The sequence below is a fragment of the Cinclus cinclus genome, chromosome 3 (genome assembly GCF_963662255.1).
Source record: "Cinclus cinclus chromosome 3, bCinCin1.1, whole genome shotgun sequence".
Lineage (NCBI taxonomy): Eukaryota > Metazoa > Chordata > Aves > Passeriformes > Cinclidae > Cinclus > Cinclus cinclus.
In genome coordinates, this window is record NC_085048.1 from 50,442,902 (window position 1) to 51,596,334 (window position 1,153,433).

The following is a 1,153,433-nucleotide window of genomic DNA, read 5'->3' on the forward strand; positions in this document are numbered from 1 at the left end:
AGCAAGGCAAATGTGACAAGGCAAATCTTATTTCATTCACTGAAAGAACAGAGATGGACTTCATGCATAAAAGCCTTGAAACTAAAAGGTGCTGATGATCAAATCAGGAATGGCCAGCAGTGATACTGGCTCATGTAATTTGGGCTTCTTTTCTTCAGGAAGTGAATTGAGAAAGCAATTCCTTTCTCAGCTGGCTGCACTGTCATGTGGAAGTAAAGCTCAGTCTCACTTGAAATCAACTTTTAGTACTGAATTCTGCTGTCCCATTGCTATTCCCTTAACCTCTACAGCTGTTTTATTATAAAAGTTAGTCATGTGCCAATAACAAGTTCTCTAAACACCATGGTGTGGAAAACTAATAATTAAGTTTTCAGCAGAGGTTGGGTCTGGCGATGGATTGTTTTTATCAGGAGATGAATTGTTTTATTGGGTTCTGCTGTTCTACTAGGCTCTTAGGCCACATCTCATCACTTCATCCTATTCTATTTATTTTCACAGCCATAAATTTGGTAAATTGAAATACAAGGTATCAACTGCAGAATGTCATTTTACACACGAATTTTTGTGACTGATTTTACCTAATCTGCTACATAGGTACAACTATCTCTCTAGATCTCCTGTGGTTTTCCATTTTGGTAGAGGGTTGTACTTCTCCATTGCAGAGTAGTTGGATGTTGGCAATCTGTATGTTGGCAATCTGTGTGTTGAAAGTATTCAAGCATTTACTGAGGCTTCCAGGCTTGACAAAAGGCTGCTGTATTTCAGTTTAATGGCCATATTAAAATTAAGCCGCAACCAGATTTTTTGCAAGGAAGCTGTCTCTACAGAAAGAACTTCTAAAAGGGACCCAGATGTTTAATTCTGAATTATTTCAGTGCAGAGCTTATTCTTAGTGTTCATTAATAAACACTGGTAACAAAGTACATGCTTTTTAATAGCCAAGCAGCATTGCACATGTTCACTGCACTGGAGTCAACAGTCTGCAGCACATTAAGCTTTCATTCTAAACCCTTAATATAAAGTGCCCCAAAGATTTATTGAAAAGCCACTACAAAAGAGATTTTCCTATTTCTTCAGAACTGCAGACCTTTAGAGCTCAAAGACCTGTTCTCAAATAAACACCCAAGTAAGAGCATTCTCATGGGAAATAAGTGTTTTTATTAGTTTGAGCAAATAATATTGGAAATTAACACGTGTTTCTTGACAAATTTTGAAGATTAAAAAAAATACCAGCAAAAGATGAGAATGTTTAATGCACTTTTGCTTTATTTCATTCCTCTATAAAGCAGCACAAATAAAGACATCCCAGTTTAAATATTTCTTCTCTGATGAATGACAGTGTAGACTTGGGCTCTTCAGGTTGAAAAAGTGGGTATGATTTGTGATTCAAGAGAATACCATGAAATCAGGCATATCTTAAAGAATGAAAGTAGAAAATGACTGCACAGTCCCTTCTAGTACATAAATGGAGGTCAAGGAAATTAACCTAGCAAGTGGCAGGTGAAGATGAAATAAAGGCTATGTTTCCTCACACAGCATGCTACCAAACAGTGGAGCCCATTCCCTCCTAAATAATTTGGATGCTAGTATTTTACGGAGTTTAAAAACTGGTTAAACTTATGAAATAAGAATTTGTTAAAGATTACTAATTGGAAAGAGAGCTTCAGCTCAGGAAACTTATTTCTGATGTTTTTGATTTTCCAAGGAAAATACCATTATACATCTATTCTATTCTTACTATTTCCTAGGCATCTTCTCCCATTGGTCTAAGCAGAGCAAAAATATGTCTATTTTTCTGTTCTGGTGGAAAAATTTTCCAGTCTGGTAAAGCAGTGTGCTGTTCTATTGCCCTAGAAAAGACTGTGTTTACCCAATCTTTGGTGTGTACTGATTGATTTTTCATATAAGTCGTTAACTGTTCATGGAATAAACAGGAGAATTGAAATCCTACTGACTTCCCATTCCAGGTTGTATCTCTCAATCCAGTTGAGCAGGACCCTTCTGGTGTAGCTAATGCAATGAAATACACTGCAGACTTACCCAAGCTATTTCTAAATACACTTCCAGGATCCTAATCCACTCACCTAGCTTGCTCATGGACTCCAATACAGCTATAACCTAATGAGTGTGCAAAATGAACTCTTCCAGACACCTCTTTTGCTTTCAGTAGTTTCACGACATTAGGTGATGCTCTTTTCCCCTTTTTCATATTTTGTCTTTCATGTGGGATCATCCTAGCTTCATATCTGGAGAACAGTTGCAATTGACAGGGAAACTAATAGATTTCACCTCTTATCTCTCTTGACTGATTGGGCCACTCTTATAGCATTGCAATACTTGATTGTAATTGTATGCAAACATTGATAATTGTAATGGATAAGTGCTCTAATCTGAGAGTAATTTACTGTTTATACCATTTGCATGTTTGTGGCTTTCAGTACTATCGGAAGGCTGAAGAGAAATTGCACAAGAGATGTTAATTAACTCCTGAGAACAACTTTTGAAAACTAATACTATTCATTCATGTATTAGTATAAAAAGAAAAAGAGACATAAAAGGGTTATGTACAGGAAATAAATTATTCAGAAATTGAGAAAGGACATGGCATGAAATGTGGTGTATTTGGTGCAGAGAATTCACCAGAGACATCTGAAGAGGCATTCAATATGATTATGGTGACATGGAAAGTGAATGAAGTTTACCTCAATCTGTTGAATGGCTAAGAGGCTGAAGAAGAAGTTAGAATGTAAGAGTTAGTCCAGTTAGTGTGGGATGGAGAACCTACAATTTAAAATAACATAGAAATAAAGACACATCACATCATAGGTGTCATATTGGAAAGAGAATGTGTGGTGGTTAAAATGCTACTGTTGGGACTTTCATTTCCCCATCACAGATAAAGGGAAAAAGTACTTTCAATTTAATTGTTTAAATTGCCTCTTCTTTCTCTGTTGCACTTGGAGCAATTATGAATTTGGACATGTCCTTTGACTCACTGAGTAGCTCTTTCTTAAAACATACATAAGGAGAAGAAACAAGAGAAAGCCAAATTTTAAGGACAAGATGATGAGAAATTTAAAGCCCTGAACTTCACCCAATGAGAGAAGCACTTTTGTGTGATGTGGCCCCTTTCAGTGGCTCTGCAAGTCAGTAAAGTGCAACACAGTTCACTATTAACCCTTCACGTACATGGTCCTCTGGATGCACTCCATATGTGAAGTATTTATGTAGAACCTTAGCATGTCTATGTGTTATCACAAAAATGAATAAGCATATTGGTGTCTACACGTTAAAATTTTGCAGATTAAAGTCTTTTATCATATGCTAAATGAAGCACACAGAACATTCAGAAATTATATTGAAATATAATTTTCACAAATATATCACTTTCCTGCTTTTTATTAATAATCATTGTTTCATTGGAACAATTCCTTAACTAGAGCACAAAAATGCCAAATGAAGTTTATTTTTATTTATTAAATAAGTCTTGCTAATTTGACTTTAGTTATAATTTTTCATGTAAGTGAACTTTTCACTGCTTTTATTAACAAATTCAATCAGTAAAATTAGTAATAAAAATCCTTTAATCCTTTATAGTATGACATTATATCTTAATTATAACTTAATCACTCAAAAAAGGTACCTGCAAAAAAACATTAAAACTACAAATGCATTTACGATGTTAACAAAATCAATCACATTTTCACTATAATTTTTTTGTAAGACAAAAATTGCTATCACACAGGATCTTAGTACAAATCCAAGTTTATCTTCAAAGCATGAAAAACATTGAAAGGGAAAAATATTGAAAAATATTGAAAATATTGAAAAACCTGTAAATTAAGACAAAGATTAAACTTTTCAATTTCATTTTTCTATTTTCTGTTCATCAGTGGGTTTAAAACCCTTTTTAAACCCTCTTTCTTCTGAAATGCTTAGAAGACTGTTATTCATACGCCATATTTCTGATATCAAAATCTTTTATAGTGGAAAGGTCATTTTATCTGATAAAATAGCATATTTGAATAATTTGTTAAAAAGTAATTCAAGAGTATATTTAGTTACGGGCAAAACTGCATGGATATGGTGTCCATGAATTCAAGCTGTCACATTGCAATATCTTGGGTTGGGGTGGTTATTCAATTCCAGAGACCCATTTAGAGTTTGTGTGTAAATATTATGTGACCTGACATCTAAGTCTGTTTCTTTGAGGAAGTTGATTCCTTTAGATGTATTCCAGGCATGCTTAAGAAACATTGACAACAGTGTCAACAATATAGGGAAATTGAGAAGTATAATGGCTTATTCAGTACAATAGAAAATCCAGGGGGTATTTTTGAGTTCTTTATTACAAGTTAAGCATGCTGTGAGTATGTATACTGGTTTTGCCAAGGGTAGAATCAATTTTTTTCACAGTGGGACTGCGTTTTGGATTTATGCTGAACACAGGGCTGATAATGTAGAAATGTTTTTGGTTTTGCTGACCAGGGCTTACATAGGGCCAAGTCTTTTCATACTTTTCGAACTGACACACTGAAGAGGGAAGGCTGGGAGGAAACACAGCCAGGACAAATGACTCCAACTGATCAAAGGATATTTCAGACTATATGACATCAGGCTAACTCTGGTATTTGGGGATGTTCAAGAGACTGGAATGTTAATGTTTAATGACTCAAACTATTGGCCATTTGCAAAAGTAGCAGGGTGTGAAGGGTGCACAGATATCACCAGAGTGTACAAGCTATTGGACAAGATATTGGGTATTGGACAAGATAAAGGAAGAGGCTGAAAATCCTGTGAGGTGGGATAGTGCTTTTTACCGTGCCAAAGTCCTTACACAAGTGACTCAGCTCTGAAAACTCCCCTCCAGGGAAGTATCAAGACAGATTTAGATCTGGAGCAATTCTCCTTTCTGATGGGACATAACTGACCCAATCATACTGATGTAAGAGGCAGCTGTTATGTACTAGAAGGTGTTGTAAAACATCAAAGAGTCTTCACTTGGTGAGAAGAAAAATACCATTAGAAACTCTAGTGGAATCTCAGTTCACTAGGTGACATGGAATTAAAAGGGTAGAGGGAGTGAGAAGAGAAATTACACTAACGTACTGAATCTGATATTAATTATTTTGTTTTGGCATCTGAAACCTGCATACATAAATACACTGCATTGCACTTTTTTCATACATTAAGATTATTTCCCTATACTGAAACCAAGTTCATTTCTAACTTCAATTCTAGTCACCCAGCATCACAGAATCATAGGTGAGTCTCACATGGCTTTAGTTTTGTGTAAGCTACTGAGATATGCTCTGAACAGCAAGTGAACAAAGACTTGTTCCTCTCATGGGTAATTCATCCCAACCCTCAGATTTTTATTTTAGATTAGGTGAACTCATCAGCAGTTACCAGTCTCTTTCATTGACTACAGACTTATCATTAAATGCTTTAGACTGGACACCTGACAAAACAGAGATAAAGTGAGACAAATCACATTCAGTGCCTTTTGAGTGATACAGTTCCAGCTTTAGCTTTAGCTTTTCTTCTGTATAGTCACGTCTTCACTGTGACCCATTGGGAAATCAGAAATACAGCCTCAGAGCCTGCTCACAGTTTGTCTTATAGATTTATTCTCATGAAGACTAAAGTAACAGAAATATATAATACAGGTGGATTTTTTTTTTTTTTTCATTCCTCTACAAATTAAGGCAGCTCCAGATGCAGAGGTTAGTCCAGTTGCAGGAATCTTAAACAACAGGGTTTGATTTCTTTATGTTGGTGCTACTCAACATTTGTGAGAGAGCAATTGTGGGATTAACAAAACTTTTAATACTGAAGTGAGGTCTGACTTAGCAGAAGGAAGCTTAATAGAGCTCACTGTTTTCAAAAATATCTGAAAATATGCTATAGTGTTGACTGTCAGAATGCAATAATTTCAGTGAAACACCTCAAATACTCTTTTGGAAGCTGATTAAATTTAGAGGTGCATATAATCTCTTGTTACTTCAGAATTCCTTGCTACAGCAAGGAAAAGAATAAGCATATATACTAATTCATAGCACTTAGGGCTAGAATGGGGGCTGTGAGGTGATTATCCTTGCTCTGAAGTAGGGTCAGCTATTACAGTGTCTCTTTCTTGACACATTTATCAAACCTTTCCTTTAAAAGTTATGAAAATTCTGTAGGGTCTAAATATTTCCCATTTATTTAACTATTTTTACAACTAGACAGTGGTATGTAACTTTTAACCAAAACCCTGAAATATTTCTATTTTTTGCTTTGATAGTTGGAACTAGGCAGAGAATTTAATCCCATTTTTATTTCTCCAGTGAGAGGAGTGTATGCATGCTCTTCTTTTTGTCCTCACACATCAGAATTTTAGTCAGCAACCAGAATCACATTTCTGGAAGTAATGCACACCATGCAGATTAAAAGAATTTTCTGCAGGAAAAAAATATTTTTAGATATGAATATCAGTTCCATATAGAGAATTTCTAGTATTGTTGCATGAGGTTATACTTTTTTTGCAGCACAAAGATAGAATTATTAAACCCAGGGCTGCTGTTTGGAAAAACACATAGTAGTTAAAAAGACTGAATTGGTTTCTGTTCTGTCATGAGTGACTGGGAGATGCAGGCAATGGATCAAACATTTCATAGAATCCTGTGGAAGGCTGAGACAGGAGCCTTGGGAAGGGAAAAGGTTTTACTGGTGTAACATCGGGCTCTGCACTTCTCTTCCTGAGCTTACATAGAAGATAATCATCTCATGGGATAGTAGTGATTATTTTTGTCTTTGACAAAGAAAGAACAGTTTCATTATCTAGTATTTGTTCCAGTATAAAAGAAATAAAACATGTGAGGAAGCCTTTGGACACATTAAAAGCACAGAAAAGAGCAAAATTAATTTTGGTAAGGGTTGGTTTTCTGTCAGACACAATGACAAGTTCTGGGCCTTCTGCTTTCCTTTCTTGTACCAGTGAGAATATAACAGAAATTATTTCCCATTGAAATTGAGTTAGGGAATAGAATTCATTGCATTTTTTGTTTAATACCACATATTTCTAAGTATTTAAATTAGATTAGTTGATTAGATGAGTATTTAAATAAGATGAGAATTAGATGAGTTCAGGTGTTACTATTTTATTTCTGTCAGTTTTCAGATTAAGACAAGTATTAACACAATTATTATACATTTGACTCCTGATAGTTAAAGGTAAGATGATTTCTTAGCTAAACTATAATTATCATAGTATATAATTACTAATATATATTGTTATTTGTATTGTTATTATATATTACTGAGATGTGTGCCAAACCCCATGCAAATATGTTGCAAATGATGGTTACTGATAACAACAATTAACAGGAGCCAAACCAGAGGAGTTCAGGAGCGCCCTGCTTGCGTGCCTTGTTTGGCATGAGCTGGGCTCTGACAGATACATGAAGCAAATAATTCCCAATCCTCACACACATGATGAAGCTCATCTCCATAAATACTCTTGAGACCATGTCTGGTGGGTGAGCTAATTACTTGCCTGTGAGGTGACAGCACTTCAGTCCCCAGGAAGAGCCAAGCTTTCCAGCACATCACAGATGCAAGCCTCCATTGTCTAATATCCAGTGCATGATCATCAGTTTTCCAAAGACCACTGGAATCATGCTGCACAGGGGCATTTTTTTTTTTTCCAGAGGAGCTAGCAGTCAAAATTTAGGGTGATGTTTGTCCATCAATACAGTACGGTGCAGACATCTTGGTGTATTTGGGTGCTTGCCAGAAAACAGAGAAGGAAGGAAGAGAATGCCAGTTTTTTAGAGGGTCAGTAGATTCAGCTGCAGAGCTGGCAGATTTATGCTAGTTAGGCCAGTTGATTTGATCAGGGATTGATATCCATCAAAGCTATTACAAAAAAAAAACAAAAACAAAAAACAAAAAAAAAACCAACCAAAACCAGACAAATCCTGCTTGTGGTTTGCAGGGGAAATGGCTTGAATTCCTGTTTTGAACATTAGCATTGTACATCCAAAGATAGCCCCTCAGAAATACTAGCAAAATTGAATGCTTCTGCCCCAGAGAAGAATAAAAAATGCTTGAGAGTAGTAAAATCTAACTTTGTAGCAGTGACTTTATGATGTCTTGGTTTCCATTACCTCCAAATCACTCATAGCCTTGCGTCCCTTGTGCCTTGACTTTGCTCTTCTCTGCTTTTCTCCTGCTTCCCATTTCTTCCTGGGTAAACAGCTACTTGCAGATCTGATCTCTCCTCTCAGAGAGAGAGAGAGGGATGGAGTGGAAGAAGGTTTTTCTCAGGAAGGAGGGAGTCCACTAGCATGGTTGCACTAGTGTTTGTGCCCTTAATCTCTCACTATTATGTGTGTGATTTTCCACTCAATATTTTTCATCTGGGCATTTTTTTTAATAAGTTTGAAATTGGTTTTGTAAAGCAGTGACTAGTTTAGCTATTTTGGAAGGCTTTCTATTTAACCAAAGTCAGTTTTAAACTCTTAAATAATTTAATCTAGTTAATTTTAATATACAAACCTTAATTTTTAATGTACAAATATGTGCGTATTTAATATGAACTAAGATGCTGTCCTAGCTAAATATCTCAGTACTCCAAAATTAAAAATATTTACAGCTTCTCCACTTTTTCATCTCCTGGAGAATAACAGTGATGGAGTTTATTTGAATCTGTGTCTGTTGAAGGTTTTCACAGTAGGGAAAATCTGATTTTCAAAATCAAATGCAATAAAGATTAGCATAGATTCATCAATCCACTACATTGAAGTGATTTATTCAGATCTCTGCCTCATGTGAGCCTTCACAGCTGGCAAAATCAAATCTCAGGAGTCACATATAACAGTAAATTGACATAGATTCATCAATGTTGATGGGAAAACAGTAACAAACCATTACTGACGTGGCTGAAGTTGTGTTTGTGGAAAGAAGAGACAGGTCTCCATCTCTGGAGACTGAAACCTCTATTAATTACAGACAGCATGGGGAAAAGAGGGTGCTTAATCTACACACTTTTTTTTAGATTGGCTGAAAGATATTTTAAAGAATTGCGCTGTATTTCAGCTTGAGTTATTATACTCCATATAAAAGGCCACAGGTTAAAATATAAGGGTCTCTTTCAGCTTTAAATTCTAGGAATTTGTGCTTGTGTGCTGAGGGAGTGTGCTTAGGTCTCTGCAAGTGCATGTCCATAGGAGTCCAGGTGCCTTGCTGCATCCAGACACACAGACATTTCTCCTCACCAGTCTCTATGCTTTTTTTTTTTTTTTTTGCAATGACTGTCAAAAGAGCTGACAGCTAGCTAGGGTGTAGCTCCACTAAATGTATTTTTCAAGTGATACCTGTTTGAGCCATCAACAGGTAAAAATTCAGACACTGTGAAAAGCATTCATTTCTGTCACCTCAGAAGATAACACCTTTGTCATGTATTTTGGGATTTAATTATTGTTTGCTATTTTTTAAAAACTACCTTTAAAGTGTATGAAATTATTGGAAGAGGTTTTCCTTTGAGTTTATTAAAAGTATCAAACTACTTAATGTGAATAATTTTCTGTCACTTAAAAGTTTTGCTTAAGACATTTATATGACCAAAATAAAAGAAGGATCTGATCTAAAAATGGATACTGGAATTTTCTTATACTGATAGTTCCATTATAAGCCTAACATCCTCAGCTCCATCCTACAACTGAGTTATTTGCATATTAGCGGGTGATATTATTTTTACAGCATATCAGTATTAGAGAAAAAATGTGAAAGAATGATTTTAACACTCTAACATATGAATTTCTCTAAATAAAAGCAGATAATAATATATTTTTAGAAGAAAAAGAACGACAATGATTGCATGTGATAAAAGACCCCTTCATAGCAGAGTTCTCAATATGAAGGGTGATAGCTGTCGAATGGGATCATACCCAAACTTGTGAACTGCTCCATTTCTGTGATTTTTTGGGTTTTTTTTAAGGAATTTGTCAACTAAATTGCAGAAATTCTTTTCACTGTAATTTACCAAACGCTCCTGTCCATGACACAGCTGTCCACAAACAGATAAATCTGTAAAATAACCCCATGAATCTGTGAATTAGTCTCACATACCTGGATTAATTCTGAAGTATTCTTGCCCTTGATTACATTGACTTGTAATTTTCACTAATTGCAATGCGTTGAAACTGTACGACATCAACAACATTCTTATCAGCTGAAAATGCTAAATTATTTTTTCCTTTAAATAATTAACTTTTGGGCAAATTAGAATCATGCTGCTGGCTTTATTTTCTGGAAACTGAAGTGCCCAGATGTTTCATTTTCATGACATTTAGCATTTAATAACCTCAGTGTTCCTGGTATTAATTTTCTAAATGCCTTTTCTGCTTTTGTTTTGAAAATAAATACATGACAAAATGCTTTAGTACTTCAATTTTCTCTTCTAGTCTTTGGGGAAGATTCCAAAATAATTAGCTAAATGATCAATCAGTTTAAAAAAAAGTGAATTCGGAGCTGGTTCCAAATATCGCTATAATCTATAGGATTCCATTAACTTCTATTACATCTGCCCAGAGATGATAGATCAGTTGGAAAGGCATTAATAGGCAAAATCACTCCTGACAATAAACTAAAAAGGAGGATGATTTATATGATTTAAACAGTAAGGGTCTTAAAATCTTAGAAAAATGAGCGCTTTAGTTTTTATCTTTGACTTCTTTTTGTGAATTTAAAAGAACTCTTAATATTATTTGATCACTCCAGCTCTTTGTTCTAGTTTACTAATTTGATTTCTCAGAGAACATGTTGTCATTCCAGTTGAAACGTAGGTATGCTAGTATACCTATGTAAGACAGCAGAACACTATTGACTTTCACACTCAAAAAAGCCATCAAGCAGCAGTGATTTATTCAGATTTTCTCAAACAGACTTATACACACATCAAAGCAAAGGAGACTCAGCTGTTTTGGGAAAGGCTGGCTGTATGACTTTGGCAGGAAGATGAAGTTTGGAGGGGCACATGGAAGATTCTCATCAAGTTGTCTTCACGTTGCCTTTTCTTTGCTGAAAAGCTATTTCTAAGCCCTACTTTAACAACGTGTTACTCAAGAATTCTCCTTTGCATCTTTTCTGAAGGAAAAGAAACCCCACAGGATTTGGGTTGCATGATAAATGTGCATTTATATTTTTGTCATTCAGCTGGAAATTATGTGCAGAGTATTAATGTTAGCAGCTTTATTTTCCCATTTCTTTGACAGACTCAAAACCAAGAAGACCTCGATTTTGTAGTACCCCTCTTTAGAATTAAAAAAGCAGGTGAATTAAATGTTTCTGTTACTCTTTACCATAATTAAGATTTTTCAGTTTGGTGATTCAGTTTCAAAAAAAAGATTGTTTTTTCCTTCTAGCTGGAGCTTAACATGGGCCTAATGGGAGAATAAATTAATTGCTGAGAAAAATTTAGCACAAAAATTGAAAAGACTTTAGAATTATGAAAGCAAATAGCACACTTAATGGGAAGAAACTTCTTAGTAACCTCAGTTACTACCCAAATTCAGTGGTTTGCTCTTTCAGCCACCAGCCAGACTATCTAATAAATTGTGACTGAGACAAACCCCAAGGGCATGAGACATGAGCATGCTTATTACCATCAGGTATTCTGAAAGAAAGTTAATAGAACATTTCAGGTAAAATCAAATCTAGGAAGAAGTTTGCCTGTTCAGAGAGCATCCCTTAGAATTACCGAATGATAGAATGGTTAGGGTTGGAAGGGACCATAAAGATAATCTAGTTCCAATCCCCCTGCCATGGGCAGGGACACCTTCCACTAGAGCAGGTATCTCAAAACCCTGTCCAACCTGGCCTTGAACAGCTCCAGGGATGGAGATTCCACAACCTCTCTGGGCAACCTGTTCCAGAGCCTCACCACCCTCACAGTAAAAACTTTCTCTCTAATATCTAGACTAAACCCAACCGCCTTCAGCTTAAAGCCATTCTCTCTTGTCCCGTCACTACATGCTGTTGTGGCAAGTCCTTCTTTAGCTCTCTTGCAGGACCTCTTTAGGTACTGGAAGACTGTTATTAAGTATCCCCGAAGCTTTCTGCTCTCCAGGCTGAACTGCCCCATCTCTCTCAACCTATCTTCATAGGAGATGTGCTCCAGCCCTGTGGTCAACTTAATAACTCCCTTCTGGACTTCCTCCAACATATCAACATCGTTCTTGTGCTGGGGCTCCCAATCCTGAACACAGTACTCCAGGTGGGGTCTCACCAGAGCAGAGTAGAGGGAGAGAATCACCTCCTTTGATGTGCTGGCCATGCTGCTTTTGATGCAGCCCAGGATACAAATGGATTTCTTCACTGCCAACACACACTGCTGAGTCATGTCAAGTTTTTCATCTACCAGCAAACCTAAGTCCTTCTCCCCAGGGCTAGTCTCTTTCCATTCTCTGGCCAGCCTAAAATTGTTTTTGGGACTGCGCCAAACCAGGTGCAGAACCTCGCACTTGGCATTGTTGAACTTCATTAAGATGACCTGGGCCCACCTCTCAAGCCTGACAAGGTCTGTCTGGGTGTTATTCCTTCCCTCCAGCGTGTTGACTGCATCACACACCTGGTTGTCATCGGTGAACTCACTGAGGGTGCACTGAAACCCACTGTCCATGTCACCAGTAAAGATGTTTAAAAGCACCAGTCCCAATAGCGTTCCCTGGGGAGCACCACTTGGCACTACTTTCCATCTGGACATTGCACCACTGACTTCAACACTTTGAGCATGATCATCCAGCCAATTCTTTATCCACCCAGTGGCCCACCTGTCAGATCCATGTCTCTCCATTTTAGAGACATAGATGTCATGTGGGACAGTGTCTTTGTTCAAGTCCAGGGAGATTATGCCTGTTGCCCTTCCCTCATCCACCACTGCCGAAACCCTCTGGTAGAAAGCCAAGAAATTTGTCACGCATGATTTGACTTTAGTGGTGCCATGTTGGCTGCTACCAATCATGTCATTGTTTTCTGTGTGTCTTAGCAGGGTTTTCAGGATGAGCTCCTCCATGATCTTGCCAGACACTGAGGGGAGACTGTCTGGCCTGTCGTTCCCTGGTTTTTCTTTATCTGCTTTTTTAAAAATGGGTATTATATTTCCTTTTTTCCAGTCAATGGGAACTTGACCAGATTGCCATGACTTCTCAAATATATTGGATAGTGGCATAGCCACTTCCTCAGCAAGTTCTTTCAGTACCCATGGTTGTATCTTGTCAGGTCTCATGGACTTGTGCACCTTCAGGTTCCTTAAACGGTTTTGAACTCGATCTTTTCCTGCAATGGGTGGAGAAGAAAAATGGAACAACTTAGATTTTTCTTAATACAGAAGAAGAATCAAGCCAAAGGGAACACAGGGGTCACTGTTTGAGCAAGAACATATTTTTCCCTTTGAGAATAAGCAATTTATCCAAAGAAAAATGCTCCGAGTTGTAAACAAGTTTTATCTACTGAATATTGGTAAAAGAGCTATGTAACAAAAGTGGTATCTGCAAAAAGCAATTTTTATAATAGTTTCCCCAAAGGAAGCATTACTGAATGAATTGCTAGACTTTTGGACCAGGCAAAATAAAATATATTTGAAAAATTGTACTAATCTCTGTCATAACAAAAGACAAAACTGAAAACTGAAGAAAATTTTTCTTCAGTATGAGAAGTATTTACAACATAACTAAGCCAGTCCTTGAGATGTGAGGACTTTCAGAACAAATAGTTGTGTGGAGTATGTATTACAAACAACCAGCATGCACAAAAATCCATAAACCAAGAGAAAATCCAAAAATTGTTATGTTTTTTTCATTGTTTAATTAAATGACAAAGAATTCAGCATTGGGAGTTGTATTCTGTTTTGCCCACAGGTGAGCAATATGACTCCTGAAGTATTTGGCTAATTGGGAATTTCTGGAGAACTTCATTCAGGATAAATGAATGGCATGCAAGCTAGAGCTCTAGTGACCTTTTCAGGTGTATAAATAATACATATTTCATATTTTCAACTGCCTTTGTATTTCTTCCTTCTGAAGAACTAAAAGGTGGCAGAAATATCACCTCCTTTAAGATGAATTTTTAGCAAATGCTACCTTTATATATGGTTCCTGCCTAGGAGCCTTCATAAAGCGTTTTGCATTTCCTTTTATTTTGTTAATTACCAGCCCCTCACATCTTCACTTTCATTACTACTACTCATGTAATATTTTTAATTTTTTTTCTTGGCTTCCAAAATCTTCAATCCCTGGAAAGAAGTGCTGCCAATGGTACATAACTGAGGGCAGTCAGATGCTGACTGTCTTAAGTTCAAAGCAGCTTAAATGACCAGTGTTCTCCCAAAGGGGCTAAGTCTCTCATTTCTTACTATACTGCATGGTGAAGAAAAGTTTTAAGATGGGAAAGGGAAAACTATTTCATCTGGTCTCCTGAGTGCATGTGTCCCAGCAGATAAAGACATCTCTCTAGAACTGTGCTTACTGCACTTCTATTATGTTGTCTTAGAGTTTTTAACATGGAGAATTTGGCATCTAAACAAGAATACACAAAGTAGTTAATGGCTGTGTATGAAAAAAACTAGCTATGAAGTTCTAGAGTTGGGAATTTGTGTGATATATTTTTGTGGCAATGTATAATTTATATATGTTCTGTCTTGTGTTCTAAGTGGTGAACCCAAGTGTGGGACAAATGGCATTTTGTTGATTTTCAGTAAGACATAAAGGATCTGTGTAAAAACCAGCTGCGGTTGTGCTTGCTCCTGCCCTCAGGGAGACAAAATGGGAAGAACAAGAGTGACAAAGCTCATGGATCAAGCTAAAGACTGGCAGATTGATTGCTAATTTCTGTTGTGAGCAAAGAAGATTCGGAGAAAATAAGCGCACAAAAATGTATGATTTCATGATTTGCATAGTGGGAAACAGAAAGGCAAACATTAAATTAACCTTTCCTCCCCCTTTCTTGAGCTTATAGTCACTCCTTCACACCAGTTTCTGTCAATAATGGTTGGCCTATGGCTGTTCCTCTTCACTGCTTTGTCCTTTTCAGACTTTTAGCCTGCTCTGGCATGGGTGGTTCACAGCCTGTAGGGAATTCTCTGCCCTGGTGTGGAGCAGCTCCTCTTCCTCCTCATCTTCTAACCTTGGTGCTCCATCTTCTGCTTCTCACTCTTTTTCCTCCTCTCTCTCTCTCTCTAGCATTTTCAAACATTCCTTACATATGTTTTCCCAGGGACACCATGGCAGCAGGGCTCAGCTGTGCCCTGAGGTGGGAGCCTTGGAGCCACCTGGAACCCGCCGTGTCCAGCCCAGGGTTGCTCCTCACAGAGGTCACCCTGCAGCCCCCACCAGCACCTGGGCACCTGCAGTGCTGTGCACCAGCATAGTTAATCACTAAAGAAGACTAAATCTTCTTACCCAGACTTTCTTAGCACCCCCTCACTCACCGGTGCAATAGAAATGTGCCATTGAGAAAAGCTCCATTTTTCTGGAGGGTTTTTAAATGGATGAAACTGCACTCCAGTTGTGACACGGGTAGAAGTTTGAAACTGAACTGGGACTGAGGGCTGGGGATGGGGTCTAAGGACTTCACCAGCAAGAGTGAACAGCTCTGGGTCAGGCAGCAGTGTAAAACTTATCTCACTGCTCTTGCTGGAAATTGACTGCTCCTGTTGACTTCATCAGGATTTTGGCACCTCAGAGGAAATTGCTCAGGCAAACTGCTGAGTGACACACCTCACATGTGGGATGGTTCACCAAACTCTGCGGGGCAAAGGATTCTTGAACCCCAGTGCAAAGCTGAGCAACTGCAGTTGTAATCACTTCCAGACTGTAGCCGGTTTTCCAAACTAGCTCATCTTCCTTAACCATTGCTGATACAGGCAAGCCATAGTGCCTGTGGGATGTGGGAGTCGGGAATCTCATCATTTTTTACACTTTCAGTTTCTCGGTGGGCATTTTCCATATTGTCTGGACTACTTGTCATAGGAGATCACAGCTTTGTCTGTACTGGTTTTGCAGTTGTATTATAAATAAGCACTTTGATGAACACAAATAGTTTGGTGTAGATGAATTTGTACCTTGAATGACTGCAGCAACAATTTAGATTTCCATGTGTCAGAGTGTAATCAATAAAATGTGTAAAAAAGCTGGCTAAGTATTGCTAAAAGCCCATTAGGAGTAAATACAATGCTGGATGGGTAATTTTTCCAGCCTAATTGCATCTTTGTAATCAGAAGATTTCTAAAGCTTGCATACATAAACCCTTGTCCTGAATTTTTGAATTCACAGAACAGCATGTCACAGTCACTGAAACAGAGTTTATATATATATTTTTTTTATTTTCCAAAATGTATAACAATCAGCATATTTTTTTGCAATATTTCAGGCTAATTTGAGTAAAACCATGCAAACCAGGAAATTTTTAAAAGCTTCCAGGTGAATTTGAAGAGAAAAATGCTTGCCTCTCTGGGAGTGTACCTGTTTTTTTCTGTTTTTCCAGGCAGTGACTAAGATCAGGGACCAAAATTAAAAGATTGATTTTACATCACTTGTAAACAATACTAATTGTTTATATTTCCAAAGCTTTCAGATATCTAACATTGAAACATATCTAATTGAGACATTATGAAAATGAGATCCAGAAAAAAATCTTGTCATCTCCCATCTCAGACAGGAAGGAAGGATTAAGGGTAATTATAATGAAAAAAAATATTTTTCCAAAAGAAGATTAAAAAAAACCCCCGCATGTATTTTTTTGTCCTGATTATTTGCGTTAGATAAAATCTTGAATTAACTGATTTTGCAGAAAGTTACAATCTCATTTTAAAAACAGCTTTCACAGTAAAGACCTAGGGCAATAACATCCATTATAATGTATACAAAATCACAAACTGGGAAGGAAAAAATTGCTGGAAATATAAAAAGAAACTCCAAAAGGAAAATGAAAATCATAATTCTATCATTAAAAATTCTCTGTTAGCAGTGCTATCTCCAGAGCAGATTTCACAAGGGTCTGTGGGGACATTCATCATGAACATTCATATCTACAGTGTGATTCTACATGGGAATAGCTACTTCTAGAATAGGACCTATTCCTACCTCTTTCTGGTCACCACTGCCTGAACTGGTTGTTGCAATGACAGTTTTTGCAGCACATGACCTGTGCAATATCAGAGCACAGTAAGACCAAGGATCCAGTTCACATGAAGCCATGGCCCAGTAATCAAGGAATATCAACTGGACCCAGCAGTGTAACAGCAAAGCTTTCTGAATTGCACCAATCTGTCAAAGAATCAGTTGTCAAAAACTCACATGAGTCAATTATTTTATTAAAGTAAGATGGATGGGCAGCGAGAGTGTATGAGGGAGGAGGCCAATGTTATCTTGGTCTATACTAAAAAAAAAAAGTGATATATAGTTTTTGGCGTGTTCAGACTCTACAAGTAGTTGCTTTGCACAAAGAGGATCATGTTGCTTCAGCATGCAACTACATAACTAAAGTCACTGCTGTATATTTCCCAGATTAAATGCAAAAAAATAGTAAGGAAATGAAAACAAATAACAGCTTGCAAAAACGCGTTATTTACATTGCCAGACAAACTGGTGAGATGCCAATTTTCATTCATGTGCTTTTAAATGTACCAAATGCCATCTTGTCTCTTCTTTAGGGCAAGTCCTTTATTTCTACGTAAATGCACAAAAGAAGGTTGAGGACAAGCACATCTACTTTTGATTCTGCTGTAAGACATTTACAGTAGTGTGCTGTGAGGAAGTCCTTTAATTTTGTCTAGTTAAATGAGATACCTGGATTATTTAATGTGTTTATGTTTCAATTTTTTATGATTCTTTGGTATTTTTTTGGGTTTGGTTTAGGTTTTTGCTGCTGTTCACTGATCTGAGATAACATCAAATTCACATAATTACGGGAAATTTGGGTTGCTTTAGTTTTGTGAATGGCATCTCACATCCTAATTTTTTATCTGGCTTAAGCTAATACCAAATTTTTGTCTGGTGTATTGCCCATTTACATGGCTTTTGCTGCAAAACAATCTGATTTAGTCACAGAAGAAAAGTGGAAGCACTATAATTATTTAATTTGCTTCTTCAGTCCTTCATGTCAACAGTAGTTTTCCTAATCTTTGCCGTGTGGTTTCACTTTCCCTTCTCACTTTGACCCTGAGGAAGAGAAGAGCTTGTATTTTGTAACAGGCAAGGCAAACCATCCATGCTTTTACAGTTTCAGATTAAATAGAAATATTCATCATTAACATGACTTGTGGAGTCAACTTACTGATAGTATATTGAGCTGCTCTGAGTAAGTGTGAGCTTCAGGCTACACTGGTCAATGAGACATAAAAATAGCACCAGTCACAGAGCACATTTTCATGACTTAGTGAGGCATTTTCCTGTCAGCACTTTGATTGAATGTTAAGAAGAAATGGTTTAGGATTGCAGCTAAGTCTTGCAATCTTGCCAATATAAGAGCTACATTCAACCTCTCACTCCTTAGATAAGATTAAATGGAAAGCAGACTCACTTCAATGCTGAGCATGTAGGTAAAGAAAAACAAGAGCAAAAGAGGCATGAAAACACACGCACATGCTCGCACGCACAGTCATATCAATGCTTTGTTAACATTGCAGCCTTTCCATGAGAAACTGGGCACTTTTACATTTCTATCTTTGTTAAACACAGTTCATTGTTCTGCTTGTTCTGCCGCTGCCCCATGGAAACTTTTTCCAGGTACATGTGTGCAAGTGGATCACGTTCTTGCAATGACAAGTACCACTGTAGCTACTGTGGACCTCAGCAGAAAAGATAAAGTGCAAAATGTCAGTGATCACAGGACTCAGTCTCTCTACTGCCCCGGTTTCCTTGTCTTTCTCTTGGAAGTCTTTGAGTGAGTCTTTTCTTCCTTGTTTGAAGGGGGATTAATAGGAAATTGCAGCCCAAATCCATTAGGTCCATTTAGGAAGACACATTGAAAGTAGCGGACAGGAGCTAGGAAAACAAGGAAGAGATGATTAATGTTTATGGTTTCTAAATTGGGGCCATGAATCTATTCCATGTTCTTTCAGAAAGCATCTGCATGATTCCATTCCCATTAAGTCAGTTATAACATCACAAATTTCTAGTGTGATCACAAGCCAGGTTTCACATATGAACAAGATTTTAGCTAAAAAGCTCAATAAGAGATCTTGTGGGACAAGATGAGAAATTATTTACAACTTCACATTTAAATGCATAATATAATTTAATTTCTCAGTGTCATAGTCCTACTTTTCTCAGAATACTTGCATTTTGGGATAACTGAATGTAAGCCCCCAAAATTCACACATATATTTTGTGTTTTTTTTTATTTCACAGTGACTTTCAGATACATTGAAGAGTTCCAGAAAGACTCATATTTAATTAATATCTACATCATACCTATTTTATTAGACTTTAGGTGAATTATCTTTTATTGTGAATAAAGGGATTACAAATGACTGTATCTAATTTCTGTCCTTTCACAGTCATGGATGTTTTCTCCTTTTTAATTTTTGAGTACTATATATGTAGTCATACATTTCATCATGTTTTAAAAGCTTTCAAGAACACATGTTTCGGCACAGATGAAATTGATCCAATTGGTTTCAAAAGCTGAGTTTTGCACTGTGAGATTAACATTGACAAGATTTTAAAAGACAACTATTTATTATTATTGAACTTTTAAAAGAAACTCTTAATTTTTAAAAGATAACTATTTTAAAAGACAACTGTTTAAACACAAAACTAATTATTGTGTGTTTCCGAAAATGACTGGAGGAATGTTGGCATCTGATACAAGTTAGTTTTCATGCAATTGATTTTCTGATGACTTTTTTCTTTCCTCTGCTGTTCATACCATATGAAAAAAAGAAATTTTAAAAATAATTAGCTGTTTCCTGTGAAAATTCTAAACTGAAATGGTCTCCAGGACTCCCTGCATTAAAAACTGGGGTGCAGCATTTATTTATTGACTTCCAGGTCCCATTAAATGGTGGAAAACAGAGCAGTGTGTCAGAAGTGCTGGTATATTCAATCCAGTTGTATTATCCTTTGTGGTTTTCTTGCCTGACTCATGCAAATGTTATGCATTTTTCGTCTAAAAGCTCACTTTAAAATAAAATTGGAAATTAGGTCCTTCTGGATCAAATGACTTACTGCTTTTTCACTAAGTCTAAGAATGGAAATTATTTTTCCCCCCAAATTCTCAGTGTTTCTGTTTCTCTGTGAGATGAATGCCAGTTTCTTTTAGAAAACAGAGACAAAGCAACTCCCCTGATTAGAGTTTACATCCTATATGTGTCAGACCAAGGTTTTCCTGTGAGGCTTGACAGGCCATGGACTGTGTGAATGTGCTAAGTCCTCCACCACTGACCTTTCTATGTACACACATGGGCAGAACCAGAAAGTTTCTGAGATATAATTTCAACAAATAGACTTATTCCATTCTTGAACTAAGGCAACTTCTTTGAGTAAAATTTACTGAAAACAATATATTGCCACAAGATCCACTATGATTTAAACTGATATTGTCCTACTGAAATACTTGGAGATTTTTCAATCAGATCTTTTAAAATATCCCACAAACACAAAATCCCCTAAAATTTAATCACAGTGGATGCAAGATTGACAAAGAGAAATTCCTTAAAGGAAGAAAATTCCCAATTAGAAATTCACCTTTTACTATTGAAAGGAAATTATTTCAGTGTATTTCTTTCAAGTATGAAAAAATGAAAATAAAGTCAGTTACACTCTTCATGAAGAAGGCAAGTAGGGCACCACACCCTTTCTAGCCCCAATAAATACAAATCATTATTTTACTTTTGTTTAAAAATATATTACTGCCCTGTGTTTTACATGCTATCAAATACAAAAATATACCTCTTTTTTTTTCACATGCATTTGCAAAGTTCTGTTAAAGACTGACCTACACAGCTACATACTTGCAAGTATTTTAAACATTGTTATGTTATTTATGTACTACAATTATAGCATACATGCTGCCACAGTGTTTTCCAGAGGTGTTACCTGATCATTATTCTAAAATCATTAGTAAAACTAGGTGCTATAATAATTTCATTTGAAAATCTCATGTATAATCTACTGTTAAAAGCCACTAAATTAATGAAAGGGAACCTTTAAAATGTTTGCAACTCAGCCAGCAGCTACAAATTAATTATGTGTCCCATAGTTCTAAACTGGAAAAAAAAAAAGAGATAGAAATTAATTACTTTGAAAAAGAAATAATAGGAATCATGTTTACTTGACTCTGTAATGCTAAATATCACTTTATAATTGTTTATTTAGAATGTTAATGCTTTGTTGTATTATTTCTATCTGCAGTGTTTATGAAGTGAGCCCTGTTTTTTGGCTGGTATGTACTCATGTTGACTGCAATATGTTGAAGTGATATTCAAATGTTTATATAACCTATTACTTATCATCTATCTTTAGAAAACATCAGAAAAATGTTGCACAAAGAGGAACCTCAGGAGAAGCAGGGATGATTGTAATGACTTCCGTGAAATTTTCCTGCTAATTGTTTTCATAAGACTAATGTAACTTATTTCCAATTTGTGAAATTTTTCAGTGCTGAAATTAGCTGCAGGCTATATATATATATATATATATATATATATATATATATATATATATGTATTTTGGCATAAATCACCAAATACCCCTGAAAAGTATATTGAAAAACCACAAAAAAAACCCTCTCCAAGAACAGGGTGTTTTGTTTAAAGAATAGGGTGTTTTGTTTATTTCTCTGCCTGAAGAGTAGTAGAAAGACGGGATAAACATATGAGGAAATAGGACAGGAACAAGAATTAGGAACGACAAAAGGCAGGATATGTAAAACATGTGTTAAGGTAAGGAGGAAAAACCAATCATGCTTCTTCCAGGATGTGCTGGTTTTGCCTGGGGTAGGTTTTGTTTTCTCTATAGTGGGTAACGTAAGACATTGGTTTGGGTTTCTTCTGGAAGCAGTGTTGGTAATTCAGGAATAGTTTAGTTGCTGCTGAGCAGGACTAACACAATCAAGGCCTTTCTGCCTTTCATCCAACCCCACCAGTGAGGGGGTTGGTGTGCACAAGGAGTGGGGAGGGGACACAGCTGGGAGAGCTGACCCCCAACCAACCACAGGGATATTCCATATCATATGGCATCGTGCTCAGCAGATAAAGTCTGGGGAAGAAAGAAGGGGAGTACATTTAGAGTGATGGCATTTGTTTTCCCAAGCAATGGTTAAGTGTGATGGAGCCCTGTTTTCTTGCAGGTGGTTGAATGCCTCCTACCTGTCCAAGGAGTGAATGAATTCCTTGCTTTGCTTTGCTTGAGCATGTGAATTTTTGTTTTATCTATTAAACTATCTTTATTTCAACCCACAAGCTTTGAAAAAACTTTTGTGATTTTTTTCATCAATCTACAGATACGAAAAAATGCTTGTATTAATAATTTTAAACTGGATTTTCCTAGGAATGAATCTGAAATGTTTCATTTTGAAAAGTCCTCATTTTCTTCAAATCTTCTTTTGAGGGTTAGACAAACTAAAGCACAATGCTTAATGAATTTATCCTAATATCCCAAACTAGGGCTCTGTTTATACCTCATTTAAAACTTAAGCAGATTCACTTGGCAAAAATTGAACTATTTTAATATGTTGTAGAGTATGTGTGACCTAGTGGTTGCCATTATAAGAATACAAGATTTGATAAGCAAGGTGATATGAATCCAAATGTAGGTAGAGAAAGATGTAATTTTCAGGTTCTGGAAATATTCAAACTATTAAAAAAGTCTTTTTTTCCAATACTATCTTTGTAGATTCTGTTTTATTAATTCTCCCAGTGCAAAACTACTCACTTATAAAAACAAATTTCATCATCATTCCATGATGGAATGGATCTTTTATATTTTAGTTAATTAAACAATCAGAGCTTTGAAATAGACATACTGCAAGTTTCCATATTTTCTGGTAAGGATCTCATATATATTTTTTTTAAGGCAGATGAATTTAATACTTTTTCTAAACTGAATTGTCTGTCTCTACCATATTCTAACTTGTTAGGTAAAAGAAAGTCAGCTGCCCCTATAGTCTATGTAGGATGAAATTGTTTCAGTATTACACTTTTTATTACGGCTTCTTTACTCTTTCTGTTTCATGTTACCCTTCTTAGGCTGCTTTATCCAGGAAACCTCAGCTGCAAAACATGCAGATAAGAAATTCATTCAGAAAATACCGACATCTGTGGAACTGTGTCTGCAACAGTGTTATGATACAAACCATAGTCAAGAGAACAATTTGAATTTTGGCATGCAAATAAGAATACAAATACATCCCACACTGCCTTTTCAATTCTTACATTCAATATGAATGCAGAATGTGTCTTTTAAACTGAAGAGGGTTTTCACTTTGAGTGTATTGTCTCATATCTTCAGGGCAAATGTTACCAAAAAGAAAAAAAGGAGGAACAGTAGGAGAAAAATGTGGTTTTACAGTAGACTTATTAAATAAACATTGTTATCAGCTTAAGCAGGAGAAAACAAACAAACAAAACCATTATATCTGGTCTATACTTTTGTTTAGGATGTAGTTTATGAGAATTCATATAACTACTTAAATTCCCCTTATGATCCTGAGGAAACAAAAGCTCAGTGCTGGAAAAGTGTCATAATGCTTTTTTAGCATATTAAAACTGGCACTCTTATATGAGACCATATGGTACCTAAGATGAATAAATTTATAAAAGGCTGGAGGAAGGGGTATATGTTTCCTTCTTTTTCATTTTGGGAAAGCAACAGGAACTTCTTTAATTAATTTTTGCCAGGACGGAAATCAGTCAGAGAGGGAGCAGTCAAGATGGGTTCCAGAAAGAAAAACAAGCAAAATCCCCTGGATTTAAAGATTGTGTGAAGTTGTTTAGGGCTTATATAGTGGAAATGGTAAGTACATTCCACAGTTACTCAATAAAGCATACAAATATTCCATGGAGCTTATTTTTGCTCTTGATTTCTAAGTGATATGCATGTCACACAGAAGGCTGGTTTCAAGAAATTAGAGGAATATTGCAAGAGCACTGATGTTTTCAATTCTTTAGCAGAAAGGAGGAAAGCATCCTCTAATAAAATTTAATAATCCTAAAGAGCATAAAGTTGTTCCTGTTTATGTATTGCAATGATTAAAGTCTCCTATCTATAAGGTTCAGAAAGCTGTTTTTAATGCAATTCACTAAATTAAATATTCATTAAAAAGAAAACTTTTAGCAGTTCAGTTATTATAATAACAGTTCAGTTATTAAGGGAAAATTACAGAGAATGTGTGGCAATTATTTTCTAGTTTGAATCCAATTTCTTCACTTAAAGGCTGTCCTAATAGAAGTAAACAATTGAAAAACCACAAAAATTCAGACAATCATAGCACTAGAAATTACTATTTGGTTAGCAATTGCAAATAAAAGAAAAACTTTAACAACTACACTCATTTATTTGTGACTGCTTCTTAGGAATGCACATTAAGTGCAAACAAATTTCAACAATCAAAACTGAGCCACACAACAGCAAAAAAATTTGTTCCAACTACTTGGTAGCCAAAGATTTTTTCACTTACTAAAGAATCAGGAATGGAAACAAGTACTTCCTCAGTACATTTTCAGTATGAAAAAGTGACCAGACAAAGAACAGGCCAGATGGGGAAGTTAAATCATGTGGAATCTTCTATAAGTATCACAGCTTTTTGCCTTCACACTTGCTAAAAAGAAGAATGTGAGTCTTTGTGCTTAGTTGCTCTGTGCAACTGACATTTAATTACATCTTATTTCTTCAATAGAAAAATTGAATGCTGAGGGCCTCTGCAGGAGAAATACTGTTTTCTTAAGTCCAAAAATCCCCATACACACCTATGCTATTCAAAACAACATGTTTGGGTCAAAAATCAAATTATTTATTTTTCAATACATTCTTTTAAACTCCTTTCTTATTGTTCATGCTGTACAGTCATACTACTGTCATTCTCAGAAATTACAATGCTTAAGAAAGATGGGAAAAAGAAGAGCAGAAAACATTTCTATGTTCATTACAAATAAACAAGAAATACCACTACTGCTTTAAGTCAATTCTATATATCTAAAAACATCCTCTTCAAATGACTTTTGTCTAGCATTGTATAGACAATGCATAGACAGGGAAAATAAAGCAATTATGCCATGAGGACACTTCTTTTGCATCTTATTTTCTGATTTGAATAAAAAAAAAGAAAGTTTGGAAAGTAGCTCTCAAAGCTACTATCAAAGTGTCTGTGATGCAATGCAATTAATTGCATATCTTTGCAAAAGCCATCCAAGTTTTCATATCTGTTTTATCAAGGGGTCTGTCAAATGATAAGTTATTTAAGGAAAAAGGGTTAAAGATGTTTGAGGAACAGAATTAAATACTAGCAATAACATTGTTATTACAGCCATGAGAATTCAGATTCTCCTTAACAGCTCTTTTTCAGGCACTGTGGGATTTCTCCAGCAAGGTCTGGAGAAGGTAAAATTGATTTATTCTATAAGAGTTAATATGCCTTTTCTCACAAATAATGCTCAACAGTGCAAAAAAAATACCCAGAAGATTGCTCCATATGAATGTCTGTGGTCCCAGTCTGCCTCCAAATTTTGCTGAGTACACACAAAATAAATGAGCCTTTATCAGTGCTTTAATGTGGAAAAAAAAATAGTATCAGTACAAAGTCAGTAGTACATATCTCTAATAACACTTTCTTAGTGTAAAATATGATGAAAATGTACCAAATCAATAGCACTAGAAGGGCACTCTCATTATAGTTAATGTCATTAGAGGGGAAAATATCACCACAGTAAAAATATAGATAAGATTAAAGGAACAGAACTGGTTAAGAGCAGTTATGATCTGTCACTTGTCAAAGTCAGTGGTCTTTTTGAAACATAACAATAAAGCCCAATGAATGTGGTCTTTATTCTAAGAAAACCAACCCTGCAATAGAAAGTGAAATTTATTATTTCTTTCTTTTAGCTTAAGTGTGATATATTACATTTAACAACCATTTAAGGAAAAAATTCTGTATTTTGTTAACTGGCTCTTGCATATTCTAGTAAGTAGGCTAAATGGATAAATAGACTGTATATTTATGGAATATTGTTATGCTCCATGTTATGGTCACTGCACACAAACCACGTAATTCTCCCATGAATATGTGAATATCCCCAAGGTGACATCCCCCCAAAAGTCATTAAAAAAATTATTTTTGTTAGACAGTAAAATCATGCAAGATGTAACAGTGCAACATGTATGTAGTAATGCAGACACTTCCAACAAAGCATAGCAATAATCAGAGCACACAGGCTTTTACAATTTTGCTAGCATTGAGTTTTCAAAGGAGTCCAGTACTGGCATGATTTTATTACTGAAATGTAGGAGCAAATGGATGAATCATTAAAAAAATAAAAGTATATAAGAGGGATCAGAAGTAATTGATTATTTTTCACAGTGCAATAGTAATTATAGCAGGCTACATAGATTGATTTTGGTGGTCAGCAAAATCTAATTGGATTCTCTTGTTATTACTCTATAGGACACACCTTGTGCTGGTCAAGAAATTTAGGCACGTTGACATGAAATTGTATCAGTCAACTTATTCCTATGCACATTCAACTAATGTAATTTCAACGTATCACAAGAAAATAATTTTCTAAATAACTGTCATTCACTTAAAGATTGGTTTAAATTTTACATACAAGCACATTTATGTACACCAAAAAGGATAAAACCAAATAAGAAGGAATAAACAATCAAGGGTCTTTTTATGTTAATAAGAATGGATACCAAATAACTGGAAGTTAATACCATATATTTATTTCACTGTAAAGGCATGGGATAGAGAAAGGAGGAGAGGAGAGGAGAGGAGAGGAGAGGAGAGGAGAGGAGAGGAGAGGAGAGGAGAGGAGAGGAGAGGAGAGGAGAGGAGAGGAGAGGAGAGGAGAGGAGAGGAGAGGAGAGGAGAGGAGAGGAGAGGAGAGGAGAGGAGAGGAGAGGAGAGGAGAGGAGAGGAGAGGAGAGGAGAGGAGAGGAGAGGAGAGGAGAGGAGAGGAGAGGAGAGGAGAGGAGAGGAGAGGAGAGGAGAGGAGAGGAGAGGAGAGGAGAGGAGAGGAGAGGAGAGGAGAGGAGAGGAGAGAAGAGAAGAGGAGAGAAGAGAAGAGAAGAGAAGAGAAGAGAAGAGAAGAGAAGAGAAGAGAAGAGAAGAGAAGAGAAGAGAAGAGAAGAGAAGAGAAGAGAAGAGAAGAGAAGAGAAGAGAAGAGAAGAGAAGAGAAGAGAAGAGAAGAGAAGAGAAAGAGAAGAGAACAGTGTATGATAAGACAGTGAAGCAGCTGATGAAAGGGAAGCTGGTATTTGATGATGCAAGTGATTTCTTAATTTCAGTTATAATCCTAACTGAAATCTTTATTAAATAAAGGTTTAGAGGATTTTTGGATTTTGTGTAGCATTATGTTCACACACTTGTCTTCCTCAATGAGAACTCTTCTGGGAAGAAAAGGACTTTTATGACAATAAAAACTCAGTAAAGAGACAATGTTGAACAGTCTGGTGAACTGATGGCAAAGCCTGTTAGAACCAAATTCACCCTGTTTAACAACAGGCACTGGAGGCACTATCTTCTGGATTTAGCTCTAAATATAACAAAGCTGGGAGGCAATTCAGATTCTGGAGGGATGAGTAAGCCACTGGAGAAGTTCCTCTCCAATTTACCATGGAGCAAATATGCTCTTTTCTAAGTGCTTAAGATTAGAAAAGATCAGATCTGTGCCTGTGTGCTATTTACAATGACAAATGGAGCTAAATTAGAATGTGTTCTTCGCCCTGAATTTGCATGGTTCTGGGAATAAGGGAAGACAGGAAGAAACTGTAGGAACTGAATAGGCTGTCTTCTTAAAATACTTTACATCTGCTGCCACTGATTAAAAATTTGTATCACATAATTAGGATTTTTCCACTGGATTTCGCTATGCTGATGATAGTCTGGAAACATGAACTCATTCCAATATCAGGATATCTGCTTTTAGCTGATAATTTTTTTAAAAACAAAATCTATGCTGAGGAGAAAACATGACTGCAATTACTTTCCTAAAGCTGAAGAGGGATTTGAAGAAATGGTCATTTATCTGAAACAAAAATAAACGATCTCTGACTCAGACAACTGCTGGAGAATTATATTTTGTATGTAACTTTACATCCCCAAAGTATGTCATGGGAATACATAATATGTACTTTTTTTTCTCTTCGCTCGCAATGTGATTTGAGAAGATATGTCTGTCAAACTAAAGGGCAAAATTAACATAACAATGTTCACTAAGATACTAGACATCTTTATTTTGTTTGTGGCAAAATTGTTCAGAGACTTATATAGGTATATTTTTGCTTCATTTGTCTTGAAATAAATTTCATATATATTTACAAGTGTTTGGAGCTATTTAGTTTAGTTTTAGAAAAATGTTTTGACACAGTTAAGGGGAAAATAATGAACTAATTGTTCAACAACATAAATAACATTACTAACTGGGTTAATTTTGCAAATTTAGGCTAAACAGACTCTTTCTACCGGACCTAAACCAGTGTTCTAAATAATAAGTTTTTTCATAGTCTTTTTTCCTTTTCCCATAAGCTGTGACTCTTGTATGTTTAGTTACACCACTGTGTCCTGCATTTATAGAAAACATAGATGTTTCTTTAATAATTTGCTAAGCAAACAAACTTTGAGATTAACATAAGAAGGAATCAATTAATGAATTAACTTTAAAAAACCCAGATTTTATTACCTTGTGCATTTTAAATTTTTGCTTATCCTCCAATTATTTTTTCCCCCAAATATCCTTTATTTCCATGGTTGCTCTCTGTAAGTTTTCCCTTAGTGTATTCTCTGGTAGGACTATTTTCATCCTCTTTTGATACAGAAAATGACTGCAAGCTCATCTGGCACATTATCAAGTGCTATGGGAGAGGTGGACCAAGACTTATGGTGGACTTTAGACACTTTGAGCAAAATTTAGGTTGAGTACAATTTGAAGTCATGTTCACAAAGCAGATCTTCAATGACAATGGGAAATATCTCTCCACTGTAAACTGCAGAGCTCTCCAGATATTAAACTCAGTGCTGTGCATATGCATGAGCCACATGAGCTATCTCCATACATTACTAGGTGTGCCTAGAAGCATAAAAATTAGTCTGCAATAATTTTACCTGGTAACCATTTTGAAGTATTTTACATAAAGAGGTTTCTGAAACAGAAGCTGATCTATCAAATAGATGTCTTTTCTATTAACCTCTGGTATCAATGCCTCTTGTATTGATGGATCTGGAATTGTGCAGAGTGGAGAGGGACAAGCAGCTTGCCCTCTACCTACATTATTTTGTAACTCAGAAGCTCTAGTGCCCTCCTGGAAAATAGAGGCTGTAAAGCTCAGGCTTTCCAGTTGAAGAGAGCTTTGAAAGAGTACCAGTTTGACCCCTTAGAGACTACACAATGACTACAAAGGTAAAAGGGAATTATCATTGTCTCTATCCTTTTAAAAGCAAAGTACCTACAGCTGCATTTTGTCAAGGGCCTGATGAAGGTGCCTTGGTTGTACTGAAAACATGTCTGGCAGACAGGAATTTTTAATCATGTTTATGGATCCTAAAGAATGTTTTGTAGGAAAAGAACACTACTCCAGAAGTTTCCCCTGTTTTAAAAGTAGGGAGGTAGGATACAGAAAACTCTGTGCTTGCACAGTAATGTGCCTTATGGATGTATAAACCTTAGGCTTTATGGAACCTCTTTGACACACTCTTTTGGACATCAGAATCTTCTAAAACAATGTTTTGTCTCTGACCTTGTATTTTTGACAGGGATTTGATTGGCAATGACTCATTCTGCTTATTGATATTCAGGATTTATCTCTTAGATATTTTAAATAAGAGTGTATCAATGGAATCTGTACAGCATATTCATGGTTGTGGAACAGCTCAGGTTACCATAATAGTCAGACGTTATCAATAGCTAATAATGTTCAATGACATGTTATGTTATTAACATAGCTATTATTTAGTTTTATACTAAACGGAATTTAGTTGTTAAACTAAATGGAATCATCCCTTCTTTTTTCACTGTGTTGATAGCTCTGAAAACTTATAATTGCTTTCTGGCGAGGTTGCCTTTAAACTGATTCCATATAACTCTTTTCATAAAGCAAAGATGATTGAGATTCAATCTCAGTAATTTCCAATTGAAAACTAATCTAGACAATGAATAAACTCAAGATAAGGTAATTAAATTAACAAATACAGCCAAAAAATAAAAATGAAAAAGATTAATTTAGAGCTAGGGATAGATGTTAAGAATCTGTAGAAGAAAGGACATGAACCTAAGGTGCTTGTAGATTCTCACTGTGAAATTTTTTTGTCTTGAGAGGTAGAACTTAAACCTTTGGGCATTTACATAAAATCTCTGGAATTAACAATTTAAAGTATAATGCCACTATGATGAGAGGCTTTTTATAAACTCACCATTAACATAAAACCTGATATTTTGCTCTCTTTTTGGTGTGTCTTTGCAAGTTTTGAATTTCAAAACTTATTACAATCTATTAGAATTTTTCCAGTGACATTTAGTCAGTTTCAGGACAGAAAAGCATTTTCCTTAGTTACCAAAATATGGCTGAAAATTTCCCCTTGTATGTCTTTTCTACACAGAAATAATCAGCAAGATTAATTCAAGGTAAATTAAAAAGAGATTAATTAGTCCATATAAAATGCTGCGTAGATGCTAATTTGGAATTAAAGCAGCCTCAGAGAAAATTTCACAGTAGGTTAAACTAATTTAAATCAAGGTCACCTTAGTTCTTAATAAATGACCACTCCAGCATTTAGCATGGTTTAACTGTGCTCTTTTAAACATATGCATCTTCTAAAGGGGCAGTATTCCTCCATGTCTTCATTTAGACAAGCCTGATGAGATTTAGTCTCCAAGTATTCGCTTAAGAGTCAACTTCAGGATAATGGAATGACTAACAACAACTTGCAGGAAGGCCTACATATACAGGCTTGGTCCTCACAATTCTGACCAACATGAAATGTTGAGACTTTCCTGTATATCCACAGAATGGAGGATGTTCTACATGGACTCTCCTGCAAGTAGCCTTAATGCACAGTTCATCCTGCTCTAATGCTGAGTTCTTGTACTGGAGTGCAATGAACGCCCCAGAAAATCTTAATGAGTATAATCTAAAGAGACATAGGTCTTGAAAATAAATGAGAACGGATCTTTTTACTAGAAATTCTGAAACTTCTCAGTGCGTCAGTTCCTTCTAATGATATTCTAGCAAACAGCAGACTTTCTTATATCCAGAAAACAACATAAATATTGGTGATTTATTGCTGAATTATGGTGGGAAAATTCTAGTCAATGTAAGTTCATGCAGCTGAATTTCTGGAAGAAACTGCTGGGAATATATCAGAAACTATATATCTGAGACAGAGAGTGGGTGGCAAGGAGAGTAGAGAATACAGTATCTGCAGTCCATCACATGGCTATAGGTGAGAGCTACCTGCACTGCAGAGACAAAGTTCTTGCCTTCTCTTTTGTCTATTGCACAATATTTTTAAAAGTTGCTCAATGCATCTATATTATAGAATATTACCAATACTTGTGCTTAATGAAATTGACAAAACTTGCTACTTCAGAACAAAGGAAAAGATAATATTATACTCCAAAATTTTCAAATGCTCTAGAACCAAGTAAAAAATGAAGTGGTCTCCCTCTCTTTCAAAATAATTACACATGGGAAAAATCTCACACATTTCACTGCTGACAAGTTTGCATTCCTTTAGCACTGAAGAAATCTCCTTCATAGTCACCCAGATGGCTGTCATATCAAACTTTTTTTTAAATGGAAATCATCTTTTCTTTTGAAAATATATTACTAGATAGAAAGTGGAAAGCACAAAAACAATCTCAGTCATGAACCAATCCCCACACATTTACAAGACATACAATGAATTCAGCCCCTGCAGTTGTTGTGGCTTTCATGTGGTGATTAATGTGTGACATTGAATAAGCATTGATAGTATGATGAAATGATTGTTCTTTATGCTAGAAAATGTTTGAGAATTGGTATTGTATTTGAGAGTCTCTATCACTGCATAAGTAGATGAAAAATCTAGCTTTTCATTCCATAAAAGTTCTTGCAAAGTATGTTTGCATAAGCAGTGTTCCAACTCTGCTTGATATTACTTTCAATTTTCACAGAAGTACAAGTTCTTTAACTAAACATTGGGTATAACAGTTCCTACATCAAAGAAAGTTTCACTCATGTCAAAGAAAGTTTCAAATGTCTAATAATGTATGAGGGTAGATGAACAAATTATGTAAGTCTATTTATGACACATCTATTTACAAGGAAGCTATCATGAGTGGTTTGGTTCTACTTGACCTTGAGAATAATCCTCACTTTTCTCTGATTAAAAAAAACCCAAACATATAAGAATAGTATCAGTTTCACCAGTTCTCACTTTTCATGCTCTTTCAATGCAGCCTCTCTTTATTTCTGCCACATTTTCACATCTGTGAGTAGTAAAAAATGTCAACCCCTTCAACTAACTGTATTATAAATGCAATATACATTGGTTCCAGAGTTTTCATCCAAGAGGGCAGTTGGAAGGTAATTAGAATAAATATAATTAACTTTTGATCCATTTAGATTTTCTTACTCTGATATCAGCCTGAAACAAACTAGAATGTGTATAAGTGTACAGATGTTCATATAAAGAGTATGGTAGATAATCCTCACAAGGGAATTGAAAAATTGAACTTGTACTCTTTAAATTTCATTCCAACAGTCAAAAAATCTGCTTCTGTGTGCTTCCAAATGCATTTGTTATAAGGCAGAGACAAAAATGAAGTTCCCAGAATTCCTGATTTTTTTTTTTTTGTGCTGTTGGTAAATTTCAGTCTCAGTACAGGTGTCAACTTTGACATATAGGACAGGAAAAAGAAAAGGAAAACATTCTAATTAATTGCGTGCAGATCTACAGGAGAGTGAAATTTAGTGTCTACTGCACATAGTACCATTATTTATGAAATAAATGGTACTTTATTAAAGTAGTGCTTAAAATTATTCTCTTCAAATGTGGAACATTCTAAAATTGAAGCTATATACATCTTTAAAATTGCTTATTCTTTTCTATCTGTTTGCTTTTTAATATCAGGGAAATGTTGAAGGGTTCTGAGGAAAATCTAAGAGCATGGGAATCTACTTTATTCTGCTTTGGAAGGCTGAATGAAGATATATCATTTAAAGTTTTAGATTAGCTCAGAATGTGCAAATCCTCTTCTACTTCCATTTATCAGGAAAAAAAAAAACATTCAGTGCACTGGGAAAAAACCACTGACTTCATCTACATACAGAACAGGGAAAAGTTATCAAGTTGCAATTCCAGTACACATGGTCTAAACTTCTAAATTCTCAATTTGAGTAAATACCTAAAAGAAAACTCCAGGAAAGAATAACTTATACTCTAAAACAATGTCCATATTAAAGTTACTTTGATATTCTTCTGGAAACCTTTCATCCATTGTCTGAAAGCTAACTATTCTTTTCAGTGGACAAAGAATATTTTGAAAACACTTACTATTAAGTTCTGTTGGCAAAGCCTGTTATGAAGAACTGATTTTGCACAGAGCTGCTTGTGATCTGAGAAACATCCTGTCAAGAATAATTGCCCAGTGATAACATAAAACTAAATTAAACAATAATAATAATTAATGTAAATGAAAGCCACAGAAACATAGTTTTTGAATGATGTAAACTTTGTAGGAGGGATGTGGGCAGGAGAAAGTCCAGTGAAAGAAAATTTTTAGTACATTCTTGTTTTATACTAAATTTGGGATTTTGATGCATAGAATTCTTTTCTCTCATGGCAAAATCTTTGGTTTAATGTACTGGTTATATATTATTATTAACATTTCCTGATCTATAAATGTTCTGTGTTAATTAGACAGCATTAAATTTTTGATGGCATGGATTCTACCTTTTGTATCTGTCAGTGGATAACATAATAATCAAGAGGAATTAAAGCTGTTCTTTTATGTAAATGAAGTTGCCCTTGTAAAACAAAGTGAGCCATGTGTACAAATATTTTCATATAATACACATGGTAACAAATCCAAGTTTTATCTTAGCATCTCATTTATATTTTCTCTTCCTTGAAAACAGATTGTTCTGCACTTGTTTTATACTTACGTATGTTTATTATTCTATGGTTTAAAATTCCTACATATGGATAAATAGATATTTCTAAATAGATACATATAACTGCGCATATATTGCACATTTCATGTCATGGTTGTAGAACTCTAAATCGTTCTATCTACAGTAAAGAGATCAAAAAAGCACAAAAATAGTCTGGATGATTAGGAATGAAATATTTTCCTCGGTAGGTTAAGACTACAAAATTGCATTAGGAGGAACCATATTCACATGTAGCTGATATTTTCTGTGTAAACCAGTTAGACCTCAGGTGAGTCTAAACTTTGATCCTTATCTGTCATGAAATAATGCATTTCCCCTGAAGTCGTAGCTATTAATTTAATTTATGGCAGTCAAGAATCTGGAACATATATTTCCTTTTGCTGTAGACTAGTAAAGACATGATTATACAATAGAGGGAGATTTTCTTCTGAAATGCCCATCTTTATTCACCCTTTTTGCTGGAGTGGAATTGGGGCAGACTGTGATTGGAAATAATTAATGTGAGAGAAAATAAACTGAACGACTTTCTCCATGTGTGACTGTTACAGAAAAGATTTTCTATGAGGAGAATATATTTGTCTTAAATACTGCATTGCCAGATAAATTACTGATGTCTTGTTTTATAAGGTAATCAGATGAATATATGTTTAAAAATTTAGGAAGGTGGTAAAGCAATACCATTTCAGCAATTCATTCTTCACAGGAACAAGATTTATGGATTTGATTTGCCTGGCTTGTCTCACTTATCTTGTCCCATAGACTTGAATTACAAATGTGAAAATATTATAAGTGTGAGTGATCTCCCTTTAAAAAAAACCAAAACAACAACAACAAAAACCACCCAGACCAAACCAAACAAAACCAAACAACAGACCATAACTTTCCTGAATCCTTTACAATAAAGGAAAATCATGTACCTGATGTCACGTTTTGATGCCGTGGATCTTCTTTTACTGGTGGGACACACAAACCCCCCCCCCCCCCCCATAGTTAATAAATTAATCTACAATTTCAACTCAAAATACAGAAATAAATTTCAAAAAGAAACATGTTTGTTTCTTGGAATCATGTCCCAGATAGGATTTTATATAAACTAGATTTTTTAAAGCCTGACTCTCCTAGTGCATAATTTAAACAGATAAATTTTATGTCCAGTAAAAACATATAAGCAAACTGCTTCTAGACAGTAGTTTAGTGAACTTGCACCAGTGCCACTGCTATCCCTTGAGGTTCAAGATTTCAATATGTAAAGTCTATATGCAAGTCATTGCATTTAATCAGTGTAGAGGAGATATTTATGTCATCAATCACCCAATAAAATACTGTAATTTATTACTATTAATTTTCTTTAGAGTTATAACAACAAACATGTCTCCATTTGCATATTACTGTGAGGAAATAATCAAGGCAGTGTTGTGTCCAGGAAGTTAGCCAGAATATGGGTGATCATAAAATCTGTCTTGTGCGTAAAAAAGGGCTCCTTGTTATCAGTGCAGTTATTTTACAGCATGAAGCTGGTGACCAAAGCTGCCAGACAAGCTATGGAGATGAACTTTGCCCTACCTCAGTGGGGAGCACAGGAGCAGACCGAGTGGGGACTGCTAATCCTGCTGCGGGGCTGGACAGGTCACAGCTGTGCCAGCCAGGGACGGTCACAGGCAGGGCACTGCTGCAGCCAGATTGGATGCACTGATGTAATCCTCAATACTCATATGCAAAGCAGGCACCAGAAATTCAATTACTGGGGATTTATGTACAATTTCATCATTTTAGCTTACCCACATGTGTGTAGAAAGACTAAAAAAGCACCTCTTTCCAATCCCATAAAAGCCCCCAAAACTGAATATTTGCATTTTTATTGCTGTTTGCAGAGATTTTAATCCCTTTATTACCTTTAGTTTTTTCATCTTTCAGCTGTTTCTTCTCAGTTGTTTTTTCTACAAAGAAAAAGTAACACAGTTAAAGTTCGGTAAACTGACTTTTGAATAGACTTTATGTAGAGTTTTCAAATAAAATTCTTCGAGAATTAATGAAGATATTTTAGGGATTGCCTCAAACAACAATACATGCAAATTTGCAATCTCATACTATTTTTATTGTGATCTTCTACATAGATATAAACACATCGAGTAAATTCCTACCTTCTTTTTCCTTAGTTGTCTTTGGCTTTTTTGTGGCTAGAAAGATTTGGAAAGAAATAACATTTACTGGCAGGCTTCAGAAATGAAGGGCTTTTACAATAAGTGCATTGTGCAAAGATTCTCTCCCCAGTAATTTCCCTGGAAGAACTACTGTGGTAAATGTGTCTCATGGCACGTTTACAATGTCTGTAATATTGCAGCAGTGCCTGCTACACTCAGTGGCAGTAGCAGCTCTGGGCTTTGTGTAGAGTTGTTAGAAATTGTTTGAATATTGCTGGTTGCAGAGTAGTTTAGAAAATCCTGATAACGACTTTACCATTTGAATTCTGTAATTCTCTAACTGCTGCCAGATTTACCTATTTGTTTGAGGCCAAAATACACTAGGGAAAGCCTCTATCTATTGCTTGCTTCTTACTCTCTTTCCCAGAGTGATCTCAAACATCTGAAAGAAATAAACAAGCAAAAATTCCCAGGAAACGGAGATGGATGAAATGCCATATGTGACCATTCAGAAGTCCTGCAACAAAAGATTGAGATTTATTTTACTGAGGGATGTTTTTCCTAGTCTACATTCCCTTAGAGCATGTGCTGTTTCCTTTTCCGCATCCTTTTTCTCTAGCTGCAAATGCATTTGGTCTGTGACTCCATCCAACAAGGCAGATTGAAATTAAGAAATGTATATCACTTCAGGCACCTGAGCCCATTTCAGTATCCCTTGTTGACTACAGCAGATAAACAGCTGGCTGCCTTCAAGTGGTTTATTTGGACTTTGCATTGTCCAAACAGTCGTAGTAACATTTTCTTCAGTGTCCTCTGGTATGTGTGTCACCTGATGCACACCAGCTCTTTCATGAGGATCACCTGTGTCTAGCTCACCAAAATGGGCTGCAGAAGGTGAACAGTGAAAATCACATAATCAGATGAAAAGAAGAGCCTATGGCAGAGACCTGCATGGCTGCAATGCTGTCCCATGCTGCTTTACATTATCACCGTTCCTCGCTGATGAGCAACATGCATTCATCAACACTGGTATGGTCATTTGTTCTTTCTACGAGGCATACTAGAAAAATGTAATATTTACCTGATGTTGGGATTTCAGCTGTTGGCTCTCCAGGAAAATAACCAGTAATGAAGAGAAAGGGGGCGGGGAAGGGAAGGAAAAGAACAAGAATTTCAGTTCCATGATTTTTTCAGGGCGTTTAAATAGATCTCTTTCATCTGCAACTTTTCTGTAGGGTATTTATTTACAAACAAATGTGCCTTAACAATGGGCATGTATGTAGAATTCCACATTGAAAGCTAAGAGTCTCACTTTTTGAAGTACTATAATCCAGCATGCAATGATTCCTGCAAATGCAAACACTGTGCCAATCCAAGTTTTCCAGCAAGAAAATATTTAAACATACTTATTTTTAAGTGTGCCTTCAAGGTTTTAACTGACTATTCTATATTCCAAAAAATGTATTCAGTTTGTTACCTCTCTTTTCTTATTGTCCACACTTCCCAACCAAAGACTGACAATGACCTTGAATAGCTGACCCCTATCTAAATTTCTCCCATACTAGCAGTTTGCCTTGCCTTTTAAGAACAAAATTTCTTTTGAGATTTTCGACACCAACTAGCACAAGAGAAGCTTATATTCCTGTGCTATTATAATAACCTAAATAATTGATAAAAATTGGTCAATCCAAAGGATAGAAATTCTCTGGTATAAACCATCATCACTCTTTTTAAATCAAAGAAATTGACATTGTCATTTTGAATCCAATATTTTTTTTACCCATCTCTACTCCATTAGTTCCAGTTTTATGCAAGAACAAAATTTGAAAGAAAATGAATAACCTTGCAACCCAAGCCAAGCTTCTTTTCCTAGAACTTAGAGCAGGAGAAAAAAGGAATAAGATCACAAAACATTTCAGGGTATTCCTTTGATTGAGTTATCTCTGTACTTTCTTCCTGCTGAGTTTTGGCTTCAGATGAACATGAGCTCACACCAAGGTGAAAATGTTTCAGACAATGTTCAACAGGAAGACTAAGAAATTAAGCATCGTTTCCCCCAGCACACCCCAGGAAACTTTCACTGGAGTCTTGGCCCATAAGGAGACCTGTAAATGTCAGTGCTCAATGCTTAAGCACCGCAGGCATTCGGCAAAAGCCAGGTTTGCTGCTATTACATGCTAACATGCTAAAGTCCTTTAATATTTACCTCTTTGCTTATGATCTTGCTCACAGTTCTGGAAGCTGATACATTACTGTACTGTGACCCATTAACATGTTTTTCTCATTTTCAGGAGAAAGAACTAAGACTTTTTCTGAGGTACTAAATCTAGGAAAGGGGTCCATGCTCTCACTTCTTGAGTGTCTCTCTGAGGGATCCAGATGGACCCAGTAATGTGCATGTACCTTAATTTAGGATTAATTTATTTCCTTAGACAGGTATGGGGAAACTGTTAATTAGAAGGGCAATCAAAAGGTTTATCCTCTGCTGTTTGAAGTGTAAGGGCCATTCCCTCTTCTCAATACAGCAACTTCAACTTACTCTGAGAACAATGGGAAACATATTACCCCTATTATGGGGCTTTCATTATGAACCTAAGTGGGAATATTAATTTGTCAGTTCTTAGGGTCTTTTTAAAATATCAGCCTGCATGTTCTTCCTCTTGACTGCAAACTACAGTTTGGTGTTCATTCATGTGTACGATCTGCCACCAGCTTTGTTTTCTGTTCAAGGTAATGTCTCACAATTTGTGAGTCTTCAGTCAGTATGCAGGGAGTAAATTCTGTTTCATTATGCATTCAGTGGTCGCTGGCTGTCAAAGACCTTCCTGTGCACTAGAACAGAAATAGTGAAAATTAAGATGATTTGCTACTTGCTTTTAAAATTGAGTGAGTGGCTGTGTGGTGTATATCTGCCTTCCAGGTTAGATCATGGCAATAAGTTACTACTAGGAAATTGTATGTGTCATTATTTTGGGTCATTGTCAAAGTCAGCCTTGTCTTTCCGTTTGTATGTGCATGCCCTAGTGATCCAATTTCTTTACTAAAAACACATTTGCTTTTACAGTAAGACTGATCAAGATACAATGTGCGAATGAATTCAGCCCAGGATAAATATATTAATTTATTTTACATTCCTACTGGACCTGAACTCCAAAATCAGTGGGTATTTTGTGTCCATTACTACATCTCATACTGAATTATGATAGCTACGTTCATGTTATGGTAAGCGCACTGTAGACCTGGCTAAGAAATACATGAAGCAAAGCTATGTACAACTCTATAAATAAAGAAGGCAGCAATCCAAATAAGTGTTCTCCTTTAAGTGGAGAAAGTAAATTTAAAATGGATAGCTCTGGTGTTTAAAATCGTAAGCTAGATCTATTCAAGGATAATTTGCTCAAAAAAGGAACAGTGTATAGAGAATTACTTTTGTAAATAACCATAGGTCTGCTTGTTACTTTTTTGCCTTGTTGTTGTTTTTCTAAAGGCTTTCTTAACCTTTATAATCATTTCAAGCAGCAAAATATAAGCTCAAGAGTGTGGTACAAACATGCCTCTGCAAATGTTGAGGGAAAATATCCTGGCTATTCCTTATATTCACAATATACCAGGGCAATATAGTTCTTGGTAAAACAGCATTGTAGAGAGTGATTTTTGTGATGAAAGCATAAGGAATTAGTCACTTAAATCTGTGATGAGCCTCTAACAGTAGTTAGAGCCATCACTGGCTCTCTCAGATAAATCACTGCAGAAGACACTCCATGTCAGTATACAATGAAAACAAAACTGAACAAAAGCGAATAATAGAATTAAATAGAGTAAAACTTTCTTAAAATACTGGCAAAAATGGAAATAAGCCCATGGATAGCTTCACAGGAAGTAATAACTTTACAATAATAACTCACAATGGAACATTGCAGTTCATGTTTGAAGGAGACCCTTCAGTATAGGCACATTTCAGATGCCTTGTCCTCACACTTTCACTTTACATCTGAGGTTCAGAGTAACACTGTTTTTCTACAGGTGTTTAAGAGCAGGTATTCATCGTCTCTAGCTTTAAGCACCTAGCACAGGTGAGTGGTTTAGGAGGTTTAAGTAAATAATTTTGTTTTGCCTTGTCATCAGCTTACTTTCCATCAGAATAACACATGGTTTGGTCTTGATGTGCCAGACACAGCACCAAAAAGAAAACACAGATCCTTTGCTAAAGAGGCAACAACTAATTCATCTGTGAAAGTCCATACTTCAGCATTTTCACAATTCAAAGCACGCAGTACAAACATCGTCCTGATTCTTGTCTGAACGTGCTTTGCAGAATGTAATGTGTAATGGCTTGCCACAATAAGCATAGATCCCAGTCCTCATCTGTTCAGAAGCCCGCCTTAAAAATGAACTTAAAAAGGACATTATCCCATGACTTCAGTGAAAGTTTTTGCAATGTGACAAATTCTCCTTGTATCCTCCCTAAAACTAACCTAGATTGGAAATATTTCTTTCTCTTCTTTAATTTAATTTAGGCTTTTTTATTAAAAAAAGCTTTTATTGGAACAAGGCAAACAACATGCTTAGTGAATTAATGATGTAAGTAATTTCCAAACGGTAAAAGAAGTAAGGAACAGGTTGTCCAATTCAGGTATGCTACATGCTATTTTCTTATTTTCAATAAACAATATTTTTGCATAAATATAAATTAGACATCTACACTTATCTAAAACCACAAGGATATCAGTTTTGCTACTAGTGTAATTACATCATTTTCTCGGGAGTAAAGATTGGAAACAGTGTTTGAATCTTGCAGCTTCACAATACTGCATTAAAACTGTGCTTGATTATGTTGTGTTTGGCTGTTAGTGAGCAGACAGAATACAAGAGTATCTGTAGTATAAGCAAAAAAAATAGCATTATCTAACGTGACAAAATTGCAAAAATGCAAACTGAGAGAACATGTATCTGAAAAGAAGGTTTTTATGCCATAAGAAATAAGTCATTACACGTACTTGCAGTGTTTTTCTGAGAAGCATGAAGCGGTTTGACTGAGAAGCAAGAAGAGGAAAGAAAAATGGTTAGAACAGTCAGGTTCAGCCTAATATTGCTATGGCAGATAATGGCTGTATTTGTTCTACATGTTCCATGTATCAGAACATATTTTTACTAATCTCACAGTAATTAATAACAATATAAAAATGAATGATAGTAGTGTTGGTGTTCTGATTTACAGATGGCAATTGTTTTGCTAGAGTTAAGAATGACTAATATTAAGGATAACAATTTTAACTCTTCACTTATTTCCTTTCATGAAGAAGCATGGAGAAGACATTTTTTAAACCCGTGATGATAGTCCACAGTGAAACTGAACGATGCTCTTTCCTATACCAGCATCAATTTTGATCTGTCTTGTGCAAGTTAGACTGTGCATGAGTATGATGTCAGAGACATTGACCACAGATGATGGATAATGCCAGATCAGGATCTGAATAATATATCATATGATATCTGTGACGGATGAAAATTAAAGTATTGCTCATCCTGGGAGGCTAACTCTGTTGTGAAGTCCAAATAAAAGGCAGATCCCTACAAATAATTAGCAAAATGGAGCCGTTTAAAATAAGCAGTTTCAGAAAGCAGTTCAAATTCTTTGCTGGCATATGGTTTTGACATCAGTGGATTACAGAAGCAGAAATTTGACCTTTGATACATACGTATATCTATAGCTTAAAATGACAACCAGCATTACAAGTATGTACTGTGCTATTTAGTTTGTGGTACAGCATGTCAGGGCCATTCTATACATCAAAATAGATCACAGGGCCATGGTTTTTGACATTTGTCATATGCAATTGTATTTCACTATTTCCTTAAATAACATTTTCAAAATAAACATGCAAGATAAAATGCAGGCGTGCTTACCTGGTTTTGTAAGGGGAACATCTTTTTCATGTCTGACTGCTTCATGCTCTAGACAAAAGACAATAGCATAACAAAATTGTCATAATGTTTCTAAGTTACATTTTGCACTCCTGAGTTTTTGTTGTTGTTGTTGTTTCTTTTTTTAGTAAGAAGGATTGCATGCATGCATATCAGAATTAAACATTTCCTTTCTCTTGTTTCATGGTGTTATTTTGAAAAAGAAACCCACAAATGAATGGTTATTAAAGATTATCCACTGAGGGATCTGCCACAAAATAGCAAAGTTCATTAGTACTGCACATAGCTTCACTACTAATATGGCTACTATTAATGCTACTAAGAGTCATGCACGTGTCTTAAGAAAGAAGTAAGTTAGTGTGGCTCCTATAATTTCTTAAATGCAATTTTTATTTATTTTTAGTTTTTATTATTGGAAAGGAGAGGGCAGAGTAAAGTCAGCAACCATTCACTCATCCTTTGTCCTTGATTCAGATATACTTGATCTGAATTCCCAAAGTCTGGGACACATACTATTACATATTAATAAATTACATTTAGGTGTGGAAAATGCATTTCATCTCCACATGCCTGCTTCCCTACCCCTCCTCCCATTCTTCTACTTCATAATTATTACTGGAAAAAATATAATTTAGGTTATGTTGCTGGAAACAGAAAAGTTGAAGAAGCCTTTTTTTCAAATAGATCTAGCAAACAAAAGTCACACTTAGAAAAAATCCCACCCCACAGACCTCATAGCACATTAGCAGCTATGTAATGGAAACTGGGGCCAAAATACATTTTAAGGCTGTGGAATTAATGGACAGCTCTGTTGGTCTTGTTTCCAGGTGACATTTCCCACAGCTTAGGGACTGTGTGTCACTTTCCTTTTGAGAAATAAGGACCCAAAAGTATGCTGGAAAGTGGAAGGTGCTGAAAATGTGAATGGCATCTGAAAAAAGAACAGTATGCCTCAGCCTTTTTGTTACTCAGATATATAATTGAACTACTGGTAACTGTGATTTCAGGTGGAGAGACAAGTTAAGAAATGCTGAAATTAAGACATTATATGGAATTTCAAATGGGAAACATTTTTATGAAGCATGAATGAAAAATTGGTTCAGTGAAGAGTGATTCATTTCCCATATCTGGACTTTTTGTGATCATTAAATTATTTTGGGAATTAATTGACAGTTTTAATTATTATTATTATTATTGTAGTTTAATTTGCATCTGGAAGGTGTGAAAGGTATAGAAAATCAATAAGCAGGCTGTGTGGTAAGTGAAGGTATGGACTCTTCCTTGAGTTCTTTTTGACTGAGAAGAATTCAGGATGCAGTTACATTAAATTAATTTTTTTTTTTAACTTAGCAGAGCATTTATTCAACCCAGGTAATTTTTAATGATTTTTAAAAGATTTTTAACTCCTCTATGAATTTTCGTTGTTAGGACTTTTGATATGGGAAGCACAGAGTGAATTCAGTCCTCCACTGAAGAAATTAGTTATGCCAAATGGCTTTCTAAATAGCAATGACAAAACAGTATGCTAAATGAAAGGGATGGAAGACACGGTGATAAAGACATTATAAATTTAAGCAAAACTAGAAATCGCCTAGGGCATGTTTCCTTATGTAAAAGCAAAAAAATTACACGTATCCAAAAATTTTACAAGAATTTTTCTGATTAAGGTAAGAATCACATACTTGCTGGCTTTGCCTGGGCTACAAAAGACAAAAGAGGGTAAATTGTAACAGTTAGATACACAAAGAGGACAAAATATACTCTTTTTTTCCCTTTTTTTTTTTTACATTGAAGCATATTTTTCGAGTCAGTTCTCACTTGTTCTTGGCTTCCTTTACTTGTGCAAGGATGCACAGCATTCAAACCCCTAAAGTTTAGAAAGCTTTATGTTGACTGCCAGTGATGATGAGGATGTTCTAATTCCTTGGCTGACTCTTCACAGCTTCTAGAACACTCATTATTACTTGATTTTTTTTTTCCCTGTCAGTATTACATTAAAAAACTTACAAGGTCTTAATCACATATAAGACTCAAAGATTTATAGTTTAGTTCCAAAAAGTTTTCCACATAATACTGATTCAAAGTCCTAATCCATCTGGTAAATTATCCTCATATTTAGGATCTTTTCAGAGGTCTGATTTGCAGCTACACCTCATTCCATTAACCCATCTCTGGCTAATGAGAGGCTGGAACAAGCAGCTAAGGAGCTGAAAGGCCTTGACCTGTCTTCATCATTGGAAAGACAATTCTTAGTGGAACAGAAGCTGCAATTACCACTCCGCCGGTTTTGCTTTGTTATCAGTTACACATTTCGAAATACTGTAAAAAAATTTTGCAATGCAAATATACTGCACTAGATGAAGTCCTGAACAGTGTTTAATATCCCCCATCCCTCTCCATAAATCAGGAGAGAATAACTTAGTCTTACCTGACTTCTCAGTGGGAATTATCTTTTGTTGTTTCATTTTCTCCTCTGTATTGTGAAAGCAGCATTAAAATGACAATGTGTTAGCGTATAATTGGAAAAATATTTCTATAGGTGATATTATGCATATGGTTCACAATGACAAAATAAATGCATGTCTTCAGCATCACTATCCCATTATAGCACTGTAAAACAGCATGCAGGCATTATGAGTTCTGACTGCATGGTGAGATCATACTCATGGAAAAAGTAAATTACTGGGCCTAATGTCTCCGCTGCCAGAAAACAGCCGCATGCCCTTCAGCGTCTTTCAGGCAGGCACTCAGGTGGAAAACATCCTATTCCTTCATCCATTACACCTTTGCCAACTTCCTGGGTGTCTAAGTCCAGGTATTAAAGAATGGTTTGGTACTAAACAACACTAAGAACTTCTGTTTAGATACTGCCTAACCACAAACATGAGTGGAGTATCCACACACTCTGAAGATGAAGAAGATATGGAGACTCCCAAGCATGTAGTAGCTCACAGAGGGACACAAGGGACAGTCTGAATGCCAGTCCATACCACCTGCTACTGGACAAGCCTACCTAGACCTAGCTGGACATCTTTCACAAGACCTTGGAGCAGCCTTCAACTTCTGCTAATCTCATGGGAAAAGTTGCCCAAGCCCACATGCTCTTGAGCTGCCTGTGGATTTGTTCAGCACAATTCTCAGATGATGGGGACCCACGTCGACATGAGCCACCAGACCTGAACTTCGTCCTCTCCAAGTAAATTAGTGGGACTACACTTTCTAATCAAGTGGGGTTTGTTTGACCTTCCCAGTATCCCAGTCAGGCAGAAACTGGGATATTTATGTTCAGATTTCACAGAATCACTAGGTTGGAAAAGACCTTAATGATCATCAAGTCCAACCCATGCTCTAACACCTCAACTAAACCAAGGCACTGAGTGCCATAACCAGTCTTTTTTTAAACCAAATTTCTACTCTTCCCAATTTGGTTAATTTTAAATTCACCCTACCTCACCCGTTTATAGCTCTACTCCATTTTATGTCTTATTCCATAATCGAATTCAAGCCCCTCTCCTAACCTCTACCTTTCAATAATCACATACATTACAAAGTCCTTGAATATGCTTGAGATACATTCGGATGGTATTTGCCATTCCTCTGGCTGAAAGCAATTTGCAGCCACCTGCCTGTGGCCTCTTCCTTTCCACTAAAACCTCTAGAAGGCATCAGACTGAAGATTACAATGACTGGGTGGATACCAGGTTGGGCACATATCTCTTGGTCCCCTTCTCTTCCTTGTTTGGTCTATTTCTGGATGAAAATCACTACACCCTGATGCATTCCCTGGCAGAATTATAGGTGGTGGCTGCTTGGCTTTTTCTCTGAATTTCTAGCCACTAGTTGTAACCAGAAGAGAAACTGGAGGAGTAGAATATCCAGATTTAAGGAGAACAATCTCTGTAAGGGAATACACTTCAAGACATCAGGAAGCTTCATAAAATTGTTCTGTTTACCATATTCAGTATGAAGAAAAACAGAGAAAAATATATGATGAGGATAATACATATTATTTTGCCAAGAACAGAAGTCATAGTTCTAACTTTTCATGTATTCTTTTGTTTTTCGTATCATGAGGAGCCTTGCAAATTAAAAATAAACAATTTTGAGAACTTCATAAAGCTATAAAGAGTAAAAAATAAATTGTATGAATATTTAAAAGAAAATCCTGATTTTAAGTAAGCCCGAAGCTTAAAGTTCTGAAATCTTTCATTGGAGAGCTTTTATTTGCTCTGTAGGGCTCCAGTTTTGCAGCACTACAAGCATTAATATTATTTTTTTTTCCCCTGATGTACCTAATTTAAATGGAAAAAGTAAGGCTGTAAACATTTCTCTGTGTGTTGCAGGCAGTTTCAGCAGAATTACATCAGGAATTAATTCCCTTGCTTTACTTGCTTTCACTGACACACACAAAATGCTCTTTAAATTAAACTTTTCTCTACGGGATCAATATATTTTCTGAAATTCCGTAGTATTTCAGTCATGTGATAATTCTAAGTCTGATAACAGGAAGCATAGGAAAAATGGTTTGAAGCTGCACTGAATCAAGGTGAAAAAGCAGACCCCTGTTTTGTACAGGATGAAGCTTTTATAATTCAAGCTGCTAACTCAAGAGCACTCATTGGCACACAGCAGGCAGATGCACTATTACCACCAGTGCCTGCAGATTAATACTTCTGGTCATCAAGTGAAACTCAAAGCATCCACTGTTCTCCAACGCAAGCATTAATCACTTGAGAATTGAGATTTCATGCTAAAGAAAATTTAGCAAGCATTTTCCTATTTTATTTCCCCTTCAAGCATTTAAATTCCAAGGGCTTGTGGTCTGGAATGTACTGTATTATGCTAGAGTAAAATCCTAATCAGTTCAATATGCTGGTTTGTGCCACAGTGCTCTGATGTTTGAGAATGCCTTACCAAGGAAATTTATTTTCCTGCTGCTATGTGGATGAGATTGGGCTAATTGTGCAGCAGGACTGATTTCATTTAGCAGGAAAGGTGAGTGGTCATGCCATCCATCCAGGCAACCCACTTTCTGGCCACCACTGTGGCCACCAATCTTGGCTTCCTCACTAGGACATTGCTGCTTTGGCTGTACTCACCTAGTGCCTGAATCATTCTGCTAGCTGTTAATACAAAAAAAGTGATCAATGAGTTAAATAAAAAGCTTGGCCTATGTGTCTTAGAAAGAAGAAAGAAATATTTTTTCCCTGTTGACTCAAAACCAATACATCTTCACCAAATCAGATCTTCAAGTCTTCCAGGAAACCTCAAAATGAAAATGTCTGAAAAGTATGAAAATACTTAACTTATGAGGTAGAATATAGTACATAATAAAAATGAAAGAGAAAAACACTAAATACATAGGAGAAATTGATTTCTTTAAAAAATAGGGGGAAAAGTAATAAAATAAACCTGCTTGCTTATCACTGAACGCATAAAGCTTAAATGGTTTATTTAATTTCGTATTCATGAGCACTTAATTTCAGTGTGAAGTTCAAGCAGCAGTACTGCCAGCAAAGGTCAATGGATGTGGATACTTGCTTTCCAGTCCCCACTGCCTCTGGAGTGGAGACTGGAAAACCACTCAGGAGTGATGTAAGCTGAGCACAAATAACTGAGTTTTCTGTGAGGCTACCCTCTTAGTCTTGTTAATTCACACCAGACCCAACTGTGGATCCTTGAGTGCCTTCCTCCTCAAAAAACACGATTGGTTTGAAAGGGGGACCCTTCATCCTGCTCACTGCAGCCAGTTATTATTTACAGTTTACTCTAGTGCACAGTCAGTCCAGGAATAATATTTTTATTCTTAGTTCAGCTCCTTTTACTTTTGAGTTTCAGGAACTGGAGGCTGCCTCTACTGCTGAGTGTGTACTCAGTGAGATTGTAGCTGCTCCTTTTTGGGGGGACCACACTCACTGAAAAGGGTGAGAAAGGCTAATTACCAGTACATCTCTTGGATGTAGTGTAGGGCATTAAAGCACTCCTTCCTCACACTGTGGTTTTGCTAATGCTTTTTGCTACACCAGTGGGAAAGGTCCCAAGAACTGTCAAGAACTGTGACAGCCAAATACTTTTAGTTGAATTTCACTCTCATTTTTGCTCCTCTCCAAGACACTGAAAAAAACCAATGGCACAAAACAAAACACCTGTGTCTAGCTCGAGGGTCTCCAAGATTTGCAGACCACACATATCCCTATTAAGTGGAGCTGGTGTATGTGGAGGTTACTTTACCAAACCTACCTGGCTTAGTCTGAGAGACAGCTTTTTCACGTTTAACACGTTCATGCTCTGAAAATAAAAACACCTGCATTAGAAGGCTTTTTAATTTTTGGAAGATTTAAAAAATAAAAGATTCTTATTATATTTTAAAAAGATGACTCTACATTACATATTCCTACTAGACCAGATAAGAATTTCTCAGTTTCTCTATATTTCCCAAGGAACAATGTTTAACTTTTTTTCCCCTATAAAATTAAAATAATGAAAAGTCTTTTTTAAACTTTTTAATGTGGTTTAATTATTTTCTGTGTATTTCTATAAATATAATAGAATTTCTAAAATTGCTATTTGCTTCTAATATTAATTGTGATTGCTATCACTGACCTTCTGTATAGAAAATTTCTCCTTGATGTTTAATATAGAAAGTAAAGCTGTTTTTATTACAACAGAGGTGGGTTTTTCTCATACAGAATGACAAGTAAATCTTCAGTATCCTACATAAAGAAAATGAGAAAAAAAGCTCTCCATGTTTCTCTGTGCCCTGGATTTGGTTGTGCTAGGGCTAATTTTCTTCATGTTAGCTGGTATGGGGATCCCATACATATAATATGAAACACTAACAGTAATGGATATTAGTTTCTACTACAAAATGATGTGTATGCAATTTTGTTCTATTTAAAAACAGCCTGCTATTCAAACCCTAACATCACAGGACAGAAAATAATTCAGGGGAATTTTAGAAACGTTTAATTCGGACTTGACAGCTCTAATGTCTAAGCTGTGCAGCAAGTCAGAATTGCAGAATACCAAGAAATCCCTAGAATTTGAACCAGTGGCCTGGCCAAAGAATTGCACAGACTCTTCCCCATCTACGGCCCCCTTGATTTTTTCCCAGTGGAAAGCTGCTATGGAGACAAAAGACATAGGTGGGTCTAAGCTGAACTGGAAAATGGTTTCCATGCAAACTGGAACATGTGAAACACACCTGGTCCTGCATTACAGAACGAGTCATTGAAAAGCAGTTTCATAAGTCAAAGTGTAATGTGATTTGTGTTGATGAATTACACTTTAAGCTGCTAAAACTTTGTAAAAATAAGGAAATACCTTCCTTCTGACAGTTAAAATAACAATATTCTATATTGTCTTGGTACTTACTGTGTTCATGAGGGTTCTCTGAGGTAGCTAGAAGTAAAAAAAAAAGCATATTTTAATATTTTTGTAGCTGTGATGCAGAATTTAGTTAATTTCTTAATGACATTTTAGCTACATAAAATTTCAATGAAATCAGTATTGAAGTGTGCTACAATTACATTTTCTTACACTGTCTACCCCAGATGCATAAATGGGACACTTACCTATGGAACACAGGCACCCTGAATTCCTCATTTAGCCAAAATTTGGTACAAGCACCCCTGGAATGCTCTGGACCTCTTCCGGGGGCTGAGTCACCCTCACTAAATGCTGACCATGTACCAAACCTAGGGAAACCACCTGTCTAAGTAAGGTACTTGCCTTACTTAGTGCCCACTAAGAGACAGGGAAAATTTGGACCATAAAGACTCTACTACACAAAGACAGAAAACTAATTTTATCTTGAGTGAGGAAACAACACCTAGGGCAGATTAAAGATGAGAGTCCCTGAAAATTGCACCTGCTCTATGAGGCCAGTAAATTTCAGATGGATTCAGTGATGCCCTGAGAAATACAAAGACATTTGAAAACTTTCATTAACTTCATTAGGCCATTTCTTAACAAAAGGATTTCAGTGCTGCAACTTCTAAACTTTGTGCCATTTCATTTTCTGCATTTTTCCAGAAAAAAACTCCCAGATGAGATAAAACTGAAAACCAAGTGAATACTTCCCATGGATGTTAAGACAACATTCCTCAAGTAGAAAAAGCTTGGCAGCTGCACCCAGTATCATTATTGGTTCTACAGAAGGAAGTAAAATGTCAAGACTTAACCCTCCAGCTGGATTTTTCTTCTTGACTTTTGCTACACAGCTGTTGTTTTCAGGAGAAAAAAGGCTCTACCACCTGCATGTCTTCTGTGTGAGAGAGTAATCCCACAGAGAGATGCGGCAGGGCAGGGGATGAGCTGCCTTTGCAGCACCAGAAGCACAAGAAATAAAACTGCTACTGTGAGCTCCCAGGCTGTGACACACTGAGCTCCTGATCTCCCCAGCTCCCACTTGGGACAAAAACTCCTGTGCATCTGGGTTTCTGTTTCAGGTGTTTTCCCTGCAGTATAAAATCCCCTTCCATTTTGTATCCAGTCTCTAATCCAAGTTGTTGTTGTGCATTTAAGGACACAGAAATTGGATATGGTATGCAGAACAAAGTTAAAAAAAAAAAAGCAGAATGTTTTTTTGGGTAATAAAGAGTAAAGATACAAAGTAAGTGTATATGCTTGCTCCAAACTGAGGAATTAGAAATAAGAAATCACAGGGAAAAAAGGTCCTATGACAAAGCCACATTTGTTATTTTTATGTGTGTAAGTAAACATTTTTATAAATTTGGTCTCATTTAACACCCCAAAATCAACCAAAAAGTAGTTTCCTAACCATCATAAGCTGAAGCAAATTCTATTGCAATGGATTTTCTGTGAAATATGTCAGAAATTTTAGAGGAAATAGATTTTTAATTGTGAGATATGCTCAGTTAATATGAATTTTAATTTGCAAAAAGGAATTTCACAGCAAATATTAAATAAAATATGAACATTATACCAGGGGCTAGTATAATGACTTACATAACTAATACAGGATATTGTGTCATATAACTCTTTCAGTAGTCACCCAAAATAATCAGATCTAGGCTGCATATGAACATATGATTCTCTACTGACACTGCTTAACAAATATTACAAGCAAGTTTTTGTAATAACATCCTTATCTAAGATCTGCCTAAAATCAAAACAAAACCATTACTTCTTAACTTTCCAGCGAAGCCAGTACAGCTATTTCCCTTTTTATGCTGGTAAATATCAGTCACAGAGAACATTTAAAACAATAGGAACTCAGCTAAAGTCTGATCCCTAAAATTTGTGAAAGTGTCTCTGTTGTCCTTTTTCCATCTTTTCTGTGGAGGCATTAATTAGATAAAGCTGTATAATGTCAGCATCAAGACAGATTGAATGCTGAGATTACCACTATCTGTGCTTTGCCTAAAAGGCCAATTTTCTTATTTCTGGCACTACACTTAGAGATATTTTGATGAAATTATGAAGCTATTCTAAAATTAAAAGTCTCTAGAATGCTGGTTATTCTAAAACTTATCTGTATATTTTTAATTAAAAAAAGCCAAAATGAAACACCAAGGTGAAATTCTGAAATTATATTTGGGCCATAAAAATAAACCTTTATGTTTTGCTAACCGTGATTTCAGTCCATTCAATATTAATGTATCCTTCTTGTGTGTCATTATCTCATGACAAAAAGCTACTCAAATGACTTACAGACTAAGCAGAAAGGTAAAAAAAATGAAATCTCAAGACTGTTAAGATTCATTTTTCCAATATCACATTTATCTATGACATGGGTACCTTGATTTTTATTCTACTTAGTGAAAACAGCGAGACGATATTCCAGGTCAGACTTTGTAAAAAGTTTAATGACATATGTTATTTAGCCTAAAGGGTGAGAAATTAAAGGCTGTGTTCTGCAGCTCTGGGAATCTCACATAGTTCATGTGGTATCTTGCACTGAAAGTACAAACAAGCATTTTATGTTTTGGCCACTGATGGTGAGATGATGTTGGGCTAAATCAACTCTCAGTTTCATTTCAAATAGCTGTTCTGATATCATTAGCTAACAGGACTACCTACTGGGTAAAAAAGTACTTATTGGTCACAGTGTTATAAAATCCAGTCCTAAGTAAGATTTTTATCTTCATTTGTTTAACACTTAAACTGAACTAGAGAAGGAAAATGGTCTGATTTGAATCGAATGGAAAGAGTTGGATTTTTGATGAAGTATTTGAAGCTACACAGAAACTGTATCAATGAAATTATCTGGTTATACTCTCAGCAAAAATTTGAAATGTCTTTTCTGCCATTCTGAATTAAACTTGGAAAACAGGCTTTATAGATGTCTTGCTGGTTTTCACTTCAATTTTTTTTTTACTTGACTGCTATTCTGAAGGCTGCAAGGGTATTAATTATATATGGCATATTTTTGTAAATTAGATTCTGATACGGGTTCAGGAATTAAATGCTGCATTTTTTTGAACCATAAATTGGTAAGGCTAAAAGCAGAATGTGAGTTTTGATTATAACATGTCTATTTTCCATCTGGGTAACAGTTATTTGCTATTCAGATGGCAAATACATTTGTGAGTCTACACATTCTGTAAGAAAAGATTATGTTGTGCAGGAAATAAAAACAATGCCAGAAGTACTTGTTTTAGTTAAGAAAAACAGAATAATAACACATGCTGTAACTGGGAAAAATTATTTCTGATTAGATCGTTACAGGTGTATTATAAATAAGAAATCTACTTTCCATTAGACATAGTAAGAGCCTGGTTTATTTCCCATTAAAGAGAGCACAGAGATTCTTTACCATGTTTTGGAAATTGCATGAATACACAACACACACATAATGTTAATCTGTAACAACATTACAGGCCAAGGGATCAACGGGAATCTTCTAATGGATTACCAAATTTGAAATGTATACCTTCCAGTTTATGCATCATGACAAAGGTACAATTTGATTTCCCTACTTAATATGAGTTCATTCTCCCTGAACTACAGACAAACTAACTATTTGTCTGTTAGAAAAATTAGTGGGCATTACTCCTTCCATATTTAAGTTTCAAGAACGTAAGAGATCACATCATTTGCATAATTTAAATAAGACACTTTTTAGTCTAGTTAGGTCAAGGTTTTTCAAACTTTGAAGCAACTGTATTATAAAGAAGTCAAACAGAATGAAATATATTCCTTACATGTCTCAGATAATAAGTTCAGAAAAAAGGGGATTATTAGGATTTACCACTCTGTTAAGGAGCAGTTCCCTACATTTGTGAAGTTATTGTCTGTACTCTTTGTCATTCAAAAGAGTAGTCAGATGTACATATAAGTTTATTAGATCAGCAGACCTGTTCTGTCATATCTGCCAGTGTCTTACTCAAAATCTTCTGGATAGCTGAGCAGCTGGCAGACTGTGTTGCAAAGCCAGTCTACTGAGCATATGTCTAAAAAAGTGACTCAAAAACCAGATTAGCTGCAGCAGGATTCCTTAAAAGAGGATGGCTTGTGCTCGTCCTGACCTCTCTTTACCTTATAAAATTGCCTTGACAGAGTATGACCAAGAGTTACCCCATGGCTGAGTCAAAGTAAAGAAAGCAAGAAGTGTGTGGTGGTGGCATAAGTGGGAAAGTAGATATACAATTAAAATACAGTGCAGGCTGTACAAGCCTTGTCCTCACGGGATCTCTTAATTCCCTACAACATCAATTTTACATTTCTGGCTTGCTTTAAATCTAGTATTTTCCAGGATATTTGTCCAAGTTTCTAAACCTTAAGGAAGTATTATACCACATTAACATGATAAGTATGAAATGCTAAGTGATTAAGGCTGTCTGGAATATTTGTAGGGAAGTAGAGGGCTTGATCTTCTTTCTCCTACTCTTGGTCTAGGAATGCTCCTCTGAGTCTGTGCATCTCCACAGACTTCCTTGGATCACTCTGTCAGCAGTGGCTGAAGAATGATAATAGGATAAATGGTTAGAGAGAAGCCCCCTTAAAATGCCACGTTTTTCCATTGTCATTAATACTTAACCACTGATATTAGAGCCTGGAGGGTATTCACTAGCAACAGACTGATCTTCTTATGGTCACTTGCCACCCAAAAAAGCTGTCAGGTTGCTCTCACAGTTCTTTCTGCCTTATTTTTATCATCAGAGCAGCCTGGCCCAAGATAAATATCTGCTTTCCTAGAGTTTTTGTGTTTGTTCCCTTCCTGTTTGGTTTGTTTGATACCTCGGGGCTGCATATTGAAAAATGAGCTGACTCTTGGTTTTGGAGGACTTTGTTGATGTTGGAGGATTTTATTGATGTTGTCTAGAGCAACTTGTTTTTAAGACTTGTTTTTAGCTGTCAGTTCAAGAGTACTTTATACAACAGAGAAAAGCAAAAAGTAATAGAGAGAGAGAGGAGGTAAGGCAGAAACTTTATCATGGTGTAAATATAATAGAAACAGCAAAGAAGTACAGACATTTCCAATACTTTAAAATTACTTTTAATAAGAGGAATTGCTTCAACTTCAATCTGAGATGCATGCCTTTAGGAATCATCAGTAATGATCCCAATCTTTATCTATTTCCCAGTTTGTCACTTAAGCTCTGGGAATTTTAAGTTTTTGAAACAGTAATCTTGCATGATGGCACTGAAAACTAGTATCTTTAAAGTACTACAAGTCCTAAAATCTCGGGAGAACAAATCTTCCACTGACAGAGTTGGAAAGAATAAAATTTCAGTCAAATGTAGATGAGGTACATCTGCTGCATTAATGCATTTCATCTTTAGGCACGTGTAGTGAAAGACCTGAAGAGCTTCCTCTCAATATCATCCTCAGCTTCAGACGTTTTCATGTGCTGTTCCCTGAAATTGTGGGATGGGAGCATACAGATGAGGGAGAGTATGGTAACAAGATTTCACTTTCAGAAATATCAGTTTTACATTTGCACATAGCTAAGGCAAAACACAGTGGAGCTTGGGCTGTCTTTATTGCAACATGAATTATTGACTCAAAAAGGGCAATTGAGTGAAATCAGGCAGACTGAAGTTTACAGGATGTTAGAATGATTTTTCAGAATATAGATGTTAGCTTATGCAAAAAATATTCACCACTCCATATAAAAAATTGGAGCCAAAAAGGACCACCTCTTGCTGATGTTAGAATTTGTTATAATTGAATCTTCAGTCATAATGCCTGTTATTGGTGAAAGATGGCAAACTAACCCCTGGGGTCCAGATTCCACGCAAATACTTTGAAAAGAAACTTCTTAGTTGAGGTCCTTCTTATCTATGACTGGATCTGTAAAAGTATAATAATGGCTGAAAATATATTTACATATGTTATTAAATAAATGTGAAATAATAAATTAGAAAAGAATAAAATGCCTATGGAAATCTAAGAAAGAAGAATTTTGGAGGAGAGATTAGTCGATTTAAGGGGAGGAGAACAATAAAAATTAATTGGCTTTTGAAAAAATGGGCTTTTCCCAGTGTGCTACTCAACATGTTGATTAAAGCAAAGGGCTAATGACTAACTTCTAGAGGCATAACAATACTGAACCATCTTTGTTCCTTATGAAATGCTGCTGATCACTATTTTTGCTATAATTGCGGCTTGGTAAAAGCACATTTCTGCAAATGATGTCTGCATAGATAAGAAAAAGAAAGGTAGATTGACATTAGAAGAACTATTCATTCAGGAATTACATCTGAATAGAATACTTCTGAGCATTCATTTGCACAGATTTTTGTGCAGTGCGATAAAGTGATAGTTTATCCCATGGGGAAATTGTTAGCCAATTAAACACATGTTATGTGGATATGCAGGTGTTCAAGCATATTATGCTGATTGACAGGTGTGGGTGTTTCTGACATGACGCCACTATATATGCATTATACCTAACTTACAGTAACAACACAGGCCACCAATTACACAGAGCACTCTTTATTCAGAAATCACAGCTGTTTCATAATCATTAAAACAGTAGTTTGACTGACTCCCGTTTTTGGCAGCAGGGGCTGAATAAATTACTGTTGTACTTTAACACAAATAAGAATGATTAACACAAGTTGTAATCATAACTGCAATTAAAATGCTATGCCAGGTCTATCTATATGAATAATTTTGCAGGTTTGTTGTTATATAAGACTTAAGAGAGTGTAATCTCAATTTTACCTTTAATAGATTACAAAATTCTAACCAATGTCAAGATTTTGGCTAAATCCTATTAAGAATAAAAGCATCAGCATTTTTTGAAAAAATATGGATGCAAGGAAGCATCATTAGTTTTACCTGCTTTAACTATGAGTACACTGAGGTGTTGGGTAGATAAACATGGAGATTTCACCTTACTGTTAAAATGTCTAGATTAAATATTTGCATTAGATTCTCCACACAAGTACAGTGACAGTGGATATTCAATCAATTATAAAGTTCTACGAATTACTTGCTCCTTCTTCTCACCTCTCTTTCAATGTCAGATTCTTAAAAAAGAGGGAAAGTTGGCAATTAGCAACAAACAATCCCAACATTCACTGACGTTTGTTGTCTGTTCTTGTTACTAAACCTAAAATATGTTCTGTGTTATAATTAAGTGAGAAATACAGGTATCTCCAGAGGGGCAAGTAATTGTATTCTGACACAGATACAAGACAGATTAAACACTCCTTGCAGATCTCTCCATCAGCCCTAAACTGAGCCTGGGGTATACAGTTTCAGTGTAGATGCCCAAATTTAGACATGTAAATTTGCGTGGGGAAAAGTTTCTTAATGTTTATATCAATCTGAGTATCTAGAAAAAAATCTTAAAATTTGTGAATTCAGTGAAAAGTCATGAGCTTGAGACATTCATTCCTCTACCTTGCTTGTATTGAATGGGTCATGTCTTATCCCCCTGAAATATTTGCAAAATGGAAAGTTCTGTCCATCACTAAACAGAAGTTGTACAGATCATTAAGTCTCACATAACCCTGTAAAATGCATGTAAATTATTTATACTCTCCAGATAGTTGATACAAGGCAAACAGAAGTTAAGCAAACTTTGGTTAACTGATGTAGCCTTTTCAGATAATTTTCTTTATTTAATATAAATTATCTGTTCAATAATATTCCTTGAAAATGCTGGGGACTTGTTATTTTAGCATGGGAAATCAAAGCTCACCAGTGCATGGCTAGTCATATATTAAATTGAAAACATCTTTAGTCAGGAGTTGATTTACACTGAAAAAACATTTTGTTTGTAGTTCAAGACTCCTGTAAAGTGTTCTTCAGTAAAATTGCTTTATTTAACTCTTAATCTGATGCAGGATGACAATATTAACTACAGTTTGGAAGATCCTTTGGGCTCCATCTTGTGGCTATTTTAGTGATTGTTGCCTTTGAGAGAGCTGCCTGCCTTCAGGTGGTCAAAATAGCACTACTAATTTCAAGAGAATAATAGCATATGGCTGTATTTATTATTTTCTTGTATATAATACAGAATTTTGACCCTATTTTAAGAAAACGGTTTTAAAAGTATTTATAATTCTTTGGGGTTTCTTAATAGCTTCATTTAGGACTAAAAGTTCTATTAAGAGTCTGTGTACTACACTTTGCAGTTATGGAATCAGTTAATCTATTTTCTTATGCTTTGATGCCTGTTAGAAAATGGCATAATGAAGCTGTGGCTCATCTTAAACCAGTGGCATCTGCAGCTGAGCAGAAATCCAGTGCTACCATGACCATTTACTTTATGAATAACATGGCTTACTTCTAATTTTTCTGGTCAATTACAAAACTAAGCAGTTCTCAAATTCCCTTCCCCTCTTTTTTTTTTTTTTTTTTTTTTCCCCTGTTTGTTAACCATCTTTCTTTTTTTTTTTTTTTTTTTGGTATGTATTGGCTGCTGTGCCTTGGCCAGTTTATTCCACATTATGTAGGCAGAACAGCAGTTTCCAAGTCATACAGTACCATTACAAGGAGTACTAGAAGGAAATTAATCTTTACTGAATTGAGAAAAAAATGTAGTTTGGAGCGTTAATGTACATGTCTTGCCCATTTCCCCCTTTGGTTTGATTTTAACTGCACACAGAATATATACATTTTTTACACCACGATGCATTTATTGGGAAAAGGTCTAAATGTGATCCCACATACTCTCCTGTCTATTTTGATGAAACTTGTCACATGAATGTGATTTTCATTTTGCTTATTAAAAACTAGTAAATGAATTTAAGAGCAAGGTGTCAGAATGCTTCAAATCAGAATGGGAATTCTGCTGCTGATAAGCAACCAGCACCTGCATCCCACTAACTTACAAGTCCTCATAATATCTGACTGTAGGCAGTCTAGAGAACAGATGAGACTCACAGAGGTCTTGGATTAGATGTGCTCTCAGGAGCAAGGCAGAGTTTGTTCCTGTCTCTTGTTCATTAGCTCCAAGGAGCCTGGAGAAACCTATTCCCTGGCAGCTCAGGTTCACAATTGACTTTCAACAGTGAGAGTGTTCTTACACATACTCGTGAGAAGGAGCAACCACAGGGATCATGGCTGAATCCTGTTTGCTTCACTAGAAACACAGATGTAAAGAATCTTCACAAAACAAGACTTCCTGACACTGACTGGAGAGAGAACACACTAAGTTTACTTGCTTGACATCCCCAACTCAGTCCGTGTCCTCTATAGTCTAAAATAAATAGGTTACTGGAGATATCAATTGAAATAAGAAATTCCACTTTATGCAGAACTAGGAAAATGTGAAGTTTTCTTTGATCTGGCACTAGTCCAAACAAAAGATTTTTTTGTGACCTCTGTAGTTATAAAACATTTTTGAAATATGAAAATACTCTTATGGTTTGTAGAAACCAAAATAATTAATAATATTTATTTCATTTAAAAATGGCAATTAAATGTGAAAAAAAATGCTGAAATATTTCAACATGTTACATGTCTGTTTACTGATTTCTGGAAGTGCCCTGGAAATGATGGAATTTACATCACTTCACCAACACCCAGGCCTATCTTAATACATTTGATTCCTTGCTCACAGTATTTTGAATTATTAGCAAGAGTTAAAAATTCTTGTGTACTTGCAGCCAGATTTGCTCTTGGGAAGTTTAGGAAGAGCCTTCCTCATGAAAAGGTTTGCTGCCTCTTGCCCTTTTGGAATTGACAACATTTACACATTTCTGTGACAGCTTCTCTATCCCAGACATGTTGAAAGAAGGCATAACGTGATGCTGGAAGGTAAAGCTGACCATTTTCTAGGACTTTGCTCACAGAATCCTAGAGACCTAACCTTTGATAGAGAAATAGTGAATGCCTACATTTCATGCATTAATTGTGCCTCAAAGTTCCTGTTAGTATCACCCATATTTGGAGAAATCAGCAGAATATGTAACCTTTCTCCATTTTAATTTTGTTCTTTTCTGTCTCTTGCCAGCTCATTGAAGTCTGACGTACACTGTGCACAGGATGTACCATTGACTGAATGTATCATTCCATCTTCTTCTCTTTTATGATGGCTTGTCACTCTGTACAGCTCATTATTCTCGTTTTTCTAGATGAGGGATGTGTGTTTGAATAAGACAAAATAATTGGAGAAGGCTTCATGTAGAGTATAGTGTCTGTGTGCTGTATGATTCACATGAGAAATGGTAAAGTGCTGTTTGAACTGTGCGTGCTACTACCACAATATATTTTGGATAATGAGCCAGTCAATTTGGAGCGCTGCCTGGCTACTTCTATTATTTTTGCAGCTGTGCAAAAAATACTGTATCCTTAAGCAAAACCAGTGAACATTACCCTTTTTTATTGCCAGTCAAAGGAATACGCATGCACCCTAGAGCAATTTCTTGTGACAACAGAATAAGCAGAAATAAATAAAACCTTATCATATTAGGAGTTAGCTAGTAACATGCAATATTTTTAATGTGGGGCCTGCAGAGTGGGGGAACCTAGATGAGAAAGCATGGCAACTAAAGCATGGCGTGTTTATTTTTTGGAAGAGGCCTTGTTATTTCTTTTTCAGTTTTTCAGGTTAGTGCATCGCTACTAAAGGCAGGAACATCACTGAAGCAGTTTTCCTTAGTCACTGGAAGATTTCATTTTTCTCCTTTTTTTTTTTTGTTTGTTTGTTTCTTTTCACAAGAATCACTATCTTCCTTGCTGACAATGTTGGTTATGATGTCAGAAAACCAGAGGGAGGTTTAATCCGAAAAATAAACAAAGGGGTGATATCATAAGAATGGCTAAAGATGAATTTCAGTTCATACTTCCATGTTTCTGTGAAATAGGTTGGTGAAAACCAGCAGGATAAGATACAGCCTGAGCCAGGTGCTTGAAAGTAGCCTACATGTACTTGTTGCAAAATCCTTTCAACTAAAAATCAAAGGAAACTTTTTTAAGCAAAAGGAATATAGAAAAGAAACTCAAATGGAAAAATCTATCTAACTTCAAAGAATGTTCATGGAAAATGCATTTTTCAATCAGTTTTGTTGGGGAAGATTATGGTTAAGGGGGAAGAAAATCCTAACTGGTGAAAAATGAGCACTAGGTATTTAAAACAAATTCCTTTGGTGTCCTTCTGTAAATGCATGGGCCCATAATCTGTGAGAAGGCTGAAGGAAGTAGCACCCTTAACAATTACCTCATTCTTTTCCTTCCATTAAGAATGTAGCCGTTCATGTTTTCGAACACAGCAGACATTTTGATATCTGAAAACCAGTGTCTCTAATTGTAGCTGCCAGTTTTCTGATTCCCCCTGCTTCATGTTCTACCTTTCATGCCACAGCTGTTGCAAAATAACCTTTGGACAAAAAATCCTGCTTGATACCTATTAAGCATGGTTGTTTTTGATGATTGAAATGAATTTTATTGTTCTGTTAAAGACACGAAGTGAAATTTTGGCTTCAGTGGAGTGAGTAGGAATTTTGCCACTAACATCAACACAGCCAAGATTTCACTCATGAGCTGATAAAACAGTTGAGATTATAATTTTTTTTTCCAGTTCAGTTAACAGCTCTGAGCAGGGATAACAGAAAAAAAAAATAAATTAGTAGGATTGAAAATGTATTCATGTGTAGAGAGTAAAGGTTGGGTCCATTGTTCAATTATGTGAATCACAGAATTTCCAAATGGCAAAAGATTCACCCTAGCCCCCCCCCCCCGCCCCCAAATCTGCCATCAATAATAAAGAGGGTTTTTTCCTCATTGAATAAAAAACAAATCTCAGATAATCCTAAGCAGTATATGGATATGTTATGAAAATTTTCCCATTGCTCTGTTCAGTGACAAAGACATGTATACATGTATACCAGTATAAAATAAAGTTGAATAGGTTAAAAATACCACCTCAGTGAAAACATTTCATTATTTTTGCTGTTTGAATAAAATCAGAAAATTAAGAAAAAGGTTGTAACTCAGCAAATCTTATTCTGAAAGACAACACTATAAATAGATATTTAGGGTCTGATAAATGCACTATATTTATCTTTAAATAAAATTAATATTTTGGGTTGTGATTTAGGGCAAATTTTTCCACTAATCTGTTAAAATATCAGAGAATGAGTTCAGCAAAGGTTACATGCAAGCTCCATATATGTCTGCAAAGAGGAAATTAAATGTGCCTAGAAAAGCAGCTTCTGCAAAGAACAAGCACCCAGGTCAGCATGCATAGTGCACCGCAAGTTTTGTTCTCTTTGACAAATCCTAACGTGGTAACAAAGGCCCTTCATTTTCCTCCCAGCCAGAATGATGAAGTGGCTGATACTGGTCTGCATTGGCCTGTTTTAAAAAGGAGCTACCAAGAGTGGAAATGACAACAGTGTTATCACAGTAGGAGCAGATAAAGTTGGCTGATGGTAGCACACGAGGTGCTGTATGTCATCACAATGCTGTATATCATCCCAGTTGTATCACTGAATGAAAGGAACATTTCTCACAGCAGTCACAGCCTGAAAGACGTTTCAGTCAAGGGAAAAGATTTATTTACCTTTCTTCTCCCCCTCCTTTTTCACTGCAGCTGAAATAGAAACAAAAATACTGTGTTTTCCAAATTGAAATTAATAGCAGTATCAGTAAAAATGATTCAAAGACCTATGTGAGCCTTTTTGTACATATTTCTCACCACACATATATTATTCCATAAAGGAATAAATTTCTTTGCCAGATGAAGAAATGGAGGTGTTTCCTCACAGACACCCAGCTCTGCAAATTCCAGCTTTCTACATTCTCACATGTAACTTTAATCATGGTCATCCTTCCTCCCAGACACTGATAATGGGAGAGAGAATCATGGAGTGATTATTTCAAAATCAACAGTGAATGAGAAGGATATATTGTAATGGCAAGGCATAAAGGGGTAATAGGAGTATAGAAAAAGGTTATTAAACATCATCAGTTTAAGGGAAATATGTGTTTTTTTACTATTAGAAATAGCAGTATTAAAATATGCATAAAATAAGAAGTAAAAAATTGCCTGAAGTTATGTTTCTAAGCATCTGCTGAATATCAAGATTTTAAAGATCTGATTATCCACCGATGCCACCTCTAAATCTCATAACATGAGTTTTATGGGAAGGAAAATGGGAAAGAGACTGGAAGAAAGCTGATACTTTAAACCAAATATAAAATACCTGGAATTAGTTCCTCAATGTAAGCCGTGATGTGTGCCCAATAGTCAGACTCTGGAGATGGGATAGAAGTCCCCTAAAACTCAGTCCAGTATTCCAATAAAACCTTGCATACTCTACAATGAGTGTTGTGAAATCAACAAAATTTTACTAAGAGTTATGAGGTGGCTAAAATTAGTTGCCTGCATTTACAGATGCCTGCTGCAAATATGATGGAGGTAAGCCAAGCTTATTCTTAAATCTGTTCAAAATCCATGCACTACCCATTGCCCAGCCTACATTTATGGGAGTGAAACTTCTAAAAATGTAGTTACAGATGTCACTTTATTTTGAAATGTCTGTTAAAAGTGGTCTTAGTAAGTCTGTGCCTTAGGCTTGCATGTGCAGGCAAAAGAAGAGAGAGGAATTAAGACTCAGAGCCTGTACTTCCCAGAAAAGGATGATCAGCACCCAGCTGCCAGTATGAATGGATCTAATGTGGCACTGGAACTGGAAATGAAACGACCAGAATTATAACTCTGCCTTTCACTGGATAATGTGCCCTGGTACAGGACAGAAATCAAGGATCATGAGGTAAGAGGACAGACACTCCCTAGTAGTTTCAAATGCTTGCAATTTTGGGTGCTGATCTCTGTCTCTTCAGTGTTCTTAAAATGAAAAATCATTTGACTTCAAACTGTTTGTACATTTGAATAAAACAGATCAAGAAGGAACTGGTTAAACCTTGAATTACTAAAATGCTATGGCCTGTGGCAAATATATTCTGATTTCAAAGATTTTTCATGTTTTCTACCACTTAGTCCCCTTTGAGAATTAGATAATTTTTAAGCATCTCAAGAATGTGCTCAAAAACAATGGTTTCATGACTAGAGTCGGTGAAAAACTGGATCCAGGTTACCAAGATCCAGTCCTCTTTGCAAACACATCACGTTTTTTTTTAGGTAATGTGTGTATCAAAGCTGTGCCGTGCACCTTTCACAAACTACAGCAGATTGAGCAGTTTTTACCCCCAGAGACTGCTGTAGGAGCCTCAATGGCTTACACAACCACTTGTGGCGTGTTGAAGTGACTCTCAAATCAACAGAAACCTTAAATATCGAGACTCTGGGAAAGGCTTATAGGTGAATGTGCAGTGTACCTCTGGGCTCCTGACTTTTGGGCTGCCAGCTTGTGGGATGTGGCTCACTGTTCTTCTGCTCCTGAGGCAGAGCCGGGCCCATCCGTGCCTGATGCACTTACAGCTGGCTAGTTTCTGTTATTATGCTATTATATCCTGTTGAGACATCTGTTGGAATATTCACCTTGGCCACAGTATTTCTGATGGAACATACTGTAAATGCCCAGCAAATCTCCTGAGACAGAAGAGCCCTCATTCCAACCACTGTAGCCAGTAGCATCGCTCTGGTCAAATCCTGCTACTCGAATGTAAAATGACAAGGAATAAGTAAAAAAGAGCAGAATACTGTCCTTTACATTGCTCTTTCAGAAGCTGAGCAATGTGTCTGAATTTGAAAAGCAGCAAAAAGATGAATTGTTTACACAGGGAGCTTGGTTTGCTGATGATAAAAGGCCAAATCTATGTTAGGAGGGAAGGAGATGAAATAGAGTTATGGACTGGAAAATATGATGCTCCAATATAAGAGATGCTCTTGCCATGTGCTTTTTACACAGATTATTTGGAGAAAGAACAAATTTTCGAGTCAACTGTTTTGCTCTGCACTGGTGACACTTGTCTTGTAGTTCTTGAATTAGGAATTTGTACACACAAAGATATTTGAAGAGGAGACTACTAGCAGCTTTAAATTTCTAGGCCTATCTTAACCCAATCATATTTTTTAGTAAATATACATAGTATGCAAAGCAAAATGCATTTATCAGTAATACTCATACCATATTCTGGAATTATAAATCTAGATTGACAACTGTTCCAGAAACCAGAAATTAACATTGCCATATTTTAGGTTTTGCAAATAGGTTAAAAATATCATTACAAGCCATGAAGGACCTCATTCAATTTTTTTTTAATGTAAGGTGGGAAAATAAAGGTAAGTTCCAGTGGTGGAAAGGTCAGAAAACTGTGATAATGTAGTAAGTATTTTCAAGAAGGAAAAAAAAATAATCAAGTTTAAGATTGTTCTATTGTTTTGGACATTTATCAGAGACTTGTACTGTGATCACCAGCAGTCCTTCAATCTCATATATAGTGGTATTTTTAAAGGACTTTATTCTGAGCCGTTGAGCAAACACAAACCTTTCCAAAATCGTGAAGATGTCTTGAAAGCAGCAAAAACCTTGGAAACACTGGTTCCTACTCAAAAACAGTTCTTTCTATGTAGCTTTATGACCCAGCAACATCCAGAAACAGGTATTTAGTCTAAATACCGTCACAGAAATGACTTCTACAAATTCTCCCTCTATTTCCTTTGAAATAGGAAGCAATTGGTTTCCATCCTGAAACAGGAAGTTTAACTTCATTTCTAAATTTGCAAAAGTTAATTATGAAAACTACATTTCCATAAAGATTTCCAGTTCCTCTCTGTTGCTTCTAAAGAGCCCTTGACTTAGATTTGTGATTTTCAGTCTTATCATGATCATGCTAATTGATATCAAAGGGAATCTTGAATCGTTCTTATTTCACTTTGTATGAGACTTTTGTTGTTTTTCCTAGCCCACTCCAGTGCCACATTATCATGTAAGGGTTTTGTACACAATGTTCTAGACAAGATGCAACTTTGATTTATGCAATTTAGAACAGTATATGAATTTTTCCTAATGCATTCGCCTATGGAAGGAAATTTTTCACTGACTTGTCTGCAGCAATACTGAGGTACTTTCCTGAAAATACATAGTGAATTTAGAGAGAAACACTTCTTCAATATTCCCCCTCCACTACATATTTCATTTCATATTGAGACTAGATTTTCTTTGACATCATGCTGTCTGTTCACCTTGTAAATTCAATGTATCACAGCCCCTTCTGCTACTGAATTCTTTAACTTATTTTGTCATCTGAAAATTTCATTACATTGCTATTTCTATCTTATCCTGTTAATTAAGGAGTACAACATGAGCCCAGGCATGGAATAGTAAGCAATTATTCTGTAAACAAGCTGCAAGATGAAAATTAATCAATTGCTCACTGTTTCTTAACTAGATATTTATTTTCTTTAATACTGTAGGTCTTAGGTAGCAGCTCCTTGGCTTCTGCAGTAATTCTTATACTGAAACTTTATAAAGGCCTATTTAAAACATTAAACAAATGCTGTGTTTATTACTTTATTAATACATTGAAAAGAACTATTACTAGGACATAGTTTCCATTTCTAGATACAACGCAGGCTGGAACTCAGTGTTCTTCCAGATATTTGGTTTTGCTCTGAATTTAATTATGAATTAAGCAAATATATGACAGATTTTCAATTTCTGAATAACCCTGGAGTAATTTAAGAGTATTTGCACTGATGTGGTAACTGTTTTGTCTGAAAGTGATTGACATTTTGATTAAATTCTTATATTTATTTTGCTTATAAACATGTCAGCTGTGGTGAAACAAATCAAATGCAAACTCATCCCATGTGTCAGGTACTCTGTGATAACTGCTCACATGCATGGTGTTATGCTGAAGTGAAAACCACCTCATGTAGACAGCAAAGCATCTGGCATTCACTGAGTTGATACTTTCTCTGCCCATCTCACCATGAATTGTCCATCTGTTCATAGCTTGAGAAGAAGGTACTCTTTTAAAATATTTAAGAATGATATAAAGCAATATTTCTCTCTCAGACTTTCCTAGAAGTTATTTTTTCTCACTCTTTCAGTCTTTTTAAGTTCAGAATTCCTCTTATCCATGTCAAGTGAAATCTTACTCATGTTAAAAAAACGCAGTTAGAAGAACCAGTATAGTGAGCATCATAGATGAGAATTTAGCCTTTAAATTGGCTGGAGCATCTGTTATTTAGAATGATTCTCATTCAGTAGCAAGAAATTTGTGCCCTTTTCCTCCTCTGGTCCAGATTTTAATGAACAGATTTGGAGAAATAACCTCTTATTCAATTATATTCATGCATTTTATCACTAATGGGCAAGAATGATGTTACAGCTGAACTCCCTCATAACCTGCCTATCTCTTTTGCTTAATTTGTATGACATAGCTTCTGACCTACAAAGAAGAATGTCATTTGCTAGATAACCCCCAAAAAGTTTACAGTGTTTTTCTCTTTATTACCAGCAATGCCTCAATGAGAATACACAAGGATATTGTCTAGAAGGAAAGTGTGCAAACTCTGAGTTGAATTATCAGTATTCACACTGTATGGCTCTTTAACCCCATGTCATTTTCTGGGGATGGAGGCAGAGATAGACTCCAGGCTGCGTAGGTAGTGGACAGAGAGATCAGTTGTTGCTTGGGATTTCCGCGGGTAGCATTCAAATGTGAATCTCTTGCTTTTCTGCTTGTACACTCTGCCATTAATATCATTGCTGTTATTGTTCATTACCTTATTTCATTGCTGTTTCCAGCAAATTGTTCTTATTTCAACCCACAGGCTGTACTTTTTGAGCTTCAATTCTCCTCTCCAGCCTGCCACGATGGGGGAGTGAGGGGAAAGTGAATGAGCAGCGCATGGTTTGGAGTGCTCCAGTGGGAACACTAAATTGGGGAATACCATTCCTAAACCACAACAGTCCACTCTCTATAAAGTCACTTGCTAGAGGTGGCAAGAGTGTGGTAATGTTCCTGAGCAAATTTCCTTTGACTGTGTGTGCCTAGATCCTGGTCCAGTACAATCAGGGACATAAAGCCAGAGGGACTGTGATACACTTAAAAAATCAGCTTGTGTGAACCTCATGAAATTCAACAAAGCCAAGGGCAAGATCCTGCACATAGATTGGGGCAAACCCAAGCATAAATACAGACTGGGCAGATAATGGATCGAGAAAGCTCAAAGGAGAAATATCTTGCAATGTTGGAGGACAAGAAGTTCAACATAACCTAGCAATGTGCATTTACAGCCCAGAAAGCTAACCATGTTCTGGGCTGCATCAAAAGCAGCTGGGCCAGCAGGGCAAAGGATGAGATTCTGTCCTACTCTACTCTGGTGAGACCCCAGCTGGAGCGCTATGCTCAGTTCTGGGGCCCACAACTTGAGAAGGACATGAAGAGTTCTGGTGAATCTAAAGGAGGCCATGAATATGATCTGAAGGCTGGAGCACCTGTGTTACGTAGACTAGCTGAGAGAGTTGGGTATGTTCGGTTAGAGAAAGGAAGTTTTTGGGGACATCTTATAGCACCCTCCAGTAGCTGAAGGGAGCCTACAAGAAAGATGGAAAAACACTATTTACAGGAACATATAGTGATTGAACAAGGAAGAAGGGCTTCAAATTGAAAGGGAGTAGGTTTAGATTAGATATTAGGAAGATATTTTTACTGGGAGAATGATGTGGCTCTGGAATAAGTTTCCCAGAGAAATTGTGGATGACCCATCCCTGGAAGTGTTCAAGATCAGGTTGGATAGGGTTTTAAGAAACTTGGTCTTGTTTTATGTGTCCCTGTCCATGCCAGGGATGGGGTAAAACTAGATGATCCTTCCTAATTTAAACTATTGTATGCATTTATGAGAAAATGACAGTAAAACAGAATAAGCCTGATTCTGTCAGCTCTTGAGAAGCACATTGTCCCAGCCAGGAGTATCCTTGTTTCTGATCTAAAATAATATGTGAAACAATAATATTATGCATTGAGAATTTTGATTTATTGCATAAACATGCAGTTAGTAAATAGACTTATTTTTGGGCCCTTCACTTCAAGGAGGACACGGAAATGCTGGAGTGTGTCCAGAGTAGAGCAATGAAGCTGCTGAAGGGTCTCCAGTATAGGTCTTATGAGTAGCAGGTGATGGTGTTTAGCCTGGAGAAAAGAAGGCTCAAGAAGAGACCTCATTGCTCCCTACAACTGCCTGAAGGGAGGGTGTAGTCAGGTGAGGGTTGGCCTCTTCTCCCAGGCAAACAGTGACAGGACAAGAGGACAGCCTCAAACTGCACCAGGGGATGTTCAGGCTGGGGATCAGGAGGAATTCTTCACAGAAAGGGTTATTAAGCATTGGAATGGATTTCCTGGGTTGTTGGAGTCATCATTCCTGGAGGTGTTCAAAAAACAACTAGAAATGGCACACAGAACAATGAGGTGTTCTGTCTAAGGTTGGATTCAATAATATTGGACATCTTTTCTGGCATAAATGAGTCTGTGATTTCGTGATTCAGAGGACTTTTCAGGATGCTCTTATGGAGTTCTGGTTGTACCAGCAAGTAGCAGTCCCTAACTCCAGGAAATACCTGGAGTATCTGTAGACATGCTTTCATTTGCAAACCTGTTTTTACTACTGAGAGTATATTTCTACATAAATATGCAGGTGCTTATTCAGCTTGAATATTTTTCCTTAAGGAAAATAATTTAAAAAATCAAGTATCAAGCCATACCACATCTTTATATAACCTACTTTTTGGAATTAAAATTTTAACCCCTACCTTTTCTAAATTTGTCTTCATTTGCATTATGTATTTTACTTCTGTTCCATTTTTTTTTCTTATTTTCCAATGTCTATTGAAGAATATTTACAGAGAAGTGCTGACTCAAAATGGGAATTTTATACCTGCCATTATGACTCAGTCCTGCTTATATATGTGTCATTGTCTTAGTCTGACTTTTAAAGCTCTGGTATTTTTTTGAAGTATTTCTTACCAACAGTGTGAAGCAATGGTGTTCTGTAAAGGGTGGGTCATTTGAACAAGCTGATACTGGGACTTTTGTATACTAAATATATCTACCTTACATCTTGGTTCTGTATTAGTCATGATTTTATATTATAATTCTACACTCAATGTGTGTGAATTTGATTTTCACATTTCAGAAATGTATATGGCATAACAAAGGGCTTACACTAAGGCCATTTCTGTTACTGCAATTAACACTGGATTTGACAGATTTCTGTATAATAGCAAGCGCTAATCCAAACACTGCTATTTCTCAAGGCATTTTTGGTAGGCTAGCTTAACCTGAGATGTCCTCTGAGGAAACAGCCCATATACTCCCTGTTGGTTAAAAAGCAAAGTGCTCATAAAGGTGACCTCCTGCTCACACTGGGTTACAGGGCAATGGCCACAAAATTTCTGGAATACTGTTCCTCAGAGAAGCTTTTCTCAAACTGTCTGCCTGATCTATGTGACACGCCACTTATCATTGCTAAGAAAGAGAGGGTTAGTGATGCACAAATCCCACATGAATGCTTAGAGCCACTTTACACATTGGGGTTGCACTCTTCTGACAAAATGTCAGTGTCTTGTCATGCATATTCAGTGTCACTGAGTTAGTTTTATTTGCTTTTGGAAATGTTGTACTTGTTTGAATCCCAGAAGAATAGCATTATCTGTCACATGAAAAGACAGAAACAACCTTTAAAAACCTGTAGCCACTGAGCTGAGCTGCCTCCAAAGGAAGATTGTATAAGACTTGCTGTATCACGAACTTTGTTGACTAGCAAATTACTGAATCCTATTGTTGACACAAAAGTGGTGTCACTATGCATGAGTGTGCAACCTGAGATATTCCCACTGAAGCTCAGCTTTCCTACTCAACTTTTCTGTAGCAGTTCTTCTTCAGCAGCCTTGAAGGATCTGTAGTCCTGCTCACTGGGCAGACCTAAGATACACAAGACTTATGAGGCAGTTGGCATAATCATGTGTCTGACAGAATCTAATCCAAATATTTTAAGTTCTTTTATAGTCAGCTAGAGTCAAAGAGAAATGCTGTCTCAGGTGTGAAATATCATTTGTTCTCAGTGAGCTGAGCAAGGCACCGAGTACATCCACAGATCAAATACAAGGTTGTATGCAGTAACTGGAGTGGGTAGTGCTCATCTTGCTTGGGAAGCTGGTGAAGGCTGTGCAAACCCAGTGCTATCAACCTCTACTAGATTATGTCATTGCTCCACCAAGTATCCTGCTGTATATATGAAACAAATCAATTCTGCTTCAGACTTCACCCACGCTTCTTTAACAGAACAATCATAGGTGTCTCTAATGTGACCTCAAGCTGCAGGAGAGTTAAACTCGGCATACTTTGCATTAAACATTTAAATCTTCATTCTTGTGTTTTGACAAGCATGAAACTATAAGACTGTAAGACAACACAACAACATAGATTTTTATGTTCCTTAGAGTGTTTTAATCTGTAGGTAAAAAAATTAAGCCATATAGAAAAAAATCTGCATTAAATGAAATTTCACTTCTGAACTTTCTGAAATTTCTCCCCCTATCTAATCTAAACCTACTCTCTTTCAGTCTGAAGCCATCCCCTCTTGTCCTATTACTGCATGTTCCTGTAAACAGTTGCACTCCATCTTCCTTGAGGACTCCCTTCAGGTACTGGAAGGACACAGTTAGATCACACCAAAGCCTTCTCTTCTCGAGGCTGAACATTAGCCTTTCCTCACAGGAGAGGTGCTCCATCCCTCTTATTATCTTGGTGGTGTTCTCTGGCTTTGTCCCAACAGGTCCATGTCCTACTTGTGCTGGGGACCCCAGAGCTGGATGCAGCACTGCAGGTGGGATCTCACCAGAGCAGAGTAGAGGGAAAGAATTACCTCCTGTGACCTGCTGGCCACACTGCTTTGGATGCAGCCCAGAATACAATTGGCTCTCTTGTCCACAAGAGCATATTGGTGTCCAGCCTCTCATCCACCGACACCTCCAAGTCCTTCTTGACAGGGCTTCTCTCAATAGCATATTTTTCTGGTAGCACTTAAGCCTTTACTTTGATTCAGAATGATATGAAAATAATAGCGTATTTCTGCTATTGTGTTATACACGAGATGAAATAGCTGCACTTGAAAACTTGCAAATGTTGTCTTTCATAACTTTGTCAGAGAAAATATTGCTTCAATATTTCTAGTATTCCTTAGGGAAACTCTAAAGATAGGAAGCAGTATTATTCAGTTATCTGAGGCAGTTTTCAAATCCAACTGGAAGATTTTGACAACTACATTCCCATAATTGAAATAACTGCCATTAACTAACAAGTTATTACACATTTTTATCCATGTTAAATTATTTACAAATTCAGCCTGAGTTTTATAAAGAAAAACTGGCATTTAATCCATATGCAAATAGGATAAGAGTAAAACTAAGTTTTGTTTGAATTTATCGGATATAAATAGACAAACCTGAACACAGTTGGTTAATTATAATTACAGTGCCTAAAAATGGCTAGTATTTGAGATGCACTATAAATTTTAATTGATTTTTATTTGATGGCTAGTACTGATATTTCAATATGAGAAGACAGAGAAAAGTGCAATCAAATAATATGTAGAAATAAAATCTAATCTGAAATGAATAATTTAAATAGAAAGAATGAGACAAAATAAAGAAATAAGAAAATAAGCCATTTTGACTTTAGAGTCTGTAAAATAACACAGCTGTAACTTGCTTGTATAGCCTCATATGCACCTGTCACTTGTTTAGTTAGGTAAAAAGAATGTTCAGCAGCAAAAGATGCCATTCAAGGATATTTAGAAATAGCTAACCAAAGCAACTAGGATTTAATTTGCGACTCCTTGCACAACGGATTTATTTTCTCAACTGAAACTTATGTTAAGGCTCTGTTCAACTTGGGATTGTTACCTTTTTCTTTAGGATTAGTTGAAGCCTTAATTTCTTTTCGTTTTGAAGAGTCTGAAAAAGAAATCAAACACAAAAATGAAAGGAAACAATTAGCAAAGTAAACATGCACTGTGCTCATTGGTACTGTAACAAATGTGCATAACATCAGATCAACCAAATACATAAGAGTTACTATTTAATTCAATAAAAGGCACAAACTAAAGTTGAAAGCAAACCAAAAATAATTCCCACAAAATTTGCTGGTAGTTTCTGCAGGTCAAACCATGCACTCATTCCTGGGCAGCCTATTATTTCAGCCCGTCATGTGCATTCAGCAGCAGCTCTGTTACTGATTCATTCAGAACAGACTGTATCACTCCCTCTGCAATACTGGCTGTGCAGTCAGACAGCAGTTAAAGAACAGCACAATAAGAAGGGTTATGACTTTATTATTTCTGAATCATGTCAGACACTGGTCCTTTCAATATATCAGATCTATTAAATGAGAAGAATCCAGGTTTAGTCCCTTTTTGCCAACAGCCTGTAATTCAAAATATATCAAAACTGCACTGAGATACCAGCAGAAGACTTGTTATTTGCCAGACACATAATGATAAGACGTTACCTTTCTCCTTTAAGGCTGTTGGAGGCTTCACATCTTTTATTTTACCAGTCTCTAGAAAGAAACATTTAACATTTATCACAAGTCAGGTTAGGGAAATAAAATGACACTTGAATAGAGAGCAAGTCAAACAATTTGATATGTGGAAAGCAAAAGAGTTGTGATAATTAAATGGACTTAACAGCATGGAAATGAAGAACAGGACAAAAAAACCAACAAGGTCATCCCTTCATCTTTGTAGTCTTGGATATGCAAAATAATAAGCTTTCAGTATGTCATTAGTTTCTTTGCATTCTGAGGAAACTGTGGAGCCCTCTCTCAAGCAGACAATGAAGAATTACAAAGAAGAAAGAAATTCTACAGAGCATTTAGCATCAATGACTTTTTCTTTTGCTGAACCCAAATAAAAAATTAATCCACATTGATACAATGGAAATATTAGGAATACTGGTCTTGAAAGCCAGAGGCTGCTGATAAAGGAAAGTGGGAGGTTTTTTATTCAGGAGTGACAAAAGGACCAGCTACTCATTCAGGACTGCAATATTCTTTTAATATTGAAGAGGTCATATGGGTATTGCCTGTGGACAGAATTTCACTTCCTGCTTATATATAGCCTTTTAAAATGACAGGCACACTGGCTATAAAAGAAGAGCAGTGCTCATCCTTCAAATGTACATTCATATATTTTATGTCAAAATGAATACTCCAGAGACTTAATTGTATCTTTATTTCTTTCTAATTCAGTACATGACAAAGTATTAAAGGAGATGAGAAAAAAATCCCTGATTTTCTAGTAACTGACAAGGAAGAGCCCAAGGACAAAAAAACCAAACCAACCAACTAAACAAGTCTACCAAAAGCCCCCCAAAATTTCAGGAGTTAGCTAAGCACAAATAAAAGACAACTATGATCTTCTTTTGGTGCCCAGGTGAGACACAGGGACTGACAGCAGTGGCATAGAAGAGAATTCACAGCCACAAGGGATGCCCTGGCTTTATTTCCCACAGTTTTACAAGGAATAATACATTCCTTGCAAAAGTGTGCCATTTTGTTCTGTATCTATTCAGCAGCCATCAAAAAAAAAAAATGGGACTTTGTAAGAATTTGGACTTCAGGTGTGCTGTTCCAGCTCAGGAGCCAGGCACAGTTCTGATAGTCTTTGCTGTTTAATTTTATTTTTTTCAGCTGTTTCACTACTTTCCAGAAAGAGAGTATTTGATACACATTGCATTGCAACAAATAGGGTTTTCCCCAAATAGATGTTATCAAGCAACCCATGATCCCTGTGTGAACAGTTAGCAGTGGTCTTACAACTGAAAGGATTAGAGACAAAGACGTATGTGACCATGTTGCCAACAAATTCAAAAAAGATCTTGATATATCAATCACCCTCAAACACCTGGATCTGTCAGTAGCCTCAACCAGTTTCATTCTCAGACACTCAAATTCCTGAGCTGTAGCCACATGGACCAGATTTAGCCTAGTTCCCTTCAGTAATGTTCCCACTATAGGACTTAGACAACTCATTTTTGACAAAGTAACATCCAAAAGTAGTATAAAAATAAATTTCAGAATTTCCCCCAAGATAGAAATTCAAATAGCCACATTTAAAAGAACACCAGATGATTTCTAAGGATTCTGCTGGGATCTGTACAGCACAAATATTATTAAAAACAATATAATGTCTAAAATAAACAGGAACCAGGATGGTTTTGGTTTTCCACACTCCTATATTCCTACTTAAGAGCTCTTTCTAGACTGAATATTCTAGAATATTTATAGACTGAATGTTCTAAGATTCAGGTCTGGATTTCTTAAGTTCTTCACTTACCTTTTTCTCTTAAGATCTCTGGATTCTTGGGATTTTTTCCTTTCAGGGAATCTGTAAGGAGATAATTATGTTTCCAAGACTTAGAAGACAGGAGTACCCTTTTACATTTGAAAGAAAATGCAAGAAATATTTAAAAACCAAGACTAAAATTGTGAACATAAATAGATGCAAGCTTGACCTCTCTTTACATCCTCTCCAGAGACTGTCTCATATTTTTAAAGTCATAATGTTAATAGCAAAAGCAAGAATAGAAATTGATTTTGGTGACTGTCTGTAGAGACCATATAGAAGAGAGAAATTCCAAAGGAGAAAAGGAAAATGGAAGCAATGATACAGGATTAGGAATTCTTTGTGTCTTATCTAAAACTTCATGAAGACAGTTTCTGCTTTCTCTGTCTGAAGAATATATCTTTTGCCTCAGTCCTTCAGGGACTATGCCTTCAGGGTCTTCAAGCACAGGAAAAGCATACACTATGTTGTGTAAACAACTAATGTTTAAATATTTCTTTTTCAAGTAACAGCCTCTTGATATCTTAAGTATATTCATCAGGGAAATTAGAAGAAAATAGTTTTTTCCAAAGTGAAGAAATAATTTGATAGGCTTATGTGGTTTGAGTGAGAGTATATCACAGCCAGCTGAATGCTAAATAGACCCAGCTTCATTCCATCTGACAGGATATAGCACCTAAGCTTCTAGAAAAAAAAAAAAAAGCCATTTCTTCCAAATGAATGTAAACCAAATCTTCAGTAAAACAGAAAAAAAAAAAAAACCTAAAAGAGGATCCTTTACAAAATAATTTTAACTCTGAACATCCTCCTGGCTGCCATGGTACTAGGAAGCAATCCTACTTATCCATCTGGATTTAAGTGAGAGTTGTAACAGAAAAAATTCCCTTCTGGGGCTACTGAAGCTTTTAGAGAAACCGCACAGCACAGGAGTAGGTTATGAAATTAGGAGCCTGATCTTCACAGCAGCAGGTGGACTCTTCTTCAGGGGACTGACAGAAAACTTCCAGCGTGAAACCTGGAACCCTTTGAAGCAGCCTCTATGCTGACTATATTAAAAGACTTGAGGCAGCACCTGCCCCACTGGACCACTTCACTCTGGGCACACTGGTGATCTCAATGATCAGCAGCCATTCTTGCACCACAGGGACAAATCTTTTGCCTTGGTTTTGTGCTATATGCCCATGATGGTTTTTTGCCATCCATGTAGCAATCTCCCCCATATTTCCTGTAATACATCGCTCCTGAAGAAGGTTCAGCACTTTTGACTCTGACAACTTTTGGATGCAGCTCTCAGTGCAGCGCACTTTTCATGGTGCACCATGTTCCCCACCCTCTGAACCAAGGCTATGGAGATCACCAGTTCTGCTTTTCTTCCAGGGAGCAGGTTTTCATTTTCAGAAGTTTAAACAGGTACTCACTGAGGACTTTTCAACTTCTGCTCTCAACTGACCACTTCAGTGACGGGCCCAGAAGGGGAAAAACATAAAACTGGCTTAAAGCCAGCTTTCACCATAATGCTTTCTTCCCACATCCTACTCCAGGGGGAAGCTAGGTCAGGCTAGGAAGATGATAAAGAATGATGAAGCAGCAGCAGAGTGTGATATCCTCAGGATAAAGATATTGTTCTTGTGCAAATGCCAATGACAAATAAATAAATGGAAATAGACAGAAATGTGAACTGCTGCTGCTCACAGTACAACTCAGTTTTTAAGGGGAAAAAAGTATGTTAAAAGTTAAGATAAAAAATGCCACAGGCAAGATATTATTTCATGTTACTTTTGTTTTAAAGGAAACACAAATATTGCATAGCAAGTGCAAATCAGCTCATTTGTTTCTTTAATGCAGTATGCTATAATGTATATGACAAGAAAGAAATATTCACTACTGACTTATTTCCCCTATCAATCTGTGCACAAGGATAAATAGGCTTATTATCCACACATAGCTGACATAAGAAAATATTCAAAGACATCCCAAAACATGTCAAAAGCAAAGAAGAAGAAAAAAGAGCATTTATTTGGAAAATAAATCATGGAACACAGGGTGAGAATGAATTTATGTTATCTATACAGGAAAATTCTCTCAATAACTCAGCATAATGAAAATATCTTAGAAAAATATCTTAGGAAAAAATCAATGAGGAGGTATATATGAAATATTACAAACTTTTAGTGCCACTGTTACAGCCTCTGGATGGATGAATTTCTACTCTTGTCAGCTGAGTAAGATACCTAACCAAAAACCATGTGGCAAATTATGCCTTGGAGTTTCACTGGCCTCAAGTTATTTGAATATACTCATGTCAACAGCAAATCAGTTTTTATATTTGTGAGTACAAATGGCCTTCTTTACTCTTCTTTACTGCAGGGAAGAGCTGAAAAGCCAGTTATAAATTCAGACAGAGTCTTGAGATGTCATGTATCACTAAGAAGTGGAAAACTTATTATTCACGTGTTCTCTTTAACTGCTCTCAATAAAATTAGGCTCCAAGACTGAAGACATTTTATTCACCTCATAAAATAGATCAAGTAACTTTGTAGGGTTATGATCTATAGAGTATCCCAGCAACAACTCCAAATTCAGGGATTTATTTTTCCTCTTTCTGCTTTAGATAAAACCACCATGCTTCAGTTTATGCAAAATGGCCTGCTTTAGGATAACGTTTTTTTGGTCTGGACATCCATTCACTCAATCTTAGCCCATCCTTCAAAGGGAATGAGGTGTGATGATGCCTCTTTTATTGCATAAGGCACCAGACACACATTAATCACCACAAGTATTTAACACTTCACCCAGGAGTGTTCCTTTATTTAGTTTACATGAATAGTAGCAAACTCCCAAGATACATAATTAGGAAGTATACACAGTCTTAAAAAACCTTACTTTCCTGTGTTCCTTGATATATTTGTATTTTCCAGAAAGGTCCACTTTCAGAAAAAAATTGCAAAACACCAAGCTGCAAAGAGTAAAAAGAATTCCCCAGTGATCTGGTCAATAACCTTTACAGAGGCTTGAAGAGGCGATGGAGAGGGGAAGGAATGGCATGCAAATAGGTTTTGATTTAATTTATGAACTACAGTTTGGGCAGATATGATAACTGAAATGGGACAAATAATGCTAAATATATGTTTGTGCAGCAGAGTAATCCATAATGCAATAAGAAAATACACAGCTAAGAAAAGACACCAAGGTTTCTAGAAGTTTCTCCCCACAGTTTTATAAGTTGTCCCTAGCTATAAGTTGTCTTTGATGCTGATATATTTTCAACTGAGCTCACTAATCAGCACTGTCACTTTTAGGCACAGACACAAAGCTATGCCAGTTTGATGCCCATTATGGGAAACAGTGGTGGCCGCATCAGCAACAGCAAGAGCAGCAAGTGCTGCTGCAGGGGCTCGGGTGCCTGTGAGATCTTTACAGATATATTCAGCAGCAAGTTTTCAGCTATATTGATGCTTAAAAGAAATTCCTGCCTGCTCTTTTCTGAAGGTTGGGTGGAGAAAGTCTAACCTCCTTTGTCATGTTAGAAGGACCTGTAATTACTAATAATTTGGTAATTGAAGTTGTTGATATGTTAGACATGAACATAGGAGACAAAAAGAAACAGTACAGTGGCCACTCTCAACAAAGAACACACTATGGAAACTTTTTCAGGGCCAGTAAACCACTGTTCATTTGCTCAAAAGAAACTCTTATCAAAGAGAAAGATGTTTTGGGTCTCTCTTTTTTTTATTCTCCTCTCCCTGCCTCCCTGTAATCCTTTGAAAGGAGCAGCAGGCTGAATACACATGCTCCATGCAGGAAAGGAGGGGGCAGAATTGTCAGTCAAGTGCTTCTAATTTTCCAGCATAGCACCATCAGGCAAACACAGATTATAGGCAGTGTGTGGAGAGGGTCACAGGACTCCACAGAGCTTGGATATACAGTTCTGCTCCAGATAACCAAACTTGTGTAAATGGGACATGTGCAGTAGGAGTAGAACACACACAGAACAATACATACACCATAGAATTTGCAGATTGCCATAATGTAATTTAAATTTTTGAACAAAGAAGTGAGTGAATGAACATAGCTTCTAGGATTTTGAAATTTGTCTAGCAATAAATTATTCATCCTTTGCTTTATATGTTTTTGTCATCTTTCAAGATCATTCAGTTCTTTCTTTGAAATCACATAGAATGACTGAAACTTGAAATACTTATAAAGTCTACATATTGCAGACCATATCTATCTGTATATAGCTATAGATTTACAATAGTTATAGACTATAACATAGAATAAATAGTAATTTGACTATATATATATGATAGATATTTTTATTCTGAAGATATCAAATGAGACTTATCCATAAGTAACTTCTTCCAAATAAAATTATTTCTAGAAAAGAGGGAAGAAATAAGATATGTATAAAGCACCCAATAAAACCATTGATGAAAGGAAATTTGACTGGGTTAATCATCTACTCTGATCAAGCTGACAAAAGAAAAAAAAATACAAGAAAGATTCAGACCACTTCTCATGTTGCAGATGGTTGACTGGATGAAGTTCTGGGGTTTTAGCTATAACTTTTACAGAGTACAGATAACATTTTTCCTACTCGTGCTCATAAACCCTACTTTCTTCCTATTATGTTCATACATTTGTGAAATAATACAGTTCAGAATTTCTTAATTGGCCCCTATTAAAGACTTGGTACTGTTCAGACTTTCTTTGCAAGGTTCTTGACTATTACACAGAGTGGTTTACAATATTGATTTAATTAATTTTTGTGAACTCTGAAATTTAATTGTCTCAATGTATTCTATTTATATTCCCCACCCTCCACCTTTTTAAAGATATAGATCCTATAGAATATTTTAACTAATTAAATTTTGATTCATTAAAATTTATAATGGAAAGACTGATAATGATTGCTTAAAAATTTAACACATTCATTCTGCTTTGTGAGGTTTTAACAAGTCCTATATTTTGTTATGTATTCTTACCTTTTTCTTTTAAAGATGTAGGATTCTTTCCTTCCTTTTCTTTAGCATGTTCTGTAAAAAAAAAATTTAATCTTCAAGCTAGAGTATTAAATGGTTAACATCTAATGCCTCTAGGATAATCATTCATTGAATAATTGCTGGTTTATAACTGACACAATTAATACCAATTAAATATGTAGTAAAAATTATTTTTCATCGGTTTTACCATGCTCACAAAGTGAAATCACAAATTTTCTGGAATTTGATGAAAGAACAAAGATCACTCAAAACTTATTTCACTTTGAAGCTTATAAAAAATGTTAACAAGTGTTCCTAAATTCTGATTTTAGCCTTCTAAATTTTCATAACTAGTGTAACCAGTGCTCTCTTTGCACTTCCAATTCAGGTAATGCCAATTAAGTTTCATAGTAAATTTACTGAAATAGTATTATGGTTACAAATTCCTAAATAAATCATACTTTAAAAACTGAAAGGGCAATGAATTTCAAATTCATATTTCTATAATGCAAAGTTATATACATATTTTATATATATATATATATATATATATATATATACACACTTACATATGTATATAAGAGTTATATACAAATTCATCTTGCCATGTTACCTTTATCCTTTATGGCAGCTGGAGATTTAAATTCTTTTTCTTTTCCAGGATCTGTAAAAGAATTAGTCACACCCATAAACTGACAGTCAGAAACCACAAATGAGTGAAACAATGAGATTTAACCAGAGGAGAGAATGAAGCATATAGATTGTGCAAGAGACTAAAAATAAATATTGGAAGACACAGTTGAAAACTGAGTTACTGAAAGATTTGTACAAAATTCACTGGTATCATTCAGAAAGTTCGTTCCACAAAATGTGTTTTGTAGATTAAGTATTAACTATGTAGATTTAATTAAAAATCATACAAACTTCAACTTATGTATGAGACAAGGACAGTTTTTCAGTGTTCTTAACCAGAAAGGTCAAAGCTGATGCTTTGCCAAAGCAAAAGTGAGGTTTTGACTCACTGGAGCTAACTGTGGCCTATTTCCCTCATCTGGGATTGCTAATTCTTGCTAAGCAATGCCAAGTGTCTTCTTACTGGATCTATTATTTTCTAAAAGCCAAATGCTGACCAAAGTGAGTGAGAAACATAGCAGTGAGAAATAGGTGGGTGAAGAGTTGCTTTTCTTCTGCCTACAGGCAGGTAAAGTTGGCTGGGCCATACCAGCATTCCTCAAGTAAGGGCAGTCCCCTGGAAGAAGTACAAGAAATCTGCATCAGATGGAAAACAAGAATACGGTCTCAGACAAAAGGTGAGATCATTATTCTGGACTGATGAAAGGTCTCCAAAGCTTTCCACTGCAAAATTAAAAAGTCAGATAAGACTGTCTCAAAAATATATTCAAAAACACCAGAGACTTAGATTTTTATGTCCTGCATTTTAAGTAATTTAACCATCTGACTGCTGGTTAAACTGTTTTGTACATCTGAGAAAAGCTAACAAGTGTTTTCTGGAAAAAAAATTACTAGGTTCTCCATCACATATGAAGCAAAAAATCCAAAACAGCAGGAATTCAGTGCCAGAAGATATTAAACAGTCAGAAGACCCTCTTGGTTTCTACACATAGGATAAGAAGTCAAGAATACTGATGAAAATTTTGTCTTTAGGAGATGGATGCTGTGTTTAGTAGATAGATACGGAAATTGTATAAGCTACAAAAGGTATTTTAGTGGCAATTGTTTACTGCCTTAATGACACATAGTTCACAAATTGTCTCTTCTACAATATACACGTAGACTGTGTCCAATAGCAATTTATCATGATATCAATAAAGCTACTTGTTTGTGGTTTAGTATTTGTCTTTAAGACAAACTGAGGTCCAGGACAATATGAATTGAAGGAATACATAAATAATAACTTTTTATTTGTGGTAGAAGTAGCCATCAAGTGGAAAACATAATTTGTTGTTGACTTTGGAAGTCCTCTTCTGTTGGGACTGATGTCAAGGGATAAATTTTTCATTATTTTTCTCCTTCTATATTGCGTTTGAAAAAAGGCAATGTTTCCATACAATATAATTTTTAAAGGAGAAGACTTGGGAAAGAAATCTGTTGAGCAAGGTTGAAATTTAATCGAAATAAAGCTGTCGCTTCTATTCTGCACTACTCCTCAGACATCTGATTCAGAAACTACTCCTGCTATCTTGCTTTGACCTTCATGTTTTGTACTCACCAATTTATTATTCAGTCCCTTATTTTCAAAATGAGAAAATACAAAATTCACTGCATATATCTGTAGGCATGTTTGGTGGACATACCCAGACACACCCATAATCCTAATTTAAAAAAAAAAAAAATTCCAAATTTTAAATATTAAGTTAATCATAGAAGACTCTGTGAAGAGAAATAAAATTCAGTGGAAAGTCTGAAAAACTTCTTCTTCTGTGCTTGTGCATAATGACTATTTCCCCAGAGGTTTCATGTTCAGTGCAATAGTGTCTACAAAAAAAAAAGAAGAGAGCTGAAGACAGAGGTTCAGCCAAAATAAGTAATTCAAAGTATGACATAAAGCCTTTACTTTCAGAAGCCTGCCTGTAAGAAATTAAAGCTGTTGTAAACCTCCATTATTAAGAGTATAGTTACCCAAACTCTTGTGGAAGATGTTATTTTAATGAGTAAAACTATAACTTACTTCCTTGTTTTGTCTTTGGTTTATCTGGAGAAAGAAAAGGGAAGGGAAACAAAAGTGAAAGGAGAGAAAAAAATGGAAATGTTAGAATACGTGTTCACATGGGAAATTTTTAAAAATATAATCAACTAATGAAAATTTATTTAAATGCATGTTGACCTTAAGTGCCTAAATATATTTTGAACCTCCATTGTTTCTTGACAGAGTGTGTGCATAAAGTTCATGGTTCCTATCTCTTGCCTTTCATGCGCACACAAAGAAGATGAGACCCTCTAGCCTGATATGATCATCTTTAACTGATGGCAAGTCTCCTTTCTTAGTGCTATTGGATACCACCAGAGGAAAAAAAAGGCCTTTTTATCATCTCTTTTAAATATTAATTCTCAGTAACACACATTAACTTCTTGGAAACCATCTGATATTTGCTCATGACGTTTTTCAAACAAATAGGTCAAGCAGTTAAAGTTAAGTGCCTTCTTGCTCATCTTTTAGCTGTTAAAAATACTACCTGTATTTGGCTTCACAACTAATAAAAGACCATTGAACTGAGACATTGCTGCAGTCTTTCAGCCCATTTCCAGATGTGGTGATTTGAGGTCAAAGCTGCAACAATCACTAAAACCTCTGTTTGTAATAATGAAGTTATGTCCTGATTGCTAAGCAAATTCAGCCTCCAACATCCAGATTTTCCTGCAAGTCTCCTTATACTGTTTCTCTTAGATTGCAAGTCTCAATTTTGACTGAATCCCTTTACTTTTTGAAATGCATCCTGATCCGAAGTGCTCTTCTGTGAGTAATATAAGTTGATGGTAATATTAAAAAAGCATTCAGAAAGGGTTTTTTGGCTTGTTTGTCTTTGGGTGATCAATGTGTTGGCAGCAGCTGCATGCATGTGGGGTGCAGAAATGAGAAGCAGAGGGAATTGATGTGTGAAACTGTTTGTGCTCGCTCCTGTGCATCAGAGGAACTGAGCTGCTGCCAGCACTGGGAAGTAGCTGCAGAAATAGTTGTGACAGACATACATGTCACTCTTATTCCTTTGACTTGGAGAGGCTAGATAGTGCTGGTATTGGGAGACAGTGCTGCTGCTGCTGCTGCTGCTGCTGCTGACTGCTGTCATGGGAAATAATTTGTCCTCCTTTGGAGTTCTTTGGGTATCACAACCTGTGGTTTAGGAAGCACTGCTCCATGCCAACCATCTGAAACTATAGCTTGTACTGCTCAGTCTGTACTCTTAATGACACAGTTAAAATGTTTGCCAGAAAAAATCCCAACTAATGGTGTTACACTGTAGAAAGGATAAATCTTACAGCAACCACACACCTCATTGTTGCATGAGACAGGCAAAAAGGGGAAGCAGTGCAGATGTCTGGAGAAGCACTTGTGTAGCAATGGAAAATAATATGGAGATACCCAGCCTAACAATGACTGAAATCTAGGCCAAGGCCCACCTAATTATAACATTTTCCATGACAACTACCAAGCAGCTGAAAGCTGCTGCAGGGTGTCTGTGCTGGCTTGAGTAATTCTGAGTAAAGCTGAAGCTGAGAAACTGGAGAAAAGAAAGGGATAATAGCTTGACAGACCAAAGCTACACCAACAAACATGTCTTACACCTTACACTAAAGGTTACTGGCAAGTTCATCATCAGGGCTCTAGCTGCCAATTTGACCATGAGTAAATACAAAAATCATCTCAATAGGCAGATAGGAAGTGCATCACATAAAGGAAGCCTGAGCTAATAAGCTTTGGGGATTTAGACCCCATTTGTATTATTTTGCTTCTTACCACACTAACCTAAAAAAGATGTATTGCTTTTAAATGGTGTACAAGAAGCAAGTATGCAGTATATAATATTGAAGGTAATAATAATAAAAAAATTTTAAAAATAATAAATATATTGCACATAATAGGAAAAGACACATCTTTAGATGGTTTAAGGCATCAATCCTTCTCTTTTTGTGTTCACTCAGTGGCTTGAGTTTTGTTTTGGCTGTGGTGTAGACCATTCCTTGGTATTCCTGCTGTTGCTGGCTTGGGACACTGAATACAGACTTTGTATCCGTCTGAACTATGTGCCATCAATACGTGGTTTTTGCAGTCTTTCTTCTGGTGTTTCCACTCAGACAATCCCACTCATGCCTTATGCATACCAATCCTAAGATTTTTACCAAAAAATTTCTGCAAGGTCTGGTCTCAAAAGTTTTTGAGATTCTCTGCAGTGGATGATGAGTCCTCATGTGACTCTTCACGGGGCTGATGTTTCATCTGGGACAAGAAGAGCAGCTCAGATGACTTCAGAAGGAAGTTTAGCTTACTTCATTCGAAGTTATTCTCTCAGACTGAGTAGCAAAGGCTGATCCCTGTCCAGGCTACAAGGGCAGGAAGCCTCTTGCAAGATCAGTGGGACACTAAGTCCCAGCACAGAACCTTTCATCTAAAGTGGACAGCTGTCTATCTGAAGCTTTTTGTTGGGCTGGCAGTTTTGTGGAAGTGCGACAAAGCCATTTTTATGATGGAAATTGCCTGTTTCTCTGACAAACACAGCAGAACTCTGAATAAATACTGGTGAACCAATGGATTTAAAGGTTGCTGTTATCCAATTCTCTGAATCTGAAATTATTGTTTCTGTGCCATTGTGTTTTAAGAGAGATAACGCCAATGTGTTTTGTTTCCTTTTTACCTTGTACTGCTGCCTTTGTTGCTTTTCCTTCTTTTATTTCAAGTCCTGCTGCAAATAAAAGATACAGTTTAAGTAAGATTTATAGTCAGAGGTTTTGTTGCATCAAAGCTCTTAATGGTTTACATATTATTTTGAGTCAAAAGATTTCAAAGATTTGCAACCATGAGATTCCCCACCAATATATGAATACATAATAGATATGTTTTGCCTGTCTGAAAGAGAAGTGATTTCTTTTCTTATTTTCTTTCAGAAAAGAAACTGTAGGTATGATCAAGCAGAAGGTGGGGCTGCCCAGTGCAGGGGGCTTGGAACTAGATGATCTTTAAGGTCTTTTCTAGCCCAAACCATTCAATGATTCTGTGATGTCAGGTGAAAGAGGGGCTAAACTGCAGCACATATTTTGTAACTGAAAGAGAGCAAAGCAAACAGGTATTTACCTTGCCCAGCTTTTCCAATGTTCCCCAAGGAAGCATGGTTTTCTGTTTGCACCAGCAGAAACCTCCATTCTGCACCCCTGACACAGCAAAACAATGCCCCATATTCTCAGTTTTAAGCATGTGGCTAGTCTCAGTAAAGCCACAGATGGACTGAATGTTATGACATCTAACTTGATCCTTCTTAGTACTGAGATTTCTGTGGGCAAGCAAGAGGTGTGAACCAGACCACTTGTGCAGCAGGGCTGCTTAAACTTGACTGAAAGCAGGGAAAGCTGCTGTAAAAGCCCAGATAAGGATGCATGGACATATCCAATTACTGAGCCACAAGCTTCACAAGTGCAGTTCATATATTCATTTACACATCTTGGGAGGCAAGGGATATTAAGGATGAAAGTATCTAAGAAGAGGTGATGCTGGAAGGGGTGCCATTAGACTTTGTTCACATAAATATAGGTATCTTTTATAGTTTCTGACAATTAAAACTGCAGGTTTGGTTATGTACAAGATTATATCTTTAGGACAACCTATGTATTTCTTATTTCATTGAATTATTTGGGGTAATATATTGTAAATCTAAAAATATACATATTTAACTGTAAGTGGCACTTCCAACACTTCTCTTCTGTGAAACTAAACTTTTTAGCCATAATTTATAACTATTATGCTAAAAAAATCCATGCTTTAATTTCAAAGGCTATCTTCTTACAATGTTTGAGAAAAAAATATAGAATTAAGAAAATAAGTTTCACTGTCATTGTTTGAAAGTAGTGTAAAGAACAAACAATCAGCATAAGTAGCAGGATGTAAAGTGGACTGTGAAAATTAATTTACATCTGATGGGTATAGAAAATGTCTTTGCAGCTTTGGGGTCATTACCACATATAACAACCTCTCAGCTTGTTATTTCACCCTGTCATTTTATTAGAACAAATCACAGTTGAAAATCAAGAGTTTAGCTTTTAGAGACAAAGTAAATTCAGAGGGTCATGTTCTGCTATCATTATTTATTCAGAGAAAGTCAAGGAATTCAAAGGACCTTTGAAGAGCCTCCATGTGTGCTCACTGCTTCCCTGCTGCCTGGACTGCAAGTCTGGCCCCAGGGACACCACCAGGACATCCTTTCAAGAGCATTTTGAAACTGCTGGGCATGATGGCTTAAGCAGATCAGCTCAGCTCAGCTCAGCTATGGCCTGTCTGCAATGTCTGCTGGTGGGCTGGGGGCCAAAGGAATGATCTTCTGTTCCCAGATTCCCTGACTGTGAGATTCAGTGAGAAGTCAGGTATCAATAGATGAACTGCTTCATGCTGAGTGGGATGAACCCACTCAGGCATCAATTACTCCCCTGTGGTGTGAGCAGGTGTTTGTGAGCAAGCTCCATGTAAACAGTGAAATATTGCACTTCTGCACCTTGGTTACCACAGGCAACTTATTTTATTGAAGATAATCTTCAATTTTCCTGAAAATAAAGTCTAGGTTGAAAATATGTCTGACTCAATCCTCAAAGAAAAAAAAAAAAAAGGATTCCATTCCATTTCTGTCCAAGTAACTAATTTTTTATTGGTGTTCATGGACACAGAGAAAGATAAAGATAACCAAAGACCCTTAATATTTATTGTAGACCTCTGCTATTATCATCTGTGTTACATGGGCCCAGATCAGCAGTACTACTTATACTAACCCTGAACTAGACACTGACAAGCCAAGATGAATCTGAGCACTGAGCCCTGCCACCGAACAAATCAATATCACAGTGCTTCTAAAATGCTTACTGGAGTGGTCAATATATTGAAGAATAAGCCTATTTGAATATGGAAAGAAACACATGAAGAGGGACACCAGAAACCTCTCCCATATGCATTTCAAAATATATTTTTAGCATTAAAACTGAAAAAGCAGGTATGACAAGAATTGAATGAGTTATTGAGAACTACTCTTTTCTTCAAAGCATTTTAATCCTTTTTAGCTGAAATGAAAGCAGTTTGGGTTAATAAAATTTCTGAAAATCAGAATACTAATTGAATAAAATTATTTTTTTTCTGGATAGTGAACTGCAAACATGAAGAGCAATAGAGCTTTCTCAGAAAATCATGTGTTTAGTCATCAAATGAATGTGGTGGTGGTAGATTACGAGTGTGGTTATCATAAAGGAACCATCCATCCTAGAGAAGCATCCTTGAGGCTGCCATAACAAGCAGTGTTATTAACAATATTCTGGCTATCAGTGCATTCAGCAACACCACTTCCATGAGCGAATGGGTGCTTGTAAAGAAGAACTTGCTGAGACAGAACAGAGCTTTAGTAACTTTTGGGAACTGCCAAGTAACATCATCTAGACATGGCAGAGCAGTATCTGGAAGGACAAACAGCACATTCTGTTATTCCCGTTGCTTTTTCAGAAGAGAGGCATGAGCTACTTTGGTGATACTGAGAGGTCTTTTACCATCAAGGCAATAGTTGTCACTTTGAAAGTCTGTATAAATAGGAAGCCTGGCCGTGTAGAATCAGTGTTTGAAATAAGATTCAGGAGGCCTGGTTGTCTCTGTTTCTATCAGAACAGAGACAAGTTTTCTGAGTAGGTCAAGATGTCATCCCTTCCACTAGGCATTTTCAAAGTTCTTGCCACTTCTGAATGGCAGCCTGAAAGTTGATCTCTTTGTGAGAAATGATCCTGTTCCAGGTATGCCCTATTTGAAAAGCTGATCTTTTAGCCATATGACTTAAGTAACATGAATGTTGTAATGTATTATAATTTTCTCCTCTGCAGAATGTCAGCCATTAAAAAAATGAAGAAATACAGCCCTCCATCCTAAACCAAACACATGAAAACTCCTGCATGAAACAATGCACAATAAAATTAATGCACATGAAGGTAAAATCAAAAATTAGTCAGGGATACATATTTTCAGTAAAATATAGTTTAAAAAATAGATTAAATAAACAGAGCAATGCTCCCACTTATATTTTATAATTTCTCAGCAAAATTCTTGACAACTTGGCATAATATAGACCAAATGGGCAGTTTACTTTATAATTGTTTCTCTGATTCCATCATAAGCTCTTAGAAAAAAATGGGAAAAAATTTAGCCAATATTATTTTATGCTGAAAGTGGCCAGGAGAGCAACTCATCAGTCAAGTATTTCTGCAGTCTCAATAGTTGTAGGCTACAATCAAATGTGTCAGAATATTTTTATCTCAAAAGAGTCAGGTTGCATAACTAGCATCCACATCAAAAATATGCAATCTAAAATGTCACTGATTTTAAAGCTATTTTGAGATATTTGCTCAGTGGGATGGGAGACTGAAATAAATAATTCTCACTGGAAACAAAAAAACGTTTCACCCACTGAACCCTGAAGTCCGAGGTTCCTCCTTGTGGCATCACAAACATAAATAAATCATTAACCTAAGAAGTGTATGTTATGGTTTAGGAACTGTTTGGTTATATGAAGAAATGAAAAAAATGTCATGCTGTAATGGCTTGTGAGAAAATGCAGGAAAGCTTCATATGGGTTTTTTAGTTCATAAGTACAGGCCAGTGGGAATGGCCCAGGGCCTCCTTCTCTACCAGTTGATTATTTTTTTTTTTAATAACTAAAGAAGAAAATTTCATCAAAAGCCTTGCTTTTATTTTTTTTCAGAACAGAATTGTTTGCCTTCCATGAATATGCTTTAAAAATTTTACATTCTCCAACACCTACTGAATATTGAAAATCACATTGTGCCCAAAGAGCTGCTAAGCCTCTAGTGACTAACAGCAGCAAAATGAGAAAAAAACAAATAAATAGCAACAACGTAGAACAAAGAAATATGAATTGAAAAGCAATGATTTTCTTCAGACTTAGAGAAAGGTTAAACACTACTAAATGACTACTATTAAACACCACTAGAATTTGTCTGGATCCCAAACAATTATAGAACAAAATAACAACATTCCTTTGTGATTCTTACTAAAAGGCAAATGGAACAGCTGTAACATTTTAATATAAATATGATTTTCCCCCTGGAGTACAGGCTATGCTTGAGTTTCAAATTTAGCAAATGAAGTTAAATTTAGATGACTTGTAAACAAGAAATTTTAAAGAAATCAACAATTACCCCAGAGCTAAAATCAGCACATTTTTATTCAATGAAGAATAAAACAAAGTTGTCATTACTTAGACACTGGGGAACAATTTCAGGTTCAATATTAGATTGATCCTATGGTAAAACTAAGATGGCTGAGGCCAACACTTTCAGTTGTGAGACTGTTCTTTAGACAACAGAAATAACAGAATTAATTCCATATTATATAATGGAAATCCACTTTTTCTACTTACCCTTAATTAACAGAACTTCCTGAAACTTTTTCTCCCCATTTGTCTGAAAGGGAATGCTTATAAAAATATGGTGTTCATTGACATGAATAAACATGGACCAGGAGTGAAGGGTGGTTTCTAACCTGATATTCCATTTTCTGTTTTTGTTTAAGTTACAACTGAAATCTGTAATGGTCTTGAAGGCAATTTGGAGCTAGTTTACTTACACTGTATGTATGTAAAAACCAGACATTGATGTAGAACAAATAAATATTTGTTATATTTGCTCAGCTTGAATTTATGTCCTTGATGTTTCTCACCAGTCCCAGTTCCCTGTGCCTTGTGGAAAGGAGCAAACTTGGAGCAAGTGTTGATGCACTCACACCTCCTACCTTTTGTCTCAGACATTTCATGTATGAAAGGTGGGCAAAAACTGCTGCACAAAACCTCCCTGTAAGACTCCCTAGACTCCACAAAGAAAACAGCTGTTCAGTCACTGGGTTTGTCCTGTAGTTAGACTGGCAAAAAGAGAAATATTACTTTGTGTCATGTCTCTGTAGAAGATTGGTTACTTCTCCTTTCTTCCTGTCACAAAAAGCCTTATGGCTTGAATTAGAATTAGAAACTGAATTTCATATTATTGGAGAATTACAATTAGTCTATGAAAAATTTGCTGAAAAGATGCCTGCTTTGAGATGCTGCAAGCAATGCACCATTCTAATTTAAAAGGTTGTTAGTTTTAAATACGTCATACTGTTTTGGGTTTTTTTCACAAGAAGCTTTTTTTCATTACAGTAAATTTAACAGCAGCATTCTTCCATTTCAATTTTCAAAACAAATCATATTACTGACCTTTTGATTTTGGAGTTACCACAGATGCTGTAAAATAAGAGAAAACATTCACAGAAACAAATTGCATAAATGAATAAAGAAATTAAAATTGATCCTAAAACCTCTGCTCTTTGTCATTATGCTACCTATCTATGCAGAACAGGAATTCATTTTTTTTGTGTAGAGAAAAACTGACACACATATATATTGCTTGTTTAGATAGTCTCATGGCAGATGACCAAGTAACCTGCAGAATAAAAACAGTGAAAAACAAGGCAAATAGATAACTTATATACAGAACTTCAATAGCTCTACTATTTTCAAGTATGAGGATGAGACAAGGAGCAAAACAGGCTCCAGAATGGTCATATATTAAACACAGGTGGAATGTATGAAATAGAGATGCTCTTTTAAAAATTTCAGTGATTTGCAGAAGCTAGGAAAATTTTTTTTTGGAGTTTATTGAAACTTCTAGAATTGATGCAGAGGAGGATCCAATTTCAAAAGTTTATATAAGTTTTCTCAGTTTAATTTCTTTACTATTCTTCATAGTTGCATTAACTGAATGCAAATTAATTAAATTATCACATTTCTCTTTTTTTCATTATTCATTATTCACACCTTCCTTCTGAAGCACTGTGACAGGTTTTTATGTTATAGAAAAGGACAGATTCATTTTTTCTACAAATTGACTGTATACTATAGGTATTTCTTGCTCCAAATTTCTATCTGAGAAAATAGAGTCATCTGATGAATGAGTCATCAAGCTTGGCTGCAAAAAGAGAAAATCCTTCTGCTCTCACAAATTTGGATTAACTGGAGAAGTGGATTCCACTTGGGAATAAGAGCACCTTGCTGCAGCAATAAAATGCATGGGCACTTGGCATAAAACAAAATTAAACAACTTACTTTTTTTCCTACCCTCCACATTCTGAATTTTGTATTTTGTGTTTGTTGCTCCATCCATTTACTGTAACTTTCTTTGAAAAGACAAACCTTTTAAAAGCTGAAATAAGTCTCACCCTCTTGCTTCTCTCAACATCTAATTAAACTTCTGTTCCAGAAGACCGAATGGTTGCTCCACATCCATTCAATTGTTTAAATTAATTAACTTTAATTAAACCAGCAAAATTTTATTCATTACTTTATTATTTTTTTATCCCTCTACCGAACCCTGTCTCACCTGAAAATTAAAACAGATAAATGAGATTTTAAACTTAGTCTTTTACGAGACTTACCATGTACTTTTGCTTCTTTCTTTGTTGTTTTGCCTGTAAAAACAAATTTTAAAAAGTATCAAGTATTGACTTCTGACAAATTAATTTAAAATATTGGGATAGTTCAAAAGTAAAATAAAAAGGAGAAAATATTCACCAGATTCCATTACTTTTTCTTTTTTATGTGGCTCTGAAAAAGAAAAAGAAAAAGAAAAGTGTACATTTTTCTTCTTGTAATGTTTTGTTTGATGGCCTTGGACAATAATTTTTCATGTTACTATTGGCCATTGGATGTGACACATTCCCATGGACTTTCAGTTCAGTGAGTCCTTCCCTGCTTTCCAGTATGTCAAATAAAGCCTTTAGGTTTGTAATCATTTTCTTCAGTGGTTTTCACACTGGATCAACAGGGTCAGAGTAGCTGTTAATAAAGGAGAGCAAGGGATCCATCTTTTATAATAAGGTGCTAAAAGAAAACCATAGAAATGGGGTAGGTTAAAACATCTGCAGTTTTTCCTCAGGGTGGTTTAAATGGAGGTCTGCAACCCAACTATATGTGCTTCAGGACACCTGCTTTTTAATGGTAGTTTCTGTAATACCTCTTTCCATGCTGCAAGAATGTGCTTTAACATCCCCTCGCAGAAGGAGCAGGGAAGACTGCCACAGATAGAGACTGAACAACATCTACCAGCCAGTGCTGACATTCACAGTAGCCAAAAAAATAGTTAAGCTTCTTCTGTCTGCAGATGCTTTTAAACAGCATATGGAAAAGCTGTGCTATGCTGAGTTTGGGTCCACACAGGAACATTTCCTAAATTCAAGGGTATCTGAGCTGCCTGATCACAAGATACATCACAGAATCATCACATCATTGAATATACTGGGTTGGAAGGGATTTATTGAGTTCTAACTCAGGATATTCTGATTCTATGACTCACAAGGATCATTGGGTTCTGCTCCTGGCTCTCCACAGAACAACTGCAGGAGTCACCCCCTGTGCCTTGGAGCATTGTCCAAACACTTCTTGAGCTCTCTCAGGCTTCGTGCTGTGACCACTGCCCTGGGGAGCCTGTTCCAGTGCCCAACCACCCACTGGGTGAAGAAACTTTTCCTAATATCCAGCCTAATCCTCCCCTGACACAGCTTCAGGCCATTCCCTTGGTTCTGTCACTGGTCAGCACAGAGCAGAGATCTGTGCCTGCTACTCTGTTTCCCCTCACTAGGAAGTTGCAGACCACAATGGGGTCTACCCCCAGTCTCCTCTTTTCCAGGATGAACAAACCAAGTAATTTCATCCACTCCTCATATGACTTCTCCACTAGACACCTAAGTATCTTCACAGTCCTTCTCTGGATGCTCCCTAATAACTTTATATCCTTATATTCTGGTACTCAAAACTGCACACAAGACTCAAGGTGACCATTTTTAAATACAAGCTCATTGCTTACCAGTACCTGTATTTTCTCCAGGTTTATTATAGGCTATATTTGTATTAAAGCTGAGGTATAGAGTTGAGCAACATTAATGTTTAAATGGTTTGCACTCCAGAACCAAGATATAAGGTTCCATATTCAAAGTGATTCTTAATGCTGTACCCTCATTAAAAACAACCTTATTCATAGAGGTGACCTATCATCCAACTGAATAAGAAAAAAGGAAACAAGAACTGCCAACATAAAATTAAATATGTCTATCAACAATATTAATATGAATACTATTTCCATTAAATATTAATTTTTAATCAATGCTAATACTGAACTGCATAGTGGGTAAATAAAAGACATATAATTCATGCAGAACTATGAAAATAATTAATAATTGAAAGGACAGACTGATCTTATATATGAAGAACTCCACAATTGTTAAGTTTGAAACAAAATATCTCATTACTTAGTATTCCCACCCCAAAAAAGCTTATATCAAACAACACATTTTCATTTTATCTGAAATAACTCCTTTTTGTCTGAGTTTTAAAATCTCCCTGAAGATCCATCTTTGATATATATTTTAAAGAAAAATGTAGTTTCCAAAGTGAAGCTTTGAGCCAATTTCTTAAAAACAAAGTTATTTTTCTTTTTTACGCCCCAAACCATTTATGGAATTACATTACCACTTCAAAAACAGTATCTTTGAGCCAAAATGTCCATTTCAAAGCATCAAGATTAATTGACTGAAATTATGGATCTAGTCTTAATATAGTTATATAAAACACATTTTGGTATATTGCATAACAAATAATAAAAATATTGTAGGCTCTTTAAAGACACACTTTATATGAGAAATGAAATTTTAGTGGAAATTATCATGGAACAGGTTTGTGTCAACTTAAAAAAAAAAGAGTTGTGGTTGTGATTATCCCAGCAATATGAAAAAGTGATGGAAATAGAGAGCAAGTTGGCATTTATTGCCTGAATAAATGCACTTTCTTGATGCCATCCTATCCTGGGTTGCAATTCTAGCACAGGTCAAGGAGGAAAAATATGGCAAAATCTGAGAGGACAAAAGTTTGTGACTCAGTGGTTTGGCTGCCTCAATGCTCTTAATTGAAATAACATCTGCAGCTTTGATTTTGTGTAGCCTGGATGCTCTTCAGACTCTCCATTTTCATGCAGATATTTTAGGACTCATCCTGGAAATTATAATTTTCAATGGTATTGTGGGGGTTTCTGCTTTACTTCTTTTTTGCTCAGGACAGATTCCTGGAAATTAAAGGAAATGTAATTCTGTCTTCAGTGGTACTGAGGCAATTATTTTTCTCTCTCATTCTAAGGTCTCTCAGGACAGCAGGGAACAGAATGATCCTAGCAACACTCAGCAAGTGTTTTGGCAAAGTATAAAATAATCCATTTATTTAGCTTTATTTCACAATTTTTCCCCCTAAACTGCAAATATTAGGGAAGGTCTATAGAGCTTCTTTCATAATTGTATTTCCAGAAGCATATGAAATAAAATCCTTTTCCATGAGAAAATTTATAAAAATGAATAACAGAATTTGACATCAAATATTTCTGAGAAATCCGACATATGAGATTTCAGGTGATTCATGTCCTGATATTTGAATGGAATTAACTGAAAACTTCATTGCACGAGCCATAAACTGCAGGAAATTTCAGACCTAGCTCTTTCCTATTTGCCACAAGTTGCTTGATCTCAATGTCTTATTCTTTACTTTTTTTGTACTTTCAAGTAGTTAGCATAAGACATTAAATGATATTGCTGGCTTGTAACACGTTAGACATTTGCCATGGCATTTGTAATTTTTTTAATATTTAACAATTTTTGCATGTGTATGAGACTGTACAGCGTATTTTTATTCAGGGAAGTTTTTTCTGGTAATGTATTATTTTTCTACCATGCATAGAAATGAGATTTGATTTAGTTCGACATTTTACCATCTTTATTTGCTCTGATGCTTCAAACAACTGGCTTTTTTTTTTCCTTTTTATGAAAACTGGCAAAGTTATGCCTAACATGCCCATAAAACCATACAAATATGTTTTTTGCTTCATTACTAGTGACATACTCCCAGGCAATCCAGAGTAGGTGGGAGACAGAAGAGAACCTGAACCTGCCTCTGTAGCTCTTCCCTAAGCTACATTATTCCCTAAAGCAAAAACAGTGCTGAAAAGCATCTAGGCTGGCAAATTTTCTGAGGTGTATTTTAATCTTTAGTACCAGAACAGACAGTCACAAAGTGTCACCCTCTGCTACCTGACACAACTGATTTCCTGTCATAATTGATATAGGTATGTGCACACATGCATGAGTGTGTATGTGTTCATCTTTTATTTTTTAATTCAGATAAAACATTCATGTCCAAAAATGGTTCAGAAAAATAAAAATTTTATTGGAAATGATACAGATTGGAAAAGTTTAAATAAATGGCATTTCAAGTGGATGTGCTGTTGTGTGGGATGCACCACATGTTAATTAACTAACACCATTTTGTTTGCACTCAGTAGCTGCATAAAAATGGTGCTTTCTGTACTGTTGTTTTTTTTTTTTTTACCACAAATATTTCAGTGAAGCCTACTGTTGTCTTATTCTATGCAGTGTCTTATTTAAATCCTTAGCAGAAAGTTAGCTTGGTCGTATAGTTTTGTAATCTTGGTTTTATAAGCTATATACAAAACTTCTCAGACCTTCATATCATGTTGGTTAATTAAAACCAAATGAGACAGAATAGTAAAGCTCTCCAAGATATCCTGTCATTAAGAATATTGTGAACATAAGCATTTAGATAAAGAGGAGATCCCTTTAGTCCCCTCTACTGAAGGGAAATGTTGCAATATGTGGTCAGTCATGTTGTTAGACCTGAGATAATGCACATGAGAGTCTTGCATCAAACTAGGTATTTCCTGTTCTTCTTCTCCCAAGGAGTGTGTGTTCTGCTATATTTCATTGCTATTCTTACTTTCTTGATCATTGTAGAAAACTTCACTGTTGTTTTACACTTTGATTTATAAAGATCATGAACCGTACAAATACATTTCTTCCTGGAATAAGAACATGCCAAAGAAACCCCTTACATTGTGAAATCATGCCACACGTATACTCACTCCTCTATGTATTATCATCTTTTGAGGAGGGCAACAAATAGTTTCCCTGATGGGTTTTTCTGAAGAAAAAGAAAGCAGATGGCAGTTCTCTGTGTCAGCATCTTAGAAATCTGCTACCTTGTTGGGAAATATCTGAGAAAATTTTTGTGCAAATAAAAGAAAGAAAAGCCTTGGTGAAATGCAACCGCATTCAGTTCCATCTATTTGGTCTGAGGCTTTTCTTCACAGGCAGAAAGCAATGGCATCAAAACTGTCCATCATAAATTGTAGATGTAATATAAGCATATATGTTATGAAAAAATCTTATCCACACCACTGCTCCCCTGCAAATCAAGAGGCATTCTCATAATGATTGTAACAAACTGGTTGAGGCCCATTTATTTCCAGTCTTGCAAAGTGAAGTTGGTAGCACTTCCAAAATTTTAATTCTTGGAAATGTAATTATATCTGTAGTATATGTGGTAGTCTGGATTCAACAAAGCTTAAGCATGCCCTGAATGCTTTGCTAAGTGTCCCACCTGGTGGAGGAGGGAAAGGCTGTGGATGTTGTGTGCCTGGACTTCAGCAAGGCCTTTGACACTGTGTCCCACAGCACAGTCCTGGAAAAGCTGTCAGCCCGTGGCTTGGACAGGAGCACTCTTTGCTGGGTTAAGAACTGGCTGGATGGCCAGGAACAGAGAGTGGTGGTGAACAGTGCTGCATCCTCTGGGGATCAGTCACCAGTGCTGTCCCCCAGGGGTCTGTGCTGGGGCCAGTCCTGTTCAATATTTTCACTGATGACATGGATGAGGGTATTGAGTCTTTCATTAGTAAATTTGCAGATGACACTCAGCTGGGAGTGTGTGTTGACCTGTTAGAAGGTAGGAGGGCTCTGCAGAGACACCTGGAATGGTTGGATGGATGAGCGGAGTCCAATAAGATGAAGTTTAATAAATCCAAGTGCTGAGTCCTGCATTTTGGCCACAATAACCCCCTGCAGCGTTACAGGCTGGGGATGGTGTGGCTGGACAGTGCCCAGGCAGAAAGGGACCTGGGGGTGCTGGTCCACAGCTGGCTGAACATGAGCCAGCACTGTGCCCTGGTGGCCAAGGAGGCCAAGGGCATCCTGGGCTGTACCAGGAATGGTGTGGCCAGCAGGAGCAGGGAGGTCATTCTTCCCCTGTACTCGGCACTGGTGAGGTCACACCTTGAGTGCTGTGTCCAGTTCTGTCCCCTCAGTTTGGGAAGGACATTGAGACACTTGAGCACATCCAGAGGAGGCAACAAGGCTGGTGAGGGGCTTGGGACACAAACCCTGTGAGGAATGGCTGAGGGAGCTGGGGCTGTTCAGCCTGGAGAAAAGGAGACTCAGGGATGACCTTATCACTCTTTATAAGTTCCTGAAAAGTGTTTGTAGGCAGGTGGGGCTGTTCTCTTTCTGCAGTCTGCAACTGACAGATCCAGAGGACACAGTCTTAAGCTGCATCAAGGGAAATATCGGTTGGATATTAGGAAAATGTTTTTTTTATGGAAGAAGTGATCAAGTACTGGAATTGTCTGCTCAGGGGGGTGGTGGAGTCACCATCCCTGGATGTGTTTAAAAAAAGACTGGATGTGAAACTTGGTGCCATGGTCTGGTTGAGATGTTAGGGCTTGGGTTGGACTTGATGATCCAATCACCTAGTGATTCTGTGAACTCAAGATGGAGTTAAAGATGTTAAATTCTTGTCAAAATTTGGCCCACTTCTAGTCAAAAGTGCACTTAAATCGTTAAACAAGTACAGGGCTATGAAAGTTTCCCAGCCTCTGAACAAAGCACCTTAAAATGCGTTTTCTGTAAAGAATGGACATTTCTATAATATTTTAGCTCTGATTTTTTAATTGCACTTATTTTGACCCTCTTTTAGTGGCATTATTGTTACTTTCATGTATGAAAAAATCATTTTTGTAGTTAACTTGCTCCCCCTGCCTTGCTCTTAAAGTAGTGCTCTTTGTGCTAGCAATACAGAAGTACTTTGATGCACAGCAAATATCTGGTGTCAAAAAAAGAAATAAGGCTTCATTTACAGTACAAGTGTTTTCACACACATTGTGATCTGAAAGGAAGTATTGGAAATTATTTTAACTCCATATGATCCTGAAACAGATAATAATACTCTAAGGGAAGTATAAATACAAAATAATGTGCCAAGATATGGGGAAGGTAATTTCAGCATCCTAGCAAAAGTAATAAAATTATATTGGATTTTAGGCCATTTACTCAAAAACATTTAAAAAATAAATGGTGAATAAAATCTGGATTTCAGATTAGAAAGCTTAGTGTAAAATAAGCTATTTTGTGCTCTATTTCAATAAATCCTATATGTAAAGAATTCATGGTTGTGAAGTAAAATCTAACATCAGAAAATTCTTCCCTTTTCAAGGCATCATCTATTGTGACATAAGTAAAGATTTCATTTACGCTTTCCCATTCAGAGTCTGATAATGGCTCAGTTTACATAACCTTGTAGAAATTTAAGACATCATGTTCTGTAATATTTTCTCAGACTTCAACTGGGATGAAAATGTCAGTGGGTTGAAATGATTTGTGGAATACATCTCCATCCACATAACAGATTCCTGCAGATATTAAGTGGTTGAGTGATGGACTACTGCACCAGCACAAGGTTTTAGCTGCTGAGGGTACAGTGCATTCCTGGCAGACCAGGAGCAGAGTCAGCTCTGAGGCTTCAGTAAATCCTAGTGGAAGCACCCTAGGACGAACAGTTGAAGACCAAGACCCAGTTTCTCCTGTCCTTCAGCATATTGCTGGGGATTGAGATCAGAAAATTTCCAGCTACTGTGCAAAAACAGGCAAGCCTGGAACCATCCCACTGAGACCAGAAAGAAAATTACTAAGTCAGGAAAGATATGATGTTTATCTTCCCAAAGAACTAAGGTAGGACAGAGGAAAAATTATGCTAAAATGGCCTGAAAATAAAGTTTTGGTGAATCAGAAGGGCTACAGAATGATCCTGGATCTAAATCCAAAGACCCTGAGCAGCAGTATTAATACAGGTAGGGCTTCATTATTTTGTTTATTGCTGCACAAACACCTGCTATCTGAGTGAAGATTTATTTTGTACAGTAATAAACTGCAAAGCTTGTCCTTCTGCATTCAGTAAGTTTCCTCTAACATTTGTCCCCGAAGAGATGGACTGTAAAGCCAGAATATAAACCTTGAGAATGGCTGTGTTTATGTTCTGCAAAAATCTGAGAGGGTTAACTTCAGGGAACAGAAAATTCTACTCCAGCTACCAGAATAATTTTCTTGGTAACATCAGTACGACAGAAATACATGCAGAGATGCTTTCACCAGGTGCTTGTAAAGAGAAATTCCAGGGCATACAGCGGCACTCAGATATAAGACCCTGAGGAGAATGCAGGATAGAAAACTTTACTATATCAATATAGAGTGAGCGAGACAGGCACTTTTTCCTTTCTCTAAAGGTACTTACAGGGGGTGTGTAATATAAACTTGACCCTGATTTTTGAAGTGTCCCCTCTTGGACTGACTACACAGATCTACACAAGATGAGAATATGTAGTTTGGTACATAGATGGATGATACAGAGGGTGTGTTGCTGGGAGTAAAATACGTCCCTGGTGTGTGACTTGAGACCTGAATCAGAGAATCCTGACAAACAATCCATGATAAGTTTTCCTCTTCCATTGTGTTGCTAAATTATTCTATAGAAATGCTGAACTTTATTGATCTTCTGTAACATATGGTTTTAACTTTCGGTATACTTGTGTGCTACAGGTGATAATTAAAAGATAATCAATAATCCAGCTCCTTTATAAACATTTTCTACATTTCAAACATACCTACTGTGCCATAAACTTCTGGGTTTTTTTCCTTTTTATGTAGACTAAAACTGGTTATACCTTATGGCAAAAGTTTTCCTGTTGACATTTTAGTTTCAATCATTTATCTTAAACCAAGAATTAAAATCACTTCCCTACTAAGTAAATAGTGCCTGTTACCAATAAAACCAGTAGTTCTTCCTGTTGTAGGCAGAGTGATCTAAACCTACATAACCCATCCTCTAACCAAATTTTTCGGTATAACCTGCATATTAATATTCTGTACTTACCCCATGGGCCCATTTCCTATATAATTTCATACAAAATATCCTCTTTCTGCTTCTTATAAAAAGTGAAAAGATTGGTGGCATAATGAAGTGATTATAATTCTAGTATGACTGGCAGTCAGCTTGGGAGATTGGCTGCAACTGACATCTGAGCACTTAAAATTAACTATTGTCTGTCATAATTATTTTATTCTTTCTGGATCCAGACTAAATTTTATTGATTTTTAAGTGGGAAATTGTCCATAGAAAGTTTCTGTTATGAACCCAAAACAAGTGATGAATAATGTTTTTGTTTTTATTTTTTTTTTTTTTTTGCATACTTGTGGAGAGGAAGATGGGGAAAATTAAGCATTAAAACCCGGTAATTAAGTAGCTAAGTGACAGTACAGAATCTGTTAAACATAGCATAAAATTAAATTTAAAATTTCAAGACCATTCCAGGGAAATTCTAAGCAGCAATTAGGATTTAAATTTTTGCACCGTTGAAAAGAGTTAGAACTTGTTTTTAAATCAGGCAAATTTTCAGGGGAAAGGGCTGTCACTGGTGCTTGGAGAAGGTGCAGGACTCTTGCATATGAATTGAAGCCATCTCCTGAGAGGGACTCACAGGTGAGCTGTTCCCATCCCTCTCCCTAGGTGCAGGAGTGTATGAGGTTAGTGGCACTGAGGTTCTTGCTGTCTGTCAGGGAATACAATTTCCTGCTAATTTATCTAGAAATGCTATCTGCATGGTTTGAGCCTGTGCTCCCTCCCCTGTCCTGCACCTCCGTGCACTTGCTTTTCCCACAGTGACAAAACAGACCCAGCAAACTTACTAAACCAGGGTGTGATGACTCTGCCCCATTGGCAGCTGGAACATTCACCCAGCAGAATTAGCTGCAGGGCACAATAAGGATTGAGGTGTGCGGCTCCAGAGGGATGGGAATAAGAGGGAGATTTCCTTCATAGCCTTCTCTCCTGACAAAGGATGTTAGGCTAAGGCAGCTACTCACCACCTACACCCCTGGCTCTGAGAAGCCCTTCAGAGAGAGCCTGCTGGGCACAGCAAACAAGGGGTCCCTGAAGAAGTCCTGTGAAAGAAACCTGTGCTACTCCTCAGGGCAAAAGGACAGACTGATATTTTGTAGGAGTAGGTCACTCTCAGACCAGTTGTGCTGGTACAGCTAGGAAGACAATGCACCGTGCAGGGAAAAAAAAAAAAAAGTAGATAATTCCTGCAGGATTTAGAATGGGAATGACATAAAACAGTGTAACTGAGGAAGATGTGTAACAAAACATCTTTCAACTCTGATTTCTCCTTTTAAACAGCATCATTTGAATATATCAAAGAAACTATTTGGCTTTACAGCCAAATACTGGGATCTCAATCCCAGTTTTGAATGATTGTCAGAGAGGTGACTTTTTTCCAGTTAGAGAAATCTGGAAATATTTGAAAATATCCTTTCAGAATTAAGTGATTGAAATTTATTGAGGCTATTATTTTTAGAGCAGCTGTTAACTTGAAGATCCAGAAGTTGTCATAGTCATTCAAACTCCACATTCACTTTCTTTGCTTTCTCTGTATGCGTATACATATTGGGAGATAAAAATACTGCATGTTGAATTAGGCAGGGATTTCTCAACCAGTGACATTCAGATCAGGAGCATATGTGATATAGATGCACTGTGAGATGACCAGCTGTGCTCTCAGTCTGTTCAGTCTGTTAAGAGGAGTAAACCTTGAGCTTTAGGCATTCTTGGCTACAGGTTGTGATGTAATAAGATATGTGGAAGAAAATGAAATATGAAATTGGATATTGTATTTAATTTACTGTGCTAATAGGCAACAGTCTACTTACAATGTTGCCAAACAAGCATATTTAATATTTTGCTATGGTGAGTTATTCTGGTGGTAAATTAGTTTTCAGACAACTGAAGGGGAAGCTAAAATGTAGAACTCAAAGCCTACTGCTCTTTATAATTTTTAAGGCAAACAAGATATTTAGAAATGTGTGAGAACAGACAAACTTTTTCATTTTTCCATAAGGAGCCATGCCAGTTTCCCCTCTTTCTTTATCTTAAGCAGATTACAGTCATCGCCATTCTTGCCAACAAGCAGACTCATTGGAATATTTTTTAAACATGAACACAAATATTGGATGCAAACAGGTGGAGTGAATTAATTATAAGCATATGGTTCTAACGTAACGATTTCTACAGAGTACTGTTGAGACTTCTAAGGGTCTAGCTATACAACACACTTTGGCAACAAAGCTGCTCTAAGAAATTATCAGTGACATGAATATAAATGTTTGTGGAGCCAGACTTACTGAAATGATCCAAGCTGAACGCCCTGCCACACACATATTCCTAGGACAGCTTTCAGGTGTGAGCCATGGCAGTGGTGTGGTTTACACTGTTCCCCCTGTTGTGTTAGCAGAGGTGAACATGATGCCACACAAACACAGCAGGCAGGGACAGGGAGCACTGGTGGGGAAATGGTGGTTCCAAGGCCAGTTTCACACAGTGCATTGTACAGCCACACAACATGTACTGCAACAGCCCACATCCTCTGTGATACCAGGCTATGAGCCCTTCTGGGGTAGAGAACTGCAGGCGTTCCTGGCTTGCACTGATCCTTGACCAATTCCCAACCACCCCTACTGATGCAAGTTATTATTTGCTTTTTCAATGGAGGAGAGCTCTGAGCTAGACTACTGAAATGGTTTGAATTAGAGAAAGATAGCCAGAAAACAATCTTGAAGGAAAAAAAACAAAAAACAAACAACACAAACAAACAAACAAAAACCACAAAAACCCAAAAAAACAAAAAAACCCCAAAAAACCAACCAACCAGCCAAAAAGAAATAAAAGGATCTCTGATCGATACAGGGGGATCAGCTGGAGGCAAGAAGCAGCAGAGAAAGTGTGGGATTGACTGCTGCTGGGATGCCAGCACCTGGCACAGCTCAATAACACAGAGTCTGGTGCAGTACCAGTTATGCTGCTTGAGACTAGAATAATATTATGGTTTTATACCCTCCACATTTTCATATGGGAATTCCTGAGGGTTTTTTTCATAGTTAATATAAAATGTAGTCAAAATACAAATATAATTACTATTCAGGTTGTTATTTGTTATATTGGGTTTTATTTAATTAAGCAGAAATGAGATGTTGCATTTTTGAAGATGGCTGTGAAGCAGATGAGATCATAAATAAAAATTATTAGATTTTTACAATATAATCTAAATTCAGATAGGAATTTATGCCATTATTTGTTTCAAAAAAATTTGCTTGTCTTTTCAGTGCATATTTATGGTTATCTAAGAGTTCAATTTTGACAACCTCCTCTGAGATCAGCATTTTGAAATATCAGATCCCTTTCTCAAAGGGCTCGAATACAGCTTCACATGGAAACTAGTTTCTGTAAATATTGCTTTTAAAATACAACTTCACATTCAGATTATTTTTTTATCTCAAGCCCTGCAGAATGGCCCAATATGGCAACTTCATAGCTGCCAAGGGAGGACAAGAAGCAAACATAATGTTAGAAATCAGTGCTAAATACTTTTTTCTTAGCAAATATTTCATATATGAATCATCACAATGATTTAAAGCAAAACAGGCAAAAAAACCACCCCGAAACCTAACAAAAACCAGTGGCTTGTGTGCAGTCCAGCAGATGGTGCTATGATGCAATAAACTGGTTCAAGAGTACAAGAAATGGGCTGCATGCAATCATTTTTGTCCTTTACCTGGTGCTGCTGGTTTTTTGATGGCAGGGTTGGCTGCAGGAGCTTTTGCCGGCTCTTAAAAAAAAAAATAAAAAATTAAACCACTTATAACAAAGCATTATATTTTAAAAACCCCACGGAAATCTGAGGAAATCTTCCAGCTTGGAAGCTTGTACAATTTATTTTCAACAGAAGAGTTAAACAAAGAGATTACACAAAGGGAGAAGGTCTGAGTTGTCTTCAAAAAAACTCAAAGGCAACAACAGAATAACCAGCTGGAGGGCTAGTAAGTTCTGGATTTTAGGCAAAAAACTCAAAGGCAACAACAGAATAACCAGCTGAGGGGCTAGTAAGTTCTGGATTTTAGGCACTGAATCCCTTCTTTCAGCTTTTTCTGCTTACTAGTTCAGTATCTATTGGCAAAGCAGAGGAAAGGAGGCAGGTAGGGGTTTCAGCATGGCCTTGCCTCTCAGGCAGCAGCTGTGTGCTGGAATCCCCTGCACCTTGCAGCTATGAGAGCAGGAGGTCCTGAACCAGCCTCTGGCAGCTGTTGGGGATTCACTCTTGTGAATTCAGTAGTGGTACTTCAGGGGATCCCACAGCTCTTCACAGTGGCATCCTTTCCCCTAGTCTGAAGCTGGCCCTGGTTAGAAGAGGTGAAATTGGGCTTCATTTACAAAGTACATCCACAGACTTGGTTATACCAGGAGTCTCCCTCCATCCTGAAGAATGGAGGAGCATTAGGAGAATGTCTTCACATTTGATCCTGCTCTTGAAAGAGCAATTGCTGTGTTCTAGCAGGACCACGTGCCCTCTACAGCCATTTAACTTGGTCTTTTCATTAAGCATTTGAATTAAACTGTCTTTGTTTGTAGAGCGTGTCCTTGCAGAATCAAGGTCCTAGATATGAATGGAACGCGTATCCCCAAGTGGATTTGGGGAATCTCAGCCCTACACAGAAGAACCTAAGCAACCTACTAGATTTTATTCACTCTTTATTAGTATTTAGATAATTGCTCTTATCCCCAGAAACTATCAAAAAACACTGTACTTAAACGAAAATAGTTTAACAAGTGTCCATAAGCTAAACTCCACCAACGGTCATAAAGAATTTTTTGTACCAGCTAGAAGGTTCTTTGAAATAAAATTCACTATTTCATATCTTGAGAGGAAAAAACTAATTTTAATCACAAACTGAATTACAGAATGTCAAAAATTGTTAGTTAGCCCTTGACACCTGTCACTGTATCATTACAATGAAAAAGAATTTGGCTAAATCAGGAATGCAATTTTGAGTCCTGTCCCTCCACTCTTTTGAGAAGTTCATAAAGGTGCATCAGATTGTCTTGTGAAACAGAATGAAAACAAAATATAGTTTGCATGTGTAGGATTGCTTTATTTCCATCCATTTAAAAGCCCACAGCTGATAATTATATCCTGACTTAATTATTATCACAGCATTGTAATTATTTGGGGTGCTCACCCCTCCTTGAGGGAAATTTGTAGAAGACCTTGAAGGATAATTTACTTTTTAATCACTTTTCTGAGTGCCTGTTTTTGCAGAAGTAAGAGATCCAACACACCTCTTCTACAAGTGTCAAATGGACCTAATACAAAATAGCAGGACTCTTCCATTTATACCCTTCTGAGCTCTCAACTAGACTATACTTGACAGTGAATTTTTTTAAACTTTTTTTCATAACATCTGTGAAAACAAAATAAATTAGGAATGTTTTTTGTTGTACAAAGATTTTTATTTCTATTTTAAATAATTTTAATATTCGAGCAACTAAAATAATTTAGAGAAAAAATAAAGTTAAGCATATGTTTGACTAAAAATGTCTTAATTTATTTATTTTTTATGTAAATTTAGTGGCATTGAAACAAAAGCACCCAAAGTTTAAACTGGCTTTTGCAAGCATAGTATTTTCAGTTTATTATTCACAAATTATTTGAGTACTAACGATTCTGCATCTTTACACGAGCTACTTTCAGCTGCAAATTTCACTTTGCAAATTTCACTTGTGATGGAGATGGGAAGTTTTGCTGTGACAGCTGCTGTGGAATTCTCCCATTAAAGGAGTCACAGAATGGTTTGGGTGGGAAGGGACCTTAAAAATCATCTCATTCCAACAACCCCCCTGCCATGGGCAGGGACACCTTCCACTACACCAGGCTGCTTAAAGCTCCATCCAGTCTGGCCTTGAGAACTTCCAGGGAGCGGACATCCACAACTTCTCTGGGCAAGCTGCTCCAGCAACTCACCACTGTCACAGTGAAGAATTTCTTCCTACTATCCAATCTAAACCTACTCTCAGTTTAAAGCCATTGTCTCTAGTTCTGTTGTTGAATACCCTTGTGAGAAATCCCTCCCCAGCTCCCCTCTAGGCTCCTTTTAGGCACTCAAAGGCTGCTCTGAGGAATTATGTATCCAAATTAATAGGTCCTTTAAGACCTGCTTCAACACAGGTACTTATTTCACTTACAGGACATTATTTGTAGTGTAAATCTATGAAATGTTTTGTTAGATATTTCTGCAAAATTTGCATAAGAACCCAGTGTATAAGTGTTTTTTTTTTTTTTCTTTTTCATTGCCAAAAGAACTCTTCTGGTAAATTGCTGCAAAACTGAGAATGGCAAGAGATTGTTCTGCCATATAAGTCATGAAAGTTCATACGTGGAAGTGAGAGTCAGTGCTCTTTAATTGTGAATTTGAATCAGATTTTGAAGCCCAATATTTTTCCTAATTTTTCTTTTATACTGTACTTTCAGAACAGAATGCTAAGTAGATGAAGTCTTACCAAAGAGACTGTCTTACTGTCCCTACTGTGTTGAGGGATTGACGCTTGCAAATTTGCAGAAAAGGTAGACGTAGCTCTTCCCTTTTAAACAGTACTCTGTTCTCAGAGTATCTTTTGGCTATTTTTTCAGAAGAGCACAATTCCCATCTCTCTTCAGAATCAGAAGTTTCTCTGCTGGAACCAGAGCTACCTAGACAGGTAGAGCCCTTGTTTTGCATTTGTGAAGATAAATTTGGTGCTCCTCAGCATGTTGAACTCTGAGCCTTCCCAGCCTATTTATGAAAATTGCTGCCACTGAGATCACATTCATCTGAGACCACGATTTAACATTTCCTCCCCTATGAAACCTCGGTTTTGGAAGAAGTGATAGGAAAGAGGGGAAGACAAAACTGTCAGTCACAAAAAGGAGTGTGCAGTTAGAAGTAGGAAAAGAATGGATTAAGAAAGTAGGAGGCAGCTGAAGTCTAAACACAAATTTTTTCAATTATAAATGGTGTAGCTACTTTCTTGTTTGTATTTGCAACAACTCAATAACTATTACTTTTGGATTAATGAAATGCACTTTTTGAAACTGCATGGCATATAAAAGAGATAGTAATTTCTTACTTTTGTGTTCTTTGGATACAGCAGCTTCTTTTTTATCTGTAAGAGAAAAAAAAACCAAAATCAAACACATACACATAAAAACCTAGTAAGGATAAAGCAAGACAGAAAACTGCAGTGTGTGCTTTAGAGGTGAAACAGCTTATTTGATATAAAGTGCATCAGAATGATAGAGTGATTCATTCCACTTCTGATGGTTTCATGGTACATGAAACTAATTTAACTCAAAGTGTAAATATGGGAAAGCCTGTGTGAGCCCGAACACTCTTGTTTAATTTTGGTAGGGTAATATCTGAGGTTTGACAGGAGTGAGTTACCGTGACTCAGCTGCAGCGGCTGAGCTACGGCTGCTCACCATGTGCACATTGTCAGGCTGCAGAAACACAAGGGAGGATGTGCTAGCAGCCCAAGAACAGAGACAGAATGAAAGGCACTCTCTTCCTGCAGTTGTTGGCAATCACACATCTGAGGCCTAGTTTAGAAGATGTTCTGCTTAACACCTTTTGAACCTGGGGAAACTCAGTCCTACATATGCTCCGCGTAAGAGCAGGCAAAGTTCATCCCTGGTTGACTTGAATGAAATGAAAATTACTTGGCTGGATCAAAATACAGCATGGCCAGGCAATCTACCAGGAAGGCTTGAGTAGGCTGTTCAGTCTCACTTTCACTTCAGGTAGGATTTTTGTGCAACTTTTTTGCAAGACTTTTTTTTCTGATGGCTGAGAGGTTTGGAACCTTTACTGAGGTGATATAAGTGTGCAGAAATATGCAGAGATAGCTTCTATCTCCATCATGATTCTTGGTGCTATTCTACCTCAGGGCTTTTAACTGGGTACAAAATCACCCATTTCTGGAAACATCCTTGGTGCTTAACATATCTTTTTCACTAGTCTCACCTATACAACCAAGAAATTACTCTTGGGGATCCTGTGAGACAGGAACAAAGGCATGCATAAAGCAGTGGTATAAGGTACTCCCCTGGATGGTTACGAGGAAATTAATATCCTCTCTAATAAGCTACAGTGTGCCTGGAATACAGGCAGGATAATGCTTATGTCCACTACATATATGAATGATAAATTAATGGTACTCTAAGCACTAATGTAAGTACTTCAGAAATACTGTCAAATTAAATTGCTTGTGAGACTATCCCATTACTGCTAATAATACAAAGTTGCTTCTTTTCCTGTTGCTTTCTAAATTGCTGTGGAGAAGTTGATATGAGATAAGGTAATGCAAATGACTGCCAAGTAGTCTAATAACCTTGAAAAATTTGGAGGAAAAATATATTTCTACTTGGGTGATAGGCTGCTCGGAACTGAAATATTTCTGGGTTAATCCTCTGCTTCCACTAACTCTCTGTGAAAGAATGTTCTGCAGGCATTACTTCAAAGTATGATAATTACCACATTTAGATGCAATTAATCATGAAGCAGCTTCCAGCCATGTTATCTGGCTAAGGAGCCTATTGAACCCTTCAAGAAGTGCCTATTAGTTGCCAGATATGGAAATTTTGAAAGGTATATATTGCAATGATATGAATCATTTATCACAATAATCTTCCATTGCCGCAGGTTATAAAAAAATAAATACATTGACAGCATCATTTACAATAACAGAATGGATATAAATAAAGCCCTCTTTATTTCCTTTTTTCATATAAGTTGCTGCTTATTAGGGCAACATACTTTAATATATTTGAAACCCATAATTTAATTTGAAAGAATCATTGCATTTTCCCATCATCTGAAATATATAACATATAATAAATATAGTAAATAGATGGACAATTTTTCCAGTAAGAAATTATATAATAATTTGGGAGGGGTTGTGTTTATTTTTATTTGTTTTTAAGTGCAGAAAAAAATACCAATAATTGATTTCAATAATATATATTAATATCAAAATGTAAATAGTGTTAGGATATTGTTTTCAAGCCAAGGTATCTCACATTTGATTTCTAAAACTGTATTTACATAAATAGGCTGGAGTGATTTACAGGTAATTGTCCAGAGGACGTTGTGTAGGACCTTGAACGATGGAAGTACCTTTCAAAAGTTTATAGCATTCACATCTGCACACTTCAATTAAATTAATGACCTAGTTGCAAAGAAACAAAGAACTGGTAGATCTTATAGAAGGAGGGAAAACTGGTCAGGACTTCTGAAGTCCCTAAATATGGTTACCTGCTATAAGGCACAATTAACACAAAACTTATCAACTCAGTGGAAAACAATACCAAAAGTGAATTGACCAATGAGTTATACTGGTGCAATCTGAGACAATGAGAAATTTGCCTCATTCATTTTTACTTTGCACAGGTCTAGGGTTTAACTTTTAAACTATGGGAGTGTGGTTGGGAACATAGCTTATATTAAATCAGGTTTTAATATTCATTATGTCTTTTTCTTAAAAACAACAGCAATATGTTCTCTTGCTTCTTGGTGGGTATTCTTTTTCATGTTAGTTAAGAAGAGGAATTCCAAAAAAAACCCCACAATTTCCTCAGAAAATTTTGAAGGCACCTTTGATATTTAGATCTTCTTAAAAGGCTCCTGTAAACCACCCAAACACTGTGCAATTCAAAGATTTGGGTACCTCTGACAACCCTATCTATTTCTTTCTCTTGAAAAAGCCTGCAACAGACTTTAAAAGGCAAAGCTGATGAAATAATTAATCATCTGTGGAACACTGTGAAGCAGCCATTTTTTACAGCTATTCTCTGGAGGTATATGAAGGCAATTGTATTCTCGTGTATATTCTCAAAAAGTAAGCATGCTTGTACTAGCTCTCCTCAGGCGAATGAGTAGGTTTTTCTTTTATGGACTCTGGTGAAAGACTAAACTACAGTAATTCTTAAAAAAAATATTTTATTTTTAAAAATATTTAAACAAATATGACAATATGATCTGACTTTGTTCTTATCTCTAGAGGCTAAAACAATCAATTTTGAATTCAAACTAGGAATGAGCATTTGGCAGCCAGCACAGATGTATCTCAGTAGAAAAGCAAAGGAGCATCTTATTTTTTTGCCTTCTTTTTATCACATAGCTCGATCTTTTCCTCAGGCCTCGATCAGCATCCTTTTGAAGTAAACTACCAGTACACAGTAACTACAAATGACATCTAAACTACATATGGGGCAAGAAAAAAAAAAAATCCCTGTAGGCTTATATAGTGCCTTTCATGGCAGTGAGTCCCTAGGAGGTTGGTAATAAGCTATTAGACAAAGATGCCCCAGTGCTTTGGTACAGAGTTTGGTTGTTTGAGTTTAAACAAACTTCCAAAATGGAATAATTCAAACACTGCTCTGAAGTGAATTCCAGATCCGGGGTTCACAAAACCTTTACACTTTTTGACAATGGACTTTTAACACAGTGTACGTTGTACATTTCAGAACAGGAGACCTTCAGCAGCTCCATGCAACCTATAATTTTGATAACTAAAAGGAAGTTCTGGGACATAAATGGATCTCGAATTGTACTCTCTTGAAAGGCTTCTCTGTGCCTTTTTTCCTAGAAATCTTGCACTCAAACATACCTAAGGGTATGAAAAAAATCTTAGAGTTTTATTCAGATAAATGAGCATTTCAGAGACAGTACATTGATAGCTCAGATAACCATGCACCATGTTAAAATAGCATGTTAAAAGATGCACCATGTTAAAAGAAACCCTTCTTATTTTTAGAAACATTATTGTGTATGTTGTATATAAAACAATCTTTCTACTTGGAAGCATACAAAAGAACATGTTGGTAATATCAAATTTGCAAACAGAAATTAATTTCAATATCAGTGGGCAGCCACAGTGTCCAAGTTGAATGGTAGCTAAAATCCTAATCAAACATGGTGTAACCCAATAGATTTCTCTGCTTCTGATCTGGACTAAGTACCAAGACCCTGGGGAATTACTAGTTGCCTGTGGAAGATATGATCCACTGAATCAAAAAACTACAGAAAAACTAAAATGTTAAGCAGTTACTGAGGGAAGTATTCTCACCCAAAACCTCAGCTAACACTTTGAACAATTTCTGTTTTTTACCTGATAATCACATGCTAGAATGGACTTAATCAAACCTCACTGACTGGTCTACACATACCCACAGAAAATAGGTTCTGTGATGACAATGCCTCACACAATGTGACCATAGTTCTCCAAGCAGAATGTTCCTAATGAGAGTCACATAAATAGTCCCTAATTTCTTAGTTCTATTGTTTATTTTGACATAGATATTAAATTAATTTTGTGATTAAAAGTGGGAGAATAAAATGGCAGAAAAATAAAGTGGCAGAAAAATGAACAGAAACTTCAAGAATTAGAAAGAATTGTGTTGAAAGTAAAAATTATATTTTCCAGTATTTTGAAGTCAAAATCGTGTTGGTTTTTCAGAAATAAGAACAAAAACTCCTGGCTGTTATTACTGATTAAAGCACAGTCAATCTAGTGAATGCTTTGGGAACTTGGTTCTGGCTTTGCAAGTACAATGAAACAGCAGAATTTTCATGACACTGCACCTTACAAGTATGACAGCTAAGGTTCCCTTTGCTGCCCTGAGCAAGGGTTCACATGATTGGAAATAAAAATGATACCAGCTGGCATCTGATGGCTGGGAACTTCCATCATGTGAATGGAAAACATAATTAAAGTCACCTAGAGACCAGTCTCACTACTGTCTGCTCCCAAGCTAGCAGATGTACCAGAATTTAGAAACAATTTATTAAGTGGCACAATTTGCAGCTGCTAGTGTGATTTACAGTGGTAAAAGAGGAACACACCCCAGATAGCTGAGCATTTTTCAAAATGAACTGCTGTTGAGCTTATAGTAAATAAACAAGAACTTTCAAACCTTCTATTAAAATATACTGTTATTTAACATTTCTTCTTTTATTTTTTTTTTCTTTCTTTCCCATTTACTTGGAGTCTTAGAGTTCTTAAAACTATTTAAAAAAACATTTTCCAGAATGCAGTATTGATTTCAACTAACATTCCAACAACTCTGAGAAGTCTTAATTCCTGAAGTGTCTTTAAGAATTTCTTACTAAGTTGCTTTTTAATCTACATTATTTTTGATATTTTTTTTACTAATTACATGTCATCACTGTAGTAATCTTTACCTTATCGCATCTAAAAGCTTTTTGGAGTATTTTAAATTTTGATTACAGTCACTTTTGAAACACCAGATGTTCACACATTTAGGTGTTATATCAGAATATCTACCCTTTCTGGTGTAATGTCTCCATTTTACAATAAAGATTAAAAGATTCCGTACAACATAGAAATAAAGAAATAACATTTCTTCTTAGTAAATCTAAAATCTATGAAGGCTCTTTCAAAACTGCTCATTTTAATCTACAATTAAATTTTTAACATGCCCAAACCCCTAAAATTTGAGAGCATAAAAGAGCTATTCAGAAATATCCACATTTCTCCCACATTCAAAGTTCTGTGTTTGGATCAACATTTGATTTTGTTCCCTTTCTTAATCACTGAGCATGGTATTGCCATATGCTCTGTGATGACTTCTGGCAAAAACTCTTCTTGCCTTTCCAAAATAACATTTCTTGGTGGACATGAGAAAGGCATCTCATTTCACCAACAAGGCTGAAGTTTTGCACAAGGGAAAGGAAGGTACAGTGCCACTACTGCTTCAGAGCTGTTCCCGACCCATTACATGACAACAATGAACTCTCTGACCAGAGTTTAACTATCTTGCTTTGAGAATAACAGGGAAATTCATTGGCAGAGACCAGTTAGCCTTGAATCCCAGACTGCAGGTTTTGCATTTCCATCTTTTGCCTGCAGAGATTTCTCCATGCAAAAAAAAAAAATAAGGGAAACTGCAGATAATGTTATTATAGCTGGGTAAAATGGGCTGATGCAAAGCTTCTGGGTGTTAAAATCAAATTTCCTCAAGCAACACGAGACTGAACTATAAGATAGAAATTTTAAAATGAACTGATAAACTGATGTGGCATGTAAAGGTGCTTGAATATTGTAGGACAATGAAAAAGGAGTTTGCTAACTAAAATTCCTCTCTAGTTGATTACAATAGAATATTGGTGATAGCACACTTAAATGTAGACAGCTCATTTTCCACTGAAGCAAGAAAAATATACTTTCCATCCACTCTCTGAGAAGGGTACCTTCTCACTTCAGCATTGTCTCTATTTCCTCTCCACTCATTAGCAGTCTTTTTGATAGTTTCTAAATTTTTTTGATGTCTCCAAGTCCTTTTTGATCTCCAGCCCTTGGAGGTGTTGTTTCTTCTCTGCAGTGTCTCCTCACACCATCACATCTATCACCATTCACAGGACATCTATACATTCTCTGCAACCAATAACTGCAAACCCTGGGCACCAGAGCATCAGATGCAGATAGCAGCCTAAAGCCCCAGAGCTTTTCAGAAAATGTTTTGGCAATGCCCATGGATGAAATACTAAATGTTTTCTCAAACAGATTTCCCAAGATCATTAAAAGGGTTTGCTCAATAGAGCAAAAAATAAAACAAGTGCAGGAGGGATGTGAGCAGACAAGTAATTCAGTTACAGTAAGAAAAAGCTTGCACTTGGGGAATGGCCAATTGCAAATATAATAGGGGTTTGAGGTTCCACTAATTGGTGATTTCTCCTTTCTACCTTGTAATTGCTGGAATGGATTCACTCTCTCCTATTGCAGAGCAGGTAGAAACTTGTCCATGTTAAATACATGCTCATGCATGAGCACTATCCTGGTTTGTATCAGAAATCCTGTGGCTAGGCAGGTTAGGGCAGGGATCATCACCCTGTACTCGATACAGGTGTGACAGCCTCTTGAATTCTCTCTCTAGTTTTGGGCCCCTAAATCTCTTAAATTTCTTAAAAATCGCTGAGGGACTGGGATGAGTCCAAAGAAAGGCAGTGGAGCCGGTGAAGGGTCAGAACCACAAGCCCTGTGAGGACCAATTGAGGGAGTTGGGGCTGTTCAACCTTGAGAAAAGGAGGCTCTGGGGGGACCTTATCCCTCTCTCCACAACTGCCTGAAGGAGGCTGTAACAAGATGTGGATTGGCGTCTTCTTCCAGGTAACAAGCAGTAGAACAAAAGGAAATGGCTTCAAATTGTGCCAGAGGATACTTAAATTGGAGATTAGGGAAAAATTCTTTGCAAAAAGGGTGCTCAAGCATTGGAAGATGCTGCCCAGAGAAATGGTTGAGTCATTATCCCTGGGGGTATTTAAAGTGTATGTATATTCACTTGGAGAAACGGTTTAGTGGTGAACTTGGCAGTGATGGGTTAAAGATTGGTCTCAATAAGTTTAAAGGTCTTTTACAGCCTAAAAGGCTCTATGCTTCCATATTATCTTCTGTGTTCATCAGGCATGGTTTAAAAAAGCAAAACTCAGGAGCATGATATGGGATTGCAGTCATCCACACACAGGAAGCTGTAGGTGCAGCTAATTACAGAAACTGCAGTCCTTTCGAGAAAAGGTGATGGTAATTTTATGTAGCAAATATGAGTAATAACATTACTTCCTAAAACTTAGGAATCAGATATTCCCTGGAATAACCTGTCATTTGAACTAGTGTAAATGTTAAAAGAGATGAGAATTTTCTTCAGCATCTTTTTTATCTTTCCTTGAAACAGCTTGGGAATGCACTCTAAACGTTTCTTAATAAAGCTCAGCACTAATACTGTTTGAATGATTCAGAAGAGAATTTTGGGTTAGAATTGGCTTTGTTAAGTGCATGTATGTTATGCATCCTTGTGATTTTTCTTTCTGTACTTCTCAACACATTTGCATTTCTCTCTGTCTGTTGGATAGATGGAGATACAGATGGCATCTACAGGCATTATCACTAGGAAGAAGACATTTTCTTATCTCTGAGCACAGATGCTGTCAACATTCTCACTCTGTGAGAAGGGAAATCTTAAAGAAATGTCCATCCATTCATCTTTATAGGTGACACACTAATTACACTCTCTTAAGTGAGGCAACTTCATGAAGAACATACTGCAATCAAACTAAAAATCAATGTTTTTATAACCACAGTTATGTATGGCTCTTCTATTGAAAAACATTTTCCTATTATATTTTCTTAATCATTCAATAATACTTTTTCTGACTTAGTCTCTCAGAGTTACATATAGCAAGCCACAAAATTGGCTCTGCTTCTTGAAAAACAGATCAGGTGAACAAGCACAGCCATTGGGAACATTTACTGAAAGGTTAAACAATCATAACTGAAAGTGAAGTGTAAAGGCTTATATTTTAAGTCAGAAATACTTCTGATCTATGAACCTTTATAGGGGAAAGGCACACAAGAAACTGAAGTATACTTTCAATTCAGTGACATGAATGTCTTTATCTAATACGTACTCATCAAAACTTAGTAAAAGCTTTTAAAGCTTTATTTCAAGGTCGAGGGGAAAAAATTCTTTTCAAATGTAAAGGAAAAGAAAAGAAAGAAAATCCTCCTTATCTCAGACTCTGAAGATTCCTCCTGACTGACTTTAACTGTGTGTCAAGTCATGAACTTGTCTATTTAGCAGCAGCAGAAAATAATGCTGCACAGTTATGTCATTTCAACCTGATGGATGTATGTGTGCATGGATGCTTAACATAGAATAATTATCCCAAATATCAGGCCCGCTGACTCAGATTGCATCTTATTTTGAGGGCATAGAACAGTTTTCCTTCATTAAAGAGATTATCTTTTTATTGTTTGAGGCATAGTCATATTCTAATCCTGTTATTTCGGGATGTGACTGGAAAAATAAACATTACATTAATCCCCAGACCAGCATAAAGAGGGTTGAGGAAATAAATTAGATTCTTTAATTAAAGCTATGCCACCCAGCTGCTTGCAAAGCACAGGTAGTTCTTTTTACATATCTGAAAGTCCAAAGGCAAGCTGTTTATTAGGTTCCCTATGTGGACTTCAGATTTATCACCTTCAAGCCTGATCATTTCTAGTATCATATCTCCCCAAAAAGTTCTTTATGAGATTGACAATACAGTGTCAAAAGAGGTTGCCTGTCAGACACTAAATTACTCCTCTGCCTTGCTCAAGGAAGGTTCTCTTGACAGCTCTGCAAAAAGTGAGTGATAGTGCAAACCCAAGCCTCCTCCCTTTTATCTGCATTTATGCAGGGGCTGAAATTTCTAATTCTTTGTCGCCCAAATCTTACCAACATCATGCACCATTTGCCTCTCTCACATCTCTCCCTATTTTGTGTAGTCCAAGATGGAAAAGAGCAAACACAAAACATCAGATCTGGATGGAGCAATACTCAGCATTGACTTGAACTCATTCAACTCCTGATAACTGGCAAAAAGGGCTGCTGAAAAGTGAACCCACTTTAGACAAGTTCATGACTTGACACAAAGTTAAAGTCAGTCAGGAGGAATCTTCAGAGTCTGAGATAAGGATGATTTTCTTTCTTTTCTTTTCCTTTACATTTGAAAAGAATTTTTTCCCCTCGACCTTGAAATAAAGCTTTAAAAGCTTTTACTAAGTTTTGATGAGTACGTATTAGATAAAGACTTTCATGTCACTGAATTGAAAGTATACTTCAGTTTCTTGTGTGCCTTTCCCCTACAAAGGTTCATAGATCAGAGGTATTTCTGCATTTTATTTTTCTGCTACTGCCACCTCATGGACAAGGCACCTTCCACAGACAGTGAATACTCATCTTTTTCTGTGCTGGAGATTTCTTTGTAACACACGGGGGAGGGGGGGTGAGAGGAGGGCTGGGGGGAACTGCTGTTGCTACTCCCTGTATGGAAAGTGGTCAATACACCCAACCTCCCCCACACAATACAATCTGTGCGGGACTAAACAGAGGGTGGGGTGGGGTGGGGTGGGGTGGGGTGGGGTGGGGTGGGGTGGGGTGGGGTGGAGTGGAATGGAGACTGCAGCCAGATTCTATCAAAACCCTTGCACTGGAGGGAGCTCGGTAGTGTACTTTCTAGTACCACCTACCAAGCCACCTAAGAGCTGAAAACCAAGAGAGATAAAGGAAGAAGACCTGCTCTTGAGTCAGCATCTCTAGTAAAATAGCTTTCCTTGGACTGATGCATGTCCAAAGGCCATGATTATCTCAGATACTATACTTGAAATAAAATCATACCCACCACCGAGGTACCACCATCCCTTGTTGAGTAAAGGCATAGATGTATGACTAAACCCACTTGAGCTCCACCTGAATCTACATAAATAATACAAAAGTAAATTAAGAATCAGCAGAAATTAGGGAAGACGCCACCATAACTTCTGGGCTCAGTCAATGGCCTGAACCTCTCTTCTCCACAGGGATGCATATCAGGAAAGAGCTGTATTCAAAGCATGCTGAATGATCATCTCTTCAGGATATTGCTTTGAATACATTTTTTAAGTCAGTCATTATCACTGGCAATTCTTCCACCTAAACCTTTCACAATTTATTAATAGAGTGCTATTCCATGAACTGCTAATGTAAGTCCTTAATGGGTGGTAGCACTCACTGGCAGAAGCAACGATGTGGAGATCCAGAGGGGATCTCTCTGTGTGGCAGGTGACCTTGAACAAGTCAGTCCAAGCACCCTCTGATCTGGTGAAATGCTCAGTGAAGATTCCCCATAACGGGACGCTGGCTGATTAGGCACAAAGGAAACAGTTTTCCTGGGACATGGACAGACTAATCAAATGTTAAGGGTTTAAGAAAATCTTTTTCAAATGATGGTGGGCAAGGATGGTAAAGGATCAGTTTCCGCTAAAGCTGATTCCTAGTAAAGGAAAGAGGAGGTAAGTTTTCCATCTGAGAGTCTCCACATCAATTGCAATGGAGAGTCAGTCTTAGACTGAGTCAGTTCTTATTGTGAAGTGAAGGAGAGACAAGGGGAAGGCAGGAAAAACTTTTTTCCAGCTCTTTCTCTCTTTGCAATTCATCTAATTTCTATCTCTTGAACACTGAAAGCTAAACATGTCCTAGAATGGCACAAGTGTTTGGTTTTGTTCTGGTATAGATAATGTTACCATTCCCAATTGAAAAACTCTTTCAAGAGGTAATATGGACCAGAAGCACCATGGTGACTTTGCAGCCTCTGTACACTTCTACAAAAGCAGAGGAGGTGTTTAGGAGCTCAGTTCTCACAGAAAATCAATGGGAGTTATATGTTTGGCCTTCAGGTGACATGCTGCATCTTTAGGCATGCTTTGAAATCACGTTGTCAATCACTGATGGTGATGGACCACAGAACTCAAAGTCCACTGAATGCTTTGAAGTTGCTGTGTAGGACACGTTTGAACTGCCTTTTTTCTTCTTTCAGGAACAGACTCCGTTAACAACAAGTCACATGGAGACCATGGGAATTGCCTTTCTTCTGTGTTTGCATCTCTATTCTGCCAGATTTTTTTCCCTTTTCCCTCACTGTGAACTTTTTATCTGTTTGGGGAGATACAATCTGGTTTTTACTAAATAGCCATATCTGTCTTGAAGATTTCTAGAAATTTCAATTAAGAAAGCATGGTTTTCTATTTTCCATGGAAGACTAAATACTTACAGGATGACTACCAGTCATGTGTTCAACTTAAAAAGAATTATAAAAATAATGCAGAAAGGAATTTATATTTTTCCAATGAACCTGCAAGAGAGTTGTCTCCAGCTGCATTCCTGCATCACCTCTTCACTACAGCCTATTTTCTTTGATTATGTATATCTCTGAAGGTATACCTCTGCAATACTCAAGGCTAGAACACACCATCAGGCTATCTAGTCTGACATTTTGTTGTCAGACACTCCTATATTTCAGCTAGGTACTTTTTCAGCTGGTGTGTATTTTTCATTAGGTAAACAATCATCTTCTGCAGACACCAGGGAAAGCAATATCCACCCTGTGCTGTGGTAGTTTATCACTCTTAGTGTTAAGAACATGTGCCTCATTTTCAGTTTGGATTAAGTTAGCTTTGGATCCCAGTCATTCATTCTTGTTTAACTGTCCCTACTCTGTTAAAGGGAGCTATTGTAGCCAGAATTCATTTTTTTCCCCTTCTTTTTTCTGCAAAGGTACTTAGTATCCACTATAACCAAGTCACCTTTTTCTGAAGAGACGAATTGAATACTTTATTATTCTATGTGGGAAAAAAAAATAAAAAAAAATTCCTTACTTTGAAATAACTCAAGTTACTTTTTTTTTTTTAATTGTTCTTTCTCCAATTTAGACATGCAACTTCCATTCTCTTCAGTTCTTTATAGACAGGGGATGTGTGGCCACTGTCAGTGTCCCCTGTTACAAGGTTTGTGATTTCATGTCTCTATGAGAAAAGTATCAACCTCAATTTTCCATTCACCTTGTCACTTTTAAAGCTACCCTCCAGATGTAAATGTCAGTGCCAATATAATGTGAGACAGTAGGGAATTGGGCCCTGAGGTTAGAAAGACTATATTTGGGTGTCACAAAAGAACATAACTCTGAGTAATGGGATAAAATTAAGCAAGGGAAAATTTAGGCAGACTGGAATGAAATACTTCTTAACTGTGAGATCTATGAGGTTGTAGAATAATCTTCTGTGGGAATTGATAGAGGCCTAGTTACTTAAGACATTTAGAACTAAACTGGTTAAAGCACTTGAAGATATTCTGTAAGGAATTATCCTGCATTGCCAGAAGGGAGGATTAGATGACCTAGTAGGTCATTTTCATCTCCTCTTTCTGTGATTTTGTTGTACAAAGCTCCACAAACAGGAAATTGTTATCAAAGTCAAGAGATGCCCCTAAACCCTTCTTGTGTAAGAGAAAAAAGAGTAAATTACATCACTTGATGGTAATTGTGCAGGAATCTTAATCCTGTTTTTCTGTGATTTAGTAGATGCTAACAGTGCTGATGGCTGCATGCATAATTTGTAAAAGAAGAAGTATCTATTAATGAAAAAAATGTCAGGAAACTGCAAGTGAATAGGATACAGAAGAAGAGCAGTAGGAAAGAAAAAATCAGAGTGGGCCCAACATGCATAATAGGGTCATGAGCAAGTTATTAGTCAGGAATGGATTGACCTGCAGCAGAAGAGATGAAACCTGAAGCTGCAGTCATCCATCTGGGAAAACTAGGTGTTTTTTTTAGGCTTTGGTGTATGGACATTGATTCATATGATATTAACAACTGGAATAATAATTAAGATGAAATCTGAGCCAGAGGCTTTGCTAATGGTTGTATAAGGCCGCAACAAGCCAAACCTCTTCAGAAATGTAAAAGTGAATGAGCAGTCTAGCAGAGAAAACTGTTGAAAGAATATTGATAAGAAACACCCTAGAGAAGGATCACACAGTTCTAAGGTCCTTAAGTTCTTCTTTTGTTTTGTGTGTGTGCTTTAATGTGGTTTGTTCTTATAAGTAATTTGAACTTGTAACACTGTGTTTACCTTATTATTGCTCTTACACATTTGTCTTCATGAGGAATCACATAGCAACTCATTGCTTGTTATTTCTGTTGCTTAATTTTTGCATTTGTCTCTTGTCCTAATCTTCCTAAATCTAGATGCAAATAAATGCTTTGTTTTTCTCCTCTTTGTTTTACTTATTAATCTGTCTTTGTCTCAACCCATGAGTTTTCTCACTTTTGCTCTTCCTGTTCTCCTCCCTGTCATGTTGATAAGGGGGGAGCAAATGAGTGGCAGTGTGGGTGTTTAGCAGCTGACCAGGGTCAACTCAGTACAGCGACTCTCCGTCATGAAAAAAAAAAACATAAAAAACAAGTCAGACAGGGTTCTACCACTCAAAATTCCTCCTTCTTTCTTATTGTAGCAGCCATTCTGTAAACAGGTCTGGTCAAACCAAAATGCATCATAGAGCTTATATGTGCGCTTGAGCTGCTAAGTGACTCAGTTTTCACCTTTTTTCTCACACTTTGTTTAATAAGCCACTAGAAATTTTGTGAATAAACAAGTTTCATTTTCTGTGTGTGACCAGGAACTTTCAAAATACCTTAGGCTCTCTTCTTCTGATTTCACAATTCCATGTTTTCCTTGTAAGCAACCTAAATTGTGACAGCCTCTACATCTCACTGGCTGTTGCAGACCTTACATTGTGGCCTCCTCTGAAATCACACATCATCATCCCATCTGCTGACATCTGTTGTGTGACACCTCACACAAGGGAACATGAGACACATCCCAGTGTCCAAGCTGAGCTGCTTAAAGTTGTCAGACACTCATCTGGAAATACACTCCTGGCAGTGGGCAGGGTAGAGTGAGAAGTTTCAAACCCTGCTCTTGAGAGGCAGCAGAGGTGTTTTCTACAAATGTGTGCAAATACATACAGCCCATTTGCTCATAAGGAAAAACCTGGGATCAACATTTGTATCCCTGATAAGATATTCAATCTCTTGCAGTTATATCAGCCCAAAGCTTTTCAGGACGTGTGGTATGTATCTACTTTTCTAGATCAGTGGGTTAGCCAAGAACGTTCTTTTTTTACTAATTATAACTTTTGTCATAAGATTTATTTTAAGTAATTTTTACTTCACTGCCAGTACTGAAAGTATTTGCATTCCAAAATTATTCTTCTGAGAATAGTGTCACATTTAGATGACATTCTAAATATATAGTGACATATTTCTAGCCATGAGAACAGTACGATAAGTAGCATGGGGAGCTAAGTAGTAGGTTCATCATTACTTCAGCAAACTCTTTTTAATAGCCATATTTGAAAGCAAACAACAAAAACACCTCTCAGGCATATGAATTGAAAGAAAATGATAATTTGCCACCAGGTGTCAGTAGTGGTTCTTTTTATTGTCATGGAAGGCTTAATACCCGGACTGAAAAGGTAGAAGCTGAGCCAAGGTAGTCATAAAATTAAATGCATTTTGAAATTGTTGTTCACGTCAGGAATTTAAAAATGAACAGAGGAATTTCTCTTCCTACCTGTAAAGAGGACAATAACAAAGAAGATACTATTGGTGTATAAAATGGTCTTTTCCCTCCATTTCCTGCTAAGCCATTGTGGGTTTGTTTTCAAATTACAAGGACAGTCCTTTGAAGAAAATGCATCTGTGGTCTACCCATGCAAAAAGTTGCTGGGACCTGGTCAGTCATATTTGTTCTTGTCTGGCCACCTCCACTCTGCTCTACCTGCTACTAACATTCTACCTCCAAGAAGACAGACTTAAAGACAAACTTTCTTGCTATCTTGGTCTCACTGGGTAACAGAGTAGCAAGAATAACCTTATTATCCCTGTTTTGTGGCGGTCATAATGTACTGTTTTCAACTTTATTGTCCAAGTTTATCTTTTATTTTGCTTCTTTCATGGCTGCAGAGAGACTTTGTGTGGTTGTTATAGTGACATAATTAAAATGCACCTCCGTGTCTGCAACTTTAAGCCCCCAGAGACTTTTCTTATTCAGGAGGCAAAGATTTACTGTGGTATCTAAAGAGAGACATCACCACTCCCCTCCTCTGCTAACACTGCTTGGTGTGAAACATATGACACGGTATCATGTGTCATAGATATATCTTTACCACATTAATATCTTTACCATACTAATATCTTTATCAATAATCTGGATGAAAGGATTGAATACCCCTCAGTCAAGCAGAAAATAACAATTTGTGGGTAGTAGTGTTGATCTTCTGGAGGGTGGGAAAGATCTGCAGAGGGATTTGGGCAGGCTGAATTGATGGGCCAAGGCCAGTGGGATGAGATTCAACAAGGCCAAGTGACAGGTCCTGCACCTGGGTCACAACAACCCCATGCAGTGCTACAGGCTGTTGGAAGAGTGGCTGGAAAACTGAGTGGCAGTAAAGTCTGTGGGGATGTTGGTTGACAGCCAGCTGAACGTAAGCCAGCAGTGTGCCCAGCTTGTCAAGAAGGCATCCTGACCTGCATCAGCAATAGTGTGGCCAGCAAGACTAGGGAAGAGATTGTCCCTCTGTACTTGGCATTTCTGAGGCCAAATCTTGAAACCTCTGTTCACTTTTGGACTCCTCACTTCAAGAAAGCCATTGAGGTACTGGAGTGTGTCCAGAGCAGGGAGACAGAGCTGGTGAAGGGTCTGGAACACAGACCTTATGAGGAGTGGCTGAGGGAGCTGGGGTTGTTTAGCTTGGAGAAGAGGAGGCTCAAGGTAGGACCTTAGTACTCTCTACAGTGACCTGAAAGGAGGTTGCAGTGAGGCAGGTGTTGGTCTCTTCTCCAAGATATCAAGCAATAGAACAGGAGGGAATGGACTCAAACTGTTTAGAGGAGGTTTAGTTTGGATATTGTGAAAAATTTCTTCACTGAAAAGGTGGTCAAGCCCTGGAGCTGGTCACACAGGGAAGTGGTCGAGTCACCAGCTCTGAAGGTGTTTAAAAGATATTTAAATGTGTAAGGATACAGTTTAGTGCGACTTGCAGTGCTATATTAATAGTCAGACTCAATAATCTTAAAGGCCTTTCCCAACCTAAATGATGCTGTGATTGTGTGGTAGATGGGTGCTCAACTACTGCAAGCTACTTTATTTATGGAGCATCTCCAATACTCCTTTGTAGGCTCTGTTGGGAGCATGCATTTACCAACACAACAAAATGGAAGTCAGATCATGCTCCCTGCTCTGGGACACATAGATCTGGACACTGGAACTGCTCAGGGAGGTACTTAAGTGTGGTGGCCTTAAAACATTTGTCACCGAGGTCAGAATTAAGGGATTCTTGCACACTGGTCCTGCTAATAAGGCTTTATGGTTTTAGCAAAACCATTTTCTTCTGACACATCAGCTGAATTGTCTGATGTCTCTGGTTTATCATGAGGGAAATAGTGAAAGTGTACAAAACTTTTGGATCTTTGATCCAGCTAGCATTGGTTTAGCTTTCATAAGATATGAACAAAAGATAAATATGTGGACAACTGGCCTGGACTGCTTGTCTTTACCTGAATTTCCCTGTATGGAAAGTGGAGGAAAAGATACTGACTATCTTTCTAAAGAAGTTATCTAAGATTTGTTATAAAAATAATGCAAGGATAACAGGAAGATCATTAATGACAGTTGAAAGAGAATTTTAGGTAGGAAATTATGTGATGATCCAGGCTGACATTTTTATTGCTTTATAAACTCATTTTAACTATATGATTTGTTTTGAGAACCAAAACAAAGGGGGAACAGGGTTTGCAATAATCAAAGACAAAGGCTGGTGTGAAAGCCATTTCTAGGAAAGCTGATTCAAGAAGCAGCAGGGAAGCTCCAGATTCTGGGAAAGGGACAATCAAGAAAAAAAATCTACAAGAATACTATTAGTGCCTGCAAGCACCAGTCTCTGTATAATCATTTTCATGTAGGGTTGGCCACCAAAGCTTTAACACAGAGGGTCTTTTTTCTCGGTTTGCAGACTGGAGCCCCCTGGGCTGATGTGTCCCAGGCTCCAGGACAAACTTTTGGAGAGCCTGGCAAAGGCTTATACCTGCTGAAGCATAGCAAGCCCCTTAAAAGGGATTTGGAGATGCAGCTCCTTCTTTATCCAGAGTAGGACTAGATAGATTTCTCTAAAGGGTTTTGATGTCTGATGATTATGTTTGTTTAAGTTAGGCCTTTGAGTTTGTAACAATGGAATAATCTATTTTTTCAGGACAATTAACACAATGCTTTCGTATAAGCAGAAGGTCATAGGATTAATGTGGTTTTATCTACAATGCATGTTTAAAAGCTAATTAAGAATCATTCAATTTGCTCTGTACTAAAGACTGAGAACATTTCATATTGGATGACTCTTGATCCTCTGCAGCAGGTGGGGTGGCGGGGGGGAAAGAGAGAGATAGGCAGAGAAATGGGGAAGAGAGAATTGGAGAAAGAGTGAGCTGGCATGCAAATAAACAAATATATTACAGGGATACAGTTAATGAAGAACAATAAAAAACCTCCATTCTGGTAGCAGTAGAGATAAAATTGTCTCTTGGACCAAAGGACCAATCTAAAATATTAATCTGCAAATATATTCAGTATTCGCAATTACAAGCCATTGCTTGTATAGCAAGAGAGATGGAGAGGAATATAGAGAAGTACTTCTCTCAGAACATTATTTTAGAGATGTTTTTATTACTTAATGCTTTCAGAGCACCTCTTCCATTTTCTCTCAAGCCAGCCAGCCTGTGCATGCCACCATTCCTCTATGGGGAAGTCCTTGTTAATGGGTCTCCAGCCAGACATGAGAGTCTTCTGGGAGAGAGTACACAAGGGTGTGGAGCAGCAGCGGGACTCGGGTGCCAGGAGGACCTCGGAGCAGAATGAGCTGCCCACTGGCATGGGGATGAGTGTCACTGCAGTGACAAGGCAGCTTGCCCTGAAAACACCAACTTCATGGATTGTAGAGGTCAGGGGAAACAAAATGAGACACAAATCAGAGACACATTCAGAGGCAATGCAAGAGTTTGAAAACCAGGGTGAGGAGTCTATTCTCAATGCAATGACCTCTGCCTGGCCTGTTAAAGGGAAAAGGCAAGAAAACTGGAAGCTGTTCTTTGCTTTTGGATGCTTATCTATTCTGCTGATTCAAGTGCTCAGAGGTTGATTTTCTGTGTCCAAATTATGTAAAGACTATCAGATATTGAGGTGCCTCATTTCAAAACTGGGCTATACACTACCATTCAATTGATCAAATATAGCAATAATTTCAGGCTTAAATTATTTTAGGGATAAAAATGGGTGCTGCCAATGAAAAGGTAGAAAGTGCACATGCTTTCAAAGAATAAGCTGAAAGAGGAATAACAGCAACATGTGTAGCTAGAATACAGTATGGATTACCATCCTCTTGCACAAAGGCTAGTAAAACTCCAAAATGCAGCAACCTACAGAGCTAATAAAAGTCACAGAAATGTGCAGTTATCTTGGTTTGTCTAATTTGTGTCTTTCTAGCATTGGTAGGATGACTCACTGGATTTAGCAACTGCTTGTGAAGATGAACGTATTAATAACTTTATGCTGCAGCTCTGCCATAAAATGTAATCTTTTACAATTCTGTATTCTCAAGTGAAATACAAGCTTAGAACCAGAATAAAATTGCAAAAGATATTTGAATTGTTATCTTATGTTCTTTTAAAACCTGTGTTTATACATTAAAATATGTAATTTAACTAGGACAAGAATATTCTCTTTCATCCCTATCCCTTCCTCAGCATGTATAACTCCCTACTCTAAAAGACATATTTAAATATGTGGCTACCAGGATAGTTGTACCAGGTAATCCATGCATTTTTATATTTTCACAAACATAAATTACTATTTTGCTTCCCATCCATAAACACTTTAATAGGAAAACTTATGCAGACCACATATGATTCAGTGGCAAAGAAACCAGTTGCTTATTGAAATTTGCATATGTAGCCCACGATATTATTAACCAATGGGATGTAGGTCCTTTCAGCTTTTGATAACATTAAACAGATTTAAATAATTAGAAAACAGAGCACAAGGCTTGCCTTAAGGACATAGTAAATATAGCCCTGAATATTTACATCTTATTTTGAACCTTTCTCCGTGGCTTTAGGCGTTATGCTAGTCTACAGAAAGGTAAATCTGAATACTTTAAGGGCTTGTAGAATAATATATAGAAAGTGACAGATAAAGCATCAATTGGAATCAGTGTTCCTAGGCATTTAGATGGTGACAAACCACTTGACTGAACATTTTGTTTCTCCCTGATTTTAATGAGACAGTTTTGCAGGCTGTGTCACTTACTGGAGATACTTTTGCATTTCTGTATTAAATATACTTGCAGATTTACTGAAATAATGGGGGAGAAAAAGACAACATTTTTAGTGTAGACAAGATCCAAATGGCTAATTTATAAACTTATTGAAATATTTCTACTTTATGCATGGAGCAATCAATTACATTTAGTATATTCACTAGCTTTAATTTTTAAAAAATTATTTTCTGGGCATGAGAAAAAATCAGAAAATAACCATCCATTTTCTGCCACATTTGGTGGTTTGATATGGTAATATTTTCATTTATGACTTAAAATTATCTCTATTTCTAAAATAATTAATGGAAAAATATATGCTCTCTGTTCAGCCTTTGCTATGTAACCTTTGAAATTAGTTATGCTCTTGATAGATTTAATGTATGAGTGAAAGCAGTGCTTATAATTTATTTGTAAATATATTTATATTTATAAATTAATTATATTTGTAAAAGTCCCAAGATAATAGAACAGAAAATTACATGTATTACATATACAGATAGGAATATAATATATGATAATATAATATCATACCATACAATATGATATATACACAATGTAAACATAAACATAATATAAATATAAACATATATATATATATACACTGTGATACATCTCTATCTGTCTATCTAGCCTATCTATCTATCTATCTATCTATCTATCTAGCTATCATCTATCTATCTATCTATCTACCTATCTATCTATCTATCTATCTATCTATCTCTCCACTTGGGTTCTTGAATGATAAAGAACTACTTATACCCTTATCTCAAATGCTTAAAACTTGAACATGCTTACACTAAATAGATATCACTACAGAGAAAGTCAGAGTTCAATTTCTTACCTGCTTTTTTAATTTCAGAGACAGCTGTCTTCTCATGAGCTTTCTCCTTCTTTCCTGTTTTTTCTAAAATTTAATTAAAGAGGGTAATTTAATGTGCTGGAGCTCTGAATCATACACTCAAATATGCAGTCGACCAAGTCCTGGTGGGCACATACTTAAAAAAATATGAATTGTTTGGGAGTTCAGATTATTTTCTTATAACACTAGCACCCAGCTAGATACAGAGCAATCAGCTGAAAATGAAAATTAGTCAGTATGCATCAACTATGGATGATTTGGAACCTTAATATTTCATCAAAAGTTAGGCAAAATCATCAGTGCATGAATATGGTACCTTTCAGCTTAAGTTCCAGTAGCAATGAGATCATTAAAAAATAATGAATGTCTTAAGAATTTCGCACCAAGCACAACCTTAGTGAATTTTAGATGCTTTCTGAAAATGCATGATCAAAATATTATTTAGATAGATACCGTGACTTTGCAGCTTGGTCACTTTAAGATTCAAATGTGATTTGAAAAAATTATTAGATTTTACCCCACCTTCAGAAACTGATGTACCATAAATTGAGTGAAAACTTACATGAGTTTTGTGTATTGCAGTATAACTGCATGCTGTTATATATGGACTCCATTAAATTGTTTTAAAAGCTCATAGGTGGCCACCAAACAGGACATTTAATTTGACCGAAAATTACTTTAGGAAATATTAGATGCTGAACACATTAGACATTAGATACTGAAGAAGTGGAGACATGCAAATAGTGACTGAGCAACTAAGAGAAGAATACAGCCAGAAGTAAAGGATTAACCTAACAGAAAACCATGGGAAATGAGCCAGAATTGTGAATAAAGCTGAATGAGGCCAGTAAGAAACATTTCCAAACCATACCTTTCACCTTAGTTTCAGTCTTAATCTTCTTTTCATCACTCTTTTTCTTCTCATCTTTTCTCTCTAAAAATAGAAATTGAAGTTCAGCTGGCTACTTTTTCACAGACACACACAAACAAGCATCTATGTGTGCATGTATACATGTATATATGCACATGCATGTATATATGTATTTGGGGAATTCACCAACTGCAATATGTTCAAGATTTGATAAGCCGGTCACTTATTACCAGCAGTTCAGAAATACAGCTTAATACCCAAAGACTGAATGTGGTGCTAAGGATAAAACTGGAACAAACATGCCCACCAGATTATTAATTAAATGCTAATTCAAGAAATTATGCCCATTAACCTGGTGTAACTAAGAGTTTATTGTGGTGACTCAATAGGCATGCACCTGTTACATTTCTTTTGTAAGATCTGACTGAATGACAGCAAAACTTGCACGTGGTACTTGGGAACAAGTGTAGAATGCCACAAAAAGTCCGAATATAAAATATACTTTTGTAACACTTTTTATTAATTGAATCTTTGAAACTTTGACCTTACAGGACTTCTGTTATTCATGGAGAGTTTTTGTTAAAGCACTATCTACAAAACAACATGGCACTATTTCAAAAGTACCTGTCTCTATTTTGGCAGTTATTTGGGCAACAGTAGAAATAAGGAACATAATTTTTCCCTTTCTTAAAATAATCAACAACAATTTAATTATTTATTTCATGAATGTTTTAAATTAGAAAATTGAGAATTCAGTAAAGGATATGAGAAAGTTATAGTTCTTATTTTTTCTTTGGGAAAATGAATCCCTTTTATGATGGGAAATAATACAAGAGTAAAAGAACAGCTACTCTGTTTTTTTTTTTAATTGTTCATCCATGAATAGCCAAATTTTTAACCTTCAGTTTGTGCTGCATGGTTTTGGGTATTGGTATAGTTATTGAAACAATTGTTTTCTTTTTATGATCTTTTACCATTACAAATGTGAATGAGAAACCAAGATTTATTGTCTTACAAAAGAGAATAACGCTTTAAACAAGAGTCTTTAATTGAAAAATATTAAAGTTATAGGAATATTTTCAAACCTAAGAAACAAATATACCCCTGTTCCTTGCATAAAACTAACATGAAGATAAAGGAAAAAAAACAAAACCAAAACCCCCTTATTTTTCACTTCTCTAGGTACCAAAACAGACTTTTCTTCTGTATGGAAAAAAAAATAAATATGCAAACAGGGAAAAATAAAAATTAAAATTTGTACAATATTTTATCTAAACGAAAAGAAATACGTGTGTCTGGGTTTTGAAAAATTGAAAAATTTCTGAGTTTATAGTACCTGAATTCTAGTCTGACCATGCTGATTTCATGAATAAAATTATTTTGCCTATTGTGGAGGCAATATATTTATCAATATTCAGGGTCTTCTCAAATGATACTTCTGCTAATTTTCTGACAATGGCTCTAATATTAAGCATATAGATGTGTTCCACTTTGTTGTTTTAAACAGATTTGTTCAATGTGTTTCTCTTCTAATTGTCTTGAGAAAATTCTCATATGTTCTACAGAATGTTTCAGAATTTTATGTGCTTAATTCTTCCTGCTGATATTCTGAGCACATCACACTTCAAGCTACAAATTCCTCTGTGTTGTGAAGTTTCTTAAGTACGTGTAGAGCGTCAGAGGAGTGCTCATCCTGCACTAACTTGTTTGGAACTTCATATTTTTGTATACTTTAATATTCTTGTTATTGTCTCTCTCTCTCACTTTCTCTGAAACACTTCTCCAGAGACTTGTGCTAGGGACTGTGCCTGTCTGGTCAAAATGGAAGTCTCTACAGCTTCAGATTTCATGAAAGCTCTTCCACAGTTCCACTTTCCTGTGCCACCTACGACTCTTCAGTGGATTATTTCCATATGTAATATAGATACCTCCTCTAATTCCTAAATTGTGGTTTAATTATTTTTGCACTCTGTCTGAAGTAACCTAAACTGTTAAACATACTAAGTGTGTCCTTTACTGACAGAAAAGACCTTCCTTCTGTTTTCCTTCCATGAGACTTAGAGTAACTAGAGGCTGAAGTGCTGCTGGGACTTCCATACTATCCATTTTTTTCTAAGTACCTCGGTTCTGGTGAGTTAGATTGATTTTTTTGGTTTCTTAAATTTCTGGTGCTAGGTGATGCACAAGAATAATTTGTAAGCCCAAGGTCATTACAATAAGATTCTCTTTAATCCGAGACCATTTATGCCTTTGAACTCGTAGCATTTTGCATGCCTCTGGGGCCCAGAAAAACCAACATGAAATCTCCCTTAAGTTGCATAGCAAGGTTCAGAGCCATATGCATCTTGAGAAACACAAGCTGAGGTATGGATCTTTGAGAAGTGAAGATTTGCATGGAAGATGTACAGAAAGTGGCAGGAATTTTTGATGCAAATAACCCAAACAAAGCTGATGACACCCTTGGCTGCAGAATCTTAACTGCAAAGTCATTCCACCAATTAATCCCACTGACATAATTTTCTTCCATCAAGCTCTCAAGTTGCATCATTCAGAGTGTCCAGGCAGCTTTGAGATGTCTACATTTGCTATGAAATTTCTGGGGGATGATTGCATAAAAGTATTAAAGGACTGTGACCCCTATTTCCCAATTACACCGCCTAAATGCAAGATAAACACTATTGCTCAATTCTGAGAAGAACAGTCACTGAGCTTCCATTCACATCTCAGCTGCATCTAGCCCCACTGGTGCTCCTCACAGCTACCATTGAGAGAAATTTCTATAAACGAGAACGATGGACTTGGTAAACGGGTATTATGGAAAATGCTATTTCTGACTTAAAGAAGCAATCCCATTTCTTGAATAAATTTATTTCCTCTCAATTTGAGCAGTTCACATTTAGAATGTTGCATCTTAAGTGTGTATTTAACACCAGCTAGATTTGTAATTTTTGAAGCAGTAAATGTAGTGGGCTCTATGCAGATATGTACACAGATAAATTAAGAGGTAGAGCCAGTAATTAAATAGGGACTTAGGCAGGTCTTTTGCACTGTAAAATATGAACACCATCTGTTAATTGAAAGCACTTACTTTTTTAGCTAGGAACAGTTAGAGAACTGCAAAGGGCCAGCTGCATAAAGAGAGATCACAATACGCACAAATTGTGGGTTACACAAGCAAACACAAGGTGCTTTTGAGGATTTGTTGCAGACCACAAAATGAAATTCAACTGCAGTTAACTATTGAAAAAATCCATTGTTATTGCTACTGTTTCTTGATAATGTAATTAACAGGATTTTTTCACCAGTAGCATTAATACTGAGCCACATTTCATGGACAGCGTAAGACATAGGAGTACAAAAAGACCTTCAATACATTTATAAGAATGAAATAGGGATATATGCAGCTGGAAGAGGACATGACAGAATCAGTCAGCAAGGTCAGCAAAGGACTTTTCATTTAGTCAAGTTTTTTTCTGTAGTCTCTATGCAGAAGTGGAGCTTTATGTAGTATAAGAAGCAGTCCAGTGAACATGAGTATTGTGAATTAAAGAACTGATGTACTACTGAATGGGACATTCAGGTAAAAAAATTATTCCTGAGTGAAAAATAAAAAGAAGCAGCATAGAATAATTTTCTTGCAAAGTGACTGGATTGAACAGAACAACCCTTGAAGCAAAGCAACCTCTAAGATAGAATTATTTATTTTTTAATAAGAGATGAAGGACCGAAGCCAGTAGAAATACAAGTAAGATTCAATGAAGACCAAGAAGGGGGTGTTTCAATCTGAATTCCATCCACCCATCTTGACAAAGTCTTTGTGCTATTCTCATTGGAGATCAGCTAATTCTTGGACAATGGTGGGAGGGGAGATAACAGAAGCATGCTAATAATGTGGCACTTGAAATCAGGCCTGGTAAGACCAGTGTGCTACTCTGCCAGTGCTGAGTGGAATCTAAATTTAGGAATGAACATGAGTTACGGGGCAGAGTGTCATGGGAATGCTGCACAGGAACTGGAAGAAGAAGGTGCTCTTAGAGCTTTTTTACCGTATTGCTCCAGATGGTCCACGTTCTTATGGGAAGTCTGATTCTGGGAGGAATTGTCAGCTCATCCCATTCTGTCTGAGAAACTGAGGTAAGCAGGGAAGCAAAATATAGCCACAGATTCCTTCTGGTAGAGAGGCATGCATATAGCAAACACTAACTAGTGGGACTGAATGCCAAAAGTTTGGAGATGTTTTGGTTCACATTAGATTTCTAAAGTTCAGATCCTTATATGAGGCTTATCTGCATTTATCTAAAACCCTGTTGTCAGGAAATCTTAGGAGGAAAGCTCAGGTGAGAGACTTTGGATATTTATTGCCTGACTTTGTGAAACACTACAACAGCTTTTCTTGCTTACAGATTCTAGTCCTGGCAGAACTCAGGAGCAGAAGAGACACACACTCGCTGACATACAAAATAGAACAAAACAAACATTAATTCAGCTTTTCCTGAGAAACCATAATTCAGACTGAACACAGTGACTTCATTCTGGATAAGACTTCATTTCCTTTCTCTCCAAACATCTCTGTACATTTTAAGTTGTCATTGGCATAATTTTAAAAGATCATTCAAACAAAACACAAGCTGCATTTTTAATATTTTTTTTCCTTATTAATTTTGAAGGGATTACAGGTGCTTTTTGTTTTACTTGGTGACTGAAATCCTTTCTCTGTTGGACTCAATAAAAGTTTTGCTCTTGATTTTAGTGGGAGTTGGATATCCTTTTAAATATTAAAATATCTCATTGTATCTTAGTTTTTGATGATATTTCTTTTCTTTCCCCTTGGCCTGTTGCTTAGAGATTGACAATGACTGGTCAGTAGCTCTTTTGATTCTAAACCATTTAACACATTCACAAAATAGGATCCTCTAAAGGTTACAAAGCTTTTGGATAAATAAATAAATAATGCAAGGAGGTATTTCTGATTAGTTTAGGATGCCATGAAAACTCATACTTTTAGGATTAAATCTAAATTTCAAGTAAAAATTTGCCTTAGCTGTCTCTTTGGAAAAAAAAAAAAAAGAAAAAGAACTCTTTCTGGGGTAAATCCTTGTTGGTCTGGTTTACTTTCTCTATGAGGAATAGTCTTGATTCAGCCAAACTACTGAAAGGCCAAGAAAGATCAAAGAAACCTAAACAGAATTATCTAAAGTTCCTAAAGTTCTTAGAATTTCTTCTGTTCACACACAAACACAAAAACGTGCATGCATATGTGCACACATGTGCCTCTCTAGCTTACAGGTGATTGCTTAGGCCAAAACAAAGTGTATTTATCTGCAAAGCTCTGTTTAAATGACACCACCTTTTTGTTTTGCAGAGTAATGAAACATGATTTCTTTTCTTATTGGGCAAGCGAAAGACTCTTGGGGCACTGGATATATAGCACACTGGATATATAGCACACTGGATATATAGCACACTGGAGATATAGCACACTGGAGATATAGCACACCCTGAAGGCCTAGGCAATCTCTCCAGCTTGAGTTTGCTTTCTTGAAACTGCTTCACTGTTTTCAAGTCCCAGTCTGAAGCACTATTTGGCAGCTGTGAAGATTGCTTATGGAGATATTTTTGAGGTCTTCAGAATCTATGCAATAGAAATATCATGCTTGAAATTCCTAATGCTTTCATGTGACCTACATAAATGTTTCTTGTTTCTTCCTGTAGTGATTAGAGATTCCTTTTCATGGCTCTGTTGCATTAAGCACCAGATCTCTATTAATTGCATGGGCCATATGTTGACCTCTCTAAAGAGCACAGTGTGGAGCTAAGTAAAAAAAATACAAGTGAGATGAAGCCAGAGTATGCACGGTAAGTCGAAAAAGAGGACAAGACCAGCAACAGAAACTCCACTGGACAGTGCTCAATGGTAAATATGATGTAAATATGATTATGAGGAATACTTAAATTCCTCGGGGAGCATTAATTTTTTATGGTGTAACCTTTACTAGTGACAGCCAAACCAACACAGCCAAGGTAGCTGGGCTATCCTTCTCCCTCCTTGTGACTGATATTCCTACTGGACAACAGAAATCAGTGTCAAGACCAATTCTGTTACCAGTGCTGGGAAGGGTTTTTGCAGATACTTTTTATGCGGCATGCTTTTGAGCAAGAATGTCTGAGCTTTAATAACGGGATGAGGAGGTTATGCAGGACCTCTTTTGTAAGAGTTTCCCTTTATTTTCCAAAGCAATATGGAAGTTCTGCCTTTGAAAACCCAGATTAACTTAATCTCAGTAAGTACTTTCCATTTGCAAGTTCAACATATGCAAAAGATTATTGTTTTTCAATAACATTTAAAAAGCACTATGAAAACCTAAAATAATCTTCAGAGGTGTTTGTTTGCTATTGTGTAGATTTTGGTGAATATTTATTTTCAAAAGCATACTCTAACATATCAAATTGTCTTAAAAATGATGAGAAAATATAATAATGCACCTAATCAAAATATCCATATCTTCATAAATATTCTTTCTTACTCTAGTAAGCTTTTCTATCATGTCTGTTTCATTCTTTGTATTTTATGAAAAGTAGTACAGAAGAGCCTCATGTCATTAAGGAAAATGTCAAGGGCTTTCTGAAACAGTGAACACTTAGTTTTTTTATCATCATTGCTAAATCATTAGAATTTACTGCTTAAATGTCTAATTTAAATCATTAAATAGCTCACTTTGAAACCTTGTTCATATTATTTCAAAGGTTTTACTGTCTCCAGTATAGACCCATGGAGATATAAGGCCCATAAATCTCAAAAAACTTTCTATGTTGTATATACAGCAATGCATTAAAGCTAACTAAACTGTTCATCTGTAAACCTCGATTAAACCTAACCCATTGTATTATGATATTTCTAATAGGAATATTTTTCTTTTTTTTCTGTTTTTATTCTCCCTTAGATTAAAATTTGTCGGAAAATTGATTTTCATCCACAGCTCATGTCAGTGTTATTAAGAATAGTCTAAATGGGGAGAAAATTTTCAAAACGGCCTTTTATAAAGGGCTCTGTTGTGTCTTGAATCATGATCTCTCACTGAAAGGATTTTTTTAAGGGTAATTGACTCAACAGTATAGAAGAAAAACAGAGGTTTTTTTATAGATCAATCCATGTACAGAAGAGAAGGCAGACATTGACAGGCTGTATGGAAGCAGATTGATTTGTACAAGTTTTATACACTCCTGTACATCAAGGGAGCTTTGTCAAAATTGTATTGACTTTAGTAATTTAGACATTCTTGGTTATATCCCCTAATGTTATATTCATGAACAGAGACATAGACTAGAAATTCTTCTTAAGACAGTCAAATAGTGTACATTCTATATAACAACAATCTGCAGGAGTTTTGGGGGAAGTTAAACACATTTCACAACAACTTACATTATTTCATTCTGCAAAATTTGTAATTAGAGGATTCAATGACCTAGAGAAAATACTTTTTTTTTGTCATAGATCCTCTGAAGATGTTACAGAGTTTTTTTTTCCTCACAATATCACAGATACCATCAAAATGGCAAGGAATGACCAATATACTTCAGTCATGGAAGGGGAATATTTCAGAGCTTGTCATGGTTCATTAACAGATCAGAATGGTTATGTTGATGACTCTTCCATGGTAAATGCTCTCCCACTCAAAGATGCAGGAATATATTTTTAGGACAATATAACTTGGAAAATCATACTCAGATACAATGCTGTTCAAATGTTTTTTGTGATATAGTGTTCTTCAAAGTAGTACAAAGCATAGGTCTCCTTGAGATCATATACCCTGTGTATTAAGATTTTTTCCACCAGGAGACTGATCTTAGTTTTCACACTTGCCTAACTGCAGTGTCTTCCTGAGTGATTACCCTGCCCTGTCAGAGAGGGAAACATGGGAGGACTATCAGAAACAAAAGTCCTTTTCATGTGAATGTGGAAATGGAGGAAGGTAAAAGCTGCACAAGCTGAGCAAAAAATTCAAGACCTAAGAGAGAGAATCATGGAGAACCAGTATACACTGCAAAGAAGTTTTAAGATGTCAGTGAATAACAAAATAATAGAAATCTAGAGTTAAAAAAGGTGTAGAAGGCTACAGCCAAGGAATAAGCAGCATATTGAAGTCAAAGTTCAGATAGCCATGGAGAACAGATCTGCTCAAATTACTGGTGACACCAGTGTCCTGACATGGCAGCATCAGTGTCAGCCAAGCTGAGAGCACTGCTTCCAAATACTTGTCAAAGCTCCATAAAAAGATAAGATAAGATAAGTAATTTAAAATTAGTTCTTTACTTCCTAGTTTACCAACCAAGGTTCCCAAGTAGAAATACTACTTGATATTTCTACTTTAAATACAACCAGATGCTATATAACAATGCCTTTATCTTCACAAATTCCTTTACCTTCTTTCTCTTGTTCATCATTACAGGATCCTATATTTTGTTTTATTATTCTCTTCTGTTGGTGACCTGAAAATTCAAACTCTTCATCAAAGTTTTAAGGTAAGATCTTTGAAAAGGCCAAGCAACCATAAAATAGGAGAGCAACAATCTGTTCTTTTCTTTCCTACCAGATTAATACAAAGCATTTTGCTTTTTGACCAGGAGATATTTGAAAATTTAAACTCATACGCATACTTCAATACAATTTATTGCTTACTACTAGAACCTAGTGTATAAATTGAGATTGTCCTAAATAATTACCTCCTTTCCAAAAGATTTACTGTGGAGCTGAAGGAAAAGGCAATGACAACAAGAGAAAGTTTGAGATTGAATACATAATAACCATATGCCCTTTTTCTAAGGCCTCAAGAATTCAGTATAACATCATTTCTACAGGACATTGGATAGTATCCAGGAAAAGCATTCTATTTGAAGGTATCAAGTAATCTAAAAAAATTATATATATATATATACATATACACACACACACACATATATATATATATATGGCACATACACACAACTATTTCCACCTTATCAGAAACAAAGAATGGTCCAAGATTACGTAAATCAGCAATGGCAAAATAGAGAGATACTGAAAACATGTCAATCTAGAAAAAGAGTAAGATCCTTTCAGCCTTCACCAGCTGCATGATTACGTATATAATGTCTGAATATCACTGAGTTGGAAAGCCTAGGGCGTAAGTAGATTGGTTTCATAAATTTTCTGTGTGATAAGCATTCTGTTACTTCCTACAGTTTTACCTTTTCTTCAGAGCTGGTTTCTTCTGTCAAGGGCTAAGCCAGTCCTTGATGTTATATAAACAATATTTTTCAGTTAAAAAATGCTTCTATTTTTTCTCTATTCTGAAAAATTATGATACTATTTTCAACTGTATTTATAAGAAGAATCTTTTATTTCATTCTGTCCGTTCTCCTGATAAGTGATATTTAGTGATGTACCAGTCATAAAGGTATCTAAGCACTAAGAAGTCACATGCAGATGTCTCTTCAGCTATTTTAAAGATTTAAATTTGTCTGCCTACTCCTCTTTTCCCTTCTGACATTTTGCCAAATATACTCATAAATTACTTTTTTTTTTCCCTAGGGCTGAAATAAAGCTTCAGGGTCTAGGGTTCCTTAAGCCATTGTGGCATATTTTCTGATATATGGAAGACATAGAACAGCACAACATAACAGCTTTTCATGATAATATTTTAAAAGTAATTCTGCTTACTTCATTTCCTCCAAATCTATTGCATGAAAAGTATTGTATCCTGGGGACTGGCCTTGACCCTTAAAGGGAGTTTAGTTATATGGCTCTGAGCAGATAATCTCCCCCAAATTTGTTTGCCAAATGGGTGTCTAATTTACATTCCAAATTACCTGAATTACATGCATAGATGAGCTAATGAAACACACAAATGTGTAACTGGTCATAAATAGTCATTTCTATGTGCAATTGCAGTAATTGCATGCTCCTCATGATTTTGAAAATCAAGAATCTAATGTTAATTTGATGCTAGTGATCTTGTGTAACAGTTATATTTAAAGATTAGGTTTATCACTCAGCAAATGTGTCAGCCTTGTTTTATTATGTCTTTTTTCCATTATGGTTAATTGATGGATAACATAGTTTAACATTGCAAGGACTTCTTTCTGCTGATAAGCAGGGTTCAAATATTTTCCTGAAATAAGCAGGACTGCAAATCTATTTCTATACTGTCTCAAAATAACCACAATTTTATATTCCTTTAAACAGGATGTTAAAAAAAGAAATAATCATTTGAGGTAAAGAGATTTTTGGGGAAAGACATAATAAGTCACACAATTATTTTTATCCACATGTTCTGATTCACAATAATCACATTACAGAAATATCTAATTAATGTAACAATTTGTTTCAGTCATGGGTCCTGGCAAAACCTAAGTCTCATTTTCTGTTTTCAAATGCAGGATATCTTGTAGCTCTTGTCACTTATTCTGCTGATACTCCATCTGTTTTTCTCTTAGACTGCAATTGCTTTCTGCGTAATATAGAACTTAGATCTCTATAAGAGAAAAATTAACTAGTGCTGTGGTGTGACTGAAGGACTCAAGTATCATATGAAAACTGCTGCATAATTACACAAAAAGACACAGGTATTTTGTACTATGAAATTATATTGTGTAAAGACCAATAGCATATATTGCAGTTGTAGTTCTAAGTCATCAGACATGGCTAATTTTAAAATTTAGTATTTCAACCACTTTACAGTAATGATCAGACTATAAACAATATAATTCCATTTCAGGGATTACGTTTTAATCTTCTGAATGTAAGACCTGACTTTATATTTCTCTTTCAGTGGTTGCAACAATAGAAATACTGTTGATAAACACAGAGCCAAAAATATTCCATTCTTTATTACAAATAATGCACAGAAAAATTACTCAATAACAATAGCTGAAAGAACAATCCAAAGTATATTAAGACAATAATGTTGATTATGTTTATAGTTGGATAGCAAGTTATGGCTGAATGCCATCCCGAGCATTTTACAGATTAGGCCTCAGTCCTGTAATGTGTTTCACTCAGGAAATCCCCCAAGCCATCTGTGAGACTACTGTAAAGAACATTTACATCTTGTCATGCATATATCAGTGCATCATTCTTGTCCCAGGCCTAGTAATGTGATCTTTATTTAAAAAAAAAAAAATTAATAAAAACCCATCAGAACAAACAGTCAAGTTAATAAGCAGATGCCAATAAAGGTGGGAAAGCTCAAACTTGCCTTCAATAGCTGCTGGTTTCTTTCTTGGACTGTGTTCTAGAAGCAGACGAGGTGGTGCGAATTCCTTATGTCCTGCACCTGAGATTACAGGTTAAGAAGCATAGAAAATGTTTTCACCAACAGGCTGAGCTGGGAGGCTGAGCCTCCTGCAAAATGGCTCACATTAAAATATCACAGTGTGCATAAAAGCTAATATCTTTCAGACACTATAAGAAAGAAATGTATTTTTCAACAAATAGAGTAATTTATTTTTAAGAGTCACATTTGAAACCAATGAAGTCCAAGTGACTCAAACATATGCTGAAATGCTACAGTTCTGTTTTTCTTCCTTAGACTCAAAAGAGAATAATAATACTATGATAATAAGGTTACATATTCATGATACCTCTTCTACAACAAAGTCTTATTTTCATCTGTCAAACAAATGATCTTCAGTTGCTCCCTTAAGTCCACTTATTATGAGCTCCTGGAAACACCAGTAAAAATTATGATGTTTCTCATCCTTAAGGATTATTCTTAATTAGCCAATACCAACCAGGTCATGCATTGTGAACACTGATGAAGTTACACCTCTACTCTGTCTGAGTGTTCAGCTGGGACTTTCTGTACTATCTTAGCCTATGTGCAGATATAGTTTTGTACAAAACACTTTTCACTTCATTTCTCCACAGATTCACAAGCATATTTAATGTATTCTTATATTACATATGTTTATTTTCTAGTTTACGACATATTTGCAGTCTACTTATTTGTTTTTAAGTTATTTCCCTGGTATTTAGTCTCAGAAGCTATCCTGCCACCGTCATTTGGCAAGTACAATTTTTTGTGACCTGAGAAATAAAATTGAATAGTTAAATATAATATCATTTCAGTCATATGTGCCAGCATACATTCATTGCACCAGAGTCCACATGCAAACAGACTAAATCTGTTAAATCTCAGCTCCAGCTTCACATCAGAAACTCAAAGCCATGCCTCATGCTTGATGATAGATTCAGAAAATAAATTAAGGTTTTAATGGGCTTGGAAAAGGAAGCATCTTACTTCCCCCTCTCATTTTGCAAAGGTGTGTATGCTCATGGGGAATACATGAGAAAAACATCTTCTTAAAGATAGCAGTGGGATTTGAGCATCGTGGACTTAATGTTATTGTGTCTCATCAACATATGTACAATTTCAGACACAATTTGCAAACGTGTGGTTCAGTTAATCCAGCAACTGGTATTAATTATCAAACACAGAGCTGCTCAAACTTGACGTGTGCCTGAGCCACTGACAAATGTTACCACATTGATAAAACCAATTATTAAAAGTGCTTTGCAACAAATGGTAATAATCCTACTTTTTCCATGCATTTCCTGTCTTGGCAATAAACCCAAGAGGATATTTACCAATATCATTGCAGAAAAACTATAGCCTTAAAATGAATGTTAGGCAAACTTCAGGAATCCAGATGTTTAGCCATGATTTTCCAACTGCTTTATGTCCGAAAAAAAAATAATCTTGAAGTTGCAAACTGAACTAATAAGCCACTGATTGCCTTTGTTGCCAACCAGAATAGAAAAGTTAGATTGATAACCAGGTCAACACACAGAAACTAGAACAAGTGAATTTTCAGTTCAGAATGAAAACAAAAAACAACACAGCAATTAATGAAGAATCTTGTAATGGGTAATCTTATTTTTCCTTCTACATTTGATTAAAGTCTGAGAATAAACATTAGTTTTTTCTTTTTCTTTTTCTTTTTCTTTTTCTTTTTCTTTTTCTTTTTCTTTTTCTTTTTCTTTTTCTTTTTCTTTTTCTTTTTCTTTTTCTTTTTCTTTTTCTTTTTCTTTTTCTTTTTCTTTCTTTTTTTTTCTTTCCAAAACAAAACCATCTATTCTCCAGTTAGAAAAATTGATAATTTTTATAACTTAGATGAATATTTTTTGTGAAAAAGGATAAAGGGCAGTGGCTCAGAATGTTGAGTAGATGAGTAATGATGAAGGATAGTCAGTAATTTTGACTGCTGTGTGGTATCTACAGTGTGGGGAAATGATCTAACTCCTCTAGGTGAAATTGTAGGCTGGCCCCATTATCTTCCTGTGCTTTGTTGTGGCAGCAGTTTTCTAATGACTACATCAGTTTGTGCATAATGCCAGTATAATACCACTTATTGCTAATGACTTGTCAAGTTCTATTTTAGAGGTTTACAAGTTTTAAGCAAAAAATTTATTGCATGTAAATTGACCACACGATCCAATATGAGAATGTTTTAAGTTTAAGCCTCACAGATCAAAAACTTTCCCTTAGGCTAAAATGTTTGTTCTGAGCAGGTTTCCATCCACTCTTATAAAAGATTTCTTTAATGTTTCCCTGTCTTATTAAATGTCTCTCCATTCACTTTGATGGGAATGTAAAGGAGAGTAAATGAATAAATATTTTATCCATTCTTTTGATGAAATATATTAAAGGGGATAACCTCAGTTAAATTTCTTTTCCTTCTTCTCTCCTCTTCAACTTATAAAGCACAAGTGGCTTTCTGTAGTACAGACAACTGATAAATAGAAATTAGGAATTGGCTTCAATAGATCAGACCATTAGTATTACTGATGTCTACTATCTTGACTCTAGTAGTGGCCAGTTGGACACATATCCATGATGTAAATGAGACAAAGTCAGGATGTTTTTAAGGTTCTCAGTGGACAATCAGATTAGTCCATGAATTGCAAGAAGCTGTTATTCAGATTACCACTATTATTACTGGATGTATGCTTATCTCACAGCTTTACACATGCAGCCACAAAAAGCACTGCATAGTTATTTGCTTCTCCTTTCAAACGTAGCCTTCATTTTACTGCTACTAGATAAGCCACTAAGCATATCATTTAAGCCGCTTTTAAAAAAATAGTTTTTGATTTCTCCAAAAGACGTAATTGCAAGCACAAATATGTGCATGAATTTCTATGCCAATTTGTCCCTAGAGCTGATCCACATTTCCATGTGTCATCTGTCCATGCAGTTGTGCTACAGGTATCTCCTTCATATATGATATTGTAAACAGCTGACAACAAATCACATCTGATGAAAACTGAAAGAGGGAAATATTTTGGATTTAAGCACATGGGAATGATCTCACCAAGAAAAAAGTGTCACATTAAGACATGAGTACCTTTCTCCACAGCCTGAAAGGAAAGAAATAGGCTGCAAAGATGAGTAGAAGGTTTAAGACTCTAACTAGGTAACATGAATTATTAACTGAAAGTCAGCTGAAGTCCTCAAGCTCTGGGAAACTTTTGTCATCAGTGTTTATCAAATTGCTTGAGATATCTTGAAGAAATAAATCATGACTTGGATTATTAATAGTTTAGATTTTTTATTGCATGATAAGGAATACAAGACAAACTTTAATTACCTTACTTTTCTCAATCTAGGAAATGTCTTTCTGCGTACACCAAAAATGTCATGTTTGAATATTGTGTATAAATTGATTTCCTATGATAGTATCAAATTATGTGAGTTTTCTTTCTTTCCTGATCTTCTGAGCTCAATTTTTCTGCAGCGACCTTAATAAAGTGTCTAAATATATATTTCTAGATAAAAAGATAAAATGCTTGTAAAATGTATTGTTATTATTAGTAGCAGTAGTAGTATTAGTATTAGTACTGTCATTATACAGGGATTTCTGACAGGTGAGTATTCCAATTGGACATGGAGAGAAATAATGCCATCGCAGAGGGCAATATCTAGAAATACCATTCCTATGACTGTTCTTTTCCTCATATCCATATACCAGTTACTTAAACAGCAGGAATCCTATGGTTCATCAGCACCAACACTTTGTCACAGTTTCTCAGTGCAGCAAAATATCTTCAGATAAATCTCATTCTGCTCAGTTATGACACCACTCTAGTGATAGTAAAAATAAAGTAATTGTCTTTGCAGAGTCATTTGCTACAAAAAATTCCAAAGGTTAAATGAATGTTGGAACAAGGTGTGGATCGGCAGAATGAGGCAAGACTGCCAAATATGCTTTTAGAGGACTGAAAATGTAATGGAGGTCAACCATTTTGTGCAGGCTTCCAGTTTTGAGGTGTCAGTTGCTGCAAGTTAAAAGTGAGTCTCTTCCCAGCTTTCAGTCATTACTCTCCAGACATTAGGCTGTGACTGTTCCTTAGTGTGCATGTGTGCATGAAAAACCAGGAGCAAACTATTTTTCATTAAGAAAGAACAGCTGAGGATCAAGAGGTGAGATTGTATAACTGTACTGAACAATGTTAATGTTAATTTTCTGGAATGCATTACTTGAAATAAAAGACTGATGCCCCATATAAGCATTTTTTCCTAAGGAGCACACTGTGACACAAGGATTTCATGCACACTGGCAATTAAATGGTGCCTGGGAACATTACTGGGCTCTGGAATTCAGACACACATATCCTTCAACATGCTTTTTGGATAGCCTCTGACAACTTTGACTTGTGCCAAGCAGCAGTGTCTCAAAAAATTCATTGGCTCAGTTCAGGAATTGGCAGGGTCCAGGGACCACTCCCGATAGATAGCTGAGATACACCCAGCCCATTTTGACCTTGAGGGCACGCACTGGATGTGGATCTCTCTATGAGAGAAAAAAAATCACCTTCAGAGAGCAAACAGTTGAGTTGAGTTTGATTTAGTAATCTAGATGTGGCCACATAACAAATTTATATCAAATAGCAAAAAACACTTTCTAAATGTTCTAAACAGGATTTTAATTACCTATTTGGAACTTAATTTTTGACAGGGGAAGATGGAAATAATAGATAATAAAATTATACTTTTAATAAAGTATCTTTTAGTAGACAATATAAATTTCAGTTTTTTAATTGCACTCAGAACGTGGTTCTTTATTAAATGGTTAATTGACCAATGTAAAGCGAAACTCTGAATTTTGAATAAGGTTGATGATATTACTTAAGAAAAACCTATGCTACAGTGTCTGCAGTGATTACCAGCAGCAATGCAATCTTTTAAATTTTAGTGTTATGTCACACTCACCATCAGCCAGTTTCTTTTATGATGCATAAGAAAAGAAGAAAAGGAGTTTACACGGGTAATGACAAATATATTTATCTAGCTATGTTCCACTATATCTATGTATTTAAAATCCACTAACAAATAATTCTGGAACTCTACATGGAGTCCAACTTACTAGTAAAGCACATTATTGTGAGATACTCCCTCAACACAAGGACAATGAAACCATGCCTCTACAAATAACCTAACAGTCTTGGGAGTCCATCCATCTATTAAGCTGAAAGCAAGGGCCAGTAGGTTAAAACTGAGGGTGTAGGAAGGAAGGATGTAGACTGATATTCTAAATTCTCTTTTGAAAGGGAGTAAGGGGAAGGAATGAATTTCTCTTCTCAAGGCACCTAACAATAAGTAGCAGCAATGTGATAGCCTTCTGTTCTTAATACCTAAAAATTTGAGTTCATCCTTTTGTTGTTGATGATGAATTTCTATATATGTTTCTATGTAGTAAAAATATAAGTTATATGCATGTGCATGCATGAACATATAAATACATATCAATATTCATTTAGAATTAATCATAGAAAGGTTAGCATTGGAAGAGACTTTGAAGATCATCTATTTCTTAATTCCTACCATGGTTTAGTGAGATTTCTGAGCAGAAAATACTTGATTTGGTAATTAAACAGGTGTGAGAATCATTGTTGCAGACTCCTGGATGTTGTGTGAACATCAGTTACTGTGTTTTCATTCTGACACCAATGCCAATTAAAGTCACAGCTGGGAATTTGTTTGATATATTTTTTCTTTTCCAGTGCATTTGTATCTCACACAATGTAAGTGTGCATAGCAAGTGTACAAATGAGACAGGTGAGAGAGGTGTGGGTAGAGCTATTGGTGGTTTTTTTTTTTTTTCTGTTTTAATTTAAGCAGATAGTGTAGATCTAGAAATGCATGTAACATAATTTAGTTGCATGACATAGCTTGCAGTTTAATCTATTTACAAAACCATATCTGTTGACAACTCCCTTACATAGATTTTTACCACAAAATCCCTCTATAATTCAATCCATATTTATGAGAACGGTTTTAATGTTTTTGTTCAGAAGACTGTAGTCATTAAGGAGTTAAGAACTAAGCATTAACAGTTTTGTCATTATATGTTAAGTAAGGAATCACACAGCCTTTCCTGACATTAAAATAAAATTGAATTGAAAAAAATTGAAAATTGAATTTGCTGCTTCCACTTCCTCCCATCATTTATCATGGGCAGTTAGCAGGTAAAAATAAACCTACATATTATGTTTAGAAATATCGAAAGATGGATCTCAAAGAACTAAGTACCAGGACAGTGAAAATTATGGGCTATTGTGCGGTAATGATGGGTTATTATATGCATTGTGGTGTACAAAAGGATTGTAAAGGCAGATTATAAAACGAAAAGACATATTCAGCCTTTCTCTCTCTCCCCAAATAACCTTTAATAAAATGGTATATACAGTGACCCCAGCATAATTAACACGAATATCAGGAGTTGGCATAGAAGCCTTTTTTTCCACAATGTGAAGTATCCAATTAAAACAGAAAAGAAAAACACTGCAACCAAATACTTGCAGATAACAATTAAATGGAACAGAGAGTCCTTACAAGCTGTTATGATGAAAAGTAATAGACAATGACCATGCCATGTGAGTACTGCTTAGTAATTTATGTTCTTCGTGTTTGGTTTATCTGTACATATCATTGTTTCAACCATCGTTAGTCCAACTATATTAAAAGTATAAAAAATATTCAATGCTCAAGTCAGAAAAGCTAAAAGTGATTACAGCAAGAATGCTAATACTTTATGTCGTCTTCAATTAATGGTGCATATGCCAGTTGTTGCAAAACAAAAAAAGCCTGAGATGGATAAAATCAAATGGAATCAGATGAAATTAAAAATTGTGATAATCTCTCACAATTACAGATATTTGTGGATAATGAATATATTTAATATATAAATCACTGGAAGTCAAACTTAATCCCAGTATCTCTGTCCCCAAACCACAAAGTTTTTCATATCTTTGAGTCTTTTTGCTAGAATGAGACATACAAGAAGTTAATGATTATGTTACCTGTCTTGTCTATACTTGACAATCACCTAAGACAATGAATCCACAGCCATTTTTCAGAAGTTAGAATTTCAATAATTTAGTCTGAACCTAGAGGGAAAAGAGCTGAGAGGTTTTATTAGATCAAATATCAGAGAAGGGCCCAAAGGTGCAGAGGTGTTACCTTCTAACTCCTATTTATTCACTCCCACTGAAATCACTGGGAGACAAATGCCATGCCTGTAGTTATGGGAAATACTGGAAGAAAAACCTGCAATACTGGTGATAATCATTATTTTAAACCAGTAATGCTTTGGTAACTATTGATTCTTCTTTCCCTTTAGTTTTGCCAGGGTAGATGCTCTATCTTTTAAAGAGGTTATTTTTAGGACAAAGGATCCTGGGATTCACTGTCATGAGTTTTAATTCTTGCACTCAAGGCATCCTCTATGATTTTTGGGTGAGTGCCTTAACTTACCATGTCTTTCTATTGAATCTATAAATGGATCTAACATAAATTTAAAAAAAAATTTAAAAATGGACACTGTGAGCATGCAGCAACTAAAAATTCCAAATATTAAATTCTATTGAAGTGGAAGCTCTAAAGGCTGAACTTTTGCTCTGATGCAAAAATTGTTTAGTCTTCTTTTGTTTGAATCATTTGAATAAGGAATATCTTCCACATTTATTCAAGAAAATATTTCTCTGCATTCCTTCTTTTACCGTTTCACTCACTCCCAGATACTATAGTAACTGGAATGCATTTTTTTCACTGTTACCTTGATTGAGTCGACAGCTCCTGATAATATCACTTGAAATCTTATAGAAACTTTGTCATTTCAAGTCGTCATTTGAACAAAATTCTCGCTTGAACATTTGCAACGTATTTCTTGAATGCATGTAGGCTGTCTCACTACCAGACATGTAAAAGTTAACTTTCAGACAGTTATATCTAGATAGGTCACCCAAGGGATCCATTTATAGTCAATGGAGAGAAATTGGTACCTTCAAAGGGTGATTCATCTTTTCTATCTTAGGCATCTTTCTTAGGATGAAATTGTCCTCTGGAGACCTCCATTTCATACCACTGGTTATAAAGACAGCTAAAGGTTAAAGCTGGGCAATTAACTTTTGGGTATTTAAGTGAGGTGCAATGAATTGCAAGCATTTTATTTTGCAGTTGTCCATAAAGATAATGATAAATGCCACCAAAATATTCCAGGACTAAAACTGCCATGCATATTTTTTCACGCAGTAAATACTGTCTGGAAACGTGTTGCTCCCCAAACCACCAAGAATTAGATGAATGAATCTCACATATAGAAAAGATTTTGTTTTTAAACATGCCTAAAAAAAAAAAAGCCCAAAAATCAACAACAACAAAACCACAAAACAAAACAAAAAGTAAAACAAAACAAACAAACAAAAAAAAAAAACAAAACAAAAAAACCCAAAAAAAACCAAAAAAGAAAAAAGGCATTTCATTTTTTGGATATAATATGTGTGGGCATTGAATATCTTTTGAAATCTATCTTACTTTGTCAGATAATACTGACAGGTGTGTATTGAAGAACAAAGTGAAACAACAGAAAGGAAGAAGGAAGGTGAATTGTTAGAGGGGGCAATAGCGGTTCCTGCTGAAGGAAAAAAAAAGTAGTTTTGACTCATTATAGTTACATGTCATAAGTTACATGTCTTTTTGACAGGGCAGATACATGCAGGAAGAAAGCTGAGATCAAAAGAAAGATGAACCTGAAGAGAATGGTGAAAGGAACGGATCTGCCACAGCTTACAGTCGCAGTGGCTGCAGATGAGATGTATACGTAGGTGGGCATAAAACAAAGTAGGGAGAGCACGTGCTGCTTAGGCCAAAGCTGAACACTCTTGTCTACTGCATTTCATGTTCTCAGAGCAGAGGAGGTGAGGAATCCCTGCTGAGCTGAAATGCTTCATGGTGGAATGCATCTTGCCAAAGTACTTGTAGATCTTTTCTATGCTCTTTTTATCTATGTGATATGGTAAACTGGTACCATTACTGCTGATGAAAGTGAGCCTCCTCATTTTACAGCAAAGACAGCATAAAATTCTATACTGGGATGACAAGAGCAGCTTCTAGTTTCACAATAGATATATAGGTTTCTCCTTTTTAACAAAATGCAGGAGAAAACTGGAAACTCTTCTTGATGATTTTTCAGTGTATTCAGCATCAGGGGGTGTTTAAAGGCACATTGTATAAATGTCAGCTATTTTCCTTGTCATTAAAGCTGAGACACATTCAATGTACAGTGATAAACACCCCTAGGAATTTTCAGAATTATATTCTAATGGTAACAGTTTCATTAGCTCACTTATAATTTTGGAGTTATATAACCCAGGCTTGTAAAACTCACTGAAGGAGAAGATTGTGGGTTATCATGTCTAATTAGAGACAAAAGTTTGCTTGAAACCCATGTAGAATTGCAAGTATTAGCTTTAATGAAATGGTTGGCTTTTAAGATGCTGTTTAGTTTAAGCAACTCTGTGATGGAGCCTTGACTCCATCTTACTCTGACAACGTCCCTATATTCATTCCAAGTGATTCAACCAACTCCATCTCCTGTATATTTCCTGCTTACACTTGAGTACTGACAGGTGTTCCTTGTAGATCTGTGCAAGTGTCTTGCCCTCTTTTTTTTCTTGCTCATTGGGGTGCATCATTCTTGAACCTCGAGGAGGTGATCCTTGAATATCAATCAGGTCTCTTGGACCCCTCTTCCCAGAGGATCTGTTCCTGTGGGATTCTTCCAAGAAGATCCCTAAAGAGCCTAAAGTCAGCTGTCCTGAAATCCATGGTTGCAATCTTACTCGCTGCCCTGCTTCCTCCTGGCCCAATGCTGAACTCCACAATGTCATGGTCACTGCAGCCGAGGCAGCCTCCCAACCTTCACTTCTCTGACAAGGCCTTCCCTGTTTGTCACTATGAGCTAACCAGCACACCACTCCTTGTGGGATCCTCCACTACCTGTGGAGGTACTGAAGTTGTCATCAATTTACAGGAGCTTCCTGGACACTTTGTGCTGCGCTGTGTTACTTCTGCAGTAGATATCAGGGTAGTTACATTCCCTCAAAAGAACCTGTACCTATGACTTTGAGGATGCTTCAAGCCGCCTGTAGAATGCTTCCATTTTGTAATTTACTTGATGTAACATCAGTATCTGTTGTAATAATTTTAACTGGAAATCAATTATGACAATGAGTCATTAAATGCAATTACTATTTTACGAAGTCACTTGCTAAACTTATTTTTGTTTTTTAAATAGGAAATAATTTGTTTATTATTAGCTGTTTAGGAGAGGTGATTTTTTTGCATTTAACTTTTGCCTTTCTTTTCCAAATAGCTTACTTTTCAAAACTAAAGTAGTTTAGCCTTCTGATGATCCCCCATTGAAATCACCCTTCATTTTGAAACTTGTTTACTGAACTATGTAAAATGTTTATAATACTAAACTGTAGTAATATAACATAATGCAAGTGTGAGAATAATTTCTTTAATCTCTCTGCCTTCACAGCTTAAATGGGTTTGTTTCCATTAAAATCAATGATTTAGACTCACTTACACCAGCAAAGGTTTTTGGCTTTCTTTTGTATCACATAATTTTGACCCTCAGAATGCCTTGCAGTGAACTATCAGAGAAAGACATCCATTCCTTTCTGCAGAAGAAGAATATCACACATTCCCTTTGTAGATGCTTCCAAGAGAGGGAGTAGTTTGAAATTTCTTGGCCAAGTTACAATGAAGTGCCATAAGAGTGTTGACAGATGCAACTTCATGTGCCAGCATCTGGCTGTGATTCACAGGGGGATGATATAAACTGGGAATAATGGATAGTTGTTTTGTCTCTGTGGGATGGTGTCAGGATTGTATGCTGATAACTTTCCCTTTGAGAGATCAATGTCATTTCAGAGTTTGACAAAATAGGTTTTGTGATGGGGGGGGGGACAGTCATGGACAAGAATCTTGTTAAAATGAGATCAGTGGATATCCTCTCACACTTTCTCATAGATGAATATAACTTTAAAGAAGCAATATTTAACTCCAAATGACAGATAATGTTTATTGTAAGAATTGCACATTAATAAAATAGTTAGAATTTTTTTAATAACTCAAACTTAATTTTCAGTTTCTCATACATATATTTAAAATTGCTGGTTTTTCCTTTCAGACTCTTTGAAAAATATTCAAAACTCTCCCAAAATATTGATGGACAATTACCTGTCATCTCAGAAGAAGAATCCAGATGAGTCTTTTCAAATTTTGGAGCACAATATTTCCCTCAGCAGGCAGTAAAAAAGTCGAAAGTTTAAAAAAGAAGAACTGGAAAAGTCTCACTGCCTCCCATACTTTTCTTTAGTATTTCACTTAAGCAAATATCTGTCTTGCTTGTTTTCTACAACCGGGTAATTGTAGTAGGGCTGTTGAGTAGTTTGCACCAGAAAGCAACTCTCCATAGAAAAATAAATAATATTATTTAGCATTTACTCTCAAATTTGAAAGCCCATAACTCAGCTGAAAGTTTTTCATGCTGAATTTCTCCAAACAGCGAGATAAAAATATGCTACTTTCTTATTTATTATGACTGATTTTTATTTCTTTTTCTAATTGTACTTCATTAAATATATCCCCAGAGAAATGGTATCAAAGTTATATATGTAAATGTATATGTAACAAGTTGAAATGTTACTCCCTGTCATTGAGATATCCACAACACATCCTCGTCTAATCAAGTAGGAGTGACACTTAAAAATAGTTCAAGAGCCTAAAGCGTTTTGCTATCTGAACAGTGGAGGGCAAGTATTTAGTTCCAGTGCTACAGCCCACCCACGGCAAATACAGGCATTTTAAATTTCAAAATTAGTCTTTAATTTTCTATGGTTTTCTTTTGTTTTTTTGGCTGTGGTTGTTTATTTCTTTTTTTTGTTGTTTGTTTGTTTGTTTGTTTGTTTTTGTTTTTGTTGTTTTTTTCAGTAATATAGTCCACAATCTTTCAGTACTTATGTGCCTTTATATCAGTATCTCCGTTTTTATATTAAGTGGCATGTATCATACTGACCATCTTGAAATTCTCTTGCTGTATTGTGTAATAACAGTAGTCCCTTCTCTTTGACAGAATATTTCTTGACATTGGAGAAGAAAAGTGTAGACATGAAGGATTTTCAGTCTAAACTTTCCAGGACCAAGGAGTCTGTAAGATTCCCCATGGATACTCATCACAATTTGCCTTCATTTCTTGAGTTCATGTTTTTCAGGGGGTGTGTGGAGGGGTGTTTCATGAGCATATGTGCAAGAGGTGAGGCTTCAATACTTTTTTTAATGAGAAGGTGGGATGACTGTTTTACCCTATAGGATACTATCTTGCAATGTACATATTCCATAAAGCCTGGTGAATTTCTCCAAGTCATATATTTTTTCAATAGTATAAGTTTGGTAAAAATTGTCTACATCACTTTGGCTTTCATATTGGCTTTAGGATTGCCTTTGAGACCCTTGCATGGAAAAACATAATAAACATATAAGGGTACATTGATGAAAGGAAGTGATATGGCCACATTCCTTTGCAGTCTAGATGTTACTGGAAAGAGCTATGTAGTGGTACAAGCTCCATAGGGCAGTCGTGTGCTTCAGTGGTAAGGTTTTCGAAAGCGTAAATTGTGAATAATACTGTATCTGTGCTCCCACTGTCTTTGTTGCCATTTAGGCAACTGTAAAGATCATCCAGTAGTGAGTTAGGTGTACTGTGTAATGCAAGTGGTTTAACCAAAACCAGAACAGAGTAAAACTATGCATGCAAAATAAACTAAGTGATAAAATAATCTAAGTGATTACAAAGAAAACAAAATCACATCACGAGTAGACAACATGCCTGTGAGGAAAAAAAGTGCATTTTATGACTAAACACCCAAGACATGCTTATCACTCTTAATTCAGCACACATAACACCATGCTGAGATCCTATGCAGAAAGACAGACATGCAAGGATCCAATTTCACTAGTTGCAAAACAAGGCACTTCATCAGAACAGCTCCTTGATCTGCCTGAGAAGGGGCTGGCAAGCATTGCAGGGAAAGCAGAAGAAGAGTGGGAAAACAGGTATATGGCACAGGGGAAATAAAATAGAGTAGATGCAGTTGACTAGAGAATCACCGGCTCCATGCTGAAAGAGTGACCAATTAGTGCCCCTGAAATCCCTCCACATGGGTGAGGATTTCAAATTCTCTAATGTCAAAAAAAAACAGGTATGAAAACAAGTTTTAAAATTTCTACTAAATAGAACCCTTTGTCCTACCAATAAAAAATAAACTATGAATATGAACATTAAAAATACTACTGAGAACAAAATACAGGACTATCAAACAAATGGAATAGACTATATCCATGAAACTATACTAGTCAGTGACCTTCTGCATCAAAAATGCTCTCTTGGACTTAAAAAATGCCAGTAGAAAAATAAATGTACCAGTCAGAACTAACGTTCTTAATAAACAAGATTTACACCTAATGTTGTAATCTTTATAAGGAAAACTTGGAAAATTAATCCTAAAAGCAATGCATATAATTTCTTCCTTTGCAGACAGACAAAAGGAGTACAAAGTTTGAGCAGAGGAATTTGTTAATGCTGAGACAGTACTGCATCAGCCGAGCAACTGTAGTCCAGGGACAAATAAGACCGGAAAATCTATGAGAGGTGGTTCAGCAGTTCCTCTGAGAAACTGTCACTTATCAGAAGCATGTTAGATGGAGGGTAAAAAATATTTTTAAGGACCAGTTCTCAAGAGATAAAATCAGAAAGCAGTTTTTTATACTGTATGCAGTAGGTCTCAAGTGGTCTACCTATAAATGTGTCAGTAGAACTCCATTGGTCACTGTTGCAGTTGTGATATTTATGGGAAAGACTTCTGGATTAGAAAAAATGAGTTTATGGCTAAGACTCCACTATTATCTATTGTATAGGGCTGAGAACCTCAAATAACCCTCTTTCATAAAAATTAAAATATAAATCTTTGAAGTTATTTGATACTGATACAATTATTGTGGATTAAAGGAGGACATACATGAAATTTGTCAGTATCAAGGACAAATACTAACCAGCAAAACCAGAAAACCAGCTAATGCTGCATGAAGCAGCTAAGCAAAAATTCTTCCATGTATGGCTTCCTTGAATTCCTTGTGTACATTTCATTCATTTTTTATAGCTAAGACTGCAATGTCATGTTGAAACTTTGAGCAACTGAAGAATATTTCAGCTTCATTTGGTAAAATCAACACAAGAGCATTAACTGGCCTCCAATAGATTGATGTGACTGACAAAATGCATTAATTTATATATTTTTAAAAAATATATTTATTCATGAAACATAAGGAATTGAGCTTTACTTTTAATGTTATTTGAGCACTGTAAAATGCCTAATTTTCTATAAAACCTTGATTAAATTTTATAGAAAAATTAAAAAATCTAATCCTAGAAGTAATGTATATTATTTTTTTTGTAATAGAAACATTTCAAAAGTTTTTTACTTTGAAAGAAAAAATGCTGAATGATATTACTATTAATGACATTATAATGTAATTATATGTATTTTGCCTAAGGTATCAGAAATTCATGTTAGATGCAGTCAATCACAGAAAATCCCAATATGCCTATGCAAAGGAATTTTCTTCAACAATTGCTTTTTCTTTTCACAAATGGTAATATTGAGATTGGTAAAATTATTCTTTGCTTAAAAGAATTGCAGTGTCAAGGCCATTGTAATTTAATTCCTCCGCTGATTTCCACTCAGAACTCTTTGTTTGGACAAAGTTCTTTACCATAAAATATAGAGACACATAAAAGGACAAAATATACCAACATGTAAAGCTAATTGGATATTAGGGTTATTAAAGTGTGTTTTCCCCACATTTATCTATTCAGTAAAATTAATTACAGTAATAATTCTGTTTGCAAAAGTACAGTGTAAAATGAGTACTTTACCTGAGAAAGACAGTAACAATCTAACTGAGTACTGTTTGGTGACACTCTTCTCAATGATTTCCATAAATCAAGGCTGATCATACCTGACCTCTGCTTCTCAGAAAGACTGAGTAGTGTTTCTGGAGTCTAGTTGTTTCATCATTGCCTTTCACAGCTAGTGGGTTGACTAAAGCTTGTCGTGAAGGCAATGGTTGCTTTTTTTTCCCCTCTCACAAAAATGTATCTGGCTTTAGCACGACAACTCTCTGCGGCATTTAACTTCAGGGGTCAGCAAGTGACTTGAGAGGTCAAAAAGCAGCTGCTTTACAGGTGGAGCCCAAGGTGGACTTCAGGAGGTATTAAGGGGCAGTCTTTTTCCATTTCACCTAAAAATTAGATTATTAAAGATATTTTATGACTTTTTGGAGTCTAAACTTGTCACCCTAGTTTTTCATTCACCTGTAAGGCCATTTGATCACCTTATGTCCATTTAATGTCTTTCAGCTCTTTAGCCTGTGTTTTCTTACCTCAAATCTGTCATAGCACACAGGTATGGCAAAAGACAAACACTGGAAGGGAAGAGTTATGTCTCTTGTCTTCTTGAATTTAAGGCACTACAGTCTTCCTTCTCTATATCACTGCTCCCCTTCATGGTTTTCCCAGTTTCCTTGTAGCTGGAAAGGTCAAAGCCAAAAAAACCCAAACCCTCCCTTTCTACAGCATGTCTGCTCTGCCTCAGGACAGTGTCAAACAGGCCAGGGAGTCTTCTGGGGAAAAGGGGTGTTTTTGCTGCTGCTTGAAAATATCAGGAGAACTGAAAAAAAAAAAATCCTGAAGATCTCCATGAAAGTATTTTTCATGGGATTTGTTAATGGTACAGAAACTAGGTTATTCACATTGGTACAGGGTGTTATTTTTTAAATCAAATTATGACTGACGGTCTCTGGAAGGTTTGGCTAATTATTCTCTCCCTGTGAGCCTAGAAGCAGTCCCTCTGTTTATAGCTGACTGTCTTTAGAAATCCTAGAGGAGATGCAGTATTTTGTTCTCTTTTAATGGAACCTGCTACCTCTCCATGTCACTCTTTGAGAACAGCACACACAAACCCTTTCCTTGCTTAATCCCAAGTTGTTCATTTTCTCTATGCAAAAATCTGCATCCTCCCTCTCCCCTCGCTGAGTCTTTGTTTCTCAGCTACATCCTTAGGACTTCCCAGCTCTGTCTGAACCTGGGCATGTGAAGAGAGCATGTAAGCCACAAGGTAGAGATAAGACAAAAAGCAACCAATTCTGAGGTGTACCAGTGAAGAGCTTGTTGAGAAAATAACTGAATAAACAAAGCTGGTAAGGTTTAGTGTGTTCTTAAATATTCTCTCCTTAACTCTTTTCATTCCAAGGGTTATGTCTCTCTGCAGTATGTCTAGACTTCAGCAGGAAGAATATTTATTAAATAAGTTTAGGGTTAACTGACTTAATAGTATGAGATGATGCTCAGTCATCATCAGTAGCTCTATCTTCTTATTTTCAGTGAGGAATTAAATGTATATATTAGAACAGATTAGCATGGAGATGTGGGAAGAGAGAAGTACAGAAGTGGTAGATCAGCTAAGGTATTTTATATACTAACAACAATGGAAGTCCTATTTTTGAAGCATTTTGAAGTTAAGCCTTGCTATTTGAGAAGAAGAAAACCAATGAAACAAATCATAAGCTATTAATAAATAATAAGCTAACAAATAATAAGCTCCTTCCTCTTGCATCTCAGCCAAAAGAAGCATGGAAAATTTTAGCAATTTCTATAGCCTTCCATTCACTCTACTTTTAACATAACCTTGATTTTAATTCATGCATTGTAGGCAGAAAATTAGAAGCTTTAATAAAACAGCCATTAGCTCTTATGCTTTATTAAAACTATTTGCACACTCTTTGTTGCTCTTGTGAAACCTTTCAATAAAAAAAAAACAAAGAACAAAACACACTTTCAATACATAAAGGAGCAAAAACTCTCAAGGAAACAGAAAAATATTAGAACAGATTTCAATGATATAGGAAAGTACCTGGATAAAAATCCCCTTGCGCAAACATGTCAATCACATAGCGACAGAATGCATATTGATCTAACAGAGCAAAAGGAAAAGAAGAGTAATGAAGAAAGTAAATTTGTATTTAAGAATGAAAATAAAGTTTGGCAGCGCAAAGACATTTCAGTAGCCTTTTCATAGGTGGTTCTTGCTTACTACATATTTGTGATTTTTCCTGACCTTCAAGTGATTCATATGTTCAGAAAATGTCAATTTGTTGTCCAGATCTAATTCAAAACCTCTAGCCAAGAAATGCAGTGTCCCTGAGCTACCACTTCTTTTTCTGGGCTGGCTTAGCTTGGCAGATATATCCTAACCCAATGCACAAGTAGAGTGCAAACAGCTGAGACCTGCTGGCCACAGGTCTCACAGACTTTTCATCATCTCTGAAGATGAGTTTCACAGAGACCTGACAGAAAATTTAAAAAAAAGGTTTTGTATTGCAGTATTTTGTTAATATGTTTTTAACCTTATATTAAATATGTATATTTAGTAAATGGGAATATAAAGAGAACCCTGTGCACTTGTACTCTTATACCAACAAGATTTTCCACAGAATTCTGCTGTTTCACTACAGAATCATTTTTCAAACATTAATCTTTATAAATATATATGTATATATTAATTTTGTATATATATATATTAACTATACTATCCAGAAATTAAGGCTTCTGAATCTAAATAAAATGCTAATTCTGGAAGCGTTGACTGTCTATTGACTTCTCCTATACTGAAGAAGAGCTGGACAACTTAATAAAAATTTCTAACATTAAGAATGGTGAGGAAAAATTATCAGCTTTTACCAAGCACAAAGGAATTTCAATATTGCTGGATTCTTCAGCGAGTCAAAAAACCCAGCTTGCTGCCCCAGTGCCCACTCTAAGGGGTATTTGCTTTGAAAGCTAATGATGATGTCTAAATGACAGCTGTGGTTAGCTAAGCTAGTTCTTAGTTGTCCTTGAGTGAAGCATATTCATCCATCTGCCCAAAACTCTTCTAGCACCATTTCTACACTGTAGAAGTTGCATCTCTCCACCTCCTGTGGTATCTCTGTCTCACGCACTTACAAAGCCACTTACTTTCCCTGTTACCAACTCCAAAATAAAATTATGCTGTCTTTGGAATAATCAAAGTATTTAAAATGGCATTGCTTAAATATAAATGTAAAATGTTATTCCCAAGTATGGGACATGTTATATTGTTGGCTTTCATCCATAGGTCACTGCTACACCAGTATCACTTGATGCTGAGGCATTTATGTGTTGCCTGCTCTGTTATGTTGACTTGCAGCAATCTTTAGATGATGGGCTTCAGCTTTCAAGTCATTATTTCCTATGAAGATGTAGAAATTAGGAAAAGGTTTACCAATTCAACAAATATCCCAACGCCTTTTCTCATTGAGAGAAGCCTAGGCAGTTGTTTTTTGTTAGTGAGATGCCAAGGGTAATACTAGTCAGGATTGTAGATCCTGGGGCAAAATTTTCAGCATGTACACAGGGCTGTAGCTGTAAACATTGCCTTTAAAACCTCTAATGAATATTAATAATAATTTTCACTTTCATATTTGGGAATTCAAATTTATGATTCTGGCTGACTCTAACTTTGCATTCCATCCTTAAGGCTACAGTATCTGCCCTAAGTCTATATGATAATTCTAAAAAATAAAAAAATAAAACAGCGTGTGTGTGATAAAACACATACAGATCTGTTTTCTAAGCCCTCCTAAAGCTGCTGAGTGTTTGCACTGACTTTGACACAGTTGCAATAGGGCCTCAGTGAGTATTTGCAAATAAAATGGAGCAACGCCAACACTTTACCCAGAAAGCAAAGGGCAGGGCATAATTCTTGCACAAAAAAACGCTTTTCTTAGTTCTCCTTTGCCAAAACAAGCTGTCTCTATCCTTGTTGCCTGTTGGGAAGATTTCCTGGACCATTTGGGGCATTGTACAAAAGATTGCTAGAGGATACAGAACAAAACTGTGGCAGGTGGCAACACACTATATGGACAATCCCAGGGCAGAGCACAAGCCTGTGCTGGTTCTGTTTGAGATGTGATATAGACATAGCCTGAGGCCCTAGAATCACCCCATTTAATTGATATTAAAATAATCTATTATTTAAACATAATAGTGTAGACCAGAAATCAGACTGTGTTGATTTTATGGTATTTTTGTTGCTGTTGTGCTGTTTGTTTCTGTGGGTTTATTTTGTTTTGTGGAAATGTAATTTGAATAAACTTTTAAAAAAGCTTTAAACTTGATTGTACCTCAGAAATAAGATTTTTTAAATTTTCTCCTCATATTATTTAGCAACTCAACCTAAAATATGCGATTTATAAAATAAATTTAAGGCAAATGTGAAACTCTCAATAACAAAAATATAATTTCTATATGACATAGCAAAGTGCTCTGTAATATCCTATTTAAGTTCATAGGAATGCTATCAATCAGTAAAGATTGAAATCTAGGCAATTTTAAATGAATATGATTTTTCAAGTGCCTCTTCATGGCTAAAAGTCCATTTTAATCTAAACTCCTTATTAAAAGGAGAATTTCACACTTTAGTTTTCAGCTGTAAAACTGTAATGGTGGCACAGATATTCATATAAGTACTAAAAATTTTTGACTAGATTCTCAATGATAAAAATACACATAGATGTTTCTGTCATTAGACTTAATGTGATTTACCCAGGAAGATGACCTATCTTTTTAAATTTTAATTTCAGTACTGAATGAGGCAACAACTCTTTCATGATCACTTCTCTATTGTTTCAGATAAGCTGGTAAAGCTACTCCCTAGAGCAAGTAAAATTAAAAATTGCAGGATCAGGAAATCTCTGCAAAACCGCATTGACTTTAAAATTATGTTCACCTTGGGTCACAGTGGGAATGAAATATAAAAATGAGTATTTTTAGAGTGTCCAGCTGGACAGCACTGGCTTATGGTGGAAAAAGGAAGCATGACAGTAGGAAATGCAGCTTTCACTAGATGTTCACAGTCCTGTCTAGAGTGATAAAGGTAGCTGAAGAGGCTCCTTCCTTCTTCCAATCCAGCTGCTTATTCTCATTTTCACCTGCTGGGATTCCATGCACAGTCACCGGGGTCACACTCTAAAGCAGGCTTGCAAAGTGATCTGTTAATGTTTGATATCAAGATCATTTTGCTAATATTTATCAGCTAAAGTTGTTTGGAATCCCACAAAAAACAAACCAACAAACAAAAAAACAAACAACCACTATTCTGATGGTGTCTGTAACTTTCGATCCCTACTTAAAATATTTTGTTGTCATCTGCACAGCATTTCTTTTTGAGAACTTTATCCTGAACAGTATGGAGTGGATTCCACTGTGCACTGAAACTGCCAGAGCAAACAAAAAATTGGAAAAGATTTTCACCTCCCAAGTGAACTGAGCAATTTTCCGAACTTTGTCCTCGGTCACAGCAATCAGTGTGATAGATTCTGCTTTGATTCCATGCTTCAAAGGTCCCAATATTTCAAGGAAAAGACAAAATTAACTGGAATAAATATAAATGTTAAAAACTACTAGTTCAGAACACTGTGCATGTCAGAAAGTGGTCTATGTCTCAAACTCTCTAAGTTTTCTAGTAAAGTATAATTTAGGCAACTCCTAAGGGGTCCAGAGCAATGGTTATGAAAGTCTGAGAGAATCTGATCAGGCAGACCAGATATTCAGGCAGGGAGGGCTTCTTTGATGTTCAGGCACAACGATTTCTCTGTGGTTAGCAGCTGAAAGGATCAGATAGATGCACTATGCAACACTGAGCTGCCTCTTTCAATGTCAGAATACTCCCGCGGCTGCTGTGTGGCAGTTCATACAGAAAGCCTGCCTGCTGCCTTCATTCATACAGAATTGTACTTAGTGGCATGGAAATGCCACAGGGAAATCAGGGAACCTGATTGTGCAACCTGGGAGTAGGAGAAACCACACTTACTCTGACAAAGTGGAGCATAAAGTTATCACCTTGTTAACTATATGATGTCGATGCACATTGATTATTTGTTTTATCACTTAATTTCTTCTTTTCACCAGAGTAATAGCATTTCTTTCCTTTTTGGAGGAAATTCGGAAGCTGTTAACATTAAATTACATCAGGTAGGTGTGTCACTATGTTGTACAATACCTGACAACCTGACAGTGCCTCATACAATATGATGTTAGATAAATAATTACATTCCCTTTACACTGTCGCTATTTTCATTAAGGTTACAGAGGACATATACAGATGTAGAAACAAACCAAAATTCCCAATAGATTATTGGACAGTCTGAATTTTCAAAAATAGCTCTGCTTGCAATCTGCTACATTAGATGCTACTGAGTAAATCCATGAAATCTCAGACCTATCTGAAGAGAAATTGGTCCTTGGTAAAGAAGGATTTAAATTAAAATGAAACTTTAGCCATGACAAACTTTTAGAGCCTTCTGATTAAACTTATTTTATTTTCTGTAATCACATCCTAGCATTGTGAGGTTCATGTGGAATTTATTTGTACTGCACTTTTGTTTTTCATGGGTGCACTTTGGTCCTTGACAGATTTAACTCCATTCTCTCTCTTTCTTTCCTACTACCTTTTTAGGATCTTCATCTGTTTCCTCCTCATTTTGTTTACCTTTCTTGTCCGATTTAGTTACAGTCTGAAGAGCTTTCTCCTCCTTAACTTTCGTTTTGGCCTTTATTAGCCCAGTTTCTGTTGTTTTTGGCTCTGCCTGTTTGACCTTCTCTGCCGTCTTTGCTTCTCCTTTTCCATCCTTCACTTCCTTTTTAACTTTTGCTTCCACTTTAGTGCTCTTTACTTTCTTCTCCTCTGCAGGTAATAAAGAAAAAGCTTTCAGTGTCATTCTCTGCCCCCAACATAATACTCAGTCCCATTTATTTTATATTGTGCTATTAGTAAGGAACATTTCTTCATTATTAACAGCTTGGTTAGATCTGATGAAAACTGTAATCCCCTCAAATCAGGCAGAATAAAACAGAAATATGAGATCCAAACAGGTTTTATCTTCAGTGCTATACCACGTACTTGGCTGATTCTAAATATAATAGAATATGCCAAATGACATTAAGTTTTTCTAACATGCTGGTTTTTATGTTATAGAAGAGGGAGAAAGATGTTGGTCATTTAACAAACAAATATGGGAGGTACTATCTGAACAAGTGTACACTTCAGAGTTAAACTCTGCTGTAAGCTGAAAAAATAGTATGTGTTTATTTTGAAGGTTTGCTTTCATGCATCGATTCTAGGTCTCAGTCCAAGAAGTTTTGAGTTCTTGTGTCTGATCTACATGAGTTCTCAGGGCTAAAATTGTCCACGACCAATTCATAAGATGTCCTTCAGCAGAGTGAGGAGACTTCCAAGGAGAATTCCAAATTGTAAATATGAGTAGCAGAAGCTACACAGAGCTTGGTGCGACCCAAAGCAAGGTCTTTGTCTCACTTGAGCCATGCATGCTCCCAATATATGCGTTTCCACTTTACTCCAGTGGAAAAATAAACTACCACTGGATATGTTTCAAATTAATCTGTTTAGCACAAATTTCATACTCCTGTTTTCTTCATAGATCTTAATGTCTCCATCTTTGAGACAAAACTTGTATGCTACCAAATTTATGTTTGCTGAAAGGCTCTAGATTTCTATTTCTGTTAAATCACTGAGATGACTAAACTGATTTTATCAAGAAGTAAACTGGAATATATAACTACTGCAAACCAGAATCCCGATATTTATATAAGAGCATTGCTACTCCCAGACAAAGACAGGTATTGCCAGCTAGTGGAGAATTAATTTAATTAATTTCCTTTACTAGTTATAGTGAAAATGTATGTCAGATCCCTTGCAGGTAGGCTTACTTGTTTTTCAGTGAAATGGTGGTTCATACTTTTATTCTTAATTTGAAATTTCCATGGATTTTGAGAGGGATCAAGCACAGAATTAACTCCTGGATGTTCTACAGACATTTAATTCTGATTATATATTAATTCCATTTTAGTTTCATGTAGCTTATTTTTCATGCGCATTTACAACCTCTGCTTATATAAAATAAAGTTTATGCATTTCAATATCAATTCAGTTTAAAAAACTGTAGTACAGATAAATAAATACCTTTGGGAGGAGGTTTCTTTTCAGCTTTTTCATGTCTTTCAGGTGCATCTTTTTGACTTACTAGAAATGAAAACAACTGTATATTAGGGGGGAAAAAAACTCACAAAGAACAAGAAAATACTGACAAACACTATATTATCAATGGAAATTTCAGATTTCCATACAATTCCTCTTTTGCAGTTTTCAAAACTCTTGTTTTCAGATTCATATAGTAGGGTAAAAACCTTCAAAATATCTGTTGAGGCTCCCTTACCAGAAGACAAGTGAGTGACACAGATCTGAAGCTTCCTAGGGAGTGTTTTACTGCATATTCCAGATGAAACAAACTGGCTCATGTCAGGTCCTGAGCAGACAGGGACTTGGCCTTGTGCTCCAGCCTTCAGGAAGCCATGTGGCTGTATTTATCATACAGAAAGGTGTTTTTCTTAGCTTGGGCTCATTGTCTACAAACACAACCATAAGTCTGGTGCTCACTTCAGAGCCCAGATTGAGTGAATTCATGTCTGCATAAGATACACTACGTAAACACACACACGACTGTGTTCCAGAAAGGCTGTTAAAATTTTATGCAGTTCTCTATCTTTGCCCTCCTGGTCACCAACCAGACAGAATACCAGAACAAACCAGCCTTGAGAGCTAGTGACACTTCTTTCAACTGAGATGTATATAATAGCAACATCCTTTCTAACTGAATTCCATCCTGGAATTCCAGCCTGTACGAGACATGATTGATATTTAGACTAGTGTTTTTTTTTTATTTTTTAAAATATGTTTTTAGATGTCATATTTAAAAAGCTCTCATACCACTGAGTCTGAAGAATTACCTTGAGTCTTTGTAATGAGCATAAAGAAAACCTTCTGACTGTGTAGGAAGTAGCCACATGATTTTCAGTATGTCTATTCCCCAGAGCTGGCCAGGACCTGAACATTTTCATTTCCTAGGGACTGCAGGTGGCTGAAACATCCCCCCCAGTACTGCTGGTAGATAATCCAGTTTAGAGCAGATGCCTGAGAAAAGGGAAGTGGTCCTTGCAATGGAAAGCTCAGCAGCACGCTGCTGGCAGAAGTGCACCTTTGGACATGCTGAGGACAACTGTCCTGATGCCCTGATGCCACAGGTTCTCACGGCAGGGAAACTACCCAAGAGAGGGCAGCATGGCCATGTCACACTGCAGCCACCAATCTCTGCAGCTACAGTGTCCAAATTCTTCATAAATTTTTCCAGCCAGTGACTGGAGTCATGGCTGCTATTAAAACACATTAAGGCTCTAAGTGATTATTTGGTTAGCTAGCAGAAGATAAATGGGTAAAGAGGCTGGCTGCTTATTAGGACTATCTCAGTGATTCTTGGAAGATATTTGCTTTTCAAATCAACACAGACACTATGGGCATTTATTTTCTCTGGCTTACTTCAGCATGATTTCATTTTATGGAAAAAGTCCCACACTTTCAAGCTATATGCTGAAAATAGAAAAACAATGAACAATATCCCTGTAAAAGAGAGACTGGACAATGGCTACCCTTCAACATTTTTTAAGGCCTAAAATCTTCATACTCCCTTCCTTCCTTCCTTCCTTCCTTCCTTCCTTCCTTCCTTCCTTCCTTCCTTCCTTCCTTCCTTCCTTCCTTCCTTCCTTCCTTCCTTCCTTCCTTCCTTCCTTCCTTCCTTCCTTCCTTCCTTCCTTCCTTCCTTCCTTCCTTCCTGTCTTTCTTCAATTCTACTTTCTGTTTCACATTTCTCCTTAGACTACAGTCAAGTAAAAAAAAGGGTGATTTGTATATTTATATCTATATTGCCTGAAAATATTCAAATTGAACCCAGTTGATTCATGCATTTAAACATAATGGGATTAATATCAATGCCATAACAAACTGATACAAATATACATTGCATGCTATTTATTCAAGAGTTAACTGAGTAAAATAAAAAGAGACAAAGACTGAAAATGAACTTCATTACAGAAATACCTGCCACAGAGAAATATCTGACCTCAGACAAAAACATTCAAATGCCAGGCAATAATAGATGCTTTAAATACTTTTTAAAAAAGGCATAATAGGGCAAGGTGGTTGGATTTTTAAATTTCTCTGTCCAAACCATTGCCAAAGATGGAATTATCAGTCAAAAGAATAGTGAAAAATCACCCCTCACACATCAATGATATTGCTTCAGAATATATATGATAATTATTAGATATGTAAATATTAACCAAAACCACTGCTACCATAGAAGACAGTGAAAATCAGGTACTGAACTTAAAATGGTTATTGAAAAAAAAAATAAGGTGAGAAAAAAAAAATATTTTTGGATATGATGGAAGACCCAGACTGAGAGACAGTAAATACTCCTGCATTAGGTCCTCATCAGGTTAAAAGTTAATATACAAAAGAAAAACCTTTGCAGGCAAATTACTCAATTCCTTTGTGGTGAAAAAGGCATCAGGGAAGGCAAATAAAATAGTCATGAGTTTTGTCCTTTAGCTGCATAAGAAAGATTTGTAATAAACTCTGCATCAATACCAGAGAGCAAAGCAAAAAAAAAATATGCTGTGTAAGACTTCACTCAGGGGCTGATCAAGACCTGCTCAAGAAAAAGTGACAACACCCAAAAAATGTACATGAACTAGAAGAGCTTTATACTTTAAATACTTATCTCCACACTCTCCCAAGATTTCAAGCACTTAAACTGCACAATTTTTAATGACAATCCACAATACCTTTAGACGGAGCTTTCCTTTCTTGTTTTTCTAGCTTTTCAGGTTTCTCTTTGTGAACAGCTAGAAATAAAACCAATAATCTTAATGGTCATTAAAAAAAAAAAATTGCATTTAAATGAGAAAAAGGACCAAGAAACACAAGTAGGCACCATGGTTATGCATGCAAAGAATGAGAAAGATTGATTCAGCTGCTGATGTTTGTTGTTTATGCCTGGGATTGGGGGATTAAAACTTTCAAAAACTCATCTGCCATCACTGAGGTCTTTGCTGTTGGCTGGAGGAGCAGCAGCCTTTCCAGCTCCACTGTAATCCCAGGAAAGAAGATAATAAAGAAGAGTCATAATTATTTATGCTGTTGACTGTTTTTCTTTCTTTACTATATTTATATACTGTAATTTATTGGTTTATTTTGGTTTATTGTTATTTTTAAGCTTCTTGTTTATTACTTTGGCTAATTTCTGAAGGATTTTCTGAACTCCACAGAACAACTAACAGTTTGTCCAGCTATGAATGATTAAGCACTATAATTAATTACAAATCTAATTGCAGTGACATTATAACTAATGTTCTTTGGGGCTTTTTGTTTGCTTTTAATTTCCACCTTACAAATTGAAATTAACTGCTCTGTAGTTACTAGATTTCTGGCTCAGGTTTCAGAATACACCCGAGTCGTGCGGCAGTCACTGAGTGGTGGATAATCTGAAATGTTCTCCTGTGTGGACTCTGATTTGCTAATCTTTTGGGATTAATGTTTGCACAGTGACTTGTCCACAGACGTGCAGAGCTGATATTTGCATGGGCTGATGTGCCCTGAGGTGGCCTACAGGGATAATATGTGTGAAAATACACAGTTCCCTACTTGAGTGTGGCATATGAGTTTATCCTATGAACATAAAAATGCATATGTGAGCATTGAGCTGGTATTTAAAAAGTAAGTAAGAATTGGGGAAGATAAAACAGATAATAAAACACCTATTTATTATTGCAAGTAACTACTGAAAGAATGAATCCTGGCCTACTCAGTAGCTATACAATGGCCCTCTGCAGTATTCTATTGGAAATGCTTTTTTTTCCCACATGGCCTTACTGATTACCTCTGTGAATGGGCTACCTTTTTCTTGGATGACCAGAGTCTCTTAACAACCATTCTTATTGCAAGTGTTGGAAATACTCAGTGGTTATCATAAAATTACACTAATCCAGAGTACAAAATATATTATCTCCCTTCCTCAGGGAAAAAACACCAAAAAACATGCAGAAGAAATATTAAATGCTTCTTTGTGTAAAACTTCAAACTTTTTTATTATTTCATTAGTTTTATTCACAATATTTTATAACTCTTGTCTCCAGTCAAAGGGATACATAAATGGAAACTGAGTAGAGAATTAGCTTTGGGATGCCTCCCAATGTAAAATAAATTCTAGCATTAAATAATTACCTGCATGCCTCTCCTTTTTTTCAGGTTTTTCTTGTCTTTCCAGTTTGTCTGTACTTGTCACTAGAAAAGAAAGAAAGTGTTATATATATTTCCAAAAGAAGAAAAAGAAAAAAAAAGAAAAAAAATGAAAAAAAAAAAAAAAGAAAAGTGGAAAAATAAAGAATCCAAAACAATTTCACCAAGATAAGTCTTAGGGTACTAAGTGACAGAGCGTGTTACCGCTGAGGTGCCCTATGCATATTTTCACAGCATACATCATACTACAGGGCTGTGAGCAGCCAGCCCTGGCTAACAAGTTACTGCCATGGCAACATGCCTCAGCTGTTTGCTGCATAGCATCACCTCTTGCAACTGCGCCAATTCCAGGAGAATTTCAGAAAACTGTCGATTACTAAGGCACAGCTCACAGTAAATGCTGCTGCCTGTGATAGAAAGAGGGCTTCACCTTGGCCACCCCACACTCTGTCAGACACAGGTTGTAAAAACCCTGGAATCAATCTCTGAGCATAAGAGAATCACATGTGCAAATGATACATCTGTGACTTGCCAACTGGCTTGAAATGGATAACCAGTAATGGACACAGATAGCTGGTAATGGACACTAGCTGAGATCAGTCCCTGGCAATGGCGATCTCAGAACCATAATTAGATACCCAGTATGTGCAAAGCAAAACTAACATTATGACAGTGGAAACTGCATTATGCTATCCACTCGTTCGAAAAATATTTTCCACTTGCTTTTCTTAGGATTTTACACTATAATTTTCCAAAAAATGAAAAAAATAAGCATGTGGGTTTTAGAGCACTTCTGGAAGAACAACTGTGAAAACTCAAGCCTAGCTTAAGTCTAACTCCTGTGGAGATTTCATCCAAATTTAGTAAAACTCCTTTTGGGTAACATGAGGAGATATGAAACTACTTTAACAGTGCCATGAATTCCATATGTAATTGGGTGCAAAAGATGTGTGATAGGCAATATTCAGGCTTCCACATTTTTAGGCAGTATAGGGATGAAATTCCTGAGAATATGGCTGACATCTCTGACCAAGACACTGCTAAGTGACTGAGACACTTCTAATTACTCTCTATGTCATTAAATAACTTCCTTAAACTTCATCACAGAAGTTTATTATAGATTAGAATAGGATGATATTTATAATCTCCATTATCTTGATCTTGAAAAGGCAATGTATTTAATGTAGAAAATTAGCTGCAAAAATACAGGGATGCAATCTCTGGAGTCTCCAACTTACACTACAATGAAATGGACCTTAAAAGACACACATACATAGTCTTAGTTTTGAAATTTAACCAACAGTTTGAAAGTAATGCTTATTAGTACTGTGAATACAGAGAATCTCTATACACAGTAGTGTTTCCATAGCAGTTTTAGCAATAGTTTACTAAATAAAACAAATAGTTTACATCCATAAAAATTACAATTAGGTGGAGAGAATATTAATAGGAATTATTGCAAGGCAAGGCAGTATAACTGACTTTTATTTTTTCCCACTGGCTATCTGAGTTTGGCTGGGATAATTATTCTCCTTCTTCTGAGAAACTTAATAAAATGCTAAATATTGCTCTCCTGTGAACAAGTTGAAGAGTTCCACAAGTTTACCACATTGTAACAAAAGCCTTAAAGATAAATTCATGATTTAATATAGGACATTATTTATTGCCTTTGCTTTCTCATTTTTCCCAAATCACAGAAAAAAATTCCCGTATTAGCACCACTTTATTTTGTACTAATAAACATTCATGCTAACAGACACCTCAATTTATATGCCTGCCATTTACTTCTAAAATCAGTCTTATTAGCTCAAAGCACTTGGAATTACTTATATGAAATGGAAAAGCTCCAATCGGAGACCATTAGAAAGGCTTAGTCAAGGGCAGCTTTCAGGAGGTGCTCATTCACTTGTGTTCTTGGCCTGAATAACTGCTGTGGCTGGATATTCGGTCTTCCCTTTTGGTTTCTTTTTTGGTAATTTATTGTGATCATTGACCTGTTTGTTCTTCAATAATGTGTTTCTTCCTCCAGCCCAAGAATTCATTAGCCACAAGTTAGTGCAAAGAGCACATTCTCAGAAGAATTAAATGTGTTTTGACAAGTAGGTGCACTCCACCAAAATTCTATTTTGCTAAAATATCCTCACAAAAGGTAAACTAGATGGTGACTCTTGTAACCCAGAGCTAACTCATGAGCTGTGGGTGGAGAGCAAGCAGTATCCTGATTCTGACTCCTACAACAGATCTGTTATTTGTTGTTGCCATACACCACCAGAAATTATTAAGTTCTCTCTAAAACTTTATTTTTTTTTTTTTTTTTTGAAAGCAGATTTCCAAAGAAGAATGTCTACAGGGACCATTTCCACTATGTTATAATTTACTCATTACATTTTGGTGTGAAGTATTCTCAAGGACAAACAATATGCTTGGATTTATTCAAGAAGAACAAAAAGAGCACCTATTTGTGCTCCAGGCATACATAAGTTTTTTCCATAATTTACTAGTGTAGTAAAGACTTATTAATTTATATCTGAATATAATTTCAGCTTTTCTGTACAGTGATTAGTTCAAACTGTTCTTAAAAACCTCCTTCTACTTCCAGCTGGATTCCACACACCTCCTCCATCCTTAAATATTATTGAGATCTGCAAGAACAGTCGAAGAGTCAATAGATTAGACTATTTTGAGTCACTGATAAAAAGACAAAGAATTTCAAAAGCTGAATACATACCCTTTGGGGATTCCTTTCTCTCAATTTTTTCTTGTTTTTCAGGTTTGTCTCGGTGTGTTGCTGCAAATAATTAAAATAAATAAATAAATCCCAGCTCACAATAAATCTGTAGTCTAGATGCATTAAGCACACTTATGATCTCGTGAAAGTGATCAAGGAAAAGCATTTGTAAACCCAAATAATGGATATTAGGTCTGAGTGGCAGGTACTTGACCATATATAGACCTTCTTAATGTCAATATTTAATTCCAGGTCCAAGAAAAATATTTTCCTTGAATAAGTCTTCAGATATTAGACTATGTTTTTTTTTTTCCGAAAGAAGTGATTATTCAGCATCCTCAGTCTAATCTGTCCTTTCTCTTTTGGTCCCATTACACAACCATCCTGACTCTAAGATTTCTGACAGAGGAAATTATTTTCAGCCCTTGACAGCATTGCTTTCTATTCTTAACAAAAAACCGGCCAGCATATTGCTTTCTATGCTATTTTTTTCTTTATTTTTAGCTGTCACTTCCGTCACAGGATGGATTAACAAGAAAATATCTCTTTTAATCAGAGTGTAACCTCAGGAAGAGCAGCTGTTCAAAACACAACTGACTCCATGTCCTGTAAGAGGCAGACAAACATGAGTCCTTATGGACTCCACTGCCCACCCAGGTCTCAGACCATATTATGAAGTGGTTCAATCCCACGTACTAATGATTTTATTCTTAGTAAACCCATACTACTAAAAGAGAAGCATTTTGTAATTTCAGGGAAAAATTATTTTCTTTCCTATACCCAGGTTTGTGGGAACAAGTAAAACAAATTCTGGTTCGAGTATGGTGAACTTTACAAACAAGCACATTATGCTTTTGTATCCATTCATTTCATCAGCTTTGCAGTGAATGTCATTTCACAAAAGTGCAAGCACTTTTTTGTTGTCTGAGTGTTTCCAGATTAAAAAGCAGGTTGTACTCATCAAGAAAAAATCATTCAGAACACTCAGTAAATTCCTTATGTCTTCTATGTGTTTAGATTATTCAAAGTACATTTACAGTCATAACAAGTAAATTATTGCTGATAACAAACATCAGTACAGTTGAAATAGATTGAAGAGAGATATTTCAAAGCCTTTAAAGAATGTGGATAGCAAATTTTCACCAAAGAAAGCAGTCTGTGAAGAAAGCAGCAACACCAGCAATGTATTATTGAATGAATTACAGACTGCAACTAATTTAAAAGCTTTAGCAAACCTAGGAGCATACCAAGAAAAAAAAATTCTCCAAACTGAGTATTTTTTGCAGAAACTGTAGCATGATTTTACATCTTGCATTTGTATTAGCAGATGCTGGCTGTATCCAAACACTTTTGTCAGTTTTGGCTGGACCAACAGCACAGTTTTGCAAACAAGGGTTCTGTGATGGTCAGTGTGAGTGAAGCATGAGCTTCTGCACATTCAGACAAAAGCTCTTGTAGTCTCTGTGCCAAAAAATACAGCTGAACTATGCAGAACAGACTGATAATCAGAAAGCTTGTTTTTATCTACAGGACATCTTACTTGTGTAAGAGAGATCATTGTGGTTTTTTAAGAATTTATTGTAGTATTTCCAGAGCATTCCCTTATTTTATGGTTTGAGAAAAAAACACACATCAGGAAAACAAACAAACAAAAAACAAACCAAACCAAACCAAACCAAAACAAAACAAAAACAAAAACAAAACAAACAAAACCCACGCAAGAAACCCATAAAATGAGCCTTGAAAAACACTAATTGAATTGAATGTCAGTAGAACTGAAAGTGGACAAAAAAAGCTAATTGAAGTTTGTTTCACATCCTCAAAATGATGCAAACAGCAAAAATGCAAGGAAATAAAAATATTTGTGTGAACTGCATCTTAAAATATGAAGAAGGGATTGGTTGGCCCCTTCGTGAGAAAGAAAAGTAGCTTGATGTATCTGGGCAGGGAGCCTGGAATGTGGATAAGCAGAGACTAGGCTGGCATAAGCATAAGCTATTTTTCTCTTCCCAATTATAGGCTGAAGGTGATCTCTGGTTAGTTTGAGAGCCTTATCCTGTGTGTTGATATCTCCATAGCCTCAGAGGTTGCTAATCTCAGATTGTAATGTTTATCATTACCTCTTATGGGCACTGTCAGAGCTATGGCTTCCCTTATTTGGGAAGGGCAGGTGCTGCCAAAAATTAAAGTGTTCATGTTTCAGGGCTGTGATCACTGGCCATTTTTGACTCTTCAATCACAAGACCAACAAAATCCATGGGGCCTTTTGATCTGACAAATTTAAATCTGATATTTCTTAACATATTAACTCTCCCCTGAAATGTTTTCATGTTCCATTTCATATGTAGTCATAAAAGCTCTGTCATAGAAAATACATCCTGTCTACAGATCTTTTCCATATTTTGTCACTTGGATATTTTTTTCTTCATCAAGGGCTTAATACAATACCCTTTCACAGTTCTAGGTGTGAGTATTCAATTTTGGAATTAGCCAGGCTGGTCATACTGCCATGTTTCTGTGAAACTAATTAGAGCTGATTGGATATTCTTTTCTGTTTTAAAAACCAACACAAATTACAAAAAAAATAAAAAAGTGCACAAGCATATAAAAATGTTCTTAAGGCTACTTACACACTCTTCAGCTAAAAAATGCTGAAGTAAAACCTGTTCATTGAGTTTGAATTCAAACTGAATTTTTATTAGCTTTATGACATATTTTTTAATTAAAAGATCACCTCTTTTGCTACTCTTGCTACTAGAATGCTGGTGACATCCACAAGAAAAAAAAAACAAAAAACTAGACTTAAAAACCAAGTAGATTTATGGCAATTGTGGAAGCTAAAAATTTTCCACAAATTAAAAGAGATTTTCTTGGACTTCCTTGCAAATACCAAAAAGTCACAAGCTCAGAATGAAGTGTTATTAGCATTGGAAAAAAAATATAACACCCCAACCTAATTTTCACTAACCTAGATTTTGGAAATTGCTGAAACATTTTTGCATGTCTTTGAATGAAAATTCAGCCTGAGGCAAAAAGATGAACATGGGAAATCTCATCCTAAATGACTGGAGTGTGATAAATTTATAAATAATCTAAAATACAAGCTTATAATAGAAAATTTTTAGGTAATTTAACAATGTATTCCAAACCTAATATTGCTGTCTACTTCACAGAAAAATAAAAATAAGAAGCATCACATATATGTGAGAGGATTTTTCTAATTTCAGTAATTACCACAGATTTTATTTGAATCAAACTGAAGACATAGTGAAGGGGCATGTGATGTAGTTTTTTACAATAAAGTTCTCCAACGAAGACATTCCACACTCCAACACAGAAAGTGCAAAAAGAAGAGATGTAGTAAGACACTACTTCCATACCTAAGAGAAGCAAAAATAGTTTCCAGCAGAGTAAGTCTTAAGTCTGCTGCCTAGTTCAAAGCCAGGTGATGAGTGCAGTAAGCATGAAGCAGAGATTGCTCACCCCAGCTAACAGACTAAGTGCTTGTCTACTGAGCAGCACTCTCAGGAAAGTTAAGATAAATGAACTAATACAATGAAGTTAGAGTGCATTAGTCAGAGAGCATTAATCTCTGTGTAGATACTTTCATTCGGAAGTAAAGCAACTCTAGATGGCTACAACTGAATTCTTCTTGAAAGACCACTGCAAAAAAAAATTAAAAAGGGATTGGAGAGGGGCATAGATTCCCAGGCCCAAGTCCATAATTAAGGAATCTACGGCTGTGTTGCTATCTGTACCATGTTCTCCAGTTTAAAGTGAACACAGGCACAGTTGTAGCTGTACCTTGAGGAGTCAGGCTAGACAGCTTTGTCTGTGTATGAAATATGCCTTTTAATTTCTTAACTTGGTGAAATTATGTGGCTTTCTAGGATACTAGGATTTGTATGGTCTAGCTCTGTTTATCTGTTTAGCTTTCTCTTATACTTTGTCTTCCAGCTACAGCAAATGAACCATCATTATATCATTTTCTTCTACACCTCACTCCAACAGCAATGTATTAGTGAAGTGATTTTGTGAAAAGGCACTCAGTAAATCAACCTTTTCCCATTCTTTCTCAATGCCTGTTTTAATTAGAGCTATTTCCCAGAAACGCAGGACAATTCATTTCACTGGTAAGATCAGTTTTCCATAAAATCAGGAATTGTTATTGAACTTCCATTAGACAGAACTTCTGTACTTATGTTTACTTTGATCTCGCTATTTTTCATTATCATTCTTTTTGCCAAAACAATGTGTAATTAACTCTTATTGATTGCAATACTTATAACAATTATATCATCTATTTCTTAAACAGGCTCTAGCAGCAACTCAGTGTCCTGCAGAATCTATCTAGAGCACAATATCTAGATGTTCAGGAGAGTTGTGTACTCAAAGATAATCAATTCCTTGTGCCTCTGCTGGCTGATCAAGCTCCTGGTCGTGCAGTCCAGGTGCCACTGCATTTGTGAAATTACTAATACGTCAAATACCAAATTGGAAAGACCTTACTTTGTAGTGAATTTGTGCTTATGTGCACATGTTATCATGAAATAATTTGATTTAAGGGCTCTTAAGCATGACCAATGGCTTTCTGAAATGATTTCTCAGATTATTTCTTCTTTCAAGGTTTACATTTGCTACAATAATTGAAATAGACATTATTGCTTATAATAATACATAATAGTTTATCAAAATATTTAATTAAAAGCAAATTTTAGGGCACCAGTTTGCCTGGCTCTCAATACTGTTTGAATATTTTCATTTCAGTCACTTCCATCTGGGATTTTTATTCATTATAACTGTTCCTCATATTTCAGTTCAATCTTTCAAAAATGAGGCTTATAGATTGAACTCCCTTGTAAATAGTGGGACTTGTACTCAGAGGATTTGACTATTCAAAAAAATATCATTAAATTACTTTAAAAACCCCAGTGTTCCCACATGTTGGGCAGAAGACAGAAATATTTTCTCCATTTTCTGCTATTACAAATATTCATTTTACTTCTGGACTTTTGCTATTAAAAACAATAAAAGACTGTTTGCACATATTTCCTGAAGGTACTTTAGAATGTAACAGTAAAATTCCCAAAGGATTCATGCCTTTATCACACTGTAGACAGAGGCCAGACAGAATGTTTTCTTGTAATTGTTCCTCCTATGTACAAGTCACATTGTTGGGATTAAACATGAAAACAAAATATAGAAGAAAAAAATTGTTTTGTGCTTCAGCAACTGATTGTGTAACTAGAGACTGCATTATCAGGCACAAGAATAATGGGACTTAACTAATAACACCTGAACACTTTTTTTTTCCCTGGCATCTTATAATTTCTTTGTAATAATTTCTGCAGTGTTAATACTGTTCTGTGTAAAGAAATGCACTTTTATATAGATGAAATGGTACACAAGAGGCTGTTTTGGTCAAGACTGCAACATCAGTTGTGTTTTTAAATTACGTTGCTTGAAAAGACCTTAACTGGGATCCTTGCTAATAGATCTGAGTTCATTATTGCCTGGCTTGCTCACTGGTACCCTAAAAACTTTATTTTGATAAAACATGATTTATTAAATGGTTGGGAAATAGTTCTAGGCAGTCCAGATGACCCTGATTAGCATAGAACTGGAGGCGAAAAATATTATCAAAACATTTTACAGAGGTGTAAAGTACTGTTAAACCACACTAAGAATACATGTAGAAATGAACATAATTGCATGAGGGAGGGTGTACGTGTATACACAATATTTTTAATAAGCCTCCTTCTTGCTTTCTCCTGCCATGATCAAGCTGAGCACTGGTGTGCTAGAGAGATGCTCATCAAGTTTTATGTGGCCTAGCCTTTATGGAGGAGCTTTGCTAGGCAAAGAAACCGTCAGAGATCCCAGAAAACACCTCTGTTTATATGATCTCTGTTTATATGGCCTCTGGAAACCAGTCCAAACCAGTTCCTCTGTGGATTTTTGGAAAGTGCCAGTTATAGGCGATTAAACAGTTTGAAAAAGAGCAGGTTCTTAAAATGGAAGTTTTTCTTATCTCTAATGCACACCTGGCTCACTCTTAACTATGACTTCCTGACTTGGATGGCACCCACTGGCCTATAAATTTGCTTTTTCCTTGCCCAACACACTTCATGCCTTTTGCACCAGGGGAAGTTCATCAGCACTCAACTTTCTTGCACCTTTGCTAGAAAAAAATATTTCTGGAAAAGTTTGGGCAAGAGAATCTTATTATGAATGTGCATTTTCAATCTAGCTACACAAGCATAAAATAACAATTTTTTTGTTCATGCTAAGGTATACATGAATTTTTTATCATTTGCAGTCTGTGCCAACTGGTCTTTGAAAGCTTCTATGATACAACAGCAGTAGTTAACCAAGTTAACAAACAAAAATTATGTAGTTAACAAAGACACTGTGTGTTACATAAATATATTTGGGCAAACAGACAAAAAAACCCAGTTACCCTTTGCTGGTGTGCGTTTTTCAGGTCTCTCCGTTTTCTGTTTTTGAATTTCTGAAAATAAAAATGTAACACACATTTATCAATATTAAAATAATTTTCACACACAAAAATATCAGATGAATTCTCATGTTAAAAAAATTAAATTAAAAAGTGCTTAAAATATTATGGCTGCACCATGCTTTGTCACCTACATAGTCAGAGTTATACGCAATATAGTTCAATTTTATATATATACACAGACAATATATATAGATTAAAATCACAATATAAACTCTCTTTAGTAATTATTCTGGTTTTAATTGAGCCATACAGCTACCTTTAAAGGCAAGAATAAGTTTTGCTGATCTGTAATAGCTATACAGTAGCACGTTGGTCATAATTCAGAATAAAACATTATTTACTAAACATTTTTTGTATTTATCTTGAGTTGTTCACCAAGATTGGTATTTCATGTTTTCCAAATTACCTTTAGAAGGAAAAAATGTTGTTTTTACCATATTTTCTAAAATTTTTAAACTCATATACTGAATTGGTATCTCCAACTCACAATAAAAAGTAGACTCAATGCTCTATACAAACTACAGAGATAAAAAGTTCTCAGGTTAGGGATTGTTGTCTCCGAGAATTACTCTTTTTTGATCAAGCTGTACACCAAAAACTAAGAACTGGCTTCTTAGAGGAGGAAGGGTTACAGTATATTACCTGCCCTTGTTATGCCATTCCATTTGAACAAAATTTTTCAGCTGTAATATTGATATTAAATTACTTCCATATACCTTCAAATAAATCTTCTTTTCTACTGTCCTGTCTGTCTACTGGGTCAAAACCAGGATATTATAAAAAAAGGTCAAATGCTGAATTTTTAAAAAATGAAACCAGAATTAAAACAAATGTGCGTAACCCTCTTTGCACACAGCTGTAGAAATTTAAAGGGCATTTATTATACCTGTGAAATAAAGTCATTAAGGCTATACAGAGTGCCTGCTTTATCATATTGTGCACATATTTCCTGCCGTAGGAAACCGCTCTAAAATACTGTATGAAATTTGTTTTTGAGAAAAGCGAATGCAAATCTCACTGAGCTCTGTGGGAGATGCCTTCTTGTATTTCAGTGTTACCTGTGGTCTGCAGGGTCTGAATAACAAGAACACCGACCTCAAAATTAATCCAACAGAGAAAAAGTTATGCATTTTGCATGTCAAGTCTAAGAAACTACTCTAACGCCTATTGAAGACCGCTGAAATATTTCACTTACAACCTTAGTTATTTTCTCAGAATACACATTGCCAAAGAAATCCAGTAGGAAACGGAATTTTCCCAGCCCAGATATTTACATAAGTCCTTGAAAATAATGCAGAATGTTTTTATTGTATAGTATTTGGTACCTGAAATAATTATTGTGTGTGGTTTGCAAAAACATAACAACTCTATGGCATCAGGCTACGTTGTGTCCAGACAGAGAGAATAAAAGAACAAAAAATAATAGAGGGTAAAATACATCACTGTTAGACGCTAATGTATGGAAACATAACTAAGCTAATTATATTATGTCATTAGGCTAAAAGGAGTTTTTATTCAGTTTTCATCTTACTCTTTTCAGCCTGTGTGTGCAGTTTATTTATTGTTCTATAAATCTCAAAGGGTGAGAATAGGAAGGAATATACTTCACTGATTTATTGTATTTCAGCTGAGTCTGGATTTTTCTTTTGAACATGTAAGGATATTTTATTTCAATAGACTGAGAGAATTCTGTTGCTGGATTTTCAAACTTTTCCCACTTTTGTTTTGTTTAAATGGCTACATGGTCTAGTTTGGGTAGCAAAAGTGGAAGGAATGGTAACAGGCAGGAAGAGATGGAAGATTGCTCCCTAATTCTGGGCACATCTGAGCAGTTTTCCCTGCCACTGCTCCAGTCTGCCTCCAAACACTGACTCAGGGGACTTAAAGAAAGCTGAGTCACTTCCTCTGCATTGCAACATACAGTGGAGACATATCTCACCCAATTCAAGAGGTCACCCTACATACAGAGATGAATATGAATAAATCATATTCTTCAGGTAGAGTCACTTACACAGACACATATCCTTTGCTTGCTTTAAAATTCCTCAGCTCTGCTGCATTTCTACCATACATTAAGTGGCTCAGAAAACAGGCCTATTTGTCTTGAAAAAATAAGTATAAAATTAGAATAAACCTTTGTTATTTAAAAAAAAAAACAGATAAAAGATAAAGGGTTTAAAATTACTTTTGATTTGGGGAATTTACTGCTGGTTTTTCTGCAAAATATGTATGAAGCAATGACTCTAGAGCTGGTTATTTAAATCAGGCTCACACTGCATCAGCTGTGAAGCTTGCTTCAAACAAGTATTACAGCAAGGAGCACCAAAAGATACCATTTTAGACAGCCACACTGAGAAACTCATCTAATTTTCTGCTACAATTAGGATACCACACATCACAAAGGGACATACACAAATTCCTAGAAGTAAAGTACGTCTTCTTAATGCACAAGTGTGTGCATATATGCTTTTATATACTGTAAAGTGTCCCACCATTAAGGTCTCTTCACAAACTTCCCATTAAAGTCTGAACCATCATAAAAAAATGCAGACTGGATTGCATCAATTCTGATACATTACATCCCAAATTTTCCCAGTACAAATAAATATAGTCTTGATATAAGATAAACTGGATTAATTTACAAAACAGAAAATAGTAACTATTTGCTAACTTCAAAGCATAAAATCAAGAAGTACATTAGATTATTGGAGATTTCTTGTTGTTGTTTTATCAGAGTTCTGATACTCTGCTTCATCTTTTATGACAAATAGCTTTAATTTTCTAGTAATCACATCATATCTTATTGCTGAGTTGACAAAGTGGTTGTAATATCATAGAAGACTTACATGGCCAGTTTAGAGCATGTAATTTATCTCTATCAGTGTGACACATTGTTAATAAATCCTAAATATTACAGATGCATGTTTAGAAAAATGACAGAATCAAGCAGCAGCAAGGATAATCTTTGTCACCACAGCAACCATCCAAATTCTTTATGAGCGGGCAGCACAGTTTATTAAATTATTGTAAGGGAGTATGTATTTTAAAAGCTGTATTTCATTGTTTGTTGTCTTAAAATATTAGGCAGACATGAAAAATTATTGTTCCCCTTGTGTTGCTGGGTTTTGAATAGATAAGTATTTCCTTAAATATGGGTACTGCTTGATGCTAATTTCTCTAGACCTCAGGTCTTGTGCAAATATACAGAACATGCAGGGTGATTATTTTAAATAACTCCAAGAAGGAAAGCTAGGGATCTTCTCACTGACCATGTCGAGATGCTGAAAGGAGACAAGCTCAACTATATTGCTGTCAGGCTGATTTGTCTATGCCCTGTTGACCCAAAACAGACCTCAACAGTCAGCTGAGGATCAGTATTGCAGGCAGCTTTACTGGAAATCCCTGCTGAACAACAGAGTCTGGGCAGCAGCTTCCCCACCCCTCACCCAGCTAATTTTCATTAACAGCAGTTCATGGTGTCTAATGAGAGCACAGCACTCTGTGCACTGTGAGCTGCGCACTCCAGCTCCAGAAAGATCAGGATAGGAGAAAATAATCTCAGTTCTTCAAATCTGTGTGAACTAATGGGTCAGCACTGTGAAGGTTTACAATCAGTGTGATTGACGACCACAGCCCCTAAGGCATGAGGAGATTCTCCTGGCTCCTGATCCCCTTCTTTGTCTGCCTTTGTGTTTCTGATGTTGATTTTTTGTTTTGTCCTTTTATATAAGACAGTAAAATGGATAGCATTATTCACAGCTATTTTAATTTTACTGTGTTAGAATAGCATCTATGCACTTTAGCCTACATAAATTACTTTTGGTATTACATAGAGCTATAACACAATATAAATATCTAATATGTATAATGCAGGAATTCAAACTTTGAGGGATTAATTTATTTTCTTACTGGGAAAGCACAGCCTTGCATCTTGCTTCATTAGAAGATAAAATGGTGAGTAGCATTCTGGCATTGCTAAAACAGCACCTACACCTCACCCTCCACTGAGTTTCCATCTTAGAGAAATATACCTTTAAAAAGTCCCCAAAACCATATAAAAAATGTCAATGATACAAGAGATAAAGTGAGAAAAAAAAAAAAGAGTCTCCATTTGGAACACAAGAATGCTTTACCTAAGTTGACCCCAAAAGTCAGCAAAAGAACTGAAAATTTACCTCTGAATCTGACATTCAACATTACCCTCCATGGTTAAAACCATCCTGTTACCACCTAAATACTGCAGTGAAGAAAGTGTTTACTTTCAATATATCTAGTGTTTTAAAGATATAATTAAGCAGATGGAATTTTCTATGAAATGAGAATAGATGTTTTTCCTTACAAATTTTACCAGCTGGTCATCTTTTTCATAATCTGTTACAGGTAATAATACAGTGATATACACCTTCAGTGCTTTGACATTCTCTTACAAATATCTAAGTGTGAAAAGGAAAATTAGTCCAACTCAGAGTCTGGTGAGACAGAGGTTAATAATTTTCTTTTGAGCAGTTAAAATCCTTACAGCTATTACCAGCAATTTAGTGGGGCTATATCCTTGCTACTTTATTGAGACTAACTGGTAGTGGGCAGTTGATTATCTGGAAGAGTTGGTGGAAACAGATACTGAGGGCAAGGCCAAAATGAGGGTGTTAAGAGCTTTAGACATGAGAGAGATGTCATTTCTAATGTGTTTTTAGGTGGTGTCTGTGTGAAGAATTGCAGTCAACTCTCTTGCTGTTGGTGTATCCTCAGGAGAAATTTGCAATTGTGAAGCTGATGTCTATTTTTAATCCTGATAGTACCAGCTGGTGAGGGTGACAGTTATCCTTGCGGGGCTAGGAGGAGAAGAAAGGAAGCTGTGCATAAGAGCAACTTCTATCTAACTACTAATACACCAAGTCGTTGTACTCTACAGGCAAAAAAAAACCCAAAAAAACCCAAGAAAAACAAACAGAAAAACCCCAACAAAAAAACAAAAACATAACAAAAAAAAAAACAAACAAAAAACACACACAAAAACCCCCCACCTTGGAACAGGAAAAAAAGCTCAAGGACAAAAAAAAAAAAAGGCAGGCAATATTTAATTGGGGCATTAAATTGGTGTATTGTGCCCATATCCAGGAACCAAAGACAGTGCAGTAGAAGGCCTTAAATACCAGCATTTTGTGTTGGAAAGTCTCAGTGACATGTATGACTTGTTCAGGTGACTTCCCTATCAGCTTGCCAGTAGAACAGTCTTATCCCCAGTGTTTTCTTAGATCTCACCCTCTTCTGGGGATTCAGAGCAACTTCAGGCTCTGTATATAATAACTTTTCCTGAAGTCATGTGTCGTAAAAGCTTCCTTGAAAATGCAACAGGGGACACATTGCTCTTATCAATGAAAATGCTGAATAGTTTGTGTGCTCATCCACGACATGAGGAACCAGCCCACAATGCCTGTTAAATATGATTTCAGAAATTTTTATCCACCTCTTTGGAAATTACAGCTACAAGTCAGAGTGAGAATAAAGGTCTTTCAGGGAAGGGAAGGGAAGGGAAGGGGAAGGGGAAGGGGAAGGGGAAGGGGAAGGGGAAGGGGAAGGGGAAGGGGGAAGGGGAAGGGGAAGGGGAAGGGGAAGGGGAAGGGGAAGGGGAAGGGGAAGGGGAAAGGGAAGGGGAAGGGGAAGGAAAGGAAAGGAAAGGAAAGGAAAGGAAAGGAAAGGAAAGGAAAGGAAAGGAAAGGAAAGGAAAGGAAAGGAAAGGAAAGGAAAGGAAAGGAAAGGAAAGGAAAGGAAAGGAAAGGAAAGGAAAGGAAAGGAAAGGAAAGGAAAGGAAAGGAAAGGAAAGGAAAGGAAAGGAAAGGAAAGGAAAGGAAAGGAAAGGAAAGGAAAGGAAAGGAAAGGCTTGACATGCACCATGTCAAGTTCCATTTGTCTTGTTCTCTGAGGATTTCCTTTCCTTCTAAAGCCTGCTACTACTACTACTACTATTATTATTAGTTTTGTTTCTCCGCTGGTTAGGTTTCCATTTGAAATGGAAAAGTAATATCTTATCAGGAAGGTTTTTACAGGGAGGGAGGTACTTGCAATTATCTTTGACTAATTGTCTTGTAAGCAGCACTGGCATCCTTCAGGGAGACCACATGCAGAATTTTATGGTGGAATTTTACTGACTGGGCTTTTGAAAGAACTGAAAGTGAAAAATAATAAATTATTTTCAATCTTTAACATTCTACCATAAAGTTTTAATCTTAATATATATAAATATTGGGGTTTTTTTCATTCCCAGACAACAGTTCTGTCTCTTGGTTCTAAAATCTAAAATGAAAGCTACTTGCCCTTTGATTAAAATCAAAAACCAAAAGACAACCTGTTTACTCAAACAAAGCAGAGATAGAGCAACATGATCAAAACCAGATTTTATTTTCCTTAGCTGGAACACGAAATTGTCTTGACATGCTTCTCCATGTCAAGATGTCAATCCAAGATGCCAGTCTTCAAAGGTGTTACTGGCTCGGTGTTAAATATTTTTCATAGCCAATTTTATCAGCCTGCATTTAATTGAGTGGGTTTTATTCCTAAAGAAAAAAATTCAGGCAAGGCTTGTAGACCTCTTAGAGCAAAATTATATGTACAACTATACCTAAAATCTCTGATCTTGATTGGCATCAAATAATTTTTTTCTATATAAATCTATTTAATTGTTGGTTGGTTTTTTTTTCTGTTTGTTTGTTTGTTTGTTTGTTTGTTTGTTTGTTTGTGTTAGAGGTGTAAAAATACAATAAAAAAAAATCACAGACTCAGTTGCCTGACCAAGATTTCAAAAACATGAACTCTACAGATTCTACCATACCGTGTTAGTTTGTAAATAGTAATTCCTTCACATTTTCAATCATTTTTGCATCCAATAAATTTTATTTAGGGGGTTTGGCCTGCAAAAAAGAAAAGCTTCAGTGGGTCATGAGCATGGGCTCCATTTGCTACCTCCTCTGATAAGCACAGCAGTAGCTGTGAATGGATCTGGGTTCACTCAGAAATACGCAAGATCCCCAGTTTTGATGGTGTGGGTGTAACTGAGTTTTGGAAAAGTTGTTAATTTTCCAGATCAGGCACAGACTGACTCCAGCCAGTGGGGATCTGCTTAATGCCCTCTCCTCTGAGTGAGAACCTCCCCAGAGCTCCACTGCTGGGGCACAAATTAAGATTTCTACAAAGATTGTGTGGATATCTTCACTTAAGGTTTTCCCTGATTTAAGAGGATAACTTCAACTGCCACAAAACTCTCTTCTACACTTCTGTCCAGAGTCCCTGCTAGCCTTGTGGCCCAAAGTTCCCACTTTCTCTTTTAAAATATATTTGGTAAGTTTGAATTGAAAAGTTACAGCTCAAGTTGAAAACAAATCACTATTCTGCAAAAGGCAAAAGAACTATAATTGAACATCCCTGTACACTTGTGGTATATTACCTTTTTCATCTGTGTAATATGGAAAATATTTTCTTTCTTTTATAAAATCCTATTTTATAGTGGATATGCTATTGCTGTATTGATTGATGTAAGTAAAACCAGATGGCATTGTTAAAAGAACATTAATAACAGAAATGGATGCCACAAAAATGGAAAATGCAAAAAATATATATCTGGAAAAGTAGTTTAACATCAGAGAATTGAACCAGTCAATGATTTCCATCTTTTAACACAGGGAGTACTTTACACAAAGACATGCAAAATGCTTTATAGTAAAATGTAGCCTAGGGAGAAAGCAAAAGCCTTTTAGTGAGATCTTTAATAGCAACTTATATACCGAGAAGTGAACATTACCATACAGCAACATAAAAGAAACTGAATTCAGAAGGCATTATCTGTACAAATAGGTATATACTTTAGGGATGAATGAAACTGCGTAATTATTTTTTTAAGAAACATATATGCCAACTACACTGTAACAATTTTTTCAGGTTGCATTTATGGTATTCTGAATTTATTGTGTCTAGTTAATTTCCTGCCTGTAGCCTTAGGTTCACAAGTAGGTGTAGATGGATTAGCCATGCAAACACCATGTCCCTTCACTAGGGAAAATTCTTGGGTTATGGAGAGCTCCCTTGGGAAATTACAACTATATTTTTAACAGCTCTGATATATTTCCTGAGACATTTGCACTGGTCACTCTAGGGCAGCAACAACGACTTCTGTCCCATCCACTGTGCCAGCTGGACTTCTGCTGACATATCATACATTCTTAGGTACTTCAATAGTTAAAAACAGTCTGACACACATAATAAATTGTTGGACTAATAACTTAAATATTTGCCATTATGTTTACCTTACCCTGCCTGGATACTGAGAACAGTTCCTTTTAGACTTGTACAGGCTGTAATATCAAAACTACTTTCAAATCTAAATTAAAAAAACCCTGCCTTCTCTAAGCAGGTTGTTCCTTCCTCTCCCCTCTCGCAGGGAAAGTTGTTGTATAAATTTACTTGATCATTACACCAAAAGGTGATGCAGGAAATGGTCTGGTCTGAGAACCTTTCCTTTTGGGAGCATTTTGTTTATCAGCACAGACCAATACCCAGGTCTGTACAAGCCAATAAATTGTGCTGAATAAATTGTGACTGGCCTAACCTTGGGGTGGAGAAGGGGTTAATGGGAGTGGGTGTCTGGCATCAGGTCTGGGGGAACTGCACCTTGGCCAGAGCTGCCCAGGATGAGTCAGTGTAACTGACCATTCCCTTAGAAGCTGACACCTCTTTTAAGAGCATGGTGTGTCTTCAGCATATTAATAACCAGCCTAATACTCTGGCAACGATACTCTCATTTGAACTGAAGACAGATGGATAAGGTGCTTTGCCAAAAAGGTTATTTGTCTTTTACAAAATTTCTTGCAACCTGTAACAGAAATTTCTAATCTGTGTTGGATTTTTTGTTGTACTCTATGATTTTTTTATTATGTTTTCCTAAGAAAAGAAGTCAAAAACCCATTTTCTTGTCTACAAGAAAATCACAGAAAATTTGTCACACATAAAAGAAAATTTCCTGTCACACAGAAAATTAGAGATCTGCCTCTACCTGAAGGAAATGTTTCTTTTGATTGTTGGTAAGAAAAATCTTATGCCAATAATAAAACTTTTCAGTAACACAGAGATGGATTACTGTCGCGATGGTGCTTTATTTCCTTCTATGCTTTTTAATTGAATATTACTTTTTTAGGCATGGTTGTCAGTGTTGGAGTGTTTGCACTTCTTTACTGTTTACAGATCTTTATTTCCAATTTTGTGTTTTGTCAGCTCTTTTCCGAACTCACAACTGAGGCCACTAATGTCCACAAAAAATAAAACAAAAAATAAAAAAAAGCCCCACAACAAACAAACAAACAAGAAACCCCACACTTTCTGTTTTATAAGCAATACTTTCTAGTAAAAACATATAGGCATGCAGCTGTCAAATAATAGAATATGTCTCTAAAGGCGAAGCTAACCCTGAAAAAAGAACAAGATTATCAGTCATAACTATTATAGAAAAGAAAATGAAACTAAGGGGAAATTAAGCCTGAAAGAAACAATTAAAGTTCTCTGTCTTTTGTAAAAATGCCCTGTAGCTTTTTGTGTGTTGAGAATATGCATTGTTAAAGACTGTAAAGTCCCCTCCAGAATAATCTTTCACTACGTCCACTGAAGAACACTGCTTTGCCAGACAATATTAAATGTTCATTCTTTTCCAATTATTGAAGATAAATATTAGTGATAAGACATGGACTAGCAAAAATAATTGCAATTAAAAAAAGGTGCTTGAGAGATATTTTCATATATTCTAAAGGATTCTGAAAGTGATATTAATCCCATTGCCTGTGGAAACCCATTGTCATTACTTGTGCTTCTATTATCTTTGCTTTTAATTTACATCTCTAGCAAAGTGATCTTTGCTTTCTTTGGGATCATAATTATGATTAGACTTTTTTTCTTTCATGGCTAGACAATGTCCTTGCCACTCCCCTTGATTTTTTTTTTCCAGTATGCAATTGTATTGTGATACCAGCAATCTAATATTTTCAGTTACTATATTCCATTATTAAGTAAGTTTTGTGCAAAGTCAGCAAAGAAAAAGAGTGAAGTCTTGTCCACTCACTAAAAATAGACATGGAAATTTTTCAAAAATTATTCTATTCATGAATACCACAATAACTGTAAGCTAGATCCAATACAAATACTTAAATATCAGACACAGCAACCATAGTGCTCATTTCCAGACTGAAATTTGAGAGAGATTTTCTGTAAAAATATGAAAAATGTCAGTCTGTTCATATTCTGGAGACAGCAGTAGCATACTTCACAATCCCACTGTTTTTTCTTTTTTTTTTGTTTGAAAATGTTCAAATGCCAGTGTCACCTCAAGAAGGATCCTTCAAAAAATAGATAAAATTGCTGCTCAGAGTGAAAGAGATTTTGATGCAGAAATGGTCCTTTACATGTAGGCAGAGAAAACTCCATAACCAAAAGATTTGGTTCTAATTTCACGGATCAAACTAACATTTTGACAACCAAAAATCTCCAGACCTACTTTGTATAGATGGTCCTCTTTTGGGTCCAGCCCTAACAGCGGCAACATGGAAAATATCACCAATGCAGAATCTTGTCTTGTTTTGTTTTGTTTTGTTTTAGAAAGCTTTTCTTCTGGAAGTCTTACTTATGGACCATGTAAATGACAGCACAAATTAGTTAGTAAAAGCTACTTGGAGAGATCTGCACCTTGTGCTCAGGGGACCAGATTGTGATGTTTGTGATATGCTACCTGCAGGAGCTCACCTGAGCCCTCAGCTCACTTCCCAGGGCTTTGCCTTCTGCGCTCACGAGCTTTAGCGCTGGGAGAGAATTTTGCTGTGCCTAAGCACAAAAGCTGTTCGCTAGACCACACCTCAGAAAACTTCTGCTTAGCCAGTTTTTAACATCATGTTTATGATGTTTATACAGTTTTAAGGGAAGCCTGCAGAGAGACAGGAATAACCGTGAGGGGCTGAGAGGTGCCTGTCACTGAGGAGACACGGGCAGTGCTCTGCACTGGCGCTTCCAAGGGACCCGTGGCTTCAGGCCACATGTGTTGTATTTCTGTAGCCCTCTAAAAGAGGTGACAAAATCAAGTATAAACAAGGCCAGATCCTGCCTGCCAGGATGAAATGGAGACATCCAGTCACCTGGAGATGGTAAGTTACTTGAAGATGTTGCTATATGAAAGCTTCTGGCATTACTTATGACAGAAGGGGGTACTATCTGCAGCAGGCCCAGTCGAGAGAAAGCATTTTGCAGGGAAACAGGGATGAGAATGCTTATACCTTCAATGACAGAGGGACAATCTTGAGCATACATCCAGGAACTGGAAAAGCCCACTCAAAATTTGTTTTACCGTTCAGGCAGGTGAGGCATGTTTGAATTTGGGCCTTTTCGCATCTGTGTGGCTGCAGTTATCCTGTAAGATACCAGATCTGGACAAATGTCCGCTCCTCGTCCACTTTCTTTATACCAAAGATAGAAGACCCTCTCAGGATTCATGCCCAGAGCCAGGCTGTGAGCTTTGGATAGTGAGAAAAACATTCCCAGGCACCAGTTAGATACTCGGTTCCTTGGACAGAGGAATTTTAGGTCCAAACAACCAGATAATCACTTCCAACTGCTTACAATTTAAGCAACCTTCAGCTTGTTTAGATGAATTGTCCAAATTCTGTTCCTACAGCTTTGTGTCCCAATGCAGTGGGTAAGGCCATTTCCAGAGACGAAGGGATTGCAACGCCGAGTGTGGTGTTGTCCACAGTGTTTTTATGGATTATGCCTTCCTAGCCATGAAGTAGCAGCATTTTCAGCCTGGTCCCTACACTGGCCCATGGTTCCACCCATGTAGATCCTTGCCAACAATGTGCTACAGCTTCAGACTCTGCACCTTCTGTAAAATTAAAAACAAATGCAGCTGTCTCTGCGGGAAATAGACAGGGTGATGCTGTGGGTTTTACAGTTCTTACAGATGAAGTAAAGAGATGGAATCTTTTCCTACACTGTAAGTTTTCCTAATGTGAGGAGTCATCAATGGAAAGATGACTGGTTCTGCTCTTCAAGCCTATTAATTCCTTGGATTGCAGATTGAGACCAACAAAATGTTTCATTAAATAGAAGGCTGATCCAGTTCCAATTAACTTCAGAGAAAGCTGGATTGTAATCTTAGAAGCAACTGAGGTGATTGATGCTTCAATATGGACATTTACCTCTGGAGAATTTGATTGACACCAAATCAGATCACATAGGGCTGGTTACACATCCTACTGTTCCTGAGCTTTGCTCAATGTGGAGAAAAAACACACCCTAGTTGTGAAAAGCTTTACATTCTGTCATCAGTAATTCCAGACTTCTAATATACTTGCATTTTGATTTAATAGAAGTTGAATATAAGTTTTAAGTTTCAGCAAAACAATTTCAATATCCATGAAGATTATAATATAAATCCTATTTCCTTCACTTGTCTGCTTTAAAAAGTCAATGATAACTAAGTAATTTTTTCAGAAGATTAGGACACAGTCCTTCTTTTAGGGGCCTCTTTTGGCTTCAGGTAAAATGCTTGACAGTACCTCATCATTATTTCTCATTAAATATACTTTCCATATTATTACTCCTGAACTTTATTTCTATCCAGACAGACATATAAGTCCTTGGCATTAGCAGAAGTTCCACATGTGTGATAAGGATATAAATAATATTTCTTTAATTCTATTTTTAGATGAAAATTTTTCAGATTTTCGCAGTAACAATGAAATAGTAAAAAATTCTCACAGACCAGCAGAAAGCTCAGTAAATATTATTATTTGTGTTTTGCATTTAATAAGTTTGTTAGAGCACAACTGAAAAGGTTAGTAGACTGCCATGTAACTATTGACAGAATTTATATCCCAGATATGCAGTAATTCTTAAAATATTTTCCCTCTATTGTTAAGAAGCTCACCAACCTTTTTTCATGGAAGGTTCCATTTCACCTAAACCAAGAGAAAAAAACACATATCAGAGAATAGATTTTAAAAAACCCAACAAAAAATTAAAAACCTACAACAACAAAAAAAAACGCAAAAAAACCCTCCAAAAGCAAAATCAAAAAACACCCAAAAACCCTCACAAAACCCTCACAAAGCCCTCAAAAAGCCCTCAGAAAACAAAACAAAACAAAACAAAACCCCTACATTTTTTCATGTTGGCTCATTTCTTCTTTCAAAAACTAATTTTCTTCTTTGTACGCTAAATGACAAGCATCTATTCTGAGATTTTGGATTTTTCATTATAAAATCTATCTTGCCATAGAGTTTTGGGTCAATAAATTCAAGGTGCAGTAGTAACTAAGGAAATATCCAAATTGTGCCTCTGAATATAATCTTGTGAATACAATTAAAAATATGCTTTACTTTATGCATGTTTCCACGTTTTAAGGAAAGGCTCACTGATTCTTTTAAAATTCCAAATAAAGTGTATATGATGTTTAGCAAGACTGTAAATCTAGCAATGCTTCCAGTGAAACCCAAGGCAAAAAATAATCAATTTCAGTGTAACTATAAGCACTTGATTGCTGCAGTATGTTATTGCACCTCCATGTAAGATGTGGAATTTGAAGGAGTGATCCTGAATGACTGGCTAGGGTGCAGCTTCAGCTGCACTGACTACAGCACAGCATGGGCAGGGTGCACAAAGTACTTAATTTTTATCTTATAGTGCAGTAAGATGTCTTACTGCCTATTCACACTCTGGTTGATTATGAAATTCCACTTGGGCAAAACAGTGCCAGAGCTAAGGCTGCCAAACCTAGTGAACATCAGATCTCGAATTTTTGTCTGTCAGGTATTTTATGACTTTTCCTACTGCTATTAATAGTTAGACACTCAAGTGCTTGAAAGTTTGCACATGCTTTAGGAGCTATGAAATGACAAATATGCACACTGATCACATTTTACCAAGCTCTCTATTTTTCATCTTTTGTGTTTGTCAGCCTTAGGAGAGACTGGCTTTTTGCTAGTTATAAATCATATCTCAGAATAGGATGCCAAATTCATGGACTTGCATGTAGCAACCTGTCTATTAGCATTCATATACGGCGATGATATAAAAAGCACATGCACATATTTAAAAGGTAAATGCTTGGTAGTATCTCAGGTTTTTGAACAAACAGGTAGAAGTCAGTTTCAGTACATTTAGCTTTTTAATTATATTCTGGTGTAGCCAAATGGAATATAAAATAAACTATCGTGAAATGAAGATGTCACTCCTACACTTATCGCTTGTCAGAATGACCAATATGATGTGACACGATGATCCACTACTGACTGTGAGCAGTCTCTGCTCATACTGGGGAACTAGGTTTTATTTTATTTATTTATTTATTTAGTTATTTGTTTTGCTTTGGCTTTTTTTTTTCATTAAAAGAAGGAATGTTATTTCCAAAATCAAAATATTAGTGATTTACTTTCATTTATCCAATTACATCCGATGAAGAATGGTGTCATAATGGTAGAACTATAATTTCTAGCAAACTGAATTATTTGCAACATGCCACACAAAATCCCGTAAGTTCAGTTGAAATGTCATATGTTTTTTTTTTGTTTCAATATATTGTCCCATAATCAATATGTCAAATTTAAAAAAAGTTCTAAATTTATTGATGTATCTTGTATATTTTCCAGGGGTCTTTAGATTCTTGTTGATTAAAAGAAAATTGTTATTTTCATACTCTGAAGCCATATCCTGATGCATATTTTGATTGTGGCTTTGAAGTCGTATATAAATTAGTGCTCTTTTCTTCAAGATGTACTGATGGTAGTATTTAATTCTGGCAGCTTTTCTCTAATAGTACATTAAACATGAGATGAAAGCTAACAAAGAGACCAATTTACTGATTGGAATAGCCAGTGGGTGCTTTATTAGCAACAATGTTCATTTTTCCTTTTGTTTGACCTTCTTGTCTGTGATGTTAAAAGCTGAGTAAGCCATTTTAATGCGTGTAAAACAGCCGTTAGAGCAGTTACAGAAGCCTTTACATTACAAATACCTTCATCACTGTCATCATCATCACTCCATACGATGTCAGACAGTAAAGAAAAAAAGCCATAAATCCAATCAGAAGACTCTTCCAGTGTCTCATGAATGATTCTCAGTGGTTCTGTGCTGAGCTTGTGAACAGATCTTCCTGAGTGCAGAGTTTAAAACAAAAGCAATTTGAAAAAAAACGAACCCAAACCAGACAACTCCTTCAGTAATAAAAGTTAATCTTCATTTTATACAGGACTACCTCTTCTAGCAAAAACAAGGATTGTGAATGTTAATTTTTATTATTCAAGCATTTGAGGACAGCTCTCCTTCCTGTGGAAGACTGGTATAAACTGTATCTTACTGCACTTGCTGTTCACAAGGCGATTAAGGACCCAATGTATGATTTGGTCTGATGTTGTACTCCAAGATCTGGCTCTCGTTCTGCGGGTTGGTTGGAAAAATTTAAGTATAGATTTAATTCTAATATTCTTCATTTTAGATAATCTCTTCATTTCAGCCCAGTTTTTAATCTGACTCAGATCCCCTGCCTCTTGATGCCCATCTAGAATTCAGTCCCACTCATGTCATATCTTCCCACTGAGCTCCTTCCTTCACACAAGTCATGGCTGAAGAAGTTTCTGAGCCTTGGATAAACTACACACACAGGTCATGTTGTTGTCATGGACCACACATACAGGATGGGAAGAAGAAAGCTGTGCATACTCAAGCCAAAATTAACCTGAGTTCAGAATAAACAGGGATGCAAATCCAGACAGTGGCACAGAGACAGCTGCTTTCAAACACATACTCCTGCAATTCAGGTTTTTCTCACACAACTTTTCTAGAATTTCTTTCATGTATACTTGTGCACATGTGCATACTTAATTTGTTCTGGTCTTACTGCCCCTGTAGGCAAGCAAACTGCAAAATAAGGAAGCTGTGCAACTTCACATCCTTCACCTTCCTGGAACCTCTGATGGAAGTGAGACTTGTGCTCCCCAGTGTATCCACCACCAGGCAGTGCAGCTATCAGTGGGTAATACTGGTATTCCCTTAAAGGCTTTTCCAGTTGGGATTTCTCTGTACCTGCCTCACTATTTCAGAGGGACTTTCCAGCCTCTGACAGACTTTTTCTTCTGACCATTCTGTACAGCAATTTTCTATTTTCTTGAACTTTGTACCAAACATTTCTTAGGAAGAGGGACAACCTCAGTCTATGTTACTACCCACAGTACATGAAACCGCAGACTGAGTCCTTGCCTGGTCTGTACTAAGGTTTTTCACAAACATAAACAACTGAAGGTGGACTACAAATTTGATTTAAACTTTTGGCCTAGTCTTGCTCCTAGGAGTTTCAATAGAAATAAGTACGCTGAATTTAACAGTATCAAGGTGGGAACCATACCTCTGTTTCACATTGCCTTTTTGTAGGTAAATATTTTAGTAGGAAGCTAAAGACCAATCTCTTCAGAACTACTTCTGATTGCAGTGTTCTGACTCACAAGTCAAATCTTAGCATTAATCAGAAGCAGTCTCACATGGAATTGCAGGCTAAAAATCATGTATGGTGCAGGTTTAAAGAAACATTTTCAGTGACAACAACTGTGTGAACAGTTATTTTGTGTAAGTGCCGTAATGAAACATAGATGTAGCTTTATTTGACATATAAATGCATCACTAAATAGTTCATTTTATTTCTGATTAATTATTCAGAAACACAGGAGACCAGTCTGACTTACTGTTGGTTTTCACCTGCTTGTTGATAATGCAGACCAAAGAAATATTGTAGTTAGTATTTTGTGAATATTTTATTATATAGGTACATGCTGCTGAGCAATCAGACACATCAAATAAATTAAAGCTGTGACATAATTGCAAAAAAAAAATAGAGTACTACTGTGCATGTTATTTTATTCAGAAGATTGAGTAGTAAACCAGCAAATATTTACTTTGTTTAGCATGACAATTATTTGTTTGCATTGTCTACATGTATTGAGATATAGAGATTTAATTTTTTCAAGTGACTTGCCACAAATTTTCTTCTCAAGCATTAACCAGGAGAAGGTATACCTATAGTTGTGTTCTTCAATATTAAATCTGTGACCTGACCCCTGATGCCATTTGCACTTTATGCTAATCTAGAGGTGCTAAGGATACTGTCAAAGTGGACTAATAGATTGGACATGGCCAGAGGAGACTTAGCATAATCAAGATTTTGATTCACAAGCAGGGATGGTTTAACTTTGGACAGCTGCCTTGATTTTCAGTGTGGCTATCCACCCTCCTTTTACCCACTGGTTGCTTAAGGAGGGCTCAGTTGCTTTTACAGCCACAGGTTTTACAGCTGCAGGGACTATAGCTGTAAACTAAACAAGAACTGGTATCAATTTATTTTAATATACTGGTCTATCAACTAGCAGGTCAAGAACTGCTTCTGCTTCACAGGTAGCAGAGCTGTCCCCCCTGGGTAGGCAAGGGAAATGCTCAGAGAAGTGCAAGATCAAGAGCAGAGGAAATTATTCCAACCACCCCAAGGCAAGCCATCTTTGCTGATGAATCAGTCTTCAACATCATAGCCCGGTCATTAATTCATAACATCTTCATACTACGCTATGAAAAGGGATTAGAAATTTTAAGTGTCCAGAGGCAAAATTGTCCAGTCATGCCTATGATAACAGACCCAAGTTGTAAATCTTGTTTAACATAGAAAGTTTAGAAAAATTGTTTGGAGCTGTGTAGAGGACACTTTCAACATATTTGCAGAATGAAATTTTGTATTCAAACAGATACGGTGAGCTCACTTGAGATCTGATGCAAGTGGCACAGACCTGGAAAATAATGTCCTCATGCAGAGATCTTCTGTTTAACTTTTGTTGTGTTGCCACTGTTTTTTAACAGTAGTGCTAATAGTAATGATGTCTTCTAGAATTCTTAAGAACACCACACCAAGTAATGCTGAAGTGAAAATTACAACTGATTAAATCCATGCTTTTAGTTCTCCCAATGACTTTGACAATACCAGATCCTACGAGGTCCCTAGTAGAATGAAATACAATTTAAAAAAAAAGGAAATTAAACAATTCTGGTGTTAACAAGTACAGAGAATGATTCAATTTACCTCCCACACATGCAAAAAAAAAAAAAAAAAGAAAAAAAAAAGACAACCATTTCCAAAAGATCTGCATACTCTTGCTTAAACAGTAAAGCTGAAATAATGCCGATTTTCATAGCAAAGTTTTAGTTTGATTTTTTTCTAATTTAGAGATGTCCAGCAATTGAAAAGCATGATGAGATTTTTTAAAATCATCTTGTGGTCAAGATATTCAACTGGATTAGTATTCTTCTATCCAACTTCTCATTCCTTAGCAAATCTTAGAAGACTGATTATTTTAAATGTTAAGCTCATGATATATTTCTTTTACTAACGTATGGTGTGTAATATAGAATTTGTAACTAATCTGTAGCTGTAATTAGGTTTATTATAGATTAATGTAATTGATCTAAACTGAAATTAATACATCATATATCACATAAAATGCATTGCTCTGGAAGTAGAGGGGGCAGGGTTTTGAATCTAAACTGTAAAAAGCCTTTATCAATACAGAATATTTCTCAGATAGTTACAGACTTGTGAAAATTTACTTTTTATTTAACTTTTAAATGGGGATTGAGCCATTTTTTTAGTCTTAGATAAAATAGTAAACAATTAATAAATGCCTGTTGAAGGAGGTGAAAAGAAGTAAATGGTTACTCAGGAGGTTAAGTTCTGATATGAAACCTACAATTAATATTGAAGAATTTAGTGGACTCTATGCAATTTCTTTTAATTAACATTTAAGTTCAGATTATCCTATTGACTGAAATATACCTTCAGAAAGCAAGTTTCTTTCTTTCCTCTGTTTTAGGGTTACATGAATTAATTTCCAAAGATACCCACTCCTTTCCATTGACTAGAAAGGAAGTCTGAAAAATTAGCATGAACATGTCAGCTTATTTTCATATTACTGAGGTATGTGACATGGATACTGCTAGTAATGCTGTTTCAGATTTAAATCCTTCTTGTTATTGTACACTTTGGCTAAGCACTTAGATTTGTAATTTTACATTCATAATTAATTCCAGGTCTATACAACTATTTACCTTGATAAATTACTTACATTCCAGTTCAACACTGATTCCACAAAAATGCTTTGCTAGAACATTTTGTCAAAGTCTTTTATTACTTGGTACTGTATAAGAGATGATTTTCATATCAGTAAAAGTTCCTCTTTTCTTGTGCTGGCATGTTCACTGCTATGAGAACAGTTCTGTTTTCAGAGGAAACATCAAAATTCCAGAACCTTCTGGAAAATGCTGCAATTTGGAAGAATTAAAGATGACAGAGGAAGAATTCCATAAAATGGAAGGAATTTGTATACTATCTTTCAAATAAATCTTATTATAGGACAACTCAGTTGGATTTGATTGGAGAATGTTTGTTAGCTGTTGGAGATATCTGAAAGATTGTTGTGATTTTCTGTACTAAACACATGCAAATATCTTTAAAATAATTATTTAACAAATAGTTTCAGATGTGTTGCAGGTATTAAATATTTCCAAAAAATCCCTATGTAATTTGAAGCAGCACATCAAGTGCTAAGATTCTTTGTAGTTCTCTATCATTACTGGCACAGAAACAGTAATTTGTTCAAAAAATGTGAGAACAGCTGAAAATTGTGAGACCATACTGGTCGATTAATTTCTTCATTTCTGAAGTCTCTCTGGCTCACAATCTTAGTTCCAAATAATTTTAAAATCTAGATTTTAACCTTAATGGTATTTAGTATCGCACATTTCACACAGCTCCTTGAAATCAGCCAATGACAAAGTTTTCAAGTCCTGCAATTGGCATTAGGTATGATCTTGGTAACAAGATTATAGAAGGTAATTTTGACAAAGTGACAAAGCATTTTTGAATAGAAGACCTTTTTTTTTTTATCAGGACTGACAATGGGTACTTTATAAGTAAATTTTGGATACAAGAATTGAGTAATCACATGGTACGATTTGCTGTAGCCTCTCAAGCATACTTGGATAATAATCTGTGTCATTTATTCCTGTGAAGCACACAATAAAAAGTGATTAATTAATTATCTAAGCAAATCACTTCAGTCATTATCCGAGTCTTAGTAATTTTGTCAGAAATGTAGTTTCCCATCAATCTTTACTGCTTGTCAAATGCTTAAATGTATAGTCAGAGTTCAACCTATGTTAAGGTAGCTTTTTTTAATGAATCGCAGCAAATTAGGTAATAATTGTTGGATTTTCATCTATTACATATTTTGACTCCAGTGAATTGAATGCAATTAAGTTACAAATGATGGTAATTATCTGGTGCAAAGATTGATCTATAAGATATAAACTACTTCATTGACACTGACAAGGTACAGCTGATGAAGACAGAATTTCTATTGTGTTTGATATAATACAAAAGCATAACACTAGCTTGCGGTAATAAAACATATCCTATCTTTAGTAAGATATTCTATTATAAGTATAGAGGTCTATATTTTAATTTGAAAGTTTATATATTTGTAATTTTCTTTCTTTCTGCTTGGTGATCTTTTCAAAACTAGCATCTAAGATACTGAACTCAATATACACATAGTCTCCCATAATTAACATGCCAGTTTATCAATACTACTGTCCTTAGGTTTTACATTTCTGTTTCAGGGGCTAACAATTTTATCAAGTTTATAGCTCTAAACCATAAACAGGTAAAACTCTGGGTGATACCACCGAATTATTAGTATAAAAAACCCACTAATTTAATTTTTAATTATATTACATATAAAAACTGTCAAAGAAAGTGCAGTCAGCTTTCTCAGTAATTTCCATTTTATAATTATATATCTTGTAAATATTAAGACTACAGCCTGTAACTGTCTATTTCTAGTATGAACCATAGATAATTATATTGATATTAAGATCATAGAGGAAACCTCATCTGAAATTGAACAAAAAGTAATTATAACTAGAATTTACTTCCCAAAATTTAGAATGAATTTCACAAACTCTCACAAAGTAATTGAGTAATTTCAGGTCCATTTGATACAGCCCTAAATGTCAATAAGAATGTATGTTTAGGATGGGCTTTAAGTGTAGCTTATATGACTTGATATCAGCTGGAAGGTTTTGATTTGATAGCTCAGATCTTCATTAGGTGGTATTTTCTGAAACACAATTTATCTAAAATAATTTGAAACTTTATTTTTTCTCATTCTGATGGTTCAGTTCTCTGACTAAGAACACAGATCTTCAGATTAACAAGCTGCTAATATTTGCACAACAGCATTTTTAAAGGGCATTTAAAGTGTAAAATTAGTACCTCAGCTTTACACCATTTCCTGGGACTCTCCTGGCTGGGGGCATCTCTTAGCTGTCAGATCTATTTCAAGCATGATGTGAAAATGAGGAATAGGCTGTTGCAAGCCCCAGCCAGGCCGAGTTGGGGTTAGATGAGTAGCAGTGCTGCCGTGTCCTGGCCTCTGCCCATGCTTTGTTATCATCCACACACATATTCAGAATACTGCAGGCAGAAGGTCTTTACCAGGTGGGAAACAGGGATCATCGCAATGTTGTGAATAGGTGGCTATACCTGATGGCAGCAGGATGAACCCCAGAAAGGTCAATAAAAAAAAATGAAGAAACACCATTAGCAATCATGAATGTTCTCAGCTGTCTCTTGGCTAGAGGAAACATTTAAGAAGTGAAGTGAGGAGTTGTTTAATCTCTTTGGGGCTGCTGTTATGTGGCAGAAATTTGAGTTAATTTCAAAGAGTAACAATATGCTGCAGGTATGTGATTGTGCAGTGTGAATCACAGCAAGGCAAAAACGTGGTCAAACAAAGCACATTATTTTCACAAGTCACAATCAACTTCTATTGCTGAAAATAATATATTATATATACGTGATTCTAGTTTAATTACTTCAGTTTCTTCAACAGCAAATAACCAAAGAATTGCATCACTGCAATTGTTACTGAAATGAATTATTGGTTTGATTTTTTTGTTTAAAATTAGGAATTTCACAGGTACCATTATGTACTGGAAATTTGTTTTGTGTCTCATGAAGCATATTTAAGATTGAATTCTCCTCTTAGATCCTTCCCTGTACATTGAGATGGTTTCTGGAATTTCATATTTTCAACTACATAACCTTGCAAAGTTTGATCTATCAAAATTTATCATCTTTTGTACGCTGGACCTTTTGGGATGAAAGCAGCACTTGCAATACTGCAATAGTTCATAGACTGAAACATTCTTTTCAGTATAAACTCATTTGCTAGGGGTTTATAACTCAGCTATGAAATCTGCTGGAGACAGAAACATGAGAAACCAGATGTCATCTGAGCAGCCCTTCTTTAAACTGGAATTGGTCTTAAATCCCTTGAATGGATTTTATCATGGAAGAGAGAAAAATGTTTTGTAGGTTTTAAGTACATTAATTAAAGTATCATATAATTGAATTAAGAAATTCATCAAGAACTTTGAAATAGATAAGCTGTTCACTCATGCTTTGAATTGACATTTATAAATACAGTAAAAAATGCATTTCAGAATACTATACCACTGTTTTGATAAATTCCAAAGTAGGAGATTTGTCTAGGGCTTTGCATGTTTGAAAAAGAGAAAAAAATGATTTGTTCCATTAAGTTTTATGGTGGTTTAAACTAATCCAGAAGTTCATTCTTTTTACTGACTAAATGCAAAATTTTCAGTTTTAACACAGGTAGATATATAGTCATGAAACACAAGAGCAAAAATAAGTAAGTACTCTCTTCATTTTTGCAGTTCTTAATATTTTCCAGAGAACATTAGACCAACAGGGTGACTACAGTGAGATGATGTTGCAGGGTAAAAATGAATGTGTATATTCCTTATAATTATTATACACTCCCCAAGGCCAGGGGGACTGTGACTGCAAGATGACAATAAAAATGACCACAAGTTTAGGCAGGGAAATGGTGACTTCATACTCTGTTATTCAGAAGCTACTATGGGAAACCCCACAACATTTGGCCAGATGTTTTGCATTAACTTAAGAAAATATATCATTAAATAAAGCATCTAGCTGGAGGGGAGCTCCATGCGCTGTTAATTCCCCATTCCTAAAGGCATTACCTCCACAAAGATCTGTCTTTGGTACAGGTCTCTAAAAAGCCTACTTATGTGAGCAAAACAAATTAGCCCCAACAAAGAGCATACTCATGTTTGGGTTTTTTTTTTTCTCGCTTATGAAATCAGCATGGCAAGCTCATTCTGCTAAGTGTGTCTCTGTGTGTTTTCTATATTTTCACCTATATTATTTTGAAGGTAATTTTGGGTTTCATAGATTTGGTGAGGCTTCATTAGGTTTGATTTAGTCTGGCCTTTAGGTGACTGGCTAAATCACTGTCAATTTACTCTGAATATTGAACACTCTGGATCTGAAATTAGGGGGATGTTAATTAGCTGTAATTGGTCACAGAGATGGCAGGGAATTTTGAACGCTCTATTAGCCCATTAGCAAATATGGATTCCTGGGCCATCAATTTTAAGGACTAAAACAATCTTAAATTACTGAGTTGCATTTACCAATTAAAATGTATAATCCAGTTATGTGTACAAGAAATGCATGAAATACACTCATGAATTATGAAGCCAGTTAAAAAGGTGTGTTTTCTAACACAAAGTATGGAAGTAATTAACTGTTGCAAAGCATACAGACATAAAACCAAAATTATTTTTCTTCATTTCTGAAAATACTGAAAATATATGAGATCCTTCTATGTGATATACTACTTATTCCCTATTCATACACGCTGTGTACTGAATAACATTTTTAGTTTCTTCTCTCAAGCTTTTGTAATGCATGTCACCTTCATACCATGGTAGAAATATTTCAGTCATGTTCATAGTTGTACAATACAGTATGATAGGAATGCAAGCATTCATTTGATTCCTCAAAGGAATGAGCATAATGCACTAAAGCACAACACTGCAAAATTTAATTTCCTTCTTCTGGGTAGATAGAACAGGGGTGAAACTTTCAATACAGATCTAATTCTTGTCTCATACCTTCCTCCACATCCACCGCTAAAGGAAAGCTGATTTGCAGATTCTATCCCTGTCCTGAAAATATTGACACAACCACCCAGGAAGCAAAGCTTTACACATGCAACCCATGTGTAAAGGGTATAAAGGGTATAAAGGGTCCCCCTTTTATGATATATTTTCTATCATAACCAGAACCTCCTGAATAATACAGAGTGCTATAGTATTTACAGCCATCATGTTCTGGACATGTAAAATTATGCAAAACTGTATCTTAAGTCTTTCTGTGAGCATACCTTGAATTTATACAATCCAACTTCACTTACCTAAACCCTAAGGGTTAACCTCTCTCAGTCTCCTTCAGTTCTATAAGCTACTTCACAAATGCTGAATAAAGAGGACCAGAAAAAATGTAATTTAGCACATATACTTTAGGATGAAACTAAATATCTCTTTTTGATATCATTCCGGGACAAATTTAATCTTATATAAACTGTCAAAATTTCACAAACTTGATAGTTTACTTTTAAAAGAACGTGAAACCATAGAAATCAAGATGCAAAACCTAAGGGTTGTCACTCTAATCACAGAGGGTGGTGCGAAGTTCATATTGATAAATTAAAAGAAAGTGTAAGACCTAAATACATATACTGATAATTTATGTCTTTTGGAACTATTTGCCTTTCAGATAATGAGAGTAAAATTGTTAATCACTGAAGGAAAAGAACACTCAGGTTCAAGTTCAAAGTACTTCCTACTCAGCTCATGTGCAGTGTTTTTACTGAGCTCCATGAATCTCTGTGTATTCTAGGCAACTCATAATCCTGGGCATTGCACTTCCTATATTTTCCAGAGGTTAGCAGCTCTGTAGTGTAATCAGGGGGGAAAATTCCATGTCTATTCCTCAGCCACACAGTTCCCTGACTGGTTTACCAGGTCAGCCTGCTCCTGCTTTCTGCTGCTCTCACTCCTGTGCGCTGCAGTCACTGCTACAGATCTGCTGTGGAGATGGTCATTTCTGGCACAGACACGTAGTGCAAGTCCCTGTGGGAGCCCATAGGTCAGAATCCTTTTTCTCTACTTTGTAAATACCCTTCAAAAACCTGCAGGATGCTCCTCGGTCATCCTCTTGTCTCCTCTAGGCTGAGTTCAGCTCTCTCAGCCTGCCTCATTCATATGCTGTGCATACTTTCTGAACTTGAACTTCACGGAACTTCAGGTAGAAAAACGGGAAAGAAAATGAACTGGCTTATGAAAGGCAATTGTTCTTTGAGGAAAAATGCACTGAATTTTCTGTGGTTTATAGATTTAAAATGCATACAGGTGAATATAATTTCCTTGGCATTTTTCATTTGCATTTGAAAACTAGGAAATTCATATTAATCATGCTTGCAAAACTAAATTTACATTCCTGAATACAACTATTTGCTCTTTTTATTTAGATCTGTTTTTTCAAAGAACAATATGAAACTCAAGACAAGAAAATTAATGGGTTTTAGATTTAAGGAGCCATTTAGAAATATGCTCCAATTTCGACTTTCAGTATGAAAAGGCAGCCTTATTTCCACTGTAGCAAACTGTCCAAAAGTGAAAATCATTCTTGTATCAATAATGCCAGCTATGTGATTCTATGTAAAATCTTCAGCTATTTCTGGGTGTTTGGTGTCCAGACTAAAATCTGATGCTCATTTTGGAAAGATCTCTCAAAAATAACATTTTGCCTTCCTGGTACTCCAGAGGTGTCCTTCTGAAAGCAAAGACAGATGAGAAAAAAATCTAAGAAAGTTTTGTGGTACATTTTCTCCACATTTCAAGCTCTGTGACATCTATTGATCCAGGATTTGTTGGTTTCTTTCAAGATCTATATGTGTTTCAAAAGCTTTCTAAGTAAATCTTGAAGTCAATATTGATGGACAAAGAATAATCTATGAATTTATCAGCAAGCTAATAAGGTCCAGGAAATTTACTCAAAAACATCAACTCAATTTCTTTTGAATTAAAAGGCTGAAGTCCGAATTCCAATACCTAATTAATTATTGTGTCAGATGTGTTAACTTTACAGCTGGAGTTCTCATTTTAGGAAGACAAGGACCCAATTCATTTGTTTTGTGGTTCACATACATGGTTCCCTATGGTCAATGGCTGTTAGCCTCACAAAGGTTTTACTACTGAAGGCCTGCTGAATGCTACATACCCTTTACAAACATAGTTAGTTAATTTCTTTTTCATTATATATCATTGCCAGATAAAACACATAAATACCGTATTTCCTTCTATTTGCTATGTTTTTTTTTCTGTTCCTCAATCAGAATCAGAGTCTTTGTACCACCCACTTCATTTTCATCTTTGTCCACAGTAATCAATATGTATCCTAAAGCTTGATCTTGTTCATTTATCTAGCCAAATCTTAAAACTAGCTTAGATTTACTGCCTTATTGAAGACAAGGCTGTATATTAGCTAATATTGAGAATCTGGTCCTCTGTACTTACGGGTTTTGAAGATCAGTATTAGGGTTAGCATGTTCCTTCTACATTTTTCTGATCATTGAACTGTGCAAGCAGATATCAGAATACACAAGGCAACTATTAAAGAGTTTATGTTTCTGGAAATCTGAACTAATACTAATTTCCTTTTTCTAGAAAAAAAATTGTGTAGAAATTGGAAAACAGAAATCTGACAATACTTGCTCATTTACTTTTTATATTACAGTCAACATATTAATTTTCCAGGATAAGAATGGGCTACAAAATGGAGAGACTTAAACTGTAAAGGTGTATGAGGTGTAAACTAATGTGTTCTGACATTTCTCACAATATCTTCTCTTTTGTTAAACTCAGCAGAGACAGTGTGCTGTCCCCAAGGAGGTGAGACACAGGCATAGTTATGTAATAGACGCTGCTTAATAAATTTTTAAATTTGAATATACAAGATGTCAAACAGAATATGCTGTTTTACCTGCTAAGGTTTTGTAATCCACCAAGTCAAACATTACAATAGCTACTGCTGACCAGGTAACAATCAGAGCAACAACAAGAAGCCATGCTGCTGGTGAGCTGAACGTTGTCACTAGGTCTTCTGTCACTGATTTCTTGCCCACTTTCATGGATGATGAAGGAACGGATCCGTTCTTACCATCAATTATCGTCGTGGTTGTAGACATGTGTCCTATACAAGCAGACAATATAGAGGAAAACAATGTAACAACTTGGAGCCATAAAGCGAAGAATATGAATGCTGTTTTGAAATTGTTTTTTGTCAGAATGTTTGAAATAAATATAAATGTTGTATTACTAAAAAAAATGGTTCTTGCACTTTCTGGAAGAAATAGTCACAACCAGAATTTTTTTGTTATATTATGACATTTTTTTCATCTGCCACAAATAGCTACAGGCCTAGGAGAGTGATTGATGAAAGCATAAAATATTATTACCCTCCAAAGAATTGTCTTGTTACGGGCTGTAGGCCAGATTTCAGGTGATGTGATTAAGTGAACTTGCATTGACTTTAATGGAGCTAATGCATCTATGCCACGTGAGGTTTGGCTGGAATTCTGCTGTGAAGGACATGTATCAGTAGTAATAAAAATACATATACTTCATTTAATCTAACAAACACACTAATTATTTCCATGTCCAGGATCCATAAAAGTTGTGAATAAGACTGTAGGTGATTTTTAAATGCCTATGTTTGTGGATTTTTTCTTAATGAAATAACCTCCCCAGAAACAAGTTACAATGCCAAAGTAGACTTAATTCCAAAAAACATAGGTTTGGTAATAAAAAGCTGGTGGGAAGTTGAATGCTACTTAACTAAGTGACCAGCTGACACACATTAATTAATGGACAGTAATAGTAGTGAGTTAACCTACTTCTTCCTAAGGTATTAAAAATGCTAACTCTGGACACAAATGTTAATTCTAATACAAACCAAAATTATAGTAACAGCAACCCAACTGTATTTGCAAGTTCTCAGCTTAATCTGCTTCTTAAAATACATTTTGATAACCTAAACAGTCTAGGGAGGTATTTCTTTTTTTTCCCATTAGATACAATAACAATAGGAAAAGTATTCCGTTCACTACAGCTCAAACTAGTAGAAGACCACGATATCTCCATTTAGTTTGCATTATCTTCTTGTATGCTGATGTTAAAATCTTCAAAGATATGTTACATGTATTCTTGGTCTGTTTTTTGACACCAACTTTCATAAATTAATTTTGGTAATTTAAGGGACCCTTGACCACACAGACATCTAAAATTTCAAGGAATCAGGTGACAGCGGGTTTGTGCTTTATGTTTGTCTTCTGTCACATTTGATACAACCTATAAAATTGATATTTTCTGTGTGACAGGGTTGGTCTATATGAAAGTAAGCAGAATCAATTTCATTTTTGACATTGAAAATGAAAATAGGCACTGAGAAACTTTTGCTGGAGCTAAGGTACAGGCTGTTGAAGACTTTCCAACATTTACCATCACAACCTGTATTTAGACTGTCTTTGAGAATCACAACATTTATATTAAAGAAACATATGAAGAAAGGATAAAATCATTAATATTACTCACACACACATACATTTTTTCTTCCTATTTTACCCAAACAAATCTTCCAGTCCTTATGCTTATGAATACTGGCTTTGTTCCTTTCCTTTAGAACATTAAAGAAATATCCTAAAGTGATACTGAAATGCCCCTTTATGTATCTGACAAAGGCATAAAAAATTGAGAAGGACAATTTTGGTGGAAGAGGTTCCCTAATTCTTAATCTGTCATACCTGTTCAGTTTTCAAATTCATACCTTAATCTTTTATAGAATTATATTATTATATTATATTATATTATATTAATTTATTAATACATTGTATTAATAAGTAGTTATATTAGCTCTGCCTTTTAATTTTGCTTCTGCATAAGCATCTTGGTGCTGATCAGTTCCTTGCTTCAAGTCCTGAAAATCTGCTCTGCTACACAGCAGAGTTGTAAAAGTATAACAAGATTGGCATATTGCATGCTTTTTGTTAGTTATTTGAAATTTATTCTTACTTATAGAATATTTATTTTGCTTATAAATTATGTCTATATCCTAGGATAGAATGTATACAATTAAAAAAATATATAAAACCCTCACTGTTTCAATTTCTCCAAAGATTTTATATCAAACAAATCACAGGGGGAGGAAAAATCTGCCAAGTGACAACTAACAATAAAGATCAGCTTCCTAAGTCAAATTCAAAATCAATAGCATTTTGTTATCCTACTGCATACAAGATGCAAGTAATTTGTGTATGTAACAGGTCATAAATGACACATTATGCATTTTTTCCCCTTGGGGATATCAGTCAGAGTTTATGATGTGTAAGAGAGAATAGAAAGGTACTGTCTCATCTTGACAAATCTGATTAGTATCACAGCATGTTTTCAAGGACATCCTAGTGGCAGATATTTGCAGTTGTAATACAAACAATTAAAACTGTGTGTGTGTATAGAGATACAGACTTATAATTACCAGTCAAAGGATCATACCTCTAAGTCTGCTGCTATGTATAAATAGTTCCTTACTTATATTACTTCCTTGGTATACCTAACTTTTCAAACTCAAGACACTATGTGTCTTCTTTGGTGAAGAAAATAGTAACTGATGATTTATCAATCAGAGCAATGCTGCAAGAGACAGAGCTCAAGTATGCTAGAAGGTTTTCAGTGGCAAGCTTTTGGCTGTTGATGTAGTCAAGTCAGATTTCCCCTTAAAAATTCAGGATGTAATATAATAAAATCGCTTTCACTGCATTAATTAAAGTGCAGGTAAACAGCTATTGATTCAAATTTGACTGGAAGTCAAGCTAGGAAAATATTGTTACACTGCTGGAAGTTCCTGATACAGGCACTTGCAGTGTGGTTCAGGGGCCTAAGAAAGATCTCCAATGTTTTAAATGCTTTACATTATCAAAGACATCCTCACAGGACTGGCAAGCAAAATCTACAGGAAGTAACTTTGGGACTGCCTAAAAAAACCCAGACAGAAATTAGGTATTTATGTCCCTAGATACCTATATAAACAAAATTGGCTGGAGGATTTTATCTGATGTCTCCTGAGAAGGACAGTGTTTGCCACTGTGTAATCTCATGGGGTGGATTGTACATTAATACCATCATAATTTCATGACTCTGAAATAAAGAGGCAATAACACTGAGATGGTCTCTCTCTCTCCCAGCATTCTGTTATTGCAATACCCAAGGTGTTACCCTCATGCTTTTCTCCTCCTGTTTCTTGCTTTCGGGTGTCTAGCTGCTCTGTTCATTTTTGTCCACCTCCTACCAGTGCTAACTTTCTCTACAAATCTTAAGTGATGACCTTTACAGAGCTAGACAACAGAGAAAAAGGGTATGTATATACAGCGTTTCCATCAGTTCAGCCAGCAGTGATTCTCCTTTTTCTTAGACAAGTGCCAAAGTTAGGCAGAACTCATGACCAAGAGGTCAGTGGGGCTTCAGGTGCCCAGTGGGGGACTGAGAAAGGCATTTTTGTTGCTTTGAAATCACCTGATGGACCCTATTGAGTTCTACATTTACAATTAGCAGAGGTCATTCACCAACAGGTTAAAATCAGATTGCTGAACTTTTAATAGGTATCCTTGCCATCCATATAATAAACATTTTCTCTCTCAAGACAAATTTCTGTGTCCATCTTACAGCCAGACTGAATCCAGGTCAGTTTACTTTCAGCGAGCACTGCAGCGGATCTGGAGATTCATGGAGCAGATCAGTTGTCCCTGCTTTGGGAGAGGCAACATCCATCACTGGAGTGGAGGGTGCAGCTGAAGGCTGCTACAATTTCAGCCATCCAATTTTAATCCGCTGCCACATGTCTGCTAGAGCCTCTTGGCACTTTGGATTGTGATTGCTATTGATTTTCAATGAGGATGGGAACTTAAAAAAGTTATATATACATTTCTATAAAAAGATTACTCCGGGGATATATACCACTGGCTACACATCACAATTTCTCATGCACACAGGACTACCCCATCAGGTCACAAATGTCAGCTTTACGTCAACAGATTGATTTGCTAAATTCCAAACAGCTAAAACTCCAAGATTCTTATCATTCCCCTGGTTTCAGAGTTGTCACTTAGAATAAAATCTGAAAACATATAAGGTCTCGTAAGTATAAATAAACCTTGACAATTGGTGACAACTTTGAGGAGAACACTGTGTGACTTTCAGAGTCCAAAGTGAGCTTGTAGTCCTGGCATCTTAGGTAAAATGTCCTTTGTATTTGTGCACTGAGGCATTTTCTGCTTAAAACTTTACAAACATAGGAGTCCATGGTTAAGGATAGGTACTTGATTTTACAGTTCAGCTGCCACACCTTCTACTACTCTAGAAGAAAAATGAAACAAAACGAAACTGAGCCTCCAAAACTAATAAATAAACCTATTCCACTCAGACTCATTCAGGTGTAAGAGAGTAATTTTCTGGGTTTTTTTGTCACTTCATAACTATTTTATGTGTAACAATCTTATTCTGCCAGGACAGAATAATAAGACCAAAAAACCTAAGGAAAATATTTAATGTGCAATGCCTTTTTAAGGCCAGGCATATTAAAAGCAGAAGGTTAGTCACAATACTGAAAAAAGAGGTTGCTCACTTTTAAATAATAATATTGTTGCTAGGGCAATGCAGTTGGGATATGAGAAGCCTCAGTGCAGTCTGATCTAAATGAGAGAGCTGGTAGATTTTGACTTACCTGTTGTACTCCCCAGATGAACACTCCAGTAAATAGGCTATAGAGTATTCTGGATTCAGGTCATTAATGGCTCCTGTTTGACCTATTCCATTTCACTCAGAATATTTAAATACTAATTAAGGGAGAAGGAAAGAGCAAAAATGATTGTATAAATCGACACTGTATGTTAAGCACAAGCTCAAGCCTTGGGCTTTAACCTGTTGACCTTATCAATCCACCACTGCTGTGATCAGGCAGGCAGGAGTCTCAGCCTACAGTAAGTAGGGTACCGCAGGGAGAAGAGGACAAGGGATTAGAACCCTTCAGTGAAGAACTGGGCAATGGATATAAAATAATCTGCTGCATTTTTTTCCAGATCAGCACATCACCCTGAGTGAGTCCACAGACCTACAGGCATCACAATAATCACTCTTTCCCCATGCAGGGAAAATTATTTCTACCACAAGAAAGGATTACACCTACACCTGTTGTTGAAGTGATACTTATGCCTGACTGTGACATCCTCCTGTTTCAATGTCTCTGCTAGGGTTTCTTCTTCCTTGGCTTATATGAGCACGAAGGAAAAGACAGAATTAATTCCGTGGTCAATAACTAGTACCTTACAGTAAAATATTCGTAATGATATTTTTTCCTAAAGCAACAATGATTTTTTTCATTCTTTTTTGTCTTGTTTATATATTTATGTGAAAATAAAATGCTGAGCAAAGAGAGAAGAGACCCTTAGGACCCACTGTATGCTCTGAACAGAGAGCCTCTACCATCTAATCTGGCCAGTGCCAGAGACCAAAAATGCATATACTGGACCACAACCAACAAAGTGCAGAATATTTCAGAGGAGAAAGAGCAAGAGCACTGCAGCTGGTCAGAACTTTTGATGTCCTCTAAATAGTGCTAAAGAATGTAATGAAAGTGGATTTAAAACCACTTTCTGTGGAAGATCTGTAGCTCTGGCAAATTTCAGTACATTAGAAACTCATTATTTCTATTGGACATACAAGGAAATATACACACAAGAGCTTTTCTAATGCAGAGAAAGAGACGGAAACAGGAAAAGACAACTGAAATAGGCAAATTCAGCTTATCTTCGAATGCTCCCTCCTCTGACTGTTATCTGCAACGGATTGGGAGTAGAGCAAGGATTCGCAATGCAGCCCAAAAATGGGTGACGGGCAACTAGTGCAGGTCTTCTGAGTATGGACAAACTTCTACAAGCCTTTGAGCAGAAATGTGAAAAGTTTAAGAAAAGCTAGTTTATTTAGAGGTGCGGCAGAAATCGTCTCTTGACATGACTGACATTCAGCAATTTCTTCTCCTTTGTATTGAATTATATCCCCGTACAAATGAATTAATGAATGAATGCCACTGGAATACCTAAATGGAAAAATAAATAAATGGAGTTTCACAATGGATACCAGAATTTACACACTTTTAAATTCATCATACAATGTACTGAACTGTTGCTTTGCTGTTTATATAATTAAAGTGCAAAGAGGAAAACATCTTAACACATATCATGTGTATATTCACAACTTCTCAGACTTTTAGGTAGTCTTTCGGCAGACTAGAGGCTTAGAAAGCTGTGTCTGGGACTTTATATGAGAGAACATATGCAGATTTATTGGTGACTGATAGCTATAAAAATGTAATAATCTTTATGAAATGTGGAAAATAGGGCTGAAGATTATGCAGCAACCGATTCTACATGACAAAGGAAATAGAATAGAGATTATGGAATATGAAGAAGACAGTGTATGAAAATTAGCTGAATGATTGGATTCAGAAAAGGCACTTATAATTGTTATGGTGGTTGATGCTGTGTACGTTTTTAATTTCCTTTTCTGTTATTATATCTGTATTGGTTTTATTTTTGATCAATACAGAACATCTGATAATTTAAAGAAGGAGATAGTATTAATCTTTCTATTCATTGTCCAAGAAATTATGTACACCAATCTTTTCATTTCATTGATTTCAATAAGCAGCTTTTAGAAGAAAAGATATATTCTATCAAGCCATTTCATTATCAAGCCCAAAGAAACTGTGTGCTTCATGCAGTATCATTAAATAATACTAATAGCACTGCTATGTGGTGAAAACTAGAAACTATTAATGCTGTATACTAACACGTGACATATATTTTGGGATTGTAATAGTTGTGGTTTCTTAGGGTACTGCGGTGGGTTGACCCTAGCTGGATGCCAGGTGTTCACCAAAGCCATAATACTCCTCTCTTTCTCTGGACAAGGGACAGAAAATATAAGGAAAGGCTCATGGGTTGAGGCAGGAACAGGAAGAATTCAGGCTCCTTCTATCACCATGGGCAAAGACTGGACTTAGGGAAGTTAGTTGAATCAATTCTAACAGGTAATTAGAAATATAATATAATATAAATCTTTCAACCACTCTCTTAATTTCACTTCAAATTTTTCCTACCTCCTCCCTGAAGAAGTGCAGGGGGAAAGGGAATGGGGGTTGTGATCAGTCAGCTCATTACATGTTTTATCTGCTGCATTTTTTTCTTCAGTGGGAAGACTCACACTCTTCTCCAGCATGAAGTCTCACTCATAGGAGACAATCCTCCATGAATTTCTCCAACCTGAGGCCTTGGGCTATAGCCATGGGCTGTAGCTCTTCACAAACTGCTCCAGGGTGGGTCCCTTCTCTGGGGTGGAATCCTGCAGGAAAAGGCTGCTTCAACATTGACTCTCCAGAGGTTTGCATTTCTGCCAGGACCCTGTTCCAGCATGGGCTTCCCATGGTCTCACATCATCCTGTGGGCACACATCTGCTCTGGTGTGGTGTCCTCCAGGGGCTGCAGGTTACTATCTGCTCTCCTGTAGGACTGCAGGGAGCCAGCCTGCCTTACCATGGGCTGCACCTTAGTAGGTGCAGCAGGTGTCAGGGCCATCTTCTGCTTCATTGATCTTGGGATCTGCTGTTCCTCTCACTTATTGTCTCTCCTCTCTTTGGTTGAAGTTTTTTTTTTTTTTTTTTTTTTTTTTTTTTTTTTTTTTTTTTGTTTCTCCCCTTCCTAAGTCTTTTATCTCAGAGGTGCTACTCTCAGCATGATGTAGTCAGTCTTTGCCAGTGGTGGGTCCATACTGGGGCCATAAGATATTGGGTCTGTCAAACATGGGGAAAGCATCTGGCAACTCCATCCAGGAGCTACCTGTGTAACCTCCCCCACTACCAAAATCTTTCCATGAAAACCCAGTACAGATACACTACACTGCCATGGGCTCTGTGGAAAAAAAAGTAAAGGATATTAGAAGAAAATAACTAGTACTAATTAGAAAACCTCCATAGTCATATGATCAGAAAACTACTTTCCAGTGATGTAAAACCAGGTTGTAGTAGGGACTGGACAACTACCTGTAAGGACTTTTGAATATAAAGATATAATCTCTGACTCAGGAATTTTTGTTATTTCATATCTCTGAATGCTGAGCAAGTATATTGGCAGGGCAGAGTCTAAGCAATGAATGCCAGAACTTAAAACTTTTTCCTCAACCAGTGGCTGCTGAAAAAGACAAGATACTTCCAAACCTTCATTTTTAATCTGCTAATATTATTTCAACGCATGTATCTGATTTTTTTTCCCCCTGAGGACAGCTGCAAAGATTGTATAAAAATACTTTTGTGTATATAAAAGATTAGTTGTATCTCATGTAAGGTTAACTCCTTGCCATGCAGACTCAAATGATGGATTTGGATCTTTACTGTACAAAAGGAGCCGCAATTCCCTGAAGGCAATATGGATTTCACCTCCTTACTGATCAAAGAGACAAATTCAAACAGTAGCAATAGAGGATGGTTTGTCTAGAAAGTCCCAGAGAATGGAATGGGGTAGTAAGGAAGAAAGTCTTGGAAGCACAGCTGGGAAAATCAATTTTCTCCAGTAATCAGTGTAACTGATAAAAAAGATCATCAGAATACTTGGAAAGGAGCAAGTATACATAATTGCAAAAAGGTCTCTTTGCTCCAATCAGATTTTCCTTGCAGAAAAGAAAATTGTTTTTTTCTTAAATGCATCACTGGGTCCTGCTGAAGAAATATTAATATTAGCTGTTGCTTTTTCTGGAATAGGCCAAGGTATGAAATGTAGAATTAGATAAATTACATATGAAGAATCTACCTATTTGTACAGATGTCTTGAAGCAATCTGAGAATGTCAAGGAGGGGAAGTGAAAACCAGTTTCAGCCAGACCTAAATTACACTGTGCTTTAAAATACACTCAGCAGTAAAAGAAGTTAACTCCCTCTCAGCTGATATACTTCTAACCTTTGGCTTCAGAGGGCCTGGTTACGTCAGCACATATCAGAAGGATTTAGGTGCCCGCATCCCATTGAAGGTTTCTACAAGATGAATCCTAAATCACATTAAAAGTTGAATTTCAGAGATTTGGAGCTCAATTTTCATCTTTCCTTATATGTTTGAATTTCACAGTCTAGTAGAGCATTTGTTGACACTTCAAATTTAGCAGAAGAAATCTTGTCTCTCAACTTAGCAAGGAAGTATAAAAATGTCTTCACTCCAAACTTGCTTATAAAAAACATTAGGCTGACATGAAGTTTAACCTTCTGCTCTGTGGGATTGTTTCCTGTGTGCATATGCATTTCAGCAAGCTTTTAGATTATTCTAATTATTCAAGTATCTCAGACAAAGAAGGCATTACCAGTAGTTAAAATATCTTCTGTGCTCTTAGTCTTATATTACTGATTGTATTTTGAACCTAACTGCAATAATTCATTCCTGATGCTGCTTTAGAAATAATAGTAAGGGAAGACCTAAGGACCAAGTTTAAAAGATTGTTTTATTGGGAAATTTTACAGATTTTAATTACAACTATATCACTTTTCACAATAATTTGTTGAGAACTTAGCAGACCACAGGAGTGAAAAATAATAATAAAAATAGGATAAATTATTTTATAAAATCAAACCTGGAGGATGTGTTGTTGATAAGAACAAGAGAAATGTCATTTACTGCAGTTTAAACTAGATACTAAGATATAGAAAAGGGACACTGAGCTGCTTCTTTTCCAAAAGGCACCAGATTTCACCTTTTCAAGATCTAAAAGTTAGAAATTTAATTTTTTCTCTTTTAAGTATCTCTTCAGTTTGATATGTTTTTTTATATTATCTTAGAAATGTGGGGTTTTTTTAAAAAAAGGTTTCATTTCCAGCTTCTCAGTATACAGATAAGAATGCAACAGAATTCTGAACACTCAATCCTAAAGTAGCAGCAGCCTGAAAAATCCATTATTTGTTTGGTTCCACATCTGAATTTTTTATTGATCAGTAGTAATACCTTCCTTTCTTTGGAAATAAATTGGTGCTCTGAAACAGTAAAAAGTTTTACCTTCCTGTTCATCTTTGCAATCTGACATTTCAGAAAGAGATGCCAAAGGGATATTTAGACACACTTCTGAGTTGATATAAGCTGAGACGTACATCTTATCTTTTAAAATGTCAAAATGGAAGTTGGAGAAAAATGACTGCCATTTATCTCTAAAAAGCAGTAGGCCTTCTGAAGCAAGAGCACTGTGTGCAGCCCCCTTGTTATTAGATTTTTGAAACTCAACTCTACACATCCTTGAAATATTCAGAAAGGATTAGAAAAAAATCTCATTGACTTATTTTTTATTGTTGAAAAACAATCTGCTCTCATACGTAAAATGTTGATAGTCCTGATAAATAATGAAAGTTAGTAGAATAAATACCGGGTTCCACATGCCTGTCTTTAGTAGGTCCCACATGCCTGTCTTCACTCTGGCCAAGTCTACCAGTATAAAGTAACTCTCTAAAGACAATTCCAGATCTGTGCTTCCTCTGACAGAACTACTATTTTCTCTCAAATAAGTATATTGATGAATGGTTAATAAGATTATTTGCTTGATGTCCTTTATTCCAAGCTAACATGACCATGAAGGTCAGACCAATTTTATATGTCTTAATGGACTGGCATCTACAGACTCTGAAAACAAAAGTAATTCTAACAATAATTTACTATACTCTCTGCAAGTTATGGTGCAAGTCTGACAACTCTTCCATATGGAGCAACCCAATCACCACAGCACTCAAATAGGGAGTTCACCACATGCATAACTTGAATGCATATACTCATAAGTCATATTGAAGAAACTTGGTTGCAGGTCATTTACCAGAGACAGAAGATAAAGGTATTTATGGCAAACAACAGAAATTGCAATACTAAGTTATTCAGTACATATATATACATAGCGAGAGAGAGAGAGAGAGAGAGAGAGAGAGAGAACTTTGTTAAAAACTAGAGTAAAAAATTATCCTCTGACAGAAGGGGAAAACTAAAATAAGTGTTTGTAGTAAGTTAGCCATATTTGTCACTGTTAGATCTCACCTGTAAATGGCAATTTGCAACTACATTATAGGTCATCCTGTCTGCGAGAGAGAAAACTGAAAGCGAGCTGCTGAAGAAAACTTATGTGGCTTACAAAATAGTATAACCAATTTCCCAAGAGACAGTAGGTCGCTATAGGAAACCGATGAACCAAGATCTATCTTCTGTCAGGGAGTTATTTTCGAATAAACACGGGAGGACTCCATCTATATATTTACTGAATAGCTAAAGGCAAGCCCATTACACAGGCACCTAAAATACTGGGGAAATTAGGCTTTCTGAAACTTGCTTTTTAAGTGATTTTCTTATCAAAATATAAACCCAAAATTATTTCTGGTATACTCTTTGTATTAAGTGTGTTTCTATAAGAAAAGAATTCTAGGAAGCAGTGCAAGCATTATAGAAATGGTTCATCTGAAGGCTTTGGTTTGGGTTGTTCTCTTTTTTTTTTTCCTTTTTTTCTGTTTTTTTTTTTCTTTGTTTTCTTTTGTTTTGTTTTTGGTCTGAAAGAATCCTTTGGAAAATATCATTTTAATTTTAGGGCACAAAAGGGATCTTAAAATGACACAGATGAATAGAATACAGTATTTAGGTAAAAATCAATGGTATGTTTAATCATTTTCTTTTTGCAATAACAATTCCTAAAATTGTAATTTGAAGTGGAAGTTTAGCCTTGATAGACTAAATTAATAACATTGTTCATCTCTAATCTTTACTTGGAAAAAGGCATGATCTCTAAGAGCATCTGAGACATGTAGGATATGCTGTCACAGTGAGAACAGTTGATCTTTGTTAAGGGTTCATATTCACAGCACACCCATCATTTAACATATATTCTGAAATTCTCAAGAGCTGAGAAATCCTTACACTATTTTACAAAGATTTCTTTAATACAATCTTATCCAGATGATCACAATTTAGGAGAAAACTTTATTTCAAATCAGTATTAAGTAATCTGGAAAAATGGGATATTTTTGAAACTGTTGAGACCCATTTCTGAACCAGCAATAATTTAGCCATATTTTAATCAATTTTATTCAGGATTATACTCTGACCAAGTTTTGGAATGTGTGAAAAACTTTTCAATTTAATTTTGATGAGAAAAATCACTACATAATATACACTTACATGTACAGAGCCCTGGGTACCTTTACTTTTCTCTTTTTCTCCCTATGCAGATGTTTTTGTGGAAACTCATGTACACACTTGAAAAACCAAAAAGATTTAGGATTCTGTGAAGGCTACCTGAGGAAAAAACAAAATTCTTTCAGTAACTGTATCCATTCTCTGCATCCTTCCACCTGCCAGCCCAAATCAATCAACACCTGTCTACAGAACAAGGTCATGACTAGGTTTTAGAAATTGTTAGCCACACCCGAGTTTTAGCCACAAGTCAACAATGAGTCTATTAATGCATCTATCTGTCTTGTAGCCATTCCCAAGTCCAGAGAACATGTAATATTTCTAATTTTCACAGTTTTAAAATTATTTTAAAAATCCATCTATATAGAGTATATTTAAAATATTTCTTTACTCTACTTACATTAGGCTTCTTAACAGATAACCAAAACCAGGAAGGATACATTAATTATACACTTATGTGTTTGTTATAAATGTGAAGTAAAAATTATTGTCTACTGAGAGACATATTTGTAAAATTATCTTAGTGTAAGGATCCAGATTTTAGAAGAGAAATTCTAACTACACACTCTAGGGCAGAGCATAGAATCAGAAAATCCTTTAGGTTGGAAAAGACCTTTAAGATTATCCTAAGCCAAACTGTTAACTCCAAGCACTGCCAGGGCCATCACTAGACTATGATACCCATAGACTATCTTTTAAAGACCTCCACCATTCCTTTGGGCAGCCTGTTTCAGTACTTAAACCCTCTTTCCATGAAGAATTTTTTTCCTAATACCCAACCTAAAACTCATCTTGCAAAGCTTAAGGCCATTTCTTCTCATCCCATTGCTTGTTACTTGGGAAAAGAGACCAAAAGAAGAAACCAAACCCCACCTGGCTACAGCCTCCTTTCAGGTGGTTGTAGGGAGCAATAAGGTCTACCCTGAGCCTCCTTTTCTCCAGACTAAATAATCCCCAGTTCCCTCAGATGCTCCTCATAAGGCCTGTGCTCCAGACTCTTCAGCAGCATAGAATGTTGTAAATGTATCATTAATTTTAATTGACTCCCATTGTACTTTTCTAGTCCACATTGGCATAAAATGGAAACCAAAGTGTTGAAATGTCTGAGTTCCTCTTTCTGGGAGACTCTCTGCCCTATGTATGGATGGGCAATCAATTTCCTTGTATTTTTGGAATGTGAGTTTTTCTGAAGTTCATAGCCTCCATAGTTCATAGCAGTTCCTGTGTCTGCTTTACAATGTTAGACATAGGGTTCAGCCTAATTTGGCAGTGGAGGACTAATTAACATATAAGAAGGCTTCAGCACTCAAAACTCAGTGATACATCTTAGAAGAAAACCTTTCCACTTATTTTAATGACATGATCAGCCCCAAAAGCTTTCATAATACTAAAGCTTTGCCTCTGTACAGTCCAAAATATTTAATTTCAAGTTAAAAAGCAGCCACCATCTTGAGGTGGACCCTCGATGTTGTTATTGCTAACTGGAACTGAAAGTGAGCTACATCAAGGAAAATTTTGACCTGGGTGGAATGCTTGTTTCCTTATTACCTCCCATGGATTCTAAATCAACTAATCTTTAGCATCTGCTGTAAACACACACAAAGTCATCACAAAAACATTCAGCTATGCTTCATGAGCTGTAACACCTCCCCACATTCTCTGTAGAGCAGATCCACACAGCTCCAGTATTCCTAGCCCACAGTAACAGCAGGTGCTGCAAAGTTTCCACCCAGCCTGAGTGCCTTGTGAGAGCATCAGGCACTTGTAGGACCTCTGTAATGCTTCTGGCATCTTGCCTTGACCTTCGTTATTTTGTGCTTCGCTCTCTGACTGTTGGTGGAATAGGAGGAGACAAGAACAAAGTTGCATACCTATGCCTGAAGCTCAATCATGAAAAGGATATTTATGCATGTTTGTCCTAAATTTGTCCCAATGTTTTCCATCTGACAGAAAATCCCTTTTGTTTCATGTGGATGAAAGAGATGGGAGCTGGTATTGTTTCCCAAATAGCCTGTCTTGTATTCACAAGCTTTCTAATTATGCTCAAACATGTCCATATAAACACAGTGTTCTCTTATTTACAAATTCTTCACATAGTCTCAAGTTATATTCAAATTGTGGAATTGTATTTTGTGTATTTTTATAGATCTTCAAATCTGGATTTATTTGTCCTTACTCTTCTAATATTTATCTTCCCTCCAGTTCATACTCTGATGCAAGGACATATTATTTTCATTCTCAAGAAAAGAAGCAATGGGAATCTTCTAACTTCTGGCTTACTGCTCCTCTACACTAAACATAACACAGGCTTCCCATGAGTGTAGTTGTTTGTCTTCTTCAGCCATTTTTGTTAGTTTTTTATACACATTCAGCATATGTATAAAATTCCTCAAGTATTTCCTTGGATTTTAAGAATGCTTAAACTATTACCTTCTAATTTCAGGAAACTTTCAAGCAATTGTGTGATATTTCTTTAGTATTAATACAGCAGTTTCAACTCATAACTTTGCCAGTATAATGAAAAGGCATAGAGACATCCTTTGCAGTAGAAGTTGATGGTCCTTTCTAAATTTTTAATAAAGCTTTTGAGAGTTACTTAGTTATCCTGCCTACATGTTTGCAAGATTTTGCTCGCTGTTATATTCTAATCAAAGGCCTATTCATCATCTAACCTTTCTTTATTAATTTCCTTTTCTATTTTGCCAATAGAGTGCAGCTTCAGATGTAATTATGTAAGTGCTAATAAATAAAAAATGCATACTTTCACATCTCTTGAAAATGAAAACTTACTCTACAGTCAATATTTCAGCCTTACAGCTCACATTTACTATATTCTTGTGGTCATGTAAATGATAATCTTTCACTGACTAACACAATCCATGCTCCCAGAACTACAATACATTCACAATGCTATTAAACTCTTAAGGTGGAAGACAAGAATAGACACAAGATGCATCTAATAAAATTGAAAGAGTAATAATGAATAGCATTCAAAATATGAAATGAAGGCTTAAGACATGGTACTATACTTGGTATTATTCCTGATTTGGTTTGTGTTTTTTTTGGTTTGGTTTGTTTGCTTTCGCTTTGTTGGTTGATTTGTTTGTTTGTTTGTTTGCGGTTTTGTTTGTTTAAGATAGTGTTTTATTTAGACCTTAGGCCAAGTGTGACATAAGAAGTGTGAAATAAACTGTATAGGATGATCTTAAAGAACTTTACATACATGCTGCACAGCTTCCTGTGCACTCCTCAGGACTTGAACAGGCAGGGTACTTCTCACAGGTGAATGAAGAAAAGCTAAGGTGTCTTTAGGGTCCTTACATCACTGGAAACTGTGACAAAAGACATCAGTCAAACATACAGCTGAGCCTGACCAACAGTCCCGATCAACAGTTTGTTTTTATTCATCTCGCTGATCAGGGCAGGAGCAGTATTAGTTTTTAAGGAACATCTATGAGATATGTGTTATAGCTGAGAACTGTAAAATTTTCCTTGTCCCAAAAGAAGCAGACATAGTTAGATGGTCTTCACTCCATTTGCAAATATTCAGACCTTGAGCACTGCAACATGAGAGTCATTTTGGTATTTATTCTTCAGAGAGTGCTATTCCCTAGTAAACCACTGCACAAATGGACATAGAAGACCATTAGACATTAAGGGTTTGTTAAAATCACCATTCCCATGATCAAGTAATGAGAATGTTGATAACAAGTCTGCAGGTATGAAAAAGTGTAAGATCTATTCATGGAAAAAATATTGTCATAATTTGTATCATGTACAGGGCATTTCTGTCCAAACATTAATTCACATCACCTTCAGTCAGGATCCACTTTTCCCACAAAGAAGTATAGAGTGCTGAAACATTTACAGATTCATATAGTGGAAATTTTGGCAGGTAACTTTTATACACAATAAATTCTGATGATACCTTCAGAAGCATACGAGCCATGAAAATGCTATTTGTACAAGAGATTCACAGAAAATTAATAGTCTGTATGTTTGGAAGCTCCCATTATTAATATCTATATCCAAAAAAAGTGTTCATTAAATTCTGGTTTCAAAATCACTGAATAATAAAGTAATTTATTATTTCCTTACCTTCCCTCTTTGTTGCCCTGGATTTAAGCAAGTTGTAAAGCTAAAACAAAAGTTATGTTTCTTCAACCAAAAGTAAATCATAAAGGTCCTAAACGTTAATAAGTGACTCAATATATGTGCTTTTTCACATAGAATATGCACTCTTCTTTTTCAGCTGATGAGACACCACTACTACTTCTATTCAAAGTGATTGCAAATATGCTCTTCAATCACTGTGAGAATAAAAAGTAATATTTCTATATTTAATGTGGCAGGAAAACTTGATTCTTTCAATTAAAATAATGAAAGACATTAAAGAAGTGTAAAGATTGAAAGCCAGCATAGATAGTCCTGACTGTGGCTGAACACAGGTGCATAATTTCCAAAACCAAAATCAGAGTTTTAGCAAATTTCATGCAGACAACATTCATTAAAGGCCTAAGTAAGTGCATCTGTTTTTTGAGGACATATATCATTAGGTAAAGTGAACATTGGAGAAATTATTCTCTACAAAAACCTTAAAAACAACAAGGATTTTGTTATCAGTAATAGCAACAAAGTTGATTTCAAAGGCATTGACTAGAAATATTCAGTGAGTTGGCAAATGTGAAGGAGTTGACAGTAAACACCAAAAGTGGAATAAAAATAGGACTAAGGTAGGGAAAACTTTGAATGATATCTTCAAGAACTGGAGTGTAGAGAATGCATTCTGTGAAAGCTGAAAATATTAGCTGAGTTTTCATTCCCACTAACTTGAACCAGTTCAGTCTAGGTGAAGGTTGGTCTCACTTGTATATTCCTTAGAAAAAACTGAAATAAAAAAGTTGTTTTAGTGAGAAAACTACTGAGAGAACTATAATATTAAAATTTACTTTCAAAAATACGCTGACATTTCTGAAGTTTACAATGTGCTTCCGCAACCTAAACTATAAGACGAGGTGCAATTTTCAGTGAAGTGCATGAAGTGTGAGGATTTTAAAACCTTAATTTCTCTGTCTGCAAACTACACAGCATATTCTGATTTAAAGTGTGTTAATGTAGCTCATGCTTAATTTTTATTTACTTAAGGAAAGCATACCCTAAAAGAGAAGGGGCTTCGGTATTGCTTGCATTCAAAGATAAGAAGAAAAGAGAAAGAACACTGTGTACAACCAGGATTTCAGAGACTTTTGAAAACTCAATTTTTTCAGCATGTTTTATGTATTTTCTTTGTTTTGATATCTACTCTTGCGCAAACAAAGAAACCTATGGGTGTTTTTTGGGTTGGTTGGCTGGTTGCATTTTTTGGCAGATTGGAGATTGATTTCCATATTACGTAGAAAACTACAAGCTGTTCACCAGGTAACTAAGAAAATGAGTAGTCAGGGAGGGAAGAAAATCCAGAGAATTTTTTTAAGGACTTACAAGCTATTATTCCACCATTTTTTTCTAATCTTTAACACAAGGACCTAATATGAATCATAGCTATTTTTTATGTCCTCTGTGCCCTCAAGACCAGGAATTCAGGCTTCTGCAGAATATTTTGCTGACATCGTACAGGACAAGAGGAAAGCTCTCCCTTCCTGCTTATTTGCATAAACATAGGAAAACAGGGAGATGTGGAATTGGCTAAAAATTAGATTTCTGGGCTAGAAAATAGACACATATTATAAAGTGCTTTTTTGTTCTTAGTTAAATAGCTTCACCTGAAGAACAGCTGCTTCCTCCAGTGGGACAAGACTGACACTGGAATTACTCCAATGAAACCAATGTACATCTGTTTTCAAAAGAAGATGTAATTCTTAACTTCCTACCTGGGCATTTTCAGGGGAAGATGGAGCATCTGGAAGTTAAATTGTATTCACATTTGAGAAATGCCAAGAATATATAAACAGCTTGATGAAAGAACAGAGGGGAAAGCGGCAGTGTAGGTGGATACAAGGAATCAACTTCATGATATTTGCAAATAAATATTCTGCGTTCACAGCTCCGAGTGTCTCAGTACCATAGAAAGAACAATGGAGATATTTAGTTGAAATTTTATATCAAGTTTGCAGTATCTAAGACAAATTTCTGCTATGCTGAAGAACTATTTCAGAATATGAAGGTTTCTGATATTTGAGAATAAACTCAAAAGCACTTTAACTACAAGGACTAAGAAGTACTGTGCTTCTAGTTTTGCCTGAAGTAGCACCGATTTAATTGACAGGATGATTAATGGGAGTACAAAAGGGGGAAAGTGAGGCATGAAGGTGGGTTGGAGAGGTGTGTGTCTGTGGGGGGCTCCAGCTCAGCTGCCTGCTTCCTTGCACCTGAGGACATGGGACCACTGCAGCCATCCAGAGCTGGAAGGAGAGGCATCCCACTGCAAATGGCCCTGGCAGGGAGTAGTGAGGAATCTCAAAGGTCCTGAAGCCTACCAGATTTGGCAGGAGAATGAAGAGTACAGTAATAACTTTTCTTCTTTGTGTTTCTCATGTAATCCAGTCATCAGGCAGAAAATGTAAAGCATGATTTATATATCAGAACAGCACAAGGAAGCACTTAAAATATTCTCCAGAATTTAATCACAGAATCACAGGATCATTTAGGGTTAAGACCTCTGAGATCATCAAGTTCAAGCTTTGACTGTTCCCCACTTCACCAACTAGACCATGGCATTGGTTACTATGTCCAGTTACTTCTTGAACACCTCCAGAGATAGACTCTACCACCTCCCTGGGCAGTCCATTCCAATCCTTTACAGGATGAAATTCTCCTGAAGTTCAGCCTGAACCTCCCCTGGTGCAGCTAGAGGCTATGTCCTCTTGTCCTGTCACTGGCTGCCTGGGAGAAGAGGCTGAACCCCATCACCCTACAACCTCTTTTCAGGGAGAGAGACAGATAAGGTCTCCCCAGAGCTTCCTTTTCTGGAGGCAAGGGAAGGTGATTTTGGACAGTTGTATGGTTTAATATTCATTTTACTAGCACACTGAAGCTTAAAATTATTACCAAAAAGATTTTATTGTGCAAAATATTAAGGAAATCAAAGAATATTTAAATAATTTTAGGATTCTAGTGTTGAGGCTGTTTCCAGGTGCATGAAGTAAAGTCACTAGACCAATGTAGCCCTGACCTAAGCACTACCACAGGGAGAAAAATTTAGATCCCATGCCACTTTATAGTCCTGACAACCTCCACAGATGTGGCATTATTTCTGATCTATGCTTAGAATGACACACTGAAGAGTGGATAGCAACATTGTTTTAAAATTTTGTTTTACAACTGACTAACTTTCCCCTTTATGAAATTGCCCTTAGCATTCACAGTGTGGTATGCATTTGCTTATCCTCATTGATGACAAATACATGCTTAAAAGGAATTTTCTACTAATTAGTTTTTAAGATAAAATCCTAGCTCTCATCACTGTTTTCTCTGTATAATTAAAATTATCTTAATTCACTAACTCTAGCAAAATTCCTGATTCCCCTTCCAAATGCACTAATATCTGCATATGCACACTTTAATTCACATCTAATTTTAATTTTTGGTGTATGCTGAAACCTCATCAATATTTGTAGCCAAACTTGCCAAGATTTCACAAAACTGCATTCTCATTTATTTGTAGTTATTTTCCACATGATTTGCAAAAGTTCCTTTCTTTCCAGATTAACAGTGACCTAGCAAACTTTCCCTTGTGAATGTTTTTACATGAGCTCTGTATAAAGAAAACAACAAATCACTGGACACTTCTGGTTCAGTAGGAACTTGCAGGCAAAATACAATTAAGTTGTATTACAAAATCTATGGATATCTCCCTCATGATAAATGAAAGAAATAGGCATGGAGCTGTGTCTCTGAGCAGAGGGAAACACTGTGCTTATTTCTGGAAGGGCAAGAAAGAGAGTAAGCTGGGAGAGTTTTCACTTCTACTCGTCTGGAAATCCATCATTTCATCTGGTTTGTTAACAGCACAGTAAAGTGTTACATTCTCCAGAGCATTCCATGTGGCTTCTACGTAATAAATACAAAATCACAAGAGACGCATTTCAGGATAAATGTATCTCATATGGATTAATTCTGCTTGGCCATCAGATAATGGGGCATTTTCTTTTCTTGCTGGGAAAAAAATGCTTGTATTTAGTTCTAAGTTGATATGCCTCTTACTAAAGTAAAAACTTTATCAGACATATTTACAGATTGAAAAAAAAGAAAATGTTTTTGTGCCTTTCCATTTTTGAATCAGCAAAAACTTGCATTCTCAGAATTCACTTTCTATTGCAAAACAACATCTTCATCAACTTAATCTTAGAGTAAAGTAGTAGTAGTTCTGCTCCAACTCGTAGGATCCAGTCAGCCATCTAGCCATGTAGCTGTTCCAGACAGTCAGGGTTCATATTCAACCTCTACCACAGATTTTTTGCTATAATACTGTTCTACTAACATTCCTGGTTAAAAAACAAATAAACAAACAAGAAAAAAAACCAAAAAAAATCAAAACAAACAAGCAAAAAAAAAAAACAAATTTTTAAAAAAAAAACAAAACCAAAGAAACCCCAACAAGACAAATCAACAGTAGATGTATAAAAGGGTGAGTCTAACTTTGGATGCCTCCCTGTAAAACACTCACATTTTCTACTCCTATCCTGAATGGTCATGCAAAAAAACTTCTAGGAAAGAGAGAGTTTTAATGTTATCCTTAGAAAAAGCCATTGAAATGATACTAAATTTATGTTTCAGTTACAGTTTAAATATTGGGATTAGAAACTATTCCATGTATATAACCTGAATTGTTATACAAGGGTTATCACCTCTTTGAGGTGTTAAGGTATATCCGACACCAGATGTGTTCATGTACTAATGCAGCTGACTTCAGTAAGAGTTGCATGGATATACATGAAGTCAAAACTAAGATTCTACCTGCTACAGGATGAAAAGGTCAATGCAAAATAAGGGCTTTAACATTTGATTAGATGTATTAAATTATGCCTCTAAAAACAGTAAAATAGTTACCAGAAAACTATATTTATGGTAATTGTGTCAATTGTGAATAGCCTCTCAGCAAAGACTGAAACAAGATTTAGCCTTCCTGACATGCACAGAGAACCACAACTTAAATCTACATAATGGAATATAGGAAAAAATTGAGTTCATTTACATACCAAAGGAGGCTACAAAGGCTTAGATTCATTGTGCCTTTGACAATTTGACTCCAGGCAAAGGTGCAGAGATACTTTTGAAGTTGTGAGAACATAAGCACGTACAGGGAGTAGCAGGTCTTTACTCATTACATATTTTTAAAGGATTTTTTAAAAGTATCTTTGAAGATAGAAAGAGGAGACTTCTCCAGTGAGAGAGTTTTTCTGTGCCTGGCATTTAATATTTTCCTTTCTTATGGTAAGTGCCTTTTCATGGCACCAAGCAGAACTTCTAGACCAGATACAAGATCATACTGTGCTCTCAGACTTATTCTAAAAGAAGGTCAAATCTGCCCCTGGACAAAAATGAGGCTTATTCAAGACTTAAAACCACAGCTTTTTCATTCTGATTTGTAAGGAAAAAGCACCAGCTATGATTTTGAGCAACTGAATTGATTTGAGTGAAAGTATAACATATGTAAGTTTTAGCATATGGACCATTTGAGGTAAAAAAAACCAAACCAAACAGTTTCTACTATGGATTTTTTTTTCTATTTAGCCTCCTCTACATTGCATGACCTGTTTTGTTATCTCACCTGTTTTACTCAAAATACAATGAGTCTAAAGAATAATGTAGCTGCTTACAGTGTGCTTTATGATATTCTTCTTGTTATGTTTGGGATTTAGAGGAGGGGAACAAAAAAAGTATCAGAGGCTATGAAGAAAAGGACAGAACATAGGACAGAACAAGTTCTGTCAGCAGTGTTATCTGGTATTTCTGCTACCTGTCAGTGTCACTATCTGTTCCATTAGTCAAAGATTTCATAGCCGTGTACTTGCTTTGCAATTCCTGAAACAGACCTTCTCACATAAATCAACTGTGCTGTAGGCACATATTAGGAAAAAAAACAGAAGCTAAATCTTGCTGGTCCCTTTTGACCACATACAGCTTAAACGCACTCCCACTCAGGAATCTAAAGTCTGAATGGTCTGTTCCAATGCGGTAAAGGAAGAAATACTATCTAAAGGTACAAGGATATGACTAAAATATCAACTATTTAAAAAAATGTTTGAAGTTGACAAGAGAACATGACAGGGATCATATGGCTAATAAGCACAGTTGGTTGTTCATGGCCTTAAGTGTTTAGATGCAGTGACTTTATATCATACTTATCTTGCTTATCTACTTCATGTACTGTATGACCACTCTCTATGTAAATCAACAAGGATATGAAGCCTGCCTTTCTCTGCAAGTCCTCTTTGACCATACCTTTGATTTGGTTTTAAATCAGTAACAAACTGTGTTCCTCTTATAAACATCTCTGCAGATATTTCAATATTACTGCTCAACGATGCTCCTTTTTAAGACCCACTAAAATGAAGCTGCATGGGGGAAATATAGGCAGGGAATAAAATTATTGATGCTTTTTGAATCATAAGCTAAAGTTTTCTATAAATGTCATTTAGGAAAAAAAAGCCCTTTAAAATTAAAAATTACTTTAGGAAAACCCTGTGCTAAGGACCACAATACTACAATTTTACATTACTATTCATAGGAATCACGTTTATTTAAAAGAAACAAAAAGCTATGATAAAGCCATTACAGTTGTGAAGAAATCACTGAATTGTTGGAAAGCACTGGCTGAGCAGATGCAGCCAAATTAAGGCAGCCTTTTTCTGAGAGTGAACCAGTTTGCAAATGTAAACAATGTATTCCTAATTTCAATATATTTCACTATTTGAAATCAATTATTACCTTATTTCTATCAAGGACTAATAAAGATTTTTATATTTTTAAGTAGGAAATATTTTTTTTCTTTCCCTAATTCTTGAAATAACATTACATGAAAAGAAAATTAGCTCTATCAGATATATATTCTCATAGGATGCAGTGGCCAGGACCTAAATGAGAAATAGCACTATATTTGTTTAATAAATCATTTAACTTATCGAAACAACTTATATTTAAAATGGACTTATTCTATTTAACCAGTATGTAAATGTACACATATGAACAATTTTTATATCCTAGGTTTGTACCATTTTAATTGAATGACAATTCCCATCCTAATGAAGCTTGACAGAAACCACAAGTAAAAATGAAACCATTATCTAGCAAAAGAAAAATGTACCATTTACCATTCTTCAGCATAAAAAAAATCCTCAAAAAAGAAAAAAGAAAACATGAGAAAACTAAGACTCTGCATAAATGAAATCCAAAACATATATATTTTTTTTTTACTAGGCAGACATTTAGGTTATCTTTCTAAAAGGCACAAATTTCCTGAGAAGGGCTGTATTTAGTTGCCATATTAGTCACTTTTGGGAAAAAGAATGATAGATGACATATGTAAAAAACTAAAAAACTTGAAAGTTGCTATTTTGAAATCCAGGTTTCTTGTTTGTTGATTTAGATCAAGATTAAAATTGATGATCTAAAAGTCTTTTCAGTCATTTGGATTTAAAGCAATTCACCTTCTACTGCTGTAATATGGTTTAGCTGGTAAAATGAGTAGTTTACACTAGTTCAATCATTTTAAACAGAGAAGGAACCAGTGACAGCATCAGAAAGGAAAAGGTTTTTTCATTTCTTTAAATGGATGACCTGCTTCAAATAGGGTAACTCTGGTATGTTTTCCTTTTTTCAATACATCCTGAATTGAAGACAAACCTGTATTATGAAATGTTTTAAAGTAAAACAGTTTCTGCTTTCCAGAACTGAGCAGTAAGATCAGAGTGAATCTACACCTTACTCAGTATTTATATTGTAGCCAATGGGTAAAAGTACTCAAAATATCTCTGGACTAGATTGTTTTCAAGGTTTAAGTCTCTGAAACTGTAGATTGGGACTTCTGAGAATGCAAGTAGTTGCACAGATCTCAGTTTTAAGTCAGTGGTAACTATCTTCCCTATAACTTGAAAACACTAGTAGGATTTTAAAAGTATTTATCATCATGTAAGTAACATTAAAATATGCTCCAAATACTTAAGATCACAAGTTTCTTTGGAAAAAAAAAAAAATAAGTGAATAATTATCCAAACCTACAATCCAGCTGTTTGCCCACAAGTAAATGAGAGCTAAGTGTACACACACACACACACACACACACACTTTTAGCCTGACATGTATTAACACAGTGCATTAGCTTGGCCCTTTGGTTTATAGGTTTTCAGTCTTCCTGCTGTCCAGAGCTAAGTTCTTGACTCTCTAAGGGGCTACCTAAGGTAATGAATCATATGTAAGCGTTGCCTTGTACAAACTGAAGGCACGTAAATATGGTATCAGCTCTGAGTACTGTTGTCCAAATTCTTAAACCTAAAAGTCAAGCTAACCAATTTGTCCTCAACAGGCTATGAGAAGACACCAGAGCTGAAGTCAAACTAACCAGAACAGTTGTACAGGCCCACAGTCACGGGGGAGTATAATTTTTAAGGAATTTCAATAAGAATTCGGAGCTTCTGTTCCCCACTTTTTTATAGGCAGACCTGGGTTTTCTGAAATTTTTTCACTTTGTGTAATTAGGCTGTTGATTTTACCTGGTGGTTCCGAACAAAAACAGACAGATTTCTTCAAAAAATCACAGCTGAAATTGTATTTTCCTTACCCTGCTGTAATAGGTATATTATCTTCTTCCTCATCAATGTTGAAAGGCAGAAAAAGAAGATATATTTTCATTTTGAAAATTTGCTAGATGCAAAGAGATTCTGTAGAAACATCTTAGATCCGAGCATAAACAGCAGTCTAACTGAAGGGTAGGAAACACCTCTTATGCCTTTAGCCATCAAAATGAATCCTCTAATCCAATTTATTCATCTAGGCCCCTGTTTCAGTCAGCATAACTGGCTCCTCTAGCAGCAACTCATGAATTACGATGAGAAGTAGCTATCTGCATCTTGCCTCTGGTGTGCCTTCATTAAACATTTTGCCAGTTGAATACCTCTGTTAGTTTCTGACCATCACACTCATGAAATAATTGGGATTTTACTCTCTGGCTCTTGTGTATTATTTCTCATACATTAGTTATTTCATGTCTGTTAATCTTCAAGCATACACATCTTTTTTTGCCTTTTGAAATTATTTAAATCTTAAAACTTTTCATATTTATCCAATAGCCTGAGAAAAGGGCTGAAATGCAGAAGCTAATTTTGATTTTGTCACTGACAAGATGCATGTAGCCTTGGGGCTGGCCTGTCTCCTTGCAGCCTGCTCCCAGACAGGGGAAATATGTAGCTGCATCACTCTCAGCAGCAAAATAAGGACCAAACTGTGACTCATTGTCACATTTCTATTTGACTCCTGCTTCTCTCTTGCTCCACTGGGGAAATAAGTTGTGGCAGACAAACAGCTGGCACAGAAACCTTGCCTTTCTCCTCTCCTCACCTCCTTGGATTAGATCAGTGCACAGTCTCCAGAGCATTGCAGCAAGCACAGCTGAGTCTCTGTTCATTCTTCCCTGCGTGGGAGGATAAAGTGTCAGGAGATGGCCATCAACCTTGCACTGTGACCTGCAGGAGACTGGGCTAGAAAGGACCAGCTATAGGGATGGTGCTGGAGCTGCTGGGCACTTACAAATTAAGCTGTACATTGGCAGAAGCCATTTCTCAGAGGTGCCATCCTTTTTCTGTTCGTGATTCAGTGGTGACAGATCCAAGTAGATCTGCCACTGAGTCCAGTCCAATCCCTGTGTTCACAGAGACAGTGAAGTAGCGTATTCAGAGACCCATGGATTTTTGAAGTCTTAAGTGGACCACAGTGAAGATCCTGGCTGCTGCAAGAATACTCGGTAACTGCTTAAACGTAATAATAAGAGCAATAATTAGTATTTGTTGTAACAATATAACTAATGCTAATATTAATATTAGATCCTGAGACTATAGCAAAGACAGAGTATTTAGTCTCTGCACTGAGTCTGTAATTTTTTTTAATACAATTTTAAGGACTTCCACTTTTTAATAGTATATTTCTGTGATTGCAATGACATGTAATATGAGAATGCTGAGGATAATCCTTTGGAATCTTCTCCTAAATACTTGACAGCTAGAGACGTAGGTCCTGCCAACTTTCTAAGGACATTTGTGAATTGCTGAATTCAGGGATCACATTTTGTCTTTCACAGTGTACATTTCACCAGTATTTCCACAACTAACAATTTGTAGCTGTGTAAAAGAATAAGAAGCATATGTGGGTTTTGGTGCAAGTAGACGGTGCAGGGTAATTGCTTATTGGCTACATATTTAAGTAACATAATCTCATTGTCATTATCATGATGTTGACCTGAAAGTACTCCCCATTGCCCCTGTTCATCTCTGAACAGACAGTTGTCCTGACACAGACTGCCAGAAGGAGAACCCTGAGATGTTCACCAGCACACCCTGCCAGGCCAGGGCCGTGTCTCTGAACCAGCAGCCGCAGTGGCCGTGGCCGTGCCTGCACCGCTGCTGTGCCCTGCTCTCAGATGTGTCAGCCTGGAACCCCAAAAGGCAAGGAGCCCGAGAGTCTGGCTCTGTGACTGACAGTGGGGGGAAAAAAAAGAGTTATAAATGCCTGTTGCACGGAGCAAACTCTTTAGGCCTAGCAAAGTCATGAAGAACCCAGCAAATCATGGGCTGGGAGGCATTATGGAAAACGAAATAAATTGTGTGAAGTAGTTGAAGTTTTTTGTTTATCCAATCTATATGTTGCTGAAGTTTATATTTAAACTTTCAGACTGTGAGTGCCATACTAGCCCCAGAGGAAAATAAAGTGCAGTGAAACATTTGCTCCAGGCTGAATTCTTACTTGTTTGCCAAAAATAAAATTTCCGTCTTGTGGATACAGTGTTTAAAATCAGTCAGTCACTACAAGTGCATTCCAAGTACATAAAAACAAAATAAAACTAAGCCAAACATAACTAAACTAAACTAATTATATAGTTTACTTCCTTGTCATGTGGAAGGTCAGCTTACTGGGGAGCTGATGCCCCTTATCATCTAAGCCTATGCTTTCTACAAAAAGCCCCACAGAAGACACACACTGTTATAGCTGCAAAAACACTCCTGTGAAAAGACTATATATAAAAAAAAAAATCAGACTGTATTTTCTCTCATTCTATGGTCTTTTGTTTCATCCTAGAGTCTTTAATTTTCTTTCTTTAATAAGCTAAATGACTGAAAAGTCCAACTGGTTGGAAAGTCTTCTATTTTTTGCCATTAATTTTGGGCCAAAATTTTTGCTGGCTATTTCACAAATTTGCCTCATAATAGTAGAAAATAACCCGTGTTTCCAACAAACCTAGTTAAGAATATCTGAATAAACCAGTGTCAGTATTTGGGTTAGGGCTGTCAGGTTGAGCCACCTGTTTTGGCAGTATTTGCACACAGAAGTAAATTATAGATCAGTCCAACCGTTGAATAAAAAATCACATTGCCTCCCTGCTGTGGCTAACCAGACATCAAGCAAGGATCGTACTACTTGACACAGTCCTGACATCAGCCCTTAAGAAGGAAGGGGATCACATTCTAAGAGCACTTAATGCAGACCCTCCTACAAGTATGAACAATAAAAAATGGACTACATCTTTCAAGACTGAAGCACCACATAACCCTGAGAAAAAGAATACAGATAACTCTCAGAAGACTGTTAAAAAGGGTTTTTTTTTGTATTTTGTATTTTTGTCGTTATTAAATTTGGATAAACAGTGGGAAAAAGGTTGGAGTGAAATTCAACTAAAATATTCAGCATTAAATAGGGTTACATTTTAAATATATCCCCCTCTTACTTCAGCTGATAAAATATTGTTATGCATTTTAAATGTTATTTAAATATGAATGGTCAGGAAATATTAAAGTACATGAAACATTCACATTTTAGAATATGTATTTTTTGGTTGATACAATTGCCTTTCATTTTTGCAGGCTGTTATTTGGCATATTTATTTCAAAACAATTTTCACTGACTCCCTTAGAAGTCTACCTAAATAAGGATAGCAGAGGCATTTTAACCTCTTACCCTTCCGTAATTTCATGTACAGTTCAAAAATACTCTGTGCTCCCTATTGAAAAAACAGGGCCAAAAAAATAAGCTATTCTGACTCTGGTAAATCTCTAATTATAAGAGGCTACCAAAACTTTTTCTGAGCAAAGGCTTGAGAATAGAACACCTTGAACTTCAGACATTCCCTGTTTGTATCTCTCTAATGGAGCTGCCTAAATTATGGTGTTCTGCAAATGAAACTATTTTTAGAGGTGTTCAGAAAACTTGCTTCAGTAACTGGTAAAAATTCAGGCTAAAGAAGTGAAAAAGTAAAAATCAAACAAACAAACAAAAACAAAGACAAAAAGACAAAACCAAAAAAGTAAAAACAGGAAAGAAAAGTAACAAGGAATCCAGAAACAAAATTAAACAATCCTGGAGCAAATAAATTATTTGCTAAGAACAACAAATCATTTTGTCAAGCCAGTTCAAATATAGTATTAAACCACATATCAGTTTGGTTAATTATATTTGTAAAGAGTTACTGTACCTTCTGCTGTTATCTCAGCCATGATGATGGTAAGAGATACTCTGTTTAAAAGGTCAAGATTTACTGTGGCAGCTTAGATAATACTTCTGGGTTGCTGACTCTCACAGGAGCTGCAGAATGAGAAGGAGGGAGGTCCTCTGCTTTTTCTAATTGTGATCTTTCTTCTTTTATGTTCCCTGAAATGTCTGTTTCCTCTGCAGAATCCTGGCCTCCCAGAACAACCCAAGGCCTTCCAGAGGCAACACTTAAAGCTCAGTCTAAAGTATCAGCTTCTAACAAAAATAGCCATGCCTCAGAGTGAACCCTCAGCACGTTTTTCTAATATCCTCAGAACCATGCACACCACAAATAAAATGTAAAAAAACACAGCTCTGAACAGGACAGGAAAGCATGGAGAGGCAACGAAAATCAAAAGAACTGGGGAAGAACTGTTCAACGCTCCTACAGCCTTGCTAGCATAATTGCAGTTCTTTGGGGGGTATGTCAGGAAACATGAAATATAGAGTTCAAAGTAACCTTATCCATCCCAGTACAACTTTATTCTTAGCACACTCAGTGCTTAGCACATTCTTCCTGGCCTTATATGGCTTGGGGAGGGTCCTATGAAGCTCACTGCTGACTAAGGGGGAGGGTAAATTTAGGTGATTTTCTTCACTTTGACTTTTAGTTGCAGTTCAGAACCAATTAAGACACCAATTTTTGGTCCTTTTCTGATTTTCTGCAACTATCGCACATACCTGTGAAGTTCACTTAAGTATTACAGAACACTGTTAAAAATTTAAATAATGATTTTTTTATATAGTCTAGGTATATGAAAGTAATATGCAAGAATGTTAAGTAGATCAGATTTGTTTTTCTGGGTCTAATTCATGGAAATATTTTAGTAGCTCAAAAATTCTGTGATTTTTAAAATGATTTTATAAAATTGAAAACAAGTAGATTCTGAAAAACATTTAGAGAAAGCAAAATATTAACAGTTCAAATAAAAATAATTATTTTAAAACATGAGCAATCTTTTCCTTACACTGCTGGCAATTTCAGAGCTGTAGAATTATATATGTGGTCAATAGCTTGAAAATGAAATTAGCAAAAAAGTGCCCTCAAGCCAGCATACCTTTACATAAATGTCATCATCACATGAAACAAGAAACCATCTTAAACAGCTCTTGCTAGTGAACCTATAGTCACCTTGTCTCTGCTACATGAGCTGGCATTTACACTTCTCATCTTTCCCCCAGGAGACATAAGCACCTGGCTGTGTGGCAAAGTGTGGGGAAAAGAATCTACTTATCAAATGAACAAGATGCAGAAGCAAAGGTTCATTGAACAGAAAAATCACCACTGGTGATTTTCTCTTCCCTCTACTCTTAACACATTTCAAATGTTCCACATGCCTGAAAATGTTAGCTTTTTCTAGCCAAAGCTTGTAATCAGTGCTTGATCCCCATTCTTCTGTAGCTCTACTGATCAAAAGTTTTGTACTGACAAGTTTTGATTGCTTGGTGCTAATTACTCAGTGCTTTTCTGATCATCTCTCTGGCCTTCTGTTGGCTGCTTTAGCCTGTTCTTCAGTAGATCCTCCTCACTATAGGCTCATAAAGAGATTTTATGTAAAACCTTATTTATTCAAAGATACTCTTTCATGAGTACCAAAATGGTCCAAGGAGCCACATTCACATATAAACAAAACAGCTGCCCACAAAAGGTCAGTGGTTAGTAAAGGATGATAGAAGATGTGACACTAAGGCAAATCCCTTGCTCTTCTTAATTATTCCTCTTCTGCTGAAGCAGTTCCATTTTACATTAACAGTTAAATATTTGGGGTCACCTATGTTTTGAAAGCTTTAGTACTTTTTTGAGATGTGAGACAGTTCATCTGAATACCCAAAGTACAAATCTAATCAATCCTGAGAAGTCAGGATGGTTTTTTTCACTTTTATTCATATTCAAATTGAATAAAATAGTAAAGTCTTAGTTTGGGAATGGGCGGGAGAGAGATAAATGGGGAAAAATTCGTGTCTGAATCTTTTTTTTTTTTTTTATGTAGCAAAATCCTGGGATTGTGGACTATACCCAGACATATGTGTTTATATGGCTAACTGTGTGTTCATGACTGTCTGTCCCTCACCACTTTACATTTCAGCTCCTATTACCTGCCCTCCTTCCCCCGTGCCTAGCTCCCTTGCTACTATTTATGCTTACCCTCAAACATGGGCTGTTATTCTGAAACCAAAACATAAGAGCAGAAATGATGGAATTAAATTTGAAACAAATTTTCCACAACATCTTCCCAGTGGCCAGAAAGAGAAGCGGTTGGTACCCTCTGCATCCCTTGTATGTACAAAATATTCATTCTGGGAAGCAGACTAAAGATGCTATATCACCAATATCTTACAAAATTGTGCATACACAGGCAGCTGTATTGGAAGTTATAGAGTTGCTCCCTTTAAGGAGGAAAAAATCAAGGGATCTGGGTGTCATATTTACTAGAGATAATCACAGCCTTGGTGAAAATACACAGAACCAAAATAAAATAAGTTATGTATATGTGCATATATGTTCAATCTGCAAACCAAACATTGTCATCTGGAAACTATAAAGAATGTCATATTTATTCTTTAGAAGTTTGAACAAGAGAAAACCTAAATTTATTTATTTTTTTATGGCAAGTTAGAAGTTTTTTCAAAATCTGAAGTTTAGCTCCTGATTCAGTTCAGGATTTTCTGTGAACTGTAAATGAATCTGTGAAATTCACAGTATGCAGAAAGTGCAGAATTTATACAACTCTTCATGCAACAAAGTAAACATATTCTCCTGGCCTAGCTTATATGTTGAAAATTGGATTTTAGTGGAAACCTTTTCTGTCTAACCTGACCAGAAATACTTCTTTTGTAAGATGTCATTTCTCTCTCCTTGCTCCTCAAACTGAAAGGAAACTGAAAAATATAAAACTGCCTTGGTTCTTGCAAGTGATAACCTGGTCACACACAAGTTTTCCATGATTTTTTTTTTGATTATGCCTTGGTCACAGTGAGAAAATGCTCTTGCCTTAAGTTAGCAATAGATATTCCCCTCCTACTCACAGGGGTTACATGGTAAATGAACTGTCCTGGGATCAGTTCTCACATTCAGTGGTGGGAAGGGATGGAGGGAAGTGTAGATTCAGCTACACCCTCACAAAAGATTCCTCAGATACACAAGTCTGTGTTAGACAAAAGAAAATAACAGTTCTCTTTAGATAGGGAAAAAATTAACAATATTAGGAAGAAGGGAGAAGGACGTACTATATGCTGCTACTAATGTCTGCATGTAACCACATGCCTTGATCTCAGCTAATGCATATTTCACTTACAACCCTAACTGGTTGTAAGTACAAAGTATAGCAATTATTTGAGCAATTTTTTTTTAGGGAAATGTCAGAGGTTTATTAGTTGTCAGATTGTAAAGCCAACTCATGCTTATTGGTGAAAAGTTTGGTTGTTCATATAATAAAAGTAGGAATATACAAATACTTTATGAGCTCATTTCTGGGTTGTCTTAATGATATTATTAAAAAGGAAATTGAGATAGACAAGAGTTCACATGAAATTCTGAGGTAATGGGAGGAGACATTTTGATACTGATACGAGAACGTGTTGGAGGACTTAGGTATAACTGTCATTCAACAAGAAAATGCAGGACAATATTTGAGTTGTCTGCTAGCATGTTACTGATGAATTCCCATAGCTCAGTCCTACTGAGAATCAAACTATTAATAATAAAAGAGTTTTGTATCCCAGTGCATGCTCAGAAGCACAGCTGGGTCAAGGAAAGGAAACTTAACTTTAACTCTGATACACCCAATGCTGTCCCCAGATCAGATGGGAGTATACTGTTATCAGAAACACCGAGTAATCAACAGATAAGAACTAAATATAGGATGAAATTACATCACCAAGGACAGGATGAATGGTACTAAATCTAATGAGTAACAAGGACATATGCAGAAGCAGATATAGGATTAGAGTGATGTCTGCCCATTGAGCTTTGAGGTACATATGAAGCTGGTTTCCTCTGAATCAGATTTTTACTTTTAATGTTTCAGCTTTGTTTAGGAATACTGTTCCTTCTAGACGAGATTTTCATTCAGCCACAATGGTAACACCATGTTTTCCAGTATGGATAAGAACACTCATTATGGTGCCTTTGAAGTCCTTATCAGTCAAAGATGTAGCTGTGACTTTCTATGGACCATTAGAAAACTCTCAAGTAATTTTTTCCCATTTGTGATTGATATTTCATAATTAATGGTTGCAATCAACACAACCAAAATATAGACACATTTGGGATATACTGAAGCCAAAAAATACAAAACAAAGCAAGACCTTGACATCACATCTGATCTAGATTAAATCTTGGCATATATATGCTTGTCTTATAAATAAATTTGCACCATTTTTCAGAGAATTGCATACACAGCACCTTTAAACAAGTTTTTATTTAATGTGTAGGAGACAGTAGGTTGATCTCCATAGTAGATTTGTCCTACATTTAATGCGAACTACTGACAGACAGATAAGGAGCTCTCTCCCTGTAGGCTGACTGGTCTGAATGCAAATCAGACTCTGCCTGGGGACAGCTGACAAACACACTGGGGTGACATCACCTTGGCACTCTGAGCTCATTAGAAGACACTTCTAAAGCTATATGGTAGAAACACAGCAGGTACAAAAGAACATGTCTATGATACTGACTATTCTGCTTTACTATGGACAGTATCCTTATTAGTCATTGTACTGCAAAACTGCTGAAGTAGCCTCAGTCAAGGTGTGTGAATAAAGAACATTTTCTAACATCCAAGAACTATAACTGATTATAAATCTACTTCCAGGAAATAAGAACATCCTACTTAGTCGTCTTGCAAGCAGGCCAAATAGGGAGTCTGTGGCCAGAAATCAGATTAAAACATCCCCCTAGTTTGGGGGAGTTGGCTGTTTTCAATGCTTTAACTATAAAAATTACTACTATAAGTTATGTTCAGGGAGGGCATTTATTCCAGCATGTCAAGGGAGACTGCATTTGGGTGACCTTTAGCAGCTCCGTGTAACATGCTTTTCATTTTCCTTTGCTTACTCTATCCTTGCTATTCTTAATGAGTATTGTTTTATTAGCAGCTATGTGACTTTACTTTCACATCTAGTAAAATACTCAGAAGCCATTTCATAGACAAGTTCTATGACACTGAAAAAGGGATATCTGGAGCTGACCCTTAAAAAAAAAAATTACAAAAGTACACTATAACTGTGTTTTTCTTCAAGACAATCTCTATCCAAGCTTGACCATGGACAGAACACAGAAAGTTGCCAAACAATTATTAGAGATGGGGATTGGCTCTGACACAACATGAATTACCCCTGTCAAACACTGATTGAGAACTGTTCAAATAGACCAAAGTATTTGGTGTCGGGTCAAAAATGTCCTTGCAAAGCAAGGTGACTTCAGTTCCCATGACTTTCCTTGAGAACAAGAATTATCTGAAAATACTCACTGACCTTAAAACAGAAAAATAGAAACTGAGATTTTATGCTGAAAGAACAAGACTGAGAAATATATCACACAGAAATACCTAGAAAAAGAGCAAAATTGTTCCTGAGCTTCAGATTTCAAACCCAGCTCCAAATTTCCAATAATACCTTTTAAATTTATCTCCAAATCTTAGCCTTATGAAAAGTTTCAGTAGAAATCTGCATTTAGTGTTTTTTTTTCCCAGATATGACCGTGGTCAAGCATGTTGCCAAAAAAGATGGAGAGAAAGACAATTTTGAACCAAAGTCTGACGTCAGAAGACAAAGAAAAATAAACGCTTTCATGCCAAGTACTTGCGGAAAAAAATAAGGAGTAAAACTAACATCAAGTATCTTCAGTGACATGAACCCTTTCTGGGATGTTTTAAGCTATCTGCTCAGACTGACCTTCACAACCAAGGCAAAATCTCATCTTCCTTTCAATTTAATAGCTTATTCTCTGCTTGATATGGTACATTATGTACCACATGTTCTTAGATACATGCTAAATGTACCTAAGCTAAGCATCCCTAGTCACATTGCCAAAGTATTTGCCTTGCAAATAACCCCACTCAAAGTGTCAGGTTGTCCATCTGGATTTTGGCACTTTCATACTTTTCTGAGAGCAGACACTCAGTATGTGGGCACAGTGAATTAAAAGCCATTTTCAAGCACTTTTTGTCCTGGACATCTCTGCGTGTGATAGAGCTGCAGGTCTAAGAGTGGCTTTACTGAGGGTTTGTGTCTCCTGTGTTTTGTGTTTGGGTGTTTTTGAATGTCAGGTTTTTCTGCTGTTCCCAGATCCCTGTTCGGCCTGGGACATCAGGACCTTCTTGAGTTATGCATTTCCACAGATGCAATAGATATCAGGTCCTGACAGTGGATAAATAATTTTCTAATGAAATAAAAAATTCTGTAGATGAATTAACTCTCTATGTGCCACAGTCACTCATCCAGCAGTACGCAAATGTATGACTCAAAATGCTGAAGAAAAAACTGAATCTGTTATTTGTCACAAATATACAGAGAGACAGAGAATAAAGAGAAAAAGCAGACAAAGTATTTCAGCAATTATCATCGCTAAGAAAGAAATTACATTAAATAAACCAGATTTATAAAAAGTTTCTTTCTACAACATCAATTATTTTTCTATGTGTTTCTTCTTTCTTTCTACTGCATTCTAGTCACAGTCTTGGAGAGATCAAAGCTGGAATTGCAGATGAAGAACCTACATTACTATTATTATAATTATTTATTAGTAGTATTAGTATTATTAAATATTATTATCAATATTTAAAAAGAAAATCTAATCTGGGGGCTTTTTCATTAGGCAGTTTAGCTGCTTTACAGAGTAGAAGTGGAAGACAAGAATTAGTAAATTCAACCTTGTCAGTGCTGACAGCTGTCTAAAATTAAAGGATCTTTTAAAAGGAAAAATAATTGTGAGCAGTGATGTCTTTACAACTCATCATAGCACATATATATTAATTTTCATTCAATAGTACATCACCATTTGTCATAGTCAATCAGTTTATATTCCTGTCCAAGCTCCAACACATGTCCATAGTAAACTTCCTAATGCAAACCCATAAAGAATACTTGTCTGCAAAGCATTTACTGAAAACAATTGCTAGGTCTTTTTTTCTCCCCTCCAGTCACCCTGAAAGAGCAGAACACAAATAGACCAAATGTCGATGACTACAATGATCCTTAAGGGACAGTTATACCATTACTTTGTCCAAATACCCATTTTAAATTAAAATAAAATAATTACCCCAGAGGCACAAGGTAGAAGATCCTCAGCTGCGTCACCAGAGCTCAGAAGGCAAGGCAAGGGCATCGGGGACTTTTGGAAGCTCCTGGACGCATTCCCAGGGCCTGAGGAAAGCGTGCAGTGCTGGTACAGCCGGCACAAAGCGCAGCTGCCAAGGAGCTGCTGGCAGGTGTTCCCTGTGGGGCCAAGGGGCCGTGCAGCCAGAGCCGGCAGGGCAGCGCGTGGAGCTCGTGTGCGATTGTGCAGAACGATCCGGACCGGGACGCAAATACTTTCTGGAGGATCTGGTCTCCAGTATAAGGGTTTGTGCTTGAGATCGTTTTGTGGGTCTTGGAAGTAATGATAACTATATTTGTGGTTTTTAAATTCATAGGCAGTCTGTGAAATGGACGTTTGACTATAAAATCATATTTCTATATGCCTTGTATTTTAAAGATTTTTCTCTCTGGTCACTCACGCTTCTTCCGCTTTCCTCAGCTACCTGGAAAGTTGAGGGTTTTGTTCAAATTCATGTCAGGAGAAAGACTTTGTTAAGAAAATGTAGCCCGAATATTTGGATTCTGCTTCACCTAACAATGTTGCCATATGATGAACAAGGAAAAACCATGTTTCTTATTACAGAGGTACAGACAATTAAGAGAAGGGTTTTGGTTTTGTTGTATTGTGGTTTTGTGCATTCTTTTTCCTTAAGAGAGGGAAGGTTGCTAGGCTTATAGTCAATCTCTGAGGAAGGTAGATATAACAGTACTTCTATTTTCCATATTTTCAGAGTAACAACAGAAAAATTACTATCTGTTCTAGAAATAAGAACCAGAGCATAACAGCAGAGTGGAGAGAACCTTCGGTTCAACTGCAGAAATAACAAAGGCCACTCAACTTCAGATACACAAACACAGGAATGAAAGTATAATCCACCAGAACATGCATTTTTCACAATGAACCAGAGCATACACTTTTCACACATCACCAAACTTGAGCTAATGTTCAGAATCATGTTTGTGACCCATATACAGCAAAGAGGTGCCTGACAGAAATGTGGGAAGGTTATGCAGAGGCAGAAGACTGCAAGTAGTGGAGGGTTCATGCCACAAGCAGAGTTATGGACTCAGTTCCCCATGTTACCTGTATTGACAAACCTGCTCTGTAAATACACGATGCCATCCCGCTTCCTTTACAGCATTTGTCAAATGAGTCCTTCTTACCCCCATTCTCCCCACCAGTAAATTTTGGTTTTAGTTAAAAACTCCCCAGTTTTTCATATGTCACGGTAGTGCCCTGACAGCAACAGGCACTACACTTCTGGCAGGCTAAATCCTAATGGTCTTTCTAAACCACTCAGAGTGATGTTTCCAGTTTTCTACTCCATACTAGCACCAGTGGACTGGAACAGAAATTTACTCCTGATTTTTTCCTCCTAAAAGACTGACATCTGTGCATATCAGAAAGACCAAAAAACCTCTTTTACACTGTCTGAGTACACAATGTCTATCAACCCTTTTATTTGAGTCAAAATTGTGGAGAATCAGGCACTTAAATGTGGTGGTCCTGAAGTAAATTCATGTCTTGGACAGTCTGGGTGTTTTTGAAGGGTTAAACATACATGTCACTCTTAAGGCAGTTAAAGCATATATATCAATATTCTGCTGAATTATTTAAAATATATAACTAATGATTTGTGTACCATAAGACTGTTCTCTGTAAACATAGCATTTGTGTCAGTCATTGCTGAGTGGTTAGGATTTCATCACTAGCATTTATCAGTGTTTTTGAGTCCTTAGTGTGAAGGATTCTGCCAGGTTACCAGCTCTCCTGCACTTTCACTGCAGACTCTTTCATGATGTCTGTTTTAATCAGGGATGAATAAGAGCAAAATTTGGAGTCTCCTTCCTAAGCAAAATCTCATAAACTTACTGATAAACTAAAGACTTTGGAGTAGATATCTTAGACAGTCTGGTGTAATATAAACATTCTTTCAAGAAAGTAGAATTTGATCCCACACTTTTTTTTTTTTAACTGAGTCCTGAGAAAGAGCAATACTATCTAATGCAAAAGCTCAGGGACTGAACTGAATACAATCTACTTACTAAGAAAAGAGTTCTCGCAGGCCTGTGGCAGTGCTATTGTGTCCTCATATGTACAAAACATTCTTCATTTGCCCACCAGAAATCAACCATCACCAAGCAGAAAAAAAAAGCAAGCATTAAAAAGCATAGAAAGCAAATTTTCGTACTTTAATTTATGGCACAATACACCTTTCCCCCATGGTATGTGTCTGATGTCAGATTAAGAACCTTTGGCTATGCAAGTTATAGAGTTATTTATGATAATTATCTGGAAGAAGCTTTTTGTTAGTTGTTGATCATGCATTTCAGTAGAGGTTCTGGCACCAAAGAACCTCTTTCTCACTCAACTTGTACAATTAAAGACCAATTTTAAGAGTTTTCAAAATCCCAGCTAAATCAAGTGAGAACTGTGGGAAATTTCAAAACCAAAATGTTGATTACATACTTTATTTCTTGTATATTTACATTCAATGATTGTACATACACAATGTTGTATGCCTGTATATATGTAATCAATAATTGTAAACTTAAGTATTTAATTGAAAACGTGTATATGCCATGATTATACTGAAATACAATTTTACTGAATTATTGAAAGTTTTGCAGTCACTTGATCAGTTGTCTTTCATCAAATACACAATATAGTTGAAAATTTGAGTCAGGTTATGGAAAAAATGTATCAATGTGTGAATGAATGAATGAATGATAGCCACACATTTTAGGGTCTAGTCATTTATTATTTGCTATTCTCAATGTAAGAGGACATGTAATATCTCTTCCATTTCTTTACAGACTTTGTGATTGGCTTTTATTTATTTCTAAAATCATCTTGTCATACACTCCAAAGAAGTGAAACTTATTTCTATAACTGAGAGTATGAAGATACTGCCTATCAGATTTTAGTTTAATTTTGCAAACTTTTTTTGTTTTTTTCTTCTTTGGAAAACTACAGTTGCACTGTACAAAATCCAGTGGTTCATTATCTGAGTACCGTCTAGTAGTCTCACACAGTGGTAGCATCTTACCTCCTCATAGTCACAGGTTATGTAAATCCCAGAACAAAATACTTGAAAATTTTGGGACTCAAAGGGTTCCATCAGTGGTCCAGATGCTCTCTATAGCCCCATCTTGAACAGTAGCAGTGTTTTGCTACCTGTGTCTAAACATGCTTGAAAGCAAGGGTCTACTGCTACATCATGAGCTGCAGGAGGCACAGGGAAGAGGTTATCTTGCTTTTAAACTTGTGCTACCTTTCAGCAGAGGAGGTATTAGACAAAAGTATGCCTTTGGAACACTAAAAAAAATGTAGGTGTATCAAATAATTTATGAGACAAATATTCTCATCCAGGTGCATACCAATGCCCTTGTCATGAGAATTATTTTCTGCCAAATTTTCAGATTGGGCAGCAATTATGTCCTCAACTCTAAAGAAGAGTCAAGTGCTTCGCTTGAATGTGTCTCTCTTAGCTGCTACAATTTTTGGGTTTCCATTAACATTATTTCAGCTGTGCCACAGGCAAATAAATTGAAACATTATGATGTAAAATCTAAATTATTACTTAAGAAACTTGTGCAAGACTCTGGAACCTTGTATAACAAGCTTACAGCTGTGATTGCCTACTGTGTCTGTTGCTCAACATCAAAATAATACAGGGAGTATTCATCTGTCACTATTAAAAAAGAAATAGATCAGAACTATTAAAATGTACAATCAGCATGAGAATTTTAAATACTTTGACACATTTTTGAAAAAAACCCCCACACTTAAATGCTATTTTTTTATTAACTCACTGCTAAAAAGATTATTTGCATAATGTTTAGGATATATTAATTAATACAGTGATTTGTATGAACACTTTAGTCTTGAAAGAGTTTTAAAAGGCCCTTCTTTCAAATCAAGCTTCTATTTTTACAGTCAAAACCAATAGGGCAAATTAAATACATATAACTTGCTCTGTTCATACTTATGTTACACAGAGAATAAGATTGTGTTTTGAGGCTGTTTCAAAAGAACCACTGGCAAGAGAAATACTGTGCCTCAGCCTTCTGACAGCCACACAATGCAATGTCATTGAGGTGGAGGAATTCCAGGGGCAATTGAAATTTTATTCGTTGTTAGAGAAGATAATAGCTTCTCACACCTTAGGACTTCAGAGACAAGTCCCAGCATTTTGTACCTGCTAGATTCAGAAAAAAAGAATCAAACTTGGCTGCATGAAAAAGTATGTTTAGGTAGCATGAATGCCAAAATTCAATACAAAAGAATAGTATATACCAGCACATACAAGATTAGCGTGGAAAAAGTAATATTCTTTTGCTTCCTGACTTGAAAAGAGAAAAACTATCAGAATTTTATGTTTTCTATGTTATGCACAAATCCCCTTTAAGATAATATAGGGTTAGAGCCCTGGTGATCCCAATGAGCCAAAACAAGCTTGTAAAAAAAAAAAAAAAACACCTCACCTTCTTTGATTACTTTGATTTCTTTGTCTCTTTGGTTACTGTGCAATTAATACACTAATTTTGCAAAGAGAAAAAATTCTAAAGAATCTCCTAACAAAAAAGGGAGCAAATCTATCCCATGAATTCAGCACAGTATAAAAACATGCTGTCTGGCCATCTGTCAATGAAATACTAAAAAACCAATAATACTTGATACGAGCAGAATTCTGTTTTTCTTCGGATGTCAGAAAAAACATTCTTCAGCCAGAATGTCAGCTCATTGGTCAGATTGTATCAATATACTGCAGCTATTTTACAGATCATACAGATTATATCTACTTTATTCCTTTCTGGCAAAGCTGAAAACTGTCACCATGTTTTGGAGAGTCAGAAACTCTATTATCACTGCACTAGATGACTTGTCAGCTGAAGGCTTGGCTTTTTGTTGCAAAAACCAGGCACACCTACTTGATTGTAAAGAATTCCTTTAAAAGTTATTTATAAAATGACAGCCTCTTTTCTCTCTCATTTCCCTCTGGAAAACTTTGCATTCACAAATTTGATCTTTTGTCTTCCAAATTTTCAAACATCTCCTAAATCTTTGCAATGTCAGATTGATTCTGTTGCTGAGTTTGAGATGAAGTTAGGCGCTTCTTGGTAGCCTTGTTTCACTATTCTAGCTCGAAGTCCTCATTAAAAATACCTTAAAATTATCATTTGTTCCTTTAGCTTTAGAGATCTGCCACAAAAGAAGCACTGCAACAAGCTATTCCCCTGGTATTTCTCACACATCTACTGTCCTTTGACAGTTTGCATTCACTGCAAGGACGCACAGTCATTCTGCCCTGCAGACCTGCTCCGTCTGTTCCCATCACTTGCCCTTCCTCACCTCAGAGCACCAGTCCCACCCATGACAACCCACACCAGTGAATGCTATCAGACTGTTGTCATTTTGAGCCCCATTGCTCCAGCGAAAGCTCTCTAATAGAACCCCAAAAGTTCTATTCCTTAGCTCTATGGAACTGAGGTGGATAAATGGGCTGATGAATCGAAATGTATCAGTTTGTGTTGCAAGGATAATCAGAAATAAGCTGTACAGTTTCCATGTTGTGGTTGCTTAGACTGGAGATGATCAGCACAACACGAAATATCTCCAAGTCTATCAGTAGTTAGACTAAGCTAACGTTTTCTTGAAGCAGAAGAAATTAATTATCCTAATGTGGTTCATTCAGTCTCTATCACCAAAAGTCCTGCTACAGACATTGGTCCCACAAAGGCAGAACTAGCCACAGGATTTTTTTCCCCTTGTGAGTCTCCTGGTACTGTTTCTAACCACGTGGACTCTCCACCTGTCACTTGAGGCAGGGTTTTTTTGTTACTTTAACGCACCATATCAGGGAGCTTAGAAGCAACTACTGGCAAACAGCTTCCCTCTGGATGTGCCCAGCTCCAGGTAGGGAGCTGACAGCACGTCCCCCGTTCCCCCCCCCCCCTTTCTGTTTATAATGGTCTCACACAATAGCTTTTTTGGTGACTGAAAAGTCTCCAGTAACTGTTACAGATGTAAGGTTGAATATAAGCACCAGCCAAAATCAAAACCCACTAAGTACCTGTTGCCTTGATTTCAAGGTTTGTCACATTTTGCAAAACAAAATTATGGAGCTGATAATCACATCTGTCCTTTGAGACCTTCAGTGTCTTTGCACACCCACCTGCTTCCAGCTGACTTGACAGCTTGCCTAATTTATGAGACAGTTGCATCAGTGTTTCTACTCTTTCCATTTTAGGGATTCAGCTCACTCATCTCAGTTCTCCCTGCCAAATCTCCTTAAGGATCAGAATTCAGGGGCAAGATATGGACATCTCTGTATTTCAAATTTAAGCCTAAAGTGGAGACTAAAAACTAAATAAAGGACAAAGTCAACAGTTAAATCAAGATTTAATGAAGAAGGGAAGATTTATTATTATGAACAAAGTATTGGAGCACTGATAGTCAGTGGTGGGTAGTAGCGAAAAATTCCATGGAAAAACTTTATTATAGCACCTTTAATTGAATGTACAAAGCTCTCTTGGTTTTCCATTGCAAAGACTTAAATAGAGTCTAGTTACAAAAAAGTAAAACAGATCATATCTGGACCAAAGGGATCTATGAAACTACTTCTGCTCTTACTCCAAGGAGCTGAAATGTATCAAGTTTTAACTTCATTGTGGATGAGAAATGCTGTTATTTTACCCATATCACGCTCCATTGCAGTGTAAACACAGGGGTTAGGAAAGAGAGAAAAAAGTTTTCATGAGAATTGTGATAAACAGAAATATTCCCTTCAAAAATAATCCTGTGATTTTGTCCTTTCTTTAAGCCTTCTCACAGGATTCCAGATACTCATTTGTAATTTACAGTTTACCACTGACTCAAATTATCCTTGTGGCTCACAATCATATTGAAGGTGCCTAGAACATTGACAGGGTTCCTTTTTTAAGTTCATTAAATATTTTGGTAGTTTGCCTATTACTGAAACCGCTGAAGATTTCAACTTGACATGCATTTCTTCGCACCAAGATATAATGAGTTCATGAATCAATTTACTTCTACTGTATTTCTTCCTAAAATAAGAGTATGTAATCTCTCTCTCTCTTTCTCTCTCTCTTTGCTTTAAATATGGATGGGTTACTTGGCTGAAACCTGTCTTGGGGTATCTGAGAACCGAATAAAAGAAATTCTATTATTTTTCACTGACTGAAAACTAAATCATAAGATTCTCCTCCTACCTACTATACACATTTATATAACGTATATAATGATATATATTCTTTTTATTATAACTTTTACTGCAACTGAAACAGAATCTAAAAGTTACGTGGAATGAAAAGGAAAGTTTGAAAGTAGAGGATTATTTTTTAGCAGTTTCTTGTCAAGTCTCTGTTGAACAGCTCAGACCCAAACACCCTACAGGGATTTAGAGTTTAACAACATTTGTATTGCTCCTAACCCAAATTCAGAAATTTTAGAAATGTTTAGAAAATTTTTTCAGAAATGTTTTCAGTGTTTCAGTAAAAGAGCAGGTTTCATTACCTTGCAACTGAGCCCTTATTTCTATATCTGACTTCTCAGGAAATATGGGAGAAGTAGCAGTGGGAACAGACAGTAGAAGCGCCCAGAAAGAAGAAAATAAACACAATTTCTTCAAAAGTATTAAAGTCAGATTTTCATAAAATGCAGTTTTAGGACGCAGTGGGAGGTATCAGCAGGAAATTTAATAACAGGGAGCAAAGGGAATTAATTTTGGAGTTAACCTGCTATTTCCCCCATCTACATTGCCATTAGAGAAAACGATTTTGAAGGTTTTTTTCTACAGACACCTCATTCCCAGAGGTTCAGTGAACACTTTCTAGGAAAAAAAACTTGATAGGATCAGTAAAAGGTGAAGGGTTTACAGTGCCTGAAATACAGTAAGAGTGTCTGAATGTCACTTCTAAAGTCAACTCTTTTGCATCCTGAATTAGACTCTTAATTTTTATTCCATTGGTGATTTCTTATGATTTTTTTTTCCTAGTAGCATAACAGATTGAGCAATAAGAAATTAATTTCTTGTATGTTAGTGACAACCAGATGTTCAGTCCTAGACAAGTAGAAGAAAGAAAAACAATGGCAGATATGACAAAAAAATCTCCTTAGAACGTCAAGCACCCTGATCCTTTTTGTTCTGCATAGGGATACCTATTCAGTGTAGAGATTTTTATCATGTGTAAGGCAAAAAGAATAGGAAATACCTTATGTCACATTCACTAAAATATGTTAGAAATGTATTTGAGCCTGGAAACTTTGAAAGAGTGTTTGTTTTTTGAGTAGGCAAGCAGAAGAACTATAAAATACAGAATTCTTTCTTTCAATTTCCTATCAATATTATCAGAACTGCCTTTTTTGCACAGATAATGGTTGATCTGTAATTTTTGTTATACTATAGCTTCAAGCTGGTAAGAACTTTGACCTTATAACTGGAAGGAACAGTCTAAAGAAAAGATAAAACTTGAAAAACAAGAATGAATATTTTGCCATGAATATGCCAAACATCTCTACTAGGTCTTTTCAGTGCTCCAAACTGAGAATATTTCAGTACTGAACATGATCAAAGTTGTACACATTCTTCCTTGGCTGTTCAAGACTAGAATATTGTAGATATGTTGGTATCTTAAGTGCCTACATTCACTCACACTGGAAAAGGGATTGTATTGCTCACTATTTTTCTCCCTGCCAACTCATTCCACAGAACACTGGTACAAAGAGTTTGTTTGTGGAGATGGAGTTTTGCCAAAGGGGTCATTAGTGGCCATCACCACGTGCTCACTGTCCTATACACAGGCTAAAGAAAAAGAGGAAAGGATTTCCAACCCCCTCTCACAGATAGGCAGTACAGCCAGTGACCAAGCTCTTTAAAAAAAAATCAGCCTATACTAGACATGTTAAAGATCCTCAGTGAATTGGAATTCTGGGAAAAAACAAGCATTAGTCACTTTATTTCTCATTTTTGAGCCATAGTAGGACAAATTGTAACTTACAGCAGTAATTGCCAAGTAGGAATGTCAGTGCTATGGAACAGTGGGAGGTACCTTGACATTGAGGGGTCCTTGTAAACCCCATAACAGAAGGAAGAAAGCCAATTTTTAAAAGATTGATGCTTCCTGGCCTTCCATTTGGAATCAGGATCAGGATCCAGGGAGGGCTACAGGAGCCTCGGAAGGGAAGATTTCACTCTTCACCAATCTTACTACGCATTGTTAAAGAAGTAGTGTATATAAAGTCTTTCTAAGTATGGAATTCATGATTGAATGACCAGCTCTGAAGATGACTAAAAATCCTTATTGAGGTGCCCAGCACCTCTATTTCCAGTTGCATACTAATTTGGAGATTTGTAATAGCTAATAATACACCCTGAATACCTTTGACACTCTTATAAATTTTTACTCACTTCCAGTGGACCCCACCATGGGCACTGGGATAGCCAAGATCAATCACATGCCTGCCATTGTCCATCTGTCTCTATCCCCAAAATACCTCAGGACTGCTGCAAAGTTTCTAAAGAGCCTTTCTCTTTCTCTTTTCCTCAGTTTCAGAGTCCCAGGACCTGCAGTTTTCATAGCCCTTATACATCACTAACCTCAGTCTTTATCTCAAGACTGGGCAAAGGGGAAGTTAGCTCATGTCAAATAACCAAGATTTAATATTCTTCTCCTTAGTTTTTATTTGTTGTCTCCTTTTTTTCTTTTAATTGATAAATGAAACAATATTCACTGAGTGGAACATGCCATTTTTGTCAATATTTCTTATATTTGATTAGTACAGTGTTATTTTCTATATATTCAATGATCAATTAACATTATAGGAACCAAATAAAATACCAGATAAAATAGATATAAATCTTGAAAAAATACAAAAATGTCTAAACAATAATACATAAACGAAATTGAAAAATAACTTGTAGAGAACTTCCTTAAATTTTAAAATGGGGGGGAAAAAAGAGGAAAAATTATTAATCAGTGGCATAAACCAGGAGTTCAATTATCACACGATGATAATTCCCCCAGGCCTTCCCAGTAGTATTCAATCCAAGTTATAAATAACATCACAGCAAATGCTAATGGCTGAGTTAGACATTCACTTTCCATTTTCTCACTGCGAAGATCTTAAGGGATGCATTCTGGACAATGTCCATCCTCTCTGTCTTGCAAAATGAGCAGAATTCCAGATAGGAATCTAAACAATAGGTTTTAGAGAGGAAGGACATTCCTACTTTCTTTTAATAAATCGTTATATAGAAGGAATTATTATGGAAAATCTCACACCTTCTTTCCTCTTCAGAGTGTAAAAATGTATTTTCACTTCTGAATCATGTCTATGAGAATACCAGAACTCTAATAATAGTCATCATATTTCCATTAGTGTTTATATTTTGCACCTAAATTACAGAACATTGTGTGGCAGATGGTAAGAATACAGATTAAAAATATTTTAGCAGTAACCCACCACGGTGTCTATAAACTTTGGGATTTTTTGAATCAAGAAAAAATCACAAGCTTTTAATCAATTTATAAAAACTGATAGGAAGAGGTAAAGGTTATTAATAGCTGAAGTAAATAGGAAACATTTACTGTCAAGCAGATTTCAGAGAGGGTTTTGTATGAAAACTATATTTTAGTACTTTTCACCAGTGTAATTTTCACCCTCAAATTCAAATTAATTTAAATAACAAGGCAAGGCAGACATAAATACATTCTGGGAAGACATCATTACAAACTAAAATTCCTTAGAGGCCCAGCACACCATGTGTGATCAAACTTGATGTATTCTTATTAAGATACAGATCAGCAGATTTCAGAGGCAATGTTTGATAGGGTCCAGTGGTCCTGTTATAATCTTTCAACTGGTGCCTTAGGCAGGGAGAGGTGTAAGGTAGCCCCATTTACTTGCCTGATGTTTCTTTCAGCAAAGAGGCCAGAAGAGACCACTTCTTCCTGTTATAAAATTATAATTTCAGTCCAGAATAAAAGTCCATTCACAGCAAAAGTCCAGCCAGAAAATATGCTTCTACATAGCTGTATGTAACTGATGAAGACACTTCTCAGGAGCTGAGCTTGGACGATCCTTGTGGGTCACTTCCAACACAGGATATTCCATAATTTACAGTTTTCACATTCCCTGTCAATATATACCACTCAGTGTTCATGATTAACAAAAAAGAAAGTGTAGAAAGTAAGAAAACCTTGGCCATGATTTATATATGTTATAGTTTGCTCTGTGTTTGTGGTTCTGGGAGCTCTGTGTCATGAAATAACCTTATTGCTGCTATTTCCAGGCACAAGAAAAAAACCACAGAGAGAAAAATATATTTACCAATACCATCAATTACTCAACAACAAAATTGGGAATACAAACCAGGTTTCTTGGGTCTCAAGCCTCTACACGATTTGTAATTATTTCTTTGATCACCTCTATACTCTTCAAGAAATAGACGATAAAAATTGTCATCTATGGCTCAAATTATCCAATAAAAACTATGTACATTTGATATTTTGTTGCAGTGCAAAGCTTGTCATAGGAGCAAATCCACTTAAAAATAATTTCCATTTATGTTTTTTATCAAAATACATGGTTATTTTCTGTGGTAAGTTTTAATGAAAAGCAATTCAAAAATATTAATAAAATAAATTGAAATAATCACTGGGAAAACATAATTTCCTGTTGCAAAGACATCCACTTATCTTCAGATATTCTTTTTCTATTCTTATACAAGATGTGAATTTGGCTTGCATGCCCTTGCATACAAGCTTCTTGCAACTTTAATCAAGTGATTAAAAGAGCTGTTACTTCATTAGTACATCCTTTTACTGATCATTGTGACACATTAGTCATAGATAAAATGAGTGTCAGAGGCTTGCTTCAAAACCTGTGTATTGTCCTTTCCACTGCAATAACAGCTTTTGCCTTTCAGGCTGCAAGAATGTAATTGTACCAAATAATCTGGCCTAGATTCACTTCCATCTCTGGAAGTCTAAAGGGTGTTTTATTTCAGAGCAATAAAGTTTCTTTTTGGAAAGAGAAAGAGAGAAGGAAGGAAGGAAGGAAGGAAGGAAGGAAGGAAGGAAGGAAGGAAGGAAGGAAGGAAGGAAGGAAGGAAGGAAGGAAGGAGAGAGAGAGAAAGAAAGAAAGAAAGAAAGAAAAAGAAAGAAAGAAAGAAAGAAAGAAAGAAAGAAAGAAAGAAAGAAAGAAAGAAAGAAAGAAAGAAAGAAAGAAAGAAAGAAAGAAAGAAAGAAAGAAAGAAAGAAAGAGAAAAAAAAAGAAAAAGAGAAAGAAAGAAAGAAAGAGAAAGAGAAAGAGAAAGAGAAAGAGAAAGAGAAAGAGAAAGAGAAAGAGAAAGAGAAAGAGAAAGAGAAAGAGAAAGAGAAAGAGAAAGAGAAAGAGAAAGAGAAAGAGAAAGAGAAAGAAAAAAATGCAAATGGGTATTTTTATTATTATTATTTTTAAGGGCCTCTTGACATGAGGGAAAGATCTGTTATTAATAATCAGCCAGATACCTCCTCCACAACTTGTGGTAAAATTGATCTAACTACTTAAAAAGTCCTGTGAGTCCTGTGCTACAGTATTCATTTTCCTGCATTTGCTGACTCATTTATCAAATCACTGAGGACAAAGGATATGAGGAATTGAGTATTTATTTGTAGTGGATTCCAGTAAGAAATGGACTTCATAGTGTGATTGGTGCTATTAATAGTCAGAATTAAAGTATTTGTATTACCTAACACCCATTTTTGAGTTATAAGTGAAAAATATTAGCAGTTTCCAATAACACAAAGAAAAATTAGATGAAATCTAATCCTTTGGTGAATGACATATACCTCAGATTTTCAAAATTCAGAAGTCTGTAACATCCATCCCCTCTTCCCAAACCCCTTCAGCTTTATACTATGCCAACACAGCTCACCACATAATGACAGAAGCCATTTAGGTATTCACATACAGTCATGATTTTGCTATTTTGGAGCATATTGACCAAGAGTTTGGAGCTTAACAGCCCAACAGGAGATGTTTTTGTCCTTCTCAAGGGTCACCTCACAGCCAGTGACTCAGTTTCCTGGAGTGGATCTGTGGCTATTTTGCAACTGTCATCTACAGAAATCAGATTCATCATGACAATGAAAGGGTGCCCAATATTAATCATTAAAGGATGTGTTCAAGGAAGAAATTTTAGTAGCTGAAAGCAAAAGCTTTGCTTTCCCTCTTGTACAATCAACTACACAGCTCAGAGACCAGCAAAGAAAAGATTGAGTGTTTTTGACCAAAATTGGATGTGATCTAATCTAAGGAGTATGCCATCTTCCTTCAAGAGAGAAACAGACCTTTTAATTTTGAATCAGTGTGGCTACCTAATTGAACAGACCAGTCCTTCCCTGCCATCTTTCCCCATCTCAAATTTATAAGATAAATGGATTTGTAAATAGCTGTTCATTCTACCGAGAAAAAATAGCTTTCAGGATAGCTATTAAAGAAGTTTGACGTCTAGTTTAACTATAAAGTTTGATGTCTATTATTACAATCTAATGGATGGACATCCACATTGCCACAAAGGTGTGAAAGGGTGTGCTGTTACTTTTTACTGGCAAATGTGCTGCGATGTAAAATGTGTTGAAATATAGGGGATGAAGGAATTATAATGAAATTCAATAACTGTAGCATTACATGTAAGCTTTGAGTGAAACAGAAACATGCAATTCTGACAGGTAGTCAGAGTACTGGCAATTTTCACAATTGTTGTAAGAAGGGATTTTTTTATACAAGTTTGGGGTTTTTTTTAAAGTATAATTTGTACTGCTTCATTAAAAATTAAACAGTCCACTAAAGAGAAACAAGAAGAATGAAAAGCATTAACAAAAATCATATTTAGTCTTTTGCAAATCCTCCGGCCTCCCAAAAAACAGAGGATAGCCCTGCATTTTATTATAGGTTTCATCAGTAGATTCAGATCCAGAGCTGCAATTAAGACCTGAAAATCTTAGGCCAAAACTGAAAGATGCACTTCAGTAACAAATATGTAGCAATTATCATAAAATTAAGTTCATTCCACATTTTAGCTAATCACCATGGAAACCTATATTCATTGGCGCCTAATTGGAAATGTTCCCGACCTGGAAAACACTGTGGGTTTAAGACTGCATAATTTCTTATTTAAGCAATTGTACTATTCTCTGTTTTTGACAGTACACCCTGACAATTTTGGCAATAATCCCAGAGAAAAATATTTTTCTGAGAAGCCTCCTTCTTGCAAGTATTTTTCACAATCTAGTGGGACTTGTTCCCTAGAAGGTGGCTTCATCAAGCCGCTGCTACTGCTTGTGACATTAATACCCAAATACCCAATCACAGATGTTACAGAAGGCTTCTGCCCTTGTAACTCCAAACTGAAAAATAAACAAAAATAATAATGAATGTTATGTCTTTCTGTCTGAAAGAAAAGTGTGGTGCCATGAAAACATTACGAAAACTCCTACAGAAATGCTCTTCAGGGATTATTTAGCTTGCCGTAACACAGTAGAGAGGAAAGAGTAGTAACTCCAGACTGGAAAAAACACCCTATGCAAAGGAAATTTTAGCTAATAGTCGTGCCACTAGACTGCTACAGAGTACTGCTACATTACAGAGGTATTGGTGTCAGAAGTAGCTGTTTTTAAATCTGTTCCGGTTCATCTCAACCACACTGTTTGATTAACATGCAAATGCTTCCCAAACTGCTAATAAATGCATTTTTAAATGCATTTCTTTCAACCATTACTTTCTTCAAGAAGTAAAAATTAATCCTCATTAAACAGTTAAAAAAGGGCACAAAGTACTTCAAACTATTGGAAATAGTTCTGAGTTGTTTTTATTTTTCTTTCCATGAATAGGAAAATTTAGCAAACTGAAGTCTGATTTCTGCTAGAAAATTAATTAAATGATGAGTCAAAATAACATATTCCTCAAAACTACAAAACAAAATTACAATACTGAAAGGAAATGTGATTGTGATTGAAATGTGATTGATCTTCAGATGGAGCATAATATATTTATCTGTTTTTCAAGCATGTCTTCAAGTAAATAAACTAAGAAATACACAATTCTTTTCCATTTTCATAGGGCTAAGACTTGGTCTTGCATATTGGCAGGATACTGTGCGATGAAGATGTCGGTTCAGATTTTCTCTGTGTACAATCAACATTCTGGATTTAGTGAGGAGCATGGAGAAGTAATGCAACTGTTTTAGCATTTAGTGAAGGCTTTTTTGGATCAGCTACAACAAAGGTGTGGAAGCACAGAAAACACCTTTACTCTTTCTATTCTTGAGCTCCTGGTTTGGACTTTGCTTCTGGTTCTCATCACATACATCCTACTCGCTGCCTTCTGTATTTCATGCTCACGAGCTGCTGAGTATGTGCTCCTATTTTTGCTGTTCACAATGCTTGCCGCAGAGAGTCTCAGTATCATCAGGTTATTTGCAGTACCCATTTAATTCTCTTCTTCTGGTGAAAATTGCCTCAAGTTAATGTTCAGTCTTTGGTAGTTTTGCCTACTGGTGGTGCTGCTGTTTCAGGTTAGATATGGCCAAGTCCTGGGTACCCAAGCTCCTGAAATGCAGTGCAGCCCCTGCAGTGCTTAGTGCTGCTGCGAGAAGCTGCTCCCATCCCTTATCCCTTTCACTAATGACTGCAGGCTCCTGCTCCCACACTTGGCCTGTTTTTTCCCCTATCCCTTCTTCTTTCTCAGGGAATAACCAGTATATAATCCCATCTGAATTCTCTCCAGTGACTGTGAGCAAGAGATGACAAAATGGGGAACTCATTTTCCGGGTTTAGCACTGTCATATGAGAGGTTACTGCTCTTTTTCCAATAAGTGTTCATTGCAATAGCCACTGCACTACACTCTGTATCTTCTTTGCTAAATTTGAATTTTCATCAGGGTTTTGCTGCCTCAGTATTCGACCTAAAAGACTGAATATTTCTTAGTTGCTCTTTCAGGAAAACAGCTTCCTGTTGGCTGTTAAAATCCTACATTTGAGACATGGTTAATAGATTTAACTGCTTTATGCATCTCTTACAGTGACTTTAAAGCCTTCCAAGCCTTTGGAACCATTCCTATGAGACATCATGGCCTGGCACATTAATTTATCTGGCATATAAAAAACCTTTAAATTTTGTTTTAACAGTCTTTTAAGTTTTGATACACCTGATAGCTGAAGTTTGGGATAATAAGTCTTCTCTTGCTCTTCTCCTGAGAGCCTTATGAATAGCCAGTCTTCAGATAACTAAATGCCTAAATGTATTCATTCATTTTATTAATATTTTTCCCTCTGAATAGAGTTCCTTTTCTCCTGTAAATGTTTGGCAAGCTTTGAAGTTTCCTGTCATCCTAACATTTAAGAGCATTCAGTGTATTGTTAGCTTTTGCCAAAGTATTGTCCCCAAGTCTTCTTATTGCCTTCAAATCAAACACACATTTAAAACAAATCAAATACACTGTTGCATCACAAAATGAACATTTTTTGAGTTCATGGCTTTAATTCTTGTTCTATATAATTTATTGCCATAAATGGAACTCCAGAATGTAAATTAGAACACATATATTTTAATTCTGATTGCTCTCTTAATGTTTACATGACTCTCAGTATCTTCCTTTCTATATGCTTACCATGTTGCTCTGTTAGGATGGCAAAGGGATGGCAAAGTGGTAGCTGGGAAATGAGGGGTTTTTTACACTTCAGCTGTGCAGAAAATGAATGAAAGAATTAAAATTAGAATTCATCTATCAAAAAGCAAGAAAAAAAACCACTTAGTGTAAAAATAATAATGAATATATTTATTATCGATTATGTTCATTGTTAACAGCAGAGTAATAGACTTTGTTTTGTTAATTTATATAGAAGACAAGTAAATAAAGGGCTGGTTTGTAAAAAAGTATTTGTGGTTGTCAATTCTTTCCCAGAAAAGCGATGATTGGGAGACTTTCCCATAATGTATGAGATAAAGATTTTTAGTGATTTAAACAGTAAAGGCAGACTGGGATGACCAGGAATTATACAGGTAGTTTTCAGTTTTCATGTCCTATGTAATATGACCAAGTACTTTAATATTCATCTAAATGTGGACAAAATCACCAGGCCTTGCCTTTCTTATTTTAAAAGATATCAGAAATATTCGGGTTGCTTCATTCACCATCTTGGAATTTCCCTCCCCTTGGATTAAGCTGAGCAAGAACTTGTTTTGGAGACCCTGTTCTTCTGCTAAGAGCACTTCCTAGAGGTTATCTACAGGTGGGAATGCTTCCCATTGAAATAACTTTTGAGACTAAATACACCATTAAAAAAAAAAAAAAAAGAAAAGTGAATTGAATCAAAAATAATACTTATGAAAGGAAACAGCTCCATGTGCTCCAGAGTATATTCTTCTTTATACATTCTTCCGATGTTTAATCTTTCTGAGTGTTTCAGTTTAGGAATGGTGTTCCCAGTTTAGTATTCCCACTGAAACATTCCAAACCATGTGCCATTCACTCATTACTCCCTCACTCTCCCCCTGCAACTTCTGGAGAGAAGAACTGAAGACACAAAAGGTAGAGATTATGGGTTGCAATAAGAACAATTTACTGGAAACAGTAGTGAAACAAAAATCAAATTGCAACAGCAACAATATTAATAAAAGGGTATGGAAAAAAACTGCAGTATTCTCCTTGAAAATATTCTGTTATTTATTCAGAGTTCTGCAGTTGTTCATGGGTGTGCTTCCAAACCATTGGAGATAATAACCCTTCAAAAGATGGACTGTTTTTTCCCACCCTTCATGCCACTCGTGACTATCATACCCCAGGGTAGGATCAGTGCAGATCTCTGAATTACATTTCTGGAAGTCTCTATCCTGAATCTAAACATGAAGTTGACTGTACTGACTCTAAACCTGGTCCAGACCATATTGAATTTATGTAGCATGCACAGGATCAACAGCATATTTTCCTTAACATTCAAAGGAAATTCGGAATTCTCAAGCTGCTGTAAGAGGTCTGAAGGAGAAAAACAGTGGGAAAAGCTGGGGAAAATCATCCTCCCCTGTTCTCTCTGTAGACTGGGTATGCTTATTAAAAGATGTCAAAGTAAGTGTAGAAGAGCAACACTGAATACCTCACTGAATGACCCTCACTGGCCTTGATGTTCTCATATCATAAGCTGATATGACAGAGTACAGCAACAAAGCAATTCTGATCCCTCTCTTCTGAAAAAAGAGCACAGCTTTGGTCCTGTGCTGAATATGTGGAAACATATGCAGTATTAAGTACCACAACCATGTGAACAGTCCTAGCAACATTGCGACCAGTGTCACCGGTCATAACACAACAAATGCTTAGATCAAATATTTTCCAGCCCTCTCACTGGGCAAATCTGTTGCTATCTCAACACTACATGCCCCACATTGTGTGCCAAATAAGCCTGTCATGGATTAGGAATGGTATTCCCAACTGAGTGCTCTCCCTAAAACATTTCAAACCATGCACTGTCTGCTCACTCGCCCCTCTCCCTCCTTGTCCCCCTGTGGCGGGAGGGAGAGGACAGCTGAAGGCACAAAAAAAGGTAAACGTCATGGGTTGAGACAAGAACAATTTACTGAAAACAGCAATGAAATAAGAAACAAATGGCAACAGCAACAATATTAATGAAAGTGTGTACAAGAAAGGAGAACAATTTATCCATGAAAAAGACTCACTATGTGAGAACCTGCAATACCTGAACCGCTGCCACACTACCTCTGACGTGAAGAGAGCAATGACATGAGGTGACATAGAATAACTTCTGTGTCCTGGACATGCCCGCTCCTGGTTACTGGAAAAATTAACCCTGTCTTGTCTGGAACCAGGACACTGAGCATAACTGAGCTTGATTTATGTTAGAAATATGTCTACAAATAATGAAACTTTCCTAAAATCACAGTTTTAATTCCAGATATGGGTTCTGGGGAGAAAAAGTTGACATGTGAACAAAATGCATGTGCATCCAGCCAAGGTAAACCCAGCCTTCTATGGTGGACAAAGAAATGCAGAGGGATTGAAATCCCTGTATTTTTTTAAGAGAGGAATTAATTTTAAATCTTACACAGAAGAGACAAAAGAAGAGTCATATCAATAGGATTCTGAAAGCAGAGAGGAGATGGCAATTTGAAAATCTTAAAATACCCATTTTATAAGGTTAATTTATATCCATCCTGTTATTAATGTCATTTAATGGTTTATTTTTTTTCCCCTAAAAATGTGTTTTGGAACTTGGACAGTACAATGAAAGGTGTTTATAGAAAACCTAGAAAAAGATAGTGGTGCTGCATTAATTCAGATGGAATAGGTTGGCTGGACTTTACAAAGTTTTTCTCATAACTCTTGCTTTTTAATACTGTGAACAGGTAAGTAAAGTTCAAAATTTGAGTGTCATGATAATGAATATATCCAAAATCTTTTAAACTTTTATTAAGCATAGAGAAATAACCAGAGAAAATAGTTAAGCTTTATGACGTATAAGGAACTAAACAAGGCTCATTTTAAACAACATTCTTCCTATTACTTCTTTTGCTCTAAAGCTTTTAGAAGCAGATTATATCATAGCTTCTGGATGGTAATAGCTGTCAATTCAGGATAGAGAAAAAAAAAGGAAGAGCAGTTTAAAATGAGGTTGTTGTTGCAGTCTGTGTCCTTCAGAAGAGGATAAACAGAAGCAAAAGGAAGATAAAAAGAGCAGTTAAAAAGAAAAAGAAAATAAAAAAGAAGGGGAAAAAAGGAAAATTCAGATTCTCTTTCTGAGCTTCAATTTTAAACTATAGACTAGATTATAGACTAGAAGAGGACACATTCCTGCTTTGGACTTGCATAATCCAGGGCAAGACTCAAATCCTGCACTGGGGCTTCCTTTCCCTATTTGTTTTTGGCAAGGTATCTGAGGATCTTTATTTGCCCATAATGAGAAGAGGTCGTCCAGTGGCCTGGACAGAGGTCATGCACTTCTAATCCACTCTTCAGAAAGTTTGTGTGAACCTTCTGTAATCGGAAAGCTCCTCAAAATCATTAGCCCTCTTGGATAGAGAGAGAGCTGAGAGGTTGCCTTAGCTAATCCACAATGTTCATCCCCCCCCACCAGACAGATGTCCTTTTCTGTTCACAGCTGTGCTGCCTGAAGAAGTTCCTTTTGTCAGCCAGAAAAGGATGAGGTATTTGTTCACTAGATAGTCTCTGTGTGGGGTTAATAAAACCACCATCACCAGCAGGATATTTCTTAGCAACATCTATGAGATGAAGCTGTAGCTGGCAAAAACAGAATCTTTTAATACAGTAGACCAAGAGAAAGGAAGAAAATAAAAAAAAAATAGGCAGAAAAAGAAAATGGAGATAAACATGTGAGGGAAGAGGTGGTATTAACGCTTTACATCATACTGTGAAGATGGCATTATCACTTAGCTGTCTTCATTTGACATAGTATGTTCAGGGCATTTTTCACAACTCATTCTGAAAGTTTTGGGTGTTACAACGGGACCCCAAAGAACCTGGGTATGAGACCCTGGGGAGTGGATCTCACTTTTTTCAGTAAAGAAGCTTGATGTGTTGGTGGAATTATCCTGTCCACTTAAAATTTTTTATCCACCAAATGCAGTAATTTTTTGTCTCACGCTTGTCAGGCTCATGTGCGTCAGACATGAACTTAGCACAGTCATTTGCAGGTAGCTTTGTTCGTATTTTTGTTTATTTGTTTCTGGGCTTTGGTTGAATTTTGTTTATTTGTTTGTTTTGAGGAAAAGAACAGCTTGACACTGTCAGTATAATACTGTCTTAGCAATCTCTGTATGAGGTGAATTTAGAAAGCCATAGATTTTGCACAGTAAACCAATTGCAATAATTGCACTGACAAACCAAACCCATTAATTGAAGAACATGTGCCAGAAGATAATAGTAACAAGGTTAAATACTCCAGATAAAAGTGAATCCTTTTGTCATATGACATGACTTGGGAAGAAAATGTCAATCCACATTATGTTCTGTGGCTGTAACATTATTCTTCATAGACTCAAACATGTGCAAGTGAGCTACACCAGAAGTTGCATAATACTGATCTTTTTACCCCTGAGACTATTGCAAACGTCTATCATTAAGGCAGCTATAGCCAGCCAGTCAATGTCAATCAAAGCCTGTGAGGCATTTTACAAATTAGTCCCTACTGTTATATAATGATATATGAATTAAAAGCAGGAGATGGAGCCATTTTTCATTGTAACAGCTAAATTTCCAATTAGCCAATTTAGCTACTTTTATTGTATGTGCCATGTGTATGCCATGCAGATATTATTACTCAATGTATTATAGTTAAATAACACAAATGCTGGAAGGACCTAACATTAAATCAGAAGTTTTCCAGTTGTTTAAATCTGTTATATGTATGGAGGTAGGAGGAAAATAACATTTCTTACTTTAGTCTTAACTTTACCTTCATCACACACACACACACACACACACACACACACACACACACGTAAGTTATAACCAAAGCCTTTCTGACAACACTTTAAGGCTAAATTTGGTGATAAAAAAAAAGTATTAAGTAGGGAATATCCAGAACAGAAATACTTATCACACTCCTGTAGGTTATTTTAAATCTCATTATGATAATTGATTTGCTCCCACATTTTACCAGAGAAGTTGATATGAGAAGCTAATCCACATACTTCAAACAACACTTTGGGGTTACTGTTGCGCTCATCTTGTAAACCCAGCTGAAAGCATATTCCTTTCAGGTGTGTTTGTGTACCCCAAAACAAAAACACATGGTCAATTTCCTCTTCAGGATATTTGACAGGGGACAATGGAGCAGAAGAGAAGGTGGAATGACATTCTCACAGCTGTACTCCAGCTTCTCTATTCTCTGTCTAGTCATCTCCCAAAGCATAAAACATCAACTCAACAGCTGGCTGATAAGATGCAAGAAACAGAAAATTGATGCTGTGTCAGGAGCTGCTTTGCTCTAGTTAGATTAGAAAATTTTAATTATTTTCATTATTCTTTATTGCTGTAGATTTTAAGTGAGGAAGTATCTTAATTTATCTCAATTTCTAAAATGAACCTATTTCATGTAGAATATCCTCTATCAGTACAGTAATCCTACCAAGATTATTCTAGAGTTACTTTCATACTACATGCTGATTTTTGCATATCAGATCTTAAGTATGTTAGACATTGATTTGTCATTTGTTCAACCTCTGGTACTCAGAGAATATGTTAGTTCCATTAATTAACTCTTAGATGTTTATTTATTTTAAAAAATATATCATACTATGAAGAATAAGACTATTTTCAAGGAGCAAGAATTAACAAAACTTAAAAACAAATAGAAGGAAATTACACATTTCACATAACTATGTCAAGTAGTTATACAAATCTGCTAGAGTACAGAAGCATATTCACAAGTAAAAGAAGGAATTGTTAGAAATACTATTTTTTAAAAAAGACTTCAATTTCCAAAGCTTCTTGCTAAATATTGTGTTTTGAATCTTAAAAAACAGTCAAGGGATTTACTCAATAAAGTCCCTCTGGAAGTGTCTTTGAAAGTCCTCACTAGGAGAACAGCTTGGAAGGAATTTTGTGCAAGGATTAATTAGGAGCTAAGGTGTACAGGCAAGCTGAGCAAATGCAGAATAACACCATATGTGTAGCAACTCTCATTCTGCATAGGAGTTAGTCCCATAATGTCACCTTTCTTCACTTATTAATCTGATTTTCCTCATACCACACTTTGCCTACTGCTGTGTATTCTCCATCTACAGAGAGAAAACTTGGACTCAACTGACTGCATTTTTTAAAATTATTATTCTAAAAGAAACTCCATTTAATGAGAATTAAGCTATTTACTAACTCTTCATGAAGTGACATTACTTTTTGCATTGCAATATCCTGATCCCAGCTCTTCCCATAAAACTGAATGCTGTATGAGTGTCGTGGACCACAGGTGCCACAGCGTATGAACTGACCAGAAAAGGTAGAGATAAAGGCAAGTAAGAAAATTCACAGGAATTTCTAGAGCCATGGAGCACTAAAGAGTAATAAATAGAACAAAAGGAGACAAAAGAATCAATATGAGCCAAACTCTTTTGGGGAAGATGCTTTAAAATGTTTTACACCTGTGATCCACAAGAACTCTTGAGAGAATTCTGTACTGTTATTAAAATAAGGGCAAAATTCCTGAAAAACTTTACAGGGGATCTTTCTTTTCCAGATATAAATTAAGAATAAATGCCATTAAAATCAAGAGTCTGAGAAGAGAGTTAATTGTTCTCTCACACGGGAAATACAAAAAACAAGTAAAAATGATTTACAATACATACAAAACAAATTAGTGTACATTGGTGAAGAATTCATCCAGACTGGAAATTAGAAGCTATCTAACAATCCTGAGAGCTGGGTTCCAAAATGCTCTGTATGTAACCCAGAAAAATAATCCATTTTATGGTGGAATAAGAGAAATTTATGATGTCAGTGGCAGGATAGTTACATATCCCGGGCAGTGATTTGAAAGTAGAAAAAACAAACCAAGACCAAAAGCCTCCTGTCAACTGTTTCGTTGACCTGCTACTTATCATTGCATACTTAAACTGTAAGCATCAATTATCTTCTCACTATACATTTAGACACTGCAAAGGAGAATCTGAATCACATGCAGCTCACAAGATAGAAATAATAACAGAATAACACTGGGGTTTAAAGAGAGATATTTAGCAAAGAGATTAAATTATAATACTCTCTACCATGGAAAATTCCAGTAAATATATCATAGCCAGGTGAATTCAGAATCAGTGAGATGAGGCTCAGTGATGACCAACTTATTAGGTAGAAATTACCTAAGTATGTAATTTCTGAAACAGGGGAAATGGGGGAAAAATGGGAAATAACTTGTTGGAAAGCTATTTGGAAAATGAGAACTTAAGAGTTTACTCAAAACAAATATTTTCTCTCTCTCTATTTTTTTTTCCTAAGTAAAATAGTGCAGTTTAACTCCTTACTTTTCTAATATCAGATTATCCTAGATGTTGTTTAAGATCAGATTTATATAAAAACATTGGTGTAGTAGAATTTATTAGAGACAAATAACAAGAAACACATAACGAGAAATATCTCCTTAATATCTCCTTGAAAATTAATGTTTTAGTGTACCTTCGCTATTTATTTGCTGATTCATGTAGAAAGAAGAGATTTTTATTCTGTGATTATGTCCTGTTTGCTTCACATTATCTTTTAATTAGATTAATATATGCTGTAACACAGATACTTGTAAAAATAATTGATTGGTAAAACAGGGCTATCATGGATATAAACATTTCAATCATCTTGATGCAATTCAGAGATCTTTGCTAATGAATGACTTGAACAAAAGTCTAGATTTGGCTCACACTCTGTGATAATAACTTCTTAGAAATTAGGCCGTATTGTTATGCAACTTATTTAATAGGCTTACAAACCTAGCTAAAACTATAAAACAAAAATTAAAAGGAATACCTTGCAAGTGTAAGGCTTTTTGGTCTTGTTTCCAGACTCAAATAGCTAGGCAAAGTTTCCATTTATTCCATTCCATTCCACAAAACAAATATAAGTAAATTAATGAGAACTTCCTCAGAACAAGATCCCACAGATGGCTGAGGAGAGTTTCTTCTCTGGAGTCATGAACCTGAATCTTCATGACCTAAATTCATCAATACCTTTGAAATATTCAGCACCACTGTCTCTGAGACACATGTACTTGATTAATACTAACAATAATGTACATTAACAGGACATCTTCCAAAACAACGATATGGAAAGTCACTGCTTTGAAAATTTTGATTCCTCTCTTCCCAAGGCATGTTTGAACTGTCTGAAAATTAGTGAGAAAACTGTTCAATTACACCGAGAATCTGAGGGAAAATAAATGTTTTTCTCTGTATGTAGAGCATTCCTTCAACAACCGGTAATGTAAGATTAAATGAAAAATTGTCATTACACGTCCTTTGTCTGGTATTTAAAATTATACTACTGTCTTCAGCATCAACTCATACTTTTATTTATAAGCAGTGCTTAGGAATCAAAGTTAACATTTGTTTGAACACTTTGTTTGAACATTTTCACTGAAGTGGACATTAATCATATGGATTCCTGAGCATACTTGTCATTTATAGGCTTTTCTGATGTCTTCTATGCAGCCTTGATAATAATCTTAACCAGACCCCATCTTCAGACTCTCACAAGACTGGACCTAGAAACACATGAGAAGACTATTACTGCTAAATTATACTGTGAGGTGATAGCCTTGTAATGAGAATAAAACCCCAGTTTCTTCACAGAGAGGTATTGTGACTTCAGTCATGTTGAAGGCAGAGAATTTTCTATTCATATCAACTGTCTTAACACAGCCAAATGTACATTTCTGAAGTTTAAGATTTTACTGGATGGCTCATCTGGATTTATAATACAGGAAAAAAAAAATCCATGGAATTACTCATATATTGTGGAATTGGCTCCCAATTCAGTAAGAGATTGGTTGATATGGTTGCTGCCTGTGAAAGCAGCTGGCTTCTTCACCATCTGATTATTGTAGCACATTAAGTGGCAATACCCAATCATCAGAATGAAAAATTTAAAAAAAAAAGAAAAAGAAAAAAAGAAAATTAAAATTAAAAATACATGGGCAGCATTAAGGAAAGCATTATTTGTGTGCATATTCCCTGTCTCTATATTCTTCTTTTTGTAATGTATCAGCTACTGGGCTCAGTCAGACATACTTTATAGGTCTTGATTTATAGGACAAATTACCCCAGTATTTTAAATTCTATGCTCCTACTTCTGATAAGCTCAGGTTGATGCCATGACATTTACTTTCGCTTGTAAGCAGACACAACATTCATATCTATTCTTCTCTGCAGTCACTTGCTTTATTTTTAACCATGAAACTGGTAGGAAAAAAGGAGATTAGGGATTATCTAGATTCAGGGTTATTATATTCTTAATATTGAAACAAATTATTCACTGATAGCATCAACCCACCTCTTAATTAACTTTTGCATACTGCCCTAAAAGTATGGTCAATTTTTATTTAGATAATTTTATGTATCAAAGAAGCAAGTGAAAATGAAAAATGTAATATATGCATATAAAGAATATAAGCATATAAAAATTAAATTTAATTCATATTACACTTAGACAAAGATGATTGCCCCCTTTTTTCCCCTCTTCCAGAACTAAAACAAACAGCAGGTGCTTTGATTCTTTGGTGCACAAGTCATTATTCATGCTTGTGTGATGTCAACTTGCTCTACTGTTGAAAGAATTTTCATGTTCAGCTACAAAAACTTTCAGAAGGAAATGGTTGTTTTCAAGGCTAAAATTGCAGCTGAAGTTCCAACTTATTATCCATATTTACATTCTACTCTGTCTGGAAATGTATTTTTATAAATTTTTGGCTTTGCTGTGTTTCTTTTGAAGCCAAAAGGTTTTTGCAAGTGACTTAATTGTGAAAAAAAAGCATCCTTGTAGTTTTTAAGAAAAAACTCAAAGTCACAGGATCATAGAATCACAGAAGAGCCCAGTCTAGAAGGGACCTCAAAGACCATCAGGTCCAGCCTTCCACAGGAAAGGGAGAGCAAGTCTACATGAGAACAATTCCCTTCTCTTGTTAGCCTGCTTAGATATGACTCATTGCATATATTTTATGTTTTGTTTTATTTTTATTTTATTTTTATTTTATTTTATTTTATTTTATTTCTAAAAGTTTCACATCTAGAAAATGCTTGCAGTCTTGCAGTGGTTCTCTCAGAGAAATATCTTTTATGCATATGTTCTTCTGAGACTTACTTCTTATGTTTGAAAGGCAATCCAGCAGCCAGTAAATGTATGTAGGAGCTCTTTTGTAAGACACGGGGTGAAATCCTGCTTCTCTTACCCATCAGGTAGAGCCCTTCCAAACTGAAGGACCTCACTATTACCTCTGCTTTGAAATGGAAAACTTGGCGGGCAGAAGATTTCACCACTTAAAAGAACAAGGTACACTGATATCAGTTATCATGGAATTCAGATGGCTCTCTTGCTGCAAAGGTTGTACTAAATATAGAAACGGTTTTAAGCTGAGGACGAAAACCTAAAAAAAATCTGCAGAAAACTGTGGTCTAGAAAAGGCTTTTTGCTTGTGAAACTTCCCACGTATTAGAAATGAAACAGATGCTTAATTAAGGCTAAATTCCACTAATTCAAATGAATCCTTGTTAGACCAAAATCTCGTGATTTAGGAGAACAATGGTTGCCAGATTTGGCTGATTTCTACTGAGTCAGAAAGGACAAAAAAAGAAACATTATTCCTTTTCTTCTGCAGTCATTCTCACACAATCTTTCCCTCCCAGCTTAAGAGCATTAGCTCAAGAAGCAGAGAAAGAAAAGGAAAGCAAGCATTCATCTAAAACAAATTTCATTACGGTTTTTGGCCAAAAAGACAGGTTAATATTTTTGGCAACTTTCATTTCTGCCTCTGCAGCTGGAATTCAGCAGCTCGTAGCTGTCTGCCAAGGCAGATGCAAAATCTAGGCCACTGCCTCACAACAGCTTTTGTGAAGGTTGTTAAAAGAAGCACTTTCTAGATAAATACTGTGAGAATCTTAAAATTAGAGAGTTAGAATAAAAATGACAGAATTCACTTGTCTGAGTTTGAGCAGAGGAAACAGCTGGTTGCAGAATTTAGGTATGGAGATAGGTTTTTTTTTTTTCATTTCTAATAAATACACATTACTATTTCCTCCCTAACTACCCATAAAATAAAAACCACCCTGGCAGTTCTAATTCTGAGGATGATCTACTGATGAAATCAAGCAATTTTTACAATATTCTACTAATATAAATGTAATCATCATTTTATCTTGAATATGATAAAAATTACATCAGCATAAAGTTTTCTTGCTCACATTCCTAAGTATTTTCCAGTCAGAGCACTGATTTTATAACTTTCTTTTCAAATAGATTCACAGTGTAGACATTATACTTTCCACTCCCCTTTTTGATTTTCTATTTCCTTCCCTCTCTTTTTGTCTCTCTCTCCATACACACATATACATGCATATATCTACCTATTCAAGAAAATACTCAGAAATGTCCTAATTTTTAATGGGGGGAAATGAGTGCTTTATATTGAGGATTTGGGTTTGTTATTTACTCAGATGTCTCCTTTGAAAGCTGCTACACTATTTCTGGTAAACTGAAATCGTTAAACTCATCAGTTTCAGTAATGTTCTACCCAAATCCAGTAGTTTTATGGAGCTGATCAAGATCTCCTTCAAATCAGGAAAATGTTGTGAGCTTGTAATCTGTTACACACAACTAAAACAGTCCTGTATTTTGTTCTCCAGCTCTGGAGACCATCTTTTCTCAAAGTACGAGCAGCTTTAATGAAGGTGGTTCAGGACAAGATTTCATAGCCTCTCTGGGAAACCCATTCCACTGCTTGATTGCACTCACTCTGGTGTTCCTCTTTCTATTACCTGTTTAGAGTTTCCACTGTGGTAACTTGGGACTGTTGTCCTTTCACCACTGTCTTCCAAGAACAGTCTGGCTCCTTTGTTTTCTGCACACTCTCATTAGATGTGGAAAGAGAGCAGTAAGAAGCCTGTTCAGAATATAATTCACTTAACCTCATCTCATATGTCATGTGCTCCAGTCTTTAATCATCACAGTGATTCTCATCTGAATTTATTCCAATTAGTCAAGGTCTTTTGGAAAGCCCATCATGAAGAAAGCCCCTGAGGATGGATGTCACAAGTTTCTTGCTCTTCCACAAGCCAGCCATTCTTCTTGGTGTTCCAGCTTATGGGATGTATTTTTAAATAGAAATATTTCAGGTCCAGAAGTAGTCTACCCTCTGTGCAGTGCAGATCCCAAGCTGGTACTTCTTCCTGGCACCAAAACAGCTAAGGATATTGATACAGATAGGTCCAACTAGCACCTTATTTGTCTGAGTGTCTTCAAAGCAGTGAAGTTGGTTGAAGCTTCCTAGTTAGAGCTAGTTTCTTATGGAGCAGCTTTTTTATCTCTCTCTCTTTTTTTTTCTCCTCTATTAATTCCCTGGATTCTGAAGAAATGGTTACGAAAGTTGTATGAGGTGATCAGACATATCAAACTTCACTCATCTTCTATTAGGTCAGTTCAGGTGCTTTTATACCACAGATGGTGAATCTCTGATTTCTGCACTGTCCAACAGTCATTTTCTGTAGATACATGGATTCACATACTGCATATCCATCCATCCATCCATCCATCCATCCATCCATCCATCCATCCATCCATCCATCCCTCCATCCTATGGTCTATAGAATATAGTAAATCTAGATGTAAAAAATCACCAACACAAAAAAAATCCAAATATAAACCACAAAATTACTTTTTTGTGGCTGTTAATGGTGAAATAAACAGGACATTAGATGTGAATTAAACATGGCTTCCGTACCAGCTGATGCAAGGAAGACCTTGGCATCTACTTTGTTTTGCTTTTCATGCTAAAATATTAATTCTGTTCAGACTTGGTGTGTAGAATGACTCTGATATTTTATTCTAAAACAGGCAGTATTGTCTAAAAGCTTCCATAACTAATAACTGTTTTTGACATCAGTTGTGGAAAAGAATCAATATGCTTTAATGCAATACCTTCTCAGGAAAAAAAAAAAAATATAGTTAAACATACATACTCCTACATCATGAACAAAGGCAAGGGAGAGGAGAGGAGAGGAGAGGAGAGGAGAGGAGAGGAGAGGAGAGGAGAGGAGAGGAGAGGAGAGGAGAGGAGAGGAGAGGAGAGGAGAGGAGAGGAGAGGAGAGGAGAGGAGAGGAGAGGAGAGGAGAGGAGAGGAGAGGAGAGGAGAGGAGAGGAGAGGAGAGGAGAGGAGAGGAGAGGAGAGGAGAGGAGAGGAGAGGAGAGGAGAGGAGAGGAGAGGAGAGGAGAGGAGAGGAGAGGCTTTTTAGTCACTAACTAATAATCACCAAACTTATCAGGGAAGAAATCGAAACGTCTTGAGCATGTATTTGGTAAATCTCAACTATGTATAAGAGTTTGTTGGCCAAATTCATGGCTGCATTCATCAAGTTACTTTCTCGGGAAGTAATGAATATTTAATGAACACATTGTAGTTAACATTGTTTTAAGACAGAAAGAAAAATAACTATAATGAACCACACTGGGCATAATTTAATGGTTTTATATTCCTGCCATGAAAATATATGTTCCTTTTGTGCTGCTGGACACATGTATCCCTGAAGCAATTGCCACATGAGGTCACTGTTGTTCATACATGAGTCATAAGCTCGAATCACATTTTCAGTTGACTGAAACTAAAATGTGTGACTGAAAAATAAAGTTGGTTGTATTATACATTAACAAAAATCTGCGTTCCACAGTCTGCAAAGAGAATTTAATAACATGGGAAATACTAAATACAATCATTATATGCATAAAATACAAAATATATTTTAAAAGTTTCTTTGCATTTGAAAAAGAGCTAAAAATTACAATCACTGAAAAGACCATGGGCACTATCTACTATATTTTCTGGAACTTTCTCTGTAGTAGTTACACAGCTGTGTTGGCATAATAGCATTAAAAAAGTTTCAAGAGATTAGAACTTTACAATTATTTAATTGCTTATCTTTAATAGAATTTTTTTCTGCTTTTAAATGTAATGTTTATTGTCTTCCGAAGCATAAAAATGCAAAATGTTTAAATATTACAAACAATGTGAGATGCTGTGGCATTAGATAAGAAAGATATTAGACAAGCATTGTTATGGCAAACCTGTATACTGAACTGCATTGCAAAGCCATCCTAGCTGTGAATTTGCTTAGAAGCTTTTTGTCGGTTCTTAAAATATATTATTCCTATTATGCTGATAGACCTTCTCTGAATGATTCACCAATTCATATGATTATATCAGCATACATTATCATAACAACTTCTCTTAAAATATTACATAGCATAGACGATGAATTCAGTGTTATGAGATTTCAGAGAGAGTACATATCTTCTTTGTCTAAGTCTTCTCATAAAAGAATAAAGTGTCATATTCACCAGTGCTATATAATCATGAAATTAAAAACCTTATCATGATCAAAATCATCAAGAGAATAGAACAGAAATAGCAATCAAAAATGTCAGCTGAATTTGAAGAACTGTATAATTAAAATCTTACTCCCCAAACTGAATCAAAGTCACATTTGTATGCTGAGATTCTTTCAGGGTGGTGGATTTTTTTATGCTGGTGTATTTATCAGCATGCATTTGGATGCAAAAGCACGATTTCTTCTACTAATAAAATAAAAGATAACTTTAAAAGTTGATTAGTTTTTGCTACATCTCTTATCAAAACACCGTGCATATTAACTTCTACATCTGAGCATTAAAAACCCTCACTACATAATGTAATAAAAGACTACTTTAATAAAAAACATTAAAACAGTAAAAAAAAATGTGCTCAACAATTCTTGCAGTTATGTTTTCATCTGTAAGCATGTGAGTAAATAAAATTCCTCATATTATCCAATTATTTCATACCTTTGGGTTCCTATATGGGATTTTAGATATCATGGAGAAAACTTAAACACTAAATATATTCATCTTCAGCAAAAGAGCAACAAAATAATGAGTCTTAAAGGACAGAGCCTGTATAAAAATGGATGGAAAAATGGGTCAATACCGGACATTATCCCCAGTTTTTATTGTCTGTATGTAGCCTTAAAACTGAAAAAAAAAAGGTTCTCATAATTTAGTAATCATTAGCTAAAACTCTACAGCTGATCTGACTGCACATAATATGACCTCCCTGTTTATAGAAACAAAATATGGTATAATTTCAAAATATAATTAACTACACTAATTAAGCTATAAAATAACAATAACTCTGAGTAAGTATATGACTACAGTTTGCTGCTTAACTGAATTAATTCATGACTGTAAATGAAGGCTAAAAGAACTAGATGCAGAAGTGAAAGAGTTCTTCCAGCCTCAGAAATTGACTAAATTTTGAAAATCTGTCAGAATAATTGGTGACTAATCAACAGTGGGAATGGGTGTGAGCGTGCATGGCTGCAAACACCATTCCCATAGCTGGTGGCCCTTCTGTGATCTGAAAAGACAAGAAAAGTTTTATCTCAAGATCTGTCAGCAGGATCCACAGAACAGCAGTTCAGGCAGCTCTTAAAGAGTAGTCAGATAATTACCAACAGAAATGTCTGATTGATAGGGAAGCAACAAGTGGGTATTTTTACATGCAGAGCATAATATATAAAATTACTTAATCGCACTGTGGTAGTGCCAGGATGCAGGAAGAAAGGAATCTTTTTCACTTCCTAGACTCAGATCACTACCATGGAACAAATTAATACTTTTATTTTGGCTCTTATGACCAAATAGATCTTGATTCATTGTACTAAATATTGTCCCAACATATCTGATCTTTTGAACCACACCACCTGCCAATTGTTGTACAAGGTAAATAGATAAAGAGATAATAGTAAGAGATAATAGTAAAGAGATAATAGTAAAGAGATAATAGTAAAGAGATATTTTCAGGACCAATTCATATGACAAAAAATTCAACTTAATGTTTCTTAATTGCTTATTAACTAATGAATCCCTTCTTTCTTTTGATATTTTTTCTAATAAAGTATTTCTGGCTAAACAAGCAAATGAAAAGACCTCCTGCTACCTTGCCTTTACTCAGTAATCAAAATCCTTACTGAAATAATTTATCATAGTGTTAGGAGCATAATTTTTGAGTGGAATCCCTTAAAAATATTGGCAACACATCACTGGGTTCCCAGGAAGGAAAAAAATCTTTTTTACTAGAAATACATATTATTGCACCAACTACTATTCAACCTAAAACTCAGAAACCCAGGGGACTACTTTTCATCACTGAATGTAAGTGTTCATTGTGTCACTCCAGCAGATGATGATGGGGCAGGTGGAGGACTCTTATATTCATTTATTTCAAGAGAGATTTAATTTATTCTCCACCTATTCTTTCACTGAGAACTTCTCTCCCTTGCCTTTATAACCCACTCCAATAGGGTGTCTGACAAGTCAGTGAAGAGGAGAGAGGGTAAGATATTTTTGTGTGAGTCATATGCTGGTAATAGTCTAAGCTATTTTACTGTCTAAAGTAGCACAGCTCTTTCATCCCACAGGTAGTTTTACCACTGCTGTTTAAAGGTTTAAAGGAATGTATGGCCAGTCTATTTTAGGGGCAGCTGACACACAGTCAGAAAATACGTTGGGGAAATTTTTGTCCAGTGAGGTTCAAAGATTATTTAGAAGAAGCAAACAAAAAAAAAAAATCCTTTCACCACAACCCTGTGGTCTCAAATGTAGCCTTTTTAATGTATCTCTATAGCTTGTGACTTATAAGAGCAATTTGGTACCATTCTTTAGAAAAGCTTTTGAGATTTCATAATTTTCGTTGTTCAAGATTACATTTATAAGAGAAAAATTAGCACAGTTGGTGTCACCCATAACTCTTTTACACAAATCCATACGATTTAAACATATGTGTTATATATTTTGCCTTCCTTCCAAATTTGTCATCCATCCACCGAGATGTAAAGATCACTGCTGACATACACAAATCATGCAAAGTAATTCAGAAGGCAAATAAGGGATGTAAAAATAACAACAATTAACAATATTAATAGCATTATAATCATAATTAAGCTTGTGTATAATTTTAATATGAAGTAAAACAATTTGTTCCAATTGTTGTGTAGATTTTTGAAGAGCTTACTCTCTGTACAGAAATTTTTTCTTCCAAACTCTGGAATCCAAGGCTGACAACCAGAAAAGGCATCACCTGTCTGATCACCAATCACCACCACATCCACAAATTGTGTGTATCTTTTCTTTACTTGAGATTTTTGATCTCCATTTTACCAAGATCCCAAGATCCTGGAGACATGTAAATAAACAATTACTCATCATCAAGGCATTTTTGAAACCCATTTTTACCTGCGAAATATCTGTGTGCACACACTTTTCTTTTTTTTAATAGATAAAGTCACAGAATTTCTTAGAATGTGGGAGGTCAACTTGTCCAGCCCTCCTTGCTCAAGGCAGACATACATTCACTAATTAGGCTGGAAATAGCAAGTTATTTATATATATAACATGAGGACAGATATGGAAGAGGACAGCTATGGAAAAGAAGCACTTTCATGACAAAATCATCTAGTACCTTGCAATTTTATACATTAAAGAACACCATTTCTCAGTTACCTTTCTAATATATACACATTTCCCTTTACACAGATGTATATATATCCCCGCACACACACATATAAAGATAGAAAATAGAAGTTGTAAAGATAAAGAATGTACAAATATGCATATATGTATATATATGAAATTGAATTTGTAAAGAGAATATTCTTATATGAAATGTTCTAAAATAATATTCTTTTCCTCAAGAAATAAAGGCAAATCCACAGACCCTACTAAGAGATATAAAAGGGGTCAGAAAATCCCTTGTCTTTTATTTAGGCAAACCTTTTCAAAGAGAAGTATCATGAAGTGGAGCCTGGATACAAGATGTGACATTTTGAGAACACATCAGATGCCCCTCAGTGCATTCTGTATGAGTTTAACAAGTCAAGGCTAACTGGGTTGGCAACTAATTAAGACTCTTCTAATGAGGCCATAAAAATTGGTGTCCCTAGAGATTTCTGATTACTGACCTCTGTTGCTCTTTGGTCATTATAAGGGGAGAAAAGTCCCTGAGTCAAAGCTTGAATATTTCAAGTTATATTTTCCAGAGCACAGCTTACTGTGGTAAATAGAAAACAAATGTAGTTAATCATGCAGGTATCAGCAAAACATAGCACATTATGCCTTTGTGTTCATGCAGAAAGAAAATGTGTCTGATGCAGATATTTAGCTTTACAATAGTTTAATACAACCAATATTTGGCATATTCAAATACCAGACTACAAAACAAATGTGCTGTCACTCTGAAAGCTTTCATATGGTTGCAATTTTCAAATTAGCAAACTGAAAGTAATCTAAAAGCCAACATATTGTTATAATCTAACAGGCCATTATGGCATAACTTATTTAGTTATCTGTTCCAGCTTAAAATCAATTTCTGCATATTTTGGACCCAGAATCCCCATAGGTTTTTTTCTACAATTTGGCTACTCCCTTCTCAAAAAAATAGACATCTTCTGGGCTGTATTACGGGAGCATGTATACCACAGGACCTGGCAACACATCTGAGGAAATGTGACCTGTATAGGTGTTTTTCCTGTACTCATCACCCCTACAACAGTGTAATGCAAAGACTCCCTAGTATATCTTTGCATACAGGAAAGCAACAAGACTGATCTGAGGCTATTCACAGAGAAAATATCTGATCTCAGCACACAGGGAGAAGCTGAGTGAGGCCAGATTGCAGGCAATTGACCTGAAAGGAAAACATCCAAGCTCCCATATTAGTTCCATTGATGCTCTACAGACTGAAAGGCATTTATATTTGTGATAATTTCCCTGTGCTCTTTCCTCCAGACATTTTATTTTCCTGGTTTGAAGCAGAGAACATGAAAATCTTTATTCCACGTACATAACCCTAACTCAGAAATGTTGTTTTACTAGATTCAGGCATCTTTCCCTGACCCAAAATTAAATTGCCCACAACGTAAATGTCTATATATGAACCTGTTGTTTTAAAAAAACCTGTCTTTTTGTTAAATGAAACAAATCTGTGCAGTCAACAGAGTTTACTTGATAAGTAAATTCATCTATATCTTCTCTTCATTGTTATTGCCAGATCTCTGTTGACTACAGAGATACTGCATGACCATTTTTCAGATTATTTCTAGAATTACTTCAATTTTATTAATGACACCATTGCTCAGCCTAGTTATAATTAGAAAAAAAAATTGGAAAATGATCTTGTTCTTCTGACTTTTCTCTGAAGGGTTGTTTCTTTTAAGCATCAGACCTTATACTCTTATATATACGATTGACTCTCAGAATTCATTTTGATCCTCATTTACAAAATCAGAATATACAAAAGTGAGGAGGTAAAGATGTCAACCATGAAACTCAGCGATAACCACAGCTGGAATGACAGACTCAATTTCATCTTTGAGTTTTACACTGAGTCTACCACTATCTGTTGAAAGATTGGCATCTCTGGGCACACTCAACGGATTAGGTTCCAGATTTAGATTCTTTTAAAATTTTGGGGAGAAGAAAATGAATTCTGGATTAAATTGGGCATTTATATCAGCCAGATTTTTCAGTGCTGTTGAATGATCTGGGTGTCTGCACTTTCTACACGCATACTGTGTATGATCTGTCACTTTTCTTGGTGACTTTTTTTCAAAACTGCTAAAAAACTTCAAAAGATTTTTCTCAGACCTGCCTTAATTTTTTTTTTCAATATAGTCCTAGTATAAAAATGTGTGGAAATAGTAATTTGAAGTAATACCAGAAGAGGAGTAATTATGTCCCAAATTAATGCATGCTGTTATGTCAAGCAAATATTTGTTCCCCTTCAAAATGCAGTGTACTGTCTCCTAGATCACGAAGACACCATTTATTCTGCTTATTCTAAGATTTATTTTAGAAATAAAACCACAAGATTTATCACTGATACAGTAAGAGCCATCTCAGTTACCTTAGCTGTATATAGGTAACTTTTTCATTTCATGGTTATATGACTTTTCTCTTATAAAATCATAATATCATTTTATATCTCTTTCTTTGTTTTAAAAGTAATTATACCATAACAATTAAGAAAAAAATAAAACACAGCTGTGATTATATTCAAGTTATTTTCACATTATTTATGTAAGGTTTGTGGTCCCTAATGTAAAATTCTAGTTTAAATCCAGCACAGTTCTCAGGATAGAGTTTTAGACCTCTCTGTTTCCAAGACTGTATATTCATTAATACTCTGATAAAATACACCCAAATTATTTGGAGCAGGACCGAGAAGCTGGAAGTATCTTCTCTCCCAGGTAAAGACTCTTGTCAGTGGTTTGTTACAATTGATTTTCCCTTTCTCCTATATCTTTGCAGGATGTCCCATTTTTACCATGAACATGAGAAACATCTTACTACTATGTTTTAACTGGTGATTACAAGAGTTTCCTTGACAACAGAGCAGTGCATAGCTGCTTCTCCAGATTAGTCTCACAAGACCTAGTAGCTACAAGCAAAATATGAAATTATGTGATTAACAGAGGTGAAAAAGTTTATTTGGCCAGGCTGTATACAAGAGACATGCAATCATATTCTCTTCATTGGCACACACTTTATAAGGCAACGATGACCAATTACACCTTCCTAAATGAAATTCATGAAAGACTAATTGCAGAAGGACATTTTTTGATTGTTTGTTTCCATTTTCATATACAAACTGCAGACTGTGAGGAAATGGCTATTAGCAAGATTTTAGATAATCCACTCTTTGTAGTATTTCCTGTTGATTTTTTACTCATACGAAATATCAAAGAAACTGCTGCTTATAACTACATTTTGCAATCTGTACAGAAACTGCCTCTTTCAGACATTTTATTGAGGATCTTTCTGAGGTTATCAGTGCTCTACTCTGAAGGTAGGGCAGTGAAAAGGAAAAATCTTGATTAGCAACCTGGGTTGTTCCCTCTGGTTACCAACATTAACACAAAACAGATCTGTGAAATCTTCAGATAATAAGATTGAAGCAAGACTTTTCAGGGTGCTGTCTCACCTAAACTTGCAAATCCCTAAAGCACTCATATACGCAGGCATGACTTAATGACTTCTCTGGGGTGCTTCTCTCCTGTCTTCTGCACAGCATGTGGAGCCCTAAGGCCTGCAGCATGCTGCTTGGTATTGCTTGGAATACATCAGAGGTCCCATCTGGAAAGTGCACTCATTTCTTTTGCAGAGAAACTGGAGCGTGTGTGGAAGTGTGGGAAGAAGAAAAGTTTGGAGAAGAGGTGGTACATGGCCTTCTCTTGTCCCATGAGGATAACATGATGCATCTATACTTCGGCTTTTCTTTCTACAAATCAGGACTTCAAGCCTGAGTCATAATGCAGCATTCATGACTCATACCTCATCTTTCATTTCTTTCTGCAAATGGAAAGCTTTAAGCTTTTAAATATGTACTTCAAGATTGACCTGAGACTAAAAAACTCGGAAGCCCCAGATGCATCCTGTGTTACATTGGTGTTGTTTATTGCATCATGCTGTTTGCTACTGTTTTCCTTTCCTACATATCTAACTGTAAGCAATGTATATATATAAAAAAGCACCTTTATTCATTATGCCAACAAATAGAATAAAAATACTTCCCAGTTTGCCACACAGAGCATGTGTCACATCTTGTGACCATATAAGAGCAGCACACTACATATAAATTCCCTTGAGATAAAATAAAGATAAAATCCCTTGGCAATGTATCAGTCAACAAGTACCACCTCTCTCTCAAGACACTGTAACATAAAGTTGCTTAATAATCATGTGCTTTTTTTTCTTTTTTCTTCAAATTGATAAGCCATACTTAAAAGTTCTCTATTAAGATGTAATGTAACCCTCCAAAATTTTCTCATCGTGACTCAAGGAAAAATCTGACAACCTTGTGAAAAGAAGCTTTGGCCTATTCAAACAGGAGAATGTTTCACTAATATATCTCTTAGCAGCCACTGATGAAGGAAGTTTAGAAGCAATCAAAAGAAGAATCCAGTGCTTATTTGTTCTGACTTTGACCCAGTCTGTTGGAAGCATAAAAATCCCTGTTCAAGACTGCAGTTTTTGGAAAATACAAGCAACTGGGTGTACTATGGGGTAATTTTCTGAGATGTTAGAAATTTGCATATTGCTTGTATTACCATATGAATAGAAGGAACACTCTGAAAGATAAATATAATGTTTATAGACATTTATATGTCAGGTCAAATGGAAAAATTATTCTCTTTCATTGAAAGATAACGATTACTTTTTATGACTAAATTTTATAGTGCTGCATTATTTACAAAGCTTTGAGCAGACATTAAAATAGTCATTACCAAGGGGAGGATTCTCCTTTCATTCTGTCTCTGTTCTTTCACATAAAAGAACATATTGCAAATGTAAACACACTTTGAGATGAATATTTACAGTATTTTTAACACTCTTTTTGGCATCTTGCTGGCAGAAGACTAGCTGCGATATGAAAAAATGTTTTTGTGACAATTGTTTTATGTGCTTTTTCGCGAGAATTTCTTCTGATACATGTGCTGTCAGAATGTACATGCACAAGATATTTATGCCCTGTTGACCACCCAGGTTTAAGATAAACCAGCTGAATATAGGAAAATGGATCCAGTCAATCTCAAATTCCTATGCATCTCAGCTCTGCCAGCTGAAGAAATCCAGATAGCTTTCTAATACTTATACCTTGATTGTTGTGCGTTTCTGTTCTCTTGCCTGTATCTGTTTACTCCATTTGCATGAACAAGAAGGAAAAAAAAGAACCATACATAGGCTACTATTACAGGCAGGATTAGGATTTTCAATACAGGTGAGGTAAATCCTTTGAAGCCCAGACATCCCATGAATAGCTCCCAAAGACAGCACACTTCTCTGAGACACAGTTTTATACTCATTTCTCTCTGTAATCCTAGAATCCATACATGGAACAGGCAAATATCAAATGTTAGCCTATACAACCAAGAAGGCACTTTTCACCTCTGCTGGTTGCTCATCTGCTCTAGTAAAAAGGCCTGTGAACCAAGGAAAACCAGATGCCAGCTGCTCTCTCTGTGCAGCTGCCGATGGCTTAGCCCAGAAACTGAGCTCACCAGTGCTGAGTTACTTTCTGCACATGAAGGCAAAACTCTTAATCAGAAGTTTCAACTGGCTGCAATGTTGTTAGAAATCATGTGGTCCTGCATGAAAGGAATAATCAAGACCAAAAAGGTTTGTGAGGTTGAGCTCCACATATCTGAAAAATATTAAAAAAGCCTTACTCCTTTGCAAAAGCCACAGCCCACAGGGGAGCAGATTATTGCTGTGCAATTGATGTATCCATAAGCCGATTGCATGGTGTGTGGGGTGGATGTGCAGAGATATGAAGGAGGAAAGGAAAGCCTATGGTCTTACAGACTGTTCCTCTGGCAAGGAACAGTTCTTAAAACTGTCCCACTATGTTGACTGAGATGGTGACTGCCGTATGTGTGCTCTAAAAAGATCACCTTGAATGGATAAGTGTATCAAGGAGAGATAAAGCAGACAAATGTGGGGGAAAATAAATTCAACTCATACAGGCTGGTGTTAAAAAAAAAAAAAGACAACACTGATCATATTCCTTTATTTGTGATGATTTGCATTACACCAGTCAGCTCTATCCACTCCTAGAATCTTGTCTGATGAAATGAAAATCGCTTTAGTAATATAGTTTGCACAGGGCATGGAGAACAAGATTGTTTATTCCTATGTTATAACTTTATTACTCTGCATATTTACTGGGGAAGTTGCTTACTGTAAGAAGAAAAATGAAGGCTTATAGCTTTGGTATTCACTTCTGATATTTGGGTTCTTTTCACTTAGATTTCATTTGCAGTCTCATTCTTAGAGAATTAAAAAAGAAAGCTACAAATAGAATCAAGTTGAAGATTCCCTTGTAATAGGGAACCTTGGCAATGTCAAAACCTGCATGACTGAAGTATCTTCATTTCTCGATTGTTTTCAATATTTTTTGATCAAGTTGACATAATCAGCAAATAGCAGAAGTGGGAAGAATATCCAGAATCTCTGAGTCTTCCTCTCTTTTACCCTGTAGAGATGTTGAATGTACAGCTTATGTAATTTTTTCCCTCAGTGCTGTTCGAGCAATAATCAGACTACTCTGACTCATGTTTTGAGAGTCAAGAAAAATAAATAACTGGGAAAGAAAGACCCAGAACTACCAAAAAAAAAAAAAAAAAGATAAATTTGAGAGATTCTTGCTGAATTATCTGCAAATGAATCTCAGCACTCTTAAGAAACCTTGGGGTATGGAAGGGACTTTAGCAAGTGAAGAAAGAACTTCAGTGAAATGAAGAAAGCTTGGTGACAGAAGCAAGACCTAGAGGCAGTGAGACCAAAGAGACAGTGAGTCAATATGTGAGCACAGAACACATTCAAGAAGATCAGGAAGTAAAGCAACCAAGGAAAAAGTGATGAAGAAAGAAAAGAGGAACAGGAATATAATGTAATTGGAGACTACACTTTTACTCTGGATGATTTATTTATGTGAAATCTTCCTAACATACTGAAAGATTACTCCAGGCTGGTTAAACCTTCTTAGGCAAAATAATCCTGAGAAATAGACTGAAGGGGAGACTTATTTTGGCCTTTTACTGAATATAATGGTAGAAATGGTACTGAACTCTTACCCTCAGAAATAAAGTCTTTTACATTATTTATCATCTTATTCACTATCATCTACTGCTCTGTTTCTTGTGGGTCAATAAAAACGCAAAAGCTTTTGCGTTATTTTCACAGAACTGTAGAAAAAAATGCTAGCAAAATTAGCATTTTCTCAGATGACATCAAGTCAAATTTACCTTTGTGTGTTTCTAGAACAGGTGCATGGGATAGTAATATTCAGTAGCTGGCTAGAGGGATGGATGGGAAACACATGAGAGGCATATGTCTTGCTAGGTGAGAGCATAGACTGAAGTGTACCACATGAACTTCAATATCAGAGAAGAAACAATACATGTATTTTCCTCAATGCAAAAATAGAGATCAGTGTTTTTCATCCACAAAGCAAATAAAATAGGTCTCTCAAGCAGGAAGGCATTGCCCAGAGATAAAGAAAGACTCTCAACCATCAGTAAATGACACACGGAGAAGGGAGAAACAAGAAACCTTAAATAAAGAGATACAAAGCATAGGAAAAAGGATAGGAACAACAACAATAAAACCGTAGGTCTGGTGGCTGCAGGAATTGACAAACCCTTCTCGTTTAAATCTAAACTCAAGGCATAACATGAAAAATTGGTAAAAGCATTAATTGGAAGAAAATTGAGAGAGTTGACATGTGCCATGGCTAAAGAAAAAACATGAAATTAAATCCCTTTGAAATACTCAGTGAATTTAAGAGCAACTGAAAAATTCTGCAATAAATCTTAACAGGATACACAAAATAGGAGCTTAAAGAACACAGTTTTAATGGCTAGTCTATTTAATGTCATTTCTTAAATGCCCAAATGTATTAAACATTTTATGATACAGTTAAAGGCTCAATCTCTATCCTGAAGAATTCAATTTATATTTAAAGCACAGCTCAGGAAAAAAATGTATTCCATAAAAAGAATTGGAATCCATAGTTTAAGGCTACACTGTTCAGCTGGTTGCTTGTTAAGCTTACAGGCATCTCAGTAATGTGTGAAACCTACATTTCACGTTGGAAAAAACGTATCAGAGATTAATTTCAAATAAAGATTTTAAGAAGGAGAAGATAATGAAATGTGTGAGAAAGAACAAAATAAACCCTAAATTTCTAAAAAGAATCAGATAATATTGCTTCCAAATAATCAGATTGATGGACACTTCAGGAGCCTGTTACTAAAAAGAAAAAAAAACATAATTAAATCCAAGGCTTAAACTAGCTTCACAGGTCTCTGATAGTTGGGTGAGAGAAGAGAAGAAGCTTATTTCACAGTTTTTATGCTATGATGATAAGTTTGTTACAGCTTCTTCCACCAAAAGAACTAATTCTTGTCTCGAGGAGGTGTTTGACCTAAACTTCCTTTATTTCACTTTGGCAGAAAAAGAAAATAAATCCAAAGAAATCCCCCCAAAACACCCAACCCCATCAAAATAAAAACAAAAACAAAAGCAATCCAAATCAAGCCAAAACTGTTTGGGAGTTATTATTATAACTAAACTAATATACATTTAGTGATCTGAAAGGTTAATAATTTTCCAGCATGTATCTCCTTTTAGCACAATAACATCTTGCACTACATCTCCATATAGTAAACCTATCTCAAATCTCTGTATCAGATATATAGTAGATGAAAATCACCATTCATGAAAAATAAATATAAAGGATCACCTTCAAGTGAATATAAACAAATTTGCTGTTATCCAAATGCTGGGACAAAAATGTGACATTGCTATTTGATAAGTGTTTTAAGACAGTCAGCAAAACTTGATCCACTAAAGCCCCTTCCCAAGTCTTTGTGAATTGTTTTAACCACAGATCTGGAAGCTGTTCCTGTGCTTTTTGTACCAGATTTCCAGGCACAGGAGAGGAGCACCCTAAGAGAGACCTCCTTGCTTATGTCTTTGCTTATCCATCAACAGTGCTCAGGGTTTCTGCCTAAGAGCCAGAAGGACCTGAAAATTCAGACAGCCACCCCTACTTTCCCCCAGCACAGAAGGGAAGTGTGCAGAAGTAAAGGTATTTCTCCTGCCTCTGTGCCTCTGACCAGGGAACTTTCAGCAGGGGCCCACATTCCCACCTGCAAGCTTGCTGTCTGGCTCTCCAGCACACTTCTCCAACATTCCAGCCTGTACAGACGTGGGCTTTTGAATACCTGAGCTTCTTCTCAGCTCTGATTTACGGCCTGATTTCATGCAAAGTTGCACAGTGTCTCTGGAAAGGTGGTCCATCACGGGGGATGCCTTATTGAGAGGGAAAAACAGGAACTCCTGCCACTGATCATACTATGAACAGAAACATAATGGGAAATTATATCCTAAGAATTGTGAGCGATGTTACTCATGGCCAGAGAAGATGCCAGATTCTGGAAAAGATCATACTGCCTATCTTTGGCAGCATTCTTGCTCTTGTACTTGTAAATTCACTTTTTGCCTCTTGACATACATTGCATTGGGAACTTCCACTGCACATTTTACCAAGCAGCAAGGCATCAGAGTCCTTTTGCAAGTGTTGTCTGATGATGACAAGCTAATAACAAGAGGGAATGATGGAGGGATGAGGGGAAGAGAACCATCAAATTCAGCAAAAAATGAAGACACTTAGAACAAAATTAATCAAAAATCCAAAGAATATGAGGAAGAAAAAAACTTTAATTGCCTATATTGCAAGACTGGGAGCCTTTTTAGTAAACAAGAGCTGGAACAGCTCATTTACGAGCATGAATCTTTCCTCATTGGCATTACCGAGACTTGAATGGGTGATCTGCAAGACCGGAATACTGAAATCACTGCCCGTAATCTATTTAGGAAAGAAGAAGTCGGGAGAAAGAGTGCAAAAAGCCACTCCGTGTCAAAAATTGTTTTTTTTCTAAGCGCTGACAGTGTGGAATTGATGGATATTGGAAATTTGAGGGTGAATATTTAACTGGCAAAGTACAAAGTACCAGCTGGGATTGGCTGACAGTTACCATGTCACAGCAGGAAGCCCCGAGCTCAGGTGAGTACCTGTCTGTAGTGTAGGAGAACTAAATGGCTGTGTAATCACAGGAACCTCAGCCTGAGCAACATATGCTTAAGAAATTATGATGCCAATGTTAACATTCTTCAGGAATTCCAAAGTTGTAGGTAAAAATTTCTAACATATTACTAGGTAAAAATCATGGTTATATTAGTACCAGTTCTTAGATTTGCTGTTTGCACAGAAAACAAAGCCCAGTCAACAGCGATCCTGTATTGCTTTTAAAGGGTTGACTTCAATAAATTTATAGCAATTAAGAACCAAATTAAATGGAAGGGGGGGGTTGGAAATAGTGTCACAACATAATGAGCCTACATTGAAGTAGGAACCAGAGAAAATATATAAAGTAAACAAAAGTAGAAGAATACACAATCATTTAATAATGGACCTCACCAGATTCAAGTAAATCAAGATTAATCAATTGCAAAATTGAAAAGGCAGTAAGACCTGCCATGGCTGCTAAAGTCATTAAGAAGAGAGATTTTCTGGGTTTTTTAAAGAAGGGTATTAAAAGCAAATAAAAGAAAAGAACAATTTTGGTTTTGCAGTAGCAGACAGGAAATGCAGAATAAAGAATAATAATGCAGACAAACCATATGTGCTCAGTGCATAACCTCATTCTCTGTTTGGGAGGAGAGAAAGGAGAAATTTTATCATAAGGTAAGGCTGAAGTATTTTCCATTCTAGTGGTCACTCAAGAGAATTAAAAGGCAGTTTATAGCAGCACACATTTCCAAATAAAAAGATCCAGGGAATTTTCATTAAGAAAATTTCAGAAAAACCTGGTAAAGAAATTCTCTGAACCATTAATGTTGATTCTCAGTAAGAACTGGAGCACCAGAAAATCCCCAGTGAAAAGGAGGAAAGCTAATGTTGTGCCAAAATTTTAAAGGGGTAAATGACCTGTCAGTCTAACACTGATCTGAGGCAAACTGATGAAACAGCTGATATAAGACTCAATTAATAAAGAATTAAAGGTGGATAATTAATGCTGATCAACATGAGTTTCTGGAAAACAGATCTTATCAAGCTAACTTGATGGCTTTTCTTGATGAGATTACAGGTTTGGATGATGATGGTAACCATGTCGGTTTAAAAACTTGATTTTTTGAGCTCAATTTGATGACCATTTAATAAGGAAAACTACAAAGACAAAAATTCAACATACATATTCATTTAATAAAAAAGGTAGTGAATGATTAATCTCAAATTAGAACTTTAAATGGAAAACAACTTCTGAACAAGTCAGTATCACCTTGTACTATCTACCATTTTAAATATTTCTATATAAAAGGGAAAAAAACAAAGGAAACTGCTGTCAATATAGTATGAAGGAGAAAAAATAGCTTCAGTGGTATGGTTTGAAGAGGACAGGTTTTTTTTAATGTAACTTGGGTAACTTGGCAAGCTGAATGTAAAGAAACATTTATCAGAGTAGGGCAGAAAGCAAAGTCCTGTAGCTAGGAAAAGACAAGGCAATTCAGACGGAATCCATGGAGAAGCCTATCTCAGGAAACAGAGCCAGAGAAGGAGCTCCAGAGGTCATAAGAGATGAACAAGATGGACAGGACATTTCATGAGGATGATGAAATCAAATCTGATTTGAGGCTTTTGGATTTGAAAATGCCACATTCCTTAATAACACACTGTGTTCGCCTACACAGTTCAAATTTCTAGAAAATGTTGAACCACTAGGGAGGATTTAAAAAAAAATCCGTTAAAATGATTGAAAGACTAAAGGATCTACCTGGTAGTATAGTGCACAGGGAGACCAAGGTCTTTATCTTATCAAAAAGAAGATTATATATTAAAATGGCAACAGTCAAGACAAGATTATAGAGAAGAGGAAACAACCTTTTTGATTTCTAAAGGGAACTTTTCAGTGTTGCTGTCAATAGTTGTGCAAAAAGCAGTTCTTTAAACATAAGGAATAGACTAGAGATAAAATGTAATTTTTTATGTTATTTCTTCTACTGGATCTCCAGTATTTATTACAGAATGTTTTATGTATTCCTTGTTTTTTAGAAAATTTTAAATAATGCCTGGAACAGTATTTCCCAAATTTAGTTCAATCAAAAATCGGCCTAAGGAAGACCTCTCACCTATTGCAGAAGGCCAGTCTGGGTAAACAAAGGGATGCCATTTCCCCTAGAAAGCCATTAAAATATTGGGTTATTCCTCTCTCTGATCTGTTGTGTGTTACAAGGCCACACATGATCTGAGGAAAACAATAGGGTTTTCCAGCATCAGAGTCCAGAAGCGATCATTAGACCTGCTGCACACCTTTTAATTTTCCTTCTTAGAGTTCAGTCTTCATGAAGCCCATTGATTCCCTGGGTGGCCAAGAGACCACGTTAGGCACGGCTGCCGCCCGCAGCTTGGTACCCAAGCCAGCTTCCTCCATCCCTCGGCGGCTGGAGGGGGGTGGGCAGGATAGGCAGGATAGGCAGGGCAGGGCAGGACAGGACAGGGCAGGGCAGGACAGGACAGGACAGGGCAGGACAGGACAGGACAGGGCAGGACAGGGCAGGACAGAACAGGACAGGGCAGGACAGGGCAGGACAGAACAGGGCAGGACAGGGCAGGACAGAACAGGACAGGGCAGGACAGGGCAGGACAGAACAGGACAGGGCAGGACAGGGCAGGACAGAACAGGGCAGGACAGGGCAGGACAGAACAGGACAGGGCAGGACAGGGCAGGGCAGGGCAGGGCAGGGCAGGGCAGGGCAGGACAGGCAGGACAGACAGGGCAGGACAGGGCAGGGCAGGACAGGGCAGGGCAGGGCAGGACAGGGCAGGGCAGGGCAGGGCAGGCAGGACAGACAGGGCAGGACAGGGCAGGGCAGGACAGGGCAGGGCAGGGCAGGACAGGCAGGACAGACAGGGCAGGACAGGGCAGGGCAGGACAGGGCAGAGCGGGGCAGGGCAGAGCAGGGCAGGGCCGGACAGGACAGGACAGGACGGGGCAGGACAGGACGGGGCAGGACAGGACGGGGCAGGGCAGGGCAGGACAGGACAGGGCAGGGCAGGGCAGGACAGGGCAGGCGGGAGCACTGCGGACTGGGAATGTGTGCATCCACAGGGATCCGCAAGAGCGACCGGTGCCGTGTCTGTGCATGAACGCAGTGCCCTCTTTTGACGGGATGCAGTTTACAAAGAATATCAAGGTTCAGCTGCAGCTGAGCCCTCCCAGAGCTCTTCCAACTGCTCAGAGCTTTGGAGACTTCCAGTACGACGGTTCATTCTGCTCTTCTATTTGCCCGTCAAACCTCCTCCTTGAATCCAAGCCATATTTTACCCCCTCTCAATTTTTCTCCATTTCAAAGACCATAGTCACACTTCTGTCACAAAAGAAAGCATCCTTCTGTTTGTCAAAGGTCAGTATTTTAGTTTCACTGGCAATCAAAATATTTGCTGAAAACAGAGCCTGTTTATTTCAGAATTAAAATATGTTAAAATAATTTGTTAAATAGATTACATTAAATACAAAATTGATAAATGAATATTAGATTTGTCAGTGACTTAAGGAAAAAAGCAACTATCAATAATATTAATAGCAGAATGATTAAAAATAGAATATTAATGGTTATGAATCCATTATTTCATGACAAGGAAGTAAATAGAAAAAACAACGGTCACAAAAATAATCTGACTTCCTCATTGGCCAATTTTAAATGTGAGAAGAAATTCCAGTGCTCTGAAACTGATTTCTCCCTTGTGTTACCTTGCCCTAGGCCAAATGAGAACACATTTATTTTCCAGATGAGGTATATAAGAGGCAGAATGTTTAATCGACTTGCTAAAGGTTACACAAGTTTACAGGAGACAGATAAGAAAAATCTACTATGTGGATGTCCAAAGTACCTAGCATATGAAGTGTTTCAAACCTCTGTATGCAGATCTACTGAAATGTAGGATCAATAATATTAAATTTCCTATACAATACTTTAATGTCCACAAGTGAGAAAATATTGACTAAAAATAGTGATAGCATTACTAAACTTTTTTTTTCCCCCAGAAAGACAAATAAGTGCACAGAAAATTACAGTGTTAGTTAAGAAAAACATTGTACAAAGTGTGTCCACAGAGAGCAATGATAAGCCCTCAGATTTACAATTTTGTTAACCATGCGCCCTTGAGAAGCAAGACAACATGGCAAGGAATTCCTCCTTCCCTCCAATTCTTATTTTTCCCACTCTCCCACAGAAGGTGGAGCAGTCTGAAAAAAGCCAAAGCTATTGTATCCTTAATGCCTCTCCAGCCTACGTGGAAAACAAACTCAGCAGCAAGGATGCAGTGACACCACTTGGCTTCCATTGATCTGTGGCCCTAGAACAGGGCTTTTGCCACTTGTGGTGTGCTACAGTTGGTGTCCCAGTATGGTCAGACATGCTTGGACACTACTCTGCTGACCTCTGGTCATACCCTGTGCTGCAGCCCACTGCAGGAGGTCAGCTGAACACCTGGGTGCAGCACCCTCCAGACAGGTTCAGCATTCATCCTCATGTATATGATTTTCTACCAGTATCCATAATGGCAGGTATGTAATGGCTGCATTGTCTATGAAGTCAGTATATGACAGAGTTCCAGGGACACATCATTCTCTTCTTCAATCTAACACCTTGGTGAGCTTTCCCATCCTATTCCCTTCACATTTTCACAACTGGCTTCTCCATTGCCTGCACACAAGAAGTGCGATTACTTCTACCATTACTTCATCCACTCATTGCCAATAATAAAATGCCCAGGAAATTCCCTTAACGGTTAGTATTGCAAAGTAGAAATGATACATCACATTATTTCCAAAATCTAGTCACTTAGTCAAGAAACTTGAATAGATTAAATGAATGGATTATCCTTATTACTGTTATTACTTACATCTCATCTATGGTATGGATATGGTAGAATAATAAAGTAAAATCTTATTCCTTTCTTCACATCAGTTCAAATATTTCTCTCCAAAAGGGAAAGGGAGACTGTTTCTGTTTCTAGAAGCCAGACTGCATGAGATGGTTTCAGATCGCCAGCACAGGTTAGTAGGAATAACAGGTTTTGGAAATAGGAGCCAAGGACTTTTTCATCTTTGTAGAAGCTATGATGTATTAGTAGGCTTTCAATTTCTATTTTTCATTTCATTCATGTAATGATGCCCCTCCTAATTTACCTCACCCTCTGGCTAGTTGTTGTCTGCTTTTACAAGTCTTAAATTCATGCCTGAAAGGGATAACACTGCTCTTCTCATTCAGCTAAAACAAAGACTTACTTAGAAAATGTACACATTTAAACCCACTTAATGTTTCAAATATCATTATTTTCAGTAGCAACTGCTTCTTAGTTAAATGGTTTTTCAGGCTTCAGACGATTATATGACAGATGATTTTGTCACTATGCAAAACGTGAAACCTGTAATCAACTTGTTATGGCATTTCACAAAAGTATGTGACAGTAAAATAAGTAAACTGTCATTTGGGCAATCAAGTCTTGAAATCCTGCAGGAGGTAAAAAAAAGTACCTGACACTCAATCTTCATGGTAGAGATGATGTTCAAAAAAAACTGTTTAATACTGCTACAGTCTTAGAGGTTTGAATAGAATTTTTATTGCAGTGTTCTTAATCCTGCAATAATTTTGTATTATGTTTTAATAATTTATTTTTCCCCCTAATTGATTCTTTCCCCAGAAAATCAACATGAACATCACACAGCAAGGTCTGTTCTGTTAACAAGGTGTTGGTTAAATTGAAACAATATTTTGCCTTTACTATTGATGACAATGTTATCCAGTACAAAGCATTTTTGGACTGGTTTGGTACTAGAATGCATGCAGTAGATAGGAGCCCATGCTGATTTATTGGGACCTGGGACAGCCTGGGGAGCTGGTGCTAGCAGCAGGAACTTCCTACATGGATGAAATGCTTGGGATGACACGCCACTGAACCGACACTGTGCTGCCTGAACGGATTTCACATAGAAGTTTTATTAAAGGGATACAGAAGCTACGGTCCATGAGCCGCTAGTGGCCCTTTCCGCCAGTCTGTTTGGCCTACGGCTTTTTCTCCAAGTCCTTGTTCTCTCCTGTGGCTGCTGGTTTAATGCATCAGGCTGGCAGCTGCAGCCCTCCTTGGGCTTCCTTTTTCCCCAGGTGCTCCTCCAGGCTCAGGGAAGAAGCAGGCTAGGGTTAGGCTTAAAACCAGTTAGTAAGTCCTGTCAAATCACAGGGAAGGCTCTCTAGGGGACACAGGCTTTCATCATTATGCCACTGTTCCCCTTGTCATGCCATGTTATGGCATGTTCCCCTCTTGTCTCCAAAGAGCAGACATCCTAGGTGTACAGGCACTAGCAATGAGCTCCTATAACTGGAAATGCAAAACAAATCTGTAGCCTCCTGTTTCCAGTCATTAGTGATAGTCACAGATTTTGGAACTGATTTCCACCCAGAAATGAGTTTTAGAAATGGGAATAAAATTACACTTGATTGAGAAGATTGGAGGGAAACAAGGAAACCTATTTTTATCTGCTTGGGTGGGGTTTTTTGTTGTTTTTTTGTTGTTGTTGTTTTTCTTCTTTATGATTGAAAATCAACTGTTGAAACAACTGTAACCTACAAGTTAATGTTTTGCATGGAGTAACATTCAGGGAAGAGCACTGCACAGCCTGCCTTCAAAGAAAATTTGATTTGTTTTGAGAAAGTTATGAACATTCGGAAATTACTCAGTGAGCACACATAACAGGCCTTTTGTTAAGCCTAACTAGGAACCAAAAAAAACAGTATTGCTGTGTACACAGCTGATTTTGCTGAAACTGCAGGGCCCCAAGAACAGGCTTAGACTGGACTCAGAAAGGCCCTGACCTGAGCATTTCACCAATGAGAGCTCAGTCCAGTGGCTCACTTTGAGTCCTCTTGATAAAAGAGATTAAGCAGATAAAAGTAACTTGGAGAAAGGAAGTTTGTGTGGACAGATAAGCCATAGACCAGGGGGAAATGGATAACAGCAGAGAAAAAGACACATTTACTTTAAAGGTACTTAGGGGAAGGCAAACCAGTTGAGATTCTTACTACATTGCAAAGCTATAAGCTATAGGAGAAGGTGTTCAGAAGGAAAAGGATCAGGGAGCTTTGGGAAGCTGTTGGAGTCCATGGCGATTGTAATTTTGGACTCTTCTACTACTGCCCACATTTTCCTCAGGCACCTCCCACTGCAATGAACAACTAAATCAACAGGTTTAGAGAACCGTTTGTTTCCTCACAAGAGTCTAAACATGTACAAGCTGCCTTTTCTGTTAGCTTCCCAGCTCCCAGTCTCAGACAATGAGATACACTGTTCTTGCCACTGCAATGTGCTATAGGATGATCCTGCTGGAGCAGGGAGGTTGGACCAGATGACCCACTGTAGCCCCTTCAAACTCTACCCATTCTGTGATCCTGTAATGCTGAAGAAGTTAAAAAAGACTGTTCGAGTTGAGGTACCTGAACTATTCTCTGCCACTTGCTGGACATCTCTGCTTTCTGGCCCTCAGCTGCTCTACAGCTTTATTTGTTCTCAGCTATGGTTACCCCTAGCAGTTGCCTCCTTAGATCCTGAAGTGAATATGTTCACTGCATTTGGTATTCCTCGTGCCCAGCAATTTGACTGGTCCATTCCTTGTCTGACAGCACAGAGTCTGACAATCAGAAGAATGTACTTATGGAACAGAGGACAAACACTGTAACTTTTGAGATGTTTTGCTTCCCTGTGGAACACTCATTACATTTTAAGAATTTTAGTAGTCATAACTGATCATTTGACAATATGCAAACTATTTTGACAAACTTACTTATTAAGTGAGAGCAAACTATGTGGAGTTCTAAACTTCAAAAGAGCTTCCAGTTTTACAGGATATTTTGCTGCAAAAGAATATACACATGTCCTCAGGAAACCCAGTGACGTTCCTCCAGTTCATAATTGTTGACGCCACCAATAGAACTACTTCTGCTAATGGGCACCTCAGTAAGAGTGTCCCGGTCCAAATACAATGCCAAGCTCATTGCTGATGACACAGCAATTAACAGCCTCTGGTGGCTGATGGACACATCAGATCTTGACACATAATTTCCCACCAACTTGATATATTCTGAGTGCTTTTAACTGCAGAGGAAGGCCGGATCAGGTCACTGAGTGCAAATGTTCCTCATCATAATGGTCGGCAGAATCAGTTCCCTGACACCAATTAATATTTTTTTCTAAACTGCACCAGTCTTGTCCTTCTTTTCCTGCCCTCACCCTCCAGCTCCTAGCCTCTGCCTCGGATCTCTCCCAGTCTTCCAGGTCAAACTCTTCTGATCTGCCTACTCCCGTGACCTCTGGTCAGGGCGGGAGCGACACCGGTGCGGCGGGCAGCTGGGGGCCGGCGTGTGCCCGGCAGTACCGGGGAGCTCTCCCCGGTGCCGGCGGCAGCGGAGGGAGCGCGGCTGGGGCGGCTTCCCCTGCACCGCCGCCCGCGGCCCGCCAGGCGGCAGCAGCGCGCGCCACCGCGGGGCTGCGGGCGCGCCGGCTCCGCTCCGCTCCGCGCCCGCGGCCGGGCCCCGCTGCCCGGGCCTGCCCTGCCGTGACCGCGGGTCGCGTCGGGCCGTGCCCCGCCGCCGCACAGGCACGGCCCCCTCCGGCAGGGTGCGGCGGCGGGCGCCGTGCGGTGCGGCTGAGCCCCGGGCGGGGCGGGCGCGGAGAGGTGTCCCGCCGACACAAAGGCGCCCGGGAAGGTTCCAGCCGCGCTCGCCGCGCCCGCGCCGACACAGCGGAGGCGCCTCCGCCGCTGCGCCGCCTCTCCGCGCCCTCCCGCGGGGGAGACCCCGGGAGAGGGGTTCCCACAGCTGGGGCTGCCTGAGCCCTACCGGGAGAAGGAGGAGGAGGAGGAAGGCGGGCGGGGGAGCAGCTATGCCGTGGACTCGCTTCTGCGAGCGTGAACCGAGCTTAGCGCCGCCGCCTGCCTCGCCTCCCCGTCCGTCCGTCCGTCCCTCCCTTCTCCCTCCCTCCCTTCTCCCCTCCTCCCCCCGCCTCCCCCCGCCGCAGACGGCTGCGAGCCCGGATGGTTTGCGAGCGGAGTTGAGGGGGCAAACTTTGAAGCCCAGATGCCTGTGGGGCTGCGCGGCAGAGCGCGGCTGCTCCTGCAGGCACCTGCCGCCGCCGCCGCCCTCCCCCCGGCGCTGCCGCCCTCCGCGGGGGTGGCCGGCCCCGCTGCCCGCGACCGCCGAGGCGGCGGGCGCTGCGGCCGCGGCTGAGGGCGGGCGGGCGGGCGGCGGGCGCGCCCCCATGCGGGTCCCGGGCTGGGGAGCGCCGGCGGCAGGCGGGAGCCGGGCGGCGGCCGGGCGGTGCTCTCCCGCCGCCTGAGTGGGCGCGGCGCGGGACGGCGGCGCGGGGTGCCGGGAGCCATGGGCTATTGCAGCGGCCGGTGTACGCTGGTGGCCGTGTGCGGCGCGCAGCTGGTGAGTGGCGGCGGGGGCGGCCCGCGGAGGAGGGGGGGAAGGAAGGCGGGAGGGAGGGGAGGGAAGGAGGGGGCGGCGGGGCGGCTCCCCCGCTGCCCGGAGTGGGGGCCCGGGGAGGGTCGGGGTGGGAAGGCAGCGCCCGCGCTTTGGGCGAGGAGCGACCTGGGGTGGGGGGGGCCGGGATGGGGATCCGAGCGAAGCGGCATGGTGGGAGATAGGGGCTGTGTTTCAGGTAGTTTAGCGGGGGCTCTGCTGGGGAGGCTGCGGTGGGAGCACGGCGGAGTTAATAAACTCGGGCAGTTCTTCAAAGCGTTGAGTCAAGTTGGTACCTGGTTTCCTTTGACTGGCCCTGTGTAAGGCAGAGGCGCGTGTCAGGGGTGATGCGCGGCTTGCAGTTGCCATACAGGTGTGTGTCTGTGTGAAGTTGTCACGCCTGAGCTGTTCTGCAGATCCGTGGGTTTTTTTTTTTTTTCCCTTCTTTCAGACTTGTTGTCCGGTGTGTTTTAAAACTCTGTCATTATGTTGCTACAGAACTCAGCCATATATTTATATTTACCTTTGAAAGAGACTTGTGGCAGCACTTGTAAGCTCAGCTACCAGCGAAACTAGACTGAGTTTAAAAAGTAGGCACTGAGATACAATGACAAAGAAGCTGCCTAAAAATAGATCTGCTTAGCAAGATGGTTAGGCTGTGCAATTGTATTGTGGCACTTTGAAAGAAACTGGATTTAAAGTTAAGAAACTCATATCCCTTCCTGTCATGTATACATGGGTTGTTTCATTGTTGTGAAATCAGATACATGATGTAAGAATTCCTGTGGATTTGGATGCAATGGCTTACAGATAAAGACCTGTCAATGGAATATGCCCCATTTCTTATTCTCGTTATATTGAATGCTCATGTGCTGGCCGAACAGGTGCTGGAAGCACCTTTGTTAAGCAGTTAACCTTATGGCAGAAAAGAAATATTTCATGTTACTCCATCCCTCTACTTCTTACTGAATAGTTTTGCTGAGAAAGTGTAAGTCAGTGTCAATAGCAACCAGCATTGTTGCCAATTTCTTTCCTCCAGGCAGGTACTAAGAGAACTACAGAAGAAGAAAAGGAATAGATTTCAGGAAGCAAATCAGTAAAACAGTACAGATCTGTTAGCAGATCAGAAATTCTAAATGCCTATGATCTTTTTATCAGTTGTCATCAATCCTTAGTCCTTTTGTATTCTGGAAAACAGTGTGTTTTATTTGTATATGCTGTTCCCCACCTAAGTTACTTAATTCTTTGTAACTGGATGTATCCTGTCAGACATGATTCATTCATGTATATTGTCTAAAAAGAATCTTGAATTGTAGTAATAGAGTGAATTTTGAGTGGAATGGTAGGAATGTAGCCTTTTACAGCAATCTGGAAACATAAAATTAATGGCTGAAGTTCTTCAGACCCATTGAAGTTTCAAAAGTGTACTTTTTTTCTCTTTTTTTCCTCCAAAAGGGACAAAAATAGTTTAAATTGTGCCTCTTACAGAGTTTTTTTTTTTTAAATGCATTTAACAACCAGGAGGTCATGATGACTATAAAATGTGCTAAGATGTTAAATCGTTTTTTTTTTTTTTTGAAAGTTTGTGAAGGAAACCATATTTGCTAACTCATGGTGACAAAAAATACATGCAGAAAACATAAAAACATCAGCAGAAATTCCCTGTAGGAATGTATCAGCAGGTGGAAGAGCAGGTAAGCTAATCAAGAACTGTAGCATTACTTTGTACATGAAGCTTCTGACAAGTGATTGTAAACTAAAGGGTCAAATAAACATATATTTTAAAAATAAATACTGTTTTCTGGAGTTGCTTAAGGAAATTTTTAAGAGAATCATAAAATGAAAGCTAACTTGAAAATTTTTATTGAGCAAGAAATGGATGTGCTAACAGCAACGCAAACTTCTGACTCACTCTTGGCCTGTGTCATGACATTTAGATAGGTTAAAAGCAGGAGTAAACACTTAAATGAGAAAAAGGAGACAGAATGGGGGAAAAAAAAGTGCATTTTATTGAAATCACATGTCATATTCCTTCATGTGCCATATACCATCAGATGGGAATAGGTTATGAGTTTTAAGTCAAGGAGATTTAACTCTCCTCAGTAGGCCTGTGGGTGATTAATTGGTTGTCAGTACTTTTTTTAGGTAAAGTCTACTTAAAGGAGCAAATGCTGTCAAGTTTCATCCTGGAATTAACAGCCACGTTAATGCAGATGCAAATCAAAAAGCAAGGATCTAGTAGTTATCTGGTCTGAGGAGATGGGTGTAGGAAGCATTTTCACACTGATAAAAAAAAAAAGTATAAAACTTAAAGTATGAAGACTACATGTTACTCGTATCTGGGATTCAGATTTAATGATATTTGAGTAAAAAGTATACTTTTGTTTTGGGGAAAAAAGGTGGTAAAAAGAAAGGTTTCTTTCCTTTTTTTTAAAATGTAAGTATGTTCTTCCATCTCTACAAAGCTAGGGTGTGGTGATCTAATTGGTCTTTGTAGGCACTACACAGTAAGCAGTATTGTGGAATATTGCAGTTCATTAGAGAAGCTGTTGCATATTGTACGTATATAAATGATGTAGATGTCTCAAATGGGTAAAAAAGGGGGTTGTTTCAAATACTGGTGCAGGAGTAGAGCTGTATTAGATTGAGAGACCCTGCACAAGCAGAATTATTTTTATAAATGCATTTTAAGTGCTCATAGTTTAGACAACATCAGATTATCAGAAACCTCAAGGAATGCTTCTGTTCTCAAGGGCATACTGATCATTGCTCTCTGCTTATTAACATACATATACCTTGTTGTTTGTGCTCTCATTTGTACTATGGAAAACAACCTTTGACAGCTCATTTTCCTCTGCATTTGTAGCCAATGATAAAAATTAGCAGCAAGTAAAAGCTAATTTTGTTCATGTTAGGAGCAAGGCATTGCCTTCTGTATACAAAATTAAGTATCTCTCTCTCCCACTATATATATTTTTTTTTTTAAGATACTGCTTTTGGTCTCTCTTGCTCATTTCCGTTATGAAGAGAACCCTGAGCACAGGGGCTCTGGTGCTTTTTGTTGTATGATAACTATCCTGTACAATAGAAGACTTCTCTTCTATTTCATTTTGTCCTTTAAACCTTTTTTTTTTTTTTTTTGGGTGTTTCCTTTTCTATTAATAGCTTGCATCAGTAGCACTAATATCTTGTTGTCTAGTCTTATGGGAAAGCAGAAAAGGTGAAACTGATAAGATTATTTCGCATTCTGGAAGTCTTCAAGAACCCCACAGAAACCGGTTTGAAACTTTCTTCTTTCCCATTGTGAAAACTTGGAGCATGACAAAACAGTAAAAAGTACAGGATGTTTTCAACTTAGAAGGTCTCCCCGCCAAGTGCAGTGATGAGGAAGGACAGTATTTCATAAGGAAGCTTTAAGTCCCTAGTAATCATTGCCTTATCGTTTCTCATCATCAGACAAGGATTGCCATGCTCCCAAGGCTAATTAGATAACAGATAATTCAGCCTTTACACTCCCTTCTCTCAGTTTCCATCTGAATTTACTGAATTTGTTTCTGTAAATATTTCTTTAAAATTTGCCTGTGCTCCCTTTTTTCTTCTTTCTTTTTTTTTAAGTAAACTGTATTGCAGTTAGATATTCCAGCTAAGTATTAAAAAACATACAAAATTTGTAAACAAACCATATATATATGCAAAGGGTCAAATAGTGATTCTGAAGTGCTCAATGGTCTAAAGAAGTGTGTATTATAATGTACATATCCCTGAATCTCTGAAAACTGGTGTCTTTCACAAGCACTATGTATGATGCTTGTATTTTCTCCTTTCTGTTGCTGATACTTCATGGCTGGGGCTGTGAGCACACTGACACACAATCTTGTGGTGACTCTTCGTGAACTCATCCTGTTACAGCTTCTGGCTGAAGCCACTTTCCAAGTGCGTCATGCTGACCAAGTAGAACAAAAAAGACATACAGATTTGGTTGATTTGTTAAGAGGCCAAATATTTTGAGCTAATGAAAAGAATGATCAAAATGCAAATAGTTTGTATAGAATGTTCCCCCCTCCCCCCCCCCCCCGCCCCATTCTGTCTTTTCCACAAATGAATAAAGCTAATTAAGAGCAAATTAAAATGCTTTGTTTCAAAGACTGTTTCAGCTGAGGTAATTTCTATACTTAACCGTGATACTAGTGTCCATAAACATATATGTAATTGCCTGTTGGACATGGAGATACGTGTTTGAACTGCAGCAGGTAAAGTGGTAGAACCCAGGAAATGAATTGCATACAAACTAGTATGGAAAGAAGCATCTACTATATTTCTTCTATGACAAGAGATGTCATGAGAGATGTCCATAATCTATATTGCACGCTTGATATAAGACTACAGTTTCTTGTACTCTTCCAATTCTCCTTTGCAATATTAAAAATTGGCACATGTAATTGAAGAGAGCAGAGTGTGGTACTTGGGGGAAAAAGTCTGCCTTAGTGATCAGTCCTGTAAAGTTTAGATTTGCCTTTTTTAAATATGAATAACAAACATTCTTATGCTCATTCAAACACTTAAGGAATAGTGATCATGGCAGGTTCTAGTCTATATCACAAATCTAGCTACAAGGTTTTATAAAGTTTAATATTGTGAATATTCTTCCTTGAGAAAACCTCATGTTTTAACAGTTTGGAGGTTGAATTACTTCAGGACTTTCAGAGAGTGAAGTTTGCTGGATTAGAGCTCAGTTCCCACTGAGAGTAAAGCCAAGGCAATCACAGTGGATATTCTTTAGAATTAGCTATCCAGAAGTATTATGCAATAAAGAATATATATTTTTTTAATATAGAGTCTTACACCATGCATAGTGCCAGGGTGTACTTTGCCATAGCATACCAGACTGCATAGCTAGTGAACGTAGTTATGTTTTTTCTTCCTTTTGTTAAAGGGAAGAGGTAGTGAAATTTTGGGAATTTGCATTTAATTGCTGGGTTTGGGGGAGAGGTATTTCTTTTTTTTTTTTTTTTTTTTTTTTTTTTTTTGCATGTGTGTTTTGATTGTGTTTCATTGTCACTGCTGCCAGTGGTTTTCTGTAGCAGCTTTAGGAGAGGAGTGTCTGCAGTGGAAAATTCTGATGACATGTACATGTTCCTACATTTTCTGCTAGCAAAAGGGAAATGAAAAACGTGGGCTTTTCACGTGGAATGGAAAATGATGCTACTGCGCTTAGCTGTGGATGTGTAGTTTTATCAATCTGCAAAGGATAGAAAGAATTGGTTTCTGTGTTTTGTATAGTACTTAAACGTAAGTGCTGCCTTTGGAATTGTTGAATTGACTATGTCAACAACTTGTGTCTGTCCCTTCTCTGAAGTCCTGCTTCTTGCTTTGTTTCAAATTTGATAGGAAAGTGAAAGTTTCATTGTATCCAAAAATCATGTGAACCTACTAGCAGTGAAAAAGAAACAATCTGTGAATAGCAGACTTTCAGCAGATACCTGTTTGAGAGCTATTGTGTAACACTAAGGAGTAGATTTTGAGGTGTTGCTAGAAATAGATAAACCAGAAACTTGATTATGAATTTGGAGAGCTATCATCTCTTGTCATGAGAAAATATGTAGCAATGTTTTTAAGCTTGTGAGACCTTGATAGAAAAATGAGCACTTTGTTTTCTATTCTGTTTTTGAGTTTAAATACCGATGATTTATAACAAAACTTTTTTCCTTATAACTTGAGCTCAAAAGGGGTGATGAATGTAAAAAATGGATGTCTGAGGTCACAGTCCATTTTATAGTTTAATTTTAGTGTCTTGGCAATTGCTATCAATGAGACAGTGTTATTTTTTGGAGAAGTGTGAATGAATGAAAGTGGAGTGTGTTGTGTTAAGTTACAGGGGTAAAAGATTTAAGACCAGCTGAATAGCCATTTTAATTCACTGCATTTTGAAGCTCTTTTAGAGTTCAGATAGCAGACTCAACATTCCTGTACTGTGGTGCTTGGTAGGAAGGAAAGGTTTGAGAGAAGTTGAATGAACTACCTGCTTATAGGCACCTAGAATATCTAGCAAAGTTAGTCTGTTTGTATAACCATGGGGAAAATTTGTGACAGTAGGAATTAATTTCATATTGACAGAGACTTGACTAGCACCTTGAACAATGAGTAGTGCTCTGGTTTTATATTTGTTTTTTTTTTTTTTTTTTCTATTGCTTTACTAAAAGCACCAAGTAAGCATTTTAAAAATACACCAAAGGTTTTCTCTAGTCAGTCTGTAGTCAGTGAAGGGAAATACCTTATTTTGAACTTAACAGAAAGGAACAGGTTCTGTGGTTGAAAACAGAAACATAATATTTTAAGTTGGTAGCGACTACTGTCTCAGGCTGGGCTGTGAGAATGTACACAGTGCAAAGTGCAGCAGATAAGATGTGAAAACAAGTACTTGGTGAGTTTTTCCAGAAATTAATCTAAATCCATATGGGGTCTTCTCAATATTTCGGTGCAGTTGATGACACAGATGTCAACATCCAGTTTCATTTAGCATGACATTTTTAGAAACTCCCCTGAGCTTAGGGACTGGTGAGATCCAGACAGTGTTTGCTCTGGAGGCTGATGGCAGTGAAACACTCCAAACTTCAGTTTTGGTCCCATGGTCCCACTGAGCTCAAGAGATTATCCCAGGTGTAAAATGCCAGAAGACACAGCTGATTCCAGTGGTCTTTTATAAAAGGTATATCAGAAATTTTGAATTTTTACAGGATTTAATTTAAGGTTCGGAATTCAAATGACATTAGTGAGTATTTTCAGATTTGGATAAGGACAAGACTATTGGTGATCTGACTAAATCAGAATAATCTCTCTGGGCTTCCCTGCAATCAGAAGAGGGAGTCCATCAGGGGATAGGTCAGAGTGCCTAATGTTTCTTGGCTTAAACTGACCATTAGAGCTGTGCCTTAAGTAAAGTGGTCTTTCAACTAATGTAGGCTTTTTTGGGAGTGGGAGAGAGAAGAAAAATCACAGACCCATTTTATGATGTTAGTTATTCACAGTACTTATTATTTGTATTTTCCTTCCTCTTGCATTTTCACTTGTTATTTTAGTGAAGAATGCTTGATTTTAAGGACAACTGTAATCTACAGATTGAGAAATGCTGTTTTGGAAAGATATTTATGTCTTCATTCACTATTTACAGAAACTAAGGAGCCTGCTTTCAATAGAACAATGTCAGTCTTTGTGCACACTCCCTTATGATCCCCTAAAATATGATTCTAAAATCACACGGATAAACCAATTTATGCTCACTTTGGAGTTTGGATTATTTTTCTGTAGCTTCCAAAAGGAGTGAAAAAGACAGGGAGCATCGTAAATAATGTGCGATCAAAAATATGGTGCTGAAAATGTAATAACTTTAAAGAATTCGATAGTTTGTTATCATCCAGATTAGTCTTTATTTATTTGTTTTATCACGATGAGTGAAAGTGAGGGACTGTTCAGTGTTACGTGACTTGTAAAGTAGAATGGGTGCAATAGTTGAAATGAAATTTTCTTGCCCCTGTGGCAAATAAACATTTCACAGCTCATTATTTTATGTCCTCTCCCTAGTTGTACATGTACCAGCTGGATGGCATCTGAGAATTGTTTAAGCATTTTATCATTCTATAACCCTCTGATGGAAATGACATTTAGAAGAAAAATTACTGATTTCTGTGTTCACTAAAGAGTAAACATGCATAGCTAATGGCTCTATTCACCACAGATCATACTTACACATTTTTAATAAAAGCTTGATTTTAATTCATACATAACTTATGAGAAATGTTTATCAGTTTGGAGATGTGCTGATTCCCACTTAAATGTTTACATGTGTCTGGATACCTTGAAAGTATCTCTCACTTGATGCTCGGATTAAGGTGAATCTTTATAGACAACTTGCTTCTCTGCTGCCTACATAATGATGTAAAGTATATAGGAAATGCTGATTATTGTATTGATTGATGGAAACAGTAAAAAACTCCATTTATTTGACATAAATGAGTCTCGTATTTTCTTATGCTGTTTGAAGAAATAGGTTTCTAATATTAGAGTTTGGGGTGGCAGTGTGTGTGGGGGACGTTCTTTTTTTTTTTTATTTGGAATATTAGGAAGTATCTCTAGTGGCAAGTCAGCAGTTACATGTAACTGGCAAGTTACCAGTTGTGTGAACGGGAATGAGAAAAGTCTGTCATATTCTATATTCATACCATAACAGATTGAGTTCTAGTTTCCTCCTCACCCTTCCTTTCTTATGAAGGAATTCTCATTAGCGGGGTTTTGTACAGAAAGCAGCATGGGAGGTTAGTTCTATAATTTCTAAGAGGTATGTTGAAATTATGATGCCTGTCATGTTTACACATTACATCACCTTTCAGAAGGCAAAAAATGTGGGACCATTTGCAGATAGTGGGAGAGAGGCTCATGCTATCTCATTCAAGCATGTAATGAATAGGCTCTGAACCACCTTCTGGAAGTGGCTGCCTCTTCTCATCGACTGTATAGGCTTCTCTTCTGCATGCCCCTTTATTAACCTCATTATACAGTTAAGCCTGCTTATTTTTGATGATATCTTTGTACTAAAGAAGATTAGATAGACTGTCAAACTCTTTTCTTAGAATTCAAGCAGAACATAATTGAGTAATACGTTACATTTCTTCTGGGTGAATGGAAGTCATGCTAGAGGCCTAGAACAAGGGTCAGAGGGCTCCCCCTGTTCACCTTGAGTAGCATTTATGTCACTCTGTGTGATGCTGCAGTAGTGAATTAAATTGATGTACAAGGACAAGATAATATTAAGAGATAGAGGGTCTTGAATCTAAGGTACTGACTAATATTTGTGTAAGAAAGCATAACTGTCTTAGGAAATTATGTCATTCCTCTCCAGGTGACTCACAGTATGGGTCAATTTACTAATTAAAAATTCCTTTAAACTTCTTCATAGACAGACTAGTAATTGGCCCTCAACAAGTATATTCTTCTTCTTTGAAGAAAAAAAGCTTTTGTGAGGAGAGGAAGATAGATGCTGTTATGCCTCTTTAGAACAATGCATGTCTCTTTGAAAAGCCATTCTTCAATAATTAAACAAAATGTAAAGTTTGCAAATTTTTGCCATGACCGACAATGGCTTAGCATTTTTCATTAACTGGTCACAGTCTTTGTGGCGGGGTGTTCTATTACAGAGCGCAGAAACAAAAGGAGAATAAACTCCATTGTGTGTCATTGCTGCCTTCACAAAGCCACAAATACATTAAACTCAAGATACTGTTCATTGTGCTCTTGAGCCACCAGTGACAAAGGTGCTGTGAGTACTACTGAATATGAGGGAGTCATATGTCATTACATCATGTTCAAATTGGCAGAGCAAATAGCATTAAAAACAAATGAAAACATTAGCGGCTAAAGGAAAGCAAAACAGTAAGAGGCTTGACTGAAAAAAATATAATTTAGATTTTATTTTTGTCATAAGTTATAAAGTTCATTTTGCCTTCTCCATGTCTTTTCTTTTTAATTTGCTTTTAAGTTATTGTCCACGCCCATTTCATACCCTTGAGACCAGCTAGTTTTTATTTTCTCTGACACTTGCAGCAGTCACAGGCAGTGACAGCAGCTTGGTAACAAGCCAGATGATGGCACTGGTTGTGTTAACATAAGATATGGGCTTCAGTGTATCCCGAAAACAGAGTTCACTGTCTTGGATTTTTATCAGACGGGCTTTCCTGACTGTGGAGCTGGCAGTAAATTTGGTACTCTTAGAAGGAAACTCACAACAAACTGGAGTTGGATGCAGTATTCAGCAGTATTCCTAATAATTCCTATTTCTAGTCCTGGCAACCTCTCAGTCTATTTAGAGGGCCTACTGTCTGGTACAATATTTTTTTGTTTTTTCTTTATTTTCTGTAAATGAAAGCCATAAACCAGTCATGTGGTCATAGTGGCAGGTACAGAAGTAAAGTTATTGGCCTCAGCCACTGGAAGAAATGTCTGTTGTGCATCGTGCTAAACTGTGCTGTTTCAGATGCATAATAAAAGTTATTTATGGACACCGATAAAGTGGTATCTGTTGTATAATATCACAGATAGGTATAAGGATAATAACAAAAGGAAGCTGGTTTAGTAAGCTCTATTTGCTGCAGAAATGTACTGTTCTCTGCGAATTGAAACAAAAAAAGCATGGGAGAATGTGGGGTTTTTTTTCCTGCTTCCTGGCATTTGCAATCATTCTTGCTTTGCAGTGTGCTTATAAAGACAATTATGTGGGTCCCATGTCAGTATTACATTTGTCATGACTAGCATCTTATTAGAGGACAGCTGCTTTTCTCTGCCCAGCACATATATGTAAGTACCACTGATGATAATAGAAATTGTGAGTGTAACCCTCCTCTTCCATTCACCAACGCAGGATGCTGGAGCTCTCGTGGTTTCAGTTAAATAACTGAATAAGTATAAAGCCAGGAATGAAATAATGACAGATCTGCAAACATTCAGTTGCTTGTTCAGAGTTCAGTGTCTGTAAGGAGGTTTTGGACTTCCAGCAATTATTGTCTGGCCTTTTTAACAAGGTGTGTAAGAAAGGCACTGTCCAAATGCACAATATCTGAGTCTTCCAGTGCATGCTGAGTGTCTTCACTAGAAGGCCAGGTATTCAAGACCCCATCAGCCCGAGAGCAGTCCAAGGAAGCCCAAGAAATTTCCAACTTGTAGGGATTTTGTTGTATGTCCTTGGTCTTTCTTTAATCCTGTGAGGACTAAAAAAAAAAAAAAAAAAGGACCAGCAACCAGCAGATTTTTTCCAAACTTACTCAGATGCTGTTGTGATGCTTTGACTGCTGTCACTTCTGCTGAGAACTGGACTGAATTTGAACAATGGAGAACATAGAATTGGCACAGTGCCATTATAATGCTGTTAAGACCTAGTGTAAACTCAGCTGGAGAAAACCATTTGCAGTGAACAGCAAGGTTTATTGACCATGGCGAGCCCAAGAACATATTCTCAAGAACCACCTCTTGGCATTTTAGCTGTTTTAATGAGCTGCACATGTAAATCTGTAAGACCTTGCTTCTCTTGGCTGCCTGGTGGGCAACCCAGGCTGGCCTAGGGAGTGTAAACACATGCCTCTATGTTCATGTAAGTTTTTCTTTTGTTTTCTGTTTGCTTTTCCAAATTTGAGTAAATTGGAAATTCTGCACTGCTTGGGGTGACTAATTAGATTTCTTGGTAAGCACAAGTCCTTACTTTTTTGGGAGGTGAAAATTATTCATCTTGAAACTGCAGTATGTGTTTCAGACAATTTCCTTACTAATTTCAGACAAGATACAAAACTACGGTGATGAATGGATTGAACAGTTAATATTTGACATTTCCTTTTATGCTTATGCCATTTAAAAATAGCTGACTTTTGACAAACTGCTAGTACGTTTTTATATGAATTAGAAAACCTAGACTTGCAGTAAGTTCACTGCTACCTTTCATTTTGAGCTCTCTGGAAAATGGCTGTGCTAAAGGTTCCAGCTGCTTTGATGTTCAGCACGAACACAATGATACTAAATGGGGTGAAGCTGTTGACTCCCTTGAAAGCAGAGGCCCTGCAGAGAGACCTCGACAAATTACAGGGCTGGGCACTCTCCAACCATATGAAGTTTAACAAATGCAAGTGCCAGATTCTGAACCTGGGATGGGGCAACCCTGGTTATATGTGCAGGGTGGGGAATGAGACACTGAAAGAGCATGATGACATGAGACACTGAAGAGCAGCCCAACAGAAAGGGACCTGGAGTCCTGGTCAGTGGCAGGTTGAACATGAACCAGCAGTGCCCTGGCAGCCAGGAGGGACAACCCTGTCCTGGGGGGCATCAGGGACAGCATCACAGCTGGGCAAGGGAGGGGATTGTCTCGCTCTGCTCTGCACTGAGGTGACCTCACCTTGAATACTGTATTTATGGCACCATGGTGTAAGAAGGATATAAAGCAATTCGAGAGCATCCAAAGGAGGGCAGCAAAGATGGTGAAGAGTCTTGAGGTGAAGAGGAGTGGCTGGTGTCACTTGGTCTGTTCAGCCTGGAGGAGACTGAGGAGAGACCTCAGAGCAGTCTACAGCTTATTTGTGAGAGGAAGAGGAGGAACAGGCACTGATCTCTTCCTTGTGGGTACAGTGACAGGACCCAAGGGAACGGCATGAAGCTGTGTGTCAGTAGTAAACTTTCAAAACTTAGATTGAGTTTGTTTTTTTTTTTTTTTTTGGTTGTTGTTTTTTTTTTAATAGTACTATGAGATATATTAAAGACTTGAAGCTGGTGATACCAACAGGTGTCAGAGGAGTACAAAACAGCCCTCTCTGAGGCAGTTTGGAAATTGTGTCTCATAATAAGATGCCAACCTCATTTTTTTGCCTCTATGGATAATTTAATGAAAATATGATTCTAATGTCTGCCCCCGAGGCCCACCTGCACAATTTAGGACAAGATTTTTTCTATTCTCATAGATGTCTATCTGTGTTGGTAGTGTCCTGTGGTGAGTACATACTCAATACCCTCCATGTAAACTGTGAATGGTGCCTTCATACTTCAGTGCAATGATAGCCACTGAATTGCATTCTTACAGTGTAAAATTATTTCACAGTGAATTATGTCCATTACATAATCCAGCAGGATGGTGAAGGAGAAAGTTTGTGCACATGTAGAGACCTGGGACTCTTGTACTGGATTGTCTTTTGCCTTCTTTAGTAGAGTGTTGTAACTTAGAACTTTTATCCCATTTATCTTGAAGATGTGAAATTTGTTGAGGAGTGTGCGAAGACATGCTTGCTGAGTGAAGGAATGATTAATCTTCCAGGAGTGTTTCAATATAAAGCGTGAAATTACATTTATGAGGAACCTGTACATCATAGCCATCCTAGGACTTATATAAGGTTGCTATACAAACACAGCCACCAAAATCTCTTTAGAACATCAAATTTGATAGAGATAAAATGTGCTTAGTGAATGTTTTTCTAAAGGTCATAAAAGGTAAAGGTCATGTATTTGCTTCAATTGAAATTCAGGAGGTCTTAGGTTAAAGTGAGGGATAAAGAAAATAAATCTCCAGAATTTTGTTATACTTGACAGAATATTATCAGTAATTGTCTCAACAGGAGCTGATGGTGAGCTGAAAATTTGTTTAAAAATTTACATAAAAATTTCTGGTTGGCACGTCTTGTGCATAGCTGTAGATAGCTTTACCCTAGATTTTTGTTCCCCACTTTGTCTCCACATTAATGTTTTAGTAATGTTAGACCATCTTTATTTTTGATTAAAAGAATTTTAGAAAATTCTGTCTTTTGGTTAATGTTCCTGCAGTGTAAGAAAATAAATATTCGCATGGACATTATTCTTCTTCAAGAAGAATGTTTTAGTTTAAAATCACTGTAGTGGTTTTACTGGATACCCCACAGAGTAAGTGCAACTTTCTTACTGCAACTGTAAGGAAGTTTGCCTTAGAAAGGGAAGCATTTTCAAAATGATAGGTAGAAAGATGCACCTGCGGAGTCCTTCTGAGGAGAGTACTCGAAAAATGTCATACAGGTATTTTCTAAAACCTTTCTTCTTGTGTCTACATTGCAGTCTCCCTGTGCTTGGAGAAGTAATGCAAGGTGCTTCCTTCCTCTTAGGGGTGGGTCATCACAGTCTTGCACTAGTCAGCTATTACAATCTTAAAGTAAGTATTTCTAGTGCACCTTGTTGGAGATTATGTAATTTTCTGTACTGCTTGCTTTATTTGTTGCCATACTCTCCCGTGCATGCAAGCACCTGAGAGGAATTCCCTCCAGGTATCTGCCTCAGTGCCTAGGGATGATGGAGGTAGGCCTCCAGGGGGGTCTTTAAGGGGGGAATTTACTACTCTTTGATAGAATTTAGCAACTTAGGTGCTTTAAATCATGCTCTGAAAGAACAAGTATCTCCATGAACTTGGTATAGAATATTGTGTCATAAATCAAGTGTCTAGAATACACAGAATACTTGTGCTTTTTCTGCTCCCATGCACATCTGATGTATACTTGGTGCTGAATATAAATTAAGTTAAAATATGGATAATTTTTTTTCTTTTTTTTTCCCTTTCTCTTTACCCCCTTTTATATTTCACAGAATCACAGAATTGTTGGGGTTGAAGGGATCTCTGGAGATGATCTCTCCATCTGCATAGTCCAACCATCTTGCTAAAGCAGGTGAAGCTTCACCTAGAGCAGCTTGCACAGGATCATAATCAGGCGGGCTTTCATAACCTCTCTGGGCTGCCTGTTCCAGTGCTCTGACACCCTCAAAGTAAAGAAGTTTTTCTTCATGTTCAGGTGGAACTTTGTATATTTCAGTTTGTTTCTGTTGCCCCTTGTCCTGCCACTGGGCACCACTGAAAGGAGTCAGGCTCCATCTTCTTGACATGTACATGCTCTGCCATAATCAGATTTTTTAAAGTTATATCATCTCCTTATGGATCTGCAGAATACATCAAGGAAAAAAACAAGAAAGGCTATTTCACTATATTTTTGAGGTTTATTCATGCAATAAGATGGATGTAATTGTAAACAGGAAAGCTGTAAAATAGAGTTAATAAAGTTCATCCCCTCATAATGGTGTCTGAGTCTCTACTTTCCAAGAGCTAACATGCAGTAATGGAGTATGTGACTGTGGCACTTTGCATACCTTCTTTTTGTCATTGTTCATATCTTTTCACTACTCAAGTCCTACTTGTTTTACTTCCTTGAAATGTTTTGAAAGGAAGAAGAGTTACATGGAGTCACTTCTTAGTTGATATTTTTTATATTTGCTTGCCTTCTTCTGCTGCCACAAGCTATAAGCTAAGCTATATAAACAGCAAGGATTGCTTACTAGTAATAAACATGAAATATTTCTGTATGGAATCACTCTTTCTAGTTCTTTCATAGCTTACTGAGTCTGCATGAATTTTCTTGCTTGTAGTCAGTGATCTATTTGGTGACACGGCAGCGTGTAGCCAAATACACCTGCCTGTATTTCAGTGGGCTATCTTCTTTATTCCCATAGGTAATAGTGGTTAAAAATGTGAGGGCAGTATCAGTTCTGTTGCAGCATAGCAGGAGAAAAAGATGCAGAGCTGTTTCCTCCTAATACTGCACATCTTGAGGAAATGCATCTTTAGTGGAAGAAAATCCCTTGATAATAATTGAATGAAATCACAGTAAGGTTTATTGAGTTCAAGAAGTGCAGGTAGGAAAATAAGATCTGGTCTCTGCTTTAGTAACAGCTGCCGTGAGATGTAGGAGTGAAGGGATGGGGAGAAGAGACAGAGGGAAGAGAAAAGAAAAAAAACAAAACATAATCAGAGGAGCTAATTTTTAATTCGGGGAATTTGTTTGCAGAGGGGTTTCTTTCCCCTAGACCAACCTCTTTATTCTGGTCTGAAACTAAAAAGGGCAACAGCTTTTCAGGGATTCATGGTTCAGATGAGATAAAGAGATTGAAGGAAGCAAGTCAGTTTGAAACATTTATTCAGTGTATGTATACAGAAAATGTATGTTTATGTGTTTATCTAATAGGAAAAAATGTGTGTGTCTCAGTGATGTGTGACGATACCATACTTGGCATTGAATGAATGTTTTAAGCAGTGATGTGTCAGGTACTGCAGGTGTGCTGCAATGCATATGTGATGACACTGAATGTGTCATAAAATGGGTGACTTTGAAAGAAAAACTCACATAACTTTACCACTTGAGCTGGGAAATTTGGCTTCTGGGGAAAAGTAGATAAAGCTTAGGCAGAGGCAGAGTCTTAATATGTTGAATAGAAGATGCATATAAGCAGTGGATTACATATCCATTTTCGGCTCAGTGTTGCAACAAAGGAGACAGCAGCTTAAGAAAATATGCCTGAATGAAGTCACAGCTCTGAATATGTGTGCTGTGAGTTTTTAAAATAGAATCCTGTTGAATTGAATGGAATCACAATCTCCTACGCTGCATGGGTGGTACTCAAGACTTTAGGGGAATGGATGATAAGTCTGATACTAATGGAAATCTATTAGAAAGAGATATGAATTTATCTTGCATGTGTCACAGATGAATTTGTCTTTAGCAGACCTACAAGTTGAGTAAATGATAAATGTTCTGTATTTATGCCATTGAATTAAATGGGAAAGCTCCTTCATTCAGCCACTTCCTACTATTATCATCAGTGCTGGACTGCTAATTTGGTAGAAAAAGAAAGGAGAGCAGAAGAAAAAACCTTGGGTGATTGAGTGAAGATGTCAAGACTCAGGGCCATTCTGGGAACACAGAAATATGGAACTGCTCTTTGGAGGTGATATAATCTCCGGGAGCAAACACAGGTGGATGTGCTGGTGGATCTTGCTGGCCAGGGATCTCTGGACATTCCTTAGTGGCATTAGGACTGCAGTTCAGGGTAAGGAGAGGTTTGTTGGTAGAGGAGGGATGGACAGCTGTGGCATGCCCACAGAGTTGGCTTTGTTATGCCAGTAACCACTATTGCTGGCCATCAGAAATTATTTTCCTTTTGGTGGAGAAATACCCTGCATTTCTGTTCATTCCAATCCCTCATGGCTTATTCAACTAACAGAGAAATCAGTTCAGGCATTTGAGCAGTAGGGATAAAAAACCCTCGTACGTTTAGCTTATGTGCCCTATCAGCAAGCACACACATTTAAACTTAATTTTGTAAAAAAAAAAAATAAAAAATTAAAAGTACTTAGCCCAGTAGAATAAAAGTTGTGATAAAGTCTATGGGTTATATTGAATATATTTAGAAAGTCTACTAAAATTTAAGCTTCAGCTCAGATTTTACAATAAAGCAATCAACATAAATTAGGCACCCTGTATAAGGTCAATTAGACACTTTTATACAAAAATTGTATAAATTTTGATTTTTAAAGCCCACACTAACAAGACACATGATAGAGGAACAAATGCATGACAGTTGGACAACTGTAGTATTTTTAAGACTACCCACAGTGAGGGAGCATTTGCCTAAGACAAGGTAATAGTTTGCAGATTTCGTCTACTTATGAAACCTGCTCTTTTTTGCTTTTTCACTCAGTTTACAAAAAAAAAAAAAAAAAACCAAAAAACCCCCCACAAAATAAATGTCCTTTTCCATTTTTCCTTTCACTTTTTTTGTCAAGCAGTACATGCTTTCTAGTTGCTGAATGTATAGTAATTAATGTTATTTTGATTTTGTGGGGGGTTTATTCTGGCTGATAAGAGCTTTTAATGCTGCTTTTCCCCAAGCTGATTTCAATACTCCTTTAACTATATTAGTGTTTATTTCCTGGAGTTTATCAATCACCTCCAGAAAAAATTTATCAAAATTTAAGTATGTACTAAACTCCCTTGAAACTTTACTGGTATCATACTGATGCATCTAGGCTAGATCATTTCCCCCTAATTCTATTTCCCGCAGTTGTCCTTACTTATTTTAGCTGCTACTCAGACCTAAAGATTGGATACTTTCCTGCTTTAGCTACTTGGTAAGCTAAGAAATAGTATGGCAGAAGCTGTTTAGATCAGTTCCATGGATGTGCCTTAGGTCCTAACATGGGCTGCTTGCTTGGTTTATCTGCTGTGAACAGGGCATGCAGAGCAGGCAGAAGTACTCCTGGGCCATTTTGAGGGTGTGGAAGGCTTCTCATTGCCCTTCCTGGCTGGGTTTTAAGTCACCACCCTCTGCGCACATTAGATGCCTACATGGGGTTAAGATCCACATTTGAAACCTGAGCTTGAGGCAGGAACTGAGGTTGCTCTGTCACCCCCAAGATGAGGCCTGGTCCTTTCTGTTGGGGTGTGTCTGGAGAAGGAGTAGTGGTAGCTGTAGTGCTGCCTAGTTTTCACTTAGTGAGTGACTTGTTAGCTCGTGCACACAAGAAATAACCATCCATTTGTTTGCCCTCATGAGACGATGGGGGCTGAAGCCATCATTTCTTACCCCTTTTCAGAATGAGTACCCTTGCCAGCAGCCGGGACCAGTGGGAACTATCCAGCTCTTAGTCTAGACAAGAACAACACAGAGAAAGAAGATGCCTGAACACCTATGTAAAATAGAAGAGTTCCCTAAAGAAATGTACCTAGACTCATCTCTTTGGACTGTTTTCTCTACTCATTTTCTGTTACAGAGTTGTAAGATGCGTAAACATCTCTACTGGGAATTTGTTCACTGTGGTGTAGAGTCAGGTAGAAATCATCTTAGTCGTTCACCCAGAGTCATGACATCGAGGAGTGGGACTTGGATCTGAGTCCTTAACCCTTGATGCTTTCCCTTTCAGGACTGATCTTATTTAATATCCTTTTCACTGAAGTGGTTCAAAGATTAGCTACATTAATCATCTGTCTTACCGAAAAAGTAGATTCAGGCTCCAGGACAAAAGCCTCTTTATGAAGCAAAAGGTCTTATTAAAATATTAGCTAAAGTCTCTGGGAGACCCCTTATAAAGACTACTGTTGCTACAACACCAAGTTGCTTTGCTAAGGAAAGCAGGATTATGGTAAAAAGATCAAGCTTTACTTTTTTTTTTTTTCCTTACACTGTGAATTATGATTGTTTTGATTATCATCAACAGTTATCTAAAAAAAGCTTTACAGGGGGAAATATTTTAAGCTTGTTTTTTTTCTGCTCAGTTACTGCTCATGGTCAGATTTTATTCAGGGAGACATTGTTAGTTTCAACAATAGTAATAAATGAGTATACTTGGAGTTCTCTGTGCCTAGGAGAAATACAGAATAAGTTTGCATATGGACAGGGTGATAATTGTCATAACATCGTTCCTTTCTGTTCATGCTCTTAGCTTTGCACCCCCTGTGCAGGGCAGTGCTGTGAGTGTGATGCCTGCCACAGACTGCCTGAGAGTCCTTCAGATGTGGAGTGCCACACGGGAGGGGCTGGTGGCAGCACCCAGAGCACTGCCACTCCTTGCCGGACTCTGGCCTTTTGCCTTTGAGTATCCCTCTATGGCTGTTTTATTTCTCCTTACGACATCCAGACCTGATGAAAATACTCTGATGTTTGAATTAAGACTTTTTTTTTTAGAGTCATCTTTCCTAGGTGTTCTTTTAAATGTGACTTGACAGTGTTTTGCACAGAATGGTGTTTTTTATGACCACTGTCCTATGCTTTACATGATTCTTGTAGGTTCCTTCCAACTTGAGGTATTCTATGATTCTATCCCTGGTGTGTCACAGACAGAACTGAGCCGTTAATTTCCTAACGCATCCTTCTCTTTAGCTTCACTTTTCTTTGAGTTGGGGATGGAGAAAAAGAATGTGGTTTATTTCTTGCATGCCCATTTGATTACTTTGTTTTAAACTTACTGCTGTCTGCCAGATAGAAAAGGGAAAAGCCCAGAACACCACCAGCACCACAAGAAAAACCCTAAACCCTTACAGTTGAAATGTATCCCTTTATGACCGACAGCCTTCCTAAGTACAGTTGTGGTACTGTCAGATGGGTGTTGTGCTTTCTGGTCTTATCAATGGTCAGTGATCTTCAAGTTTCCTGTGTCTTAATCCAAGCAAGTGTGCTCTCAGCAGACCAGTTCCAAGTTTGTGAAAGCAAAACTCAAGTTCTTGAAAGCTGCCTCTGTTTTCAGTCACTCAAATCTGCTAAAATTTAAATATAAAATGGACACGCAAATGCCTTTCTGATAGCTTTGAAAGTCTTAGCTTATGGGGTCTCTATTGCAATTGCCAGAGTAACAGTCCCTGAAGCCTGACGAGTGATTAAGGGAAATTATTGGTAGCCACCATTATGGTTTTATTTTCATTGGCAAAAGCATTGGCATAGTAGCTTTGCTGTCTTGCCTCAGTTTTTCATCCAGACTACCAGTAATAAAAAGTATGATTACTTCATTGAAAATGTGCTGCTTGCTATAATTCCTGTAATCACATATGGTTTATTTTCATTTCCTTGTCTTAGTTTTATTTCTCTTATTAATAGAAATTAATCAGAAGATGATGTTTGGCTTTTGTAAAATTTAGATTGCACCTTATATTTGGCAAACACCTCAGTCAGGGATCTTTTCCAGTTTTGATTTTTTTTAAAATTTCCCATTGCTCACCTATATTAGTATTTATAAATGTTTTCATAAAAAGAAAAAAATGTGGTCGAAAACAGTTTCCTGCCTACTTTTTAATTCCTTCCTTTTTTCTTCCATGCCATCTCCCAATAAAATTTTGAAGCATACATGCCTGACTTTCTTTTTCTATATGAAGGGATTAAATATTATGTTAAATGTAATAACAGATGGGTAATTATATGCATGATAGATACTATCTCGTTATCTTTAATATATATCCTTTTAGGATTGTTTACTCATGTACAAGTTATTGTCCCTTTAAGGAATACTGATAAGTGATACTACGTGGATGTCAGTTGCCCACCAAAGTATCTCTATCACTATCCCTCCTTCCCTGGACAGGGGAGAGAAAATATAATAAAAGGCTTGTCAGTTGAGATCAGGACAGGACAAGATCATTCATCAGTTGCTGTCGCGAGCAAAACGGATTGAGGGAAATTTGTTCAATTTATTACCAATCAAATCAAAGTAGGATAATGAAAAATTAAAAGCAAATCATAAAAACACATTTCCCCCACCCCTTCCTTCCAAGACTCACAGATTCTCTACTTCCTCCCTCCCTGTTGTGGCACAGCAGGACAGTTCATCATACACGCAATCAGTTCATCACACGTTGTCTCTGCTCCTCCTTCCTCTCAGTGAGGACTCCTCACATTCTTTCCCTGCTCCAGCGTTCCGTCCCTCCCATGGGAGGCAGTCCTCCACCAGCTTCTCCAACGTGAGTCCTTTCCACAGGCTGCAGTTCTTCACAACCTGTGCCAGCAGTCCCTTCTGTAGGATGCAGTCCTTCAGAACCTCCGGCCCACCCTGCTCCAGTGGGGATGTCCTGTGGAGCCACCAGTCCTTCCAGCAATCCTGCTCTGTTGTGAGCTCCTCTCTCCATGGGTCCACAAGTCCTGCCAAGACCCTGTTCCAGTGAGGGTTTCCACAGAACCACAGTCTCCTTTGGGCACTTCTGGGGTCTTCCAGGGACTGCTCCACTCCAGGGACTGCACAGCTCTGCTGTCCCATGGATCTCCATGGGCTGCAGGGGCACAGCTGCTTCACCCTAGTTTGCACCATGGACTGCAGGGGAATCTCTGCTCTGGTGCTTGGCGCACCTCCTTCCTCTTTAATGGATCTTGGGTTCTGCAGAGTTGTTTGTTGGTCTCATATATTCTCTATCTAGTCAAAGTTGCTCATTTTGTTTTTCTTTTTTTTTTTTTGTTTGTTTTTTTTTAATTTATTTTTCCCCTTCTTAAGTACAATTAAAGTCTTAAGGACCTGCTTTTATAGATTTGAAAATTTTCTTAAGCACTTTAGTTTGCTGCCAGTGATGATGCCTGCTGAGATGGACATTCAGATGATAGCAGTCTTGAAAACAGAGTTGAGAAGGTGGCTTGGCTTTGTAGTGGTGATCCTTATAACTAAAGGTTGCAGGAACAAGTAACCATGCCTGTTCATTTTAGAAATCTGTTGACGAGGACCAACTTGTTATATAATAGTGTAAAATGGCTTTGTTTTACTACCATCTATGTGATGTTTTAACTGACTTGTAGAGTTTAACCTCTCAGGGCCAAACTAGGAAAGTATAAATTTCTGTTGCTCACACTCTCATTCTTGTTACATATGCATACTCTTGCAGTGCATTGCATCTTCAGACTCTTCTACAATGCTAATCTAACTCATTACAATATTTAAAGGACAGCCGTCTCTCTGCATTTCATATGAGCTGAGAATCTGAAGTTGCAACATTGTCATTGATTAAGCTGTAATAAATAATTGTACTGAAGTATGGTGTCATCTGATTTCTAAATGCAAAATATTTGTCTAAGAATTTTTTTCTTCAACATTATTTTCAAGGCAGGGAAATAAATGTTGTTGGAATGATCAAAGTGAGTCACACTTGTATTCCAATTCAAACAAATATTTGGAAATGCTCATTATTAAGCTATATGTGAATTTGGTCTGGTGTATCTATTTTCAAAAAATATACAGGCATCTAGAGCAACAGTGATCAAATCAGTATCTATTCTGGTAGTGAAACACAGTCTGGATTAACACCTTTATTTTGGGTTAATCAGTCTATCTATTTCAAGGAGCCTCTCAGAAGATAGTGCTCAGATTTTAATTAAAGATAAAAATTGCAATTGGTAGAGTGAATTTTAATATGTACTTTATTTTTCTTCACCTAATATGTGTGTTTGCTTCACCTAAATGTATGCTTAGCTTCAAATATTTTCAGTATTTCATTTATTCTTTGACGTTGACCTAGAAATTGTAGCACATATTATAAAAGTTATAATTGATTAATATCGTAATCTTTTCAATTACAACTCTTCTTTAAATACTACTTAGATATTCTTACCGTATTATTACATACTGTTCTTAAAATACTTACTTTTTCTCAATGGTTGAAGTGATATTCAGGAAAAAATTACTTATAAGTTACATCTCGAACTTAAAAAATGGCAGAACACACAGGACAAAAAGAAGAAAAAAGTGATTCCTCAAGGTTGCTCTTCAGTATAAGGTGACTTTCAATTTATTATTAACAAGTGCTCAACTGTGAAGAAAAATTTAGATTTTTAAAATCAGTTTTATTTTTCCCAACAAGATTCTGACTTGATTCAGAGCTTTTTATACACAAGGATACAAGAATAACTGACTTCTGAAGCAATAATCCAGAATTCTGTCTGATTATTTTGGCTTTTTTGGTTTTTTTTATGCAATTTTTTTCCACCTACTTTTAGTATGTTTTAAATATGTGTTGAGAACTATGTGATCATATGATTAAAGACAATGTCATAATGTATATCTTAATGGTGTATCATAATCTCAGAAAATCAAATCTGCAGATGCTGCCTCTTGACATTTTTCTAAAATTTGCCTGTGCATTTCCTTCAGACTTTCTTATCAAATTTTTAGCTTTCTTAAATTATTATTATTATTATTAATAATATTATTTGCACACTACATGTTATGCGCTGACCACTGACATGAAATTCCACCATTTCATCCCCTGTTAGCTGTTGGTGGGGTGTGCAGAGTCTGTGATAGCTGTTGTGTGCAGTTTGTCCTCCCTCATGTCAGTCATTAGTAGTGTCTGGTACCCACAGAGTGCTCTGTGGATATGTTTCACAGCTGTGTGCTGACAGCTGAGGAGCACTGAAACATTCAAGATGTACGGTTTCATTGACTCTGGGTCATGCAGAGATGTCCATCCCGAGCCAAAGGATGCTTCCTGTGAAGCATGGAACTTGTCTATGGAGCTGTAAGTCTTCAGCATTACCTGCTCTCAGCAGGCAGTTAAGAATTCTTTTGTCAAAATGTCCTGCCTCCAGAAATAGTTGTTCAAAATAGCAAGTTCTTGCCACTGATGACATGCGCTGTTCATTCTTCTGGCTGTCATATGATCTACAATTAGTAACCTTATAACCTCTTTTATGAACTGAAAGGTTGACTGGAAACTTAGGGTGAGAAAGAAAGCTACCATTTCCTGGATAGGAAATTATTTAATAATTTATTATTAGTTATGATTTCAACTTCCCGAGTCTTCAGCATCTTCAGGGTCTAGAACAGTGCTCAGTGTGTTGCAAACATGCTGGAGGACAGGAGGACTTCAACACCAGCGTCTTCTGTGACATGAGACCTACAGTATCTGAACCATGTATCCTGCCTCATTCTGCACCAAATGTCTCCCTCCTTCGTCTCTCTGTGCTGCACAGGGTGTCATTTTCCCCTTCCCACTTCTGTACTAGGTTTGTCCACGTCCCATCTGTTGTATCCTTGCAACCCACCTACTCTTAACTCTCTTGCTTTCCTAATTTGGCCCCCTTAAAATAAAAAGGCAAAGAGCTCTGCTCCAGTATATGGTTCAGTATTAGAAGTGATAAACTATGATGTCTCTCTCCCCTAGTATCAACTTAGTCTATCTGGACCACATAATTTGAGCCCTTTTCCATACCTTGCTGTATCTGTTTTTGTTTTTCTACTTTCCCCATTCCCACCCACCGTGATCCTTCTCATACTTCCAGGCCTTCTTAATTTCAATCCTGCCTCATTTTTCTTCTTACAGCCTTTTTTCTTCCCTGTTCCTTGTTCTGCTTTGTGGGTGTTAGGCTACCTCTTCCTTTATTTGGTATAATTTGGCATGACTGAAAGCAGGTTAAAACAACATTTTATTGCACTGACACAGAATAAAACCCAAGTGGATTGAATTCAGGTAGTGCTGTCATCTGTCAACATTTGAAGATGTTTCTGAACTTCATTGTATGTAAGCATCAGGTGGGATGTGTGTTGTAAAGAACCTAGTACTGTTTCAAGTGAGGTCTGACATCCTCCCTAGGTTACCAGCTCATGTATGGAAGAAAGTTGTGGCTAGTGGAGCAGAAACCATGTCAGGAGTCCAACTTTTCCTCATAAATCATCAGCCTTGGAGTGAAAAATGCCTGATGTCTAACCTGATAATGCTGTCGTAAATGAAGAAATTTTGACTGGTGAGAGCAATGGTGATTTGGAAGCAATAGTAATTGGTCATGTGTACTTGTAATCTCTGGCGTGTGATTTTGTTCAGTATATGAGATGTTCTTTAAAATACAAAAATGTAATTGTTGGAATGTATTTTCATCTGACTTGACAAACCTTCCAGTCCCTGATTTTGAAATTAAGATTACTTTGTCACTTTCTAACTAAGACAAATGTAAATTTTGAAGGAGTGTGTATTGAATTCTGGTATTCCTGTGTCAGTTATGTTGACAGAGTGGTTAGTAAAATCACTATGTGGTGTTAGAACATACAGTCTTGGATAACATCTTTTGAAAGAGTAGTTCATTCTTACTCAAATTGAAAATACCTCTGTGTGCCTTATTGTACACCTTATTCAGAGAACCTCATGCTGTGTATTCTGTTCATTCTTGACTTCAAAAACCTCTGGTTGCCCTAAAGAAATGGGAATAACACTGGATTATTTACAATACTGGCAGTCAGGCCAAAACAATCTCTTAATGGATGGGAGTGATAGACATAGCAAGAGTTTTCATGGTTCTTGGTGGTTTCCAGGTCAGAGGGGGGAAGTGCTTAAATGCTGCTCTGGCCAAAGAGAATCACAAGGGATACGTCCTTAGTGGAAGTGAGGCACATGCTATGGGGTCCACATCTGACTGGTGCTTCATTTGGTATTTATGGCGTTAAGGTCGATTCATGAAGCAATTACTGAGTTCCTGAGGGTGCTGTTGTTGAAACAGTCCTGACATTTTCTGGGGTACCCACCCAATAGCATAGCAGATACACAAAGGCAGTTCAGTCTCACTGTTGAAGTGATTGGTTTGAATTCTGGGTGAAGAAGATCCTGAGTCCAAAATTTCATCAACAGGCCCAAGGTCTGTAGTCACTGTCTCTTCCATGAGTCACTCAGGGGTTTAAGCAGCAATGGAATTAGAGAGCAGTGGCCACAGGCAATACCACAGCTGTCACACTATCTGAATATCATAAATTCATTAATCACTAAGTTTGTCGTAATGTTATTGTCCCTGATCTGGGGATGTGTTGTTGCCAGCAAGACTGTCAGGACTGCACTTTGACTCCCCATGGAAATAGTTTTTATTTACTGTATAATTAGTTGGTAAGTTAAACAGCTGAATAATACAAGGCCTGACATTAAGTTTGATGCTAGTTTTCTGGCAGCCCTTCAGGGCAATGCTCTTCCTCTCAGTGTTCATAGAATAATTAAATATCATTCATCCTTTGAAGGACTTCCCAGGTAGGAAGGAAAGAAGATAGCTGAGAGAGTAGGGAAGAGGCGGAAGAAACAGAGCAGAGTGAGAGTCCTTAGCATGAGGGAAAGTGGAACAGGATAGGGACAGTATTTGGGGTGGATGGAGGTGGTTAACACAGGTCTTTCACAAGTAGCTGAGAGCAGTTGAGGATTTCAAGTGATTCAAAAGCACAAGTTATGGTGTTAGCTGATGCATTATAGTATGCTCTGTATATTTTGAAACACATCCCTTTGTCTTTTTGGTACCCTTTTTTGGTAGATATACTTGTAAGCATTAGAAAAATGTTTTTGCAGGATGAATGACCATGTTTTCAGAAGTGGCCATTGCTTTCAGATAGCTCCGTTTTATATGTAAGACTTGAAAAACACCAGGATGTAATTTCACTGGGGTTTATAGCCACAGTTTTTGTTTACTGTACTCTGAATTTTGGATGCAACAGTGGATTTTAAACCACAGATTTACTTGGTGGGATCCATGAAGTTGTTATTCCCTTGCAAAAGTACTGGTCCAAAAAGGACTTCCAATCCCTGTATGACGGTGTTAGGAAAAAAAGCTAGTTTCTGAATGCAATATGTGCATTTTATTCAATTCTGAAAGAAAGTAAAAGAAATATACTGCAAGGAGAGGATATGATGCTACTTTGCATCACTGAAAGTTTGTCCTAGTGGAGTTTACAAGTACAAGTTGTGATTATGGGACTGCAGTTTATAGAAATTAAAAAGCATTTTGTAGCTTACTTATGAAGTAAGTTAAGAATTACAGCTGTACAGTTTTCATTGAGAGTCATTGATAATAACAAGAGTAGAAATTTATTCTTCACTGAATGTCTATGTGATTCAGACTTTTTTCCCTCTCAGCAGGGATAAAAGGAAGGCAATGGGTGGCACAGGATGTATTGAATTAAGAAGATAAAAATACAGAAGTGAGTGTAGAATGGACCTTAGAGTAACAATCAGAATGCATTCAAAGAACCAGTCTGTTGATGCATTTATATCTAAAAGGTAGGTAACTCTAGAGAGATAAATTAGATGAGGGATCAGATACTGGAGCTCATGGATTTACACTAGTTAATTTCTAGCACAGAGTGCTTGGTATTCCTTTGGGGGTCTGTTTTACTGCTATTCTGCAATGCTACCTCTGATCATTTGCAGTGGATATTATTGGCAACATGCAGCAATTCTGACAAGGATCTGGTGATAATTTTATAATGTGCATTTTCTGCAGCTTTGCTGTTGTCATCCTTCATATATCTGTTTAAAGTACTTGATTTTGGCTGCGAGTGTAAGTGCTCAGAGCTAAATTGGGGCTGACTGCTGCCACTGCTGAGGGTGGGAGGGCCACAGAGCAGAACATTGCTGCTTTTGACCTGAAAATTTGGAGCCACAGCTAAAGGTCTGTGATGCCCCAAGCCCAGAGTGCCACATCTCTGGCATATATGTCTTTGTGCCTTGCTGGGTGTGATCCAGAGTAGGGGGCGGAAGGACCTTTTACTACATCTTGCTTTTTTTCATTTTGTTACCTTCTTTTTTGCGGCTCTGATGGAACATCAGTGAAATGCTGTACCATTTATTTACAATGCTGTATGTATTCATTAAATGTGCAGAATAAAATAGATATACAGTGAGTCTGCAGGGAAAAAAAAGATAATCAGAGAATCAATAGCTGGAGAAGCACTGCTATTAGGCTGTCAGCTGTTCTCAGCAGAGTATGGCAAAGCAAACTTCAGCCAAGTGACCTAGAAAGATGGATGCTTTATCGAGGAGTCAGCCTGCTTCTCAGGCGATAAAGTATTGCAAGTGAATGGTTGGTGGCTGTCTTGCTGACCTGTGTCCTCTCCTGGCCTGTTGCAGATTCTGCTCTTGCTCTGCCTCTGCTAAAAAGCCACACAAGCTCTTACAGCTCACATACGCAGGAAAAACGTTATTTCACTGGAACTTTTTTTTTTTTTAAAGTTGGCCTTTTCCATATCTTTCCATAAAACTATCAAGGCTGTTGCTAGTGTGCCAGCAGGTAGGTTGAGGCTGCAGTCTGCTGTGGTGACCAGAGTTATTGCTGTCTGATTCACTGAGGTATCTTGACTGTCTGTACCCTTCTGCTACCTTCCTTACATGCCATATACTCTATGCTTCATTTACTATCATATATTGTGTTTTCATTATGCTGAGTCCTGAGATCTGACATGGATTTTACACACTACAAAAACACTGCTCTTATCATGCTCTTCCTTATACAGGAGTTGATGTAATCATCCCTCTGCTTAAAATGATTTTTTTCAAAACAACACTAGTATTTAATGCTTTGAAATTAGGCTGTTTTCAAAGCTTTTACATCATACAATCACTAATCCTGAAGCATTGCTAACACTAAAAAAATGGAAAGAAAAATATTTCAGGTATCTTTAGCAGGATATGGATTCTTCTAGCTCATCACTTCTGTTTTCAAGCACAATAGCAATTCTTGATCCTTCAGAGATTCAGACATGGGGCTGATTTCGGCAGGAGAACACCCTTTTTACAGAGTAAGACATTACCAGTCAAAATGCTTTGATGATGCAAGAATTGGGGCTTGCTTTATCCCCAGTGGCCGCTGCTCTCAGGATTTAGTGACACCTACAGTCTTCTGAACACATTCATTTTTTTTCCAAAATATATTATTGTGTTCAATAACAAAGGGGTGCTCTGCCATATTATTCTCTACTGGCCTGCTTTGAGTAGTAGGCATGGTTTATCTTCAACACTTCAGAGGCCTGCCAGAAGGACTATAATGCAATTAATTAACTAAAAGGAATATCATGATGAGTGAAGAATAAGATGTTGACTATTCTTTGCATGTGCATCTCCTAGTTTTATAATGTGGGTAATCTGAGTATTCATTTAATGTTTGTTTTTTTTTTTGTCTTCTGTTGGGGGTTGGTTCTCTCCCTTCTCCCTCTGTGGAATTTTCCCCATTGTCATGCTAAGATACCTGTTGACTGGGCCCTGGTGACAAGGGGGAGGGGAGGGAAGAGGGAAACCCCTCGAGATTGAAACAGCCAGAAGAGGAAGCGGAAGGCTCTGGCTCCTCCCATTTCCCCCGTGGAGTTGGGACGAGAAGGCCGCTTGTGTCCCATCCCTGCCATCCCAGCACTGGGATCCATCCTCACTGCTGTCAGACCCTGCCCTGCTCCCTTCTCGCTGTAACCTGCCACCATCCAGCACTCTGCTGAGCACCAGGACCCACACCGTGAGCAGAGGGCTCTCTCTCCATCTCTCTCTCCCCCTGGAACAGCTCTGCCATCACCCCCAGCCCTCCTGCGGCTCTGCGGGACCCGCCCGCCCCCAGCACCGGGAACTGCAGCTCAGGGAAAAGGTGCCTGCAGCCAAAAAACACTGGGACTGAGTTACTGTTCTGTTTGTGGGTAATTTCATAGCTGTTGTTGTTCTTGTTTGTCTTGTTAGATATACTAGTAAAGAACTGTTATTCCTACCCCATATCTTTGTCTGAGAGTTCCCTTAATTTCAAAATTATAATAATTTATAGGGAAGAGGGATCATATTTTTCAGTTCAAAGGGAGGCTTCTGTCTTTCTTAGCAAATACCTGTCTTTCAAACCAGTACATCTTGGTATTTCATTTTCCCTATTTCTGCACCTGCCTCCAGAAAGCTTATAATCGAGAAAAGTAATGAGGCCCATATGTTCATCAGTACTACTGAAAGTGCATGATTTATAGCAAGAGAATGGTGTTACTCCTAAGTGCAGATAACTGATACTGGTCTTTGGAGATTTTGCAGATTTTTTTGGATTTTGGATTTTGGAGATACAGCATCAATGTACAAAGGGATTCAATTCACTTCAATGTTTTTGAGGGGCATGCGTAGCCATACTTGAACTGTAAGAGACCTAATTGATGAAACATTCTTGCTCTATAAAGCAAGAGTGTAATCAATAGTATAATGCTCACATATAGATGTATAGGTGCATAGAAACACATATTTGTGGTCATGTGGATCTGGGAAGTTCCAATATCAAAGCAAACCAAACAGGACAGATGAATTTTGACATTAAACCATTGCACATTGCTTTCTTTGGCTTTGCAGAACCTGACTTATTATTTCTGCTCTCACTGGTTAGTGATAACTCCTGGACACTTTGCGTATGTCAGATCTTCAACCCAAACTCTTTGATCAGCTTATGATGATATTTTCCTCCTCCCCACCTAACCTTATGCTTCTGGATATCTTTGAGTCTGTAATATTTTTCTTTTAAATTTGACGTTTGAGCATTTTCACATTGACAGTTTGTTTTTATGTTGCAGAATGGATATTTTTGCCCCCTTTTTGTCTTTTTTTTTTTTTAATTACCACCCCTGACTAGCATAGCTAGCTTGTTTCTAAAAGATTAGTTCTTTATTTGCCAAGAAAGAGGCAATCAAAAGTATGCAGAACTTCTCTGTACAAACTGGATTATCATTACACCAAGCTCTAGTTTTCTGTTTTATAAAAGATCTCCTTCCATAGCTGATTTCCACAGCCTTTTGCTTCCTTCCCTCCCTCCCCCTGCCTTCCCAATCTTGTTTGTGGGACAGACAGGCTTACTGGGGAAAAAAAAATAATCCTGTCCTTCATTGCCCTTTTAAATTAATTCTCTGTTGTCTGCAAATGACTGAAGCAAATAGTACTTATATTAAAATCTGTAGCCCTGTGGATTCTGATGATTTTAGAAATCTGTTCAATGCACAATCCTGGGAAGCCATCATATCATCCTCCTGGGCATCAACCTTTTACTGATTTGTTTACTGTTTTTTAGAGTGGAAACTTAAACAATGATCAAGTGAAATCCTTAGAAAGTTGGCAAACTCTTCATTAATACACTTAAAACCTCTGGGCTGGCCTACAGTTATGTTCTACTCACGTGTTTGCAATTTCAACAACATTTTGTGAAGTTTCCAAACAAGGAAACTGATATTACTGATATGTTGGGGTTTTGTTCAATTTGGTTTGTTGTGTGTTTATTTGTTTTTCATTGAAGCTTTTAGCTCTGTAGAATGTCACCTGTTCTATTAGCTCCTGGTAAAATAACTGCAAATATGTCTTGATTTTCAGTCTCTCTTATTCTTTATATATTCTTGCTTTGGTTCCTGAATCCAATGTGCAAATGTTTGATTTTCATGTCTTTTTCAGGTTCTCATCCTTTTAAATTATTTTAAAACTGTACTTCCACACTGTCTTTTCCAGATACTTATTTAAACACTTATTCCTGTAGAATTTCACATTGTCTTACCTGAAGCCAGATAGCATGTTTTGGGGTTATTTGGGGGTTTTGCTGGTTTGTTTGGTTGGTTTTGGGGGCAGGTTGGATTGTTGGCTCTTGTGCTCTTACTACTGTTTGTGATGTTACTCATGTCACTGAACTAAAATAAAATCTTTAAGCAGGCTTATAGTGGAAGCATTTTTGTTGTTGTCTGTCCTCATGTACTACAGACAAGAAGCGATATTATGATTTGCTCTGTTTTCTCTTTGCAAAGAGACAATGGAATGAATGATTACATTCAAGGGTAATATCAGTTTCTTGGTTGTTTTGTAACAAGATCAAGGGAAGGGGCTGGGGGAGGCAAATCTACCTACTCCAACTAATGGCTATCTCATACCCACCATTAGTGGAAAAGAACATAACGTGGAGAGCAGAACAGCAAACTCGGGTGACCAGTATTGTTGGGAAGTTGTTCAATATTTGGAGAGCTCACCTGTGAAGAAGGCCAAAGACAAATTATTTTTCTCATAATATGAACCTTATGGTATAGGAGATTGTTCTGCCATGCAGTGTTTCTGTGATGGAGAAACACATTTCACTTTCGTCTTGGTTGTTTACCCCTTCAGTACTGTGGCAAAGGATCATATGCATGACACCCTTGAGTTGTGATTTGCAGGGGTTCAGAATTTGCTCCATGATGCTGTCACCTGGTCCAGGCCCTTATGTGTGACCTGGTCACCCCAAAGCAGAGCTGCACAAAGAAGCTGACTTACCTCAAGGTGCCACTTGTTCCTCACAGAGAAGCAGAGGTGTGGCAGCAGCAATAAGGGTTATCCACATCTTATAAACTATTTCCTTTGGCTCCCTGAGGTGTAAGGTCTGACTGTTATCTCCTGCCTGGATAACTATTTTGTTATGAGTCTTGAAGCCAGGGGGCTTTGGGCCCCTTCTTAAATGTATAATCATAGCTAGCACCATTTGATTCTCTCATTTTCCCTTAGCTTCAGCTTTTCAAAAGGCCTGATTCTTGATCAGACCAACCAATTGCCAGAAATAAAACAGATGAACACCTTAGTTATCTGTCCTTAATTAAAATAAAATCCTCAGACCTTGGGTGATTTGCAACATTAGGAACAAAGGAGTCAGAAAAGTTCATTACCAAGAAGGGCATGCATAGAGTAAGATAGAAGACAGATTGTGTGCATGTATATGTATTAGTTTTGGGTTTGTTGTTTTTTTTTTTCTCCCGAATGGAGGTACTAAAGAGGCTAAGATGAAGTTTAGTAGCAGGTAGGCTGAGCAAGGAAAAGGAAAGTGTGGAATTTGTCTCTGACATTTTAGATTGAGGTCTAGGAAAAAAGAAACTGGCATGTTACAAAGTGGTAGCATCTCAGCGTAGTGTGGTTGATAATTTAAGTACATACATTTATAAGTTCTGATCAATATTAAACTTGAAATATAAAAATGTGATGTTTGGCACTTTCTCCCTGGTTCCTCTAGAGGGATTGTGTTTTAGAAAGCAACTATAAGGTGTAATTATAACATCAAATTTATTATGCGAGTTTCCATATTTAAATTATTGCCAAGTAAATGGCTATCATGGAGAATTCTGTATTGAACTCATGTGTTTTAGGTTTAATGAAACTTCTGTTATATTTTACTTTCAACTTTTGATTGTGGCCATTTATAATTGATCTGCTCTAAGATAATGAATGAAGATAATCCACTAAGAATAATATTCTTTTTAATTAAACGTGGATGGATGGATGGATGGATGGATGGATGGATGGATGGATGGATGGATGGATGGATGGTGCTTTCTTGCTTCTCAGTGAGATCACCTATAGTATATGTCTGAAATGCAGATGACTTTATCTAACATGCAGCTAAACATAATTTAACTGATGGAGTTACTAGCTACTTCTAACATCTGTGAAAATAATTTCCCTCCAGGCTGTTTTAATGTCAGCTTGCTATTTGGGACTAATTGTGAAAATGTGATTATCATCACATATTATGTAATATAAGAAAGCAAGGACAAGGTATACAAGGTAGATTGAGTTGATAGCCTGAAATTACTTACTCTTCAATTTTGCTTTGTCACTTTCTTTATTCATATATTTACAGCTTATAGAAATAACCTGTGTGTCCTTTGACTTGGTGTTCCAGAGAGAAAAAGAAATGTAAAATCTTTGTATGAGAGGAATAATTTTCATTTCCAGAGGAAAATAACTTGGTTAAAGTGGATAACATAGAAAAGCCAATTTTCTGAAAAGACCACGGTCTCTTGCAAACACTCCACAGGTATTCTGCTTCCATTTAGTATGAAGAGTATAAATGCTTGGTCTGGTTTTGGGTGTGTGCACATTTGTCAAACACTGTGTTCAAGTCTTCACTGAACTTTGGATCCAGCACAAAGTGGTGGAAATAGGCTGTGTTTGCCATCTAAAAGTGTGACTGTTCTTCTAATATGTGTGCAAATCTAGATATTTGGTGTTACTGATAGTGGGAGAGTGTACATAGAACTCATTGTTTAATAGCATGAATTGCACCTGGGATGGGGCAACCCTGGTTGTGTGTACAGACTGGGGAATGAGATGCTGGAAAGGGACCTGGGGGTCCTGGTCAGTGGCAAGTTGAACATGAGTCAAGCAGTGCTGTGGCAGCCAGGAGGGTCAAGCGTGTCATCAGGAGCAGCATGGACAGTCAGGCAAGGGAGAGGATTGTCCCACTCTGCACTGGTGTGTCCTCACCTTGAATTTTGTATTTTTGGCACCACAGTATAAGAAGCATATAAACCTATTTGAGAGTATCCAAAGGGGGGCAACAAAGGGGAAGCTGTATGAAGACTGTCAGAGGTCACTTGGTGTGTTTGGCCTGGAGGATGCTGGGGGGGGATCTCATTGCAGTTACAACTTCCTTGTGAGGGGAAAAGGAGGGGCAGACACTGATTTCTCCTCTGTGGTGACCAGTGACAGGACCCGAGGAAATGGCTTGAAGTTTTGTCAGGGAAGATTTAGATTGGACATTAGAAAAATGTTTTTCACCCAGAAGGTGGCTGGGCACTGAAACAGGTTCTCCACAGAAGTGGTCACAGTGCCAAGCCCGAGAGAGTTCAAGAGTTTGGACAGTCACATGGTGTGATTATTGGGGATGGTCCTGCAGAGGGCTAAGAGTTGGACTTGATGATCCTTGTGGGTCCCTTCAACTCAAAATATTCTATGATTCTGTGATTCTATGACTATGATCGAGAGCACTGCCTTATTGACAGTCAAGCCACTTTCTGAAATAACTGTAATAAATCAAAGTATAAAACCTCTTCTGTGTGTTACTTCCAGCCTTCCTGTGCTATGAGTTTTGAATTTTATGTGGTTCTGACGTGAAAAGCAATTCTCTGAAAATTACATAACAAGGTTCCATTTTGTATCATCTTTTTGCCTCTCATAAGTGCACACTTTACAAGCAGTATTTTTTTAATGCATCTTTAACTATCTACCAGCATATCTGGGACTGAGGACTGAAATTGTGACCACTAGCTTATATTACTAGAAGGTTTTTCAGCTGAATCATGTGTTCAGGGCCTTTATATTTGCATCAGATCAAAGTTAGCAAGATGTCCTGTTGACTCAGGAATGAAAAGCTCCAGTTTGTGCTGTCTGTGTTAGCTTGGGAGGTTTCATAGGACTAAAGTGCAGTTTACATTTTCATATTGGTTGACTACATACTGCACTAGTGCATGTGATATGTAATACTACGCTTCACCTTGGTTATACAGTGGTATTTCTTTAAAAATTCCCAATGGAAAGATGTGGTCTGCCTTATGGCCAGTTTGCTGCCGAAAACTGGGCTGCGATCATTGTAACTGATTCCTACCTGAAAAAGGCATCAAGAAGCAGGAAGCTATTGGTAGAGTGATTGTGCTGGAGGAGTTTAGCAAAGAGACTGAAGAAAATGGTAGGATGATGAGAAAGACAGAGTAAAGACAGATGCCTTTCCAGAATTCATGGGGCTGAACTGTGGTGCAGACTGCAGTTTATTGCTAGAGAGATCAGTCACGATGCTGAATACTTAAGCAGAATGGACCTGTTGAATAAGGACAACTTTCTCACAATCAGTTTTTAAAGGTATTTAAATGCTCACCTACTACTGATTTCACTGAGTTAAATGCTTAAATAACACATCTCTATTATTTAACACACATTAATATCTTTGCTGTCTTGTGTGCTATTGTTATCTGCATAGACATCTAAATGGTAGGAAGAGCTGTGCAAATAATGATACACTGAAAGAGAATATCCTCATTCATTATAAAAACGACCTTTGGAAAACACATGATGTATTAAAAAAATTGCTGTCAAGGTAATATGACCTACTACACCCATGCTAGACACCAATTTAAACATAAATTCTGGTTAAATTGCATTTTAATACTAACCTGAATTTTATTCCCACTTTTATGTATTTGTCAAGCAGGGATGTACAACTGACAGTACTACTCAATGGCGGAGAATTTTATTGTTAAGCATCACTGTCCTGGCTAGAATTCTATGTTTTCCATCAATCTGTGTTTTCAGGATATTATATATTATCCATGGTTGTTACAGGGTTCTGTTATTTAATGGTGTGTGGCAATTATGACACAATATCTGATGTGACAGTAGGCACATGCATTTGTGTTGTGCATTAAACATCAGTGCTGCCTGACATTTTAGGTCTCTCAGCATCTGGAATGCAAATGTTGCTATTCAATGTCTTAAATTAATGTGAAGCTATCCTAAGTAGGTCTTCATTTGAATGTCATTACATTAATTGGTCTACATAGACTTCTGTCAAAATTATTGAGGCTATTGTATGTTGCAGAGGAGCAGTAGGTTGAATGCAATGCTTGTAACCTGTGACTGTAAATGTGTTCCTAAGCAATTTCCAAAGATGTATTGTGTTGGAAGTTTAGGTAGAAGTATACTATGGTCACCAAAGTACCTAAGTAATTGTAATGCCAAGTGACCCATAATTTAGCCATTAAATTTAATGGTTAAATTAAATTGTTGGGAAGAAAAAAGTAGGTAATTTTTTTTTCACTCATAAGAAGTCTAAACTGAATTCTCCCCTGTCTGTGTGGTAGTATCTGCAAGTTTAAATTCTTTGATCCCAAACCATAACTGTTCTAGGAGCATTTCACTCATTTCAGGATTTTTTTGTGTTCCTACAAAACATGAAATGATCTCTTCAGATGATAAACAGGCTTTTGTTGTTGTTTTATGAATATGAAAAATGATAATTTAATTAGAATACAAAATATGAAGAAAGGAAAATAAATGCTACTTTAAAATATTCTTAACAGAATAGTCTTGCTTTTACAGCATGAAGCGTACAAGCATGTATAGGAAGCATTTTATCTGATGCAAATTGTTTGCAAATGGTTCTTTGAAGGCACGTAACTGATGTATATCAACTCTAAATTGCCTATCTGCCCTATATGCCTTCAACATATGAAAAATACATGGTTGGTCCTATTCATAATGTGTACTGTTCTTTTACTCTGTGTTTTACCCATGGACCACTGTGTCAAGCTAATACAAATTCAGTTTCAGGGCATATTCCATCTATATGATACAGTTTCCTAAATCCTCAAATTTAAATTTCTTCATAAGACAGGGATTAAGCAAGCTGGTTTTGCAGCCAAAGTTTCTGTTTGACCAAAGTAAAGCAGCTGTAGCTCTGGAGATGGAAATGTGCTCACAGACAGGGAAATGAATCCAAGACACAGGTCTCCAAGAATAAAACCATTGGGGTTCCTTGTTGACTTAGCTAAAAGCATCAAGCTATTTAATTCTTTACCAATTCTTTACCATTTGGCACATCTGAAATACAGACTGTACTTAATTTAAAATATTAGACTTTAATATAAAAAATATTCAGCTGACATCACTATGTCATCATTGACATCATATAAACACAGACTATAACTGTGTTTTTTTCAGTCTGTCCATTCTGTAGCTGGTAGCCCTCAGTGTCTGTAAAGGAGTTATAACCATGTTTAAAAAAATTATTAAGGTTTTCTTTGAAAACTACATGTACTTTTTTTTAGATTGCCCATAATGGCTCCAGTGTGTAAACATGTAATTATAGAGTTTTCTTAAGTGCTTACTATTTACTCAATAGGCCGTGAGGGCTGCAGAAGAAGCTCTTTATTGCTTTGCAGATCATTGAACTTATAGACTGCATAATAGCTCCTTTGAAGCCAACATGTGCTGTTTTAATGTGGGTACTGTGTGGAGTCCACATGCCCATATCCCATTTTAAAGAAAGAAGAGTGAAATGATCTTCTCTTAATAGAAAAAGCAGTTGCTTCACACTATGGGAGACCTCAAATGTTGTTTTGGAGTACATAAACCCTTACTGATTTAGGCAGATAGTGTTTAGGTTTTTGTTAGGTATTTTGTGATTATCTTTTTTTAAGGCTGTATGACCCAGTTTGACATTTTTGCGGCTAAATATGACTAACTGAATATAGAGCTTCATGAAAGAAAATATTTACACAATTTTGCATTGGGAACATGAATAAAGCCCTACAGAGAGACCTTGACAAAGCAGAGGGCTGGACAATCACCAGCCATATAAAGTTTAACAAGGGCCATTGCTGGATTTGGCACTTGGGATGGGGCAGCCCTGGCTGTGTGTATAGACTGGGGAATGAGAGGCTGGAGAGCAGCCCCGTGGAAAGGGAGCTGGGGGTCCTGGTCCATGGCAAGTTGAACATGGGTCAGCAGTGCCCTGGCAGCCAGGAGGGACAACCCTGACCTGGGGGGCATCAGGGACAGCATCACAGCTGGGCAAGGGAGGGGATTGTCCTGCTCTGCTCTGAGATGGGGTGGCTTCACCTCGTGTGCAGGGGGCTGGTTTGGATGCCACAATTTGAAAAAAAGACATTATGGTATTGGAGAGTGTCCAGAGGAGAGTCATGAAGCTGGTGAAGGGTCTGGAGGACAAGCCTTATGAGGCTTGGCTGAAGACACTTTTCAGCTTGGAGAAGAGGAGGCTGAGGGGAGAATTCATTGTGGACTTCAACATTCTCATGAGGGGAAGCAGAGCAGCCGGTGCCAATTTCTTCAGTCCAGTGACCAGTGACAGAACTTGAGGAAATGGCATGAAGCTGAGGTGAAGGAGGTTTAGGTTGGATGTCAGGGAAAGGTTTTTCATTCAGAGGGTGGTTGGGCACTTGAACAGACTCCCTAGGGAAGTGATCACAGCACCAAGCCTGACAGAGTTCAACAAATGTTTGCACAATACTCTCAGGCACTCTTGGTGGGTCCTGTGAAGAGCCAGAAGTTGGACTATGATAATCCTTGTGGGTCCCTTCAAACTTAACATATTGTATGATTTCGTTATAAACTTTAGGAATCTGATGCTATTAGGCTTTCAAATGCTGGTAGGGAAATGTTGCCAAACTGGATCAGAAAGGGCAGGAATGGTATTGGGAAGGAGTCTGTTTTTTGCCTGCAGTTACTGCTAATAGTCAACACTGTTCTTCTGTTTAATTTCCCAGTTTCAGTCCTGGACTGATCACTGAGGTGCCTGACATGGAAACTACTAGGGCCATGTTCTTAATAAGCCTTGTTCACCTCTTTCCAGGCCAGAGGTGAACAGGGAGGGGGTAGGACAAATTTTCTGTATTAATGTGTGAGAGAAATGCTGTGCAGATATGCAGAAAAAAGCAGGGCATCAAGAAGGACCATGTTTGAAGCGCTTGCCAAAGGGGAGGGTGATTCTAGCTGTCAGTCCATGCTGGGTTGGAGGCAAGAATGGCAGACAGTAAATGTTTTTTTAGTTCTTCAGAAGTCACAGTACAGTTGTTTCTGTATTCTAAAAGCTGGCAGCAAATATAATTTAGTTTAAATAAGTTATTTCTCCAGTAAAAAAAAGGGAGAAAATGCACAATATTGTGAAGACCTCAGTAGTGGTCCTAAGCAGTGTGGGAGCAGAAGATCAAAGCTTACATTTTCATAGTTTCATTTAACTTCTATTTAATTAGCTATATCTAGATGTACAAGAAATTATGTCTGAAGAGTAAAAGTGATAAAAATTCTGAGTCTGGCTAGACTAATGAGCTAAAAGCTATGATATATTCTGGTGACTGAGAATAGGGTATTGTTCTGTTCTTTAATAAGAACTTATGTCTACCTAGTGCCAGAAAGCAGAATCAAACTCCATCACAAACCACATCTTTTTGCAAGGGAAAAGAGATGGGTCATTTCAATGAGTGCATCGTAACTACCTGAATTTCATGTGCAAGTTCAAAGAAAAATGTTTCTCACAAATGAAGAACAGATGAATTTGGAGAGAACTGTGGCTAAATAAGAAAGCTAGTATTCAAGCTGGAGAATTTAATTAAGAGTTCTTAAACTTCAACAATCTGTTAAGATGTTGGAGATGAATGTGTTGCAAATGAAGAGTTTGCTGTAATTTCAGCATAGATGTCAAAGTTAGATACAGCAGCATCAATTGGGAATAACAACCCTGTCAGACTTTATGTATGCCTTTCATTTTGTTTTTACGATGTAGTGTAATGATGTTTTGTTATCTGACTAATTTGTTGATGTTCCACTGTATACAAAAGGGCCATTAGATGCACCAACATGAAAAGCTTTTCTATCAGTCATTTAGAAGAGTTTATTAAAAGGCAAATGGTAAATATCTGATGGGTTCCTAATCCAGTTTTTAGTTTGTTACTAGTGGCACTATTGGGCATTGACTTGGTAGAGATGAATATTGTTCTGTCTCTTCTCAGCCCTCAAACAGGCTTCTCCAGAACCATCAAATCAGCCACAGGCTGCACTGATTTTACCTTTATTGAAACTGTTGCACTACATCAGGCCCTTACAGTCTAGAGCTTTACAGAAATACCCTCTGTAAAAATACACAACATAATCATCTATGCAAAAAATAAACATAAAATAAATAAAAGAAGACAGTCCCTTCTATATTCAGCTTGGAAGTTTTCCCTCCTAAAATGAACTGAAAGTCACTGAAAGCGAAAGAGGTAAAAATAATGACATTTTAGTTATCAGAATTCTAACTCTGTTTCTCATAGGAGTTCGTGGGTAGACACATTCATATCTTTCAAGATAATACTCACATTCATATCTTTCAAGATAATACCTTCATTCTGAAGATCATTGTACAAAAATTTTGAGAAGAGAGGATGGAGAAAAAACAAAATATCTCTTTCCCTAGGAAGTGGCATGTGAAATAGGGCTGCATATAAAAAGATGACCCGTCAAAATAAAATTACTTACAGGTGCAATGGAGTTTGAAAAAGGAAATTGTTCTTTGGAAGTGTCTGTCCAGTTCAGACTTCTATCTTACATTGAAATGAATTGTCCACAGGATAAACTTATTTGTTTCCACTCACCAGAGGCGGTATGGAATTTCTAGTTCAGATGTAACCAAATTATTTATAGTTTCAAAATCAGATGACACAGTTTTCACCATGACTTTGTTAACCATGAAAGCCCTTGTGCGTCACTTTCATTCATTGTACATTAAATGTATTGCTCAGAAATCTCAGTAATCTTGTGCACAGCAACTTTTAGAAGTTAATTCTATTGCTGTTTGTAAGGCAAACAAAGAAAGTCATTGTGTGTCAGTATGAAGCCTACTGTGTAAAAGTAAGCAACATTTCAAAATGCCTCTCAATAGAACACACATCAGTAGAAAGTGCATGGAAAACCTTTCATCCGAACAATGTACATTTTGCTAATCTGTTGTTTATTCCAATACTGACTCTTCCTTCAGCTGCATGGATAAAATCATACTGTGTACCCCATCTCCCAACTCTGTTAATCCCCTATTGTTTTGTAAACACCTCCAATAAAAGAGATGGAGTATTTCCAGTATCACTTAAATCAACTCCTCTTTAGAATGGCTGTTGGAGGATTCTCTATTAAAAAATACAACCAAAGAATAACATGCAGGAAGGTCACATTCAAGGTCTCAGGCTGCACCTAGTTTCAAAATACTTTTGTTTATGTACTCCTGTAGCATATGAAAACACCAAAACTACCTCTAAATTCTCCAAATATAAAGTTTTGTGTAATTTTACTAAAAAAATATATTTTTTTTGCAGAGGGATAAAACTTCTCTTAGCCATAATCTTTGCTATCTACAGCTTTAGAAGCAGACAGGTGAAACACCCTTTGCAGTGCACTTCTTAAAATAATGTCATGGGGAAGGTTCATCAATGAGGGAACACAGGTGGCCTTGAAAGTTCCAGGTCTTTGGACAGCACCTGAAGGAAAGCTGGGGCTGGAGATCTGCTTGGAGCAGGTGGTCATCCTAGGCCACAGGGGACCACAGGAAAATGCTGGAGTTGTGTAGGTAGAGCTGGACATGTTGAGAGTGTGATTCAGACAGACTGACCTGGTGGGGAGAGGGACTGTCGTTAAGCATGCCAAATTATCAAAGCTGTGTAAGCTGGAAACATTACTGACATTCCTGCTTCCTGTTCATACTTTCCCCTGCCTCCACTCTGTTTCTCTTCATCCATTCCTCTCCTACTATAGTGGAGTGGAGAATGGGTTGGAAGAAGCAGTTGAGGAGGGTCAGTCAGTTCACAGTGAGTTGAGATTCAGCCTCACAATGAGTCACTACATTTTATACAAGTGAAGTTTGAAGAACTTTTCTTCTTAGGGCTGCAAACTAAGATTCACTGAGGTGATTTTATTTCCATTCTGCAACAAGCCCAAACTTGTGGGCTTATACAAAGTAGTTTGTGTTTATTCTTATTTTGCTTTAAGTTTATACTTATTTTACTTCTTCTTTTACTTTACTTTGCTTTTACTTTAAGAATTACTGATTATTACTTCTTTCTCTGATTCATCCTTGCCTTTCCAGACCTATTGATTTTGAAAATGGCAGCACGCTACTGAGCTCCAGCCATACATCAGATTTGTTTCTCCCTTTTCATGAATTACAATCGTATGACTCACCCAGAGCTGCCAAGAAGATAATTGAATCAAGTCACCATTAGCTTCTGGAGTATAATTCTCATCAGCACGTATTGGCATTTTTATGAACTTATTTAAAATGCAAGACAAAGAAATCTGAACCTGTTCACAAAATACCGAGATTAAACCCAGTTCCCAGTAAATAAATACATTAAAAAAAAAATCAGCATCTTCATGTACTTTGAGAGTTTTGAGGGAAAAGATATAAAGTATGGATTGGTTGAAAAGGAGGAATAACTGGCTTCCAGTCATGTTTGGAAGGCATTTTGGAATTGCTATTAATGGTATCGGTGTGCCTCAGGATCACCTGCAAAACCAACAATGCAATTATCTTAATTGGAGAAAAAATAGTAATGAAGACATTGTAGAAATACTTTGAATACTTCTTCTCTAAATATTTTGCTAGGAATGAAAAAGGGAGAGATTTGCAAAATGTTACTTTTTAACCCAGACTACATGAGTGAATGGTTGTGAATTCCTGCAACTGGATGTGTCCAGCAGCACCAACCAGGTAGTAAGTTGCAGCCTGGGAGTAATAGCAATAAATCTGTACAGACTTCTTCTGTCAAAAATGGCTTTTCAGAAAAAACAAACAAAAAACCCCAAATAAACAAACAAACAAACAAACAAAAAAACAAACATTTTTTTTTTTTGTGTTGAAAAAGCTTTGTCAGAATTACATTTTGAAGTTTGTGCAGTGAACCATATACAAGGACCCATACTGTCTTACCAAGATACGTCTTCCTGGGGTAGCTTGTGCTGAAACACTTCCATAGATGAAACTCATGTTAGTCTCTGCTGTGCCTTATTTAAAGCTTGGACTCACAGGTGTCAAGAAGGTGTGCAGTTCTCAAGACTATTTTCTGCTCAGTATTTTTGCCTTAGTTTATTTTAAGATTTTGGGTTAGTTCCTGTGCTGAATGTAGAAAGATTTTTAAACCTTGGTATTTTTATGGAGTAAAGCTCTGCTTCTCTCTCATTCTGTATTTTCCAGCTGGTGTACAGCAGTGTGATCCCAAAGCTATACATGCAATTTGCCAGTTGAAAAGACAGATTTCAGCAGTCCTTCCCTTCTCCTGTGCCACCTGGAACCTAGGGACTGCACAGTATCTGCCAGCACTGTTGTTAATGCTCTTGAAGAGGCATACAATTTTGTTAATTGTGTTTTGAGATTGTATGAGACTGAAAGAAGTTGTAAATACTACTGAAGTGAAGAAAATTTTCATTAAACAGAAGAGTGAGGGGTGGTGACATCATTCAGTTTGACAGGGGAACAGCAATTTGCTTTTGAGCAATGTACCTAGAATAGTTGTAACATTTTGGCTCAGGGAGGTGACAGTTCAATTCTATACATCATGGTGTATTGGGGCATGGGAACATCTGAAAAAATCGCTTAATTTATTGTATGATTTAACAAGCTTGTCAGGAAACTCCAGAGTTTAGAGTAGGGAAGAGTTGCCAAATAGTGAACTTCTGGTGTAAAAACTTGCACAGTGTTGCTGAGCAGCACACAGAACCCTATCTTCAGATTTTCCACCTGAGAAATTTGTAAATATTCTGGGGCAGCCACAGTGTTTTTGTTGAAGTTTGTTTTTCAGTTCTTTTCTAAAAGTGATCTGTGGAAACAGGATAGAAAGGTTGAATGTTGTGGCCTTAATGTTCCACTATCAGTATATAGAAATAGAACTATTACAATTAATGAGTCACATAAATTTACCAGTAATGTGCATTCTGGTCTGAATTTTCATACCAAAACTCCTGTCATTAAACTGGAATGAGCTTTGTCCTTAGACTGTTTCAAGTAGGACTTGAGTGATTCATAAGCTTTGTAGTGATTCTCTTCAAGATTTGCTTTTGCCTTCAGCAGAGAACAGAGCATAAGTTAGATGATAGATAGACAGACAGATAGATAGATAGATAGATAGATAGATAGATAGATAGATAGACCTAAGCAGGAAATGCTCTTTTGTAAGTTTTATGCTGGGTTCTTAGTCTCCAGGTTGGCAGAGATCAGATTATATGTGTAGGACGTCTGGGGAAAGAACTCATTGACTTTTGACTGATCATGCCAGAATGTATTTCTTTAAGACCCTTTATTCTTGCCTATTTTCTCTATCTTTGTTATATCTACAATAGAATTTATGAAGAAGTCAACAGCTTTTTACTTTTTTTCTCTTTGTATGTGTGGCACATTCAGTGATGAATCTTTTTAAAATAAAAACCAGAATCTATTATTCCAGTAAAAGATGAAAATTTCTATTTTCATCTTCAGTTTTAAAGTTTACATTACTTTTTCTTTGTAGATCTCTTATCCTTTCAAATCTTTCAGAATTTGACAATAAAACGTTTATCTACACAGAGAAAGGAGAAAAACCAAAGCTCCCAAAACTTCAATAAAACTTTACAGAAGGTTCAATTAACATGACCCAAGCTCTCCTTTAATAGGCTTCAGTTAATCCACCCTATCCAAAAGACAGTACCCAGTGTCTGGAAACACCATCTTCTGAGTTTGGGAAAGTCGTACCAATCATTAAGCATCTCCTATTGAAAGAAAAGCATCATGTGTTAGAATCTCATAATCTGAACATGCTGCCCATAGTCTAGTGGGATTTCACCCTCTTCCTCAGCTATCCTTCTCTGTAATTAGGATTGGGTTTTAAAATTAATAGATTGGGTTTGGCATGTGTCAAATCACAGGAGCTATAAGGTGAAACAACTTTATCCTTCTGGAAAACATAGTATCAAAATCAGTAGACAGCCATCAAAGTGCTGGTTAGACTTGGGCCGCATAAAATCACATCTGATGAGATGACTGCTGATCTTAACAGTGCTGTGGGAATTATGGCACAAGCCTCAGCAAGAAGGTCGGATGAGCACTAGTTCGGCAGCCTTTGGGTCAGAGGCGAAGAGATCTGTTAAAGAAGGATCTCTCTGGAACAAACAGACTTCTGAAAAAACAGCATTACGTGTCCAAACAGATAGTGTCTATTATAGGAGACACAGCTGGGACAAAGTCTGTACTTTATTATTGATAATGAACATCCTATAAGAAAATGCTGTTCTGTTAAAAGATAATTAGGAGCAAACATTTTAAACTGCTGTATTACTCAGAGCTAAAATTGTCTAATGATATATCATATATATTATGCAAGGAGTTTAATAAAAATTTCATAAAAATTTGTGTAACTTGGCAAGAGAATTTTTCTCAAATGGAAGGAAAGATTATCCTCTCATCATTATTAAAAAAATAAAATTGCAATAAATACAGGATATGTTCAGGAACTGTGCAGCATATCTTAACAGAATATTGCAAGGGAGAGGTTATGTCATATACTTAGAACAGTTTCATCTAAGAAAACAAAGGAATGCCTTTCTAGCTCACATTTCAGATTTTAATCTGTTCTGGGTAAAACCTGACTAGTATTTATACATTGCTCTAAGCATAAGAGGGACTGATTGCTTTAAACTGGAAGAGGGTGAATTTAGACTGGATTTTAGGAAGAAACTCTTGCCTGTGAGGGGGATGAGGCACTGGAAAAAAGTTGGCCAGAGAGGTAGTGAATGTCTGTCCTGGAAGTGTTCAAGGCCAGGCTGGATGGGGCTCTGAGCATCCTGAACAAGTAGAAGTTCTCCCTACCCATGGCATGGGGGTTGAAATTAGACTATCTTTAAAAGTCCCATCTAAACCAAACTGAACCTTTCTATGGTTCTGTGGTTCTGTGATTCTAAGGGTCGTTTCTGAGGAATACTAAAACCAGAATGAGTTCTTAGTTTGAAAACAATCCACAAAGGCATTTGCACTAGGAAAAGAAGATGGTGAAAATTCTCACCTTGTGAAGATGAAAGAGGGGAATTTGACATCTACAGTGAGCTGCTTCTGATTCCCAAAAATAGTGATCCTTCTGTTAAGAGATTGTACCCTGCATTTGAAGAGTAATTTTATACCACCAAGGAATTAAAAAAGGGTCAAATTCATGAACCATACAGAGAACACTAAAATGACATTATTCATTAGGACTGTAATTTCTTTTCTCTTTACATATTTCAAATAATTGCTTGGAATTTATTTTTAAGAGCTTAATAAATTAAATATAACCTATCTACACCTTAATGACATAAAATATGACACAAACATAACATGATATAAATTCATCTTGTTAGTGTCTCTCATCATATTGTCTAAAAGCAGCAGCAATATAAAAGATAGAGTTAGGGTGTGTTAAATATTGATTGCTTCAACAGATAATGCATTAATATTCCAAAAGAACATATATTCTTCACTATTTGTGGTATATATATTTTAGTGTATGCTGTTGAAACATTTGTAAAAGTTCCAATACACTTCTGTCAGATTGAAAACTTAACTGTGTGGACTTTTCACTGGGAATTTTGTTACATTAAAAAAATAAAAAAATGTCCTGTTGGTATTTCAGCAGGACATGAAGCGTAAAGCATACAACCAGACTGTTAAAGGCCACCTGTGTAGTCAGTAACTCTTCCTGCTATCTTCTTGTCAGGAAAAAAATAGTACAGAAATGCTAATTATTTTTTCTAGTTTTGAAGTAATTTGTTTTGTTCAATTATTCTGCCCATTACACTAAGACAGGGTGTCAGTTAGGTTTCTTGGTTAATTACTGCTTCAGAATGGATGAGTGGTTAGCATAAAACATATGCTTGATTCAGAGAGGTGATTTAGCAATAAATGTGATTTTTTTTTTCCAGTGAAGAATAGGTATCTTTCAAAAGCTACTGTGATAAATATTTTCTATGGCCTTTCCAGAAATGCTGCTTCTTTTCAGATTTTGGAAATCTTTTTCAGGACTGGTTTAAACATGACTTTAACTACCAAGCAGAACTGGTTCTTTTGAAAGCTCCCAGAACTGTGTGTGAGTCTGTAGTTTCTCTGCAAAATACTGTGCTTGAAATGCCTACAGATTCTTTTAACTTCTCTCCTTCTGAAGAGAACGGGAATGATATACTCTGGTTTTCAAGACAAATCAGCAGAATATCTCTGCAGCTCCATGCAGACACCTATCATCTCATGGTTTTCTAATATTTACAGCAGGATATAACTAATTTTTTTGGTCACCATTACACTGAAAGTAGAAAAATACATATATAGAAACAGAAGTTACTCTGCAGCAGTACACTGCTATAAATATGTAACAAAGATGCATTTTGCCATGCCCATCTTGACTGTTTTCATCACTGTCACTCTCTTCCTTTTCTTCCCCCTAGTAACTTCTCTTAGATTCATGCACAGAAATCAATCTCTACTCCTAATGTTCTCTCCACATCTACATTCAACTGTTTGTGAATTTGAGAGTTTGACTTCCATAAAATTCTGCTAGTAATGTGCATTAGCAATCCATTAGCCTTAATCATCTGTTTAGCCCAATATGATTTTCCATTAGCACCCTTATGGAAACTAAAATGGAAAAATGATTTGCTCATGAAAGACAGAAAAGGAAAGATTCAGAGAGATGAGTTCTTTCATGATCTGTACTCTTCTGATCAGCCAGCTGGAAAGACGTGGTCATTGAAAAAGTTTGGATTGCAGACTACTCATGCTATTTTCCCACAGGACTCTGTAGGTGCTTGATTCTTTGATTCAAAAATGATTTATCATAGATACTCATGGCACAAGGACATTATTAGTAAGTAACATGTCAGCCACTAGTTTAATTCTCTATATTCTTTCATAGTTATTCACTGAGTAAGTTATGATGTTTGAAAGTGAATCAAAATTTTCCTATAAGACAAGAATTCACCAGTCTTTCAAAGAGCTTGGATATTTTTGCCTTTTCATTCTAAGGCAGTGTTTTTTTCCCTTTTCTTTCTTAAGAATTTTAAGTTTATTCTCTGTATTCTTACTACTGTTAATTTTTCTTTATAGATTATAAATCTATATGATATTTCAGACTGTTTATAAGGAGAGAGATTGCAGGGCTGTAACGTGATATTGTCAAGGATTGGCACTAGTGGCACTAGTGCTTCCCCTCCTTTAAGTAATTGCAATTTTTTCTCTCATTTGGCTTTCATTAATTTTCTTAACAGTCATTAATCAGTCATTAATCTCTGCTGTAGGCTACAACTAAGAGTCAAGAAGATTGACTCTAGGTTTGAGGGTACCATGAGCCTCATGGTTGACCATATTATCTAATGCCCTGTTTATGATTCTCTGAGGGAAAGAAATAATTTTTGCCCAAATTTAGTTAATTTTGAGATGTATAAATTAAAGTGCAGACAAAACCATGATGTCTTAACTAGTCATTTTCAGCCACTTTGTTGAATATATAATTTTCTGTGTAAGAAGAAACATGTCATATAAGAAGATGACATTTTATAGAATCCTGAGTAAATACGTAGTATTAAAAAAGAATCAGAAAATGTAGGCAACTTACTACATGGTTTTATTTATCTCACCTAATTTTTAGTTTTTCCTCCTCAGTGAGGATAGATTAGGGAAATTATGTAGTCACATCTGGTATGGCTTCAAAGAGTAATACCAAACATTAGCATCATCATAAAAATGTCTGGAAAGGGATTGCTACTTTGCTAAAAGAAATAGAAGTAGATGCTTCTTGGTCATTAGGCTTTAATTCCAAGGGAGAGAGTAATATGTAGGTAGCAATGACAGAAACTGTGTCATCTGTCTGTGGATTGCTCTGGATGTGTTTTCTTGTGTTGTGGGTTTGGATATCTTTGACTCCTTGGGGTTTTTCAATGCATACTTTATGAAATTAATAGCATAATCTAACATACATCAAACTAATAGCCTAATTTAACATACATCCTTGCCTTTATCTCTGTGGGGAAGGTGGAACTCACTGTAAATGTTACATAGACAATGCTGAAATAAAGCAGCTGGCACTTGTAAAAACAAAAGCAACGTTTTCTTCATTTTTTGATTTATTTTTTTTTTCCTTTGTTGTTTTTTTTTTCCTCCCAGGTGAAATTACTGGTACTGAAATAACATTTCAGCACTATAAACATAAAAGTGATACACAGTGGGAGATCATTAAAAAGTATCCTGTCACTTGAATCAGACCATGTATTGTAATGCAGATTATATTGATTTGCTGCAAGTTTCACATTAAAACTAGACTTTCCATCAACTGAGCACAAGTACTAAAACTCTTTGAATTACAGTGGCAAGCAGCAGGGTAGGTAGGTAGGTATTGGTACAACATCTCTCTTACCAAAACTTGGGATCATAACAATATTTGCAGGAGGTGTTCAGACTTCTTTCTGAAAGGTCAATAAATTATTAACCAAGTCTATTTCTACTCTTTGCACTACTGCTGCTGGATAGTTTTCTTAAAAAGAACAGTGAGGTGCTGTGCCTTTATTTTTTGTTGTAAAGTAGAATATTATTCATGTTGTTCTTTTCAAAGATTAAGAGATACTATCTCAGGCAAGATACCCTTTCCCAAGATCTAAATTCAAATCTTCCATGTTATGGTTCCCTGCGATTACCAAGGCTGTAAGAACGTTCCTGGTTGCTTTTTGAAAATGTCCTAACTTTATCAGTCTTCCCTTTGGTAGATACTGAATCCCACAACCTGAAGGATATGAGCAATAATAGGAAAAGCCATTACAGAAGGCATGTTAGGACTGTAGATAGGCTGCTGGAAATATTCTCTCATATCATCCTCTGTGACATTTGAAAGTACCAAATGCAATAACAAACTTTTCAAAGCTGGTCTGATTGGTCTGAGTCATGCAAAATGGAGTTTTTCTCCCCTTTAGGTGCTATGATGCCTAATTTATGAACTCATTATGAAGCCCATGGAAGTACAGCCCATCCCTTTTCTCATGATGAGTCTGAAAAGATTTTGGGAGCATGTACGGCGGTTAATGCCCTGCTTTGGGGAGATGAGGGACAAATAACTGAATAAATCTACTTCTGGAAAAGGCGAGTAACAAGAGGCCATCATGATTCAGTGACATTTAATGTTTCTTTGGGTTGCTCTCCTAGTATAAAGGAACCTGATGGTCACAGAAACAATCCCTGTGTGCAAGAAGTTGCCTTGAGCCAGAGCAGAGAATGCAGTTCTGAGTCTGCTTACAGCCCCTAAAGTGTGAGCTACCATCAAAAACTGAGCTTAAGAAAGCAGAGACAATTAAAGAGAGAATGAATTGAGGGCTGTTCTGAGCACCACTTTGGCAGCCTTTGGCAAGTTGTTGAGGACCACAAGAAGCAGAGCTTCAGGCAGAGCAGGCACAACTCCCACTGCCTTTTGCTGCTGAGGACGCAATCTCAGCCTATGTGAGATTGCTGGAGTAAAACGTATTGGTGATTCAACGCTCATCTTGTCTTGTCAACTCTTCCTCTGTCACAAAAAACGCACATCTGAGAGCTGGGACCAGGAAATGGAATAAGACCAGAACTGCTTGGTAGCTGCTGGTGATACTTTTGTGGATCAACCACTACCACAAAAAAACCAGTGTACGTTTTCATCAGTTTTCAAAGAAATTCCATTAAGTTTCTGCTTTGCCTTGATATATCATTTCAGATCTGTCAGATTCTGTTTCACATTAGATCTGGCTTTGATAACATTATTTCACCATTACTTTCCCTGACTTTTCAACTAGAGAAAAGGAATGTGTTGTGATTTCATTTTTCAGCTTGATTTCATACTCTAAGAGCAGGCTTGCAGTGCATTCATGTACTCTTGCCGTTACTGAGTTTAACCCTAATAGAAGAGTACCCTTTCAGGCTACATGTCCCTGTCAGAGAAGAGATACAACATGAACAGCTTCTTTCCTTCCCTAGCATTACTTTTTCAGCATACTTACCTTCCATCTCAAGGAGCCCTATTTAATCATGATGAATAGCTCTTTCTCAAAGATTTGTTTCATCTTGAGCAATTTTGCTGTGTCTGTTGTGATGGTACAAAGTAGTAGAGGTGGGTTTTTTCTTAACTGGGTTTTGGACCCAGTTTGCTATCTTATGTCAAATAAACTTATGTATAGGGAACATGGTGCAGGCCGTTCAAATCATCCTACAGCCTTAAGTACTAATTTCTGTCAGTTCCTGTCAAAATTCTACCTTTTGTGATTTCAGGAGGATTTCTTATACTAAAAACGTAGCTGAGCTTTACCCCCATATTCCGTCAAACTTTCAGCTGAATGTGTTATACTTACATGGTGATTTTGCATAATTTTGTGGATTTCTAAAGAGAAGGAGGGGAGATGTCTGACCAGGTGCAAGTCAGAGAGCCTTTCAGCATTGTTAAATTACTGATGTTTCAGTGCAGGTTACTGAACACTAAAAAGTGTTGAATTTGAAGAACAGTTCAAAAGGATTACAGGAAATGCAAAATCTAAATTGCAGACCTTAAGGTAATGGGTTTGTTCTTTACTGGTGTATATTTTTGTGACTGTAATGGCATCCATGAAGTTACATATTTTATAAGTCTTTGAGCCTGAAGAGCCTTTCCTTTTAGATAATGCAGTTTCCTGCAGACACAAAGAAGAGAGAATTAATACTATTTTTTTTTCATTTTGACTTGTCTTCTCATATGTGATATTCTGTATCTCTGTTTGTTTCACATTGGTTTTATTTTCTCTGATGTTCAAAATTGCAAAATAAATGTTGTAGCTCTTCCCTGTTTTTAGTATGTTGGTGTCTTTTCCAAATGTTAGATTTTCAGTGCACTATGGGATCATGACAAAAGTAATCATTGCCTTTTTCATTGTTAAGATCACAGTTTTGAATTAATTGCTGTTATGTTATTTATTGCTGTCTTTTAGAAGACTTAATAATACATTTGTATCATGTCATAGCACTTCTGGAATAGAGCTAAATTAATAGCAAATTTGTGGAAGAGAGCTAACAGGCAAGAGATCTAGCTGGCAGGAGAAACAACTGAAGGTATCAGTCTGAGTTATAACTTGGGGTGGAATGTTCAGTATGGAGTTCATACACAGCAGACTTAGACATTCCAGTACTGCAAGTGACATGAGAGGTTTTTATTCAGTAATTCTTTCATATTCAAAAAGGACAACTTGATCTGTACAGTTACAAGCTATAAATTATTTTTTAAATCAATGTAGTCTGTGTTTCAAGCTCTTACCCTGATAGCACTGAACGGCATTGAGAAAGAAGTTCATATTTTAGATTCAGGTTTTCCTGGACTATATTTCTATCAGCCAGGGTCACACTTCGTTTCTCTTTAGACATGTAAACGAGATTCTTTTCACCCACCAACAGGCTCACTCACTTCTTTTACCCAATGGAGAGAAGCAGCTACATCAAGTAATGGCAAACATCTCATGTCCTTATGATGACATGAAACACATTTCATATGTGCCTATTTCTCTCGCTGATTAGAGAAGATTAACTAGATTAGAGCTCAGCTAGTTCTAGCTAATCTATCACTGTTTAATTTAGGCAGAATCACTGTATTCTTGATCCCTACTTCAAAGTTCATAATTCGTTACTGAAGGTTTTCAGAAGAGTTGAACCATGTTGCAGGAATGCTTGTTTAAAAACAACAAACAAACAAACAAACAAACAAACAAACAAACAAACTTTAACCAGTAATTGAAGAACATTTCCTTAGCTGCAGGTTAAGCAGGCCCAACATTTCAACTCTTCCTTAAAAATGTATTATTAAGTTCTGGAAGCAGTGTTTGACCAATCTTGAAAGTGTAAGAACTTCACCATATTCCTGTAAGATCACGTTAATAAAGTGAGAGAACTGAAAGGAAGGGTTAAAGGAAAACCAAAACACTTCATGTAAGTTAGCTGTTGGGACCCCTTAGATTCAAAGAGGTGTAGGGATCCTGCATAGGTTGAAAACACACCCAATAAGAAAAAAGGATGAGAACTATAGTGCATGACATCTCGCTGAATGATTACCCTTTAATAAAAGATTCTGAAAGAGATTTTGTACTTCTTTTATTCTTTCAGGGAGCTAACTGTCAATGCATGTGCAGACAGAGAGCTTTGTCAAAAAAAATGTTACCAAACAGTAGTTTTGATTATATGTTCACCTCCAAAATATTTCTAATTAATAAAGTGAAGTGTACAACTTAATAGCTAAGGGTTGATGTGTAAAGTTGGTTTCTACAGATGAAGCCTATACTGAGAAAGAAAGTCTACTTGTTGTAGACTTGTACATATATTTAAAAAAGGTAAAGGTATGAGAAGTGTGAAAGTCACAGTACCTTTCCTAAATTATTTTGGCAGTTAAAAATGATGGATCCTAAGAAATCCAGGCTTACTTTTTGACTAGCTAAGCTTAGGATGTTCTTTTACTTGGGAGTCCTAAAACAATCTGCACATTGATAAATGGGTAGTGCATTTTCACAGTTGCTTTCTATAAATAAACAAGTGAGGTTTCATTAAAATATGGCAGTAGCAGCACCAAAGTTTCACAATAACTTATTTTTTCCCATTCCATGGCTCTTTTCTTTCAGGAATTGCATACCATATTGCTTAGTTATATGGAGAAGAAAATCTTTGTTTCTTTTATATCTTGAGTAGATATAATTTTATTTGATATTCCACCCATACTGGAAGGTTGTCTTTCTAGCATTAACCCAAGGAAGCTTTCCTACTTCTGTCATATTGGAATTAGTTCTTAATTTTTTTATCGTGTAGAATATGCTTTTAGTATTGCCAGAAACCCAACTGAAAAAGTGTCCTCACCTTGAATTCTGGAAACCATCCCCCCCACACCCTGAACCCCCAAACCAACAACACACAATGAAGAAGCCTGAAACCTCAACTGAGTGAAAACATAGAAAATCATTGATGTTGAAAAGAATTTCATGTCATAACTTCTGGTTTGCTTGTCAAGAGACTGGCATGTTCTACTGGGGATTTCAGTAGGCAGCCACAACCAAAAAATTAATTGACAGCCAAAAAAATCAATCTTGTCAACTTCATTTGTGTTTAGGAGTTGATATAGATGTCTGTGCAATCTTAGGGAATTCTACAAACTTCTCTTGTTTGTTATCTACCACGCAAATACCTTGTAGTTAATCTTCCTTGTCTTGCCAGTGTTGTATTTTTGGTGTCAGTAGCAAGGTCAACCTGAATTGAAATTTCAACAGAAAAATGTGGGAACAAAAGCGCATGAATTCCTGCCTGGAAAAGCAATCCAGCAAAAGCATATTGGCAAGCTCTGCATGATATAAGTTGGGATGAAGCCTCATGCAAGGCTGAAGTATGTCTTGTTTGGTGAGTGGCAGTAATGCTTCATTGTCTCGGTTGCTGAAAGTGTTTTGAAGTGCAGTCCTAATCATAAAAGCAATATTAATGTTTTGTGACAAATTTGGAGTTGATTAAATGTTTATTTACTTTTCAGGACACACAGAGAAGCTTTATAAGTGGCTATTATTAGTCCCAAAGGTCTCAAAAGATATGGCAATCACAGGAAAGCAAAAAACAGGAAAATGCTAGATGAAAAAGGCAGAGGCAGTTTCAGCCTTTCTCTGCTATTTCCTATCCTTCCTTTCAGTTCTCTGTTGCTTTCTTTTTTTAACCTCTTTTCAGCTTTTCAGTGAGATCTCTATACTCATACCTGGTAATTTCTTGCAATATTTCCTCATTCTTTTGCTTTCAATAAGCCCTGTTTCAATAAAGACAGTACAGATTGCTTAGTTTTGGGATGGAACTTCAAGCATGACAACTGGCAGAATTTAAACTCTGTCATTGAATTGCCTCGTTTATGAAGTACATCACCTATAAAAGAGCGAAAGAATATATCAGAGGGTACTGTTCATTATTATTATTTATTCACTTGGTTTATTATTTCATAGGCACTCTTCTGTGCCATTCAGGAAGCAGCTGTCAGACTAAATAAAAATACATGATAAGGAAGCCCTCATCTTTTTAATTGGTATTAATCTAGTTGAATCCAGCCATAAAATGCTCACCATTGATGATATGGCAAATAATGTGACTGCAATTAGTTAGCAATTCAATGTGCCTTTCAGAAAACAGTCTCCAAACCTTCCTGAAAATAACTCCCTTCTGCCAAAATGACTTTTTTTTTTTTTAATTTGGGGACATATGAAACCAATAGGTTTTAGAGTCTCTTCAGATCTGCATTCTGAAAATTTTTATGCTCTTTCTGAAGTTAATTCAGAAGCCTTGGTAGGTGGGGCAATGGATGCTGTTTTCAAAGGGAAATAAATAACAATGCATACAGATAAATATCCTAGCATATAGAAACTCTTCTGAAAACATTACTGAGGGGAATGTTCGCACCCTTTGTTTTTATCTTTTACCAATCTGATAAATGGATTGTCCTGAAGAGTGGTATTCACTGTAGAACTAAATAACTTGTTTCACATTATTTTAAATGTAATATTGCCATAATTTAGAGGTAGCCTTCTGTTTGTGTTTCTATTTTTTCTTTTTTTTTTTTTACTTTGTGATAAAAAGGAACATTTTATTACAATTATTCACTATATTTTAAGCTGCAAGTGGTTACCAAGCCATTAGTGCACCACCTGACATACCTAAGTGCTTCTGGAGCATCCTTCACTAAAGGGAAATTCTTCTCTACTTCTGGCTAAAAATATCAGATTGACTATACAGGTTATTCTTCCAGCACTAGTTTACACTCAGGATTTAAGCATCTTCAGCCACTGTGCAACCTTACAGAATTTGTTCTGGATGACCACAGATTATTTGCTGCACATTTTGCTATATTCAGTAGGGAAAAAACAAAACAAAACAAAACAAAACAAACAAACAAACAAAAGACAACAAAAAAACCCCAGAAAAACAAAACAAACAAAAAAACCTAGACTATAGCAACAAAACTAAGATTAAAAGCTACAGCTGAGAAGAGCACTGAGGTAAGTGGAGTGTGATTACCTCTGGCTAACTTTCTTCTGTTTCCCCATCAACCCACCACCTACCTTTCTGTGGTGCAAACAGCCTTGTCATTGCTGTTGACATTATAAGCAACATTTTATAATTCCCAAGCTGGTGCATCTGGATTTGGATTCTTGGATGACTGTCGTTACCCTTGTTCCTTTTTTTTTTTTTTTTTTTTTACCTGAGTCAGTTTGACTGGTGGGAATCTTAGTGGAACATCAAGGCAAAACTGTCATTCACCTGTTGTGGTAGCAGATGTGCCCCTCCCAAGCTCTTACTGAAGAGTCAAAGGAAATTGTTCCCTTTGTAATTTTTTTTTACTGTGATTGGGGTACTAGTGGCAAATGAGATCATTCCACAAAATGACTCAGACACCCAGTTCTCAGTGCATGTAAAGATTATGCCTGGTTTTACAGCTGGTTCCCTATTCTCCATCAGTTTCTAACAGACCAGCACCAGGCTGCAGGTGATTCCCCTGGTGGGTAAGAGCCTGATCCATTTTAAGTTGGCAGAGGAGCTTGGCTTCTGGTTATCTCATGGCTTTTGTGCATGTTCAAGGTACCTGCCTTGTCCAGTATGCTACAGGGGAAGTCTGGCTCTTGAAGTAACCCCACTGCTGATATTTAGTTGCTGCATTGTTTGGTGTGCTTGGAAGTCTGTGTATTTACCGATTCTGCCTTGACTGAAGACCATTTCTTCTCTGCTCTCATAAGGGGGAAATACCAACTTGATTATTGCTTTATCTCAGTTAATTTACATGGTGATATTTGATCCTCTACTACAAGAAGATTGGAAATTTTGACTGGGAAACTCTAGAGTCTTTTTTCATCAGTGAGCTTTTGCAGCAGAGTTAATATATTTCATGTTCCCAGCACCCTTTAAGATTTCTTGAGCTCCTGGTGTCTGGTACCTTTAAAATCATGTAATGTGGTTCTGTTGAATCAACTAAACATGGTTTAGTCTATGTATTTCTTCTTAATTGTCATTAACTCCTTGTGGTTGTGCATGTAAGAGAAGATAAGGCTTCCCTTGATTTGCTAAATTTATCTTTATGGAGAAGTGAATGACCTTTATTAATGTGGTGCTATTTCACATTTTTCCTTTTCAAGAAGTTCTTTGAAAGTAAAGTCACGGGTGTAATATATTACTGTGAGTAGGCATAATGAAATATCACTTTAAGAAAAAATTATTTTTAGTTGTCACCTAATGATCCCTACCTTCAGTTTAAGTACTCTCTATGGAATAACATGAGAATATTTTTGCCTGAAGGCTATTTATATTAGGTATATGAAAATTATGTGTAATTTATATAAACTAGATTCTCTCTTTAATAAATATTTTTGCCTATAGGACTTTCAGCATTTTTACATACTTGTTAAATTTATTGATTTATTTGAAATCCTCTGGAAGTCAGAGATAATTTTAAATATTTGAAAGTGTTTGTTTACTACAGTGAGCTTTTGAACTGTAGAATGAATACAGTGTTATGCAGGAAAAAAGTCTGATTATTAATCTAATGAGTTTTATATTGCTAAGTGCTTCTAAAAGGCAAGTAATGGATAGCCACAATATGACTTTTTAACACCAGTGGGTGAGCATAACCAACAGCTTCATTTCTCTGAGTTTTCAACTGTTGAAAGCAATGAGATGCTCTTCATGTTTTGCGTAATACAATGTCCTTGGGTGGAAAAAAGAAAACAGGGAAAAGGAATATATTTTAAATCTAAAAGCATGAGTTTTCACTAGGTCCGTGAAACTGTAGCACAAAATTGACTGTAGTGACTTTTATATAGAGTGCATTTAAGGGCTCAAAAGTGTGAAACCTTACTGCTTTTAATTTTTTCCTTTGAGATGTAAATAAAATCTGTTTGCAAATTCATTTGGCGTTGGTTTTTTGTTTAGCTTTGTTTTGGGTTTCTTGAGTATATTGGGGGAGGCTGACTGGGGAGAGGTGGGGTCTTTTCCCCTATAGGAATAGATAATAAATGTAAGAGAGTATTATTTCTTTTGTAAAGCATTGCTCCTTCTCTGTCCTGCATGGCTCTTAGTGTCCATTCAATGACCTATTTTGTGTTATCTATGTGGACTAAGAATGTGAGGAAAGAAGCTACAATGAAAGATTTACTTAGGAATATTTCCTTTTCTGCTAATTTCCCAAATTTGCACACATGACAAAAAATCCAGAAAAACTCTTTCTGAGGACAAGTGAAAGGACCAGAATGTGGATTTTTATTGGAGTAACTGCTGTAGTTGAAGACAAATGTTTTTTTATCTTTTTTTTTTTTTTTTCATGGATTGTAGTAGTGTGTATTTATTTTAGATTTGACACTTTAAAGAATACTCGCTCCGGCTTGGAAATGCCTTTGACATTTATGGAAAATACAACTGTATTCTAAGCAATTGTTGATTTTTTTTCCATAATTATAGAGGCTAGGACTCAGCAAAGCATGTATATAACTAAAAACACACACTTAAATGCTCTGATGAATAGGACAGCTTGGCTATGTCATGGCAGTGAGGAAGAGTGAAATGGAAAGGTCATGGTCTCTTCTCTGTTTGAGTGAATCTGCCTGGGCAAAGACACCAGAAATTTGATACATTTTGCTATGTTGATGTGGGGCCAGCAGAGCCAGATTTTACTTAACTCTCTCAGAACTCCACCAGAGAAATGTGAAGAGACACATGGTAAGAAACACATCAGCCTGCAACACATCCTATGTATTGGTTATACCATAGTGTCACCAGACACTGTGATATCTGGTGAAAATGAGGAGAGCAGAAAGAGGAAGTTAAGACCTGATGTGGTCTGTGAGAGCTAAAGAGCCAACCCAGAACAGGGAGCAGCAAAGACTATCCTTATCCTTAACTCAGGCATTGCTCAAACAAATGCTGAGTTAGAGTATTCAAGGGTAAGATAATCACTTATTTTTTTCCCCTTTTGATTCACTGGGAAGAGACTGTGCACTCCAGTTAAATTGATGGATTCTTGTGACCAGTTTACTGCTTTAACAGCCTTTGTTCCATTAGTCTTACTTAGATGAATGGCCCAATAAAAAAAAGAGGAGAAAAAAAAATTCCCAGTAATATTCTCTGTAGTTCTTACATTTTCTTAGTGACCTACATACCTTTTTCCACTACTTTATGCTTTTATTATATATATAAACATGGGAATTCTGGCCTCTTCCTAAATAAGAAACAGATGAGTAAATGTAGTAAGTGTCATGTTGCAGCTGTGTGAGGGATTAAAGTGAGATATAGGATTATTTCAATTATAATTTTTAAGGCGAAAACCATAAGTACCATTGTTTTAAGTTTCAGCTTAAAACAGTGACCTGAAGTTCTTATAATTAGCAGGTCTGTATTCACTTCAAGCTGTACATTATGAAAAGCACGTCTGAATTGTCAGTAATAATCACTAAATAAAGCTTCATCTGAAAAGGGAGGAATCCACAGATTAATCTCAACCTTGTAAGGTAATGGAGCCTTCTAGCATATGCTGTCCAAACAGGTGTTGGGTACTAGTTCTGACCACTTTTAGTCTAGGGGAGGTCAGGGCTGAAGCAGATGGCTTGTGCTGAATAACTGAGGTAAGCACAGGATGTGTCACAGTGACCCCAAGACTACAGATAAATATGCATCCATGTGGGAGGCTGACATTTGGTTTGGTGCCTCTAACCAGACTGTAGAAAAATAAATAGCTTTACAATTAAAGAACAGAAAAGAAAAAGAGACTCTAGGATAATGCTCTCGTTTTGTTGAGAATTTTTTAGGTCAGAGAATTCTAAAGTAGAGCTGTAGTCTTCCTTGACAGAAAGGAACCCTTTTCAATCTTGTATCCTTTTGAAGGTGTGCTTTTACTACAAAGTTGTAAAGGCTTTCAATAATATATTCAGCTTTAGCCTTTCAAGGAGGAGGAAATAGTTTAGGCTATCCTTAGTTTATAACATCTTGCAAAAGAAAGAAGAACCAAAAAGAAAGTGTCTGTCAGGGATCCTTAATATTATTTTCTGTGGGAATTTCATGGCTGAAGATTGCAGCAGAGTTATCAGTTCCTATTGTGTAATTCTACTTACTCTACATGTGTGCAGAAACACAAAAGGATATTGAAATTCCAGCATGATACCTAGAAGTCCATTAACATGGAAGTAACCAATACCTATAAAATTATATTACAAGTAGTTTGTGTTGGTCTGTCACACAGCCAGGAATGTTTCTTGGGAACTAACACTGTGTGTGCCACTATGGGCTGAGGCAGACAATAAGGATATATAGTCATGGTGGGAAATAAAGATGTATTACTAAGTATTGGAAACAATAAAACATATAAATTAAAATAAATATATTGCCTTTACTGTTCTCTTAAAACAAAGATTTTGATAAGGGTCAGCCACAGATAATATTGATGTTTGGTCATCGTCTACTTTTGTATTATGTTTGTATTATGTTTGTATTACTTATGTATTATGTTTGGTCATCATCTACTTTTTGGTCATCATCATACATCCTACATTACAAAAATGTAATGTAGGAAAGGATTTGAGAAATGGGTCTGGTAGCACATCAGAGATATTATAGCTAGACAAAGATGTAAATGAAAAATAATTATTTGACCTAAAACACAGAAGTGCATTAAAAAAATAATGTCCTAAATTGGGATAAAAATTCAATATTTTTTAGTATTTTCCACAGTATTAGAAGATTCTTGGTTTAAAATACGATTAAATGATTCTATAATATTGTTTCAGTTTTGAGTATTACTGCATTGCTATAGATAAATTCCCCACCTGTGAAATAGTATTTTAAATAAAAAAATGTCAGTTTTCAGTCTAAGAAATTAGAAGCAAGATTCTTCATTACTTTTTGGAGTTTTGAATATCAAAAGCTGCCTTCAAAATCAGCCCTTTTCTTTGAAATAAAATGTTTTATAAAGATATTATGTTGCACCCTAGCTAGATTTGCAAACTTTAGTGTTTTGGAATGAAGCTTTTCTACCTTCATCTCAAAGGACACAGTAGACTGGCTTTATCAGGAAACTCTGCCTCAGGTATTAGTACAACACTTTAATTTGTTAGAAAGCTTAAGGGAACAGGTAACAACTCAAGCAAAGAATCTGAGATCCAGAGAAGTAAATGCTGTATACCAAGAAACAAATTCTGAAAACGAATTAGAGAGATAAGAATTCTTGTACTAGAAATTTTGTATCTCCAGGCTTTTTCAATTCAATAAATATAGACAGATGCAGCTTCAATAGTATTGATATTAATAAATGGAGACAACTGTATTCAAGTACACTGAAAGCCTGAAAGTCATTCCCCTCCTTAAAGAAGATATTGACAAGAAAGAAGAAAAGCCTGTAGTTTTTTAAATACCTTGAAATGTGGAGGAGACTCCAGGCACTGCACTTCCATTGTTCATTTAATGAAATAAGCTATTGCCTACACATCCATTAGAACATAAAATAGAAATAACATCTTAATTGTTAGGCAGAATAGGGACTAAATAGCATAGTAGAAGCTGGAACAAAATGAGAGGTTGACTTATAAGTTTCTTGCTTATGTCAGTGCTTATTGACACATGGGGTGTATTCACACAAAACTATTTCGTAGCAGTATTTCTGATTGCATTATTTTTGCAATTTTGCAACTTTTTCTTCATCTGGTTATGTGTGTTTTTTGTTGTTGTTGTTTTTTCTGACAGTGGTGTAAGTACTTTTGTAAGACTGCATCACTTTCCTGCTGACATTATCTGCTGTTGGAAGTTCATATGAGTGGGAATTATGCATGTTTTTGAGGAGTCTCATTGTATAGTATTTAGATGTAGAAGATGTAAGTTAATCCCTCCCTGAAAATGTACCTCTTCAGGTCCCTAAAATAGTCTGTGCAACAGATAGCTGCAAATTCTTCAGAGAGGTACCTATGTGATAAAAAGAGAGTAGAATTATGCCATCCCATTATACAGATTTGACTACCCAATTTTTTGCAAGGAGTGTGTTTGTGAAAGTTGCTAAATGGGAAAGTAACTGAGCCCAAGAAGAGGAAGAAGTGTATAATAAGCAGTCTGAAGTGATACAGACATTTCCTGTATTTTCTGACAATGTAGCCTCAGCTGATTCTTTCATGGAGATCTGGCCACATCTGTTCTTTCAAGTGAACAACCCAAAACCACTAAAGGTGAAAGCTCTTGAAACAGAGAAAATTCAAGACTTACTGGTCAAGATAGATTTAAAAAAAAAAGGTTTGACAGCAGATATCTCTCACCCCTCTCAACCTACTGTGATTTCTGAGTGAATTGTCCTGCTGTGATTCCAGCAACTTTCATCACCTCTATGAGGTACTGTGAATTTGGCTTTGCCTCTCCTGAACCTCTGTGAAAGTATCTGTTTTATCATCAGCTCTGAGTTTGACTTCGACCCTGTTCCCTGTATGTTTTAGGAGCCTATTAATTGCTGTTTTTGCTGGATGCCCCTAGCTTACAGTGTATTCTGCCTGCTCTATGATGCAGCCAAACACTTCTGCTTCAGGACAATCATCTACTCCCATCAGAGGGGCCCCACACCCCTTCTCAGCAGAGAATATGAGTGTACATGCTGCAACTGGCAAATGTATACATCAGGATGGGTGCCTTTGATCAGCTTCCCATTGGCCTCAGCAATGGATTAACAAGACAACACTGCAGGCAGTTGCACTGTGAATTTGAGAAGCCAGGTGGTACCAGGAGTCAGAATGGTTATGAGGAGAACTCTAAAGTGGAATTACAGCCTCCCATTCAGCCCAGCATTTAAGAGATAGAAAGACAGAGATAATACTAACAGAAAAATTAAGGAGACAGATCTGACCTTATGAAAGTCTGTTTCCCCTTCATAATATGAATATAATATTGTTTGTTTTAAAGGGGTCTGGCAGTCATTCCTGTGGATTTACTGAGTGTGGGAGGCCAAACCTCTTGTTTCAGGAAATGGTGGATGATGAATGACTGCTTCCAGGTAAAGTCTTCAGTCTTCAGATGACAGCAGAAAGGACCAGAATGATGTGTATAATCTGTCACTTAGTGATATGCTTCTATTAAATAAACAGAATAGTTCCCCTCTCTTTTGAAGCACAGCATCTAATAAAATAATTGAAAAACATCTAAATGTTTCTAAGCTTGATTGCACATTATCAATCATAAAAGCTTGGGATGAAAAAAAAAAAAAAAGAATAAAACACTGAAAAATAGTAAAGCCAACCATTACAGAATAAAGCAAAGTATGATGAAAAAGGGATTTGGAGTGAACAAATTTGCAATCGACCAAAGTATGACTGCCACCTGTCCTTCAAATAAAGGAGAATGCATCTTCTCAGTGACGTTACATTAGACTAATGTACTAAGGTCTACAAGACTAAATGATGACATCTGAGTAATTTGGCATATATAAAAGAGACATTGAAATAAGTCACTGTCTTGGAGCAAATATATCTTTGAAAGCATGATTCTGGCTCAGCATTTGTTCTTAATTAGTTCCTTGTGCCCACCTCTGTTCTGTAGTTACAGTAGCTGTCATGCTATATGTTATGAAAAGGCACCAGTGTGTGTGTCCCACACATGCTGTTTAGATAAAGCAGAGGCACATGATTCACTAAAGAGCAAAGGGACTTAGTGATTTAGTAAAAATCAATATGAAAGTGAGTGGGTCACTTTTAGCCATTTGACGGTTCTGACTTTGTAAGTAGGTCACAGCATTGGAATATTAACGTATTGCAGTGATTTAATTACAGGCAAGAGCAGGATTGTAAGAAAGGATTTTAACGGTAGCTTCTGGATCTGCATTGAGTTCTATGAACAGAGAAAAACAGAAGATTGATTTCCTTTCTTATTTTCTTTTGTAAAGAAGCCAGAATAATTTTATTCAAAGTTGTTTTACTTGGATGCATAGACTGTAGATACCACTTCATAATGCTTAATGTTAATGGTTAAGCAGAGGGGATCTTATTGAGTTTATGCATATATAGTTGGTTTTGCTTTCTGAAAAGCAAATTGAAGTAATTTGAGAGAAAGATGTCACAGAGAGAACCTGACCTGGACTTCACTCAAAACCACAAACCTTGTGGAGAAGATAAAATCTGTGCTTTGAAAGATCTTGCTTTAAAATGCAGAGCTTTCTCCCACATTGATATCAGCAATGAAGAGCTTTTTTCACAGAGGGTTCTGCTTTTAACTGTAGAGCACTACATCAAATTCCAGAAGATAAATGAACATGGAACGAATTTGTACTAGCTCTGTCAATAACTAATCTGACATCAGCATTTTAACTCGTGGACAAAGGCAGCTTTGCGATCTGGAGAAGATTGCAAAAGGTCCTTTTCTTTGTGTTTAATTTAAATGTTAAATTTCTATCAGCTCAAGCACTGTTATTAGTTGAAAAAAAAAAAAGGAAAAGAAAAAAAGGAGCTGATGTTTGCTTCTTTTCCAGAATGTGCACACATGCTGTTTTATTGAGACCTTTACAAGTTGCTGTTGGCTAGCCATACACTCCTGAGGCTGTTTTATTATTGTTCACTCTTTCTACAGAAAACAAAATACAGCAACTTATGCCATGACATTTTGTGACATTTCCAGATATGAACATCTGGGAAGTTTAGTGTGACAGTGACAGCAAAGCTGACAATGATTTTCCAGTGCCACATACAGCCTGGGCATCTGCAGTCATTGCCTTTTCATTTTATTTTCCTTTCCCTCCCTCCCTCCCTCCCTCCCTCCCTCTCTCCTTCTCCCACCTAAATGCTTAATGCAGCTTTTCTCTGTTTTGGCCTTGAAGATAGAATAATATGCCACATTTATTTCAAAGCTGTACGTAGGACATTGTACATCACAAAAAAGTGCATCACAAATCGGTTCAGAGCAAAAGGGAAGAGCTTTCCAGCTAGCAAGAGGAAGCGCAGCTGCACAAGTTGCTCTAATTGCAGACATTGGATGGATTTGATCATCAGATGTCTACTCTGCATAAAATCGAAGTTAAACAGCTAAACATTAATTAATTCTATTATTGCATTTATATGTTGAGTTGAAAGAGGAAAAACCCAACAACCTACACATCTTGGGTAGTAAGTCAAAGCAAGAGAAGGCAGAAAAAGAAAGAAAGAAAGAATGAAAGAAAGAAAGAAAGAAAGAAAGAAAGAAAGAAAGAAAGAAAGAAGCTGAATAGTTGTTGCATTCTCGTTTGTGTGACAAAAGGTGCATTGGAGGAGGGTAACATTTTTTAAATCCACCCAAACTACAGCACTAATATTATTAGTTACTAAAATAATGTAGAACGAATAAAGATATATTGTAACTTCCTAAAGGAATTGCTATGACCTAATGGTGTGAGGCACAAACACTTAGTCAAGTTCTTATGTCAACTTCATTTTCAACTTATTTGTTTGGTTTTTTTTCTGGTCTCTTAGGCATCTAAAGAAATTGTGTTTTGTAAGGAATATTCTCTCTGCTGCTTTCAGAGACAATACTGAGTAGCATTACTAAGAACAAGAATCTTATAATCTGTCTAGTGTGTTGCAACATTTTCAGCTATGGAAGCCTGTTAAAACCTCAGAAAATTGTAACAAGACTTTAAAATTACACAGTGTCTTTAAAGATAACTTCAAGGACTAATGACTCAAATAAATAACTCTCTATCTTAAAAAAAAATTCAAATTGAAGATTCTCAATATCCACAGAGAGTTCTATGCTGTCCAAAGCTGTACTTCAGTACAGAGTGACAGCAAAATCACTTATGTTATTATTGGGGTTGTTGTACTTGGAGGTGGATCTGGCACTTAGTGTCATGGTCTAGTGGTGTTGGGTCATAGGTTGGACTCAATGATCTCAAAGGTCTTTTCCAACCCAAGTGATTCTATGATTTTTGTTTGGATTTACTGCAGTCAAACACTGTTCTATGTTTGACTGTGTTTAGACACAACAACCTTAAATTTTTTCTGTAAATAGTTGCCTTGAAATATTCATAGCGTGTAGGTGTAGAAGAAGAGATTGCAGACAACCTCACCCCTGATAAATCGTAGTTGTACTAATTACCAAAGAAGAGGAATAGCCTTGTCCTTAATGGGTCACAGCTGTGATTAATAAAAGTAAGTGTGATAAAAGGGGTGGGCTGGGATGGGAGGAGGGGAAGGGAAATAAATAAATAAATAAATAAATGAATAAATAAATAAATAAATAAATAAATAAGTAGGAAATTGGCATCTTGGAGGCAGAACAAACAATCCCAAGAGATACAAAGGAGAATGAAACAAGGAAAAGAGTTGCTGCAGTAAAAGATCTGCTGTGGGGTCAGTCTGGGTCTGATGGAGTCAGAGCCTGCAGTCACAGCTGAGCTGGGTGAAACCTGCATTCAGAGTCTGCAGACCAATGCTTGCAGTCACAGTCCAGCAGGAAATAGCCACAGTCAGAGTCTGCAGCTGGACCCTGCAGTAGGAGCTTGCTGTAGCCAGAGTCAGGATGGCAAAGCTGTGGAGAAGAATGAACTGGGACCCTTTTCATGTTGTTGAATGAGAGTCTGTGTCTTGGCTCACCTCTACCCCTAATGAGGGGTCTGCTGCAACAATAGTGTTACTTTAACAAAAAGAGCTAAGATGAAGAAAAATCTAAGGAATGAAAGGGAACAAGTAATGTTGTGCAGTGAACATTTTGCTCATGCCCTCTAAGAACATTTATACTCTTTTTCAGAATTGCTGGATTGGAAGAATAGAAACATTGTATTGAGTTCAGCTCACATCTGTCCCAGACTGGACAGTATTCCTAGAAAGAATATCAGCTTTCTTGGATGGAAAACTACCTTGCTAGTCTTTATTATCAGATATTTTGGTTTTGTCTTCCTTGAAAATACTCCTCTTGTGAAATTTTTCCTAATAAACTCATTCATTAGATTATTTCCTGAGGGCAAAGGTTAGAACTTGTCAATTGAGAACCAGAGAAACGACATATTGGGCCCACAGAGTAATTCCTTGCTTTGACCAGAGAAGCTGATGCTCCTTGAGGATGTTTCCTCCATGCTGATTGCTGGTGGGTGTTGGCCAAAAGACAGCAATGATCTCCAACAGATAGATGATTTTCTACTTTCCCCTATAAATATATATAAAGAGTCAGAGAGAATGTCTGGGTTTTTTAGACTGTCATTAGCAGTTGTCATTTCAGCCTGAGACAGTTCTGATTGAAATAAAGTAATTTCCTGAATATATTAAAATAAAGGGGATTGTTATAATCTTAATAGGAAAATAGTGTGATGACTCAGATTCCACAAATGGTTTCTTTTCCGCCTCCTCCCCCTTTCCATCCTCTCCCTCTTTCTCCAGGTTTCTTTTCATTGTAAAATCTCAGACATCTACTATTTACTTTTCAGGACCTTTGTTTTATTTTGCTTTGCCCCTTTTTATCCTTCTCAAAACCTAAGCAACTTGATAGAGCAAAGCATAGCTATAGTGCCAATGGCTTACAGAGAGCTTTCCTTAGAAAACAGCAGGCAGTAGACTTGTATTTTCTGCTTCACAGTACAGGGATGCAGCAAATACAACCAGCTGCTCCATGGAGAGTTTTGGCTCAGTGAAACCATTTTGTACAATGATGCTCTGGCCTGGCCCCAAGCTTCCTGTTTCCTAAGCTCCCTTATGCAGTGTACTGGAGACCTCAGTTGACTGAGGTCCCATTCCCCGCAGCCCAGCCCCAGGCATCTCCTCTGCAGTTTGAACCACCTGTGGAGAAGAAATATTCTTTATATTGTTTTCTGTTGCTTTTGGCCCCCGTACATCAGTATCAGCAAACACAGGGTTCTTTTTGTCCTCTTCCTTGCCTAGTCATTGGTTTAGAGTGTTGCATCATTCAAAACACCTACTCTGCATCTTTGGCTTGGTTAAGTGATCCCCTGTTCACCCTGACCTTTGCTTCCTATTGTGACAGGAATAGCAAATTTAGTCCTGTTTACAGCAGCTCTTTTTCCTCCATTCCTAAGCATTTCTCATGAAATTTTCACTTTTTTTGAACTGGCAACTGCTTTTCAGCTTTTCTAAAGATGTTACTGCTCTTACATCTCTTCTCATTTTCATTTGTGGGAGAAGTCTCTCTGTAGTTTGTTTGCTTTGTTTTTCTTTTTTTCTTTTTTTTTTTTTCTTTTAAGTTTAGCTCTGAATTAGTTCCCAAATTGTTTCCCAGGTTTTTGTGTGGATGTTGCTACAAAAACTATTCTGTCTTCCATGTGACTCCTGTGCTGTAGTCTGACTGCAGACTAGTTTGTGAATGTACATTGCTGGAAGTTTTAAAAATCCTGATGAATTACTTGTGCACTGAATATTACCAAAGCCTTGTGTAGGTATTATTGATACCCATGGGTGACCAGGCTGTAGTGCCAGTGGCACAGACACAGTTTAAAATCACTTTATTTGCTGTGTAAGAAGTTACCGTCCAAGGAAGAACCAGGGCCGATGATATACCAGAATTGAATCTGAAAGTAGGAAATCTCGTGAAATAGGAAATCCCTCAGGCACTGTGGCGATGAAATTCCAGCTAATCTACCTCAAATGGACCATGGAAATGTTTGGGCTTAACCAAAATATAAAGGTTAGAGGATATTTTGGCATCCGATGGAGTCTGAAAAATGGAAGGTTCACTTGTAACTTTTTGATACCCCTTCAGGATGCTGGGCACAGTATTTTACATGACTTCAACTCTTTAGATAGTTTCTATACCTCACTTTTGAGAGAGACTCCTGTAGACTTAGTGATTTATGTTGGTTCTACCCCCTTCCCCAAATATAAAAGCCACACAGAATGGTACTGGAAGTGGGAATTGCATTGCATTGCTTAAAAATATACAGAGGTTGTGAGGGATATATTAAGATAGTTTAGTTAAAAACTTTAATGTGAATTTTGCAAACAATTCAACAAAATACATGATAAGAACACATTAATATTACAAAAATCAGGGAAAGTTAAGCAAAAGCAGTTTTTCAGGCCATAGCACAAGGGACAGCATATTAGTTTTGGTTTGTGTGCCTATTTGTCAATACATTTATTAGGGGTTTGACCTGCCTTACAAAGCCACTGCTTGGGACTGCACACATACTGTTACACTCTGATTTTCCCTCTGACATGATGCTAGCTTTCACCCTGAAGCTCAGTATTATTTTATGCCATGTGTTAATTTCCTGCATGAATGCCTTATTTACCTTCATTTAGTGCATGCTGCAGGTGGAAACAGAACAGTACTTACTGGCAATATTTTTGGTGGCAAAACACTGAAGGACAGCTCAGGGTCTTGCATAGCTCCAAGGTATCACCACTGTGAAAGCAATTTGAAGGTGTGATTTGTCATTAAGGAGGACTAGTTTCTTAAATACTGGTTCTTCACAGGAATAACCACAAAGTTTTTCAGTCTCTTCAAAGAGAACAGATCTAGTAATTTCTATGCTCCATTCAAAGGCTACTCAAGTCAATGGGAGTGCTTCCTGGAATTTCAGCCAGTGTTTGATATGGCTTTCAGGAACATTTGGTTTTGTGTGCAAGTGTCTGGTAGAGCAGCTGAACTCTTTGGGATAAAGTTGCAGATGTATGTAGTAGTTGGGTAAGGTTCTCTTACTAAATTGCTATTAGGTATCAGTAGCTGTTCCAGCTTTTTTTTTTTTTTTTTTTTTTTTTTTTTTTTTTGCTTTCCTTGTATGATACTGTAGTTAGTGCACGTTACTCTTTTATGAGCATGTTAGATGTATCTATACAGTTTAATTTTTCTCTAAATCAGGTTAACTGACTTCAGTACCTGTAGTTTTAATGTGCATTCAACAAGGGCAGCTCAATAAGCAAATACATTAAGACAACTTTACCCAATCTATCAGCCTTTGTAAGAGATCCATTCATTACCATACAGAGGGATTATTCCTTTGCAGAGTTTCTAGTTGTTTTCCTTTGTTACTTGGGTAAGGTTTTGGGTTTTGATGCCTTCTAGGCACTTGCACTGTGTAAATGATTTTTTTACTGTCTTGGAGTGCTCCTATTTGCTTTGCTCTGCAGTCATTGGATCCTCTGTCAGTGAACTTCCAAACAAAGGAGTTGGTATTTCTGAAATAGTAGGGTCCATATTTCTGCAGTTGCATTTAATGACTAAATACATGTCTAAAATTGCTAGGCTGTTTCAGCAATTTACATTAAGTTTTTTATTTTTCCATTTTCTCCTTCACTATTCTCTTCAAGAGCTAATGGAGCTGCTTTTCTATGTTTGAGTTTATGCACTTGTGGTATCGGCTGGTTAGTAGAAATAAATATCCCATGTATATGAATGCATGTATGCCATAATTGTGAGAGTAGAAAAAGGATGTAGCTAGATGTAATTTTTTTTCTTAAACTTTTATGTTATGTGCTTCTTCTTTAGTTCTCCTTCTAGGAGTGCAGAAAGATGGTTTGTGTTCGCTTTGAGGGCAAATATGGGAGCTGCTTAAATTGCAGCCACAAAATCTTCTTATTACTTTTTGTAATTCCTGAGCAAATGTGCAATAGAGTTAAAAGCAGAAGGAAATACTTTTGAAATTAAGCTTATACAATAATAGTACAGCAATACATTTGAGCAGCCTAGAACTTGCTGCCATAAGAAACCATATGAGTCAGAAGTTTAGCACAATTTCTATGGACACTCAGCTTCAGGGCACTTCACTTCTAAATTCAGATATAAGAAGTAACTTTACCTATTGAAAGATAATTCCATAATTGCCAATTTCATGGTTTCTTGCCCTTTTCTCTGATACTCTTCACTGTCAGAAATAGGGTATTGGGCTGGGTCAATTGGTCTGAAACACTATGACAATGGCTGTTATTGTGAGGAAATTATGATTTCTGCTTGTATCTTACCAGTAAGAGCACTTCTAATGTGTATGCACTAGACTGAGAAACATTCTGTGAAAACTGGCAAACATTGTGTTGATTTTAGAATGTTCAACTTTAACATGTGAACTGATCAGCCTGTTTTTTTAATTGAAGAAAATTAAATGATGCTTTTAAAAGGAAAATGATTCAGAGTTCTGCTCAAGCTAATGAAGGTTCAGGGTCAGTAAATACAGTAGAATATTGGATGGGTGAAGCATTTCAGATGAGCAGTTTGACCTTTTGAGGAAAACAAATGTGAAATTTCTCCCAAATTTCAAATTTTTATCACAATGATTTTAAGTCTATAACTTGGGTTTCTAGGACATATGGTAATGCAAATAATAAACTGTAATAACAGTGGTAAATATTGTATTTTTTCCTGTTGTTTACTCTTCTTCTAGCCTCATTAGTAGCAGCAGAACTAACAGTCCTTTTAAAGTCGTTACTAATGTACAAATGGTGAGTAGATGTGCTTCATGGGAAACTCCTGCAGCAGGTTGCACAGGTTGGACAAAGGACTTTGGCTGTTGTTGTTGTTGTTGTTTGTGGTTTTTTTTTAAGAAACATTCTTCACTAGGTGTCCCAAGTACAAGGAATGTAAGATTAATGTCTGCTAGTTTTAAACTTCAACAGTTTTCCCCAGGTCAAGCATTCCTCATACTGTTACATCTACTTTTACATTTTAAGGATGCCTAAGTACTTCTAGAAAATGGATAGCAAAAGATGAAAGGGACTCAACATACTTTAAGTAATCTTCTTGATTCCTGCCTCATAACCACTTAAAACTGATCTCCAGGATATCACCAAGGCATCTATAAACAGCTGCAGAAAGAATTTTGTTAGGGCTGTCTTTAAGACTTAAGAACAAAGAAACATTCAAACCTTATTTTAGACTATGAGCTGATCCCTCTGGTACACTTAAATCTAAGGTAATTCCTTAAGTTTCCAGAAATTTTTGAGAAAGAGAACCAAATTTTTCAAAATTTGTGCATCAAATTTGTAGATTGTTGAATATGCTGCATACTTCTCTGTTGTGGATAAAAAGAGCTTTCATTAATGAGGCCTCATTTTGGAACCTGTAAAAAATATCTGGCAAGGAGCTTGATTTGTCATCGCAGATTCAAAGGCAGGAAACAACAATATAAATACATATACTGTGTGCCATTTGTGGGGACAGAACAGACTGATGCAAACTCCTGCTGAGAGGGAGCCAAGATGATCAGGTCTGCTTGGTCATAAAATTTATTCATTGGCAAGCGTGCAGTTTAGAATGTCAAATTATTAAGTCCTTCTGGCATGCTACGATTTTCTTAATTATAATAGGTTTACAGATTTTGTTGATGAGGTCACCACAGGAGCATAGAAAAGAATTTAAATCCCTAATTGCTGAGGGACAGTGAGCAGCAAGAGCACCTTTGCAAACAGCTCTAGATGCTGTAGTTACCCTGTTACAGTCAGTGGAAATCTGTGTGGTAATGAGCTGCTGTCTTCTTGGCTCTGGAGTTCTGAGATCCCAAGAGCAGTGTAGTCATCAGAGAAGGATCTTCTGTTTGGATGATGCAAATTAGTTCTGCTTGAAAAAGGGCAATGCCCTTCACACTTTGGAGGATTTATTTGTTATTTGTTTCCTTTAATTGTGATTATGACTGCAGAAAAAGAGAACAGTTTTCTGAGAGCTGGTCCATGTACAGAGTAGGGAAAAATAGAGAAATTTCTTCTTTGGGATGGCAGAAGACCCTAGTACCTGCTCAAGGTAAAATGAAATACTAAATTTCTTATTGATTTAATCTAGTAACAATTCTGTTTTGAGTTACCATTTTGCCATGTTTGTGGGTTTGAGTCACTTTTCCTTGCATTACAAGCTACCTTTTCTCATTCTTGGTATTGATGTACTCAACAACCTAGACTTCAAGGTTGGAAACATTGTAGGTTGCCTCATACCTGTCCCCAGTTGTTTTACCTTCCCCTTAGAATCCATTTTTTCCAGAACTTATTTCTAAAGGAAGTGGATCTTCTCTGTGATCTTCAAGATGGGAGGAATTTACTCATGAATAAGGAAGAGTTTCTGTTCACACTATTTAATGATTTTCCCACGCAAATGAGTGTTTGAGAGCCCTCCTTACCTTCATTACCCTGTTCTAATTCAAAAAGACCTTCAACACTTATTTATAGTTTCAGATGATAGTAAATACTTCACAACACTTACAGATCACTTTGCAGTTTTTTTGTATGGCGGTCTTCTTAAGTGTATCTAAGCTGGGCAAGCAATGTTACCTGAAAGGTTCTCTTACACACACATTTTAGAGAGTTGGCAGTTCTCTCCTTATTTACTGCTGATACAAAGGTCTTGGCAAAGTAAAGACAGAGATATGTTTTTTACAAAGACCCTGATGACCTCTGTGATTTAGGAGATGTAAGCCTTCATGATAGTGTATTTTTAAATAATTGATATAAGAACATAATATCCATAGAAAGACCTAAACTCTAAGTAGCCTATAATGTTCTTTCCAGCACCTTAACAGCAGTAGTGCAGTTAAAGGCCGGCCATGTAATGATACTTCCCCAGAATATTCTCAGCCTCCAGGAGTTGATCCTGAGACTACCTCAGTTGTTTAGAGCATGGTGGCAATAACACCAAGGTCATGAGCTCAATCCCTGTACAGGCCATTCACTTAGGAGTTGGACTTGATGACCCTTGTGAGTCTCCTTCAGCTGAGAATATTTGTGATCTCAGTTAAAAGGCAGAGACAGCATCTTCATAGTTAGTATGTCTGCAGGGATTTCTTGAACTGGTAAAGGCTTTCTTGGAATTCCTGGAACTTTTGTAACTCATCCTGTTTTTCTTATTCAAGTCTTGAGTTCTTGCTAAAATAATGCATCCCTATAGATCTCATTTGTCTGCATAATTTCATTAATCATCTGTTTAGGGAGACCCTAATCTCAGTGTTTAGTTGTTTCAGTCTTTTTATGTAAAAAAAAAAAAAATAAATTAAACCCTTCTAGTTTTCCATCAGACTCCTAAGTTTTTGTTATGAAGTTTATCTAAAGATTACCTAAAAAGTTTTTTGAGATTATAGAGCTATGTTTTAAAGTAGAGCAGCCTCAGGGTGATATGGTTCCATCAAGTTGGAACAAGAACTTTTCCTACCTCTTTTGAGGCACCTCACTGACTGTCAGATTTATTTAAAGTTTTAGGGACTATTAATTTGCGGAGTCTTCCAGAATACATACTCATTCTGTAAGAGTAGTATTTTGCAGTCTGTTTTTAGGGTAGCTCTAAATCACCACAGTATTTAGCTGAAGTCTCTGCATTTAAGTCATTAAGCAAGTATTACGAACTCTGAATGAGAAAGAAAATTTACTTGCTTATACAGCACTGGAAGTTCTTGTGCATTTGTTGTCCGTGACTTTATAATAATGCATACCATATTGTGGCTAGCTTTTCTTTCCCTGTATTACAAACCATGGTGAAGATTATTTTCTGCAATGGAGAAAGACCTGAATGTAGCTTTACCTTTCCTCTTCCAGGTACAGGGATCATGACACAACCTTTGCCAGGTACTGCAGCATATTCCCTTACTGACACTTTGAAACCTGTTTGTACTTCATGGAGTATTTCATCTGTGGGATGATGAACAAACATGTCAAGAAACTGTATTCAGCTTTTCTATTGATGAATAAAGTCTATTTTGCTTTCAGTTCTGGCATTTCTTTAGTGCTTACCAGTTCAGCTACTTTTGTTATTCTTTTGAATGTGTTTACACTCTACTTGACTTTGAGAAAAGTGTGATTGTTTTCTCAGTCTTGGGAATCACTTATATCTTCACATACAGAGGAGTAAGCAAAACCAATGATATGTAAATTAACTGCTTGTTTTACCCCAAAGAAACCATATTTAGATGAAATATAATTCCAAGTATTCTAATTTTGCTTAATGCTCTTCTGCAGTGGTTGGGAGAGTTAAATGGTATAATCTTCAGTACTCATCAGAAGCTCTGGGCAAGGAATTAACATTTTATGGCTTATCAATCAGTGACTGTCAGAGACCTTGCAAAGAAAAACAAATTTTGATTGGTTAATGCATACATTTCTTGAGAATTCTAACCCTCTGAACCTAATATATGTTACTGAACAGGTGACCAAAATACCAGCCACCACATTAAGACAAATCTAACACTACACCATCTACATTTTTTGTAGAAAATATCTGCAGCTTTTCTTTATAAATAGGCTATATAGAACATCTGTGTGAAGAATGGCTCTAAAGTACTCCAGTGCAAATATGTGGCTCTGTCTAGCTAGGTCCTGATTTCAGAATGACTGGGAGTATGTAGGACTAGCTTTCCCACCATTAATAGCAAAATTTAAATATCTCCTTAAAGCCTGTGGATCTGTGGAGGTAACTTTCCAAGCTAGCTTGTGCAGCCAGTGCAATTCATGCCAAGACATTGGTGCATTGGAGCTGGATTCACTGTCACTCCCTTCAGCCTCCTATTGAAGCAGGATTTGATTTCTCTGGATCCAAACAGATCTGTCTTAACAGCTTTGTCACTATCGTTTATAGGAGTGGAGATATCAAAATGGCGATGTGTGGACAAGAAAACAAATTATTCACATGGGGGAAAGAGCCCCAACAATAGGCAATGATGGGCAAGGCAAATGCTATGTGTAAAAGATAATTTTGTGCTTGCAGTTTGTTTATGTGAGAGAGATAATCAGCTGGTCAGATTTAGTCTCCAGTATCTTCACTCTACCAAAATGATAAAAAATAAGGCTGCGATGGAGTACTTGATCCCATTGATCAAATCCTATATCTGATATCTGAATTTATTAAAAAAAATCAATAAAGCATTTTTCTAAGGAAATGGTCAACATATTTTTGTTTCTTATCACAGAATGTTTAGAAGATGAGTGTGGTGTTTATAACAGCCAAGGTATAAGAAGCTCTAACATGGAAGTACACTAGCTAGAATTTTCAGAAAATTAAAGTGTTGTATTGGATTTCAGCATATAATACCATGTAATAGAGTAAAACCTATTACTCAATTTCACCTGTTAGGTGATTTACTTTATACAGATTAAGTATCACACATGGAAAACCATTCAGATGTTTAAAAAAAAAAAGCCTTCCATACGTGCAGAATCTCACCTTTCTCATTTCCTTATAGAAACTCACTAACCTGAGCTTGCTGAAGCTTTTAGTCATGTCCATCTGGAAGCATCACATAGCCTTTAGATTCTGTTTTCACTCATATTGGTAAGCAGTCTAGGTTCTCTAATGGTGCTGAAACTAAACCACTGAAGGATTGAAAATGTTTGAATACCCTCTCCACAACACTTTTTCCCCCTCCAGGTTCAGAAGAGTGAGCTAGCTCTTTAAGTGATTCTCCTCAAAACATCTGAGCTAACAGCTGTTGTAATGTCATAACTTTATAAAGTTGTTTCAGTGGCCAAAGGCTTAAAAAAGTTCAGGTAGTTCGTCACCTCTGGTAAGGGTCAGTGATTTGTGTGGGTGAATGGATTAAATTAAATTCCACTGTGAGTTACTCTTCTATGCCTCTTTGGAAGGTCTCTCTTATCATCTCAGGTCTGTTAGTGTGTGGGATGATGGCTGGAGTAAAATTGCTCTCTTTTTATCTGAATGTAGGAGGTTTACCACTGGATGTAGTTATTTTGTGTGACTTTTTTATGGTAGAGAGTTAAGGTATGGGAACAAAGAGAAACCTGTTGAATCTTTATGTAAATAGAGGATTAAGGACTTCAGTAGGTGTTACTGTGCAGTGCCATCTCCCCTATAGCCTTGTAGGGCTGAACTACCACTGGGAGACTGTGTTAAATGGCCTGGGGTGACAACACCAGGATGTGAGTGAAAATCCTGAGTACTAATGGTAACTGGAGTCTTATCCTGTCATGGAAGTTGCTATTTTGTTTGTATTACCTCTTAATGATAAAGACTGGACTAGTATTCTGATCTCTTGAGGCATGGAGATATAGCATCTCATAGCCCCCATTACAGTGGGAAGTCCAAAATAATGGCTCTTAGAGTCTCAGTTGCAAGAAATATGTTTCTCAGTAGAGTGGTAGGAAACAGATGAATATAGAGCAAGAGTAAGTATCAGTGAAGTATGATGTCCTAAAGAAAATAATAAATAGTCTATGCAAATGTGCAAGATTAGTGATCTTTACCTCTTGAAATACAGTCTTTTTATGCATCTCTCTCTATGTGTATGTATGCATAGTATAATGGTGGCTTCTTTGTTTAAATAGGCTTAAAAACTGTCTCCCCTGAAGTCAAGGGGAGAAGTCTCCCTGACTAACAGAATTAAACCTTTGTCGTGTTACATGGTCTGCACACACTCAAATAATTTAGCACTTTTGCATGAAGGTTTCTGTGTGATTTTTATTATAGAGGTGACATATTTTGAGGTTTGCTTTCAAGTAGTCTGTTGTGTATTTAAAATTAGAATGAACTTTGTCAACTTGTTTTTGCAAGTGTCTTGACTATTAGTGGTCCTAATTTACCTATTGTGAGAAGTCAGACTAGGCTTTGGATAAGCAAAGACCAGATTAGTCGGATAACTCAATTTCTGCATACAGAAAAATATGTAAGAAATCATAGAATATCCTGAGTTGGAATGGATCAACTAGGATCATCACAGTCCAACTCCTGGCTCTTCAAAGATGACCCTGAGAGTCACACCATGTGCCTGAGAGCATTGTCCAGATGCTTTTTGAACTCTTTCAGGCTTGGTGCTGTAACCACTTCCCTGGGAAGCCTGTTCCTGTGCCCAACGACCCTCTGGGTGCAAAACCTTTTTTTAAAATCCAGCCTAAATCTCCCCAGACACAGTTTTAGGCCATTCCCTCAGGTCACCACAGGGAAGAGATCAGTTTCTGTTTCTATGTTTCCCCTCACGAGAAAGTTGTGGACAGCTATGAGGTTTTCCCTCAGTGCTCTCTTCTCCACTTGAACAGTTAAAGTGACCTCAGCCACTCCTTGTATGGTTTCCACTCTAGACTCTGCACTATCTTTGTAGGCCTCCTCTGGATGATTTCTAAGAGCTTTACATATTTTTTTTTTATAGTGTGGCATCCAAAACTGCCCCCAGCACTCAAGGTGAGGCCACCCCAGCTCAGAGCAGAGCGGGACAATCCCCTCCCTTGCCTGGATGTGATGCTGTCCCTGATGCACCCCAGGTCAGGGTTGTCCCTCCTGGCTGCCAGGGCACTGCTGGCTCATGTTCAACTTGCCATGAACCAGGACTCCTTTCCATGGGGCTGCTCTCTGGTCTTTTGTTCCCCAGTTTGTATGTGCATCAAGGGTTGCCCCATCCCAGGTGCCAAGTCCGGCACTTATTTTACCATCTGCTAATTTGAGTGTGCTTTAACAATAAGGTATATTTTGTTAATGATTCTGCTGTAAAAAAAAAATAATTCTTGCTTTCGACATGAATTTGTGAATATGCTTTACATGATCTTTGTTTTCTGTACATGCACTGAAGAAGGGCACAGGACCTTCTTTGCATATTCTATTGCTGGTTGGTTATACCTTCAAGTCCAAGTAAACCACAGAGTAGGTTTGAGTGGCAGGGAAGAGGGGAAACACATGTAATTGGACCTAAAATTTCAAATTGAGAGCAAGAAGAGATCAATATAGAACTCTGGCTAGGGAATTCTAATCTGTGAAGATGTCACCATGATTTTAGTCATTTGATGTAAGATGGAAAGGTTTTTCATTTTTAAGAAATTGTTCAAAGGCTACTGAAATAAAAGCTCTTCTTTTTAATAAGGAATCACAGGTGAAATTTCTGGGCTGGTGTTCTGGAACACGTAACTCTAGTTAATCACACTTAGGGCCTGCAGAACCAGAGACAGCCTTTCTTTCTTGGGTCCAAGCTAGTAAAAATATCCTTGCTGAGGCTTTAGCAAGTAAACAGCTGTATGCAGATTTATTGAAGCTATGATAGTTTTTACATAAAGCAGAGAAATAGAAGCAGTGGACTTTGCATGATTGAATTCTACTGACCTAATACCTCCATTGCTGGTCTAGAAGGTGATCTAAAGAAATATTCATGTAGAAAGCTAAATAAAGTAAAAATTTCAAGCTTTATGACAAATCTCTCCATGTTCAGGAAGATAAAGAAATGCTTCAGATAAGAGTTTTAGAAATAATGGATTTTCTTTGACAGAAAAGCTCAATTAAAATTTTTCATCCTGTACACTTATTCCCTGACTTAACGCTCTCAATCAAGAAAAGGTATTTTTTCCCCTAAATTAGCTCATTAAGGAAGGGAACATGATGATCTCTCCAAAGTGTAAGTTAGTGTTAGAAAAATTTAGCAGTTAGCCACTGAAGAATAGCTGTGGAACAAAGAAGATGGGATCAATTATGGTTGGAAAGATGGTCGTGGTTAAGAACTTTGTTCTTTCTATCTTGCTTAGCTTTGCGAAATTAAAGCAGGTCTGCAAAATAGAAATTTACAGCATGATCTATGGTAAAATGGAGAGTGCTGCATTTTGCAAAGTTATTTTTGTATGCTGGAAAGCAAAATTAAAATGCTAAAAGCCTTCAATATGAGGTGGCTCATCTGCTGATCAGTCATTCTAATGTGGCTCTGCTGAAATCAACTAGTGAAAATCAGTCTTCTGTTAATTTTTCCGGTTGGGAGATGACTGTTGTTTTTTTTTTTTTTGTTTTATGTATACTGCAGTATTTTTTGAGAGTGTACTGGTTACAGCTGAAGAACATTTTTACAGGACTCTGGAGTCAGTGTTCAGTTTAAAAGATGTATTACATATAAGAAACATTTAAGATTAAAAGGTTTTATTTTGGCCAAGTAAGTTACTATAGTGCCATTTAAATCTGTAACAGTGTTTACAATAGAAAAGAAAAATCTTTGGGGTTTTTTGTGCTTCTGGAGACCAAAGCTTCAAGAGGCTTTATAGCAATACATTTTCTGAGATAAAACTGTACTTTTATAGCTAAATTCCCAGAGTGGGAGCTTCCTTACTCTCTGAATTAATACTGTAGCTAAAGAACTATAAGAGACAGGAAGAATAAAGTTCTTGGAAAATGAGGATGATTAACAGAGCTACTCTTTGAGTGTGCACAGTTTTTAATCAGCCTTAGGATGCATGCACTTTGCAGTGTTACTCAGCCCATAATCATATACATTAGTAGTTATAATCTGACAATAACGGAAGATTAGCTGTAATTGAGAACCATTCATTTTAGTTGTGACTCCATTCAAATGAGGGGAAAAGCATCTTCCCTTCAGTACTGGACCACGTTAGGGAGCAGTGTGGGCGGTTTCCCTAACACTGTGCATGTTGTGGCTTTCTGTTTTTCATCTGATTGTTTCATCCTGTTCTTTGCTCCGATTTTTGTACTTTGTTGTAGTCATAAAAGGATAGCACACATAAAGAGGCAAACAGGTAACATATTCTTATGAGTTTTTAATTTTTTTTTTTTTTTTTTTACTCTTTGCTTCCTGTGTAGTGCCAGTTGAATAACTGTTGTCAGCACTTCGGTACAGGCTGGGAGGAAATGTTTTCTGATGTCGGAAAAGAGAAAACCCTTGTGCATTTTCGGGCTGATTGGAGGTGCTGGAAATACCAGAGGACTGATACTCAAATGTATTTAGGAAGTTAACACCTAGTAAATATGATTACAAGTGCTTAAGCCCTTTGTGAAAATCTCAGCTTTGTGATTGGAGATGTGTTCTTCTCTCCTAAACACTGTGTATGTGTGATGGAAGAGGAGGAATCCTGCTTGATATGAATGGAGAAATTGGCAGAATGGGAGCCTCTCTAATAACAACCTGGTGAATAGAAGAGGCTATCCATCAACAGATGGAAGTAGAATTAGGGAGGTGGCAGCCAGCAGAAGAGGGCAAGAAAGCAAAACTGCAGGCTCTGATCCTTGATGTTTGATGCTTGAATTCCAGCATCAACTGCAACTCTATATATTTTCTTTTTCCAGCTCCCTCCTCTAGTTAATTGATTGAGGGCAAGAGATGCCAAAAAGAAAATTAGCTCTCAGGACAAAAAACTTAGTGTAGACTGTTTCATTCAAATCATTGGAAGTGCAGAAAAAACCAGAAAATTCCGACCGTTTCAGTGCTGCTGTATTTCCTGCATTATCTAAAACTTCATACTGTTTTTAGAGTTACTACTTCAGCTGCCTTTTCAGAGGTAGTTGTGAGAAGAGCAGGCAGTCAGGATGAAAAACGGGAGCATCGGTATTTGTATGATTAACGTTTTGGGGAGCTGGAATAAATTTGAGCCATAATGTTAGCATTTGCTTGGACTATTTCTATTTACCAAACAATTAAATCTGTGATTCTCTTGCTGTTTCTGCTTGGAGAGGTGCTTGCAAAAGAATGCCTGAATGAGATCCCCCAAAAATTTTTGCCTTGTTTCCTACTTGATAGTTAAAACCACAAATATCCCTTTGTCTTTTACTGCTATCACACTGTACTCAACCTGTTGCCTGGCTATATGGGAATTTTCAGTTGCAGCTGGGAGGAAGTTATGGCCCATTGTGGGTGCCAAGAGCATCAGATAAAACAGTTTGAAAGAACTGTAGAAAAAACCATTGAAGTTTCCTCAACATCCCTGACATCAATTTTAGTTTCTCATATTTGTTGCCTACAAGCCTCTTACTGACCGAGAAAAAGAGGGTATTGTCTCTCATGAACAGAATACTCTTTGCCAGCCCTTTTACTCGACAGGAAGATTTTAAGCTTTTACAAAATTTGCAGTTGAGCAGATGGACAGCACACAGGAGGCCAAAATGACACAAAGGGAGCCCTTAGTTTGTAGAGCACAGTCTGGATCTGTCTCTAGATTATCAGTTTTGTGCCCTCTGCAAACAAGACTGATACAAAAAAGAAAAAAAAAAGAGTACAGAATTGAGACTGAAAGAAAATAGAGTGATATGTAAGAACACAAAATGTGGGTCAAGACTTTTAAATACCCTCCCTAGTTCTTCAAGCTGGATAAGGAATGTGAAAATTGGAAGACTTATACTCAAAAAGCTTTCATGTGCTTTCTTACCCAGCATATGCCTTGTGTTTAGCAAACACACAGATAGCTTTTGATTTTTTTCCATCAAAAAATGTCGAGGCACATCACTGTGACCTTGCAAGACATAGGGTTCCTTTCTAGTACAGCTTCACTTAAGATTTTCTGAGCAGAAAGCACTAGCATGTGAAATCTGGCACAGACTTCACAGTGACCTGAAAAAGTGATTAATGCAGGCGGGTAGCCTTTGCTCTTAGAATTAGAAATAGAGAAGAAGTTAATTCTTGGGAAAGGGAAGGAAAAAGAAAAATAAAATAAAAGAAAAGGAAAAATTAAGAAGCTCGTTGATGCTTTAAAATCTCTTTTGGTCATCTCCCTCCTCAAAGGCTTCTTCCTTTGTTGAAGGCTGAGGTATTGGCATTTGACCCACAGGACTTTAAAGGAGAAACTCATGACAGATTGTTCCCAAAGGATTTCTTTGATACTTTAGTCAAATAGTCATAAAAATTCCAGAGCTGCTGCTGGAAAAGCAGGGGGCAGGGTAGGAAATAAGCTGAAAATGGAGAAAAGCTAATAGTAAAAAGGAGTTAGATTCTTTCCCCTTAGGACAAGACATGTAGGTTAATTCAGAGGTCCTTGAAGGAAAACTCTGAAATGTCAGTGGTGTGGCATTGAAAAAACCCCACCCAACAAAATCCACTGATTTTACTAAAGCATTGCTCTTCTGGTATAATATATTGAAAAATGAATTTAAAAAGTATTCAATTGATAGTATTTTCTATCTCTCCCTAGCAGCAACTCCCCACTTGATATTCTCCTGGAGATAAGATGTTAGCAGTGGCCTTGGCAGTGAAGTATTAACCCTGACCCACAGTGATCTGGTTTCTGTAGCTCTAGAAAGTCAAGGTCCATGGGGAAATATATATGTCGGAAGGAAAAAAAAAAAGTTTTGTGTAACAATAAAATAATATCTAAAACATTATATTTTCTTTCTTTTAGCCCAATCATGTAAGGCATGATTACTGAAACGCCAGACAGATATTAGCCCCAAGGGGACAGAGACTGGGAAATTAAGTCATCTTTTTTCCCCCTTTCTGTTTTATGGAGAGGCTCCCCAGGAGGAGAAATTGTCCTGCTTTAAGTCAACATGAAATGTCATTTTTATTTGACAAAAGGAAAGCATGCCCAAAACTGAAATCAGATTGCTTACACAGAAATTAATAAACTTTGTTTTAACATGACATGCAAAGGAGTCTTCACCGGTAAAATGCCATTATGACATCATCAATTGAATCAAGATCTGGCAGTGAAATTTCTAGATCACATGTAGAGGACACCCAAGTCTCTGCCCAGAGGCCTCATAATAGGATTAATCTCAACTAATTCTAGATATCTACAATGTGGAGATTTGTGTGCAGCAGCTGATTTATTAAAATATTGGACAATGCAAATAAATTAATTGGAATACATTTTGATATATTTGATTATTGTATTTTTATTTGTATGTTATTGTATTTGTAATTGTATTTGATTGTAATTTGATTAAATGAATTGTTACTAGGTAGTACTTGTTTCTCTCTCTGATCTCAAAAAAAAGCCAAACATGAAACAGCAAACCAACCCAAAACCTATGGTGAGCATCTTAAGTGTAGTCAATTACAATAACCTACAAAATAGACTTGTTAAATTGATGTGTTTCTGAGATTGAAGACAGTTATGTTCCTTACTGATGGAGAGTAAAAGCTGCTCCCAAGTTTGTTTTCAGGAACATAAGCTTTCATCTTGGGCACCACAAGGACAGGCATTCAAGGTTCAGCATGGGTAGAATTAAAAATCTGTGCCCTGAAGTACCTGCAGTATCAGACAGCAGCCCTATCAATGCATACTGAACTTGGCATTTTTTGTTGTTGTGATTTAATGGTTTTGCTTTTTGGATCAGCAAAACTTTTCTTAAGATCTTTCCAAGTTGAGCTGAATCTCCATAAGCATTTTCTGAGTCTATTTCATTCTGAGAAACATTCAGTAATGCTTTTGCTGGCCTCTTGATATCATGGCCACATGCTTCTCAAGCAGGTGTTTGTATGTTGGAAATACTAATTTAAATTGATTGTCATGTCACTTATTCTCCCCAGAATATTGGGTACAAGTGTGTTACTGTTGCAGGAAATCAGTCAACATTTTGTTTGAGGAACCTGAAGTACAATTTCAACATGTACTGTTAAATCCTCAGCAGCAACAATACTACATTATTTGGCTTTTGGAACCTTTGGGTCAGGGCCAATGCCTGATTGTGATCTGTACAATACATTCTATATCCTAGAAGTTATAGGAAAAAAAGCAACTGTGTGTTTTATAATTATTCCTAAAAGTATTTGAGAAATCTTAGTAAAGTGCTACAGCAATTAAAAAAGCCTCTAGGTTTACTAGTTAAAATTGAATTTGTGTGAGCTTGGGTTCCATTCCAAACTTCATTGTTGCTCATAAACTTCTGTAGTATTTTCCTTCTTGACCTGACTTTTTCTAGTCCTCTTTCTTGACTGAATGTGGTTCTGGTAGTGTTTTATTGTGGACTTTTAGCAGCAATAACAGTTCTACCATTTTTAGTGTATGAAAGCAAAGGGGAAAAGCCTTTCCTCTTCAGTGACTCTTTGGATTTGTGCTTAAATGTTCCTCTAGTAAGTGAGGTGGGAGATAGAAAGCTGAAATAGCCCTTACTGTGGAAAAGCAATTTTTTTTTTCCTGATGAAAGCTGGATTTAGTTTGAGCAAATGAGGAGGAAACTGCAAAAATACACACATGCAGTTTTTGTGTATTTTAAATAACCATTTTAATGTGATTTTTATCACAGAATATACTCCAATAACTGTGGATATTAACCAAGGACTTTGCATGGAAAAGCTGTCAGTTTTATATCCCAAATAGCACACACAAATACTTAGCAATAGCTTTTTGCTTACAGTGTTTTCACAGCTCTTATTTTATCAGTGTCAAATAGATCACTACATTTTCAATATGTAGCTGTTCCACATTAACCCTGGATGTAATCAGGCAACTAAACTTTTTACAAGAGGGAAAGCTAATATCCATGACAACATATCCAATTGTCATGTGAGTTTGCATGTATATAGTTCTTGTGCTAGAAAACAATCTTTATTTAATTTTTGTAAGCTTCAAATGCAACTTTTTGTTAGATTTTACCACAGAAAAAGTACCGCAGTTTCACAGCATCTCTAAATCACAGAGTGGCTTAGGTTGGAGGGGACCTTGGAGATCATCCAGTACCACCTCCGTGCTATGGGCAGGGACACTTTTCACTAGATCAGGTTGCTTGGAGCTCCATCCAATCTGGCCTTAAACACTCAGGGATGAGAAATCTACAGCTTGTCTGGGCAGCCTGTTCCAGTTCTCACAGTAAAGAATTTCTTCCTAATGCCTAATCTAAACCTATGCTTAGTTTGAATCCATTCCTCCTTGTCCTGTCACTAAATGCTCTTGCAATTGCTCTCTTTCCATCTTTATTGTAGCCTCCCTTCAGGTCCTGGAAGGAATTAAGTCACCCCATAGCTTTTTCTTTGCCAGACACAACAGCCCTAACTCTTTCCTCATTGGAGAGGTGCTCCATCCCTCTGATCGACTTGGTGGCCCCCTTCTGAAATCTCCAACGGGTCCATATGCTTGCTGTGCTGAGGACCCCAGAGCTGTACACAGCACTCTGGCTGGAGTCTCATGAGAGCAGAGTGGATGGGCAGAACCACTCCCTCCATCTGCTGTTCTTGATGCAGCCCAGCATGCTGATGGCAATAAGGTTGTAGAAATTCATATGACTGATGTGAATTCTATCCCTGTGCCAATATTCTTAAAAGTTTAGCTTTTGGTGTCACAGGAATTGTAGTGGAAAGGTTAGTTGTTGAAATGAATATAGTGCTATTAGAAGACATACATTGATGTTCTGAGAGCTGGTGTGTTTTCTTTTGTGCAGTACATTGATAAAAGATTTAATAGTTATATTCTTAAAAATCTATTTTCTAAAAAGTTAGGTATTCAAAATGAGTTTTTTACAACCATGGTTAATGTTTTGTGTTTGAGATTTCCAGTCTGTGATCAACTGTCTGTTTTTGAATCTGAAATATGAAAGCTGAATTAGTGAAAGAAGCATTGTTAATGATCTGTCTTAGGATTCCGATTCTGTCCTGGAGTTTCTGATAGCACCTGTGACAGTAACAGAATTGGTTCTTTTTAAAATACAATACTTTTCTATAAATCACATTGATAATTGTGTTCAAGGTAAAAAAAAAATTGTGAAATACTTTTTTATCTATTACCCAGGTCTTTTAATAGTAAGTTTGCTCGTTTTTCAAGGTTGGGAGGTGGTGAGGCAATGGAAGTGGAAAAGGTCCAAAATATTCTGTAGAAAGAGATGGGTGTATCATATAGCAACATCCATCTTTATTGACGTACAGCTGAATACCCCTTGTCTCTCATTAACTTCAAGAGGAAATTGAAACATTTCCAAGTGCCACCAGAAATAAAGGATATGAATTGGTTTATACAGTATTTTGAAGAATAGAGTGCAAAGCTGTTAATGAGCTGTTGTGGCTGCCTTCTCCAAGAAGGACAAGCTGCTTTAATCATAAAGGTCATGCATGTCAGATAGCATTATTGTTTCCCGTGTTCATTTGACTCTACTTCAGTCTGGGGGAATTAAGATTTCAGTGAAAATTATTAATAGTTAAGACACATGTCTGGAGATGTGGATGCTTCTGCATTCAGCTCTGCTGAAATTTCACATTTGATTTATTGGCATTGCTGTTAAGTACTGCTTAAATACAGCCAGCTTATATGTGTCACCAAAACCCCTGGAGTCATGCAAGTGTTAAATTTATAGCACAGAAAATACTTTAGGGACCAGTGAAGCACAGCAAGTTCTACCTTGAGCTCTAGGAGCACTTTCATCATCCCTGAGGTTTAAGTGATATATTCATATTTCTTGGATAGACTGGAAAGAGAATGGAGGAGGTGTGATTAATTTAGGTTGAGACTCAGTTAGTTGGAAGATTATCAGTAGACCACAATTCCCTGCAGGTGGTCAGGCTGTCCCAGAGTTTGTACTTGTTTGGTGATCCAGGGGGTTAGATAGGCACCTGTTTGGAAGGGGTGCTCCAAAGACACTCTAAATACAGACTTCACTCTGTTTCCTCCCCACACCCCTGTTACATTTATCGTTTTTGTGGATCTGCAAGCTGTGTTAGGGGTGGCCAGTATTAGTGTCTGCCTAAAAAAATATTAGAAATATTAAGGATATTATGAAAAATTTTAAAAGAAAAAAGTGTTTTGAATGGTATTTCATAATAGAATCCCTCAAATAATAGAAAGCTACCTGTGGGGTAATTTGAGAAAATATTTTTTGTCATATCTGGGAGGAGTTTTTTATGCTTGTAATTTCATTATATATGTGCATGCAGAAGAAAGGCTATGTTCATCCATTAGGAGCTCACAAAACTGGTTTTGCCCCCAAAATGAAAAAACAAAACAAAACTGTGAAATGGGAGAAAAAACCCACCACTGTTCATTGATCCTGAAAATGTTTGGTGAATTGTACCCTGATGAGTGTTTCAGGCAGACTATCTTCCCACAAACTCCTCTAGCCAGAGCAGGAAGACATCTGTCAGGTTCCACAGGAATCCCTGTCCTAGCAGAAACAGTAGTGTTGCTGTCAGAGTGCTCTTGATCTGCAGGGAGCCTAGACTGTGTAAAAAGTCCTTTATCACAGCTTGAGTGGAAAGGAAGGATAGTCATCTTATGTCTGTTATTTCTATATAGGTACAGGGAATAATAAAGGAACAGAAAAGTGAAGTGGAAGTATATTTAGCTCATTGTTACTAGTATAAGCCTTTTTATTGGACTGAGGTCAAGATTCTGTTACAGGAAAGGTTGATAAAGCCTAACATGGGAAGTGATTGCTTTCAGAAAGTACATGACAATCTTGCCATATTGTTTCTATTTATTCTTTTTTAATCTTAAAGTTTATTCTGCTCCCCCTACCTAAGCCCTTTCTCTAGGTGCTGTGAAAATTGGTTATTTTTGACTCAACTCTTGAAACCCAGGTTACAGAATACATTTGGTGGTTTAGAAAAGTAGATGAATGTCCATGTACCCCAGTTTAGAACAGTGTCAGTACAGCTGTGTAGGACTGTATGGATCCACACTGAGAGCTTATTAGGATAGATAAAAATGATAAAGTCTTTATCTGTTGGAACTATTGTGTCAAAGTGAGGTGTTCATCTAGAAACCACTGAACTTCCATTCAACATCCCTTTTTAAATAATAAAAAAAAAAAACACCCCACACCAGTCAGCTCTTTTTTGCTGCAGCATCTGCCTGTGCAAAGGCTGTGTAGAATAAGAATACTTTTATGGGTAGGGCTGTCCCAACAAGATTAGTTGGGCAGGCCAGAAGTACAGCATCTTTTCCCTCAAGGACTGTGATATCCTAGAGGAAGACCACTAATCTTTTCCTGGTGTGAACTCTTGTCCACATCCATTTTAAGGTATTCCCAAGTATGTCTGGATACAGAGCAAAGTTGATTCTTCTTTTAAAATTCTCTTCTTATCTGAGCAGTTTGCAGCTGTAATGGAGATCTATATTCTCTATACAAATTTTCATGTCTTTTCTTCTTCCCCAAGAAAGATGGGAAAGTAACTGTGCAGCCACTAATTACTGAGAGGTTAAAACAGTCTTTGTGATAAAAAAGGAACCTCAGTACTATTTTTTTCAAACCAAGACTGATAAAGAAGCTAGCAATAAATAATTCTTTTTTTTGGATGTCCATGAGGTAACACCACAATTGAATGTGCTACTATCTCAACACAGGAGCAGCTATTTAGGATGTGACAAGTCTGATTATGTTGAAAAGCCAACAGGGCTTTAGCATCTGCCAGCTCATTCCTGTTTGTCATGTGACAGATATCGTTACCCAAGGAAAGCTAGAAATACCTACATTAACAGTACCCAATTCTCTCTCTCCCTAATTGATTTTTTGATGATGAGGAAGAGGAGTGATACCAACCAGGATGCCTATAGTTTATCTTTTGGAAGGTGGAACTTAATATTATACTGGCAGAGTGAAAACTTGAAGTTTCCCAGTATGAATGCTTTAGATCATGAAAGAAAAAGAAAAAAAAAAGTCATGCATTTCTTCCTCATGATATCTTATGCAAGAGTGGCCTAGCTTAAATGTTTAATGAAGGAGAAGACTGAAGATTAAAAATAGTAAAACTTTATTTTATTTTTCCTTTACTTACATGGATTTTATAGAGGTATGGTAGTTAAAGGAAGGCATACTATCCAATATGGTTTCAAACCTTTGGAAGAGAGATGCCAAAATGTCACTGTTAAAATCTCTGTTACCTTCTTTTGTGGCAAGACAGATAGAAGCAAAACCAACATTTTACAAGTTGCCTAAGAATGTCCCTCAGGGCACCTGAGGTGCTACAAGTCAGATTAGACTTGTCCCAGAAACCAAAACTCTGAACTTGAATGGGTGCTAGCACAAGTATCAATCTTGTACCTGTAGAACAGGAGGAAAGTGATAATTTAAAATATAATTGTACTCTCATGTCCTTTGTCTTCAGTGCAGCTATTTTTAATAATACATAGGTTAAAGCTTAAGTAGTTACTGTTTTAGATTTCCTCTGATGTCTGTAATTGTCTGTTGTACAAGTTGTGCTTTATTACAGTAAAAAAAATGGTAATAATAATTCTGTAAACAAAAGCTTTAATAATATTTCCTACCCAGTCAGCCTTAAGCTACATTTGCATCTGTCTTGTTGCTCTGATCCCTCTGACATGTCCAGATCAGCTTTAGTGCAGATGTGATGCCCAGGTTGCTGCTGGAGACCTGAGCACTGGGAGCTCTCGGTGCTTTGCTTGCTCTCTAGTGGCATTGGAAGGGCTGGGGGGTGGCCAAGGGGGTTACACTGCTGGCTGACATCCCTAATCCTGGGGCTATTCAACCAATGAAGAAGCAAACCCAAGCAGTTTTCTTAGCAGAGCGTCTTCTTTTTGCCTTGCATTTGAAATTGGAATCTGTCAAGTACGGGATATAGCCTGAATGCAAAGAGCTTTCTTCTCTTGCATGCATCCAAGAAATTTCTTTGACTCAAAGTGGGAAAGGAACTTCATTCTTCCTAATGAAGGTACTGTTTACAGGGAAGCTTAACATATTAGAGACAGAAAATTGCAATTGAAAGAGATATGAGCATTGTCTCATTCTTGTGTTGTTAGAAGGTGACTTTAATTTTATAACTGACACAATTTTTTGACATTTCTGCTTCTGTGATTTCTGTAGAATAATGTAAATTGCAATTCATTAGTTGTATTTTAATTTAAATGCATGATGAATTTGCAATTGCATCTCAGCAAATTTCCTTATCTGAGTCACAGAAGACATAAACATTTGTTGATTTGCCTTGACATACTATCCTTTTTCTCTAAATTGTATTTTGATACATTTGATAGCTATAAGTATCTTCTGCTACCCACAATTAAAACTTTCTGTGGGATGGTAACACTCCAATTTCTAGAAAAATTATGAAAATACCCATTCAGATTGTGATTATGCAGGAAAGTTGGCTGCAGGAATGGAATGCCTTCCATTCATTGCTTTTTGTCACTAGATGCAATTTGTCACTGCTACAGATACTGCTAACTATTGTTATCCTTTATAATTTTTAAAGTTTATATTTTTTCAATTTCATTAAATCCTTATGAAATTGACTATGTACAGATTATCATTTCTCAGACCAGCACATGCTGTGTTCTGTGATCATGTAGGACATACTCTCAAGGACCTTTTTTCAAATAATTATGTCTCAATTTCAAGATATTCTCAGCCCATTCTCTCTCTGCAAGTGCAAAACCTCTAAGCTGTACTAAGTTTGCTTGTAGCCAGTCAGGTTTTCTTGGATAGATGCTATAATTGTGTCTATATTCAAAATAATTTCTCAGTCTTTGGAAGGAGAACATGTATTTCATTAAAATGTTTACACAGTTTCAGGTTCTGCTTTTGCCTGTAACATCTAGAATTCTCAAGTATTTGTGTTTATGTGTATGCAGAGATCAGGAGATGAGGTTCTTGGATGAACATTCCCAATGACCAGTTTCCATGCAGTCACCTGTTCAAGTAAGCCAGGATGTTTTTTTTGGGGTAGGTTCCTGTGTGCTAATAATTACTTGAATATTTACAACCAGAATGGGAAGTGATAGCAGACTGTCTACATCTACCTAGCAAAGATTTGTTGTGCCTTTGTTAAATGCCAACAACAAACTACCTGGCTCTCCTGAACCTGAAGTATTCAGTCACTTGTCAGCTTCTATGTTACCATGGGGTTATACAGGAGTAGCTCCTTTGGATTACTTGTGTAGGCAGGGAAATTAATTTCTATCCTTAGTAAAGGCTGGGTTGTTCCTAGTGCATACACATGGAAAGCAGTACTCAACACTTTATTTTTAGTAGTTTTCATCAGATCACATCTCTTTCCAAGTATTAGGTGACATTTGCCTGTAAAATCAAGTGTTAACAAAAGCCCAACTTCCCCTGTAATCCAGGGAACTAATATGGAAATTCAATGGATTTGCATGTTTTGTTTTGTTTTTCAAGTCTGTTGTATGCTTGATTCATGAATAAAAATTCATTTACATGCTACACTGTTCAATTAGTTTTTGGAAAGAACAAAAATAAAAGTGTGGAAAAATGCTTTATGGTATTGCATATCTTGAAGTTGTTTTGCCTCAGCAGTATATTATATCCCTTTTGTTGCTGTTTTTCAGATAGTTTGCTTTTTGTTGCATGAGATAGAATGCTGAGTAAGACTTAATACTGACAAGAGTAAAGAGACTGGTATGTAGAAACTGAAAAGCCAACTAGAATTCTTCATAATGGCTCTTTTACCACTCCTATCATCATCTGAGCAATATTTTTCCTCAGGAAAAAAAAAAAAAAGTCTTTTGTCAGCTTAGTTAAAGGGAGATGCCTCTTGCAAAGCTTTATTGCCAGCCCAAGCAGCCCTGTTCATTGCTGTGTTTGCACCATTGGCAGCGTCTGCTTGGCTGCATAAGTGTTGGCATGTCTACATGAGCTGTAACTGCATATTCATTACTGTGTTGAAGTATTCTTAAACAGTCAAATCATTGGAAAATTACTTCTTGTTCTTGAAACTCCTGGTACAAAGACTTCTCTGTCCTAGGCAAGTGTATGAAAAAGCATGCATTTGTTAACAGTAAAAAATAGCTCCTAACCCAGTTTGCTAGCTTCAGGAAAGTAATTTTCATGAAATATTGAATAGGGCATCCTGGCCTTTATCAAAAATCATGTACCCATCAGGACTACAGAAGTGATTTTCCTCCAGGACTTGGCACTGGTGAGGCTGCAGCTTGAGTATTGTGCCCTGTTCTGGGCCCCTTAGTACAAGAAATACATTGAGGTACTGGAGTGAGTCCAGAGAAAGTCCAGAGAATTGGTGAAGAGTCAAGAGAGTAAGTTTTATGAGGAACAGCTGAAGGAGCTGGAGTGGTTTAGCCTGGAGAAAAGGAAGATCAGGAGTGACCTCCTTGCTTTGTACAACTGCCTGGCATGGCTTTAACCATGTGGGGACCAGTCTCTTCTGCCAGACAACTAGACAACTTGACAGGACAGGAAGAAATGGACTCAAGATGTGCCAGGGAAGGTTCAGATTCAACACTGTGAAGGATTTCTTCACTGAAAGGGTTGTCAAGCATTGGATCAGGCTGCCCAGCAAAGTAGTGAAGTCACCATCCTTGAATGTGTTCAAGAAATAACTGAATGTGGCACTTTAGCACGTTTTTTGGTTGCCATGGGGTATTGACTCAAAGGTTGGACTCAATGGTCTTGGAGTTCTTTTCTAACCTTAATGATTCTATATAAACCCACTTTACTGGAATCTTTGAAGTTGGCATGTGATTCATTGGTATCCATGTATAATTTGTGTGGGTTTTTTATTTGTTACAAATGTCATTCTCTTAGATTCATTTTTCTGCTTATGGGTTGACCTCTTTAATGTCAGTAGTAGACATATTAATAGAATCATGGTAATCCTAGGGTATGTACATCTTTTCATAGCAATTTTTCATTGCAAATCAATTCCAACTGGCAACAAAACCTCAAATCAGAATGACAAGAGGAAGGTGAAGATAGATTGAGTCTGCTTGGAATATATATCCCAGCTGTAAAAATATGCACATGATTCTAGAAACTAATTGTGCTCTCTCAAAGGAGAGCCTTGAGAGCAGGGCATGGATGAGCATGGAGAGACTGCTTACAATCAAGTAATGGTTTATGGGGAAATGTCAAACTGCACTTAACTGTCAAAGCTCATCATTTCATCCTGCAGTGGAGAGTGCTACTAGAGTTTGCACTTGTCAGGGGATAACAATTGTGCTATTTCCTTTGAAGAAATGTGGGAAAGCATCACAAGCAGTGAAACTGACCATCACGGGATGCATATGACTGTCATCCTAGTTGTAGATAATACAGAACTTAGATGAAGGTAACCTGTTATTACTCAAATATCAGGAAAAGCTGTGCTGGAGATGTTTTTGGGGGATGGTCAGAAGGAGTAAGTTCAGCCTAATGAGCTGAATCTCTCTAGATTGAAAGTTTGTTGCAATTTATATTAGCAGCCAAATGACAGCCTTCTGTGACTATCTTCCATCTTGTCTGGGAAGTCTTTAACAGATAACACACAGAAACCAAGAAAGGAGATAATGGGAAACTGCATTAACATGGACAGATTCCAGTGCTGCTGCTTGGGCATTATCCTCTTTAGAGGATTTTCAGCCAGGGTATCTGAGAGACAAAGGGTAACAAACATTTCCTGCAGAAACAAGTTACTTCTTCATGATGCCCTGGGAGCTACTTTTCATACCTTGCTCGCATTGCCATCATACATTGCCACTGCAAAGCAGCAGCTTTGAAGGTAAATGGGCAAGAAGCCTAGTTAAGTCACCAAAACAAACAACCAACCACACCACCCTCCCCCCAAAAAAAGAAAAACAACAACAACTTCCACCCAAAAAAACCCAAACACACAAACCAGAAACAAACCCAAAACCTCTCAAGACTGTTATTGTAATACTTACTGAGCAGTATGATTTGGTGGGAGGAGGGTCCTACTTGTGTTGCATCCAGTAGTCCGAGTACAGAATTCAGATGCATAAAGAGCACTTTGTTATAATGAATATTAATGAATGCATATATTGATAGATGGAGAATTTTCTGAGAAGTAAAATACTTATTTAAAGTATTTCAAGCGTGAAATACTTTAAATGAAATTAAGTACAGGAAATAAAGTACAGAATGTTGTCAGCTGTGTGGGAAGTTCTCTTGAACCTTTAGGTAAAACTTAGAGTGTCTGTTATTTCTGCATCAATTTAAATGGCATGGCACCTGACTGCTTTACAAGTTTGAAATAATTTTAAATATTTCTGTGAACAGCTTTCTTTTGATTTTTATAGCTTTAGTCACAGTATGTGTTCTCAGCACAATGAAATAGAGGGAATTTTGTTTTCAGAAGTGATCTCCACAAACTGTTAATAAAAAAAAATGCTTAACACAATGGCTTTTAATATTTTTTTCTTTACAGAGAAAATAGATGTTATTTATGGCTATATATTTACATCACATCTTAAAATCTGTGTAGTAAGATGTGCTACTTATTTGTGTTTTACTGCTGGGATTGAGAGTTTAGTCAGTTTTAAGACATGAAAGCATTTCAGTTTGTGAGATGTAAATAATGTTAGTGTTTTCACACCTGCTACGTTTAAATAGGTTTAACAGCCACACCATCAAATCTGCAGATACTTAATAATGAGGCTCCATATAAGATAAGGTTTTTTCAGCTCTCTGATAAAAAATTATCTTTATCTATCATCTGATTCTGCATTACCAGGGAGGTCTTGTTTTGTTCCCTCAAGAAAGAAGATGTGGGGTTTGGGCATTTATTTAGATATTTTAAACTAAATTCACCAATCATCAGAGTTAGTGCGGGACTTGGCACCTCACAGGATTTATTAGCATAAACCAAAGGAAAGAGGTGAAGATGAGTGGTCTTATTTTGATTTTTCCTTTTAAAGTAGCAAATGAAGCAAAGCTTCACTGAAGTGGAAAGACAATGCTGAAGTAACCTGAGGCTGGACTGTTCACAGAAATTGCTAGCTGGTATTTTGAGCTGTTAACAGTTAACTAGGTTGAAAATCTCCATCATGTAGAAATTCCATTTGAAGTGCATGAAAACTCTTGTAAGTGCAAAGTTTGAAAACCTACAAACCAAGACAACAACCTCTTCCTGATGGTAGTGGAATTCATTAGGGAAATACTACTACATCTACATTTCCTTCACACTTATTTAAAAGGTAGCAGCTTCCTGGTTTGGTTTTTGTTCTTTTATCCATGTTTGGGTAAAAATTGAAGTGTAATTCAATGTGCTTAAAAAACTAAAGTCAACAACAAAGACTTCATAGGAAATAATAGAATTGATGCGGGCACATGTCCTCTTGAAATGTCAAGGTATTCAATAACACACTTCCTGATAAATCAAAAAGTTTAAATTGGGGAAAAATAGCAGAACAGATCGCTTCTACAAGGCAGTAAGGACAGACTCACAAAAAAGGCCTAACTGAGATGGGAACATAAACGTCCTCTGAACACAGTGTCTGCAACAGCTTTTGAAAGCCAGCTAGTACATTTGAGCTCTAGCAAGCCATTAGCTGAAAGGACAACTGCATGCATTTTTAATCTGCCTCATTTGGATCCTTCACATCCTGACCAGTGTTTGTGACTCCTTGAAAACACTTTGTAAAGCTATTATAGTATTTTGTTTAAGAACTTTATTTCTGTTTGGAGAGAAGCCACTGAATAGACTGGGAATGTTGTTCAAGCCTTTTTAACATGTTGTGGATAATGGAAGGAGTTCAAACTGGCACCTTCAAAAAAGTCTGCAGCTACCTCTGCTTGAACCTTACCTTGAAAAGAATGTCTTTCATGATGCAGTTTGCCGATATTTATGTGTATGCAGATGTAAACATTCTGGGGGTTTTTTGCTGAATGCCTTTGTCATTGACATAGTGCTATTTTTTAAGACTCTGCAGTGGTGGGGCTGGGCAGGGGCATAAGTGCAACCTGTTTTTTGCCATCACTGTACATCATTAGAAATGAGAAGACAGCAATGTCCAAATATATTTATAGTAGTATAACAGAATCTCAAACCTGCTGAAGTAAATATAAATTTATAGAGATTACAGTAGTATCAGGGTTTGAATTTTAATTATCAGTACATACAGTTTATTCACACAATGCTTTCCCTGTATAGATTAGTAACTGCTTGCTGCCTCCAAAGTCTTTGTTCAGTTATATCTAGGAGAGAGGAGTTCCCTAGAGCAGCTGATATGTGATGAGCTCTTTTATAGAAGCTGACCAGTGTTACCAAGCATTTCACTTATGCTGTCAGGTCTGCTTTTTAAAAGGGATCAGAACCCAGTGTGATAATCATGTTACTATTATTGAAATTAATAATTTCAATGGTGTTAAAATGAAGCTGAGCTTATCTGAGAATCTTGGCCCAGGTTTGAGTTGTCTTGTGAATTGTTCAGGTGAGAAAACTACCAAGTGAGAGGAATGATCATTGGAACTTAATGAAATGAAACATTCAGTAAGAAGCAAAAGTATCTCTACTGCCCAATTAAAAGGTTTTACTTAAAAGTAGTCTTTTTCCACTTGAAATTAACCTTAAGAACATAGAAATATTCTTCACATGTGACAATATTTTCTATATCTAGCATTTAGTTTAATAATCTTATTTTGTAAAGGTGAGAGACATGAAATCCCATCCTGATAAATTGAAAGGGAATCTCTAAGGTTTTATAGGATGCTGGGGTGTTTTGCTTTATGTCTTCATCTTGGGCTTTGTTGAAAATCAGAGGGAGAAGAGCACTTGGGTGTTTTTTTTTTTTATTTTTTTGTTTGTTTGGGTTTTTTTTAAGGTTTTATTTCCTGGAATGTGTAAGATAAGGAGGAATTAAACTTGTCTGAAAGACAAAATCTAAAATTGCTTTTGATCTATTCCAATAACAGCTTTCTTTTACAGGAATTAAATGCTTTTTAATGTTGAATCAATGAATCTTAAACATGTATGGATACCTGTATATTCACCCAAATGACTTGATTGGTTACTCAGGTACTAAATGAAAAGGGGAGCATAAAATATTCCAGGATGGAAAGTTAAAATATTAATGAATCATAAGTTTCAACATCATAAGAGGTCTAAAAATATCTTTTATATATATTTTATTCAGGTTCTGTTAACAGATTTTTGGTAGAAAGTCAATTTCTCTTTAGCCTTTGGTGCTCTCAAACTGTGAACATACATATAATTTTATATCGTCATCACAAAGCAGCATCATACTTAAACCAATAAAGAATCTTTGCCTTAAGTTAGTGATCCAAATATCTAAGTAATTGTGGAAAATTCCACAGTAGAAAGTGTACTTGGGTGTGATGAGTTGGACATATAGTGTTGGAACTTTTGTTATTACTTATGGTTTTACTTTTGCAAGAAGCACAATTGTGAGAGAACAGAGGAATAGCACTAAGGATATCTGTTGGAAAGGGTTGACAGCCCCTGCAGTTTTATACTGAATATGAATTCACTGCAGATGAGAAGGTGCATTCAGTTGGATTATAAATAGACTGTAGTTAGCTTTGAAATGCATCCATTTTATTCTGAGATTCCAGAAAAGTCTTACAGATATGCAGCTACAGTGAGAGCTCTAATGTTGGTAATAAAGAGAAAATGACAGGAGTTTTATTTGGAGTCTTCTGACAGCTGTAGAGGAAAACAAAATCCATATGTTGTTGTGGTGCCTTTTTTTCCCCTTACAAACAGTGAAGGAGTAGATTAAAAAACTTTCCATTCTCAGAAAACAGATCCTTGTTCCCAGAGAAACGTGCTTGTTGTGACTGGAAATGTATACCGTTCTCGGGCCCTTTCCTTCACTCTTGCTTTCTTGTGCTCAGATGCAGCAGTCCCAATGTAACCCAGAAGAAACCAGGTGCTGTTCTTTCTTGTGGTCTAAGAGAGGTGGAATGACAACACCTCTGCTTTTGTTTGTGTCAGCAGAACACTCAAGTACCTCGAGGTGGTACTTAGCTGAACACACTGGTCCATGCAGCATTTTTGTGATGCCAGCAGTAAAGTCAATCCTGTGTGCTGCCCGGCCCAAATTAGTAAACTTTGTCTGGTAGGGGATGACTAGGATGACTTGGATCCAAGGGTCAGCAGAGTGTCTGTGGAGTTGCTATCAAAAGACTATTGAACAGTGTACCCCTGTGCTAAGTGGAACAGAAGTGTATCAAATTAAGGCATGTTACTTTTTGTATATTAAATGATAATTCTGTGTAATCTCCCCTGATTACCACCTGAAACAGAGGAACATTTAAGTGCATGTTTTAGTGACTGGATAAAGAGTCTGTTCTTCTGATATATATCTCAAATGTGGAAAGTTTTGAATTCAGATGGTCATTTTTAGCTTTTTAGGATATGGCTGAAACAGTCCCATCACCAAACATGAGAAATGGTAGTGTGTGTGTTTTGCTGCTCAACAAAATCAGAGCACAGCACTGTTGATTCTCCAAGTAATTTGGTGTTGCATCAGGAGACAGATGGCAATGATAAACCAGCAAAGAGCTGAGTCTCAGCAGCATGTTGGTCTCCAGTTTTGGACTCTATCTAACCATGAACTATTTTTAGAGAGAGTTTAAGAATGCAAGACAATGCAATCACTGCCTTTGCATGGAGTGCAGAGGTCTTCAGCGTTTGCACAATTAATTTTCTGCACAGCATGATGGGCTTCCTCAACATCCATATGTGACTGCTTGCACACTCTGGGATTTGTCTTTGTAAAGTTCAGAGAGAAAATGGACACGATGTACAGTCTGGTGTTGCAGATAGTTTGCAATGGAACAGAGCAGGGATCAGTTTGCACCGTTCTGGTGGTCAGCCAAGGTCCTTCAGCATGCGGAGGACTTTCATGTAGCAGGTGAGATGGTGTATTCCTAGGTAGACACTGCTTGATAAACTCTGAATCTTGTGGGCTTTTTGCAGCACTGATAAAACCACTTAGGCAAAAAGTAAAAACAGGCAATCTGTAAAAAAGAGAGACTAGTGACATTCCTTCTAATAACATACATACTGTTTAACTGATGCCATGAGAGCTATTCACCCCTTGACATGATCATTTTTATAGCTTCTGTGCTGCCATGGGTTTCCATCATAACATAACTAAATAAACTATTTAATTTGCTATAAATTCTTTCATGTTCGTATGTTGCTTTTTGTTTGTCCAGAGCAAACTGCAAAATTTGCACTTCTCTGTGTCATAAAATTTCATATCACTATATGATTCCAATCATTAACATTGTTAGAAACAAACTATCATGAAACATTACAAAAATAATACCAAACAAAACCTAGCCATAATTATCTGTGTTCTTTCACCTCACACTGCATTCTGAGCAATTTTCTTACTCTTCCTCAGGCTTCCAGGTGCTGTTTTTATTCCAAGAAGTCAGATTTCCATTCTTTCTGGGTGTATATCAGACTCAGTTCTGATGCCTGTCTCTCTGCCTGTCTTGTTCATAACAGATGCCAGTGCTGTGAATTTTTTAAGGCAACTGCAGCCATTGTAGTTGATGAAATGTTTTGGGCAATATGAGGTCTCTCATACTAAAGCAAGAGTATGGTCTTCAGTTTTCTTATCTCAAAACATTGAAAACAAAAATATACTGTTATTGCAAAATATTCTGCCAGCCTGTACAAAAGGTCATATCGGCTTGAGAGTAGTTTCTTGTGATTATTTCCACAAATTAACATTTTCTTTTACATGCCCATCTTCCAGTGTGACTGATCTAATGCCATTGTGCCACTGCTGAGTGTAGTGCACATTTACATAATTGCCTCCTTTGTTGAGTTTACTTTGGAAGTTAGACCAAAAAAAAATAAAATATATATATATATGTAAATCAAGCACATTTGGTCATTGAGTTACAATAAGCATAAACCATAATGATACCACTTTTATGGCTGCATTTCAAAGCACAAGTACCCTTCGTCTCTTTGATCCTTTTGTTCTAATGCTCAAAATAAATGTTAGCCACTGAATGAGATTCTATAATGCCATATTTAAAGTTGTTTTTTTTTTTTTTTAATCAAGGACCTAAGAATCTTTTTCCATTGTAGAAAAATAGTAACAATTCGACAAGGAGGACTGGAGCTTTGAGATTTTTGTTTCCACTGCTGCCATAATTAATTGCAGTGGGGCATCAAAGAATTCTATTGTGCAGTTTGCGAAGAACTTAGTTGTCACTCAAAACAAGTAATGAATTCATATATTTACATTGCAATAGCTAACATGTCCTGATGATATGTATTTTCTCTGTAAAAATGTTTGCTTAACTTTAGAAAACCTTCTCTCCTATTAGGAAAATGATCCTCTGTTTTGGTGGTCTTTCTTTGTTAGCATGCACAACAAGATATTTGAAAGGAAGTGGATTTCTAGGGTGGGATTGAGTATTAGCAGTTCTAGTAGTGGGATTTTTTACTGGGATCTTGGGACTTGCCCAAACAGACCTTAGACACTTTCTATATTATCTAAACACTGGATGGTGCAAAATCCTACTCCTTTGACTACTTGGACTGTTTCTCTTCTCAGAGTGTGACTTTTGGAGAATATTTTGTATTTCCCGTAATTTCCTCTCCCCTGCATGAATTTCGTTTTTGCTTGTACAAGTTAAGCAACAGTTGACTTGAGTCCACTCAAGAATTTTTTTTTGACCTTCTCAAGCAGTCTCTCATCATATCGGTAAAGAAACTTCAGGAAGGAGTCTGTAAAAGAGAGAAAAGTCACACCAAAACTGTAAGTGTGGAGTAACTTGTTTTAATATGCTACATCAGAAATAAAACTTAAATTAAAGGCTGGCTTATAGATGCATTTCCTCTACTTAGCATCTATCATGAAATATTTGTCTATTATGTGTGTATAGATGCATATTTCTTAAGGTAGGTCCTACATAGATGCATATTTCTTAAGGTAGGTCCTACACTTAGTTTTATTTTAGTGGTGTTAATTCTCAAAATACCTCCATTTAAAACTGAAAGACATCTCTTTGAAGAAGTTTCTGTCATTTTACACCTCTGCTCACACTTTTCCACCCAGGCCAGCCCCCAGCCAAGAAAATCTAATGTGCAAGGCTCATGAATGTTTCTCTTAGATTAGGGATTCTTTTCTGTCCTGTTTCCCTTCTTTTAAAGAAGGAAAAATGAGATATGGAGACAGGTTAAGCTGGTTGGTCAGCAGAGAAAAGTGCAGAGCAATGCTTCACTGAATTTTTCATGGCAATATTGCATGATTTGACAATGTTACCTGTTGGGTAGTCAAGGCATCATCAACAGCCTTTGATAAAAAAAGGCAGGAATCTAGTTGGGCTTTTTTCCATTCTTTTCATTCATTGACCCAAACATGCCCTCCAGAATGTTACCCTTTCTTTGGTTTAGGAAAACTGTACCAGCTTTATCAGGAAGCTGAAGCCCTCCTGAAGTACCTGTTGATAGAAACTTTTAAATTTTCATATGCTTATCTACTCCTAAGCATGCTTATCTTTAAATGTGTAAGTTGCATAAAGTGATGTTTCCTTTCAAGAAGGCTATTTCTGAAATTTGTCAGTTTTATGCTGTTTATTGTATCATTTGTCCTCTGCCTTTGCCTCACAAACTGTTGTGATTGCTATCATTGCTATGACTATCCCAGGAAGGTATGACTTCCCTGAATATTTTACATGGTTTATGAGTTTTTAAAGAGGGTTTTAACTTCCTTTATTTGCTTTTTATTTTATCTGATAGAATTTATGTGTAAGGAAAACGCTAGGTGATCCAATCTGTTCACTGTCTCTTCCTTGCACTCTGATATCAGAGGATAATTTTATGCTGGGTGTATTAATGTACAATTAACCTGACTGTACTTATTAAAAAACAATTATGGTATTTTTAACCCATAATTCTTGTATATTGTAAGCACTGAGTTATCTGCGACTGTGACAAAAATGCCTGATCAAAGCATTAAGGATGTGTTCAGGAATGCTCTCTTTATTTTCAAGTAATAAGAATGTTATTTGCATTTTCTAAGTAATATGAATGCTTCTGCTAGAAGGAGCCCAGCCAGAACTTCCTTACACAGAAATGGCTGGTAGTTACAAGCAGGATCAGATTTATGTTGGGAACCAAATTTTGTGTGGAGTCACTAAAGAAGAGAAATGAAAACCCCTTCCCTTTCTCTAACCCCTGCTGTGCTTTCTGCGAAGTTAAGAGCCATAAAATATTTTAAAGCTGTCCTCAGACACCCTCATTTGCCTTGGAAAGCTTTTATTGTTAAGTGCCTGCTGGCGGATACTGTAGTTTTGCAGGCTGAGTTCACTGTACCATAGTAGACTGAACAGCACCCTGCATGTGTGATATATCACCTTGATGCTAGTCAGCCTGTCTCATAAGCTGAAGCGTTTTACTGGTTGATTTCATAGTTCATTAAAATACTTGCATTTTCCTCCAACAGCTGAGTGGCAAATAAAAATACCACTGGGTTGCAGAGGCTGTGCTGCTAAGTAATTCTAGCCTAACTGGCCATGCCTCTAGTAAGCAGTAAAATTGTTAACTGTGACAGCACCATTATTAGTAACGTCTCATTCATCTTGTATCCACGTTCCTTGAATTGAACTGCTTTTTTTCTTTGCCTGCTATTTAACATTATTTTAAATTATTCCCTAAAAAAAGAAAACTGAATGGATTTAATTCATCTCCTTATGAAAAGTTTCAATGCTCTGTCTTCAAACAATTATGTCCTCAAAATGTAGACAGGAGAAAATAAAACTGAATTATTTACTTATTTCTGAAAGGGATTCTTATGCAAGTCTTGATTTACCTTGATTAACAGCAATTTACCACACATTTCAAAATTTATTGCTAGTATTTGTAGCTGAAAATAGAGATACCTTAGAATTCCCTACTGTATTGAACACTGTCTTGAAGGCTGGAATCGCTGTTTAATTTTTGGAGATACAATAAGATATAAATTCGAGTAAGTTTTGATAATAAATAACCAGTGATTTAGTGTTAAACCTATATCTAGTCTTTTCATTTTTTATAATCACTTCCTTGGCTAACACCTTCAGGATGCATTTTTATCCAAGTAGACTGAGGCTTATGAGGTAAATATTATTTCGGTTTTTTTTGTCTGGAGAGGTTTAAGGTTAAACTCAAATGGAGCAAGCAAAATGTTGGCTTCATGATGTTAACTAAAAGCATTCAGTGCTTTTTCAAAAACCTGAAAGCACAAGTAACAGTATAAAGCAGGCCTTTCAACTATATTTTTCTTTAAGAATAAGGTGATTAGGTTTTATATTTTGTTTTCTTTCTTTGGAAAAATAACTCCTAAAATGACTTGCAGAGATCATAAAACAAGTGCTGTTGTTATAAAATTATAGAATTAAATAGCAGAGATTTTTTCTTGTTTTTAATGATTCTACTTCTCCATCTACTACTTATGAAAGATCAACCAGAGGTTACAGTGAACCACACCTGTAGTCAATGCTATTTCACTTTAAGGTTTTGAAAATTTCTTCTGCCATATGAAGGATCTCTGTGTCTTTTGTCAAGAACAACTCATAGAGCATCCCTGGAGGTTGTGCAAAACCCAAAAGCTATAGTGTGGCTCTGAGTCCAGCAAGCTGTGAGTTTTTTACACAATCTTAGGGTATTAATTTGTTATGTCCTAAGGCCACCCTTCTTTCTGAACTTTTTCCTTTTACACTAAACAAAATTTAGCGGAATCAGGTATACATGAACTGAGGAAAACATTGCTAGCAGGTTAGGACATAATGGCAGAAAAGATGGTGGTAATTCCTCTGCCTTCCTACCCCAACAGCCACCCTCCCATCAATGCCAAAAAAACAAAAACAGAAACAAAACCAAAACCAAACCAAACAAACAAACAAACAAACCCCAAACAACAACAACAAAAAACACCCATCTCCCCCCCCCAAAAAACAAAAACCAAACAAACACGCTCCTGAAAATCACCAAAACCCCCAAAAAACAAAGAAAAAATGAAAACAAACAAACAAAAACATTCAAAAACCCCCAACCTGCTAACGAAACAAAAATGCATGTAACAAAAAAAAATTAGGATAACCATTTGAGATTTAAAAGAAACAGAAAAAAGAAGTGGACACCTCTGAAATCTTGTTTCCCAACATTTTCCCTTTTTTTTTTTTTTTGGTCATTTTGTTTTTGAAAGAGTATGGACACATCTTTACTAGAAACACAAGCTATCGTGACACTAGGTACATTTTAGTGAGTCACATTTTCAGGGGCAGCAGCGCTTCCACTGTGTATGTGACTGCCATTGAAATAAGGTGGCCTGCTAAGCTTCCAGGTGCCAGGGAGTTTGATGGAGTAGGGGCTGGGTGTGTTTTAGGACCAAATTATCTGTACATGCATGGGCAGGAATAATGATTAGGAGCCAAAGAAACCTACTTGAACTCTTTACTTTTGCTTCCTTAGCATCGGTTTGCTTAATAGTTTCTACTCCACAAACTTCCATAGGAGCAAAAAAATGAGATTGACACAGCCACTGTGCTATCTATGGATGGTAGATTTTGAAATGCAGCCCATTAGAAAGGTTAGGGAAATATTGGCCAATATGCTTTACAATAGGGTAATCTGTGAGTAGTGTATCAGGTTTTCTTGGGTAAAACACAGTGACAAACAATGAAACAATTTCTGCTGGAATTAGAAATTGGCTTAAGCCTTAATGCTTAAGGCTCAGGCAAATATCTAAATGAATATAAAAGCTGGTACAAGACTGAGACATATTGAGTTCTATAGGAGAATGAATTCTATTAGCAGCAGGATAACTTCAGCTGTTAATTTTTGTGTTGTTTTGTTTGTTGGTTTGCTTTTCCCCAATGTTTACAGTGTTACGGACAGATTCTGTGAAGCAAAGCTTTACTGAGTTAGTTAAGGCTGGATACAGAAGTATCCATTTAGAGCCTGTAATGTTTTTAAACCACTCTTTAAAATGTGGCAGGGATTGCAGCTGGGTGCTTAGGGTAGTGGCAAGATCAGGGTCCTCTTGTGAGATCTGAAAGATAAGCCAGAAGGAAGCCAGCATTCAACCAGAACATCATAGCAGAAAAATAAAATAGTGAACTGCCACAACTTTTATTGCTTAGAAAATATAATACAACATTGAGGATCTGTATGTAATTGGCCCATATGCATGGCTACAATGGTTAAATAGTTTAAAAATATGGGTAGTGCACTGTTTCTTAGGCATTTTTGGACTGTTTTTTTTTTTTTTAAATTTGTTTGTTTCTTAGTACTATTGCATATAATGAACTTGATTTTTTCAGATTAGATATAAAAATACATTTTTAAAGTATCCAGAAATAGCACTGCCACTCTTTAAAAGTCGAAGTAGAATTAGAGATTATGTGTTCATGTTTATCTTTAAAATGTTATATTAAGATATGTGGATTTTGTGATAGAGAATGAAACATCTTGTAATAACAACTTTTTATGGACTACAATTTCTTATGAAATTCCCTGTTGCTTCAGTGTATGCTGGATCACGTTCACAGTAAATAAACCTGGAAAAAGATCTATAAAAGCAGTCAAATTAATAATTTTTCTTTTTAAAAAGGAAAAAAACCCAAAACTTTTACAAATAACTTTTTTTTGTTTAAACTTCATTTGCTTTGGTTTCTTTTTTTTTTTTCTAACTTCAATATTAAACCAGCATTACCATACATTCCTTTGAATAAAGAACTTAGAAAAAAATCCTTCCAAAAGTTGCTGCCCTGTCATATTTTTATTCCATGGTTTGCTACTTCTGCTTTAATTAATCTAGTTTTATTATGACATTGAATGTTAAAAGAAAAGTAGATTTTAATGGTTCCACCCTGATTCATAAACTGCATCTCATAGTCCACTGTCAGTACAGAAAACTTAAAGCTGTTCCTGGGGTTATTCCATCTTTTTGTATGCTCTTAAAATAGTCTATCTCACTTAAGAGTTTTTCTTCTAGAGCTCAGCTGGAGCCACCTGACTGGGAGATAAAGTGCATTTCCTTAGGCTCAAAGTCAGCTTCTGATAGACTGCAGCCAGACCTCATTTCTTACAATTTTTTCAACTTAATTTTTTCTGATGTTTCTCCATATCACAATTTTTCTCATTAACTGCTCTCCTAATGGTACCACACCACCTGGGGTGCTTCAGCACTTCATTTCTACTTGGGCTGTGTATTCTGGTTCAGTGATGCAAGTTGATTCCCATTCATCACTAGCACAGTATAATGCCTTCCTGAACAAATCCTTTACTTTCCTAATGTACCAAATTATTGAAGCCAATTTTGGCTGCCTCTTTACCTTTCTCAGGCTGATCAGTGACTCTTGAGACCTCTTCTTGGCTTTATGGAGCAGCAGACCTTCCTGCCTGCCTTATTTTTATACAGGCAAACTGAACTGAAAAGTAGCAACCCGGGTGCCTAAGCAGGGGCATCAGAGGAATACACAACATATGACCTAAGACATCAACAGAGGCTGGGCAGCTAGGCAGTGTGATTAATGGGAGACACTTCAGGAGTAGCAGCTGGAGAACACTCAGGGTTCTTTTAAAGCACTAAATACACATTTTTAGGCTCTCAAATGATTCTGCATAATTCCTGCTCTGAAAGAAAGTGTTACTGCAGTTAAAAAAAACTAAAACTACTCAGTCCAAAATACACATTTGTTTTGTTTTTTTTAAATTCAATTATTTTAATGGTCATAGTTGTAATGCCTATTCTAATTGCATTGTATAAACTTGACAAAATATGTCTGTGTTTCGTTAGGTGTTCTGAAAAATCACAAAAAATATTTGAAGTATGGTAAAAGAATTCAAGGCACATAATGTCAGAAAAGAGCCCACTGGTTCTAGTTAACATGGAAGAAAAGCTTTTAATGCAGTCATTCTTTCTGAATATGCTGTGGTCCTGCACTGGAGGGAGGAAAGGAAATATTATTAAAATATATGCACTCATGCACTTTAAGCCTTACTTCTCTTTAAACTCCCTTCAGCCAGAGGAGTTAAATAGCACTGTACTATTCTTAGAGAATTTAATTTTCTGGTCTTTGTGCTGCTAGACTATTTTAATTTCCTGATAGTACCAAAATATAGACACTTTGAAATTTCAGGTTTCACTTTCTTGAAATTGTGAAAGTATTTTTTGTAGAATCCAGGCTTTCAGAGGATGTCCTTTCTTCAAAAAAAAAGATCCCAATCTTGAAGGGAGAGTGGTGGGGGAATGAATATTGACTTGTATTAATGTTGAAAATAAAGGAAGGCTGAGGCATAATTTTCTTTCAGTGAAGCAATGAAAACCAGAAGAGATGCTTAAAAAATGCTAATGAAGGACTCAATTATGAAGAAACTGCAAGACTCAAAGCACCCAGGAAATTGCCACTTATTCATATTGCAGTGAAACACATTTGTCCTATTGGGTAATTTTTTTATTTTTTTTTTTTCATGAGCCAAAGACATCATTATTTCCACTATTTCATAGCCTTGACTCCCACACGCAGCTGCACTGGTATTTGGGGTTGGATGTGCAGGCATAAGCAACATTGTGGCAAATATCTCATCTTTGGCAAACACGGTTAAGAAAAGAGAAGAACCTGGTGTACTTCAGGAGAACAAGGAAAATAAGTAGGAAAAGTTGGACACACAGTGACTTCTGTGCTCAAGGTTTTGTTTAAGAGTCCTATCTCTACCCTTATATGTTGTTTCACCTGTTCTGCTCAATGGAGAGATTGCACGCACACACACACACACACACAAAAAAAAGAAAAAAAAAGTGAAACATTATGCTCCTTGGAATAAGGTTTTTGTTAGTGAAGTGACATTTCTGTGTTGGACAAAGCCCAGTAACAATGGCAATTAGCTGATACTCTCTTCTGAGTATTTGCACATCCTAGTTTGAGATAAAACAGCATTTGAAAAGGATGAAGCTACTAATGGCAACTCTAGGTATGTTCATAGCATATTCTCGATGGGTGCAGAGCTCTTGTCCTTTGTTTTTGCTATGGTTCCAGGCAAAGACATCTGAAAAGATTTGGCTCATTTAGTGACTGGTGTTACCTCACCCTTGTTTCATGTATAGAATAGATAAAGAACTGTTTGTTATTGTCTCTATTATTAATGACAAACACAAGCCCACAGAAGAAAGAAAATTCTAAATTATTAACTTCCTGATCAACAACTCAGTTGAGAATTTCAGTGGGTCCTGAATGCTGACAAGTTGTAAGGGAAACAAGAATAACTTAACCAACTGCCTAGGCTGCAAGATGAAATCTTTTTACTTGGTTTTGGTGTCTAATAGATGAGCTGCATTTGCAAATGGAAAACATAGTAACGTTTTTCATTCAATACAGGCAACTTGAAGAATCACAGAATGGTTGGGGTTGGGAGTAACCTCTGGAGACCATCTACTCCAAATCCCTGCTCAAGCAGGTTCACCTAGATCAGGTTGTACAGGATCACTTCCAGGCAAGTTTTGAATATCTCCAGAGGAGGAGACTTCACAACCATTCTTTGCAGCCTTAGACAATTTAGGTCTTAATTTAGAATCTATAGGTCCTGTTTTGATTCATGAGAAACGCCTTGGATTTTCATTTTTCTCCCCCTCCATCTTTTTTTCATGTTCTAGCCATTCATTAAAATACTCCTTTGATATCTTGGCAGTTCGTAAACAATTAATAGCATTATGAAGCTTGCTTTAGCTTCCAAGTATGGTGAACCAAAATTCAAGGTGGCTCAGGGGTCATCATTTCTGCTCAGACTTTTATTTAGTCTGCTCCTTTCTCCTTTGCTAGCCATATACCTTTCAGGACCAGTAATAAGTACTTCCACTGGATGAGGCAGTTTCCTTTTGTTCTGGGTCATAAAACAACCACCTGGAAAGGCAAGTTGAGAATCATACGCTGGGAAAAAAACAAACAAAACAACCCCCCCCCCATCACCCCCCGCCCCCTCCAAGTTTGACTGTAAGATTCAGTCTAGGATTTGGAGAGATGGGCTTGTGATTGGCAGGATGACTTTCCTGTCTGCATTAGCACTTAGGTTGTAGAAAGCTGTGAAGTGGATTCTACGGTTCTGAAGCTCTCAAAACTCTCAGTGACATGCTCATCATAATGATTGCTGGTCCACAAAGCTTACCTGTTCCCCTGAGTATTAGCTTGTCTGGAAACCATTCTTCTGGAAGAGGATTAAAACAACTCTTACAAAAGAATATTTGTATTTCGAAACTTTATCTGCTAGAATAACTGGTCACTCTTCATCTGTTTGTTTCCTGGTTCTTAGTGTGTGTGCCAGCACTGGTTAGGAAAATGAGGCAAGGTTTTTCACTCACTGTTTTTTCTCTCATTTGACCTGTGACTGGACATGTAGAGAGAATAAGACAGTATATGACTATCAGTGACTACAAATCAGTATTCACCAAATATTAAAGGATCTGTTATTTAGCAACCAATCTCTTGAAGGTTTTTGTGTTAAATAAGAGCTATCATGCCACTGAACATTTATTAATACAGGTATAGTTCTCAAATCTCAGAGCAATCTATATCTTCTGGGACAGTTTGCAAGAAATACAACTGATGGGAAGCCTGAAATCAAAAGGCATGTAATAACCTTTGACCAGCAAAATATCAAAGATGAGGTTTTAAGGTTTTAGCTGTCTTCAGAATTTCAGCTCTAACCATGTTACATTTACACAGTAGGCCCTTATGATATCTGAAGCCAGGTTTTCCTGTATTGTCATCATTGTAGATAGAAAACTTATAGAAATATTTTTTCTCTTCCTTATTATTTTATAAAATTTTTTGCCAGTCTGATATTCTTGGAGTGGACAGATTAAAATATATGGGAAAACTATGTTCTTAGTGCTGATCTTTACCATTCAAATGTACAATAGAGAAAAGAACGCATTTCTGTTGTTACCATTCCCAGTCACTGCTTCTCTTTTCTCACTTTTTTATGTATTTCCTTTGCAGTGCTTGTATGGTTGAGCTTGCCATCAGCATAATTCTGGTGTATTTCTGTGTCTTAGTGTTGCCCTAACAATGGAGAACAACTTGACTTAATTTCACTCAAGTGATTGTCTAGAGACCCTCTATACTTATTGGAGGGAAACAAGCAGGAGGAAGTAGTTTTTTCCATCCCGCAATGTAAATATCTGCTTTTGGAGCAAGTCTGCTGAGTTCATGGAAATGCACATTTCCTTCTATCAGCTCAGATAACTGAAATGTTTAAATCTACGTCAGGGCAGATTAAATGCACCAAAATGGCAAAATGCAGGTAAAATCATAGCTTTTGTTTGGATACAAAAATAAAACATGGCTCAGACAGACTTTCTCAGATCCTATTTTCTTGTGTGTTAGAAAGCTTGAATAAAATTAATATTCCAGGTAGCAATCTACTATTTCACATAACATAAATTTGCTTTGGTATGTATAGTGATATGTACAGTACTGGATCCTCCTTCAGCCGGGCTTCTTTTTTGTTTATATTTTGGGCTTTTGTTTGTTTGAATGTTTAAGTTCAAAACAAACTTATTCAACCCATGGTCACTAGAGAAAATTCCACTTTCTTGCCTAGACTTCCAGGGTGTTCTTCTTCTAGAAAAAAATTGTACTTCCTCATTTTCCTTTCTTAAATGTAGGAACAACTTCCCTTTCATATTTATTAGAAGATTAAAAAAAAAATCTGCAGCACTTTTTGATTATATTTTTATTTTGTTCTTTTAAAAATATAACACCAATAAAATAAACTCTGTACATTGCCTGTTAGTAAAATGGGGAAGCAAAACTACACCCCATAGTATTCAGAATCTCCAAATCCATTTCTACTCTATTTCAAAGTAGTGGTTTTTAACTGCTAATGAAAGCATTATAATGATTGGCTTCTGAAGGGGGGAATAGAGCTTTCATTTTTTTCTGCTCATATTCTCTCTGACATCACTTTATGGTTCAGAAACACAACCATTTTGCTCTTCAGGACTAAATTAATTTGATGCACTATCACAGTGCATTCAAATTATCAAAGTCTCATTCTTGCCCTAAAATATGGTATTGAAGTAAGAATACTGATCTGCTTGCATTTCAGTGATGGCTTGAAAATACCGACCTGCAAACCTGCAGGTGAAATTACTCAGTTTCTTCTTGTAGTTGATTATTTTTCTTCCCTTCCTACCATGTATTAAAGTATTATTTCCCTGTAGGTTGATTGTTTTCCCCTCTTGCTATCTAGTCCAAAGCTCCAATTTTTTGTTCTCCATAGGGATCACTTAAACTGGGGGCATTGTAGCTTTCACAGCTGAAGGACTGCTTTAATATCGTATACATTTAGAGGAAGCTACAAAAGCCTTGCATACAATGGGAACTCAAAGAAGAATGCAAATATATCTATTAGTAGCTTTTAATGGGAGCTCTCTTGGTAAATGAAGATCAGATTATCAAATGAACTTCGATTTCTTTTATTTTTTCAGAGTAGGACTATCACTGAAATATAATACATGCCATTCATACCAGCCCATAACTCTGGTGACCTTCACAACAAAATTGTGGATTAAAGAGGAGCTAGACTGTATATGCATGTGAGAACAATGAGATCATCAGCTTCTGATGTTTTTCTGAAATCTTAATGATTGTCTACTCTCTCAAGTTTTCTGTGGTCTGGAGAGGTATTCCAGTGTAACTGGGTTACAATAGCAATGAGTTATTTTAATACACACACACAATATAATTTAACACTTCAGCTTGCCTCCACTAGTATCTAAATGGTGAAATGTTTTTGCCCTATGCAAGTAACAACTTGCATGGCTTCAGTGCTCTTCATATTTTGTTGCTAGTACTCAATCTCTGCTATTGAAGAGCATCACCTCACTGGAAAGAGAACTCAGCATTTAATTAGACTTAGTGATTTTCAAAGCAGATAAATACCTACAAAGGATCAGGAACTGCAGAGGACTTCAGGCAACTTAATACCATTAATATACTCACTTATATGCAGTCAGCAGTAAGTGCTCTTGTGTCAATTGCTAGTGTCTCTGAGTGTGTGTCTCTGAACCTCTTGGTGGTTTCGGTTGGTTGGGATGGTTGGTGCCCAAAACCAATGATTTTTTTTTGTCAAAAAAATGTTGAAGTGGCTTATCGTTCATCAGTGGTGGCTTATATCCCTTTGCAAATAAGTTTTGGGTTTTTTTGTGTCAATTGATACCAGCTACTCATGAGTAACTTAAGTGATACAAAAGCATGGTAATAGAAAAAAAAATCATTAAATTAAGAAAATCTTTAAACAGTAATTTAAAGAGTCATTTTATATACATTACTAGTCCTTGGTGGTGCTTAGGGAAGAATTTTCTCATTTGTTTAGACATTTGCTGCAAAAGGGAAAGATACTATGAAGTACAATCTGATGACTGTAGATCTTTCAAGGTCTGTGTGAAAAGCATGGTGTGTAATGAGCACAAGAATGCTTTGCATAACGCTCAGTTATCAAATGCTGTGTCTGAATTTTGTGTGGGAAAGGGCCAAGAAGTTGCACATATGAAGAGAGATAACATGAGAACGGAGTGTTTTCTGTACCAGCATTTAATAGTTACCAGTGCTTACAATCCAGCAAACTTTGTAAGAACAGGCAGTATCACTTTTCTAATACTGAAAAAGTGAATGGTGCTATGAATTCATAGCTCAAAAGCTGAGTCATCAGCAGCTGGAAGATTTCAAGTGAAAAACATTGGTGTCTGGCAAATATTTGGATTAGAGGGACCATTGGTGCCTTGATCCCTGTGTGCTTACACCATAAAAGGCTTCCAAGAGGGTTTTTTTGTTTGTTTTTTTTGTACTTAAAAAACTGCTGAAAATTCTTTTATTTCTATACCATACTGCTTAGACAAAATAGAGAAATCAGAGTTTTACCAGTTTTATGAGTTATTATTTCCATATTTATAATTAAACTCAATAATTATGTATTTACATCATCATCAGTAATTAATTTTTGTCTGCCTAGCATAGTAAAATATTCAAGCTTGGCATGTTTAATATCTTTTTCCTATGACTAATTAGCAAAGTTATAGTATTCTCTTATTTCAGTTTTATGCAGGGAAGTGGCATTACGGCAAAACACTAATTTATCATTAATATGGATAGTTGAGGAGGCTGCTTCTTCATTTTATAATCCTTTCAAATTACATATTGCATCATATTAATAACATGTTACATTGCTGTCTTACAGCTACTTTTGGGCAGTCAGGAGACATCCCAGTTTATAGTTCATATGTACTCCTTGATCCTTGGCACTCATGCTTCTCTTCCTGGAACTAATTTGGAGGGTTAAAAGGATCAGGATCTTTGCCACCATTTGTTCTCCTGTGTTAAAGGATAAATAAGTGAATAAAAATGTGCTCTGGTAGTTTTCAATTCAAACTCCTATGAAAGGGACATGTTCCTTGCTTCTGTCAAAAGCTGGAAGTTTTTCTTTATCTGCTGGAGTTACTTAACTGCAGTACACACCTAGGCCAATAGTAAGACATTTTTGGACTTTGGCTTTCAACAAAATGTGCTGTTTCTTTTCCACTATTTTCTCACTTTCTTGTCGAGAAAATGCTACTGTGTATTTGTTAAAGACTTCGGGAAACCCTTTTTACTTCCAGTGAGAAAAAGGATTTTCACTTTTGACTGAAGAGGCATTTCCTAGTCCTATGTGTGTCTTTACTTTTTTTTCTTTTTTTTTTTTAATTTTCCTTTTTGAAGTTCTAAGAGAGCTTAGCAACCACCAGACTCTGAGGATTTATCCTGCTGGGCAGTTGTACTCGCTTTTTAATTCGAATACTTGAGGAGGGTTATATTTGTTTATTTGTTTGTTTTTTCCCCTAGGTGGTGATATTCATAGTTACATTCTGCTGTCTTTAGAAAAGCTTCACTTGGCCTTCAGTTTGGCTCTACTGCATACAGCCAAGCTCTTTATCATCTGAGAGGAACAGCTTCAGGATATCTAAGAACACCTCTGTAGGGGTTTACCTCCTAATCTCCTTTTTCCTGTATAGATGCCCCTTCAGGAAGCTTCTTATATCTGTCATGAACTAATGAATGATAAAGTGGAGTAAAAAAAAATTACACGCTTGTTTTGCCATGCCATACAAAATGACAATACTCTTTTAGGGCCTGGGGCTGTATTCCATGGACACACATTAAATGGCAAAAAACTGGCCCATGAGTTTTCTCTGTTCAGCAGAAAGCCAGAATTGGTTCATGGTAGTAGTTGGAAGCAGTGAGATATGGGCTCATGAAAATACACTACAATGCTAATTGTTTATTGTAATCTTGTCAGAAAGATTAAATAATATTGGCAATGAAATTCATACTTTGGGTTGTATCTGTTTGGACAAAATGAATCAGTTTCTACTTTTTGTTATCATACATGTTTGTTCTTGTCTGAACAACTGCTGCGAACATCAGGCACAAGAGCTGAATTTTTTTGCTGATTGAAAACAGGGATGGTAACCTAGTAACTTTTGTCTCATTCAGAGGCTTAAAAATGAAGCTAAGTTGTTATTTTATGGTGATAGTGATTATAGTGTTTCAGCTTATTCTTTTTAAATTGCATTTAACTCATTTTTAAGGAATCAGAATTGATATAATGGAATTTTCAAAATAATTCAACAAAGATCAGGGTTTCTACACAAATTCCTTTCCTTTTTTGTCTGTTTCTTCCCACCCAATATGAAAATACTATGTATAACATGTTAGCGTTCTCACGAAAATCTAGTGTGTGCCTAAGTTCTGTTTATCTCATTGTAATTGCAATAGAAGACAATATTTAGCCAGTGAGTGCTCTCCTTTCTATAGATATCTAGATACACACAAGGAATATGGAATTATATTGTTGCTAATTCCTCAGATATTTAATTCACTTACTTGTATAAATATTAATGGATTTCTTGGGGTTTTTTTCTCTTTTTTTCTTCTTTTTGCAAGAGTTGGAATCTTTAAAAAATCTCATTCAAGACAACAGCATAACTTTAATGGATTTCAATATCTACACAGTCTTTAATCGGTATTGCATTTTGGAAGAAGCATCCAGTTTTATTGCTAACAAAATTTTCAGTACAAAAATTTGAACTACAATTTCTGGCTGCGTCTTGTCTATTAAAAATATTCTGGCAAGCGTGTCATCCTACAGCAAGGCAACACTTTTCATTCAGAAAAAATGCATCTTAACGTACTTTACTGCGAAGCACTTTTGGAGAGCTGCAAAGGGAAATGAGAAGAGAAAACCCCTTTTGAATACTTTGGGTATTTTTTCCCCTTTTTCCATTGCTTGTCAGGCTTCATTTTTTTTAATAAATATAACATATTTTTCTTCTTATTTACATGGGTAAATTAACACAATCTAGGAATGAATTAATAGTACTTAATAGAAGGACTAATCTGTTAAAGTGTAGCAACTCATTTGTGCTTTGGAACTCATACATGTTTTATTTATGAGTGATGACATATGAGTAGAGATTATATTGTACTTCCCAACAGATTGTTATGATTTAGGAATCTCTAGATCCTCCATAATTTAGTGATCCCACTGAGATTCTCCAAACCACCAGAAGTGCCACTTGCTTGCTCCCCCACTTTCCCCTCCCTCTGCAGGGGGTTGGATAGGAGAATTGGAAGCACAAAAACAAAGATCATGGATTGAGATAAAAACAATTTACCAGGACAGTAACAGCAGCAGTATGGATGATGAAGAGTACAAGAAAGGAACAATTTGCACCAAAAATCCCCAACAACTGACAACACTGGATGGCTCCATCTGCCAGGGTCACTCGACCTGAAGGGACACAATAACATCCAAGCCACGCACCCTGGCTGCAACAAAAATGAACCCAGTCCAGAACCAGCACACAGATAAACCAAGCAATCACTTCATAATGACAAGAAAATAACTTTTAAAAAGACATTTTGGCCACTCATTCATTATCTGTCCTATTTAGAAATGGTGAAATGCTAATTCTCCACACCTTCCTGCCCTGATATGTTAGTTACATTAGAAATGCTACTTTTGTAGTGTCTAAAGCACCATAAGATTAATAGATTTTCATTACAGTATAATTCTAAAAGTGATTAGAGAACTCTAAGGAAACTTTATTGCATGGTCAAAATAATAACTCTAATTTATGTCTGTGCTTATAAATGTGCTGGGAAAAGTCTCTGCTTATAGGTAAATAACTTGCCTTTCTAGGCTTGAATGAATAATAGAAGCTGCTGTGACTGTGAATAAAATTAAACAAAGATGTTCATTAACACATGGAAGATAGGGAGCAAAAGTAATTCATCTAGGTCATAAAGGAGATAACCATATGTGGAGAACAGTAAGAATGCTAAGACCAGTAGCTGATTTTACTTGTGAGACAAGTAGTGTCATAAAAACTATCAGAGCATTAAGTGCATAGACATGAGAAATACTGAGTTTAAAGCAGTGTGAGATGTTTCATTTATGCAGAGAACAAACCCTTAAAAATCTACCTTCTTTTTTCTCCTACTAGACCAAGACTGTGAAATCTTGATGAAACAATATTTTGTTAAAATAATCCAACAGTGAACCATGGTAATGTGAATTACTACAAGACAGACCTAGTGATGTAACTCTTCTAAAATATGGAGATTTTTTTTTTTTCTAGATATTATGCAAACCTAATAAAATTTCCAGTAACTTTAGATTTTACTGATATTATCCACATTTTGCTTATTGGTTTAATGATAGCCCAGACAACAGTAAAGGAAAATAGTTTATGTCTATTAGCCATCTTTTGTCTTCTTAAAAATAAAACAAAGACAAATATAAAAAACACCACACCAAAACCATAAACAAATCTAAAACCCTCTAAAATTTATAGTTTTGAAGGTTTTTTACTAGAAATTGGTATATTCAATACATTCTCCAATACAAATTAGAATATCACTTCACTGTAGATTGAATGTCATTTTGGGCAGTAAAAATACTTTTGAATTAAGAACTACTGTAACTTACCATCAGGTCCTGCAGAGCTCCAAGCCAAAAACAAGTTCTGGCAATTAGCTGGGAAACATGGATACTTTTAGAGTTTTGGTAGGCAATGAGCTTTTTATTATATTTTTAACGATTCCGTAGTACTGGCTGTGCATTTGGGACAATGGCAGTGATTAACATGTTTGCGTAATTGTAATTTCTTTTTGGGGTTAGGAAAAAAGAGACATACAGTGTCTCTTTTTGAGAGGTACGTCGTCTTCTGAGTATGTGAGATTTTTACGAAGGAATCTTAAATATTAGTTGTTAAGAGGACAACACAAAAAGAAGTGTTTTCTGTCAAAGGTGTTAAAGATTTTTTATTTTTTTTTTGGTCATATTTGAATTGTGCTCGAAAGGCACGATGCTGGTTAGTTTCATGAAAGTTCTAAAACACAGAAATTTTATTTTGGTGTGTATATGTAGTGAAACTTCAGGTTTTACTTTCTACTGATATATTAAATCAACTGGATTAAATGGAAATACAGCAATGACTTCCAGGTCATTAAGTAGAGAATACTAAATATATTAACAAGTATATGCTATTCTGTCTTCATTTTCCAAGAAGATCACTCTTGAGTGGTGTCATCTTGACTGTTCTACAAGCACAGCTGCCATCAGGCTTTGGGTTCTGAACATTTGTAATATTCAGGTGACAATGAACAACCAAAGATTTTTTATTCTACACAGTGAGTGTGGAAAAGGAGGTTTGTGTGCATGTACAAAGCAGCTGCTGAGGTGGGCTTCTCAGGTACTAACATAGATATGCAAATTTAAATATGGTTTATCTAGTGAAGGTGTAGGATTCCTGACTGTGCTGTACAAAGCAACTGGGCTGCTGAGATCAGAAACAGAAACAGGTAATTTCATATATGTTTTTAAAAAACTGAAATACAGAATATTTCATTCCACTTGCAATTTTCTATAAACTGCACAGGTGAGAGGATCTTTGTAAGGCATAGATGTCAGTAGTAACAGCAACACCAGCAGCGTAGGTGTAACTGTCTGTAGGGGAAATCTCTCTGAAGCAACAAGCTAATACATGACTGTACTTCATTCAATGGCACTATTTCCGGTGACTTTGGTGGTTTCTGGATGCAGCCTTCTATATGTGACTTAATCTCTGCATTAAATTGATTTCCGATTTTTGTAATTATCTTAACTTTCTTAATTTCAGAAGGACAGTTCACCTTGGACCTCATGAAGTAATGACTTTGTTATGGATCAGATTAACATTTCCTGTCACATAGTTTGCTTGCTGAAAAAGGAAAAGATCTTTTAGGACTAATAAGATCAAGTGTCCATCTAACCTACTTTATGGGCAGAAATCTCCTATCCTCAGGCACATTGCAATCCTTAAAATATTTCCAGACCTTAATTATTTCCCTTTGTATGGGTGTGGTATGTTTAAGCAACATGCCTGTAGTATTTCTCAGTTTAAAATTCATGTGCCACATAGAAATTGACATTTAAATATTTAAAACCTTTCATTGCCTCTCACATGAAGTTCAGCTGGGTAGTCAGCAGATCCATATGGATCACTGTAAGGAATGCTGATCATACTTCTTCATATAGAATAAGCTCAGTGTGTTGTGCATTCAGAAAGTGTATTTGGGTGAAAAGGTAGAGGACTTTAAATGCATAATAAGCCATTTTTGCATGTCAGAAATTCATACAGAAAATATTTCACTTTCTCAAGCAGCTTTTGCTCCCAGGGTCTCATGGCTTCTCACACTCTGTGGGGCTTGTTCAACCCCACAGTCAGGGCTGGGTGAGAGCACTGCTGACACCCCAGAAAACAGCACATTTGTAGTCCTGTTGTCTTTATCTGAGGGAACTTACCTTCTCCAGGTTATGTACAGTTAGGATCTGTCCCTGGGTGAAAAAAAGATCAGAAAATCCTGCTGCTTGCAAAATTTTAATCCATTCATGACATAATACAGAGTTTTTCTTTCAGCTCAGAATGCGCTATGTCTAACACAGGCAAATAATAACTGTATCATTAATCATTAATAGGCCAGTAGCAAAACACAGGATCAACTTAATCCTTTTGGACATTGATGAGTGCACACTGCCACTTTAAATAATGGCATAAAAGGCATCATTACTACCCAGTATGGATTTACCACAGTAAATGAGTTTGAGTTACTGTATATATTTTGCACTCCATACCCTGTTATCAATAATAGTCCTCATGCCTCACAAAGGGCAACATGAGCAGGAAAAGAATAATTACCATTCTGCATGGAGGCAGTTTATTGATGAGGTGGACAGAAGTAATATTTTTAGCCTGCTGGGTGTCCATCTGTAAGCAGTTTCCCGGAGCTGCCACTTCTTTCTCTGGAAAGTGTTATGGCTTTTTCTGTCCAATGAAAATAATGAGATCCATCTATCAAACAGAGAACAAACAATAAACTCTATACCTTCCAATTAATTTGTTTTTCACTTCTGTTTACCAATGTGTATTCAGTTAACTATCTATCATATTATATGCATGTGAAGAGTACGTTTCTGAAGAGGTTGAATCTATTAACCCTTTTGCTAGAAAAATGTATCTGCATGCCCTCCAGCTAAACAGGAGACTTGGAAAAAAAAAAAAATCAATCCTTTTGAAGTGCCAGAACATAACAACATAGTGTACTATAAAATCATACCATCCAATCTAAAGTCTGTATCCTCTGTTATGTTCATAACTTATAGTCCATAAAAAAACCCTTTTCATGGCAAAAACATAACACATTTCAGTCAAAATATGCAGTTGTGAGCAATTTCAGGGTATAGTATGTTTACATTAAATGTAAAGATTCCTCAAAAATGCATGGCTGTGGTCCTTGAAGTCGGAGTGGCTTCTCACAACACTATACTATAGTAATATACTTTGTTCAAGCTGTATTTCCCTCTCTTAGATGGCTTTCAACTGCTCTTGCAGGGATTTTCAAAGACTGTGGGATTGGCTGTACCACATTATGACCAAGATGTATACTACTCTTGGCTGCTGATATGGTAATTATGTTATTTTTGTTGGTGTGTGATTTTGGTTTTGGTGTTTTTTTCAAAACACTGCTCTGTTATGGGGCTTTGCTTTTGGGTCTACAGCATTTCCATTTGTATCATTAAGAGGGCTTGAATCAGGGTGTTATTAATTTCCTTGAACAGGTTTGTGTGCTATTTCCATGTGAGTTCAGCTTACCAGCACACAGATGGCTCATCAAAAAAATAAACAAAACAAAACAAAACAAAAAAAAATAAACTAAGAAGCCAACTAGACAGAATTGCTGGCATGTCTACCACTACACAAGCATACACACATACACACACACAACTGAGGAAATCATCTCCAAGGTGCCAATTTTTTGCCTAAAAGCCTCAAACAATGAAGATGATTCACAACAGTACAGTCATTCTTCTGAGACTATGTCTGAGGAAATTTTTAGTGCTAGAAAAGCTAGAAAAGAAGTTATGCTTCAGGTCTTGGGAACCTGGCTGGATAATTGTATGAATGGCTTAAGTACTGTATGATTGCCATTAGCCACTCTCAAATGCAGTAAAATTCCACTAAGGAAGAATTTGCTTGTTTTTTGAAAAAGAGAGGAATCTATTGTGAAGGAAAGGGTTAACAGGCTTCAAAACTTGTGTGCCAAAAAAAAAAAAAATAATATGAAAAAGAAAGAAAGCCAAGAAGAAAATGCCTTTTTATGTATTTCTGACTAAATCAAATCAATTTCAAATCAATTTCTAGCTGCCCTAAGTTAAACAATTGGTAGATGACATTTTATGCAGATGAATCAATGTGTTCCCAATTATAGTTGTATATACAATATCTAACATGCAGTCAGCATCTTAACTAGTGTTTTTTGTCAAGCTGCTCTGAGCTGACCCACAAATATGTCATAGAGAGAAGTTTGTACTTTTTGAATAAGTGTGAATTAGAAAGGCAGATGTATAACCTGGGAAAACTTGTATATTCATCTTTGTTAAAAATAGATGTGTTCAGCACTGGCTATGCTACAGGATTTTTCTTTGTGCCACAAGCCATCATAAGCATGATAATAATTCAGAAATGAGCCCAGGTTCACTAAGAGATTATGTGTCTTTCTAATTGGCCTTGTCCTCAGCTGCTGGAATTGGTGCATCTTTAAGGAAGGAATGTCTGATCTGGTGCTCTTCCATTATTTCTGTCTTGATATTGGGCAGCCACGTATATTCAGCTAGTATAAATTGGTTCAATTTAATGCTTTCTTAATGATATATATTTAAAAATAAATACAACTAAAAAATAAAACTAAAAAAAAACCCTAAAAAAAACTAAAAAAAAACCAAAAAGACCCCAGAAACCAAAAGAAAAACCACCAAAACAGGAAAACAACAACCCTCTACAGCACAGAAGGTGTATTAGTCATGAGTATGTTATTGAACATCTGATTTTTTAAAACTTCTCCCATACTTCTCTTCATTTTTGCCTTTTTCCCTCCAGTCTTGTTGAAGTCTTAATTTCTGTCATTTAGTAATACATTGATCACTACTGTCACTCTGCCTTTTTCTCTGGTTTATATATATAAAGCTGCTAGAACAGTCCTGGAGCCCAGTGTAGTTCATTCAGTCTGAATTTCAGCACAGTTCCTTTGAAGCCCATCCATACCAAATCCTTCCCAGAAGGATCACACTTATTTCAGTAGGGCTGGAGTTGTTTGATGGTGTTGATGTGCACATACCGCTTCACAGTGCCATCTCCCATACGTGCATTGCAATGTATGTCATGTGCCACAGAGGATTTTAACATTCATTGCAACTTTTTTTTTGTAATATCTCCCTGGGTAAAGGTTGCTAGTAACACAAAGTGCATGGATACTCTAGACTGGCAAAAGGCTATTAAACTCACTAAGACTGCCATTGAAATATGTGTTTTCAAGCAATATGTTTGGTGCATCCGAGTACTTGGGTCCTAGCATTTCAGTGTCAAATGGGGGGGATGTAATTTACTGAATTTGCTTGTATAAATTTGATATAATGTGTGAGTTCTCATAAAATGAAAGCTAGAAAGTAAATGTTGATAGGAACCTTTTGTTCATGTAAAAGACTACAGCTGAATTAGATAAGTCTTAGTGAAACTCTTGCTCAAAGGAAAAAGATTTTTAAGACCCAATTCCTAGCTGAAATAACTGAAAGAACTTTATTGAAACCTACAGAAGATATATGAATTTATAATTTCCTGGAGTATGGATTACCTTTTGTAAAGGCTTAGAACAAACCTGGTGAAATAGGAATTTGACTAAAAGATATTTCTATAAGTTCAATCTATTTCATATGGTCGGCCTTGTTGAAGCCTGTGTGTTTAACAGTTTGATTGTCTTACTATTTATAGTTCATTTCAGACCATGAGCCATCATGTAATGACCAGAATTTTTTTCTTGAGTTACTCTGAACTGACTGGTTGCCAGGATATTAAAGGGTTTATGGCACTTGATGAAATTTTGCACACGATGTTTTATATCCATTGCTCAAGAGTCTGACTAAACTTGGATGCATCTACTGTTGAAAGGTAAAATTATGAGCACTAGATAGACGTTGCCACAAATAAAAGATTATTTAGTGTGATTTGTTTGGGGTTTCTTTGTAATTCAAGATAATTTACAGAAATAGTGCTTAATAGGGCAGAAGTGCTTCACTGCTGCCTAGAGACATTATGTAAAAGCACAGTATTTGTGTAAGGGTTCTCTAAGGGGAGAAATGCATTAATTTGAGGAATCGATGCTTGTTTCTGCAAGATTATTATGGTAAAGACTTTGCAGAGAATTTTAATATGCTTCACAGACTTTCCAAAAGAAGGCAAACTGTGACTGAATGGAATAGCTTGGTGTCTCCAGGTACTGTAATATTATGCTGTGGGGTTTTTTTGTTTGCTTCCCCCCCCCCCCCCCCCCCCCCAGTGCTTCACATATTTTATAATTGAATGATATGGCTGATAGACTTCAGCAAGTAAATGTGTAAAAGGAAGCTTTTCAAACAGAATGTGGACTCTTCAAACTGTGCAGGAGTTAAGCTGCCTGGACACAGTCCACTAAGGCACTTATGGATGCTGCTTCATACACCTAGCAGTTCCATCACCTTGTGTTTTGGGTATTACATCGCTTGCATCAGGAGGACTACCTTAACTTTACTAACTTGCTTAACTTTACTAACAATACTTAACTTTATTAATATGCTTAACTTGTTTGCTACATTGGGATAAGTTTAGGAACCAAGCCCAAAAAAGGTTCTTTCTTTAGGGAGAGAGTTCTCCCCTTTGGGAGGGGGATATGACCATATATTGATCATTTGTCTTCAGAATGAAGTAGAATTTTTCTGTGGGTGCTACACCAAGAATTTTTATAGGAAAAATGGATCAGATGTTAAAAAAATGGATGTATGGATGTACCTGCTGTTTTTATTTTAGTTTGATCCCTTTATACTTTTAATTAGTTGCTCTAGAGGATACCTTAAAATGTGTCATGAATGATCCTTAAGCAATATCTATCCACTGTTGCATGATTTATAATTTTCTAAACTAGAAGATTAGATGTGGTACTCAATGTGTGATGAACTGTGAATTGTCTTTTAAAATTAAAAATGCAAAAAAGAGCATAATTTTGTTATGAATAACATTCAGATCTGTTTCAGATAATATTGTGGCATATTAAGAAAAACTAGAAGTGCAACCATCTTCAGTGACTCTTTCTTTTCAAGTTTGTTTCTTCAAAATGGAAAATATCAATCTGTTGGAGAAATGCTTTCAGAGAAAAAATAGATGGAACATGGACTCTGATTCTTATCTCCTTTTTAGTGATGGTAATTGTAAAATGCTTTACCTAAGTGTGAACTGTCAAGAGACACTGGAGAGTCATGGTCCACGACATATTGGCAGGAAATTGAGGAAAACTAGTGAAAAAACACAATCATTATAAAGAAGTTTTGTTTAGTAAAGAAAATGTTTTAAAGTTTTGTAAAAATATATATATATGTAAAAAGTATGACTTTTAGGAAATTGGAAGATGTTCAGGCATCAGATAAGGTGGCAACAAGATATGCATTGCAAGATAGAGAAAAAAATCTGTAAAGAGCCATGTCTTTGTTGTCTTTTGTAGTGTTTTTTGTTTCCACAAAGGTTGATACTAATACATCTGGGACACAAAATCCAAAGTGGAGAGTACTTCTAAAGAAAAAAAAAGTACTTTACACCTAATACTAACCCTGGTATTATGTATATGACTTAATAAACTAGGTCAGTAATGGAATTAGGAGCTGTTACACACCTACATGTCTACTTTTGGGTTTAGATATTAAGTCGCTTTTCAAACAATATAAATAATCATAAAGTGCCAGTGCTCACAAAATGATATGTGAACCTATGTTAAGTATAGAACCTGAAATTCACATTTTGCTGATACGACTTTGTCAGTTTGACAAACCCTGGCTAACTTTGTAGTAGATGCTAAAATGACATGGTGGGACAAGTTTTGTAGCTGTAATTTCATCACCTTTTAAGCAACAGAGGCTATTTTCAAATCAGCCCAAGCTGATTCAGAATGGTTAACTCATTCTAAGAAAAAGTCACAGGAGAAATGACAGTGCTTAGCAGACAAGTGGAAAGTAAGAGGTCATAAATGCACAGACAAAAGAACATGTATTTTGTTAAGGACATTAGAGCAGGAGGGCAAGGAGAAGGGCTGGTTAACAGCTCTGCTTTGTGTCCTTGTGTAAGGACACAAAAGCGTTCTTACTTTTTGTACTTCATCATTATATTTTGGAGTAGCCAAGGCTGTACCTTACTGGTGATGATTCACCAGTATGTCAAAAGAAATTGGCCATAAGGAATGAAGAAAATAAAGTGCTATAAAAATCAGACCTTAATGAAAGTTTTCTGCTTTACTTAAATGGTAAGAAGGTGCTACAAATTGCACATATCTTTTAAATTTTTTTTTAGACATTAACACTTAACCAAGGAATTAGGTTATTTTGAAGCTGAAGGTGTTAGGGAAAAAACAAGCCGAAACATGATTTAAATAAGAGGAGAGTAAAATTCTTGGGTAATGGAATTATGATGTATTAAAATTACCCTGTTCAGATTAATTTAAGACAAGTATCCAAGATACACAAAAAAAAAAGTATGATGTGAGTATGACCAATACTTGCTGCAATAACTTCTGTTGAGGAGAGCAGAAGCAAGCAATTCTGCACTTAAAGTTGAAAACACAAGTGCATAACTTCCTGTGAGGGAGATCAAGTCACGTTTCCACAGCTTTTGTCCGCAGATGTAAAAATAAACAGAACTTGGTTTACGTGCATAGTATTTGTATTCTTGAAAGAACATAGAAATCAAATTTTTCCTTTGGAGGTCTTAAACTCGGCTGCTTGGTTAACAAAAGTTAATGCCCCTGCTATTCCCACCAGGGCTCAGGCTCACACTAGTCACCTCTTAAAGTAATTAGTTTCTCACATTTACAACTGAGACCGCATCTGAAATGAATTTATCCTTGTAACATCCCTGTTGAGATCTGGTGATCCAGACCTGAGTTTATCCCCAAATTATTTTAAATGTTGTTGATCTGCAGGAGCCCTGAGATACTAATCCTCCCTTCTGGAATTGAGGAATCACACTGCTTTTCTTGCCTTTAAGGTTTTATGTATGAGAAATAGAGCGAATTTCACATATAGGATTTGCATTTTTACTTTTCAGGAAAGATGAAAACTTATTACTGAGCATATTTTAAAGTCATCCTTGTGTCTTTTTCCTAAGGTAGATTTTTTCTGTACAAAGCAAGGGGTAATAAAAATTTTATTTTGAAAGAATGAATGTTACAGATGTGAAACAGTGCCAGCAATGTCAGTGTTGTGTTACAGGGTTTTGAAAAATGAAATAATATGCTCAAAGCAATTAACAAACTTTTATTTTTATTCTAGATGCTAAATCTGATTAGAAACTGTAAATGAACAATTCTTCATTCCAGCTGTTCTGGGAACAGGTTTTCATGCACCATAGCCACATTAAGCATAACTTTACTGCTATTTACTTGCACAGCCCATCAAAACAGCATTTTGATTAATAGGCTTTACTTTTTCAGAGAATCACCATTATAAACTATGGGTCTCTTAATTGAAACAGAGGAGTCTAAATCTCTAATGTATGGAAAAACTGTAGTGTTTCTGTTTGCACTAAAAAAAAAAAATAAAGTTTTTGGACAAAATTCTATTAAGCTTCTATTTAGGAGTACTGTTTCAAGGTGCATTTTGGTACTCTGTTTCATGGAATGGACAGTTTTTATGTGTATAGTTTGCAGTGGTAATTGCAAAAGGATCTAAAGTTTATTGCCTTCAATTCTCCAGCGTAGTGTGTGTTCACTCACTTAAAAGTGGTTTGTTTATTGTTTGGGGGTTTTTTTGTTTTTGTCTAGCTTTTTGTGGGTTTTTTTGTTTTTTGTTTTTTCAAACCCTACTAAAAAGAAAAAAGAAAATCTTCTGACTTATTTTTTTCATTGTGGAGAGTCTCTGCTGACAGTACAAAGAAGAAACTGTTTTTAGTAGGAAATTGAGGAATGTAGCAGTCTTACAAAAAAAAAAAAACCAAAACAAAAAAAAAATACCATGGACAAGCTCTTGGCATTGCCTGAGATATTTCAGGTTTTAGTGCTAATTACTGGGAACCCTTTTCTATTAATCATTAGTCACACCCAAGTGATAAAGTCATGGTAGTTTTTTTTTTTGTGCTGTTTTCATTCCTGTTATTATGTCATAATTAAACTACCAAAACCTATATTCCCATTTAAAGTAGAGTTTTCAGTTTGGAGATGGGAATTAAAGGTTTTACACAGAATTTTTCTCCATGTACTTTTTTTTCCATGTTAACTCTATAAAACAGCTTTTGTGTGAATGTGCTTCTAGGGCTTTAATCATTCATGAACTTCCTTGGAAACAGCAGCCTCTCACTTGGTCATGTATTATCCAAGTGACATTAAGTAATTTCCATATTAACCTCTCCATTTGCTTACGATAGTTTTATGAATGACTGTTGTGTTGATTCTCCCCTACTCTTTCCCTTCTCCCTACCCATCTTTTCTTTAGGCACAGAGGTTAACTGAGAGCCTGCCTCCTAACACAGTTGTGCTGCTCCAGAAAGAAAGCTAGGACTTCCCTTGTGATGGAAGCTAAAGTTTTATGCCATTAACTGTTTCTGTTCATTGATAGATGCAATGAGTAGAGAATTGTAAATGTGTTGGCATATCTGCATCCCTCTGTGCTTTGTACTAGGTCTTTATTCTTCATTGTTTCTTTTGTCATCTGTTGTGTCAATGCAAATAGAAAAGATGCACCATAAAAATGAAAAAAAAAAAAACCAACTTATTTAGATGTGTAAAGTCATAGAAAAAAGCATGATTGATGCTCATCAAGTCAATCGTTCTGTCCTTGGAAAGCATCATATCTTCATCCATCTTACTTGCAAGATCTTGAAAGTCTCTGGTGTTGGAGACTGTATAACATGCAATCTGTTACAGTACTTTGGGGTGTTTGTCAGTAGGACACACACACATGTATCTATCTATATATGAGTATGATCCTACATCCAGGTAACTTTAAACCCCTTCACAGGATTTAAAGGCCCCTTTGCTACTTGTCCATGGTGGATTGAGAGAGCAGTTAATTTTCCTGATTGATGCAGCCTTTTTACACTTTTAAATCTGTTCTTATATCTCCAATTGACATCTTATGAACTGGCCATCCCCTGTCCTTTGTGTAATTTTGATAGAAACACTGGGGCATATTAGGTTTCAAACTGTGAGGTTTGTTTGTGTTTTAGTTGTTATTATCACAAAGCTGGGGGTAGTGGCCAATCCCCCAGGGGGCTATGCAGTCCTTCAGAAGCACCGCAACAGAGCAGACAGATGAGCATAGAATAACTCTTTGAAATTCAGTAAAGTCAAATGCAGGGCAAATGCACTTTAGGATGAATAATCCCAGGCACCAGCACTGGCTGGAGGCAGATCTGCTGGAAAGAAACTCTGCAGAGAAAGACCTGGAAGCCTTGTGACAACAAGCAGTCCATGAGCCAGCAGTGTGCCTGTGTGGCCAAGAAGGTATCCTGGGGTGCACTAAAAGACCATTCCCAGCAAGTCGAGGGACATGATCCTGTCCCTCTACTCAGCCCTGGAACAGGCTGCCCAGAGAGATTGTGGAGTCTCTGTCTCCACAACTGGAGATATTCAGGAACTGCCTGGACACAGTCCTGTGCAATGTGCCTGGATAACCCTGCATGAGCAGGGAGGTTGGACCAAATGACCCACTGTAGCTCCTTCCAACCTGACTAATTCTGGTTATTTTAGTGCTGCTTCTCTAAAAGCACTGCAATATTATAATAATTTGCTTATTATTAAAGCATCGACAAGCTATTTGTAAAACTTGATTACAGAAGTAAAAATATACAGGTTAATCTCATTGATCAAAGATCTTTGGGTTTCTTTAAGAGATTCTGGTTGACTTGGTTATAGTAATTATATTTGCAAAAATTAGAATTTTAGCACAGAGAATAATTATGTGCTTCTTGGCATTTATTTATGCATACACACATACATACAATATGGTTCACATTGCTTCATTTTCATATTGAGTTGGACAATTAATGAGTCTAAAAAGAGAGAAACATAACCTATGTGCTCCTTTCTCCGTAAGTAATTTATATTTTTAAATGCTGGCTCCTTGTTTCAGAAGTGTCTTTATTGAGTACAGCAGATGGGGCACCGGGCACTTTATGGAAGTGAGGATTCTGAACTCATTTACAGCACCTGGTTTCCTCATCATGCCCCTTCTCCTCCTGGCCTTCCCAACTTCCCTGTGTCTGGGAGCCAACAGCACCAGAGAGAGGGGGTGTCAGTGATGCTGGGGAGCCATGTCAGGAAGGTGGAGGAACAGAGCACAAGCACATCACTGCTGTGTTTGTACACCTCTGCACCCCCCTCTCCCCAGATGACAACCTTTCACTGTATGAAGAATTATTCTTTAGAGGCTTGCCTTTCTTATGCTAATCAACAAAGCTGATGCTATATTCTCCCCTTTTTGCTTTTATCATCATCTTCTTAGCTTATTTTCCTCTAGCATCAAACTCTCTCCAGCTCTAATTCTTCTCTCACACAGATAAATCGAAAGCTGCAATTATTTACAGAGTGAGAGGAGGAGGGAGGAAGCACATTAATTTATAAATCATTTTAAATTTACTATTCATTAAAGGTGGAGTATGAAGAGCTCTGGCCTCCATCCACTCATCATGACCAGAAAACAATAGACCTATTTAGTCAGAAATAGTGCCAACTATTCCAATCTCTTCCAACAGCAGCCTTGTTATGTAAGGACCATCTGAAAGATGAGGTCTGCATTTCCCTGCCTGTGCATAGTTTGTGGCTTTGCTGCTGGAAAAGTCAGTACCTCTTCTAGTTCTTATATTGAGGCTTTTTTCTTTCTAGGGGACTGGGTTGTGACTGTCAGTGTATTTTGCCTAGATCAGAGAATCCCCTCAGTGTTGCTTTTGGAGTGGTTAGTCTGGGGAGTGGTGGTCAGGAGACAGACTTTGGACTATTTTTATAGGGTATTAAGACTGCTGTAGTGTTGTTCAGTGGAACTGGGAGGTGAGGACGAAGAAATTCCAGATGTTCTTAGACTGTATGCCAACGATTTATAGAGGAAGAGATGAGCCATTTTCTGAGATAGGCAATGTGTAATCAACCTGTGTGGATGGGAGAACATGTGAGTACTACCAAGGCTGTAGTTAAGGTATGAACCAAGGAGCACAGTGGTTGGAATGGTTATTAAAAATATTTGTTAAGAGCATGTGGAAGAAATACTTCAAAATTACAACTGGGCAAGTTTCCTTGTACTGGGTTTCTGTGGCAAGGTTTAGTAGTGGGAAGGCAGGGTTGGATTCTGTGAGAAGCTGCCAGAAGCTTCTCCAGTGATTCACAGAGAAAATACCAGCAAGCTCCAAGATGGACCTGCTGCTGGTCAAGGCTGAGCCTGTCAGCAACAGCTAGAGTTCTTCAGTGTCAGGGGAGGAAAGGAAGGAGGTGCTCTAGACTCTGGGGAAAAGAATACCCTGCAGCCCCTGGTGCAGACCATGGTAAGTCACCTATTCCCCTGCAGCCCACAGAGGTCCATGGGGGAGCAGAGGCCCACCTGCAGACCATGATGGACCCCACACTGGATCAAGTGGATGCTCAAAGAAGGCTGTGACCCAGGGAAAGTCCATGGGTCAGGATCTGTGGGCCCATGGAGAGAGGGCTCCACACAGGAGCGGGTTTCCTGGCAGTACTTGTGACCCCACAAGGAACCTGTGCTGGAGCAGTCTGTGAAACACCACAGCCTGTGGAAATGAATCTCACTGAACAAGTTGGTGGAGGGCTATCTCATCTATCAGGGACCTCATGCTGGCGTGTGAGGAGTCTCATGCTGAGGAAGAAGGAGCACGAGAGACAACATGTGATAAATTGACTACAACCCCCATTCCCATCCCCCTGCATGGCTGGTGGAGAGGAGGTATTGAATTGGCGGTGAGGTTGAGACTAGGAAGAAGGAAGAGGTGGAAGCAGGGTGTTTCATGATTTAGTTTTTATTTTTTCCTACTCAGGTTTGATGGGTAATAAAATAATTTCCTCAAGCTGAGTCTGTTTCGCCCATGATGGTAACTGCTGAGTGGTCTTTTCCTGTTCTTATCTTGTCCTGTGTACCTTTCTTTATACTTTTCTTTGTCTAGCTGAGGAGGGCTAAGTAGCTTTGGTGTTCACCTGGCATCCTGCTGGCGTCAAACCACCACAATCCTGTAAGACATGGAATAAAATTAGAAATCTATAGCTTGCATGTGTAAGGAGCATAGGTGGATTGAATGAACAGCTGTTTTCCTCCTGGTTTCACACAAACCCCAGAAGTCATTAAGAAGGATCCAGAAGAAATAATCATCAGCCTTGGCATATATCTAGATAGTTGTGTGGGCTTGTGCAAAAGATCCAAGACTTGCATGCCGCTTTCAGAGAAAATACCAGGAACTTGTGCCCTTTTGGCAGCTTTCTTAGACTGAGTCCTGGTTCTGGCAGCAGCTGGGTGGTGGAGGCAGGGAGATGTCTGTCAGCCTTGCATCCCTGCGTGAGTACATGTTGTGTAGTCAGATTGAAACCTTGAAACATGAAAATGCATGATAACAGCTCTGGTGTTACTCATGCTGGTGATCACTGCTACAATCTGGTTTCTTCTTCCCACCTTTAGGTCAATGCCAAAATGAGTTTTAATTATTGTATTTGCTTTGGGGTAGTCTCTTCAATGGCAATATGCCAGAATCCAGGCTACCAATGCCTATCCAGTATTCCAAGCCTTATCTTAAATTATTTTTTTCTGTCCCATCCTTTCATGTGGGTGATGGTGAGGCATGGCCAGGGACATGCTCTGTAGCAGTTATAGCTAATTTTAAAATTACTTGGATTTGCAACATTTCATCTCTAAAGAAGGTTAGAAATTAATACAGGCACAGGTGCAGTCTTTCAGCTGTATTCACTGCAGACAGTACTCTGCAACTGCTGGTTGATGTTGAGTGCCTAACTTTTTACCACCCCTGGAGCTCTACAGTTTAAAATTAGCTGATCTGGTTCATCTGTGTCTGCTGATAAAGCAAATGAGGCATGCTGGTGAGATTTCTCCCTGCAGAGTTGCATAAAGGACCTCTAGAAATGAGATAAACATTCAAGAACACCTTTGCCCTCTTTAGTCCACATACCCTTATCGTCTTCCATTCAGATGTGGCTCTTGATAAGCAGGGAATTCTTGTTGTGTAACTGGGGGAAGTTACACATTTGTGTCGTGTGGTTCTGAAACTGGTCCATTTTGTACTGCCTAGAAGGTCTGCAGAAATCTTTGGGAAAAGCAATGTAAAATGGGAATCATCTCAATGCTGAGACCTACCGGTACTACTCTCATTGAATCAATTATATGAAAATGAATTTCTGTGGTATATGCATTACAGGAGCCTACTTTGCAGGTGTACTTCAATAACTATTCTCCTCCTTTCTCATCAACAAGAAAAGAAAATATGTAAATAATGCTGTGGAAAATGGAGCAGTGGGTTCTGTTGGAGTTTTAAGCCTAGATATCTAGTGCAGGAGGAGAGCTTTGCAACTCAAACAGTGCACCACGCTTTTCTAGATGGGTCCCTGTAGTGTCATAATAGGAAAAGAATGACCTGCAATGGACAGCAGGGGTTTTCCATGAGGTTTAAGTACTGCAACCTGTAACTATTGGTATTTTTAGAACGCTGTTGATCTCTGTGAGAACATTTGAACACTTTAAGTACAGAATACTCTTAAATAGCTTGCAAGAGAAAAAGGTAGTATGCTCAGGATGTAGTAATTTGAAATACTGGATCAGTACTAATATGATACAAATCCTTTTGTTTGGTTGGAGTATTTTCAGTTCCAGACTTTTTTTTCTTTTTTTTTTTTTTTTTTTTTTTTTTTTTTTTTTTTTTTTTTTTGGGAATTGCTTGGGGTTTTTTATAACGTGAGTGCTAGGGTGCAAAAGGATTCACTTGGGAAAAAAGTGAGTAAACTGGTGGGGCAAGTCAGAGTATTTTCTTAACTAAGGTGATGTTTTATGGTGAAAACATTTAGTTAAAAAATAGCTAATTCTCAGCTGACAAGATCAGAATTTGTATAGAAAAATGTGCATTAGAGGGTGTCTTAGATTGTAGTTTTGCAACATCTTATTTTGTAACTAAATTGCTAATGCTGGTCATCTTATAAATGATGTTAGAGAATTGTACTATTATTTCTATTTTTTGTTTTTTTAGATTTAGGCAATCTAAACAGAACAAATTATCAGCCGTAGTCTCCATTAGAGACTGTGAATGTGAAGGAGGCTACTATTTTCATGTACCAAATGGGCTTTAAAAGTTACTGTATTAGCTCTCATTTTAGCCACTTCACCTAGACCTGGAAGTTAATTATCCCAATGCACAAATGATCTTATAAGTATGCAGCGATGCTTCCTGGCAGGAACATCAGGACCAAAAGCCAGAACATTCTTTTCCACTGTAAAATAAGATACTTCCTTTTTTTTATAAAAAAATGAAAATTTTATAAGATGGCAAATGTGAATGTATTGCGTTTTATGACTAATTTTACTTGAAACATCAGTTGTACTAAAGTGCATTGACAGAAATCACTAATTGTCTGTGCTGATAGAAAACAAATTATAAAATTTTTAAATGTCATGAAATTCAAAGCAGAAATCTAATTGACAGCCAACAGCAGAAACTTCAGTTTTAAAACACTGAACTATAAATTCTGAGGAAAAAGTAGTATATATGGAAACAAAATTGTTTACTACAGTAACTAATACAGAGAGTGTGTCTTATAAATGTTGCCAACTACTGCCAGTTTTTTACCAGTTCTACATTCAGTTTCCAAAAACTAACCATAGATATGTACAAATAGTAAATTTTCACCATCCAAAAGTATCAAAGTTTTAAAAGAAATTATTAGAATGAAACTAAATTTTTGAAAAGTGGTATTTTAAGTGTGTTCTCTAAAGGTTTTGTTAAATCAGGACTTCTACCTTACCATTTTGCTTTATGTGGGCAAAACCAACAAATCTCTTCTGAGTGGAGGTTGACCATTGAAACTGATTTAATATAGCAATTTAAAACTGCTTAAGGGGCAGGCAAAGCTTCTCTCTCCCACTGCCTCAATCTTTCACCTTGTGAACTTCCCCCCTTGTGTGCTCTGGAACTTATCATGGACTTTACTGGGTGCAATTCAGCTTACTAACCTTTTTCAGTTTTTCTGTTCAATACTGTTATTAGATAAGCTTTCAAGTTTTCTTTCAATACAAACCATTCTGTGATCCTATGAAATTCTGAATTTTAAGAAGCTGTATTTTAGGGGGTTGCCTTAACTTGTTCCCTCTGCCTTTATTCTTCTACGCTTTTTTCACTACTATGGTATAGGTGCCTAACTCTAAGTGCTGTTCTTTGCAGTAAAACTCCTTGGTCTTCTGAAGCATCTCCAAATTTGAGGCACCAACCTATATTCCTTCTGCAAGGAATTCCTTGAAGTAATTCCTTGACCAACTGTAGCTGTTCTGTCCCTTGAGCTGCTGTGTTTTAATCTGATGAGCATAAATAGCATTTGGAAGATCATCTTTAGTTTTGAGACTACTTCCTGAGTAACATAAGCTCCACGTAATTCCATCTTCATCAAAGGATTTCATGAGACATTGATCACTCACATTGCTCAGCTGACTGAATGACTGGCTTCCAACAGAAGAAAGAAATTTCTCTTCCCACTTGTGTCAGAACTGTCCTATCCAGTGGGCTGTGCAGGTCCCCCCCCCAAAAAAAAAATGCAGCAGAAATTCACCCAAGGAAATGTGGCAAATTTTGAGGGTAGATGGATATGTAGAATTCAATCACTTTATTAAAAAATAATAGATAAAAGCAAGTGTCAGTAAACAATAAAATTTGTTGAGGTATAAGGATATAAGGAGTAGAGTGGGCAGGTGAAAACCAGGCAAGGTAGGTTTCCATGATACAGAGCCATTAGCTGAACTTCAGGAGACCCTACAGGAGGAGTCTAGAGAATACAAAAAGAATGTCTATGCTCTAGCATCTCCAAAGCATCATTTTGCAAGTTAGAGCGCTCACTATAGAAGGAGGCAAAGAGATCCAAGAAACAGCAAAAAGGGAGAAAATCCTGCAAATTAAATCTTTCCACTATGTTTACCACTCTGACACATTCATCATAATATTTTTTCAGTATTTGCAAATACTCACTCTCCAGTCTTCTTATTCATGCCTCACATGCCCTGTCTGTACAATGCTCTCTCTGTAGAACTTGTACTTCAAGTAGTAAAAAGATATTCCCTTTGGTTATTATCTTATCTGAATATCTCACTGGCTATGGGGACTTATTTTAAGAAAAGTATGAGGAAACAGCTGAAAGTATTTGTGTGCTCATTCTTCATTCCTCTCAACTCTCTTTTTCCTTGTTTTAAAAAATTAAGATCATCTAATGCTTTAAGCTCATTCACATAACCAGGATTTATATGGATTGTGCTGTCCCACTGTTAGTGTTTTTCTTACTTGAAAGTGTGACCATTCTGGTGAACCATGTTCATTGTTCATCTGGGGAAGCAATGGAGCACGAGATATTTTGAAATGTGGGTAATGAAATACTGCCAACAGAGACCCTTGAAACTGAGGTGACATTCAGAATTAAAAACAGAGTTGGCAATTTCATTTTATATGCATATTCATACATTTCTGTGTGCATGTACATGTGTGTTTACACATCTACACAGCTTTTTAAAAGTTACAGACATGAGCAGCATAGATGTAGACACAGCGCTGCTAATTTGTAAGCAAACCTTAATGACCTGACATAGTCATCAGCTCTGAATATAACATCCAAATTGCAGAGGCTTACTTTTGGACCTTGCTCTTCAAGTAAAACAAAAACCAAATGCAAAAACAAAAAAACCAAAGCAAAACAAAAAAATACAAACAAAAACAAAACCCCAAAACCTAATTAAAAAAAACAAAAAAAAACCTGTTTAGAATAGAAGGCTAATGTTTTCAAAGGAGCTTTGGATGAGCAGTACCTTTGAAATTAAGAGATTGGAATAACTTATGCTTTTCTAATGATGCATTTGAATTATTAGTTTAGGTATTTGAACTGGAATATTTGTCTTAGTCTTCCTTTATCTCTCCAAAATATATGCTAGCATACTTTTCAATTAAAAAGACACTTGGGCTGAGTTGCTAAATTCCAGCATAAATTTTTATTCTGAAATTATAAGCACCCCAAAATAGCAAGGGGAAAGATTATAGCTATCTGACACTACCTTATCTGTATAGCTGAGAACAGCATCACTACAATAAAAGAAGATAGCAGTGTCACCCATTGATTGTTGTTTGATGAATGTAAAGCAATTTACCGGAATGCAATTAGCATTTGCAATCGCATTACTGTGGGGATTTATTTTTTTTTTTTCATGCTGGCTCTGAATTGAAAAATCTATACATTTTCTGTCCATGAGTCACTTCCTAGGAAGCTTTCTTTCATTTGTAAGGCTGTGCATTGCTGTGGAATTAGTTTCTCAGTTTTTATAAGAAGAAATACATCTCTTGGGGAAAAAAAAAAAGGTTTCTAAGTAGGAATATTTTAACAACCTTAAAATAATTTTATAAATGTATAAATTAAGAAGCTTGAAGTACAAAGATTAAATAAGAAAAGCAGTGTCCTGAAACAATAAGACGTATGATGGCAGAGTAACAGTAATGCTAAAAGTAACAATTCTACCTTTTAACAAACATTCAGATTGCCAATAAGAAATGTGCATGCATGCAAGTGCTCAGTTGGACACACTGTTCTGTCTGAACTTTGAATAGATATAAATTTAATTATTTTTACATCACACAAAGTATAGAGAGATTTTAGAAAAAAAAAACCAAACAAACATACAAATAAAACCAACAAAACCCACACAAATGTCTTGATTCCCAGTTTGGATTTTCTGTGGACAGTGCAACAGGGGAAATCAATCCCAGCTGATATGAAGAGGGTATCAATGACAAATGTGTGTGTGCAGAAAGGGATAGTCAACATCCTTTTTAATGGTTTCTGTATATTAGGGCTGCTATCCTACTTCAAAGACAAACATAGGGAATTATTCCTATAGAGATCTATCTGGGAATGTCTGTTGCTTTATAAAACACACTTATTTTAACACTATCAGCTAAAGTATTCTTCTTGTAATTGTATATAGTGCACCTTAATCGCTTTAGGAGAAGTTTTTCTCTTACGGGTTTGACCTTAGAGGTCTGACAAGGTCCTATTGTCTATTGCATCTTGTATGCACCTTAACCACTTTAGGAGAAGTTTCTCTCTTATGTGTTTGACCTTAGAGGTCTTACAAGGTCCTATTGTCTTGCATCTTGTACACCTTAATTTCTGTGAGGTCTAGAAAGAATTGCCACTGAACTCCTGGAGACTATATTAGCTTTACCAGTGGGACATTATCTTCTGAGCTTTCTAAAGACTTTTGTTTGTATTTAAATGAAAACCTTGAAAGAAAGCAGAAACTCCTTTGTTCCTGTTCCTGTTATGTCTTTATACGTATAATAAAATGCTAGACCCTGTCAGTTTTTTTCCACTGAAAACTTTGTTCAATTTTAATGGTACAATGGCATTTTTAACTGAGGTTGGCATTAATATTTTAGTGGAGTTGGAATTGTCTGTGTGCCCTGTCACTACTTTGCTGTAGAAAAAAAGTTGTTATCCCCATTTATCCACATTAACTGTTGTGATCAAGCTGTGCACTGGCATGTCTGCCATTTTAGGGAGGGGCTGGAGATTTTGGGACACATCTTGTGCTGGCAATAAGCAAAGCACCGCCCTTCACTGGGGTGGCAATGCAGTGCCCACTTCCTTCAGATTTGAATATGCTTTGCTTTCATTTAGCATCAATAATCAGTTAAATACTTCATATTCTTACATTTTGTCCTTAAGGAAAAAGGCTGGATTTTTTTTGCCACATTGACACAGCCTTAAGTTTTCTGTTACTTTTATGAAGACCTAAATTGACCAATATGAAGCACAAGATGCAAAGAATGCAATAAAATTTTGACTGTATGAACAGAAGTCTTATAATTTTCTAAAAATAATTTAAAAATATTTTTTTTCTGTTTCTCTGGCTGAAGTACCAGAGACTTGGTAGTGCTGAGTTTCAAGGCTGGATATGTTCTAAAGATAATTATTACAGCTTTCCCAAGAAGGGAGATATGTATTCTTTATTAACTTCTAAAGTTGACCTCTTTATGCTTCTCTTCCTCTGTGTTGCAGTTTTCTTCAGATTGCATTGCTGTACCCTTTGTTGCCTATCAAAAGAATGCAAAGGCTAAAAGCAGATAGTGGCTTTGTCCAGTATGAGGCAAAATGTTGTTCTTAAGTGTTGCTTGGTGTCTGTAAGGCAGGTCTGGCACTTTCAAATATATTCATTTAAATTCTGCCTTTATCTGTATTCTCTATTCTATATTCATATGAATTTATGTTCATCTGCCATTCTTCTGAAATACAAGTATTTCCTGGGCTTAGCAGAGTTCAGCGTTTAAGCAAGAAACTTCTGGGACTGCACTGTGTGTAATATTGGTAATTTAGTGCTGGGTGGTATCGACCCAGTTTCCAAGTTCAGGAAGATTCTATGTCCCTGGGGTTTTTTTTCTATTCTACAAGAGATATTGTGGCAAGAGTGTTCCAGGCAGCCATTGAAGTTACTCTGCTCCTGTGGGATCAATGCCTCCTGGTTTCTGCTAACTGACTTTACAGGAACCAGTGCACCTCAGGTGATAGGAGCTGTTGTTTGTTGTGATACCAATTATTTGATTACTGTTGTCTTGTCTCTGTGAAGGCAACAGTTTGTGTTCCATGAAAGGATGGGTCTTGTGGCTTCACACAGAGCCTTCTCACTGGGGCAAAGGCTGGTCTGTGGCACTGTACACAAGCTCGCTGACATTTTGGGAGACTCTCACTGTCTTCAAGTAAGTCAGTTATCAGTGGGAGCCCAGAGACATTGTTCCACATGGAGACAGGGGTGTAAAATTCATGTGGGAGGGAATATGAGCAGGCAAGCAGGAATCAGGAGAGCCTTCATGGTAGAATTTAAATTACTCCAAGAGCTTATAAAATGCCTTCCCACCTCCATGTGAGGCAGGCATCCTAACTTAGAAGGCCTAGTACTACTTTCCTTCCACCCACCCCATGGGTGCACACCCCAATGTGTGCAAGGATCATTTTGTGGTTTTTGGGTTTTAATCCTTTTAAGAATGTTCACTAGAGGTAAAAGGGTGAGCAGCTTGCGGTGCCCTTGCAAGAAAGTCTGTGCTGAGACAAGGCAAGCTCTGTGCAGTGTTTTGATTTCATTTTGACTCTGGTTTTAAAATAATTGGACATTACTCAGAGGAAAGAATGCATTTTCAAGGTCTTACCCCTCTCTACCAACTACTGTATCCTGCTCAAGTCAGGGAAGGCTATTACACAAGAACTTTCCAGATCAGAGGTATTTCATGTGGAAGCTGGAGGAGTTTCATTCAGGCTAAGTGATAAGTGCTCAAAAATGGCCAGTGGGTTTTGGTGTTTTAAGAAAAGATTGCAGCTAGAAAAGTTGGATTTGATTAAGTGTATAAGCAAGACTTTTAAAATACAGTGAATAGAAGAATCCTAGTGAGTAGAAGAATTGCTTCTAAAATCCCAGTGGGAAGAATTGCTTTGTCTGCAACTTTGATAGTATATTTGCTTTGCATAGCCTGGCTTTGGTAGCCAGGGGGCTACAAGGGTGGCTTCTGTTAGAATCTCCTAGGAGCTTCTCTGTGTGGCAGAGCCGGTGCCAGCTGGTTCCAAGGTGGACGGGACGTGCCAATGCCAACCCCAACATCAGTGGTGGTTGTGCCTCAGGGAAAACACATTACAGAAGGGGGAAAAGTTACTGTGTGGCTGCATGGGCAGGTGGAGAGAGGACTCACAGTACGTGAAAGGAACAACCCCTCAGATCCTTCAGTCAGTGAAAAAGGAAGTAAGCATGCCAGGCACCGGAGCAGAGATTCCCCTGCAGCCCCTGGTGCAGACCGTGGCGAGGCAGCTGTGCCCCTGCAGCCCAGGGAGGTCCATGGGGAGCAGAGATCCACCCCCAGCCCATGGGGACCCCAGGGCAGAGCAGGGGTGCCCAAAGGAGGCTGCGACCCCGTGGGAAGCCTGTGCTGGAGCAGGCTCCTGGCAGGGTCTGTGGACCCATGGAGAGAGGAGCCCGCACCAGAGCAGGTTTGCTGGCAGGACTTGTGACCCTGAGGGGCACCCGCTGGAGCAGGCTGTTCCTGAAGGACTGCTTCCCCAAGGAAGGGACCCAAGCTGGAGCAGTTAATGAATGGTTGCAGCCTGTAGGAAGGACTCACATTGAAGAAGTTACAGGGGACTGTATCCTGTGGGAGGGATACCATGCAGGAGCAGGGAAAGTCTGAAGAGACCTTTCTGTGGAGGAAGGAGCAACAAAGACAATGCACGATGAACTGACCACAACCCCCATTACCCAAAAGAGAAGGATATGCACCTGAATTGTCATCTCCTGAAGGATCATGGAACAGGTGGAAATCTCTTAAGGAATGTTAAAGTAAGCAGAAATAGTAGAGCAATGTTGCACAGACATGAAGGGGAGGCAGTGGCATGGCAGAATGCTGCAACCGTATTTAGTCTTCACACTTTAGGTGTCTGCAGAGGGCATGGAAAGAGACTCAAGGTGTGCTCCAAGAAACTGATGATTTTTTTTTTTAGGAAATGAGTTGCATTGAGACTTCCTTGAATTCTTTTATTTTGATATAAAACAAATGAAATCACTATTAGCCACTCCTTCTCTGAAAAAAGCCATGTGTTTGCTAGAGTTTTCTAATGAATTATCTGTAAGCATGAGAAGATGAACTAATATAAACATATGAAGGCTCTTGAAAGGGATAAAGTTTCAGAGGGTTTAGGATTGAGTGTCATTAAGAATAAAGGATGACTGAGATCGTGTTTGACAGAGTACTGGTTTTCTTATCGTTTCCAGGGTAAAAGTTCCCAATAAAAATAAAACAATGGACAGACCAATATAATCAGTTTGTCATATTTGAACTTGAAAATATGCTTAATTCTCAATTTGCATTGAGTTTAGGTTTTTGTTTGGTTTTGCTGGGGTTTTTTTTATATCTCAAAAGTTTTTCACTGCTTCAAAGGTTTTAGGGTTTACTTTTGTTTATTGTAAGGGTTACTGCTTTAATTCCAGTTTGAGCTGTATTTCATATCTTAATGACTGAAAAGGTGCCTTACTTGTTTTTTGTCTGAGTAATATGAATCATAAATATGTAATATGAATATCATATGAATTCCAGCAATATAAAAATTCCCATATCATTATCCAATATATTTTAATTTAATTTAATTTAAGTTTAATCACTGTCTAGCAAAGAAATGCAAAATAAGCTTTAAAGTCCAGGTTCTTGACCTTCTACATAGCTTAAAAAAAATTATTTCTACCTTGATTGAAAAGTAGAAAATTCTGGCTCCTTTGTTTTGTTTTTTTTTTACTTCATTAGATATAATCTACTTCTAGAAGAGTATAAGATCACACCACTTGAATTGTGTTTTGGTTTTGGTTTTGTTCAAGTTTTTTTCTGTAATTTTAAAATTGTGTTTGGGTGTTCTGGGGTTGCTTTGGTTTTTTTTTTCTTTTTTTCTTTTGTTTCCTGATCAGTTTTTTGCTGTTATTTTTTTTCTTGTTGTTGGTAATATTAAAAAAAAAAAATCTTTATCTGTTCCCAAGAGAAAGAGTATGTGGGCTGTAAGAGAAAACGTTTAACATGTGGAAACCTTTTTGCATGCAGAAGATGCTATGAAGCTGTTCAGTGATTTGGAATGTTAAAACAACTCTCATGGGAATGAGTGAATGAAGGAGCAGTTGATTTTATCAGGCAGGTAGGAGACAAAAATTGTACAGATGTGGTTAATTGTTCTAAATGCACCCATACCCTCAAGCATCTACTATCTTGTTATTGCCTCTTCTTGTGAATTTGTACTCTATTGTTTAAGAATATCTACATATTTTACTGAACATTCCTTCTTCTGTAAGAGTAGTATGCGAAGTGTTCAGTCTGTCAGTATACAGGCAACAGCTATTAAGAACTCCAGTTTTATTCTCTTCCTTTTGCAAAAAGAGTAGGAAGTGATCAGGTTTTTCAGCAAGATGCTTTGTATTAAACATCAAATTCAGGAGTTCCCAGGGGTGCTGTTAGATGTACTGTGATAATGACTGCTGTACTACTGGAGATAGCAGTTGGTGAAGCTGTAGCATGTGCGTGGTAATGTGAACCTTCCTCTTTGTGTGATCTGCTGCACATTCATACCCATGCACGGGCATTTTTCAAATCTCTGTTCATCCTTTGATCATATCGCTTTCACGGCTCGTTTGTGAACCCCACAAGATCATTTCTAGGAGCTGGATAGGCTTAGTTTAGAAAACACAAAAGAAAAGGGAACACCATCACCTGTATCACTCTCACCCCCCCCCCCCAAAAAAATCAAAACCAAATGCAAACCAAAACAAAAGCACCATGAAACAAGTAAATGTTTAGGTAATGAAGTAGACAAAGATGTTTGCGTTAATAAGTCATTGCTCTATTTGTTAAACTGATTGACAGAGGAAATCAAAGTGATGTACTAGAGTTGCAGCTTTCCTCTTACCTCTGATGTCTTACAGTATTTTGCCTTGCATTAGAACATGATGGATTGCAATGTTGTCTTTGCAAACTCTGAAACTCTTTGTGAAGTTGCTCAGGTTGTTGTCCGGACTTAAACAAATTAGGATACAGAAAGTGATAAGCAACTGTGTAGCACCACCTGCCTGTTTAAAAAAAAAAATACTAATGGCTAGGCAAATAGTTCATGCTAGCATACATTCACAGATGTTTTTAAATGAAAAATTACTTTATGCTAATTGTCCTGTTATAAGATAGGACAAGGCAATTGTTTGTTTTGCTGTAGAACATGCTGTTTCTTGTTCTATGAACATATGTTTTCTTTGTCATTCATGACTTCACCATTGAATTAAGAAGAATGTCCCACCAGTGATACTTTTGCTCTTTTTTTTTTGTTTGTTTCTAAACTGTAGCAAAAATAGCAAGCATTTAAGATCCATAGGAATGGATCTTAAAAACTTAAATAGGAAATCTTAAATAGTGAATTTCCTAAGCAGCATGGGGATACCTTCTGACATGGACAGGTATTAAATGTTCACCTTCAGATGCACCCTCAAAAATGTGAGAAAATTAAGAAGAAAGTGTGGGTGTAAAGCACAGTTCCATTGGCCTAGATAAAGGGCAGCTTTCCTACCCAATTTCTATTGCATGTGTATTTTTGTGGTTCTGTAAAGCCTTTCAGTGAAGGAAAAATGTGACCTTTTAATAAGTGGATATTGACCAGCAGTGTGTGAAGTTTATCAAAGGCTTTTATGATAATCAGACATAAATTTTCATACTTGTTAAGTATAAAATGAAAGGGCATAAATCCATTCAAATCTGTCAAATATTTGTCTAAGTATTTTGGAAGTTTAGAAAGACAAAGTTGTTTCTAGACAACTTTATCATGTCTCATTTCAAGACAACTTTGCATAAGTATAAAGAATTATTTTGGATTTTGCAAAAAATTCCTGAATTGGCTCCAGGCTGAGAATGGAAGCACCTGGCTTGGTTTCACAGAGAACAAGCTGAAAGATACCAAAAGGCTCACAAGTCTTCAATACTGCTCCATAATAGAGAAATAAACTTGTAGCTATATCATAAGTAATTTTTCATACTGACTTGCTGTCTGCTGATTGAGACCTGTTGAAAACAAAGCCTTGCAGATCCTTTCTGCTTCCAGCTCACTTTCCAGTTGATCTGGGCTCCCTTGGTTTCTGTCCATTCTCAGGGCCATTTTACTTTTGCAGGAAACTTTTTACTTCTCAGAGCAGTGTCCCAACTGTGACCACACAGCACACTGCCTGCCTCCTTTTCCCTTCTTATTAACAGCCCCATCAGCTCTCCAGAAGTTTCTCCGAGTCAGACATGCTCAGTTTCCTTCAGAAAAGAGGTATTTTCTTTCTCCCACTAGGAATGTCAGCCTAGTAAAGAATCATGGGAACAAAGTAAAAAGATGGCTCCACTGCCTTGTTGCCTTGTTTTAAACAGTATATAGCTAATCAAGCACTTGTAAATTTTGCACTGGATATGAAAAAAAATATGTTGCACCAAATTTAACTAGATGTAGATAATACGTTATTGTTTCTTATCTGGCTATCTTTATCATTCATCTACTGTTCTTGGTGGTGGTGCTCAAAATCCTTTGACATCTTCCTTAGCCTGCTGTTTTCTGAGAACAGCTATTTTACAGTGATACAGTGATGTTGTTCTATTTTTCTATGTCATGCATATATTCTTCAAATAGAAACTATCACAATCATTACAGTATACTATTTGGTACAGGGTTTCTGGAAAGAGTCAGTAGTTTTAGTCATATTTGCTATTTAATGACCATTTTATATGCCACCCAATTTGTCTTTTTTTTCCTTCTCCCTTCTGCAGTTGAATTTGCTTACCTTCATATGCTTTACAAATGTTTCATTATCTTATTGTAATAATTATTTAAGTAGTTAAACTATAACTGTTTTGTTCTTCAGAGTATCTGAAGTTTTCATGCTGGTTTCTTCTAGATATAATTCATAATCACAGGACCACTGAATGGTTTGGGTTGAAAAGGGACATTAAATGTCATCTAATTCCAACCTTCCACAAGACCAGTTTGCTCTAAGCCAACTGATCTTGAATACCTCCAGGGATGGGACATCCACAACTGGAAAAGAACGTTCATGCGTTTCTTTAAAAAGCAGATTAACATGGTGCTTCTTCTCTTAATGTGCACAAGCTGCAGGTGAGGTCTGGTATCACTCCATAATCCGTTCCCTCAGCTGGGCTGATTTGGTGTTCTCCTGCACCACATTGGGATTGCACCAGCAGTGCCTGTATAGTAGAATCTACAAGCAGCAGGCAAACCAAGTCTCTGCGCTGATAGCTCCAGTTCTAACATGTATATTCTGTGCTGCACATCTCAGTCTCGCTCATGTTTTCTTGGTATGGCAGCTGTCTGATTAATATAATTAGTGAAGTGAATTTGAAATGATAAACATTGTATCATAGAAGGGAGTTTTCATTTTCCTGTTAGCAGGGTTACCTTTGAGGTGTCTCTGGCGGTTGAAGTGGCTGTAACAGCCCCTGACAGCCTGCCTTGCTCAGTTCTTTCCCTGGAGCAACAGCTCTGCTGCTGCTGTCATCCTCAATGAGGGGGCAGATTTTTTGTGCTGATTGAAGACCTGTTTCCGCAAAGAAAATGCACTAAAAATCTGAAAGCTGTTTGTCTCTCTTCTGCACCTGGTGTTTTAGACTTCCACTGTGTAAATTGTAACCTTTATTTGCTGTGTCATTATTTTCTTTCCCTTCAAAGGCTTAGCCCTTTGTATTTGAATAATAAAAACCATAGAACCAATTTGCCAGTGTCAGAAAAAAAATGTGAATTCTACAGAATATCTATATTCCCTATAAGTCACCTGTAATTGCATAAATTAAAATGAGCATTACTAGTGGTAGTTATACTAATAAAACAGTCATTTTGATATAGTTAAATTACTATTTTGCATATTTGAGAGTTATGTTGTCTTTCAGGTTTACTCTGTGGGGGTATTACTGCTGTACTTAATGAGTAGTACCTATAATAATTACTACAGATTCACAGCCAGCTTCTCTGCAGTTTCAGAGATTAGGTTAGAAGAAGGCATCACTGTACTTTCAAGTTTCAATGAAAATTCTATGCTCCTCCTGTTTCAGTGAGGAACAAACATAATCTAAGGAACTCCAAAACTATATTTAATCCTTACATTATCCTTGAAGATTGCAATAAAAGGCTTATTTTCAGCTGGCCTACACAATTTTTCCCAGATATCATGCATACTTCATAAATAATACAGAAAACACTCCCTGATTTCTATGTAGAGTATCCCTACCTGTGGTAGTTGTACTTGGGTTTTGTTTTTTTTTTCATAGCACAAATCTGTGATCCTAGTGAAGTAACAGAGATGCATTGAAATCTATGAGAAACTGGAAATTCTGAGTTCATTTGTACTTTTCAGCAACTACTTTTACAAGACTAGTGCTTTTGTCACTTATTTAAATTATGTTACATAGTTTTTCTGGGCGATGTTTTAGTGATGAGAAGGCTTTTCTAACTGATCCAGAGATGGCACTGCACTAATATGATTTCATGGAGCCTCCAATGGACAAAGAAAATGCAATCATGAAATCAGACCAACAGAATTTCAGCTGTGCTGAAAGTTTTGAGAAAAGAAGTTTTGAGAAAAAAAGAAAAAAAAGCCTCTCTCACCCAATGCATGCAAGTAATTGAAAATGTTGATGTAAATAACTGCTAGAGTACAAAAAGCATGATATACTAGAGCCATCAAAGAATGGGCATCTTAACAGATGAGGAGAAAGAGTAAATGTCACTGAAATAGAAGAGATAATGGCTTTTTGCTGCCACATAAAGGCTGAGGCCACAAGGTGAATCAGAAGAAATTTCAAAACAGTCAGCATTGATCCCGTGATAACAGTCCCATTACCATGATTTCATTTCTGTGACACTGCTTGATTGATACAGATGCAATAATTTAATTTCCTCTTTGCTGGTGCAACGAAGGGTGTTTCCTTAATGTGTGCACAATATCCCTTTCCTTGCACAGTCAAAGCTCCCACCCCTATCTCTGTATCAAGGATAACACAGCAGGACACAGCCTGATGAAAGAATTAATCTGTATTTTGCTTTGAGGCAACCATATGTAATTGTGTGTTGTGTTTTTATTGCATATTTTTGCAGCCAACCTAGATGGTTCCTGAAGTTTCATATTCCTTAAGTTGTACTGTTAGTAAATTATGGATGTGTGTCTATCAGTATGATAAGCCATAATTACTGAAACTGCTAAGAAATAGAAAGCAATCTTTTGTCAAAGCCTAACCCATAAAGGAAAGAAGAAACAGGTTTCAAATGGAGGAAGATAGTTAAACCAGAGAATTCACACCAAGCTATTATGCTTCATTTAAAAATTGTGTTTGGGGGGTATTTTATTTTTATATTTTATCTTCAGAAGTCCAAAAGTAAGTATTTTCTTTCTAAGAAATATTATTGTTCATCGTGAAAGCAATACTTAAACATCTGACAAACATTTTAATGAAATGGGGATTGTGTATGTGTTCATGTTTTTTTATGGAGTGAGTAATGACTGTTTAGCTGTGATCTTTTAATGATGTAAGTAGGGAAAAGCCTGTAAGGAATCTATATTTTATTAGAGCAACTGATATAGTTGGAGGTGGGAGTCAGACAAGATTTTGGGCACACAAGCCCTTTTTCCTGCGTATGTTTCTTCTATCATTCAGAAGTGTGGTTCAGAGACTAAAAAATATGCCATATATCTTTGCCAAAGTGTTTATAGTTTCTATTTAAATTTTATTTCTCTAGATTTTAAAAATATTTCCACTTCTGAAGGCATTCAAAATATAAAAGACCATTTCAGTCTTAAAATAATTTATTTGATATTTTGCCTTATTAAAATGACAAGTAACTATTATCTTAAAAAATACTGCACTTATTCTGAAGCTCCTGTTCATGTAGTAGTATTTCTTGAATTTCTGGTTTTCCAGACAGTCTTGCTGGTACTGTACTGGAACAGGACTAGGAGAAAGAGATCACCTTTTTTGCCTTAGTATAATTCAGATATAATTCTGGTATCTCTGGATGGCATTTTAGGACCAATGAAATCACTGCACAAGAGACTCCCAAGTAGCTTGATAGGTGCAAAATCAGAATAAATAATGAAACAATATGAGCCACTAACTTACAGGTGATGTTAAGTATACCTAGTTGTCCACACTTCCATTATTATAAATAAAGAAAAGCATAGGACAATTAGACTTCTATATTTTTTCTCTTTTTTTCCCCTTGCAGTGGGAAAATACTTAATTGCTGCTTCAAAGGTATTGTCTGGATTAATTAGTTAGTGATTATTCAGTGCTATAAAGAGTATTATTGATAGTAGCCAAGGATGAGACTGAAGTTATTTAGCATTTCTGTTCACTAGAACGTTTACAGAGAGAATTTATTGTGAGCACACATGTTCACTTTGGGTTAGTTCTCATTCATTCTGGACAAACTAATCAATGAATGGAAGATTAAGGCATTTGGCGTGTCAGAAATTTTGTTGGTGCTTTCACACGGGAAAATTGAAGCTGAATCAGAGTCTGGATTTTGATGTCCATCTATTCTGGACGTTTGGCATCTCAAGGACTGTCTACATCTCAATACATTACTGGAATTCTTACAAAAGAGAAGGTATTTTTTCTATTCAGGAAATGCTTACACCATGGTTTTAATTTCATGTGAGGCCTCACTTGCTCTTGTCTTTATGCACATCCTTCTTGATTGCTAAACTTTACTTCTTTTTTATACAATTGCCAAACTGGCATGAAAAAATAATATGCCATCTCAAAGATAGTCTGCATTATTTTGTCATTGACTACACCATCTCTGTTTACTTTATACATATGTATATAAACCACTGACCAAACACTAAACTGCAATGTCATTCGATATAAACTTTTGAGTCACCATTTTCCCCCCCACTTTATCTATTTTTTTCTCATTTTCTCCTCTACATTTTTGTAGCTTATTAGAACAAACATTTTTTTTTTATTCCACCTTTCTCAAATCCATTTTTTTTTCCTTGAGTAAGACTGCTTCCATCACTACAGATCCTCTAATAATTAGGGGGCATGTGCACATGCCCAAACCAAAGCAAAAGCAGTGAGGATTTTTTCCATAGGTTATTCTGACTGCCCTCAGTTCTTCCAATTTTTATCTTTTCCCTGCTTCTGTGTCAAGTGCCCTAATCCCATTCAAGACTGTGTGTGGTCACAGAAATTTTACTCTCATTTAATTATCACCTTCCACAATCTCATTAGTGACAAGTGTGAGTGAAGTGGGGACAAAGCTCCTTGCAGCCTTGCAGCTATACTCATTGCTTATGGTCAATTGCATGGACGAGCATTTGAGGTTTGACCCTGAGATAGCTGAATTACTGATACCTGCTGAAATTATCAGTGGTGACATTTTTGTCCCTGTTCATTAACAGACATTTTACATAAAAGCTGGTTAAGATTCACTATATAATTACTACATATTCAAGAAAGACACTAACAAGAAAACTAAATTTAAACAAAACAGCTCTTTTTGCTTCCTATTATAAGCAAACACTTTCTTTTAGTTGAGCTAAAGATCATTATGTCCTTCTACAGTAAGCATGCTATGTACAAAAAACCTGCTCCAGATTCACTTTTCATTGAAACTAAATTATTAGTGTTTTCTTGTAGTTACACTTTCAAATTCAATTTAGTAAGAACCTCAAAATGTATTCATTGTAGATTGTGGGAGGGAAAAATCTGAAATACTTTAGCTGAATCTACCATAACAAATCAATTTAAAAGACATGTAGCATAAATTTTTCTTCAATTTACATCTTTTAAAAGACATAGTCAAACATTAAATTGATGTCCTCAGTTTTTCTTCTGGTAGAATCCTGAATTTATCCTTCATTGAACTGAAATTTTGAATAGGTTGTTAAGTATGCTGCTCAAGACCACCATGTCCTAAAATGCCCTGTGCATCATTGTTGCTATGGCATTTCAGGGACTGACATTAAGTCCATTTGCAGAAATAACTAGAGCACATTTATAAAAGGCACTTTATACAGATAACAGTGTATAGTGTTGAAATGGGTATACATTTTCAAAAGCATTGTTCCTGTTTTCTAGAAATAAAAAGTAATACTAGTTTTTTGAAGCATACTCTTGGGAAAAAAATCACTGAATTCCAAATACTGTTCCAGAAAATTCCTGTTACCATTTTCATAGGAACATAAAGTCATGTACCTGTTCCTTTGAGGTTTGCATAAAATGTGTGATTATTTTCACTAATATTAATGGCAATTATAAAGAGCAAACATCAACATTGCTTGGACATAAACCCCTAAACATAAAGTAGGACCTACAGGCTTAGAGTTAATGAAGTGTGTACATCTGAATGTTACACCACATAAGCTCAATGTGATAAAGAACTTGCTGAGGTTTCATCTCATCAACAGAAGAATTTTTGGAAAGAAGTGAAGCTTTGAACTGATATCAGACTGTGTTCTGCATGCTTTACTAAAGATAGTTAAAAAAAAAAACAACAACATAAAAAGAAAGTTAAAATATTTCTGAGCTATAATACACCAAAGGTATTTCTGGTTTTAAAATCTTTCATTATATTTCATGCCTGATTTTTAACACCAATGCTGAGATTTAGCTGATGACAAGCAAAACGGGTATTTTGCAGGGCATTATTACAGCAAAAAATTAAAAATATGTTGCCAGGACTGCTATAATTTGAGATAACTTTCCTATATGAGATTGAGATTTTCCTCTGATACTAGCCTCATATGCTACTCAAGTACATAATAAATAGAAGGAAGGAAGGAAAAATCACCAAATTCATGGTATCTCAGTAACAAATCTGTTTCAAACTCTAGGCCGTTGTTTCATGAAAACAAATATAGTGGGGAAATAGGCTATAATTTTCTCATAACAGGAATATTTCAGAGAACTGGTAATGCCTAATTTGTTTTGCCTGTTCATGACAAAATCTGAGGACAAAGAAGTCACAGTCAAACCAGTAGAGAAACCATTCTTAAGGCAGACACGGTGGTGAGAGTGCACATGGGTGTAAGGGTGAAAGTTATTGGAATAAAACTTGCACCTCCTCAAGCTTCCCTGTGTTTTATTTGTAGTAGTCTCTGAGAAGAAATTTGTAATGTTCTATAGTTTTAATGAAATCTTAAAAAGAATTAACTGATTTAAGTGAAGGATTAAGTTTTTCTACAGGGCAAGAATTTTTTTTCCACTAGTCATCATAGTACTGTATTTAACAAAGATATATAAAATAATTTTTATGCTGAATATGTGGTACTAGGCCTTGATTAGTATATGATACAAGATACCTGCTTTGCAGATATTTTTATAATGTGACCCATTGGACATTATGAGATTATAAGATATAAGGTTAAGAGCTCAGGTTGACAGGTACCTTTTTTTAAAATTGATTCCAGGTTTTTAAGTTAGTGTTTATATAGGTTATGCTAAATGGATGTAGATGCAAATCCAACTAAGTAATGAGGTATATATTCCCCTGCATATATTCCTCTTAATAATCTATATTTATGAACTCCTTTCCTTCATGAAGGCAGGTTGCTGTACTGCTATTTATAGTGGGGTGGAAAAACCTGTTAATATTCATGACATCTAATATGTCTTATATCTGATTATTGTGAAAGAAGTACAGTTCCCATAAATAAATATTTAAATAAGCAGATGAACTGCAATAGAAGTATAATGGATATCAGTGTTCTCCAAATAACAGTGAAGCAAATGCTTCTAGTGAAAGATAAACCTCTGAACAAACCTTCTGGTTTTGCACATCTCATATTTTCTGAACCGGATTTTGATTATGACCTGTCTAATTAAAAGGTGAATATAGAAAGATAGTCTAGAATCACATAAACAGAAAAGAACACAGATATTTCCTGAAAAACCCTAAACTTTTTTTTTTTTAATTTATATTCCCCATGACCTCTATTATGCTACAAGCTGCATCACAGAGGAGTTACATTAATTTTTTGTACCTTAATAGGCTCTAAATGCAAATATACAGGACTGAGTGGGAGATGATCTCTGGGAACCTAAACTGAAAGCAGATGAATGTTTTGAAGGGTAGTCACCAATAAAAATAAAATGAACTACCTATATGATTCTCCTATTCCAAAGCAGTATAGAAACCCAGTTAAGAACAATTTAAACTGTCAATTTGTAAACAAAAATGCAAAAATTGAAAAGAAAAACGGATCTCAGAAGGCTGAATAAAGCAATTATTCTTGTAGGTGTTCTGACTACTTAGGGTTCTAGTAGTTCACTGAAAATTCAACTTTAATATAATTCCTATAGATGATTTCAGATGAAACCAACCTGAACTAATGGAAACTGCAAGTTACTTTCAAAACCCTTTCAGTGATGACCATGCACACCCCACTTCAAATATAAAAACTACTGTCTTTCCCCATACTTACTTAAAAGGAGCATTTGGAAAAAAACTTATGGTTTGATGTTTTGCCTCCAGTGAACTAAGCAGAGTTACATTCCTTTTTTTGTTCTAATGACATCAGAAGGAAGTGATACAGTAACTTTAAGTGTTTGGGGTGTGGTGTGTTTTGTTTTTGTTTTTTTTTTCTTTTAGGGAAGGAGGCCAGGTATTTTGCTTTGTTTCTTTCCCACTACATCTTGTGAAAGGAATTAGCAGGAGAGATGCCCCTGTCTGAATTCTCACAAACTGTTTACTGAGGAGGAGCAATTTTATTGTTATGTGTATTGAGTTTATTCTTTAATACTCCTTAACATTCTGTTGCACATTTCTGCTGATGGTGATAAGAGAAAACTAGAGTCTGCAGATAGAGCCTCACCAAACAGCTGGCTTGGCAGCTGCTGTGGTCACTGCACTCCCCCCCCCCTCCCACAGGACAGTATCCTTTTCCCTCTGGGAAGCAAAGTGTTCCTTTCCTGGCTTGGGATGTTGGGATGCTTTTAGGACACTTGCTAAGGGTCTCAGTCTCATGTGACCCATCACATTGCGAGCCTCAAGCAGACACCACCTCTGCAACTAGCAGTTGCAGATACTTAGTGCACATCCTGAGAAAAAGCCCTGAATATGTACAAAAATAAGTTTAATGTGTTATTTTCTGGAAAAAATCCTTGGTACTGCTGGCCAGACTGGCTGATGGGACATCTACTTGAATCTTCTTTTACTCTTAGCTAGACACAATTTACCTAGCATCAACTTAAATACTTCTGCAAAGTATAATTTAAAAAAAAAAAAAAAAAAAATCAAAAACCCAGTACAGTGAGATCTTACTTTAGGAAAATAATAATTTCTTTATATTCAGAACAGCTGAAGTTTGTTTGTTGATTTGAGAGAATAATTTCCAATACACATTTAAAGCAGGTTTTATGAGAAAAATATTATGCAAGGGAAGAAGTGATCACTGAACCCCTGGTGTCAGCAAAAGCATTCGTTTCCTTGTTCATCTCTCCTGCTCTGCTGCTACTCTCTGCATTTTACTTTTATTTTTTTTGCCAATATAAAAAGCAACACTTTAGATTTTATGTCTTTGTTTTGTTAATGTTCAAGTCCAGGTCCTTGATTTCTCCAAGGCAATTCAGCAAACCTATTTCAGTGTTGCAGCAGACCTCTCAGGAGCAGAAATGAGCCAAGACTCAAGTCCCAGTTCATTCTTCTCCACAGCTTTGCCATCCTGACTCTGGCTACAGCAAGCTCCTACTGCAGGGTCCAGCTGCAGACTCTGACTGTGGCTATTTCCTGCTGGACTGTGACTGCAAGCATTGGTCTGCAGACTCTGAATGCAGGTTTCACCCAGCTCAGCTGTGACTGCAGGCTCTGACTCCATCAGACCCAGACTGACCCCACAGCAGATCCTCTTACTATGGCAACTCTCTTCCTTCTTGGTTTCCTTTGTGTCTCCCTAGCTCATCCCTTCTTCCTCAGGATTCCTCTACTCCTTCAAGTTCTTCCTCCAGGGTTACCCCGACCACCCAGCCCACCCCTTTTATCCCACCTATCCTTATTAGTCACAGCTGTGACCCGTTAAGGGCAAGGCTGTTCCTCTTCTTTGGTAATTAGTACAGCTGTGACTTACCAGGGGTGAGGTTGCCTGTAGTCTCTTCATCTACACCTACATTTCAGAATCATATGAAACAAGCGTCACTGCTTTCTGTCTTCTCTGAAAATATTCCAGATAGGATTCACTCACCTGACCTTTGACATGTACCCCAACCTAGTCCTCTAGGTAGCAGCATATTGTCCTTTTCAACTACAGAGGGAGTCCAGAGGTCAGGATTAAAAGGGATGTCTCTCTAGGAGATCTAAATTTAAGATCAATCTCTTATTTTTCTTCAGTATTCGCTCTTTCCTGATGAATCTGACTTGTAGGGGTTAAGGGCAGTTCATTTTTATTAATGAGGTGCTATTAGGAATCGGGCTTCTCTCCTATATTTGAGTTCTCAGTAAGGCAACTGTTTAAAGAACCCCATTCTTCCCCATAGACTGTCTTTCACACTTACCTGTATTGTCACTGTTAATACCAGTAATCTAGTTGTTCTTTTAGCTGTGGTCCCCAAGTGCCACTACTGCTGTAACATCACTCCAGTTATTTTGCAACATTTAGTTGTTAATTACTTGTCTCTCTTATTTGTGCGGCTCACTTTTCTCGCAACTTGCCTTTTCTGTTCTCTCTTTGCTTACATCTGTTTTAAACATGGCCACAGTACTTAGTCTTTTTATTTTCCTTTCCTTTTTTAATGCACTTGCATATAATTCCCAATAATAATAAAGGGTCTTAAACATAAATATACGAAACAAAACAAAAAAAAAAAAAACACCAAAACCAACCAAACAAACAAACAAAAAAACCCCCACAAAAATAGTTAGAATATCTGTCTTCTCTTAGGATTTTTTTTTTCTCTTTTACCACTGGATTCTGTGGTTCTTTTAATGTATTATTTTCTTCTTTCTTTTTAAAGATAAATGCAGCTGTCTAATAGACTATGCTGCCTTCTCTTAGTACTTTAATTGGCATTATACCTCCTTGACCCAGAAGAACAAGGGCACTTTTTCTAAAGCAAGCAAATTATATACTTCAGGTTGTGTAGCAACATGGTGCTGATGAGCAACTCCTGTAAAGCAGTTCTGCAGGAAGCACTTTGAAATTGCAATATACTGGGATCAAAAAAAAATCTACTTTTTTAGCATGTTATTCTTATGTTGCTGTTAACAAAGAAAATCTAATCCCATTTTTAAAGTCATTGTGGAACAATTTTCTATTCTTATATTTAGATCTATAACATTTCAAATAATTTCCAAAATACTGTAATAAAAGTAATAATTATTAATGTTATTTCCATTATTTAAAGTCTTTGGGTATGTTTAAAAAGTGCAAGATAAAACAAGATAATAATAACAATAATAATAAGACAATTAAGTATAGGGTCAAAGATAGCTGCATTGTACAGTTTATAGAAATTATCAAGCAAAATCTCTAAACATGTGCACTTGGGAGTGGAAATTAATGTCAACTGATTCTTCTTATTTATGGAACAAAAGAAACGTTGGTTAATCCCAAAATTTTGCGAAGTCTTAGCAGCACTGTGAGTTCAAACCATCTCTTAAATTCCAAGGGGATCAGGGCAGTAATTAAAGTCCCCTCCATCCCTCTGGGGTCTAACCATTAATTCCTCTTTCATTCTAGCAAAGGCAAGATTCTCCTTCATATTGCTTGTAGCCAAAGACCAGCAGAGCTTATGGTCTCTGTAACCAGGAGACTGGATGTGGGAAAACAAGGGCTTTGGCAACAGGAATAAATTGCCTGCCAGCATGGGATTGTAATTGAAGCACAAAGCTAGGCAAAGCTCACCTCCCCTCTGCCCAGCAGAGAGTCATTGGCAATGCTCTGTGTCAGCTAGCACAGAAGTGGAAGATGTCAGCTTCACCTTTGTTAATGAGGTGCTGAAGGCTAAAAATATTCTCCTTGTAAGCGACGGAAAGACAAGATAAGGTACACACCTTGACTCCCACGTGCAGCAAAACTAGTAAGGTTGTGTTTGCTGAATGGCAATTGACTTAAAACTGGGAAAATGTAGCTTCAATGCAAGCTTCAGAAAGGGAAGCCGGATAGAGCTGTACATTCTACTTGCATACAGAAAATTTCACCTCCCACACAATGAGTTCTAATAGCAGCATCGTGTCCTGGTCCAAACCTACAGCTGGGGTCATAGGGTTCTCTTTAGCTCTCTCTAACTGCAAACCATTGAGAGAACTGAATAATACCACAAAGGAAGGAGAGCTATAGTTCTGTTAGCAAAGACTTTTTGTTACCCTTTGAAACTATGTCTTCCTGTAGAAATTCAGAGACACTTGAAGCTGGAAGATGGTATGTGTATTTTGGAAGGAATTAAACTTTCTAAAGATGTATAGCATTAGAGAGCTAGCAAAAAGTCCCATATTGCAGATTTTTAAAAAAGACCAAAATAATTGTGCCATGGGAAGTCACTTGGCAGAAACATGTTTATCAATTTCTGTTCTTGCTGATTTTTTGTCTAACTTAAAACCATCTCAGATACTCTGTATTGTATTGATACTACTTCAGTATAAACTTGAAAGTTGCTTTATTTACATTTTATTAAAAATAGTCTAAATAAAAAACAGTGGAAAAAATACTGAACAGAGTAATTAACAAAAAACAAAACAAAACAAAAAACCAAGCCTCCTTCCCCCACCTCTTTCAAGTTATTGATTCCTGTGAGAGACTTAAGCAAAGTTATGAAAAATTTAATGTGTTGATGGTGATCTTTTCCCTTTTCTGACACTAGCTGTCTGGTTACATCAGTGTAGCTACTCTGTCAGAAGGATGCTGAAGTGTGTGATCTTTCAGGTCATCTTTCCAGCAGATAAGTGATGACGTTAGCTTCACATGGTCATTTTCTTTAATATTATAAAACATTAACATTTTATTTTCACACAAACATCAGTATTTGACCAGATGTAGCCCATTAGGATGTAAGGCAATAGTGTCATCTAATACACCCACATTATGTTAAATAGTCATGGACACTAAAGCTAATAATAAGTTCTGGTTTTGATATATCTCTTCCATGCAGGACAGTGCATAACCCAGCTAAAAAACAGGACATGCTTCCACTTCAAGGAGGAAATCACTAAGCTAGCAAGCAAATCAAGCTAGTTATCTTCATGTGGTGTCACATCCCAGATGAAATGTTACAGACCAGTGTCTACAGGTTGTGTTTTTCTTGGGGTTGACTGTTATATTCAATCCCTGATGTATTTTCTACCTTTAACACTTAGTAAAGAAAGATCTCCTAAGAGAAATATGCTTTACAAGCATAGAAGCAGGAGACTTATTTGAAACTGGATTTATGCTGATCCTGATGTTGGTTTTATTTTGAAAGGTTTTTTTTTTTTTTTTTCGAAAGGTGTAGTAGGGTCCAGAGTTTGATGGATTAACACAGGAAGTTCCAAGTTTATAGTTGAATAGGGAATGAAAAGCAAATGTAGTCATATATCAGAGGTTTCAGATTAGAGGAAAATCTTTCTCAGGATTCAGCATTGGTTTATTTGTGTGAATTGCTGTTTCTGTCTGTTTTCATTAACATCTTCAGTGACTTAAAAAAAATATCCATGTACTTAACTAAACATATTGGGTTTTTTCCTACATCACTGCAAGTTCAAACTGTACGGTACCCAAACCTATCTGTGGTGAAAAGTTCTAAATACATTCTAAAATCTTTTCCAATATTGATTGTTCTACCTGCTCTGCATAAAAAAACCCATGCATTTGAAAGATCTGCATCTTTAGCTGATTTTGTATAGTCAGTGATGGTCATCCATATGTCTGATAGTAGGATTAGGCTCTACAAAATGCCTGTACAAAGTTTTCTGATTGTTTATAACTCTCAGCATCCATTAGAGATATAACCAGTTGCACAGCCAATATTTTTTGCTACACCACCTATATGCCCTTGTGTCATGGAGTCCTTCATCCATAATAATTGAATATTTTCCTTGCTGATAATCTAAATACTTGTTCTCTTTACACTCAGACCTTCTTTGGCTAGGTGATTTTTTACAAGAAAAATAAGTATGTGTTTAAAATTTTAAAGAGATTCATTGTTATGAGGAAGAAAACGGCATTAAAAAATAGAAAATGACCTTGTTTTACTCAGAAGATTTCTTTATATACAGATTAATAAAAGTACTTAGGGCTTAAAATGAGTCCTTCAAAAACCAGAGAAACTTAGTTTAAATTATCTAAGAAGTGGAAACAATATTAATAAAGGGGCTGCTGTCAGAAAAAGGCTAAAGCAAGGATGTACAATACCACCTCATTTATTCAACATGACAGAGAGAAAGGAATAAAGGTGCTGGAAGGATTTAGAGATCTTTCAAGATGAATAGTAGATTTTCCAGTAATTTGAGATATATGAATTATAAAAAATTAATATACTTCATAAGATGATGAATGAAAGAATGTAGTTGAACAAAAGGATGCATATCATAGGAAAACAGTATAGATTTGCACTCAATAGCCAAACCAAAGCACACAAAAGAAAAAAGAGCAGGAATCTGGTGGAGGAGGAGAGTCTTACATTTAGACTGGAAGTTTGGTATGTGGGCTGTTATTACCCAAGACAATAAAGAAAGCCCTGGCAGGTTTATCAAGGAGTGTCTAACTTCAATGTAAAATCTATCTTTTGGAGTCAGACTGCAGCACCAACAGATTTTTTTTTTAATTTAGTTTTATTTTTTTAATAGGCACTTGAAACAAGATCTTACAGAGAATTGTTTAGAGGTGTATGGCTCCTGAGAAAGTCTACTGGCTGGGTCAATTTCATAAAAACAATTATGTGGCAGAAAACCATATCAACTAGAAAGAAAGTCAGTAAACGTGGATTTGTGATGAGATGAAAAAGACAATCAGTCAAGGATACCTGGATGAGGAAGAGTACAAATGCAAATGAGGAGCAGTTAATGGAATTGATCGCCTGTCACTCAGAAAGAGTAGTGATAATTAAACCATTGTCACAAGATCTGATTTATCACAGCAGCAAATCTCAGGGCAGTTATGTTTAGTGATCAAAATAATAGTTAACAAAAGTAATGTTTACCTTTAGGAAATGATTGCCATAAATTATGTAATGTCCCTCTCGCTGCTTGATGCAGCCTTGCATGTCCTGTATCCTTTCATGCCAACATCTTTACATTGTGTTTCTAATAGTGGCTGGCACAGCCTGAAGAAAGAAGGACAATGTTGATTTATCATGGTCTGATACTGTTCTAGAACCATATATCTGTATTTTCTGTTTGTTGGCAATGAACATATTGCTAGTTGCTAGTCCTAGGTCCAGAGGATGAGTCTGTATCCAGCAGATGATGCAAAGTAGATTTTATACAGCCGTCCCAGATGGCTGTCCCCATTGCACCTGCTGTTACTAAAAGAAATTCATACATATGGATTGAGTACACTGCTGGAAAACCTCTGAGAGGATGTGTTTTTCTCCTGAGGAAGGCATCATCTTGTTTCCTAGCATGTGGGAATCACTCTGCCCTGGCATATTACCTCAGCCTTGGTTCCACCTCAGGAGAAAGCATTTCAAGTGCATTTCAAGGTGAAGTTAAGTCCACATGACAGGACTGAAATCCGGGTATAACACAATGCATTTCTGTCACTGAGCAAGTGAACGGGGTGGTTCTAGTGTACTAAGTGGGTTATGTACATTCACCCTCTGCGTCCCTCCTGCACCACCACTTTCTTTGTCTTTTTGCCAGTCCTACCAGACAGATTAAGTTCTGATTAAATTTTGGCTTTAGAAAATATTATGATTTCCTACAAAGTGCAATTTTTTTGTTGTTGTTGACAAGCCAATTCCCAATTTTACATAGTTTATCTGTAATATGCTGTATTCCACTTTTTCTACATTTTACCATAAAAGTTCACCCAGTGAAGTCAACACAAGATGAAGGACAGATTTTTTTCTTGGTATACTAAACCAGATTGTATTTACAGAGATACGTGGATAAGGAGTGGGTTCTCTTTGGTGGATACAATATTTAGATCAGGGTAGGTATAAATGGCAACTTGAGCATATAAACATCTTCTCTATGATCATTCATCTATGGCATGACACAGTTTTCAAAAAAATCAGTACATATTACCAAAGTCCTAAGATGTACTGTCCTCTATCCTTTCTTGGATGAAATACTTTAAAGGATGTGTATTTATGGTGACTGTTTTACCTTTTCCATGGCATAATTCACATTTTGAAAGTAGCACTGGGCAGAGGCAGAATCCAATACGCGTATACATATTTAATCTGGGGAGCAAGTTCATTTGTATCAGGTTTATTTTTCCCCATGGTGTCTATGCACCATTAATGATTTTTTTAATGAATGCATTTTAACTGTTGCTTCAAATCTCACAGGATTAGAGTTCTTAAATATTTTAATGTCATTAGCTACCACTGGAAATCTCAGTGTAATTCTGAATAAGGTAATTGTACCAAGGTGCTCAGTGTTCTTTTCAGTCATATATATACTTTTCCTGAATATGAATTTTAAAGGGAGTTCTGCTTCTATGTAGACATTAGAAGCTTGATGGCTTTCTCCTCAACTGAGGAATGTTCCTTAAGAGAAAAGATAGTAAATGCTGGTTGCAATTACCCCTCTATGGATTACGCCTTATTCATGTGTCCTTTCTATCAGAGTTTTGGGGACTGTTTGCTCCATGAAGCAAAAATTATTCTTAATCTGATATTTTATGCTTTTAATGTGATTTTTTTTTTTTTTTGTGCATAGACCTTTGCAGCATTTTTCTTAAACACTGCAACATAACACTACCCATGATATTCCTATGTTTGGCAGCACACAGCATCATGAGATGATTTGTTTCATTGAAGGATTCCAGTCAGTGTCTTTGAGAACAGTTAAGAGTATCCACACCAAAAAGATCTCTCTGACAGGAACAGATACTTGCACTGAGGTCTGCGCAGGTTGATACTGTTGATCATCTTTCCAGAGGCTTTATTTTCCAGTTCTACTAGGTTTGAAGATAGTTGCCTTTCTTCAAATAAGTAGAATAAGAGGTTGAAAACAGCTATAGTTGCAAGAAGCAGGAATATTGTCTTGATTAATAAATCTTTAACCATGGGGTTAAAGATAATCTTTACTTGAGGGGCTGAACCTGGTTTTTTTGAGCTTCACACCTTGATGGGAATCAGAGTTGCCTTCTTTATTTATTTATTTATTTTTTCTTCTTAGTTGATTCATCAAAGAATTTGTGGAGAAACAGGGTTTGTTTTTCTTGACCTTTTAATACCAGATAAGTTTCCATGGCAAAGTGTGCTCCTTTGACTTAAGAGACCTGAAATCCTGGTGGAAGTACTCTTAATGTTCTTTTCTGCATCATAGTGTAATTTCTTCAGAACTGTAAAAACTAGAAATCTCTCTTCTAACTTACAACAAATATTTAAGCTTTGTGAGGTGTATTTTCCGGCCCAGCATTGGAAAGCATTCATAAATAGTTGTGCAAGTAAATGCATCATTGTCTGTCTGATGTACTTGTGACAAAGCACTTGAGCTGTATATCTGCTGAATAATGTGCTAATACAGAAACTTTTTATACTCTGCTCCACACTTGCAATTTTGAGATACCTGATTTGTCTCATATCAGACCCTGTCCACAAAAAAATCCCTTTAGAAGAGGGTTTTTTTTCTTTTTTTAATAAGCATTCTGTTTTGTTCTGATAGACAGAGATCATCTATCTCCCAAAAATTACAGAACCACAACCAGTTGAGATAATTCATGGTAAGAAGCAGAACAGGAAGAAAAAAAAATCTGTATAATTAAAAATAATGCTAGCTATGTAAACACATAGCAAATGTGTTCTGTAAAACACATTTGACAGTTACCTGTAAACATAGTAGTTGGCTCTCTCTCTCTCTCCCTCAATTCATTATATAACAAAAGGTTTGACTTTTGTGAGAATAATTAATCAGGATTAAATGCAATATTCATAGTTTAGTCCATCCAGTGCCTTGTTGACTGCCTTTAATATTCCTTTACCAGAGCTAGAGTAGAGTTTATTTTCCAATGTTTGTGCCCATATTACATTGGTCACTTAATATTTACTAATCCACCAGATTTTATCGTCTTCTTTTTTTCTTAGATTTTGTATTTGTCACATAAATTGTTAGTCATTAGTTGATCTTATTTGGATTGTCATTTCTATTACTTCTGCTTTCAGTTCAAATAATTCATCTCTTATGATACTGAAATTCTCCTCTGAATGTTGTTCCTGTTGTAATTTTTACCAAAATTGATTTTCTGGGAGGAGGAACACAAAACAAGAACAAGAAAACAAATTACTCCAGATATTCTCTGTCCTTTCTTCTCCAGGTTAGTATCTATATTTGGGTGAAGAGGGTTTGAAGAATGGTTTCTGCCATCTTGAGAGCTCTTTTGATGATGCACTATCTAATATATCGTAGCTGCTTAAAGTGCTAAATACTTTTCTTTCTACAAGGCAAAAGAAACTCAAGAGTGAAGAAAAAATCCTTGCTATAGTCTTCTGAATTCTCATTTGAAAAACTTAGTCAAAAATTGATATGATTTTTGAAACTGATCATGTTTTTGATGATGAAAATTACTTGGCATCTAACAAAGTCGATCCACTTCTATGCACTTAATGTTTCATTTATGGATTCATTTGTTTTATTTAATTAGCTGTGCTCTTTTATTCATTCCCCTGAAACGGTACAAAGTAATGTTTATGGAAGCGCATGTGACCTTGGAGATATACTTCTGGCCATTGCCTTGTCTTCTGAGAATACAAAATCCATATGGTGCTATCAAAAAAAAAAAAAAAGTGTTTATGATGCCTCAATGTCAAATTAGTTGTTATTACATTTGAATAAAAGGTGAATAGTTTGAAAAATAACAAATTATATAATCTGTTGCTGCTTATATTCTTTGTGCAAATTGGGCATTTACATTTTTTAATAACAATGCAGAAGGTCAAAGTACATGTTGGTTAATTTTGCTTATTATTGCCATCTATGCTGGTGTCGTAAACTCTGGTACTGACAGACTGACTAAAAAATAGCTAGAGAGCTAATTGCTTGAAATAGGTTTCATGAAACTTATTAGGAGGTGTTGTAGTTACCACATATGAAAACATGAAGAGAGTTCTGTATTGCACAACTTTGCTTGTATTGAAGACTTTGTTTCTTTTGAAGAATAAACACAACCTGACTGAAACTATTTACAAATTTTAAACGAATTTTTAATTCAAATTAATTCATTGAGATAGTGGATAACTTACATAAAATGAAGGAAATATTTTCAAAATGCACTTTTAAAATTATCAAAATTATTCTCAAAAAAATATTTCTAAAGTGAGTACAATATTTGATTCCTAAGCAGGCAAATTTTGTTTGATACAAACTGGTTGCTTGAACACACACAATTATTTCAAGTTTATGTAAAAAAAAATTCCTCCTCCTTTTAAACCTACTAATCAAAAAAATAGCACTAGAATAGAATTATATTTCATAGACTAAAATGTTCATGGAAGAAATAGTAACATTTAAGAATGCATTTGAGCAATAGTTATAAAATTAGTATGAAAATTTGTAGGAACAGAAGGCTTTACTCTATAAAGTAAAGACCTAAGATAGTTGGTACTCTAAAACCACAGACAGGCATTAAGCAGTTACATGTATCATGATAGTCCACAAAACATCTGCCTGTAAACACACAAAGCATTTTCCAGTATCTTATTCCAATGCTTATAGTATTGAGGATTGAAATTAAAGCAAAATCAAAACCAAACAAAACAATAAAAAAAACCAAAAAACAAGCAAACAAACAAACAAACAACAGCAACAAAAAAAGAAAACCCAAAAAAACCCCAAACAACTCCAGCTAGTGTGTCACAGAGGTAAAGAAGAAATTAAAGACATTACTAGTGTCATCACTGCCTCCGTGCATGCCTGCAAGTGTGCTATCCTCATCATGCTATTGAAAGTTGGAGTTTGGAGACACTTCCTAACATGACAACTTCCATCCAGTCCTCAAATCTGGAGACCAAAGATGCTAATGAGGTGATCTATACATTCACCAGATAACTCTAAGATCTGAAATCATGTGCTCTTTTTCTTATACATCTGGTTTACTGACGATTCCTGGAGTGCTTGATGCAACTCTCCAATCTCACAGGGTGGAATTGAAACAAGAAAAAGTCCCAGATTATGAGAATCCTTTCTGATCTTGCTGGTAGTCTTAAGTATTTGAGAGAAGCAAAAAGATACAATGGAGTTTAGTGTACTTCAAAATTCAAACAGGTATTTGTGAAAATATTTTCTGTTCTTGACTCCTCTCTGGCCAAAAGAAAATTATTTTCATTGACATTTGAAATGATGCATTCAGAAGAGTCCAGGGCCACATTTCTAAGCTCGCAATGTCCATTTGTGGGTCACAGAGCTTGAAAAAGTTAAATTCCTGTTTTCAATTTATCAAAAGTATGGCCTATGGTGACACTGATGACCAAGCTTTTTCAGAGGTCAGCAGCTGACATGTTGATTTTCCCTTGAAAATCCTTCCTCTCTCGAGTGTGGAAGTCAGAAAATGCAGGGGATGGTGCAGGATTCTGCAGGATGTATGTGCTGAAGCTTCCAAGCAGAATTCAGTTTGAGTGTTTTTTACTTGTAACTAGGCTCTGTCAGAAGATTTCTAGAGTGTGTTGTGATTGCAGATGGTTTAATCAACAGCTAAATTAGTGATGAGTAGACTTGATAACCTGTTTATGTGTGCTTTCACATTAGGACAGCATATTTCTGGAGAGGAGTATGGCTGGACTTCACTGTTTTCAAGGAGCTAAGAAAATTTTCAAGCCAAGCATATTTTGTGTGAATGTCAAATAGTCAGCTGCCAAGTGATGACACTTCAGTTTGTAAAACATAAATAAGTTTGCAAATAAAAACAAAATATTCTTGCTAATATTACATAGCTACTATCTTGCTTGAGCTCCTGAAAGCCACATTAATATCTTTTACTTTTAAAATGTGACTGGATTCATTCGTAATATCTCAAATACAACCTTGTAATTTAAATGGATTTTTTAATATGTATTAATTTTAATGAGTGGCTGGGAGGTTTATTGGAGGGAGGTAAAGTAGTGTCTCGGAAGCCTCACTAGTTAATCAAATTGCTATAAATAACCTTTCGTAGTCTAAGGCTCTATTCCTAGATGATTTCTCTCATCATTATCCAAGCTGTTAAAGAACTGACACCTGCAGAGGTTTGTTTTCAGATGCTGGTAAAGGTCATGAACATAAATCCTGCCCCCAAAAAATTCTCCTCAGTAGAGAGTGTAACTAGTGTGTAGTATGTCTGTGTGCATCTGGTGGTAAAAAGTCATCTTCTCTGTATTGGTATTCATTGTCCCACTTCAGTATCTACTGGTCATGGAAGGAAGACTGAGGGAAAAAAGTGTGTGACCTTACTCAGAGACCTGCTTTGTGCTTTCTCCATGAGCAAAAATAAAGAAACTTTCATACAATTATCACACAAATACAAATGGAATGAAACAAAAGGTGGGATATTTTAAAAGAAAATCAGAGGTATATGGACTAGGAGACTTCTTTCTGCAAGTGAATGTTGCCAAAAATGGTTATGAGCCCGTCTACATGAACTCCAAACTCTTTTCTTCTTCTTTAAACTTCATCAGTACTGCAGTTCAGTTTTTCAGAAAAAATAAAACTAGATAATTTTACTGCAAACCACTGCAGTTATACTTTCCATTTTGAAAGCATGGATTTAATACCAGTAAGTTAATTCAGTTTTCCAAATTAATGAAAAAAACCCCAAAAACCCAAAAAAGCAAAAAAAACAAAGCAAACAAACAAAAAACATCCTGAAAGCTCTCCAGAAACAGGAATCATTCAATCACAGGTCCTACGCATTCTAAACAACCATCTAAATAATTTTGCTCCTATTTTCTATATTCTTTATCTTGGATCATTCTGACAGACTGCAGCCTGGCCCTGTTATATTATGCATTTTTTTTATCACATTTGTGGTAGTCCATAACTTACTCCTTCTTTGTGTTATCTATATGTTCATGCTTTCTCAAAAATCTAGCTAAGCATATTAAATATGTGTGTGTATTTATATGTGCATGTGTGTGCATTCACATTTCTGGGCAGGTACAGACTATTGGGAACTTTGGAGGGTTTGCAGCAGATTCAGAGTAGGTCAAATTAAGTTATCTTTTGTATTAGTATGACATTGGGGTATTTGACCTTTCAGATTTTTCTTATTCAGGACCCAAGTCACAAAACTCACTCTCATTTTCCACCTTTTTTGCTTGTAGTCTTGGCTAAAAGAAATTGTGTATCAAGTGGGATACAGAACAGAAATCACCTGTGCCTACTAGAAATATCAATTTAAAATCTGAGATATTTTGTACTGGTGAACAAATGTGAGCTGATTGGCAGCAACAAGGCATGTAAAGGCTGTTCTGCAGTTTGTGCACCATCTTAGTATAAATTGAGGTCTTAATGGTCCACACTTAAATTTAGGAGACAGAGTCATTGTATTTAGACAGCTGTATCTGTCTGAATGAGACAGGGAAAATACAAATCTGTTTTGTAGTTGTCTTTGTGACAGCCTTGGGGTTAAAACTTTGAAATCCACAGTTCCCTCTGGTCAATATAAACACTGCATTTCCCCAAAAAAAGGTTTTGAGAGTAGGTTTTCCTTGGTGTACCTAGTTAAATACCTTCCTTCTCATCTTGCTTTGTTGTGCTTTGGGCTGCACACCAAATTGGCTGTATTTCAGTGCCACCAAATGTGTACAGTTTGATAAGCATGTTGTAGCAAATCTTGAGGATGAAAGTCACTGTATAAACGTCAAATTATTTACCCATTATAAAGCATTTTATCCTCCAGAGCTGTAAATCCAGCACCATTTTCTAACACAAAATTAGCTTAGTAATTCTCTAGGACCCTCTAACACTAACACATATAATAACATCCACATCCTTGCAAGGGGGGAGGAAGAGAAAGTGAAGGCTGATGTGTCTAGGTGAAGCTTCAGCAATTCAAGTGCTTTATTCACACTGGATTTAGAATCAGATTAACAGGCCACACTAGGTCTCAGTTCAGCAATTCTATCATCCTGTCTTCTCTTATGAGCAGCAGAGGCCAAATATTCGCATGTAAATATACTGACCACTCACAGAAATCATCAGGAGCAGCAAGAAGGCAAGAAAGGGAAGAATGGGGCACACATCGTTTGTATGTATTACTGTATTTGCTTCATAGAAGAATTATGGCTTCTTTTTTTGGCAATTTGTTGTGGTCACCTGAAAACAAACTGTGGAAAGCCTACTTTTTTATTTCCAGACTGGTGAGGCTGATGATGTATTACGCACTTTGTGTTTTCACATTGTTGGCGTGCCACTGTGAATTTTTTTTTGTCAGACTATTTCTTTCAGCTTTCTGTTGCCTAAATTTGTCTTACTACTTTCACATCCTTTTCTTAGCAGAAAAATCAATAAGAAGTGCTGGCACACCACAGTGTGTGCCTATACTCTACTGCAGTCTACTGCAGAGAAGGTGCTGGTGGTGCCAAGACTGCTGACCTATATATTGGGATTTTGGTTAAGCAGCAGATACAGATAATCATATGGTGTTCTTTTAATATGTGTCTTTTTCTGGACATATTTGGAGCTGGGCTTTGTTAATACACGACAAAATATTTGTTTGCTTTTATGTTCTGAAAAAGGACCTAAGACAGAATTTTTTAAACCATTTTTCAAATGCTTCTCAAAGACTATTTATGTTGCATAAAAATTTCTATTAGCAATACAATGCTGATAAACAGGGGATAGAGAAATATAAAGCATAAAAATGCATTCTGTCTATAATTGATTTTTACTTTTATTGATAGCAAGGTAAGATACTGCTGCATGTTCCTAATTTTAGACCTGTAAATATACTTCATATTTTGGGACAGAGTCCATTTCCCATTCAAGCCAATAAGCATGATATCTAAAATTCTAAGGTGGAAATTCCAGAAAGAAAATTCAGAACACCCCACAAGTCATAATAAAAAATGCATTCTTACTTATCTGTAGCCCTGCTATTCCCACCCTAGATTAAGTGCAGTTTGGCATAAAATAATGAGAGTCTCAGTCACATTGGGTGAGATAAGGGAGTTTTCTGTTTCGGTAGGAAGACCTCAACTTTCTTCATCCCTCTTGGGCTTGAATTCTGCTCCCCTGGTGGCCATGCAGTTGTGGGCAGGACAGCAATGGGATCCACTCCTGTCTGGAATTGGTAACCATGCAGCTGGGGCTGGAAGGAGCAAAGGGCGACGAAAGGAGGAGCAACAGGGAGCCAGGCTTCAGCAGTCTGCAAAGGCTCTGGCATGAATGAGATCCTAGGCCAGGTTCTGAGCATTGCTGTGTGCTTTGCATAGCACTCACTGTGAATGAAGCAGCAAATACTGTCTCCTTGCATCTTATTAGTTGCTTCTCCACAGCAGAGTTAGATTCTTGGCTTCCTTAGAGACACCCAAGAGGACTTCAGAGTGAGGAATAGTGTCTGAACGTGACACTTAATAGCTGATTTTTATCTGGTTTATTTGATTAATCTAATCATGGCTTTCATTACCTGTCTCGAGAAACATTTAGGAATGTGGACAGCAGATGGAAGGTGAGGGCAGCCTCTGTTCAGCATTGAAACTGAAAGAGTCAGGCTGCGTTTCCTGTTATGGTGAGAATCTCATTTTTTTCTCTACTCAGTTCATTCTCTGCTATTACACCTTTTTATTTTTTTTCTTTCACTATAATTATAGCAGCCAAATATCTTTTGTCTTCCTTTAGAGTTGTAATGTCTGACTGAAATTAGATGTCAGTCTCCAGATGGTTTGAGATTTTCACAGGCCTATGTTAAGTTGTAAGAGAAAGGTATTTTAAAAGATATTGTCGCAGAAACACAAAACAGAGTGTAGTGTTACTATACCAGATAGAACTCTTGCTTTGTAAGGAAGATGTAGTTTGTCACAAAGCTGTGAGAGAAAGCCTTACAAATTCTAGAGCCTTCATGTACAATCTTTTTAATTGCTGAAGGATGGATGTCTGCAGAAGCAAACAGTAGAAATGAAGACACTGAGTGGTAAGTGGGGGGCTTCAGGGGGGTTCCATGATTAAAGCTACACTCTATTTCTGGAACAAAATAAATCACAGTAATTCAAGTAAAGATGATAACCTGAAGTCATCTTTTAAATACCTTTGATAATGAATGTGAAGTCATTTGGGAGATTTTTCTTTTTATTTACCTGATATTACCATTTTGACTTTTTACTAACCACCTAATGAAGATATCTTGATTTTAGACATTTAGTAAGTGCTTTCTATGCAGACATATAGGAATACAAAGAATTTGAAGGCATAAGAGAAAGCTACACTAATGAAATGCCTAATATAGATAAATACAGAAAGCAGTGTTTTTCATTTTGCCTGGTTTTTTGTTGTTCACAGAGACAAGTAAAGGTCATCTTTTTCTATGGCATTATAACCTTGGCCTCCTTGGTATCAGAATGTTAAATATTGTAAAGCAATGTTTCTGTGTGATGAGGATTTTAATTATGATACATCTTTATGCTTTCATTCTAGCACCAGTCCATTTTCTTTCCATGCTGAAGTTCTCAGTAATTTATTCATGACCTTTAACTGCTTTTAAGAAGCACAGATTGGGAATTATTGTTTTCCTTGCCATTGGAAGTGCCAAGGCAGAAATGCCTTGAGAAGCTTCACAGGACTTTATTAATGAGATACACATCTCACATTAGAATAAAACATCTGAAGCTGCTGGGTTTGCTTATCCTGGTGTTATCTGGAGGATCACTGTGTAAAGTCACTTGGAGACTTTTTATCTAAGATGAACAAGTGATCAGACCACATAAGGATATGCAATTTAAAATTAATAATCTGATTTGTTTAGGACTAATTTTTATCCTTGTGGTTCGGACTTCCTCCCCCATACAAGGTGAGTTAGTACAAAAGAACATCTGATTCCAAAGCCTGAGTAAGAGAAGGAAAAATTCTGCACATGTGTGAATGTATGGGTAGGAGTATAAAGCATATCTGCCCTTGTGTATGCAGTGTATGTTCAGAAACGCAGATTTTAAGTGTTTGTCTTCCTAAAGTGACTTCGTCATAGTGATCTAACACTGCAGACACAAACTTCAAAGAAAGATTTAGAAAGTCAATACTTAAGAACTGTTAAGATTTCTGCATAATTAATTTTATCACTATGCAGAGCTGGACAACTTGGGTGCCCTGACTGGAATGGAAAGATGAGGAGCCTTGTCTTCTTTATGTTTGTATTACTTCCCATACCCTGGTCTACTGTGGTCTAGCTCCACAATCTTACAATGGAGTAGACTCGGAGACAAGAGTTAAAAAGGGGAAGGGAGAAAGAGATTGATGCCCACTGTGAATGTGAAGATAGAGGCTGTAAGAGGAGGAAGGAAAATTGAGAAGCAGGTGTTCAGTTCGTGGGCTAAGACTAGAGGAACAAGCACTCAAACCTTCAAAAACATGAATTTGAATATGTCAGATTCTTTGGAATTTTGACAGGTATTGAGAGCACTTTCACAAGAATCTGCAACAGCTGTGCACTCCCTACAACTGCAACTCTCACCATGTGCAGGAGTGCTAGGGGCACAGGAACTGAAACACTGGGTTTTGTGTCCCGTGGTGTTCTCTGCAAGCTTTCAGTCTGCATACATCAGGAAACATCTTTAATAGGATATTTCAGGATATACCAGATTGTGGTTATAAATCTGTTTTGAAATAATGAATTCAGGTTAGGAGGAATCCAAGTTTACATCTCTGCCTCTGATACAGGGAATTGCAGTGGAAGACTGACTGAGATTTCAAAGCTGGAGTCCCAGAGAAGGATGCTGAAACTAAAGAGTGAGAAAAAGATCAGGAAGGGCTAAGCAAAGCACATGCTATCTCAAACCCTTTGTTAACAAATAACAGTGAAATATTGACAATGTGCACATTTCTCAGAGAGAATGGTAGAAGATAGCACCCTCATGGTTTACTTTGTTCCAGCAGAGCATGCTCTTGTGGATGTGTACTAGTAACCACTTTGATGACCTTTACTTCATATGGATTATTTGAGTTTGTGATCTTAATATTTTATCTTTGGAGATCATAGCAGCATTTAGGTTAGAAAAGACCTGTAAGATCATCAAGTTCAGCTGTTAAACCAGCATTGACAACACCACCACTAAACCATGTCCCCAAGTGCCACATCTAAACATTTTTTAAATACCTGCAGGGATGGTGACACAACCAAATCCCTGAGCAGATGAAAGGAAGGAATGGTTTTAATTATTGCCAAATTCAAGTTCAGATCTCTAGTGTGTAACATGTTGTAGAACTGTTAACCTTATTTAATATACTTATTCTAATAATAAATTATTTTAAACATAATTTGGTGTCTGCATTTTGTATAGACAAATGCAGTTAACCTGCCTTTTACATTTATTCTATTTACTCTATTTCCCTACCTACTTACTGCAGTAAAGTCTAAAATAATGTTTCAGAAACCTCTTCAAGTCACTTCACATTTTTTTCAAAAATTTATTTAGGTCCTAAATTTAATTTATCATTGAAAGAATAATGCCTTTTAAGAAGGATTAATTTAGACTTATGATAAACTCATTTGCAACCTTTGTTAGGGGAGTGGCACTTATTATTGGCGTGTTGTGTTAGAGGTCATGAGAAATTCATGTCGTATTTAATTTCTAATGGCTAGGGGATATGCTCCTTGCAAGCAGTAGAAATATTTTTTTAGTATAGTGTCTTATGGCTCAAGTAGGGATTTTTTTTCTTAATATAACGTGTGATACAGTGGAACTGAAGGATAAGATTTTGATCTCAGCAGTATAATTAATAAATGTACTGTAGAAAGTAATTTACTGTGATGTGCTTTATTCCCTAAATATTTTTGTGGCTTCTCTCCACTCATAGATTCTTTTAACAACAGGATTACCTTAATATCGTAGCAAGTTATTGAACAAGGCCCATGCGATGCATAATATCACTAAATTTTAGATGTAGTTGCAAAATTTAGCTTGAAATTCTAGATTGCAACATTTGTCAGGTATGCCCAAATCCAAACTTACATTTCTGAATTATTTTTACAATCAGTTTTTACTGTATTATACTCATGACCAGTAAGCATTTGCCATTAGATGCCTGGAACTTTTAGACCTTGCCTCAAAGAAAATCTCATAACAAGTTAATTGAACTTCTACCTGTCTGCAATTTCCTTGCAGGTAGTTGTAGAGAATTCAGCTGCTGTCAACCAACCTTCCTAGGTCCTTCTCCTCTGGGCTATTTTCCAACCACTCTGCACCCAGGCTGTAGCACTGAAGGGGTTATTGTGGCCAAAGTGCAGAACCCATCACTTGTTCTTGTTGAACCTCATGCTGCTGGTTTCAGCCCATTGATCTAACCCATCCACATCCCCCTGCAGATCTCCCCTACCCTTCAGCAGACCAACACACTCACCCAGCTTGGTGTCATCTGCAAGTTACTAAGGCTTCACTCAATCCCCTCGTCCAGATTGTCAAAAAGGGTTTTAAACAGCACTGGCCCAACACTGATCCGTGGGGGACACCACTACTGAGCAGACACCAAGTCTACAGCACCATTCACCTCTCTCTGGCCTGGCCACCCAGACAGTTCTTGAGCCAGTGAGTAGATCACTTGTCCAAGCCATGGGCTGTCATCCTTTCCAGGAGCTGGAGAAGAGCTGTTTGTAAAAAAAAAAAAAAAAAGGGAAGGAAAGATCAGGCCTGTGAAGATCAGGCAGTACAGTCTGTTCCCCAGATGGTCAGTGCCTTGGGATGGCCTACAGAGACTGAGCACAGTTCAGTAGTAGTGGTAGAAGTAATTCTGGTAGCTGTAAATATTCCTAAAAATCTCCCGCAGATTCTAAAATGATGCTTCAGATCCTGGTGACCAGCACTCACTACTGCTGCCCTTACTCTACTACCTAAGTGGAAAAACTATGTCGAAGATCTAAAAGTTCTGTAAATAGCAGATACTGTAACACAAATTTGAGTTAAACATCAGGCAATGGGGTTTTGTTTTGCACTCTGCTTTAAAAATCAAACTAGACAACAGAGAAATTGTTTGCAGAAATAAGGATACAACTGAAGTGATGAGAGCAGAGCTTAGCATTTAGAAATTACAATGCTCTGGATGTTTCTGCAATGTCAGCATCCTCACCTTCTAACACACCTGTAAGGCTTTTTCTTGTTCACACTTCAGGCAAAGAGAAGGATGGGCCTACTCTGGGAATTTATCAAGACTGGGAAATGAAACCAAAGTGTATTTTTTTAAACTGACTTCTGCATCACTTGTTGCAAAATTTAGGAAGACTACACTAAGTAGGTAAAGGAATGCAGAAGAATGGGGTTCACTTCAGGCTAGAAGGAGATGACACTCACTCTGAGAAATTGTATTCTAAACCTGCCACTAACACCAAGTTCCTATCTTATGTCTGACAAGAAATTAAAGCAGACTTTTCTTAGATATAATTGTATGTTCCTCATTTTAAGATTCTTAATCTAAGATACAGATTTGCAGATGTGGAAAGTGGGCTTCAATGTATGAAATGCTGTATGTGCTGAAACCTTGAAAATCAGGTCTTAAGTATCTCACCCTAACACTCAGAAAATAATGGAAGCCTTGACCTTGATCTCTCTGTGCCACAATTTTAGTAGCCAGTAGTGTAAAGGCTACTGTGAAAATAAATTAATGGAATTTTTGGAAAAATCACATGTGGTAAAAAGCACCAGAAAGTTAGCTACGAGAAATTTAGTAACTCTTAGAAAAAATTAAAAACTAAGCCTTTAGAGCAGGATGTGAATAATACACTCTAGGTAATGAATGGAGAACATGTGTTGAACACCAAAAAGAAAGCAAAACATTGAATTATTACTTAATCAAGTGTGTACTGTCCATCAGAAGGCCCACATAAAGTGGAAATTATGCAGGAAAAAAAAACAGCATGCAGTCAAAGGCATAATCATGTTGATATGCAGAAGGGTCTATGGAAAAGTCAACCTCTGGAATTGCCCTGCTTTTGAGTACTCAACCTTGCAACTGTTTTAATGTCCTTTGATTAGAATTTTGTTTCATAAAAACTCACATGCATATAAATCTCTGTATATTTCTGTACAAATGTTTATTACAGATTCTAATTGGGTGATTACATTCTGTTTCAGTAACAAACTAATTTTTTTCCTATTCGAGCTTTAGTTTTAGTAGACCCTTGGGGCTTAATCCAGACATGAATTTTACTAGTCGAGCATGATTATAACAGCCTTTTTACCACAAGTGTTAATACTCTTATAAATTATTTGGGGCTAACTTTCAATGTATTTTGTATTAAGTTTCTTAATGAACTAAGTTGGCTTTTTAGTGTTTTGATTGTTAAGGTTTTTGTCCTTCCACCGGAGATAATATCATGTTTGCCAGATGACCTTTTCTGGACATTCTGAAGTCTGTAGTTTTCAGGTTGTTATTATTATTATTATCCCCCTGTTCAACATGTACAAGTTTAAAAAATGAGCTGTGAATTGTCAAGGTAAATGTAGATTCAATCTATTGCCATGTTTATCTGTGGATTCTGCCAAAAAAGCTATTCACATGAAGTGCTGATTGGTTTTAAAAGCCACAGTAAAAGCTCACACAGGATTTGAATATATATTGGTTTGCAGCAGAACAGCAGCTCTCTGCAGTTTGAAATAATGTCAAACAAAGGAAACTGAAAGTTGTTCTTCTGTGTGTGTGTGTGTGCGTGTGTCTCCAGGGTGTTACCCTGTCTTTTCTAAGTACAGTAGAGTTAGTAAGAGCTTAGTTTGTGCAGAAGAAAGCTTGGGCACCACTGTTACAAAAATTAATTGAGAGCTGGACAAAAATTTTTAAATGGCTACTGCTAGAGGTGGACTTAGCAAGAGGAAGGGCACATCCTGCCCTTATTTTGGAAACATTGCAATCCCAACTTTTGCCAAGTAGTCATAACTGCCATTTATTGCAGAGCCTGCCAGAAATGCATGAAGGCTTTTCATCTAAGTCAGAGAAAGGTTAGAAATCAGCATTTACACCCATTTTTATTCCCAGTGTAAGAGGACTCCCAACAAATACAGCTTGTAAAAATGTATAATAGCCATACAATGTTTTGATGCTTAGAAACTGACATGATTGCTTGCAGTGACTGCAATTTCCTCTTGAAACAGGTACTGAAGAACCTGAAAATCTACTCTGACTAGAATTGTAGCAAACTAAAATTTCTGTTTTGCTTAGTATTTCGCAAAGTCTAAATTGGCAAGCTTCAAAGGCAGAAAATTGAAATTAACATTGCAATTAAAAATTCAAAACATAATTAACTTTAAAAAGACATTTTGCTGTAACACAGGAATGTGCTGAAACAAGAAGCTTACTTAAAAATAGGTATTCCATTCCCAAAATTAAATTTGATCTGAAAGTGTACACTGGTATAAGTTTCATTATTGACACTGTGCCTTTCTATATAGTTTTTGCACAATCATATTTATTTTCTGATGGGAAATTTTTCTGTCAAAATTTTTCTAATATGTTCAAGTTGTACCATACTTTTATCTAAGCCACAGAATAAAAGTATTTCTTTGATATAGAAATTAATTTATAACAAGGAATAGGAAGTCTCTTTCTGAGCATATAAACTTTCATCAAAAATTATGCGGTTTTAGCAGTTGTGCGTGGTGATGTATTTGAGCACAGTTTTCTCAGTGCTTTCAAATTGTATGACAAGATTATAAAATAGAAATATATAGGAAGTCCTCTTTTTATCAAAAATATTCAATTTTCTTGTAAATGAATTGACTGAAGTGAAGTAGAAATTTACACTAAAGATTCTGGGTTTTAATGATAGAGTTCATTCTGATATAGAATGAAATATTAAAAAAAAAATAATTCTGGATGCCTGAAAGTAGAATTACACATTTCATATTCACAAGACACAGAAAATGCAAGTGATGGCTTCCACCTAAGCTCGAAGTTTTGAGCTTGTTTGAAAGCAGGTACCCAGAGCTTCTGCACTCGCCAAAACTGATCCTTGGATTTTACCTAGACCATAGGATAAGTTAAGAGCTTTTGAGACAGCTCTTAGTGTCTCAGTTTTGTCTTCTCTTCTGCCTAGTACAGCGTAAGATATGGAAGCTCAAGATGTTCAGATAAATATCAGAAGCCACCAGGTGGAACTGAAACGCATGGGTGTTCCTGCTAATTGGCAAAAACTGAATTGAGTGAACCAGAATTCTTCTACAGGAGTACATAGACAGTAGAACCTCTTTTATGGCACGGATGTTTTGACAAAGATGTCTCTTGAAGCCCTTTTACAGCAGGTGAGCTGTAAGTAGCCAAATGTCTCAGTGCTCTAACTGTACCTCGTCGGCTCTGTCAGATGTGGCTGACTAGAAAAAAATAGGGCCACTCTTAAAACTCATAAGATTGCAAACCAGTAGTGGCTGGAAAAGACTACAGAGAGGCACATCAGTGCCAGTTGAGTGATTAGCTCAGTGTTTACATCCTCACAGTTGACAAGTGAAAGTTGGGGCTCACTGAGAGGCATAATTTGAGCTAACCATACACATTGCTGGGTTCTAACTGAGCAGTGAAGACTTTATGTTGTCAAAGATTGTTCAATGACTGCAGCAGGAAATGAAAAAGCAAACAGGGTGCTGGAACTTTTAAATAGACAGAAATGTTCATGTTACACATGAATCAATTATAACCACTCAGCTGGAATAAGACAATTTGGGCCAAAAAAGATAATTCAGAAAATAGAGTAGGTATATAATAGAATCCTAGAGTGGCTTGGATTGGAAGGGACGTTAAAGACCATCTGGTTCCAATCCCACTGCCATGGGCAGGGGCACCTTCCACTAGACCCCCATCCAACCAGGCTTTGAACATTTCCAGGGATGAGCCATCCACAACTTCTCTGGGCAATCTGTTCCTGTGCCTCACAGGAATTTTTCTCCTTTTTTTTTCTCAATACCTAATCTAAACCTACTCTCACTTTGAATACACTCCCTCTTGTCTGTCGCTACATGCTCTTGTAAATAGTTGATCTTCCTTGTAGGCTTCATGTACTGTACAGCCACAGATAGGTCCCACTGAAGCCTTCTCTTTTCCAGGTTGAACAATTTCAATTCTCTCATCCTTTCCTCATAGGGGAGTTGCTCCATACCTCTGATCATCTTGGTGACCTCCTCTGGACTCACTCCAACACATCAATGTCCTCCATGTTCTGGGGACCCCAGAACTGAATGAAATACTCCAGGTGTGATCTCATCAGAGCAGAGTAGAATGGAAGAATCACCTCATTCAACCTGCTGGCCATTCTTTTGAATGGCCTGGGATATGGTTGGTTTTCTGAGCTGCAAGCACATATGTTATAGTTTGGGTTTGCCGTAGAACCAGCACAACGTATTGCCAGCTCATGTCCAGTCTCTCATCCACTAGCATCCCCAAGTGCTTCTGGGCAGTGCTGCTCTTCATCTGTTCATCCCCAGCCTGTGTTGATACTGGGATTGTCCTGACCCAGATGCAGCACTTTGCACCTGGTCTAGTTAAACCACACGAGATTCCCATGGGCCCACTTCTCAAGCTTGCCCAGGTCTTTCTGGAGTTACCCAGTCCTTCAGGTGTCTCAATGGCAACACTCTGCTTGTTGCCATCTGCAAATTTGCTGAGTGCACTTCATCCCTTCATCTATGTTAATGATGAAGATAATAAATAGCACTGGTCCCAGTACAGACCTCTAAGGGACACCACTTGTCACTGATATCCATCGTGACCGAGTCATTGACCACTACTCTCTATATGCAATCATCCAACTGCTTTCTTATCCATCTAACAGTCCATCAGCTCAGCCCATTTCATAGTTCAGAGTCTCCAGTTCAGGGAGAAAGATGTTGCTGCCCTTCCCTTGGCTACTGATGTAGCTACTACTACGGCCCTTCCCTTGGCTACTTATTCCATCATAGAAGGCTGGTTTATATGAAAAAAGCCACTAGGTTGGTTTTTGAAGGGACGCTGAGTATAATGACTTCCATACAAAGACTCGACATATTTTTTTTTTCTTTAGAAAAGGATTAAAGAAAATAAATTATACAATGTAGATACAAGGAAGATAAAGTATTCTCTCATACCTACATTTGTTATGGTGTAAAAAAGAATGGATAACTGAAAGAAAATAAAGAACAAAAATGTACTTTTCTAAAATGCAATTTTTTTAAGGACAAACTATGTGTACATCTCATTTTCACAGTAGAATTGAGGCCAAGATCTTAATACAGTTTGTAAATGAATTAGACATTTGCATGGTTCTTTTGACTTCGTATTATATCACATAAAGGTTTTGTGAGCAATATGCCTTTGAGGCTTAAGAGTTAAGAAGAAACATTCCCAGTAGGCAGATTATTCTATAGCTGTTCATTACTTTCCCTAAGGCATCTTATTATGCTCTCTGTATGAGACAGACATCTGGCATTAACCGGTGTTACAACTTTTTAATAAAAGTACACTATGCAGTATTTTGAATGTAGCATTTTTTTAGTGACATTAGGCCAGACTATGTTAAAGCACTTTTCAGGCACTGTAACTCAAGCTTTGAGACACATACAGGTATTCCTATAAATTCTTGCCCTGCCTCCTATCAAAGATGGAGTTCTGCTCTAGTTCACTTGCTGTATAACAGTGATACAGATAACTGAGCATAGAGACAAGAAGCAATACAAAAAGCAAGAAAAAGGTTTAACAGCCAAAGGAAATACAACTCAATATACAATAAAAGGACTGGCTTGACTATATAGTCCTTCCCATTTTTGAATCTTCTTCAACTCAAATTAATTCTGAATTCAAAAAGCGGCTTTCAAATGTTTCATAAATAAAAAGGTCATTTAAAAAGCGTTGTTGTTTTAGCACTTCTTTTTCTTTAAAAATTGGCTGGGAAAATCAAAATGCTATTCACCTGAAACATCAAGACGACCAAAACATTCAAAAACATAGTGAAGCATTTTAGATACTTATGATTAATTACCCAATCTACTGATGAGACTGAAGAGCAGTCAGAAATATTTGAAGTGTGCTTAATTAATAGTTTTTATGTTCCCTTGTTTCTTCAGTGTTGTTTGCTGTTTCAGAATTTCAAATAAAAGCTTTTCAAACTTGTTGCACTCATCCTCATTGGATTCTGGAACTCTTCAGGGCTGCTACAAGTTTCTGCTACAAGAGCAGAAACTTTGGTGGTCTGTACATGTGGGCCCCTTACAGGAATAATTTCTCATGTTACTTCAGTACTCAGGAAAATAACCTCTCAACTTTGTTCAAGCTCCAATACTAGATATAACATATCAAATTTGGAAGGTTATCCTGCCTTCCTGAATTCAGTTGAGTGACAGTTTTCTGGTCACTTTTGTGGAATCAAGATCAGAGAAGAGGTACTTTCACTTATTGGATTCTAGTCTTTAGTGGTTATGAAATGTAAATTGACAGAGTCAGAATAAGCAGGTCAAAACAGTTCTTCAGAATAATATCAACCATTATGTTTATGGGGCTACCTTTCTGTTTACCAGATCTGAAAGTTCTTTCTCCCTTAACTTCTGCAGTCTCCCTTTATACTCATCTAACAATTTATCATCTATATACTTCTGATAAAATATTTCCATGGACTAACTACACATTTCATCAGTTTCCCTTGGCTTGCTACCTCCTAGGCTTCATTCGATACACTCTAGTTCCTGTATTTCGAAAAAAGGTGAATGACATAATGCTTCCTGCCATGGTGAACCATAAAGAAAATTAAACACCTCACTCTTACTTTTTTTCTGACATAAGGAGTAGTTCTTAATAGAAAGGTGCAAGTTACTTCACTAGTTTTAATCTGAAATCATCACTGCAACAGAGACTGTCATCATAGTATTGGTGATGTAACTTCCTTTCATTTAAAAAATTAGGCCTTAAAGTCTCAAAAGTACTTTATAATGTAGAGCTTTTCTTTAGGACGAAATGATAAAATGGAAAGTACTTTATTGAGTTGCATTTGAGCCTGGGCAGGAATTCTGCTGCACTCTTAGCACTTGTTACTGGTTTACTGTGGGTAGTTCCTCTGTCACCCTGCTGGTTCTTCCTGATTACTTACCTGGAAGCCTTCAATTCTCCTTAAGTTTTGCAAAGACCTAAGAAGCAGCTAGTGCTGTCTTTAAGATTTCATTTGGGTGGGCAAGGGAAAAAAAATAGTACTGAAGCACTTTAGATCAGAACCTTTAATATCAAGGTGATTGTACTCAGTTGATACCTTCCACTGGCATAGTCATAGTCAGTCCCACCAGCTGTGGGACCGTGGCAGAGGGTGGTGGGACAATGGAGAAGGGACAGGTTAGGGACAAAATGAAACTGCCCTGCCAACTTTCCAGTGTGTGAGAAATAGCTAAAGGTACAATGCCATGATATTGTGGCTGACGAATAAGAATGGGATACGGATGTCTATCCATGCATAATTCATAACATGATGTGGGGTTTAAGGCTTGGCTATTGTCTGTCAGAATTGAGTGTGAGTTCTTCCATCAACTGTAATGAAAAGCAAACGAGACTGCTCCTCAACAAGTAGTTAAGAACAAGCCCAGTTGTCAAGCACAAGTGGTTGATTTCAGAGGAACATGGTACATGTGTAAGTACCTTAGAGAACTGAGATTATATTGAATGATACACTGTCAGGACTAACTAGCATGCAAACACCATAAAAATCTAATCAGAACAATATTAAAGTAGCAGACATTAGTTTCATTACATTTTTTACTAACATGCTGTATTTATTATCACAATTTCCTTTCGGCCAAATCTTCCTTAGAACTCTTTTATCGTACTCAAATGTATCATGAAATGGTTATTATAATTTTGACAGAATTAAATATTCTGTAAGAGGTGCAAGAGGAAGCATATTCCAAAACCAAAATACAAATGGTACAGAATCAAGTTTTCCTGAAAAAAGTATATGCTGGATTTTATATCAGGTTTATTTTGACCTGGTAAGAAATGTCAGAGACAAGCTTTGTAAAACTAAGTGGGGGAAGTATTTGGTGTTGTTTAGTGCCTGTTTCTGTGCTGTCTGCATTCATCTCTGTTGTAACTAAACAATGGAATACAGTATCTGTAATTATTCAAATAGGCACATTGCCAGTTATAATATATTCTTTCACAAGCAAAGCTATTATTAAAAAATTAAAGGGAAGAAATGAGCTCTTTATGGCTTTAAATGAAAAATATCACATAATATGATAGAGCAATTTATAATTGTCAGAAAAATTAAAGTTTTTTCTTTGATTTTGCTGGTCTTAAGTTGATCCAAAAGTATCAGCCAACTAGCAGCAACTTAATTTAAAACAGTAATAGTGATTCTTTTATTCTGTTTCGTTTCATTATATATATATATAAGAATTTTGGAATTGAAATTATTTCTGCTAGTTGATTTATAATGTTGGGACAAGGTCTCTATCTCTATCTCTTACCTTGTTCAGCTCTTTCTGGTCAGAGCTTTCAGATATTTTGACACATCTCTAAAGCCTTCAGCTAGCAGAAATGTACAATTTCTAGTCCTTTTTTTTTCTTTTTTTCTGTCTGTCAGGGCATGCTGGTGTATTAGTTTAAATGTTCTGGTTGAGCTTTTACTTGGTTCTGTATTAGAGAAGCTCCAAAGCTACTCTAAAATGCATAACCTCATACTGTTTGTTAGGGAAATTCAAATGCTAGAAGTTTAATAGTTTCTAGTTTTACAAGGGTGCAATTTTATGCAACGGCAGAAACGTAAAACTTGAAGAACACAGATGTGGTTCAAGCCTTCCTCATTATTAAATTTGCAAGAAGTAGATGCTGAGTAAACAGGAGTTCATACATTGTTTATTCAGTTTAAAGTAGTAATTGCCATCCACTTTAACTTGCCATAGGTAGTTATTAACCATAGCTGGTATAAATTTCTAGAGTTATTTTACAAAAAGGCTGAAATGGACACATTCATTCCTAGGTCCTGTTTAATTACAGTTGTATATTGTTTACTAGCCATCTGGGCATCTCATTAGATGCTATAACCATCATTTGGTTTGAGCTTCTTTACTTGCACTAACTGCTAGTTATAAAAGATAATTACTTGGAAGTGAAAACATGCAGCTCACATGGGTAGCACAAGCAATTGATTTAGCTAGCCTTGCTGTTCTTTCTATTCTGATCTTTTGTGTTCAGAAGAGGAAAAAATCCTCAATGTCTCATACTCCACAAAGAACCTGGTTTACATTGTGTGAAGGTTTACTGGGCTTTGTGCACTCTTTATGACCAAGTCTGAAAGAGGAAAACAAAGATAAAAGCTTTATTTTCTCCTGAGCATTTTGTGTTCATAGAGACTAATAGCCAATTAAGATAAAAGGAAATATTTGATGTCTAAAATCCAGTAATAGTATCTTTCCCAGGTCAATTTGACATTTAATATGTTGTTTCCTCTTCAGCAATTTTACTACAAGGGAAAATTCAAGCATTTGAAGAGAAGGAGGACTCATCTGTTCTATCTATTCTATCTTGCATAGGTTTGTTGTTGGTTTTTTTGTTGTTGTTGTTTTGTTTTGTTTTTCTTAGATTAAATCTTATTATTACAGCAGTGACAGTTATTTACGCACACAGATGCTCCATAAAAAAGTTTGTCTGTATAGTAAGAGCTTTATTAGGATTGAAAATGACCTCCTGAAGATTTATAATTATTATAAATAATTTAACACTATTAAATTGTTGGATTCTTCTTTCCAGAATTATCATTAAAATAAGATGGTAAAACAGTTATACTTCTTTTTATGTGTGAATATATTTTGGTAGTTTAATGCAGTATTCTTGAATAGCTTTGTAAATTAAGTAAGAATACCTAAGGTGTCAGAAATATATCTGAGTTGCCAGCACCAGTGATGATGTAGACTCATGAACAATCAATAACTTCTCAAAGCTTTGATTTTTACTTAAATAGTTTCTCTGAATCAATGCCAATACTTGCATGGACAGTACTCAAAAATATTTTCTTGATGGAGACATGTACTAAAAATGAAAAAGAAATTTAGTAATTAATGATTTTTTTTCTTCTTTTGAACTGGCAAATAGGAAATAAATGCAAAACTGACCTGAGTTTATCATAAACTTTTGCCAGCTGAAATAGTGAATGTGCTTTTTTAAGTACCTCCATATAACAACCCACTGTCATTTAAGACATTCATTAAATTGTGATGAATAACTGGTTTATCTGTAGGGTATGAAAATTGCTGCTTTTAAAATTTTTAATAGCTCACAAAAAATGTTTGTGTCATGTATCTTGTGTTTGTATTAGTCAAGAGAAGACTATGGAAGATTGTGATATGGTTTGGGGTTTCTTTGTTGTTTTTTTGTTTGTTTGTTTTTGTTTGTTTGTTTGGTTGTTTTTTTTCTTTGCTAGTACACTTCTCTTGGTTTCTAAAAGCACTTGCAAGTTATCATGGTGAAGAAGAACTAGAATCACAGCTCCTGTGTATGTCAAGTTCCCTGGTTTAATAGCTCGGGTCTGATTTACAAAGGCACCTCTGCTGTTTCCTATTACTGACTGAAAAAGATGTATTCAGATGATTTTTTTTCATAAATATAATAAAAAAGTAATTCACATATATAATCTATGAATTGAATCCTATAAATATAGATGTCATTTCAGATGCATTCCTTTTGTTTGTTATGCTTCAATGATTGCGTTCCTGTTGCAAGATATTTCCTCATCCTGGGACAGTGAAAGACGCAGTGCTTCTTTCTAATTTTCTAGCCAGAATAAATGAATTATTTCAGGCATATTCTTTCCATTTGATCAATTGTGCTTATTAACGCTGAGTTATGAGAGCAGAGACTCCAAACTCGATACTTGCAACATCCATGTCTTCCCAACCTGTTACAAAGGGATTTTTACACATTGCCTTCTAAGTCACTTCTGATAAAGCAGGACAGACAAACATCTTGTTTCTCTTTAGATTTTAAAGGACAGGTCCTCATGCAAATTTAGTGTACCTCTGTGTTAGAATGACCACGGGAATTTTTCCCTCCTGTACTAAGGAAATTCCTTGCCACAGTGGTAATGGAGTGAACACATTCAGTTCAGTGCCAGAGGGCTCTTTTTGGTCTTGGTTAGCAACTCTTGAGGCAAGGAGAGCACATTAATGCACCATTGGTTAAGTCCTCTGCATTTTTGGTGGGCCTGCTGATAATGAGTTCTGTAAGCCCTACCTGCGTAAAATTTCTGTCTTCTTCCCAGTTTTATACAGAGTTTAACCACAGCTTCAGGCAAACCCCACAGCCCACAGAGAACAGTGACATTTTACAGCAAACTTGCTTTCATTCTCTCTGTGGTGCCAAACATTTTGCTTTAATTAGAAAACAGAAGCTTAACTCTAAACAACATCACTTTTTATTTATGCATATTTTTTTATAAATGTTCTGTCAGTATTTGATCAAACTCACATTCTTACTCATACGTCAGAATCCCACTGCATCAGGTAGTATATCAAAATGTCATGAAAATGTCATTCTTGCTCAGATAGGTTTATAAGACAAGAGATGGCAGGTTGGTGCAAACAATAGGGAAAGGTGTTGAAACAATGAGGTGGACCTGCTTAGATGGAAGGGTGGCATTACCAGCCTGTAAGCAACTTAATCATTGTCTGGCACCAGTGCATTTCAAGGAGGACCTTAAATAAGGTGGACTTAAATAAGGTTAAAGAGAAGTCTTTCTGGATGCTTAGTCAGCTCCTGTTAGACATTAGAGACAATTTTGAAGACTTTGTATATTTGAAAGTACAGCTGGTTGCAACACCAGTGTCATAATTTGGTCAGGGAGGGAAACTGTGACAAATGCAAACAAAATATAGGAAAGGAATCATATAGGTAGTGTTTTGAAAATTGAATGAAGACAAGTCAGAGTTTATGTGTGAATGGGCTGCATAGTGATCAACCCAGCAATGATCAATGCAGTGCCAGGAGAAAATACTCATTGCGAAACCAGTAGATATTTGGAGGATGCAATTGGCTTTGTTCAAGCAAGCCTTTAGTTCCTTTCTGGATAGCTCTTATTTGTTGTGGAAAGGGTCTCTAATAAATAATGGGTAAAATGTAGGAAAAAATCTGCATACCATTTTTTATTAAAAGTACCATTCAAATAATTGTTCTTATTTCTTTTTTCTTTCAAATCAAACATCATTTATTTTCCTGTGCTACTTTAAAATGTCAAACTAATGCATTTATATTTTCCCCTCATAATAGTACTCCATTGACTAAGGTTTATGACAGAGACATTCAGCTGTTCCTCCAAGATCAGTATGAATACTTTCATAAAGCTCATTTTGACATATTTTATAGAAGTAAATTTCTGACATACTACTTTCCATTGAGGCACAGTGCTCCATTTCATTGAGTTAAACAATTTGTATTGAATTTAGCAAATTGGTTTAACAAGATTTGAAAAAAACAAAAATATAAAAACTAGATCTCTTGAAAAAGCTCTTCCTATTTCTCATCTGAGAATGCTTTTTTCTAAGGTTAGTCATTATTTCACAAGTTTTTAACAAAAAATAAGTGAGATTTAGATTAAATCAATTGAAATATTTTCTTGATTTCTTTAAATTCTGGGTATTTTTTCTACCTTGTCTGTTAGGGTTTTTTTTTATTTCAAAAATTTATTATAAAATAGAGTATTAATGTGTCAAACAGTGTGATCATGACTCAAATTTTCATTGCATGCAGAATTGCTATGTCTGTTGTCTAGATTCCTACTGTATCAAATATCTTTGGATACTACACATTAAGGAAGATGAGTGTAATTCTTGTCTAATATTCATATGCTCCTTTCATTTAGGTCTTTATCTGTATTTTGGGTGACCTAGAAGTTTTATAAAGAAAGGAAAAACACTTGTGTATCAACTACTTATTTTTATCTTCATGTACTTATTTTTACCTTCTTGTCTTTCTATCATGAGAGTTCCTTTGCTACTCCCAACAGTGAGAGTGCTTCATAATTTTTAAACTTCATTCATCACCAGAACTGTCAATGGAAAAAGCATTAATTTATTACAGGTCTGCTTTTGTAAGCATGAAATGTATTTAAGTACATCTGGCAAGGATCCACAAATCTATTTTGTATAGAACTAAGGGATTTTGTAAATGGTATGAAACATTTTAAGCAGTGTAGACCTGAGTACTATTTTTCGTGCTGTAGCTCACACACTAATAAATTACATATCTATGTAAAAAATTATTCACTCATGATAAAAGTCCACCTCAGAGCTCTGCAACAAGAAAATAAGTATTGTTCTCTTTGTTTTTAAAGCATCCACATCAATTCCAAGTTGTTCTCTTGTGCCAAATACTGTATTGCTACAAAAGTTCTTTGAAGTAGCAGTGTTGCCTTCTTTGCCATTTTTTTTGCTATCTGTGAAGATAGTTCTGCCTCTTCTAAGCAGTGCACATGTGTAGAGTTGATGTAGTGGGAATAAGGAATGCCATGTCTGATTCATTAGTTGCAATTACTTATCATTATTCATTATTTATTTTGATTTATAATGGATAAAAAGAACACACCCAGGGCCATTTTAATATGATTGATAAATGGAGTCTCATAAAATGATTAAACTGGCAACTGCTGCTTGTCTCTTAAGTGGACAATAATTGATGTAAGATTGAGAAATTCCAACCAATGCTTGCCTCGGTCTTTTTTTCATACAATTCTAATTACAAAATATGGCCAATCTTCCCCAAAGCCAGGAAACTTTTCAGGAACTTTTAGCAAATGATAAAGAAGCAGATTAAGGCCTCATTTAAAATCAGTCACTTTTTTCAACACAGGCAACAAAACTTATTCTTGATGACCAGCAGTAAATTTAGTTCTGAGTCTGTAGGAGACACAAAATGTGTCAGGGAAAGGTCTGAGAGAAAAGCACTTTTGTTCTTGTTCAGGATATTGATCATAAGATCTAGAACTTCTTCTACAAGCTGGAAATGATCCTTCATGATATTAATGTAGTACAGCTACTCTGAATAATTAAAATTCCCCGCCAAGTACAGGGAAGTACATCAGTTGTTAGGATGTCAGGAACATTGTTAAATACAATAAAATAGCATGCCAACAATTTCAGTGTTCCTAAAGCTGTTGTATTGAAAGGAAAAAAAAGTTTATGTACACACACTAGTATTTTTTAGCAGTTTGTATCAAATTTATACTGGAAAGTACAACATGTCCATAGTACATATACTTTGACTGATTCTACCTACATGCTGTCTACCTACTAATGCTATTGACTTTGCTATCATTGGTAAAAGGAAACCTTAATACCTAGGAAAGCCTTGCAAATTTAGACATAATTGAACATAATTAGTCTTGCTGTCACAAAAAATAAATTCTAAATATTTTCTATTCCAAGATAAAATGTTTAATTCACCTATTATCATGCAAGTATTCTTTCTCTTTTAGGAACAAGAGGAATATATTGAAAAGGGATGTCCATTTTCCCGTGGCAAGCATGTCCTTAAGACCTGCGTGAAGGAAATGAGCTATTTACTCTTTGTCACAGTGATTTGCGAGCACAGCAGTTCTCTGTATTTTGGCTCTCAGTGTATCTTGATGTTAAGCAGGAGTTATCCTTGGTAGACAGTCACCTGTGAAGTGTGGCCCCAGGCTTCATGTAGTTTTAAGAGCTGGAGATCTTCGTGCTTGTGCCTTGAAGAGAACTTAAATTTAGTGCGCAGTCATCATCTGTAGTAAGATCTGCACCATGGAGTCAGTAGAGCTGTAGGTCACAGGAGTATGAGTATTGTTTAGTAAATCTTGCAAGGGAGAACAAAGCCCCTTGTGCTTCTTTGAGTCTTTTCTGTTGCCTGATGTGGTCTTCAAATGAGAACTGTAGGAATACCTCTCAGTTTGAGGGAACACCATGTGTCCTTCTTCTATGGATGCCACACAACAAGAAATGCTGTCTTCTTAATGAAGATTATCTGTCAATGTACACATATCACCTATGACTGGCCATTAAAAGGTTTCTACTCAGACACCTAGGAGGGTGGTACAACTTGAGCGTGTTACTGAATATGCTACTGGGTGTTCTTACTAGTTGTTGTATCAGCTGTAGAGCTAATGACAGTGCCTGGCTTCCTACTGCCTTTTGTCCTTTAATCGCTCAGATCTGTCTTCCATGGAAACAACATCTGTTCCTTCCTGAATCTGTCTGTGACACCCCTGCAGATAAAGCATTTTGTCATTAGTCTGCAACTAGATATGTCCAGATTGCCTGGCCCAGCTGCCTTCAGATGGGGTGTGTAGCTGTTACATTCCGCCTACCTTCCTCTCAGGATATTGTATCTCAGGATGTAGCTGTGTCCACAGTTATCTGTCTACTCCTCATTTTCTAGTTTCTGAATTTATAGCATCTTTTAGACATCTTTTAGAAAGTCAAATTCTCCTTGTGCTTTTATCCATTTGCTAAATCTGCCTAAAATTGGCCCACTCAAAACTTACTTGAGGGATGAGAGGAAAAGTCGTTAGTATAAACCTTCTGTCTTGAGACATTTTAAAATGAGAACTATTTCTTAAAGTTCTAAATTTACATATGTATTTCAAATACCTTAAACTTATTTGATAAAATGTGTTAATATTTCTCTAATGCATTAAATGAAACTTAATGGTATTCAGTACATTAACAAATATATGGAGAATTCATTGTATACTATGAAATATTCATCATATTAATCACATAAGTAAATTTATGAAGCTTGCTTTCTCAAAAGAAGTAGCATAATGTTGGAAATTTTTTTAAGCAGTGTTTTGGATGTTTTTACTACTATTTATTGGACAAAATCCAGGATTTTGATTAATATACACTATGACAGGATTTGCACAGATTTTATATGAGTGAGAGCAAGTGTGATGAATAGCGTCCTAGAATAATTTTAGAGTAGACACTCAGACCTCTGCATTTTTTATACCTTCATGTAATGTTTTCACACTTTGCATACTCTGGGACTGCTCTGTGCAAAGGGTGGTGTTGTAGACTTCTCAGTCACTGATTTTTGCTATCTAGAGTACAAATTGAAAAGCAGCTAGGTTTCTATAGTACCCACCTAACAGGTCATAGAGGAGGAAAAAACCACTAATGCACATGAGAATAATTGGCTGTATTTTCACTTTCCCCCCTTCTGAATTAAGAGTTAAATTATGCTTAGACAACATAAAAGATTACTCCCCCAAGTCCTGACACTTCATCACTTATTGGATAGATAGGTGGAACTTCAGAAATGAATTATTAAAAAAAATCAAATGTAAGAACAGACTTGTCCTAATATTAAGTCTGCTTCATGTGCTGCATAAAAATGCCAGGTTTATGTGGTAAAGAGCAAGATGGACAGCTCTGCAACCATGTCCTTGCTAATTAACCAGCACTGAAAATAGCCTTGTCATGACAGAACAGTCATCTCCTGTACAACTAGGAAGCAAATGATTTTGCTGCTTAGACCAGAAGATGAATGCAGAAGCAGGCTGGATGCCACTGGAACAAAAGGAAAGGAACTGACAGAAGACTGTTAGGTACCAAAGATGCTTTTTCATTGCATATTGAGAATTTGAGCACTATAAAATTACTAGACTTATAGTTATTTTACTAGTAGCCCTAATCTGAATGGACAATGAAAAAGTGAAGCAGAAAAAAAGAGAGATTACCCAGACAGTGCTGCCAAGGTTCATTAGCTTTATTCTATGTAATCAATTTTCTGCTATTCTTCCAGCACCTTATTTAATGCTTCCAACACTTGCAATAACTTTCATTTCTGCTTTCTCTTAAAATGCCTATATTTATATGCAACAGTGAAAATAAGTTAGGGAATTGCTAGAAAATTAGGGGTTTATGATCGGTTGTGATAGTTCTTTCTTATTTTATGAGAGCGTCCTTAGCTGAAAATCAGACAAATGCAATAGAATTCTCTGACAGTCTCATTTTCTTTTCTGCCTCTAACAACACATTTGTGTGTGAACACCTGTTTTTAATAAATAATTGAAGCTGCTGAACTTATGCTTTTCAGAAGTGTCATACTAAGATAATTGATGTTGGAAGTGTACTGTGAAGCAACCCTTAGATTTTAAAAAGCCAGCTATTATAATAACTGTTGACAAGAACCATAGAAGTTAGAGGAAATTAGCTCTCTACTGTTGCTAGCATTAATTTGGGAGTGCTGCAGTTGTCTCTATTATGAGTCTTAGTACATACAACTCTATTTTTCTGTGTCTATCTCAATCAGCTGATAAGACTTAATAATTGAAAATTAAATAATACAATACATTTCTACTTGTGGAAGATATAAATAATTATTCTGTTTTGAACATTAAAAAGTATTAGAAATGACAATAATTTAACCCCATGAGGATGCAGAATGTAATGATAATTTCTAGAAAAAATGTTGTTTTTTTATGCAAAGAATATGGATGCCTCAAGCAATGAAATAAATAATCTTTATTGTTTTCAAATTTTTTCATGACAGCAAAAACAAGTATTTTTTTAGAATCATAACTCTGTTATTGACAGTGTAACGCCTGGGCCACCAGTCAGAAATTCATACTTCCTTACAGAACAAATATACCACATGAAGCTCTGCTCATGTTAGGGAGATCTCCACTAACACTGGGATGTACTGTCGGGCAGCTTCTTCCAGCCTACTGGGTCTGATTCAGGTGAATTTGTGCACAGTTTTCAATGAACATTTAAAAAGAGTCTTTGATAAATGTATAATATGTTAATCTTAATAGGGAAAGGACAAATGTGCTTAGGTCTAGGATGATATTTATTTTTATTTGTGTAGCAATATGGGGAAAATTTTGGGAGTAGGAAAATTGCTCACTAACTACACCTACAGAGTAAAGTAGCATATGTTCCTCCTATGAACTCTATTTGCTGTCACAGCTAAATATCACAACCTTTTATCTTTTACAATGGATTTCATTGACTGTTGTATTGGTATTTACTCCTGAATTATTCCTGTTTTACCTTGCCCTGGCTTTGTACATCTGGTATGAGTTAATAAAGTTGTGTGTCCACAGCTAAAAGGTCTGTTTAATGTGTCCTTCCTATAACTTCCAGTCAAGATAGCCTCAACATGAGTATCAGCCATAGACAGAAAATTTGGGTTCATCAGCCATAAAGGAACCATGATGTAGTTTACAGCTCAAACAATTAAGGGACCAGAAGATGGAATCCGTTTCAGAACACAAAGCTGAATCTTTAGATAGAGCCTTGGAGAATTTTGGCCTGTTGCTGTATCTAGTACCTTTTAAAATACTTCTCTGATCAAAACAAAAATGATAGAATGTCCATAGACATTAACATTAATCAGTGATTAAAATTCTCCAGCAATTTACAGTGGAAGCACAATGACTCCATTATTATCTTTGACTAAAGTTCATAGTTGTTATGGGGATTCTAGATAGCTAAGCTATAAAATGGTAAGCACAGAAGTGTTGTAGGTGCAGGTTACATGTCATATAAATATTGTTTAACTCCTGAGAAACAGCCAAGAGAAGAAGGGAGAAAATAAACCATGTAAGAGCCCTATGAGCTGAATAATAAAGATGCTCCTACTCCTGAAGACATGCAGTTCATGCAGTTCAGGCAATAGGAAGACTCTGTCCAATCTTTTTAAAGTCAGTTGCCTACCTCAAGTATAGAGAGCCAGTAGTCAGTGTTTGGTTCATGTCTCCTTGGGGTTTATTTGGCAGAACCTTCTACTATGAATGTGCATCCCATGGGGTATGGTACTACCTTACAGCTGCTACTGCTGACCACCTTCACTGTCTGGCAAGAGTAGCCCCTCTTGTCTGGAGTAGCAACCAGGGCTCTTGCCTCTATTCATTTCAAGAAAGATTGAACTCATGATCTTATGTTGATGCCTTAAGTTTTAAGTTTTTCTGTTCTGCTTGGATGTGCTTTTCTGTTGTGCTTGGGTGGTGAAGACAAAACAATTCTATTCCAGCTGGCGACTCAAGGACAATTTCTTCAAACTTCAGACCCTAAGCAGAAGCAACGTGTAAAGAGGGCAGGCAAGCAAGCAAGCAAGGAGGATGAAACTTCACGATTTGAGGCTATTAATTGGACAGTTGACTCCTACATGCAAATGGCTAAAACCTAAAAAATGTGAGATCTCATGACCAGGCCCTCTTTTGCTTCCATCTTGGAGCCACCCAGGCAGGGCCCACAACAGTGGCACTGGTACTGCCAGGATGTGGCCTTTGAAGGCTACTCAATAAATATCTATTTTATTTTTGTTGACTCTGTCTAGCATCGGTTCCAGCTCCTCTTGGCATCAATGTCCTAATCCCTATTTTGAATGAAAATGTGTTTTTCCCTCCACTTTATGCCACAGGGAGTTAGAAGCACAGAAGCAATGACTGATAGCTCATTGGAGAGGGGAGATTCTCTCCTTAAGACAACAGATACTACTGGGCTCCCAGTCAGTCCCATGGACAGGAACATTCTCCACTGAGGAATGCTTTAGACAAAGAATTAGTACTGCAGCAGCATCCAGGAGCCAGTTCAGTGCCAAATACATTGCTAGAATTATGCTTTTTCTTTATACTTTTGATCATCTGGCTCTTGACTTCTCCATGCCTGGCTACCCATAGTCTGGCTCAAAGAGGGAGAGTGAAAAACACATTAACCCAAAGTTAGAAATTGGTGTAGCTTGGTGTTGACCTAGATGAATCTGAGGTACTTAAACAGCAATTTAGATAGGCAGATCTGATTTGTTAAATGAGCATGTGATGATGACTTATCTCCTACACCTGAAAAGCATCCAACTGAGTGGCATTACAGCAAGCAGGTGCTGCCCACACTCTCTCCCATCGTTGTAAAGGATAAGGAATTCTTTAGTCCTGAGAAGATGGTCTAACACCTTGATAAATTGCTGAATTAATGTTTACCTGAATATTTAACTGTTTTTTTAATGTTACCGATATTTTATATTGTGTCCTATATTAGAAACAAAATTAACATATTGGCACGTTAAGATTAGATTAGTAGAAAAAGGATTTGTTTATAGAAATTTATCAGGAATTTATAAACAATGATAGTGATAGATCTCTGAAAAAAATCTTGATATGAAGGAAACCAAAAAACACAATAGTTAGAGGAAATTTAATGTATGGATAGATTTTTCCATCTCTTTTTTTATTAAGTCATTTTTGCATATGAAACAACCTTTTTGTAATGAAAGGCACATAGTAAATATTGTAAATTTCACATATACATTTGTGTCTGTCCCTCCATTTTAATGCATTCTAGATAAATATTGCACAAGGTTTTGGTTTTTTTTAATTTCCTTAGACAGTTGCCAAGATAACACAATAGGGAATCAAACATGTGACTCCATATGTGCCAGACAAAGCCACTAGTAGCTAAAAACTGTCTAGTTTCTTTGACATTCTTAAATTTGCAGCAAATAATATTAGCATTAGACTTCTATCATTTTTCTGAAAAACACCAGCAAATATCAGTTTTGGCGAAGGCATTAATATTTATAATTGCTGTTAATTCAAGCCATTGTTTCTAGAAATCTGAGGAATATGTCTCCTCGCTGTATGTCTGATGGTTACAACTGAAAGGAAAATCTGGGTGAACTGACAACTCATTGAGTGCACTTGGGTATTGTAGTGAAGCTTCACACCTATTGAAAGAGATTGCTTACAAATCCATTTGATATACTGTTCCCTGTGATTATCTTGAAAATATGAACACATGAACAACCTTCCCTTTAAATTAATCGGGATTTTTTGTTTGTAAATGGTACTAACTTCCTTTCTTTTGAGCCTGTATGAAAGCTCCAGGAAATAAGAAAAATATATATAGAAAAATCCCTTGTAACACACAGGTTAAATTGATTAGTACAAAGCTGCACGTGAAGGTGCTTATTCATTATGGTGAAAGTTATCATAGAAAAATTATAGGCTGGGGCAAAATAGAACAGAGACACCTGACAGAGTTGAACACTACTGAGTGAGAAAAAGTAATTTTTTTTTCACAGGTTAGTCTGATAGTTACAGGAAATATTTTTCATATTTGTCAAGCTAAAATTCTGTGGAGTTTATTTTTAGAGTGTTCATGGTTTATTTAGAATTAAGATCTATAATTTCCAACAGCTGTCCTTCTTAGTATAAGGATGTCCATGCTTTTGCCCAAGTGGCAGTCTCATTAACAAATGCTCTTTTAATTTGCATATCAGCATAAATATACTACAAATCATCTTTTACTGCAGTCTAGATACCATTTTTAAAAGACTGTTGCTATCTTGAGTGGAGGAGAAAATTCTTAAAGAATGGTCTATTGGGACCTGTAACCATGGTAACTAGAGAGCCGACTTGCTATAATTTGTTGTAATTTAAGATATAACACTGATTTGCTTTTTGCTTCACAAAACATAATGGATTCTCCAATAAAGAATCCATACGAAAAAGTGTTGTGCTTCTATGTTGTGTTGAAATTCACTAAAAACGTATTTTGAGAAAATAATCTGCAATTTAAATAAATCTTTGTTTTCAGTTGTAAGTCAAAAAATTGTATCATGTTGATTCTATCTATGAAGTTAAGTTACAGTATGTAGGTATTTGTCCTTCCTTATGATTATCTGTAGGGCAATTTTAGTAATGCTCTAATGACATTTTTGAGTGTATGTGCTTGTATGTTCTCCTTCCACCATTGACAGTGCCGTATTCTTCTATGTTGTCACTGTATTTCCACTTTGGGTAGTTCTTTTGCACAAGTACCTGAAACGCACAGCTAGAGATCCAAGACAGCTAGAAAGTGTAAAAACTGAATCTAACACTCATGTAGCACTACCTCCCTAAGCACGATTTGAGGAACTAAATGGCAGGGAGGGATTCCTGCAAATCAAGTCTCTTTTGGAAGCAGGGAAAGAAAGGAAACAGAAATGTCAAGTCAATGCTTTCCAGGCTGGAAGAATGAGTTGCTCTCTTTAATTACATTTTAGATTTGGGGTTCTTTGAAGTCAAGGATTAACAACCTTCCTACTTTGAGATTAAAATAAAATAGCTAATTAGCCCCTAAGAGAGAAAATAAGTCCCAAAAAGTTGAGCTTTTGGCTTTGTTTTATGTTTCTATGACCTCTGAGGATTATCAAGGTTTTGTTTTGGAAGTAAAGGCCCATTTTGTAGGGAACTGTAACTCAAGGGGATTCCTGTATGAGCTGATTAGGACCTGTGGTGTCTTTGTACAGAGATTCTCCAAGTGCTATTTCTAAGAATTAAGGCCGATACTGAAAGAAAATTTCTTTTGTCAAATGCTATGTTTCTCAGTGCTTTCTGAACAAAACACATATTTTCCATATACCTTTCAGCTATAGTAATTGCCTTGTTCAAATAAAGATATTTTTATATTTTGCTCATAATTCGAAGCAAGGATGGCATTTACTGCTGATTCTTGACGGAAAGACAGATTACAGTCTCTTCTTATGCTATTCCTTTCTTTGACATTCTTTGTAAGATCTCTCTTCTATGTCAGTCGTGAAACGATAGCCTTTTTAAGTATCTAAAGGTCACAGGTGGGTTTAAACAGCATGCACACATCCCACAATTTGAATATTTGCAAATTTAGCGGAAAAAAACTTTTAAATATACTGAGTTTAAAAAGGGTGAACCTCATATCAGTATTTGTCATGTCTGCACCAGTAATTGATAGCATTTTCAGAAGCCACCATTAACTTAGAATATCACAAATGAAATGGAGTTTGCAATATCAATCAAAATTTGAATATAGAAATAGATTAAATAGTTTCTGTGTTGAAGCCTATCCATTTGAAGAATCACCCAAAAGGCAAGCTGTCTTTTTATAGAATTTATGTGCTTTGAAACATCTTTCTTTCTTTCTATAAAGAGTGAATATATGATATAAACTCATGAAGATCAGTTTCTATAAAATGCATCTACATTTTATGAAAGAGTCATAATGGAAGAAAACAAAGTGATGCAATTAGTGCAAATCAATCAGCCTGGAGCAAGAAGAGCTAAGAATATCCTCTACCCATATTTCTACTCTTTAAAATTTAGTACTCTCTCCAACACAATTTCATTTGGGATCTCCTTACAAATGATCTTTGAAGTGTACCTCAATCTCATTGACATTTATTGACATTTTGTCAATAAATATCATTGAAAATAGGTATGTTTGTCAGAGAAAATGCCAGCAGGCTTTCTCCTGCAGGTGCGTATCTACCATTCTGCTAAGTATTAGATCTTCTTGGAGTTCCACTTAGAGGTTCTGTTTTATTATATTATTTCTAGGGAAAAGTATTTCTTCTATAGGAATTATAATATTGAGACAGCTCAAAATATTGAATTGGTTTAAAAATAACATTCCCTTAATAAAGAGAGACCTGAGTCAAAGGGTAGTATATCATTATGTAATTAAAAGGTACATAAAATATTCATGTGCTCAAGAGACAAGACTTCAGAAGTTCAAATTTAACTTTTGAATCTCTGATTTTTGATGAAGGAAAATTAATTTTACATGAATGTAGTCTCTTACTTGAACCTTAAAAAGGAAGAAAAACAATCTCCATTGTATTTCTTACAATAAGAGCTGGAGTTCCAGGTTTGGGGTATTTTGCGGGCATCTGAGGGTGATTTTGGGGATTTTTTTTTTGTTTCTTTGGTTGCTTATTTTAATTAACTTATTCTACTTTTTTTCTGTTCTTATTTCTTCTCTGACTGCATATTTAAAGCCAATTTGTTCTAATTTAAAGTCAAATCACCCTTCTTTTCTCTGCTATGATACAGCCTCTTTGTCGCATGTAAGCTTTCTTTGGAAGAAAGCTTTTACATTACTGAGTGTGAATGGTGGGTCTGGCTTCATACAAACACAGAATTTGAAACAGCAACAACCAGAAGCTTCATAAACTGCTGAAACTAAAGATTTTTCTACAACTAAAGAGGGAAATCTAATCATACCTAGAATTTGACTTGGTGCTGACAGCATTGCATTTGAAACAATATACAATTGGAGAGTACAAGGTTTTATCATAATTAGTTTAATGAATGATTATCAATTTAATGTTCTGTCAGCCAATTATCACTTTTTATCAAAGTCTGTGTGAGTGTATTCTGTTTGAAAAGCTAATTTTATCTCTACAGGGTGCTGTCTTTGCTCCTGTGTATTTAAACCAAACCACCATCCTCTCTCCCTTCCTGATTCCCTCCCTTCTTTTTTCCTTCCCTCCAACTCTCCCTCCCAGTTTACAGGTGCCAATACCCACACAAAATATAGGATATGTCATCATGGGGTAAATATCAGAAATAATTCAGGTGAGATAAATACGAATACTATGAAAAGAAGGTTTTATGGCAACACTGTTTTTTGTAGTTGTGGACAAGGTATACAGGAAAAGAAAGGCCAGATAGCATGGAGCATGTGAACTTGACAAGAGGACTGCTGTCAGGAAAAATGTAGATTCCAGAAGGCACAGGAAGAAGTCATGAAGCCTAAGGCAAAAAGAAAGCAAAGCAGAAAACCAATCAGCAACAGCAGGATTGATTGGGTGTTCCTCAATTCTACAGATGTCTCTACACTGGAGAGAGTAGTTGAAATGATAGAGGAAAGGTCCGCTGTACAGGAATACCTCAGCAAATTAGAGGAATGGATTCTTCTCTGAATCTCACCAAAACTCAACAAAAATAAATGTAAATACTTGCTTCTGAGATAGAATAACCCATGAAGCAGTATTGTCTGGGGACTGAGTAGATAGGAGCAGCTCTGAAGTAAAGGTGCTGGGGATTCTGGTGGACCAAACTGAGCATGTTTTAGCAGTGTGACTTTGTGGTAATGAAAGCTAACACCATTTAGTAGCCCCATCCAATAACAGTCTATATTAGCAAGAGTGGAACCTACTGGTCAAGGAACATGATTATTCCTTCAGCAAAGGACTGATAGAATTACATCTTGAGTATTGATTCATGTTTTGGGACTCTCAGTACAGTAGAAACATTGACAAACTTGAGAGAGCCCAAAAGAGGATCACTAAGTCTGTCAGGTAACTGCAGCACAGGACACACAGAAGAAGCTGAAGGAGCTGTGCTAGTTTAGCCTGAAGAGGAGAAGAGATGAGAAGGGGGAATACAACTCCACTCTTCTATGCCCAAATGCAGACTGCAGACAGAAACAGACTCTTTATCACTGCAGAAAAAGAACAGTTGCAGGTTGCATTAATGGAAATTATGGTGAGTTATGAGCAAAATGGGTCTTACTCAGTGATTTGACAATGGAGACAATGTTCAGAGAAGCTGCAGAATCTTCACCCTTAAAGATTTCCAAAATTCATCTGAAGACCCTGCTCTGTGCATGTTATGTAATTAAGCTAGCCCAGCCATAAGTAAGAATTTGGACTAGAGGACTTTCAGTGATCCCCTGCAAATTCCTATGTTTCTGTCTTTCTGTCTAAAACAAAACAAAACACAACAAAACAAAACAAAGCAAAAACAAACAGAGAGAGAAAGAATTAAAAGAATTCCACATCACTATCAAGTCAGGTGTTAAAACTTTAGTTCGTGTAACTTTGCACATGCTAAAAAGCAGTAATTGGAAAACCTGGTTTGTTTTAGAAAGCTGCTTTAGAAAAGCTGAAACTATTCTATGTTTCTGTGATAGTGTGTGTTAGTATTTCTTGCCTGAAGTATTTAGCTATTGAAATTATACTTTGTCAAGGGCACAATGGCTATGCATAATAAATCCTGCTACATGCCTGAAGTTGGCAATCTGCTGTTTTGACGCTGCACAGGTGGCACTGTGTTTCAGATAGTTGTATCACAGACATCTCAATTTTTTGACCTACAATAAATTTTCTTTAAAAATTAATAATTTATGTCTCTGCTTTATAGCAAAACACACAAAAATATTTATAGAAATGAATTTCCACCACGTAAGTAATGACTGTGCCTCTGATTCTCAGGTTGCAGTGGGATACACACATCACTGACTCTGACAGACGGGCAAGCTGATATAAGCGAGTGTTCATATTCTTTACTATCCATAGTAAAATTATGACTTTTATTAAAGCAAACCATTTCAGGGATTTGTTTAATTATTTTTTTAATATATGCTAAATTGCTGCTCATTTAGGACTGTGCAATTACTCCCGATTTACTCACATTCTCAAAATGTAGCATATTTTTTCTCTACTGAACCAAGCCATTACCTCATTGGAGCAGGAGGTCATGCATAAAAACATAGAATCATAGAAATTTTGTGGTTAGGAGGGACCTGAAAGATCATCTAGTTTCAACCACTCTGCCTCCACCTTTCACTAGATCAGGTTTCCTTATAGCTCCATCCAGCCCAGCCTTGAACATCTGCAGGGATAGGACATCCACAATTTCTCTGGGCAACCTGTTCATCCTCACCACCCTCACAGTAAAAAATTTCTTCCTCATATCTAAGGTTTTCCCTAGTCTTTGGTAGTCTGTTTTCCTAGAATGATGCCATTCGAATGGTAGCAATTAAGGTTTTATTATTCCTGGTCCAGGACACCCCTGGCATTGCCTTGATATCATACACTCTAAGCCGTTTAATGATGCAGCAACTTCATACCCTCACTTAGAATTCTACTTGAATATAAAGAGATTCTCTGAATTGTTGCATCCTCAAATCACATCTCCTGTGTTACGTAAATGAAGTGTAAAAATGGCTTAAAACTCCTGCAAGATGCACTGTTGTACAAAGAACTGCTCATAAAATTACCAAATAAAATGAACGGATTAAGAACATTCATGCCCTTATTTTCAGTGGATTAAATATCCATGCTTTTTATTTCAAGTTAATCAGCCCTTTGTACTGCAGGATGGGAAAAAATAAAATCCCAACCCTGTCCAGTAAGCCTCAGCAGCAAGAATCATCATAAAAACCTTCATTGCCATTAAGGAATTGCTGAACTTTTCAAGATCGCAAATTGCACTTCCTAAGTATGTATTGTGCCATTTCTTTTAAAACTGAACATAAAGGTTTATTAAATGATGTATTCAAAAAGTTGAGTTGAAAAAGTTTCACAAATATTCTAAGCCATGCTATTCATTCTGTCTAAATTGTAGCATGCACTCTGTATAATGCACCTTAAAATACTCCCACACATGGTACTAATTTTTGCTGAAGGAGACTGGATGACATAATGTGGGGTTTTTTTCCAAATCGCATTTCTTACTAAAGAGATTTTGCCATTGACTTACTGAATGCACAAAAATCCCATACTACTCTGTGACTTACCCTAGACCAGTTACGCAAGTAAGGCATAGTCTTCATAAAGATAGAACACACACAAATGTGAACCCGTAATAGAAACCCTTGTCTGACATGAGCTTGAACATTCTATATGAAGTGCCTCTTGTAACTCTTATATTGTGTAAAATTATAAATTTTCAGTTGTAATCTGTATTGATGAACTATAGATGTATCTGTATTGATGAAAAATAGATGTCTGCTAGTTCTTCCTAGCAGGAGGAAGTATAACACTGATGGTGCCTTTTTTAAGAAAGCATAGTAAACATCAATAATTTTCTCTAATAAAGGCTCATTGAAGTGCCACATCAATAGCAAAACATAAGAATTATACATAGATGATGAATAGATGTTTCTAAACAAGTATCATGTGTCTAATACCAGTGGTATTAAACTTTTCCGGAACTTTTTAGGGTACAGCATATTTTATCAAAATAGTTTTTAAAAAAGGGATGAGATCTTTTAGGAATTTTGAGCCAACATATTTTTACGTCATCTAATGTATTATGGAATTACTGTGGGAGTTGGCATCATTTATACCTCACCAATATACCATATTCCCCTTCTCACCCCATTCTTCTATAAATAGCGTCCCTTCTGAAACATCTTGATGCTAAATCTCTGTTTGGGCACCCAAAGTGGTCATGTTTCTGCTGTTAGTCTCTACCTTAAGTCACAACATGAAAGACCAGGAAATTCTCATCATGCATAAGTAGTTATTTCAAATTACCTTGAGAAAAGTTTTGAGGAAATTCAAACATTGCAAAACTCTCGCTCAGCTACTAGCTACTTTTCCCAGGTGAGTCTTTCCTGTTTTCTCCCTAATGTGAAATATTGTGTGTCAAAATGACCAGTTACCATAATCATTTGTGTAGAGCTAAGATAATTTTTTTTTACATTTTCTAATATAACCAATTTTATTTAGAATATATACTTAGCTTGAAAAATAACCTAGGCTACCAAGATAATTTTTTAAAAGTCTATGAATATGAACTATTTTATGTATAATCCAAAGAAAGGTGTATACAGGTCCATAATTTAAAAGCTATTTATCATTGCAAGTTTCTGTCAGTCAAAGTAAGGGCTACTGTAATTTCATAATAATGGCATAACTCCTAGCTACCTAAGAAAGAATACCAAGCAGTCTAATAGAAACCCCATACAAACTTCATACATTTGCTGTGGCAGGCACTACATGAGACTACTGGATTGAGGCCACGTTCAGCAGAGCTGAGAATTCTCTAAATTCTTGGTTCAGACTGCATATTAGTTTCCTCATGTAACACAACAAGCTAGTACTAGTATGAGGCAGTGGTGATCAGCCTTTTATACCCAGCTTACCCTCAACAAACCTCTTCATGGAAGTATAAACAGCTTCCAAGATATGTAGGAAGAGACTGTATTCTTCTGGCTTATAGACCAGTGTGCTTCCCCTAGGTTGCAAGGAATTTTTCTTGGAAACATGTATCTGAAGGATACTAATTTTGTCCTGAGTAGCCAGACAATAGGTAGTGGGATTTGACTGAAGACCTGATCCTTCAAATTGTGAAAGCCTTGATGTATGTTTTTCTTGTAATCTTTAAGCGATTATGCTGCATTAAGCACAATTAAGCTCTCGAGATTTTTGTCTTTATCTGGGTTTGATTTAGTATTCTGCTAAATATTTCCATTTTGGATAGGAAGTAAAGGTGGGTTGTTTTTTTTTTTTTTTTCATTTTATTCTATTTTATACAAAGAATTATTCCTCTACTGTTCTTTCCCTAGCATATCTCAAAGGATACAAGTATAGGAAATTTTACAGGGTAAATTTTTATCTATTTGATTTTAGCTTGTCTTTTTGAGTTTGTGATGTATCAGTACACCTGTTGTTAAAGCCATGACAGAAAGAATCCACTATATTACCAAATCTGTGGAAGGTCAAAACTGCCCTGGAATTCTTTAGCACCCTATCACAAGTCATAGTGTCAACCTCACTGAAAAGTGTTAAGTCAAAAAGTCAGTCTTTTTTTTTCCCTGATTTTAGCAGCTATGTCTGGATGCAGGATAATTCTTGACCCTACATCTCACTGCTTTCCAGAAGCTTGCTTGTTTTTATATCTCACGGCATAAAAACATAGGCTGCTGCTCTCTAACCCATTCCTATGAAGAAGAGACAGCATTAACACTAGGGCCACGCTGAACTGGGCCATTCTAGCCAATTTAAGAACAATTTATAGACTTAGATCCACAAATCCATGCTGTGCTGCGCTTGTGACAAAGGGCATTTGGGCTGTATCCCTTTAACCCAGTTCAGCTCTGGGCTGTGCTTGACGATCACAGTGTTTCTTTGCATGTGTGCTGGTTTTGGCTGGGGTAGAATTAATTTTCTTCACAGTGGATGGTATGGGGCTGTGTTTTGGATTTGTGCTGGACAAAGGGTTGATATCATGGAGATGTTTCTGCTGTTGCTGAGCAGGGTTTGCACAGAGCCACAGCTTTTTCTGCTTCTCAGACTGCCATGGCTGGGAAGGGAAGTTGGGGGTTCACTAGCAGCTGGGAGGAGGCAGCCAGGACAGATGACTCAAACTGACCAAAGGGATGTTCCAGGCCCTATGACATTGGTTGTTGGCTGGGGTTAAACCATGACAGCCTGTGTGCTTAGAAGGTGACCTTGTACTTAAAGTATGTATTACAATAGGTCAAGCAATACTTAATTGTATTGTTTTTACATCAGTTCTTCAATCATTTGATAGATCTAGTAGCTCTTTACCAAAATACCCAAACATCTGTTTGAGGACAGGAGCTCTAGGACATCAACTAAAAGCCATCAGGTCATGGAAGATCCTGTTTAATTCAAGCTTGAATAGTTCTCTAATAGGACATGTCATTTTAGTACCATGGTGTTGATGAGGCAGGGAAAGAAGCTGAGCTGTTGCAGAGCAGCCAGGGCAGTTTATGGCCTTTATGCTTCAAAGCTTGTGTGCAGTTGCCAAATCAACAGGACAACTCTCTTTTTTTAATTTTTTTTTTTTTTTATTATTTGCTAGTGGTCAACCTGCCAGAAACAAATAGTGATAGAAATACAGAATGAGAATATTTTACCACAAATACTTTGAGGAATGGGTTGATATCTATCTTTCAACAACAAAATTAATATTCATAAAAGAAATATTTTCTGATACTTAATTTTAAGAACAAAACTTGGTTAGTGTTTGCAATAAGTCTCTCCTTTTTAGGGTTAAGTACCTGAGTGACTGCTTACCCTAATAAACTTAGGACAAATAGCAGTGCAAGTAACCTCAAGCAAGATACCCTATAAACCACATCCTTATTAGTCAGAAAGTGGCAATACTTTCTTCCTGACCTGGGACCTTTCCATACTGCTTATAGCTTAGTGGGCAATTTATTTAAATTATTTGATAAAAAAGACTTCTCAGATGACAAAGAAATTCCTTGAAATGTATTACCTTGAACATAGTCACTTTGTTTTAAAGTGTTCTATTACATGCCACCCAGCAGAACTAGCACCTTGAATTCATCCATATTTCCCATGCTTTGCTGTTAAGGATGGCTCATGTGGCAGGAGCTGATCAATCCGTGTGCTCCCTCCCCTCTGCTGAACTCAGCAAATGCTCTGTGCAGAACTCCAGCAGATGGATGTATTATCTTCTGAAGACACATGTTTCTCTTATGGACCATTTTATAGCTTCTGCTTGTTCAGTTTGCACTTTAATAGATACACTAATAAAGAGATTATCTCTGCAGTTCAGCTCTTCACTTCATTAAGGTGAAAGGTGTCATGAAAAATAAAATGAGGAAAAGAAGATGAGGACAAATGCCTTGATTTCAGTGAGACTATGAGACATTTAGGCCTGCTGATATATACCCTTTGTCTTTGGTAACCCCAAATAAAGAATGGTGTGTATTCTTTTAAAAATAAAAAAAAAACCCCACTGATTAATGCTCTATTTAAATATGTTTTCTTGGTATGATTTACAGTTCTAAGCCATAGTAAAATCTCTTTCCTGGATATACTGAATTCCATTCTGACAGTCCTTTTCTGTGGAGTCTCTGAGATGGGGATTAAGCTCACCATGACACAAAGATCTTGATAATTAATAAAAGTAAGTTAAGTATTACTTAAAAACCACTATGTATAAGACCTAGTCAGGATGGGATTTAAAGTGTAGCTGGTGTGCTTGCTTCTGTGGTCAAATGTAAGTGCACTTTACAAGGGAAGGATGACAATGCTAGGGAAATTTGTACAGTAGATCTAAAACAAAGAGATTTAGAAGACAGTAGTAGCTAATAAAGAATAGAACAGAAATATAAGAGAAAAACATGCAGGCATGAACTTTAGATAATCTTACCTCAGATATGCCAAGCAAACAAGGTTATTCAAATTTACATGTATCTCTGTCACTCAGAATACTTTGAAGTATTTAAAGCGATCTTCCCCTGTTTGAAAACAGAAGAAACACAATGTGAATAAGTTCCTGAACAATCGAAACACTATTGTTTGAAATAATGTCTTCAAGAATTCAGCAAAAAAAAAAGGATTAGACATCTCTTAATTAAAGTAAACCTTGCTTGAAATTATGTTTTGACTCTGACATTTGTGGTAATGGGGCTGTGGGCCAGGATAGAGGTTTGGGAGCTTAGTAGTTCTGACAGCTCTCTAGTAGCTATTGTAAGTTCTGATTCATTCTACTTTGCTAGTAAGGATGTACTTTCATCACTTGATGTTAAAGAAGTAGTCCTATAATTGGCAGCACCAATTGTCTGGGGACTGAGAGGAAGGAATTTTAAATACATCTCTTCAGGCTAAAAGGATACTCAATGTTTATTTAGTTTTAACAGAGATACATTTACAGGCGCCTTTATTCTAATGTTGTGGAAGATTCACCGTTTTTAAAATATGCTTATTTTTGAAGATTCAGAATGTCCAAGCTCTGCCTAAAAGCTTACAGTCTTGATTGCCATCAGATAGTCTGCTTCTGTGGGAGTGTGGGAATTTACACAGCTGAAAGAAGTACATCCCTCGATTTCAAAGAATAGTGTTGCTCATATTTAACACCTAGAGTAATGCAGTCCAGTGTCTTAAAGTCAGGGAGTGGAAGGACACACAGCGGGAAAAGCCTTTGGGTTTTTCAGAGAAGCCCCCTGAATATTGTGTAGTTAAGAGAAACAGCATTTATTGTAAAACAGCTTCTTGGGTGCTCCTCTCTGTGCTGTGTGGCTGCAGCAGCAGTAGGAGAGAAGACCTGGCATCCTCTTCCTTCCTCCCAACTGTACAAATCCTCCTACATCCTGATGTTTACAACAGAATTCTCTGCCATATACTCACCTAGCACTCAGCCTCTGCAGCATATGTCCTTCTGTGAATTATGGAGTTTTCTTGGCTTACAAGGGCTTTACATGTTTGAAGCAGAAGTACCAGATTTTCTACCTTTCTAGAATGATTTTGACATCTGTAAAATTCTACTGACTGCAAGAACACAAAATATAATCTGACACAAATCAGCAAGAATCCCTGTGTGTACAGAGAAAGAAAAAATAAGCCTGTTTAAATATCAAAATCTTTGCTAAAATGATGTGAAGGGACAGTTTGAAGAAAACAAAAGAAAGGTTAAATAATATAAAGCAAAAATCTTTCTGTATTTCAGATGGCAGTATGACTATGTAGTTGTGTAATTCAAGTCATTTAGTCAGAAATTTAGTAACTGATCTTTCAATAATTTCTTCTTTTTTATGCTCTGAAGAAAAATAAAGAAATTAGGACTTATGAAGAAAATAGTTTTCAAATCAAGACAACTTCACATTTTATTGTTAGAGTATTTTTTACTATTGAATGATGAATTTAGTTCTGTATTTCTCCTAAATTTAAAATTATATCTGGAAAAACTGCATGAAGCACAGCTACATACATCAGCTATGAAAAAGATTAGAAATTTTTAGAAGACTGTGGATATATAGGTGGTTCTTAAGTCCTTCTTTTCGACAGGTTAAAAACCTAGGGGACCTTTTTTCTTCTTTTCCCAGAATGTGCAATTGACTTTACATTGAAACTCAGTATTGATCAAATATGGTGGTAAAGTTACCAGGAGAGTAAGAAGTGTCAGAAATGGTGATTGTTGGATTACTAGATTCCCTTGTACACCCCATGGATATGGATGTTTGCATTACACTCTTCAGACCACTAAACCAAACACAGTAAGGAGTTGGTCTTCTTATCACGGCTTATTGACTAAGCTTCAGTGTGCCCATAATGGAAGGAGGCAGAAAAGACCCAAAGGCAGAGGAGTTGACAAAATGATTCGGAAAATCTTTGCTTGGTTTCATTAGTCCTATAAAATTGTCTCTGTACCTGAAAAAGGTCAGTGTTAGTTTGAGACCATTGTTGTCTATGAATTTGAACCAAACATATTTTGAATGGGTTATTCAGGAGTTAATAGCAATCTTCTGAACTCAGTGTTGCCAGTCATTCATCCAGGAGCTGCACAGGTATTTATGCTTTCAAGATACCTAACTTTGAATCACTGGATGCATTGAAATTTATGCTGTTTATCTATCACTGGCATAGCTAAATGCACCATGCAATACTTAGGTTTTTTAAATACTATGTGTTTCATGTGATAGCTTTATAATCAGTTCCTTCAAAAATTTCCTAGTGAAATTTGGACTGTAGATTTTGCATCATAGCAGTCATTGCCATGAAACTTAAATATTTGTCAGGTGGCAATAGGATGTAGAGTTATTCCATTGTTTCACCTCAAACTTACACTCTCCAAAGGTAAAAAGGGCTATTCACAGAATTACTATGAAAAATATTCTCAATGAGAAGGTTCACATGGTGAGGGCAAAATTTCTTTCTGGCAAATTATCTACAGAAGCAACACTATTTATCAGTTTGTGAGGAAATCCACACTCAGCTCATCTGTTCTGGAGTTGTACTTGGCTGCCAGTCATTTTGACACTGCTTATATGTTGCAGAATATCATCCTGCACATCACTTGCGAGATCTTCTCCTGCGCACAGTGCCTCCAGTATTTGCTATTTGCACTCCATGATCACCATGCTAAGTCATATGATAATTTCCTGTAATTTAGATTTTTATGAAAGCAAAAGATTTCAACAGTATCTGTTCTCTGGGAAAAAAAAAAAAAAAACAAAATATTAAAATATTTCAGTGCTTCTTATTGGCTGGAATAGGAATACTATTGGGCTGGTTAACTGCTAGCTGTAAAACTTAAAAAATATAATGGCAATAAAAATCAGGATGAAGGAAACTCTTTAAGTTTTGTGTGTGTGTGTATGTGTGTGTGTCTATTTTGCTGGGATTTTTAATTGTTTTTTGTTTACTGTTTTGCTGGGCTCATTTGTTTATTGTTTTGAATATTTTGTAGAAAATTCAGCCGTGGCTTAGGACTTCATATGTGAATACCAAAGAAAACGACATTTGGTGCCTTAAAGGTCTGATTGCATGTCAGGAAACTGCCCCATCAGAGATAAAAGAAGAGGCAAAGATGATGAATATGATAGGTAGTATGTTAGCAGTCTAACTTTGTGAAAAGAAAAAGCAAAAAAAAATAAAAAATATAAAAGGGCATGAAGGAGAATAATGAGGTAGTTCTGTCTGTGTTTACAAGGAAATCTTCCAGAATCTGAAAAGCAAAACAGTGAGAAGAGAAAAATATTTTTTCTAAACATAGTAACTACATGAAGGTTTGGATTATGAGCTAATCAGTGGCAGAACTCAGTCTTTGTGTCTGATGAGAGAGAAATGGTCCTCATAATTGAGGCTGGTACTTGAGTCAACAGTGAAGAAAAAGACAAGTGGGATGGAGTTCAATGGATGGCCCTCAGCAACTAACTGGGTACTGTGACTGAAACTTCAGATGACAGAGACTTTTATACTTTTTATATATCCATGTACGGGTGAAAAGGCACAAAATATGTAAAATACTATGCAGTGAGAATCTGCAAGGTTAAAGATAAAGAAGTACTTAGGTTTTTGCAGGGTACTCTCTGGTTTACCATCCTAATTAATGATCTCAAAGGACTAAATTACGTGCAAATGAAATTCATAGATAACTAAAATTGACAGGAAATGAAAACATGTTTAGTAGAGAGAAGGCATCCAAAAAGTGGAAGAACCGGTTAATGAGAAAATATGTAAATGCAAACTTACTAAAGCAGGACTATTTAGAAAATTCTGGGGTAATAGAAGAAGGCCAGTGATCATTAAAAATTGAATATCTGTAGGTCAAGATATGTGACAGGAGTGTAGAAAAGATTCAGTGGTCTAATTTGAGAGTTGTTACAGATTGCCAATGTTAGGTTATAAAAGGCTTCATGCAATATTGTTACTATTACAGGAATAAATTTCCTTTGGGATATTTGAAGTTGGCTGATTAAAGAACAACTGCTTTAAATTATAGTAGGTTTTATGTATTTTTACACCACATAATCAATTTACCAACAAGAGAGTACTTTATATCTTACATTGACCAGTCATCCTATAAAACCTAATGTTTTAAAAGAACCCCACACGTGAGTGTTCCTAAAATGGATCAGTTTGCTGGGTTATGCAAAGAATATATACAATGTACTTAATTTTAGAAGAGGAAATACAAATAATTATGTAGACTGTCTAGTAAAACTAAATGAACTAAACAGGTCCTGAATTTAAAAATTAAGAAGAGTTAGAATTCCTTGAAGCATGAATGCAAAAGATACTTAAAGGAAAATATTTTATTGGGAACTGTTTAAGTTCACAGCAGATAAATTAATAACTCCTCCTTTTTATTATTATTTTTCTAATGATTGTAGGTAGACAGCTTTTTTTTTTTAACTTTTCAATATGAAAGCTACATATTAGAACTTGCACACATTAGGAGTGTGAGAATTGTCAAATATCAAGCCAAGCTACAGCATACAAAAGGTAATCAAAACAAATGATCTTTAGCCATGTAAAAATAAAAATTAGAAAGGAAGAAAAAGGATGTTTATTCTAGGATTACACAGATGTTAAAATGGTAAATTTTGACCCAAATTCTAAATGAAAATCTTATCAAAGCTTTCTATGAAGGCAAAGGTGTTTAATATGGAGGACATGCTGAAAATGAGGGCATGGAAATGAGGACATGTAACTTAATGTTTCACAGAGGAAAAAAAGCTTAAAAAATCCCATATGATCTAGATGGGGGAGATTGGAAAGTCTTCATACCAGAATTTTGAAAAAAACATGTTTGAAAACACAGATCTATTCAATTAACCTATCCTTAGTCAACCTTTCTCAGCAGATATCATATACTCAGAGAACACTGCTGAATCCTACGCTTTAAATTTTGTGAGGGTTTTTGCATTGAATTTAGAGATTTGGGATAGTGGTTTCATATGGCCCTTATCACATGCAAAATTTCAGAGCAAATTTCATTGGCAAATATGATGAAATGTATGAAGGCAATTAAAAATGTGATAAAACACGACATGTTTTAAGCAGCAATTTTTCTTTGATAAATAATTTTCTAGGCAAATTACATGCAGTAAAACTCATCTATTTGGACTTCAGTTAAATATTTGATTCAGTGCCAAAGAGTAAATTAAAAATAGGATTGTTGCAAGAATTTTAATGCCTTGCAAGGAAATGACTGGAGGGGAGAAAACCATATGTGATATTAAAACAGATAAGATAGACTGAAGGGGGAGGGCGTTATTGCAGGTGATTTTCAGCATTTTTGTTGTGTTCTCATTTAGTATTTTCCTTAGTGGCCTCATTCTAAAAGGTAAAAGTATGGTTTTATTTAAAGTATTGGTTTTACCTATGGTCAATTAAAAAGCAACCAAAAACCTGCCATAGGGAAAAGAAACAATTTTTAAAATTTTAAGGCATAAATTAAAAAAAATGGGAGCATGGAATTAAATTCATCAGTGCAATGTATAGTAATATATTTAGGGACTGTTACAAAATTTTACAGTAGGAAATTTTCAGTAGGTGAAGGGGGAAAACAATTTGGTGTATTAAATGACTGAATCTTCAAAATCATTCAGACATAAAGAAAGCAAATTTAGTTGAGGGGTTGGTTCTGAAAATTAAAAAATGCTAATGTCATTGTGTAAGGAAGTATTCAGGCCTCCTCTGAAAAACTTTGTAAAACTGAGGTTACTAAATCGAAGAAAAAATTAATTCATAGTGTAACTGATGAATGAAGGCATCCCAAAAGAATCAATATGGGGAAAAAGAAGCAAAGTAGAAGATAACAAGAAGCTGGAAAAAGTACTAAAGCTGAAAGCACACATGATTGTTTCCTATAAATAAAAAACAAACAAACAAACAAACAAACAAACAAACAAACAAAACCCAGGAAAGCGAAAGAATAATATTACGAAGTTAGAAATTAGTTTTACTGAGAATTAGTTGAATACAAACTGTCAGTTAATTATTTCAACCTGGAAATTAATAGATTTCTAACCATGACAGGTTTGTGTTTAAAGCTTTCTATCAGAAATAGAAAGAAGAAACTAACTGCTTTGAATATAATATATATTTACTTTACAAAATAAATTCCTGAACTAGCACTATATTAAAGTCAGTGAGCCAAAAAATCCTACATTTCTCCTTTCATAACCAAAGGAAAACATGGTATAAGTATCTGAAAGACATTTCATTTTTCTTTTCCATTATTGTTTTTAATGTGGTGCATACAAATAATATTACTGTAAGAATGCTGGTATACAATATCAAAAAGGATAAAATTAATATCTTCCTTTTGAATTTGAGATAGGTCTTTAGAAACAAGGTGATAGCCTCACCTCCTGGGACCTTTAAAACCATCTTCAACACGCTACTGAAGAAAAATACCCTAGGGAACAAAATGACAGGGAAAGGATGAGACTTAATAAGCATTTATTCCCCTCCCTGCTTCCTGGAGTGCCAGCCCTTCTGCTGTTCTTTACTCTGGTATGGCATCTCCAGGTCTGCACACAGCGTGGCTGCCCTTCTGAATGCAAGGATTAGCAAAGTAGCTAGTGAAAATGTTCAGTAGCTGTGTTCAGATTTAAGTCACTTTCTATTTCACTTTTTTCTTTTAATTACAACAACCGCTCGCCCGTAAATTGTGCTTACCCTTTGATTGTTAATGGCAGATTTAATTTTCTGGTTGAATATTCTGTTGAATATTCATTCGGATTGAATATTTGACTCAAAGAAACTAGCAGTTTCTGGAAACTAGTAGCATATATCCAAGGACTTCTGAGAAAAATATAGAACTATAGAAGTATTTTTTTTTTTTTTGGTATGTTCCCAAAAAATAGATTGTCTGTGAAAAATGAGTACATTCACTTTTCTGTGAGAAACTTTGCTTGCAAATAAAATCAAGGTGTCTTCTATGACTTTTTTGAATTTACAGAGCCAGTGTTGCTTTGGGAGTAGAGCAGAAAAATCTCCAGGCTGTCACATCAAGAAATACATGTGTTTGCTCTCACAGAGAAATCACTATTTAAACAATAAAATATACCAGGACTTTAGACTTTTGGATTTATTGTCTTTTAGGTAGACAAGAGATAACTTGCAAGCAGACCATTCAACGTTCACAGAACCTTTTAGACTTAACAGTGTTTCACAGAAGCCAAGCATTCCATGTGTATATTTTAGCTTTCAGAAACATTTATAATGTTGTAAGCAATTCTGCACTGGGATGGAAAAGCAAGTAAATGGTAACCTGATAATGTTTCTTATCATCAGACACTTTTTCTGAATTCTTGCAGCTGAAGATTTTACAATTGTTATTTATATATGTATGTGTGTGTGTGTGCACATTACCAAGTAAACAGTTTGCACTAGGATGATTAAATTCTCACTTTTAAGGCCCAAGTCTGAGAGAGGAAATAAATTGTGAACTTTTGCTAGTACTAGTAGGGGTAAGAAGAAAATTTTGTTTCCTAGATTCAGCACCAAACCACTGAAATTGCCTAGTTTAATTCTCCAGATATCTTTGTGAATTAGTTATCTGGTACAAAATTAAGGCAAAACCTATCTCTCACTTTTACTGCACTCGTTGCAAAGGCCATATTCCTTCCTAGCATGAAGAGAGTATTGAAGTTTTGAGACAATTTTTGCTCTAGACTTGTGTTTAAAGTGTATCCTTTTCTTTAGAGAAGTGCAGTAGCACAGTGCTAAGTTTTGCATTCTCTACAGAGCACTGAGGAATTCCTTGAGGTCAACAGGAAATAGAGCTGCTGTTATTTAGTGACACCATTTTCAGTGAGACCGTGTTGCTAGGCAAAGTATTGTTAGGTGCACAATAAATTTAATAGTAACATGTTATTACATGTGTAAATCAGCCAGAAATTCTCCATTTAATAAGTACATCTTGTTAGTTGACACACAATTATGTTAATGCAATGGAATTGGAGAGTAATGTAAATGTAATTATCGTTTTAGGGCTCAAAAGATAAATTGTACAGGACATGGAACTTGTTCTCATAGGCTATGTCTGAAATACCAAGTATGTCAGAAATACTGTCTTACTGTTTTACCTTTGAAATTCATTTTTCTCAAATGGAATAGAATAAGCAATTTGTAAATCAAAATACAATTGTGCTGCTCAGTGGTTCAGTTCGAAGTTTAGACTTGCACAATTAAGGCAATGAGAAAACATATCCTTAACTGAGGTTCAGTATAATCATGTATGTTATCATGCCTTCAATTTTTCTGTTTTATTAATGTAAAATCTAATAATAAGTTATAAATAATTTATCTGCATTTGTAGCGCTACATTAAATTTCTTATCAAGCTTTCTTCAGTACTTGACTGTCAGTCTATGTATGCATATTCATCTCCTATTTCAGAGATAAGATGAATTTTTTACCATCAATATGGGACAATATGAGTTTAGGGAAAAATAAACAATAATAATTGTGCATTAATTTATTGATTTCACTAGATCCTGATTTTTTAATGTTAGTATTTAGAATTTCTTTATGGATTTAATTTCTATGAGATATTTTTAATTTTTGTATTTCATGTATTAGATTTTACTTAAAACTCCTCTGTTACATTTTAAATATAATAATATTTTATATTTTTCCATATGTATTTTTATCAGAGACAGCATGGCTAAACTTAAGGTACTATAAGTCTTGATTTTCTTTTCTTTTTTTACCAATAACTGCCTAAATTCTCAACTCTAACACCGTATTAGTTCTTTTATCACAGAAGTAGTTAATTGTGGTCATTCTTTGAAAGCCACTTTTATTTGATTAGATAATGTTGCTAGTAGTTCACTAGTGAAGGGTTTGAATAGTTGTTGGACATGCAAAAGTTTTTTTTTGTCATGCCTATTTTCCTTGAGAAATCCATTTCTTTTCCACAGTATTCTTGCTATTGGGAAGACGTTATTTTATTTTCTGCTTAAACTTTATGTTTTCTCATGTTTTTCTATGTCTTCCTTACACTGAAAAGCCAAGAATATAAGTTTTATGAAGGGAGAGTGAACAAGGAAAAATAGACACAATTATAGTTATGAAGACAGACCCTCTGCCAGTAAGGACCTAAAAATGCATTCTTTTTATGGAAGCTCTATGATTGTCAACCTGCTCTGTGTTAGAAATCAAATCCTTTACATGGCTGGGATACAAGTGTGTTCTTCCCACCTTTTCTGTCTCATCATCAGGTGTCTCATTTCCTGGATTAGTGATTAACAGTCATTGGGCTGTTGTATCTTAAGGTGAGGACTGCCTCCAAATGTAGTTATTTTTCCTGCCTATGTTTTTTCTACTATAAGTGTCTGAAATGCTGTAGTTTGTACACCCTAAACTCTCATACCACACACACTTCATGGCATTGGGCACCTGGTTTATAAGTCAGAAAAGGACTAGGTAAAGAGAGAGGCATGGATTTGCTTACCTTTGCAAACTGTAAAACTGTAGACACTTTAAGCCTTATCTTTTTAAATATAGATTTTTAAAATTTTTTCTTTTTTTTTTTTTTTTTCCTTCTAAACATTTTAGATTTGGAGCAAAATCTGTAGTCTTTTAGAAGTCAAACATTAACTTCCACCATACATCAAGTTTGCCTCGGTCTGTCTCAGGTGTCAGTATACTCTAAAGCTGACTAGCATCTCTATCTGCAAGACTGACTACCTAAAATTCTTGAAAAGCAAGTGGCAACAGGCGAATGAAGGCCTGCAGTGTTGGTTTGGATGCTTTAACCAGCCTAGTGTGAATGTTTTGGTTATGCACCTGACTAGGAGCTCTTACATGGCCCTGCTCCATGTAATGCACTTTTGGGGAGCACCAGAGGCTGTGTGCAGCATAGAATGAATGCTGGCTGCTTTCTGGAGCAGTGCTTAACCTCTAACTTGTTAAACAGGTGATAAGCTATTTAATCGAATTTAAATACTGTCCAGTTGCTTGCTTCTAGACCATAATGGAGCCTCTGGTAAGAAATGTCATCTCCCATGCCTTTTGAGGCAGTTTTGAGAATGCACAGATGAATAAACAGGGTAAGCCAACCTGGTTACTTCAACTGGCTTAAAGAATTAGTCTTCAGAATTAAACTGCTGGAAAAAGGAGTAACTGGAACTTGTTTTGGGGACCACGTTTGGGTTTAGGCAAAATAATCTAGTCTTTGCTGCCAAGGAAGCTTCCTAAAAAAATTTCCTGGAAACTCCTCAAACATTTCTAAATCCACAGATTTTACTTTCTGCTACTACACACTAAGCAAGTAAAAGACCAGTGCAAGGGCCACCGCACAGTTTTGAGAAAGCTGCATTGTCTCCTAGAGTCTTCAAACAACTGTGTAAACACAGTAAAAGGATACCAATTTTATTGTCCTGAAATCCTTGGAATATTAAGCAAAGTCTTCGTTATTTAGAAAAAAAAAATATAATTGTGTGAAGGTGTCTGTGACAAGTGTTTCAAAATCTGGAAACACTGGTGAATATCCTCAGACTGATGTTAAGGCTACTCTGCTCTGTTTTCTTCAGAAAGTCACTTGCATCACATGTTGTTTGCCAAATGGAGACATTGTTTTATGTGTTACATTCTTGTACAGTTTTTTAAGCAGCAGGGATCTCTGGATGTCAGAATGGTCTATAAGCATAAGTGTTCTTCACTAAGGGCACTGGCATTGTTCCACCCATCTGTCCTAGAATAAATTCCATCCAGTATGAGTTTTTTAAAATCAGTATGCTTTTTGCTGTTTTGATTATGATTTACTGAATACTCTGTTGAAAAGCATACATCACTAAGTATTGGCAACCCAAGCTGCCATTTTTTTTCAGCAAAGCTTGCTTTGATTCAGTTTTTGTGTTGGAGTAGATGTAAAATGAGGTTTAAGACTGAACTTAATTTTTACATAATCAGGAGTGTATTCTGAATTTGTTACCAAGGAGGTAAGAGGAGAGAAAACAAGAAATCTAAGAGCAATTTAATAAACCCAATTGCTTAGGACAAGCTCATTCAAATGACAGAGCATCTTTTAAAGGATATAAATTAACATTTCACATGAAGTTTTTAATTCCATTTGAGGTGCATATCTTTTCTTGATCAGCCAAGTATTGCTTCCTGCCTGCTTGGTGGCACTAATTCAGCAATACCCATTCAGTGTACCTTCATATGCACCTTTCACTGCAGGTATGAGTCAGACAGAACCACCACAGAGTAATCTTGTCTTTTCCTCAGGTCGTTGCTGGGAGCCCCGGGAAGGGATGATACAGGGTGTTTTTGAAGACTCTGGGTTGACATTAGTGCCTGGAGTTATTGCTAGACAATCAGAAGGTCATAAAGGACAGAGCAAGGATCAAGGCTGTTCTGACAGTGGTGGTTTAAGGACAGTGATTTAGATGGTCTGCCCATCACTACAGTTGGTCAGATTTAATGTCTATATATCAATCCTTTTTCTTCAGGTCAAAGAAGTCATATTGGAACTGAGGTAGCAATGTGTCACAAAGAAACCTGTGCTGTAAATGTCAATGCAGCAATGGTTTCAAGGATGATTCAGTTAATCTTCTGTATTTGCTAAAGGTGTGAGTTAGGCCTGCTTTAGAAAACTCTGAGATCGGCATCTTTTGGTTATCCTTTTTTAACCTTATGAAGTAAAAAATTAAAAAAAAAAGGAAAAAAAACAAAAGGAGAGAGGGAGAGATTTTATGGATTGAAAGACAGTTTCTGAAATGCTTGGCTGATGGCTTACCGAAGGTTCATGGACAGCAAAATATAATTACACAATGAACTTATTTCAACAAAGATTATTAAAAAGTTGCCATTTTTACATAATACAAAGTACATACAAAAGAAAAACAATCCTGTATGTGTTGATCTCAGGAAAAATTTAGAATTGAAAACTATTTTCATGATGTGTCACTCTAAGGCATTAATACTATTTTTACTGTAAGGTATTTTCTTTCCCAATGAAGGGTAAAAAAGTCACAAAATTTCTTGTCTTCACAAAAGGAGCAAGACAACAGGCTTTTCTCTGTTCCCATTTCAGATGTTAAGTTAATTTTTTTGATCCATTTTCAGGAATAGCAGAGACAATAATATCTACCATAGTATGAGAATTAAAATTATCCTCACTCTTTGCAGTTCTGCAAGTTGTTAGAGTGATCTGTATCCAGAGAAGTAATCTATAAAACCCATTCAGGAAACCTTTTTCCAGAAAAACTATTTCAAATCCAGAAACACAAACTTCAGTCTGTTGAGAAAAGCACTGCAAAATTGTCTAATTGTTATGCTACCGATTTCTTTTTATCTTAGCTCTTTCATCAGTTTGTGAGTTTGCTTTCTCTTTTGCTTTGTAAAGTAAAATTTTCAATCTCTTCTTGTCTTTTCTCCTTGAAGAATTATACTCATCTACTGTTTGACCTTTTGCCAAAGAGCTTTGTAGTCCATAAACCCTTTTCTCTCCTTGCTACTTCCTCCAGAGTGATAGCTCTCTGTGAAATGTATTGCTTCCTTCCCAGGCTATCAGGACTAATCCAGCCAGGGACCCTCACTCCTTACCAAGACATAGGGAAGGTGCTGCAGGCATTTAAAAAGGAACATGCCTCACCGACTGACACTCTCTTGTTTTGGCACGTGGGAATGTTCACTGATTTATCTCAAAGTTCTGCCTCTGGCAGTGGCTTATAACACACAGTGCCAAAAAAGACATCATACACGTGGCACCTGAACAACTGGGTTATTCTGAGTGAAGTAGAATAAATCGATTCTTTCAACTTGATTGTGATTTTTTTTTTAACTATTTTTTAACTGGTGCACCTATGACTGCAGCATGTCTGAGATCCCATTGTCTGGATTTCCTTTTTCTGTGGTGAAAAAGATGAAGAACTGGTTTTATGTGGTAACACAAAGTAATGTGGAGAAAGCCATATACATATGATAGGGGATAGATTCAAACACAACCTGTTTTCCATGCAAGGTGCAGGAACTGCAGCATCCTTGATAGAGTACTTTGCAATCATAGCATTGGCATGAAAACAACTTTTGGCCAAATATATTGGAAAGATCTAGTATGTTTAAATTAGTAATAGCAGGGAAGTTTAAATAAAGAGTGCATCCAGATTCTTCTTTCTTTTTGTTTGAAGATACAGGGTTTTATCTGTAATAAAATATCTGACGAGAAAAAACAAATAATAATGCTGTTAGCTGTGTGCATTTGAAAACATTTCATGATTTCATACAGCTGCATTTTAAAATATATCCAAAACCAGACTGATAATTTCTGAGCGTTCACTGGAGTAATCACTTATGGATTTTTCTGATTGCAAATTGAAGGTTTTATGTTTACATACAAGTCAGGTTTTGATTTTGGCTTCTTTTCTGTTATTTAATCTTGTCATTTGGACCTTTAGGAAATAGCATGGCATCATGTTTCCAAATGTCAAAGCCAGAGGTATTTTATTTTAGTTGGGAGATTTTCATTTTGTTTTGTTTTGTCTTGTCTTGGATTTTTTTTTTTTTTCTGGAGTGGGGAGAGATGGGTTTAGGACTTTATTAATTAAAAGTGATTTGTTTTCATGATCTGGATGAAGTGCTTTCACCAGATGCCTAAGATACCTCTGAGATTCAGGCAGAAATTTGTCACATCAACCAGGAAATCCTTATCAAAACACAGCTTGGATCTCTGGCAGCACTGAGTGTATCGTTTGATAAGTGAGTCCTATTTTCTTGTCTGCACACCAGTCCTTTGTAGCAAAGGGCATTTATTAAGGAAACAGATGGGGAAACATCAGTTATCTTTTGTGCCTTCTGTTTTCTATAAAGGCCAGCAAGACAAGGCAAGCTCAACCAAAATAATTGAAGGCTTCATAGAATAAGTCAGGTAAGTCAGGGCAGAATAGATTGACTATAGCTCCAGCAGCCCTATATTTCCTGATTTTTAAAAAGTGTTTTTCATGCAGATTGGGAAAACAGCTCAAATTTTGAAAAGCCACAGAAATTATTTTTTAAAGACATTTTGATCAATTATATTACTTTTACTAATACAAGCTGTTGTGCTATGTATACATGTAATTGGTATAAAACATTTCTGAACAAGGATTTTCTTAAAAATAGAGACCCTCAGAGGTGCTGAACCACCAGCTGCAGTTTTTATGGACTTTGCAGAAATAGTGAACCATTGTCAAATCCTAAGATATCTTTAATCAGAATCATAAATATTGAGACAGTATTTTTTGTCCTGCTTTTAAGTTTGTCATAGATGTGCTGGGCTGACCTTGGCCAGCTGTTATGTGCTCATCCTGTTGTTCTCACTCCCCTTCCCCAACAAAACAGGGGCAAAAGAATTAGATGAAAAAGCTCATGGGCCAAGACAAAAGCAAAGAGATCACTCACCAATTATTGTCAAGGAGAAAACAGATGCAATCTGGGGAAAAAATTGCCTAAAATTGTCGCCACTTAAAGTGGATTTGGATGGTGGGAAACAAACACTAAACACTTTACCTTCTGCCTGGCCTTTTTGCCCAGCCTGAAGAAAGTATATAAGGAGTGAGTAGTACCAGTTTAATATTCTATTCTATTATATATTCTATTATATTCTAGATATTCTATTAATATTCTTTTGTGTGTGTGTGTCAATACATGCATGGGATTACAATAGTTTAATCAGATTTAGTGATGAAATGCTTTCCGAGCAGTATTGCAGAGTCACACAGACTTGTGCTAGGAAATATTCCATAAAACACACTCTGGAAGGACAGCATGAGGTTCCTCAACTCTATGTAGTTTTGCCAGTGAGGGACAGAATGAGGAACACAGTGACATGGTGAAACAGCACAAGTTAAGAAACACACTGAAAATTAAAAATATCACATTAACATATATGATAAGATCATAAATCTCTCTGTATCTTAACACTATCTCAAGTATTCATAAAAAGAAGCATCAACATTTTTGACAGTGTAGTGTATTGTTTCATATTATTTTGATTATCTTAAGATATCTGATTATGTTATCCTTCAGACAATATTAATAGCTTGCCTGTTATGGTAGTTATAATATGCAGATACGAGTGGAATTATATTTCCCATTGCCTAGATTAATGAACAGAATGGGTAAAAAACCACAGTCATAAGGACAGACTTGTAAACCTATATTATACGTGTACATAAGTCACCTTTTTTTTTTTGCAAATACCAAGTGTCTGCCTGGTTCAGCTTAAATCTGTGCTTACTGCCTTTAAATATCAGGAAAATAGGTTTGATTCCCTACCTTAGTACTTTCTGTGTCCAGACTTGTGTTGCTTTTAATCTGTGCCTGTTTGCCATTGATATTGCTGCTGCTTTCCAAGGCAATCAAATTGCTGTATTATTGCTACAATAAATGCAGTTTTTCTATAGACTTCTTATTCCAACTGTGCTTTCTGTTATCTCTAGTCACTTCCATTTGTGGATTCGCAAGAAGAAAGTGCTGTAATTGTGATTTTTCTCTTTAAAATAACCTTTTTTATTTTAATGTTTTTGTTCTTCTAAGAAGATATGTATTGTGCAGCATAATGGAATTTTACCAAGTCAAGGAGTCTAGAACTCTTAGCTACCTGCCTCTCAAGGAAACTGAGCAAAGTCATAGAAAATTCCCATATCCAGCCAATTTAGGAGTTTGTGTTCAATCATGTTCTCTGGCCCACAGCAAATAGATTGCTAGTTTAGGTATGAAAAGCTTCAAGTTTAAGATTAGTTGTATAGGAAGACTTAAAAGGATGATTATCTGCAATGTCATGTGCCTTGCCCCCAGCTCATTATTTCAGTTATGTCTGCTCTTTTCAAAGCAGAACTTGAATTTCTATTGTTTAGAGAAAACTATTCAGTAGTAACCAAAATTACTGCACTTTTCCACTAGTGCCAAATTCACCTTCCCTTTTATAACTTAATAAGGCATAGCTTTTTTACTGGCCAACATTCAGTGGTTGATGGGTGTCTCATGAAGCATGCAGTGGTGTCTTCCATCTACCATCCTTCTCTTCCTATCCAGACTTTAATAGAGTATATATTTTTCTCTTCAAAATATTGCACTTTATGCTTGCAAAATACTTTTTCTGTCTTGTGCTCCAGCTTGCATGACATGGCACTAGTCTGCCATATCTGAGATATATTTTTTCACTTCAAAATACACTGACTGGTTTGTTCTTATCACAGTGATAGTATTGAGTAGGGGGGTGTGTCCTGTAGCAGCTACCAGATGTTTCACCTCTTGGTGCCATGCTATCTATGCTCATATGAAGGGGCTAATCAAAATAAGGAATTGTTCATATTTTGTATGCTTTTAAAGCTACAGGAACACCATCAATTTATTGTTAATATACCTGAAACTCTTGCATTTTTTTCATGGCATACATTATTAGAGCCAAATAATAATATAAATAACAAATGTTTATTATAAATGGATTGGTGGCTCTCTTCAGGTTCTTGATAACAAAAGAAAAATGCAACCTAACAGTTGTCTTCAGTGCAAGCAGAGACTGTGTACTTCACTGTCAGCTCCATGCTGGTGTATTCAACTGGGTGAACTTTGGTAGATCTGTAGCCTACTTGTTCTTCAAGTCCTTATTTTTAAAATTAAAATAGTGGTGTTTCATGTCCTTTTACAAGAGTCTTTGGATAAAAGTCACAGTTAAAGAATTCCAAATTTATTTAATTGTATATGTAGGCTTGTTAATGACCACAGAGGGTCTGAACAAATGAGGAGGAGGAATAGCTGAGTAGGATCAGTGCTATCAGTGCCCAGGATAGACAAAAGTTACCCATCACAAAGGATTACTAAATCTAAACTTGAGGTAGATTTCTTGTAGTGTCATTTTATCCACAAATAAAATTAGTTGTTCCTCAGCTTTGCCCTCCCTCTTTGTCCCCCTGTATCTTGATGTGTAAGTAAATGGAGCCTTTTACAGTACTATTCAGAAGTTTTGAATTAGTCCTGTTCAATATCACAGTTACGTATGGGTGCAATAAGATGAAAATGAAAACAAACGGATAAGGACTCATAAAGGAAGTGGTTTCATTTTATACTCTCCCAATTCTTGGTCTTTCCCATTAACCACTAGCAAGCAGCTTTCTGCAGGACCAGACAGGGATTGCTGCCCCACAGAGTTTCCAAAATGTAAACAGGGAATGTCTCCAAAATGATCATATTTAAAAGTAATTTTATAAATAAGTTCAAGCAGTATGTTTTTAGATCATATTGGTTTTGTTCCTGGCCCAATTTAAATCCTAGCACTTCAGACTTCCTGTGTCTGAAGGCACAATATTCTGTGACTTAAACATAAGTATACATATTCTCATATGCCATCAATGGGCATAATTTTAATGGGCATAAAGTTTGTGATTTTGCATTCATATCATTGCAATTTAAATTGAAAAAAAAACAACCAAAAAAACAAAAACAAAATAAAACAAAACAAAAAAGAAAAACAAAACCAAAAAAAAACACAAACAAAACAAAACAAAAAAAAACACAAAAGAATTAACCTAACCCGACCCAAACCTGTAAGCTGTTTCAAATGGAAGATAAAAAAGCCATATTAGATGAGAACAAAAGATCATCTAAGCACAGAAATTTGCCTCAAGCAGCAGCCAGTTGCAGTTGCCTAGTGAACAGTGCAGGACCCTGTAGAGCATGGTCATTCCTTCAATTTACCCTCTCAGCTTTCAGCAGTTGGTAATAATGAGACTTCTTAAACCAAAGGCTGTAGCAGGACCATCATTTTTATCTGCTATCAATGGTCTAATTTTCCATGAAATTATCTGATTTTTTCCTGTCTAAAACACAAAAGCCCATGGAAATATATTTCCCAGGTTCATTATTAATCCTATGAAAATATATTTCCTTTTTTTCTTTTCAGCTTTTCTCACTTCATTGCAGCCAACTGTCTCTATGGCTAGTGCTAGAAAAAGTAATAAAACGTGCTCCTTACCTATTTATTTTATGTAATCCTTGATTTTAAAGAGTTTTTCATGTTCCCCTACAGCTCTCTTTTTACTGACTTCAAGAGTCCTAATTGGTTTAGTCCATCCTCAGTAGAAATCTTCCACTATTCTCATAATCCCTGTTATATTTCTTTGTACTTTTCCACCTTTACTGTATCTACTGTTGTAAGTGTGGTGCTCTCTTTGATAGTGCCATTTTCTGTTTCACTGCCCACTCTTTCATAATGATTTCTAAAATTTGGTGTTTGTTTATCAGCAAGATGACATTTTATGCTAATTTTCTGGAATAATTTTATAATTTCCTGAGTAATGATTGTTAATTTAGAATCATCCACTGTGTGTTAAATATTCTTTCCCATGGAGGCACATATTTTTGCATTTATCAGGACTTTATTTCACCTGTCATTTTGATGCCTAGTCATTCACTGTTGTAATATCTTTTCAAAAATATTCTGACAATTTTAATATTGTCTACCTTGCAATTTTGGACATAAAGTTTCAGCACTTTCCCACATAACTTCCTGTTACAACATACTTCCTTCAGGTGTCCATTATCACTAAAGATTTATGAAAGAAGTTATACTGGGAAGGTTCAGTCACTGATTCTTAACATCTTTTAGCAAAAACAGTGTTAATTCTCCCATAACAAATTGCATTAGTAATTTTTTTCCCGCCAACCTGACCTGAAATCTTCTGTACAGGAGAGAAGAAACTGGTCAAATAGCATTTAAGAAAATGTATACTCCATCACACTGATTGTTGACAAGACATTTGTTGATCTAATCTCTGATTCCTGGCATACTTTTACAAGAGTGGAAGAGAAAGTCCAGTGTATAATAATACTGAAAGTTAATACTTGCCTTTGAACAGCTTTTATCTTGCAGATTAAACAAAATAAAATATTCACAATTACTTTAATAATAATAATTAGAGAAAGTCAAAGAAATCTACAGTTCCACATGGCTCCATTTTGAGATCAGGATTTAAATACTGCCTACCTGTTACCATGAAGCTAAAATATTTTTCTGAATCCCATAGAGACTCTGTGGCAATCTGTGGAACAGCTTAGATCCCAGAAGTCTATTCCTGGTCTATCACATGTATGGATTAATTTAGTAATAATTATGGTTATTTCAGATTAAATGGATGGATCATATTCATTTTATCTTGCTTATGTGCCTGCACTGAGTCAGAATGGATTTGCCTCTGGAGCCTACAGAGACACACACATTAATTCAGCATACCAGAAATTTGGTGGAGATTCAATATCTAAAGTGTGGATAGAAGTTAGAGTCCTAGATAAGGTACATTGGACCTCACCTCTGCTTTCTAAATAGAAGTTTTGACTGGGATGGGCCACTGGCTCCTTTTCTAAGACCATATCCTTACAAGAGGAAAGTCTCTTTGTTTAGCTCAAAGGGTTTTACAGCCATGTGTGGGGTGAAATCTGCTACTCAGAGGGTGTAGGAAGAGACCTGCAGTTTAGCAGCACTCCCACAGCAGGAAAAACAGTTCCATCTAGAGGAGAGCAGCTATACAGGAATCAGTGGTTCCTACCTGAGCTTCTCACAAAGGGAGGACATGAACATCCCCAAAAATATTATCAGTGCTGACAGCCATTTCAACAGAAATCTAAGAAATCTGGGGACACTTTGATTAGTTTCCCAGAGTAAAAAGTTGCCTTTGCCCTAAAGATTTATTTTTTGCCATAATTTACCTTGTATAGTGAGATATATTACTGGAAAATTTGATGACTCCTGTTTTTTCCTCCTATATTCTCAGATGTGCACACGCTTTATCTATTCCTTCTTCTCTTCAGTGTAGAATTACCTGTCAATATCAGGGCATCTTGAATGGACATTGATCCTTTCTTTCCTTGGCTGAGGTAACAGAGCAGCAGAGGTGAAAGAGGTTGATTCTGCTTCTGCTAAGTTACTGCTTAGAAAGAAGGCAGTTGTCTCTAACCAAAGTTTCTTTTCCACCTAACTGCATTGTTTGCCAGGGACAGCAGTTTCCCGTATCTTCACTGAAAATGGAATTCCAATCAGTATGTCATCAGGCTATAAGCAAAGCACTGGGTAAACCATTACCACAGTCAGAGCAGTGCCATGCAGCACAAAGCAGGGACCAGCAGATGCTGCATTCGTTGCATAAAGGTATGCTGTTGCCTTAGCAGAGAAGCATCAAGCACAATATTATCAGATTATCTTTTCCTTGAGTTAAAAATACTCCCTCTAGAGAGGTCACCTATACTACTAAGAAACACTCAGGCATTTGGTGTTATGTAGAAGTTATTTTTTCCTATTTTTCCATTAATAATAGGAGTTTGCTTTGGTAAAGATGCTGTCGTTACCCTCAAATAATTGTATTAAAAGCTGCTGTCTTGCAGGGATTAGAAAGTCATAGACACGCATCATTTAAAACATTGACTAATACATTTATGGGAAGAAAAGTTAACTGTTAGATTTTTTACAATTTTGTGTTAGGTATCATGTGATATGAAATTAAAGTGAACACTGTTAGCTTTCCCCTCCTAGTGTAATACAAAATTCGTCAAAATCAATTATAAACACTTATTTTTTTGACAGGTCACAACTAGATATACTTTTTTTTTTTTTTTAATTATTTTTTGTAAATTCAAGGTAATTTGCTGACAAGCCAGGGCATTTAAAAGGCTAGATTTAAGCAACTAACCCAAAATTGTCAGGTTCGGTTTTGCTTTTGGGATTTGTTGTTGTTGTTGTTTTGGGCTTTTTGTTTGTTTGTTTGTTTGTTTGTTTTTTTATTTTTTGCTAGGCACTGTAGAAGGCTCTGGCTCAGGCAATGTAATTTGCCTTTCATAGTCTATCACAAGGCTCATGATTATTTTTTACAACAAAATATTCAGTGCAACAAATTAGTAGATTCTGCTGTGCTGGTTTGGCTTCACTCCAATTCCTGCCTTAGTGATGGCTGCCTTCAGCACTGCCAGCACAATAATTATTGCTGTGTTTTCTAGACCTCATGAAACCAGCAAGGTGATCACCCCCTTGGAACAGCTGGGGATATGAGGTATGAAAAAGTGGAAGGCAATTGCTGCAACTCTGTGCTATCTTGCCAGCAAGTGCCACTTGAATGATGACAGCTATTGGCAGGGATAGGCTTCTGCTGGAGGAGAGCTTGCAGCAGTCCTAGATTATAGCTTTTGCTGCTTCCAAGAGGAACTGCTGCGGGCACTGAATTAAAGCGAGCAAATTGGAAGGTGGGGAAAACAAAGATTCGAAGGCAAACGTGGAAGGGTGGAGGATAAATTCTGGCAAGGAATCAGTTTTTTGGTTTACTGTATGTGATTGACTCTCCTTAGGAAGAAAAAAACCTTCCACAAAACTGTCATGTCAGCCATGCAGGTTTGTTAAGCAGCCCTCTCCAGCCTTCCTCACAATATTAAGGTGTCAGCAAATGGTTGCTATTCTTTCAATACAGAGAGGTATAGTATTTTTATCAGTATTTTACCATATGAAGAATGGAAGGAAAGTTTAAAAAGTCTTATTTTAAGTATTTAACAATATTGTCATCATTAAAATACCTTCTGAGAATGTGCCGCTGTGCTTGAGTGCATAGTTTGGGTAAGCAAACAAGTTTAAACCAGGAAATAACACTAACCTTCAATACACAAAATAAACACCCAGTAAAATCTGATTTTAGTCTCAAATAAGTTGATGTAAATTATTCTCTGATAAATGTTTTGGCTGCAATAAACCTTTTTGCAAATAATATCTACCGTCAGTATCTCTGCTTCTTTTCCAGTACCTCCTTTTCTTTTGAAAATTTTAATTTTATTCCAAATACATTTTTTTCTGGACAATCTACTTGCATGGAAGTGTATCTTTCTATACCATTCTCATGTCTTACTCCCACCTATTAGCTCTTTATAATACACCAAGCATTCATCTTGTGTGTTTATTCTTTTGTCAGAGCTTTGCATCTATCCTTGTCCTTGTCCCTCACATTTTAACTTTTCAGTATAGCAGACTGGGAGGAGAGCTCTGTGACTCACCAAGTTGGAACTTTGTTATACTTGTCCCTTTTTCTGTATTTGTTACTTTTTAAATTGATAAAGCTTGGATGCAAATAGATAGCGTTTCAGAAAGAACATATTTAAGATAAGGAACTGTTTGTATCTATACATGAATTGGCCACTAAAAAGAGTTCAGCACACCTAATTAGTACATTACTCATTACAGACTAGCTTTATATTCATTGCATTTGTCATAAGGGCTAGGGGAAAAGAATGATCAGACTGCTTCTTAATTTTATTGAAGTGTTAATGTTGGAAAATGCTAGAGAATGAGACTATAATCTGTAATGCTTACTTGTATTACAGAGGCTGTGTTTCCAGGGGCAGGTGATAGGTTTTGTATTTTTTTCAAAACAGAAAGCTTAGGGTCCCATTCATTTAAACATATTGCTTCAGGAAAAATCAGGAAAATAACTATTATTTATAAATAATAAATCAGGAAAAATATTCAGGGTATAAAATTAGGAAAAGACCACGTCTTTGTGTTTTCCTTTAAATATTAAATGGGGGCAGTGTCTGCCTGACTCACTGTAGCTGTCCATGCGAGTTGGAATGAGCTAGAGTTTTCCTGTAATGACAATGACAGCACAGAGTGCTTCACATGCTGCATCTTTTCCCTTTATAATTGTGTTCCAAAGAAGATTGAATAAAAATGATGAAGTATTGAAATATGATACAAATTAGCCAGTTCCAATCAGCAATTCCTGAGTTGAATTGAGTATTGAACTAGCCCATGGACATGCCACCTTTTCTTAAAACAAACAAACAAAAAAACCCACCAAGAAACAAACCAAACTTGATCCTTTGGTTAGAAACATAAGTTGGTAGAACTGGGTTGTAGACAACAATTGGTGTTCCCCATCTGCCATTGAATTTAAAGGTGTTGGACCTGAGAACTGGGAGCACTGGACATCTGGAAGATGAGATTTAAGACCTTGTGCTTCTCTCTTGGACTCTGTGTAGAGACCAGATGACAAGTGTGACTCTAAGGTAGCCATGTTGCATAAAAGATACCCTGATTCCTTCCACAGTACTTGGAGCTCCCTAAGGATGGGTGGCTTCATACACAGGTAATAAGCAAAATTCAGCAGGTAGAAACTCTTCTGTCTATAAGTGATGCCAATTATCTGTCTTCCATAAATTGATCTGCATAGTTTAAATATCAGTTTTCAGGTGATGTCAAGGCATGAAAATGTAGCAGGTGCTTCAAATATTCTGTTAGTAATAATGATTACTCCAGTAGAAGCATCTTAAGAGAGATTTTCTGGAATCAGTAAAGTCAGCATTCTGTTTATCTAGGTTTAGTTGTGGAATGAGAGATTACAAAGGAGCTGTCTGTGCCTTACAGTTCTGACATGGACTCCTTGTCATTCTCTCACCATGTCATTCTCTCTCTTGCTCTGTGGACACTTTTATACGCCTGCATACAAATAAAACCACTGGGACACAACAGCTAGTGACTCTACATTGGCTATTTTCACTTGATGTGAAATCACTAAATGTCTGGTTATTATTATGAGACTCAGTCCTGATGAGATAATGAGTGATCCCTGCCAACTCCACTCAAAATAATTTGGCTAATGAGGTTTCTTACAGGTGTGCCTTTCCTGCTGAGAACTACAGACTAATTTTTTGCTGTTGTTATAGGGTAATTTCTTTTTCAGGTATTAAGCCAATGTTTGTTCTGGACTGAGAATCATACACAGAAGATAGGTTCACTACCTGAAGGTACCTGAGATACTTCCTTTTGTAAATTCCATGACAGCATTATCACATCTCTCCGGAGTTCACAAATGGAATTAGTATAATTTGAACCAGTGTATAGAAACTAGTTATATCATTTTGAATGAAAATAAGACTTATTTTATTGGTAAATATCTCCAGAAAGACAGAGACAATTTGAAAGTATTTGATAAGCCTAATCTTTCTGAATGATCTCTGAATGCTTGATTTTGCCTTTGGGCTTTACTGCAGGCTAATTCAGACTATTCAATTATAAATTATTATTAAATCTTAATTCAAAAGCATTTTTACATTTAGAATTGGTTCAAGCTCTCTCAGTAGGGTCAGTAAAATTTAATTTTGTCACATTAAATCAAGGTGTGAGTGGCAGTGCTCCAATGTTCTTTTTAGAATGATATGAACAGAGAAGAGAGAGAAAGATTAAGAGAGAGAGATGGAGGGAAAAATAAGGGCCAGCCAAAGAGATGGAAGGAAACTTCTGTGTTGGCAGTGTTTAAGCTAATGCCCACTGGTGGTCACAAACCCATCTGTCATTATCCCTCCTTTGGCCACAATCACTGCTAGCCTTCTTGTTACACCCCCTTGCTGGGACTTGGCAGCTGAGTATTTTGTGCTATAATATCATCTTGGTTTTAAGGTAGAAAAGAACCTCATAACTTGACCCAATTTATCATTTTGAGAGCAAACCACTTTTATGCACCTCTCCCTGGATTTGGTGGAGTGCAAATATGTCTTATTAAATAATTACACTTGTTATTACAAGTGTTCATGAACAGGAAATGAAATACATTACTGGGATTAAAACTTTTACTACCCGTTGCTAAAGTTCATCCTGTAGCTGAACTGCTAACTTCTTGATAGTCTCATGGGTAGAAGAGTTTACATGGAGATGGATTTTTAAAGTTTTCTTTCAGACACATCTCTAAATCTTGCTACTGGTGGCCAGCCAGAAATAAGAAACTCGGTGGTCTTAAAGCATTCACATATGCACACACACAAAATTTGCTGTATCCTGATTTTAATATCAGTGATCTAAAGTGTGGCATGAACTTAAGCCTCTAACCCATCTAAATAAGTCATTGAGATCGAGTGTGCAATTGCATTCAAAACTTAGAAACACATAAATGAACTGAAATGCTCTTCTGGTTACAAGAGGATTGAAATCTAATATACCTCACAAATTCTGGATTTTTGTTGTTGTTTTAAATATTAGCAAAAGTGAATTTGGTCTTGAACAGTAAGAACTATCGCCATTTTAGGCACAATTGTCTCTACAATGCTGTGTAGATATGCTTCTCACTACTACATAGTAGTAAACCTACTGTAGAAAACTTGTACATGCCATTTTTAAAATTATTTATTATTGCTATGCTCAGTTATGGAGGGCAGCAGCTGAGACTGAGTGCACTCTGTACCTGTGGAGAGGTTTGTTGTCTTTAGTAGGTCACAGCAGAAATCCACTTATACACAATATGATGCAGGAATGTGGTGCTACACAGGATTTTTAAAAACTATGATTACCTTCTTATCAAGTGTGGTGAAGGCCTATTCCTTCTCTCAGCAACATCAAACGGATTAAGGATGGTGGCTTAGTATTATATATGTGACTTCCTTCAAGGAACGAATGAACAAGTGGAAACTAATTCCTTCTTGATTTTAACTTGAATTACCTGTTCTCGTTCTGGTTTTGATGGTTTATATGAGATGTGCCATTGTGTCCACAGCTCTTCACAAGACTTCATTTTAGTGTTGCCTTTTTTCTTACCCAAAAAAAAAAAAGTTTTTATTTACCTTGCTGTCTTGCAGTAAAGGACTTGACTCACGTGCGTATGCACGCTTGCAGATTTGTATGCGTACTTCATGTAGATTTGACTTTCAAAATATTAATCTGTTTTTCCACAGGGTGACTGTGGAGAATTTTCTGACTAACTGGGCCCTCTATCTCAGGATACTATCTGAAATTTTGATGAAAAATTAAATGAACCTCTCTAAGGAATGGCACAAATAAATGCATTCTGCCTCAAAATGATGGAAGTGCTGGAGGAGTGTTGGCTGGGGATATTGTAGTCATGCAGGCAGGCTTTAGCATTGGAAATAATTTGTTAGTTAAAGGCCTAAAAATACCTGTATTTATTTGATGCTGTCTCATTTTCTATGGCATAGAGCAATAACTCAAAGTCATTTAAAAACTTAAAGTCTAACTTAATAGCAGAAGTGCATTATTAGATGGTGTGGGCATCTGATACAACACAGTTTTGCTGAGGGGACTTAATGAGTTAGTGATTAGAGCTTAATTTCTTTAGCTCATTCTTAGCATGCACCAATAATATAAACTACAGTTGTTTAATTCTCCTGCACTGTAATTTAAGTTAGTATTCTTTTTCCTTTGGAGTTTGTTGAGATCCTGTTACCACCACTCAGCCAGTTGTGTAACCCTGCCCCAGCCCTGGTGTGCTGGGTGCCTGTGTGTTGTGTTTGCTGTCCAAGGACCTTGGCTGCAGGGGCTGTACATATCCTCTTGTGTGTGTCTGCCTATGTGCACCTTAATTTATATCAGTGCAAAGTTTAGATTCTGTATCATTCTAAAGTAGTCATGGTTGACTTTTTTCTCAGGGAGCTTTTTGAGCAAAGGCACTTAGTCAGTTTCCATTTTGGAGTTTGTGCTATAAATCATCTTTTGACTGGTTTCTCCTTTGTGGTTCCTGTCTGAAATTCTAGTTCAATCATATACTTTAAGAATCATCTCCAAATGCTTTTCATTTTCCTCTGGAAATTCAATTCACAGATCCCTCAAGGTCAGTAACACTGTTAATCTATTAACAGCCAGCCTCTGACAAGAATCTGGAAAGTTTCTGAGCTATGCCAATTTGACAGCATATGGGTTCATTTTTTATTTTGTATTTATTTTTACAACAGTTAGCAGGAGTCTGGAAAAAAATAATGCATTAGTAAAATTGTTCCCTTTAAATAAAATCTTCTGTGATTTTATCGGTGAATACATCAAATAATCTGCCTAAGAAGACAATGTGGTGGGTGTTCATTTTCTAACATTAGAACCTGACTGTCCAAAACACTACGTTGAGTTTGCTGCATTATTAGATTGGAGTTGAAATAAAAAATATTTTTCTTTTCTAATCATTCTGTACTTTTTCATCCAAAGCATCAATTTTTCCTTTTTGCTTTTCTCATTTCAAACTCTTTTTCAGAATCATAGAATCACAGGATGGTTTAGGTTGGAAGAGACCTTAAAAATTACCTAGTTCCAGCACCCCTGCCACGGGCAGGGACACCTTGCACTAAACCACATTTCTCAAAGCCCTATCCAGCCTGGCCTTGAACACCTTCAGAGACTGAGGAGTCCACAACCTCTCTGGGCAACCTATTCCAATGCTTTACCACCCTCATAAGAAAGAGTTTCTTCCTAATATCTAATCTAGACCTACCCTCTTTCATCTTAAAGCCATTTCCTCTTGTCATGTCATTAAATACCCTTGTTAAAAAAATCCCTTTCCCTTTGCTATTGGGTTGCTGCTTTAAGGCCTCCCTGGAGCCTTCTCTTCTCCAGGCTGAAAATCTCAACTCTCTCAGCCTGTCTTCCTAGGAGAGGTGTTCAGCCCTGTGACCAATTTAGTGGCCTTAGTGGACTCTTTCAAACCAGTCAACATCTTTCTTGTACTGAGGAGCCCAGAGCCAGATGCAGCACTGCAGGTGGGGTCTCACCAGAGCAGAGTAGAAGGACAGAATCCCTTCCCTCATCCTGCAGGCTAGATTGCTATTGATGCAGCCTAGGATGGGTTGGCTTTCTGGGCTGCAAGTGCACATTGCCAGTTTGTGTTTTGCTTCCTGTCCACAAACAACCCAAGTCTGTCTACCCACGGTGCTCTCAATCCATTCTCTGCACAGCCTGTATGTGGGCTTGGAATTATCTGAATCCAGGTGGAGGACCTTGCACTTGACCTTGTTGGACTTTATGAGGTGCACACCTGCCAAGGACCCTCTGGATGACATCCCTTTCCTCCAGCATGTTGACTGCACCACACAGCTTGGTCTGATCAGCAAACTCGCTGAGGGTGCAAGAATTCCCACTGTCCATGTCAATAACAAAAATGTTAAACGTGCTAATACCAATACCAAACTCTGAGGAAGAAGAAAGAAACTTCCTTGACTTTAAAGATTAATATTTCTTTGTTAGCTCTTTCCTTTCTCTCTGTAACATCCTTGAAACATCATTAAACATTTGAAGCTAGTGGGTATGATTTGAAGAAGTGCAGTTGTTTAACCAAAATTTTGAAGTAAAAGAATAAAATGCTTTCAAAATCAGATCTATATTTTCTCTTGCTATGTAAGGAAATCCCTTATGATTCTGACGTCTGTGGAAGAGGAGGAAGCTACATAATACTATTTTTAATAGTCTTTGTCACTACTTTGTCCTACTTCCCACTTTTCCCCTTTTAGAAACACAGACCAAATGAGATTTTTTAAAAAAGTAACTCATGTAGAATGTCTGTATAATATTTATGTTCGTTTGTGGATGAGTTTTATTTTCTCTCCACCCTTATCTCTTCAGGAAGTGGGAATAAAGATTTAGTTCTGTCCTGTAATTTCCATTTGATAAATCCACAATTCATCTTGCTGTGTTAATATGGTCTTCTCAGGAAGAGTTGCATTTCCACAACATTTCATCTGTTCATACCTGACCAAAATGCTACCATTTCACATATCCAGCAGGCCCCACACAGTGGATTCCTTGAAGTGACGTGAGAAAATCTAATAGCAAGTCTGCCTGTGGCAAATGAGAGATAGATATACATGGACAGAAGTGGTGCAGACTTGTCTTTTTCTTCTGCATTAACCCCCTGCCTTGTGTGCCCTGCTTTCTGGTATTTACTCACCCCAAGTTCAACATGACCACAAAATCAGTGAGTGGTTGCTTGGTACTGAAGGACTTGCTTGTAATGGGAAAAAATACAAAGAGTACACTGGTATGTGAAAGGGAAAGATTCTCACAGGATAGCCGTTTATCCAATACAGTCCCATAAAAAAGTTTTGGTAGAACTGCATCTTTCACCAAAACAAGCAAAACAAAACATGTTGATGCATGATAGCACACTTTCCTTTTAGACTAAAAGTCATTGCAGGGGTATGAGGTTTTCTACTTTTTATACAATTGACTAGAATGCTGCAATTTTCCTCGATAATTGGCATACTTAACTGGATGATCTCCTGCTGTTTGAATGATTTGTGTCTTCCCATGTATTGTTTTCTGCTTGCTGAATCTCTACCATTACTAAACTAGAACTATGTACAGTCTAGACCCTTTTTGCTACTGCTTTGCTGTTCTCATTTACTCTTTGTTTATCTGAGGAAAATAAGAGCTCTGTTCTCAAAGGGAACATCTTTCCTTTGTTACCAGTTTAACAGCACATAGGTGTAACAGGTCTCTTGCTGATACACCTAATAGACTTCACACTGACCTACATAATACTGCTTCAAGCCACATATTGTCCTTTTTTAAAAATATAAATTACTGTGCCTGTAGTCAAGGAAATATTTCTTAATCATAAACTTAGAAGCACAGGCAATCTGAGTTTTCATTAAATTCTTAATACAGCTTGATCTTTGTTTTATTTCCTCATCCCGTTGTCACCATTAGATATATCTTGGGATTCTGGGACCTCTTCTGTGACTTTCCTCTGGTAGAGAGAGTTCTAGGATAGCACAAATCAGTTCAGAAACATTTTTGATAATGTAAGAACATAATTTCTTTCAAAAAATATGTAAAATAAAATGGTAGTCAAAATACTAAGACTGGTTATAAGCAGGATACATTGTGTGAAAGGGGTTTTGTTGAAAAGAGAAATTAAATATTTGACATGAAACCTGAACACTCAAATTTGAAATTACATGGCTGACAAACTTTCTCAGGATTATTTTTGCAGTCTCCATCTCAAAGTTCAACAAGTGTCAGTACATAATATGTAATCAACAGCCTTTTTCATTTGCAATTCTGATGTAAATGTAGGCTGTCTTTTAATAAAAATTTTCTTACTTGATTTCAAAAAGAAAGTGTTGATGTGATAGTGGACTGTGGCATGAAAATTGAAAATTCTCCCATAGCATTATCATACAAGAGCAGCAGTTAATTACTAATTTAGTACTTGATCTCAAAAGGTGTTATTTTTTAAATGAACTGATTGGTTGGGACATAAACCTAATTCAGTTCATCCACAGCATTACATAAACTCAGTAGTCACCTGTTATTTAATGAAACTTAATGAAGAAACAACAACCTGCTCTCTTTTTTTCTCTTTCTCTTTCTCTTTCTCTTTCTCTTTCTCCTTCTCTTTCTCTTTATCTTTCTCTTTTTCTCTTTTATTGTGGGGGTGTGGTGTTTACATTGTTATTATCTTAATTATTATCATAAGAATTATAATAATAATTCTATTTTAATTTTATTTTCATTATTCACATTTTCATGAAGTTCATCAATTCACCATTCCAGTTAGTGAAATTACTGGAATGCTGTCAAAGTAACTCCTTGATTCTGTCTAAATTCACCATTACGTTGTCGTCTAATATTAACATAAATATTATTTTCATCAAAACATGTCATTCTACCTTATGGGCTGGGCTACAGAACTGTATTTTTACATAATGTCAAAACACCAGTTAAGGGACATTTGCTATTGGAATTACAAAATTATTTCTACTGATATTGCTAGAAAGGAGTTTTTTCTAATATCTGATCCATCTGTTTGGAATGGTATTGTAATCATCAGCCTGGGGCTGTTCCTCAAATTTTTTAAAAATTATTTATCTAGAGTCTTGGGGGAGTTTATACTTTAGCTGATGTTTGTGACAGTGGAAGAACGTAAATTAGAGTCATTATCAGTAGAACCAGATGAAAAAGTTGTATGTATTTGGTTACAGGTAAGAGCCCATTGACAGAACAGCTGGGATAGAGAGAAGAGATACAAATCAAAATGCAGGGAAATTGTGGAAGTGACAGGCTTCCTGTCTCCTTCATCATGGAGAGATGAGGCTAAAGGATGGTGTTGTCAATGGAAACAATGTAGCTGAGAAGAAGTCATAAACCTATCACATATTTTCAGCACTGATACCTGAAAACATTATAGCATTTGCTGGTGTATATAACAGTTATTTGTGTTTCTCCTCCTGCAAAGGTACTGTTCTAGTTTTGTATCTTGGTAGAATATAAGTCAGTAACCAGTGAGAAATGCAGTTTTCATTAAAACAAGAAGTTGAAACATTTCAAACCCATTTTACAGCTTACGGTTTGTTTGTTTTTTTTTTTTTAATTCAGAGCAATCGCCTTGGATATGGGAAAAGGAAATATCTTCATATATATTTTCTGGTTTGTTCTAATCTATTTATGCTTTTGCTTTTTACTCATAGGTTTCCGTGCTGGAGAGGCAGATATTTGACTTCCTTGGTTATCAGTGGGCACCCATCCTCGCAAATTTTATACACATTATTATAGTCATACTTGGCTTATTTGGAACCATCCAGTATAGACCTCGTTACATAACAGGAGTGAGTATTTAATTTCATTTACTTACTTTGATATGCATGTGAAAAAAAAAACAAACTGAAAAGTGCTCCAAACGGCATCACTCATAAAACAAATAGAAATCTTATCTTGTTTTATTTTTTTTTTCTGTAACATTTTGCATTTACTTACTGTGCTTTTGGGACACCTGCAATAATCAGCTGGTACAGTCTCCAAAAGTTAAAAGTCAATATGATCATTAGCTGAATGACAATATGAACTTTCAAGTGGAGTCAGCTTTAGGAATTACAACGTCTTCAGCATTAGGGGAATTTAGAGCCAGTCTAAATGTTAGCCATAACTTTTCTAGCTACATAGGACCTCCCCAACAGAGGCATGATTCATTATAGTTACTCATTATTGTTATTAACTACTGTTGCTAGAGTGCTTATCTGTTATGTACATGCCTCCTACAATTTATAATCCAACCTGAAAGTGAGGTAGGATGATGTGGTAAGAAATAATGGACTGAGAGGTCCAGTATGAAAATAAGGATTTAGATGTTAATTAATATTTTCAATCCATTTCTTTCCTTATTCAGCTACCCCTTATACACAGACTTAGTATGTCTGTACTCTCTGGCACAATGTAGTATAATTAAATCCTTATTTCATACTCTGGGTTTGTGGGGTTTTTGCCATTTGTACTTCTGCAAGGAAAGAGTAATGGAAACTCTGAAAACCATCATTCAGAATACCTTTTGTTACATTTTTATAGCAATCTTGCTGCCAAAATTAACTATTAATTCACATAAAGCTTGTATACATTTCAGAGACAGGAGCTGAAAAATTTGCCCATATGCAACCATATTTTCATATCAGATGAAAACAAGGCAATCTTAAAATGATAGAATGGTTTCTATCAAACTTAAAGACCACCAGAATCCAGCCTGGCAGGCCACGAGTCAACCAGATTGCTTTAAACTCCATTTCAACCTGGTCCTGAGCCCTTCTAGGCATGGGGCATACACAGCTTCTCTGGAAAACATGTTCTAGTGTCTTACCAGCCTCACAGTGAAGAAGATTTCCTAATATCTAATCTAAACCTACTCTCAATTTACTCTTTCAATTTAATGCCATACCCCTTGCCTTCATTAACTCCGCTGAATCTGCACCCTCTTCTGCAAAGTCTCTTTCTTTACTGTTCCCTCATACCAGCAGTCACTCAGAATACAGAAATATTTTGCTTTTACCCCTGTGCTACCATGCATATTGCAAAACTGTGATTCTAGGAGAAATATATTAACATATGTGTCTTTGTCTGTGATCTCCTATATGCAGAAAATTTGTATCTGAAAAAAATGTATATGTGCAATGCCATTATGCATGCAAACAATTCAATACATTAAAAAATTTACTATCAACATTGAAAAGTATGTTGAAAGACTTAAATATTTAGTTTTCCTTGAAGTTACAATATTAGTAGTAATCTGAACTAGAGTTTCCTTTTATTTCTGGTACTTTGACCAGTACAAAAGACTTGAAAATAAAAATGCAAAATGCAAACACCCATTAAAGAAAAGGGGTTAAATGTTCCATCCCAAGACTATTCTGTGGCATAAAATGAAGCATGAGCATAAAATGCACAGCTGAGCTAAACAAAAAGTTAGATTTAAATGGCCTGCTACTATGATAAGTGCATTGTAAATAGGGAAAAACACCAGCTTTATGCATTTAGTGCATTCACATGAGTTTCTGAATGATATGGGTTGTGCAACACTGTTCTAACTAATTTTCACACACATCTTTCTTAGAGCTTACCCCAACTGTGTAGCCCATCTGGCTTTGTGAGTTTGCCTCTGCATCATCTCATTGATTTGGATAGAACCAATCTAAGATCAAATAGTCTTGCTCTGAGTTGATAAAAGACACCTGAATGTGCCAGTTATCACAGACAGTTTGAATAAGAAGGCAGTGATAAAAATTTCATCCTTTATTTAGTTGATCAGCAGAGGAGCTCTGTGGCCCTCAGTACAAACAAGGCATGGACCTGTTAGAGGAGGTCCAGAGGAGGGCCATGAAAACAGTTAATGGGTTAGAACATCTGTCCTCTGGAGGCAGGCTGAGAGAGCTGGAATTGTTCAGCCTGGAGAAGAGAAAGATAGAGAAGGTCTTTTTACCAGGGCCTGTAGTGACAGAAAAAGGAACAATAGGTTTAAACTAAAAGAAGGCAGGGTTAGCTTGAACATAAGGAAGAAAATGTTTACAATGAGGATGGCGAGACACTGAAACAAATCAGCCAGAGAACTTGTGTATGCCTCATCCTTGGAAATGTTCAAGGCCATGTGGATAAGAATTTGAAAAAACTAATCTAGAGAAAAATATCCATGCCCATGGCAGGGGACTAAAGGATATTTAAAGGTCCCTTCCAAGCTTATACCTCATCACATTAAGTCTGGGAGAAAAGTATATATTATTAGTACTACATTACTTAACATGTAATTCCTGATATGCATGTGAAAAACAAACAAACAAACAAACAAAAACAAAAAAAAAAAAAACAAAAGACCACACACACACACACACAAAAAGATAGAGAAATAGGCAATTACGTAATGTCTGAGCTTGTTGCAGCATCATCAGTCTGCCAAACCATTAGGCCCCAGAGAGTACAGTTGAGTTAATCTATGTCTTTTTAAAGACTAGCCATGGTCAGTCACTCAACACACCAAGTGGGGTCTACTTAATGTCTTATATGACAAGCAGCCCTGACTCTACCAATTCAGGTTTGGAGTATTTCTGTTGTAAATTGAAATATGTTACCTTCCTATTTTAAAAAATGTTTAAAGCAGTACATGAAAATGTGCTTCAGTTCATCTCCCATACATACACACCAGGATACCAGCCAACAATTGCAACCATGCCATGGGAAATTGTAAGGCCTCTGAGCTACCCTTCTGAGTTTTAAAGACAGTGAGACAGTCTCCATATGGCAAATGATTTGGTGAAAAAAAATTTCAGAAGACTGTTTTGCTAAATCTTAAGAGAAAATATTTTCAGATAAAACAGTTGTTTATAAGAAAAGGATTCTTATGCTTAATATTTTAAATAAGTGAGTTCTGGCATTAATGCACCTTATTGACATAATTTGATTTATCTTCCAGATAATGGCTTTATTTATAATAAGAAAGTGTGTGTACTCAAGCTCAGTTCAGAAATTGTTCTAAAATATATTTTTCACAGAATCACAGAATGGGTAAGGTTAGAAGAGAACACAGTGGATCAGCTGGTCTTACTTCCTTGCTCAGTCAGGGTCATCCTAGAGCACATGGCACAGGATTGCATCCAGATAGTTCTTTAATATCTCCAGTCAGAGAGACTCCATAACCTCTCTGGGAAACTTCTAGTGCTCATTCACCTGCACAGTAAACAAGTTTTTCCTCTTATTTTACTTCTGCCTTCCTTTAGGTGTTAAGAGGAAAAAAAAATAATAAGCCTGTTTAATAAAAAGGATGATTAAATTAAAGAGAATGGTCACTGTGCATCCTCATCAGCTTGCAAGACACAAAATTTTGAAGTCTGTAAAGTCACACTCCTACTTGAATCTGCTCTTTGTAAAAGGTTTTCTTAGGAAGTACTTTTCCATTCTGAGACAAACCATTCAGTGCTTCAGCTTAATTGTACTTACGTGATTTACTGTGTTGTAACTGAAGTGCAAACATTTATTTATAGAAGGAGGCACACAGACACAGAAATTTCTTCTCTGCTCTACAGAACTTTTCATAGCAAATGATAATTTGGAAACATAAGCAATAATTTTCTGCATAATCATTTTGAGCTTATGCCCAATAATATTATAAGTACAATTAAGTAAATGACCTTGAACATTTCAGTAGTAGATCTGTCTGGTGGCTGTCACAGGAGGCTGTGAATCAAGATACTGATTCTGTTTCAAATTGTGCCATTGGAAAGATGATTTGTTTGTTCAAGTTTCTTCAAGCACACATAATATCATTCTTCAGTTTTTTCCTTGATTCAGTAGTTTGTCATGGATAATAATGAATGGAAATGTTTTATTCTGTAGTTCATAGAATCACAGAACCATAGAATGTGCTGAGTTGGAAGGAACTATCATTGAGTTCAAGTTCTGGCCCTGTTCAAGACACACACGTGGTGCCTGGGAGCATTGCCCAAACACTTCCTGAGCTCTGTCAGGCTTGGTGCTGTGACCACTTGCCTGGGGAACCTGTTCCAGTACCCAGCCACCCTCTGGGTGAAAAACCTTTTTCTGATGTTCATCCTAAACTTCCTCCATCTCATCTTTATGCCATTTCCTCAAATCCTGTCACTGATCTTCACCAGAGAGATCAGTGCCTATCCCTCTACTTCCCCGTGTGAGGATGTTGAAGACCAAAATGAGATCTCTCCTCAGTTTTCTCTTTTCTAGGCTGAAAAAATCAAGTGACTTCAGCCCCTCTTCTTAAGGGGCTCCAGACCCTTCCCCATCCTCATGTCACTCATTTGGATATTTTTTTAATTGCTCAATATCTCTTTTATATTATAGTGCCCAAAACAAGCACACGGGGTTCAAGGTGAAGCCACCCCATCTCAGAGCAGAGCAGGACAATCCCCTCCCTTGCCCAGCTGTGATGCTGTCCCTGATGCCCCCCAGGTCAGGGTTGTCCCTCCTGGCTGCCAGGGCACTGCTGACCCATGTTCAACTTGCCATGGACCAGGACCCCCAGCTCCCTTTCCACGGGGCTGCTCTCCAGCCTCTCATTCCCCAGTCTATACACACAGCCAGGGCTGCCCCATCCCAAGTGCCAAATCCAGCACTGGCCCTTCTTAAACTTTATGTGGCTGGTGATTGTCCAGCCCTCTGCTTTGCCAGTGTCTCTCTGCAGGGCCTCTCTGCCACTGAGGGAGTCAATGGCTCCTCCCAATTTGGTGTCCTTGGCAAATTTACTACTCCTTTGAGTCCTACATGCAAGTCATAAATGAAGATATTGATGTGCACAGGGCTGAGGGTGGAGCCCTATGGAACCCTACCTGTGACAGGACACCAGCCTGATGTCACCCCATTCACTATAACCTGTGCCCAACTCATGAGGGTGTTGCTCACCCATCACATAACACAGTTATCCAGCTGGGAGCTGGACGTTTTGTCCAGAAGGGTACTGTGGAAGACAGTATCAAAAGCTTTGCTAAAGTTCCAGAATACTTGCTTTTCTAGATCAATGAGGTGGGTTACCCTATTGTAGAAGGAAAACAGGTTCAACAAGCAGGATTTTCCCCTTGTGAAGCCATACTGGCTGTGACTGTGTTGTCCTCCAGACATTTTTCTCTATCTCCCAGAATAATATTTTCCATGATTTTACAAGACACTGAAGTGAGACTGACAGACATATAGTTTCCAGGGTCCTCCTTGCCCTTTTGAAAACTGGAACAATGTTAGCTAGCTTCCAGTCAACTGGAAGTCAACTTCTCTGGATTCCCAAGACCACTCAAAAATCATCCAGAGAGGCTTTACAGTGTCATCAGCTAGCTCTTTGAGGAATCTGGATGAATCCCATCAGGCCCCATAGGTTTGTAGGCATCCAGCTGGAGCAGCAGATCCTACAAAAGTTGAGGATCCACTGGGAGTTGATTGTTCTTACAGTCATGGTCCTCCAGCTCAGGGCACTGAGGCCCTCTTGGTCCATCCTCCATGTTGAAGACAGAGGGAATGAATGCATTAAATACTCCTGTCTTGTCTCTGTCCTTTGTTTATGTGTTCATACCTATATATTAATTTCTGTATTTCAATGTATTTAGTTTATTAATGGATTATTTCTAATAGTCACTGGATTTTCTTTGTAATTCAAGTAACAAAACAGTTAGCTATTATATCTACTATATTTCAGAGAAGACCAGCTCCTTAGATTTGTATTTCTGGCACAATTGGGCTTAAAAAAACAGAATTTATTTCCTGCATTGGAAATATCACTAATACCAGCAAGAGAATTATTAAGTTTTAGGATATTCTGTCACTATTTACAAAAATCTTTGCTGAATGTGAGCTAGAAGCAAGCTGAACAAAACTGAAGTAAATCCACTTAAAATGGAAATGGTACTTGTATAAAACATTTTTCATTATCCATGCTGTTCTCAGTGTAAAAATTTCCAGGACTTATTTGTTTCGGTCAGGATGAAAAAAGTAATGCAATGCAAGGTGATTTATATTTTAGTACTTGCAAGCCAGATCAACCAGAAAGTGTGTGACCACAGTTATATTTCCATGTTAACAGGAAAATCTGTGTCAATGAAAACTTAAGTAATTGCTAAAATATCAGGAGTAATCCAAATATATATCTACCCACTGGAAAAATTAAAACAAATCAAACAAAAGAGGTATCTCAAGGATAAACAATGAAAAATAATGTTGGCAGGATAGCAATTTCCCCAGATTTAGTACAGTTTCAGGAATTAAACTTCACATGTGCCTGTAGCAGGGAGCACAGAAGAGCTATTTTATTTGAGAGCTGAATGTGTATTAAGATGTTCTTGCATTTGGGAAGGAAAAGTGGAGGTTGTCATCCACTAGTTTCACGTTGCTGTATTATAAGCACACTACCATTACACTCTCAATCAGAAAAATCAAAAAGATTCAGAAAACACAAACTATGCAAGATCAAGGAAGTGATAGCAGCCCCCAAATTGGCCATTATGGAAAGTTCTGCCTACATCTATATTGAACTATCGCTCAGGTGAAATTTCAACAAAATAGTTCCTCAGTGCTTACTTGTTTTGTTCTTGTGGCAGTTGATTAAAAATTAGTTATGTTAATAGTTTTCCTTCAGCTGAAAGAAAATCAGATGAGTTTTTAAAAACAGAATTGTATCTAGTCAACAATTAACAGTGATTAAATAGTGGTCACTGTTAGTGGCCACTGATAGTGGTCACTGTGTCTCAGAAAGTATCAGGAAACAAACATTTTTTGCTAACCTTTATCTTGGTGAAAAAATGATGAATGATAGAATCATTCGGATTGGAAACAACATCTGTTATCACTGAGTCCAACCATTATCCTAACATGGCCAGACCCACCACTGAACCATCTCCCTAAGTATCATGTTTGCATTTTCTTTGAATATTTCCAGGGATGAGGGAATAGAATATTGCTTTAGGATCCCTATACAATCCCAAATTAAAGAGGAGACAAAGCAAGGGAGAAACAGCACACTCATATAGCTAGTTAGTAGAGACAGTTAACTATAAGAAACATTTTTGAGAACAGTTGTGTCTGATGAAGTAAACAAAGAAACAAAATTGCTAAAACTATTGCAGCATAGGATTGCACTGAAGTAAATAAAAGCTTTGAAGTACAAAATGTGTGACCAAGAAGATGAGGACAAAAAAAGGATACAACCTACAACTGGAAAACTTAAAAGAGCAGTAGTAAACCTTACACAAATTTGTTTGGGACACTGGTGAAACTCCATAACATGAATTAAGACTCTTACAGTCTGGATAATCCACCTCAGCCCTGAATTAGCTTTGTTTCGTTCATGGTTTAATTTTTGTTATGCCAGATAAATTGGTGCTAATGAAGCACTCGTATTTTATGTTGTACTAGTTTCTGCATAGGGGCATTTTCTTGAAATGTTTTCCATGCCATGAATAGCAGAATGAATTCTCCTTAGCATTTTCCATTATAAGTATTCAATACGTTAGTATTCTTTTCAGTCCAGAATTTATATTAATATTTTGTTTGAGGAATACTTGCTGTTTGTCAAAGCTCTTCTTCTTAAAGAGTATCCTTTATTCTGGTCACATTTTCAGTAGTCCTTTCTCAGGTCTTGTCAGTGCTTTCTGAAGTATTTCCATGTTCAGAAATACCTGGAAGTTGCACACTATTGCAACTTTTTTCTCTTAAAAATTCTCATTAAAATTAGTAACACAGTTTGGATGCCAAGGAAGAGGGGAGTTTGTGATTCTTTTTATAGTATGTCATTTTACTACTGATGCTACCTCCATACAAATGGCCTTTGTAAACTTGGCTAACTGTTATTTTATTGGAGAGTTTTGCTCACTTCTGGGAGATGCTGTGAAAAATCAGTAGGGATTTAAGTAGAAGACTGCCCTTTGGACTTTGAACAACATATGCTGAAAGGGATTTTGATTCACAGGGAGGTAATGCTGTTTAATAGAGTGCTTTTGCTGCTGTTGTGTTAAAAGACTAGATTTTAGTATGTTGTGAATTCAAATGTACTTTAATTTATATTTAAAAGACTGGCTCAGCAGTTTACTTTTGTAACTGAATCTAGCCTGTTTTAGGGTAGAGATGGGAATGTGTAGTGAGTAGAATTTTGTGAATAGCTGGCTGGCCATAGCACTAGTCCAAATTATGAGTCAAATGGCTCACACATATACAGAATTTGATCAAACAAAGCTTAAGTATTCCAGTTTTCAAAAAACAGTTCTTTCTGTATGCTTAATAGTTAGCTTATTGGTGGAGTATTAAATACAAGTTTAAAACAAGTGGTTTTGTTTTTTACCTGGTAATCAGTCCAAAAAGTTGGTCTAAGATTTGATGAGCCAGAGCTTTGTACCTCTCCTTTTAGATATGTTTTGATAACTTGCAAGACATCTCAATGGATTTCAAATTCTCAAGCCCTGGACATTCTGCTAAGTCTTGAATAAATATGTTCAAGAATCACTTCTAGTATAATATTATACTGAGTGCACTTGTCTTGACTGTATGGAAGTAGGTGAAAGAAGATATTCTACGGTAATTTTCTCTGTATTTTCTGTCCTTTCTTGGGTCTTTTTCATATTATTTAGGATAGAGTATCTCTTTTCCCTGTAATTGTCTGCGTGAAGTTTGACTACTTTTATCTGCTCTCTTCACTGGGACTTATTTACATGTGAGGCATTGAGTGTACAAATAATTAATCGAAAGAAAAATATGTAAAGGATGGTTCTTCTTTAAAAAATGTAAAATATTCTTTCAAGATTAAAGAGTACTCAGCTAATCTGCTAGCCCTAAGAAAGCACAATGGGAAAAAAAACCCAAAACACGAACCTCCTGCTGATCAGAGAACTAGTCAAGACATAAAAAGGAAGTGATTCCAGATAAGAGGTCCTTAGTCTCTGATTCCTCTAAATTTTGTGTAGGACATTACTTTCTCAGAAGTTCCCTGCTGTCAAAAAACAAAGTTCTAAAGAGCAAAAGAGAAACTGCCAGACTCCAAGAGGCTTTTTAAAAAACAAGCATTTTAAAAACACAATATACTCTTCTCACTTATTTGAGCATGAAATATATTAGGTTCTTAAAGCCACTGATTCCTGAAAATTAATTTGATATACTTTCAGAAAAATTATTAAAGACATTCTGGACAAGACTTCAGTACAGAATTTACTTGAACAGTTCTGCATGTAGTTTTGTTTTCTTTCAGATGGAGATGGATTTTCACTAATTTTAGAGGTTTTTTTAAGTTTTCCATTATAAAAAGTCCTTTTAAAGACACGTAGCTAATATTGCTTTTTAGTGGTTAAAATGTTGATTATTAGAAGAGGAAAGATTTTAATTTGCATCATCTAATTAAGTGCATCTTTGCGTCCCAAGAAATTTTATGCAGAACCTGTTCAGTGCAGGAAAATGACTGATACTTTTAATTTAAATCCACACTTATTAGTCTCATGATAGGTTTGACTGGTGTAGAATTCAGCTACAATCACCCTTTCCTAGAGCTTTTATTCCCATTCAATAAATTGTATTGACATTTAAAAAGTAGCCATTCAAAATGGCTTTCTCTCTCCCATTCCACAGAAACGGAAGATGGTTTTCCAGGGAGTCACCACTGAGGACTAAAGTTCCATGTAGAACTGAAAATAATGTAGAATGAATATTTTATTTTATTTGCATTCAAACCAGAGAGCACACCATGGAAAGTTGAAAACATGAAGTCCCTCTGCATTTCATTTTGTTTCTTTAGAACAGATCCTCTGTTTTGTCACCATAATGACAAGTGGATTTTATTCTCCAGTGGAGTCTGTGCTTCATTTTTTAATAGTTTTTTTTTTTTCTCTTTAGAAGAAATAACAACCCTTTCTGTTAAAATAATGTCTAACTGGCACTTTGTAGCTGAAATACTATAAAGAGCAAGGAGAATGAACGACTTAGCTGATGAAGTCTTTAAACAGATATGTAGAGGAAGAGATTAGAGATGAAATCCATGGGCTTTGCTTCCTCTACCTAAACTGCAGTGGAAAGCATTAAAATTCTCTTATGCACCCAATAGCCCTGGCCAGCTAGACATAATTAAAAATCAAGCAAGGATAAGGCAATGTTTCCACTGCTCTGGAATGACCTCTGTAGTTCAGTGCTGAATATTTTTCTTTATCTAACATAATCAGGTTTCCTTGTGTTTCCCAGATTTACGCCTGAATTTATTACTGTGGATTTTCACATTATTTATTTAGCATTTTTTTCCATCTGGTGTTTATCAATTATGCTGACATGTGCTTGTCTAAAAGGTTATAGCTCTATCTTTTCATCTTTTATTTGCTTATAGCATTCATTCATGGTGATATCTGTCCACCTCAGAGCTTTTGATGTCTCTGTCCTTGTGTCACGCTACTGGAGTAGGGAACTGTTCTTCCACACAGCTTTAAAATACAGGAGCCAAAACATTAAAAGTCTGAGACATTTTTTTTCATTATCAGATAAAGACTGTGACAGATAATCATGTGAATCCATTTTTCTCAAGTTACAAGTCAATGTTTTACCCAATGCCTCCAGCAAACATGATGCCACAAACTCTCTATAAAGACTGGAATCACAGCTCCCTAACAGTGTGGAATACTTCTGTGAGAAAAATAAATAAATAAATAAATAAAACAATCTTTGGACAGTATCCCTCTGTTCCATCTGTCAGCTATACCCCATGCAGCCACTCCCCTCTGCTGGGATGGGGAAGAGAATTGAAAGGGTAAAAGTGAGAAAACACACAGGGTGCAATGAAGACAGTTTGAGATATTACACAAAATATGTTCAAGCAAGCAAACCACAACAACAAATTAATTTTCTGCTTCTCATGCACAGGCAGGAGCTCAGCCATTCCCAGGAAAACAAGGCTCCATCACGCCTAACAATTATTTGGGAACACAAACACCATCACTCCAAACATCCCCCTCTCCCTCTCTCTTCCCCCTCCCACCACCTTATAGCCTGAGCACGATGTCATAGGGCATGGGGTGTCCCCAGGGTCAATTGGGGTTGGCTGTCCTGGCTGTGCCCCCTCCCAGCTTCCTGGGCACTCCCAGCCTCCCTACTGGTGGGGTGGGGTGAGAGGCACAAAAGGCCTTGGCAGGCTGCAAGCACTGCTCAGCAACAACAAAAGCATCTTTTTATTAGGAACACTGTTTTCAGCACCAACCCAAAACATAGCTTCATACCAGCTACTCTGAAGAAAATTATCCCAGACAAAGCTGGTACATTCTTTTGGCAAGGGAAAAGTTGCTGGTGCCTCAACCTGGCTTTGTGTCAGGCTTGGTGGCTGTTGCAATGGTTACTGGTATCTCTTGTTGCACTCCTTCCTGAAGATTAATATATTTCAATTAACAGCTTATAACATAGCGAAATATACATTACAAAAGATCAGGAAACATTGCCTTCAGTCCAAACTGCTTGCTTAAATCTCATATTCCTCTGTTGTGCTGCCTCTCCTTTGCAACTGGCTCCTGGCTCTGGGCTTGTGGAATACCATCACAGAGGAACAGCTCTGCTGATGCTCTTCTTTCTTTTCTAGCTCCTTCTGTACTTCTATGTCTCCCTGTAATCTCTTCACTTTGACTCAGTTGCTAATCTCTGCATGTATATTTGAAAAGGCATTGTACTGCATGTAGCTAAAATGCAGTTTTGGCTTTAAATTAAATTAAGTCTGAGCAGCAACACTTACCAGTACTGTACCAAAACCAAGTTGTTCTTCTGGCCAACTGATTAAGTTTTATGCATTCTTAATACTTTGAGTGAAGCTGACTTTAGTCATAGTTGTCTTATATCTCTGCACAGGATGACCTGACAGTACCCGGAGTCCACCCTCATAATTTTTTCAGGAGGTTTTTTTCCTAGGAAACGTGGCTGATTCTTTTTTTGTGAGCTTCATTGTCACCCTGAGGTCATGCTACAAGAAAGGTGCATTAAGAAACGCACAAAGCTATACTACCCTATTTATTTACAAATCCCCATTTCCAAATCTAAGAGAAGATGGACATGCTTTTCTTCAGTTATATTCCAAATGTGGCCTCTTTTTGTTTTTCCCCCAGCTGAACAAGAACCTGCATAAAATAATGTGTAAGTCTTGTCAGAAATCTCCATTTCAGAATTGGAGAGATGTTTTTCTCTTCCCATCTCTACTTACCTTTTAAAATTTCTGATGTTTTCATTATGGTTTTCAGGTCCCAAAGCTCCACAAGAAACAGGTCATGGGCATTCTTTCAAGTTTTGCCTGTGTCTGTGAGAAGAATACCAATGGAGATAGATTTTCTGAATGAGGCAGGATATACGATGACTAGAGTTGTAAAATGCACTATAAAACATATTCCAAAATTTCCAATGCCCCCTACTTCTATAATTTAGCTGTCAAGGACACTATTTATTTGCATTTTGTTTCATGGGTTATTATGTATGTTAGACATAGATGTTAATTCTACATATATTCATGTTAGTTGGATCATAGTGAAGCAGCATTTTTTGTGCTGTGAACTCAGCAGGTAAGATTTGAATTACAAATGCCTCTAAGGACAGAATTTTACATATCAATATAAATTTTATTTCTAAACAAGTCTAGTAAAGTAACATTTTAGTTCTACAATTAAATGGTATGATTCCCCCTATACCAGTTCGAGCTGCCCATAGTGCTGCTGCTCAATTTTGCTCCTAGCTGTAATTTCTTAACTATTTCCAATCATCCCGTTTGTTAGATTTATATTTCTTTATTTAATATATTAAAGCTTTGCAGCTGTTTTCATTGATTTGAATATCAATTTTGGGTGAATGAGACATAAATAATTTTCAGTTTCATGCTGTTTTTATCAGCTAGTAGGCCAGTTAAAGATTCTGTGCTGATTGTACTCTGAAACTGGTGAATATTTTTGCTTTCATTTATGGCTCACAAAATTAAGCATTTACCTGTTGGGTTTACTGTCCGACTGGAAAAATGCTGAACTCATTAGAATACCTACAGTAGTTTTCAAGTTTATTAAATCACCTTCTTTTGGAAGAGCCTATATGTTTTTCCTTGGATAAAAATTTTGTTAAAGGATAGCATTATGTAAGCAATGCATAAACAAGCAAAATCATCATAGCCATGTGTCCTTTGTTCAATAGTTTGAATAGCTTTTTTAGTCTAGATCTAAAGTAATATACAAAATATTTCTGTTGTGAGTAAAAAGCAAAAAGTTATTCATAGCCTATGGCACTAAACACTCTACATATTTAATTTTACATCTGCCTGAAGAGGAAATTCCTGTTTGAAATTCAATGTTGAAACAAGCCTGTCACTGATGTTGTGAGTTTTGTTTTACCTAGCTACTACTTCTACTTTCTGTGAAATAAGAAACACTCTCCTGTCTTTAGTCTTGTTGAATTACCTATTCATAGATTTGAAATATTTTTAGTGACATAAAAGATACAAAAGTTTTGGGTCTTACACCAACTAGTTGTCTAGTTAAGCCAATTTGTTATTTCATACTGATGTTCTGAATTCTGTAGCAAAATGAAATCCTCTTTCTGTCTTGAGAGACTTACCTGTGTTATAAATTTAATTACTACCAATATTAATGGGTTTGTCTGCATGTCTGAGGGTGATTGACAGTGCTTTTCCCTCATAAAGATGTCATTGTTAAATTCACATGGGGTAGACATGGTGTGAATAAACAGCCTTTTGTGATGTGTGTCTGTTTCTAAAATACATTGCTGTTTCTGTGTGAGAAGTCTCTTTGATGACTTTATTGACACTGTCTTTTTTACCATTTGATATTTGAGTTCTAGAATAACAGATTCTAAAAGTGGCCAGTTTTATTTATGATCACAAAAGCTCTGAAAACAGGCACTGACCATGGAATGAGGTAATAAAGTTTTGATCATTATATGCTGTGATTTGCACTCAAATTCACTTTAAAAGATGTGCATAATAGGAGGATTCCTGCACAAACCACATCACTTAGAGTCTGTAGAAACTAAAAAGCTCTGGTTAAGTCAGGAACATGTGTATGTATGTTCATGCAGGACAGTGAGTGGGAATTTTGAATACTGTGTTGCCTTTCCCATAAACCTAGTCTTCATACCACTAGTAGGAGAGATGATGTGACTCCCAGATTTGTCCTGGTCATCTGGGAAACAGAACTGCCAAGTAAGTGCTGGCATTGAAAATCATGAGGACTGAATCACACTGAAATACATGAGGGTTTTTTATTTTTTTATTGTCTTAAAGGGGTGTGTATCACTAGAGTGATCCTGAGAGTAAAAATTTTTTGTCTTGAAATCAAATAAATAGAATATGGACTTAATCACACCGTATTACTCTTGGCCCTGTTTCTCTATAGAAAACCTTCATTTAGTAGTTGCAAAATATAATGAATGCTCTCTCTTCACTGTTGAATAACTTAGGTCACTGTATTCGATTTTGTGCTCCTTAATGTAGGTAATAATGAGATACTCGGCCATCTCTGCTCTCCTGGACTTTGCCGTGGTGCAAATTCTCCACTCAGTTCCCAGTCTCAAAAATGGAACCTACGCAGTTCTGCTGCCTATGTACACGTGCTGTAGTTAACCTATCTGTAAAAGTTATTCCTTCAACGTTCAACTCTGTGAGCTTTTTGTGTTTTCTGTTTTTCCATTTCTTGTAATCCTCTTATCAGCCTTTGTGTCTCTGTTGAACTTTCTTACTGGACATAACAAGCAAAACAAGTTCTTATGATAAAGTACAGCAGTTTTCCATCATCTTTCAGCATTTCTTTGTGCTTTGGAAATTCAAGTTTTCCTTCCTATCTCTACAAACCAAATGGAATAGTAGGTTTTTTGTTTGGTTGGTTTTGGGGCTTTTTTTGTGTTTGTTTGTTTGACTGCCTTCTTGGCATCATTACTACTTCATATGGCTGGGTTATTCCCTGCTGAGTTCCTCTGAGTCCAGTTCAAATTAGGTGGTGTACACGTTGAACATAACTCACTTCGGTTCCACATCTGAATTTTGGCTTATATAGTCCAGACAAACTGTTAAGACTATTTGAGTTTCTATTTTTTTTTTTTTTTGTTCCTCAAGTCATTTAAACGATGCTGATAAGCTGCAAAATACTGTCTTATGATCCAAAATCTAGAGTGCTCCAATCACATACTCCCAGGGAGTTTGGGATTAATTAGAGAACATTATGTTGGATAGACAGTATTTTTTAATTGGTTGCCTAATAGTATGTATTTTGCCATTATTTGAATGGCAAAATATCTCAGTATGTTTCTGTGCTTTCAAAACACTAACTCAGATATCCCACATCAGCTTTGACATCTAGCAACTATACAGGTTTAGCCCAAAAAATTTTGTCATTTGCTTTTACTACTAGTAGTGTACATTTTCACAGAAACTGGCATTTGTTGATGTTAATGGTTAGGATTTTCTTTCATCAGTCTCTCTATGAAATATGAGTGGATATAGGAATGCTTTAAGCTGCATTTGTTTGCTAATTGGACTATGAGTTTACCTCATGACAGAAACAAAGCAGCTCACACTCGCTGCATTTTTCATTTAGTTTTGTTACTGCTTGAAGCCTAATTTTATTACAATTTCAATTTGACATGGTAACATATTTGTTTTGACAATGAATTAATTTCTACCAAGATAATTCAAAGCTAGCTATGTGGAGAGGTTAGTAGGGGAAAGTAGAATTACTCAATACAATAATGACTGTTCAGCTGATATATGAGGGAAAAAGATCTAAGTCTCTACAGGCTTTGAATTTATTCTACACATCCAGGGCTGGTGCTGTATTATAAGGTCAGTTTCTTGATGACTTCTGTTTAGTTATCTTTTTTACAGTTTTTTGGGTTTAGTTTGTTGTTTTTGGTTTTTTTTCTTCAATACACCTTGAAAACAGATCTCAAATGTTAAATCTCATTTTGCCTAATTGGAATGGGTTTTGGGTTTTTTGTTTTGTTTTAGTTAGTTAGGTAGTTGGTTTGTTTGTTTGCTGGTTTTTTTTTCTTTTTTTTGGGGGGGGGGGGGGGGAGGGGGGTGTAGTCCAGCTTTGTTGTTGAGTATCCTGTGGGGGATTTTTTGCCAGTTTGAGTTTGGATTTTTGAGTGAAGTTTTAGATAAGGTAACTGTAGCATTTTTTGCTTCCTATTTAATTTAAATCTATCAAAGTATTCACAGTCGGATCCTGCCATTAGTTGAATTGGAGGACAGTTTCCATTTCTTTACAGTGTAACCTTTATCCTGAGGGAGTACAAAAATCAGAGAAATGTTAGCCCTCTCCCAGTAGGGCTTGACTCTCAATAAATAATCTATCATCTGTCTTTCCATCATTTTTATGAAATCTATTTGAAGCTGCATGGTGAGTGCTGAGTGCTGAATGTCAATGACAACTATGTTAAGACAGCCAGAAATATTCATTAATATGCTTGTGCATAGTCTGCTATTTCATTTCACAGATACTTGAAACTATTTCTACTCACTTATTAGAAAGCATTTACATTTATCAATGGTTTTTTTGGAGAACTTATATATGGAAATTAATTGCTTAGTAGAATATATTTATTAATAATCTTCAAAGATCTGCTGCCTGTTAGGACTTGTTAGCTGATCAGTGTAGCACAGACAGGGAATCACATTTGTGGTTTTTGATCTTTTATATCAAAAGTAAAAACCCTTTTCAAATTATTCAAACTGGTTGAGTTTTGCACTAACTCTTGTGAAAAGAGGGTAACTCCCATACCATTAAGGACAGGATTGTGGCAGGATGGGTAAAGGCCTTGATAAGATCTGGATAAGAGATTTGCCAAGAAGGCCAATGCCATCCTGGCTTGTATCAAGAACAGTGTGGCCAGCAGGACCAGGGAAGTGATTGATTCTCTGTACTCTGTACTCTGCACTGGTGAGGCCACACCTCACATACTGTGTCCATTTCTGGGCGTCTCACTTCAAGAAAGACATTGAGGGGCTGAAGTGTGCCCAGAGAAGGCACACTTGTGTCTGGAACAAAAGTATTATGAGGAGCAGCTGGGAGAACTGGAATAGTTCATCCTGGGGTAAAGGAGCTCAGGGCTGAACCCTATTGCTCTGTAAACTCCCTGAAAGGGGTTGTAGGGGAGTGGGGGTCGATCTTTTCTTCCAGACAATTAGTGACATGACAAGAGGACCTGGCCTCAAACTGTACCAGGGGAGGTTCAAGTAGAATGTCAGGAAGAATTTCTTCACTGAAAGGGTTGTTGAACATTGGAATAGACTGTCCAGGAAGGTCGTGGAGTCACTATTTCTGGAGGCATTCAAGAAAAACCTGGAAGTGGTACTCAGTACCACGGTCTAGTTGACAAAATGGTGACCAGTCAAAGATTGTACTCCATGATCTTGGAGGTTTTTTCTGACATAAATGATTCTGTGCATCTCTGATAAGAGAGCCATGCTGAGTTCTGTCTTACTATGTCTCCCTTTGAAGCTAGACTGCACTGCTTTCAGTTATACTTCTAATTACCAAACCCAAGAAAACCACATGACAAGGGGATGTTCAGAAAGCCAAGGTATATAATGAGTATGTTAGGCTGCAGTGAAAACTGATTCTCACCTGTCTAAGGCTTCCCTGCTGCAAAGCTTCTGTGAGAAATAGCATGGTAAGAGAATGGAGAATGACAATCCTTAACAGTTGAACTATTTGAAGTTTTCCTGAGCTATAGATGAAATATTTATATCTACCAGAAGGAGAAATGCTATTAATCTACTCCTTATGAAAGGCTTTTAGTCAATAGTTGTGTGTATGCTGTGGTTGTCACCAGTGAAAATGGAAAGCCTTTAATACATAACAGATAACACTTTTAATTGAAATTTTATTTCTTTCCTTTCACTAATCCAGGGAATAAACGACATCTTAAAAAATAAATAGCTGCAGTTTGGCTAGCTACTTATTTTTAAATCCTTCTCCAATTGTAAATTTTCTCTCTCTGTATGCCCTTCCACAATAAACACTTATCAAAAAAATTGCCTCTGCTTTTACCAAATGAGGAGAGTTTTGCTGTAACTAAATTCTATGTGACCTCAATTTGATTCTAGTAAAAATTTCAGCCCTCAAAATGCCAGACATAACTTGAACATTAACTTCTACCTTTTTCTTTAGAAGTTTAAGGGCCCTTTTGGAAGAATAAAATTACAAAAGAATAAAAAAACAGAATATCACTGTTTTACTAGTTTCCATAGTCTTTAGCAAGTGTTAGAAGTATTGTGACAAGCTACTAAGAATGTCAATAGTAACAAAGGGTCAGTGTTGATGCTAATACAAGATTTAATTAGAAGGTTTTAATTTCACTTATTTATTAATGTAGTTGAACTACCTGTTCTTTAATTTTCTATGAATAGTCAGCTGTGTAGAGTCATGAGATACTTGCTGAAGTGAGCAAAGATATTCAGACAACTAAGTAATCAATCCTACATACACCTATGTGCACATTCGAACTTCTTATTTATCAGCAAAATATTGAACTTAGCAGGATTACTTAGGCAGAAAGATAAGCATGACCAGGTTTGGAGAATTGTGGTTTAAATTCTGATCCACAATATGATTGACTGAAGAGACAATTTCTGCTGGAATTTAATATAGAACTAACACAGAACATGAAAAAAAACCAACAACTTCTCTTTTTAAATAAATCAAATTTAAATGCAAATCTACAATGTGAAAGCATTTTTTGCCTACTGAGCTCCCTAATCTTCTTAAACAGAATGATGACTTTGCATTTCAGATCTATGGAGGATGTGCACTGAACTGTAGCATGAATTTTGAAGGTATCTTACCAAAACAATATATCTGTTCAATCTTGCAAAAGCACTTTTGATAATATGCATGCAACATATCAAAGAATTTACATTTCTCTCTATGTCTTCCCTTCCTGGGAGTATTCCTTTAAATGACCTTAATAAGCATGAAACTTCAAAACTGAGAGAAAAAACAATCCAATTATTATAATCCTGTACATTTGAATATTAGTTGAAGTTGAAAGCAAATCCTACATGCATGTGGAATATTCTTAGTCCACTGTACTGACTGTTTGTATAAGTCAAGTAGCTTTGCTTTCATATGAGTTCTGAAACAGCCTGAACAACAGAACTAGGTACTATCTTGACCAAAACTACAGAGAGGAACAAATTATTACTGTTGTTTGGTATCTAGTAGCTAACATATCAAGAAATTGTCTTGTATGACGTTGTTCAAACTGTTGTTCAAACTTTGAGTATGTACAATATATTTACAAAAATACTTTTTGATTATTTGAAAAGTAAAGAAGTCCAGCTTAAAAAATTTTGTTTCTATGCATTTGCAAATTTGAAAGGGCATTTCTGAGCATTATCACCTACTGATACAGGTAATAAAGTATACATTCATGTAAAATTGCAGACTAATTTCACACCTTTTAGTTTAAATAAGCTTTCTTGTCAGAATGCTGGGATTTGAATTATCACACAGTAAAATGCATGGTCTGTTAAGTTGCTCCTGTTAATTTCATTATTAATCACTTTCGTTGCAGTAAATTCTAAGAGCTAACCAAGAAAGTGCTCTGTTGTGCTAAACAGTGTATCAATACAGCAATGGTGGGATAAAATATAGCTTGGACAGAAAAGTTAAAAGTGAGAGAACATAGCAATCACAGAGACAAAGGCAGAAGCCAACCTGAATGAGACTGTGTTATAGCAGGCATATACCAGGCTGCCATTTTTCAAAGGATTTCCCGTTTAGATCCTAACACCTAATGATCTTGCACTAGGTGAGACTGGACCTTTGTTATGGTCTCCCGTGACTGTCAAACTCTCTGAAGATTCTAGAAGTGGGAGCATCACCCCATGCACACTCTCAGCATGCTGGAAGATGCTGCTGGAACAGAAAAGAAAAGCATTGACATGCAGTGGCTCAGCACACAGGATTCTAGTCACAACTGCATAAAGGTTTCACACTCTGATGTTCCTTGTCTGGCTTCTTTCTGTGATTGTAAAGGCAGGAGAGTCTCTCTGAAGTTTTACCTCATTTGCCTGGGAAACAGAGAGGGATCACTGTGACTGTCCAGTGTCTGCTGTTTGAAGCCTGCTGGGGTACAATTTTTATGGAAGAGTTTATTGATAATCTTAAAAGTAAGAGCTTGCAGATAAGCGTCTTTACAGCTTTGTCTCCTTTTCTAACAAGATGACATGTTAGATGCCATAGACGTTATTAAATGTCTAGCCTGTATCAGATACAGGATGTCACAAAAGGATGACACAGTTATCACAGGCCAGCAGACATGAGGATTTAAAGTCCTTGTCTGGATTATAGCCCTGGTGTAAATACATGGGAAGCTATTGCTTTCAGTGGAACTTAACTGAATGTACTAGCTAAGAATTTGTTAAGGGCTAAACGTAAGGTTTTTTTTTTCCCCCCATGGTAAATGAAAAGAAATAACACCACCAAATTGCAGCATAACTGTAGGAGTATTCTATTAGAGTCTGAAAATAGCCAGCATCTGTTTTGTCAACACCTTTCTCCCTTTCAAAAATCCCATGACACTGCAGGTGCAGAGTTTAGTTCAGGACTTGCTTTTTATTTTTGTTACGCGAATTTAATTATCATGGAAAGAGGCAACTTGATAGCATTGAAAATTAAGTCATGGGGCTTTATTTATACTCTGAACAGCCACGAGCATACTGTAATTGACATCTGTGTTAGCATCTGCATTATAACCTGACAGGTAGCTCATTCTAGGCCAATAGGTGGAAGAGTGGATTAGTTCCTATAGTAATGTATGTAAATTTTCCATGACAGAATGCTTCAAACTTTGGCCTGTCTGCCACATATAATCTGATCAAAATAGGTATTTTTACAGCACTCGATACTGTAGTTTCTAAATGCTTCACAAATATTTTGCATTATCAGCATTTTAAACCTGAGAAAATTATGTCATATTTCTGAAAAATAAATATATGCATATATAAGCATAACATCTTTCTTCCAGCATAATCTGCTGTTTTAGGAAATTTTTTAATATCTATTTTTCTTTGTTTTTGTTTTTTTCTTTTCTGTTTGCTTCTTCTGATTCTATTATTTTTATAGAGGAGGTTTCATAACATCATTGCAAACACTGGTAAGGAAATTAAGTTTTGATATGTAGTGTCTGTTAGACAGCCACTGAATTTAATGAAACCAAAACCTAAATTTCATTCTTCAATAGTATAATATTTAACATTGCATTTTGTTCTGCCAGTTATCTCATGCATAGTAAGGACTTAACTTCCAATGATTCCAACGGACTTTGCTTGAAATTAATAAATTATATTTGCATGTATTTTCTAATGAGGAAAAATAAATTTAAATTTATTAATAATAATAAATTAAAAATATTTATCAACTTTATTTAAGAAAATGTTTTATAATTAATTTAAAATTATTTATTATAATAACTTTAAAATTTATCATGCTAGTTTAAAGCATTAGAAAATAAAAAAGTGTGTCTTAGCCCGTGCAAAAGATATTACCTGAAGATTACTCCAGAATTCCTTCATTTATTGCTGTTAACTGAATCTGTTTGATCCAGCCACAGAAGAGAAATGTTTAAGAAATTTTTGACATGTCCTTTTTAAATCTGTGTATGTTTGTACCTACATTTAGGATCCAGTGTGAAATTCCTGAGTGTGCTGTGCAAATGTTTTCAGTGCCAGCTTAATATTTTTCCACTTTTCTTACCACATAGAAAAATGTACTGTTAAATTTCGCACTGTGTGGAGCTTGCTAGAGGGGAAACACAAATGTTCAGGCAGGAGTGACGTATGGCATGCACACAGAGAGAGTATAAACACTAGTAAACAGGTTCCACAGCAACTCCAGTATGGGTCATTAAGTGAGAACTTTGCACAGAAGTCACAATAAACTGCAGCGTCGTGTCTCTGAGTTTTAGGTCTTGAAATCAGTATGAGTCAGGTTTTATCATTAATGCATTTGGGTGGCAAAAGGGAAAATACTGGGCTATGTGAAATTAAACAAAACAAGTGAATGCTTGTGTGGGTGGTGAGAAACACAAATGTTCTGTTAAGAAGGTAGAAACCATCATAGATGCAGAGAGAGCAGGTTGTGGAACTAGTTAAAATGTCCGTGGAAAGTTAGCCAATATGTGGCAATATTGCTAAAAGTGAAAGAAAACTGAAAAAAAGTACGGGGGGGGAAGAAAAAAAACAAAAAAAACCCCCAACATGGTGAACTTCACAGTCTACAGCTACCCAGCTTTGCTTTCAAGGACAAATATAGCAGGTATTTCATCCTCTGATTTCCATGAATTTGTAGTCATGATTTTACTTACAGCTGTATACTCTAGGAGCAGAATGTACAGCTAAGGACCTGAAAAACTGTTGTGGTGGAAATAACTGCAAATATTTCATTGCTGTTCAAAAATTATTTCAGATCAATAACCTTTGCTGCCTTTAGAAATGGCTTGAAGAATTTCTGCCAGGAATCATAATGAGATGATGCTGTGGTTGTTGTTTGGTTGTTTGCCTTTTTTTCTTTTTAATTTATGAAATCTATTCAAAAATATGGTAACTTTCTTTTCTGGTTCTTGTGCTTGAAAATGAGTCAATAAAGCCAACAAAGCTTCTCACATACTTTGTCACAAAGAAACAGAAGTTTAAAAATAAAACTGTAGGCTTTTGGATGAGGCAACTGTTGGGGTTTTTTTGGTAAGGAAATTACAAGCAGAAAATAAGAAAGAATCATTATGGGAATAAAAAAAATAAAAATTAACATAAGTAGTTAGTAAGACAGGGAAAACATTGAAGACTGCTTACCTGATCTTTCTTAGGATAGCCATGCAAAGCAGGAAATCTCATACTGCTGGGAAATCTCTAAATATGCCAGAAGCTACTGACAAGTGTAAAATTATTCTTGGAGTAAAACAAAATTACAAACTAAAAATTATTTCAACAGAATGTCTGACAACAGAATAAAAAACTTAAAGAGCAGTTGTAAACTCAGTGTTGGAAAGAAATGGTGTTAGGCTGATATTTGAATGTTACTGTCTGCACGGGTCTTTGGAGTCTTTGCTCTTTATATTTACAGTTTTCATCATACCATTTTAAATGAAACTGAACTAAACCAAAAAAATATCCTTATAAATAACAATGGACTAGAAGCTTTGTACATATAATGTTTTTTAATCCCATTAATGAAAAGGGGGTAATGGTAATGAAGCAGTATTTATACATATATTTTTATATAATCAAAGCTGATTTTCATACTGCCCTTTAATAAGTGTTAATCTATGGAAATGCCACAACCCTTGTGATAAATGTTTCAAAATATAGCTATGTGGCTAATAGTCTTGGTGTCTTCCAGTTGTGAAACTAAATGAACCCAAGCCTTGACTTCTGCTTAGAAGTAAGATAAAATGAGAAAATTAGCCATAGTTCTACACTTTACCTATCCAGTTTAGCATCTATTTCTTATTTGCTTTCTAACATGTAGAAAACAAAGATAGACAACTAATCATATAAAATTTTTCGAAATTGCTGGACAATATGTTGTCTCTTTGCATTAAATTTTCTTTTATTGCTATATTTGATCCACAAGGTTGGGTGTCAAAAAACATATGGAAGGGAGCTTGCCATACCAAATAGATCTTCTCACTTCATCTATCATATCAGTGATTTATACATGCTGGCTACATATAATTTTGAGGAAGAATTCTTAACACTGGAATTCATGCCAGAATCAAGAATTTAGGAGACTAACATGTTTCTTTCAGTCAAAGATTCAGGACTTTTTTCTGGTTTTGGTAGATATTCCCATACCTTTCTTTCTTCAATAAAAATGTTGCACTGGAGGCCTTTTAAGGCCTAATTTCTGCAGGTTTATATATATAGCAGTCTTTTATTTTCCACAGCAAAATAAGATATTAAGACAGAAAACCCTGCTGTGTCAAAACAATTGTATAGACAAGTACTCTTTTCACTGAAAGTTGGGGGATCACATCTGCAATCTGCACTTGACACCTTCTCTAAGATTTGCCATCTATTAGTTTGAATGTTCTGCAAGTATATCCCATGGGATAACTCAAAAAAGTTCCACTTCATTGCTTCCTAATACATGTTCAGCAGGCAAAATCTTCAACACACTTAGAGCAGTGCTGAGGGAAACAGGGAATGTAAGTTAGAATTTGGGGCTGCACAGGAGCCTCTCATGCTGCTTCATCTGCTTTCTGCAGAATTTTGTTCAAAAATGAGTGCCATGGGAATGTCACCACAACATTAGGTTCTCACTTAAACTGGGAGTAGACAAGGAGGCCACAGAATTAATTCAGCCAAAGACAGTGCAAGTGTGAGGCTCGACAGAGTACCAGGGGGCACTAACCATCCTTTTCTCCCCATCCATGCACCTCCAGGCAAGTGTGATCTGAGGATGGGCAAGACAAGAAAGTGTTTAGTAATGGGAAAGCACAGAGGTTTCTAAGTATTTTCCTCTTTCTAGGTCTGCATCTGCTAAAAAACCCAGTTAATACAATGAGCATTTATATAAGTCCCCAGATGAATCCATATTTATACTGCTCAGCCAAGACTTCTGATTCCTTTGGACCAATTCTGTCTGGTAGGAGAGAGTTTTCTAATTTTATAACTAGATGTATGTGACAAGTTTATAGTTGTTCTAGATTTCCATCTTTTCATGTTACTGACAAACTGCTTTGCAGTTGATTTCATTGCATTTCTGTTGGAAGGGTGGTCCTTCAGTTGAGATTGCAAACATAACCTAATTGTTCTTTTATCTTTCTTGCCATTTCATTAATGTTCTGGTACAGAATGCAACTGCCATGGAAGTTTTCTTAATACTTTAGGTCTAATTTCTTGCTGATCACTACTGACCTGATAATGGTACTCTGACAATTCTTTTTCTCTTTCTTTTTTTTTTTTCCTTTCTTTTTACCCCTTGGAGTTTTGGAGTTTCGCACTTATCTTTCTGGCTTTTGTTCCGAAGTGATTACATGAGACACAGATTCTGTCTACATTTTCGAATTGTCTTTTTCTTCTGACAGTAAAATCACACTTCTTATGCTTTAATTCTTTTAAATGTGACCATAGTCTACAATAAGCTCTTGTGGTTTATACATTTGAACATTATCTTATTTACTTAACCTTTCACATACTTCTTTCTGTTTTGAGACTTTTTATCTCTTTGCAGTATTCATACTTCTATCTTCCTTACCCTCTTTGTTTTGGAAGTTCTCCTGTTTGTTCTCTGTATTACTAATACTACAGGATATGTTTAAAGTAGAAATGAGGGCAAAGGAATATTTAAAAATGTGGAGAGATGAACAGAAAACAGCAGCAAGATTTGGGCAACTTACTGAAATTTTTTGTAGAAAAAGGACATCAGATCTTTTCTATGAGACTGTTTCTTTTAAGTATCATCAATGAATGGGGACATATCTGCTGAATATTACTGAAGTCCCAGCAGTGCATTTTCTCAACATGTGAAGTTTAAAACAAGACTGGGGGTAAAAGAAATTACTGTATCCATTTATTGATTTCCAGAGTGATAGCCAGGTTTAGCAATAAGTGTTTATGTGTAAAGTCGTCCAGCAGTTTCCGTTACAGAACCTTGAAATTTAACTACTTTTATGAACAGGCTAAATTTAAACTCTTCAAACTAAAGTTTTGCCCAAATCTATTTATTATTTTACCATCAAGTGACTCAGCCTTTCTGATCATCTAGATCGACGGAACTGAAAATGAACAAAAACCCAAGACTTTTTTTGTGTTTTGACAGCCATTATATAAATATGTTTTCATAATTCTTTCTTGCAAAGTCAGTGTGACATTTGACATTGAAAGAAAGAGTGAAGAGATGCCAAAGGGCATAATTTAAGACTGTCCCTTGTCCTCATTGCAAATAAATAAATAAATAAATAAATAAATAAATAAATAAATAAATATAGAGAATTTTTAGAAAGGGCCGTGGTTTCAAATCAGGGGATGGCAACAAGAGAGGCAGGATGCAACCATCCACCCTGCAGCTGAGCCACAATGCTGAGGGAGCAGGCTCTGCTCCTGATGAGCAAAGGGATGAACCCTGGGGGCTGCTTGAGCCCTTACCCAACCCATGTCTCCCCTGGCTCAGGCAACTGGCACCTTTGTAAGAAGGGAGAACAAAGAAGACCATTTTTCTTCACACCAGTGGTGAGGGGGAGAGGTGATGGGAAACCATCATTCAGTGCAGAAAGAGGGGAGGGCAGAGCACAGAAGCCTCTAGCCCATACATTTGTGGGTGGTGGGTTGTTGCCTTCTGTCATTTGTTGCCTTGATTGGCACAGCTTTGTTTTGAGAGGCTGAGAGTCTCTAATGGCTCACACATTGATCAACATCTCTGTGTAACAGTGGTTTGGGGTTTCTTTTTGCTTTCAATGTGTCCTTTAAACAACATAGAAGTATTTATACCTATGTATTAACAGGAGACTCATCTGGGAGCTGTTATCAGCTCATGTGGAAGACACTGCTCATCACACATTATTAACTGTGTCTACTTGACTGCCTAACACCCACTATCCACAGTACAAGTGCAGTTGAGAAAATGCTTACACATACACTTTTTCAAGCACTGGAACAAGAGTCTATTAAAGCTGTAAATGGGGCATCCGAAACTGAGAAACTTTCAAAATTGATGCTGCCTCTGTGACCTTTATTTAGCCACCTGTGTTTTTGAATTATGCTACATTCTTTAATTGTGTGATCAAAGTGAGCATCTCCTTATTAGTGCACAACATGGTTTTCTGGCACTGGTAATGAATAACGTGGTTGCCTTCAGCACCTCAGACTCATTTGCGGCAGAAATTTTGCATCTCTAACATTATTATTTTAACATATTGTCCTGCCCAGACAGTGCTTTAGGAAGATAATCCATGCTTAAGATGCACTCAGAAGCTACAGTAAGTCAGCTAGCCAAAGAAAATCCAACAAACAGGTGAGTTTGTATGGTATTCAGTAAATAAAGCACAAATATGGACTAAGTGATGAAGGCAAAAAGAAATACTGAACAGCAGCATCCAGTAAACCTATACTGTGATACATGAGAGAAAATTGGATATTGATGTAAATTATCATGGGTAACTTTTCATTATTTTCTAAATTTCCCAGGACTTTACTTAAACGTGCCTTTGGATGCTTAGAAACATCTGGAAACCTCTTTTATTTTCCTTCTTCTTTATTTTTGTATTTGCAGGGAATACATTTTTGTGCTTGGACAGAAATATACTTTTGAAATATCCAAGCAATCAGACCAGCAGAATATTCTAATTTAATTCAAACATAAAATATAAGCCTGAACTTTAGCTTGCATAGATACAAGATTTTTCAATGGTCACAAAATTATCTTGTTGTTTTTCAGGCAGCAGCAATTAAAAATTGGCATTGTTTTCCTATTAGGTTATCAGTACTTATTTCCACATACCTGGTGGAGTATGTGCTCTTTCTGGCACTTTGAAATGAAATTGGAGAGCAGAAGAGACCTATTCAATTTTCATTATGCCTTCTAGAATTTGGAATCATTCAGTGTGGTTGCTTAAAAATGCCAATGCTTTTCCAAGCACATTTATCAGTTTGTCACGATATTGTCTCCTGTCATAAAACTGTCATCACAGTCTTTCTGGTGTGGCAGTGCTGGGGGCACTGGCAAAGTTTCTTGGCTCAGCTGTGCTCAGATTTTGCATGGCAAGTTGGGGTGCTCCAGTGAAAGTCACATGGCTCTTCTGACACAGTGTGGAAGCTACGGTGCCTTTCATTGCTAATGCCATCAAATGCCATCTTGACATCTGGATATATTCCCACCCCATTTGAAGTATCAGATGTTTATTCCTTCACTGTTGACCTTTCTTACCTTCTTATAGTTTTTGAGCTATCATCCTTTCAACAACCTGCTATTTTTACTTTTTCTGAAAAGCTCTGGGAAAGTATCTGTGTAGCACTGAGTGTTTATCAAAATAATGCGTATGCTTTTCCATCTGAGCTGTACATAGGTCATAATGCCAAGAAGGACGTGTATGAATCAAAGTATCAGAAGAAAAGCTGGGTTGGGAAAAAAACCCTGATAAACATTTTGCCAAATATTCCTTTAAAAGCCAAGCAAAGTTCTGTAATCTGAGGTTTCAAGGCAGCTTATGGACCCACAGTTACATTGTTAGTTTTCCTGACTATATTTGCTGTATCTCCTGATGTTCTTACATCAGAAATTACGCTGCGTTTGATTGTATTTATGGTATGTTACAAGTTCATGCACATCTTGTACACTGAAAGTCAGTTTAATTCCCTCATCATGTATTTCTCAATATTTTTTTTAGACTTGTTTAATTTAAATCTTAAGTAATCTTCTTGTATTCCAGTTTGCTGAGTTAGAAGTGTTATGAAAAGAACATGAACATCCGAACCATGGTCCTGAAAACAAAACCAACAAATGATGTTTTAATTTCTGTTGGAATTGTGTGCCATACCTTTAGGACAAACTAGGGTTATTTTTCTATCTCAGCTTTATGATTTCATGTAATAATTTGTTAACTTTCCTCTCAATCTAATCCAATTCCATTTGCAAAGCTTTCCCGGTTTCAAATTTTATAAAATGGGGTGAGTATATATTTTTGCCTTATTTTTTTTTCCTTTGAATTAGAGGCATATGGTGCACAATACATAAACTATACTCCTAACCTGCCCTACTCTCATTTTGTCTCGTAGTGGCTTTGTTCATTAGTGTTTTATCTGCTTTTATTCTGTTTCACTCCCAGTACCATATTTTTCTTTGTAAAAGAGATACGAAAATGGTGATGGCAAGATGGCCATTTCCAGTGAATGAAAAAACATTTTTAAAAAGGGGAAAAAAAGCACAAAGACGTAGTCTATTAGTATCTTCTGCTGTAGCATTTCTTCCTACAAAAGAAATGGCACTTTTGTGGCTATACAGGCTACCCATGTAAAACCTTTTTTTGGCACCTCTGTGTACTGAAATCGTCCAACTAGCTGATAAGCAGGCACCATGCCACCGAAGCAGATGGGCATAGCTGTAGAGAGCCAAAAGACAATGTATGTGCATCAAGTGTGGATGTTGGTGGCAGGCTTCCCAGTCAGTGATGTCTTAACGATTAAATGTCTCGAGTTTTTTGCATCTGTAGTTACAGAGATGCCAGCCTTACTGCTGAATGGTGTTTGAAATTTTCTCCTGGTTTTTTTATAAATTATAGGGAATTCTTTGTGAATGCTTGACCTAGAAGATACTTGGAACAAGAAGGTTGGCAGTTAAGGAAACAGTAGCAATAGCTTTACCCAGCCCTAAACCGCTGCATGTTCTCACCCAAAGTTAAGGAAACAAAAATTCCAGAAAGTGAAAGCATTTTTCAGGGTATTTGAAATATGCAGAGGAGAGAAGCAACAGGTAGTTTAAGATAAAGAAAATAAAATAGAGTCAGAGATATACATTTACTATAATATTGCCAATAAAAGGATTTGGAGGTGATGCCATGAAAGAAAGACTCTCAAGGCATGAATAAAGAACATTATGCTTTTCTTTCATCATATCACATTTAGGGAAATAGAATTTGACCAGTCTGTGTATATTAAGAGGGCTGGACCACAACATTATCTGACTTCATCTCTAGTTTTTTCTCAGAACTGCAAAAACCTAGGGCATGTAATTTTTTTATGGTTTTTTTGGTTTGTTCGTTTGTTTTTGTTTGTTTTTTTTTGGATGCAAGTTGAAAGAGAAGGGAAAGACAATTTCCCTGAGAGAAGGACTTTCTTTGCTTCCTGAGTAATACAGAGAATACTTGCACACAGAGTCAGATATAAACCTCCTGGAGGAAGGCCCTCATTTATCAAATGAGCAAATAAAATATAATGTGTTTTGATGATTTGAGAAAAACCTGAGATTGATTGATTTATTGATTGATTGATAAAGAAAGTGCTTTTAAAATAGTACTTTCTTTGAATATGTGCACTCCAGTTTCAGCAAAAATGAATTCTTTTAGACAAACACAGTCTTAAATCTCCCTAAAGAAACTAGATAATTAAATCCATTTTGTATTTTATCCTCTTTTTGAAAGGGATGTTTGTGTATCTACATTCATTGTTAAAGCTTCAGATTCCTCTTTTGTTTAATTAAATACCTTCAGAATTGAAAAAGACTGAAAAAAAATGCTATGTTGTATCATACTGATCTTGCCAAATCAGGCAGTCTTTCCAATCAGACTTACTAGATGGGAATAAGGGAATTGGGAGAGCATTCTTTGTCTTCTCTCCCTCCGCTGTGGCTCATTACTCTCACTCAGAGAGCCCGTCCCACAGAAGCAACTCCTCACAGGTGTGCATCCCCTACACAAGGAAAATGCATCTGACCCTGTACTCCCCACACAGTTCCATGAGGTTTGGTTTTGTGCCTCCAGAATCTGGCTCCATCCCCTCCAGCTGCCTTAATCTCCTGAACAAAATTCAGCTGGGCTCCATTGTATGACTGGCTCTAAACACCCTGCAGATCCACTTTCTGTGTGTTATGTACAAAGAATGGGAAGTGACTTTTGCCATTGATTGCTACTCTCAAAGCAGTTACTAGCCTCCCAAAACAGTGCCAGCCAGTGACTTTGAAGGTCTGTGTGCTCCATTCTGCAACTCTGAAACACAAAGTCTCCCAGTATCTTAGCTACATCCCAATTTTTTTTCCAAAATTTTGGAGTGGTCTAAGAAATTTCTTTAAAATTGTGCTGTGAAAAACAGTTTGGAGAGAGGCAAGAACGAATGTTATGGTCCGCATTTATTTTTCCTGTGGTAAGTCTTTAGTTAGTTATATCTTCTTTGGAATATGAACATTAAAGACCACACTCAAAGCTCTGTTTACTCAACCAGCAGGCTCCTCATGAATTTGTCTGTTAAGGCATTAAGCCAAAGAAAACTGAAGGAAGAAAACAATACCTGGGAAGCTGAATAAGAACATCTAGATTTAACAAAAATATATTGTTATAAATGGGTTAGTTTTAGTTTTAGCAAGAATTTCAATATATTCTCTGAGGGAGATGGATTCCCTGTATAAATAGATGTAGTTGGCGCTCAAATACTGAGACATCAATAAACAAATCTAAATAAATGTCAGTAGACTTCTGTTCCTAGCAACAGTAGCTATTGATTTTATTTTTTGCACTCTGTTAAAAATGAACATTGAAAGAATTCTGATTGTCCTGATTTGTATTTTTAATAGAGAATTCAAATGGGAACAGCTGCTAAATGTTCCATTAAAATAAACTGTTCAATGACTGAATTATAATCAAGATTTTTCTTTTTGGGTGTTTCTGAAAAGACCAGAGACACCAAGGAAACAGTCAATACATGTCTAGCTCCATCAATTGCGAACGTCTGAAGCAAATTACAGCTTCCCACTTTTCCAGTGAGAAACCCTTCTCGTTAGATTTCAGCAAGGATATGTGTCTTATGCTTTTTTTTTAGCTGACAAGAACACCTTTCCCTCCTCACTGCACGTTGTCCAGTCCAAACTGGAAGAAGTGAAAATATTCCTCCTGCGGGCTGGCGACTCAGCAGAACAGGCAGATTCCACCTAGGGCTGCCTCAGGCTGAAAAGGGCCCAGAGGAAGGGTCCCCATCCAGGGTGGAATGCAGGCGTGTGGCAAGGTGAGCACAGCGCAGAGCCCACATGGAGGAGCACTGCTGCCCTGCGGAGGGGCTGGGCCATCAGCGTGGCCCCTTGAACTGGCACCATCAGCAGAGCCTCTCACTGAAGTATCCCTGGACTGGACAGTGGCAAGTAGCGAGCAGCCTCACTTCTTGGCAAGGGACTACTCACAAATACTGCAGAAAAGCAATTACATAATCCTCTTGAGCATGTTTTCAAATATTTCTTAACATCTGAGGCAGACTTGTACATACAAAACCACTCTGCCACCTATCAATTTCATGCTAAATTTGCAGAATTTTTTTTATTTTTTTTTCTATCTTGCAGTGTGGATATTTCATAGTAGTATTCACTCTTAGATGAAGCCTTTGCTAAAGCAGTTTATAGTATCCAAAGTTCTTGTTCATGTTTCTCTTACATTGGTAATTAATTGGTAAAATGTTCCAGGGAGCCACAAGTTACAGTGGAATTTTAGTGCAACAATTCCTGCAATTTTCCCGTAAGATATTTTACAAATATATATCTCTATATATATCCATTGGAGGCAGTTTGGATTCCTATGAATGCAATTTCAGCACTGATAACAATGTGTTGCCTCTGAGGAAATCCACATCTTGAAATGCTTAGTATTCTAGGAGTGTTCTAGAAGGTAGGATTTGAAAAAATTTTTTCAAAATACTTCCAGCTCTGTAATTGAAGGACCAAATGGCAAAATCACATCATTTTGGTTTCTATGTTTTTTTTAATTTTTCTATGCCAATTTCGATATAAATTTAACAGCTGATTAGAACTGGTCAAAAATAATGTCATTACAAAGCCATTATTTCAAGTTTTTATGTCTTGAACAGAACGGATTTCTACTACAAGTAGCTCCTGAGGTAGATCCTGGTAGATTAATGTTGGAATTGAAGCAGAAAGTTTAAGAAAGGTTCTAAGCAGCACTATTTTAAGGTTGACTATTGTGTGAACATCTCAAGTCATGTCTTGAAATATGGAGATATAGCAAGAAATGTGTTACAAAGAAAGCCCATTGAGTTATATTTAAATAACTACCTTTTTCCTGTTACTTACATTTAATTAGTAATTTCTAATTTGACAGACATTATAATCTGTTCTACAAACAAAAGAAAGAATACTGAACAAGTATGGAAATATCATAAGAGGAAAAATATCAGTCCATCCTTGAATGTATCTATGTATATTCATGTGTCTGCAGCTGGTTAGGTATGTACTGTGCTGCAGTACACTGAGTATTCAGATATTTGAAGTTACTTCCTGCTGATAAATGTTTCACAGCAAAGATGTGATCAAAAGATATACAGGAATTGAATGATGAGTGAAGCCAAAGCAATTAAATTTCTACTGCTATGTCAAAAGATCAAATAAATATGTCCTGTTAAAATTTCTGTCTTACCTTACTTTCTTTATACATGAAATAGACCATTGTTAAAAATCTTAAGAATCCTAACATACTAATGCAGAAAAAACCTAAATCCCTGCCAAACTGCCCTCCAAAACAAAACAAAACAAAACAAACAAAAAAAAAAAAAACAAAGCAAAAAAAAAAAAAAAACAAAGAAACAAAACAAAACCCACAACAACAAAAAATCTAAGCAAGACAAGAGGAAACTATTTGAGATGAAAGGAAGAAAATTTCTTTGCTCCCCTTTTGGAAGAAGAATGACAGAACTACTATCTTTTTAAAGAAAACTTTTTTTTTTTTAAAGTAACTCCTCAGTTCCAGAATACTTTTATTTGGGGATCCAGACTATTGTAACTCCCTTACTGTAGCACAGTAGATTGATTTAACTGTGCTACAGTGCTACATGAAATAGACCATTGTTAAAAATCTTAAGAATCCTAACATACTAATGCAGAAAAAACCTAAATCCCTGCCAAACTGCCCTCCAAAACAAAACAAAACAAAACAAACAAAAAAAAAACAAAACAAAAAAAAACCCAAAGAAACAAAACAAAACCCACAACAACAAAAAATCTAAGCAAGACAAGAGGAAACTATTTGAGATGAAAGGAAGAAAATTTCTTTGCTCCCCTTTTCGAAGAAGAATGACAGAAATACTATCTTTTTAAAGAAAACTTTTTTTTTTTTTTTTAAGTAACTCCTCAGTTCCAGAATACTTTTATTTGGGGATCCAGACTATTGTAACTCCCTTACTGTAGCACAGTAGATTGATTTAACTGTGCTACAGTGCTACAATGTAAACAAAGTTCTTTTACATTTTGGCCATTTGCCCTTACAGCATCATATTTAAATAAATATTATGATAATAATAGTAATTAGTAGTAGTAGTAGTAGTAGTAGTAGTAGTAGTAGTAGTAGTAGTAGTAGTACCATTACTATTATTATTAAAAATAGAGTGACTATACTGAGAAAATGTTATGTATCTTCCTTAGGAAAACTGTATGAATGGACGGATATATTTCCAGAGTTGTTAGTAGTTTCTTGGAATGGAAATTTGTCATTTTGTGTTGTGGGTTATATCTTCAGTGGTTTCGTTGGACACCAGTTTAGAAGCTGAAGAACAAATGAAAGCAATGCAGTACCAAAATACCACTTTTCTCAATCTCTTACACTAAAGCCTAAAGAGCTATGAATCAGAGAAAAGAAGAAAAAAAAAAACCCAGGAAATTAAGAAATTAATGTTTCAAGCCTAAGCATTAATGGACCATCAGGAAGTGTAGGATATAAGCAGCAGCAGTTCTCAGAAATGTTTCTTCAGCAGCCCATTAATGGTATTTTACTCTGGTGATGCTTACATTACTTTTGGTCTTTTGTTTATGTAGGGGGAAAAAGGAGTATATATCTGAATAGTGCAGTGTTACTATCTTATTTTTTATGTCACCAGTACAAGATATTTAATGGACTGTAGGAGCTTCGAGGGGTTGGGACGGACGGTGACAAGAGATTTCTGAAGCCAGGTCCTGAAACTTGTGGTTCATTGCAAAGGGCATGGGTGAAAGGGCCCTGCTTGGAGCTGCCAGCTGCAGCTCAGAGCAGGCACCAAAGAACAAGAGAGTAAGAGTAAGAGTAAGAATAAGAGTAAGAGTAAGAGTAAGAGTAAGAGTAAGAGTAAGAGTAAGCAATAGTAAAAGAAGGGTAAGATAGAAAAAAGTAAGAGAGAGTACAAGCAATAATAAAAAGAATGGTAAGAGAGTAAAATGTAAGAGGTAAGAGAGCGAGGTTCCCGTTATAATACAATAAATCTTCTGTGTTGAATATTCTAATTTTCACTAACCAATCTACTACAAGATACAAATCCTATAGCATTTACATACAACCTGTAAGAATCATTACATTGCCATTATGTGTTACATTTTAAACCCTAAAAACTACTCTTTGGACCCCTTCTGCCAAGCTAGTAGGGTCTTCTCTGACTCTTGGACCTGTCTGCAAGCAGAGGGAATTGTTAATTCAAGAAGGGATTACTTTCAGCTGGCCATACTATTGCTTTCCAGTTGTTCAGTAGCAGAGGTTTGGTATCTCAAAGATGGCTTTTATTTCAATCTTGCTTATAGTTTCAATATTCTCAAAATCTTTTTGCCAGGCATTCATATTTATAAGGTTTTCCTGTTTCATCTTCCCCAGCAATGGACTCTGTGACACTGGGAATTTTGCCTTTGAGAAGTTTGGCTTTCCAAACAGCAAGGGTAGAGTGATCTGTGTCAGACACTGGGAAATGAACCGAGCCCTGAAAGTGCCTTTCCTCTGAATTGAGTATAATGGGAATCTAGATGCTGCTCAGATGAGGACATCTGCATTGCAGACATCTAAATGTGGGCAGATGGATACTACTCTGACAGTAATGTGCTCTGTAGAAATCCAACTTATTTTATGCAAAAGGAGTTGGAGCCATGTCTTCAGAACAAAAAGCAAATCTCTGCTATGCTTTCTGTTACCAGCATGATTCTAGCACAAAGAAGAGGGAACAAAACAGAAGCAGACAAAAGAAAGAAGAAGCCCAGTGAGTCCAACTCGAGCTAGCCCTGGCTATGAGTAGATGAGGGCTGACTGCACATCATATCAATTTACTGGGCTCTGGGCTGTGCCTTTGTCCATTTATGAGCTGACCAGAACGTGCCTCAACATTCCTCCTACCTTTTATGCTTATGAATCCTTCTCATGCACATCGAGGGGAAAAGAGAATTAATAAATAATATAAAATCAGGGCTTATAACTGAGTTCAAGGAGCTTGAAAGTTTATACATAGCCATGGGGTGTATGCAAGGTTCTGGAAAGAAATTTTAAGCAGCATTTGCTCTGTATCTGCAAACACTGATTGCTCAAGAGGAAAAAAGTAATTCCAACAGCAATTTTCTGTTTGGTAGTGACCAGTTCTGATGCGCATGACAGTTCAGCATCTTTCAGTCAGACTTGGCAGAGGACACTAATTATTAAAGTGTAATGACAAGGAAATAAAATATAAGGCAGGTTTTGGTTTTTTTTATCTGAGGGAACAAAGGAAAGGAGAAAAAAATGCATAAATGTGTGACTGATGAAAGACTGAGTCAAGTAATCAAATGCAAATGGGTAAAAAAATTCCCTGATAAACACAAGCAGAAAACTAGACCGTCATTGGAATTTGAGACAGAAAACTACAGCAACTCAAAATGGATGCTACAGAATCAATTCATATTTGTTTAGAAGCAGATGCTTGCAGGATCAAAGATGGACAATGCTCTGATGCTATAGCCATAATAATAATAATAGCCATAATAATAATTTATTATTAAAAATAAAAGAAAAATAAAACAAAACCCAGAAAGAAATATCTAAGTCTCAATGATGGGAAGAATTTAGTCAAACAAAACTAGTGCAAGGTGCATGCTGTGTGACAATCAACAAGCAGTGAAAAAAATCCATAGGATTATGCCATTTTGCAAGTGCTTCCCAGTACATTCAGGAAAGTAAATGAACATTTATTAAAGTTGAACTTGTTGCACAAAGTCCTCTGCTGCCCGGAATATTATGATATTATTATTTGTTGTCAAGACTACTGGTTTGGTTGGCCCTGAGCTCTCTTCCAGTGAGGCCTGTAGGTAACGGCTGGGCAGGGGAGACCTTCATTAATCATTATGAATGAATCATTAAAATGATGAATCATTAAAAGCAGAACACAGTCACTCTTTGTGTTAGGCTCTTGAGTGCAGCAGCTTGGCTTAAAACATCTGGTCCTCATGTATTCAGTCACAGAATCTCTGCTGGGTGAGAATTTGTCTTCAGAGTCCTCTTTGGTGTCAGGCTGTGGTTTCTGGTCCTGCTCTGCATTGGAAGCTTCCCGATGATGTGTGGGTCCTGCTGAGTTCTAGAACTGGACTCTCCACCATGTTGTGCTGCCCATATCCGCATCACCTCTCCAGGAAAAGCCTCAAGAAATGGGAATAGGAAGGAAGCAGCAAAATCCACAGAGCAGATGACATCAGAGATGGCGCCTGCTAAGCAGCCATGTGAAGTCCCATTGTAGACTGATGTCCTTTTTGCTTCAGATGGACTTCTCGTAGGGGAATCTAGGTGATTCTATCAGTTCCAGGCATATGGAAACAAGAGGCAGAGACAGTATATTGATGCCAAGTATGCAGAGTCTCACTTTTTATTTTATCATATTTAATGAGGAAAATACAGGTTTGAAAATTGTATTTCGAAGTGATATATCTTCATAGACTGAGGAAATTAAGGGAAAATAACTTTAGAAACAAGATAATTATATTGTGGACAGTTCTTACTGCATTACTGGAAAGGAATGCTCTTCCCAGACATGCTGAGCTCAAGGTAATCTTTGAACAACTCAAGAACTGTTGCCCAGATAGCATAAATAATCACATATGTAATTACTGTGATTAATGTAGTCATTATAATTTTAGAAATTCCTTCAGTTTCTTTTTCCTGAATGTAGCACAGAAGAATCTTGGGGAATATTTTCAGATTTGGAAGAATCTGAAATTAAAATTTTGTACATTTCTAAAAATAAAATAAATAGCAAATCATTAATCACGAGAAGAATTCAATTGCTTTGATTGCACGGTATTGGTCTTGGCCCATGAATCCCTCAGACAAATGTGTTGGTAACTGACTTGCATATCAGAAAAGAATTTAGGAGCAATGCAAGACAAATGCCATGTAAATTTCTGTGAGGAAAAAAAAAAACAAACCCAAACTTTAATTTAAAAACTCATAGCTATCAGAATTCCTGTCTATTTATTCTTGAAAGGTGTGGGATGTATTTCTCCTTCAGGCAGTGTGACCAGAGTATTAGATGGGAGCTCTGCTGACCATGTTTATATCAAAGGCAGTTATGGCCTACCTGAACCTTTTGTTTCTTCTGCCTTTGTGATAATTTTTCCATTTGGCTTAGGTATTAAGGGAAGTGATTTAATTTCTTTGATCTCTAGGTTCTCTGTTAGCAAATTGGAGATAGTGTGACTTAGACAACTTTGACAGAAGTGTGAAGAGAAATGCATGGGTTCTCAGTACTGGTAAAAGTATTTTAATATCTCAGTTTTCCATTCCCTGAGAAAAAATACATCCTATATTAACTAGTAATGGTTCATAGTGAATGTAGCTACACTGTACCAATAAATCATAAAATATCTAATCCTTGAAATTCTTCGCAGAGGGTTATAAACTCATGTTTACTATTCAAGTCTCCAGTCTTAACCTTCTAGTTATACCTCTTTCCAGTGTGTACATCTCCATGAAAATAGTAAGCTTCATTGTCATTGCTGTGCCCCTTCTCAATATCTCCTGCTTGGTCAAGTGTGTATTCATCAAAGTTCTTGTCTTGCTGTTATGTGACTGCTGTAGCATTGTGGTGGCTTCTGTCAGATAATGCAGCTGTCTTGAACTCCCACATATGAGAAAAAAATACAGCTATAGCCCTTTGAAGAACTCTTACAAAATGTGCTTCTAATTAGATACATATAATAGAGAGTGTCAGAGGGATTTGTTCAGTGTCACAGACCTTCAGTGCTGTATTTCTTCAACAATTTGCTGAATCACATAGAAAATAAGAGGCATCTATGACTGCATGTGATGCAGAGATAAGAGATGTGCTACCTCTGAAGTCTGAAATAAGAAGAAATGGGAAGGAGAAACATCCTTGTATTTCAAGACAACTAAAGTCAGTGTTTATCCACAGAATTCAGGCAATAAGCACTTAATACAACATTTCAAAAGGAAGAAGTTTAAAGCATATTTTAAAAACACATTTTTAGTCTTATGTGTAGACCAATAACAGGAGATTCTTGTTAAAAGGGTGTATCTAAATGGCAGATAAATGTGTCAGTTTTTTGATTATAAACTTGGCAGTGAAAAAGAAAAGTTTTGTTTCTTCATGTAATAAGGTTCTCTGCTGCCACAAGCAGTTCCAAAGTTCTGTGGAGTCTTCTGTTGAATTTCCTGTGCATGCTGAGCTTTTTAATCAGCTGCTGCTTGCATCCAATGGGACATGTTGTGCTATGAACAGCTGACCTACTTAAACCTACCTTCCAGCGTCTCTCTGCCACATTTTCCCCTCTTCATGTTGACTGATAAATGATGACCCTGTAAGTCTTTCTCTGTATAAGAGCTTAATACTGTCTATTTCCATTTGTGCATCCATTTTCCTGAAACATTTGTGGATAAAGTATCTTTGACTCTTCTTGTATTCTTTTGTCCGATTTGTTTAAAATTGTTCTGGAGCACAAAAAATTTTTCAAGGGAACAGAAACTGCACATTTCATATCCTTGAGGAACCAATCTTAATGCACTATTTAGAATTTTGACTTTAAGAAATCCAGTTATCTTCCTGTGTCAGGAGTGTTTTTATTATCTACGTGAGAATATAGGTATTACAATAATTGGAAAATCTGGCAAGTTAAAGTGCTGCAAAGTTGATTAACAAAGCCAAATCAAGATTATTGAATCTGAATTAATGTTTTCTTCTCTTGTTTTGTAGCTATAAAGCTCCATGTTATATGTGAAGAGGGATGTGCTATGAGAAAGCTACAGGAAAATGAAATGTTTAATGTCTCAAAAAAAAAGTTTTTAAAACATGGAGTTTGTTAAAGGTCTCCAGCTGAAATAAGTTCCTATTTTCCAAAGTTTTATTAGCAGCCCGCATTCAGAGTGTAGATGTGGATTACCTGGGCCATCTCTTGAGATATTCTGACATAAACTGGATAAATCCCTACAAAACTTGATCCATGGTGGTTGTGCTTTGGGCATAGATTGCACCAGGTGACCTCCAGAGAGTTCTCCTGACCTAAATAAATCTGTCATCTGTGACCAGAAAGAGCTGACTTATAAAGTATATGTAATCTGTATGCTTTAAATTACCTGAAATTACTTTTGTATAAAGCAATTCAAGCATTTATAGCTGTGTTACTTTCCATTAAATCAAAACTATTTTTATCATAACTTTTTGAAATCTGAACATGGTCCAACTACTAGGTAGGCTGGCTGGAAATTTTTTTGTTATCTAGAAAAATAATAAATTAGAAGAGATATAAATTTGGGTCATATAGGATATAGTCTCACTTTAGATCCTGGGAAATGGCAGAATTGTTTTATTTTCACACATTCTAGAAGATTAGGTTGAAAAATTACATGTTGAACAATAGACAGTGTCATGCAGAACATCACTAGCAGGAGAAATTCAAGAAGAATCCTGCATATGTTGTTACTGAATTTAGAGAAAGAGATTGTCATTCTTGACAAACAATAGCTTGTCTTTTTTTTTTTTTTTTTTTTTTTTTTTTGTGGAATGGATAGTATGCAGTCCAAAATATAGTCTTCTTATTCAGAATGTGAACAAGTGCAGGTGTGCAGATTATAATGCTTCCTGATTTGGAAAAGAAGCTATCTAAATATTATCAGTATGGTTTGGAGAAAAGGGTACAAGACATGAATAATAAATCTGTAAACACTTGCAAGAAGTAGGGTGGTGGCACCAAAGGAGAAAGCAGCTCTCAGCTATAGCAGGTAGGGAATGGTGTCCTATCGCTGGCGTGTCTCACATGTATGCAAGGCCTTGTGGAAGGAAATAAACAAACATGCAGAATTGAATAGTGAGCTAGAGGATGGCTACAGAGGCCATCAGAAAACCATTTGAAGATCCTGAAGTTTATTAGATGATGGAATAATTAGTTAAGGGAAGTTCTTAAGTGCAAATACTAGATAAGAGTATCAACAGCAGGTCAAACTTTATTATTCAGGATCCTCCAGCATTATAGCTGGGAAATGTACTTTCCAGTCCTAGCACATAAGGTCTTATGAATACAAAACAGAAGCAGGATAGTGGACAGAAGGAGAGAAAAAAATGTACTCCATTTCTCAAATCAGATACATGAGTAAGTAATTTGGTAACTACCAATGAACAGATATTGCTTGTATATGAACTCTTCTCCTATACACTCTATGCCAAAATGAAAGAAAATTAAAATAATATTTGAAGACCCCAAATAAACTGGCAATTTAAAATGCAGTCTGCTTCTTGAAAGTGTTGCATAATTATGAACTGTGCTTTGGAAGGTCACAAAATAAATTTATAGAGGCAGGTGCCACAGACAAACTCCCCCATATTTTGTAGAAATACTGCAAAAAATGATAGATAGATCGATCGATAGATAGATCGATCGATCGATAGATAGATAGATAGATAGACAGACAGACAGAGATTTTCTTCAGGTTATATATATGCTTGGTTTCTTGAGACTAAATCTGAAGTGTTAAAAAAATCCAGTGTTAGTTCAATTAAGGTGTTATTTAGTAAGTTGTATTTTAATGTTCTGCACTTCTAATATAATTAATATAATATTATAATAACTACTACTAATACCTTTGATATTTCATGCCTCTCTATTGTAGCATTATCCATTTGAACAAAAAGAAGGAGATACAGAATAGGCTCAAATTCAAATGTCACATTTATCAACTGTTTCCTGAGATGCAGGTTTTCTGGTGTGACTGAGTACTCATTAGGTCACTCGACACTGTGTCAGGGAAAGGGAAGAATTTATTTGTGATTCTCTCTTATGTGTAACATTTTTATTCATAAGCACCATACTTATAATCTGGTTTTGTCTTGGACTGAGCTAATGAACTAAATTTAACTCAGTTGGGAGTGGAATTGTTAATTCTGTGTTTCTCTCTTCTTCCCTACAGTATGCTATCTGGCTGGTCCTTTGGGTTACATGGAACGTGTTTGTTATCTGCTTCTATTTGGAGGCCGGAGACCTTTCAAAGGTAATTTACCACTGGATACATTTAAGCCATCAACTCTTTGTTAACATGCCCTAGGCTGTGCTCTTTTTTTACTCATTCATTTAGTGTTACCTAAATGAATGTTGTAGTATGATGGAAATTTGGAGTACTCTGGGTATGTTAGAAACTTTTAAATCAGACAGTAATGAGCATATACATTCTGATGCCCACAACAATAATTGTATATATTCTTTAAAAGAAAATTACCTCTTTTTGTTCCTGTCTGTAACCCTGCAATGCAAATTTCACCCATGCGAGAGACATTAATTAATGATTTCATGAATACAAAACATTTCCATCTCAGGGGCAAACAAATATTTATTGTACCTTTAAACTTGCTGTTACTTAGCTGGATTCCTTTCAGGAGTCTTATACATAGTATAATAGTTGTAAAAGAAGGGGCCTTTCATTACATTAAGATGTAAACTGAGGTGCCAGAACAGCTTGACATTTGGTTTCGTCAGGACTTTTAAAGCTTGTGCTTCTGGTAGAAGTGTTTTCCTTGAACATTTATACACAGTAAAAAATCCATAGGAAAAATATAAGAACAACATATTTCTAGAGTTTTATTAATGCTATGATAATACATAAAGTGGCAATTGGTAATGGCCTCAGACCTCAAGCTCCTACTTTCCAAGGTGTTCCCAGAAAGCTGGCAATTTGTGGAATAAAGGACTAGCAGAGGCAACAATTTTGTTTTAGGGCAATATGCTTCAACTGAGTCTATATATTGGTGAATTATACTCACAGTGCTTTGAACTGACCATTAAGGAGAATCCCTCATGCCAACCACGTCATATTCTCTTCTTGACTTAGATTTTAATTTTTGTTCCTGATTATAGGGAGTTTAGCCTAACTTTAAATTGCAGATGTAATCCTTTGATCCTTTGTGAGTTACTGATACCTTGTTATGCAGAAGGTTAAACACAATTACAGGAAGAATAAATGAATCAGAGATACTTCCTTGCCTGTTGTTTCTTTCAAATCACCCCCAACGTACAAAAACTACCATAGACAAGGTATTTCATCCCCATGTATTCTTTTTCTTCAAAAGATGCTGACTTCAAAAGGATCAGAATTTCATTTCCTGAGGGTTTAAAGTAATTTTCTGCAGGTAAAATGTTACACTTTCCTGGTTTTATACTTTCAGACAGGCCCAATCTCATTAAAAGCTTGGCAAAAAAACATAGTAAATAAATGAACTTACTTGTATTATCTTTTATTTGGTAAAAATTCTTTCTTTGTTGCCAGGAGAACTAACATATACAACAAGCCCAGAACCTGTTGTACAGTTATACTCAACCCAATCCACCCTCTTGCCACCTACTTGTTTCAGCCACCTGCATTCCCAAACTTGTAAATGTTGTGATGCTTATCTTGCCTTAGGAAGTGAATGGGGCTGGGAAAAAAAGGAGAAAGGAAGTTGTTTGATCACTGGGTATAAAAACAATGTAAGAACACTAATAATGCTAATTGGAATAAAAATGGGCCACAAGCAGTATCTAAACCATGAAATTATTTTTTTCCTGGAGTCTAGAAATCATCATCTGGAATGTTTCCCAAGCAACTGAAGGGTTCAGGTCTGTATTTGAGTGCAGTTTAATTTTTTATTTGGTCTCTAGAGGTATTATTTGCTCCAGTGATACAATCTGCCTTGAAATACCCAGTAGAGTATATTATTTCTACTTCAATTGGCTTTCAGAGAACCAGAGTTGCTAAAGAGAGGGAGAAAAGGAAAAGTTTTGAGAAAAATGGATTTAAAAACATGGTAGAGACCAACTCATTACCTACAAAATATCTGATTCATTTGTGGGGCACAATTCTCCTCTCCTTTTCAGCTCAAATGGTACGTCAAGACTTCCCCACGTGGAAAATATTCTAGAAAATCTAGAGCGTTGGAATGTGCATCTAATGCAAAGATACCGAATTGTTCAGGTTGATATAACATATTCCCCACATTCTAGATGCTTCAGAGGCTTTGGCTGTTTCACAGATGTAGGTATCTTAGACAATAGATCATTTCAAGTGTAATTTTTCTCAGGCATATTCATAAATCTTGCACTGAATCTTCTTTATTATTTATATTTTCATCTGGTAATAACTGCAATTTTAAATCTGTGGTGTCAAACCTGGATATTTTCTTTGTTTGGAATGGTATATAGAAGCTTGAGAAAAGCTCTGGGTCTGAACTAGTTCTAAATAGAGAATAAAAAACAACCTTTAGGCAAGTACCAGAGGGATGCCTCTGAGGTTGTAAACCATGAGAGAGAATCCTGTGCAGCATGGCTTTAAGAATTGATAGGTTAAAATTACAGCCTAATAATAGTTCAGGTGGGTATCATTTCTTTTTATATGTATTATTTATAGCTTGCTACCAAATAAAATAAAAATAAGGCAGGGTTTTTTCCAAAGTTTTGAAAAAGCTTTTATTCTACGTGTGCTACAGTTTTTCCATCATCACCTGCTGAGACAATAGAGAGGACACATTTCAATTGTTAATACACTTATTTTACTTGCAGGGGTGCAGGTCATGATATTTATACAGCTCCTCCTTATTATTCTGAAACAGGCCTGTAAAAACTCAGAATTTTTTAGAACACTGAGATAATCATCTCTAAAGAGATTGAGAAGATTGAAGGGCTATTTGTGGACATCCATGTAAATACACCTTTACAATCATAGATATCCTGTGAAAGATAGTGTCACACCAACTATTTTCTGTCCTTGAGGCACAGTTATCTTTGCTGAGACTATATCACAGAAAGATGGAATATTTATGGCTTTGTAAGAAAGTTTTGTAACAAAGAGGAAGTACAATCACTTGTTAACCTTGATTTTTATGTGGATCACTGAATAAATGCTTAGAAAACCCACTTTTCAGACTTACTTTTCAGTATTATTCTTCAAAAATATTTAATTAGCCTGTGTCTTGTTTTGTTTGCTGGTGACTGCCATGTGCTCTGTAAGGATGACTTTAAGGTGTCAGGACTGGTAATATTTATTTTGATGTGTGGCTAAGCAAATGTAGCACATGAAAAGCATAACCTCTTATCTTCAATGAGGCACATCTGAAGTACACTAGTGAAACAAACAAACAAAAAAGCATAATAGAAAGCATTTCTAAGAAAATGTAATATTCCTGTGTATTTTTAAAGCCAGGAAAGTACACTAGGAGACAGATTTAGCTATCTCAGAACAAGAACAGAAAATACTCATGTGATTAAGAGCAGCACTCTTGATTCAAGGCATTTGAAAGCTTTCCCTAATGATGCCTAATGATACCACAAGCAGAAAAGAAGCAGAATGAGAACTATAATACTCCCATTTTTATTTTTGAAATGAATAAATATTTTTTGCTGAAAGAGAGCCTTTCCTGAGGTTGCACTGGTCCCATTGCAAGCATGGGAGTGGAGATGCTGTCGCTGTCACTTGCTGGAGCTCAAGGCAGAGGCTTGAGTTTAGGGTGCTGAACAAGGGGAACCAGCTGGGCCTCAGGGTCCAGAGCAGCCCTTACTGCACAGGGTCCCATCCTTGAGTCAGTACTTCTGGTTCCTGATGCATGCAGTTCTATTTGTGTGACCAGATCCAAGAGTTCTCCTCTCACTGTCACCTGGCTGAGCCGTGGAATCACTTCAGTGTAGTCCCCAGTGTACTAAAGTGAATATGACCGAGAGTACAATTCTGAAAAAAAATCTCATAAAAATCTCGTTTTAACTGTCAAAATTTACTTAGTTTCTATTTTCGTGGCATTCTTGATGTCTTCTTTATTAAAACCTAATAATATACAAAATTTACACTTGCTACATTAAATCATTTAGTTGTACTTTTATATTTTTGGCACAAAAATTAGGTGTTTGAAAGTCAAACACTGACATCAAGAAATACCAGAATTTAGATTGCTTGACCAAGCATGATTTAGCTCTCTGGTACATTCATTTTTACATACCTTCTAATTCTGAAGTCACAACTGTATATTTTTCTTTAATCTCTGTACCACATAGCCTATTTCAGAGATGAAGTTTTGAGTTGAGTGAGGCTTCCATACTGGATCTTACTCCATATACTGCAGCAGTCAGGAAAAGCTTAATAACAAATATAAATGTAAACCCTGCACTTCAGTTCTGATCGGAAAACATGTAGATTAAGAATATGAAAGGTTAGTTACAGAAGTCTGGCACCTATGATCTCTAAGCACAGAAGTGATATTGTGAACATAGCGCTAGGTGCGGACAAACTGTGGTTCCTCATTATTCATTCTGCAGGTGTGAGCCACTGTTCTTAATAAATTAAAAAAAAAAAAAGAAAGAAAAAGGAAAAAAAGTTTCTATTTGCATTCAAACCATGTTACTTCCTTTCCTATATTGCCCTGTACTGCAAGAGGGAGAACATGAAAGAATAAGATTTTAAAAATGCACATATTTCAAATTGAAAATGTTAAATATAATGCAAAGAACTCAATTTGCTGTAGTTATTAAAATGTAAACTAAAGGAAAATATGTAATCAGGTTGTTTTCTGCCAGAAGTTTTAAAGGAAATTAAAGGTTTCTGAAGACTTTCTTTCCTCCTCACCACAAATAACTGGAAATATAAGATAACTCAGACTTGCAAAATCACAGACTTATTCATGCTGGAAGAGCTCTCTCAAGGTCACTTAATCCAGTCTCCTGCTCAGAGCAGTGCTAACTTAAAAGTTCTATCATGTTGCCCAGAGTTTTAGCCAGTCAAGTGTTAGAAGTCTTCAAGGATTAAAGTTTCACAACTTCTCTATTTCTTAACCATTCTCATTGAGAAAAGTTCTCTCCTGCTATGCAGCTGAAATTTCCATTGCTGCAATCTGTGACATTGCCTCTTGTTCTTTCACTGTGTGCCTCTGAGAAGAGTCATGCTCCACCTTTTCCAACGTCCCCTTTAGGCTTTTAAGTGAAGCTGAGTACCTTGGCTTTCTATTTGTTCTTTCTGTAGTTTACTTCCTATTTCCAACCGCAGATAGTTGTTGAGCCTCAGAAGAAAAAAAGTTAATTATCTTGTAATAAATGATCAGTTCACTTTTCACACTTTTGCTTTACTATGGGAGAAAAGTGAAGGGTCTTCACATATATGTAAAACTCTATAGTATGTTATGTAAAACATGGAAAGATATAGGTTGTCCATGTTTGGAAAAAGTAGCCACACATTCAAAAAGAATTAGAGTCCTTTAGATCAAAGACAATTAAACTTATGCTAATATTCAAGTTTCCTTATATTATGTTTAACAAACTACTGAAAGTCTTGTGTATAAACCCTGCAGTCCAGTAAAATGCTACAAATATGTAACTCTTTGCTATTCCTGCTAAGGTAAGCCAGTCAGGAGGGTTAACCAAAACTTGGTGAAGGCTCCCAAGTAACTGCTAGAGAGCAGTAGGAAGACAATATAATGGCATCGTTGGGAAATACCCTTCAGGAGAGAGTCAGCTCTGCAAAGCTGGAGGAACAAAGATTTAGAGAGATATTTGGCAGCTGTTTAATAAGCTGCAAATACTGCCCACTGTGTAACTGAACTGCAAGCTAGTCTGTTTTCCATACCATGAAATCAGGGGAATAAAGACAAATGTAAGAAATAATGTCCAGCTGCCTATACTCATGGTCATGGTTCATAGTAAAGTAAAGCCAGAGGGACTTCAGGACAAAGCCATCAATTCTCCTGCCTCCAGCCAGGCCCAGTCACCAACCTGCACTATGGGAGAGCAGCTGATGCAAAGGACCTCAAGGAGGAAATGAGCAATTTGGAAATGATGCTCATGCAATTGCAACTTTTCATCACTGAAAAATCCTTCTTTCCTTTGTTGATCTGAGATGTTCGTTCAGGATTATCCAGATATAGCTGACTTTTAGTGGCTGTAGGGTAGACCATTCTTTCTTCTTTTCCATTGGGTGACTCTAACAGGAGGAGGAAGAGGCAGCAATGGTCATAGCACCTCCTGTCAACAAAGTAGCATCAGTCCTGCATCGCTGGTGGAAATAAATGGAAAGGGTGGAGGAAATACGGAGCCTGTTTTTCCTTCCATCTTATTGTCTTGTCCCTACCTATCTTATTGTGCAAAATTATAAGGACCAGACAGAAATAGGCACATTGTAGTAAGGAGTATTTTTCCACTTGAATATCCCAACCTTCACAAGCCCACATTCACCTATGTGTCTGACTTTCAAATACCACTACTTGGATTGATACCTAGTTGCTCAGAAATTCAGTTTATATCCCTATGCAAATTAACTGCAATAATGTAAATTACTCCAGGATATGATTTGCATAGCTTGTCACTCACGCTGCTTAAAAAAACATGCTGGCTGTGAGGGCTGAACACTTTATGCAGCTAATATGCTCTGATTTTAAGGGAGGCCTTGATACATGGGTGAAGCTGAGGAAAGAATGAAGAAAAAAAAATGGGTAATTTATCTTCAGCATAACTCAGTTGTAAAAAAGCAATGAATTTGGCAAAAAGTTTGAACTTACACCAGTATTACACCAATGCATTTTACATTGCCTTGTGTCCATTAGTATAATTGTCATACTGCTTTGATTCCACATTTACTAATTATTTTTGTGAAGCAGTGGTCATTAGCTGTTAAATATCAGTATCATACATGCTCTAATAAAACAATCTGCAGGATGGTTAATTTTGTTAATATTACCTTCCTTGGATGTTGTTTTAACAGATGTCCTGTTAAGATAACAGAGAAATTAAATTAGTTTTCTACTCAAAGCATCTGGTTAACTTTGTAGGTAAATGCCTTTGAGCAGTAAATCTGACCAGGGTTTTCAGATAAATAGCTATCAAAATGTTTTAAGTAAATGACTTTATTTTTTCACTTCTATTACTTAGGGCACATTTGACATGCTTGATCATATATCTAACAGATGAAAATTGAAAATAGTGCTGGCAACCAGCAGTGTTAGGTTATTCAGGGGGTAGTTTCATGGGTAGATACTATTAAACATGATTATGGTTTCAGAAAATTTAGTTCTGCAGCAATTTTTAAACCTCAAGATCTTTACCAGCTGGAAGATAACTGATTACAAAATGTAATCTATTTAATACTGTAGACACAGCATATGGTGGAATACATTTAGATAAAAGTGGAGTTTTTCATCTTTTTAATGGTTAAGTAAATTGTGATAGGAAATAATTCAAAGTATAGAAAAAAATGAAATATTATTTTATATATTTTGTTGATTGTAACAATTTTATCTTTTGAAATCCTGGAACATATTTTATGTTGAGTTTATGAATAAACACACATCTTCCTCTTGATTTATATATGCTGACTTTTCCCACAATTTAATGGCTTTGCACTGAATACAGGAACACATGAAATTAAGTGTAGTGATTGCTTAGATGATAATTCCAAATGATGATTTACTCATGTGTGTGTTTACATATATATTGAGTACCTCAGTTATAATGTTAAGGTTGCTAAGCACGCATTTTAGCATGTACCTTAAAGCTGCATATATTATAGTCACATGGAGGCTTTCCTATATATCTAAAGGCAGTGCCATGGATATTTCTGCAAGTCTTTCAAATGTTACAGCCAAGACAATGCAGAAAAATATTCAAATATATATTTATGAGATTACTTTTTAATATTTATTGATTATATTGCAGTACCATCTAGTGGCCCCATTTTAATATCAGGGTGCCATTATACTATGAGCCCTAGGCACACATAATATAAGTAAACCTTATCCTAAATGGTGCATACTCTTACTTTGTGATTGTGTGAGAATGGAAGGTGGAAACCAAAAAATAGTAGACTTCTGTGAGAATCCAAAACAGTTATATGTTTGAATTTCTTCATGAAGTCTGGATTTTCACAACTTTCTTGTCCTATTTTCCCCATGTTTCTCATCTCTGCAAGGATTGATAGTTGAGTGACACAAAGCCCTACTCTTACAACATTTTATGGTCCAATTTGGTGAGAAAAACACTTCTGTATGCTGTAGTGCACCATTGCTAACATTTCATCAGTTGTTTAAGGCACTGGGGGAAAATCTAGATTTTGCTTAAGATGAAAGATCAGAAGCTAAATTTATTTCTAGTTAGGCAGATGCTCAGAAGATCACAGCTACAGAAAACATGTTTGCTATGACAGCTCTTCTGGGGGTGGTCTATGTCTCTCATACACAGTACCTGTGCTATGGCTATATGAGTCAGCTATGGATAAGGGCTGAAGGGGATTTACCATAGTTGAAAATAGGGGGTCTACCAGAGCAACCATTCTTCTTTTGTGAAAGTATAAAAACATATAAAAAAAAAAAAAGCTCTGTTTTGATACTCACTATCTCATGGTGTCAGCCTTGTGTTTCATTATTTACTCTTTTGAGGTAAAGATGCAATATTTTAACATTGTCCCTAGAAATTTCTTTTGTTCTAAATATGGATGAAATGGCTAGAATATATTTTCCCACATCTAATCTTCCTCTAAATATAAGTATATAATTGCCTTCTAATTAGAATCTATCAAATAAATTCCATCTTGTGAACCAGGGGTCTACCAAAAATTTTGAGGCAGCACTAAACCTATGCATTTTCTGAGGAGCTTTGTGTTATTTGGAATTTCTGAAGAGAGCCGTTCTTATCCTTACGTCACTAAAAATTATGCCAGTGTTAATCCAGTAGGAAAGAGAAATTCTGTATTGCCTTCAGCATCTCTTTACATATGGATAAGCATTTATTGAACCTAGGAAGACAATGTGAGCTGTGAAGTGCTCTCTTCTTTTGATCCTGTTAAATATAGAAACCCGATACACCTTTCTCACCACTGCAGTGGTATCAAGGGGCTCACAGGCCATGCACTGAAAATGGCTATGGTGACTAATCACCTCTTACAGGGATTCATCATCTTATAGCACTTTATATTTGCAGTTTCCCTTCTGTTGTAGGCTCCCACTCCCATGGTCCTGCCACTTGAACACTCATGATCTATCTCTGGACTGAAAACACAGGTGTGGCTTAAGGCACTTTGAGCAGCCACTTAAAATTCATGCTTAGACAGACACAACATTGTACTGAAGCATGTGACTAGCTCCTAAAAAAAGGAGCTAATAGAAAGCTAAGGAGACAGTAATGTGTTTAAACTGTCACAAATATTTCAAAGTGAATGTCTACCTTAGTCACAGAGCCTTGCTATGCTTTCTGCACTGTGAGAGCATTAGTACTCACTATATAAATTTCCTTGAACATTTAAACAGGTTTTTCAAGAAGCATGTTGGAATGCAATTATTCAAGACAAACAGAAATTAATTTTTCCATCTGTAAAACTGCTACCTCAGAACTGTAGAATTATTTTAAGCATTAGTAATCTTATTCGTGTCATTTTCTTCCTTTCTCATTCCCATGAAAAGGATTTTTCCAAAACTAGTACTGAAAGGCATTGATCTATGGTGTATGGATAAGTGAAATAACTAATGTCAACTTCAATAACAGTGTAGGATTAGATGATTATTTTTTAATAATTGTCCCTAATAAGCAGAAACAATATTCTCTCTTATTGACTTCAGTGCTGTCACACTGCAGTTGACAGCACACTCACAGCTGGTTTTATTTTGTTAATTCCATATGCTCAGAATGAAACACTAGCTGTGAAAAAATATTTGATGTCCTTTTCTAATAACCCATTAAACTCAATGATTACCTTAGTGAATTTATCCCCAGAGGATAAGTTTACTCTAGTGTTGCTTTCAAAACTTGCTGCTGCTACTTCAATGATAGTAATTTCAAGGGGCATCCTATCTGCTCAGAAGTGCTGTAGTATGTTACCACCTCCCACTTATCAGACTACCAAGAATACCTGTTTGTTTAGAAATTGGATTCCCTGTTTTGAGGGTAGGATTTGATTGATTGAGTAACCTTATGAATTGAACTAAAGTGTGGTTTATTGTTGTTTTCATACTAAGAGCCTGGTCTTCAGCAGGCCACAGTGTAACTCAGGCTATTTTTCTTCCACCCTACCTACAACAGGTGGGTAATTCAGCAATAATGAGGTGATCAGTAATGTGCTGTGTCTAAGTATCTCACTGGTATCTTTAAACTGCCAATGAATCCTTTTATAGAAAAAAACCTGCTGTTTGCAGTGCAGAGGGAGAATAAGATCAGTGTTAAAAAATATCTTAAGAGCCTCCTCTATGGATAATTTGAGGTATACCTCACTATTCATATGAAAAAAATAAAAAAGGTTAGATTTGTCAAGCTTTTGATCATATCTTAAAAGTGAAGGGCTCTCCTTTCGTAGGGCAGTCTCATAGAAGGGGCCCTTCTGTGATTTCCAATCAGATTCACAAAGCAGTTCTTCTCTTTCCCTCTTTTCTTGGCGATTTCATACTCGTCACTCCTATCTTTTCCTCTTTTCTTGGCAATTTTATACTTGTCACTCCTCTTTTTTCCTCCTTCAGCTTCTTAAAGCTGAACACTTTTTTTTTTAATCTTGGCTTTGCTCGCATCTGGCACATTCCTCTGACGCTTAGCCCATCCAAAGGTATTCTATCTTGATTTGGCTAAACTGGCCAGGGGTGTTTTTTAGGGAAACAGGGAAACACTGTATTTGAGAGCATGTTCATTTAGGTATTTCTCTTTAATCACCATTTACAGAACACACTAACCGTTGTTGCTCTTGACTGCCCAGTGTAACCAAATGCACTCAATTCTATGTGTCCCACAAATGCTCTTAAATCACAAGTACAAGACATTTGTCCTGCAGCTGCAATGATGGAGATTGATTTGTATTAGGTGGAGAATTTAAGCAGTTGGAACGTATTTATCTTAAAGTTTGACTTAAAGACATCTCTTTTTTTCCTCATTGGAATGCCGATATGAAGTTCATCTCATACTGTGTATGGCATCATAATAGAAATTGTAATGAAACATCGTTAAATATATTGCTGATGTAATCTAAGTAATATACAGTACAAAAATTACTTGCACAAGTATTCGCATAAGAATTATGTAAAAATTGATACTGAGGGTTGTGCAACGTTTATCCGTGATTATCATCTACCCAATTGTATGTCATTCTAGATGTTCAAACGGCCATCTAAGAAACACTGCCAAGAGCAATACTGAAAGAGGTTCCTCCACTGGAAAATCTTTTCCTTGTGCCTAGAGAACTAACTACTCGCTTTTATTGAAAAACAGACTTATACATACATACATACATACATATATACATGCATACATACATACGTACACATGTACACACATACATATACATAAGATCAGTGTTTTCCACTTCCTTCAAAGTATTTCAATCACAAAACTACATCCAACTCAGCACAAGGATATACAGTGTAGCATAATTTGCATAGAATTAGGAAACTTTGGAGCTTCTAGGGGTTCATTTAGTTGACAAACAATGACGGGGTCAAAAGCAGGAGATATTTCCTAAAACTACAACTTCTGGCTGTTGTGTTTGCCTTCCTGAATTCTGTGGTTTTAATTTTTAATAAAGGAAAATGTCATGAGTTCAGACAGCTGTTTGGAAGAAGAGGCTACAGGAGAGCTCAGTAGCAATAGACTATGATAGTATATAATTATGTTTTCTTCTCTTCATTAGCATATACAACCTGCTACAGGAATGAGAATATAATGATAATCACCAGACTCTGGGGTTTTCACACTTGGAAATAGTGTAAAGTACAAATATAAAATAAAAGGGATTACTTCAAGAAATGTCTCTGTCTGCGTATTGAAAGCAGGAGCTTGTAGCAAACTGGAGATTTAATTTTGATGTTAAATTTCTGGCAAAACATCTCCAGGAAATAATAGCATTTCTTCTCATTCTGGTCTCAAACTGAAGACAAGTGTAGCACTCATTCTTTAACTTGCCATTAAAGGATGTTTGTCTGTGTCACAGCATGTAGCGTTAATGATAGATTCTGCAGAGAAGACTTGCTGCTATATGAAAAGCCACTGAAGACTAAAGTTTATTGAAAAAGCTTACATGGGAAATTCCTTTGAGTCCTGTACACATTCTGTTTAGCTTTAGGCAATATTTTCATTTTTTCAGTAGCACAGTAATGTCTCTGTTAAAAAAATTATAAAAATAATATCTTTTTTTACACTGATATATTGGTGCATAAGATTGTACTCCTTTGTTTCCTTTCATAAAGAGTCATGCTTTCAGATTTGGTAAGTGTCAAGTACCATCTCATAGACGCAGTGCAAAATACTAGGAGAACTTGTGGCAGACTGGTAATGAGTATTTTTTTCACCTATAACTTAGATCTTTGATAATCCTAAATCTAAAAATTACTTACAAATACTCAAATAATCTCCCTTCTAAACAGGACATGTCCTGGTATGCTGCTGTGCTCCCATACCCATGGGACATGCCCCTTTCCCATGTGTCATTCTTCAGTCTCTCTTACTCCTTCTTTTAACATTGCCCCTGTTTTCCTGGACACTCACCTGATGCAGGTGGTGCTGGGCTGAAATATTGTTTGGAGATCCCTGCTTCTCTGCCTAGACTGCCAGCATAGCTCAGAGGAGATACCTGACTTCAGGGCAGCTGAGGTTAAATGAGCTGAATCCAACCCTATGTGCTTATCACCCACTGAATGCATGGCACTTAGACACTAACAGAATACCTTCCTTTAACACTGAGCTCCTAATATGTTTAAAAATCTGGTGGCATGGAGACTAAATTACATTTAAATAGGAATTTAAGTGTTTTGTCTGTTAGTAATTTCTGAAAATTAGGCTTGAGTTCTAGCAAAAAAAAAAAAAATTCCTTATCCTTTCTTGAAAATCCTGCATTTATTGATTTGCCTTTGAGAAAAGGAGGAAAATGGCAATGGTGGAGTTTTTATTTATAGGCATATTGAAAAAATGCTTCTTGTTTTCAGTTACATAGTTTATTTTATTCTCCTTCTTCATTGATTATAATTTTGTTTCAGAGTAAGGCAGTGATGCTGCACATGAAATAAATTAAAAACCTGCCTACCATATCCATGAAACAATGGGAGTTGGTTTTGAAAAACTAATAAAAAGCATCATACTGACATGCATATGAATAATAAGCTTTTGGTTCAGAACATGGAATAGCTGAATTTCAAAACCTGAAATCCTTAAAAAGGCAAATGAAGTAAAGTGCATGCTTCAAAGCAAAGAGCAATGTCAAGAATTTGCAGCTCTGTATTGATTGGTAGACAGTTATAACAAGAAAAATGGAATGACTGCATGAAAAATTCAAAGCAAAATATCTGATATGAAGATTTCCAATAGTGAGGAAGGGCCATATATTCAGAATACTGAAAAATTTAGGACTAAATTTTTATTGAAGGTTGTTTCTTATCTGTAGCATTTCCTTTGTGATGGGCTACATGGTAGATGTTATATCAGGTAAAAAGGAGAAAGAGGCAAACTTTTGAATATGCAAGTCCTTGAGCGAATAAATATTTTATTTTACATTTTTAGAATTAAATATCAAACTGAAGAAATGTAGAACTCCTGCATTTTATGCATAGAAAGTCATGTGGAACTATGTTAAGTATAAACGCCTTTGGGACTGTTTACTTTATCATTGGCATGAAAAAGAAAAAAAAAAGAAAAAGAAAAAACACAAAACCCAGATAAACATATTGCATATTAATGTGTTATTGATAAGTTTTGAAATAAACACCTATAAGCCCCAAATGTGCTGTCTCTTTTTCTCCTCTAGTAAGGTGATGTTAAATTGCCCAAATTAGGATTACAGAAACATGAAGATGGAATATATCTGCTTATAATGTTTGCAATATTTCTTGGCCGTAGAAATTTATAATGATATTTGAATTTTCTTTAATACTTGGTTAGCTAAGTGATTTCTTATAAACTAATAAATTAATTGTGTATCATTACTAAGTAGCCTGTTTTACATGCATGTAGTCCTTCTTAGTATCCAACCAAAATGGTTTTACTGTCTTGGAACTTTTCTTAATAAGCAGGACAAACATCCCCTTTATTATACCATCTACATGTTAAAATATATTTATTATGTTGATTCTTCATTTTTCTTCTCTTCTGTTGGCAAGGTGGATTTTTTTCACGTTTTCTTATTGCGCATATTTTCTATGTATTTTATTCTTATTTTGATCCTCTGTATCTTCCCCATATACTCTGCAGACTTTTTGGTATGGAGTATTTTAAAAAGAAAAAAGCTATTTTAGTTAATAGTTCACCAGCACCAAGTATAGATAACCTAGAAGGCCTTTAGTATTTTATTATAAAACTGCCATTAAGTGTTACTGAATGAGATTTTCTTGATTTTTCCCAATGCCACAGTGTTGGTTTTTGTTTCTGAGGCACTATTACAATCTCCTGCAGTTCTCCGCTGTATTTTGCTACCTTGCCAAATGTTACTTGCTCTCATTCTGTCTGATTTCTCCTGCCTACAGGAAGCACTTTGCTCTTTTCTTTATTTAATTCACCTTGTTGTTCTTCAATTTGCTGAGATATGCCCTCTGCAGCATTTGCTATCCTTTTTCTGCACAATATAAATAGTGTTAAATTCTATCATACAAATCATTATTGAAAATATTGAGTCGAATGTGGAGTGGACACCAACCTTCCTCTTCAAGCTTTTCTCAGCTGAACACCCAAACACTGATGAGTTCTTTTTTTGTGAACAGTTTTTAAACCTGCTACGTACATTGTTCTGGTGATTTATATGCACTATGCACTTTCTTTTTATATAAGGGACATCACACAGCCCAGTGTCATAAGATGGAATGAATTAAATTCTATCTACTGTTCTGTCTCTCTATAATCACCACAGTCAAACCACCAATTACAGAAGGACAGTGATTTTAGGAAGAACTAGTCTTGAAAATTCATATTTATTTTATAATTTCATAGGTGCATAGGTATTGATGGATTAAAATTTTTGTTACAGAACCTCAGGATCAATTACCAATTCACTTTTCTAAAACTGTGAGAACAATGGCTGTCTTTCTGATACTCTGCAGTTGCTTCATCATCTTTTTTTTTTTTTTATTTAGTCAGAAACTTCAGGTGAAGTCATGTCCCTATTGAAGTCAATACATGGGGGTTTTTTTTATTCCATTTACTACAATGACACAAGGAGCTAACACAGGCTCTTCAAGGGCTTCTCAAAGTGTCAAGTTTCATCCCTAAAAGCACAATGATGTCTTGAGAATTCTGCACATCAAAAACAATTTCATAATATAAAGAGAAGATTTTCATTTCATTGATATGGAAATCATGTTATGGAGCATGCATCATGAAAGCATTCTGTGTCTAAACTGACACCATGTAAGGTATGCATAGATAATTTCCATCCTCACCAAAATGTTGTTAATTTAGATTTAGTGAAAAAGATGTAATTATCATCACAAAACACAGATAGACATATGAGTAATAGTACGAGTTCTGTTTTGGTATTTTGCTTTCATATTTCAATGCAACTGGAATATAAAATATGCGCAAATCTTAAGGGATCTCAATATGTACATGAAGAAACAAACATTTATTTGTCTATTAAATATCATCTGCTCATTGAATAAGCCAGTTATTTAACTGTGGAACAGGAACATAACTTTGTAATTCAAATCACTTTACTGAACCTTGGGAGATTTAATTTCACTTTTCAGCTTTGACTTGGATTTCCTGCAAATCACAGCTTTTACCTGAGCTTTTGGTGTCAGTTCTTGCTCCTGTAAAACAAAGGTGTTTGCAGCTGCCTGCATGAAAAGTACACCACCATCACGAGGACAATTCAGTATTCCTCAAGTGCCTCCATGTATTAGTGGAGACACTCCACTCTGCTGGTTCACCACATCTAGTCCTGTTCATAAAAGTGCAGTTACTGGAAGCCTTGATCATAGAGATAGGTCCCTTTAAGTTTTCTCATGCATTTTTTTCCCTTTCTCAGTACACCTTTAGCCACTGCTAACAAGACAACTAGTCAACAATATAGTTACTCTTTCTTGTGCTAATGTTTTTGATGGCTTTATCACACTTCTGTATTCAAATTATTTATTGCATTTTATGGGAAAAACAAATTTAGCAGCTGTTTACAGAATAACTGACAGTTTGGAGTTTAGTACAAAATATTTTTTGTTTTTACTGATTTGAATATTATAATTGGATTACGTGAGTCTATTTGGCATATTGGGTTTACAGGAATGACAGTCAATGAAGCAATACAGGTATAGTGTGACAGGGTCCTTGTAATGATCTTTAATCTTTTGCCTGGGCAAAAGTTTTGGGTGATCAGATCTGGAAAACAGACTCGGACAGATCTGGAAAACAGACCAACATTTCAGTCTATTTTTTATTAAGTACATGCATCTTTAACTGCACCTTTTTTTTCCTATTTTATGTTATAGAAGTGATATGAACAATATTTTTCTGGAAACAGTATACTTACCCACTTAAGTAAAGATAGAAAGTGGTTCGTGATGCAGTCTTCTGGGTGAAATGAATCCTTATATCTATGTTGTATTTATTTTTTTTTTTGTGTGTGACACAGAGGAAATGGGAAAAAAAGAGGATGATAAACTGAACATGATTATTTTGCAATTTTAGTGGCAATTGCTTAAAGTTATTAAATTATATTTACTTTAGGGATTATGCAAGCTAAACATTTGTACAGTTTTCTAAGTTCCTAAAAGAAATATTCTGTCTTAAATCATGAAGATCAACAGCAATCAATTTAATTGAATACTGGTTCACTGAAAGTTTCTGGTTGTCATTTCTTAAGGTGTCATATTTTCCTATGGAATAGGTAATTTTCCCTGATAAATACTATGGAAAGTCACTTTGAGAAAAGGAAGTTTAGTAGTCATTCCTATGGCACGAAATGAAATACAGCTGACTTTTTAAACAAGAATCTCAGAGGGGGAAGAAAAGTCTGATTCATGCTTAGGCATAACTTTGTATTTTGAAATATTATAAACAACAGATATAGAAATCACATAATTTGTAGCTGAACCATAGCAGTAGCTGAAGGCAGAGGTATGAACAATCATTTTTATATTAGAGAAGAAGAGGGATATAATCAGAAGAATAATTTAGATATGCAGAATATGATTAAATATTTCTGGTCATCTACCTTGCTACAGAGGCCAATGCCTCTCTACAGAAATATGACGGGATCTTTAGCAATCACAGATGCTTAAGCATTAGATAATTTATCAGAACCATCAGTAAATGGAAATCTACCCAAAATTTGATTATTTTTCAGCCCAGTGTGGCCTCCTCCTACAGCTACCCCTCCAGGAGACCTGAGGGTTTTCCATGGGAAAGAACATCTGGAGAGTAATGTCATTTCAGTGGAGCAAATGTTATCAGATAGAAAGCCAGGGACTTTGTTGTAATATTCTCCATGTAAAATACTTTTTATTCCCCTTTTAACTTATTTTTAAATTAAAATATTATTTGTTAATCAATTAGCAGATAGGACAAAAAATAGAAAACAAAGAGAGAATTTCCACAAGGGTAGAGTTGACCAATGTATCCTAGCAAGATATGTGCTAACCTTTCTTCCAGAAAAATATTCAGCACCAATCAAGCAAAAATGATTAATAAAATAAGGTGATAGGAATAGTTGATTATATCTAGAACTTAAGGCTTTCCAAAGTCAAGAGTCTAGGTAGAATTGAAGAACAATCTCACAATCTTAGTATTTTGCAAAGTAGCTGATAGGACAAGTTGGCCCTGATGATAGATGCCTCTAAACTACCTGGTGGTACTAGGAAGTAGATCTATCATGTGTCTAGTTCTTTGAAATCATCAATTCAACACTCAAAAAACAATCTTAAAATTTGATAGGAAAGGAACAGATCACCAGGCAAGTAATGTTGCACTACTGAAAAAGCACAGCAAAATCCAGTATTAGGTAATGCGACCAGTTTTATTTGTTTGCAACAGAAATAATGCATGAAATTGTTTAAGAAGAAAAATGGGTATTTTTCCCCAAAGTGGGGAGGCTAGATTGGTTTCATGGTGGATGAATGACTGTCACAATTTCTTGGAGTAAGGAATATTTTCCTGAAGTATCATTTTTACACTTACAGTATCAGGGCTATAGTTTCATCTTCAGCTATGGTACTCATGTGTTTTGATTTTCAGGAAATATAATGTGTTCTGATTTATTGCTTGTAAATATTTTCCTCCTAAAATAGTGATTAAAAAAAATCCATCATTAAAAAACTGAAGGATAAAGACAACTGGACCAAATTACTTAAGGATTTTCTAGTAATTGGATTTTTGTTTGTAGCTGATGAATCACTCTGCCTGCCTATCCTCCCTCTCCTCTTCTGCTCCAGTAAAGCAGAGAGGAAGACAGTGGTGATAATCCTTCTGGATGGAAATATTTTGCACTTGTTTGGTAGGTGATAAATGCTTCATTCCTAGGGGATTAGCACAGTGAAGATTCACTAAAGGAGTGAGTGTTTCTGCATGCACACTAAACAATTCAGAGCCTTGTTGAAGCTATGGTAATAATACTTCTGTAGGAAAAGCTAATACAGGAGCAATGACCACATTAAGTTTTTAGGGTTTTTTCTTAAATTTTAATATTCTCCTGCAGCTACTGTGTTGTGAACTTGTTTAATTGTTGTGGGGATTTTACTTTCACTAGTTCACACTAATCTTTTCAGTTCAATCTTAACGGAGTTAGTAGGAGGTACTGCATTTTCTCAGGAAACAAAGGCAATTTTACACAACTTAATGTTTTAAGCCAGATGAAGCATTTGGAATGATCAGCATTACAGCTACCATAAAATGTTAATAAATGTATGTCCTAATAATTGCAAAGGGTATAATATTGCAAGTGAAACATGTCTACTTTTTGTGGATTCCTATAATTTCGTTAAACATTACAGTTTCGTTAAAACCTGTCACAGAGAACATGCTTAATTTTCAAGAAAGGCAACTGTAAGAACATTCTGTATTTCTCATCCAAATAAATGCACATTCTAAAATACTGTTGAGAACATTTGGATTTTTTCTTACCTTAATGAAAATAATGTAATTAGAACTTCATGCATAAAATGAGAAACTGATTTGATGATTATAAGCTGCTTTAACTCCCTTCTTTCAGATATGTCAAATTTATGCTTAAAACATTATGTTGCTTGGAATTACTTCTACATAGAATAACAAAGCAAATACCCTATACTAACATTGAATCCAAACAATATGAGATTTAAAAGACAGCATTAAAAGAGTAAAGTGAAATTGGTTTTTGATTTCTTGAGTTTTAGGCACAGAATGTAATAAAAAAATTATGAAAAATGTTAATTTCTGGACATTTTATATTTTACTTTGTTTTTCTATTCTGTCATGTACTATCCATAATTATGTCCTAATGTGCAATCAGAAGGCTGCAGCGGAACACCAGGAAAAATAGAATCCATTAACCCATCTAATGCTAGATATTTCTACTACCAGATGGTATCACATGGATGTTTTTAAATTCTGAGATTTCTGCTAGATCTGAGTGCTCCATCTGTGACAGATCAGCTCCCCAAGCTGGAAATGTTGCTTTCAGTCCGTTTCCCTACTAGAGACTGCAAGCATTACCTTTAAAAAAGCTGTGCTTTGAGCACAGTTATGTTTACTTTGAAGCACCATTGCAAAATAGTGTCCAGTGAATTGGTGCCAACAGACTGAGCCATGCTTGCTCCTGCTTGAAGATTGCTTGTCTTGATAGTTTTTATATAGGTTATTGGCATTCATGATCTCAGTATTGAAAGTGTTGGGGGAAGGGGGGATTTCAATAATTGTATTGCATTTCCCTTCCTTTTAAAATGTAGTTTATGCAGTTCTGCCTTCAACAACATACTATTGCAGGCTAAGGAAATGGAGCCACCTTGCTGATATGTGATGTAGAAGAGAAGATGAAGGAATGATAGGCCGGAGTGATAGAGCGCATCAGTTTGGATGTGAAATGATTGCTGGGAATCTTAATATCTCTCCCCCTTCAATATTGTGATACCTTCCCTTCACTAGCTCCTATTGCAGGCTTTGTGCCTGATGACTTAGAGTGTACAAAGCACTCAGGCTGCACATTCTCTAGGCTGGTTTAGGAGGACTCTCAATTTATTTTTTACAATTTCATGGAAATGTTGAAAAAATCTCCAAAGAAACTAATGAAGGTAGGATTCTGAAAACATTGAATTGAGAGTCTTTTCTGTTTTCAGTACCTTGACATTAATTGCACAGTTTAAATGACAGGCTATGCATTTAAAATAAGTATTAAGCTAACAAAAGAAAATCTTGATAAGCCACAGTACTGTATTTTTCTGAAGAACATGTCGTTTTTACTATTTGAAAATATGGTACCAGTGATGACTAATTAGATATTGAATTTAATGCTGAAATATTGTAATTTTTTTTAAGCCATCATATATAAAAAGCCATCAAGAACTGCATTTACAGTGCCTGGCTTATAATAGGTCATTTTGTGGCTTTGTTTGGTCTTTCCAATATGCAATGCACTTATGATGGCAGGAGATAAAGTGATCCCTCCTCTGCTGATTTAGGCTATAACGTTTAAATGCTGCAGTAACTGGAAAAGCCATCTGCATCTTAGTTAGTAATTGTCAGTAATTTGTTGGACTGCTAAAAATCTTTTTGACATATGCAAAATAGAAGAATAACTTTTTTCTATGCTAATCGTGCAACACTAAAAATATCTAAATATTTTCATAGAACTGATTTGGTGGTTAACATCAAAATTTTTCGTTTTCATGGAATGTAAGGGTTTAGCACTTTAGACATAAATAACACTTGTGGCAATAAAAATGCACAGTATTGGAAAGTCCATTGAATACATTTTCATGTAGATGAAATATTATGTGAATTTTTACTTTCAGATTTCTGCTTTTAAAATTGCAATAAATCTTTTTAACATGGGGTGATATCTCACAGCCAAATGTAGAACTTAATCATCAGCCTCAAGAGCGAGAGGATGTTTGGGGGAATCAGTCAAAGTTTTCTTGAATAAGTCATATAATAATGAAGTTTACGTGTTTCATCTTTGCTTAAGACACATTTCTAAGTAGTTCAAATAATGAATTCTTGATTTGGGTTTGTGTGAGAGTGATGATGGTTGTGCATGAGGTGACTTTTATGGTGTACATACTAGCACAAGAAGTATGTGGGGGAAGGCATAAGAATAAAAACTGGTGTATAAAATATTCTATGCAGAAAAAATAAATAATATTGGTCTTCAACAGGTGTGATATTTTGGGGTGTTCCTGTTTTATTGACAAACTTGATGTATGTTCCTTTTTGTTGCCTCATTACACGGCTGGTACAAATACATGAACAGGTAGAAGGGGGGGTTAGGTCTTTTCCTTGTCATTATTTAGTGAATTTTACTTTTAAAATTCTGTGAACATTATTAGTCACCATTTTGGACACACTTTCGTTGACAGGTCTGAGATGTAAAGGCCATAAATTATCTCAGCAAATCTTTGCCTGGGTAGTGGCACCATAAAAGAAGGCACTGTTTCTCTTCAGATTCTACACTGAATTTTGTGTTCCTTTATTCTTTTATCCAGAAAACATTTAGAAAAATTAAAATTGAAGCCATGTATTTAGTCTTTTGTAACTCTAGTATCACATCTTGAGAGCTGCAGTAGATATGTACAGATCTGTTGCAGCACATCTTTTTATTGAAATACATTTAGGTTTGCTTTTTACCTTAAGGACCATAGAAAACAATGATGTTTCATCAGAGTATGACGTAAAGTTTTTACTTCTGAGGACATAAATTGTGATTATTAAGAAAGGTCATTAGAAAAATCCCTGTTTTTTCTTTTTTTTTTTTCAAAAGTTGCAGGCATAAATTTAAATTTAGAATATTCTCACTAATTATAATGTAATAAGTGCAACAATACTGTGAGCAATCACCTGGATTTGAAAATTTTAGTATGTGAAAAGAAAGGGAGTTAAGAAAAAAAGAGAGTTGAAAAGTATTACAAGAGGTCTTCCATGCTGAACAATAAGAGCTATAAAATTATTTTAAATGAGAGGGAAATAGATTTTTGTTACTGTAAAGATAATAGATTTAACTAACCCAGTTTAAAAATAATGTGACTTGTCTTCAAAAAAATATTATATTCATGGATTTGTGGTGCTTTTTAATGGGAAAATCTTTTAATTTGGCCCTACTTTGCCTCATCAGGTATATTGTCTGTCAGAAAAAGTCGTTAGAATGGTAACTCGTACTGAGAAAGAAAATGGATCCATATTTTGTGGGGAAGTAGTGAAACGGTCAAAGGTATTGCTTGAAATGCTAGGGCAATTTTGCTTTTCCACTTGCTATGTACTCTTCTGTTTAAAATTACATGCTTGTAAGCAGAGATGTAAGTAATCTGTTTTAAGACTGTGAGAGCCTGTTATGATCCTCTAGTTTGATCTTTTGAATAACACAGACCTTTGAATTTCACTGAGTAATTTTTCAGATTCTGATGGAGCTTCTCTTATCTTATAGAAAGAAACTCACTGTAGTCTAAAAAGATTTAAAATTATGGAAAATCCATTGTTCTGTGTTTTACTGAGTATCTCTGGGATTAAAACTGTGCTCCTATGTAGTCTAAATTTATTTAGCTACTCCTTTTATCCTGTGGATCTTGTTATGCCTTTGTCTACTAAACTCAGTGTCTTGTTAAAAATGTTCTCTTCATATTTATATTGTCTTCCTTCTTGTGCCACTTGTCCTGTATCATCTTTACCTAGTTTCAACTATAAAATTATTGATATTAAATGACTAAATGATATATATTAAAATTCTTAAATTTATCTCTCTAATTCAGAATTCCCAGATCCAGAATAACTTTTTGAGCTCTTCACAGAACTCTTTTTTTTTCAGTTTCCAAGTGAGATATGAGAGCTGTTTCTCAGTAATGGTCTCAGCAATGTAAAGAACAGGGTAAATAAAAAGTCCAGTTTAAACATACACATCCTACCTATATGTTCAGAGTTGTACTTTCTTCTTCATTATTTATTTCTGGGAATTCTAGTTCATTGGTCATTATAGATCTCAAAATCCTTCTTGAGAATGATTTTCCTTCTCTCTGTGTTGGAAAAAAGATGGATTTCGTGAGTGGCCTCTTTAATGGATAAGAGAATGGCTGGATGTTTGCATCCAGAGAGTAGTGATCAATGGCTCAGAGATGGACATCATTGAATATTGCTGTTCCTTGGGGGGTTACACTGGGACCTGCGCTAATTGAGATCTTCATTAATGACATAGATGAAGGGATTGAGTGCACCCTCAACAAATTTGCAGATGACACCAAGCAGAGCATTTGTCAACACATCTGAAGGACAGGATCCAGAGGGACCATGGCACTCTGTAGAATTGCATCCATGGAAATCTCATGGTTGCACAAGACCAAGTGCAAGGTGATGCCCCTGGGTTGAGGCAACCCCAGCTATCAACACAGGCTGGGGGATGAACACACTGAGAGCAGCCCTGCTGAGGACTTGGGGGTGCTGCTGGGTGAGAGGCTGGACACGACCCAGCCATGAGCACTCACAGCCCAGAAAGCCAAACGTGTCCTGGGCTGCATCCAGAGCAATGTGACCGACCTGCAGAGCCAGAGAGGGGATTCTGCCCCTCTCCTCTGCTCTTCTCTGCTCTGTTCTGGTGAGACCTCATCTGGAACTCTGCATCCAGCTCTGGGGGCCAGCACAGGAAGGACATGGACCTGTTAGAGCAAGTCCAGAGAAGGCCACCAAGTTGATTAGAGAGACAGAGCACCCCTCCTAGGAGGAAAAGCAGAGACAACTGGGTTTGTTCAGCCTGGAGAAGGCTTCAGTGTGACCTAATTTCAGCCTTCCAGTACCTGAAGGGAGCCTACAAGAAAGACGGGATTGACTTTACAAGAATATGTAGCAACAGGGAAACAGGGAATGATTTCAAGCCGAGCAAGAGTAGGTTAAATTCAATTTTAGGAAGAAATTATTTTGTGTGAGGGTGATGAGACACTGGAACAGGTTGTCCAAGGAAGTTGTGGATGCCTTCTCCCTGGATGTGTTCGAGGTCAGGTTGGATGGAGCTCTGAGCAATCTTAGTCTAATGGAAGGTATCACTACCCATAGGAGACATACTGGAACTTTTAGGTCCCTTCTAACTCCAACCATTCAATGATTTATGGTTCTATGATTCCAAAATTCAGGCATCCATCATCTCTGATGTGTGTTCTTTCTTCCTCCTTCTAAGATGTTAAAATGTATTATTTTGAAAATCTTCCTTACTCTTTAATGTAGATATATGTATAAAAATGTCTGCTCCTCATAAGTGTTCAACATTCCACCATTTTTTTTTTGTCAACTGTAAATTTTTGCTAACATGGTGGTGCAAGTTCTGGAATAATGAATTTTATATAGATGGAGATCTTTGCACTAGCCCATTAAAATTTTTTTCTTGCATAATGGCTCCCAATTAACAGCTGTTTTCTGAGATTAGCCACTGAACAAGTTTTTATTATTATGTGCTACAGGGAATTTTGCGTAGTGCTATTTTTTAATCGGAATGTTGTGCAGACAACTGCCCTTACAGAAGTCATATTATGTCAACACACTTTCCTCTGTGAACGGAACTTGTCGCCTCATCAAAAGTTCTGATGAGATCTGTTTTCCATAAAACTGTCCTGATTGGCACTAATTATGCCATCATCCTTTATTTCTTTAGTACTTTTATGTTGCATCAGCTTTTCTGTGACTTTGCCGAGAACAGAAGTTCATCTAAGCAGACCATAATTACTTGGGTCATCTAATCTACCCTTTTCAAAACATGCTACAATAGACAATTACAGCTCTTTTCCTTTCCATTATGTTTTACAAATATAGAATAAGATCTCCATACAAAATGGAAAGTACAGTTTTGTGTAGTGTGTCCTTGAAAAGGACTTGGGTTGCAGGCCATGGAACAGCCTATCTGACACATGGCAGAATATCTGTAATATATATGCAAAGGCTGAATATTGCTTACTTTTCCAATGACAGAGTGCATACTGACAAAGCTACTGGAAAGGTTACAACCTACTTAAACTCTTCTCTGCTCCATTAAGTTGTTCCACATTTCAGATAATCTCTTTCAGTGTCTCAGTTTGAAAGATGGGTATCTGATAAGGAAGGCAGGAGCCTCTCTTGGAATGGAAAATGTAGACCCCAACCCCTCCCTCTGAATTATTATAATTTTAAAATTAAGGCATTCTCAGGCAAAGATATGAGGATAGGAATAACAGTTGTTTACTAGTATGTATGAATAGAAAAAAAAAACAACTACAACTTAGTAAGAAAATTAAAATAAAATGCAGTATTACAAAAAACCACACTGACAGTCAGAATTCAACCTGACACCCCATCAGTCAGGATATTGGTAGCAGTCTAAGTGGCGGCTGCAGTCCTCCTGGAGTGACAGATGTAGTTCTGTTGAAGCAGTGATCTTGTAGAAGGGTGTAGTTTTCCTCAGAATGTCCAGTGATGATGTGGAAGGGTCTGGTTTTCCTCTGGAATCCAGTGGAAAAAGGCTGCTTGTGGAGTTCCAAATCTCAGATTATATTCAGGTAGGAATGCTTGGCTCCTCCCCCTGGGTGGAGCACCTCTCAATGGGATTATGTAATTCTATCAGTCATCCAGTGGGACTCAATGGCCCATTATCAGAAGATACCTCCCTGGAGGGAGGATGGGTCATGAAAAAAGATGAAGAGCACTCCCCCACCCAATTTTAACCGCTGGACCCTTAACAGAATATATCCCCCTGAAGTTATGAGGGATGGGTCAGGGAAGAGATAAAAAGTACTGCCCCACCTGGTTTTAGCAGATGGTGATAGAATGCATACTTTAGGCTACATCTTGTATTGCAGCCTAAGACACAGTGGTACATTTTCAAAGCCTTTGTCACAGTTCAGTATCACTGTCTTGTCTGTTAGGGCAGGACATCACAGAATCATGTTTCAGAGACACCATGAAGATGGATCAAGATCACTACACAGCATGCGCTTCTTTCAGTGATGATGGTTCAGACAGACTTAATTGTATTTAGAAAATAGAATATTTATCGATTATGAATCTATAGCTCTCAATCTCATGATCTTTATGTAGTTATAATCTCAGGGCCAGATGCTCAATCAGGGTAAAGCAGTGTCAACAGGCAAAGCTCTTTTAAATTACGTGATGTCATTATGATTTCTACAGCATCTGAGCAGCCATAATCATTCTGAAATGGCATTAACACAGTATTTTGCTTTCACTCCTGAAGAGCAGTTACCAGAGTTTCATGGCATTACCAAAAACTTTTCTGACATCTTTAAATATTTAGTATGCATTTGGACTGTTTTGAATTTTTTTAAGATTAATACATCAAAAGTTCCCTGTGAAGTCGTACCAAAGAATAAAGTAGCACAATCAGAAAAAGAACACTTTGGGAAAAATAAATCTAATATATTCATGCCTGCTCTTGCCCTTTCAGAGGTGCACTTATAGGAAAAAAAGCTTAATTTCTCTACTTTACAAACCCAATCTTCTCTTGTGCAATAAATGAGGTTGCCATATACAAAGGAGGTAGCTGTGATTTGTAGTGTTATTTTACTAGCAAATCAGATACACATTTTGTTGCCATTTTGATCTTGGAAAATAATTAGAGGAGTGAGTGTTTTTGAAATGTGGCAGCAAAAAATAGTATGCTGGAAGTCCTTTTATTTTGAGGTGGCAGTGCAATCCATCAAACATCAGCAAAACTCTAGAGGCATTGAAAATACAGTGCAATAACCCTGGTTTCTGTGTGGAAAAAAAAAAGTGTAAACATCTATTTGATTATACATATTTATAAAAATTACATTAAAATGTATAAGAAGCATAAATAAATTTTGGAGAAAGTAAAATATGATCTGCATACTATGCCTCAGTTGAGGATTCATAGCAGATGTCACCTCGAGCAACTGCTAACAAATGTTCATGCACATGTACGTGTATGAAGCTTAATCAATATATTATTTCTATGATACATGCCATGTAATTTTCTCTTAAGAAAATGAAATCCAGAGAAGTGGTGAATTTATGAGGCTAATGATAATTCTTGCCTTAAATGCCTGTCTCTTCTATGGATCACCTTTTCTTACAGAAAGCATGTACCCTTTGTTTTCAGTCTGTCCATAAGAGTTGCGCTCACTGTGCTGCTATCAAGTAAATGGTCTACTAAATGTTAGATCCAGGATGTATTATAGTCCACAATTACATTCAAATTTTTAAATTACCTGTAGGTTTGTGTATATCCAGAAAAAAAAAAAAAAAAAAAGGTGTAGCCAACCCTCCCATATTGCAATTCATTTTATTGAATTATGATGACTGGTATTCAGGCATTTGGAAAGGGAAGCCCTAATTTATTGTCCTTTTGTGAAGACAATACTATACAGAATGTGATTAAATGGTTATACACAACTTTTACACCAGGACCATGGTTACATTAAATGCACAAAGTGTGCTTTGCAGTCTAAAACAGAAACATGTTATTTCTGTTTGCGACAACTTATTTGTTACACATTTTGCACTGGATATGGATTTAATGCACATTTGCATATTACACACTTGAAATTGGAATGGGCTGACCAAGGGAGGTGGTGGAGTCACCATTTCCAGAAGTTTCCCAAGAAACAACTGGACATGGTGTTGTGATTTGGTTGGCATGGATGTGCTGTCAGTCCAAGGCTGGAATTGATGATCTTGGAGATCCTTTCCAACCTGACTGATTCTGTGGTTTTCCAGTCTCTGCATAGCACTGTCCTCTTGAAGGCTGCCTTTATAAACACAACATTTTCTTACAGAATAAGAAGGGTATGTATAGTGCCTAGCCATAATAAGGACACTTTTTTCCATGATAAACTTTTATTTGCAAGCAATATAGTACCTATTAATTGAAGCTCATTGCATATCAGAAACTAATGCATGCATAGGTATCCACTGAAACATCGCATTAAGAGATTAAAAATAGTTATGCAAACTGTGTCCTGATAAGGCAGTCCAGTTTTCTTTGCAAATGGTTTGCCACAGGCGCAGTATTAACAGAACAGGAAAACAAATCAGGCATTTCACCTCCCTGGCTACTCCTAGATCTGATGGGAACGGTTCCTTTTATCTAAATTACTTATTTTAAGGGTGCCTAATAATTCAATTACACTGCATCTAAAAAATCTGGCCTATCTCTCTAGGAAGAATGCCAGCAGTGGTAACTAGGAATTAATGCCAACAATAGTCCAGAGTAGCTTTCACATATTGTCCCCAAATATTTCATGGAAGTTGGTGTGTTAATGTTGTTCATTCAGTGCTCTAAAACAGACTTTGCAATGGCATGTACCAAATCCTCCCAGCCAGTTTAGCAGTTTACTGCAGAAGCAAACCTTTGGTTTATATCCAAAAATGCTATTTTGTCTGCTCAAAGTGCAAGAAATACCCTAGGTATTTTCTAACTGCAAGTCTTGTCTGCACTGATTGTGTCCCCCACTGGAAGCTGGCACACTGAGTTACCAAATGGTTTCTCAATATTATGATGAGACAGTGGTCTGCTACTGAACAGAGGGAAGAGTGCCAAATATTGAATCATCAGTGCTACTTTCCTTAGCACCTGGGAATTTCTTTGGAAAGGTCCCAATCTATTATTATGCAGGCCAGAATCTGCTTACTTTATGAGATCTGATGAGATCACAACCTGAAGAGATCCAGACGGTGAGGCATTCCCAGCAATACCAGCATCCACAAGCAAATGAACTACATTTTGTTTAGATATGCTTCCAAGGAAACTTAATATTTGATGGATATAATTAGGTAAAGTGAGCCCAAATCCAGGACTAGATATAGAAATATATTTGCAGTGCATGGATAATAAATCATAGTTATGGACATATGACAGTCCTAATATCTGAAATTTGTGTACACAGCAGAGGGATGTATAAGAATACTGTAACTCATTATATAGTTGGGCATAGGAATAAAAATATCACACCAGCTAAAGAAAAAAAAAACAAAACGAGACACCACAGGCCTACCAAATGGAAATAAAAAACCAAAACACCTTTGTTTTTAGGAGACTATCCATGTCTTTCAAAGAATATGGAAAGAACATTGCATATTTAGGTATATATACATCTCTACATAAAAAATACATTAAATCAAAGGCTGCAGACCTGAAAGATACATGGAAGAACTACAGATCTCACTATAAGGGAAAAAACCCTTAAATTTCCTCTCTGAGACAATTGAACTAACAGTGAAGGCCATAGGAGTGATTCCACTCAAAAAGCAGAGGGGAGGTAAGAATAAATACACCCTAAGATAATATGGGAAGCCTAATCATAGTTATTCTCACTTTCTGAGTCTGTGACTACCTTATCATTTTACAAACTGGAATAGCTCCCAACTGGAATAGTTTCCAACTTACAAGGAGGTACTGCTCTTATTTCTACCTGAAATTTCAGCCATCAAGTCTGAGACGCTTGTGTTTGAACACACATTATAGCTGATAAGAGTCTATATTTATCTGAGTGATGGGAGAGTCTAAAACAGGTCAAGGGATTTCACATTCATTTCATCAAATCCAGAAAAAGAGGCAAAAAAAAAAAATCTTCAGTTTTGCAAGTGATATAAGAGAGCACCTTTTTAGGCAATGCTGGGATCAGTTGTTTAAACATGCTTATTGTTTGGTGTCCTGCAAATACGGATTATTGGATTCTTCATCAAAGATAAAATGCAACAACAAAAAAAGTGAATTCACAATACTGAAGAAACAAAACATGCTACAAGTGAAATGCTGTTCAAATTGCATATACATAAAGTCAAGATTTGTACCATCTGCCTCCTCTTTTTTTGAACTCTAGAAATTCCTGTCTTTTCTGCCAATTGTTGCTTTCCAGTCTTTTAATCTTTCCAAAATTTCTCTTGAATTTTCTTTTTTTGAAAGATCTATTTTTTCTTTCACAGAAGTAATTTTGTGATTCTTACCTCCCTCAGTATCAGAATGCCTTTCTCATTTAGTTGAATTGCAGTGCTTTGGCACAGAAATGTTACAATCCTTTTCATTGATCACAACCCATGACCCTCATGGAACACCTGCAATTCATCTACAGCAACAAAAAATGAGTCTGCCTTGATAGCATTTACTTGCTTCCCTTTTTTTCAGTAGCTTTTTTGTGGTTCAGGGATATCATTTCAGCAGCAGTGAAGCTTTGCTTATACATATTTCTGTCTGGAATGTAGATGAAAGGGATATCAGTCTGATTAATATGCTAAGAAATGTTATCTTGCTAATTCACTTTAGGGTGGGAGCAGACAAATGTCTGAAGAAAGATGCTTTTTGTTTCTCCTGTATGTTTTCTAATCCATAAATAAATGCAGAAAAGAATGTAAGCTACCCAAAGGAAGGAAACACTCCCATAAAATGCTAAGACAGGCTTGCTTGCATACCATTGTGTGATAGCCAGCATCTCAATCCTCTCTGCAATTATGATAACATTTTGCTTTACAAAACTGCTGCAATTAGCATATTTAAACATAGTCATTTCAAAGTATGCTGTTTAGCTCAAATTTATCAGCATTTTCATAGCATAAAATTTCGTCTTAATAATCCATGAAGGTCAAGCTATTAGCAAGACACACACACAAGCTCACAAAAAAAACATGCCTGAAGCACAGTGGAAAATTCATGACACTTAAGTGACTTGGCTATAATTCCTTTTCATCTCAACAGCCTTTAAAACTCTCTGCATGAAAACAGCAATAGCCTTATGACATTTGCAGGGCATTGTGTTTTCTGAACATTTACTTTCTTGACTTTTTTTAACCTAAGGGTAATGTTCAATGTCAGCATATTTGCAGAAGTTAAAAGCAGAAACAGAATTCAAAACTGTAATGATTTTTCATAAGAGCCTTACAATATATTTTAAAACATATGCCTATGTAAATGCACTAAATTTGCATTTGAACAGTATTTTCTGTGGATAGCCTGGATTTTTATGAACAGAAAAGAAAATCTATTTCAGTTTGTAAGTACTTTTTGTGCCCCACAATATTATTTCTTATAAATATTTGTTCTGCTGACTTTCTGAAGTTTTTTCTGTGAAGTCTGCATGAGGCAGTAAACTTCAGAAGTTAATTTATCTAAGAGGAGAAGTTCTATCAGGATTATTTTGACAATTTATGCTTTAATAGTAAGATCAGAAAATTAAAGCATTTGGTCACTAGGGTTCCTGTGTTTTGATTTTAGCAATGTAAAACAAGCAACCACCCCCAAACACTCAACAATTTTATATCTACTCTTCTTCTCCTACAAATACACTGTTGAGGATCCAATTGCATTCAAATTTCATTCACTCTTCATGTCATGGATATAAACTGTCTTCTCAATACCTTTGGCACTGGATTTAATGGGAAACTTTTGAAACATTTCATGATGTTCTATTTATGGTCCTAATCTTGATCTCTCAGAGACCCCCATACTTTATTTTTAGTTTACATTTAATTCAGATTAATCACAGATGTTTTTTGCTGAATACTCTGTGCACATTTTTTCTACCTTACTGATCCATCAGCTGTGCAAAATTCCATGTCATTAGTAGAGTTAATGGGGCAAGCAATGGTCCATTGTCTAATGTTAGATGCAACCTGATACAAAAGCACATGAAATAACATTTAGTGGAGTTTAATAAAGAAAGGTGGGGGAGTTTTCTGCTCCACAAGTGAGTGTTGAGAATGACAGTAGTCAGTGCTAAGGGAGTAGACAACAGGCAGCTATGTCAATATCCAGCCATTTATAATAATTAAGACAGAAGCTCATTACCTGCTGTTTTACAAGTATCATAGAATCAGAGAATCATCTAGGTCAGAAAAGACCCCTAAAATCTTTTGCCATCAACCTGACACTGACAAGTCCATCAAATTCAAATACCTTTTTCCCTCACAACTTACTGGTATTAGCATGCCTTCTAAGGGGAATGGTTTGGTGTTGCAGGAGGATTTTGATCTTGTTGGACCAATTTTAAGCTCATCTTAGGAATTCATTATACTGTGACCTAATCATTAATGACAAAATGGTTTCAGTTTTGAGCTGTCTTTTACTGTGGTGACTTTAGTTGACTATTTGATATAACGTACCCTGCCATTAATTTTTCCACAGTAAGTGTATTTGGTAAGCAGGAAGAGGTGCATTTCGACAAAATAAATGCAGTGAACAGGGAATACGTTAGATCACATAGTTTCATTATATCACCCAAATATAGAAACGATTACTGTAGTTTCTATACTGTAGAAACTATTACGTCTGTCCTGTCACTTTCAAAGAACAGTTAATATTCTTAAATATCTACCCACAGGGATCAAGAAAATGCAATTTTATGTATTACTTCTAATGCTGAAAATAATCACTCATCCTAGAGCCCAAAAGAACCCAAAATTATTTCAGCTTAGGTCATCATCTGTGCTGTACTTCCAGGGGTGCAAGGATACAAGTTTTAGTTCAATGTAATCAAACAAAACAATCTGACTCCAAATAATTACTTGCATTCCTAGATTATTTATTATTATGATTTGTGTTGCTTTGGGCATCAGATCCCTAAGTTTCCTTGAAGTTTCCTTATAATGACCAAAGTCATAAGTCATTGTATGTTACATGCTTATATATTTTTCCGTGTCTCTGTCTTTTGTTGCTTCATGTAAAGAGTCTGTGGGCCTAGCTTGATGTCTCTTACCATTTTAATAGAGATGGCTATTTGCTCTTTAGTGCTAGAATGAATTAATATTATTTACATACTTCTCTTGGTTTGGGTCACCCCAGGGCAATAGTATATATCAACTTAGAGGATTTCTGAATGAAGAAAAATCTGGTTTTTTTGTCTTAGCTAATATCTTTGACTTTATGTAATTCTGATCCATGGTAATCGTCTTTCATTTTTTCTAAATAAAAAATTCCTAAGAAAGTTTCTAGGTTAAAGGAACAGTCTACGTTTCTTTAGTATACTCACCCTATTTTTCTATTTTGTACCTTACTAAGAATGAAAGCAAACTAGAAGAGAAAGTTTCTTTTCCAGTGAAGAAGTAGTGTGTCAATAAGGATTTTATTGTTTTGTTGGTTAGGGAATCTAGTAGAAGACTTACAAGTCAAAATAAAGAATTAACTTACCAAGAACTGAAAGTGATTGCAAATTTTAAGTTCACATGAGCTTAGATTATTTGCCCAGCAGAAGTGAGCCTGATCAACTTTCCCTGTCTGTTGCATGTCAAGTGTGTCTGTATGTGTATGCATGTGTCTGGTTAGTGGAAGTCAAATTGCAATTTTTTTCTGGGATTTTTAAACCTTGCAAGATGCAGTTCCCTCTGACAACAAGATCGATTGTAAGTCTTATTTTTACCACCAGCCTCTATGACTTCATATAAAACTCCAGAATTCTGATAAACTGTCATGGGAAAAAATGATAAAATGATTTATACTCAATTTCGCTGGAAGGGAGAAATGCAGAGGCTGTCAGTCTGGGTCTTCAGAACAAATGAGTTACAGTTCATGAGGCAGCTCAATAAGGCTATCATTTCCCATCAGCTCCTATCACTGACAGCCACAGATTTACTGGATGGGGAAAGAGAAAATGGCTGAGTTCTTGTGCCAGGTGAGTCGACACTATTGCTCCATCAACCAGACTTATGTAGACAAGAGGCTACCATGAATATTTGATAGTAGCTTCTTCACATAAGTGCCTGTAGAAAGTACTAAAGTTCTTCTTTCATTTGTGTAAAAAAAGCCCTTCGTCCCTCTGTTTGGATCCAGTTGAAAATGTCCATTTGTAAACTGCTAAGGGTTTTGTGATTTATTTTTGTGAGGGTGCATTTATTTCATTGAGCAGTCTGTTTTTTGCCACATGCCTTATTTATAGCCCTTGCTGAAAAAACAAAAGAATCCTCAATCTGCTGGGATTTTGTATACAATGCATTTGTCACTATCCGTCTCACAAGACTGCAATACAAACACAGCCTCAGAGCCACCTGTGCATGCCCAGAGGAAAGAGGACTTTCACTTGCCACAATTACAAATTGTTAGAAATATCTATGTTCCCTTTCCAGGAAGAAAAATATTCAGGTCAAAGCTGAAGTACTTGCTCTGGATGTACTCATGTTAAAATAGATCAGCATAAATGACTTCTAAATTGTCCTGGGTTTCTCTATCACGGAACTTTCCTGGCAATTGTTGGTATCTACAAAAAGCTACTATGCATGCTACCTGCCTTTTTTATGAGGATGTTTGCACACCCAAATTTCTTAACAGAAATCCAGATTTGCTCTACTGATTCATGGTAAAATATTTAGTTTTTCTTTAATCTTTATTATCAGTAATGGATTTGGTCCCTAGATGTCAGCATTAAACATTTTCTTAGGCTGGACTGTTGTGCTACAAGGGTGAGATAATAGAATTATAGAATCATATAATATCCTGAGCTGGAAGGGACAAATCAGAATCATTGAATCCAACTCTTAGCTCTGCACAAGACCATCTCCAAGAGTCACACCGTGTGCCTGAGAGCATTGCCTAAACACTTCTTGAACTCTGTCAGGCTTGGTGTTGTGACCACTTCCCTGTGAAGCCTGTTCCAGTGCTCAGCTGTCCTCCAGGTGAAGAACCTTCTCCTGATACTCAACCTTAACCTCCCCTGACACAGCTTCAGGCCATTCCCTCTGGTCCTGTCACTGGTCAGCACAGAGCAGAGATCCGTGCCTGCCCCTCCTCTTCCCTTCGCAAGAAAGTTGCAGACTGCAGTGAGATCTCCCCTCAACCTCCTCTTCTCCAGGCTGAACAAACCAAGTGACCTCAGCTCCCTCATATGGCTTCCCCTCCAGACCCTTCCCCATCCTTGTGGTCCTCCTTTGGATACTTTCTCAGAGTTTAATGTTATCTTTATGTCGTGGTGCCTAAAACTCACAGACGTTATTGCCAGACTGCTTTTTAAGATAGAGATATGCTCCCAAAGGAGTATTTAATATGGCAGTTAGAAACAAGGCTGTGATGTTCTCAGTCTCACTGATATGTCTTGTTCATCTGATTCTATGTGCAAGTCTATGTTGTGAACCAAATACTACTGCACCTCTATCAGTCAACAGAACTATATCTTTGTCCCTTATTTATCTGAAGAAATGAGACAGACTCCAGGTCTTTGCTTGTCACCATAGCTTAGACAAAAAATTGTTAAATACCTGTTCAATTACAGAAATTCCTGCCATCATATGCCCACTGAAAATAAAAGTTGAAGAGTTCACACAGAAAAAAAAAATAAAATTATTAACAAATATGTCTTTTATTATGAATTGGGTCTGGTTGAGATTTTGCATTTTACAATTTAAGAAGACCAAGGTTATGCAGGCGTTGCAGGTATGACTAGCCTAGTGCCAAAAGAATTAATGATGACAGACTTTATTTGATTTCTTTTTATTTTGCTATGAAGATTTAGAATAACATTAAATCTTTCTACATTTATGGAAAAGTACAGATAAGGCAAATATTGCTAATATTAAAATGATGGGTTTTACCTGAAATTTTATACTACTGCTAGCTTTTTTTTTTTTTTTTTTTTTGCTTAGGTTATTTTCCCATGTGCTTAAGCCGTTCCTGTCATTACTAATAGGTACCATTTCTTTTTGCAAATACTGCTCTGCTTTCATTTGCTTAAATGACTGAAAGCCACGTACCAGTTCTATCTTTAATCTTTCTCTCTTAAGCTTTGAGAATCTGAGTAAAAACACTTTCAAAAGTAGAAAAAAAAAATCAAAGTTGGATCAGGTTAACGGGTTTGTCATTTCATAGACCATTTTTCAAATAGGAATAATAAATACAAAGAAACAATTTCTGATTTTTATTTCCTTGTCCTGAAGCTGGAGATGGCTGAAAAACAAAGTGTGTCATAAATGGATCAAACTCTGTGTAGACAGAGTAAGGAAAGTGCAGGGCAATTAAAATCATAGAGTCCTTATCAGTTTCATATCAGCCATCTGTCCTCTTAAACTCTAGAGAGCATAGGGAAGTACGCATTAATGTAGTCTTGAGAAATCCTAAGAAACCCATTGCCACATTTTTCCCACTCCTTTTGATTCTTCCTTTAGCTGAACACAGGAGATAATGATCCTATGGCAGAGCATTAAAATTCTCTATGTATGAAGCAGGAACTCATGGAGATCCCTGCATCACTTCAGATTTTGTCTTTTTGAGTTCAGATAACTGACCATAGATAGGGACAGCAAACTGGGATACCAAAGCTCCATGACTATTATCTCACTGCAACTGCTGACTGCTCTCTCCAGTGACTGAAACACAGAGCATGAACTGGAAGAAATGCATTGTTTTCAGAATATCAGATGATTTTCAACATTCTTGAATGTCCTGTATCTCTGTGTGGGAATATTATGTCAGAAAGGCAAGGTAAGGAAATTGAGAAGGGGGTGAGGAAAGAAGGCAAAAATGAAAAAAAAAAAAAAAAAGCAGGAGGAAAAAAAGCAGGAGGAAAGAACAGGAAGGGGAAAGGTGGAAAGAAAAGGCAAAATGGCTAGAAAAAAACATACATGTCCAGTTTCTCAGCTAGAAGATGTCCAGGAAGAATCCTTAATTACAACTGGAGTTGTGGTTATTATTCAGGAATGATTTCTCTTTGAATTTCATTCAAATTTCAAATTGATTTCTGTTTCTTGTAGGCTCAGCTATGAAGCATGGACTACAAATCATAGGTTTATGAAGACTTCCAAAATTTGAGGTGACATAAATTTGTCATTTGAGCCAAGATTTTGTGTAATTTTATTCTGTTTTCCACTTTGCTAAAGAGGTGTCCATCTTGACTGAGGGTGTTAGGAAAGTATTTTCCCATCTTGCCTAGCTATAGCTGACCATCAGACATATTATTCTGAAATTTTCTGAATCTGAATTTGAAGCATGTTCTCAAATATTCTTTATAAAGCTCTGATGGTGGCTGGTACACCTTTAGTTTTATTTCCCAAATGAACTGTATCCTTTTTGAGATTCTGGATATCAAATGAGATTCCAGATCTGCAATGCAAGATAAAATGAATTTTCAGTTTTAGTCCACAGTTCACATTTGAAAGATATTTGTGTCACAGAATCACTATGAAAGCTGGCAAGACTAACAGCAGAAGAAAACCAGAACTGAGATAATCAGGCAGGATGAATGTACAGCTGAAGAGTATCACATGGACATTTCCACATTGCCTGCCTGAGTGCCTTCCCACGATTTCTGGCACTGGTTCTAGTATATTTTTTAACATCCTGGTGAAGAGTCTTATTGTTTGCCTCTGATTTTGTACTCACAAGGTCAAAAACCCCCAAATTTCTGGGGTTTTAACCAAACTCTGTGGAGAACCAAAGGCTTTGGAGTCCTACAACAATGCCCTGACTTCTGTACTTGAATCAGCCCTTCTGTGCAAATATTACATGTTAAAGTTATCTTCAGGAAGAAGAAAGTATCTAATTAATCTCTCAGATGAAGTATTTCAGGTGAATATATGCATGATTATATGACATTGTCTCAATTTTATTTTCTAGTAAAACTTAAGAGCTCTTATAGGTTGAGAATCTGTGAAAAAAAGATAAGAACTTACTAGAAGGTATTAATTGCTGTAAGTTATAAATGGATTAATTATAAAAATTCTGCTGTAAAATTGAATTTGTAAGAATGCAGCTGCTGAGCCATTTTCAATCTCTATGCAATTATACAGCTAGTGATAGGTGAATCTGTCACCAAATTGCATCACTCCACTTTTCTCACATAGACTACCATGGAAGTCCTTTACAGGGTGAGAAATTGTGTATCTTGCTCAGGGATCAAATAATTTACTTTCTAGTAGCTGAATCACTGTTCAGATTTCTTTATTATATTCTCTGTTTTCCAATAATGGAGTGCTGTTTCTGTACAGCAATTCAAGGTGTAACATGACAGCCTCTCCATTTCTTGAAGTAAAATCATAATGGATAATATATAAAGAAGAAAATTGGACCCGATACACGGTCCAGCTAGATGAGAACCACAGTAGGTGTGCTGTTGCTTTATTTATTTGAACCTTAATAAACTAGTTTTTCCAGCAGTGTTAAAGAATTAGAATAGAATCAACAGTGAGAAAAGACTGGAGTGTTTATAATAAAGTTGAGGAACTCTTTAGAGCATACCATTCTGGTACCAGCAGAAGCTTTGAATGTTAACTATCTAATGATACTATGTTTATTCTCTTAACTTAAAATGAGCCTATGAAAGTTACTTTCTTTTAACCCATAATAAAAACAAAGCCACAATTAAAAACAGATAAACATTAGAGGCAAAGGCATGTCTTGATATGCATGATTTCTGTAAGGCATAACACTTATGGCAGAGAAAATTCCAGAGAAAGAATATTTTTTGTTCTTTCTTTTCCATACCACAAACTAAGGAAGTTGCACAGGGCTAGATTTATTGAATTTGCATGAGATGAGATTGAGTTGTACATTTACACCACTCCTCAGACACAGTTCTGGCAATAAATGGGTGGTGCAAGCCATTATGAAATACCTGTCCGTGAGGTGTAATTCACTTGAACATTGCAATGCCGTACATGCTACAAACTAAAAGAGTCGGGGCCCAGAGTGGAGTCCACATCTCTCAGCTACATTTGCTGCTTAGGCTAAAATACTTCTGGAGATGAAATAAAGGATGCTGATCATCAGCAGGAGGAAAGGGACAATTCCAGCTGGGGGTTTGTTTTAGCTAGTTTCAGAGAAGCGGGTTTAACAGGTGCAGATGTAACAGCACTGCCTCCCCATCTCCAAACTCATAGTCCACAGTACCCCATGGAACTTGCTCAGCACCCCCATTGCACGGCTCCACCATGTCTTCTGCTTTCTTGTCCACAAGAACTTCTGCTGATTCCAACATTTGGGTTGATGCGTTCAATTCACATCAGTAGTCTGCTTGGGTAAAAGATGTGAAATGCCTGGCAATCCTACACAATTCCTGTCAGTAGGCTTCTCAGAGCATAATACAGGCACCATCAAGGGGAGAAGCAAGGAAGATAACTGCTGTAGTACTGATGATGTACTAGAAGGAAAGCAATACGTCACTAAAGCTTTGATGTCATTTGCTGGTGTGAAGCATTTGCCACCCTGGGCAGTTCTCACCGTGTCAGGCAGAGAGCTGGTCCACAGGAATATTGGCTCTTCATTTGACACAGTACTGGGGTTACATGGTAACATGGCAGTCACGTGCCGTGCAGGATATTTCAGATTTTCCTTCTCTCCTGGGAAGGTCAACTGAAAACCTCTAGCCATACAAGAATTTGATTTGGCAGCAATATTCTCTTTTGAAGTAATAATACTTTTTATCCTTATAAGAGGCTATGCGCCATAGAAATCTTGATCATTTAGACTTAAGAGTTTGAAGGTATGGCCCTATGACTCAGACCACAGGGACCAAGAGTGTTAGACACCCACAGGGATCTGAGAAGCATCATCTCCTTCCTTATCTTCAAAAGTCTTAGTAGAAGTTAGCAGTCTTGCATGAAATATCTTGATTTCTTCAAATTGATGTTTGTCAGTGGCACATCTCATTTGGTGAATTTGCATCTAGCTCTCTTTTGCAAGATGTTGAGAAAAATCTGACAAGAGACCAAATTCATGTCAAACTTCTTTTGTAAATGGAAATCTGTCACTTCTGTTGGCAACAAGAATTAATGATTTGATTGTCACATAGAATTTGTAGCAATCCAGTTCCAACAAGCTGGAAAATTCACTGACATGCAAGAATTCTTTGTCTGCCTAAACATACAGATATGTCTAGAAATCACTGATGCACATTATATTCCATTATTTTGATTTGTCCAAAATACTCATTTAAAAATAAAGAGGGATTGAGGGTCCCCCTTGTTCCACAAAATGACAGTCTCCAGCCACATCTTTTAATTATTCACTGACTGGTTGGTATTTAGCATGACTGATTTCCTTCCCACTTGCATCTAGAAATAAGTCTTTAACCCTAACCAAACTACTCTTTTGAGAAGCATTTTTAGGCTGTCTTAATGACTTTGATTTCAATAGTACTATAGTGCCTCTGCACATGCTTGACCATATAAATATAAGCTACCAGGTCTATTGAAAGTCTTACCTGAAACACTCGCAACTATTCTTGCTTGTAGCTCTTAACTATTTAAAAAGAAACACCTTTTAGTCTTTATTAATGGGATCATGGGTTTTCTTAGCAGTTATGTCTGTTCTTAGAAAGCTTGCTATGCATAGTGGCTGTGAAGGACACAGATTGTCACTGCTTTCATAAATACTACATTATTAATAGTTTGTTTCACTGGACATAGAAAAGAGCACAAAGAATTATATTTTTTTTAGTTGAAAATTTTGTTTTCTAATTCAACTTTTAATTTTTGTGTCAATGATTTACGGTAGAAAATATCAGCTGCATTTCAAATCAACTAAAAATAAAGATATTTTTATTTCTGTCTAAAGCAAGCTTGCCTGAGTCTGCCAATTTTCTCATGGAACATTTTTATCATAGAAAGTGAGTATATTTGTAACATAAAATGTTTCCAAAATCTTGGTATATTTTAAATTGCCTTTGTGTATTTATGACTGTTATGGCATTTTGCGAAGTTCCTCCACCTTTCTCAGAGCTTTTGATTATGCCTTTATATTCTGTTTAGACTTCATCATTCTACACAGAAGAAATGAGTCAGGTAGAATTACACTCTTGCACTGAGTTAAATCTGTACACTTTCTACTGATATTTACCTGCTGAGTTTGCAGCAGATAATTTTTGTCTTTATACTAAACTTATGTAGTTTCTTTGTGATATGTCTTTTACTTTTGTATTTTTATTTTCATAGTGACTTTACTATGCTTTACTACCTTTACTAGTTTCCTTTTCTTTAGCTTTGTTTTTCTATTTCCCATCATCATACTTTAAAAAAATTGTACATATCTTTTATGATATGTCATTCATTAATTTTCTTTAACTTTATGATTATTATTCTAGACATTTGACTTAATTCATGACACTTTCTTCATTAAGGGATAAAACTTGACTACTAATACTTGACAAGAGAATTAATGGAGTGCTTTTTGGGAAGATAAACTGTCCTTTAATATGCTTGGCTTGTAGTAGTTGGAATTTTACGTCTCTGATTACATTGACAGTGGAAAAATTGAGTATTAAATCTTCAATGTAATGTCAGATTTTACTTATCTTTTTATGATCTGTATCTTGCTCTGCCCCTTATATAACAAAAAACAAAGTTCAGTGAAGTACATGTTATTAGACTGTGTTAAATTTTGAAGGTTTACTCTTTTTCCTTTTAGTGTGATTTCAGCTATCAACGTAGGTGGTCTAGTTGCTCAGCTTACTGTTCGCTGACTCACATAGCAGGTGATTGACTGAAATGTTATGAATTTTCATCCCAGTACTTATAGACTATTTCAACAGTGGTATAAAATGGGCTTGTCTGCTCGAGGAGACCCAAGAGTTATTTTTTTCCACACAAGAATCAAATAGACGCTCAAATAAAGCCTGTCCTTTTTTATTTTCTTGATCCATGTAACTTTCTTCCCAGCGGGATGGAATAATTAATTTGGTTCCTTTCTTTAAGGGAGAAAATTGTTTTGATTTCCCAATTGGAAATCAAGATCTCCATGAATGCCCAAGCTTGTATGGGGCTGTGAATCATGTTCAAAGAAACTTATTTCCTTGTTTGAATTTAACTTCAGGGAAAGGCATCAGATTTCCAAGATTTACTTCAGTGCCCTTGAAATCAGAATCTGGATCATGCTGTTTTTTAGAACTGGGAGACTTCAACTCATAGAATCACAGTATCTCAGAGGAGGTGAAGTTGTGAGGGAACTCTGGAAACTATCTAGTCCACACATCCCAAACACCGCACTAACCAGGCAGGGTGAGCTGCAGCAGGATGTCCAGGATGATGTGGTTCCTGATGTGCCCCAGGACATGGCTGGCCCTTCTGGCTGCCTGGACCCTGCTGATGCATATCCAGCTTTACACTGACCAGGATCCCCAGATCCCTTTATGTGGCACTGCTTCCCAGCATCTCACTCCCCAGTCTGTCTGTATATCCCGACTTAATCCTTCCTAGGTGCAGAATCTGTCATGATCCACTGTTGGACATTGTCATTCAGGTCCATTGCCTCTTGGTCTTTTGCTTGGTCCTACAGAAAAGACTGGCTTTCTCATCTTCATTCCTTTCCATCAGGTAATTTCCTTCCCTTGTCTTCATTGATGAGAAGTCTTTTCCTCCTTCCTCCTTCCTCCTTCCTTAGGGCTGCTGTGGAGAGGACAGGTCTCCACAAATGTCTGAGCACATCTGGCACCATGAATCAGATTTTAGGCAATGGTTAATACATTGTGGGAAATTACCAAGTCCCAGTCTCGTAACAAAGGCCTTTTGGAATGAAACTGGCAGGGAAAAGGTAACACAGGAATCTTTTTTTTCTGAAATACAAGCAAATTATAAATATTCTTAGTGTGCCATTGCTCTGTAACTCAGAAATTAGTAGAAAGTAGATTTAAAGTTGTGATGGTGTCTGCTTGTACTTGACTCATTCTAAGTCACCAGTCTTAAGTTCTGTTCTTTAAATTTAGTTTCGAATCACAAACTCAAATACATGCCCTGAGTTTAAGAGATTGGAATTTCTCCTAAAAGTAGGTCACAGAAAAAAGATCTGAATCATTAAATGATGTTATTCATATCAGAAGAATAAAGTCAAAATCTTATTATGTACTGTTCCAGACTTTTAAGCACTGAAACCTGAAGCTGAATTTTAGTTAACTGAAAAATACCTTTCAAATTTGGAGTAAACAAAAAAAAAAATCTGTCAGCAAAAATATATGAATCTTTGATAAACTCATCTCTCAGTCCCAATCATATTACACATTCAATGCATGCATAGGCTTATAGAATTGTCACACATATATTAAAGGAGTACTAGAAATATCAATTTATTTTATGTCACTGAGTCCAATACTTCAAATGCTGAATAATCTGATGCATATTTAGGATAAAGCATTTTATCAGAAAGTATTTATCTGGATGGTAAAATAAGCTGGGAGATATACTAGTATAGATAGAACACAAGTTTCATGATGCAAAATGCTTTGGAGAAAACATTGGATGTTCATTAACTGATAAGAATAGAATATGAAAATGCATAGCAGGATGAAGAAATAGTTAAAAGTTGTTTCTATAAAACAGATTGTTAGATAAAATATTTATCCTATTTATTTGATAATTAGCTAATTTCCAGAATTTCACTCAGCCTTTTGCATAATGTAAGGGTATGTAGAGCAAAAAGGTTTTTAAAATTTAATCTTCTTCACTTTTTAGCAAAATCACTGTACTTCTTGAATGGCCTTATGGTGTTTGAGAACTTCAGGTGTGTATGTTTCAAATTGCTTAAGGGTTGGAAATCTGCTACTTAGGAGCAAGTGTAGGAGTTTGTAGGGATGCATGAAAAATAGATGTAGCCCAGCTGTGAAGCAGTAGAGAAGGCCTCTAAAATACATGTCAGCAAAACTGTCAGTGAAAAAAAAAGCCAATTAAAAACATGATAACCACAATGCAACCTGAATTTTTCTGTGCAGTAGTTTTATTGGGATTTTTCAAGTTCCCTCTCCACGTACATAATCATTGAAATATGATCCAGGTATGTTCAAAATTAGAACACTTATATTTAGAGTTCTTCACAAATTGTAGTGTCTTCCTTTATGTAGACAAAATCTTTTCATTAATACATAAGCAATCTAAAAATGTTGGGGAAACAAAACTATTCTTTTTACCATTTTGCTTGTGCTTGATTTTGGGAAAGTCAGTTAATACTTTGGATGAAAATTTTGAAGAAAAGGTCTCTGAAGTTTGACTTCTGCATGTTAAAGTGCTGGTGACATTTCCTGAGCTACTGAATACACCTGGTTATTTTTATCTCAATGGATAATTTTCACATAAACAATCTGTTTTCTAAAATTCATAGAAGAATGTTTCATCTTCATAGTGAAAGACAGGAACATGACTTTTACGAACACTGGCTTTGGTTTAAAATTGGAAAATATTTCCAATAAACAATTTTATTGATATATTTACTATATATGTTTGCCTAAATGAAATTATTTTTCCAATTAGAAGGGTTTGAGGCATTTTTTTGCCATGTCTGTGCTTTGATGAGTCCAGGAATGATTGGTCTTTCTTGGCTAGGTTTTTATCTAGTATGGAGGGAAAGTTTATATTTGGATGTTTTAACTTCTTGCATTTTTCAAAATGCTGTTTGCTATTGGGGTTGTTTTAAGGCAAGAAAAGGAGTATATAATGCAGAGGCAAAAGCATTTCCCATCTCTCTGTCACGCAGATTCTGATAGAGTTCAAATGAAAACTCAAATGAAAACTCACAGTGTAGTAGAAAGTCTAGTCAGCCATACTTATGGCAAATAATGTCTAACACTGTGCCAAAATTAATTGTGTATGTAAATGAGAATACTGTAATAATGGTCTGGTACATGGAGCACTGGCATTTCGCATCTATGATCATTTAAATCTAACCTGAGGTTTTAACCACAATTAGAAGAGTGGCTTAGGGTTATTACCTGTTAGACAGTAGTCCCCCATTATCCTTAATAAAGAGGATATAATTTATCACAATTAGGCTTAATTGTCTGTGTTCAGCAGAGTATCAGGACTAAGACACCATGGACAATCACTTTTTTCCTTTCATCCTCAAAGGTGATTTTTCTCAGCTCAGTTATAAAAAATCTGAGCATCTCATTTAAAAAAAAACCAATAAAAATTATAAATTCTGACTCTGTCACACAATTCCTTCTTCTCTGAGGCATTCTAGGCAGTTCAGTTAGGAGACATGACACTTAGAAGATACCTCAAGGTGTATTACATTATATACGCAGAAACTGAAAAAATATGCTTTGCATTGCATGGACTCATTATATTGGCAATTCTGCTGAATACTATGATGGCAAATCTTTAGATGGTTAGAGAGAATAAATAAAACCTAACACACAGGCAAGCTCACCTGCCCCTCACTCAGGCTACAATTTTTTGAAAAGCTGTACAATCATTCAAGCTTTTTCCTCTCTTATGGAAGGTTTGATATCCCATATGCTGCTAAGTGTTACAAAACTGCAACTTATGCTTAAACATCTGAACTGCCTGCAGTAAATTTGATTGTTTCAGAGGACAACCTTCTTTATCAGTTTTGTTTTGTTTTGTTTTTTGTTTTTCTCAACAGTCTGTATTACCACCACTGCCAAATGCAAAATGCTCATAGGCAAAAGAACACCTCTGCCATTTGTACAGTGGCTTCATGAGAATAAGGAGAAATGTGGGAAAATTTTAAAATCTAGGTTTTCTTCTTTTTATATATGTAGTTTTTGTTTTTCAAAATCCTACTGAGTGTTGTAGTTCAAGATCAATGTTAGGGTGAAGCACAAAAGCATGGCTCTATTTCAGAAATAATAATAATAAAAAAAAAACTTCCAGTTTAGCCTGTGATTTTTTCAGGTTGAACTGATCTAAAAGTCAATTATATTCCTAACAATATGACACTAAATGCAGACAATTACCTTTCTTTTACTGGACATATGGGAATTACTCTCTTCTGGGAAAACTGACATGAAATGACTTCAAGGTGTACAGGGCTTCCTTACCAAATTTGGTGTTAAGATACCATAGTGATAATATGATATGAGGAACAAGAAAATCTATCAGCCTTCCCTCATAGTCTTCCCTCTTAAACAAGGGCAATATTAAATCTCAGGATGTTTTTTGTTCAAATTGTGTGGTGTTGGGTTGTTGGGTTTTCTTTTCAAGAAACAATGAATGAACAGAACAGAACCGAAGTGTTTGTGGGGTTTTGTTCTTAAAGGACACATTGAGAAGGAATCATTTCTTCTCAAGGTTAAACACAGTATTCACTTGCAGATGCTGTTCTCACCAACAATCCCTTTCCATTACACCAGCATCCCCTCTTCAGCCTCTTTAAGGACACGTGTTCAGCATCAGAAGCTTATACTCAGTCCCTAAGAAAAGTAGAAATAGATGCAGATGTGGCAAATGCACCCACATATTGTGATAAGCATTATTTGTGCCAGGATTTATTGTTTTGTAAATGCATGGAATGAGAAAGGAATTATCACCCTCTAAAGCAACATAGTGCTATATTTGAAGAAATTTATGTAATGAAGAATCAAGATTTTACTCTTTCATTTGACATATAAAATCTATGTCTCAAAATGTGCTGGTTTTGACCTAGGAGCAATGGGGAATTTAAGCAGTCTCTTCAGTGCAGTAGCAATGCAATACATTTCTACAACATCTTCCCTGAGTCTCAAGGGACCTATCTGTGATCTTTCAACATGTCAAGCATACTGGATCTAAATAATTTCTTATGTGCTGAAAGGAAAAATGGATGTTGTTTAGGTCTCCTAGACAACAGACTATGCTTCAAAGACAAACTATGTAATAGGTATTTATCTGATTCAAATCTAAAATTCAATTTGGGAGTGAAATAACATGACCATCTGGCACTCTTTTACTAGGCTGCTTCAGATGGACAAATAAAATTCAGCCAGGCTTCAGTGCTATTCAGTTCAAATGTTGGGTTTTGGTTTTTTTTAGTTTTTTTTTTATTTTTTTTAATAGATATCTAGACAGAAATATTTCTCCTACATTTTCCTTATAGAAAACGTAATTCCATTAATTTTAGTGTACTGATCTTTCTTATAACATAATGGTAATTTTACTTTGCGTAAATTTTGTTTTCCAAATGGACAAAATCTTACTATAAACCAATAATTAGTAATGTATTTATTTGTGTCTCTTTAAATATTATTTTTAAAAAATATTCCTTTTTTAGACATATATTTCCCCTTATGAATAGTTTAACTTTTCCAATAAATGTCTGCTATCCTCAAACACCAACTCAGGTACAAAAGTAAAATCAATTAGACTGAAATTTTTGTAACTGGTACAGAAAGGGGAATATTCTTCACAGAAATTTTAAAAAAATAATTAGGTCAGAATTCTTTCTTATACACCAATGATGACATCTTTAAAACCACAATTATGAAAAAATCTCAGTATTATTTCTAGCATATATGGTGTCATACATAATCATTGGTTTGAAGTGTTGATCCGAGTAAAAACACATGGACTAAATAAACTCATTTTTAGCCACATCAGATTTCAGGTGAAAATCTAACTAGCTGAGGCAAATTTAGATTAACTTTTTTCCAGGACTAGTTCTTGAAGAAAGAAGGAAAAAAAAATGAATGAAAATAATTTGAATTATAAACAGTGAAGACAATCCTTTAATAGTACATTATCCTAAAGAAATAAATTTTCTAGGTGAATTGTTGAATTTTCGCACTGGAAACTCATTCACAGTCTTCACTCTGCCAATTAAATAATGCTAAAGTAACATTTAAAAATTGGTTTCCCTGAAAATTAATATTTGAGGTACCCCAGATTAAGAAAAACATTTTATAATTTGCTTCCCAAGTAATATTACTTTTTTTCTATCAGGAAAAATAATGAGTATGCTTCTTACTTCATTCATTGCTTTTAAATTTGTCATAGCCACATAAGTTTAAGAATATTAATTCAGGAATCCATAAAATTTAAATTATACCTTTGTAAAATTAGATGGACTTGCCAAGTAATTGGCAATTACTTGTAATTTAAAGTAATTTAAATTTTTTAATTTAAAACACTATATGTGCATATATAAGTAGATATGCTGTTTTTTAAATTAAAATGTTACACAGATATTCTAGCAAAATATTTTTTTTTAAAAAAAAAAAGACCTCTTTTTCTGCCAGTTCTTATTTTCAGGAGCTAAGCTAATACTTGCCACATTCACATGTCTGAGACAATCCTGATACAAAATGATAAGATAATTGTAATTAACAGGTATTTTTTTTTCTCTCTCTTTTAAATACTTGCTATATCTTTCTAAAGCAGGTGTTTGGCTGTCAAAATCAGCCACGTAGCTTTTTCCTGTTAAGAAGTGTTTCCATGAATCTTTTTACTGCTTAAAATAGTTTGAAGGTTTTTTCAGCTGTTTCATCTCAATGTTAACTGCACTGCAGTTATCCATAGGAAATAAATGTAAATTATTTAGTTTCTGTAATTTTAATTGTAAACTATGTGCACTTTAAGATGAGAAATGAAAAGATAAAGTCAGAATAAGAGATAAAACTTTAGCCCAGTAGTCTTGCATGAATAAATTGCTAGTAATTTTTTAGATGAGATTGCTTTGAGATGTACATATAAAATGGATATTTTTCATCCCTCATACTGGTTTTCATAGTAGGGTAATTCTGTGGTATTTGAAGGATTTTTATAAAAGCATATCTCAAGCTTCTGTGCCATAAGCCCCTGACATGATGAAAAGAAAATGCACATAACTTCAGTGGGACTCTGTCCTGGTATTCCGATATGGGACCGCATTTGCACAGGAACAGGTGGGGAGGGGTAGTGTCTGAACTGTGGGTTCAGTGTCTCAGTAAGGAGACCCCAATGACTTAAGGATTGCAAAGGGTGACAGACTGACAGGTCACTGACAGTTGCCTCCACCTGTTATGATCTGATTATTAAAAGATGTCTCTGCCTGGATTAAGGTGCAAACAAGATCATAGGCTGAAGTCAATAGCATGGATTTTATTTATTTAACAGCAAATGTGAGGTAGAGAGATAGAAAGAAATACTAAAAAGAAGGGGTGCGGAGGGCTGGGGGAGGGAGAGAGAGATGGAGAGATCAAGCAGAAGATAATTACCTTCCATGGATACTGCGGGATGGATACTGCTGGTCCTCCTCCACCCTGGTCGTCTCAGTGGTGGGGGTCCCAGAGTCATTCTTCTGGTGGTACTACCTTTATACAGTTCAAGTTCTGAGTATCCTCAGGGTGGTTGCAGATGTTCCTACAACATGGGCTCACATGTGTGTAAGCATTTGTTTCCTTTATCACAGTCTGTGCAGTGGGATTTTTTGTCTGGTGTGCTAAATAAATCTTCACGTCCATTAGACTAGGAATTACAACCTTCCTGATGTTGCTATCTGTGCTTATCTCAAGTTTCTGCTGTGGCGGTTTATCTTGTAGCTCCTTCTATGGCCTTGACTGTTGTTTGAGACAGGCAACTACATGCTTTAAATCCTTACACTATCCTATGGGACAGCTGTTGCTTGACCTGGACTGTAAAAATGCTCTGCATTCTTCTCCAGTTTTCAAGTTTCACAGCTGTGTGACAGAGGCTCTCAATGCACAAGAGCAGATCAGTCTGTAGCCTACTCAGTGTTCAAAGATGGAAGAATGCACCAGAGAATGACTGGATATATGTGTGCACATGTTCTCCTCTGAAGCTTCTGAAGCTGGTCTATGTCATAAAAAAAGACACCAGATATTCTTATGGTTGAGTGTTGTATAGATGGAAAGAATTTGGTTTCACTCTCTGGAAACTGAGAGCTCAGAGCTATAATGTATATTTAGTTTCCCAATTGTTATTAAAGGCTTTCTCAAGGTAAAAGGCTTAGCAGTAGCACAGTCTTCACCTCATATTGGCATGGCTTAAATTTTGTCAGGCTATACTTAATGACAGACAGACTGTTGGAAGAACTTCAGAGTCCACATAGTTTAAGTACTCACATTTGGCCACAGATGCCACTGTGAGATCTCAAATTGCCATTCCAAATAGCTAGAATATTAATGGGGAATTAAATCTCTATACCAGTAAACAATGGAGAGAGCATCTTCTTTTCTGCTTCCCTGCCCTGTCTGAACTACTTCTCTTACAGCAGCTGCATTTCTGCCAACTGGCTCTTCTTTCCGGCAAAGAATGATAAAAGCAAACTGTCCTTGCCATTTCGGAAAGATGTTGACAGGAGGAAGATGCAGTGATTCCCTGCATACTTATGGGATCAGTTCTTTCCCATCAGCATCACACATGAATAAGTGACTAACAGCCAAATGCCATTCTCCAGAATGGAGGCATTTAGACTGTGATGGAGAGTCTACTCTGGATTCCTAAAACAACAAAACTCAAGGTCTCATCTCTGCATAAGTATGAGCTTAAATAGTATCAAACCTGAGTTTATTACTAAAGAAAATAAATGGATTTAGGTAGGGCAGTAAAATTAATGTATACAGGTGAACTTCAGTCATGGGTCTTCCTGTCCCTAAGTAAAACAGTAAAATCATCATGTGTAGACCTGATAAATACCACCTAACTAGTGAGAGCTGTGTTTTCTCTGCTAAATTTGGGTGTGCCATGTGTATGTGACTGTAATGCTTGGTACATTAAGCAAGTGGCCAAACAAAGCTCTGCAGGTGCCAGTATATGAAATATGCAATGGTGGTGGCTCTAAACAGCCAAGAGCTCCTGGAACACACAGGCAGTGAAGCAGCACCTCAGTTCAAGACGCACCTGAGTTCTTCAGGCCACTGTACTTTAAGTGCTGTAGTATGTTTTCAGATTAATAATGAACTGCTTTGCATGAGAGAGTAATATGAATGATAATAGCTAAAAAGTTATCATGCAATGTAGGAACAGTTTCCATGGAAGTCCTTGAAGCTAGAATGCTATCTCCTAGGAGTTACTGCATAGCATGTGCCAGATAGTGCTATGTAGCCATGAGACACTTCAAATTACACTGCAGAGACAACTATTGGAGAAAAAAAGATGGCATCCTTAGGCCCCCCAAAGTGAAATGATGGTTGTCCACTGGGAGCAAAGTCACTCTCCTTACAGTAATTTGTGTAGCTTCTGGTTCTGCATAGTGTTGTAAGGTGTCAAAGCTAAAACTTCTCCCTTTTCTCACTTTCTATGTAGCCTGTGTTGTCTCTTAAACAACTGTAACTTTTCAGTGAAGAGAGAAGCAACTCCATAGAAGATGGGTTTTAGAAATAAAAATGGCAAACATTTCACACTGTGTAGAGGTGTGATATGTTACAAGTAATCTTGGAAGAAATGCAGTAGTGGGCAGAGTGCAGGTGGAGTGTTCAGAGCTGCATGTGTAATTCACACTTCGTGTGGTGGGTGCTATAAAAAAAGTCAATACATAAACTCGAAGGCGGATGGAATTCATCACATATCTCTGCTGTTTGTCACCTGAATATCACCAGTGTGTACAGAATGCATCTGTATAACTTAATCTTATCTTCCTTCTAAAAACACATGCTAAGTGTATATTAATTTCTATTCACAGAATTAGAAATGTTTAGTGTAAAATATGTCTAGAATGCTGGGAAATTTTAATTGGAGATAACTTGCACCGCACCAGAACAAAATGCATCTTTTCCATTATCACATTTACTCCTCATCAAGAGATCTGTCATATCAATGTTTCATTTTGGGTAGCTCATTCTATTGAAATGTATAATAAATACTTAACCTGAAAAAAAAAAATTACAGGAAAACAAAACCTATTAATAGTAGCAATCATTATCCTATCCTTATTAAATATATTATGCTTCCTTTTCTTAGCTAGGCCAAATGCTGATTTCTGACAAGTAAATATTCCTGTTTTGCTATTTGATTGACATCTGCAGTGGAGTCCTAAAAGAATGAGGAATGACTGAGGTATCTAAGTATGTTCTTTCTATGGTAAATAAAAAGTGGCCTTCAGGTCTTTGATATGATATTGAAAAATGACTTATTAAAGGGGAACAGTAGGAATTTGAATTGCTATATAGAATTTTCAGTTTTCTGTGAAGAACCTTCCTGCTAGTTTAAATTGTAAACATCTGAAAATACAGTGTAAATTGATGTTCTATTTACTGTGCAGCAGTCACTTCAATATGCTTGCCTTGAAGCCTCAAAAGCAAAATCCTGTGTATTAATCCTATGGCTTCAGAAAAGCAGGGAGAAAAATAACCATTGATGCTTATAAATATGAATCCTGCAGAGTATAAGTAAAATAAATTTATACAGAAAACCTTGAACAGTTCCTACTGCAACACCAGCCCAGTTTCATTCTGAGCTGTTGAGCTAGAAATGTGAGAAAATGAAGTGACTGAAGCCTGTCAGAAAAGAAAAACAGCTAGTGGAGTGATGATATGATCCACAGACGGAAGCATTGAATCCACTACCCTCACTGCATTGATTAAAGACTGTCACTATTCAGGTGAATTGAAACCTTCACCGAAGCCATGGTAGAGATGAGCACAATAAAAAGTTGCCTTTCATCTGTAATTCAGTAGGACTCTGAAGTAGGGATTTTTTTTTTCTTTTTTTTTTTCTTCAGCTGGGTTATATTAGATGGCTTGTGAGAAGAAATAAATATCATGTACATTTCTTCCAGTAAATTCCTTGTTTTATAGGATGTGTTAACAGTCAGATTAGGCAAAACCTTCAATACAGCTAAACTTTCCAAATATAGCTTAACCTTACTGGTATAACTTTTATCTTGAGTTGATCCAGTTTGCATAAAACATGCATCACATTTAGCCTCATTTGATGAAGCTGAACTTTGAAAATACCACAGATTTCAACACTTTGGTCTCTCCTGATCCAAATGGACGCTGGTATTTCATCCCAATTGTGACAGAAAATAATCCTTTTTCATTATCCAAAAAAAAAAAAAAAAAAAAAAAGACATTTTTTTCAGTATTTTGAACTTTGTGGTTTTGTTTATGTTTTCAGTATTTTGAACTTTGTGGTTTTGTTTACGTTGCGGCTTTTTGGTATTTATTTTTTTTAAGACTTCTTTGGACTTTTTTTTTTTTGTGAGAAGACAACCATTTTTATTAAACTATCATCTTTATAGCATTTCACTGCTTGTGGAAAGATTAACTGATCAAAGCCAGAGACATCACCCCTGGAATACTCCTGAGGCACAGATGACTGACAGGGAGGAGGCATTTACATGGAGCTTTTTTCCTGACTCAGAGCTGAATACTTAATCTGGGTCTCCCACATTTAATCACACCTCCTACAGACACAGTCGCTTGGTGCCTGTGAGTAGATCTTCCCAGCAACTTGAGTAGGAAATTCTCCATTTCAAATAGATAATTCAAGGAAGTTATTTCAAAAGTTAGATTTTCCTGGTCTGCCTTCATTACAATGAAGATAGTATTTTTGCCATAAAAAAATCTTGTAATAACATTATTAAATACATTAGTCATGGCAGGCCAGGAGCTGTAAATATCAGGTCTGTGGAAAATGCTCCCAAAATTGGAGGCTTGTCAGGAATTTGACACACATTTAAGTGAGATTCAGCAAAATGCTATAATAAACGTTTCTACTTCCTTAATATGAAATAAGACCTGCAGTTTACAGCACTCCACAAAGAATGACTTGGCTATACTCTGCAGAACACATCAGACCAAACCTCTTCTCTATCACTCATGTATGCACAGTAGCAGAAATCATTCACTGAAGTTTAAGTGTAAAGTAATTATTTCTTCTAACAGTTAAGTTGACTTGACACTATTTCAAATTCATGAAGTTAAACTAATTCAGAATCCTTTCTGTCTCTCAATCAGTTTTAAAACAAAACGTAGACTTTATTCCTTATACCTCAAAAAATATGCAAGTGAACAAAATCCACCTTCTAATTTATGTGAAACTGATTTAATACATGATCTGTAGTAGTAGCATCCGACAAAGCATCCTTAACCTAACAAAATAAAAAAAAAAAACTATTATATTCTGCTATGTTTCTGTCTTGTTTCTACTGAAAAGCTTCCAAAAATCAGGGGAGAAATCCCTGGTGATTTTGACAGATAACCTCCTTTAGTAGTAGAGAATTCAGCTTTTTCTTCATGCTTTATCCTGTCTCAGTACTCTTTTGGCATCACTGCAGAGGAAACATAAAACTTTCAGGATATATTTATTTAATTATTGGAATGTGAACTCTGTTTTGAGTTTGCAATATGGAGATATAAAAGTCAATCACTGTTCAGGGCTTTGGATGGGAGTTTTTATTTCCAATGGCATCAGTTAACAGTACCATGGGATTTCAGTAAGTAATCTTTATGGAATGAAATTGTAACTCAGCATTCTCTGATAAGTTTATTTAATTAAACGTGATTATTTAGAATTTATTAAATTTTGATTTAAAAAGGTCTCTCTAGCATTTTTTAGGTTGTTGATAGTTTCTTTCTTTTACTGCTTAAAATCGTTTGCATCATTGCAGTTAACTCTATCCATCCTTACACAAAGCTTGTCAAGAATAACTGAAAAAAAAGTCAGTCTTACTAAAGGAAATTAATATATCAGAAATAAAGCCAAAAAAACTAGCTGTCGCATATTTGCAGTTTATATCTACTGCACCTGAATGTAATGAAAAACAAATTTTTAGTTAAAATCAAAGTACTGATAAAAGAATATCCCTTCAATGTAGTTTCCTTAGTGACAAAATTTGGCAGAATTTTGCTAGACATTAAAGATGAAAAATAGCCATAAAGAATGCCTGAGCAGAAATTTTTATCCTGTTGATTCTTTCCTCATGATCTCACCTTGCTTCAGCAATATAAGAAACTCATTGCTACAATGAGTTATTCCCATGGCAGCAACAGATAACATGAACTAGATTGCTCGCCTTCTCAGACTCTGGAATGTCAGTCATACACTTCAGTCGTTCCCTTTCTTTTCTTTTCTAACAAATACCAGTTAACCTGAGGGGAAATTCAAGGTGTCTGCACATAGCCCTAACTGTTTAACATCTAATTTCCTGCAAGACAGTTTCTGCATAGCCACGTTTCCTGTGTTTAGTTACCCTTCCCATGTCTTGTGAGGTAGAAGTCACATGCTGTTCGTACTGCTTGGCTCCTGTTTCTGAAATTGATCCTCCATGGATAAGTGTGACTACTTTTAGAACCTGACATAATATGAGCCATGCCAAGTTATTTACTTTATTTTCCTTGCCATTTAGATTCCTGGGTTTTTTTGTTTTGGTTTGGTTTGTTGTTGTTGTTTGTTTGTTTGTTTCTTTTGTTTATTTTCTTTTTAATTCTTTGATCCTTTTAGGATGTAAAGCTTCCTGCAAGGGATCTCACAATAAAGTATTCCCTATCATAGAAAAAAAAAAAAAATCCTGTTGTAATTTTTTTGGTGGTTAAATCTTTTAAAGATCCCAGGTCACAGAGTGGGAGTTTCATAAATGTACATTTTAATAATTAAAATTAAAATTAATTAGAATCTGTGCTGCTGTAGAAGTTTAGGATGAAAATTCTTAGTGCATGCTAAGCAAGAAGAACAATGAATCAGTCACAACAGAGATCATGGGGAAAAACAGGAGTTCCTTTCACATAAATACCAATATTTGATTTGATCTGGAGCAGTTACTAATGGCCTTAGAGAAATGCTTCTTATTCGTAAGCCTACCCTACCACTTATAGCACTGCATGTCATACCTTGCAATAAATCAATGGGATAGAATTGAGTGAATAGACCAGAATCTATTTTCCAAATCCGAGTTTCTTATCACATATATTTGGAGATGGTTTTCATCTTCTTAATTTTTATTTACCTCATGTAAGATACAAGAATGAACAAAAATCTCAGCAAATGCACATTTTTTCTGTGTCTGGGGTTAGGCAATGCCCATTACAGCAGAACAAGCTGACATTTCTCCCTGTGTATCCTCATGGATTCAACTAATGGCTCTTAAGAACAGTCTGAAGAAGGATTTGCTTTCATTATATTTTGTTTGGTAGCCTGTAAGTAACATTCCTTCCATACGTTTCCAATAGTAAACTTTTCTAGTCCACTGGAACTTCTAGAATTTAAAGAACCTGATAGCAATGAATTCCACAGCTGGAATGCATGGAGTAAAAAGAAAGTACTTAATTTATTTTTTTTTCCTCAATTTCATTTAGCCTCTCTAGTAGAAGAAATAAGGAAAACAAAATTCTATTCCCTCCTTCATCTTATCTTTCATTGCATGCAACTTTCTAGCTCCATTTTCTCCAGGCTGTAGAGTCATAGCTACCAACATCTCTTACCACAGTTACAACTTCTTCTCTTGTGGAAGCCATTCCACTTGCTTGATCAGCCTTATCCCCTTTTCTGCATTTTTTCAAGTTCTTCTTTCAGCTTCATATACTCGAAGATCAGCTAAGCAACGGCTTTAAAGCGACATAGTGACCTTTTGGGATGTTTTCCTTTTTCTCCTAATACATTGTAGCACTTCATTTTGTCTTTTAAGAACCTCTGAGTATTGGTCTGAGATTTGAAATACCATCCCCCGAGTCCACTTTCTAGACCAGAAGAACTAGAAATATCCAGATTAAAAGCTACTGTCAGATTTTATAAACACTTAATTTAATCTGTCATTTCATTGCTGAGTTATTCAGCATTGAAGTGCCTTGCAACTCTGTTTCCTGTCTCTGTTCCACTTGTGACTGTCCTGATTTCCTTTTCTCTTGTAGAAATTAAGAGAAGTTTAGAAGTGTCAAACATTCACACATGCTGCTTGTGCTCATTCTTCAGTGAATGTAACAAAGTTCAAGTGAGTTGTTTCTCGTTTATCATGTAGTGTTCTACTTTCTCACTTTATTCTGAAAGCTATTCTATTGGCTATTATAGTCATACCCAAAAGGAAACAAAAACTTAAAAAAAAAAAAAGGAAAGAAAGAAAACCCTTGTAGTAATCATCATTAGAAAGAAAAATTTAGTCTACTTTTTCCTCCACGATCTTGTCCTTCAGTACTCATTTATGGGCACTGAAAAACATTTGTCTGGTTGAGCTCTTCTAATGAACCTAATAAAAAGGGGTTTTCAGACTTTAATGCGTTTACAAAGTACTTCCTCACACTTTCTTTCTGGCCTGTGTTATGCTTTTGCACTTAAATTCTCAGATATTATATTCTTTCTGTTCTTCTAGGCTGAAAGCAAATTATAATTTCTTAATTATAACATATCTTTTATTGCAGATAACTTCTACCTTTGTTGTTGTTGTTGTGGCTGCTGTTATGTTTAAAATCATAATGATGAGTGATCTTCTTACAATAATACTCTTTGGGGCCACACAAATTCACATACGGACTTGAATTCATGGACAGCAGAGAGCAAGCCAAGAATAAATCTCACAGAGGCCCTGGATTGATGCACCACACCACAATTTAATGCCTAATGTAGACATGCCTATTTACTTTGAATCTCCTTCCTATTATTTGAACATTAATTTTCTTTGAATTACATACTACATTTACTACTTACTTTGAAATACATACATATACATATTAATTTAATTTGAGTCTCTTTCCCATGATTTGAACACTACCCATGATAACAGCAAGCATTTTGTATCTTAGGTTTTACCTTTCCATCTGCTTTTATAAAGCATTCTTGCTTTCTCTTTCAGAAATTCTTACCTTGTAGGTTTTATGTTTTTAATGTGCTCCTTCAAGGATGCAGATAATGAACATTTTACCATGACTATTTTAAAATGGCTCTTATAGCCATTATGCCTTAAATCAGATTCTTCACTACTGTACCATTTACCACAAAAAGCTAAATAGAGTATTTATGTATTCTTATATATATTATAAGAATTTAATTAATTGGAAAAAATCATTTACCTGGTGATGGTATATATCAAAGAGTGAGGATTCCACAGTAAATTTAGGTATGAAGTCTGTTAAAATGGTAGAACACCTTCAAAGGAAAACATTTTTAATAAAAGCAGTTTCACATTCATCTACTACAGGCAAAATCCTAAATCCGTCATAAATATAACTGCTATTATTATAAGATGGAACAGTGAAAGGCAGATGGACCTTATTTGCAATAATGTAGCTGGGCTGAAGGTATTTTTCCGCCTCTCTTCCTGCATTAATAATGACAGGTGGTGCTGAAGATAATTTTAACCAGATTATGATGAGCTGTAGTTCAAATTCAAAGAGTTTTTTTTTCCTGGCTGCTCACACTTGGTATATGAGTGAACATTCTTTTAAATGCAGTTCTTCAAAAACAGCATTTGAAGATTTGTGTGTGTGAGCTGATGAGGTTCCTGCCTTTCCTGAAAAGAATTCTTTGAAAAACTTAAAAAGGACATCTTTCAAAAAAAAAAAAAAAAAAAAAAAAGATTCTTCTGACTTTTATGTGAAGATATCTATTTTGATATGAAAATGCTTGTAAGTGGAATTTCCAAACAGCAGATTCCCTCTTTCTGAAAAAAGGATCACAAACTAGGTGGAGAACATAAAAGAACTCTACTTAGTTTAGATCTTGCAAGCTGACAAGGTAGTGTGTTAATTGCAATCTGCTTGCAAGGCAGTGTTTCTTCTTTTTAAGAATAGAGTAAGTGTATACATTTATGTGGTGCTTGGTTTGCCTCACAGCTCAGTGAGTTACCTTCAAAGTTAGCACAGCCCTTGAAGAGAATTTCAGTTTCTTATTCACATTCTTTGAGTTTCACCTTCTGTGTTATATGCATTTATGCATATGAATGTATGCAGATAAATGCAAATGACTGCATATGTTTGAACTTTCTGTAGTTGTTTAGCTGTATGTAGTGGGGAAACAAAGCACTGTGATGCTTAATTTATAACTTAAGTAGGCAAAGAAATGCTTTGTGAAAGGGTTAATTTTCATAGCAGCCCAATTCAGCTGAATGAAAATACATATTAAAATATGTATTAGTGAAATATTAGAGAACTCATGCTTTCTGTCATATCTTTGTGATTAAAAGTTTCATTTTATGAAAAGCAAAGTGTGTTTTCAAACTGCAGATATAAATGAAGCAAAAAAATGCATTGAGTCCAGTCACAAATTTGTTTTGAATGACATCTGAATTACCAGGCTTCAGTAATTGAAAAAATGGTAGCTACAGGTATTTATTTGATCACCTCAAAAGACAGCTGGGGAAAAACACTATGAAGAACAGTGGCAATTGACCATGTGACTTCTCATAGAATCTCATAGAGTTTGAATTATTATAATTTCAGTGAATGTTTCTTTATTCTGCCTTGTAAAGCTAAAACTTTATGCAGTTTGAGTCTGGTATCGGATGTCTCTCTGCAAACGTTTGTATTTCTGCAAACACATTGGAGCAATAACAAGGTGCTGCCTCAGCATGTACTTGAATTCATTTTTGTCATCAAGAACCTCAGGGAAAGCCGGTGGCAGATTCCACAGGAGCCCAGGTTCCAGGGAGCCCAAAGCTGAGGCTAATGTCAGGGACTTCTGGTTGTAATCAGCTGACTTTTCTTTGCTACCTGTTTTGCTCAGCTGAATTCTCACCCATAGTTTCAGCAAATTTTCAGTCTGGTTAAAAATGCAATTTAAGCAACAATGAGTCACATCAGTAATGAGTTTTTATCACATGAGCTAGGTTTATACATAGCCATAATTTTAGAAAATCCTTAAAAGACTCAAAGTAATGCTCGCCCTTTTCAATGTGAGCTCATTGAGACCAGTGAAAAAAAATATTCAGAAAACAAAGGTGTATTTCCCAAATCAATTCCTTATCATAAAGATGATCTCCATAAAACTCAGTTTTTACTTTAAAACACCTTGTGACTTTGAGGATTGTTCCAATCCAGTATTTCAGCTTGGTATGAAGTGTCTGGTAGATATTTGTGACATGCTGTTAGGTCTCACATGCACAGTGCAATTGCTTTGCACAGGAATAATTTTTCAGACTTGGGCTTTTCTAGTTACTGCCCAAAGTAGCCAGGTAATCAGCAATACTGGCAGATTGCTGATGCTGAAATTGAAAAATTCGTCAGATGACATGCTGCATGTTAGCTTAAAATTTCAACCTTGATTCTATGATACTGTTATCTTGGTTCAATCAAATGCAATAAATCCAACTAATGTAACTAAGCCACTAAATGAAGTTGTGCAGCTACTTTTATTGCAGTTTAAATGAGGCATTTTTCAATGTAGCACAAATTGGGATCTTTTTAAGCTAAGCTGAAACTAAACTGCTTTTAAATTGAGTTATACATACACTGTGGAGTTTAATTCACTTTATGAAAAAAACTTAATAACCCACAAATCTCTTGTGTGAACAAAATCTTTATTCTTCCTATACAAAACTGATAAAAGATAATTAAATATGTTTTCCACATCCTAGTAGAAAAATGTAAGGCAAGTCACATTTGACACGTGGTAATCAGAGCGTGTCTGTGCTTCACTGATATACATCAGATAGAAAGTGAAGTTTTTTGAAATAAAGATTTAGTTTTGCTAGAATACAAGAGAAAGTGTAAAAAATTGCAAGTGTAAAAACACTGAAAAAATATTTTGTGAGAGAATATACATAAATTAATAAGGTCTCTGAAAAGAAAGTCCTTGTATCATTAGGTAGAGATAAGAAAAAAGTGTACAAAATATCTTGGTTCAGGTGATAGATCCTTCACTATAATGAAGATGGTGGAACTGCATTGATGTATTTATGTTATCTAATGATCTACCTTCTTCTAACATACTACTGAAATGTGACTTCTTCATACACAAACCTGAATACAGACTAACAAAGTTTTAAAGAAAAGCATTAAAGATAAACTATTAATATTCTTCAATCATGTGCCTCACTTCTATCAAACTCCTGAGCAAAGAGAACACTTAAGCACATACCTATGGACTTCTTCCCACTGGGACTCTGCACCATTATTATCTTTAACCATGTAAGTACAGGTTCTCCTGTGTTGTAGTGGAGTATTACTGAAAAAAGAAATTGCTTTTGACTTCAGAATAACAGAGTACCTAGGAAATATTTTTACTTCAGCAACGTGAAGCCTCTTTGTGGACAAGAGGGATTTGGAGTAGTATAGGTCTTCTGTAAAAGAAAAATATTTTCTGCTGGTATAGATATTATTCATGGCTCATACTTATAGGGAAATTGTATTGAAGATAACTTCCATCAGGCTTTGGTATATGTTTTTATATCTGACTTCACTGAATTCTTCCCCAACAGACAGTAAACACGTTTATTCTAGGCAGCTCAACAGTACTCTCACATGTGCCAAATGCAGCAGGATAGAAGTCGTCATTTGTAACACCAGGAAAGGATAAAGGAAGAAGAGATGCTACACAAAAATATCACAAACACTTCATGTCTGGGGCCATGGAGTTGTTCAGGCACCATTCGTGACAGATTTATATTGAAACCTCCACTTGAGAACCTCTGTCCTTGATACTGTTTTGCTGAGCCATCCAGATCTTCTGGACTTACTTGCATGAGAAAAGCCTGAAGAAGAAAGTGATGGACAGCTTCTCAGCAAGAGTCTCCCCTTCTAAAAGAGGAGCCTGCCCTTGAAGAAGCATGGAAGTGGAGATTATACCAGGGCAGGTAAAGGCAGGACTGTAGCTGTATGTTATGATCGCCCTGTAAGACTGTACCACAATTTAGGGAGGACAGGGCCTGAGGCCATTAGTTAGATCACCAAGAAATTTTGGTTGACTAGTCATAAGAAAACATTAAAAAATGGGTCAAGATCCATCTTAAATAGGTACTGTGTTTTCACAGCAGAGGGCTGACATGGAATGTCTGACTCTTTTAACTGTGGTTTTTATTCAGGATAAAATGTTGCCAGAATTCAGTTATTTAAAAATAAATAAACAGCAGCTTGACTGCAGATAAAGGTACCAAACTCCATTAGGAGGGACTTTTTTTCTGCAAGTCTGAAAGTAGGCATTATCCTTCTTTGATAGAAAAACACAGCTGTGCAGTGCTGAGATACTAATATGTTCTGCATTCAGCAGATTGTAGGGAAAACAGACATTCTTAATTTGGATACAATTCAAACTTTTGGCAGTGTCTTCCAGCTTCTGAGGTCATTTGCATCACTTCATTACAATGCACACACATTGTTCATACCTTGTTATATGCCAATTGAGTATAAGTAAGTATTTGCATACTATTGCTCCACGGCTTATTGAGAGGCATTTCATTTAAGAATTTTAAATATTTAGTGACCAGGTGTTTAACTGCCAAATAAAAACAATCACGTCTGTTTCTTATGAGGCAAAAGTCTAACCAATCCAGTAAGATATTCTCAGTACCAAGGCAGTGAAGCATGTAAAAATGTGAGCTAAATTCTTTTCTCATTTAAAACATCATAAATGTGCAATTATTCCTCTGAAGCGAAATGTACACCACCAGATATATTTGATTTTAATTAAAATTAGAATGTGGACTCTAGCAATCAGTACATTAGTGATGTTTTATATTGAAACAAATACAATGGATGAAATCACTGATCATGCAAAGAATAAAGAAAACAGAAGAGAAAACATAAGCTTCTTCCCCATTTTGTATTTTAATCTTTTGCCAATTATTCACATTTCATATTTTCTTCTGCATTGTTTTTAGTGTTTTTGTTTGTTTGTTTGTTTGTTTGTTTTTAATTGATGGCTGACTGCTAGACTCTTTAGCATGTACCTAAATGAAAATAGATTGAAATTTTGAAGTCATAAAGCATCTTCTGTGCTCCTTGATTCAGTAGCTTTTATTATTTGACCATAGAATGACTATTAAGAAGAATGTAATGGGATTATAAAAAAGACAGATGTTGTACTGGGTTATGTCAGGTAAGGTATCTCCACTAGAAGTAGGGAGGTATTGAAGCTGTTTTATAAGGCATGGCTGAATTTTCATACAAAGTGCAGGGTTTAGTCCCAGTGTTTCCAGCCAAGAACCAAGTATTCAAAAATAAATGACGCAAGCAGAAGTTTTTGGGATAATCAGAGGTTTGGAGAGCTTGCAAGAAAAGACTACAAGGATTGAAATTATTCAGCTGAATACAGAAAAAAATGTAAGAAAGATGGCTAGAGGAGGGTGTTGTTTTCCCGATATCTCTTTGTGCCTCCGTAACTTACAGTATTAGAAGCCTCCTGAGACACAGAAAGCTATTCCATACTACCAGCCATCCTCTCCACTTTATGGGTACTGTGAGTAGTATCACAACCTCGTGTCTGAGGTAAGTGGCCTGAAGTGTGCACACAGTAATTGATATTTCCATGCATTATGCATTTATACAGTGGCATAATTATGTTTTCTAATTTGTCTTCCTTCGTTTGGTTTCCTAATTTGTATATTAGTAAATAATTAATATTTTCTGTCTTTCCATTGTTATTGTCTTTTTTAGGTCTGTAATCATTCTAAAGGCTCTTTTCTGACTAGTAACACCTAACTCAGTCATCAGTGAGTTTCTATAAGTCGAGATTTTCTTTTCTTTGTATGCTTTACTTTGCAGCAGTTAGCGCCGAATTTCTTTCTCATATTATTTACTCAAAGATGTAACTGGTTCTGGTCCTGGTATGTAACCTACATCAATATTACTAGACCTAAAAGAACTCAGATAGGGATTGAATAACTGATTTAAGTCCATATCCTTGCACTGTTTAGCCAGGTCCATCAAATCACTGCCTAGACAAATGTCAAGCACCATTTTGGCCCCCAAAATGAGGCTTTTAAAATGCAGCTATAAGGTAGGAAATAATGTAGCCAAGTCTATTTTTCAAATCACGACTGTATAGCTTAGCTTTGCAATTAGAAGGCATTTATTATATTAAAGGAAAATCCTCTACTAAGATCCTCTGGGTTTGTCCTATCTTTACATGGAGGCAATAGACCAATTACTTAGCAGCAATTTTTACTATGCCCCCACTCAGATTTGCCTTTATGTTGCTGAAAGCCTTGAACTTCTTCCCCAGATTTTCATCATTGCAGCTCTTCATCTCTGCTCCATCATGTGCATCTCTGCCAGTTCACAACGTTTTGGGGAACACTTGCTCAAAACAAGTGTTTGAAATGCACCAGTTGTGTCATTTCCAGTTCTGGGATGAGAAAAGGACCTCTCTGCATGTCTTTCAAAAACTCTTTTTGCTTCTTAATATGGCATTTTCTACTTCTATAGCTGTTTAAGGAAAATCTTTTCTGTTGGTCTCACTGTTCTGAGACCTTCAACAAAAGTAACGTTTTCTTCCTTTAAATATCCCAGCCATTTAAAGGAGATTTTCTGGGTACCAAGGCGATAATTTAATTTGAGTATCTTATCAGATGCCAGTATTGCAGTGTAAAGATATTCTTTCTTTATTCATGGACTTTGAAAGAGAATGATTGATGAATGGAGTTACTGCATCAGAGGTAATGATTAAAGCTTCAGCTTTTAATACTCACTCTAGACTATTTCTTTTACCATTTTAACTTAAAGCACTGAAGTCATAAATGTTTCATTAGACAAGTTTAGAGTCTTCATACTAGAAAAGTATTCTGTTAGGTCAAATGATAGATAAAAGTTTGAAAAATTTCCAGTAGAAATGCTGAGGCAGGTTTATGAGTCTTTTGCATCATGATACCTTATTTTTGGCCCATTTTTCATCTAAATTAAAATATACATACATATATATATATATATATATATATATATTGGTCTGAGAGACTTCTGCACATTTTCTTTCCCTTTAAATCATTGAGAAAAATAGAGAGAAGTGTATGAAGGAGGAACTGAGTTTTTTGTAAAATAAGCAACCCCTCTATGAATTCACAGCCTAGTAACTAGGACCTCTAGTGTTCTCCTAAATCTTCCAAATATAAGTAAGTAGATATATTGTTATTATTAAAATAACTTTTCTACAGTGTTTTAATTTTTTTTTTCTGCATTTGATATTCTCCTGCTTGAAAAAAATATATGTGTTTAAATCTTCCTCTGCTGACAAGGCATGACCTGGTTTTATGTATAGGCTCTAGACCCTATAGAGATTATGAGCTGTTTCTTGTTGGTTTATTTTTATTTTTTTTATTACTGTCATAAATATCACATTTAGAACTCTAAGAGTTTTATGCTTTTACATACCTGCAGTGCCAAAACATTTTAACACTTATTTTTTTTTTAAGTTAGAATTACTCTTAAGAGCTAACATTTTGATTGCTGTTTAAGAGCAAAACAGCAAGAGCTACAGGCAATTAAAATTAGATTTTAGGACAAGCTTGATAAAGGATCCATAAGAAAGGCTATAAAAGCTATTTGAGCACTAAGATGCTATAACTAAATACATATTGAGAGTTATTATTTTCAATATTTTTCCTGTTTCCTGTAGGAAGCAATTGCTTATATAAATTTTACTTGTCTAATTTTCTTTATTTTTCAAATGCACAGTAAGCTATTCTAAAAATAGATGTGACTGGATTCATCTTCACATGTTTTCCATACATTTAGAAATTTGTCATGTGTACACTGTTACACACAGCACAGAGAGAGCAGCTCACCTGCCAAAGGCAGTTTATTTGAACTTCCATAAAGTTTTCACCTCTTCCATAACAAATCATTCAGAAATTAAAATTCTGCCTAAAGCTTGCTTCTTACCTTTTAAATGTAAAAATCTGAGATTCTCAGCATTCTTTGGTCTCACAGGCAAAACTGAGGTTTGCTTTTAAACTAACACTACTGGGGTGCAGTGTTGGAAATATCAGACTGTCAAAAGCATGATTATTTACATGTTAAGCCTTTAACTAGTCATGATTAAAATTATAACTTTTGTAAAATTATAATTTCTGTATATTCTATATATCTAAACTACTGTATAGTATCCCATCTTCCAGCAAAGTTATGATAAAAGCACTCAGAAAGTTTTCCTGTGACAACAGGTACTGCCCTTACATGTTGGACTTGAGTCCTGTTTTGAGGTGTTTCAAGTTTGATGTTCAGCAGCCATTCGTGTCCACAGAAAGTTAGAATATTGATTTGAAGAGAGAGAAATAGATGTTCACTTTAGGTATTTTTTCTAATTCTCTCTCTTCAAGGGGAAAAATACAAGGGAAAAATAGAATGTCAGCAGGTGTGCCTGGGCCTCTGGTAATTCATTTGCCATGCTGTGCTCTCATTTATGTCTATTTGATTGCCAAAATAAAGAGGATGCCCAAGTTAGGTTATGCTTTTTTTTTTATTTCATTTTATTAACTCCAGCCTTAGTATCTTGTTCCCTTTTTCTTGCTTAGTGCCATTACAGACATTTCATTTATGAGTACTATCAGCAGTTATGAAAGAGCAATAAAAATGATTGAGGGTCTGGAAGGGACTGATTTATGAGGAAAGAAGAGCTAAATATGGAGTGCCTGTCTAAATAATGATTCATGAATGGCATGCTAAATATCTGTAAGTCTTTTAAAGGGGTAAATGAGGGAGCAATCAGGTACCAAAAGAGAAGTAACTAGGAGTGACTGAATGTTGGTAAAAGAAGGATTTAGGCACATTTTCTTTGATAGCCATATTTTTTCTAATAGTAAAAGCACATGCAACAAGAAACAATCTCATAGGGATGCTTAAAACAGTACTGCCACTTGGCTGGATCGAAAGCACCATCAGCATGCTTTAAAAAAACAGTCTCTAAGTTGGCCACAGCTATAGGAATTGCTTTTTTATCTCAAGGTGTTCTACAGCCAGTACTTAACACCTTGGGAGACAGGTGAGGAGCACTAGGGAGCAAAGTCAATATAGACACAGGTGTTTACAAATGATGACATAAATCACAAGTTTAATCTCAAGTGCTTCAGTTTAAATCACAAATCTGAGAAGAAAGAGATGTTTTGCCTCACAGTCTAGTTACAGGGATCAGGAAATCTCAGTCCCTGGTTCCATATTCTTCTTTATTTATGGATATTTGGTCTGTTCTCTCCTAAAGGAAGACCTAGTCAACCATGCTGAGAGGTAATGACTGTGAAGTTTTTGAGGTATATGACTCCATTTTCAGCTAATTAAGCTATCATGCTTCCTGGAAAATTCTTCTGAGTGAACTGCAGAAAAACACTGGGAATGATTCTGTAGCATGACAACCCTGCTGGTCCTTTGGAAGTTGGCCTTATATGTGGAATTATAGTTGGACTTGATGTGTGTGTCAAGTTCCCCTTAGCAGAGCAGGAAGGGAGACTTCCTGCTGATAAGTCATCTGATACTGGCCATTCTGGCCATATCACATGGATATTCTTAAATTGTGTAAAAGGAGATAAGAGAAATAAAGAGTTTCATTCATTCCCAATGACATTTTATTTTCTATTTCACACATAAAAATTTATTCACTTTCATTTGCAATTTCATTAAGTTTGTAAGTTCAGCTCCTAAAAAAAACCCAAACCTGACTGACAGCTAGCAATCATGTGAAAAAATGCTTCCATTAATTTTAACTCCCAAATATCCACCTACCTGCAAAGCTAGATGACTTAAAAACATTCACAGCACTAAGACTGGGGAGAAAAAGCCAACCACCAAATATCTTACAAGAATAATAATGAGATAATCAGGAGAGGATGACTTTGAATGTCAGGGAAGTTGCTCTCCTGTTTTTAGAAGATCCAGCATTCTCTGGTTGTTGCTATGTGGAGTTAGAAAGACAAGGATTAGTGACTGTTTCCCCTACTGTGAGATTTTAAAACCTTATTTCCCTTTTAGAACATCCTACTGGATTTGTAATGATTCATAAACATAGTTCCATTTCAGCTCCTTCATAAGATAGTTTCCTCAGGAGATGAACGAATGGTGCATCTGTAGAAGGATGAGACAGAACTGCAGAAACACAGACAAGCTAAGGTCAAAAGAGAATGTTAAAGTCATCTGATCTACCCACTCTGCTCAAGCAGGTCCACCCAGAGCTGATAGCCCAGGACTCTATCTAGATAGCTTAACATCTACAGGATTGGAGACTCCATAACCTCCCTGGACAACCTGTGGTAGTGCTTGGTCACCCTCTCAGTGAAAAAGTGTTTCCTGATGCTCAGAAAGAACCTCCTGTGTTCTGCTGTGGGCCCATTGCTTCTGGTCCTTTCACTGAGCACCACTGAAATGACCCTGACTTTTTGCACCCTCTCTTCAAGTATTTATATACACTGATAAGGTCTTCCTGAGCCTACTCTTCCCTAGGCTGGAGTCACAGTTTCTCAGTCTCTTCTAATTTGACAGCTCACTCTTGATCATCTTTGTGGCCTTTCTCTGGAATCTCTCCAGTATGTCCACATTTGCCTTGTACAGGGAAACTGAAAACTGGACTGCACACCCCAGGAGTGGCCTCACCAGCACTGAGTGGAGGGGAGGGATCATCTTCCTTCTCCTGCTGACAGTGCTCCTCCTAATGCAACCTAATACTGCGACTTCCTAAAACTGCCAGCCAACTTTGCCATGAGAGTGTTTTGCTGCTTCATATCCAGCTTGATGTCCACCATGGTCTCTCTTTTGTTAAAAGAGGCCTTCCAGATAGTCATCCTCCAGCAGATACACTGGAGTTATTCTTCCCCAGGTTCAGGACATTACACCTTGCCTAACCATGAAGAGGTCAGGGTAATGATGCTCAATTTTTAAAGGACAGATGCTTTTGCTCCTTTTTCAGACATCCACTCCTCAGTTTGCACTTTGAGTTTGGTCTTGCACTATTAACAAAGTTCTCTTTTCACAATTGTCCTCCTAACATACCATCATTCAAATCTTAGCAAGGAGCCTGCCAATTTGGAGTACAAAAGATGCAGTCAAGACCTTAAGCCAATCAGGAATCACTTCACTTGGTGTGATTTTTAACTTTTTCAGAGAAAGCTGATAACTGAAGGTCTTTGGAATCTTAGCATGCAAAGACTATTAACTTTCTTTATGACTGCTAATTTTGTGTCTTGCAGTAAAGACTCTTCATTAGCTTTCATATTTTTCTTCTTTTACATCATACTTCTTACAAGAACTAGAGGAATTGTTATTACCATAATAAATTATGTCTAACAGTATCCGTGAAACAACTTTGAGGAGAAGAATTTTTTTTTAATCATTCAATCCTGAATCTTAAAAGCTATTTTTGGCATGCATAGGTTTATGTACTAGTGTTAATTACAGAACCAAGTAAAATATTAATATTTCCTTTCTAGAATACCACAGTACATGTAGAGGTTGCACCATATATAATCTGTGTTCATAGATAAATATGATTAATGCAGCGTACATCAAAAAGAAATCTGTATGAAGGCACTATGCATGAGTCACAGAAACCACAGTATTATATTCAGAGTAATAATTAGACAAGAAGTAACAGACTCCTAAAATTCAATGGGGTCATTTAGTTAAAAAGTGTATTCTCAGTTTGTTAAGCTACAGACTGGGGCTATATGTGCTTGGTTCTTCTCCTTTCTTTTAAATTCTATTAAACAACCACATGCAATGGAGCTATAGATTACTGTAATATTAGTCCATAAACTCAGTGAGGTAATACGAGGTGTCTGCAGTTTCTGTTTCGTAGTCATGTTGCCGGCATATTATGGGAATCATTGTGGAGAAAATAAACATCCCTGTAATAGACTGCCTGTCTTATAGGTGAATAATCCTTATTTTATCACTGTAGATGATAGAGACAACCTAAAAATACCCCATTCAAAGATGGCTGAGTCCAGGTAGTCAAATAAAAATAGGACATTTACCTTTTAAGTAGGTTCAGAAGTCAGCAAGCTTTCACCACTTTTTTCTTCTGCTTGTTAGGGAAGGAATAATACAGGAACTGCTGTCATAGGTTTCTCACAAACCACATGGGTTTCTTTTTCCTTTTCTTTCTGGAGTAGCACAGCTTCTGAAGAAAGGGTGTTTTGTATTAACTGCTTCTTTTTCATGCTGTCCTGTATATATCTCTGAAAGAAATACATGTTTATTTTTCCTTCTTTTTTTTTTTTAATTCTTTTTTCCTAAAGTAGTGGACTATCAATAAATGAATATAATTTCTTACTATATTTTGTGGTGACATGTTCTTTCAGTTTGGTTTGTACCTACCTCTAATATGCAGGAAAAGCATCTACTACAAAAACCCTGATATTTTGAACTATAAGTGAAATTTTATATAGAGAGGAAGTCTAGGTTTGTTCAAGAATATGCTTACTCAAACACAACTAATCTACTATAAAAGTAAAGGATTTCTAAATGTCATCATTTCTTCTTATATTCCATAAATTTGAGAACTGTCAGGCAAGAGTTTCTTCTATACATAGATTAAGATATTTCAACACAGGTTTTGAAGTAATAATGGGGAATTTTTTTCCACTTGTCCATTTATGTCTTGCTTTTTGTTTTTCTGAGATGTTTTTCATCTATTAATAGCATAACCATACACATAGGGTAACATAAATTAATGATCTTAGTATTTCATTGGCAAATTATATTCCTCACTGCTCCAGTCCTAGAGATAGCAGCCAGTCCTGAGTTAGTTTAAACTGTTGGCTATTATCTAACACTAGAGAGATGGAAAAATTGCTTTAAAAACAAACCAGCAAGTTAAGCAAAACTAAAAATACAAAAGTGGGATTTAAAAAAAAAAAAGGAATAGTTTTGTTCTTGAACAGTTTTCTCTTTAGGCCATTAATTACCTCATAAAATAAATCTTAAGAAGTCACCTTTGTGACGTGGTGTTTGACTATCCTTGACACTGGACATGTGAAACAGGAGGTTAATTTGAAGATTTTTTTTTAGGATGCTCTGTACTTTCCACAGTATACTAGATATACAGAATCTGATTTTATCCTGTAGCAGAAAATAAAATACATTAACATTAACAAAGCACTTTGTTGATACTTATCTTATTGAAGAAGAGGACTTCAGTCTGATGCCAGAAGGTTTGGTGATTAACTGTGGTCAAAAAACACAATGCTGTCAAAGACTCAACTTCTTTATAATGCTGGTGTCTTTTTATACCCCACAGAGATAATGACTGGGTTGCTAGGAAACTTACTTGAGTTTAACAAAGGGTAATGTAGGCATCTTTTCTATGGAAATGATGCATGAGCCAAAAGCTTTTTTCCTTAAGGAGCTACTTGCCCTAAAATGCTTTTATTTTGTTTTATGATGAGTGGACAGGTGCACTTGTCTCTTCACAGAAACATTTTAATGTATTCTACTGTTGCTAGAGTGTATAAATGTACTTTAATTAAACTACAAAGGGGATTTTTCCCTAAGACTTGATTGGATCAGTCTATTATCAGAAACACATACATGTTCAAACGGTATCAGTGGAAAAACCAAGGAACTTTACCTCTCTTGCCTGAGTCTGTGTCTAACAAATTCTGCAAATCTAACATCATGTAAGCAGGAAGTTGGAGAGGGAGAGAGTTATTCATTGGTTTTGTTTTTATGAAGGAGACCCTTAGTTCTGAATTCCTTTTCCTTAAGACAAACCTGCTTTTGTGACGTTTTTGGTGCTGTCCCTTCACCTCTCCAGCCTTTCCTCTACAGCTTCAAAATAGAATAGGCAGCTTCAAAAATATTCTCGTGCCTTCCCCCTCTGAACTACCACAATGCCCAGGATCATTCAGGCAGCTCCAGGCATAGGTGGCTCCATTGGTGCTGAAGTCCCTCAGATGATGCCCTCATTTCAGCCCCACCTTCTACACAGGGTTTAGAAAGAGTTTCTATCCAGGGATTAACCTATATGAAGCCAGTGATATGCCTTTTTATTATTTTTAGGGGCATTTCCCACCAGGCCATAACTTTACTCCGAGTCATATTTATTGCCCACAAATTTAGGCAGACACAGTCAAGGTGATGATTTGACTCTGCAACATTTTTGTGAAAATATTCTACACAGACATTCTATGTGTTGGTTGAATTCTATTGGTTTGAATTCTATTAAAAATTTGCTGTGAGCTTTCTCTTCTCAGAGTAACCATGGCAGCATAATTACCTTACCTACTAGTTTCTTCTTCTGTTAGCAATATTTTTTTCTAGGGGATCCGAAGTATATATAAAAATAAACCACCACGTTGTAATAATATTAGGGGGCTTTGCTGACATTTTTACCCTCACAGTTTTATGACTACTGAGAGCAGATTTGCTTTTCTTATTGGGAGTATGGTAGCTAGCACTTGCATTATGCAGGCCACTTTAACATTGTTGAGATCATAGAAATGTCATCAAAAGTGATGTCTGATGCTCTTCAGCAGAAAAATTTGTATATATTTCTTGCTGTCAAAAGAATAATGATATAAGTTTAAAATAACAAGTCAAAGATAAAATGAAAATAGATCTTATGGACTTCAACCAGGGCTCCTGATTACAGTCGGTATATGAAATCATAGATATTCAGAGTACCAAGCATGGGTTCCAAGTTTACTGGTGGATGTAATTTTTTAGTTTTAAATGTCATCTCAGAGGCAAAATATTTCTTTAAATTTCAGTCAAAAAGTTCTCACTTCACCTATCAAACAGATTATCCTAAAGATGACAGAAATTCTTCTATAGAACTCAAATCACGCGCTTCTTTATGTGGGTTTTTTTTTAGGTTTTGATTTTTGGGGTTTTTTTGGCAGGTGGTTTGGGGGTTTTGGGGTTTTTTGGATTTTTTTTTTTTGTTTTTCTTGGGGGGTTTGTGAGGGTTTTTTGGGGTTTTTTGGGTTTTTGTGTGTGTGTAATTGCCGGAACTAAACCTGTGTTAAAGTCAGGAATAGCTCCTTTTAGAAAACAATATTTATATTGTGAGTAAGATTAATCTAAAACAGTGGTAGGAAAGAAGTATTCTACTCCTTGGGCATCCCAGAAAAAGCAAATATAAGACTTAATCAGTTTTTAATCTATACCAAAAAAATCATCAATTAATACCATGAAAGCAATAAGAACAGTATTTTTATTGTTATAAAAGCAATTGCAGAACTGGGATTTGATTATGAACATGAATGTAACTGTCCTGACTATAAGAGAAGAAAATGAAAAGGTGAGGGAGGGGAAACGTGAAATTTTAGGGAATTAAGTCTGGTGAAATCAGAAAGGTCATCTGAAAAATGAGCATTTTATATCATGCCACCTGTCTCTATATAATGCATGCTATGCTATTATCCAGGTTTTATATGTAGATATGCAATAGTTCCAACTGTAAAAGCAATAGTCAATATTGTAAATGTGATTATTGTTCAGTGATTATATAAAAGATAATTTGTTAATTTATTCAATTCTGCATTACTGAGTTTGAAAGAAGGAGAATCAAGGGATTGTTTTGAAGGACAACGGAACTAAGAAACACTGATCTTTCATGAGACTCATGAATTTGTGTTGAACTCAAAAAGCCCAGAAAATTGGTTACTTCGAATTCCACAAGATCAAATATGCTGCTCACTGAAATTTTGTCTAGTGATGAGCAGAAAATTGTTGAGTTGATGATCCTTCAAGACACTTTTATTTCCTTGTCTTTATTGAAACATAGTCACATGTTAATGTTTCTTCTCAGACCTTTCAGCAACATTTTCACATCTGCTGTATTCAGCAGTAGTTTTTATTCATTTCTGAATCAAACACTGCTGAGGTCAATCTGTGATGTATGACATAAAAACAACTAGAAGGCAAAGTTTCAACTTGATCAAAAGATAACATTTCCTTTTATATTAATGACATTGTCTTCAAGTGAACAAAATCAACATTAAAATACTGATTACAAAGCTTGCATTCACAGATTTGCTAACAAATTTGGCAAGCAGAAAAAACATAGGCAGCGATAAAGGAAGAACCAGCTTAGGTCTTGTGAAGGTTGTGATGATCTACAATGTGTATTGAGCAACAAAAGTACAAATTATGGCTTTAAACAAAATAAATATTATTTAGATTTGTCTGACCACAAGATAAAGATATCATCAGACACATCACTGACTTAAAAATTCTTTAGTGCTCAGTGATCCTGCACATGTCCAGAACCGCTGTTGTTTGAGGATCCCACTTCACACCTAAGCTCTGTGGTTTGTGTGCCTGTATTCTACCTAGAAAGTAGGTCACTGGACTCAGTTCTTTCCTTTCTGTAACAGCATTCAAAACCAAAAAGTCTCCCAATTCCTTGAGGGTGTCTTAGTCAACAAGCTAAAAAAGTCACCATTTTGAAGGAGGGATTCTGCAGTGAAGAACTCAGCAAAGGGAATTTGTAGAGGAGGAGTACAAAACTGCAGCCCTGCAAATGATGCACTCCTTTTATAAGAAAAGTATACTAATTCAGTTCTGTCTATGCATTTTGTGTTTCAAAGCTACTGCTAAAATATTGAATAACATCTTTCAGAGAACACATCCAAATCCTGATCTCTTCTCTCCTGATGATCATCTTATTACTGAACTTCTGAAAGCCCTGTGGATCCATACCCTTTACGGCAGTGATACAACTTCAGAAAGATAGAAGGAAATTATCTCTAGCATGAATAGCAAATAGCATAACTCCTGGTGCTTTTTATGGAAATGCAAATTTTAAGTTGGGCTCCCTCTCACTTTTACATTGAGACCTGACAGAAGGAGGTGGATATCAAAGAGAAAGAAATGCTTAACATAGGAGTGAATATAAGATTAACACAAGGTGTTTTTTTATATACAGCCTTTTTTTTAACATATGACCTAACTGTGCTTGTTCATTGTGTGAGAATTTTAGGTTACAGTTCTAGTACTTAATCCAGTAAATCCAACTTTCATTTGTGATCAACATGCTTAAAACTCAAACCTTCCAACACCCAACTTGTAGTCAGCCAAGCTGGTCATTAGAAATTTCACTACGTAACTCGACAACTAAAGTAATGCTGGATTGTTAGTAAGGCATGATATCTGAACTAAAAATCTGTACAGTGATCCTCAGAGCTAGCTGTTCTCACTCCTGAAATTCCCTAGGCAGAACTCTGAATCCAGGTTTCCTAGGACATATTTTGTAACACAGGGGTGGCTGTGTTACACAGGGAGCTCAGTGCTAATTTGGCTCTACAACTCCATTAGCCACAAGTGCAGCCCAGCAGATTTTCAGAGCAGAGTTTTTGGTGCTGAGGACCTGACTCACACAGTATGGAGGATTCAGGGTCAGACCCTGTAGCTTTAATGTCTGCAGCAGTGAGAAGTCATTGGAATGCTTCTACATCTGGGGGGGGGGTTTGCCCAAAATTAAGTGTCTTAATCTTGCACTGGATTTCTTTCTTGAAATCAGAACCTGGCCATCATGAATCTCCCAAAGGGCTTTATAAATACCAGAAGAGTATTCTTGTTCAAATCATTCACAGTAGGATTATTCAAATCAATGTAAACCTTTATAAACTGATCTTTTAAGAGGAAGTATATTTTGAAAGGACAAGTAACTTCAGCAAGAGAATGTCAGTGTCTCAGAATAGACTCAAAAAGCTGGCTTCCCTTTTCAGGGAAACCAGATTACTTAATGCTCTATGCTACTTGCAGAATAGTGAGTTTTTAATTTAAAACATGAATTTATTTTTGGTTTTGGAATGAATATGTTTATGGAGTAAATTTAGGATTTTGAGTTCTACAGGAACTATCCAGTAATACAGTAAATTTTAGAAACTATCAATTTGCAGGGAAATCTTGCAGCCAGTGAATAATTCTCTCTCTGGTTTATTGATTCCTCTCGTGCACAAGAGCAGTAACTCGTGTGTCTATGTGCTTGAGGGACAGATATTTTCCTCCTCTCATGCACAGAGACAGACAGTGCCTCACAGCTGAGGGGCTAGGATCATCTTGCTTTATTTAAATCACTTCTGTTAGCTTTACAGCCCTCATTTTACTACATCCACTTCCTTTTACTTCTTTCTGCATCACTTATGGAAACTGAAGGACAAGTTCTGCCTGCTTTACAGTGAGAAGTGTCCCCCCATAACAGGCAAAGAAAAAAATTAAAGATACAGATGGGAAAAGGCAGAAAGGCTGGAGGGTCATTAGCAGGCACATCTGTGTTTTAAGAGAGAAGTTGAATGTAGGAGAATTGAACATCAACATGAATGTTCTCAGCCCTCTGGGCCAGAAGGCAGGGATGGGGAGCAGAATGAAGCTCCCATAGTCCAAGGGAAAATGGTCAGTGACCTGCTACACCACTTAGACAGCCACAGGTCTGTGGGGCTGGATGAGATTCATCCAAGGCTACGGAGGGATCTAGCAGAAATGCTCCCTGAACCATTTTCAAACCAGGAAGCAACAAATTTTGAAGAACAAATTTTACCTGTATTACTACCTTAACACTTGAAGGCAGGCTGAATTTCTGTGGAAAATCTGGATTGCTGGAATGATGAGAACTCATTGCAGTGCTGTTGGGGTCATTGCGTTTTTCGAGCAAAGAGTAATATTGTATCTGAAAAGTGGACTTGTCTTTTTATTTCTCTGCGAGTTTTATGAATTATGCAAACCATAACCTATGGTAGGTTACTGCGTGGGATTTAGAGAGTAAGGGCCTTCTCTACATTTTACATTCCAGGATTTTGGTCCAGGATTCATTTGATTTGATTTCTAGGAAATTTAAAACTAGAAATATCTGAGATAGCTTTATGTTCAAATTGTTTTGGTAACTGAACTAAATTAATTTCAGTACTGAGATTTTAGCTGACTAACTTGGTATGGTTTATAAATTTATCTAATTTTGTTAAAAACTCCATTCTATTGTCCAGACTTATTAAGAGTTGGATCAAAAAAAGCAAATTGTTTTCATCTAATCATCACTTCTGAATTTATATTTTTAAGTTTTTTGGGGTTTTTGGTGGTTTTTTTTTTTTTTTTTTTACTTTTTGGTTTGAAAAAAAGATTCTGAATTATCTTTTCAGAAGTTTTAATCAACTTTTCAATTTGAAACAAATGCTTTTGATTTGAATCCCATTAGTAAGTATAATAACAACAAAAGTTCAATTCTTAATTACATTTTTGATGATGAAAATCAGATTAATTACTTTTGTACAATTTCGACTATTTTTATGCACTTCCTGGGTGTTAATGTTTTGCTATTGATTTGAGAAGTACTTTTCAATTTATTTTTCCAACTGATATCCATATAGAAGAGTCACATCTTCCTTTTTCTAGATAAATACAGACTAAATATATTAGGAAGGTTTCACTGGAAGAGAAAAAAGTTTATTTTCCATAGTGCAAATACTTCAAGGTATCATTTGTTCACTTTGCATACATAATAGGAATGGCTAATACCATTCCTTGCTTTCAGACACTTCACCTGTGCTTGACATGGAGAAAATGTCATTCATTATGTGGCTGCTAACACCATTTCTGTTCATTGACCCCAATTATACGAGCTATCACTGCTCAGGATTAAGAAAGCACTTAGGCACACACTTGAGTTCCATTAAAGGGACTTGTTGAATGGGCAAAGGCAGACACAGGCTTGAGTGCCTGCTTGAACGGGGTCCATCTCACTCACTGGCCCTGCCAGCACCGACGTCTCGCTGCACAGCAGTAATCCCATTGATTCCAGCAGGGCAGCTCGTGCAAATAAAAGGTCAAAACTAAGTACAAGTCTGAATATTGGCAGAAGCAGAAGCTGGATGTCTTTGTAGTTACCTACAGACAACTGCAAGCAAACCTCATCCACAGTGCAAACTGGCCTCACACATACTGTCTCAAACCCTGAGTGTTGTGTCAAACCTGGAAGGAACCTGTTCTGTTAGACTATTCCTTGAGCAGCCGCTGTGCCTGCTGCTGTGTGCCATCGTGCACCACTGCACAGCTGTGATGATGGATTTGGGGTTGGGATGCAGGACAAAGAGAAGCCCTGGCAACAAAGGTGTCCATGCCTCTGCATTAAGCAGCTGCATCTCAGTCACAAAGGAAACAAAGCACTTGAAAACATCATCCACAACTGCAAAATTTACATAGAGCTGTCAGAGCTAAGACATTGGAAACACTTCCCCAGCACAAACACAGCCTTTCCCCAGTTTCCCTCACATACCACTCACTGACAGGAGGGGCCAGGGAGAGCTAGGTGCTTTCTTATGAAACAGAGAAACAGTGTCCAGCAGTGATTAGGGAAATTAAACAAATTTATTGACTTTTTTTTCCTCCAGAGAAGGGAAGCTAAGAGTGAGTATCTATGGTAAAAGGAAGCCAGCTTATATCTGCATAGAGAACACAGTTTTCAGACAGGTGAGGGATTTATGAGGAATTGGTATCTGTAATTCTGAATCAAAATATAAGCCAAATTTACAGTATGTCATTCACTTCCCTTTGATTATTCTGGTTGGTTATTTTGTTGTTGTTTTTGGTTTTTTGTTTTGTTTTTTGGGTTTTTTTTTGGTTTTTTGCTGAAGTGGTTTTTACTCTCACATGACAGTCAATTGAATTTAACAGAAACATCCAACTCCTGTCATTCTTGACAGACTTACATGTCCGTGTAGATCAGATTATGCAAAACAATCTTTCTATCTATTATGTCATTGAGAAATCAATGCACTGATGCTTCAGGTGCATAACTTCTTGTTAAAAATACAGCCTGGCAACAAGGAAACAAATGTAAAAATTACCTCTGGGCCAACCATCCTATGCATTTTTTTCCCTAAACTGTATTACCTCCTAGGCACTTGCTGTGACACTCTCGTATCAGAACAGACAATAAAACATCATGATTTTCAGGACAAAGAAAGGAATTGTAATGAAAATGCCAATTTTAATAAGACTGCTCAATAATATTCAGTCTTGGTTGTTCCAGCTGAGATATTAATGTCTCACAGTTCTTTCTGGAATTCAATAACTGAGTGAAAAAAATAGGGATCAGGGGTTAAAAAATACTTGGCTGTGCTAAGCATATAAGGTCACCGGAATTATTGGTAGAACTGATCTAACAGCAGTTGCTCTTTAAACATTTTTTTGTAATATTTTTCAAGTCAACTGGAAGGAAATTCCTTACCTGCCTAAAGCATAGAAATGTTAACTCTCTGCAAGATAGAAAGAAGCTGTATCGCATAGAGACCAAAAAAAAGTTCTGAAATATTTGGAGTGAAATATCTTTGTACAGCCATTATCTGTACACAGGCACAATGACTGAATGCAACTGCACCTCAAAGTCATGGACGAGTATTGGGGAAGACCTGGTAGTGAGATATTGAAAAAAGCAGGTTTTGCACAAGCAATTTTCTGCTTTAAGATGCTCTATTTGTCCTAAAAAATACTGTAGAGAGACCTGCTGATTTCAGACCTCTTCTGTGGAGTTATGTCCCTAATGTAAAAAACACAAGCAGAAACATTCTGTTTCACGAGATTGTCCTGTGCATAAAATTAAGAATGAGTGCTTTAAGACTGCAGGAGATGAAATCCACAATTGTCATAGATGAATGATCAATAGAGATATTTCAATTAGAGAGTTGGGTGTGAATTAGGACAGCCTCAGCTGAGGATGGTGCTTCAGATGAGAGGAACTGACTCCTTTTCACTACTTTCCCCTCGGTCTAAAACTGCTGTAGTAAGATTGCTGCATAAGTAGCAAATCCCCACATATCAGAAAGAAATATGGGCAACAGCTGAAAGGTTTTTTGATAAAAATTTTGACATTTAGCCTTGCTAAATTTCCTTATTTTTCCATTGAAATCACGGTATTTTTTGGTTTCGTCTTTTGTTTGTTTTTTGATAATGACAGTTTCAGAATACTTGGGAAGACCACTGTTTTGCTTATTTTATTTTTCCCTTTATAACTCTCATTGTGGCATGCATTTTGATACTTAAATGAAGAAAAGAAGATTTTAAAAAAGAAAAAAGAATAAAGAAAAAGAAATGTTGACTGAAACATTTCATCCCAAGTCATGTTCTTTTTGAATAAAAGACAAAATTATGGCACTACTGTTTCTCATATATCACTTTGTTTACAAAACTGTATCAGTTTAAAAACAAGTCCTAAATTTTAAATTGTACAGAATTTAGGTAAATGCCCAACAGACTATGTTTCATTCATTTTAAAAAGTCAACACCTGGAAAAGGATATTTTGGTAATTATGGCAGTCCTTATCTTTTACAAATAGTGTAGTAAGGAAAAAATTTCCATGTTGAATCTTAGAAAAAGATCTCTAATCAGATTTCAGGGTTTCAAAACATCATATACTACTTTAGAGGGAAATTTCTTTAGTAAATGGGGAACAGAACAGATGGGAAATAAATGGAAAATAGAGCAGCAAAGTATACAAGATTTATGTGTCAAAAAAGGAACACGAAAGCATCAAACTCTTTAATCAAAAGGTTAGCTTAGTCCCCTTGAGGGAGGAAGACCTGGGGACCCTTGTCTCCAGGCTGTTTTACGGATTCTCGCTATAGAATTATGGTATGGAGAAAAAAAAATAAAGTGCATAAATCACTGCAAGATAGGTAAGATACTTTGAAAAAAAAACTGTTATTTTCAGTTTTGTTTGGCTTTGGTTTTTGGGTTTTTTTTTAAGAAAGGGAGAATATATGATTGTCCATTTGGTTGGTGCTGCAGGATGGCATGGCATCAATGCTGATGATGCACTTGATCTCTGCTCATACTGTATTTCAAAGATAGTTACCCTTTGGATAAGCGGTGTTTGGGGTTTACCTAGACACTACATAAGCAGAAAGTTTGAATGGCTTAAGCACAGAACAACTTAGTCTGAAATGGACCTTTTGGAGGTGATTTAGTCCATTCCCCTGGCTCAAAGTAGAATCAGCTATAGCACATTGCCCAGAACCATACCTAATGAGTTTTTAATATCTCCAAGGATGGAGATTCTGCAAACTCTCTGGATGGTCTCTGCCAGTACTCTGTAAACAACACAGTAAAAAGTGTTTCTTAATATTCAGAGGGAATCTCATTATATCCACATTTCAGTTTGTACTCATTGCCTCTGCTCTTGTAACTAAGCACTACTGAATAAAGCCTGTCTCAGTCCTATTGCACCTTCACTGCACCCTTTTCCCCAGAGCCTATTTTTACCCAGCCTGATCCATCTCAACTCTTTCAGTTTCTCCTCATATGACAGATGCTCCAATCCCTTCATCACCATCATCACCATCATCACCATCATCACCACCACCACCATCATCATCATCATCATCATCATCATCATCATCATCATCATCATTGTGTCCATATGTCCATGCCTGTATTCTATAAGGGATCCCAAAACTGGGCCCAGAACTCCAGGTGTGACTCCATCATTGCTGAGTAAGTAGCTGGGGAAGGATCACCTTCCTTGAATGGCTGGCAGTGCCCTGCCTAGTGCAGCCCAGGACTCCACGGCCTTCTTTGGTATGAGAGTGTACTCAGGGCAGGGCCTTAGGTCTTCTTCTGCAAAGATTCCTTCCACATGGTCATCCTCCAGCCTGCACTGGTGCTTTGGTTTGTTCTTCCAGAGGTGCAGACCTTTGCCCTTAACCTTGTTGAACTTCATCAAGTTTCTGATCATCCGTTTACTTGACCATATATCCAAAATATAATTATTCTTGAGTTACAGCACTCAGTCTTATATGATTGCAACTTTGAAAGTGTTTGAAATAACAAGTGCTCTGGTGAATACCAGTGAACCCTTAATGCCAAGTAAAAACTAGTGTTTTATTTTTCTTATTCTGAACTCAGTTGTCAAAATACAGGAAATTGAACCATGAAAGGTTTTGAGCTTTTCAAATAGAGTATAGTCATATCGATGCCTCCTGTTGGCTGATTAGAATCCATAGAAACAAAGAATATCTGCTGCTGCTTTCTTATTATTATTATTTAACTGTCTCTTTTATCAAATGCAATAATAAATCGACTTCTCTGTAGCAGTGAAAATCAAGGATCAAACTGGAGTTTTTGTAAAGATGATAGACAGGATGTCATTTAAGCAGAAATGCTCCCCTGCCCCTATGGAATTGTTTGTACCTAAATAGCACTGCCACCCTCCCTAGGATTTCATATTTGAGTGCAAGTAGTGATCCAGCTATGGTGGCTTAATCAATCTGAATTTTGACATCAGACTACTTTTATGAGCTCGAAGAAATGTATTTCAAAAATTGATTCCTCAGCTGTGAGAGTCATCTTGTTATTCCAGCTTGTGGGTTCCAGCTTGTTATTCCCAACATCTAGGTCAGTGTCAGAAGAGACCATGAGCAGTATGCTTGAAATCTGGGTGAAGAAACACTAATTGCAAAGAAAGAAAGAGGTTTGAGAAATTTGGGAAAAGAGGCAAGAGACCAGTCTATGTGCATGGGGCTGGAATGCTTCATGTAATTTTACCACTTTTGTAAATAGTTCTTATAAATAAACAGCCGAGACTTATAAAGAGTAAGTCCTCTAATGTAATTACATAGTGCACAATGCATGAAGAAAAGTAGAAGCTCTCACAGCCTGGAAGAAAGGGTGATTGATGGGAAAAGAAAGCAACATATTGGAAAAGGGCAGGAGGCATCCAGGAAAGACTCAGACTACCTGTAATCCTTGCTTCCAGGAAAATAAAGCAATCTTGCATAAACAGGAAAGTGGTGGTAACAAAAATTAAATCTGTGTTTGTAGTGATTATCGGTGATGAGGGTAAAAAACAAGAATATGAAGTTCATTACTACCCGTTTTAAACGACAGATTGGGAAGTCAGTGAGACAGTGTGGCTAGACATAACTTTCTATCAAATGGCTGGCAAACACTGGAGTGTTGCCACACAGGAGAGAATAAATTGGATATGAGCTGTCTTCTAAGGAAAATTGATCTGCTACTGATATTGGGTGCCCAGTCTAAACCTAAATCCCTGCAGACTCCCTCTGTAGTGACTAGAGAGAAACAAAACTTCTCTCTGGAAGCAATTAACCCCATAATAAAAATAGAAAAAAGTCAAAGATTATTTATCTCTTACCGAAATATTCAGTTAGTTCAGTGTTAGTGAAATTAAAAGGTTGAGTGGAAGAGATTTCATCAATAAAGACCAAACTGATAACATTAAAAAAAAAAAACAATCTGTCCTTTTTCCAAACCAGAAATGGGTCTCAGGAAGTTACTGGTCCCTACAGCTGCCACAAGGCTGTACCTAGGAAATGTCTAACATGTTTGTCAAAGCTGTTTCTTAGTTTTTCAAGTACCTCAATAGCTCTTTATTTAGTACCTCAATAGATATTTTCTGCTGACTGGCATTACCTTGAATCCCTATTGTTATAATGTGGAATAAATTCTGTAAGGGTTAGCAAACACATATAATCTACTGTGCTGTAAGAGTATTTTAGAAATTGAAGGCAATATGCTCACCCCTTCTTTTCTGCCTCTCAGTACACCTGATTCTGGCCATTGACAGAGACAGGACACAAGTCAGGATGCATTTTTTTGTCTGACTCATTACAGCCATTCTATCTTTCTAATATTGCACCTTAATATTGTTTTCGTAATTAGGATGCACTGCACCAATCACTTCAGAAGAATACAAAGTTTAAAAAAAGTCGGAATCAGATTTGTAAGACCAATTTCTAGAAGGCGTTATTTCAAAGCAACAAGTTTAGCTACACTAAAGTGACTCCCAAATAGGAGTGACCAAGATACAAAGGCTAAAAGTTAAAAGATGGCAATCCCTGTTGGACAGCAAGAGCTTCTGGCTAAGCTTCAAGAGCTCTAGCTGCAGGACAGAAACACTGAGTGTTTAGTCATACAATGTCCACTACAGTTATCATTGAGATCAGCATGGCTGGAAGAAAAACATTCACTTGCTACCCAGTCAGCGGTGGGAAGAGAGTGAGAAATAATCCTTGTCATCCCTTCAAGGCTTCTTGTATTCTGATTATCCCAGCAGGGCTGTGTGAGACCAGCACCAACAGCTGTGCTCCTTCCAGACACTGTCAAAGTTGGCCAGGAACGGTCAGGCTCTTAGAGCACAGTATATTTTATTTCAGAATCAAAGAAGAGAGGAAATAGATAACAGAGCAATAAGCAGCTTACAGTCACACCTTGCCTTCCTAACACTGCCGATTGCACCTCTAGGAGTTCATTTTCTTCTTTTTTTTTTTTTTTTTTGTTGTGATTTAATGTCCCTTTTTCTACCAAAGCAATATATATTATGGAAATCTCTATGGAAGGTATGGGTATAGGAATGGGTAACACCCATGTGCTGTAATGCACATACCTGCACAGAAATACACATAACTCCTGTAGTACACTGATAATACAATATTTTTTTATATTCCATCATGTGACCTAACATCTATGTCAATAGAAGATTTATTATTGCATTCTTCCAAAACATCTATTCCGTTATAAAGGATGACATCCTTTCAACTGCTGCATTTAGCAACTATTCTATTAGATCAGCAAAAAATTGTATTCTAGCTGATTTGTGGAGGCATTGTAACCCCTGCCACACTGAAAAGCAGAAGTATCATGCTGAATGAGCGTGACCAAGTCATAGTGTTTTAGAATGAGAAAACATTATGATGCCAGTGGCAACATGCAGCAATTTGATAAGAAATTCCCGAGAAAGTCAAGGTTTATAGATGTTTGCAAACATCAGTGGCACCAAGCACTGGGGAGCTGGACAGAGAAATCAATTTATTTAATTTCAGTGCAGCACCAAAATATTGTCAAACTGAAACAGAGTTATAAGGGCCCTGTACAATTTTCAAGTAGAAAACAAAAGCATAGTGCTAGGAAATAACCACTAAGACAGTAAGAAGTATGTGAAATAGATCCTACAGTGCAGCACAAGATACTACAATATGCAGTACTTTATTGGTTTTAATGCACCTCAGAGGGAAGAAAATGGCAAATGTGTGAAGAAAAGGCAACACTGGCCATGCTGGAACTTCTACAACCTTTTAGGAAACAGTAAAAGACTCACATGAAATGGGATTCTACACTGCACATAAACATTTTCTCAAAATGTGTAGAAGATATCAGTGTGAGTCCAGTGATTGTGTTCACACCTGTCAGCCCCTTCAGGAGAAAGTGGTTTCTGTATGTGAACAAACAAGCTTAGCTGGGTAGGTAGTGTTCCAAGAAGGAGAAGAGCATGCCATAAACACAGAAAAAGGAATATGGGAAAAGTTCAACAATGGCTGTCAGGAATGAACCAAAAGGGCAAAACATTTTCTCATGCCAAAGAGTATTATGCAATGTCCATTAGAGGAATCACAAACACTTCAAAGAAGCTGTTGGGATAACAGGCACCCTTTAATAATAAAGGAGCTGAGATTCTAAGACTGAGAAATCCTTATTGGGTCAGTCACATTTGAGCTAAAAGAGTGAAAGACAACAGGCTGAGCCTCAAAGGCTGCTGGTTGTGTTGTATCACAACACTTTAAAGCATTAAAACAGGAAAAACTGTCCTAGACTGTTTTCTAGCTCCCCTAGACTCCTGGGACCTGTCTCTCTTCAGTGGCAATAACACAAGATAAAGGGTATTATTTTGGTCAATGCATCAGAAGAATGATTTTGGTTATTAAAGGAAAAAAGGTTGAAGATGAAGATAATTTTGCTAACTTTCCCCTATGGTTGAATATCTGGCACCAGCAAGTTAGTCCAGAAGTTTCAGAGTCAAACTAATTTTCAGGAGGGAAGAGAAGTAGAAGGTAGGAGAAAGGATTGAAACTGGTACCTGGAAAAGACTACATGTGTAAACAGCTGTAAGGGTGGACAGCTGAAGTATCTTTGTAGACGGGTTTTATTTTATGAAACTTGTACTTTAGTCTTGTACATTCTTGTACACTGCAAGCAAGAAACATCAAGATGAAGATGAAAGCTTTCAAAACATGAAAATCGAAAGCATTCAGAATCCCTTAGGCAGGTTGTGCTGTCCAAATTGTCATCTGGTACAGGCTGGAGAAGAGAGTAGCCAAAGCAGGGCTGTCCTGGCATGGGAGGATGAGCTGAGGGGACCTGGGTGACCACGGTAGAAGCAGTGCCCTCAAGGACTTGGGCACAGCTCCAAGCAAGGTCCACATGGCACCAGTGAAAGGTCTTGTTTACAGACAAGAGGAAATGGGTTATGTCCAAGGTCCCTCCAGGTGAACAGCAGAACATGGCCACAAGTCAGGATTGAAGGCAAGGATATCCAGTTCATAATCCTGCAAGCCAAAGGTTTGGATGTGGTCAGCACATGGATCCTGTGTGTGGATCCAGTTTCTTGCAACTTAGGGTATTTTGCAATAGGGTTATGTTCATTACTCCAGTAATGTTTAGTTAAATGCTAGTGGTGCTCAGTTTTCTAAATGTACAGGACTACACAATTCAGATTCAAGCTAGTGGCAGATGGATCTACCATGCTTTACTGAATTTCTTGAACTGATGAGGATACATTATTTAGAAAAATGTAGTCAATAATTTATCACAAGTCATATGGTATTAAAAGGCCAGTGTTGCTATAGTGCACCAAGAAGCTTTGCTTTCCCTGGGTTAAAGTACACAAAAAGTGTGTTTTATCAATTTTTAAGGACTGTTCTGTAACTGGCTAGACTGAGTTCTTATTCATGCAGTTTAACAATATGAGACAGGTGGGGTAAGGGTCCTCAGTGTATTCTGCAGTTTGCAATACTAAAACAATGGCTTCTCAGTGCTGTGAGACTTTAATTCAACAAAATGAATAATTTGAAAACTATGTAAAAGCACAGATTTTATAGTTTTGTATGGTTGGTACAGATTAATGAAGTGAAAATCAGAGAGGTTTCCACTGCATAAACTCATTCATTTGTGTAGGCAGAAAACACAGCCAAAGACGCCTCTTGGGGATGTGTGGTACTTTTGTTGAGTCAGTGAAAACCCCAGACTTTCCCAGAAGAAGGAAAGATTGTGGCATGGGGTGGTGCAGTTGCCATTCCTGGAGCAAGTGAATGGGAAGTTGAGTGTTCTGCAAAGATGGATGTAAGGATTTGCTGGTACAAAGTTTTACATTTATCACACAAAATGTTGTTTCTATCTTGTTATATAGCAGCCCTGAAAGCTATATAACAAACCCTTCACATTTGGCTACAAAAATATTGTCTCAAAGTAAGTATTTTCCTGATGCTGCAAACTGGAGCAGCATGTTTCCTTACCAAAGTTTACACAGAAGCTGGTAATATCTTCTTCAGACTTTTATTTCTTCTTTCTAAAGCACATTCTAAATTGTGCTTGAAGGTTATATTTAACATCTCATTGAAAATTAAAGGCACCTAGCAGCAATTTCTTACTTTGAAAGCAAGATTCTCTGTCTGGATTAAATTATTTTCAACAGGAATTACCAATGATTGCATAAATTACTCTAAATGAAACATACTTGCAGTCACTAAAAATAAGAACAGGTTCCAGAAATGCACCTTAGCATCCCAGTGGGACTTAAAAATGGAATACAAAATTAGCTGAAGCACCAAGCTGGTCAATTGTTAAATATTAATTTGGTTTCTTACCTTACTGAGCCTCACCTGCCTTCCCTTCACCACTAAAAGTGTTTGTTCTCTTTCTCTTACCTCCCCTCCCAAATGAAAGAATTATACTTATTTGCTTAGAAGGTAAACCCACCATGTGCTTCAGCACTAGGGAAAATATTTATGATGTTAAAATATTTATACAGCTGGGTTCAGTGAGATGCAGCATCTCCTTTTAGGTTAACAAGCTTGTCAACTGCTAGTTAGGAAAAAAAAATATAAAAGACACCTTTAGAACCAAAACACCCTCAGACAATTTTCATCACAAACTTGTGAACCATGTAATTCACAACATAATTTAAAACCATGTGCAATGCCACATCTCAAATACAAAACAGGATATGAACATAAATGCATGTAGAATACACATATACTATTCTTAATTGTCTGCACTTGGAAAGATTTTACTTTAATTCTAACTCTGGGAAGAGAAAATATTTGCAAGAGAACAGGAAAATTGGATCCTTGTCAAGGTGAAACCAAGATCACCCATTTGTTGCTCTTTGTAACCTGGTAAGATTGGAGAAAGCATTTTCCTCATAGTAACAGTCAGAACTGGATTGTTTTGATATGTCTTAGATAAAGCTGTTATCCCAGGAGTAAATTAAAGGTTAATATCCAGTATTTATTCCAGTCAGTCATATCATTATTTTTGAACTGACAATAACATCTGAAATTACTGATTTCAAATCACTAATTTAGAAAACAGGCAGATAACAAATAAATCTATATGCATGACCTTGTTACTGCATAATATTTCTGGCACATTTCAGCACACACAGAATGGCAGCTCACTTAGAAAAGCTGGAAAACATCTCACTGGAAGCTAGCAAACCCCCTCATGATGTGTGCCTAATTGTCAGACAGGTGCATATTCATAAATCTCATAGTTTGGGGAAATTAATTTTCTGCTCGAGCTGTTGGGAGGAGACAGCCTTTTTGGACAGACCCTGGGCAAGCCACTACCCTACTCTGGCTGAAGAGCATCCAGTGTTTGTGCTCCCTTCTCTTCCTTCTCTGCCCTCTGTAAGACAGAGTCTAAACTAACAGAGCCTAAGACAGTCATGGTCTGTGCCTGATCATTGCTGCAAGCACCTGGAAACACTTCCTGCCCCAAGTTAGTTTACTAAAAAGAATTAGCATGAAATCCTCAGGATCAGCTTTTCATTTTTAACTCCCTGTTTGTGCTTCTGGCAATGGAGTCTGGACAGTGTTTAGTGCCCATGAATTTGTTTCCAGTGAAGTTTACATATTCCACAGAGAGCCAAGGGCAAATACTTATGCAAGCTTTTGTCTCTGTGGATTTGGATGTTGCTTCCTATTTTAAATGCTGAGAGGTTGTATGAATTTTGACTTTGGGATTTAGATATGATTTCACAAAAATGTAATATTGTTAAACCCTCCCAGAAATTAATAGTGTAACTATTTCTATATTTTAAAATATAAGGATAACAAATAGGTGTACATGGAAGAAAATGACATTTCTGACAGTTTTACTGCAAACAAAGGTATGAAAAATGTCTGTTTTATTTAAAAGCCATAAGGGATCACTTGTGGGATCAGTGAGATGATCCCACTTGTGGGAGCAGACCTTCAAGTTCCATGTCTAATTTGGGCACAAGTTGGGATCTGGTTAGGACTGAAACCAAATTATAAGCAAACAAATAAATTTCCCAGTCAAGTCAGCTTTATGGATTGCTTGATGAAGCAGATTCATCTGAAAAATGCAAACAATACAAACTCCAAGGTCATGAATCCAAGAGAAAAATATGTAAATTGTTCCTGTGAGATGAGAAAATATTTTGGATTGCATTGATGTTAAACAAAATCCGGAGGCACAAGAGATTAAGGAGTCTCAGTTAGATACTATAACTCTGAGGATAAAGACAACCTGTGGGTATAGAGCACTGCAGTTGTAAATGCATGTTGGTCTCCTGGATGCAGTTCTGCTGTTGACATTTTTAGAAGAGTAGCAAACAACAAGAGAGCAGTAGGAAAAGAGTGATTAATAAAACATAGTAAGAAGTGTAGGAAACTCAATTTATTCAGTGTGTTCACTCCAGTACAATGACCAGAGAAAGTCTTACCAGATAATTTTTTCATCTAGGAGAAATCAAAGTTGCAGTAAAATCTATGATTGAAAAATTTAGGTAGATCAATTCAAAGGGCTTGTTTATTAAGTAGAAGTAATTAACTTTCACTAAAGAACCTGGAGGAGCCTTCATCACTTGAAGTGGTTAAACCAGTGCTGTATGTTATTTTGAATTCTGTGCAGAATGTCACTGAGCCTTATCTTCATACTTGGTGGAACTGTCTGAAGTTCTCTGTCCTATTATGCAGAAAATCCCATTAACACTCCCCTCTGACTTTAAAAACTACATTTCTGGTAATATTGAGGCTTTTTTCCATGGAGCAAAATGCTCTGCAACTTCCTGAAAATCCTGGTGGCATTCAGGATCACCTATTTCCCTTATATTCTGCTGCCTAGTGAATAGAAGAGTAACCAAGTTCCAAACAAGAAACCATGATGATGTGTACATTCATTGGGGGACTTTTCTATGGGTGTGTATGACAAATTAGGATGTACAGCTTTTTTGATATCTTACCTAAACCCCCGAATCATTGTTCACTCTGCATATTGAGGTTTGGTCTGCAGCTATCTGCATTCAGACAGGAAATAATTACATTTACATATGCAAACAAAATCATCTTCAATAACCTAGGTCTTGGAAGCAAGGTCATTGCATTAAACTGATTAATTTTATCAAACTATCCTTAGAGAAAAAAAAAAAAAAACTGAAAGAAAGAGAAAGAGAACAGACTTATACAGACTTATCTTTGCTTCCATAGCTGTTCAATAAGTGCTATATTTAGAAGCAGGAATCAAAAATTTTGGGTATGGTTTACGTGCTTGGTTGTGGAGTCTGATTCTAATTGCTTTTATTGCTTTTACTCTCTTTGGGGATTATTTTCATGAAGTGAGACTTATCACAAATAATACTGCCACAATTAAATCTTTCAACAGCAGAGTCAGCAAGGAGAATTACCCAAAGCCCAGAGTGAACAAAACTGCCTTTTTAAAACAGCTATATGGGAAAAACAAACAAACAAGCAAACAAAAATAAGTCCTGAATTTCAGGCAATAATTCTGATCATAAAAGGAGTAATAAATCTTTTTGCCAGATTTTACTGTGATTCAGGAGCAGAAAGAAAAAGAGCAAAATATACTCAATTTTAAAACACTTCACAGCTTAGCAAGATTTATTTATTTTATTAGGAAAAAAAAATCAGGCTTTCTTTGATGTTCATGAACACAGAGACCCTTGACTTTGCATCCTTAACTAAGACATTGAGCACAGCAGTGGTCTCAGGCATGTGACATTTTAACTTGTGTTCGTTGAACAAAGTATCAGTCTTCAGAAATGTAATTCTTCAGACATGTTAATAACTGATTTAATGTTAATGAAATATTGCAGTTTTCATGTCCTTTTTATAAAATTATAACATCCTGTCATGCTGTCCTCTATGCATTAGAAGTTCAGAACTGAAAGCCACACTTACATTAAGCAGTCTGGCTCACAGCAAGGTGTTCAACTTGACATTTTGAGGAGCATGGATATTTCTATCCCCTGTTTTTTCAGCTTAATGCATGATAATTATGCATTTTAAAGCATTTTTATTCTAATTTACTGCTCTCTTTCCAAGCAGTATTCCTCTTGAGTCTCATAGAGCATATAGTTCATGACAAGTATAATATTTTTTTCAAATTGAATCCTTTGTGTACACTCTGGTGCACCCCCTGTTATTGCTCAGAATTTAATCTAAGCCAATTTAAAAAACCCCCCTCAGATTCTTGTTTATCTCTTGCTTTATGCAGACAATAGAAACAGAAATCTGACTGTGACAAGTAGTATCATACATGCTATATATTTTTCAATGTGTACTATGAGATACTCACACTGTGTGCTAATGAACAATGCAGGGCTGGACTTCCTGTGTAACTTCAGCTGTGAAAAATTCCGATTCTCTCTGTCTTCAAGGACTATATAATGGTTTTGCTTTCCTGCTTTTAGGAACTTCGCTTTGGCTAAAATAGCCAGCAGGATTAGTCTCCCACTGTATTTGAGCTGGAGGTGCACCAAGTAATAAGATATTTGCTTGCGTTTTGTGACTACATCTGCTAATTTATTTCAGTCACACTCACAGGTTTTTTATTCACAAACATTTGTACAAGGAAGACCTTATTCATGTGAATAGTCCAAGAAAGGGAATGAATTGTGGATACTAGAAAGAATAGATTTCTAAAGTATTCACAACTAGTGAAAAGCAACATAACCCTTTATTAAAGTCTCTTTTTTGTTTTTATCACAAGAGCCATCAAAACCAGTGGATATTCATGTATAATTCATTAACAAACAAGGCATTTTTTTCTATTTATAATGCATAGGTCACTCATTCTTGGAGCAGAAATAATACCATCTTATTTGGTGATTAATTGAAGTGCACAGACTAAAAAGAAAATAACCATCGTGACCAGTTATGAATAAATTCTACAGAAGGTTAAAAACTGTGCATATAAACTACAAGTACACAAATACAGAGATTTAATTAACAACCTGTTCAAGAATAGTTGGCATAATGACTACATTCACTGAGAAAAGTTGTTCTCCATAGTTTGTAAACACAATAAATATTCACTTTTTATTGCATTGCTTGGACAAGCAAAATATGTTCATACACTCAGTTCTCCATGAAGTTGGGAAAGCTTTGTCTTATGCTGATAGCTAAAAAGGGGAATGGATTAGTTTGACTGTTTAGAATATAGTCTTCAATGTAGAAAAAAAAAAGTGCAAATTCAGAATCCAAAAAGGAGGGAATATAAATGAGCAAATTCAAAAGGTGTTTTTACATATGCAGAGTAATTAATAAGATTTCACTTCCTATGATTTTGGTTCCCCTAAAGTTATTGCTGTTCCTGCCCTCTGCCCAAAAGACTTATTTTTCCACAATGCTCTCATTTTTTCCTACAATGGCCTCCAGGAATAACTCTTTCTCTGCCCCAGATCATCCCCACCCTCACTTCTCCACTGCAGTAACACCTCTTTTGCCAACAAAAACCAAACAAGCACATAAAAAACACACAACAAAAACACCCCAAAAGAAAAGCACTTACACAATGCTTGTCACATTTGCTGCCTACCTGAATAGACAAGAAAAGCTGGTTCTGCTGTGTAGCAAGTTCTGTGATGTTTGTCTGATCGAGGTACATGGGCTGCCTGCTGGACCACCAAGCCAGGCCACAGAAAAAGCTTAAGACACATTTTAACCTTCCCTCGGTGCATGTAGTAATAGATTGCTTCTCCTCTTCTCTGTTTTCTCTCTTCATGAAATGTGTATGATTTTAATATCTAGATGTTTCTGTTAAACTTTATTAAAATCTGCCAGCAGGCTCAAAAATTGCATAGGAGAAGGAAAGAAGGAGTTTTGCAGGAAGGAATGTATCATCAGGCAGTAGAAAGCTGTAAGCATTTTTTTTTTTTCTCATAAAACTAAAGTTCCTGTAATACATAGCTAAGTATAGAGCTATAAATATTTCTTTACTGGGTAATTAATACACAAAGTATGGGATTCAGAACACCCTCACAGTTTCTGTGAAATACTATCTGTAATTGAAAATAGCAGTTTTTCAAAGACAGATAATGCAGTGTAGGATCATGGCAGATCACAGCAGGGAGCTGGTAGGTATAAAGCATGAAAAGCCTGCAGAAAAGTTAGTAGTATTGGCCTAAGGAACTCATGTAATCTTCAGACTGGTGGGAACTCAAAGGGAATGGCACATTTAGCTCAGGTGGTTTTTTATTGCTTGGCAGCCAAGAAGCCCAGGAGAGACATGAGCAGCCCTGGCTATTGAAAGCAAATATGGGCACAATAAATCTATCAGGTTCTCCATCTCTGTACTAAGGTGTCCTTTGTACCAGTCAGAGAGGCACCTGTCTCTGCATTATAAATATCTGTGCATCCCTGAAGGTAAAGAAAAATGTTAGAACAGAAAAATAAAAATTAAAAAAAAAAAAACCACTCCACACCAATGTATTCTATTACTGGTACTGCAAGTAAACTGTTATGATTCTTAAAAGAAATCACCTTCTTACTGAAGGAACAGTTTCCAGTGTTCACACCTACCATGCTGAGAACTCAGAGGGTTTTATTTCACCTGTGCTAACACTTTTCAAGTTTCTTACTGTTAGAAGAACAAAAATACGAAACAAGTTCCTCTTCAGTTCCATCCAAATACCCAAGAACTCCACCTCTTATGAATAATAAGATAGCCAGATGCTTTCTTATTAATGACACCTATGTGTAAGCAGATTGCCTAGGAGTATCAGCGATCAACCAAGTCTATTTCTGCCAAGTGCTCAACAAACATATGACAGAAAGATAGAAGATAGTCCCATGCAAGAGTGTTCACAATTTCAAGTATAAGACAAAAAAAAAAAAAAAGTCTATGGAACATAAGATAACAATAATATTAGAGGTGTGTAGCATTAACTTTATTTAGGATACTTTAACTCTGCAACTCTGTGCTGCCTGTTTATCCCATTCTCTACTTTGGTTGCTTGCTTTTTTCTACTTTCATTAATTTTTGTGGGTTTCCAGCCAGTACTGTATTTGATTCCACTTGCTTTATAGATATGTATTTGCCATCACACTCAATTTTAACAATGAGTAGAGAGATAGAAGCAGCCCAAAAGTAGTATTTCTTTCTGGTTTAGGACTTGTATTTCTTACCTGCTCCCAGCCCAAGACCATTTTCTCCTTAGACAACAATCCTTAATATCTTCCATGCAAAAATACTGCACACCTGCAATAGAACAGCATATCTAAGAGTTAATTTTCTGCACACAGGAATTTAGTATAAACCCCCTTTACTTTCTTAAATTGTGTCTTGAAAGTACAGAAGCCCATTAACTTCCAATTGTGATTCTGTTGCCTTTTTATGCTCCAGCAAGGATGGCAGTAAACACAGCACTAGCAAAGCCTGTAGACAGATTTTACTTGTCCCAATTTTAGATTTCCATACTTGTATCTTTTAAGCTGGATTCTCTGCAACATACAAGGTGTTAATAACTGTTTGTGTGTTCCAGTTTTTCTGCAGAGCTGAATGAAAGGGTGGATGCAGATTAATTGTCATACAGTATATTCTGCATTTGGTTCCTAGTGCAAGCAGTTACATTTGCTGATAACAAAATGCATTTATCTTCAGTGACATTTTAGATAGCTCCACAACCTGCTGCGTATTCTAATGAAACCAGTATCGCTACCAATTAGACACCTGCAGAAGAAGTGGGCTATGCAAATGCCTTGCCCCTCAAATGCTATTTTCCCTCTCTCATTAAGTTTTCAAGCAAAATTATATCACAGCTAATGGCTAAAGACTTTCCCCTCCAATTTCAGTGTTGCATGGAATTTAGCCAAATATCTCACACAGACTTTAAGGAGTTGTGTGACTGCAAGTATTTTCCTTGCTTTCCATATGCTTAACCTAGCCCTGCACTTGTCCACCTTACTTTTCTTTCATTGACACACAGGAAGAAATGCACTCCCTCCCACCCTCCATCACTGTGACAAGGTATTCTGGTGGGTTGGAAAGCTGTAGATAATTCCTTTGTTTTTCATCTCTGGAGGTCCTTGAGTTCAAATGTATTAGATGTAAGTCAAACTTGCTGTAAACAAATATTTGTTGATTGTATACACAAGATAGACGTTAAACAGAGGAAATCTTGCTTATGAGGTTGTATTTCCATCAAGGGTTTTCAATGACATCATAAACAGTGACCGAAAGCAAACATGATTTACAGAGTTGCCTCAAATCCCAAGATAGAATGGTATCTTGGTAATTCACAATTATCAGTTTGTTTCATGCCAATCTCAGGACCTGTTCTAAGCCTTGCCAGGGATACAGTCCCCGTCTTGTTCCCAGGAATGTTGCATTAACTTTTCATTTGCTCTGGGCTCCTGCTGTTGCTGCCCCATATTCCAGTTTGTCTGGCTCCTGCTCTGGTTGCTTTCATCTCCTTCTCCAGGGTGCTCTCTGGTGAATGCTTTGGCAGGAGCTGTAAGTATTACCCCATATCTATTAATTACACATGCAAGCACATTTCTGAAAGCATGCTGTGTGTTCATAAGTCAAAATTGGATTATGAGAAGCCTAAACTGTTTGTGCCCACAAGTGAGTAAAAATATGTGATCATCTCTGAAAATATGGGCTGCACAGATTTGGTAGTAGGCTTTAGATTTCCCCTTTGAAATTTTGGCCACAGCATTTCTAGAAGAAAAATGTGTCAAGAAAAGGAGCACAGACATGTTAAAATCTTAAAACACAGGAGGAGGGTAGTGATTAAGTATTTTATTGACTCTTGACATGCTATCACTTAAACAGGATCCTCTACACATGTCAGTTATTGTTAACATGCCACAGAAAATTCAGCAGTACTCTGCAGAAAGAAAATGTATGTCCTTCCAAGCTGGACTATCCCAGCCACAAAAGTGAGGGATACTTCATTTTTGCCTATCTGTAGTTATCATAAATATTGATTATGCCTATGACTTACACTTTTTTATTGGGCAGTTTCAGTGAGACCAGTTGTAAGAATATCCTTGGTTTGTGTAAATCACAATGGAAATCAATGCCATTCTACCTTCATGGACATTCTTGTTTCTATAACCAGAAAGCAGAGAACAGGTTGCATCTGGTATTGAGCTTCACTTCATATGAACTTTATATTTTAAGTAATGGCCAAAGCTGGAATTAATTTAATTCATTCACTTTGGTTGACCATAAAACAATTATGTTGTGGATTAACCCCAGTGGACAGCTCAGGTCCACACAGACACTTGCTCACCTCCTTTTCCCAGGAGCATGGGGAGGATGATTAAGTCCAGAAGTGAGAAAATTCCTGGGATAAAGACAATTTAATAGGTAAAGCAAAAAGCTTTTTCTTCAAGCAAAGCAAAATCACCAACAAAAAAAATTAAGAAAAATAATTAAAAAGTTCCAATTCTAGTAGCTTTGAAAAATATGGACAGAAGTTTGGAGATAGAAACATCAGCAACATTGTCTTTCTAGCTAGCTCAAAAACAGCAAGAAATTTGCACAGTAATGTTAACTACAAATATTGCCTTTAGCACAGTTCAATGAGATGGCTGTAAAGTAGCATTTACAATGTGAGCTTATCCTTATCACAGAGATCTTTGCTGAAGGGGCAAACTCTGTGAAAAGGGATGTCAAATGACTATTTAGTGAGCAAGGTTTGTGTTTATTCTCTGGCAGGTTTTTTTGGTATTTCTTCTTAGCTTATAGTAACACCTGTCTAGGTGACAGAAAACATTTGAGTTTCCTTTATTTGCTATTGCTCACAAAACCTCAGAGAACAGAAGTGTGTAATTATCCTGAATCTCAAGAAAATGAAAATTTTAGATATTGCAAGACACCCCATTTCTAACCTGCTTACCTGAAATATTTTTCTGACAGCACACAAGAATTTCTTGAATCACAAACAGGCACTCTTTTCTGTCTCAGAATTAAATATTAATTGGTGTTGGTCAAAATATATTTCTGTTGTTAATTTCTTGTTGAGGAAGATATATTCCTTTTGTTTTCTATGTAGTGTGCATAAGAAGGTGAGAGAAGTTGAAGGCATTATTCTGGGTGCACTGTTTTTTCTGTCATGGTCCTAGCCAAAAGCAGAGGGCAGTGACTGGAAAGATTGACTGAGACTGGGTAAGGGAGTTCAGCTCCCAGGACCCACAGAAAGAAGTAAACTGTGCTACTTCATAGCCGTAGTTCAGCCTCTTTCAAGTATCAGTATACAGTTGCTCAAATTCCTAAGAACTGCAAAAAGTTTGTAGTTTAAGCTGTTATCTCTGCAATACTTTGTGTTTTGCTTGAATTCCTGTTCCTGCAGAAAAGATTCACCATGTAAACACCCTTCTATCATAGGAATATCCCAATCAAGTATCTGAAAACTATTAAATAAAAATTCTTTAATTAAAACCCTCACATTCACTAGGAAGCATTTGATATCTTGGCACAGCACCCAAAAATGTTAAGAAACCAGCAAAGGGAAACTTTTTTTTTAACTGTTCACGCTTTAAAACTTAAAGTCACGCTTCTGAGAGATGGGTTCAAGATTTTTATATGTTTGAGGTTGTAAACTAACCCAAATATATGGGGAGAAATTTGGGTTGGACTTCTTCTCTCATAAATATTCTGTATTAGAGCACATCAGTGGAAGGGCTCCTTAGCAAGTCTTCCCATTCCTCTGCACAAAAAATCTAGTTATACACAGATTATTAGCTCTGTCAGGATAATTTTGGGCTATCTGGAGTACTATGAGCTGGTAGAAACCAGCTAGTTGCTGGTTGCTAGTTGCTGGTAGTTGCTACCAGCTAATTTTAATGCTGGTAGCATTAAAATACTGACTTCTGTAGTTATTGAAGACATATTGGCATCCCCAACCTAAAAGGAGGTTGTAGTGAGGTGGGCTCAGTCTCTTTTTTTTTCATTGAAAGACTAGGTGGTCTTCCAGGCATTGGAATAAGTTGCCCAGGGAGGTGATGGAGTCACTTGTCTGAAAATGTTCAAGAGGCAACTGTATGTGGCACGTGGGGATGTGTTTTGGGATGATTACATTACAATGGTGCTGGGTTGGCAGTTCAACTAAATGGCCTTGAAGGTCTCCTACCCTTGGTGATGTGGTGATTTTGAGATCTTCAGAAAGTTGTTAATTTCATCTTACCCTCTGGATAAAAAGGGAGTTTAGATGATAGACTGAAATTTGTCCTTTGGATGACTAAAATTAGGTGGACTACAGTCTTTTTTGGTAACATTACATAATGGTTGCATAATTAAGAAGCATTTGGTGCTATTTCTGTAGAGTAAATACTGCTTTATCATTTTTTTTCTTTTGTTTTCTGGAACAACTAAAGGATTGCTTTGACAATATGTTATTGAACTGGAAGAATCACAATCAATAAGTATTATAGCTACTCAGTGACTAGATTATTAGAAAAATAAATTAGGAACTATCCTGCTTTCAAGTAACCATTATTTCATATGATGGGTAGAAAAAAATTGTATACATGTCATGGCATATTGTTCATGTGCAAACACAAAGAGACCTTTTCTAATCCTATAAATTTCATTTATTGATCAGAGATCATGATAAAGTGCTTTCCTTTGGAGTGCTCTTTGTCTAAGCCCTCTCTTAAATTAAGAATCTATTTTACATTACCACAACCCAACATAAAAGCTATGTGCCTGTGTGTGTACAAACGAGTAACATCTTTCTCTCCCATTTCAATATAACTGTTAGTTTTCTTATTAAGGAAAAAAAAAATCCCTTTTCATCTTTCTCCAGCTGATCTTTTTGTTCTGGTATAGCAAATATACTTCTTCCTATTGTGGCTTATGCTATAGGCAAGTCTGACTTTTGCATTTGTGCATCATGTGCATTTTGAAATAAAGAAGTGACAGCTGATCTGCATGCTGAAAGCACTGTGTTGCTATTGCTGCATAGTTTGTTGGTTTGCTTTGTCTTGCTTTGCTTTGTTTCCTCTGGAAGATCTCACAATCTGCTGAAGAAGTTGTATGCTAAGAAGGAAAAAATGAGTGTAAATCTCACAGAGGTTGGTGCAGAGCAAAATTGCCACAAAGCATCAGACCACAGAGATTCAAGCCTTTGTGTCCTCAAAAATAAAAATACACCAAGGTAGCCATAGATTCCCTATACAGGAATTTGCCCCTCCCAAGCACACCTCTCACTTTTCTGTTGACCGAGGAATGACAAGGTCTGAAAATACAACTGCTCATCCTTAAGCAAAATAAAAAGGGATTGTGGTGGAGAAATACACAGAATTCAGTATACAGAAAGAGGTTTCCAAACCGTGATATGCACAGCTCTGTTCTCTTTTGCAAATAGCAATAATCAAAAGCATCTGGCTGCCTGTGTATGTGCCTTTCTTTGCCTTACTTAGTAAATGCCAACTCACAGATAATCACATGAAGGCAGCTGGATAGAGGGAGAGAAATGAGGATGAGTTTGTGGAAAGTAGCGAAAGTACAAAGGCTGCCACTGTGGTACAAAGGAAAGAGATGTTAGGAAAAAGACTTCAAGGAGAAAATAATTCCTATGCAAATATTTTCATGAGGCCATTTTTAATGCAAAACTGTCTAGAAATTCAATTTCTATAAGGTAAATTTTGGAAGCCAAATCAATACAAATCATTACTGCTCAGGTCTGTCTCAGATTCACACTGTATGATGAGTTGAAACATATCAGCTGCCTAAACATATTTACTGGGAAATGCCAGGGCAGAAAACTAATCAATAAATCACCACAAAGTTTAAGAGAAAAAGGGTTAAGAATATTAGGCACATCAATTCCAAAATCTATGATGATGCAGCCCTAAAAGTCAAATGGTAGATGGGTGTTACAGAAAGGAGTTGAGCACTAAACAGGTATGGAGAAGCACAGGGCCTGTACTGTTGTACTCTTGTGTGGCTCAAGCCTTTCATCCTGTGTTAAGCACAGGAGTTCAGTGCTGGCAGCATGTACACCATTGACCTGTCCCTCCTGTAAGTGGAACAGATGGAGCACAAGTGCTGCAATGTGCTGACAGGAGACCCTGTTATTTCCTTTTCCTCACAGTGGGTGCAGCTGACCCCTGATATTGCAAGCCCCACCAATTGAAAAGCATGATATATCAGAAGCTGATCTGTATACACTGCCTTCCTCTTCTTCTCCAACCCCTTCCACATCTGAGAGAAGATCTTTATGAGAGCCAGGATGCTCTTGGTCTTCTTAAGTGAATAAGACAAACCAATCTCTTTCAAAGGCACACTAGGCTTTTAGTTCCCCTTTTCAGCTTGCTCATGTCTAGCCCGATTTGTGCATCCAAAAAAACACCAGTTTCTGCACCTCTAATAGGAAAACTGTGTAGAAATGAGGAATTATTCTGCATCCAGCAATAAATGGTCTTCATTACACCTTTAATATTTGCTCTCAAATTTTATGGGTTGTTTTTCCTGTTCTGTTGAGTATTTTTTAGTGACTTGGGAGAAATTTTCTTTGACTTTTCAAGTATGCATTCATTTTCTCTTAGAAGCCAGTGCCATGATAGGCAGGTCCAGTTACCTTACACACTGTTTATAGTTTTTCCTCCACATAGAGAATTGTCTCATACTAGCACCTGGAGAAGGTTTATGAAGCAGCCAGTTCATTATTGCCTTCAAAAGACATTTGCAGATATCCTTTGAGATAATAGATATGACCTTGAGGCACTGAGAAAACCACACCATTGCATGGTCCCAGTGATCATCCTAGGGTGAGCCAGGGGACCTATGTTATCAGGGGGCCTGAGGACAGCATTCACACAAAACAAGAGCCAGCCTACTGCACTGATTGACAGCAGTGTGCTCATGACACCATGCTCAAAAACCCCTGCAGTATATATCTATCCCAAAAGCTTTTCTCTTTCTGTTGGTAATTTTCATTGCATAAATGCAGGATTTGCTGTTTTTCTCTCTCTATTACCCTAAATCCTAATATATTAGTCTGTGGCACTAATGTATGTTGCAAAATATGCAATATGGCTGATGTAATAATCACATTAGCAATTGATTGATGATTTTTGAATCTTTAACTCCAGAAATTTAATGCTACATTAGCTCTCGGTTTTGAATTTAAAAGATAAGACCTTGTTGCACAATATTTTGCTTGAAAATAATTGAATGTTTGGCTTTTGCAATGGAATCAATGTCACATTGTAATTGTTTTAAAGTTTTCTTACTGTATCATTCATTTTGAATTAAAGAGAGAATATCACTCCAAAATTGTTCCATGTTTCTGATCTACAGAATAATTCATGTAGTATCTACTCTCCAGCATAATGCAGGTAGTACCTCTTCTCCAGTCTACAAATTTCCTCCTCTGGGTTTTATGAAGGTACAGGTTCTGGAGACTAGGGAAGTAATTCATTCCCTGTACTGATCATGTCTCTGACATTGCATCAGATGTTTAAAGCACCAAAATATTTCTTCCTTACTCTTATCTCTGATAGATTCCATAAAATAAGTCTGTGTAGTAGTAAAAAAAACAACATTCATAAGGGATAAAGAAAGAAACCATCTTCCTTTCTGTAGCAAATGTAAGTGAAGAATGAAGCACCATAGTAGGAAAACATAAGGATACTTGGAGAAATGCTGTTCTGTACTGCAGAAATGTGTATGATGACCTGTACTTACATAGTACTTTGAGATGTTCAATGTTTGTGTTTAAACATTGTGCATGGATCCAGAAGTGAGAAACAAGCAAATGTGTTTTCATGGAAATATGAATTTTTGGGTGTAGCAATATTAATGGCACATGCTAGTGACTAGATGTCTCAAATTGCCAGCTTCCCATCTCACCCTAATAATCTTAAAAACAAAACAAAACAAAACAAAACAAAACAAAATCCCAACAACCAGGCCTTCCAGAAGATTGCATCTGCTTTCTATTTCTAGAAAATTTTTCTTCTTTTAAAAATAAGATTTGCAGGAGTCTACATCAGCACAAAATTAATTTGTCCACTGCTCCTGTGCTCATTCCCACATTTCCCACTACTCCCTGAAGGAAGACAGATCAAGAAGTGATTCCTACTACCTACCTGTAGCCTTCTCTCTGGAACACTGCATTCTTAAACAAATCCCTTATCATTTCTGTGTTGCTGTGAAATATGGAAGCCGTACTATCTCCTGTTAAGGAAGTGCAAGAAGGAGAACTGGTTTGGGGTTTTTTTCCCCAATTATAATAAATATACTTTTCCAAATCTTGGAAATCTACACTGATCTTTTGGATCTTGGTGCAAGTGCTCCAGTTAACCATATACTGAAATCCAGGTAATAAAATGTTTTCTTGCTTAGCTCTTCTTGCCTCCTTGTACTCCAGTAAAGGAGAATAGACTCTCAAGAAAATTTAAAACAATGTGAATACTCATTCCTAATGACTGAGTATTACAGAGGCCATCAACAGTGAGAGTTTCTATGCCAAGAGCAAACAGCATGTTGGATGCTGTACAAAACACTAAATAAAGACAAATTCAAATGTGTATTGGATAAAGTTCCTTTTATAAATTTAATACCCTGCCAGAACAGGTAAGCCAAGTCGCCTTTTGTCTGTTGAGATGGCTCCCTTGAGATTCCTGTGAAAATTTCTTTAAATTTTCCCAAAAAAAGCAGATCTTGCCAATTGAACACATGGACTACAGTTCTGCAATATTTATTTATAGCATCAGAACTCAGTCTATAAACAAGCACCGCACCCCATGTCATTTACTATGTTATCTGTATTTTACTGTGATTAGAACAAACAGCCAGATCAGACCTGCTCCTTGTATTTACAAAGTAGCCTGATAGACAGTCAATACAGCATTTTTCTGCGAGGGATGAGAACAAACTGTGCAAAGCAGGCTTCTCCCACCCCCTTTTCTCTTTTTGATCATTACTCCTTTTTATTTTTTTTTAATGTTTTCAGCCAAAAAAAGCACCATATGACCTTTGAGAAATGTCAGGAAAATATTGTTTTCTCTGTGCCACTCCAGTTTGTGGACGTCAGGTATATCCTTACTCCAAGCCCAGCTCAGAGTAGTGTATCTGAGACAAGTAATGCTAAAATGCCTCTCACTTCACTCTTGGGGGTGCCACGCACCCCTCCTGACCTTCTCCGACTGCTAAATGTGTCTGTGGGAGTCTCACTAATGAACAGCATTGCACCATCTGTTTGGCTCCCACTGCTGGACCTCCTTAGGGTGAGGGAGGAGCAGCAAGCAAATGCCAGTCCAATACCTCTGTCTGACTCACAGAGCACTACAGCTGCTGCTTCTGTGCTTTCTGCTCTTTTATTAATTTTTTTTTTTTTTTTGCTTTCCAGAATGACTCAGATGCATTATTTTTCAGAAATAATTAAAGAGTGTAGAAAACTTAAATGCGTAGAATAGAAATAAATTCATCACAGTATATGTGATAGAAATAAAAAAAGGAAAATTCAAACATTTAAAAATTGCACACAGTCTGCATGCATGACTGTGTGTACAGGTATCTGTGACTTAAGAATATGAATTTCAAACTGGATAGGAAGTTATATGTAAATAGTTACAGAAGTACATCTGAGGGGGTTTTTTTATGATCCCACAAGTTTTGGCAGCTGAATATAAAAATTTTAAAAAAAAATCCTGGGCATAAATTTGTATCAGGGTTTTTACATTGCACTCATTCAGTAAGGAAAAAAAAATTAAAAGGGAGGCATATTATTTTATTTTAATTGCACTTCATTTTAAAATCCTTGGGACAAATGTTCTCTTCTTTCTTTCTTTTTCTGTAGTTTCTAGTACCTTTTTACACAACAGTGTAATATAGATTTTACATTGTATGGTATAAGGACAGATAATGATAGACTGGTATACTGAAGTTTTATGTATAGTAAATAAGGTATTCTAGTTGGTCTTTAGGCAAATGAAGGAAAACATTCCCTTTCTGTCTCTTTCAAGGTCTAGCAGAGAACTGAGCTGGGTGTCCTGGCCTTTCTGATGGACAGCAGAGGGTTGCTGCATTCCTGGTTGAGCAGCCTGGAGGCGTTGATGGCATTGCTCAGATGGCATTGCCTGATATAAGACCCAACTTTTGTGGCTACAGCAAATCTTTAGACCTGTATGAGGGCAGTCTTGTTTGAAACTCCTGCCTCTCCTCCAGTTTCTTTGCTCACTGTTAGCAAAGCCTGTGTTGGCTTCAGGTTGTATTTGTGCAAAATCACACTGGGCTTGGGTTGAGGAAGACCCATGTTGGTGACAGTCATGAAGTCCCAATGGACAAAGCTGCCTCTCTTCTCCAGGGCAGGGCAAGTCCTGGGCCAGTCCTCTGCTGACATCTGTCCTTCATCGAGCTGCCCCTCTCTTTTCTTTGCCCTGGGAGCTCTGCAGAATATCCTACTGCAGGTTGTACTCTTGCCCTGTCAGCCTGGATGCTCTTCCTGTATTGCCACAGTCTCTGAGAAGAAAAAGCTGAGTTTTGGCCCTCCTCAAAGCAGCATGACTGCTCCTGCAGAGCAGCATGGTGCAGAGAGACATGAGGAAGGGCAGGCAGAAATAAGTTTTTCTTATCCCAGCCTCTCCCTGTCCCTCTGTTCACGGTATACAGATAAATGCAAAATAGCAGCTATGTGGAGATGTTTCTCTGCTCTCTGGGGAAAAGTAGTAATGAGGAAGCAATTTTTTGCCTTTCTAGTAGGCAAAAAATTCTAGTAGTCCATAGTCTGAACTGGATTAGATGGTATAGGAATATATTTTTCTTTGCTTTCTGCAGGTGTGTGCAGTTTAAAACCAGCAGAGATATGGCCACAGTAAAAGAAAATGCAAAATGAAAACAAACCACAGTACTAAAAACAAATAAAAATCATGTCATTGTTGTGCCAGATACAGTCAGAGACATAAAAGAGATGTTAATTAGTTACATGTGACTTGCTTTCTGCTCTGCATTTTGCAGCTCTTTATGGGGTTGAGTATTGTTCAACAGAGTGGGAGCAGATGCTGTGGTTCCTTTGTGAGCACCTATACCAGTGACAGGATTTGAGTATATCAGGCATATGTTTTATTCACTAAGGCTGAGAAGCCATTTTCTGTAAGGTTGAATATTGAATGATGGAAGAGTTATCTTGCATTAATTTTATACCTTTTTTGGGGAGGTGCCAAAAAAAAGATCAAATATGTTTGGAACATGAGATACAAGAACAGCTGCATTTTGATAATAATACAGAGAGATGACCTTATTAAATTGTATCTCCCCAAATCTTCCAAAGCAAGAAGCACAAATACGTTAGAACCCTCTGAAAACTCAGTAGATTTTCCTGGATTTTTATTCAGTCATGTACTATCCACCTATTAAACCCCTATCCAATGAACATGACATTGAATGATATATTTCAAAGCCTAGGCTTCAGGTACAATCGTAAAATTATTTATTTGGGAAAACAGTAAATGTAAAACACCATTTGCAGACTGCCCACATGAAAATTTCTACATGCATGTCTTTGGGCTTGATTGGAGATCATAAAAACTTGTTATATTGATTAGGCCTTGTGTGAAGAGAACTGACTATAGGGAGGAGCAAAGCAGAAGGGATAGATGAAATTAAAATTTTAAAAACGGAATTTTCTCACTGCTTTCACACCATGTGAAAGCATTTCATATAAAAAAGCAAAAAATGTTTGATTTGTGGCACTTATCAGATTTTCAGGTTTAATTTTTTGAATTAATTAAAAACTGCAGTGTTTTCTGGATTCATGGATTTCCCAGGGTTAAAATAAAAAGGATACGGTTTTGACACTTACTGCACAAAAGACAGGTGATTTAATCAATCCCTTGTCATCTGTATTTGTCTATCGCAGTGATACCATCAGCAATTTGAAATAGCTGTCATTTAAGTATGAGTATGATTCACCAAGGGCAAACCAGGCTGACAAACCTGATCGCCCTCTCTGACAAAGTGTCCTGCTCAGCTCATGTAGGGCGAGCAGTGGTCATGGCCTACCTGGATTCCTTCAAAGCTTTCAGTACGGTTTCCCACAGCCTCCTCCTGGAGAAACTGGTGTTTCATGGTCTAGGCAAGTGGTCTGTGCAGTGGGTGGGGAAGAGGTTGACCAGCTCACACAGAACACCAGACATGCTGGTAAATAACTCTTGTTCCAAACTGGCAACCTGTCACAAGTGCAGATCCCCAGGGAGAGATATTGGGCTCAATGCTGATTGCTGCATTTATAAATGATGTGGAAGACTGGATCAAGTGTACTGTGATGACACCTGCCAATGAGACCAAACTGAAGACTTTGGAAGGGAGGCCACCCTGCCGGAGAACCTGGACTGGTTGAAAGAGTGGGATAAGAGGATTTTGTCAAGCCCAACAAGATCTTCCACCTGGGAAAATATAACACAGGATGGGATCTACCCAGCTGGGGAGTACCTATGTGGAAAGGGAACTGAAGGATTTGGAAAAATCACCCCAGGGAAGAGGTGGATTCCCCAGTGTTGGACACTTTTGAAATTCAGATGTACAGGGTGCTGAGCCATCTTCTCTAGACCTCACTTTTGCCAGGAAAGGTTGGACCAGATCATCCTTAAGGTCCCCTTCCAATCTGGTGTTCTATGATTCCAGGATGACAATCCATTTTATTGATTATGGATGCCTATTGTCTTACTTCTGCATTGAAGGCAGCCTTAAATTTTGTTGTTGTTGCTTGGATTAAAAGCAGGAGCAGGTGTAGGAAAAAAAAAAAACAAAACAGATCCCAGGACTCAGGACACCCTTTTCCTCTCTGTCTGCACCTGCGGATCTTTTGCTTCCCCAGACATGAATAAATGGCCTCAGGCAGAAGACAGCAATGCATCTTTCTCACTATGACACCTCAAATACCTGATCTATAGGGCACCTTTTTAAATTTCTATAGTAAAATCCTATTTATTGTTTCCAACTATAATAGAAAAAATCAGACCTCCAAGAACTCTGGCCCTGCAGAGGGGAGCTGAGCAGCACCCAAGATGAAACACAAGTTTTCTCACTTGGATGGTATTTATTGTGCTACCAGTCACTCAACAAAAAGCTCTTTAAATACCACTTTTTGCTCAAACACAGTTTTTGAACATCCTGTGGTACAGCATTTATAGACCACAAAAGTTATTTAAATAGATATACCAGATTTATGTAGCAAACAAGATGTACTAAATTCTCTTAGCTGAGTAAAGATTTTTTGCAAAGAGTTCTTTATATGACAAATAAGATATGGAGCCAAAAAATTATATTAAATCTTTATAAATTGTGGAGTCCTGTTTAAATAAAAGGATTTATGCAGGTAATTCTTTTAATGGTATTGATAGCTATCTGCATAAATCACGGCTTTTTAAACAGCAAAATATGTTTTTTCATTCAAAATGCATCTGAAGGTCAAATAATGTAGTGCTGTAATCCTTGCTCTCAGTTAGGAAGATGAGGATGGTGTTCTGTATGTCATTATCATATACATTAACAAATAATGCAACAAGACAATTTCAAGGGATTTTTTTTTAATAGAGTGAAAAATAAGGGGTTTCATTATCCTTCAGAAAGACAGAAGAAATATGGCCTATGACCTCTCATTTATTTACTGTTCAAATCATCCGTAAAGCTTGGAAATTTAAAAATATTTTTGAGATGAGTCCATTTATTTTTATCAAACAGGAATAAGTTTGTTCAAAAGAGGTATTAAAAAATGTCCAGATAAATTTCTTAAAGCACCCAACAGCTGAAATAACTGTGGATTTTGATAATTCCTGATGAGTGTACTAGAATTCTGGCCAAATAGTAAGTAGAGAATGGGATCAAGTGCTAATATTTGATTAAGTTCCTCTCGAAGTTTGCCTTTAGATTAGGTCACATCCTTACTCAGTTAAACCTGGATAAGGAACATGTTTTCAGAAAAAGTGTGGAGTGGGGCAAAGGGGGCAGGAGAAGGAACATTAATTATTTTGTCCAAATATCTTACCAAAGAAAGGTTTGCCATTTGCAAGTTGTGGATCTGAATTTAAAATTAGAATGAGTGTGTGGGTCTTCGCAAACCTTAATCCTGACTCTTGTAATTTAAACAATGTTTATGCTTGCAGAAAAAGAGGATGAATATGTCCATAGCAGGATAGCTGTACTGGGAAGGGTTTATGCCTCCCCCACAGACTGGTTTGGCTTAATGACCCCCTCTGAGAGCTGTGATGCTGCAGCTCACAGTTAACCAAGCTGGCTGAGACCTGCTCAAATCTGTGCAGGCATTGCAGTTGTCCCTCTGATGGAGCTTTGGAGGGCCTAGGAGTCCATCCAATAGCACTGGAAAACCCCATGGCGAGGTCCTTGCAGACACCCATACCCACCCAGCCTGCTTTCCCCTTCGTGCCCCGTGCCTGTGTCCTGCACAGATTGCATTTTGCCTGTGACACTGTAACAGTAAAATGGGTACATTTGGTGGTCAACTGCTGTCAGGAGCTCTAGAGATGCCCTCCTCAGCATGATGCATTTCTCAGTGGTGGATGTCAGGTCTGTGCTGGGCAGCAGAGCAGGAAGCAGGAGTAGTCCATCCACGGAGGAGCCAAGCACTGGCTAAGGCTCTCTGTGTGAGGTGGAGCCCAGTGTCCCAAGGAATGCAGCAGGCTCCTCATTGCCTGGGTGTGCCTGCTTGGGTGGGCTTTTGCACCTATGTTGCTGTGTAGGGTTTTTTTGCCTTTTAACTTCCAATCACCTAGATAAGGTCTCTTCAATACTCCTACACATATGTAGCCAGAGATTTGCAGCATTGTTTCATTTGAATCTTATTTCTGCTACGTTTGTTAATTGAATATCTTGTGTTATGTGTTCAAATAATATTTATTATGTCCAGTGTGACCAGAACGATTTTACTGCCCTCTATTTCATGTTAACTTGGAGATGGTAATCTAGCAGTGTTGCAAACAACTCTTTGCTAGGAGAATGGAAACATGCTAACACCCAGAAAGTCTGGATGTCTGGTCGTAGAGGTAGGAAAGAGAAGCCTATAGGTCCAGTACTTAGGACAAAGTATTGTGGAAGGGTTTATTGGCACACTGAGAATCTCCTGGAAAAACTGCTTGAGCTGAAAAAGAACAAGCAGAATGGGAAAAAAGATGATGCTTTTATTGTTTGTCTCTTACAACTGACAGGAAAGATCTTTAAAAAGTAGTCTTTGAAGAGGGTTGTCTAGTTCTGATTATTTTATTGCAAGTCCATGCCCCTGCTGTGTGTTTTTATATATGCTCTTTCTCTTAAATAGTTCAACCTGTTCCAAAGTAATCAATGCATCTGTTTTTGTATTCCTCAGGCTTACATACAGTGTGGAATCATTAGTGAAGTCTGTGGCTGATATTTTACACTTCTCCACACCTAAAAGTAATGAGAAACTATGTTATAGCCAGACATATCTTATGACTGCTTACTTTATAAAAAGATTTTAAGAGTCTGACAAAATCATAAGAAGTACTGAAACTACTGTTAAGATTCATACTTTTTCCCCTTAGGATTATTTTTCAATGGTAATTTATTTCTAAGGATTTTTTAAGCAATACAAAGAATCTAAATAAAAGAGAAATGCTCAAACAACAAACACCCATATCTGAAGTAGAAAAGGGTTTTCAAGACTACCTGTAAGACATCTGTTTTATTTTCCACCAAGGAGATTGTTCACTTCTTCTGAAGAAATGGTGTGCCTTCTCCAGTAAAACCAATCAGTAGAGCCATGACAGGGGAAAAAGAGGATTCTGAATTCCAGATACTGGATTTCCAGGTTTCCATCATGACAGGGATGATTTGTTGTATTTAGAATGGATGGAATTCAGAATCCTTCAGGTAGCCTGTATCTATTCCAATCTACCTTAAACTCCTCAGTAAAGATTGTTACTGATATTCTAAGTAACATGGAAGGAGAATTCTTGTTTCATTTACATACAAATGGTTGTCATCACAATTCTCCAAGGAAGACTTTTGGAACAGTGAAATATCAGACACAACCTTCAGAGGATGAAAGCAAACATCGTACCCTTCCTCCCACATAGACCACGTGCAGAATAACAACTGTGCTGAACTTCACCCACTGCTGAGCAAACACATTTCAAAGCTTCACTTTCTGCACTCAGAATTACTTTGGGATTTGTTTGGGTTTTTGTTTGTTTCTTTCTTTTTCAATTGTTTTGCACTCCAAAATTACATCAGGTTACCTGAAAACCAGGCCCAACCAAGTCTTTGTATCAAATTTCACATCAGGGTTTTATCTTATGTTGCAACAAAGGGAATAATTTCTGATGTGCTTTAAAATATGCTGCTGTACCTGCTCAGAAAATGAGGTAGTTCATATGAAATTTCACACAAAAATTATATATAATTATCTCCCCTCTACAAGGGAACATAGTAGGCTGAATAGCTGTAAAGAGTATTTAATGCGATTTTAAAAGATAAAAATGTAGGCAGACAGATTTACATTTAAATCATATTTCAATCAACCTTAAAGGTTCAGTTTACACAGTAAGGGTATAAAAAGTTAGCTCATTAAATATGCACTATGTTTTGCATTGCATGAAGTATGTGGATTGTACTTCCAATTTCCAAGCAAATTAAAGCTGCTGTCAGTAAGTACATTGTAGCAAGATACAGTGGGCTCTGTGGAAACCAATTTAAACAATTTATGCTACTGCATATCAGTTGAGTGAATTGGATTTCAGATAAATCCTCAGTGACAAGCTTAGGTTCTTCTTGCAAAAGTAGGAAGAATCTACATCTCTTTTTCTAATCACAGGTTTAAGACAATGCTTTTGCATTCCATGCAAAGGAGTTGAAAGAGTTGTGGTGGGAGATCCTGCACAGAAGGTGCCAAAAAAAAATATTATGCAGTGAGAGACAGTCTCTCTGACTCTGCAGCAACTGTCTATGTCTTGCAATGTACACATTAGGGATTGATCAGAGAATTGTGAAGCTTGAGACCATCCTACTACTTCTCCTTCTCCTTCTCCTTCTCCTCCTCCTCCTCCTCCTCCTCCTCCTCCTCCTCCTCCTTCTTCTTCTTCTTCTTCTTCTTCTTCTTCTTCTTTTCTTCTTCTTCTTCTTCTTCTTCTTCTTCTTCTTCTTCTTCTTCTTCTTTTCTTCTTCTTCTTCTTCTTCTTCTTCTTCTTCTTCTTCTTCTTCTTCTTCTTTCTTCTTCTTCTTCAGACCTAGCCTTCTTCTGTGTAAATGTAGCCAATGACACTATGGCATCCTCCCTTCTCATTTCAGTTCACAGACACTTAGAGATGTTTTTTTTTGTTGTTGTTTTATTTTTTTTTCCAGCCTTTGAAAGCTGCATGAGGAGACATTAATTCATTCCAGTCAATCTACCTTATCATGTGGTTTTCCTTAATCCCTGTGTTATAACAAACAGGAGGGCAAATCCTGACTATGCAGTGCCTCATGGTTTGGGGTTTTCTTTCGTAAAGTACAATTAGTAAACTACATTTGAAATCAAGTTTTCAAATGCCAACTTTCCACTTCTTTATAGTGCTCTAATGAACAGCCAGGGACATGTCATCACGTATGATTATTATGGTACTTACTGTGCTTAAAAAAGGTATTCTAAGAACTTTCCAAACATTAATTTCATCATCCAGCTGAGAACTGTGAAGACTCATCTGTTGAGAAAAACACTTATGATTAAGATGAGGACATGAAGTAACTGTGTGCTTTTAATTGAAAAGTATTTAAAAAAATGTTTTTCTAACATAAACAAACAAACAAAAAGTTTGAAGACAACCAAATTTCTAAGGCAAGATAATTTAATTGAACAAGTACCATTCCTTAGCAGTAATTCATTTATGTCTGTTTGAGGGTTCTAAAGCCCTTTAGGGATTGCATGCACTGTTTTCAGTGTATTCATAAAAATAAGCAAAAAATTCGAGATGGTACTCTTAAAAATTAAATGACTCAGCAAAGTCCTTTTATGATTCTTTCTCAAAAATACTCTGGGAGGCTTTATATTGTCATTATATCCTCCCAGTCAACATATTGTTAAATTGCTGCCACTACTGAAGTAATTGGATTCTGTTTGTAGAACACCCAACCGTATTTTCAGCCATCTTATCACTGGACAACAGCAAATCCAATTTCCAGCCATAAAGTCTGATTTTCCAAAAGTGGCATCCATCTCCCAAAAGATTTCCATCAGACATTTCTGTAAGCATCTTTCAAGTTTCCTCTGGATGAATCTGTCATGCAATTAGGTTATGGATGGGCTGCTGTGACAAATAGGTTGCCATTTCTCTTTTGATGTACTTTTGATTTTGATGTTTTAAGTATTTCCTTCTTTTAAATGCTGTCTTCTGGGAGCTGTACCCACTCTATTTTATGTTTTGGATAAAATACTTGCAGCAGCATCTTTTCTTTGTGAATCCAAAGAGCATGTATAATGTGTCATATTTTTCCCAGGAGTGAATATTATTTTGAATACTTACCATATTGTGGAATAGCCTGCAGACTAAAGAGTGTATTTCCTTACTGGTTTTCTCTGGCCTGAGAAATCTTTCAGTTGGTAAAGTAGAATCACAGAATCATAAAATGGCTTGGTTTGGAAGGGACCTTAAAAATCATCTAGCTCCAGGTCCCCTGCCACGGGCAGGGACACCTTCCTTTAGACCAGGTTGCTCAGAGCCCCATCCAGCCTGGCCTTGAAGACTTCCAGGGATGGGGCATCCACAACTTCTCTGTGCAACCTGTGCCTCACCATCCTCATAGAAATTAATTACTTTTTTCTTCCAAAATATGTCTTCTGTGAACCCTGCATTTGCCTCTGCTGCCTATGGCTTATAATACCATATTTAATTATATTAGGATTTACTATTTTTCCTCAACATCTCTGCCTTGTTTATTGCACAGTGGAATAGATGTGCAGATAAATCACCTCTAAGGAATGAAAGAGACTGCCTTCTGAGGGAATTCCCTTGTTGAGCTTGGAATAGTAAGGCAGGAACCTGAAAGAGAGAAAATCTGAGACAGCTGTTGCTGCTCTGGAGGAATAAGTTTGATTCCTTTCTTTACTGCCTGCATTTCTGAGTGGTGTTACTGTTCACTGCTAGAATAGTTTTTGTTTAATAAGTGCTTTTTTTCTAGTTTCTTTTTTTTGTGTGTTATTTTCCTTTTTTTTTTTTTAACTGTTTGTACTGAGATATCTTTCTAAGAAAAAAGCATATTGAATACTATTTTAAAAATTTAAAAGATGGGAGATAAAAGCTATCTTTTTATTATTTAAGTAATTCTATGGTTGAATCCAGAAATAGTCCATACTGCTTTACTCCCAACTTCTCACTTATAAAATATTTCCATTTATTCATGTCGTATTTTTTTCCTGGCTTTCCTGACACTGATATGGAATATTTCAGGTCAGAGACCTAATTAATTGTTAAAATTATTTATTTAAATTCCAATCACCTTTTATAAAAATAACTTCAAAACCTTGTGCATTCCCTGCTTTTCATTGCTGTGTTTAATGAAGAAATTATGAATTCAGGTTTTATTGTTATCAATGTGAGGATACTGCTTTTGAATTTTGCAGCACATCTAGAAGCAAAGAAATAAAATGGCCCTTTAAAAGCAATGTTTTTTACTGCAAGTAGTTAGGCAACTCTTTAGCCCCTCTGCACATGAGCAGTGACTAGTCTTACGTTTCATTTGTACAAATGTGTAACACAGTTCAGAATCTGCCTCCAAACCAGGCAACTGATCTGCAAATAAATTTGAGTTAGGTAGAATATTGTTGTCTGAGGGCTACAATTCCAGTGTTATTGTATTTTTTTCTCTTAGTTGTTTAATATCCTTGTAGCTTAAAGCCCAAATTGCCTTGCAGTTAATGAGATGTAATTACTTCCACTTTCTAAACACTAAGTATTTTCTTTTTTTTTTTTTTCCAAAGTTTTTAGGTCAAAATACTAACACTTAGGAATAGTCTACATTCATATTCTTCATTTGGGTTGTTAAAGGATGGGCTTTCTCAAAGCAGTTAAGCAATTTAGGAAGGCATGTGCTACTAGTTTTATGCACTGGTCAGCATAAGGTAGCATAAATGATTTAGAGGTCTTGATACACTAGCTGCCAAATATAACAGATGATGTCTATGGTCTAAAAACACTTTCTCAATATCCAGGCTATAAAATAAGAAGAGATAAAGAACTGAAAGTAAAACAAACAAACAAAAACCCCATAAAATAAAATTAAAAGCTTTATCCAGGCTGGCTTATATTTCAAATTCCTACTACAAGTCTTTCTTGAGTAGCTGCTTCATTTTTATGCTGCCATCCTTCTACTGCAGGTAAGTAATTAACTCTCCAAAATATGAGTTTAACTTAGAGAAAATGCTTTAATTTTTGAGAGAAGACCCCTAAGTACTTCCTAGTAAAAGTCAACTTCCCCATGAACTTGCCTCTAACACTGAAACTGCTGCCTATTTCATCATAATGTTTCAGTGTCTTCTGTTCAATTTATCTTGTCATGATACTATTACTTTTATGAGATAAAGAGGCATAGGTAATTATCCAATGTACTACATAAAAATTTTTTTCACCTACAAGTAGTTGCAGGCTTTGTGCATTAAGGATGTTGCCTTTGTACTGCATGCTAAGGAAAAGCACTAGAAATTATACTAACTAGAAATATAACTACTTGTTCAAATATTAATATACTTCCCTTATGGTCATCATAACTAAAAGGGGAAAATTGCTTTTGAGCATTTCACATTCATCAATAGCTCATGAAAATACTAGTAACAAGTTATGACACATCTAATAAAGATGAAAGGGATGAAAATCCTTGTGCATTTTTAATGCAGATAATAAAGGGCATTAATACAGCTTAATTATATTGATAAATAATTTAAATTACTTTTAAAACTATGTTTTATTTTTATTTGAAATAACTTTATGTGGTATTCTTGGAGGAATTATAAACATGGCATTATACTACCAACCACTCTACAAGGGGAAGTAAAAGTTGTTCTACTGATGATCTGAATAAATATGGCCACTTAAAACATTCTCAGAACATTTCAGCCAAAACACTGTATCTTTTAAAGTATCCTTTCAAATCCAAAGTTTAGATGAATATTAAATAACAGCAAAAAACACTCAATGGTCTGTCCTGAGATTAAATGTCTAATTGTCTTGCCCTTGTAAGGCAAATCAGTTTCTATACACATTATCATACAAACGAATTGTGTTGCTGCCTTTGCAGGGGACACATTTGGTTTTCAGTCAGCTCAGGTATAGCTAAATTAAAGGAAATGTAGGTATTTCATTTAAAACCAGGGGCTTAAACCAAAGTTCAAGACTAAGTCCCTAGCTTTATCTCACTGAAATTTTGTAACTTTAATTTCTCAGCAAAGTAAGCTAAGATTGAATAGGAGCTTTAACTGCGTAGCAGTTCAGGGTTGACATGCTTTTAGCAAGATCCATGTGCCCAGATTGAAATTTGTCTTTTTCACCTTTTCTGCATTTTCACAGGGGAGTACAATTGTGTACCTCCCTTTCTCTCTTTCTTCATCTCTCTCTGTTTTCCCTGTATGCAGCCTGCTGACACTTACTTAGATTCATAGAATTATAGAATATCTTAAATTCTAGGGGATCCATAAGAATGGCCTAGTCCAATTCCCTTCTTCCCATAGGACTACCTAAAACTAAACCATATGACTACAAATATTGTCCAGATATTCCTTGACGTCCATCAGGTTTGATCCCATGACCAATTCCTTACAAAGCCTGTTCCAGTGACCAGTTACTCTCTCAATGGAGTACTTTTCTCCTGATGTCCAGTCAGAACTTACCTGAACACAGTTTATTTCCATGCATTTCCTCATGTCCTATCGCTGGTCACCAGAGACAGAGATTAGCACCTCCCCCTCCTCTGTCTGCCTTGAGAAAGCAAGGAGAGCAAACCCCCAGCCACTTGCTACCCACTCAAGCACCCAGATCTCTTTCCACAGAGCCTCTCTCCAGCCTCTTGTGCCACAATTTGGCTATATAACCTGTACAACATGCTGTAGTAACTCATTTGGTCTTACCAGCTACCTGGGTCTCTCCTGTTGTGATGCTGAGCCAGGGAAACAGTTATCACAGCCACCTGAACCAGCCAGTGCAGCAAAATTTACACAGGGAAATATATATTTAATTTCTTTTTAGAAAGACACAGATGCGTTACTTGGCAGGCCTGCCACCTGAGGACAGGTGTCTCCAGAAGTCCAAAGGAATTTTGTGTCCTAAACTCGAGTGAGTCTGATTTCTGCCTTCTCCACCTGAAATATTTCATGAAATCTGTCAGGGCTGTTTCTTAACAGCTCTAGAGACCTCTAGTCCTTCTCTTCAAAGTTTCTGCTCTCAACAGAGATCAGACCAAAGACCCAGAGTTACTAGTTATGTGCTGTCCTGTGTACAAACAAATTGTAAATGTTCACTGTCAGGTGACTCTATTGAACGTTCCCCATCCTCCTGACTGAAAGATCCCTACAGGGAAATATTTAAACCCCAACCTTATGCCACTAAGCAAGCCAACATCTACATTAATAAAGCATTAAAATCTCTGCATATTTATCACAACCTCCACATATTTAATTTCTGAAATATTTATAAAATGCATAATATTTTGTGGAGTTTTCTGCATTTTATATTAGAAAGTAAAAATAGAGAAATTCTCTGTCCTCTCCAAAAGTGGATGCTAACAATAAGTTTTGGTAGGAGCCAAACTGCATCTTTGCAACGGCTCAGCAAAACACCTGCTTTCCAGAGATAGAGTGTGACTGGTGCACTTCTTGCACTCAGGGAAAGGCCACTTGAATGGCCTCCCAGCAGAGTAAAATTAAGATTTTTTTTTCCTTCCTCTCTGTCTACTTAAAGCTGAGGGTAATCAATTGGGTTGCAAAGATGATAGGGAAGGAGAATCCCTCACTGTCCAATGATATTAGAGGTCCTAAAAAAGTCTAAACAAAACAAAAAAAAACACAACCCCCAACTATACAGTTACATAGAAAATAACAGCTTCATAGATATCTATAAACTACCCTCTCATGTGAATATTCAAGGAAAGTATTTAGTCATGCATTAGAATAAAATAAGCCAGTACAGCTGAGGTAAAATATTTAGGAGGAAAATATTTATAAATTTATATATATTAATATTATATCATATTTATATATATATTCACAAAATATTTATGAATTTTAAAAAATGGTTGCCTTCAAATTAAATGGTAAAAACATACAAAAAAATGTCTCTAGGAATCATACAAGAAGAGGAGAAGTGGAGCAAAACCTGCCCTAGCTTTTAAAAATTTGAAATCTTCCATCCAGAAAACACTCAAATTTGAAAAGAAGAAAGGTGAAAGAGTGTGTCCACTTCAATGAAAGTAAATCATGCTATTTCAGCTTCCCTGCTGTCACCTTTTGCAGCAGATGACATCCAGAGGTCCCTTGATCAGATGTGTCCCCTTGAACAAGGACACCTCTTGCCAGTCACTGGAAAGCAAGATGCCCCATGGTCCAGACCACCTGCAGAACTGGACCTGGGGACATGGCTTATAAACCCCTCATAAAACAAGGTTGTACTTCATCAGCTTCTGGCTTGTTCCCCATTTGGGCTGAGGGCGAGCCCAGGGCCACAAACAAAGCCTTGTGTCAACATATTCTGATTTTGATGCGTTCTGATTCATTTCCGTCTTAACGTGGCATTTGTCCGAGATTCAAAAGTCTTAACACTTTTCCCACTGTCTTGAGTGTTTAAATGAGAAATAAACTCCATTTTTTTAATCAGTTTGATCAAAATATAACTGCATGGTCATCACAACAGGGCATCTCCATCTAAGTGGTGTTTGGGGTTTGCTCGTGCACTTGCACACCTGCTAAAGAATTCATCTACATGAGAGCAATGCTACTGCTTATGGGAGAGGAACAAACAACAAAAAAATGGCAACAGTATATGAAGGGACACTGCCAAAGAAATAGAGGAAACCAATGTCTATGAAAGTTATATAAAGTTAGGACTGAATTTAAATTTTTTCAGCGATGATATTCAGCACTACCACATCTTAAACAAAAATTTATTTCTTGGCGCATTAAAATTGAATCCTGTTCTTTAACAAAAAATGCTTGATCTTGAAAACAGTGACATAGAATAGTATTAAAATACATTTTTTGACACAGTAACCTTTGTTATCTCTCCTTTCTTATTCTGTACTGTTTTGCTTTTTGAGCCTGTCTGTAAGAATTGCATATCAGACTATAGATAAAGCAAAGAATTTCATGGGTTGTTGTCAATAATTTAGTGGACTACAGAGATCCAGATTTGAAGGAATTGTAATTTCTTTAATTCCTTTTGCTGGATTTTAGTCTGAAGTGGGTGTATTTAAAACTCTGGGAAACGAATGTATTTTCAAAATTAAATGTCACAAGGGACATTTAGGTGACTTCTTCAGACTATTCAGACATGCTGGTGATTAGATATATATCAGCTAAAATCCATTCTTGTTAAAACAATAAGCAGTTATGTATTACATGTAGATTTGAAACATCTAATAATAAACACCCACTGCAAAATGTAAAAACCTTGCCTTTCTCTGCTCAAGATTACTAAAGCTGTGTTAACACTGCATAGGTGACCTGGGGTCAGAGCTCCAGGCTCTCACCTGCCAAGTCAGCTGTCATGGTCAATTTATGTCCATAGCTTCGTTCCCAGCTTGGTCTTGCCATTCAAGCAGCACAATTTAGGGCCAATTCTACTTAACAACTTGTTGCTATTAAGGGATTTTGCAGAGTGCAAACATGGTTGTTTTGAGACAGGAGCTTGTTTTTCAAAAGGAAAAGAGGAGGGAAGGTTCAATTGTTTAACCTGCAACTGGTGCTGCTTGATCAGATGTGAACTTTGGAGGAGGGTCAACATTACTGATTGTATTCACTGTTGCTATCACTTCATGGTAGTTGGATAAAGTTTTACTTCATCGTGGTCTCAACACAGTCTACTGCTTTCATTTACCTGTTCATATAATATTTGTGGAATAGCATCCTATTTGATTTTGAACTCTGGTTTACTTTTTATGTAACAAAATTTTCATATGTTCAGTTTGACATCCTGAGATTTGAGGGATTTGTCAGATATTCTTTAAGTTGAATAGTTTAAAGACAAATGAGAATAGTCCATTGACACAGTCCAAAACTCAGGGAGTACATAGTCAAATTAGGTAAAGTTGTAAACTCCAACTGATGCACTTATGCAACGCCTGCCCACAGAAACAAACCTAGGCATTAATGTCCAACTTAAACAGTCTAAAGTATACATCTGCAAAGAGGGGTGATTTTGAAACCTTCATATCATGAAAAAAAAAAAGAGCATATTTAATGTGCAGTTGCTGGAAGGTACCAGTTCAATGGGAAGGTATTGATGGGACAGACAAACCATTTTGAGTAACTTGCATTTATTCAATGCAATTACACTCCCTAAGAGAAAATTTGATAAAGTTCTGCTTTATATTCTGGTAAAAAAAAAAAATCATCAGCTCTGACTAGAGAAAATGGTTATAATTCAAAGCCTTTTAATATTATTTTACATGTAAAGGATGACTTCTCTGATTGTTCAATTAATGTAGGCAATAGGAAAATCAAGACTACCTTTTGGACAATTTCTGGGAGAAGATTTCAACCTAAACTAAGAGAGGAAACATGAAAGAGGGTTGATGAGCAGATATATTCACCAGCAGAGTGTGTTTTTCTAATATAGAAGATAAAAAGCACTGAAATCTGAAAGCGAGAAAAATTGTAGGATTCTAGATCTACCCAAAGTGAAATGGAGGAAAATTCTTAGGAAAAAAAAATTAAAGACCTAGGATGAGCTACAATTAGGAATTAGTGTACATGAAAATCGTAAATTTTATAAAATTATGACCTTTGCAAGGCAGATTGGTTTTTCTCAGTAAAATATTAAATTGCTGTTCAAGTCTTCAAACACATTCCATGACCCAGGGAAATTTTTTTTTAATTTTGAACCTCCGTGGAATCGACGAGATTATGAATTGTGGTTTCAGTTCTAAACAATGTCAGCTATTTTCCAAATATGAATTGGATTCATGGGCCTGATTTATAATTTCTGTGAAGTTGTTAGGCTCAGTCTATTGCAGTTTCATGTATGAGCATTGTTGTCTGTGTGGTTGGGTATGTGTGTTTAAAATAAGTAACCAAAACCTACAAGGAAAGGAGTGCATCTTACAATAAGGTATCTCAACCTGTAATGGTTGTCTCTGTTTAGTGCTGCTACTAGCTACTTGCATCTTTAATATTTCTTTTTGTGAAAATTGAAATTGGAATTTAGATTTTATTGTTTCTTGAGCAAATTTGTTTCCATTTAACATGATGTTCCCTGCTTTGTGAGAAAAGCTTAACCTAAGAGAAATGTTTTCAAATATTCTACTTCTGTAATTTTACTGAAGATAGAAGAGTGAAGTTTGCAGAAAATCCAGGCCTTTATTAGATGAAATGGAAAAGATGCTGTCAGGATTAAAGCAGCAAAATAATCAGAACTGCTGGCTTCTCTTTACCTTTATCAGTTTAGGTGTTTTTCTAAGTCTCAGTGCCATTTTTCCAAAGTAATATCAGGGTCCTTTTTATTATTTATTTTATTTATTTTGAGGAGTCTGTAATCACTTTTTAAATATTGCACTCCCAAATCCCTTTCTGAGACAGGCACAACTTCTTCTTTGTAGTTCTTGAGAACTGAGCCCTCTTTTTCTCCTCACATGTATCATTTATGTGAGTAGGCAGAAAGCTGAAAAGGATAAATTGGCAGATCCATGACTGCACACCACTCAGTAGAAAGGTTAGGGAGCACAGCACCACAAAAAAATCACCACAACTTTCCAGATTCCATTGGACACTTTGTAACATTATAACTCTTGGGCAAGATGGTTTCTGCCAAGAAAACTGGAAATTGATCATGGCAACAAATCCTTGTAAGACTGGTACCTGCAAAAAATTAAGTCAAACAGTAGCAATAATTCAAATCTCACAAGCTTCTCCTTTACTTCTTTTAAACAAGTCTAGTAAAGAAAATGCAAAAGCAGACTGTCTATCAAAAAATTATTGTATGGAGGTTAATAATTTCTTATGTCTTCCCTAAACAGAATTTTCTCTCTGTCTAACCACTACGTAGAAAGAAGAAGGAATAGCATTTTTGGGAGTTTTGCCTACACCTGTTGACTTGATGACAGGAACAATGGGAACTGTAAACTTCTGCAAATGTAGGCCAGTAGTAAGTTGCTAGCTTCCACAGAGCAAAATGAGAGTATTAATATAATATTTTCTGTGAGATGTTCCTGGAGAAGAAGAGCACCATAACATGTACTGGAGCAGACATTCTCACACGTCTAAGAGTTGTTTAAGAAATACATTCAATTACAGCATTACCAAAGAACCTCCTAGACTTAGTCTAACCCTAGGCAAGTGCAACTCAAGCTTACAACCCAGTGTGATGTGCAGCGAGGCAGAAAGACCTCTCCGAGCTGAGCTACCTGAAGGTACAACAGGTTGATATGTGCAACTCTGAAGTCCCTGAGTGAACGCACAGAGTGGCTGTTACCGGAAAGAAGCATCCTAAAATGTAAGAGCCATTGAAAATATAAAATTCAAATGAAATTGTAATGGCATAAAAAGTGTAAACCTCTGAATGATGTTTCTAAGAGGAATCATGCACACAGAGGTATGCTGTGGGAACCATAGCTCTTCACAAGTGTTTATGGTTTTATTCACTGTTTTTATACTTAATTGTTACTGATAAGAGAACAATACAACACTGAAACTTTATGAAGGAGAAAGAAAGGTTTATTTACCACAGATGAACATTTAAAACCAGAAAGTTAGAAGATATAGGAGGAAACTTTTCCTATGAGCCTCTCCACTAAAGAGTTTCTCATCTTTAATGATTGCCTTTTATATTCATAGTCTACTTCAGCGATTTACATGCCATTTTTTTGAGACTACTTCTGCTAGACCGTTGTTTGCTGATAATCCTTTACTACTATTCATGTCCTGAGTGTTGTAGTAATATCCTATCAACCTCTATCAACATGAAGACTGCATTTTTCCTATCTGCTTTACAAATACACATAAAATGCAAATGCACACAAATATATCATGACTTTATCTTGCTGCTTAAAATAAAACAAACCTTTAAAAATGTTTTATTTTTAATTATAGATTTTGTCACTGTGAGCTTCCCATATTTTTCCTTAGAGTCCATTCAAGTATTTTCAAGTAATAAATTAGAGAGAACAAAACCCTAAAATGCAATGTTTATGCTCTGGTAGGTAAACCAAACTGCGCAGTATGTTTTAGCTAAGGGGTTTTTTTGTCTCCAGTCTCTATTTCCTCCTGAAGCTGAGGACACAGTCAAATTGGGGAATGAAAATTCATGTTTTTATGCCATACTACATACTCTAGAAAAACAATTTTCTGCGTTATGAATGCAGACAACTAAGATGGGGAAAGGATGCGATTATGATATTTTACTGCTGTGTCTAAAGCTATTTGTGATGGATTAAGCTACAAAGTGAAGTTAAAATTCAAATTCCCTTTTCATATCATGCAGTACTTGTTTTCTGATTTAATGACTCTATAGATCCTAAATTTGAAGAGTTGTCATTAATTTTGTAAGTCCTGGTCTTGTAATTCTTTGCAAACTGCTTGTGTAAAGGATACAGAGTTGTGCGCTACTTTTTTCCTACTGATTTTGAACTTTTACTGCCTGCAGTGTCTCTTTTTCACTGCACAGTCAGTTATTCATTTGACTTTATCTGTTACCAATTTGCTGTTACTTTTCCTGCAAATTCTAGCTGGACGTAGTAGAAAGATGTGTTGACCAGGGCAAGAAGCTCACCAGATTTAACAGGGCATGCCAGCTCAATGTTGTGTGCCTGTAGCAGAATGGTCAAGAGAAGGTTCCTGGCCAGGCGCAAGAAGAAGGTTTCAGTGATCATGTGGATGATTATGATTAGCATTATTGCTAATAAAGTATCTAAGTATTGCCAATGCAGTGTATAAAGAGCTCACCATCTGTTGCAATGGATCTTAGTATAAACCAGTCGTGGTCCCTCCTCTTGAGTCATAAGCTTTGGTGAAACCCGCTTGCTTCCTGAGTTTATCAGAGAAGTCAAGGTGTGGCTCAGTCCACTGAGTTTCAGATGTGGTCAACAGACTATGTCTAAAGTGTTATGATATAAGTAGGTTCAGCTGGAAATGTTACAGCCTCTGGGTTTGCAGAATTCACAATTGCAAAGCAACAAAGCACTTAGGTGGCCACAATTTTTTTTTTGTGCTTGGCTGGACCTTAGTGTTTTATACTCACCCATCCAAAAGTGAGTGTATTCCATTTTCAAGCTGGACATAGGGAAGGGATCTTCCTGGAAGCTGCCTGAAACCTTGGTAGACCAGATCAGTCTCCAGCAGCCTTTGACACCCTTTTTGAAGGTTGATGTGCATCAAAGTCAATGACAAACATCTCAGCTCCCCCGTTTCTGGAATGCATTGATTAAGTGAACATCCAGACAGCTCCTCCTGAAATACTCACCTGGTGTTCTTGCGTTAGGGTAAACCACATCACCCATCAGAGAGCTGGAAAAGGAAAGAGGTTTCTAGGGAAAGAGTCACACAGAGATACCATTTTTGTGGTGTCTTTGGTCACCAACACAGTGCCAAGTTTGATCACTGCAGTTACAATTTTCCTGACCTGAAAAATCTTTGCTAACCGCATATACTTTCTCATTTTTACATGGAATGAGAAAATATTTTGGTCCTCCAGTCAACCTGTGCAGAGAGAAAAATCTGCATGAGAGCAGAAGAGGAAAAGACAGGACATATTAAGCAAAAGTGAAGTGTGCTGCTTCTCAGTTACCTCATCTGGAACATTCCTCTTCCATAGTGCCTCTATCTGACCCTATTATGCAGACTAACATTTTAAGTCAATGTAAAAAAAGTTAGCTCTAGAGTATGATGCTCTAGGTTATATAGGAAAGAGACATATATATATATATATATATATATATATATATATATATATATATGTATGTATAAAGGAACAACATTTCTTTACCTCTACAAGAGACTTTTCCCCTTGGATTCTAAAGGGTTTCCACGCACCTTGCTTAGCTTGTCTTTTCTAATTGTTACATTTTACATGCTTAAAATTAGGTAGCACAAATACCTCCCTCTGTGCCCAGCAAAAAAGATCAAAGCAAACCTGCACCATACTTCAGTTTCAGTTGCTACAATGAGTAAATAAAGCCTGCTTATATGAGACTCAGGTGGGATTCAACAGGTGGCAATGCCTGTCTTTAAGTCAGTCAGCTTTCTCTTCTTTAACAGTTACCAGAATTATATTTAACAGAGTTAATATGCTCTATGATGCAATTCACCTCATAAAAAAAAAAATAAATCAGCTGATAATATAGGTCATACAAATCATGGTTAAAAGTGGGTGCTTGCCTCCCCTGGCTGTAAAATGGGAGCCTATAATGTGGTGATGGAGGAGCCTGGTGTCAGGATGAGAGCAACAGGCTTGCAAAAGCCTGGCTCCCAGAGTACAGTTGACACAGTTCCCAGATTTTGGTTACAGACCAAAGCTACACCTTAGGGTCAAGCTCTAAATAGCCTAGCAAAGTTATTTGTCCCAAAGTTTTCTGTTGTCTTCACTGTTATTCATTCATTTAAGCCAAGTTATACTCTCTCGCAATTAATTGGACAAAAAACATGCTCCTGGATCCTTGTAGCTGCTCAGCTGACAGGAGGCAGCTTGTTAAGTCACTTCAATTCAATTGTGTTTGATTGTACTGCTGTAACCTGAAGCTTTGGCTTTCCTCTGCTGTGGGTTTAAATCACAAATAACTTCTCTGAAGACATTAGATTTATTTCACAGAATAAAACCAACACGAGAAGTGAATCAGGGCCTTAAGCCACCCAGTTTATACAACAATAAAAGGAGAAGGGGAATTTGTGGATGATGTCATCAAATCAGGTCATAAAACCAAACTTATAGCTTATATACTAATATACTTATGTAGTTATATACTAATTAAGAAAGCGTATTGCCAAAGTTAGAGACTAATGTAAATACCAGCATTGTACAAAAACATGAAGACTTTTTTTTAATAGAAATTTAGCTGCTGGACAAAAGCTAAAGCCTACAAAAGTATTGAATCATGAGTGAGTGCTTTAACTTGATCAGAGGCATAGGAGTTATGTGCTGCACAATGGAAATGTGCAGTTTAGACAAACCACTGAAGTGAATATTAATCTTTAGATACTCAGAGTGAGTATTTCCTATCACATTGCAGGCATGTGAGGCATGAATGCTATTTGATTATGCAGTTAAATACATTAAAAACAGAAGCGAACAGCATACAGCATACAGTTCAACATTACAAAACAATTATTCTATTCAGTCAGTGCTTTAAAAACAAACCCATTCCAGAACAGCTGGAAGCCTGCAAGTGACATTTATAACAATTGCAAGTGGTAGTTAACATAATGTAGCAAAAGAAAAGCTTGACTCTTTTGGTCTTTTTTTTCCCACATATTTTATTTCTAAATTTATGTTTGGTTTATGATTTTCATGTAATATCTTACCTATTCTTTTATCTCTCCTGAAAAGTTCTAATTAGCAATTCTCGCTGGCTTTGGTGCACCTGTCACTGGAACCCCTCCTAAAGCATTTTAATATGCCCAAAGCCTGCTCCAGGGTGATTTTTTAACAGTATGCATATTTTGCTTGTTTGTTTGTTTCAAATTAAATACATCCCCATAAGCATAGGTTTATCTGCCAAAATGAATAATGCCAGGTGTGTTGATAAAATGGTACTCAGAGGTGATGAATTACTTCTAAATGTAGTAGAAATAATGAAGCATTTTATTGTGTTGCTTTTTGTTTTTTTTTTAATCTTGACCATGGATTTGTGTCATTTAGGACAAATATCAGCAGAAAGCAAGGTAAACCACATCAAAGAGACACTCTGCAATGACTAGTTCTTGAAGAAAGAAAATTAACTGCAAGCAGAATGTAAATGCTCATTCTGAAAGGCACTAGCCTGTTCTTTTTATCTCAGTGGAGATGAATCATTAGACTGACTAATACAAAGGCAGATCAACTCAGACTTGGATTCTCAAATCCAGAAATGACACACTGAACTGGATTTATTGTGGTAATACAGCGAGTCATAGTGCTGACTGTGAATGCTTCTGTTAGCAGCATGAGAGTATGAATGGATATTTCACTTAAATGACCAATCAAAAGCTATAAAGTTAGTCAAATAAATGAAAATCATTCATTGATGAAAGACCAAAACACATAGACACCTCATGTATCTTTAGGCAAAATAAATCACTTAGAAGCCTCTTAAGCATCCAATGGACTTGAGAAATGAACGACTGAAGATACTTTGCTGCACAGAAACAGCTCCACAGCCATAGTTTGTGGCCAGATTCAGCAACTGCAGAAGCAGTCCTGTAAATTCTATTGCACATCTGGGGAAAATGGAGGCAATGCTACATGCATCACAAAGCACCTCATGTTGTATTGACCTGCTCTGCGGGTCAGCACCAAACCTCATCCGTCTCATCTGCTGTTAGAGGGTTTTATGTGTCCAACATCAAATGGCCCAAAGGTGCCAGACCTTGTCCTCTGTTGTTTATTGCTGAAACACAGCCTTCTCCAGGGCTGCCTGCACAAAAAATGTAGGTGCAAACTCTCTGGTCTCGAGAGTGTCTAGGACTTCAAGCGCTCAAACAGCTGGCTTGGCTACCCTGTAAACACCTCCATAAACTTTTCCATAGTGTAGTGGTATCACTTAAGTTAATCTCCTCTCTGAGCATCCATTTAGAGGTTTCAGCCATGCTTCAGTAACTGCAAAAGTAGTGTGGGGAGACCAGACCTCTGTATTAAATTCCTCAGCCTGATTTCTGGTGCTAGGCAATGGGACTCTCTCTCTATGCTCATGCTGTCACAATCCAAGCATCACAGAGCTGCACAGGGCACTGAAATGACCCCCTGCAATAGTTACAAATAGGAATTGTAGCTGTTTCACAGATACACAAAGTATTTTGGTTTTTTTGAGCTTCATGTTTGGGAGGGAGAGCATGTTGGGGTTTTGTTAGTTTTGCATTGACTCCTTTCAGACCCTCGAAGAGACATACCACACTTCTCATTTCAAGACAACAGAAGAGCAGTTTGGACAGCTCTCAAGTACCATGTAATAGTACTTTTATTCCTCCCAGATCCACTTATATCTTTGCATGCAATTCAGCTCTTCTGAGCAAGAATTGATTAGAGTTGCTTCATCCACATTCTATATGCAGAGGGAATTTTCAGAAGGAAAAACAGCCAGTGACATCATGGTGGAGAGATCAATAAGCAGAGGCATTTTAGAAATGTTCATCTTTAAGTAGATTAATACATGCCTAATCTACTTTTAAAAGATATTCTGATATTTTCACAGATTCTTACTTCTCAAGTTGTCAAACCTAGAGGTTTTAATTGCTGTGGCTTCCCCGCTGTAGAATTTTATTTTGCTGATGGTTCTGGTCTAATTCCTCTAGCAGTCAGGAGAAATCCAACCACTAGCAGTGATTGAACAGTTCTTATACTGGATAAAGTGGATTCATTATTATAGATGCTAACCTGGCATATGATTTTCTGTCATGTAATGCCAACTAATGCTATCCAAAGCTCTCCAACACAGGAAAAAGTTAATAATTAATTTTATAAATTTATATCAGTGGAAAATATGGTATTTAACTTGTGATATAACTCCGCTTATGTGACAGTAGAGATCAGCATGTTCATATTTGCTTTTGTGCGATAGGAAGGCCCAAAGACCTTTTTTAACAGAGTTTAGACAAAAGAGAGAATGAATCTACTATTTGACTTTCTGACTTTGTTTTCTTTTTCTTGTGTTCTCTGCTAGGAAGACAGGCATGTCTTCCTAGCAGAGAACACAGCTTTTGATAAGCCTTTGCGGGTCAATTTTAGCCACATAAATAACTCATAATATCTTTCTTTGCCTTTTTGTTTCCAAAAAGATTAGTAATAGAAAGAACAAAACAATAACTGAACTTCCATTCCCTCCACTCCCCCCACCCCCCTGCCCCTGGATTTCAGGATGGTGTTCTTTAAAACTGGTTGGATTTTTTTTTTTTTTTCTGTGCTTCATAGTTAGAGTTGGGAACTTGTTTCTCTCTTTCTTTTGTATTCTTGGCAGATCGAATTATAGAAACTGCTACCAGTTCAGATTTTACTGTAGCCTAAACCTTGTCTGGAACTGTTCATCCAGAGCACAACTTTGTCTTATGACAGCTTCTGAATCTGTGTTGCCTGGGTTTTGTTTCAGATATTTTGGGCTGTAAATCTCTCACATCTCACTGAACCTTCTCAAAATTAGTTTTGATGTCTGTAGTAGTCAGAAAATGAAGGAAAGGTCAATACCATTAATTCAGCTTCAGCTGAGGTCATGCCAACCTCCAGGACAGATCCTCATGTTAGATATGATGACTCATCTCCTTGAAGAAACCTGCAGCATGGTTCATTTCTTGGTTATTATAGAATGATGTATTTAGTCATCAAGGTCTGCTGCTTCCAAAGAAAGAAAAAGAAAGACTTATCTAGCTCTCAACTTCAGGGAAAAAAATGGTTTATTTCTTCATCATCAAGCATCTGTATACCTGTCTGGCCACAAAGCAAGTGTTGTTTATTCAGGTCTTACTGAACACAAAAGCATTGTGCATTTTATAAGTATAGTCTTGCTCAAAGAGTGCTATATACAATAAAATCAGGGAGGAGTACACAATTCCCCACCAACGCAGTCTATAATCTGAAAGATAATAAACATCCAGAGAATGCAAAAGTGAAAAAGAAGTAAAAAGGAGTCAATGCATCCTTTTCATTTGGTATATGGCCTTCTTTTCCATTTTATCTTTTGCTCTTTTACTAAAAGCTTCTGGGCAAAGCTACTGACTGCAGAAGCTATGACCCAAGGCATACAAAGCCCATTTTCACAGAGAATAACCTGTTCAACAGTCCCTTCCACATAGTGACAAGCCTGAAAGCTGTGGCAATGAAGGAAATGTCTGAAGGAAGCTTCAAATTCTAGGAATCAAAAGATCTGCTTTCAAAAATGTTTCAAAAAGTTTCAGTTGCTGTTGATTACCTGCTGTGCCTATAGTTAAGTAACAAGGTTCAGTATGTCCCTTTATTCCAGGCTCTGTACGATTTAAGGAAAAAAACTTTTTGACTGAATTTGCAGGGCAGACTCAGATACTTAATAAGAAGGACATGTAGTTTAATGTAACAATGCAATATGTAAGAGTACTAAAAATTGTTTGAGTTTTAGTCCGTAGTGAATTAGTGATATTTAAAACTATGAAGTGAAAACAACTGTGTCCTACAAATAAAATGAAACTTCATTGAGGACAAGTAAGGTCTAATAATTGTATATGTTTCGATCATGTTTAAACAACACAATAAGGCATTAGAAGCCTGGAAAGTAAGGCGAGGCACATAGATAATGGAATTGGTGAGGAAGCAGCAGCAGAGTACTGAGGAAACTGTTGAAGCAGCAGCAGAGTACTGAGGAAACTGTTGATCATTTGGTGGCTGGTATTGAAACACCGTCTTTTGTTCACACTCTGGAAAAGCTGCTCCTAAAATAAGCTTTCCCTCTTGGAGGTTTCTGATCATTCTGGAAGGATGACAATGAGGCAGCAGGGAGAGGGGAGCTGGCCACAATATTGTCAGTAGGATCCCCACTGAGTCTGATCTCTTGTGGCCCAGGGACATCAAACAGGTGGCAAAGAGGGAAATCTCCTGTTCCCTTGTAACATGTCTTTGGGCTTCCCCAAATGTGTAATTATTGCCTAAAATCCATGTAATCTCATCTTCTACTGAAGTCTAAAGGTACGAAAGCCTGGCATTACTTTGAGTAGGAGTGACCAGCTGAAGCTGTCTGACAGTGAGTTGTCTAAAGCTAATCACCTTGACATCCTAATCACCTAATCCTAGATGAGGTATTCATCTGGGTAGTTGGACTGATTCATCCACTGGAGGTGACCATCCCTCCTTAATCCTGACGAAGGGGCCTGAACAGCTAGCTTGGTCTAGAAACTTGACTAAGTTTGATTAGTCAGCCAAAGATAGGTGAGATAAATCTTAACCTCTGCACATAAAATTGCTCCTATCTATTACAAAGTTGTCCTTAGTCAATGAGTGTCTTAAGATGGCAGATGCCAGCAGTACCTTTCAATGAAATAGGTGCAAGAGTATTTCAGAGCAACAATGGTTCAAAGTGGTGGCAGGGGAGGGTTAGATTTGGACATTAAGGAAGCATTTATTTACCAAGAGGGTGGATAACCACTGGAATAAGATTTCTAGAGGAGAAGTTGATGCTCTAATCTTGTCAGTGTTAAGACATTTGGACAATGCCTTTAACACTATGTTTTAACTTTTGGTCAGCCCTAAACTGGTCAGGCAGCAGGACTAGTATGTTCCTTCTCTAGTATGTAATGTCATCCAAAATATTCTATTCTATTCTATTCTATTCTATTCTATTCTATTCTATTCTATTCTATTCTATTCTATTCTATTCTATTCTTTTTTCATGACCTTTCTATGGGGTACTTTGGTATTTTACTGCTGAAGATCAGCAAGTTCAGGATCTTCTTAGATGAACATTTCTACAGTCATTAAATTGGATTGTTTTTAAAGATGATAATCCTTAGAAGAGTTATAAATTTAGGCTCCTAACAGTCAAAGTTTTTTCCTACAAGTTGCTCCTCTTCTTCTGCTTCAGGGGAAAGCCCTTGCACAGATTGTGCTAGGGAGCCCAGACAAAGTTTTTAAATCCATAAATTTTTGTCTTTTGAGCATTGATCTAAAAGTAGAGATATATAGTAGTGATTTCTCTGCTCAGTTTTGTACATAATATCCCTCCAGCAATAAACAAAAATTATACATGTCAGATAGGTTTTTTTATCTATCATCAGCCTTTGACACCTGCTCTGCCTTACTTTATTGCTCTGGAATTTTCCCTCAGCTGTGTCACACACCCTGTTGAACAATTATCAGCAAAATTAAGTGAGCTTTTATCCTGTTCTGTCCTGCTATATGAACTACATTGCCTGGCAATATTTGGAGAAAAAGTTGAGCTCTGCCATTAATTACACTGTGTTGATAAGAGTAAATTCCATTTGTATCATTTGTCTTGGAAGTGCAGGTGAATAAATTAACCGGTGTAAATGTCCAAGGTTCATGGATAGTTTTACATTTCAAATAGACTTTTCTCAAATGATCCCTAGGAAAAATATTGGTTTTGGATACAGATCTGAAATCGAATCCTCTCAGGTTTTCAAACTATTTTAATTGCACTCCTTTCCCTCTCTTGCTTTCCAGGATCTAAAAACGTGTAAGAACATGAAGCAATTTGTAAAATCAATTCTGTAATTTGTTCTGAAAACTCAAATTTGTTTTCAAGCAGGTGTAGAAAAATTGCATTTTTTAAAATTAAATGAAAAAATAGCTAATATAAAGTGGATAATTGTAATTGTGAAATTATTCTTTTATTAATACTGATGTTTTGAAGCTTTTCTAAATCAGTAAAATGATAAAAATTTTCAGTGGTAAAAATTGCAGATGAAGTAGTACATATTCTATTAGCAATACAAGTTGATGTTCTTGCTACTGGTAATTGATAAATTTTTCAGTCTATTCTTCACCAATAATCTGCCCATGTGATTTCCACAAATTTAAAAGTGTGCTATGAATGCAGACAGGTCAGAACAACAGTCTCTTTTATTTTTCACATTATTATGTAGGTTGCACAATTCAACTGTTTGAATATTTGTAATACTAACACTCCAAGGTTAAAGTTAAAAAATTTCGATTTCAGAAGCATTACTAATTTTGAGAAAGTATTGTTTTCTCTCAGTATATTGGGCAGCAGATAGATGAAAATAAGTTTTCCCTTTACAGAGAATTTCAGGTTTTATGATTGTGAGCAACTACATGTACTATGAAATTTTTTTGAATACTGAAGTTGTCCTTGTGGGAAGGAGTAAGAAGGAGCAGTGGAGTGGAGCTGGACTCTCTGCTTAAAGAAACCTTTTATGTCTTCCTACACTGATTTGTGGAGCTGAAGAGTGCTGCTTAGCTTCCACTGAGGTGTCCAGAAAGAGCTTCTTTATTACAGCTCAAGGCAACTGAATGCAATTCAGTGTGTTACCTTTTAGAGCATAAACTCTCCTGCACTTGAAGTTGGGAGAAAATATTGCAGCAGGAATAGTCAAATCTGCTTATATATGAGGAAGCTATATACGTAACAGAGCTTTGTCATTTCCCCCCATTTCCTGAGTAAAATACCACCTATATTAGCTACCACATAGAGCTACAGGTAAAACCTATTTTCAAATATCAGCTTATTGGTCTTTTGAAAGTTACCAAAGCCATTAAATCTAGACCTACTGTTAGAAATGTGAGCTTGGAGATAAACAGGAATCCTCCTAGTCTGGAATTGTATTGGAGCTCTCTGATTCTATTACATGCATCACAGACTCAGTGGCGTAGCCTTGCAGAAATCTGCTGTGAAATGAGCCTCAAGAACCATGAAGAGATTGATCATTTATATAAAATAATGTTCTTTTTCTGGTATATTCTGTTTGTGCAGCCACTGGAAAAACATTTCGTTTCTTGACAAAAGACCATCCAGTCACTCTTATGAAGCTGAAAGAAATAAATTTATTTTGCACCAATACATAGAGTTCTTATTAAATACTTTGCCATTATCTTAAGCAATATTCTGCAGAACTTTTGACTTTTTTTTTTTTTTTCTTACAAAGGTATAGTAATTGTACCTTTCTTTTCTCTATTTTGGACACAACTTGATAGAAGGATTTATAAAAACTGATTCTTTTGAATTCTATTGAACAGGGTATGACCACTTAAGTTTACAAAAAAAAAAAAAAAAACAAATAAAAAACCCAGAAGTTAAAAGTAAAAATAGACAGAATTTCAGATGGATTGACTTCTGAAACACGTAACACTTTTGAGAAAGTCTGAATGACTAATTCTCTAAATATAAGGAAAATTGCATCTTCTATCACCTTATCCTCCTAGTTGTTGCTTTTGCTTTTGTCTTCAATTTCAGAAACAGAAATAACACACTGGGGAAAAAAAAAGTCAATGTGTTTCAAAAAAATAAAAAAATGGAAAATATCATTTTTTCTGACACTTATTCAGTGGGATGTTTAGTCTTATGCCTAACTTTTGTAATTTAAAAGCGTTAGGCTACAAAACCAGGCTGAGGTTTGTTGGAGTGCTGAGTACCTTCCTTATCTGAGCCTCTGCACAGAAAATATTTTTATAACATAGTACTTTTTATAATTGAGTTCAAGGTAGGTCAGGTCGTCATTTATGGTTTTGATCTCCATATCTGTGGAATCACCACTGACCATTGGCAAAGGTGCTGGAGAAAGTTGCCAGAGAGTTCCTTAAAACATTTGATATGTCAGCAAAATCTCAGACAAATTAGTATTGTTTTTCTGATGCAGCTAATCCTTTTTTTCTCCAGTTATACAGTCCCTTTTGATCTTTAGGTGAAACATTTGCACAGTCACAAAAAAAAAAAAATAGCAGAATGAATATCTGCCTGGGGTAGCAGATGAGATCTGCACTAACTATACTGTCCCTCATGGGCAATAACATTCTCACAAAAATACTCTCTAACTCTTTAATAATTTGACTTTAAAAAATAAACTTATCATATTATGAGGCAAAGTTGTAACTGACTACAAGTCCAATAAACAAATTAATGTCATTTTTTACTCTCATAACTCCGATGCTATCATGAGAAAGGATGTCTTGATTCTAAAAAGGTCATTTCTCTTAGGCTGTGGGAGGACTAACGAGCTAATTATAAATCCAGCTGAAGGGAAGACTTATGGACTCAGTCCATAATTATGTCTGGAATTGGTTTACTCTGAAAGTATGGTGAACTCAGTGGAATCTTCTGGGATTTCAGGCACTGAACATAGACCATTGAAATAAATCCTTAACACTGTTTTAGTTTCTTTTATTTTTTTTCTATACAGACCACATTATTCCTCATACAGAGATTTGTTCTAATTATTTAATTGTATCAAACAGTCCTACAGTTTTGTGATACAATGTATTCTAAGGGTTATATATATTTCAGTATATAAATGTATACAAAACTTGACCTACATTTAAGAGAGGATGTGAAGATATTTTGAGCCCAATAGGAAAAAAGGATGTGTTCAGCTATTTCCTGGACTAGGAGTCTAGTAGCAGCATAAATGAAGAATAATGAGAGTAGCAAAGGGGAATATTTCTCCCCTACTGCCAAGTGACTGGGAAAATTAAAGGAGAAAAAAAAAATGTAGTCTCAGAGGTTTTTATAACAAACCTTAGGAGCAACATGGGACATGGATGTGAAAGACTGCATTTTTAAAATTGTTTTACAAGTTCAAAAAATAATCACTTTTCTCTCTTCATTTTAAAGAGAATTTTAACATCAAATGAATGACCTTTTTATGTACAATCAATAGTCCTGAATATGTAAATGGTGCATTGTAATCAATATACAGGAATAAACACTAAGGCAGAATTATTATCACTGACAAAAACATCCTCATATAGCAGAGAAAAAGCGGACATGAACATTTATTTTTCTAAATATAACCACATAACAATTTTTTCCCCTCAGTGTGAATTAGTGATTGGTACTGAAGGGCAAACAAAAAAATGGATTTGAGATATAGTTATAATAATCATAATAAAATTAATATCAACATCAATATGAAAGGTAATAAAATATACTGATAAAAAATATGCTACTTTTGAACCCATCAGCTGCAATTCAAGGAACCTGCCATATTTATTGATTGATATGGGAGTATTACAGCAAAAGCTTTAAAGAATGAAAATTTCCTGAGGAATATTGTGTCATTGCCAGTAAACAGAGTTTAACGTTATAACTTCATCCTCAACAATGCTATCTTTTGAAAGAAGTTTGTGCAACATGACCTCTTTGTCAAGCTGATCAAGACTGAGCTCTCCATTAACATATGATAAAAAAAGAACTCATATAAAGAATCAGACATGGTGACAAAAGTGGGTGAAAATGTGTTTTATTATGTTACTGAATATGTGGAAATATCAAACAAAAGCACAGAAATTGAGATAATTTTTAATTAAGTACTCAAATTTTGTAATAAATGTAAATGTGAGAGAAAGATTTGAGATATTATTGAAATCCACAAGTCTGATTATTATTAAAAGTCTAAAATTCCCATTCAACAGCTGTTGTCCAAAGGAAATAACCATAGATAATCAAGAAAAAGCTTTGCCTTTGCTCACACAGCTATGTAATGCACTTTCGGTGTGTAGACTGACAAATGAATTGAAAAGAGCATTAAATTTGTTCTATTTTCCCTGACTGAGCAGAGAAGTTCAGAGGGTTTGTGATTAAAATAGATGTTTGACCTTGGGTTATTAAGTGGGAAAACAAAAAAAATTATATATTAAAAAAAAAAACAGGTTTATATTGTTATTCTTTCTGTTCTTCTGTCTGTCATCCAATAAAGCAGAACATTTAAGTCTTACTATAAAACAGCTATAACTATTCTATCAAGTGTGACTTTTTAAACCTGTCAAGAAGTCATTCCTTTCCTTTCCTACTGCAAAACATCTAACTGCAAGCTTCCTAGTCAAACTCCTAAACAAAAGTTTTGGAATAAACCCCCATTTTATAAAAGCCCATTTACAAATTTACCAACAAATTCTGGAAGACGGTCCAATTTCCATTTCCTATCAGAAGCTAAGTTAACTGATGTTTCTGCACTGAGGTCAAAGAGAATTCTATAAACAATAGTTAGGTGGGGAACTTTGTGAAACAGCTAATATTTTTGCCCATTGGTTGTCACCTGTCAAGAATAGTGCTCTGGTATTTTGCTATCAAAGTGTCAACATTATATTTAAAATTGTGTTTATCAGTTGTAGCACAGGTTGTATAATAAAATGGTGTCTTTCTGTACTGCTACCTCAGCAGGAAATTCTAATAAAAAAATTTGTATCATTAATAAACTACAGAAAGTAAATGAAAGTGACTTTCTCTGGCACTGGATAGTGCAAGAAATCTGTATTTGAGGCTGCTTAATACTAAGAAATTCCAGTTCCACTAAGAAGTCCCAGTTTTCAGTAGCTTATGACTTTGCCTTAGGTCAACTTTTTACGCTGAAATTTTCCATATATGCTCCATACTTCAGATTTTTCTCTTTCTTTTAGGGACATTGGTGTTAAATTCAGCAGAGGTTCAAGTACTTCAAAGAATGAGAGTAGACAGTAGTTTTACCAAAACAAATTTTCAGGTATTTGATGCATTCTGGACCATTTATACTTTTGAACAGCATTTTAGCAATGGTAGTAAAGACTGCTGTTGGAGATAAACATCTGTTTCTCATTTGAAAGTGAGATTTGGCCAAATTAGCAGAGTTTTAAAATGTCGTGGTGTACCTGTTCAGTCAGTGCTGCCAGGGTGTGCCACAGATCCCCTGTGCTGAATCCAGCACCTTACTCCTGCTCTGGTCTCACACTGTGCCAGCTGCGCTGAACTCACTGGTGCTCTCCCAGGAACAGAGCACACACACCAGAAGTAGATAGGCTTAGGATCAGCAGATCCTTCTCGAGGATCCTTCCCATCTTGGGGCAAGAATGAGTTGTGAGACAGAATTCTTAATTGAATAATAATCTAGTTTTTCCAGAAATAATTGCTTATAGAGTTATACTATCATTACAGTTTTATAGGATTTTGTATCAACTACTAGGCTGTAAGCAGACAGCAGACATGGCTTCTATATCTCACCAAAAACCTCTGACAAATTTCACAAACTCTCTTCTAGATGATCCAAGATTGTGACTCCAGCATCCCATGGCAAATCTTCTCTCTACTTAGCCAGTGAACTGTAAGAAAAAATGAACCCCTTTAATACCCTTTTAAGAAAAAAGCTGCTAAATCTTAACTGAGAATCCTGTGCTTTTTGAAGATCAAAGAGCAGAGTCTTTAGCAAAGAGCCTTTATATACATTTGAACATCATAAGAAGTTGGTACCATCCAGATGTGACCACAGCTGGGGTTGGTTCCGGGCTGGGTTGCTGGAAGAATTGCCCACTGTTCTTCTCCTTCAGGAGCAGAGAGTAATAAACTGTTGAAACTTCTTTCCATCTATAGATAATGAGAATTATTCACTTCTGGAAGTTCTTTGTTGTCCTGAAATCTTTTCCAGTGCCCCTGACCCTATGTTTTCTTACCTCTGACAAATAAAAAAGTAAAAACTAAAAAAAGAAAAAAAAAAGGAAAAAAAACCACATCAAAAATTAGATATAGAGCTCCCCCTCTCCCCCGACTATGCAGTTACATGGACAAGCTTAGCAACGTAAAGAAATCAGAATAATTTTGTTACAACTTCAAAAGTCTTTGGACAAAGGGGACCAAAATGTTCTTCATGACTGGATCCTGCACTTTGTTCTAGCTGACCTCTGAGAAGATTCTAGAGAAGCTGAAGAGAAGCAAAAAGCCCAAGCCAAAGATCATTTTCCTCTTGACTCAGCCCCTCTGAGAAGTAATTCCGACCCCTGAACTACCTTCAAAAGCCCCAAACCCTCTAGCCTAAAACTACATTGCTCTACACTTTGTTTCAGGACACCATAACTAAAATGGGAAAGCACATAGAATGTTCAACCTGAGCTAAAATTATGCAGCCATTTTGGATGATTGAAAGAACACTACTTATGGTCTTGGAAAAGAAGGGCAAAGAGCTCTCTTGGAAATTGCATTCACCTTCACACTTTACGTTCTTCAAGATCTTGCTTTTGGGGACTTGACAAACATGGCAGTATATGAAATGTCATATTTGGTTTTGGTTATTTCTGATTTGCAGCTAACTTCACATCCAAGATAGAATAAGGCACTCTATTCCTCATATTAGCTGAATACCCACAGAAAAATTTCTCACTCTACAAAGTTTTTATACCTTACCAATATGTCAGCTTAGCTATTCCTATTGTCTCACAAAAAATGAGACATGAACTCAGCCTGCACTGTGTTTTCTGAGTAGCACTGTGAGATCTCAGCTGAGTTTGTGACCACCTTTGCACTGGTAATTGAAGAGGGCAAGTAGTGACTTGTGACTGATACTTGAAATCAGATTGACACCTCCATGCCTTGAAGTTTCTCTTTCTACTTAATTGCAATAAATGTGCTTTAAGAGACAAAAGGCCCTTGGAGAGTTTTGTTCTCGAAGTACAGACTAGAACTAGCTGATTGAAACAAGTTCACACCATCTCCTAGTAATTTTCCACAATGTTTCTAGTCTTTGAAAAGTATACTGTATGTGGGCGGTGACAATATTAACAACATTTTTCTAAAGTATAATGAACTCTTCTTAGAAGCCCAATCTCATACTGCATTTTGAATGTGCTCTGCACTGGCCTAGATTATTGCAAAACTCCCCAGGTTTTCATAAAACCCCCAGTCTCAGAGAAACAAGCATAATATCAGCAATAATATGTATAAATTCAAGTGTGCTTTAAAAAGTATATGCCTGTAATTTCAGAACTGCTGACAGTGAGTTTGAGTAGGGATGCATTTTTCTGCATCCACTATAAAACTGGGAAAAGCCTTCTGTTTTGTCCAGTGTGGCCATAACATCTTTTTAAGGTCTGTTTTTAGCAGAGTTACGCTGAGTAATAAATGGAGCAGGATTGTTACCCTTGTACAGAAGACAATCTAGAGAAAAATTGCAGGTCATTTTAAAATATGTCAAAGCATGACTGTTTTCCCTTAGAAAAAGCAATATAGAAAGTTGTAAATGCCAAGGTCAAAAATTTTTCAGCTTCAGTCAGGCATCCTAAAAACAGTAAATACAGTATGTCTTATTATATGAAAATAAAGTGATTTTTTTTTACACAAATAGTGATCAAAAACTTACTTTGCACCCACCCCTTCCCCCTCCAAGCAATAGGAAAGGAAACAAACAACACATTGCAGACGTCATTTTGTTTTAGTCACTACTGGAAGACAGCTGGAGATTACAATGATGAGATCACTATATGCTATGTCGAATGAAATGGAATTGCTTAGTGACAGCAGAGAGGCTGAATTTGTAACAGCAGTTCTGGAGCACAGAACAAGGTAGAACAAAATGGTCATAAAAGCACCCACAGTCATGTTTTAGCTCCATAGTTTATATCAGTGGCTAATGACTTTGGTTTGTTTTGGGTTAAACACATCATGATTCTTAAAAACTTCATGAAGCTGGATGAAAGCATCAATCTATAAATGGAGGACTGAGCAGAAGCCCATAAAAGAAAAGCACCTGATTTTAGAAAATGAAAACATCTTTTTGCTCTGTACTGAAATGCATGATACAGATAGATTCCCTAGCGTTATAGAATATGTGACAGAGAGAAGAAAGGAGCTGTTAAAACACCAGGATAGTCTCACCAAGTCTCCTGGGCTAGTATGAAATTATTTACTGGCTTTACAGTGCCTGATAGATTTTCATTCACAGTGAATGTCTGAATTTGCATTTAATGGTTAATTCTTTGAATTCTCTTTGCAGTTTATTATTATTCTCTAATCCTCTACTTTTCTAAGAAATTACACTGGTCTTTGGTGAACCCTTTCCATGAGAGAGCTGCCTTTTCAGATATCTAGACTTTGTTGCTTGGTGCATAATACTAGACTCGTATAGAAGCAAGCATCTCCAAAATGATAAAAAAGACCATAGTTAACCATGTGCCTAGAATATATTCCCACTGGGCTTCAAACTACTTCTGTGTAGGATAGTATTGAAAATTTCATATTATTCATTAAGCTGAGCACATGGTGACATTGATATATATGTGGTTCATTATTTTAATTTCTGTGTGGGTCAAAGTAAGTTGGGGTAAAAAATATCACAGTACTACACTCAGAGAACAGATACAAATGAAATATGGAGCAAATGTTATAATTAATTGCTGAGAAGATAAGGTCCAGTTCATTACTTTTAAAGATATTCTAATAGCATCACTTATGAAGTACTCTGATATCAAAGGATAAAACGGTGCATTTTATATTTGGGTTTGGATAGAAAAATGAACCCTATGAATGGAAAGCCACCTCACTATGCAAAACCTTGTAAAAATATGGAACACCTTTTAATACTGAAAATTTTAAGATAATAGTTTAATTATTTCAAGATGCTTTATCTTGGAATGGAAAAAGTTAACATTGAATTCAGGTTATTTTAGAGGCAGATTGTATACTAAAGGATTGACCTAATTAATTTTCAGTTTACACTAACAAGCTGAAGCTGTAAAAAGTGGCTTATAATCTTGTGGTAGAACATGTCTTTATGCAGTTCTCAGGTGATGAGTAACTGTCACACAGTTTGGTGAAGGTTCTGTATCACTGTATCTTATTAACACATTGATATACTTAATGGAGATATCAGGCATCTGGGATCTGGAATATATTATTAATTTTTGAGATACAAAATAAATCAGGAACTTTTCCTTGTTAAGTTTTGATAAACTCAAAAAAATTGTGAGGTAGATTTGAAAAAAGAGTCATTTTCCAAATGCAGTGACTAAAGAGTAAAATAAGGTAAAATAAGAGTCAAATGGGAATTTCTTTGGAAGTAATCAATATTGTGTGACAAATTTTCAAGCTACAAATCCTGGGGAATATTTTTTTCCCCTCAACTCATTTGTGCATATTTTCTCCCTAGCTTTAAGCAACAATAGATAGGCTTTTGAAATTTTCTGTAGTACTCACAGTCTTAGCTTCATCCTTATTTCCCCACTCCTATTAAATCTCTGCAAATCTCTCCTAAATAAGGAGAGATCTTTCTTAAACTATGTAGCAGTGCTACTTCCTTTCTCACACAAGGATGATGAGTGGGTTTTTTATTATTTCATTCCTACAGTCTTTTTTGCTTTCATCCCTGTAGAAGACATATAATTACGCTTCATAAAATGGTAGATATTTTCCTTACTAAAATATTGGCATCAAATGATTTATACGATGGAAAAATTACAAGGACATAATCAGTTAAAAATTTTAATAATATAACCCAGTAACTGTTGTGGGTTTTTTCATGGAGTGGTATGACAGAAGAACAATTAATTTCAGCTCTCTGAAGAATAATCCAGAAAGTATGTTAATGAGCATAATAACCTTTCCCTGTATTTAGTGTGCTTATGCCAACATGCTGTTTATCTTCACAGTGAGGGTACAGACAGCCCTCAGTTCAGAAGGTGAGTTTGGAATCTTGAAACTCTCAAAACAGACTGTGAAGGCTGACTCTTTTATCTGAATGCACACGACTGTATTGGCAAAAAAAAAAAAAAAAGAGAAAAGCAACAATTAAAAAATTAGAACTGAGAGAGCACTTAAACATAATTGTTACATCAGACCAGCTACAAATGTGCCATGAGGCTTTTTATTGCACCTCACATCCTAGTTCTGCCTGTGAGGTTTGTGCAGAGAGCACCATTCCAGCAGGTCTTGTCATGCAAGTGCGCTTCTGTGTCAGTAATTTGCTAATGCTGTCACCTTGCAGAAAATCTTAGCATTAACCTTGCAGCATTAATCTTAGGAGTAGCAAAGTAATATTCCCCAAATGATCACAGAAGTTGAAGCACCTGCATCTGGTCTCTGCCTGCTGCTAGTGCTAAATCTTCATCTCACAAAGATGATCTACCTTTTTATTATCTTAGGTTTGGTCTGAGAGAGAGAGAAATTCTCAGGTGCATGGTGACTCCAGCACAAGGCTTCTGGCTCCAACAGACCACAACCTCCTAAGTGAACAAAACATAACTATAAATCCTTAAAACGTCAGACTTATTGTGTCCTTACAAATGCACTTATGCTCCTTGTTTTATAATATATGTTGACACTTGTGGGAGCCTAAAGAGTGGCACTTATACTTTACAAGAGGAAATGTCATTAGCTCCGGCAGATTTTATGCACGTTCCCATCAGCTGCAAAGTGTTTGTTCCATCCACATAGTGGGCTACATACAACCCTGGTAAATACTTATTTAAAATCTGGTTATTAAAGATCTCCAATCAATCCTCAAGAGAGTCTAAGACCTATATAAAATGGATTTTTATAGTCCCTTTCATACAGAGGTGAAGAGCAAAGCCCCATATCTAAACATATTTTCATTTGTTAGGCAGGGTTGCCAGATGTTCTTTAGTAGGTAGAAGGGCAAGTAGAATAGAAAGAAACATTGAAAAAAACCCATAAATTATTGCCTCTTTCTAAAGTTTGCAACAGCAAGGACCAGCAAGGGGGTCAGCACACCTGATAGCACCGTGGAAGGAAGCAAACTGTGCCTAGAGAAAAAAAAAAACAACTTCTTGGACTGGGCAACACGAGTGTTCCTCATTTCTTATAAATTCTGGAAAAGATAGCATGTAGCCATGATTCCATGAATACCTTCCTAAATCGGGGATTTTATAGCAAACACAAAAATCTACACAAGAGACAAACAAAACCAGATTTCTGACCCATCACAGAACACATCCTGTAAAATATCAGGACAAAAGCATCCAGCTTTATGAGTTTAGAACTTTTCTCTTAGATCTCATGAACACACCTCTGTAACTTGGAAAAACTATGAAAGTTGTCACAAGCTGCATTCCATTTATTTTTTTAATCTCTTTATATTTGTCACCAAAATTCATATAATTCTGAGAAATGTTGAAGATTTTTTTAGCAGATGAAAATTCAGCAGCAGATATCTGGCAATATCTATGCATATCAAAAAAAAAGAACTGTGAGGTGTATTTCCATAAAAAAATGAAAAAAAATCTGTGTCTTTGTAAGGAATTATCTAATAATAGAAGACAGATTTAAAAAGAAAAAAAAGAAAGAGAAAATTACACTTGGAATCATTTTTGAACCCTTTATGTGATGTTTTCACTGGTGGTACTTAAATAATTTTTAGGTTTCTGTGGTGGTGTGAAATTGAGAAAGCTGTGTGCCACATGGAGGTTACTTAAACAGTTTACATCTTGAGTACGTTGTTAAATTTGCCTTGTAAATATAGCTAGCAATTGATCCAGAATGGGGAAACATTGTTTATTACTCTCATTTCCTCCATAGCAAGAGTTTCCATACATCCAGTCAGAACTGGGAACAAACACAATTCATTTGGTATTCAGTGCTATAGATGGAGCTGAACTGCTCACCAGGAAGGAGAGGTGGGAATTGCTTCTGGTGGTAATGCCACCACCAGAGGAGGAAGTTTTTAAAAGCTCTGAGTAGCTAGCTCTTTGCAGTATTCAGTGCTGTGGTTCACTTGGAGAAAGATGAATCTGGGGTCTAGGAGCCTGTGGGCTGACAAGTGGCATTCATAGCCACAGATTGAAAATGTATTAAATTGATTGTAAGCAACATGGAGTATAAAAAAGTCTTGATCTAGCAAACTTCTTCTGAACGGTGGGTTCTGTTGAAGGAACATCTTTCTGCATATTGTACAGAAGACTTTCTAAAACCTGTGTATACCTGTGATGATATTTTTTTCAAGTGATTTGACAGCTTAAAATGCAATGTGGTTGTCTCACATGGACCTAAATGGCGCAACACAAATCTATAAAATATAGTAAATTAGGCTGTGGTTTGAGGTTTTGTGGAATTTTCTTAATAATTACTTTTATCTGGAAAATATTTTGTCCAAAATCTTGTAATAAATTCTAACTGTATTTTCCCTTTTGGAACAAAGCTAATTCCTCATATTCGCAGACAGAACTATTTATTTATTTATTTATTTATTTATTTGTATGCCTCCCTGCTCATTAGTGACAATAATCTAGAAATGTTCAATATTAAATAGTTATGCATTCACTGAAATTCTTGGAGGTGAGAATTTAAAAATAGGTCAAAACATCCTGTACAAAACGTACCTTTCTGAAAGCCTTTCACTTACAGCACCATAAAAAGTGATCGAAATTTCATTAAGAGTTTAATTCCCAATTCAATCAGACTCATGGAAAAAAAGGCTTCCAGTTGCCTAAAGTACATTTTGGATCTGCTCCTTTTTCATTTTTATCTATTCTTAATATATGAAATGAATAAGTTATTCTCATCTTTGTCTTTTGAAAGGAATTTCTAGACTACTGTTAACTAAATCAAATTTTAATCTTGACTCCTCATTAAACAAAATAAGGAAGATAGAATTTAGTCTAATGGCCCAAAAACAAAGTCAGGAAAGAATAATCTCCAGTCCAAATTTGTCAGAATCAAGTCACTTTCCTGTCTGGATTTCTCTGTCTATCATGATTTTATTACTCCCACTATATATCCCATGCTATTAATTTATTCTAAAGTTCTTTGTAAATATGAGGAGTCAAATGCTGTTATTAAATCAATGAACAAAATAATTAAACTGTCTAAACAGAATTGCAAAGAATAATTAGCAATTAAACAGAATGCTATTATCTGTGCAGTGTGATGATGACAGCAAAACTAAGACAATCAGATCTTATCTGAATATAGAAGAAATAAGCAACAGTGAAAATTTAAGTTTCAATTCATTAAAATGCACTTAAATGACTTCCAAATATTTTTGTCTATTAAATGATCACATCTAAGACTTTGAAAATAATTGTCCCTTCTATTTACATATTAATTTTGTTATTCAACTTCAGCTCTACACAATCTAGCAGAAACACCTTTCTGAAAGTATTAATGAAATGCAAGCCTCCAGCAATCTCATCAATGTCAACTATAACTAGTTTAAAAAATTAAGGTAGTACTAAATCTGTAACATATCCTTAATCTGTGTGTTCTTAAACCTAAATATTACCTTTAGCTACATGTGTTCAGATCTCAGTGGAAGTCACTGGTAATTGTATCTGGCATCTCTGGGCATAACATGATTTTATTTTAGAAATATGTGCTTTGAAATTCTATAAGTGGCAGGTAGATTGTCAAAGACCATGTCATTGCAATGGTTGTATTGGCAGAGGAATAAAAGCCCCAAAGATATGACCTGCACTATGAAAGAAAACCCAGCAACCGTCTTGGTTTTTATTCCATTAAAATGAAAAAAATAATTCTCTTTTAATTAACAATGGGTGTAATTTTCTGCACAGGTGTGGTGACCTATTTAAATCTAAATGTAATAAAAAAGCGCAACATATGAATTTGTGGAATCTGAGATTGTTCCTGGGAAGTACCATTTCAGAGTAAAACCCATCAAATGGTTAAATCAGCAAGCTGGATTCTGGGAGGCTGGTTCAGATTCCATTCTTTGTCAAGAACACAACCGCTCAAAGTCTTTTTGACACCGATTTTTTAAAGGATTTAAATACCCATCAAAATGGAATAGACTTATATGTGTCGTGGAAGTCCTGCACAATTCTCACTTCCCCACAAAGAAAAAAATGTGAAAATAATATTATTCTACTGAAACAGGAGACTGTGAACCATAAATACAATATCTTGATTTATTCAGGAAAAACAGCACTAACATAGGTGACCTTGCAGAATCACATGCCTTTTGCAGGAAATGTGAAAACACCACTATTTCTTGTGCTGCCCCAAATAATATGCATACCTGAGAGCTGCAGTGTCAGTAGAGATGCAAGTACTACATAGTTTTCATGTAGAATCAGACCACAGGAAATTCAAATTAGTCACTTTATCCAGGCACCAATCCACTGACTTCTCACCAACAATTAGAAAAGTGGAGGAGGCATTCAATTTGCAGTGTGTTTTCTTTTTCAGAAGGTTTTCCAAACTATTCTATCATCATTAAACATGTGAAAACAACCAACAGAAAAAAATGTTTCTTCCTCTGATTACAGTGGGAAATTGAGGCAATACAGCAGCAAATAGGGCAGACTTAAAAATATTGAAAATGAAAATATTTGGTGGATAATCACCAAATATTATTGATCACTAATATGAGATCAATATATTGCACAAAACAAAACTTGACTTAATTTATAAAGCACAGCATTTTAATTTATCTTAGTCACCCTCATAGGAATAACAAGGTGAAGGCCTGTAAAAAATGGGGTAATTTCCCAAAAACTCTTGTGTGTTCTGTTGACAAGAGGCCAATTTCACAAGTTATGTAAATACGCTAAAGACTTTCTCTGAGTTGCTCTAATAAAAGTTTTCTTGATCATTTAATTAAACATCCCACAGAATCTAAGAGAAAATTGAAAGAATGTTTAGATGTTAGCAAGAATGTGCTAATTACCCGTGAATCCCAGAAAACAAACAAGGAATGTTAGTGGCTTTTAATCAGAAAGGCACCTGATTTAATAAGAAATCTTAGCTGAATAACCGTCATATGAAGTGCCAATTTTAAGCAGTTCAGCAGTTATTCTAGACGCAAACACGTACAGGTGAGTTCCCTCACTCTTTTAGAGTGTTTAACATCATGCAGACATCAGATGGCACCAGCCTGGGTAGTGAGGACCAGTGAGCAGACCAGTGAAGTGATGAGGCAGAGAGTTCCAGCCAGTGGAGCGAATCTCAACACGCTCCCAAGGGAGATAAAAGTAGCTGCAGGGCAGGCCTAAAACTGTAAATGCTAGGCTGACATCCAGGTTAAATGGTAGGACAGCAGACCTGTGAAGAGCTGGGATTTGAGATATATCTAAGAGGAAGGTTTGCAGTCATGAGTGACCTGGCACAAGGGGAAAGCAAGAACTGAAGTAGGCATAGACTGTTGGAGGCCACCATAAAACCACTGTAATTATCAGTAAGAGGCAACAAATGAACATGTTAAATAAACTCTCGATGGTCAAGCCAGACCTCTAGGGAACTGATTGTCGCTGATGGCTGGGAGAAGCTGGTCACAGCATGCTAGACATGCTTATTTCCTGTACAGTCAAAAAACAGATACTGGTCAAGGCTGCATCCTTTTATTATCTGACTGTCAGGCTTAATGATGTTAACCAGCTTTGCTTAACCATACTTTTCATATGTGATTATACCACATGGATCTCAGCTGCCCAAATATGTTCCGTCATCCAAACATCTGCCAAAGTTTATTATATCCTTGTGAAGCACTTCATCTCTTTGTTTAAGAGGCAGATAAGTTTAAATAATGTAACTAGTTGTTCCTTGTTAAACTGACTGATAATGGTAGCATTGGTTTTGATTAAATGACACATCCAAGGAAGTGGTAACTCCTAATACACTGTGGAAGTGAGGTCTTCATCCAGCTCAGATATAGTGGGGAAAAGGTGTTTCTGAAGCCTATCATTCTTCTTGCTTTTTTTTTTATTTGACTTGATATAACTGACTGAATTCAATTGATTGGATTTTATTATATTTTTAAAATATTTTTAGATGCATGAAGATAAGCATCTTTAATTTTCATCTGCTATAAAAAAAACAAAAACCAACCATAAAAGAACAAACCAAAAAAGTTGATTCAAGTAGAATTAAAATTCTTTATTAAGCTTCCCTCTTGAAAGACAGCTAAAAAGTATTAGGACAAAGTACAGTACAGCTTCAGGAAACACAATGACATCAAGAAAACTAATGCTACACAAATGAATGACCAAACCTACTGGCTGAAAGCATAAAGTCATAGTAACCCATGCCAGCTCAGTCCTCTTGCACTACATCATTCTGTCTGGAATGTGTGCCCTCTGTGAGCTACAAAAGGATGGGAAGAAAGAAAATAATTCATTTTGTCCCATTTATTTCTCACCTCCTGGTTTTCTGTATACTGCTAAACAACAAAGGAATAATCACACCTGCTATCATGAGTTACATTATTTCAGATTAATTTCACATGTTTCATAGAATTGCACCCAAAGGAAAAAAAAATATTAAATGAAATTCTGAACTGAGTATTGCTGTGGCATTAACAGCCTTTACTAATAAAGCTTAGGGGTTTAGATGACAAAGTATGCCAGGTCAAGACCCTGCAAACTAAGCCTTTTAGCATGTGCATATTCAAATCAAATTTATTATTATCTAATGAAAAAATGTCTCAAAATCTTGGAAGGTTTTCTAGTGAGTGAAAATAAATGATTGCAGCATCAAAAGCCTAGATCTAAAGAAATATCTAGTTTAAATCCCATTAAAGAACACTAGAAACAATCTGCCAGAGGGATCAGAAAATGTTTACAATAACCATGACAATAGCAATGCATTTTAAAATCTTGATATACCAGAGGAGTCAAGTTTGGAATCCATACCTGTAAACAAATCAGGAGAAATAGTTGGCCTGTGTGAAACCTCACAGGACTGCAAACATTTTCTGCAACATTATCTACAGCATCACTTTAATCCCTGTAGCTGACAATCAACTCAAAGTGTAGGAAATGTTTGCAAATGTTTATATGGTAAACATTTGAGTCTATTCACAATCTCTATCCTTTGCAAAAATACTTGGGAAGTTGAAGTGTTGCATACTTGAACACCCTGAAATCAGTTTCTTACACACCTGCAATTCATGCCTTGTTGTGCATAAGCATTATCATGATAACTTAGTGTTCCTCTCTTTTCCCCTCTTCGTTCACTGGTTAATGAGGCTACTTTATGCTGTTCAAAATCTGCTACTTCTGCCTCAGGCAAAAAGAAGGACAAGGAAAGAAATTACAAACATGAGGCCTTCTGTTTCCTCCCTGCCAAGTATATTGACTCAAATGCATAAAGTTTTTTCAGATGCCCTTTCTACCAGGAAAATAGTATTATACTACACACCAGAGCAAAGGAAGTAGAAAATAAAGCATGACCTAAAAATCTAATTTTAATTTCAAGTAATGTGAAATGGCATTTTATGTAATTTGATGCAGTCAGAACCATAACAGGTTGGTTTTTTTTTAGGTTAAAAGATAGCCATATAGTCACAGCAATATGGATCTTCCCATCTAGGATCTCTAAGCAAGTAGCTGAATTATTTTGTGCAGCTTCTTCAATAATATTGCTAAGTAAGATCAGTTAAATTAAAGCTAACCAAGATAGATACATATAAGCTGCAAACTCACACTGAATTTTAATGTCACAAGACAAATTTTTCCTCTTTGGGTAGTTTAAGTAATGGGAGCCAACATGCTAAAATAGCTCACATGTCAGTTTTAAACATAATTATCAAAGTTACTAGCTGATAGACAAAATATCCGTAGAGAATATAAAACTAAATATTAATTGGAACAACTGCAATATGGTTATCTAGGAAAGTTCAGGGTCTGGATCAGTTAAAATAGAATTAGAATTCACTTTCTTTTACTATGCAATTTCCTGATTACAGAGGGATCTATAGGTTGTACTCTAGATTTCTGACAAAATATTGTATATGCAGTACAGTGCTAATGGTATTGAAAGAAGGGCTGAATGGTAAAGATTCTGCTCTGAATTTAGATGCACTAAAGGAAAATAGCAATGTTGAGGGTTTGTTTTTTTTTTTGTGTAGAGGTGGATGGTCCTTCTACTCTTTGTTTCCAGTGTGCATATTGCAGATGAAATATACTTACCCATATGTTCTGTAAACGTCCTCTTCTTTGAGTTGTGACAGCTCAGTTGTTTAGAACACAGTGCTAATAATGCCAAGGTCTATCCCTATAGGGCCCATTGACCTAAGAACTGGGCTCAGAGATCCTTGTGGGTCCCTTCCTCCTCAGAAAACTCTATGACTGCAGTTTCCCAAGTGTCAGATCTCAATTTTACCAATAGACCTGTAGTTTTCAGGCACACATATAGTCCTATACTCAAACATTACTAAAGTGAAGGAAGCAAAATCAGAAATCCCATTTCAAAGAGATTTCCCATTAAATTGTAGTTTTCTTTTAGTGATCCAATTGTGATGATTTGAGCAATACATTAACATCAGGGAGTTTGCTAATAAGTAGATTCAGTAAGCTTCAGTAATACTTTTCCTGCACACTAAACTAAGGAAACAGGTTCATTATCTTGATAGATTAATTAAAATGGGTTTCTAACTCTGAGATCAGATAAATAATGATATCTTTGACTGTGGTTTGCCAACAATAAGACAATATGAAACACTCTGCATAGATTCCATACTGTTCATATTTTTCTATCCTTTTTTTCTAAGCCTTCATATAATGAATGAAAATGCTTCAGATAAGCTCTTGATGAATGAAAATATTAAGTTTTTAAGGCAAATGAATACACATTGCTCTGTATTAATCAGAGGAACAATATACCTCTAAGAAAGTAATAGCTGAATTTCCTAGAAAACACAAAGCATGATTGTTCAATTCATCATTCAGTTGTAATATCAGAAACTCCATTACACTGAATTATATCCAGAGATCCCATGAAAGTGTTCATGACTACTGAGCAAACACTGCTAACTTGCTCACACTAAAGACTGATTCAGAGAGTTGCATAATTGAACAGAACATGGCCCTTGCACACAGAACAGGAATCAAACTTTAATCTGCTTATTAACAGGGGGACATATTGCATGTTAATCTAATGATTAATGTCTAATTTGAAGTGAGAAATAGCCGATATTTCAAAAGCATATAAACTCTGTGCTGGGATCAATAACCACTGAATCTGATACAATCATTGGTATGTTACACGAATATAGGCTGGTAATTATAGCTGGGAGCAAACAAAGTTGAAACTGGACTTATTCAACTGGTATGATAGAAGATAAGAAGTGGAATAATAGTGAGTAGGAAATCAGGACTTCACAGTTATGGAAAAGTTCATCTGAAATTTGAAAATAGGAAAATAACCTTCAGGTCTGTACAAAGAAAGCTGAACTTCTACACATGGTTACCTGTCTCACTTGGCACAGACTAAATTAATTACAAGTTAGCTCACCTTTGCAAAATCTAGACTGTATCAAGGACCATTTTATTTGTAGGCAGATTTAAATTTAAAGATCCAAAATCAAGTGAGCTCGTATTTTAATATTCTGAATAATACATGAACCAAATATGCTCCATTATAGTACAAGCTATTTCTGTTCCCAGCACTTTTCATTTGTCTTGCTGTTTTTCTGTATCTGAAACTTTCAATAACTGATAATTCATTACTTCACTTTCTTTTTGGTAATTTAACATTTGTATTCAAGATAATGCTGCCAAAAAAGAAAACCTAACAAAAATCAGATGCATTAAATTTCCATGTTGTCTCATTTTATTCAATTTATAGTTTCAATTTGCAAATCAATTCCTCTTTAACGAATTAGGTAAAAGTCAACTACCTGTAATTTTCTTTGGGGGTGGGATATAAGATACCTATCAGAGAATTTGGTGTTCCAGTGGGGAAGTTTTGAAGTTTAGATATTTAATCCAAAGTGGTACATTCATGGCAAAATGATGGCAGAATCCTGAGAACTGCCTACAGCATTGTTACAGTTCCTGGACATCACAGACACCCATAAATTGACAATTTAGCTGATTAATTCAGAAATCAATTTTCTAATATTGCAGACCCCCAGGAACTTTATCTCAGAGCCCTCAAATTTTTCATGCTGCATGAGTTTGTAGCTGCTTAAAGCCAAGTTTCCAAAAAGCTCTAGGAGTTTTGGAATCATACATATATGTCAAAGTAAATAGCCTTCCTAATTTTTAAGTAGAGCTTCAGTATTCTACCAAAGGAAATGCCCCATATACATTCAGCTAAAACATTTTTTTAATTATTCACGAGGGAATTTCCAGCTTATCAAATATTCGCTGCAATACCACATATTTCTACTTGAAGTGGCTTTCTAGCACATCTATCTGCAGAAAACATGCCACTGGCTCACAGGTTATATATGTACACACACAATTATTTCTTTTAAATCTGATTGCTTTGTACTCCAGGATATCCATATTTCTGTTTAGTTTCTTTTTTTAAGTAGGTGGAATTGAACTGAGAGCAGATATGTATCTTTGGATTAGTATCTTGAGCTGCTCTGAAGCCAAAGAACTGTAAGGCATGATTCACTTCCTACTGAAGAAAGCCTCCACACCTTTTGAGATTACTCATACCCTCACAGTGTCTTTTCAGCTCCCATAGGCAACTAGCTCAGAAGTAGACACCCAAAGCTAGGGAAGTGCATTCCAGCTTCTACAGGTCATACTCTGTTTCAAGAGTTCCACTGCATGGGCTGTGAAATATAGGAATTATCCTGTCAAAAGCTGGCAACCTAAGAAAGAAGATATTTTTTTATAGTCGTTCACTTAAAATTACTTCTATAAACAAGACTCCTCTTTCCTTGCATTAAAACTGCTCATATCTCTTAGAAAGCTCCAGGGAAAAGTCTTATATTTAAATTCAGTTATATTTATGCTTTACATGTTGGGTACTTCCAATTATTATATAAAGAATATCAAGTCTCAGTGGGATGACTGGTGATAAGTGTTACATATTTATAAATATTATGTATTCCCAGAACTGTGCTTTGTGTTATTAGAATCATAGATTCACACTGATGAAGGGCTCAGTAGGTCAATTAGTCCATGTCATCAGCCTAAATACGCATGAATACGTGACAGAACTTAGTCTATTTGGTTCTTAAAAGCTAGTGACAGTAGATCACACAGACTCCCCAAAATTTTCCTCTCCCTTGGCTTCAGAAACTTTCTCCCCCAATACCTAATTTGTAGCTTCTTTTCAATATCTCTGCAATGCAGTGGAATTCCTAGGCTGGTGATGATGGGCAGTAATTACATCAAGAAAGACACGAGTAGCACCATCACCAATCCCTTGTTAAACTTGTCATGCCTTCTCTCAGGCAACTTCACACTGCACTGACACCTTCCCTCCTTTTCTCTGCAAGCTTCCTTCTTCTTTCTGCATGACTGGCTATACCCTATCCTGTCCCATACCCAGCCACCTAACCCTGTCTGTCCCTCACACAGCATCTTCTCACCATAGCTGTCTCTTGCACCACCACACATCCCTTATCACCTCACAGCCAGCAGACCCCATCCCAAACTCCAACTAACTCATGGCCAGCTAACCCACTCTTTTGTAGCACCCATCCTCATTGGGCAGGCAAGGCTGTCTCCACTTCTCAGCAATCAGTAGAGCTGTAATTCATTGAGGAAAATGGCCTCCTGCACTATCCTTACAAACTATCTTCCCACAATGAAGGACCTCCATTACGGGCAGGGAAAGAGGTTACTTGCTTCATTCCAGCAGCCAGTCATGCTCCCTCAGGCTTCTGAGTCAGGAAACCCCAATTCCTTCTGTCTTTCTTCACAGGTCTCATTTTCAGACATCTGCTCATTCTAGTCCACAGTTTTTTCTTAAAGTGTTTTGAGTTGAAACCCTGCCAATACTAGAGAAAGTTTGTGCTGTGATAACTTTCCCCTTCCTTGTGAGAGGGCAACATCCAGAATTTTGTTACTCATACTGTGTTTGTATGTTTAGTTATTTCAATACAAATGTACTTTTCAACTTTGTTCTTGCTGAATAGCACTTTACAGGACAAATCGAAGGTTTCTCAAGATGATTTTGAATGCCAGTGTTTTCCTCAAATGTTCTTGCAATCTCTCAGTATCATAGAGTAACAAGCCTTTTCTCTTTTCAGTCATTCACTTAACTAATTAAAATGTATCAGCGTTGGACCCAGAACAGATCACAGCATAGCATCATTTCATATTTCTTTCCAATATGACTGTTAACTACTGAAATTTCCCTCTGGACATAGTTTCCCTTTTTTTGCAGGATGTCTAATGGGTACATCAGAATAAAAATTATTTTGACAACATTAAACTTAGTCTCATATAACATTTGCTTTAGTGTGCTAAGGAATCACAATGTATTTATCAAAATCAGCAGGAAAACTGTACCCAGAATCAAAAAATACCCATATCACCATCAATAAGGAAAAAATACATTAATGAGTCCAGATATATATAAAACACAGTAATGGCCTGGGAAGTGTTTATCTGAATTTCTGGTCTCAGTTTAACAAATTTAGTATCACATGCTGTGAAAGTTACATTAATTTAATGAAATTATTATTATTTCCAGTTTAAAAAAATATCTGAAATGATCTTGGATTTAGCTGTAAGTTTCTGCAGGTTAAAAAACTGAAAAATACATGAGGGCTTAATGATGAAGTTTTACAGGATGCTGTGTGCTCAGCCCAGGTGATAAAAAATTGTGTGTAATTAATTCTCTATTGTTGTGCTGAGGTGCACTAAGGCAGAACCAAGGAGTTTGTCACTTCAGCACCTTTGAGGACTTAACCATGTGATCTTTATTTTCATTCTTAATTATGCCATTTGTTTTTGAGCTTAGGTCCTTTTTTATTTAAGAAATGTATGACTTTAATGTAATAATACTTTATAGATTCACCTTTCAGATTAAAGTAAAGCATTTATTTTAGATTGGAAGCATATAGGCCTTTACTGCTGCATTGTCTGGGCAAGTTCAACTCCCAGTGAAGTCAGAATTGCACTAGTACACATTGTAGAAAACTACTCTGATCCTGGGAATTCAGAGAAACATTAATACTTTCAGTGCTTTTCTTCAGGAAAGAAAAAATATCAGTGATGTTGATGTAAAAATTATGCGCTTTTATGTAAACAAAAGACTTCTCTCATAAGTATTTTGTGAGAATTTTACTTCAAGGAAAAAGACAAAGCACATGTGGTATAATGCTGGCATTTCACAGTGAAGTGATTCTATAGATTCTGAAAAGAATTAATTATTTATTGAAGTTCATATTTTTTTTCCATTGGGCAGATGTACAGTTCTTTGAAAATATTTTTACCCAGTCTAAATTCAATAATTCAGATGTTCTATGTTTATTCCTTGACTAAAAAAATCAACTCTGCTTCTTTGAATTCACAGCGTTTTTCAATATTCCTAAGCACCAGGAAATCAAAGAGCTCTTTGTATCACTCTTCCTCCTGCAACTGTTCTACTGTGTGTACCAGCTTTCCAATTCCAAGTAATAAAAGCATCGATCTTCTAACATCTTGACAGTGGAGTTCATCTAATTCTGCATTAGCACTAAACACAAACAAAAAAATTAGTATAAGAAGCCCCAAGAGATGCTTCAACCAGATTTCTCCATTTCCCTGGGCTAAATCAGCTCCTCAAAACTCAATTTAAGAAACTGACACAGACACTACAGTTAGAATGGTAAATCTACTCCCATCAGTTTCTTAAATAAAGTTTTCAATCACTGATTTGGTCTACAGAGACAGAGCCCTGTTCTGGGTACTCTTCTCAAGCTGTGCTCATTAAAGATCATTGCTCCTAGAGTTTCATCTTAATCCTGGCTGGAAATTGGAGGGTCTTTGAGTACAGAGGTGGATACTGAAGAGATTTTCTTAAGTAAATTTTAGCTAGCCAGTAGGAAATGCTAGCAAGTAAAATATGAACTCTAAAGAAATGTGATATGATTCAAAAGGAATGGAGGCAAGAGACAGAAAACATTTTGATATAAACTTCCTGAATTTTTGTGCACTTTCATTTTTTTTTTCCCAAAAACCATGTTTTTACTACTACCATCGTCCCAAGTATGTTACAGTAGGATTTTGAGGAATACCCCATAGATATTCATGCTTCAGGAACACAGTCCATTCTATAACTGGGGGAAGGGTTGGGATTTTTGGTTGGTTTGTCTGGTTGATTCATTGATTGCCTGGGGTTGTACTTGATTTTTTGAAGAATTGCAACAACACTTCTAAGCCTTCAAGCAAAGACACATTGAGTCACAAAATTATTTAGGTTGGAAGATCACCTTGTGTAACGCTCTTCTCAAAGGAGGGCCAATTAAATGACATTGTTTTGGTGCTTTTTTGGCCAAATTTTGGATATTGCAAAGGATGGAGTTTTTCCTCATTTCTGGGCGCTCATTCTAGCCTTTGGCAATTCTCATGGCTTAAAAATATTTTAAAATAATTAGAATTTTCTGTGTTCCAGCTCATGTTTGTTGTCTCCTGTCATTCTGCTATGGAGCTCTGTGGGGAGACTGCCTGTGCCTTCCTTAAGCACTCCCTTTCAGTGGCTAAGGGCAGTAGCAGCATCCTCACAAGCCTTCAGCTATTAATGCTGAAGTAGCCTCACTCCTTTCCTCTCTCCTCAAATGTCCTGTGCTCTAGTCCATAACCAGCTTAGAAGCCTTTGCTGGATTGGCTCCCCTCTGTGTGTGTCTCTCTCAGACTGGGAAGCCCAGAACTGGACCAGCCCCTCAGGTGTTTCCTCAGCAGTGCTGAGGAGAGACAAAGAACCACATTGCTCAGCCTGCTGGTGACACTCCCCAAACAGCCTAGAAGTGTTTACCCACCAGCACTCCCAGGTTTCTTTCTGCAGAGCTGCTCCCCTGCCACTCAGTGATTAGAGAAGAGCTCCATTCTCACTGAAAAGGGAGCAGACTACTGTTGTTCCTGCCTGAGAGCAGAGCCAGAGACCTCTCAAATCCATTTAAACGCTCTTGGGCACTCAATGTAAATTTTAACTGAGAGCCAATCTTCCCTTTTCCACAGCCCTGAGAGATGGAGCAAAGCATCCAAACATAAACAAAGCATCCAACCATAACTTCAGCAACAGTGCAGCTGACAGCTGACATGAGCTGTCAGTGAACTGTCATTAAAACATAGCTGATCTAGGAATTAATTTTTAAGGATGCCTGCCAGGTACTAGATGCTACTCTTCAATTAACAGGGTTTGCTTTGTTGTCATTTCTAAAATATCTCTTACACATTTGTTTAACACGTGAAGTAAAAAGCAGTTCAGTCTGTATAATTTCTCTTTATATAAATTTTATTTTATTGCTTAAAAATAGAATAAAGTTTCTGCAAGACCACCCAGGAAAATACAAGACCAAACAGCATTTGTTTTTTCATTAAATAACATAGTTATCTGTTAACCACTATATCTTCTGTGAAATATCAGACAAAAATATTTTAATCTAAGGCAAAAGAGTCTTAAATAATGGGAAACAAAAGCTGATGTAAAAAGTTTTAGAAAGAAAGATAGTGACATATGGAAAAATACTTTTTACCACCTAATAAAAATAGTTCAAAATTGTAACATCACACGTTGAATCTGCATATTTTTCCCACATCTTATGTATATTGTACAGGCTGGTATATATGTTGTGCAAACTGGTGCTAAGTATAAGTTTAGGAAAGCAATGCATCTTTTTTTTTTTTTTTGAGGTGATTTTGCCATCTTAGTTTCAGTGTTCTTGCATTATATGTAAGAACACATACATTCTTATATTTGCAGGTAGTCCTCTTAGGCTTTAGCAGCATTACATGCCACACAAACAGGTAAAAAAGGGACAGGCTATTCATCTGTGGATTAATACCTAACTGGTTTAAATTGCTGCAGTTTCTTTCGCAGTACATGAGATGCTTTCCTTCATACTAGCAAAAAAATCTAGCATGGTATCATAAGATTATTCCTCAGGGGGTGGTTTTGAAAATGTCATAAAGCCCATACATTTATCCAAAGTTATGCACTGAGTCTTTTTAAATGGCTTTGATTTGTCCTCAGGAGGCTGTGGTTTACCACAGTGATGGAATTTCCACGTCATAGCAGTAGCTCCCACGAGGAAAGGACACCCACTTGAAAAGTCTGCTAAAATCAGCTTGTTAGAAATTACAGTTTGCTTATTAATGTAGATGATTAAGTTTCTTTTCATCTGTTTCCACGAGACTTTTAGCGCCAGAATAGAAGTTTATGAATAGTTTATTTTTCATTTCTGATTCAAGGATTTGAACTATATCCTTTCCACTGGATATGTGGGACTGCTAAGTGTTTGCAAATGCAGCCTAAGCATCTCAAGTCTGGAAACGTGTAACGTTTTCCTATAAAAATATTGAAATGCATTTTCCGCAGTGTAGTTTGTTTTCTTGTTCTTTTCATTTTGAAAGCAAAAACCAGCTAAAAATGGATTTCATCCCTAGTAGTCTCATCATTCAAAATTCTTTCCAACACACAGATTAATAACAAAAAAAAAAACAAACAAAACAAAACAACAACAACAAACCACTGGAAAATAATTATCAGCTCTAGGACAGGAGCAACTGCACTTTGTTTCTTAAAATTTGTTAAAATAATTTTCAAATTCAGGAAGCAGCCTGTACAAATGTACAAATGTACAAAACATACATAATTCACTCTGTGTTCAAGACAAGTTATATCTTATTATTTCTGTACTTAAATGATGGTATTGGATAGTCAAATTAATTTTAATAAAACTAATTTGTGGTCCATGTTGAGTGACATGATATCACACCACAAGCAGAGAGAGCAATTTCTCCTACTGCTAAATTAATTAGTTCATGTAAAGTGAAAAGAAGTTGATTTATCAAATCTGATATAGCCTTGGGTATTCTAATAATAACCATCATCACCTACAAGGGCATGAATAAACACTTTATGAACTAAAGTTTGTAAGAGTCATATAACATATTCCTGTGGCAGATATGTTTCAGACAGAAACTGATTTTTAAAGTCTGAAGGATAGGTATAGCTCAGACAAACGTAGTCCTTGCCATACATAAGTATTGAAAACTGTGACGCAGGTTTTCCTATGTTACCTGATGGATTGCATCTGTACAATTCCTTAAAATTGGTGAAAAGTAATACTGAGGAATAAAATGTGTTAAGTAGTAGTCAGAAACCTTAGATATTCTTCAGTGTTGCAATAGAGACTATTACCTGCAGGCTTTGTGCACATCATGCTGGGCATGTATCAGGGTTTCTGCAGAGATCTGACTTTTCTTTTACTGGCCCAAATTTGCAAGGTGCATGAATGTTGCATAGCTTCAGATCTGAATCTGATACTGTGGATGATGACATCTGTCAGCCTGGTCAGTAATGGAATAAGTTACAGTGAAAGAGCCTGAAGTAGCTGATGCTGTACAGTTATTCCACATCATTTCTTGAACAGTGCCCAAGGGCTATGTGGAGAGAGCCCACACTTCTTCTGTGCTTCCTGATAATCACTCTGTGGCTGGTGTGCTGCTCAACATCTTATCTAGGTTCAAAACAAGCTTTTCAGAGTCGTTCAGGAATATTTATCACTCTGTTTCAGCTGGGTCCTTTCTACTGACTTCAGAGGAATTCAAGCCATTTAAATCTGGATATTTTATTTTGCACTGAGAATGCAAGTGAGTTGTAAGAACAAGCTATGCTTTTTAAATTGATGCTTTAGCTCATTGCAACCTCCCCACAGAAGTAAATCCTTTTGAAAATATTCACTTTGGCATAGATGTGAATCAAACTGAGAAAGATGACTCCACATTCATTTTTAGTAATTTTCTGACTTATCTAGGCTTCATTTTAATCATTTTGAAATCTTAATGCTTATAAAACCACCACTGACTAGAAATGCTTAGGGTTTAGAGCACAATGTACACAACACGTATTTCTCCTCAGCCTGTTATTTCATGAAACCCACCAGGGTTACAATAATTTCAAGTTTCCTAACACTGCTTTTGGGATAGCAACACCATTTTCATGGTTTTAGAACTCTGTCCAAAGTCTTCTTACTGTTTCCTCCACACTCTGCAGGCGCTAGATAATCATTTACATTTTAAAAGATAATTTAAAAACAAGAAACAGAAAACTTAAATTTATCACTGTACACATGCATTTTGTTTTACAGTACGTAACAATAAATAATATCCAACACCTGGGGACACTGAACAAACTATATCAGCTGGAATGTCTTTCTGCCTACATTCTATAAATTGTGATGTTTAAGTTCCACATCATACACTTCTGCATCTTTCCTTACTAAGTGTTGGACCATCCTAAAATCTTTCCTTGAACAGAGATGATCAAGCAAATTATTTTTGAGGTGGTTTGGTAACTTGGTAAAACTTTTATTCTAAAAAATAAAAGAATGTTAAGGATATTAATTTCACAATTAATTCAATTATTAATCAAGGCTGCAATTTTAATCAAATCCTAGAGCTTTCTGTATGCAGCCTTCAGAATGGTAATCCTAGCTCACTGGAAACATTGCACAGTCTTTTGGATATAATCCAAGTATAAGATGTCCTTGTGATGCCTAAAGATTTTTGCCTTTTTATATCTTTTTCATATACTTGCACCCTTGTAGACTGTTAATACATAGTTATATAGCTCGTAGTATGTGTCCTGCTCTTTCTCTTGCATTTTGAACAAAAAACATTCCTGAAATTCTGTTTGGTCTTATTCTCAAGAAGACAAATTCTAACAAGGACACTGTTTGGCACTAGAATTTAGAAGACAACAGTAGGGCAAGGAAGCCCCTGGAACAGCTCCAAGGGGTGGGTTCCTGGGGCAACTACTCTGGTATTGGATGCGCCTGCTAAATACATTTATTAATTAACTTTATAAAATATGTTCTAAATCAATTGTACACGTGTGCAGTCCCATACTTGTACACCTGAAAGCTTGCATTAAAGATCTATTTTTCGCATTATCACTTATAATATAGTTTGGAAAGTTTTTGTCTTTTATTCTAGACAAAACTTGTGCTTTGGGGGTTTTATTTAGAATTAGGAGGTTATGTATACTTGTGTCTGAAAATTCTAAGCACTATTGATCTGTGTATTTGCCTGGGTAAACCAAGACAAGAGACATACTTCCTTTATTGTTTAAAAATAAAGGGGGAAAAAATAGTCCCAAAAGAATAATGAACTAAACATCTTTAAAAGCATTATGCCTTACTCATAAAAAAACTCTTACTAATATATTGTGAAAGCAGTATAATCATGCATTTTCATCTCAGTATTAATAATCAGGGTTTGGAAGCCTATCAGAACATTCACTTCATTTCAGAAAGAGACCCAGAACCACACTAATTTTAGTTCAATCATAAATTTCTTTGCTACTTTTGTTTCATGAGACACAGGTGAGATCTGGTAATCTCAGAAACAGAACAATGTAGATCACGTGGAAAATTGTCCACTGTACACTCACACGATCATAGCTTGGATAGAAGATGTCTTTGTCAGAGAATGGCAATTTGTCAAAATAATGTATTATATTTAACTCAATTTCCTTAAACAAATTTTCTCAATTCCAGAATGATATCCTTGATTACTGCACAGTATGAAATAAATAAAGGATTCGACAGAGTAAGCTACTGTGGGGTGTGATTGTCTCTAGCTGGCTTTCCATTTCAGTGTTTTATCACTGCACAAGCTTTCATCCTCCAGAAAGAGATTTTCCAAGAAATTACAAAAAATATAATTCTCAGAATCTTCACTAAACATGTGCAATAGCTAAATTAAAATTTGTATTTGACTGCAACTTCCTAGTCCTTGTGATGAATGACACTGGGCGATTGCGAAGGGCTAAATTCTCATGTTCTGCACAAGAAAAAATTCAATGGATCTTAGTCCACAACATTCTAAATAATTCACTTTAAATATGAAAAAACATCTGTGGAAGAGTAATATTCATAGAGCAGTAATAATCATGTTAACCTTGCAATATAAACTGAAGTTTCCACTTCCTTTTTATGATATTTTAATTGAAGAATTAAATAGATAGAAAAAATGTAAAGAAAGATGTTAATAAAAAATGTTGTTACCACTAAACTAATTAAATTAATATTCTGGAGCCCAGCAGGTCTCTTTTTTTTTTTTTAATGAGTAGAAACCAAGCAGAATAAAATGTTTAAGTTTTTCAATGTAATTATTTAACTACTAGAAAAATATGGAGATTTAAATTAATATAACATTAGTTGTAGCTTTACTAATTTCAGGTAATTAACAGGTATGATAGAATAATTGACAATGTCAACCTCTGTCTAGCAGTGCCTGTGCTTTTTGAGGATTATTTATAGTATTTTATTAATATAATAGTCTAGTTTCATTTTAGAGATGAAAATCAGGACATATGAGTAATGTCTTTCATGCTGGTAACTCCATAATTAAATCCTTTGTAAGTACATTGGTACCCTGGAAATCACTTAAAATACATTCAGACTATTTTTAACAGAATATTGAGAAAAGCTATCAGGGGGACAAATTTTGCCAGTTTTCATTTATGAACTTCAGAAGTGTATCAGTTGATTCAAACTGGTTAAACCTTATCTGATTAATGAAACTTAGGCAAATCAGATTCAGTGTTGAATTTTCAATTATACTGGTACAAAATGGTTTCACGAGAGGAAATTAAAGAATTCCAGGTTACTGGAAAAAAAAATAAATGTAAGAGAAAACCACACATACACAAAAAATTGGGGAGGCAAAAAAAAAAAAAAAAAAAAAACCAAAAAAACACAGCTGACAAGCTGTTTTGGTTCTTCAGTGAGGAGAGATTTTTTTCTTTAGACAGGAAGAAGTCTGCTTGCATGAGAAAATGGTACTGCCTGGTGGTGGTAGTTAGTCTTAGTGGAAAAGTGTGATAACAGAAGAAAAAAAATATTCCTGTTGAGGTCTCTGTGCATCCCAGGCATCCAGAACTACAAATGCTTTCAGACCCTGATCTTTTATCACTGAAACCTTGTGTGATTGTTCACTCTCCAAGCAGCCTGTTCTTGCTACTTTGAGTTTGACAAATTAAACAAGTGGTTACATGGTTGAATTTTACAAAAGACGTACAGAAGCTTGGCAGGTTTGCACAGATTTCAGCAATTCCTAATTAGAAAAATAGAAGAAATCGTTTCCCACGACACAGCAAGCCACAGCCATTGAAATCAGTACAATTAACTTCCCTGAGCCTGAGAGATCTCCTGGACTTTCAAGGAGAATCACCCTGAACCATTCCTGCCTCTTTTTCTCCTGTGGCACTGTTTGGAACTAGGTACTCTGGGATGCAACCAACAAAAATCATTGAAACAGTAATGTATTGTGATTTCTGCAAAGAGACAGCACACTTACTAATATGTGCTAGTACTAAAACAATACACAAAGATCTGTCTTCCTTTTAAGCACTGCTGTCCTCCTGCTGTGTCCGAATAAAAAAGAAGCTTTTATTCTTTTTCTGGCAGCTTTTACAAAGCTTTATGTTGCCATGTTCTGTTACTAGTGGTCCTCAGCCAGAAAATGCTGTGTACTGTGCAGTTGATCCCAGAAAAAGTTGCCATCTACTGTATTAAACATAGGAACAAAACCCTCAGAGCTCAACACTTTTTACGAACTAAACTGTAATAAAATTACAGATGTAATTTGAAGATGGCCCATATCCTAATCTCAGAAATCTGAGTCTCCAAACTTCAAGATTTGTCTAATCTAGCAGTACTTTTCCTGACCACTACAAATACCAACACATCATCAGAATGTCAGCAAAGGTGTCCTACAAAATGTTTTCCTTTGTTTTTTTTTTTTCCTATGAGTATCAAAATCTACTTTAATGCACAAATTTTCGCTAAAGACCTTTACAAATACTAGCAGAATTTACAAAAGCAGCACAGTGATTGGCAATAAAGCCCTTACAGATGTATTTCTGTGCCCACAAAGGAAGCAGCTGTTTGTTGAATTTAGGATAATGAAATCTTCCTTGACATACAGACTTTGAACAACAACATATTGGCTTGCCCAATGTGTATCAACAGTTCTTGTTAGTTTTCATAGCTTCAAGGCTTATCAGACCATTTCTCTGCATTTCCCTGAACAAAGTTTGAGCCACAGATGTTGGAAGGGAAACAGACGGCAAATACACTAGAGAGCATAATAAATCCTCAGCTTCCAGTGTAGACTTTGTCTATGTCCACTAAAACTCTATTCAAACAGTGAACAAAGTAAATAGCAAGCAGAGTTTGTCCAAAAATAGCTCTAAATGCTGACACTAGAAGAGATGTTAATGATAGATACATCATCCCCTTTTTGGCTTCCACAGTTCTATAAGGGGATTCAAGTCCTTAAGTGTTTTCTCACTAAGGGAAACTTTTTCATAAGCTGGGTGACCTTCAGTACTGAGCAACAGGAGCTGCTCTGCTAATATGGTTGCATGAAAGGAGACATGGTTTGAAAGTTATAGGCCAGTTCAAAGCACATAACAATTTATACCTGAGATTTAACTGTGCAGCAGCTTTGTAGTTAATCGGCTCCTTCTATGCTTATTCTGATCCCAGATATTTTGAGGATAGAAATTTGCAAGGTCTGACTTACATGTTGACTTCTCAAGATTTTATTTCATTGTCATTCTTAATCCATCCAAGTTGGATCTGAGACATGAATGGTGTCTAAACTTACAGAACCAGATTTCACATTTTATTGTTTTGCTTTCTGAGGATGATCTTTTTTCTTAACTGACTCATTATGTAACAACTGCTTCTCAAAAGCCTTCTCAACCACATGATTCAAGGTTCTTTAAGATTTGAAGCTGTGGCTTTCAGTAGGATTATTATCACAATTTATTAGTATTAATATTAATAATTAAGTAATGTAACAATTCTATGCTGCATATCAGATTTATTTTAAAACCAAAGCAAACAGAATAGTACTTTACTGATTATTCAGGGAAAAGATTATAATATAGATCTGATAAAGATCTATAATTGTTTTTACTGGTAAGCTCTCAAAGACTATTCCTGAACAAAACAGGTCCTAATCACAACATTCAACTTAACTGCCAAAAGATTATTTGAACGCAAAGGAAGTGTGTAAATATTTCAAAAATCATCAGGGGATCATGGATAGAAGAAAGCTAGATTTTGTGAATTTTTATTTACATATGTAATCACGAATATTTTAATGTGTAATTGTATTTCCCATGTAACCTGGAAATTTACTTGTGCTTTTAACTGATAAAGTTTTTTATTATTGAACCTGTGGTAAGCAAAAATCACTGCCTCTAGAGAAATTATATTCTACCCACAGAGGCCAATTTTGATTTTTATGTTTAGTTCCTCTTGATCCATTTTCACTTCATATGGCAGATGCATAATAAATACTCAGTTCCTGCAAGCCAGTTTATCCCTTTCTTTTTGAAGGAATACATTGTTCATCTCTTGTCTGCACTCTGTAAAATATATTTAGTCCAGCATCATTCTTCTCAAGGTATTGTAAATGCTAAAATAGAAATAGACAATGAGTCCTATTCATTTGTGCTGCATCTCTGATAAGAGACTAGAGGTTTGGAGTTTTCCATGGTAACTAGGATGGCTGAAAGTTCTTTTGACAGTAACAGGATGAGTTCCAGTTTTAGTCATTTAGGAATAAATCTGTTACTTTAAGCAAAGTTAGTCCAAATATGTCCATTCTTCAACTTTTTACACCAAATGAAAAGACCCATGTTCTACCTGAGGGACTGTAGCAGCCGTGCCTTTAGAAAGAAAAATATTCTGGCCTGGGTGAAAGGTAAAAGTTCCCATTTCCAAGAAACAGATGGCAGACACTTTCTAGTGTCTATGGCTTTAGTAGGGAAGGATCCAGAGAAAAGAGATGGTTTTGGGGGCTGAAGACTTATAACCATATATATTTATATTTATATTTATATTTATATTTATATTTGGGCACAATTTGCATAGTTTATAGAAATGTTTGTTGTAGCTTTGATCAAAACTAACAAATGCTTAAAGTTAGTTGCAGGATTAAATTCCTATGAAGTGTTTTAAATTTTCTTATACAGCTCATTATTTGCTGGACTGGACTGTTGTGGGAGTGAAAGGCAATTATTCATTGCAAGCATATTTAAGATCCTTCCTGCTATCTGATAGCTGTGTGTGCTTATGCAGGGTAGCAATTGATTTTTTTTTTAATGTAAAAAATTTCCATGCTTTTGGTATGAACTGCAAATTAGAGAAAAAACATTAGGCTACACTGCAGTGTGAAATGCAATCACAGATCAATTGACATGTGACATTATCCAAAACCTCTCTGGATGGAGTTATCTCTTCATAAATGAGTGCAAAAAGGAGAAACAAATGGGACTGAGAAAATGGATATTTTGAAGGAAGGGAAATGTGCATATAACTTATCTGCTACAGAATTGCATTCTATTATTTTTGGCACGATAAGCCTAATTAAATAGTTACATTTTAAATCTTTATGAGAATCTTAATTATTAATGACATCAACAGGCTGAAAAATGTAGGTTAGGTGTGGGGAGAGTTTGGCTCTGCAAAGACATTACTTAAAAGCAATTTGTTTTTGCATGACTGAGCACATGTGCACACAGACTAGATAGTCACACTTTACAATGAGGTTACAGTTATAAATTATTTATAAAATGTTGGTAAACACTGTAGGCTATTACAGAATCCACAGAGTCCGTAGTTTTGTTATAGCTATGTGTAACACCCTCAAGTAATGTGCAACCACATATAATTTATGAAAGTAATATCCGTAGTATTGTTTATGATGTATATTAATAATTTATTCATCCTCTATGAACTATTTATAAATGCAATCCTAATGGAAGGCATGGCTGACTAGCTACTCCATTGCACTAGCTGTATGGGAGTTAAAGGTTGCATGCCTTTGCCCCTCCTTTTTGACTGGCCCAGTAGTCTTTAGACAAGGCAGCACTCACTGTTTCCTTACAGGATCCTAGGAAATTAAAAATCAGAGAGAGGCATTGTAATGAGATTTTCCTGCAAGCAAATGCAGAGGATCCTTTTCTTCAATCTTCTCCAATATTTTAGTAGATTTACCATAGGTCTACTTCCCTGGGAAAAAAACTCTTTACAGATAATGTGTGTATATTAAAGTGTATGAAGTCTTGATTCTGGGGGATTCTTGTATAGTTTGGTACATCGGACCAACAAAACATGGGCCATCTATCCTTATGGTATCCACTGGAAAATAGGCAATCAACAGAAATGAGTGCTGTAGTCTAGGCTGCCATGATGTCTAGGAACAGATCCTGGCTCGCAGGATTGTTTTTCTGCTCCAAAGCATTTCTGCCTGACAAGGTACAGATACTTCTGTTTGCAGCAGGCAAGCTCCACTAACTTTCATGTGACAGTGCAGTGAAATCTCTTGCTGAGGCACTGGGTACCAGAATACCATCCCCACACATTAATTGTTCTCTTGTTCTTCTGCAGGAAACAGATCTCATTCTGACCTTTAACATCTCAATGCACCGTTCTTGGTGGATGGAGAATGGGCCGGGCTGCACAGTGACCTCAGTAACCCCAGCACCAGACTGGGCACCAGAGGATCATCGTTATATCACTGTCTCGGGGTGTTTCCTTGAATATCAGTACATAGAAGTGGCTCACAGTTCTCTTCAGATCTTCCTTGCAGTAAGTGTTTACAAATAACTTCAATTCTACCACCTTTTCAGGACTTCTTGTCTTTGCTGGAATAGCGGATGGTTTTGGCATTCATTCACAAACCTTGGCTTTATGTCTTAGTTTAGTTATGAAACTCAGTTGTAAAGCAGCCAGTTCAAGATAGCTGCATGCAAAAATTTCCAATATACATATTTATTATTTTTATTATGGCACTAGGAACTACTGACATGACACACTCTGTTTTCCTGATACTGTAAGTTGTGACATAATAGCAAGTTACAGCTATTGTGAAAGACAAATTAAATATGAAATTGAATACAAAAGACAAACCAACAACAAAAATAGATTCACTGACCAGTTCACAGGACTCAAATCTCATCAATTTGTCTTTAACCATATCAATTAATAGATGTTAGACTACAATGGGAGAGGCTCTCCCTCCCCTCTCAAAAAATTTACACTTATATGAAAATTAAAACTCGACATGTTAAATCCTTTTTAGGAGCACAGGAATCCACTTTTGCACTCCATGAAATTTATAAGGGATGAAAACTGTTTGCTTGGGGGAAAAAAATGTATAATGGAGCTATCTAAAAAGTGGGCAGCTTTTCCTTCTATCTATTCCCCAGCATTTTTTATCACTCAAGCTTGTCTCAAATAACTATAGCTTCATAGAATCATTTTGGTTAGAAAAGACCTCTAAGATCATCAAGCCCTACCCTTTAACGCAGCACTGTCAAGTCCAACACTAAAGCCTGTACTTAAGTGCCACATCTGCACACCTTTTAAATACCTCCAGGGAAGGTGACTCCACCACTGCCCTGGACAGCCTGTTCAAGTGCTTGCCAAAGCTTTTGGTGAAGACATTGTTCCTAATAATTAACATAAAGTTTCCCGGGTGCAAACTTGATTTCCCTTCATCCAGACCAGGATGCCACTGGCCTTCTTGGCCATGTGGGTACACGCTGGCTCATGTTCAGTTAGTGCTGACCAGCACCCCCAGGTCCTGTTTCCAACAGGCATCTTTCCAGCCACTCTGCCCCAGCCTGTGGCAGTGTCTAGGGATGTTGTGACCCAAGTGCAGGACCTGGCACTTGGTCTGGTTGAACTTCATGCAATTGTCTATGACTCATTGATCCAGCCTACCCAGATCCCTCTGCAGAGCCCTGCTATCCTCAATGCCTCAAAAGCAGATAACAGGCTAATTTTTTTCTTGTTTTCTGCCTTTTTTTTTTTAATGTAATGATGAACAAGAAACTCAAGGTATATTTAGTTCAAGTTCAATTCTGTTCCTGATTAAACCAGGTTTTTTGTGTATCTGTGTTTAAATAGAGCTGTGCTTTTGGATAAGCTCATTCTTTTCAAGTCAGAGTAATGGTTCATAAAAACAAGCCATTAGTAATCTGCTAGCTGTAGATAACTACATCTGTGTTATATTCCAGTTCATGTTACTCTAAATGTGATTATCACTGGTACAGAGCTGCACAGCAAAAGTATGGGTGAATTTTCCAAACCTTGTTCTTGACTACTTCTTACATCACTTTCACATTTCCCGTTGTGGGTATTTTTTTTTCTAATAAAAATACTAGTGTAAATTCACTCCTATATTACATGTGATTAAATGGGAAACAGAGGAATCAACTGGTAAACCTCAGTGACCTATAACACAAAGTAAGAAGAGCAGATGCTCTTTGTGTCAGGAAAATGAAATCACAAACAGAGGTTTCCAAAAAGGAGACAGAGGAGTCCTGTTAGTTTATTTGAATAAAGGGAGAGTCTGCCTTCGGGCATTTTTAGAGGACTCAGCCTCCTTTTTATCTTAATTTCACAGCCACATTTCCCTCTCTCTTTCCCCATTGGCTTAGGTACTTGAGAGGTACAGACTTTCTGAATCGTCTAATGCCTGAGACCCTCTTCCAATATATACCTCCTTCTTTTCCATGTGTAAACCTATGGAATTCCTATGGAATTACATTGTCAGTGGAGTGGGACTAGATGATTTCCAGAGGTCCCTTCCTACTCTAACAATTCTGTGAATCTGTGATTCTGTATTTCATGGAACAACTCCCTCATTTCCTGCCTCCCCAATGCTTGATCAATATCATAGCTGAATCTGCAAAGGTGAGATCTTAGCTTCATCATACTTTAACACCAACAGCTATTTAAATGTTTTCTCATACATGCAGAAGAAATGCATCACTTTGGCTCCATCTAATTCAATATTATTGTTGGACAGAACTAACCCTTATTGTAGCCTGTGCTTGCATACTCTCCACTAGACACTTCTCTCCCAGGGAAGTCTCATTTACAGAGCTCCCAAGTCTTGAGCATCTGGCCCATGCAATATGCTCTGCAATGACCACAGCTCTGTCTTTCCTTATGTCTACGAACTACCAAAATGAACTGGTCTAGTGATGGCATGATTCATATACCTGTACACTTCAGACAATAAAGTGTCCTTGTGTGTTTAAAGATTGATGGATTCTTGTTGCTTGCATTAGAGAAGCTATTTCATTTTCAGGCCTACTGGGTTATCAAGGATAGATATACTTAAATGACTGATCTCTGGAGAGAATTATTCCAGGTGAAGAATGAGGTCAATGGTATTAATGGGGATTTGATTTGTAACTATTTGAGCTGCATTCTGTATAGTATTTGCAGAGTGGAGGCTGACTGAAAGTTCATAGCTCTAAACAAGAGGAGGTATAGCTGCCACTTCACCATGGGGAGGGCAGTGCTTGGGAGGGACACAGTGCAGGCTACACAGCATGTTAATCTTGGCACCTAGTCAAGGCTTAAGGTAGTCATCGGCTGCGTGTATAAATAGCATTTGCATCCCAGCCTTTTGTCATGCAGCTGAAAGAGTTATAAGTTGGCAGTTTCTCAAGCACTCACACATATCAATGTCTAATTCTACCTACAGAGCCTATGTACAATTTTCTTCCTTTCCACAGTTTGTTGAACTCTTGTCTTACAAGAGAAGGTAAAAAGCTTTTCAGTTCAGGCCCTGCATTGTGGTTCAGGTCAGAGGGTTCTGCTTCCAGATATATCACAATGTTCTTTCAAAGTCATTTCATCTCTCTTTGCCTCTTTCCAAGTGCAGAAGAGAGAGAAAAGCATGCCTAAATTTTTCATGTCCATTTCATAAGACTCTGTACCATTTGCATAGATAGAGATCTTTTGAATCTTTCAAAAAGCCCCTAAATATGGGAACACGCAGTACAGTAAGGTCTTTGTGTGGTACAAGGAAATTATAATGTTAATTGCATTTCATACAGAAATTGAACTCAGATTCTCTGCATCTTTCTTCTTTGTTTTACTCTTTGATTATGCATGACCTGCCCTCACTCCCACAAGTCTGTTCTTGCAAAAGTCAACAAATTAAAACCCATTTGTAGATCAAAACTCTGAAAATATGCAAATTAGAGATCAGCCTTGGAGATAAGTGTAACAGAATTACATATCTATTTGCCAACACAGGATTAAAAGTATTTAGTATGCTTGTCTTTTACGTCTTGCACACTCAAAAATATATTGATTTTAGTGGAGATAAGTGCCTGAGTTATGGGAATAAGACTAATGTGAAGGCATCACCTTAGCTAGTTTGGGTTTTAGTTATATAGCCCTTGAAAATATGAACTGTGTAATATTATTCCAATAAAGTAAGTGGAGGAAAAGCATTTCTTTCGTACTGCATCTGCATTATTGATGGTAATTTACATACCAAATAAATAAAACCATAAGTAAACTGTTACATAAAAGTATTGACCATTTTCAAAGTGATCCTGTCCACTGACTTTTATGTGCCGTATATTAGTCTTAATTTCCTTTTTGTTCCTTCCTGTGATTCGTACTTGACTATATCCTTCATGCAATCATTAAAATTATTATTTCATGCTTCAAAATTTGTAATATGTAATTACCTATCCATAGTATTTACAGTAAATGTATTCTGTTTGGATTTCTGCAAAGTCTGCATCTTTCACAATACTTTTCAAGCCCTGATGCTGTCAGATTGATTTGAAACATCATGAAGCATAATTGTGTTATTAAGATGCAATAGTACAGCTATGAAGTTAGGACACCAGCATTAAAATCTCTGCTCTGTTGCAGACTTACCGTAAGACCTTTGGCAAGGTGCTTAATTCATGCAAATTATTATCTGTACTATACAAACAGTGGTTCTTAAATATTTCAGAAAGATGATGCCAGGATAACTCCATTAAACATTGCAGGTAATCCAATATTATGGAAAGGTGGTCTGTGTATGTATTTAAGCACTTAGAACAGTAGAATAGCATTAATGTTCCCTGCTTCTCTTAAGGATTAAAAATTAGAATAAGATAGTCTTAAAATCTTTAATGATAGCATATTAGAGTGGCATTAAATAACTCTCATGCACTGGTGAAGAGATGGGAGTACTCAGTAAAAGTGTACTTTTACAGGAATATATTTACTGAACTGTCTGCCTGTGTTTTAGACCTCCGTACTCAAATATGTTACTTAGAATCTAACACTTAAAAGACCTCAACATTGCTGAGGAAATATGATTGGAAAAAAAGCAGTAGTTCCCATCCAAAAGAACTAACCTTCAAAGTATAAAACAAGCCAGCCAGCCTATATGGAAAGGAAAGGAAGAAAAGACAGGAAGACAGAGAGGGGATACTAGTTTGAAGTTTCATTGGACCTCCTGTTTGACCATTGTCAGCTTTCTCGTAGACATGATAAAAAAACCACTGTGATTCAGACTGAATAAACTTTTGATATATTTTATCTGCTGGAAAATTATCCTAAAAAGCAGTGAAAGACAGAAGTGTATGAAAGTTCAAAATTTGGGAAGTAACTGACAAGAAGGTGGTGTCTCATCAGCAGTACACTCTCATACTGATGGGAGGCGACAAGCCAGGTGGGACAAGCCACAGATTCTTGCAAGAGAATTAAGTAGTTGAATTTCACTGGAAGAAACTAAAGAGAAGAAATGGATGTCTTAAAGCTAGAGGTGGAAAATAATCTGAGCAGTGGGTATTTTCAGAGGCAAGGAGAAAACATGGCACAGGAGGAGAGGAAGGATGCTCCTCAGAAGCTGAGACTCAGAGAGTGAGAAATCAAGAGGGCATCAGCAGGACAGCAAAGGTTAAACAGAGAGCTTGTAAAGCTCCTGCATCTAAAGCAGGAAGGAAAAACAAGCCTTCTGCAAGGGAAGTACATTTGATATTTAACTTTTTTGTGGCTTTAATTTTCTTTTTATTTGGGAAGATATATTGATAAGATGTGAGCAGAGAAAAACGCCATAAGTACCTCCAGATACACCAGCAAATGACTGAGCAAGATTTAAAGAATCAGGCAGCAGATATATCAGCAGGACAGACTGCATGATAGGAGAGGCAAAACAGCAAAAGCAGGGGACATGAGGGAACTAGTCACAGGATTTTATGGAAAATAAAAGTTGCCTAACTAATAATGTCATTAGGAATGAGGCAAACAGCGAGAGTGTTTCTGGGTGTCCCAAAATATTGATGAATGGAATCAAAACACACAGAGGTTGGCCCTGGTTTGTCCAAGTTGAAATGCTAAAATTAAACAGATTTGACGGAGCTGCAAAATAAGAATCTAAGAATTTGTACTGCAGTAACAGCCTTCATTATGTTCAGATGGATAATACTCATCTTTTAGGAAGAGTCACCTATTGATGTAGCCCTTGTGTTCTGCTAATAAACCAGCATATTCCATTCCTGTGCTCAAAACACATACAGTGTGATATGCTGGGAAAAAACAAAATGTAGCAAAGCTCCTGCAAAACATCAAATGCAGCATAAACCCAATGTTATGTTCTTAATTTTCCAGTCCTTTTTACCCAATATAAATGTTCTTCACTTGTGCAGGAAGTACATCTTGCACATAAAAGCCCACTCTTAGATTTGTCCTTACTAATTTTTTTCCTGCACCTACCTTCTGACCTCCATCCCTTCTACATGCTTGTACTCATACACAAACCTTGCACATCAGCTGTCTGTTCCTGTGCTTATAAAGTGGTGAGAATATTTGTATCTGAGAAAGGAGACAAGAGCTCATGTAATTAAGTTTTGACTCTTTGGACCTAATAGAGAAAAGTAACATTATTTAATTAAGACTAAGTTCTTTTCTAGGGCAATACAATTCTTGAAAAAAAATTGATTCTTAATGATATAGATTGGTACTTTAGGAAGTCTTTTTTACACTGTGGGACCGGGCAAAATCAGCACAATATGGAGAGGATATGAATCACTGTAAAGTGTTGATAACACTGTCTTGCCATGTTAGCAGACAGGCATCAGGTTCAGGCATCTTTGACATTGGCTCAGAGCACAGTATATTGTTGTTTTTGTTTGATAATAATGCTAAAGCTTATGTCATTAGTATTTTGAAGAATTGCTATAAGAGATTTTTTTTATGTCTGTATGTATTATCTGTTATTGCTTCTCTCAAATTTTACCTGCATTTCTTCACTACTTCTTGCAGAAAACTGAATTTTACATATCAAAGTATAAATGTTTTTCATAATGAGTAGGGAGCTTTGTCAGTAGAATTATTCATTCCCCTAAAAACTTCCCTTCTTAATGAGCTGTGCTTGTATAAAGCTAAGCTCTATAATTGTCTGAAAACAAGTTTTCTTCAACTCAAAGACAAGTCAGCTTTAAACAGTCTTACTGACCAAGGCAAACAGGACTGTCTTTGAAAGGTTTATTTTCCTGATGGAGAGAAGGACAACAGCACCAGCATGAGCTGAGACTGGAAGAAGCAGTTCAGCTTCCTGTAGATGTTCTTGCACTAGCAAAGGCAAATAGCGTATGTGATTTTTTTTTTTTTAGCAGGGTTGGAATTATGAAACCAAAGAGCTGAACACTGGACTCATTACTTTGAGGCCTGAGGGAATTTTCCTGAGAATTTGTTTTGACCATCTCATATGTATCCCTTCCCACAGGGGACTCTGATTCTGGCTGACCCTCTAGTGATATGATAGAGCAATGAGATTTTGGATCCCCAGGTTCAGTGCCTCATGGCTGTCCTGGGGCTATGTGATTCGGGTGGTGCTGTGCTGTGCTGACTGGTGATGCTTTCTTGTTGACTTGCTTCCTCCCACAACTGGCAGTTAAACTGTTACTTACTTCTTGTATTGGCATGGTCCTGTTTTTATTTCACTGCCGTAGCATGAGAGCTGCATGTGAACATGTTCCAGCTATACCTGGATCAGATGACTTGGGCTTCGCCCTATTTACCCAGTCTTGGTGAACCTCTCTCTGGAGAGATTCTGGATAAAAAGCCTAGTCCATTTTATTCTCTCTCTATATAAAGGAATTTACAAGGTAGAAAAAGCTTATTACATTTGTTTGAGATGTAGGAATAGTACTGAGAAAAACAGCAATAATAAGAAGTAGCACAAGCTTCTGTAATCATAAGTATTCCTTTACAACATGCAGTTAAACAAAAAGCAATACCTCTTCATACTGAAAACTCATAGTCAAGTGTCAGGTTCACCAACCCCATTCCTGAGCTGATTCTGAATGTACAATAAAAATGAGGGCTGCTCCTTGGAAATATTGAAAACTCTATCCAAAGTACAGCCACACCTCAGTGTCATCATGTTTGGTATTCCTGCTGATATTACAGTACTGCTTTGTTCTGCTTTATACAAAAGCAACATTTGCCATTTTGCTTCATATCCCAAAAAAAAGCCCCTCTAATTCTGGTAGTACAAGGGCTCCATTCATGAGTTAAGGTGATTTTTTCCTGAATATAATATAGAGAGTCACAAAACATATAGCAAACTTCCTCACTTCATTATAGAGATGAACATATGAAAAAAAAAGAAAAAATCAAAACACCAAAAATACCAGAAAAAGCCAGAAAAAGCCAGAACTATGATTGTTTCTCAAATTTGTTGTGAAACTTCCATGGTAAACTTTAGGTAGTATGCTTCATGTTTCATTTTTGTGTGCTCTCAGCACAGCTGCGTGAGCAGAAGATGAACAAAGCACATAAAAGTATAGCGTTATGAAAACATAGAATGAACTGTTTTCCAGCTTTAGTCATGACTGTTCTGGTCCCAATATCATAATTCTGAAAATCTGGCCTGTAAAACTCACCAGAGATAAACAATGTCAGCAGGTGTAACTGAACCTGTGTTGAAGGCACTGATCAATTAAAGATTCCTGAAACACTATTATATAACTTGAGTGCTTCTGGTAGAGCTAACTACCCCACTAAAAATAATAACTTTGTCTAAAGAAAAAAAATCTAGGAAGTATTTAGATGACTGATCTTTAGTGTGTCTACAATAAGAACAATTATATGACTTTATGAATTCTGCTTTTTCCCCTCCATTTTCTAGCACAGACAGTATAACAAGGTTTTTGCCTTCCCGAAAAAGATTAAAAATACCTTGCTTTCATGAAACTGTGTACCCTAGAACCCTTGGGAAAAGTGTTTGAGTCAGGCCAAGGTAATGGGGTCAGAAAACTGCTCACAATATTTTTAACAACTTAAGTTTCTCTTGCATTCTCAGAATCGGAGATGACTGGGAAAATTCTGAAGGAACGTGATTTTTTTGAAAAATGCATCAGCCCTGAAATGTTTTGTCTTAACAGTGTCATGATCTTCATCTAAATTGCTAGGAAATTATCTTTAACATAGTATCTGTTTTTCTGGTAGATTTTTTGACATTTTTGACAGTCTGTCATGCATTCAGCCCAGACCAGTATTACTGTCCCAGACTCTGTTGGGCCATGGGTATAGAGGTAGCACAAACCAGGGAACACCTCTGATAGCCAGTTTGGATCTTCTCAACTTGTTATGAGGCAGAAAAAGAGCTTATTTATGTGAACATAAGCTGTGCTACACCATTTGGCCTCTAGGTCAGGAGACAGTCTGTAGGTTATTTCAGTTGATACTATGTCTATATGCACTTCTGTACGTTCACATTGTCATGGCAATTGCACACTTAAGAGTCTGTGCTCCTCGGACATTTAGCAATAGCGATGATATCTAGATCTCCAGCTACTTTTTGGGTCATGCTGTGGACTCTGACCTTGGAGTTCAGGAAGGAAACATGAACTGGAATCCTAGTGCTGGGAGAGAAAAGTTTATCATATGTCTTCATTTTTTGTTGCTTACTTAGCCTATGAAATAATGCACGCAATAAAGATCCTCTGTAGACATCCCCTAAGGATTCTTGGCTCTCTGACTTCTCCAGTGCTGCTAAGGAAAATGGAGTCTGAGATTGAAAACTGAGTCTTTTTGCTGTAAATTTTCTGAAATTTCCAACTGAAGCCCAGATTTTAAGTGACGGCTAATATTTATTAGTGGAAAAGTCATTGTTCCATCCAACTGGAAGAAAATTACTTTCCCTTGAAATCAGAGGTTATCTGTTCTTTGCTCATATTCAGCCAATTCTCACTTCTTTAATAGATGTTATCTTCAGCACCTGTTGAAGAGGTGGTGATCACCTGGTAGAGAGCATGTAAGTGCACCTCTGATGTGTTTGGGGGGCTTTCAAGGTGTGCCCCTGACTAGCACCTTTCACCTAATCTGCAGCACTATTGAGACATCAGTTTTGCAGTACTCATCTGCTTGAAACTGACTGGCATAAAGTGATTCATGTTTTCAAAACCATTGGAGCAGGGTTTTTTCCCAGCAGGCAGCATTCTTTTAACTCTGTCTTTGAGCTTTGTCAGCCTCTATTCTGGTCTGAGCACAGTAAAGGAAATAGCTGTTTCTTAATGTATACAATTTAATAATGAAATGCTGTGACTTTTCCTCTGCTTTATTTTACTTCTGCATGTCCATGTTTTCTGCAAACAGATCGGTCTTGTGTTCATAATCACAACCAGAGGGAAAAAAAAGCATCTACAAAGCCACAGGAGCATTTGTCTTCTTCCATAGATGGGAATTCAACATTGCCAAGATAGAATTTATTTTTCCTTCTATGTTCACAACGTTCAAGTAGTGACATCTGGAATCTACCCCAGAGGTTCAAGTCAATAAAATATTAATATCTGCCATTTCCAGCAAGAAGGTTGTAACAAGAACACGGCAGAGAAATCTCTGACATTTTTGCACTATTGTTTTACACCTAATTAGTTAACTGTTTCCTCTTCCACATACTCTTTTCCAAAAGATTAGGAAAAATAAATCTGGGACTAGGATATGATTACCTACCCTCCATATAGGTAAACTGCTGTTCAGACAGCCCTGTTTTCTGGGAGGGCTGTGGGAAGTGGCTACTGGTAAGGGGCTGGACCCTCAGATCCTCCTCCTCAGTCCCACGGAAGAGTGGCTCTGGGAGGAGCTGGACTGAATGCACACAACTGATTCACAATTAAAACCAGGCACAGAAATCAAGGCAATGCTGGGCAGTCTCACCTGAAGCACTCATCATTTTACCTCATTTAAGACATTATCAAGGCTTTCCTTAGTAATTCAATTCAGTGTATTCAGTCAAAAGGAGCAGAGAGACCTGGAAGAAGAGAAGCACTGTCAAGCCTTGCTTTAGACAACTCCATTATTCCCATCCCTCTCATTCAGTGCATAAGTATTAACAGTCACTTATGCATAAGAAAAAATAATGAGGTTTAATGAATCTCCAAAGATCAGCTACTTCATAAAAGCAAATGCTATGTTTTTATCAGTAAAAGTCTTCCAAGTCCAACATCAGCAGCAAAGGGAATTTCTATTTTAAAGCAAATTGCACCCAGTTTCAGTAAATTATCATAGAATGATTACTCAACTTTTATCCAGTCAACATTATGCCTCCCTAGTGAACCGGTTTATTGTCAGTATGTCTGTTTCAAAACATGTCTTCCCTGGAAAGCGCTCCTTCATTCAGCTTCTGCTACTGGAAGCAGACAACAGCTTGAAGCTAGCAGCTGCTCTCGAGCAAAACAGGTAGAGAAGCAGAAAGGCTGCTGAATCCATAACAATAAGTACATCATGGCCTAATTACAGTAAATCTCCAGAATGGTCTTTACACACAAAATGCCGTATGTTTTGGACAGAGGAAGTGTGCATTAGCAAAACCATAGCAAAACATAAGCGTTTTCCACAGAAGTCCTGCTAGCCTGAAATTGATTTTTTTTCTTGAAAATTATCGTTGACAGAACAGAAAGATAATATTTGAAAGTTTAACTAGTTAGCTTGAAGGGGATATAATTGATATACTGAAGGGCAAGAACAAGTGATAGAAAGGTCTGGGGGAATTTTATGGTTGTAACTGCATAATCTAATACTGGTGCATCCATTTAACCTTTCTCTGATATGCTCTTCTTTCACCACTGCATGTAGTAGCAGTTCTGTTTTCTAAATGTCTTCATTTGACTTTGAGCAGGTTAATAGGATTTATTGCTTCTGCAGCCTGCCTACACAAAACAGATTGTCAATATGGGCAATCCGTTGTGGTCTGCCAGGGAATAATAGACTGCTTTCTCCATCCCTGCTTTTAGGAAGTGATTTAGTTTCCTGAAGATTTAGGTAGAAAAGGAGAAGGAGGGGGCAGGTAGCTTTTCTGTGTGAGTGTATTGTGAGCTGGCACTGCTAAATAGCCACTTGGCATTTGCTGTATCAGCTGGTGGTGCTTGCCTCATTTTCAGATGGCAGCCTCCTGGTTCTCCATTAGAGATGTCTGCAGAAAATTTGCTGTGGCTAGGTAGCAGTGGTACAAAACACATAACCCAGATACATTTCAAAGATTGCAGAGGAATTTGCAATAATTTTCTGTTGCAAACTGAATGAATTGATCTCATCTTCAAAAACATTAATCTACTAAATCATTGTTTTATACTCTGTCTGAACCTACATTTTAGGTTTCAGTGGCTTTGTGTTTTGTAAAGATCGTTCTAAAATCACTGTGTATCATAAGAAAAGGATTTTTCCCTGGGTTGTTAGCTCTTTTTTGCCATGGTTATTGCTTCCTGCTGCAACCATCAGAATATAACGATGCAGCAAATTTTACAGAAATGTGAATTACATGAACGAAACAAATTGTCATTTTTAAAGTATCAGATCTTTCCAAATGTCTTCTGGGCATGAGTTATGAAATTCTGACTGACTGGAAGAGGTTAGTCATTTTAAAAATTATTATACCGATTATATCTGAGACATAGGCAAGCAATATATGCTGCATTTTCAGTCTCTTTTTAGTTTCTGGAAATAATATTGCTATGACAGGTTCACTATGAAGATCCTAAAAATTACCAGAAGTGGTAGTCATTTAATGCTATGCTTTTTAAATATGGGGATGAACCAAATCCCTCCACAGTACATTGTATTTTCTATCCTGAAATATTCCTTTTGTGTAGCCATATAGCTTCCTTAAAGTTTCTGATTTATTTTAATTAAAACAGTCAAAAAGAACCTGAGAAAGAAAAAGGGATGAGGTTTGGGGGTTTTTGTTTTCTTTTTGTTTGTTTGTTTTTGTTGGTTTGGTTTGGTTTTTTTTGTTTCTATGGGTTTTTTGGGTTTTTTTTGTTTCCTGGTCATGTAATTGTATGTGAACCAAACCAAACCAAACCAAACCAACCAACCAAATAAAAAAAAAAAAACACCAAATAAAACACCCCATAAACACCCCAAAATCACTAACAAAAATATCCAACGGGTTTGTTTCCCAAGTCATATGAAGGTATGATACTTTTGTGCATTTGCTGGGAATTGCCCTGTATGGTGAGATCCATAATTAACAAGAATTCATGAACTTCCAGAAAAGCAACATTAATCGCTCCTATTTCCAGACAAAGGGTTTCTAGACAAGGGCAGTCCCAGATGGCAATTGACTTCAGTGGACTGAAGAAGCACCGTGCATTCGAGCAAGGCTTGATCTGGGGATATTTTTCTCAGAACAGGTCTGAACTTGGAGCTGAACTTTGCAAAGGTGTCCTCCTCAGCTCTAACACACTTAGGAGAAACAGGTTCCATTTGATCCATAGCTTCTTAGAGAGCTCGACTCACTGCACAGAGCTTTGAACAAGGCTAAGGGGGAATTTTGAAGATGGTGTGAAAACCATTAAGGCCATTAGCTTCCTTCATGGAGGGATTTCGTGGCATTTTGGACTCAGCATATGCAGCTGCATAGACCATTCAGGAGGCTTATAGCTCTTCCTCTAACTTCAGGTGTTTAAAAAAAAACTGCACTGAAATTAAAAAGTAACATTCTTCTGAAAGACTGTTAAAAGGTTTTTTCTCTCCCAAACAGGCTGCCAACTGGAAAAGAACAAGCAATTTTAATCTGTTGAGAGATTACAGATTAACTCCTGTTTTGTGCATGTAAACACAAAAATGTGTTTATCATCACTTCTGGAAAGCTAGCTCTTTTTAAAACTTTATTTTTCATATCTTAAGGGGGTCTACAAAAACCTGCCATTCTTTCCCAATATCTGCAATTACCTTCAAAACCCATTCTTCAGTGGATCTTCAAAATGGTTTCTAAGAGTCTCTTTGATTATAGATGAAAAAAAAATTATATGAATCCTAGGGTCTAGTATTTTTCAATACAAAACATTTAGCAAATCAGAGATTCACATGGTGAGTAATATTCAGCTTTTTCAAATGAATGTCTGAGAGACTTCAGTTTCATATGAAAAAGACCTTTTAGCTCTCAATGGTGAATTGTTAAACTATCCAACATTCCTCCTTATAGCTTGCCTACTGAAATTTTAAAATATACCCTTAGTTCAGTTGGCATTTTCTTATTCTGAATTAAAATTTACTACTTGTGTTGTTGCAGTTCTTTTTGCTTGATTCCTGATGCTGTTGTAATTTGATTTTATCATGTAGAATTCTTGTCACTCAGTTTGATCAATTATGCTTTCAAATATCATTCAGGGTGAAATCAAAAACTAAGTATATTATCATGTCAGATGGTTTCTGCAGAACTGCGATCATATTCTACAAATTTATGTTTGTTTACCAAAGCTACCTTAGTGTTTCAGATACGTGACGTGGCATCTATTGAGCATTACCAGGCGGTGCAGGAGTTGTTAGAATTCAGAACATTTGTTTGATTTTTTTTTTCCTTTCATTTAACATAAATGGCACTTGTCAAAATTGCAACCTGCTAACTTAAATTTGGGCATCATTCAGCCAGCCTCCACACACAAAGGTACTTTGGCTTTACTTCATGCAATCTGGGACCTTTGTTTGCTCTCCTTGACAATTGGCTGCACTGAAGCTACAGAGACAGACAGACTGACATGGAATAGCACACAGCAGTTTGGAATGTGCATGGCTTGGAGTTTTTAATGCCATCTCAATAATAATACACCTGTGACTAAAGCAGGTGATTGGAAGTGGAGCGGATGCATATAGACAGATGGATTGAGACAGCAGTAATTGTGCTTTCACTTGATTATAATATTAACAGGCTCCAGGTGATTTCTATTTTTCACAGCGTCACTCATCTCTACAAATCCCAGCAGGCTTGGAAGCAGGATAGAGATACATCCTGCTTTTCACACAAACCTGCTTCCAGCATGAGCACTTAAGAGAGTTCTTCTGTCAAAAAGCAATTAACTTCTGCAGTCTAGGGTGCTACTTGGAATATCCAGGCTCATGTGTTTCATCATAAAATTGACCTTTTAAATTTTTTATGCCTGAGATTCCCCACTAAAAGAGTAAGCATTAAAAAATACAACCCTAGAGAAAATACTGAAGGCACATGTAGAATTTATTAAAAGATGCCTGGCCCTAGAGTGCTGCAGATAGGAACTCCATCTGAATATAATAAATATGAAGTATGCATTATTGCATGCTTAATTTTTAAGTAATTGGTGTCATTATGTAGCATAATGATACCAATTACATAAAAGGCATAGGAAAGCAATATGTGCTACATTTACAGGCTCACATTTTTCCTGTAATAATTGCTTTTCCATACAAATAGTGTCTGCTTGCTGATACCTTTGAATAACTGTGCACAAATTATCCCAGTGTTTCAGAGTTTGTTCTGCTTTTTTAGTAGCAGACTACTGTCTTTGTAACTCACTTTTTGACAAGATTTTGCACCATTTTCGTGTGGCGGAGGATTTCAACTGGCATCAACATTCAGGATAGGCAAAGAAATACCCCTTCTGCCCAGGAAATTTGAGTAAAACAATTGCCAGCAACAGTAACTTCTTACCTCCACCTCTAGGATCTATCAACTAGGAGAGTTTCAATAGTGCAAGAGTACTCAAGACTTAAAGTATGAACACATGTTAAGCTTTAGGAATATCTAGCAGAAGCTGGCATGGTTTTAGAACAGTGCTTCAGTGTTTTACTCTAAAATTTAGTAGCAAGTTTCACTCACATCTCTACTGTTCAAACAGAAAGAGGACATGACAGCACCTTTAGCCCTGCTTGGAAGTAGCATGAGGTCAGCTAATTCTTGAAGCTGACCTCTATTCCTGCTTACAAACTAGTATGCACAACCCCTACAAAAATGATCCTCTGTTGTAGTAAGGTAGAGACAGTGCAGAAAAGAGCAAATGGAAGAAGCAAAAGTATGCATCTATGCAATATAGAGAGACACCTCTCTGTGTGTGTTTGAAATGAATGAAGCAGATCTCACTGCAGTCCATATGGAGGAGATCTTTAGCCAATGTGCTGTAGAACATTAGTATAGCATGCAAAGAAATTTTCAAGATTTATTCCTTGCATTCATTCATTCGTCTGCATTCAGGTAAAGACCCAGTCTCTTCTGTCTGGATAAGAAGTTGTAGAAAATCAGCAAAGACATTGTTCTATATACATGATATAGACATCAGAATAATTCAGGGATTCATCAACTTCAAAAAAACACAATGTCTGACACCGCCAATGAACAATGTGTCAGAATAAGCTGGAAGTTTACTCAGCTCTGTAATGAATTCATTGGGTCAGTTCGGTACTCTGGTCTGAATGATGACGCATGAGAAATAATTTTTGCTAGAGGATGGGCCATCCTTTAAGAAGGCATCAAATTGTTCCATTTTCCAGAAGAAATGAAACAAAAATAAGCAAAACAACTAAAAGCCGCAAGAAAATCCACCCATCCTGTGCCCTTTAATCACCTGAATCTCCTCTTCTCACCTCTGAAACTACCATGCACACTAGGCTACTTCTTCTTTTCCCTTTGCTCACTGAGGATGCTCTAGCTTATTAAATTGTATATCTTCTTTCTATCATTTCCCAAGAGTTCAGTTTTGCACTTCCAAAACTTTATTTTTTTAGCCTTTCTCTTGTCTTCTTTGTTCTTTATGCAAAACGGTGCAGTTTTCCTTTCACTTCTCACCATCTTTGCTGAATCACCCTAAAACCTTATGTTTTATCTCAAAGCTTTTGAAAAATTCAAATGTGTGTAAAGGATTCTGACTACAACCACCTTAATCTTTTCCCTTGTTTACAACTTCCATTTGTTTCCTAAACATTCCACTCTGTTTGGAAACTGCTCTCTGTTCCAAAATCCGCTTTGAAGCTCTCTGCTGCCTCATTCTCATGGCAAATATTTCTTCTCAGTTTTTGCTCCATGCTGTCTTTACTGTGCACATTTGTCTGGTTATTTAGATGCTAAGTCCATTGGGGTACATGATGTCAGTTTGTTTATAATACTCAGTGTAATATTATTGCCCTCTGTACAATAGTAGTGAAGGCACATTAAGACATATAAGTCAATTTGAAGGAAAGCTTCCAATGATTAATGGTCTTGTTGAATCAACTAGGACACCTGCTAATCATTTTTGAGGTACTGACAAATGTAACAGCTGTTAATCATACCAGCTGTAGCCTGCTTACTGCTCAGGCAGTTTTACTATTATTAAAATAGCAAGAGTTTTCTGGAAGTTACTTTGTCATTGTTTGCTTCCCTTCACAATACCTGCTGGAATAAGAACTACAGTGTACTGGATTTTGCTTGTTAATGAGTTATTTACGTTTAAGCTCCCACAAGCCACACTGTGAGGAGAAGCACAGGCAGACACAGAGGGCTGAAGCAGTCAACAGAAGAAAGCACTGTACTTAGAAAACTAATTTTCCTCTAAGTATGGTAGATTGCAGCTCTCTGAAGCAGAGTCCTTGCTTTCAAAAAACCAATTTCTGGCAGATTGCAGAGGTTATTCCCCTTTGGTTTTCCAGCATCAGACAGAAGATTGGAATGGTGGACCCTCTCTCAGGGGGCCGGCAACTTCACAAAAAAACAGATGGGACCTGACAGGCTATTTCCAAGAGATGGAGTCTCTGAAGCAGGAAGACTGTGGGGAAAGCTGCTTTTAAACTGGGTGAATCAAGGACTCTTTTGACAGGAGACAGCATCCTTTCACAGGCTACCAACTGTCCTCTTTGCTATGTGACAATCTTACCAGTCAAAGGTTGTGCTATGAACTGTAAATCAAACATTAGGGTAATGTCTGACCAGTACAACACAAGCTGTCTCTCCATGATTTTGACAAGAACCATTTGTTTTGCCTTGTCAGTGGGTGTGCCTCCCTCAGTCTCCAGCCCCACCTCACCAATCACATCATAACCTCCTCATTCTGAGCTGAAATTTAAGTTTCATCCGCAAAGGACTTGAAGCATCCCACTTTTTCTTATTTCCTACAAATATTTGAAACTACTCTAAACTAAAAAGAAATTATTTTCTGAAAATACTTTAAATTTAAATAGTTGGAGATTTACTTGTGAGAACCTTTGAAATTCAAATCTCTCATCTTGAAAATATAATTGAGTGTTTGCAGAAGATGCACATTGCATCTGTCAGAAAAAAGCTGTCCCTGAGGAGCTAGCTTTGTGCTTTGCAGGCATGCAAGCAGGTACTTCTCTTCACCAGCTGCAGGAAAATGTGGCAGCTTTTTAGCAACAGATGAGAATAAGCTCATCAGTTAAAAATTTAAAAAAAAAACAAACCCAAGAACAAGAAGGCTGGATGAAAAAGGCCAATATGCAGGCTCTGATCTAGTTTGCTGAACAGTGGTGTTAAGCTTTTAGCTGCTAGAGAAAGCTAGAAAGAAGGATACTCCAGAGGTCCACTCAGTTCTTAGATACTCCTACTTAAAACCAAAATGTACTGAAAATGCAGATATAAGTTTGGGCCATGGCTTGCCTGCAAGACAATGTGTTTGGGTTCTTTCTCAGTGCAGGAAAGGACCTGCAGAGATTGAGGTCTTGCCTACAAGGGAGGTGTGAAAATCCACATTGGAACAGGTGGTAATTTCAAACAGTTGTCTTGCAGTAGGTGCTTTCCATCCTTGAAAAGGGGAGATGGAATTAAAACCTCAGCAACACAGGTGGATCACAGGTGGAACTTTCCCAAGTAGTGAAAGTTATAACAGAGGCCATGAGGTGATTCTGCAGCTTTAAGTGTCCTCCTGTCTTCGTGGTCCTGGGCTGTGGCAGGGTCTGATGTGACCCCCATGGAAACAGTTCTGATGCCATGGATGCCTCTGAGAGCTGGTCTGTGGGTACAGCACTTGCAACTCTGTGACCCCCCCTCTCTTGAGGATTCTTAGGAAGAAACCTTATCTTTGCCTTGTTTGCTTTGCCTGGCTGAGCTATTCCTGACAAAACAAAAAGCCACTAATTAGGGTCAGACAGCTTTAGGTCTTGTCAGACAACATTACATCTTGTACAGATTTTCAATATGTTTTTAAGCAGCTTTCGGTCTTCCAGGAAAGGCACTTCACCCTAATATAGTTAATAAAGTTATTGCTTGTTGCAATATTAGGAGCAGGTTTCTAACATCTCCTGTCATCATTAACATATATTTAAATGGATTTCAAATATGTAGGAAATTAAATCTAGTGTAAGATAAACATTATCAAGTTGAATTTTTGATGCAAATCACTGTATTTATAACTGTGCACCCATTCATGCAGGGGTATGCATTTGTTCATTGAGTTTTAATTAATAGAATCCTTGCCAATTCCTCTTTAGACCTATATTATCCCTTTATTTTAATGCACTTCATTCATCACTTTTAAAAATTAGACCAATTTAGTTGCATAATTTGAATCCATAATTGAATCTGCTAGCTACTCTCAGACTTTACAAGTTAATCAAATGGCATAGTTTTAAACACATTTTCAGTGCATGGGAAAAACTATGTCAGCAACCAACCCCCATCCCATTTAAAATTGGAAACTCATTCTAAACCAGGCTCTGTACTGATTAACTTCTACTCCAGACTAAAGTTTTCCAATCCCTTATAAAAATTAAGAATGTAAGACTATGTGGAAGGATGAATAAAGTATAATTCTAGTTAAGAATGGAAAATGACAAATAAATGAAAAATCCTATGTGAGGTAGAAAAAAGATGTGTAATTGAACAGCATAGAACCGTATGTCAAATTTCTTCACAGAAAAAGGCAGGGAAGGAAAATCCCAACAGTATCTCAGTGAAAACACCAGCACAACTGCTTCTCCTTCCTAGAGTGCTGTGGACTCACCAGGGATATCTTACCTGGTCTAGCATTTGACAAGTCTCTGTTTATGTGTGCTGTCACCCAGATAGTATTTTTTTATTCCCCAATTCTGTCTCTCTCTCAGGTTAAAAAAAGCTATGCATAAGCTACCAGAAAGGAACCCAAGTAAATTAGGTGGGACTGGGAGCTGTCAGAACTAGGGACTAGCTATATCAGAAAGTTGCGTTGTTTTAAGCCCTGATATGTTTGAATTGTTCCTTCCATTAGACTTGCACAGATTTGTGTCAGAAATTATTTGAAAAGCATAGCAAGAAAAAAATGTTTCATCTATATAGATGAAACATTTCTAAGGATGGGGAGGTATGAAATAGGAAAAAAGAATATGTAGATTTCCTTGGAATAAGGATATGAAAATTCATGGAATGTCATTATCAATGTCCGTGGCATTACTTTATTTTTTTTGCCCCCAGCTGTATAATTTTACCAGCAAAAATGTAGATGTTTCTGTCATTATATTAAAATAAATCTGAAATCTGGTAGTGAAAATGACTTAAGCTATAGCAGCAGAAAACTAGTTTTGTCAATATATTCTACATCTCTTTTAGAAACCTTCTCTTCTGTGGCTGTATTGATTCTCAGTGCAGATATATGCTTCCACTTTAATATTACACCTCTTCTTTTTCCTTACTTCTTTGGCTTGTGGGCAAAAATGTTGAGTAAATGCTGCAGTACAAGCAACATAAACCTTTGCCTTTCCACTCAACAAAAGAAACATTATTTTTTGAGTATAAAATAAATAAAATTTAGCAGCACTAAAATGTCTTGCAAATTATATGCTGTGGCTTTATCAATATAATTGTTATTAACTCTCTGAATTCCTTTCTTATCAGCTTCCCTGGATGGCCAATAAATTACCTGTAGGCAGCAGGGTGCTACTTGAGACAATATGCAGTGAGCCCTGGATGTCAGGAAAAAAGAACTAGAAAAAGAATGGTCAAGTACTGGCAGTGAAATGAGCAAAATTTCTTTCCACTGCTCTTAGTTCTCTTTCTTTGTTTTATCACTTTGCTGTTAGCATCCCCCAAATCTTGTCACTTCCTCTTCACTTTCCTGCTGTTGCCAATTTAATAGAAGAAACAGAGCAGCTGCCTAACATGTGCATTTAAATATTCACTCCATTTATGTGAGAAACATTCAGCCTTTCTTCAACTTTAGAGCTGTAAGATTACCTCCCAGAGCATGAACTTCTCTCAGGTCTTCAATATTCATTTGATTCTGGGGTGTATCACCTGTATTGTATTGATAAACAATTGCTGGTCAAGGCTGTCTCCTCTAGGCTTGTGGTTGTGTTTATGGGCTTCCTCGCCTGACTCAGAATTGTCATGAACTCAAGAATTCTGGTCCTGCTTCTTCTGCAGAAAAAAAATTATTACAGCATCATTGCACAGTGATGCTATGCATTCCATTTCAAAACTTCTTTTCATTGGTAAAACCCTAGAATAGCTCCAAATCACTGTACTGTTAATTTAATGGTTTATGTATATTTTTATCCTAAATAGAATATACAATGAGTATATTAGATATAATGAAGAGTCTGAGGGCTTTTGGTTGTTCTTTAAAAAAAAAAAATATTTCTTAGAGTTTCAATTAATAGTTGGCTAAAAGCCAAAGAAAAAAATAACCAAATATCTAAAATATACTTCTCATATTGATTTTTTTTTCTGATGTATTTTTACTTTTAAAAGTAAGTTCTACTAGACCCTAACTCCCCAAACCTGGGCTCATTTCCAGATTTAAGCTTGAAGATTTATTGCATTTCCACCCTCTATTCTGCTTCCCAGGCACTATCTGCTTTTGGCAATTAATACAAACGTTATGGGGTTTGATTTGCTTCATTGCAGCATGTGAACTCAATTTCTTTTCATTTGTAGCTTTGAAATAGCATACTATTGAAATAGCATACTGGTACTGCTTACTGGGCTGTGGGCACACACCATCAGAGTCAGCTGCACAGAACGTCTTCCTTTTGTTTTTGCTTAGATAAATGCCATGTCAAGGCAGGACTCTAGACAGACAAGTGTTACAGCTGGGTTGGAAATGGGTTTATCAGCCATTTGACTAATGACACACATAGCTTTACATGGGCTACAAGGGCAAGGAAGGGAGCCCCACAGCTAAGAAGATTACACAACCACACCAGAGACTAAAGCTCCATTTATTTTCATTATGCAGAATGACATGTCATATACCTCAAGTTGTTCCCCACACACCCTCACTAACAGAGCAGTGTATTAGTACAGACTAATGTGTCCAAATAAACCAAACTCTATAATGGCCATCTCCAACCAAACTTCCACCGATGCCCACTGCTGCTGCAAATCCTCTGGGAAATAGCTAGTATCTTTAACTGTGGCTGGAGGAGATATCAACATCAAATTTTACCTGGTATCAGTAAACCTCGTAGAGACACATTTCATGTGAGACACATTTTCCCATGTCAGAGTATCTGCTCAGGAGGAAAAATGTTCACCGGACACAGAAAAGAAAAATGATTGATGAAATGCATTTGAGAGTAAAGTCATCCCATGCACACAATTATCTGTGTAACTCTTATGTGGTCCAGAACCAGCCTGTTCCCAGCCATAACTGAGAGCTGACAAGAGCCTGGCCACCAGTGCAGCTGCAGCAACAACCTAGCACAGGGTCAGCTGGCTATCCCACAATCAGCATATTAACCCTCCTGGATGGGCTGATAGGGTTTGACAACCAATCTACCCTGCTCCAGCAGTCCAATACATGCACCAGATAGAAAAAAAATGAATATTGCACCCATTGTCATTAAAGCCATTCTTTCATTCCTCTCTGTGGCACTTTTAGGGAGAGGGGGCCAGTGGGCAGGCACTGATCTCTTCTCTATGTGACAAGTGACAGGACCAGAGGGACTGTCCTGGAGTTGTGTCAGGGGAGGTTTAGGTTGGATATGAGGAAAAGATTCTTCACCCAGAAGGTGTCTGGGCACTGGGACAGGCTCTCTAGGGAAGTGGTCACCATACCAAGGCTGACAGAACTCAAGTGTCTGTACAATACTTTCAGGCACATGGTGTGACTCTTGGGAATGGTCCTATGCAAGGCCAGGAGTTGGACTTGATGATCCTTGATGATCCCTCCTAACTCAGCTTATTCTATGATTCTCTTTCTCTGACTCCTGTTGTATTGCAGCATCCACTGAGAATTTGGAAGGTGACAATGCTTCTTTCTTCATCATCAGAGTGTTTCTTATTTGTATTGAACCTCAAAAGACTTTTTAACAGGGTGAGCAAAAAACAACTAATATTTCTTAAATTTGATTAATGTACCTGCATCACTTTTTATTCTCCTTTATATTAATACAGTGGTCATCAGTCCAGTGTTAAGGGAGCTGTACGAAGGAAATGAGGAAATCTAGAGAAAAAGTGCATCTACCTCACACAACAGAAACCACCCATAAATACCCAGAAAATACCTTGAGCAGCCTTGTTTATAGGCTAGAAACACTGTGTTCTGTCTGAATTTATCTGCCTGTGAGACAACCACTGGTTTTAGCCCAGTTAAAATGCACTTTAAATTGGACAGTTGTCAAACCCAAAGTATTACATGCTTCATATGTGAAGCTAAGTGTTTATTGAGACCAATTAAAGACTTAACAATCCTATCAAAACACAATTATTACTGTCAAATTACAATGATACTAATAGTCTAGTTTATCAAATTATTAGAGGAAGGTCTGAATAATCATGCAGTTAAAATTGTTATGTAAAAACTTTCCAGTATGTCCCCCTTTCTCTGGTGTTGCATTCATCCTTTCAGTCTTCTAGGCTTAAAGCTGTGATGTCAGTCTTACTTGTATCACAAGTATCACAGTCTGAAAGACAGGTAACTGAAATGCAGTATGTCTTCTCCTAGGCTATCCTGCTGGTGAAAAGACAGGCTTTATAATTAAATACCTTGGAAATACTGAAAGATGATAGAAAGAGTTATGCTTATTCCCAATATACTTTTTTTTCAGAGATACCCATTTCTTACAGCCTTTTCCATGGCCTGCTAGAGGGAAAAAGATTTCCTCTTATCCGATTTTCCTCTGAAGAATGCAAAGTAGAAAAGGAAGGCAAGAATGAAGAAAGTTGAGGAAAAAAGTTCATGACTAAAATATGTTATTTATCTGAAGATATATATGAAGAAAATGAGATATTCTTTAAAATTAAACAAAGATATTTACACTTCCATTCATCTCTACCATTAATAAATATAGGTCTGGTACTAGGAAAAACATCTGAAAATGTAAACAGTATCAGAACACAGCAATCAAATACCATAGAGAGTTATCAGAGATGTAGGTTGTTCACATATCTAATCTCTCCTTAGGTTTGCTCACACTAAAACACCTGCATCATGGGCTTCTTCTCAGTACTGTACTCTGGCTGTCCCCACTGACACTACCTGAGGGTGGGGCACATCTTCAGATCATGGTAAAGATTTCTGCACTCACCTCAGCGATTGTTGTTGCTTAACAAGACTTGTCCCCCACACTGCAGGACTGGGGGCTCCTTTGGATGTACCATTTTGGAATCATCACACACCTAGTTAGAAAATATGCCACCTGGTTTGCTTGTTGAATAAGTAAACACCTGCACACTCAAAGGCCATAAGCATCACTGCAAGCATGGGTGTGAGGTGTAGAGTCAGAAGTACGGTATTGTCCATGGAAAAGCCAGAACTGAAACTCAAGTTACAAGATATTTACATTCTAGTCTCCATTAAAAAAAAAAAAAAAAAAAAAACACCAAATTACCAGGTGTTTATGTTAATTGAGTTGTACAGGCAACACCTAAATGCAATTTGTATAAAAGCAATATAAATGTGCATTTTTCAGGACTGCAAGATAGATCTCACTCAGCTTGTGTCTAAACTTGTTGGATAAGACTTAGAACAAACTCAGACTCTCTCATGTCTGTAGATATTTCAGAATACTCAGGCTGCTATAAAAATGAGTCTCAATGTCCAAAGAAGTGTGAGTAGGAGCCCCGCTGTGAAAATTTTGTTATCATACGTTGGAACTGACATTTATAACAGCAGTAAAGCAATTGTGGGAGCTTAATAGCATGATGCATTCTCGATTACTGCTGTGTACACGTCATCCAAGATAGCCTCTGCTATCAGCTGGTTTCATCCAATCTAGCTTAGCAGTCAAGAGACAATGATGTGTCATCTTGTCATGGTTAAAAATAATTCTGTAAAACCTGGAGTATCCCACAGTTCGTCAAGTATACCTAATTGAGTTAAAGCAGCTCAGTCACTGATCAAATCGTTTTGTGATTTGTGAAATCACAAAAAAAAAAAAGTGACATATTAGGCTACAACACACGACAGTATGAATTATGGAGAGTCTTAAATGATAGGTAAATAATTGGAATTACAAGAATGGAAGTGCATCAGGGAATGCTGGGAGTGCTACAATACACCATACACGCAGTGCTCTGATGGGATCCCATGTACTTCCACACTTGAGGAATGTTCACAGTTCATTTCATGCACTGATGAAATATACATAGGATTACAGTTCCAAATGAGCCAATTTGCTTTGTCCTTTTAAAATCTGAATTCACACTGGTTTGATTTCTGTCTGATGCCAATTTTCACTTTACCACAGGTAATTTATTGTGTCTTATTTCTGTTTCCTTTTTAATGAGACCTATACCACCCAGTGGTAAGCTGTGTATTGGCATTGTTTTCCAGGTTTTATTCAGGTTTTTAAAAAAACCTCTGGTCTTATTTGCCCTGACTTGTTTTTGTATTGCCACTTTTTAGTAATTCTCCATGGGGCTGGCTGGAATATTATAACTTGTCACAACCTGCAGTACAGGAGGTTCTTCCTGGGTGGCATCTACTCTGAAAGTCACTTGCAAGACCAGACCAGAAAATAAGTGTCATCCGTGTGAGTTGATGCTTTTCTGTAAGTTAGGAAGGAAAAGGAAAAGAGTCTGAAAACTACACTGAAATCCATATGAGTGCAAAGAATGCCGGACACGCACCTGGTGGGAGCAAACATTTCCTAAACTAGTTTTATTATTGACTTATGTAATTTGTGGTAAGCTACTGTTAATTTATTTCAAGTCAAAGTCAGTCATTTTTTGACAACTTGTTCCAGCCCATGTATGGAGACATATTCCCTGGTATCTGATGTAGATCATTAGTATCTGCATATCTAGTCACATGATTTAGATATTTAAAACTTTAAAGAAGTTAAAGACTCCTCCTAATGTGCTGATAAACCAAGGCACTTGGCAAAGCAGCCTCAAGGAGCTGCCATTTGTGGGTTTTACCTCCCTTAATTTAAAATGCTTTTCTAACCACGGGAAATTGAGTGCTGAAAAATTGCACTCTTTTAGGAGGGCTGTCTTTTGAAGCACAGATAAATAATATAGGAAATTTCCTATCTGCTCTTATTTCAAGAAAACAAATTGTAGCTAATGTGTTCTCTAAACATGCCACCTTTCGGGGTATTAAATTAAATTATATCTGCTTTCCAGTTGCCAAAAGACCACTGTTACTTGCTCCCATTTCACCCACAGTGTAAAAAAACTAAAACTAACAAAAAAAACCAAAAACACACAAACAGAAAAAACAAACAAAGGAAAAAAAAAACACCCCTGAAGTCTCTGTGTTGTATTCAACAGTTTCTCAGTGAGCTGATAAATCATCTGGGCACTCTATAAGAGCCTTCTGTTAGAGACCTTGTAATTCCTCATCATCTTTCTTAGTTTATGAAGACTGAATTCTTATTTTCTGGTATAAGAGAAGATTTTTTAATAGCGCGCACACACCATAGGTTGTGATTCTCTCTGCTTCTGTAGCTGGGCTCATTTTAAACTAGTAGCTCTTTTGATCTTTGAACAAGCTGTCCTCCTGGAACAGCTGCATTTTTCTGTTTCTAGACTATCAAGTAGAATCAGGATGTACATCAATTGCACTTATTCCCAGGTTAGCTGTCCTCTAGCATAACTTAAAAAAAAGAAGGGAAAAAAGGAAGCCGAGTAAGTAGCATAAAGGTAAGAGGATTTTTCTCCTCAGGTTTTATCTTGAGTGTGCGTGCAGTCACCTTTTGCGATGACTGGAAAAAACAAAGAATATTTATCAGGTCCAGAATCTGGCCTCATGACATCACAGTTTATATTTTTCACTTGTTTTCTTCTAAGAAAGCTTTTTGTGACGTTAATAAATTGCTTAGCATCCAGCATCTTAGAAATCCAACAGCTTTGTGAGATATTCTTTATTGTTTCTCTATCATTTGCACTTTGCTTTGATTTTCATTAGCCCATAAGGAAATTTATCTTCAAATTTTAAAAATAATTGCACAAAAGTTTGATTGCTATCCCTGATTTTGTTATAGTTCTTGTGTTTTTAAATATAGTATGATTATCATAGCTAAAAATATTCCTTCTGTCATGTTTTCTAATAAGCTTTCAGTAGTGGTGCCTGCCACAATTTTTCATTTACAGCCAGCAAATCTAACACTCAGGAAAATCTCTGTCAGACTTCTCTTTCTTCAGTGTGATGGAATGGCACAGTCTCAGAGATAAATGAATAGGAATCATGTTGATAAATCATTATTTTTATAATTCCACACAAAAAGGTCTAAGGCACTCTAGACCCTCAATAGAAGTTCAGAGAGGAAATAATCTGCAGTAATAAATTGTGAACAGCTGTTGATCAAGGAAACAAGTCATTATATCAGCACTTAAATCAGTGATAGCTGGTTTATAGTGGAGGAAAACAAGAGGAGATATGCCAAATATTAGGGGCAGAAAGACATATATTGTCTTTGTAAAATCTTGTTTTCACAAGGGTACTTAAGTACTCTTTAAATGTAATTCAACATCTTTGTCAATGTAGTTTTAGGATGATATCATTATCTGCTACGTTTTTCTATTCACATTCAGTTTCTTCCCTCTGAACTTAACTTTGTATCTTCATCCTCAATTGTTTAACATTCTCTGTTTTATCTGTTTATCAGGTATAGCTGAGAACAGAAGAAAAGGCATATTCACTATCTAATTACAGATATAATTTAAAAATTAGATTATTATTTGCAAAACATACATAAGGATAAATACATAAATTTGAAATAAAAAAGATAGTAAAATTCAGTTGAATCCAGTATCATTCAAGCATAAATGAAGTCTTTTGTTTACTTGCCAGAGACAGGACAATTACTTCTCACAATTAAGTTACATTTTTAACACATTCAAGAAACGTTAAGAACCAGAACATTGATTTGAGCCTTAACCAAATTACATCTACTGAAGCATATCAGGATGATTGCAGGCTCCCTCATCTACAATTTAATTGACACCAGTTCTTGGGCACCAGTAGCAAGCAATAGAAAAAAAAAAAAAGAAAAAAGCATGATTTCAAGCCAAATATCATAGAATGCTGTTTATCAGTAAATACATTCAAATACTGATATTCTGTATGTGCCAGGCTCAAATCCTGCTGCACAGGTAATGCTGTATATAATTTGCTGTGCTGGGGAACAGTATGTATTAGAGATTAAGCATTTCAGTAAGTCTGTAAAAACCTCTAAACCAATCAGTTTTCTTTTTGTCTAACAGTGTAGATTTGTTGTTGCCATCAGCAAGTCTGATAAACTACAACAATCAGCTTCTCAATGAATTATTATGCAATTTATTCCATGAAACCATTTTGAAGTACAAATATGAATTCTTCAGTCAACAACAAGCAAACAACAACAAAAAAAACATGAATTTCTGTTATTGCTGCTTTCACTATTACTGCTATTTTCATAGGAGCAGCTCTGGCAGTTAGATCTACAAAGAGCCTGATCATCTAAAAGAGGGCTCTGACAGGGTAGGGCTATTCACATTTGATTAGTGAGATTCAGGCCATGTCAAATGACATGTAAAATCCTTTTTATAGTGGAGAGAAGGCTCAGAGGTGATTCAGAGCATCAGTCAGATGTCCATTGCTAGACACCACGATTAACTATTTGCTGCCTTTTCTCTGTTGAGGTGCAAAGACATCTCACCCTGAGAGTGCCTGGATCTTACTGAGCTTTCACCAGTAGCCTTCCTTTAACACCTAATGTTTAGGATTGGCTCAGAAGTATGTCTTCCTTGTCACTGAACATTAGGTAACTGTATTTATTCTGTGCCCCTGGTTTCTGATTTTACAGTTAACCATGGGCGATGCCTGGATGTGAAACATGGCTCTGTTGATCTACTGATCCCACAGTGCCCATCCTGGGTACTTAAAAGCCCAAACAAATACAAGGAAGGGTTGAAAATTGATCCTGTGAAGACAAAGTAGTGGCGTGTTTGTTTCTGAGTTCACAACTTCAGTGTTTGCTAAAGCTGAGACAAGAAGGCTGCAACAAACTTGATGGCAGTCGTGCCAGAGGCAGAGGGTGTGGGCCCAGAAGCAACTAGAGCCCAGGACCAGACCCTGCACTAGGGTCCTTGAAAGCAGCTGCTTTCAGAGCAAGGATCAGAACCCAGGACTCTTCCCTATCCCACCTGCTTGGATAATTCTTATTTCAGAAATGAACACTAGCAAGGAAAATGGGAATACACTTCTCGTTGTCTAGATTTACTAAGGCAGCAAACCCTGGGTTTAAATTACAATGAAGAAAATATAGAAGCAGCATAGTTCTGTGCTGAGCACGGAAGTCGGGAGTTACTGATATGGATCAACTGGGCTAATCAAAGAATGTTTTCCAGGAGAGGTTTCTGAGGCATTTTTCAGTCATCCAGCAAAACATCTGTCAGGAACAGTATAGGTAGACCTAACTCTGCCTTGAGGTTGGAAAAGTCAGTAGATGTGCTTTTCTCCCTGCTTTCATATGATCCCAAGTGTTCTTTAAAAATGGATTATAATCTTGAGAAGTATGATCCTGGAAGTAATTCTGTACACACATACACACAAAACACACGAAAGGAGGAAATGTATATGATTAGACAAAGAAAAATCTTATATCACTACATCAGAGGGGACAAAGAAGGGTTTAATACAGTAGTATCCATGATTTTTCTAAGACAGGCCCTGAGTTCCTAGTATTGCTTCACTGGACACTTTTTCCAAGCCTATGATGTTGGTTTTCCCTTCCACAGCATTTTTGGACACGGCATGTTACCTTCAGGACAGTCAGCACTGGGATCTGGGCAGTGGATAGGGGAAGACACACAACAAAGCATAATTGTTCTGAGTCCTTTTTGCCTGGTTTCTGTCCCCCATTAATTCACTATTAATCAGGGATTGGGGTGTGGGATAGAAGACCAAGGGAGACCAAGACAACAGAGGGGATTCACAGGATGGATTTGGAGGGAGGCTGCCTGCAAGACAGGTTGTGCACCACAGCTGTACTCATTTTGTGAACAGATTCTTGAGTTGAAGAGACAGAAGCAGCATTGAAAGGCTACTGAATGGAGCTTAATCCACTTTGCAGCATTCCCCTTTGACCTGCAGTGTTGACTTACATTAAGGAAAGCATAAAGAAAAGCATTGGAAGTCACAAAAGAGACAGATTTGTTACTAACACCTCTCCATACTTCCACTTGCCAAACCTCATAAGTTGACGAACCTGTTCTAGGAGAAAAATGCTGCCGTTCTGCTGAGGACAATGTAGAGTAAGGAGCAGAAATGTTTAGAGCTGTGAAGGGAAAATTAGATAAACTATCTAGGCTGGAACTAAAGAAAGGGAGTCCTCACCTTTGAATGGAGTATATTGTCATTTGCCAGGATCTTCACAGAGCCTATTACCACAGGGAGTAGTTCTCACATATATTAAAAGAGGGGCTGAAGCTTCCTAAAATTTAAATTGCACTGAATTAATCTAGAGCAAATCCTACATGAAGCAGTGCCTGTGATGAGAAGCCTAGGACCCCAGGCCCTTGCTGCATGCCCCAAACACCAACTCCAGTCCTGACAAGCTCCAAACCAGATAAAAAGAAATAAGGCACCACAACATCTTTGCATCCCTTCCCTCCTCAGTGCTAGTGAACTGCTTCCTGAGAGCTAGAAAATATATGAGAAAATTTGTGTTATTATATTCTAGCATAAATTAGTTATTACTGTGTTGGGGGTTTTTCCTGAAGGGAAAGGTTTCATCTTTCCCATTAGTCAAAATTAGTGGCCTGAAAGGGAAGAATTACATGCTGTGATACTTTTGAGGGAAGTTCTAGGAAAAAGCTTTCAAGACTATGGATGTGGGACATGTCCCATGCTAAAGAGAAAAGATGGTGGTGCTGCAGTATAGCTAGAAAAGGAAATGGCATTTTGGCAGTTGGATTCAGTGTGTAGCATGTGCACTTAAAGACATCATGACCTTCTTCCCCCGTGTTCACACATACGCACAAGAATTGCAGCATGGCCCATTTATTCTAAAACACTGCTGTAGCTGATACTGATTCCAACTGCAATGTTGAGTAATAGAGTGTTGGGTTGGAAGGTACTACACAGAAAAATATATCCATGGGATTCATGTATGTAGTTCCTCTGTACTCCTTTAAATACTCTTCTCTAAAGGCTCTTATTCACTAAACTGTTTGTTTGGGGTTTGTGCAGCACAGACATTCAAAAAACCCTGACACTGATAGCATGCTTACCAAGTAGGGTAGCCACATGCTCAATAACTCCAGCAAAGACTAAGGTTAAATACCTCCCTCAGGGGATCCTTTTCTTGAAAATATTTTATGACTGTAAGTTATTCTGAAAAGTATTGAATTGCCTTTTTCTGCTGCCTTCCCACAGCATCACATAGAGCACAGGGGAACAGGCAGAATGACAAATACAGTAACAGAAGTATCAAGAAAGTAAAGTTCTTTACATTTCAAAATCACCATATCATTTCTATTAATCTAAAAGACTAGAATCAGAAACAGAAAGTAAAGATTAGTTTAACACCCAATATTGAATTATAATATAAATTGTCTCTTAAGATCAATGCCCGAGTTATGAGGTTCAGCTTAATGAAGTTTAGCATAAGTTAAAAAAAATCAAGACAGCTAATGTGAATAAACACAAATTATTTCCAAAGTCCTGCTAAAAATTCAGAAAAGATATCCAGTAGATTCTTGAAGAATGAGAAGTTTTGTTTAGTTTTGGAGGCTTTTTGGTAGTTTGGGAGTTAGTAATGTATTTTCTGTCTTCATGTATTTCCCTTATATACATCTTACTCTCTCTTTCGCTGTGATTATTTACATTTTCCACAGTCAAGCATAGTTTGATAGTTTTGGAGTGTCATAAACTTTCTGGCTGAAAGCAGTTTTAGCCATAGTGAAATAGCCATCCCTTAGGAAACTTTCTTCCTGGTATTTTACCTCTTATACCTCTCAAATATTTACAAAATTATCTTACTAGAAAAGAGGTTGGTGTCTTTTTCATTATTATTTTTTATTTTAACTCCTGTGCTTTGGGGTTTCTTCCAAGAAGGTATTTGCTGTCATAATGAAGAAATACGTTAAGCCTTCTGTCAATTAGCCTAAATGATGTAAAACCCTGATTAGGTCCTGAGAGAGATGAGTTTTTCCAGCTGAACCTTATCAAAAAAAACAGCTTAGTACAAAATAAGGAAGAAACTAAAACATGCAAGACTGCCAAGAAAAAAAAAATACTTTGTGATGTTTTGAGACAAGGGGAAAGAAAAACTTAGGTGTTACAGCAGGCTGCTGTGTAGGTGTTATGAAAATCGGTCAAGTGTTTTCAAAATTCTTTCCTTTTAGTGCACAGATCTAAGGTAAAACCTTTAGAGTAGAAATGTGAGATAAAAGATTTATCAGGAGATAATATCAGAATGTGGAAAGAATAGGGACTGCAAAAGGCAGTGGTTAACAGGCCAGAGAAGTGACTTGCTTTTTCATTCCTCGTTCCTTCTGGAAATGGCTATTACAGAATACAGTGAACACAGTCACAGGAGATGTGATGGCAGAGGGCTCTGCTGTATGATGCTATAAACAGAACTGTGTGTTAAGGGGTAAAAAACAGGGGTGGTGGTGAGCACACGAAGCTCAAACCAGAATGAGAAAAAGCTGCTGCAAATTCTGCGTGCACACGTGCAGTGGGAAACTTGGCCGAGTAGCGGAATCAACTGCCAAATTATTTGTAAAATATTCCAAGTTTTCCCTAAGAAAACCTTTTCCTTCAGGTCTTATGAATTAAATGTTGGCCAGGAGTCAAATTTTGCTTGTAGGGAAGTTTCATCTGTACCTGAAAATGCACAGAAATTCAGCCTTTGAGTCAGGATTGGAGCCTGTGTTCTTAGATTCTGCTCAGAGTATAAACACACAGTGACCTTCTGGTAAATCATTTCATTGTTATCTCCCATTCTGCACTTGAAAATAGAGGTAATAAGTTACCTACTACTTTGTTATAACATTGTAAATTCCTTGGCTTATGTGGAGGGGGAAAAAATAACTTTATTGGAATTACTTACTTTTGCTGTCTTTAAAGTGTACGTGGGAAAGACTGTTCAGATTCATGAGTTCTGGTGAAGAGATGGACAAGTGGTGCTACATGCTGAAAACTTCTGCTGGGCAGGTTTTACTGTATTTAATCTAAATGTCTCAAGAAGCTGCAGTATTATTTTGAGTGTTCTGATTTCTGCTGATGCACTCTTTCACTCTCATAAAATACCATGTCACGTCCATATGCATTTTTCTCATAGTAAGACAGAAAGGTTAAGCAGATATGGCAGAAAATATTATTTTTTATGCTAGTGTCTACTCTGAGCTTTCCTTGACCCTGTGCTTTAATATTTTCTTAAGCAGTTACTGAACTATGACAGTACATTAATACATTTCTGGAGATAGCTCCTTTCAGAGAACTTTCTCAGAAGGCAGGATGGATAAGACAGGATCATGCTTTATTCCTTCAAGCTTGAACAGGTTCCCAGTGTTATCCCAGATGCTTTGAAGCCCCAAGCATCCCTACATATTTCCCTGTCACATCCAAGAGGCACGACACAATCCTCAGTCTTGCATCCAAGAGCAGTTTACAGAGTTAAAGACAAAACTGAGGAACCATCTCGGTGTAGATATCAGTATCTAACAAGAATATTTTCTGCTGTCCTTCCTCTGCCTTGCCACTTTCACTATGAGAAAATTTTGGAGGGACTGATATGACAGCCATTTTATGCACAGTATACCAAGAACAGGAACAGTAAACCAAGTGCAAAACCTCACTCTGCTGGGCCGTGACATAGGCAGCATTGTTTCAGACACTTTGAATGGGAAAAATAACACCTCAGAGAAGATGGCATTGCCTTAGAGCTGTAAGTCTCTACCACTGTGGAGTCACAGGAATCTCAGTGAAGTTCTGTGCAGTCTGTGCATGGCCCCTGTGCTTTAGCTAGAGCTACACCAAAACAGTGTTGTCAAAAGCCAGCCTACAAAATTTGGCCTGGAAGCCAGAGATAGGCCTTTGGCCCTTTCCTATTTAGCAACGTAGCCACATCCAGAGTATCTTTCCCTGCATCATTAATTGTTCATGTCCCAGGAATTTACTCTACTTTACAAAGATAAAATATTTCCAGTTCTGCAGTGTCTCTGCCTTATGAGCGTGGCCCTATTCCATAAGACACTTGATTTAGGCAACTGTACAGCTTCCTGCCATTGCTGGCTCTACACTCTTCACTTCTTTTAATGTGTTTCATGGAGGCTACTTGCTGGCAAGGGATGGCTCCACCAGCCATGGGCTGCCCCAGTGTTCTCGTAGCCTTGAAGTTTCTGCACCTGATCATTTGATAAGAGGAGTTGTCTGGCACTGTGGTTGTACGGTGATAAGCAGAGAGGAGCTGTGTTTGCCTCAGGCAACCTCCTGCCAGCACTACAATGTCTATTTTGAAATTCTGTCCCTCTGAACATTTCATACTAATCCACAGCCCTCTATAGAATTGCAAGTCAGAAATAATAAGCTCCATATAAAATGAAAAATTTAAGAAAAGGGAAGTGAAAGAGTGAGTCAAGGTGACATATTTCCTCAGTTTTCTCTTTGGCCTATTCCCAAATGCTCCTTACCTTCTTTAAATCCTTTGCATTTTGTTTTGGATGTATATTTTAAGATTCTACTGTCTTCCTTCCTGAAAACTCACATGCAGCTCCTGACATAAGGGTTGAAGCTTTTGAGGTGTGCCTTCTTTCCCTGTATTTCCATATTAAATCTAAAATTGAGATCTGGAACAAGCTGGTTACCCCTCTCCTGAGATTCTTTGGATTTAATTCAGCACTTATATAAATAGCAATGTAAATTACGTATCTAATGAATTAGGTATTGTAATAATGGTGTAATATGCACTGTGCTACTTATTACTGAATCTGAAAATTGAAGTTAATTTACTCAAGAAGAAAAAATGAAAAGAAATCATAATACAGTTGAGGGTAATTGTACTCCACTGTACCAGAGTGAGCTAGATACTCACTATCTTACTAGATAATTACTATCACTACAAGTTTCTCTGTTATTCTTCCACTAAAGCAGTGCTCAGTTTTCCCAATTTTCAGAACTATTTTCTTTCACAAATACTCCTATATACTAAAATCCTTACATACCAATATTATGTACACCATATTACAGTAGAAAACCATGAAGACAGAGGAAAATGCTGCGATTATCTAGTCTGACCTCCTACATAACCCAGAGCATAGCAATTCCCTGAATTAATTTGTCTCAAGTTAAAAACCATTTAATATTGATCCTTAAGTGTCCCACAATTGAAAGCTCAACAGAATTCTTGTTAAAATTTACCTTTAACTGGTCTAAATATCTAGCTTTCAGTCCAGATGCTTACGATGCAGTTATCTGAAAAAGCACATCATCCTGTCATTGGGAATATTTCATTAGCTGTTTTTATGATGGCAGTTAATTTCCTTTGAGAAGCCAAACTGCTTTATCTTTCCCCCCCCCCAGCCCTCCAATCACTCTCAGAGCTCTTCTCTGAACCTTCTCCATTGTTTCAAAATCCTTTGAGTGTGGATTTAAAGAATAATTTGAAATAATTTGAAAACTACACATAGTTTAGTATAGTACCGCTGTTAAGTACAGACAAAATATAACACCCTTGTTTGGACTCAGAGTTCCCTTTTAAATAACCACAGAGCCCACAATCTGTTTAGTCACTTTGGTAAGGGAACATTCCCATCTGACTATCCAGGAGCCACTCTGTGGTCTCTTGCCTCAAACTCCAGCCCCACAGAACTTAACCTGCAACTTACGCTGCAGCTCCACACCAAGCCAAAGGCACTAAATGTATTCCCCAGCAGCTGTGTTAACTGGGAATCCACATTCTAATTCTAGTGCTAATTATGCACTATGAACCACAGGTCTGGAGTCACTACTCCACAGACATCCCATCTGTGAGACAGGCTTTCCTGCCTCTATGTGTTCAAACATTTTATCTGCTTGTACTTGCAGTATCAAGATGTCCAGATTGCTCTGAAGGAGTGTCAGTCCTCCAGTCAGCATATTCTAAATTCAATCGATTTTTAAGATAGTTGTAGGCATATAGAAATTCTTACTTTGTTCTGCTAGAATAGGCTTAATTCAAATCATCAGGCTTCAGTCTTCTAAAAGCTGGTATCTAGCTGAAGCTAGACAGCAGTGGGGTTTCTTTCCCAGACATGAAACAGAACAGACACCTCTGAAGACATTAATCCAAACCTATTTTGGATAATTTAGATACCTGAAACAGGTGGGAACTTTTATTCATTCTATACCTGCCTAACTCTCCAGTGACTGCAAAGGAAAGCTAGTTGGCATTTGTTTTCACATTTATGGGGGGAAAAGGAAGATAATTATATTTGTCATCAAGTACTCTTGAGGTAAAAACTTCAGAAGCTGCAGGGCAGGTAAATCTTGTAGGCAAAACACTAGTTCTGACATTTTTATCATGGCCATTCTCCTATGTGACGAAGAGTGAAGGACCAAGCAAGAATTTTTGGCTCTTAGAAGAAATATCAGTGTGTTGGAATTCCATTAATCTCTCACTAAGCATGGGGATTGCCTTGATATTACCTGTTCATTTTGGAAAAGTGAATAATTAACGACAAAGATGCCTAACTGGAAAGTATTTCATAGTTGATATGCATACCACAGTCATTGCATTCAAACAAAGTTACTCTAAGGTTAGCTGTAAATGCTGCTGCTAATTCAACATTACAGTGTACTTGTGACACCTTCCCATCTTTATTTGTATACCTGCATGCAAGTGTACTTGTTTACGTCCTTTCGTGTGTGATACAGTGACTGACTAGAGGAAAACAGAGTTGATGGAAATAGCACCAGAAGTCAGTAGATGGTTAATAGAAACTACAAGGCCACATTTTTTGTGTCTTGACAGCAAGAAAGAGACTAGTTGACATATGGAAGACAGAAGACATTTTATTATAGAATCTCCCCATGATACGCACAGTATCGGTGTGAAGAAGCCATAAATTATGAAAGCATGCAAACGGGTGCATGTGAAAGATGCAAAAGATTATTCTAAATTGATTGAAAAAATATTATTATCAGTATTGAAAGTCTGCCTGACTGAAGCAGCAACAAGGACAATGAAGACAACTGAAGTACTTAGTGGGCTCAGTAATAGCTCAAGATCAAGTAAATCAATATAAGAATGATGAAAAAAAAAAATGCCATCATCAGGACCTTTATATTTGGCACAAAATGCAACGACCTAAAAAGAATTCAGAAGGATATCTCCAAAAGAACATAGAAGAGTTTTAGGATGACTCTATCAGATTCAGGTCAGGTGGATGAGGGATCATTATCCAGATTTTGTGTTGAAGTTGAATGAGATGGCTTGGCTGAATGATCAGCATGAGAATCTAAAGGATCCCAAGGCAGGCTTTTGTGCTACATGCCATCCTCCAGATAAAATAGACATCTTCATGAATTATGCAGCTAACGTGTCTCTGAATACCAGTAGGGCTTCACATCTGTTTGCTGCCCACTTCTATAAAGTCTTCCTTCGTGTCTACATTGCTGAATACTGAAGACCACTGTGAAAGTCAGAGGCAAGCACCTACTAATTAGGCACGTATTAAGCATGAAGTTTAACACCTTGTTGTAGAATAATGTCTTCACTGACAATTTTGCAGAGTTTTCACAAGAAACTTGTGAGCACACATATTTCTGGGCACATAAGCAGCCACCTGCCTCTACAAATCTCATTTCCATTGCAGAGGAACAGCAGGCCTCTGCAAATCTGATCAAAGGACTGTGAAAATTGTAAAAGAAAGATCTCCACTCTCACAAGCCAAGACTGAGCTCACACTTATCTCCTCCTTCCTGATGTCAAAGTTTGAACAGGAAAAAATATCTGGATACACATCCTAAGCAAGAGCTGTGTTTGTCCCCCAGTAATTCAAGCAAAGGAACTGAGACCATCAGATTAGAGCTCTTATCTAAACTTGTCTTGCTGTACTTGCAACATTTTTGGAAACTGGAGGTTTCTGTCCTAATTAATTATGTGTCTGAAGTCTGTTGGCATTTTTAACTATTTCATTTGTATTATTAATGTATTTGTTACATTTCAGTTTTTTGGGAAACAGAAACATGCCTATTGGACCTGTATCTACTCTGGTTCATAGGCAACCAAGCAAAGAACTATTTTATATATTTGGGTAGCACATTCATATGTCAAACCTTGCAAATCCTTTATCTCTAATAAGGCCTACTGCCATTCCAGTTCCTGTTCACTGAGCTTTGGCTGCTGTTTCTTTTGTCTTGGCATAAAATATCTGGGGTGTTTTCAGACTCTGTTTTTCCTCCATTTTCTATAACTCTTAATTTATTTTGCAGTGTCTCTGACCGTCCATTGGACTAGCATACCTAATGTGCTATATCTGTGTTCAGGTTGCAATCTTATGTTCCTATAGATTAATGATGTCTTGCCCACTAATACTGTTATTGAGTTTCCAAGAACTTCCAAGTATCTTCTTGAGTATTCAAAAGGTAGTACTTTTACTGTTTCACTGCCCTAAATGTGAAAAACTAAATAAATCTGAGTTTATGAAATGTAGGTCATCTGTAAAAAGAGCCTTGAAAAAGATAAGGTGATTTTTAAATCTTAGATCAAACAACATATTCATGCATATTTTCAGAATTTCAATAAACATCTTATTGATGTGCACAGAATTTAACAAATTAATAAAGCATAATATGGGGTTGGATCTAGTGAAAAACAGTTTTTTGCCTTCAGAGTGAAGGTTCCAGGGTTTATTCACCTATTAGATTGGTTTATTAATAAATTATATTATTTAATTGAATTTTATTTCAGTGTGTGTAGACAAAATACAACTGTACAACTGTCACTTTCCATTTACCACTACCAAATAGGATGAAATGCATGCCTAATATGGCATTTATAAAAGACAAACTTTTGTCAAAATCTCTCAAATCCCACTAACAGAAGTCATTCACATACTTCCCCTAAAGGTCATCAGTGAACTCCTAGGTCCCTTGGTCAACTTAAAAGTGAGGTTTCTATGACAGATTTACTTTCTGTAAATTATTTTTCCACTTTGAACAAAAGGATGCTGAGAGTAAATAGTCAGCGCTAAGACACTTAGTTTTGTCTATTTTCTAAAGCAGGATGGTTTCACAAATTAATATCCTAGCTAAATAGTGTAGCAATTCCCTAGCTGTTGACCTGATAATCACATAATCTTTCTAAATAAGTAACTTCCTAACCCATGAGTTATGATGGAGTGCAATGTTCTCATGAACTAGCAAACTACATAGCTAAAGATAGGGCAAACTGAGTGTCTCTTGTGTGCCAGTAGATGGTTCCAGATGTCCATGATTCTATGAGATGAAGCTGGGAGCCATCAGACAGTATGAACGTGTCTCTTAGCTCCCAATATTGTCTTGTTCACATTGGATAATACGTTCTATCATTGGAGCACCAGTGAACAATGAAGGGTAGGTCAGCACGCCTGTGTGCACTTGAGTACCTGGTCCCTTTTCCCATCCATGCTAGCACTCTTCTTTCCCCTCTGACAACGTACTCTAAGCAGCTCTCCAGTGCGTTATACTGCAAATAACGCCTCTCTTCTTCCTTTGCAACATTCTCCTGATGCTTCCTAGTACATACGACTTTGCTGCTGATATTTGAAAATAATCCAGATCATGGGATACATCTCAGATTAAAGCTCTTGAATTGGAAACATGACTAGAGCTGGCCTGTGACAACAGAAATTTTTTCCTTCTTTTGAAAAGTCTAACTCAACTTCATGCACACTTTCCCTAAAACTCTTTCATTAACTTCTAAAGATTTAAATAGAAATTTTCCCACCTATTTCAGATATATAAGAAAAACAGGGGGCAGAAAACTCCTCACTAAAAGTGACTTTTTGGCTTTACCCTATGTTTATTAGTGCTGTGCAGCTACACAGCTCAGCAGTCTACAAAGATGGCTGTGCAGGTTGAATCTCATAGCACAGTGCTGTGTTCTCTCATTTCTCTTCAATTAAATTATCCTTCTACACTTTATTCTGCCAAGTCAATACAACCAGATGAAATATTTCTCAGTTCTGGCAATGAACTGATAATGTAGATGGACCAAACATCTAACAATAATTTATTCTGTAACCCTCAGTAGGAAATAATATTGTCTTTCACTTTTCAAAGACTTGGTGCATCAGTTCAAGTCAACACCAAATTTCTGTCTACTAAATATATATATTTTTGACAGAAAATTGCAGAAGAAGTGATGCTATAAACATTTGGAATACACAAATTAAATACAAACAATGTTAAAAATAAAGCATTTACACATTACTGATATTCCACATAGAGTATTATTATGGGTAAATGACAACTTAAAGTAGTATATGTAGCTGTAGCACTTTTCATGCCTTCCATGCAAGAACTGAAACCAAAAGTCATGATGTTTACTGGAACTTTGCAGTGCCTTGGAAAAACAGACACCTTTATCTCAATGTTACAGATCTTGTGAGGGGAGAAAAAAAAAAAAGAAGAAAAAAAAAAGAAAGGAAGAAAAAAGAGACTGAATTGTGTTGTTTTGATATTCATGTTAGGGGTCTGCATCACAGAAGTGGGACTTTCTGGAGGCAAGAAAAGCAGAGCACTTTCAGGGACAAAGAAACACAGCTGCTGTACCAGCATGGTTGCTACTTGTGTGCAGTTGTCAGAGCAGAAGGAAAAGGTCTGTTTGCTGCTTTTGCTCTCACTTCATGCAGTCCATTGCCAGTGTGCAGGCTCGATGGAATCTGGCCTTCTCTGCTAGTGCAGAAGCTTTCCCTCACCTCTCCTGCTGGGGCCAAGGCAACCTAATCTGCCACTAGATGGGCTGCTCTGAGTGACCCATGCCTGGAGCAGGTGACAGAGCAGCAGCCTGCACCACATGTGGGTTAAAGAAAACACAAACCTCACATTTTTCACAAAGACTAACATGTCGAAGTATTGCTTCCACTTATGGTCTTCCTACCAAGCAGCTTCTGCATCAGCATTTTAAACAGTCTGCTACTGAAATCTAGGGAAGAGATGTGTGCTGTGTTACTGAGAGCCACACAGGTCTTCAGACCAAGGATGGTGATCACTGATTTAGAGAGAAACATGCTCAGTTCAGACAAAACATTTATTTTTAAATGGGCATCTGATGTCTGCCGATGGCAGAGGTCTAATTCAGATTTCCTTGATCACCATAGCTGGCACACTCCCAGGTACTGCATTATATTAACAAGGTTCATAAACTGTCAGAGATATAACTCATCCACTTAACTCTCTGCAATGAGGTACAGACTCTGAGGACATGGCCTTTCCGAGAACGTTCTTTCTTTGTAATTCGTCATTCCCCCGAAATGCCTCGTGATATGATGTTACTGGAATCTTCAGCTAAAAGGTTCATTTTATTTTTTTGGTCACACATATTGCAGAATGTATTCATATGTATTCTGCCACCCTAGGCAGTGACTGGGATCTCTGCCATCAAACTATTTCAGTTCGGAGCAAGGAGATCACTATTTTCCATGCTGAATAAACAAGAGAGTGATCCCCTGCCCTTAAGCAGAAGGTGTACAAGGGGAAAGGTGCCTTTGACCATGGAATTCAATCTGTCATTCTGCTTGGAGCCTCTAAAGCATAATCTCTCTTTGTACCAGCCTAGGCTGCATGGTGTGATATTCATTTAAACTCTCCAGTGGCTCTCCTTTTGCAGGAGGGGTTTTCACAAAGCGCTTTGGCATTTGCTTTTGAAGCCTGCTTAGCTGATTTTGCTGAATGGAAAAGGTAGCCCTGAAACATATATTTTATTATAGTTTTCAAAGGTGGAAAAAGCCTGCAGTAGGCTAATGCTGAGAGGAAAAATAGCCCTGAAACATTAGCTGAGTTCAGTTACTTTAAACGTGGGCACCACAGGAAGAGGTTTTATTGACTTTGAAACCCCCCTGACACTTGATGCTGTTATATTGTGCACCTGGAGCAAAATGTTTGTGCTAAGCAATGCATTTGCTAGATGTGTGGTTCCTAAGGAGATGGAACGATGTGGAGCACCCTATGCATGCTGCTTTGAACTTTCACTGAGATACCTCTATTTCTTTACTCCAGAGCACCAGGCTTAAGGGAGTTATTTGGTTAAGATAAGCTCATTCTTCCTCACCTTCCTTATATGCATTTCCAGAGACAGGATGTCCTGTCAGGTAATCCACCTTTCCATATTGTTCACTGGCACAAACAGCCAGAGGGCTCAGGCATAGCTTCCACCTGACAATCACCTTCCTGGCAGCTCTGCTGCTGATGGCACTGTCAAAGAGATCTCTCAATTCCTCTGCTGTTAGTCCACAATTCCCACTGAGCTTCTGAATAGCTATTACTGTATTTTTATAATCCATCAACATTCAGGTTTCATAAATTCAAGCCCTATTCCTCTTGATCACACTCTCTAGAGCTGTTTCTATGAATGCCTTATTTGTTTTTCTTTCCGTATGTTAAAGTAATGAGCCTGACTATTCAGGCTGCTGAAGGGCTGCTTCAGCTGAGCTGTGCACTTTGCATACCATGCATCCATCTGCCTTGTCAGCACCACCATCACCAGCTGTTGTAGGAACACTTTGGTCAGAGCATTATTAGGCTGCTACAACATGACCACCACCATGAACTCAGTGCAGTGCAAAAGCTGTCACGTTCCATGGAGTTTCCTGACCCTGTGACCATCATCAGAGCCTTGAAATAAACAGCAATTCATCACAGGAAAAATAAATATCACCACAGAGTCAGCTGTTACTGAAAAGTCTCTTACCTCTGATGAAATGTTCTGGGTCTTGTCATTTATCTGGCAGCAATGATCTAATTTAATCTAACGTGATGAGGGAGCAGAAAAAATTACCTGGGCTTCCTTTCTGAATTTTTACTCTATACAGTGTTTGTGGTTGGCCACAGTCCTGAGAAACTGGCAGACATAACATATTATTCTCCTTTTTATCTTCTACTCACTCTCTTCTGAATGTTTCTGTTTCCCACATCCAAGGGCCCGGTGTTCACACTCAAAGCATTAAAATTTATTTGCCATATGGGTGCCTCAACATGGAGGAATGAATTTTCACTGAACAGACACACTCATATGTGTTTGTTTATCAGAAATTCAGAGCTCTCCTGTGCCATCAAAATATTTTTCCCTATTCAATCTGCACACATTTTAAATATTATGTTTTTTGTACTGCTCCTCAAAAGAGTGAGTAACATTGATAATCAACTGTCTCTTGTAACAGAGTTCAATTTAAAATCCTAGACATTCATTTGGTGGGCAGCAAGGAGTCTGTGGCTTTGTTAGATCTGCAGCATAAAGAACCAATTTTTCTTATCCTAATCCTATGGCTGTCTGAAAAAGGTGACACACAGTTGCACATAATGATAAGAAAAGCTACTGCTGCCAAAGGCAGTAAGATACCAAAGCTAGATGATTAAACCATTCCAAAGCTTTCCCAGAAGACAAGGGGAGGCAAAGGTCCAAATTTTTTTCATCATGCTGTAAAACCTTCAGAGCAAAGCCCACATAGTGACACATATACACTTTCTCTTTAATAACCCATTCTTACTATTTACAGAAAAAAATGGGGTGATGCGTGTTTTAAAACCTTTCAGTTTAGTTTTTTGTTTGTTTAAAGATCATCCTTTGTTTGTTTTTTTTTTGTATGGTTGGTTTTTTTGTTGCCAAGAGGACAGTGGCAGTTTTGCTTAAAAATAAATGGGATTGTTTTTTGCAATCTGCACTGCTCTAATGGCTAAATAACTTTTATGTGAAGAGCAGGCACCACAACACACACTTGAGCCCTGTACAATCAAAGCTCTCTTTTTACAATGACAAGTTGGACTACAGAGCTACACCATGAGATGAAACAGAGCAATAGACTTTTCTGTATTCAGGACTTCCCATACACTTGGATTGGATGAAATCAACAAAAATATATAACCAAATATCTCCTCTGACCTTAATGAAGTCAGAAAATGTAAAGTGGAGACAATTCCACAAAAGCATAAAATAAAAAATTAAAGTTTCCCCAGGCTGAACATACTTTTGGAATTACTAATGCTCTCAGCCTGAACTGAGCAATGCACATTTGAGCTGTGTACCTGCTGAATGCAGGTGGAAAATTTCTTGGTGGCTTCTCAGCCCCATCCTTGCTGTAAGCTGTCACCTGGGGATCTGCACAGGTGAGCCCACTGTCACCTCCCCTCTGTCCAATGAGGCTTGCCTGCCTCAGCTTCTTGAGTGAATACAGCAGAGTCCTGGCTGGGCTGTTTCACTTGTGGGAGCAGGAATGTGAAGTTCAGTGCTAAGCCTCAATCGACAGGATACTCCATAGTTCAATTCACACAGAGGTCAGCAGTAAGTGATCCCCAGTTCTACCTCATGTGAGCTGGTAGCCCCTGTATTTTAGGTTACCTTTCAAGTCTGAGGCAGGAAAAAAGGACATTCTGCTCCTTAGCTGGGAGATGAAATAATGGAAAAGTGCCAAATATCATGTGGCTATCAAAAGCATAAATCACTCTGAAATACCTAGGCAGAGTGAAAAAGCTGTAGAAAGCTTTAGGTCAAAATTGCAGAAAATTCTTGCTGAAGTTTAAACTTTCTGGAAATTTGGGTTGAGCCAACTGTCTGTAACACAGCTACAAAACAGGTAAGTATGTCTTGCTTTCTATGTTGTTAAAGGTTTGCACTGCCCTTTTGTGACAAGCCACAGTGCTGTGGTTTTCAGTGCCCCTGTAGTCTCTTCAAGTCATCAGGTGCAGAAGCTTGCCAGGGAAGTTGCTCAGGCAACCCTGAACAAGATAGAACTGCTCTCATGTGCCCAGCAGCATTTCAAACAAAAACATTCTAGCAGATCTTCACAGGGACCTTCAAATGCTTATACAAAAAGGAAACCTCCAGAAAACTGAAGTCCACTGAGAAATAAGGGAAGATTTTATGTTACACACCTTCTAGACAGCTGATACAAAAAAGATTATGAGGCACCAGTTGGAATAAATGCAATTTTTATCACACTTCTCTTTTCCAATGTTCCTAGACTTATACGAATTTATGATTCATGGTTTTACTGTGTCTGCTTAAAAAAAAAAAAAAAGACACCTTTGGGGATGAGTTTTCAGGTCAAGAATGGAAAGAAAAATAACTCAATGGCTACACAGACTAAGAAATTATCATTTTGGCTTGCATTTAAATTTCATAAGTGCCCACTAGATATTATTGTAGACATGTCAGTTTGACATTAACTCTTTTAAGTAATTATTTTATTGCACAGGATAAAGCTAGTTGGCCATAGTAATGAAATATTCTCTCTGGATAGCACATAGATAGTCAATTCTGTAAGAGAATGACAGCAAGGCCACACAGTCTACCTTCCCTATCAGGAATCTGTCCTTAAGCCAATAGTTTTCCTCTTCGGTCCTTTTATGATGAAAGAGACTTAAACTTGGAGGAATGACAGGGTTTTCATAATTTGAAATGTAAGCACAAATAAAAGCATACCTCAACAGAGTAGTTTCCATGGAATGCAGCTTGAGTTTTATATTAAACTCCAGCAATGATGTTCACTCACTGATGCGGCACTGCTGAAGGCAGTGAAATCATGCTTGAAAGGATTTTTGCAGGGGGCAGCTTTAGAACCCCCATGACACCGACTTAAATCTACAGATATTGAGAGAAAGGTCTCTGCCTCACCTTTCCTGCTAAATAATGAGTATGATTCTTCTGAGAATCAATACACTGGAAGCTTTCTAGACAGTAATTCTCCAGTTCTTCAGTTGCTCATAATGTGTCTGTGTGTCTATGTGTGTATAGCAATATATCTCCAAACTCTAAAAATCCATTTTAAAGAAATATTGCCCCTTAAATGCACAGCATTACAAAGGTTTTATGTGTTCAGACCACTGTAAGCCTAAGAAATACTATTAATTTGCACATGACTGGACATGTAACATTGCATCTTTGCAATATAACATGGCCAGGGCCAGAATTACGTCTGTGCATTTCTGCCATATGATTGCTTGAACTGACCCATATTCTGCTTAGGTGTTAAAAGCAGAGTGTTCATAGGCACCTGCAAAAATTTAATGAATAGTGAATGCACAAGCCTCAGCTGTTTCAGAAAATACTGAAACATTTTTCTGTAGGAAAACTCAATAGGTTTGTGTTTTTTTTAGTTTAAGGTCCATTTTGTTGGACCTACTAGGGTTATAGAATAAAAAGGTATTCATTCAATGAAACCAAGACTATGTATTATTTCCACAATCCTTAACTCATTAATCCTCCTCTCAAGCCTCCTCCTCACCACCCTATCCCAATCAGATTTTGTTTCCTCCTTGCAGTCACACTTGTGTTTCAAGTCGCCAGCTTAATAAGCATAACTTGTAGTAATCATCTATATAGATATTGCTTTAGAAGAGGGAAGTGTGGTGTCCTTGGCCAGCAATTATGGTGTTTTTAATGATAGCCTTTTTCCCAAATCTGATGCTCTCTGCAGTGTGTAGAAACATTCATCTCCATAAAAGAAGTGAGAAAAAATCGCAAGACAGGATTTTGATCAATACTGATTCTGATTAAGTTTGATCACAGCCCTTGACATTTTGAGCAAGTCTGGAAGCACACTCACAGAGACTCAAGATCTGCCAAGAGTCTTCAGCAGTGTAACAGGACATTGTTGGCCTAGGTAGGAATATTCTAGCTACATTTTTGTTTGCCTTATATGTCTATGATAAGGCAATAAAATGCATTAACTTCATTTTGCAGTTAATCTTATTACCAAAGCTTCAGTAATGCTGTTTTATTGGTGATTTATTTTAGGCTTTTCCTGTCTTCGTTTTTTTTTTTTTTTTCTTGACAGAAGGAAAATGGTTTTATCAGCATGCTTATAGATTAAAAATATAAAAACAAATTATTAACTGTTTGAGATCATTGTTTATAAAATTAAGGCCATCAGGTGCCATCAAAGTACACCCAGAGAGCTGGTGCAGGCAGGCATGGATAATGTGTCACTTTTTGAAAGAGCAGTATTCATTTATACTCTCATATGGACATATCAGAGAAAGTTATAAAGAACACATTTTTTCAAGGTGCAGAAAATGAGGTTCATAAAAACATGCATTCACTAATCACTCTATGTGTAAATGAGCAGAAATGTTGTTAATGGTTCCTTCTCCTCTAGAGGCCCGTACTATAGCATTAAAATGTGAGTGGGACAGATGTAGACACCTAATCTTGATGAGTCTGGGATCCAGAAATGATCTTCTGCTCATTGCACCTATTTCTTTTTAACACTGCATGGTTTATAAAAAAAAAAAAACAAAGCTCGTTTAATTAAAAAGACACAGATAGGGATGCAAAGCAACAAGATTTTTCAAGCTAACTTTCCCAGTTTTAAACTGATTTTCTGAGACAGTCAGGCTCTTTCTCTTCTTTATCTCTGAAGACTCATTTCCTTCCTTCTCCTGTAAGACAAAAATCTTTTGGAGCTACTGAATCAGGAAGACTCTTCTCTGTGTAATTATCATACTGCACTGAACACTGCTGTGTTTGAGGACTTCCCAGGAATATATCAAGCAATGTGACTCATTTCTATAATTTGTTTTGGTTTGGTTTCTTCTCTCATATTCTTCTCCAGGGTGAGGAGTGTATTCAGTATTTTGTTTGGATTTGTTGGGGGTTTTGGGGCATTTTTTGTGATACAAAAGGATATTGTGGTGTGCTTCTGTTAGAGAGAAAAGATTAGAGAAGTGCATCTTGCACTATAACAAAGGTGGTAAATTTTGGGAGACCTCTCCATCCATATGGGAATTAATTAAAAATTTAATTTGACTGAAGTCCCCAAGAAATCTCTGCTGTCTGCATAGATGATCTGTACCCTTCTTATGGGAAGTCTTAGTCCACAGGGAAGGAAACATTCCTGATCTCGGGGATCTCTGCAGTCTACATGGGTTCAGGTCATTGAGTATCATCAAAGTGAAAACTGCAACTTTTTGGTTCTGAACCTCAGCTCACAGTGTGTGCCCACTGCTGCTGATGCAATTAGAAGATTAATCTTGAATGGCTGTCACTGTATCAGAACTGATAAATCAAAAGAAAAAAAAAAAAAACAAAGGAAGAGAAGAACAAAAAAAAGTGAGATTCTAATAAGAACAAAATTTTTATGTTTACCAAGCAAATGGTTGGATAAATGGGGGAGCAGGGGAGGTTTCTTTCATGAACTCTGGTTATCTCATGGGAAAAAAAAAAACCCTGACATTCATACTTAGATCAGAAAAATTTGAACTTTGAGGCATTCTTTTAATCAACAAGTTCATCTGATGAAATGCTGTAGGATTTGCTTATATATCAAAGGAGTTCCCTAGAGATTTAAGTGATGTAACTGAATACAATTAAAAGATCAGTTGTAAACACCATTTGTGATACAGTTTGTTTGCTGTACTTTGTAAGATAAGTTCAGTTAATAACTCATGAACTTGTGGTGGTTTACAAGACAGTAAAGTATTGAACTGTAGTGCAAGAAAAGGATTACCATAAGAGCCTGCTAGAGATGTAGCTATTCAGCTATCTTGGATCTGATGGTCTGTAAAAAGAGAACAGAAAAACTATTAAGCCAAGGTTCACAACCAAGAATGGAATCATTTATGAACAACCTCTCTGGGCCTAATTTGTTGCTGAATTAAACCTCAAGTAATGTCATTGAAGTCAATGGGGTTATGCAGGGCATAAGTCAGTGGAGCAAATTAGCCCTCTGTCTTGAAGCCAAGAAATGAAAGGAAAGAGTGATCCAATAAAGGAGAGATGAAATGCTGATATTAGCTGAATGCCACTACTTGGTACAGTGTGTTCTTTGTGTCCAGCAGTGAATATTTCATCCTTCCCAGGTGTAAAATCTTCCCAGCAGCGCTGTAAGGCAGCTTTATAATAAATGACAAAATTAATGGTTTAGTTCCCTTGTAATGCATCTTCTGAGCTTCCAACAGAAGATTAAACTGTGAGCAGACAGCAACTATGCTGCCTTCAGTGTTATCTCCAAATCAAGTCTTGATCTCTTCAGGAAAGCCTTGACACTTCTTTTTTTCCCCTTTTGCCATCTCTTACCCATACAGTTATTAGAAGATAGCATTTGTGGGTATTGGTAACTTTCTACATAGAAAACTGACACAAATTCCAGGAATATCCATCTAAGAGCTAGAATAAACTAGGCATAGTCACTGTCTCATGTATGAAGGCACTACGAAATGGAATGGATTTGTTTGCATTTAATTTATATATGGGTAATATTAAGGGCTCTAAGAACCCACAGTATTGCAGTGATTGTACATACGCCTTGGATTGTTGAAAAAAAAAATCCATTTTCACTAACCAGCATTTATAATACATGGTCTCTCAAATTTCACTTCTTTTACTGTCCAACCTACTGATTACTCAAACTGAGGTTAAGATCATCATCTCCCTCAGCTGGACATTATGGATTTTGCACCATCCCCAGAGAGCTAAGTCCTGGCTGAAGTCTCTAGGCATTTTTATTATCCATATAATTATGGATAATATAATAAATTCTCAAAGTGTACAGATGGGTTTTCAGCTCATGAATATATCTCTGTGAGGTGGCCTGTGCAAAAGAACACATTTTGGCAGCATGGCTCACTTTTCACTAAACAGAGATCAAATAACTGGAATTCTTTTTGACATCCTACCATGCAAATTTCAGTGATGAGCTAAAGAATGAAAAATTATTTGTTGTAATGTAGTAGAGAAAGTTCTCCAGACCTACATGTAAGGAAAGTTGTGTAAAGCAGGCAACATGTGACACCTGTTGCTACTCCAGTATTTGCTCTTTTACTTCTGATCTAACTTAGCAACAACAGAACTTGTTGGAGGGACCAGCAGCTGACTCACGATACTTGGCCTGTTACATGTGTGATATTGGCCATTTATTTCTGGTTTTATCTCCATTTTTTTCTGGGCGGTACTTCAATAACTACTCCAGATTTTGATTTTTTTAAAATCCCATTGGTTCTGTTTACAATTCAATTCTGGGCATGCTCTGCAGACAGGACTGAAGGGAACAAGATACAAATGTGCCAGCTGCTGTGTGAGATGATGATGTAAGCACTTCCAGGACTACCCAAAGTGACTTGCCATGAGGCTTGAGGACTATTGCAAATATGGGAACAAGTTCCATTAATCCACATCTCTAATTTCAACTGATAAAATATCATTATAAAGCTGGTTTACAAGTGCACTAAATTTGTCCTTGATTTAGTTGGCACAGTTCTGATTTTTAAATGTTTTCCTAGAGGCCCAGGTTTTGTTGGATAGCAAATCTGATTTTGACAGAAATATTTACATTTTCAGGAGCGAAAAGCTCATCCATCCAAACACCCATTCACTTTTCTATTTTTTCGAGAATTTAAAAAGAAGTAACCTGGGTATTGGAAAAAATTTTGATCACTTTTTGGAAGTTTTATTGAAGGATATGTTTTCAAGAAAGATGCAGAATTCCCCTATTTCTAATTAAAATTATTAAACTCTTGTGGAGAATTATCTTTACCTCACCAAAGAAAGTCTGTTGAATTTTGTTATTTCTGTTTCTATAGTCTCTTCTAAAGCCATCTCTTGTTTCTCTATGGTATCAGTCCTACATCTAACACTATTAACATTTTGTTTCAGCTGGCAGGCTTCATCTATGCCTGTTATGTTGTGAAGTGTATTACTGAAGAAGAGGACAGCTGTAAGTACTAAAGCTTTATTACATAAAAAATGATTTATTTTTTTTTAAATCACCCCTCCATTATGCTGGCTCTTAATGACTTCAACCTAAATGCCTTATTATATTGTAGTCAGATCAAGTTTTCTGTCCATCCTTCTTGGTCTAAAATCTGGAAATGTCTGAGAGACAAAGGAGTCATTAAATACTGGCTTAAATTACATATACCTTTCTTCTGGGAAGATCATTGCAAGTCTATCTCACAACTTAGCTTAAAACATAAAACAAGTGTGTTTAAAAAAAATCTCAAGTAGTAAATACAAGATATTTTTTTTCCTTGTTCTAGGCTGTTATTAACTATTTTCAAAGTAATTGGTTACAACTGAGGTTATAACTTTTTTTGTGTTGGCACGTATATTGTCTTGTAAAAGTACTTCTAGCAAAAAAAATAAAAAGCTTCAGATCATTCATTTATGACAGGTGGAAGAGTGGAGCTCCTCTTTGTTCCTGCTGCTCCCAGGTTACAATTACATGAAGTGAAATGATTTCATATAGATGTAGGTTTGTGTTTCTTCTGCTTATTTATATAAATAGAAGCCTGCCAAGCAAATTTTGCTCTTATTGAATGCTGTAGAATCAAGCCATTTCATTTTTTTTCTCTACTCCAACCTGGATTTTTTAAAAAGGGCCACTGCAGCTTTTCAGTACATCTTGGGATTCATACTAAAGCACTTTAGAAACAAGTATCAGAACTGCATGTAACTTTGATAAAATATACATGAATCCTAGGGAGAGCTCTGCAACAGGAAGGAAAAGGGTTTTTATTTGATTGAGAGCACTGCTAGGGCTGGCAGGGGTTCCTTTGTGTGTTCTCCTGTGTGGAAAATAGCTACAACCCTATAATCTATTGGCAATACAGTGTCACTGTGAGCCATCAAGGGGAGATTTAATGCTGAAATCAAACCACCACACTTTGGAGGTCGTTTTGACTATGCTCATTTCAGTTGTCTTTGTGTTTCTGTGGAAGTGAGGAAGGTAGAAAGAGTACAAAGGGTTTAGGGCAGCTGTGTGGAGCAGGGGTATGTCTCAAATAGACTTTTCTGTTTAGGGAAGTACCCAGTCATATGTACTTTCTCCTGCTTTCCCATTAAGTGCATTCATTACCCACAGAACTGGAGGACAGTTACTCCTTTTCCCCCAAAATGAAACCCCATTCAATCCTGTTCTGCCCTCTCTTCTAACGGCTTAAATATTTTTTCATTATTCTGTAATGCCCTAGGGCATGATATAAATGAAAAGCGAGGAAGGGACTTGAGCCTTGGCTCACCAGTCAAGCGCAGAAGTCAGAGCACATTTGAGAGATTTCTCGCATGGTTCATAAAGCGGCATTCCTGGCAGCAAAGTGCCATGGCTAATATGGTATGGTTTTCTTCTCTCTGCAGCAAGAGCTCCCTGTTGTTCAGCAGCCACAGATTGTCATGCTTTTTTGAACATTTTCTTGCCATCACCTTGACTATTTTGTCATTACATTTGTCATTTAGATTTCATTATTACTTTGTTCATACACTCCAGACAGGTCTCCTTGTCCAGTCAAAGAGCATCTCACCCATCTGCCAGCACCTCTCTGAGGCACCAAGGTGAATCCCCACCCAGTGCAATGAAGCCAGCGGAAACTCAGGTGCTGCAGCTTCCCCTCTGCTGAGGTTTGGAAGCTTGGCTGGCAAAAAAGAGTAACAGAACTTCTGTGGCTGAGTTGTGCCAACAGTGTAATAGTGCTCATATTGGATCTGGCCCCTTAAGGTATCATAAAATTAAAACAGCTTTAGTTTTTTTTCTGAGAGGCCTCATGAAGTAACAATCAAGAAGGATTCTAGTTCTCTCTGCTCAGACATCCACTCTGCCACGTACCAAATGTTCACTGTGGCAGCCAGGGCTTGCAGTCTGTACAAACACCCCCTGGTCAGGTTTAATTTAAAATTATTTTATTTTCTTAGATACATTTTCTCACCTTCTCCGTCCCTTTTGGCAACACATCCATCTATTGTGCTCTTCTGAGAAGTGTATCCCTTACAGATGTCATGTTATTTGGTATTTGTACCCCAGAGGAAGATGCCTAAGCTTGACTTTCTCTATATAATCACAGATGGGGTCATCTCATGCAGACCAAGTGAATGCTTAGGGGAAAAGCTTCCAGGAAAAGAGGAGTATGTCCCAGATTAATTGCTAGAGCTTCCTGCATGAAGTCTTTGATCTGAGATAGCTCCAGATCTCCTAGCAGTATTTATCTTTCCATAGATAGGCTGTTCTTCCACTTTTCCAGTACCTCACCCCCTGCCTGTTGCTATGGAGCAAACTCTGTGACAGAGGGATGAAGGTGTCTCTCCTACTCATGGTGTACTCCCTCCTCCAAAGCTGCTGAGCATCTAGCATAGGAGAAAAAAGCTTTACTGTGCTGCCCCAAACCCCTGCCTAGCATCCACACCTCATAAGGAGTGAGGCCAGGCTTGTGCTTCAAGTAAGTTTGGCAGCTGGCGTTCCCTCTGTGCTAGCAACGTGTCTGTCAGCTGTGAAAGATCCTCTGGTAAAAACAGCCACCGGAAAGCAAAAACCACACTGCCCTGCTTTCCCAGCACTGAAGTAGTCTGTAAAGAGCAATAGAGGGACATTTTCATCTTCTTACCTACCTCTTCTTACCCACAGACATCACAGGAGAAATCTAGATCTCTGGCTTTCAGGACCACTCATGCCTATAAAAATGGGATGCCTTACAGACAAATAGAGGGACCATAAGGATAAATGTATTGGCTCATACCAAAATGTCGCTCAGGCACAAGTCCTTTCTGATGAGACAGAAACAACAGAAAAAAACTCTTTTGATTTTCACAATGGACAAGGTGAATACCCATACACTCAATTCCATTTCTTCTGCTTTGCTAATGGGCCATGGGAACCTCAGCAGTCCAAAAGAGAAGCAAAAGAGGCAGAAACACTGAACCTGGCAGTACTGAGCAGCCAGACATAAGACTGGGGGAAAAGCCATGCAGTCTCCAAGAGCCAAACATGGGCACGTTCCAGATTTTAACCAGATGAAGATACTGACACTGCTCTGGAGTACAGAAGCTGTCTCATGTTCTGTTTGCACAGAGCCTCAACTGTAGAAACACAGTCAAGTTGCTCTTAAGCTGCTTCAGCTGAATTAGCTTTGCCCTCAGAGTAATTGGAATAAGCTGAAAGAATTACTATTTCTCCATTCTTTATGCAGATTTTATTAAGAGAACAAATGAGTTAGGGTAGAATTAAGCAAACATTTCAGCAAGATTAGTCTGCTCTAACCTCACTATAGGATTAGGAATGGAACACTACAGTGATCAAATCATGATCATAACTGGACTGAATCAGCAAGTCTAGAGGTCTTAACTGCTCACACACCAAATAAATCCAGCTGCAGGCCCCCTAAATCAAAGCTCAAGTCTGTGCTACCTTTCATAAGAGCAAGGTGCTTTGGGTTAATTCTGCACAAAGTATTAAAGACGTAGTTGCTTCCTCTCCTGGTACAGTCCCAGAAGTGCTCTGACACCAGGTGCACCAGAATCAAACTGCATCACCCATGTCCAAGGGACAGACAAGAGCAGTTTGCCATGGATGCTTCCCAGTGGAGGTTTGCCACGCCCAAACATTTTCCCCGTGGCTGCATAGGAATGAGGAGCTCTGAAGGTAGGAGTGCCTCAGGTCTTTTTCTGTGAAAGACAAGGGAGGATGGGTCTGCAGCAGCACTGCTGACAGCTCCAAGCTCTCCTCTTCACCACTGCCATTGGAATGCCTAAGCCATTGCCATTCTTACCACATTAGCATTATTAGCTGCAGCAATTAAAAATAAAACATGAAAATGTCAGCAACAGCCATTACTTGGAGGCATTCAATAGCTGTGAACTTATTGGATCTCCTCATTTTTCTCACAAAATCATGTTAGGCCTGCATTTTTCAAAGGCCAAACATTATTTTTAATAACATTGAAATGTTCATTTAATGTGCATTTTCTCACTAGCAATTTGGCTCCCCACTATATAAGCTGCTTTAGTAAGGCACTACCACCTTACTAAAAGAAAATTCAATGTATATTTGAAAACTTTATTAACTATATAGACATTTTTTGGGAAACACTGGAATATAAGCAGCCAAGCAGCATCCTCCCAGGGCTTTTTGTCTCTAAGCAATTAAGAAAAAACCCTGGGTTACTGACATGGGAATTCTGCATTCACCTTACAGGTTCTGACGAGGGTAAGGAGAGTTGCTTGTTATTAGAGGGACAGCTTTGACTAGGAATGAACCCCAGCTAAGATAAAATCTCTGATTTAGTCTGTGTCTCAGAGTAAAATCCTAACCTAGAAGGCTCTTTTGCTGACCCAGAGAGGGAGCAGAAATAGCATTTTCCTACTATTAGGCAATGGCAAGGCAATCAGAGAACAAATACGGCCCCTCTGAATGTTCCCTTGTGTACAATGAGGTAAAACCTTTGCACCATCTAGTGCTAGCAGGGGTCCAACCTGTACGTACACTTTCTTCATTTCTCCTGGCATTGTTTCCAGCTAAACTGCAAAACAAAAGAAATTGAAACTTTGTCTAGAAGACTTTTTTGCTGTATTTTCCCTGGAATCCTGCTACTGGGGATGCTTTGGCATGGAAGTAAAGCTCTGTATAACCCTTTAAAATTATTTCACTCCTCCTCCTCCAATTAAAATTTGGATTAAAGACTCCATTTGAACTACTGAAAATGTTCAGCACGACAGTAATACCCTAGATAGGAAATATCTTCTGGTGAGCAATACTGTACTATGTGGCAATAAACTTGGTGCCAAAGAATAATCTACTCTGGGATCCTAGGCCTGACCTGAGAAGTACAAAGGTGGTAACAAAGATTTTCTTTTAAAAGATGATATTAAATTCATTATATGTGAGAGATGTGAAGTTTTAACATGAATATGGAATAGATAGAAAAACATTCTCTTTTTATCTCTGTTACAGGCAGCCTTCTACCTTTGGGCAGGTTGTTTAACCTCTCTATACTTCTGTTTCCCATATTTAAAATGGGAAATAATGTCAGGGACAAACTCACAGGCGTGTTGCTTCCTAACTTTGAGCTTCTGGGATGAAAGGCACTATTGAAGTGTGGAATATGCTCAGGTATTGCTTTATTTCTGTGCCAAATGCTTTGCACAATCTGCTTAGCGAGACATAACAGAGAAATAATACCTCAGCTTCCATTCCTGCTTGAAAAAAATCTCTAAAACAAAGAGAAAGAGAAACTGGTAGCAAACATTTGAGTATTAATTCTGCTTCTTTGTTTCCCATCCCAAGTTTGTGGTACCCAGACATTCTAGACAGTAATTTGCCCTTCCTGGACTTCCTTAGCCACGAGAGATCTAGCTGTATTTCGTTTCTCACAGAGGTCTGGTCTTTTCTTCCTGAAATTGTCCAACTATGTTTGAAACCAGAAAGGTTTTATGAAACAGTCTCTTGAGAGAAGGAGATCTGATACCTCAGCTATACACTTCGTTATTTTTGGACCTACCATTTGTGTAGTGCGTCCTGAGTCTTTCTCTGGAAAACTCCAGTGATTCCATCTTCACCTTTTCCATGCTGTCACAGATGGCATCCATCTCACGCTCCTACAGCCACGTGTAAGTAGGCCTGCATCTTAAATTAACAATCAAGATTTCCACCACAGTCAGTGGAGGCAGGGTTATAACCCCAAAGAGCAATCTGCCCTGTCTGTGGTGGATTTCTCTCTCATGACAGAGCGTATCACTGGTCTAACTTGTTTGGTTGGTGCTAGGGACAGCCTAGAGAGCCTGGAGAGCCAGCACAGCAAAGAATAATAATAGGAACAAATAAAAGCCAATATTTAAAACACAGTTGAACAAACTGTTGAACAGGTCATTGTGAACAGGAATGCAAAGAATATGCTACAAATTTGAAGCTTCATCTTTCTTTTGCTCAGCTGCGCTCTTCAATTTACAGCCTGCATCTGAATTAGAAGCTTTTTCCATTTACTCATTTCATTTAGCGTGGTGACTGCTACATGAACTAAGCAAACCAGAGGGAGGAAATGGGATGCCTTTGGCTGTCAGGATGCTGATAAAAGTGTGGAGGGAGAGAAGCCTTTGAAATCCCAAGGTGCTACTTCATGTTTGTCATCCTAAGGACAGCTGCCTTGGAGAGCCATGGTGCCACCAGGAACACTTACAAAATTCCCTGAGATGTCTGTACAAGATCAATCTTTTGCACATATCAATAGCTGGTTCCTGTGTTATTATTTCCAGTCATGTCCTGTCTTGGAGGGGGCCCCTCACAGAGCAGAAGGCTGGTGTTGAGCATCTCATTCTCCTAGCACAGAGCACAGGCAATCTTTGTTCCCTGAGGTGCTCTCGCTGCTTCCAAGGCACAGACTGAAAACGTCTGAGCTGCAGAGTGTGAGGCTGAAGCACAGGGGAACAACTTTATGGCAGGAAGATATGACAAGTGAAACTGGCTGCATTTGAGATGCAAATGGACCTGAGCAATCCAAGGTGTCACAGGGCTTGGCAGATATTACACAGCCTGCTCTGTGATCATTTGGCACAGCACTGCAGAGAGAAACAAACTTAAAAGCTCTGAGGAGGTGCAGTTTGTTTAAATAATAGCAAGTAATTAGTCTGAAGACAAAATCAGTGATGGCATTTATAATTACAATTAATTTAAAGGTTAATTTCCTTTGGTGCTAAAATCTTATTTAAAACATTTACCAGGAAGGGATATTAGGATGTTACTATCTAGATGCATAGAATGCTTCTGGGAATCCATGCCTATTATCACTAGAAAATTAGGTTAGACTCAAAGTGGGAATTTCAATTCATTTTAGTGTATAATAGATGGTGGTCAGGGCCTTGAGTCAGAAGGGTTGCTTAGGGTAGACTGTATGATTTGCATTTTCTTTGTTTGTGGGATTAATTGCAAATGTTTCCAACAAAAGGGCTGGGTTTATACATGAACAAGCTTGACATGAAAAGAAAATTGGTTATGGATTGCTACCTTCGTAACTAATGAAGTTGATGTTCAAGGAATCCCTAGGAGACAGGGTTGTGGTATGAGACAAATATATAAATAAAATCACACAAGGGAAATGGTGGCATTCCTGGTTTCATCTATGATAATTTCTATTCTCCCTCGCTTCTTTTCCCTGCCACTCCCCTTGCATCCATCACCACCTCCTGTGGGGATTGTCAACCCCTAGTTTAAAAATGTCTAAATAACTATGTAAAGCTTGAAGGAAGTAATATGCAGCACTTCATCACAATGCAATACTTAATAAAATCAATGCATTTTAACAGCCAGGGAAATATACTTACCTTACTTTTTTTTTTTTTTTAACTAGAGACCACTCAATTTTTTATCTATTCAAGAATGACATTGCAGAAGTGTTGGAAAAGATCTGCACATGTCAAAAGGGAATTAACTGCTAACATCTATATTTTTTGAAGGAAAGTACATTTCATACCAAACCATTGTGAAAATATTACTCATTGTTAATTATTTTTTTCAGGAGAGGAGTACAAAAGCATTCAGACTATGAAACAATGTCCCAGGCAGTTGTTTCAAGCCAGTAGCAGAAATGAGGTAGATAACAAAGGCTACAGATCCTTTGGAGTAATGCTCTGGTTGTTGGTGCAGCTGAACAGGGTGTGGTCTTCCTGGACATGGAAATGTTTTGACATTGAAAACAGACAAAGCTCATATTCAAAATCAGGAAAAAAAATAGCAAAATATTAAACTCTCCACAAGTTCAAAATTGCATGCAAAATCCTTCCAGGCAGGTGTTGTTCTGGTGCTGGTAAAAGACTCCATAGCAACACCAGTCCTTTCCTGCTACTTTGCACTGGACATGGAGGGCTGTCTTTGAAAGGAGGCCCTCCAATGGGGAGCATCTCCTCCTTCATCCCCTGAGGTAGAGGAGAGGCAGCTTGGATCCCAAAGAGGAACAGCCTGCAGGTGTCCATGTGGGGCTGCTGGCCCCCTTCCCCACCCTGGTGTCCCACCCTTCGAGGGCAGCTGGCTGCCTTCTTAGGATTTCAGCCAAAATTAGTGGGTGGAGCAGGGTAGGTCTTGGCCATCCAAGCTCACTCCAACCTGACAGCAGAGTCTTCAAGAGGAAATGTGATGAGCTGCTGTGGGTGGACCACACTTACTAATTATTTCCAGTGGCCCTGAGAAGGATACCTGCCCACAGCCTTAGTGTCCTTCCTGCTGCGACAGTCAGTGTGAACTCCTTGTAGTTTCCTACATGCCATGAACATAGCTTTGTACCAAATTATTTTTATCAGCATGACTCCTGTTAAAGTTTTCCTTATTGCTTTTCCTTTCAAATATCTAGATAGGTCTTCATTAGCATTGGATTGTTAACTTTCATAGATTTAGGCCTTAATTCTCCACTTTGTTGCACCTACTAATGACTCTTTTTCTAATTTATTAGTGTGGCAGTCACACTTGGAGGCCACTGCCCCAGGCATTTTCTTTTTCCTGATTTTTTCTTTTTCTTCTCTTTATTGCTTGCCCGTAGCAGTGATCTGGCTAAGAACATTTTTTCCTAACGACTCATTTCATAACTTCTACAATAATTCAATCTACCACACATTTAGTTCTTAGAATGATTTGTCAGTCAAAGACTATATTGTAGGGCTAGATTTTTTTTTGTTGCTGTTCAGCACTTAAGGATGAAAATTTGAAAACAAATTACTATTATCCAACAATGCTCATGTCTGTCCAGTTTAGAAAAATAATATATTCTTTAGAGTATTATTGTTCTCTTAGCTTATTATGGTTCTCTTGTTCTCTTAGCTGAGTGGAGGTCTTTTACAGATTCTTTCTTTACTGAGAATCAGACTGGGGCTCCACAGCAAGTTTGAAGACAATCCTTGCAAAGCCTTGCAGAGGACAGGCAGCAGCCCTATTTCCAGGTGTAGAGGCTGACAGGTGGCTTGCTGTATTTGTCAGGTATAAAAGGCAGTGCTGATCATTTCAGTCCAGTATTTCTCATTGCTGCAGCTATGTTCCTGTTGTTCCCTCTTGCCCTTTGGTCCTTATTCCTGCCTGCCTTATCCCTGGTCCCAGTTTCTGCCTTCAGCTACTGAAGACTTGGTCATGCCTCCCAGCCTTTGCATGGTTATTCCTGTCTACTTTCATCCTGGCTCCTTACTGCTCAGCAAGGACCTTGGTTCTCATGCTCTTAACATGCTTCCCACTGTTGGCCAGTCCTGCCCTGAAGAGGCCTTGCTCCAAAGCATGGTCTTCCTCATGTCACAGTCCAAGAGTCTGCTACCGACCAGACACCTTCCCCACCTGGGAATCTGAGACAAACTGTGACTTGTCTAATTTCTGTACCCACAGCACCATTCATCTTGGTATTTTCTGCTGGGTTCAACCATGAGCTGGATTTACCTGGAGAGCAATATCTGCATACCTGTTGCTTCCTAATTTTAGGGAGCAGCAGGCAGAAATCCCTGGCTGTAATTCTGTGAGGGCAGAAACACCAGATCATACTTATTAGACTTCACAAACTTGAGTACCTCCCCAGTCTTACATATTGTCTCAGAAGGGCTGATCAAAGACTAAGCAGATCAGCAAAAACAGAGACACGGAGATGCTGCCTTATACCAACAGCATGGTAAGAGGAGAAGAAAGTGGAGGACAAGGCCCTGTGTAGCAAAAAATTAGTGAATATTTTTGATTATTATACAAACAGCATGAAAATAGTGGCAGTGGAGCAAAATCTGACCTGAGAAACTCCATGAAAATTTGTGAAAGGGCTTCCTTTTACAGCTCCAGTAGCCATTGTAGAGCTCAGAAATGCCATGAGGTTACAGTTTAAAAATCTGAGGTTTTATATTCACCTTGCAAATGGCTGAGCTGAGAACACTCATAGGCCTTTCATTACTGACTGTTTGGCAGAAACACTGCTCATTACACCACAAGAACTGGACCTCATGTCCAAGTCCTTATGCCATTTCTGAATCCTCCTGTGACAGCAGGAAGGGCACAGCCTCGTGCTGGCAGATGTCTCCTTCCCCATGCTTCCCTGGTGCTTGGCTCTACTGCGGTTTGAGAGAGAGCCTAGATCGCTGTGTACTCAGCACAAAGACCAATAATGTTTGATTATCATTGTAAACAAGCTTTATGGAGATCACATTCAAGCAAACCTCCTCCTGTGTGCTATATGGTGGAACAGCCACCAGACCATGCTCACAGCATAAAAAGGCAGCAGCACTGAATTGTTTGGAAGTGTCTTCACCAAACAGAGAGCTGGATAGCAGGATACTGGCAAAACTGCAAGAACAAAGGTGTCCCCATATGTTATTTTATATTTTTGCTCTGTATGTCATTTCCAAGGTCCTTAAAACCAAACTTAATTTTACTCCCCTCAATTTTTTTTTCTCAATTTTGCCAGTTTTTAGCTACTGCTATTTGTGCACAGCTCTCTCTCTCTTGCCTCATGTCCTCACTTCTGCACCAGCAGTGCTTTCAGTAATGTTATTAGCTGTACTTTGTTTGCCATCTCTCCTTCCTTCCAGCTGCACCTGCAGTGAAGTGCCTTGCTGTGGCAGCGAAGCTCAATTGCCACACTTCAAAAGCCTGAGTCCAGGGAGCCAAGCCTTTGGCCTCTGGAGAGAGTTCATATAAATTTAAGATCTCTCAGGTCAGATGTAAGATATGAACAGCACATGTTGTATCTCTGCTATACCTCACAGGAAATATGCCCAGCCATGACATGCATGTGCAAGGAGTACCCATGTGCACATGCACATACACTTCCGTGGTCATTAGCTCTTTTTTTAAAAGTGTCATCTTTTTTATGGGTAATTCTAGGTTTTTTATATTATTTTAGTAGACTCATTAGTGTATTTAAGGACTGCCATAATGCCAAGCACTGTACAAATGTGAACACCAGCCCTGTTTCTTGGAGCTTGCAATCTGCATATTAGACAACAGGCAGAAATGAGCACAAAGAAACCATGAGTAGATATTATTTATTGAAGTAAACAGGAAAGTAAGGGGATGGGCAACCTAATTATTGTCAACAGAGCAAAGTGTTTTAGGGGAAAGAATAAGATAACTGTAAAGTCATTCTCACAAGGAGAGACAAATGTTTGGAAATTTGACAAGTATGGAGGTCAAGCTGGTGGCATGGGGGCAGAATTTAGCTTTAGCCCTGAAAGGAGGAGAGTCTGATGTCAAGTCTCTACAAAAGGCTTTAAATGTAAGAAAATTTAGTTTATACTTGTTGTAATATAGAAGGTTAAATCAGTAGAAGGATGCAGAGAAAAGTAACCTAGACAAAAAGGCGAGTCCTGCAGCTTGTCCACATTTGGTGAGTTCAAAAATATAAAAGAACAATTGTCATATATGACACTGAGAGCCCTGGGTAAATGTCACAGCTGTGTCAACAGGTTGAAGAGTCTTCTTCTTCACTATGCAAAAATAATCTTCAGAAGTTAAATCCTGCACAGTTCACACCAAAGTTGACACCAAACTTTTATCCTCAAGTGGCAGATAGACTTGAGGACACAAGTTCCCAATGAAAGACAGCAGAGAAGATTATGAAGGAGCAGCTAAGAGTTCTGGTTTTAGCCATGCAGAACTGGAACTGATGTTTAATTATCCATGGGTAAATATCACAGAAAGAAACTGGGATTTAAATTTGCATAGAAGGAGCAGAGTGAGCAAGAGCCAGGTAATCTGTGACACCTCAGAGCACCGAAAACAACAGAATCTGTGTTTGTGAGTGCAATCACCCAGACCAGGAGGGGGAGGAAAATAAAATGCAAAGGTTACTGCTCATTGGTACATGGTGGAGAGAGAACCCCCAAGAGAGGAGATGGATGATGAAGAAAGAAAGGTGAGCACCAGCAGAAGAGACAAAGGAGCCCAGGAAGGCAAAAGTTTCAGGAAAAAGAGACCAGCAAGTGCATGGAAGGTGTCTGGGTGGCCACACAGAGGACTGTATGGGCCTAAATTTGAACAGGAAGACGTGATCTGACTGAGGTTCCAGCTGCATGCAAAGGACAAAATACAAGATGAAAGAAAATCTTCTAAAGAAGTGGAGAAAAGTAGCTCCAGAAACTGCTTGAAATAATCAAGGGGGGTTTGAGGGGAAAGACTGGGACAAGCAGGGATAAGAGTGGAGTTCCTTTTTTTCATTAATTGAAAATATTTGCATGTATTTTTGGGGGGAAGGAAAACCAAAAAAAAAAAAAAGAAAAAAAAAAAAGGAGTTCAAGAGTGTCACTGGGACAAGCAGAAACATTACTACCAAAGATATTTTCACTTTTAAAGGAGCCATGGGCAGGAAACGGACGTGATGGTTAAGACAGGTTTGAGTGCTGACAGTAGATTCACCACAAAGAGAGGCAGGTCCTCATGCACCAAGGTTAGGGATGAGATAATCAGCAAAACAAACAGTGGTAGCCAAAAAACTAAGAAGAGGGTTTGGAAGCAGTCAGGATGTCATCCTGGCAAGTCCCAGGTTGGCCAAGTTGGGTATTTTCGAATCTTTCCCCTTCCTTTCGTTTGCAGATAAAGCCATTCATCCCTATCCCAGTTTGTAAACTCTATATCTTTTCATATCTAGTCTGCATTGGCTTTTGCATGCCTACTAATATGCAAGGAAATTCATAGTGTTAGTCACATTTCTATAAACATATGCCCTAAGCGATTCTTTGAGTGGGATCCTAAGCTAATATAAATTGCCATTCCTTCATAGACATCACTGGAGTTACCAATATATTTATTGGAGGACCTGGATCTTTCTGTATTTATATCTTTCAGAGGAAAATTTCTATAAGTAGAGAAGTGTCTAGTTTTCTGGTTTCTTTTAAGACTTTCTTTTTGTTTCCTATAGGAAGATGTTGCTTTTATTCTATATTCAATCCTTTCTCTTTGTCCATCTATCAATTTCAGAAGCTTTAACTTTTCTCACTGTGAACTTTCTTCCATATCAAATCCATGGTAATGGGGTCTTTTCTGTGCATTGCATTTTAATGGTCCTTCTATATACCACAGATTTCCAGAAATGAAAAATGAGGAACCCATTTATGCCTCTCATCCTGATGTACAGCAGCAACAGTGGGGAATCTGACTGTAAACAGAGGCTGAAACTTCACATTCCTGAGGGTGCTAATTGATAGAAAATATGTCCCTACTTTGAGCCATATGTCCTGTGTTACATTTGTAACAGTCATATGTCTGACAAGACCCTTACCACAAGCAAAAGAAAATAATCTGATTTTTTTTAACACATTTTGCAGATAAGTAGTACTGCTATTATCCTATTTGAGTCCAGCTAGGAAAATAAAAGTTTCAGCACACAATATTTAAAAGGTGGGTTTTCATGGCCAGGTTTTGAGGGGGCTACAGGGGTGTGTTCTGTGAAGAGCTACTAGAAGCTTCTCCTGAGGCTTCTTATAGAGTCAATGCCAGACAGCTCCAAGATAGACCCACTGCTGGCCAAGGCTCAGCCTGTCAGTGGCAGGGACAGTGGCTCTGGTATAACAGATTTAAGAAGGGGAAAAAGACTGCACAACTTCAGCTGAAGAGTGGAATGAGAGCGAGAGCAACAACTCTGCAGACCCCAAGGTCAGTGCAGAAGGAGGAGGAGGTGCTCCAGGCACCGGAGCAGAGATTCCCCTGCAGCCCCTGGTGCAGACCGTGGCGAGGCAGCTGTGCCCCTGCAGCCCAGGGAGGTCCATGGGGAGCAGAGATCCACCCCCAGCCCATGGGGACCCCAGGGCAGAGCAGGGGTGCCCAAAGGAGGCTGCGACCCCGTGGGAAGCCTGTGCTGGAGCAGGCTCCTGGCAGGGTCTGTGGACCCATGGAGAGAGGAGCCCGCACCAGAGCAGGTTTGCTGGCAGGACTTGTGACCCTGAGGGGCACCCGCTGGAGCAGGCTGTTCCTGAAGGACTGCATCCCCAAGGAAGGGACCCATCTGAGTTGTTCATGAAGAATTGTAGCCCATGGGAAGAATTCACTTTGGCGAATTTTGTGGACGACTGCCTCTTATAGGAGGGATCCCATGTTGGAACAGAGGAAGCATGTAAGGAGTCCTTCCTCTGAGGAGGAAGGAACAGCAGAGAGACATGTGATGAACTGGCCACAACCCCCATTCCTTATTCCCTTGTGTCTGGGTGGAGAAGGCAGAGAATGAGGAGTTGAGCCTGGGAAGAAGGTTTAACATTTGGCTCTATTTCTCATTATCCTGCTCTACTTTGGTAATAGTTCAAGGCTATTTTGCCTGTGATGGTAATTGCTGAGTGATCTCTCCCTGTCTCTATCTGGACCCATGAACCTTCTGTTATGTTTTCTCTCTCCTCTTCAGCTGAGGAGAGGAGCATCAGAGTGGATTTGGTGGACAACTGATGTTCATCCAGGGTCAAGCCACCACAAAAGGAATGGCATTATGTTTGCATGTTCATGTGTGCTTTTACTAAAGTGAAACACAACATGAACCTCTTGTCATAACAGTGACATATAATATGAATGTAGGATATAATAGTCAAAAAACTGTTTGATGTGTGAGGCTAAGGATGGAAGCCTCTGTACTGATCCAGCTAATGAGCCTTGTTTTATTCATCTGATGTTGTGGTTGCCAGGAATGCATCAGTTGTATGACACTTTAGTGACCTTTCAGGCACAGCCAGGATAAAATGCCTGCAGAAAGGGCAGCCTGCTGCATGCTTTAAGAAACTAGCTCAGAGTCCACAGGGAGCTTTTAGTGAAGTCTGGACACCACAGGGTTTGCAGTGCTGAGAAGCAGCCAACATGAAGAAACCTTGCTACAAACAAATTGATGAAATCCTTTTGTATTGGAGTTCACTTTCTATTACCTCCCTCCACCTACCTTGCAAAGCTTGTTGTTGCCTTTAAGAAGCCATTGCATGTCTCCACTGAGGTCATGGTAGAGCTCTGCTGTGCCATCGTTTGGTTACACACATCGGAACTTCTATAGTGAGCTGAACACAGAAACGTCTCTACGACCTTGCTTTGTTTGTCACTTGGCAATCTGGCTTATTAGCACTGTGCTTGCTCTGTGCAACAGGGCAAAGCCACAAAGCATGAAGAGATATTCAGCATGCATCTTTCCCACATGCTCCCACAAAATAATTTTGTTCAGAGAAATCTTTTTCTTAGCACATTGGTCTAGCTTTCTGCAAACAACTTTGAAGACAACCTTTTGCCCCACATCTGCAAGGCAGAGTGCCTATGCCTGCAGCCTACTAATAATATTTTACAGGTAGCTTGAAAAAAAAGTTCTAGGAAAGTACAGAAGAAATGCAAATCTGGACAAATGAGTATAAGCCATATCCCTAAAGTGGCATGGGTTGACAACAGTGAGGCACTTGATCTAACAAGGGTATTTTCTGATTCATGTTGATGGGGATCAAGAGTAACAAAAGGAAAAGAAAATGGTGCAAGCAAACAACAAACCATACCTGCAGCAAAAATCCATCCATCCTTTTTTTTTTCTGCAATCTTTGTATTTGAATGGAGGGGAGAGGGGGGAGGGGTGTCCTCCCAGCCCAGTACTTCACTAAAAAATATCGTTCATTATCTGCCTGTAAACCTAGTATGATCACATTTTGATAAAGGTATTCTTATGGTTAAAGACTTTGATTAAGTAGAAGGCAACAAAATGGCATTTGTCTTGATCTCAGAAAGATTTTGACACTATAAAAGCTTTGTAAGAAGTTTGGGGAAGTACTGTCCAGATGCAGTCAGCCTAGGTTGAGTGCAGAATTGTTTAAAACTCTATTTGAAATGTAGTTATAAAGCAGATGGGACATTTCAGATGGATCCCACTGGGACCTTTGCTAGGGAAATAATTCTCTTCATTATTTTTATTAACAACAATGAGGATAGAAGAGAGAACATATGTAAAAATTTAAAATTAAACTAGACTGGGAAGGGTACAAGCACTTGAAGATAGGATTAGAAGTCAAAATAATATTGAGAAGTGGCTTGAAATCAAGAAGGTGAAATTCAGTACAGACAAGTGCAAAAGAACTCCTGTGGGGAGGAATCAATCATCTTCAAATAAATATGGAACTACTTGGCTAGGCTACAGTTAGTGTCAAAACAAAAAAAAAAAAATAAATAGCTGATTATTAAACATTTGTAGGATGCTGTTGGGAAACCAAACCCAAATGACACAAAAGAACAAGGAAAAGCAAGATAACAAAACCCCAACCGAACATACAAAACCTGAAAAGTTACTGAAATATTTCAGGTAATGCACAGAAGACTGTATGGCAGTTGTCTCCGTTAGTCCTGATTTGTGCACCCCACTATAAGAAAAGCATAAGTAATCTGAAGAAGGATCTTCAAGGTTCAAAATGTAGAGGCTTGGAAAACATGAGCTCTGTGAAAAAATTGAAATAACTGGGTTTGCATAAACCTGAAAACAATGGATAGCATGAAATACTTTTTTAAAAGGCTTAAAGGCAGCTATAATAGAAAAAAGTGGCTCATTTTTCTTCATATCCATAGGGAAAAAAGGCCAAAATGTAGATGAGTAGTTAATTTCCAGGAAATTATGTTTAAATTAGACATTAGGAAATTAGGCACAGGGAAAAGCAACACAGAGAGGCTATAGAACCTCCTTCATTAGAGATGTCAGGGATTAATTAAGTAGCACATCTTTCTAGGATAGGAATACACATAATGCTGCCACAGATCACAGAGATGGCTAAATTATTTCTGGAGGGGCCATACTTGCCTGCAAAGAATGTCTTGATGACAGATTCAACATGTGTGCAGTTGCAATGGAGACATACTGTACCCATTCAGTGTTTTGGTAGCTCTTTACTTGCAGAATAAATGGAGGATGGAGGGTTACAAGAATTTGGTATTTTGGTAACATATCTGGATTGGGTGAAACGGTATTGATTAGTGTGACTGAGTGTGGCACATACTGAGGGGTACCTTAGTATTAAAACAACTTTATAAATGCAAGCACTAAGGAGTCCAACCACTGTGGAGGTTCTCAATATACATTTTTGTTGTTTGTGACTGTAACTGCATTATAGATCCACAAGAAATTGTTGTCTATCAAATAACGGGGGTTTTTGTTGTTTGTTTGGGGGGTTTTTTGTGGGTGTTCTTTTTTTTGGTTGTTTTGTTTTGTTTTGCTGTTTGTTTGTTTTTTGTTTGGGTTTTTGGGGGTTTTTTTGTGTTGTTTTTTTTTTGTTTGGGTGTTGTTGTTGTTGTTGTTGTTGTTGTTGTTGTTGTTTTTTGGTTTTGGATTTGGTTTTGGTTTTTTTTTTTGCTTTTAATGTACACAGAGCCAGTCTGTCAGTAGCAGTGACCAGACATCTGAAAACTGCACTTACATACCTGAACTCTTTGGCCCTTTTCTATCAAAGTCCAATTCAGATATGTGATGTAAGAGATAATATTTCAGGGATGAGAACTGCCCCCAGATAAACCTTATAAGCTAGTAGTTGAGTGTTCTGGGACAAAAGAAGCAAAGGGCACCCTTTTACCTGTGCAAAGAAAGTGTTTTAGAGGACAAATAGGGGTCTTGGGCTCAGATGAGATAGAATTTTCCTGGAAATTGTTTAAAACAAACATAAGAAGGCCATCAGGAACTGGCAATTGTGTGAATTAATAAAAAACTGCCACCCTACAACCTTCTTACAGACCTTCAGCATCTTGAGAGAAATGCAGGTTTTCTAACATCTGGGAAGTTTCATCTCTGAAGCTCAGATAAATTGTTCCAACTCTGTTCATGCATTTCAACCCAAATGTCAAAGCTGAGAATCAGAGAAACTTCTGTGTCTCAGACAGAGTTGGATCAATGTACTCCCTCCTCTACATCCTCTACTGAGCCATGGTATGACAGCAAGCCAGACACAGTAATCACAGTCAGAAGCAATGCATTCATGCCAATAAATAAATGGTTTTCAGAATTTGTAATGTCTGAATAGCATGTCGTTTTGTATTAGTGAGGTGGTCTACTTGAAAAAGAGGAATGTGTGGTTATTTCTGGTGGAAAGATGGCTGTTATAAATCTTTTACTGTTTTTATGTGGTTTTAAAATTTAGTTGATTTTAAAAGTAAATGAAAAAAAAAAAGGGGGGACTTTACCTTTCCTTACTTTTTTTGCTGTTTTTCTGTATCTTCCCAATTAGCTGGTCTAATATTAACAGATTATTAGAGGACCTGCCAGAAGGGTGGTTCTTGAATGACAGCACCTATCTGGTCTGAAAAGGTGTTGCTAATGAAAGCAATTTCTCCCCTTTCAGTTGATTTCATAGGTGGATTTGACTCTTACGGCTATCAAGGTCCACAGAAGACATCTCATTTACAGCTACAGCCCATGTATATGTAAGTACTTAACTTCTAGGATATTCAGCAGAGTGGCAGCCTGATATTAAAGGATCATTAAGCTGAAAGATGGCACGACTTACTTAAAAATTCAGAATGGGCAGAAGCCTTTTCTGATGGACTGAATTCAGGTTACGCTTAAGCACCAACATTACTCCTGTGTTGAATTATTATGGTTTCTTTGGGCAGGATATCATGTGTCACAATTGTTCAAACAGCATCCAGCCAGCTCTCACATGGTTTTTCTCTATTTTCATTTGAGCAGGTTCCACTCAGAGACAGTGACAATTTGGTGTATAAAGCACTACATATATGACAAGCCTTGGTTGGGGGGAAAAAAAAAGTGAATTTTTATTAAGTTTTATCAGAAATTCAGCAACTTGCTAATTTAGTGGATGCATTTAGCATTTGTCTTACCAGAGCATCTGTTCACCAAGGCACCTCTGTACCTCATTTCCACTTTCCACATTTAAAAAAGCCAAAAAAAATGTAACAACATATGGCTTTTTAAACTAGTTTGAATAGGAGACAGTATTTTACCTAACCATTGAGTGACTACTCCATCTTGGAGTGAAGTCTGATATATTTGGGAATTAAATCGATAATCAAATCTCATCTCATACACACAGCTGGAGTATATTCACACTAGAGCTGACACGCCACCATAGACCAGCCCAGGAATAATCGTCTCCAAATATTCTTTTACTCATGTCAGTTGAAATTCAGAGCAGTTCTGACTGCCCAGATAAATCTTACCTCACTGCTACAGCCTTTTGAAATATTTTTTATTTGCCATCAATGCCCTACACACTAAAAGCACAGCACCAAACAGCTCATAAAGGGGCAACAGTTACATTTTTTTACTTTGTTTCTACTCTGTACATTTATTTTAAGAAAAAGGACTAAGTTCAAGCAAACAGCAGCCATCCCAACATATAATTTCACTCACCTTTGAATGCAATTTCATTTCTTTTGATTAGTGGAAGCAAGTTTGCTAATGGATTAGTGTATTTTTTCATGGAATCTTACATTTACTCCTTTATCAGTAGCGCAATCTGTTCTGTGGTGGTGTTTGGAACTGGGCCCTTCAGGAGCTTTGCTAGGGGCTTCTTAATAATCTCAAATTACAATGGTGTGTATCTCCAATGCCGTCTTAACTTCAGCATCCCATCTGTCTGTGCTCAAGTAAATATTTTTCACCTGCACTTTTGGCACAGTTCTACACATTTTGAAAATGTTATTTCCTTCATAGTATTATATGAGGTACATAGGTACTCAGAGCAATTCTAATCCTATCTCTTTCTCAGTATACCATACCTTGTCATCAACATATGGAGCCCTCTAGCTATTATCCCATTCTCTATGCTTTTGGTGTTTCTTCCAGAACAGCAGATTGCATTTACTGTGCATCTTCATACTGACTGGAAGGAAAGCTAGACCTGTGGAAAAAAAAAAAATGGAAGGCAATATTTTTAAACTTGTAGCTAAAATGAAGAGATAGATGATTAATCCATGAAAATTGTGTTCTCTCTCATTTCAATGCTGCTTGCTCACTGGAGTATAGGTGATTTAGCTGTCTTAACTGAGAGACAGAAATGAGAATGTGAGTTGACAGTTTGTCCAATCAACCCACAAAAGTATTGCAATGTCCCAGCCGCAGTCAAACAAAGACACTTCATGTTTCCCTCTGACTGTATAGCATTTGACAGGGTTCTCTAGGATTGCTAGGATCTGTCCTTAAGAGACTTGTACAGCGTTTAGTAATACCTTTCTTTATTTACAGCTGAGGCACACCAGGAACACATGCATATGTATTCACATTGCAGTTGCTCTGCAAATGTAGCAGTCTATTAGGTAGTGGAGTGACAAATTCGAATGTCAAGTTAATCAAGTTAAGGTTTGATTTGCTTGTAGCACTATTTACAGCAATTTTATGTATTAGGAATCAAAACATGCTGATATGATAACAGCAGGCCATACTTGGTATTTTGAAGCTTTATTTGTTGGGAGGAAAGTTTATTTCCCTACAGAGCTTGTTCACCAAATATCACCAATGTAAGCCTTCATAGTAATGAAGGAAAGAAAGAAAGGAAAAAAAAGTACAGCAGGGCTTTATGTTATTCTCTGGCCATTATCATCTCCAGTGTACAATGCCCAACAACTCCAGAGTATGTGTAATAGGAAATAATTATCTAATGGGGAGAGGAGAGGAGAGGAGAGGAGAGGAGAGGAGAGGAGAGGAGAGGAGAGGAGAGGAGAGGAGAGGAGAGGAGAGGAGAGGAGAGGAGAGGAGAGGAGAGGAGAGGAGAGGAGAGGAGAGGAGAGGAGAGGAGAGGAGAGGAGAGGAGAGGAGAGGAGAGGAGAGGAGAGGAGAGGAGAGGAGAGGAGAGGAGAGGAGAGGAGAGGAGAGGAGAGGAGAGGAGAGGAGAGGAGAGGAGAGTCATGCTTTCTCTCCTATTCAGACTCACTCGGAGCACATCTCATATGGAGCTCTGGATTTATAAGAGAAATTGAGCAGGAGACAGAACAGGAGAAATCATCTGATTGCTAACTATATGCAGAGGCACAACAGCAGTTCTTTATGCTGTGCTGTGCTGGGCATGCTGCAAAATGGACGGAGAGCATATGGCCTCCTCTTTGAAGACCTCACCAAATATTATCAACTTCTAACGGTTGTTCAGATTCTTTCAAAATACAAATTTCAAATGTTCAGTAATACAGAACAGAGAAGCCCCTATATGTTTACCAGATTGATTCATATACAGAACTAATATAAATCTTAAAGACATACAGAATTTTGTTAGGTCTCAGTCATTATCCACGTACTGCTTGCTGATGTGTATTGATTTAGTGGATTGCAATGACGGAAGTCCATCAACAGCAACGTATTTCTTTGGAAGTCACACAGTTTTTCATCCAAGTGATTTAAATCAATTTTTACTCCTTTATACATGCACCATTTAACTATTATTCTGAAGGAATGCTGGGTTAAGTAATTGCTAACTGCTAAGACATACTGTTTGGTAACCAGTTTCTTCTTGTGTGCTAAAGTTAGGAGTTCATTTTGTTAATGTGGAGGTTATGTTGAACCTATGCTGATTTACATGTGTAAATTATATTGATTCATTCAGGCTTCTCATACTTATATTTCTTTTATGTCAGGACTATTTTATCTAAAGATTTATTACTTTTATTTGTGATTTTCATCAATTAGGCTCTACGTTTAAGAACATTCTAATTCAGTTTCAAGACACATTGTCGCTTTTTGTGGTGTTTCATCAGTTCTGCAAACTACCTTAAATGAACAGGATATCTGCAGAAAAGAAAAATCTTGGTTTCTGCAAAAGAAATATTATCTTTAGTTAGTTAATTGAAGTAATTATCTCTGTCTACTTTTACCTTTAATAATCTAGAATTATTAGATTCAGGCTCACATTGAAGTTTTTTTCTCTACATTTTAGGCTTTGAATTCCAATCACAGTTTTCCTTATCACCTCTTCCAATTTCATATTTAATTTAAATCAGTTTACTTTTTAAAGTGAAAAAAATTATGCAATTTAAGACTGTTTTAAATAAAACACTGATGTTTTGGGGAAGAATTCTTACGGTGACGTTTCTCTACCTGTTATAAATGGGATTTTTTTATTATTTAAGTGCCAACAGTGTGCTCTATGCTGTACAAGCCAAGAAGCCTAGACAGTCCCTTCAAAACGAATACGCTTTTTGAACAGAACGGGACAGAACCGATGCTCATGTACCTCCTTGCAGTGTGGCCACAGCTGATGTACTCAAAAGCAGCTTCCTGGCATTCTGTGCCGGAGATGCCAAGTGCTCATTTCCAGACCGTGGGAGAAGGACACAATAAGATGGCGGAAATCAATTGTCAAGACAAAATTTTCCTCTTGGGAGGTGACCGAGGAAGGTGACTAAACACTCCCTGACACTGATTCTGCTGCACATGAAAAAACACAGTTGTAGGTGTGGAACGAGACTGCACTGCATGATCACTGTTCTAAAAACAGTAGGAAGGAGGGAGGGGAGAGAGACCTTTCTTTATGTTCTTCACACTGAACTTGTTTGTTCGAGAAAAGAAGAAGTGAAGCAAAAAAAACCCCATGCATGTCTGATGCTGATGCCTAATGCACTGGAGAAATTGCTCAAAAGCAGTGCAGCCCTGAAGTGAAGCATGCTTTCCTCCTATTGTGAAGCCTAAGAGTATTTGCAATATCTCTACTCCCATACACACACACATATATATAGGCATTTGTCTAGATCATTGCACATACTGGAGGTGCTACCTACTTCAACATTCACTTAAAGTATAAATGAAACACAAAAAAGGCACTAAAACTAGCACCTTGAGTATAACCACCATAACACTCAGCAAGTTCATGCAGCACAAATCTTCTGTGTAATTATCTCCTCATGTTTTGAGATTCAGACACATTCAAATAAACTATCACCTAAGCTTTCATTATCAACAAACAACATCTCGTCCATTTTAGACCAAAAACTCTAGCCGCAAAACATGGGTTTGGGACAACACTGTTAAGCTGGCCAGGCTGTGGCACTTGCACAGGCTCTCTACTTTGTGAGTGAGCCGTGGGCAGCTTTCCTCTGCACCTGCAATTCATCCCTTCTGTCCTCATACCGTGTCACTTCTTGGTTTTACAAAGACAACTACGTACCTGATGGATTGTATAAATCAGGTCATATTCCAGTTGACCCATGGACATACAGTTAAGATTATAATTAAATATAACTCCTGACTAAGATTGTTTAGAAAACCTGTGCTGACTTCTCTGACTATGTTCCAGAGAGAGCCAAGCAGTTATTTGAGTAAACACTTTGTCCTTCTGTCCTCTTCATCCCGTGTGTATCTGAACTGCTACTGGATTGTGGATTACACTTGCTTGCAAAAGGGCACCAGAGCAGCAGGGCAGGGATCAGATAAGTATATGGTGGATTATAAGTATTTTTCTTTCTCTGTCTTTCTTCTAGGTCAAAATAAACATGGGGACTACTCAAGATGGGCTGGAGGACCTTTCAAAAAATCTCTTTTAGGATGGCCTCCTGGTTCTTCAAAGAGAAAAGAAATCTAATTTTTGTGCTACAAATAGTGTATAAAAGCTCATTGAACAGCGAGACAGAAAACAACAGAGGCCTTCAGCCTCTCTTTCTAACAGGTACTAAAGGAGATGCCCCAGACTCCCTCCTTGGACCTCCTGCCTCGCAGCACCAGAGGGACACAGCAGAGGCACTGGTGCCACCTTTTGTCCCTTTCTTTCCCCCGCCACCGCCAGCACGGCCCATCTGGATTAAGACATGAACCCAGCCCAGTCAGTGCTGTGGGAGCCTCCTCCACACTCCGGGCCATGTTGAGTCTCCTCAGACAACACAACACTGAAACACCAGGATGACCTTGCAGCAGAAGTCAATAGACAGCGCATTGTTTGCCCTGAAGGCTGTACAGTTCATACTTGCCTTAACCCAACTGCGTTGCACATTAGAGAAACTACGTGCAAGCTTTCTGAAGTTAACATGCTGCTGTTAATTCTGAACGATTTCTAAATCAGTGGTTTTCTTCTGTTTGGTTTTGCTTTGTTTTCATGTCAGGGAATAAGGCTCTGTTGCTCCATGGCTCCAGAGCAACCAAGTAGAAAGCTGCCAGCTGTCTGATAAGTGCTTTACTTTTGGGGCTCCACAGTGGTCAAGAAACAGTTTATAATGATTAAAAAGAAAAATGAAGAAATAAAGAAATAAATGAGACCTTTTGGGGGTCAGGTAGGGAAAGGGGTAACAGAAACTAATAATTGAACTTAATGGAAATAAGCAGCAGAAACAGTGCTTCTTAATCCCGCTGGTTTTATTTATCACACTGTAGGTGCTTTTATAGCTATCTCTAAACATCTTTTACTAACTACAGACACATCTGCAGATTTCTATGAACAAAGGCCAACTGAATATGTACTAGCTATGTTTACTCTTTTATATCTTATTTCAACTAAAAATTCTCTGTAAGTGAACTTTTTTTTTCTAATTGCACCATAAGGGATCCACATATTTTATTTTCTGATTTTGGTTGGAGAGGGCAGGGAGGGACTAGTTGAGTTGAAGAAATACTGAAGACCTTTTTGTAGTATATTTGGGGGATCTGTTGTGTGTTAGAATGTGTATTTTATCTTCCTGTACTATTGTGGCTGAAAAAAAAAAACCTCTGTGCTGTTACGTAGTTGGCAACAAGATGCCTTTGGGAATTTTGCTAGTAGGTCAATGTGTATATGAAATACTCTGAACTCCTAGGAACATATGTTTTATTCTGCATCTGATCTGTATTTTCAAGAACGTAGATGGCTTTCATTAGGAAAACCCAATATTTTGCTCAGGTTTTTCAGGAACTTGGATTGTCATTGTTTCTTTGCTCAGAACTTGCATAGACAAACGCACGCACCTACCACACCTGAGGTGACCACGTAGCTTTTGAGGGCATGAGGGAAGGTCCATGCTTGGAAATGCTCGAGGCACCCCCGAGCAACTCTCTTTTCCATGCTGGCCAAACCCTTGCTCCAAATGCCTGTGCACTCACACCACTCACCCATCCCTTTGAGCCAGTGCCCTTTGCTGTGTCTGCATGGATGTACAGTGTCACAAGCAGCAGCTCTGGACAATGACAGAGGAACAGGCATTCACCAGTGAACACAAGATACGGGACATGTTCAGGAGCTATACCTACATTGATTCAGTGAGATTTATATAGATATAGATAGATATATATATATATATGTAAGTGTGTGAATGTGTGTGTAAGTTTATGTATATAAAATACACAGGACTAACTATTGTTAGGGGCTGCATCACCCAGGAAGATTCTGATGCAGTGGACCAAGGGTTCCCATCTCAGATGCGGCTGGGAATTTCATGCATGAAACATGAACGTCCCCTAGGCCTGATCCTGTAAAGCATTCATTGCTGAGTTGGATCTCAAATTTAAATTTTAATACTTGGGTACCTGAAAATCTAAGTTCCTACTGAATAGAGCTGCTTTTCACCTCCTGGAAACTCCATGCAACTTCCAAGTGACAGGCTAAAATTTCCCATAACTTGAAAAATTTAAAAACTTTCTACTTTTATGTGGTATTAAATATAACAGATGTATAGTATCAAACAAAATGAAGAGGTTTAAATGGGATGAAAATGTCATAAGAGGTTATTTTATCTTTCCCTGTATACCAGTTAATCAAAATGATATTTCTAAAAAAAATCATTTTTTAACATGAAAAGAAACCAGTTTAGGCACCTAAGCAGCAATCCAATTTTCAGAAGATAATTTTTCATACCTTTCAGTGATTTCCCATGGAACAGCGGCTACTGGTAGTTAGCAATTTTAGAAGTCAGACAATTTAATGAAGTGTCTAAACGTAGCTTATAGGCCTAATTTTAATTTAGAAAATTTTGGCCTTAATTTCTCTGTGTCTTAGTCTTCCCAACTATAATACGGGAATAATATGTGCCTCACAGGCTTTTTGTGAGGTCTGAATTGTTAATGTTTGTAAAATGCTTAGGAAATAGGAAGCACATCTAACTACTATGGATTGCAATATAAATGTGTATTCATATATTACATATAGAGTAGATACACACACTCACATACACACAGTATGTATATATATATATATATATGTATGTATGTATATGTATATATATATATATATATACACACACACACATACATACATACATACCTATATGAAGCTGGCATTCATAACCGTGCTTAAGTTGCAATTAGAGCACCACCATTAAAAAATTAGGACTGTTGACTATTCAGCTAAATGATTACTGGACAGATCTCTTCTGGAAGCAGTTTAGAGCACAGTAATATGAGAATATCTGGATGGCATTTTTGATTTGTACAGCTGTATCCTCCTCAAAATCCAGTAAAGAATGTTATTTTTCTAGGCTGGGCTTTTGTTATAAACTAAAATATTCAGAAGGCAAGAGGTACAATCCAAATGTGTCTTTGTTTTTTTTCTTTTCTGTTTGACATTTGTTAATTCTGAATGTATTTTTAACAAAAGTGATTTTTTGACTTACTAGTGTAATTTGCATTTAAAAAAAAAATAAATGGAAAAATATAGGTTTCCAAGCTATACATGGCCCCCTGCTGCTATTCAGAATTTACAGGAAACTCAGAATTACTCTTCCCATCTGAGCAACAATGCAGGATAAAGAATCCTATTACATTTACATGATGACAATTCTGTTCTGTGCAGTGCACGGATGTGACAGTATTGAATGAAATTGCTGGGTCATGACAGCATTTTAACTCTGTCATATGTACCAGGTATTTTCATTATCACTGACACTAAAATGTTTCTTTTACAAGGCTGACTGCAACAGACTCTTTACTTAGAAAACAGGTCTGGTTTTGCCCACTCATCAGGAATTTTAAACCCATGATAGGTATAGAGTTGCCAACAGTGTTAAGTATTGCAAAAATAATATTTGTTAAGAAGGAGCTATGTAACATGGATATTTCCTCTGCATTCATATTCTTTTATATGCTATTTATTTTCCCTACAGTGAAATGATGGAATCCTGTCTTAGGCAAAGTGTTTATAGAGCTCACATATATTGACAGCTTGCCTGAGGTCATTTAATAAAGGTGGAGCAGAATGATACACATTTTGAGATACTCGGTCATGCTCTCTTATGATGATTCCTTAGAAAGAGGGTTTCTTTCATGAGGAATTTTTAGGTCTTAAGAGTTCAAGTGATACTTTTCAGTCAGTTAAGGAGAAATGGTTTGTGATCCACTTGCTTAATGTAAGTACTATTAAAAATACTCCACTGCTGTACAGCATTTTGACAAAGTCTGGCACAGTTATGTATTGGTCACTAGATGCTGCCAGGTAGGAATGGCCATTAACTCAGTGTCTGCAGGCTTTTATCATTCACATGCTCACCTTGCATTTGAGCACATTGATAGTAGCCAAAGCAATCACTCCAGTTTGTAATATTTTCATTTCCAGTCCTCTGTTTTATTTTTAAATGCAAATACTAAGAGGAGGAGGACTTTTCTCACAAAGATGCAAGCCCATGAATAGTCTATGTGTATGTATTTCTTGCTGACTGTCTACAATGAGTAGCTGAGATGAAAGTGATGGAGTTCTTGAGTTTTTTTCTAGCTATTCTGAATCTGGCTTCTTCCCAGTACATGTGGATTGACAGCAGACAATAAAGGTAAGCCAGGTTTTGTTGAAGAACTAGTGCACAGCAATACTGCAGACAGCACTGCAGTGTCCACCACTCCTTGGAAAAAGATGAAGAAAGTTGTTAAGCTAATTGGTCTGCTTCAAGCTATGTGCAGTATTAAATGCAATTTCAATGCATAAAAGAAACTGCCCTTTAGACTGCAATTATTCTTTCACACACAGAAGCGGCACAGCACCGAATCAATCAGTAAAAGAGATTTTCTTCCTGTAGTCACCAATATGCTTCATCTCCTGGCATGGACTGGAGAAATCAGCTGTGTTTGATCTCATGTCCTAAGTCCCTCTGTTCAGACCTTCAACAAGAGAAACAAGAGAAGCTTGAGTTGAGACCTTGGCATAGCTGAGTGGTTTGTACCAAATGTGAAGTTCTAAGTAGCATCATATATACATTTGTTGCACATCTCTCCATATGTACAAAAGAAGGGTCCTTTAAAAATACATTTTTCCTTCATCTCTCAGAAACCAATTGAAACAGATTATGTCTTTTACAAGTGTCTTCCAAATCCTGCCAAGATTACAAAAGACGTTTTTAAATAAAAAATCCATTAAAAACCTTTTCTGCTCTCTGTTGAGTAGAAGACTTACCTCTGGGACTTCCAAATGCCTTGGGATTATTATTTTGGATAGATAGGAGCACTGTGAAACTTGAGAATTAAAAAACAAATAATGTTTGTGGTAATCTCTGATCCAAAATTATATCTGTACAAAAGCCACACTTCTGTATTCACCAATGGGAAAGGGTCTTTACTGCCATCTGGTACCTTATCCCTTTCCCAGCTTTGCCTTTTTCCTTCTGGGAAATAGGTTATGGGGAGCTTATGGTGAAGAAGCATGTTCATATTCAGCATGTGCTCTCCAACAGCCTCCAGTTCTGCCACACAGATGTTTCATACTTAGTTAATTTCTTCCTCTCTGTCACCATCTTCTTGTCCCATTCTCACTGTCTCTCTTCCTGAACACAACCCCAAATACCCTCCCAAAATTACCTACTGCTCTTTGTCACGTCTGTTGTTTCCAACTCACATAAAGGTGATGTTGGCAGCCTTGGAGGATAGTGTCACTGAGGATGTGTGCAAAACGAGAAGAAGAGGAAGCACAAGGTTATGTACATCCTCAAAAACGCCCCAGACAGGGAAACATTTAACAGAATGGTAAAGGTTGGCAGCATTACAGAAGCCATGAGACACAGCAAGCCCGGGTAGGAATCAATTTCACATGTGCAATTACATTTGCTGGAGCTATAGTCCACTGAGTACACAGAAGGTCATAAATATCCAGAGCTACAAAAGGCACAGGTGAATTAAAAGAAAATTAATAAAAAATGTTTGTGAACACATTTACTGGATTAGATTCACATTTCATTTTCTTCAAAAATTGTCTCAGGATGGTGTTTTTCCCTTTGAAAACATTTAAATAGTTGGTTTCTATGCATGCAGGTGAATATTTTGCTCCTAGGAGAACAAGTAACATGTACGTATGTGCAATTGCTTTAATTTGCAGGGGTTCTCAGTACTGATGCATCTGTGTGCATTTGTGCTAAATGTTGGCTCAATTCACTCAGTTACACATGCATGCACATGCACACACACATGTTATTTGACTATATTTTATAGTGCAGATGCATAACTATACACAGACTCTCTCCTTTTCTGCTTAGTTTTTCCTATCCCTCCTCTTGAGATATTTAAAGTCCCAAGTGTTTTTCTTCTAGGCAGGCATTTGATACACAAAAATTATTATTTCTGATAATTACTGGATGTAAAAGCATGGTGCAATCTATGAACAGAGTAAATAAGACAGTCCTTTCTCCAAAGGGTTTATGTGATAAAGTAAGTTAATGAGAACATTTCAATTAGGGAAAAAAATAAAAATATTATCTCAGTCTCACTCTGCTGTTAAATTTCAGTTAGTTGAAGAAGTTGGTGACAAAAACAAATCAGAAAAAGGAGAAGAGCAGGTAAACAAGAACCTGGAGTAAAGTTATAAGGTGATATGGTTATTTACAGCATTACGTATAAGAATTAAGTAAAAGAATAGCCAATTATATCTTACTAGGGTATGCACTTAATTCATGGTAGCTCCATATAGACATATTATATCTTATCTTACGTTTTAAAGCCACTTAAAACAGTAGCTATGGAAGAAGAAGAACATCAAAGGGGCTGCATACTGATGTAATCACAAAAGGTTGATGGATTGATTCAATTAATCAGTGACTCATTTCTAAGAGTTCTGCAGGGATTTATTTACCAAACACTTACATTGTTTATTTTGCTCTCTGGAGAGTTTGTCTACTGTCATTTTTCTTCATTATTCTCCTTGTTTCATTCATCAATGTCTGACAAATGTTTTCATGCCGATATGTGGCATGTTAGGCATGTAAATTGTCCACATTTGCTGCTTTAAAGCAGTACACTCCAAACTTTCAGGTGCTGAGAACTTGTGTTTATTTCCCTCAGGTCCTGAGAAACACTAGCCATCTATAATTAATATGAAGATGTGTTTTCCATTTAATCTTTGCTTTTAGTGTCTGCTCAACATGGCAAAGATATAAGTTCTTTTATAGCGTAACCTGCTTAAACTTTAGACAGAAACGTACTATGAAAAACATTTTGAATATTCTTGACACTAAATAACTGTTCCCCCGTTGGTTCTTCCTTATATTTTGTAGCTGAAATCCAGGAAAATAATGCAAGAATGTTTTAAGAAATTCAGCAGTTTCACTAATTTTTCTGTAAGTTTAGAGAAGTTTTTACAAAGGCAATGAGTGATAGGACAAAGGAGAATGGTTTTTAAACTTAAAGAGGGCAGCTTAGGTTAGATATTAGGAAAAAATGCTTTCCTTTGAGGCTGGTGTGGCACTGGAACAGGTTGCTTGGAGAAGTGATGGATTCCCCGTTCCTGAAAGTGTTCAAGACCAGGTTGAGTGGTGAGTGAATCGGCACATACAGAAAAGGCAACCATCAAACTGAAGCTGAAATGCAAAGAGTGTACTTATTTCTTTTACCTCACTTACAGTGCTGAGCAGCAGAGACACACAAAGACAAGGGCTCCATGCTGTTTAGTTCATCCCAGCAGGTAGCAGCAATCTGGTCTAGTGATAAGTCTCCCTGTCCATAGCAGGGGTTTTGGAACTAGATAATCTTTAAGGTCCCTTCAAACTCAAACCATTCCATCATTCTATGATTTTCTATTTTAATACTGTATGTGCTTCAAAATCAATACATAGAAATGGCTGAATTAGGTCAAGTCACAGATTTCAAAATGGCAGATACTGGGCACAACAGAGGTCTGTGAAAGATGAAGGACTGAAACCGAAAGGAAACCATTCTTTGAAAGTGTTGAGTCTCATTTGGGAGCTATTTTTATTTTAAACTATCAGGAACAATGAACATCTAATTTATTTAATTTTTTAAACTTGTGTGCATACACGCAGCATGGGTGTGATTTGCAGGTGATTTGCAGCAGTGGTCAAATTCTTACTTCACTTTCAGTTGGCTAGGAACAATTTCTCAGGAAAAGTGAAAGATCACAGACCCAATGACTAGACCCCTATCAGTCTGCATCATGTGACAGCCTTCCCCAGTGGAATTAGAAAACTCCACCCTACCTATTAAACCTACTATAACAGACTTCTCGGTGATACCCAGTGACACTCGCAGAAACACAGGAGGTTCCCTCTGAACATAGCAAACTCTTACTGTCACGAGTCACCAAGCACTGGCACAGATTGCCCAGGGAGGCTGTGCTGTCTCCATTCTTGGGGACTGTCAAACCTTGACTGGACATGGTCCTGGTCAATGTTCTGTAGGTGGCCATGCACGAATAAGGCTGTTGGACTCAATGATTACCAGATGCACCTTCCAGCCTCAACCATTCTCTGATTCTGTGATTTACCTTTCATTCAAGCCACATTTTTTTCCCCATTGGAAATACTCCCAGCATCTCAAGAGGATGCAAAAATCTTTCTTTTTGGTCTGAGATAGTTTCAGAACTAACCTTTGGAGTGAAAATAGCAGGTCTGCATATTAAGAGAGAGAGAGAGAAAAAAAATCAGTTTCTAAAATACATTGGTTATTATTTTTTCCTTATTTGAGTCTCCTATAGTTGGCCACTTGGATGAAATCCCAGTTCCATTAAGGCCAGTGGGAATTTTGCTGTTTGTTTCAATGTGATTTCAAGATCTCACATTTTGTGATTAAGGTGCCTGAATATTTCTTTTCCTTGAAAAACAAAAACCCACTGTCATTGCCGTCAATAGTTTTTAAATGCTCTACAAAAATTGAGAATTTTTTTCCCTTTTTCACACTCAGCATTTGTGAAATACATAGTCTGGCGATATAAAAATTTTATCTGTACTCATTTTTGCTGACCCATATAACTTGCTCATTGCCACATTTGTGCCAGTAAAATCTTTCTATCATTCCCACTCCTCTGTGTATTTCATTTCATGTGAATGAATGTCACCCAGGGGATTAACACTCTGGGAGGCTTTCTGCAAAACATGAGTATTAGGGAGAAATCAAAAGACATTTGCATAGCTATTTGGCTAATGTTATAGTAGGAATCTGCTACATAACCTCTTTTCCCTTTATAAATACATGTTAAATATTAATTGTAACCCAGAATTCTCAGTGTAAGTATTTCACATCCTTCTAGCCTCTTGCTCAGTTGCACAGAGCTCCTCCGACTTGATAAGATTTCCATTGAGCAAACTAATTCAGCAGCAGTGAATTTTTGCACATAAACAGAAAGATAAAGCACCACCTCAAAAGACAGTCTAAAAATATCCAGTGCTGCTAGAAATCCAATACTTTTGCCAAAGGCATTTCTCAGTCTGGAGTTTCTCCTGTGCAAAAATGCTTCTTGTTCATTAGTTCACAGCCTGAAATGCAATTCCTGACAAAACTCGGTCTGGGTGGGACTCCTACCCTGACAGTCACTGATGGGTACAGCCCATATTCTGCCCTGTGAAAGGATATAGATGAGGAACTGGCACTGCTCCTTCAGACCTTGGGCTTGTCCTTCTCACCCTTGAGCACTTGAGACGGTTGCCCCCCAACAGTCTCAGTTGTCATGGGCATGTTGAGTTATTGAGCTGAACCACTGCTGAGTGACAATTAAAATTAAGTTGGTTCTCTACATCCTTAGTGGAAAGGCATCCAGCATGCCAGTGGTGCTGAGCCTCCTGAGCAGGGACAGATGTAGGCACAAATGGAGTAGAGAATCCTTCAAGCAGGGGCAACCAGGAAGGGCAGCAACATCTATGTCCCTACTCCCAGCTTCTGCCAGAGCCCCAAAAACTCCCACTCCCTGTGTTAGCTCCATCACCAGTAGCACCCAGAGCTGATCAGTGGTATCATCCCAGAGTCACATCCTCCTGGCACCACCAGGAAGAACAAGTCTGCATCTGTAAGAATCACTTCCAAAGTCTCTGTTTTAATTCAGATCATGTCTTTCTTGTAAGAGAAAATCAGACTTTTGTCTGGCTACAGCTTTTTACATTTGAGCTGGCAAAGCCCTGCCTTGCTTCACTTTGCACTTGCTAAAGAGCAAGTTCAATTAGAGGAGGTAGTTTTGGCAAGCCAAGACAACACTCCAATTTTATTGCATTAGGAAAGCTATAGTTCAGGTGTACTTCTGAATAATAAACTATAGGTGAAAAAGAGATAATTCACTGTTTGGACTTGAACATATTCAAACTTCCTTTATGGATGTGAAGACATCCTGAGTCACATACACAGTTATTTAGTGTCATCACTTTTATGAATGCTTATTGATATAAATATATGTTTTATTTATTATTTTGAAATTGCTCATACCACTGGGGTACCTTTTACATTTAGAAATCATATTACATGCAGAAAAATTAAAGGAAGTAGCAGGAAAAATTGACAATAAATTATTCTACAACATCAGCATACTGTTTAGACTGTTAAGTTAACCATCAGGACCAATCTCAAAAACCATCCCCAAGCTCAGGTTTAAAAACCACTTACACTACAAAAAAAATGCTCCTCAGTCCTGTAAGTCATACAGTTATAGCCAGAAGCTCTGTTGATCTCAGGTTGTTAAATTCTACTTAAATGGCTGGCTGGTCACTGTCCCAGATCATCTCCTGTATCTCCTTTGCTGTCATTTGCACTCAAAAGGGCCCCAGGTTTGTGAAATGGAAGTTCATAGTTCAATTTTTGTCCCTGAATTATTGGCTTTTCTTCTGTATAGCTCATAACACAACCTGGAGGAAGAGACCAGGCAGATCCCTAGTAGGACTTGCAGGCATGTATAGCAAATTTCTGTGGGTTTTGTGAGAAGAGTTACCCTCAAATCAGACCCCCCTCAGTTTCACTGAAAGTCAGCAGATCTTAAACTCTTCTTGGGAATTTAGCTTCTTGGGCCTTTTTTAATGCCCACTAATGTTTATTTTTCTTTTCAAATTCCTCTGAAGTGAAACAAAAGGACCTTTGAAAATCAGTGCCTTGTGATTAGACCCTGTGGACCGGTACACTTTGCTCATCAGGCTAAATAAATTCAGTAATTTGATTCAGCCCTTGAGTTTCAGGTCTCCACAGGTATTACACTCTCTTAAATTCCCTGTGATTTTTCACAGCTTTTATGAACAAAGAAAAATAAACTTCATCCACATCTGCTCTGATACTGTTTGAGTTCCTGATATAACGGATGCATGCCAGTAATAACAAAAATAGCTGATCTGTGAAGGCCCACGCACTGTGACAGTTTGTACAATAATTTTTTTACCCTCAAACTCCATCCCTCCAGAATCCCTTCCTCTTCCATCTGTCTTAAAAAGTGGGAAAGGCTTTTTGCTAGAAAATGTACTTTTTTAAGTACCTCTCTGGAGGAGAAGATAACAACTCTGCCTTAAGAAAAATGCTGTTAGTCGTTTCCGTGTGTCAGAATGGAAGCTGCTACTAATTATAACTAAGATCCTGTCAGTTATCTGAATTCACTGGCAATTCTCATAAGATCCTGAAGAAAGTGAGTAAACACATTAACAGGAATGTGCCAGCAGCAAGTCACCATAATTCCCTTCCCAGCTCTCTAAAACCTACTGCGGGCTCACAGCAGCAGCAGCAGCAGCTCTGTGCCATAGCCCACAGAACACCTGGGGCCAGTGCAGGCAGCCTGACCCAGGCTAGCAGTTGTCTCCAAATAGGCACATCTATAGCAGGAGAACAATGCAATAGCTGACAATCCTCTGACAGGTCTGGAATATACTGGCGATTTGGACAACAGTGGAAAAAATCTGTCACTCAGGCTCTTTTACTTGAGGAGCTAAGGGGGAAGAAAACCCCTCAGGTAAAAAAGGATGTGCATTAAAATGTGGCACCAGCCTCCCTGGTGGTTTGGGTGTACTGGGTTGTGCCATGTTCTTTGTTGAATCCAGAAGAATAGAAGTCTTTCTACTGAGACTCAAGATGCTATTAATATTTCCGTAGAGCCAAGTCCTCCCCAGGGACAATTCCTGCAACCCTGGGCACACAGGACATGTGCACAAACCAGAAAGAACTGCTCCTTGTGAAATAATAACCATCTTTGCTACTGGGATCCTCTGGTACCTCTCTGGAAGTGTAAATAGCCCTTCACAGGAGCAACTGTAAAAAGCATCCATCTGAAGACTCCTGCACTTGCTAAAGGAACACAAAGGTGGTTTAGGGAGAACAAGAACCTGATCCAGTTCTCAGCAGGACAGCAGGTTGAGTATTCTCCTTCTTCAGGGCTTTTTATGATCATTCATAAATAACAACAGGTGCAGTGGCTGATTTTTTCCAAAATACACAACAATGCCTTTTTGGAGAGGTTTGAAAGATGGGATTTTTCAAGCCAAATGTGACCACGGAACCACACTAGGGGGTGACAGAGCACAACAGCTCCCTTATCCTTTCAGGGGTTTAATACAATTCAAGATCCTGCACAGAGGACAAGATAAGAGGAGGAGGGGGAGAAGACTAGAAAAGATTAACAGACATTAAAGATGCAGTATATTCAGTAAAAACTTAATGAGATAATCCCATGGTAACCATCAGGCTTTGGTTTTTGTGCACAGCTATCTGCAGAAATGTTACCAGCACATGGTTTGTTTGCTGCTGACACTTTCTACTAAAGAGGGAAAGGTCTGTGAGGAGGTCTGGATTACCCCTGGGCTTGGCAATAGGACCTAAATCTAGGGGCATGGTGTGTGCATGGTACATGTACTCTGGTGGCTTGGAGATGGTTTCAAGGTATCTGGTAGTATGTACTGCAGCTGTAGCATGGTATGGGGAGTTGAAATTGAAGATAGGGAGCCTAAACTGATTTTACAAAAGTAGGATTTTTTTTCTCTATAAAACAGCTTTTGCAGAGTCAAAATTTAAATAAGCAACTTCAGAATCCTTCATCATTTTTTTACAGCATTTATATTATCTTTTTCTTTCCCCAAGTAGCAGGTACCACTTACTATCAGGCACCAAGTCATTTAATAGCTGTCTGAGTAAAAATTCAGAGTCTTTTCCCTTTTATTTCTCATCTTGAACAGCCTAACTTCATTTTAACTTCTATCCAGATTAGTGTCAGGCTTTGGTCTTAACTGCTCTGAATAGAATAGAAATCAGCAGTGTTGCATAGGAACAAATTACTAACCCATGCAATGACAGACTCAGAACAAAGGTCTTCTTCCAATTTCTCTTGGCTGTGACAGCTGACAGCGCTGTCCTACTGCACTGGCTTCTGAAACGAGTGATCTAGGATCAGATTAGCCTGAAAGAAGTGACACAGGATTTCAAAATAATGAAAACTTTAAAAACCTTCTTTTACTAGGAACTCAGGCTTGGAACATGCTGATAGTGACCAAGAAGCATTACTTAAGGGTTGCTCACAATTATTCTCTTGAAAAAGTAGTGTTACAGGTATGTAATGTCTGGCATTGCTGCAATACTGCATTCTGTCACATGAGGTCTGCAGATGCCAGCCTTCACATTGCTGTAGATGAACTCCAGTGGCACATGTTAATTGGGGAATTGGAGAGTTTTAATGCAGCACACGGGAGTTTGGGGCATTCTCTCCCTGAGGAATTTGCATTCTTCACACATGGGTTTGCAGGTCTGAGTCACACCAGTGAGTCATGCTGTCAGCCGATAGTCAGAGTCAGTACAGCACTCAGCTTCCAGGCCATCTATGCCTGTCCCCACCTGCTTGATTCCTGTGTTTAGCTGAGAGCAGGGGCTATTTCTAGCCACCAGCTTGGTAGCCTTTGTTACCTGTTCTGATTGGTCAGCAGAGAAATGCCCTAGCTACGATCAGCATCTTCCAGGGACCTTCCAAAACTGAAGAGAAAAATGGTTAATATTTATGAGGCCAGCCTGAAATAGGTTCCAAAATGGAAGAAAACTTAAAGAGGAGACATTTTCCCTAAACTGACGGAAAAAAGTCAGGGAACTACTTATTGGCTTTGGAACTCAGTACAAAGAAATGAAATGGTAGCACGCCTTAAAACTGCTTCATGTGTTGACTGAGTCTGGGCTGTGTTGTTTGATTTGCTCAGCTGGCAAAGCTGACATGACAGTTTCACACTCATCAGAATTAGAGCCTAATTCCTTAGGCAGATCACCACTCTTGGGTGTTGTCTTTCCAAATAAGACTGTAAGCTGATGAAAAAATCTGCTACCGTGTCTTTTTTTTATTTGCAAAAGATCCCTTGCAGTGGAAGTGCATCATTCTTTCATCCCATCATTTGCAATTTTGGTACTTAATTGAAGATAGTTTTAGCAGCCCTGAACTTCCTTGTCAGTGAAAGGCTGTTTGTCACAATGTTGACCTCTGATATGTACAGACATTTCAGAAACCAAATGAGAAAACAGCCCTGGGCAACCTGCTCTATGTCCTGCTCAGCCGTATGTTGGAGTAGTCCATCTCCAGAGTGCCTTCCTACCTCAGCCATTCTGTGACTCAGGCAAGTGTGGCTTCTTGTTGAACTGCAGCAGCCATCCTTGTCAGCCAGTAAACAGAACTTTTCACATAAGGCAAGCATGGCCCTTCTTATAAGCTCAGTGTCTCTATATTTCTCTGTTATATAAGATTAAGCATACAAAATTGAAAAAACATGCTGTTCCAGAATCACAGCTTGTAGAATACTTAAATCAGCATGCAGCTCAGTACCTGCCTTGAATACATAAATGGCAGTAGGAAACAATTCAAGATATATGACAGTAAGGTGTCTGGAATAGAGAACAACCCAAACGGTGCCTGTGAGATTTGGAGGACCTTACCACAGTGAATTGCTAGATCTTGAGCTCCTGTGTAGGATGAATCTTCCTAGACACCCTGAGGAGGTGGTTGGTGCTGTTCTACCTCTTTCTTATGAAGGGTACCACAAGTTCATCAAGACCTAAAAAAGTAAGGCGAGTACTAGAAAGGAGACATATGCATGGCAGAGGAAGAGCCCTAAAGAGTAAAGGAGCTTTAGATCAGGTGGAGACACAGGTGAGAATATTTCATATCAAGAAATATCCTGGTCTTTTACAGGATCAAACAAGTTAGTTCCCCCACTTCCTACCCAGATGCAGATGTACACAGCTTCCATTTGAGTCTGTGTAACAATGCAGTTCACTCCTTCCATGGGGAATACAAGCCCAGCCATGGGACATGCATTTAGGAGGCTTTCTGTGTAGAGCAAATGTCTCATGCTGTGAGTGAATGGATCTTCAGGGTCTCTGAAGCTCTGTACACATGTTTTCATAGGGAAGAAGTTCAAGAAGACCACAGGATCTGAATCAATATAAGGATGCTAGGAATTAATATGGTTAAGCCAAGGGGGGAGACACCTCACCAGGCACTGTAAAAGTCCTCTAATTTTTAAGTCTGGATTTTTCCCACACTTGTGTCATGGTCTGTTCTGCACATTATTATATACAGTCACTATGTTAAACAAGGCTGTGAGCTGTGTTGCTGGTTTTCTTTCAGAGGTAGATGGCTTGATGGGAATCACCTTCCACACATAACAGAGCCTGTGTGGTCAACACCTGCAATAGTCATACGGACACAAGTAGGTCTTGAGCATTTGTGATTTACCAGAGAGGAGCCCCTCCTTTGGCTCAGAAACATCCGGCCCGGAGTGTTCAGCTATTTCAGTGGAGTGGCACTGTTTCTTATAATCCTCTTTTGGAAGGAATTTTGTACACTAGCCCTTTTATCACGAGTGGTATTTCTACTTTTTCCCCTCTGTTTCCCTTTGTTCCCTCAGCTGTTTTATTTCACCTTGGTGTGAGGTTTTGGGAAGGAAAACACAGTCTTTTCACAGAGGTTACAGCTTTGCACTTTCTGCTTGCCTGTGAAGATGAAATGTTTGACTCCAGAAGTGTGTTTTAACAGCTTAATAAAACAAAAGAGGTAGCACTCTTGACCACCTGGAACAGTATCAGAATCTGCTGGCAGAGTTGTGTGCCCTTCAGCCAGCCCAAGGGAGGGTGAGCAGAGCCAGTGGCTGCCTCTGCCCCTATTGGTCTGTGTGTGCCTGCGCACAAACCAAACACTAATGCTTGGACATTTTTCAAATCTACCCTGTGGTTCATTGTGTGAAGTGAGGTTGTTATTGCTGCTTTAGCTCATTAACATCGCCTTTGTGTCACCCAGAGATCATCACTGCATTGTCTATTGGAGCTGCCTCAAACATATTTTTGTAATAATAATCAGGCTAAGGATATCCTCTAGATCAGTTATCCACTGCTCCTGGGCTCTCTAAAGTACATCATCTGTTAGTATAAGAGCCTCTGCTTCTGCCTCTAGCAGTTTTCATAATGGAAGTATCTATTAATTCACTAATGCAGATCAACTTATTCAAATGCTTCAGATGCTGTTATACACATATTATTGCCTTATGAAAGAAAAAAAAAATATGCAAATCATCAGCATGTCCTAACCATGTCTTGTCTTTCACGCACATTTAAAGCTGGTGAAGTATGTCTGATCCTCAGACCTCCTGCAACATCACTGTCAGATCCATAAATCTTTGCAGATGCCTGGAAGGACCTTTCTTCAGTGTCACCACTTTCTTCACATTCATTTTCAAGCTTAACTTTGTTTTTTCACACTACTTTGATCCAGATAGGACAGGAGAACTTGGTTTGGAACAAGTCATCCTGACCTATTTGTTTAGAAGATTCATCATATTAATGTTCTCTATTTTTCTTTAGCGTTTCCACGGCTTTTTTTTTCCTTTTTTTTTTTTTTTTTTTTCAGACACCAGTTCATGTTGCTACAGGAATTTCTCTTCTGGGCTTGTATTTCACTTTGAAGTCATGGCTTTGTAGGTTTATGATCATGTGCAAAGTCTAGATGGTGCAGAAGCTTAAGATTTGTCAAAAATATCCCCTAAGGTTTGTAATCTATTTCAGCTATACTGCACACTATGTACTGACATCCAGTGACAGTGGTAAATTCTTTTCTATTTGAGTATAATTTTCCTGTGATAGTTCTATGCTCTCAATTCTTATGCCCCCAAAATGTCTTCTGTAAAATACTGCATCACCCACTATTTACAGCTTATCTACCTTTACAGTGTTGTGACCTGAATTTCTAGGAACATACCCTGGAACACATCCAGTCAGTTTGATGCTGCCATTTATTGTGGTTTAAAAATGATGCAGCCCCTGTATTCTCAAAGTTCTCATCAGATTTTCCCAATAAGATGTGTTTTCTATTTCGGGTTTCATAACAAGGATCTGTATAAATCTGTTAACAGGTGAACCATTGTGTTTATTATGGATTCTGACTTTTCCAGCAAGAAGTTAGAGATTCGAGAATGCTTTATTGTCTTCACTTTGTTTGAACAGGTCCAGAGGTATTTTTTTCTGAAGGTTTGGCCAAAGTAACTCACACGACACCTACTTTTATTTTGCAGCGATTCAGTTTTAGATGGCACTCCATCTTATGAGTTTGCCATTAGGTTTTTGTTGCATGTCTATATACTAGATTGTCAACAGCAAGGACTTCTATTCCACCTAATATTTCACTGCAACCTTTCTGGACTTCTGTTATATGACTGTAGGAGAAGGTATATTCCAGGAGACTTGTCTTCTAGGCAGACAAAAGTCAATTTCTTCTTCAGATTTTCCAATATGACATGGTGACCCAAAGCAGACTTTAATTGCTGAAGTGGGCATGTAAGTGATGTCCTTTAGGCTGGTTGGACTGGGCTTGGTAGCTGGGCTGTAGGGAAGAAGGAAGGAGAAGTGAGACATTTGCCCAAGGATGAGGTCCTGCATAATGACATAACCTAGCAGAAAAAGGGAGATGACTGGGGGCAGCACAGTAGCTCAGGTTCAGCAGAGACCCTTAGTTTTGATATTTGATTTTGGTAGCCACAGAAGGCCTGTACTCCTTTATCTCACACAAATGTTGGAAATCCCAGCTGCTGAGGCTCCCCCTTTTTCACTTATGCTCAGCCATGTGCTGCTGCTGTCCCCTGTCACACTGCATTTAGAATCTGAATCTTTGGGAGTTTGGGAGGCATCAGGCATCCCTTAAACACACCAAGAAAAGCTTCCTCAATCTTTTCTGCTGGAAGGCAAGTTCCAAGGCATCCCATAGACTATAAAATTGCTATCATGATTCCTGAAGCTAAGACAAATATTCTTAGGAATAACTCTGTTGTCACAGCTATCAGGCAGGCATCAAGACCTGTCTAAATTCTTAAATCTAAACCTGCATTTCCCCAGTAGGCCTTTATGACATTATCAGCCATGCTGACAAAAGCTATATGGATGTTGTGGCTTAGATTCAACATTCTGAGTTGTTCTGCCCATTCTGGCAGGGCAGTTCAGGTAACAACCATGAGGCTTATGTACATTTCCTCATGCTGCATTGCAGCAAAAATGAAAGTGGTTGCACTGTTGCTAAATCTTCCATCCCTTCCTGCAAGGACTTGAACTGTGTTTTTCTCTCTGCTTATTCCATGCAGAAGCCTTTGCTCTTACGCATTTCATTAATATCCTTATCCAACAACAGACACTTCCTGAGACTGTGCTCTGCCACATGCTTTCCTTCAACTGCTTTTTGTACCTTGCTGTTGCCTCCATACTTGGTTTTTTTCTGTTTTATTTTCATTTATTTCCGGCTATATGGCTTTCCATAACATATATATCATTAATATTACTTATATCACATATATATCATGATTCTTTTCACCCAGGAAGTAATTTCTGGCTCCTTTCCTGTCTTTGTTCACCCTTATTGTGTCCTCCCCTGTCTGAAATTGTTCTCATTTTTCTCTTAGAGAGGTTTCATCTGACTACTGCAGCTGCTGTTGTTTTGTTTCTTCTATTTATATTTCTTGATTTAAATTCATTTGATGCCCAAGAACCATTCATTTTGCATATCTCTTTGTGTCTGTCTCTAAAATTGTTCCATGAAGCCCCTTTGCCTCACTTTCAGATTGTTTCCTATTTCCTATAGAAAATATCACCTTGCCTATGTCTGAGAAACAATTTGTCTCTTTTCCCATGGTTCAGTTCTGCTCATCTTGATGAACTCTAATTAGACTTTTCTCTAAGTAGCACCTTTCTACTTTCTTCCGTACTAACCTTCAAACTTTGCATAGACAGCTGCAAACTTAGCATCAAGTAATTTATTTTCTTCTACCAAATCCTGAAATACTTTTGTCCTAATCCTGAAGGTCTAGTCATGCATCACTAATTAGTTTCTTCTTCCTTTCTCAGGGAAAAGAATTCTCCTTGACTGTACTGCCTTTCATTTGTACCAATTTTAGCATTTGCACTCTTTCAAAACATTCCTGTGAGGAAGCAATATGGTTTGAATTGGCAAATTATGAAAAAAATCAAAACAACCTGCTTGTGTGCACATGACATTTCCAAAAGAACACAATTTAATGAAATTAAGATGTAATTTAAGCAGCACTAAGCAAAGTCAATTCTCTTTGAACAGGACTCTCGGTTCCTTAAAATTTTCAGTTCTTAAAATCAGTGTAAAAGGAGCTCAAACTTAATCTCAAAACCAGTTGTCCTCAGTAAACTTATCACAGCTACACTGATAATCTACCACTAGTTCAAACAGTGATTAAGGAGCAGCTTTTTTTTCCAGAGAGATGGATGACACAAATTCCAAATTCTCTCAATGCAACTTATTCAGGAAATGTGAAAGTGTGATCCGAGCAACTTGACTCTGGAGTATGATGTTTTCTGTTAAGATGATTTAATAGCAGAAAAATAGCTCAGATTTCCCTTGTGGAGGCCAATGGGCCAGCTGAGGAAAACTCAGCTCCCTCTCCCTTGGAGGGAAGTGCCTTAGTGCCAGCCTCTCTCTTAGTGTTGAGGAACAGATTCCTCCCAGCATGCTTCCCTGCTCCAGGCAGATTGTTTGTATCCCATTGGTCCTTCCCCTCTCGTTCCACCCCTGCGCCCTGAGTTGATCTGCCTGTGCTCTACCCTGCCCCCTAGCTTTCCTGTATAAACCCGACTCACGCAGTCCTTTGGAGCTGGTACCCTTTGAGGAAGAAGACAAATAAAGCTTCTCCTTGGAACACCATACAAGGCTCCCGTCCTTCTCTCCAGCATCGGCTGAAGAAGAAAATTCACAGAAGAGCTAATCACTTCGCCTGGAAGCGCAGAAGTGCCTGTGTCACCAGGCTGACATTCTCAGGACGCTTCCCCGGAATGTCGCGGCACTCTACCAGTGCTCTCTGCAGCGACATTCCCTGTAGGTGTAGTAATACAGTCTGTACAGCTGATTTCCAGGTTGTCAACTTTATTGAAGTTGAAAACATGCTGACAATTCAGTAATGTTTTCTTTTCAGCTGTGCAAATGCTGCAGCAATCGATTACAGCAGGATTGTAAGTACTTAACAAGAGTATTACAAAAAGAAAATAATAATTGGGATGAGAGATGATAAGAGAAAAAACCATGAACATAAATTAATTTAATGAAAAAAAAATCATTACTGTAAGATTTATAAGTATAATAGCAGAAAAAACTAGCCCATGATATATTCCCCTCAGTGTTTTATGTACCAGTTTTAAAGCTGTCTTTCTGCATTTTTTTTCATTTGGAAATGAAGCAAACAAATGAATTTCTGCTAATTGTAACTGTTAAACAGAATGACATACCAACATTTCACTGAATGCATTTTGGATAAATGTCATTATTCTGAGTTCCAGCATAGCCCATAGTATGCTAATTCTGTTAGAATTATGTATACTTTGGAGATCTATAAGTCTGTCTTGAGGTCAGAAGTTATCATCATCCAAGCACAAACCTCAGCACTGATTTTCAGTAGAAATTTTAAAGCAGAATTTCGTTAAATCCATTTCTGGTTTCATGGAGGTATTTTAATCTCAGAGGGCTGGATAAGGAAGTTCAGTACAGGATGCCAAGAACCACATCTACACAAAAATATTTAGGAATTAGCTGCAGAAATTGAGTTAATTTGTGTTTGTCTGTTTGTGCATGTGTATGCTTGTTGTGGGAGAGAGTTAACTCATGAAAGTATTGCAGACGACCTGTCTATCAAGAGTACAACTCATGTCTCATCTCAGTGCTGTCCAATACCCATTTAAGTGTACAGATCTTTTGAAGGTTGTCAAAACGAAAAAAATTATCCTGAGCATGGAACAGGATATAACAGATCCAGTGTCTCTCTTCTAGATCGTGGGATAATAAGAAAAGTAGATTTTGTGAGTAGGAAAGCTTAGGATACCTACACCAGTTTCTTCACCCCTGCTTTCTTGGTCCCTTGGTGACGCCACTGACCAGGTAGCAGGGACACAAACCTTCTCTCAGATCTTCCTAGACTACTTTTACCATTGTGGATCTGATTTGAAGACAGAAAGCATTTCTGGAAGCAGCTAACTAGTTCTACAAAAAATATGTGGCCTTCTTTTTAAATGTGCAGAAGACATCTTTCATTCCAATAGGTAAAATAAATGGCCTACAAAAAATTAGTTTTACTTTTTGTCTAAACTCAAAACTTTTTGTCTGCTCAAAAGAGCTGCCACCCTGTGCCTAAGTAGGTGCTTTCTGTAAGGACCAAAAAAAATCCAGAGCAGCTGTCCAGCCATGCATGCATCACATTAGTAGGTTTAATCAGGTTCTACATCAACTGTACAATGGCAAGCACAGCAGAATCCTCCATTCATTTCTAGGCAGTTACAATGCAATGAATAATGAAGTAACAGGTTGAACATATTTCAAAATGCAGCAGATGCCTATCAATGTCATCAAAATGGAATTGAAACCATAACCATTTTAAAAAATAGGGAAGATGTCATAACAGAAAACATTTTCTAAGATGAAAAGAATGGTCAATTTGGAACATAAGTGCAAGGAGAATACACTACAGAAGGCTCTTTTTTAATGGTGTTTATATAAATATTAACAGACCTTGCTATGCTGCATTTCCCATTTTCTGTTTTAAGAATGCTAATTGTAAAGTATATTTACAGCAGAAAGCTAAATATTCTCCTTCTATGCAACCAAGCAAGTCACCATACAAGGAGAGTTTAAAATTCTGGTGTGTGGTCATTTGCTATGAATCATACACAGCCACACTATCTGAGGTCCTGTAAACAAAGATTTTAAAAACAAGCAGTAAATATATTTCATTCCCAGAACACCCACTACAATTACTTTGCTTAGTGTCATGGAGTTTGATTAGCAAAGGAAACAAGGTAAGTTGCTACTTATCTGTGAATCTTTTTAGTGGGAGAAGGCAGGCTGCCGCTTCAAGACTTGTTCGACAGTTTTATACCAGATTTATTAAATCACTTTGGATATCATGGAAGGGAGAAAAGGGCTTTCTTGGCCTTTTCTGAATCATCCATCCACAGGTGAATGAAGGACATGCTGGCTCAAGGCCAACACACCATCAGCCTCTGAAAGAGCAGCTCCCATAATCTCTGCACTGGTGGCAGCAGCCCATGGTCTGGAGCTCAGCTCCAGTAAGGAACAACTACAGTCTCCACTGTGCCCAGTGTCACCCCACAACCATCCTTAACCATCCAGCCTCCCCCTTTCTCTTGCCAAAAGGGAAGATACTTCAGGCAAGAGTACAGAGGCAAGTTCAGACTTAGTCTGCTGGATTTAGAATGCAGCACCACATTTACTCTGGCCTATGCATCTGCAAGTTGCAGTATAATTGGAAGAAAATAATTGTTCTTTTAGGAGCAATCTAAGAGCCTGCTTACAAATGCGTCATGTTCAGATGTTCTGAAATTAGTATCTCCTAATACTCTGCCCTTTAACACATTTTTGAGCAATGACTCCTCACTATTTTATACAAGATTATTCTACAGTTTATAGAGCCTTTTGCGAACTCAATTTTAAAGGGCTTGGGCATACATCAACAGGGAAGAGCTACCATGTTATGTTACTTAGGTTAAGTAACAAATCAGTTAGGTCTCTGACCAAGCAGACCTCTGTCATACTCCTTGGCTCTGCATGACTTCTGAATTTTTAGTGCATTTTGAAGATATTCACAGACAAACTCTGTACATGTTGCAAATCAAACAAAAACTACATATTTGTGATTTACTTGTACTTCTGCCTTCTTGTGAAAACTTCTGAATCTGTTTAAAATAAACTGGCAAGTGGGAAGAGATCACAGTTCTACTTGATTCCTATAAAGGTGGGGTTTGGGTGGGAGGTATTTCTAGATAGACAGCTGAGTAGGCTTGAAAAGAAATTGAGGGAGTGGCTAATACCACCCTTCAATTTTCCTTGAAGACAGACATTAAAACCAGGTTTCAGCATTGCTCAGAGAGTAACTCCTTGGGTCTCTGAGACACTAGACATTATGTAGTGCCTGAAAGATACAGCTGGAGACTGTATTTGTGGCAGATCTTTGTATCTGGAGACTGTACTGTGATAAGCACAAGCATGGTAATCACACGTTGCAAAATACATCATGTAAGTTGTTTATATATCCAAAGTTTTAGTTTGCACGTTTATTTCAATAAAATATTATTGATTACATTGTTTGCAGTGATGATTTGAATCTTCACAGCAGGAGTATGACAAGATGTTTACAGAAGCCCTCAGATCAGCATAGTTTGTCTGCCATCTTCCATAGTTCTCTTTCAGCTGTAGTGTTCCTACCTTCCTCTCTCCCACTGAACATGCTTTTTAAATTGCACCCACCCACTTCCTCGGTGTCTTATTCTGAATTGCATTCTGTTGTTTGCCTAACCTGATCCAACAAAAGGATATTATAAAAAAGAAAAAGAAAAAAACTAAACAAAAGTAAATACTCCCCATGGGTACCTCCTTTGTTTTTCTGAGATTTGAGGTCAGGTTGTTATTATTGTTCACCATTTTCCTTTGTCTTCCTGGGTATTTCCATTTATTCCCAGTACCTACATATCTCAACAGTATTTATAGTATCAATGTTACCCATTGCTGCATAGAAGATAAAATACTCCCATAGTGCCACAATTTGCAGAGCACATAAGTTGTTTTCCAGCCCAAATCAATGGTTCAGGCTGTGTATCAACCTTGTGTTTTAGGGACTCTGTTCCAGTCCTGCATTTCAGCCAAGAGACAATTACAACCTTTGCTTGTCACTTTAGATTATTCACTAAGTTGTTAAATTATATCAGTCCAGAAAATCACCATGAGCCTTTGGGTCTGAATGAGGTACATCCATATTTGGATTTGGACTATCACCCTTTGATTATGGCATTGCAGTCAGCTCTCAATCTGCATGACAAGATTTCCTTTCCAACTCAATTTGAATTAATTTTGAGATTACAATTTTGTGCGACACTGTAATTAAAGGTGTGAGTGCAATCCAAACACAGACATCTACAGATTTTCCTTCACTCATGAATGTTGCAATTCTATTTTTAAAAGCAGTTAATGACTGTGGCAGAGTGTCTTCCTTCCAAACTAAGGTTGCTTGTTGCTCATTTCTTTTTCATAAAAGAAGAAGGGAGGAGCTAGACCCAGCAAGTATACGCAAAAGAAGATACTAAAACTGCCCTTCAAAACAGTCTAATCAGCCCTTTGTACTTTTTGTACTGGACACAAATAGAAGGATCTGCCCCTGTTGGTCTTCTTGTACCCTTTTTGAGGGTTTAGATTTATTTTATCTTGACTCCATCAAAAATCTTAACCCCGGTCCATAATGGTTGTTTTTTTTGTTGTTGTTTTTTTTTTTTTTTTTACAAGAGCTCAAAGTACCTTATCAACTCTCCCCTTGCTTTTCTCTAATAATCACACAGTTACAAAGGGAATGAGACATGCAGCAGAGGGATTAACTACTTTGACCTGAGGGAAAAAGCTGTAGCATTACAGGTGAGATTGTAATACCTGTCTTTTCTCAAAAGAGCTATCATGTCTGCTCACCCTCCTGATTGCATGTGATAGCTTCACATTATTCGTTGGATCAGTAATTCCTGGGATTCTCCCACTATCACCTTTTCCTTTCCCCATCTCATTCTTCATAAGGTATTTTCCCACATACACTATTAAATTAGAAAATGTATCCTGTCAATAGCCTCAAGGTGTCATTTTCAGCTCAAAATAGTGCTAAAGAGCTTGATTTGAAATTATGGCTATAAACAAAATTAAGGCAAATCAAGATTGGATCAGAGTTTTCACAGAGAAAACTGACATTGCAGGCCATATTTGTAATTTTAATTAAAGAATCTTAATGCCTACTATTATATATTGAGGCTCTTTTTCAGATCTGCCAGCTTCTTGTTATATCATTCACTCTTTATAACTAAGAAAATTTTGAAAGACTGGTATAATCTGTGAAAATGTGATCTAAAGTCATAAAAAGTGCATAGCACTGAGTACAGAAACAGTCTACTTACTGATCAAAAATGCCATAAACAGCTGTGGTTCTTGCTAACTGCTGAGTGCCATCTACTGCTGAGAGAGTAGAAGCTGAAGGCATTTCTTGCAAAATGTACACTTGCAACGACCTTCAGCTAGCCAGCACAGGAGAAAGAAACCACTGCAGAACCCCTGTGGTACTTCTGCTGAGCTTGGGCTTTATGTCTGTCCCTCTTCTCAGACTCTGAAGATTTCTCAGGAGCTGCAAGAAGCAGGAGCTGACCTTGTGCTCACTGTATGCCTTTGTTTAGGCTCATTATCCATTTGATTCCTGGCAGCAGGTTTCCCTTATACTCAATGTCAGTGGGGAATGGAGGGGTCAGTACTCCCCCAGGATCCTCGTCGGATGGCAGGAGGCTTTCCCCACCTGCAGGACCTGCAGCCATCTAGCTATGCCTAACTTCTCATCCAGTATTCTCATAGCCAGGAAAGCCACTTACAGGTATGAATCAGTTCCTGAAAACAGGAAACCTATTTAAACCTCAGCATGTGAGCTGGCTTTCAGTGGAATTTAAGGGTTCAGTATTTTTGTTGAAACGCTCAAGCACAAGAATCAAGCACAAGGAACACCCCCAGAAGTGTCCCACTGACTTCCAGCTGTTCTTCCAGAAGGGAAAGGGCTTCTGCAGCTCATGTGCCATATTTGCCAAACCACTGAGGGCATCTCAAGTGACATTAGATTCCTGTAATCAGACAGCTGAATCAAGGCACTAGACAATATCATGAACGGAGATTTTGGTTGACTTTTATCCCCAAACATCACACCTTTCTCTGTTGTGTTCAATGACATCTAAAATAACTGACAACAATGAAAGTCTAGGCACCAAGCTCACATGATATTAAAATTAGATTTAGATTTAGATTTAGATTTAGATTAGATTAGATTTAGATTTAGATTTAGATTTAGATTTAGATTTAGATTTAGATTTAGATTTAGATTTAGAGATGCCCCCATCAGGACCTGAGCCTTAGTTCACATGTCTGAATACCATCCAGCCATCCAATGTAATGCTACCTGTTCAACACTTCCATTTCTGTCCTTGACACCTCGATGTGATTGCTGCCCTGTTCTGATCAGAAACAATGAAAACTTTCATGAAATTGTTTAAGCTTCCCATCTGAAAGATTTTATTAACCTAGTAACAAGAGAGAAAAATAAAAGTTTAGAAAAACAAACAGAAAAGGCTGTGGGATTTCTGCTTTACATTTGTAAAACAGTGTTAGGAGCAATTCAATTCAGAGCTCTTCTAGTCTGTCTCCATCACGTTGCAGGACCAGTTTACTGTTGCTGGAGGTAGTAATTGCCATCAGAAGGCTATAGACAGGTAAGCAGTCATGGTTTGATCTAAGTAAAGTGATTATGGAACTGGTCTGTATTTTAAATTATAAATTTCAGACCAAAGAGACAGTTTTGCCATTATGTAAGGCAGCAGTCAGGGACTCAAGGCTTTGGAAAGTCTAAGTTTTAAGCTAGGAGTGAATGTGCATGACTCTGTTACACTAAGGTCTGTTCTTTTGTGCACTAACTTTTCTTTCTGAAGCAAAGTTATTGCTCCCAGAGGTTTGTAGGCATGTCAAATAAGTTAGACCTCTCAGGTAACCACAAAGGCACAGGAGACAGCAGTCCAGGGCAGGATCAGAGAGAGCAGTGCAAGTCTCCTGTGAGAGAAAGATAGTGATAGATATTGAACTGGGAATGCAGTGTGAGAGACCAAGAAAGATCAGAAGAACAGTTTAACCTTCCCACTGCAGTATCTAAATCCATGTAGAAAATCAGCATGGAGGCAGGAGAAACAAGGCAAGGGCACAGTCAGTTACAACTCTGCAACCAAGCATCCTCAGAGCAGGAACAGTGCAGCAGATGAGCTCTCCGTGTCCTTCAATAACCCAAGTGATAAAAAAAAAAAAAACTGGTCAGATTGTGTTGCTGTCAAAACATGCTGTCTCTGAACCTTTTCTCTCACACAGTTAGACCTTTTCTACTAATTGAAAACTGTAATCTATTCATGGCTACCTTATTCCCACACAATCTGATTGTGTGCAGTGATAAAATACAACTGATACTTCTTTTCTGAGCTTTTAACCCTGCTCCTGTCTTTGAATCACATTAGAGACTCTCAGCAGGTATGAGAGTCCCGTCGAGATAGACACCCCACTGGGACCATACATAACAAAACCCTGTCTCTGAGGTATAGTGATGTGCTGCACACAACATTATATATTTTCAGGCCAGGGTTAAAATGAGCAATTGCCAAAGCAGAATGAGTCTTGTTAATGAGGCTTTCATTCCAGGAAAATAAGTGAAAGTGATTCCCCATATTTCTCTTCCCATATAATAGCTACTTTTGTGTAATGATCAGAGTAGGGTAAAATATTGTGATTAGTGATTCAGAAAACAAAGTAATAAAAGGGCTTGAGTAGCTTGGTGGGTAGAGGATGCATTGAACTTTGCAAAATACTTAATGCATCCATAAATAAGCTAAGAGAATATGTAAAGTCATGTAGACTCTCATAAGAAGCACTAAGAAGAAGAAAGTAATGACTCATAAGAACATAAAAAAAAGAAGGATAAAAATACATATTTGGTCTACCCTTCCCCCCACCCTAATCTTATTATTATCAGGAAGGGGGACTAGAATTTTTACCCTCCACAAAAACCCTGCAGTAGTTATTTGGCAAATGAAATAGTCCTTAAGATGTTTCTAATGCTACATTTCATTTTCATGCACTTTTTTGAATATGATGATTTTTAATGAATTTCCATTTAAAAAAGTATGATGTATAGAAATGTCATTTTCTTTATATACCTGAATTACTAGTTAAAATGGTCAGAAACATTTAAATGATACTGCAGTATTTGAGTTTACAATGTTTTTTCTCCCAAGAAGGGATTTTTAAAAGCAATATTTTAACAACTCCAGCCTCCCAAAATCCTGTGCCTTTGCTAAAACTGAAATTTGTCTCCTATCTACTTTTTCTTCAGTTACAGCATAGACAACGAGAAGAAAACACTGGGGAAAGAGGGGAAGAAAACCCATAAGAAATATGATAGGGATTGTTATCGACAGAGGAGTCCCTGAGTTCCTATCCTTCCTCTGAGCCATCTCTATTCATGTCATTCATGCCTGCATGTTACACAGTATGAAGTCAGTGAGAAGTCCTTGGAGCCAAGAAGGGAAAACATAAGGTTATCCCAGCTATTCAGCTACAAGAGTCCTCACTTTGTCTTCTGATTCTTGTGAAGCCCTTTTTATTTCATGGGAAACAGAGTAACTTCAGCAGGAGGTATTTAGATTGTCATCACCATTAAACTTCCACTCCACAACCTGGGCCAGATATTGATAGATGAGATAGGAAATGAAAAACTACATTCCAGGAAACTCAAGAGTTCATGCCAAGTTTTTGTTTAAAAACTATTAATTTAAATCACATTCTCAAAAATAGTTTTTACTCCGAATACGAACCAGAACATCTCCCAGCTCCAGACAGGATTCTCAAGGTGCGTAGTACAGAAGAGGACTCGGTCCTGGTGGGGAGCAGTAGGAGGATCCCCCAGCTGGGAGCCTTGCGGCTGACAGAATGGCCAGCTACTCAGCAAAACTGAGTTTGGGGACACTTCCACTGTGGCGAGCAGGCAGCAGAAGTGTCAGGTCACCTATCACAGCAACAGCTTCCAGTCGCATCAGCTTGCTCCTGGTTGCCAGCAGTGGCTACTAGGATCAAATTAGCTTTCATTTCAAATCAACCATTTGATTTGACTGTCACCATTGCCATCCGGGACAATGCTTGGGTCAACAGCAGTGATAAACCAGTTACCAACAACAGGCAGTACATGACAACTTTTCCATGACCTCTACATCGGTGGTTCCTGAAATGTCTCTTTGCAGCTTTTCACACAGATCCACATGTACTAATCATGGAGTCACTGTTGGGGTATCTTACACTCGGGCTTGATATAGGTCAAGACCTCCCTCACCCAAAGCATGACATTCTCTTCTTGTGATGCTGCAGCCTCAGCAGAATAGCACTGCTCTACTCCAGCAACAGAAAACAAGAAGGGAAACTGTGACAGCAGGGGCAGACAAGGGGTTTTGTGCTGATTCTGGCTGGAGTTCGTTTTCTTCATAGTAGTTACTATGGGGCTATGATTTGGACTTGTGCTGGAAGCAGTGTTAATTACAGGTGATGCTCTAGTTACAGCTCAGCAGTGCTTTCCCAGAGTCAAGGCCTTTTCTGCTTCTCACCCCACACCACTAACAAGAAGGAGGTGGACAAGCTGGGAAAAGACACAGCCAGGATAGATAGCACCAGCTGACCAAAGGGATGTTCCAGACCATCTGGAATCATGCTCAACAAAAAGCTATTGGGAAGGTTGGGCAGGGGGTCACTCTCTGGCGACTTGCTGGGCATAAGTTTTTTGGTGGTGAGAAATTTTTGGTGGTGAGAAACTGTTTTTGTTTGCACCAGTTATCTTTTTTGGGTTTTATTTTACTTTCTTTTTCATTATTATTACTTTGCCATTATTGACCTCCTCTTATTTAAACAGATTTTCTCCCTGTTACCTTTTTTTTTTTTTTTTAGCCCAACTTGCTGCAGGCTCAGGTAGGGGAATGCGTGAGCAGCTGTGCAGTGGCTGAAATTAAATCACAACAGTTCTTTTGGTGCCCAACATGAGGCTCAAAGAGTTTGAGAGAATAGCAGATTACCAGAGTATATTAGAAAGGATTTATATCTATTAACAATTGCAGGTCACAATATTGATTCATATGTTCTCAATATTAGTCTATCAGATCTGTGCCATGCAATTTTTGCTGCAGATATTAATGCTTGGAGTTGCCTTTTTCCGTTTGTTATGCTCTGTAGTGAGTAGTATGTTTTGTCTGGGGAGATTTTTTTATAAAAACACTGACCTTGATCTTAATCTGGTATTTGGGCCCTGTAATTAAGTCATTACTGTACTTTGGGTACCATCTCCTGGAGACAACTAACACTTCTATTTCTTCCTTTAGGAGGCTTTTGTGAAGGAAATATAGGGTGACACCTCCCCTACCTTCTTCTGTGGCGTTTTCTCCTTCATTACAACAAATTTCCAGTGTCTTGAACATCACTGGTTAGTTAAAATAGTTCTATTGGTATTTCCTGGGAATATTGCTTTGGTTTTGTCTAAGATTAATGAGCAATTTAGGGGTATGACTCAGTCTCCATGAGAGTATGATCATGGGGTGAGTAGCTTGTGGAAGAATAAGGGCAGGTATCTAGAGACCTTCTCATCCCTAATGAGAACTTCACTCCCTAACAATGACAGGATGATAGAATTTTGAAAAACAAATGTTACCACTATTCCATAGTGGCACAATTGGCCACACTGTGCTATGCCCTGGCCAGGATCTGTCAAACTCTGCTTGATATCATGCAGCATTCTCAGGAAGAAGAAAGGGAAAACAAACAAACAAACAAACAAACATTATAGCAAGCAGTTGGTAGTAACAATTTGTTTATGGATATTAAAAATGTCTAAAAATGTATACAGATGCTTACAGCTCAGGTGAAGACAGGTTTCAACATAGTATATTTGATAATTTGTGTGAAAAACTCTTCCAAACTTGGTCAAATTATAAGAACAACACAAACCCACAAGTACAGCAAAGACTGTCTTTAGCCAAATAATTTGAATATTCTACTTGCACCAGTTATACCATATCTTCTTGTGGCTTTTCCCTACTTACAAGATCATTTTGGGTTATGGAAGATGAATTATATTTTCTCTGGGTTTTTTTGTTTGTTTGTTTGTTTTTTGCAGTCCCTCTGCAAGGATTTTGTGATATGTAAGATAAAATATGTCATTTCACCTCTGTTTTCCATGTATTTTCTTATACATTTGTTCTTCCACTCTTTTGTTTGCTCAGAGTTCAGTGTAAGGGACAGTGCTGCCAAGGGAAGTGACATCTTTGTTATAAGGAGTGTATGTAACAATAGGTTAGAAGTCTATCAGTCTGTTTGGGGCTGAGTAGTACTGAACAGTGCTAAGCAAAGCTGATGCTACCAAGCTAAGAGTTAAGGCAGTGCTGTAGTAGTAGCATATATTGTTAGTTCTACCAGCTGTTTGCAAGGTGAGACAGCTCCAGACCTGAGAAGGCACATGGCACCAGCTCTGCTGCATGTATCTGTGTGTCACACACACACATCTCATAAAAACAACGGTACAATCAGCAGTGTAGCACACTGGGATGAAATGTGCATGTAAGAAAAGCTTTATGCAGGGAACAGAAGGCTCCACGGGTTATTGGCTGAACAGGAGTTTGCCTGGTTGTGCCATGGTTGTGCTGCCTGCTGCACTGCCTGGGTGAAGGAAGCCACAGTGTCTGTATGTCCATATGTGACAGAGAGGGCAGAGGTGGCTTTTGAGAAAGAGCCATCTGTACAGTAGATGCAACCATAAAATTAGCCTCAGTTTTTATCTGAGGGATGATAGCTTCATAATTAAATCCCTGATTTAATCTCTAGTTCTACCTAGGAAAGTTCTGATTGACTTTAGGGTGACACTGAGAAATTAAATCCTGATCTCAACTATTTTAATGTTGCCACCACAGCCTAGACATTCAGCTGCTCTCCAGCAGACTTTCAAAGGTGTTTAGAAGCCCCAGGGCAAATGCTGGCATTTGGTAGACAGACAAATAAGCATAAACAGGTTCTAATGAACTCCCTTTGAAAATTAAATACTTAGCTTACTCAGCCATTTCTGAATAACACAGCAGGTGATGATCTATATCTTCATAAGTATTTTAATGAATGTAGCTACTTCTGCCTCCTTTTTAGCTGCTCTCTTTAATAGTACTCCCCCAACACCCTGAAGTTCAATGACTACAAACTCACTACTAGTTATTAACTATTCAAACTTGAGATACTGAGGAAACTTTTAAGTCCCTACACAAGTATACAAGAAACAAATGTTATAGAGCCGACCAAATTGCTGAATTTCTTGCACTGATGAAAAAGGCACAGGAGAGGGGGCTGTAGGACTAGACTGATTTTCACTACAGGAGACTTGCAAAGCTGAACACGGAATGATGACTAAAAGAATATAGGCATAATGAGAAAATAACTTTAATGTCAGCTATTTTTTAAAAGTTTCTAAATAGTTTTGCAAGTAGCCCTATATCCCTCCAACATCAATGGATGCTCTTAATATTACCTGTATATTCCAGCTGCAGAAATATATCTTACAAATATTCTTGATTGCTTTGTGTGACATAAACACATCCTAAGATTAATGAGATCAGAGTGGCATAAGTGTTAGTCCGTGCAGAAGAAGAATCCAGGAGGGAAACAGGCTCCTGGAATTGCTGAGATAGGTCAGATCGAAAAACAGGAATTGGAGAGCAATCAGGATAATTTTAGTTTGTTCAGTAGAAGCATGGATTTTAGAGATAAAAAAGAATAATAGAATTCCTGCCTTAATATGTGCTTGTCCCTTTATTTTGTGCACAGAGTCTGCTCCAGGTTGTTTCTCTTTAGACTTTTTACAACTTTATTTGCAAGTGGTGTAGCAGTAATGGCTGCATGCCCCAGAAGTTATCACTTTTTTAAGATTACCTCTATCTGATTACAGAGACTCAAACATTGCACTATGAGATAATTTTCTGAAATTACTATTCAGATTCTAAATTACTATTCAGATTCTGAATTATTATTCAGATTCTAAAATCTGAACCAAAAAGATTACTTAATCAGATTTAAACACAAGAATCCACTATAAAGGCTTCCTCAAGTATAAAAGAAAGCTTCCAACAATATTTACCTGGAGTACTCATCATGCCTTTATGAATAATCTGAGCTGTTGTCTGAAACTGTAACATATGTGCTGATGTTGTTTTTCCCCCATGCAGGGTACTTCATCTAGCTCAGATAATTTGTTTTCTTAAACTGAGATTTGGGAGCCTATGTCTTCTGCAGTGCACAATTTAGAGACTAATACAACTATGGCAGAGCATTTGAGATGTCTCTGATGCCATTATCAGAGTTAAAATGCATACTACAGATCCCTTTTGTCAATACTTAAGGTGTGCTTGGACGAGCACGCTCCAAGAAAACACACTCTGTCTTTTAAATCAGAAGAGAAAGAAATGCATATGTCTTTATTTCTTTGCAGATTTTATCACTTTATCTTATATGGTTATGAGAAACTGGTGCTTTAGATTGAAGCAGCTGGCCAACAGTTAATTCATGGAAGTATTTTAGATTTTTCTTCTACCTAAGAGGGAATACTTCATGGGTTTTTTACCTTTTTTTCTTAGAGAAGAGTAATTACTTATGGTTGCTTTTTAGCCGACCATTACATTTTTCAGCCTGTGCATACAATGTGTAATTGTGAGACAGTGTGAGTATTGGATATTTGGCACCAGTGAAATTCTGTACATAGCAAGGTAAACCTGGACTTGCTGTAGAGACCCACAAAAGTGAAGAAAAGCGGGCTCCTCCTGCCCCATCCCTAAAAATGGATGCAGATGAGAGGGAATGACTTGCCTTCCTGTTGCAGGGTACTTTCTCCATTGCTTGCAAGAAGGTCAGAACCAGAGCAGATGCCTCCCTTCTGCATGGCCAACACTAGATGAAATTAAATTCCTGGTCAAGGCTGAATCAAACCTTGTTTGGATTTAAAAATTCCCTACATATTGTTTCAGTAACCTAGGTACATTTTGGCTCTTATTTTTTTTCCCAGGCCCCATTATGAGATGAGACAAGCTATGTCCATGAAAGCTTGACTAAAGCAGATGTCATGGCTATTTTCATTAAAAATACAGTGGGAGGAGGAACTACATCCAGGTTTTACACAGTAGGTGACTTATTAGATAGCTCACTCAAGATGTGGGAGCTCCACATCAAAGTGATTCAGCAGAAAAGCAGGCAGCCGAAGCTGCCACCCCTGACAGCGTGATGACTGTGAGTACAGCTCTCTTATGCTGCAGTTTTAATGAGGCTGAGTGATCATGATCGAGACAATTGACCACACCACAACAGGATACACACACAAAGATACAGATCTTGTATCATTATTTGGACTTGGACATAACTGAGAACTTTGGTGCTGCTGTGAGCTGTGACTTGCCTTTCTGCATCAGGGTAAGTAAATCCCTTGATTCTTCCCTGTTTGCATTCCTCAGTTTGCAAAGTGGTTTAGCAAATATGGCACCATCCTGGCTGCACTTACATCACTTGAAAGAGCAAACTTAAGCCAACTGAAGACATGACAAGCTGTGGCTCTTGCTGTATTTCATCTCCACTTCCCAAGACAGCCAACAGCACTGCTCACCCCAGAGGGCTCCTAAAAGCACATGCTAGCTGTCCTGAGACTGAGCTGGACAGGTTTCTGGATGAAGGGAAATCTTCATAATCTGTGACTGACTACTTTATATACCAGCATTTCTGTTGTCAGTCACTCATCTTGGGTTCCCTAGTCTTTATTTTAATTAAGTCCTTATTATGATGTCTCAATGTGAGCTGTGCACAGATGTTTGCAAAAAAAAAAAAATCTAAACAGCCTTGCAATATCCAAAATTGGTGTAGAAATCTCTGGAAACTCATTGTGAGATCCCTAACAGATAGCAGCAAGTTAAGCGAGGCATGAGCTCCTATATTAGGCCAGCTGGCAGTGCTACAGAAAACAAGCAAGCACAGGAGCCTTTCTTCCCATCTCAGAGGACAGCTCCCAATTCAGCGTAAAGAAAGGCCAGTGTGTCCCAGACAGAGGCATCTGTCTGAGCCCAGGAGAAGTGTTGTGTGCCCAAGGCCACAGAGCTTGTGCACCAGCACTGCCTGATGGCTTTTGCTGATGTGTCAGTCAGCTTAACAAAAGCCATTATTTCTTCTTCAAATATTGCTGCATCTACATCCTTCGACTATCACAATTACATCAGTGTTTCCATTTGTATAGAATAAAACCTTAAATCATTCCACTAACAGGGAGCAGTTTGTTCTCTGTCTTGGTCATTTTTTGTCTCTCAATGAAGGTAACGTTGTCCCTTGTCTATGTCTCCATCCAATGAATGCTAAGATAGCATGATGAGAAATTTAAAAGTTTCCATTTGGAAACACCTGGGTTTGTCTTCCTCCCTTCTGCAAATAGCAGCTGCTGAAAATTTTAAAAGTCTGTTTAACCATCAGGATTTTTACATAATTCCTGCATTAGGGAGAGGAGGATAGTAGGGAGGTAGGAAGACAAGAAGGAACAGCAAGCACTATGCTACACATGCTCATGATTTATTCTGTATAATGTATGCTATGTAAGAGTCCATCTAGCCCATTGTGCTCTTGCCAAAAGTAGCCGTAAAAAACTGCTCATGAAAAAGTAAGAACAGGACAAGTATATGCAATGCACACATTTAGAGCTCTTCCAGACGTCAATTATTTCCAGCATGGGGACTTCCAGGGCTAGATAGAGTTTCTTTGAAATTAGTACATCTTCTATCAACTTGCTCCAGCTCCTCTTTTAACATCCACCTCCTTTGGTTGAGAAGTTGGGTTCATGTCTCACAGTGGAAAGAACTTTACACATACCTACTCTGAATTTCATCTGAATTCTTCCTGCAACCCACAATTAGCCCTACTTCAATAAACAAATACTCCCATAAACAAATTAGGGTCATCTTCAATCTCTGACATTGTCTTAATTATTGTTGTTTATGAACACCTTAAACAGAACAGACATCTGCATGGATCTGAACTACTTTGGTCAAGTGTTCTTTGCCTTCAAGGACTGACTTGAAATTTATGTTTCCTATTCCTAAATAAGGTTTTTACATATTCACTTCTATCGTAGCTACCTAATTACTGCATTTTAGACATTTAGTCTGCTGCTAAACCAGAATACATATGGTGGTCAAAGTAAAAGCAAATAGTATGCAAGCAGGTTTGGAAGCATGAGAGCGAGGTAAGACGACAGGGTTAATACAATTTCCTAGGCTGTCTCTTCCACTGCTTTCTGCAGAAGAGCAACTCCTGCAACCTCTGACTACAACTAACCAGAATCAGAGAAAGAACATTCTACCTTGATTATTGGGGAATAATACCCCATGGGTCACCTAGATGTCCACCTACTGAGGTGGTCTGCACACTCTCTAGGCTTAAGGAGACAGAAAGCATGTCTGTTGAAGGATCCACAAAGCAGCACAGCCAAAGCAGCACAGCCTGACCAGCAGTCACACTGCTCACACATGTACTGAGCTCCTGACACTCATAGTGCACCCAGCAAAGTCCCAGTTCCCTGCCACATGCAGCTGCAGGAGAACAGCTGTGCAGAGATGCCCCACTGAGCCAACATTCTCTTCTCACCAGGGATGAGCATGGGGGGACTATGGGCTATGGCCAGAATCAAAAGGTACCTCTCCCACACCAGCCTGACAGTGACCTTCCTGGGTAGCATAGTTGCAATGGCTGGATTCTCCCGTGGCTTCCTGCCTCACACTTGCAGCACCTCCCCTCCATTCTCCATCCAGAGCTCTTCTCTCTTACTGGTGATTATCAGCTGGCAACATCTCTCAGGCAGCCAGTTTCAGCAGAGCTGGAAAAGCCCTAAATAATAGCATCATGCCTCACTGGCCAGCATCCCACAAGTGTGTGTGTCTGACTCTAATTTTGTTTCCAGGCAGCTCCTTGTTTTTCTTTCCTTCCTACCCCCAGTCTGAAAGAAAACAAAAGTCATTGAAGCTTATTCTAGGCCAGCTGGTCGCTGTAAACAGACACCAGTTCTGCTAATAGCCCAGATGCATGAATACTTACACAGGAACAAGCCTAACACCCTTTTATTTTCTCTGGATAGAAAATACTGTATTGTATCTGCCCCACTCCCCCACTCTACTGCAACCAGGGTAAGTGCCACCTACTATGAAATGCTCTCTCCTTACCACCTGCCTCTCCCTCTACTGGCCTTTGGCATGGACCCTAGTCATGGGAAAGTCCTCTTTTTCTGGGCCAACCAATAGGCTGGAGAAGGGAATCCTCTCAGGAAATCTTCTGGAGTGCAAGGACATAAAGAAGACAGATAGAGAATATAGGGGTTGCAGAGGAACATTTGGAATATGCTCAGTTGGAAGAGCCTTATCTAGATCATCAAGTCCAACTCCTGGCCCTGCACAGGACAACCCAAGAATCACACCATGTGTTTGAGATCATTGTTCAAGCACTTCTTGAACTCTGTCAGGCTTGGTGCTGTGATTATTTCCCTGGAGGGCATGTTCCAGTGCAAAACCTTTTCCTGATAGCCAATCTCAACCTCCCCTAACTCAGCTTCATGCCACTTTATCAAGTCCTCTCGCTGGTCATTAGAGTGAAGAGATTCGCACCTAGCCTTTTCTTGCCTCACGAGGAAGTTGAAGACCGTAATGAGGTCTCCCCTCAGTCTTCTGTTCTCCAGGCTGAATAGACCCAGTGACCTCAGCTGCCCCTCATGCAGCTTCCCCTCGAGGCCCTTCACCATTTTGTTGCCCTCCTTTGGACACTCTCTTATAGTCCAATGTCTTTTTTATGTTGTGGCACCCAAAACTGCATATAATATTCAAGGTGAGGCTGCCCCAGAGCAGAGCAGGACAATCCCCTCCCTTGCCCAGTTGTGATGCTGTCCCTGATGCCCCCCAGGTCAGGGTTGTCCCTCCTGGCTGCCAGGGCACTGCTGACCCATGTTCAACTTGCCATGGACCAGGACCCCCAGCTCCCTTTCCACGGGGCTGCTCTCCAGCCTCTCATTCCCCAGTCTATACACACAGCCAGGGCTGCCCCATCCCAAGTGCCAAATCCAGCACTGGCCCTTCTTAAACTTTATGTGGCTGGTGACTGTCTACCTCTCTAATTTGTTGAAATCTCTCTGCAGGGCCATTCTGCCCTTGAGACAGTCAACAGTTCCTTCCAATTTCAAACTGTGTCATCAGCAAACTTCCTTAGCTTTTTTTTTGCTTCCATAAACACTGCTGAAACAGAGAGCAGAGCCCGTGCCTTGGTATCCCTCTAAACACTCTGTGCAAGAGGGTTGAAAACTCCTACTATACCAGAATAAAGACACAGTGTGTTGAGGAGGTCCTTAAGGAGGAGTAACAGGTGCTGGTTTTCTTAGTGAGCCCTGTGGTGCTGCTGGAGGCAGCTGAGGGGGGTGAGCCAAGGCAGAGGTCTCCCACACCTCCTCAGGTCTGGCTGGGTGACTTGCAGAGCAGCTAAATGAGGCTTCTTCAGGGGTGCAAACCTGGAAACAGTGCTAAGCCTAAGGCCTGCTCTACTTTCTTTTGAACCTGTTTCAGGCTATTCTAGAGTTACTCAGGAACTCCTTTGTCAAAAGCAGCTGCTTATGACTTCTGCACTGTGTTGGGACACAGAGCCTGCAGGGAGGCTCATCTCTGCATCATCGAGGACAACTTCTTCACCTCAGCCTCTGTGGGAGAAAAGAACAAATTTATTTTGGGAACTGAGTACCAACAACAGGGAGTGAGTAGCTCTGCAGTGCTTAGCTGCTGGCTGGGGTTAAACCACGACAGTCTCTTACCAGAAATAGTGTGCAGCATTTGTCCCCCCGACTGGTTTCTTGGGAAGGGGACTTGTGCTCACAGTCCCAGCCATCCTATACTTATTCTGCCCATAAACTCAGAGGAGGTGTTCACAGCCATGTTCCTGGCTCTGGTCAGCTCTCCTGGTCCAGGAATGGGTATTCTTTTAAGTGTGGTACAAGGTAGGGCCCCTGGAAAGCAAGACAGGGACACCACAGTTCTCTGGTCCTTGGGTTTTGATGGGGACAGCTTGGTGTGCAAAGCAAGCATTCACCATGTGGAAGCACAAACAAGTCCTGAGAAAAACTCCCGAGACCCCAAGCTGCTACTACCAGGGCCAAGACAGGGTGGTACTGACAGAGGACAATCAGAGCCAGTCCTGTAAGTGGCACACTCAGGTATGGGCTCTTTTCAGTGCAGACAAGTGTCTCCAGTGACAACAGGGTAATTTTGAAACATGTTGAGAGGAACATGGGGTAGTCACAACTGCACTGGGATTCCAACCAGACATTTTAATGCAGCATGAAGATTGTAGGACAGACACGGATGAGTATGTCCAGACATACAGGGGACACGGATGACTCCATTTGCCTAAGTTCATAAAACAATTTCAGATTTATTGAGAGTGACTACATTCAAAGTCTTGGCAAACTTTGAATTACAAAGCCATTTTTTGTCAATTTCTAAAAAAATGCCAGCATATCTTAGCAAAAAATATTTAGGGCATTGGAACTAGTGTTCCAATCGGATAACTGTACCACTGGTACAAATTGAAACATGGCATAATTCTAACTCTTGGACTCAATTAGTAAGTTCAGCTCTTTCAAATGTTCAAGTAATATAATAATTAAGAACTGTACCATTGTATCTCTTACTTTCCAGGTTTTAAGGCAACAAATCAGGACATATCTACTGGCTAGCAGAGAAAAATAAAATTGAAACATGTTCTTTCCTTCCAGTGATGTAGTGATAAATAAGAATTAATTTAAAAGACACACCAGTTATTTGGTAAGTAAAAACTTAGGTGAACATGCCTGTTTGATGGATAGCAAGAAAGAAATAATTTCTTTATTGGTCTACACAGAAGTAGATAAAATCCATTTACCCATGTTTCTCCTTGATGACCCCATGGGTCTCCATCTTGGCCTTATATTCAAAATATATTAAGGCATATTAACCTATTTATTTTTTCTTATTCTGTGGGTAGAACTACACCATGCCTGAGTTTAAGAGCTTTACTGAATTTCACAGGGAATAGAAAAACTGACAGAAAACACAGATTAGCCACTACTAAGTCTCTTCCAAATAATTTTGGAAAAGGGTTCAACATTTCTGCCACCAAATAAACACACAGAAGCCAAATGTTTTGAAGTTTCAGTCAGTCACTCGGGATCTCCACTGATGTTAATGTTCCTGGAAAGTCATTTGACTAGCTCTGTTAAACAGGTTTTTTTCCTTTGTCCCTGAATGGAGCTTCTCCTTTAAATAAAATAGTAAACAGTAATCATCATTATGGTTCTTTATAAAATCTTCTAAAATTAAATATTAAGGTTTTACTCTCTTGTGTACTTTTGGAGATGTTTTGCTGGAGGTATGAAGTGGGAAATGCCCTACAGAGGAGAAAATACATTAGAGCTAAAGGAATCCTGAGGACAAATGACTGAAAAACATCTATCCTAACTGATACTTCATCATAAAATGCACTTATACCAGAAAAATAAAAATGGAAACCACTCCCCTCTTTCCAGATCTATAGAAACTTTAATTTTACCTGCAGCAGGAAAAACAAGGTGCAGTACTTGTCACCTGTGTCACATGAGCAGGAATTCAGAAGTGGATTTATCAGGGAGGCTCCAGACCATCCACTATACAGGCACACAGCAGAGCCTGTGGTGCCCACAGTGTATCTCCCATTACATAGTAGAGGGAGCTGGTAGAGCCTTGCCCTGCTTCCCATTTAGATCCTGGCTCTCTCTGCCCCTCCCTGCTCTGAGGAGGTTGGTGCCTGCCAAAAGGTATGACCTAGAAGCTGACTCTTCAAAGCAGGAAAATGGGAAAGTCCCCAGTTAAGAAAAATGTTAAAGGGAATCTAGAGTTGAAGAAAATATTGAGGTTCTCTTGAAAGCAAAAGGAAAGGAATGAAGAACATTTTTAAACCCCATTAGCTTCAATGAGTTAAATATGTGATTAAAGGTAAGTGCATACTTTTATGAATAAGACTTCTTTAATGACCCTTAAATCTACAGCTGTCTCATCAACACTATCTAGAGTGGAACCAGAAATTGTTTCCAGTAATCTGAGGCTAAATTATTTGAAAATTAAACTCTATGATGAGCAAGGAACAATGATTCATGTTAGAAATCTAGTTCCCTCTCTTTCTGTCAGTCAAAACCAAATCTAAATCTTCACCTCACACACAAAATCCTTAAGGGTTTTTATTATTACTAAACTACTTGAAAATTAAACTTTATGATGAATAAGGGACAGTGATTCATCTTAGAAATCTACAGTTCCCTTTCTTCCTCAGTCAAATTCAAACCTAAATCTTCACCTTTGCATATGCAAAATCCTCATGAGTTTTTATAATTTCCCATCTTTATTATTTTATTTGTAGTTTTTATTCTCTTCTTAAAACTAGACAACAGTCATCTAAAAACTATGTTTACCCAGATAAAGACTTCATAAAACCTTCTTAAAAATTGATGGCCTCATAAAGTAGCAGTCAAATATACTGAAGTTGCATTTTTCATAGCTTAACTGAGCAAATCTGTATAAGAAAACCCGTGTCACTTTAAAACATCAGCAGCACACGCTGTCACCTTTCATCCCACTAGATGTAGGTGTTGTGTCCTGCAGTGTCCCATCCCCAGAGCAGGACCAGCACAGTCCCACAGCACTGCTGAGCGAGGTGAGGGCCACACATGGGGCAGGTGTCAAACAGACCATGCAGCTGCAGAGCCCTGGTCCCATGTCCCAGGGGCACGTGGAAAACCTCCCCAAATCACAGGTCCCACAGCCAAGGTCCTGTCTTTATGAGCAGCCTTGGTGAACTTTCTCATAGTGCCACTTTCTCATTCGGCTCAGACCTTTTGGGTGCAGTCACCATTCCCTACATATTTGTTGAAAGTAAATTGCAAGGGGGAAAACCCTGATATTATAAAAGTTAAAACTTGATATTCCATCATTATGCTGGTGTTTTATCACTTTTAGAAATCTAAGGCAGGACTAGAACTGTATGTCTTGTCTTTTTAAATTGTCGCCTCACCTCCAGGGTTCCTTCACCTTCTGAGATATAGAGAACTGGTAATAAAAAATTGCAACAGGAATTACAATTTATCGAGTATTTTGTTGGGTTTTTTTCCCCCAGTAAAGTAGAGGAAATCCAAAGAATATTTATACATTTAATATTTTTTGCCTTTTTCCTTGTACTCCACTTCTAATTTTTTTTATATTGCATGAAGAGAGGTAAAAGAGCTGGACTTCAGAACAAGAGGTCTTTACATTTTTACTCTTCCTAATATAAGAAATGCAAAGGTTTTATTATTATTATGTAAAAGATTTCTTTTTCTCTTAAAATATTTATTATATTCTAAAGCTTTCTATTCCAAGAGTTGTACACTTCTATACTGTGGATGTCTAATTTGGTTGTTGCCTGACAGTGTTGTCCTAGTAGTTCTTCCTTTAAACACAAGATGTCAGGTTTTCAGTTGCAAACATCTCTAAGCAAGTAAAAAATGTTGTTGGCATGGGATAAATTCCAGTATCACTGGAAAGAAGAAAATCACAAAAAAAATTAGCAATTGTTACACAGTCTCTCTGACTGGTATGACAAGACCATTAGTCCTTTGTGTTTCTAAATTAGTGCCATGCTGGAGATGCCAGACTAGGAAATTTCACAATCCATATCCTGGCAAAAGGCAAAACATAGCACCAGCATTTGATCTTGGTAAATTTTATTTGATCACTGAGGGCCTACTGTGTCTCTTCTATGTCCTTCTGAAAGACAGGAGACAGACCAAAATAAGTATGAAGAATTCTGGGGTTGGAAAAAAAATATAAAAATATTTCTGTTTAGAGGAAACTCCTCTCTGAAATCAGATGTTTTTTCAATAGTCTATGGTCTGCACAAAAATAGCAGTGGCTCTGAGGCATGAGGCAGGGAACATTTGGATCTGGACCCAAATGTTCTCAAAGCTTAAAGCTTTTAATGGACAGCACTGTGGATCAAAACTAATGCTACCATGGGAAAGTGTTTTTGTTCTTAATCTCTGATCAGATCCAGCACACACACATGACCTGGCTGCCAGCAGAAGGCATGGTTAGCCCTTGGAGGAGCATGTTCCGGGTCTGAAATGGCAGAATGACACTGACATCCATCATTCTCTCTTAACAATCACTCTTTAGCTTTTAGTGCCTCATCTATTTATTAAAATTGCTTTTTTTGCATAAGCTCCATGTTGATTTTACACCATGTTCTGCATTCATGAAAGGTTTCTTTTCTAGTCAACTGATGCATTTCACTGTTTTTTTCTTTATTATAGATCTCAAAGTCAGTAGGAAAGGGAATTCATCCGTGGTTTATTTAACCCAGATGAAGGAAAGCTCTCACACTGAGTTTTCATGTATTGTTTATAATACAATCTAGAAAATATTAACTATAGAACTCCATGTGTACTAAATGCATTTTAAAATAAAACCCCTAATATTTGATTTCCTCTAGGATACAGCCAAAGCTATTTGATTGCTTTAGGATTTAAAATTACAATATCCTCCTGTATGTAATGAAGGCTTTTTTTCCCTAACCTAGAAGAGGCCAGAATTAAAGCTCTTACAGTGGTCCCTTACTTTGTGCAGAGCTTTAGAGAAAATTAGTGGAGGAACAATAAAAATACAAGTAAAATAAAAGTATTCAAAGCAAAAATCTATAGCAGATAACACCACAATTGCTTAATATACAGCAAGATATCAGGCAAGAGAATAACATCCTGGAAACATCCATGCACAAAAATGGAGAAAGCAAACTGAGAAACAAAAAGATCTGTACTGATAAAGTCACAGAAGTAACTTTTCAGGAAGCAAACCTGTCGAGGAGTGGAGGCACGACTTAAAAAAAAAAAAAAAAAAAAAAAAACCCAAAAAAAAAAAACCCCAAAACAAACAAACAAAACAAAACAAAAAAATAAACAACAACAAAAAAAAAAACAAACAAAAAGAGAGAGAGAACTGGCCACCTACTTGTTTCCCCTCCTGAATTCTCTGCAACAGGATTTCCTTGTCACATCATGTGGAGCCATGTAAATATGCCCCCTTTGGCTACGTGACAGGAATCATTTCCTCCACCCTGCTTGCAGGGAAGGAAAGCAAAAAAGAAAGGTCAGGATCTTGGGGATTTGTATTAGCAGAAAGCATTTAGTCAGGAAAAGGATAAAGATTACAGGGGAAGTGGTGCTATTCTTTTCTGTCACACACACTTTAATAATAAAAAGTATGTGGAAAAAAAATAAGCTTTACTATTATTCACTTTCAATTTCTCATTGGTACTTAATGAAGGTATAAAGATTTCAAAATGTTGTAGAAGAAACTCACAAGCTGAAATTTTGCTAGCATCCACAAATGTGAGAGCAAAAATTTTTCAGTATAACTCCCAGGGTAAAAAATTTGAACTGAAAGTGAATTTATTAACCAGGAAAAAGCTTCCTTAATGGTTTGTTTGCAGGAATTGTTGTGATTGCTCCCAGTAAGATTTCTGTGTGTTCCAGTGCTCCATCAGAGCTGGGACTCTAACTCATGCTTAACACAGCTGCACAGAAAAAGCCCAGAGTCCTGCAGTAGCACTATGCCTTTTAGGTGTCACTCAGGTGACAACAAACAGCTGCTTTTACCAGCTCTGATCAATGTGCAGGAGTTTTGCTGTTAACAAACAGATCCATAAAACACAATTTTAAAAAGGACTTTTCTAGTAGATTTGAGTCTCATCTTCTACTTAATCGATATATACAAAGTACACTTCATATATCTTTGATGGAAAGACAATTTCTAGAAAAGTATCTATTCTTGAAGACTTTAGGCACTAGAAAATCTGTTATAAATGGGATTAGTATCTTGAAATATACTAGTTTATTTTTTATTATATTAGACACTTGACTGAAACAAGCCTAACACAGTCAAGTTAAACTCCTTTGCAAAACTGTGCTGGCTTTTTTTACTGTTACTCACTAGCTTTTACTCACTATAGATTTTCTCCCTGCTCATGAAATTGATCAATGCCAGGACTCACACAAATCCCCATTGAACTCTACTGGAAACAGCCCCACCTGATGATCCTTCCCTACTGATAGTTACTTCTTGAATCAATTTACCAGTTTTTCCATCTATTTTGCATGTATACTACTTCTGTTGCAATGTAATGTGCTTTAAACAATATTATTATGCAACATCAGGATAAATGTTTTACCTATTTTTCAATAGGCATCTACTTAGCCAATTTTAGATATTTTAGACCAGTTTATTATACTGTCGATGTGTTTAAAGAAGCTGAGAAGACATTAACAAGAAGTACATTATGTTAACATACACTGCTAACTGTGTTTATTTAAATAAACACATCTTGGTTTGGATATTTTTCATGGGCATTGGTGCAAGTTAGACCAGTTTACCTTTGCTAGCTCTGAATTGCATCATTTTAATTTCACTGATCTGAAATCATGCTGTTAGTGCTGTGTTCAGATCAATTCATAGCTGAAATATTCCATTTACTTTATAGTTGTGTCCCAAAAGAACCACAGATAAATGTTTTCACTGGAAAATAAGAAGTACTCAATAAGTGCACTTCATTAGTATCCTCAGAATAAAGCAAGTCTACAGCTGTTTCACAACATAATTAATCATTGGTCTTCTAGCATTAGACTTTTACACATGCCAAAAGGTTTATAGGCAACAAAAACTTAAAAGATAAATATGTTTGCAACTACACAGTTGCCCTCCTCTTTATTTTTATGCTCTGTCTTATAAGCAGATCAAATCACTCCAAGTAGCAGGTGAGATCACATTAAATCAAGCAATCATAAGTAGCCAGATACCTCCTGATCTAATTAATAGAAAGAACACCGTTGCAATTATATTTACTATTTCTTTATAAAATCTGCCACTGTTCATATAAAAGTTAAACTTGTGACTGGCACTGAAGAACGTGATGGTGACAATTTTCTCCACTAATCTACAACAAGTTTGTCTGAGGTTTAAAGTGAAATCAATGTTTTTATCTGTGTGCTCCGCAGCTGCATCAACTAAGTTAGGCTTGGTTCTTGTCCTCATAAACAGAAATTCATGTAACAAGAACCCACCACAGCAGCTGATTTCCCAGCAGACAGCCACGTGAGTAGCTCCTTGGGAAGGCTCCTGTGATAGCTTGGCATTTCTGACTTTTTTTTTTTTTTTAACGTTGCTGATAAGCATACCAGAACCACAATACAAAGTGCAAGGCTTTTGCAGCAGCTTTGGCTTGCCATTCCACTCTGACAGCCTAAGGATTTTGTTTTCTGCCCAGACAGTCTCTTAAAATGTGACATTTTTTCCCTCAAGTCATGCTTTCCTAGGATAAGAAGTATACCGATGCCCTTTCATTACACCAGGGATTGCTCTTACATTTCCATCCAGGACCTAATCTGCACACCACACAACTAACCTTGTTAGGGCATGACTTACTGAAGTTGTGTCTAAAATGGCTACTAAGAAACAACTTCAGAAGGGAGAGTGCAAACCATTTTTCAGTTTCATTTATCAGGTTCCTTGCTGTACTTTTCTTTTAAAACAGCTTTCCACTGCAATCTGGAGATTGTTCTAGCTGGCCGGCACTTTTATAATAGTATCATTTGGGCCTGTTTTAAAACAAGACATGCTAGGTAAGAGAATATAGGAAAACACTTCTAGGAACAGTTTTTTCAAGGTTTCTGAGTACTATGTGCAAAAATATTTATGACACTGTGTGTAGACTCATTACTTATGTATGTACAAGAGTGTGGTCTTCAGCTGTATATACAGCAAGTCCAAATGGTACTGCCATTTACCAATAACTTCTTTTTTTATGCATGCAATGAAGGCTTAAAGAATCAATCTTTACATTAAGTGTGGAGAAGTCAAGAATGTTCCATGAAAACAATCCATAGAAAAAAATATTGAAATTACCTTTCAAGGAAATAATGTAACTGATTCCCTGTTAATTGATGTATTTTAGCAGCCCTTCAGAAAATACGTGGCTCCTGAAATTGTGTTGTGTCCCGTACTGGATCTGTGTAGCAGCAAGTTCAGTATTAAGTTTTGTTAAGGCAATTTGCTGTCTTGCCCATTTCCATTTTTGAAACTTCTCAATCCCCACTGCCGTCCAGCTATCTATAGAATAATCAATTGAGCGTATAATCAATATATCACCAGTTTAATTTTGCAGAGTCATAATTCAGACTCCTTTTTTCCATCCAGCTGAGAAGATTTTCTTATCATGGCACCTCCACAGTGAAGCCAGCTTTACAGGCTGGAAAGCACAGGGACTTGCAAATTAGGGACAAAGCCATAAAATGAACCTGTGTTTTGACCTGTGATGTTATGAAACCAGCATTATCTCACTCTGCAGAATGACTTACTGAGTGTAGTCAGACATTACTTCTTGTGGCAGTAACAAAAATTAATTTGTGGAGAGAAATTACAGTATTTCAATCCTGCAAATGAATTAGGTTTTATTCTGGGCTTTCTTTATTTGGTGTAATTGTCATGCATACCCTACTAAATACCTGTTTTGGTATACTAGGTAAAATTCCACTGAAAATCTGGATACATGATCTGAGTAAGGAAAAATGTTTAGATCTCTGCATTCTTACACAAAGAGAGCATGAGGCTGAAGGTGGGTTAAGTTCCTGTTGTTAGCTTGTGCAAATAAAACCCTCACGGCACACAGTGCTATTCAGTAATTACTACAGCCCAGCAGAAAAATTCTTGTGAATTTGGTGTTCCACAGTCAAATGAATTAAAAATAGAGAGAAGTATCTGAACATATGTAATTCTACTTTTAATTATAAAATGTGCTATTAATGAGCTAATTTCACATGGCACTCTGGATGAGGAAATGACTGTGTTTTGTCTGTGATACAGTAGTACCTCGAGCATCAGCCAAGACCAGGGGATTCACTGGGTCACACAGTTCTGCAGCTGCCAACACTCCTTGTCACACATGGCTTACAGCCTAAATAATGGAGACAGGCAAAGGGTAAAAGGGGAAACAGAGATACAGGAGTATCTCATCCAAGGTCACACGACTGGTCAGTAACAGAGCTGAGATTAGAAAATAGGTGCCTCCCAGGTCCCCACTTCAGTGCCCTCACCACAAGACCTCACTGCCCATCCCTGCTTGGCTGCTTGGTGAAAGCAGCTCGACTTGTTACAGCAGCTTCCTGTGCAGACGTGGTAAGTCTCCATGGAGTCACAAAGCGTGCAATGGGAGTCTCTGCTGATAACAGTGGGGGTTGCTGAATTACAGAGATGAACTTAAGGATGTCTTCAAAAGCATTCTGAAATTTGGCTTTAAGAAGTAAAGCAGCATAATTTAAAAATAGCTAATTTGAATAGCTCTTTGTAACCCCAATGTCTGATCATGATTATGTCTGATCTGTTAATTACTTAATTTCACTTCTTTTCTGAAATCCTTTTAAATTATTTGCATTGCAAAAAAACCCTCTAGTACAAAATGAGAAAAGCACATTTTGATAATCCAGTAATAAGGGTAGACAATTGTTTTAACAAATGTTCAACTGCTTTTCAGGCCTGAAGCTAAGAAGGAAAAGATAGCAATTTGCACATCAGAGAATGAGTCACAATATTTTCAAAAACGTAGCTGCTAAGTCTTTATTTTACAAAACATTCTATTTGTGTGTCATTCTGCATAGTTAATTAAAGCAATAACAGCTATAAAATATACTGGCCCTTCAGCAGAATTTACTCGCACTGTGGTGTTGTCAGGTAATCCTGTGGCCAACTATTACTACAAAAATAAATTCAAAGAAATAATAATAAAAGTAATGCAATAATGAAGGATTATTTCTTTAAGAGAGTCTTAAACTGATGTGTAATTTAGAACAGTCTCATGGCTGTACTGCTGTTGATGGTGGTTAAGTAACTCCTGCTTCCCCAAAATGACTGCATTGCACCCAGGCTGTGCATCGAGGCATTTCATTCCAGACTAATGCTGATAAATTATTTGGGTGTTGCCTGTTAAGGAAAAAAATGGTGACTGTGGCATACGTGGAGTGTAGCTTGAGTCCAGTGTGGTTCTGGGACAAGCAGTGAATAAATTCACCAGGGGAAGCAAGCCATGGTCATGAGATTCCCAGCTTAGTTTCTCAGTTTTAACTTCAAGAACTTAAAAATATATACTACTGTTCTATGAAAAGCAAGTTTCCTGCTTCACTCAAGTGGTTCTTTGCATTTGTTGAAGATGAAATTGATTCCTGATTTATGAACCCAGTTGATGTAAGGGACAATAATGTGGTAAGAAAATCTAGGAAGAATAAAAGATTTGAGAGATGAGGAGGGCGAAGTAATTTCCATCAACTTATGCTCCTGATTGGTCTAGCCCTCAGTGGGAAACTGGATTCAGCAATATCTAGAATACAAAGACAGGCATGAGTCTCTCTACAAAGCTGCAGGCTAAATACAGATCTTTGTGATAATTTTAGGAAGTGAAGATGTGATAGGAAAAAGGATAAACATACTAAAAAATAGTGATGCAGGCAGAAAAACCAAGAAAATAAAAACAGTGTTGCAAGTGTAAAAAAGGACTTTGAAGAAGAGTGTAAAATCAAAGATTTCAAAACAAGAGAAGCAATTAAGGAGGATGCATCAGGGTTTAAGTACCCTTTAAAATATGAGTTGAGACATTGATAAATCTGTTTGGAAAGATCCATAAATTCTAGAAAAGCATTTTCTCTCCTTAGCCCAGATGTTGGCACTAAGCACAAAGGGCTTGATCTGTTTAAGCAATGTGTAAGATACACAGTTATGTTTTGAAGGTTGTTTCCATAGTGCTAGATAAAAATAATGGCACAGACTGTTTTCAAAATAAATACTGTAACAATTAAACTAGGCACACAGTCATTCTTCCTGATCTAATTAGGATGCTCACAAAAAATTATTCTGGTGCATACCTTTTTCTAACCTACACTTTCTGTAGAACATACATGAATCTTTCACCTTTAAAAGATTAACAGAATCCCAACAATCTCCCTCAAAAAATAATTTCTGCGCCCAATGACCCAGTACCAATACTGCCAGTTACTCACTTACTACATAGAAAAATAAGGTTCCACATTTCCTCAGAGGCTATCAGCACAAATCCAGAAGAATGAATGTTACTTACTTATCCTAAAAATATTAATTAATTTCAGTAAAAGTAATTTTCAAGAAGTCTCATGAATTACAGTCCTGGGAAATTAAGTCCTCCTTTCATATATAAGTATACACACAGATAGATATATAACACAAACAGCACAGACTGCTTTAGCTCTGCTGTATTGCTGAAAGTATCTAACCAATTTTGTAATTCATAATAGAACTGCTTTCATGACTGTGTGTAGCAATGAGTTCTGCAGTTTGCCTGCATGCTGCATAGCCCAGTACTTTCTATTGCTGAAGTTTTACATGAGCTTGTGTTCTTTGATTAAAGGGAAGAAAGGAAGGTATGAAAGAAGGAACTGAGAGAAAACAAGGATAGATATTCTCAGGCAATAATACTCTGGAAAATTTTACAAACTTGGACAAATGTAATTAATTGTTGCAATGGCCATCACAACTTCTATGTTCAGTGTGAATAATTAATAACAATAATAAACCAAAACAATCCCAAATTTAGGCATTACTAGAACAGTGGCAGACAATTACAGTCATTGTTTGAAAATACAAGTGTCTACCCTGGTTCTAAGATGTGTAATTTTAAAATCAGGCATGAGTAAAAGGACCAGCCATAAACATACCTATTCAAACCAAACCCTCCAATTTTTTCAATAGAGAGGAAAAGTACTATGGAATTTGCTGCGTTCCCAAAGATAAGCAAAGCCAGGTTCTGGTGGACAACATTGGATAGAGCTTTCCAAAACTGGGGATCTCTCACAGACAATTAATGCCCTGCCAGCTGCTTCTTCATACTTCATTTGCAGAGTTCAAATGTGTGAATCTCTGTGGAGTTTGACTTGGCAGTACATTACAGGGAGAAAAGTGCTTTTTCAAGCAGCTAGGTTCAGTTCTATACAACTGTGCTCAAACATAATGAAGTTCTTGTAAATGAAACAGTTTGGTGATAAAAAGGTTTATCTCTGTCAGATCATTTATTTTAATATGTTACATTATGCAAATCCAGAAGTGCTGCTATTTTTTAATGTCTTCCATAAGACTAGACATGCTCCACAGAGAGTTTAAAATGTGTGGATCTAAAATCACATTTTAAACCAAGAAGGTTTTAGCAACAGATGCATTCTGGATGCAAATCTGACTTACGGTTTCTCTAAACCTGGGCAACGTCCAGCCTAAGACACGTCTTGCAGCCTGTCAGCCAGCAGCAGCTGATTCTTTGAAATCCACACATTCATCCCAGTCCTGCTTTGTGTACCCAGACACCCACCAGCAGTGCATGAAGCAAAAGAACCAGTACCCCTCAGTAACTGCTCCTTCTCTCACCAGCTGTCTTGCAGAATAAGCAAGGGCCATGCAACACAAAATCCTATTTTGTCAGATTGCTGGCGGCTGGTGGGAAACTAGGGTGGTTTTTTTGTGAAAATTCTCCCTTAATGTCATTCAAATATGAGTCTGTGTAAAGGCACATTGGGAATGGCCATCAGTACATGCTAGCAGGTCACATTATGTTTACATCAAACCTATACTTTTTTCTGCCTACTACTACAGAATTTCATACTTTTTCAATATGCCTGAGAGAGTATACACAGAATATGGCAAAGACTTGATTGATATGTTTGTCAGAGTGGGAGAGTCCACTTGGGGGCTGCTTGCCAGCCAGAGCCAGGGCCAATCCCACCATTCCAGACAGAATGGGGGATCCTGGGAGCAGCTGGGCTGGCACATCTGCTCACTCTTCACAGCCAGGACCCGCAGGACCCATGGCTGGGCACAGGCCATTGAACTACCCATCCTTAAACCATAGGCTGGGTAGGGCACAGGCAGTTCTGTAACTCCTATTTGCTTTATACTTCCCCTCAGCTAAGTATGATTATCATTGCCATCCTGAATTCCCGAAGAGCCCTTTTCCTCTGTCATGCTTTAGTACATACTTTTCCAAATTAACAGTGGAGTAACATTTTGGTTCTTCAACAATGCTATCATTCTAGTTTTTACTTTAAGTTCCAAGTTCTTAAATAGTAGGACTGCAGAAAATTCAAGTATTTATTCAACCATTAGAAATTTTACACTTCATATTTCCAAAGTCAGCTTTGGGATCATAATCCCTAAAGGCTCAAATAAGAAAAGTTATTCATATTGTTTAAAATAGATAATTCCTCTACATTGTTTTCCTGGAGGGGTAGCTATAGTCTGACATCGCATTCATACCCACTGACTTTCAAATCTAATTGGGTTAGCAAGAAATACAGCAGTTTCATGGCGAAGAGCCCCCCAGGCCAGAAGCTGTTGTGTTAAACAGAGCCAGCGGTGTCCCCACTGCCAGCCTTCAGCAGGGCAGAGCAGGCTCCCTGTGCGGCTTTCTGGGAAGTTCAGCTCCTTGCCAGAGTGCACATATACTTCAATGCTGGACAGGAACCTCCAAAGCTGGACTGGCCACATAGAGTGTCCTCAATGCCCAGCACTCAGGGACACTGCAGCTGAGCAGCCGGGCTGCTGAGCTCAAACACAGAGCCAGGCAAACGCACGGAGCTGCTCCCTGCATGAGCCTGCGATCCTGAGCTCACTGGGGTACGACATGCTGACAGCCATGATGTCCATGACTGTCATCTCCCAACTTGCAGATGTCCTCCTCTCACTCTAGTTCAGCACAACGCCATGACCCCTCCAGCAGAGCAACTAATTAACCTCTGAGTAACACACAGCTCAGGATGGAAACTGCACAATCCATGTTAAGGTACTCAGTTACTGCAGCATCAGTTCCAGGACATCTTCCCTACGTGATGATTTAAATGATGACGTCAAGGCCTGGAGTTACCGTCCTCAAGCAGAGGCATACTGGCGAACTCTCGGAGCAGAATGTGCATGCATCCCCCTAATCCCCTTGCGTGCCTGAAGAAGCAAATACCGATTTTGGACCTGTGTGGATACTCTTGTAACTGTTAACAGTTTCAATTATTTTTTGTGAATGTCACTCTCTTGGCTTGATGTTAGCGCGCGGCTCTCACAGTAGAACTGATGATGCTAATTACAATTTTTTTTTTCCCTCGGGGATGATTTTTAATCGGACGCTCACAGTTTACTCAGAGGACGTTACTTTGCGGCCGGGCCGCAGGTACCGGCACACGGCGGAGGGAACCTGGGGCCCAGCACAACGCCTCGCGGTACCGGTGGCGTGCGGGCGGCCACGCCGTGTTTACGGCTGAATGAGGGGCGCAGCCGAGGAGCTGCGTCAGCGCGGGCGGGGGCGGGGGAGGCGGGCGCGCCCTGCGGGGCGGCCGCCGCGGGCGGGGGACGGTGACGCGCGGGGCGGGCCGGGGCGGCTGCGGGGCGCGGCCGGGCGTGCTGCCCCGCGGCACCAGGGGAGGCTGCCCGCGTCCTCCCCGGAATGGGGGTCGGGCTCGGGCCCGGGCCGGCACCCCGCGGGCTGCGCTGACCGGAGCGGCACCCGCCGCTGCCGCCGCTCCCTTCCCCGCTCCCGCATCCCCTCGGCGGGGAGGCCGGGCGGCGGCGGCCGGTGCCCGCGGGCGGCGCGGGGTTCGGCGCAGCGGGGCTCGGGACCCGGAAGCAGAAGCGGGGCCGGGAGGCGGCTGGATGGGAAGGAGCGGCGGCGGGCGGAGATGGGGGAGCAGCAGAGCTCGCTGAGCGCCCCCCGGGCGGCCGCCGCGCCGCCGAGCCCGGCCGGGGGCCCGCGGGAGCCCGGCCCGGACGAGCCGCCTTCGCCGCGAGAGGCGGTGCCGATCGGCGGGGCGGCCGGGCCGGTGCGAGTCGGGGAGCTGCTGCCGGCCGCCGCCGGTCCCGAGCGGCGAGGGGCCGAAGAGGAGGCGGAGGCGGCGGCCGGGCCGGAGCAGCCGCCGGGCTCGGGGGAGCCGGCGGCCCCGGCGGAGGAGGGGCCGGAGGGAGGCAGCGGCCGCCGCCGCCCCCCTCGGCGGCACGTGTACTGCACAGTCTACTGCGTGGAGAACGACCGGCCGGCGGCGGCCCCCGGCTCTCCCCGCGGCGGCCCGGGCGTGGGGCAACCCCCGGCGAGGCGCGGGGTGGTGTCGGGCGACGACCCGCTGTCGTCCGGCGGCAGCATCGAGGTGGTGGACTTGTACCTGCTGCCCGAGCCCTTCTCCGGGCTGATCGCGGGCGAGTTCGGGCCGCTGCTGGTGCTGAGCTGCCGCGTGTGCCTGGAGGAGAAGCCCATCAAGCCCCTGTCCTGCTGCAAGAAGGCGGTGTGCGAGGAGTGCCTCCGGCGGTACCTCAGCTCCCAGGTACTTCCCGGGGTGTGCCGGGGGGGCTGTGGCCGCATGCTCGGATACTGAACCGGGCTGTGCCATGGGGTGCGGAGCGGGACGGAGCCTTTCCCGTCCCGTTCGGAACGCGTTCGGCCGCCACCTGCGTTGAGCTGCGGGTGCCGCGACCGCCCGTTCCCGGAGCGCTGCTTTGCGCGTCCGTGCGCAGCTGGTCGGAACGGTCACTAATGCGTTTTCGGGTTCTTCCCGTCTTTAAAAGGATTTTCGCTTTGAAATCTCAAACTCATGCTGTTACCTGACCGGCGGCACCAATTTTCTTTTACGAGGAGGCCAAGGAGCGGAATTCGGGAGCATTGGCAGCTACATCCGGAGCGGCTCCTGGAGCCGGGGGCTTGCCCGCTGCTGCTTGGGCTTGCTGATGTTCGGGCCCTTGGTGCAGCCGCTCGGCCTGCTCCTCGCAGAACACATCGTGTTTGGTGTTACGCCTATTATGCAAGATTGAAATAGCGTGCCTGTGACTATTGGTGAACAGTTGCAGTCAACAACAGTAAGCAGTAACTTCTTTGGAGAAAAAAAAAATAATTTGAAAACACGACTTTTCCATCCTGGGCAGACAACTGCTCGTCCGGAGCAGATAGCTGGCATATAGGGTGCTTACGTGTTCATCACTGTTTATCAGTCAGAACTGCTATTTCAAACTGAAATCAGCAGATTGATAACTAAGGTGTCTCCACTAATGTTTGTAGTAGTTCGTTTAGCACCACAAAATATTTGTGTGTTTCTGCTGCTAGTGTAGTCTTACCCTAAACATGAACAATGGGAGAAGTATGGTGTATATGGTGAAAACAAAAGCACCTAAACCCTTTGCTTACCACCTTTATGCTTTTATTCAGCAGAAGCTTTTAGGATGTGCTTGGTGGAGATGTGCTAGTTTGGTGGTGGAATGAATTTTTACACCTGTTCGGGCTTGGTGCTGTGCTGGGGCAATTTGTGCTCCTGCTGGGCTCTGTGTTTAGGGAAGGAACGGATGATTGCAGCTACCCCTGCACTCTATAAATAGTTGACAGGCCTCTTCTGACCGGAGTACATTTCACTGCTTGCAAATTGCACGTGCTACCAGAAGTCAAGTATTTTCTCCTCTCCGGGCCCTGGTAGCCTATGCAGCATTTGCTGGTGCTGGTAGCATTCGTTCTGGCTAATGGTAAACTCAGTAGCATTTTTATGATCTACTTTTCATATGTTTAGGTAACAGCGAAGGGCTTAACTTGGGAGCTGATGGAGTGGATGGTCAGAGTTATATTTTGTGTATTTTCTGTAACATTGAAACACGGGAACACTTAATAAGCCTTCTTGAAACTTCCTGCACAGAGACCAGAATAATTTGATTTCTAGATGAGCAGTAGACTGGAAATTCTCACTAAATTTTTAGATTGTATTGTCAGTGCACATTTGTGCCGTTTTGAGGTCATATGTCAGAATATTGACTTCAATTTAAGCTGGAAACTGACAAGTGTGATGTCAGGGTGATATTCCCTGTGTTCTGAAGGTGCCTGCAGTTTACAGTGATGTGATGGAAGTTACATGATCTGGTATACTGAAGAGCACCAAAGCCATACTGAAGAACTCCTCTGCCTAGTTTAGGCTGGACTCTTGGGAGAAGGAAGCAGTAGCTTGGTGGCTGAGATAGCTGGCTGGCCTAGGAAGCAGGTATATGTGCTGTGAAGTGGATTTGGCATTGGCCAGGATGTGTATGGATGTGTATGCAGGAATGGATGTGAATGCTTCCTTCAAGGAAGTCACTACTATTGCTAAGCACCTGCAAAGCTGATCCCAGCTGCTGTTGAGAGGTACCCATATGGCACATAGCCATATGGATACTTACTGCTGTAGTTTGGAGGTGGGGCAGGGATACTGATTTTTGAGGAGTGAGATTCACAGAGTACTTCTGTGGGTATGTTGTTACAGATGCTTTTATGACCAGGCAGAATTTCAGTTGCTTGATAAATTTGTTAGGGAAAAATGAAACAAAATGCAACAAATAACAGTCCAATATGTTCTTCCCTTATCTTCCTTTTTCTTCCTTTTTGAAAAGGACAAGAAAGTGGTATTTCTTCAAGAAGAAAAGAAGTGTTCTGTTTTCTCTTTGTGCTGTGGAAGGACCCTGTGAGTCATCCTGGGGAGAGAGAAAGTCATCTCCGTGTCAGTTATATTAGAAGAATTACTGGGAAGGATGAATGAAAAGCCAGTATAGGTTAGAAATCATTACCTTTCATCTTCGAGACTTTGCATTTTTTTGTAGGAAATTAAAAAGAAAATTTATGAGAAGCTCAAAAGGAATAAATGCTGAAAAGCTGATTTTGTTTGAAAATTTCAGATCTTACTTTTGGATATGATCAGCCTGATTTAAGAATGTACCTGAAATTGAAAACAAACAAAAGATAATTGAAAAACAAAATCCCAAGCAGCATTGTGCATAGTTTAGATCTGGTTTTATTGTCAGAGAAACAGTAATCTCTGCCCTGGCTGACTCTACATCTCTGGAGGAGTGGTCTGTCCTGCTGAAAATGTGGACTATGTTGGCAGAAGTATAGCACTTAAAATAATTGTGTTGCCTTTGATGTCTGTGTGTGTTCTCTCACTGAAGAAAGCTGTATTCTTCATGATGGCTTCATTGTGATTCCTGAAATGATGTTTAGTGGAGTAGCAAAGTAAAAACTCTGTTAATGCACCCTGCTTTCTTATATGCAAATATAAAAGAGCATCAGAACTTCTGCCTTTGAGCCATTTATAGATTAGAAAATCAACTGAAATTTTAGGCGTTCTTAAAAGGAATGCAAGATGAAAATTCTCCAACTGCAGCATTTTTGCTCACCATGTTACCAGCATGCTCAAAATGGAGGGTAACATCTGAAGGTCCTTAGAGGTCAAGTCCAGTCTTTCTTATCACTGGCACCTTGCTGCATAATCCCTTTCAAAGATTTAGTGGCTGGAGCAGAAGCTTAGCAGGCAAGCCTGGAATGCCCAGGCTGATCTGGAGCCTGACTTTGGGAAATTACGTAACTTCTGCCTCAATTTAGCTATTCTGTCTCACATCCTGATAGTCATGGAGCACCCAGGGCTGTTCAGGCTCTGACCATGACCAGTTGATCTACCATTTACAAAAAAATTCTGTGATTTTTTTTTTTTTTTTTGTTTGGATTCCAAGAAATTGATGATACGGTAATTGATAGGTATGGGTGATGTGTTATTGTGGAAGAGGTTGTGGCTTTTGCAGCTCAGGATGTGGTGTGGTGGCTTTCACAGCTCAGGATCTGGTGTGGATCCCACAGAGCCTGAGTCAGGTCTCAGCAAGCCCTGTCTCCAGGAACTGATGCAGCCCAGAGCTGTTGTTTGTTATGCTTAATGGGTGAGGTTGAAGAGTGTGATTGTCTGAAAGGCCATGGCCTCCATGGGCTCTCAGCTATGTGTTGAGTGAGGTTGGGATCAAAAGTGTGGAAGAATCATTTCCCATTCGGCTGGGAGCTGTGGGTTTTTGCACTCTGTCATCTAGCGTACAAACTTGGGACAGGGAAGCAAGAAACAGGACACTTAATCTCACAGGTGTTATATTACATCAGTATCTCCTTCACCTCCTTCACTTCCCATCTTTCTCTCCATTATACATGGCCCAAACCCAGGTTATTTCAGAAACTGCATACTCAGGTTTGCTAAAAAAGTAATTCACTTCCTAACCCCTCTGGGCTGCTTGTATTTTTACATCAGAGGGAACATTTCACTTTTCCTATAAAATGGCTGCAAAAGTTTTGTAGAAGCCTCCGCCTGCTTTTTGTACATGCAAATAGGGAAACTTGATAATCCAGTTTTGATCCTGTGCTCATTAGTGATGCTTTATTTTGTAAATCTTGTAACTCTGTTTGAGTAGTCATTCTTACAGTAAAAGCCTTTGAGTGACTATACTGTATTCTTCATCAGATTTTATGTTGCTTTAATTATAGGAACTCTAATGAGATTAGTAGCCATGAATAAATCAGAAGGGATGGTTGGGGTTGGGGAGGGACTGCATCTGACAGCGTTTCATGCATGGTTAGCTTTGCTGGGACAAGAATCCTGCTTTCTTCTGAGCATGAAATGTGGAGATCATCCTCCCTCTGCTCAGGACTTCAGTCTTTCTGTGACCTGAGATCTTGTTTTTGACTCCTTTCTTTTCTGTGCATGATTTCTTTCTCAAAGAGCTGGAGAAAAAAAGCTGCTGACTGTTACAGTCAGGATTTTTGTGGGGAATGTGATTATAAAGCTGCATAGTGAAGAGGAAAATTTAGGAGCAGTCTGCATCACATAAAACTAGTACTGGCTTGGAGCTGGAGGGCCTTGACACCTGTGTCTCATCAGGTGTCTGATGGTATCATATAAATGATACATCTTCAAAGCTGTAGTGTGCTGATGAAAACCAGCCAGCAGAAATGTAGGCACCAAGTGCTGAATCATCTGATGGTTAATGAACTGCTTGTGCCCTGAGTCAAACCAGAGCTCAGAAAGGCCAGTGTCATTCAGCGCAGAAGCAGCTCTGTGTTTGCAAGGGTAATGATTCTAAAACCTTGCTGTAACACCAGCTACCGAGTTGCTGGGACGGCTGCAAACTGCCTGCCAGGAGGCGATGGTAGGGTGAGCGACCGCCCCTCCAGCTGCCATTGCAAGAATGCAGAAGTTTCTAAAGGAGGAAGAGAGGTGCAGGAGGAGAAAACCTGCTGATTTACAGGCTTTCTAAGCTAAATCAGCAGTCTCAGCCACTGCAACACACTGGCTTGTGTTCCTGGGGGGCAGAGGAGAAGGCAGATACACTTGGTTGATCAGATGCAGGCAGCCTATAAAAACTACTTCTATGTCATTTTCAGCAAGCAGCTTCTGAAAGTCTGTCATGCTCTCCTGATGTGTTATATGCAGTACCAGTGTCAAAATGCTGTTTTTGATGCCACCGTTCAGGATGATACCCAGATGCCTTTAAGATTGTGAGGGTTAGTCTTTCAAGTTGACAAGATACATGGCAGACTTTTAGTCCATCTTGAATCCTTCTTGGTGAATCCAGTTTGTGCCAAAACCTAAGATTGGAACAGTTTACAAAATCTAGCATTGATGAAAATGCTTTGAAATTAGTTTTAAAGAAAACTAGTTTTGAGCAATGTTCTTAAATGATAATACTGCCTAGTGTTTGTAGGCTTAAGTGCTGTGTCAGCGTATGAGCACTGCATGTGATTGTTCCCTGTGCAGAGGTAGCTTCAAGCTTACTCTACATAACCAACTGTGACTTCCTCTTGTTTGGATAAGTCTTTGCTAGGTGTAGAGCTGGAATTGTGGCTGTCCTTTCTTAGCCATGCTGCTATGAAGTGAAGCGTAAGATAGTGTCTGTTCTTATAGCTAAGAGCATTTTCAGTAAAATTCTGGGATCCAAGACACTGAGAATAGAAAAGATTGTCACCTTTGAACAGTTACAGGAAGGGTTTTGCTGATGGAAAAAGGCCTGAGTTCCTGAGGGAAGGATAAATGGCATCATGAAATGGTTGATGTTGGTAGCAAGTGGTAAGAGTGAAACGGTGGATGCTACAGTGGTACCATGAGTTCACTGATGTTGATGGTAAAGTTGAAGTGTAAAGTCTTCCTATGAATAGGAAATTGCAGCAAGAGATGAAGAACTGGTTTTGTTTCAGCTGGGGTTGAAATCTAATTTTGAAAATGCGTAATTTCTATGAAGCAGAAGCCCTCCTTGTCAGCTGTCTCTCACAACCAGTGTGTTGCACCTCACTGGTCTGTCGGTGGTGTTGGCATTGGGGACCACAGACAGGCTGAGCCATCAGGAGATCATCTACTGCATGCCTTTCCTCCACTGCTCCCACCAGCTGTTCACAGGAGCTACCAGGCACAGGTATGGACTCAGTCCAGGGCATGTAAAATTAAATGAGTGGAAAACTGCACTATTGTGTTTAGTTGCCCAAACAAAAGGAAATGAAGGAGTTAAATGAGAGTTGGGAAGGTCTTCAGCTCACCTCTGCTCCATTCCTGCTTCTCCACCCAGAACAACTGTTCTTCCAGCTGCTCTGGGGCCTCTTGGCCCTTCATTCCTCCTTTCTTCTTGTACAAATATCTCGCTTCCTGCTGTCTAAACCAGCCAGGCTTGAGGAAAGTATGTATTTTAAATGGCCAGATGTCAGTACATTGTCAAAATGATTGAGTTGTGAGGGATGCAATTTCTTTAAAAGAATTTAAACTGGCGGCTTCCCCCTGAAGAAGGGCATTACTTACCCACCCAGGTTTATCTGGCTTTCCGTATGCTTTATCTTCTTGTGCTTATGTTTCTCTTGTTCCTTTTTGTAAAGTACTTTCTTGATTAATTATAGTTTAAAAAAGTCTTTGCAGGATTTTATTAACCAAATACTACTTTTTCTATACTAAAAAAAGTGACAAATTTGCATAGTGGTGAAGAGGCTATTTAATTTTTGAGTCCATTTTTAAGTACTTGAAAAAATTTTGGTAAGGCAAAGAAATTAATTTTACTGGGAAGTTAAAAATTAGGATGAAGAATTCAAGACTTTACTAAGAAGAAAATTGCGTGGATTTCAGTGTGGAAGGTCAGAAGTTTAACAGTAGTTCAGGCCAGATTTGGAATGAAAACTGAAATGGCTTAGATATCGTGTTCAAATCCACATCTACCTTGGATACTACCTCACTGCTTTGTTTTGAGATTGATGCATATTTTCATTGGCAGCCTTATTGGGATGTGCTGTTGCTCTCATTTACTTACTTAATTGTGAGAAAGGCTGTGCAGTTTCTGTGTTAGAATTCCATGAAAAGGTAAAGAAATTCCCAAGTCTATCACACTTCATTTCCTTTTGAGCTATCTAAGTAGACTGCAGAGCACTCATTTTCAGGAGTGGTGCTTTTATTAAGTGTAACACAAACCATATAAGATTTTGTACTGGAAAATAGAAGGGGCAAAGTTTTATTTTCTCAAGCTTAATCATCCTGATGGCATTGGGTATTGTTTTCTACCACAAGCATGATATGAATGGCGGCACATGCAGTTACCTCTCTAGTTTACTTGGTTTGGTTTCCTGATCTTGTAGGAATGATGGTGTATCAGCCTGGGGATGTGTGATGGGGATCTGAGTGACTCTCTCCCTTTAGCTTGTAGGAAAGGGAAGTCCTATCCAAACTGTTTCACTGTGACGTGGCGCTGTGGGGTATCACACTGGCTCACACAGTACAAGGAAGGAAGAAAAGGGAGAAGAAGATTGTGGGGATGGGAAGGGCAAGATGATCGTGTAGGAATTGGTTTGCTCCAGAAGGTGGACTTGCTTAAGGTAGGCTTTCATAAAACAAAAGGGAATTGTGAAGACAGGAGGCCCCCATGTAGGGTGGATCCTTGGCTTCTATTTAAAGCTCCAGCTGAATAATGGCCAGTTATTCTGGTAACTGGTGGCCAGAAGGTGAAATGGGACTAGCTCTTTTTCTGGTTCCCTGTCGGATGGAGGCAGGCAGGAAATAAATCTAGCCTTAAATAGAAAAAAAAATAGTAAGGATTCTAAACACGGTTTAAAGTATAGAACTTCTAGGAAAATAATGGGTTAGTGTTTTACTGAGCTGCTGGAAGACTTCTATACCCCATTGGCAGCCGGGTGGGTGGAGTAGGTAGGTAAAGCATTCCATCTGTGACACGATTACAGAGTGCCTGTGAGGTGCCACTTGCCCACAGAAGCAAAAGGAAGCCCTTCACTGTAGTCTACTATTCACTATTGCTGCTGTAAGGGGGCAGAGAAATGATGGGGAAGGGCTTCTTAACCTTTCAGCCATTTTAATGTTGCTCACTATGAGAGTGTTAACTGAGGAAAGAACATCTTATGCCTTTCCATTCCAGTGTACCTGTGCAGTGCTGGGTAAAATTTGTCCACTTAAAAGCCTCAAAGGAGCAAACATATAAAATGCTCAGTGCTTTTTCACATGCATGTGCAGTTCATTTGTGCAATAGCTTGGAAACTGTTTAGTTAACTTTATGGCATTAGCATGCAGGTTAAAAATACAAAAAAGTGTGCACCCTCAGAGTTTTTTGGAATGGATGGGTCTGTAAAAGAGCAGAGATAGCCCACAGAATTTAGATGTCTAGTGTTGGATACCAACTGCAAAATTTACATGTTAATATGTTTTTTTGTGATGAACTAATCCATATGGTTAGGGCAGAAAATGAGTTGTGAAGTACTGGAGTTCAGTCTGTGTTGTTGCTGTTAGACATGCATAGACATATACAGGTCCACCTAGACCTCAAAGTGGCCAAAGTGAAATACAGTATTGAAATCTGGATATTTCAAAGTATTCACATATCTGGTAGTCCCCATTTACATAAGGGCTGTGGAAATCAAGCAGACTCAGAAATTTTCACTCATTTGTGTAATGGAAAGTAAATTCAGCCTTTTGTATTTCTCAGTAACATTTAAAGAGTAATTTTCAAACTTCTGAAGATAGCCATTCTTTCAAGGCATTATTTGGAGTTCTAAGTTTATTTTAAATTACTAGCATCTCCCCAGTCAGTAAGATATAAATCTTTGCAGTGAGTTGCAGCAGTTACTGATGGACATCACTGAGTGCTTTTGTCTCAGCAAAGTAGGTATTTCATGTCAAGGCTTGATTTGTTGTTCTTTCAGTGAAAGCAACTCATCAAATCCTACCTGAATTATCCCAGAGTGTAATGCTTCATGAGAACCTCACCCAAGCCATGACAGGTAGTCAGACAAGACCAGGCTATCACTTCTGGTAAGTTAAAGATCTAAAAATGAGTTCTGGATCTCATTCTATTTTCTCTCCATGTCAAGAAAAGGAAACTTGTCTAAAGCTGATGACATATAGTGATTTTAGCTAGCAGTGCTGCTTACCCCAGTCTGCTACTTGTTCCATACTATTTGTGCATCATTTGGTCCATCATCAGAAAAAAAGATCTGGTTCAAAAAGTAACCTTTCACAGTCATTTTTTGCTTTGTTTATTCTTACCCAATTTCTAACTGTGTTATGCACAATATGCAAATGTTTATTTCACCACAGTGTGGTACTGAATAAGGTGCTACGCCGAGCTGTTTATTTTGGCAACTGTGGCAGCCTGGCAAACTAAAACATTTGAAAATTACATGTTCACAAAGGTGATAGGTGGGGGTTTTCACTGGGGCTTGATGAAATCAAAACTACAATTTGGTCCTTTCTCTGCATCATTTCCTCTTTCACAATCCAGGTGGAAGTTACAGCTTATGCAGTGCCTGAAGGTGCATCTGCACCCACAGCTCTTGGACAGGCAGGGTCCAGGCAGTTACTCCAAGCTGCTCACAGCACTGAGGTACCCAGTCAAGCCCAGGCTGGTACCCACTGGTCTTGTCTCTGCTGCCTGTGGCATCATTAAATATGAGCTTTCAACTAGCTGAATTCTAAACTATCCCCATGTTTTGTAATTACATTATTCAGAAGATAGTCTTATAAGTGAAGTTTTTATGTGAAAAGTGTTGCAGATGAGGGAACATCTTTTGATCTTGCTTGTTTCAACAACTTTACTTTGCTGCAGCCTGTCAATGCCAATATGGTCCTTATTTTCTTGAGAGATTTTTCTGCACCAGAGTTCTCAAAGAAAGTTTCTTGTTATTCCTAATTCATTTGAATAGCAAGTGAAAAGATGCAGAACTTAAAATTCTAGAAGAATTTGGGGGTTTTATTGTGTGGACTATGTTGTGTTTTGTTGGGGTTTTTTTGTTTTGGTTTTTTTTTTTTTGGTGGGTGGAGATAGGGGTGTGATGTTTTTTGGTGTTTTGTTTGGTTGGGGTTTTTTTTCTTCAAAGACACAAAATGCACATTGATACTAAATATGATGTTTAAAAATGTACAACAGAGCAAGGTACAGCACTGTAGTGGAAGAGCTGCTATGCATAATTAGATTTTGATAGCAAAGGTTCTTTTGAACTTGGTCATACAATTTCTTGGTATGAGTAAAACCCCTAATAATTACTATTCCAGCATATTCTTTTCCACTTTTTCTCACTATTTTTTTAAATGTTTCTGTGTGTATACTGCTTTTGCCCCATAAAAATTTTAAGCCTCTTTTTAAAATTAATCTAGATTTTAAGAAAAGTTCTAGCATGTGCACGGGGCTGTGACTGCAGCTTTCACAGGCTAGAAGCATGAGTTTTCGTGAGCAGCTTTGAGATGTCTGGAGAAAGGAGAGGAGAGCAGGAGAAGGGTCCTGTTTCATTGCATAAGTAGTGAAATGGCACCAGATGATAAGTTTTCTGATACTAAATTATAATTTTGTTTCTTCATTGTGTTTCCATGTAGAAGAGTTTTATCTGTCTTTATGGTGAAAAGGAGCAAGGAGGAGGTTTTTGATTATTTTTCAAGTATGAGCTTGTCCAGCTGTTGGAATGTTAGTAGGAGACAGCAGATCTGGGTGTATGATGGCAAGATGATGCAAATGGCTCATAGTGATGAAACCACTAAAAACCTGAATGCAGTTTGAGGCTCAAGAACAGAGAGGAGAGCAGTGAGGCACTTGTATCTGGTGAGACTTCATTTGGAATCTCAGGTGTAGTTGGTTGATGCTGGCTGAGTTCTGGATACCCACCAAATTCTCTCTCTCTCTCCCCTCTGCAGCTGGACAGGAAAGTACGAGGTGTTCATGGGTTAAGATAAGGACAGAGAGAGATCACTTGCCAAACACCACCATGGGCAAAACTGAATCAGATTAGAGATATTAATTAAATTGATTACTAACAAAATCAGAGCAGGATAATGAGAAGTAAAATAAGCCCTTAAAAACACCATCTCCCCTCCCTCCTTCCCAGCTCAACCTCCTACCCCAGTGTGCTAGGAGTCAGGGAATTGGGAATTATGGTCAGTTTGTCAGATCAGGGGTTTCTCCCACTGCTCAGGGAGAGGAGTCCTTCCCCTGCTGCACCGTGGGGTCCTTCCCACAGGAGAGAGTTCTCTGCAAACTTCTCCAGTGTGAGTCCATCTCACGGGCACCAGTCCTCCTCAAACTGCTGCAGTGTGGGTCACTCTCCCACAGGGTGCAGTCCCTCCTCTCAGGCATCCACCTGCTCCAGCCTGGGCTCCTCTGTGGGCTGCAGGTGGATTTCTGCATTGTTGTGGAGCTCCGTGGAACTCCAGAAACTCCATTTCTTTTGTTTAAATCTGTTACTCCAGAGGTGTTACCGCCATTTCTGATGGGCCCAGCCTTGGCAAGTGGCACATCCGTCTTTAGAGTCACCAGGGATTGGCTCTCCCAGACATGGAGGAAGCTTCTGGCTGCTTCACAGAGGCCGCCCCTGTAATCCTCCCCACTACCACCCACAAACCAGGCTATGTAAACCAAATAAATCAGGTTTAAGAAAAATGGACCCAAGAAGGACTGCAAGGAGAAAAAGAGTGTTGTGCAGATGCAGAACTCTTTACTTGAGCATGAGGAGAGCTGTGAGAAGAAACGACTGTTGTGTCTAAATGCAAGAGGAGGTAATTTGGGTCGACGCTTGTAAAGAATTTTTGGCACAACATAAAGCTCTAAAATTGCAATGAATTAAGTCAGGGTAGAAATCAGTATGAGCCTCTATCAGAGAGGGATTTGGGAGCATCTTTCCAGGCTCTGATATTGGGAAGAAAGGCACAGTATCAGAGCAGCTCGCAAAGCCAGCACTTCACAAGAAGGCTTTCCATGTGTTGTGCCACTGTGTGTGCTGAATTTGGCCCAGTTGGGTGGTAAGGCTACCCATGCTTCTCAGTTCACTCTGAGAAGCTGGAGTCCAATGAAAAAACAGTAGAAGATTTTTATTGTCTGGTGTTACTTTTTTTTTTCTTGACCATTGAAAACATTAAAATACTTTGTAATGCCCCACATGTACCTGCTTGCATCGCGCTTCAAACAGTACTCTGTATCTGGCATTGTTTTGTTTGTATGGAAGGTAAAGTCAAGCATCTCACACTGGTTGTAGGAGAAATAGCTCTCAAATTTCAAAACAGAGTTTTTGAGACAGTTTCTGGTTAGACTGTTCTGGCTGAATCAGAGCAATTTCCAAGTAATTCCTTCCCTCTGCTGGCAGAGCAGAGACTGCATTGGTGTTACCCGAGTTGACCTAGGCTATAGAGGATGCCTTTGTGAAATTACTCTCCAAGGGAATTCATGGAGGCTGTTGTATAAAGAAGCTTGTGGGAGAGAACATTTAGCAAAGACCAGTGATTGTTTTAGTTTCCACTGATTGCTTTTACATTAAAACAATGAACAGAACAGATGGTAAAGGTGGAAGAGCTATGTAACACTGAAAAACAATCTCTGAAATCATGTGGTTTGGGTGTGGGGTCTGTTTTGAAAAAGATTTTTTTTGGTTTTTTGGGTTTTTTTTGTGAAACTAACTGTTACCACCTGGGCAAATTTACTGTAAATTACTGGAAGGAAGTAACTGGTTGTTGAATGTCCTTGTCTTTCTGTTAGTCTGTAGTTTAGCTGTGTGTTTCAGTTGACAGGCTCCATCATTATCATTCTGGATTTATCTCCCGATATCTCATTCTAAATTGTTGTTTTCTCTTTTTTTTTTCCTTCTGATTTTTAATACCTATATATGTCTAGTTTGGTGGAAGGATTTTGGCATTCCTAGAGTACTTATCTTGGCTGTCAGGTAGTCCTTTGGAAGCTCAGTGTGCTTACAAGATGATTTATTGGAGATTATGGTGAAAACCTGGCTGCATGCCTGGCCTGGTGTACCTAGGGAGGGCTTTGCTGCTGAGATGCAGTAAACATTGAGTTTCTGTACTCATCCCGAAATACATCTGCAAACTGTCTAGATGAACTTGTTGAAGCTGTTGTGCTCTTCATAGTTGCTTTATGTAGAAGCTAGATCCACAGGGAATATCAATAAATCTTGCATAGAGGTAGAGGCTCAGTAGCCATGTGTACATTGTACATGCCTTATGTTTTTAATGTTCTGTATGTGTTTGCACCTTTGAAGACTGCAGTGTGAAAGATTTTTTTTTTTTATCAGTACTTGTTAAATTATGTTTATACCAGACCAAACCGGTCTCCTGCAGGGTTATATCACTTCATGCCTCTGAGTTCACCTGTGAAGTCTGTCTGGAATGACAAATTTAACAGAACCACTGTAGATAAATGCAAATTTTGGCTCTGCAGTCAGTATGAGCACCAGTTGGATCACAACAAGCCCTCTTCTGGATTTGAATAAACCTTGCATAAACATGAAAACTGATATATGCTGACACCAACAGGAAGTGAAACATTGAAGATGTTTCTGAGAGTTGTATGGCTTTAATGGATTTCTTCATATATGTAATCTGTGGTGGAAAAACTGATGAGAACTCTCTCTGGAATGCATCAGATAATAATCAGATTTATTGTATTTATAATAATAAATCAGATAATAATCTTGTGTAATGGTCTATTGAAATACCTGAAAAATGCAATGCTGCTGCCCAAGTAATAAGATGGATGAAAAGAAATAAATGACTGGCTGATACGTATTTTGAGTGGGTTATAAAACCTTTATTTATGGCAGGAAGTTGAGCTTCTTCAAAAGATATATGTTTATCTAGCGAGTGCTGTAAAGATCCTGGAGAGTGACCTCTGTTCTCACCAGCTTCCAACTTTTGCTCTCTTTCCTCTTCCCTTTCCTGAATAAGTTTCCTTTCCACTGTCAGGAGCTTTTTAAAATGCAATTTCCTTTTCACAGTCATCCTTTGGCATGCAGTGTTTGTAGTAGCGCTCTGAAAAAATTTATAGAATTGAAGACAAACTTGGTCCCATTATAGATTGTTCATCAGTGGCATTCAAGTGAAAATTACTCAGTTGACAACTTTTCTTATTTCTGGTGTCTTGAAGTGTTTGTTTTGTTTTTCTTCCTGGCAGTTCCAGGGGAGAGACTTCCTTGCAGGAGGCTCTTTGCAATTATGTCACATCCTTTGTCTGATGAACTGCTTTAGAGCAGGTAGTAGATTTCCTTGAGAGCTGCCTATGCTTTGCTCTGTTGTTGTCATTGTTGTGTTCAGCTAAGACACTTAAGGTTGAACTTCCATGACACATAATTTACAGCTGGCTTATCTGTTCCTGCTACACTGCACACTGCTAGAGAAGGGACTGAAATATGTTTAAAGCAGTGAATGGTCATGGGAAGCCTTGTTACTTGTGCCTTGCAGAAATTCTGGGCTAACCTATGTTACTCTTTTACTCAACTGTGATTCTAGCACACTGGTTTTGAAGACAGAGCTGAGTAGCTTTGTGCTTCTGTTATACTAATAGGTTTGATTGCAAAGTGGAACACTTGCGAAATTTGGAAGTATAAAAGAAGGTAGTAGTTATCTTACTGTTGCACTGGTTTTTACCAAATCTCATCTCTTCATCTCCTTGAATTAGCAGAAGAGATAGATTTTGTTCTCCCTTTTCTTACCTGTCAAACTCTGTAAATAAGGAGAAGATAATGGAATAACTGTGAGATTAAGACTTCATTTATCTACTTTTCCTTCCTTTTTCCCTCCTCCTCTCTTTGAATGAAATTTGGTTGTGGGGGGACGGGGGAAGATCTAATCTTTCTGAAGCAGTGGAGTTCCTGCGTGTGATGTCACAGGAGACAGGTTTAGACCAATTGCAGCTTTAATGTTTCAGTTAACCCTGTATATGGTGTTGGATGAACGAAGAGGTGTTTTGATGCCATGTAAGTGTCCAAATGCTGGTGCAGGAAGTGACTAATACAGCTGGGCAGGTAGGGCTGCACTAATGACACCAGAAAAGAAGGGGCTTTTTTTAACAATAGAGAAGCTCTCGCTACCCAACTTACAGAACACATCATATGTCATTAAAAAATTTATTGTTGCTTTGGCATACTGTTGCTCACTACTTATTCACATTTTAGAAATTGTTCTTTGGGGGTTTCGGTTTCAGAGAAATTATCTGCGTATGTCATGTCTTTGGTTGTAGGAGAGAGAAATTAGTTGTGGTAGTACTACATGGTGCAAACCCAAGCAAACAAGAAATTGCTCCTAGATTTGTTTTTGGTTTTTTTGGGTTTTTTTTGTTTTTTTCGTTTTTTTGGTTTTTTTTTAAACTGGAAAAATGGAATTAGGAGAGCAGGTCAGTCATAATTGTCCTATGATGACCACAGTGAAAAATCCTTGGAATTATGCCTAACTGTGGCTCCAGTTCAAACTACTTTAAAAACTAGTTTTGCCTTAACTCTCTGGGGAAAACATGTTGCTTTTTATATTGCTTCATGTGAAACTAGCTGCAAACTTGTAAAATTCCAAATTATTGGTTTTTTCCCCACAAAAACTGTAAGTTTGGGGAAGTGGTACCTGATTGTTCAAATTTCCTTGAACTTGAATTACACTGATTATGGTAATAATATGAATATGATGATAATTAAACTCATACAAAAGTTAAATTACAGGTCAGATAATGAAAGTGGAAATGTTTACATTTTGTGTAGCTTCCTTTCTCCTTTCATGTTCTCCTTTAGGATTTCTATGTTTGAACTCCTGCTGTTAGGTCCTCTCTCTGTTCCCTGAATTTGCACCCCTCAGTAATTGTAAAGTTCATGGAATATAGGCAGAATTGTGGTGCTCCTATCTTTAGTTGAGACTATGTAAAAAGTTCTGGTCAACTTGTGTGGACTTTTTTGTCATTTTTTGTTCCACTTGTGTGGTTCTATCTCAAGCAATTTCTGCAGGTTGGCCAGGTCTTCTTTGCTGTATTGCACTCAAATTTGCAGTTTAATGGGTCTTTCCAAGGATCTCTTAAAAGTACTTCTTTTCTGTGGTAGTCAGATGTCAATCCAAGATCTTTCATCCTAAGATATTTGTCTGCTGTTGTAGCTAAGGAGGAAAATCATGTGAAGTCCCTTGTGAATTCAGGAAGTGTATTTTTAATTTACTAAAATTATCATTTTTATACCACAGGTGCAATTTGTCTGCTGCTAGAATTGAAGAATCCTAAGACAGACTTCTAGATTTTCTTGGTTTCTTCCAGATGGAAATGTTCTATCCTACTTGAATCTATGGGGGAAATCCTAGTAAACAGTTATTTGAAGAATTCTGAGCATAAACCTTGGGGAAACCCACTTTCTTGGTTGCTCCTGTGGTTAAAAATATGAAACAAAACAAAACAAAAAAAACCAGCAAACAGAAAAGAACTCCAAGTCACATTTAGGTTATTTCACTCAAAATCTTCAGTGTTTCAGTGACCGACTGAGGAACTCGGTATTGCAGGATGTCTCTCCTCATGTTTACAAATGTACACAGGTGCTGTGGTGAATTAAATTGCGTGGGACAGGGCGCCTTGTTTTCAGATGCTACACCACAGCGTGGTCCCTGAAGGCAGCCTGCATTCCAGTGGACATCCAGGAAGGTTTCTGATGCAGAGAATGAAGGCTGGCTGGCCTGGTGAGGAATGACACCTGTGTGGTGGGTGGGAATCTTGCCCCAGAGAGACCAGAAGAGACACAGGAACAGAGGCAGCAGGGCAGAGGAGAGGCTGGGTCCTTTCAGGCTGCAGCTGTGGCTGCAGGGCTCTGCTTGCTCCCTCCATTTGCTGTGCCTGGGATGTGATCTCTCCTGGCACATATCTCACTAGCAGCTGATCAGTGTGAGGTAACTACCTGCTGCTACTAGTAGTTATTCCCTTTGATCAAGAGTTACAGGTTTTTTTCCTCTGTGTGTGATTTCCGCCTTGCTGACAAAAGTGTGTAGAAGCTGATACTCTCCCATAGAAATGCTTTTGAGGAGTAGAGGATTATTACAACTTTTATGAGTCTAGGAGCCGTGCAATGAGAGACAATAATGTAATAGTGAAGGTAAAAGAATTGTGTTGACAGTTTTTCCCTTTTTGGTACTATTAGAGCCCTCCAGGATAATCCCAGCTAAGTCCCTGGGGACTTCTCACGGATGACCACTTACTGCAGTGATTTGTGAACTCGCCTTTGGCACTCAAAATCACTAGGAGAGAGAAAGAAGGGAAAGCTACATTGACTTCTTCAATAAATTTTTATCCATTAGTCATGGAACAGTCTGAGATAATGTCAGTCTTGGCTGACTGTGACCTGATGGAGTGGCTGAAGGGGTCTGAGACCAGGGGAAGGATACTGGGAACAACTAGTATGGGAGAGGTCTGGCTGGACCTGCACCCCAAACCTTTCAAGGTCCTTGTAGGTGTTTGATCATTTAACTGGAGGCCTCAGGTTAAACTGGTAATACAGGGTAAACCTGGCACACCATCCAGAAAGAGAAGTCTGTGTCAGTAGGAGTCCTCTTTTTCCTTTCTGTTCTGGGTCAGTCTCTAACCAGCCAAAAAGGATGATTGGCAATATCTGAATTCAATGATAACAACAGTTATTCTCACCTTTCCATATTAATACACTGTCTGGGACTGCTGTTACCCTCAAAGTGATTAAAAAGTTAAGGCAGGGAAAGGAAACTTCATTTTATGTTGCGGTGTTTTTGTTGGGTTTTCTTTGTTTTTTTTTCCTCCTATATGCAAGTATTTCTACAGCCTTATCTGATCACAGCAGTACTTTTGCGCAAATCAAATCTTCTCCTCACTGTTAACACTGAGATTTTAGCCCAGTGTCTAACCCGGGGCACTTGACTTACTCTTTGTTGTTCATTTTTGCCTCATCACAAAAGCAGGCTGTCAGAGCACAGCACTGCCTTGCAACATCTTTGTCAAATCTGTATCAACATTTTGAAATAGTTAAAAGGTTTGTACTAAAGGTCATATTGTGTTATACTTACCTCTTAAACATAAATTCACATATATAAACAGCAGATGAGATAACTAGTAGTGGGTTTGGTTTGTTTTGTCTTGATAAAGAGAATTTGTAAAAAAATGAGAAGTTGTATTTTCTTCCCCTGTTGTAAACCTGATGCAAAAATGAGTATATTAATAGCATTGTCAGCTGATAGAACTGTCTTTAGGAATTTGTATGAACTTGCTTCATGTTTTCTCTGCTTTAGGAGAAATTGGTAAGTGGAATGTATTGTTCTAAACACATTTATAGTTTGATTTTCCTGGTATACACCAGCTATATTGTCTGCTTCCCCCTCTTTTTGATGTTTCTAATGGTTTTATGATCTAAAGATTCTAGCTGATTTTGACAAAGTCTTCAGCAATCAATACACAAACTGTCTCTTAATCAAGCTGAGGTTCTGGCTTCAGTGGGGACCCTATTCTGTCATATTCTTGGATAAACTGACCTGACACAGTAACAACCCCAGAATTATAACCAGAGTTTGATCATCAGGAGAATTAATGCTGATAGCTTGGCTGCTTAATAAACTATTTAAAAGTTACTGTGCACTAGACCAGTGCAGCACTTTATAGGATTAGATCAATGGGACAGAATTGTACTTTCAACTTAGATATTTTTTTCTTCTGTACTAGGTTTCTGTTGAGGTATCTTAGGTAACAGTTGAACTCTGTGGTGATGGGTAATTTGCTCCCAGCTGGGGTGACACTTGACTTCAGTTCTGCTTCTCCAAATATGGATCAGAATCAGTGTTGAAGCTTTTGCCTCCGCTCTCTGGAGAAGGCTGTGCTGTTTGCACTTGTTTTTCTTGTAATTTGCTCCCTGTGGTGGCTGTATCCACATGTATCCATCCTTGCATTAAATGTGACTTGAAATGTGGTTCCAGCTTACAGTGCACTGTGAGAAATAACTTCTTGAAATAGTGTGACATTGCAATTATAGCACAGTATCCAGGGTTTGTCCAAGTGGTGACATGTGGGGAGAACTTGAAAGTTTTTTCTGCATTAGCCTTTCCCAGGTTTATTCCTAAAAATGGGTCAACATGTACATCCATCACTGAAGCCATGTAAAACTTACCCATTTCTGTCACTTCACAGTACCTTTTATTAGCACACCCTTTCATCAAAACCGGCTTTATTATGAATTGGTACTGGTACAATGAGATGGGCTACTTTTCAAAAAGGCAGAGCAAAGTAAGTATTTACAAATCAGAACGGAGCTCTTTTGTAGCAACTTGTTCACATAAAGAAGTTTATTCAAGTTACCTTGTTTCTAGGGGAAGACAAATGATGATATTTTAACCTCATACATTATATCTTGAATCTAAGAAATGTCTACTATTGCTCCTGACAATGACCTGCCATTTGGAAAGTACTTTTCAGGCTTTCTTCTGCTTTTGCTTGTATCAATGGAACTCTGCTGTTTCTTTATTAAATTCATCAAGTAAAGAGGACACAATTTGGCTTCATGTCTGATAGTCAAGCATAAAGATGCTGATTGTTAGTACATGTACAAGAAATCTCACAAACTCAAAACTAGCAAAGGCATGGAAACTAGTTATAGGTGTATTTCTGTAGGAAAGCAGGAAGGAATAGCTATAAAATGGCTGTCCTTTTTCTAGGGGCTGGGGAATGTAGGTGATCAGGTTGGTGAAAAGAATAGCTGAGATATTTGTGTTAGAAGTTCTCACTGTTTTTAAGTATTCACCTACATCCATGCCAACTCTGTCAGGTTTTTTAACTGGCTTCTGGGAGGTAGTAATGAGATACACAAGAGCAGACTTCTTCTGCCTCCTTTGCTTGATTATGAGAGCTTATCTTATTTTATGCTAAGTACCACTTTCTGTTGGAAGAATATCAGGCATCATGTAATGTTTCTGTAGTTAAAACAGTAAAACATAACAGCAGCTGTTGTTGGAGAAACCAAGGGTTGATTAACTATTGCTGATTATATCAGTTGGGCTTATCTGTGTTAGAGGTTCAGTCAGTAATACTGGTTAGTGAATAGGTTGTGCAAATATACAGTGATTTTCCCTATTTTATTTTAAATAAATAAAATACTGCTTGGCAAATGAGAGCTTAGGAACCTATTCCAGGTTGCATGTCTGGTGGGGTACCTGACTATTACATAGCAGAATAGTAGAAGAATGAACGTTTGATTTTGTCTTTTGCAACATAAACAATTGTAGGATGAATTTGCACTGTTTATGGATTTTTCTTTGCTCCATCCGAAGACCAAAGTGGTGATTCCAAGTGAAGATTGAGACCATGTTTTTCACTGTTCTATAACAGCTTGTCATAGAATGGCTTGGATCGAGAGGGACATTAAAGATTATCCAGTTCCAACCCCTCTGCTGTGAGCAGGTATGCCACCCACTAGACCAATTTGCTCAGAATCTGATCCAGCTTAGCCTTCAACACTTGCTGGGATGGAGCATTGACAACTTCTCTGGGCAACCTGTGCCAGTGCCTCCCCACCTCTCAGTAAAGAATTTCCTCCTAACATCTGATCTGAACCTACCTTCTTTCTGTTTTAAGGCCATTACCCTTTGTCCCATAACTCCATGCAGTTGTAGGAAATCTCCATCTCTCATAGACCCTTATTAGGAGCTGTAAGGTCTGCCCTACGGTCTCCCTGGAGCCTTCTTTTCTCCAGGCTGAACAACTTCCTCAGCCTGTGTTTATCAGAGAGGTGCTCCAGCCTTCTGATCATTTATGGATGTTAACTTTCTGTCCATCATTAAGAAAGGGAAAGGTTTTGATTGTGATACTAATATTGTTAATAGTTAACAGTATTATTCCATTGGAATAGATTTGAACCTGGGTTAATCCAGCTTGAACCTGGTGGAGGTTGGAGTTTGACTGGAGATCATTTGCTATTATAAGCAAGACAAGGAAACATCTATGTTCCTTTTTAAGCATTGTTCCTGTGGCAGACTGTCATACACATAAAAATTACCTGCTGAAGTAACTGAGGACACTTGGGTTTCATCTCCTTAATTGGAAGAATTGGATTTTGATTTTTGGGGACTTAGGTTATTTTGTTTTCTTTCTAATTTGTTTTCTGAAGTAAGAATTTAAATTAATTACAGTGAACGCATCATGACTTCTGTGCTTCTGGGAGTTCAGGCATGTTGAAAATGAGGGTTGCTGCCCAGTGGCAGGAGGAGGGTGAGTGGTCAGTGGCTGCTGTTATGTCTCTATCTTATCATGTTCAACCTGTTCCCTCCTCACCTTCCCATTGTATTAGCATGGGCTCTTGCAGTTAATGCCTTAACAGAGAACTCACATGAGCAGAATATACCTTGGTTAGTTTTGACTGGTAACAAATTCAAACACAATTACAGTTTCTACAAGTCTTACACTGGCTATAGGAAAACAAGCTGTCCTCCTTTGAATTTAAGACTGTTAATTAAAGAGGTAATTGTGATAGAGTTTTATCTTACTTTACAAGAATCAGCTGTGCAAGTTGGCTTGTTCTGGTTCTGTTTTACTTGGCTGTGATGTTTTTATATCCATGCTGAAAGCATAGCAAACCATCACTGTCAGCAAGGTGTTGCTTCTTTGCTATTTGTATTTCGTACTGCTACTGAGACCCTTCAAGCAGGGCTCACTCCTGAGATGCCCAGGTTATTTAAATTTATCATGGTATGTGGATGGTTTCTTGGCCCTTGCTTCTTTACTGAAATTCCTTCCTGTACCTGCTCAATTTTTATGTGGGGTCTTTTGGTCTCCTAGGCAGGAGCAACTGCCTCTTGTTTTCCAGCTGAGAAAGGGCAGGTATCTGGCTTGTTCTGCTGTCCTCAAAGTTCTTCTTTCATGAGAATCTTTGGATCTGTTATTAAAAGTGAATGTGTCTTCTAAGGAACAGAAGAATCAGCATAAGCATACTTACATTGCTAGTATGCACACCTGGGCAAAATCAGAAAGCATTTGTGCTTTTTCTTCTCTTAATGAATGTTGAGGGCTGTGGGTTTGGGTTAGATTCCTCCAAGGTTTGCAGTTTATGCCATTCTTCCTAGGTTAACTTCCTCCACTGGGATTTCCCCCTCCCTCTGCCCCCCGACACGTGTGCGGAGGAGAGGTCAAAGACAGCTTTCACATCCTCTGGGGGCCCTGGAGAGTGCAAGATGAAGCATTCTGCTAGTCAGTCTTTCCATCTAACCCTGGCAGGCCTCTTTGCTAGAGTGTGACCCAGCTCAATGGCCAGCCATCCAGGAGTACCAGCCCTGGTTTAATCCAGGCATGGAACTAAGCTTTACCTCTGCTCTGGGTTTCAGCTCATTGCGGGTTCCAGAGCGCTAGAACAGAAAGCACATAACCTCCATGCTTGCTGGTGACCTGCACTAGGTTTGATGAGCAGGCAGGGGCATGATTTAACACAGTGCAGTTTTTCTAAATGCATTGCTAAGATAAAATTATTTCCTTTTTTAATTCGCTCAATGAAGTAACAGGAGATGAAAAGACAAAAAGGGAGAGCTCTCCGTGTTGGTAGTTGTTCACTTCTTGCAAAGTAGAATTTTAGTGTTAGTTTTATTTTTCTATAAATAATTTTCTATAACTCCTACGTGGAAGAAAAATGGAGTAGAACTACATGTCACCATGTCATCAAATGAGAAAGCAAATTAGGAGGCTTTTAAGAAAAACATTTGGTTGAGTTAGGTGCATTCTGAAGAATATCTTTCTACTTTATCCTCAGCTTTTTTTAGGAGAGTCGTAGATGTAACTGTGGAGTGACTTCAGGAGAAGTTTGAATGGGAAACAAACAAAATGGTGTGGGGTATTGCTCCAGGCAGCCAAGAACACTTCTGCCAGTTAAGGTTTTGGGTTGTTTCTGGGGCTAAAGCCACTCTGGTCTCTTCCCACACAGGTGGTGCTGGCTGTGACCCTCGCTGGTGTGTAGCTGCACCATTCCACAGTGCTCCTGGGGACATGGATGTGTGTAAGTGTGCTCCTGTCACTGGTCCTCAGAGTTATGAATGAAGCTGGAATCTCGGCCTCTGGCTGAAGTTGTAAAAACTAGATGACCTTTGAGAATTTAAGTTGATGCTGTGTTTAAATATGCTTTGTAAAGCATTCAGAAGACTTGCTTTTGGAGTAGAAAGTTCAGATCTTTGATGTGCTGGTGATAGTGGCTGGATGCAATTACGTACACTTAAATTCCCTTCTAGCATCTTGCTTTTGAGTGCCTTTCACCTGAAGGATGAGGGACTAGCAAGTACTTAAAAGGCCCCGAGACTTTACTTCTTTTTTGTGTCTTTTTAAGTGTAGACAGTGTGGTCATAAATGCAAAACTCATTGAGAATGAATTGTTGTCAAAACTAGTGGTGTCTGCTCAAGGCTGCAGTGTTTGTGCTTTAGTGGCACTCTCTGAGTGTCATGTGGAGCAGGAATCCCTAGGTTATTGTCATGGCTGCATCCTCAAGTGTGGTACTTGTGAAAGGAGTACAAAGACTCAGAGGACATGGGGAGGGGAGCATCCTCACAAGTCCTCTCAGGGCTGGTCTGTGTGAGTTGGTGACACAATAGAAAAGACTCTGCTTCAACTTTATATTAATATAAAATGGCCTTTAGATTATTTTAATTACAGTTCAAATATATAATTTTGAACACCTCGTGGTTTCTTTTGAGGACAGTGATACATGCCCTTATAAAAGCTGCTGAAGTCCTTCCCTCCTGAGGGGAGGAGTGATGACTCTTGACTGATGTTATAGATGGTTGTCAGAGAAGATGGTGGAGCAGCTGAATGAGACAGGCATTCAGGAGGTAATTTATTGCAAGTCTGTTCACAAATGAATTTAAGAGGGATTAAAAGTGAAACACCCCATGGAGTATGGTTTGTGAAGTAATGAACAACAGGCAAGAAGTTGCAGAAAATGTTCTGTGGAGGAGGTGGCACACACAAAACAGATGATGTTTTTACTTTTGGTAGTGAGACAACTTAAGTAGCTCCTGATCTAATTACTCTTAAGTTCTAGCTGTTTATTCTTGCTTGTCTTGCAGCAGCACTGGGAATTTGTACCATTTAAGAGTAAGGAGGGAGGATGAATTAACTGAAAAAGAGAATGTGTTTAGCAGAATTTTTAATTTTTTTTCTAAGAATTTTGATGAAGAATGCCAGGATATCACTGGCACAAATCAGGGATCCAGACTTATGAAGTTAGTGCTAAAAACACAGAAATGCCTTGAAGGCAGGTGCAAAATGTGTAATAAAAGTTTGGACTGTCTTTGGTTAGCACCTCTTGAATCATATCTACTTGGATTTCATTTGGTTAGCACCTACCATTGTGGAGTTCTGAATCATGGTGATTGCTTCAAGTATTTTCCACCAATTATTAGTGGTTTTTTTAAAGAAAGTAAATTCATAATGACACACTTTCCCAATGTACAAGAAAAGTAATTCTTTACTACTTTGTAACTTACCATTGAAAATGAAAGAAATGTTTCCAGTGAACTAGAAAGGAATATAATTTTGCTTATAAATAAAGGGAATTTTAATCCAACTGTTTCTTTACCTAGAGTATGAAAGTCCTCTAGACTGGACTGTCCCTTCCCTTGCATCTGTGCATTTCCAGAATATTTTTTTAAATGCATAACGTCCTTGGTAATTTACAGGGGATAATGTGGTGCACTGGTAGAAATTAAATTTCTCTGCAGAAGTGTGTATTTGTCATGGCCATGTTCAGTTTCAGCTTTAAGAAGTACGAGCAATTAGGCATGTGCATCTCTGAACTAAGAATGGAGTTTCAATTAGAAAATGCTTGTTTGTAGATCTATGTTATAAAATAGAATGGCCCCTTCTTTAAGGAATATAGCTGCAGCACAGCAGCACAAGTACAGCCTGCAAATGTTATGTTACATCCAGCCTGGGGCAGGCCAAATGGCAGGTATAAATCAGTGCTTTTCTGGTCTGCCTTGAACTTTGAGTTCTGTGTAGTTAACAAAGATTTCCTTTAAAAAAAGGCTCAGGGTCTGGAAATTATTTTCTGACTTAAGGTATCATGCCATGTTTCTGTTTTCTGTTGGTGGTATCATTGCTTTCTTGGGCAGTAAGTAAATCAGTGTAGAGTCTGTGTGTGTCTTGTCTCTGTTTCCCCTGCCCTTTTTTCTCCCTACCCCTCACCAATAAAAACACTTAAAATGTCAGGAATTGGCAGGGGGAGGTACATACTGTTACCCTCATAATTTAAATGTTACCTTTCTGTAGGATGAAAAGAGCCTGCTTTCTCCTTCTCAATTGTAAGCAGAGTAGCCCCTCCTGAGATGCTTTACAGAAGTAAAGCACAACTGAGTATAAAAGCTGGTTGCTGCTTGACATTTAGCACTGCAGCAGCTCAGCTGCTCTTAGACATAGGAGTCCTTCCTCATGCTGTGAAAATACACCATGCTGTTCTTTTTACTGAAGGTTCTGAAGTTCTTAATGCACAGCGGTTTTCTTAAAACTTGGGGGTTTGATTTTAAGGGAAGCTAATATTGAAGGGATAAGGCTCCTCAAAGCAAAAAGAAAATGAAGGAAAATAATAAAACTAGTTATTTGTACCAATATCATAAGAAATTGTTTTATTTTGTTTTTCCTTTCTCATTCTGTTGCATGTCCTGAGTCCATGGCAGCAGGTAGCCTGATAAGCTACCTCTAAAGCTAAGCTTCCATCAATTGCTGATGCACAAAGATGGACTGTTTTGGTAGGACAAGGCTCCATTGAAGTTACTGCTAATAAGCAAGCCAGCTCTATTCAGTTCAGTCCCATTCAAAACACAGGAAAAGGCTCAGTCTCTGCCAAACTTGAAAAGCTGAAACTATTACAGAGGTTAAAAATTATTTATTTCAAGTGGGTGTAAAACATATTTTCAAATAAACACTGAAACCACACCTGACTCTTACCACATATATTAATCATATTCTGTGTGGGCATGAAGTACAGAAAATGTTGAGCTTTGTATTCCTTGGTTTTATAAATGCAGGTTTGTTTTAAGTATCATTTAATATAAGCAATGCTTAAGTATTGTCAGGTACAATGCACCTTCTCATTATGTAGTGCTACTCCATTGTAGCTTAGTTTACTCCTGGCAAAAAGATGTGGCTCTTGTAATACCTTCCTAATGCTTAATTTTTTTTTTTTGACAAGATGTAGTCATAGGTGGGATTAATTTGACTATCCACTTCTGAAGTGTACCTATACTTGTCTAAACAAAAGCTGACACTAATCCTAGTGCAATAGCTTTTTGTGTTTTTGTAGCAAATTGTTCCCTTAGTTCAGTGTGCTTGTGTTCTGTAGTGCTGTACTGATTGTCATCTGTTCATTGATGCACTGGGTGATTCTTCTGACAACAGTCCATGGTCTGTATGCTTGGTTTCAGTTTTACTTGCTACTGTCGGTGAGTCAGTGTATAGGTATATATACATGCAGGTATAAAATGCTGGCATTCCCCAGCTCCAGTATGTGAGGTTTGGGGGATTTTTTTTTTGTTCTCTTATTTTTGGGGTTTTTCTGTTGTTTGTTTGGTTGGTTTGTTTTTTTTTTTTTTTTCTTTTTGGTTTTGTTTGGTTTTTTATGCCTTTGAGTACATACTCCTGTACTGACACTCGTCCATGTAAAAGCCAAACTGAGCTTGGGGTTGTTTCCATGTGGCAGAGCTCTGCCAACCTTTTAGAGCTGGAAATAAAATGTGGGGAATTTCCCTCCTAAGAATGGGTGTACTGGGGAGCTACCTCTCCTCTGTACTGCAGACAGATTTGCCTCCATCCTGACCTGGCTGTGCCTTGAGCCAAGGCTGCTCATGGCCCTGTGGCAGTGATAGCTTGCTGAGGTGTTCTCTGCCGTGCTTTGGTCTGAGACTCGCTGCCACCATCCACACCCTGCATTTCTATCTCTAGCATATACCTAATCTCTTTGCTCTCCTGAGTTTTAGCTACATTGCTGAGAGAACAGAAGTAGTGCAGTAGGAATTTTTTTTAAATCAGTGTAAACCTTGGGCTTGATACCATGTTGTTATGATTCTTCTAGTCCTCTGGTTCCTGACTAAATTATTCCTTTTGAGTCCATGTGGCTCAATTGCTAAAGCAATAATGACAGGGTCGTGTTGTGTTGCTTTTTAGGGTTTTGCCCTCCTTTTTTAGCTCAAGTGCTGCATTAGTAGAGTCTTTGTGTCTTCTGGTACCACTATGCAGCTATGAGATCTGCATCCAAATCTGAGGTGGTTCTATCTTTAGTGTATTGTTTGGCAGGTTTATTTAATTTATCATGTTAAAGAACAGGTAGTGTGGGGAAATCAAACTTGCCAACCTTCAAATAGCAATTCCTGGAATTAAATGCTGGTTTCACCCTTTATCCCTTCATGGAGATACTCAATAAGGAAGGAGTTGGTTTGGTGGTCAGCTGCACTTGTGTGGTCAAAACTCACTGGTTCAAGATTACTTGGGGCAGACACAAACATGCTCTAGCTGGGTCCTTGCAGACTCAAGATCCAGCAGGGTTTATTAACTTTGGCTTACTGCCAAGCAAATGCAACTCTGGTGCTCCCAGACTAAGTAGGATCTGCTGTTCTGGCATGGAGGCTGAGTAGTTAAAGCCTGCCAAGCATGAACGGTGCAGGTCTGGGTCCAGCATGGTTCTTGGATCCAGGAGCTCTAGAAACATGCTGTGGATATCTCAACATACGGATCAGCTTGGGACCATCAGGGCTCATCAGATCAGCAACAGTTTCTGCCCTGTTAATCTCAAGCTTCTTTGTATGGTTTTATTGTGGTCTTTATTAAGGTTTTTTAATGTTGTTGTTGGGGTGTGTGTTCTTTAGAATTTTTAACCCTTGAGTTCTGGGGAAGTGTATTAGCTTGATCAACCCCAAGCTCAGTTAAAACTTCCTGCATGTGCAGTATGGCATATACAGAATTCACAGAATTACTAGGTTGGAAGAGACCTTCAAGATCATCAAGTCCAACCCATGCCCTAACATCTTAACTAAACCATGGCACCAACTGCCACATCCAGTCTTTTTTAAACACATCTGGGGATGGTGACTCCACCACCTCCCTGGGCAGACTATTCCAGTACTTTATCACTCTCTCTGTGAAAAACTTTTTCCTTATATGTAACCTGTATCTCCCCTGGTGCAGTTTGAGACTGTGTCCTCTGGTTCTGTCAGTTGTTGCCTGGTGAAAGAGACCAACCCCACCTGACTACAAACACCTTTCTGGGATTTAAGGAATGTAAAGAGCTTCTTGAAAGCGGACTGCAGAGGGACTGAGTGTACTGAGCAGAAACCAGCTCAGGGTTCCTGATTCAGAGCCGCTGATCCTAAATTGACTTTTAATTTCTTTGTGCTGTGATTCCCAGGTCATATGGCAGTGAAACAGTATGCAAATGTTTCCACTGTCTGCTTTCTGACAGCCCTTGCGAGCCCTGTGGTGCACTGACCATTACACCCAAAGTATGGAGTGCTGGGTGGACATTGTTAGTTAGGATTTGAGTTGTTTATGTGTTGTGTGTAGGCATGGTATATACACTGAAAGAATATGTTTAATAACTGCAGTTATCAGGGTAATTAGTTTTCTGTTTGGATTTGAATATGCTCTCTGGAAGAATTGCAGTGTGCTTGGTGTAACTCCACCAAGCACAGATTAAATAATTTAAAGACAATATGCTAGGTAGCCTCTGGATTGTTACAGTATTTGAATTTAATTTTCCTCACAAAATTCACCAATGCTTGCTTAAGTTTTCCAAGCAAGAGATCATACTGCTCTTTTTTTGTTTTTCATGTGCAGGTGCAGCTGGGGCAAGCGGATATAAAATGCCCCATCACAGAGTGCAGCGAACACCTGGATGAAACAACTGTCCTCTATAACCTGCCCCATGACGACATCATCAAGTACAAATACTTCTTGGAACTTAGCCGCATTGACTCCAGCACCAAGCCATGCCCTCAGTGCAAGCACTTTACAACCTTCCGGAGGAGAGGCCACATTCCTACCCCTGCCAAATTGGAGAACAAATACAAAGTGAGCATGCTTGCCGGGGCTGTGGGTTAGATGGCACTGCAAAAGTAGGACAGCATTTGGTGAGCATTAAATGAACTTCTTTGTTTCGCTGGAGCTGTGTGCAGGGTGTGATTAGGAATATGAATCTGCAGTGCATCATTGACTTCTAACGGTTCACGCAGTTGAACCCTTCAGCCTGCTTTTTGGGTTGTTGTGGGTTTTTTTGGGTAGGTGGTATAATTTTGTCCTGACATAGATTTTAATTTAAAGAATGTTTTCTTTCTGACATGTAAACAGTATGATCACAATCAGAAGAGACTGGGAAAGGGGAGTTACCACTATAACCAATAATTTTATACACATAACTTATAAGTTTTCCCCGGAACTCTGGGTGAGTGAGTTTTGGGCATTTATTGCATAAGGCTGTTGACATTGGTTCTTCCTTAGTAATAGAGCTGTTGTCTGTCCTGCTTGTTGATTCTGATTTCTTCACTTCCTTACCAGAGGTTATACATTACTGTAGTCTCCTCATTCACAATGCAGAACTTTGAGAAATGGGGGGGGAGCCACATTTCTACAGCATTTCTTTTCCTAGAAGAGTTGCTTATACTGTGATTTTAATCAGAGATAAAAAGCAAGAGCTTTGAGCTGCTCAAAGTCCATCTAAGTTCCAGAAGACAACAGTTGTCTGCAGCACCATGTTCTGTGATAGCTTTCCTTCCGGTTATTTGATTTGTTGTGGTTGATTTCATGATTGAGCTGGCCTTTCCTGGACAAACCAGTTCGCAGTAGGAGTTTAGATGACTGTTTAGATAGCCCTAATTACACAACATAAGATTCAGCCCAGTCTGAAGATTAAAAGGTGGAAGGTTGTGTATTCATTGGAGTTGAAGAGATGGTAAAGCTAATTCTGAGTTATGAGCTGTTTGTGCATATCTGTGTAGGTCATGAATTATATGCCACACTCTGTTGGACTCAGTGTTTTCAAATTTTTGTCACCTTACACTGATGTGGAAAAAATTTGAAACTGCAAGTAAAATTCCTTCTGCCCAAAGCTTTTCTCTTTCACCCATCTACTTCATCATCACCACGCATCAGATGTAATCCAGGGTAGATCAGAGCTTGTAATGCTTTGGCAGCTGCCTCTCTTAAGGTGTCAGAAGCTGTTAGTGTCCCACAGCTGTGGGTCATTGGTGGTGAAGCTGTTGTATCACAATCCTGCCTGATCTGAGAACATTCCTCAGGGTGTAAGCAGTGCTCTTTTATGAGTTAAAATGCTGCAGTTAAAATGTTTCCAACTGCCCTGCAAGCCACAGTGGGAAGGAATGGAAGACTGTGTGCAAGCCAGGAGCAGTTCACTGGTCGTGTGCATGTCCCTGTGATCTACAGAGCTTAAATCTCCTGGCAACAGACTCTGGCAAAATGTTTCCTAAGAGCTGAGCCCAAGTGTTATGTGCAAGTATATGTAGTTGATGCTAGTCAGAAATATAATGGGGAAAATGCTGGCAAGCAGAATGGGTGATCCATTCACCCATTCAGATGGTCCACATGACCTGAGCATACTCCTTGAACCTCAACTGTTTTCTGGTGTAGGTACAGTTTTAGTGATTTATGTTAAGCTTAGCACAAGGAGAAGTTTTGTTGCAGGGAGAAGGTTTAAAAAGATGACTGTATATGACATGGAGTACATATGTGAGTAATTTGCATGCGTACATAGCTGTGGACCAGTATTAGCTGTTTTCTTAGGTTCTCGTGTGATTACATGTACACGTTGTGTCTTGAATTTTAGGCTGTTTGGAAGCAAAGACAGATTTGTGTGTAGCATAGGAGACATCTGACCAGAGGCTTTTGAGGCTGCCCTATTCACATGCAAGTAATATAAACAAGCAGTTGTACCAGATGAATTCTGAATCAGCACTGCAAGTGTTGATTTCAAGAGAACCAAGTCGTGTGGATAACACATAGGCAGAAGCTTATGTAGGATCACAGCACGGCCAGTACACACACTCTTTTATACACTGCAAGGAGAAAGCACTCTCAAATTCAAGACTTCATTTGAATTGATACTTTAAAATGTTAATGCCATTTCTAAAATTTGATGCAGTATTTAAAATTGCAAATAACATGGAAATTTAAAGACGCAGAAAATTTATAAATTTGCTGGTTAAAGTCCACCAGTTCAATTGGCTGCAATTCAGTTCTTGATGTACTAAGCCTAGAAAGTTAACATGTATGTTGAGGAAGGAGGGAAAGTAAATGAGAACTTGCTGTCCAAACCTTTCTTCTACCATTAATGCCACACAGGGTCACACAGAACTGCAAGAGAGCTATTTAATTGTCTATATAAAATATTTTTATCACAAGTAGATCCAGCAATAACTCTGAAAAATTACTTGCCCTCTCCCATATAGCCTGAATTCAGAGTGAAATGTGGTTTCAGACAAGCCTCTAACAAACCTTTGTTCAGAGCCGTTATGCAAAAGTGCAGTGGAAATGGGAAAAAAATGAGCAATTGCTGGTTGAGATCCTATGCATGGAATGGTAAAGGTTTTACAGGAGTGAGTAAGACTTGTTCTGTGAGGAAGCTCTGGCTTTTGCCTGTAAAAGTTAGTTTTTTGACCTGCCACTTGCCATGGATAAGCAATACTCTGCTCTTTGGGATTCATAATGAAGTTTTTTTGTTCACTTCTATCAAGAGATATAAGTCACATAAAAGGACTTGAGTGTTTGGGTTTGGAAATGTAAATGTTTTTTTAATGCAGTTGTTACACAAGTTATCTTTATTTTGAGCTCCTAAAGAGTTTCTGGAAGTTGTTCTAGAACTAGCAGGAATTTGTACCAGCAGAGATGCTGTGATAGAGCTGATGTGATCCCACTTTTGGATCAGATTTTAACTTTAAGTAGTAGGTATCTTCATGGCTATACATCACTTCAATCTACCTTGAGCCTCAGCAGTTGCTGATGTGATGATTTTGCTGTGCTCTCCCTCCTTGCTCTCGGCTGTTCATTCCTGCCAGTCTGCTTTTGTTTATGTTGATGTTTTTGTGTCTCACTGTTTTTGTTGCTGCTTATTTTCAGCTGTTTCAAGAGAGGGGATGGGTGGATGATGAGGAGAAGGAAGCTGTTTTGGCTGGATCCTATATTTATTTTCAAATAAAGTGACAGTGTCTGCAGCTAGAGACTGTAATTCATGTAATCAGTTAATTGTGTAATTAATTTGGCTATCCTGTTACATAGCAACTGTTCCACCAAGCAGCAGAAAATCCCACTAAGCTTTTTGTACCTTCAGGTTCTAGGAATATTTTTCATGTACAGTCAGTTTTGTTATCATCAGGTCACATTGATTTAGTTGTGTTTTGTGTTGAAATTATCTGTCAGTTTTGAAAAGTCTTTTTCTGTGAGGTGAGGAAACTGATAAAGTAGCTTGCAGTAAAGAAGCTTGCTAAGAAAATGGAAAATGTTAGCCTCAAAGGTCAGTGTTTCAGAAGCTGAGAACCAAGAGAATTAGAACACAAAGTTGTGTAATCTTTTCTATTTCAAGGGAGGCTGATCTCCAGATAGCATAGAAGTTTGTGTATATATCCATTCTCTCAATTCTGATCAATATAAATAATAAAATAAGTGGGAAAATATTTGTGTGAGGAAAAACATATTTGAAAAAATGCAAGGTTAATGTTTTGCAGATGTAGTTTGTCTGCTTTGCTGGACTGCAATATATTTTAGTGGTTTAAAATCATATGTAGATAGCATTTCTGTGTCCTTGCTGTGGTGATTTCATGCGTGACTACTGAATCAAAACAATATTTGATTTTTCTTTCAGAAAAGCAGAGAAAAGGTGGAATAAGAATGTGAAAGGTTCTGTAATTGCCCTGTTCTGTTTCTGTTTCTTAGGCACAGGGGCATCACACTGTATCCAAGTTTGAATGGTTTTAGGGGTTTGTTTTGCAGCCACTAGTTCCAAGAAAAACAAGGTTCATAACTGCTTGGAGGACATAGTTTTCTTTGCTTGCTTCAGTTATGCTCAGGAAGCACTGAACCCACAGAGAAGTGAAATGGCCCATTCAAAATATAAAAGCTATTTACAAGTTCAGTTTTGAGGAAGGTGCTGTCAGGGTGACAGGTGGAAGAGGAAACTCATGATGAAGCATAGAGCTCTTGCTAGTTCAGTTAGGGCCATTTGTGGTAAGAAATGTTATTTTGGGTTCCTGTGGTTATAGCCTCATCCTGTATTTCAGTACTTTCTGATTAATGTGTTTGGAAACACCTGATGTCAGTGTGGGTGTGTAAGTTCAAATATATATCCTGGTGGCTGCTGTACTGCTCCCACTTAGCTACATGCTATAATGGAAAGAGTGTGCAATTAATTTGTAATTAATATTCATCAAAAAACAAACCAAACAAAAAACAAACCCACAGAACTCGTGCTTTAAATTATGTTGCCTTTTCTCTAAGGAATAAGCTTTAACTTGCAACTTCCTGACCTGTTGATTTGGGTTTGTACTTTTTAACAACCGTGTTCTATCTCAATGTCTGAATACTGCAACTGACAGAAGTTTTCAGGTTGTAGAACACTTATTTGTGGCTACAAGCTCCATCTTTGGCTGAGGCATAAACAATTACTGAGCCCTACAATATGATGCTATATTCAGTATTCCCAGCAGTAGGACACTGTGACATGTTGTTGAAAGACATAAATTCAATGCTGGGAGGGAGTGGAGAAGAAAAAGGAAAACAGGAAGATATGGAGATACGGGTTAGGATAGGTTAGATAACTGTCTTGTGCATATTGGCTTTTTAAGTATTGTGTAAAGATTTATCAGTGCTCTGTGTTAGTTTCATTAGTAGCAATATATATATAATTCTTTAGGTTTCTCAGAGCAGGAAATTTCCTTTCTGTTGAACTGGTTTTATTAGGAGAATTCATCTGGGAAGCAGAGATGCAAGTTAGTACATTTTCATTGATTCAGCATCTTGGCCACTGGCTCATTGAATTTGAGAAAGGGCACTATTTTGTATTGCTTTTTTTTTATACTTTATCATGACCTTGGACAAGCTTTCAGGTAAAAACTAGTAATGTTTGTAATCTACATGTTTCAGTACTAATGTGTTGATTCCCTTTAAACAAGGTGTAGTGATTGCATGTGTAAATAATTTTGGCCAGCCCAAGAAAAATATGTAAGGGAGATAGAGCACCTACTTTGGACTCTTAATTGTAGTCAAGGAAGCATAACACCAGTTGTCATGATGAAACCAGAGGGCACAGCACCTGGTGGGAGTGAGAACTTGAGAAATATGTTTAGGGGACTTCACATTTGACTACACTGTAGGATGTAGTTTTCCTGAGAGGCACCCCCACACCATGCATGGTCAGTACAGATGTTTCTGGTTTTGGGGTGAACCAAGTCTGGACACAGACATAACCAAACCCTTGGTTTGGCTGATTGAATTCCTCAGTCCCATCCATCAGCTGAATACAAGCCAGGACAGTGCCAGACATGGACTACAACTGGGGATAGTGGACAGGGCTCAGCAGTTGCTTGAGCTGCTGAGATGTTTTGCTGCCAAACACAGCAGAAGTGAACATGTTGCAGAAACCTGGATGTGCCTGAGTCTAATGTGGCTTGTAGTTCTTGCTTTCCTTAGTCATGATCCAGGTTGGAGGCCTGTCTTCTGTCAGATATGCAGCTACAATATGCCTCTGTTTATTACTCCTGCAAATACAGCAGCTGCCTTTGCTTTTCATAAAAAAAAAGACCCATAAGCAGGCTGTGGAAGAAGATGTGATCACGATGGTACCTGTTTGACACAATGATTTAAAACTGAGGTGGTGGAAAGAATAGATCCTTTCTCAGTTTGAATATGGCTTGTGGGTTTTGCCATTAGGTGTGGTCTGTAGCAAGTGGGCTGTTTGGCACAGCCTCAACTTGCCTTGACGCAATCAGGAGCAAAAGGAGGTGCCTGACTTCCCGTTGGTAGTTGTGGCTCTTGGATGAGAGCCTTGCTCATGGCCCCTTTTCCCAGGACCATTTCTAATATAAGCTTCATAACCCATGCAGAGTTCTGTAGAGCCCCTTCAGAAGACCAAGTACTTTCTAATAGCCTTGGCAGTGCAGTTTATTCCTAGAAGAAGACAAATCTACTGCACTGAAAACTGCCAGCTCATTTTTAGGTGTTCTCACAAATGTATTGGAAGCAATTGAATAAGCTTTCTGGATTCTGCCTTTTGTCAGTTGAGGCACACAATCACTTTGGGAAGTAGTGCCTGTGTTTAAACCAAGCTACTTGTGCTTCATTTGATTGAATCCTTTCCCAGCCTTAGCAATTACTTTTGTATTTTGCCTTCTTTAAAAAGGAAAAGAACAAGCTAGCTTCCACAACTTCTTGTGTTTTAAAAAACAGAGTCTCCAAAAGATGTTAGATCTTTGCTGGGCAGCTGTTCTCTTAATTGAAGAGCAGTGGGTTTAAAACAGACTCGCTAGTTGTATCAGCACCCAGCTTGCAAATGTGTGGTGTTTTCTCATTTATACAGATCCAGTGTCCATCTTGCCAATTTGTCTGGTGTTTCAAGTGCCACTCTCCCTGGCATGAAGGTGTTAACTGCAAAGAATACAAGAAAGGAGACAAGCTGTTACGTCACTGGGCCAACGAAATCGAACATGGGCAGAGGAATGCCCAGAAGTGTCCAAAATGCAAGGTGAGCTGCTCTCCCTTGGCTTCCAGGTAGTTGCTTCAAACTGTGACATTTAAAATACACATATACATGTAAATATACATTTAAAGTAAATATTTGTAGCTTCTGCTCAGCATTGAAAATGAAATTCACATGTGCTGTGCAGTTTCTTGTTAATGACCCATTGAGAAGCAAAGGTCAGATTTATTTTTTTTTTTTTGCTGGTTCCTGCACTGATTCTGCAGAATGTCTGCAGGTAAAAGAAATATTGTGGAAATTATTGAGAGGGGGCTTTGGTGTATGCTTAGAATTGTAGAAATTTTTGGGTTAATTAATTGCAGAACAAATTAATCCTGAAATAAAGCTTTAAAGAAATGGCAAGTTTTAGGGAAGTACAGTGCCCATTGTCAGGTTTTCCAGACAGTTTGAGTGGATTCAATGTATGAGTAAGGCTGGAAATAGTCTGTCACAAGTTAACTAAGGGAAACTAAGACTTGGCAAAACTCTTTTAAGTTTTGTAGGATTGAATGTTACTTCTTCAGAAGCTGTACCTCAAGGTGGGACTTCACAGGCCACACCTTGAGTGCTGTGTCGAGTTCTGGGCCCTTTACTTCAACAAAGACATTGAGGGGCTGGAGTGAGTCCAGAGAAGGGCAGCAGAGCTGGTGAAGGGTCTGGAGCACAGGTCCTGTGAGGAGTGGCTGAGGTCCCTCCTGAGCCTCATTTTTAGACTGGAGAAAAAGAGACAAGAGAAAGGGTTGTAAAACATTGGAATGGGCTGCCAGGGAGATGATGGAGTCACCAGCCCTGGAGGTGTTCAAGAAATGACTGGATGTGACAATGCCATGGTCAGGTGACAAGGTGGTGTTCAAAGGTTGGAGTTCATGATCTCAGAGGTCTTTTCCAACCTAGATGATTCTCTGAAGTCTTTCTCATTATTAATTTTCAACACTGAAATGCAGTTCCACACCCCAAAAACGTCATCAGTCCCTTCAGAGATGAGAAGTATTTCCCACTACTCGTGAGATACAACAGCACTGTGCACCCCTGCCCCAGTTGCCCTTAATTAAGGCTGCTCTTAAATTGGTTCGTTATTTTTCTCACAGTTCCCAACAGAATAGTGAGTCAAAGCAGGACTGTTTCATAGAAAATGAATATTGAATGGGAAGATTTAATTAGAAACATACAAAGTATATGTCACACTTTGAACCTTACACTGTGCAAATAAGGAGATGTTCATCAGTTTACTAAGTAGCATATTTTGGTCTTTGAGAAAGAAATGCCTGTGATGCCATAGCTTGAAATTGAAAGATTTCAAAACACTGAACAAAATCAGAAAGTTCTGAAATCAGCAGCTGGTTGTTCACGCTGCTTCATCACACGTGTGACCTTTTAACAGAGTTTTTGCAGCTTGCTTTTTGGTAAGAGTTGATAGGTTTGAGTCAGTTCTAAAAATGTTCACTTTCTGGGAAGTCTTAAAGTAAAATACTTTGTTCCTTTTAGAGTGGGAAGAAGTATGTGTTTTGATTTTAATTGTTTGACTTGTGTCCAGGTTCAGATTTTATGACAGTGGGAATGATGTGACTTGAAATAAATTGTCCAAAAAATTAAGAAAGTGGACCAAGCAAAAGAATATGAATGTGGAAAAAGAGGAGTGGTAAGAAGGCTGATATCTGGAAAGAGAAACGAACTAAGACTGCTAAGTCTGACATTAAGCCTGAATGAGTTAAAATTTAAAATGCCATGTGTAAATATTCAACTCTTTCTCACCATCTTCAAAAGAAAAGGCTGGACACTTGAAACTTACATGGCTTGTTGCCAATTCTGAAGCATGAAGTTGCACGAGTTTGGCTGCTAATTTAAAAAATACTTGAGCTTTCTTTTCTTAATCAAAGGAAAACAAAACCTACACAGTGGGAGGCAGTATGGAAACTTGTGAAACTAGCACAAGAAAAAGAACCTCTGTTAAATCTTTCCTGATAATGTGGCTCTGTAAGTGAATATTGAAGAAAGAATTCAACCTTTTATTAACCTGTGTTGCTACCCCAACTCTCAGTACTTTTGCTTCAGAGGTGAAAAAAAGTTCTTCTTGCCTGCAATCTCCAAAATGTTTCTCTCTACATACTGACTGTTTATTTTTTAATCAAATCTATAACCTGCAAGCAGTTGAAAGTACCACTTAGCTGGCAGTTAGTTCAAAAAATGCATCTTTGAGTAGTTCAGAAAAATGTATCTTAAGCAGTACTTTTTGTCAAGTCTTTAGAAGGTGTTCGGACACATGGGGATAGCATTCTGACAGTTAACAATTTGAAGTCAGGGGGATTAGATCTAATACTTGTCTGCCTCTCTCTCCCATCCATCCCTCCCTCCAAAACCTGTATATAAAATAACCTTGAATCAGCTGATAATATATTTCCAAATAAAATGAAGTGTGACAGAGAAAATAATTTGCAGCATATTATTTGATTTTTCAATGTTCTAGGTCCAAAGAGGCCATGTTTCAGGTGAAGACACACTTTAATCTCTTCCATATTTTGGTCTGCAAAATTTGCAGCAGCTAAAATTAGCAAATACATTGAGGGAAAGTCAGTATTAAATTGTGTATGAAGATGTTAGTATTTCATCTTTACACTAAAACTGAAATGAATGGAAATAACAGGTAGAAACTTAAGTAGAGGTCCAGTTTCTTTACTGAAGTAATATGTAAAATTGCTGGTAACTTCCAAAGTGCAATTCTGATTACATTTTAAACTGTGACCATATTTTTCAGATAGTTTCAGGACATAATTATTTATATGCACAGATACATACACACACAGATTCTTTTTAGCTGTACTGTGGAGAAATTGAGAGCATTATCTTGTCTGGGCATGCAGGTGAGAAAATCAAAACACACTTATGGAGTATTTGTATACAGAGGCAAATCCTCAGGCAAATAAGAGTATTTCAGTGGTTTGGGTAAGTGATTTGGAGGAACATAATCCTTTGTAATGTCAATATAGTAGGGACTGGTAAATAAGCTTAAACTTGATTACTTTTTCCTGTAAGTCGATACAGCTCTAGTGCATCTAATAGGAATAGCTTATATTTACTTGGTCTCTCCAAGATGTGTTTATATAAGATAATAAAAATGTTACACATTGTCCAGATGCTTAATTGTAGATTTATGTTGTGACTCCATGTCAGTACAGAAATATGGAAAAGTGCTACTTTTTTAAACTGTATCTTAAATTTCTTTTGACTTTTTTTCTTAATAGAGCCTTTTCCAAATTTACTATACATTGTTTTGAGAATCAGTATATAGACCATTTTTCTCAACAAGACTTATCCAAAAAGTGGTGGTCTTGTTCTAGAGTAAGTTGGCTAATAAGTTCAAATTCACTATGTGTTATTAGATATCATTTGCCAAAATCTATAACATTATTTGTCTTCCCCCAGTACTGTTTTAAGGGGTTATTTTTTACAGTTTCTTGGTATGTTTGCAACAAAATGCTTTTGTTTCTACAAGTGTTTTTACAGTACAGCAAACCAAGGGAATGCTACATACTGGTGTTATGGTACCACAGATTTCAAAAGCAACACTGTCTGAGGAAACACCACATAGTAGCTCTATCTTAGAAGGCTTTGAACAACAGCAGAAGTTTAAAAGCAAGCATGTCAATGCAAATAAAGGAGTGTGTACTTCTTATCTGTTCTGATTCATGTAAGTGTTATCAAATAATTCAGGGCATAGTTTTTTGGAAACATTCTGGAAATTAATTCTCATCCTCTGGAGGAAGGAGAGTCCTTATTTGTATACAGAGGGATAAAGCTGTGCAGGTTTTCTTCAGGGGTGGAGGAGACATCCTCAGACTCATCCTCAGAACTCTTGGCAGTGATTTCCCTAGATTTCTGTCAGAGGGCATGTAACATGCAGAGAGGGTAAAATGAGGGTCTGAAATAGCCACTGTGCTACTTCAGTTGTCTACTTAAGACTCTGAACTGGATCTGTTTGCCCTTGGTGTGTAGTTTTCGCCGCTGTTGTTCTGGAAGCTATTCTTGGGTTTCTGAATGGCTAAACCTTCCCCTGTAAGCTCTGGTATCTGAGCCATCAGCGATGGCTTTCTCAACCTATAGATTTGTAATCCATCTCTGTCACTGCATTATCTGGAGGGCACAGAGGCATGCCCATGTGAACCAGAGATGAAGTTGATCTGGTGAGATGTCATGTCTTAGGCTTTTAAGCAGCCTGACCAAATGATACAAAGTTCACCTGGCATCGTCAGTCTGCAAAGCATGTGATAGGGAGTCCAAGCCCTGCATCTATGGTTTGTGGGGTTTTTTCACTTGTTTTTTTGTTTTTTTTTTTTAATCAAGTCTTTTCTCACTGGAAAAAAAGGAAAGGTTTTGCAATAAAAAGGTAAGGGCAGGTACAGCCGGTTGTTCCAGATTCGTGGCATTTGAACACAGTTATATGTGCAGATGAGTAGTGACTAAAATATTTTTATGGTTTGCTTTCTGAAGAAGCAAGCATGAAGCGCATGTAGTTGCAGTATTTGTCTGTAAGAAAATAAATCCTTATCTGCTTTCATGTTTCAAGAGGACAGTGTGTCTGGAGAATTTGGGGTAGAAACATGTAGGTTGGCAAGTGATTCAGGAGTAATGCGTGACTAACTGGAGCTGGGAGTTTTTCAGGAAAGCATGGTCAGAAGGATGGCAGGCAGTTTCTAAGAGGTGGATATTTCTGAAATATATGAATGGTAGAACATAAAGGGCTATTGCTAGCATCTGCTTGAAGTTCTTACCTCCAAAAAAATGAACTTATTTTTGAAATGTGAAGTAATTTTGGCTTGCATCTAGGGTTTTTATAGGTTCCAGTATTCTACAGAATTTCAATGAGAATGAATGGTAACTTAATTGGGTTGGTAAATTAGAGAAGAGAGAGGAAAATTCAACAGTCTTGGTTCAAAAAGAAAATAAAGCAACCACTTAATTCTCATTAGTCACAAAATCTAATTCCCTCATTTAGATTTTTAAGGTAGAATCAGCAGATGAGGAAAACTGCCCTTTAAATTTCAGGTCTTTATAGTTGCTCTTTTAAGTTTGTGCCCTGAAAAATTGATTTGAATTAAATGTTAAAGTCAATTTGTCAAAATACTTTAAGTCACTATTAAAATTCCTTCATTGTCAGTTGAAGTTAATCTGAGGAATTACAGTAAATAAACTGGCTCCATAATTTGGGTCAACATTTTTTTCATGTCTAACCTGAGAAGTAAGAAGTTGAACTGACAATGTAATGTCCCTTTAAAAAAAAAAAACAAACAACTGTGTATATCTTCTTAAGTTATACTTAAGTTGGTATAATATTGAGTAGACTTCTCTTTCCACTTTGCCTTCTGTCAGTGCTTAATTGTGAAAGTTTTGAAGTCAAGTGGCTTATAAAGCTCATCAGCAATGGTGTTTTTTTAGATGCTTCTGGAAAACAGGGCAACAGTAATGCAGCAGAATTCCATGGGGTAGAGGGGGACATTTGCTTGGTCAGACAAATTTTAAGTCTACTAGAATACTTGCCCACTAGAAAGCATTTTTTTTAATGGCCCAATTCTTTCTCTTTTGAATGTCTTTCCCCTCTTTTGTATACAAGCAGCATTTGAAAGCATAGAAACGCAAATCCTGAGATCACTACTGTGGCATAAGGATGCTGGCAGGTTTATGCAGAACTACTGTTACCTTTGTAACTCTTTTACCTTGAGTGTTGCAGGTGGAAAGCATCACTTTGTTGCATGTATGAAGTGCCAGTTTCAGTAGCTGTTTGGGCAAGCAAGGTGAAAGGCCCAGATCCCCTGATCAGCATCAAAAAACAAATGCATTTGACTGTCTCAAGAATGGATACCCCATGAGGAGTCATGAGCTTCTCTGAAGCTCACTGAGCTTTCAGTGTCTCTGGTGCTTGCAGGGCCACTGACTGGTCATGCCATGTCTTTGCCCGTAGTTCCCTGCAAAATAAATATGTGTAGGTAAGTATGGGAGTTTCAGGAGGCATGGATTTATCTGTTGCAAGTTTCAACAGGTGAAATTCAAATTGGATGTAATGGAAAAAAGTATTCCTAGGGAGGCTGATGAAGCATAGTATAGATGGCTCAAAGAGGCTATGACATACACATGCTTGGAAATTTTTTTAATCTAGTGGGATGAGACCTGGAGCAATCTGATCTGTCTGGAGTTATCCCAGCTTGGAGTTAGGGGTTAAAATAGATGACCCCCAAGCATCACTTTCAACCTCAATTATTAGGCTATCTCCCATTCCACTGTGGAAAGTGGTCTTGGAATGCAGGATGCGGAACTATTTATGCAGGCAATCAGTAGAAAGATGGCTGTAGAAGTGGGGCAGCCCTGTCTCATGCTGTGCTATGGGTATCATGAAAGCTTGGTATAATTTTTTTTTATTCCACATAGTTTGTGCAATTTTTTTATTTTTTTAAATTTTTTTTTAAGAAGGAGAAAGCATCCATACTTCTCAAATCATGCACTGTAACAGCAGTGTCTTTCTGGTGTTTATTACAAAATGCCAAATCAATTTGTGATGGAAAAGGGAGTGGTACCACAGGTGGCCTAAGAGGGTAACCCATCTGTGGAGGGGTCAAATAGAGTTCATAACTACGTTGAATGTTTTGGCTTTACTTTTAATAAAGTTTGGTGCTAACATATCCACTTCAGCAATAAAACCAAAACTTCAGTAAGGGCAAGAATTCTCATCTGATATGAAGAGTAACAAGAAAGGAGGATTATGTAGGAAGGAAATGGGAATCTGGAAACAATGGAACTCACATTTAATGCTCTCACATGCCTTAGAAAACCATTATTGTCTTAAGACAGCTGCAAGATTAATTAATGAAAATACTGACTTAGCAGGGGGTTGCTTGCCACTTCTTTTCATCTGGCACATGAGCTGCCCTGGGTACTGCCCACTTTCCGTGCTTAGGAACGGGGAGAAAATAATACTTTTTTCTTTTCCTTCTGCTCATACAGATCCACATCCAGAGAACCGAAGGGTGTGACCACATGACCTGTTCACAGTGTAACACTAATTTCTGTTACCGTTGTGGGGAGAGATACCGCCAGCTCCGCTTCTTTGGAGATCACACGTCAAACCTCAGTATCTTTGGATGCAAATACCGCTACCTCCCCGAGAGACCACATTTAAGGAGATTAGTGCGGGGCTCTGTCTGTGGTGAGTGGATTAATGCTCCTTGTGGAGAGATGCACAATGAAGTGACTGGGGGGATAGGGTGTTAATAGTTAAATTAAGACTGGTGGTCTAAAGGATTGGTTGGGCTACTTGTTTTTCAGTTATTCAAAAGGTAGCTTATTAAGTATATTTAAATATATGACATTTGCCCTCCCTGTTTAGTTGGACTGTGTATGATTAAGTATTGTGTCTTCTGATTGCTTGTTTCCTGATTTTTTTAATAATACATAAGCAAACTGGGAAAGTGCTGTCAATATGCATGTTGCTGGCTGTATTTGTTATTCTGAAGATATGTTGGAGAAATGGGTCAGAGGAGGAGCTTTATTTAAATGAACTTTGGTGTAAGTCTGTTTCAATTAAGTGCTCTTTGGATTTGAACCTGATGTGAGTTGAAAAACTCGAGGTTTTCCCATGTAAATAGGAGGACATGGTTTTAACTCAGCTTTACTTCAGCTAAAATAAACTTGAAACAAAATACAACTTATATACATTAATTTTGCTCACAAAAGTATGATGCCGAAAATTTTATTAAGCAAAACGGCACTCATAATTTGCTTTTGAGCCAGATAGATATCTGTCTCAACCTATAGAAGCACAAGATAATAAAGTAGACTCTCATATTATGTGGTGTCTTTCATATATGTGAAGATCAGTCATTTTAGTGAGTTCACGGCATGTACGGTGACCTATATTGTTACAGGAAATTTATGTCTTAGCTGTCAAAAACTGGGAACCTATCCAGCAAAATAGAACTTTTCGTACTTTTAATTAAGGCATAAAAATTGGAGATGACTTGTAGTTCACCTAGGATGAGGAAATGCTTTGAGCTTTGATTATAGAGGTAAAGGCAAGAGACAGAACATGTGGGAAAAAGCAGACCTGAGGTGAAAACATTACTCCTAAGCCAGATGTGTGCCACCAAGAAAATTAGGTGGTTTCCAGAGTAACATAAAAATTAACACACAAACTCATAGACCTGATAATAAAAATGCCAGTCTTCCTGCTCTGCATTGTGGGAGATTCCTAAACCAGGAGCGCTTGTTTTAAAGGAGTGACAATGTGTCATCCAAAGCCCTTAGTTCGACCTCAGGAGCTTGCATGGCTTTGGTAACAAACTTTGAGAGAAGTGATTTAAAGATACAGAAATAACTAGGAAGGAGATGAGGATAGAAAATGATTGGAAGTGCCTACTCTGAAACATTTTGTAGAGATGAATTGCAACACATGAGAAGATCTAGTCTAGATGAAAGATAGTACTGGCATTAGGGCACATGAATATAAACATTCATTAATAAATTTAGTCTTAAACTAAGAGAACTGTTTCAAAGCACTTATTAAGGTTGCAGAAGAGCTTTTAGTAATAGCCACAATGGCAAACAATGTAAGCTGTTTTTAAATAGATCTTGTTATATTTGGTGTAAATAGTCTCTGCTGTAGCAACAGATTGTACTTGGAGACACTACCAAGTCAGTGCTACTCACATGCAGAATCATGGGTAACCTTATTAGAATCATAGAATAGGCTATCTGTGGGAGAGTGGTGAGGTGTTGCTAAATATGTGGAGGTTTTGTATGACTTTTTGCTGTATTGCTTTGGAGAAGGAATACTTTAATAGGTGTGATTTTGTAGCCATGTGGAGTGAAGTTTTCTTGGGTTGTTTCTAAAATTTGGCTAGGTAGAATGTGTACAAAGATCACCTCATGGCAGGCTGGTGTGCTGTCATAATTTCTGTTGAGAAGCAAGTGCATACAGTCACAAACTGCTCTGCAGTAAAAAGAAGGGAAAAGTATTTATGGCATGAATTGGAACATACTTTTCATAAACCAGCTGTTATGTAAAGGTGATAGTAATCACAGAAAGAAGAAAGGCCTAGAGTAGAAGTGATCTCTGACATTTCTCTCTCTTCTTTAGCCAGCATGGTTTTTAGAGAAGCTGTCCTGTGACCAGTACAGTCAAGTGAAACTGTTTTTATTCTTCCATCCCAGCAGACTTCGAGTTTTCATTCTCATTATAATTGTTGGGCTCAATTGGTGAGGGCAGAATGTTTGGTTATAGCTGGAATCAGTGATGAATTATACAGGAAGGAAAAGCATGTTTAGCTGTCTTAGTGTAGTCAAGATGCCACTGGAACGCCACCTGGATTCAGCTGATGAATTGTATTCAAAATCAATAGCTAGGTACTTCATGGATCTGTAACAAGACACAACATGTAATGAAGATATTAAGGTGAATTTTTTTGTTGTTGTTGTTGTTGGGTTTTTTTGTTTTTTGTTTTTTTTTTTTTGCTTAGCAACCAGCATTTCAGATAGCATTCTGGAAGCTGGATGTTTTCAGATCTGACTGATGGTTATTCCTGTCCCAGGTGCAGAGCACAAGGTTCACTTCATGTAGGCATGACTTTGAGCCTCACAGGAGGCAGCATGCATTTTTGTGATCCAGCCTTCATTAGCAACTTCATATTTTAGTTGGTCTGACCTGTAAGAAGTTGTCCCTATACACTTGATAAGACTCTCTAAAAACAAACGCAGGCTTTTATTTGAATGTACGTCTACATAGATACTGCTGGTTTGATTTGTAAGTAGACATTTTTATTGTCTCTGCTTAAACAATTATATTTAGACTCAAAAGATAAAATGTAGTATTTCTTATGTTAGTGATTAAATCTGTTTTATAAAACTAGTTTATTTTTTTTTTTTATGTGGCAAAGAATTCTTATAAGGATATGTGGAGGTTTGGATATATTAGCCTAAAACCTGTAACTAAACCCTAAGTGAGGCAAGGGAAAAGTATGGCCTCATGTTTCCTGAAATTACTCTGTTATTTTGCAAAAATACATGGCTTTCTATATCACAAATAAGGCAACCCCTCTGAAACACCTGCAAATATAGTTTTTATACTACCACAAATGTCTGCATCTGCATGCTGGGTCACCCAATAGAGAAATAGGTTACCATTAATTTGAGTGCAATTGTAAAAAGGTTCTGTTTCAATTGCTTTTTGTTAAGTTGCCCTTAAAAGCTAGCTTTGGACAACAGCAAACTGGCTGTCATAACCTACTGCTGAGATCACCACATGGGCTAATGACCCAAGATTTTATTCAGCTCTGAGGCAGGTATTACATTTGCTCTCTGTGCTCTCAGTCTCGGAGCTATCAGACATAGGACAGTTTAGTGCCTGCAGCAAACATCCTTAGTCTCAGTGACATTTCTTGGTGTGTCATGGTTCCCTCTAAAATTAAGAGCCTCATAATCCTTTGCACTATGACAAATGATGTTTGTCAAACTGGAATTGGATATAAAGTAGTTTTCAATTCTGACATATAAAACTGAGTATTTTGTAATTGTTTCATACAATGCAGATAAAAAGGATTGGAGCAAATAGTACATAGCTGCTGCTTTGCCAGTGATTGCTGCTGTTTGTACTCTTCCTGATGGCCACATTTGCAAATCTTGTTCACCTTGTCTTGTTTGTGTATTTTTGTTTAGAAAGGTAAAGAAATATTAAGGATTTGAATGTGACAGATACAGAAATAGAAAAAGTGTTTGTTTTGAAATTTGGTCTTTGGATATAATGCACTGATAGCCAAAAGAATATATGGTCTCATCATGATGAAAAGTCATTTTATTCTGTAAGATCTTGGAACTACAAAATATTCATATTCACAGGTAGAAGGAATGACCCTTCTCAAACTTTATTTCAGTTCTGAGTTTGTCAAATGTAAGTAAATAAGTTCTTGAATTAGCCCATGAAGTGCTCCTTGTGTCTGAAATTCTAATTGTATGCTAGCCTAGCCCTTCCCATAGACTCTGTTTGTGTATACTCAGTCCCTAGTTCAGTGATTTAAGTTCTAAATAATTCTGGTACCAAACATCATAATTTTCTAGCATTCTAATTACATGGCTGTTAATGAAGTAAGGAGTTCATACCTTAAGCCTCTAATATTTTACAAGCTTTACTTGAAATTGTTGAAGGCTCTGGTAATGTTTTAAAATGCTTTTAATTTCTTATTTTTGGACCTTTCTTGAGGTTTTCCTTCACTTTGCATTCATTTCTCTGTCTACACTTAATATTGTATTTGACAATTTGTGTGTGTATAGAACACAGCTCAGTGGAGCGCCAGGAAGGTATGCCATTAGGATGCCTAGCAACTAGAGTAATACAAATATTTGCCAATATTTTTTTCTTCTAGGAATTAATGTTTCCCACCCACAACACTCCCATGAAATTTAAAAGCTATCAAAACAGAGCAGGAAAAGGACCAGTTCATTTAACTGCTGTAAATATTTCCAAAATATCTCATTTTTCCTTCAGACTGCTCAAATTAGTGTCTCAGGTTATGGAAAGGTTTACATCATTATTGAACGAAGTAATCCACTTTCTGAAATCTGATATGAGTGGCTTGAAAGAGGGAAGGACATGGAAGAAAGAGGTAACAAACTCAATTTTTCTCCCATTCTAGAGGCGATCTTTCAAACACATACCTAACTTAGAGAATTGCAGAATTTCAAGTCCCTGCTCAGACTGCTGGTGTATCAGTAAAAATGCCTGCCCTCCTGCATTTTCCGACAGCTCAGTTTAAGTGATGTCTTGGACCCAGATGCTCAGCCAGCAGAGCCAGGGAGATTCTTCCATTAAAAGCAGGCAATGCAAGGAAGATAGCTTGGGTTCTGGTTCAGTTTCAAATTCATTTTTTTCAGCAAGATCCCTGCTTCACTCGGTGAACGTCTACAAATCATGAACTCATCAAAAATAAAGAATATGAACATGCTTTATTTCTTCTTGGTCTTATGCTCTAGCTGGTGTGCTGCTCAACATTGCTGCTCTACTCATGTAAGGGCCACAACATATCCTTATAAATGTAGATCCAAAATAGACTTGGCTGTGGTTTGACTTAGACCTAAGTCACAGCTGTACATGAGCACTTCGCTGTAGCCTTTTAAAGCGAGCAGAAATGTATTTAGAGGTGATGGTCTCATCACCTTGAGCTAACCTAAACTTTCCAAGATGCTAGTTTGCTTGGCATCTCTCCAGGCTGGTTGCTGTGCAGTAGGATTCCAGAGAAGCCAAATTATAGTAGCTTTATAGCTATCACATTCCTGTCAATGCTTGAGGGATTTCAGAATGGAAACAGAAATAAATGAAAGCTGTTAATGTATGAAATAAGCTGTGCTCAGAGAGTTGTGGTGGGTGAAGAGGGCAGAAAAAAATGTGTGTAGGGAGCTCACTGTGTTGTGATAGCTCCTGGCTGAATTTGTAGGATGAAATTACAAAGAGGGATCTTATTTGTAGAGCTAAAAAAATAGTATTTTAAAAATAATAGGTTTAAATGTTTTCCGATATTAAAATATTTATGAATTGTTGGAAAGGAAAAATTAAAAATTTCTTCTTTGAACTATTTAATGCATTTTGTATTTCAGCTGGAAAACTACTCATTACACCCCTAATATTGGTTCTGGGACTGGCACTGGGAGCCGTAGCTGTTGTAATAGGTAAGAGTTACATTTGTGAATGAATCTAATCCTGCTTATGGAGTGACTTTCTCTATATGACATCCTAAAGACGTAGAGACAAAGTACAGATTTCACAGATACTGTTTTAGTGTTAAACACATGAGTTTTTTTCTATTTTTTAAAAAATTTTTGCTTATTAGCTTTATTTTTGTTGCCATTTATTTGATTTTCCAAATAAATGTCTTTAACTGCTTTCAATAAACTAGCAAAAAGTCCAGAGTAACTTAAACATAATCCTGGGGCCTGACTGACTTGGACCCAGCCTTTAATCACCCTGTTGAATCACATAAGAACTTGGCCATGAGAGTAACAAGATTTTTGGGGACCTAAGGCCTAGTCCCAAGAGCTCACCAGCTTGAAGATGCAAAAGCAACAAAGCAGCAAGTTGGGATGAGTCAGTCTCAAAACATGGTCCAGCACGAAGGCTGCCAAACTGTATTCTATCACAAACACTGGTACTGTGAAATCATTTGATTACAGTGCCAAAACTCTGTTAATGTGGTTGTATTAACGTGGGCACGGATATTTCAGCAAAGCTGTTCTTTGCCTGGCTTAGCTGAGTTTTCCTGCAGAAAGGAGATTAGCTGTGACGACAAGGCACAGTTTTGCTCATGTGAGTGCATATCCACTCTTTATGTTGGCAGCAATATGTCATACAGGAATCGTGCTGCTTCACAGCTTTTCATCAAACTGTTTATTCCAATGAGAATTTGCAGTGCATGCCCAACCCTGAGGTATATTGGGATCTGGCTCCTTTCTTTTGAGATAATAAAGCCAAAATACACCAGGATAGTTATAACAATAAGGTTGTAAGTAACCAATCAACCTATAACCGATGTACTATTACAGCTTTTCTAGACTACATCTGGCCAAATAAGGAATATTGCTGTAATTTCTGTATTTAGATCAACCATCTTCACTGAAGAGTGTGGGTGATGTTGAGTTTAAATGTTTATTCTATTCAATAGCATTTTTATGCCAATATTTTAAACAATAAAGACTTCTTAATGCCAGTAAATCTTATTTTGGTCTGCAATCTGGTATAACCTATGGTGTGGAAAAAAACCCCACATTTTTATATGTACTAAAAGTTAAGAGGGTTTTGCAGTAATGTAGTAACAATAATAATCAGAATGCCATTGAAGTCTCATCCTAGGCTTGGCTGGATAAGATGCAATCAAAGCCAGAAGTATGAGCAGTCCCAAAAACATTGATTATTTATAGAAAACTTTTAGTTTTGTGGTAATTAGAGCAATATTTGCTGCCAACCATTATTAGAGTAATCTCAGTTACACAGCTGTAAACCATACTGCACCATTTACAAGGCTATTGAGCAAAGCCCTGTGATTCTAGTAGCCTTTTGTTCTATGTTACCACTGTAGTGGTGTCTGAAAAGAAAATCTTCAGCCATTTCAGCCAGCTGGTGGCAAGAGAAAGGGGAAGATGCTTCTCATTTGAGTGTGAGAGTACAAACTATTTGACAAATTATTTTTCACCTGAATGGTTGTGATGTATTTGTTTATTTTTGTTTTTACAGCTTTCTTTGTCTCAAAAGACTTTTAAGAATAAAAAGTTCCCTGTCCAGGCAAGGATAAACACTTGATGCTATTCAAGATAAACATTTGGTATTACTTCACGGTAGATCAGGACATTCATAAAAATAAATAAAAAGTAAAACTATAACATTCTGTCTCTATTGCATGTGAATCTAATTGAAAACTAATTTAGTTACATCAGCTTTGAATTTAGATCTAAGAATTTCCAGAGTGCTTTTGAAAGTTTTGTGTTTGTACCTTATCCAAACAGCATGGTTCAGAAATTCATTTGTCAGAGATGAGTGTAGGGTTAGCAGGAATTTGTTGTAATGGAAGCAGTAAGTGTAGCTTAACTCATTATCAAAGACACTGTTTGTTGCAGGCTTGTATTTTTTTCTGCTTGTCCAAATGCCTGGTCTAAATTCTCTTGAGGCATGAAAAGTTCCATCTGAATACCTGTATCTAAAGAACATAACACACGCACAAAGGATTGCATTTAATTATGTTATTTTTCTCATGTTTCCTTCTTTTGGCAGGTTTATTTGTATTTCCGATCTACTGCCTTTGTAAAAAGCAGAGGAAAAGGTCACGGACAGGTATGCCCTGGTGAGGACGGACGTTACTCTCCTGAACTGAGCTGGTCCTGCAAGGGCTATCCGTGTTTTGTGTGACAGAGCAATACAGTGCTGGTTACAGCATCAAAGCCACCACCCTGGAAGAAGAATGGGGGCTCTCCTACCACCTTCCCTCAGCTGAAAACACTACTGCAGACCAGAAAGCCTCTTTGCTCTGGTGCACTCTCAACAAGATGGGCCCCCTGACTGCTGCTTTTTAATGTCTTTGGTTTGGGGTTTTTTAGTTATGACTTTGGAGGGCTTTTTTTGAGTCTAAGTTTGTGAACCAGACAATCCAAGTCTGTATTGTAGCCACAACTTTACTACCGAATTGGCCTGTGAAGAAAGCATTTAACTGCTAACATATGCTCGTTTAACTTCAGCATCAGCCTTTAAGGTGGAAATGCTTACAAGTGTTTGGACTCTTACTGTATACTGAGCGTGCAACTTTTGGTATTAAAAACTACTTCTGTAAATAACTTCCATCACACAGCATTCTGTTCAGCATACCGAAACCCCATCACATGCCAGAGCATGACAGCTGGTTGTCTTCTGAGTGCTCCTGCTAGTGGAGTGCACATTGCCACCGCCAAACTGCAGTGCCTCAGAGGGAAATACCCTTAGTGCTGAAGCGCCGTGATACTTAAGAATATGGTGATTGGTTTCACTTCAGTAATTTATTTATGACAGTCTGTTAATATTAATGGCAGGGGGCGTGACAAGATTTGTTACAACAGGACTTCATTTTTAAATTCTCACAGTACAGAAAAAATTGGAAGGGTTTAGATAACAAGATATGTCAGTGGCCTAATCTGTCCCAAGATATCCCTGAAGTGTGTTTGCAGGGAAGCTGGAAACCTGATCTTTTGTTCTGACTTGGAATATTATAGACATGCTACACACTACCTGTGTGAGGATTGACTTGTTGAAATTTTATAAACTAAGTAGCACATTTTGTTTGTTTGTTCCTTTGAGTAGGCTACTACTGCATAAGTCTTGGAGTATCCACTGATGTCTCATGAGGAAAATCTCTGAACCAGAGTAAGGGAAGCGATCATAAATTCTTAGGAGACCACTTCATTCTAACTTTCTGTTTCCAGTGTTTCTCTTCCTGGCACATGATGATTCTGAAGAAAATAGCTGTCTTTGCTCTTTTTTTCTTAAATTCCACTGTTTGCTACCAAACCGCTTTCTCAGTGCATCACGACAAAAGCAGTGTAATTCAGCACAAGGAATCAGTTACTGAGAATTCCTACACTTTTAATTTTAATCCAAATTTATCATATAAATATAACTTAAAAAACGAGAATAAGTTTATTTAGATAGAACACTGAAACAATAAAGAAGGGAGCTGAATAAGAAAAATAACTACTTCATACTGTAAAAATACAGGCTAATCTTAAAGAAAAGAAGATTGGGTTTGTACTGTGAAGGTACTTCTTTTCAGTGTGTGTGAAGATACACGTGTTTATATTTATGTTTGTGTATATATGGGAAAAGGGGAAACAGGAAGATGGGAAATGTCCTTAAGAGTCTACTGACTTCAAAAATTAGGCTTACAAATGACGTATCATTTAATAGGATGTACTTTGTACCACTTCCTTTGAAAATTGTTGTTAAATCTGAATCCAGTTGCAATTTTCAAGCATATAGTGTTCTGCCCCACCAACATAGTACTGTTATAAGATACTTTGACTTCAAAGCCTCAGTGGAAGAAGCTGATGACTTTTGTTTACCTGGAAACACAAATATCAGCTTACCATAGTTGGCTAGTATGCTTGTTTTCTGTCAGCTTCTGGTTTTGTTTTCTTGGCAGTTTTTTTTTCCAAGCACACATAGTAGTCGATCACTATTTAATAATTTCCATTTGAATTTAAGGGCATGTTGACCCTGTTATCCTAATAGTAAAAACAGGACTTTTCAAGGATTTGCAAATTAAGGAGGGAAGCAGTGATATTTAGAAATAAAATTCAAAGCCTATTGTCAATGCTGATTCACTGTTATGTAGACTTACTTTCTCCTGAGACACATCAGTTTTCTATTTGTGTTATGTCTGAAGTTGGAAGCTGCCTTAAAAATGGTCTTGGTTTTGAGTGTGTTTTCTGAGGCTATACATATCAGTTGTCTTTGGCTTACTCAGGGATTTTTATTCCTCTCTTTAAATGTCAAATAATGAAGATATTTTTGTATTATTTAGAAAAACCTTCAGACCTCAGAGAGCGAGATATATATATATATATGTAGATTTGGGTTTGCAATGCAGTCTGTAACTTAGTATCAAACTACTCCACTTGAGAATATTTTAGTACTTGAGATTATCTGTAGTAACTACACAGTGGATTTATTTTCTTTCTTTTCCTGGTTCTGTATAAATGTATGAGATATTCCTACGGTCTTGGCAGCTGTTTTCACTCTGCCATGTTTGCCATTTTCAGCTTTTAACTAGAGTTCAGTAAGATCTGAAACTAAGATACTAGAATAAAGAAAATAAAAGGGAAGATAATAGATCTGCACTTACTTCTATTCAGAAAGTATGTCCTTGTGGATGGAGAAGAGGAGCATACAACTCAGCTCCTACATTATCATTTCATCTAGGCCATTTTGATTTTATCAGAACAGATAAAAATCAAAGGGAAATGGTTCTTCATTTTCTGTACAGAGCAGAAAAACATCTTTGATCTTGTAAAGATGAGTGAGTCTCTGCTTTTTCTGTAGGGGAAAAAAAAAGGTATTACAATAATTTTTGCTTTTCTGTAGAACAGGATAAATGTTCAAGAATCAGGCAGAATAGGGATATGGAAGTCTTTTTCCATCTGTATAAAAATATTCCCACTTGAAAAGTACATAAATACAATTTTTATCAATATTATATAACATAACCTACTAAAGCATGAAAAGTAGCTCAGTACAAAGCCTCATTTGTTTAAACATTAGCTTTTAAGCAACTCATCACAGCAAACCTTATATACATCAAAGCCACGTCATTTGTTTTATCAGCATTAATTTATTCATTTGAAAGAATCTGAATGGACTTTATATGGAAGTTATGTTAAGTGTATTGTGTTTTTTGTAACTATTCTAAAGAAACCATCAGGCTGTTCTACTCCATCTTTATTAGCAGAAAACTTCATCAGGCAGCTATATTAACCTGCTAAGGCAGATTGACACTACTGTATGCTGATCATCACTGGTTGTTGTGCTTGCTTTCACGACAGTTAATATTTAAGATTTATCTTTGTGCAAGGTTGTTGCTCATCGTACCTGTGTCCAGACTAGGAAATGCTTAAATCCATTCTACACTAGCCTTCTGTTTCAAGCTTTTCTGGGGCTAGATTTGTTGTGTGCTCAGCCCTGCATGCAGGTGTGCAGTCAGAGCTGGGGCTCTCCCTGTGTATGCCCCATTCTGCTCCTGCCAGGAGGGCTGGCTGGACACACCACCCCACAGGGCTGTACTCCCTTTCTCCACTATGCAGAATTTAGTTGTATTTCATTAATGGGGCCAAGTCCCAGGGATACTCAGCCGTATCAGCAGCAGGGTCATTTTTTGTCCTGTGGAATCTCAGACCATAGTTAGGGGTATGTACAGAGTTTATCCAGGAGTTGTGACTGGAAAATAATTGTGCTTTTCCTTATATCGGTCTGTTAGACAGAGAGAGTAACAGGCTGAGTAGGAATGCAAGCAAGAGGCAGAAAAGCAATTCTGAGTAGCTTTGTGCTGAGCTGACCAATCAGACTTAGTTCTGTACAAAAAAATCAGTGAGTCTTCAGTTCTCACTACCTCTATAAGAAACAGCATATTCTTACCTGTTCAGTGTCATTAAATTACAGTGCACTTCGAGTGATCTATTATCTTCCTTTGAGGCAGTGCAAATGTGTGGGGGAAGATTTTGTGTTTGATTTTGATGTTCTTAATGCTGACTTCATAACTCCCCCTGGTGCGATAAGGGTTTTTGTAATTTGCACCTATTTATTCATTATAGAAGTTTTACTTTATTAAAAATACTAATTTGCAGGGACTGCTGCCAATTTTAGCTAGAAAGCATTTTGGCTCACCATCAGGTGTTCTTATTAGCCAAGAGGCTTTTTGCTGTTCCAAAGACTGTCACAGTTTGTGCGATGTTAAATGGTGTGTAGGTGGGGCAGTAATTCTCTCAGAGGATGCAAATTCACCGGTGATGGAGTGGTTTCTTATGCCAGTTAGATTTGAGAAATTGTTTAATATTCAATGTCCAAATAATTTGCCATGCAGATTCTTGGTTGGTTTGTTAGATTTTTTTTTTTTTCAATTTAGTTGTGTTTCTTGAGCAAACCTTACATCATCATTTTTGGTATGCTAATTGTGCAGGTTCAAATTGTAGATAAGAACCACAGATTGCTGTTGCTGTTATAATCTATATTAGATCTTTGCTGATGGAAAGAATCCTACATGAGGAAACTAGTAGATAATTTCTTACTTTCTTTTGATTGTTAAGCCTTATGGTTAGAGTGAGTCATCTTCATTCCTCACATCAGTTATGGCTCCATTAAACCAGAGAAAACTATTTTTATGCCAGTTTGGAATTTGGTCACAAATACTTTTATGAAAACATCTGGAAGTATGTTGTTAGCCATGGAAAACCCAGTTCACTTCTTAAGAAGTGCAGACTGTGCTATGGAGCTGCTCCTCATTTGCAGAATGAAGCCAGTGTGTTTAATAAGTGCAGGAGAGGGGAAGGAGTTGGGAAGAATTTCTGGATAACATTCTCATTAGAGCCGATTCTCAGGAGAAGGGATACTAGCTTTTAATATAATAAAGAAACCTTAATGCTTTGAGCTCCTAATAAAATTAGAAACAACATCCAAAGACAGTGTTAAATAACATTTCTTCAAATTCTACTTTCTTCAAAGTAACAAATATCAGCACAGTGTAAGAAATTGAATTGCAGTTGTTCAGTATTTTTAGGACTTAACACATAAACTTGAGGACAGAAAACATCTAAAAAGTTACGTTTCTGATCTCTTTGGTAGTTTATCTTGCTACTGTTACATGAAAAAACAGCTGAGCCTTGATTCAATTGAAAGACAGTGTTTTCACTGTTGTTACAGCCTGAGCAGTACTTAACACCCTAAAACATTTTTGTAATAAAACTAACAAATGCAGTTGCTTGCAGACTGAAGCTTCTTCGCTGATTCTTCCTTGCCTTCCTGTGCATAAGAGTTCAGGAGCCATATGTTCTCTGCAGTAAGGAACAGACTGCACATATTAGGCAGTTAATCACTGATGCTGCTCTTCTCTTGGCCTAATAGCTAAATTCCATAAGGGAAATGAAAACTGATCTTAGATTGCATGCTCTGATTTCGAAGTTAAAAACGTGTAATAAGTTTTACTTACTCCATAGCAAAAAAGAATAAATGCATACATTTTGAAACATAATTCCAGCTGTTTATTTATAAATCTTCCTGTATAACACAGTAGTTACAATAGTGATGCATTTATTAAAATATGCATATTGTGCAAAAGAAAACCCTTTTTGATGCTTATTTGGCTTATCAAAACGTGAGAAATTAATCTGAAGTGTTTTGGATAGATCAAAGTCGGAAGAGAAGCTTATTGTGTGAAAATATTTGTTTAGCATAAACATGAATTTTGCACATATCTTAAACACAGTTGCATGCCAACCCCATTCAGTGTTCACCTTGTTGAAAACAGACTGAAAACAGTATTTTTGAAATTTTTACCTTATTGTCAGAGACAATGATGTTACAAACACAATGCCACATTTACCTCATTTTTAGAAGGAAATATATTTATAGAATCCAGAGAAGCTGTTCAGGTGTTTTAAAACTGTCCTGTAAAACAATGATGCAGTCAGAAAACATCTTCATGCCTTATGCAAGCTCTGGATGAGCAGATGGATTCAGTCTTTAGTCACAGACTGTGTTTTTGCATTAAAAAATGCCATCTTATGAGTTTCTCATAAGAATTTGCATCCTGCTGCTTTGTGTCCAGAAATTGCAAGGACAGGGATGGATTTGCATTTCACTGTTTACCATCTCATATAAAATGTTTACCATGTTTCCATTCTTATACACTTTGTTTGTATGCTCTCCTTCTTCTAAATTTCATCATTTGAAACTGACTTCTGAAAATGGCTGAAGATCAAATTGGACCTGTAAAATGTGATCTCTTGAGAAGTTGCTTTGTTAAGGCTTTGCTGAGCTATAAGCAAAAGATTAATTTTGTTGTACTTACATTACTTAAAAGCAATTTGCTGAAATCTATTTTTTTCATTGCTTTTAATTTTGCAATTTTTTAAAATGTACTTAAACAGAACAGTCTTCTTTGTTATAGAACTAACCATCTGAGTACAAAATAACATTTTCAGGTATTTGTTAATTCTTGTCACTAGGGTAGAGATGAGAATAGTGCTGAAAAAAAAGAAAAAATTATCTCTGAGAAGCATGTCCAAGCTGAATTTAATTCCATGACAGTTCAATGAGAAGTCTTCCTTTTGGCCCCATCTCTTGTTTTGTGTATTTTAGTGTAAAGGGTTCCATTTAAAATAGGTTTAATTTGAATGGCAAGGGTGAGGGTAGTGAGATAATAGATCACATCCTTTTTATTGTACAGGCTTCTGGCACAACTAGGATGTTGGCCAAACACTATGGATTCATTAAGAAAGCAATTTCTAGTTCTGCATTTGGGCAACATACAAGCTAGATGTATCAGCAATTGGAGGCTTTGTAGTATATGTGTGGGATGACTAAGAACTTATAAAACCTGGAGGAAAGCAGTGCCCATGAAATCAACACTTGAATTCCAGTATTTAGTGTTTTGTATAATGAGGGATTTTAAATGTGTAAGTGCCTTACTGCATGAAACAAATGAAAGGTGTTCATACCCCTCAACAGAGCAATATGGGAATTCCTGTTCTGTGGACTCCTACAATTATATTAAGCTGAAGTAATGAGTATTGGTTTGTTCAGAAAGTTGACAAATGTTGTATTAGGGAAGAAGTTAGCCTATCATAAAAGTAATCTGGCATGCTTATTTTAATTCTGGTGATGTCATTTCTGTGTTTTTTTAAACTTGCTCTTTGCCCCCATCCTTCTCCCTGACTCCTCAAATCTTCCTTCAGATTTCTGCAGAAATGAATGCACCTTAAATTGTTGTTACAGTAAGTTTGGCTCCTCCAATGTAAAGAAGCTATGAGTTTTCAACCACTGAAAGAAATCGAGCCTTTTGGAGAAGAGAATTCAGCCAAAGTTCATTTGGAGCACAGCCTGTTGTGCCTGTCTGTACCTGTCAGCTCGGGGCTTGCTTGCGCCTTGTTCGCACTAATTATTCGAGGTGGAAACACCAAGGAATATGGCACATGGAGGTGCACTGTAGCTAGGCTGGGATTTAGAACAGCTTGAAAACATATCAGTGTTATCCAGCTGGAACTAACATATCCTGTTAATACAAGTTGGTAACTCCTCTGGGGTGGGTATCTGGGTGGACGACACCATCAGTCGAGGTGGTGGCGCAGCTCTGGGATCTCTGCCCAGCCCTTCACTGCAGGGTGGGAGGTGTGATCTGGAAAAGTATTACTCATTTTGCCATCCTCTGATAGCTTCAAAATGGGTGTTGTGGGGTTTATTTCTTCTTACTTCCTTTTCCAGAAGAGAGTGGAATTTTACCCTTTGTGTTCTAGACATACTAAAGGACCTGTTTGTCCTTACTAACATTGATGCCACTATTGTCCATCTATTACTGAAGTCAGGAATAAGCTACTTTTCTAAAATTACCTTGAATTTCATGAGCTTATGGTTGCAATTATCTGTCAAAGAAAATAAAGTATAAAAGGTAATTATCAGAAGGAAGTTGAGTTAATGGGGGAAAGAAAGAAATTATGTTTAGGTCTCTTTTTAATAGAGTCATGATCATAACATGGTTTAAATATGTTAAATTTCCTCCACTGAGAATTTGTAAATGATAGAAGGAGAAATTGAGATGAGAATCCCTTTGAACCTTTTATTTTCCTGAAATTCTTCAGTTTTTCAGAACTGTAGGAGGGTTTTTTTTCCACCCTGGAGTTACTGATTGGTAATATAGCTGTCACAGTGTTACTGTGGACACTAATGTGACTGTTTAGTCAGGATTCAGCTTGCATATCGGAAGGTTTTGGTGGTAGAGATTTTGATTTAGAGCCATACTGCAATGAAATTGTAAGTGAATTACCACACATCTTAATGACTTCTATTTCAACATTATCTCAAAATTTTAGGCATTAAACATTTGATCCTTCTATAATCCATTAAGCAGAAGATGCCATGTATCAAAATACTCCTTCAACTTTATGAGTTACTGTTTAGTTTTGCTAGTTATTTCCTTAAATTTATTTTTTCTCTCCTAGAACCAGCAGACACACAACCAAAATGCTGATAAGATTTCCCCATTATCTTTGTCCTGTGTTTGGCTGATACTGTATTTTCTGTTGCATTGTATTGCGACAATGGTCTTCATGCTGTAATAACTTGGTGAAAATATTCAGTAGTCCTGGGGAATATTTTACAAATAATTCATCTTCAAGTTGGTATTTTAAATGTATACCACTAATCACTGTTGAGTGTGCTACCTGTGTGGCTGCTTTAGTTTATGTCACTGTTTTGTAAGGATTATTTCTTGCTACCTTCTTCAGAGTGCCTTTTCATTTAGGAGGTCTAGAAGATGGTTCATTGAAGTCTTCTGTTGAATCTACCATAGTAATGTCTGATCTTTAAACTTGTCCTGATGAATGTATAACTAAAATCTTGTTCTTTAAAAAGCTATAGTAGACACAGGTTGTATATGCACATGTACATGCACGGATACAAGGGAAGGTGTTCTGCCAATGTTTGTCCTGCTGGACAGGACCTTTCAAAAGTAAGTGAATTTTTTAACAGTTTTATTTTCAAAATGTTACCTCACTAGTATTCAGTAGTAGATATGTCTCTGTATTGCTTCACTTTGCTAAATGCAATCACGGTAGGCAGTTTAATTTTTAAAAGACTCTGCAATGAATCTGGTGTTCATATGAGACTGAATTTCGTAAGACAAAACTTACGGTACTTTGTTTCCTTTAAAGCCATTCCTTTCACTTACACTGACATCCCAAGCCCCTGTTAGCAACAGACTGAAAAAGTGCTTCCCCATGATGAAATGGAAGAATGTAAAGTAGCATTTGAATGCACTGTGCCCATCTTAGAATCAATATTCAGAAATGGGGGCGGGGGGGATTGATTAATTGTGGGGAGACGTGCATTGTGGAGCTCATTCACTTGGCACACAAGGGGTTTTACAATGTCATCTAGTAATGTCTACCTAATAAAATTTTGAAAAAGGTGAATGAAATTGCCTGAATGTTTAACTTTCTTTAAGCAATTCTATGCGTGAAGGATAGTTGACAATCTCCAAGGAGTCTTCCTTAAATTTGTAATACTTTTTATTATAATCTTAAAAAATCTCATCAAATAATTTAAACTTCAGAATCTTTGTGTTCTCAAGCACTGTATTAGAGTCACTTCACTCTTTAGCTACTTTAACACTGGAAATTAAAGTGGAGGTAAAAAGCCAGTTTACTGTGGTGAATATTTTAATGTAAAATACTCCTTGTCATGTGGTGTCATCTCTGGCTACTGCATTCACTTTTAAAAGCATCTTAGTATCAACACAGAATTTTACCTTCTCATGCAATGTTCAAACGTTAGCTTAAAATAACCGAACACAGAACAAGGAGAAGATTGCTGGAATCAAATTTTCCCATTCCCCTTTTATGACTACTTCCTAAAGCTTTATCACTTTCAAAGGGTTTCAGAGAAAGCAGTCTATAGCTGTAAACCTGAAATGGGTAACCCATTAGTTGAAGGAGGCGCCTCTTTTTCTCTGGAAAGGAACTGCGTTCGGTTTCCTTACTAGGTGAGCTGTCAGTGCACATTTATGAACAGGCACACAAGCTGTCACCATTACCTGCACTTCATTTCTGTAGGAAATAAAGCTGAAAAACAATTCCCTGACAAGAAATACATAGCAAAAATCTCCAGGCTTATGCTTGGTCCCTCTGGTGGAGAGCAAACCTTTCAGCCCTCTCCCCAGCCCCCTCCAAAACAGTCAAGATTTGCAACAAAATGTCAAGGACATCATACCAGAGGTTCCTTATCTGCCGGAATTCCAGTGTGCAGTGTGCAGCAATGGAAGGATAGTCCAGAAGCCAAAGGAATCGATAGCCCTAGAGCTAAAACTGAAGTTAAAAGCTAACTTCTCACGTGCAATCTCAAACTGTTTGACAAAAGACAGACAGCAGACTTTGATTATAAGCATGGTATTTCCCCAAGTAAATAGGACTAATGTGCTCCACAGAATTGTAATCTTTAGATGCTTCCCTTCAGCTGATTGGCATGTGCTTTTGAGAGTTTTCATTATTTACTTAGTAGTTTGGTTTGAGCAGTGAAATGATCACTGGGGTATGTGTGAAATACTGAATTAGAAGTTGCAACCCTGTAGACCTGTTATGCCTCTGAACAGTCAGTACAGCTTTTATGAAGGAGTCTTACCAACCACAAAGTTTATTGGCAGGTCAGCAAATTCTGTGATAATTTGCAATAGTTTCAAATTAAACCTAGACATGGGCTAAGGAGGAGGATCTCGCATGGTCAAAATAGGCATACTTTGGTCAGAACACACAAATTGATTGGAGTAAATTGCTTTTGCCATGAAGGGAGGATGCTACTTGAATTCTGCAGAGATCTGTGTTTGGCTTTGCTCTTGAACGTGCTTGCAAACTATGTAAAGAAAAAGGTAAGCAATGGGGTAATAAAGAATCTTGGGTTACCCAGGAGTGTAGAGATGAGAGTTAGTTACAGTAATCAAATGAATGGATTTTGGACAGCAGCAAAATAGAGGTAGGTTCTTTGCATGGAATATGACTGATTGATACTGGTTGTCATGTTAGTACCAAAGGTCTCTGAGCGATACAGGAAAGACAAAATAGTGACCAGATCTGTAACAAAAAAAAAGGAAAAAAAAAAGGTGAATCTTGATGAAATAGTGAAAGACTAGTGAAGTCTCCTGCCAAAGGACATTGTAAATGCTAAGAGCTGTCATGAAAACTGGAGCAATTACAGGAGAGAAAGTAGTGGCCACTCGCTTAATGTACAGAATACCCTGTTTGGCTCAGAAAATCTTTTGACTCAAAAACGTTTTGAAGCCTGAACAGTAGTAGATGGTAGTATTTATTTGCAGTATATTCCATTCTCCCCCAGATACCTGGTTTTATTTATTGTCAGAGAGACTATTTGGCTCCCTGAAGCATTGCTCTGTCCCAGTATTTTTAGGTCATTTTCTTTTTACTGAAATTCCCTAGTTAGGGATAATGTCGTAGTGGATCCCAGCAGTGATCCGAAGAGAATGGGAGGGAGATGGCCTCTTTCATCCTACGTGACCACAGAAAACACTCTACCATGGATGAGGTGCTGATAGGTAAGATAGGGGTTTGCAAAGTTTTGAAGTGATGCAAATATGTCTCCTTTGTGTAGTGTTCTCTCCATCAGCTATTTTATTTTTTACCTGTTCTGAGCAATGCTCTTGCTTCAACCTAATTTCCACCTACCTTGTCCTCTTACTCTCTCTGGGATGTTTTCACGATCATCTCATCCTTTCCCAGGCTGTTTTCCTCTCCCCCAGTACTTATCTTACTGGAATACTGAAACAATCTGAAGCTATGATTTGTTTTTGTGATCCTCTGAGAGTGTTGTATGCATCCAAACCCATGTTCTGTGCTGGCCCATACCTTGCCTCCTTGACCAATTTAGACATAAATAAATAATACTACTTCTCTAGAAATATTTCTTTCCAAATGAAATGCTGTTTTAGGTGTCCCTTACCCACTTTTGTTTGCCTTCTATTTCATCAATCCCATTTTATTTTGTAAATTATGTTTTCTCTTTTGTTCTCTCTTTATGCTAAAGAACTATTGGACAGTCTCTCAAAACTCCAAGTAGGTGAGAAAAAAAGTGCAGCAAATCAAAATAAAATTACAATGCCAATAAAGCAGCACTATGTGATTAAATGGTATTCTGTAGAGATTCCCCTTCCTGATGATTGTATACTTGCACACTCCTCATTTTGAGCCTGTTTTGGGTGTTTGGATTTTAACCTGTTTGGGTTTTTTTTGGTTTTTGTGTTTTTGGGGTTTTTTTTGTTTGTTTTTTTTTGTTTTGTTTTGTTTTTTGTGGTTTTTTGGTTTTTTTTTTTGGGGGGGGGGTGGGGGGGGGTGGTTGGTGAGGAGACCATGGGGCTGAGGAGGTTTTTTTTGTTTTTGTGAAGGAATCTGTATGCACCTACTGGCTGATGTGGGATGACCCTGCCCTGAGGCTGAAGTCTGAAGCTGAAGCCAGCTGAGATAGGGTTTTTGATGATCCCCGTGATGCATGGCTTCCCAAGTCACTCTCCCAACAGCAGAGTCTGATGGATAAAGCATCATTCAGTGCCTGGGTCTGGCACCTGGGGCATTGCTGCCTTCATCCTCTGGGGCAGGAGCATGGCCATCTCCTGTCCCTGGCCATCCATCCCCTTCCTGCTGAAGAACTGCCTTGTAGATTCTCTTCTTTTAACTCATACCTTGTCGAGTAACAGTAATGACAGGCTCCAGTCACTGGAACATCACCCCAGAACCCTTCACAGGGCAGAAAATGGTGTCTGGGAGGACTGGTGGGAAGGACACATGTCCACAGGGGCAGTATGGTGTGGCACGTGTCTCTCTCTGCCCCAGCCTGCTCCGGGCATCTCTCCACAGCTCTCCCCTCTTCTTGATTTGAACTTGTTTATTTTCAAACCATGTCTATTTTAACCTTTTGTTTAACCATATGTTTATTATTTATTAAAAAATGCTTTCAAATATATGTCTTCATTTTAATTTCATTTGACTTTCATGAGGTGATGGACAAGTCAGAGCTAAGAATAAATGGCTTAGTGACAAACCTGTGCCAAGTCAAACAAACTTTAATTCAACAGATCTTTCCAGTAACGCCTTTGGTGTTTCAGACCTTCTGTGTCTGCTGTTGCCTTTTTCTCAAATTCCTTTACAACAAGCACTCTGTCACCTCTCCCTTTTGATGCTATTTTTAACAGAATACTTACATTTCAGGCAACATTGGGCCTTCATTTAGCTATCATTTATTTATGTATTGTAATCTTGAGTTAGCTCTTTTATGGCTTTGAACCTTAGAGATGATTGGAGTGATGTTATCTCTCCTGTAGCAGTAAAATGAGACAATACAGACAAAGGGTGATTTTTCCTCTCCCACAAAGGATCATTCAAGGACTAAACATGGCTGTCAAAAATGTACTGCATAAAAATCAACCTTTTAGGGGACTCCTTGTCAGCCTGATGGTGGATAAGTGGAGCAGCTGTCTCTGCCAGATCTGTTCATTCACCTGACAGCCTGTCAGATGAGGAGTTTTCAGAAAAAGGTGGCTGAATGTGAGCTGCCAAAGGGTTGTCACTTTGGTGGCAGGTTGTCCTGAGCTGCCGTTTTCTCCAGCTGTTTGAGGGGTAAGTGTGGGGTGTGTGCATGGGAACTTCAGCAGGTCCCAGCACTCTGGATTTGGTGTGTAGGGTGCCTGGTCCCCCTGAGCCATAGGTCCAGCCAAGTCATAATGGAGCCTTGCACATCCCAGTCTTGCTACTGGAAGATGTTATGGGACCCAGTCCTGTCAGTGTATAAAAAATTAACGTATTACTAAGTATAATTTTTTTAACTATCATCTTTGTATAGACCTATCAAGATATGAAAAAAATGCATCCTTTGGCATGGAGTTTCTCTGCCTACTGTAAATTCAGGCAAAAAAATATTTACTAAGTTAAGACACAGAATTTGGAAAAACACATTTATGTGATTTGGTTTATGATGTGTATGTGTGATCATAGTACTATGGTATGAAAGCTTTTTCTCTCTTACTTTTTTTTAAAGTATGTATGTAATACGTAATGATTTTTGTTATAATGTAATAATATATAAAATTATATGTATGTATATTTAACCATCTGAAATTCAGCACTGGCAAATGCACCTGGGAAGGAATAACCCCAGACCAGTATAGTCTGGGGCTGACCTGATGGGAAAGCAGCTCTGTGGAGAAGGACCTGGGGATCCTGGTGGACAACAAGCTGTCCATGAGCCAGCACCGTTCCCACGTGGCCATGAAGGCCAATGCTATCCTGGGGTGCATTAAGCAGAGCATTCCCAGAAGGTCAAGGGAGGTGATCCTCCCCCTTCTCAGCCCTCACGAGGCACATCTGGAGTGCTGTGTGCAGTTGTGGCTTCCTTAGCACATAGAGGCACAGAGCTCCTGGGGCAGGTCGGATGGAGGGCTACAGAGGTGATTAAGGGACTGGGGCATCTCTCTTATGGGAAAAGGCTGAGGGAGCTGAGCCTGTTCAGCTTTGAGAAGAAAACTGAGAGGGGACCTCATCAATGTCTGTTAGCATCTGAAGGGACTGTGCCAAGAGAATGGAACGGGCTCTTGGTGGTACCAGCAATGGGACAATAGGTAATGGGTATAAAACAGATTCACTGGAACTTCCACTTGAATATAGGAAGAATTTCTTCAGTGTTCAGGTGTCTGTGCACTGGAACAAGTACAGGCTGGCCAGAGAGTTGTAGAGTCTCCCCCACTGGAGATACTCAAGAACACAGGACACAATCCTGTGCCATGTGCTCTAGGATGACCCTACTTTAGAGAGATTGGACCAGATGATCCACAGTGGTCCCTTCCAATCTGACCCATTTTATTATTCTGTGATATCTTCTCATCTGTAAGTAGATAATAACAACAAACCAATATCATTATTCATTCCTTGCTGGTTTGTCATGCTGCATAACAAAAGAACTGTAGTGAAATAATGTAACTGCCTTTTTTATTGTTCATGTACACCTCTAGGGCTTTTTTATTATTACTCTTTTGCTAATTTACTTATCTCAATGGCAATCTTTGGCACTGAATTATTTGCATTCCACTGTGGAAATGTATTTCTTTGCTTTAGTATTTGCCTTTTTATATAATGATTGTCTACCTCCTTTAAGATAAGAACAAGGTCCTGGAAGATGTTTGTTGATTTGAATTTGTGTAAGTTAAAAAGTGAAACAAGAACTAAAAAGAGGTTTTTCAGTTATAAAGACAGCAAAATAGGAAAATCAGATAAAGGAAAACTGCTGACTTTAAGGCACATCTGTTAAGAAATATACGTTGTTTAGGTTAGAGACTGACATTATACTGATGTACCCAAAATTTTATATACAACTCAGTGATTAAAAGCGGAGTCCTATCATTGTTTCTGCTGGCTACTGAACTTGTTAGGCATACCATATTTAAAATTAGTTGTTCTATGAACAAAAAACTAAAAGGGTGTTTCCTTGTGAATTTATTTTCTGTGCCCCTTCATTATAACCTGTCTTCACCTGGTACAGCCTATATGAACTTACCTCTCCCTGTTAAATGTCTCTGGTTCTGCCCAGCGTTCCCTAAATTCTCACACAGTGTCTTCTCCCCATCTCTATCTAAGCCAGAATTATCACATGCTCTACCTTTTTCCAAAGCATGTAGGTGCCAATTGATGATCTACTAGAACGAGTTGCCAGACCAATTTTCAGGAGCTGTCAGGCTGGCTGCCCACCAGGAAGTGGTGACTGGGTGCTTTATTCTTTCTCCCAGTTGAAGCACTCCTACTTTAGTTGTCTTTGACCAGGTACTGATTTTCAAAAATCCTGAGTGTGGTTACTGTAGGTCCCAATGTAGTGTTCAGTTGTTAAGAATCCCAGGGTAAAATGGAGATTTTCATATGTGCACATGTAAGGTTTTCCCTTTAATTTCAACGTGAGGTTTCATTTTTTTGAACATTAGTATTAAAGCACAACAATGGTAATTACATCATGGAAAGTGAGCCAGCTATATGTTGAATAATGCTATTTGCAGAAGGTAAGAAAAAGTACAAATATGAGAAGAGGTACATGGACAAACACAGAACAAATTCTGAGCTAGGAATACAAATTAAAAAGTACTGGTAGTTTTCACCAGATATTTCCTGGCTACAGCAACTCTTTATTTCTTCAAGTTTTGCATCTGACTATACAATGAATCTCCAGCAAAAATTTCCTGTAACTGGAATTTTCAAACCTCCTTCTGGTGCTGTGTGTGCCACCTGCCAAACAATTGTTAGGAAAGGATATAAAAAACTGCTAATAAATATAAATAATATTGGTTTTAATTTCTTATTAAATAAAATAAATTTTCTTTATTTTTATATTTTTTAAAATGTGGCATTTATATCCAAGTGAAAAATTACTTAGCAAACTTAACTTTAGATCATCACAGTTGAGCAGAATAAAAACAGCATGGATCTACTCTTTTGCTGTAAATAACGGTTGATTAGCTTTATTCTGTAAATGGTCTAGCCTAAAATATTTCAGAGTTGTGATGTTTTGAGTATTTTTGAATAGAACAAAAGTTAAAAGTTAAAATTATGTCAAAGTCTAAGAACTTGTTAAAATAGTTTCAAGTTACTGCACATCTGCTAAGCTTAACTGTGTGTTTTTATCATTCAGTTTCTCATTTCGTTGAGGCCGTGCAGTTCACCAGAGTGTGTCTCCTTACCTAGGTAGATGCTAATACCAGTAAGGAAAGAGTTCACTTTCAAAGCCCTTTTTCTGTATATAGGTACATTATTCTATATATTCCATGATTATATTATTATGATTATATACTCCGTATATAGTTTGATATAACCTAAATGCAGGAAAAACGTTCTTATTCAGTTTGGTTATATTGGCAAATACATGAAGCCTTAGGAGACAAAGAAGTTCATTGTGCTAAATCTCTCACCTTCATACCCACGTATTTTATTGACAGCACACCGTGCCAGAAAAGGGACTTGATCAACTGGGTTAAGGGACATGGCATCACATTTACTGTGTGTTAGTGTTAGTGGTTTAGGTCAGGTTTAAGTAATATTGTAGGGCATGCTCTTCTGTGAACCAGGCATGTAAGGAATTTGTGCAGGAGTTAACAAAAGTTAAAAATTGCCTTGGAGAAGAAAAGCACATCAAGCATATTCATTATTATAAATCAAATTAAGGCATGTTTATGAGACGTGTCTCGTGTAATGAAAAGGAAAAAATGCAGCGTTTTCACTGAAGAATATTTTGCTCTTTTCTTACGAACAAAAAACTAAATTGGACTGCACATAGTGACTAGAGTGCTGTTCAGAAAGGCATTGAAATGAGGTAGGATGACTATGTGATCGACCTCAGTGGATTTGATGAATGCAAGGTATTTTTGAAAAGATGCCATGTGCTTCAGAGCCTAGCATCAGCCTTATGTGTTTGAAGAATGCTGCCCAAACTACTATATTAAAGGGCAAGGAACTGCTTGAAAGTGGGTGGTAAAAGCTCACATCTTTGAAAGATTTTTGCAAAATAATGGGCTATAATTACATTTTCAAAATAGAATTTAGCCTGATGCATACTCTCCATTTAATTGTGCATGAGTTCAAAGGTAATTGAAGTCAGTTAGCCTCCTTACATCCCTTGGAATGTAAATGAGTCCAAATCCAATCCACCCTGAATAAATCAGGATCTTTCTAGAGGGACTAGTAGGAGCTAGGAAAGGTTTTTAAATAGGAGTTATGTAGCACCAACTGGGAATAAACAAGCATAAAGTGTCAAGGCCAGCTGAAAATGACCCAGCATTTTTAAAAGGTGAGAAAGCAAATTATGTAGCATTCCATTAATATTTATTCTAAAACATTGTCTTGTTAGACAGTATTTTTGGGCTGATATGTTCAAATGTTCTGTCTAAAATTACATTTTTAGGTAAATGATACTCCTCACAAACAAGAATCTTGGTGTGTCAATCTAACTAGTTAGAACTAATTTAGCTGAAATATTACTGTAGGTATTGCAGAGGCTGAGACCAGTGTTCATGCTCACAGTTCAAAGTTTTAGCATGTCTGGATATACTGCTTTCAGCAAGAAGGTGACAGCATTTTGATGCTGACTTTGTGGAATGCTATCAAGCACTGAGCATGTAAATTTCTATCTGAATGTATTTTTACTCACTTTAATATCATTTATAAGATTATTACTAGATTGACCTGAGAGACAATAAGGCAAATTGCTGCTTTCTTGCATAGAAACATTCAGTTAATGAGGTGAATGAAACTTTCACCATAAAACACAAAATGTTTTCTTCTAGGCACTGTGATCTCAAGCTGACAACTTCCATTTGGAAATAAAGCAAAAGAAGTGCGGTTTTCAGTACAAAATTATTCAGCAGGGGAAAGAAAAAAGAGTCTGAATAACCAGACTGAGATTGTAGATGATAAATACTTTTCTCAGTCTCATAAATGCATTTTTTCATTATCTCTCCCTCTCAACACTCACAATTTGACAGACCACTTACATTTTAGTAAACTGATCTCTCCCCTGATCATAAATATCCTCTGTTTTGCGACCAGAGGCAAACATATTTGCTTCCAATTCTTGGTCTCTCACATGTCATTTTTCTAACAGATTTTCAGTCCCTTTCTACCTTTCAGTTGGAAATGTCGAATATTTCACACCAGACTGTGAATATTAGGACAGCACAGAGAGAACAGCATGAGAACAGCCACTCTGAGGCAGATTTCTGTTCCCCCAGACAACTGTAGTGTTCTCCCAGTAGCTCAAAACAGTACTCCTAGATCAGTACCTGGTCCTTGGGAGCTTGTGACAGCGGCTGTGCTGGATCAAAGTCTGGTAACATAAAACTTGAGTAGTGTGAGAGTTTGTTCAGCACTCTTGGAGACTCTGCAAGGTCTGCTGGGGAAGAAGTGGTGTTTTTGTGTTTTGTTGGCCTTTCAGATATTTTTAAATGAACTTTCCCAATAGTTTTTGAACAAATGCGAATTTTCATTAATCACAATATCCCACAGCAAGGGAGGTGCAAGGTTAGCACACATTACCTGAATCAGTGGTTTTTTTTTTTTTAATTTGGAATTACCACTAGAATACAATATGCGCTGTATAAGAAGAGACAGTGAACTTCCAGCTCCTGCCCACTGCCACCATGTTGTGAGACTTTTATGCCCCTGCTCTATATAACATTATGTAAAATTGTCCCTGTTTTCCCTCACCCAACATCTCTTTTCCAAGCTAAAGATCCTTAGCTTGCGAGCTGCTCATGCAGCAGAAATTCTCCAATACTTTGAATGTTCTTATTGCTGTTCTCTGGTCCTTTTCCAGTTGTACCAATTTTTTTTTTTTTTTGAAGGTGGTACAGCACAGAACATAGATGAGACATACACGAGGTCCTGAATATCTGGGAAAATATCGACTTTTATAATGGCTTTCTCATTTTTCATTCATGATTGGCTTTTTTTTGACTGCTAGTGAATAAGGAAGTGAAAGTTCTTTGAAAGTCCCATTCAAACACCAAGGTTTCATTCCTGAGTCCTAGTTAGCCTGTACTGAATTCACATCTGGGTAAGTTGCCAGACAGGGTGAAGAGACTCTAGAATGTAGGAGATTGTTTCAATTTTTTCCTGATTAACTTTCTTCTTCCCTCTGGAAAATAAATTTAGTTCTGACGCAATTTTCTGGGTTTTTTAAAATTATTTGTTACTCTATGTTTCCTTAAATATAGAGTTTTGTTTCACTTTATAAGCCCATATATCAATATCTCCTGTCTCCTCAATACAATAATCTGAGGAATAGCTCTAATTATAGCAGTTACTCTTTCTATTTTAGTCTACCCTCTCAAGCAGTGAAGAGTCCTCTTGATTATTGCTTCCAAAAGAGTTGCAAGAAACTATGCACCAGGCAAAAGCTAAATATTCTGGTAAGAGTAAGGAATCTTCCCTCTAAATACCAGTAAGTAAACTGCTGATGTATGCCCAGCTGGGAGAGGACTTGTGTCCTTCCCAGGCCTTTTTCACAGTTCTGGTATTCTTCTCTATTCAACCAGTTTTCAAAGCCCACCTGTTAAATTACTCAAAATGTTCCACTTTCACCCATCCACTGACTTCTTATGCACCTTGAGAACTAAGGGGCAGATTTTTTCCACAAGGAAAATTTCTTGCTTGTCATTTTCTTTACCCACACTAGTAAATTAACTCATTAGAAAAAAATTCAGCCTGCTTATTGACATTGTGGACATATAAGTGTAGCCAAACTTTTAGATTGAGTGATTTGTTTTACTTAGATGATTATGTAAAAGAGTAAAATAATCAAAAGTGCATTTCTTATATGCAGATTATTTTTCCTTCTGTCTTACATGCATATATATATATGTGCAAACATATTCATTATTACAAATTGCAGTATTAGTTATTATATTAAAGCATATGATGCTACATACAGTTTATATATGTACATGTGTAATTTGAATCCTTTTAAGTGTTACCAATTTTTAATCATGTTCATCTGATTGCAGTAGGCTCCTACATTAATTCTCACACACATTTAAACAGCAGCACTGGCAACAATACTGTATTGAACTGTATGTGCAACTGTGGTGAGGCAATGTATGCTAATAAATCCTTCCTACCACAGGTGACCTAAGATTAGGACATATCTGTTTATTAGCTGGGAATGCAAGTTTACATGTCAGGGCGTGTCAGGAGCGCTAGGCTGAAACCAGGAGCCCATCCCAGCTAAACAGGTGGGTGCTAAAAGTGAGAACTGGATAGAAAAACTGTAACAGTTGAGGTCTTGCCACAGAACAGACAGAAACGTTCTTTCAATAGAACAGTGTAAATTTAACTTTTAATTACTGTGTGCTCTTTTCAGCACAACAGATGAAAAACTGGAACTGAGCAGCTGGAAGTACGAACTGTTTTCCAGGAAAAACCTGCCTTGAAAAGTGCTTGTGAGCATGTTAGAGTTGGGGAGGCAGCTGTGTGATTTCACAATTTGATTCTAATTGTGCTCTAACAGGCTTGTGTATTCAAGTTCTTGGGTTGGAAGACTGGCTGAGAACAGGTGCTGTTTAATTTGATTCAATTAGACTTTTGTGAATCAATTAAAAAATACAAAAGTAGAAGATAGATGCCATGCATAATAGTAATGAGATTATTATGCAAACACCTTTTGCAAATACTCTAAAAATTGTGTAAGTTACCGGCACTTTTGAACATAGCTTCTGACACGAGCATCTCGCTCTTATCAGAAGCTAACCAGGAGATCAGAATTTAAGCAGGAGTGAAGATAACTGCAGACATGGCTGAGACACTTCTATCACAGCACGGATGTCAGAAAGCGTAGCTAAATGCCTTTGCCCAACTGTAGTAAGTCACATGGCATCTTTCACTGGACTGGGTAGTTAATTGCCCAAGTGCATGGAACTGTGCCCACTCAACACCTTGGCTTGCACCTCGCTGTAACTCTTGCAGCTAAATGGCTTTCTCACGTTTTCAGGGTGTCCTTGAGAGAGGTGCTTTCTGCAGTTTCCCTCCTTACACTTTTTCATTCTCCATTTATTATAACTTTCAATTTCCCTTTGCAAAACTATGTCAATGCACTATTTTCTCCCTCTGTCATACTCTCAGAAGGTACCCACAGACCTTGTTAAGCATATTGCCCCCATAAGCATACAGACCATCCCTGTGGGCTGTAAAGGAAACCTGCACAGAATGCTTGCTGCAACTTTGTAATTAACTTCACTTCCCTTAGGGAAATTAGCACTCAAGAGGAGCTTGTAAACATACAGCATGTTGTTCGTGTCCATCCTGGAGCAGAGCAAGTCAGTGGAGATCTTTCCTCTGTGCCCTAAAAAAATGCTATGTGCAAAAGGTTAGGAGTAGCAGCACCTGGGCAGTCTCCTGCCTGTAACTTCTCCAAAGTCAGCCACACTACACCAAAATGGCAACTTGCCTTCAGCCTCCTTAGCACAAGTACATACAAGTGCCTTCTATCACCCCTTTGTCTTTCAACACACCCAAGTCCTAAGGAACAAGAGCATAGCTCCACTCATATCCTTTCTAATTATTGTTCCTCTTCTGATGCTGAATTGCTGCTAGACATAAACGTAACTCACTGTCCTAAATATCAAATCAAACCTACCTAAATCTCTGTGCTAAGCAAAGCTAAGAGCCTCCTGAACAATCTTCTGCTTGCTCTTGCCAAATTCTGCTCATGGTGATGCTAAGCCAAGGGCTGTGAGTCAGTTGCATCTCACTGCTGAGTCAACCTACTCAGCTAATTTTATCCTGGACTCAAATATAAATGAGAGTGTTGCAAATGGTGAGGACATGATGCTGATTTGCACAAGGAGGTGACTGCGGAATAGACAAACTTTCAGGGATGTGTATGGGAAAAAGGAGCACACCAGAGACCTGTACATGCCTAGTTGTCCTCACCTAGAGGAGGTAAACACCAAGTAGCTCTACATCACAGACAGAGAGGCCAGAAGAATCACCAGCAGATTGTGCTGATATTTAGGACGCACACACACACATATAAGATATACAAGTGACATACACATTTAAAAACAACTTTCAGTGCTGAAGTTACAGTATGTGAATGAAATTGCCTAATGTTCCAATAGCCCTGGTATCAAATGATAAATGTGTTTCCCATGAACAGTAAATACAATTCAAGCTTCAACTTAAACTGCTTTTCAAAAGATGACCTGGTTTTACAGCGTTTTTAGCTTTGATTGTGTAAAACATTTGGCACCATCAAGTGGTAAAACAGTGGACTGCTCCTGTGCAGCATTATCAGTACTAAACAAGGCAACAATGATGTAATTGCATATTAAAAAGGAGCCTAGACTTTTGAATATATTTTATCGAGATTATATGAAAAAGTTTCTGAGGTTTTCTCAGGAAAAGTACTGGATTAAATTTTTTTTTTGTTTGTTTGTTTTGTTTGTTTGGGTTTTTTTTCCAGCAAATTAAGTTGGACCAGTCATTGTTTCAGCTTGAATATATCATGGCAATCAGTTTCAGAATTTTTCAGTCTAAATCTCTCAAGTTGAGTCAATTTACATTAAATCAACATAGAAATAAAGTTCACTTTAGCATAGAAGTATAAACTTATTATTATTCTTCTTGGTGATGTCATAAAACAATAGTTCTAAAAAATGGGAGCAGAAGTAGTAACCTGCATTGTTATGATATTTGCTTAACTTTTCCCTGCTGGCCATTGAATAGTCTTGAATGGGGCCAGGCAGTGGTAAAGGCAGCCTGCAAAAGAGGCAGCTGTGGGCAGATAAAATTAGTAGAAATTAAATACAGAATTTATAAAACTACAATTAATTTGATTTTAAAATAATAACAACAACAACAACATCTTTTGCTAGGCCAAATCCAGTTCTGAAATCTGAAGAGATTTTAAATTATGCAGTAATCATGCATCGTTCCAATTAGTACCAGCTTTGGCGCAGGTAACACTTAATATATGCATAACTTGATTAAAGAAATAGTAGGCCTAGCTGTGTGGTAAAATGATCTATAATTATACTTATTGATTGTTATAGAAATGTTTTTATTTTTGCCAGTGTGTGCTTATAAAATAAGGATTTTAAAAATATCTTCTTTTTCTTAAAAAAAAAAAACAACCCAAATCAAACCAACCCAAACAAACAAACAAACAACAAACCCATGGACCAACCAAAAGCCCAAACCCACTCCCATTAAAATAACTTTTTCCATTACTTAAAAATTTATTTTAATGAGAAGGAAACTCCAGTGGATGAGCTCACATAACTGAAGAGATAGAAGAGAAAGGCAGATGAGCTGCAGACAGTGAGATGAGCTGACCTCTGAGAAGGAAAAGCAGGTAATTGGTGCCAGGCAGCAGACCAACCTGCATAACAATGAACAGAAAATTCTTGTGTTACAGTCAAAGGTATTTTTCTTGATATCACTGAATAACACAAATAATTTATATGGATTGAATTCTCATGTTTATCTGAGGAGAAATATCTGATGCAGAAAATATTTCTCCATTCTGCTATGGATGCAGAAGATGGAATTCAGCTTATCAGAAAAAGAAATTATTAATGCTAGTTTAAATTAATTTCTTTTAATCTACTCTTCAAACACATAAACTCAATATTTTAGTAAGAGATGAAGACTTCATTCTCTACTGTTGGTTTGAAGTCAGTGTTAACTGAGCCTGGGATTCTTATAATGGGGAGAGCATTTGCAAACTGCAGCAGGCTCCTTGAAATCAGGATGCCCAGCATCTTCTTCCATCCATGGTTTGTAACATTATGTTTTTCATATAGGTCTTGGACTTCCAAGAACGGGGTAGAGAAATTTGAATGGCCTTTTGTGGCATCAAATTTTAGGAAGCTACATACAGAAAAAGATAGTATTTTTTTTTTTTTTAAATATTGGATGCACTTGATTGTAGTAGCTTGTCCAGCTTCAGGAAATAATGAGCTCAGAGAGAAATAGGACAGTGATTCCAGCAGTATGCAGAAGTGCACAAAACCCTCCCACTGTTTGTCCCAGTGTAAGATCCTAGAATCCCAAGTATGAATGCAGAGAAATGTATGGTAGTTAATAAAATGTTAATTCTTAATGATTAATCAGGACCAAAATACATGAGCACTGTGTGAAAGTATCATAGAAGAAAAAAATATGTTTATGAGGAAACAATGGGAGAGAGACAAGGGAGATGCACTGAATTTGATGAAATCTTCAACAATTTTTGGTGCAATTGCCTTGTAGAGGCCTCAGTCACTACTCATAAGACAGTGATTGGTAGCAGCACTCTGCTGTCACCCTCCCAAACCCCACATTTGGCAGGGAAGAGGAAGAGTTGCTGCAGGCTTTGTTGTCAGCAGGGAGGATGATCTGGGGAATGACAGCACAGCTCTGCCAGCAGTGGTGTCTCAGCTCCACCCAAACGCCAGCCGACTCCCAAGCAGGAGCCATGGATCCCCAGGCTGGCACAGCCCTGAATCCAAGCTAATTACCTTGCCTCCAGCTCAGCTTTTTGGCTGGGGCTCAGTGCAGGACTGGCTCGAGTTGCTCTGAGCTGGAGCACAGGCAGGCTGCACTGAGAACTACCTTTCGTGTAAGCCTCGGGAAGCTTTTGTTGGCATAGTCTGAGTAACAGGGTGTTTCATTTCACACCTTTGAGAGGAATCTCTTCTATAGATCACACATCCTCCAGCTTGATCCTCGTGTCACCTTGACTCTCACTGAATTTAGAATTTGCCAAACCAAAAGAGCATGCAGGGATGCCACTTAAACACACAGATAAAACCATGGCTTAACAAGTGCTTTTAAAAAATCCCTGCGAAGTATAAAGGCATGTCGAAAAGGAATATGCAGTCTGTGATTTAACTGTTTTAACAAATTAGGTAAAAAATGAGGACCTATTCAGTATTTGCTGTTTCCCACCACTCATTACTAAGCAAAAGATGAAGTCACAATGTGTGGCAGTTTTTCAGTAAACAAGCTACCTCTTATCCCAGAATACTGGCATCCCAAACCAGTGGCATGGCTTACAGGTAAGCTGTCAGTTAACCAAAATTTGAATCCTCACAGTGACGTCGTTCTGCTTTCTAATATGTATATGTTTACCAAGCTAAAGCAAAGTGCAGAACTACAAACAGCTGTAGGGCAGCCACTTTCTAAAAAGACAAGAAAGATTCTCAAATTGCAATGGCTGTACCTGACATGGAGGAGGAATTTTTTTTTTAAATAGTGATGGCACAAAAGTAGATAACATTTGATATCAAGTGATTTGGCTTATGGTAATTGGGATTTTGAAGGCACAGGTCTCAATTTTTAATGCGTTCTATTTGTGGGAATCAGTTGTGTTCTTACAGAGGTTGAAGTCACCCTAACTGGGCATCCAATTCTCTGCTCATTGTGATAGATTGCTGGCAGTTCTTTCTTATTAACTTTTTTTTTTAAAGAAAAGAAAATGAAACTTTATTCTGATGTTTGCTGATTCGATGATTGATTCATAAGAGGCATCCTTTTTACTGTGAACTCCTTTTAAGGAAATCTAAGGGGTTTTTTCCATTTTTAGAAGGATCCATCAAGAGTTTTCCATAAATTGGAATTTTTTTTTTTAAATTTAACCTTTCAGTGAAGTGTGATTCTTATCTTTGCATCATGATGCTAAATGAATACCTATGTAAGGACATTACAGTAGAGTACTTATCTGTTTCTTTCTGCTATTTTTTAAAGAGTTGTGAAGTCTTTCTCTTGGTGATAGAGGCTGTTAGGAATGTTGCCAGGCTGATTCAGTCACTCCCAGTCATAAGGCAGGATACACTTCCACTTCAGTCTGGAGATGTAGGATTTAAGCCCCAGAAACTGGCATGGAATTCAACAATGCAGCAATAATTCCATGTGCTAGGCATTCCATCAGTATCAACAGCACTTCAAAGAAAAATGTCCTTTAAGAAGTCGAATTAAACACTTTTCAGCAATAGCTTTTTTACCAGATTCCCATATACATATACAGAAATTAATGCTTTCTAAACCAGTAAAAAAATTACTTCTGAGCTACATGTGAAAAATGAATCCTATCCTTGCTTTTAGAATGTCTTCTTACCTTTTGAGTATAAAGGAAACATTCTGAGAAGACAGAAGAAACCACATCGGTTCTGCTAAGTTAAAACTAAATCACATCTATCATGTGTATCAAAGTTTGATTTTGACCCATTCAAAATTTAATTGTCATAATATAGATTCACCAAGTGAACTTTCTTAAAATAGCCTCATTTTGCAGCATTTGCCAAACCTGGAAGTTTATTGTACTCTTTTTTGTACAGAAGGATTGGCACATCACTAGATCAATGGACAAAGAGTTTGGTTGAAAACTGACTGAAGGACAAGGTTCAAAGAGAGGAGCTTAAGCCCAGCTAGAGGCCAGTTACTTGGGGTGCACTGGTCTGAAGGAGATAGAGTGGTGCCAGCAGGCCAAGGGGTTTGATCCTTCCCTGTGCTTAGCACAGGTGAGGTCATGTGTGGAGTGCTGAGTCCAGATCTGGGCAAAGACGGACATATTGGAGCAAGTACAGCAGTGGATGATGAAGATGATTGAGAGATTGTTATTTGAGGAAAGGCTGAGAAGGCTGGGATTGTTCAGCTTGAAGGCTCAGGATGAGTCTCACCACTGGGTATAAATGCTTGATGCTTGCAGTATCACTGGGGCAGCCCCTGGGTTTTGTGTTGTGCTGGGGAACACAGGCAGTGCTGTCTACAAAAAAGAAAAACCTGAACAAAATTTCACCAAAGGACATGTGCATGGGTACAATAAATAGGAGCTCCAAAAGGATTCCAAAACTAGACCATATGAACCAGAAGAATCAGATGATGGAGCTCTGAATCAGAAATTAAATTCTAAGTTTCACAGAGGATGACAGGGAGAAGAACCTCCCTCTCCCACAGCCATGGGGGAACTTACAACTTCCTGTGAGTCTATTGCAGGGTGCAGGTTGGGGCAATGTATGTTTGCTTTTCCTCAAGTTAATGGCTTTGTATAAAGTTTTCATCTACATGAGTTAAACTGGTTGCCTGGTGTTTAGTTTCTGAGTTTCTGAAGTGTGCAGTAGCAATGTCCATGCCCTACATCTGAAGGAGAGCTATTGACTATGCTCTTAGGGAGGTGGAACACTTTATCTAGGAGTATAAAACCACTGTTTTACACTCCATACACCATCAGTGAAGTGGTTAAAGGTTCATGGCTGATCTGTACAAATGCTAGCACCAGGAAACTTAGGGCTTACGTAAAGTGGCAAGGATGTTCTTTGAAAGGAATGAAGTGATTGTGGCAGGGGTGGATGCACTTTGTCAGGCAGACTTGCTGAACATGCAACAATTCTGCAAACACGACATTAAGTACATCTTAACAGAGGCTCAACCTACATACATTTAGCCCACACCTAGCTGCACGAAGCAGGATTCAGTTTTATGAAAAGCACTTCAGATATCACAAGGAGTCTCAACTGGTCTGGAGGCGATGCTAATCCAGAACAGTACAGGGTTCACAATGGGGTTGGGCTGCATGCCTCTGCTATACTGAGGCATCCCAGACTCTGCAGGAGCTCCCAAGTGGCATTGGATGTTTGTAGGTAACTGAGTGGCTTCTGTACAGAATATTTCAAATGCTTAAAGTTAATAATCTACTAGTATTTTAGAAGTCCTAGGGTATCCTGCCTGTCCCAATATAACATTTCACAGAACTCCCACAGATCTGGTGTGATATATACCAGCTCATGTGGGTATCTTGGGTCTTTTGGGACATCTAAAATGGTTCTATGTATGTCTGTTTAGACATTTAATTGCCTTCCCTCATTCAGGCAGCTAAGTTTAATCGTGTGCCATCTGGTGTTGAAGGATACCATCAAGGAATCAGCTCTGAGCTCTTGCAGTTGCAGTTCATCTGAATCACTCAAAAGCAGTGTGTCAAGGTGGTATGAGCCCACGCCTAGAAATGCTGGGTTTCTTTTGTATTTTAACATGAGAGATGAGCCTTTACATCGACAAATACAGTATTTCCTCTCACAAGTGATATGAATGAATTCTGCATTTTTTATGGCAGTATATATATCTTTTAGAAAGTCCTGAAAGCTTAATGACAACACATGCTCACACTGTGGTATCCACAAGCCTCAGGATACGTGTCAGCAGTTTGCAATCACTTCGTGTATAAATTCTAGTCTGATCCAACCTTTGTTTTCAGTTTCTCTCTCTGTGTCTCCCTCCGTCTCTCTGTTTTATTGGATTGTGGTGAAGAGTTTGATGTGCCTTCCCACTTGCTCATCCTCCATTTTTCACCTCACAGTATCCCTTTTCAACCCAGGTAAACTGGAAAAACATTTGGGAGAGAGGGGAAAAGATACTCAGTTGATAGGACAGTCAGAAGTCTGTTGAGTAATGGGAGAAAAAAATGTTTATTTCACTTCTCAAAAATATTCTAGATAACCTCTGTGAGTTGTAAAAATACAGAGCAATACTGTCACTGGGAGCCCTGTTACATATTTATCAAAGACAACTGCAGTGAGTAATCAGAACCTTATTATTGTAATAGAAATGTTGGCATCACAAAAGGATCTTGATTCAGATTCTCTGACTTCAGAAGCATAGTGATCAATGCTGGATAGCTGATATGAAGTTCAGTTCCACTCATCCCAGTAATGGGAAGTCAGGATGTTTGAAGGAAAACAGAGCTGTCGAGGAATCAGGCAGATATTTTAAATTCATATCAATAATAATTAAATAATTTTCTGCTCATGATGAGCATGTTTCATACAAAGTTAAGCACACTCAAAAATACCACACAATGTGTGTATCTTCATTCTTATATTCTGTTAGTTACAGCTGGAGAAAAGAAACTTTTCATGGTAGGAAAAGCAAAGAGAAACTGCTTTATCATCAAATATGTAAATTAAATTATTAAAATTATTAAATTATTGAAATATAAATTTAAGATTTCAAGTTCAGATTAAATCACTAAGGAGCAACCTGTTCAGCTTTTCTCTTTTCTTTTTTTTTTTTTTTTGGGTTTTTTGTTAGAATTGTCTTCTGTTGCATGCCTGACATGGCGTGACATCCAGTTACAGGTACCATAATATACATGATGGTAAAATAAATATGCGCTTAGATTGTATTCCAAATAATTCTGCATGTTCCTACTATATGCATCCTTACGGCCTGTAACTTGAGAACATCTCCCAATCCAGTATCAAAATTCTGTTTTGCAGAGCTGTCATCTCTTCATATAATCTTATGGATCAGATACACTTGTGAAGGAAAATCTTGTCCTGTGGTAGACATATATATATGATAAAATTAATGTAATGCTTCTTATTTCCATTATGTTTTTCGATCTAGCCCTGTCCTCTGCTACACTTTTTTTTATTCTTTTGCCAAGGTTTATCAAAGAAGGTAAAGGAGAAAGATTTTGGAAGAGATTCCAGGAGTGGTTTCATCTTATAAGAAAGATATAAGAAAGACAATTTTACAATGAGAGTAATTAATCACTGGAACAATCTCCTGAGGAATGTGGCGCAGTCCCCATTAGAGTTCACCTTGATGAGCTTATGGATGGGATGCTTTAGGCACATTTCCTCTCATTCTAGCACCAGTGGGAAATGGAGTTGAAAGTCTTACTTATTTTTAAGAGGTAAAGTCTAGTGTGTGTAATACTGTTCTCTAATAATGAGTTTGTATAATTTAGCTCACTGTTATTTTTTATAGTGTTTTTAGTATCTTTCTAGTATTTTTCTAGTACCTTTTGACCCATGGAGCCAGAACCCCACTATATGAAACTGCAGGCTAAACTGCAATCCCTGTTTGTAAAATACATAATGCAAGGAGCTTCTTCTCACTGCTGTACACTGTAGTAACACTGACATTTCACACTTCATGTTCTAAATTGCAACATTGCCCTAGATGTTAAGTATACAAAGAATAAGATATGAAAATCAAAAGAATTTACTAAAGTTTAAAGAAAAAACTCTGAAAGAAGATTAAGCATATTCTATTTTAATTTTCAGTGTTTCTTTCAAATATCAGAACCCACAATATTCTGAGAATTGAACATTAAACATAGCGTATTTGGCAAAGAACTGAATGACATCTGAATGGAAGGAAATAAATTGTAATGTCTTGTGTGAACTAGTGGTTTTTTAACCTTGTACAAGAAGACACAGACCATATCCTTGGCTTTTCCACCCATGGCATATTCCTACAAAGACTTAACCTGCTGCTGGAGATCTAACTTTGTATCACAACTGGAATGCTGTGCTTCAATGCAGCCTGCCATCTTTTCTCCAAAGTGCATGTATGCACATGCCATAGTCCATTCTGCTAAACAACCATTTGGCCTTAAGGACCGACAAATTCCACTGGTATTTCACAGTCTTTAGATGGTTTGCCTTCCTGTGAATTATTCAGTAGTTAATACTAAGTATTTTCCATGGAAAACCATGCAGAATCCTGCCTTAATCTCCATCTGTAAAATGCACATAGTTACTCCCTCCAAGAAGAGAGACATCCACCAAAGGCTGGCACAAGATTGGATGCTGTCACTTTTGTGTTAGAGGACAAGAACCAGTCAGTGCAATGACATAAACATGATATATTTATATCAAGCCTATTGCTGTTTTATTGTGAAAATGGTGTAATCTGAAGTGTGTGATAATACATAATTGTTTCAAAAATAAAATAATCTGGCTTTGTTTTATTCTGTCTGACCTCTTAAAAACCAAACAAAACCCAACTGTTTTTAATTTCAGCATGATGGCAGAGACAATGACCTTTCTCAAGCAACAACTAAGCTCCTACAACTTGATTGAGCCCTTCCAAGACAGAAAACAAAGTCTGAATTATGTCAGCCTCTTCAGACATAGAAATGAAGTAAAATCCCTTGCAAGGCAAATTTGATGAAGAATCTCATTAAATCAGTGATATATGTAGGACAATATGAAAATGCATCCTGTCGTACTGTAGGTAGTTAATCGGCTATTTTACAATTAAATTGCATAATTTAAATGGGATATTAATATTCTAACAAAATCCACCTTCTGATTTCCTGATTTCCTAGCTGTGTGTTGCAGGAGGATATTGTAAATGACTGGTTTCTTTTTCCTGTCAAACATGCCACAAGATGAACATATTACTGTGGAACTCAAGACTTATAGGTTTGTTTTCCTATTTATGGCTCTTTTAAATGTAGAACTAGTTTTGTTGTTCACCATAACTTGTTAGGTAAAATACCAGTTGGATTTTCTTTACAGTAGAGGGCATTCCTGGTGTGGAAAAAGAAGTAATGTATCTAAATGTAAAGGATAAATCAATCTCAACATATGACCATCTGGTAAATTTGAGCATATGAACATAGTGTTGTTCAGTAATTTGAATAGCATATGCTGCTGTAAGATTTGTAATTAGGCTTGTACATAAACAGTGTTGTTAATATTGTGGTAGCCCCGTAAGTAGATGAGGCGCTGAGTTTTCATCATGCTTCACAGGAACTGCTTAGGCTGCTTTAGAAAGCCTGGCCTGTATTTGCAGAAAAGTACAATTTCTAATCACACTGATAGTTTCACATGTTGAGAGCAATTTCTCAGCCACTTCATTCATTTGTGGCTGGACTTGGCTTTGTGTTTTTTCATTTAAAAGTTGCTAGCATTTCTGAGCTCAAATCTTGTCATGGTAAGATGTCTTTGCATTTGAAATTACATGAGTGCAGGAATTCATTCTTCTGACAACCTCTGTTCTGCTTTTGTCAGTGGTAAATTCCAGCTCAAGGAGATGTCAAATCACAATGGAAAGAGGTTTGCCTAGGAAAAAATAATGATAATTCATGCCTTACAGAAATTAAAATTCAAACCCACAAGCATGTGTATTAAAGGAAAACCACATTAGATATATACAAATTAAAGCTGCTTTGGCCTTAGTTTCCTATATTTTTAATTTTTTTTTGTAAAAACAAAGTTGAAAAATAAGTTATTTTGATTCTTTGTTACAAAATTTTAGGGGAAAAAAGAAACTCTTATTTTCTAGTTATAAAAGTGCTTTTTTTCTTTGACCAAACCACATAATCATTTTCTTCAGATAATTTTCTTAAATCAAAGTATTACCCATTTGTATAATTTCACAAACAAATTCCCAGTACTTCTTTCATCTGCCTTTACTGTCCTGCTTTGTTATTTTTAGTAGTACAGGCCTTGAGAAGCTATGCATATGTCCTGGAGGCATTCAGCAGCATCATATACTCAAATTAGATACAGTATCTGGTTAATAAATACATGGATAATCAGCCATGGAGAAGGAACGCTAAAACAATATTCTGGATCCATCCACGAGTGAAATTAATGTCGACTGGTAACAAAGTGTGGAAGTTACGTTGGCACAAGCAAACCTAGAGTAAATCTGTGCTGCAGTGTGAGCTGTGTACGGTCACGCCACACAGCGATAGCAGGATAGAGACCTATGTGCTGGGAGAAAATACGGTTTTTTACTGAAGCTGCTAAGTATAGATGACAGCATAGGCTCTGTCATTCCTTTCCGTGTGTTCCCCGGCATCAGCCATAGGAGGAGGTAGAACTTGAGATGCACAGGTACTCAGATAAGCCACGGACTCGCTCATTTCAGGCGCCTGACCGCTTCGCCTTTGCTCGGGTGGGGAGCCTGTGCCTTGCGGCTCCCGGCTTCCCCTGGGCAGAAATCCCGAGTGCCTCCCCTCGGCGGGGGCTGGTTGTGACAGCCCGAGGTGTTGTGCGGTGGAGATGGCGGACAGCGGCCGAGGGGCCGAGGGGCCGAGGGGCCGAGGGGCCGAGGGGCCTGTGCGGGGGGACACGACCGGGGGCGCCGGAGCGCCTGTGGGGCGGCCCCTGGCCGCCAGGGGGCGCCGCGCAGCAACGGCGGCGCGGGGGCGGGGGGCGGCGGCGGCGGCGCGGCCCCGGCTGTCAGCGCCGCCCGAGCGGGCTCCGCGCTCCGAGCGGGCTCCGCGCTCCGAGCGGGCTCCGCGCTCCGAGCGGGCTCCGCGCTCCGAGCGGGCTCCGCGCTCCGAGCGGGCTCCGCGCTCCGAGCGGGCTCCGCGCTCCGAGCGGGCTCCGCGCCGCACGCACGGCTGAGCCCCCGCGCTGCCATGGAGCCGCAGGCACGCGGTGAGTGTCGTCGGGACACAGCCCTCCCGTCCCTGCCGCCCGGAGCTGCGCTCACCCCTCGGGGAGGGCCGATCCGGCGCGGGGACAGCGCGAATTGGGGCGTGGGGTGCCCGGGGCGGGGAGAGCCGGAGGGGAGCTGCGGCCCGGGGCACGGGCGGGGAGAAGAGCGCGGTGAGCGCTGCCCGCCGCATGTGGCAGCCCCAGGCTCGGCCCGGGGGCGCTGCATGATCCGACCCGACCGGACCCGGCCGGACCCGGCCCGGCCCGTGGGGCGTCCTCGCCCTGCGCCCCCTCCTGCGTCCCGAGCCGCGATCCCCTTGGCTTTCCTCATGGTTGGGATGTTGGCGGCCGCTTTTTTCCTCCTGCTGGCTTTAGACGTTTCGCGGTCAGTTAGCAGCTGGCTGACAACTCTGTGTTAAGTTGGTGCCACCGAGGTTTGTTGGTTGTTTGAGGTGTTTTTGTGTGTCCCGCTCCGCTGGCCGTCCCCCTCTCCCGGTCGGGCTGCAGGCGCTGCCTCCCGGGGACAAGCGGGACACTGCGAGCCGGAGCCGGCATCGCCACCCCTGTCCTGGAGGCACCCGGAGGGTGGGAGCAGCCTCCAGCCGCAGAAACCCTGGGACTCGGCTTCCAGCAGAGCTCTGGATGCACCGAGAGCCTCTTAAAATTGGATGTGCTAAAATATTTCTGCAGCTTTACAAATACAGCGTTCATTAACCTAAAATGAGCATTTTCTGTTGCAAGAGTTACGGCTTACTTAGCTGTTCATATCTGTCTCTGGATAAAGTTAATTGACATCCAGAGAAGAGAAGAAACTTTTCATGCGAGTTACAAATGATGTTTGGGTCAGCCTAAGAGATTTTAGCACAGACAGGTCTTGCTCACCTTTATAATCTTTCTTCTGTTTTCTAAAGAACCTCGTGGCTTTGTCACACAGGACTAAACAGGTGGTGAAAATATTTCTGCAAAATCAGAATGTTTAGGAAACATGTCATGTGTAAAACGAGATTAAATAAGCAGGAGGCATATGCTTGTTGAAACTAACTGAAAAAATAGACTTCCCAATTCCTAATAGGATACTTAAAATCTGCCTTAAACAAGTGCACTTACAAGAGGCAATGTTGGCTGCAAATACATTTGTATGTAAAGGAATATAGTGGGAAATTCGAGTTCATGATGCTTGTGAATGAGAGACTTTCTGGCCGGTGTTGTGTATGTGCTGTCCCAATGGATGCATGGCTGAAGCTGCCTGCCATCTAAATAAATATATCTATATCTGTGGCTCAGTTCTCGGGACTTTTAGAAGTCACTATTAAGACTACAGCATCAGACTATTATTTAAAAAAAATTCTGAATGCTACTAGTAGAGCTACTATGATGGGAACTCCTGTTCATTAAACAGGAACTTAATATGATACAGAATTTGGATAATTTTGTGTTTTTTAGAGCTGATGGGAAACAGTATCAGATTCTGGTTAGCTGGATAGTGATATATGTACATGTGAATCTTTTGCCTTTGAATAGTAAGATGAGTAAACATACAAGTTCTCAGTGTGTGTTAAAAATTTTGGTCAGTAAATGTGTTTTGCTAATGAATATTCAGGTCAGCAACTCTGTTACTTCCCAGGGTCTTGAATGAATTTTTCTTCTGGATGAGTATCTATTGGCTAGTGAGAGAATGTGAAATTTTACCTGTACTCAGTTCTTGAGTTGCTTTTTCTTCAGTTTCTGACCTGCATGTTTTAATTCTAGTCTCTCAGAACAATCTCCCATTACCAAAAAAAACAACCAAGCAAAAAAACTAACCAAGCAAAAAAAACCCCAAAAAACTAAACAAACAAACAAAAAACCAAAAACCAACCAACCAAACAAAAGAAAACAACAAAAAAACCCCACCAAAACAAAAAACCAAAAAACCCACATATTTCCTTGATAAACTAGCAATACACAGTACAATCCAAAATTTTTTGTGGTAGGTATTTTTCATGCCAGCAAACCTTTGTTTTTACCCTCCCTTTCCTTCTGGACTTAATTTAGTGCATACTACCACAGTTATGGAGTCTTGCTGGCAAAAAGAATTCAACCTGCATGTGTCAAGTGCTGTCAAATTCAGTTATGTACATCTGAGCACTGGCTAGAAGTCTGAATTTTTCAATCCCAGTTACATGTTTTGCAGGGCACAGTTATTGCAGTTTACTAACAAAACAGTAGCAATTTTCTTGAAAGACTGCTCTACTTCCAATATCTCCTTAAGCTGCAGGAGAAACATGTATACATTTGAATGAGTTTATTAACTGCTTTTAAAGAACTTTCAGATGCCCACAGAGAAATGAATCTTGAATGGTTTGTTCCAGTGTGATCTGCTGGGGTATTGTATTCCAACTAAAAAGATAAAAAGCTATGCATTTAAAACCATTTAAAAGCATAATTGTGTTGTTTGTGCCATTTTATATTGTCCTTAAGGCAGGCTATGCCTGAGTAGAGCAATTTTGTGTTCAAAAAATGCATGCAAGTATACAACAAAGATTTCTTCAGAGCAGGAAAATAATTTTTGTCAGCATTTTTACACAGCAGCATGAGTCAACTTCGTAAGTCTTAATGCAACTATGGACAAAAGAAAACTATTACATGTAAATGTATCAAGGTACTGGGTAGAGGTCACAGCTAAATGCCATGAGTTTCTGAGTGGTTCAAGGCACAACATAATATCTGTCCATGCCCTGAAGACTGTGAAAATTAAATACTCTGATAGTTACTTTAAAGTAGTAGAGAGAGTTCATGGACTGAAACAGAATTACTGTTATACTTAAACATATTGAATGTCTGGCAGCATTCATGTGAATGAACTAAATGAGACAGTCAGACAGAGGGTAATAGTAATTAATGTTAAAATTATTTTCTAAAGATATAACCATATGTTCCATGTAAACAAATTCATATGTGTAATAAAAATAACATTTTATCTTTAAGCTTCTAGGTGCTTTTCTCTTTGATTACTTTTTGTTCTTAATGGAAGAGCTGATCCAGGAACACACCAGCTAGGCTTGTACTATGTTCTAAAAATTTCATAAGAGCATATTTGTTTTCCTTCCTATGGCTGCTAGTCATTTCTCAAGTGAAAAGTTTGGAAATCTGAACAGCAGTGTTTGTCTTTGAAGGGGAGGAAGATCCGAACTGTGTATTTGCCTCTCATCATATTCATTCTACTCCAGGTCCAGATTACCTGGCACGTGTAGTCTTGCTTTCCAGTTTAAAACTGTGAATGTTCTGTAATTACAACAGTACCATGGATGTCTTACTCTGTCTCTCATCTGAGAATCCCACATGACTTTTTAACACTGGAGCTTTGTTCATTACACATTTCTCTCATTTTGCAATAATTCTCCATTTCTTCATGCATCCAGATACAGCTGTACCTTTTTTTCCCTGTCGCACCCTCTCTCGATTCTTACTCTGATAAAAAGCTTTGATGTGCAGCTTTCTGTTCCCTTTTCACCTACACAGGTAGCTCAACCAGCTGCTTGCACTCCTGGCCTCTGAACAGGTTTTTGAGTAATTTTCCTTTCCTAGTAATTCTTCAATCTGTGCCTGACAGATGTTCTGTTCTGAACAGAACATCTCAGCCAGTTGCTCATTGTAGCCATAATAGCTTGCAGTGGCTACATTCACTCCTGTCAGGTATTGTGGTGAGAACTGTGGTTAGTTCAGATGTTGGATGACTCCTCCTTGAGGTCTTCCTTGTCCTGTAGGCTTGCAGAACCTGACATCTTTCCTCTGCTGTGTGCAACTGGCACGCTCCTTCTGGGATCCTCAAGCCAGTTGCATCTACCCTGGGATGTTAGAGTGCAGAGAGGCAGCACCTTGGCACATGCATTTGAGTGGAGCTTGTGATCAGAAGAGTATCATCGGAAGTCACAGCATTAGCCCAGTGCCAGGGAGAGCCCTGCCACAGTAGCACTTGCCATCTCAGAGTCAGGTGGTCTGAGGTCTCCATGGTGGGAGGCAGTGGTGAGGAAGACTGGTGTTAGTTACTGTGATACGGTGTACAAGACTTGCCAAAATGGCACTGGCATCTTGGCCAGCGTTCTCTGCCTTTGCTAGTGACTCATGTGGTTACTAATCCAGACAGGAATCTGGATAGAGTCACTCTTGCATTGGGAAGATGGGGATAGAGAACACAGGGTGATGTTACCTCACTGCAGCAGCAGTCCTGTAGCCATCATACCAAAGCAGTGTCTTGGTGGAGAGGGCAGCATCTTCCCTATCCTTGTGTTTAAGTCTGGTGCTTTACCAAGGACCACAGACGGTTTTGATCTATGTCCACCTTTCCCCTAAGGACAGAGTAAAACTACTGGTTTGGAGCTGATTTAGTGTAATTGTTTTATGAGAAATGCCTGTCCACATGTGCTTTTTGAGGCATCAGGATTCATTCTAGTTATCCAGGGGTTTGTGCTGTCTCTGTACTGCCTTCTAGAGCTCAGCATTGCCCCACTATGGAAAGCAGGAGAGAGGACTTTGCAAAGGGTCAGGAGGATATTGGAGTAATTGAACCAGCCAGTGATAACCTTCTTATTTCACTGCACGATGGAAGTTTCAGGTGCTAAGAACACATGAAGAGGAAGTCAAGTGAAAAAGGCAGGGTTGTAATTTATGATAGGATTCTTAAATATTCAACAATAGTGCACAAAGCTCAAAATAATAACTCTTTCATGCTTTTTTTTACTACAAGGAGAGAAAATGCATGTGTGAGTTATTTAGTATATCAGATTTTAAGAATGTAAATGTCTGAAATCAAATGCATTGCTCCTTTTACACTTCTGAACCTGTACTGTTTTCAGCTTAATGACTTTTGTCACAGGTTGAAATTCAGGTGGCTGAGGCTGAGAAACTTTGAATGGCTTCATGCTATACCTGAGAACTGAAAATAGCATTCTGTGGGATTTGGAAATGAGATATAAAAAAGGGATCTCATCTAAAATCTAGGGCCAGTCTTACAAGTCTTTTTAACTTTGACAGTCTTGCAGCCACGAGGACATAAAGTGTAGAATATGCTAAAACAAAGATGTCTAACCCTAAATCATATTTTAAAATTCTTGCTCTATTTTTTTATTCTATGTCTTATTTTCACAGGTCTGGTATGAGCCCTACAAAGCAACACAAGTGTAATCTGAATTTGTTCTCTGTACTAAAGTGTGCTAGTGGAAAGATGAGTTGCTGATGCTGTCCTGACGTGCCTCACTGACTACAGTGCAATAGAGAAATGCATGAAACTTTTGAGGTGCTTTGCTTGCATGTTGCTTGAAGAACGTGGCACAACCTTGGCTGAAAGTTGCAGAGGGTTGGAAGGAATGTTGTGGTATTTAGAAATTTATATATCAACTGGTAGCTTGTTTTATCACAATCCTGGAATTTGAACTTAGAAAGAATATACTCACCACTTGATTCAGAAAGTGTTTTCAGAGTAAAATGAATTCTTGCTTTCTAATTAGAAAATAGCTCTTGAGGTAATAGATAAAAATGAGATCTGGGCAGGCTAGTTTTATCTAATTTTATTCATATCTCATAGAAATGCACAGTTGCCATGCCAAATTTTATACATGTAGTATGCTGCAGTCATATCACTGCTGTCTAAACTGGACGTTTTGGCTGCTGCATGCTCTAAACCCATCTTTTGTGAGGAATGGTGAGAAGGGACTCACAAATACGGATTTTAGTGTCAGATGTCACACTGACCTTCTTCAAAATCCCTCAAAACTATGTAAGTGGATTTGTGTGATTCTTTACGACAGAGGTAATATTACTTAGCCGTCTTTGAGGTCCGTGGATCAAAATCATATCTAACTAGGCTATCATGATTACACTTCAACATCCATGATGTGGTTAAGTGTTGCAGTTGAGTAATTGCAAATGACATATTTAGCAAATGCTTGTACATGCACTGTACTTTAGCAGTGACTCTTCCTTTTCTTTCACTTGTGCTGTCTCTCAGTCTCTCTTTCACTTCATACAAAGAAACAGAATGACAGCAGTGAGGATCTTGTTGCAACTGTTCTTATTGAAAAGTGTAAAACAAGTGCAAGAATGCAACAACTATAAAGTGATACTACCTGAAGTGCCTTCCTATCATAATGATAAAGCTTTTATAGTGTCTTCAATTTTCCCTCCCCCACTTGGGTACGTTACCTTTTCTGTACTTGTAGGATTTAAAATTGCCAGATGATAAAAAGGGCTTCTAAAAGGCTGCTCATTAATTAATTTCTTTTATGCACGATTTCTTGAACTTTTTGATCCTTTGTTACTTATTCCAGCAAAATTTTTTGTGCTTATATTAGTGGCATGTGGTTAATGGCATGATGAATTGAAGGATCCACTATTGGATCACCAAGCAGACAAGAAAGATCCCACTGCAAATAGTTGCATAAAATACTAGGAATTCCTGTATTCTCTTCACATTACATGTCATGTTTTCTTATGTAAGATGGGTGTTGAAAAATATCTCATGCTTGTAGCTAAAACCCCAGTCTTTTACAGCAACCAAATAATAGTACAGCAGTAAAATTTGTAAAGACAGGTTTACAGAGAAAATGAAAAGTCATGATTATGTGTGTGTATCCCATGGTTAGATAAAATACCTTCTCTCATTTAGTCTGCTCTCCAGCTAACAGGCTTTCAGATGCTTAAGAGCTATGTAGTCAGGGATCCAGTTCTTGGATTTTCTTTTACATCATTGCATTTCTAGTCACTGAAAAAGGATCCAGGGAGCACAGAGAAGCAGGCTGGGAGTATAAAGAACAGAAGGAGGTCTAATGACTTGTGTCATTTCCAGAAATGGAAGGCAATGAACTTGAACAGTCAGTTCCTTCTGAGACAAGAAGGGCTGTCAGGAAGAATGCATGCTTCTGGGTTTTTTCTTGTTGGTCTTCTAGGGTTTGGTTTCTCTAGAGTTGTCCTGCTCTCACCACTAATGTACTTTAGCCAGCAATTATCCTTGCTGTCCTCCTAGAACATAATGAAAATACACAGGAACTAGAACTCTAGTGGTGCTTTAGGCAGAGAGAGACCTAAACTACATTCATAAAACATTTTTGATATTCATACAAATGCCTATAGATACAGTGTTGATTTTCCCATTGAAAAGTGTTTGCACAAAATGTTTATATAGCAGGCAGCACAGTTTATTTTCATGTGCTTTCTTGCTGAAAGGGCTACTTTTGTTTGTTGATCAATGAAGTTTGTTAGGACCATATCCTCTCCAATCTGTTTCTTCTCTATTGCGAACCATTATTTATGATTTTTCTTTGCATTTATACAGTCTGGTTTTTCTCTGGGTTTTGCATCAATTTGTGAAACACCCTTCCTCCTTAGCCATCCAAATATATAAGTTGTCTCTCTTTAGTACCCGTGCCATGCTTTCAAACTGTATTTAATAATTGCCTAATTATTAAAGTTACTAACATACAAATTGTAAATAAAGCATAATTGAAAACTATGTATGGTATGAATTTAAAAGGCTTTATGATTTATATTCTGTAAATATTTATAAATGGTAGCTGACAGGAGATAATGTTTTCTATGTTTGCTTTTTCAGTAAAGAGCTAGGTTTTTCTGTGTTCACCAGTGTGTTCAATTGTCTTTTCACCAGTTTTCTCACCAGGAAATTGCCATGCCACCTGGGTAGGACTAAGGTGATGAAGGTTTGTGGTTACAAAAAGGTGGCTCATAACCCTCTAAAAGTTTTAAAATACTTCTGCATAGTTGCCTCAGAATAACTGTTTTCATTGTGCTTTAGGTGGATTTAGTGGTAAATTGTCAAGCTGATATTGGCTCAGGCATTTCAGATGCTTATCTAATTCTTCTTTCTATGTTTCTCACTTGAGAATGAACTTAAGAGCATGTTCTTAAATGCACAGAGTAGACTTCAGGTCACACTAAGATTTTTAGAGGATGATGTGGAGCAAATGTGTCAAGTTAGAAGGTCTTCTGAAGGCCTTAGATACTTTATAGTCTTTCTCTGGTGCATACTGGGGTGTTGAAGGCTAAATTTTATTTAAAAAGTGATCAGCAGTAGTTGTATTTAAACACATTCAGATTTTTCTTAGAGACTAGTAAAATATATGTACATTACAGAGTTAGAGGGGCAATTATGCCAGGAACAGAAGATTATCTTGTGCTCAAAGTATTTTAGGTAGATGGCAGCTATTAACTTATTATTGTGGGAGGAAGGAATCAAAGTCATAATCAGAGAGAATGATGTTTGCCATGTCATTACCTAACCAGTCCTGTGCACTGTTATGGGCATATGAGGAACCAGTTAAGCTATGTGCTCTTGTGAAAGAAAATCCTTCAGTCATGTAGTAGGATGGGTGGTTCAGAACTCTGATAGCAAAGAAAGGATGACGGTGAAGAAGGAGTAATTGCTTGAATAGCCTGACTGATTTAAAAAAAAAAGGGGGCTGCTGAGTAATGTCATTCTAACATTTATATAAATTGAATCACAATGCAGACTTGAAGACTTAAATAAGGTATTTGCAGACCTAAATAACAGATATTATCAGGAAACTGGAAGTCAAATAGTACAGGTGGAGGAAAAATATATTAGCTTGGTTTTGAATTGGTTCAGAAAACAGAGAAGCATAGATAATCAGCAATATAGATGAAGCCTGCAGTAAGCACCCATTTAGGGGAGGCTCAAAGATAGGAACCAGATTTAGACCTAGATCCAGAATTAGAAGGCTTCTCACTTGTATCTGCAGTTCTGCAAAGAAATATGGAGCATGGACATGTCCTGAAAAGGGAGCGGCAGTATTTTGGTCATAGTGTGTGGGAGTCAAGGATGGGAGGGGTAAGAAGAGAGAAAAATTTTAACAATTAAGTTGAGTAGGGATGAAGATGTGAATGAAAGTTACTAGCAGAGATGCAAGTATTGGGTTTCTGGTTTATTTCAGAAAAGTACGCGGTGTTACATCCATCTTGCAACAACTTCCTCAATAAAATATTCTTATTTAAGGTAGTAGAAGAGTGAAGAGAAAACAAGGACTGTCTTGTGCTCATTTTCTATACCTTCTTAAGGTACTGAAGTTAAAATAGACATTATTTCACACTGGGTGACCTGTAAAGATTCTAAGTTGGAGGTTTGAGTGATATTCTTGCCACTTGAGTGTGGTCTAATGCAACCTCAGTGGCATGGCAACTCAAGCTAATCCCCGTCCTTCTCTCGCCCATTGGCCTGCCATTGCCTGTGCCCACAGCAGCTGTCATAGAAGCTCACCCTCTTTGACTCAGGGCTTATCTTCTCAGCTCATCTTCAAGGAAAAAAAAAAAAAAAGCCCACACTCTGCCTGTGTCAGCTGCCATTTTCTGCTGGTATGTACTAGAGGGTGAATTGGGGACCTCAAAGATTGAGGCTGTATGGTGTGGCTGGAAGTGCCAGTCTCTGTCTCCTGGTCCAATAAACAGCCCCTTTTCTTGAAGCATGCCACCTGTTTCTACACAGATAACCAGGGCCCTAAACCCCAGCTGCCTCCACTCAGAGCTCCACTAAACAAGCACGTTTCTTTGTAATGATGTTTTGCCTAACACCGATTGGGCAAAGCCACAAAGTTAATGATGCCAAAAAACTCTGAAGGCCTTAACGTTGAGTTTAACACTAGGAGCAGAATAGTAAGTGCTTCATTTCACACCTCAAGATGCTAGCAGAAAAAGCTTGTGGGAAAAACAAATGAAACTTGGAGCAGGACAGGCCTAAATAGATGGTGCTATTCTGACTGAGAAATGTTTTGTGTGGCCTGTGTGCAGAGAATTACTATTACACTAATTCCAAATTCCAGGTTTATCAGAGCAACCCACTGTAGCAAGACATCCTGGCTGAAAAGCAGTACCTCTGCAGGAAGTGGTGTAGCACTCAAGTGAGTTGTTTGTCAATATATTTGGAGTATTTCCTTTAAAAAATAAAAATTGTTTCATCATGAATACAGGGCCTGTGCAACAGAACATGGCCATTGTCTCTATTAAATTGTTTTGTTTTCAAACAATATTTATATACATTAGCTTTATTTTAATTGGTTTTAAATAAATTGTGTTGTAGGTTGATGCATCTAAGAGTAGGTCAAGTTTATTTAGGGAGGACTAGAGGAAGTTTCCACTGTCATATGAACCCACCCCCACCCTGTTGGGAAGGCAAAAGTGCACTGGTGCAAAGTAGCTAGTCTTAATTATGAAGGGATTAAGGGGTGAAGCAGGTGGTGCTTAAATAATGTGGGGCTGGGAGGGAGGAGGACACAAATACAAGACATGTCTGCTCTGAGGAGTGTGTTGATTTACTGCCTTATTTTGGTGGCAATGAGCTTTTACATAATGTAACATAAAAAAATTTAAAAAAAAATCTCAGAGAAAAGGAGCTGCATTTTTTTCCCAACTTAGGGAGTGATGTCAGCTCTGGGGCCTCCAACTTCAGAAAGACATGGAGGGCCATAGAGATAATGAGAGAGCTGGAGCACCTGTCCTAAGAAAACAGGTTGAGAGAGTTAGTGTTGTTCACCTTGGAGAAGAAAAGGCTTTGAGGAGACCTTATGTACCTGAAAGGGTCTGCAGGTGAACTGGAGGAACTTGTTTGAAGGGTGTGTAATGGCAGGACAAGGGGAAATGGCTTTAAACTGTCAGAATAAGCTTAGATTAAATTCTAGGAAGAAAATTATTTAGTGAGGGTGGTGAGACAAAGCAATGGGTTGCCCAGAGAAGTTGTGGATGCCCCATCTTTGGAAGTGCTCAAGGCCAGGTTGGATGGGGCTTTGAGCAGCCTGGTCTAATGGAAGGTGTCCCTGTTCATGTTGGGTCTAGGTGTTGTTTTAGATTCCTTCCAACTCAAACTATTCTGTGATTTGTTTTTGCTAATTTGTAATTACGCTGCCTGCAAAACTTAGCCACAGATCATGGATATTTTGTGCCAAATAGTATGCAATAATGCAGTCCTGGTCCTTTAAAACTGTGATCTTTACTCTCCCAGTATGAGAGGTTGATCACAGAGGGGAAAGATAATTTGTCCCTTTTCTCCCAGCATTTCTAACTTCAGTATATATAACAATGTAGAAACATTTATTCTGTATTAAAACAATGGGAGTAATGAATTTGAGCCTGAAGAGAATAAAGAATCTATCGTACCAAATTATAATTGTATCCTGTGTATTTTCAGTAGTACATTTACAGAACCAAAAGTGACACATCTGTCTTACATGTTGAAATAGCTGAAAGGGGGTGTGAGGAAAGCAAGCAACCTGCTGGCTGCAGCATGATTTTGCTCATTTTTAAATTACACTTTTAAAGATCTTATTAGTTATGTGTTTTTTCATCTAGAGGACAAAAAATATGACTACATGAAAAATTTATTTATTTTAAAAATATAATTTTATTACTTCTTTGAATACAGTTGCATTGTTGGAAGTTAATTGAGGAGGCTTTTGAGTTTAATTATACTGCAGTTAGATTGCTATCTAATTATATTCTTTTGTACCTGGCTTTAGAAAAGTACAATAAATTGATTCATTCTTAGGAAAGGTTATTAAATCCTGCCATTAAGTTTCAGTGATTTTGATTCAGTGAAGCAGATGCGTGATCTTAATTATACAATTAATGGGATTGCCATCACTTCTACCAGCTGAGGACCCCAGGTGCCTCTCTATTCAGAGATGAGAAAAATGTACTGTCATGTATTTTTAGTATGAAAGGGTGGGTTTAAGAAATGTGACTGACAACCACCTCTGACTCCTAGCATTTCCATGTCATAGTTCTTATCTTCCCCTACACTGAATCTTCTCTAGTTTAATTATATATGCAGTATTCCTGAATTTGTTTTATGCTGTGTTACAATTTCTAGAGTACCTTGTTTGTAGAGAACAAGTCCCTTTTGTGATGCAGTGTTATCCACTTTCTCATTCCCTATTATTCCATTGTGGCTTCATCTTTTCCCTTCTTTTTCCCTATTCTTCCTAAAGAAAAAGACATGACAACTCTTCCACTTGAGGCATTTTTTCCTTACCATTGACTTCACAGAAAGTTGTACAGCATAATCAATAGAAAGCACAGGGAGTGGTACAGTGCTGTCATTACTTTCAGTTTGACATAATAGAAGAAACCTTCTATTGTCTTTAAACTGTTAGATTTCACAACAATTGCTTTGTGTTTTTTTCCATAGCTACAGCTTGAAAATGTTACCCTTGTCTTGTCCAGGCATTCAGGATTATTATTCTAGACAAAGAGATTTTGCTATAGAATAAAATGTATAAGATCATCCTTGCATTCCTGGACATTACTGATAATTATTTTGCTTGGAAGACCAGTTCCTAGGTTGAAATCTTAAGTTGAAGTAAATGATACATATTTTTTTAACCGTTATTGCTGTTCTCACTTTTATCCATCATATTTCCATGTTTGGCATGATTATCAAACTTCTTATCAATGTGTATGGTTTCTTGGTGCAGTGGTCAAACTGTTGAGTCTCTTTTCTGCCAGTTTTTTGTGTGTAGATTGTCTTTTTTCACTGGCATAGATTGGCAGCTGTGTCAATGGTTTCTGGGTGAAAAATAAGGTAGAGACATCCTCAGGGTATAATTAATTTATTTTTATTATACTAAAACAGATAAAAGAATCAGCACTGAACAACTGGCTGTTTATCCAGGAGTTTCAAATGAAATTGTTCCTTTGTTTGGAAATCTATCTCATAGCTGTGGATAGATTTTCTTACTGCTTGGGTTTGCAGGGGTTATGAGATGGAAGGGAAAGCTTTAATAAAGTCAGTAATAAGCTGCTCCAGGATGACCAGAAACACCTACTCCAAGATTTTAGACCACATCCTAGAACTCTTGAAGACCCAAAAGCTGTACGCTCTCCCTCTCCTGGACACTACTGCCAAACTAAAGCTCAGTTGAGAGAGGGAATGAAGACACTTGCCCATCCATCTCTCTCTTCCAAGGAGCAAACTCAGAGCAAAAAGAAGACTGAGCCCACATGGTTGCAGAAGGTAGAACCTACATTTTTCTGTAATGTTTACATTTTTAATCTACATCCTTGTGCATCTTGAATATTTCCCTCTCTTAACCAAAATGAATCCAGCCTCTGAGTTTGTTTTTCAATCATAACTTCAAAATCGACCTTATATTCTCAGTTCTAAGTCCTTTAGGAGAATGGCAGGCTGTATGTAATTGTTAGGCTCAAGCTTAAGCAAGTTCAAGGCAAGTTCAAACTTGTCTGGAGTTAGAACCAGACACAGAAGGAAAGATCTTCCTTCAGTAGTTTGTTTGTGAGTTAAATGATAACATATTTTCCTATTTTGATCTTCCAATAATAACTTTGTAGTAAAAAAATGGTATTGAAATCCTTGCAACTTCTGATAGCTTTTTCTGATGAATGTAGTTGTTTGGTACGTGCTTCCAGTCCAACTTCTCCACCAACATCCCCCCACCCCCTTAATCTCTATATCTGGCATTAAGACTACATTGTAAAGAAGATCAAAGACACTAATGCAGTGTCTGGACAGTTCCTTTGTTCTACTTACCATTTCATCCCTTTGAAGACTTAATTGCAATTTAAATTTGTGAACAAGTGTTTTCCAAATTTAAATAAGGAAGTCTAATGACACCGCAAAAGAAGCTGTAGCAAGTAGTTTTGCTTACTAGAAGGGTTATGTAATTTGTTTTCTCACTATTTGATATGAATGCCAGATTACAAAGTAGATATGGTATTGTTAATTAGCTTGGAAACAAAAAAGCAGAGCAGTAAAAGAACTTCAATTTTTATTGTTAAAAAATGTACACAAACATGTTTTTTACCTTAATTTTGCAGTCATTATGGTTAATTCAACTGACAACAGTGCCTATAGTGTAAGCTTTTCCTGTGTTGGGTTTTTGGGGGAGTTTCAGGGTTGTTTTTCTTTTTTAAACAGTCAACATACAAGAAATATGTACTACTCCAGAACATGGGTCTGAGATGAATACAGCGAAAATACATTAAAAACACTAATTAAAACATCTTTATGTAGTTAATCTTTAGGTATCTGAGTAAGTCTAAAAATCTGTCATGGATTTTATCATTGTATTATTTTGTTATTTAAAACTTGCAGAATAGTTACAGTTCTTCTAGATTCTAAGTGGCTTATTAAATTTGTCATCCCTACAATTCTACTGGCAAATATATGCGCAGGTATTTATCGATGCTGAAACAGTTTCTTGCATTAAATCAGATTTAACAGCAGACTGTAGAATTAAGGTCACTAGTCTTAGCCACAACTACAATGAACATCAGGAGAAAACTCAAAAATGCCCATTTCAGCACACTGGAACTACTTGCATGATTGTTGTATTATCTTGTCATATGAATTCTTCAGAACACAATAAATGTGTTCCCCCAGCTACCCACCTCCTACTTTTTTCTATATAAATCTCCTAATACAAAGGGTTTTCTGCTCGTTTGTTTCAACTTGGATCTTTCTGTATGACTTGCAGTTCCTAATTACTGATAATCCCATACTTTTAATGCTTCGTTCATATTTTATGTGATTATATGTGAACAGTAATACTTTCTTTAAAGCGGAAGGCAAACAACATTTTGCATTTATTCGAACCTACTATGATTTCCCACACTTTATGGGGGTGGGGTTTTTTGTTATTTTGAGGTAACATGTCCAGAGAATCACTAGTTTGCCTGTTTGCAGAGGATAAATGAGTTACACATGAGTATATTTTTAGTGCAATTTGCTGTAGCAACAGGAGGTTGTATGAGACCATAGGACCTGCAGTTTTGTCTCCAGCAAACCTACACCACAAGAAGAGGCTGTCTGGAAGAGATGAGGGAGGTGGGCTGGGTCTTGCATGTGTCTCTGGGCAGTCTTGTGACAGCATATCACAGAGCTAATTGTTGATTGATTGATTAAACTCTGGATTGAGCTTCATTGCACATGGAAGAAGTGTAGAGATGGGGATAGGTAATGAGAACTCCTCAGCTGACCATAGAGAATGAGAGAGGGGAAGTTCAAGGAACAAGTTCTAAAACAGCTTCTGCTCCATTGATGCCTCTTGTGTGATTTTTTTTTTTTTTTAGTGTAATAGGACTGCTGGGCAGGCACAGCAACTGAAATTAAATTCAGGAGCAACAGAATTAACTTAATCTGTATAAGACATAGTAGGAGAAGAAAACAGATGTTAGTGGTAGTGTCAAGGCTCTATCTTCATGCCTTACCTGTTAGTGGCCTGCTTGAATTAAACTTGAAAAACCTGTGCTTTAGATCAGTATGTGGAGATCAGTGCCTAAAATACTGTGCTGTTAGTGAAGGACATAGGTACAGGACACCAGCAATGCCACAAGTTTTTGTAAGTGGCTGGTAATCTACTGGATGAGCTCCTAATTCATTCAGGGAAGCTTGTAACACCTATACTACAAGGTGAAGCAAAAGCAATTCACTCATCCAACAACTGAATTGTTCTTCTAAAAGGGTGGAAAGTTAATTTCTAATTCCATACGTGGATATTAGTGCAATTCTGAAATAATAGCACCTCTGCATCTGAACAATTTTATAGCAGTTTAATTACAATTCCACTTTTTCCAGCTCTGACCACAGCTGGAAACAAGGGATGATCTTCAGTATTTCTGGGTGGAGTGGGTAAGATGAGAGGGAATGCAACATGAAGGCAATTTTTTTTTCTGCTAACAAAGACCTTACATTGATCTTGAAAACAACTCAGCTACTTGTACATGTCCCTTCCCAGAGTGATCAAGCCTTCATGGCTCATAACTAATACCTGTGCATCTTTAAGCAAAAATACTATTTTTCCCCAGAACAATTCCTGTGTGTTGTCAGGTTATGTAGCTGGGCAGCAGAGGAGAATGCGTCAGTTTTCAATACTGAGAGGAGACCTCATAGCAGTCTACAACTTTCTCATGAGGGGAAGTGTAGAGGCTGACACTGATCTCTTGTGACAAGTGACCGGACCTGAGGCAACAGCCTGAAGCTGTTTCAGAGGAGGTTTAGCTTAGATATTAAGGAAAGGTTCCACCCAGAGTGTGATTGGACACTGAAGAGGTTCTCCAGGGAGGTGGTCAGAGCACCAAGCCTGACAGAGTTCATTAAGTGCTTGGGCAGTCCTCTCAAACATGGTATGATTCTTGGGGTTGGCCTGTGCAGAGCTAGAAGCTGGGCTTTGATGATCCTTTTGGGTCTCTTCCAACTCAGGATATTCTATGATTCTATTCCATGCCCACCCAGGATTTTGAGGCTGTACAAGAGACAGCAGAACATGTAGGTAGGGTTACGTGACATCCTTTCAGTTGTACTGGGGTGTTATAAGCTGCTCCATCTCCTGCAGGGTCAGGGAATCACAGAACTTCTTTCAGTCTGGAGACTAAAGTGTGAGAGATGACAGTACCTAGAGAGAGAAACCAGTGACTGGTAGAAATGTCCTGCTGGCCTTGCAGTGTAACACCGTGCAGACACCCAAATCCTGAGCAATAGGTACACCTGTGATCCAAAGCATCAGTCCTAACTCAAGGCTCCAAAGCACTGTGTTAGGTTATCAGCACATCTGCACCTGGGCTGATGAGCTCTGTGACTTCAGTGGTGAACTAGTCCAGAACGAGTCTGAGCTGATGGATGCCGACCTCTATTGTGCTCCATTACAATGATAATGTTCTAATTGTAACCACTCTGCTATTGTTGCTGCTAGAACCTAAGTATTCTCACACAAGGAAGTTTCAGAATTCAGACTGCCCTAAAGGAGGCTGTGGCCTACAGTGTGCTGGAGAGATGTTCAGACTGGACCTGTGAGATGACCCAAGTGTAACCTTTGCAGAGGGACAGTGACCATTAGGGTGGACTCTGGTGGCTTGAACAAGAAAGTAGAGACTGAAGGATCAACCATATTTTAGAGGACTTAAACAAGAAGCAAAGAACAAAAACTGGAAGAGGAACTGGATGAGTTTGCAAAGGGCCATAGAGAAGACTGACATGAATTTGCTGTTTTGGAATGGATTGTAATTTCAGTCCAGTCTTGAAGTTTAAACTTGACTGTTGGGCCAAGTGTTAAGAGCTATTAAGTTGTTTCTGGTGATTTTGTCCATGTTAGCTTCCATCTCTTACCTATCCATTCCCAAACTTATGTTGTCCCTTGAGCATGGATCTGCCTTCTTTTTGGCTTAAGGATCAGTTGCTTCGAGATCACCTCATCTCAACATCTATGCCAAGGCTTCCCTTAAGGGTTTTCAACCCTGCTGCCCCTTAGATCCTTCTCAGCATTTCCATCAGCTGCCCTGTACTACTGCTCCTCCATCCATGAAAAAATAGACTGCTTTCAAGACTCTGCAGGCTAAGTTTAGCTTAAGCCCATAGCAACACTATTAATTTTCATACAAATACCAAATAACAATTATGTTTAGAGATGTAGAGGTTTTAATAAAGGTGATTTGGGAGGGTTCCTACTGAAAAGATATGATTTTCTTTTGTTGTGACTTCAGCAATCTAGGTTTTCCTGGCAAGCTGCTTTTTGGGTAATAGCTAGGATATCAACTACTTCTAATTGCTTTCATGTTTTTAAAAGGTTTTGTGCTTAAGGGTGGTGATCTATTTCTGCATATGGTGCCAGGCAGGGGTTCAGTACCTGTGTTGCTACTCTTTATCTTCCCACTCAAGGAAGATTGTAATTAACAAGGCTGAATTCATTCCATTGTGTTCTACAGGAAAGTTTATGGTATTAATCAAATCAGTTCTGTTCTGTTAAATAGAAGGAAATCCAGGTACCCTGGGGGACTCTAGGTGAAGGAACTGGCAGAAGGCTGGAGGGAATTTAGTTTTCTGCATGAAAATGTAAAGTACTCAATTTCAACAGACTTGTTCCTTGTAACCTCTGTTCTTTAATGCCTGAACTTAACTAAGTTGTTATTTTAATCTCTGTATAATAGAGTATACAGACCTCTGTGGAGCTAGGAAAGAAATTATTCTCTTCCATATTAAGCCGTATACAGGTGTCAGGAGTCAGTAGAGATGGTAGATTACTTTGCTAGGGAACTGAAATAAAGGGAAAGGTGCTGTCCCAGGTGTAGCCTGGAGGAGATTTTTCTTCCACAACAGAAGAAGATCTATAATTTTAAAAGGAGTTCCAAAGTAACCAGAGTGTTTTCTATTAGCTCATGGTTTGTATTATTTTCTCTGCAGACCATAAAAAATGAGAGGATCTTAGTGACTGGAGCCCCAGCAATCTTCTCTTCACTGAATGATTGGGAGATAGGAAATATTTTGTTTCATCAGTACCTATTATGCTGGGCAGACCCAGGTCTTGCAGACATTTATGTATGCACTTATTTTGCTTATTAAAAATACCCACCCTGATCTTGGGCATGGAGAAGAAGAAAGGAATGTGGTCCAGTGTATTTGTCCCCCCTTCATAGGTTTACACTGGCACAATCAAGGAGTACTTCTCACTAACATTCAGAAAATTCAAACAATAGGTATGGCATTTGCTTCCGCAAACTGTGTGCATCTGTAATGTTTCAAATTGCTGCAATCAGAGGTACTTTTAGAGAAAACTTGGCTCTGTAATATACTTTCTTTATTATTCAGTGTATTATTGCTACTCTTTGCATCAATGATCCACATTAGCCAGCTTTCTTATTTTGAAGAAAAAGCTTTCTTTTTTTTCCCTTCTGTGTTGTTAGAAGTAAGAAAATGCCTTATCAGGGATTAGTAGGATCCAAGGTGATTGATTTCTGGGAATGACTGGTGCTTACACATATTAAGTTGCTCCTGTGCTGACATTACCCTCTGATGCTTCCAATAGCTTTTCAGAAAGAGAAGCAGAATGCAAATGATTGTAGCAGGAAAAGGTTGGTTTTTCTTTGATTTTTTTTTCCTAGTGGATAAATATTATATCATTCTTAGATTTTAGGAGAGGCCAATGCAATAATTGAAATAATTAATAATGGTTGTCTTGACCTTTTAACTTTTTAAGGCCTGTTGGAAACTCAGTCATTCCATGAAGCAGATGAAGATGTGGTCACTGACGTTGATTTCACCAATATGATGTCTGAAGAAGAAAAAGAAGAGTTAAAAATTGAGCTAGCCAAGGTAATGAATTTGAATTTCTGTGAGTTTTACTGTTTCTACTTCCTTAAACTGGAAGCTATGAATTGTAGGATGAAGTATACATTATAAAGAAATGCCTTTCCTTTCTGGTAAAATTATTCTAGGCTACAATAGTGTAGCCTATCATTTTCTTATATCTACTTTTTGGAGGTTAAATATCTCCTGCTTGATGATTGTACTGGGGAAGTCAAATGCACGTTCCCATCTTAGTCAAGAGGTGTCTTTATTTATAAACATTCCTTTAAAAAGAATGAAAGGTGTTCTCATTAGATCTGTGGTATTGTTCTTACAGTGGTTGTGCCACCTGATAGAAAATTTCTTTTTGCGGTGCTCAGAGAAAAAGGTGATGATGGTGGTTACAGAAGAGGCTGATGACAACAAGCACAGTAATTCTATCATATTTTTGTTTCCTTTCTGCTGATGTGTTTTGAGAAGGTAATATCTTTTTTCAGGAGTCTGGAACTCAGGACAATGTGAAGAGACTTAAAAAGAATAAGGAGATGGGAGGAAAAAGGTGTGAACCATGTGATCTCTTTATTACAAAGATTTAAAGAGATTGTCCAGATTTGGTCTACCATGGAAGGATGGTTTCAGTTTTAATCATTGCTGATGAACGCCACAAAAAAGTGAAGTTCTGGAATGGAAAATAGAGAATGGGGAAAACTGTGGGTTTAATTATTTGAAATATGAGTCAACAGAAATCACAGCCATATGAACATGAAGAGTTGGTTTTGCCTTAACTGGAAGGCTTAAATTGATATTAATTTGTGGTACTTAGAGTACTTACAAACTACTCTAAGAAGTAACATTTATAATGACTTTCAAGTAATTTACCTGCTGATTCAGGATTTTCAAGTGAAATAGAAGATTGGTTTTTTCACTATAATATTTTATCAATCTGTGTTTCTGAGTTACGACAATTTTTATTTTGTTGCTGATCCTGTCAGATCTAGAAACAATCAGAAGGAAGCTCAAATTTACGTGTTCAGTTTATCAAATAAGTTAGGAGTTGGCATATTCATTACTGGCTTTTGATCGGGACCAGAGGGACTGGGCACACACTGGAACACAGGAGGTTCCCCCTGAATATCAGGAAGCATGTTTTTAATGTGTGTGTGTGACTGAGCAGTGTACCCCAAGACATTTTGGAGTCTCCATCCTTGAAGCTGTTTCAAAGCTGTCTGGGTACAGTCCTGGGAAACATGCTCTAGGTAGGGCTTGAATCAGATGTCCTACAATGGTCCCTTCCAGCCTCAGCCATTCTGTGATTCTCTTCCCTGGTGGAGGGGACTTCACAGGCAGATAGAAACAAGGAAGGAAAAAAGCCAGAGCTTCCTGCAGTTATCTGAGGATGATATGCTTCTCTCAGCAGAGTTTAACACAAATGTTTCTGGGTGTCCCTTCTGCTTACTGATTGCCATAGGAGAGAGAATTCTCAGTAGCTCATGCTGAAAATGCTTTAATTCCTGTACTAACATGCAAGTGAGAGATTGCCTGCCAAATATTATGATCTTGACTGACCTAGGAATTATTTTCTGAATTTCTCACAGCAGTTTACTGGCATGCAGCTGATGCTTAAAAGCAAAATAAAATAATTATGATAAGAAAGGTTTGGAAAACTTGAATGCAGAGTGAAACAAGTCTGAACAGTCTAAAGTTAAATGAGGCTTATGACTCTTAGAAAAGACTGCAAAAAATGTGTGACCTTGCCTCATTCAGAAAGAAAAATTTGCTAATGTGGGAATTGGGTAATGTTTCCTTTTTAAAAGCTGTTATTCTTTACTTACAAGCCCTTTCTGCTCCACCAATGATAGTTTTGTTGCCTTCCATGTGCTGCATAATACCTGTTTGAGCCTGTAGGAACAAGTACCTCTCTTACTTTTGTGAGAAGTAAAAATCATCCTTAATTCTGCTATCAATAGTTGATAAAATGGGGATCTGTTCTTGAGCACCTGTTGTGCATTTATTTAAGCAGAAAATATATGTTCCATCTCTGCGTTGTGTATCTAATGTATATATTCTGTGTTGTCTTCCTCCTTCCCACTCTGACATTAGGAGAGGAATGAGCACTACTGTTTTTCTGGCAGGATTTTTTTGGATCCTCTATTCCTGTTCTCCTGCTAATAGTCCCTTTTTACTGGAACCTTCTCAGAGCATGGACTTACTCTGTTCTTGTATTTGTAGCCTAGCTAACACAGCAGGTCTCTGACTCTAATCAAGCCTTAGGATTTCCACAATGCAACTAAAATGAGTAACTCTTAGAGGAACGTCTAACAGTCATTTGAATTTACAGAGGTCAGTCTGACTTTTCAGAATAACAGCAGAAAATTGTAGCCCAAACGCTTTACATAAGGCCAGAAGATTGTTAGCGGAACAGATTCCCCCCGCCCCTCTCACTGTGAGGAGCATTGTACAATGACTCTTGAGTCATGCTGAGGGCTGAGATTTTGAACTACCCTGCTCACTGCTGTCAGTTGTCCTTCCATTGCACTCATCAAAGTAGTCATTTACTCCTTGGTGTCTTCCCCCTCCCACACCTTCCCAGAAAGAGTTATCTGGTTTGATCTACCTGATGCACAGGTTCAGCAGTGTGTGTTACTGCATGCTTGTTCCCAGTTTGAGGAAAGATAATAATAATACCTTTTTCTGCAACCTTACGGGAGAAGGGAACTTTGCCTCCATATGCATCAATATTCTTCTGGCTCTGTTGCACTTTGAAGGGGAAGCATGAGAACTAGAAGCTTGTATTTCTGTTGATTTAAGCCCTAGTTTTATAATGGAGTTATAAACATTTACAAAAGTGGAGTTCTAAAAAATTCCTAAACAAGTGATGCCTGACTTTCATGAGATTAGTTATGTTACATGCTTAAATGCTTTTCAAGATCCTACTGTAAGTCCATAATCCTTTCTACCTACTTCAGAGTTGTCACTGATATTTGAGCACTTGAGGGCGGCTTTGTATCTGTCATTATTTCAAAATGATGGAAGTTGAGGAGGATTTTGTCAATTCAAAACTGATTGCTGTGTTATAAATAATAAATTACTTAATCAAAAATGTTGCTCATACTTCTGCCATTGAGCACATGGCTAATGCTTGCTTAGGCTATCACAGCTTTAAGATGTCTATTCAATGGAACAGATGGAAAGTAATTTTAATAGAAGCCCTGAAATATTTATGTATCCAGGCACCTGATGATCAGCCTAGTGCTGGCCCATAACTGTCCTGGGATCAGGTTAAGTTCTTTTGCAGTGTTGCACAGGCAGTCGTGCACTAAGGGGTTGCTCTTGGTGAGGAACAACCCAAAGGATCTCTGAACTGCTGCCTGAGGAATGCTTACATTTGTGCTTTCTTTCTATAGTCATTTAACCAGTTACCCTCTCAGAAGAGAGACTCTTGACACCTGCCTCTTGACAGTATTTCATTTGCAGTTTAGGAATATAATGGAAAGTAAAGGACATGGGGAGGAATGAAGCAATTTGAATTGCTGTGTATCTAACAACAGTACTGGTGAAGTGTTGGCATCACTTCGCTCAGGTCATGATTTTGCTTTGTGTTCATAGTCTTGCTGGTTAATTCCTGAATTAACTGAATATTTAGATAGCAAAAGAAAGTGATAGCTGGTTGATTCAAGTATGAGACTTTTACAAGAGAAGTAAGCTTGCACCCAGTTTTACAGGGAACCAGAATGCATGAATATGTAACATAGAATAATGCCGGTACCGATGTCCTAAATATAGCCTTGGAGGTCAGCACTGTTTCAGCTGGTGCTTGCATCATTCCCTGCAACCTATGGAGTTAAATCACGGGGAGACTGTAGTTCCAGGGAACTTAGCATATGGTAATCAGATAAGCTGCCATATGTTACCTTACTAACATATGGAGGAAGGAACACAGTTGGTAATTTCTAAACCTGAAGTGAAAGGCAGCTGCTCTGGTGTCATTTGCCCTTGTTAGCTTCAGTATCACTGTATGTTGCTTGCATAGATTGGCTTGGGAGACTTCCAGGTGAAGAATGCAAACCTCTGCTCACTTGCAGGAGTGCTGCTCAAGGAGCAGGATTCTGAGCCACTGGCAGGACAGTTATGGAGTCACTCTTCTTCCAGTCTTGTCTTCTGGTTCTTGCCTTGGTAAAACACTGGCTTTGCTTAAGTGTTTCCAAAAAATGTCTACTGCAGGGAGAATTATATTCCTCTGTTTGGGCTGGATGGCATCTTTACAGCTTGAAATTGAAGAGTTTGTAGGATCTCTGGAAAGACTAATCTGCTCTGTCTTTTGAGTGCTCTTACGCTTTGGATACTGATCACTCATATAAATAGTTCAACTATAAATTTTATGTTACAATTTTGAAATATGTGGGGCCTAAAATACATAAATAAAACTCATATGACAAGGATATAATGTTTGATGTCACTTGCAAGTCATATATTATCATGCATTTTTTTGTATTTTTAAACTTGATCCTAAGAGTTTGCATATTTTTTTTCAGGACCAGAAAACTAAAAATCTGCAATTATGAAGTTAAAAGCCTGTGCATTCAAAGAAAGATATTTGCTTGAATTTTCCAGTCTTATCTTGTCCTATTTTACTAGTGAATGAAAGACTGGTGTTTGAGACTCCTAATGCCCTAACGCAGATTTTTGTGAAGTCAATTCCTTACTGGATAATTCTCTCTCTTATCAGATGCATGTGTGTGATGGTGAACATAGGTGACACAGAGGTGACACATTAATTCAACGTAGTGTCAGCTGTGTTCTGGGCACACCTTTGTGACTCCACAAACACTTGACTATGTCTCTGTAGCTACCTACAAAAACCACGAGTTTGTGAGATTCATTTAGCCTCTTAGCATTGTATGTGTTTATCATTCTGTGGGAACAAGTTAACACCTTTCTCCTTTCTCCTTTTTTCCCTCAGCTAGAGGATGAAATTTCAACTTTGCGGCAAGTGCTAGCAGCCAAAGAGAAGCACCTGGTTGAAGTTAAACAAAAGCTTGGCATAAGTCTGATGAATGAACTGAAGCAGAACTTTAGCAAAAGCTGGCATGATATGCAGACTACTTCTGCGTGAGTACTGATCTTTATACTTACACATATGAACATACCATGTTTTTCTAAAACCTTTTGGGCTGAATTAAAAGCAACATTGGTAGAAAGAACCACCCACCTTTCATCAAGTGCTGTCTGAAAAGTCATTTGCTTTTTTCCCCTCTTCTTTTGACAATGGAATTTGACACTTAAGGAGAAGGAAAAATGAGCTTCTCCACAACTGAGCTGAACTGGGAACTGATAGCAAGGAAGGCAAGGGGGGAAGTGGCATCGTCCATGAAGGAACAGTCCCACAATACCTAAACAAAGAGAGCAGAGGAGGTCCAATAACAGCAAAGAGGGTCAAGCCGAGAGTTCAGATCTCCAAATGCATCTGTACTGATGAGCCAGGTCCTAGGTCAAGCCAGGGATTCAAAATTGTGAGTTCAAGATCTGTGAGGTACCTGGCCAGATACAGCCATATTAGTAATATGACTTGACCTTAATTCAGTCTAGGCTTTGGTATAGCTCCGAAGCGAAGGGAAAAGGTGCTTAACAAGGGTTCTCCCAACTCTTGCACAACATTTTCAGCACAATCTTACCTAAGGTTTCATAGCTGTGCAGTGCCAGATCTCACCTTGAGCCACCAAATTCAGGGTAGTAGGGCAGAAAGCGTTAGCAGTTCCTCTCGGTGCATTCAAGATGCTTAGAGAGACTTGGTAAAATATGTTAAAATATACATTTTTACATTAAAAGAACTATTCTTTGTATTTTCATAAGAAGTCAAGGCATAAACCCCTTAATAAAAATACAGTTTGTATGTGTCCTGTCTCTCACTGTTGGACACTTTCTCATCTAGGTCCTGTTTCTCATGGCATGTCATTAGCAGGGGTATCAGTGTTGGCTTGGTGAGGATGTCTGGCATGTGCTAGGAGAGAACAGTCTAGAGACACTAAGCTTTAGGAGAGAAGACAAAGACATCTGAACTAGAACTACTGGGAGAGACTAGAAAAATTTTGAAACAAAAAACTTTCTTTTTTACTTGAAATTTGGTAGTAAGTTCCCAGATAGCTTTTCATGTTTCCTCCACATTGACATTTTCCACAAAGATAGACTTAGGAAACTTTTTCAGTATGGCAGCTGCTACTTTTTGTGTAAAATGAATTTCAGAAACTACAGTCCATTAGGTAGTAAATGTCCATAAACTGTTATGTGGAACTGAGCAACAGGAGTCCCATTTGTGTCCCAGAAAATTCTCATGTTTATGGTCCAACTGCTGTATAATTCTGCTAGACCCTCATGCCAGAACACCAGTGCTGGTAAAAACATGTTAATTCAACGTTCTTAAGAATGGATGTGCTATGTAATAGAGGTGATTCATTGTTGCTGTACCAAAATAGCAGTGGGATAGCATTATTCACAAAGATTCTTTAATTTAGGAAGGCTGAAGAGCTTGTTAAAAATATATATTTACATGCCTGTACTTTAGGTTTCTAAATCGACAATTAGTCATTTTATATTTTAAAATGACCTGGTTTTAAGAGGACAAATTTTGTTTCGCTTAGCTGGGTATGCTTTCCTGTAAGTTAAAACTATTTTTTTTAACAGGGAACTTTTCAAAGCCACAGAGCAACAAAGTTTTTGTCCACTTATTGTTAATCTTTTAAAGCAATTTAGGGATGCATTCTTAGGGTTAGAGTAGAGTTAGAGGAAGAGGGGTGGACTTCTCTCAGAAACAGTCCTGTATAGTGTGTTTGACCACTAGTTAAGAGCCATGACCTAACTTACAGGATGCATGCCAGCTGTACTGGCTAAATTTAAACTTGATATTTTGAATATTTTAAAGCATTTATATTTTAAATGGTTGGCCACAAGTTCCTTGGTAATTTCCAATACAATTCAGTGCACTGATGTTTAGTATAATCTATGTGTTGAGGGAGGCAAAGGATTCTGCTATAGAGGACATCAGTAACTAGAGAGCAAATGATTGCCTTGAGTTTGGTTTGGTTTCATGGTGGTAAGGCATTCAACTGGAATGACTTCCCACACACACCTTTTTAATTTTCAGTGAATAGATGTGGGTGGATATTCAACTTCTAGCAATGCAGGGTTTTTATATTTTAAAAATAGATAATTCATTCTTATTTAGATGCTAGAAGCAGGGCCATGTTGGTGGATTTTGAGGTTATTTATTTCAGCTTAAGAAATAATTACAAATGTCTTTACATGGACATTTGTAAAGACCATAATCGAGCTTTTCTAATTATTGTTCTGCTACAAAAAAAGGTTTTACATAACCTGAATGCTTTGTATTCAGTTGAAGCTTCTTGGTGGTGCTTCTGTAAAGTTCCCACAGGTCTCCTTACCTTCTATACTTCAGATTTTCACCATATAGTGGGTTAAGGTAGGAGATAGTGTTTATGAAGATTAACCTGGTTTTATACAGAATCACAGTATGTTTGAGGTGTTGACAGCAATGTCAGGAGACTGTCGAGTCCAACTGCCTCTTTCAGGCAGAGCCAGCTAGAGCAGAGTGCTTAGGACTATGCTCAGCCAGGTTTTGAATATCTCCAAGGATGGAGATTCTACAGACTCTCTGGGCAACCTCTTCATGTACAATTACCCTTGCTGTGAAAAACATTTTTTCTTAAATATTAAAATATTAATATATTTTAATACTTCTTGTATTGAATTTGTGCTGGTTGCCTCTTGCACTTTCACTAGACACCACTCAAAATGGCTTGCCTCTACCTTCTTTCCTTCTTTCATTAGGTTGTTTATACACATTGATGAGATCCTTCCATGAGCCTTCTCTAAGGTGACTAGCCTCAGCTGTCCCAGCCTCCTCATATGAGAGGTCCTCCAATCCTTTACCATCTTTATGTACCTTTGCTGGACTTGTTCAGCAAACTCATTCCAGTTTGTCCATGTCTGCCTTGGACTGGGAAGCACCAGCACTCCAGGTGTGGCCATAACCCGGGGCTGACAGGAGGATCACGTCACTCAACTTGTACTCACTTTTCCTAATGCACCCCAGGATACTGTTAGCTGCCTTTGCTGCTAAGGCACATTGCTGACTCATTTCCAATTTGTTGTCTACCAGAATTCTAAGCCTTTTTCTGCAAGGATGCTTTTCAGCTGGTTGATCCCCAGCCCCTACTGGGTTATTAACCCAACCTGCAGGACTCTGCATTGCCCTTTGCTGAACTTAGTGAGAATCCTGTTGGCTCACTTTGTCTCAGACAAAGTCCCAAGTAATTGTATTTTTCAGTACAATTATCAAATTGTGTTTCTTTATACATGGAGAAGGTTACAAGGGTTAATTTAACCTTTCACTAGTCTGTCATATTAAGCACTAAAGACATAGGTCCACAAGATACCTTGCCCTTCGCTGAGCATTTATGTTGTAAGCATGCTTAGCTTTGTCCCTCAGCTTTTCATCTAGTGCTCTTCTGTAGTTCTTTGGGAAAAAAAAGTAAGACATTATAGTACTGTCCTCTTGGGAGATACTTCAGTTCTACTGAGTTTCTAAGGAGCAGCTTTATCTGCAAAATTACCCACCAATAAACTCACTCCAGCCTAGTAGTGTCCCCAAATTTATTTGCCATCCTTTCTTAAGATGTTATCAACTATTATAAGACATAGATCTCCTCTGTTTTAAATGGTTAACCTTTCAACCCATGGATGGAATATGGGAGCTATGGGAGATTTATAAGGAAATGAAAATGCTTAGTTTGCTACTAAACCTCTCCAAAAAGAAATACTCCAGACAGTCAGACCACTGGCAATGCCATCAGTATTGCCATGGCAAATAAATTACTAGAAGAGATAGAAAATTAGAGGAAACTCATTCTATTTGCAAGGACTGTAGTAGTGTAGTGATGTGAAATGTTTCAAAGTCAATATGCTTAGTGATTCCAGATGGGGGGCTGGGAAGCCTTTGATGTGATGGAAAGTGGACCCATGTAAGGCTAACATTTAGGCTAGGAATTTGACAAAGCTCTTTTCAAAATGGCTTTTCATCTTTTGACCTCAGACAGAAATTTTCATTTGTAGAAAGGGAAAAGCTCATGAATTATAGGCCAAAATCAAGAGGACTCCAAGTGCTGGCTCCAAACAGCATTCTTCCTAGACAGGGCCCTGGGCTTTTTTATGTGGTGACTTTTTAGGAAAGTTTCAGTGTTGCTCTGTTCTTGCATATGATATTCTATTAAGATTTGGGACAAGAACATTCAACATGGACTTGGCTTTTTCCTCCAGAGATAGAATAAAGATCTATTCATTGACTATGGGCTGAACTGTGTGAGAAAGCTTTGTTCTGCTGGTAGGAAACCTGAGGACAATTGCATATGTTTCAACAACTGTTTGGAACTTACTGTTTTATAGTTGAAATTTCTGCCAGGTGATAGGAAAATAGAAGGCAATAATTGCACTGCATGTGTTTTTGGCTTACAATCTATGGTACAGGCAGTCTTTGTTAATATAACTTTAAATATAGAGTAATGTGTTCCAAAGTTTCAGAACTTTTTTCAGTAAGTTGGATATAATTTGTGGACAGCCACAGTCCTACTGTGACTTCTAGGAATTAAGTGAACTGTGTTCCCACACACATGTTTCTTATGAGTGGTAGTAAAAGAAATGTGGGTGTTTATGTTCATTGCAATGTGTAATCACCTTCTAAAATTTTCTGAAATTTGCAAGTAAATGTAACAGTTGTGTAAGTGAAGAAATTGTGTGCTGGCTTTAGCAAGTACATTACTTGTGTGTGAGTCTGTTCTAGATGGAAATAAAAGGAGCCTCTCCCACTGCCTTTGCTTCCTTTGGGTCAGATCAGGCAACCTTCATGCTGTCTTCAAAGAGAATTATTTTGCTGTTTTTCCACATGTCTCTGGCCTTGACTTTGGAAGGGTAGAGTAATAAGGAGAAAGGACTTCAGGCAGTTAACTTAGTCTGTTCTTGTTATTCTTTGTCCACAAGATGTATGTCCATTTGTTTGCACAAGAACCTTCAGCTAATGGAAATTCCACAGTAAGGTCAGGTGATGTGTTCCAGATGTTCATTTTTCAGGGAAGAACCCACTGTAATTATCATGGAGAACCAGAAAACATATGCATATGTATTATAGTGATCTTCTGTGTGTGTGTATCTAACTGTAAGGGAAGGGAGGCCTGAATGTAAATTGGAATCTCTGAAACTACAAGGATTAAAAATACCTAGGAACGAGTTAGTCAAAAAAAGGGGAAGGGAAGGGGAAAAGAATGGGAAAGGAAGTGTAAGGGAGGGGAAGAAAGGAAAAGAGAGGCTGGGATGTGTTTAATCTGCATCATTTTGTTAATCTAATGTACATTTTCAGAGCCCAAATACTGTTACTGATATAGTTTAAGGTGTCATGAACTGCCTGTAATGTCTTAAGATCATCTGTGCTTCAGCAAACATATTTTGGCTTTTCTGCCTGGAGAGTAGCCATAGCACACCTTTTCCCCCCGTTCTATGCTGCATTGCACAAATAATGCATTTCAAAAAACTGTATCCCGTATTTTTCCCAAGTGTTTGAAGATTATGGGGCAGTACAGCCCAGATCATGTGTCACCTTTGTCTGGCACCTTTTCTGACCTGTGACTCTCTCCAACCTCTTGAACAGTCACCTTCCATACACAGATTTCTGCTGCAGCCTGCAGAGGTTCAGTTTCCTCAGTTCTCTCCTTCCTCTCTCTGTGGGAGAGGAACTACCTGGGGCATACTTCCTTAGATTTAGGCGTATGTACCCATCCAAATGCCAGCACTGTTTCAGTTAATTCTTAACATCCCTGGCAATGGGAAGGATGGCAAAAACATATTGCTGTTATTTGTTTTGAAGTTGGAATGAATTTCAGGAGAGTGCTAACATAAAAAAAAAATTACAAAACACCAAAACAAAACCCCAAAATAATGCACAACAGCTTAGAGTTAATTTGTGACAAAAATGACAATAAGAATGCTCTTAGAGAATGTTTTATGTACCTTTTATCTGTCATATATGCATTTATCTCATTTGAGCATTAGCATAATTTAGTTAATGCTGAGCCCTATTTCTCCCAGAAAATCAACAGAAAAATAGTTTTGTAGCTGAGAGGTTCTTAGGGATCCAGATGCTTTAGATTGATTGCAGAAAAGTAATTCTTAAGCTGACTAATGGTTTGAAAACTGAAAAGAAGTAAGCTCCATAGGGCATGGCTTGTGCTACCAGGCTCTGCTCTACTGTATGGTTTTGTTGTTAATTGTTTGCGTTCTGTTACATCTGTGAGCATTATCACTGACAAGCCTTATCACAATCTCAAATGGATTAATTTTGCCAGCAAGCATAGATGGAGAGCCATGCTGAATGAAGATGTCCTAATTAGCATATGTACTAATTTTACAGAAGCTGAATTTAAATTCTTTATAATTTACTACAGTACATCAAACATGCAGCTTGACATGCAAAATATAAATATTACATGTGTAGCCTACTTCTGTCGGCTTGCCTTGTGTTGCAACTGTGAATGAAGGTTACATTTAACTCTGCCGTGTGAAGGGCAATTCTGTACTGAGATGAGATGAGTATGATTGTCCTGTCATATCCTGCAGATGATGTTGGCCATTTAAATGTCTGGTTCTCTAGTTCTCTCTATATGGCTGCTGCTTGGCTATTCTCTCTATAAAGCACTTGTTCCTTCACATGTTGTGTTTTATGAAACAGTATCTCCTTATATTTCCTTTTGCTGTCTGTAAAAATTACAGATATATATGAGATCTGGTTGTCACAGAATAGCATAACCTAAATGTAGTATATGACACTGTCAAGTGAGAATGCAGTCAAAATATGCTGCAAATTTACTTTGTCTAAAATAGTATGTTACAGCACTGGAGATGTGAGTTATCTTTAAAGCTCCTTTTAATTATGTTGGGCATGTTATTGGAATGGAACTGCAATATCAGCATGTTTTGCGATAACCTTTGATAATCAATTTTATAAATTGCTTCTGTTAAAGAAATACCCTATTTTAAAATTATAATCAGAAGTTGATTGATGAAATTCTTAGGTTAATGTCATATATACAGTAATGTTCAAATGTTTACAGGTAAGTGCTATTTACAAGTTTACAATTGAGACAGTGGTTGATATAACTTATTTGTTTAATCACTCTTGTCCATGAAATACATTATAAATATTTATTGTTTAATGCTGAGTTAAAGCACAGTATATGACCCTTGTTAACCGTTACCAGAAGTTCTGTGCTACAGAGTGTTTTCAGATGCCATAAAATCATAGCAGGAATTCCTACTCTAACTGAATAAATCAATTAGACTGTTTCTGCTTTTGCTGATGCTACCTGGTGTAATACTGATGGTGCCTTTGTATGAGTGTAATGATGTATTTGTAAAAAATGCACTCCGTGACTTGGATGGAAGGTGCTCTTTCTTGAATCCCTGTATCCTAAATTATCTGAGTTTGGTTTTGCTGGAGTGTTTCTGCCTATAAGTTTTGGGGTCTCTGGTCTAATCTGAGCTGCTGTCTGACTGACTCCTAAGATGCTGTCACCTATCTTGATGAGGTGGTGGTCAGAACTCACCTAAAGATTGTGAGCAGTGGCTGCTGAAAGGATGAGAGTGCCCAGGTGTTACAGATGACTTAGCATGCAAAACACTTGGTGGTATAAGGAAGACTTAAACCATAGATAGAGCACTTTTTCCAGTTAATAAGTGTTTGTAGTTCTTACCTGGAATATCCAACTTTATTTCTGCTGGTAAAGGTTTCTGAAAATTATGTAAGCTGTTCAGTGCATTAAAACAAAAGTACAAACTGCTGTAAGTTGCACGAGATGATGCAAACTGCTTGGTCAGATGATTAATATGCAATACAACTGAGCAGATTCCCAGATGACAGAGAGAATGTGTTGAAGAGATCATTGTTGCTAGAGTGCTTGGCAAGATATCAAATGGATGCTGTAAATATGAAATAACTACGAAGATAAACATATCTGAGCCAAAATACAGTGCATCATACATCCAAATATCAACACAGCACCTAACTACAGTGAGGCAATGTGCTCTGTGGAAAGGTTATTTATGAAGAAGGCATAGTGATACCTGTAATGATGGAGGTGGAAATGGGCAGGGGGTTTGATTTCTAAGCTATTAGAGAGCTCTGCTGAGATGCAAATTAATGTTTATTGTCTCTTCTGACAGGTATTGCATTTTGTGCTCCATTTTCACCATTGTTCCTTAAAGGTTGTCTTCAGCATTGCTGAAGGGAGGAGGGGACATGTCATAGGTCATTTTTGCTGAAGTTGATGCTGAAAACAGACTAGTTGTGTAACAGTTTTAGCTGGATTTACACTCTTATGTAATGTCAAAAGTATTAGGAACACAAGTGCAGTCTTCATGTCCTCCTCACTACTGGAGGATGTTCGGTTTATGGGATTTACAGAGAAAACACAATATTGTTGGAATGTCAAAATCAGTGTCATTTCAGCCACTTCCCTGAAGATGTGTTCTGACCAATGTAATGTTCAGAAATATGTTTCTCAGTGGAATTTGGGTCTGTCTGCTGTATGGCACATTTTGGACTGTTCTCTAAATAGTTTTACACAGTGTGAAGAACTTGCAGTGAAAATGTAAGACATAGAGATACTTTATCATAAAGTTAAATATGCCTATAAATAAAATTAACTCCAAGGTGTCATTTAAAAAGCAATCAGTTCAGAGGGATATCTGGAAAGTATTTTACTGTGTACATTCAACCTGTACATAAATAGGTTGTGCTACAAAGGAACTTTTGGTCTTGGAAGTCAAATCTTGGCCTTCATTTTGTCATCAGAAAAATTCCACTTGTGCTGAATAGTTTAGAAAGCTTTTCTGTTAGCAAACTCTTTAAGACTTGTATGCCACAGGCAATGGAGTATTTGATTTTTTTCTTTTTCGTAGGCACTCTTACCAAAAAGCTACGTGCTTATAGTTTGACAGTAGCATCCTTATTTTAGGGTCTCATCCCATTCTAGTTTACATTAGAGTATATCTACTGTCTGCAAGAGAATGACACAGCTATTAAACTAGTTCAGCTAGAGGACAAAGCCTCAGTGAAATAAGAGTATTGCATTCTTGCTATGTCCAAGGACAGACTGGCTAAGAAGAAAGGAGATCTGGTAAAAAACAATATTTTCCATCTTCTCTGTACTGTACTAGAATAAATAAAACAAGCATAACCATTTCTTCTTCCTTTCTAATTATAATTTGTGTTCCTTCTGTCAATATTGCAATGTTTTAGCCTTTGTCATTCAACATTGTGTGCGTGTTTGGTTTGGCTTATCTAACTGGAGGCTCCTAGAGATTCTGTACCCTATTCTTCAGTTGCTCTCTGTGGGTTGCCTTGCTAGTCAGTGAAAACAGACAAGCACCTTCATAGAAGGAGCCCTTTCACTTGGCAGTTTAAGAACATGCTAGGTCAGAAGGGTGTTGTGGCTTAGAAACATAAAATCAAAATATATTGTCTGAAAGAACAGAGCATTATGTGGCCTCTGCCATCAAACCAGTGGTTTGTAAAACACAGTCCTGAACAGAGGACTTTCAGCAACAGGTTCTGCTGGGGCTGAAACAATGTGACATAAAATGTGATGTGCCATATTGCAAATATTAATCTTATTTCACCTCCTTCCTCCACAAAGTTACTACTTTCATATATAAAATAATAATGAGAAAATACCCTGTTGTAAGGACTTAGGCAGAGGGTTGTTGTTTGTTTTTTTTTAATCAACTGTCAGTGTATTTTGGTATATGCTTGCAATCCTATAGTTTTTGTTCAAAGGAGAATGAGAACCAGTGGAGTTTTATTTCTGAATTTTTCATGATCATCTCTTCTTGTCTGCCAAGACACACCACAGGGTAGAAGACTGATTATAGTGTGCTCTCCTTTTGTTACTAGGTCAGTACTTCTAATTCTGAGCTCATCTGCGTCACTGGGAGTATCAGATAATTTACTCAGAAGGAAGCCTCTGACATCCTCAGAATTAGTTTAGTCAGCAGAAAATCATCTGTGCAGGAAAGCTTATTGATTACTTGAGAGTGCAAGTTAACTGTACTGAAGGGTCTGTATGGGTCAGAGCATGTATTCTGGATCAGTAAATTAAGATGATTCTGTGTTTGAATCTGCATGCTATAATGAAATTAGTGACGTCGTTTAAAATAATTCAGTCCTACTAAGAATTTGCATTCGCTATCTAGGTTTCTTCATCTTTTTTTCTCTGTCCTTCCCCAAATTTTCTTCCTTTACAGAAATTAAAAAAAAAAAAAAGAGAGGAAAATGGTGGCATGTGGAAGCAGATTTGATTTTTTTTTTCTGTTTTAAATATCACAGAATAATTTTGATGTGTATCTTTTAAATGTACTTAAAATGTGTATTCTTGAAAGAGCAGAGTTCTATTTGTCCTGATTCTTTTCTGTGCTTCAGACAGCAGATTTTGCCAGGTCAGTGTCTGCTGCAAGAATACTTACTTGATGTTAGTACGATTTTCTGTAAACAGAAGTTTTATCAAAGAGGTATTCAACAAATCACTGCATTCTGCTTTTAACCAGTGTGTGCTGGCCCACCCAGGGGATGTCATCTGCAAGGCAGAAAGAGAGGATTTCTAAGTGAAGGATTGCTCTGGAGAACCCTGCCCTGAAGAAGCTGTGCAGCAATGGGCATCCTCACCTATGCTTGTTTTGAACTACAGTTACTATGTTTCTTAACATTTCACTGGATGGGACTTTGAGGGAAATTAGTTGCAGGGGTTCTAGTAGCTCTTTTTAAAATACTTATCACTATTTCTGTTCTATTTTTTGTTTCCAGTTACAAGAAAACACACGAGACCCTGAGTCACGCGGGGCAAAAGGCAACAGCAGCTATCAGCAATGTAGGAACAGCTATCAGCAAGAAGTTTGGAGATATGAGGTATCAGCATCTGCTGCTTCTCTGGTCTTATTTAGAGGACTAATTGTATAAATCATTTGTCAGCTCTTCCTTCTACATTAGTGTTTAAAAGGTTCCAGTAATTTGTAGTTAGAGTATTTAATAACACTCATGTTTTTAACTGAAAAAAAGGCATAAGGATGACCAAAGATAGAATTTTTACATGAGTCTCTTTCATTTTTTTTAAAAGTACACTCAGAAATCCTTTTGCAAAAACTTTGCAAATTCAATGAAATGTATAAGTAAAATGGAACAAAAAGTTGCTGTTAGAACTTTATTAACCAAATTTTATTCATATGTGGATGCTGGAAAAAAATATAATCTGAAGAAAAGAAGCTTACCTAGGAGCTGTTTGTGATAAGACAAAAGTATTTCAGGCTATTTTTAATAGTTTTTTTTTTCACAAGATGTACTGCAAAGTTTTGTTCTGCATAAAAATGTTCTGTTCTGTATAAAAATGGATATGATGGAAGTAAATGGAGTTGAGGTTAGTAGAACTGTCACTTAAAGGCAAGTTCAGTGTCAGGCTTTTTATGTTGATGTTGGTAAAGTGTTGGTCCTAAAGTTCCTCAGTATGAGAGCAGAAATTGTATACTGTAAACCATCATTCCAGTTTTCATGAAGTAATAGGATCACAGAACTTGAGTGTTTGAAGGAGTTGATTTTCTTGTGATAAAATAAATGAGCATGGATAATTCTACAATATACTGTTTGACCTGCAGAATTAGGGTCTCATTTATTAATGGTGCATATTATCTCATTGGTATGTACCAAATTTTGTTATTTTGCAACATATGAGGTAACCATATCCTAAAATCTGTGTGTGCTGCAAATGACAGAAGCTTAGTTCATGGCAGCTAAAATGGTTTTTTCCCCTCTGTATTTTTATCCTGGATCTTAAATCTTTAGAATCCCCCCTTAATACCTACCTTTTTACATACAGCTTAATAAATCCTCTAGAGAAGTACTAATGTTTTTGTAGATGAAACTAAAAAAAGAAAATCTTCGTTACCGTATCATCTGCTTTACAGTCTTTTTCCATGCTGTAGTTCAAATTGGAAAGTTAGTCAGTGACTTGCAACCAGGGTATGAACATAACTAAGGATTTTTGACTTGATACAGTTAAACATTCATGAGTAGTATATGCTATCAAAAGATAGAAGAATAAGCAGGCATGTAAGTATATTTTCTTAGTATATTTATTTAGTGTTCAGAAATCTAAAAGCTGAAAACTTTCTAAAACATAAATTTGAGGCTTCATTTAAAAGTTTCTCGAGGGTTTTTTTTCATGAATTTATCAGTATCTAGAATTTATTTTAACTTATATGAGCTTTTGAAATTCGTAACACCTCATGTCTCCCTAGATAGATAGAAATGTATGTGGTAAAGTCTGTGGTTTATTTGTTCATTCATTCATTCCCTACTTGGAGTCTCCCTGGTCTTTCCTTTGGTGCCTTCTGGCTCTTCCGTTATGAGAAACAGTGAGTGAGTTCTTCTGGCCTTCATTTCACTCATTATTTCTTGTGGGTTTATTGTATTTCACTTCAGTTCCCTCTCTCCAGGCTCCAGTTGGATGAGTCACATTCACAATCCTTTTTGTTACTTTTGTTAATTCTTTCTGCCTTTCCCTGCATTTATAGTTGTATTCTGTATTTTTGAGAAATGTGTAAGATGTGTGTGATGCATGTGGCACCAACATATCCCCTGTTTCATTTTATGTTCTTTCTTAACACTTCCACTTGTAAAAAAGACAAGCCCACAGCTCAGCAAACAGGTCTGGTTGCTGTTTCCATGCTTTGGAACCTACAGCAGTGACCAAAGAGATTCTATGTGAATAACTTGAGTGCTGGCTCTGGATTATAGAGGGAAGGATGACTTAATGGTTCAGGATTTCTCAGGTCCTATTACTTGTGCTTTGCACATGGTGTGAGATCAACTGCAAAGGCAGAAATGTCTTCACTGAAATACAGCATGTTCATCCTTTAATATTACTGTTAACAAATGCCTTTGTCTTACCGATCAGCATCAGCCCTGACGCTCAGGGCAGTCATTCTTCTGCCATGGCAGATGGGAGGTGTTTATCCCATTAGCCCTTCAGCCAAGGGCTCAAAGCAGAGGCTGTGTCCAAAAGCATTTTGATTAACCAAAAAGTGGATTTCTAGTAGCTTCCTTTGATTGAAATTATTACTCTGAACCTGGCTGGGAATTTTTCAGGAAAATATGAACTACCAGTGCTGCCTTTTTTGGTGGATACTTGCTGTTTTCAGTTAAGTTCTCAGTTAGGAGAGTTTTCTTGACACTTGATGATGAAGCAGCGAGCAGTCTAGCCAGCTTCCCATAGTTATAGAGAGAGTGGAGTGACTTGGACCTTCTTCATCTGCTGTACATCCTAAATATGGAGCGATGATCAGCATGCTTCCCTCAGCAACAAAGCTGGCCTAAATTCCTGGCTGAGCTTGGCCAGGTATAGTTCTGTGTGGGGTCATGTTGCAAACCTTATCACTTAAATAACCTGATTATTAAAAATCTTCCGCCTCCCTTTCCCCCTGCCTATTTGGGGGAGTAAATTGTAAAGAGGCGGGAATTTTCTGTGTCATTGTTGGCTTGCTTCATTTGCTAATCCAAATAATTTTATTTCAGTCATCTAGTGTGTGGATTATCACCACCCCCTCCCATAATGCCATTTTAAACAAACATCAGACTCTAGCTTAATTCTCTTGGTTAGGCATTAAGGCTGATAGTCACCAATGACATCCAGATGCAAATCCCTGTTCTGCTTTCACTCAGACCAGACACTTGAAATTGATTTCTAAAATCCAGATGTCATCATAATTCCCAGTATGTTCAGCAGCCTTACCCCCTGCCTGTGGTGATGGTGATTTTGAAAGGGTTTGTTGACAGACTGACTAAATACTGAAACCTGCCTTCTTTATGAAATAAAATCCTGTTTTCTGTGTTGCCTGCTATGTCAACTGTACAGAGCGCTACGTGAAACAAGTATTTCCATTCTGAAGTTGTTGGGTCTTAATTTTCATCTTCTTTTATCTCTAAAAATATTAGTAGAATATCATAAAAGAACAACAGGCCAGATAGACTCCTCTAGATGTGCTATATTGCTATGTTAGTATTCAAGAAGATAAAATCTATAAGAAAAATAACAAAATTCTGTGTGTCTGAAAGAACAGATGCCACCCTTTGGGGACCAAGTGCTTTTCTTGCAGCTGCTGTGCTTCTCTTTCATCCCCACCCCATCTTTCCAGTGTTGCAACTCTCTAATTAATTTTGTGCATGAATAATCACCAGCATTTTACATTTTCTGAATTTTGTATTAATAATAGTGCTTGTAAGGTCTCTTTACAGTCATAATGCATCTGATTTAATATTGTGTTTCTAGAAATACAAGAAATGCATAGAAAGCCAATGTACAGATACTTCTACTTTAGGATACAAACCAGACTCTAGCAATATAGCTAAGATAATAGATTCTTTATTAATAGGTCTTTAATAGGTGATCAATTATATGCCATCAAGGTTTTCTTTTTTTGCTCCTCCACCTTCAGCTCACATTGTCTGTTTTAATATTTCTCTGGTGTGGAAAGTTAAGAGGAAAGGGATAGTCCCAGGTCACTCACAGGGAATTGATCAGAGGCTCAGATCTCTCTCGGTGTTAGAGATTGCATTGATATTTAAATGTGGCTCTTGCTAAGAACAGCACAGATATGATAGAGTTCCGAATCTGTATCCCTTTCTCCTTTTCGAAAATATTCAAACTCTAAAGTTTGAATATTTTGATGCTATACTGCTGGACTACTCTGCAGCTGTCTGTATGTTTCTTCCCTGCTGATGACCTTTTTAGAAACAAGTTGTGATACCAAGTGAGAGACTTTCTGGATTTTGAGTTGCTTTAAAAAAAAATAAAAAGAGAGGAAGAAAAAGTCAAGTTCTAATACTACACTACTATATGCTCACTACCACATACATTGCTGATAGTATTTAAAGATTAAGCTAACAAAGGCATGCATGCAAATGAGGAAGTAAGCAGTTACATTTTGTATAGCTCCTTCATTCAGCTGTCTGGTACATTTTCTTTAATTACATGATTACACAGACCCCTTTCAAATTCAGTGCCTGGGATGAGCCAGCTCTCAAGATGAATAAAGGTAATTTAATGCCTCCTTCCTGCCTGGAGTTTCAAGGCACATTGGAAAGACACAAAACACTGTGGGGAGGGACAGCCTGGGGGCAGGACTGTGGCAGTTGAATGTGCCCCTCAAAGATCATCACAGAAGGTATAGGAGGCACCAGAGGGGTGGAGGAAGGCAAAGTTAATTTCTCTCCAAAGGGGCAAGGGAAGTTCTGGGAACTACAAAGCAGATACTGGAGGAATGCATTAACCTGTTATTTTCTAAGCATCTAGAAGATAGCACGGTGGCAAAAACATAAAAGGGTTTGTCAAGAACAATTATCTTGAACTGACAGCACCTGTCACAGAGGATAGATGGAAGGTAGGAGATGTGATAGAGCTTAATTTAGATAAGGCTGTCTGTACTGTTTTTGTAGAACTAGGGAAATAATATCTTAGGCTTTATTGCTTTAACAGGAAGAGGGAATAGGGAACTGAAAATTGTATCCAAAGGATATGTCTCAGTAGCTGACCATAATGTAGGATTTTGCAGGCATCTGTCCTGAGTCTATTACTCCTCAGCATTTTCATTGCTGGGTTAGATGAAGCTGCCAGGATGGCATCACTTAGAATTCTAATATGACTGCAGTGGCAGGGTATGCAAGCACTTTAGGCACCAGAATTAGAAATCTATATTATTTTAAATGATAAAATAAAATGCAGTGTGGGAAAGTGTAGCATGCTTTATTGACAAATGGGAAAAAAATTCAAAAGCAGAGATGGGGAGCACTGATCAGGCAGCTCAGCAGAGAAGGGCTAGCAATTCTAATCTCATGGCTCACAAGTGCAGCTGAACAGTGGTTATTTCTGAAGGCTATGAAATCTCAGTCATTTAAAGTTTTTAGAAGCAGGTGGGGCCAAAATCTTTTGGTGATGGTTCAGGTATGATTCATCTGCTTTACCACTTTGGGAGTTGACTTTTGCTATGCCTTACTGTTGTACCTTTTGGGGATTTTCTTGTTGTTTGTGGTCATGGAGTTTTTGCACAGCCTTTTAGAATTTCTGTGATTTAGCTATGTTCTGGGCACTTCAAACTGCTATCATATCTGAATTCCTTCAAATGCTGTAGCTGTCATGCCTGAAACTACCATCCTCAAACCTTTCTGTCTTTTGATACCCCTATAAAGGAAATAGCAATACTACCTTGCTTCAGAATGTAATTTCATAAGCATTTATTTGCTGATGGGTGAGGAAGTTGTTTTCTCTCACTTCCATGAACATTTGTTCCTTAATTTGTGCTGGCTTTTGCAGGTCTGCAGTAACAGAGATTTCTTTATCAAAATATCTGTGCAAGTATCTCCATGCTGGCATGGAGAAAGGGGTGGCTGTTACTGGAGCCAGCAGGTAGTAAAATGAGGGCAAAAGTATTATTTAAAAGCAGCAGTATACACGATGATGTGTATAACCTTGTAAATAAACCTGAAGAAATCAATGCTTTTCATTGGAGCAAAGTATGAACATTGCACAGTAAATAATGTATCACACCACACATTGAGAAAGGATGTGAAAAAGAAGTATTTGAAAAGATATTCATTAAGTGTGCACCACCTCTCTAGCTCACTGCATGAGGCAGGTGTTCCCTTGAAGTGGTCTCTAATTAAAGTAACATCAGTAACACAGATGAAGGAGAGGCTTGTCTGCCTCATCATTTCTCAACTTTGGAACATTAATGACATCCTTTGAATATAGCATATCAATGTGTCTCTCCCAGTTCCGCCTTAATTAAGTTTCCTCTGAGATGGAACTCAAAGTGTTTCAAGAATTGTTTTCAAAAAGGAACAATTATTTTAGAAAATGTCATTTTAGGAATTAAAAACTCCTTATTTTTTCCATGGCCTTTTTTAACTGGGAGATGATTAGGGAATTCAGAGGGGGGAAAAAACCCCATTTGCTCTTATATACATGTAAAATTCCAGTTCACCTATACTTTTTAATGATACTAAGGGAGGCTATGAGGAGGGAAACCAGTTAGCATTGTTTAAATCTGTTCTAATGAAGAGAACACAAAATTTAGTAGACAAAACTGTCTTTCAATGAATACAGAATAGGTGACTGCATAGTGAAGGACTGTGAAAAATTTTGCTTTGGAGGGATCTGAGCTGATCCACATTCTACTGTGAATTCCAGCATAAAGATCTGAATGAAAATTATTTTATTTTTCTCCTTGGGCAGTTCAACATGCTACACAGATATTTATGTCTATTTTTGTTACCTTTTCATAATATTTTTAACTCTTGCTTTTCTTTCCTTCTGCATCCACCACAGATCGCATTCAATTGGGTAAGACACATTATTCTCCTTGAACAGTGCCTCTGTATTTGACAGGATTTGTTTTGTGGACTGTAATGCAGTAACCTCTTTCCTTTCAGCATCACTATATAGAAAAAAGCATATGCTACTTAAACTGTTATGCCTCATTTTTACAGCATGTTGAGTGTAACAAGAAGAGGATTGGACTAAGTGTTTGCCTTGAGTAGATTAGTCTCAAATTCAAATAATGAATGCATTCAAAAGATGTTGGTCTTGGGAAAACCTGCTTATATATAATCCCATTCTCTCAACCATATTCTTTCTGTCAGATTTGAACATGAACAACAAACAGTAAAAATTCTATTCAGCTGAGTTTTGTAAAGATTATGTGAAGTATTTAATTACCTCCTCTTCAATAGAGCAAAAGTATCTTAGTCATGATTCTTTAAAAGTCTTGAGTCTTGGGAAAATTTTTGAGTTCTGAAGATGATAAAAGAGCTCTTTATATATATAGTTTGCGTTTATTGATTCTGAAAAGCACTTGAATATATGATGAGTTAGAAAACAATTTTATATGTCTCAAAGATTGTATAAGCAGTCTGGCTCTATGGCAGTTCACCCTGAAGAGAGGCTGAACAGCCCTGAATGCCTTGCCAGTCCCTCTGGCCTTGTGGTATCTTCAGTGCACTGAAAAGCTCAAGAGCATTTTTTCTATTCAGCTAAGCTATCCTAACAAGGACTCTAACTTCACTGAGTAAATTTCAAAGTACAGCATAGATTTACCTTCTTAACTCACTCTGACATGAAACTAAAATGTAATATTTACCAACCTCTGTCATGAAGGATCTCTTCTCTGCAATGATCACTATTACAGACATGTATGTCTTTAAAATAAGCTTAATGTTTCAGGCTTGTACTAAAAGATGATTTAGCACTATTTCTATAACTTGCATACTTACCTCTTTAGAGAACTTAAAATATGAACTCAAAAAAATTAACAATATTTGGATTGTCTGTCATGTGCCTTCTCTCAGCTGTGTGAATTTTATTTTCTGACTTAAACCTTTGTATTTGGAACGTGTTACTATTAGAAGAGTAGCAGTCTATGCTGAAATACTTCCAAACTCTATTTTTTGCCTATTTGTTGTGGGTTGCACAACTAAAAGGGCAAGGATGCTTGCTTAATTTAATGAGGATTGTTAAAGATTTGCTGCACTTGTGAAATGTTTGGGCTAATCTTTCATATGTCTTAAAAATTATTTGAAAAATTGTACATGAAACATTAGCATTGTCTGCTGTCAGCTCTTGTGTATCTGATCTTAGCAGAAGCCTTAAAATATATACAATAACAAACAATTTGTATTATATCTCACTAGTCCACCTGCTTGCCAAATAGCTCTTCCCTCCCTTCCCCACCCCCATTTCTGAATCTTTAATCTGGAAAAACAAATCTGTATATAGACTCAGTGCTGCTCTGATTTTGTGTAGTTTAAAACAAACACGTGTGCTGTTAATATGAGAGTTTTCATTTTTTAATGCTATAATCATGCTTTGGTTGCAGCCAAGTGTTGGTAATCCTTACTGTAAAGCTCTCCCTGTTCCCAGTCAGACCAGGCTGCAGCTGTCAGTCAACACGGAAAGTAGCAATGCAGGGATTTTTGGTAAAAGGCACACTCTTGTATCACACACTTTACTTAAGGCGCTCAGATCTAAATGTGCTTATGGAAAGTTCTTATGCTTCAAATAAAGACTCTTATTTGGACCAAGCTTGATGCTTCCCAGCAGCAGGGAACAGGTGATGTGAAAGCAGAGTTGGTGTCTCCGGTGGGAGAATTTGGCTCATGTAAGTCAAGCAGTCAGTTTGGGTGGATCTGCAAGTCTAAAGGTGTGCAGCATGATTTGGGGATCTTTGAGTAATGCAGAGGTGTCATCCTCTGCTTGCAGCCTTCCAATACTCCTGTTGCTGGGAAGTCTGAGAAGGGAAGTTTCACAAGGAGAGCTGGACAAGAGCTGTGGAAAATAGGGAAAATAGCTCCGTACCTTTGGTAAAGTTGAGGAGTGAAGGAGGAAGTGAAATTTCCTGGAGAGGTGCAGAGAAGTGAGAGTGCTGCCTCTCTGATTGAAGAAGCCTCTTGTTCAGGAAACCAGTTGTGCAGGAGATTGGGAGTCAGCTGAACCAGCTCTACTGATGTGCACAAACCTGGGGTGTATCCCTCCTGCCCAGCACAGAGCTTGTCCTCTGTCACTGTGGGACAGAGGTGGCTCCCTGTGCCACTCTCACGTGTCTCTGGAGATAGCCAGGGTCTGCACCATTTAAATGGATCTTGCCAGGAGCTGTTTTGCATCCTTCTTTTGAGCCCCATTGCTGGTCAGTTGACATGAGAATGTGGTGGTAAGATCTTTAGTGCTGAGAGTAAGCTAGAGTTGGACAAGCCCTTGCCATCAGGAGAAGAAAAATACCAGCACTCTTGAAAATATGTGTATGTACATTTAAAGCTAAGTTTAAAAAATACATTATAATCATAATGGAAATCAGATTTTACAGCTTTCTTTTCTTATGTTTTGCTTTCATCCCACAGCTATTCTATTCGCCATTCCATAAGCATGCCTGCAATGAGGTAATGTGCTACCCACATTCTATTTGCTATGGTGATGTTCAACAGAGTAATGAGGGGGGATTTGCATACTTTGATCCCGATCCTGCAGTTTTTAGTTGGATGAGGAGTCTCACTTCAATCAATTAAGGTTATTCATGTAGATGAGGGCTGCAGGACAAGCTAGCTGTGGGGCTTTTTTAAAAATTTTAATTGTATTAACTGCTTAATCTCTTGTACAAGCCTTTGAGTAAATGAAGCAGTTTTGAGATGTATTTGGGTTGTTATAAGGTTTGTTTTACTGAATCTGAAATTCAGTTGTTTTGCTGTCTCTAGAACATGATCCAAAGCCCATTAACGTCAGAGATGCTTTCCACTCCAACAGGCTTTGGATCATGCTCCTATGGAGGGATTTTACATGAGTGCTTTCATATTTTAATGGCTATAATCACGCTTTACTTGACTGCAGCCAAATATTGACGTCTGTTCAAGTAAAGCTCTGACTGTTTTCAATGAAATTAGTATTCAGCTTTCTTTTTACTCCCTTGGCCTCTAAATGCATGACTGTCCCCACTCTGTGCAAAGCATGCATGAAAAACAAACTCACAACTAAATGATGGATTAATTCAACTTCAGCAGGTGGGTTCTTTAAGGCAAGCATTCATGGATATGACCTGTGGATCAAATATAAGTTATAAAACTCAGCTGCTCTCTCCTTTTGACCCTTCTTGCCCTATGAAAACATTTGTCATCTAAATAACAGAAACTGAATTTGCATAATTTTTTCAACTGGCTTCTATTTGCCCTTCCTTTAAATTGGGGTCGTTTTAACTCAGCCTGATGAGGGATATGATATAAATGTATTTGCAGAACATGACACTGGACAACAGTGCCTGAGCTTCAGAGTATTCACTAATTATGAAGCATAATGTATGCTGTAAATGAGCTCTCAGGTGCCAAGCAAGGAGCAGAGAACCAGAAGATCCCCTTCACCCACTGTAGACTTGTCCAAGTCTCCTTTGTGCAGGCTGAACACAGAGAAAAGCTTCAGTTAGTCAGAGAGGCACCTTAGGAACAGTCTTTCTAAAGTCTTTGTCTTTGAAAGCAGCAGTCACAAAATCAACGGTGGGGAAGGGAGGGGCAGGATTCCTCATAGGTATTTGGGACCCACTTCCCATGTGGTGCTAATCTCCTTCTTCCCAGCCTTAAGACATTAGACTTGGCATCTTTTTAATAATGCAGGTTATTAATTTGCTCATCAGCTGAAAAAGATGTTCATTTCTTTAAAGCAACAATATAAATGGATAAAAGCCATAGAAAAGCACCATTACAGGCAGCATTGTCTGGTTGCTCTGAGAACATGACAAATGTTTCATAGAGTAGGCAGGCCAGTTATCATTTGGTTTCAATTACTAGGCAGGTTCTACTTTTGAAAATTTGTAGCTAAAAAATGCTCATCCAATTACCATAATTGGATTTGACTGACAGAGCACAAGAGAGTGTTCATAGCCCTGTGCAGCCAGCCAGCCTTCATTCTGTGCTGCCAGTGCTGCCTGGTAAGAGCTGATCAAATTGTGGAGTTATCCCATGGTGTTGGCAACTGACTCTTTTTCCTTCCTTCAATATGTTTTTTTCTCCTAGGAATTCTCCAACTTTCAAATCGTTTGAGGAGAAGGTTGAAACCACTGTCACAAGCCTTAAGGTAAAAGTTAGGGGCAGAGTTTGCAGGCCTGTGTGTGTTAAAGTGTGACAACTTAGTTGTCCCTATTGTTTGTACAGAAGACTAATTAAATTTGTTGTTCCATCAAGAATTTTGTGGTAGTGCAAGAGCACTAATGGAAGATAAAGGCAATATACAAAGATATGGTTTTCCTTTGCTTTGTTGCTAAGAAATTATTTCTGATGCCTGCCAAAGTAAGCAAGTGGTCTCAGAAATGCCAGAAATAGTGGTATTAAGGAGTGTCTGTTCCCAGTCATCTCAATGTGTCATTCAGAAATAGAAAAAGGTAATTCAAACTGCACAGCTCTGAAGACCATTTCTTCTTGCAGTGATCTGCTTGAGGAGCCTGATCTCATTTTGTTGATTAAGCAAAGGTGTTCTAGAGGGGAGCATTTGTCATACCAGCTCAGCCTGTTGTGTTCAGAGTGCTCTTAGTTCATCCTTTAAGAAATCTGTAATTAAGCAGGACAATACATTAAATTTTGAGTCTGAAATAATCTTCCACATCTCAATGAAACATTGTCTGTCTATATTGGCAAACTCAATAACATCTTCTCAAAATATTTACTTTGCATATTTTCTTTCTTTCTGTCTTTCATTTCCTTGTGTGAATGGGGAAGGAAGCTGGAGTCATGGATCTAGGGCGCCACCAGGGTAGACTGTGGACAAATGGGAATGTCTCACCATTGCTCCTCCTTTTTTCTGCCTCTGTTCCAAGGCTTGCAAGATTAGGATGACCAGGGAATGGGGTGGGGGAGATATCATGGAGTAACCCTTCAATTCTAGAGTTTTGTTGTGGTCTCAAAAAGTGGAGAACCACCCAGAGAGGCCCCTGAAAAAAGAACAGCACTAGTCTTATCATCTTTCCAACCCGCATATCAGCCACAAATCTTCAGTGATCCTACAGTGTTCTGCAGTTTGCCAAAACCAATGTTCAGGTTTCGTTACATTTAGAAGTCAAATTTCAAATTAGATTTTATTTGCTCTTGGAATTTGGACTTTGGGTTGCAGCTTTCTTGGGAGAGTATACTAGTTCATTTTCCTCTGGAAATCAAACAGGACCAGGATGCCTCATTCTTTTCAGCTTTTCTGAAAATCTGAACTCTGATAAATTAAATGTTTTATTGGACTTTCAAGCTAGGTAAGCTGCTGTGCTAGCTAAAGAAACAGGATTATGTAGGATTAACCCTTTGGAAACTTAGAACACAAAGTTCATTTAATTAAAATAATCTTCCTAATCATTCAGTGGCTGAGAGGTTGAAAAAATGTCAGCTTGTCTTTGCATTCTGCTGCAATTCTAGGATGGAGTAAGAGGTTTTGCCCTATTTTCAGGCTTGAATCAACTTGGACTGGGCATACCAGCAAGCAAAGCCACAAAAGAATGTTCTCTTACCAAGACAACCTAATCACAAGAGCTTTGTCTGTCACTTAGTCTTGATAATTTCCAAATCTTTAGCTACAGCTCTATCTTTGTTAGGTATCGTTGTTAGGGAACTTCTGTTTCAAAGATTTAGTCTTACTGATTTTTATTTTTAATACTTATTACAAATTCAGTGACCTGAAGCATTCTGGAAGTAGATACGCAAGCACATTGGATATGTTTGATTAATATATTTTGGTCTCTCCTCCCCGCCTTTCCCTGTGAAAATGCTGCTGGCAGTTTTATATACAAGTATCTAGGTAGCTAATAGTGCCTGAAGGGATTCAGGTTGCTGGGTTTGTCCTTTGGTTGCTACATTCCTTCTGCTGTCCAAAATCCCAGTATCATTTATGTATTTTGTGAGCAGCTGTGTTGCCATCTCACATATGGGCCACTCAGCAAATGAATCAGTTCATTTTAGTATCCATCTCTTATCCACCCTGCATAGAATTGGAATAAAAACAGTGAAACCACTATAAGATACTCAGGTAAACAACCACATTGAGTCTACTGCTACGGTCTAGGATCCTACCTAGGATCTACTTAGGGACTGGTTCTTTTAAACATATGAGACATGCCACTGTCAGATTTTATGATGGCAGCCTAGTTTAGAAATTGTGGAGTAGAGAAATTACTTTATTTGACTTGTTTTATAGCTGTTGTTCTAAGGAAAAACCCATTCCTATGTGTTCTCTGCCTGAACAGTTCCCTGCTCTCCTGAGGCATGGGGTACATTGGAAATGGGATTTGCTTCAGTGTGAGCAGAGGAACTCGCTGTTCTCTTTTTGCCTTATTTCAGACCAAGGTTGGTGGGACAAGCCACACAGGAGGCAGTTTTGAAGAAGTTCTCAGCTCTACAGCCCATGCCAGTGCTCAGAGCTCCCTTGCTGGCACCCGACTCCCTGAAAGTGAAGAAGAGCTTCAGTGTTAAACAACAGGTCCTCCTGAGCCCCTCATGCCTCTCTTCAGAGACTTGCCCAGACAGTGAATTTCAGCTCTCCCTCACTACACAACGTGTGCAACAAAGTTTTGTTAGCTTTGGAAAATTGCCATTCGGGCCTTGTGTTGGAGAAATGTTTCCTGTCCCTATCTCTATTTTTGATGGGCCATTTTATCACCAGATACTTTATACATCATCAAAACCACAAGCAAGTCATTGGCTATAATGCACTAAATTCTGTGTTAAGTGACTAAATAGTTTTCAGCTACGTGTAACTTCCCTCTAACAATCTCCCAGTCTCTTTCTTATTTATTTTGGTTTATTCTTTTCTATCTGTAGGTTTCTGGCTTCCCTCTCAGTGCCACATCAGACAGATGGACCTAGAGCTGTGCAAAGCAATTGCCAGCAGTAGCCCATACACCAGCTGTCTACAGTCCATACCAGGTGCCCTTTGTTCAAGAGTGTCTCTACATCAATTATTTCCTAACATAATTAAAATCACTTATGGTGACAAAAAGCTATTTCTCCTTCAGTGGTACAGTCTGACATTGTCCTACACCCGTTAGGCAGCACAGTTAAGAAGGGAAATAGACACACCTGGTTACTCATACAGAAGCAACCTATCACAGCTTCCAATTTCAGATGGTTATTTTGGCTGGAAAAGTTTCAGTTTCAAAATGTGCACCATTGCTTGCTCTCTTTGTTTTGGTAAGACTTGGCAATGAAATTAATTTGAAAATCAAGTGGAGTGGAGGGAACTTCTAATATTTTTGCCTCTATCTTCCCCTTAAAACTAAGGGAAGATATATTTATGAGCCTCTGTCAAGATACAGCCTTAAGTGAAAGAATACAAACCCGACATTTGGCTTCAGACGTGCCATAGCTTAGAGAGCCCATGCCTTCAGAGCTGCTAGTATAGACCCTGTTACCTGACCATGCACAGGATGAGTAAGACCTTCACTTTTGGTGTCAAATTTTGTTGTGCTTTGCTCCAGGATGATATTCCACCAACTGCATTATCTCTGCTCAGTCACCAAGACCCAGACGTCTTGCAGCTTTGATTCAGCATGTTTTCTGAATTGCATTCTTTTAACATTTTCCTAAGGGAAGAGCAGCACCTTTGTGACACGATCTTGCTGTGCAGTGAGCACGTGTCAGTCTGCATGTTGCGTTGCTCAGCTCACCACACCCTGAGGTGGGCACGTTAGCAGTAAACAGGATGGAAAAGACCCTGGCTAATTTGAAAATGGATGCATTTTTTGAGCATACGCCAAAGCTTCAAATCAGCATTAGTGAGTTTGACATTACAGACTGCTTAACATTTTGTGAGAAAAATGTGGCTTTAAGTGATTATTGGGGTTTTTTTGTGGCTTTTGTTAGTTTTTACAAAGGTGAAAGTCCTTTTGTAATGTTCTACTGGACATAAGTTAACCTTGGACATTTATATCATATGCCTCTTTAGTGTGATTTTTAGCATGGAAGCAAAACTAGTTTTTCTAGTATTCTTGTGACAATTTTCTAGCTTATTTTACGTGTTTTTGTGCATAACTGTGACTTTATTTAAAATGGAAGATATTGACAACTTAGTTTGTGTAAATGAAGTTCTTGATATTCTTATTAAAAATAAATTTCTCTCTTACTCTTTTACCCTTTGTGATGTTTTAATTCTGTGTTTACCAGTAGTACTGAGCAACCTCATGGAAGGTGGTTCTACACTCTGCCCTCTCAATCTCCTGCAGAATGGGGAAGCCTCCTGCCACACTGGAGGAATGGAGTGTTCCTGCTTAGGGTAGTATTTGTGCTGGGTTCGTTTCTATCAAACACCTCCCCCAGGCCACTTTTCTGGCTTGTCAAGAATGTTCTCAGTTCTGCCCTTCCATGCAGCTGTAGCTCTTTCACACTCAGCATTCAATGCAAACTAATGGAGACTATGATTTGTGCTCATCTAGGTGGAATAAAAACGCTCAGAAAAGCTCGGTGGGCCCCATTCCATCCCCCTCTGCAGTATGACAAGCTGCTGCCAAGAACGGCTAATCAGCTCAGCAAAATGCAACCTGTTCTTCCAGGGTTGCCACAGGGCATGACTGCTGTCTCAGGGGGTTCCTGAGCACACCAAGCATCTCGCATCTCCTCTGAACCAGACCAATACACTCTGCAGATTTTGTGCACTGTGCCCACTGCCACTGAGGCAAGAAGCTCCCAGCATCTCTGCACGGCCCTCTGTGCTCGAGAAAAGGCACCAGACACAGAACACTTTGTGACCTTCAGTCAGGTCCCTGAGGTTTGCATAAAGAAAACATTTCCTGAGTCATGGTGCCTGAAAATGTGCATTTGGATACATTCCCTATCTTGAAAGGGTATGACAATCTAATTTAGTTTTATGCTGCTTCATTTGACAGAGAACTCCAGGTCTCTACCCTGTAATTTGTCCAGGTGTACATTTTGCTTACTTGGTAATCACAGCACTGCCCTCATCTCCAGCTGCACACAACACAGCAGTTGGTTGTGCAGACACTGGCTTCATTATGGCATTTACCACCACTCCAGCTTTACTTCACAGTCATTCTATACTTCTACCTTCATGGCTACTTCTACTAATTTATAGTAGAACTGGTACCAGCATGTGACAGCCTGAAGAAGGGAGACAGCTTTACATAGCTGTACAGGCTTCTGCATTAGATTACACAAACTCCCAATCAGAGAATACCTGATGGGACCATTATCAATTACCTGTGAAGGAGCCAGTAAAACTGCCAGTCTGGGGTGAGGGGAAGTCAGGAATATAGACCTTATGGAAATACTGGCACCATTCCCTGATACAACACATGAACAGGCGAAAAGTTGTATGAAACAAAGAAGATATAGAGAAAATTTAATTAATGGGATTAACAGTTTTATGCACCATCACTTAAGGCTTATGCACTCCAAAGAAATCTCATCTCTAAGCTCAGTCAAGAGCTTCTGCAGATAGATGCTCACTGGTCTCATTTCTGCATAGCACCAAGTGGATATTAATCCATTTTATCGGTACTTAAATCCATACATATTTAGAAACAGACAGAACAAACCCACCTGCCCCACACAGTGCATTACATTAACAGATTAGACTGAAATCAACTAATTTTTAAATGTACCTGAATCTCACCAGTGGAGAATCTAATAACCTGCGACTGCATTAATCAGAGGGTGATTAAAAAGGAAAACCCCAACTCCAAATATACTATTTCTTTGTTCCATGACATAACCTCTGATCTGGGAGGCAACTACACTGCCTGCTCCTCTCTAAGTGGTCCTGGGATTCTCAGCAGCAAATGCACAGGATAAAAATTTGCCAGCAGAATCAGTGATGTTAGAGGAAAAAGAATAATAAGCAGAATATAAACCAAAGTATTTATTATGGCTACAACATTTAAGAACACCTCAGGAATGTGGATGAGATGTGGCAGCTATTCTTTTTTTCCTTTCTGTGTTAATCAGAGATACAAGCTGGAGTATTTCTGGGTGAACAAACTTCCCTGCAAAACAAAAGAAAGGGGAGGTTAATGAAAAATGCTCTCATTTTACCATGTGTGAAAGGCTGGCATTGGAATGATAGCAGGGATGTCACTTTAGGCTCAGAATAAATGACAAATTATTCTTCTAAGAATAAATTCAATCCAATTATGGAGTAAGCGTAGTTACACCCCTTCTTCACAGAAAGCTTGAATTTTGTGCTCTATTGAGATACTTAAGAGCTGAAAAAGGTATGCACGCTGACCAATACAATCTGATGCTACTTATTGCGCTACAGGAAACCACTCCAATTACAGGTGCACTTTGGGTATCTGCTGTAGGCTCTACTCAGACACCAGCTCAATTTACGTTGTTGAATTCTGGTAGGGGAGCAAAGATAGATTTTTTAGAAAATAAAACATTACAAACTTCATTCATGTTGTTCTTTTTTTGCTTTTGCCAATCGAAGTCTTACAGAAAGATCATTATTTCCCTAGGGAGCCACCAAAGTATAAATGGGACTCGTCAGGGACTCTGTTTCGTGACTGCTGGTCCTCTTATCCCTAGAGTTTGTCTATCCCTAGTTTTTTTCCCAGGACAGGATGAGTTAGTCACAGTCCTTCTCTGGTGTTCAACTACCTTGCTAAATGATACAGATTATTATTTTACCTATCTCTGCTTTCAACTACCAGTGTATTTTGCAAAGGATGAGAAGCAGTGGATAGAATAAAAAGCAACATAGCTGCAACTCGATCATTTCACTGAGGTGGTTCTCACAGGAACCTTTGGCTGCTCACTCTGCTCACTTGGGAATAACAAATTCTACTTCACTGGTTCCTGAAACATTGACAGAGTACAAAAAAGGTGCTGTCAGAGCATCGGTGAACACTGAAGACTCCTTTATGAAAACTGGTGTTTCAGGGAGATCCTTACACATATGCAAGTGTAATGAAAGCTGAGCCTCTCTCTAAGGTAAAAAGTGACGTAAAAGGAATTCGGCATAAATGAAATTGAGGTTTAACACTGACAGATAAATGTCATGTATGTTCACACTACATTAAGTTTCCCCAGAAATACTAGGGGACTTGAGCAATGAGTAAAATAACTAGTTCTCACTTGCTCTGAACATCAGTCAGAAAAAAAAGGCAATTTATATATTTCATTTATGAAAATGGAAAATAAAAGCCCAAATGTCTTACCAGCAGTTGAATCAAAAAAATCCTGCAGTCTGCCAGGTGTATTTTCCAACTCTTCGTACTCAAATGCTTGCAATATCATCTCACACTGATCCAACTGCTTTACAAATTTGGCCTCTGCAGTAGACTGATTTTCATATTCCTGAAAAGATTTGCAGTTACAAGAAAATAATTTTGTTATTCTGAAACAGAACATTAAAATCTCTTCATATATCTAGAATTTTCTTCATTAGTACAAGCCACGCCAGAAATATTCAGCACAATTACATCTTTCACTTTGTTTTTACAAACAGACAGTGGTCAGCGAAACACTTGAAACGTGCCAATTTTAAGTGCAGTGGGACATAAAATACAATCTTTTGCATAATCTAGCTCTAACCATATCAACTGTTCTGGCTGAACCAGGGACATGGAGGCAACTCTGCATGACATACAAGTTAAATAATAGGCTCGATTTAACAGTATTTTAAGTATAAAGATCACTTCAGGCCTGGCTAAGGCTATGAATTGCCACATTGTGTGCCTGTGCACTGTCACCACCTATTTTTAAGACCTATTTTGCAGTCTTCTTACCACTTGCCGTTTCTATATGGAGTTGTTCTTTATATTTCTCCTGTCATTCTTGCCTAATCTTTTTGGTCTAATCTGTCTGAGCTGCTTATGTCTCTCCTAGAAGATAGGAAGGGGAGTGGTTAAGGGGTTTCCTCCCCTTCAGAATTTAAGTCCTTTAATCTCTCTGCTATCTTTTCCCTCTCTACAGTCATCAGTATATAGTTATGAGTGACTCACATTCCTAGTCATTTGCTTCCAGTGATGGCTGCAGACAGGTTTGGCATTGCACCTTCTCCTTTCCAAACCTACTGCATTGTATGTGATGCCTCATAAGCAGGTCTTCTTGACTCTCCTGACTTCCAAAACCAACCACATCACAAGGGGTTTTCTTCTGTGCATGTTACCATCACCTTGATAGCATTGGCAGTTCTGACCCTATTCATCATCCCCACCACCATTAATCACACCAAAGTACACACTGGGCCCATCTGTGCTCCCAGACTCACAGAACCTGTGGATCATTGCACTTCCACAGAGAAGAGCAGCAGGAGTGCAGGAAGAGATTTGCCTACTGACCACAGAACCTGGCATTCCTTTCTGCATCTTAAAGACAACAACTATGGTGTGTCATTCACAGTAGCAAGATTCTGGCTTTGTAATTCCAGCATGGTGATGCTCAGATAAGCTGACAGTCATTTCCTTGTCTTGCATACTGTTAGGAGCCTGTTCTTAGGCTTATTACTTTACCTTTGAAGTCAGAAATCCAGATTTTGATAGCCATGATTGATTGGTATACTACTCTATTTAGATTTCCAACAGTACTTTGAATTTCCAGATACATTTTCATCATTATTTTAGTGACAAATTTCATTTCAGTGTTTTTATCTTGTTTTTCTCTTTTCAACCAGAGTTTTGCCTCATATTTAAATTGTTTTAAGTATTACTTATTTTCTTAAATCTATTTTTTTCTACTCTATTTTTTTATAATCTAATTTGGGGGGCGGGGAGGGTCCCTCAAAAGCAACAAACTCTTGGCAGCATTACAAAGGAGAACTTAATGAAAAGGAGAAGTAAGGCTGATCACCTGTAAAAGTTGGTCCCAATTCCAACAATTAAGTGAGAGTATCAATCTGTTATTCACACCTCAGCTCACACTGCCCTCAAGAGACATCAGCTAGTGCATGTGCAACTGTGCACAGTGCTGAAACACTTACTGTTCCCTCCCCACAAGTGGTTAACACTCTGAAATAACAATGTACTTTGGAAAAACACTTAACTGGTCTCTCCAACACCACAGGCCATCTTGTAAAAATCATTCCCATGCTTTTGCATTTGGGAATAAAAAAGCAGGACAGAGCTGAAATGTGCTGACTCATTTACTTAACTGTTTTTTCAAACATATTTGGAATTAAGTTATAAAGTGAAACTATATCTGAGGCATCTTTCTGCTGCCTTTCTCCTCTACACTGCACTCACCAAGTACCCACCAACACCATCCAAAGCAGCCGTCCTGGTAAAGCTGAAAAGCAAAAAGAGACAGAGACATGGGCAGAGCAGTGCAGGAAGGAGTTGCTAAGAGTCTCAAGAGAGCTTGTCCTGCTCAGCACTGTTCAGCTTTGGTCCATAGCCACCTTCACACACACGAAAAAAAAAATCATAGGGAAATGTCTCTGGCTAGCTGAGAGCAGAGCACACCAAGTTATCAGAGGCTTCTTATTTTGTTTCTTTTTTTTCCTTCTTAAGGGGCAACTAGTTGTTCCATTTAAAACAACACTAGAGGGACTACATATGAATAGTAGATTTTTAGGGTACCCTCTCTGCCATACGGGTTCACTCATACTAACAAACTGCAGGCACAGTGCCAATAAATAATTCTGAAGGTAGAAACAAAGACCAAATTATCCAAAGTGTGCACATATTAAATTATGGTAAATGAGAACGATGAAAAGCTAACATGCTGAAGAACTGACTCCATACTGAAACAGCTTTTACAGTGTCAGAGGAGAAGACTGAGACCAGCAAAGAAAAAAAGCCCAATTATACAGAACTAACCTTACCTATCAAAACCTCATTTTCCTCAATTATAACAGTTTCTCAAGGGAGAAGGAACCAGTGCTCCCTAAAAAAAATACACACATATTATTTCCCATATGGCTTGTTTCCTATAGGTTGGTTTACCCCTTTTACCTTAAAATATAGCTCTGAGAGCCCATTCCCACTCCCTGTTCAACCACACAACTACAACAGGGGAAAGAAACCTAAAAGTAACCCTAAACCTAAAACAAAACCACAAGCATGGTGTTGTAGCAAAAGGCAGAAATTGGATGCAAATGTCTGGAATTTAAATACACTATAAGTAGAAAAGAATATGAATGTAAGATACAGACTCAGGTCACAGAGTCCAAGAAACACAGAATGCATTGTTTGAACAAGAAGTTGTGCATACAATTCCCCCCATGTGACCATATGTCAGGACGAGATAAAGCACAGTAATTATAAACTTGAATTGTTTAGAAATAATCTAATCCTCACTCATTTGCAAGTATAAAAGATCTTATCAATTAACAGCATGGGTTCACATAAAAATGGTTAAATCACCTTCAAACACAGAAGATTCTTTTTAATACAAACTTATAAGGTACCCAAGACCAGAAATCTCCAGTGTTTGTAGAAAAGTGAGGGGTTTTGTCACATTTAAGTTTAAACTTTAGTTAACAATTTTAAGTCGCTACTAAGTATCATGGGCTAGTGGACTTTCTTGGAAAGAAATTAAAGCCATAGAAATTGCTTGCACAAAAAGCAGAAGATAATCCACAGCACCATCACCCACCATTATTTTTTTCCTGTATTAAAAGCTGCAAATGGTGAAATATGAACAAAAGTGATAATGTAATAAAAAATTAAGATTTATATCCAGAGGGCTGGATGTAGAGGACAAACTCTTCCTTCAGCTGTACAAACCATGCCCTGGACAGGTTCATCTGGAACTCTAAGAGGCTAGGGGCAGAAGATGGTTATTTTACCAAAGTCCAAGGTTTCTGTTTGAAAAGAATCCTAAAATGACCTTGACTGTGAAGCTTTATCTTCTACGCAAATAAATCTCACTTTTTTGAGGTCACAATAAGAGATGACACAATTTCACAGGTACATGGAAAGAAAGGAATGGGTCACCCTGAATTTTAATATAGATTAAAAGAATGCAAACTTACCTCCCAGAGTTCATAGATTTCTTTTCTGAGGTCCTCTGATAGGAGTTGGGTCAGTTGTTGCATAGCTGTCTGAAAAAAAAAGAAGCCATTTCCATTTATCTATTTTCTGAACATTTTTATCATTTGCTTTTCTGAATAATTATCTAGTTGTTACCAAGCTAGCAGAAACATCCACTACACAACACATAACCATATTGTTTTGGCATGGGAAGATTTGGCTACAGCTCTGGCCAAGGCCAAGGTGGTAGCACCTCTGGGATAACAGATTTAAGGGGAGGGGAAATCCCTGCCCAACTCCACCCAGAGGGAGGAGCGAGAGGAAGAACTCTGCAGATACCCTGGTTAGTGAAGAAGAAGGAAGTGCTTGAGATGCCAGAGCAGAGGTTCCCCTACAGGCTGTAAGGAAGACCATGGTGAGGCAGCTGTGCCCCTGCAGCCCTACAGAGGAGCACAGATCCACCTGCTGCCCCTGGAGGTCCATGGTGGAGCAAATATCCATCTGGGGCCCATGGAGGATTCAAAGCAGGGGGATAACCCCAAAGGAGGCTGTGACCCTGTAGTAAGCCTGCACTGGAGCAGGCTCCTGGCAGAACTTGTGACTCTAGAAACTGCCCTGCACGCTATTTGTGTTCTCCCAGCTGATCAGTCTCACTCCTCTGCCGTCCCAAGTAACATGAAGGGCTGCTTCTGAAACAACCAATATCATATGCAAGACAAAGGTTTCATGCCATGATTGTTTCTCCACTTCAATTACAGGATATAGTGTCACGATATGGTTCCCTATTGCTTGCCACCACTGAAGCATCAAGGTGTCATTCCTTCTGACCTCCTTCCAGCTCTGGGACTCATCAGATTTCAGCGTTAGGTGGCTAAAATGACTAACCTGGCAAAAACTCCTACTCCAAACATCCAAACATCCTCCCTCCTCCAAAAAAAACTCCAGAACTTATTTTTTTAATCAGGTTTATTTTCTTCTGCCTTCGTGTTGGTGAGACTCACTGGTTAAAGTTACTGCACAAGCAGCAAACTTCGGAGTCAGCTCAATGTCAGCTGTAGAGCAAACAGAAAAAAAGGAAAACTCTGCAGTGGAAGCAAGAGTATTGATAACTCACCTCAAGCTACATCCTGAAGTGGCTACCCATGGTCTATTTTTACAAAGTATTTCAGAGTTATCCCAAATGTTTAATGCTTTACTCACCTTCCCACAAAGTCAACAGAAAGTCCTCACTGACTGAATTGGGAGCAGAAGGAGCTGCAAATACTTAAGAAAACTTTTTAAACATACCTAGGCATCAAAATCCCTTTTTCCTTGCCTAAGTTCAAATAAGAATTCTCTCTAGACCAAAGTTGAAGGCTGATCCTCAATGACACAACAACCTATAGAGGCTTCCAGGAAAGAGGTTTCTTCTGATCAGTGTTTTGAAGCTCTGAAGAGTGTAACAAATACTTCAGTGATTATTCTCCCCCCCTTTTATGCTTATCTGGTTAAAACTAGGGGCTGGGGGACCATGACTACTAACTCTAGCAGTAAACTCTTTGCTAGGAAAGTGGAAATTAAAGATCTAAGGTGCATTTAGCATTTTTGAAGTACTATCTCCAATTCTGGTGTTCCTTTTTTTTCAATATACTTCCTAGTGTGTTCTTACACTGAACAAAAAAAGCCTCTGAAGAGTTTCTGAGGCATGACATTGCCCTCTAGCTGTGGCTACAGAAATGGTTTACATTTTCTTCAAATAATGCCACAAACCAAAACCAACAAACCTGTAACTTTTTCTTGTGTCCCCTGTCCTGTTGTTGCTGGGCAGGGGAAAGTTACAAGGTTTGTGTGCACTGGCCTTTCAGGCACTCAGCTTCATGGTTTCTCACACAAACCTGTAGTTTCCAGCTGGCATAAAAAGACTGGGAGAGCAGCTCAGATTTTTTCCACAGGCTTTATTATCGTCCATGAAGGGGTCAGGCTACAAATCCAAAGATGGGGGAATCACACATGTAATTTTATAGGGTTTGGGGGGATCACAAGTAAACCAATGGAAAACAGGGTTAACACATTTTGGCCAACTACATTATCTTTCTTTGTCTGGGACAACCAATTATAAAGAATCAAACCTAACCCATAGTATTCTAAAAAGGTAAGAAGAAGAGCTTAAATTTTTTCTAACATGAGTCATTCTAAGCAAGTTTTTCTTATCTCAAAGGAAATGCCAGGGGGCCATCACAGGGGTATCTGCAGAGGGATTCATCTCCTCTACACAAACCAATAGTTTGGATAAGCTCAGGCCAAAAAGAAAGTGACTCCAGGCATGCTGCACTCAAAAGAATCACAACACCAACGAAAAAGACAACTGCATCTGAGGTTCTGTGCAAAAGATTCAAATGAAGTCTCTGTCAACCTCATGATCTGGCACCACATACACGATCTGACACGAACTGTCATCCATCCCACTCAGTGCACCTAGTCCCTGCGCCTCACCTCTTGGTAAGGCTGCTGAACACGACTAATTCAGGCTACCAAAACTGCAGCAAGTTCAGGAAAAAATGGCCAAGGTGAAGATTACTTCGAAGATTCTTCCAAAACTTTATACTTGGTGACATTACAGGTACAAAAATCACAATGAGCTGAAAAATCTATTTGGTCGTAGCAGGCTTTTTCAATACCAATTACAGTATTAGATTGCCTGAAGTGCTCCTTCACCACCACCAGAACATTAAAACACACAGAATGCTCGGCAGCTGTGGCTTCACAGCTTTATGTTCATACCTCTTCTCTCCTGTGTTTCTCCTCTTTTGGGATGTTATCTGCAGGAGCAATATCTCCAACAATGCATTCAGCCATATCATGAACCAAAGCTAATCGTATGCATCTGACAAAAAGGAGAAACAGAATAATTAGTTTTTCAGCATTTTAAGTTGAAAACTTATACAAAAGGCTAAGAAGCTGCAGAATTTATTCCCCTTCATATACTCTAAAGGTTTGTTGGAACTCTTCTTAAACTTTATGTAACATTTTTCACTTTTTTGTTAAGGGGAATATTTTCCCCCTAGACATGATTTTCATTTCTGATTTCTTGTCCCTACTGCTTGTAAATGTAGATTTAAGTATAAATACACTGTGTACCAGAATATAATAGTCAAAAGTAATGTACTTAACTTTTGCATTCTTGACTTTTGGAGATGTTGTGGTAATTAACTACCTTATACCCTTCACATTATTCCTGCAACAGGTAGAAGGTAATCTAATTGGAGGAATCCCAAATTCAGTATATAATCAGTCACTCACAGCTCTGTAGCTATGCCAGTCTGCAGCAGAATACTCAAGAAAGCCTCTGTATCAGCTCCTAGAGCTTTCTCTGCTATGCTAGATGATTTCTGTGGCTCCTTACTGCTGCCAAGTGCTCCTTCAGTCTGTCAAAATCCACATGGTCTATGGCTTTGATATGGCTGTCTGCTGCTTCACATGGATTTTTAACCAGGGTCTTCAGCCTGTTTATTTACCGCTTGAAAGAAGACCAGCTTTGAGCCTCTGCATGAAGGACTTGCCTCAACACTCACAGTCAAGCGCTGAAGTTTTCAGCCCCTTTCAACTGTCCAGGCAAACAGGACCCAGTCCAAAGGATAGAGGGAAAAGACGAGGGGAAAGGATGTCAAATTCCTACAGTGTGATTTAAAAGCTCTTACTCCGGACGACAGCTTCTTTTAGCATTTTGTTTGCAGCTCTCCCACAACATTAATATATGGTCGCGATAAGCAGAGGCAGTCTCACCTGTCCTTGTTAAGGCTTTTATCTTCAGTCACCAAAGCCATCATCGCCATCCTGTACATATGATCGGAGACGCTTTCTGGGTTTGCCACGTTCCTGTACACCCATCCTGTCCGCGGTACTCTCTGCGCCCGTGCCACAGAAATACACAATCAGACAGACTGGAAAAGGCCGCAGAGATCATCGAGTCCAACCTCTGGGCAGATACCACCGTATCCGCCAGACCACAGCACCGTAAAAGTTAAACCCCTCGGTTTTGCAGGCCCTCGTTTCAGAGACACCGGCAGAAATCCCGCCCCACCATGGCCTCCACGCTCCGGAGGGCTCTGATGTTCCCAGAGCTGCCCCAAGGCCCAGCTCGGCGCCCCAAGCTGTACCCGGCCCAAGAGCCCGGCCCGGCCCGGCCGCAGCAGGCGCCGCCGCACCACAAGGGCCGGGACACGGCGGCACCGCGAGTCCCGGCCGGGCCCGCTGCGCCGGCACAGCGCGGCTCACGCCGGCCCCAGCACCCGCGGCCCCTCCGCCAGCCCGGGCACTGCCGGGGAACCCGGCCCCAGCCCCCACGGCCGGCCCTTGCCCCGCCGCGCTCACCTTGAGCTGCCCCAGCAGCCGCAGAAAGGACAGCAGCCCTACCCCGCCGCCCGCCGCCATCGGCCGCCGGCAGCACGGCCTGGCCGCGGCGGCGGCTCCTCCTCCTTCTCCTCCTTCTCCTCCTCCTCCTTCTCCTCCTTCTCCTCCTCCTGCCGGAGGCGTGCGGGAAAAGCTGTCAGTGCGGGGCGGGACCGCGTCCCCAGAGCTCTGGCTCCTCGGGGTTCATTTAGCACAAAAAAAAGAACGACACGCGCTGCGACTGCAACGAGAAAAGCAACAAAAGAAGCCGGGCTGCTCACGGGTGTGGGCGCTGTGGAGTGCGGAAGGGAAGGTGGCAGGCGTCTCTCCTCTCCTCTCCTCTCCTCTCCTCTCCTCTCCTCTCCTCTCCTCTCCTCTCCTCTCCTCTCCTCTCCTCTCCTCTCCTCTCCTCTCCTCTCCTCTCCTCTCCTCTCCTCTCCTCTCCTCTCCTCTCCTCTCCTCTCCTCTCCTCTCCGCAACCTCGAAGGCAGGAATAGCTCGTGCTTCTGTCAAAACTGAGCATCTCGGTGACCCTTACCATGCCTAAATAACGAAAAAAAAACCTGTGCAAACTCTTGATATTGTTCAGAGAACAGCGGATAGTTATCAGGGTTGCTGATTAATTTCAAATTATTCTGTGGACTCCCAGCATCTTGCTGTTAGCGCATCCATCACTTTTTTGAGTTGAATAAAAAACACAGTGACTTTCCTGACGATTGATGGATTTTCAGAATTGGTTGCGTTTCTTTGCTACTTTTATATTGCCAACTAAAATAGCAGATAATGGTTTGAATGTGGTGATGAAATAGTCTGTTTCAGGAAAGAACATCTGCAGTTTTGCCAGATATCAACAGATGGCAGAGTATTTTTATTTTTGTTTGTGCAAATATTTAAACTCCTAAATTAATAAAAAAAGCCCTGACAACATTTTAGTGACCATTTCAAGTCTGTCTTCCCGCAATAAACAAGAATCCTCGACCATGAAAGCTATCACCTTTACACCTGTGTACACAACATGGATGCATTGGGTGTTGCAGTACAGCTTTCCTGGTTGAAGCGAATCACATGTGTTGCAGATTTGTCTTGACAGCTCTTGAAACCATCAAAAATAAAAAATTCATACTTTGTCTAGGCTGTCCACCATCCACTTGAATAATTTGTTTCATAATGTCTTCTTTGGACTTCTTTGTGCCGATACTTTCCCTTTGCTTTGCATGCCATCCCCAAGGGAAGTTTAGCTCCACTGTGTTTGTAATTCCCCCTCAGGCAGTGTCAGGCTGCTGTGATATGGGCCCTTGGGCTCTTCAAGAGGCAAGGCAGGCCGGGGTACCTCGACACCTCCTTCAAGGTGATGTGCTCTAGATCCCAGCTGTCTCAGTAGCCTTCACTGGAGGTGCCCTGCCTTGATCTGAGAAAGCACCAAGGTGGGCCCTGTATCCAGCCAACACCTCACTAACACCAAGGAAAGGGGGACAGCAACTTTCCTCAGCATGTTGGCTTTACTCCTGGTGTAGGCTATTCTGTGACTTTCCCTCTTTGGGATGAGAGTGTGCTATGAGCTTGTGTTGGACTTGGCTTTCACATAACCCCGGGTTCTCTCTGACAAAGCTGTTAGCCTGTTTCTTCACAGTTGGTACCAATAGAAGGGCTTATTTGTCCTTAGGTCCAGAACTGAGAATTTATCCTTGTGTTTCTCGGTGTTAAACATGTTGAAATTTCTGCCAGCCCAGAAGCTGTCTAAAGTGACTCACAATTTAAGCTCTACCATTAAGTGTGTCAGCCATCCCTCCTAACCTTAAAATAGCCAAGAGTGCATCCTGTCCCGTGGTCCAGGTTTTTAATAAGACAATGCTCTCTATATGAAGCCTTGTATCAACCCTCAGAATACTCAACCTGTTTTGGGCCTTCAGGCACATTGCCAATCCACCAGTACCACCCAGTGAGCCTGTCAGCCTAGGCAGTTTTCAATGCATCTGTTAGACAGCTTGTCCATGCCATAATTCCTAAGTTTATGAGTGGAACAAGAAATCAATTCAACTGCAGGAAATCAATTCAACCACTGTAATGAAGTCAAGATCCATTGTGTCCACTGCTCCATCCTTGTCCATGATAGCAAACCATTTCATTAGAGGATGCAGTCAGGTTGGCCAGGTGGGATTTGTTCTGCATAAATTAATATCAACCATTACTGACAGTCTTCTTGTCTTTTACAGGTCTCTTTCTAATAAAACTTCTTTAATAAAGCAACATTCTTTCTGTATTTTGCAGCCTCTTTCTAGTTTCCTAAATGGTTAAGAAAAAAGCCTTTGGAACACAATTACAAGTATTGCAAAGTAATTTAATAATTTGCATTTTCAATGAGTTGCTGTATCTAGTTCAGGAATTCTACTCATAAGGCCAGCTGATAGCAGATATGTTGTCTTTTAACCCTTCCTATCTATTCAATGTACATGTTTAGTATTTATAGCACTTTAAATCCAGTAAACAATTTGCTCTGGTAAATTCATTAATAATTCTTTAATATGGGTAAGTCTTATACATACTATATGTATGGAGGAGGTATGAATTTCACTTTTATTGTCTAATAAATTCTTTGCCACTGATGTTCTTAAGGTAAATTTTTAGAATGAGCACTTGCATGATAATCACGAGGCTGGACTCACAGGTGCTGGCCTCAGTATAATTTTTGTAATATTTGTCAATTTTTAAGCATTTATATATACATATAATTCCTCTGCACGCACTTTGTGTGCTATTTTTGCATACTTCTTACTGATGCTAGTTTTCCACTCAGTCATTCTTCAACAGTACTTAGAGGCATAATTTATGTACTTTTCCAAGTATTGAATGCATCATGTGTAGTGTTAAGTGTATGGACTCTCAGTAGGCTGGAGGAGCCCAACATAGTACAAATATTAGCTCTGTCAGGATTTTATTCTTGAGTAAGTAGCCTGAAAACAGAAACAAATCAATTCCATACAATTTTAAGCAGCTTTTAAATGTAATACAGAAACTTCAGCAAGGATTATCAAGGTGTCCATACAGGATATTAAGGTAGTGCTAAGGCTTAAGTCTCAATTTTTCATCAGTCTCAGCTGGCTTTTTTTCTCCATCTTTTGCCAGAACAGCTAACAATCCCAAAAAAACAAATCCAAAATAAGCTGGTTACCTCAGAGTAATTATGATTTATAAGCTGGAGATGGCGCTCTCTGCCCACAGATTTCTCCAAACGCATTTGCTGCTACCCGATGCCAGACTGAAATTGTGCTTCCATTTCCTTAAGAAGAAGCGCTGGGGGAGAGGGATTGCTTTGCACACTTGGTGCAGTAATGTGAAAATCATCTCCCCAGACCCGGTAACTACTCCTAAAGGTAGATCGTAATCAATTTGTGGTTAATATAACGTAGCACCAATCATAACACATCAAGTTTTGAAAACCCTTATGTGTTCTGACAGCATGGGCACAGTAAACCTTGTATTGGCAAAATATCTTCAGGAAAAGTAATTGATAGGATTCATTCGTTACCGTCTGTCAGGAAAAGAAAAAATAATGTTGTGTAGTTCAGTGGACAGGGCAAAATGGTTATGTTTCACAGACCCATCAGGAAGGAATAACAGCCTTGATGCCCTCCCTAATAGCAAAAAGATTGATGAGCACCTGCCAGACACTATAAATGATCATTTTAATTCCCCAGACTATAATACATTCCTTTGTCTGAGGCAATCTTAGCAACTATATAGAGTTAGCTAGTGAAAATCTAGTGCAAGAATTCTTCAGTAAGGGTAAAGAAGAGCAAACCTCTGGAGTGACAGTTCATGTGTGCCATGTGGCTCCCTTCGTTCTGCCATGCACCTCCCAATGCTGGACTGTGTGTCCTTGTGCCCAGGGTGCCCCACTATCCCCTGTGTGAGCTGTCAAAGGTGGTGAAAGACACCTGAGAGAGGCATCGTGCACTGATGGCAGTGCTAAGGGCTGGACATCTTCTGCAGAGACTATATAGAATCACAGAGTGGTTTAGGTTGCTAAAGACCTTAAAGGTCATCTAGTTCCACCCCACTGCCATAGGTGGGGACACCTTCCATTAGACCAGTTTACTCAAAACCCCAGCTAACCTGGCCTGTTTTTTCCTAACAAGCATGTTTTCCTAATATCTAATCTAACTTAGTCTCTTTCAGTTTAAAGCCATTCCATCTTGTCTTGTCACTACATGCCCTTGTAAAACATCCCTCTCCATATCAGAAGGCTGAGGAGAGCATACACTTACAGTAGCATTCCAGTAGTCAGCCATAACTGTCCAGAGTGTCCCTGATCGGTATAGCTAACCAGTGGCATCACTGCCAGAAAGAAAAATATTCTTTTTGCTGCTGTTGCATAACATCTTGGGTTTTCTGTGACTAACAAGAGATTTTCTATCAGAGCCCTTAGGATTAGCCTATCTAAACCTTCAAAGGAAAAGTTGTTTTACCTTATATGTGTAACAGATCTGCAAAGTAGAACTTTAAAATAGTACATTTGGGGAATAAAAAAAAAAAAATCAATTTAAGAGCAAATCAATCTTACATGAGCAGAACATTCCTAATGTAAAAAGGCAGCTGAATTAGAGGATTAGGTCACACTGCCTGATTAACATCATTTGATCTTTTGCTATTGAAAAGACACTGGTCTTCTCAGAGAATGGAAGCATTCAAACTTTAAATGACACCACAGGCCTGACTTAGAAAAAAAACCTGCTAAACTGAAAACAACTTGCCTTGCTTCAGTAATTGTTGGTTTGTCTCTGCTGTGGGGAGATGCATCCAAATCAGGATTTAGTAATCCTTCACATTTTGCTATAACAAAGAAGGACTGCAAAACTGAATGAGGGCATCTTGGGCACGTAAATCTTGCCATATCATATTTATTTCTTGTTTAAAGGTGGTAGACAGATATTCAAATATCTGTTTGATGTTCATTTTCTTTATTACACATTCATTCTGTGTTGATTTTGCCTTTTTAATTTTGCAGGGGTTGGAAATAACAACAACAAAAAAGTTCACCTTGGACCATAGAACCCACACAGAATTCTGAGAGGTACCTGCTGTTGACATTTGATAAGACAGGAAGAGAGGGATACAATTTTTTAGAGAGAGCAATACAGTTTTTATTGTTTTTAAAACTGAATTTGTTTTAACTAAGGAACATGTTTAAACAAAGGAGTTTTTCTTAAAATTATGCCCCTTCCTTTTGAGCCTCAAAGTAATATCGTAACAGATCAGCCTTGGTCCTCTGAAATTTTCTAAGGTAAAGTGAGAACAAGGGAGCCATTTTATGATATAATTAAGATTTTTGTCACTCGAAACACCAAAAAACAAGAATAAATCCCATCTAAAAAATCCTCTGGCTACCTCTTATATATTTTCTGTTAAAAAGCTTATACTGTTTTCACTTAATTGTACTTAAATGAGTTTTGAAGGGATTTTAACAACCACCTGCCACCATCAGCTCTTAGTAAACAGCAAGAAGACAGGAATCAAAGAATTTATTTCCTACCTCTAGTGATCTGATGATCAGTTTGCTCAAAGGATTTTTCTGTGCTTTTTGTGAAGTACTAATCAGTATTCACAAGCAGTGTATATCTATAATTTTAAAAAATGCTAATTTAAAATTCATTGTTATTTCCAGTCCTAGTGTTATTTCAGTTGCTAGAGATGGAGAAAAGCAGTATGTTAAGAAACAGAAAAGCTATGAATATTCTTGTTATTCCCTCAGTCGTGCTTTTAAGCACTTCACATTCATATAATGAGCACACAGATCCTGCTCAGACTCTTGCTTTTCAGCCGTCTCCCAAATGTCAGCCAAGTCAGACCCTGCTTAGCTTCCAAAATCAGATGTGATCGGGCATGTAACAATGTAAAGAAAAATAAACCCTGAAAGGCACTCTGAATTATAATGTGCATTTTTTTTCCCTGACATGCAAGAAAGAACAAAATGGAAGTTTAATCACAACTCTGCTTCCTTTTGGGTGCCCCCACCCTCCTTTATTACTGTGAGCAACGTTTTCTCAAAATAAAGGCACACTGATTTGTTTGTTATTTTAGGCTCTGAGAAGCAGGTCAGACTGGAACCCTGTCCAAATATATGCCTCTCGTCCCATTAAGGACCTATGAACGTACTTATCTCCATCCGCTGCCGAGCGGTGCATTGTCTCCCAGAGAGCTCTCCTGGTACTGCACCACTCTGTCTGTCTGTCTGTCTGTCTGTCTGTCTGTCTGTCCCTCGAGAGCTGAGCGCGCTCCTGCAGCGCTCCGGAGCCGCTCCGCTCCTGCCGGTTCTCACGCAGGCAGAGATGCACGGAATCAGCTAACTTAGCTTCCTGCCCCCCCCCCCCCACACACACCGCTCGGCTATTATTTTGACGGCTGGTGACAGGGCTCTGGAGCCTCCCTTCCCCTCTGTCACCCTACCCGGCAGCCGCAGCTGGCCAGGCTGATTTGTGCCCTGCAGGTCCCGGAGGGAGAGGGGAGCCGGGGGAGCACCCCGAGGGCACAGCATTTTGCTGCAGGGGCTTCAAGGGGTCTTCTAAGGGCAGGGTCTCTGGCACAGCCGGGCCGGCACTCCCTGCTCTCTCATGCTACCGATACAGCTCCTACACTAACAAAACCACTCCGCTTTGCTATTTTTGTCCAAATATTTGAGCCCTTCAGACATCCCTGAACAAAACACACCAGCTGTAGGCATGCTCTTGCTGATCCAAGGGAACCCCTTTGCATGGGCCTCTGCCTTCTAACCCGAGATTGACTTTAATTATCCATTATTTTGCCTTCCTCCCTGTGAGCCTCTTGCTGAATGCATTGTGCCACCCAGCATATTAGTCAATCAACGCAGCTTACAGAGCGCTATACTTCACATCTTGGCTTCGGTGTCATTCATGTGCACTGAGTGGAGACAGCAAGCATTTTTAAGACGCTGGGTAGATTTAAGCATGCTAGGGCCTGTCCGTCCCTATAGTAAATAGCTTTGCTGACATTTAAGCTGCACATGGCTTGATGTTAGGTCAAACAAAAATGTCACACTATAATCACTTTTTAAATAGCTGTTTCCGGCTCAGTTAGTACTGTATAGTTCCAAAAGAGAAAGCACTTACAAGCTGACAGACAGAAAGGGGAACCGTCTGTATAGGATGTTTGCCTAATCCCATCCCTGCCCTTGCCTGTCAGGCTTGGAGGCTTTGTTTGTTTAAAAAAAATTGCACATACAGTTTAATGCCACTGTACTTTTCAGCTGGGCAGACTCTAAAGAAAACTCACTAATAAGTTCCAGGGAGAACTCACATCTTTGATGTAGCTGTGAGAGGGTTGGATGCCCCAGGGGGCACCCAGCTCTCAGAAGTTTTGGGGCTAATACTGTGTATTGAGGTAGTATGCTGCTGAGATTCCATTGCATGTAAGGGTTTTCATATTCCCTGATACCACTCCTTAAGTTTGTCTCTGCCCCTGAACCAGCCTGTGAAGGAGATAGACAATGGGAAAGCCATGCCAGATATGCTTCCTCTCTCATACACCTCTGTTTGTGTGTGATGATCTCCATATAGAATCACAGAATCATTTAGGTTAGAAAAGACATCATTTATTATTTAAAATAATTTGGGTTGGTTTCACTGAGACTCTGGCATGCTGCTCTACCCTAAGGAGGAACTAGCATCCCCATGGGGCATAGCAGTGGCTTGCCAGAGAGCACAGCAGTATTCCCCAGGTCCTGGTCCTCCATTAACACAGACAGGTGATGGCTCAGAGTGTGTATGTCTTTACTCTCCACCCCAAATATGGCTGAAGGGAATACTTGCATCTCACCACTCAGACCCACCATCCCAAAATCAGCTATGGGTTCAATGTTGCCCACCTGCAGTTTTGTCTTTGCCTCACAAGTGCTCCTGGGGATTATCAGCAGTTTCTTTTGTGGCAAGGGACAGCTGGAATCAGAAGGTGGATCAGTGTACTGTGAAGCACTTGTAGAAGGCAACACATGAAAGACCTACAAAGACAAATAAGAGTGCATGGTCTTTTGGGAAGAACAGAAACCCATGAGGGAATAAACCAGTTTTTCATCAGCAGTTTAGCAGGAAGGAGGAAAAAACAGCCTTTCTTGGCTTCCACTGTAGCCTTTTTCATCTAATTTGATCTCTGGCTCTGTTATTTCTAACCAAGTGCGAGTCTGAGAAGGTGCTATAGACATGTCTAAAAGCCACAACGAGAACTGAGCCCAAGCCTTGAACACCCCTGGCTGCTGCTCCACAGAGGCTGCTGACCCCTGTTTGTAGGTCTGTTGTAAGTAATTTCCTTTCCTGATTAGGTCAGAGCAGTGGCACCAACCTGAATGTGTCAACATGGGGATTTCCTGCTATGTTGATTTTCCTCTATCTAGAAGCAAGCTGTGTGCTATACTTTGTAAATTGCAAAGCAAATTTATTCCTGTAGTATGTACATTTCCAAGCTGCGTTTAGGCAGTACGCTCAAATAAGGTAAATCTTAACACGTTCCTCATTTCACATCATAGTTACAGCAGGTGATGGCTACTGTCTGATCACATAATAATGAACATGATAGAAAAACAAATCTCTTCCACATTCAGACTGTGGAAGATAAGCTTTTGCCAAATACAGTAGCAAACTATGGGGCACAATGAAGGGCATGTTGGGTAATATATTACAGTCTCCAAGAGGTAGGACATGTTAACCTTTTGTTTACAACCATCCAACATTCCTTAACCCAGATGCGACTTTTGTTCCATCTCAAATTCTTATCAGCATGCCTTTTTCTTTTAGGCACAGTTTGCTGGGAATGACTGTGCCCTTGCTCAGCCACTGATGTGAGGGTGAGTAGTTGTCATTGCATACAAACTGTGGGGAGTCACTTTGGGGCTGTTGGAGAGTTCCTTCTGGCCAGGAGATGGGCAAGGGAGAAACAGAGGGATGGAATATATACAGTGCACAGTAAATTTAGTAAGAATGACCATGCATTCGAAGTCCAGCCACTTGTCCCTGATTTACACTCTTTGCCAGTACAAAGAATGAAATGGAAGTAGAGGAGCCAAGAGCGGGTGGGAGTTCCTGAGAAAACACAAAAAATGGCATGCACTGAGAAACAAATGCTGTGATTTGGTATCTTACACAGATTCACTAGCCAGGGAAAAGGAAAGGCCCTACTCATGACTGATAAACTTTCTAAATAAGAGTTTACATCATTGTGTTGTTGAGTTCTTCCTCATAAAACACAGGGCAGACTAGGGGTGAGCAATGGCAGTTTTGTTACCAGTTAGTTACATGTGAGATCACGTATGCCATGATGAACCATCAATTAAATGCAATGTTTAAAGATGTAAGCTACCACCTTTTGTTTTGTTCTGCTCATCATCAAATAAAGACTTAGAGAACTCAGGCAAGAGAATATTATCTTTGGTCTTACAACATTTAAAATACATTCAGGCATTCAGCTGATACATATTTCCCAGGAAATCAAAATTTAATAAGTAAATATTATTTAAACAATCCCAATTATCTCTTTGAGGGTTTTTTTCCTTGTTAAAAATACTTAGCTTCCTTCTTATTGTACATCACATTCACAATATTCAGTTGTAAGTGATTAGTAGCACATTCTTGCAGCATCACAAATCTTTCTTATTAATGAAGATCACAGAATAACAAGATGGTTGAGGTTGGAAGGGACCTCTGCAGATCATCTGGTCCAACTGCCCTATCCAAGCAGAGTCAGTAAGGAGAGGTGATCCAGGACTATATCCATACACCTTTTGACTATCTCCAAGGATGACAACTCTGCAACATCTATTTGTCATCTTCAGTGACAAAATATTCCTTTGTGCCAGCCTTAAAAGGAGAGGAACTTCCCATCAGCAGCTGTTTAAGTGAAAAAAAAAAAAAAGACACACTACAATGAGAACTAAAAAGATGTTAGCATTTCCAGTTCTTGCTTTGCTGACTCCACAATCTTTAGTCATATGTAAAAATTTACACAAGGATTTTATTAAGCAATTCTTTACACCCACAACTTTACTGTTTCTTTGAAAGTGGATCATAAATCCCCCAAAATTTTTAAAGCTAAAACCTGCAGTCATATGCCACTGAAGTTCCCAGGGATTTTTCAGCATTACAAATTGTCTTCTGAGGTACCACAGCTTTTCATATCCTGCATTTTTCATATGGGAAATCTAATACAGCAACATAGAATTTCTCCTGTGCAGAAAAATACTGATTTTAACTTAGCTGCCTTTTGAACCATGTTTCTTTAGATGGGTGAAATATTTAGAGCATTTATTTTCTTTTCTTTTCTTTTCTTTTTTTTTTTTTTTGGGTGTGTGTGTTTGTTTTGTTTTTGGAGAAAGACTTCATTTGGACACTTGATGTTGAATGTATTTTATGTTTTAATACAAATTTTTAATCAGTTTGTGGGTCGTGTGGACATATCTAGACAGAAGACACATTTTTAAATGAAGTGGATATCTCGTTTTGAATTTTTGGCCAAGTGCATTGGCAGACATCATCCATACTTGCCTTCCCAGGTGGAGCTGTACATCTGCTCTGTGAGAATTTAGTATTTAGTTTTTAATTGTTTTGCTAAGAATAAAGTTACTGAATGTTGTCACAAGCAGAGGAGTGAAATCCCTGCCAGAGAGCTCTCTGAGTGTGAGAGTAGCACAGCACTCATACGAAGACTGAAGAAAGCATTTCAAGACTGCTGGAAGTTGCAATAGCCCTGTGTAAGGCACCTTGACAAACTGGTGTACGAAAGTGTTCCAGTACAGGGCACTGACAGGTCAGTGCAGTGACATTAGGAGGATAACAATAATGCTGGAATGATGATTCCACTTGAAAAATACTCCCTGCTTTTTGACCGTTCAGTGGGTCGTTCAAATTAATGACACAAAAGAAGCACATTATAAAACTGTTGGGGCAAAGTTTGTGATTGTCTTGGATAAGGTAGCTGGCTGACCTTTGTAAATTGGTAAACTTGTAAACTTAGCAATTCACAATTCACAACAAAATCTACCCAAATAAAATATTTGTCTGCTGGCTTCTTTGTCTAGTTGCTTTTTTTTCCTTATTTTTCTTTTAAAGATTTGATTTTTATGAAGATTGTCAGTAAGATTCTTGATCTCTCAAAGTTCTGTATTTTCTTTTCTATGTGAGCATTTCAATCAAACCAAATATGACAACTTAAAGACGTGCAGATGGCTTTTGAGCTGGAGAGAAATGATTGTCTAAACTAACTGGTAGAAAGGGGAGTCTTCTACTTAGTTGACTGAAATTTAGTAATGACTTTTTCCTCAAAGTTTGTTCCTATCTTAAAGTTTTTCACCTTTCCTGATATGGATAGTGATTCTATTAATGGTAGTAATTTCTTCCTTTTTTTTTTTTTTCTCTCTTTTTGAAAGTCCAAGGGATAAGTATAAATCCCTCTCAAATACCCAATTTCATAAATTTTCTTTTTTTTGCACTGGAGTGTGTCCATTATTCATCACTGATACTTGACTTTCTCTTGTGGACATTTTGGTATAAAAATTTAAGCAATAGTAAGCATGTGCAGAAAGGTGAAAGAGAAATTATTATTTTCTCACAAAGCCACAAAGCTTATTTTCCATGATTGAATACTTCTTTGATTTCTTTTTTTTATTTCAGTTTTTTCTTAAATTTTTTTTGTTTTCATTTTTTTTCCAGTTTCCTGTTCCCTCTCAGCTTAGCTTCTGGCAGTTATGTTATAAGGTAAGTAGTCTAAGCAGATATTAATCTGAAATAAAAAAGTGTTTTGTTCAACAAAAGCTGCAAGACTCAGTTTGTTGGCAGAGGAAAAAGCGTTGGTCTCGCCCTTCCCTGTTCTTACTAAGGAATGTTTTAATGTCCAAATTAGATGACTAAAATACTATCAAGCAATAATATTTCAGGTAATTGAATTTGGGATTTGTGAGGTTTTTGTGGTCAATGCTTCATAATTAAGGGCTGGTCTTGGATTTTAACTTTTCATTTTTGAAACATGAACTCTTTATTTTTAGACAGATTAATTGGATGTTTTGTGGCTGATGGCCAAAATGCTCAATTACAGATTTAGCTATAAAGTTACAGCTCCATTTCGTGCAACTTTTTTCTTTGAATTTCTGACTTACCACACGCACATTAAAAGGGAAAACCAACAGTGAGCTGCTGCCATACGATTCCCTATTTCACTTGCAAGCAGTGAAGTGCTTGCACAGCACTGTGCATCATCCCTGTGGGAAGCCCATTCCTGAGCAGGGAGTCCTTGGACCCAGCAAAATGTTTTCTTCACCTCTGAATGCAGCTGTGAGCAACAGGCTGTACTGCACCAAATAAAGTTTGTAGGCATCGGCTTGAACTTTATTCTGTTGGGTTTTTTTTCTCTTTTCTGCATGTAAACATTTCAGTAAACCTTTCTGTTGGCTTCTTGACTGCAGTATCCTTAGGTGAAAGAAAAAAAAGGAGAACTTTTGTGACCTACAAAACATGGAAGTGGGAGTTTCGATGAGAAGTTGGAAGTGGTGCCTCCAAAATCTTGTTTGCAGGTGTTTTTTTGGCCACTCAGCAGAGCGCAGGCAATGCCACAGTCACAATGTCTGTGAGGAACACAGCTGAGATACAGGCTGGGCAACACTCTAAGCTTGTCTTGAACAGCTTCCAAAAATATTAGCCATAAAATATTAGCCAAAAAATATTCTGCTAAAGAGATCATGAGTTATTTTTAATACTAAATATTTTCAGGATTTGAACTTTACACAAGAAAATACAAATGTGTCACTTTTAAAATACACACGTTGGAAATAATTTGCAAATGAACAAACTAGTCAAAAATATCCTACTGAAATAATTATGGAAAACACTTTTATTTAGGCAATTATATTTACTGCTCCAGTATCAGATTATCTCAAAAAACATGCTGTAAAAAATGATCCTATGCCAAAATCTTTGGGATTCTTCCAATCCCACTGGAGTTGTGTGAGTTTAATTCAGTGCTGTTCTATTATCATTATCAATGTATTTTTGACAAGTGAAATAAAACATTTAAATGTTTTATCCAAAGTATTTTGATAAATAGATAAATTCTTTATCCACATCATTTTCATGTATTTTTCTTTTCTCATAGGATGCCCCTGTTTAAATTTCTCCCTCATTTGGTCCTTGAAACCTTTATATGTTCAGGGGAACATAAAAAGACATACAATGCAAGCATGTGTTATCAATTGCTGTTATAATGAGTGTGAGAACTGGGAAAAAATACTTATCTTCAAATCGACACAGTAATCTGGACAAAGCAGTAATTTGTTTTCATTTTTTTAAATTAAAATAGAAATACCAGGTCACAAACTATTTTTCAAAATTTAAATAAATCTCCCTGAAAATATTTTTCTCAACTTTAGTTCTATTTTTCATCCAAACTATTTTCAAATTTCACATAAATTCTTGTGTAGTTTCAGCCTGTGTCTCCTTCTACTGACAGATAAGCTACGTAGGTAAAAAAAATATTACTTGCTCCAAAGGTACCACTTGCATACTGGATAAGTATCTGTTGCTTAAACAACAATGGTTAAGATTACAATAAATTTATCCTCCAGTCCTATGAAACAAAACCACATTATCTTTTTAAAGAAGAATATATGTATATGCTCTGCGGTTTGCTTTTGAATTACCCATGGCTGCTGCTTGATCACAAATTTGAATTATGGAGACAATCTTCCAGGCCTGCTGGTAATTAATTTCTGTAACCTGTGTGTGCCTTTTGCAAATCCAGCAGTGTGGCTGAAGATAATTAGTTAGCACTTTCATATAAGTGAAATGGATTTCCAGTTACTGCTATCTATCCCCTCCCCCCTCTTCTTCACATGCATTTTTTTTAGGCATTAGGGATGCCTCATGGCTTACCAAACCAGATAGTCTTGTCTTTCTCCCTTTCTCTCTCCCCCATTCAGCAAGGGTTTAATCCAAGCCAGGCTGCAGAGCTGCTGTGCCTGCCCTAATGCTGCTGTCCTGGCGGGAGAAGCCTTTTGAAGGAAAGAATGAACTATTTAGGTAAACCAAGAAAATGTAAAAAGCATTTGAGCAAGAACAGTGGTAGTAGTTTATAATCAGATGTGCACTGCCCGAGGGAACTGTACTGGGAAGAGGCTCTAGAATTATCCCAGGTCCCTAGATTAGCTCAGGACTAAAAGGAAAAAAATGTGACCAGCAGTATGTAGTTTATATGGGCACAAACAAGGAAATCCAGAAGAATCTGTTACATAGTGTATTACAAGCAGCATAGAGGTGCAAACTAGTCCTGTGACCTGCTTATCTGCAGAAAGCTGGGACTGGATCCAGCTACTTTGATCCTCCGAGAAAGGAGGGAATGCAGCATCATGTACAGCTAATTTGGTAGAGTTCAGCTAGAGTACAGCTTCAGCCCTAACGGGGGCCAGATGGTGTGACCCCGTGCTGTGCTGCCCACCTGCCCAAAGCACAGCACTTCCTTTTGGCAGACAACTGCCTTTCCACCATGTGGGATTTCTGTCTTCAGAGTTGCTTTAAGAAAAAATAAATGCCTTGCACTTCTTTTGCTCTGAAGAGGGACCCACCTCTTGAGCACAGTAGTCCCCTGTTTCCACCAATGTGTTTGGAAATCTTTATAGCATTCCACCAGAGCCAATGCAACTTTGATGCTTTATTTCTCAGAGGCAAAGCAAGTATGGAACATATTACCTTGATGGGAAAATTCTGACTTGGATAATTGCTTTGGCACTTTCCAAGTGGCCTTCTCACTCTGTATCCCAAAGTGTCTCACAGGGTAATAAATTACATTACCCGCAACCAGTATGACCTCAGTAAGATCCACCTATGGCCAAGAACAGCTCCATGTTACTGTCAGTTAATCAGTGGTGTCATTCATTAACTGAGGAAGTGAGAGCCAGGAAGCCTTTACTCTTTATGGCCAGTGTCACAGCATGGTACAAAAGACATCTAACCAGCCACCATCAGCTGGCTGAAGGGAGGTTACATAGGACAAGGAGTTTGTTCCTCTGACCCATGGGAGAGACATGGCGCACACAGAGTCACCCTTGTATGGTCCCATTTGGAGTTTTCATCCCCCCCTCCTGCAAGCAAGGCTTGATCTGCTCTCACCTTAAGATGTGCACTGCTCTGACCTTAAACCCTCACCCCGTGTAATCTGATGGCGGTGGTTTCCCAATCCTGCAGACTGGTGCCCTCTAAATTCAGGCTAAATCTTGTTCCTCTGATGCGCAGAAACTGGTGTATCTAATCACACACAGCACACTGATACAGAATTAGGGAAACCCAGTTAGGCTGCTTGCTGCTTCTCCGTGGCCACCCAGGGAGCCTTTCTGGGAACAAGGATCAAAGAGTTCGTATTTCAACGAGGAGCGGAAAAGGCATCTCTGCTTCTACACCCTGGTGTGAATAGTGCCCAACTTTGATTCTTGCAAGCCCAAGTGCTAAACTGAGGCACAAACCCATGGAGAGCTGGGGGAGCAGAACACAGCTCCTTGTACTCCAGAGGGAAAGGTTCACTCTGCCCCACCAGCTGGAAATGCAGGTGTGGATTCTGCTGGCAGCATGCAGGGAGGCTGGTGCTCCTCACGGTCCCCCAACAAGGATACAAGCAGTGCCCAGTCCTGCCCTCCTCATTGAAGGCATTCTTCCCAGGCAAACAGAGCTGGAGGCCAGGCGTTAGGAGGATTTTGATCCATATGAAAGGCAGACAGAGAGCACTGCAGAGACTTGTATGAGCCTGAATGCATCTGTAGTCTCAAGATCTCATAGATATGCAGATGTACGATGATGGGCTTCTCCCTGAATGCTGCCATTCCTGGTCGTTCTGCTCCTTCACAGACACCTCTCTGACAGCCTACAGAGCTCTTTGGTATCACTCCTTATTCCATTCAGAGTTCAATCACCTCTCTTAACCCCCTTAACTCTGTCAGCAACCTCCCTCACTCTCTCACAGACAACAGACATCCAGTTCCCCCCTATAACTTTTCTCTTTTTTTAACATATGAAAAAATTCTTTCTTGCTTTTCCCTCTCCACCTCTGCTCTGCACCACACCGCATATTCTGGAAGTCACCTTCAGACCACACTGGAGTGTTACCTCTATTGCCCAGGGCTAGGATCATGTTACAGCTTTCCTCTTCTCACTGAAGATGTGTGCTCTGATTTGAACTTCACCAAAGTTCAGGGATGTTTGGAATCTGGACTTCTGGCTTGGACCCCTCTCAGTGCCTCGTGTCAGCATCTAGGAGTTGACAGAAGTTGTTTGCAGCTGAGGCAGCCAGATCTACAAGATGCAAATGACCAGGAATAAAAGAAAGAAACTCTAGCCCTCTAATTAAAGCTGGCCCCATGAAGAATTGCCTGGCCTCTGGAGACATACCTACATATCTTTCTTCCCACACAAACCACAGGTCAGGCAGTGCTCACCTGGCTACTGGAAATCTCAACAAACAAGCAGATTCCAGGAGTCTGGGGTCACACATCCTGTCCTGGTTGGCACCTTCATATTCTTGCTTTCCTTTCAAGGGGCTGGCTAGGAGAAGGTGATGGAGAAGATCCTTGCAGACAGATAACGCCATTTGGCACATGGCTGCCTTCGCTTTGCAACGGCTTTGGGGGAGAAGAGGTGATGGACAGAGCAAGTGTTTTTTTTCTCTTTATTTATTTTACCAGAGTAGGCTTGGCCAGCTCAGCTTTGACTCCATAACAGGACTCAACATGAAAAAGATGGTGGGGGGAAGACGAGGCTAGTTTCAAAGCCCCTGTCTAAGTGCAGGCTGTGTTCCTCTGCTGGCACCTCACCTCAACAGTGTGGCACCCATGGGGTTTTGCCTAATGAAGCTCGGGGATGTGAGAGAGGCATCCCAAGCCTGCGCTCTCCACATGCCCTCAGCCTGCCCGTCAGGGAGGGGATCTTACAGCACTGGCCAGGTGTCTGTGCAAGCCCAGGGGAGCCTGCGCAGTGTCAAAACAAGCAGGGCTGTCATTTTCTCTTCTTCTGCCTACAGGAACCAAAAATTTCCTTCCTGCCCTTTCCTCCTGGCAGAAAATAGGCAGCTGAGAGACAGGCCAGAGAGGCCAGGGAGGACCAGCGGCCCACACACCCTGGGGATAGGAGGGAGCTGCTGCAGCACAGGCTATTTTTAACCTGTTTTTGTTGCACACTGGCAGTCGTGTCTTTCATTGCTTTCTTCCTTTTCTGTGTCTCTGTGTGTCTTTGCAGCTCCTTCCTGCTGCCGTGAGATGTGTGAACTATATATGGCCTGGGAAATCTGCAGCAGGCAGTATTTTTAAACCAGGCCTCTGCTTTGCAGGCTGCTGTGACGCAGTTCATCTGACTTGGCGAGTTTCTCATGGGAATGCAGGGTGCCCGGCAGCAGCCTGCGATACTTGGCTGTTGGTGTTTTTGGCTTGCGCGATGCAACCCTCGGGGCCCAGGCGAGCATCTCAAGACTTGGGAAGCAGCAGACCTTGTGTGTGTGCAGGGGAGGATTTGAGCCTGGCTGTCATCACAGTGCAGCTTTCTGGATGTCAGCTGCAGGTCTCCAAAGTGAGGTGACTTTTCCAGCTGGCCAAGTGTTGCCATCAAATCTAGGGGTCTGGGCACAGGCATGACCTCCCCAGGAACATGCCCTGTCTTCAAAGTCCCTGTTCATACCCTCTGTGGAAGTGCTTTTTATAGTATTTGGAACAGTTTTACTTTGATTAAACCATGGAAAGTAGCCATCCAGTGTAGAAAAGACAGAATAAAAATACATGAAGGAATATTTGGGAGCAAATCATTTCACCTGCTTCACATGCCAAATAAACCTTTGTTCATTCCTCTTCTTCCACAAAGAAAATTCTACCTGAGTGAAGAGGTGCTGCTGAGGACAAAAAGTTTTCTTAGGCTTTTTACAAATTGCTACTTTTAATTTCTCTTTCATATTCAACAGAGGAAAAATCAAAGGTTGGCTTGAGACTCTTGGATGGAAACATTCTGTCCAAAAACATTCTTTGAGCATTTTCACTCTGAGAAAAGACAGGAGCTACTTTTATTGTCTACATCACGAACATCCATTTTTCTCACGGTGCTTGCTTTTTACTGAAATTCTTGAAGAAGATAAAAAAATGTTTTAGTCACTCAGAACCTTGTAAGTTAAAGAGTCAATCAGATTTTCTTCTGTGAGAAAATGGTTTGTTTCTTCTTCTTTTAATATTCATGATGCATATAGAATTAAATTAAATAACCACTATCTGCAGATTCTGTTATGTGACTCTATTGCTGTTGAAGAATGAATCACAGAATCATAGAACTGTATAGGTTGTAAAAGACCTCTAGGATCATTGAGTTCCACCCTTAATCCAGCAATGCCAAGTCCACCACTAAATCATGTCCCTAAGTGCCACATCTACATGTCTTTTAAAATCCTCCTGGGATGGTGACTCCACCAGCTCCCTGGGCAGCCTGTTCCGATGCTTGACAAATCCTTTGATGAACAAATTTCTTCTAATATCCAATACAAACATCCCCTGGTGCAACTTGAGGCCATTTCCACTTGTTGTATTGCTCATTAGCTGGGAGAAGAGGCCGAACCGCACCTGGCTGCCCCCTCCTTTCAGGCAGCTGTAGAGAGTGATAAGCTCCCCCCTGAGTCTCCTTTTCTCCAGGTTAAACATCCCCAGCTCCCTCAGCTGCTCCTCATAGGACTTGTGCTCCAGACCCTTTACCAGCTTCATTGCCCTTCTGTGGGGCTCACTTCAGTGCCTCAATGTCTTTCTAGCAATGAAGTGTTGAAAACTGAACACAGGATTCAAGGTGTGGCATCACCAGAACTGAGGAATATGGGGATGGTCACAGCCCTGGTCCTTCTGGCCACAGGATTTCTGATACAAGACAATCTTTCCCACATCAACTGACTGGGCCACTTTGTCATGGAAGATCTGTCTGGTCAAGCAGGACCTGACTTTTACAAATCCACACTGGCTGGGACTGATCCCCTGTATGGCCTGCACATGCCAAAGGAAAGCACTCAATCTGATCTGCTCCATGAGCTGCCCTGGCACTCAGTTCAGGCTGATAGACCTGTAGTTCCCCAGATCTTCCTTCTGATGCTTCTTAAAGATGGGCATAATTGATGTACTTGCCTGCAAACATATATTTGCAAATGTATTTGTGTTCCTATATAAATACATACTTTTATCTATTGTTGTTTTTATTATTTTTCCTCAGTAAGAACCCTAACTCTAGCAGTGAAGAAATTATGTTTTTGAGATGAAGTTGATTTTTATAGGTTTCACTGTGCTTTGGAGTGCACCAATCTATTTTTTTTAATGCTTGATTCTAGATTCATGAAAATACCTGTAATTTGTAAAGATTACCTTTTCAACTTTAGGGATTTACACAATTTAGGGAATGCTTATCAGTCTTTATATAGTAATAATTTGACCTGTACACCACTTCATTCAGTTTAACTGCTAATAAGGCACAGTATTTCAATTTGCCAAGAAGCGAATGATTGCAGATATTATCAGAAAACCATAGGGTTTGATATTGTGACACTAGGCAGTGTTATGGAGAAGACTAATTTCTCAGGCCCCACTGGACCGGTGTAGGGAAGTCTCTGTGCCCAGGAAGCTGTTTTTCATGCATGGCTAACTTCTTGGATTTATACATATTTAGGTGAAAAAACACCAAGGATGTGAGTTTAGCAGTATTAAAAGAAAGCATGAGATATGTTTATCACTAATAGGTAAGGCAAAGGAGACAGATAAATCCTCATTACTCCACTATTGATAACCATGCCCGGGAATTATTTTGGAGCCTAGTGATATTAGTAAAGATGCATTCACATTTAGTAAAGAAAATCTGGGATAAAATTCTGACAGTGTGGAATATTATATTAGGGGAAGCAAGGAATTTATCTTGCTTGGTGAGTTTTATTTTCCAAGTAGATATTTGCTCAAGAAAACAGGGTATATCTTAACATGATATCATAACAAAACTTGGCTTTAATTGTCTTCTTTCTATCAGAAAAGGTCTTAGTTTAAGCACACACATTATTTCATGGTCAAAATGGTTTTATCATTCCAGAGATGCTTTCCAAAATGTTCCCATGACATGAAGTGGTCAGTGGACTTTTAATTCTACAGATGCCAATTAGAGTCCAAGGTCTAAGAGGAAGTTCATTTCTGGGCAGTGAGAGCACGTTGTGGGTGGTCATAGACGCCACAAAGCCTATGACTTCAGCCACCTGAGAAATTAAATAACGAACCCTGACTGAGGAAGCTTGCAGGCATTACATCATTTATACATAAAAACAAACAAAAAAAAGATTTACAGGGCACATGGGTGGCTGTGAGCCAGCAGCCACTCTAGAAGTCTCAGCTGTATTCAAGATACTAATGCCCTTTAATACCATTCCTAGTAGAAAGGGATCCCAGAAACCTACTCCTCTTCTACTTGGGGTTTCTCTTTCTCAGTTTTCTCTACAGTTTGACTGTGACTGTCAGATATGTTGCCTAAACTGAAGCTGTACAGGGTGTGCTTTGCATTGGAGGAATAGGATATGTGCTGGGTGTTTCTCCAAACCAGTGAAGCCCTGGAGAGATGAACTGCTGCTGCAATTTAAATGGGGATTGGGAATCAATTTAAAGGGTTTCTAGAGAAAATATTTTATTATGGTGACACTGACTACTCAGAAGGGGGAATAGGGTTTTCCTATGTCAGAAATTATCATAAAGGGTTACTAACAGTCTGAAAAACAATTATTTGAAAAAATAGTATTGCCTAATACAAAAGCTGGAGAATTAATGGCTTACAGTAGTAGCCAAGCAGCAGCAGAGCTGCAGCCAGCAGTGTCAGAGCCCATAGCTCTGGTGGTCTTTGTTGGGAATGGGGAGAAGAGGTCCTAAGAGTGGCTTTAAAATAAGGAAGAACCACAGGAATGATCAAATGATTTTCCAAAGGGAAGGACAGTGAGGCTGTTCAGGCATGGGAATAGCTGCTGGCAAAACGAGAAGGCACACAGGAGGCAATGGTTATTCCTTGGAGTCTGGGCCTCCATGTACACAAGACAATGATAGGGTCTCTCTGAGTGTCATTGATCCCTGTTGCTTTGGGCTCTGAAACTCCTCTCTAACCCCAAAACACACCCATCACCTCAGGGAGTGTGTTGGCTCATATCCCTGAAAAAGCACCCTCTGCACACTGACCCTGGGCAGTCTTGCTGAAAGCATCTCTGAGATTTCTTTAATTAAAACTTTGATTCGTGCTCAAGCAAGAGAAAACAAACACTGTCCTGTTCCAGCGTTCGGATTCCTCAATGGAAGCCAGATGTCACAGCTGGGTCCTGCAGCTGCTCTCCGTTGGCAGCATGACCTCCTGCCACACGCTGCACAAGGGCAGCAGGCAGAGGAGAGCCCACTGGCGACCCCAGCGTGTTGTGCTTTTGTATTTAGTCTCAAAAGATGTTTCCTGGACTTTATATGCTCACTCTTCTCTCTTCTTTCTTTTCTCTTTTCTCCTTCGTCTTCCCTGCCACCTTGAGACTTGGCCCACAGCAAGCATACTGAGTAGGAAAAAGAAGGAAAAAGAAGAAAGAAAAAGAAAGGAAGAAAGAGCACAGGCCCATGACTCTGTAAGGAAACAGGTAGGAGCTGCAGAGCACTGGCACTCCTCCAACCACAGCCCGTGGTGCCAGGGCTACCTAGTGCCCCAGAGAGACTGGTGGGAAGCTGTCTCTCTGCCCGTCTGTCTGTCTGTCTGTCAGCAAGGGCACTGGGGAAATTGTGTGAAACAAATAAGCCTCTCTTGTGCTCCCTTCGTGTGGGGCCACCGCTGTTGGGTGACCAGAGACCAATGAGCAGGCAGGCAGGTGAAAAACATGATCTCAGGTGGCCTCAGATGACAGCCTAAAAGCTGAGACACATTTAAAACAACAGGGCTAGAAATAAATTACTTCCTCCTCCCAGGGTTACAGCCAGGTCATACAGGAAGGAGGACAGGATTATCAATTCAGGAAAGAGAAGATGCATTTGGCAGTTAAAAAATCTACTGAAATAGATAAAAGAGAACGTTTTTTCATCTGTTTTCTTTTCTTTGGTCTCTGGACTTCCTTCACCTGCCTCTATCCATCGTAAGCAATCATCATGGGACAACATATGAAGCTCGGGTCACAGCCCAGAAAGGGCAGGAAGACACTCAGGTCAAAGTGAGTGGAAGATGAGCGATGCTGAAGACAGCTGAGCTGTGTGGGCACTGCTGAAAGTCCTCCAGGAGACCTTCCAGAGCCTTGTGGGGCATGGGCTAAAGCAAGAAAGAGGCTTGTGGAGGGGTTGGATGATAGCAGCCTTAGGAGTGACATGGATAAAAAATCCTGATGGACAGTCACCGTCACAATGTCTGGCACTAATGCTTTTCCTACTTTTCCACCAGGTAAGGGCTATGAAACATTTTCATAGCGATTGGCTACTTTTAGCAGGGTACTGGAAAATACAGAAACATGGCAGAGGAAGATAGAAGTTGTGATCAAGATGTATCAGATGTGTCTGAGACAAGAGGAGTTTTACCAGAGGCAGGCTATGAGATCTTGGCTCCTTCCCTGTCTTTCTTTCTTTTACTGGTGGGGGGGGGGGGGACATGCTTCTGCACCATATGATGTGAGCCCTAGCCCTATAGACTGAGGATGGCACTGTGGTCTGTCTCCAACCCTGACTTTGCCTGAATGTTTTTGAAGGCTGAATTTAACTTACGTGGAAAGCTTACACTGAGCTGTCCTGTCTCCATTTACTCAAAAATATCAAGCATTCAAGTTTCCATTGTCTCCAAAATGAAGACTTGCAGAAAGCTCTGCAAAATTTATTTCTGAAGTTTTCTGAAATATCAAGCAGCTGACCTGTCTTTCTAGCTGTTGCACCAAATTTCAGAAAAAGCCCAGGGATTATTCTGGAGACTTTATAAAAATAAACCTGACTTCTTCTGCTGAACCACTTGTGCTTAAAAAACCCTATGTTGTTTGTAGGATCCACAGTGAGTGCAGGGCAGCACTAAATAATTACAATTGCTGGATAATCTGTGACAAAAGAAATTATGCCAGAGTTCAAGATGCCAGTCTCTGTACTTTCAGAAGTGACAATAGGAGTTTCTCTGCAGGCAGGTATGTTGCAAAGCTAAAATTGTTGTCAGAGAAATCCAGAGAAGCCCTGTTGAAAAAAATGACATTATTTCTTTCTTAGATTACGATTATTGCATTTAAATAAGGGGCTAATAAATCACCTCTTGCTCAGTCTAATTGAGCCTTCCATATGTAGTAATGACTTTTCCAGGCAGAATGGGTATTGGCAATGAATGGTGGGCTGTACATTCCCTACATCTGTATCTGTGTGTGTGGCTATGGCTGCGTGTCTGGAAGGTGTGAAGCTTTCATGTGAATGCTGCAGGGGATGTTCCATGAAAGAAGAGGCAATAGGAGCAAGAAACAGAAACGGCCTCTCTCGGATGGTGGCAGAGATCCACCAGCATATCCACCAGCATAGCTGCACGTACCTCCTGTTCTTGGAATTGTCTGTCATGTACATCATACCCAGGCTAGATTAATAAAATGGCTTTGCAGCTGTATACCCAAATAACCTCAAGTGAAAACACAAAACCAAAAGGATTTCTTACCACACCTACTTACCATTTTTGGTTCCAGTAGGGTGGCTAATAAGTAATTTTTGAAGCAGTAAAAGTCTGCTTGCTTTAGAAAATTTTTCTTGTCTTGGAAAAATAATGCCTTTTATTTCTAATTTAACACTAAAAAGACATACTTAAAAAGGCATTTTGAAGCCCTCTTAGTTACCTGGATTTAAAAATTGGAAACAAGTACACAATGTGACTTAATTTGAGCTCCAGGCAGGGTTTAGGAAGCATCTAGAAAAAGATCACAGTCTAGAACATCCTTTCATTGGTATGTTAACATAAAATGTTTTGAGTTGGTTTTTTCGTGGTTGTTTCTTTTCTACATTTGGAAATTAATGTGTCCCAGATCCGTTGTACCTCATCTTTATTTATATCTAAGTCTTTTTTCTCAGTGAAACTTTTATTTTTTAGTGTGACTCTTTTGAAAGGAGAATGATAAAAGAGAAAATTGGATCATACAAAAAAAAAGTGTCCTTCAGCTTGTCAGAGGTAAAGAACTGTAGCATTTATTTTACTGCAGGGAGCATGATTACCTCAAAAACCATTTTATTTTGCAGCACCAAATGGTTCTTATATCCTTTATCTCTCTGTTTTTCACTTTCTGTTATGGATTTTTTCAAGATTTCCCATTCTATAAAAATCTGCATATTGCAGACTTGAAACTGCCTACTAATAAAAAAAAATCAAGATTAAATTTCCACATACAAACATTTATTGGACAGATGAGATGAGCAATTATAGCATCATAACAGTGGGGAGACATGATGTTTCACATGGTAAGAGATAACCAAAACCATTCTCTTTGCCCTGAAAAATGCACACTAACAACACATGAAGGATCCCAGTGACAGTTCAGGCAAAGAGGAATTCAGACCTGTGCCACCTTGCATTTGAGAGACTCCAGCCTGATCTGGGCAGCACGGAGTTTCTGTTTTCCACGCCAGGAGGGGACAGTAGTAACTGCCTGTATGGCACCAAACTCAGGAGAATGATGAAGCATGTTCCAGCTGCATCACATGGCATTTCAAACATTCATATGGAACTGTCTGGCTCATAAGATTTGGTGTTAGGCCAAATGCATAAATTAAAAATAACTTCTCCCAGTTCTCTTAATGGCACAAGGGCTTTTCTGTCAAAGGAAATATCATTTGTATGTCAGATATCCTTTGATTGTTCAAAAGGCCTGTACCCAGACATGCTGGTTCAAAGTGCAACTTCTTTTTCAAAAACAAGAAGATACTGGGGAGCTGCTTATGCATTCAACTGTGCAAGCACCACTGCCTTTAGGTCAGTGCCTTTACAATGATTATAATGGAAAAAGACTTTTCCCCAAAGTTTGGGAAGAACAATTGCTTTGTAACACAATTCCCCTGCAAAGGCAGTTGGAGCAAAAAACCTATCAGCTGGTCTTTTCACACCAGATGGGGGTGCTCAAAATTCTGCAAGAGCAGGTCAGGAAGGGTTTGTAGCATCTCTGCTGCCTTGGGGGTTGGCATTAGGGTTAGTGATGGGGACCTTTTGGCAATGCTCAGCTTAAACACCGTTACTGATAGTGCTAGTTGTGAATCTGTGGAGACGCTATGGCCAGCATGAAGGTTACTCCCTAGGGATGCTTCTGCTAAGGCAGGGAGCCCTGAGCAAACATGCCAGAGGATTAATTCTTCTTTTTCCTAGAGAAGACAGGGGCCTCATAGGTACAGTGCAGGCTAGAACATGTAGAAATCCACCCCAAGGACATCATTTGCCTGAAAACTGAGTGGCCTTTAGAGCAAAATGAGTGCCTTTGATGGGAAACTCACAAGCAGGTACCTGAACAAGCAGTCTGCTCCCACACCAGGTGCTGGCAGAATGACAGTCACTTTCTCCTAGCCCCTGCACATCCTGCTTTAGGCAAAATAACTGTAACCTTTAAATTGTTGTAAGAGTTAAAAAAAAAATCCAGATTCTGAAAGATGTGACATTATCTGATGCTGACACCAGAGAATTGTAACTATGACTACTGAAGCAGCAGTATTTCCTTTTTTCCCCCCTTTCCTGCACTTGTGGTCCCACCTGAAATAAAAGGAACACCTCTGTGAACTAAAGCCTACTTTATTTATTACCAGCTGAGTTTTCTCTGAGGAGACACAAGGAAGGCAAAACTTCAGCTAGAATTGTACTTGTTACAGGATTTTTCAGAAACTTCACTGGCAGTTGCTTGATTTATAAATTACATCCCATTGCCAGCTTACAAATCATTAGCACTGTACTTCTCATTTCAGCATTGCCCATACTCTTTGCCTGCTAAAGAGAAAGATGGAAAAATAGGAGGAGGCACAAGCACCATTTTCCAAGATCAGTTCTTATGTTCTCATGATTTTGTGCCCACTAGCTTTCTCCACATTGAAATGCTGAGCTTTCAAGCCAGCAAATGGCAAACATAATCTGCTGGTCCCCTCAGCACAGACAGAAATCTGTTCAGCTGGACTGTTTCTACATATGCTGTCAGGCAGAGAAAGATGTCCAACAATTGTCACCTCCTCTGTTGGCTTCAGAGGCAACTCTGCATAATTCACTGAGTGTGCATAGAGGTTGCTGGCACGCACAGCAGCGCAGGCAGCAGGGAAGAAGGCAGGCACTACCAGAGGAAAAAGAGTACAATGAGAGCACAGTTTAGCTCCCCCCCCCCCCCCATATATGTGTATGCACACACACATATGCACTTATATAGTGAAATACGAGAAAGAAGGGAGAAACTGGGGAGCAGTGAAGTGTAGCACGTGTCCAAGGAGAAGGGGCTTGACTGTTGTGGCTTCTTTTCAACTGCAAGAATTTAATGCAACATTAATCTCTGGTGGTCTTGACATCCCTGATCACAGTCTTCTGATTTCATGTGAGTCGGCATTTCCAGCACAAAGGCCTAGTTTTTGTGGGAGGCTTGATTCTGCAGGAAAAAAAAAGAGACCTTACGTCTCAGCTGGATACTGATTTTTATTCTCCAATTAGTTAAAATAGAGAACTCTTTCCACCCTTGAATGACATGAAAGCAAAGAAGCTCAGGGATGGGTGAGGTTGTTTTTAATTCACCTAATTTCTGGCATTTAAGGGGAAACATGAAAGTGATCAACTTAAGTATATTTGAAAAGAGATATTACTTGAAAACAAGTCAAAGAGTTCAAGTGAATTATCAGCAGGTGCCTGAGAATCAAATTCTTTGCTGTTGATATCAGTGGCAAAGTTAATTTGGCACAACAGCAGCGGGCAGCAATCTCTGCATGTGGTCATAACGTGATAGCTGGCACTGTGTTTACATCTTATTCCCTCAGTTTACCCTGGGCTGAATAGAGCCAACTTTTAACAAAGACCACCCGTGACCCTGAGGCTCCCCTCTTGCCTTGCCATGCTGCCTGACTCCACCAGCAGCCGGCTTGAGCTGTCAGGGCTGTGTGTCAATGGAATCTGCACAAAGCAGAAGGGCTCCTGCTCCAGAAGAGAAACTGGGACACTTCTATGATTGAGAACATGGGACAACTGTGGCAGCATCTTTGCAGTTGCAAGGACACTAACCGAAAGTATGACCAAAATAATATCTCAGGATTTTTGAATTGTTTTCAAGAGCAACAGTAGTTCTGTAAGGTTGTTATTGCCATTGAAATAAACAGATCACTGGGGTCTAATTTAAGAGTGGACTATGTGTGGATGTGCTGAGCTGCCAGAGGAACTGAGGGAGAGCTGATCGTTGTGATTTTGTCTACCCAAAATATGATTTTGATGACTTTTCTTATCTGATGACTTTTCAGAGGGCTGTAAGGCAAAGAAGGGGCTGAGTTTGTGGAAAGGATTTTGGAGCTTATACCTTTACCAAGGAATAGAATGCTTTTCTACCCTGTTGTTTTGGGATTTCTTTCATGTGACATGGCTGCATACTCTTGGACAACCAAAAATTTCTGCTGCATATGAAAACCAATGAGCAAATGATGCTTCTTGTCACATCTGAAACAAAATAACAATAAGGGGGGAGAGGGAAATTATTTGGAATATTATGTGCTAATAACAAAACTTATGCCCATCTAAGCTGTAACATCCTTCTTTGGTCTAAATCTTGTCAAATAAATATAGACCATCTGTAAATACGGTTGTCATGCATGGTTGACAGTGGGAGTCCAACTGAAAGTTTAGCTAAAAAATTCAGGGAAAAATGAATGCCCCAATACAAATTTATTATCCAAACAACTGTATTTACTGCACAGTGTAAAGTCATTTTGGCATGGCTCTGTGAATAGGATTCAAATCCACATGGGAAAAAAGTTCAAGACAAAAAATAGTGACTTTAGAGAGTACATTGGGAGTGTAAAATCATTATGTCTTCCTTCACGATGTGGTTTCTCATGGCCTTCTGGAGCAAACTAGCAACCTGAAAGCTGAAAAGAAGAAATCTGCGTAGTTGAAACATGTATCTGAACACTTGGGGTACGCTGTCCTTTGTGCCAAGAATTTTTTTTTCACATGTGCTGTATGAGAATTGATTGCCTTTGTGATTTTTATCCTAGCTGAAACAAATGCACATGTTGTTCTTATTTGTATGAATGGCTAATCCATTTTAATATGCAGTTTTGACAGATGTACATGACTTTTGCAAGTTAATAGAGGTGATTCACATCTGTCATGCCTTCCCTTCTGTACATTTTCTTCTACACGGGCTTATAGTAAAGATAAGAACAAAATATATACTTGTGTCAATGATAATGACATGAATTTTTTAAGGGCTGATAGGCATCAACTTGGTACAGTACCAGTAACCCCAACTAGATTTCCTTTTGGAATGACCCTCTACAAAATCACCAGTGTATGAAATTCCTTTAGGTGTTTTGTCTCTCTTCCTCAGCTTGCCTTAAAATGCCTTCTTTCTGGAGCACTCTGTGTGGGGGTTAGGGTGAGGACAACCTTTTGGTACAAGGAATAGTCAGGGAGATTTGTGGTATTTTTGGTATTTTTTTCTTGCCAAAAGGAAGGGGTAAATCAGGCATAAAGCGGTATGAGGAACAGTACTTTCCTGCTTTATTTGTACATGTCTAAACCATTTATCTGGACATTAACTGTTATCTCTGAAAAGAAACAGATGCCTCACCAAATCTCCCACAAGCTGGTGCATGAGTCATCAGGAAGAACCAAAGGAAAGAATTTAGTTGGCCTCACCTTACACACCTAATTTTGGTGTCATTGCCAGATTCAAAGGAGGAGCCTGAAGTGGGAGCTGTGAATCATTGGCTGGAGGAGCAACTTTCATTCCACTGATTGTAAGTAAAAGTCTATGGAGAATTCGCTTTGGACAAGACATGGGTTTCCTCTCTCAAGACGTCAACATTTCTATTGAATTCAAACCAAAAGGCCAAAACTTGTAATCAAGATACTCTTAGGAGAAGAGGATAAGCTTTTGCTGTAACAGATTGGAGAGCATGAAAATAAGAGTAGTCAAACTGTAGGCTTTGAGGGAAAAAAAATTCATATGGAAACTGAACATTTTCCTGATTAATTCCATCTGCACTACACCCTGGCTATCCCATGCAATTTTAACCAATTAGCAAGGAGGAAGAAAATAATTTTCCAGAAATACTTTGCTGCACTCATGCAATAAGTACATTCCCATTCACAATTACTTTGTATGTAAAAGCCAGGTCTTTTTACAGTATGTGTATGAAAAGAATTATCTAAACAGGGGCTGTGTACATTGTAGCTGCCAAGGTGCTAACCACACAAATACCCTGTGACACAGATTTAGCAAGAATGAGATTAACCTTGTTAACTTGGCCAAATTCCAGAATATGTAACAAAAGCTGGACAAACCTAATTTTCTCTAAATTTTAGCAGGAGATACTGAGTGTGATGCTGCTGCTTTACTTTTTAAGTAGTTGTTCTCTTTATACTGGGGGATATAGAATATTGCCCTTTTGACATCATGTTTACCCCAGCACTCCAGAAGTAGAAATGAAAATCATACAAGGCAATCACATTTTTCATTGGCTTTTTTAACTCTTTCCTAGTGCTGCTTAATAGCTGCTTCCTCTCAGTCAGATGAGGGGAATATCCCTATACCCTCAGCAGGTTTCAATCTGTAATACTTCCTTTTGACTTCAGTGAACTGTCTGCTTGATTTGCTGTAAGGGTTGCAGGAAAGATTTGTCCCAGGACCATTAACTCAGACAAAGTGATGTAGAGTATAATGAAACTCACAACTTTATAATACATTCTACTTGACCAGGGGTCTTCATTTAAATTTTCCTTGGTTGTGTTGAGAAGCAGATGGCATCCTATCTTCTCATTACAGGGTGAGTCCTGAAGCAAAGAACTAATGTCAGAAAGAGTTAATAGCTTTGACTGACCATAAGGGACTGCTATTATCATGGTAGAAAGCCCTAGCTGTCTGCAAGAGAGATCTGGTGTCCTTTAGGCAAAAGGTCTGCTCCCAGTGTACACCCTACACGTGGCCTTTGTGCAGGCAGAGGCTCCATGCTAACAGCACATGCTATTGACACTGTCAGCTGCTTTAGAGGGCTGCTGGATAAAGGGAGCTGGGCATGAACATGGGAGACTCTGCGTTGGTCTCTGATTAGAATCAGTGCTTGAGACAATGCTGGTCTTGCAGAGAAGGCATTGGCATGGAGTTAGGATTCCTAGGACATGGAAATGACTTTTTCTCCCAGGGCTAACACTCCCTTTAACTGGAGACATGAGACCTCCCCCTTGCTACAAATTTGACTTGATATCAGACTCATTACTCAAGTTTTCTTCATTCAGGCAGTGTGACAGGCAGCAGAATACTGGCCAAACATCAAGCAATGGGTATAGCACCCTGCAGCTAAGATGCAGAACCCACCAGTCAATGTCTTTATACAAAAATACTTCTAAGATATAGTATCATGTGTTTGTCAAAATGCTATGTAAATGGTGTTAACATTTTAGATGTGTATGTAGTAACCCCTAAGCTGCAAAAAACAGCTGACTACCAAAATGTCCCCATCATTGCTGTTGAAGCTCTTCCTGTTTGAAGCCATTTCTAGCTAAAGTTACAAGTCTCTTTGGGCTAGCTAGGTTGTAGACCACTTGCTTTCATTGACCTATCAACATCAGCAATACTTAAATAATTAAGCATCTTTGCTTAATGCAGAGTTGATAGCAGCTGATGGGTCCCCTGCTGGAAGCTACCTTTTTTCCTGAGCAGGAAAGTCCCAGGTTATATGCCAACTGGTGTTGTAATGAGTGTGGGGGGGGTTGTGTGTAAACACACCCTAGATGAAAACCCAAAGTTGTGTATTTGAAACCCAAGCTGCCATTTCATGCAGACTTACAGCACAGCATGGGATAACCTCATACCTGTGCCTGGTATCTCTGTAAATCCCTCTGCCCTGGGGGAGCCTCACTCATCCCGGGGCAGGTCAGCAGTGGTCCTGTTGCCTCCTCCTGCTAAACACTCCTGAAGGGAAGTGCCATGCTCCTGCCAAGTCTCCACACAAATCTTGCCCCTGAACCTGAGCACACTGCTGGCGATGAGCCCACACCTGAGGGGAGCCTGGCAGCTCTCTGCTGATGGGTACTCTGGGATCAGCAGCTGGGGAAGCTGGATCGTGCAAGACTCACTGTTCTGAATGGTTCTGTTAAGATTCATGTCGACAGGGACCTATTTTTAATATTATGACTAAGAAGAACAGTGGTACAAGTTTACATAAAAAAGTGAAAGAAAAAAAGGGGGTTCAGTTTTAACATTAAGGATGATTTGTCACAATTTAGCATTAAATTTTCCTAAATTCCCTCTGACATGAAACTAGGTATTGCAAAACAATCTCTATTTTAAATGCAGGTTTTAAAAACTTGGAAATGTCTCTAAACCAGTGTGTTCTAGAGTACATAATAGGGCTTGCAGCAAAAAGCTTCTGCCATTACTGTAGGCATTTCTTAATATTAATTCAGTCTAAGCTGAATCAAGGCTTTCATTGATATCAGTCAGAATTTTCCTGTGAAGTGATTTTGCAAAGCCTGTAAAGATTGTTCTATGTGATTAATTTTTAGTTATCCCTCCCCTCCAAAAAAATCTGTTAATTTCATCTTTGCCTCCATAGACCCTCAGTCCTTCTCAATGCTGCTTAAATAAGAATCTAGATGAAAGTGCTTTGTGGAATATGGCTTTTGTCAGGGTTATTAGAGATGTTAAAATTCCATTCTTTCCGTTTTAAAAACGACATTTCTTTTCAGGCTTATACAAAGTACCAATACACACATGCAAGTATGTGGGAAAAAAAATGAACCAAACCCCCAAAACTTAAACCCAAAAACAATGCAGGGAAAATGAACTGGGTTAGAGATTTGAAAAATACCATCGAGTAGCCCTGTCAGTTAATGTCAATTTATTTTCCCATCCATTTTCATTCATGTATTTTATTTGTTTTTCAGGCTCTCTATCCACTTATTCTATTTAATTAAATAGAATATTTTCTTCCAAAATGTTCCATGTGCCAAAAACTAATGAAAGCCAAAGACTTCTCAGCTATGGATAAATAACCCCATTTTCAATGAAAAAAAAACCACCTTCTGTTGTAAAGCCTTTATAGAAGCCTTCCAATACTTAAAGGGAAGCTACAGGAAAGATGGGAAGAGACTCTTTATCAGTGAGTGTAGGGGTAAGATAAGGGGAAATGTCTTTAAGCTGAAAGAGGATAGAATTAGATTAGATATTAGGAAGAAATTCCTTTCTGTGTGGGTGGTGAAACAATGGACTGTCCAACCTCCCTCAGCCTGTCCTCCAAAGTCCTATGCCACAGTCCACAGTCAGTCTGGTCCCCTTTGCGGGTCTGGATGCAGGATGCTCCTGACTCTGATGTAGAGAGGAGCCTAGAACTGCACCCAACACTCCTCAGTGCTGAGCAGAGATGAAGGATCACTTCCCTTGACCTGATGGTGATGCTGCCTAAATCAGTTTTGCATGAGGACAATACCTTTATGGGCAATTATAGAAGGCAAAAAATCTTTTGTACTGTTTGCAACACAGGTGTAATAACTCAGGAATGGCTGAAAAGGTAAAGATGAAAGATGACTTCAACAACAAGACAGGGCAGGATTTCTGGAAGAAGATGCAAAAATGCATTTCCATAAAAAATGCATTTGGAATAAAGCACTTCAGATAAAGAGTAGTGATATATAAGAAAGGTGCTGTGACAAGATTGAGACACACTGATTTTATTCTGATTCAACATGATATTACAGGAGATGGAGGACTCTAAGGAAACTGGAATGACAATCACAACAGCTGCAAAATTTGCCAGTGTCTACATGGAAAATAAAAGCCAGAAACTGAGGGAGCAAATTCAAAGCAAAAATGTATAAAGCAAACCTGACAAATCCAGAAATAAAAAAAAGACATTTTCTACATACAAAAAAGAAACATGCACATCTTTGCTTGTGAGTTTAGATGGATGTATCAATTTTTTTCTGCTTCTTTCCTGCTTTCATATAAAACCATCTTCTAGGTCATCTCATTCAACAGTTATGGAGTGTTTGCACTAAAGAGAGGTTCATAATAAATAAATATACACAGTTGATTAAAATCTTCTTTATCAAACTGCTGAGCCTTTACTTAAAGAAACCTTACAATATTTATTCTCCATTCATGCAGATAAATCTTCAGGAAGAAAAATATAATAATGTGAAAAATAGGCATATGCAAGCAAATGTATTTAACAAACATTTTGATGTTGATTTAATTACTATTTTCTCTCTTTGCTTTAGATTACATAGAGTAAAAGAAGATGACAAACCTCTTCATCTCACTACACAGTGATCACTTCCACAACTGATGTCCTCCAAAAGAAGGCCAAGTCTTATTAAGGCTTACATAGCTGCAAATCAATTAAAAATGTATTGGAGTTATTGAAATTGCTATAGAATCACCACACAAATTATGGAACCTGAGAGTTCTCCTAGGACAGCTTGCCTACTTCCATGAGATTTAACACTTTAACCAACCATCAAAGTCAATTATTTGCCATTTCACCAATATAAAATTGCAGGGACACCATGTATGTGGTAAGGCCACTGGGAGACGTAAGGTCAGAAATTGTATAGCAAATGTCCTTTATGAGGACAAAACTTCTGTAAAGGGAAGTGACTTGCCTGGGGTTAGGTCAAAAAAACCAAGGATAGCCCAGCTTCACTGCTGGTTGGGCCTGTGTGCAAGCCTCAGACACATATTTCTTGCCAAAGGAGCTCCTCAGCTATGGTCTAGAGACTCTTGCAGACTTTCTGATTCAACCAGTATGGTTACCCATAACAATTTCATTAAACTGTTTCTGTACAGTCTTGTGCTTGTTAGTCTTTCCCCTGGTAGAAGTCTGTATGTTCTGTGCTCCACTCCTAAAACAAACAACATGCAGACAAATATGGTGCAAAGCACTTACCACAACTGAAAAATAAACTTCTAACCACAGTGAGGGAGAGGAAAAGAGCTGGGTATTTTGTGGTCCCCAAAGGAAATTGAAATCTGCTTTTTGGTGGAGACATGCTTCAAAAGATGAAACCAACCAAATGGGGAAAATATCTCTTTTTCTCGGGCATGTGTGCAGCACATATTAATGGTTGCCAAAAGTTAAATGGGAAGCACTATTGATATTATTGTCTGTTTGTTATTAAATAAAAATCATCCAAGCTTTGTTCTCTTCTCCAGTGGATTAAAGAAAGACATCACCCTGAATCAAATGTGATCAAGTTTCCTTTTAGCATATCATGCCTTGCTGCAATACACTTCAGACAGTGGCTGCTGCAAAACATTTTGTTTAGTGCCTTGTTTATTATTGTTTTTCCAGTAGACAAATGGTCCCAAACATATTTTTTTTCCTAAAATTCAAATGGTCTGCTATATTTTAAAAGAAAACAGATGATAAAAGCTTTCTTTAAAATTTTATGTCTTCTTTAAGTGACTTCATAAGTAAATTGAAAGTATTCTTTAAAAGGAAAGAAAGAGAGAAGACAGGAGGAAAGAGAAAAAGAATAAACAAATGAAGGAATGGCAAAATGAGACAATGTGGGAGGGAAGGAAGGAAGGAAGGAAGGAAGGAAGGAAGGAAGGAAGGAAGGAAGGAAGGAAGGAAGGAAGGAAGGAAGGAAGGAAGGAAGGAAGGAAGGAAGGAAGGAAGGAAGGAAGGAAGGAAAGGGGAAGGGGAAGGGGAAGGGGAAGGGGAAGGGGAAGGGGAAGGGGAAGGGGAAGGGGAAGGGGAAGGGGAAGGGGAAGGGGAAGGGGAAGGGGAAGGGGAAGGGGAAGGGGAAGGGGAAGGGGAAGGGAGAACATACATAGTTTGTTCAGTTAATGAGATGGTTTGTTTTAAATAAAAATTAGTAGTATTTTCTAGACTAGTATTTGTATAAACATTCCGAAAGTCACAGGATCACTGAATATACTGAGCTGGAAGGAACCGACAAGGATCATCAAGTCCAAGTCCTGGCCCTGCCTGTGCATCGCCAGAAGCATTCTAAGAAAATAATTTATATATGTTATTGAACCAGACATTTCCATGTCTCCACAGACTCGGGAATGATAAATGTCCTTTCCTAATGACAATAATACAGTAGGCTTTTGACCACTAGTGAGGGGAGTTGGCTTGAGCTGGTGACCTGGAGATGAAATGTTTACTGCCAATCTCCCGGGCAACCATCTCCCCCTACAGGCACCTTTCAATAAATCTTCCCTTCCTTATTTTCAAAAGACACTTTGGAAACACGCCATTTGAATCTATTGAGAATACTTCCAAAAGTCCTTTTGTTTAAGACTTGTTTTTGTAAGTATTTTGAGTAAGACAGGCAAAGTTTTCTTTCCTTAAATTTTAAGTAACTTGCAGATTTTACATGCTTTTATTCCTTTCATTTCTCAATGTCTTATGCCATAGCCTGTGGCATGGCACTCTGCTGGTGAGCATTCCCGCATTACACACTGCTTAGGCACACAAATCCCAGCTGTCATCTCTGCTCCTGGGAGGAACTACAAATGTTCTACTTGCTTCCTTCCAGCTTCCTCTCCCAGATTACCTTACACACCCCAGGTACCTCCTCTTCTGCAAACTCTTTATTAAAACTGAATTCTAAGACAAAAAAAGGATGATGACATTGTAGAACAGGTCCTGATCTAAACTACTAAGTGCCATTTTAGATAAGGGAATATGAGAGTAAATTACTCCACCATAGCCCAGCACACATATCCAGCATTATGCGCAGCAAGAGAATAGTACCTGACACATAGCTGTGTTCTTTGAGATCAATTTAAAATCTCCATGTTAAATATTTCCAGAAGGCAATGCTTATTATTCCCATTAGTTTCATTCAAAGACATGCCAATCTGTTTGCGAAACTATCATATAAAAACAATGGTTCCCGTTTTCCATGTCTTACTCAGGCCTTTGTGAAACCAGTTACTGGAATTTTCATCTGGGTCAAGGAATTCAGAGCAGGACAAAATAAATTCAAATTTAATATGAAGAAACACTCAGAATGGAAGCTAAGTGTAGGGGTTTTTTTTTCATTATTTTTGTTACTCTAAGCACTAAGAGGATATGCCCACCATATTGGTAAATGCTGTATTGTAATATGCACAATGGATAGTTACTCTCTTTACATTTCCATATGTGCAGAGTAAATTATGTCACTCGGCCTTCAGATTTTTACTGGTTCATATCTTTCAAAGGCATGGATGAAATACTTAACTGGTGTGCAGAGTCAGATACTTTGTGTTTTGAAATTCAGTTACAATTTTAGTAAGTTCATACTCTGTAACAAATGTAACAAATTCAGTTTATATGAGCTATCCACTCACAGCTTTGTCTCTTGAATCTTCTGTTCCACAGATGTCTAAATCAGAGCACTGTAACTCAATGCATCTATGCTGAGGGCAGCAGCAATGCTTCTCCTGCCATGTGTGTTGAGCTCATCCCTTGGTGGAAGGGATAAGATACTTCCCCTTTATGCTACAAACTTTAACTCCCACTGCATTTCCTTTGGCAGCTCAGGACCTGTGTTCTGGTCTCATTGTATCACTGCATCAGACTTACCCACAGCCACATCTCTGTCCTGGTCAAGCTTGTCTGGGCCAATGTACCTCATCAGCCATCCATGTACATGCTTTCTCCACACTTAGAGAATTTGGGCTTGGTTGATGCCTGAAAATGCAAAAAAAAATTCTTTGATTTTCATTGCTAACAACCACCGGAGTGGGCTGTGCACCCCTCCTCTCCGAGGAAGACAGGGTCTCATTTTGAGGATATTTAAACTAGAGGGAAAGAAAAGATCCCACTTTTCCTTTCTCATTCCTGTTGAGATGGATGCAGCCTCCCATGGGGGAGAGCAGAGAGGTTCTGCTCTCCTAAGCATCTTGGTAACCTGGTGCTCCTTCCTTGCATCTGGAAGCTAAAATTGCTACCCAAAGACAGCCAAACTCAAAGATTTATCAACCAAATTTAAGAGCACTGTTGCTGCAACAGGTAAGGTTTTGTACCCTATGGCGAGTAGGAACTCAGAGGGACCAAGGAAAAAGGGAACTAGGAGGACTTAGGAGAAGGGAAAGGATGATCTAGAGCAAAGGGTACTTGTTTTGTTTCCAGGGAAAGCATCTGGTAAATGGGAAGTAATTTGGATTACCTGATCCTCCTGGAAAACTCCATTTCCCTCTTTAGAAAGTGAGAGGTGATCTCCACTAGCATGATTATATGCCAGAAACATATGGCATATTAGCTACCTTTGTGGTTTCCTTCTGTCTCTCTTTGGAGCTTTATTCCCCTGTAAGGGGAGCCATCAGCACAATCGGGGATTACTACAGTTTGGGTGTTGCTTTCAAGATGTTACAAGAGCCAGCAGAGCTCTGGAGCAGAACTCTGGAGCAGATGCTTCTTAAAATATGAACTGGATTCCTTGGTTTTGGAATAAGCAAATGTACCTAATGCCTTTGATAATAAAGAATATTGAAATGGAGATGAGTGGAATACATGTAAATAAAAATAGATAGTAATTTTCATCATTATCTGCCTAAGGATTATTTCCATATTTCCAGGTGACCAATAAATGAGCCAACTGCAACTCTTGATCAAGGTCCCATTTTGAATAAGATATGTCAAAACTGGAGGAGAGGACTTTTGCAGATACAATAAACTGTGAATGCTGTTGAAGGAGAGAGTAGGGGACAGAGAGCAAGGAGGCAATGAAGAGCCATGAACAGTGCTAAAGTGGAGAAGATTTACAAGTTGCTGATCAAGAAAACAAAGAGTAATATGGGAAGAAACTTCCACAGGGAAAGTGTACAGAAATCTGAAACGATAAAGATGAATGGGTGGATCGCAGGCAATTTTTCAGCTTGACATGCCCATTTTCATCTATGACAACAAACCCCAAGGAAAAAAAACAAAGAAAGAAAATCAGGAAGAACATGTCTTGCAGTTAGTGGGAGTAATTTTTTAGCTACAGTGAGATGGCAGTAAAACAGCAACACAATAAGGATTTTAAAAATTGAAATGTCTTAAATATAGCATGCCATGACAAAGAACAACAAAATGTGCTGGGATGCCAGCTTTGAAGAAAAGCAATGACTTTTGAGAGGAGAAGCAGGTATTTCATGGAACTGCCTGTGTATATCATGATCAATTGAGGAGTTGAGCAATGTAAAGAACTTGCTCCAAGCCAGATTTAAGAGGCTGGGGAAATGGTTCTTGTCTGGGGTTGTTAGAAATCACGTACTTGATTGCTCAACAATGCAATTGTAATTAGAAGAGTAAAGACAACTCTATGGAACAAGAAAAAATTTAAGGGTTTTATTCTCCCCAGTGGGATGGTGAAAACTGATGAAGCAGAGCTTGCATTCCTTCTCATAGGGCATTCATATATGCTCTATTACACTGTGGGACTGCAGAAATTTTTGAGACTTCCTCAGACCCATCAGTGGTGACTCTCAAGATAGTGATGGAAAGGGGAGAAAGAGTTCAATTTTGAATAAGAGAGTTGGAATCAGTCACATTCACAAGGAATATGAGGAACTCCTCTGATCAGACAACTCAGCAGGGATCTGTAAGCATGGAAGACAGCTGAAGGATTTTAAATGGGCTGCACTAGTAACAAACCATTCCTTTTCCACTTTTGCCTTTCTCTTTTCAAGCAGCATTACAATAGCTTCAGATTTTGCTATGTACAGGACTGGTCTTGTTTGAGAGGCTATTAGAACCAATGAATTCCTAGCAAGAGAAGGCACAGTTTTAAAGAATCATCTTTGTGTTCAACCCTCAGAATTTAATAGACAATTTCCTTGGCTACCAATTTAGATGTCTCTAGCTGTTCAGTAAGCAGATTCCTACTTTCTATAGGGTACTTTTGATGTTATTTTGGCAAGAAGACAAAGGATTGAATAAGACAGCAGAAAAAAAGAAGTTGTAATTTTAGGCAGAAGCTTGTCAAAAAACAGGGAAATCTTCTCCTAGATGGACCAATCTGGTCAAGGCCTCAACAGTAATTGCTAAGGTTTCCAAGATGAAAAACAGGAAGCATAACTTTGTTCTTACCTTGTGTCCAGCCACTCTTCTATCTCCATGCATTCTATAAGATGTCTGTGGATTTTTTGTACGTAGCCTTTTGTAGGTGATTGAACATAGGAAAATGCCAGGCTCTTCCAGGGTGAAGTACACCGTATTAGTTATCTATTAGCACTTCCTCTCTGCACCCAATAGACGTAACAAGGCTCTGGGCAGTGGCCAAGATGGAAAAGGGTCTTTGACCCAGCAGTGCATGTGCCATGAGTTTTCCAGAGAGTTGAGAAGGCTGCTGAGCAGCTTTGGAAAGAGCAGGCTGCTGCTAGAAAGTTTACATTTCCAAAAATGGATCTCAGAATCATACAAGTACAAAGCTGCAAAGTACCACAGGGGACAATCTACACCCTCCTTTTACTCAGAAGTACGATGACACTTGCCAAGACAATTTGAATGGGAGGATTATCTTTCAAAAATCTCTAGTGAAGGAACACTTCTACTCACCATAGGCTTCCTGTACTATCTGTTTTAATGTTTCTTTAATAAGAATTGCTTTTTCCTAATCATAACTTAAATGCCCTTTACTTAATTGGATTATTTCTCGTCCTAAGACTAGTGAACATAATGAACAACAAATTAATCTTTTTTATGACTGCTAACATATAAGAAAACTGCCACCATGTCCTCCCTCATTTTCAAGCCTTCTAGACTAAACAAACTCATTTCCTCTGACCGTTCTCATCGGTCAAATTTCCCTACCCTCAACTCCTTCTTCCTTCTATTCTTCTTTGTATGTACTTCACATAGGGTAGTGTCCTGGGGTGCCAAGGTCACTTCACTTCCCTAGGTAAGGTTTGGACTACTTTTCTTCAGAGGAAGAGGAGACAATAACCTCCTACATTTTACAAATGAAAGTTTTGAAGCTGCACTCCAGAAGTCTTCCTACTTTTCTGTTACATTGTTCATCTAAAATTACTAAAAATATAATGCAGATTCATATTCCAAGGTCCTCCTTCACCTTGCTGGTGGATGTAAGGATCTTGCTGAACTCTCCTCAAACTGAACTGTAACTGCATAATATATATTTGTCAAATTAATTTTTTTAATGACTAATCCTCAGTTTTGGTTGAGGAACTGAACTGTACTGTAAAGATACTTTTGCCTCCAGATGGGACAAGATGGTAGAGATAGACTTGCTAGACATAGATAAACTTGCAGTACTTTGACAAAGTCAGTCAGTCTTGTACTATTTAAAATTATGGAATTATTTAGGTTGGAAAATATCTCCAGGATCATCAGATCCAATCTTTAAGCAAATACCACCGTGCCCATTGAACTGCACAGTACCACATCAGCATGGTCTTTTAACACTTCCTGAAGGGCTGACCCCACCACTTCCTAGAAAAGCCTGTTTCCATGCTTATTATTATGCTATCTTGTCCTATACACCACCATCATAAACAGGCTGCCTGGATTTGCATTGATTTTGATTTTTTCCTGTTCTCTCCAGCAGTAAATTTTAAAAAGAAAAATGCAATCTGTCAATTAAGACAGGAATGACATGCAGCGTGGACTGCGATTTTCAGAAAGCTCATGTGTCAAAGAGTACTAAATGGCCACTGATCTTTCAGAGCAACTAAGTAGAACCATAACAGAAGGAAAAGGATTTCCACAAAGAAAAGCCCATTAAAAGTTTGTAGTCTTTATGCAGATCACTGGGCTACCTTTACAGGAATTTTTCTGGTAAAGGTTTCTCAATTGGAAAAATTCAGGCAAATATACTCTACCACAGGAAGCAAGTTCAAGATATATCTACACAGGAAGATCCTCAAGGAATATTTTTCAGAACATCATCAGGCAGTCTTATATTGATTACATGGCTGCCTCAGCAGTGTATTTTGTTCATTTAGAATAAAAGCATTCCCTGTAGGTGCAGGAATAATAATGACAGATATTTTTAAGGCAAACTGTTTACCAGAAACAGCCTATGAGAAAAGCACATAATAGACAAAACTGTCCCTCAGGCAGTCACTGTGGATTGAAAGAGACTCAGAAGTTTTGGGTGGGTTATTTTTGTACTATTCTGTTCCTTTATTATCTAGGATGAAACTGAGAGATCCAAGACAAAAGTTGTAAATTTTGGACTTTTTGAGACCTCAAAGGACACCTTGTTGTCCCATTTAATGCAAGATTTTTTTGCCAAGTAATTTGTTTCAGACCATCATGAGTATTACAGAAGTTATCTTACCTATGACCACGCTGTTACAGTTCAAGATAGTTGTTCAGTTACTTGCTGTCAAAGTCTAGCAAACTGACAACCCTGAAGCAGTTGGTAAACACAGGAGCAGAGGAAGAGAGAAGAAACTCTTTTTAAGTTTTGGTGTAAAAACAGGAAGTGATTGACATTCTGTCCTGGCATCTGTTTAGTGTCCATAGCAGTTAGTTTAATTTTGGACATTTTGGTTCAATAAATATAAAAAAGAGGGAAGGAGGGAAGGAGGAAAAGAGGGAGAGGAGAGAAATACTCTAAGCAGAGTATCTTAAAGTGGTAGGAAAGTATCCCAGAAATGCCAGGAAAACCTGTTTCAAAAGCAACATATTAAAATGCACCAGATGATGCCCACTTACTGCAGTAAATACTGGGTCCTGTCCTTAGCACACAGACACAGATTTTACTTCATGGGTGATCTACAAAATTTCAAATTATGTGAACTAACTAACCCCAGCAATACTTTGATGGAGGAAGAGGGGATTTACCTGTTGTTCATAGTTAGCTGCTTTGAGAACCTTCAGTAATTTTGGGTTTATCTCTACAACATTGAAACTAGTAATAGTTTTGTCATTGCCGTTAGTAATAAGAGAGGGGGAGAATGATTATTCCATAATTCTGAACTTGGGCAAAGCCTGTGTGTAATAGGTACATTAAACAGGATGGAAAGAGGACGATCTGAAAGCTGTAAATTATTGAGTGCTATCTAATCCTGCACAATTGCTTTTTATTAGAAGCCCTTCCTGGAAACTCAGGCATTTGTGACCTACTGCATAAAGGCATTCATTTAAAAGACATGAGAGTTGAGAGAGTAAAGATAAGGCATTCAAAGGTGGTATAGTTTTGTCCTCTGTATAAGTTTCTCTGTGAAAGCAAAACTGATGCAATGTCATGAGCTGAGTCTTCATTTCAAAGACATTTCCCGCATTTCTCTATGTTAGCTTTTAATATGTGTTATGATGTTTCTCATAAATGTTATTTAATAGTAGACAAGTTGCCCCCTGATGTTCTCCTAAAGAGGCCAGCACACCCAGTAGGAGCCCAGTAAATTCATCTGCTTTTTTGCTAGAACCCCACATATACATCATCACTGTTTTATCACAAATTCACATTTGCATATAGAATAGCAAAGGTGTGAAACTGAGTTTCAATGCTATGCTCAAGTTTCCTTTTGTACTTGTTAAACTTGCACAAAGGAAACACTGGTGTTCAGACTTAGACAATTATGCTTTAGCCACAGACATAATAGAGTTACTAAGATTTAAGGTAATGGTACTGAGAGACATTTAAGACCAACTTATTTAAAATAGGGTATGAAGAGACTACTAGGTTTTCATGCATTTTTTTAAAATGCAGTTCTTAGCCTTTTCTCTATGAAGAAACACAATGAAAATATAAATTATCTCACCAGGGAGAGATATAAACAAAGAAATTGGATTAGAGTATTAACTACAATGGTAACATTAAAAGATAATTAGTGTTTATAAATCAAGGGTGAGGTTTCATGACTGGCTTTGCCCAGTCTGTGAGTAAACCTGTGCCAGACCATGGTCCTTCCATTAATACATTCTATTGGGCCGTTCTGGGGCTGTTCAGCCTGGAGAAGAGAAAGTTGTGTCAAGACCTCATAGCAACTTTCCAGTATCTGAAGGGAGCCAACAGGGAAAGCAGAAAGAGACCCTTCACTGGGACCTGTAGTGATACGACAAGGAGAAATGAGTACAAACTGAAAGAGGAGGGATTTAATGTAGAAATTAAGAAGAAATTTTTTACTGTGAGGATGGTGATGCACTGGAACAGGTTGGCCGGGGAGGTTGCGGATGCCCCAACCCTGACAGTGTTCAAAACCAGGCTGGATAAGGCCTGGAACAACCTGGTCTCGTGGGAGGTGTCCCTGCCCATCATCATGCCCAGGATGATCTTTAAGGTCCATTCCAACCTCCCAGTATTGAATGATTCTATAAAATCCCTTTGGGGTTGCCAATCTTCTACATGTATCATGGTCCTGATGCACTTATTCTGGATGTCTTTCAGAACATCAAGGTCATAAAATCCGAAATATTGTGTTTGGCTTCCAAAGGATAACAGAGGGTTTCTGGGATCTTGTGGTTTTTTGAGGAAGTTTGGTTTTATTCAGCTGGTTGGTTGGATTTGTGGCTTTGTTTTTGATTTTGGGTGTTGGTTTATATGTTTGTTTTTTTTTTTTAAGAAGCTTGTTAAAAAGAAGATAGATGATGTTGCTAAGAATGTGATTAGGATAACTGTTCAGAACTGAGTGCTGAGACCTTGCTATTGGTTTCTTGTTTGTCATCTATTAGGTAAGTCTGGAAAAAGCTTAAAGGGAAGCTGAAATTATTAAATAGCAAAATTTGACTCTTTATTACAGACATGAGATATTCCTCCAAAAAAGATTAAGTTGTATCCAGGCAAGGAACATACAGTGTAACACACACTGTTTTCTGGCAAAATGAATACAAAACCATAAATAAGCCAAAAAAAGAACAAGAAGTAAATGCTAAAAGACTCAAAACCAAGACTAACTTATTCTAGCCCATCAGGAAGGTGCAAAATGCCCTTTAGACAGTCCAGAAGCTGAATGCCATATCAGTGTGTGATGCATTTTTGAAAATGGATATTTTTAAATGGATATCCTTATTTTGAAAAGGATATATTAAAACAGTGAAAGTGCATTAAAGGTGAGAATGGCGCAAAACATCTTCTCCAAGAGGAACAACTAAGTGGCAGTAATAGCCCTCAGGCTCAAAAAGAGACAACTTGAGCAAGATATAGTAGATCTCTACAAAATCATGAATGGTCTAAAGGAGGATTTAACCTTTTATTGTGTGTTCCCACATAAGAGGTAGGAGTCATCATACAAAGGCTGTAAGATCCAGGATTAGAGCAAACAAAAGGGGATGGTTCTTCATGGGACAACGACATGCAGCTGTTCTTGTCCAAGGAAAGAATTCATACAGGCACAAAGACAGACTGGAGAAGTAGTAGGAGCAAGGATCCATTGAAGGCTGTTGAACAAGAAAACTGCATCAGCTCCCCAGAAGTTCTACTCAAAAGAAGTTGGACATGGCAGAGAACTTAAAGAGGGAAGAACCATATATTCTTGTCCTGTCATTATTTACCCTTTATTGTCCATATATGTACACTTAGGGAGATGGAAGACCAGGTAAAAGGGACATTTTGTCTCAACTAGTACAGACATTCCTGTGGCTGCTCCTGCATCCCATACTTGTAGAGTCAGATGAAAGTACTCCAGATAGGCACATAATTTTTTCTTTTTAATTTTTTATTTTACTACACTAGCTAAAGTGTCTCTTCTTGGATTTGTAAGATGTAGGGATCTGATTATTCTTTTTCACTATGATTCTTTCTTGAAAAATGAGTTGACCCTTCTTCCACTTTTCAAGCAGTTCATGGGGTCACAGAGTCTTGGACAAATACTGGTCCCTAGCTCTTCCTAAGTACTTTCCTTATGTTTTCTTGTCAAACTTTTGGAGGGATTGGGGTGTGGGGGGGGGGGGGGGGTGTGGCCCATTGTTTTTGGATTTCTCAGGAGAGCAATTTTCTGTTTCCAAATTTTCCACTTCCAATTGACAAATGATATTTCATCCAGTATCTTCATTACACATAAGCCAGCCTAGTGCTGTTGGTTTCCTAGCAATTAAGCCCTAAAGATCCTAACATCATAGTTCAAGAGGTGTACTTGTTTGAACATGTTCCTCCTCTGAATGAGAGTTTGAGTGTGTGCACACATGGCTGCATAGTCCTCAGGAGAATGTACACTTTTGCTCTTGTAGTAGCAGCTGGTTAATGCAGAACCATCTGTACAATATGTCAATATTCAAATGTGAGATAGCTCCCTGCCCTTATATATTTTTTAAATAATTTATACTCAGAATTCTGTGTATTAAAGACATGTTTTTCACAGGTTGTGTGAACAGAAAATACCAGCTACTCAAACAGTGTCAGTCAGGACACATGTTTTTTAGGCTAGATTTGTCAGCATCTCATAAAAATCTAATTCCTAAGCCTGATGAACTATACAGTGGAAAAACACCAATGAGATAACTTAGTACACTTGTGTAGGCAGAGTACTGTCAATGTACTTTAGGGAACACTGAAGATAGGTCAGGAAGAGTACAACATGACTATAGTGGCAAACTAAAACGGAAAGGGCTTTTAAAAAATTTTGAAAGCATTCCAACTTCACATTGTGGTTCAGGTGTTTTTCTTTCCTTTGCTCAGGTGTGCATGCATGTATGCATATATTATCAGTGCTGGAGGAATTATTTTTGAAACCAGAATACTGTAAGTCATAGACAAAAAAAAAAAATAACATGTATTTTCCAGGAAAAAGAGGGAAAGTGTAGAGAATTAAATAGAGGTGGCCTGCCTTTCCTTCTCTAGCATTAAACCCCTCCACCTTGCTAAGAATGTCACTTTCACCACAGACAATGACAGCATTAACTAGGTAGGGTCAGTAAAAGCTATGCTTGTAGTTAGTTGACATCAGCAAGAAATATCATGCTCAAAATATGTGCAAATAACATGCACAGACATCTGGTAGAGAGAAAAATTTTACTTAAATCCAGTACTGACACAGACACTAAGATTGTTGTCTTCAGAGCTATAAAAATGCACTCATATGGTTATGCTGAGCATGTGGTTGCTCAAGGAAGATCTTTCTCAAAGACTGTCAGGAAAGGGAAAACACAACCAGGAGTGCTTTCGTATTTCCATGTTTAGTGGCTTACAACAGTGGAATTCAGGGCCTGCGATCTATTATAGTGGGAGGGAGTATGCAAGTCATGGCATCATCTAGTTTAAAGGCCCATAGCTGTTGTTCTTTTCCATCTAGCATCAGACAAAGCGGCATAAGGCTCCACATAATTAAGAGCAACTATCCCACAGCGGCAAGGAAAGCAGAAAAGATTTCATTGGGAAGGAGGACTGGCTACAGTGCTTTAAAGACATGATTGTAAACAGAAGAAGCAAACCAGAGAATGTTTTACAGGAAAATAGCACTCTGACCCTCCCTGGATTAAATGCTATCAATCAAATTTAAATTTAGCTCCTGCATGGTCCCACATGAAAAGAAGGCATTAGGGGCAAGGAAAGCTTAACGCCTGAGAATATTTGTATTGCATGGCAAGGAAAACAAGCCTAAAGTCAACAAAGAGCAGCCTGTAAAAACAAATAGTCCTGATGAGAACAGCACTGCCACCCGAAAGCTCATTAGCAGCCAGAAACAGAAGAATTGTCTCTCTGCTCTTTCTTTGTTGACTGTCCCCAGCCCAGCACTACCACAGTGCTTCTGACTCAGCTGTTGCCTCCCTCCTGGTGTAACCCCTGAGCACTTGCCAGCACCCACACAATGCATGCCCTCAGCATGAAGAGTGTTTCCCCAGGGTGGGCTGGGCTGGTCTATGGTGGGAGGCAGGAGTGGAAAAAGAGCAGGAAATATCTGAGGGTTTTTTCAAATAATAGTAATGCATAAATACACGTATAGTAATTGTCTTTATCTGTTCTAAGATAAACCAGCAGAGGGAAATTTTTGGGTGTAAAATGATGAGAAGAAACACTGCCATGCCCACCAGCAAGCACATGGGATTCCAGAAATCATGTGAATTCCAAACCCAACGGCCCATCTGTCATCGCCTATTCACTGCTGGTGGAGTCACAGCTGTAGGGCAATGAGACGCTCCATTTCCTCCTGGTGCATGGGAAAACACAACTGTGCATTTGGACAGATATGAGATGTCTGGTGATCAGTAAGGAGCACCAAATACATTTTTTAACCTTGAGAGACAAGATTTAATTTTAAAACACTTGCATTTAAGTACCTGAAGAAAGCAGTAGGATCATATCAGATCCCATTTACAGCACTTTACAGATATTTTGTGCCTGTAGGTTTTACATTGGTCACAAGATTCAGTTCCGTAGATTAATTTAATCTAAAATCAGATTAAGTTAATCTTAATATGTGGCAGGTTTTAAGGTCTCCAAGGAGAAAAAGTTATATCTGCAAGTGTTATAAAGAATGTTCAACATTACCGCTTTATTTGAAAGTGCAATTTTTTTCTTTTCTCTGTTCAGACCACCAAACTGCAGGTAAATAGAAAGGAAAAAAAAAAAAACCAACACATCAGGGAAGATCCTCGAATATAGCAAATAGAAAGAGAACAGCTATTATGCACAGCAATCTGAATACTTTTCTGTATCACTGTAGCACCTCTCAGGTCCCCCATCCTGCTGCACTGTTTGACTCTTTTCCTGTTCCAAACCTGCAGATGCACATCAAGCAGCCAATACCTGGGCAGTGCCCTGACTACTAGTACATATTCGTGTACCTAAATATGTGACCACAAACAGTCTGTTTATGAGCTTTATGGGTTTATCTTCCTGTTGTTTGTGTATTTGTCTGTATATTTGTGAAAAATGAGGTTAGTAGATGCATTGCCTGCATCAAATGCATTGGCCTAGTCACTATCTATTGTCCCATGATGGGAACCACTGGATTGTGCATAACTTGGAACATGTTGCAGAGCTAGACCCTGTGCAGTAGGAGGGTTCAGACATGCTGCTTGCAAAATCAGTGTCAAAGTTCCAGCCAATTCAGCAGAGAAATCCTTGCTCCAAGGCTGACTCTTCAGTTCCTTACCTGTTACCATTCTCTCAGGATGCAATGGGAAGATGGAGCTCAAGACTAAAAATACTGTATTTAAAGCACCTGTATTTGTATAACGCACTAATGAACATCTTTGAGTTGGCTTCCTTTTCTGATGTCTGCACCATTTTTTGTCCAATTAGATACATGCAAAGTAAAAAGGATATCCATCAAAGCAGAGGACATATACGTCATATGCATGAATTTAGAAAACAATTTTAACACTCAATTTAAGACAAAGCAGCTCAGAGTAGAATCTAACCTTTTGGAAAACACATTTAAAATGAAATAGTAAGAACATACATTGGTCTTCAACATGCAGTTTTCATTTTTTAGAAGACATTGAACTACAGCAGTAAAATTACAATTATGCAGGTAAAGTATCTAGTTTTTCTGACAAAAAAATAAGAATGCCTGCTTTTCAAATATTTTAAATTATAGGCATAAATCTATCATTTCAGATCTTTGATTTTATTAATCTATAATCTCAAACTGAATTTTCTTAAGAGTCACTTTACCCTATAGATTCTGTAGTTAAACAAGTTTCTTCCTCACTCTTTTCATGTTCTTTTGGCTTTTTGTTATTGCCCTCATTTGCAACAAGAACTGTAGCAGAATTGCATTTTCTTTTGAAAACAGAATGGGGAAATTCAAAATAGGCACAGGTATGTATTATGGTCCTTATACTGAGGTGACTTTTAATGCATAAGAAAGAAAGAACCTAAATCTAAATATTAAATAATTTGTTCATAAAACAACCCGCCTCACAATATTTGCATACTCTTGCATCAGCTTTAGAACAACACTTCTATTCATGAAAATGAATTTGAGGCTCTTTCTCTAGAAAATGTTCAGACAATAAACATAAAATATGAAACTAACAGGGAAGAAAGGTTGAAGTTTCCCTATTTTTCTGTTAAGAATGTGGGAAAATCCTGGACAGTTTTAGACTGACATATTATTTTCCAGAGGTATTTAAAATAAAGTCCCCTTTGAATCCCATGAGAAAATACCCTTGTCCTTGTATGTTTAGTGGAAAGAATGCTGGCAAAAGTCTTTGCAAAGTCACACAAGTGGTAAAATGTCCATAGGTAAAAAAAACTGGGTGAGCCCATACCCTCTTTCCAGCTCTGCAGCATGATAGGTATTTACTTTCAGAAAAGTGCTCTTCTGACTTGGTAAATATGAGCATGAGGAGGAAAGAAAAAAGTTCCATCTACAGGTTGAGTTTACTTCAGCTTCTGCATGTGTTCATCCTTGATTGCTCAGTAGAGGCTGTGAGCAAATGTGCTGGTAGCAAGATGACAAATGCAGAAAAGTGTCTCCATTTTTTCAGGGTTGTGATCAAGCTCTGACTGTCCCAGGTTGGCAGCAGGCACTGTAAGATATGGTGTGGAACCGCAGGAAGCACCCTCCACATTTCTCGTTGTGTGACTTTGCAGGGTGCCCCCAAGACAGCTTTACTTGCCTCTCTGCCTGATGGCCTGAATGGGAACAGAGAACAAAAAGGGACAAAGAACTCAGAAAACTGGTGGCAGGCATTCAGGATCTCACACTGTTTTACGGATGTTAACCAGCCTTCAGACAGGCCTGCCAATAGAAGCGTTTGAAGATCTGTTTGGGTGGAGGTACTCCTCCATGGGGTGCCTGAGACCAGCTGCAGGAGCTGAGTTGGTGGGTCTTGACCTCCCTTTCCATCCATCTCCCAAGGGCCTGACCAAGGCTGCCTGAGCACCCTCAGGAGCTGGGTGGCTTTGGGAGCATTTCTTGTACTAAACACTTGTCACAGGTCAGTTGCTTCCCCCAGTTGTATTTCCTCTAAAAATACCCATGTCTTATGGCTTCTGTAGTCACATAACTTCATGTCTCCCTTACTCCTTCCCCAGAGGAATGAAGAATGTTGAGCTGCTGGCAGCTAAATTGTGTTTAAAGACATTTTTATTTTCTGAATCATATTCAGTGTGATGCTTGTTTTAATTATATTTTATGCCGAGTGCTGTAAGATGCATTCATGAAAGCCTGTCCATATATAAACATGTCTTCAAAAGTCCCTATTTATTTTCCTTGAGTCAATTCCTGCTCCTTTGCTGAGGCGCACACAAGCTGGGGTGTATTGTTTCCAAAGCCCAACCATGGAACCCACGATGCCAAAGAGCCTCTTTGCACCACATCTGTGTGGGCTGGCCTGTGCTGTGGCTGGCCACTGCAGGGGCCCAAAATGGCCATGACTGCCTGGGGAAATCAGCTACTGTGCCTTCTGGAGAGACAGGCACTCTCCAAAAGCCTCTGTTAGGGCAGCTGTAGGGTGAAAGACAAAAAGCTCACCGGGCAAACACGTGAGCGCGGGGCAACTCTGACAAGCTGCTCAGCCCCGAGCACAGGTCCCAGTGGAGGTGCTGTGACCTGGCTGTGCCCCTTCTCAGACCCCCTCAGGGCACCTGTGGGATGAAGGAATGTCACCTGCCACTGGCAAAGGGTTGGCTCAGCAGCGGGGGATCAAACAGCGAAGGCAGGCGTGGGCCTGACCATCAAAGGACCTTTTGAGGCCGATAAAAGAGGGATTCACGTTGTGTTCCTGGCCGGGCGCTGTGGATGAGGCGAGGCTGAGAACAGGCCTGTGAGCAGTGTGGGCTGGAGGGCGGCCGGGGGAGGCCTTCCCTCCGGCTTTCACAGGACCTCTGGCTGCCACCAGCCACCCGCACGCGGCCTCCAGCCCAGCACGACTGCCTGGCCATGGCAGCCCTCCCCTGCCCCAGCACTGAGCCGTGCCTGGCTCAGCCCTGACAAACCAGCTGTCTCCTGACCGGGGAAAATAGTCTGGGATCAAGGACAGGAAACTGGATCCGCACACGCGGGCGAGATGAGAAACTCATGTTTTGTGGCAGCCCCCCTCAATCGAAGTGCTCCACCCCCCTCTCCCACCACCAAGCAATGAGAAATGAAAGTAAAAGGAATGGAATGAAAGCAAGCACACCTCGCTTTATTTTTTTCTATCCATTGCGTGGGTGAAAAAAAAAAAAAAGGAAAGGAAAGCATCTAACCACATTTTTTTTCCTGGCATCAGCATGGTCTCCTGCTCCCATTCCCCTGACAGCTCCTGTGCCCTCACCACAGACATGTAATACTGTTCAAACACCTAGGGCTTTATGGAGAGGTGTCCCATATGGAAAGCCACAGGCAAAGACCAAGGAGGGTAGGGCAGTAACCCTTTATGACTACAGGCCCCAGCCACTGTCTGCCTCCTGCTCCTGCACCTCACAGATCTGTGTTTTGACACCCCTGTGATCCCTCATGCTGCTGCTGCAGCCCGAAATGCATTGGAAATGTTTCGAGTGACTGAATGTGCTGTTTAGAAGAAGAAAACGATCTTTGATAAGTTTCTCGAAAAGAGATAATTAAAGAAAAGCAGCCCACAAGCCTTCTGAACTGGCTGTCTGTCTGGAAAGCAGCTCCCAGTCAGCCCTGCACAGAGCGGTGGCCAACTGCTGGGAATGAGTGGAAACATCTGGTTCTGCTGCCCTCTGTCCCCATTGCCCTCGGGGGGTGTTTAACAGGGATGTGTTTGCTACATCAGCACCATTGCCTTAGCAACATAACCAAAGTGTTTGTCAACATGCGAGCAACATGAATGATGGCGCCTTGTCCGAAGAGTCTGGGTTGCTGCGTGGTTCTTCTTCACAAAAGCCAGTTTCACCACTCGCCTCACAAAAGAGCCTGAACGGGAAACTGGGAGCTGGGAGGGAAACTTTCCTGGAGTCAAAAACATATTTTTCTTCTAATTGTGTAGGGACAGCCTTGGTGATTTGGAATCAGTGGCATCTTTACTAATAAATAGTACCACTCTAAAGTTGATGAGAAATAGCTACTTTTTAACAAGTGTCTAGTATTTTAAAGCAGTAACAGATCTGCAGAAGTGGTGGGAGCCCGCTATGATCTGCCACCAGACTGCATCAGCCTTCTGAGGGCCTTCCTATTTCCTTCAAGCTTTCCTGAATTAGGTCTAAGGAAGCTGCTTATATCTCCCTATTGTACTGCTGTCAGTAGGTTTAAATGGAAATCTATTCACCAAAATCCTTTTTCTCATCAGCCGTTTTTTCCCAGATTGGATCAGATGTCAATACAGTCTTTATTGGGAAGGAGAAGGGTCATGCCTGAACAATGTTGAGTTCTTTTAATGAACAACATCGCTTACTTTTCATGCCCTCATGTTCTCAGGGGAAAAAAATATCAAAATCCTTAGTGTTGTCCCTTATGACACTTTCCTCTGCTTCTCTCCTTTTCCTGCTCTGGTTCATGTCAAAGTGCAGGTTTTCCCATGACCAATTCTTCTTGACACACATCTCTGTCAACTAACAGTGCAGTTGCTCTCCATAAACTGGAGTGCAGAAAAACTGTTCACCAAAAACGTACAAATGCATTAAACTTTTCCATTATCTGAACAAAAAATGGCACAAGGGATGAACTTGAAAAAATTCATTCCTTCTGCGAGACATATTCCAGTCCTTCCTCATTCAGTGAACAAACTTAAAATCAACAGATCTACAGGAAGAAAAGACTAGTTGTGAGAAAATAAATAGCAAGGTAAAATCCTAAAAGTGTTTTTGCCCTTTCAACCTGATCCAGGTGGCTCCTAAACTTAGAGAAATTTTATATCCTAAAAACAGGCAGCCAAGTTCCAACTGACTTCTAAGAGTGGTCAAGGTCAAGACAAGTGTCTTCCCTTCATTTAGATCCTCAGAAATGCTGAATTGAGAAGTTTTCTAGGAACAGTTGCAAATATCTGCTATGAATTAACTACTCTAAGACAGCATCACTGATTTTCAGGGTTTGTTTGCTTTGATTTAGTTTGCATCAATCCCTTTAAATAATAGCTTCACAATTAGATTATGCACCTAGACAGCAAAGGACTTGAGCTTGGCTTTTTCCTTTCAAATCCCCACATCCTGTGAAGCTGTTCTGACTGCCAGGCTATATTTTAGTGTTAAAGGGGCTCTGTCTGCTTTTTATGTTCGTGCTGGATTCAGAAGGCAGGACAAAAACAAAGAGCAATTGGAGAATAGCTGCTGGTTGCTGCTTCAAAAATTATATTTTATGGAATGGATCTTCCAAGGCAGAGCGTCTCTCCTCTAGTTGTAGTTGCAGGTAAAGTTAACATGATAACTTTAGGTTGATCCTTTCTTTGGATACCACAGGCTGGGGAAGCCAAGGTGCTACTCAAAAGTGACCAAGGCTAATGCTGATTATGCACAGCGCAGGGAGTCTGAGGGGCCACAGAGGGATTCTGAACTTCCTCTGTATTGTAGAAAATACAGGCATTGTGAGGCTCAGATTTTTATGCACATATAGAAAGGACTCAGTTACAATAACCTAACCCCAAGGGCAGTTTAATATCTCCTGTGAGGATGGGTGATGCACCAGCATTACCTGGTATACTCTGTGGTTTTATCACTCAACCATAGAACCTTCTTCCCCCAGCCTTCCAGACTGATACAGCCCTGTGACTCCCACTGAAGTCACCCAGAGCCAGGAATTTTGTGCATAAACACCTCCTTTTCTGCAAAGAACCCCGAGTCTCTGTGGGTCCTCTAAACACTCCTCCAGAAGTTTCTCATGTCCTGTAATTTACACTATAAAATCCCTACAGTGGAGTAGAGAGCTGAGTTGAATGCAGAGGAAGAGAGGCCAGAAAAAGAGACTGTCACTAGTATTTCTCAGTAGTCATCAGAGTGAAACATGAGATGTTCCCCATACGGTCCACACTAACATCTGTATACATGAAACAGAAAGAGTTGCAGCCACCGAGGGAGGCATGTTTTATGTGGTGTACTTCTGTTTGGAGTATGCTGTTCTGCATGACTTCAGTGCATTGTCACAAGTAAATGATGTTCTTGTATTTGTATTAAAATGCTAATTCTTCTTTTTTAAGTTTTAAGCCACAGTTTTAAAGATATATGAGAAAGACCTTGCCCCCTGCAGATGTGTATCAATCTACAAAAGATGTAATATGACTTGCAGTGCCAGTAGGGCTGTTGTAGATTCTTTGATGCTTAAGCATGGGAATTTATGAAGCGTATTTAGTATTCTCCCATGTGGTCTGGTAGAAATAATGCCAAAAGAGGGATTGAAAATGGGATGTCAGTAAAGAGGACTACAAAAGGAGAGTCAGGTTTTTAGGACCACCAACTTATACAAACACATCTCAAAAACAGGGACCTGCTCAGAAAATACTGTAAAAGTGTCAAAAGGAACTGTTGAAGGAAGGAAGAGCTGTGTATCATGAAGTGATGAGACTGACATAGGATGAAAAAAAGAAGAGTAACACGAAGTCTTTTGGTACATCCAATTTATTTGGCTGAAAAATAATGCACTGTCAAGAGCACAACTTCAAAAATGTTTGACCCTTCATATGAATGGGCAATCTAGAGGTGATAGAACAACTTGAAATTTTCCATCATTATATTTTAATTAAAAAATAGAATGATAAGTACATAGTTGCATGTAAAATGTGTATTGTGCTAAAAATGTAAACATTTTGTAAAACAAAAACAAGGTAAAAACCACAAGCATTTTTATGGTTGGAACAAAAATATTTGCTAATCAATACTTGAATACTTTTAGGACAAAAGTATTATTTCAGAGAAAGAATATTTTCTTTAAATTTTAAAATTTTAAAACTTGGTGAATATACTGCAAGGCTTCCATTAGATTTTATTAGATCTTGTATAAAATTCTAGGCTATATATAAGGAGGTGGCAATAATGAAATTCTCATCATGTTCTATATGTCAGTCTTACTTTTGGTGGTATTTGTCAGTGGTGTATGCCAACTGAGTACATCTGCATTTCTTGCTCTGTCCAAATGTTTTTCCACAGGTGCAAGCTGCAAGTAAAAATCATACTTTTGGATGAGTTGGCATGCTCTTTAGGAGGTTTGCTTCTGTAAGTTAAGCATTCTAAGAGAAGAACCAGATGATTAAAGATTAATATAATTTAGTTTACTGTGTGCAAAGGATGACTAGGTCTGACAGTAGCCATGACTCTCTGTGAGAAAGATAAAGAAGCACCTTGTACACTCTCTCAAGGGAAAGACAAGGAGAAGTAAAGCCTTAACTAGGAATGGAAATGCTGCTAGAGAGATATGAGTCCAACCAAGAACAAGATGTTGACATTATGTGATCAAGAAATGAATTTATTTTGAGTACTCATGAACAACAGCTGAAGATACCACTTTGATCAGGGAAGTACCTCTCTGGAATTTCCATACCCTATTATTTTTGCCTGTTTTTTCAGATTGTCTGTGTACTTTACTTTTCTGAATTAAGCTATTTTCTCAGTAAAATGTTCCACCACTGAGACACTAATTCTACTCTCTGTATCTCAATTTTGAACTTCTGAAACTACAAATTATTTTAAAATATAATAAAAAATCCTTAAAATCCTTATATATAATATAATAAAAAATTCTTATCTGAATTTCTGATATTTTTTTCTGAAATGCTACCACGTTCCATCTCTGTAAAAATCCTTATTGGTCGCACCATAATTATTTCTTGCATCAGCTACTGCAACTTTTGTTTTAATGGATTCCTGAAGCCATACTCACTGAACTTCAAAGTGCTGAGAAAACTGCAGTCAGACCACACAGTGTTTGCTAAGAAACTTCACCTCTCTTTACTTTATTCACTTGCTACCTCTCTGCTCACAGAATTAAAACCGACTGCTAATTCTTTTCATTCACTTTTGCCTCACTCTGTATTCAGCCCTTGGCCTAAGCACAATTCAGTTCTCCTCTTCCAAATTTTGCCTTTATTATTATTCATGCAGATCAATTTCCATAAAATACCTACAAGCTAAAGTCAGGAAAGTGGAACTTTTCAAGAGTTTTCTGTGAATTTTCCCAGATGAAGAGGCAGAAGTTAGCTTTTGGCCTTTGAAGAAAGAATTCCATTTTGAAAAGGAAGCTACCAAAATAGACTACCTTTTTTAATTATTTCCTGAATTTTCTGTAACTCCCTGGAGTAGGAAAAAAAAAAATCAGATAAACATATCTGCTTGAACTCAACCACTCCTATGCCTATGTCTTTCCCTTTCTTTTACTGGGCCATTACCTTGCAGAAGCATAGGAATTAGGTCTTGTTTTCATCTTCCTTTTATTTCTTCCTTTTATTTTAACACTCCCAAGCTTATTAGACATCAGTATGCCTAGTTTAGGTTGTCCTCAAAAGTGCTGTCCACTTTTTGTGCTTCCAGGAGAAAGTCCTATCTTAATAAAATTATATTTCTCTTTTTTCAGGTGGTAGTAAACCTGTATACAATAAAATATTTTTTTGTTTTTCTGTATGCTGTCTTAACTCTCTCATTTGTACCACACCTATTCACTATCTCAGTTTCTAATCCATGGCATAATGAAGGCTGCTGCAATCAATAAAATCATATTCTTTTTAGCTAATAAGCATCTATAATCAACAGGTCGATTTCTAGGTGAACCACTTAACAGTGGTCTCTTATGTCTGCTGATGTTCATGAAATTATAACGCTAAACTTTTATGCTTGATTCCATAGCTCCAGCACATCAACCATATGTGGTTGGAAAACTTTAAAATTAAACATCAGAAGAGTAAGGGAAAGAAAGTTTCCTTTTGCCTCTCAAGAAAATGCATTGTTTAATTCATTCAAATACAAATGGAATGCACATCCTAAGCCACTAGGACATGCTTAATTTCTTAAAGATGTTTTTTTCATGCGATGAAGTATCATCTGACCCAATAAACCAACTCTAGCCTGGGTTTGTAGGTTCACAAAGCATAAGCATTGCCCAACAAACTTCCCACTTCCTTTTCTTCTGGTTTTCTCTATGAAAGAACCCCTTTCAGGGGAAATGTTAGAACGATATTTTCAGATATCCAGACAATATAAGACCAGACCACAGAATTAAAGTATTTTCTTTGTCTTAAGATAGCTTTCTTTTCTAAGTATGAATAAACGTTTGGATCTGATCAATTGTTTCCTTTGAATTATAGTAAAAGAGAATTAAGTGGTTAAGCATACGGTTTACTGGTATTATTTTAAGGGGAAAACATTTTCATCTGATCACTCTTTAAGCTTTATATTGATTAAAACACATTCTAAAAATTACTGCTTATAAGGAAGATTACAATGTGCTTGGACTTTTATGTAAAATGTCAAGTGAACTATTAAAATATCCTTTTATGTAGGCAGTCCAAATGCTGTAATTTAAAAGAAACCTTAAAAATTCACATTATCTTAAATTTTATGTAGCAAACAGAAAATCTTTCAGGTGACAAGAAGAAAATGTTAAAATACGCTTGTCACTACTCTCTCCTGGATGGTTCCACTCTATTACAGCTTCAATCACAGATAGCTGTGATTTGAAACAAAAACATGTACACTTTAACTTGCTGGGACTGGAAAAACAGTGCTCTCCTAATAATGTGGGCAAGATAAATTCTTTGCTGCTCACATAGTCATGCAGGTCTTGTGTTATCAGCCACAGAAAAAATGAATGCTCAAATGCACCTCACCACTTGCATTTTATTGGACAAAGGTGCATCCCTGAGAAAAATGCCCAGGATGCTTGGGGAGACCAAAGGGATCCCAAAATTTTAGAATTTTTCATTTATTAAAAAAACTTGTTTAATATAATTCACTCTCAAAATACAGGCCCTAATTTCTAATATCATCACACTTGTGTTTCAACCAGTTTGTGCCTGATTTAAGTCGATAACAAGAAGGCAAGCGAGTCTCCAGAATCACTGCTTGAAGTCTAAACCAAGAGCAAGTCACCTCAGGTCCTCAAGAAAACGTGGTAAAAGCTGGCACCAATGTGCATGGGATTCTGGCAAAAGCTTCCACATGAGTGAGAGGTGCCTACTCCAGCAGGGCTGACGGTCACATGCTGTTGGTTTTCTGTGTTCATGAGGACCAAATGTTGCTTTAAAAGTGGCAGAGGAACGAACAGCATTTACAATAAGCCAATTTAAAGCCTGGGCTTTTGCTGAGCTTTTATAATCTGCTATTTACTGAAAATATCTCTGTGTGTGAGATCTTTTCCCCTAAGAACATATGTCCTTCCTGCTTGTTCAGACTCTGATCCTAATCTCAATTGTTTGATGTCATAATCTGTAGTATGGGAATGCAGAGAAATGCCTTCAAAAAAAACCCCAGTACTAATTGAGAGAAGGTGCCTTCTAGGGGTTTTCTGTGTGCAATAGTTTAAGGAATGATTGGAAGAAAGCATATTAATCAATTTTGCAGATGATTTGCAGTGGGAAAAGATCATAAACCACTTAAAGGCTGGGGATAATACAGAACACAGTTTTCATGAAACAAAGGAAAAATCTAACATAGTTTGGAGCATACTGGACATTCAGATCATTTCCCACAGCTACTCAGCAAACATTTTTGAAAACATTTTGAAAACCAATACACATGAGAGAATGAATCAATGGCAATGTAAGAAATACATTCATGCCTTAGCCATTGGAAACACCAGGGAGTAACAGAAGTGTTTTCAGTACCCAGTCTTGTTCTCCTAAACTCCAGAAAGGATATTATTAGTCTTTAGCAAAATTAGAGCTGTGATACTGTGTTGTGATTCTGGCAAATAGGATGTGATCATCTGATATCCTATTCAAACACATTGTATTGTGCCATTTTCTTTATGCTGATGGTAACAATGAACATCTTTAGAGTGCCTTTTAATATCAACCCCCATAGCAAGATTCATTCACCCTCAAAGAAGATATTTTTTCTAATTAAATCAAACCAGTTTTTCCTTATATTCACTAGCAATTCCTGTGTGACTGCAGAAATGTAATTGCCCCGTGTAAGTTGCAGAGATCAGTAATTTGAAGCTTCCATCAAGTTACATCAGACATCATGGATTTTCAACAACATGCAATTGTTAAATGCATTTTCTAATTTTGCTTGTAATCAATGAATTGCTTTAGATAGTATTAGCACCATCTTGTCAGAATGCTTAGAGTTGGAAGAGTTCAGGCTTAAGTAAGCACAGCAACAAGATTGATAAAACATACTCTAAGAAACCATCTCAGGTCTCCAGACAAATCCATCTGAATGTTTCCACATTGTCTTTGATTTACAAAATATGTAATCTTCAAAATAACTTTTTCTGACTTTTTAATATTTGTTTATCATTATCTCATTATCTTTTTTATTTTCTGATAGCTCACAATTCAGAAATTCATAAAGCATGGCCCTTGTAATTGCTGTGATTTGACTGTGGAAAATAGAAAATGTGCATTACACAGGATGCTCTATGCAGGACTTTTGATTAGTAACCTTATCAACTGGGGGGATGAACAGAAGAATGAGACTCAAGTGTTCTCATCCCATTATTATAGGGTCCCTAGTCAAGATATTTTACATTTTTACTTTAGTGTCCTAATTTTTAAAAAGAGAATTAAAAACCTATCTGCCTTAAACAGATATTATACAGGATTTAATTGATAATGTCTGTACACTGCTTTGAACATCAAAAAACCAATATGTGAATGGTAAGTGCTGCTTTCTCTTTCATTTTTTAGTCTATGTCTCACACTTAGCTTTTGCCTCTCTTCTCTAAACTCTTCCTACAGTTATTTTATATTTCTACTATTGATAAATCTGAAGTCAGCTTCTTGACTCAGTCTTACTGAAGACAGAATTTTTTTTCTATGGACAACTTTGCTTTTTCTTATGTATTCCTTGTGTTATACTGTCTGTTCTTTGTTAATTTTACATTTTTTCATGCTATTAAAAGTCAGATGAAACCTTTGCCTTATAATACTTACTCCCTTTTCTCCAGATTTCTTCTCTTTTCTCTGAATCATTTATCCTTATTTCTTTCATTTATTATTATTTCTTTTCTGACTGTTCATATGCAAGAGTTTGCTGAATATACAATACATGGGACCATTCAAAAAAATCAAGTCAGTTCTAGCTTATGCATTTACAAGACCCAGAGAATTTTGTATTCCTAGTGTTTAAGATGATTTTCTCATAACTTAATTATGGAAAACAAGAAGGAGCAGGCCAAATGAAGAACGACGGAATGTTTTGTTTTCTAATGAATTTCACACAGACGTAGCAGTTTCTCTCGTGCTGGCTTTAAACAAGGAGCACGCAAGTGGTATGAACAACACTGTCAGCAGCAACCTCATTTGCTTAACCTCAGTGCTTTAAAGAAAAAGAGATGAAGTTTTTTGGAATGCAAATATTATTGTGAAATGGGGGGTGGGAAGGAGGAAAGGAAAAAATATAGGTTACACATGGCTGCTTTTAATGGAAATAGTATGATGTAGTTTCTCCCGTTCTTCATGGTTTGAAGTCAGCATTCCCCAGAGAGAAAAATTCTGAAGTTGTAATGAAAAGGGATCATTTCAGAACACATAACAGGCAGTTCCCTCTTCTTTTATGTTCTATGGAGAGAGAATGTTTCCATTGTATGTGGCTTTTTGATATATGACTTTGAAAAGAATACTCAATCCTCCCATGAAAAGGTTGAATATTCTTCTTTGCTCAGTTCTCATTCCTGAATTACATTGAAATCCCACTCCCTGGTTATTCATAACTTGCTAAAGTTTCCCTGTGAGGCTTAAAACTGTAGCAGTCTAGTCTACTTTAAGACATTTAAAAAAAGAAATACCAAGCTAAAATAAATAATGCATTGCAGAATAAACAATATCTGAGACCTAGCAGAGGGAGAATCAACACCATTCTTCCCTTTTTCTTTCCCTCATGGTGACTACAGAAAAATTTATGCCAATAAAAGGAAGGTTTTGCTTACATTAAATTGTGAGGCCATTTGTTGGCACAATGCATTTCAAGCTAAAAAAGTACTGGAAGGCTGAACTTGAGACATTAACACTATGTAATAATTGCTCCACTTAACAATTAAACCTTAAGCAGTTCTGTTACTGGATTACTCTTTTGAAGCCTGGCTTGAAAACCAATCTAATAGTCCTATAACAGTGTCTAAAAGAAAACTGGAGCTTCAAGAAATCTGTGTTGTACATTTTTCACTGTCATTCTTCCTGAGCTGCAAGTGCAGTTAAATGTTCCACAGTATGAAGAATTTCTAAGGACATGTAGATTAAAAATAGATTTCAAACAACAAAAGGTGTTGTGAGCAGAAGTGTATGTCAGTGGAAGTAGGGCAATGTGGCAACATCTGTAAATATCAGCTGAAATTTTTAATCCTCTTTCAATTAGGCTTCTTAGAAATCATTTCACATGTTGAAACTTGAAATAATGAGTCAGACATTTTGCTGCTGCACAATTTCCAGCTGAGTGATAGAGATGCTTGCTTTGCAAGTGTTGTGTTCTACTAACCTGAAGAGCATTCTGTTCATCCTTCCTGACATTAGACGAACAAAAAGGTTATTAACCTAAATATGTTCTTGTATATCCTTTGTAGAAAGCTCTTGCCAGTTATTTATATGCTTTTTCTGGATAAGATTACTCTCCCTGTGAATTCTTTTTTCTATTGACCTGCAAAGGAAGTTAGGTGATCAGTCCAAATGTACCTATTATTTCAATGTTAATTCAGGGAAGAATTGGGTCTCATCACATCTCATGGGACTTGGAATAATGCTTAAAAAGTGTTCTCAAGGAATATTAAAAGAGTACCCACCTCACAAAAAAATCTGGGTATAGTGTGAACTCAGTGTTTGCATAGTAGGGATATGAATTTCATTCAACAGCACCAGGGAGCACAGGGAGTCACGGGAGCCACTGCCAACAAAAGCTCTAGTCCACAAGCTAGATGACTTTTATGAGCACACATCTCTTTTAATGGATCTGCTTAGTTTTGTGAGATTTAACTTGTCTTTTATATAAAGTAGGCAAGATTTAAAGTTTTAACTGACATGCCCAGGCAACTTACATCTGCATTAAATAATTTGGGATTTTCCAGCAGTGTCTTGTGGTATTCGTTTTCAATTTCTGTAATAAAAAAAGACAGTGACTTTTACTAGGTAAGGTACATAGGTTTAACTCATCCAGTAGGACTTCATTCAGGGTGACTTCTTAACTTTTTATTGCATGTGTTGAAAAATATTGATCTCATAGTAAATAGTTTTGTAAATTCCTGCTTATGCAACCCTCACCTGTCCAACACACACTGTAGCTTCTCTAATTGCTCTCTTGTGCAGGATTCAGCTGATTTAACCCAAGACCTAAAAGGTTCGCACCTTTCCTTAGTTAATTGTCTGTACAACTTCTAGGGACACAGATAATTCCATCTTAAAGCAGATGTTTCAGATAGGTGCACTGAATTACTTTCACTGAATTACTATCCCTCCTTCCAAAGGAGAAGAGGTGGCAAATGTGGAAAGGACACCTAACTTGAAGGGAGATCAAATTAATTCCAACACAGTGAGGCTCATATGCTATATTTTTTATATTTGGAGCAGAATCTTGTTCAAAGAAATTTCATGGAAGATGAAACTATCTTTAGGCTTTTTTGAGAAAATCCCTTTCTACTGGAACAACACTGTTTCACAGAATGATCTTTTCCCTTTACTCTTCATTTTGTTACCATCTCATAAACCCCTCCGAATGCATTCTGATGTTTTCCAAAGTGCCCAAAAATGTTGAGGAAGGGTGGTATAGGAACAGGTAGCCTGAGCAGAGAAAGTAGCTCAAAGAGAATAGCCTGAGATTGAGGTGAGGCTCACATGTTGTTGTGCAGCGAGGGCAAAGGTGGGATGATGGCATTTCACAGCTGAGGCTGAGAACAAACATATGGGCCACCAGAATGGCACTGGGTGATGGAGAGTGGGAAGACCATAGTGGGAACAACTTGGATTATCAGTCTAGACTTAGACTGATACAGCCCTACACAAGTCCTACTCTCCTACTCTAAGAGTACTCTTAGAGTAGGACTTGTGTAGGACTGTTTCCCTATATCACTTTACACTCTGGCCACAAACACATGAAACTCACCAATAGCACAGGTATAGTTCATCCCCAGACAGTAAAATGGGGTGTTTTGGCAAGACTCCACTTAGCCTGATATACTTTAGGGCTGGATTTGTATTTTATGTTATGTATTTTCTTGCATGATTTCTACATTTTGGTCACTGCAGTTTGAGGATAGAGTTGACCAAACCCAAATCTGTGTCACAGTTATTTAAATCACAGTGTAATTATAGATTACAGCATTTTTAAATGGCCCATATTCATGACTAAAATCCAAAAGGCCCATACAGAAAAATCTGCAGCAATCAAGTGCTTAAGCATCATTCAACAAAATCAGCTTGCAGTTGGGTAATGAAAATTTGAATCAACACGCTCTGGTAACCAGGAACCTTACACTGAATGCCAGCTGATCATTTTAACTGAAAACGCAAAGCAGAGAAGCACAACAACTCGATTAGCAACTTCCTTTCTTAAAGAAAATATTTATTCAAGTGAGCTGTTCTAATGATCATGTATACCACAGGAATGTGTCAGCAATTAGAGCACTCAACATAGCACACTTTTTTCAACTTCTCCTTATCTAGCATCTTCTAAACACTAAGGCAAGATATATCTTCTGGCCCCAGACTATATGTGCAAAAAAAAGCTGGTAACCAACTTTAAATAATTTGTCCTTATGGAATGCATATATTCACTCTGCGATCTCCCATCTCAAGCATTATTTGGTTTGTGAAAGGGTGGTGAGCTAAGGGACAGTGCTGTCTGCTGAGGAAGTTGTAGAGAGAACTGAAATTAATCATACTTTTTGAGCTAAAACTTGAAGCTCATGACTAGGTAACAAGAATCACTTCAAAACTCACCTGCAGAGTAGAAAAAATTGATGTCTGCTTCCCCAGACATGATGGATTGTTCTAGGCAGGTCTAATTTTCCTACCCATAGTCAGAGAAAGAACAGAGGTGCAGGAAGAGACCAGGAGGAGCAAGATAGGTACAGCTTCCTGAGGATGCTAGAATTGAAAGCATAAAATTCCTTGCTCTTCAGCACCATTTTCCTCCTGGCTTTCCAAGGCTCTGACACTGGAAAAGTTTTGCTCCCCTGTTACAAGCAAGATTTGTAGCAACAATTTTGAGGTGTGTAGTAGAGCTGTGATGTGTAGAGAGTAGAAAGGAAAGAGGAAGAAATAATTTCTTAGGTACAAAATACTCTGGGGCACCCTGTTAGGTCAGTGCCTGATAAATGGTGGAATTTTGTGCCAGGATAAATACTGAGCACCTGTACACGCTGGAGGTGCTTCACCTTTGTAAGCCCAGTTGGAGTCCTAGACAACATCACTGTTCTAAGTCCAGTGACTGCACCTTCAGCAGCTGCAGAGCAGAAATTGCCATCTATAGTGATTATTTAGTGCATTTATGACACGTTGAATTGGAAATCTGGAATGATTCACTTGCAACTTAATTAGGACTGGAAGCCAGTTTTAGTCAGGGGATATTGTGTCACCAAGAATATCTATTCTGTGTAATCACTTAAATATTTCCACAGCACATCTGTCTTCATTATTCACTGAGCAGCCTAGTTCTCCACTGACCATGCTCCTGAATTCTTTTAATATAACACAACTTTAGCATAAGATTGCCCAGATATCAAAAGTTTGGGACACTTTTAAATGATAGTCAGGATACCTGAACAGCACTAACTTCAAATTCTGAGTCAACCAAAAGGGTAACAATTCAATAATTTGTCCCTAAAGACGGAGATACAAAAGCAAATACTTGAACTCCACTGAAGCAAACAAGGAAATCCTAGTGCAAATGCTGTTATATAAGTAGGTTGCTATTACTTGTGCCTCACATTTCATGCCTTTATGAAGCTTAACAGTGTGCATGATTTTAGACATGAGAGGATTTTAATATGTGAAGAGGCTTGCAGGTGAGAGAACAAACAGATGGCAGGTATGCCATTGTAGCAGCTGCGAATTGTGGGTACTTCAGATTTTTTACCACAACATTGCTGAAGTCCTGGGAGATGTTCCAAGTTACCTCACTAGCTCATACAATTACATTTTTAAAAAATTGGGGAAGATGACATGTGCCTGGGGCAGTAGGCAAGAAAGAATGGAAAGAGACAGATGGGAAGGGGGCATGGAGACAGTGAGAGAGAGAATGAAAGAAAGGAAGAAAAAGAAAGAAGTCTCAGAACTGTTCTTTCACTTTTCAAATGTTTTTCAAGAAGTATCAAGATGTATTGAGCCCTAAGGCAGCAGTCTAAAAGCTCATCTAAGTTATACGTGGAGAAAACAGGAATAATACCACAGGTTTCAACCATGATTTACAATAACATGTATGAAAGTTGATTCTGGCAAAGCTCCATCTACTTAATGAAAAACTTGTTGAAGAGGAAAAAAAGTCTAAAAAAAGACTGATAGAAGATTAGCAGGAACTAGCATGAACATGATTACAGCATTTATATATCTATCATTGAACACCATCTGATTAGTTACAACAAATATTTTGTTTCCAGGTTTTTAACTGCACCCTTCCCACTTTGAATCTGCAAAGCCATGATTATCTGCCAGTTCCTTGTAGATGTCCCAGCATATAAAAGTCTTGGACGTGTAGTTAAAAACTTCCAGTGTTATTCAGGTACTGTGTGTGCATGGTGGTATAGCAGAAAATATGAAGGTGGCAACACGGAAAACAGACCCAAAGGGACACTAATAAACACTTTGCTTCTCAGCACCTTGTAACTCTATCAGTGTTTGCCTCTAGCTCAGCAACTCACTTTTGAACACTTCAAAGAAAGCATGCAAGGAAATCAGTTATTTGATTATGTCCTCTTTTGTATCATTCCTTCTTAAGCTCAGGCCTCTGCTTAAGAAGTCAAATAGCAACACTATATCCTCAAAGGCATAGAAATAAGAGCTGAAAAGCCATCTCTTACATCACTTAACACAGACTCTGCCAAGAAGAATTGTTCCCTACAGTACATTCATAAGTGTTTCCTACTATGCAGCTCTAAACGACCAAAGTGATCAGGCTTCCGTTGTCTCCCTGGGGAGGTTTCACCACAGCCCATTCAGGCGCTCTTTGGAGGGCAAGAGACAGTGACTTCATTGTGTGTCACGGCTCGGGGTTTCTACAGAGAGGTTGGCTCCATGCTGCACCTGGAGCAATCTGAAACATTCTGATGATGCAGTGGTGAAATTTCCTCTTCACTTGTCATCGTGAACCTGATGGGCAGCACCACCACCGTCAGCCAAAGTGCAAGTGAGCCAAATTCCTAGTTAGCTCTGCTTGAAATAGATTCCATGCTAGGATATGACACACAAGTGAAAACATCTTGCAACTCTGCTTGGCTTCAATTCATGTCCCTTGGAAGTTCATGGACAAGGGACAAAGCTCTTTTGGTAAGCTCTTTGGGACAGTGACCAGCAGAGTGTGTGCTGATTATCATAAGTAAACAACAACAACAGTTGTCAGAAGTCAATATTTCCAGTTCTTCCAATAAATTGACATGATATATATATCTGGGGCCAGAGCCAGGAACTGCCTAACTCCCTGATTATGAAAGAAGTGGAATTAGGGTACTAGCTGTTTTCAAGAGATTAATGAGTTACACATTGTGATACAAGGACTGATTCTGATCTAACTTAGCTGGCTCCTGCGGGGCTCTTCTTCACTAACATCACTGCAGTGGAGCAAGCTTACTTCATTTGTAAGCTGTGAATGTTTGGTAGCATATACGGTGCCTGTAGCATTCTTTTCTGAGAAACAGTGCAGATGTTGGTAGGATGCTGGCACCAGATATTACCACAGTGGTATAAAATATTTGAAACGCACCAGATATTACCACAGTGGTATAAAATATTTGAAACCACTAAGTGTCTCATCTTTCTTCCATTGGATTAAAAAATTCTCTTTGTAATTTATTTAAGCTGCTACTTTTTGCTAGGCAGATAGAAAGAATCTTATCTTAATAACATATTTTGTTATGGCATTGGGTCTTTTGAGAAGTACCTGTAAGGAACATGGCACAGAGAGATGATGTATTTGGAGGTTATTTATTCTGGAATCAGCCTCCCTGAACTCCTGGTAATGGTTTCTGAAACGTTTCTGTAGTTTCAAGGATGAAATGCTTAGCATTTTCATATGCTGCTTCCTAGCACTGGTGAAACAATGGAGTCACATTAGCTGCAGCCTTCTGCATTTCTTAGAAACACATATTTTCAGAAGAGCTCAGCAGTGGCATGATTCTGTTTCCTGTGATATAAATGAAGATTTCCTGCAAACTTCAACAGCAGCAGAGAGAGGCAAACACTGAGCACAGAGTCTCACCTTTGGTGACTTGCCTGTATTACAGCTTACTTTTACGAAACCAACACCACAGCAAGTGTGTAGGCTGTTTTAAAACTACTTTGATTCTTTCAATTTGTACATAGGATCTATAAATAAATTCAGGCATTTTTGTTCCAATAAGTTCTATTCATAATGACACTATCCTTAAATAGCAGGACTGCACTATAGTAATATAATGAATTCTTTCTGTGTTTTGTTTGCAAGTTGATTAAGTGCAATCAGAGTGGCTTAGTTCAGAGTTCTTCCTTTATGGAATACATTTTAAAATAAAACAAAACACAGTCACCCGTGAAGGACTTCATAAAATGTCCAGGCTGTGAAAGGCAGTCAGCAATCTGTGCAAGTCACGTTGAAAACCTTTGTTTGACAAACTTTCCCAGAAGATTGGCAAAATGTTAAATAGCAACTGTACATGGAATTAGAAAATGAACAGAATCAGCTGACCTGAGAAAGATCTGAACTTGTAGTTCTTCCCACAGCCAACTGTATCATGCAATTTTTTTTCAGAAACATTGTGCCGATAAAATCTCCCAGGCTCTGAATATTTACTGCTCAGTCACTTATTGTCCTTTTTAATAAACAGGTCAGGGGAGGTATTTGTGAACATGGCATATTTTTTTCCAAAATCATCAGGCAGCCAATATTTTTCAGTACAATAGCCTACTTGTCTTGGACAACTTTTTCATTCTGAACAAGGGCATGAATGTTTCAAGATTAGCAGGACAAATTACTTATTTATGTTTATCCCTCTTTTTGTTGTACCATTTCCTTAATTACCCTTTCATTCCATTCAGCTGTCCTTACCTTCATTAGCTGTTGTAGATAGCCTGACTTGTGCAAGAATTATTTCAGTTTTTAAAGAATATCAGACTCTGAGGGTCCCACTACAGTAATAAGACCACCTTAATGAACAGATGCTTGCATCTCTTTGCAGGATAATGCAGTGCAAAGACATGGATACAGTCCCTTGAGTGAGATATTCAAAACTGCCAACAAATTATCTACTTACAGCAGGCAAGACCCTATAGGTATTTGAACTTCTTTAGTTTTAGTTCAAACATGAGCTCTATATTTCTATACTTATCAAAGTCTGCCTGTTTCAAGCCTTAAAATTTCATTGACTTCTCTAAGCAAATTAGCAATATTTTTGTCCTTTTGTCATTTCCATTACTTTTAGCCATGCTTAGTGTTCCTGCCCTTCCTCTGTTACCCATAAGATACCTATACAACCCCCTGGTCCCTGGAATGCAGAAGTGCCTGTGATGTGCTGGTGGAGATGAGAACTCCAGAACAGGAAACATGGCAGGGCACTGCAAACACTCCTGGGTGCATTGGCTAATGTTGTGCTGTGCTGGGACGTCAGAGTAAAGCATTTAGTTATTCTCAATTACTTCCTCCTGGAACAAGGACTCAGGGAACCTTAGATGGAATGATCAGCTCTTTACTTTGCCCTAAGCACCACTGGACTTCATTCATACATGCTGTTGTGGGGCAGGCACTGCATAACAGGGACCAAATTAGGCTCACATCCAGCATCCTAGCAGAACCAATAAAACCACTCAATATATATGCCATCATGCCTAATTTCAAAAGGTAATAATGTAAAAATGTGTTTTAAAACATGTAGGATTACATAAGAAAGGAAACCTCCAATTTTTGTAGAGTAAAGTCTTTGCGGATGACATGCAGATAATTCAAAGACAGTTGTCCTGGATTTTGGCTGGGATAGAGTTAATTTTCTTCCTAATAGCTGGTACAGTGTTGAGTTTTGGATTTTGGGTGAGAATAATGTTGATAATACACTGATGTTGTAGCTGAGAAGTAAGTGCTTGCACAGAGTCAAGGAAATTTCAGCTTCTAATAATGACAGAGAGGAAGCTGGGAGGGGACAAAACCAGGACAGCTGACCCTTACTGGCCAAAAGGACATTCCATCATTCCATACTGTCTGGCATCATGCTCAGCACATAGAGCTTGAGGGCGCTGGCCAGGGAGTGGCTTTTTATGGTATGCTCCAACTGGGCATTGATCATTTAGTGAATAACAATTTTGTCGTGCATCACCTGTTTTGCATATTCTATTATCATTGTTATTATTATTATTTTACATTTCTTTTCAATTGTATTAAACTGTCTTTATCTCAAGCCAGGAGTTCTATCTTTTTTTCCAATTCTGTCTCCCAGCCCAGTGAAGGGAGTAAGTGAATGGCTGTGTGGTGCTTAGCTGACTGCTGTGTTATACCACAATAATTGTATATTGGAGGCACAGAACAAATACATACCAGATCCTTAAAAAATCATAAAAAGACCAGAAGAAAGAAGGTATGATGGCAACTGATTGGTCTCAGAGATCAGAAGATCTCTCTAAGAAAACATCATTAGATCTGGATGGTTAAATGGAATTCACACAAAGGCAGTAATTTTGAGAAACTACTTGCAAAAGACATGGACATGCACAACAAATAATTTTTCAAACACATTAGGAAGAGGCATCTTGCCAGAGAACCTGTAGGGCAAGAGTTTACTTAGTCATAAGGGCAAAACAATTGTCTTTTAAGAAGACAAGTGCAAAACTACATTTCCCCTGCAGCACTTTGGGAATGTTACTACACTAAGATCCTTCTTTGCACAGGACGCAGGAGATGATTTGCTTCTTATGTGAAACTGCAGGAGGACCATGTTATAGCCACTGGCAGGTGGAACTCAACACAGATAAATGCAAACTCCATTCTTTACACCTGCTAGGATAGGTTCCAAGTTGCTGCTAACACTGAGACATAAAGTATTTATCTCATAATAAATAGATATGTGAAATTATCATCTTAGGGCTCAGTACTGTTCTGTTGAGGCATTTTTCTTTGTTCTGGCCTTTTTTATGTCAGAAAAGACATAGAGGTGAGGAGCAGAGATGATTAGCAGTGCAGAGTGGCTTCAACACAAGACCCAAATAGTCTAGAAGCACTCTTATACCTGAAAAAGGAATGAGGGATGTCCTTAAAACAGACATCACAAAGGACACAGAGCTCAGGATGGTGGCTGGAAAGGCTCTTCCAAAGCAGGAACTGGAAGGTGTAAAGGCATAGAATCCAAAACAAAAACAAAAACCAAATAAAAAAAAATAAAAAAAGGAATTTTGTTTCACATTCTCCATAGCTGAGCTGTGGATTTCTTTGACACAGGATGCTGTGGGCAAACAAAATTTATTTAGGTTCAAAACCAATTGGACAAAGTTAAGAAAATTCTCTCAGGGTTTATTAAATGTAAAAATGCAGCCTTTCTTTTGAGAACAACAAATCACTGAAAGCTAGGAGACCGTCAGGTGATGTACCACTGCATACTTATTTTGTTCTTATACTTTCCCTACACACCTTCTATTGATGGCTGTCAAAGGCAAGATCCTGGCCAAGGCAGGCCTTTGATTTGGTTTGATTTGATCTTGACTTTCTTATTGCTTTTGGAGACAGTCTGTGTATATGGGAGATCCCCCTGTGCTACTGCTGGGATGGCAGTTCAGCGGCTGCAAGATGTTTTCAAGGCTGTGTCCCCTCAGTGCTCACACTGAAGAATTTCCTTTGCAGGTTAACAACAGTCAGGAGCCTAAACACAGCCCAGGATGAGGTGAGCCCTCCCTCCCCACCTCTGCCCTGCTGCTGTTTGACATGGCACACCTGTGACAGTGGAGGAGATTTAGAAGACAAATAGCACTGGGAAGGAGCATTCATTTTTCAGTAGCTTAAAGTGTTTTATATATATATATATATATATATATATATATATATATACACACATATAAATACATAAAGAGAGAGAGAGAGAGCCCAAGATGGATAGAACTGGTTTTCCAATGTTACCCTGGAGATGTAGAAAGCTTATAGAGATGGAGTTATAGTGTTTATCTAGTGGCCTTTACAGTGTAAGCACAACTATTGTTTTATGACTCAAAACAGTTAGATTTCCTTAATTTATTTTTTATGTTTAAAAAACTTCTAAGGGAGGCCTGCAAAGCAGAGTATATGTGATTTTTCAGCCTGTTGTTATATCTGAGTTTCTACAGCAGACTGTCACTGGATTTTTCTAGAGATGTTTTTTTTTCCCGCTCCGATGAGAAAGAGACAGGTTGGTTGCAATCAGTTACTCAACCTGCCAGCTTTCCATTCAGCCATACCAAACTGGAAAGCTGGCTGTTATGCTAAACCAAAACATCAGACCCAGCCCTGATGGGTGCCAGAACCCGGCCTAGGGAAAGCATGAGGGAGGAAAGTGGTACAAGTTTGTGCAATCTGAAAGGTCCGAGAGGCAAGACACGGAGGAAGGATGGCCTTGAGTAGGGTGATGGACAAAGCATTTCCGTTTACAAATTTTTCCTTTTTTGATAATTTGTAGTGAGCACTGCATAACACACTGAGCATGCATCTTGTCAGCATGGTCGCACTGGAACAGACAAACACAACCCAAATTATTTCATGTGCCTTGGCTCTGCCAGTGTGTGCACCCAGAGCTCTGCAAGAAGCAAGACTTTCTGCTGCATTGATAATTATCAGCTTTACTGAAGTTCCCATTCTGCAGTTAAGACTTTGGGGATAGATTTCTCTCTTCTTTTGAGGGGAACTTGGGGACAAAACATATTGAACAGGCTTAAAAATGAAAATAAAATGTTACAAACATTTTCCTTGACATTCCAGTGGAAAGTTGATGAGCTGGTTTTAATCTGCAAAAATTACTCTGATTTTTCTGAAAGCAAGAGAAAAGTGTGGTCCTGTTGTGGAGAGCTGTGACTGTTTTACAGCATACCTCCAAAAGCCTATCTACTGTACTCATTTACAATGCAGCCCAGGTCACCTCCTACACATCACGGGAGAACAGACAAGTATTTATTCTTCTTGCACTCACTTAAAGTAGAGGAAATGGTACAATTTTGTAAGGCTTTTTTTTTTATATATGTATCAGCTCAAAAAATAGACCCAGACCTTGCTTTAAATGGATTTGTGTGTCAGCCTCTAACTTCCAGCAGTGATGTTAATGGCAAAGCAGTTTAGAAAATTGAAAAAGCAGTAGGTGAACAGGAGTTCATACAAAGAAGCTTGGGAAAATATCCAAGCAAGCGGCATCAGCAAGAGAGTTTATAATTTAATTAAATTATGAAAAGAGTAATGGGTCAAATGATGAAAGCAACAATACAGCTTTTCAAGGCAATAAGGATTAGAGAAACCATCTTCCAACTCACAGAAAAATCAGTCCTTCATTCCAGTAACACAAGAGCAATTGTAAATTCTGTTAATTAAGTTTGCATGCAGTGAGATACTAGATTTTGTCTAAGATCTGCAAAGCCTAGTTTAGCAACTGTGCCACAAATGCACAGTGAATATTCTGAATAATTTTATGACCATAGGATGCCTATGGACCACAAGTGTGAGCTGAGGTCACCATACAAAAAATGAACTATGAAAATATTAGGATTGTCCAAAAGTTTCATTTTTCTTGATCTTTTTACAGGGCTAAGATACAGGCTGTCAGATTTAACAAAGAAGCCAATAATTGCTGTATAGACACCACAGAAGCAAAACTGTCCCTGATTTCTAATGGCATCTCAGACTGAGCCCATTCTGTAGCTCTTCTTTCCATTCCCCTTACCTTGTTTTCCCCTTCATTCCTCATGGGCAGAAGAAGCCAGTTCATGATGGTCCCATACAGAGTTTTAGGAGTACAATTTCTTTTGGTACTCAAAATATTTCTTTCCTTTTTCTGAGTTGCTTTATACCTGTTGCTTGTTTTGCTTTATACACCTAAATTTCTTCACATCATGACAGATTTGAAGAAAGTATGCAAGAAGAATGCAAGTGAACTTTCAGTATACATGCAACAGCATTGCCTGATCTGAGGTTTTAAATTGGCTTAAGTGTCACAGCCTTTATCTAATGCCTTTTTAAAAAGCTGCCAGTAGTCCAGAGATTCATTGAACTTCTATAATATAATCCTGCTCGCAGTAATAATACTATTACTGCAATTTATGACTAATAGAATTACTCAGATATTTAGTTAATAAGCCTTTAGTCACTTACTTTGCCTGTAAGCAAGGTAGAGTTGACACCACCAAGCTGCTTGTGATGCTTCCTCTTTCATGTCTTCATCTCTTTGGCACCACTTGTTTTGCTCAGGAGTTCAAAATCACTCATAAAACAATAAGCAATTGCCTAACCACCTGATCAAACCATCTTAGTTAGATCTACAGCTAAAATACAATAATATATCAGCCGTAATGATTTAATTTATAGAATTAGTTTACTACATTTTAGCTACAGTACTAAATAGGATATTTTGGTCATGTGATGCAAGAGACTGCATTATGTTCTTCAAGTGTTGCAATAAGCTGAATTGTTGAAATCCTTCACATTTTTTCCTGTATCTGGACTGCAGTGGATGATAGAGAAAGCTGCTAAGACAGAAGAACAAGACATTCCCACATGAAAAAATATGAACAAGTAGCAGAGGACTGTGTTTCATGCATGAAAGAGCTACAAATACTGAACAGATAAAGTGAGGCTTATTATCTCTTTCTTAGTGCTTCAGGAGTTTGAATATGCTAAGAGGCTCAAGAGTTGAAGTGCTGTAGCAGGAGTAATCTGGAGAGCAAGAAACATTGCCTAAGTGTCAGGACTGCCAGGCTGTCACATTCCTACCTGGGCTGGCTCTCAGACAGAAGTGTGGCCAGAGGTCTGCAAGCGTCTTGAATACTCTGCATACCACCAACAATCTCTGAAAATGTTAGTGCTCCAAGGGTTGGGATTATTTTTTAAAATTATTTTTTGTAAATAAAATTTCAATCGTAGTTAATATCCAAGGTTGAAGGTGGCTTCTTTTGCCTGTAATTATAAAATGTCCAGGCTGTGAATATATTGCTTGAGGAATGGGGGTGGGGCAGAGTATCTCTTTTTTCCTCTAAATTCTTAGTCAAGTGTCCTGTTGCTTAATGCTAAATAATGAGGAAGGTGGGAGGTATCTTCTATATTTTGGAAAAAAGTAACTTTTTTCACGGTAAGAACCTCCACAACTTTCCCATGAAGGCAATCAAGCTTCTTGCTCTGGGTAAATGAGTGCAGTTCCTCTCAAGTCAATGGAAATTTGGCTTTAAGGAATTGTGTAGCCAGCGTTTCTTGTTTTGAGTATTTTCCTTTTTTAGACCATTTGTCACTTCTGGTCAGTCAAACACTTCCAGCAAGCCAGGAACACTCTGTTACAGAGCCATTGATACAAATACCCTTGTCCCAGCTAATGCAATATTAAATGCAAAAGAACTTTACAGTACTGTGATATGTTTTCAAGTCTGAAAGAATCTCATTTTTGTAAAGGAACATGCCAGGGGTCTGGAAACTGTTGTCATATGAGACTTAAAAATATGTTATATGACAAAGATCTTGACTTTTCAGAGTTTGAGACGTTTTGGAGAGTGGCCTAGTACTTGCCTGTTTTTTTGTTTTGGGATCAACTACCCTTTGTTTCGTGGGCTTTCTTTCATTTCTAAAGCTACTTCCAGTTCCATAATTTTTTCTTCAAACCTTCCCACTTTTCTAAGACCCCAAGATACATTATGTGCTAATGACTAAATTCAGGATATAAGTGTGGAGCCAAGCCTGTTCACTTACATGCTGCTGTAAAAAAGGTCAGTTTTTAGTCATTCTCTTCTCCCTTTCCTTTTCTGTTTCTACATGAATCATTTCATCGACAGGCTATAATTTATAGCTTCTTCCCTGTAATAGAAGTGAAAATTATTCATTTTACTGAAATAAATTGTTATGCAAAGAACATGCTTAAAGCTGATCAGGCTCATGAGCCTGCTCTTGCAGCCTTGATTTGTCCCTAATACAAAAAGAAAAATAATAAATGAAGAAAAAATGGCATAAGAGATTGTGACAATTAAAATAGGTGAGAAGAGAGGAGGGAGATCTCATTCTTGGAAACATTTTCTTTGGAAACTTAATTAACTCTAGATGAATCCCCCCCCCCCCCCCCCCCCAAAAAAAAAAAAGAAGAAAAAAAGAGAGAAATAATTTGCAATTTATCACTCACCGTGTTAGCTCTGTATTTTTGGTGAAATTGAAGAGAAATAAATATATAGCCTTTAATAATTATATAACCACCCTTCTGGACATGAAATTAAAGAAGAGAAAAGAAAACCAATCAAAATACCCTAAACAAAAAGAAGTGAAGTTTATAAAATGAGAAGCACTGCACATTGAAATTTGAGATAGGGAGACAGCAGCAGTGCAGCAACATGTCTGGGTAAAGCAGGAAACCCCACATCCAGTGAGATGCTTTGCAATTTCAGATGCTGATCTCAGTGCCTGTAATGCTAGTAATGTGTCATTTCTGGAAGACAGGATGTCACAAAACCTGTGTGGGAAGGAGGGAAAGCAACCCGCAATGTGGGATTGTTCGCCTTTTAATGAAGGATAGCTGAGAGTTTAATTGCACCTACAGGTATTTTATGAATGCAGGTTATCTGATCCTGTGAAATCTATGGATGCAGTTCACCCTTCAGCTTCCTGTGAAGCTTGGCCTGGGGACTGCTATTGTGCACAGAACCACAGGAGACACCAGTGCCTGGGAGGCAGCAGTCAGCCCTGGTTTGCTTTCATCAGCCAGCTCCAGAGCTGTGATTTGGGTTCTCCCCACGTCATTCATGTTTTCTGTAGGAATAACCAGCATCACTATATGATACATCTTTCTGTTAGTAGACTGGCTGCTGTATTAATTGAAATTCAATTCTCTTATTTTAGGTATTGCTTGGAAGCTTCCACTCATGGGCTCTAAGGAAAAGCAGCCACTGCATTCCCCTACCAAAGTGAATGTGGTGGTGTTAGATTTTAGTCTTCTTCAGTATCAATGTAAGTAACATCAGACCTGTTAGGACAAGGATCTTGGAGATCTGTGTGAGAATTGGAGAATCGTCACAGAGGGAAACACTAGGCACTACTTCTACCGTAAACATAATTTGCTTCACAACATCATCTCTGTTTTTGGGTTTGCTTTATTTTGTTTTTTTTTCTGTAACCCAATTGAATCCTTAATTAACTTTAAAATACCTTTGGCACCTCCTTCCAGGATATTTAAAAAAAAAAAAAACAAGGAGAAAAATCTAAATTGTCTTGCATGGTATGCTTTCCAAACATCAAATTAGAAAGTGGTGGGTCATTTAACAAATAACCACCTTGACAATAAGAAAGAAATTAGTGCTAATTACAAGCATTCTATACAATAATTTTCTCTTAAATAATGATCCCAAATATCTACTGGAAATCTAGCAGCTTCTCCAGACATAATGGACTCAGTTTGCTCCCTGGTGTTCATACCCTTCTGTTCAGGTTGGTGCCCATGAGATTTATGACATGAATGTACTCTGTCTTTTCCCATTACACCTCAGAACTAAGAAACTGCAGCAATGGAGAATACCTTCAAAAACACACCTGCATCATAACCTGCCTGCTTAGTTGCCAGTCAGAAAAAATCTCCCAAGGTAGACCGTCCATCAGTTACACAGCCTGTCTTGCAACAGCCTGTATTTGAACAGCTCCTATTAAGCAGAGGAATCCGAAAATGTTGACTTAAAGCTGTGGAAAATTAATAATATGTAAATAATAAATAAATAAATGATAAAAACAAAGCCGTTTTCTGCTCTTCAAGAACATTCCTGTTGGACTACAGAAGCCAAATGGTGCTTCTTGGGAGCAGTTCCCTCACAAGGGACCCCAGCCTGAAGATTGCACCTGTTTGGCCCTAGATCATGGCAACGAAACACAATGTCCTTGTTTCTTTTTTTCTGAAGAAACTCCTAAAATTCCCTCCTATTAATGCTGTTTAAACACCAAAACTGGACAGTTATTTTTCTTTGATTTCTGAAATGTCACAGTCCCAGCAACAGGCTCAACACATCCAGGTTTCCAAAGGCTGACATCGGTGTGTCACGTATGCAAAGTAGTTTATATAACTCTTGCATAAAGGAGTAACTACTATTAAACTAGGAGGGATCTTCATCCCTCTTCATCCCTCCATCCCTGCAGGTAATATCAACACTGCAATGCTTTCCTTCATCTTTGCTTCTGCAGCAGCATGAATGAAGAAATTCCTGTGAATTATTGATCTGTTTCAGAGCCACTTTAGACAGAATATCACTGTCCTGGGTGAAATCTTGGACAGAGCCCATCAGTGGAAAAACTCCCAAGACAGCATGATATTTAGTTAGAATCCTAGTTTCTATAATTTTATGAGCTCACTCTAGATGGGATGTAGGCACTGCAGCTGTAAAGCTCTTTCTTCCATTTTGATTTTTGTTAGCATGGATCAAAGACAATCTTCACATAAGTTAGTTTTCTTTTATTATTACTCATTGACCATAATATTGTGCTGCAGAGCCAAAGTCAAAAGGAAAAGAGGAATAAGTTCCCATCACTTATACTGGAAATTAATTCAGAATCTCTTTTTTGACTCAGTTAAGTATACTGATTTTATCAATATTTTGAGATGATTGTAAGGAAAGCAGCTTAAAATGGCTTTAAAAATTTCTTGCCAACAGCCATGTTCAAAGCACTGTTTTGGCTTGATATAATATTTTTTAGAAGAAATTGAGATCTTTACCAAAAATTCAAAGCAAGTTTAGTCAGGCTGAAACAAGCTAACAACATAAAAAATAATAATTCATTAAAGATTTTGGTTAATCTGAATGTGCTTCTGTTTTAATCAGAGAGCATTGTCTGCTTCCATACTGATGGCTATTTCATATTGTAGTCTCCACAGACAACTCCAAAAACAGCACTGCTTTTTAGCCAAGGGTAGAATAACTGAGTACAATCCTCTCTTGATTTACATGGAGCCACAACAATGCAGTTTGATTGTTAACTTGGAAATTTAACATATTTAGTAGTGGTCAGCTATGTGCACTGCTCCGCTCCACTGCACTGTTCATGATTCAGAGGAAATTTAAACCTCTGGTTCAGTTGCATGCTATTAAAAGATAAAGTTTCATCCCTCCTTCCACTAAACAAGAATAAAGTCAGTTTTTATTAGCAGTGCAATCATATCCTTTGCATTTTACCAAATAGCAAGTATTTTCAGTCAGTCTTTAATGCACTTGCTGTTCTAACTGCTACAAATTATCTCATTCAACCAGTCAAAAATAGCATTCAAATATTGCTATTTCTTTCCCCAGTTAGCTCAGGAACTCTGTCTCATTATGGTGGAATATTAAGTGCTGCTACACCCAATTCTGTCACTTCTTAACAGGCCCAGAGTAATAGCCAGGAACACAGGACTGGAAAGGACATTCCAAGAAAAGTTTGTCCCACTGCTCTCCTTGGTGCCATGTCATACAAACTCTTCGACTGACTTGTCAAGCTCCACCTTTACAACAGGTGACCTGGCTGGGAACTCAGTCAACCCTCTGGGAATGCCAGCCAGTGCTGGCTGCTAAAGCACAGCCAGAAACACCAGAAACCATGCCCATCCACTGGTGCTGGTCCCAGATTCCCATCAGAGCACATCTAAATCCACTTACATGTGGCACCAATTCTTCATGCCAACAGATCCAGTTCTTGTAGCATGGGCAAGGCCACACAACATACTGCTGAGAGCTCTAGGCTGAAAATTTTCTCTTTAAAGTGGGGTGCTGGTGGTTGCCCTGGTGATCCTGAAGAGAAACCTTGAGAAGGAAGAGAAATCCCTCTACGCTTTTGTGGTTTTGCAAATACCTCCCATGACTTCCATGGCTTTCCTTCCATTCACATCACACTTTAAAGGTGAGATAACCTCTTCCAGGAGTACCTCACATTAGAATTTAGCAGTTTAAAAAGGACAGGTAGGGTTCAGACCTGGACTTCGATTTTGACTGAATGTCTGGTGTGATCTTATCCAAAGAGCAAAAATCACCTGCCCCGATAGATATTTCCAATGTTATTTTATGTATCTATCAAAAGTACTTTATCTGAACCTAGACCAGGCCAAACTCATCCCACCACTGAAGTGGTGTCACATCCAATAGCAAAAATCTAAGGGTATTATAGGGAAACTTTCTACTGACTTCATCCTGTGCTAGCCTAAGCCTTTATTTGACAATTTTCCTGAATGCTCAAAAAGGGAAAAAAAAGAGCATGTGTCTTCTCCTGGGGGACAGAAATCATCTTGTCTGCCTCTCATTCAAGGTTTCAAACAATAATTCTCCTTTATAACTATGCATTGTTTCTGGCAGTAATTATGGATATAAAGCCAGATAAGTTTGGTGTAAATTAGCAGCACTCTGTGAAGTCACTGGAGCTGTGCCAGCATATACCAGTTGAAGGAATGGCACATAATGTGATGTTCTGGAGCTGTGCCAATATATACCAGCTAAAGGCATGCCTCATAATTCTCTATATCAGTATCTTTGTGTTGTGCTCCTTTATCAACAGCTGCTACATATTCTAAAAACAAAAAGAGTCCTGTCTTTCAAGGTCTGTGAAGCACAGGCAGTTTTCTCATTACAACTATTTTACAGGGTATTTGAGAAACAAACACCATATGTGATTAAGGTTTCTGGGCCCTTTCCCAGTGTAAATAGAAAAAAATAATTGCATTAGATCCATGCAGTGTTTTTGCATGTCAAAGGTGGTTTGGTCCAAGTGATCTGGTATCCTTCTACACTCTAAAAGGTGCAGAAAGCTGCTCCCTTCAGCTCCTCATACACAGGCATTTGACACACAGGGGGTTCTGACCATTGTAATGCACAAAAAAGGCACAACCAACTCCTACCTACATCTGAGCTGCACTAGAAGACAAGTGCTCGGGCATAGGGCATGTTTATATTTATTCAGTTACTAATAGAATTTCATATGCAAATGTTTGATGAATTTGACTGTGTATTGTATTAAGATGATTGAATGTATTATTTTTCTTGCTTAAAGGTAAACCACCAAATTTTAAGCTCCAGAAGGTATAATTAATATTATTTCCAGTCTGCAGTTAGGCTGTTCTGTTTTGTATTCTAACACAGGACATGAGTTTTGCTCTGAGGTAAATGCAACTTAATGTTGTCACAGGTAGTAAAATTCCTTTTTCTTCTTTCCCTTATCTAATTTATTCTGGAGTCAGCTACATAGCCAAAGCCTGTAGCTGCCACTCCCAGGCTAATACTTGAGCTAGACCACCTAAAAGCACTTCTCTTACACAAATACAAATGAGGACAATTGCTGAGGATCCGTGTTTCCCCCAGCAGACAATACAACTTTTGTTCAGTTGATAGTGCTTGGGTTTTGTTGGGGTGTTTTTTTTCCTCTGAAAGAGTAGTAGCAAAAGTACAGCCTTCCCATTTTTCCCTGGAGCCTGGGGTCAGTAGGCTGTTGAGTGCGATTTCTTGCCTTATCTAAACCTCTCAGTGATGGTCACGCGGGAGCAGACGGCAATGCCACAGACGTTCCCAGACAGGAAAAAGTGGCCCCAGAGGAAAAGATTGAGCAGGTCTCTGCTTAAATGGATCTGACAGCTTTGCTTAGGGAAAGATGTTTGTCCCTGTTTATGGACATGTCCTTTTCCCCCCTTATGATTCCCAGGACCAGCATTACTTTTACTGTGTGTCTGACTGTCTGGTTAGGGAGCCGGAGGTCATGTGTCCCACAGGCAGTGGGAATGGGTGAGAAATAAATCCACCAAGGCTGATATTCACAAGGGGGTTGAGTCTTTTCCATAACATTTCTATTATCCTATTTAAAGTTTAATACCCCAATGACAGAAATATCTCCATTTATATCAATGGAAGTACGGTAAGTGTCCTAACGTACACGTGCACATGTATCTTCACATGAACCCTCCTGAGGCTGGAAGAACAAAAATGTCAAAACCATTTTACTAGTATTTAAGTTGCAAAGTGAAATCAATTGGTAATCAACTGCCTGTACTGATTCACAAATTTGTTTTCCAAGCTGTGTTTTTATATTCTTATATTTGTCAGATAAGATAAAGACTATTATTTCTAAGCAAAAATATTCTGTAGATTCTTTTTTTTGCTGTCAGCATTTGCATTTTGAAGCTATCTAGCAGAATTAAGAGAATCTTCAGCCAGAGTTTAATTTTAGAAAGGAAATATGGTATCATGCTCGAAGATTCTGTTAATCAGTCGGATTTGTCCTGACTTTCAACTTTAGATAAGAAAATAGACCATTTTATCACAAGGTTTTAGTGTGTGTGAGGTTTAGTGCCAACCAAAAATGGCTCCCAGTATCTTAGTTATTAAAGTCACATTTGCTGGTGATTATAGTTATTTCCTGAATAAAATGAAGTTTCCACGAATACTTAATAAGTCAAAAGAAGTCAAATAAATGACATGCCTCTGTAAATATGAAATAAATTAATATTTTTTCTGAGATTTGAGTATCCCATCCACTGGGTTAAACGTATGCAGGAACTTATATTTATTTCTGATAATGTCTAAAACATCCTGTATCTAATAAAACTTCACCAAGTCATTGTTTTTATCTTCCAAGATGTTGAATCTCCCTCTGTGCTCTCTCCTCTTTGGTGTAGAGACATTCCACTGCTGGACAGGGTTAAAAAATAGCCTTCTACTGTAATCACAATATATGAACTCTAACCAGTCTTTAAAAACCCAGAGACTTTTATAATGTTTTCAGTTACTTTGGTCAACGGTTTTGCTGAAAGTTTCGCTAAAAACTTTGAGATCTACATGCATATATGTATATCTCATAGCTAAGGTTTTTTTAAATGCTTATCTAATAAGTTTTTTCTAAATAATTATCTAAAAAGTACTATATTTAATAATGTTGCTCTTCATCAGAGAAATACATTTATTGTGAAATTATTGATATTGAATTCTGTCTGCATATTGAAGGAATAATCTTTTGAAAGTGCACTAGGCCAGTCAGAGATAAAAGGAACTTCAAAAAACAGCATGACAAAACAATACAAAACAAAGCAAAAAGTTGTTCCAATGCTTTTTCTTCTCTTTCCCGCAATCTTGTGCTTCTGAAATAAGTGCCTGAAGGGCTTGATCCAAACCTCTTTGAAAATGAAGGGAAAATGTGCTGTGGAGCTTTTGTCTGAGCCCTGTGTGTGCTCCTGGTGCTCTGGGTTTAGCAGCCCACCATGGTTGCCCATGCACAGTGGTTACACTTGGTGTTTGCAAGACATTGATTAACACATTGACTAATGCATTGGGTCCTGACAGCCCTGTGCACTTCAGTTCAGTTCTTGTGCATGTTAAGTTTCTTTCATAAGGACAAAAGAGGGTGTCTTTCCCCTGGCTTCAGTGAATGTGAGTAAAGTCAGATATAAGAAGAGTATTTTGGAATAGCATAATGGCTGCCAAAGAAGGCACAGAATTTAATAGGACGTGACACTATTGCAGTTCACAGAACAAATGACAGAGAATGGAAGGAAAGCTTAAAGTCCACAGTCAAAAAAATAAAAGTCTAGTCCTTGATGCAGACAGAAACAATTATTTGCCTGCAGCTGGAAAGAACCACAAATTTGTGAACACTGACAGCTCATGATCTATTTAATCATTGGTGTACAGACCCCACAAAATAATGGCAGGGTGCTAATTATATTGAACCATATATTAAGGTTCTAGTTCATTTTTAACTCTGGAATACTCTCATGAAATTAATCAAAGGTAGAAACTGAAGGACTTGGTCTATTGTAGATACAAGCAGGCCTCTACCACATAATTCTCTGGCCAAATGGGTCTGGGCAGCTGCAAATTGGAGTTTTTCTGGTTTGTTCTCCTTAATGAAAATCTTATTAAAAATCCCAGAGATACAAATTATTTGCAAAAGGCACCGTAATCAAGGCCCTTAGTGTCCACCTGACTCATCTTTCACAGCTGAAGTCTTTCTTCTAAATTCTACCAAGTCTTCAGCAAATGCTACTGTATACAGATGAGTTTTACAATTACTCCCAGGAGTGCAACTACACTGGACATAGTCTTGTAATAGCATGGCATGCTTGCCTTGAATATCAGTAGAAGGAACATAAAAGTTCCTTGTGTTTACCCCCAAATTCCAGTATTTTCACAGCCTTCTCCCTTGCCCATATGTAACATCATATGTATCACTACTTCTTGTTAACTGCAGGAAAAAGACAATTTTAGGGGGATTTCTGCACCAGGTTGCTCACTACAGAGAATTCAGGTGTAGAGGGGAGCTTCTAAAAAGGAAAGGCAGGACACACTGCTTTTTGACTACAGATAACTTTTCAGCTGACCCAAGTATAATTTGTCAGAAAACGCTGACCTACTAATTTTTCCCTGCTATTTCTTCCAGCAAAGAATCTGAAGGTACTTTGTCATTGTCTCATGGTCACTCCTGGTGAAGAAAAACTACCACATTTCTAAAACACCTTGTACAAATGCAAACGTCCCTATGTGCAATGGGATGGTATGCTTCACCTCTAAAAATGGGAATGGGGCAGCTAACTTCAGCTGCTCTCCCTTCTCCTCAGTGCAAGCCTTTGGACTCCTGGGAAGGTAAGATATCTTGAAGACTTCTGACATCATGACACTTAGTTTTCTTCCTCATTTTCCAGGGACTCACAAACACACCTTGAAGTTTCTGAACAGCTTCCTGTTGGCTTCAGTGGGTGTTGGACTGGGCTTGCAGGTACAACTCCAAATCTATTCCTAGTAAGGCAGTATTTCTGGCCCCTGTAAGTTGGTAATTTGGGATTCCCAGCTTTTTTCCAAACCTAAGCTTTCCAGCTATGCCATACAAAGTGTTCGAGCCATGACAAGAAGACAACTAGAATATTTTTCTTCATGAGAACCAATTAGGTTAAATTGGGTGCCCTGCTCTGAGGGATTCAATCACAGAGACAAGAGTGAGAGAAGGATCCAGCTGGTTTGGCATGAGCATCAGGAAGGGATGTGATTGTGCTGGTCTGTGAGAACTTGAGGCTGGCAAGCAGTCTTCACATGATGTCACCTTCCCTGGACTTGAGGAAAGGTTGCAAGGACTTGTGACAATCCTCCCAGAAAGACTCGGACTTGCTGCTCCTTGGTGCTGAGTGTGTGGCTGCCTGGGCACACAGCTCATTAGGGAGATACGTGTAAGACAAACAAATCCCACTCCAAGAGTGTTTATCTCACGGCACAGAATGCCGCATGCCCCCGGATCAAAGCTGGTGGGAACAGATGCTGTTAGCAGAGCAGCAGCTGCACTCAGATCCTGTCCACACCCTTCCTGTTTGCAGTGGCCTACCCAGGGGCTATTATGTTCCCAACAGGGCGATGATTGCCCCTCCTTCCCACCCCTGCTGCCACTCTCAGGGAGGGTGCACTGGCGCTCGCCTCACTGTCTGCCTTCGGGTTCTCATTGTTTCTCTCGGAAGGTGCAGATAGTGAGCTAGACACTCCTTGGCTGGTGCTCTGATAAGGGTCTGGAAATTGTTCCCATGTGTTTCACAGAAGCTTGCTTGAAAGAAGGAACTCTACCCAAAATAACAAAACTGACCTCAGGGCTCATTATTTTCTTTCAAGTAAGGAGCTTGAGCCTGTCCAGACTGGAAAAGAAGAAAAGGTCAGTGTGGCCAGACTGTATCTTTTACTGGGCTGGAGTAAGGTGGCATTGCAGTTACTGATGTTACCATGCCTTCTTGCAAGAGCTCTGGAGACTGCATTCCAGCTCTACATGTGAGGAAATCTCCTCACTGTTCTGCAATGACTTGGCTGTTGTCCATGTAATTTATATCAAGTTTGGCTTAACCAAAATAACCCTAACTATGAGCAACAGTAGTGTGATCTTTTTTCAGTAGGGTGGAAAGAACTGCACTCGCAGTAAAAAGAGATGACTGGAAAGCAGATGTTCAACAAGAGGACCTGGGCAAGAAGAAAGCATGTTCCTTCTCATTATGGCTGTCCAATAATCTCTGATCCATCCATTAGTTTATGATTGGTTCAACCTGTAAAACACAGCAGACTTGACTTTGATTTTCGCTTATGAAAATTAGGAATATTTGCCAATCATATCATTGCAGCTAATCAATGGAATTTGGATTTTTAAGCGATTTCTGATTTGCATCTGTAACAAAGTCAGAAATCCTTTGGCAACTTTGGTCTGGCATTGTCAAGTAGTAACACAAACATTCCTACATGTATTCCAAACAGTTCCTCTCTTGTTTCCAGTGTGAAGCATAATTAGTTCAGAAGAGTCATCATCTTCAAAAGACCATTTAAATACACTGCTAGAAGGTATAGTTTGTGGTTTATTTTTCTGTGGTGCTCCCAAGTTCGACAGCAAATCTGATACAACTGGATGTACTCTAAAACTAATTTCTCTCAGAAGAAACACGATCCTTCCCCTCTAGTGGGCCATAGTGAGGACACATTTGGAGTATTGGGTTAAATTCTGGTCTCCACAGCCACAAAACAAGGGTTCACAGAGATGATTAGGGTTCTGGACCTTCTTTCTTACAAGGAGACACTTAGGGAAATGGGCCTATGTAGTCTGGAGAAGACTGAAAGGGGATCTTATCAATGTACATAAATATCTCAAAGGCAGGTTCTAGGAGGATGGTGCCAGACTTTTCAGTGGTGCACAGCAGCAGGATAAGGAGTAATGGCCATAAACTAAACCACAAGAATTTCCACGTCAGCATAAAGAAGAACTTCTTCGCATTAAAGGTGACAGAGCACTGGAACAGCCTGCCCAGGGAGGTCATGGAGTCTCCCTCTCTTGCGAAGTTCAAAACCCACCTGGGCTTGCTCCTATGTAACCTGCTCTAGATAACCCTGCCATGGGCAAGGGTGTTGTTGGACTAGATGATCTCCTTCCAACTCTAACTGTTCTGTAATTTTGTGATTATATCAAAATTCTTAAATTAGATTGCCCACTAACTTAATTTCTTGAGACATCTTTGTTGGCTGTCTTAATATATCATAGGGTTGGAAAGAAAGCAGAAACCATATTGATAGCAAAAAAGTCGATTGCATTACCTCACATCAAAGGGAATCATAGTATGCTCCAAGTGACCAAGTCAGTGAATGAACACACAAAATAATGATGAAAATACAATGGGTTGAGAAATATTAAAAATGTTTTGCATTTTAGGGTCTCTTTAAAAGAAGAGGAGATATGAACTACTCTTTAAAAACCTGATTTGTAAGGTAACTCATTCAGAACTACAGAATTACAGCAGAAAGTGACAGGCACTTGTGCACTTTCAGGACCATGTTGGTCCATGGGTCGCCTATTCTCCTAAATGCTTGTCCAACCTCCTCTCAAAGTTCTGGTCCTTGCCCACTCTTCAATACAGGATGTTGGATCACAGAGAGAGCTTTTGCCATTTTCAATGTCTCCAACATCTTTGCATCATACTTTTCCCAATTCAACTTCCATCCTTACAACCCACCATCAAAATCTCTAGATTGTGCTTTTGATGGGAGTGCAGAATGCACTGGCATCCACAGCTGTATCTGTGATGATAAAACATCTGGGAACGTGCTCTCAGTTTTGAACATTTTTAACTTTCTAAAATGTCCCTGGCACAATTTAGTCATGCCAGTTAGCAATTCCCCCAAGGCATTCCTGGCCACAGCTCACGTGGGACCTGTTCCGAACAGGCAGCCTACCCATGGACACCCTGCTTTGGAGGTTAACAGAGTTCAATAGTTACAGATGTGGCCAGGCAGTATCTCCAACTTTGGAGCCAGACAAAGGGTGGTTTAGTTTACTGATATAGGTGCAGCCAATGGCTTTAAGAAAGCCTCTCAGTGTTTTCCTGACTAACCTTTCCCTGAAATAATACTGCAGAGGGAAACTCCCTGCTTACAAATCCTAGATCAGCCTGTCTCTTTCCTGGGTGTTTTCTCTCTATTAATTTGTTATTTCCCCGACAGCTTATTTGTTTTCCCAGTTGTGCTTTCCTATCTGCCAATTTGTGCAAGTTGCACAGTCCTTTCCTATTTCCTCTGTCTCTGGTGTTTCCTTTCCCACCATCATTTTACACCGTGGCATCTGTGGGAAGGGCATTCCTTTCTCCTCATAGGAGTCCATAAGTGGAAATGGGGAGGAAGGAAGGCAGCTCTGCCTGGTGTTTGGTGTCGGTCCCTCTCCTGTGCAGGGACTGTCCCATGCTGCTGCCACACTTAAGATGGTATAGGTTTTGATCTCTGCTGTCATCCTTTTTCTGGCTTTCTGTTCTTTTCATCCTAAGTCTCTGTAAGGCAAGAAGCAGGTCTCTGTCCTTCTTTGCGTAGTTTGCTCCTCTGCACAGTCTCAGCATCAGCAGGATAGTGCAAAATGTTCCCTGGGCACAAGCAAAACAGGCTTCCAAGACAGCATGTCCAATTTCATATACCTTGAATCCCTTCCCGATGGGGAATGAGTCCCCTGCTTTCTTTTCTCTGGGCAGTCTGAGTAAGAGGATCATTTAAGCAATAGAGCTGTCAGATATAATGTAGCAGTAGCCACAATGTTCCTGTGCCCATCTCATTTTGGTGGTAGATGTCCCACAGAGGGACATATTGTCTCTCCTCTCTGGGAGAAGACTTTTTTGCAGCCTTAACCTTGTCTCTGACAGCTGAACTAGGCAGGTTTTCTAATGTAATTCCACATTTTTTTGGTCTATTAGCTGACCATAGAAGGCTTTACAGTCAGGGTACTCAGGACACTTGGCTAAAGTGATAGAGGGATGTATCTCTGACTTTCAGATTACATTCAGGGGGCCAAACACACAGTTTGTAGTTGTGTTGTTTTTTTCTTGGATCTAGTACCAAACAGCCACTAACTGTAAAATACAATTCAGAGAGCTAAAAGTCACAGAAGGAGAGAAATAACACAGATATTAATGTAGTTTCTGCCTTATGACTGCTGTCTCCACAGCTAGCCCAGGTCAAGAAACCAACAGAAAAGAATGTGTGCTTATAATACAGCACAATCAAGTAGTAACATGGAGATGGTTTGGAAGACAAAAGGTGATCATTGTGTGCATGGCAGAACTGGCATGCACAAGTGGTGAGTACAGGCACAAGAAGACATGCACAAAAACACACAGTGCAGAAGGCATGAGCTGTAAGAACACTGCAAAGTATGCCTGCGGAGAAGTGGTGTTTGGGTGTGTTTTCTGTTTAACAAATTTTGAGGTTGTTCTGTTATTTTTATTTTCTTAGACATTTGTCAGGACCCCAGCATAAGCCAAGAGCCATTACATATATGTAGCTGCGTGTTTCATCCTCCAAAAGGCTGCTCCTGGCAGAATGGCAGAGAGTAGCAAGGTGTATCAGAGTTCCATATCTCTCTTTTTTGTTTTAACAGTAAATATGTGTTTCTGAATAACAGACAACACTGGTGAAGTTAAACTTCATCCTGGTTGATGGCTATGCTGGGGCCAATCTCTCCTAGCTTTCCTAAGAACCACTGTGTCTTAGTCCACAGATTACAGGCAGGTTCTGTACCCAAAGAACGAAGAGTTTGATACATAAAGCACCTGTGCTTACCAAGAGTCATAGTATTACTGCCATGGGAGCTGATGCTGAGAAACTCGAAGACTGAGCTGATATTTGAAGATATTTCTGTGCCGCTGCAAGTTGAAATACCAAGGAAAGTGGGCTACAAGTCTCTCCTCCTGACAAGAGAGTTGGATGCTTCTGGAGCTCACTTTCTGTTTATCTGGATCCTTGACCCCTGCCTGCACCATTTGATCCACATGCCTACGACTGCTGGAGACTTATCTCTTGCAGGAGGAATTTGCCTGTGCCTCGTGCACCCATCTTACAGCTCACTTACAAAGTGGATTATGGGACTAACACTTCAACACTCACAAGTGGGAAACCTGAGAGCAGGTCATGGTCTCCATCACAGGCGAGGTGTAACAGAGTCAAGTGAGAGGTCACACAGAACTAAATGGGTGAGGCTCACCATGTTTCATGACTCTTCCCAGCCACAGAGGCTCTAGGAGTAATCAGTGTAAAAGGATCACCAAAAGCATATTTAGTAGCTAAATAATTGCTGATTTCATTGAATGCAAGTAATTTTTTCTTCCTTCTCTCCTCCCCAAATTTGATCTTTTCAGAGTGATTTTATACAGGTAATGGAACACTCCTTCCCAGGGCATCCTACAGCCAGCAAGACTGCATGGGCCAGGGAAGCCAGGAAGAAAAACCTTCTCTAAAAACAGCAGCAGGTTGCAGAACAGGAGTGAAGGGACATACTGTAAAATTATCAGTTGTTTGAGAGGAGACTTGTCTTCCATCTTAAGAGAAAATATGAGCAAGATTACTTTTTTTTTTGCTTCCAATACATTACATTTTGGTCCAAAATTATTTCCCCTTCTTCCCCTCCCATATTGGTATATCAGTAATTTTCCATATATTCTATATGTGGCAGTCCCAACTTGGTGTTTAGGATACATTCATTTTTCAGAACTCTTTTGTTGTACTTGAGCTTATTGATTCTTCCCACTGCCCCACTACCCATTATTCCATTATTCTAAGGGAAAATTGACAGTTTAGTTTTGATTATGACCTTCTGGGCTTTTTACGAAGCACACTATTTCTTAAGGCTTGTGGTGGGGTAGTTGTGCCTTCCAGCCTCTTGGCTAACTGACAGCCAGTGAACAATTTTTCTTAAAAATGGAGGATTTTCCTGAGGAACTTCTCTAGCAACTTCTTGAGTCATTAACTGCTGCAAGGGAGAGAGGCAGGAGGCTGTGATCACTGTGAGCAAGCATGCGGTTTTGCCGGGTGACACATGGCTTTCTAAATTAGAGGGCTCTGAATAAAATAAAAAAATATCAAAGCCATGTGTCTGCTTGTGGGTGCCACATTCTTTAGGATCACAGTGGCCATCCCTCTGCACGAATGTCACAGAAACAGCTCAGTTTCATCCCACTTGAATGATGTGGCAATGTTGTGAAACAGGGTGGAAAAGCGTCCTGAAAACCGTCAAGTGAAGAAACCGCTGGAGAGCTGGAAAGCGGCTGTAGAGACCCAAGTGCTGTCACCCCTTTAAAAGGGTGATCGGCCTCTGTGCCTTTGAAGTCATTTATCACAGAAGCCGTAACATCTGCCACCATCTTGGATTCATTCAAGAAGTGCGTCTCAGTAGCCATTTTAAATATGTTTGTTTTCAATTCAAAACACATAATTAAATACAGGCTGGGGTAGAATATATGACATGAGCTGCTTTCTCTCACCCTGGTTCAGTGCATGGCTTTTTCACAACTATGTGCTTTGAATTGAAAACTTTTTTACTTTTTTTCCCCCCATTTTTTGGTTGTTTTCTTTTTTATTTTTTTTTCCTGCAGGGCCTGTTGTTTCTAAAGTAAAGCTGCAGATTTAAAGGAGCCCATCTGATAGGAGTCTGAGCATCCTGAGGCCACAGGGGCTGCCCAGTCTCCTGGGGCACTGAGTAGCTCCTTCCTCCAGCACAAATGGAGCTCGGCTCTCGCAAACTACAGCTGAAGCCTTGCTGTCAGAAGACTAAGCTATGCCTTGCCTTTAATTTAGCCATGTCCCACTTCTTAGACAAGGGACACTCAGATGATTTGTTGTCATGGAAGGAATGAGCAACCTTGTTACAAGTCTCCAGAGAGGCTACCAAAAAGGTAGCTATGTCCTTAACATACTGTCCTTAATAAACTATTCACATCCTTTTCCCAGACTTTCTAGGAGGCACTTCAGAGGGACAGCGTGGAGACAGCACTTGGCTGTTTACATTGCCTTCAGTTCAGCTGACTTTTATCACCATCACTGACACATTGCAAACAAGCCTGGGGAGAGGACGAGCAAATGCTCAGGAATGAGCCACTCCACACAGACAGGGGATGGGTTGGACCTGAAGTTCTAATATTATCTCCTAAAGAGACAGGAAGAAAAGCAAGTTGCTAATACAAGAATGAGTCAGAAGTATAAGTAGTGCAATCCTCTGTCCACTCTCCCAAAGAAGAAGAGAGTTTTGTGTGAGGCTGGGACAAATCCATCTATCTGAAAATTCAAGCTTCACAAGTTTTCTGAATGAGCAAGGTGCTCCGATGCTGGGGCTACATGTGTGCTGGTGCACATCCCCTTTCCTCACTTCAGGCAGGCAAAAGAGAATAGGTGGGTACTTGGGGATTCTTAATAGAGACCTGCTCCCCACCTCTCTGCATAGCGTGGTTCCTGTGCTGAGGAAAATCAGGTCTCCAAGTGGGCCAGGATGTGCAGCATGCTTTAACCACTGAATTTCAAGCTGAGATGGCTTCTGAATGATGGGTGAACTGTCACAGTGAGCATGTATGCACGGTTCACACTAATGAAATACAGAAATAGATTATCTCAGATTTCAATGACTCCATGCTTTTAAACATGACACCTTAATTTTAAAACACAGTGTATATGAGGCAGTTTTTCTTTCCTGAAGTTGCCTTTCAACACCTGAATTCAGAACTATGCTAACAGAGAAGACCCTGTCATATGTCTGCAGTGAAATAAAAAAGCAGAGAGTTTTTGCATAATTTATGCCCCAAATTTCTATAGGAGATACCTACAACAAATATGTTCTTTGGGTGATGAAATGTATTCAGTATTCTGTCAGTCTTTCAACTGAAAGGGAAAAAAAAATGGAGGAAAATGAGGAAACTAATGAGAACACTACTAATGATAGAGTCCCTGCAAGAGGCTTCTGTCTGTGGTCATAGTCTTGTACAAAGGAGATGGGACGCATCTGTGTTGAAAGTAAAAGTATCTGCTTAGTATGCGTGCTCCTAGTGTGTGTTTTGGAATAGATTATAAATCTGATGTGAGGAAACTGAGAGCAGAAAAAGCAAGATACCTGCTGCTACTTGAGCTAGTGCTTCCGAAACATGAAGCCAAAGCATGCTTTTAATTTTCTACTACGCCCATCTTTTTGAAGTGTCTCATATCCATATAAAGGGGGTGTTGTTATAGATTTCAAGGAGTAGGGGATTTGCTTTCTTTTTTCTTACAAATCTGTTTCTCATGGGCTTTCTTCTTTGGGCATGCATTCCAGCACTACAGATGAGTGCTGAAATTACAGGGGTGCGAATTCAGCCAGGAATGAGTAACATGCCTCCATACACACGAAACAGAAAACATCCTCTTTGACTAGGTGATAATTAGAAAGGCTGCCACATTGCAGTGTACACAAAGCACAACCCCTTTGGGAATGTGCTTTCTTTCCTCTGATGTGATTTTTTTTTTTTTTTGGTGGAGGACATTTCTTCAACTGCTTTAAACATAACCTTTAAACATAACTTCTTGTTGCAGCAGCTGCTTCCACATAAAGGCATATGACCACTAGCTAAACTAGGGTCTAGCTGGTATGTTGAGGAACAGAACTAGTGTCTGATTAGAAAGGGTTGATAAGTTATCAGTGCTCTGTGCTACCAGACCAAAGCCAATTAAAGGTGTCTTGGAAATAAGCTACTATCTCCTCATCTTCAGCAGAATCACAGACTGATAACCCCATAGCCACAGCTGGTGACTGACAGGCTGAGCCAACTGTGAACAGATGGCTTTCTCTTCCACGAAAAGGCTCATCTTCTCCTAGTCCGCTTCCCTTGTATTCAGTCCAGATTGCAGGGGCTTTCCTCTGGATCTAACCCATCCTCTGCATTTCCTCATCATGGTCTGGCTGTAATTCCACCAGCCTAGAATGACCTTCCCAGAAAAGCCATATCTCCCCATACAGGGTATAAAGGAGTAATTTACGAGTTGCAAGCAGATGCAAATATGAACTTTTTGGTTTAAAGGTATGACAGTGTTGGCTATCTTACAGTGACACATCCCTGACATCTTTTAGGAAAAGGAGGTATTATATTTTATTTGAAAAGGAGGAAGGGAGGAAGGGAGGAAGGGAGGAAGGGAGGAAGGGAGGAAGGGAGGAAGGGAGGAAGGGAGGAAGGAAGGAAGGAAGGAAGGAAGGAAGGAAGGAAGGAAGGAAGGAAGGAAGGAAGGAAGGAAGGAAGGAAGGAAGGAAGGAAGGAAGGAAGGAAGGAAGGAAGGAAGGAAGGAAGGAAGGAAGGAAGGAAGGAAGGAAGGAAGGAAGGAAGGAAGGAAGGAAGGAAGGAAGGAAGGAAGGAAGGAAGGGAGAAAATAATGCTACTTTTTATAATGTCCTTCCTGTGTGTATTGTCTCCTTGAGGAGGTGTAATCACATTCAGAACCAACCTCACAGGCAGACTGATGGTGATGACCCTCTCCTTTACTGTTCTGGTTTATATTGAGGCAAAAATATCACAACAACACTTACAGTGTCAGGGAAATCATATGTAAATTAAACTAAGAGACATGTGTAAATAGTTACAGTTCTTCCTGGTGGATAATTATTGCAAGTTCTGTGTGATCTTCAGGAAAAAGGAGTCATGTGAATTCAAAGCATAACTCATTAACTAGCGTATGAAGGTTCATATAGTGAGGAGGATATTAAGGTCAAAGCTGAAACTTGATCTAGGTTTCATATTTTTATTAAGATTTACTAGACATTCTGTCTTGTAGTCTACAAAGAAAAGGACATAGCCTCATAAAAGCTCATAAAAGCTAACAAGTCTTAATGTTGCTATTACCAGCAAGAGAAGAAATGGCAAGATATCATCTGTTTTCAAAGCACTTCACTTTCAATATTTGGATGTGATTTTGTATTCAACCAAAGCAAAAATATAAGATCATTTGATGAAAAGGTTCAACAGAATTTAAATGCAAATTGTGTAAGAGAGCAAAATGTTTTCTGCCTTCTACGTACAGTGATAGCAGCAGGCCAATACTGATGTGTTTAAATGTATTCAAAACATAGAATTTACATTTTTCTTCAAAGTTTTAGGATATATGCACACAGCTTTCAAAAGGGGCTTTTGAACTGAGATTTAAATAGGACTCACAAAACTCACTCCTAAATGAGAAAAGTTGAAGAACTAAAAAGATTTATGCACGAAATTTACAAACTGGCTGAAAGGCTCTAAATGCCAATTCCAGTAATAATATTCCAGTGCCATTGCATGTATAAACACTCATGTAGGAAGCAGATGGCATCTTTTAAGATAAAACAAGATGAAACAGAGGTCAGATTTGCAACAGGTCTTACACTTTTAATGTACATATATGGTATATGCAACAGCATTTCATGTTTTTGCAGTGAGACACTTTTCATCACAATCAGGTCCTGGTTCAACAAAATCTATGATAACATACCCAGATTTTGGTATCTAGCAGAACCCACCAACACAAGTCAATCTTCATCCCCACCACACTCAGTAGGTCTCCACCACATTATTTAGAGTCAAGCTCAGGCTAAGGCAATGTGTTCAGCATCAGAGCCACCCTTCTTCACCCTGTATAGCTGGGGTTGGAACTACCTCCCTGTCTGCCTGACCCAGCTTTGCTGGCTGATGGTCCTCAGGCAAAGGGCTGGGACCCCTTTTGGCTCCCCATGGAAGGCAGCCTGGAGCACAGAGCAGCCCATGCCCTCTACAGAGGCTGTCTGGGGCCATGGGACAGCAAGAGAGGGGAGGTTACCCTGCCCCTGGTGCAGTCCTTCCAGCTCAGAGACAGCTATAACTGGCTTTAAAGAACTGCAGGATCATAGGGTTTTCCACAGACTGACAGGAACAATGGAAACAAAGCATATGGTTTCATCTGAGTCAGAACAATATATGCAACAAAGACCTTTTTCATCTTAAAGGTGTGTAAGAAATTCTTGGCTAATATCTGTGTGTGAAGTAGAGCTCTTCCCATAGCAATGCCCCACAGTAGTAGTTTTAAGTCACAGAGAATCCAAGAGCTTTCTAAAGTTTAAAAAAAAAATCAAACAACAAAATAGAGGCAAAGCTCTGTCACTGGGCTGAAATTCCTTTGACAGATACAAAGATCTTGATGACAGTTATTTTCCAGGTCTGCAGCTCAGCAATCCTGCCCCTGAATGGTTTCCCACATGAAGCATTTGAAGAAATGCTCGACATGTGACTGATCTCCATGGTCCACTGCCTGGTCTTCTTCAAGGATGGGGCAGGGACAGAAGGAAAGGTGATGCTGATAAGGGAATCTGAACCAAATTTTGTCACATTCTAGATGTGATTAGAAGCCCTTAATGTGACTCATTACACAACCTGAAAGTGGAAAGGGAAAACTGGCATGAAATGCAGCCACAACAGGGGGAGATGTTTTTTCAGCAAAGAGAAAAAGCCAAGAGAGAAATTGTTGTAGATGCCTGAAACAAGTCAGGTATCAGAGCTTCTTGTGTGCTGTGAGATAGATGTGATGCTGCAGTAAATTTCCCCCAGTCAGACCTGCTCTCATTTGCATTTATACCTTTGCAAACTGCTGATTATATATAAAAAAGTTTGTCTTTAACAAAGAACAGGACAATGCTAAAGGCCATCTTTTATGAATCTGGATTATTTCAGGTGTTGTTTCTTTCCTTGTATGCTCGAATGAATTAAAGTTTTGAAGCCTAATGTATGTAATAGAATTTAGAGATTTAAAATTGGAATGGTCTCTAAACTTCCAGAAAATATTTGTATATTTGTTTCTAAAAAATTTATTGATTCATAAATGTCACATTCTTAGTACTTTTAATGGCCCATTAATAACTAAATTATCCTCCATTTTTCCCAAAACATTTTTATCAAATGTCAAGACCTTGAGGCAAGGATTCCAGGATTTAACATTATCACTGTGCATTTTTTGGTACACATTATCTGTAAAAATGCATTACTGGTAAATATGCATTATTGTATATGTTGATAAAACAAATTGTTGTGCAAATAGAAAGTAAGGTGAAAATTTTCCTAGTCTAGAGGAGAAACTGTCAATCTCCCACTTAACCAGGTGACACTCTTCTCTCCAGCCTCAATACCTATCATATATAACCTGGGTTTGTTCCACTTCTGGATGACATGGTGACTACTCATTTTTCCCCAGCTTATTATTTAATTGTTGAAATCTTGACTGGCAACTAAGATGTAATACAGAAAAACTGGCCACTAACACTAACCCCAGATGTTCAAGGCTTCCTAAGAAACTCTGCAGAGTATGAGTTTGGCTTTGAAGACCTGTTGGTACCTCTCTGGTCTGGTTCCCCATGCTCAAAATAGGCTTGATACAACACAGGTCTGCTATGCCTGCCCCTGAAGTTGAAGGGCAATCTGAAGAACAGCTCAGGGCCAGAAAGACCTTGCAGGGGATACTAGATGAGCAGAGGCAACAGCTCTGCAGTGACAGCCTCAGCATCTTGCTGTCTTTTCCTGATGTGGCTGAATAACTGTTTTAAATGCTAGCCTTTATCAGGACTTCATTCGCCTAAGTGATGTCCCATGGTGATTATAATGAACAGAAAAAAGATCCATAGTCTGGGAAAGATTAAAGTATGGGCTCTCCCTTTTATGTCACTTTTATAGCTAAAGAGGAACCGTGATGAGACTGAGGCTCTACCACAATGTAAATTAATGGTTTGGGTGTCCCAAAAAATACATGTCTGGAGGCAGCAAGGTGGGGACCGCTGCTTTGAAAGCAGCTGCAGGGGTGCTCTGTGGAGTTGAGTTCAGCAGGAATTTGTGTCAGAAGTGTGGCTGTGACAGGGAGGATCTTTGGCTCAAAGTTTCCCATCCCCCTGCTTCATATTGTGACTCACTGTGTCAAGCAAGAGTTTACAAGGAAAAGGGCAACAAAGGGACAAAGAGAAAAATAAATCTTTTCCCTTTGGATCCTATCTTCCCCAAAGTCATACCTTAGCTATTCGAGAAATCCATCTTTTTATCTCCTTCCTCAAGTCAGTGGAATTTTGCAGGCTATCCATGCACTTCATACCTTATTTTACCCTCCTATTTCCCTTCATCACAAGCACTTGCCATCAGAGAACTCTGGGCACATTTGTATTCCAGGCACTGGCAGAGGAGGACAGCTGCCCTCAGCATACCCTCATTTCACCCCCATTTTGCCCTTCACCAGGTCTTCAACCCCTGCCTGATCCCATCTCTTTGCTGACAGCCTCACAGGGGCTTTAGTGGCTCATCCCTGACTTTGGGCCAAAATACACGAAGGACACAATGAAGGGTGCTGGCTTTTATTTATTTTCTGTTCCACCAATAAAACAAGAAAATCTACAATATAGTCTTGCAGCACAGATACTTAGTTTGCAAACTCCTGCCACATGTTCATAGGGTGTCTGCCAACCAAGAGGTCCAGACCATAATAATAACCATACCAAAGCCTGTACAGGCTTTTTAAAATATATCTACATGCAGAATGAGAACACTGGACCTGCAGAAAATGTTGTATTGCTTCAAAAGATGTGTAGGGCAGCTTGCTTAGCTTTCTGTGTGATGAGCAAAGTCTCTGTCCAGATGTCAGGAGGGCCTGGCTGAAGTCTGAGCTCAGCAAGAAGCTAAGAAGGACACAACATGTGACAGCAGGGTGCTGCAAAAGCTCTGCTCATAAATGCACACCAAGTGGGGTTTACCCTCTTTCTCACAGCTGCCAGCTCATTTAGGTGTATGGCGTCATCCTGCTTTATTAAATCAAGGCTTCGATCTTGCTTTTGCCAAGAAGACTAGCTCAGCCTTGTTTTATTCCTCAGACATGCTATCCAGTTACTTGACATAGTCTCATTTCCACAGTCACTCTGTTTAACAAGGAAGCTTCAGTCCCATTTTTCAGGTGTGAATGTGAGGCACAGTGTGTTGAGAGACAGCACCATGCAAGGAGCTTTCTTCTGTTTCACCATCTCTCTTTGATATGTTAGTTTGCTCTTCCTAAAAGCAAGAAGAGATGCTACACTTCAGAGGCAGTGGGCACAGGAGAGAGCAAGTAAAGAGGAATAAAAAAGGAAGCTCTGGCATTGACTGAATGCTGATTTTTGTCATGCTTTGCTGTATCTAATTTCTTATTTAGAGGGAGCAGTTGAAGGTGCCAGTCCAGGCTGTCAGAAAGTGATGGAAAAGAGTGCATGATAATCTCCAGGGTGGAAGAAAACCCCAGTCAGAAGGTCAGTGGTGGAATCACCCCAAGTGAACACATATGGTCTACTCCATATCCTTCACAATTTGTACCATAAACAGGAGCAAGAGAAAATTCCCCCCCACGTCCCTTCAGCAGAGATGACAGCAGAGGTGGACAGGGGCAGAAGGAACTCTTTTGCCTCTCTGTGTCTCTTGCAGCCTTCCTTTCCCTTTTTATGCAACTAGGTACACCTTGCTAAATGGTTAGAGCCTGCTCTGCCCTTCCAGATGCTGGTTCAACCTTCAGTTTTGGGGTCACCTTATGCTGCAATCTGGTCTACCTATGGAGAACATTTTTACTGCCAAGCTTGCAAAAGGCATACACAGTGAGGGTGTCAGCAGCTCCTCAGATTGCTGCTGAAAGATGAGCTACATGGCCCCACAGAGGAGCTGGGGAGGAGCGGGAAGAGATGAAAGATGAAAAAGTGGGAGGGAAGATTTGCTGTGTCTGAGGAAACTAGGACTTTACTCAAATTCAGGTTTTTAGCATCCCTGACCCGAAGGTGACCTGCTGACCTCTCCTCCCTGCCTGGCTCCAGCCCAGCTGTTTCTCCTGAAGAAAGAGGCCAGACTCAACCTCCTGCACTCTGCTTGACAGCGTGTCCAGGCAGACTGCTTCCTGCCAGAGTAAACACAATTACAGTGTCATGCACAGGGTTTGGGCCAGCTAATACCAAAGAGGTCAACAGGATAGCTGTCCCAGAAAGCCCCAAAGTGACAGTGACATCATAACAAGTAAATAATTGCACATGTGCTACTCTTCAAAGTTTGTTGATCGCATAGGTAAGAATTGTTGGATGTTGCTTGTTCTCCACATAGATGTAAAAACTGTAAAATAAAGGTCTGAACCAACCCATGAGGTTTGCATCCAATTTACAAAACATGTTCACTAATCACTTTCCTAGTCAAAAGATCCTAACAAAAAAATCTGTGGCAGCATGAAGCATGAGGGTTAAATCACTACGGACTAGTAAAGAAACAAGAGATGTATGGCTAGCTCCTGACAGAAAAATTATGTGAGAGGAAGAAGAAATATTTAAAAAGCAGTCAAGAAATAATCTAGTCCACAGCCAGGACAAAGCAACTACAATTATGTGTGCTTGCAATAGGAAGGATCAGTTATTCCACTACTAAACTCCTTCCTCAGGCAAGAGATCAAAGGAAATTACACCCGTAAGAAGAATTTCTACAATGTCTCACTAATTAAACAGCAGTTGTTTCACGTAATATTGAAATCAAAAGCCACGTAAACAAACTTTGAGACAGGTTTAAATATTTTCCATCCAGACATGAGCCTGAACAAACTCTATCTTGCACTGTTCCTGTCTTTTGGAAAAATTTAAATCCAGAGATAGACAGATTCAACTTCTGTGATCTGGACTCATCTTCACTTAGTATTAACAGAAGTCAAATGTAGCAAGGAATATACAGCAGCTTAAAAGAAAATGCAGAATACAACCAATGACTGATAGAAAAATGTCAAATGAATCCAACTTCAGTAAAAAAACTAAAAATGAGCATATGTCGCATACTTAGATGCAAGTAACTTTCAGTAACTTTTAATTGGTTAAGAAAAGGAATGAGTATTACACAACAAGTAGCAGCACCTTCCAGTATGACTGAGAAAGTTCTCAGGCTGGTGACAAGGCAGCAACAAAGACCAGCAGCATCCCTCTTTCACACTTCCTCTCGGAGTCAATCTACCTCCCAGAAAGTTTATGAGCGCTGCAATGTAGGTGGTGCTGAGCTGGTCAGAAAGGCACAGAATAATAAATAGAGTTCACCACAGCTTGTTTATACCAAAGTCTATGAACCCTGGCTCTGTAACACCTACAAATCTCTTCCAACAAAAGTGTTTTGAAGGGGCTATCCCTGCAACCACATCTGGGCACCAAAATTTAAAAACTGATACCTAAAACCAGGCAGCTGTGAACTGACTGGCTGTTTTCCCTTTAATTACCATTTTCTTCTCAATGATTTAAGACTTATCTGCAATGCTTCTGTCCATCAGAGTTCTTACTGGGAATACTGTGATTGTTTCTCCCCTTCATAACAGAGATATCTCTTTTTCAAACCAGCTCCTGCATGCCAGTTTTACTCTGGCCATGCCTGCTCCAGTGAATTCAGAGAGACAAGGCAAAAGGCATAAGCATGAGTCCACGACTACGTCTGACATTTGGCTATCAGCAGACTCCTGGGAGCCGTGCCAACGCCTGCCTCTGAGCCTGCTTGCATTGCTTGGGCATGGCTAGCAAATGCCAAGAACCATTTTCTCACCCTAGAGGTAACCTGTAACCCTGTAATCTCCCATCCCTGTCAGTCACTGCCCCTTCCTCATATTCAAGAGCCATGGCATCTCATTCATGATTATTTTCATGTTAACTGAGGTCTGTACATATTCACAGTGTAATACCACAGTCCTCTGTTATTCCTGTTTTTCCCTTTGAATAATAACCCTGGAGCCCTGCAGCTCTAGACAGCCAAGTTTCTTTCAGAAAGAAGATTTACAAAATGAGAATTTCCTTCTCAAGAGCTCATCTTAGTCCCCACCTGCACTCCTAATCCTACCAGTGACATCAGAGGGAAGGGGCAGACATTTGAATTTTCAGTAAAAGGCAAAGTCTCATATTCACTGTATCTACCTACACCCATCCGTTTCCAAAAAAAGCAAAACGAGAAGTTTTAAAAAGAAGACGATAAGTAGAAACAGTAGCAAAATGACCTGCACACAAAGAAATATGACGGAATCCAAAAGCAAACACTTCTGAATTTCCCGTAACAACAAACTGGATTCACAGTTCAAGTACCCTTTGGATGTGGTAACCAGGAGCTGGAAGAAGAAGCCAAATGCTCAGTGCGGATGTGGCCTCTCGCCAAGGGCAGGGTAGGAGCTTCACAAGAGCCACACTTTCTCTCTCCAAGGGCAGAGTGCCAGGAAAGAACATCTCCCTCCCTGGGAGCCAGGGTGGCCACAGAGTTGGCCCAGGTTCATAGGCAGCCTCAAAAATCCTCCCATCCTTTATGCTTCTACAGAAAAGGATATTCCTTTCCCAGCTCACCTGTGCCAAGTGCTTCCCTCTCGGGGCAGCTCAGAGCTCTGCTGCCTACCACAGACATCTGCAGAGGCCCCTCTGCAAACAGCTACTTCCAAACAGCTTAACCCACACATATTTTTGCTTTGCTGGAAAAGGACATCGCACTTAACTGAGCGTTTGAAAAGTCCTTGCACACACATGGACACACACACACACATTCACAAATGGTGGGGTTAACATCTGTCTCCTGGGAACAAGTACATTCAACACTGGCTTAAAGCATAACTCCACTGCATCCCCTCATTTGATGAAAAAACTTAACAGTAAAATGTCTCAGGAGAAAAAGCCATAGGGCTGTTATAGCTTTAACAGACCCCAAGTGCTTATCTCAAGCTGAGAGAGTGATTTCATGGCAATAATTTGTTTAAAGTGTTGCTGATTGCTTCCTATTTCTTCCTAGCAAATGACTTTTACACCTTTCTACTGTTGCTTTTATATGAGCTGCTATGGCAATTACTCTGCGGGAGGCTGTGTAAACATCACACAGACCCTTTTATCTCTCTACCAAAGGCCATAGAAGACACTCCTGAGACCAGATAAAAAGTATTTTCATAGCTTTTCTCCTTCCTTGAAAAAAAAATGTTATTAAGTTGCTAACAGAGTTTTCTCTTATTCTTACAGAATGTGTTCAAATGTACTTCCAACTGAGACTGCCTGACCCCCTGTATGTAGCCCCTTTGAAGGGACCTTAAATAAAATAATAAACAAAATCACCAAGAGTCCATGGGGGCAAGGAACCACCCCTTCTCTGCTAAAAGAAGAATATATCTGATAAAATTATTTCAAGTTGAATTCACTCTTTCAGAAGAAATGTGGCTATACAGGAAATGATCAGGGCTAATCTGATCATCTGAGGAATCTCATTCTGGTACCTCTGGTGCATCCTTTTATTCTCCAGTATCAGTGGTAGGTATAAGCTGTCTGTTTCTGTCATCCCTGCAAGGAACCAGTCCATGCAATGATTTTTGGAGCCTGGCCAAGGCACTTTGCATGTTTGACAGGAGCTCCAGCTCAGGGCTTTTGTTTGGGCCATTAAAGTTTTCTTCTCAGTCCCAGCCTTGAAGCTTCTGAATGCTCTGGTCAACAGCTCTCATAGGTATGCACCCCATCAGATCACCCGTGGAGCCCGGGCTCCATCCCCACCTCTGTCAAATTAACCAGAGCCCACTACAGAGTTTGTGCCAGTTTTTGGCCTCTTTCTGCCAGTTTTGGTCTGACTTTGAAAGGACTTAAAGTAGCTGAACCAACACAGGAAGATAATAAAAGATCTGGCATAAATCCTCCTGGTGCAAAGTTGGGTTATCAATGGGTATTGGCACACTTAGGCTGATGATGTGAATTTCTTCTTAATCAGTGTTTTGTGTCATGTGACCATAGTAGTGGTTTTTTTCCTTGTCAAGAAAATCCTTATATTATCCATGAAGAGTGAGAAAGAGACCCTGATAGCCTTTGGTAGAAAGACAATGACAGAACATTAAAGCTTACAGGATAATTACCTCAATAATTCACTAAATCACTAGGATTGTGATGCAAGTTCCATCTCAATGCTTGATTTTCAGTTGTGTGGGGGATTTGATAGTTTCCCTGCAACTTATATAAAAAAAACTATTGCAGTTCTACATGCTTAACAACGTATTGTTTTCCTTTCTATGATTTTTGTAGTCTAATATGATACTCCTGTTTCTGATATTCTGTGTGAATGAGAGGTTTCAAATGTCTTATGGATGAAATCCCAAAATGCCAAAGGAAAACTTTGAACATTTTTGCATGTAAGCAAAATGGGGAAATCTCTGCGGTGTTATCATAGATCCTTAATCACCATTTTCAATTTTGTATACAGTTTGTATCATTATTCCATTTCACAATCTCTGAACTCTTATTTACTTTGGGACATGGTAAATTTGAAAGCAAGCACATCAGTTTACTTCCAAAAGCTGCCACTGTCGTTGTCTTAGGCATGAAGAGAAATGTACAATGCTGTGAAGGGGGCACTCTTAGTTTCGTCCAGTTGTGGTTTTTACTTTTTCTGAACTATGGGCCATGTTGTTCTTCCAGAGCTTTCACTGACCTGCTGGTCCCTCTGCTGTTCATCAGTCCCTACTGATACACCATTAATAATACACTATGGCAGCTTCTTACATTAGCCTCCCACAGTAAGTTTTGGGTGGAGTTTTTTCAGTGTTTAAAATGCATCATCAATATTATCAGAGAACAAGACTCCAGTAGATTAAACTCACATTCAAGAAAGGGAATAAAGGGTATTATGCACATCCTTACTCAAACAGAGTTCTTATCTCTATTTGCACTTCTGGGCAGCAGAATAACTCCCCAGCTTTAAGATAAAAACAGGTACTCATCTATAGGGTCTACAACATCTGTTGAAAAACATGCTGTGTGCAGCATGATGTCAAACAGGGGAGCATGAGCTCGTTAGGGATGTTATGAAAGGAGTTTCCTTGTTCCTTGGACTGAAAGCCCATTGCTGTCTCCAGGTGGTAAAAGCATTAAAATAAGACCAACTGAACAATTCTGCTTATTTCACACAAGCATGAATTGGTCTGGTACAAGAACTGTCTGTCAAGTAAATGAAATGCGGTAAGCAGGACTAACATAGTATTATGCTCTTGGCATAACAGTAACTTCTGTAACGTTATCTAGATGTCTCCATAAATTGCTCTTAAGTACTCCAAGTGTTTTTACATGCCTTTTCTTCACAAACAGGATTGGTAACATTGCTCTTCCCAACCTTTGCACACCCTTGTACACTCCCCTTCAGCCCTCAGAAGGGAGAACTGTAACTGTGTGAAACGAAAGCTGAAATGTTCATTCACAACAGTACTAATTGAAGTAAGGTCTTCTGAGATCTATTTGCTGTATACACCCATGGGTACGTGAAAATTCAATGCAATACTTCCCCCTATTAAGTGGGTATACATTTGCCTAACATGGGAAATCCTTGTTCAAGTCCCAGATCTGCAAGAATACCACTTAGACCAAACAAAAAGGAAATTGCTGTACAGTATCTGATGATTGTTTACAAGCCAACACAGAGCTAACTAATTAGTTCCTTAATATTATCATATTCAGTCCTAAATCCTCCCTTGGTGTGAATGGTGGCACAATTTCACCACCAAAAAAAAAAAAAATCCAAACAAACAAAAAAAAAAAAAAAAACCAAACAAAAAAACAAACAAACAAAAAAAAACCCAAAAACCCAACTTGTTTCAGATTTTAAAAATGCAGTGTCTGTCTAGTCAAAGCTGCTTCCCAAATACAGTCCCCTTCAAGCCATTTTATATACATGAGACTTTTTTAAGCCTGTTTAAGTGGAAGAGGAGAAATACTCAGAAAAACTCTCACTTTCCCAGTTTCCTTTAACAATTTAAGTGCCATCTGCTGTGGTTATAGAGCTCTGGGAGAGGTGCAGGGTCCCCAGGCTGCATTACCCACCCTGGTTGTAAGGGACATTAGGGAGAAGAAGATCTCTGTGAGGGATACCCCTGGATGCTTGCCCACAGGCACAGAGAGATATTGGAGCACTGAAGATGGAGTGTGAGGCAGGTGGGACCTGTGTGCTCTGGACCAGGAGAGTGAGCAGTCCAGGTGACACTGAACATCAGTGCTCATTCAGGAGGTCCCAGGGGCAGCCTCCAGACATCATGGGCAGGTACAAAAGGAAATAGCCTCAAGTTGCCCCGGGGGAAATTTAGATTAAATACCAGGAAAAATTTCTGGACCAAGCATTGGAGCAAAGCTCCCCAGGAACATGGTTGAGTCACTAAATTCAAGGGCTGAAAGAAATCCCTGGTCCTTTTTGTTCACTGGTGTAGGTGTAACCCTGGGTTTCTGTGGTGACACTTCTTGAAGAACTTCACCCAAAGGGAGTGAAATAATAGATACCAAATTGTATCTTGTTCTAATACATTAATGTAATTACAGCTTCCCATAAATATCCAAATGTCAATTTTCCAGCCTTCTTTAATCACTTCTGACTAATCACAAATCTCTCCTTAAAACAGAAAAAGGAAGGAAATAAAAGAGCACATACAGAGAATTCAATTTTGTCTAACATTTCTGTAAAATTTATTATTATTTCTATCACTTCTCTGAGATGTTTGGGGTTTTCTATTGTTTGCTTGTCACTCTCTAACTGTCCTTTCAGAAGCTCTGGGGATTGTGGGATGAAAAACCCTAGCAGGTTATTGTCCCCAGGATCTCTTCACCCCGCACTCAGACTCAGCTGCTATCTGCCTCATAGCCTAAGCCAGTTCAGGTTAACAGGGTTGGCTGGGAGCCCCTGAACAGGGGATTCTTCAGCCGTCCTCACATCCCTGAGAGAAATGCAGTCGCTTGTTGCTGCTAATCCGAGGGTGGCCACAGGGAATATTCGTGGGGCTTGGGCTCCTAAATCATTACTGTGAAAGCTTGAACCCAAATCTGGAGCATGATGTGCAGCCACTAACTGCAATGTGAAGAGACTTGGATCTCTCTATTCTTAGTGGTTTGACTGCGGTTCCTTGCTAAAACAAACTTTTTAACAAGTTTGTCTCTGGAAGTCTTTGGATTTATTATCCTTGCAATGTTTGTTCTTAGAATGGCCTATTGCAGGAAACACATCATATTTTGCATTCTTTTTGTATCTGGTAACACACAAACTTCAGGCCTGTAATTCTATTCTTTAGAGTAATTGTAAATCATTATATTTTCTTTCACACTTCTTTTTCTCTATTGCTGCTCAGATAGCAATTGTTATAACCCACAGCTTGTGAGATAGATGGTGAAGTGCAGATGGCAGTAGCAGTGCCATCAACATTGCTCCTCATGCATCCTTCTAGTCTGTGCTCCTCTTCCATTTGGAAAGAAGAAGCTGGTTTTTATACATGGGTTGTTTTGTTAGCTCTGTTTTAATGATGCAGTGATTGCCTACTGTCTGTGAACACTTTCGTCTGAGACCCCATGGATCATATTATCTCAAAAGAAGTTGTTCTAGGAGATATTTGCCTTATTTTCTACTCCAGCAGAAAACTACAAACCTGAGAATGGAAGAGGCAACAATTTACTATATTCTTGCTTCCTACTAGAAAGAAAAGTAGTAACAAACTCTCCAGTGTAGCAAATTCTCCAACCTAAAAGCAATTCCTGCAACATTTTATATCACTTTCTACTAGTGTACTTTTCAATTTACTAGCTTGAATGTAAGGCTTTCTTTTCCATTTAATAATAGAAATTTGCCATGTAGATTTGTTTCCTGTTTCTTATCACAGGATCATAGAATTATTTAAGCTGGAAAAGTCCTATAAGATCATGAACCCAGCACTGCCAGGTCCACCACCGAACTCCGAACTTAAATGCCTCCTCTACAATTGTTTTAATACCTCCAGGGCTGGCAACTCAAAAACTTCCCTGAGCAATCCATCCAAATGCTTGAACACCCTTTTCATGAAGAAGTATTTCCTAACAGTCAATGTAAACTTTCTTGGCACAGCCTGAGGTTGTTTTCTTTTGACCTACTGATTGTTACTTGGGGAAAGAGAACGACACCCTTAGTGTAGCCATCTTTGTCACAGAGTGACTCTTTAGACTGCGTATTTCTGGTCCTTGTAGGCAAATCTATTAGTTCTCAGTCATCTTTAGTCACCTGAATTCTCACCACATGAATGTATAGCACAGCTGCCAAAATAGGAACATTTTCTGTATTTCTATATTTACTTGCATTCTCTTGTCCTGGTTTTCTCAGGGGTGCAATATCATGCTATAAATCTTTATCTATTGAGTATTTTGAAGTCATCACATGCTTTCAAACTGGATCACAGGCAAATGAAAAATATGTGCTGCACAGAATGGCCAAGTTAGCAGCATTTCTTGAAGGAATGATGTTTCCTTTTAGTTTAGAAAAAGAAAATACCAGAAATTATTCAATCTGCATATCACTGAGTATAACACAATTATTACCTTTATGTAAATTAAGAAACTCCCTAATTTTCTATTCACTGCTGTTACTCTGCAGATTGGAAGTACATATCAGTTGAGAAAAAAGTTTTCTTTCAAAGGCACAAGCTCTAGAAGACTCAGACAATTTGGCAGTATGTCTGGCAGTAGATAACATAACACCTATTGTTCTTAAGATTCTTTGAATTATGAATGAAATCCAACAGAGAGTTAGCAACTCGACTGACTTCACTCATCATGAGTGGTATCATATAACCAAGCAACAGTCAAAGTCTGAGTCCTGCTCCTGGAAGGAAATGCCAGTTATCTTGAGGCAATTCCACTCCTACCAAAATACAAAGCTACCCCAGCTGCAACGATGCAAGGTCACAGAGCGTGATGCTGTGGAGAGCAGACAAAGACACTACAACTTAGCCGAAATAAATTAGGCAGGAATAAAGAAACAAAGACCAAGTGAGTGTTGCTCTGTTATGAGGGGAAACTACACAGGTGCCTTAGCTGCTGTTCCCCATGGAAGAGAAGAGGTGGGCCTGAGCTGGGAGGGTTGGAACCACATGTTAACAATAAATGGATTTTTGCCTAGAGTGTTGCCAACACCTAACCCACACAGTAACACTTATGTTATTGTTCTGTCAGATCAGATTGCCTCTTGACTGCTTTAAATGACATCAGAAACTGGTGTCTGTAGGCTTAAGGAAGCAGTATGTTTCTGCAAAGCATCTTGCATCCATGTTTGTTCTTTAACTCTTCAGGAACCCAGCTCAATCTGTAGGAGCTTTTTTGTCTGCTTCAACATGTTCTGACATATTCTGACTCCTACTCCTCTGGCGTATTCAAGCAGGGGATCACAGTTATCACAGCAGCATGTGTCACTTTAGGATGGGATCCATCTTCACAGACCTTATTAATTAAATTATAGGCCCTCATCTGTTCAGAGGTCAATTTGCAAAACATTTTTCAAATGCAGAAGCATATTACATGACTCATTCCACATGATACAGCAACTTCTGCATCCTACAATAAAAGCTCCTCAGAGATGATCCATGACATATAGCCCAGAACATTAAATATTTGTAGCTACAAACTATAAATCACTTTATCACTATCTAGCTTTCTTTTTCACCTTTCCCTTTTTGTGTCTTGTATTTTTGGTAACCTAGGCCAGTAACATAATACTGTACCTTCCATACAGAGCAGCCTTCAGCATCCTGTCCCTACATTTGGACAGGAGCAGAAATGATTTGCAATACAGTCCAGTTACGCAGCTGGGGAAAAACAGGGAAGTTACTCCCTAGCAGGGTAACTCTGAGCATTTTTTGCTGGAGTTCACCAGTGACATTTTAGAGTGCAAGAGCCAGTCTCTCACAGAAGATGCCTTCCAAATTTTTATATACTAGTATGGCATTTTCAATGGGTTAATAACAAGTTATTTCTGTCAGGACCTTCACCATAAGCTTTCTCTATGTTTCTGGTTGCACAGCTCTGTTAATCAATTTTATGCCACTAATGTTCCTGATCTACTGCCCAAATGTGCCCTCAAGAGTTTCTATGATCTGCTGTAAGCCTGATAGTATATTTTTTAAATTAGTTTGCCTTAGAGGGGAAAAGATTAAGGCCCTCTAGACCTTTGACTGCCTACTTTTAGGTCTTTGCCAGAAGATGTACCTCTTTTATCTCTCTTGCAGAGAAAATTTCTCTCATTTTGTGGCACTTGAGGTAATACTTCAAAGCCACCCACTATAAATTGAAGGACAGAAACTTGAATACCATTGGCTCATGGAGGCCACGTTATTGGCTCCGGGGGGAGAACAAGTTCTGATACAATCATGGTGCAGCTTTTCTTTGCACTAAATCTGGGTCCGCCTAAGAGAATGTTTTTTAGTTACTTCCACTGCTATTACTTTTGGCATAATATGCAACAGGTTTCATATCCCAGACTACTTAGTGCTTTATCTCTGCCTTGAATTTTCAGTTTGCATGGAGATGCAAAATACAAATGGTCACAGATATTTTCTGCAGTCAATAAGTTACAGAGCTCACAATGTATTGTAGTGCTTTCTGGAACTGATTTGCTCCTGCAGGATAACCCCACTGTTTTAAAGAAACATTTCACTGAAGTCACATTAGCATAAAGAGATGCAAAGAAGTGAGCATTTGACTGTATTTGTTCATAAAGGTCCTCATTGTCTGTTCCTCTTGCAGCTTAATACCTATGTTCTCTGCAGAACAGCAAGTATTTGCAATGCTTTTCATTGTGCTGCTTTTTTTTTTTTCCCATAGAGTTCTGCTAAAATTCTTTGCTGCAGTCTTATTCATGTAAATCTCCATACAGGCGCTTCAGAGAAAACAATGTGCTGCACACAAATCAAAACAAAACAAAAGCACAGACCAAGGACTGTTTTGTCTGTTCCCATGACTTGAAAAACAGAAGAGTTTATCTCAAATATGAAGTTGAAACTACATCTATAGTCTTAATTAAGCAAATATGCCAGTCTGTTTACAAATTTACCAACTGTGGAAGCTGCAAATATACAATGTGAAAATAAATAAAATGCATTTTAAACCATATTTACAACTACCACAGAGTAAGAAAATTACATAGGATTTGAAGGTTGAGACATAGTTTTGTACTATTCATTTTAGATTTCTATGTATTTCTGGTTAATTTTTTTTAATATGGGAATTTACCATTTGTTAATGACATCAGAATTTCATCTCTTACACCAGGATGCCACTCACTTCCAGAAAATCTATTGGAAAGCTGACCCATCATGATTTTAAAAACTCAAGTGACAACCAAGAATCTATCCTGGTAATGGACAGACATGAGGTACACCCATTATGTGACCCCAGATTGTCAAGTAGTGATATAGCACCCTGCAACTATTAGTGGGAATATTATCAGTATTGCCCTAACAACTCAGGACCTTGAGAAAGTGAGGCCAAAATTCTGCCTATGATGCAGGTCGGGCATCCCTTTCTTTCTGTAACTGTTCTGTAGTTCTGTAGTCTTTCTTCATATTCTGTCATGAGAAACTGCTCAGCTTGCAAGAATTAATATCATTAAATATTTAGCATTTAATGAAGCTTTCAAAAAGAAAAGATTATATATTCCACACTCCATCCTATATTCCTTTGATTTATCTTTTATTATTAAGGAATTCCAGAATTAATCAATACATCTATTATTCCAAAATATATTTATCATTTCTCAGGAAAACACTGGAATTATTGCATAAAACATGGGTAGGATATCAGAAAGCCTTTTGGATTTTTTTTTCTCAAAACTGTCCTGGAAAAAAACCCAAAATTTATAAACTAATCCAGAATACTTCACCTATTGATCTCTTTATATTTAAACTGTTTCTGATCACTTCTGTTTCTGTTCATGAGCATGTTCATGTTCTGTTCTGTTCATGTTCAAGAGAATTATGTCCTACTTCTGATGTTCAGATTGCATTTTCACCACAAATTTGACTCTAATGCTTATGTTTAGTATCAAGAGCTAAACAAAAATCAGTACATTCAAGAACATATGGGACTAGATGGAGCAAGAAAATGCTCCCAGGCTTAAAGCTTATTATTTATTCTCAGATAATACCTTTTTTCTTTCACAGGTTTGCCTTATATATATACAAAATAGCTATTGCTCTTCAATACTTTTCTAATCCTATACTTCTTTGTTGGTATACAGCTTTTATCCAAAATTAGATGAGGGTTTCTGGCATGCAGTTGCAAGGTAAGTAGAGTTGTAGATGCAGTTTTGTCCATTGAGACCACAGACTCACTTCGATCAGTGACGAAAACACAGCACAGCTCGACAGTAAAGTCTTGTCAATGAAAGTTTAAATACCAGGTTTTAGACTCAGGAAAGGATTCCAAAAGCTTTTTGAATGGTAGGCTGGACCAGCGTAAGAAAGCTGGCCTGAGCTTTTGATATTCGCCACTGATATATGAATGTTTGGGAGCAGTATTCTTTAGCAGATATTTATTAGTCAGGATGGAGTGATTCGCTGCCTTACAGGAACCTAACAAATGTGTAGGTGAATAGGAGTTGTCTACCTTGTATTTCTCAGGGAACAGAAACCACAACATATTGTCTTCTCATTAATACCCCTGTACTACATGCTTACAAAATAAAGAAAAGCTCATAAGCATATGCCCAGCCTACTTCCAAGCTCTTATAGCAATCTCTCCCAAACACATCTCTGTGCTTTCTTCTGCCCAGTGTTGCTAGAACCTGACCAGGAACTTCCCTAGAGAGAAACACAAAGCTCTATACTCTTCTTTTTAAGCTATTCATGCTTACTCAAACCTTTCTCAAATGTCAACAGCATTTACAGAGCTATTGAGAAAACAGCTGAGGCTGGGGCCAGCACCATGCCATGCACATGAACTTCACTCTACAGGATGAGGGTGCATCCTTTGCCAGCCAGCACTGACTCGAGAGCACTTTGATTCTCCTTTACAATTCCCTGTCTCCAGCTCACCCACTCAGTTCCCCTCCTCGCTGTGAAGCAGAAAGGAAGCAGAAAAGCTGTTTATTCTTTTTCTCTTTTCATTACCCTTTTTCTGTCTTCATTACAGTCATGGTTAATGTTGTTTCTTTGTCATCTGTAGTGCTTCAAAGATCTACCAGTTTCTGCGGCGTAGAGGTTGCAGCAGGACAGTGTATTAAAGACATGATGAGCAAAGGTCCTTCTCACTCTTCTCCCTGTGCCTACCAAGGCAGGAGGCAGAGCAGTCTTTTTCATTCCTTCCCAAAAGCTGTGTACCAGTGGGAGAAACAGGAGAGGGAGGGAAGATGAAATAGAAGTGGGGAGAAAGAGAGACAAATGGCAAGAGATAAAGTATGGAAGGGAAAGAAGGACCTTGCATAACCTCAGGATTTGGTGCAGCCCAGTCACACTTCTTTCAGTTGCAAGTTTTGACAGCTTGCTAGACCATCTATAAAATGCTTCCACAAAAAAGGGATTTAAACTTCAAAAAAACCTCTCATTTTTACTGTTATTACACCCTGACAATTTCCAGGATTTCTGACAACATGCCAGTTTCCAGGGAGACATAGAAATCCATATACGAAATTATGAAAACAAGAAGCACACATAAAAAATTAGTAAAACACTTGCTGTTTTGCCTCTTTCTTCCTTTGATAAAGGAGGCCATTAGCACCTTTCAGCTGAACAGCTTCCACCCAGTTCCTGTGCATGAGAGCGCAAACCAGGAGCATGTCCATGTGAGACAGATACATCCCTCAAAAATCCCAAGGAACACAGTGCAGCATTGGCTGGTACTTCAGTTCTCCAAGAAGCCAGAGTGACAGTTAATTTGACATAGTGAACAGTAAACACACAATACAATACTCTCTGTTATATCAATTAGATTGAAAAGCCCTGGTCTTTTTTAAAAAGAGATGTCTACTCATTTCCCATGCACAAAACACTATAACAAGAAAATAATGAGTCATGGATTAAAAATGGCACCTTCAAAGTACTTCTTTGATGCCTATGATTTAAGGACCTCTAGCCCACAGCAAGCCACTAACATGTAGAAAAAATTGCTTATAAGTCAACACTTGTACGGCACAGCCTCTCACAATCAACCTCTGTCCTTCCTCAACGACATCTATTTTTTGTACAGAAATAAAAGCAAAGCCATGCTGGATTGTCTTTCCCATTCCTGCCCCCCTCCCCATCTTTCTTGTTTGCAATTATGGGTCAAAACACTGAAGAAGAAAGTTCCATATCTCTTGATCCAGAGTTTTAAGCTTAAAGGCAGGGAAGAAGGGAAGTGGAGAAGGGAGTGTGAAGCCCCAGTGAGCACAGATCATCTTCTGCAGCCTGAGTTCTGTGAAGAAAAAGTCAAGATGGAGCCCAAGCACACACACTATGGTGTGCTCTCCCTGTTTACTCTAGAATATCCCCAATTTACTGACAGCACAAAGCAGTACGGTATTGTTTATAATGTCATTTCTCAAGAATGCAGTGTCCCACCCTATCCCACTCTCAGCTTTAAACTTGTTTCATGAACACAGTTTTCCAGTAAAGACAACATGATATTTGGCCAGAGTGGTGGAATAAGAAACATGATTCTTTTCATGTTGGACACTTGTGTAATATTTCTCAACATCCAAAGCCGGGTTTATGCAGGATTACAGCAATCCTTTTATTATTCATGAAAGATGACTGCATGTCGTGTGATAATGTTTAGGTTAGTCATCATGCAATTTACAATAGCTTATGTAGAGGGAAATATGAAATTTTAGTTAATAAAATGAAGTCTTTAATTAATTTCATCTGCCCAACATTTGCTCTTTCTTTTTTTTCTTAAATTCAAGCTATAAAATATCTTCCAAAAGATTCACAGAGCAGAGACTTGTCTTACAGCAACAGCTAGGAAAAAGTGCTTATTAATGTCCTGAGCCTGCCATGCATGATACAGCCAGGTGTGTCATGTTGTGGATCTCAGATCTGCATGAGAAAAAGAGATTGCACACAGCACTTTGTGGCTACTCCAGGCCTGTGAAAGTTTGCATGCCCTGTCCTGGAGAACAGCATTCCTCCAGTGGAAGATGAAAGGAGACAACCCTCAGCCCATCACCAGCACCACCTCCTTATGTAGGTATTGCTACCACCTCCACCAGAGGAGGAGACACATAGAGACATCCTTCCAGGGAGAGGTGAGGAAAAACCACACGTGAGACCTGTTGAGTTTAACTTTTCCAAAAAGTCTCCATCTGCCCCTCTGGGTGCTATCAGAAATGTTAATCGTAGAGGATCTCCTAAAGGCAACGGTATGAGGCATGGATGAGCCACAAATAATTAAGTACAATGTAATAAATGAACCTGTCAAAACCAGCTGGCATAAAGTTAGACTGACTAATCTGATCTGACCGCCAAAATCAACACACAAGAAAATCTCCATCTGTGAGCTGAACGCCCAAGGTGCTCAAGGGGCCTGTTGTGCATGGTTGTCTCAGCTACCCAGAGCAAAGATGATGCTCAGAGATGCCCTGTGAGGGCAGGTGGCTTGTCCCATAGGACAGAGGAGTGTGAAGGACAGTACTTAATTGTTACTGCACCATGTGTCATGCCTACAGCCTAGCACTGGATTTTTATTTTGTTCGTTTTGAAATAGGATAAAACACCTCAGGAAAGCTGACCCTCCATTAAAAGTTTTTTCTTGCATGTATGCTCAACAGTCTTTACCTATGTGAACTGTATTAATAAAATGTCTCTGGTTGTGTGAAGATTTACTCAGAGCCAAGAAGTTAAAACTATACCCTTAACTCCGAGTCTTGAGCGTTTTTAAAATGTGACTTTTCTCCTCTTTTCATTGTGCTAAAAACAAAATAGTAAAAAGGAAATTAATCTGCAGCTGACCAAAACACACTTCAAAACACATACGTCATAAAAAACCTGGCATTTTTGCAAGATGACTGTTGGCCACACATTGGTGATGTTATTGGAGTTTTTCCTTCAAGGTCAGACATTTAATCTAAGTATTATTAACACTTAATAATTTGCCAATTTTTTCTCTAAGCCAATTTTTTCCTACTAAGCTTCTTTTAAATGGTTATTGGTTTGCTTCCTTTTAAAATGTGTTTCAAGTGTGATTTTATTGAAATTTCAATAACAATGTCCCTCTGAAAGGTCAAATACATTATTGGGAAATGAAAAATACTTCAGAACAGAAACCTTGTAATTTCAAATCAGTCTGAACCCTTTCTATGCTGCACTCTCTTATTTATAGCTGACTGTCCATTTCATTGAACCTAAAAAATCAGAGAGTAAGATACTTTTGCTGTACACATGCATACGTGTACAACCATATACAAATACACATATATGTATAGTATTTGTCCAAGGGCAATTTGGAGAAATGAAAAGTCAGAAATGCCTGGAAATGGTGATCTCTGCTGGAATAACTCTGTAGCTACAATACACATCAATGGTACTAGGAGTTTACTTTCTCCATCTAATTGCAATTGACATTCTAGCAAGGCCTAGAGATGCTGTTGTAATTGTAATTTATTAGACTGAGACAATGATTTCTTGATAGTCTCTTCCTTCTGTTTCCTTGGGGAAAACATATTCACTTTTTTTAGCATTTATTTATTTATTTGCAGTTGGATGTATTTTTGAGAGGATACTCCACCCCATACCAAGACCAGAGCAAAAGCCAATGACAAGCATTTCGGTGTTTGAATTTATTTTTATTTTTTTGTTGACACACAGCCTTGTCTGCATGGCTCTCTTTTACATTAGGACAATAAAGAGAAAGGGAGCATTATCCTTGCACATATCGATACAACATAAATATTTTGAAGTTACACAGATAACAGAAAAAATGTTCCTGTTTCTGCCTCCCTTTCTGCACCACATTTTGCCAGCAGACGCTTCATTTAGGTATTGTCAGGCGTGATGCATAAAAAACTGCGTATGCTCTGAGCGGAGCTTTTGCTTGAGTGACATTAGAGCAAAAGACTGAACGGTCGGGTGTGGCACAGCTGAGGAAGCTGTGACATTCTCCGTCACTCAAAGCACTTCAAGGATCTTCCCACTTGGTCGCAGGACCTGCCAGCGCCAGAAAGTCCTCTGATTTTCAAGCATGTCGTGAGACAGGTGCCAGCACCACGATTCCTGCTTTTGTCCGGTTCGTGCCGCCGGCTGTGGCTCGGCGCAGGGCAGGGCATCCCTGCACACACACGGTGAACCTGCTGCTCGCTCACGCAGGACCGCGGGCTGGCACCCAGCGCATCCCTGCCCGCTCGACGCGCTCCCAATCAGCCTTCCTGCAGGAGCCGCACCGCCGGCGCAGACGGCGGCGCGTTTTTGTGCCGGGTACCTGCCTTAGTGGAGGCCTTTTCCTTGGAACTGCAGCCCACGGCCAGCTGGCCAGGGTGGCAAAGGAGCAGGCGGGCTCGGCGGGGAAGTCTGGGAGGAAGGCAGCCCCGTGCGGAGAATGGCAGGAAAGCCGCTCCGCTTCCCGGCGGCTCTGTCTGCTGGGAGGCAGCGCGGCGCCTGGAGCCTGCCCGCCCCGCGGGCGCGTCCCGGGATTTCCGAGCCGCAGCCGCAGCTCTCGCTAACAGCCAAATATTTCACTCCAGAGACACACTACACTTCCTGATATAGGATGCACTTGCGTGTCTCCTGGTGACCTTAAACGCTAATAAAGGAGTCATAGTACGACCTAGACAGGCCCGGAGAGCCAGCCGGCACACGGGTGTCTGAAAGGGAGGTTCGAGGGTGGGAGCGCTTGTCTGCTCTTTGTTCGGCAGCCTTCGTGTCGTGTTCCTTCCCTTTTGATTATGCGGAGGAAGGGATTTTAAAACACATTTGCGTTGCCCTTTTGCCAGCAGCAGAAATTTATTAATCCAATGTGCTGGGAGAGGAAAAGCTCCGTGTGCTGACGACCGGGGCTCGCCAGCATCTCCCGGCAGCTTGCATCCGACCCAGGAGACCTCTCAGCTCCTGCTCCCCACAGCTGCAGCCTAGCGAGGACAAGGGAAACACAGTGCAAACCCTGATCCTCCTAAGGATTCTACTTATCAGTAGGATCTTGCTACTTGTGCTTATTTCCACTGCCTGGGCAGGCAAGAAGCTGTCGTGCCCATGTACCGTGGACATTTTAAGGCTGCCTTGCAGTTGTAAGCTCAGAGAGGCATCCAGCTCCTACCCAAATCACAGGCTGAAGGAATGGTGAGGTACTCGATGTTGTTGGACCAGAATTTCTTCTGCTGACCACAGATTTTCTGGCACTTAAAAGAGTGGAGGACTTAGCCCTTTCAGAGTAAGGAAATACACAAGCTATTACATTCTGCCTCCTGCCACACGTGGAGTTTTGTACTGCCTTGGCCCTACAGCTAAGCAAAAGTAAGCAGAGAGAGGTTAATTTTGGACCATGCTGGCAATCCAGCTATCAACCATAAAATGTGCTCAGACTTGCTAAGGTAATGAGTGAATGATGACTTTGTTACCAGGAAGATGGTACAGCGTCACAGTGTTGGAGATCAAAAGCAAGCGGAGGAGAAACGAGAGACCACCAGGATAAGAGGCAGACTTTCTCATCAGCAGAGAAAACTATTTTACTCTTTTAATAGCTCTAAAAATACTCTATTTGACCATGAACTTATGTTATTTAGATCTGTTTATTTGCAAAAGGAAGGATAACAGTCTTCAACACTATATTACATAAGATCAGCTGACATTTGCTATGATATCATAGACCAACAAAATGAAATAACTCGCAGAGAAAATATTGACTTTTTTTCTGTCTGAAATTAAGCCAGCAGACAGGAGAGATGAATATAAAATAAGAAAAAATATTAGAGCAGACATACTCAATCTAAATTTAGATACAAGTTATGCATGTCCTAATTTAGGAAAGCGCAAGAAAAGATCTTAGGCATTATTATCACTAATACAAAAGCTTTAAGTTGCAGGAAACAATCCTCAACTAAGAAACAATGCATTGAGACAATTTTCACAAGTAATGAAAAATAACGTGCATTATGGTATCATCCTCCAACACTTTCCCAGAATTCCTACTGATTTTGACAGGAGCTATTCACATGTTTTGGAGGGAGGCCTTCAGCTGCATGGAGAAACAGGAGGTTGAACCTGCACACACAGCAATTCTTAATGCTCATTTTCACTACACTGCCCAGCAACCTAAAACACTCTAAATCCGCTCTCAGCTAAGACACTAATCAAATAACCTCACATCTGACATGCCCTAAGAGTATCAGTCTGCCTTCAAGACTCTTTCCCAGGATCTGACTGACAAGGCAATTAATCAGGGCTGGGTCCACTGTAGCCAACAATGTGACGTCAGTGCAAAGTTGGTGAGAAGTCCACACCAGAGCTCTTTTTTTTGCATCAACTTTGTTCTTAACATAGTGCCGTTGCTCACTTACACCTCATTTTTTAAAAATAAGTACATGTTTTTGAAGCTTCTGGAAGAATTTGTTTCTCAAGTCGACTCAATTCAGTAAACTTTAGCAGAAATTTCTACAAAATCCTATTTACTCACATTTCACTTTTTGCAAAAAGAAAGAAGCAATCATGACTGTCTGAATATTTCTGTTACGGAAACTTTCCAAACATTTCTTTTGTACATTCAGAACAGTGTCCTGAATAAATTTTCTGGGTGTAATAAGCTCACTTTTTAATTCACCATTGTGTGTACGGAAAATATTCTCCTGACTTTTTCCAAATTCTTCAGTTTTAATCAAATGTATCTAAAAAAACCTCTATCTCCGCTCAGTACTAGTCTCGGAGGGGATGAAATGCTGTATTCTGTGTGCTCTAGGGTTATAGGATGGCAGAAGCTTTGAATGCCAATCTTTCTTTGATATTTATAGGAATTAATTCATTACATTACACCCTCACTACTGAGTTTACACTTGCAGTCATAAATCACACCAGGTCAAGAACTGTATTGAGGCCCTCATCCATTCAGCGTCTGGCCTTTATGTAGCAAAATCAGATTTAGAAGACTTTGGAGACCTTGCCGCTTCTTAGAAAATCCTGGTCTTTTGCGTTATTTCTGTTTTCCTGTAGTGCCTTATTAAGCAATTCTTCCATCTCCTGTTACCCCTTACTAGTTCTGTGCAAGCAGGATTGTTAGCATCCCCCTGAAATGCTCCAGGCCTCTCCACCCCTTTCCTTCTTCCTCTTGGCCTTTTGTCTGCTGTTTCTGTTGGGTATTTCTGCACAGCATTTCAGTTTCTTTAGAGGCAACTGGTGCCTCAGCTGATCTCAATTTGTAAGTTACACAAGAGAGAAAAAGAAATAAAACCAGTCATTGAAATGCCATTTGCTTTTTGTGTAAATACACCATAAGTTCACCTCCTGCCATGTGAATGTTTCCGTTCTCCTCTGCATCAGTTTTTCCATGGAAGCTTGCACCAGCGTCATACAGGACAGGAACACCCCGCACCTGGGCTTGCCCTGCCTGAGAGGAGGAGGGCAGTGCTGGGAAGGTGAGTGTGACTGACAGACAAATGGCCCGAGGCTCTCTGGCACATGTGTTTCTCAAGCTCCAGTTGTGAGTTGACATGTTTACATTGCAAACCACTCACAGATTTCAGTGGGTGCAAACAGGCATCTTCAATTATTCGTGTGGCCTCTTCCCCATAAATAAAATATTAGGAGAGGAAGAAAACTGTCTGCTAGCCTATCTACTGCCAGGATTTCTCCCATCTTGTACTCAAGCAGAGTGACTGGGAAAAACACCTTGGTGGTTGTGGAAACAAGAAATTGTGACAAATGAGCCCAGGCAATGGTCAAGTGAAGGGCACTGTGCTGATGGGATGTCCCTGCAGCAAGGTGGAGGTCAGGGCCCTGGCTGACATGCAGGCACACTTCAGCAAGTCATCCCAGACTTGCTGTCATCCCACAACAGGGAGCTGTTGGCCACATCAGTCCTTCTTGCTCTGGAAACAGCCGTTTCAGCCTCCCCAGCTGCTGAAAGAGGGTCACCAGAGTTACATAACTGTATAAGCCAGGTGGCATCTCTGTCACATCCAGCTCCTATGTACCTCAGCAGGACTCCAAATCAATACCAAGGGCGCTCCTTTTGGGCCATAATGCTTGTTCCTGTGTTCAGTCAGACTTTTTTCCAACATGGCACAAACAAAACCACAGATGGCAGATATGATGTCCCATGTGAATCTCATGTAGATGTAAAAATAGCTTTGGTCTAGGTATATTTCCAGCAGTATTTTTTTTTCTAAAGAACCTATTTGAATTATAATCTAAACACCATTTTTCCAAGTGGCCTTAGGGCCTGCCTCCCTCCAGTTCTTGGTCAGGCTAATAGCTTCTCCAAGCTGACAATTGTGTGGCTGGGCTTTGCATATCTCAATCCATTGATATCCCTCCTGTTTGGCATATGGCAACGGAGACAGGAACACGAGGTCACGGGTCTTGTGCAGGGCACTCACTACCTGAGTCCTGTGTCACTGGCTGGGACACAGGAGAAAATAAGAGCTTCAGTTCGTGCTGGGCATATTAGCAAAGAGTGCAGGGACCAGTTTTGCCAGTATTCTTTCTGATCTTCTATAACTAATGACAAATAAATTTATAAATAAATTAATTAATTAAGCGAAGCAGAGAAAATGCACACATTTTGGAAGACGAGTCTCCAGCAACAATCTGTGAACAGCATGGTTCATCAAAGCTTGGCTTTCTTTTCCACAGTTTTCTAGGAGTTGTATTCTTCCTGCCTTCAGGGATTGGTTCCCCTGCGTAATCAGATTTATAATAAGCCTAATATTTAGGTTCTCAAGAACAATTTGAGATTTCCTTCCAGTGAACATTAGAAAATGATACTGTGATTAGCCATGATATCTCTCTGACTGGGACTGTTAACAAAACAAGCAGTTGGCACGACTATTTGATTTGGGAAGAAAAAGAGGCAAAATAATGACAACCAGTTTCCAGGTTTTTAATAGAAGAAATGTTTTTGATACAGCAGTCCCATCCCAGTTGTATTTAAGTTCATGTACTAAGTAACACAGGTTCTTTTTCAAACATGGAAAAGTTCAGAAAAGATGATTAGAATTATTTCCTATAGCCCTCTATTCACCTTTTTCTTTATGCAGCCCCTGAAAGTTAAAAGTGTTATGACATGTAAGATAACCAAAGATGCCCAAAAATATATTATTCAGCTAAGGCACGAGCAGTTTTTTGCTCAGCATTGCCTTCAGACCATAAGGACTTTGATAGCATAAAAAGAGATATTATTTTTCAGAGAAATATGATGTCAGTAGAGCTCTTGAAGAATAAACAGAATCTTCTGCTTCATTGTGCATTACAATCTTAGAAAAATAGTGACCTCACTTTCTTCTCACATTTTTTGCCACAAGTGATGCACAAGGCAAAAATAAACTTCATAGAAATCAATAGATTATGAAATTTCAAGCTGAACCTAAAAAACTTGGAAAAAGTTTTAGATTTAACTACTGTGACACTGAAACAAGTGGCAGAACAGAACTCTGCAACTTTACATTTTTGTTTTCTATGATTCAGTCTAATCCCTTCCAAAAACAGAAGACTATACAAGGCACTGACTAGGGAGCTGTTTCTTCGAATTTCAAAGTGTTTTTTTCCCTGGTCTGAAAATGTCTTAAAAGTAAACATCTGTCTTTCATCTGCTGGATGGCAATTTAAGAACATCTACCATTAACCCCCCAGGCCCCTCTGCAGATTTGAGGTTCCTCATAGCAAGAGATGTTTGGGACTCTTGGGGGTCCTTGGCTGCAGAGTAACCCAGAGCGTCTATATCTCTGAATACAGAGAATACAGCATCAGGGATCCCTTTCTGCAATACAGCTGGGACATATGGAAAAAATCATAAAAAGATCCTAAAACAAAACATATCTTACAGTGTATGTCTGCTTTTACATGTGTTCCCAACAGTGTCTTCAAGACAGATCTGCTTTTAAAAAAAAAAAAAAAAAAAAGGAAAACAGAAAATATTAGCACCTATTAAACTGTAGTTGTAAAAATGTAGTCCATGGGATTTTTATGTCTGAAAACACAGTCTTTCTCTCTCATCTTTAGCACCCAAGTCTATCTACTGATGTCTTCTGGAGCAGCTTTAAGAGTTCACCTCCTATCAAGTACTCACACACATTCAAGGTGCTTGACACTCTAGAATATGTCTAATCTGTTACATGGGAAGAAAATTCTTTGCCTCATTTGTTTGATATGCCACCTAATATATTTCGGGATGTATGAAATCAGATTGAGCCTGAAATGCCATGTCTCACTCAGTGACTCCTAAGTGGCATTTCCCTGTGCTTGGGATAAGAGCTGGATACCATTTCTTCGTAGAACAAACTGAGCTTTATCCTATCCCAAACTGGCTACCCCAGGACTTGGAACAGGCCTCATGAAATTTAAACTATTGTCTGCCAAATGAGTGCTTAGCCACTAGAGCAGTGCTAGCCTATTCTGGCATTCCTCAGCCAGGACAGCAAGACCTCTTTGCCCAGGGAGTCAGAAAAAAAGTGATGGTGGCTGGGCTGGGGGAGACCCAGGTGCTGTGACACACTGCTAGAACATTGTGTGTGCAGCCTCCAGCATTTAACACAGAGCATAAGTATTCAAGGGACTAACGCCTAAATATCTTTCAGCCTATTCTGTTTTGTTTTATGTAGATTACTGTGCCTTGTATTTTACCACAGCATCCAAGCACTGTGTTCCCAGTGGTCCACGAGGCAGCCTACCACTAGACCTGTTTTTAAAAAATGGGATTTCACAAGTCAGATAGGCACTTTTGAAAATGTTACTCCCAGTCAGACTAAGCTCTTTTGGGCTTTCCCCCGGGGAAGCTGCTGCCAGCACAGAAGCAGTTAATTTCTATGAAGACTCTGAGGAAGAAAAAAAAAAAAAAACCAGCCTAAAAACAGCCCTGTGTTGGGAGGAGAGCTAGAAAACGAGGCTGTTGCTGTTGTTTTCATTGTGTGCACTCTAATCAGAGAGAGTAAGAACAATAATGCATGTAATGCTGATTTTGGACCATTTCCATGCAGCTTTTCCCAGGCTAGGCAGCCTTGGGAACCACTGATAGTGTGGCACACCAGGGGCACAGCCTCAATCACCAAGCACAGGGCAGGGCAGCCTTTTCTGCGCATAAAATATGTGAGGGATGACAAGAATCTTCCCAGCATGGGAAGTGGCAATAACAAAAAAAAATATACAAGGGGCTGAAGCTGAAGTGCAACACCACTGCAGAGCGTGCCTGCAGGCAACACTCAGATTTGAAAGGTAGACTGCTATTTTTCATTTCCTCCCCCGTTTTGTGCTTGTTTGTTTGTTTGTTTGTTTTCTCTTCTTTCATTAGATGCCCCCCTCCCCCTCTCAGCACCACTTTGAAGCCAAGATGAAAGAATTGCTGTGGCTGCTGGCACAGAGCACACACAGGGAGACTGACTGAAGTGTGCTTTAGTTTAAGATGGCATGGCATTTTTTTTCCCCCTACATCGGGGAGGGACAGGGGGAGGGGAGAAGAGGAGAAGAAAGTTATTCAGCTAAAAACAATATATTACACTTCATTGAAAAGCATATTGTACAGCTTGGATTGAAACATGGTCCTAATTTTTCAAAGCTCTGCTCTTCAAGGACAGAGGGTTTTGGGTAGCTAAGATGTGGCACCCTCCCAGACAGCAACGGCCCATATTTTATTCATAAAACCTGCCACATCAGTATATGATGAGAATTGACACAACAAGCTGTAGCTCCGTGACCTGTTTTGAATAAGTCGGTCAAATCAATGATGTTTGTCCCTTAGTAGCAGAAATTTATGTAGCCGTTGAGGGGTGGAAAAAAGTCACTTGCTACCATTTTTGTTTCTAAAACAAAGAGATGCTTTTGAACAGTAACAATAAAAGGATCAACTTGTTTTCTTTTCTCTAGCAATTGATTTCTTCTGACATCCATTTTGGGAAAAAAAAAAGAGAGAAAAATTTAGCAGAAGAAGGGATAGAATTTACGGACTTCTTTCTTGACACTGGAAGATGCGATTATCTGTGAGTGGCTGAAATATTCAGTTATTTGGGGAAATCCTTGCGTCAGTGACATCAGCAAGGGGTTGTCAATGACTTCAGCATATCCAACAAGTTCCAATCCCACCAAGTTCATCATGTGTTGTCCAAACCTCCAAGGACAAGGCCCTTCCACCAACTCAGGCTTGTCCCTGTGATGGGAAAGTTGTACAAAGACTCTGTAAAATCCAGGGAAAAGGGAAGGTCACCATGGATGGTTGCAATATTTTCTCCTGCCTTCAGCTCCCAGCCCTTGCCCCTATAAAAGTGTCATTCTCCACCAGAACTTCATGCTTATTTAATATCTGTTAGTCACTATTAAACTGCCAACAGCTAGCTAAATTCACACTAATGTTCTTTTAAATATGCAGCAGTCCTACCATTTACAATCATTATGGAATTAAACTGTAGAATTAAACTCTCAGGTCAAATATCTTAACATATATCTAAAACAGCATTAATTAGCATGTCCAAGGATTTTTTGGAAGCCCTTGAAGAGAGCAATTACAGCAATTGGTGAATATCCTTTGAAGGGTGGATTGCATGCATCTTAGCAAGTTAGAACTTCTGACTATTAATTTATTTTGAACTAATTCTGACCCTGCTTCTGTCTGCTAACTGCAAGCCAACTTTCAAAGGCCAAATATACTGGTGTACAAAGTTAGCCAAGTTTTCTCGAGAATAGAGAGCAGCAAGCCAGCTTCTCAAAGGGATGGGGCTGCTTCAGTATCAAAGATTAATAGAGAAACAAAAGAATCACAAAATAGGTACTATCATGACCTGTTACACAGAAAAAAAATTATAACAATATGTTTTGTATATGGAACAATCCAGGGCCCATGTTAGGAAACAGCACAGCCATTGTAAGAATTTCTTGTCACAGCACTAACAGAGGGGACTTGTTTCAAACCAAGCAGTTTCCAAGCAAGTAGCAAACAGGATTTTGTGACTCTGGCATCACAAGAGAATCATGAGGAAACCTTTAAACAATAGACAGACTATAGGACTTGAAAAGGTTTTCTGGCTCTAAGGAAGGATCAGTTTTGGCTCTAAGGAAGGACCAGTTTTGGCTCCAAGGAAGGACCACTTATGCCTAAACTATTCCAGGCATGTCTATGGAATCTTGTCTTTAAGATCTCAAATGATGGAGATTCCTCAGTTTCCCTAGGTAACGTAATTCGGTGCGAAGCTGACTGCACATTAAAAATCTTTCCTGAGATCTACCCCAATCTCCTTTATTACTGTTTGATATGCATGCATCACATTCTTCTGGAAGGCAAAATGCATTTCCCTCTAACATTTTCTTTTGGACTGCCTTTATCCTTATCATGAATATGTCCAGTCAGGTCCGTCTTCCCTCCTAATCGCTCTGGGATGGTGAGATTAAAGCTGGAATATGCTCCATTACTTGAAGTATTTTGCCTAGCCAAATTCTAATTGCAGGACTCCCTTTTGTGAGTGTTGTGATACACTTCCAATCATTATTCTTTTAAAAGCACTGGCCCTTTCAGAAGTGCAAGCAGGAGGGCATTGGAAAAGGAAACATCCAACATTTAAATCAGTTGCAGTAAGTGGATGCCAAGACATTGGGCAATGAACTTTGCATGTCACACAACCTCATGGATCTCTCTTAGTCTGAATCTACAGATCAATAATGATAATTATAATGATGATAATAATAATAGTAATAATAATAATAATAAAAGTAATTTTAACTGAAACACAAAAAGAATCAAATAGACCAATTCTGAATATGGTTATTCTCCCAGTACTACACAGAATCTAGCTAAAAATTAAAAACAGCAGGGTGAGAAAAAATCTAGGATCCATAGAGTTATTTTTCAATGCGGTGATATTAACAATGTTCTCCAAAATTCTCTCTTCTCAAATCAGTGGATTTGATGTTTCCTTGAGATAATTGCAAAGTAGTGCTACAGGAAAGGCAGAGCAAATTTTAATTCTCACCTAGCATCCAGGAAATGCACCAGTTATTTTAATGACCAGAAAGAAGATTCAGCCCAATTTTGGAGGGCTTCAGTAAAAGTATCTATTCAATGTTGCTCAGAGACAGAAAATTCAAATTGTTAGTGCTGTAAAAAAGAGGTTGGACAACTATATGAAGAATAAAAACATAAGTGATAATGCTGAAAAATAAAGATCCAAAGGAGACATTAAATCTTTTACTTTAGGATTTAGATGGCTTCGAATACTGGTGCTAAGGAAAAAACCTGAAGAGAGTGAGCACAGATGTTTCTGCCTGTGTAAGGCAAAGTTTTTTTCACCAAGTGTCTAGTGCTGACTGTGTTTTTTAAGGTAGAATATCTAACAACATGAGCCACATATTGGTCTGATAAGAGAACTACCATGTTCCTAAAAGGAAGAGATATTGGAATATTTCTAAAATCAGCTTCAAGGAAACATCTTTTCCCTTTTCACCATCATATCTGAAACAAAAATATTTAGCAGGGCTGGTCACTGCTAACCTCATTCACTAATTTATTTTTTTTACCAGATGAGCTGCAACAATTAGCACTACATTTCCAGCTTTAGATTTTAATTACAGTATCCTACTTCCACTACACCTGTGTGCTCCCCAACAATGAGATTTTCCTGGCCATGTCTCTGACCCCATGAGGCTCTTTAAAAAAAGCAGTACCCATGCTTTTCCCACTTCGAGTGTAAGCCACTACACTGTCCCAGAGTTACAGCAACCACAATTTCCTCGATCCTTGGGTTTTATCTAGTTTATTTGATCTAAAATGCGTTTTGTTCTGTCAGTGAACTGTGAGATACATTTACAGAAAATAGGCTTTTGTCTCTGCTCCATTGTCTCTGCTCCATAACCAAGTCAGGAGCCAGACACAGCCTGCATACTCGTTCTGCAGGGATCACTCTTATGAATGAATACGTGGTTGAGTGTCTAACAGGAAAATATCAGCTGAAGATATTTTTTGCACTAAATAATTTAATGTTTTTCATTAAATGACACTGAGATATTAGGTTGATTTTTCAGCCCTTACAAATGCCTTTGACAGGCAGCAAGTCCATGTGAGTTTACTGACTCCTTCAGGACAGGGCAGAGCCTCCTTGAAAGGTTACAGAAGAATCCTGGTATTGCTTAGCAAATTCATCCTCTCCTGTGTGTGACTGGTATAATCAAGGGAAAATGTGTCATGAAATATTTGAAAGAAAAAGGGTAGGTGTGTTTTAAAGCACAAATAAATCTCTACCTTTGCAGTCTCTCAGCAGATCACAGCAGGCAGATTAAGGTTCTATGTCACTACTGGTGGGCTGTTCGTAACAGGCTTGAAAACTTACTACCCTGACATTAGTCCCAAACTAAGGCTTATTAGACCAAAAACAGCTGTGTTGCCATGACCCACAGCTTTTAAAGAATCAAAACAATTAGTATAGTTATAAATAACTGCTTTTGAAGAGCATAAGTCATACATTTCTGGTTTTCTTTTGTGTCCCTTATAAACAAGCTAGTCCTTAAAATAATGATGTTAAGAGCAAAGACATATGATATATCTGATTGTGACAAGTAATAGCCTCTTACAAAAAATTTGGGAGTTTAAGGATTTTACACTCCTAGAGTAATAAAGTAGATTGTAAGAGTTTTTTAAGGAGTGTAATGACATCTGAGAGAAAAGCTTCAATTGCCGTAGACATTTTAATCTCTCGGTCAATTATGTGCAGACATATTTCAAAGTAATGCCTACACTATCTTCTTCTGATTCTGCCGAGAGCAAAGAGAACCTTGGAAAGCAGGGTAGCTCAGCCTCTGGCCTCCTGGATCTGGGGATTTTGCCTCTAGCAAAGCAGAAATAGCAGCAAGAAGGGGCAGGGAGAAATGTGGAATGGATCAGAAGGAAAAAAAGGCAGTGCCACCAATTTGGTCAAGAGATCAGATCCTTTCTGTCTTTCCCAACTGCTTTTACTCACTGAAACTTTTCTCTTCTTGTACTTTTTTTGTGTTGTTTAGTTAAACCAGCTATGTCAGCTGGAGTGCTTATCTAGATAAACGCTGCAATGCTTTCTGTCACACTACTCTCCTTTTTCTGAAGCTCCCACTAAAATCACTATGTTATTCTGGAGAAAGTAAGCGGTTTAATGAAGATAATAAATATATAGAGGCAATAATATCCTATCTGAACATATACTTCCAGCAAAGGGATGCAGATTCAAAACTTATATAAAGTGACAAGCAAAACTGTGACCTCTTCTCTTGCCCCTGAGTCAAACATGGATGTCATAGAGGTGGAATAGTGGTGCAAGTGACCAGAGCAAGCCCTTTTCCAGCAGCAAGAATAGCAAGGATACGGAAAGATTTCTTGAAACTGGCATCAAAGAGTTCCCTACATGTGCCCCAGCATTACTGAGAGGAGTACTGAGTAACACCAGGTTTCTAGATGATGAAAATTTTATTTTTGGTTCTTTGGGCTTGTTGACTGTGGGGATGAGAGACTCCTGAGCAGGTACTAAAAGACTGCCACAGTACTTTCCAACATGACCTTGTAACCAACCTTTGGGTCTCACCTTACCTTGTAGATCAAAGTGCTGCTATAGAGGAGCCCCAGCCATAATCCGAGAAGGGAATACTGATCACATTTTTCTTTCTTCACTGGGCAACAGCTATGGATTCCAGCATGGTGTGAGGCAGGGATATTTTTTTTTTTTTTTTATTCCAGAAGGTGATGAATCCAAAGTGCAAGGCAAAATGTGTAACATTCCTGCTGCTTGAAAACCACCAGGACAGAGATGTTAATTTTAACAATCTGTCACAGATGTTACAGATTGCTGAACTAGGAACTTGGCTATGAAGTCTATTTTTCAGTTCATGGAAATAATTTAGTTATCTAGTCTAGCATTAACCTGCCTACTGCTCCTCTCCTCTGGAAAAATGCATAACAACATTATAGCCTCGAATGTGGGGAGACAAAACTGAAAATAGTAACAATTTCAGCTCCATCAGAAACTTCTGCTCTGAACTTGAAAAAGGTGTTTGGATGTGTCAGAATGACAGGATGGTAAATATCTTGGCCCTCCAACCCAAGGCTGGTCATGAGATCAGTGACAAAAACATTTTAAGCCCAACACACTTTGCTCAAACATGGGTTTCCCACTAGCTACACATTCCCATTTCAAGGCAGCTGCTAAACCCCTTGCAACCATGGCTGGCAGCCCTGGGAGGACTCAGGCAGACTGGAGGCCTCTCTGCAAGGCCAGAGGTGCCTTCTTCTGCTCAAGGGGCTATTAGGATGACCCAGGATGCTGTTAAACTGATCACCCTCCATGGCTTTTCTCATGGAAGGTGACAGGTTCTACAGCAGCACAGGAACATCCCAGCAGCAGCATGATGGGATGTTCTGCTTGGACTATGTAATCTGTCCCTCCTATGCTCTTCCCCAGATTCTTCCATGGAAGCAGCAGTGACAGTAGGGACAGTGACAGATCCTACTTGGATCCTGTCAGTCTGACAGCAGAAAAAGTTTGTCTACTTTTATTGCACCTTTTTCCATAGTAGGTCATGGAACACAGATATGAAGTGGAAATCTTCATCCTAAAACTATAATGGCTATTGCCTTGCCTAAGAGAACTCTGTTACTGCCTTTTCCCTCAGTATAGACAGTCTCAACAACAGGGGAATGTCCTCCTGTACCGATGTGCTAGTGTGTGTTTAACTCTGTCTCCCTGGCATTCTTGCTGTGAGCAAGAGAGATGGTGTAGCAGAGAGACTGTAGCTCAAAGGCAAAGAGGTTTTCTGATTCAGTGTCTGTCTCTTCCTTTGTCTGTTATCGCACAGTGATTGAGTTACAGCACTGCAAAGGAGGCTGTGAGAACATCTTCATCCACTGGCCACAGAAACAGAGAGGCCCCTCCAACCAGAGCTACAGCAAGCAGAGCTACAGAAGTGATATAGATCAGCAAAGGAGCGAGCCCTCTGCCTTTACAAGCCCAGACAGGCTCTGCAGCAGCTGTTATACATCACACGCCATGACATTAGTCCTGGCCTTCTTGCCTTCGTGACACTACCCCAGGAGACCAAAGTTTTGTCTTCCTAATCTGCTTTCTCACATATCATTTCTTCATGTGGCAGGGCTTCAAGAGGCCCCCAGTTTGCTAGTGCCTATGTTAAAATATAATAAAGCAGCCTGATTTTCAAGGAGGAGGTTTTATGAGGTTTGTCATCAGTGGCATTACTTAAGTTTCAGTACTGGGCCCAGTATTGTGGAGTTTATTCATCAGTGACTTGGATGAAGGGGCAGATGCCTCCTCAGCATGTTAGTTGATAACACTAGGCTGGGAGCAGTGGCCAATCATCCCAGGGGGCTGTGCATCCCTTCAGAAGGACCACAACAGGTCAGAGAGATGAGCAGAGAGAAACTGCTTGAAATTCAGCAAACATAAATGCGGGTCTTGCACCTTAGGATAAATAACCTTGGGCACCTGTAGGGTGGTGATCTGCCACCCCCCCCCCCCACCCCCCTCCCCCCATAGGGGGCTGATCTGCTAGAACACAGCTCTACAGAGAAGGACCGGGGGGTCTTCAGGGACAAGAAGTATCTCTGAGTCAGCAGTATGCCCTTGAGGCCCAGAAGGTCAGTGATATCCTGGGGTGCACTAAAAGACCATTCCCAACAGGTCAAGGGATATGATCCTGCCCCTCTACTCCGCCCTGGAACAGGTTGCCCAGAGAGGTTGTGGAGTCTCCCTCACTGGAGATATTCAAGAGCTGTCTGTATACAATCCTGTGCCATGAGGTCTAGCATGACTGCATGAGCAGGGAGGTTGGACAAGGTGACCCACTCTGGTCCCTTTTAACCTGACCCATTCTGTGATTCTGTGATTTGCAGACTAAATAAAATAATTGCTTTTACATTTGTACTCAGTGTGTTAGGAGACAGTAAAAGCCAGGCTGAAGGCTAGTCTGGAAAAAGAATATATTTCAGACTCATAAGACCACTTCAGCAGAGTGTAACCACCCAAAATTCCATTATGGCCACAACCTCAGAGGCGTGTCTTCTGTATTCTATAATTGTCGTGTAGCCAAAACAGAATATGAGCCTGAGGGCTGTAGGTTCAGTGGCGCACTGTCCACCAGTGCTTAAAGTAGAGAAAGACTGTATCTGGTCCAGCTGTGGTGGTGCCTTGTGCTCGGTAAGTAGTGCCAGAACATGATCAGTTTCTAGGATTAGACTGAATAATACTGCAGGAGTTTTGGTATCTGGTAGTTCTACTATCAAAAACAAATTGACATGGTTTTACACGGTGATCCTATAAAAAAAAAAACAAATACCCAACTAACAAAAAGAAACTGTACTATAAAAACACAAGCCACTTAGAAAGACACTTTTTCAGTTCTGTGATGAAAGGTCTGTCAGTTTGCAACCTGGCATAATCTTCCTCTTGGCAGCACTTAGCCTTCTCACTTAGCTGCCCTGAATTCCTCCCACTTCTTCAATGTATGTGCTCTCCATTGCCTTTGTCAAGGAGTTTTCACTATCTGTATCACATCAGCAGCGCTACAACCTTACAAACTTGAGAAAAGGCCTTTCTCTCAGCCTATAACTTCCTTACCCATGCGAAGATTGCTGTTTCAAGACTCGTTTAGGGAGACAAGAAAATAAAAGGGAAAAAAACAAGAGAAGGCATGAGAGGAGGGGAGATAGGAGAGAAGAACAAAAGGGAAACAATTCCTTAAAGTGTACCCCATGAAACATATTTTCTGAGATCTTCTTATCTGTACTTGTTACCAAGGGAAGTTTCTCTCAGTGAACTTTGATGTATTGAAAAGAGGGGAAAAAAGAAAAGAAGAAAAGGAATAGGAAAAAAAACCTTGTAGTGTAATCCCCATGAGAAGACCATGTCCAAGAGTGACATTCTTGAGGCTAATCTTCCCATATGTCCTCTCTAACAAGCACGGTAAGAAATAATTGCAACCATTCCTGCTCAAGTCGCATATGCTGGCAAAAATTATTTCACCAAAAGAGCATTCTTTTGTACAACTCCCTGAGCGCCTGCGCGGGGCTTCAAGGCTCTTTCTCTCTCTCCAACATTCTTGTTCTCAGGAGTGTGGCATTCATGTACAGTGCGGGTTGTGCTTTTGGGTGTAGTGAGTAAAGGTGACTCTCACTGTTACTGTAAATTAACCTGTCAACACCAGCCTGAGAGCCGTGGCCAATAAAAATAATGGGCTTGCGAGTGAAGAGCTGTTGACACAGCATTTCAGAAAGACAAGTTCAGCACTTGGGGCTGCAAGGGCACCAAACGTTTTTGTTTTGGTTTTCGGTTTTTGTTTAGTTTTTTCCCCCCAAGTTTGCTTGGAAAATACAGAAAAGTGGAGAGCATTTAATATCATTTCCAGACTGCTCGTGTAAAGGGATGGTATGGATATCCTGAGGATTTTCAGCCCTGGAGGACACCTGAGATTGTATACTTCACTTGAATTATCTATATTGTATGAGAAAATCAGTAGACAGAAGGTTAAATGTCTTGCTAAATCATTTTCAGCCATGATGCTCCCTAAAGTGGGCTGATAATAGAAATTTAAGCCCTCAGTTTTCTCAGCCACTGCAAAATCATCACATATATTCACACCATCTCCTTTGGGAGAGGCACTCACATATCTTCTTATAAAAAACACTGACGTCTTCCTTTTCTCTTAAAACTCCCCTTAGCTGCAGATCTGAAGTACAGGTAGACTTGAGTGTGGTAGAGCATAAGCACTGTTTTGTTCAGAGTGGTTTTTAAGTAGCCATTGGTCTTCAAAGCTGTTTGAGCTCCAGCAAGTTGAGTTACAACTACTGTCTAGTGATTTTATGAGTATTGTTTCCAGTACTCAGGAACAATTCATGCTGTTCTCCTTACCACTTTCAATTACACCAGTACATGCAGAGCTTGTCCTGCCAGCCCAATCAGGGCAGTCCCTTAACCAAAGGGAGCAAGTACAAAGGAGCCTGTAAGCAAGCTGTGTGGTGGAGTGTGGGAGGGAGAGGAATAATCCCCTCTGCCCTGGTGGTTGGGACAGAAATTTCCTGTGGAGAGACTTGTCATTCAGTCATTCTTGCTGTTCTGGTGTTCCTCTGAGTCTCCCTGACACATGGCTGCAGGTCAGAGCACTGGTGCTCAGGTGCTTTAAACTCAGTCTTTGTCTCAGCTAGAGGCTAAGTGAAATGCTGGGTAAGACAAGAAATCTAACACAAGAGGAATGAAACCACCCAGTATCTGTGCTATCGCCTGTCGTAGCTGTGGGTCCCCAGGCCAGGAGTGCCTCTTTCCCTATGCTTGTGCAGTGCCTTCCTCAGGGACAGCGATGTCTCTGAGGGCTGCAGGGAAGTCCAAAAAAACAGACAGATAGATGCTCATATACAACTTCCATTTTTTGTCTTTTAACAATGAGTGCTACCGAGCTTAGCATTATCACACTGCACTGCCATCCACTCTGGTCAACTGCTTGCTATGAGACAGTGCTCTCCTGCTTCTTTTTGTTCGGTTTGGTTTCCTTTGGTTTCCTCCACAGGAGTTTGGCAGACTCACCATCACAGGCAGAAGTACAGCTTTTTCCATAGGCCTGAAATATCCTCCACAGCTCATTAAGGTTTTACAACTGTTTTACTGCAAAAGAGTTGCCCAGCACTCACGCAGAGCTCTACACCAGTGAGGTGCCATCTGTTGCAGACAGAAATGCAATAACATGATTTTTCTCAAAGAGCCTGCTAGCTCACCCTTCATACAGTGCTAGCTCTTGTCTCTACTAACCTGCAGTACAGCTTTCTTCAAAATTATTTTAAATTTAATGTTTGACTCAGAGTTATTTTGACTTTTTTTTTTCCAGAAGCATTATTTGATTCTTAAGGACTTTATCATAAAGAAATTCAAAAATTTAAGGCTGGATTTACCAAACTACTTTAAAATCTTGAGAACATATTCCCTGAGCCTATATCCTTAATCACAAAGTTTGCTTATTGCAGTATTTACCATGGAGAAAAATATTCAACACTCCTCCTTGTGACTTTACTGCAGAGAGCAACATGTTTGAATTTGGGCACTTTACCTCTTAGGTACTTGTCTCAACACTCAGAAGAGGTGAACTGGAGTGCAGCTCACCCAGTATTTCTAACTGAAGCCTCATACCAAATTACAGAAAGTAATTAATTACCCACTCAGACAAGTGCTGTAAACAGCAAAATATAACATTGGGTTTCAAGGGAGGGATATGCAACCATCTCTCTCTTCTCTGCATTGGAAAAGTTGCTAAGTTGCCCCAAGGATCGAGCCTTCCAAAATTCAATGTTTCCTTCTGAAAATGTCAAAATGAACCAGTTGGGCACTTGCAGAACTTTGTTAGCTTTTGCTTCAGCCAAAAGCAGTTGTCCTGCTTGACCCAGCGTCACAAGCCTGAAATTTTCAGGCAAGTGCTCGTTTTATGGTGGAAAAGAGAACAATTGCAAGGTCCTGATCTGTGGCAGCTCCTTCTAAGCCAGGTGGAACAGCTGGAGAGCAGAGCCCATGCTCCACCCTGCCTGGGCATGGTGGGCAGCCTCTGACCGGCCGCAGGAGGTTAGCTACTTGTGTGGCAACATGTGGCATTTCTTTTTAATAAAAAAAGAAATCACCAAAGCAAAAACAGATGATAGAGAGTAGCCGTTGCTGTGATACTACAAATAAGTAAACAATCCTTGGGCTTTGTGCTGTTGTTATTTTTCTTTAATGAGGACTGTGGGTGGGAGGCCCTGGCTCCTCTTCAGTGCACCCAGCCTAGAAAAAGAGCTCTCTCCTACCCTGATCAACTTGACAGTGCAACAGGAGTGGTACCTCCTGAGCAACTCAGCCCACAGCCGGGGAGTAGTCCTCCACTTTGAAGGTTTCTGTTGCTGACATCAGAGTAAAATATGAAAATACTGTCTCTTCCCCTGGATCGAACTGTGCAGTTCTGCTCCCACGAGAAGCTGTCAGGGACTTGGCAGGCTTCCCAAAGCTTAGTGGTTGAGTGACAAGGAACAGAGAAGGGCACTGTACCAGGGCTAGTTATGACATTTTAGCTTATTATTAGGTATTAAAAACCATAGAGAAGATGTCCTCAGAGGTGCAAATCATCTCAATTGTAAGCTGATCGCAGAATGCATAAAATCTCATACTGAAGACAAACCAAACTGTACCCCATCAGTCAAAAACCTTTTGGGCACACTTGCGAAATATTTTCCTGCACTCTTAAAATATTATGTTTGTCCACTATGAGACATATTCAAAAAATATAAAGGTACCGGTGGAAATGATGTACAGGAGTTTTCCCTGGAAATCTCTTCAGCCTTTAACTTATATTCAAGTATTCTCCTACTTCAAGAAACCTTATTCTATTTTTTTTTTTTTTTTGCCAAATGCAATTGCACTTACACATGGATTTAACAATTCTTCTCTCTCTGGACCCCTATGCCTATTTGTTTGCAACAAAACTGGCCCCATTACTGGAGAAGAAAAATGAGATGGCCATTTGAGATTCCAGCTGGACACCGAATGGATTGTTCTTCTCCATGATACAAGCCCAGCCTCATGGGACCCCACAAAAAAGAGGGCAGCATTTCTTTTCCATTCCTCCTGTACACTGGGGCACTGCTACTTCTTGTATGTCTTTCTACATGTATTGTCTTGATGTCTTATGGATTTTTTAAACCATCAATTATGTTGTTTACCCTCCTGTGATGAGAGGACAGAGAATTTTGTGCCCACTTCAGCAGAGGAACTGTGCTGTGTAAGAGCTGCTTTCCTTGTCAAGCACGAGTTTGAACGTGAACGTTTGTAGCTGTTCCTTTGGCATCCTGCATTACTCACATAGATTGCTTCCTCTTCCTGATTTCTCAATAAAAACTGTTGCTGTCACCGCCAGTTATTCCTTTCCTAACAAGTAAATGTACAAAAAGTACGAGCTGCAAACATTAATGAATGCACCTTTATGTTCGAGGGAAAAGCAAGAACAATGTGGGCTGACCAGACCAGTCGGCTGCTCCCAGACAGCTGCTGCCAAACCAGGGGCAAGGGGAGAAAACTGAAGTGCCCACCAAATGCGTCACTCCAGGTGCCAGCTCAAAGGGCACATGGTTTCCCACAGAATCCTATTTCAAAACCAGTGTCCTGAGAGGAATAAAGTTTCTTCTTTGGAAAACTCTGTCTCCAGTGGATCCTCAAGTGTCTACTAGAGCTGTGTTCCCCCAACAGTGTTCCTCTCAGCTGGTGTTATGCAACAGGCGTGTACGATTTCATGAAGCTTGCAGGAATATCATTAACACCCTGTGATTCCTACCAACTTTAGCTGGCCATTTGCCAGCTCGCTTGAATATTATCAAGGAATGTGAATACGAACAAACACATGCATGCCACATTGAAGGGTATGGTGGGAGCCTTATTTCCTAGAAAACAAGCTAGTAAATAAAGCAAAATCTCAAGTAATGTTGTTAGCAGTTGTGTCAGCAGCCCCCTGTCAGTACCTCTCATGGTGCTAAGGGCACACACAGGCCTCACTGTTCCCAAACAACCTCTCTTAGGACTATCCCTACCTTGCACACAGCCCAGGACCCTGTTTCAGTTCAGCCTGGGGTGTTCAGTCCCTGCCCCAGTGGTGCCATAGCAATGCTGGCTTCTAGCCCTATCTCCTGAAAGCACTAGATCTGTGCCATAAACAGCCTGTCTCTTAGATGTGCAGGGCAGCATGTCTCTCAGCCCAGTCTCTGGGTCTGGTTGGACTTTGGAGCCATGAATTAGGCTAGTTCCATCTCCTCTTCCTTCTGACAGAAGCACCTGGACAGTCCCTGGCCCTGTTTTGTCACTTGTCATGCCAGTGTCTGGTGATGGGTGCTGTCACAGCCTCCAGACCTGCCCACTGTGACCAGAAACTGTGGGACAGCACCCACTGGTGAGGACATGGCCCACACTGGGGTCCCCTTCACTCCTCAATTCATTCACTTTCAGGAGCCAACTCTCTGCACACCAAACTGATGCTACCCACCAAAAAAAAGGGCACATGGTGGAGCTCTGAAAGTTATTGAGAGTCCCATTAATTAGGCACTATAAAACATGCCCAAGAGATGTATCTCAAGATACTGAGGTGTTCAGGAGCCTCATCAATACCATCAAGATGGTAAAATTACAGTACGTGTTTTTATACAGGAGATAGGGAAACCTGACCATCTCTGGCCAGTAGAAAGAGTTCCACCCATTCTGTCAAAGGAGACTTCTACAGAGCCAGATGGCACCCTTACATGTCTAATGCGAGAGTATTTAGCCAATTAAAGGTAGAGCTGTATATATCTCCTCTTGGAAGTGTTAAACCGTATGAAGTACATTTATACCACCACACAGTAGATAATTTGGGGTTTACTGAGACTAATGTCACAAGCTTTGGGTGGAGGAGACAGAGTGCAAAAATGGACAATGATATCTCTGCTTGTAAAGAATTTGCCACTTCACATGTTCAAAAAGTACATATACTTGATATAAACTTCTACAACAAGCTGATATGCCTTGGGGCATCTTCCCTGGTGATGAGCTACTGAAACTGCTTTATGTGGTGGGTAAGAGCCTTTAAGACTAGGATCTCCTATGAAAAAGGCTAAATAGTTTACAAGCAAAACCATGACTCTATTTACACAAGTATTATCAAATTAATTCATAAACAATGAATGAGGGATTTTAGCAGAAAAAATATTTAAATAAGAACTACAGCATTGTGGCATGTGTTAGCAAAATAATTACAATATTAAATAACTCCTACAAGGCTTAAGGTCATGTAATAATCATTGGAAGCTTGTTCAGCTTCTCTGAAAAGGAGGCATTGAAAATATGTTCCTCCTGCTGCATGCAAGAACACGAACCCTGGAGTATTCCCAAGAGTGTGTTTATGGTTAACTGCCTATATGATGCTTTAGCTTGGCTATTTGAAGCCATGAAGAAAAGGAAGGAAAGATGAAGTCTACAGCTGATAGCAAAGAAAATGAAAGGGAAAAATCATAGATTTAGTCTCAAAAGAATTGAGGATGGAAGGCAAGATGCGGCAAAGAATGGCACGAGGAAATGTCAGTTGTCAGTGACGGAGAATTTGATAACTCAGCCCTGTTATGAAAAAACATGCAGAAGGACAAGTTGGAGTTCCAGTAGCAGTGTGCTTGGAACCACAGTAGGTACATAAGCTAAGGCTGCCACTACCCTGAGAAACCAGAGCAAGAGCTCTCGCAAGGGTAACAAACATGGTATTCTTTTTATGGTTAGAAGCCAAAACATGTTTGGATCCTGCAGTGTGCTTATTCTCCAGCAAAGTGACAAACATTATATTCTGCTTTGTTAAGACAAAATCAGTGAGTTAGTGTTTGGTTTGCTTAATCATTGTGCAAACATTTGCCTGAATGTCCTCAGTAGTGCTATTGTCATATTTTACTGTCCGTTCTTTGACGTTTTATAGGCACATCCTTCAACAGCCCCTTGGTTTTGTCCTCTGTGTCAAAACCCTCTGTAAAAGGGTTCAAAGTCACCTGTGGGCCAAGCCAGAGAGCAGCACCTTTTTTCCTGGGGACAGTGGAGCTGTCAAGATCCACAAGTTCAAGTGCTGTGTCTACCTGGCAGCACTCTGACATCCAGGTTTCAGCTGCAGCACATGCTTGTCAGCAGCTGCAGGATGACTCAAACATCAACATTCACACCTTTTGAGAAGAAAATGTAGAAACATGGTGAACCCTTAATCCTCCATTTATTCAGAGCTCAGAATCAAAAACACAAGAGAAAATTTCTCTCAAAAAAATAGAGAAGGAGAAAGATGCCGAAATCTCCTTCTGTTCTTGGGGGATTTTTTTGCAAGTTGATGAGCTCTTCAAAACTTGCGTTGAATAGGACAGTAAAAGAAGCCAGGAAATGACTGTCAGGTTATTTTCACAAAAACACAACCAGATCCTGCCTTTCTTTTTGAAAAAGAATTTCTGCTGTCATTAGCTATAGATGATGAAGAAAATCTGTTCATCTGCAAACCTGTGAAATAAGGTTAGAAAAAGTGTCATATTCCTTACTTGACATAATAGACTAAATAATAAAAGTTGATTCAAGCATGCAGCTGATACTTGCAAACATTTTCATCCAACCAGACCGATACTTCAGAATATATATCTAGATGGATCTAGTCCTTGATTCAACTTTTTTTTAGTGATCTCAAGCTGTAAAAGTTCAACAATCTCCTTCATACAGCATGACTATAATGGAGGCCCAACACTGTAATGAACAATTACAACTGAAACCAGTGCCTATTGTGTGAACACACAGCTGTCTTTCCTCCTGGTGTAGTGTTGAACGACTAGTCTAAAGTACCTCTGGTTTATGCTGCAAAAACATTTTGCCTTTGCTAAGCCGAGATCACTGCTTTATTGTGAATGTTTATTTTCTCTCTTTCCAGCCAGAGCAAACTAGTGATGGCTTAAACCAGCTCTCTGTCCTGTAGAGTGTGGTGTGTCCTTTCAAACCAGCATGTCAGGAACATTAAATTAACTTGTGTAATCTTACAATGCACTCCAGTGCATCTTCAGCTATTTTTTAATCTGTGTTTGACTATTGTCTGCGCAGCATGCAAGAACTATAACGTCCAGTACTGCTCTGAGCAACCCATAGTCTTGAGACTGGAACTCTATAGGTACAACTGCAGTTCCCAGTTCAGATGTAAGGCCCAGTACTAAGGAAGGAGGGAATATGATGTTTGCTTTCAAATGTATGTACTCAAACACTCAGAGCAGCCAAACCTGAATGTTTCAGCTTAAACTCTTTGCAGGCTTAAAGACCTCAGATCAGGACAGCATCTATGGATGTGTTTAATTAGAAACACATGCTAAAAACATGGACATCAATTACACTAACTTCATTGCAACTTAATTGAAAATGTGCTTGAATATTTCCTGTTTGAGGCCTAAAAGAACAAGAACACAGCTCTTCAAAATATAGGACATTTCATTGTGTGGAATTTTAAAGGACTTTATGTGCTGCATATGCTGGCAGTATTTACACTGAAGAGCATCTGTTTCTGAGGTGGAACATTTTGTGTTCTATGAGAACAAACAGCAGCACTGCAACAGCTACAGACAATGATCATATCACACCCAAATAAAACCAGTGTAGCAAAACAGACAACCAGAGCATAATTTCTCAGCTTGACATTTAGAGGAGAAATTAAGTGTTACAAAAAGCTGTACTGAGGCTCTGTCAATAAGCATGGAGGTCTAGACCCCTCAGCTTCGTGCCAAGACACTGATTCATTCCTCACTTGCAGGGATGAATGACCTCTTCCTTAATTAACTACCAGCAGAACATTATTCCTTGTACAGCATTTAGCCTTCCTGCAAGGTGTTCCATTCCAAAAGCCATGCTTAGCTTGCAAGAATGTCACAGTCTGGCTATCTTGGACATAGTGAAAAGGCTGCCTAGCAGTCAGAAAATGTCATAAAAAGTTTTGTCACTGTTGTTTACTCCTGTTGTTGCCTTCCACTTAGGACACTTAATCCTTTGCACTTATTTTTAAAAGCCATTCTGCGCCATCACTTCTTCAACAGTGTTTAAAAATTGATAGCAAGACGTGTTTCACAGCTATGTGCTTAGCCTCACACATAACATCTGTCCCATTTGCTTTCAGCAGCACACATAGCAGCAGCACAGAAACACAGCCCAGTGCATGTGAGA

At 37.7% G+C, this 1,153,433-nt stretch overlaps 5 protein-coding genes across 8 annotated transcripts; 3 read left to right on the forward strand and 2 right to left on the reverse strand.

Moving 5' to 3' along the window:
• Positions 1-18,882: 18,882 nt before the first annotated feature.
• TRDN (triadin) lies at positions 18,883-241,862 on the reverse strand. The gene is given in 40 exon segments (XM_062488974.1): positions 18,883-19,025; positions 35,268-35,311; positions 36,239-36,287; positions 36,492-36,527; positions 42,399-42,446; positions 44,099-44,116; positions 44,845-44,889; positions 48,657-48,704; positions 49,791-49,817; positions 62,348-62,377; positions 72,663-72,713; positions 73,267-73,317; positions 75,095-75,145; positions 80,089-80,139; positions 80,699-80,749; positions 82,775-82,798; positions 85,455-85,502; positions 91,041-91,067; positions 92,394-92,426; positions 104,644-104,697; positions 108,030-108,073; positions 111,181-111,226; positions 128,537-128,599; positions 129,426-129,488; positions 140,660-140,731; positions 157,783-157,842; positions 162,439-162,633; positions 163,930-163,989; positions 166,647-166,706; positions 168,085-168,144; positions 170,828-170,887; positions 177,288-177,338; positions 190,304-190,330; positions 192,385-192,522; positions 198,955-198,996; positions 204,397-204,606; positions 234,563-234,572; positions 240,713-240,818; positions 240,820-241,079; positions 241,824-241,862. Coding segments are annotated over 40 exon segments (2,595 nt in total).
• A 52,751-nt stretch (positions 241,863-294,613) lies between these two features.
• Positions 294,614-808,458, forward strand: NKAIN2 (sodium/potassium transporting ATPase interacting 2). Its single transcript, XM_062488772.1, has 6 exons — positions 294,614-294,667; positions 530,323-530,460; positions 572,477-572,557; positions 739,220-739,420; positions 790,010-790,070; positions 808,373-808,458. Exons 1-6 carry the CDS (start codon positions 294,614-294,616, stop codon positions 808,456-808,458), a joined length of 621 nt encoding a protein of 206 aa, XP_062344756.1.
• Positions 808,459-867,104: 58,646 nt separating this feature from the next.
• RNF217 (ring finger protein 217) lies at positions 867,105-918,096 on the forward strand. The gene is made up of 6 exons (XM_062488773.1): positions 867,105-867,740; positions 896,294-896,527; positions 903,036-903,200; positions 910,185-910,386; positions 915,822-915,893; positions 917,986-918,096. The coding sequence occupies exons 1-6, from the start codon at positions 867,105-867,107 to the stop codon at positions 918,057-918,059; spliced, it is 1,383 nt and encodes a 460-aa protein (XP_062344757.1). The 3' UTR covers positions 918,060-918,096.
• Positions 918,097-970,676: 52,580 nt separating this feature from the next.
• TPD52L1 (TPD52 like 1) lies at positions 970,677-999,891 on the forward strand. 4 transcript variants are annotated; one of them, XM_062488775.1, is made up of 7 exons: positions 970,677-970,784; positions 975,718-975,866; positions 986,674-986,775; positions 993,242-993,256; positions 995,806-995,844; positions 997,462-997,522; positions 999,760-999,891. In XM_062488775.1, exons 1-7 carry the CDS (start codon positions 970,737-970,739, stop codon positions 999,889-999,891), a joined length of 546 nt encoding a protein of 181 aa, XP_062344759.1. In that variant the 5' UTR covers positions 970,677-970,736. The 4 variants fall into 4 exon arrangements, with proteins under 4 accessions (XP_062344759.1, XP_062344760.1, XP_062344761.1 ...); XM_062488777.1 differs by lacking the exon at positions 993,242-993,256 and having other exon boundaries at positions 970,731-970,784; XM_062488776.1 differs by lacking the exons at positions 993,242-993,256; positions 995,806-995,844.
• Positions 999,892-1,003,298: 3,407 nt separating this feature from the next.
• HDDC2 (HD domain containing 2) lies at positions 1,003,299-1,012,785 on the reverse strand. Its single transcript, XM_062488779.1, has 6 exons — positions 1,012,698-1,012,785; positions 1,012,110-1,012,231; positions 1,011,108-1,011,210; positions 1,008,350-1,008,418; positions 1,004,592-1,004,730; positions 1,003,299-1,003,415 (listed from the first exon to the last, which is right to left on the reverse strand). Exons 1-6 carry the CDS (start codon positions 1,012,755-1,012,757, stop codon positions 1,003,321-1,003,323), a joined length of 588 nt encoding a protein of 195 aa, XP_062344763.1. The 5' UTR covers positions 1,012,758-1,012,785; the 3' UTR covers positions 1,003,299-1,003,320.
• Positions 1,012,786-1,153,433: the final 140,648 nt, after the last annotated feature.

Bases quoted from the DNA above. Each gene is read 5' to 3' on its own strand.
- NKAIN2 (XM_062488772.1), top strand. From the start codon at position 294,614: ATGGGCTATTGCAGCGGCCGGTGTACGCTGGTGGCCGTGTGCGGCGCG. The intron at 530,461-572,476 runs GTGAGTATTTAA...TCTTCCCTACAG, and splicing joins GACCTCGTTACATAACAGGA to TATGCTATCTGGCTGGTCCT. The intron at 572,558-739,219 runs GTAATTTACCAC...GTTCTTCTGCAG, and splicing joins AGGCCGGAGACCTTTCAAAG to GAAACAGATCTCATTCTGAC.
- RNF217 (XM_062488773.1), top strand. From the start codon at position 867,105: ATGGGGGAGCAGCAGAGCTCGCTGAGCGCCCCCCGGGCGGCCGCCGCG. The intron at 867,741-896,293 runs GTACTTCCCGGG...TTTCATGTGCAG, and splicing joins GGCGGTACCTCAGCTCCCAG to GTGCAGCTGGGGCAAGCGGA. The intron at 896,528-903,035 runs GTGAGCATGCTT...TCATTTATACAG, and splicing joins AATTGGAGAACAAATACAAA to ATCCAGTGTCCATCTTGCCA.
- TPD52L1 (XM_062488775.1), top strand. From the start codon at position 970,737: ATGATGTCTGAAGAAGAAAAAGAAGAGTTAAAAATTGAGCTAGCCAAG. The intron at 970,785-975,717 runs GTAATGAATTTG...TTTTTCCCTCAG, and splicing joins TAAAAATTGAGCTAGCCAAG to CTAGAGGATGAAATTTCAAC. The intron at 975,867-986,673 runs GTGAGTACTGAT...TTTTGTTTCCAG, and splicing joins GATATGCAGACTACTTCTGC to TTACAAGAAAACACACGAGA.
- HDDC2 (XM_062488779.1), bottom strand. From the start codon at position 1,012,757: ATGGCGGCGGGCGGCGGGGTAGGGCTGCTGTCCTTTCTGCGGCTGCTG. The intron at 1,012,232-1,012,697 runs GTGAGCGCGGCG...GCACGGGCGCAG, and splicing joins GGCTGCTGGGGCAGCTCAAG to AGAGTACCGCGGACAGGATG. The intron at 1,004,731-1,008,349 runs GTAAGTTTGCAT...AAATCTTTTCAG, and splicing joins AAATCTATGAACTCTGGGAG to GAATATGAAAATCAGTCTAC.